We start from the raw sequence: 1,145,821 nt of genomic DNA on the forward strand, positions 1-1,145,821 counted from the left end.
TGGACCACCCTGGCCAGAGATGGCATCTCTCACCATCCCCCACTGGGTTCAAGAACAACCACATGTCACCCTGCACTCCAGAGGTTCACAGCCAGGTGAGAGAAGCTGACTGGGAAACAAAGAAAGTCAGTGCAGGGGATAGAGCTGCAGAGAGCTGCAGGTGGAGAGGGGAGAAGGAAGGAACCAACTCTGACACCTGTTTAAACTTTAAGACAAGCGTTGGAGGAGGGAGGGAATCCATGATGAGAAGAGTCAGCTGCTTTAAGACAGTGCTGTGCTTTGGTCATCTCTGGAATACCTGTGCTGAGCAGACACATGTTAGAGGCACTCCCCAATAAACATTTCAAGGAAAAATCAGGTCCTTTTACAGTCTAAAGTCAGCCAGGTAAGACCCAGGCCTCCTAACTGGATGCTTTCTTGCAAACATTCCAGCAACACTGAGGGACACACCATCCCTGTATGTTTGAAGTGAGAATAATAAGGAATAAAGTTGCCCCACATCTACCACAGGCTCTTGAAGGATCCCACTAATGGGCAAACCATTCATTATTCAGTTCTGAGAGTTGGAGAACAAGGCAGGTGGTGCCCAGCAAACTGAACTCAGAAGTTTGCTGAAGGCACCTGAATCCTGTGAGTCCAACAAACATCCCACTGCACCTGTGAGTAGACTTTCCCATTAGTGACTCCCCAGTGAGCTGCCTACTGGTATTCACTGCCTCTTCTTGGTTCCAGAATAGCCCTTTGACTAGCTTTATCCAATAAAATGTGGTACAACTGACACTTCACCAGTTCCAGGCCTAAGTGTTGAGAAGCCAGGCAGCTTTTGCAATCTGCAGACCCCTGCACCACCATGTAAGAAGTTCAGCTACCCCTGTTGTAGAAAACCCTGTGGCCACATGGAAAGGAAAGGCACTGAGCTCACTTGGAGAAGGAGAGAGAACCAGATGCCCCAGCATCCCAGCTGAGCTCAGCCTCCAGCCAACCCACTGGCTGAATGCAGGCTACACAAATAACATTAGCAAGACCAGCAGAACCACTTAGTGGATTACAGCCCAGTGTGCAGAATGGTGAGCAAACAAAATAGTGGTTATTTCAAGCCACTACCTTTTGGAAAGGTTTATTATCAAACAGTAGATAACTGGAGCACCTTGTCTATTTACTTAGCTCTTATTTCCCTAGGATGTTTCTCCATCCAGATTTGCCCAGGACTGAGGGGGTTCCCCAAATGCAGGGCATTCTGTGCTAAAACTGGAAACATCTTGGGCAAACCTGGATGAGTTGGTCACCCTACTTCCAAAATCCCAAGTAAACACTCCAAAAGGAAATAAAAGATGTGATTCCTGCTCTTGGTCAATATTAGTGTCAGCTTTCAAACAGGAGATTTCATAAATTTAGTTCTGCCTTGGGATCTAGCCCTAAGGATCTGAGTTTCAGAATGCTAGACTACTCCAGAAAGTTCTAAAGAATATCAGTCCACAGTCACACAGATACTGTGAGCCCAGTCACACCTCTGCCTCTACCCTGGGCCTGGCTATAGCTCCCTCTGCAGACATCACTGCCCTTTCTCTCACAAATAAGGGAGTGGAGTTCAAGCAGCTTGTGCTTCCTGTAGAGCCACAGTCGTCAGTTACTTTATCGGCCTTTCTCTCTTTGCAGTTAATCGTCCACAAATTTTTTAGACATTGCATATATTTCTTGAAATAAAATTGCAAATGGTTAACTTTTCTTTTTGTTCAGATACCCACATCTAATTCTGTAACGTGGGTGGGAAAGGGAGGCTTGTCATTTCTTGATAATTTTATTTGGAATATATGCTGAGAATATTAAAAAGTTGTTATATGGAAACTGTTAACAAATCTCAATTCAACTGCAAGGTAAATCAGTGTCTGTTTTCAGGGTACCTTGTAACTCATTAAGGTCAATATGGAATATTGACAAAGCACTTTAGCTGCTACTTAGTAGGTGCTTTGTAAATATTTGTTAGAATATGCATGCATGCACACACTTAGCTCATTATCATTCATCGAGCAAAGTATTGTGCTACGGATGGGAGAGTCCCATCCCTTAAGAAGCCCAAGCTGGGATTCATTAACTCTTCCCAAGTACTTTAAAAACCTAAACCTGACCTGCTGGAGTTGCATAGATGCTAGCAGATGACTCTAGCTTGCCAACAAGATGATAATGCTGGTAAAAGAGCTCCTTGATCCTTAGCTATTTCTTCTCTCAGTTCTGCAATAATGCCACTGGAACAAGGGGCAGAGGGATGGGGGCCCCAACTGCAGTGATTATGAATATTCTTATGCTATAGAGTGGAGTCTTTTTTCACATAAAATTGTAGACAGGACCCTTCTGTTTGCCCAGGGTTGGGTGTCCACAGCCCCACCCATCGGGCCACCCCCCTACTCCCTGCAGCCGTTTCTAAGGAAACTCCTTAGAACACATGTGAGAGCCACTGGACAAGGGTATCTCCATGTACCTTCCAACTCCAAAGTTATAGGATTCGTGTTTCCATGCCCTTCCTCCTTTCCCCAACACCATTAGGCATGGCATCCAACATCCCTTGATTGCTTATATGGATTTTGCCACCGCTTTATCTCTTCAGTCAGTTGTGGAAAACTGTGGCCCATGCAATTCCATATAGATTTCATTATTAATAAGAAGTAACCTTAATTCTCTCCAAATTCTGGGGCAAGGTTTTAGAAGTCACGTTATACTTAATATTTATTCAAGTGTAGTTCATAAACCACAACACAATTGCAAACCCAGATCTTCATCCATGCAATGTAGAATTCCTGAATGAATTCTCAACTCTGATTTAAACCTTCTTTCCTTCTACAATGCACTTCAAATTAGTTGATATGCCAAAAATGTGAATTATGGTAAGTTTTGGTAATGACTGGAGTAGGCCCGGAATTATCACAAAACTCATTTTCCCCATGTTTTAGGGGCACATAAGTTTATCCTCTCCTATCTTCAGCCAGTTCAATTTAGACTGTTAAGGAAGGAGATTTCTAAATCCATTTTAAATGTATCAGAACTTTGCTAACATTCATAGGGGTTATAATATAACAGTATATAAAATGTGATTTATATGCTAAAATACATTTTGATAGCCACAATTTCTTTCTAATTATTGAGTTTTTTGTGTCATTGTGTACATAATTAAAGAGTAATTTCATTTAAACATTTGGTTAGCTTATGACTGGTTGTTAAACTTCCCTCCCTGTTTAAAACACTCTACATGAAATTTTATTTTCTCTCACAAATGTTAAAGGATGCCCTATAAAAATATTTTGACTATTTTGTATATTTCAGGTGAAAATAATCGAGTACAGAATCAGTGAACTCTTTATGCCAACTATGTACATTTTAGTTCCACATCTGTTTTTAGTAAATTCTGCCTACATGACTATCCTCTTGCTTTCCTAATTTAACCAGGTCTAAAAATAACAACCTCCTAACTACATTAATAATGCATCACTAATACAAACCAAAATGCTAAATAGGAGGCAAGAGCTTTGTTTTTCCCAGACAGAGTCACTGGCCACAAGGAAAATGATGACACTGTGTTATACTGCCTAATAACTTTAACGTATTTCAACACCACATTTGATGCTTTTGTGCAAAGTAGATGCAAAACAACTCCTAAATCCCAGACAAATTGCTTGAACATCTCTTAATAGCACACAAGCCAACTGAGAGGTCAGGGAGCAAAACAAAATGGAAATTCTATAGCCACAATTCTCTCTCTGAAGAAAGGGACAAGTTCCCACAAATATTTTATGCTATTTTACAACCACAAATAAGCTATAAAAATTCCATCTACAAATGAGGAAATCAGCTCATTTGTGCCACCAAGAGCACCTTCTTCATAGCTTATATACCTGGATGCTTTTCAGGAATGATTTTCTAGCTTGGACAAACCCCAGCTTTAGCACAGTGATGTACCAAAAAAAAAACTCTTTAAGAGTTTGATTTTATCTTATTGGCAGTGACTTCTTTGTAGAATGTTATCCATATTTATATGGTTGTATGGATATTGGTGTTCTGATGTGCCCACCTTGGTACTGCACGGCTGCTTCTGCTCCATCACAACTCCCCCCTCCCCTAATAAGGGGAGTCTCCAAGGCCACTCCCCAATCTGTGGACACCAGCACAAGAAGACCATGCGTTCCCCACCACAGTGTCCCTTCACTCAGAGCCCTCACTTCAGCCAAAGCCCCTGGATGACGAGGCCACCTCATTGTTGACCCTCATGAGGGTTATGGTGTAATTTTAAATGCAGGAAGCCAGCACTAGTTACTGTGCTCTCTCCTGCTGCAAATGCATGCCTATCTCATTGCAGTAGAGCTTTCTTCCTCTCCAGAGCCTACATCAACCTTCTACCTGTTCTCACATCTAGCATTTCCTCACTCCCTTCACCTCTCTTCTCTACAGACCCCAACGTTCTGCTGCTTGGAGACACCTCCATGGAAATCAAGGGAGGCAGGTGGGAACCAGCTCCTTTTGCAGTTGTTTTCAGTGTTTCTGCTATAGTTGGGCTTTATGATGCCTTCAGTAGGCTTCAGTGGGCTAGTCTAGGACAGAATCCAACCTATTGTCAAAACGGTGCTTCGCAGATTTATCACCTATTGCAAATACCTGACAAAGACACAGATTTCCAAAACCAAGCCTCGTTAGTTGGAAGAGCCTGTGCTCGTGTGTTGCTTTGTCTTGAAACAATGTATATTTGAGTGTATGGTTTGTCTTTGTTTTCCCTCTTCATTTAGTGGAAAAAGCAGTAGTTTTAACAGCTAGCCTGCTCCAGGTCTGGTTCTCAGGAAACAGAAGCTGATTTAGATTTTGGGGTGCAAGTTTATTAGAGACCAGCACCTGTACAAGGAACAGGGAGGAAATGGGACTGGCAGAGAAAAAATTAGAAGTACGATGCAGGCCTGACACAGTCTTGGCGCATCTGACGGGAGCTCTGGCAGGAGTCCTGCCCAAGGCGTGTGCCCCCTCGGTGGGCATGGCTGAGCCTTCACACCCCACCCCAGAGGCACCAGAAGCCAGCTGCACCCCCCCCAAAAAAGATATGTTCAAGTCTTAACCCCCGCTCCTATGTATGTGACCCTATTTGGAAACAGGGTCTTCGGAGATGTGATTAGTTAAGATGAGGCCAAACTGAAACAGGCTGGGCCCTAATCCAGATGACTGGCATCCTTATAAGAAAAGGGAAATGAACACAGGACTCACAGACACAGCGAGAATGACGGAGGCAGAGACTGTAGTGCTGCAGCTGCAAGCCTGGGAGCACCAAGGATTGAAGGCAAGGATCAGAAGCTGGAAGAGGCAGGAAGGTTCTTCCCTGGATACCCCAAAGGGAGCAGGGCCCTGCTGAAACCTTGATTTTGGACTCCTAACCCCCTACAACTGTGGGACAACCCAACTGTGCTGTTTTAAGTCACCTGGTTTGTGGTATTTGTTTGCAGCAGCCCCAGGGAACTAAAGCAGGTGTGAACTCCTGCGGGCCAGGCTGCTCTCTGCTGCAGGAACAGACCCTGCAGGGGCCGGCGGGTGGAGGGCCTGTCGCCTGCAGCCCTGAGAGGGGGACGGCAAGGCCTTCCTGGAAGGGGGTCCGGGCAGCAAGCTCCTGACGCATAGTAGGCACTTATGATTCCGTCATCCTCTCCAAAACAGCATCTTCTGTTTCATCGCCCTCAGATAGTTTCATGCCTCTCGCCTACCCTGAGATGCTTCTGAAAGTAACTTAATACTGATTTGAACATGCTCCTCGAAGACTTTTACATTTTTAAAACACAGTTCATTTGCCCCAATCCCATGGTAATAATTAATGTTTGTTGTCCGTTGCCTCCACTGTATAGCTATTATTTTTCCACGTGTAATAAATCAGAAACTTGTAAGAAGATGACTTTGAGACTATCAAATATCCTGTTTCTCCTCAAACTCTCTCCCCCCGCCCCTCACCACTCAGCCTGTATTGATTCTTGCCTAAACCCATTTTTGACTCTGATGGTTTTTAAATGGTGGTTTTCTAATTCCATCATTCCTACTGTTCTAATCAGTGGCATTTTACTGCATGGAAGCACTTTCCCCTTTTTCTCATCCATTTATTATTTATTTATTTATTATCAGTATGAACTCATGGATTCTTATTGTATGCAATCTACTACTGCTCTTATTTATCTTGATGCTCAAATTATCCCAGATTTGGCCAGTGAAAGTCCCTTCCATTTTTTTTTTTTTTAATATATATTCCCTTCCATTTTGGGGGGGAGCACTTCCTCATTTTCTGGCACAAGATGCTCTAGGCTCATCTTGTATTTTCCCTGCCCCAGCCCTGGCATCAACCATTTCTCCATGGACCCCTGTTTCCTTTTAGTGGAGAATAGTATTTAGAAACCAAACTCTCGGTTTGTTCACTGATACTGAGTGCCACTGCTTCTAGGTCTTTTTGTAGACAGAGCTAAGAAGTATATATATGAAACACTGTACTCACGTAGGTTATCCATCTATGAGTGGAATTGGGAGGTTTTTTGAGTGGAGGAGTGGTATTATCTGATTTAATTAAATAAAAAATCATTGGGTACTTTGTTGGACCATATACAGCAAATATCAGAGGGGTAAATAGAGGAACCAATTAGAAGCCATGGAGTGATCCAGAAATTGATGGTGCTGGCCTTAGCCAAGTGGTAGCAATGGACGTAATATGAAAGATGTTTGTGAAATGCCGTGTATCAGCAAATCACTACACGTGAATGAAGGGGAAGGAAGAGAGCTCATTCCAAGTCAGCCTTCACTTTTGTCAGAATCAATTCATTTTCCCTTGATTTAGTAATTTTTCCACAGCAGATTCAAAAGAGGACATAGATAAGGCTGTCTATCCAATCAGGTTGCTTCTCTCCAGGATGGCACACATCAGTCACGTTCACAGGATTTTGTTAGCTCACCTGTATGAGTTCTGTTAGTAGAGCATATATATAGGAATGGAATTAAGAGACCAGGTTGATGTGCCCCAGCATCTTTTATTTCTTTCTTTGGCCATTAGTTTGAAGTTTAAAAAATCAATATGACTTTTTTATTCATAGGAAATTCTACTATAATAATATCTGAGTCTGTTCCTTTTAAAGTCATTTAATTTTTTTCTGATTATATAAATAATACCCTCTCATTGCAACACAATAAAGCAATGTGTGAAAGTTGAATTAACAAAGACTTATACAGTGCTTACTGTGTGCCAGGCCCTGCTCTCAGTGCTTTAAATATTGACTCAATTAAATTCTCATAGCAACTCTGTTTGTTAGGTAATATATCCCCATTTTGCCAATGAGGAAACTGAGGCACAAGGAGATTAAGTAAATGTAATTCAAATCCAGCCGGTCTGGCTCCAGTGCCTGTCGTCTCAGCCACCGTGCTCTGTGGTCACTCTAGACTGGGATGACTTCAGGGTCAGTTAGAGACCTCACATCCTGCAGCAACCACCACTGACATCCTTCTGTGAACTCTCCATGCATATGTTTATGAACAAACACATATTTTTTATACAAGTTAAACACACAAATACCCAACACACATAAAATCAAGGAGTTTTTTGTCAGTAATTTCACAAAGATGCGATTAAATGTATATGCTGTCATGCATCTTGCATTCTTATTTAACGGTACAACACAAAATTCCTTCAACTAGTGTAGCACTAGCAGACTCTAATAACTATGAGATCTTGTTTGATCAGATATTCCTCAATTTATTTAATCATTCTCTTATTGCTGTGTATTTGTATTCCTTTTGTTTCCAGGATTTGGGAACTACAATTATGCAGCAACAAACATCCAGGTACATATTTCCTTTACCATTGTCACTTTTATTCTTAGATATTAGATTACCAGGTGCTAAATTGCTCTTTTCTTTTTTCCTTTTTTTTTTTTTTCAGATTTTGCCAGATTGTCTCCACAAAAAGCATAACGATTCACATATTAATCAGCAGTGACTGAACCTACCCTTCCCCTGACTGTCTCACCCACTGTAGGTGAAATGCCTTTTTAATTTCTGACAGTATGATTGTATACAGTGATAATTCACTGTTATTTTTTTTTCCCCTGCCTACTAGGAATTTAAAAGTCATTTTGTTGTTTTCACTGCTGATGATCTCTCAGCCCATTTGGATTTGCCTATTCATAACCTCTGCCTGTTTTTCTATTGAGTTGTCTTTTTATTGATCATAAATTGTTAGAGTTCTTTGTGCGTAGTATGCCCTTAAGCTGTTACAGCCATTGCAGATATTTTTCTCTATCCATTGTTTGTACTTTTGTTATAATCTTTTAAAATGTCATAGTATTTATAAAATTAAATATGACTAATTTTTAAAATAGTTTATGGGTTTCCTGCTTCACTAACCTCTAGCTTGTACATATGATCTCCTATGCTTTCTTCTAAGATTTTATGGGGTTTTTTCTTTGCCTTTAAGATTTTAGTCCATCATGAATTTATTTTTTAATAAAATGAGAGGCAGGAATCTAATTTATTTTTTCCCAATGCATAGTCAATTTTACCAGCACTACGTATTGAATAAACCACTGTTCGCTACTGAATTAAAATATATTTGTCATATTAAATTCCTACAGTCAGTGGAATCTATTTTAGAGGCACCTGATTCTACACAGTTCCACTAACCTTTTCACCTATTGAAATTACTGCCTACTAACCCATTTTTAGCCCCTCCCTTACTGGTTTGCAGTAGTTTCCATTTCATTTTGAGTTCCCACCTCCTCCTTATTCATAAGAAGCTTGCATCACTGCAAGATAGTTTCCTGTTTTCCTTTCTCTTTGAAGCACCTGCTAAGGCTGGCTCTGACTGATTCTAGCCACAAGGGCATGTGCTGTCAGGAGACGCCCTGACCTAAAGTCACTTTTGCCTAATTATAATAGTAAAAATCACACTCACCAATCATGCTAAGCTGCCATTTTTGAACATGTGGCACATGAAGCAGCATGATTTGGAACTGTGTACGCAGACAAAACTGCATAAATGTCTCAAAACTTTTCATCTCAGAAGACAGATCTGAGGCTCATTGCCTGTCTCCTTGCAGGGTTGCCTCACAATAAACTCTTCCTTTTCTCAAAATCCTGGTGTTACAACTCTGACTTCTGTGTGCATCAGGCAATGGACCCACTTTGGTGGTGAGGCTGTTCCTATGTTAATACCATGCTGCTTTGACTACAGAGGTTGTACCTTGTTTTAATATCTTATAAGGCCCTCCTTTTCATATTTTCTTGACTATTCTTGAACATTTATTCTTCCAAATGAACTTTAAGTTCACTTAATCCAATTTAAACACACACACCAAAGTTCTAATTTGGATTGCATTCAATATCTCTGTTAGTGGAATAATTCATATTTTCATGATATTAAGTTTTCTCATTTGGAACCTGCTTATTTGGATTTTATTTTATGGCCTCTTTGAGCCATGTAGGATGGGCTCATCAGAGCTCTTTCACCTGAGTCTGCCCTGCAGTAAGAGGAATTCTCAGACTACCTTGTGATACACCTAATCGTGACTCTTAACTGATCTCATCCTACCCTCTCTTGCCTCTTCCAAGACACTTTTATTCATTCCCATTTTTCATGGTTTCTTCGGTCATGTCTCCTTTTCTGGCGCATTCTCCTAATCTTCAGAACTCACCGCCATCTCTGCCGGTCCTTGTCATACAATTGCCACCCTCCAGCCCTCCGTAGCTCCCTCTAGCGTGTGCTGCAAGAACTGCAGTTGGGCACACGTTCAGTTCAACACTCCCTGGGGTCTGAATCAGCAACCCCTTCATTGTCTTATGCACTGTTTCCAATGGTCCCTGACCCACAAGAGGCTTGGGGTGGGGTGGGGGTGTGGGTGTTCCTTCATCACTAGGGCACTGACATTGCAGACCTCCAGAAGGACCCCCTCACCTGCTGTTTTTCTCCTGCTGCTGTCCCGCAGGCATCACATGTGCAGTTTTTCACCTGGATCTCTGTGGCCCTGTTTTCTGAAGTGTCATGGGAGGCTGAACATCACCATTCACTGGTTCCAGTTGTCCCCAAACTTTTCCAACCTTAATGCACTTTCTGGATATATTTCTGTTGTCATCTGCATGCTGAACTTTGGCCTCTTGTCAAGCTGCTTTAATTTGGGATCTCTCCACCACCTGGGACGTTAACCAAGATAAATGAAGAATGTCCTTACGTTTTCTCTGTTTTCTTTCTCTTTACAAAGAGGAGAATTTTCTCTTATAGAATCATGCTTTCTGAGATAAGGATAGCTGATGACACAAATGTCCCTCATACCCTAGCAAAATTATAAGGATCCATGTGCCAATCTGGGCACAATCTCTCCATACTCCCAGATTCTACCTTATCCGCATTTTTTGAAATAAAAAAATATTCAGTTCCTGAAGGGTCCATTAATCTCATTCCATAGGCCAATAATGATTCAGATAAATTGAATATATATATATTGAGAAGAATCAGCTGAATGTTACATCACAGACCAATAGATGAATATACTCACCCAAAGAAGTAAGCAAACTTTCAGAGCAGGCAGATTTGCAAACCAATAGCTTTGGACCCGCCAGCTTTAAGTCAGCAACCACCTCGTTAAGAGTTTATCTTTATTCTGGAGCCAATGGCATGAGTAGAATGTGACTCTTTTTTAATGTCTGAATTAATGTTCTGTTGAAAAAGCTCAGAACCATGGCAAAATGCTGATAACCTTCAGCAAGTTGCTTAACTCCTCTCTGCCTCAGTTTCCCCATCACTAAAACAGGAATATAAACAGTATTTCATGCAATTGTAGTGAGGAATAAAATAGCTAATATATTTTAAGCTCCTGGAACAGTGCCTGGTTGATGGTACGTGCTATATAAATGTTTATTTTCATCATCCTCATTGTCACTGAGTTTTATCCCTACTCTTTCTTCTCGGTGCAGAATTCTTTACTTTGTCAGCCTCTCCACACTGGTTGCAATTCTCCTCTGTTGCTGTATGTTGCCAGGACACCTCTTTTGTGGTCATTCTTGGAACTTATGGGAATGTATAGAAAAGAAAGAGCAGTCTTCTTGTTGAAATGTAGAACGTTTTTGTGGTCCTTGTGAAGTCCTTCCTGTTCAGAGGAGCCTTTAAAGCCCTTCTCCAAGGATGAGAGTCTCATCAAAGGGTATATAAACTAAGCCCTTTTCCATATTATGATTTTGTCTTCAGTTCTCTCTCAAATCATCTCTCTGCCTTCACGTTACCACAATAAACTTACATCCTATAGTAACTTGATAGCTGTTAGCAAGAGGGGCTTTTAAGCAAGAGAGAGAGAGAGACAATGGGAGGCTTTTGATGTTCCTCTTCAGAAATAATTTTCTTAATCCTTCTTAATCCTGTGGCTCCTGGCATTTTATCCTGCAGCACCTGCCATTAAGTGCCATGACAATTGGAGTATCATGTGTACCACGTGTTCTCCCCCCCACACCTAACACACCAAAATAAAAGAAACACAAAACAGTACACACAGCAAACTAAAACAAGTACCCATATTTCCTAAATCTTACATAGTGACTTGAATCACACTACATGCTAATCAATAATTCATTTATGATTATACATACATACCTTAAACTGTATTATTGAGCACCTGCTCCACATGTGTCAAGAACTATGCTGACACTAGTGACACGGTGGAGCGATAAAAGGGGTGGTTCTGTTGGGGAGACAGCTCAGAGTCCAGTGGGAGCTCCAGAGATTTATAGAATAATCATGATAATCAATGCAAAAATTCAAACTCCAATAAGTGCTCCAGGGGAAATGAATGTAAAATAGAAAGCTGACCTAGACTTGTGGGACATAGAAGTTTTCTCTGCAGAGGAGACATTGAGCATATGGAGAATATCTGGGGTTAACTAAGGAAAGAGGGGAAGGAATATTCCACGTAGCTACGTTGAGATGTGCAAAGACCTATGGAGGGAAGGAGGATGGCAAGTTAAAGATGCACGAAACATTCACGAGACAGAAAGCACTGGCAGAAGAGCAAACTCGTGGGGGGAAAGCCTGAGTTTAGATTTGGAGATGGGAGTCTGAAGTGCCATACCAATGGAAAATACTAAATAGGTGGTTGGATATATGCATTTGGACCTCAAAGAAAATTCCTGAGCCAAAGAGATAAATGTGTATATAAATAGCCTAGGAAGAGCAGTTAAAATTAAGGATCTTGGATGAGGTTGCCTAGGAAAAGAGCGTATACTGAAAAAAAAAAAAAAAAGAAAACTAGACTTAGACAAGCTATAAATATAATGGCTGAATAAAAGATGAGTCCACAGAGTAGGCTAAGAAAAGACAGCCAGAGAGGGACAAGAATGTGGTATCACCAAAGTTTAGGGGAGGAAGAGTTGCCAGAAGCTAGAAAGTTGGAAGTCTTAACAGTGTTTAAGAATGTTGCTGAATCATGGGGTAAGATGAGGTCTGAACAATGTCCATTGTATTTGAGGACAGAGAGGTCACTGTTGATCTTATCGGAGCTGGTTCACAGGAGCCATTTGGGGGATGGGGGTGAGGGACTAGGGTGTCCATCCTGAAATAGACTGGGGAGAGACTGGGAATTTAAAAAGTGGATGCAGAAAATATGGACTTCTCTTTCAAGTTGTGAAGGAAAGGAGTGAAATATGGTGTTGGAATAAAGAATTATTTGAGATTGAGAGAAGATTTTGTTTTGCTTTACCTTTTTAATTGTGAAAATTCACATATACAAAAGAGCATATGCAATATATGTGTGTGTATGTGTGCGTATACATGCATAAAGTTTAAAAAATAAAAGTAAACAGACACCTGTGCAACCACCACCCAGCTTCTGGAAAAGCACATTACCAAGATTTTAGAAGCTCCTGTGCTCCAATTGTATCCCATTCAAGGGAGAATATTTTTAAGATAGAAGAGACATAGTCTGTTTAAGTGTTGATCGAAGGGTCTAGTTGAGAAGGACTGATCACATATGCAAGAGGGAGGTGGGATAATGGATAATAAGGCATTATTGCCAGAGCAGGAGATAACAGGCTCCAAAGCACCAGAGAAGATATGGGCCATATACAAGGAGAGAGACGGCTCTAACGATGGGTATAAATGTGAGTTGGTTTGTAGGTTTAGTACCTGTCTGATGACTTCAGTTTACTCAGTAAAATAGAAAATGGGCTCATCTGCTGAAAATGAAAGGGGAAGAAGAGTAAGGGGTGATTTGAAATAGTCATTGTAGACAGACTATGTCAGTGTTGAGGGCGTGTTTGAGGTTGGTGACCATGTATTTTAAATATCAACCTGCTCTGCTGTGTTTATTTCTCAGGAATATTTGGCCATTTGAATGTAGGTACAGAAAAAACAGGTTCTTATAGGGTTGAGATTTTGCTAGACACATGAAGAAAATACAGAGGAGCATTGTGGTTGAGAATACTAGTAAGAGTTTCAAAAGGAGTATAAACTAAATAGGAGAGGGGATGAACAAGAAAGAGCCACAGGACCAGAGGTTCCAATGAGGATGAGAAATGGTGGACCAGAGAGTAAGATGCTTGAATTAGTGACTTTGCAAGTAAAGCAATTTTGGATGACGATGTGGTCCAAGCTGCTGTTGGGAAAGAGCACTTATTCTCCACTCCTGACACTTTCTTTCAGATGGAGGTGCTTTCTCTGTTCTTCTTTCATTTCTACTCTGGGGAGATGAACAATTTATTTGATTGGTGAATTTGGAAGGAGAAGATAAATATGAGTACCCTGTTCCTTCTCCCTCATCTCCTGTGATGACCCAGGAAGCGCACAGTCTGATCTGCTCCCCTGAGTGCAGCAGGGGAAACCTGTGCTTATTCAGCTGGGTAGAGTCATCCAATTCCAGGATCCACTATCAGGAAGCTTATTGCTGGCTGAACAGCTAAGTCACAATCTTTAACCTACTACTTATCATAAAGAAGATAAATTTATTTCCATCTGTCTTGCTCCTTCTCTTTCTTACAAATGGTTCAGAACTCAACAACAGGAGAGCAGTGGTGCTAGTTATTGCCTCTCTTCAATCCAACGCCTTGACTTTGGGAGAGGGTGGCTTAAGAGAAGTGAAGAAGAAGGTCATTAGAGATGAAGTGGTCAAAGATCTGAGAATCTGCTGTGTCAGATCAGTTACCCCAGTAGATGTTGAAGTTATCCAGGAGGCAGGACTTGGGACAGAGTGGAAGATTGATAGCCAGTTTCAAAATCCTTAATAAATGGGGAAGATTGAGTATAAGGTGCTGGATGAGGGACTAAGAGGTCAAGACTGGTGCAAATCCAATAGTGTGAGTCTCCAAGGAGCAGAGTTTTGTTTTGTTTCCCAAGTTGGGCATGTCTACTATTGGAAATGGCAATGGGAACAAAGAGGAAATCAGCTCCATGCTCCATAAATTCCATAAATGGGTCAAGAGTAAAGACATCTGGAACATAGGGCTAATGGCATAGTGGAAGGTTAACAGCCAGGAGAGCTTCCACTTTGGCAATGAATGACAAAAGCAGGGATTTCAGGCATGGGGAGGAGGGGGAAGTGGTGAATCCAGGCAACTGCACCATCCACATGAATCTCACCATAGTTTCCTTTCTGGCTCCGGATCCACTATCTGGGGACACTGACCCAGGGATGCTGGCCAGTGCCTGGCATGAAAGAAGCAAAGGCCCCGAGCTTCCCACACGAGAGCTCCGAGGCTTACCTGTAACAGAGATGCTTTCTGCAGTTCAGTGTCCCTGTATGCTGTCCTGGCTGAGACACAGATTAAAGGGGAAAACAGGCTGTGATAGCAAAAACAACATTCTCACCACAGCTGTCTAAAAGCCTGGCTGAAGCTCTGCCTGTTTTGGAATGAAAAGACTCACATTTCTTGATAATCTCAGAGCAGCCTCAACCACTCTATCAGCTTCCACAGCTGCACAATGAGACCTGGTCTCCCCATGACACACAGCGGAATTCACATGCTAGTTTTTGTACAAATCCTCATCTGTCTGGGCACTGGCATGTTACAGTACACGGCCCACAACTTATCCTTCCTCTCCTCCAACACCCTCTTCTGAACTACTGAGGATCAAAAACCAAATGAGGAAGACACCAATTTATTATCTACATTTGTATCATCTAAACAGGAGTACTTTGGAGATTGAAAAGGGGTGCCAAAGTTTAATTATATATTTTGAAATATTTATTTATTGTCCCTCAAATGATTTTGTTATGTTTGTAGACTTATAATATTAAAACTATTTAAAAAAATACTTTCTAAAAAATAAAAGTAACATATTTCCATTGTACTTTAAAGCAATTTAAAAAAAATTTCTTTATATGGATTATTTAAGCATTTGAAATAATGTAAGCAAAATAATTATTCTTGGTACATATTCACTAACTTGAATCTGTTTCTTAGTCATATCTGTTTCTCTGACACTGATATTTTTCTGAAAAACTTTTTTCCTTGCAATTTTATTGCGATATATTCATACTATACAATCATCCAAAGTGTACAGTCAGTTGTTCACAGCATCATCATATAGTTGTGCATTCTGAAAAACTTATTTTTCAAAATAATTTAATTATTTTTCAAAAAATTGCCAGTAATCTTCAAATGTGATTTTTATGGTTAATAAATTTGAAATTTTTCACATCTTCATTTGACTCTTCTCTGAGTACCATCTTATATTAATTGAGAAAATACTCTCTTTACAAGTACTAAGTACCCAATAAGCTCAGAACAAATTCTGCTACATTGAAGATATGTTCAACTCTAATTTTCTTTATATTGAAATATGTAAATATTTTGGCACAAATATTCTCACAGGTCTTGTGTTTTTGTTTCCATTCAGATTGTCTTTCTTCAAAAGCATTTTTTACAAGAAAAAGCTCATTAAATAAATTGTCTCTATGATTCTTGTAAATGATAGTCAAATCCAGATACTGCAAAATTGGTAGATTACTGACAAATTGAGGTATTCCAAAGTGTGTTACAGAACTTCAACATTAAATCTTATACTCTTTTTGAGCTCTTGTTTAATTAAACTGTTTTTTTTCTGTTGCTTTAGTATATATAGCTTACTGTCTGCAAGTGTTGTTTTCAAAACTGCAATTTAAAAAAGCTTTAAACACTGAGATTTTTGGAGCCATATTTGTTGAATATTTTGAACAAAATGCAAACAAACTTTAGATGACTCAGTTACACAGAAGTTCAATACTGTTTGTAGGACACTTAATTTTGATTTACAAAGTAATTCAAAGACATATTTCTATACTCCACTTGATGATAGACATCAAAGAGATTTTTTTTAAAACTTGTTTTTCATTTTCAGTCTCAGATTCAATATACAAAAAAGTTCAGTTCAGTTATACTGGTATATGTAAAATATTTGAAAATTTTAACAATTACAGCTGCTATTTTGACTGCAACTTGTTTGAATGCAATTGTCAATTACATGCTCCACAGGACTGTTAATTTAGTAAGAACATTGGTTTTTGTTTTTTTTTTTAATTCAGTTTTATTGAGATATATTCACATACCATACAATCATCCATGGTGTACAATCAACTGTTCACAGTACCATCATATAGCTGTGCATTCATCACACCAATCTATTTTTGAACATTTTCCTTTACCAGAAAGAATCAGAATAAGAATAAAAAATAAAAATAAAAAAAGAACACCCAAATCACCACCCCCATCCCACCCTATTTTTCATTTAGGTTTTGTCATCCATCCATACACTAGATAAAGGGGGTGTGATCCACAAGGTTTTCACAATCACACTGTCACCCCTTGTAATCTACATTGTTATACGATCATCTTCAGGAGTCAAGGCTTCTGGGTTGGAGTTTGATAGTTTCAGGTATTTACTTCCAGCTATTCCAATACATTAAAACCTAAAAGTGTTACCTATATAGTGCATAAGAATGTCCACCAGAGTGACCTCTCGACTCCATCTGAAATCTCTCAGCCACTGAAACTTTATTTCATTTCATTTTGCATCCTCCTTTTGGTCAAGAAAATGAAGAACACTGGTTTTTATCATGACTCATGCTTGTGTCAAAACTGGTATTTATATTAGTTTGGCAAAAACAAACAAACAAAACAACAAATAATTTTATCTCTTTCTTGGTTGCATTTCCCACAGAAACAGACACTGAGGCTAGAAATGGGTGTATGTAGTTTATGTGGCGGTGCAGGAAGCCATCAGGAGAATGGGCGGATGATATAGGAAAGGAAAGGCAGGCAACTAGCAGGTTTGTTTCTAAGCCAGCCGACACGGTACCTTAGTCCTGTGGGGAAGCTCTAGGTGTCGCTGTAAAACACCTGCCTCAGAGTCACCCCAGCTAAGGGGCAAGACAGCTGGGGGTATTCATTCCTCCAGACCTTCCAGTTATTGGCGAAGGGCTGCCCCTGAGGGATGTGGATTCCCAGGCACTTCTGGCCTTCTGTGTGTGGGAGGGAGTGGAGCAAACTGAGGGCAGCTTGAGTTAGGGCAGTCTACCGAGGAGACGGAAGTTCTGAGCCAGGACATAAAAGGGAAGATGACTGGGAGGATGCCAGCAGAGCACTGAGAGCTACTGCTTCCATTTTCAGTGTTCAGCTTGTATCAGGAGACAGAAACCACACAGTAGTTAAACAGAGGTCAGTTTAACAAAGGAGTCAGCAAACTGTGACCTCTGGGCCAAATTCAGGCAGGCCTGTTTTATACATAAAAACTACACCCATTCACTGACCTATCACCTGTGGTTGCTTTCATGCTACAACAACAGAGCTGAGTAGTGACAGAGAATGTTTGACCCACAAGGCTGAAAATACTTAACTATTTGGCTGACCTGCGATTTCATATAATTATCAAGCTATGATAGGGTCTTGACTATGAACATGTAAGGAGAAACCTAAAGGGCACCCTAGGGCTGAGGGAGACTACACAAGGAAGGAAAAATTTAGAAGGGAGCCTAATCCTCAAGGCTGGGGCTCACAATTCACTGAAGAAGGTGTGGTTGGCAGAGAAGTTTCTGGCTTCTCCAGGCCACAGCTGACCTGCAATTGCAGGGCAAGCAGGAGTAGCCCTCTGTGGGCAGACAAGCAAAGGGTGGTGGGCAGGTGAGCAGAGAGTCAGGGTGCTGTTCCAGGAGCGAAGCCTGGAGAGTGTGGTGTTTACCTCAGAAGGACTAAAGAAACAACCTTCCAGTGAGCCAAGGCTGGTGAGCGGGTGTGCAGAGATGAGTGAGCTCACTGCTATCATTACTGCAAGTGGGAGCTGAAGAAGCCGCCCTCTGCAGAGCCTAGTGCGCCTACGTGTCCAGCTCGGGCTGTGGTTCCTGGCTAGCTGCATGAAATACAAGTCAGGTACTTGCTTGCGAGACAGACTCCCCTGGTGCCACCAGTTTACACATACTTGGGGCTGAGGAGAAAGAAAGTGCAGAGAGCAGTAACCTGGGCTGGACTGCCACTGCCTGAGTTGAGGGATGCAGAAAGCATGTGGCAAACAAATGCTAGAGAAAGCTGCACTCTGGAGGAACCTAGCATTGAAGAAACAGGAAAAAAGCATACTCTCCAGGAGGGAGCAAACGATGGGGAGCCAGGAGGGAGCCACCTGCACTGTCTCCTTATGACATCTCCTAATGGCATCTGTTCTATGTGGTCCTCATACACTCATGGGGAAGAGGCAGGCTCTCCTTAGGGTTCTACAGCATTTTTTTTATACCGTCAATAACATGTGTCATTATTATTCTTGGAGTTGTAAGGGGAGCAGCAAGTAGCATCTCCCTTACTTGCTTGATCCTAAGAGAGAGACATAGGAGACATCAGATGGAGACAAAAATATCAGCTCCATTATTGATAGATTGTACCCTGGAAGATGAGGCTTAACCATGCGGTCTTGTGGGATTGTTAATATGCTTTCCTGTCTGAATTAAATTTACCTCCATGTGGACAGAACATGCCCCACCAGGCTCCCTCTAGGTAGAGTGGCAGAGAGCTTAAGAGTAGGAGTGGGGGGAAGGGAAAGAAAAAGAGAGGGGTGGCGGGAGACAAAGAAGCAAGTGCATTTTCCTCTTCCAAATTCTCCATCAGATAATTCACTCTCAGCCTGGTTACCAGTGAAGGGGGAAGGGAGGGGAGGGATGGAGAAAAGCCTAGTGTTGTCTAAGGGAAATTTCTCCACGTGGAAACACAAGAATTGGGGGACAAATGTGTCCTGACAATCCCATAATTATTTTTATATGATCATCTCTCATTCTGCCTCCTTAGCCTCTTAGAATCCCAAAGATGCTTTTGTTGATTTTTGCATCTCCTGTGCCTGACACTACGTTCAATAAATATTTGTTGAATGAATGCTTAATCCTGAAGTGCTATTTAACACTTGGGAGTTTAAAGATAGCCATAGCTCAAATTTATAAATCAAACAGTTTCTAGTGGTTTCTAATTCCCAGCAATCTCTCTAATATAATTAGATGTTTTATGGGATTGTTAGGACATTGTCTACAAGCGTTATTTATTATAGAAATTTTCCGTTCCAAAGAGCTGAGTCTTCCATCTATTTTTAGCTGTTTTTTTTTAGCTGCTTTTTAAATTTTAAATTCAGCAGGACAAAAGCCAGAATCCAGTGTCCTGTTCTAATGTACACAGCTGAAGGATGATTTCTAAATATTTGCTGGCTTCTGTAGTAGAAAAGACCTTGTGAGAAATCACATAGCTAGACTGATTAGAACCAGATAATTCCCAGAACATTTCTTCCCATTGGAGAGGGGATGGTGGGTGACAGCTGAAAGATATCCTGCTATGTAAGCCAACAGAGGAAAACTATCCCCAAGGCAGACCTTGGCGATGCCTGCCCAGCCAAACTGTGGAGTAGTTTTGGAAGTCAGTAATGGCGGGGAAAAGTTAAACAGAACTCGGGCATTAGGAGTGCAGAGGAAAGAGCAGGGGAATTGAAACCATAGAACCTTAGGATGGAAGTTGGGCAAGGCACTAACAGAACCGTAATGTCTTCTTCTCTAAGGGTGGTGGTGGTGGTGGGGGTTAATAAGATCTCTTTGAGAAAGGTTGGCCATGAGGCAGGCACGGTACTTGGGAGAGAGCAGCCACCAGTCACTGTAACTTGTACATCTGGCTAAAAGCCATCAGTGCCATGGAGAAGCACCCTGCTCCCAGTCAGCTCTTTTGGAGAGTGGAGGTGGACGTATATTTCTGAGCAAATTTATTTTTCAAAAACTCCTTCTGAAGCAGTGCCCATATGTTCTATGGTCGATTTTTTTTTTCCTCGGTGAAAATGTAAACACACGTTTGGGCACTTTCGCCACATTATCTTTGCTGCACTATTTACTTTTTCTTACTTGAACACAAGCTGTGAGTTTCAAAGCTCATCTGGTCTACTTGGCTCAGATGACAATTTTTACACCACTTAGGAATGGTTGACATTTAAATCTTCACAGTAACTGTTGGAATGCCTCCAGGTTAATCTTGGAAAATTGACATGGGTCCAGTTCTTTTTTTCCTGAAAGGAACCATAGGAAATGGTGAATTGTGGTTACTTTTGGGTGAGTGGGACATAGGGGAAGGAATGAACCTGCCTTCTGCTATTGACACCCTTATATAATTCCCTCCTCTTGAGAGTAGATTGGGCTTATTGACTCCCTTCTAATGAACAGAATACAGCAGTAGTGATGGAGGTCACTCTGAAGATTAGGTTATAAAAGGACTGTGGCTTCCATCTTGGGTGCTTTCTCTTGCCTACTCTCTCACTTGTTCATGCTGAGGTAAGCTGGTTGCCATGTTCTGGGCTGCCTTATGCACAGGTCCATGGGGCAAGGAACTGAGGGAGGCCTGAAGTCAGCACCCAGTGGGGACCTGAGCCCCTCAGTCCACAGCCTGTGAAGGAACAAATTCTGCTAACAACCATGGGAGAGAGCTTGGAAGAAGATCCTCCCTAATTGAGTCTTTAAATGAGTCTTAAGCCCCAGTCTATAGCTTGACTGCAACCTCATGATAGATCCTGAGCCAGAAGCAACTCAACTGAGCAGTGCATGGATTCCTGACCCACAGAAACTATGAGGCAAAAAAGTTTTGTTACAGTAAGCTGCTAAATTTTGAGGCAATTTGTTATGTAACAATAGATAATTAATACAGGAAGGGGAGATGAGAAAGGGTTATATGGAGAAGCTTTAACATTTTATGCTATCCATACTGTATGAATTTTCTACCTTTATATATGCATCATTTTTACTCTCTAAAACACTGTCAACAGGTATTATCTAGGCAGGTAGATTATAGCAGATATTGCAAAATGGGTCACCCAACAAAAACTCTAACACCTTTTATTGCCTTTCTGTACAATAGAAGTTAAAAACTGTTTTAAACTTTTTTTAAAAAGAAAACCTACATTTCCAAGACTACCTTGCAGTGGGGACACATTTGCGATCTAGTTTTCACCTTGCAGACATACTGGTGTGAATCTCAGAAGGAAATTAGCAATTTGAGATGGTGGCATTTTCTGGCAAATCTGGGGGTGGAGATGTGTATTATTCTGCAGTAATTGTGGCAGAGGTTCTATGGTCTAGGCAAAGACTAGATTATACTCCCTGGCACCAAAAGTGCCGAGCCATAGGGTGATAGTGACAATGGAGTTTTTATTAGAATAGCTCGGTAGCATAGCATTTATTTTGGTGCAATTGTTCTCTGTTGGGTAACATCCAAGATAAAGATTTAACTCACATAACACTTTTTCCTTCTCCCCCTCTGCTCCTTCCAAAATTTTATAGTTAAATTATGTTTAACTTTTCTTTTGGTGTCTTCAAACCTTGAATAATATATATAAAGTGCTATATTTTTTTCTTTTGGTGTCTTCAAACCTTGAATAATATATATAAAGTGCTATATTTTTTGTTCAATCAACTTTATCTTGACTTCCCTTAACCTACCTTTAAAATCCTACCTTTCTTCCAGCTTTCTTCCCCCACGCTTTCACTAAAACACCTTGGAAGTGAAAGAAGGCACTAATAATAATTACACGGGGAAAATAAGCTTAATCAAGTAAATCTTTGGTCATGCCATCTAAGTAGTGTTATACTCCAGTTCTCTCCATCTGAATGGAAAATATGCTTATAATTTTCTATTAACAAACATGTAATGAATTATATAGTTAGCTCCTAATTGCTGTCAGTACTTAAAATATATAGATCCAGATGGTGAGATGATGGATAATTTTTATTTTATTTCTCTATATTTTCCATACTTTCCTAATTTTCTCCATTATGCATGAGTTATTTTTAAACTAGTAAATAGAACTTACTGGGATATTAAAAAACAACAACAACAAAACTTCAAAACCCACCTAACTTAACAACACTTTAATCAGTCAGAAACTTTATCCAGAAACCAAGTATTGTCCCTAACAACTCATCACAGGTAGTGAAGAATAGTTAATGAATAAATATTTATTTTTCACCAAGTTGAAGGAGGAGTGAACACATAGTTCCACTATTTAGGAGCATATTGCAGGTAGAGTGAGGTGAAAGGAAGCACAGGAATTTTTGAGGGTCTCACCAAGAATCTCCAATTTGGAAGAGAGAAATTAAAGATTTGAGAAATCCCAGAAAGCCCCCTACTACAGAATGGCATTGTTTGAAGGATCAAGAAGTAACAGTGGCCTATTTTCCACTTCCCATTATTAAGACCCAGGTTCCTAAGAGGGAGTGTAAGATTTGGAACCAAGTCTCAATGATGGGTGATAAATAAAACAACGGCTTTCTAACTAGGCACACGTTTTCTCTGCAAAACAAAATGATACATGGATCCTGTTTCTTGCCAAGGTGGTCAGCTCACTCCAAAAAGGAATAACAGATCAAAAACTGAGAGACTTCATATGTGACTGACTGGACTTCTTTCCATTAACTTTTAAAGAGATTTGTAAGAAAGACACGTGAGGAAAAAGTTGCCAGATTGCCCAGTTTCAACCCAATCCATCAATCATCTAAAGGACTGGACATAGCAGGGCTTCTTACCTAGAAGAACCACCATATAGGAAGTATCAACAACAAAGGTCCAACACATGGATAATTTGGTGTTATTGCCTGAAGTAGAGGGTAGAACAAATGAAGCAGAAATAAACATATATATTTAAATATATTAGGAAGTAAGCTTTTCCTTAACATGAAGAAAGGCAGAGATCTACAGATTGAAAATTTTCAATGGGGTAGCTAATGCCAAGACATATTCTGGTGAATTTGCCGAACTACAAGGTTAAAGACAGAATCCTATAAACACCCATGTCACCTACTGAGTTGAGAAACTGAGGTTGAACTCAGACATCTCCTAAGCAGCATTAAATACTGGGAGATCATGGAGGAACTTTCAGAGCAATGTTACTTTAGTATGGTCTGTGGGCTGTCAATTTAAGCATCACCCGGGAGCTGGTTAGAACATCAAATCCTGGGGTCCTAACCCAGAAGACTGATTCTGATTTCCTGGAGTTGGGACCCAGTAATCTGTGTTTTAAAAAGTCCCCCAGGTGATTCTGATGCATGCTCAAGTTTGAGATTTTTGAGGGAAACATAATGAGACTCATGAATTCTACACCGTGCTAAGTTGTTATTTACATGTGGTGGGAACAGACAACCATCTCTTATTTGTATAGATGCAGGAAGTACATTTGTAATGAGTATTTGAAATGGGGGGGAATTGAATGAAGGAAATCAGTTTCACAGTTGATGTAAGAGCTAAGATAACAAAAAATAATGAGACACTTCGAGATCAGCCACAGCAAGTGGAGCAAAGAGTTGCAGGGACCAGAGTTACCTGAAGGAAGCTGGAAACCCAGCAGCTCTGTCCAGCAGTGAAGGAGATATTGCTTGAGACAGATGGGAAGCTGGTACCTGAGATGCTGAAATGGACAAGGAGGGGGATTTGAAATAGTATGGTTCTCCCTTCCTCTCTACATCCGATATCTTGCCAGACCCTGCTGTTGGCCAAACCTGGCTGGAAACCAGCTGATGCACAATTTGGAAAAACATCTTGCAGAGGTAAGCCCCTCTCTGTTTCAGAAAAGAGCAGGGGAAGGGTGAGGAAGGACTTCGAGGAGCAGCAAGCCCAGGACTGGTACAGGGCCTTAATTTAATCTACCAAGGGATAAATCAAAATAACTAACAAATGGGGAGTGCTATGAAAAGACTGGTAGCAGTGTCGGGTTCACGGGTGGGAGACCCATGCAGTCACACAAGGCCCTGTGCTTCGATGGGTCCCACTCTTGGTTTAATAATCTGCTGTCACCATCTTAAAGTTCTTGACAATTTCTGAACATGGGGCACAGTGTTTTTATTTTGTACTGGGCCCTACAATTTACGTAGCTGGCCCTGACTGGTAGTGAACATTACATTATTTAAATATAGAATAATCATGTTCACAATTTAAAGTGTAAATGTTAACACCTGTTTACAGAAAAGCTACATACTGTTAAAAAATAATAATTTAACAATAATAGACTTGGACAAAAGCTCCTAGAACATCCCAACAAAAACTTGGAGCTGATAGCAGAAGGAAATGTGAGTAAATCCCCTTGTCCTCCATAGTGAGAAGTAAGTAGATTTTGTTTTGCTTATGAGGTTGAAAGAAGTTGATTTGAAATGTCTACATTTAAATATGTTATTTAAAGTAGAAAGAAGATAAGTCTTAATAACTTTCAAATTACCACAGGAAAAAGAGTGAGATGAACTCAGAGAAACACAGACTACACAGCAAAGATAGAAAATAAGAAAGCACAGTCACACAAAATTGAGAGTGAAGGTGCATATAGTAATAACACATATAAATGGTATTTATTTGTGTGTTGGATCACAAAACTGAACCAATGAATTAATATGTTTAAGACGGCCTATAATTATTAATGTCTGTAAGAGATACTGTTAGAACAAGAGAAATCAAAATTTAAAATAAAAAGATGGGAAACTCTGTCTTGGGGTTTGCCCCTATGAAGTTTGTTACTGTAAAGGAGAGGCTAAACCTGCTTATAAGTGTGCCCAAGAGTCTCCCTGAGTACCTCTTGCTCAGATGTGGCCTCTCTCTCTAACTAAGCCACCTTGGCAGGTGATCTCACTGCCCTCCCCCCTAAGTGGGACCTGGCTCCCAGAGGTGTAAATCTCCCTGGCAACGCAGGATATGACTCCTGGGATGAATCTGGACCCGGCATCATGGGATTGAGAAAATCTTCTTAACCAAAAGGGGGATGCGAGATGAAAGGAAATAAAGCTTCAGTGGCTGAGAGATTTCAAACAGAGTCGAGAGGTCACTCTGGTGGACATTCTTATGCACTATATAGATAACACTTTGTAGGTTTTAATATATTGTAATAGTTAGAAGTAAATACCTGAAACTACCAAACTCCAACCCAGTAGCCTTGACTCTTGAAGATGACTGTATAACAATGTAGATTACAAGAGATGACAGTGTGATTGTGAAAATCTTGTGGATTGCACTCCCTTTATCCAGTGTATGGATGGATGAGTAGATAAATGGGGACAAAACTAAATAAAAAATAGGGTGGGATGGGGGGATGATTTAGGTGTTCTTTTTCACTTTTATTTTTTTATTCTTATTCTGATTCTTTCTGATGTAAGGAAAATGTTCAAAAATAAATTGGGCTGATGAATGCACAACTATATGATGGTACTGTGAACAGTTGATTGTACACCATGGATGACTGTATGGTAGGTGAAAATATCTCAGTAAAACTGAATTTTTAAAAAAGATGAGCAAAATATGACAGGGAAATGCAAACAAAATAAAACACAGGTTACAAAATTATTATCAAGTTAAAGTCAAATAAAGAACTGTAAACAAGACTCAGTGTCACTTTATATGGATGATGGGTAAAGAAGTTCCTGAGAATTGCCATGAACCCACAGGAGCAAAATACTGGGCAAACAATTCTCTTTTTTAATAATATGTTCTTGAAAAATTATATGAATATATAATATGCTGAAACCGAACAAGCCTTTAACTTACAAAGGGAATTCTATTCCAACAGAGCCAAAACATTGTAAGATTTCTAATTACACCTTGCCTTCTAGATTGGTGTCATCAACTACAACAGACACTGGTTCCATGTGAGCACTTGAAGGATGCTTGAAAATGTGACTGTTTGACCTGAGATGCACAGTAAGTGTAAAATACACTTTGGATTTCTATGACTTAGCTTGAAGCAAAAAATAATACAAATCATCTCATTAATAATTTTTATTGTGGCTACTGGAAAATTTAAAATTACCTATGTGGACTCGCATTATATTCCATTGGAAACTGTTGTTCTAGATAATCATCTTTATTAATATAGTTTTGATGTAGTTCATGCACTTTCTTTAATTTTGCTTTAGTTTCATAATAAATGCCTGACTGAAGCTGAGGACTTGTGGATATACCTTTGGATATATCTGATGGCTTCCATCTTTATTGCAATGGAATTAAATTTGCAGAAAAGCTACAGTTCTTATCACTAGCATCAACTTATTTATACTTACATGTTTTAATCATTTTTATAAAGTAATAGGGACATACAATTAATATTCAAATAATTTCATAAGAAGAAAATGGTAGCTATCAAAAGTAGAATGTAATTGTTGGGTCAGCTCATGTAGTAAATCTGAATTTAGCACATCAGATCTGATGTAGAAGAAGAATTTAACATTCACCTAAAAATGTATAAAAATTCAATTTCTATGAAAATCAAATGTTCAAAAACCAAGGATTACCCACTGCTGAAAATATAATGTGACAGAAACACAATCATAGAGGGAGATGTACAAATCTCTTCCAGTCATTGACAAATTATATAGACAAATAAACCCCCTAAGGTTATATTATATCTGAATAATATTATATATATAATATATAATAATATATATATGTGTATATATATATATACATATATATGTTGCCCTACATGGAAAATATAACTCCATTAAGAAATCTATATGTATATCTTCTCCTTGAGTCTAAAGATTCCACATTGTAGAGAAGTCACAACTTCCCCAAAGTATCAATGAATTAATAAAGTCCCAAACATAAAAAATGTTTTTGTGATTTGAAAAAATAATTTAAAAGGTCATATAAAATAATATGTAACTGAGACTAGCTGGGAAAAAATCTAAAAGTAAGAAATAATGTGGTAGATTTGCTCCATGCACATGAAAACACATGAAACTATAGTAATTAAAATAGCACAGGCTGTAAAAAGAATGAAGTCCTGATGCACACGACAACATGGATGAACCTTGAGGACATTCTGTTGAGTGAAATAAGCCAGACACAAAAGGACAAATATAGTATGATATCACTGAGATGAACTAATTATAATAAGCAAATGCATCGAGTCAGAATCTAGAATATAGGTTAGCAGGGGATAGAATGGGGGTAGAGAAAGGGAAGAGAAAGGGGAGGGATACAGAGATTGAGAAGTGACTGCTTAAGGGGTATGGGCTTTTTTTTTTTTTTTTTGAGTAATGAAAATGCTCTAAAATTGATTGTGGTGATGAATGCACAACTCTTTGATTATATTAAAAGCCAATGAGTGTACATGATGGATGGAAAGTAGAATGTGTGAATATATCTCAATAAAACTGCTTAAAAAAAAAAAAAGGATACGCATGGAAAATACCGAAAGAAACACTCAAGCATTAAGAATTTCCTCTGTTGCAATAAAGGCAATTTAAATTTTCTTCTCTACATTTTTCGGTTTTAAAACTAACACACCTTATTTTTGTGGGGGATGGGAATGTTCTACATTTTGATTTGGGTGGTGATTACACAAATACATACAATTGTCAAATCTCATCGAACGCAACATTTTAAGATTTGTATTCTATTGTATATTAATTATATGCCAATAAAAATTTTTAAAAATGCATACAATAAAAAAATACTATAGGCAAAGGACCAGACAGATGCATGAATCACAGACATTTGGTATGTGATGAAGGATCATTTGTAACTCTTGTTGGAATTCACTTGGGAATTCAACCACTTGAGAAAAATATAGTTTACTTTCTACCCCACTCCTTAACGCATGCAAAAATTCAAAATGGAAGAAGGTTGTATTATAAAAAATGAAACCATAATATATATATTCACCTACATTAGCTTGCATTACATTTATGGTTTGGATTATTATGGCTTGTTTTCATTTATATCTTTAATTCATTTAGAATTTAGTCCATTCCAGTGATATAACTGTCTATCTCTGTTATTATAACTTTACAATGCATTTTAATATCTGCTTAGGGCTGGTTCACCCTCATTACATTCTTTTTCAAAAATTTCCTGAATATTCTCACAGATTTATTCTTCTGTATTAATTTTAAATTAATTTTTAATCAAGTTTTGCAAGCAATCTTTTGGGATTTTGACTGGAACTGTGTTAAATATATAGATTCATGTGGGAAGAATTGATATACTTCTAATTTTGAGTCTTTCCTATCCAAGAATCAGTCATGTCTGTACAATTTTTTCAATTATTCATGTGTCTCCATAAAGTTTAGTTGTTTTCTTCATATTGATCTTACATTTGCTTCTAGGTGTGTTATAATTCTTTCTTCCTTGGAACTTAGTTGCAGAGGTTTGAATTAATCACATTTCTAGTCCATTGGCCTTTGCATGCCTCTCATGCACTTGTATTTTTCGTTGATTTGTCCATTCATCAGGTTATCTGCTGATGTGCCATCGGGTATGCATGTCTTTCGTTTGATTGGCAGTGCTCTCTAGAAGGCTGCATCAGCCTTGGTTTTCCCGGTGTCTCACCCTGCCATGTGTCCAAGCCTGTAGCATGTGGGACTTCTTTCTCTGCAGCTCCCTTCTCTTCACTCTCCTAGCAGGTTGGCAGCCCTGAACTCCAATTTAGGTCTCCCCAGGGCAGTGAGACTGTGTCAGCCTCCAGTCCACTGTTGGACTCTGTTAGCCTCTATGCCCTGCACTGTTCTGGCAAACACTCTGCAGGTAGAAAGCTCCAGAAAATATCCAGCTCATGTCAGTTCTTTCCTAATTCCTGACTCCTTTAGCTGCCCTCTGGTACCTTCAAGCAGATTTTTTTGGTTTGTTTTGTTCTGATTTTTTGAGGGAGGTGTTTTTGCTGTTTCCCAGCTTTTATAGTTAGGTAAGTCAGATAGCCACTCTCTCATAGCTACAGCACAAGCCCCTCTAGTAGGCTTTTTTTTTTTTATTCAATTCAGTTTTACTGAGATATATTAACATACCCTACAATCATCCACAGTGAATACTCAATTATTCACAGTACCATCAAATATTTGTGCATTCATCACCCAAATCCATTTTTGAACATTTTCTTTACTCCAAAAAAATTAAAATGAGACTAAAAATACAAGTAAAGAAAAACACCCAAGAGATCCATCCCTCCCCATCCCTCCTATGTTTCATTTAATTTTTGTTCCCATATTTCTACTCATATGTCCATACACTGGATAAAGGAGTGTGAGCCACAAGGTTTTCACAATCACGCTGTTCTAGTTTGCTAATGCTGCAGAATGCAAAACACCAGAGATGGATAGGCTTTTATAAAATGGGGGTTTATTTTGCTACACAGTTACAGTCTTAAGGCCACAAAACGTCCAAGGTAACACCTCAGCAATCGGGTACCTTCACCGGAGGATGGCCAATGGCGTCCGGAAAACCTCTGTTAGCTAGGAAGGCAGCTGAAGTCTGCTCCAAACCTCCGGCCTCAAAACGTCTTTCTCCCAGGACGTTCCTCTCTAGCAAGCTTGCTCCTCTTCAAAACATTACTCCCAGCTGCACTCCGTTCGGTCTCTTTGAGTCAGCACATTTATATGGCTCCACTGATCAAGGCCCACCCCGAATGGGCGGGGCCACACCTCCATGGAAATATCCCATCAGTTATCATCTACAGTTGGGTGAGGCGTATCTCCGAATCCAAACATTCCAACTTAATCCCCACTATTATGTCTGCCCCACAAGATTGCATCAAAGAATATGGCTTTTTCTGGGGAACATAATACATTCAAACCAGCACACACGCAATCACACAGTATAAGCTATATAGTTACACAATTGTCTTCAAGAATCAATGCTACTGGGTTGCAATTCAACAGTTGTAGCTATTTCCTTCTAGCTATTCCAACACACTAAAAACTAAAAAAGGGTAACTATATAGAAAGGAAGAATAACCTCCAGAATGACCTCTTGACTCCATTTGAAATCTCTCAGCCACTGAAACATTTTGTTCCATTTCTCCTCCCTCTCAAATAAGCTTTTAATTAGTTAAACTACACGGTATCTTTTTACTTAAGGTCACAATTGCAATCCCTTTTTTATATGTGGGAACTCAAAGTAAAGCAAATAAATTAAATTGCTCTAAAATATGAAACCCAGATAGTATAGTCAACATTGCATGACCAGCTAGAGATCTCTTTTAAGAATTTAGAACACTAAAGAATATTTCCTAACTGAAAATCTAGCATTGTGGGATGGGTCTCTGCCCTCCTCCCCTCCCACCACACCTACTTTTTCTCTCTGGTCCTGGCAGATACCAAGGCCAAGGCATCAGAAACTCAACTGTGAAACCTGGGAGGAAGGAAGGGACAAACACTTCTCTTACATAATAATAAGAGATATGCTTCTGGGATGACCACAGCAGTGGGAAAATCTTAATTATTTATTAGGTAGCCTGTCCCCTCCTCCATTCTCTTGATGTGGACTGATCCCTTTTCATTCTGGCTGAACAAGCTGGAACTGTCAGAGCTGTGAATAAGACCTCAAGGTATGGGGGCATAGACAGTGAGGCTAAAATGAGGCTCTAGGGGAAGAGAGAGATTTGAAAGGGTCATGATTTCCCTGCTGAGTGTGATAGGGCAGCCATGTGTAATACTGTAGGGATTAGCTTTAGCAAGTTTGCTGGAAATTTAGCTATTATAAAATAATTGGAGTACCTGGGAAGACAAATTGGAGTGGAGAAGCTGCTTCCAAATCACCTCAGCTCTGTGAATTCTGTATGGGCTGGAATATACTAATTGGATTCAAAGTAAAGGAATCTTTGCACCTTCTGTATTCTGGGTATACACCTTGACTGGCTTAGAGCACCAGCACATGGCTTTGGACAGGACCAGTTCTGGGTTCTAAACCAAGTCACCTAATGTGTGCATCTGATAGGCAGGCTATGGTTTTTCAAAAAGTCTGTCTTGGAAAGGCAGGCTTTACATCAAGTGGAACTATCCAAATATGCAGAGAGTATTGAGATCTGGAGCAGTTGTAAATGACAGATTCCACTACAGATGGAGATACCACAGATAAAAAGCAGTAAAAAATAAGTAAATGCTTCCCATCTTAAAAGAAAAGGGAAGGCAAAGAAATAACAATACCCTGAAAACACAATCCACAGAATGGGAGAAAATATTTGCAAACCATATATCTTATATGCAATTTGTATCCAGAATATATAAGCTACTTTTACAACTCAACAACCAAAAGACAAATAACCCAATTTAAAAATAGACAAAGGATCTGAATGGACATTTCTCCAATGAAGAGATACAAATGGCCAATAAGCACATGAAGAGAGACTCAACATCATAAATCATTAAGGAAATACAAACCAATACCACAATGAGATACCATTTCACACCCACTAGGATGGCTATAATCATAATGATGGACAATAATAAGTGTTGGCAAGGATGTGAAGAAACTGGAACTCACGTGCTGGTGGGAATGTAAAAGGGTGCAGCCACTGTGAAAAACAGTATGGCAGTTTCTCAAAATGTCAAACACAGCGTTAACCATATGACCCAGCAATTCCACTCCCAGGTATGTACTCAAGAGAATAGAAAATATATGTCCATACAAAAACTTGCATATGAATGTTCACAGATGCATTACTCATAGTAGCCAAAAAGTGGAAACAACCCAAATGCCTATCAGCTGATGAAAGGACAAACAATATGTGGTATATTGATACAATGGAATATTATTCTCCCATAAAAAGGAATGAAGTGCTGATTTCGTGCTGCAACACGGAAGAACCTGGAAAATATTATGCTAAGTGAAAGAAGCCAGTCACAAAAGACAACATACTATATGATTGCATTTATAGACAGTGTCTGGAATAGACAAATCCATAGAGACAGAAAAGATTAGTGGTTGTCAAGCACTGGGGGAGGGGAGAATGAAGAGTGACTGCTAAAGGATATGGGATTTCTTTTTGGGGTGAAGAAAATGTCCTGGAATTAGACAGTGGTGATGGTTGCATAACTATGTGACTATTCTAAAATCCACTAATTGTATACTTGAAATGGTGATGTGAACTATGTGGTATGTGAATTATATCTTAATACTATGGGAAGCTATTAAGAAAACAAAATCAAAACAACAACCAGAAAACACAAGGCAATGGCATTTACTACTTGTTGAAGGGGTATTCCCTGCCAAGCCTTTAAATTCTCTGAGGCAGGCAATTATCATCCCCATTTTACGGAGGAAGATGCTGAGGCATTAAGAGATGAAGTAGACTGTCCCAGGTCTCACAGGTGGGACACGGCAGAATTGGGACTGCCACACCTTTCTCCCTCAAAAGCGCCCCTCACTGCCAAGCGAAGCTAACTCTTCTTTTTGGGTGTAAACCTTAATGGCTGGAGAATTTCACTGTCCAAATTGGTGCTTATAATTTTGACAGTGATTATGAAGAAAAACTTAAATGAGGCTTGGAGTGTTCTGATCAAAACAGGCATGCAGATGTGTTACATGTAGAAAGATTTCCACTGGACTTATTATTTTTAAAAAAGTTTTTGTGTTCTAATGGAAAAAAATTATTTTAAAATCTGTGTATCTGGACAATTTCATTTTTGTGATAAATGAAAGAATTCTCCACAATGGTTATATGAATGCACATTAGTTGTGGCATTTTATGTCTATATGTAAATATAGATATAAATATTATATTGCAGCCATGAATCTCATAAATATGGGAAGGGAAGTGACCATTTACTAGCATCTGTGGAAAACAGAAAAGCATTTATTATTATTATGTTTACCTCCAGCACTGTTCCCCGTACAAACTTTTATTTTACGTGGCTGGTGTTGAAGTAACAACCAGCCTAGGAACCACCTGGCAACAAGCCCTGCATCTTAAAGCAAAACATGAACCACATGAACTTTCTCATGCTCTGGAAAAACCTGCCCAGTAGGAGCTAAAAATATTGCATTGATCCTGTTTTAGAACTTTCCCTCTGAATCTTTTAGAAGTGACAGAAACCTGGAGGGGAAGGGAGTTTGCAGGAAGAGCTCTGACCCAGAAGTAAAAGTGTATTCAGTGAGGCATAGGTTTCCTGCTCATCTGCTGCGTGGCTTGGGCAAGTCACTTCAATTTCCAGCCTTAATTTTCCTCCTCCATGAAATAAAAGTTGATGTGACACAAGTGTCTTTATCGCTGGACCCTAAGAGCTTTTAATCCATTAATATATTTTTTTGAATTTCCAACAGGGGGAAGAGAGTTTGTAGTATTTCCCAAACTTATCTCACTACAAAACCCTTTGTTTTCTTTTTTTTAAATTCAGTTTTATTGAGCTATATTTACATACCATACAATCATCCATGGTATACAATCAACTGTTCACAGCACCATCATATAGTTGTGCATTCATCACCCCAATCTATTTTTGAACACTTTCCTTACATCAGAAAGAATCAGAATAAGAATAAAAAATAAAAAAGAACACCAAAATCATTCCCCCCATCCCACCCTATTTTTCATTTAGTTTTTGTCCTCATTTTTCTACTCATCCATCCATATACTGGATAAAGGGAGTGCGATCCACAAGGTTTTCACATATACAATTGTCTTCAAGAGTCCAGCTACTGGGTTGGAGTTTGGCAGTTTCAGGTATTTACTTGTAGCTATTCCAATACATTAAAACCTAAAAAGTGTTATCTATATAGTGCATAAGAATGTCCACCAGAGTGACCTCTCGATTCCATTTGAAATCTCTCAGTCATTGAAGCTTTATTTCATTTCATTTTGCATCCCCCTTTTGGTCAAGAATATGTTCTCAATCCCACGATGCCAGGTCCAGACTCACCCCGGGAGTCATATCATATGTTGCCAGGGAGATTTACACCCCTGGGAGTCAGGTCCCATGTAGGGGGGAGGGCAGCGAGATCACTCGCCAAGGTGGCTTAGTGAGAGAGAGAGGGCCACATCTGAGCAACAAAGAGGCACTCAGGGGGAGACTCTTAGGCACAATTATAAGCAGGTTTAGCCTCTCCTTTGCAGTAACAAGTTCATAGGGGCAAGCCCCAAGACAGAAGGCTCAGTATGTCAAGCCATCAGTCCCCAGTATTTGTGAGAACATCAGTAACAATCCAGGTGAGGAAGTCCAACACCTCCACATCCTCCCCAGCTCCTCAGGGGGGCCCCAAATATATATTTTTATTCTCTACCGAAATTACTTTGGGATGTGTCACTATTTCACTCTAACCTATACAAACCTGCCATATCTCACCTCCTATTCAAAGTTCCATGTAATTGCGGTGTTTGAACAAACTGACTATAGAAGTCATATTGTTTAGAAAATAAAGATCCAGACCTTTGTTTTCTGAGCTTGATGGAACACTCTTTGGGAAATACTGGAGTAGCTAGAGTTCTAAAAACTGTTAGATCTAATTTTGTAGGTCTTTTCCAAAGGCTGTGACATCAAGTCTCTCTCTGTGTGTTAAGAAACTTTCACCCTCATATACTGAATCATCTTAGGTGAGACATACAGAACAGGAGACAGGAACATCTTTTCACTTGTTCATTCAACAAACATTGAGTGCCTACTCAGGGCCATGTACTATGCTCAGTATTGGTTTGGGATCATAGAGAACTGAGACCCGCAATTGGAGGTCACCAGAAGTAGTCATCTGCCACCTGCCATTTCCAAAGACTCCTGAGATCCCATTTTGCCTTTAGAGTGATTGATTTGTTTGAAGATTTTATGCTGGGTTGAGTAGGAGAGGGTGGTATGGGAATGATTTAACACTGATAAAAAAAAAAAAAACACAGAACAGCGAAACACTGATAACAACAACAAAAAAAGACAGAAACAGCGAAACTAAATACAGGCCAGGACAACCTCTTACATGCTCAGGGAAAACTGGAAAAATGTATTCCAAGGTGTTAACAGTGGTTATTATGGGCAGTCTTTGTGACTTTATTTTCGTAATTCCCCTTTTTATTTAAATGAACATCTATAGTTTTGCAATAAGAGTAAAATAAAGCAGCTATGTTTATTTATTTATTCTTTTAATTAGAGCAAGAACCTATAAGTGACAAATCCATTTCAACCTAATGAAGTTCCCAGGGAAAATGGTGTCAGGAGATATGCAAATGATTTGACATTTAGTCTTTAAATAATGAGAAAAAGTGCAAAGAGATGAAAGGTTTGCTGTTCTCCCCTGAAGTCCAGAGGGTTTACATACGGGGATTCCAAAGGGCAGGCTGCCATGATGGAAACCTAATAAGACCATTCTCTCCAGTGCTGAGTATCCCCTAAAGGGACATATGTGCTTACAAATATGTATGTCAGAGTTTACAAGCTAGACCATTTTTAACTACTTTTTTTTTTCCAGTTTTAACTCTTTGAGTAAGGCTTTACTTCAGTTAAAAATTGAAACTTCAGCTCCAGTTGGAGGCAGAGTTTCCCACATGCCTATTCATGGGCCATGGGGCCCACTGATAGTGGTTTTTGTTTCCTTTTCTGGATTTTTTCCTTCTCTTGGCCAAACAAGGCTTTTCTTTTAGTCAAAAATGTTATTCTTGTCTGGACTGCTTCTTCCAAATGGACACAAAGACATTCTTTGAGGCTGTGGCCCCAGGAAATGAAAATGTGTTCTTCTCACTGACTTTAACAAATGGAACGCGCTCTCTGTAGGATGCTTCTGTCACCCAGAGCCTGTGCCCCTTGGCAGCCACCCAGATAGCCCATAGTGGGGACTGTGGGGCCCTCACACCTGCTTCTCAGTTTTCAGCCTCATGGAAACCCAGTCCTTCCTGCTTATTTAAAAAGGCTGCATCCTCCTTTGAACCCTCCTTTGTTCCCCTCCCTCCTAAATCTTCCTTCTTGGCCTTAAGCCCCCATTCCATAATGAATATCTTCCTCTACAGCTACCAACTATCCCCACCATATTCCACCCACATCCTGGTCCATCTGCTGCAGGTCCACTTTCTCAGGAGCCCCACCAGTGTAGAGAGCAACCCTCAGCCAGCCCTCCAGGCAGAGAGGAGAGTCAGCATGGTCTTTACAGCCCAGAGCTGCCTGCCTCACGGCCATTGTTCTTGTATCTGACGTAACCCTCCTTGCTGCTTCAAACCTTGTGCCTGCTCTCTTTGGTATCTTCTCTCCCGGCACAGTTCTCTCCCGGCACAGTTGCTGGAATCCTGCTCCTGCTCCCAGGCTTCCAGCCATGTCCAGACAAATGGTCTGAACAACATACTTGACTGATCTCCTCCCATGTACCTCTCCAATGACCTACCCTTCAGCTATCCACTCTCAAGGTCACACCTCAAACCTTGTAGCTACATGGAATTATTCCTCTCAGAAAGCTTTTACTTGAGCACACAATACTCTCACCATAACCTCCTGTGCTACCATCTCAGCACTCCCTTTTTCCCTGTGCATTTTCTCTGTGGCTTTGCCACAGCCTTTGGTCTTCCCATTTGTCAAATGTGATCTAGTGAAACTATCTACTCCCTTACGTTGGATCCAATAGCCAAAACCTATCTGTAAATGGCCCATCTCTCTACTTCACTGTTTCCAGTCTCCAGCCAATAAAAACTACTAGAAAAAGACACAGTCTCATGAATTGATGGGAACAGACCAGTGTTTTCTGACCACAGGGTCCACAACAGAACCTTGCTTGGCAGCTCACTCACTCTTCCACCCCCTTGTCAGCAGTTTGAAATCCTCACAACTTGAATACAGCCCCTCATGCTCCTTTCTCCCACTTTTCCCTTAGCAAAGAGCATCCTCCTCTCTTTCCCAAAGAAGCTGGCAGTCACTGGGGAGGACTCACTCAGCCTCCTGTCATCACAGTGGAAGAGATGTTTCGACCACCTCTTCTGCCCGTCTTCTGGACCACATTCGCTCTCCCCAACTCAGACCTGCATGGCATCCACCCCCCTTCCCGCTCCCTCGTGTCTCCAGCCACTTTCTCTACCTGACTCTTTTCCACAAGCATTAACGCTGCTCTTGCCTCTCTCATCTGAGACAAACTCTCCTTCAATTCTATGTCTTCCTGTGGTCATCATCTGTCTCTGTCCTTGTCCTATTCACAGGTGACTTTGAAGTGACTAGGGAACATGGAAATGCATTTATTTAGTAGGTATTTGGATCTGTGAGCCTGGAGTTCCAGGGGGCAATCTGGGCTGAAGTGATGGAATTAAAGCATGGAATTGAGAGTAATTGGCCAAAAAAAGATGATTACTGAAGCTACGTGAGTGGAGGAAATTGCCAAGGGATGGGGTTTGGAGACAGACAAAAGGTCTAAGGCAGACCTACAGGGAATATGGGCAGAAAAACCCCTCTGATGCACAACTTCCATGAAGCTTGGGAGCCATCCAAGCCAGGAGTTCTCTCTTAAATCTCCAAAGATTAGAATAACTCACAAATATTGAACAATTCCTATGTGCCCAGTCATTGCTCTAAATGCTTCATAATCCTCATGATAACTATAAGAGGTGGATATTATCAACATCCCCATTTTATAGAGGAAGGAGCTGTGACTCGTAGAAGTTGTGTAACTGGAAAATTTGCAGCTAAACAGATAAAGAGACCCCTGCCATGCCCTCAAATCTGCTTGTGTAACAACATGCTATCCTACAACTTCTCTGAGGGAAGCAGGGAGGTGATATGAGGGATCAGGAGAATTTTTCTTTAATTTATGTGTCAATAGTTTTGGGTATAGATAGGCAGAGTTAATGGAAAAAGTGTTTTATAATATAATTGCTTGTAAGGATTTTCCCAAGAACTCCATCAAGACACAAATTACAAATCACAAAGTATTTGAAAAGTTATTTACAAATGTATTCAGCAACCATTTATTGAATACTTTTCTCCCATCAGTTATGATGCTGGAGAGCATGAATGCAAAGAAAGGTGAAAGGCAACCCCAGATTTTCAGGGGCTCTCTGCCTTGTGAGAGACACAGCCATGGCAATCTCATAGCAATGGGATAAGGGTCATGAAAGAAGTGGCTAGAGGCCATCAGCCTTGAGCTTGGATTCTGGAACCAGACAGACTTGGCCTTGGTTTCTTCTTCTGAAAAGGGGGAGTATGAGTCTCAGAGGGTTGTGACAGAGATTACACAAGCTGGGGCACTGCCTGGTACAAAACTGGCCATCTGTGAATGGTAGCAGTAATTTTATGGTGATAATACAAGTATTGACAATGATGATTCACCAACTCTTCTAAGGTAAACTAGCCTTCTTGGAAAAGGTGAAGTTGAGGCTGAGACTTCCAAATAAAAAGGAATTTCACCAAGCAAAATACTAGACCAGGTCATTCCAGGAAGTGAGGACAAAATGCACCAACATGCAAAAATGAAAAAGAACATTCCACGTACAGAGACCTGAAGTAGTTCAACTTGCCTGGACCACAAAGAGCTGCAGAGAGATGGGGGGATAGCCTGATCACAAAGAAAATTATTCAGGAACTTGGACCTTATCCTTCAAATCAGTGGATTCCAAAGCAAGGAGCATGCATGTCCTCTGAGAGGTTACCCAAAAGGATTCTCTGGTTTGCTGGAAGGTAACGTTATAACTTTGGAAATTACTTTTAAAAATTCATCCTTTTAAAATTTTATACTTTGTGTGTTTTAAGATGAACCTACTGGTTCCGTATTGTAGTACATTTATGTAATTTATAAATAAAGATACTTATATAGGGGTGAATTCTCAAAAATTTAGTCCAGATAGGGATGTATCAACAAAAATGCTGACGGAAGCCACTAGGGAGTTCTGAGCAGGACAATGAGGTGGTGCACAGCTTTGTATTTCTGAAGGATCTTTCTGAGAGCAGGGAGGAACACTGACAGAATGTGAAAAAAACAAAGTAGGAGGCAGATCGATAGTTCAAGTAGGGTTTTCAAATTCTTGACAGGTTTGGGAAGAAGAAAGTAGATTTCCTGGTAATTTTCATGAATTTGCCAAATCATAAACTATTCTTAATGTTTCAAAATACTTAATTTCTATGTTTTAAAATAATACTATGTTACCATAATAAATGGCAAATCATTGTTATGTTATAGTCTTATATACTAAAAGCTTCAATTTTCTGTTAAAAAAGATATAACAAATGAATAGTTGATTATTATTGTCAACTAATATATTGTGACAAGATTATATACCTCAAAACATGTAAAAGTGATCTCTACCTGATACAGACATTCAATAATAGAAAACATTACAAGATGGGAATAATAACACAAAATAAATGCCAAGTAAAAATTATTTTTAAAAAATTGATCTACCATATTTAATATTTAAAAGGTATTCAATCTTTAAATGACATTGTTTAAACACAAAAAGCGCCAATTGTCCCACCCATATAGTCTTGATGTTCTTTTCTATGACAGATATTCTATACGTAGAAAAAATGTCTTTCCTGTCACACTAATGGTTGAATTGTTAAGAGTGCAACCCAAATCATCTTCAAGTTGGGTACTAGGGTTCACACTGCTTCACATTAGCTTATTTCTTTTTAACAATGAAAATATTCTGTCTTTTTGCATTGACTTTGGTTTTGTTATTGAAATTTATAATCTCTATTGTTTTACTAATTCTGGTTTTTGATCTGCTTCTAATTTCCTGCTGAAACATTCCACACATTCACATCATCTTCTCTTTGCATTTGTTCTGCTAAAGCATTTACAAAGAACTATTACATCAAATATCCAAACACTGAAAAACACCAGTGAACACTATTGGGTGGTATTCAAATAACACAACATTTGGATCTCTGAGCAAGTGTAACGCCACTACACAGAATCACATATCCAGAGTGCCAAGTTAAGGACTTATTTTGCTTTCAAAACTTGTTATTTTTTGGAACCCCACATATAGGATGTGTAAAAAGTATACTGTGCATATGAAATGATTAATGATTACTTTTTGTGTGTGCAAGAATGGTACAGCATTAGTAGCAGACAGGACCACAAACGCACCCTTATATATTGGTCCAACACGCAGGATTGTCTGATTAGTTGGTGACAACTTCCTTCCTCCATGGTCCTGTCCCCAGTTCCTGAAAATACTGACACTAACCTTCAACTTCAATATCAAAGTTTCCTGCTCTTGATGACAGCAGATTCCCTTGAATCCATAGACATCTCCATGCTGACCATTACATTTTAATCATCACAGAATGTCTAATACTTTACCCTTTTTTCTCAATTTCTCAATTGATCTTTCTTGGGATCCTCAAAAACATAAACTTTGCAAGCAATGCTGGGAAGAAATTCCCACATGGGAACACTGAGTCCAAGGGTCACAAAAGACTTAACTAGAGCAGTGGCAGTGGGTTGGACTGGAAGGGGTGTATCTGAGGATTCTTTTGGAGGTAGAAACAAAAGGATTTAGCACCTGCTGAAGGATGTGAAGAATATGGGGAGGGTTTGTTCCAGATGACTAAAACAATCAGCTAGTTCTACACAGATAGGGCTGTCCATCCTGGACATTGACCAAGAGAAATGTGATTAACCCAATAACTGTTCTGGTTATCTATGGCTTTGTAACTAATTCCATATCTTGGTGGCTTCAAAACAACAGCAATCAATTGTTCTCTCTCATGGTCCTAGAGGTTGACTGGGCTCAGCTTGGTGGTTCTCAGTTGGGACTGCACTCAGATGCTGGCTGGGGCTGGAGTCTCGAAGTCTTCCTCACTCACATGTCTGACAGTTGAGGCTATCATCTGGGACTTCTGCTGGGCTGTCAGCTATATCACCCATTCAGGGCCTCTCCGTGTGTGGCCTGTACTTTCTCAGAGCATGGTGGCTGTGAACGAGCACCCAGTAGAACAACATGGAAGTACACGGCATTTTTATGACCTAACCTTGGTCACTTCTGCCATCCTCTATAGTTTGAGGCAGTCATATGGTAAGAAAAGCTTGTGAGATATATTGGGGTGTCTATCTCAATAATTTTTATTTACTGGTACATCTTTTCTCTCCATTTTCTTTTATTGGTTCCTTAACCCTGAAGTGCATGAAGAAGGCAGACCAATAAAGGGTTTTCTCAAATCACTAATTGTCCCAGGTACAACACTGGAAACATTCCTATTTTGTACGCATTTTAACATGCCTGACTTACATTTAATTAACTGTCAAATGATGGTGATATATACATAAGAGTGAAACACAGCAGAAGGACAAAGCAACTTAGAATTTCTGCAGTTGGAGTACACAAAAGATCTTATACATGTCCACATCTTTCTATATGCTGAAAGTGAAGAGCCGCCTGAGTCTTTTCCTCAAAACCATTGCAAAACACTCCTCCATCCAACACTCCTATGTCTGATTAGCATTCTGGGATGGACATTTTCTCCTCCCCCATGTATTTCAGCTGATTCTCTTTACAGATTGTTTTAGTGTGCTAGGCGGCTTAAGCAAATATCACAAAATGGGTTGGGTTAAACAATGGGAATTTATTAGTTTACGGTTTTGAGGCTAAGCGAAAGCCCAAGTCAAAGTGTCATCAAGGCAATGCTTTCTTCCCCAAGACCATGGCTTCCGTGGCCATCCTTGGTTTTTAGTTTGTCACATGGCACGGCACATGGTGGCATCTCTGTATCTTTCCCTTCTCTTCCAGATCCTGTTGATGTCCAGCTTCTGGATTCTCCCTCTGTAGCTTTCTCTCTCTGTCTGAATTTTACTCCGCTCATTAAGGACTCCAGTTATAGGATTAAGATCCATCCTGATTGAGGTGGGCTACACCTTCTTAACTGAAGTAACCTCATCAAAAGGTCCTATTTATAATGAGTTCACATCCATAGAAATGAATTAGATTTAAGAACATGTTTTTTTCTGGGGTTACATTCAGTAGATTTCTTCCAGGAAAATAACCTCACTGCTTATAGCATCATGGCTTATATCATGACATTGCCTGGTTAATGGAGTTTTTGAGGTTATCTTCATTTAAATGATCACACAAACATGATTTTACCTTTCCTTTTACTTTAGTTTAAAATTAAAAGTTAATTTTTTATCATTGATCCTAGCAGCTTTCCCAACATCCCAGCACTGGTCACAAGATGCACAGATTGAGAAAATAAAATCACGCCTTTCAAAAGGATGCAAGCCAGGTTTTACCGCCTTCTTAAAAAAAGTACATCACCCACAAGCCTGATGATATGGCAAATCCACGAGCTTGAGTTGGCTCTACGAAAATGCTTTAGAACCTTAATTCTAAAAGTGTGCCTTGGCCTTATTAAGCAAGCCTACAAAGTCATAGTGGTATCTAAAAACATCAAAATAGTAGTGCATATGAATGTTTTCCTTTACTGTCATTAAGAAATGCACCAACCAGTGGCACTCACACAGAGTTGTTTCCAGGTCAGGATGAACTTAAAATTGAACTGTTGGTGGGAGAAATGGCAAGACACAGCTTCACACAGTCACATGAAATACTGAGGGACCTACTATAAATTAGAAGATACAAAACATTGCGGGGTATTTACTCTCTAGGAGGAGAGGGTCAAAGAGATGAAACTACTTTGCTGATAGAAGGAAATGGATAACTGTAAGAATCATAACCTGCTGTCATGTTCCTATTCAAAATTCCTATTGTTAATTTTTAGTTGCCCAGGTAATATATAAATAATTCTTAATAATATAAATAGAGCAAAAAAAAAATCCCTCTTTCCCAATCCTCCCCTCATCCTCTTCCTCACTCCAAAGGTAACTGCTATTATTTCTATTTGCATATACCTTTTTAGGTATAGATATATATGTATATATATATATATATATAAAATGTGATTGCTTTGTTTTGTTGTACATAACTGGGATCATTTTGTATGTACTGTTTGTCAACTTTCATATTATCACCTTACAATCTGTCCTGGGAGATTGGTCCATTTCAGTACTTACATTGTTCTCTAGAATTCCCCAGCATGGAGGAACCACGGCTTCCATGAGCCTTTACTGAGTGACATCCACAATAACCACCACTGGTTACTTTTTTTTGTGAACAATTGTGAGCATTTCTCTAGGATAGAATCTAGAAGTTGAACTACTGGGATGAGCTACATATATTTTTAAACTTAATTAATGTTGCCAAATTACCTTCGAAGAAAGCTGTGACCAATTTACACCACCAACCTGCAATATATAAATCTATCTATTCCTGCTCCTTTGCCAACTGCCTTGAAATCATTTATTGCATTTCCCTGAGTATTAGTGAGGTTGAGCTTTTTCTGTTATTTTGCCATTTGTTTTTTACTTTTCAGTGAATTGCTTCTTCCTTTCTTTTGACCATTTCTTACTTGGGTTGTTTGACTTTTTTCTTTTTAAAATTGACTTTAGTTGCTCATATGCTCTACTTATTTAAAGGAATTTCTAAGCTTCTGGAAGGCAGGAATCATGTCTTAATCTTTTGTACTGTTTGGATTTAGTTAACACTGTGCCAACATATTTTTGCGGAATTTACAAATTGGAAGCCCATTTTTGGTTAAGCTCCAGCTACTTATGAGATTGCAAAGCCACACAAACAGACACAACATATAATTTGACTAAGGTAATACTCATCTCTTTTTAAGTAGATGTCTTGGAAAGGACTAGCAATATGCAGAAGGAAATATCTGGTTAGAAAATGAAAAAGATTGGGACTTTTTTTGGAGAAATTGGCACACCCTTTATATTAGAAAGAAGGCTGTGTTCAAGGACAGACTTGCAGATTGATTTGCTCCATCAGGAAGGCCCCTAGATGAATGGACTTGGGCAGACTTGAAAGGCTTTAATTTTCAGTTGTCAAGACAACACTGTTCAAACAGTGACAGCAGAATTCTTCAATCAGCTTTACACTCCTGCTGCTTATAAACGTCTGTTTGACTGTTAAGGGCTTCTTTCTCAATAGGCCAACTTTTCACAGTGCTGTCTGATTAAGAGCTAGTAATATACCCCCCTCCCCAATACAACCCACCCACCTGCCCCAGACTCACCTTGCTGGCCTGGAGGCCCACAGTAGCTCTTGGCCTCATTTATGGATGATCCTCCTCGAACTAACACCTTCCTTTTTCCTCTCAGACGTCTTTAGATTCCAAAAGGCTTCCTTGACCTTTCCAAACCAATCGTTCTTCTATTCCTATTCCACTAATTACTGAAAATTATGTTCATGTTCTCATACACTGCTGGTAAGGAGCCTTGCTGGAAGGCATGCCGTCTCTGGAGGGCAATTTGGCAATATGTTTCAAAACTCTTAAAAATGGGCATTATCATTTGAGCTGAGAATTTACTTTAAGGAAATAATGTACCAAAGGGGGGAAAAAAATATATATATATATATATATATAGGAAAAGACTGTGAAGAAAGGGGCAAGAGTAGGTGGCAATGAGAGGTCTCACCACAGATGGTGTTCTCTTATTTTTAATTTCTAAGTTTTTACCTTGAACTGTATCAGGAAGGAAATAAAATAAAAAAAAAATGATTACTGGAGAACCTAAGATGGCGGCTTGGTGAGACAGGGCAAAAAAACACCTCCATGAAAATTACTAGATAAAAACCAGAAAGTAACCCAGAATACCACTTCCAGTGATGCACCAGCTGGACAAGGTCTGCTAAAACCACAGGGACCGTGCACTTGGTGAAACCGGGAGTCTGCATTCTGAAACGAGTGAGTAAGCCAGCTGAAAGTCCCGCGGCTGTGCTGTGGTGTGGGGAAACTGCGGGTTGGCGTTTGGAGATGGACTAGTTCTTTTTTAAAAAAAAACCCAGGAGTAGCTGCAGATACGGCAGTGAGAAACACGCAGTGAAGCACTGCAGGAGCGGCTATAGCCAATGCCTTGGTGTCTGGCGTGGAGGATAGCCCTCCCCACACCCACTGTTGATTGTCCCAGGGACAGAGGGACAGAGGGGAGAGCCAAAAGGAGAAAGAAACTGCACCCCTTGCAGCCAGCTTCCTGGCGTGCTGGCGACACTCCTGCCCGGGGCCGTACCCACAGCCCAGAGCCGCACCAGGAAACCCAGACTGACGGGGGTGTATCCCATGGCACAGCTAGTTGTGCCGGAGCAGAGAAAGCGGAGCTGTGCAAAAAGGGGGGGGGGGGGGGGTTGAGACACCCCATTCAACCATTTTTGCATCAGGCTGGGAGCACCCCTGCACAACCCAGAGGCCCAGGGCTTCCCTTGAGGGAAGGCACGCACTTGTGATGTAGCACAGCCTTCCCTCAGCAGGGGTCCTGGAAGATAACAGCTATCAAGCAAAGCAAATGCCAGGAGGCCAAAAACAACAGAAAATCTTAAAGCATTTGATAAAACCAGATGATATGGAGAACCCAATCCCAAACACCCAAATCAAACGATCGGAGGAGACACAGTACTTGGCACAATTAATCAAAGGACTACAGTCAAAGAATGAGAGCATGGCACAGGATATAAAGGACATAAAGAAGACCCTAGAAGAGCATAAAGAAATTGCAAGAGTAAATAAAAAAATAGAAGATCTTATGGAAATAAAAGAAACTGTTGGCCAAATTAAAAAGACTCTGGATACTCATAATACAAGATTAGAGGACGTTGAACAACAACTCAGCCTCCTCGAGGACCACAGAACAGAAAATGAAAGAACAAAAGAAAGAATGGAGAAAAATATCAAAAAAATCAAAATGGATCTCAGGGATATGATAGATAAAATAAAACATCCAAATTTAAGACTCCTTGGTGTCCCAGAAGGGGAAGAGAAGGGTAAAGGTCTAGAAAGAGTATTCAAAGAAATTGTTGGGGAAAACTTCCCAAACCTTCTACACAATATAAATACACAAAGTATAAATGCCCAGTGAACTCCAAATAGAATCAATCAAAATAAACTCACTCCAAGACATATTCTGATCAGACTGTCAAATACTGAAGAGAAGGAGCAAGTTCTGAAACCAGCAAGAGAAAAGCAATTCACCACATACAAAGGAAACAACATAAGACTAAGTAGTGACTACTCAGAGGCCACCATGGAGGTGAAAAGGCAGTGGCATGACATATTTAAAATTCTGAGAGAGAAAAATTTCCAACCAAGAATACTTTATCCAGCAAAATTCTCCTTCAAATTAGAGGGAGAGCTTAAATTCTTCACAAACAAATGCTGATTTTGCCAATAAAAGACCTGCCCTACTTCAGATACTAAAGGGAGCAATACTGACAGAGAAACAAAGAAAGGAGAGATATAGAGAATTTTAACAGACATATATAGAACCTTACATCCCAAATCACCAGGACACACATTTTTCTCTAGTGATCACAGATCTTTCCCCAGAATAGACCATATGCTGGGACATAAAACAAGCCACAAATTAAAAAAAAAAAAAAAATTGAATATATTCAAAGCACATTCTCTGAACACAATGGAATACTAATAGAAGTCAATAATTTTTGATTTGTAACTCCACTATTTACTTCCTACAGGATATACAATACATAAACTCTAATGACAAATCAGTGGTTTTGGACTCAATGTAAAATATGTAATTTTTGACAAGAACTATATAAAGGTGGGGGGATGGAGGAGTATAGGAACATAGTTTACAGGTCCTATTGAAGTTAAGTTGGTATCAAAGAAAACCAAGATTGTTATGGATTTAAGAGGTTAAATTTAAGCCCCACTGTAAACACAAAGAAATTATCAGAGAATATGACCATAGAGATGAAAAGTAGAGTATGGGTTATGAGAAGTGGGAGAAGGGGCAATGAGAAGTTAAGAAATGAGTGTAGGGTTGCTGTTTGAGCTGAAGGGAAATTTCTAGGAATGGATAGTGGGAAGGTGATAGCATTACAACATTCTAAATGTGATTAATCCCACTAATGGAATGCTAGGGAGGGGGTGGAATGGGAAGATTTAGGCTGTATATGTTTCCACAATTGAAAAAAAAAAAAAAAAAAAAAGTCTAAATAGATGACAATTGAATGCCAAGGATGACCCTGGATGGGATCTGAGGATGGAGGACAGGAAGCTCAAAGGGACACAGTTGGGACATAAGGGGGAAAAAAAGGAAATATACAATCTAAGCTTTGTATCAATGTTGAATTTCTTGAAATTCTTAGCTGCGTTTAACGGGATTGCATAAAAGAATGTTCTTGTTCATGGGAAATGTATATGTGAATTATAGTGTTTGTTCAAGGATGTGGGCAGCTTGCTCTCATATGTTCAGAAGACAGAGCAATAGATGATGGATGATAGATAGGGAGGGAGGCAGGGAGGGAGGGAAAGAAAGAAATGGTGGTATGACAGCATGTTAAAGTTGATGGATCGGGGTATCGGGGGAGGGGGGTCAGGGTATGCTGTGTATGGGTTTTGTATTGTTTTTGCAACTGTTCCTGTAACTTTGAATTTATTTCAAAACAAAATTAAAAAAAAAAAGTTGATTACCTTGGGATTTGGGTGATTACATGGGGCACTTTTGCATTTTCCCAATTTTCTTCAATGAAAACAAAATTGCTTTTATGATTAGAACAAAGTCTACTGAAACACTAGCAAAGAAGAAATTCCAACTGGAAAGGAAGACAGGGAGGGTGAAGCTATGGAGTAAAAGACTTAAGACACATCACTCTGACCTTATTACGTTCCTGATTTGAAGAAAATAACTTTAAAAAACATTTGTAAGGTGATCGAGCAAATGTGAACACTGGATATTTGATGACAAGAAATTATTAATTTTTTAGATATGATGAGACAGTAGTTACGGCTTAAAGAAAGTTATCTTTTCATGATATATACTTAAGTATTTATGAATGAGACGATATGATGTGAGGGATTTGCTTTAAAGTTATACAGTGGCATAGGAGGAGGAGGATAAGGGTATCGTTGAAACAAGCATGGCCATGAGCTAATAATTATTGAAGTTGGATGATGGATACACAAGTGTTCCTTATAATCTTCTCTTTATTTTCATGTATGTTTGAATATAGTCCCATACCACCCCACACACCACAGCAGCCCTGTGACGCCCAGAAAGGGGCATCGTGACAGTGGGGCTACCTTAGGCATTAGTTCCTGGACAGCCAATTTTACTCCACATTTCTCGGGTCTCTGGTTTCGGAGTCAAATCTCACTCCATCCTCTTGGACCTCATATTTGAACCAATTTAATCTCTTGATTCTCATTCTTCTAATTTGGTCATGGGTTTAAAAAATGATTTCTCTGTCTCAGCCAAGAGCCCATTGGTCCGATAACCTGGAAAAATATTCTCCTTGCAGGGCCTCCTTTCCAGGCCCACAGGATTTACTCCCTTTCTTAGCTCTGAAAGGGTGAAATCAGCATCTCTTGACTTGAAATGCTAGTACTAGAATGCTTCCTCCAGTTACTTTCTGAAGTCTCTTGCTACGTTGGTGTGAGGGCTTTATGCAAGTTTGTGCTATCATCCTGAGGAGACTGTCAGCCCTTTAAAAGTATTAGTTCTCTTTACGTGATCAGATCCTGCTTGATAGAAACTCTTTGCTTAATATATGTTTCTTGAGGGTGGAAACTCTTTTAACCCTACTGCACAGCAAAGTACCTAGAGCACAGTAATCTTATAAATGTGGGGACATACAGACGGTGGAAAATTCTTGGGAAGTCCCCCCACCCCCACCCCCCGGTAAATAGGTTTACATGTATTATTTAAGTGTATTTAAAAAATTCACTTTAACTCTTCCTCCCATGCCCAGTCTCCTCCCCACTCTCAGTCTGTGTGATCTGGATGGGAGTGACTCTGTTCAATGTTTCCAAGTGTGTGCATGTGGAGACACGGAAGGTTCCCTGGCTTGATAGGTTATACGGGGAGGCAGCCACCTAAGCTTTGGGAGCCTGAAGGTGGGCACCAGGCTGGGAGAAGGCCAAAGCTTTGCGTGCCTGAAGGCAGGCACCAATGCAGATAAGGGTAAAGTCGCCGGGCTCCTTCCGTGCTCCTGTCTCCCGCTCCTGCTGTCTCCCGTCTAGCCCCAAAGACATTGTCCCTTGAGATCAAAGACATGCAATCACACCTTATGGCTTTAGAAAAAATACACCCTCCCTGAAATACCTGAAAACAGTCATGTAGGAGACTACCTTGTATGCTATAAAAACCTGTAGGAATGAGTAGAATAAAACTTTCTTTTGCATGAACACAGAGATGGAGTCGGCTCCCTTCTTTCACATGTGCATATGGACCAAGCTGGGCCAATCACAGTGAATATAGGGAATTTTTTAGAATCACTGGAAAAGAAGGGCTCTTTCCCCTGAGCTGTGCCTCAGGTGGACTGTAAATGCATTTCTGGGATAAATCTTAGCTCAAGTCTCTGGAAGCCAGCATGTTTTTTCCATTTAGGAACTTCACCATTTGTTACTGAAAAAATGAAGTCTCCATTATTTGTGAACATAAAGAAAAATTATATTCATAAAATCTTAGCTGAGGATGCTGCTAGTGACCAGGCTGCTGAGGTTGTTATTAAAGTCATCTTTCTATATTAAATGACTATTAGACATTGTAGGCACTTTGGGAAGAAAAGTGCAATCCAGTATCTCCCAGTGACTTTGAAGGAGTATCCTAACTATGTATTAAGAGAGCAGCCTTGAATACCAGGACATCTAAAGGTTATGTGGCTGGTAATCAGAGATATTTCAGACAGGAGTGGGGCTGCTATTGAGGTGTAAAGAGGAAAACAAGCTAGAAAACAAACAATAGTTTAGTTTCTTTGTGGTTCTTCCATGCTATACATCAAATACAATGGCGCTTCTGGGAAAGTGCCAATTTCACGAGCACTTTTTGGATGACCATGAGGCCAAATGATTTTCCCCTGCTTGAGCCTGCTTCTGGAATTGGCCTCCCAAAATGAGAGGACTAGAAACAGCCGGCCTTCAGCAAAGTTGTGCCTGCAACCTTTAGGAGCATTTACATCAACTTTTGGGAGCATTATTGGAACCAACTGTGTGCAAAAGCACCTTGTCGGGTGCCGAAGCACAGGTCACTCTTTAGCTTTCATTCTTCATTTTATTCCCATCACAGGATGGCACACTGATTGGGTGGGGAAAAAAGGTACAGCATGAAAATGTAGAGCCTGGCATGGTAAAGAGTGATACAGACCTGCTTACAACTCCTGACTCTGCCACTTTCCAACTTAGACACATCATTTCAGCTCTTTGGGTCTCAGTCAGCATCTTGGTCAAATGAGGATAAAAGCACATACCTAGAGGATGATTATAAGGATTACAGGAGACAATATATGCGCCTGTCAGATAGAAGTGAACTTGAAGGAGCATCCTAACTCTGCCTGAAGGTACAAGCACATAAAGGGTCATCTAAAAGCAGACAGAAGGCACACAGCTATCTTTGGTGGCATTGCCTTCTTCAGAGCTGCTCTTGTCCATTCATTTATCTACCTACAAAACATTTATTAAGCCTTGACAATTTGAAAAACTCTTCAACAGGCCCTGAGGGATACAGAGTTCACAGCCTACTGGAGCAAATGGATACTTAGGTAACCATGATATTCTATGCCAGAGAAATGTACAAGGTGCTTTGTAAGCACAGAAAGGAGATGGGCAAATTCTGAGTTATTTTGGACCTAGAAAATCCAGAGGCTCCAGAAAATAGCAATTTTAAGGAAAGTGAGCCCCTTAACATAACTTCTCTATCATCAAAAAATAACAGCTCATGAGATGGTTTTCTTCATTATACACTGTAAAACTCCTTGACCTCCGAATTCTAAGACCAGTATTTCCTCTCCTTCTCCCCTTCTTACTCCCTTTCTTCCTCTTTTTCTTCTTCTCTTTCTTTTTTTAAACATCTCCAAGCACAGAAAGGATCATGCCTGATACTCATTTTGGGACTATGTAAAAGCCACAATGGTGATAGCTCTATTCTTAGCCACCTGGAGAGAGAGAGGAAGGAGAGACTGAATGAAGACCAGCCCAGGATTAGGCTTCTACAGAAGCTAACACACTTCTCCATCTTGCCTTCAGCTACTAGATTTGGGTCTGAGTAGAGTAGAGCTGATGCAGGGTCCACCCACTGTTATCCCACCCATCAACAAACAGACATTTGATGGCTTTTATAAATGTTCCGAGGCAGTTAACTAGACACTGGGGATAGAATTAAGAAGACATTCTTTGCATTCTAGGAATTTATAATCTCATGGGAGTTAAAAATTAAATAATTCCAAGGATTCGAAATTCTTCAGAGAAGTTCAGTTTCCTGTAAGAGCCACTTGACAGAGAAGCTAGCCTCATCTGGAAAGGCAGAGAAAGCAACTCAGAAGATGTGATGGCTAAGCTGAAGGATGTGCAGGAATCAGCTAGGAGGAGGGATCTGGGGGAATAGCCCTCTTTTCCTTCTTGCTACCCACCCCCCCAATATTCCTAAGCTGAGCCCAGACCCCATTCCTGCTTGTGGAAGAAAGTGGCCCCCACTCCTTAGCTGACATTATTCACAACTGAGAAGCAATGTGTGAGAATGCACCTCAAAGTCCTAGCTCAAATACTGATGCATTGCCCATCCATGTGGTAAACTGCTCCAGGGAGCCACGGGTTCTTTGGGCTCAGCCGTCCATTTCTCTGGAAGTCAGCTGTGGGTGGCAACTCCTCGAGGAAGTCAACCTTGTCTCCCCGGACTGCATGAGGGTCTCTTTTTCAGATGGAGAGGGCCCTGGTCTCACCAGAGTCCCCAAGGCCCAGCTACAACTCCATCTTTGTTGCAAACTTATGACCCTTCTAATAAAATCTTCATTTTGATGAAGCTTGGTTTGAGTTGGGTTTCTGTCAAGAAAGAGCCCTAATGCAAAGTCATGCTACTGAATGTCTGTAAAATTAGATGTATATCATGTAAATGTAAGTTTTCATGTAAGTGTTTCTTTATTGAAGCAGAAAGAATCTTAAAGAAACTAACAATATTAAAATGAACTTTAAATTAGGGTAACATCACCTATAAATATTTTACCAAGCTCTTAGAAACATCCGCTTTAGAATTTTGGAATTAGAAACTTTGTCCTTGAGCCCGTTCTACTCTCAATTATACATTTTGGTGGCACCTTCATACCAGGCAACCAGAGAAAAGAGTATGGTAAATAATACCTGGAGAAATGACAAGACATGGCATTCTGGAAAGAGATCCATCATGACTGGGCTGGTGGCACCCCTACTGTTTATCAGAAGTTCAGGCCGGGGTCTTTGCACAGCAGTGCAGCTTGTTCCTGTTGCTGACCCAGACTCCATCTATAGAATAAGGGATTATTATGCACTAGCTTACTTGTTTGCCTTTTAGGAAAGATATAAAAAACAAAATAAAAGAGGTATTGACAGCTCTGTAAGAACTAGTATTGTTATAAGCTGAATATGGATCAATCTGGCAAAAAAATAAAAGGAAGCTGCAAAATGTTCAAATGGAAGAGACAGTGGATTTGTCTGGGGGGAGGACAGGAAGGACCCTGTAATGACATGGAATTCAGCAGCCAGCCAAAGACGTGGGTATTCAGACACAGGGCAGATGGGTACAGGATCGTAGTACCAAAATAAAATGTGAGAGCCACTGATTAAATCCTGTTTCCAGAGGATCATATATGTGGTGAAGGGAAAGGAGCCTCAGATATCAACTACCCTAACCTGCCACCCAGAGTTCACAGATGTTTGCCAGCCTTGGCTCGAGCCAGTCCCTCTCCCTCCAGGGTCATGACTTTACAGAGACACACTCACCTGCTGTTGGACATCTGCAGATGTTAGAAAGTTCTCTGATGTTGAGCTTACACCTTCCTTGATGTAACGTCCACTGATTAAGCTTAGCGACTGGATTTCTGAAGTAACATCAAAGAAATCTCCCCCCCTTTCCTTTCCGCTTTCTACATTACCAACCTCTAAGTTTTACAATTTAATACTGCCCTCAGTTTCCATGTATTTAAAATAATGTACTACATAATTCCTTGTTTTTTAAGTAGTATGATTGCAAATTCTCTCTCTCCCAACTACTCCTCTCTACTTTGTCAAAATACCTTTTTAAAAAAAAATACCATAAACAAAGTGCTCCCACCTGGAGAATGGAGAACACTAATTTCTGTGTATAGGACAAACAGTCCAGTAAAATGTCACCCTAGATTTTTTTAGCAGCCATTCATGGCCCATATTTGTAGACAAGCAATAGCTACCAGGCTAACAATTATTAAGTACTTGCTGTATTAGGCATTTAGTGCTGCATAACAAATCACCCCAGAATGTACCAGCTTAAAGCCACAGGTATTTATTATCTCATACAGTTTCTGAGGACCAGGAATACTGTCAAGGATCTCTCAGGAGGCTGAAGTTTGGGTGGGACTGCAGACTCTGATTGGACAGGAGCTGGAGGAGCTGCTTTCAAAGTCACTCATGTGGCTGTTGGCAGGGGGCTCCTCGCCAACCGCAGCTCTCCCTGGGACTGTGCACAGCAAGGCTTCCCCCAGAGCGAGTGATATCAGAGAGGGAGAGGAAGAGAATGAACATCCAAGATGAAGCTGCAGTTTCTTTTATAACCTAATCTTGGAAGTGACAGACCATTGCTTCTGAGGTCTACTGGTCACACAGACTAATCCTGGTACAATAAGGAAGACTACGAAGGGTGTGAGTACCAGGAGGGTTCGTGGAGGCCGTCCTGGAGGCTGGTATTTATCAAGTGCTTGCTATGTGCTAATTACTTTTCAGGTGCTAATACTAGTGAAGCACTTTACATGCAACATCTCACTTAATGCTCATATCCTCCTCCAAAGTAGATGCTATTATCATCGCCCTATTTTACATTTGAGGAAACTGAGGCTTAGAAATGTTAAGTACTTGCCCAAATTGTTGCTTAGTAAGTACCAGAGCAGGGATTACTGCTTAGGTCTAATTTCAGAGCAAAATGTTCCTGATTTTTTACCAAGGTCTCTCCTTTCATTAGATCTCCTAACTAAGCCTCTCCTAACCTATCCTTATAACAAGAATTTTTTTTTCAGCATAATTACAGAATTTTGCATTTCACCTCTATTAAATTTCACCAAATTCATTAAATATGAACAGGTAATTTTCATTCTTGATTGTATGATTTGTGATTACCTTTAACCCAGATTTGTGTCTTCTACAAATCCTCCTATTTACACACAGAACATGATGTAAAACAATCACAAAGAAACCAGGATGCACTGCTCTGTCTATAAAACAGGATACAATCAGGATTAGAATAAAAACCTGGTGAAAAAATGGATGTAGTTTTAGAACTAAAATTATCTAAAATATCGAAGATACAATCTGCATTCCATAGCAACATTTTATAAATTTGGAGATAAGTATGCAACCCGATGTGGCTGAGGTTGTCCAGTCAGTCCACAGAAACTGATATAAAATTGGCTTGAAGCCTTTATCCAATTGCTCTTTGGAAAGACCGGTCTTCTCCTGACATTTCTGCAAATTCCAGGGTTGTTATATTCTTGTTACTGTGGCTCTGACCACCTGTTCCCATTGGATTTCAGCTCTTGTCTCCTGCGGCGGCTCACTTCTCTCTGCTCTTTAGGGTCTGGGTGTGGAATACAGCGTCTCCTTTTCCCTAAAAAACTACTCACAGGTGACACTGTTTACATAGCAGACTTTACTGAACATCTGAGGGAGATGGAGGGGTGTGGCATCAATGCAACATAAAACTGAATATTAATCTTTCCTTTCCTTTGATCACCCAGGTTCATACATTTCTTGGCCTGATTTTTTTCTAAAACTCTCACTTCTTGATTCCCCTCCCTTTAGACAGGGCTCTGGGCTAACTTCTGCTACTCTCAAGATTCAAAAACTTGCTCTGTTTAGCAGCAAGGAATTTGAAGAGGTTTGGAAGTTTCAGTGTTCCCTTCTGACCTCTTCAACCTGTTTCTCTATCCTCCCACCAGTCTCTAGAAGTGGAAGTGAGCAGTATAAAGATTTATTCCACACCGCCCCCCGCCCCCCTGCCGCACTGGGTGAATGAATTACACCATTTCCCTCAGAAAGCAGAACCTCTAATCAGTTTTGGCTTGTCACATTATTTTTCTCATTCTGTTACACTTAGCATTAAACCATTAGTACTGAGTTGGAGAAAGGGTGCCATACCTCCTAGATTGCCAAGGACAGTCCTGGTTTCACTTGTCATCCTGAAGTAGTTTTTTATTGCGCTCCCTCTTGCTCTCAAAATGCCCTGGCTTGGATCATAAAATACAGGATCACTTTAATCAAAGAGCACCTGACAGAATTTCAAAAATATATGACTGACACATCGACATCAAAGCAAAAGGGAAAACAGGTTATCTGTTAAAACTGAGGCAAAAAGCTAGATTAATTTTGGAAAAAATGTTTAGCTTGATTCATTTGAATACATTGACCTAGTCAGGCATTTATAGTGTCTGAAGATAAGGGCCCTATGACTGTGTCTGGATCACTGGACAGTGATGGTACCCCCCCCACCCATCAGATATCAAGAAAGATAAATCATAAAAGCTACCCAAGCAGGCAAGGCTCCTCTCCACTCTCCTTCTGCCATATATACCAACACTTGTTCCTAAGGGAAGAACCCCCCACACCTAGAGGGAGAACAAGGTCTTGCTCAGTGTGTCAAGGGGTATTTACTGAGGGCCCTTTCTGTAATGTGCCTTTGGAGATTCTAGGAGATTGCTTTCCTTTGAGGAGCAAATTATTTGAGGAAATAAGACTTGCAGAGAGAATAATACATCAAATAAATAGCTTTGTTATGTCTATGACACAGGCATGGGAGGTCAGAGAGCAAACTGGTTTAGGTTGGGAGCAGAGTATGTTGGGGAAGAAGACATGGAGATGTTAAGATGTTAAGCTGGACCTTGAAGGGTGTATCAGAGTTAAGTTGATGAGGAGGAAGAAAAGGAGAACTGAAGATATGGGGAAAAATGTACCAATTGAAACATCAAGCACTGTGAATAGCAAAGTATCTGGCACTTGATTGGATCAGCCTGGAATGAAGACTAATGTAGAAGCCGGGTGGAGAATGCATCAGAGCAGCGAGGATGCTGGAGGTAGAAAAACTGGAGAGGAATTGATCACAACCCATTCAAATGCTAGATTAAGAATCTGGGTCTGGAACAATGACAGTGAGAATGCAGAAGAGAGTATGCTGCCGAGAAAAGAGGACAGACTGGATGGGGGAGAGAGGAAAAAGAGCATTCAAAGATAAGGTGAACTTGAGAATAAATTGTGCCTGCTCTAGAAGAACGTAGGCAAGTAAGACTTGGTTGATGGTGGTGGTGGAGGATCAAGAGGGAGGAATATGAGCAAGCAGAGGTGATGATAGGGTATGCAGAGGAGACTGCTCACCAAGAAAGGTCTACATTTAGAAGTCATGCCATGTATGTGTATCAATGAAGTGGGGGTGGGTGGGGGAAAGAGATTGGGTTGATTTCTGTTCATTCAACATATACTGTCAAGTGCCTATTTTGGGTCACTGTAGCATGTGCTGCAGATACAAAGATGAACAAGATACATTCCTTGCCCTTGCTGGACTCACAGTCTACAGTATGAAAGAGACTTATAATAGACTTTGGCAAAATGATATTTTGATGTAATTATCAAGGTGGGTTGTTTTTTCCCCGTGAACTTTCTGCTATTGCTCCCTTGTTCACTGTAAGACAGCAAGTAGGGAAGTACAATTCAGCAGAGAAGGAAAACTAAATTGTGTTTTCTAAGTTCCAAAATAGATTCTTAAAAATTTAGTCAACAGTTTTGCAGGAACCTCAGCCTTTTGAGTACCAGAGCCCAAGGTTTATACCGAAAATAATATGTGATAATATGAGACAGTTCCACTCCTACTTTTACCCCCATGACTTATTTACACTTACTATACCTAGGTATAGGGTATAGTGGAACTGAAGGAGGGTAAAAGTATGGGACAGAGACAAGCTGAGGGAGGACAGAGCTGAGCAAGTGCCCCTTGCCCTATACCCCAGGGCTGAGTTCTGGGATTTGAACAGGATAGAGATAGACTTACCAGGCAAGTTAGGACCTTCGGAAATAGAAGTTACCCTTCTTCCCACACCCTTTGAGAGGTGACAAGTCTTACAAAGCAACTTCCTACCTCTCCCTCATCGCATCTCAAGCACACTTTTGGGCAATAAAGATCAACTTGTTCTGAATTTCTCACAGCACCAGAGCCACAAGGCAATTCATCCACAAGTTTCCTGAGCCCAAAGAGTAGCATAGCAGGAGCTGGGAGAGGGCAGATGGACTGAGAGGGTTAGTGGTCAGGAAGGGTTGTGGGTAGGTTAGGGCAAGAACTGAGGACCGGGGCTAGCTGGGACTGTAGACACCTAAGACATGCCGGCAGTAGGTTTAGGTGATGGAAGGCTGGTAGGGATCATGCCATTTCAGCCAATGCCAGCATGCAAAGGTCAACTGAGGGCCAGCTGCCTCCTTCTCATTCACACTCGGGCATGAGACCACCTCTACTACCGCCCCTAAACTTAGAGGCAACCCAGAAAAGGGGGGCCCCTGAATAAATTAAAAAGTCTGATTTTTATCCATCCATTGGGTAAAATGTAGACTCAACAGAGGACTTAAAATGTATTCTTTTGCAGACCTGAGTTCGTGAACAGAGTGTACCTGCTACATAGACGACTGCAATGTCCGGTGACAGAGGGAGATCGATCCCTGGGTGCTGTGTAAGGACAAGGGCTAGGTCTCCTACCCAGTCTGCAGAGGTCAGAGTGGGAAGAATCACATCTGAGACGAATCTTGAAGGATGAAGGCTAACAGCAAGTACAAAGGTAAAGAGAACTGCAAGGAAATTCTATAATGGCTGGAGTTCAGGGAATGACATAAATGAAGTGGTAAAGTTAAATGCAACAGGTTGTATAGGTCAAAGGCTGAAAGTGTTTTCACACACAAGAGCATGGGGATTCCTGAGGGTTTGGAGATAGAGAATGACAGACCATGTTTCATTTCAGAACAACCACTCTGGCTGCAATGTTAAGAAAGGACTGGGGAGTGGCTATGTCTGGGAGACCTGCTCCTGAAGAGCTTTTCATTCTCTCTCCTGTCTTGTCTTTACTAATATCACATTGATTCTCCTCATAACAAAACATGCACTACATGAGAAAAGACATTTCTTTCCAGATTTTATAGAGCACCATTCAGCTAAGAGTCCCAGGAATGCGTGTGTGGGAAGTGGAAGTTATTCTCAAAATTGGTGGAGTTTTAAAAGCCCAAGTCTTGATGATGGAAAACGGAATAAATTAGTGTAATATTTAACCAAGAAATATCTCCTACACACTTATGTAAACATATGCCTTAATTTAAAGTTACTGAGACTGAACTTGAAAAGAAACTGAGAAATGTGTATATTTTTATTTATATAATGTTTACTTAAAAACGATTCACAATGCTTGGGCAGCTTTCCTCAGATCGAGGTGGGGGGCAGGGGTTGGCGGTTCTCGTCACAGCCCGGATCTGTGGGGTGGCTTTGGAAGTTGCTCCTGGAAGCTCTCCCTATGGTCTGTTTCTTCAGCTCTCCCAATGATTCCTTAAGGCATCTGATACTCTATAATAAATCCCTTTCTGCTAGCTAGAGTGGGTTTTGTTTTCTACACACTGACAAATTAGTACTTTAAATAAAAACGATCAAATATGTAGTGGTTAAGGTCATGAACTTTGAAGTCTGGCAGCATGGGTTTGAACTCTAGCTGTAGCATACCACTTACCAGCTTCTTGATCACAGATAAGTTGTCTAACCTTTATGTGCCTCAGTTTACTCATCTGTAAAATGATGATGACGATGATGATGACAATGACAATGATGATGACTCCTACCTTCACAGGGTTCATGTGCTGACTTAATGAGATAATTCATGTAAAGTGCTTACAACAGTGCGTGATACACAGTAATTGCTCAATACATATTACTATATTGAAATAGGTAATTCAACAATATAACAACCAAATTCATGAAAAATGTATTGAGAACTTCTCATAAGCTCTCAAAGATGAACATGCTTAAATGAGCATAATATCCTTTTAGCCAAAAATAAAAGCAAAATAAAACTGGTGTCACAAAATAACTTTAAGGAGAGTATATGAAACATGCACTTTGCAACTACATTCGTATTCCCCAATAAGTGGAGTAGCTCTGCATTTTATAGTTGCTTCAATAGGTCTTCTTTGTGAGATGTTTTATGACAGAAGGGTTTCTCTGGCAAAAAAAGAAAAACTGGAAACTAGCAGTGCAGCAGAAAGAACACTAGTCTTGGAATAAGGAGACACTGGGAGGGCTGAGGATTCTAGGCCATAACAACAAAAGAAACTTACAGTTCTAAATATTTAAGACTAACAGAAAATGTCCATTGTTCACTAGCATGTATTCTTTTTAACTCCAGTTCAAAGACACAAACTGCATTTCTTATGAACTCGGCCGTCTAATTTCTTAATTCCGGAGTTAGGTGACCCTGACTTAGCATCTTCTACATTTTGGTTTCTTCCTCTGTAAACCAAGGTATGTCCTATCTTCTTTCTGAGGATGCTGTGAGAATTAAATGAGATGCCGCTTATGTAAATGGTTTGGTAAGTCTGGGAATCGATCTGTGCTCAGTCCACATTAGCCAACTGACCCTCCCCACACAAAGACAGAAGCATAAAGCTGCGATGACTCCTGTTTATGGGACTAGGAGAGCAGGAACAATGAAGGTGTGTTTTTCACATTTTCACAAACACAAGAGGATGGTGTTATAACCAAAGACAGATGACATCAATAACTGTAAGACATTCACAAGTTTAAATTCTCTCCCTTTCTTATATGCTTTTTGTGCCATGAGAGAAAAGGAGGCCCTAAGAAGGTTAGAGGAAGTTTCATTATGGCCATCCTTTGGCAATGGACAGCCTATTTCTCCTGACAAACCCTCAGATTTTGTAGTCACTCATATCTTCCCTACTATTAAAAACTAACCACCACCCCTCAAATTCTAAGGTGCTGAAACTCTTCTATTCCTTATGAGGGATCAGAAACTCAAGACAGCAGTTACTTAGTCCAGTAAGAGCAAGTCTTTCACAGTGAAAAGAGCTAACAATTATTCAATCAGCAAATGCTGCGTACCTACCAGGGCCAGACACTTTGCAGTTGCTGGGACACACAGAACATGGGATCAGTGAATGGAGAGCTGCATGACCTCAGCCAGCTCGTGTTATTCCCAGATGTTAGTAAATGGGTAAAACTTGCACAGTTTCATTAAATGCCTACCAAGAACACAACTACAGTTGATGACATTTTACGAAAGCCAAACTCAGATGTGAGCACTGTTGCCAGTGGACTGGATAGGAAATAAGGAGCAGGCTGCAGGGAGAAGCTTGCTGAGTGAGGTGCATCTGCCATGCTCTCAGGCAGCTGGGGCTAATTCTCAATAGTCCACTTTATGGTTCAACAGTTTTAAGTAGGGTCTAAAATATTCACCTCTACCTCCTAGACTTATGAGAGCCAGACAAATACATGATGAAATGTCAACTGTGAGCCCAAATATTTCAGGGCCTGGGAAAAGCCCTATCTTCTTTAGCAACTGCAATGAGAAATCGTTCGGGCATAAAGAAACTTATTTTTTTATAGAGTGTGACAAAAACAAGTACAAATCTCTTAACAGCACTGGTGTCAACAAATGCTTCTGTTGTTGCCAAAACAGAGTCTTAAAAAGAGTGGTGAGGAAGAGATTGACAAGCAGAATGGAGCTATTTTTTCATCTCCAAAATTGCACTTCCTGGTCCACGGTTCTTAGCACTGCAGATGTTGCAGAACTGCACAGGGGAGTTCTAAAAATGTAATTAAAAACAACAGATTAGAAAACATGTATGTTTCTCTCTGTAACATTAGTCGGGGGCTGGGGAGAAGGCGATGATTATTTCTGGTTCACAGAGGATTCGGTCTAGACCAGTTGTTATTCTGTGGCTCAGATGGCATCCCACAGCAAAATAAGACTAATATGACCTGGGGGAACATATGCCTTGACACTAAAAATTAATAGCATCATGATGTAAAAATCAGGTTGAGAAAGTTATACCACCTATAAAATCAGTCTCTACTGTATCTCACATGGATAAAGCACAAGAGTCATCAATTTTACCTAATGAATTCACTTAAATGATTATGCCTTTCTTTATAATGCTTACTACAAGTGTACTAAATATTTTTACATTTGAGAAATAGGTAAATTAATTTTTCTTTTGTTTATTGCTATATTTTAATTCTGAGATCCCACAGAGTCATAAGTATGATAGGCTGTAATTTTGAGCACATTCCTCTGATTGCATCAATTTCTCTTTATTTGGAAGTTGCCAAGCTGTCAACTCACCACGTTAGGCACGGGCAGGCACTCTTTGTGGAACATATGACGGCAATGGAAGACCACCAGGCTGAAAGGCTTGGCTGCATCTGGGGATGGGAAATCAGTGCAACAAGCCAACAAGGAGCTTTTGTAATGGTCTTGATCAAAAGTTCTGCTGTACTTATTTTCCAGCAATAAGCTGCTCTTGAAAGACTGTTTATTTACAAATGCATTCTCAAGGGGCAACAGCACCAAATGCAAATTAGACATTACGATCTCGTTGCTAGGGGATTCACAGGTTACTGGCTTAGCCTCTATCCCAGTTAATAAAACTACAATCTGGTGACAGTTTTGCAGCAGAAACAAAATTTATTCTTAAAAATTATAATCAGGACATGTACTTTATGTGCACGTATATGCACTACCACACACTTTATATACCACATATCACTGAGGCAGAAATCAATTTTGTGGCCTTGTAAAAATGCTTTCTGCCTCTTCACATACTACCTCTGCCAAGAACATTCACTGACTTCGGAGGCAGACCTGGGTTCGAGTCCTGGATCTGCTAGGTTGTGACTAAGACCTTGTATATTACTGTACCTCTGCTTGAGGCTGTCACCTCAGCTGCTCCTTCTCTGTGGGGCCAGCTTATTTTGGGTACAATTTGGTAATTTTAGCTGAATAAATTGAGAATTTAATCTAAGCATGCAGTGGGGGTACATGTGATCTCTCTCTGTTAAAACACTGACTAAACACTGTCTGAAACACTATAGAAGCTCACTTTTTTTTCCTGTGCCCATTATAGTTCATAACATAAGCACTTAAAAATCCAAACCTATTTCATCTAGAAAAGAACATATACGAAACAACTTCTCATGCTACTGCCCTATTAAACAATCCCTTAATTGTAAGTAAAGAGTGGGCCTACCGGATCTTTTAGCGCATCTCTATGCTGAATTTATATTAAAAAAATAAAAATAACTTTGTTATCCTTATGCTGAATTTATATTAAAAAAATAATTTTGTTATCCAAACAACTAGGCTTTGCTAATTTCTAATTTCAAATTATGTGAATTTTCTCATGTCATAATGATCCTTAATCAAGGTGGTTTGGATTTATGCATGAAGACAAGAACTCTAAATGGACAAATTCTTGTCTTTTAAGGAGTCACAGTCCTAATTAGATGGGCAAGTATTACAATTCCACTGATTTGTGAGATAACTTGGGTGCTGAGAACATAACAGCAAAGAAAAAGTGTAAAGAAAAGGGAAAGATACCTACCAAACTTTTTTCATAGAAACAATTCTTTGGATTGTACACATGTTGACAGTAAGTTTATTATTTTGTTTTACTCTAGACAGTGGTTCTCAAAGTGTTGCCCCTAAACCAGGAGCATCAATATTACCTTGTTAGAAAGGCAATTTCCAACTTGTTAGGCAATTTCTCAGGCCCCATCCCAAAACCAATGAATCAGAAACATTGGAGGTGGGGTCTGCATCTGTGTTTAAGAAGCCCTGAAGAACTTCTGCTCTTAAGAATGGCAGAACTAGCATTAAATTGAATAAACTGTGGGCTGAAACTTTTCTTCAAAATTGATTATTCTGAATATTATAAAATTTTATAAATAGCCATTGTTAATTTCAAAATTTTAATTCCACCCATCAGCAACAGATATTTGGTATTTTTTTCCCCACCAACCATCTTACCTGATGGAAGAACAGGAGAAAGGCATGATTCACAGATGTTTTCCTCTACAAGAAAACAGAGACACTTGGAATCATAAAATGATTCTATTTGCTCTGTCTCTTTTCAAAACAGGGCAAACAGTGTGAATATTGTTATTTCACTTTTACCCACCGTCGACCAGGACGCCTTTCATCTGAGTCCGGTGCATTTTCTTCAGTAAGGACAAAGAGTCGGCAACGAGAATCTTTTTGCAGCCTTCACGAAGTAGAATCTAATGCACACATTTTAAAAGAAAAGCCATCTTTATGAGGCTCAAGAAAGTGGAAAACCCTCTTAATGAGGATTCAGAAATTTGGTACACTTAAAATACTTCCAAGAAGCACTGACTGGCTTCCTGCCCTCAGTACCCTCTTCCCTCCAGGCCATTGATGATCACTCATCACTGTCTGCTTTTTTTTCTTACGAACATTTAGTGGCTCCTATAGCACTTATAAAATCAAATACAGATTCTGTGACCTGGCAAAGAAGGCCCTATAGAGTTTGGCTCCTATATGACCTACTCATTCCAACCTCCAATTCTTTCCAAAATCATCCATTTACTTCATAATTAATCTAGTTAGTGCACAAATACGTACCGGGTTCATAACACATACCAGGCACTAAGTATAGAGTGACAAACTAAACAGATACCATCCTTGTCTTAATCCCCTCCAGAGTGCAATCTGTTTTCTGTTTCCTTTCAAATCAATTAGCAGAGGACTACGAATGCAGTATATGAAATGCTCCTTAACTATATTAACCCTCAAATTTGGTGACTTGGGGGCTGACAACTACAAAATGTTAATATTCTGTTACAAGATCCATTTTGTTATTCTTCATCCCAGTATTGTACTTTTTATTTCTTAATAATACTTTTTCCCTATTCCTTTGTGGGTAACAATACTGCAGCAGCCTTGGAAGTCAGGATGCTTACAGCACAGAGATGACTGCCCATTTCTGGTTGGTGTTTCAGAGCTGGGGGCTCAGTGGAGTCAACGACTTCCCACCTGCTTTCAAGCAAATGGGCACAGCATGGAGAGGCAACCCATTTTACCTTGCAAATCAGTTCCACTGGCCATGTATGAATTTTCACCTATTCTAGTTTTTCTGAGGTATTTCAGTAGGAAATTGGGAGAGGCTTGTGAGGTGTGCTTAAGCTGGATGTCATTTTATGTCAGAACTCGGTGCTGCTTTTGAAAACAGGGAGAAACTCCAGACCTGAGGAGCTACAGGCTCTGGTGCTGAGCCTGTGGTTCTCCTCTTCTGGCCCTGCGTGTCTTGTTACATGTAATTATGTTGAATTATGTGGCATTTACACGGACCTTCTTGTAACGAAGACATCGCTCCCTTACTGTGTCCAGCTCTGTGGCTGAGGAGGACCTGAGAAGCATGTCTAGAAGTGGCCATGAGTCATATCAGGTCCTAATGGCAGAAAGAGGTGCATTTTGGCTTTCTTCATACTGAAGTCATTCAACTTTGTTTTCTTAGGGTTTTCAATTCATGCCACAGGGGAAGGAAAGTAGAAGAATAACCGTGTTTTTCATCCCCAATTGTCTGTAATAACACGTGTTCCTCTAAAAATCTCAAAAAGCACTGTCTTGTGGTAGATGCAGCCAGAGGCCCTTCCTGCCTAATTATATGAAGGCAGTTTAATCTAGAACTGATGTCTAGGTTAAAGTTCTAAGCTTTATATATTTCTAGTACACATGAGTAAGAAATTACCTGATTCTGCTATTTCTAGATTCATTTAGGAGGCTTTCACAATGCAGTTCTGTTCTTTAAAATTCTACTGAAAATTGAATTTTTAGATTTGTTTGAAAAAGAAATTAAAATATAACATGTCATTAAACCATACAGGCAGAAGAGAAAAATAAAAAAAATAGTTAGAAAAAATCCAGGGAAATATTGATATCAGTAAACTTTAAGAAAATTTATAAGCAGGTCAGCCTCCAATATCAAAATGGAAAACTTCAGAGAAATAGTGGCAATCACAGTATCTCTGGTAAGCAGTTCAACGGGACCTGGCTGTGACCCTCGGTGGGTGCTTCAGGTCCAATGAACGAATAATACAGGGGAAGAGGGACCCTGGTAGTCTAGATAGAAGCCATTGTGTCTGCAAACTGAAAAAGAAAAAAGCAAAAAATGCAACCTAAGAAAGAACCATCTTCTCAGCAGGATTTCATTTCTTTAAAGGGGTACAAATCCATCTGCTGGCAGAAAGCATTTTCTAGGAAAAATGTCAGTATTTGGAGGCAAACAGCCAGGAGGAGGCAAAGGACACAGTGTGGCTTCCTATGTTTCTTTCTACTTCATCTGGTCAAAAGCCAAGGCTCCAAATCGAATCAGCAGGAAAACATCTTTACTTTCATTTACATCATGCCAGGCAGCTATGTAAGAAAAATAAGAATGTCACCTGTAGATAATTTTTTAATCTATAAAATCTGTAATAATTTGAAGGCCATCAAAGATGGTGAAAGATTATACAAGATTATAGTGTACTATTATATTACATAAGCATTATTTTCAGTGTTAGATATACGACAAAGCATTATATTGACTACAGTTCCCCAGTAACAACTACATCAGCGACTCATGGAAAATGTGCAGTTTTGATACTGACTTCACTACAAAAAGTTCACATTTCCCATGGATGCCTTTACTGAGACATGGATGGGTGAAAGCCAGGAGCCTTAAAGAAGGCATCTTCACTCCTTTCTGACCTTCACACTCATGATATCCAGCCACTTCTGACTTCCAAGGTGACCTCATCCAGTGTGTCTTCCCAGCAGTGGACCGTCCCCCGTCTCCTTTTTCTCCTAGCAAATTTGATGTTATTTACTCATGAAGAACATACGCACTCTTTTCTGTCATCCAGGTTTTTAATGAACAGATGGCTCCGAATCACTGTTAGTTACATTCTGAGTATTATCTTCCATTACTCTGTGCTATTCTTTTTAAAATAAGAAATATTTCAAACAGAGGACAAAGAAAGGATAATAAATACCCAAGTCCTGAGCACCTAGGTCTAACATATTTGTTAATATTTTGCCATGTGACTCAAATCTGTTTATTTTAGAAAATAAATATTATAAATACAGCTGATGCTTTCCTTTCACTCCCTGTGCTCAATACTAGACACTACTATTTGTGCATCCAATATCTATTTCCTCCTCCTTCTTTACAAACATGACTCCAACTGGGTTTAGTGTGTGTCCAACTAAAATATGCAACTAGATGGGGTCCAAGCAGCTGAAACCTGGGCAGCGAAATAAACATTGAGCCTGAGAAGGCATTCCTTCTAAAAACAAAAGGCAAAGCTTCTTTAGGAAAAACCTCTTTGCTTCTCACATCTCCTGGAAAGTGAATGAGAGGCCTACAGAGGCAGTACCACCTGTGACCGAGGTAGTACGCCTGAGGTAAAGTCTCCTGTTGGTGGACACTTAGGCTATTTCCAGTTTAGGGCCACTAAGGATAAAGCTGCAAAGAACACTCTTGCACAGATCTTTCTGCACACCTGTTTTTCATCTCTTGGGTAAATACCCAATAGTGACATTGCCATGGCATTACTCTTTCTGTATGCTCCTTTGGCCTCCTTTGCTGAAGGCACTCTCATTCTAACCTCCATGTCTCTGTTAACTGCTTTTTTATTTGTCCTATCTCTTAATATCTCTGTGCTGCATTCTGAGTGATTTCATCAGATCTATCTTCCAGTTCTTTAATTCTCCCTTTCACTTGTGTCTCATCTGCTATTTATCTTGTCCACTGAATTTATAATTTAAATGATATGTATGTGTGTGTGTGTGTGTGTGTGTGTGTGTGTGCATTTTCTCTGGAAGAAGCAAACCTTCTATCCTCTGAAACCATGAGGCAATAAAATCCTGTTGTTAAGCTAACCCACTGTATGGTGTTTGTTTTAGCAGCTGAAAAACTAAGACATATGTTTTTTAGGTATCATTTAGAAAGTACGGTATTATCTTTCAGAGATCCATATTCCTGTAGGGACTTTTTTCTATTTTTGTAAGATTATCCAAGGCCATGGGCCAACTTCTTCCCACATCCTATTAGACCACTCTTATCTGATTTTGCTTCCCTCCATAGTTCTAAGTTTTTCTAAATTCTACGTTATATTAATATGGCCTTTATTCTTTCTTTGTTACCACTTTCAAAACAACCAGCTGTAGCTTTCTGTAATCAACTAGGTACACACATACTGTATACTATGGTAAATTTAAATAAGAATGGATTTATAAGGTAGTTGTTGAGAGCCAACATGAGACACCATATTCTCCTAATCTTTCCTTTTGATTCCTCTTCAGTTCATCCTCTTTGATAATATTCCAACCAAAAGCAAAGCACCAGACTCACAGATATTTTATAAAGCAATAAAAGAACTGTACATCAGCAAAGTTATTATGGTTCATTAGAAACAGCTGCCATGGGAAGAAAGCCATAAAAAAATTGCCACGTTTCTGAAATTTTTATTTTAAAACACTCTTTGAAAATTCTTGAACTCTTTGCTGAGATCGTATTGTTCACACAGCAATGCTTATCATTAGAATTGCAAATTCTGGCTACCTGTTTTACAAAGTCCCCAAAATGATACCAGAGCTACACAGGGAAACCATTTCTCCTAATTCAGAATCTATTATTTCGACCACAATGCTAAGAGACTCGTATTACACTAGAAAATCTTTCCTTTTGGTTGGGATTATCATCAAAGACGATGAACTGCAGAGAAATAAGAAGGAAAAGATAGGGAGAATCTAAGGTCTCATATTGGTTTTTAAGAACTATCTTATAAATACAATCATTTAAATTTACAACAGCACAAAGTATGCAAGTACTATATTGATTAAAGAAGCTATAACTGGTTGTCAAAAGCCACTGATGTCACCTTAAAGCTCTGATGAGGCCAAATTGAAATAATTTGAAAAGAAAAAAATATCCCATTTGATCTTAAAAGTTGATGACAGGGATTTCTTCTCTCAGAAGAAAAATAAGAGCCTATTTACTCTGAGTTAAAAAGAAACCCATGTGGGCCCAAAAAAGGCAAATAGTAAGAAATCATGATTTCCTCTTAATTCTTTTGTGTTTGGATTTCCAAGTAGAGAGATATGGGAAACTGGATAAAGAAGTATGGCAACCATAGCAAATGCAAGTATGGGGAAAATAATTTTGGTAGGCATGAAGATATCTGGAGTCAATTTACCAGGTTTTTGGTGTTTTACCCCGGTGATTGGGAAGGAGAATTAAAGTTTAATAAAATGGAAGTATGAATGCTTCTTCCTTCTACCAGAAACATTAATTGAGATCATGAGCTGCTCAAGGGGAGGTTTGCATCTTACTTATTTGCTGGTCTAGGAGACCATGGGTCGAGGGCCTGTTGGTTTCTACCCCAGTGTCCACAGCGGGCACTCAAAAATTTACATAAATGTTTTATAAACAATCATACATATGGCATTTTAAAAACAATTTTACCTGAAAATCCAAGCTACTTTATTACAGGCTGCAAAATACAAATTACAGATGATTTATAATAGAATATTTAACATTAAATATGCACGTGCAATTTATGAAATGCCTCTAGTAAGAACTTTAGAGTTGGAAGATACTATAAAGATCATCTGTCTCAAGGTTCCTAAATTCAGTCTTTGGCTGGCTGTGTAAGAACTATCAAGGCTGTTTGTTAAGGATGCGTTTCTTGGTCCTCCCCATGAGACTCTAATCCAGCAGATGTGGGGTGGTGCTTGCAACCATGTGATTTAAGAAAGAATTCAGATTATCTGGTGTGTAGTCAGGTTTGGCAAATGCTGATTTAACTAATGAAAATTGAGATTCATAAAGCTTAAGTGCTCTTCCAAAGGTCAATGGGTTTGTTAATGACAAAGCCAGGACTTGTATCAGGGACTGCAAATACTGTGTCCTTCACTGCTCTTCGAGAGACAAAGGGCTGCCTATCTGCACTCCATGCCTATCCTCTACACTCCTTTAGTGTAACCTGCCATTCCAATGAATGTACCTACAGGACCAGTGGGACAACCAGTGAGAAATACATAGAATGAAGAAAGACTCATGAAACAGCACCATTTGTAATTTTCATTTCAATGAAAAAAGGTAACACAGAACACCTTTCACAAGGCACGCACACAGAATTTAATGGCAATACTACAGTAGAAATGAGGGTAAGTGCCATAAGTGTGAAACCAAATGCATGAGTGCCAAAAAGTTTCAGCACTTAAGTCACCTTGTACACAGACAAATTGAAAATAAAAGCATAATCATAAATAGGTATATGTGATTATAAGGAATGGCAGACCATGTCTTTAGAATCTATATTCCATTCCAAGAAAAAGAACAGTATAAGGTAAAATTTCCTTTTCTCATCAGGTGAAGTTGGCCTTATTTGTAACATTTTTGGAAACTGAAGGAAAGCAAGCCGGTCAATGTCTCCTTAGGTGAGTAGCTGGTGAGAGAATTATGTGTCTTTTAAAAACAAACCCAAACAAAACTTCACAACCCTAATCCTGGTCATAGGTGCAGAAAGAATAAAACATAATCAAATATGAGAGCAATACCCTTCCCTGATCAAGATGTGGAGTGAGAAGCATCATGGCTCTGTCTCCCCACAGAAGCTCTGAACTATCAGCAAGGACTTGCAGAAATATCTTTCTCAAAGTTCCAGAAAACTGTTAAAGGATTGCAGTAACAGGGTAAGTGTCAAACCAAGAAAAAGAAAACATAAGAGTGGTAGGATTTTATGGCAGCCTGGCTGGCCCCATTCCCACCCACTCACCAGCTCAGTGTGGAGCTGGCCCATGCTCCCGGTGCAGATTCCTGGGTTTGGTTCTGGAGGGAGCTGAGTAACCCATGTGCATATGGTGGGAGCATGAACGTCTGGCCAAATCTGTCTGGTGGTAGTCTAGGGACTTTGTGTCCCAGAACCTGCCCTGCACATGCAAGGCAACTCACAGGGCTGTCCTACAGAATGCTGTGGGAGAGCAGCGAGGTTATGGCTGCCTGGGCCAAGGGACTGCTGGTGTGGGACATACTGTACAGTGCCTAGGATGGTGAGGAAGGGGTTTCCTATGGAAGAGGGGACATTTGGAACCAGGTAAATGGAGAATTTCTAGGGCCACACATGCATGCCCAAGAGAAAATCCACATGTAGAAACATTCAGGGAGGTTCCTACATTTTGGCATCAAACTACACTCTAATCTCACTGGATAAGCTCTGAAGAAACACACAGAAACAGGTCATTTTACAAAGACTGAGAAAGGTGTTCCTTTATTTCCTTCTTTTTTTCCTTATTCTTACCATTTGCTTGTATTCAAGAAAAGCTTTGTCATAACACTAGCTGGAACAAGCTTAATGAACAAATGCCTTAGAATCTAAATTCAAGTGATAATACATTAAAAATGCCAAAATGGTCAGACTTCAAGAAAAGATTACAAAACATACAAAGAAACAGGAAGCAACAGCCCAGGCAAAGGATCAGATTCAAGGATAAGAAATCAGTGAGGAGGATCAGACCTGGAACATATCAGGAAAAAGACTTAAAAAACGATCCTAAATATGCTCAAAGAGCTAAAGGAAAACATGGACAAAGAACAAAAGGAAATCAGGAAAACGACAGATGAACACAAAGACAACATCAAGAATGGAAATTAGGAAAAGGAACCAAGCAGACCTGAAAGGTACAGTAACAGAAATTAAAAATTCTTTAGAGAGATTCAACAGCAGATTGGAGCTGAAAGAATAAACAAACAGTAAACTTGAAGACAAGACCACTGAAATCATCCAGTATAAGAAGCAGAAAGAAGAAAGAATGAAGAAAAGAGAGCAGAACCTGAAGAACCTGTGGGACACCATCAAGCATACCGATATATGCACTGAGGGAGTCCTATTAGGAGAAGAAAGAGGGAAAGAGCAGGGGGAGTATTCAAAGAAGTGATGGCTGAAAACTTCCCAAATTAACTAAAGACATGAATATATACCTTCAAGATGCTCAATGAACTCCAAACAGGATAAACCCAAATAAACCCACACAACATATTATAAGCAAACCGTCAAATGCCAAAGATAGAGAATTCTGAAAGCCACAAGAGAGAAGCAATGTATCATGTACAAGGGAGACCATCGAGGCAAGAAGGCAGTAGGAAAACATATTTAAAGTGCTGAGCAGAAAAAATTCCCAACCAAGAATTCTGTATCTAGCAAAACTGTCTTTCAAAAATACGAGATTAAGACATCCCCAGATACACAAAAGCTGAGGGAGTTTGTCACTACTAGGCTGGTCCTACAAGAGATGCTAAAATACTCTAGTTTTTCTTTAGATTGTAGAAATCTTTCATCTTTTACAAGAGATGCTAAAGAGTGTTCTGTAGATTCAACGGAAAAGACTAAATGGACAATAGATCGAAAGCTGTATGAAAAAATAAATCTCCAGTAAGGGTAATGATATGGGTAAATATAAATGCCAGTACTAATGTATTTTGATTTGTAACTCCACTTTTTACTTCCTACAGGATCTAAAAGGCAAATGCTTAAAATGTAGTAATAAATCAGTGGTTTTGGACTCATAATGTATAAACACAGAATTTGTTACATGAACTACATAAAGCTTGGGGGTTGGAGGACATGGGAACATAGTTTGTGCATACAATTGAAATTAAGTTGCTATCAAAGTAAAAAGAAATTGTAGATATAGGATGTTAAATTTAAGTTCCATGCTACCTACAAAGAAAAATAGTAGAGAATACACAAGCTCAGAGACAGAAATTAGAATATAGGTTGTCAGGGGCAGGGGACAAGGCAAATGGGGAGTTAATGCATAATGGGTATAGGGATTCTCTTTGGGGAGATGGCAGAGTTTTAGTAATGAAAGATGGTGCAGATACTGCAGTATTGCAAATGTGATTAATCCCACTGAATGGTATGCTTGAGTATGTTTGAGATGGGAAAATTTATATTGTATGTATGTTCCCCCATGTAAAAGAGAGACGCAGGCGGGGGGAAGAAGCAACTAGAGAGATAATGGTAATTAAGTGCAATATGTGATTCTGGACGTGACTGAATACGGGAGGAGATAAGGCTCAAAAGGACATTATTGGAACATATGATAAAATTGGAATATAGACTGCATGCTCTATATAAATATTAACTTTTCTGAACTTGGTAACTGCACTTAAGGTGGTTATATAAGTGAATATCCTTGTTCTTAGGAAATGTACATGGCAGTATTAAGTGCTCAAGGAGCATGATATATACAACTTACAGTCAAATATTCAGAAAATGGATTGATAAACAGTCAGATAGATGAATAGACAGATGGACAAACAGACAGATGGATAAACAGAATGACAGGGAAACGTGGCAAAATGTTAATACTGGTGGATCTGGGTATCTGGGGGGGATAAGGGTGTCTTGCAGTTCCCTGTATGGGGCAGGCAGGTATGGTTTTTTAACTGTCCTGGTAAGTCTGAAAGTTTCAAAATAGAAACAAAATAGAAAGTTTAAAAAAAATGAGAATAATGACAAGCAATAGCTATGAAAAGAAAGGAAGTAAAAGTCCCAAATCTTAGGAGGGAGAGCATCATAGAGAAAGTGCACACACTTGGAATCCAAAGGTTCCAATCCCAGCCCTATATTGCATGACTTGGGCAAAGGCCTCAAGTTTCTCATCTGTAACACAGGCTTGTGGCAAGGACCCACTGGAAGGACACCTGTGGAGTGCTCTGTCAAATGCAACCTCTATCCAAAGGCAAGGGGTCAATTATCACAATAACAAAAACCCAGAGGAATTCCTACTGCATGGCTGGTGCGCTAAATGCCGTGTACATCTTTGCAAATATATATGTCTTTTCCCAAACCACAGGATTCTGGAGAGATCTTTGAGATGATTTACTCGGGAGACCCAAACCAGTGTCTCAAGGCTGAAAGGCCATTTTTCTTAAAATTCTGCTCCCGACAGAGAAATGCCAGTAGGCAGGTATTAGCCTAAAAGTAATTCAGCTTTGCACCCTTTGTCTTACATCAAGCTAGCCTTATGAATTTATGTAGCCCTAAAGCATTGAGCTTAAGGTTTAATCCAATCCCTGCCCTTCACTGTCCTTTTCCTGGGGAAACAGAGAAGTCCAAGGACATACAAAGACCTGTTCAGGGTGATGTAACTAATTCAGGTTAAAGCTCAGGCTCACACCAGGAACTCTCAAGTCTTAGCCAACTGCCGTTTCCAGCTCACCACGCTGCCTCTTTTAGGAACTAGTTAAAAAATGTTTGCTTTCTTTCTTTTTCTTTTTTTCTCCCAGAGATGTTACCTATCTGAAAAATTAAGAACTTACTAATAAATTAAAATAGCAGATTTCTTAGGGATCACTTGTGGTTGTGAGAACTAATACAGTCCTGAGTGAAAAGATATGAGCTTTAGTCAGAGGATCTCGGATCCAAACCCAGCTCATCACCTTCCTAGACGGACAAATCATTTACCTTTTGATTTAGTCTCCTCATCTGCAAAAAGGGGACAACAGTTCCTAAAGGACTCCTTTGACGATGAAATGATTGTCAAACAAGACTCTCACAAGAGAATTGTTTCAGAACAAAGGTGCAGTAATCCTTAAGGGTAAAAAAGTCTCCAACAATAAAAATGTAAGGATGGATATAAATGATGAATTTATAGCATAAATATAATTTAGAAATTGTGGCCAGTAAAAATTGAAAAAATTGACAATTGTTAAAATTATAAAAATGATAAAAATTGAAATATCATTTACACTGCATTTTTTATAAATAACTTATATCAAATCAAATGATATCTGTCCTTGAAATCAGATCTAAAATCAAAAGAAGTTTTTTTTAATCTCACTGACTTCATGAGGCTTTAAAAATTTGTTTAGTAATCATGCTAACAGTGCAACAAAGTGTAAAAACATATAATAAAACAAAAAAATCAAAATTGAAAATGTGACTGACTATCCTATTTCCTTAACATCATAGACATCTAACCAGAAGAGTTGCTCATTTTGAGTTTCTTTTCCAAAACTTCCTCTACACTCTTTTGAATTAACAATGCCTGATGAGTGATCTTCCGAAGCATCTCCAGCAGATGAATAAGTTTGAAAATGCTGCATACTCTATTGTAAATCTCACTCATAGAGAGAGTGAGATTGTGTTCTGTCAGTGCCCCAGTGGTCCAGGAATGGAATTACATGATTCTGAAGCTTGGAATCAATTTTGCTGAAATTGGTTTCATTGTCAAGGCTGATGATGATCTATGTATTATTGGCTCTTACTACCCCTGGGTGTGCCAGGATATGCTTGAAGTTTCAAGTACAGATTTCTTGAGAAGTCATAGGTGTCTCTAAACAACTCAGAGGTTCAGAGGTTCCCAAGGCATATTAGCAAAATAAGTGCTCTGAGGTCAGTGACAGACCTTCAAAATTTTGACCTGCAGAAATTCCCTCGAATTTTTGGAATTAACAAGGTTGCCAAGATTTTATTTTGCTACCTGAGAACATATGAAAATCATCTATAGTTTTAGAAAACATAAAAAAAAGACTAAACAGGATTATATGAAAACATGTTTGCAAAAATCTTCTGGAAGCTGCAAAGTACTCTAAACACATATTTAAGTTATTATTACAGTGAGCCCTAATTATCTGCCTAGAGAAAAAAACTAAGTAAGAAAACAAATACAATGGTCATTATTGAGAAAGAATAGCTTTTTTTCATAGGAAAAAATGCTAAACTTATTTTCTATATGAATAAGAAGGACTCCCTGGAATTTTTTGAACAACCTGCCCTGGTATACCATCCATCCTTCAATGAGATATCAGAGATCTAGTCAAAAGTCCAGGTGTGGCAGTTTTCATAGGCTCTGCCTCTTAGGCATGGTGATGATTGAAAAGGCAAGGCACATTTTTCAACCTTGAGGCCAAGCTTCATGCACCACCGCTGAAGGACAGAAGGGTAATTATTTAGTCACCTCCCAGGGGTAGAGTTGGTCAGAGATGCCTGTGACTTCTCAATAAGTCTATTCTTGAAACTTCAAGCAATCCTGGCACACCAAGGATTGGTAAGAAAAAAATAATACACAAATCATGACCAGGCTTGACACTGAAACCACTTTCAGCAAAGCTAATTCTAAGCTTCAGAATTAGGTAATTCCATTCCTGGACCACTTTACTGTCTCCTTGGGGCACTGCACGGAACACAAGCTCCTTACATCACCTCTTCTATTAACCCATTCCCCTCTTTCCTTCCTTCTTGTACTCTTCTCCCTCTGATAACCTTCCCCCAGGATATCTGCCAACCTTTAAATTCCGCTTTAAAGAGATACACGTGTATCTTTAAGCTTTTTGCAGAACAGGTTCTCTACTTCTTTGCCTTAACTTAATACCATCTCTCTCCCAAGGACCCTATATTCCACAAAGTCCTCCTGTGTGAAGGCTCCTTGTTCTCTCATACCCCAACCTTCAAGAAAAACCTCTCCTCTTTTAAAGTTGTGGTATCCAGTATTTCCACAGTAATCAGTAGACCACTGGGTTCACAGCCCAGTTCACTGAGAATGCTGGTGCCTGGCTTATAGCTTCTCTACAGCCTCCCAATTCCTCAATGTCCATTTGGATGACTCAACCAAGGGTCTAGCCTCACAATTTCTCAACTACATCTACCCCAGTAACCTTTACCTTCCTTCCACTTTTTCAACATGTGCACAATGACTCCATTTGGAAATTTTAATAAAACATCCCCCACCCTAGCCACAACCTCTTGCCCCTCCAGCTCTCTCATTCCTTTATATTCCCCACATCTGCTCTTGAAACCATCATTCTTCTTTCAACTTCTCCCTCTTAACTTTTCCACTGCATCCCCTAACTCTGAACCCAGGTGTTAAGTTCCCTCTTTGTTACATCCGGCTGCTGAGCTTGGTTGGAAAATATTGATCATGGGGAACAGAGTTACTAGGAAATCAGGGTTTTCAAGGTCAATTAGACCTTTGATGCTGATGAGCAATCTTTTATTTGCCCTCAATCAGCTTACTCTCACCTTCTCCTTAGCCCCTATTCTAATTTTTCACCATTCTCTTTATCCTGTCACCCAAGCCCCTCAATGTCAGCAGATGGCTTTGCTTTTAGCCCTGGAGACAACAGAGCCTGCAGGGCAGGAACTTCCGTGATTCTTACACTCTTTGTGCATGTAAGGCTCCGGGGATTTCTGGGATAAGAGTTAACTGCTCCCTCCACTGAGCTCCCATCGTACCCTGCATATAACTTCTATTTCAGCGGAGGCAGCACTACAATTACTACTGCAATCACCTGCTGATATAGCTGCCTCTTCACTCGAAGTGCCTGCCACAGACCAGCACTTATCCCTCAAGACTAGTGTTCCATCAAGTTCCACAGAAATTAAAAGAAATGAAATAAAGGGGAAGGTAAAGGTAGATGCAGACTTGAATTAAATTTAAGTTAGATCCTGAACCAGGAGAAGGAACTGGACTGACATTCTAGGATATTCTCAGTATGGGAAAACCACATGGCCAGGAGAGTGAGCCTGGTGTTGGTAGGGTTACCAAGGTTGACTCAAGTGGTGGATTCTTGCCAAGGAGAAGAGGGACATGAGGTAGGACAGGCAAGGAGGGGTCAACATAAAGCTATATTGCAGAGGTTTGTCTTTTTTCCTCTAGGAGACTGGTTGCTCCAGGGGTGTCTTAGAATATCTCCTGGATATGGAAATAAAATTATATTTTTAAATGTAATTTCAATCAAAAATAGGGAAAATAGTAAGTTTCATGAATATTTTACTATGCAGATTGCTCCAGCCCCTCACGCAGAGCATGGCAAGGTCTCTTGAGGAACAGGGGAGCAGCACAAGGTGGGGGCTGGCAGGGCTGCCTCACATCTCGGTTCATTCCCAGTGTGCTGTGTATGACGGCTGTAGTCCACAAGTGCACAGACAAGTGGATGCAGAGATATCATCAAGTTTTAAATTAAATCCTTGTAAAATGAACAGGTGGCCTGAAAAGGTTCCTAAAAATAAACTGTGAAGTGAAAACAACAACATGGTAAGCATAAGAGGAAAACAAGCACAGCAGAACTGACACGCCTCCTTCCTGCAGTCAATCTCTCCTTCACTCACAGTGTGAAGTAAAAACAATGGCCGCTGCCAGCATGTTCCCTAGCAGATATCAAGTAAGTTAATAAACCCAATAATCATCAAGATAAGGGTGGCATTTAGTGAGTGAGGAAATAACAGTTTTGAAATAGAAACTGGTCTATGGAGTGATCTTTTTGAAAATAGAGGCTTAGAAATGTTCTCATCATTTATGCAATTTTGTTGCTAAAAATGTTTTTATTTGTACCATTTAGATTTGGAATCAAGTTCTTCTAACCTAATTTTTCTCAGTGATTTTCACTGTGTTTTAAACTCTCTTAGAAAATAAAAAATTCAACTAGTTACTACCAGCTGGATCTCTGTAGGGGAACTTTTTCCAGCTCTGATGACAATTAAAACCAAGGGTAGAACTGCGCACACATTAGGGTGGTTGTGGGTGAGCCATCCATGTGGGCCCTGTGACGAAAGGGCCATGTCTGTCTTGTTCACTATGTCTTCCCATGACCCAGCAAGTGCCAATACACATTTGTGGAATGGATGGAAGAATGAATATTGTTTCCTGAAATATGTATCCCAAAGGCCCTAGCATCCCTAGTCTTAAGCTAAACATTCAGTAAATCACAACAAATGCCTGACGAATTAATACAAACAAAATGGAACAAAACAAAAACCAAGGGCTTTAAACTAAATCTTTGAATTGCTATTTTACAAACAGCTAAATCAAGACTTTTTTTTTTTTTAATGAGTAATCAATCTCAATCTCAAAATTAAAAATGCTTCAAAGAGAGCAAAAAGTGCTTGGGGTTCTTTTTAGTACATAAAATAAAAGCAACTTCTCAGTATTATTTCCTCTTAAGTTGACTTTTCTCTTTGTTTATGCTTTAAAATGTACATTATGTCTTTGTAAAGAGGTTATGCACAATTTACAAATAAACACATACCTATACTTGTGATCGGTGCAAACTGTCCCCGGATGACTCACATAACCCAAAGAACTGCCCCAGAACACCAGAGATGATGGCGCCCTGAGCCTCAATTCTCCCCTGGCTTGGAGGACACAGCATCCTCTGCTCACTGCTTTGCCTAATGGCCTCTGCTCCGGTGTGGAATGTGTTCTCCCGTGCCCCACCTTTTCCCTGAGGCGGTCACCCCGAGTTCAGCAGGCAGCCCTCCCTCCACTCTTTACCCTCCCGTGTCATCACTGGCCCCACAAGTCCTCATCATAAAGCTCTTCCCCTTTTGTACCTTGGTAACAACCCCACACCTTATCTTTTTGCTTTACCCGTGGAAATCTTTGTGTTTCCTGCCAGGAAGGTAATTTTATCCATATAATAAAGAAACTCATTTTCAAATAAAATAGAGAAAGTACAGTCTAATTTTAAGGGAAATATGTTTTAAATAGTTTTACATAGTTTCAGGTCCTATACAAGCTACCAGCATACCAAAAATAGTAATTGTAAGAATTCGTTTAAGGAAAAGATAAGGATGCTTTGTAATTTGTCCGTTAATTATTTATATGAAAATAATGGGTTGCATTACTCTTAACACAAATTCTGAATTGAATCTCCATTCCTTCCTTAATACAATAATAAGGTTGTACTAGTCTAGAAAACAGATCTAAGGTTAAATGAAATCTTAAAGCTTAACATGTTCCTGGCAATGGATTACTGAGTAGCGTCAAGGAAAATTATTAAATTATTTGAGAAACATTTTTTTAATTTCACCAAATGGACACAATACTCATTCTCTTAAAAATGTTTAGGTTGCCCTACTAACAACCACCAAACCACTTCCAAACCCTCCTCAATTCCATGATACATGTACCACACGAATAAGATGTAAGAATACCTGCTCAGCAAGAAGGGAAAATCTGGGGATAAGTAAAGAATCAGATAGCTTTCTCTATTTGAATAGCTTTCTAAATATTTTAGCCTAAATACACTTTAATTATCAAATTTAAAGTATTTGACTAGTAACTAAAATAAATCCTAGAAATGTTTATCCAGTAGTCAGTTAATTCACTCAACATGCTCACTGTCCAAGAAAGGATACTTACTTGCAAATTGTAGTCTTGCAGAATTTTAACCAAGGAATCTCTCAAGTTGGGAATCTCCATTCCTTCCTTAATACGATGAATCAGTAGAATTGGGTCAACGTGTGTGCCAATGTTGTTTAACAAGCCAGTAATAAATGCTATAAAAATATCATATAAAACAATTAACATACGAGCTGTGTACAATTTTTGGAAAAAAATTATTTCCTTCAAATCTTCAAATTAAGTGTTAAAAACCATTTGAGTTTCCCAATTCTCAAGAACTAATCTTCCTTTACTTTCCCTTTTCTTACACCATAAAGGAGAAGCTGAATGACAAGAGTTTAAAAACAGGTGGAGAGCAAATGATTACTTATCTTCAGGTGGTGGTGGGGTAACAATTATTTATTGAGAATTTACTACGGGTCAGCTGTTATACACATTTCTCCAGTAGTTTGCAAGGTAGGAATATTATTGTCCTCCTTTTATAGAAAAGGGAAACGAGTGGTTAACTAATTTATTCAGTCACACAGCTAGCTAGTAATGAACCCAAATTCACACCATGAGACTCCGAAGTTCATGATGTTTTCCATTACACCCACTTTACCTCCTTTAACATCCTTAAAATACTACCTTCTCAAGCTACATTAGATAGCCAGATAAAGATGTGTGGTCATGTAAATATCTTAATATGAAATTGACTTTACTAATGCTATTTTCATGTTCTTCTTACTAAAAAAGACAATCATAAAGCAGTTTCTAGAACTTGCAAATCTCAAAAGAGATAAACCTTCCTACCAAAAAAAAAAAGGAGGGCGGGATTTTAAACCACTGATGGTTTCTGAATTGCTTCTATATCTTCAAAAGAGGACTTCAGTTACTGTTGGGATGCCTGCTTTGATTTGTTTTCTTTTCAAAATGGAAGACCCAATGCAAATGATCAAGCTGAGGGCCAGCTAAGAACAAAACAAGACTCCCGACACTACACTAATAGAACGGTGCCCAGAGCATTACTGGGCAGGAAAAAGAGACTAAATACTATAACAGCAAACATCCAAATACGGTCAACATCCAGTAACAGTTAAATGTTCCCCAAAAAGAGACTGGTAAGGCTAAATGCCTTCAAAATAAATGTCCCCTGTGTAAAAACTAAAACAAACCACACAAAACCAAGATGACATTTATTCCGTTTGGCTGTGTAGGTAAAAAGAAACTTCATGGGGATACAGTTAGTATTATCAGGTTAAAGACTTGTTCTTTATCATGCTCAGGTAAGGCAAAGAGATGAGACTCCAGGGCTTCTCTGTACAGGAAATCATTACAATGCACCTGCACCCCCCCTTTTTTAATTGTAGATACTTGACTGTATTTTTAACCCAATTTGACTTGGGATAATTCTTACTCTAGACATAACTGGCTACACAGAGAATAAAATTATAGTTGCAGAAGGCTTTTCTGCTTACGTGGTTTGTCAATAGAATATAAAATCAGATCTTCCCAGAGTTCTCCATCATCCTGCTCCTTGGCAAATTCAATTGCTTTATCAACATCATGTAATTCCTCCATGATCATCTTCAGGGCGCTTCGGCTGTTACCCATTCGGCCTAGGTGGGGTGCAGATGTGACAAGGACTTCATTTAGGCTATTTTAATAAACACTTTTTCAAAGAACAAGCATCTCTCAACTTGTTTACACAGTTTGAAAGCTAAGATAAAGCGTATCTTCATACGTGGCATTTGCATTTTCTACCTATAACAAAGCTATGAACCACTATCTCCCATCTACTGGGTGTCTACTTTGTTCTGAGTGCTCAGCTAAGTGCTTCACATGAATTATATCATTTAATTATCGCTATACTCCTAGGAGGTATGTACTATTAATAACCTGTTATACAGGAGAGGCAATTGAAATGTTAGCAACTTGCCCAGATCATACCATTTTAAACTATAGACCTGGAATTTGAACCCAGGTCTGTCAGATTTGTACTTCTTTCTGACAGACCTGTAATTCTTTTGGATATTAATACCTTCATGCTCAGCCACGGTTAAGACTTAGAGATCTGGGAGTCATGCTGCACTTCTGATCACTTTGTGCTGACTGCAAGCTTAATTACCGGAGTATTTGACAACTGTGCTTCTATTTGGTTAATTATCTTTACACACTCTGCTCACTGATAGATTGGCATTTTCTTGTTTTTTTTTTTTTTTTTAACAGATACAATGAGTTTTTAAGACAGCACAAGTAGAAATCCTTACTCAGTGGAGGAACAACTGCATGGCTGTGTGCCATCACGCTTACCCCTGCCCCAGGCCTGCAACAGGGACTGGGAGTGGACCGTGGCATTCTTTCCTGCCAAGTTCATCTTTGGCCTGAGAATCCTTCTCACTATGGGTGGCCAATATCAACTGATAACTGGCTTGTGAGTAAAATGAAATCCCATTTGTTATCCCTTCTAGTATTTTGTTTTTGCTACAAATTATTCCCAGTTTATGTTTTTTTTAAAAAATAATTTTTAAGTGAATATAAGGTTTAATTTTTTTTTTTATAAAATCAGGTTCTTTCTCCCTTTAAGTTTCTTGAATGCATTTTAAAACAATTAGATATGATGAAAAAAAAAATTACTCCACCAGATTTTTTCTTGTATTTGCCTGGAAGAAGTAAATTGATGAGCTGCTTGAGGTTGCAATGAGAACCTCAAGAATATCTCAAGTAACAAACCCAGTGCCCAAAGCACAGGCACTTTCTCCTAAGGGAGGGAGATCCTATAAGTGGACAGTTCTGGGTTTGCTGAGAGCCCCCATGAATCTGCATATGCAGAAATGGGAACAGGAGATCTTCTGGAGACCAAAGGAGCCAGAGAGGCTGAGAGCTGTGTGAGGAGAGGGTGTAAAGTGCAAAACCCGAGTAAGGTAGGGCAGGGAAGTGACGCTGGGGAAATGCCTAATATGGACTCTGCATCAATATGCTGCGGGGTCTGTGATGTGCACATCTGCACAGAGCTTCCTTATAAAATCTTCAGGGAAATCAACACTCCTTTTATGAATGTGGATCATATAGGAGGAATGTGAAAAGATCACAGTTCTGCATCTGGGTGTGCAGAGTACAAAAACTGTTATTACACACATGCAGGTAGGAGCCAGAGGACAAGGGAATAACCGACAGTTAAATTATACTTATAATGTTATCCTTTCCTTTTAGAACTCTGAAATTCAATTCCATTTCCTCCAGTTATGTTAGGATGTGACTTTTTGAAAATAAAGATGATTTTCTACCAATAGGATGGTACTATATGCTGACTAGAATTTCTAGAAAATGAATAACAAACTCACCAATCCACCTACAATTAATTTTGTGTTGTGAACTGTGGATTGATTCAGTTTTGTTTGTGATGGATTGCTACAACAGCACTTATTAAATAATTCTTCCTTCTTCAACATGGTATGAAATCTTCTTTTCCATCTTCTTTTGCACAAAATAGGGTCTAACTGCTGTAATACTTTTAATGTCCATTCCTATACAAGCAATTGTATCACATTGTTACCCTGTTTCTCAGGGACTAAGACAAATAAAAGCTACTTACTTAGAAGATAAACTGTCTCTTCCACAAAATTTCTCTGTTGACAGATCTCAAGAGCCTTCAATGAAAGGAGGGTAAAAATGTTACTATGGGTTACCAAACAAGAACAAATATTAATAGAGTCACTTATATTTATAAGCTTGGAATAATTTTCCAAGCAAACAAAACAGAAGCACACAAAAAACTAAGTCTCCTTAGGTCTTGCTGGAGGCTGTACTTGCTCACCTCTCAGAAGGGGCTTTCGACTCTACACTATTGAACTGACAACAGCCCTGACATGGACTAAAAGCAACTCAGAACACTCCTGAATAAAGGCAGATGGTGAGACACTGACAGAAAGGACCTCTGACACTGAGTGTTCTCTCTTTATCCTACTTGATGCTCTGTTTCCCCCTCCACGAAAGGAGGAACACTGCTTTGTTCACTGTTGCATTTTCCCAGAATTGAACATACCAAAGGCTCAGTAAACATTTGCTGTACAAATAAATAAATTTATTGGGAATATGTCCACTGCCAGCTTACAGGGTTTACAAAGGAACTCTGTTCAAAGATCTGCCAAAAGTGAGAGGGGAAAAAATACATCTCATAATGAAGAAGGATAAAAAAGGAAGAGGTCACATCTATGTAGACAAAGGAGATGACAGAATTTCCTTGGATGTTAAAATACAGATGACAGAATTTCCTTGGATGTTGAAAAAAAAAAAAAAAGATGTGTTATTTGCTTATGAATAATTCAACAGTTGTAAAGGACTGTATATACATTAACTGTATAGTCTTTGCTGGGTACCAGAGGGTAAGGTTGGATAAAGACGCAAAGATGACAATGATCAATGATTCAAATACTGATAACGATGACATGTAAGAGGAGAACAAAGAGAAGGAGAAGGTTTAGGAGAAGGGGAGGCAACATAACTCCCACCTCAGGGAGCTCGGTATATGGGATGGGGGACAGAGATGGGATGACACGTAATCCCACCATCAGGGGAACATGAGAGGGTCATGTGCACTGAGTAGGACACTGAACTCTTGTGAAAAGCTTCTCAGAAGAGGTGACTTCTGACCTGGGTGTTCTGTGCTGCACAGCAGTTCAAAAGGGAGCCCTGGTTCCAGACCCCTCCTACGGAACCTTCCTGCTGCATCACTGTGCTTGTACTGAAGGTGAGAACTGGAGCTTGGCCATGAAGCATCCAGGATCTGGTACTGCCCCCCTGCGCAGCCTCACCTCACACCCTGCTCAGCTCTCCATGGTGTCGCTGCTGCTGGAAATGCTACCCTCGCTCCCACCCCCACGCCTGGCAAATACCCAAGACCAATATTCCCTTGGCTCCCACATCAGCTCAGATCCCAGGCAGGCACTTGCACTGCACCCTGAACACACCCTCACAGCACTTAAGCACAACTGCAATTCTTGACTCCTCTCCTTGTATCTTGAATTCCTGTCTGCCAGGACCAGTCTGCTCCGAGCCCAGAGCCATGTGCAACACCTGGGCCACAAAAGGTGCGCGCTCATTATTTTAAAAATAAATAGGTAGGCAGAAAAGGCTTCAGGAGGAAGACTGCTTACTCAGGGTGGTGATCAACAAACAACCAGAATGGCAAATTTCATGTTATATGATACCTTACCGCAAAAAATTAAAAAACAAAACAAATCAATGAAAAAACAACCAGGTAAGGTTGTTCTAAAGCCAAGAACCAAGGGGAAGAACAGAGCAGCACAAGTTACTTAGCTTTTCTGGCTCAATGATCTGTCTAGGGAAACCACAGCAGGAGATAGTTTTGATTTTTGACTTAAAAGTTTTCTGTAGAATATATATTTTAAATCTGCATCTTTTGTTGGATATTAATGGCTACAGGGGAGAAAACATGTTGAATGGAGTGATCGGTAGTAATATATAATAGTAAATGTAAAAAAAAAACCAAAAACATGAACACTATGTCAGGATTACAATGAAATTAGGATGGTGTTTTAAAGTACACACAACATTTAAATGAGGAGATAAGAATAACTGACGGTCACAATGTGGAGGAAAAACTGTTATTTTGATTAGTCACATCAAGATTAGTTTAAAAACTATGTGGCAGAGATAACTGGTTAATCCCCAGTATCCTTTTCCCACTGCTCCTGTAGTAATAAGATTTTAGGGGCCCAGAATTAAAAAACAAAAACAAAAAACTCCCAGTCTCCCCAGTGGTCGAGGAGCCAAACAATGTTCACCAAAGAGCTGAATCAGAACCCTGGAATGGCAGCTTCTGCAAGCCTTCCTTAAGTGGCGGTGTGTTTCAACCCTTTGCTTTCTTATTTTCAGTCCTTCCGTCCAAACTACTCCTGGAAATATGGATGGCACTATCTTGGGTCATGAGGTCAAGTTCACAGGGTAGGAGCAACAAGAGAAAAGAGCCTGGGCTCTGACCACGAGGCAGGCCACCCCAGTGGGGCCACTCCACCAGGACTTCCACGGGGCAGAGAACTAACCTGCTACTCTGTTCAGGCCACTATAGTCTGGGGATTTTTATCACCCATGTCTGAACCTAATCATAACCAACACTTAGAAAATCCTCATTTGGTTTCATGAAAAGCATGGTTTACCTATCCCTATACATCACCTTGCTAGTTTAGTAATCGCTATAAACAATGGGACTGCCTTAACAATCCTTTACTCTTCTGCAGTGATAACTTTCCCAGATACAGGATCACAAATAAGATGTTATATAGCAAGAGACAGAGCAAAAAAATCAGAGGTCAGAGGACCTGGGATTATTCCAAAAAATAATTACTGACCAATCAACTGAGTGCCTGGATTCGTGCTAGGTGTTGGAGATACAGGTAGACAAACAGCTTGTGATTTAATGAGACTGTGTCATTCATAGGTAAACAGAAAACTGTAATACAGCTGGGTAGGTAGAATGTTTAGAGGAGGACAGAAAGGAAAGAAGGTGTCTATAACTCAGTAGGGGCTGGAGAGGGAAGAGGAGAGTGTTCAAAGAACGTCGTCCAGAAGAAGGTGCTATGTGAGCTGAGACTAAAAGATGAAAAGCTATAGGGAGAAGTTCCAGCACCACCACCCGGGGAGTTCACCTCTTCAAGTCTCTTTTCTAAATTTGTAATGGGGGCATTTGCAAGAAAGTAGTACAATGCTAATTAAGCACTGAGGAAATTAAATTGCCATAAGAATGAAATAACATAACTAAAAAGGGATTTGTAAATGTCAAGTCACAAGCAAATATTAGCTTATCAGCAGGAATAAAACTGAAAATTGCTATACTTATGGTGGTATAGAGAGCACACTAGTGTTCAGGGCATCAAACAACACGGAGGCTCAAGGCTGGACCACTGGAATAAACTCGGGTGGCCATGGGCAAATGAGTTCAAAGGGGCACCCCACTTTGGGCCCCAGTGGGTGGAGAAGGTAGAACTAAGGCTGTGTGGATGAAATGAACGAATAAAGTCACTAAGCCTCTTTTTCAAAAGAAGCGTGATGAATTAACTGGAAAAAGCACTAGACCAGCATACAAGTCAACAGATTTCATTTTGCTCTCTGGTCTCGACTACCAACCAGTTCTATAAAATGGGAGTTTGATTCAATGTATTTAAGGAACTTTCTGGTATTAATATTCTATAATCCTTTAAAACAAGTGTAGAAAGTGAGGCCAAGAGTCTATGCAATGGGGAATTACTCAAAAGTTTTCGATATAAAGGAAGATTACTTAATATACTGTATAGGTCCCTTTAGGAGGTTCTTGGGGCAGTTGAGGTGTATGTTAAGGAGGGGCAGGATTGAAGGAAAAACATAAAGACAGAACGGACATAAACTTAGGCTAAGTGTAGCCTCAGTCCAGGTGGAGTCTATGAAGAAGCACACTGAATGACGATAAAGGTCTGAGGACCAATTACAGACAAACTCTAATTAGAGAAGAAGAAATTAAAGGGATAGAAAAAAAGACTCAAGCAGCAGCATGAAGGGCAGCCTCATGGTACCAGCGTGCGCTGCTCTCGGATTCTCTCCGCCAATCATTTCCTTACAGCAAATACCCTATTTATCCTGACCTGCTGTCCGTCCACTGCTGTCCTGCATGTACTAAATGTTTAGGGGACAAAGTCCTTCTGAGGTTAATGAAAATGAAGGGGCTCACTGGTCTTGAGCTCTTTCTCTGGAGCATCCAGTCCAGACAATTTGCATTTGTAGAAGAGTCCTGTCCTGACTACACTTTCGTGGTCTGAATAAAGATAAGTGTGTATTTATACTCCTTACAGCAATTTATTACTAAAACTATGAAATTGCTTATCCATAAATCAATTTCATACTTGGAAATTTACTGACACTTTAAAATACCATTTAAAAGTTTCAAACAGAATCACCCTCCTTTATCTCATCTGTCTGAGAATGCCTGAGAATATGTTTGTCTCAATCCGCAAAGAGTTTGCAGTTTGAAGGCTCACCCGAGGTGTTCAATATTGTAGCCACTTGCTATATGTGGCTATTTGAATTTAGTTTAATTACAACTAAACAGAATTAAAAATTCAGTTCCTCAGCTGCATTAGTTGCATTCAAACGCTCAGTGGCCAAAGGTGGCTAGTGGCTACCGTGGACACTACAAATTATAGAACTTTTCCATCATCACAGAAAGTTCCACAGGATGGTGCCTCTTGTATGATACTATCAAACTGAAAATTCATGTGGGAAGAAGTTTCTAAAAGCAAGCTGAAAGTCAAGAATGGTATGGAATGCAAGCAGACATAAGTCACTAAGCTCAAAGATAATGTGAGTCTCTTACAATTGAATTTCAGAGATTTTGTAAATGTTTTACAATTAATTTCTAATAGAATCTTAAAATTACCTACTCACAAATGAGAAAGTAAAGATTTTATAAATCTCTAGAAATTTTGAATAAAATGTAAAAAGAATTTCTAGTACTTAGGATTTTTCTATTAATGACACAAATGAGGCATAAAAGCACATTTCCTTATTTTAGATTCTTGACTGTTCCCGGACAATAGTGCTCCATCTAGAGGAAAGAGAAGAAAAATGGAGATTTTAAAGCCAACACACACAATACATACACATGGAAAAGAAGAGTAGCAAAAATAAAAGTGAAAAGACAGAACATGACTAAAAAATGATGCAATATATTTTAATTCTCCTTTTCCTGATTTGGTATAAAGGTAAGGAACAGATTCAGAAATTTCTGGGGTAACTAACAGGAACCTCATCAATGGTGAATTAAATAATGATTTCTACCTATCCTTGTCCCTGGAATCTTTTATCCAATCTTCTCTTTAAAATTATTTAGTGAAAATCTATATACTTTGCATCTCCCAGTTTTATTCCTCCAAATTCATAAATACTGCCACCTTGTGAATGCCATCAGATATGGGAGAGATCATAAACTCAGGCATAAATGTGCCAAAGCTACACAGCTCCTACTCTGCTTTTAACACTCTAGGCATAAGCATCAAATTGGCAAAATGAAAACTAGTGCCTGGTAAGCACATTGGGCAAAGAAAGGACAGTTTAACAGTATAAAAAAAAAACAACCCTTGTTTTTCATGAATCTTGCAATACTAAGAGATATCTTTATTATTACTGTTGTTAGTAGTTTAACTTTTTAAAATTGAAAAGTGATTCTTTCTTAGAGTGGGAAGAACAAGGGATCCGAAGTCAAAGATCCAGGTTCCAAGCCTTGGCCCCTCAACCTATCAGCTGAGCTCTCTGGCCAGTTTCTGTCAACTTTCTAAAGCTCAGCTCATCATGAGTAAAATGACTCTACCCGCCCAACTGCACTTTTGTATAGATTAAATGAAATGAGGTACATAAAAGCATACCACATAGTATAAAAGCACTACAGAAATATACAAGATTTTTAAAAAATTGCTGTAGATGTTTTCAATTCCTGTAAAATCTCCATCTCTCTTAGAATGAAAAATTTTCATAAACATTTATGATTAATTTTTGATTTTAAGAACTGTGGTGATTTTAAATTACAAACTCAGGCCTTTGATAACTATGTCCCTAAAGGGCTTCTGATGTAATGTCAGGGTCTCTACAAAATTTTTGGTCAAATACTATTGATTGTGGGATTTCAATCAATTCAAAAGTAAGGCTGACAAGGATTCTTGGAGACCTCAACCAACAGCCAATTTGAAATCTCCCACCTCTCCACAGTTAACCAAATCTAGCCAAGGCAGACAACTAGAAATGGGGAAGATATAACCGCTATTCTGGCGGAAATGATTTATCAACAATAGTGGGGCAATATGCTCTGAATAATGCCTCTGAAAACTTAAAGGACACTGACATTTTAAGGTTCTTAACTATACATTCAGTATAAAAGGAGACCACATTTTCTGAGCTTCTCTTTAGGCAATAAAAGGCCAAACTACATTCCATGACCTTCACTTCACTGCTAGCACACTTGAGATACATTTAATGGGGTAAAAATCGACTCATATTCATGAATTGGTATATATGGTATCATCTTCATCTTATGAGTAAACGTAAAAGGAATCTGTTTCTAAGATGATTAACTGTAAATAAAATTCTTGTTCCTAAGGAAAAAGGAATGAGATTTTTCATCCTTTAAGATATCTCCTTTAAGATAGCTTTGGGTATCTGAGCAAGAAGAGAGTGATGTGTTTTTGTTTCCTTTTTAAAAAAATAAACAGATTTCCCACAATGGATTGACATAATCTGTTACAAAGAAGTCTTAATGACCTGTAACATGAAAGCCCATTTAAGGAATTCTAAAAATGTGGATTATTACTTTGATATTTTATAATGGTCTGTTTCCACCATTACCCTCTCTAAACCATTCTGTTCAAAATTCTCTTGCAGTGGAAAACATGAGAGAATTTAAAAAACAAACAGTGTTTAAAACATAACTGGTTTCAGGGTGGTTGCATTGTCTTCATTTGTATGTAATTTGTTGTTTTCAGAGGAACAGGTCTATTATGCAAATACTCTAAGCAGGTCCCATGAATTAGAAGAACCATGTATAGGACTGCAATTTTCTTCCTTTTGGGTACAGCAGTGGGCCTTCTGCTGAGCAGTGCTAAACTTGGACACCTTTCAGTCAGCTGGGTTGACAGTGTGTGAGAAGCATGGACATGCAGGCTGGACGGCACCTCTGCCTCTTGTGTTTAACATGTGAGAAGAATGAGCGAGGGATGGTGTGCCGGTTTGAATGTATTATGTCCCCTATAATGCCATTATCTTTGATGTAATCTTGTGTGGACAGACACATCAGTGTTGATTAGACTGTAATTCTTTGAGTGCTTCTATGGAGATGTGCCCCACCCAACTGTAGGTGATGACTCTGGATAATTTCCATGGAGGTGTTGGCCCTGCCCATTCAGGGTGGGTATAAATTAGATCACTGGAGCCATATAAATGAGCTGAAAAACAGAAGGAACTCAGTGCAGCTGAGAGTGACATTTTGAAGAGGAGCCACAGTCAAGAGGGACACTTAGAGGAACGCACAGAAGCTGAGAGAGGAGCTGCAAATGAGAGACAGTTTGGAGACAACTGTTGAAAGCAGACTCTTGCTCCAGAGATGCTAAGAGAGGACAAACACTCCAAGAACAACTAGGAGTGACATTTTTGAGGAAGTGCAGCCTAGAGAGGAATGTCCTGGGAGAAAGCCATTTTGAAACCAGAACTTTGGAGCAGACACCAGCCACGTGCCTTTCCAGCTAACAGAGGTTTTCCGGACACCCTTGGACATCCTCCAGTGAAGGTACCTAATTGCTGGTGTGTTGCCTTGGACACTTTGTGGCCTTGTGAACGTGTAACCAAATAAACCCCCTTTTATAAAAGCAGGTCCATCTCTGGTGTTTTGCATTCCAGCAGCATTAGTAAACTAGAACAGATGACTGCAAGGCACCCACATGGCTTCGTCTGAGGAGTTCAACTGGAGACAGTCACTTGTTCTCCAGAGAAAACATTTCCTCAGAGTGTGAGAGGCAAACAGAAGATTCTCTCCTCTTTTAGATTATAAGATTCCATGGTCAGAGAAGAGGGGAATATCTGTTTATTTTTAGGGTAAGAGGATATATTCCCAAGTTTATTCTTGAGAATATATTCTAGGGCCCAAAATATAAAATGATAAAGCTTTTCTTAAATTAATATTCAGGCAAGATAATTTTGCATCAACTCTTGTAGACTTTAAAAATCCATTGAGTTGAAATTGGTTCCCAGTAAATCCAGTATATTTAAAGATAATCAAATAGGTTAAAGAAGCAACTTTTTGTGAGTATGCCTAAACTGTGAGCTATCAACCTCTTTATACATACCTCTCATGAATCAAACATGCTTTTTGTTTCTGTTGCTACACAAAGCTGACTAAAAGGTATTTGTTATCTGGCCATCTGAATTTAGTAGGACATCTGTAGATGTTAGCTAGCATTCCAGAGGGGGAACTGGGGGTAAGGGGAACTGCAGGAAACAATAGTGTCTGATGGTATCAGGAACTGTGGGAAACAAAACTGTTGGCTTTAAGACTACTCTGTTATCAGCACATACATAGTAAATATTAATTTATTTTGAAACAATGGTCTCATAAAATTTACTAGTCCATATATAGCCCTTACTATGATCTTATATATATTCACTTATTTATTAATTTACTCACAATGCAACAGTTTGTGTCAATTTGTGTTCAGTTCTGGGTTTACCAAAAATGAGCACGGATAAGCTTCTTGTTCTTGAAAAATTTATAGAATATTGGGTAAGAGAGACTAATAAATAGACAATTATAATGGAAAGCAATATGACAGAAAAATACAGAGAAACACATGATGGCTATTTCAAGCAGACAAGGTACAGGATCTAAGTTACTGACCTTGGCTTAGCAAACGTGGGTCCTGACTAGAACAACTGCTTTTCACTTCAGATATACTGTGTCTCTCTCCCTTGCTCTGGCTCTGTGGTTCCATTTTTATCCCAGTAACCTGACAGACTCCTGGTATCTTTTTTCCTTTATGGTTGATTATGATTTGAGGTCCTAGATTAAGCCTCTATTCCAATTAAACCTGCCACAGAAATGCTTGAGCTCTTCACCCAACTCTAATCAAACAGGACCTCCTTTTCTCATCAAAATGTTCCAGCAAAACCTACTGCCCTGAGAGCAACAGTCTTTCCTTGGAACAGGGATGGATGAATGGGGTCCAGAGAACCAGAATGCAAACAGGGGTACCAACAATGACAACTTCTTAACCTGAAAGGTACAGGTGGGGGAGTCGGTGACTTACCTTTTCAAGTGGGCAGTGGATACTATCTCGGAGAAATGGCAGCAAGTTTGGTCGATCATATTCAGCATAAAGGCTGATCTGTTTTTCATGGTAGCGTTGCCCCTTATGATGGTCCCTCTTGAAAAGCTTATGCAAATACTAAAAGGAGCAAAGGATAACCCGTGAATTTTTTTTTTAAAACAAAAATCAGTACCTGCTTAACACTGTTATTTTCAGTCCTGAAGAGCATCAGTGGAGAGACTGGGGAAGGAGCAATTTTCAAAAAGAACCTTTAGGTAGTGGAGAAGTACAAAGGAGAATGCCTTCGAGAAAGCAGGGAGATTCTGACGTCTTTCTGGAATGGCCCTGAGTGATCTGGCTCCACCACTTACCAAGGTGAGCTTGGGCAAGTCTCTGTGACTCTGTTTCCTTATCTACAAAAACTCCCTTGGGCTGTCATAAGGATTAAATGAGTTGCCATTTATAAATTACTAAGAGCCGTGCCTGGCATATACCAAGCACTACAGAAATGTTAATAATAGCAATAGAGTTAATATCATCATCATCGTCTGCTTCACTTCAAAACTAAAATGTTTGATAAATGGTCATCCTAGATCATAAAAAATTCTCTTCTTTTACACAAAAGGAGGTAGAGTCACATACAAGCATATGCTCTTAAAAACTCAAGTAGCAAGCACTAAATTAATTTTCATACATTCTTCATCTCCTTCTTGTTAACTCTTAGTACTGTGTTTGCAATGAAATGTTGCCTTTAATGGTGGCATCAAAAGCAAACCAGGTTAGGAGCAACAGGTGGAGATAGCAACTTGTGTTAATTTGCTGCCAGGCAGACAAGAGTAAAAACCAAGCAGATAACAGGTTCCTGAACTCTGAGCAAAAACTGATTCCTTATCTAGCTATCAGAAAAAGTTAAGACCTCAAAGAAAGTGAGTAATTCACTTTCTATTTACTCCCAAGGCAAGATTAAGTCTATCAATATATTACACAGAAAGTGAGAAGTTGATGTTCAATGTTTAGTTAAATCAAATGTAAACAAAACACCCACGACACTGGAGGAAGGAAGAGCTCAATCAGATCCACAGCCTAAAGTGCATGCATACCTGGGGTGCTTGTTTCGGGTTACTGGTTCATAATAAACAGAGCATTAGTCTGCCCCTGAAGCTGTGGTTATAAAGCTGATAGCTGATATTGGCTGTTGTACATATCCTCTACAGAAGCCAAACCATGACCTATGCACATTATGAAACCACTCCTCAGGCTGAAGGTTCATGTCTCCCTAAGGCAAGAAGGGGAGGTAAGAACGGGTAGACCAAGCCATGTGCCGAGCCGAGGAGCAGCTCCGCCATGCTGGACTGATGAAGGACCTCTGTCAGTCCCACCGGCACCGGGGTCAGTCCGTGAGCTGTGATACATGGGCCCGTTTCCCAGAGTGCAAACGAGATAGGGAGGCACTGTCATATCTGCCAGGCCGAATTTATAGAGACATTACACTGTCTGACAGGGCAGATGAGCCATTTTAGTGTGGGCCCTGCCACCATTTCACCACTGCACTAATCACGCTGCCACACAGATACCTACTGCCCACACTCCTGTCTCGTGGCTTAAGTAGGTCAGAAATCACTGCTTTATAAACAAATTCCCAAGGTGGCCAGCTTTGCAGAGACTTGCTTGGGTAAGCAGATAATCCTGAGAGTCCTAAGCATTAACAATATAGCGATAGTATCTGCACCACCCCTGAGGGGGGAGAAAAACGTGTCATATTCCTATCCTGGAGTATCAAACTGACTTTGAAAGCAAATGCTCTTGTCCCTGTTCCTCCTGGGGTGCAAGGAGGTGGGCAAAGATACAAGTGCACTCATGTTCACGACCCACAGTCCTCCTGGTACAATGCCTATTTTCACTGAAGCCTTTTCTTGTATATTTTTTAAAGGGCACAGAAAACATCTACTCTTGCTTTATCCCCACAATGACAGCAGTGCAGAGAATCAATTCAGCCTCCAGGGAAATCAAGAAAAATGGGCCTTGGTGACACAACAACCTAGACCATATGAGGGAAGTGAGATTAGCTAGTGTCAGGAGGAGGGAAAAAAACTGGGGCTCTGCTCCTTATCATTCTGGGGTCTTGGACACAGAACGGTTGTGGGATAATTCCTTGACATGAGAACTTGATGCCTGCATGGCACATACTGGGGTAGATACCAGCTTTCGCTGTAACTGATACCATAATTATATTTAATGGGAACTACAGAAGAAAGGTGCTTACTTCAAGCTACCATAAAATAACACAAAAATGCAAATGGTTACTTTTTTTGTTATTGTTGGTCACAATTCAATTGTGAGCCAACATTCAAATGCCTGATCCACAAGTAATCCCTCGCTTGAGATTCACAGCAGATGCTGCATTTTTAATAACTGCAGAATACCGTTTATGGTCAAATCTCCAATACAAACGTTAATCTCCTTGGGAGGCCACTCCAGTATCCTCAGACCAATACTGAAAGGTGACTCGCCACAACAGTCAATCAAAGGGGCAAAAGAAGAAGGCTGTCCTGCTCACCACATGCTGCAACTCTGGTCTATCTTCTAATTCTTCCACTACCTTTTTAATCTACAAGAAAAAAGAAAATTTAAAAGTAGAGCTATGGGGACACAAATACAGTTGCAAAATTATGTGATAAATGTCTCCCTTTCTCCCTTCTTTATGGCTATCCTCAACCCAGACATTCATCTGGTAACAAACAAAAGAACAAAAGATACTCACTGAAATTTTATCTTCATTGTCCAAAAGCATGTCAACAGCTTTCTGAAACATAAAAATTGCCACAATTATCACAGTTTGCCATGTAAGAAGACAACATTAAACACAAAGAATTGTAAGTGCTACCCCAGTTAAAGGAGGAGGGCTTATTTTCTATACTTAAGGAGGTCCTTAGCTTTAAAATGGCCTTTATGTGAGATATTAATAAAGGTGTGCACTTTCAAATATGTCTCAATCGGCGGCTTAGGAGTTTTGTACACCACTAAAATGGTGTCTTGCTACAGATACTAAATACAAAATATCTTGATGACACATAGTCCAGCCTCTGATGTCTCAGACCTTCCCCAGTTTCTCCATGACTCTAGGTGACAGAGAGCATCTCATCACCAGTCCCGCAAGAATGAGTGCTGCTTCTGGTCCCGACCCTTAACCAGCCACCCTATGAGACCCCAAATATAGGGAGCTGAAAAAAGGGTAGAGCCAGAAAAAGAAAAAGATCCTGAAGTTTCAGAACCATATAGAGCTTACAGGCTTTAGAATTTACAGTAACCGCCGTGAACATCCATGAAACAAACTGGGCACAGTGTTTGTAACAGGAGGTGGTGGGAAGACAGCCTACCAGGCCGAATCTCATGCAGACTACTTGGATCTTGACTTGATACTACCTAGCTATCTGTCCCAAAGGTTTTGGTGTGTTTTTTTGGCTCTGAAATATGAGGATGTTGGAATAGATTATCCCTAAAGTCTAATTAGAAAACTCTAAGATTTCTGACTTGGGTTCATAATCTTGAATAACAATTAGTTTCAGCTCATTCATCTTTTCTCCACAGCTACATATGCAAAATTTGACTCTCAAGACACATAGGTGGGGGGATGGGCATAAGGGGAGAAAGGCAATTAATTTTGATATAAGCATCTCATCCTCTTAATCATCTTCTGCCAGAGAAGCAGAACCTCTGCACCTGAGCTTCTTTGGAACTGCACTAATCCTTTGTAGATGTGTAGTCCCTGAAGACTTGATGGATTCAGCATTAACAAAGGGCTAAAACCATCTCTCAGAAAATGGTAGATTTAGCTACTGTCTAAATAAAATTTCATTTTGTGAAAACTAATATAACACATAACACTCCTAAATACAGTAAAATATAATTGAAAAATGCAAGTAGCTCCTTTGGAGCCCTCAGAATTCTGTTCTTTGCTTTATCTAAAATTCCAATTTTCTGAATAAGAACTACTGTGTTTAGAGAACCTCTTTATTTCCATCACCAGCACTTGTCATTAGTTTCCTTTGAAAACACAGCTTGTATCACTTTACACGAGCCACTGTGCACTGTGGAGTGCCAGGTCCCCCTCATTAGTTGTGAGCCACGATTCAAACTTGCTTGACAATAAAATAACACACTCCATATGTTCTTTGCCTGAGCATCAGCTGAGGCCAGTGGAAACTCTGCATGTTAAATGGGTGAATATTAAAGAATAAAACAGCAATAAATGGATCAAAAATTAAATCTACTTAAAATCTCAATTCCAGGACATACAATTAAGAGAGTAAAAGAGCCAAAGCATATGGCTTGTTTCTTTGTTTCTACAAATTATGACATGTTTTACTAAAACAATGCTTTACACACACATACACATGCACTATTTTTAAAGCTCCACATCAAATTAAGATTGTTTCCACAGGAAAGGGGTCCTGAATGCCAGCCCCAAGAACAACTAAACAACATCTAGTGAGGGTCAGAGTTCTAAGCATGATTGGCCTTAGTGAAGCTAGGTGAACCATTACCCCATCGAGTATTTGCAGATATGTTCAAACTATTAAAAAATTTGGAAGAGTAAAAATAACATCTCAGTATTAAAGTAAGAAGTGCATTACCTCTGAATCAAAATCCATTAATAAAACAATTTTATCCTTGATAGAACTGAAAAGATTATGCTTGTGGATCAATTGGAAAACATCTTTATGTCTTAACGTTAAGTATATTTCCAGGGCGTTGCCATAGTTTTTGTCATAGGTGTACCTGGTAACACAAAAGTTTTTACATTAATATTCATCAACAATTCTAATAAAAAAAAAGCAATCCATCTAGATCATGTTCTATAAGATTAAAAACTGAAAATCTGAGAGAGAACCTGAAAATCTAGACAGAAAAATGAATTCTATTTGGGAAAATATTCCTTGGGATTTAATTATACATGACCAACAAGTATTTCTTTCTCAAAATCTTATCTCCTGTCTCATCCCAATTTTTGAAAATTTACAATACTCGAGTCATAAAAATTCTCTCTACTGGGGGCTCTGTTTTAAATTTTTTACAGAAATCCACATGTCTGGTAAAGAATCTATGATCCAAAATGAAAGAAATCCTCATCTAGTAATAGAAAAATCAAGTTAAAATTCTTACAAACAGTACTCAGCAGAAAACTGGACTATATTCCAAAAGTTCATTTGTAAGGCTGTATAAAATTGAAATGTGATTCCTCCACTGAAACCATGTTTTCCACATTGATTATGGCTCCTTGAAGCCACATGAACCTAAAGTGTACTGTAAGTCCACTATTCACAGCCCTACAGGAGCCAAGGAACACACAGAACATGTTTCCAAGAGAAACTGATTAGTATTCTGACTCAGAACGCAGCAAACACAACTCCCTGTGAAGAAAGTCTTAAACAGTCCTGAATTCTAGATCGATCTGATGTAACTTCCTCAGTCTTGGGCAAAAGATGTAGGAAGATGGGAGAGGGGTGGTCTGAGGTTGTGGGGGTGCAGACAAGGGTTGAGGCAGGAACACTCTTCTTGAGTAAACCTGCAGCATGCTTCTTGTTTCACTACACAGAGCTCCTGGAGGCAGGAGTGTATCTTGGCTATCCCCATTATCACTGGCATCTAGCACAAAGCCTGGGTCCCTGAAGTTGCCCAATAAATACAGAACACATTGACTACACCTTCTATCTTCCGAGCCCTGACTCTGTGTCAGCCGCAGTGCTTAGTCCTTTATGATGACATCTCATTTAAACCTGAAAATAATCCCAGAAGGAACTGACACTGGTAATTTTACAGATTTGGAATCTGAGGTTTGAGAAATTCACTAACTTGCAGATCCAAGAGTAACAGATCCAGAGCCTCACTCTCTGGGAAACCATGTGGCTTAAGTGGTCTTAAGACCTAACACGCTCCCTCCCCTACAGCAGTTGCTACTGATTGGGCTTTCCCTCCTCTGTGCCACAGATCCCATTAGAATAGCACAGTTTCATGCCTTTTCCTTATCTTCTAGTTTGAGGTTTATAGAAGGTTTCTTACTAACAGTGAATATGTCTCTTTCCCATTCAGAGTTGGCTGACTCTAGAATATAAAAAACTTTTAATGTACTTTGACATGGAAAAAGCAATACTAAAATATACTCACAATTCGGCCAGGGTTTTCAGTAAGGTCCTGTTATGACTATCCTTCTTCAGGTGATCCCGAACTGCTTGAACTATGACTGAATTGTTATATAGATCTCCAGGCCACTCTCGGATCAATGTGGCAAAACCCTAACCAGGAAGAAAAACAGAAGAACATTCTTTAAATAGGATAACAATGCAGATAGTTTAAACAATGCTTAAAAGTATTCATACAACAGACCAAATAATTTTATGTTTAAAATTTCAGTCAATAATCATTTCATCAGTTTTTAAAATATGGGTTTTAAGGGTAGCAAATGGAGATAGGAAGAATTACTGCATGATAATCTCTAACATTCCTGGGAAGTAGGTGGTACCAGCCACTACATTTTATCAAGTGCACAACTAAGAAAGCAATCGTTCCTTCCGTGAAGTCCCTTTGCATAGTTTAGATTCGACATGTTCCCTCCTCATTCTGGACTAACTATAAAATTTACATGGCATCTTTAACATCTTAAAGATATTACTGAAGTCAGTTGCTCTCCTCATCACCTTCTATGTACCTCAGGTCTGGGCTGATGTGTAATTGGCCATGTGGTCGTATACTGCACATCCAGGATAACTGTACATGGTGGGCCTGCTCCGGACTAAGTTGCTCCTACAGTGAAATCGTCTTTTGTGGGTTCATAGGTAATCTACTCAGGAGATCCTGGCATCCTACCTTTAACTAGTTTCCATCTTTGTCCTCTTTCTACTCTGGCTCTCAATTCCAGTTTTGTTTTGGGATTTGGGACTTTGGCGCCAGTCTTATTTCCTAGATTTCATCCTGACTATTTCTGAATCTAAAATTTTGGGGTTCTGAGAGATAACTTTAGATCTCTTGATCAGATCCTGTTTCCCTTGATCTCATTTCTGTGTAGCCTCAGACCTCCTGATCCTCGACTTTAACCCCTGGGGTTTATAACTTGAAGTACAGTGAAGCGGTTTACTTATTGATCCTTGACAACTTTCAGGAAAAAAAAAAACTTAGAAGTATTCAAAAGACAGCAAACAGAAGTAAAAATGTTCATGTTATTGAAAAAAAATTATATGATTAATATCAAGTGATAATTCAAATATTGCCTTAAACAACTTTGGATTTATTTCAATGATATTTGGAAGTGAAAATAATCTGGTATAAGTTGCTTCTGTAAAGCAGCAGTTTTGGTAAAAAATCACAAAAGAATCAGGAATATAGTCTCCACTGAAGTTCCACCCATTTTTTTTAACTAAAGTAACCCTAGGCAGGATGGCAAGAGATCGAAACAACAGACTATTCATTGTCTCTTTCAAATTGCAACCTTACTACCTATTAACATGATTATATATTGACTTTAGGGAGTTGGGGAGGAGATTTACAAGTAAAGATGACACGTTACATAACTACTAAATCAGAACATTAAAATGTTTTCTGAAACAAACTGATACATTGGATCAAGTTTCTGTCTTCTTAAGACTGGTAAAGAAATCCCAAAAGATTTCCACCTCAATACTGACAGATCCCAACAATCCCCAAATCAGGAATAACACTGTTCATGGAAGAAGAAAGCTTGGTTCTATTTACTCTTTTCCCTAACCCTGCAATGGCCTCACAGTATTGCCAACTTCTAATGTAAAGCAAGACAAAACGACTGGTCATACTGTGTGATTAAAAAAAAAATGACAACTCAAACATAAACAGAAATGAACATTTATTATATTCCACTTTAGGCTTTTCTCTGTTAGCTAAGAAATACTGATGAAATCAACCCTGTGACCATGATTATTAATTAGAGGACAAAGTCATTAGGGAGATGACATGATAAAATTAGTACCCCTTATAATGAGTAAAAGGTTAAAAAGTTTTCATTGAAAACTATTTTTCGATTTTCATTGAATGAAATGCCATAGAAATCATATCATTTTTAATATACATTTGCCATTATTAGAAACAAAGCCTGACTAAAACGTTTCTGTTAGGTTATAAATTAAAAGGCAGGGCCATATGTGTTTGGTTAGAACCTTACAGAAAAGTCAAAGGGCATCATTAATTCTAAGAAAACATAGTTACTTCATAATTTTTTAGGACAATGAGTAAATTCAGAAGTCAGTATTACAGAGAAGCATCGTTTATTACTTTTTTAATCTTGAGTGTTCTGTATAGCAGCACAAAATTTTCATCTTTATGACATGTGATTAAAAAGTGCTGTTATTCAATACTGCTATCTGATCAATTATATGACAATTTAATTCAAAATTAAACATTATACTAAGAATACTGGAAGCTAAAATATGAATTTCTTATGAGTGCTAATGAAAATAAAAACAATTATTTACAGCCTTAATAGTACTGGCCAGGTGGACATCCTAAAACACTCAGGAGAAAACATCTACAAGCTTTAACTTTTTTAAATTTTAATTTTACTGACTGTTCACATACCATACAATCATCCAAAAGATCCAAACTACACAATCAATTGCCCATGGTATTATCATACAGCTGTGCATACATCACCACAATTAATTTTTTTAAAATTTTTAGAACATTTTCATTACTCCAGAAAAGAAATAAAGACAAAAAAGAAACCTCAAATCCTCCCATACCCCTAACCACCCCCCTCCCCATTACTGACTCATAGTATTGGTATAGTGCATTTATTACTGTTGATGAAAGACTGTTAAAATACTACTAACTGTAGTACATAGTTTGCAATAGGTATATTTTTCCCCTATATACCCCTCTATTATTAACTTCTAGTTATAGTGTCATACATTTGTTCTAGTTCATGAAAGAGATTTCTAATATTTGTACAGTTAATCATGAACATTGTCCACCATAAGATTCACTGTTTCATATACACTGCCATATTTTAAACTTCAATTTCCTTCTAATGACATATGAGCTTACCCTTTCCACCAAATTCACAGACCATTCAGCACTGTTAGTCATTCTCACAATAATGTGCTACCATCACCTCGTCCATTTCCAAACACTTAAGCTCAACCTAGTTAAACATTCTGCTCACAATAAGCAACCGCTCCTCATTCTTTAGCCTTGTTCTATATCCTGGTAACTTGTATTTCATGTCTATGAGTTTACAAATTATAATTAGTTCTTATCAGTGAGACCATACAATATTTGTCCTTATGTATCTGACTTATTTCACTCAATATAGTGCCCTCAAGGTTTCTTCACCAACCAGTTTCTTTTTTTAAAGACGGTTTTGTTCACCCACCATACATTCTGTCATAAGTAAATAATCGATGGTTCCCTGTATAATCACGTATTTATGCATTCACCACCATCACCACTGTCTATATAAGTACATCTCCATTTCTTCCAAAAAGGAGGAAGAGTCAAAGAAGGTAGAAAGACAAAAGAAAGAAAGAAAAAAAAATAGTTAAAAAGCAACAAAAGGAAAGTACAATAAAAGAGTCAGACAATATCACCAATGCCAAGAGTCCCATAGCCCTCCCATATATCCTCCCCTTACAGGCATTTAGCTTTGGTATATTGTCTTTGTTACATTAAAGGAAGCATAATACAATGTTTCTGTTAACTATAGTCTCTAGTTTGCATTGACTGTACTTTTTCCTCAATACCACCCCATTTTTAACACCTTGCAAGGTTGACATTCATCTGTTCTCCCTCAAGTAAAAACATATTTGTACATTTTATCACAATTGTTGAGCACTCTAGGTTTTAATGAGTTATAGGCCTAGTCTTTATCTTTCCTCTTTCCTTCTGGTGTCCCACATGCTCCTAACTTTCCTCTTTCAACCATACTCACAGTCATCTTTGTTCAGTGTACTTACATTGTTGTGCTACCATCACCCAAAATGTGTTCAAAACCTCTCACTCCTGTGAGAGAGCACTATTTGTCTGTAGTGCTCCCTTTAGTATTACCTGTAGAGCAGGTATCTTGTTCACAAACTTTGTTATTGTCTATTTTTCAGAGTTTTGCTGGATATAGGATTCTTGGCGGTTTTTCTCTTTCAGTATCTTAAATATATCACACCACTTCCTTCTTACCTCCATGGTTTCTGCTGAGAAACTTGCACATAGTCTTGTCAAGCTTCCTTTGTATGTTATGGATCGCTTTTCTTTGGCTGCTTTCAGGATTCTCTCTTTGTCTTTGACGTTTGATAATCTGATTATTTAGTGTCTTCGTGTAGGCATATTCAGATCTATTCTGTTTGGGGTACACTGTACTTCTTGGATCTGTAATTTTATGTCTTTCATAAGAGATGGGAAATTTTCATTGATTATTTCCTCTATTATTGCTTCTGCCCCTTTTCCCTTCTCCTTCTGGAATACCCATGACACGTACCTTCATGCACTTCATGTTATCATTCAATTTCCTGAGATGTTGCTCATATTTTTCCATTCTTTTCCTTATCTGTTCTTTTGTGTATAGGATTTCAGGTTTCTGGTTCTCCAGTTTCTGAGTGTTTTCTTCTGCCTCTTGAGAGCTGCTGTTGTATGTCTCCACTGTGTTTTTCATCTCTTGTTTTGTGCCTTTCATTTTCCTCTAGCCGTTGTGCTTTTCCTAACCTGCCCAGTAGGTGACACCTGTCAGCCTGTTGCTCCCAACTGACTAAGGAGGTGTGGCTCCTTTAGTTCTCAGCTTAGGTTGTTTCTGGTTTAATTGTTTCCCCCAAGGCCCTGGGATCTGAGTTCTGAAGGGAAGGCCGGCACTAGAGCTGGACCCTACCTCCTTCCTCTTACGGAAGATACACCCCTTCGGGAGTTATTTTCTGCATTTGAATTGCTCCCTTGTCTCTCTGACTCTGCTATCTCCACCCCTGTCTGGGTCAGAGTGCTGCGAACTGAAAATGGCTAAGGCTCTCTCCACTGAGCCACTCAGGTTGAGAGAGAAAGGAAAAGGGAAAGAAAGCCCTTTTCAGAGCCACTGCACAACACCCCAGTTTTGCCTGTCAGTCAGAGAGAGCACCTGGTATTCTGGGCTCCCTTTCCTGGGACACAGGTTTGTTCTGGCTCTTCAAGGTAAGTGATCATTAAAAGCCTCTGTCTGCTTGTTAGGTTGTCTATGTTTGTAGCTTTTATTCAGCACTCCACATTTTTTAATTAAAACCCCAGATGAAACTGGGCTGAGCTGTATTTGCTCGCTCTGGGACTGCTGCTTTCTCCTACAGCAAGGTTTTGCACCTCAGCCTGCCCTAGGGGGAGGGGGCTCCTGGCACAGTTCTGCAGTTTTTACTCAGAGATTTTATGCTGCGATCTCAGCCATTCCACCCAATCCAAGTTGGTGTACGATGTGTGGACAGTCACAGTTGTCCCCCAGCAGTTATTCCAGATTATTTACTAGTTGTTCCTGGTTGTATATTAGTTGCTCCAGGGGACTAACTAAATTCCACTACTCTCTATGCTGCCATCTTGTCACTTCCCGCTATAAGCTCTAACTTTAAGTCACGTTCATGTCTTAGACTGTGCTTATTTCTTTCAGTCTCAGTCAGAAGTGTTCCAGATATGAATCAATAGGATAATTTTGATGACTACAGGATTTAAAACAGTTACTTGAAAAAATAAGGGTTGAATCCTAAAAATTCTGTTTTTAGGCTTAGATTATGTTACTTCAAAAATAGGAAAAGTACAATACTCTTCAGAAATTCTAAATAAACTTCTTACTCCTTTCCATCATTTTCATAGAACACTCATAAATTTCTCTCTTCTGGAAAGATATAGAAATGAATATTGGTGACAGCTACTCCGTGTACTCAGAACATACCAGGAAAGTCTATTTCTTCACTAAAGAACCCTCTTCCAAAAACTATGGCCAGTAATGACCTCTCTCTTCTTACATTTTCTATAGAACTTATTGCTCTCCTCTCTCTCATTTACTTTGCAGTTGCTTAAAGCATATTAATATGGTCCTCCAGTTTCTAACTCTTTGAAGACTAGGACAGTGTTTGCTGTTTCTCTTGGATCCAACCGAGTATTTGGTCCAGTGCTAGATCTTGGTGTGCTCCAAAAATCTGCTGAATTGAATAGGAAATGAATAGGAACCATGCCTCTAGCCTGTGCCCAGAACTAATACCATAAAGTTTTAATAGATCTAGAAATGAGTAGGTCCGTGCCATTAGAGAAGACTAGGGTATGATACTATAATACAGACTAGTTAGAGAGGATGAGAAAACTCCATCCTCATTAGTATGGAAGGTTCACATTCCCCTCTGATAGGTACAATGTTCAACTAATTCATGCTAAATCTCTTTCACATAATTAATTCACCTAATCTGTTCCATGCTAAGGATATTAAGCTTATAAGAATAAAGGAATTATATAGGTCAGCATCAAGATGCTTGGCTCTTATGTACCCAGGAATAGCTGGTTGATGAAAACGGAAAAAAATTTTGGGTTATCAGAATAAGAGACCATGATCTAAAGGCCTTTTGGATCTTAGTATCTAAAATCATCTCAGAGTTAAAAACAAGTGTTTGCCATATTACCCTCTCCTCAAATTAAATCACTTATTGGTCAAAAAGCAACTTAGGAAGGTGTTTAGCACTGAGAAGGCACCCAAAACACATGAGTCCCTTTTCTTGCTTTCCCTTTAGGCTGACTGCTTCTTTCTGTGTCTGTGTATTAACGTTTTTGAAAATCACCTCATGTTCCTCTTGGAAAGAGGCAAATTATAAAGTCTTCCTATCCTGAAAACATAACACTGTAATATAAAAAAAGCAATTACAACCCGCAGCACACTACGAAGCACCAAAACAGAAAAAACATCACTGGGTAAGTCCCTGAGCTTTACAAGGAGCTGAAGATTGTTACTAACTTTGAAGAGACCAAGACGATTGGGCAGGAGCTGGAGAACAGTGGCCTGAGGTCCACACGCTACATCTCCTGGTTTATTTCATAATTATGAAGTCACAGCTTTGAAGGAAAGCCCACCAGTCTTCCTAGAATCTATCGACCAGAAACCCCATTTCATTCTCTGGTTAAAAAGGGAAGCAGACCGAGTCTTAAGCCACAACCCTTTGTTCATAGCCTATCACAGAACAGTTGGTATATCATACAAAAATTTATGCTTATATCAGGATTTCTTAACTTCAGCACTTTCGACATTTTAGGGACAGGTAACTCTCTATTGTGGGGGCTTTCCTGTGCACTGTAGGATGTTCAGCAGAATCTCTGACTTCTACCCACTGAATGCCAGTGGCAGTCCCCCAGTTGTGACAATAAAAATGATCTCCAGACATTGCCAAGTGACCTCTGGGGGCAAAACTGGCCCCAGATAAGAACCATTGATTTACATGCTTGGCTGTGACACAGACCATGGGCAACTCAACTGAACAGGCATCATTTCATTCACATTTGTGTATCTAGTGCCTAGCACATTCCTGGAGTATAATAGACACTAAACAGAACAAATCTTGTTAAATTAACAAACTTTAAAAACTATAATTCACCTTGGGTGCTTGCAAACACTAAATTTAAGTTCAAGTCCTGGCAGGACTATTTATTAAACATATGGCTTTGGGCAAGCTATTTGATTTCTTTAGTTTTTGGTTTCTTCATCTATAAAATTGGAATATTACTACTTCTCTCTCAGTGTTTAGAATATAATATGATGATATGCATGTAAAAATGCACAGAGTATAGTAGACAAACAAAACATGTACTACCTTTCTCTTAGTATTATGTATGATGTACTATCTTTCTCCAGTAAGCAAGCAGATCATTTTCTAATTTTCTTCCTCACTCCTTCTCCCAATTTCTCTTTAATGTTCCTTTGGTGAAGTTATAACTGAGCCTCATGTTGTAGAACGTGCTAAATTCTTTAAGGGTAGTATAAGTACCAAGAACAGCTGCCATTCTCTTTATGAAATCCACAAAACCACACTTCCCTGTTTTCTTTAGTTTTCTCAAGGAGGTAACATTAAGGAATCCTTTAAAACCATTAAGAATGTATAGAGATTAGGGATTTTTCACTGTCTCCACAAACACTGGTTATCATCAGAGTTTATCTACCTTATCTTCATCTATTGCATGCACACTGCAAATCTGTCTCCTTTAAAGCAAGTATTCCATTGTATAATTTCTAGATTTCTTAACATTTTCCCATTGAGAACAAGTACATATTACCATGCCAGAATTCCATACCTCATAATCACTTTCCAAAAATTCATGTAATATCATTTCATAGATGAGTGGTTTCAAAACTGGATCCCCTCTTGGCAAATAAGGACTAATAGCCTAGGGAAGGAAAAGGAAAAAAATATCCTTTAAAAAGTGGCAAAACGAAACTACATTCCAATTACTCACAAAACATAAACATATTTTTACTTTTAAAATTTAAGGCAGCAGAGTACTTAGAAAACTAGAATGATGATAACAGTCAAAAAAACTACTTTTTGACACATAACACTATATTTTAAAAAGTGTAAATGTACATATGAAGAACAAAAAAATTGCCTCGGTCAACCTTTACCCTGATGAATTAATGAAAATCGAAATAACAGGCAGGACAAGATCATAGAGATTATAAAAGTCAACTTCACGTAAAAAAGGAGTATAGGTCCTTTATCTTTCTTTCTCTAAACCAGAGCATTTCAATTCTTTTAAAAAAATACAATTATCTTTTGAAATTAGGGGGAAATACAGCTTGTATCCACCTTTGGATATTATCAGTGCTGTGTTAAAATCAAATTTCCAAATACTGCTAAATAACTCTGCAGTGTACTACACACCAAACATTATGCTTTGCAGTGGGGACACAGAGCTAGGGGCTTCATCCCTAAGGAGCTCACAGCCCCAGAGGGAAAATGGACAGATATTTCAACATATAATTGTGAAATTACATGATAAGTGTTAGAAGGGAGGGGTTAAAGTGCTGTGGTGAGCAGAGGAGAATCTTGCATACTGAAGCAGTTGGAAAGTATTAATCATATATGCCCTAGGGCTATAAGGCCAGAGAATAAGGGGGATAGCACCTTTGGCAGGGGAAACAACACAAAAACACAGAGCTGTGAGCGTGCTTTTTGTGTAGTGAGCATGCTTTCTGTGTAGTGAGTGTCCTTTTTGTGTTTGGGGAAGTCGGGAGGCTCAGAGATATGAGATGAGGTCCCTGAAAGGGGCGGAAGCTGAGTGGGAAGGTGGAAGTGGGATCATAGAAGGACTTCAGATTTTTCCAAAGGGCAGCAGTGAAGCAACAATGATTAGGGAAGGGAGAATACCAGATTTACTTTATAAAAAGCTAACTCGGTGTGGGATTTGCCCGTAGATCTATCAGCAGGCCTTTGCAATCACTCAGGCAAGAGTCAAAGTGGTGATCCTGGAGAGGCCCAGCTGGTACTGACAAGGTAAAACTGATGGGAATTGGAGATTAAATAGAATAAGGGCAGTGGCTTTGAGATATTACTTATGAGGAAATGGGTATATTACGATGTCATAAATACAGATTGAAAGTAGAAGGACCAAATATGGAAAGGAAAATGAATTCACATTAATTTATCAACAATATACATATGGAACAACGGCCACCACCCAGTTGGAAACATGTATATTGCTATGGATTGAATCAGGTCTCCCACAAAGACATGTTCAAGTCCTAATCCCCAGTCCTGTGGATGTGAACTCATTTGTAAATTGGTTCTTCGAAGAGCCTATTAAGGTGAGGCTGGAATGAATCAGAGAGGGCACTGATCCAATATGCCTGGAGTCCTCATAAGCAGAGGAGTGGATAGGAGACAGGCAACAGATGGCCACATGCCAGAGGCAGAGACTGGGTTACGGATGGCCGGCAAGCCACCACCACAATGCTACAGAATGGAGAGAAAGCTTGATCCTGCCTGTGCTGGTTTGAATGTATTATGTCCCCCAGAAAAAGCCATATTCTTTGATGCAATCTTGTGGGGGCAGACATATTAGTGGGGATTAAGTTGGAAAGTTTGGATTAGATTGTTTCCATGGAAATGCACCCCACCCAAATGTAGGTAATAACTCTGACTGGATGATTTCCATGGAGGTGTGGCCCCACCCATTCAGCATGGGCCTTGATGAGTTTACTGGAGCACTATATAAGCTCAGACAGAAGGAGCGAGCTTGCTACAGCCAAGAGGGACACTTTGAAGAATGCACAGGAGCAAAGAGAGAAACTGCAGTTTACAGAGACATCTTGGAGATGGCCTTTGAAAGCAGACTTTTGCTCTGGAGAAGCTAAGAGAGGACAAACACCCCAAGAGCAACTGAGAGTGACATTTTGGAGAAAAGCTGAAGCCTAGAGAGGAATGTTCTGGGAGAAAGCCATTTTGAAACCAGAACTCTGGAGCAGACGCCAGCCATGTGCCTTCCCAGCTAACAGAGGTTTTCTGGACACCATTGGCCATCCTCCAGTGAAGGTACCCAGTTGTTGATGACTTACCTTGGACATTTTATGGCCTTAAGATTGTAACTGTGTAACCAAATAAACCCCCCTTATAAAAGCCAATCCATTTCTGGAGTTTTGCATTCCAGCAGCATTAGCAAACTAGAACACTGACAACATCTTGATTTTGGACTTCTAGTTTCCAAAGCCATGAGACAAGAAATTCCTGTTGTTTAAGCCAACCAGTCCATGGTATTTGTTATAGCAGTCTTGGTAAACTAAGACAGAGAGGTCTGGGTTATGGAACCATCAGGATAAAAATGTGGCCACAGAACTGGAGAAGACTCTGCAGGAGCAGCCTAATAAACACCATGTGTGGTGTCCTTGGGGAACTTCCAGGGAAGAGTAAAGCTTCTGATGCAAGCACAGGAGGAGTCACAGAACTGACCAGCTGAGAAACCAAGAATTTTTAAAAGCATTTTTATAACTCCAAGAGGGCAATCAAAAGGCCCAGGAACATAGAAAAAAATTTTAATGAGTTAAGCAGGAACACTCTATTGATTCATTTGGATATTTCTGACTAAGTTAGGAGATAAAAAATGAAATAGTAAAATCATTCTTTGGAGCTGCACAAACTAAAAATACATTAATTCTTCAAGATATCTGAAGAAAAATGCTTATGTTTTACAATCTGAATGAGGCTCTTATCTGTTTTTCACTTTCATTAAAAAGAATATGAACACTATCCATGAACACAGAGAGGATGAGAAGGAGATAAGAATATAAGCATATCACATCTGTAATATATGATGCACATATATTATGCATATTTTATACACATAAAATATCATTAACTGAGTTTATATTTTTAAACTAATTTCTAAAAGTTTGCTCTTTCTTTCCAGCTTAGATAATACTCACTTCCAACAGAGAACTGACTACTATAGTCCTTTAACTTTATTTCCATCTCAATATTAATATACTACATGCAGAGATTGAGTTAAAAATAAAGCTTTGCTTACCTTAAGCTGTCCAATTTCTTTAAATTTATAAACTTCATATTCCCAGAGTGCTGCATTTTTTCCAAGAATTTTCTGGCATTTGCTGCCAGTGAAAACATCCCAGGGAGAAAGAAATTATAAATAAAAAAACAAACAGAGACAGAATAAATGGACATTTTCCCCAATGGTATAGATACATTGCTCATCCCAGATTTTTGAAAAATTTCTCTCTCAAGGGCCAATGGACATAAAAGCATTCTTCTTACTTGATTGTGTATGCAAGGCTAATAGAAATCATGAAAATTAGTACAAGAGACTACAATTAGGGGTTTTCCCAAGGATTTTCCTGTTCTGTGTTCCCTGTTTATCCAGATGGACACCACTGGTTTGGGGACCTGTCTTGCCTTGAAGGAATTTCATCATATGAATCCCCAACCAAAGTGCCAGTCCTGACCTACTTAGGAAAATGGACTGCAAAATCAGACTGCTGAACATTAGAATCCTACCATAGTATATAATCTGGAGGAGTAACTGTTTATGCCTGAATGACACCTTATTTTAAACATGAAGGAAATGTGTTTTCTTAAATCTCAGGGGAACTAAAAGTAGGCCTCACAGGCTTTCTTCCAGGGCTCCATTGTAGTCAAGCAGGCATGAACTACAAAGCCCTAGAAGGAGCCATTTACAGGGACCCCCAAACACTATAGAATAGTTATGTTTTCTGTCCACCACAGACGCCTGCAGCCCAAGAGCTTGGGGTCTGAGTACTTCCATTTAACCACCGCCCTTTTGTTGGGAGACACTTTTCCTTGGGTCTCCTGGGTTTCTGCATGAATTTTGAGTAGAGGTACTGCCTGCCTTTGTGCTGGCCCATCTTCTTGAGGATGTTTGTAGAGTGAACAGCCTTGGACATTAGAGGATAAAGACAGTGTCTCCCTCCAGAGCAAAGGACAGGGATAATAAAGATAATGTGTTCCTTAGGAGCAACGGTCAGGCAGCATGCTTACTGCCTATTACATCAGATTCAGATACTCCAAGCTCAGGTTCCTTTCCTGTAACACAACCCACTGCATGTGCAGGGTCACATGGCCCTCTTTGTGTTGCCTTGTGGGAGATGGGGCTTGGGAAACACGTAAATGCTGATACTGTGGCTACTACTATTGCTGACATAGTCCTTTCTCTCTGACCCAGGAATCTCATGTCTTCTGTCAGCATCTTCAAAACTGTAACATCAGTTAACTCTACTTATATTAACAAATAATTGTGAAAAGTCATTCTTACCGTGCTGCTACATCGTACTCTCCTTTCTCCACCAGATGATTTATATATGCCAAGCCAATATCCTAGGGAAAAGTAAATGGAGGAATTTCACGATCGAACTGGAATAACTAAAACAGTTACTCTCAGTTTCTGAGCAGGCCACAACATTAGGGTCAGATTTGCACTACTGACTGCAATATTTATATGTCTTAATTTGTTTTATTTAATTATGCTTGCTACTTCAATAAGCATACTCATACTTAAATGTACTTGCATTTACATAAATTTCAGAAGTCTCAATTTAAAAAAAAGTTATTATTTTAAAGGTTTCTAATCTGCCCCCCTCTAAGAGATTCTCTAGCGAAGAAATCTCCAATATTAAGAAACATGATCCAACAATTCACTGAATAAAGATGTTTCTTGTGCCTTCAGCTGTAAAATGGGAGCTACATGTCCTCTGTATCCCAAGCCTGAAGACATGCTATAAGAAAAATGAAATGATAGACTATCACATTAAAGAGAAATACTAAATATTAAAATTAATGTTAAAGTAAAAATGAGCTCAGAAAAGCAGGTAATTCAAACCTAGGCATTTACAGATGAGGACCTGGGGTGCACAGCAGTGACTGGCTTCAGTATTTATGTTTATTTGCCCATCCCACACTGGTTCTGAAAGGATTTGAGGTGACTGGGGTCACCAGAGGCATGGGAGGATGGCCCTTGCTCAATCTCTCCATGATCTCCTCATCAAGTATCATTTCTGCCAATAGCATTTTCACAAGAAGCTTAAACTCGGTATATAAAACAAAACTTGAATTTTAATGTCCATCTAATGTACAAAAATGTTCAAGAAATTTCTTCCTGGATGGCAGAAATGGGAGGAAGAAAAATTATGTGTACAACTAAAGTATAAGACATGCCCATTTCAAGAGGAAAGGGAAATAACCCCAGTTTTCAATTTATTGAAATTTACTTTAATGACTGCTCTGTAGGAAATTACATTTCAAATCAGTTGGAACTAGTGATTAAAAAGAAAGACTTCCCAACTTCTTCATTTCTCTGAAAACAGATCACAAATCACACTACCTATGGATGGTCTTTCTGCATGGGTCAGTACTTCCAACCTGCTTTCTCGTGTCCAACATCAACTCTCCCACTGAGAGCTTATTCGACTGCCCATCCTCTTTCCCTTGTTCTCCTTTAACTTAACCTCTATTTTATCTCTTTTCCCTTAGCATAAGCATGTCTAGGTGTCTTCCTTACACAAAACACCCAACAATAACCTTCCCACAATGCCATAGCCTCTCAACTAGTGTTCACTCTTCTAGTTCACTACTAACCTAATAATCTGTATTTAATTCTATTTCATAACCACCTATTGACTTTTCACTCCCTATACTATGTTGAGGGTAAGTAATACATAGAGAATTCACTAGTTATTTTCATATTACTAAATCCAATGTACAAATGATTAGTTGGATTTGTCTTACCCTTGAGCTGCTTACTTCAACTACCTAAGCATTTAAATATCTCTATTCTGATACTCTCTCCTCTCTCAGCTCCCATGACACAACCTTCATCTGGCTGTTCCAAATCTGTTTCCTATGCACCATCCCTTGAATGTCAGCACTTGGGATGGTTCCACTCATTCTCTCCTCTCTGACATACACTCTCTCTGTGTGGACTTATACAAACTCATGTTTTCAACTGACACTGCTGATAACTCTCTTGAATCTATTTCGAGTACAGATCTCTTTCTTGAGCTGAACTAGGATGCCAGACAGGTTCCTAAAACTCAGTGTGTTGAAAACATCCCCTCAGTGAATGGCAACACTGTCCACCCAGAGGACCAAGCTCAAAGCCTTGGAGTCAACCTAGATTTCTTGCTTTCATTCTCCTGTCCATACGCAGTCAGTCGTCATATCCTGAACATTCTAGTTTACCGTGTCTTTCCCCTATCACCACCTCTCCATTCTAACTGATGCTGTGCAGGTCCTCACCACGTCCCATCTGGATTACCAAAACACCTAACTGATCGCTGTCTTAGCTGCTTCCCTCTGATCCCCTATCACCACCAGAGTATCCTTCTAAAAGGCCCATCTGACATGGCACTGAAAGCTTAAATTGTTTGCTAGAGCTTCCGAAAAAAAGCCAAGCTCCTAATTACACATGGCTCTTTGGAAGCTGGCTCTTGCCACTTCTGTAGTTGTAAGCCCCTCAAATGCCCCACAAATCCAAGATGGTCGAGCTGTTTCACATCTCTGCACCTTCACATATACTATTCTCACTGACTGCACGGTGTCTTCTGCTCTGCTTCTAGATAATCCTTATTTATTCTCTACAATTCTGAAGGAAAAACAACCATCCTCTGGTTCTGCCTTCTCCTTTTAGTTCCTGAATTATTTTGTTTGAACTCTTTGGAAAATAATACTTTTATATGGAGTTTCACAGAGAAGTTTAAGGTGGGGAAAGTGAAGGCAAAAGGAATTTTGGTTGAAACCCAAACAGTCGCAAAAGACAAAGTTTCCAGTTTTCATCTGTAAAACATGGGTCCTGGGCTAGATGGTCTCTAAGGACCCCTCACACTCAAAGTATATGATTTCTCTTCTGTCCTCCATCTGCACTTTCACTGTCACAGTTAGCAATAAAATGGACTTTTCAGTCACTATATTTTTTCATAGTCCAAAATGTAATAAAAATGAATCTGATGCCCTAGATTAGTCTCCATAACAAAATCAATTGAGTCTGATATTACAGAGACTGAAGCAATGTAATTTTATGAAACCACTCTTCTGATAAATTTTGCCAAAATGAGATTTTACCTACGATTTAAAGAAACTTCCACACACGTAACTGGAAAGCTATGTATTTAAAGTGTATTTCACAAATACAGTTTCAAAATTATCTAAAACTACCTTCTAGCAGGTGTTAAAATCTCTTGTTTACAAGCAGAAATTTATCCAATAAAATGAAATACTTTGACCTCACCAGTTAGAGAATGAGTTTGAAACAAATTCTCAAAAAGGAGGAAGTACCTGTTCTTTTCAGAATATTTTCAATCTCATTATAATTTGCCAAAAGGTAAGTTACAAATAATAAAATTATACACTTACCAGAATCTTATGTCTTTTAATGTTCTTTTGGCTAATTTCAGCTGCCATCAAAGCTTCCTATATTTACATAAGCATGATAAAAGGAGTAGAAAGGAGAGAGGGAAAATGGGAGACAGTGGGAGAGAAAGATTTTGATGTTACATACTCTATATTTATGATGTTTTAAGGTTCTGTACTACATAAATAAAGACCCATTTTCCTTTGGTTTCTGCTTGATGCACTGGAATTTTTAATGCCATGGTTGAATGAACCTCACTCAATTCAAATTCAAACAAAAGCAGTCAACCAAAATGAAGACTTCTCTTGTTTCCATTTGAATTCATTTCCACATTTGGATACTGGAATCATATTTCAGACTTAAATCAAAATACAACAAAATCTAGTCTACAAATGAAAACATTCATCTGTCTTTCTAAATCTGTGTGACATATTCACAAAGGAACACTTTTTCTTTGTTGCAATAAAAAGTGAACTACATGCATAAATTTATGTATATCTACAATTAATTTCTGGAACATAAGATTCTTTTTTATTTCTATTTTGCAAAATCTGCAATTATTACTTTAGCCATAAATATTTAAAACATAAAATTATTTCTTTAAGAAATTACAAAATCTAAAGTAATATGATAGTAACTGGATTATGAATTAGATATCAATACCTGGACTCTAGTTTTTAAATGTTTTAAAAGTGTTCCCAAATCCTTTACGTAGTCTCCTCACCGATCTTTTTAGATGATTACAAACTTAAAGCAATAAATAGAAGCACTATATGTGTTTTTGAATTTAGGTGCTTATATATAAGCCCATCCATAGTTTCTCTGAACCAACACAACAATGTCTTTGTACCTATTAAAGCTGAAAAATGTTTTCTTTCAAAAAACTAAAGTCATGCTGGGGCACAGCTAAACAAATTAGTCTGAACCAAGACTTAAGGAAGTAGACAATGTCATTCTGTCAGAATTCGTAGTGCAAACCATCCTGAGTGGATACAAATTTAATCGTTTTACCTTTACATGTGTTAATAATTATATTAGATCCAATGAATCAACACTAAAATACTACCCCTATTTTATTTTCGCCAAAAAATCATGAAATGAAATTTTCAATAGGCTGGATCTAGCCCAACTCTTCTTCTACTACCAACTCCCCGCTCCCCTGCCCTGTTAGCAGTAAAACCAGTCAACCTTGTTGCAGTCTTTTTTCCCCCCTCCTAATTTCTGAAAGGGGAACTGGGAAGTTATTAGCTACCTACACATTTTTGGTTTGGGGCACTTAAATTTAACTGCATGAAAGATTTACTACAAAAACCTTTTATCCTCTCTATGTTACAGACTAGTCAATACTTTCAAGGAAGCGAAATCAAAACTACTTCATATTTCTTCTTTTCAAGGAGCCAGTCTATGTGATCATCTTGGTCTCGTTCCTTGGCCACTACGACATCTCTTGGACTCACGATGTAAAAGAGCGATTCCCCTTCAGAGTACTCTACAGGTGAGAGAAGAGGGGGAAACTTGGTGACTCAAAAGTAGATACTTAGCAATGTCCTCAGGGGACCGGATTAGGCTACCTACCTTGAGAGCAAATGGAAAACCCGCCTACCTTTGGAGCATGTGTGTTTCGCTTTGTTGGAAAGATAGTGATGGGAGAGGGGACAGAGACTGAAAAAATGTTTTGGTGCTTTCAAAATTATTTAAGTGCAAAATTATTCAAAAGAAAACATAAAGAAGGGAGAAGGGGAGGGAGGGAAGGGAGGGAAGGAGGGAGGAAAGAATGAAGGTAGGAAAGTAGGAAGGAAGGAAGAAAGAAGGAAGAGAGAACTACCAAAGAACTTTTAAAGAAATAAGGTAGGTTTAACTTTCTGTCTTTCAATACATTAACACTCTAACTTGAACTGAAAAACAGTAGTCAAAATTCTCCATGTCTTAGTGCATATAAGACTTCATCTACTGTATATAAACTTTATTTATGGTCATTTAGAGCACTGTTCCATTTTTACAGAACAATTACACCTCATAGTCAGCAATAAATGTTTCCTCCCCATCCAGGTCAAGGCCATCTACAGCATAAATGACAGATGCCCCAGGCCCTGGGGATATAATCTATCGTTTCAGCATGTTCACAATGCCGACTATGAGGGTTTCAAGCAGAATTCAATTATAAAACCTGTTCTGAAGCATTTCTAGGTGTGCAGTAGAGTTTGCCCTGAGCAGAATACCTAGATTGAATGTTTTCAGTTGTGAATCACATTTGCTCTTTGCCAAGGCAGAATATACTCACATTTTTCAACTGATTAGGGCCTTCATGTAAGAATGCTCAAGCATGTATACAATATTTCCTCATTTCCCTTGGCCAAAATGAGAACTGAAAATATTCTCAACATATATTGATTATTTTTAAAGTAGGAAAGGATTTTTTTAAGAAGCTTAACTGTTATATTTTCATATAACAATTTATTTTACAAGGATAAGATGATATCTAACAGAGCTGCCTCAGATATGACTTATAGGAATGGCTCTGCCTTTATATTTGAGCAGTGACTAAATGCATTCATTCACTCATAGCTCAACAAAGATTCACCCAATGTCTAGTATGTACCAGGGACTCTTCCAAGCTTTGAGCATTTGGTCACAAACAGAAAGACAACTTCATGGGCATCCCAGAGCACACCTTCTTGGGCCATAAAGCTGGGCATGATATAAAACCAAGCTGCTTGACACCAATGTCAGTTAAACATTCTGGCATTAAATAGCTAGGACAACAGGGAGAAAGCAGGGACAAAAAACAAAGAGCCTACTTACCTATATCTTGGTCTTGTCTCTGCCCCTCCCTTTTGCTGCTGGAGCTTAGGCAAAGTTATGCAATATCATCTCTGGGCCTCGATCCCCTCAATTTCAACACAAGAGGCCTGCCCAGATGGTCTCTGAGGTCCACTCAGCATCTCAGTTTAAATTTACTTTTGTGCCAGTCAAATGGAAGGGGGATCAAAACCATGAGCACAAGAAATAAAGGGGGCTGGATCTTTGATAGTTCTCACCTAAATGATAATCTCTACATTCATTTTCCTGAAAGCCTCTAACTGTCAGAGCATCAGAAGAGATCTCTTCACAAGTCTCAGAAAGTGGCTGGATAATATCCAATCTAGGCCTGGCACAGAATTCTCTTTCCTAAGGGGAAAAAGAGAGCGAAAGGTTCATTTTAATCACGTTTCTAAAATTTATACAAATTAATACAAGCGAGCCTTGATTGCCTTGGTTTTTAAAATTCCAGTGCATGTAAGCTCTTCTAACAACATGCTGTAGAGAGCCCTATGACATGGTTGTATTTCCTGACTTTGGAGAGAGATAAACAAGGACATGTACTGCTGAGTCCTGCTAAAACTCCATCACTGCAGCCCATGCAGCTCCAGGGACAGTGGAGGCCCAGGATGGGCCACCTGCTCCTTAGGCAACTTTGTTACAGCGCTTCCACACAGTGTAGGAGGAAAAGCAAAATTAGGGTCACAAACTGCTTCATTATCCAAATCAATGCCATTACTGGTAGTGCTGGGAACACTGAAAAGCTGATGACTAAGAATTCTCTCTAAATCAGAACTTGCTGAGATGCAAGAAATCTTCTATGGCTGCACTGTCCAGCATGGTAGCCACCACGCACAGGTGACAGGCAAATTCCTGAAATGTGGCCAGGATGACAGAAACCTGAATTTTTTTATTTTATGAATTTTAACTAATTTAAATTTAAATAACCAGGTGGGGCTAGTGACTATATTATTGGACAATGCAGATCTAGGTCAAGATTGAAAGGAAAACGCAGGTTAACATTTGCTGAGTGCCTTTGACAGTCCAACAAACTTAGGAAGTGCAGACATACAGGTTACTTTCATTTATTTCTCAAATTAACCACACAAAGCTAAGGATAATTGCTCCTAATTTTACAGATGAAGGAACTGAGGTCCAGAAAAGTAAACTGAGGTGACAGTTACTTAATTGTAAGCCTGTGATTGGTAGAAAAACTGGGTTTTATGGTTGCTGAATCTTGGATTTGAAATCAAATTGTTGTACTTCTAAAGTTCATGCTTTGGCATAAAGGCATAAAACATACACTTGAATATTCTTCAAAGCAACAATCTTGAAGGTAGTAAAACTGGGGCAGAAAACAGAGATGAGGTGGACAGAAAGAAAACACTGAGAACTACACCCAATTCTCCAAGTTTGCTAAATAAAACAGCAAGACAAAAAAATTTCTTCGTTCAACTTTGTTAGGATAACTGAATAGCAATTACTAGCTCTGGATCCCATACGTTCAAAATGCTCCAAAAATAAAATAATCACTACAAAAGATTAAATAGCACCAGAGAAAAGAACTAGTGGATATATAGCATAATTTATCAGATCCACAGAACAATGAGAAATTTCTCAATTTTGAAACAACAGAAAAAAAACCATGAAGGAAAAAAACCTGAAAGATTTGAATATGAAAACTGTTATGACAACACCACAAATCAAAATGAGAATAGCAGAACAGAAAAAACATTTGAACCAAATAATATTAAAACTAAAGAAACTATATGAAAATCTCCTTTTATATGTGTAACAAAAGCAGCAAGATTGTAGTCCATTTTATTTTGCAACTTGGCCTTGCTGATTGTTGATCTAGTGCCTAGCACAACTCTGAGCACAAGTGCTTTATTAATGAACGAAAGGAAAGCAAAACATTGGGGCAACAGTAAGTAAGTAAGATGATGACATCTATGAAATAAAATATTACACTACTATTGAAATGATAATGATGAGGACTATGCAGGCATATGGAAAGACAATGGAATAATGCTCATAAAAATAGGGTAAAACAGAAGAGCATGTGACTATGACTATGCAAAAGGAAAATACTTGGGGAGATAATATTATGAGTGATATAAAAATAAATTTTATTTAATGTTAACATTAAATCATTTTAATAAGAAAGAAAAGTAGGGGTGGATAGTCTATCTTGCCTCTTTATTCCTTTTGTCTTAATTTTATCAGATTATTCTGTGTTTAAGGATTTACGGTGAATTTGGGGTTACAGAAACTGAATATCTAGCCGTACCCATATATACTGGCACACACATTTTTAAATCACCTCCAAGGCTCTAACTTCTTCCTTTGAAAAAAAATTCCATTTTCTAATTTGCTCTATAACATTGGCTTTACCCTTTTTTATTAACAAAGGCTTCCTTTCTTTATTTTTCTTTCTTCCTTTCCTTGCTCCCTCCATTCTTTCTCTCTCTTTTAATCAGCTGTTTATTAGGCTTTCTCTTTCATTTTATTGCTTCTTTCCTCATGTCTTTCAATCACATTCTCAATCCTCCCCACATCAAGAAGCATTATATTTACTCCCTCAGGAGCCACTGCTTTTCTCTAGTTTCAAAAAATAAATAAATAAATAAAATAATAATAAACTGATGTCCTGCAATAGGGCTAGAAGCCAACCCTATTGATTTTAGTAGGTGTGAGTGTTCACTTAAGTCTACAGCATTTCATTGCCTAGCAACATGGGTGCTCAGAGCTTCAGGTTACTATAGTGATGGCTTCCTAATGCATGGGCTTTCGCAGAAAAACGCTCAAGAGCAGCTACCACTTCAAAACCGGGGCTCCCGGGGCTTTTCCTCCAGACTTTATTCTTACCATTTGAAAAGAAGGAAAAAAAAAAAAGGAAAGGATACAAAGAAAGAGCCTATGTACAGTAAAGGGCTAGGCAATCAATGGCAATTTTTTTTCATACACAGCATCCAAAAGAAAATACTTTACAATAAGCTCTCCTTGTTAATGCCTTGAAGCCACTCCGACCCCTTCCTGGCAGACCCCTGGATTCTAATGATAGACTGGCCAGGAATGAGGCAGACCTACACTTCAATGGGGAATCTGAGTGCACACGCCCTACTAGGGGACCATATATATATATATGTATATATATGTATATATATGTATATATACATTCCAAAGCCAAGTATAACAAAATTTAGATTATCTGCTGCTTTCTATTAGCTATACATTTTATACCATCACTTGCATTGATGACTGAGAGTTGGAAACATTCCATTTCAAAGCAATAATCAAGTTACTCAGAATCACTAGCCACTGGCGCAGGAAACAAATATGTCCAGGCCAAAAGAAATAACAAACTGTCCTTTCCATAATTCCCTCTGACCACAGGGACCCTAGTTGTTACAACCAATCAACTTCATTGCTGTCATTTCTGCTAATGCAGTGTCAGCTTCATCGCCTTTCAGCACAAGGAATTCTTCATTCTTTTTGATTAAAATACCAAGAGAGATGGGAAAAAAAGAACAGAAAATTACTCTCCCCTTTGCTTGGCAAAAGGAACAAAGGCAGGCAGTGAATGGAGCTTCTGGAAGGTAAATATGTTAGGTCTACAGGGTAATCTCTGATGACCTTATTTTATAGGTCAGGAAGTTCTGCTTAGTCTATTGAAGAGCTCTTCCACGGACCACTTGATCTGGGTATAATGCTAAGAAGGAACCCCCACATCCCTTTGTATTTGGGAAGAAAACAATTACCGTTTTTTCTGAAACCTCCTTCACGTAGGAAAGTACAACAAGCTGATCACAGAGAGGTGCAAGTCCACTGATGTAGAATTCAGTTTCAAACTGAGACACTACAAATAAAAGGGATATAAGATTACCATTAACAGGAGCAAAAAGCAGCACACAATGGGAAGCCATATCTACTTTACACTCCCTGAATGCTGGATGGACCCATTTTACAAATCAAACATTAAGGGAACATAAACACACTTACACGAGAACATACTTGGCAATAACCCATACCAGAAAGGATATCTTGGAACTTATGCTTAAAAATGTCCACCACAAACAAAAAGCAAACCCAACGATAAGAGCAGCAGGAATGTGGTCAGATATGACAGTGTGAATAGCTTGTGTGAAACTGAGATAGTTAAATCCCATGAAGACACTTTGAAACCTGCAAAATCCAGTGTAAATTACTATTAATAACAAAAATAAAAATGACTGAGTTTAATTTTTTCACAATTAGGTCATTACAGTGGTACAAAGGTCACAAGAAATGCTATTTTGTAGTCATGAAACACCATTATTTTTTAAATGAAGTAAAGCTCAGAGAAAAAGAATAATTTTTTCTTTTTTAAAAGATAGTCTTTAAAATTTAGAAGAAATACTGTGCCACTTGCAAAGTGTATGTGTTTAATTACAATGGATCCCAAAGATCTGATAGAAAACTCAGTAAAAATATCACTATGATATGATTCTAATGATTGGCTGTTGCAAAACATAACTGATTGTTTTTAAGCCACTAAGCTTTGGGGTGGTTTGTTACAGAGTTAAAGCTGACTGATACAGTGTTAATAATGGCAGAGGCTTCCAGGAATCACACGCTGCACTTACTGATTTGTTTGGAGGTAAACTCTCATTTGGATCCACCAAATTTTCTAAGAGTTTTTTGTTCAAATCTTCTCCACAGTTCTGTTTTATCCACACTTCTATGATGAAATTACCCTCTTTTCCAAACCAGGGGAATGCCTTATATTGTATTAGAAAAAATAATGAAAGCAGAGTTGGAAAATCTGGGTTATAACTTCCACTAATGGTGTGAACTTGGGTAAGTAATTATAACTTTGGTGGGTTTAATTTTTCTGTCTATAAAATAAGAGAATCAGCGAAGACATAAAAGCCATAAAAGAGATAAAATGAGGGGCTACTGAATTTTTCTTCCTCCTCCACTCCCTTCTCCTTGTGGACTACTAGTGTCATCTGCCTTTGCCTGTCCTTAACACCAGTTCTTTATACAACTCTGTCCACAATTTGATTTTCATACGAAGTAAAACTGAGGATGACCAAGAAAATTCCTACATGGTTAGCAACATGAACCCTAGAAGGAACCAGTGTGACATGTGTATGTGGGGAGCAGAGGAGCAGGGCAGCGCAGGTGGGGAAGGACGAAATACTATTGACCAGTATAGGACCACAAAGGACCCAGCGATTAAAGAGGTGGCAATATCACCTAGGAGACGTAAAGCATGTAATCAGATGTTTTGTCTGCCGTCATTCCTGCAGTTGCTAAATCTGGTAGATATGGACCTGAATTCTGTTTTACTAAATCACATTCCACTAGAGTCCTTGTTGAAATGCTGTAGTTCCTTACCAGCGACCTGGGTAAGGAACAAACAATGATAGATGCCGCACCAACAGTTCTCAAGAAATCAAAAGGAGTCTTTGATGGGCTTGTCTGCCAAGGGCTAATATCATCTAATGCTAAAGTAGTGGGGGGTGAGTGAGGTCCTCTCTGCAGTGTCACATGGGCAGCCTGGGCTCATGCACAGGCAGAGTCAGACAGCATGTCTCCTAAACATAACCAAACACACACCAAGGCCTTGGTTTTTATGCGTGAGCTATGAGATCGCTTTATACAAGCATGTAAAGATACAGAACAGAGAACCTAGGAAACAGTCCTATTCAAATCTTTCCTTCTCCTTATCCAGGTAACCCCATCCACAATAGCTTACACCAAGAAGACAATTTCCTGTTCTCTAATTATGAGCATGACAAATAATCTAATGTGTTCTTAAAGAAAACAAGGAAAGATATGCAAAAGCATGTAACTATTTCACTTCTCATTTTCAGATACAGTATTAAATGCTTATTTGTTAAGTAGCAAATTTTATCAGAATTTACAAATTGAGAATTAGTAATAATTTAGACAGAGGATACATGCAGGCTAAATTACAAAGAAATGCCATTTTAAAAAAAGAAAATATGCAGTGCATAAAAATAGTATTGCTAAGATTAGCAGAGGCACAGCTAAGTAAGCTATGTGAGTACTTCAGAAACATCCAGATAAAGTTGAAATTAAATCATTCTTTTCTTTTTGTTATATCATTTCCTAATGGCAACAAAAATCTTCATATGGAAAACAACATTACAATTACAGTCATACTTAGTATGATTCACAAATTAAGAGCTTTAAAATAATGGCTGTTTATCTTAGCTTTGAGTACTCGACTACTTACCAATTCATCTCCATTAGTATCCACTGGTAATGATACCACGTAAAAAAGAACTCTCTTTCCAAGATAAGGACTTCTTGGTTTAGGAAAAGTTCTACAGCTATTTTGCACTAAAACATGGAATTTCAGAATAAATGCTGGTATCTTGTTTTTCATAATTTCTTACTAACTCAACAAAACATGATTGTTTTTAGATCTAACATTATTCAGTTGATTCCTTTTGTTCACGCTGAGTTCAAGAAAGGCTGGCCTAAGTCAGAGAAGTCAGGGTAACATGAAGGCATACAGCGTATTTTTCCCACTGAAAATATTTTGAGAAAGAACTGCTGAATGGTAATAATTTATTCTCCTAAAGAATAAACATAAAACATGCAAAAGTTTATGGAGTATGTAAAATATCTTCAAGTAATCACAGGCTTCATATTTCAAATTTTCAATGGGACACTGAAAGTCTCAGTTAAATTATTTACCCTGAAATTCTATTGTATTCTAGAGAACAATGATGTTAATGTCTTTATTTTCCCACCAAAGGAAAAGCAGTTTGAATGCAAGTGTTTTACCAGGTCAAATACCAGAGATAGTCAACTTTCAACTGGATAAATCACAAAGAAAATAACAACAAATTCTTTTGGGGTTCAAATATACTAATACAATAAAAAGCAAAAGCTGTTTACATAAGAGGAGAGAAAATGCAATTTCCAGAGGGAGCCCAAAAAAGCAGTAGTCATACTTCAGATCAAAAAGATCTACCAGGCTTCTGGTTAACCAAGGTGGCCATGACAATGATCCAGGTGCTGTCCCCCACAGAATCTTTGAACAACTAGAACAAACTGACAGAGCCATCTAATACAAAACTCTGGAAAAGAGTTAAAGGGTTGCAGGTAACTGGGCAAGGGCCAAATCAGGAAAACACAGGTTTAAAAATGGTAGGACAGTGAACTTCTAGTCAATGGAGATGGTGGTGTAAGACGCTCCCAGGGTGCTACACCCCCAGAGAATCTCTGAACAACTAGCAAAAACCAACAGAGCTTGAAACTCCAGAAAACAATTAAAAAGTTGCAGTAACTGGGTAAATGCCAAATTAAGAAAATGCATCCTGATAAGCTGAAGTTTGTGGATGCTTGTTAGCCCCCTCACCACCTGCACCCTGTAAAGGTGTGGAGCCAGCTTGTGCTCCCATTGGGGGTCCCTGGATCTGTTCTAGAGGAAGCAGAGGAACCCCTACGCGCATACTGGGGTGTCTACATGTCAGTGCCAATCTACCTAGTGGAAGCCTGAAAGAGTGAACCAGGAAACCTGTCTCAGGCTCAATCTCCCACAATTTGTCCTCAAAGCAGAGAAGCAGCTTGTGGACAACTAAAGCAGTGTAAGAACAATTAAGGAGAAGTGGCTGCAGCAAAGGACTACCTGCATTAAGTCATACAATAAAGCATCCAGGAGAGGGTGAAAGTCTATTTCAAAGGGATTAGAGGGGGCAGCTGAACTCCTGTCAACTGTAAATGGGAGAATTCCTAAAGTCACCAGCAGGCACAAGCCAAGGAAATGAAGCAAGCTACAGGCTCCTTGCAGGCTAAGACAAGAAACTGGGGATCCTGCCCATTGCATTCACCTTGGGTTGATTTTGATGGGAGGGCTAAGCTCTGAAGGGAACCATCAGACAGAAGGGAACCATCAGACAAAGAAGAGCCGATTTGCAATGACTGTGAAAGGTGCCTTTGCTTTGGTTTGTTTTTGCTAGCGACTGGTACTCAAGGAAAATGCTATCATATCACTAGCTGGATACACAGTTAAGAAACAGACAGCACTGGGAATAAACCCCAGAGTTAATACTGTGCCAGTCTGGATGTATTATGTCCCCCAAAATGCCATTATCTTTGATGCAATCTTGTGGGAGCCAATGTATTAGTGTTGATTGGGTTGGAACCTTTTGATTGGATGCTTCCATGGAGATATGACCCACCTAACTGGGTGACGACTTTGGATAATTTCCATGGGGGTGTTACCCATCCATTAAGGGTGGGTCTGAACTAAATCACTGGAGCCACATAAATGAGCTGACAAACAGAAGGAGCAGAGCAACTGAGAGTGACATTTTGGAGGAGCTGCAGCTGCGAGACACATTTTGAAGATGGCTGTTAGAAGCTGACACTGACATTTTACAGAACGCCATTTTGAAACACAACCTGGGAGCAAGGAGATGCCAGCCACATGCCTTCCCAGCTAACAGAGGTTTTCCAGATGCCATTGGCCATTCTCCAGTGAAAGTACCCAACTGTCAATGTCTTACTTGGATACTTCATAGCCTTAAGACTGTAACTGTGTAACCAAATAAACCCCTTTCTAAAAGCTAATCCATTTCTGGTATTTTGTATCATGGCAGCACTAGCAAACCAGAACAATACCTTAAAACATCAAAATGTACAGTGTGAAATATAATATTACAAGATAAACAAAGAAACAGGACATGATAGTCCATCCAAAGAAATGAGATAAAAGTCCAGAAGTAATCAACAAAGGGAATCAGATTTTAGACATACTAGACAAAGATTTCCTCAGTGTGCTCAAGGAGATAAAAGGAAACAGGGAGAAAGAAGGAAAAGATATGTGGAAAACAACGAATGTACAATGTGAGACTCTCAGTAGACACAGAAATTTTAAAAATGTACTAAACAGAATTACTGGACTTTAAGACCACAATAAATGAAATGAAAAAACTCCCTAGAGGGTTTCAACAAATGGGAGTTTGCAGAAGAATCAGTGATCTTGAAGACAAGACAATTGACACTTGTGCAATGAGAATTAAAATGGTACAGTTGGTGGTTCCTCAGGAAATTAAATATAGAATTATCATGACCACTTCTAGGTATATACCCAAAAGAACTGAAAGCAGGAACTTGAACAGATATTTGCACACCAATGTTCATAGTGGCATTATTAACGAGTGCCAAAAGATGGAAGCAACTCAAGTGTCCATCAACAGATGAATGGAAATACAATGGAATATTCATCTTTAAAAAGAATGAAGTTGTGATATATGACAATATGGATGAACTCAGAAGACACTGTGCTGAGTAAAATTAGCCAGACACAAAAGAACAAATATTTTGTGATTTCACTGATATGAACAAGCAATTACAATTATTTATTATAATAAGCAAAATCAATGAGTAAGTAATGAGACTATAGGTTACCAGGGTCTGAGATGGGGATAGGTATGGGGAGTTAATACTTAATTCGTTGGGAATTTCTGTTTGGAGTAATGGAGAGGTTTTGGTGATGGATGGTTGTGTGTGTAATTAACACCAATGAATTATATAATTGAATGCCGTTAAAGGGAAATTTTGGGTTGTATATATGTTACTAGAATAAAAATTTCAAAAATATACATAGAATTGTACAACATAGTGAGCCCTAATGTAAACAAGGGACTATAGTTAATAATACAATTATAGTAATATTGTTTCAACTGTAACAAAAATACCATACTAATGCAAAGTGCTAAAAATACAGAGCGTATATAGGAATTATATATTTTCTGCATGATTTTTCTCTAAACCTATAACTTCTGTACTAAAAAAACTATTAAAATAATAATAAAAAAAGATCTTAAAACTTAAGTGGGATTCCTCACTTTCTCACTTAAGGAATAGCACTCAGTCACGACTTCCCCCGTTTCCACTCTCCTTCCAAAAGTCTACGCTGAGCATATTGTCTCCCAGATCTCTCAGACAAACGGAGGAGTTCTCTGAAGACTCCATTTGGAAGACCACTAGATGAAGGCCTCTGGCCCTTCTTCCTGTTAATTAACCATTAAGTCTTGTGTCCCCAGCACAAGCTCATTCCCTGTACTCTGCAGTTTGGGAGATACACAGCACACTGGGAGCCCAGGAGTGCAGACTGAAGAGTACTCAATCTCTCCTTATCTAGCTCAGGGGTTACTGGTCTGTGGCAGGTGTCAGCTGTCATCCCTGTGGCTGTTTTCAGTGGCCCTCTAAAAGTTCCCACCACAGGCAGCTCTTCCTCCCGTCCCTCTTCCTACTGCACTTTTCTCTTTTGCCTATGCTGTAGGCCTCAGACACTTCCCCTGGTAGTGCTCAGGGCATTGCCTCAGACTTCTGCCCTGGCGACTTGCCCTTTTCAGTCAGCCAGGCCTGCCCTAGGAAGGTGGACCAGAGGCCCAGGACTTCTCTCAGTAGCCAATCCCACTCCCGAGTCGTCTGTTGACCATTTCAGGTTGAGAGGGAGAAAAAAAACTTCAGCACCCCTCCAGCACTTAAGCAACTCAGATGTTGGGGGCCGGAAGTGACAGTGTGTTTAAACAACCCTTGGAGCTCTGGCCTTACACCTGTACCCCAACCCCCACCAAGTCTAGAGACCTCCCTTCTTTCCAGTGGTAATATGGGAGCTGGGCCCAACCTGAGCACAGGGATGAAAGGGAAAACAACATTCAGACACCTGCCCCCAAGTCTGCCAGCCATCTGCCACTTGTGACAAGTGCCCCTAAGGGGAAAAGGAGACTTAGCTGTCCTTTCACAGTCTGAGCCGAGATCCCAAGAGGCTTGGGAGGAAATTTCCAGATTTACACAGCTCTGATCCAGAAAGGAGGCTGGAGTTCCTCATCAGCACCAAGAGAACTACAACACAAGCCACAAATACAAGTTATAGGCAATATGTAAAATTCTCTAGAAACCATATCAATAACAGTAAAAAGATACAAGAGAAATTGTAGCAATAAATTTAATTTAATGCAACATATCCAAATATTATCAAATCATCAATAAAAATTATTAGAGATACTTTCCGTTGTTTGTCACACTAAGCCTTTAAAATTAGGTATGCATTTCTAACTTGCAATGCACATCTCTTCATCCTAGCCACATTTTTAGAGTTTAACAGACACAAGTAGCTAGAGGTTACCGGCTGATCTAGATGCCCGTAAGATTTTGTCTTTGTCTTTAAAGTCCAGTAATTTTAATTGAATATGCCTTGATGTCGCTCATCTTAGACCACTATTTTCAGAGAAGGTTTTTCAACTTATACTTTCAATTTGTTTTTTGTAATTTCGGGTAATTTTTCTCAAATTACTATTTTTGGTACTTTTTTCCATCCCTTATTGTTCTTTTTTCCTTCCAAGATTCTTACCTGTACATTGAATCATTTTAGCCTGTCTTCAGTATTTACTTCATCTAAAATCCGTTTTATGCTTTTCTTTATTGCTTTAGATTTAAAATTTTATCCTCTTTTCCCCTCTTCCGTTTCTCTTACATTATCTTTGTGATTGCTTGCCCTTGTGTTTCTTATGGTTTAATCTTCATTTCTGAAATTATCTTTCATTTGTAAATATTTCCTGAGTTCTGCCACCACATTTGACTTTTTCAAATTTTGAGTTTTACTATTTTCTCAAACCTTATATTATTTTTGAAAATGTCTTTGGTTCATCTTGAAATAGTAAGGAACATTCAAAAATAAATTGCATTTTGATCTGTTTTGTGGGCATGTGTTTCTGGTAAACTTTCATGGCCAGGGATGTCATGCTGCTCTTTATTCTCTTTTTCTTAAAACAATGTGGGATTTAACCTTGATATTTTTCTGATGCTCAGTTTATGGTAAATTACTGTTACTTAACTCTTAGAAGGAGACAAAGACTCCCTCTTCTGTTGTTTTCATTTACTTTTAATAATCTGGCTGCTTTCTGAGATCTCCTCATTCTGTACCCCAACCCCACTTTTATCAGGACCTTCTCTTTCCTTTATAGCTATTGCCTCAATTATACTCAGGTTTTTGTTTTTTTCCTTAACTTTTTAATTTTCCTAGTTTGCTAATGCTGCTGGAATGCAAAACCCAGAAATGGATTGGCTTTTATAAAGGGGGTTTATTTGGTTACACAGGTACAGTCTTAAGGTCATAAAGTGTCCAAGGTAAGTCATCAACAATCGGGTACCTTCACTGGAGGATGGCCTATGGTATCCAGAAATCCTCTGTTAGCTGGGAAGGTACGTGGCTGGCGTCTGCTCCAAGGTTCTGGTTTCAAAATGGCTTTCTTCCAGGACGTTCCTCTCTAGGCTGCAGCTCCTCAAAAATGTCACTCTCAGTTGCTCTTGGGGCATTTTTCCTCTCAACTTCTCTGGAGCAGAAGTCTGCTTTCAACGGCTGTCTTCAAACTGTCTCTCATCTGCAGCTACTCTCTCAACTTCTGTGCGTTCTTCAAAGTGTCCCTCCTGGCTGTAGCTCCTCTTCAAATTGTCAGTCACAGCTGCACTGTGTTCCTTCTGTTTGTCAGCTCATTTATATGGCTCCACTGATCAAGGCCCACCCTGAATGGGTGGGGGCCATGCCTCCATGGAAATTACCTCATCAGAGTTATCACCTACATTTGGGTGGGGTGCATTTCCAGGCAAACAACCTAATCCAAACGTTCCAACTTAATCCCCACTAATATATGTCTGCCTCACAAAACTGCATCTAAGAATATGGCTTTTTCTGGGGGCATAATACATTCAAACCAGCACACCTAGCTTACAAGAAAGTTGGAAAAATAATGCAAATGTTATACACAGAATTCCAGTATACACTGCACCCAAATACCCAAGTTTAGCAACTATTAGCATTTTGCCACATTTCTTATTGATTCTATCAATCTGTCTGTCCATCCATTTTCTAATCATCTGAGAGTAGGTTGCATATATCATGTTGCTCTAATGATTCCTGCAGTTTTCATTCTACTCTGAGCAGTTTCTCCTCAGTGTGAGTTCAGTCCTGAGAGAAAGCCCTGGATGCTCAGTTGTGAGAGTTCTGAGGGCAGACTGCTCCAGACATTCCAGCCTAATGGCAAAACCCATGTGGAGCTCCTGTTCTCATGTCTGTGGGACATCCCCTAGCTTTACTCTGCTCTCTCCTGCATAGACACTGACACCTTGCAGGTCTTGCGGCTACCTATGTTTTTTCCTATCCACTTCTATCTTGGGGCTCTTAGGACTATCTTGAGACCTAGGTTTGTTGTAGATGCTGTCCATGGGTTTGTTTAACATTTTATTTTGAAAAACTTTCAAACTTACAGCACTGGTGCAAAAATAAATACATACACCATACAGAGAACTCCAACCTACCTACCCAGACACCCAGATCTACCAATTTGAACATTTTGCCACATTTGCTGTATCGTTCTATCTAACCATCCCTCTATCTGTCCATCCATCCATCTTTCTTTCTATTTGTCAATTCATTTTGTAAACTGTAGTGTGTAGGCTGAATACATCACATCCATGATCATATATTGTTTTAAATTGTCATTGTCTTTTTAGTTGCCCCCCTTTTTTTAAAATTGTGGGAATATACATACAACATAAACTTTCCCATCTCAAACACTCCCATGCATATGATTCAATGGGATTAATCATATTCACATATTCTCCAATATTTTCCTTGTAGTTACTATGGGACTTTTAACATTCTAAATCAATAGTAGTCTTGTTTGTTATTTAGCAGCATATACAAACTATGTTCCTATATCCTTCCGTCTCCCCCATCTTTACATAGTTCTTGTCACAAACTGCATGCTTATATATTAGGAGCCCAAAACCACTGATTTATTATTACATTTTTTGCCCTTTAAATCCTGTAGGAAGCAAAAAGTGGAGTTACAAACTAAAAATAGTAAGACAATAATACTGGTATTTTTATTTACCCATGTCATTATCTTTATTGGATATCTTTATTTCTTCATGTGGCTTCAGTCAATTCTCTAGTGTCCTTTCCTTTCCCCCTGCAGAACTTCCTTTAGCATCACTTGTAGGGTCATTTAGTGGATAGGAATGCCCTCAACTTTTGTTTATCTGAGAATATCTTAATCTCTCATTTTTGAAAGACAGTTTTGCCAGATATTAAATTCTTGGTTGCCAATTTTTTGTTTTTAGCACTTTAAATATGTCATCCCACTGCCATCTTGCCTCCATGATTTCTGATGAGAAATCAGTGTTTAATCTAATTGAGGCTCCCTTACACGTGATGTTTTTTTCTTGTGACTTTCAGAATTCTCTTTATCTTGGCAGGGGTCTATCTGGGTTTACCCTGTTTGGAGTTGGCTGTAGATCTTGGATGTGTATATGTACGTCTTTCATTAAATTTGTGACGTTTTCAGTTACTATTTCTTTGAATATTTCTCTGCCCCTTTCTCTTTTTCTTCTCCTTCTGGGACTCCCACAATGCATATATTGGTAGGCTTGATGGTGTCCTACAGGTTAGTCAGGCACTATTCACTTTTCTTCATTCTTTCTCCTCCTTAGACTGGATGATTTCAATGGTCTTATCTTCAAGTTCACTAATTCTTTCTTCTGCCAGCTCCAATCTACTGTTGAACCCCTCTAGGGAATTATAAATTTGTTGCAATGGTCTTCAGCACTATTTGGTTCCTTTTCATAATTTCCATCTCTCCATTGATATGCTCTTTGTGTTCACCTGTTGTTTTCCTGATTTCCTCCCATTTTTGTCCATGTTTTCCTTTATCTCTTTGAGCATATTTAGGACCACTTTTTAAAGCCTTTTTCTGGGATGTCCCAGGTTTGGTCCTCCTCTTTGATGGTTTCTAATGCTTTAATCTTCTCCTATGCCTGGGCCATCATTTCCTGTTTCTTTGTATGTTTTATAATCTTTTGTTGAAACCTGGACATCTTGATATTTTCATGTTATCGCTGAAATTAGGCTCTGAAGCATCTGTTCCTTAAGCTTGTATCTAGTGTTATGACAGAGCTTTCCTTAAATGCCAGGAACTAACAAGAAAAGGAGGAGGAGGAAAAGAAAACACCTTTCCCAGTCTTTGCCTATTGATCTGAGTGAGTGCTCTCTTTCAGGACTTATCCAAGCAATGAGTATGAATTTAGAGAATAGCTCCAGGCCAAACCAGACTGTAGTGGCTCCCTAATCCTTTTTTAAGCACATCTTGTTTTTGAAATATGCATGTGGCACTTGGAATTCCTCCATTTATATGGATAGAAATGTTCCCTCTTTCAGTTTCATTAGGATCCCAGGCACTACACTGTGTGTCCCGAAGCCAGCAATTTCTTGCCCCAGGTAGTCACAACTTGACTGCTTTCTGCAGGAGAGCTCAGTGAGCTGCCTTCTACACACAGGGCAAGTTCTGAGACACTGAGTCCCTCAGATCACCACCAGACAAAATGGGCCAGACATACAAATTCTCAGTATATGCATGAGGGTTATTCTGCTTACTCCGGTACTGGGACCAGGAATCTACAATGGGAGTATGGGCCAGCGCCATGCCAAGCTGAGCCAGTGAGGGGTGGGGGAGAGGCTAGCCAGGGCACCATGAGATCCTACTGCTTTTAAGTGGCTTTTTTCTTGATTTGGCACTTACCCTGTTACTGCAGTCCTTTTACTGTTTTCTGGAGCTTTGAGAACGATATTTCTGCCAGTTCTTGGGGGTTGTTCAAAGCTTCTGTGGAGAGATGGGGCCTGGAAGGTCTCATACTCCACTATCTTGATTGAGACGGGGCCTGCCATGGGTTTTTGGTTTTGTGATCTAGTTGCTTTGGTTTTATGTGATGGGTTTTGGTAGAGTGAAAACTTATGCTGCCACTGCCACCATCTTCCCTGAATCCTCTAAGCAGAACATGCTATGTATTAGCATTCTACACCAACTTTATATTGGCCGTGGCAATGAGGGGGTCAGGGTTAATCACAAATACATAAACACTGTTGGGTCATCAATTTCACACTCTCAGTCTGAGCCTAACTGACATATGACTGAAATAAAAATTAGTAAGAGCTCTCTTGTACCTTGGTTCCTAAATTTCTGAGGGATATCAACAGTTTAATTCAATAGGGTTACTGTACACTAACTATACATAAGATGCTCCTCTCTCTAGAAGCCTCAAGATGACTAATAGTCTATCCCTGACTATAAAGCAAGGAACAGAATAAAGCAGAAAATTTAATTTTTGGAGGGTTAGCAAGGGGCGAAACAGTGAAAATAATCATGGCTGTAAGCCCCTTAAGGGCAGGAATGGTTTCTATAACATGAGAGAAAATCTCTTCATTTCATTAAAAAAAAAAAAAAAAGGTGAAAAAAATTAATGTTAGATTATATTGTGAAGGATAAAATCAAGATATTATTTAAGACTGAATACAAAGACCACCCCCCCAATTAATTTGCCATTAGATTATCTTACTTAACACCATTTTATTCAGACCAGTAAGGAATGATATTTAACTCAATATTCCCAATTATTTATTGTGCCTTTATCATATAGTTTTGAAGACACAGCTGAGAAAGTACCCTTATGAAATTAACCTTTTCAGAGTAATGCAGTAAATCCTTATTCATATCTTTCCCCTAATTCTCTTTCAATTAACTTTATGAAACACAAAAGCTTGGTCGTCCAATTGCTAAAAGAAACACTTTTTCTCTCTTAACAAGAAACTAAAGGTAATAATATTATTTATAATAGCTCCCACTTAAGGAACATTATTATGCTGAGAGGCAGTATGCTATACACTTTACATAAATTATCTCTTTTCACCACAGTAACCCTACCCTTATTTTAGAGATAATGGCAATGAAGCTCGGAAGGGTTAAGTAACTTGACTAAAGTTACATAAGCAGAAGATAGCAGAAACAGGAATTTGAAGTCTGACTTTTCCCAGATATAAGCATAACTCATGCTAGAAAATGTAAAGCAGAACACAGAGATGCTCGAACTAAATGCCTGACTGTAAGTTAATGGTTAGACAACTCCAGTAGTTCTGCTCTATGTAGCCAGACTGCCCAGCCCTGGTCTTGGACCTGTCCTGCTATTACAAGGACAAAACTGCTATACTACACAGACCTTGTGCTCCTTTATTTTGCATTTTGCATTTTTTCTGGCCCTTGCCTTCCCTTTCTTGGTCCCAAATGTCCCATTAGCTAAATGGTACCTACGAGGATTTGGGATCTTTATTGGAGCTAAATAAAGTGATATCCCATAGATCCTACCTTCTATGATTCTTATAGTAACAAAAAATTTGTCAAACAGTTTATAAATAAGAACAATTATTCTTCATTGTCTTATACTGGCTTATAAAAAACCACAGGCATCCCTTTATGATAGTGGCTTCTTTCCAAAAACAGTCTGACCCATTAGGTTACCAGATATTAGTTTTTCACAATCAACTGGATATAATACATTGTTTTCAATAAGTTTGGACAATTTGTCAGCATGACTACTGATCTATGAAAATACATTTGGAAATTACAACATTTTCAACAACTCCAGGGTTGTGCTATGATACAAACACACTAAAGTAAGTAACTTTACAATGCTTTAAATCTGTGAGTTACAGAGAGGATCTACTCTACAGGAGTGAAACTGAAGAGAATGGCTAATGGGCAAAACTAAAACTTCTAATCAGGCAGGAGTCAGTGGTACAAAGAGATCAGAAACCATTTAAAACAAGATTAGTTTTCAATTTAATTTCATATTTTCTAATCAATATTCAGCACACTGCTGTGTTAAGTGACAGAGCTAAGCTGACATGATTATCTTGTATACTAAACTTCAGCACTCTCAAAGCACATGGCTTAGAAACTGTTAAGAAAGGGAAATGGTCAGGGACTGCCTATGTCAGAAGGTTATATATATATATTTTATAAAATATAAAAATGTTAGGAAAAACAAAAAAAAAAACCCTCAATGCACAAAAGAAAAATAGATTATAGAAAGTCAAAGTGATCTATAACAGAAGAGAAAACCATACAGTTAGATCTCAAGTATAAACATCTTGGATGATACCAAACTCTGTGTATGTGTGTGTGTGTGTATATGTCAAAAAGTATATATACAGTATAACCAAACAGTTATAATGTAAGTCATAAACATAAAACTACCTTGATGCATCAACTAAACTTAAGTCAGACACTAAAAAATTGCAACCGAGGGTTTTTCTTCTTTTTAAAAGGGTTGAAAGAATTCTATCAATAACTGGTTTAGTTCCCTTTCCTTAGAAACAATATGGACAGCCATCCAAGGCAACTGTTTTTGAGATTCCCTAAAAATCTGGAGGGGAAACAATGTAGAACTGTCAATCCCAGAATAAAACAAGTGGAAATACAATTTCTGCCCCTTCAGATGAGATATTTCTCTGAATCAAAATCAATAAACAAACCTACTGAATTTCCAAGGATTGAAGAACTGGCAAGCAGGCACCATCACTGGTCTATTAAAAGGGGTCTGTGGGTTCTTGAGTTAATTTCTACTCTGCAGCTTTGATCTGAATGACTTGGAGCAAGCCTCTTTCTGTCCTTCTCGATTTCTGGGGCTGTAAGCTAGGCTAGGCCAGGGTTTAAGTGGCCAGAATGCATGGGGAGTCTATATGGCACAATGGTTATGAGCTCCACCTTTGAAACCTGGCATATCTGAGTTCAAATGTTGACTCCTTCACTTATGAGTGTTATAACCTTGGGCAGGTTACTTGACTCCTCTGAACCTCAGCTTCTTCACCTATAAAATGGGGATAACAATTGCTACTCATTGAAAGATTAAACAAAATTCTCTTTGTAATATATTTAGCATATGCTTGGAGCTTGCTATTATGCAAAGAACAAAATATATTTGTTACTACAAGAGCTTGGGATTTCTTACTGCTGTTTAGTACTGAGTAGGGTTTTTAAGTCTACTTCCAACAACAACATCTGAGTCTCTAGCACTGAGTGGGAAAGAGTTCTTACTTTGAGGATGAATGGACAGATTAATAAAGTATAGTAAAATCTTAACTGCTGAATCTAGGCGGTGAGAATATGGGTGCTCACTGTAAATTTCTTTACTTTTTGTATGTTTTAAACTTGTTATAAAAAATGTTAGAGAAAAAAAACACAGAAAAGAAAAACTAATAGATTACAGAGAGTCAAAGTGATCTATAACAGAAGAGATAACCATTCATAGTTAGATTCTCAAGTATAAACATCTTGGATGATACCAAAGCTGTCACAATCCCTACTGAGATTCAGAGTAAGAGATGAAACCATGTCACTTGTGTGCAGAGAGAACAAGGTTGTCACCTGTATGTCTGAATCAAAATGATAACAGGTGGATGAAGAGATACTTAGACCTAAGAAAGAAGTGTTATCACACAGTTCTCCTCCACCAAGCAAATAGATCTTTCAATTTCCAGGTTCTTGTTCCCCCAATTAACCAAGAGACTGAAAAAAGAGAATGATGTGCTCACTATATTCTGAGAGCCATAGTTTATGATCGACTTAAGTTACTGAGACCACACATTAAAACGGAAAAAGACTTCCTTTCTTTAATACCCTCTCTTTCTTCCTGGCTTCTCTGTGGCTTTAAATATATTTCCTTATCTTTTCCTATTGATCATTTTTGAAAAAATTTCCATATGAAATCAAGACTATCATTAACTTCTTGCATGGACGTCATCTGCTCATGGCAGCAGACCCCCAGAAAATGACATACGAATTGGCTTCACTTCCCAACAATAGAGTGGCAGCTCTCCAACTACCATTCCAGGACGAACACAGAGGACCTTGGTGGAAAGTACCAGAGAGTTAAGGAGTCTTGTGAGACTCTGTAAAATAAGTATGGCAGCCATGAACCGAAATTTCTTTTAACAATGTAATTTGGAAGGAGAAATGACCTTCAAAAGAGAATCTCTTCATTGGTTGGTGACTAGCTGGTATTCTTAATCTTCATTATCAGTATTATTTGTAATTTATAAGAATAGATTACTATCTTATTGGCTGGAATAGCTTTTGTGTTGTTTATGACATTACAACTTAAAAAGAAGAGTTGTAAACATGGGACTTGTAAGAAACGTACAGCCACAGATATTTATTTTCAGTGCCATTTTTACCTCCTTTACTAAACGAAAGTGGCTCGCACTTTTCAGGGCTGAAGCAAGTTGTAATCCAGACCTCCTAATATTTCTTTCTTCCTTTATCCTAGTCAAGGACCCTTTTCTAAACTACTTTGCCTCCTGCTGTGAAAATGTTTTATATTCTTACAGGTTGTTCTCAAGAGGGGGAAAGATGGTACTTAACCAGCAACCACAGCAGTCAAATGTCAGTAACATAATGCTGTAAATACCCCTCACAGTCTATTTCATGTAACTGCAGTACAGATAGACTACACTTTAAATAATGTGATCCTGGGCCTCTGGGGCCATCACTGGGGCAGCTATTAGTAGTGACAGAGCTGGAATGGAAACTTTGCACAGTGTTAACCACCACCTCCATTTAGTGAGCATCTACTGTGTGTCGAGCACTATGTTAGCGACCTTACAGACGTTATCTCTAATTCTTAGAACCACCCTAAAAGGAATGTATTAGCATCTCCATTTTACAGGTGAGAAAAGTTTGGCTCAGCAAGGTTAATTAACCTTATCAAGATATCACGATCATGCGGTAATTGAGCAAATGGCCTTGCCTCCTTGGGAACTTTCATGGGCTTCTGCAGACTTAGATTCTATCCAGTTTAACTCCAAGTACTATAATCTTGGAAAAGTTATTTACCTTCCTGACTCTCAAATTCATCATCTTCAAAATGAGAAGTATACTACCTCCATTTCAAAGGGTTACTGTGAAAACAAAATGAATTAACACAGCACAGTGCCCCAGTCCTAGCGTGTGAGCACTAAATATCGACTAAGGAGATAAGATGACAGCTGCTACATACGCCTTCCTGGCAATTTTTACATCCTTAAAAATTTCCAAAGTTTTTGCGTTTTGTTTTCCTCACCTGTATTTAAAATATTCAAATGCTTATCTCTTAACATAGTAAGCATTCAGACGCTCGAGGGTTGTGTTGAGTTTTTTTTTTTTTATCCTGGTAGGCAGAGGAGAGGCAGAAGAGAGAAAGACACCAAAATCCTTTTCCTTTATCTTCAAGTTTTTAGTCTTCTGTTATGTTGCACCTTAGCCTTTGTCTATACCATTACATCCTGCATAGACTTATTTTGTCTATATTCTGAGCAATCTAAACTAGGTAGTTATCATGCCATATCAAAAAAAATTAGAACCCTATCATGGGCTTTAAGTTCAAAATATCCCAGATGTAAATGCTATATCCACATTAGCCATGTGAGTAACATACCTGTCCTTTTCTGTTTCTAGAAATATAATCATGTACAAATGATTTATTTCAGCTTCACCTTGTTACAATGACCCATCAAATTTTTATTCCCCTACCCACCATCCAAATTTGTAGATAATCTTTTTCAGCTGACTTACAATATGGCAAATCATCTTTTTTTCCTATACAACTCTGTCTCCTGTAGCAAATATTTCAGTTCTAAATAATACACAAAAATAGCTTTTACTAAATCTGTTAGGTATTACCACAGAAGTCAGTCAATTCTTATTCCTTTTCTTGGAATAAAATTTGTAAACTGAAGTGTAAAACTAAATTGTAAGAGTTACGGCACACCATCTTTGGTATACTTTGTCCTGAAGAGCTGTTTCCCAGGGTAACTGACTCAATCAGTGTAATACTGTATAGCACCTACTATGGGTTGGGTATTGTGCCAGGTCCCTGAGATACAAATAATGAGCAAAACAGACACAGTGTATGCTCTCAAGCAGCTCTTAGTCTGGTGGAAGACACAGAGATGTACTGAATAATCACACAATAACCTTAACTGGGAGAAATGCTAGAAAGGGGAAACAAAGAGTGAGACATGTGCCTACGGTAGGAGGACTTGAGCTGGTCATGGAGGCCCAGCGGGCATTCCCAGGAGAGCAACATTGAGAGGAGGTAGGTTAAAGATGATCAAGAGTCAATGAAGATGACAGGGCAGGAAGAGCACCTCAGACAGAGGAAGAACATGAACAGTTCCCCAGGGGAAAAAGGAACATGGCTAGGGCAAGAAGACCAATACAGCTGCAGCACAGAGACCACAGAGCAGCTTGGTATGACCAAAGCCAGAGAGGCAGCTCCCTGTGGTGCATGTTAAGAAGTTTTGTCTTTATCTTGAGAGCAACGGGAAGGGACTAAAGGGCTTTGATGTGATCTGGTTTGTATTTTGGCTACAGTGGGGAGAATGGACTAGAGTAATTCAAAGTGGAAGGAGATAAACAAGTTAGGAGGCTGCTGCAGTGGTCCAGATTACAAAGACTATGGCTGCCTGGGCCAGATCAGGGAGAATGAAAATTAATATTTAGAAGGTACAAGTTGACAGAGTGGTGCTATGTGCTTTGCATGAATTAACTACTATAATTTTCAGAAACAACCTGTGAGAAAGGTATTCTTTTTCACACTTTACAGATGAAAATACTGAAGAATGTGGTAATTTGTGCAAAATCCAGGTGGTCAATAACAGCCAGAACCCAAACTCATGACTATTTGACTTCAAAGCCAACTACAAAATCATCACACAAGACTGAAACAAAAGCTCATAAAGGTACCAAGCAATGAGTACTGAAGAAGAAAATGGTCTTAGGTTTCCACATAATAAAATGGACACTTTTTTTTGAAGTTTTACACTCACAGTGGCACCATACCTATTTCAACATATCGACTTGGCAAATCTCTCATTTCGCTGGCATGCCTTTCCTTCACTGAGCATATCTGGAAAATAAATTCACAGACAATTTTGATCATTTGGTGGAAAATTCTTCATAGCATCTTATTCAATTATATGACACTTTTCATTAAATTATCCATGTGGCACTAAAGAGGGACTGTGCATAATCTACCCTATGATTTCAACAATGGAAATTAATTTGAATGACTTATTACAATCATTATTTATATACTCCAACATTATATTTCAATACAGTCTTATTCAAGGGCAAAGAAAGAAGGAAACTGTAGTATAATTTTAGTATGTTTCCAATGACCCATTCTCTGCAACTTTTAAGATTTTAAAGACTACTTCTATTATCATTCAAATAAAGCTCTGGCAGAGGTACATAACCAAAAATGCCCGATGGCTAATCTGGGCAATGTTCACATTACATCTTGTATTTACCACATATTTGTGGTTTATTTCACTGTTGCTAAATAATACTTGGCCAAACTGCACATAGTCTTCATATTGCAAGTATATGAAAATCAATGTATTACATATTTTAAATCAGTGTTGGCAAAACTATAGCCTGGCTCTGGAAGGAAAAGAAATAAAAATATGCAGCAGAGATGACAGACATTTGACCCACAAAAATCTAAAATATTTACTATCAGGACCTTTACAGAGAAAGTTTACCAAACTCTCTTTTAAATTATATGCACAGAGAAAAGTTTGGGTAGAAATATAAACACATTTATCTATCATTCATGCATACACACACACATACCTAACACATATATGTACTAACAATGGTTATTTGGAGCTGATTAAGCTATGGATATTTTCTATTTTCTTTTCTGTATTATCTAGAGAGAATGTAATCTATTTATGCAATAAGGAACAAAAAGTTTACATAAGTTCACCTATCCAGATAAGACAGAACTTAAAGTGAAGCACTGATCCAACACAACTTTTGTCAGTAATCAGGTTGTTTTTTCTTTTAGATAGTAATTATTGTGTTCTTTTATAATTTCCACATTACTTATAGCTACATGATAGAAAATTAAAAAAAAAAAAAAAAAAAAAAAAAAAAAACCCCAATGGGAAAAAACAAAAATTACCCACAGTTCCAGCACAAAAAGAAACTTCTGTTTCTTTAGGACAAATTCCTAGAAGTAGAATGTATAGCAGAATAAGTAGGTCTATTATACAAGGCTTTTTTTTTTTTTTGCTTTTTGTTTAATGTACACATCCAAACTGCTTTCCCACCAGACTACAGCAACACAGTGAATACCTAAGAATATTCATTTTCCCTAACCCAGCTGTGGAGGCCTGAGCATCACTCAGAAGTGACAGCTATCTTCTCCCTTGATTGCTTTTTGTCATCCCCTCTCAATTCCATATCGTTTCTCTACATCCCACTTTCCTCTAATTTCCTTTTCCTTTCTACAGATTTTTTATTTTACAAGTTATTAATTCACTCTTCTTTTCACACTTAATAAGGAAAACATTAAATTATCTAGCAGGCATACTCCACAAATACCAAATGGACATCTGTTTTAATGTACTAATAAAAGCATGTAAGGAATGGCATTTCAAATGGTTTGAAGTATAATACAAAACAAATGTAACAGCAATATTAGCTAATACTTTTTGAACAACTACTGGGAATTAGTCCTGAGTTTAGTCCTGAGTTAAGTGCTTCGTAAGACAGATGTAGTTCTACTCTTAGGAAGATTATGGTCTAGTGGGGGAGTTACACAATTTAAATAAGGCACTTTACCAAAGTGAGATGGGGAAGTACAGAAGTATAGAGCACAGGCATCTTCTGGTAGGGGAAGGCTTCCTGGAAGAAGTGAAGCAGGAGAGAGGTTACAGGTGCAAAAGGGATATGTGATAACATGGGACCTTCAACTAGAAGGTCAATCAGACAGAAACAGAGAACTGGGTAGATGGGTAGGGGATATGGGACAGAGCTGAGGCTGGAGAGGAACCTACAGGTTGGATCATGCAGAACTTTGGAAGTCATGCTAAAGATCAGGACATCATCCTACGGACAGTGAGAGTCCACTGAGGGGTTTAAATGGGACTGACTTCATCTGATCTGCACTCCTTTAGAAAGATTACTCTAGCTGCACTGTGGAAGACAGAACAAAGGGGGCAAAACCAGAGCCAGGGAGACTTGACAGGATGATGGAGAGGAATGGAGAGATCTGAGAGTTACTGACAGAACGTGAAGACTGACTGAACTTCTTCCAATCCCCAAAGAACCCTGAAAGGTGATTTTATGATCCCTCATCTACAGCTAAGGACACCAAGGCTCTGAGTTACATGAGTTGCCCAAGATCACACAGCTACAATTGGAAACCACACCAAGGCTTGACAATTTCTCAAGTGCCACATCACAATCTCTCTGAAGACCAAGAAAACACGGCACCAATGGCAGCCCAGGCTGAAGCTCTGCTTTGTTCCGCCTCAGCTGTGTAGCTTTAGCTCTTTTCCCAGTACCTGTCTCATAAATGGCTAGCAATAAGTGAAGTGGATGAACACATTAAATGCAACTCTAAGCTCAAGTCCTTCATAAGAGCGGATCAATGACTGCAAGAGCCATTTAAATCAATAGGTGGGTTCTCACCCATGAGCGCCAATCAGCTTCATCAATTTTCTCCACCATGTCTCCACTTAGGTATCTAATAGGCATCACAACTGGACATATCCAGAAACAACTCCTGAACATGCTCTTATAGCACTCTTCCCCCTTGTTAGTCAAAGGGATCTTCATCTTCCAGGTCTTCAGGTAAAAAAAACCCGTATTACCATTAACTTTTCTCTTTTTTATTTATGCCTCACATCTAAGAATCAAAAAATACTATAAGACCTACCTTCAAAATATTTCCAGAATTCAGTCATTTCTCACAGTTCCCCCACCATGCTGATAGAAGATACTATTATTTTTTACTGAGATTACATAGCCTCCTAACTGTCTCCCCACTTTATTGCCCCTTTACTGGTTATCTCCACACAGCAACAAGAGCAATCTTTTCAAAATCCAAGTGAGGTCATTTAAGTAACTCTACTACTCAAAACCCTTTGCTGGCTTCTATCTCACTAAAATTAAAGCCAAAGACTATACAAAGGCCCACGAGGCCCTAAATAATCTCTCCATCACCTCCATACCGGGACCCACCCACAAACATCTCTCTTCTACAGTTCTCCTCCACACCCACTCTGGCAATAATGATTTCCTTGCTCTTCCGCAAAAACACACCAAGCTCACTCCTGCCTCAAGGTTTCTGCCCTTGCTTTTCCCTCTGCCGGGCACCTTCCCCTTTCTGCCTAGCTCCCTCCCTCCGGATCCCTGCCCAAATGATACGTTATAAGAGAACCTCTGTGGACCCCCGTGCTAGGATGAATTATGTACCCCAAAAAACCCATGATCTTGGTCTTAGTCTGCATTCCCATGGGTGTGAGCCTATTGTAAATGGGGTCTCTGGAAGATGTTGTTTTAGTTAGGATGTGGCCTAAGTGAGTAAGTGTGGCCCTTGGTCTGATTTCTGGTGCCCTTTATAAGTAGAAGAAATTTAGATAGTGAGAGAAAGCCATAGGGAGGAGCTGGAGGCCAGGAGTCACTGGTATCTGGAAGAGGGCATTGCCATGTGACAGAAAAGCCAAGGGACTTGCAGACTGCCAGCCAGTCAGAATGCTACCAACCCAGGGAGGAAGCAAGCCTTCTACATCTGAAACCGTGAGATAACAAATCACAGCTGTTTAAGCTAGCCCATTGTGTGGTATTTGTCATAGCAGCCTTGAAAAATTAAGGCAACCCCCTATATCAAACTACCTCCCCCCCATTCCCTTCCCCGCTATCCTGTGCAACTGTTCTCTCTGGTTCTTCCCTCCATTGACACAGGTGTATTTATATTAGAATGTAAACTCTCCAACAGAGGGACTTTAATTGCAAACTTTATTACACTGCTTGTGGTCTTTGTCTCCCTAATAAGATTGCTGTCTCTCTGAGAGGAAAGATCATATCCTTATCTTCTTTCCCGAATAAGAGAATAGATTCTGAACTGAGAGGTGCTCACCATATAACTGAGACTGAGAGAAAAGGAATCCCCAAGAAAATGACATTAGACATGAAAAATGTTACATGAGTTGGATCCTAATTTGGGATGAGTGAAAGTGTATTAGTTTCCTGTGGCTGCTGTAACAAATTACCATAAATTTGGTGGCTTAAAATAACAAAAATTTATTCTCTCACAGTCTAGAGGCCAGAAGTTCAAAATCCATTTTAAGTGGCCAAATCAAGGTATCGGCAGGGTCATGGCTTCTTCAGAGACTCGTGGGGAGAATCCATTCCTTCCTCCTTCCGCTCCTGGTGCTGCCGCCCACTCCTGTCTCCACCTCCACAGCCCCTTGCCTCCTCTTCTGTGGTGGCATCTGCCTCTGCCTCTCTCTTATAGGGACACTTGTGATTGCATTTGGGATGCATCCGGATAATCCAGGATACTCTCCCCATCTCAAGATTCTTCATTTAATCACATCTTTTGCCACATAAGGTGATATTCACCCTTTGCCACACAAGGTAACATTTTCAGGTTCCAGGGGTTACGACCTGATATCCTTACAGGCCATTCATTATCCAGTCTACTACAGGAAGCATTTCTGGCAGCAAGCTGTGAACTTCTTACAAGTCCCTAAAGACTAATTTTCTTTGTCCTTCAACAAAAGAAAATAAAATCACAATTTTAAAGCAAAGGAAAAAACCCACCTGAACCATTCAAAGAATTTTAAAACTATCAAAAAATATAGGTTTATTGGACAAATAACCACACATGGGATTAAGGAAACTGGGGAGTCTTTTTTTGTCATCTGGGACAACTGGGAACAAATTTCTTCCTTTTACCCCTAAGTGTTCACTTAGCCTATGTTCACATAGCACATGAGAACAACTACCCCACGTTCAAAATAGAAAGAAAGCAAAGAGAAGCCTATTTCATATCAACACAAGGGCCAGTAAGACCTTATCCCAAGTGTAACAAAGTATATTTTGGTCATAACAATCACTGGATTAAGAAATTTTATACTTATCCTTTCCGAAGAATAGTAAAATTTTAAATAGCCATGTCTCTTTCACAAAAAAGACAACAGCCACAACTTTTCTAGAACTTGGTGGTATAACGATGACAGTATTCATTAAGTGCTTACAATGGTAAGTTCTATGCTAAACTCTTTACATGTATTACCACATTTAATTCTCCCCAAAACTTATGATGTAAGAAGTATTATATCTCCATTTTACAGGTGAGTACAGTAATGCTCGGAGAGGGTGATACAGGAAACAAATGGAGAAGCTGGAATTGATCTCAGCTCTGTCTGACTCTAACCTCTGAGCTCTCTATAATAGGCTATTTTGGGGACACTTCCTTCCACAATTTTTAACCCAGCTAATTTTCAGTTTATTTTGTTTGGATTAAGCTATATATTTTTGTAAGGTAGCAACTGACTTTTCCTCTGAAGTAACTACTATAAGCACCTGGTAGGCATGGAATAAATGAGAATGAGCTTTGGGCCTTCTTTTGCAGTACAGCTAAATTTCATTTACCCAAGCACAGAAGGGTCAGATAATTATATGTCACAAAATATTCCCAAATCTTATTGTAGATAGTAAGTCTGGGCCTCCTCTCAGTCAAACTATTACCAAGCAAGCAGGATGATTTAGTTTTAACCTCCTCGCTCAACCATCAATAACTCTAATGAGGAAGCTATGGGTCAAATCAAAGGGAAATGGAAAGAATAATCAAGAGAGGATAACCAACCAATAAAACTAACCACAAGCTCCATAAATAGCCAAGTTCAACTGGGTTATGGGAAATTTTAAAAAGCTCAAAAAAGGCAGCACCCTCTCTAACATGGAAAAGATCACAAATTATTTTGCATGTCATGGAAAAGAGAGAATCTATCTTAAAACTTATGCCCAGGAATGAATTCGAGCATTTAATGGGTATCATGATATGACAATATCCAGGTGAAAATTGTTTTGGTTTCTAGAAGCCATTCAAGAACTCATATTCCTTTCGACTATTCTCAGTGGATCTAAAATAACGTGGACTAAAATAACATAAAGACAAGCACAATCACCTTTATAGAAGTCCCCCAGCCAATAATTAGTGTCACACTGTCCTTCCAACAGAGGCTGCAGGGATACATATCTGGGCGAAGACTTATGTCATCTCGGGGCACATTGGTGATTCTTTGCTTTGAGGTGATGTCAAAAATCTTCACACCCTGGAAAATAACATAGCATTAAACATTCTCTACTTGGGAGAAGGAAAGGAAAGAAAAATGTATTAACAGTCACTGCTACAACCTCTAATAACCAGCAGTGCAAAACATCAACAGTATTTATGGAAAACTGCTGGTGAGTGTTCAAAGGAAAATGTTCCTGCTCCACACAAACCCTTATGATAGACTAAAAGAAAAGACAACCTCCATCCTTCTTTGTAGACAAAGGAAATTTTATTAATGGATGGCATGGGTGACTCCAATTCAACATATATCCAAAATGTACAGATATCACGCAACCACATTTACAAAACGCAGACAAGTAGCATTTTTAATTGTATTGTTCCATCCCCAAAAGGGGGTTTTGTTTTTGTAGAAAGGCTGTGAATCTGAAAAATCACAATATAAAGAAAATTACACTTGATATTTTAAAGTTATCAAATGGAAATATCAAGCAAGCAGTTAAGAGAAAATAAACCAAGAGGTCGCAGGCTTGCTTACCTTTCTTTTATAAGCCAGAGGAAGTAAGAAAAGTCCTGAATAGCAAGGTTGATTCTGGGAGAGTTCTACCATTTAAAACTGGATAAAACTGATTTACTAAATCATACCTTGAAAGTCTAAAACATCTGTCAGATGCCGAAAAGGTAATTTTTAAAAAACTTTTGAGTAGCCCTAACTCATACAGAGAAAACTTTAAAATAAGCACAGCACCAAAAGTTACAATCCACTTTTTTAAAGCCAGGCTTACACTTTTGCCTATGATTATATACTGGGAATGAAGGAGAAATCTGCAACATTCTGGAATGTTTCATTCAACTCTTACTTGCCTTCGGCCAATAGGCAAATGGTATTTTCAAGACCACATTCCCAATGCAGCCCCTTCAATTATTAAGATACCTTTTCATTTTTTGGCCATTCTCCATGCCTCAGGTTTCTTACTCTAAGAGAGCCCACTATGTGTTGGGAATTACTATATTATGGAAGCCAAAAGCAATCTAATTTCTTTAACCTTCCAGGTATGATATCAATTGCCATTTGTATCTTTTAGAAATGACCACCTCAGCAAGTGGCACCTTTTCCCTTTGTTATAGCTGTACCAATTCCATCACTCCTGCCACGGAACCAACATTAGGAAATCAGAGACATGCTTTTACCATGTTATTGGCCCAAGCAATCAAATGGCCTCTCCACTTCACACTTCTTATGTTTCCTTCTCCTTCATGCAGAATGGAAGACTTCCATCTGCTCATCCAAGACCGTTCAAACAGCAGCAACTAGAAACAAGTATCAGAAAAACAGAATTTTAGAAACTGAGAGAGATACATTAGATACCCTAATTACTACTTTTACTTGTCCATATGACCAAACAACAAGTCATTATCAACATTTTTATGGACACTTATAGTAGTATATGATTTGCAATTTGGAAACAATTCCCAGTATATCTCATCTAGTCCAGGACACTGTTTAAAATGTGAGTTTTGAAGTTACTGCAAAGTTAAGCCACAAGATGGCACCAAAACACCAAGGTTCATGGAAAATAATGCACAAATAAGATTTGTACCAAAGAAAGTTCTTCAAATGACTGCCCAGGAATTAATTTATTTTGTGTCTTGGAAAACCAAAACCCCATAATTTTACCCTTGAAAATAAGACATTAGTCACAGATTAAAGTGCAATAGTTAGAGGCAATCTATGTTTTTCATTTAACCAAACACAATTTAATAATGACTTTTGAGCAGTAATTCATATCAGAAAATAAGAGAAATTTGCTTTAGCATTAAGCTTCTTTAAAAAGTCCATTGTGGTTGGAGTCTTTATTTTAAAAGTAAGAATCTATAATAAAAAAATCCGCTAGCTAACTTTCAATACTATAAATATGATTTCAATACTATAAAGCTGACAAACATGTAGCTTTAGTAATTCATGTATCATTAAGGATTCCATACAGTATTTTTTTCCTGACATATCCAATTTAAATTCTTTAAGAAAAGATATTTATATAATATAGAGCTTAAGGTATGTAATCTCAAAATACCTGTCTACCTTTTAAAAGCAATGCTGATAACACATACCATAATAGAGTGTTAAAAATTCCTATCAAAAGCCATTTTTGGTTCATTTTAGTTTATTTTATGCCCCACCCTGCCCCAAAACAGAAAAAGATAATAGGGGAAAGAAGGTAAATTAATATTTTGTTTTCTTTATACCTTCCTCAATAGCTAGGCCCCTATAGTTAGAAGGAGCACAGTGAAAGAAAAAAAACTAATCTAAAATTAAGTATATGTCCAACTGCACCAGTAAGCTGAGTACAGTCACTTTAAATATCATAAATGTACAGATCCATTTGGAGTTTTTAATTATCCATGCAAAAGCAAGGTAGCTTCACAGCCTTAATTATTGTAGGCTTGAAGCAGGGATTTTACTGAACATATTAGGCCTTTCTTCCCACTAGATACATCCTATAAAAGACCTTCTATCCTATCTTGCTTTCTCCTGTCCCAGGTTTTAGGTAGGAAAATCACTGTCACCATAACTTCCTGCCTCCCAATTAGAGACCCTTAGGTATGTCCCTGTCTGTGACTTAGCCTCTCCTTGTGCTATCCAGACTGAGAACTGAGGATTAAGGAAATCTAGCCATGGAGGTCACTGTATTAGGCCAAACATAAGAGGGAAGATGAAGATATTTAGTATTTTGTTCAGGATAGGTTTGAAATTCAGGAACAGAGAAGAAAGTCTGAGAATATAGTTCTGCAACATATAAAGACAGGAAGCTAAAAACAATTATACTAAACTTAAGGAACAGATAATATCATAGTGCCGTGTTGGTGGAGGGAAGTCTCAGAAATGGGCTGGGCACAGTGAGTGCTCAACAAGACCTCTATTGGAGGGAGCGGGTGGCTGAACGGCCAGGGAAAAGCATCGTGGGGGACAGCATCCAAATCCTCTTCCACACCAAGACCCACCTAGGAATGGCCAACACAGTCCGAAAAGGGGAAACAATCTGCACCTGTGTTGGGAAAATTAAATATACTCAAATTTCAAAACAAAAAATCTGTAAAATATGGTAAAAATAAGACCCCACTAGAAGCCATGACTCAACTCATTCAAAGAAAAAGCCCACCTGGAAGTGGGTGGTCTGGATAGGTACCAGAAGGCCAAAACACCTCCCACGCCTATTACAATGGAGGCGGAAGGTGAGGAGAGTTGGGGACAAACCTCAATCTAGGAAAGAACAGCTCTGCTCAGTGTAGACACGAGAGAGCAAGGGAGGAAAGCAGGCACATGGCAAGAGGAGGGCACCTGCTGAGGGCAGTCCTGCCCGTTACCTGAGGTCGGAGGTGCCTGGAGAAACATCAAACTGCCTCAGCAAATAAAGCAGCACTTCCCTGCTGCACTTAGGATTTCACTCTTTGGGAGTCATTTTCCTGACAGACAACTGTGTCCCAATTCTAACAAAATGAAACAAAATTTTCCCCCCTCCCACCATCATCTAGAATCAAGAATTTGAACAAGTTTGCACACAATCTATGACAAATGCACAGAAGCTTCAACTCTGAATACTGAATATAGACTACTTTCAGTAAAGATGAAGCAGCAAGAAAAAAAAACTTGGCACTTACAGAAAAAACTCAGTATTTAAAAATAATAGAACTTATCCAAAGAATGAGAGAAATCTCCCGACCACATAAAAGAGACATTACAAGAAAGAGAAAAGAACTTTAAAAATAGGATCTAATTCTTCCTATCAACCTTCTCAGGTGGCTTAGACAAGAAATTAATAAAGAATAGGAAAAATAAAATTCTTGAAAAACTGAAAAAAATATATTTGCTTTCCTTAGGTAAAAAAGGAAATCAAACTGCAACCAGATTACTTTGAGAATGAGAATAGAAATATTCTTTTTCCAAAACTTTAGGGGATACAATCAAAGTTGCACACAAGGGAAAGTCCATAGCTCTAAAAGCTAATTACAAACAAAAACAGAGGCGCACGTATTAGCTAGGCGACAGAAGCAACACTTTATTGAGGGATATAAAAGGAGAACTAGATAAATGAAAAGACACTCTGCCCTGAATAAGAAGACTCAAAATTCTCACTGAAGGCTTCATTCTCACTAAGTTAGCCTAATGCAAACCCAAAGAAAATCCCAAAGGGATTATTTCTAGAATTTTCAAAAATGCTAAAAATCCATTTGAAAAAAAAAAATAGTGAGGATAACAGGATACTTTTAAAAATTAAGCAACTGGGGAGAATGCGGTACTGGATTTGCCCTGAAAATAAAACATTTTTATAAAATTAACACTCAAAACAGTATAGCAATTGTCTGAGAACTGACAGATTGAGGGAAAAGGAAAAAAAGAACCGGCAAAGATGAATCAAAATGATACGGTCAGGTCTGGTGGGGGGGGGGTCGTGTAGCAGAGAGACAGGTGCCCTCTAAGTACTGAACAGTCGTCTTTGACACCATCTTTCCGGAAGATTCTTGAGCACTGTTCTCAAAGCTTTAAAAATAACCCCAGAAAGTCCACTCCTAGAAACTTATGCTAAAAAATGATCAGACAAGGGGGAAAATATATTAAAAAGTTATTTCTAACAACTGGGGACTGATTGAGTCCAATGTGGTAGAGCTGGACAACTGAAGAGCGTGCATACATTCTGGAAGGATTTTATATATGCACTTTTATTAGTTAAGATGTTCGGAGCACATTAAATAAAAAAGCAGCTTACAAAACAGTGTTCAATATGATGCCCTTTAAAGAAAATACGAATGTGCATCCATATGCAAACAAATATGATAGAAAGCTGAAAGATACATTATGAAGTAGTCAAAATTAATTCTAGAAAGGGATGAACAGAAATGTTACACTGACCTTTTCTATTTTATAATTTTTCTGCACTGAACATGTGAATTACCTTTATAATGTTAACACATTAACACATTAACAGGGATGAAAATCCATTCCCATTTTTACAATCAAGACAATTCAGGGAAACAGTTGAACTGAAATAAGGTAACAATACCCAAAATTCCCTGGAACTTAGTGAAAGAAGGGATATTTGAGGCATACTGAATATATATTAGAATTAATGCACATAAACTGTACCTACTTTTAAAATAAAATATTAACTTCTTCAGGAAATTCTTAATAAAGTCTTGTTGCAATTGCAACCAAAATCCAAACTCACTTCCAGTCATTCCTTTCTGTTGCGGTCACTGTGTTTCCAGTTATGAGAGAGGAAGCTGTGGCCTGCTGGACCTCGGTCTCCTTTGTCCCCTCGTCTAGATTGAATGAACTTCCAGCAGAGGGCAGGAAGAAAAGGAAGGAGAGTAGAATTCTGAATTCAGTCCTTTCCAGTGTTGATTCTGATTTCCAGAGTTCTATTAACAATAAACCATGTGGAACCTCCTGCCCTGGTATGAAATCAGAGGAACAAAGAATCTTCTCTCCTAATGAGAAGTACAGAGAGGCAAACGCCATTCTGTGTAACTGATGAATGCCCTCCACCAATGAGTTAACATATTAATTTCTCTAAATGAAACAAATTTTAATTAGTTGACGTGACAATTTTAGACATGCTTCATGTTATTTTCTGATGTTTTTTAAATACCCATGGTTTCAATCACTTTGCCTTACTTTTTGGTGGATAAAAAAGAAATGATCTGTAAATAAATAGCCGTAAATATATGAGGGAAGTTCATCATTTATGAGAATTCTTTTGTAAGACAAATACTTTCCTTGTAATTTACTGGCTTTATACACCTTTTATGGTCATGCTAGTTCTATCACAGCACAATGAATACCTTATTATATCTTGTTCCTTGAGATTCATGTATTTACCTTTCATCTCCCCAACAGGCTGTAAATGCTTTGGGGAAAGGGACCATATCTTATACTTTGCTAGACACACAAGCATAATAAATACTAGAGACTGAGTAGACTTTCCTAGGTCTACTGGTCTTAATTCTTTTCTTGGTTGTTCATACACAAAGTGCAATTCTGTTTGCTATAGGAGGAGCTACGTAATCCTCCCAAAGCCTTCTTTAGTTAATAATGTCCCAAACTATTTTGGACACATTAGAATCTGCCTTTATCTCAAAAATATAAAGGAAAAAGCCCCGTGACTAATTCATACAATTTATACACCCTTGCTTTTAGGAAGGACTCACACTTATCCCAAGTCCTACTTCTGAAAAGTTAGTCTGTTTCATTTTGCTCAATGCCAGAGGATGATTTGTGTATAACTTGTCAAAAATCTGAAAGCTTTTTTTAAGGTCAGCCTTCCCCTATTTGATTCAGGGATGCAAACTGGCCATGCATTTGCCTGGACAGTGACTATGTGCCCGTGGAAGGCTCTCTGGGCCACAACATTCGCTTCTCCCGACGTCCTGCACCTGGGCCTGCCTCTCTCATTTAGGTTCCCTGCCTGGCCCCTTGAAGTATTTACTTCTGCCTTCCCTCTCTGCCCCACTTTGTTCTTTCCTCCTAAGTCCTATTTTCTAAACCCTACATAGTATAAAACTTCAAATGGCAGCTGGTAATCATGGAGTCATTCCCATTACAATCCTCTGAAACTCTCCAAATGCAACTATCCTGTACATGCAGAATTTCATCTTTACCATTCTAGAGGACATAAGAGTTCCACACAAGCTGGAGAAGGACTAAAACCATCCACTCTCCTTTTTTTTTTATCCTAATCTGTGGGAATTTCAAGCAGAAACACATTTCCTAACATGAATGGCAAGGAGAGTTCTGCTTCGGTGATTTAAGAAAAGCTAAGCTACTTTTCTTACAAACATTTACACTAATTTAACTACCACACAACTATCTGCCTGTATTTCCCTGACATTTAATAGAATCCATTTCTTTCTTCTAGTCATAAAACTGCCTAGAGACCTACTGAGCATGAATGTTCTACAAAGCATTTTAGAGGGTAAACCATTGAGCGAAGCACCCTTAAAAGTAGTTGGTTAATTTATTTGGTTCATCTTCCACATCCTGTAATACTGAATTGTCGTTATCACAATACTGAGAGCAATTTAGGCTCAATGGGAGCTAAGTACATAACTGTTTCAAAGAGATCTATTTTTTTGTTGGAGAAAGTATTTTAGGGCTTTATTTCCCATAAATCCATATACTGGCAGTCAGCACTCTCGGTACTTATATTTCAATAGAAGCCCTCACATTCTTAGCAATATACTTTATTCTTCTATGTTTTGTGCTGATAAATCCATCTAGTACTTTCCTATAATACAGAGTGGTGAGAATGCACATCCCAGAATCTCCCACACATGTGCAGAACTCCTAATAGACTGTAATAAAGCCAATTCTGGCAGCATAACACACATATCTATCACCCACTCTTCCCTGGTGAAGGAGAGGGCGTGATTGGTCCCTTGTTAATCATTGTGCGATCTTTCATGGATATAAATCTCTTGACTCCTTCAGGCTTCCTAAATACTAGTAACACTGCTTGCCTGGAGGCAGATAAGAAAGTGGGAAAAAAACTGGATGGTGGCATAAGCTTCTGGAGAAGTCTTAGATATCAGTGTGGGTTCCTACAGGAAGAACTGAATGCCTTGAGAAACAGAGATTCTGCAAAAGACAATACACTAAATCAGAGACGATGCTCAAGATAATAAAATAAATTAGAGAAATAAATGTAAAACCCAGTGAAAGAGAACATACTAAATAAGACTATCTAATTGAAAATAGAAAAGAGGCATAATCATGGGGGAAGACTCATTGCAGAAGGATATAAAAATCCAAGATTAGAAAAGATTATGAGTGAAATAAAAAAAGTTAAGAAGGCAAGTGAGAAAAACCTTGGGGAACATGGAGAAGGCCTGTGATGGGGCTTGCAGCTGAGCAGAAGCTAGGAGCACCTTGAATCTTGACAGAGGCAAGACCAAGCAAGAAGAACCAACCAGGAGGGGCACTTCAGTGCCTCTGTCTTCCTTCCTGCTTTGGTTCAGTATCAAAGTTGCTAATGCAGGGCTTTCTAAATAAGAGAGACCATAAAACACGTAGGAAGAAAGAGGGAATTTCCCAAATGTATTAATGCTTCAAATTTGGTGGCTATTTTCTGGACAAGTTATAATCCTGCAATCTCCTATTCCTGAAGGTAATTTAACATGTTTTAAAAGAGTTAAATATAGGCCAAATATTGCTACCAGAGGAACACTCTACACACAGGACTATTTCCAGAGCCCACGGGATAGCCCACTTGCTTCCAAGCAATATTTGAGTAAACAGAATTTCAAGGGAACACAGAATTCAGACAACCCCTTCAAGCTAACTATTGCCAAGAAAACTATGTAGACTGAACAATGCTTTGAAACTTAAAAACATTATATTATCATAAGGTAACAGGCAATTTAGCAACTAAAAAAATTCAAGCTATAGGTAAACAAAAGAAGCCCAATACTAAAGGTGCCATTTAGGAGCAGTTTCCTTTATATTAAAAAAAACTAGAGAGACAGATAGATATAGATCTATGTATCTACCTACCCAGCTACCTGCTTATATGTGTTTTAAAATCAACTGGAGCTAGTGTGTAAGGGAGGCTCCTAATTAAACTAGCAATGAGCAATTTCTGCATATGCAAGCTCTTAGTCACAAGTGTGATTTCAGAAAGGGTTGGGGCCATTTTTAATAATCTTAACAATAAATTTTTTTCATGATGAACCTCACAGACTTAATAGAGCTAGTTGTTAATGCCAAACACTTTGGGACTATTTTTCAGTTTGCAGCTATCTGAGGATACATTTCCTAGAGCTGGGTCTGACTTCTTCAACAGCAGGGTAAAGAAAATACAAAAGTAATCCACTGGGTAATTAGACTTGAATTAATATGCCACGTTATGAACAAATATCCCCAATTTTAACTACACCTAATCTCAATCATAAAAGAGAGGAGGAAGAGCCTTGCACAGTGAGGACATGTAAAAGAAATACAGGACTGCTACAGTCTTTAATAATATAAAACTTTACCTGAATGAGCAAACACATCACTAAATTCAGAGTAAAGCAAAAGGAGAGAAAATAAAGATCAGAACACTGCAGAAAGCAAATCGAATGAACCTGCATTCAATCTTTATAATCCACTCTCTTGTCTTTATGAAAAACTGAGATTGTCAAGGCATCCTGGTCAGTCACCGATAGCAAATATGCAAGTGGCAGAAGCCATGTTTTTTGGGCAGATTCAACATCTGCATGGTAACATATGTTTGTCCTCGCCCTACACATTTTAGTATCTACTCTAAGGTCTCATTTAGATTCCTATATAATGTCTCCCTGGGAACAAGAATAATTATTCCAGATTTAGCCAAAATTGGAGAAAAGGCTGCAGGCTATTCAGGAAGCAGTAATAATTTGTGCTCAAACTGACAATAAATATCAACTGGACAGTCCTCATTGTTCTGGCGTCTATAGTAATTTCAAAAGCTGCCCCAAGCAAAGAATACAATCAGACAAATCACAAAGGAAGATATATAAGTGACTAATAAATAAAAATGTTCAAAATCACTAATTTAATTCAAAGAAGTTACAAAATAGAACACTGGATTATCTTTCTTTGTACATCAAATTGGCTAAGAGGATTTGGTGAAATAGGTACTCTTGTACACAGATAGTGTAAACTGGGGTAAATTTGGTGAAATGCAACTTTATATGGCAGTATGTATCAAAAGCCTAAAATGTAATTTTAACCTTTGGCTCAGTAATTCCAACCCTAGGAATCAATCCTAGGAAAACACATAGAAGCACAGACAAAAGTTCATGCTCAAAGATTTCTAGTTTCATCACAGAATGTTTTATAACAGCCAAAAACTGGATGTAACCTACAGGTCCAGTAACAGGAAAATGGTTAAGAAAATTAAATACACCCATATTATTCAACAATTAAATAACGTAAGAGATAAAATCAGGCTTCTATAATGTAGGGAAATTCATATGATTTATAATGTTAAGTTGTAGAGATCCAAAATAGTTGGGATTACTTTATATATTCCTTTATTGCTCTTTATTATTACAAAAATAATTCATGCTTACTACAAAAAAAAGCAGAAAATTAAAAAGCAAAAGAAGACCCAAAAGAACATTCATAATCCTGCCAAGACACAAATTTTGTTAATAATTTGTTATCTAGCCTTTCATGAATATAGCTTGATATATATATTATTAAATTTCTACAAGAATTACTATAATCAGGCCATATATATATTTTGGTAATGCACTTCAAGAGAAGCGTCTACTGCATTTTATTTCTTCCAACTGAGAAAAAAGAAAAGGAGCTCCTGGCATCCAGCAGCTAGCTTGGTACTCACAGCTGAGCCTTAATGTTCTCCTGGTGAATATAAACAATTTCACAGAACGTCAACATCAGACAAGGCCACTCCGTAACCAAGAGGACTGGGACAGAAACAAGATCACTCCATAACCATGTCTGAGCACAGACAAAACAGGGACATTTTCCAGTCACATATATGACACAGCCATTTGATCGGTAAAAATATTGCTGCTTCTTTATGAATTAAGACTTCAGCCTTGATCTTTCTTCCTTCTAGATAAGATTTATTAAGATATCCAATCACGAAATCACTCTTACCTCCTGACAGCATCCAATCTAGAGCAAAGCCCTGCTGCCTCCTTAAACCTTCTGCAAAAATCCCCTCACAACAGTCCAAATCCTCTAACTATTCTTTCTACCTCTCTCACAAACACCCCATGGTGGGCATTCCTCCTCACTGCAAGAAGTAATAAATGCCACCTGTTCAACCACAGGTATGTTCCTGGTGATATGTAGCTGGAGGGCATTGAAGCAGTTAATTTACTTTGGTTAGCCCTTTAGGTTGTTTCAATTTGTCACTGTTACCAAAAGAGGAATATTGGCTGAAATTGAATGAGAAAATTAAAGTGAAAGCACAAATGAGAGAGAGAGAAAAAAAAAAAAGGGATCCAAGTACTTAAGATAAATAAAGGATGCAATGTTACCTTATGGTGATGCCTATATAAATACATGCACAAACACATATAGACATTTTTCCCTTTCAAAAGACTTGGAATGTTTATCTTCCTACCAAATCACTATTCTGACTAATGATCTTATTGATTTTCACCAACAACATTTTACCTATTTGCTTCTGGAAACCTACCACCCTTTATGAAATCAAAAGGCCACACATTCCAAGCACATAGCATGGGCACTAACACAGAGTCATGTTCAAAAAGCATATTCGAGCCAAATACTCCCATGAAGTGACTATGATTTAGTGTGCACTGGTTGTTACTTCTTACATGGCTGCAACGTTATCCCTTGCTTTATATAGCCTCAAAAAAAAAAAAAAAAAAAGAACAGCCCCAATGCTAATGGCAGTGTCAAATTAGCTGGTGTTAACTCCATGAGAGGAAAATGTGATGAGCATCTCTGAAACGTGCAACAATTCTTCTTGCACAGTCATTAACTATTTAAAATACTTAAGAACAGGCATGGAGATCCCAGTACGTACAGGAAAATATTTTCAGCAAAAAGAGAAGGATGGTTTGATGGCTCCAAGAACAGAGATGGTAGGCTTAACATCAGAGTTCAGGGCAAAGCTGCAATTGATATGGAAACATCAAATATGGAAAAATCAGAGAAAGTCAATGAAGACAAAGGGCTTCTATTCTTAACAGGAAGTTGACGGACATGAAACAAGTGGGATCACTGAGGAAAATGAAGTTGCCATGGACCCATCTCTCCCACCCATCCCCTCCTTATAGTTATCATTCAAAGACTTTTGGAGTCCTACATACTGACAACAAAAACCAATTAATAAACCCAATGCAAGCAGAAGGAAGAAAACAACAAAGACTAGAGTAGAAATAAATGAAATAGAAAACAACAACAAAATGATAGAATCAACAAAACCAAAAATTGGTTCTTTGAAAAGATGAATAAAATTGACAAACCTTTAACTGGACTGACAAAAAAAGAGAGAATGCAAATAAAAATCAGAAATGAAAAGGGAGTCATTACTACTGAGCCCACTGAAATAAAAAGGACTGTAAGAGGATACTACGAACAACTGTATGCTGATAACTTAGATAACTTAGATGAAATGGCAAATTCTTAGAAACACACAAACTATCAATGTTGACTCAAGAAGAAACAGATGATCTCGACAAACCAATTACTAGTAAAGAGATTGAATCAGTAATCAAAAATCTCCCAACAAAGAAAAGCCCAGGACCAGATGGCTTCACAGAGGAATTCTATCGAACATTCCAGAGGACTTACTTCTAATTCTGCTCAAACTCTTACAAAAAACTGAGGAGGAGGGAACACTTCCTAACTCATTCTGAGGTCAACATCACCCTTATATCAAAGCCACATAAAGATACCTCAAGAGAAGGAAACTACAGACCAATATATTTTATGAATAAAGATGCAAAAATCCTCAACAAAATACTGGCAAACAAAATCCAACAGCATTATTAAAAGAATTATATACCTGGATCAAATGGGAATCATTCCTGGTATGCAAAGTGTGTCAACATAAAAAAATCAATTAATGTAATTTACTATATTAAAATAAAAAAGGAAAAAGAAAAAAAAAAACTTGATCATCTCAATTGATGCAGAAAAGGCATTTGACAAAAATGCAGCATGCTTTCTTGAATGTGGCACCTTGATAAAAACATTTAGAAAACTAGGAATAGAAGGAAACTTCATCCACATGGAAAAGTACATAAGTGAAAAGTCCACAGCTAATATCCTACTTAATGGTGAAAGACTAAAAATGTTCTCTCTGAGATCAGGAATAAGACAAGGATGCCCATAGTCACCACTGTTATCCAACAGTGTACTAGAAGTTGTTGCCGAAGCAATTAGGCAAGAAAAATAAATAAAAGGCACCCAAATTGGAAAAGAAAAAGTAAAACTTTCCCTATTTGCAGATGATATGATCCTATTTGCAGAAAATCCTGAAAAATCCACAGCAAAGCTCCTAGAGCTAAAAAAAAAAAAAAAAAAAATGAATTCAGCAAAGAGGTGGGGTACAAGATCAACACCCAAGCTCACTAGTGTTTCTGTATACAAGCAATGCACAACCAGAAGAAGAAATCAAGAAAAAAAAATTCCATTCACAATAGCAACTAAAAAAATAAAATAACCAGGAATAAATCTAGCCAAAGATATAAAGGACATGTAAACAGAAAATTACAAGACATTGCTAAAAGAAATTAAAGAAGATCTAAAGAAATAGAAAGACATTCTGTGTTCAGGAATTGGAAGACTAAATATTGTTAAAATGTCAATACCACCTAAAGCAATTTATAGATTCAATGCAATCCCAATCAAAATCCCCAAAATTTTCTTTGCAAAAATGGAAAAACCAATCACCAAATAGCCCAAATGGCCCAAAACAGCTAAAGCCATCTTGCAAAAGAAGAATGAAGAGGGAGGTCTCACTGTTCCCAATATTCAAACTTATTACAAAGCCACAGTAATCATAACAGCATAGTACTGACACAATGACAGACATATAGATAAATGTAATAGAATTGAGGGCTCAGAAATCAAACCTCACATTTACAGCCAACTGATTTTTAACAAGGTGGCAAAGACCATTCAATTGGGAAAGAATAGTCTCTTTAACAAATGGTGGGAAAAACTGGATTCCATTTGCAAAAAAGATGGAAGACCTCTACCTCATACCACATACAGAAATCAATCGAAATGGATCAAAGATCTAAATATATGAGCTAGAACTATCAAACTCCTAGAAGAAAATGTAGGGAAGCACTTTCAGGACCTTCTGTCAGGCAATGGTTTCTAGACTTTATACCCAAAGCACAAGCAACAAAAGAAAAAATAGATAAATGGCACTTCATCAAAATTAAAAACTTTTGTTCCTCAAAGGACCTTTTCATGAAAGTAAAACGATAACCTACACAATAGGAGAAAATAAGTGGAACCATGTAACTTCTAAAGAACTAATATCCAGAATAGATAAAGAAATCCTTTGACTTAACAAAAAGAAAACCCAATTAAAAAATAGGCAAAATAACTTGAACAGACATCTCTCCTAACAAGCTATACAAATGGCCATAAAGCACATGAAAAGATGACCAACATCATTAGCCATCAGGGAAATGCAAATCAAAACCACAACGAGATACCATTTCACACCCATTAGAATGGCTACTAAAATAATGAACAGTAACAAGTGTTGGAGAGGATGCGGAGAAATAGGAACACTCATTTATTGCTGGTGGCAACATAAAACAGTGCAGGCACTGTGGAAGACGCTGTGGTAGTTCCTCAGAAAGCTAAGTATGGAACTACCATCTGACCCAGCAGTTCTACTACTAGACATATACCCAAAAGAACTGAAAGCAAGGACTCAAACAGATATTTTCACATGGATGTTCATACAGCATTACTTACAAATTGCCAAAAGATGGCAGCAACCCAAGTGTACATGAACTGATGAAAGGATAAATAAAATGTGTTCTGTGCATATGATGGCATAGTTTTCAACCATAAAAGGGAATGAAGTCCTGATACATGCAACAACATGGATGAACCTGAAGGCATCACGTGGAGTGAAATAAGCCAGACAAAAGGACAATTACTGTATGATCTCACTGTTTTGAAACAATTAGAATAAGCAAACTCTGAGTCAGAATCTAGAATATAAGTTGCAAGGGTATGGTGTGGGGATAGTGAATGGGAAGTTAAGGCTTAAAATGTACAGGGTTCCTAATTGGAATGACAAAAATGTTCTGGTAATGGATGGTGGTGATGGGAGCACAACATTGTAAATGCAATTAACAGCACCGAAATACATACATATATATATACATACATATATGAATATGACTTAAAGAGGAAGTGTTAGGTTGTATATATGGTAGCAGAATGAAAATTTAAAAAAAAAATCCATGGAAATACACTACACAAACAGTGAACCCTAAGTTAAACTATGAACTTCAATTAATAGTACAATTATAAAAATGTGCTATCATCAATTGTAACAAATCTTCCACATCCATGCAAGGTGGTGGTGGTGAGGTGATGCATGGGAATCCTGCATTTTATGCATGATTTGTCTAAACTCACAGCTTCTATAATAAGAAATGAAAATAAAAAAATACTTGAGACAAATGAACTTAATTCTGGTAAAGATAAAATAAACAGACTGAGAACGACTTATATTTTAAACACTGGGCTTCTTTCTTCAGCCTTGACCAGTCCAGCACATACAGAAAAATTCACCCAAATACACTTTTACGATACCGTAATTTTAGAACTTGGTTTTACATACCTAAAAATGTTGGTAAAGGTTGCATTTGTGTTTTATTTTCTAATCAATTTTGGTACTTTTACAGCATGAAAAGAATCTCCAGGAATGGAACTGCAATTTATAGCACTGTACTTAGAAGAAATAAAGGTATTTATTTACAGTGGTCCAATGCAACCAGAAGGACATAAATGTGGTGGCTGCCTGTAGTCTAATATTCGATTGACTAGAAAGCCTTAAAACATGTATTTTTAATTCTTAAAAGTGCTCTGACAATCCATTTGAAAACCACAATGATACACAATGTATGAAAAAAGTTTGCATGTAGAAGGTTGCCCATGATCAAGCATCTCACCATTTGGGAAAATATGACACTGGAGATCCAAGCATTGTACAGCAGACCGAACAGATTAACTGATGTTGAGCCCCTCCTAACCCCAAGAACCCCAGCACCAAGCGAACAGAAAAAAGAAAGCAAACCCATAAGAAAGCACCTCTAAACTTCATGTTTAGCGGTCATGGTGGTAAGAAAAGGCTTCCTGGGCTGTCTAGATTCTAAAAAGAGTTGCATTGTTCTAAGAAGCTGCTCTATCACATCCTCTTCCAGAAAGGACTCAAAATCTGATTTGTATGCAAAACACTGTCGGAAACTTAAGAGAAGCTAGCCCTTGCCACCACCTCTGTCCTCAGGTGAAATCTGCCACAAGCCTTCAGCCCCCAACAGTGAGATGCTTTCCCACATTTCATTCACGCAGGCCCTTTCCTTGTTTGCTGACTGACATTTTACAGCTTACAAAGCAACCTGTCCCTGAGGCCAGGTCCCCTTATTCTATCCCGCCACAACAGCAAACAGCTGACTATCTCGTTTCTAAAAATGAACTCCGCTGCAAACAGCATCCCGACGATTTAATAATTTGTCAAAGTAGTAGAACCAGTTATTATGAAGTGGATTTCAGAGTTCAAAGGTAAAGATCACATAAAGCTCACGTTTATCTGCTGACAGAAAAAGTTGGGCAATTAAAAAAAAAAATCCAGACAAGATGGACTGGCAAGCTTATTTCTAAATAGAAATCTCATTGCTATGCTCATGTATTAGAATTTTTGCCACACAAGGTTACAGTTAAGAAAAAAAAAATCCATTGGTTCACATGTTTGAAAGCTCTCTCTAATGGTACTTTTAGGAGATGTGCTTTCTGTTTTCTTTTTTTTCCCCAACAAGTAAACAAAACAGAATTTGGAATAAGCTTTTTATGCTCATGTGTCAAACAGTAGAGTCCATAAATCCAACTATGGCATTCAACTACTAAGAAGTTACCTTGAAACCTAAATAAAAGTTTATACCAGACAGAACTATAGCCTTCTATTTCTAGTCCCTGGTGGATAAGGAGAGATCTCTAAAGACCTAAGAAGCTAGAACCTTAAAAAGGAAATACAATATCTGAAATACCAACAAATGTGTCAAACTGCAGTTTCAGGTTTTTGTTCCTGCTACATTGCTATGTTTTGCAGAGCTAGCCTGAAATGTAGGTTCTAGTTTCTTTTAAAAAATTGTTTACAGGAATCAAAATTTTTAATAAAATAAAAAAATACCTAAAATATTATATTAATCATCTCTCCAACAATACTCTTCTGAAATGAATATCTTCACATAGGACCATTTGCTTTTCCTAATTAGCTTAGTCTCTGTGCCACCTTAATCCATTGTTTATAAAGGTTGGCATATAATTCCAAGGATTCATTAAAATGTCAGTCTAGAGAAAGATCAGTGTTCTTGAGGGTTAAGAATGTCTTTACTCCACATTATACCTTCATCTGGCTAGCTTTCGTTCCAATTTTTTTTTGAAGATTAAATTATTTTTAAAGGCAGAAGGTCATAACCTCTCAATTATATGATATTTGTCTTTTCTCTTTTTCTCTTTACATGATCTGCCATCTGCTCTAAACAGAGGGGTCTTGATATCTTTAATATATGATTACTGTAAGGTTATTGTCATTTGCTAAACATTAAGCTCTTCAAATTTCTTCCGCTTAGTTTGTGGTGCTAGTTGAAAACTGCAGTTGGAACAATTTGAGTTGTTATTGCGCCAACATGATCTTCGTTTTTGTCATTTTTCAAAGGCATAACGTTCCACAACTCGATTGTAAAAATAGCAGCTCCCGTCTAATAATTTGCTAATACTTTCAAAATGAAGATAATCATTTTGCAATAATACACCCCTTCTAATGTCACTTTCTAAAAGTTTTCCTAAAATCAGACAGATATATTCCTTAATGAAATTAGAAAAACATTTCCTGTAATATTTTCTACTAAATAAATCTATTTTAAAACAAACAAAGCATACAAATGCCAAAATAATGCAGCATAAGTAATCTTTAAAAGTGCCTACCCTACATATACAAAGGAAGAAATAACTGGAGATTTCTGTAAACCACACTAAGCTGGTGCACATTTTGAAAACCTCTGATTATTTAAACATATACAAAGAGTGCATTTCAGTTTATTGAGTAAACAATAATTTTTACTACTTAATGAATACATATTTACACAACAAACTTTAAAGGATCCAAAGAAATCTGTGAACAGTTTACATTACATGTTCCTAAACTGGGGACATGTATGTATCATTTACATACAAATGTTCCTGAAGCCTCTAACATAAATAGGAGGAATTATAATGGCTTTTTAAATGGAAAGAACCCAAAAATCAAAATGTTTTCTGAGTGGTTAATTTGTCAACTATAAATAATTACAGCAAAATCAGTGGTTCAGACACCTTTCTAAAAGGGGTACGGGCACAAGGACAGACATAGAGATCAACAAAACGGAACTAAGAGTCCAAAAACAAACCCTAACATTTATGGCTGATGTTGGGAATTAAGGCATGATCAAATCTTAATCCACATCCCTGTGGGTGTGAAACCATTTGTAAACAGGACCTTTGAAAATATTATTAATTAAGGTGTAGCCTCATTTGTAAATAGAATCTTTTAAGATCCTATTTAGATAAGGCCAAAGTGAATCAAGGGGAACCTTAATACACATGAATGGATCCTTATAAGGCACAGGAAATTCAGATGCAGTCAGGCAGAAGAAGCCAGAAGCCAGGAGAAGCCAGAAGCCAGAATAAGCCAGAGAATGAAGCAGAGTGCCATGTGACGGAAGTAGAAGTGCAAGCCAAAGAACCCCAAGGATTGCAGCAAGCCAGCACCAGGATGCTACAGAGACCTGGATACAGCACAGCCTGTGAGTCCCTGATTTTGGATTTAGAGGCTTCAAAACTGTGAGACAATAAATTCTTATTGTTTAAGCCAACCCATGGTGTGGTATTTGCCATAGCAGATGGGTAAACTAAGATGGTTAATTTTCAACAAAAGGGTCAAAACGTTTCCAACAGGGAAAAATGTCTTTTCAACAAACAGTGCCATTATGCAAAACACCAGAAATAGACTGGCTTTTATAAAGGGAATTTATTTGGCTACAAATTTACAGTCTGAAGGCCATGAAAATGTCCAAATTAAGGCAACAACACAAGTATACCTTCACTGAAGGAAGGCCAATGGTGTCCGGAAAACTTCTGTTAGCTGGGAAAGCACATGGCTCGCATCTGCTGATCCTGGGTTGTGTTCCTCTCTCAGCTCCTGTGCACACTTCAAAATGTTGCTCTTGGGGCATTTTGTCCTCTCTTAGCTTCTCCAGAGCAAGGTGTCAGCAAAAGTCTGCTTTCAATGGCCATTGCCAAAATGTCTCTCTTGGCTGCAGCAGTGAGCTCCTTCTGTCGGAGTTCTTATGTAGGACTTCAGTGACTAAATCAAAACCCCATGCTGAATGGGCAGTGCCACATTTCCAAGGAAACATTCAATCAAGAGATCACACCCTAATCAAAGGTGTCACTCACAGTTGGGTGGGTCACATCTCCATGGAAACACTCAATCAAAAAGTTACAACCTAATTAACACTAATACGTCTGCCCCCACAAGATTGCCCCATAGAACATGGTGTTTTGGGGGACATAATACATCCAAACTGGCACAGACATGTATCCAGAATATATAAAGAACTTTAACAACTCTATAATAAAAAGGCAAATAGCCCAATTTAAAAATGGGTCAAGAACTTGAATAGACATTTCTTCAAAGAAGAAATGCAAATGCCCAACAGGCACATGAAAAGTTACTTAACATCATTGGTCATTAAAGAAGTGCAAGTCAAAACCAAAATGAGATACCACTTACTAACCCCAGAATGAGTATTTAAAAAAAAAAAGAGACAGACAAAAACGAATATTGGTGAGAATGTGGGGAAACTGAAACCCTCATATATTGCTGGTGAAAATGTAAAATGATGCAGCCACTTTGAAAAGTGTTTGACAGTTCCTCCAAGGGTTAAAGACAGAATTATCATAGGATCCAACAATTTCACACCCAACGTGAATGAAAGCATATGTCAACACAAAAAGGAGTCCATGAATGTTTATAGCAGCATTTTTGACAGCTAAAAAGTGAAAACAACCCAAATATCTGTCAACTGATGAGTGGAAAATAAGATGTGGAATATTTATACAATGTAATATTCAGCATAAAAAGGAATGAAGTTCTGATACATGCTAAAACATGGATGAACCTAGAAAACATTATGCTAAATGAAAGAAGCCAAACACAAAAGACCACAATTTGTATGAAATGTCTGGAATTGGCAAATCTAGAGAGAAAGACAGAGTTGCCTAGGACTAAGGGGGATGAGAAGGAGTACGGGGAGTGACCACTAATGAGTTTCTTTTTGGGGTAATGAAAACGTTTTAAAATTAGATTATGGTGATAGTTGCACAACTCTGTAAGTATACTTAAAACCACAGAATTGTACACTTTAAACAGTGAACTTTATGGTATGCAAATTATGTATCAATAAAATTATTATAAAAACCTAAAAGAAAGATGACAATATCACTTACATGACATCAGTCTTCACTTCAAAATGTCACATATGGACATTTTTATCAGGTGCAATACACTAAACTCTTTATATAATATACTATTAGCCCTTTAGTATCTGTGTTTTTTTCTTTTGTTTAAATTACTTTAATTCAGAAAGTTAATAACATATTTTATTTTTCACTCAATTTTTTCACCAGATGATCTGAACTGCTTTTATTTTACTTTCATTTCATTCACATATAATTAAAAACCTTTTTATGCTTGGAAAGAAATACCTGCAGATGTATTTCTGGTAAACTGAATAGGAAAAAAGAAGTCAGAATGCTCTCATAGAAGACTACACATAGAATCACCTGTCCATTAGTCAATGATAACCAGAGATGTACCAAACCCCTGATGTTCTCTCCTGTTCAACATATGGTGAATTCTGTTCATTTTACTGCCCATTAGAACATCTATCTTTGTATACATTCCAAGTTCCTTAACTTACCCTGCGAACACTCAGATGCTGGCACACTCTATTGTTAGCAAAATGTTCATAAGCTCTGACCCGAACAGCTAGCTACATTCACTCTGTCATCCTACAGATGTCTGTAAACTGTATCAAATGTCTGTAAACTATATCCCAGGCTGCTCAAGCAAATAGCATGAAATGGGTAGACTTAAACCATGGGAATTTGTTAGCTTACGGTTTTGAGGTTTAAAAAAGTCCAAATTATGGCATCATCAGGTGATGCTTTCTCTCCAAAGACTGTGATGCTCTGAGGCTGGCTGACGCTGATCCTTGGTTCTTAGTTTGTCACATGGCAAGGCACATGGCAGTGACTCCTGGTCTCTTCCTTCTCTTCTGGGTTCTATTTTAGCTTCTTGCTTCCTGTAGCTTTCTCTCTCTCTCTGAATTTCTTTCTCTGATAAAGAACTCCAGTAATTGGATTAAGACCCATCCTGATTGAGGTAGGCCACACCTTAATTGAAGTAGCCTCAATGAAAGGCCCTAATTACAATGGGTTCACACCCACAGGAATGGATTAAATTTAAGAACATGTTTTTCTGGAGTACACACTGCTTCAAACCACCACAAAATACTGAGGCAAAGGATGAAGGACAAAGAATATACTATTGACATAGTTAGCCTGGGCATCCTGCAAGTTGACAAAACATTTACATAGCAAAGTTACTGTGGCAAAATTGATGAGACTATAGATATCCCCCACAGTATAAAAGCAGTTATTAAACTTCATGAATACACTGATGATTAAAGGAAGACAAATCAACACAGGAAAACTCAACCTTCAGAATTTGAGTCCTATCACTTGGACATCACTAGTTATATTATCTCTAATATGTTCTTTTATTCTATTACCTTCAAGAAATAGAGGACTGTGAAATCTCTAACTCCTAAAATTAGAAACTGGGATACAAAACTGCAACCCAGACTAGGAAAATACATAAACCAAAGTGATTCATCAGTATTTTAAGTATACAAGGGAGTATTTTTAAGAAGCCCCCGTCAAGCCTTCAGATGCCCCAGGTGACAGCCTGACTGAAACCTAGTGAGAAACCATGAACCAGAAAAACCCAGCTAGGCCATTCTCGAATTTTCCAACTGTGATATAATAAATATTTGTTGTTTTAAGCCATTTAAGGGAGCGTGGGACAGTGGCAGTGACCTACCATTCTTCATCCTCACTGCATTTTAAACAAAAATCACATGGGCTTAAAACATGTTTAAGTGAATTTATGTCATATCTCACATAAAATTTCCTAACCAGAAAAGTGTCTAGTAAAGAAATATTTTAACAAGAGAAATTTAAAGGTTACTATTTCTTAAGGTTGACAAAGACAGTAAAGTAGTTACTTTTTCAGGAGTGAATCAACTGTAGATCTCGGCTAGACAATGTTAGATTAAATCTGTAATTCCCATTGATTAACCTCACTGACATTTTTACAGAGTAATGAGGCCAGGGTCTAAAATCAGAACTCATGGAATATTGTCTGCAGCCATAGAAAGGAATCAGGATCTAAAGGAGCTGTCACTCAAGCATTACCATGACCTAAAGCCAGGGCTTGACATCTAGGTATATACCCAAAAGAAATGAAAGCAGGGACTTGAACAGGTATTTGTACACCAACATTCACAGGAGCATTATTCATAGTAGCCAAAAAGTGAAAGCAACCCAAGCGACCATCAACAGACGAAAGAATAAACACAATGTGGTATGTACACACAATGGAATATTATTCAGTCATGAAAAGGAATGTTGTTCTGATACATGTGATAACATGGATGAACTCTGAAGACATCATGTTGTGTGAAGTAAGCCAGACACAAAAGGACAGATATTGTATAATTTCACTTATATGAAATACCTAGAATATGCAAATTTATAGAGACAGAACATAGACTGCAAGTTGCCAGGGGCAGAGGAAGAGGAATAGGAAATTAATTCTTACCAAGTGCAGAGTTTCTGCTTGGGGAGTTGAAAGGTTTTGTTAATGGATGGTGGTAATGATGGCACAACATTTTAAATATAATTAATACCACTGAATTGTATATTTGAAAGTGGTTAAAAATGGGAAAATTTGATTTGTACATATGTTACCACAGTGAAATTTTAAGAATCAAAAGAAACAAAAACTAGTGCTTGAGAAATGACTGGGAAGGTAACGCCCAATATGTTTTCCTGCCCTATTATTACATGAAGGACAGACCAAAGGAAAACTATAGATAACTATCACAAACCATTTAAAACCTTTCAGTACCTGAGACTCAAAGTCGCCATTCCATAGCTATAGGATGCTACAAAAATGACAAGAGAACCACTTCCTTTTCACTGAGCTCTAATCTAAATATGAAATAATATTCACAGTTCCAGTATAGTGATAACATTTTCTATTATGAAAATGGTTTAAAAATATATCTGGTTAATATAAAATAGAAAAAATTAACTTGATTAATTCTACAAGCAGATTTTTAACTTTGGAATTTACTATACCTATAAACAGAAAGATGTAAATGTACAAAAGGGTTTTACTCTCATTTTAAAAATAGTATTAAGATAATAGAATATGTCAGAACATGTCCGTAAAGAGTAGCCATATTGTTTCAAAACTTTAACAAGGCCTGCAAGAGATTTTCCGTAACAAGAGGAAAGAAATACTTGTTTAATTCCCTTTTATTTTTAAATGTTATCTCTTTTCTTATAGAAGGAACAATATTTCAAAGGTCAAGTAGATTTTTTGCCCTAAAATCTATTCCAAATGAACATCAGTGAGAAGTACTGAGTCCACCTTTCTCCTAACGAATAATCAGACATCAAAAATATCAAGGATGAATTAAAAAAAAAATTCCTCAAATGTTGCATGTGATGGTAGAGACACATAGCATTTACCTTCTTCCCTCCGGTCACAAACTGTTTGCAACTGGACCTCACAAAGTGCGGGTGCACGGCAACGATCTACAAGGGAAAAAGGACCAAACACTGGTTTAGGTTACAGGACAGAACAAAAACCCTTTGCATAGCACAGGCAGCACAATCTAAAAACTAACCCAATTATTTATCTTGCTGGGAAGTAATCTCTTCAGTAGTCTTCAATGAGTGAGGACATCTAAGTTTTGCTCATGTGTGAAAATATTTCTTCTTCGAAGTCAGGTCAAAGCTTAAGAGACCAGAATGAATTAGTTTCAGCTTCTGGTTGAGGGAGGACCCCTCTGAGTGGGCGCCCCTTCCTGGGAGACAGCAAGGGAGGTCAACTGAGGCAGTAAGATGTCAACTGTTTGTGACAAATTCAATTCATAGAAGAAACGCACAGTAAGAACCCGACTAGCTCCGTGTCTAGGATGCCTTCCAGTGATGGACGGCAGCAGTGGAACAGGCAGTGAGACGCAGCTTGACAAGCATTCTGTATTGTTACACCAAGACCACATAGCAGGAGAGGCAAGAGAGCAGCAGGACCCAGGATGTTACGGAGCTAACCCATTCAGGACCATCCCTTTCACTACAGCCTAAGTTCACCTTTTCCTGGTTCTCAATCTCCTCCCACCCCCTACACATGTTTGTCCCAAGGCTGTCCCACCCCTAGTTATTATTTATTTCATTTGCCAAGGGCTTTCTGATTATATAACATCATTAAAATGGTGGAGGAGAGGGAGTAATGAAGGTAATGGTGAAGTTCAGTGACTCCAGTAACTGAAACTCTACCTTATGGGCTCAGCTTTTTTGCAGCAAATATATATATATAAACTATGCCACCTTATCTTTTTTATCCCGTAACCACCCTTGAAATCATCACCTTACCGCATACTGGTTTCTCTAACCAAACATATAGAATATTTCTAGGCATAAGACAACAACATACAATTATACTTTTATAAACTTCAGCTAAATACATTGTACATTTAAAACATTTATATATTTCCCTTCTCCAATAGAACAGAGTCCTCTTCCTACACTGACTTTTTTAGAGCTCAGCATATGGCTTCTCATTCCTTTAACTATTTATGCCTCCCAAGTCAGCCCCTCTTGCCTTCAATGCTTTCCCAGTCCACCCTAGTTACCAATACCAAGTCATGTACACATTCTGTTGTTGCATATTTAAAAAATTTCTTGCAAGAGTCCCTTCAGTTCTTTAGTAATGCATATCCCAAGACAGTGACTGTTATTTCAGGTACGCCCTATGCTCCTCAAGTGCACTACCTGATCCCTTTCTCCCCTTCAGCCATAAGAAAATAAGGCCATCGGGGTCATTGCCCCTGACTGTTCCACCCCTCACCACCCATCACAGTTATGACTAGGGGCTCAATCACACTTCCATCATGGCTATCTCATAAGCCATGGCTGTAGAACTCTTTCCTGAGGTTACCCTCCTACCTGCTCTGCAGATCCCATTCACTATGCTGCTCCACTAAGTATTCCCTTTTTTAAATATTCAATCCTTCCCTGTCTACTGATTTTTTTCCCCATCAACCAAAACATGATCTGCAGAAATCTTGCCTGGACACTGGCTCTCTCTCAATGCACTAGATGATTTTTCTTCTTTATTACCAAATTTCTTAAAAGAGGACTCTTTATCAGTTATTTTAACTTCTTCAACTCCAACTTACTTATTGATATATGATGAGCCTTCAGCTATTGAAAGCATCTTCACTAAGCTTGCCAGTAACGTCATAATTATCAAATGAAATGACCTCACTTTAGTCTTCACTCTATTTCATCTCCACATGGCCTTTGATATTATTGCCCACTCCTTCCCTCTGTTAACCCTCTCTTTTGGCTTCCCTGACTCCATTCTTCTGCTTAGACCCCTTTGATGTTCTCTTCCCTGGCCCACATCTTAAAAAGAGTTTTCAAAATATCACTGCCAGTCTTCTCTCTATATGGATTTTAACTGGACATTGATATCTTCAAAAATGAGTTCATGTTACTCAACAGTGGTTATTAAATTTGTGTCTGCAGGGCCAATTTCCACCCTAAGCTCCACACACTTCCAAAACCTCCCTAACATCTCCACCTGTTTGTCCTATAAGCATTCTAAACTCAGGGTATAAGACCAAATTACCAATATCCTTACTCAAATGATCCCTTATTACAACTGACTGCTTCCCCACGTATCATTATCAGACTAAGAACCTGGAATCACCCTTATCTTCTCCATCTTGCATCATCCTCATCCAACCCATTACTAAAGGTTGTTAAGTCCTGTTCCAAAGGCTTTCCAAATTCATTTTTTCCACTCCATCTCTAACTCACTATCACTTCTTTTATTGAGATCCAGTAAAGTCCTGATTAGAGTACTGCATTGGCCTTCTAAGTTGTCTCTTATCCCCAAACACTCTCTTCCTTAAATCATCCTTCATTTTGGCTTTTTAAAACACACATCAGATCCTATCTCTCTTTTACCTATTGATTAATAAACGTTTAAATAAACAAGTAAAAAGAAATGAATGACCTCTTCCTTTACTACAACAGACACTTTACTTACAATAATTATAATCTAAAACTTGTCTCCCTGACTCTTGTCCATAAACTTTCCAATGTATACCACATATAGTCACCATACTAGCTTCCTAAAGCAAAGCTCTGTTTATGTCATTTCTTTGCTTTTCAACATTCAGTAATTTCTCTTTATCTACCAAGTGGTATCCCAATTCCTTAACATGAATATAAAGCCAACCTCAATCTATGTGTTCAACCCTCTAATTAAATAAGCATTTTATGAACCATCTAAATTAGAATATTTATCACTTCCTGAACATGATCTGAACTCTCTAGCCTCTCCATTTCTATTATGTTGTTCTTCTTCCACATGGAAAGCCAGCTTCTCCATCTGCCCCTGTGCATTTATTAAAGCCCAGTCAAATATCACTCCCTCTAAGAAGCCATCCCTAACAGGCATAGCTAAAAGTTACCTTCCTCAAATTTGAACTCCTCAATACCAATTTTATCTCTGAGTCTTTAATCACAGACTCTTTGTGCGCACGTGTGTATCAACTCACCTATTACTTCAAAAGCTTTCTGAAAATAGATTGAGATTATAGTCACATAATATTCATCCTATATTCCTTCACAGCATTCAATTTGTGTACAGTAGATCAGAGTACTGAACAGATGCTTCTTGACAAGATTACTGCAAAATTTGTGGTTCTCAAAGTATTTTAATCCTATTTCCTTCGCTGAGAAAACTTAGAAAAATTAAAACTTTCTGAATACTTACTTTAATGGGACAGTCAAAAGTCTCATGAAATTCTTCTCCAGAATACAGTCCAAATACCTGTACCTAAAAACAAATGGCTTGGGTCAGTTCACCATGACAGGAAAATAGAAAGCCAGTGAGTAAGTGAAAATACATACTCCTAAAAAAAAAAAAAAAAGAAAGAAAGAAGAAAAAAAGAACATTTAATAATTCTAAGGGCCTTATGCTCTCCATTAAAGAGCCAATGAAAATAATCCCATCAGGATAAAAGTGCTCCATCGCAATTAAGTTTTATAAGCATCCATGGATAGAGAACCATTTATGCACCACAAATTTCTTTTATTAAATGGATGTCAACTTTCAAAAATGAATTAAATATGAAGATTATTAATATTCTTTTATGGACTTCCCATAGTCAATCCCTAAAGGATTTTTTTTTCTTTTCTTAATGAAAAACAGAGCTTCTTTTTTGAGTTATATATAGAAATCAACCACACAGATCAATGTGATGACAATAGACGAACTGCATTTCATTTACAATCTTACGTGGACTCCACTGAGAGGAAGAGTTGAGTTCCTGCTTATCAGTGCTCCCCTTAAAGTTGTTCTAGGCTACTTTATTCACATGTAATCTCTTTTCTGAATAGTTCACTTTTACTTAAAAAAGCAAAGGAAAGAAATGGAGTATAACAGACATATAGTAAAGGGCTCAAATCATAAATTTAAAGCTTGACTTTTTTTTTAAAAGAAAACTCAATTACAACCACCATTCAAACCAAGAAACAGAATATCTGCAACAATCTGAGAGTCTCATTCATATTTCTTCCCAGTCAGCAGCTCCCCCAGACCACCACTACCTTTAATTCTACTGCCAGAGATCAGTTTTGCTGATGTCTGAACTTTACATAAATGGAATCATAAACTGTTACACTGGCTTCTTTCACTCAACATTTTCCTCATGAGATTTTTCCATACTGTTGCGTACAACAGCAGTTGGTTCTTGGTCACTGCTGTGTAGTATTTCAATGTAGGAATATTCCAGAGTTTATGGATCCATCTTTCGCTGAGGATCATTTGGGATGCTTTCAGTTTGGGGTTATTAAGAATAAGGCTGTTAGGTACACTCTTTACAAGTCTTGTGATGCATTTGTGTAAGCATTTTTTAAGGGCATATAACTAGGAATGGAACTGCTGAGTCTCAGGGTATGTGCATGTGCTCACATTTGACAGACAGCAAAACTATTTTATGAAGTGGTTTTCCAATGTACACTCTCAGCAGCAGAGTCTAAGCGTTCAAGGCACTCTCAAACACTTGGATCTGACTATTAGCAGTACCTGGAACTACTTTCCAACTCTTTCTCTTGTTTCTAGAAGAGTGGTATTATTTCTTCCTTAAATTCACCAGTGAAGCCATTCAGATCTAATGGCTTCCTTGCAAAAAGGTTTTTAATTATAGTTTCAGTTATTTTAATAGATATAGGACTATTCAAATTTTCATCTCCTCCTTGTTTCAATCTTGGTAAGTTGAGAGTAGTTCACTTTTGCAAGTCCAAGAGGAAAATTCACTCATGTTATGATATAATTTTTACAGACAAACTCATGCATTAACAGACCAAATATTTAGAACACCACTCATTTGTGACTACTATTTTTATGGACAAGTGCCAAATATGTTATTTGGGTTCCAAGAATGACAAAATATAATACAGAGGAAATTTCATTTACTCTGAGGTAGACTCTCAGAATGTATTCTTGAAATGGCAAATGTATTTTGTTCCACCAACATCTTGCTTCTCATTTCCAGAGGGTATAAAATCATTAATTTGGCATAAATCATTAATGGCAAACATGTATCAAACTTCTAATAAAATGGTGGTTACGAACAGGAAAGAAAAGCATTCTATTTGGGGTTTTACTTTACCCCAGGAAAGTTTAATTTAATTGATCCCAACAAATCCAAGAAAGTATGGTGAAAATAAGGCAGCCATATATCAACTGAATCTTAATGGAGTAAATCAATAATGCTGAAGTGGTCAACTTACTGAAGTTACCTCAGCTAGAGCTCATGCTGATGTAGGAAATTTAAAGTTCTCTAAGATAATCTCTTTATAGTCAGCAAAACAAGTCACTCTCAGCAAGGTTCTAATCTTATGTCTTTTATAATGCTAGTAATAACACATCTCTAAATGCTTCAACATGCTTTTACCTCAGTGGTTATCAAACCTAAATATACAGTTAAAAGTACATGAGATGTAAAGAGATGATGTATAAATCTGTTGATAAAGACTGAGACATTACTGGGCAGACAGACACCAGAATTGTGAACTGAACTGTGAAAATTAAATTACGAATAGCCAGTGATAAAGATTCCTGTGGAAATTATGGAATTATGAATGCATATTGAAGATATAATAGAGTGATAAAGAAGAATAAACAGAAAAGAGAAAAAATATCACAGAAGTTCTTAGCCAACATTTCCTGATACTCATCACTATACTTGAGAATCTGTCAGAAGCAAACCTGCTACTGTCATCCACAAAGTAGGACTGGGGGAGTAGTTGTTGAAGGAAGTGAACAAGTTTAGAACTCTCAGGTCAGTTTCTATTACTACATTTACCTGAATAACACTCTCCTCACCTGTTCTTATTTTTTTCTTCAGGATAGACAGAGGCACAGAGAGGTTGAAATAACTTACACCCAAAGTCACAAAGTTAGAAAGCGACAGGCTGATCCCACTCTTAACCACTTGGCAAGACTATCTAAAACTCTAAGACTTAGCAGAGGTTATAATTTGTTAAACATCAGACTCATTGGGCTGAGAAGAAAATAGAGCTGGGAGATTTCAGGAAAATTAAAATGCATTACAGAATAAAACTCCACTCCACAAAGCAGAAAACAACAAAAGTGACACTGGAAGAATAGCACCCTAGGAAAGAGAATAAACACATAGAGAAATTCTCCCTGACTACAGAGAAATGAGAGTGATAAACACAATGAGAAGGCAAAGTATATTTGTGAGAGGTTACATAACATGATTAAGTTATGTTACAGCCTATGTTTTTTCCAAAGGAGAAGAAAGGTGAAAAGACCTTACTCATTCTCTCTGTTAGCCTGACAAAATTAGGTACAATAATGGGGGAGTGGAGAGACTAGACTGCAGTGGGTTAAAGAAGGAAATGGTTAGAAATAAGAAGAGTTAATACATACTGAGGGCTCACTACAGGCCAGGCATGTGCTAAACACCTGTAACCACACAATTTTACCATTAAGGCCTCCATTAGGCCCACTGCCCAGCTGGGGAAATCGAGGCACTGGGAAGTTAAGCATCGTGCCTAATTTAACAAAATCGAGTGGGAATGCCAGTTCAAGGATATGCTCTTGGCCTCTAAGTGATACTGTCTCCTAGCCTAAGTATTACTGACTTTTCTTGAAGAAGTGAAAACAAGTGGAACTGAAGCAATAATCAAAAACATAATTGAATAAAATGAAAACAATACTCCAGTGTATGGATCAAAAGAACTTACTGTGTTCCAGACAAAATCAATGAAAAGAAACCCAGAACTAGACACAACTTAACAAACTGAATTACAAGGACTGTTTATTATTATTAATGTTCTTAATCCTGCAAGATCAAAGGCAGGACAGAAAAAAAAGAGGAAAAACAAAAAAACTGGTTTCTCGAAAGAACTAGTCTGGTCTTAAATACTGAACATCTCTACAAAAATAAGTGTCAGGAAAAAAGGAGCAAAGTTTTGAGAGAAAATATTTCAACACAAGAATTTTTTTTACTAAATTAAGTTCTAGTTCATGTATAAAGACAACATATGTGAAATATTAGAAACTATACCTTATATATACTTTTCCTGAAAGTTACCTAAAAACATATGCCAAGTAACTATGTAGATACACACCCACACACACCACCAGGTATAGAAAATATATATGAGTTAGGGTATCTTAAAATTTAGAACCCAAACATAGTGAAGTCATGGAATAAAAAGATGAGCTCCAGCAGAATAAACAGTGAACTTTAACAAATGTTAGAATTATAACTTCAAAACTAAACACAAATATTAAAGGTTATCCTTGAAACAGAAGATAAACAGTTATCTGTCTGGGAGCATTCATCCATCAAAGAAAAATCACAAGAGCCATTTAAAGATATTTTTATATCTAGATATCAAAGTTTAAATTATTAGTAACCTTTACGATTTTATCATCACTACTTTCACCAGATCATTCTAAACTAACTACTCAATTTTCACAGTACTGACTAACCCATGGTAATGGATAACATACATAAATGTGTGCTCTCAAAGATTTATTTTCAATTTTATCAATGTTAATAAAACATGAAAAACCATTTTTTTGTTTTATATGTCACGAAGCTTATGCCAAAATATGGCTATAGATATGAATTTGACTAAATAAAAGAAAACGGAAGTGTTTGCCAGGAAGTGTATCATGATACACCTGAGGATCACCTCATTATCCACCGGCAGAGTAAACATATTCCACTTTGCTGCATTAAATAATAATCCTTCAATATTTAAAGCCCCAAAAGAATTCCTACATGAAGTATCTTAGTAAAAAATCTTTTCCAAATGAAAGAGTGAATATTCTCTTTCAACACGTTAGTTCAATTACACTGGCATCTGCCCAGGAGTTCCTTGCCTTTAAGAAAACAAAATGCAGATTTTCTTTCTTGACAAATATGTGAATACAAAAATGTTTCAATAGTTTGAATAATTCTTCTCCAACTCTGCATAAACCAACACCTCCCTCAACTCCCTCTGACAATCATGTTAATCTCAGAATTTCAAAAAGTACCAAAAAAATCTGACAATGCTTTTTGAAAAGCATTTGTGTCCCAATTACTGTTTCAAAGACTGTTTGGACAACGTCAGGCTTAGGTATATAAAATGCATTCTTGAATGACAAGAGGACTTCATTTTTCTTTTGTTAACAGATTAAAATGAGTAAATATCTTTCACACTGAGTAAATTGTTTTTAATTTACTTATCTTATTTAATTTATTCATCTTATGGTCCATTGACTTTAGCTGATATAAAAAATACAAAATTAGATTAGGAACTCTGCTCCATTCAGTGAGGAATATCTAAGGTTCTATAATGATTTCTTAATGCACTCTCTTCTTAAAATGTTATTTTAGAAAAGTAGTTTAAATACACTGCATTAGAATTTTATCATTGGAAATCAACATTAGAAAAGACTTTCATCGACTTAAAAACAAAAAGACATTCTTATAAGTGGAAAATCAATCACTACAACCACTAAATGCCACAGCTCAACATCAGAAATAAGCACTGATAACTGTTAGTTATACACTGCACAAATGATGTATGCCCTCAGTCATGGAAGTAGGTGCCAGATTTTCAGAAAACTGTACGTATATGGATTTTACATTTATTTAATGTGGCCATCGTAAGACACTTTATTCTTCTGATAAACTATGATTGCTTATCAAAAGAGTCTATAATTCAAGAGAAACATTCATAACTTGTGTGTGGAAATGAAAACCACGGGCCCACTGAAATCATGCCCACAAAATCCAATTTTGGGGATTTATGGCAGAAAGGCATTAAACTACTGCCTTGCAGGAACTGCACACTAGTCACTGAAGAAGTGGCACAGAACTAATGATTAAGGTGACATGTCCCCCTGCCACAGCTGTTAATCAGCTTAATACTAGTTACATTATTGACATTCTTGTAATTACTTTTCCTAAGGCACATTTGTGCAAAATATATTTTACTTTAATTATGAGCAATCGAAGGCAAGTCCAATACCCAAAAAGAATAATCAAACTTCTCTTAGTACAGGTATATAGTAAACAAAGTGGTTTTCCGATCACCTGGAGTTGGGTAAAATCTCAGTGCCATGTGCTGGAACAGTACTTTGACGTGACCACATTTTCACCATACCTTGCCATCCTCTGAACACACGCCCATGTGTTCCCCACTTTCATCCAGACTGATCTGATTTATCTTCACAGGACTCTATAAAATTTTAAGAAAGAGAAAATGTAAACTTTAGAATAATAGATACTAAATCAATGAAATGTCTTGGCTCTTCAAAATTTAAATAATATAAGTTGTCTATCAGTTTAGATGCATGAGCCTAAGAAACATTTTGTTTTTACAAATGAAAATGGTAAAATACATTGTTCACAGATACGCAATGACCAGAAATCTAAGACCCCCAAATTATTCATGTCAGGTACCTGATGTCCCAGCTAAAATGTTACTTCTTATATATCACACCAAATTCTGTTCTATTTATGCCACAATCCTAAAAGTCTTTCCCAACCCAAATCCATTAAAGGAACAAAAAATAAACAAGAGCCAAAATAAAAACCATTATGACAACAGAGTGTTAGTTGTTTTAGTTTGGTTCATGTTTATTCTTCTCTTAGAAGTTACTATGCAAACCTTTTATCTATACTTTATGCTTTGTACTTCCTGAGGAAAAAAAATACAGTATCCAATTGATATTAACTACCTTTGTTTTCCCTCATTCTTTTGAATAATCCCCAATTTAAAAATCTGTAAAGATAGGAATAGTGCTATCTGTTTACTTACTAAACAGCCAACTGTTTACTTACTAAAATACACTTACAGGTGGATTTTTTTGTTAAACGGAAGTAATAATCAATGACAACATTAAATAATGTTGACAACATTCAAAAATGACAAGCACTTACTTCCTCTTTTTTTCCCTTCATTAATGACAGTTTCCAATTATCTTACATAAAACATAGTAGGAATTAACTATGAAAGGGAAATTCAACCAGTTACAACATGAGCTTGCAAATTAGCTTTTTAAAAAATATCTAACCTTAAAATGACTTTGGCTTATTGATGAGAATAACTGGAAATACACAAAATTGAATGTTGGATCCTCAAACATATCTCAGAAAATATCTGAGGAAAATATCTCAGAGCTAGTAGGGAAAGGTCAGGGCAGACCAAGACTCCTAGACCTCAGAAAGGTCAACCACTGATTGATGGTGCTATGAGAAATTCCCATGTTTTAAACAGAGATGGCAGCTACAGAATCTTTTCTCCTTTTGCTCCCTAAATCACCAAGCAAGCAAATTCCTACAATGCAATCCACGGAAACTAAATTATCTCCTTAAAAGATCCTAGAATGTTAGAAGAGGAAAGGACCTTGCAGATAGATTTTTGATCCATCTAACAGTAGAATAAACTGAAGCCCATAGGTGGGATTCACAACAGACAAAAAAGCAGAGATCAGGCTACACAGTGGACAGCAGGAAAGACTCGATGCTGCAAAGGGAACATTCTGGTGTTGGGCAACAAGGAATATGCAGACACAAAACAAATGAACTGGGAAAGAGACTAGGCCAGCATGTTTGGATACGTGGCTGAGAACTTGGAATGCTCATCCTCTATAGTATTCTCTGGCTAAATACCTTCGCCAAATTGAATTATCTCCTGTTAACAAGTGTCCTGCTTGCCAAGCAACATTTTCATGTCTTTTCATCTTAACAGAAATAACCCCCTAAATCATTCTAATTGTAATTTAATTGGCATCCTGTAATAATCTGCCCCAAATTATAACAGGTGTCTTGTGCTGTCCAGTATGGTAGCCTCAAAGATCAGAGAACATTTCCATCAATGCACAAAGTCCCAATGGACAGTGGAGCTCTAAGCCTACAGAACTGAGACTCAATGCTGAATGCAACCAAGAAATCAATCTACAAGACCATTCTTTACTAAAATCTACATTTGGAAATTTACATTCTCCTCAGCATTCATTTTATCATCATATGCACGTCAAACCATATGTAATTTGCTCTTGGACGCTGGTACTAAAAAGCTCATTTAAACCTGAAACACGCTGCATCATTTCCAAACATCTGGTCCACATATTATCTCATCTGATCACAGGGAAAAGTAGACAGATAAGGATGATTACCTCCACCCTACGATAATGACAGTGAGGCTTCAAGAGTTTATGGGAACTGCCTAAACCAGAGTATTACTAAATGGCAAACCACATAGCAGTATTCCGAGCACAAATAAACCAAGCTTTACATTTCAACATGATTCTTCATTAATATAAACTGTATTCACCAATACATTAGCAATATTAGGGGGAGAAACTGAATAATCATTTTCCATTTGCCACTTTGGGAACTCAACATAGACAATTCCTTCACTAAAATTCCTACACTTAGGCTAAATCTATGTCCCTGGAAAGAAGATACAAAGTCAAGACAGAATAAACCGAAAAGATTTCACTAGGAATTAATACCTGTACTATATTATTCTTTTATGTTGCTCAATTTTTTGTGTTTAGACTCAGGAAATCAGGTAATTCATTATTTTATTGTTGCTGTTCTGAACCGGATCTCATTTGTTCAGAATATATTATATTTAGTCCCTCTGTAAAGGGAACTACTTTAATACAGTATTTTAACCAGCTCCCTCATTAAATGCTCTAATTAGTTTTAATCATTTTTATTAATTCTATTGGACTGTCTAGGTAAATAATAATATTAACAATAAATAATGGTCATTTTATCCCCTCTTTGATTAAATACTTTGTATTCTTGGCTCTTTCTTCATCTTAAGACTGTCTTTTATGTTTCATCATTTAGTATAATACTGTTCATGTGATAAAAATTCTCAATTATGACAGGAAGGATCCTTCTATCCCCATTTGCCAAGAATTTTCATGATGAAAAAGGTTCATTTTTACCAAATGGCTTTAAAATCTATGAAAATTATCAAATGCTTTTTGTCTTTTGACTCATTATGATGATGAATTTATATTAACATTTTTTACCGTCTAGCACCTATTCCTACATTCCAAGAACTAAATCTGCCATTTCCAATAGGTTACCTTCACAAAAATTGCTGCAATGAACCATTTTAGTGTGTGTGTGTGTGTGTGTGTGTGTGTGTGTGTGTGTGTGTGTGTGTGTGTGTGTGTGTGTGTATACCCATGTTAGATTCTCAAATGATGAACTACTAGGTTGGAGGACATACACATTATTATTTTTAATAAGTGTGGCTAGTTTGCTTTTTGAAAAAGCTGAACAGTTCACATTTCTACCAACAAGGCATAAGAATCCTCTTTCTCCAAAATTTCTATTAGCAATAGAAGTTGACAGTTTTTTGTTTTTACTTTATTTCTGCCTATGAACAATGTTCATTGGTTCACATCCCTGACTACTAACAAACTTAAGTATTTTTCTTAAGTCTATTGGTCATTTAATTTTCTCTCTTTAAACTACTTGTTCACATCTCTTACTCATTTTTTCTATTAACATGTTCGTTGTTTTCTTGTCAATTATAAAAGCTCTTTATATATTAACAAAAGTATCTATTCTATTCTATTCTATGTATGACAGATAATTTTATTCCAAAACCATCATTTATTTTGTAAAACAAAAGTTTTTATTTAACCAGATGATAATCTTTTTCTTTCTATGTTCAAGGTGTGAAGTCTTGGTACAATATCACATTCTTTTTGTGGTCTCCTATATGTTTTTGCAAGATGATTATTGCTTTATTTCTTATATTTAAGTCTTTAATTCATTCAGGATTCATTTTATTTTCTTCCAAATAGAAACCCAATTGGGGTGGCACCATGTATTAAATAATCCATACTTCTCATGAAGAGAACTATGTTAATCCTATAATATATCTTTTAATATGCTGAGATAACCTTCTGGGCTTTAGTTGTGTCCTCTTTGTCCATTCCTATATCAATTCAACACTCATTTAATTATAGAAGATGTTTAGTATGTTCTAACATCTAGAAAAGCAAGTCCCAGTCATAAATTTCCACACTATCTTTGGCTCTTCTCAAACAGTCATTCCTCAATATGAATTTTAAAACAGAAGGACCCCCATGTTGCTACCCATGAAAGTCACTGTTCAATCCCAACTTATTTACTTAAAAGAAGCATTAACACTACTGATAACTCTTCCTCCTTCTGTTTGCTTCCAGGACACCATACTTGTCTGTTTTCTCTTTAAACTTCTGGCTGGTCCTTCTTAGTCTCTTTTGCTGTATACTCCTGATCTCTCTGGCATCTATATCTCAGGGGTTCAGTCCATGTACCTATTTTATATCTATACTCACTCTCTTGGTATACTCTTCCAGGACATAGAAGGAGTTCCAATTTTATATCTCCAGAAGGGATCTCTCTCTGCTCCAGATCTACAGATCTGATATCTGTATGTGGATGCCTAACAGGCATCTCAACTAAAACTTGTCCAAAACTAAGCTCCTGATATCTACCCCTTCCCCCACCAAAAAAACCCCACCTCCCTTGCCTTGTTCCACTTCTCAAGTAATGTCTGCTATGTTTTTTTAGTTGCTCAGGGCAAAAAACCTTGTAATCATACTAGCCTCCTGTCTTCCCTCGCATTTCACATTGGATCTGTCAGCAAATCCCATCACCACTTTGGGCAAAATTACTCCAGAATTTTTATTCACTTTTCACTACTCCTACAGCTGCCCTCCTAGGCCAAGCCACCATCATTGTCTGAATTACGATCATGGTCTCCTAACGTTGACCTACTTCTGTCCTAACTTTCCCAAAGGTCTATGCTCAACAAACCAGCCAGAGTGATACCAATAGTCATTCCTTTCCTTACAAACCTCCAATGGCTTCCCATCTCAGGAAAAAGGCCAGTCTTTACAATGATCTGATAGTCCTAAAGGACTCTCCTCCCAACTTCTGACCTCATCCTTCTTCTTGTTCTCTCTACTCCAGCCATGGTGACATTCTTGTGGTTCCTCCAGCCTTAGAAAACTTAACATTTGTTTGTCAGGTACTTGGAATACTTACCTGCCAGATCTTTACCAGAAGTGAGTCCTTACCTAAACATTTTATAATTCCTTTACTTAACTTTTTTTTCCTCATTAAGACTTATCACTATTTTACTATATATGTGTGTGTGTGTGTGTGTGTGTATATATATATATATAACTTATATATCTTATTTATTGTCAAATGCACTTGGCTAGACAACTAACTTCATGAGAGGAGGGATTTCGTCTGTTTTATTCACTATTCTATCTCCTGTGTCTACAAGAGTGTCTGGAAAATAGTAAGCCCTCAATATATTTTGGTTAAAACAAAGAATGAATGATTCAGGAAGCACAATACATCCCAAGCAGAATAAGTATAAAGAAAAAAATCATAGTAAAACAAACATAAAGAGATCTTATAAAAATATCCAGAGTGAAAAAAAACAAACAAATCACCAAATACATGTGTAGAGCAAGGATAAAAAGGGAAACAAGACAAAAAGAGTGAGATAAAATGAAAAGAACAAGTCAAAAGCACAAAAGAAAGTAGAAAAATTTTAAAATTCTTGTAGTAATTAAAACTGTTTGTGTACTAAACTCTACAATTAAAAATAAATCTTTTCTGACCAAATTTTTTAAAAATCCAGTTATATGTCATTTTAAGAGACATACCAAAAATTTAAAAAGCACAAATTAGAAGTCAAAAGATACAAAAAAGATACACTAAAATACAAATAAAATAAAGTGGCTATATTATATATCAATAAAATATTAAAATATAATAGTTAATAAAATATTAATATATAATAATTATATATTAATACTTGTTTATTCCTTCAACAAACATTTGGACACCTACAATCTGTCAGCCACTCTACTGGGTGCTTGGGATACTTCAGTGAAGAAAACAGACAAAAACCTCTGCCATCATAGGGCTTAAAGGAATAAAGTAGATATTTTTAAAGTATTACAAGAAATCAGGAGAATCCAACACAGTGATAGTCAATTCAACAGGAAGATAATTCTAAACTCATATGTATCTAATAACATTGCCTCAAAACACAGAAGTACAAAATAGAAAAACTTCAAGAAATAAAAAATTCAACAACTGATAAACTGGACAAACAAAAACTCAATAAGGATACTGAAGAGTTGAATAACAATTATATATGAAAGAATCAAAATGCAGAGATACACAATCTTTCTCAGAACATTCAGAATTAAAAAAAAAAAAACACTTTAACACCTCTAAACCAAAAAGCAAATGTCAACAAATTTAAAGGCCTAGCATCTTACATACGACCCTAATACAGATAGTTAGAAGTCAATAAAAATGACATAAAAATTAAATAATAAAGAAAAATTAAAAGCAAAACAGAACAAAAAGATAACTGTGGAGATTTTAAGGAGTACATCCAAAAATACCTCATGAGATATGAATGAAATGGACTTGGTTGTGACTGGAGTTGATCAGACTAAAGGGTAGAGGATGATATTAGCTATGTCTTAAAACTTCGGCTTCTGCGTGGGACCAAAGGAAGAAATGCATATTTGGTGCAAAATCTTTATTTTCTGTAGCACATTATAGAATTTAACTTGTAGGGTCAGTTTATTCAAACACCATAATTACATGGAACCTTGAACAGGGAGTGAGATCTGGTTGGTTTGTACAGGTTAGCGTGAAGCCCTGACGCATCCCAGAGTAATTTTGACAGAACTTATAAAATATATGCAAAGCCCCCTTGAGAGACTCGGGAAAAATATGGAAATATTAAACTTCCCCAACTGGGGAATTCCTGATACTCTTGCAAGCATTGGGGACTACCAGTTTAGTAGGCCAAGCTCTTGATCTTGGGGCTTGCCCTTATGAAGCTTCTTACTGCAAAGGAAGAGTGCTAAGCCTGCTTATAATTGTGCTTTACAGTCATCCCTAGAGAACCTCTTTTGTTGCTCAGATGTGGCCTCTGTCTCTAAGCCACTTGGCAGGTAGACTTGCTGCCTTCCCCCCTATGTAGGACATGACTCCCAGGGGTGTAAATCTCTCTGGCAAGGTGGGACATGACCCCCACGGATGAGACTGGATCTGGTATCGTGGGATTGAGAAAGACTTCTGGACCAAAAGGGGGAAGAGAAATGAAACAAAGTAAAGATTCAGTGGATGAGAGATTTCAAATAGAGATGAAAGATCATTCTGAAGGTTACTCTTAAGCATTATATAGATATCCTTTTTTAGTTTTTAGTGTATTAGAACAGCTAGAAGGAAATAACTGAAACTGTTGAACAACAATCCAGTATCGATTCTTGAAGACAATCATCTAACTATATAGCTTATACGGTGTGACAGTGTGATTGTGAAACCTTGTGGCTCACACTCCTTTTATCCAGTGTATGGACAGATAAGTAGAAAAGGGGACAAACAGCAAATGAATGATGGCGGGAGGGACTGTGGGTGTTAAGCGAAACTCCCCACCCCCAACACATACACAACACATCCTCAGCAGCTCTCCCACAACAGACGTGACTGCTTACATAAAACTCACTCTTAGCTAAGCAGAAGTCTGAGCAAGAACATAAACAAAAATTTTCCACAACATAATAACCTCCCTGAGGTCAACTCCTTATCTTATCCTAACTTCAACTCATCTTACCCTGACATCAACTCCTTATCTTACCCCCAGCAAACCAATCCCCTGACATCAACTCCTTACTTAGTTCTATCTTACCCACCAACAATTATTCCCCCAAGCCCCCTCCCAAAAAACTATAAAACTGTACTCCCATCTTTGTTCAGGGCTGTTGCCATTTCTTAGGCTTCAGCCTGCATGCGCATAAACAAATCTTTATCCAAATGAGCTTTGGTCTCTCCTCTTCTGGGTCAAAAAACCTAACAGTGGGGTATGAGATATTCTGGGTATTCTTTTTTACCTTTTTTTAATTCTTATTTTCATTTTTTGGAGTAATGAAAATGTTCAACAATTGTTTGTGGTAACGAATGCATAACTATATGATGATATTGTGAATTGATTGTACACTTTGGATGATTGCATGGTATATGAATATATTTCAAAAAAATTGCATTAAAAAAATAAAAGAGACATGAAAAGAAATATCTCATGGGTCAAAGAAGAAATTATAACAGTATGAGAACAAAATGAGTTCTTGGGCCTAATGGAATGAAGTTAAAATCAATAACATAAAGAAAACAAGAAAATCTCTTTATGTCTGGATATTAAGAAAGTCACTTCTGTAACCTAATATGATGCACTGAGAAGGACACAACATTACTTCTGTAGTCTTTCTGCTAAAAATACATGAGCCAAGACTAATCTTTAGGATACAGACAAATCCAAACTGAGGAACAGTCTCTAAAATAACTGGTCTCTATTCTTCATAAATGAAAAGATCAAAAAGGATAAAGTTAGCCTAAGAAACTCTTTCAGATTAAAGGAGACTAAATATATATATATATATATATATATATATATATATATATATCTCACTGGTGATCCTGAATTAGAACCTGAACCAAAAAAAAAAAAAAAAACTGTACCAATGTTATTTCCTGATTTTGATAATTGCTCTGGGGTTACGTAAAAGTAGGACTTTTGTTCTGGTTTGCTAATGCTGCTGCTACGCAAAATACCAGAGAGGGATTGGCTTTTATAAAGGGGATTTATTAGGTTACAAATAACCTAAGTCCTAAGGTCATAAAAGTGTCCAAACTAAGGCATCAACAGGAGGATACTTTCACTAAAGGAGGGCCAACGGTGTCCGGAACACCTGTCAGCTGGGAAGGCATGTTGCTAGCATCTGCTGGTCCTTTGCTCCACGGTTGTGTTTCAAAATGGCTTTCTCCAAAATGTCTCTGGGTTTCTGTCTCCCTTAGCTTCTCTCTTTCAGCTCCTGTGCATCTTTGCTTGTTCTCCCAGGGCATTTCTCTCTACGCATCTGGGGATCTTCTCAGCTTCTCCGGGGCGAACTCTGGGCTTCATCTCTTAGCTTAGCATCTCCAAACATCCTTCTGTCTGCATCTCCAAGAGCCTCCAAGTGTCAGCTCTTGAGCTCTCTTAAGTTCCCCAGTGAACCAATCATGACCAACTCTGAACGGGCAGGGCCACACCTCCATGGAAATAATCTAATCAAAAGGTCTCACCTACAGTTGGGTGGGTCACATCTCCATGGAAACAACCTAATCAAATGTCCCACCCTAATCAAAAGACTAACATGTCTGCCCCCAAAAGATTACATTAAAGAACATGGCTTCTGTGGGGGACAGAAGAGATTCAACCAACACAACTTTGCTCTCAGAAATATTTAGGGATAAAGAGATATCTCAAAGAATACTGAGGGTTTGTGTATGTGTATGTGTGTTTCTCTCTGTATGTTTGTGCCTGGAAACATAGAACAGAGCAAATGTAGAAAAGGTTAACAATTGGTTAATTCAGGTGACGAGAATAATAGGAATTCTTTGTGATATACTTGTAATAAAAATTCATGGGTTAGAAAAGAAAACTATAATGGAAATGAGACAATATTTTGAACAAAACAGAATAAAAAGGAAAACACTAGAAATAAAAATTACAGTATATAACAAAAAGAATCCTTTAGAGGAAAATGTGGCTGTTAAATGCATGTATGACAAAAAAGACTGACAATTAATGATCTAAATATTCAAAAGGTAGAAGACAGCAACAAAATAATTCTAAAGAAAGTATAAAAAGGATAATAAAGAATAGATATAAATGAAACAGAAAAACAAAATTGAATCAGTTAAGTCAAAAGTTTTTTCTAAGAAAAGACTATTTGGCAAACCACTGGGAGAGAAAACACAAAAAATATCTGGAGTGAAAAAAGAAATGACACCCAAGACTTAAAGAAGTTAAATAGAAAATAAGATTATGCAAAACCATATGCTAATAAATTTGAAATCACTGAAAAAAAAATAGAGGAAATGAGTAAATGTCTAGAAAAATATAACATACCACAGCTGACAGACAAAACAGAAAACCTGCATGGTCCTATAGCCATTTAAAGAAATTGAATCAGTAGTCAAGAACATCCACTCACAAAAACCCAGGCCCAGAGAGTTCAAAGAATAAATCATTTCAACCACATATGAACAGAGAATAGAAAAAAAAAAAGAAATGCTCCCCAACTCATTCTACTAGGCCAACAAAACCTTAAAATAACAAAATTAGGCAAGGATGTTATGAGAAGCAAAAAGCACAGGCAAATCTCACTCGTGATCCATGAACACAGAAGGAAAAATCCTAAAGAAAATATTAACAGAGTCAGTGTCTATAGAAAAACCAAACTGAATTTATTCCAGAATTACAAGACTGACTGAATATGGGGAAATTAATCAGTACGATTTTCTACATTAATAAAATAAAAGCGAAAAAAATCATATGAGCATCTGAATAGATGCAGAAAGTATTGGATGAAATTCAACATCCACCCATTCAACATGCCACCCATTCAACTTGGCATGCTAGACCAGGAAAGAAACTCCTCAATTTCATAAACAGTATATCTTACTCAGTGGTTAGCAAATATTACACTTTAATGGTGAAATATGAGAGCTTTCCCTTTGCTATCTTTACTACTGATTCTTCTATCCGTAAACATGTTACATTTCTCCATTTATTTAGGTCTTCTCTAATGTCTCTAAACTTTCACACTTTTCCCATAATCTTGCATTTTTGTTTGACAATATTTTACTGGCAGTAGCAATGAGAGTGGGCATCCTTTTCTCATTCCTGATACATGTGATTCCATTCATAGATCATACAAAAATAGGCAAAACTAAATTAGACTGTTCAGGAGTGTTTAGGAGATGCTTATACAGGCTGTAAAACAAAAAAGAGAAGCTAGGTAGGAAGCGATTACTATAAAAATTAGTAGAGTGGTTATCTCTAAAAGGAAAAGAGAGACTGTGATCAGAAAGGATCATATGATCAGTTTCCTAAGTAGTGGCTACATATTTGTTTGCTCTATAAATACTTGTTTCACTGCACATTTTAACTACATTTTAAAATTGTATTTCACAACACAGATAAACATTAAAATGTGAATATGAATATATATATGAACTTGCCCATGAAAATGTCCAGGACCATTATCTTTAATGGGTTTGTTCTTAAGACTTTTTTTTCATTTTTTTCCCCATGATTGTCAGGCTGCTCAAATGTCCTTCTATTTGGTCATTTATAATTTTCCCAGAAAATATTATTAGGTGTTGAAAACAATTTTTACTTTCCTTTTTTGAAAATTAATATTTTAATAATAATATTAATGATGTTAATACTAATATCAAGTAATAATACTATTAGTAATATGTTTATTATGTGTCAGGTTCTGTTTGAAGAGTTTCATAAATATTATCTCATTTAATCATTGACTTTCCTCTAGTTTCCTGAGATTAATATATTGCTTGTTCACTGTAATCATTCGTTAATCATAAAATAATAAAATGCTTAGTATTATCCTTCGAGTATACCACTGGCCTCAAACCAGAGGCCTTCAATAAAGAAAATAATGTGTAATTATAATAATTATTTTCTCTTCAAGACAAGGTAGCATATTTTATTTTGTTTTTTTTCTTCTCATTTCCAAGGATGATGATGGCGTTATTTGCTTATTTATCTGGTTATTAATAAATTCTACTGCTTTGTGGTAAGAGAATGTGGCTTGTATACTATTTTTAGAAATCTACTGATTTCTTTTTATAATCTATCATTTCACAATTCATACTCCCTACTTTTAAGTTCAAAATACATATATTTTTATCAGACTATTTATATTATTGTCTATATCTTTACTTTTTTTCTTCTTGATTTAGCAATGACCAAGAAAAACATGTTAAAAAACTTCCCACTACAATTGCAATTTTGTCCATTTCTCCTTAAATTCCAAATAAAGTTTGGTCTGGTTATCAGACATCATATAATTTGGTACATTAAAGGGCATATCTCCTATATTTTCCTTTTGACTTTAAAATGTAATCAATATGATATGTCCCCTGCTGATTAATGCCCTTTTGCCTTAAACTCTATTTTTTACATTTCTATTGCCAAGATTACTTCAATTTTGTTTGTCTTTCTCTGGTATTTTTGCTCACATCTTTATTTTTCACTTCCATCATTTTATGGGATATGTGTCCTTCAAGCCGAGGATGTTTTTCTTTTAGTAACAGAATAACCGACCCATTTAGACTTGTCTTTCTTGCTATTTTATTTTATTGTACTTTTTAGAATAATGTTTCCCATCTCATTTCTATTCTTTTGCTATACTATTCACATTTCTCCTTTTTATTTAGGTATTTAGCTGTTGCACATCTAAGCTTTTATCTTTTTAATGATTATCTTTAAATTATTATAAACTATACTTGAATTATGTCTTTCCCAGTTACATTAACTGACTCATTTAGAAGATGAGATATGGAGCATGTTTACTTACTACCTCCTTCCCTTCCCTGTCTTGAAGTGAGAGTACAAACATTTTATATTTCTTGGATCATTTCAAACAGAATTGGAGAGAAAAACTAAAGGCACTAGTAAAAACCGAAATCTTGAACTATAAGTTCTAAGCACGAATCCAGAGGAAGAGACTTGCACTATTCAGGTATCCAAAATTTTCAAATTGATTCATAAGAGGTCATTACAGACAAAGGATATTTACCCCTTGTCATGTAAATTGCAAATAACTTTGCAGGTTATTATACATTTTTAAATTTTTGAAGAGTGCTTTTTAAAGAAATTTGTATTTTTTATTCAGGTGAATCAAATAAACAGTCAACTCATAAAAGAAGTAGTACAAATTATAGATAAACAAAAACAAGAATCAACCTCACTAATAATAAATACATGAAGTAAAACTATTAAATATATCACCTCTGGAATCAGGAAGTACCTAGTTTTGGCAAGGAAGTGCAAAAATGAACACTTCTCTTACACTGCTAGCAGGAATTCAAATTTGGAAAAGCATTCTGAGCAGTAATTTGACAACGGGCACCAAAATTTCTTAGAACGTGCATTATCTCATATAATCAAGGAGAAATGAAAAGATTACTTTGCAAGGATACTTTGCATGGTGGGTTTCTTTGGTAAGATACAGAAAAACAGAAATTATCTAAATTTCTAAAAGCAAGGAATCTAAATAACATTTTTAAAAAAGTAGTATGATTCAATGTTTATAAATAGTTCCAAATTATAGGTATTTACATATCAATGATGTGACTGGAAGCTGATACTCCAAAATATGAGCATTGGTTATATCTGGGTGCTGACATTTATTATTGTTTAGGTTGTTCCTTTCTATGGTTTGCTAATTTTCTAAATGAATATTTATCTTATTTGTAAATCAGAAGTTAAATATCTTCCAAATATGAATAAGTAAGGAAAATACATTAATCTAAAAACAAGAAGGGACCAAAATTTATTTTAATTTTTCAAGCCTTCATTCTGGGGACCTGCAGCACATATTTTTATCTTGAGTGATAACTGAGCAGCATCACTATGCATGTTCAGTTTCCATAACATTTAATAAAGAACAAAAAAATAAGAGGATTGCAATACTACAACTCTCAATCTTGCATGCAACAGTTTTACTGGCCTGGCATCTGTGTTCTTCCTCTCATAAATAGGAACAAATGCTTTACATTTATCTGCTATTTCTGTCTACTAAAAATAAACCACCACCATCACCAAGATATAAGAGGAAGAATACTGCAAACTCTCAAAGTCGGGAGGGAAACCTTGCAGGGCAGAATTCTGTCTTTCTTAAATGACTGATTTTTCTAATTGCTAGTTTTTTATACCTTTCACAACAACTGAATGAGCAGAAAGCATTGCATCTAAGTATATCATCTGGGGGGTGTGCTTGCAAATATGGGATGCTGGAGTAGATGTGGAAAAGGGAAAGGGACCAGAGAAAAGAAGACCCAAGAAAAATGGTATCAGCTGTGTTTTCCATTAGCTACCATTTTATTTCAAATGGAAACATGTTTGGAATTCTGGACAATATAAGTGAGTTTGTTCAAAAATCAATAATGTCAAGCTGACACTACAGAACATACAAAAATGTTTCCTTAATGGAATTAAAAAAAAAAAAAGAAGCCAGAGTAAGCAGGAGGGGGCAAGGACCAGTGCATACCTTCTAAATCCAAATCCACTACAGGTGGTCTCAAGTTCTTAAATTTAAAAAAAAAGAGGCAAAATTACCAACATGTACACCTCATGTGATAATCAATTACCTAATGTAAATTGCTTGGAATAAATACACTTAGTATGGATTATGTCAGCTCTTCAATTAGGAATAAATTCACAGTCATTTCTAAAGCAGCTTTTAATGGTGTTCTTTGTGGCGACTTCTTTTTCCCCTGACACTCCTCATCATCCCACCTTAAGCTATCGGTCCCCCAACAGTGAACTTAAGAAATCAATCTGCTAATGTATAATTTGTAAAGCTCCTCTGACTAACAAATGGATAATTGATTCCTTCACAAATGCTGCATCCCCATGGACACAGAGTGGGATGAATAAAAACCAGAAGGCAGGATTTCATTTCAGTTCGCTCGGAGACCCATGGCTGCAGGGACAGCCTCCCGCTCCTTAGTCACACTTAGCGAGCCGGCCACACTTCCACTGCATGTGCCAAAGGCAAACATCTGTTCTGTCAGACTTGGGAAAAGCTCATTTTACTACTTATTTTACTCTCCACTGATGATACACCCTGGAGATAAGCTAGACCTCCATCTGGATTTAAGAAGCCTATTGTTCTTTACCAATCTACAAAACAAAATTTTCAAAAAAGCCAACAGTTATTTTCCCACTTACTTATCCCAGGGCTGGAATGGCCAAGCATCTTCTCAGAAGCTCTCTGAGATTTTACCTTCCAGTCAGCACAAACTCGTATTTGGCTTCAAGAAGGGGAATGAATTTATGAACAAGCCATCTTGAAGGTGAGAAATGTGATAGTTTCTAGAGAAGTCCCAAAATGAGGGGTTGAGTAAAGGGAAAAAGAAAGGTAAGAATCCCAGCCACGTTCCTCAGGAGAACATCCACTCCCTGTCCCCGCCTCAGGCCTCATAGCCCCTTCCCTCCGGAGCACCAAGTCCCCTGGCTGCCGCCCACCCCCCAACTGTCACCTGCTCTCCCTAAGGATCACCAAGAGCATCCTGGAGGCTGAAGCAAACAGGAACTCTTTCTGCCTTCCTTTAAATGACCACTTCCTGACAAATGACTCTGCCAACCACTGCTTTCTTCATACTTTCCCTCAGCAGGGACAACAGCATTTTCCCTTGTTGAAGAAAAGAATAAATAAAGGACAAGAACACTTTTTGTTATTTATGGTTCTGCTAATTATGCACATATTCTGTAAATCTCTACTCAGCACATTAGTTTTTTTAAAAAAATTAGACTAAGAAAGCATGGACTCATATATGGACTCATATATATTGTTTAGGGGGAAATTATTTAACGACAGTTATAGTATGCTTATCTTAAGAAAATGAAAAAATCTTTTAGCTGTCAAGTGAACAAGCATGACAAATAACTAGGGGAAAAAATTGAAATAAATCTTACGAGAAAAAAAATGATGGACACACCCCTAGTCTGACTTCAAAGCAATATTAAATTCTGAATATAAATGTCAAATTAAACAAATGAAGACTAAAAAGTCTTCAACAACAACAAAAAGTGGAAACAATGATTAATAAATATATGATGAAAAAGTGACCAAGAATTAAAAACAAAATAATAATGCAGAGGTAAACATTAAATCTAAAGTGACAGAAACAAAAAGGAAGAGGCTAGAAAGTTCAGATTACCATGGACAAATACAAAAAGACATACTGATTACAAGAAAGTTAAGTTGATGGCTTTCATGCAAAGGTGTGAAGAGATGATGACTTACATTTAAATAGTAAAGCTATTTAATGCTTTCACACCAGGGACAGATAATGAACAAGATATGGCTCACATACTCTTCTGGGCCAATTCACCAGTCCCTGTCCCTCACACCCCAGGCAAGCAATCCACAGTCACTAAATCCTGCCATTCTACTCTCAGGATCTTTCAAATCCATCCTTATTCCCACTGCCTTAGCAAATGGTCTCCTAATTGATATCATTTTCCCAAACAAGCCCAGTAGGCATGCTCAGCCGCATTCCTCACCCACCCTACCCCCACTGCTATTCCCAAGGTCATCCTCCTACAGGCAAATGAGACATGTTTCTACCCTGTTGAAAGAATAAGCTCCTTAAAGCAGCTTTCAAGTTGAGTGACCACACATCCCAGTTTACCCTAGTCACTGTCCTTTTAAGACTGCTGTCTAGGTATACTTATTAACAGCTCCCCCTTTCACTTTCAAAAATGTCCTTGTTTGAATAATAAAATATATGGTCATGAATAAGGCCCTTCATTAGCTGCTCTACGTACCTCTCCAAGGTCATCCCGAGGCAGACCAAAAGACCCAAAAGATGCCAGCCATCCTGACCTTTTGAAATATTCTCTTTCAACTCCCTACCTTTGAAAAATGCTGGTGACCCACCTAGAAAAGGCCATGCACATCCCCATTCCCCCAATCACCCACCTGGCAGATTCCTGCTTTTTCTGTAAGAGTCAGTACAAGCATCCAATCCTGTGGAGAAGCCTCCTTACTTCTTTACTTCCTTTTTGCTAGACAGGATACCTCCTCTGTGTGCTTCACATCACCCTTTATCTGAGGATGCTGTTCCAGAACAATAATTCACTTTGCTGCCTGTTGCTGGTATTTAACTATGAGCTCTGAAGAGGGGACAGTGCACCATCTAACTTTAAACCTGCAGCTGGCATAGACGAGCTCAATGAACGCTAACGAACAAAAACCCCAGTTCTTCAGAGTCTGAGGCCCATCTCATTTAACCAGAAACAGGCATACCCCTTGTGCCGGTCTGAATGTATTATGTCCCCCAAAACACCGTTATCTTTGATCTTGTGTGGGCAGACGTATCAGTGTTAATTACATTGTAATTCTTTGAGTGTTTCCATGGAGATGCGCCCCACCCAACTGCGAGTGATGACTCTAATTGGACAGTTTCCATGGAGGTGTGGCCCCACCTATTCAGCATGGGCCCTGATGAGTTTACTGGAGCACTGTATAAGCTCAGACAGAAGGAGCACACTTGCTACAGCCAAGAGAGACACTCTGAAGAATGCACAGAAGCTACAGATGAGAGACAGTTTGAAGATGGCCATTGAGAGCAGACTCTTGCTCCAGAGACGCTAAGAGAGGACAAATGCCCAAAGAGCAACTGAGAGTGATCCTCTGAAGAGGAGCTGCGCCCTAGAGAGGAACGTCGTGGGAGAAAGCTATTTTGAAACCAGAACTTGGAGCAGACACCAGCCACGTGCCTTCCCAGCTAACAGAGATTTCCAGATGCCACTGGCCATCCTTCAGTGAAGGTACCCGTTTGTTGATGACTTACCTTGGCCACTTTGTGGCCTTAAGACAGTAACTGTGTAACCAAATAAACCCCCTTTATAAAAGCCAATCCATTTCTGGTGTTTTGCATCCTGGCAGCATTAGCTAACTAGAACACCTCCCAAAATTTCAAGCTCTTTAAGATGAAATAAAAACAGAATGATAAAAAAATGAAACAGAATTTTGTTAAAATGATGTTTTTTAAAAAATAAGAAAAGTTTTCATTTAAAGAATGGGAAAGGCCCCAAATAAGCTCAATGAAAAGTTAAACTCTAACATGCCCCTGGCTCTTTTGGAACCTAAGATTTGCAATACTCAGTACCAGGCTTGGGCAACTAAAGAAGAGCAGATGGTGTGATTGTATACGGCACTCCTTCCCCCATGATTTCACAGTTAGAAATAAATATGCAAGAACTGTGTCTTCTTATGAGGTTGTAAAGCAGCTCCTACCTCACTAAGATTTAATAACTGCATTCATTTGAGGCTACTGAAGTGCTAATCAAACTTACAACAGAAGGTGCTGTTTCAAGGTGGGAGAAAATGCTTTCTTTATCAGAACAATCCATTCCAACTTGAGAAATTAAAAAAGATTCGTTTTTAAATGTAAAAAGCAAATCTATTATTGTCCACTCTGAAGGGACAGTGGTAAAATGTGGCACAGCTGCAAAGTTGTTTTTTTTTTAATTTTGCACAGTAACGTGGCTGAAATATCCTTCTATACCAGAATTATTGTCCATCTACTACATAAATTTAAACTTTCAAAAATTCACCCCCATTTCTAAGTGAAATGTACTCATTTGATTACATATTTATTTAAATATTAAGCATAGCAATACTGTTATTTTAATAATTGTACTTCTAAAACAGGCACTTGAAAATATTTCCCAAATATTACAATCTATGGAACTCCAGATGATTCCACTCCCAGTGATTTCAAACCAGCTCTAGTGCTTCAAGTAGCTTTATTGTTCATCACAGCTTTCCTTTGATGCTACACAATTAATGTGAATAATATAAAATGATTACTTCAAGTTACATAGAACATACTTTTGATATGTATCTCCAGACAGCCTTGGTAAACTATTCTCCAACTTCCACAATAATGATACTGTTTGATGGGACAAGAAAAACGTATTAAGTATTGCTACCTGGCCACTTACTTTTAACTTCCATTCTAATGATCGAAAACTCATACCAACCCTATTAGAAAATCAATACCCTTGTTCTAAACTCTGACATCCTGAAAAAAATCTAAAGATATAAAAGCCACCTGGGAATGAGAAGAATGGGAAGAAGTTTTGAGGGGGAGTCACTTGTTTGGAAGGAATAAAATAATTTTGTTCATTCATTGTGGCACTGTTGTTTAAAGATAATGCTTGAGCTAAATTTTCTGTATTTCTATTACAAGAATGTGTACAAATCATTGTTTGCTACTCATTAAAACATCCCTAAATACTACTTAATTTTTAAAAATATCCTCTAAGCAGTTTTTTAACCACCTCCCCCATAAAGGGCACGCTGGGTTTGACTTGGATACGGAAACTTACAATGCCCCGTGCACAACCATTTGCAACCTCATTTAACCCCCAAGCCCTGGGCTGCTGTCCCTACCAGGTACCGGAGACAAGCAGCCCTGTGGTTGAGCCTGATGGGGATAAAACTTAGACATTCACCCCATAGCTGCACCCTGCCAGGACGGCAGCAACCTCAGCAGAGGCAGGGCTATGGACAGGCCTTTGGGCTCACAGAAGACTTATTAGACAGATGTTAGTTTGCTAAATCCAAGCAACCTTTAAAAGCACAGGGAGGATTTGGAAGGGATTGCCTCCTAAGCAGCTGTCATACTGCTGATTCGTAGAGTTGTTTTCCTTTTGTTAAACTTCATCTTCTGCCAGTGCCTGCCACATCCCCACAGACAATGGCAGGAGGCCACCCTGCACACACCACATTGTAACCATGTCCTCAAGACAGTTTATTCACCATCTGGGCACTGATTAAAGTACTACTCCAAAACAAGGGGAAAACAGGCTTTTGGTCCACATCCCCTTTTATTCACATGCCAGGGACTGTGCTGGCTACCGGGCACATGGGGGTGAACAAAGTAAACATGGCCCTTGCCCTTATTAAGCTTACAAATCACCGAGACTGTTGGAGTTTAAGAGAGCAACCTTCCGGGAAACTCTGCAGTCCTCCTCTGCAGTGAGACAGATGACCAGCAAACCCCAGGTCACAACTCATTACCCGCCCCCCCCCCCCCGCAAGCCTGCAATGCCCACCTTCCACTGCCACTGCGAAAGAGTTAAATCTGGTCAGCAGTTCAGAGTAGACTTTTTGAAGGAGTTGCATTCTGGTCCCCCTGTGTTGTCTACAATACTAAATTTGGCAGGTAAGTGAGGAAAGCATTTAAAGGGGGTTTCTAAATAAATCAGTCCAAGCAATAGCATAAGGAGCCAGCAAAGTCTCTTTTTTCCAGCATTCATGTCTCAGCAAAGAATTGTTCAGCACCCACCATAGGCCTGACACTGCTCTTTGTGAGACAATGTGGTTTTTATTTTATTAGAAAGAAAAACATTTTCCCCATATAAATGACCTGAAAAGAAATAAAACTGACAGTTTTCAATATGGAAAAATGTACCATGTTAAGTATGATGAAAATGATTTCTTCTTACACTGAGTGAATATTTTCCTTGCTTATACATGTGTTCAACAAAGATACAAAGGAGTGATAGAAAAGGAAAGTGGAGTCACCAGAGAAAAGCAGTCATTGAATCACTGTAAGAGAATGCAGAAAAACAATTCACTAGTAAATGCATTTAGCAAAAGAGCAGCTAATATTACCAAACTCCTATGTGATATGAAGAGAATAAAAAAAAAAAGGACAAACCCAAGCTTGCCTTCAAGATGCTTGTATCCAGAGCCTGTGATCCCAGCATTATGTACATACTTTTATTTCATAATTTAATACATTATATTAAAGACCATCATTTATACGACAACTGATTTCTACCTGAGAATGGGGGCTGAGTTTTATTAATCTGTAAAATCCTAGCACATCCTTTGAGAATTTCTGAAGGAATAAGAAGCAACTGCTAAATGAATATCAAATAAATATTTTAAAAGGTGAGCTGGCTTCTGCCTGGAGTCATCAGGGAAGGTGACATAGATAAGATGGGAAGCTGAGTATTTCCACAGGCAAAGACAGGAAAGCAAGCACATTCCAGCAAGAGCCAAGGAACAAAGTTTAGATACAGTGTAGGCCCCAGTGTGGGAGAATAGACTGCTAAGGCCAGATAGTGGAAGCCACAAGTACTGCATTGAAGGGCTTCGTTTTATTACACAGGCAACAACGAGTCACTGCTGTTTTCAGTGAGGGGAGTAATAAAATCCCAGTGCTACTTTAAGAAGATTACTTGGACTGCTGGTTGAAGGATGGATTAGAAGGCACATGAGACAGGGAGATCAGTTGGCTTTACTGCAATAACCCAGGTGAGAGCCAATAAAGACTTGAATAAGAGTGGGGGCAATATAAAGAATGAGCAAAGGGAAGAACCAGCTAAAAGCAGCATCAAGGGGATGTAGTAGAGATGATGGAGGGTAGAATATCATAGAGAAGGAAGTAAACTTTGTAGCAAAGAAGAGAACAGGGCCTTCTGAAGAGATGGCGTGCATCAGGGGCCTGGAAAAACCTCATTTCTGCATCTGGGCAAAGATGGCTTTTTTCTTGGCTCCAGTATTTTAGACTGAAAAAGAGTAAGAGACTTTACCTTGACTGGCCCAGAAGAAAGAAATAAACCTATTTGTGCCATGTGGTAAAAGATATCCACCCCCAAATAAACAAAGAACTGATGGGGCAAGCAGAAAAATCAGCCAGTAAGAACAAGCATGCAACAGAAGTTTCTCTTTCTTCTTTCCTTCTTTTTCCTTTTTCCCTCCCTCTCTTCTAAGTTTCTTTGTCATAGGTACAACAAACACTAAAGCCAACCATATAAATGAATTAAAAAATAATAAGTCTCCTCCATAGGTAGTAAAATGCTTGTGATAAGACTCATTCCATTTGGATTTTCAAATCACTGAGGGTTTTAACCCTTCACATCATTAACATTTTTCCCAATTTGCATTTGATAAAAATCCCCAGCATCTTAGAGAAAGGGCCATGTCAAATATGAGCATTCCAGTTGTCATGAAGATGGATGGTGTAGAATAAGAGTGCCACTGTGATGCAGTGCAATTGCCCAAACATACACACAGCCCTAGGGACACTTATGATGAGGGGCTTTGGAAGCACCAGCACCTTTTTATTCCTCTTCCAACACACAAAGAGAAGAAATGTGTGTGCTTATAGTCAAGAAGACCATAATGTGGGAAAAATGGCACATACCCTAGAGAAGCAAAGAAAATAGAGATGCCACAACATGTCTTCTCTTGATTTCTATGGATTTTTTTTTAAATTTTTATTTGCTGGCTCTTTTTCATCATCAGAAATAAGAAAAAGGTGCCTGAGGATGGAACAGATTAGCTGGCAAAGTCCCAGGGCTTGACTAACAATTGGGGGATCAAGTGGCTGCTTCTGTGGAATTATGGGGCAGCTGGATAAACACATAACTATAGTAGTAAAGACTCTGAGAGGAACTGTCAATAATTACAAGTTGAAATAACAAGCACAACTGATGAGTGGTACTCACATATACCTGGGGTCAGCTGGGAATGCAAACCTGCTACCTGAAGAGCGGTAAGAATTCCTTTGGCTTGATTCTACTTCCTAATAAAGGGTAACATTTATGAACCCCCATGCTATATATTTTACTTGTATTAACTCATTTAATCCTTCAAATAATCATATAATAATCATATAAATCAGGGGTATAAATATGATTTTTATATATACAAATAAATATAGGGAAACAGAAGTAACTTGCCCAAGTTAATGAGCTTGTGGCAAGAGCGAGAAACCAGGAATCTGAAACCAGAGGCTGGGTTTGCACCCACAATGCTATCTACCAGCCAACCTCTGGCTCAGGACCCCACAGCCCACTGACTCCAGAAATCTGACTAGCCATCCTTCTGATGAACATCACTGCCTTTTCAGCAGCTTCAACTCTAATTATTCCATCAGCACTTCTCCTTCTAAATCAATTCTGGGATAGAAGAATTGCCAGTAATGCAACCCAGTCAAAGGCTGCAGTAGGGCTAAGGAAAAAAAGCTGGGAAATCAGTAGGTTCAGGGGGTGCAGACTTTTGTGAATTCTTTTTTTTCCTGACAAGGCAAGAACTTCAGCCTCCATCATAATATCAAGGAATAGATTCTTCTCCTTATAATACAATGAGGATTTTTTTCTTAAGGAAATGTGATGACAAGGTAAAAAGCAAAACTTTTAGAAGAAAATATAGAATGGTATTTTTACAACTTCGTGGGAGTAAATAATTTTTCCTTCAGAAGACACACACAAAAAAAACGCAAACCATAAACAAGAATATTGATATATATTTAACTGCATTAAAATAAAACATCTCTGAACAACTGAAAATACCATAAATACCTTCAAGTTAAGCCATAGATGGGGAGAAGATGTTTTCCTCCATCGCTGGATTCGAGCTCCCAGTTCCCTCTCCCATCACTTGTATCTAAATGGATGTGATAGCTTATTTGTGGTTATTTTAATTTACATTTCCCTGATTGCTCCCTTATTACTAGAGAAACTGAGCATCTTTTCATGTGCTTATTGGGCATCTGGTTTTCTTCTTCGGTGAATGCCTCTTCACATTCCTTGCCCATTTTCTTTCTGAGTTGTCTGTGTTCCTGATTGATCTATAGTTCTTTGAGTAAGTAACATTTTAACAAAAAGACCCACTCTTAAAACTGAGTCCACACAGACATCTTATGATTACAGCTTTTATAAAACTAAAGAAACAAAGCAAGTGTATAAATTACAAACAAATGAAAACAAACTTCAAATTTTAAATATTAATTCAGTGTGAATGTGGATGTTCTCCTAAAAGTAAATCAACAGTGTTTTATTTGCTAGTCGAAAGATTCCTTTGCAATGTTAAATTTCACTGGCTGATAACTTAATTCTGACTGGAGCATGATAACATGTCATATGAGCTGCCCTGATCAATGTTGTGTTACTTGTTTCAATGTTTTTATTTTTGCTTGTAAACAATGAACATCTTTCATTAGAAATCAATTTAGTACTTCCCTCCCATACTGACAAAGTATATGAACTAACAACTCTCAAAAGAGTAAAACGCCTCATTATTAACCAGAAAAATACAAACTAAATCAATGAATTCCCATTTTCTAGGAATCTAATTGGCAAAATATTTTTGAACGAAGATGCCCAATGTTGGTGACGATACAGTGATAAACTTTCATAAAGTGCCAGTGGGTATATAAGTGGTATAATTTTGCTGCAGGAAAAGGAAGCAATCTGTAGCAAAATCTTTAAAATGGTTATAGCTTTTGACCCAGTGATTTTACCTTTAAGAATTTACAGAAAAATAATCAGTCACAAGATTCCCCACCCACACAAGGACATTCACCCCAGTATCACTCCTAGATTTAGCATCATTCAAGTAAGTGTACAGGGCAATGCAAAGTTGGTTTCTGGACAACTCCAGACAGTAACAGACCTGCTTTTTCCTTTAAGAAACTCACTCTCTATGACTAAGATGGGGCTCACCCCACCCAACCCCCAATCCTCTCTCAGGCCTGGCCAGAGTATCCTATCAATGAACTCCAGCCACTGCATCAACTGCATACCCTAACCAGACCCAAAGTCCTTTCTGTGAAGTTTTAGCCACAGATACTGAAGAAAGAGTGTCATCTCTCTTGTGAGGATTACAGTGCCATGACACCAGTCTTGGACAGTAGCTGACCGTGTTGCCCACCAGATAAAAAACGCCTGTCCTACAGACGGATGCTATAAGACATTGTCTGAGCCCTTGAAATCTGCTGTGACTGAAGCGCCACTTCATCTTGACTTATAACAATGTGATCCAGTAAATTCTATTTTTGGCTAAACCTGGCTGAGTTGGATTTCTGTCACTGAGCAACCAAATGCACCCTAACTAATACATTAATTTCTTCCCACTACAGTAAAATAGAATTGGATGTTTAGACTACTTCACAGGGCATTTAATTCTCTCCCTTGAGATGAAACTTTTTGAGAAAACTCAACAAAATTCTGGAAGTTTTCTGGTAAGTGGGCAAATGCACTCAAACAAGACAGTCAGCAGAGAAGCCATTCACTCACTTATTACAAACAAGGCTTTTGTCGACCTGAAATAGAGAGTGCCCAGGCTATAAGGAAACCTAAAAAAAAAAAAAAAAAAAACTTACCTATTCACTCTCAAGTCATTATATCATTTCTATAAGTAGAGCTCTATCAAAAGGGATATACAATTCATAACACATATTAGTTATGCAAATACAGAACTCAAAACAAGAATAAGATATTGATAATATCGGTAAAATTCTTCTACCTATCATGAAAACTGAAGTTTTAGGATTTTCCCCACAAAGAAACAAAACAATTTTTTAAAAGATAGATTTTTTTTCCTTTGACAATCATAATTCTTTTGAAAAGCCAAAGAAGCCAATAATTTGGATTATCTAGATCCAATCATGCAGGCTGCCATTTATAATGGCATACACCTTAAAGAGTACCCAACAACTTGGTGCTACATATATGCAAATATCCTAAGTACTTTGATGTGTAAATGCCACCTCTGGGTCCATAGTTTCGTTTTTTTAATGTAGCTTGTTTTCTATCATTATTTCATTATTTTAAAGCAGGTTTATTAAGACATAATTGACATGCAATTATATACTGCACATATTTAAAGTGTACATTTTGATAAGCTTTGAATATATATATATACTCATGAAGCTTTACCACAGTCAAGAATATATCCACACCACAATGAATATATCCATCACCCCTACAAGTTTCCTCATGCCACTTTGTAGCCATTCCATGTCACCTTTGCATCATTTCCAAGCAACCTGTGATGTGCTCTGTCACTACAATGGCTTGCATTTTCTGGAATTTCATAGAAATGCAATCACACAGCATGTAACCTTTTTGAGCCTTACTTCTTTCACATAGCATGACAGATTTGATATTCATCCATGTTTGGCATGTCTCAATAGCTCATTTCTTTCAGTGGTCAATAGGATTCTACTGTACGGACATACCACATTTTGTTTATCCGCTTAACTACTGACAGACATTTAGACTGTTTCCAGTTTGGGGCTATCATAAATAAAGCTGCTATGAACATTCATGCACAGTCTTTGTACAAACATAGGCTTTCATTTTCTAAGGGTGGAATGGGGTGAATCATATGATAAGGGTAGGTTTTGTTTTAAAAACCATGGAACTATTTTCTAAAGTGGTTGTACCATTTTACATCTCCACCAGCAGTGTATGAGAGTTCCAGTTCCTCCACATCCTTACCAACACTTGGAATGTTCAGTCTTTTTAAAATTTTAGCCAATGTAGTAAGTGTTTAGTGGTGTGATTTATTTCATTTTGCTTAATTTTACTGAGTTTCTTCCTTCACAATCAGTTCAACTAACAAAAGCTAAATGTTATGATTAAATACCTGTTCTTGGTTGTAATTACTTTCTTCTTACCAGACGTATAAAGTAAGAACTGGCAACCAAGTGACAAGAATGCTGTGTAAGAATTTTAAGTCTTGGATGGATGGATGGATGGATGAACAAAATATCCTTTCAACTCTTATCTACCCTAATCTATCATGATTCTATTAAGTGAAAAATACTTGGGAATTATAGCTAAAGAAATAATTTCTGGCAAAGGCTAAATACAATAAAGCTATTCAAATAAAAAGCAGAGCTTGTTTAAGAAAGAAGTATTACTTGAAACACATTCAGTCAGGGTTCCCAGAGACTAAAAATTCTACTGTAAACAAAATCAAGGAACAAATTCTTTGTGATTAAACTGTATACATAGACACTCATACCTTACCCATATATTAAAATCCATGCCTTCTGGTTCATGACATCTGATTAAACATCATCTTTCTGCACTTCAAAGTCAGTTACCACAAGGACAAAAACATGCCATTTCTTTTCCCTTTGGTCCTTCTGCCAAATCTGCCAAATAAATCTCTAACTCTCACTGCATTTCACCATCCATTCTTTTCTCTCCACTCCAACTCTCAAGCTATTGGAGGTAAAACTAAATCCATTTGTAGATAAAATGTCTGTGATAAGTGTCCCCTGCTCTTTCATGATTCCCTATTTCACAGGAAGAATGCATCACCCTGTCCAGCAAATCCAGCAACCTGAAAAAACTCTCATTTATCCTTCAAGATTCACCTCAAATTTCACTTCCTGCAGGTTTCCCATCTCTTACTTGCAAAGTTAATCACACCTCTGAGTCTCCACATTTGACAACTCTTTTAATAAGCTTACTTCCAATAAGTGTCTGACTCCCCAAAAACAGAACCACCAAAATGGAGTTCAGAGTCATGTTCAAAGAGTTAAATTGCCACAATCTTGACTTTGGAATATATGGAATTATCAGGGTAATCTCATTCAGTGAAGAAATATTTTTAATTTTTAGCTGTTTGTAAGAGGTAATTACTGAAATAAAGTTACTACTAAAAAGTTGGATATCACAACATTCTGTAAATACAACACTTTACTCTAAATGAGTGAAGCATTCTTAAACCTGCATGTTTTCTTAGCTACCTCTGTGCATGAATGCCACCAATGGTATCAAGCTACCTATAAATACTTAATCCACAAACGAGATTTTTTGAGAAGGAAATGTAGGAAATTGGAAAGATGAGTTTCCTTGGCATTATTTATCAGAAGTTAGAATGATTTCCATTTAAGTAATTCTCAATTCATTTGACACGTTTCTTATCACTCAAAATACTGAGTTCTAATATAGAAAATAGGTTCTTTAAACACACAAGAATCTTAAACCTGTCAATCAGTCTTAGACAGGTATTACGGGCACTGGCACATTTGAGCCATCAGTGTACCGTTTTGATAATATCAAAAGATACAGTATTGCCATGCTTCCCAATTAATGCTGTCACATCCAGAACTGCCTACTACAGGTGGTATTTGCTTCAGGTTGATAAGTAAATCACAGTAAGCCAATATTAGAGCAGTGCTTCTTTGTTCAAGGATAGACTGATTACGTTTTTAGAGCTGTACGAAAGGTTGTTACAATGAATAGTCACTCCAGCACTGCTCTGGCCACTTTACAATTGAGCCCAAAATAGCTGCACTCTTCAAGGGAATAATGAAGGCACCGCATCTACTTTAACCCTCAAAGAGGTGGTCATGTGCATATGATTTTTTATAATCTATACTCAGTAATCTCAGTTAATCTCAGTGTGGGAAAGGAAGGTGTAAACCTTGATTATATGCAAAACTCAGTAATCTCAGTTAATCTCAGTGTGGGAAAGGAAGGTGTAAACCTTGATTATATGCAAAATTATCCAGATCTATGGAACTTCTCAGATTAAAACTATTAGTTTAGCTAACTTTTATTGACTTCTCACTATGCATCAGCTTTCATGCTGAGCACTGAGTTTGCAGAGATAAATCACTCATACAACCGACCTCAGGAAGTTCCCATTCTAAGGGAAGAATGCACTGATGCAAATAATTTCTACTAAAGTATTGCATGTTCAAGAAGCAGAGGGAACACAGAGAAGGAGGTGATTAAATCACATGAAGGATAAAAGAGGTGTTTGTGAATATTAAAAATGCAGTTTAAGAATTTAAAGGAACACTAAATTTTCAGGATTATATTGGCAAAGGGGGAGAGAAAAGGAACATAATAAGCATTTCCTTTGCTGAAACATGAAAAGAAAGATGGTGATCCTGAAAAAAAAACATTTATATGTCAATACAAAGGAAGGAGGAAAGAAGAGCTGATTTACATTACAGAGAAATTCCTGTAAACCCAAGAAAGCAGCAAAAGGCCAGGAGTGCAATCTGAAAGATACCCAAGTCCCAAAGCCCAAAGAAAGAAATAAAACCATGATCATTCGCAAGCAAGGATCCAATTGCAAAAACATCTTTTTAGACTTAGGTAAGGGAAATAACCTACTACTAAGAATGTCTAGATATGTGAGGCAGGCCTGGAATGAGTCAGAAGAGGATAGAGGAGTAAGTGGACAGGGAACACATAACCAACAGCTCAGGCCCAATTTCCCTCAGGCTTCCTAATTTAGCACCTTTTGTATCGGGGATGATCTCTCAAGTCTCCTCAACTTCTATAATGTGATGAGTTTATAAAGTTCCTATAGCAACTAAGGAAGGCTCAAGTATATATTAAAAACTAAGTATTGCTGAATATAAGGGCTACTTTCCAAAAGTAGGAGTTAAGGTTCAGATCTCAATATAAAAATTCCTAATTATAAATCCAATGCGGAGCTGAGGATTGGACAATATAAAGGAGAGCAGAGTTCTGGCTCCCAGAGGTCCTGCTGAGAGGTTAAGTAATGACAGAAAAATAACAAGTTTCATGGGTATGTCTCAAGACAGCTGATACCCACTTGCTGAGCACCAAATAACCCTGAAGAAGGAGAAGTGCAGGAGAAGGGAGAAGCATATAGCATGAGACATGGCCCTTGCCCTTTATTTCACACCACAAGTGAAACAGTAATAATACAGGAGTTCATAGCGGGGGGCGGGGGCACCTTAGGACAATAATCCACTTGTTTCCCACAGGGTATAGTTAATTCTGATATCGCTATACAGGTATACAGAAATGGAACAATTAGCAAATGAATGGCTTTGATTAAAATTTTAATTAGAAAAAAAAAAAGGCTTGGGAAAAAGTGTGTCCAAGGCAATACCCAGAAGATGGTGAATGGATCAGAACGATTAGGGAGGGAAGAGAACTCCAGAAGAGTCCCTAATACCTCCCAGGTCAAACCGTTTGACCTCTATCACCATAGTTCAGTTTTGTCTTCTCGTGATTTTTCATGTAAAAGGAATCATAAAGCATACACTCCTTCAAGTTTGTCTTCTTTAGCAGAACAATTAAGTCTGTGAAATTCATCCACATTGTCGTGTCTATCAGTGGTTTTTTCTAAGAACGCTAAGGATGCACCACTATTCATCCATTCCACCTCCAACAGACATTTGGGTTGTTTCTAGTTTGGGTCTATTTATGATGTAACTAGCTACTAACAGTCTTGCGTATGTTTTCTGAGGACATATGCATTCATTTTCCTTGAATATATACCTAGGAGTGGAACTGCTCGGCCATCAGGCAGGCATACGCTTAGCTTTAGTAGATTCTGCCACATAGCATTCCTCCTGAAATATTAACGGGAAAACAAACACCTTTCTTCAACATGCAGAAGATATGTTCTTTCTTCCACATCACATATATTTAAAGCTAGAATTCTCTAGTGCCATCGTTTCATCCCAGCTCACATATCAGAATCACCTGAAAAACCTTTTTAAAATAAAGTTTCCTTGATGACTCTAACCCCCTGCCAAATAAAACCCTATTGATCAGTGAGGTTTAAGAATCAAGGCTTCATGGCTTTTACTACAGGAATCAAAACTATAAAAGAAATGAAAGAGTTGAAGAGATATTTCTTGTGAAAATAAAAAGTGTTATACAAATGTGAGATGTTATTATTTTATCTAATTTTAATTTCTTTAAATTGTTTTCACCAAGAAGTGAAAACCAAAGTCAGGAGTGTTTGTTCATTATTTTTTTAAATGTTTGCTTCACTCTCATGTTTCAATTGAAAAGAAAAATCTTGATTAAATATGGCAACTTTAACATTCAGACAACATTAGCAAAATCTAGTCATAACAGTGTTTTTATAGAAGGAATTATACAGAACCCCACAAATCAACCACATCATCAGAAACTGGAAAATAACAGAGGAAAAAAACCCAGCAGAGATGAAAAGGTAAAGATTAAGGCTTCTTTCAAAAGATAACAACAATATGAAATTTGTCACCCAAAAACCATATTCCTAATGTAGTAATGATCCTGAAGAGGTCATGGCCTCATGCAAAACTTTTCCACAGCAAACTATCAAATTATTGGGTAAGATAAACAAAAATAGTCCCAAATCACTTCTCTTCCTCCCCCAAACAGTGCAGAACTATGGATAACAATTTTTTTCAAAAATGTCACAGGGCAGGACCTATAAAAAGAAGTGAAAAAAGATACAGACAAACTTATGGATGATACCAAAAATTACCTGAATGAGGATTTAGTATATATTTTACAAAAAACTGACATCAGACAAGACATGACTAAAGGCTTGTTCTGAGTTAACACAAAGACTGAATGAATGAACAAATAAATGAATAAACTCCTATAGTACTTTTCTTGATTTCTCTTTTGGCAATGGAACCAACAGTGAATGCCCATGAACCTTAGCAAGCAAGCACTGGAATTTCTATACAATATCATAAAATCTTAGAAGCAGAGTGTCACAGAATCATTACACTACTGAAGGAAATTTAAGAGATCATACAGGGCAAGCTATTTTTTAAAGATGAGAAGACATGCATAATACCAGGCAAAAGAGCCCTGGCTTAGCATTGGCTACACACTCTAATGGCCAGAGAGTGAAGGACTGAATGCTTAGGTCACCAAGATACTTGTCTAGTGTCCAGGAGGTAGATGAAGGAGGGTCAACAGTATATTCCTCTGGGCTGAAAGGGATACTAAGGCAAATAAGAACACACACACTTGCCTGATGTATCAGTATGATTACAGCACGTAATTCCTTGCCTGGACCACTCCAAAGACTCTGTCATCATTCCATGTTTGCGTTTCTTTAAAGCAAAACAAAGCATTCCTTTTTCCTTTTACATGCAATATGTCAGCTGTAACAGCTTTAAAAACCATGATTTCCTTTGCAAGCTATATCAATACCTTAAGATGGATCCTTCAACAAGTACTGACTTCTCTTCCCCCAAATGTTCATATTCACATAAACATGGAAGTTCCTAATACTTTCAAGGTACATCTTAAACACCAAAACCAAGCTTCAAATTCAGCATTTCCCTCATCCTCAATGATCCCAAATCACAATTTAAAAGATAAAAAGCCTGGTTCTTCGCTTTCAACCAATATAATCCCCTAAGAGTCCAAGCACCAGAACATTCACATAAAATATTAGCTTAAATGTTAGCTTTATATACTTGGAAGAAATATACTATACCAGGAAGCTAATCGATAAATTTTCAATTACATTTGTCATCTTGAGAAGATGATGGGTCATGTACTTACAACTGACATTAGTCACCAAATGAGGGGGCTCATGCTTTAAGGATTTCCCAAACTCCCAGAGTAAGTAAATAAGCACTATTACTGACTTTAAAAAAGCCTTAAAGTATTTCTTATCTGGTACAATTTAAAAAGAACATACACAGGACTATTTTAATGCTCCATTTAAAGTCAAATGGCTAACTATAATAAACTAAAGAAATGCAATCAAATAGCTTTATAAAAATAGATAGAGAATTGTGAGTTTATAAAAGATACCTGACCAAAATATATAATGTGTACAGGACCTCTTTCTTTATAAGCCCATCTTTATGTTAGTATATACTATAAAGTTCAGAGTTATATTCTTAGGCACTCCGATTTAACTGTTAAAGAGCCTTTATTTACTTTTGTTCTATATATAAAATATAGATCACTCTTTTATGTTATTAGAAGAAATTGGTAAAATTAACATTCTAAAGTGCAAAATTTTATCATGAAGTTTAGCACACACATTATTTTATGCTGTATACTTACTACGTCAAACTTCTGAGTGATGTTCCCTTGGACATCAAGTAAATAAACCTTGCCATAATGTGTGCCCAATGCCAAAAACTGTAAGAAGAGAAGTGTCAGTAAATTAACATGCCATTAACACACAATTAGTAGTACAACTATTTTCTTTTCTTTTTTTTAATACAATTGTTTTCAACATTAAGATGCTTAATGTATAAATGATCTGCAGCATCTCAGAAGATACGCATTCCTTGGAGAAGGCTTGTTTCCAGCTTCACCAAAATAACAGAACAGAGCCAGAAGCCTATTTTATTGTGATAGTGCAAGCTAGCTGTCAGAATGACTCACAAGGACCCTAATCTACTGACAACTAATGGTGTGTATGCAGTCTATACACAAGGCCTGATGGACTGAGGCAATAAATTAAAAACGCAGCTGTGAAAGCACGAGCAACCTACAGCTGAACTCAAAGTTAGAAAGGAATGATTAAGAAACTCCCCTAAATTTATGGCAAATGTGTAAATTGTGTATATTTAAAAGTTTGACTATGTATGCACAAAAACAATAAAATATTCTTTTTTAGCATGGAAAATTCATCATATACTGAGGAATGAAAGAACTCAGATGGATTTACTATACCACAGTTAGCTTTAGAATGTGCCCATAAAAGTTCATTGATAATATTGAGTGTAAATATGTACATTCTACCGCAAAAAAAAAAAAAATTCTTTCATAAAATAACTGCTGACCTGCATATTCATCTTATGATATAAAACTGGTTCATAACCTCCACTGTTTCTTTAATTCTTGGAACTAATCCTAAACAATCTGAAGAAACTTTAGCACTACCTGAAATACGACATGAGACTTTTCTTCTTTCTTTTTTTTTTTTTTTTACCTTTAAGCATTACTCAAATAGTCCTAAATTATCTGTATTTCATTGCATGTGAGCATGCTTCGTTGCAGCCTATAATGAAATGCTCAAATTTACAAGCACTACTAAGCATTTCAGTCAAGCAGCACAATCTTTAAAAAATAACCCTACAGAAAGTCAAGATTTAAAAGGATTTATCAAAATGGAATTGCTTAAAATGAAATTTCAGTTCAGGCACTTAAAATATGAAGCTACATTAAAGAGGAGCCACAAAAAGGGAAAGAAGGGGTTCATTAGAAATTCAGCCCCTGCAATGCCTTTCACTCCTGCAAGGTTGCCTTTTTTCAGGAATAAAAAAGTCCCCTGGGTAAAAAAATCAATACTGGTTAATAAAACATCAGGTGTGCAGACATAACTAGGTATGACGATTCGCTGCACAGGCCTGCTTGAATGCACCAGGTGCCATGACGATTAGTCATCCAGGGCAGACAGCAAGCCTGGTGCAAACACGAGGCTTTAGCACTGGAAGGGAAAAGGGGGAAAGGTAATTCTGCGGGGAAATTAGTCTGAATATTTAAACCAAACAGGGATGTTTCTTCCAAAGCAAAACAACAACATTCTAATCATAAATAGAGGATTCCAAGGGTTGTGGTATTTTTCTCCACATTGACAATTGGACACTGTTTGAATAGAAAAAACACCACAAAATACTAACTAAAAACAAGCGTATTATACTTCATTCTGAGGCTATCTCTGGTAAAAGAACGGGTCTTAAAACCTCACTGCACCCCGAGAATCTGACAGTATTGATTCTCCTCATAAATACTGTATTTCACTTGTTAGAAAAATAAGGGAGCTTGAATCCTTAAAATGGCTTTAATACCACTTCATTCTACGGCACTTCTGTAAACCCATTTTTGAACTTCTGATTATACTTTACTTCGCCGAACTTTTACAGGTTTTATGCAGGGTACTTTGCCCAAGTATTAACTCTATTCCATATTTTTTTTTTCAAAATTATTAGTTCAATTAATTTACTACTTAAGATAGAAAGGCAACATAAAAGTATTCTGATTTTACAGAGTTTCGACCTAAAACTGTAATTGCCTTAGAACATTTTTGAGAAAAATTCCATGGTGATTTTCATGACAAACTACCTTTTGCTTAGGAAAACATTTCGTCATTTGGATTAAATAATTGCTATACCCTTTAAGAACTAGTTCCTTAAAATTTATTTAACAAGTAAAATTACGAATGGGTCATACTTTAGTTTGCTAATGCTTTGCAACTACTTAAAATACAACCAAAAAATGCAAAATTAGCAACAAACATGACATGACAGAACATAAATGCAAATCCTTTACATTTGACTCTCCTTGTAGCCATCAAAAGCTTTAAGCTTGTGTAACTACTGAGTGTATACATAAAATCTGAAAGCATCCATCCAGGACAAAGAATAAGAATTAAAATATTAAATTTAAATAGCCCCTTTCACGTTTGAGTACAGAAACTTGACTAATTTTATAAACTCTCAGAATGGACATCCAATCTTTCTGAACCATCTATTAGCATAACTGATTTTACTCTGAATGATCTGACTGTTGACTTCATGCAAAACAAATAGAATAGAGGTGATAAGTAGTCCTTTGGACCAAAAAGAAGCAGATTTTAAATTTGGTCAGCTGTATCATATCATCCATCATCTGCATAGTGTTTTATAGTATTCAAAGCTTTAGAGCAGGAAATGTCTTCAATTACAGATAAGGAAATAAGTTCCCAGAACTGATACGACTTCCCTGGAAATACCCAATGGGGTAACTGAGACAGAGGCAGAATAAAGAGCCAAGATACTCTCAACTGGATAGCTAGTCACTTAAGTACAAACATGGACCTCAGCTTGAGAGTGTGTGTTCTAAAAATTACCACTGATTATAGTTCCAAACTGTCAGGCACTCTAGCCAAGTTAAGCATGGTGTTGATACAGTTTAATCTCTGAGCAGGCAAACTTTGCACTATTTCACTTGTTAATTGGTTCATTCAACAAACGTGCAAAAAGCATTTATTGTATGCTTAGGCAATGAACAACTGTGGCTCAAAGATTTAGAGAACATGATCCCCTTCCTTAAAAGGGTCATGGTCTAATGAGTGAGATAGATGTGAAACAAAAATGATTAATTTAAACTTAAGGAATATGCTAAAAATGAAGGTATCTCTAAAACCCTATGCTGACCTTGGAAGGAGGAGTGAGACAAATAGACTCCGAGGCAGATGGGGCAGGCCTGTGACAAAGGCCATTTCAGGCAGAGGGGATACAACTTCTCAAAGGCAGAGAGGCACATAAAAAACAGAACAATGTAGAGAAACTACAAGTAGCTACATATGGCTGAAGAATCCCATTTGTGCCCAGGGGAAGAGACAGGAGAAAAGTTTGGAAAACTTGCCTCATAAGAGGCATTTGAATATTTACGGAAAGATAAAAGGTAGGAAAGTACGGAAAAGCAGACAGTGGGGAACTGGGAGGCTCAAGGGAGGCGTTGTCCAAATCATGAAGCCATCCAAATCAGGGAGCCAATAGGAATTCTATGAAGAAGGATTACATGATTAGAATTGAATTTCTGGAAGTTTACTTAATAGATGTGTTATGGACTGGAGTACAAGCCCATCTGAAGAAAAACACACATTAGAAGTCTATGCTCTAGTTCTAGGGATAAATGAATGCCTGAACTAACAGAAGAGAGAGGCTCAGGGTGAGAGTCAATTCAAGCAGGTGAGATAGCAGGTGGAATCCAGTTGGAAGGGATGTTGTGAGTAAAAACAGCCAAGTGTTGCTGCCAGAGCATCACAGAGCAAAAAGCAGAAAGACATAAAGCCAAAATTATATGTGGGAGGCAAGATCTTGAAGAGTCTTTTACATACCATGCTGAGGAGCTTAGATTTTATTTAGTAGATGATGAAAACCATAGAAGGGTTTTAAAATGTCTATTTGCAACAGAACATTCAGGGATCCATGTGGCAGATGAACTTAAAGTGGAAAAATTAGAGGCACATGAGATTCCTCTAATTACAAAGTAGGGGTAGGAAAAGATGAGGGATAAGGGCCCAAGCTAGGGTAGGGATGTTAAGAAAATCACCAGGACTTAGGGAATGACTAGGTGGAGGGAAAGGAAAGGAGTCTTTAATTTAGATGACAGACGTGATAGTCTCACCAAAAGGGATTAAAAAAAACATAGAAAGATAATATGCTTCAAGGGAAAAGAAGATGAGTTCAGTATGAATATGTTGAGTTTCAGGTGAAAACAGAGCAGAAGGTGGAGATCTTTACAAGGCCCTTGGATAAATAAGCATGATATTCTGGCAAAAGTCAGCATACAGATGGTCACAGAAATCATGAAATTTAAAACCAAGAAAAAGTACAAATTAAGAAGAAAAGAGGACCACGGACCAAACTCTAGGAAATACCAATATGGAAAAGGAAAGTGGAGGTAAGTGATTGTGAAAGAAGAAAGGGAATGACTGAGATAATGGTGTCATGAGCTCTGAGAATAAAGGGCAGTTCCACAGTTTTAAAAGCAGTAGAAATGTCCATCAACTGATGAATAGACAAAATGTGGTGTGTCCATACAATGGAATAAAAAGGAATAAAGTATGGATGCATGCTACACCATGGAGGAACCTCAAAGACACTACGCTAAGTGGAAGAAGCTACATATAAGAACAAATAGTGTATGATTCCATTTACATGAAATGTCCAAAAAAGGCATATTTACAGAGGCAGAAAGTAGATTAGGGTTGCTTGGGACGAGGATTAGGTAAGAGGATGAAGGTATGGTGAACAGGCATGTGGAATTTTCACAGGGGAATAAAGATGTTCTTTCTAAAACTGATTATGGTAATGTTTGCACCACTCACCTAACAAAGGGAGAAAACAGGACTGTGGAACAGGGGAGATGTTAAGGCCACAAAGCTTTGTGATTTGTTTTAAGATGTGAGATAAACCTGATAATCACTCAAAGGGAAAAGGCAGTAAAGGAAGGTTGAAGAAACAAAAGAGGGGGCTGATGGAGCAAAGTTCTAGGAGAGAATGGAGGGACTGAGATTAGGAGATGGACGAAAGTACGGGAAAAAAGGTCCCTAAACAAGAGGAAAGGAACCTCTGCCTCTTAAATTGAAGGAAAGTGGGTAAGGATGGGCATAGATTCAGATGAGTTGGGAAAGGAGTTAGGAATTAAGGTTGATGTGTGATGGTTTCAATTTTCTTAAATAGAAATTTTCTCATCTTCTGAGAGTATTTGAGAGGGGGGCTGAGAACTAAATGAGCTGATGAAGGACAAAGCTGATGAAGGATGAAGGGTGTGAGTCTGTCTTGGTTATTAGAGCACTGATTTATAGTTGAGAGTATGGCAGACAGGGATGTAAGAGAACTGAAGATGGTAAAGTAGAGTTAGAATAATCAAAGATCTGATAAAGACTGAACAGAGAAGAAAAGGAAAATGAATGGATTAGAGATCAAGCCTCTGTAAGGTCAAAGAACAGATTTAGTGGAAAAATGAATACCAAATCTAGAAAGATAAAAGGAGTCATCACAAAGTGTATGAGAGGACAAAGTTCCTCAAGTTCTAGGTACTGACACCATTCAGAGTGTGGCCACAATGAGGGAAGATGAAGAGAGGACAGAGGTGAAGGTCACTGAAATTAAATTAGGTTGACCAACTATACGGCCATCTTCAGTGAGTGAGGAAAAGTGACAAAGAAGCTGGCAGATGGCAGCAACTGGGTGGGGTACATGGTGGCGCCGCCAAATGGCATGAGCCTCCAAGGAGATGGTTTCTGGTACAGCAAGGGAGAAAGCAAACATTCTATTAAAATGTTGAGGGACTGTAAGAATCTGCTTACAATGGACTGCAATCTGTTCCTAATCTTAACACTTTCCTTACCAAACACCTATCATTTAAGGATTAAGTGACAGAGTTTCCAAGAACCACTTCTGAAAATCGTACACATCTATCATCGTCTAAATTCTACTTGATACACCCTAGGAATATGTTGAGAGTGGGGATGGGGTGGGTGTGTGTACATTTACATATAATACTTTTTGTTGTTTTGTTTTTTATTGGTGAGGAAGAAGAGTGACAGGGAAGCAGGGAGATACAATCACTGTAAAAAACCACCAAAAGCATCAGGACTCCAAACTATAAATAAATTCAACAATAGAAACAACTTACAGACGAAAACTCCCAAATAGCTACCGTACCTTGTCATGGACTGTCATGCAGCTAGCTGCATCCTTCTGAAGAATTTCAGTTACCCCATTGGAAAGCCTTTCATACTTCAGTTTGGGTTCCTCTTCACTCTCTTCTTCCTGTACAAAATGCAGAGAAAATGACAGGTATCAGGCATTCATTTCAAATAGTCAAAGACCCAAACCACAATTGTTAAAGGGAACCAGAGATGAGTCCCTCAAAAGATCTTGTCATTAATACCACTCATTAAAAAGTTAGTATCTTCATTCATTTTTCCACCTGGGTGCACCATCTGCTACAACTTTACTGGAAGAATAAATTCAAAAGCTGAAAACAGGAGTATACATGTTTACTGTTAAAATTAATCAACTTTGGCATACTAGAATAAAAAGTTGCATAATTATCTGGCCCAATAAAAGGTGTGTGGGCAAAATACCTGTCACTGTGGTCACGTGAACATAGACACCTGGCAGTAGTGACATGGGAATACAATGAACCTCAAAAAGACATGAATTTTGAGAAATCTAATAAGATTTTTAATCAGAAAAATATAATTACAAAAAAATCAAAGGAAAGGAAAATTGGAAATTTTATGTAAAGCAAAATAAAAATCTCTTCATATTTATTTTAAATAACTGATGATCCATGTATAATCATTACTTATTTAGTTTATGCTAGAGAATGTATTATCTACTTTCATCAGAATAAATGTCTTATCCTTTAAAAATTTCTTAATTATTTTACATGATTATCATTAACTTTCTATGTTCAATCTCATAGTTTGTTACAGTAACATAGAATACTCTGAAATCTTCATAGTTATGGGATAAAATTAGTAATCAATACTGATTATAGTGGCCAGGAAGTGACAGATCAAGTGCAGTTGTAAAATTACACAACAGTGATTCAGAAAGAGATTTTATTTTACCATATCCAGAAAGTAATGAGTGATAAGACAAAGCTAGCCAAAACAGAAGTTCACAAAAATAATTTACACATTGACGTCTCCTTCAAAAATAATTGGATAGTCTTTGCCTTCTAGTTAACATTAGAGTAACTTGAAGCACATCCAGAATAACTAGAAGGGCTTGAAGAAATATGAAACATGAGTCTAAGGGTATCAAAGGGCTGTTAAGGCAACCAGAACTAGAAGGCTCAAAATTCTAGAGCAGTGGTGAAACCAAGGAGAGGTGAGCAGACATTGTGCAGCCACTTCCTTCCTAGAGGCATTTACCAATTCTGGGTGCAAGGCAAGAGGCTGAGAATCCATGCTCTACCTAGGAAAACGGTCATCACAGCGGGTAGAGAAAGCAGCAAACCTTCTGGTGCTTGTAGGGATGGAGTGCCAAAATTGGACATTTAAGGAACCAAGATCCCAAGGGAAGAGAAAGGAAGAGAAAAGAAAACAAGTGAGCTTGTTACACAGGCAGTTTTCCCCATCAGACAACCACCAGTTTCTAAAGCTCCATGGATATGTGGTCAAGAAACTGAACAGAAAGCCTCAAAAAAGCAAACCAGCTGTCTTGATGTGCCAAGAACATAAGCATTTTAGTTAAGGAGCCATCAGGAAATGGGGTATTAGTGAATATCACAGGCTGTCAGTTGGAACCCTTAGTCACCAGGGAACACAAAAAAGAGCTTACCAAAACTTCAATCCAACCTTGACTCAGTTCAACCCTTTTGGATTAAGGTATATAACCCCCAACTTTATCTGTCCAGTAAAGGAAAAGGTGACTCCTCTTTGGAGAAAAAAATACTATTAGAGCCATATAATTTTCAATGCACAAATGCCAAGAATTTAATAAAAATTACAAGACATGCTACAAGACAGCAACAAATGATCAAAAATCAAGGAAAAAACATAACATAAAAACAGACCCATGGGTGACCCAGAAATTGGAGTTAGCAGAAAAGGACTTTAAAATAACTATCAATAATAGTGTGTTCCAGAAAACAGAGGAAAAGATGAAAAAATATAGACGAAATTCAATAGAAATGTTTAACAGAAAAAAAGAATTTGTAAAGAATCAAATGAAAATCTTAGAACTGAAATTAAAACCTCAATAGATGATTTAACACAAGATTAGCAAATAGAAAACAGGATTTGTGAAATGGAAAACAGGATTTGTGAAATGGAAAATAGGTCAATAAAAAATATCAAAAGCAAGTCTATAAAAGAAAAATGGATGGAAAATGAAGAAAAGAATGTATGAGACATGTGAAACACAGTGAAACAATGTTAGACTGTTTCATTTAATGAGTCACAGAAGGCTAACGGCCGGGGTGGGGACAGAAGCAACAGTTAAAGAGGTAACAACAGAGAATTTTCCAAAACTAGTAAGACATCAGCCCACAGATTCAAGAAGCTCTGCAATCCCAAGCAAGATAAATATGAAGAAAATCACACCTAAATAGTAAAAATAATACTACGTAAAAGAAAAATGACTTGTTGAGTAACATGGGCTGGTGTCTTGAAGATTGTAAATCAAATAAGACACACCAGGAAGAGACTGCAAATTCAAATGCCTATAGAGGTCTTTACCTGTAGGGCAAAGAACTGCATCTTCACATAGAAAGGGGCTGACTTGTAGAGCAATGGAAAGAAAGGGATACATCAAACATCATGCTAGGAGCTTGACATCAGGTATCTCATTTCATCCTGACCCAAAACAAAACAAAACAAAACAAACAAAAAAAAAAAACACCACACTATGAAAAACTAAATATAATTACCCCATTTTACAGATGTAAAAACTTAGGATAAGAAAATTTTAACTAATTTCAAGACATAAACGGAGTAGAAGGCAAAGCCAAATCTGAAACTCAGTCATGATCTTCCATGAAAATGGTTCTATAGACAACATGTCTCTGCCATTTTTGTCTACAAATAAGCATAAACTCGTTTGAAAGGAAACGTTGAAAAGTGTATTTACTTAGGTGCATTAGTTACCTATTGCTGCCTTACTAATCAAGCCAACATCACTAGTTTAATGTATTATCTCACACAGTTTTTGTCAGTAAGCAATTCAGGAGTGGCTTAGCTGGGTGCTTCAGACTCAAGGTCTCTCATGAAGTTGCAGACAAGATGTAAGCTGGGGCTTCAGTCACCTGAAAGCCTGACTGGGGTTAAGGTACCTGCTTCCAACGTGCATCATTCAAACGATAACGGTGGCAGGAGGCTTCAGTTCCTTGCCTCAAGGACCCCTCCACAGAGCTGCCTGAGTGTTCCCAAGGAGATGACAGGTGCCCCCACCCTCCCCACCCCCACCAAAATGAGTGGTCCAAAAGAGAGTCAGGCAGAAGCAACAATGTTTTTTAACCTCTAGCTTCAGAGGTCACATACTCCTACTTCAATATTCTATTGATCATACTGGTCAGCCACAGCTCAATGTTAAGCAGGGGCAACAAAAGTGCATGAGGAGGTGAGGATCTCTGGGGGCCATGATGGAGACAAGCTACCATGTTAGGAAAAAACTTTAAGAGCAATAAATCTGGTTAAAAAAATCAGTATTCCATGTCTATTGATGAGCTGTCATAAATGTTCTTACCCAAGTATACACAAGCTAGTAGTTATTTAATACTAGCGTGTTAAATGAAAGATGGTACCTCCCACTAACTTCACAAGAATGATGTTAACAATTAATAGTAACAAAAGGAAATTTAATAGCTTGGTTATCCAAAGGACCTACACATTTCTTTTAAAGGGTACCTGATGATAATCAACCCAACCCAAGGAGTAGTTGCAAGTTAAAAAGTGACCTGCTGGGAGGATCTAAGATGGTGGCATAGAGAGGAGTGGAAGCTAAGTAGTACCACTGCAACAACTAAAAAAAACAGAAACAACTAGTAAACAATCCAGAATAACTGCGGGGGGACAAACGTGACCATCCACTCATCGTACACTAACCTGAATTGGGAGGAATGCCCGAGATCACAGCATAAAATGTGTAAGTAAAAACTGCGGATCCAAGTTGGGAGACCCCTCCCCCCACAGCCCGAGCTGCAAAGCCTCGTGGTGCCAGAGAGAAGCTCTCTCCAAGAACGTGAATATAGCTCAGCTGAGCTCCAACTGGGATTTTAATTAGTGAGTGTGAACTGCTCACTACAAGGAACAAATCCCCAACAAGCAGACACAGGCTTTGGGTGACAACTGACCTTGGAGAGCCAGAGGGTCGCCTCGGACTAGCTCTGAAGGGACTCTCTGTTACTTTTTCAGCTCAGTGGAGAAAGCCTCAGCCATTTTCAGTTCCCAGTACTGTGACCCAGACAAGGGTATAGCACAGGCAGAGAGAGACATTGAAATGCTAATGACCTCCCCCTAGGGGGTCTACCTTCTCTAAGAGGAAAGGGGTGGGGCCCAGCTCTACTACCTGCCTTTCATTCAGAACTTGGGGAAAAACAGCCACACCTCCTTACACCAGTCAAGAATTATAGGCTAACAGGTGCCACCTGCTGGGCAGAAAAGCACAGTGACCTGAGGCATCACAGGGTGTAGCAATTTCTAAGACATACCCACAGGGAAACCAGATACTGAATATTTCTTCCTTCTGGGACCTGAGCCCATTCTGGTCTGGGGAGGCCTGATTGCGGTAACCAAGGGAACCATGCCTAGACAACAGAAAACTACAACCTACATTAAGAAAAATGAGGTTATGGCCCAGTCAGGGGAACAAACTTGCACTTCAACTGTGATGCAGGAATTGAAACAACTAATAATAAGTCAATTCAAAAAGTTTAGGGAAGATATCGCGAAAGAGCTGAACCATATAATGAAAACACAGGACATACGTAAGGTAGAAATTGAAAGTTCAAAAAACCAACTGGTGGAATCTATGGAAATGAAAGGTACAACACAAGAGATGAAAGACACACTGGAAACATACAACAGCAGATCTCAAGAGGCAGAAGAAAACACTCAGGAACTGGAGAACAAGGCACCTGAAAGCCTACACACAAAAGAAAAGATAGAGAAAAGGATGGAAAAATATGAGCAACGTCTCCAGGAACTTAAAGACAAAACGAAAAGCAAGAATTTACGTGTCACTGGTGTCCCAGAAGAAGAAGAAAAGGGAAAAGGGGCAGAAGCAATAATAGAGGAAATAATCAATGAAAAATTCCCATCTCTCATGAAAGACACAAAATTATGGATCCAAGAAGCGCAGCGTACCCTGAACTGAATAGATCTGAATAGGCCTTTGCCAAGACACTTAATAATCAGATTATCAAACATCAAAGATAAAGAGAGAATCCTGAAAGCAGCAAGAGAAAAGCGATCTATCACATACAAAGGAAGCTTGATAAGACTATGTGCGGATTTCTCAATAGCAACCATGGAGGCAAGAAGGAAGTGGGGTGACATATTTAAGACACTGAAAGCAAAAAACCACCAACCAAGAATCCTATGTCCAACAAAACTATCCTTCAGATATGAGGGAAAGCTTAAAATATTCTCTGACAAACAGACAATGGACAGAGCTTCTGAATAAGATACCTGCTCTACAGGAAACACTAAAGGAAGCACTGCAGACAGAAGGGAAAAGAAAGGAGTGAGAGATCTGGAAAACAATTTTGGGAGACAGTAGTACAGCAATGTAAGTACACTGCACAAAGATGACTGTGAGTATGGTTGAAAGAGGAAGGCTGGGACCATGTGGGACACCAGAGCAAAAGACAAATGATAAAGACTGGGACTGTGTAACTCAGGGAAACCTAGGGTGCCCAATGATTGTAATAAAAGGTACAAATATGTTTTTACATGAGGTAGAACAAATGAATATCAACATTGCAGCGTTAAAAATACGGTGGGATTGGGACGAAAATACAATCAATGCAAACTAGAAGCTAGAATTAACAGAAACATTGTATTATGCTTCCTTTAATGTAACAAAGGCAATATACCAAAGCTAAATGCATATGGGGAGGGGTGGGAAATAGGGGAAGCGTATGGGACTCCTGGCATTGGTGATGTTGTCTGACTCTTTATTCTACTTTAGGTTAATGCTAGCTTTCCTTTTGTCACGTTTTAGCTATCAAGTTTTTGTTTGTTTGTTTGTTTGTTTTTCTTTTTTTCTTTTGCCTCTTTGCCTTCTTTGACTCTTCCTTCGTCTTTGTGGAAGAAATGGAGATGTCTTTACATAGAGAGTGGCGATGGTGGTCAATACATAAATACGTGACTATACGGGGAACCAACAATTGTTTACATAGGATGGAATGTATAGTGTGTGAACAAAACCATCTTAAAAGAAATGGGTTGATGAAGAAACCATGAGGGCCCTATATTGAGTGAAATAAGACAGACACATAAAGGCAAATATTGCAGGGTCTCACTGATATAAACTAATTATAATATGTAAACTCATAGACATGAAATATAAGTTACCAGGACATAGAAATGAGGCTAAAGAATGGGGAGCAGTTGCTTATTATGAGCAGAATGTTCAACTAGGGTGAACTTAAATGCTTGGAAATGGACAGGGGTGATGGTAGCATGTTATGAGAATAACTAACAGTGCTGAAAGGTGTGTGAAGGTGGTGGAAAGGGTAAGCTCAGAGTCACGCATATCACCAGAAGGAAAGTTAGAGGTTAAAAGATGGGAATGTATAAAACAGTGAATCTTGCGGTGGACAATTAAAATGTATAAAACAGTGAATCTTGCGGTGGACAATTAAAATGTAAAAAACATTTTAATATTTTAACTATATAAATATTAGCAATCTCTCTCACGAACTAGAACAGATGCATGTCACTATAACTAGAAGTTAATAATAGAGAGGCATATAGGGAAAAAATATATACCCATTGCAAACTATATACTGCAGTTAGTACTATTTTAACATTCTTTCATCAACAGTAACAAATGTACTATACCAAAACTATAAATCAATAATGGAGGGGGGCGTGGTTAGGGGTATGGGAGGATCTGAGTTTCCTTTTTTTGTCTTTCTTTCTTTTCTGGAGTAGTGAAAATGTTCTAAAAATTGAAAAAACAATTAATTGTGTTGATGGATACACAGCTGTATGGTGGTGCTGTGGGCAACTGATTGTACACTTTGGATCTTTGGATAGTTGTATGGTATCTGAACAATCTGAATTTAAAAAAATTAACAAACAAACAAACAAAAAACTGACCTGCTGTTAATATGAGACATCAAACAGCTTATTTACCACGTTTAAAGAAGCTTGGAAAAAGGAAGATTATGAAAAGCAAAAAAAAAAACAAAAAAAAAAAACAACACTCCTACTTATCTATCTGCAAGCAAGAAACAGAAATCATTACAAAGTTAACATTAAATGTGGCACGGATGATGGATGCATTCTGAAATAAATGTGCTAAATATAAACTGAATCCTGAGTGTTAGTCTTTATAATAAGATGCCACTAGTTGCTCCAGTCTGGGCATCAAATGTGCATCCAATGTGAAAAGTTAATTCTAGCCTTTTGACTATTTTGCATTAAAGCACTCATCCATGGACCATTAGATAAAGTTACTGTAAGTAAAGTTTGCCTGTCTTATTTGTAAGTGAAAACTAAATAATTTCTCTCACATAAATATACAAAAATAAATACTTTCACAGCACAGTTCACTGAAGCATTTGTGTGCTAGGCTTGAAAACCATAAATAAAATGAAAATGCCAATATTAGGCACTTGATGTTCCATTTCATGATTTTCTGACAGGTATCTTTTAAGTTAAGTTAAAAGCAGACTAAAGGTGAATTTTTAAGGTTCTTTTTCCCTGCTGTAAACAAAGAAAGTGGAAAGTGAATCAAAAACACAATTCACAGAGGTTATTCTGCTGCAGACTATATATCACATTTTAAATAAAAAACATAAAAAAATCTAGTAAATTTAATATAAAGTTTCACTTCAATCTAAAAAAAAAAATTAAACAGGAAAAAGGCTTTCATGAAGTTTAAACTTTCATAGTAAACAACCCAGTGTTAATAAAAAGCAAATCAATACTTTTTGTTAAATTTTAATTATCTTGCAAACCTACAAATAAAACCATCAACAGTCTGAGTTGAGATGACAGTTAACTGTGTTTCTATGACAACCTAGTGGAATAGTACAAGTCCTGACTTGCAGCTAAGCCAAGATATGAACAGAGTGACATTTACCCATACAAGAAAAATCTGCAGCTTTCCTTTAAAAAGAATCAATTCCTCAACTAACATGGATTTTTACTAAGCGTATAGCACTTTTGATTAAAGACAAGTCCTTTAAATCATCCTATAGGATTCTAGAACACTATCTGAAAATTAATTTCATATCACTGCCATTCTTAAGTGAGTTCTGAACTTAAAAGGGGAGAAAAGCAAGTGGGGGGATAACAAATTAAAGCAATTAAGTATTTCAACCTGGAAATCTGTTGCAGAATTTGTTACTATAGCCAAGGGTAAAGTTTCATGTAGGAATCTTGGTACCTAACTTGGATTTGGATATCAACAAGAATACTGCACTTTTCTTTTCATGTAATAATTTGTTTAAAATTTATGTACAACAAAAAATTTTGGTGTTTATAACCAATAGATCCTGAATTTTTTCCATCCTGTTTTGCTTCTATCAACATCTCTCACACACCATTACATTTTATATACCATTGTTAACAGCCAAAATGGAGATTTGAATTTTACTTTTTAAAAATTTGTTGTCACACGAATTCTGGGGTCAACAAAAAGATCTTTGCATTTTCTATTATTAATATTAATATAATTTTTAAACTTATTAAAATTTTATTTCTGGAGCACTGTTTCTTTATTAAAACCCAGTCCTTTTTGCAAAATAAAATGATAATAGTTACACTAGATGGTAAGCCAAGTTAGGCTAGTAGAAAATACCACTAGTTGAACATTCCTAGACAATTTGCAATATCACTCTATGGAGAGGGCCTTTATCCCATCCAACTTCACCTGCAAGAAAGACCCCAGTGAACCTCCAGGAATTTTAATATGATGGATAGTTCACTTGGTCTCATGTCATCAACTACATCTGGCTAGGGGCAGATCCCTTAATACTCAATGCTGTAAAGCTAGATACAATAAGGAAACAATAACATGTTCAAAAAATCCTCACTGTTTAAAAAATTAAAAAAAAAGGCTTTCATGCAGTTTGAATGTACACAGCAAAAAAAAAAACAAAAAAACCTGCATTAATAAAAAGCAGATCAATAATCAACAATGGGTTTGAAAGTATAAAATAAAAGCCTGCCTCCTCCAAAACATTCTTTCTAGAACTCCAATTACATTTAGGAGAGTTGGAATAGTCAAAACTGGTAGTCAGCCTGACAAGTTTAAGATGTAAAAATAGCATCAAAATCCATTATCAGAACATCCGAATTTTAGAAAATTTTCATTTTAAAAAATACTTTCTCTTTACAAATAATTCACTTCATAGGAGCCCCATGATTTTTAAAATATTTCTTTTCTATCACTACATTAAAGAAGATGGAGGGAGAACAGAAAAATAAAAGAGTTGGTGCCAAATACAAGAATTTTTCTTAAAAAGCATAATTGAAATTATACTGTAAATCAATGAGAACACATAATCTGCATCTCAAAATCAGAATAATTGTTTAAGAAATAGAGCTAGTCATGACCACAGGCTACTAAGAACAAAGATAACATAACTAGACAAAAACTATATATTATCATGTATACATACCTATTTAAAACTATAACATTCCAGTAAATACCCAAGCACAATATAGGTTATTTCCATATATCCACACGGCTCTTTTTGTGTGTGAGGAAAAGAACACACACAAACACACCACATGCACACACACACACACTTGAAAAAAGACCCTAATTTCTCCTGCAATAACCTTTGGAAAAGGTATTGTCACAACCGCACCTAGGAAGTAGCAGATTTACCTTGATTCTCTCCCCAGCCATTCATTCCCCTGCATATTGTATTTCTTCTAAAGAATCACAAAAGAAACCTGGGGTCATCAATAAGGAATCATTATTTAAATGCGACTTTCACTAAATTATCAAGTGATGATAGCATAGGGAATGATTAAAATCAAGAACTTGAAGTTCCCAAGGATTACTGCTTTAAGGCAGTGGCAGAACTCTACCCTCTCAAAATGTGCAGACAAAAATTGATGGTTCAAGAATCTATTTAACAAGAAATACAAAGTATGTATTTAGACATAGGATAGTAGTGAGACCAAGTATTTGAGCAACTGGCTTAAGCAGTACTAAGCATAATCTTTGTAATTGCTACCTCCTCCAAAACAAATAAAATAACCACATACACCCAGTTGAAGGGAATTTGAGAGAATCCTTATCCACTTAATGTCCCATGGAATTACCAACTGGTAACAAATAAACTTTCTTTTTTCAATTATTACAACTGCTCATCTAGAACTTTAGGTCTTTGAAGAGGGGGCAATATCTTCCATATGTTTTAGTACACTCTGAAAAAGCAACCACGAAAATCTCTGAGGATAGTGTTTAGCTTACTGTTGGAAGTTTACATTTCTTTCACACTGTAGTTGGACTCTGTCTATAAGCCACGCAATCTAATAAATTATGTGTCCATACTGAAACAAAAGATGCCCAATTATGTATTCTGATTTAGCAAAGTGCCAAGTGTTTTACATTAACACCACGTCACCTTCAATAGAGTGCTCAGAGTTAGCAATATTTTAAAATGAAAAAAAAAAATAAACAAACACAAAGACTAAAGGAAGGACAACTTCAGGAGAAGTTCTCCTTTGAGCTATTGCCCTGTCTCTCCCCTGGACTTCATGGTCACACTTCTTAAGTCTTATTACTTTTTATTAAAGTTATCATTGAAAGAATACAAGCTCACTGCAATTAGGTAATACAACGTATGGCCAAACTTTCTTGAGCCAATTTCTATATTCTTTGTCTCCATTCCTGCCCTACCCTTAAGCTCTCCATGAGACTTTTCTTACCAGAGCTATCCCTAAAGTTCCAAGTGGCCCTAGATAGAACCATCAACCACCCTCCATTAAGTTACTCAGAAAATGCCAGAACCTTGACTGGAGCATGTCAACCTTATGCACAATAATTCCTCCCCAGAACAGAAGGCAGCACTTTGCGCTCACGTACTGAGACTGAACTACAGCTTCTGCTAATCCAGACAGCCTCTTTCACAGGAGATACTGTTCTAAAGCAAAGACTACTCGATAGGAAGCCGTTGAGGCCAACTTGTACCTCCTGCTGTTTCTATCCCAGTTGTGGGACCCTAGGCAAGTGTGGTGACTTTTATTGGGTTCTCCTTCCCTAAAATGCAACCCTGCCTGTCCATAATATTTGGACAAAATACAAGCTTCTTTTATGAAAAGCTAACGCTACAATTAGCATTAGCTAACTGAAACTACCCAAGTAGGGCGTTAGCCTTTTAATAAGAAACTTAAGGTTCAAAATTAATCAAGGACTAATGATTTTAATTTGGTTTGTATTGCTCACTCCCCCCAACCACCACAAGGAATGCTACTTCCTTTAAAGGGCAACTGCAACTATTAATCATTGCATACTATAGTTCTATTATTAAGGGATCGTTTTATTTATTCAAAAACATAACTATCTGGTAGGAAAGATGGCTTCCTTTTAAAGTGTCAAAAAGATATCAAGAAAACTGCATAGAGAAGCTCAAAGAGTAACTTCTGTTTTCCATTAATAATACAAGATATTATAGCTGCCTCAATGACCAAACTTTTTAAGAAAGTGACATGGAGATAATGGAATTCATCTACAATAAAACAACTGTGTCAAAGCTCCCAGAATGCCTCCCAATCAGATAGAGGATGGATAAGCAATTACATTCACATATGAATGCAAAGAACATTGCTTAATTTTCAACTTGCAGGCACTACTGCTATTACTGAAAAAAATACAGTAACAGAAAAACAGTTGCTGAAATTAGGAGCTGATCAATGTAACCTGAATGGCATGAATCTGCTTTTTCATGTAGATAGAATACATATGCTTAAATCAATGATTTTCAACCAGGGTTGATTCTGTTCCCCTAGGGGACATTCTTCTGGCAGTGGAGACATTTTTACTTGTCACAACTGGGGGAGGGAAGGGTGCTACTGGCAGCTAGATGGCAGTGGCCAGCGATGCTGCTAAACATCCTACAATGCACAGGACAGCACCACAACAAAGTAATATCTGGCCCCAAATGTCAATAATGCCAAGGTTGAGAAACACTGAATTAAATAAATTTTCACAAAATGCAATATTACACAGGCATGAAAACCTGGTTTCAAAGATTATTTAATAACAAAGGAAAATGTTCTCACCATGTCTTGTTAGGTGAAAAAAGTAGATTATAAAACAGTCTGCATGAAACTTATATAAATATGTGGGAGGAAAATTTAGAATAGTAACCTCTAAGCTTTAGTTTCTTCATCTGTAGAATGGGGGTGATAAGAAGACCTACATCATAGGGTTGCTGTGCTCATTAAAGATAGGAAAAAAAAATTACTGCTGTGAGCTACTGCCAATATTTTCTAAATTTTCTAAAATAAACATGTATTTCTTATAAAAAATACATACTATTGTTAAAGACATAGTTCAGTAAATTTCCAAGAGGATGTTGAAAAAAGATTCTTATCTCTCAAAGCTGCTTTCCCTATGGTAACAACTTTGACCAGAAAAGTCAGAAAAAGTTGAGCCTGTAATAATTGAAGAGCTCTACTTAAGATTCACAAGATATGCAGTCTTCATAAACCCTGGTCTCTCCTTTGCCCTGAAGTATCCGAATTTCATGTTCAATTCAAGGAGGAAAAACATAAGGTGAAAGTTCCCATGCCCTAAGCCACATGTCATAAACAGGATCAACTCCCATCATTTATTTTATATTGGGAAAGCGATAAGAATATATAGAGGAGAAAAAAAAGTGAGAAAAGCAAATAAGCTTTTCATTTCCTTCCAGCCATATGGAATAACCTTAACCAATCTTCAAGATATGCTATTCAGGTGGACAATTTCTGCCTCTAAAGCCAACATAACCCTCTTTAACTTTCTTTCCAATATCCCTTGGTGATCACAAGATCCTAAGAAGAAAAGGTTTATGCCTTTTCATTGTTCCGAACTTCACCTAACAAAACTGTGGGTACCTAATAAAGACCAGTGAAAACAAAAGTGCGCAGTAACAGCAGACTGAGTTTAGCAAGAAGCTTTTCTAAGACATTCTCGTTTAGATTTCCACTCTGGAAAATCCAGATCACAGAATATCAGCGAAAAGGAACCTCAGAGATCATTTAAACTAGGTATTATTTTTGCAGACACAGAGGGAGGGGAAAGGGGGAGTTGGGGTATTCTCCAAATAGAGGGAAGGGGGTAGATATTCTGAAACAGTGTAAGTTTGATTTATAAACAAATTTTCAAAAATAAAGCTCTATCACTTTTTAGCAGGAGAAGCAAATAGAGGCCCTGCAAACTCAATTTTCAGAACAAATTAACATTTATTTGTAATTTGTACATTAATTACTGGTATGAAAAAGGAAAACAGTAAAGTCCTTGAAATTATTTCATGTTTGAGAAGAGATTAAATACCTCTCAAGCATATTTAAATTGTACAATCCACATTTCAGATGCAAAGAAGCACCTCACTAGCCAACCCCACCCAAACCTCTGACATCTCATAAACATTCAGGATATCAGTAAAAATTAAGACAAACTATTGTCAAAATCAAGGAGATGCCAACATGTGTTGCATTTTAATCTGAAATTCCTGGCACACCCTCATTTGTTTTATGAAAACATGAAACCACCTGAACAAAAGGTAGAAAGATGCTTTCTAGCTCTCTCACCAGCCCCTGTCCCTGTGACTGGGAGCTTGTTGCAACTCACCTGAGCAGATGTCTGCTCTCCCCTGTAGGTATGTTTCCCCAAAGAAGGGTGGTTCTATTTACAGCCTCTGCAGAGACTGCAGCCACTGCATCTCTATACCCCACACCTTTAGGCCTTGGCCGCCATCTTGCAGAGACCATAAGCCCCTAACAGCTGGGCAGGGCATTACCATTGGTCTACGAGACCCACCTGGAAGCACTGCAGGTGCAATGAGGACCCAGAGAACACTGAAAGCAGGACTATGGGCCTGCAAGACACCAGAGAAAACCGATAAAGGAAAAAGCAAAAATGGATTAGTAACCCACAAAGCTGAATAAATGACAACAAAAAAGAAAAAAATCCATGTTAGTACTTTTTAAAGACATACAGAGTCAGATAAGCACAGAATAAATTGAGAAAATAAAAATCATCAAAGAACTACTTCTCCCCTGCAGAAAAGTACCTGTTTTAGAAACTGTTTTAGAAACTGATCCTATTAAAAACCTTCAAAGACCAGAAAATTCCTAAGTTATTTAAACAGTTCCATTACAGAGAAATAATAAAAACTTCCCAGTTCATTTTGGAAAGGTAGCACAACCCTGGTATCAAAACTCCCAAAGAGCACATTAAAGAGGGGAAAAACCCATATAGTTTAACCATCTCATATAAGAAGTTAAACATAAAAACTCTAAATAAAATACTGTAACTCAAATCCAGCCACATATTTATAAAATATTAGCCCTAGATCAATTATTAAAGGAATGCAAGCACTGAATATTTAAAAATCTGATATTCATCATCTGACAGGTCAAAGAAGAAAACCCATATGATCATCTAGATAGATACTAAAATTATATTGAATTTATAAAATTCAACACTCATTTCTGATTAAAAAAAAGAAGAAAACTTTTAATAAATAAGAAAAGAAAGTTCCTTCCCTGAAAGAAAGAATGACCATTTGAAATCAAAAGTCAACTTGATACTTACCAGTGAAATAAGAGAAGCATTCCTACCACCAACAGGGAACAAACCATGGGTGCCAGCTATCACCACCTTTTTTTTTGTTTAACTTTTTTAGAAGTTCTTACCAATGTGAAAGACAAGAAAAAGAAAACGTAATTTTCTTGTCGTTGGTGTGCTCTTACCTGAACATGACATGAATGTATGGAGAGAACAAAATGCAGTTCCTGCCAAGACAGGGAACTTGCCTTGGCTATTGGGTCCCTCCCTCCAAATCGACCCTGAAGACATTACAAAAATGAGAGGACATTAACATCTATGGATTGAGAAACTCTGGATGCTGAATGAAACCATCCCCAGAAGTAGGGGAAGACCCTGTAGCTTGGGGCAGAGGGGCCAGAGGCAGCAGAGAGGAAAGGCTCAAGGAAAGCTGTCACATCCTGCTCTCACCTCTCCCCCTGGCTGCCTAGGGAGGTTTGGCTGTCCATTTCACTGTAGAAATCAGCAGCAGAGTCCAGCCCTTGCAAACGGGTGAGGATTGACCAGCTACATGCTCTCCTTCATCCCCTACCCTTCCTCCTACAGCGTTGAGATCACTTCCTCCCAATGCTGTTTTTCTCCCTGAGGGTCTTCCCTATATATGAAACCCCAACAGAGGAATTGATTCCTGGAGTGACAGCAGAGAAACAGGTACCAGTAGTGCTTTGCCCTTCGTCCTGAGCTCTTTCTTCCCTTGGCTTCTGAACCATTCTCTTGGTTCTCCTCTTACCTCAGTGGTTACTCTTTCTCTTCACTTACCAGGTCTCCAAAATCCTGCAGTAACCCTCATGGTGCAGGCATCAGGGCTCAACTTTGTCTGCACTCACACCCTAAAGGATCTCATCTAGTTTCATGGTTTTAAATAGCATATAGTCATATCACCAGCCCAAACCTGTTCTATCTTCTTTATACAACTATCTACTCAACATTTCCACTTGGATGTCTAATTGACATCTCCAGCATAAAATATCCAACATGGAACTTCAGCTCTACCACATCAGCACCATCACCCAACCCAAAGCACCCAAACCAACTCTAGCCAGAGTCTTCCCTATCACAGTTAACAACAACTCCACCTTTCTAGTTGCTCATCCTTGAGACTCCTCTCCGTCACTCACACTCCCACATCCAAGTAGTCAGGACATCCCTTGGCTCTACTTCAAAAATTCACCGTTCACCAGCATTCTGTCACAGACCTCTCACTGATCTCCCTGCTTCCTATACGCACCCTACAGACTTTCTTTAAAACAGCAACCAGAGTCATCTTTATTGACAGCAACATGCTCCAATGACTTCCCATCTCATTATAGTATACATTAAAGTCCATAAAACAACCTACAAGGCCTACATTCTCAGATACGAGTTACCTGGTGGACATCGTTTCCTACCACTCTCCTTCACCCACTCTGCTCCAGCCATAGTCATAACCTCGAAACGCCTTGCATAACCCCACTTCACAACACTGAACTTGTTCTTCACTTTACCTAGAAGAAAATAGCAACCCCTCAGCCCACTCTGTATTTCCCTTACTCAATGTTATTTTTTTTCATATGTATATATCATATATTTAAATGTTTTTATTTATTGTCTACTACCCCCATCAAATACGGGTGTATCCTAGCACCCAGAACACTGCCTGCTGCCTGGCATATAATAATATCCAACAAATATTTGTTGTATGAATAAAATGATCAATCATTTAGTCTTAACTGCCTAAAATATTTTTTCTCCTAGGGAGTGAAATTTTAAATTCTGTCCAAAGGTACATCATATCAGCGAGAAAGTCTGTTCATCTTTTCAATCTCTAACAAATGGCAGAAATAAGTCTCAAAAATCTTATATCCAGAAAGTTTCTAAGTTTCCAAACATATAATTTTTATAATGTATGCTTCAAAGGGAATGTTTATCCATCCCTGAATAATGCAATAATCAGCAGAACCCATTAATATTAATAGCTCATTAAATGAAATAGCTAGTTTTTAATCCAAGGTCTATTTGCTATTTAGAAGCATATAGTGTTAAAACCCCATGCTTCATTTTTCTCAGCAATCAATCTCATAACAAGCTACATTACCATTTTAGTTACTTGTTGCTATAAATTTGTTTATTAAAATTAATACATGTAAAGAATCAATGTAACTTTCAATAAATGATTCACAAAATACTACCCACAGATGAGATAAATTATTTTTGTGTGATGAATTTTCCGATTTAAAAAGCTATCTCCTGACTTCCCACGAAGACTTGTTTTCATTTTAATAAAACTGAAAAAAAAAAAATCTCTCCTTGTGGCTGATGCACCTAGAAGTTTCATTTTATTTTAAAATTAACTTCTCATTCAACATAAATTGCATATACATTTATTTTAAATAGGGCTGTCAGTATACTTGGTTTTATTAAAATTAATATATCAAGCATATACAAGATCTACAAACTGTGATGTTTGGAAAAACTAAACCAGATCTGAATGCGCATCTGTTTAGGAGGCATATTTAGGAACAATGGTAACAAAAACTGTAAAAACTGAGGTGACACAAATTAACTGTTCAGTTATTAAATGCCATGAGCCAGGCACTGGGGAATGCAATGTACACGCAATCTTTGCTTCAAAGGGAGGATACGCCTTAGTTTAGTTATTCAGTTTCATGTACCATGAATCACAAAAGGTCACTGGAATCCACAGCTGGTACAAGGCAGATCTCAATACATACCAGTTTCCATTAAACATTCTTCCCTTTCCTTGCTGCCCCTCTTTAGCCTCATGCTTTTCCCTTCTCATTCTTTTCTTAACTGTTCAAGTTTAAACTTAGAATGTAAGGTAAACAATTTGATGTTCCTATCACAAAATTATTACAGCACATTAAATTCTTTTGAGAAAAAGTGGAATCTTCTAAATAAATAATGTACCAAGAACTTATTCAAAGTAAGCCAAATTAAAAAACAGAAAAGCAAACTTGTCTCCATAAAGCAGAAGTGCTTCAGTTTCCAGCCCTATGATTACAGTACATTGTTCCTGTCCACAAATAGGAAAGACCCTAAGTAAAATGATGGTATTTCTGCATCACTGATGTCCCAACTTCCTCTCCCGTATCATTAGTTCTACTCAGAAATAAATCTCTGTTGAGTTAAACCACTACAATGCTGGAAGTGTTTGTTACTGCAGCATAACCAGCCTCTCTGACCAGTACACTACCTGATAAGATTGTGGTTCACATTAAATGAGATAATTCATGTAAATTACTCAGCGCAACACATGGCACACAGTAAATGATCTACAAAGTATGGTCAAATTGAAACAGGGTGGGCTTTAATCCACATTATTGGAGCCCTTATAAAAAGCTGCAAGTCAGAGAAAACTGCACAGAAGGAAACCAGGGATATTGCCAGGTCACAGACGACTGCCATCATCAGAATGTTACTAACCCCAGACAAAGCATGGTCTTGCCAATGTCTTGATTTGGGATTTCTGGCCTCTCAAATTGTGAGCCAGTAGTTCTTGTTAAGTCAACCCATTGTATGGTATGTGTCATAGCAGCCTGGCAAAGTAAGATAGTGATTCTGAAAAAGCATGAAGAAATAATGATTAAAAACTTTGCAAATTTGGTGAAGACATTCAAGAAACTGAGCGAGCCCCCAAAATGAAAAACCCAAAGAAACTCATGCCAAGAGACATCATAATTAAACCTCTGAAAACTAAAGACACAGAAATAAACTTTGAAAGCAGCCAGGAGAAATGACACATTACATGTAGGGGAGCACTAATTCAAATGACAACAAATTTATCATTTGATGCCAAGGAGGCCAAAAGGAAGTGGCACAGCATTTCTCAAGTGATGAAATAAACGGACTGTCAACCATGAATGTGCTGTATCTGGCAAAAAATATCCTGTAAGAAAGAAGGAGAAATAAAAATATTTTCAGATGAAGAAAAATTAAGAGAATCTGTCACTTGCAAATCTACCCCTGAAGAATGGCTGGAGGAAGTTCTCTAAACAGAGAAGAAATAATAACAGAAGAAGGCGTGAACTTCACAAAAAGCAAAGAAGAACAAAGGAATGGGTAAAAATAAGGGTAAATATTATAGAGAATCTATTATGAGTTTCTTAAATCATATTTGAAAATGTAAGCAAAAATTATTAACCAATTGATGTGGTGCTCAATGCAGATAAAATTAATACTTAAGACAACTCTATTTGAAAAGTAGGGGGGGCAAAAGGACTAAATGGAAGCAAGGTTTCTAGTCCTGACTAGAAGAGATAAAATGTCAATACCAGTAGACTGTGGTAAGTCATGTAAATATATTGTAATACCTAGAGCAACCACTAAGAAAACCATACAAAATTATATCCTCAAAAACACTGTAAGTCAAGATGGAATCCTAAAGAACGTTCAAATAACCCATGTTAAAAGAAGAGAGGAGAAACATGAAAAACAAAAAACAGAGGAAACAACCAGAAAACAAAAGATGGCAGACATAAGCCCTAACATATCAGCAATTACCTTACATGTGAATGTTCTAACTATACCATTAAAAAAAATGGATTGGTAGAGTAGGAAAACAATCTCAGAAAGGTCCACACCCTGTGGTTCCATGTATATAGTATTCTTCAAATGACAAATTTATAGCAATGGAGAACAGGGGAGGGGAAAAGAAGGAGTGGCTGTGGCTATAAAAGGATAGCACAGGGGGTCCTTGAGATGGAGCTGTTCTGTATCACGACTGGGAGGTGATCACATGAATCTTCACATGTGACAAACCTGCACAGAATTAAATTCACACACTCACACACAAACACACAAAATGAGTGTATGTAAAACTGGTGAAATACGAATAAGGACTGAGGATTGTATTAATATCAATTTTCTGGTTGTGCTATTATACAGCTATGCAAGATTAGCATCAGGGGAATTGGGTGAAGGGTACGTAAAATTGTATGGATTATTTCTTACAACTGCATATCAATCTACAATTGTCTCAAAACAATTGTTCTGTTTTGTTAATCTGAAGAAAAGTATGTATATTATAGTAAAAACAATTCTGGCTTTATATAAAATCTTGGATAAAATATAAAGAGACTGAGAAATAAATCTGAGATGGGAAAGGAAGGATATGCAGTTTCATATAGGTTCTACAGTTTTCTAACCAGAAAGTTCCATAACATCAATATAGAAGACTACCATAATGTGTGTATAGATAAATGTGTTTTGTTCAAAAAAATAATATTGTTTTGCCAAGTATAAAAACGATATATCTGTTATGGTAAATTTAGAAAATGAAGGCAGATAATAATAGTAAAGATAAAAATGACATAGCCAAAGGACAATATGTCTTCCAGTCTTTCTCTACTCCTATGTGTGGACTTTGGCAGTGGGGGGAAAGTGGATTACAATCTAAATCAGAGTTTGGCAAACTGCAGAACAAATCCAGCCCAAGGTCTGTTTTTCTACATTTTATATTGTTTCATTTTACATTTTTAAATGGTTACATTTTAAACGGCTATGTAAGTACCTATATAATATCCTCAATACTGCCTCTTTGCCTGCAAAGCTTTAAATATTTACTATCTAAGCCTTTATAGAAAAAGCTTGTCAACTCGTGGTCTAAATATTATTTTGTAAAAGCTTTTTTCATTTAAAAGAACTATGAAAAAGAAGGATAATATAAATATTTTCCTTATCTAAATATTTATCTGCCACCCAACATTTTAGTGGCAGAATAGCAACCCATTATATGGGTATACCTTTTTTGCCCATCAATTTATTTCTGTTTACTTAGATTGTTTCCAAATTGTTATTATGAACAACGCTGCAACGAATATCCTGGAAGTTAAATTTTCTGCACACAGAGATGGATGCACATTTTAAAGGGGGTCTCACTTATAGAAAGCATCATCTATTTTATGGTAAAATAAATTTATTTATTAGAACAGTTAATATTTTACATAAATTAATAGACTATTTTCTATTCTCTGGAATAGAAAGCAAAGTTCAGAGATTCTGACGTTGATATCTTTTCCTACTAGTTGAACAAGAAAAAATCTGCAATCTTACCTCAAATCTTATTTTATAGATAGGCAGGAATTTCAGAAGGATTTTTTTTTAAATCTTGCCCATATCTACATAGTACACAGAGGAAGAGATTGGTGTAAAATTTGATCACAGGGGAGTCAGGGGTAGTACAGCTAGGGGTTAGGATCGTAGACTTTGGAGTCAGTCGCTGGATTCAAATGGAGGCTACAACAGCCAGGTGACCTTGGACAAGTTAACTAAATACCCCAAGACTGTTTCCTCATCTATAAAAACAGAAGCAGCAATCATGGCCATCTCCGTAAGGCTAAATTAATATACCCAAAGAGTTTACCAGAGTATCCAACACTGTTTCTTACACTAAATAAGCATTTATTTTTGTAATCATCATCATTAACAAAGCAGACTCCCAACACAGAACTTGTTCATTTCCTCCCAGTCTCCATCTGATTCTCTGCTCCAGCAGGAACTCCAGAGCTAGATCTGCAGCTTTCAGATGGTTATTTTCCCATTTGTGTTTAAGTTTTTAGTACTTCCTGCTTCCTCTTTATGCTGGAGGCATGGATTATGCTTTTATTTGCTTTCCTTGTTGATCCGTTTGGCATTTGAAGGATATGTGGGAAGATTTGGATTTAGGTGGCTGCCAACACCCTCCTCATTTCTGAAATGAAATTCCTGCATGGAGCTCTAACAAGGTGGGATTCTGTACCAATAGTTCTGAGAACATGGGGGTCTCAGTTAACTAGGCATTTCCAAAAATAAGAATAGTGATCTGAAATGCTTTTTGATATTTTATTAAAACTTAACAGATGTTACACTCTATCAGTAAGCAAACTCAGTAACAGTTCTTTGGGAATCCCAAAGATAGTGACAGAGGTTTTAGGTAGTGAAAATGTTAGAAACTACAACTCTACAGCAGAACTATAAATACATGATGATGTAGTCAATAATATGCTCTGTAGAGGAATATGTGTAAGTCTGCCTTTTCCTGGAAAAAACAAACAAAATTCATATAATAATATATGCAAATCAACCCAAATATAATATTAGACTGTCATAGCTGTAGTCATATCAGTGTAGATTTCCGGCTGGTTATTGCAGATACTAACTACCTCATGCCTCTGAGCCGAATGAACTTTTAAAAGGGTGGGGAGGGAAGTACTTACCACTAGTCCATCTATAAAATTGATAAGCTAATTAATTTGAGTCATGTGTGAATGTATACCTTACACATATTTTTAAAAGGGAATTTTGTTAAAAGCCCTTCCTTATATAGCACTTAATTCCCCTTCAGATACAATCCTTAGCACAACTTAACTCCCTAGCAAAGCTTTTAAGGTAGCTACTTTTTTATTTTATGAAACAAACTATAATTTCAAAGATTCAGAAATTATACCAGTGAGCATGCTATTATTAAAAGAATGGATAGAGAGGAAATATTACAGAACCTACGATGGTGATTTTAAAACACAGATTTCCAAAGAGGACAGATTAGCTTTTAAATTTGCATCCATTTTCCCACTGCCAACATCCATCAAGTTAAAATATTTTTTAAAGTGAGGTGAACACTTTTTGTTTCATTTTCTGTTTATTTTTAAATTAATCCACTGAATATTTTTAAAAACAACTGGCATGTTCCTCTCCACCTTTTCTCAGTCACACTGAGCGGTCTGTTGCCTACCCTACTCTACAACCCCAGCCCTGGAAATGCTGCAAAGCAAGCTCAAGATAAAAGGAGAGGGGAAAAAAAAAAAAAGGTAGTTTGTGCATACTGAAAAAGCACTGGCATTTCCTGCAGTGTTCAGCCAGATATTCCAAGGCTCCTGCATCACCACCTTACCTCAGACTCCTCTGTAGATTCTTCAAGAGACCCGGTTTCCTACAAAGTACAGAGGAGGGAAATAGTCAAAACAGGTGACAAAAGGATAAAAAACACTATTAAGGGAAAAGTCTTTATGTCCCCACCATCAGTCCCCATCTGCCTTTTTTGGAAGGTAATTTGCAACTACACTTTAGAGGACTCCACATGCTACTGACTCTCATAAGCTTCCTATGACATCTCTACACCCTTGTAGGAATGAGGGGGTTGACTCTGGGGTCACACAGGTCCACGGCTCCTGCTGACCTCACTCAAAGAGTCAGCAGATTACAAATTATCCCGGGAACTTGTCATCTGAGTATATGGAAGGCCCTTTCCTTCCCTAACAATGGAAATCCATCTTGCAAAGCAGCATTACAAATCTGGGAAGGGAAGAGAACACTGCAATCTCAAATTATTTATGGGCCAGTTTTTGTACTGAAAACTATCGGGCTATTAATTACAATGCTATTAATCTGGTTGAATCAAAATGATTGTCTTGCCTAAACAGCTTTTAAAAAAGGATTCCCCTACAGTGGCACCCATCAGACACTGTGCAAATAAGCCGTATAATTTATATCCACTTTTTAAACCATTAACCTTAAGACAAATTCTGCCATTTAACACAGTTTTTCTCTTGCTAGACAATGAATCTGCTGCTCTGGAGGAAAAAAAAGCAAAAAGGGGAAAAACTGACTTGATCCTGCTCATCTCTCACCTGCCCACTGAAAGAGAGAATCTGCTGATGCCACGCATCCTCAAAAAGGTCAGCAAAATGAAGATTTACTTAACGTACTTATAGATATCAATAGCAATAAAAGGTTACAACTAATATGCTGACACTGAATGTAAGCATTTTACGACTCATGGGATAAACAGAGAAAGAACAAAAAAAATGGGGCAAGGAAGTCTTTGATATAACTAATATTTTTATAAGAAAAAAACGAACATTTAGAAGAAAATCAGATGCATATACTACTTAATGCAAACTGGCTAACAGGATAAATGCAAACCCAGTGTTTTAAAACATTTTCATTTCATTCACTGAAAATTAATAAGAGCCCATAGGTGACAGGCACCCCCTGGAATACAACCTTATGGAAAAGACAGTTCTGCCCTCAAAGCCATCTGTAAAATAGGGTTTCTTGTAATTAAGAATTTTATTATATTACTAACTATGATTAATATTTGAATCTCTTCTATTTTCCAGGGCAGCATGCTGAATTTCATGTTAATCTAATTCTCACAAAGTTCTTTATTAATTTAGAGTTACAATCTCTCCCCCAGTAATTTTTTGTTCTTAGCACCATGGAGACACATTTAAAAAACCAAATTCCCCTACTAGTTGATAGTTCTCCAGAAAGTAAATGACATTTATCAGGCTTTCCCTTATAAACCATCTCTTCTCCGTGCCAACCATCCCCAGTCCCTGTTTTTCATCCCCTTACCAGTCCGATTCTTCTCTTTTGGACACACTCCACTTTTAATATTAGTAATCACCATTCTGACATCTTTACTGAACATCCATCATACATTGCTCGCAATGCTAAGTGCTTTCCACATGGCATCATGAAATTTCATATCAACTTCTGAGGTAAGAACATGGAAACTAGGACAGTGATCTGAACGACTTCTAACATCCCTCTGATCCTCAGAGTTCCCGAATAGCAAGTTATTAGCATTAGCAAAACAAGCCTTTGGCAACCTGTCAAGAAACCACACCCGGATTCCTATTTTCCATCTCCACAACTCTAAAAGGATACTTGATTATTCTTTTCAGAAAAATTACATTAGGCCTAAGGAAAAAAATATTTTTTTTCTTCTTACACTTGAAATCCACTGAAATATGCACATGGGGTAAATGGGTGAACGTCTCATTTATGTTCTTCATTAAAAGAAAAACACAAGTCCCCAATCACCCATTTCAATCCAAAAACTCAAGAATCAAATTACACTTTTGCCACCCAAGCAGAAAGCAGACAGTGCCTGAATTTGATGCCTCGAAGCATGTGAATCTCAGAGAGCTAAGTCTACAGGGAAAACCAGGCTGACAGAGTAGCTTCCTGTGCCTGCTGCTATCCCAGTATCAATAGAGAATAGTTTGTTTCAGGAAACTCTTGGACTTACCCTCAGCACCAGCACAAATCTCCCAAACATACAGTAGTGACTTCAAAAAAATAGAATAGTATTGTCCACAATTCTACCAAAACAATGCATGAGTGACTTCAGGAATTAGAATGGTTTGTTGTTTCTTAGCTTCATTCATTCATCAAGCCCGTCTGTTTACTATTCTAGAGACAGGGAGGCAAGGAAGAAGACACGAAGTGAAAGTCACAGTGAGGGATCCAAGAAGTAAGACTGAACCTTGAGAAAGGTTAGGATTTAGAAAGAGTTAATGGTTTTCAAACTTTTTTTTAGCCTCATAAGATCTTGTTCAAACAATATAACTTTATGAAAAAATAAGTTATAAAAGCGTGCTGTTCTGGTTGAAGCAAAAGTGATGGACTAGGTAACAGCTGGTGAAATAAGTGTATAGCTGGACAAATTCCAGTTAACAGTCTGGAAGCTAAATTCAACGATAATTTCACTTTGCCTTTCTTTAGCAAACCAATCTCTTAAACTCAATCATCTATCCAAATAGCTTTACTTAATGATATCTGTGCCTCCAACATGTTACCTGTCTAATCCATTCATCAACTGCCATCAGAATTATCTTCATAAAATAAAGATCAGACAGGTCACTGCCTTCTTCAAATTACCCTCAGTCATTCCCTACCTTATAGAGAAGAAATGTCAGATTCCCCAGTGTGGTGGTTTGGAGCCGTATGTACTCCAGGAAAACAAGTTCTTAAACTTAACCCATTCCTGTGAGTGTGAACCCATTGTAAGTAGGACCTTTTGATGAGGTTACTTCAGTTAAGAAGGTGTGGCCCACCTCAATCAGGATAGGTCTTAATCCTATTACTGGAGTCCTTTATAAGCAGAATGCAATTCAGACAGAGAGAAGTTAGGGGAAGCAAGAAGCTGAAAGCTGATGGAAACTGAAAGAGAAGGGAGAGAACAGGAGAGGCCACCATATGCATTGCCATGTGACAGAATAACCAAGGATCACCAGCAGTCAGCCCGAAAACACCAGTCTACAGGAAGAAAGCATTGCCTTGATAATACTTTGATTTGGACTTCTCAGCCTGGAAACCACGAGCTATTAAAATTTCCATTGTTTAAACCAACCCATTGCGGGGTTTTTGCTTGAGCAGCCAAGGAAACTAAAACACCTGGCAAAGCAGTAAAATCCCTGTCCTAACTGGCTCCCAACAGACTTCTAGCCTCACTTCCCACCTTTTGCACAGAACCACAACTGTCCAACCACATTGGATGACTTATCACTGAGATATCACATCTTCATGTCTTTCTGCCAGAGGTCACAAACAGTGGCTCGGGTCTAGATCTGCCCTGGCCACACCTAAGGGTACAGATGTTCTGTGTGGCTTGGGTGGTTGCTGATTTAAAAAGACTTTCACATAAAAATCAGCATTTGTGACATCATAAAAATCAGATCATATGTCTACATTGGATCCAAATTTCCACATAAAATCAGTTGAAGCAGTTCAATAATCACCATCACTCCCAATTTTCCCACACTGAGACAACCCCACTCGTTTTCATTACCATCTGCCTGCCTTGAGAGTGGGCTCCTAGCTCTGCCCCTTTCCTGAAGCCGTTCTTAGCTTGGAAGACCCTTGCCCTCCTCCAACTCATCCGAGTGGTCTTCAGATTCTCAATATGCACTACTGGTTCAATGGAGCCCCTTAGCAGGGCCTCAGGGAGGGGAACTGGTGAGCAGCAGTCTGGCTCAGAGCCTTCACTCTTGCTTTAACTATAGACAGAGCTGCATTTTTATACTGTTTTATATTTTCATGTTGCCAATCTGAAGCTACAAAAAAATTTGAAAATCCCTGACTGTTTCTAAATCCTAACCTTTCTACACAGCCCAACCCACGACCCACTTCTTTCACAGGATGGTCTCTAGCAAACTCAGGCCACAAGTTCCCAATCAGGCCACCCACAGCCTTTTTTCCTTCCTCTACCCCTCAGCTAGCAGGTACTATTAACTACCTTGACCTAATATTTATCACTGTAAACACTACTATGTATAAACCTGAAGGCTCTGCCTTATTGTCTCCCACTATCCTATCCAGAAGAAAAGCTCAACACGTTTGCAGATGAGGATGTGAAGAAATAAGCAGCAGACCTAAAACACTAACATGAGCCCCTGCTGTATATCGTCTTTCCATTTATGAGCAAGAGCAAGTACACTTTCTCCAGATAGATAGAATTGTTAGCTCATGGTTAAGGGCCAGTTGTAGAAGGAAGACAAGAAGGTAGCAGCAAAAAAGGACAGAGCACCTCATGCAGAATGTTGCCAATCTAGCAGCAACCCAATCTAGCAGGGAAAAGCCCTCTACAGAAGGCATTTCAACTGATTCCCACCCCTAATCTTACCATCAGCACATGACCCTGTGACAGTGGCCTGGGAAACTCAGCACAGCTGGCCTCAGAGGCCAGGAGGGGTAAGGGGAAGACTGCCAGCTCAGGAGGAGAGAGAAGCCAGGAGCACCTCCCTCAGAATACTGAGGTGCACAAAGTGTTTGTTGGGAAAAAAAAAAAAAGCAGAATTGAGGGGAGCCCAAGGAAGACGAGCTCCAAACCTGGCTAGAGGGAGGGAGGGAGAAACAGAGCAGAGACCAGGCCCGGGAGAAACGAGAGTGGGCCTGGCAATAGATCAGAAACAACGCTGTACTGTTAGGTTCTCCTCCTTCCCAATAAACTGTGTGCCACTGCAGGGCTTAAGGGAAACAAGGGTTGTGAGATCCCAATGTCTGACATGGGCACAGGAAAGAAGAGATATTTTGTGTGATATGTATTTGATATCCCTGCACTCTCAGAGCCTCAATTTCAAAAACCTCAAGGGAGCTGTAGCCAGTTTTGGGCACACAATGCTCCCTGCTGGCAGAGTAGGACAGATGAAACAGTACCTGGGGAGCTGGCAAGAATAGGGAAAGACTCAGGTTACCAACCAAGCTCATCCACTGGGTTCAGCTACCTCGCTCATTCTTATTCTGCAAACCAAGCTGCAAAAGAAGAAAAATCTTGGGATCTGCCCCACTGTGGAAATGAAGACAAATATGGTGATCCAAGTGAAGTGTAACTCCCAAATCTGACCTTGCATCAGAATCTTCTAAACTCAGTTTGGGGAACTGACTAAAAGTATACAATGCTGAGCACCACTTTCAGAGTTTCCAATTCAACAGGTCTGAAACAAGAGGCTGGAATCACAAGCATGTGATTAACAAAAACGCTAAGCAGAACCAGAGTGCCATCCTACTTCTGAGGAGGTAATGTGGATGCTAGGGAGACTTCTAATCACCTAGTAACATCGGCTTCAAGCCAACCAGTCCAAATGAGGATGAGAGGAAAAAAACGAAGCTGTGAGGCAATAAGCAGCTCCCAACTACCCTAATTTGTGAGTACATTTCAGTTACACGATACGGTAAAAAGTGGACTCTAAAAATTTGTATAATCCTTTGACTCTGCAGCTTCTTGTTTAGAGCTTTGTTTTTCCTTTAATTATTAGCAAAGCTGCTTTTAAAGGATTTGTCTTGGTCAAGCTGAAAGAAAAGAGAATTGTGCGTACCTAAGCTGAGCCTGGGTTTGGATGACAAAGTGTTGTCTGTGTTTAACATAAACAGACTTCAACCTAGACACTCTGACTTGCTTTATTTCATTCCATGCTCACAAGAGTCCTAGAAATTAAAATCACTGATTTATAGAAAAGGAAACTGAGGCACTCAAAATGGACAATCACATAGTCGTATCTGTGCTCATGAATGTGCAATCTGCTAATTCGTAAATAATCTACAATAAGGAAAGAATTTCCCTAATTTCTAAAGTGTAGACAGAATTCAAAATTGAAACTCTCATATTTGGTCAAGGAACAGACCACCTGAATGATCAAATATCTTAATGAACTTGACCCCATGCTGGTTGAGCAGGAAAGATGGGAAAGTAACTGGGGAGCTGGCAGGAGTAAGGAATGTAGAAAATGTAATATACGTTACATGTGAATAAATAACTTTTCAAAATTTCAAGTAAGATAAAATAATTTAACAGAAATTCTCCTGAAATTAATTTACAATTTGACAATTCAGAAGGTTACTCTTCCCCTGATAAGTTCATTTAGACATTTTACTAAGCACCCAGTTCATGTAAATCACTAGCCCTGAGAAAGATAGATATGAGTCAGCTCTCGTCCTTATTCTTGAGGACTCAGCAATCTGTAGGAGAGTTAAGACAAATATACAAACAACCAAACTTCAAGCATAATGTTATTCAGGAGAGGCATGAACAAAAACTATTGGGATCTGTGATTAGGAAGGTCAACTATCAATCATTTTATACTGGATAAAAGGCTGGTTAGAAAGCTTCCAGGAAGAATGCAAGTATTAGTTTTTTTCTGTGAACTATATAATATATATGTAGTTATTTTTGCAAACTACCTTTACTATCCTCAGCAAAAGCAACAATTTCCCAATGACCTAAAAAAAATGCCATTCATATCCAAAAACTGATTTTAGTTTAAATATCTTTGAACTGCTTTATGTTAACTCAGTACAGATCTCACTATTTTGGTTCTTCCTAAAATTAAGGGGTGGCGGTATTCACCAAAGAATGCAATGCTCAGGAAAGTTAATGAAGAGAAGGTTTAATTTGTCTTGCTTAGCATTACACTCATCTTGGAAGGGTGTTTGCATTTACAGTAACCTATGAGTTGTCATGGTGGCTAATTTAATATGCATCTCAATTCCTAAAACATTCAGGAAAAAAAAATTATGTCATCATTTTTAAAAGGCTTAAGACAGCAGAACAGAACAATCTGCAAATTCATTTAGGCTCTGTTAGCTTTCAAAAAATTGTATAATCAAGTCCTTTTGTTTTGGTCAGACATTAATGGTTTCCTACAGTGAAATGCAAAATACACAAATCAAATAGATTAAGAAAGGCCTAACCATTTTTATTTATACAAGATGGATAATATAGGTGCAATTATTAACTAGCTTTCTTTTTAAAAAATGAACAGAACCACAACTTGCGAATGTTTCCCTTTTCCTGCTGTTGACAAGACTCCTGATCTTTTTGAAATGGACACTGACACTGATGAAGAGGTAAATGCACACCTAAATATATACTAGCTGTTAAAGGGTTAGAGGTGGAATAATGGCTTGAAGGGAAACTATTAAGGGATAAGGACTAATTCTATTCCATGAAATAAAGTGATTTAGATTTAGGTTCTTAAGGTTCTTAAAAAGGCAGGGTGTTATGGTATAAAATTTCATGAGCTTTGGGGATAAAAAACTGAAGATTTATTATGGATGTGAGCCTAAGCTTAAGTTCTCTGAATTTCATTTTGCATATCTGCCAAATTCAATCACTCAACACGTATTTATTAAGTGCCGGGCATTCTCAGTGCCAGGAATACAGCTGTGAACAAATCTTTGCCATCATGGATCTTCTATTCTAATGAGAAGAAGGCAGTTTATTTATTTAAATTTTATTTTCTGTAAATAAATATTTATTTAAATTTTTAAAAATTAAATTTGTTTTATTTAAACAAAAAATACAGCCTGTCAGATGGTGATAGGAACTATGGAGAAAAGTAAAGCATAGCAGCTTTCAAATAATGCTCAGGGAAGGCCTCACTCAAAAAGGTAACACTAGGACAAAGATATGAAGGAAGTGAGGGAGAGGATCCTGTAGCTATCTGGGTAACAGTGGGAACAACATAAGCAATGGCTCTGAGGTACAAACATGTCTGGCTTGTTGAAGGTACAGGAAGAAAGCCAATGCCACTGAAGCAGAGTGAGAGAGGGAAAGGAGAGGAGAGCAGGAAATGAGGTTAGAGAAAGGAGGCAGAGGGCAGGACAAGATCCTGTAGGACAACTGGATTTTGGAAGGACTGTGGGCTTTTCCTCAGAGATAAGAAGCCATTGGAAAGTTTGGAACACAGGAGGTATTTGACTTGACTTGTGTATCAGATAAATATTTATCTCACAGGATTCTTTTGTGAGGACAAAATACAATGTGAAAGGATTTTAAACTGGAAATTGCTGTCCTATTGTCAAGCATTTTAATCATATAACTTTCTATGTGTCTTTTTCCATCAGATAGCTGTGCCAAACTCTCTTCAGCAGCACAAAATAGTAGCAAATACTGAGTAACTCTTTGCATTTCTATTATGCTGTATCTAAGAATGTAGGGAAGTTGGTTTTTTCCTCTTAAATTAAACCTCAAAACAATTACATTTCAACATGAAATGAAGACAGTGTGAAAACCAAACTCATGACTAATATCAAACCCAACGAGTCACGAAATTATGTGTTTAAGGAGCATTTTCTTTAAAGTGCCCAGAAAGGAAAAAGGAAGTTCCACTGTGGGTCAGAGGTAGGTGACTCTCCTATTACAAGATAACCAACCAAATTAAATTTCTACCTAGTCATATGTTTTAACTATTGGCATATATAAAATGTACAGGGCAAATTTTCATTATTTAAATGAAATATGTTGCAAACCATATAAATTAAATTATTGTACCACACTTCCCTTGTGACTCTTAACAGCTCACCATCAAAACATTTTTTAGAGGTAATTACAGCAATTGAGGGATCTATTAATTTGTGAGGAAAAAAGTGTCAAACTGAAATGACTCTGGAAATGCAAAATGAAGGTACTTCCTCAAGTACTTGGTCTGCTTCTCTTTTCTGTCTTCTTGATTTTACTTGGTTATTTCATCTGATCTGTGGCTACCACTATTGCCTATATGAAAATAAATAATACTCCTAACACCTCTATCCCAAAATTCCAGCACACAGTGCCAGTTTTGGACTGGACATTGCAGTATGACAGTCCTCCAGCAATAAATAATCTCTCCTAACTTTGACTGAGCCCAGCAGTTCTAAGCACTTCAACTTTACCTGTATGCATTCATTCAATGTTAAAACCACCTCCTAAGCACGAAACTATTATCTCTATATTATATTTGAAAGTTAAATAACTAGCCCAAAGTCAAATGTTTAGTAAGAAAGGGAACCAGCACTGGATCCTAGACATTTGTTTTGCTCCAGAACCGATGCACTTCACTGCCGCACGGCAACAGTTATTTAGCTTTGTACCTAAGTCCAAGAAACGCGAAACAAGTCATCACGTACTCTCTCCTAGCCCTCTCGCCTATCAGCCTACACTGTCCCGCTTAGAGTGTAAAGCAACTTAAATTTCAATCATCTAGCCTCAAAACTCAAGTCATCTCTCATTCTTCCCTCTCCCAAGATCCCTGGTATGCTCCCGCCTTCCTTCATGCCAAAATTTCACCGAACACAAGGACCCAGCCAAGGAAAGGCCGCCTCCCGAACGCTAGGAGTGTGTCGATGCGGTTTCCCAAGGTCTCCCGCCAAAGGCAGGGATACTACCCTGCCGCTCCGACCCCTGAAATGAACTTTCGCCACCCTCTAGCAGATTTCATCCTGTCATGTTCCACTCCCGACCACCTCATCCTCCTCTCCTCTTTCCTTGTGCCCTGAACTAGCAATAGCAACCTTTACCTGCTCCTCTGCTTCCGCCATGGTGCAGCCGGGGAGTCACATGACAGACCCGGAAGTGAGAGAAAACAAGGACACTGGTCCCCATTGCCTCTTGGGAAATGTAGTTTTACATTTCCTGGACGTCCTGAGCCTTGATGTCTTTTCTAACCGGTGAATCCCACTGTGGAGACTTATTTTTGCTTCCGGCCCTCCAAAGCCAGTGGAGTTCTGCTTTAGGGACACTGAACATATCCATCGTTATTGCTATTATTTGTTTTATTGTTGTTCTTGCTGTTTCTGTGATTATTATAACATTTGTTAAGCACTTATTATTTATCAGACCAGGAGTTTATAGCCTTACGTGGATTGTCTCATTTAATCCTCCCAACATCTCTACTATTATCCCCATATATAGGTGAGAACACTGTGGCTCAGAGATCATGCAGCTAGTGAGTGGCAGAGCTAAGATTAGAATTTGGCCCTGTCTAAGCCAAAGACTGTGTGATTACCACATGCTGCTTAGTCTAAAAGAGTTCTTGCCTCTTTTTTTTTTTTTTTTCAGGTGTGTTAAATGCATATAAAGCAGTCTATGCAGTGGAGAACCACAGAGCAACTTTATATCCAACAAATCTTTATTTACTACTGTTAAATTGGTGTCTTTTGGCATCTGGATGTTGAAATTTAAAAAATGTTTAATTAAATTATTTGTTAAACTTTTATTGGGCATATTCTGTAGGCAAATATGCAAGATAAAAACTTGTCCTGAGTTAAATATACATTAGTGGAACAAATCTGTAGTCACTGTTTCACTTCCATCCTTTTGAATGCCTGATCCCCTCTCCAGGTTTCTGGGCTTTATAAACTCTCCTTCCAAATCCTCAGGAATCTCAGAATCTTGTCCAAAGGCAGGCATTTTCTTCTCTCCACTCATCTCCAGCAGATGGTAACAGCAAAGGGTGTTGGAAATGGCAGCACATGGTGCTGAGGCCAGCTGTGATGAAGGTAGCATTAGGGGTGGGAGTCAGCTGAAATGCCTCTATTGGTGCAGTCTTCTGAGAGTCTCCATCAGCCCCTCCCTAAGGCTGCTGCTCCCTGATTTCATTGCTGAATTTGCTATCTTTTCTTTTCTTGGGGCCCAAAGTTCCCTAACTTGATATGCTGGTGGGTCTTCACAGATTTCCCCAGGAACAAAATCTTTCACTGGCCATTCAGGTGGAGGACCCCCTGGTGGAGAACACAAGTGACAGTCTATTTAGGCAACGATGGAATCCAGCCATCCTCTATGGGCCTCCTTCAGGTATTTCTATTCTTATGGAATGAAAAATTTCAAGCCTCTTTCTCTTCCCAAGGAGAGTCTTATGGCCCGATTGAAGCTGTGGCAAATGTTTACTGCAGAGAGAATTGACGATGCTCCTCAGTTGACGCAGTCTCTGAGACTCAGGAACCCCCAGGTCAGTTCCCCACTCAGTGTAGTATCTTGACTCTAATAAAATATGCCGAGCATTGGAGCCATTACCCTTTCCCTTTGGACAGACTGGAAGGGTGAAAAGACATGGGTATATGGAAAGATGAATTAGAGGAAGAATCTCTTTCCAAGCTTACAGGCTCTTCCTGGGCCAGAGGGCAGGAGGAAATTCCCTTGTTCCCTTCACACTCCAAGTCCTCCCATGTGAAATGAGAGTGTGGGCTTGCCCATCTAGGAGGTCCTCTAGCACCAGGCTACTCAAATTGTGGTCCATAGACCAGCAACATCGGCATCATAACCTGAGAGCTGGTTAGAAATGTAGACTATCAGGCCCTTCCACAGAGCTACTGAACCAGAATCTGGATTTCAGTAGTATCCTCATGTGAGATATATATATGAGAAGTATTCAGCCTAAACATCTTTAATAGATGGCAAATCATCTGCTTCTTTCTTGCCCATCATCAGCTCATCCTCCTCCATCTTCAAGCTCTGGAAGTAGAGGTAAAAACTAGCTTCTCTTTCTCGATCCATAGAACCTAACACTCTTAATAGACTTCAGAAACCAAACTTAATAACTTTTATGGATGAAATGGTTCACTGATTTGAACAACCTGTCTCATAAGGCTGTATAGGTCTGAAACAATTTACTAATTCAATAAATTGTAGCCATTTTATTCATAATAATAAACTTATTTCATTTTCAAATAATATGAATGAAATTTTAACATGTTTCTAATTTTATGATACTTGGAAAATTAGCAACGTGGAAAGATCAAATTAAAAAAAAAATCACCCCATATCCCTTCTAACTAGGTGGTGCTCTTATAAATTCGTTTCCCAATCTTTAGTCTCCATTCCTTCATAGATTGCTACCTTTTTCAGACTAGAGGTCTTTCTAGGACAGCCAGTGACAAGCAAAATTACACCACATTACACTACCAACTCGAAGCAATAAGGTTAGCCTTTCTTTAATTAACTTTCTCTCCCATACAGCTAAAATAATATTTATGTTATCCTTAGCAATTTTTGCAAGTCTCAGCTTATTTTGCAGTTCAGTTTTTCAAAAACGGTACCAACTAAAACCCGTTACCTTCTAATATCCTAGATGTCTTTTTAAGATATAGCTTATTGGAAGGTTCCCAGAGCAACTACACTAGACTTTTTAAAGAACATTTTTTCAAATTACCAAGTAATGCATCCTCATTATAGAAAATTGGAAAAATACAAAAAAGTAAGGAAAAATACAATGGTAAAAGCCACCCATAATTCCCCCTGATAATCATTGTTGGATATATTTCTTTCTAGTGTCTCTCTCTGTTTATTTAAAGTTTTTTCTTAAAACAAAAAATTATATCATGAAGTTTTATCTGTTTTCTTCACTTGATCATATTTCAGGATCATTTTCCATTAGCATTATAGTATATTTTTCTAAAACTAGATTTTAATGATATACATTATAATTTAATCCAGTAAAAATTCCATAATTTTTATAATTGAATTTTTTGTTATATATTTAGGGCATAGCTAATTGGTATCACTGTGTGTAAATTTCACAGATGCTTCAGTGAAAGGTGGCACCAATTTATACTCCCATAAGTTGTATATGAAAGCTTTATTTCCTCCTCCTGTCAAACATTAAATCTTATTTTTTGAAAACTTTATCAATTAAATTGGGGAAACATAGTGTATCACTTATTGTGATTTGATTTCTTATGAGTGAATGAATATTTTCCACAAATTTTCTGGCTATTTTCAATCTTTTCTGCACTTTCTACTCTTACTTTTTACCCCTTATCTGTTGAGACATTATTTTTTTCTTTATTATTTGAAAAGGAATGTCTAGTTAACCACTGGCTATTTGGTTTTGATGCCAAGAAAAGAGTCTGCTATTAGAGCTATATATTTTGAGATCTTCGGCATACAGTTAATATTTGAAGTGCAGGCAGACTACACAACAAGAGGGAAAATGTGACCTTTAAGAGAATTTTGGGGAATATGTAAATTCATGGGAACATGCAATGGATTAGAGTTTAGGCTCACTGTGGCAGTTCTCAAGCTAGGCTCCCACATAACTAGTGCGCCATGATTTGGACCAAGACATTTCATTGCTAAAATAAAATGGAAATAAAATGGTGACAGCATTTTCCCAATTTGCAAAAAAAAAAAGAAATAATAATTAATGGGCAAAATATTCCATTTAGGACTTTTCGCCTATATGTTTTCTTGGAATCTTTGATTTTTGCTGTTGCTTAATACAAACGGGCACTAGGACAGGGAGACAACAGTACATTTTTAAAATAGTAAGTAAATCTTCGTAAAAATAATAGGGAAGAAACTATCATGCTTGCTTTGACAGCTTTTTAAGTAAATAAATAAATAAACATGTGCCCAGCACCTAGCACAGTTCCTGGCACATCATAGGAGCTTGATAAGTATTTGTTGATGGAATCAGTTAATTAATTTAACATCTCTATTTCATGGTTTTTCCCAAAAGAACTACTATTTCTTGGTGCCCTGCCACCTGAGTAAGATTCAGATCTTTGAATTAGAAAATAAGGAGACATTGAAGATTTAGAGTGACATCATGAAGATGTTATTTAAAGAAGTTTAAGACAGTGGTGGTAGAAGGATTCAAAGGAAGAAGTGATCAAATCTGGTAGGACAGATCAGGAATGACTTCACGGAGGAAGTAGCAATCAGGTGGTCCTTAAAGGGTTGAAGAGAGGGGAAAGGGAAATATTCCATATTGAGGAAACAGTGTGAGAAGGGACTTAAAGAAGTAGGAAAGCATCTGAAAAGTCATATATAAGACTAATTAGGTGGGAAGACGCTAAAGTCTATTGATGTCAGACATAAGTTTGTGCTTAATTTTACAAGCAGTTATGGCAGACTGCTAATTGCCTGCCTAATATCCATTCACTTCTTCTTTAACAAAGTAACTCCTATTAATATTGGAGCACAATTTAACTGGCCTCCATCATAGTTAGGCTATGTGATTAAGTTCTGGTCCATGTTGTATAATTTAAGTATTACCTGTGCCTTCTGAGAAAGTTCTGAAAGAAAGGACAGAGAGCTGGGGATATCCCTTTTGCTCTTCCTGTACTGATTCTCCAGCAACCATCTAGGTCAATGAGGTGGTCGTGAGGATGGAAAACAAACGGTAAGGATGACGTGGAAAGATAGAAGGAGCCTGGGTTCCTGATGACTCTTTGGAGCCACCATGCCTACTCTGAACACCTGCCTCCAAACTTATTTCGAGCAAAAGTATAAACTCTTGTGTTATTTGGGTCTTCTGTTGCACACAGTCAAGACTCAATCCTGACTGATACAGTGGTAGAGAGCCACTGAGGATTTTTGAGAATAGAAATGACTTGAACACAAAGGCCTTACTTATGGCACATTTTCCTACTTGCACAGCTGAGAAATAGAAAAAGGAGAAAAGGAGAGATCACATGTGCATGTGTATGGGAAGAGTAAACTTTTATATTAAAAGTCTTTTTAGACTGGGATCCTGGGGACAGAGGGACAGGTGCCTCAAGGATGCAAATTTGCTTTTGGCTCCTTCCTGTTTAGTATAATGTTTAAGAGCTTGGGTATCAGGCAGGTTGGGGTTCAATCCTATCTGTGACGTTAACAGTATTATCTCAGGCAAGTTAACTTTCCTAAGCTGTTAAATTGGTCATTAGTAACTTCCTCTCAGTTGTTGTGAAAAAGAAATTTTTAAATGTGTGTTTTTATTTATATTATAAATTTTAATTTCTATTAAATTTAATATATTAAATTATAATCAATTATAATTTAATATATTAATTTATAATTGATTATAATTTAATTAAACTATTAACAATTGAATTAAACATGGATTTAAAATGATAAATATAAATTTATATTTTATTTATTTTATAATACATTTTTACTATTGTGCTGCTATTGTGATTCCTACACTTGAATATCCACATAAATATTGCATCCTCTCCAGGTTCCATTTACTATGACTTTACATATAGGCCATGACCACTTTCTAAACTTACTTCTTTTCATAAGAAAGAGAGATGGAATTTTGGGATATGCAAGCTGTCCCTACCCTGATTCTTAAAGGAAACTTCTATGCAGGAATTATCAGAAGCCTCTCTTACAGATAAAGTAAGACTATGGTCTAAAAAACAAAAAAATTATTTTCTGTATAATTATAGAGAGCACAGAGTTGTATCTTGCCCATTATGAGGATAGAAAATCCTACCCGTTTTCCTTTTTCCTGATAACTTCCCATAAGTGATCATCACTTTGTGCTTGTTAATTCTTCACATTTTTGAATTTCTAAAGGGGTGAAGAGGAGAAAGGCAATGTGTAAGAGACCTGTCCAACACTTCTCAGTAGTGAACAGAGAGAGAAGAGCAGCAATTTTGAGGGTTATTTTTCCAGATTTTTTCCCTGATGTGTTCCAATAGAGGGAAATATTTATATATGAGTTTTAAATGTAATTTGGATCATACTCTCTAGTTCTGTGCCATATTTTTTTTACTTATTACCATAAATGTAATTCCATATAAATAAATATAGAGCTACATAATTGTATAGTCTTTCACTGCATTAATTACCATAATTTGTGCAGCCAATCCCCTACTTTTGAATATTTTGGTTGCATTCAATTTTTCATTACTATAAACGATATTGTCGTAAATATCACACCTTTGTGCCATTGCCCAATTTATAAATATTTCCTGAGGAAAATGAATAGACGTAGAGTAGCTTGGTCAGAGAACCTTTGTAAGTGTCTTAAAAGTTCTTTGGAAATATCAAAAAGAGTCTAAAAGAAAAAAAAAACCTTTTGTAAACTCTCATGTGGTAATTTTGAATAATTCAGAAAATATTTTCTTCATCTTTTGGATTCCTATTATACGTAAAAGCAACAAATATTTCAAAGACCATCTGTTTGGGTTTTCCCCAGACATAGGCTGTTTATGTACAATCCATTTACTGAACTTCTTTCATATTTTTGACAGAAAACACAAAACTAATTTTTTTAGCTTAGAGCATGAATTCAATCTGTTCAGAACCCAGATGTTTAGCTGTGTCAAGAAAATATGTTATTTTATAGAGAGTCTTTCATTTTCAATCAAAATTTTGAAACAAAATACTTAAGCACATCCTGTTACTGGATCACAATAATATTTGTGAAACAAGGTCCGTTTTTCAGCAAGAGTCCAATTTCAAGGTATGCTTGTGGAAGCAAGAGCCTTTCTCTTCTATATATCTTGAGTCCTTCAAATATAAAGACATTAAAAATTGAAAAAGATGAGAAAGAAGAGAGAAGAGGAGAAGGAGGAAGGACTTGCTGCAGTAAATGAAAGCAGTGGCAGTCCCCATATTGTTTTCTGAAAATCAAAAGAATTGGTATGTCAATTGATTGAAACTTATTCACTTTTTAATATAAACAATAATATAATTCTTTCCTGGACACCCCAAAGAAGCCTATTTAATCTGCAAAGCAGTTGACTTTACACATTACCAAAAAATAGTAGGACACATTACCATTGCCATACCAGTTCTTGGAGGAAACCAAACTTAATCACCTAGGAGTTTTATTTTTGCTTTATTGTGTTTCTGTAGTATTGCAGTCACTTATTGGACTAGTCAGGCTAGAATGTATTGATCTGGGAGCTTAGCCGCCATGTATGGCATTCTTGCCACATGAAAACACAATCTTAGTTACAAGAGCCTGACCCAGAAATGAAGTTGAGGGACATCTGATTGCTACTTTAAGTAGGAGAATGACAAACCCTGACAAAGGAGGCCCAGTTCCCTTAAAAAGGGGGCACACAAGCTTCACCAAGTAGAACAGAAGAAAAGAGGAAGTTCACAGAATGGAAGTGTAAGATAACATTGCACACTAAAGTGAGGTCACACCTGCATCTTTAGGTGATCCTTGTGAGGCTCCCATGGGGTATTTCTACCTGCTTTGACAGCTACTGGAGAAAAATAGCTGCCCTAGGCTCCAACATACTTTTGTGGCAGCACCTGAACACAAGGCTTGGCAAATCTTGCTGATAACCTCCTCTTCCCTTCAAGCCTTTTCATCACTTTTGTTCCTGTGGCTCCTACTTCAAACTGAGATGCTGTGGCCTTGCTGCTCCTCCCCTTCTGTTAATTCTTCCCCTTACTCCATTCTGGGGACTACCCCTTTTTTCCCATATGCTTCAATTGGTGGAGGTCAGTGGAAAGGAGGAAGGGAATAGATCTTTATGATAGAATTGGCCACCGAGAAAGAAAGTCATGTCCTACCACCAGTTGATACAGATTATGGGCCTCACTCTAGGAAGGCTGCAGCTGGATTTCCCCATACCATGTCTGCTTGCCAAAGCTGAGAATGCTTGATGGTGCAGAAAGCCTGTTTTAAGTATTATGCTATATTGTGGTGGACATTTACTGGATTGTCTGTTCAGCATCCTTTTCCTAGAATTGCTTCCCTACAACTCACTGCCTCCTGCCCACAACCCATATGGTGCCTGTAAACTCCTTCCACATTCTGGATAAATGTTTTGATCTTCATCTAGGCTGATTACTTCTTTCTGGAATTTTGGAATTAAGATGAAAAGAAGTCAAACTATTTCTTGATGCCTAAGATCCTGCAAGATATCCCAGAAATCTTTTTGTTGAAACTTTTCTGATGCTTATAGTCAAAAGAGCACTAACTGATACGTTCATACGCACATGTGCGCACACACACACACACACACACACACACACACACGCACAAGTTACCTTTCTCCTCGAAGAAAGCTTTATGTCCTATCTTTCCTGCCCTTTGCTCTAATAAGTAGGCTTTGGTAACCAAGGAAACAGTCTTGGTTCCCAGCCCTAAGGGATTAAGGAATAGTATCTAAGAATCGATAGAAACAGGGCTCACGTCCCTGTTCTTTGGATGACGCATATAATTGCCATCCCTACCTTTCCTGACTATGTTCCCACACTTGCATGTGACACTGACGAATGCTAGGACTTTGCCACCTTTCTGATGCTAGCTGAATTCCAGCCAGCAATTGATTTTACCATTTCTTCTTTGCTAGATTTTGGATGAATAATCACAAATCAGTCAGAGATAGGGCCAAGAGCCATTAAGAAAGGTGCTTTCAAGTGTAGGAGAAACTGTGATACTGAGCTCCTCAACTACCATTTAATCATCTGGTTCAGGGACTAGATTCGTATAGTACCAGCCTTGGATTCCCATTCCTAACTCATCTGGAGCTCAGGGGATGATGAAAGAAAAGACTGTTCAGGAAGATCCTGAGGCCATCCAGGCAGCCAGCTGAAAACCTACCTGCAATTGCCTCAAGGTATTACTATTGTAATAAACATTCTTGAATTTAAAGTGATACCTCCCGCTTGCTTAATCAGCTTGTGGTTGGGAGAGAAAACTCCTCCTTTTCAATAGAAAGGAATAAAGCACTGAACAACCAAGACATGAACATGCCACTTTGAAGCATCATCTTCCTGAATACGGTGAAATCTATCAGAGCATTGCGTCTCTACATTCTTTGAGTTCTCATCTCAAAGGCTGGAAAATCTTTCCTCTTCTAACAAACACATGAATTACAGGTTTTTCTCTTTCTAATGATCTAAAGTGTTGCTAAGTTTGCACTCTGGTCTACAGCTTGCAATTATTATCTAATAATTCTTCTATGCTAAACTGCAGGATTGAAGATGATATTCAGACTTTAACAGTGATAGTGTTTGCTGACCTGCATAAATTTAGTAGAACACTCCGTGTAATTTCATACTAGGCAAAGGATTCACTAATTACTGTTCTATGCTGTGCTCTAAGTACTGCATTGCTGCAAGTGGCTGTAGGATCAATGTCTTTAGCATGTCTACAAACCCAAAGAATCATTTCGTCCATAATAGTGGATCTTTTCTGTGTTTGGACATCCTGCTTTCTATGCATTGGGCTAATCTAGTTGAAACTCTTAGAAATCATTCACCCTATTGCACTAGCAATAGATCTGTGCTGCCTTGTTGATAAACATGTATTTCAAACAGAAAGCCCTCTCCCAACTTTAAATGGGATGTGAATTCTTGCAAAGCAAAGAACTGTTGGCTCCTCATTTGACACCACTCCCGCTTATGGTGTCAGAAAGCTACCCTTCACACCATGCATGAGTTATTGGCATATTTGTACACTAAAGCTGGTGATGTGTAATTAATAATGTCATAATAAAGTATGTGTAAATGCTTTTTCTCCTTGTCATTGTGGGAAGTTTCCTGGAAAGATCTTTATTCAGCCCTTTCAAAGGATTATATGGGGCGGTAGTTTGTCCCAAAGCTTCTGTGACTTTATTCCTGAGTCCTTTACCAGATTCTTTCATCTATGAAATGTGTCTAAGATGACTATATCCTTTTCAGAAACAATAACAATATATTAGTATATCTCATTTGTTTTGAAGATTTTTTCAAAAGGAATCATTTACACAGATGGTGTTCATTCATTTGACACTAAACATGTAGTAAGGGTAGAGAAATAAATGCAAAGATTAATTAAGAGACAGTTCCTGCCTAAGAGTAGCTAACCCTATACTGTGAGAATATTTGACTAAATTCACAGAGACTCAAATTGATGGCTGCCATGTGATATCCTTATTGCAAGTCCTCTTTCTTAGCTACTTGTCCTCCTACCCTTTTGAGGATATATCCCAAACTGATTCCGTTGTCTGTTTTCTGAAACCTCCTTCTTCCAAGTTCCCTTCTCCATCATTGGCACCACCCTACATACAGTAGCCCAACTTCTGTTGATTTGAGCTGCTAACATCTCTGTACACTTCTCTCCATATTGATTATGTCTTCTTAGTTCAATTCACCATCAACACTCAGGTAGATTATTGGAACAACCTCTTAACAGGTCTGACTCCTTTCTAGTCCTCTCTCCACTTCCTTATCCACATTGCAGCTATAGTGATATTTTAAAAAGCATACATGATTGTAAAACTCCTGTGCTTAAAATGCTTCCTCAGTCCTCCATTGCTGCTGAGATAAAAGTCCAGTTGCTTTAAGTTCACCATCTCTCCAGCCTTCTGTCCTGTCACTCTCTCTTCCACTCTCTTCTCCAGTTTGTAGTTCCTTATGTGCCCAACTGTCTCTAATTTCTAGATCTTGGCACATGCTGTTTACTTTATCTACTCTACTCTCTCTACTCTACTCCCATACCTGATTGCTTAAATCTTGAGATTCAGAAGTGTCGTTCTTTGCTATTGCCCTTAAAAACAGCAATTAAAAAAAATGGTCTATTAATCTCTTCTCAAGGAAATTTCCATTTGTGGTCCATACTTGTAGCAAATTTCCTAGAATTTTAGCCAGCTCAAGCTGCCAGTTTATCTATATCTGGTCATCATGAAACTACAATATTTCTCATACACATAGGATGGTCCTTCTATCATTGGCAAGTGAGTTGGGGCCCTTGAAAATTAGAGCTCTTTTAAGCCACTAGGGTATTACTCTATTAATATAAAACTATTTACATCAACTCTGAGTTGAGAAAGTTTCTTTCACTGCCTCATATTCTCTCTATAATAACTTTTTTTCATTTCCAGGCTATCAGTTGATGATGAAAACAATTGATTATTTTCCTAAGGTTTTCCATCAAGTAAGTTATAAAATGACTTTAAAATAACAGCCTTCAAAATATTCTCTGAGTCTTGAAATTTAGTCTAGTTTTCTTGAATCTTTGCAAATGTTTGTCCTGCTTTCTGGAAGACCTCCATCTCTGATGCTGCCTTCCCCGCAGCTCTTACAGCCATTTGATAAAGTGTACTTCTTACTTTGTTCCAAACCAGCTGTGTGGACTGCCTGGGAGGTTCTGTTTCCTGAATGCACAGTAACACATCCAGAACATTCAAACCACGGGCTCATTTTTGCTTCATTGTTTTCATGGCTGTGCTGGTTTGGAAGCATTATGTTCCCCCAAATGCCATGTTCTTTGATGCAATCTTATGGGGCCAGACATATTAGTGTTGATTGGGTTGGAATCCTTTGATTGAGTGTTTCCATGGAGATGTGACTCAATCAACTGTGGGTGAAATGTTTGATTTAATTATTTCCACAGAGATATGGGCCCCATCCATTCAGGGTGGGTCTTGATTTAATCACTGGAATCCTCACAAACAGAAGGACCAGAGAGCAGCTGAGAGAGACATTTTGGAGACAGCCATTGAAAGCTGACTTTTGCTGACGCTTTGGGGATGCTAGCCCAGAGTTTGCTCTGGAGAAGCCAAAAGAGGACAAAATGCCCCAAGAGCAACATTTTGAAGAATGCACAAGAGCTGAAAGAGGAGCTGGAACACAACCTGAATCAGCAGATGCCAGCCACATGCCTTCCCAGCTAACAGAAGTTTTCTGGACAACATTGGCCTTCCTCTGGTTAAGATACACTTGTGCTGATGCCTTAATCTGGACATTTCATGGCCTTCAGGCTGTAAATTTGTATCCAAATAAACCCCCTTTATAAAAGCCAATCCATTTCGGGTATTTTGCATAATGGCAGCATTAGCAAACCAGAACAATGGCCAAACCTTTTAGAAACATATTTCCATAAAAATCATTAAATATGGAAAGAAAATTTTGTTTCTTAATAGGAGTCATCAATCCTTCCAAATGCTAAGTAGAATTAATTTCCTCCTCCAACGATTTAAGAGTATGTGCGAAAGTCTCACTGTGAGGTGAATTAACTCAATGTAAATTAAAGATTTTTCTTTGTTTTGTTTTGTTTTTTTACTTACTGCATCTCACAGTAAGAATTCATTCTACATCATGACCTAGTTATTGAAATATATGTGTGTATATGTATGTGCATGTGTGTCCTCACATATGCACCCACACATATTTAACTGAAACAAAATTTTCATGAAATAATACTTACCCTTAGTATATGTGATGCACACTGACTTTTTAATTTTATCCCATCCCATCCCCATCTCATCCTACCTTATTCTGTCCTACAATATTCTGGTCACTATTCATTAAGTTGATTTCATGATCTGTAATTGGAGCAACAACCTGCAATTTTAAAAACACTGGCTTGTAATTTTTGGCAATAAGAAAATAACAAGGCAGTGTTGGCAAGGATGCAGGGAAATATAGAACCTTCATACATTGTTGGTAGGGATTTAAAATGGTGTAGCCACTGCGGAAAACAGTTTGGAGACTCCTCAAAAAAGTTAAACATAGAATTACCATATGACCTGGCAATTGTACTTCTAAGTACTTGCCCCAAAGAACTGAAAACGGGAACTTGAACAGATACTTGTACACCGGTGAAAGCATTCCAAGTATCCATCAACAGATGAATGGATAAATGAAATGCAGTATATACATACAATGGGATGGTATTAAGTCATAAAAAGGAATGAAATTCTGACACGTGATGAAATAGATGAACCTTGAAGACATCATGTTGAGTGGAAGAAGCTAGACACGAAAGGACAGATATTGTATGGCTCCACTTACAGGAAATACTTAGAATTAGATTTGCAGTTACTGGGGTGGGGCACATGTAGGAAGTTGCTGCTTAATGAATATAGAGATTCTGTTTGGGGTGGTGAAAAAGTTTCAGTAATGGATGGTGGTGATGATAGCACGACTTTGTGAATGTAATTAATGCCATGAATTATACACTTAATAGTGGTAAAAAGGGAAATTTTGAGTTGTATATATGTTGCCACAATAAAATACTTAAAAAAAGAAAAAGAAAATATCAAGGAAAGTGAATTAGACTAGGGCAACCCTAGTTTTTTACTTCCTAGAAGATTTTCCTTCCTTTTACCTGTTAAACCACAGGTGATCCTGGTGGGGCTCAAGCACAGTGGCTTCCTCCCACTTCCATCCTTCAAGATGAACATATGACTTGAATTGGGCCAATGATAATACATCCCTTTCTGGACACAGTAAGTCTTCCAGGTAAGGACATTTAACCTAAGCTTCCCTGATCAAAGATTCTCTTCTGGAATGAGTATGGACAATGGCCTCTTTCTGCTGGGTTTGCTGGGAAGCCTCTGAGGGGGTGAGTCTGTGGCTGTTGGTTGCCAACCTTGTCTGGCTTGTGCGGAGAAAGCGTGACTGCTGAGGTCTGCTGAGGGAAGGCAGAGACCGAGAGAGCCAGGGGACAATGTTTGAGCAACTTGATGAAGCTGTGAAGAATTCTGGGTATAGCTTATATTTCCCAGGTACATGAGACAATATTATTTTCTCTTTCTTTAAGCTAGTTTGACTTGAATTTTCTCACTTGCCAAGTGAAAGAGTTCTGGCAATATGGTAAAGTAGGTAGACACAGGGAGCTTGATATGTGTGATGGGAATGCAAAGATCACTGCCTATGTCCATCCTGGAAATAGTAATAATGTGTTATGACTATAGAAAGTAAAGGCTATTTTCTGCCTCCCTTCTTCCATCCATGAGAAAATGGGCTGTTCAGTGATATATGCCCAGGATAACATATTTTAAGAATATTTTGAGTATTAATTCATATGTCCATTCCTCCACCATTTCTTCTACCCCATTGCTTTCCCCCCATTCAATCGGCTTGTCGTTTTTGTATTCATTTCTTCAGGAAAGGGATGGCACAGCAGAAATGCAAAGAGACAAAAGAAGGCAATTCTTGGCTTTTCATTTTCAATTCCCTGGGCTTCAGGAGAACACGAATGTAGGATGTATACGAAAAATGCTTCTTTGGCCCTAAGGCCAGAAAGGAATCCCTAGGCTGGGGGTGGGACTAGAGATGGAAGGGACATGATGTGGGAGAAACTGGGGAGAGCCCCAAGTCAAAGCCATTACTCCAGTGTCTGGTCCCATAAGCAAAGAATACCAGTGTCTGGGGACAGAGCCAGTGTCTGAGGGTGCCTCCTGGCAAAGGACCATGCATCACCTTTGCTGAGGGATTTTGTTAGCCTTCTTTGCATTGAGGCTCAGTGAGAATCACCCTTTGACAGCAATGACCACACCACTTGCCGAGTGTCTGGTAGGAAGGCTGCCTTTCTGTGGCCCAGTATTTGTCAGGTTCCCATCCTGCTATCTCTGGATAGACAACCCTCGCCAGGATATACCGAAGCCCCTGAAATGGAGGGTGAGGCTCTGACCACATAGTCATTATTGGGGAGAAGGGAAAGCCCACTGCCCCCAAACTTGCATGGAGCAAATTATTACCTGCCTGAACTCTCTCCAGAACTAGACAATTATAAAAGAGCCCAACCTGCTCTCCCCACCACTATTGCCACCATCACACTCGATCACTATATATTGTGCCAAGCAGGGATTCAGTCAATCAGCATTAAGCTATTTTAAATATTTTGAATGAAATGTGTGAAGCTGAGCACATTATACATGATAAGTGCTGTCAGGTTCAAAGGGTTGATGAGATAGTGTCAGCCTGGGTGCCTTCCCAAGGCCTCTCCCATGCTATCATTCTACATATATATTTGGTTAATGATATCATAGTTTTCATTCTGATTTAGCCATAAATATTCAACAAAAAAATCTTCCTATTATATTGCTCAAGGGGTAAAATTTGTCATTAATTACAGGTTATAAAACCCAGAGTAAACAATATATATAAGAATGTCCCATAGATCACGCTTTCCCCTTTATTGATAAATTCTCACAACAGTGAATGACACAGTTCCATCTGCTGCAAGGGCTTTCCAGGGGGTCTGAACCCCCTCTAATCACCGCCTTGCCAAAGAGATGGCTGCTTCCTTCATTATAATTTCCACTTCAGAGCTGGTATCAATTCTCTCCTCTTCACAGAAATAGCCTGCCCTTCCTATTTCCTCTCTTCCTCCCCAAACTCCTTCAATAATTGACACTAACCCAGGGGCCCGAGGCCCAGATGCTCACCCCTGGGCAGCCCTTGATTATGAAACTGCAGAGTGGTTACGTCAGACGTCAAAATCCCAATCTCTTTGGTTCAGGTCAATGCCATTAAGTGGTGCTTGAAAGAGACTGCTTAAGTACATGGCTTTGTGGTGGGCTCCCCCTCCCCCCACCTCTTCTCGTTCTCCGTGAGCCTTTCTAAAGAAACACATTTTGAGCTAAGAGCCTCTTCTAGGGTGGAGAGCATATTTGTAGGTTTCAAGGAATTAGAAAGCAGGCCACCACTTTCCAGGATAGTTAAAAGAGAGCCAAACGGCTCTACTGGAGGAGGAGTCTGCTTTTATTAAGGAAGTCAATCATCTTCCTAATCCATGCGAGAAATGAATTGTTTCAGAAATGATAGACATACTGTTTTGAAAAGATTATGTGGTATTCCCCAGGCAGACACTTCAAGCAGAGCATCCACATTGGGTGACTGCATTACAGAAGAAGCTAGTAACAGAAATGGCCCCATCTTGCCTTTCCCTGAACAATGGTTTGTCTACATTCTTTTTACTCTGCAGACTCAGAGAAGGCATTTTGATAGATCATAAGCCTTTTACGAACCCATGACCCAGGTTTAGAAAACCTGGTAATCGCTGCATGCCAGCCTTTCATAATAAGTGTGGCTCATCCCCTCCTTGCCCCCAGCCCCAAAATGAGCTCTAAAGGATAAACTTTAGAGATCAGGAGTGACATGCACTAGGAAAGTTAACCAAAGTTTGACATAACCTTTCACAGTTTGGCAATGAATTAACTAGTTAGAGGTTATATCGGTGAAGCGTAGTCCCATTAATTGTAAAGGGCTAGAAACTGAACTTATTTTAGTGCTACTGTTGAGTTATACTTGCTTTATAGCAATGCCAAAATGGGTTCCTCTCTTTGAAGACAAGAAAATTAACCTTATGCAGGCTCTTCACATATCTGGCAACAACTCCAACACATTGACATGATTGTCATTGAAGAGAACACTTTAACATGGCAAGGACTGGCTGCCAAGCCCTGGATGCCTAACTTAGCAGAGGCCGTTTTCCTCATCAACGAAGACAGTTCTCATGTTTCTCTTAAAAGTCAAAACCAAAGAAAGAGATGACTGGAGAAGAGGGACGATTTACCCCTGGCCACTGACCAAGGCTCACTTTCCAATTTCTAATTTCCTGTCCTGGGATACACTTTCCAGTATGACTGTCATCAAGGAATTTTCCTCCTCTAGAGAAAACCTTACCTCTGAGCTATATGGGAATGTGAGTGGTGCTACCCTATTTCAATAGGACAGCTATATTAAAACACAATAGCCCAACATCAGAAGAAGAGATCCAGTGTGTAGGGCTTTTCCTTACATGCTCACTTATAATAAATATAAGCCAAACAATTTATACAAATTTATTATGTTTACATTTGGTTGCTACTTAAATTCTCTCATCACCCTGTTGAGTTGGTTGTGATTATGTCCCTTCCCTTCTTAAAAAATGCGACTGACTCCCTGTTACCTACAGGATAAAGTCTAAACTCTTTAGCATGACATCCAGGACCCTTCAAGGAGTAGAATACAAAGAAAAGAACAAAAAAGAACTGCACTATGGTTTTTATTTGTGTGCATTTCCCCTTCTAGATGTGAGGTCTTCAAGCACACGATTGCGTTCCAATCATGTCCCTGACATTTTCCGACCATGGGACTTTGGAGAAACAACTTAATGTTTACATGTAGAGAAACCAAGGTTTAGAAGTATTAGCTGGTTTCTCCAAAGATACACGGATGGAAAATGGCAGAGATGGGATGGGACACCAGGCTATTTGACTCCAAACTGGAGCTCCTAAGCAATATGAGTTCATAGGAGTCAATTCACGGGTGTTCACAGTAATTGGGACATACAGGAACTCAAACATGCTATGGCTATTAAATTATCAGTCCCTCTGCCACATGGCATCTTGAACCAAGCACCTGGCGTAGTGTTTGGTAAATAATTGACATCCCATACATCTTGAATTAATGATTGAGTTAATAGCCTCCATTTTCCAGAAGAGGAAATTAAAACTCAGGGAAGTTGAATGGTCTGCACATTATAGGGCTACAAAATGGCAGAGCCAGTATTAGAACCCAGGTCCTTTTATTCTTAGTCTAGTCTTCTTGCCATGCCAGTAATATATATTTAAAATTTACAGTTAGGGAAAGATGTAATTGGAAAAAAGTTGAATATTTAAACTTTCTATGAGAAGAGATTTCTTGGGAAAAAATCCAACTTATTGCTCTATTGGCAGGATCGACAAAAATGCCTATTATTTTTAAAATAGCTCATTATTGAACAGAATTTTTTTAAAAGATCAAAACTCTTTCCTTGCAGATGAGTAAGACCAGATTTTGGCAGGAAGATTCAAGGGGATTGGAAGCAAGCCGAAGACACTTATGGTAAATATAAAGGAAATCTATTTTTATTGAATCAATCTTTAGGATATCAGAATTGAGGGGTATGTGTGGACTTATGTACTATTCTCTTAGCCACTTTTCTTCCCTTCAGTGACCAGGTCACCCTACTTGAAGATATGGGCGGTGTGTGGGGGGTGGGGGTGGGGGTGGGGGTATAGATCTGAAATATACAGCAACTCCTTAGCCCTTAACTTCAAGAAAATAGAGGAAAGACACAACCTAAAAAGCCAAGTGTAGCCTTAGCAAAAGCAAATGTATTTTGTTAAGTTTTCTGCCCAGCATTCATTTCAGAAATTCTTAATTCATGTAATATTGAAAACGAAGCCACCGTAAGCTTAAAGAAAAAAATAAAAATAAAAAAGAAAGGAAAGAAAGAATATTTTTCCCTCCCTAGTGCCTGTGTGCTTGTAACACCCTATTAAAGGCTTGAGAATAAAACTTCCTTCCCTATCAATGTGGTCCTTTTCCATTAAGCAAATATTGATTTCCTGGTCTTTTGATACAGGAGTCCAAATTACCAGGGCCCTTTTGGTTTACTTCCTTCTTTGTGGACTAACAACCAGGCTGTGTGTTTGTGAGATGCCTGCTGTTAGGCAGCCAACAGGGGGCGCTCTCTGCATATTTTGATGAGGAGAAAAAAATAGATGGGATTCAAAATAATCTTCAGTTTTCTTTTCCTTTTCCTTACAATGTAAAAGCAAGGACTATAGTTCTCTCACACAAAGGTTTTGCAAACATATTCAGAAACAAAATGAGGAAATGCACAGGTCAGTGAAGGGGACCTTTGGGAAAGCTTTTTACATGAAGTGGGGTTCCTGAATGGCTAGGGTCATTGATCATCCATTACACCTGAATTTTCTGGGATATAATGAATAAATTTATTGGATAATTTATCAACTTCTCAAAGTGTGTATGTGGACACAGAGTGAATAGTCAGAAAACATGTTCTAATTTTGCTTTTGCGTCATTCCTCTTAGCACATGGCTAAGCCCTCACTCAGTTTTTCCATGCATAGAATGCAGACTAAGGTCAGCCGTTCCCACTGCCAGTTTCTCCCACAGTTAGACTTGTTGGTTTAGAAACGGTAAATGAGAATAATAAAGGCATTCTGGTATGTAAAACTTCGAAGACAGCCATGCAGTCATACAATTAAGAAAAACTAGGGAAGTATAAGGATTTGAGGTAGCTCTTAGATTCAGATTCCATTTGAATTTATAAAATCCCTAAAAAATAAAAGTACATGTACTATACAACAATATTGTCTGATTTTTTGTAATGTTTAAAAGATCAAGGTTAAAACTTGGAAGGAGATTAAAAAGAAGTTGCTCGAACACCAGACAAATGCTGGCAAAACAAGTTCTTTTCAATCATTTGCATCCGAAGACAAATGAAAAAGATCAGAAGTAACAAGCTCTCATTAGAAGGAAATATATTATGTAGTCATCCCTATCAAATTTATCAGAATATGTCAACAAGAAATACCAAAAGTCACAGGTACAGATTAAGACATTTAAAAATAGTTAATATTGCTTACTTTTTATCAGACTTATAAGTAAGGTTTCCTATAGAATTATTAAAACCTTTATTTTGATTCACACAGCAAAGACTTCAGAAAGAATAACATCCTTGCTCATTATTCAACAAAAAACACAAGGAAAAATGTGCTTCTTAGAAACATGTTTTGTTTCTTCTTTCTGGCGCCCAAGCAACTTCCAACAAAAAGACATATTTTGATTAAGATAATATTTTTCCCTAATCAATATTTTTTACCTCTGGGTTATTACTTCCTTGAAGGCCTCTCTGCTTTTTTTTTCCTAAATTAGTCCATGTGGTTTATGAGAAATCATCAGCACGGCCATATGCTGCCGTTTACATTAAATCTTTTCCTTAATATTTACTGCTGGGTGGCAGGGCTTGTCTCTAGCCTTTATGGTTTGGCATCAAATCTTGAAATGTGTATTTTATACTTAATTGGAGTGAGGATAGGAGCACAGCAGCAGAATTAACCAACAAGAACAAGGATCTTGTTCTTGCCAGTTTTTTACCTGGAACACAACTTGGTGTGACCCCATATACAGTGTGGTGCAGCTTGCTTTGCACATGTGCCTAGAATCCTGTAATACTAAGCTTGATTCAGGACCATAGAGGCAGTGTATATAATGGATAAAAATACAGGCTTGGGAATCAGACAAAACTGGGTTCTTATCCCGGCTTTGTTACTTATTATCTGCAGTCGAATCACTTCGCCTTTGTAAGCCTCAGCTTGCCGGTCATTTGCCTGTTTGCTCTCAGGTCCACGTCCCGTCCTTCCCTATTCTGCCCTGTGTCTCAAGTTCTACGCTTCCCAGGCTTCCTTCCTGTTTCAGTTTCCTGGGCTGCTTAAGCAAATATCATGAAATAGTTTAGGTTTAACTATGGGTATTTATTTGCTCACTGTTAGAGGCTGGGAAAAAGTCCAAATCAAGGAGCCATCAAGGCAACACTTTCTTCTTGAAGACTGTGGCGTTCTGGGACTGGCTGCTTGCCACTGGCAAGGCACATGGCTGCATCTCCTGGTCTCTCCCTTCTCTTCTGGATTTCGTTGATGTTCAGCTTCTTGCTTCTTGCGGCTTTCTCTCTGTGTGTCTGAATTTTACTCCACTTATAAAAGACTCAGTGATAGGATTAAGACCCATCCTGATTGAGGTGGGCCACACCTTAACTGAAGTGACCTCATCGAAAGGTCCTACTTACAATGGATTCACCATCCCAAGAATGGATTAAAATTAAGAACATGTTTTTTCTGGGGTACCACACTTGCCAAGTGATTTCAGGTCACTTGGAACATTGGAGGGCAGGAGTTGGGCAGAAGCCAGCATATTTCTCCCTCTCTTGCACATCCTTGGAGGGTATCTCTCCTAGCAGCTTTATCTTTTGGGGGGCTCCAGCTCCTGCCAGGGCAACCCCTGCTCAGACAGTTCCCACTGGGTTCTAGCTCCTGCTGGATGCCTCACTTCTGGGCTCTAGAATCGATACCTCTTCCTGTCATTCCTCCAGCCCTTGGGGCAGCAAAACCTTCCTGCTATGGTCAATTCTTAGTTGCATCACTTTCCCCTGCTCTCTGCTCTTCCATGATTTGCAGAACATATTAAATTCCCTGTGTTGAATTATAGGGTGTGGGTTTTTTTTTCTTTGGATGACATCTGACCAACCTACCTAGCTTCTGCATCAGTAAACTGTGTATCTTAATACCTGTCTGTGGAACTTGTTTTACAGATTAAGCATAATAATATATGTCAAGTATTTAATCAAGTGTCAGGTAGCCCCTTCACTGTAATAAAACCAAAGTGCAAAAACAGAAGGTGACTTTTCTAAGGTCACACAGCTAGTGTGCTAGTGGTAGATAGGCCAATTGATGAGAAGAGCGTAATAATTTGGACAGTGGCTTGAAAACCCCAAACTGCCACTGCACGGAGGATTAAAAGGAAGAATTACCAGGAAGTCTGAGGTCAAGGGGAAGTTGGCAAGAAGGTTGGCAGTCCTTCAAGTTCAATCTAAGACCCCTTGCTGTGTTCTCACCTCATAATATCTCCTCTCCCAAGATGCCACATAGCATGTCTAAAATTCTTTTATTTGCTTCTTTAGGTTCTGCTCCCCACAGTAGGCAAATATTCTCAGGAATAATTTGGCAGCTTTTGCAGATCTCTTCCTCTTCATCTCTGCCTAAGCCCCAAGCCCCTCTTCTCCTTCATCTCCTTCTCTGAGTTTTAGAGACCATGTTTACTATTACACATTCTGGGAAAGAAAGTCTACGAAGGAAACCAGAGGCCAAAGCTAGGAAGGGAGGGTTCCAGGCCAGCAATCTCAAACAGTGGGGAAGGATCAGTTTGCTGTTGTTGTTTTAATTTGTTACAAATGAAAATATAATTAAAATAAATTACTAGGAAAACAAAATTAAAAGTAATGTACAAAATATGAGTCCAAACATACAAAATACAAGACCAAGGTTTTTACTATTGCATTCAACAGACATAAAATTACTGTGTCAAATTGCTATAGGGTATCCCAGCGCTTACTCTGCAGCTGAGTAACATATGGCCCGTGCACCAGCACCGCTTTGTGGACCGCACTTTGAGTAGCAGTAGTCTGGGTGGGAAGAGGGAGGGGCAGGGAATTCCTTCTGGCTCATTGGCTTTTCTACCCTCCAATTTCCTTTGTTTCCCCAAACACTCAGTGGCTGTCCTTCTCCATCTCCCAGCTCACCCCAACACATACACACGCACAGAGGGAAGGAGTTTACCCTAAGCCTGAACTCCTAGTGCTAAATTGTAGCCCTGCCTTTGGTCTCTTGCTCTAAATCAAGGTGGTTGCCTTTTGTTTGTTTGATTTCCTTTCTCCAATCAGGTTTATTAAAATAGAAATATTGAATTTTAAAATCAAGTACACTCTTCTGTAATCACTTACAAATACAGAAAAATGTCTCATTATCTTCTGCTTTAGGAAAATGTTGGCAAAAAGTAGCCTTACAAAAGTTTTATCATGTCCATTCATTCAACAAATATGTTTTGCCTACCTATTATATGCAAGGCTATTCTATTAACACACACACAAAATAGAGAAATCAACCACATTCAAGCTTTTCTTTCAAAAGGTATATAATCTCTTTGTGGTAATGAGCAACACCATTGAACATAGATCGTTTGAAGAGTGTGCATTCATTTATCAGAATTAAAAAGTACTATTTTATGAACGTTGCTTTCTGATACAGGAACCAGGAAGAGGAGTTTGAGTACATAATGAGGTTACCAAGTACTCATTTATTTATTTATTCATTTATTAACCAAATATTTATTATAGGCTTACCATGAGCCAGGCACTATCTTAGGTATTGGGGCAAAAGAGGGACAAAGTTCCTTCTTTCATCAAAATTACATTTAATGGAGGAAACAAAAAATAAACAGATAAAACAAATACATAATTATCTTCCAGTAATGAGCAGTGCTAAAAAGATATAACTAGAGGCATCATTTTAATTAGGGAGGATGGGTAAGATCACGGTGAGGTGCTATTTAAGCAGAGACCGTTATGAGTTGAAGGAGCACACTGAGCAAATATCTAGGAAAAGAGTATTGAATTCTGGGCAAATGGAACAGCGATTGCAACTTATTTTCAAATAGAAGTTTGAAAATAAGTTGGGGTTTTTTAAATGCATTTCAACAATTCTTTAGTAAGTGATGATGTTCTGTTCTTCCTAATCTCCTCTGTGAAAACATAATTTGGATATTACAGAATGACATTGGCAGAAAGAAAAAAGCCTGTCTGGGTATATCTTTAAATCTACTTTAAAGCTGTATTTATGTCAATAGGTTGGTATTTCTTAAACAATAAAGACCTATGGAGTAAGATTAGTAGAGCACGTTTGCAGCACACTTGCATTAAGAGAGCACTGTTAAATAATCTCAGGACTGCAGAAATAAGCTGGGATGGTAAAATTGGAAAATGTTTATCAATGTGATTATAAATCTTTAAATCTTTTAAAGCTTTTAGGGGGAAACGAGGATTTCAGACAATGTCACAAGCCTCAAAAAAAGTAACTAGAGGAACTGTTACTACAGTGGCTTACTTCTTGTCTCAAATTTATTTCTTGTCCAAGCATTTCTGTGTGCAGTCTGGGAAGCAAGACAGTGTGGGGTGGTCTTTTTCCTAAGGGGTACAGATAACTTGTAGGGACAGTGAGTCCCTAAATTCCAATGCTATAAGTTTGGGTCATTTAAAACCTAATTCTCTCTGTAGGATATTACATGTCTCTATCAATCCACTTGCTAAGAGAACAAGTCATTAATGGCCACTTGTAAAAAGTGTAACTATAAGAAAATAAACATTTGATTAAATATTCCTCTCAAAATTGCATGTGCCAAAAATAACTATTTTCTTAATAATGTCCAGTACCCACCAATCCATGTTTAAATATCCCCCATTATCTCTAAGATACAGTTAATTAGTTTGACTCATGATTCAAACAAATCTACATATTACATTTGGTTGTTATAATGTGTTTCCTTTATTATATAACAATTTTCTCTGTGTGAGTGTGTGTGTCTGTGTGTGTGTCTGTACGTGTGTTTGTGTATTTCAGTTAATTTGTTGGGAAAAAAACAGGCCATTTGTAGAATGTCCAATGTTTGGTATTTGACTTATTGTTTCCTTTAATGTCATCTAACTTTTTCCTGCACCTCCAATTCCTTTAAACTGGCATTCAGATCAAGAGGGGCTTTATTCATTCAGATTCATTCTTTTAGTGAAGAATTATTCTTATGCCATTCTGGCTACTTTCTTTTGAACCACATTGGGAGGCACACGCTACCTGCTTGTTGAACTTTTAGTGCTGCCTTCATTTAAAAATTTCCCATCAACTTTGCAGATGATATTAACATTTAACAGAGCATTGCCTTGATTCATTTTTTTTTAAATTAGGAGTTTTTAAAATTATGATGTTCTATTTTTGTCCTTCCTTTTACATTTATTTCTTCTGAACTTTCTCTCATCAGCAATTAGGCAATGCTGAAATACAATTCATATAGGGAAGACAGCATAAATATCTTCCCCTTATTTAGCAATTTCAGAGTAATGAGTTAGTGCCCCAGCAACCTTTAATAGTATCATGACTTTTTTCTCTCTTTTAGTTTCTAGATTTGAATTTTTATGTTTAAATATGTATATGCCTTTTCATTTGTTATAGTCAATGCTCATTTTGATGTTAAAAATTTTCAATCATAAGCCATGGGAGCCCCCTTTGAATTGACTCTTATATCTTCTCTCCATTTTTTATTAGAGAAGTTGTAGGTATACAGAAAATCATGTAGAAAGTACAGAGTTCCCATATACTCCCCTCAGATGCATTGTTTCCCTTATTATTAACACTTTGTATTAGTGTGGTCCCTTGGTTAAAATTACTGAAATGATATTATAATTATACTGTTAACTACAGTCCATAGTTTATATTAGGCTTTATGTTTGTGTTGTACAATCATATGGTTTTTAAAAAATTTTTATGTAACCTAAAAATTTCCCTTTTACCCACATTCAAATATTCAATTAAGTGATGTAATTACATTCACCATGTTGTGTTCCCATCAAAATACTCCTTTTAAAATAAGAAGGAGGAATTGGGGTGGTGGGGGTGGAGAGGTGGATCTCCAGGTTTAGAATCAGGAGATCTAAGATGAAAAATGATAGCATCAGAAGTGCCCAGGTGTGTCACAGGCTCTCACCAAATGTGATCCAATGTGATACCGGACCTGGGTATTTTTACAAAACATTGCATGTGTATTTTTAAAACGGGCGTATTCTTAAGATGATGGCTGGCTTACAGCTTCTGATTCATTTTTCCCCATATGCCCACTGAAATATTCATGAAATCAAACAAAGAAAACCAGTATTGCCTCTGCACTGGACCCAGGAATGGCTGGTGTGCTGGCAGGAGCAGAGGCCACAAGGCTGTCAGTGACAGGAGCAGGGCAATCCCACCTCCCCCTTTCCAGCCTCTCTACCCTCATTCATCCTCCATATATACATTATTTTTAAAATTTATTTTTATGTATTTTTAAAATTTTAAAAATTTTTTGATGTTGGAGAAAAGGTGATTGCTTATTTGTATGGTGCAGAGACACCAGCCTGAAAAAAGAAGAGGAGGACAGTGGAGAGGAGGAGATAATGGACAAGTTCCTGGTTTGAGGGGCTGTTTTGACCATTAGGAAAGAGTTGGGGAGCTAGAGCTGAAGGAGTTAGACTTGTGAAATGCTCCGTGTGGCAGTGGGCCTTTTAAAATTATCTACTGCCGTACCACAGATTACTTTAAAACTTGATGGCTTAAAACAAAAAGCATTTACTATGTGAGTCAGGAGTCTGGTTGTCACATCACCAGGTGTCTGTGACTCAAGGTCAGCTGGGGTGGTGGTCTCATCAGAGGGTTTGACTCGAGGAGGATCCTCTTCCAAACTTGCTCATGGGCTTGTCTGCACGATTCAGTTCCTCAGGGGCTGTTGGACTGAGGGCCTCAGTTTCTTGATAGCTGTTGGCTGGAGGCTGCCTCGCTTCCTGGCCACATGCACCTCTTGATTGGGCTGCTCACAACATGGCAGCCGAGGACCCTCACTGAGTAAGCAAGAGAACAATCAAGATGGAGGTCAGTTTTAATTTCTTTTATATAAACTAAACTTGAAAGTAACATCCAGTCACTTCTGATGCATTCTATTCCCTAGAACCAAAACATTAAAGCTGTCCCACACTCAACCCACATGAGGGTTTGAATGCCAGCAGGTAACAATCAATGGGACCATGTTAGAAGTTGTCTACCACACGGCCCAAGTATAAAATGGTACTTCTCAGGGCAGAAGTGACTTATGGCTGCAGAACTGTGGGAGCAAGCTCTTCACTCCCCATGTCCTATCCCATCATAGGCCATGGTGCAGAGAGTTCAGGGCAGTCTCCTGAAGAGGATATCTGTGCTCAGCCCCAGGATAGCCCTAAAATTTCACCTTAGCTGTAGCATTTGTGAAAAAGGGTATTTGTGGCAATGGCTGCACCGGATGAATATGAAAGGATACCATCAAGTACAAAGTAATTTTCACAAGTGAGGAGACTTTCATTGGAAAATGCCAGTTCTAGAAGCTATATGTACTACTCTCCAAATAATCCCCTGACACTTTCTTTGTTAAGTCTTGGATATAGCATTTGAACACACTTGTTTCAGTCTATACAATTTGGAAGAATATTTTCATTAAGAACTAGAAGCTTTTTGGGCCCAGGTTAGTTGGCCATGAGGCACCCTCTGAGTTAGGAAGATTGGACTATCTATCTTGCCTCCTTGCCGTTGCTGAGGCAAAGTGATGGAGATCTTCAGGGACCCAGAAAGAGCAAGTGGCTCTATTTGAGCCACTTCCCCCAATTCTCCATTGGCTGCAAAATTCAGCATGGCTAGTAGAAAGATAGCTAAACTAAAGCAATTACATTGCTCATCTTTATCTCATTCTCCTCTCCTTCCAGGTACACATGAGGATTACACTTCGAGATCTCATTGTCCTTTGGAGAGCTTGTGGTTAGTTCTGGTCACTGCATTCAAAGCACAAATGACACAAGTGCCTCTAATTGCCAGTGGGAGATCTGCTAGCACACTGGTCCACCACTATGGTGATCATAGAGAAAACCTTGTGTTGAGAAGGAGCTACCAGATTGAAGCAGCCTGGATCCACTGCATGGAGAGGGCAGTTTTTCTCTACAGTAAATGTGTATGAAGAAGAAAGAAACTTTCATTGTGTCAAGTATCTGACTTTTGGAAGTTGTTTGCACTGCTGTACAACTTGGCTTTCCTGACTAAATCTCTAAGTTTCCTTTTTCACTTTGGCCATGGTGGTAGCAATGTGAGCCTATGGTAGGGTTCGGGGCCAGTGGAGGACAGGGTTAGGGTCTCGATGGAGGTGCCTGTGGAGCCATGGGCTGCAGTCTGGCCTTCAGAGATGCCTCCAAGTTCCTGCACTATCAGTAGGTGGAGAAGGGGATCAGGACTAATTCAAAGTCAGACTCCAGTTAGCCTCAAGATTTTATTATTGAGCATTATTTATAATGCTGAATTTGAGAAGTAAGTGGATTAGTTAGTATTTAAAGGGTTCTGAGAGGGAACATAACCAGCCAAAGTTCCTTTTTGTTGGCCAAAGAAATGCACAAATAACCAAATAACTAAATAAATAAGAAAAGGTAATTCTCTGATAGAAATGACACAAAGGAATATAACTATGCATTCAGCATAGTTTAAGTAATCATTAGCAAATTCTTGGAAAAATTCATAGAAAAATTCTATGTAATAAAGAAATTCTATAAAATGCATGACTTTCTTGGGGAAAAAAAAGATTGGAAATTACCACAGATGGGAACTCTAGTAAGTAGATATCTAAATTGAGAAAAAGTTATTAAAATATTGGATAATTAACAAAGCATAATGTCTGAAAAGTCTTCAGAATCACTCTGACTCACATTCCAGAGCATTGAAAAATAAGGTTGAATGTCATTTACTCCATTTTTATAAAGTTACTTTGACTCAGACACTGAAACCTGACAAAAGTAACAAAATATTGTAGACCGATATTAATTATATATATAATTGCCTAAATCATAAATAAAATTTTTAGTTTCACATCTGTAAAATGGGGATAATAATACTACCTACATCAATCTTGAGGATTATGTGAAATAATGTATATACAGCACTTAGCAGAGATATAGCACATAGCAATGTTCAGTAAATGGTAGCTATATTTATTTTTACACTGTTTTTCTCAAATATAAAATATTTCAATAAATAATATATGCCATACCATATTCTTGTGCTTTTAAAGATACTGGTTTTATTCAAATGAGTATATATAGTTTATGACAGTCAGAATACAAATGAGAGTCTCCTAAAAACCCGAAAAATATTTCTAGTTTTTCTTGAGGAAGAAATTGGAAAAGTTCAGCAAAGAAAATTTTAAAAAGAGACTTACTTTTGAGGTATTTCCCCTAACAGATATTACAACACATAATAAAGCTTCAAGAACTAAACAGCATGTAGAAATAGATTAGTGGAATGGAATAAAATTAGCTCTACTTAATATATGATAAAAAAGTAAAACACCAAAGCTACATAGTAAAAGATGAATTATCCAGAAAAGGGTGTTCAGGATGTTAACTTTTTGGGAAAAAAACAACAGAACTTTTACTTCATATCTAACACACTGAAATAAATAAATTGCCAATGGAGTTAAGTTAAATTTTTAACATTAACAAAACTAAAAGAAGATACTGTAAAGGTGAGTATATTTAACTAATCTCAGTATGAAGAAGGACTTTCTGATCATTAGTACAAAGAAGGAAATAAAAAAAGAAATGATAGATTTGATAAAAATTGTGTGCCTCAAAAACCCTTTATGTGGAAAGAGAAAATGCTAATCTTTAAATATCACATATAAATTAGTATAGAAAGGGGGAAAAGAAAAGTCACAAAAAAGAAATTGAAATTGCCAATAAGCATATAAAAATGAATATGTTTTATATTCAAAAATATAAAATTAAAAGAACATTGTAGTATTCATATTTTGCTTGACATGTAGAAAATTGATTTAGTGAACATTAAAACCCAACACTGGAGAGAATTCGAGGAAAACTCTCTTGGTAAATATTGTGTTGACTTCATCGTTATTCCCAGTAGGAATGGCAGGTCTGTGTTTCAAGTGAGGAAACAGGTCATAGCTGAGAATTTGCAATCAGTGAGAGGGATTTTAGAGTCAGTGTCCAGGGCGATAGTAGTTAAGAACCACTTTGGGAACTTGGCCATGGAGCCCACAGTGTATGAATCTGTGGAAAGGGCCCGAGGCTGCCTGGCTGAACACCACTCTCTGTCAGGAGGCTCAAAGCAGAGGATGACTATCTCCTTTCTTCAAAACACATTTATTCTATAATTTATTTATCTTAAACATGTGTGAGTCAGTCAACAAATTCCTGTCTTAGATTATAATTATATGGGTGGTACTATTAAAATGATCATTTTTTTATCATGGGATGAGATTACAGGTGATTTTTTTCTGTTATCTCTGCAAATATAGTCAATCGTCTTTCTAAAGTGGCTTTCAGAGCACGAGACTTTAAAAGATGCTAAAATATGCTTTTTTAGCAATGAAGGGAAAATTAGTGATTTTCCTTACAAAAATACAGGCCTTTTTGACCAGAAGATATACTTGAAGGTTTTAGAAAACTCTGTTTTACATTGCAATTTCTGCATTTTATACCAGCTGTTTCAGGAATAAAATGTAATATCTAATTTCTTTAATATTTTTTATTAGAGAAGTTGTAGTTTTACAGAAAAATCATGCAGAAAATGAAGAGTTCCCAAATACCACTCTCTTTCACATACACAATTTTCCTTATTATTAATACTTTGCATTAGTGTGGTAACTTGGTTTCAATTAATGAAACAGTATTATAATTATACTATTAACTACAGTACATAGTTTATATTAGTGTTCACTATTTGTGTTGTACAGTCCTATGGTTTTTTAAACTTTTGTTCTAGTAACATATATACAACCTAAAATTTCCCTTTTTAACCACATTCTAAATATATAATTCAATGGAGTTAATTACGTTCACAGTGTTGTGCTACCGTCACCACTACCCACTACCAAAACTTTTTCATTACCTCCAAAAAAGAAATTCTGAGATCAGTGAAACAATTTTTATATGTCAAAATAAAAATAAAAAACTTTTCTATTCAGAGACTGAAACTATCATTAAGACAATAGTAGAATTGCAGGTATGCCATTCCCATTTCTGATTTTCCTATTTTTATTATGTATTTAGGATTCTGATCTAATTGCTTCATATTTAAGGCATCTTCCTGCCTCCTGGACTAGGTGTGCTTATGAATATAACAAAAGTGGACTATTTAGGATTTATAGTACTCTATATTGTAAGTGCCCAGAAGGGATATTGATGTTCATTTACATTGTCGTTAAAGTACCAGGCCATTCTCCGTTCAAGTGAGACGTTTTAAGATGAATTATGCAAAGAAAGAACCACAGTGGTCGAAGAGGCTGGGATTCCATCCACATCCAAGGCTGATTCCTGCATAGAAATGGGAATTCTGTGATACGGAAGGGACTTTCTGAATACAGAGAAAATTTGGAAATCATTTACATAAATTTACCTTCTCATTCCCCCCTTCTATAATTTTTTTTTTCCTCTAAAGAGTGTCTTACTGCAGGGCTTGCAAACTCAAATGCCCAAAGGGGCAGGCAGTTGACAAAAATGGGTGGGATGCGTGGAGTCAGCCACTGTGGCACCCTGGAAAACCGTGCCTCCCTGCGAGGATCAGCCGCCACTCACTCTGGAGTTCAGAGGCCAAACTGGCTAGTCTGCAGACCCAGCGTGGCCAGGCAGTCCGCATTTTTAATGAGGAAGGTCCTGTTATTTATGCAGACAACGACAAATGTGAAAAAACAAAAACAGAAATTATCGGTCAACCAGAGCCTGTTGGGCTGAAATACAGCTGGTGGCTCCCCAGTGCGAGATCCCAGTACTGTCACATCAGGGTCCCCTTGCCTGGAAAGGCAGAGCATGCTGTTTAACTGTTCTTGAGAAACAATGGACTTCATTCCTAGAGTTCTGACCCAATACTTATTAGCTGTGGGAAGAGTTTGTGTGTGTCCTTCAATCTCTTCAGCAAAATGGGGATATGTATATCTATTTCCCTGGATTTTCACAAGGCCTTGATGGATCGTGGTGTACAAGACTGGCACATTACTTCTCTTCTCTCTCGTTGAGTACATTTGTCACTTGACTGCATCACGACCAGTTTTACTGGTCTCGCCCTCTCTTCCACTTACTCTATTCATTCTTACCCTTTTGGCCTTTCCTTTTGCTCTGCCCCTGGTCTAGAATGCTCTCCCCACCTGCTTTACATATTCTAAATATCCCACAAGATCCAATTCACCTCTTTCTGCAGGAAATCTTGCCTTTTTCCACCTCTCACTGATTTCTTTAATTGTATTTCATTATTTTTCTTCTGTAATTGCAGTTTCAGGCACAAAGTATGTGCTTATGCACTCTTTGTTCAATGAATAGACTTTTTTTTTTTTTAATCCAGAGCCAGACTATTCACCATCTTGAGTACTCCCCAGTAATTCTTTTCTAGCTGTGCTGTGTATTCTAACCAAGTTTCCCTAACCAAATTTAAAATTCCTCATGAGTAGTGATACACTTTGGAACATTTTTTGACTGGTCCATAATGCTTAATGTAATGCTTTCATGATGATGGGCACTGAAAAAATGTGGACTGAATAATTTAGATGTTCATATATGGGGTAAAAAGTAGCTGAGAACAGACTGTCTTCAGATATCCTTTCAAGCTTTATGGTTCAGATGATCATGTTTATCAAAAGCATGTACAAAGTAAAGCAGGTTACTTGTGAAGGGTGTTTTAATGAGTGCTGTGCTTCCTTGACAGTGGAGGGTGATATTTATGTGTTGTTGGTACCACAGCCAAACCACTAGATGCCAAATATGTACAAAATTTAAGCATCGCCTTACAGTGCATTTAAACAGTAATGCAAAAATTACCTTAAAGTTACAGAATGGACCCAGGAGTGCAAGATTCTATGGTAACCAGATTATGGTATAACTTTGCTAGAAAAAGACATAATTGCCAGATAATCAGAACTAGTCAAAGAAGGAATCTGGTCATCAAGTCATCAACTTTGTGTTCCATTGCCAATGTTGTCCCTAATTTAGAGCTAGATAAAACAGAGCACTATGAACTGGCTGTTAAACATTTGACGTATTGGCTCATCTACTTAACAGCCGTATTCACCAGGTAGCTTTCTTACTTTGACTTGACTTTTCCTTAAGGTCTGTTTATAGCGCCTTTCTCAGTTATGCTGATGCCAGAATTTTTGCACATACGAATTTTATTTCTCATTATAAATGAAAAAAACTGGCAGTCCTTATCAGCCTTGAGTGCTAGCAAGAGAGTCTCATTCAGACCCCACTCTGAGGGCCACGGTCCTGATAAAGTCCAACTTTGCTAGTTCCACCTCTGTCTCACTCATATCTAGATTCCTATGTGATACACTGTGGTAGATGAAATCATGCCCCCCCCCCCCAAAAAAAGACATGTTCTTAACCTTAATCCATGTTCCTGTGGGTGTGAACCCACTTGTAAATAAGATCCTTTGAAGATGTATTATCAATTAAGGTGTGGCCAAACTGAATTAAGGTGGGGTTTAATCCACACTACTGGAATTCTTTATAAGCAGAAGAAATGTGGACATGGGCAGCCAGAGAAGGCCACAGGAAGGAGCTAGAAGTCAGTGGAATCTGGAAGAACAGGTACAGGAGAGAGATCTGGCCATGGATGGGAGGCAGAGATGTAACTAATGAACCCCAAGGATTGCAGCAAGCCAGGACCGGAGCTCTACAGATTTCAGGGACAAAGCATGAACTTGCTGATGCCTTGATTTTGGACTTCTAGCTTCTGAAAACATGAGACAATAAATTCCTGTTGTTAAACAAACCTACTGTGTGGTATTTGTTATAGCTGTCTTAGCAAACTAAGACACAAACCAAAATGACAAAGTGAAAAAGCATGTTCCCATTTTCCTCTTTATTTTTATTTCCCCAGTAGCGTTATGGTGTAATCTAGTTCCTCATTTATTCAACATTTATTAAGCATGTACTACATGTCTGACACTACAACATGCTGCAGACAGAAACAGATGAAATGAACTTGTCCCTGCCACAGTCAGGCTCTAGCTAGCAGAGGGTTTCAAACCCATCTGAGTCCATTTGATCAGGTGCAACTATCAGGTTATTTTTGATAGATATTGGAAGCCACCAATATTAAAGCTGTGATAGTTAATTCTCCACACACTGATTTTAAAGAAAGTGAGGCCTCAGAACAAATTCTGCCACACATACAAACACTTATTAGGTAAGAATTTCTAGCAAGAAAGCATGTAAATCATCATACAACTCATTCTGTGGATGCATGAAGGCTCAGTTCTTTGTTCTTTTAGGTGATCTGCAAACACCTTGAATGGAAGGTCCATTTGAAGCCAATGTAACATCAGGCCAAGAAAGAATTTAGTTTACCTAGTATTGGTATCAGGCAACCATTTTCCTTTGAAGATGAGACTTGAATCGTGCCCTAGGTGACATCTTGAAAGGTGAAGTGTGGAAGGCTTGCTGGTTCTTGCAAAGGTAAGGCATAGCTAAAGCAAAGTACTTAATCCACATATTGCAAATATCACTCATTTAGCTAGTTTAACCATTTCTACCATTCTTTATATTAATTATCAAGCTAGCAATTCCACCCATACAAACCCATTTCAATATTCAGTATGTAATTTAGTGTCTTTTCTAGTTTTGATTGAAGACAAAAATAGCTATAGCCTCTGGATAGCTTTTGGCCTTTCTGATTAAATGCTAACTTATCACCCTTTGAGTTTAAATTCCAGATTAGGATAAGTGGTAGCCCCTAGGGTGCAGATTAAAATTAGCACATATGTCCATTTATACCATAGTGTGCCAAAGTATTTTAAAGTAAATTATAGACATCATGACACAGAGGTATATTATATATACAGTTTTAATAACATTTCAGTTTCCTCGAAACAGTAGTCTAGTCCAAGGAGGAACTTCAGAAGAATGGAGGTTTGGCCCCTTCTCTCTAATGAGCTCAGTTAAATATACCCAGTGACACCTTAATGACAACTCTACTGGGAAAGGGGAAAATGTTATTTTAACTTTATTTCTTTTTTTCAGTTTAAGCAGGCAGGCCTAGGAGAATGACAGCATTCCTTTTAGGATAAAAATTTCTTTTCATTGAGTAAAATAAGCTATTCAACATTAAAAGATTGTAGGGGACAGTTTGGAAAGTTAAGGTCAAGATCAATAAAGAAATGAATACTTTGCATTATAAAATAACTGGAACTTCTTTCCCTTGGATAAGCAGAGTCATTAAGATGCACCTAGATTAGGATGGGGGAGGAAGAGAAAGATGGAGGAGACATGTTGTGGCCCAGGGAAAGGACCTAGGGAAATGGAAGCAAGTGGGGCTTTGAGGGAGGAAGGACCCACAAAAAATTATTTGTAGCAGAGATGACCTTTGAATCTTAGCACAGTGATATCTAATGCTCAGTTTTATGTGGTTGCCAATTCTAAGCTGTCTGTTCATAATTCACTTACGTTACCTTAAGCCTTCAATAAAATGTCTGCTACTGAGAACAGCTGTGGTTAGTGGCCCTCTGAGAAAATGAAATAAGAGAGATGGGGTAGAGCCTGGATGAAGAAGTTCAGAGAGAGGACAGCAGTCCAGGCGTTGACCAATGCATGCAGTGATTGAGAATTCAGAGGAGCATAAATTCTGAGTGGGAGGTGACCATGAAATTGTAAGGTCCCCCTGGGGATCCTCTAAAATCTTGGGAAAGGCTTGAACTTCCTACAATACACGTAAGAGAGACTAGTGACATCTTATTTCAGATAACAAAGGGAAGCATGGCCTTCGGAGACTGAAAGATTAGGGATAAGTAAACTGCAGAAGTTGGAATTAGATAACAGCAGATCTCAACCTGGAATGCTTCTCTTAACATCTATTTGATCTATTTGTTGCATTTTGCTTTGGATGACCAAGCAAGTTGAGTTTACAGTTGAATCCTGGGAAAAGTTTTCTCTGATCTTGACTGTTCCCAAATTCAAGGAATTCATTCACGAAATTTTTGTGTATTTAACTAGAAAGTGAGTTGTTTCTCACATTGCAAATTTGCTTTTGAAAAAGAGACAACCTTCTTTCTGTGGTTAAAAACATGTTCTTATTAAAAAATGCTTTGATGCTAGGGTGACTTGGTGTTTAAAGCAAGATCACAAGACAAATCATAGCTGATGTGCCCCTGAACCTGATCCCAATGTGGTGGACCAAGGAAAAACACAACTACTGTTCATTCCAGCTCTTTCTAGCAGGAAGGTAAATGCTATTGAATGCAATGAAACTTTTTCAAAATAAGCCTCCTTTCCAAACTCAATATGATGACGTTGAGATCATAAAACATACATTTCTCTAAAATGTATCCCAGTATGCTTCTTTGTGCTGTGGATGTTCAGAGACCATCTAACCCTGGAAAGTCTGACTCCAAGGAGGCCATGTTTGTTTTTAAGTTTCTAAGATTTAATCATTAAAAAAAAAAATTTCTAGTCCATTTTCATCCCAGGTGTGACTATGATTGTTCTCCAAAGAAGTGATCATTTTGGGCTTGCTGTTGATCTTACTTGGTTTCACATGACCAAAAACATTAGGCTGACTCTTTACGTTTGTTCGGAAAACTGATAATTTTTGCCATATACACTCAAGGATTGTTCCTACACATTCAGCATCTAGACATTACAAAGCAGACAATTAGAAGTTTCTCTGGGTTTCTGAGATGTGAATGATGTAATCTAAAGAATACCAGGCAAAGGTTTTTTTGTGGGGTTGGAATGGACTGAATGGGATAGGTGTTAGTTGTGAGGTACAGGACAATTTAATATACTAAGGCTGAGTACCCAGAGTTGTGGCAGCTTTTATAACAGAAGAGGGCAGATGAGGAATAATTAGAGAAAGGGGAAATTTGCATGTAGATATATGAGTGGGTGTGTTGGGGCAGAGTTGAAGAGGTGAAGACGATACAAAGATTCCTGGGCAAAGATGTGAAATAGATGATTTATCTTCTGGTCCCTGAACTTGTCTAGACCATTTTTTGATGCCCTTTTTTCTTTCCATACCAAATGACTACCCTGGAAGGGTAAAATAGTGGTAAAGGTAAACAATAGGATCAGGTGTCAGAAATACCTAATTTCAAGATCAATATCTACTACCGCATACCTCTGAATCTCTAGGAAGAACATATTACATCTTTCAACATCAACCCCACCATCAGTAAAATTAATAATAACATAAAATGGAGGATTTGGGTTGGAATTACTATAATTCATAAATTCTAAGATGTACTTGATTGTAAGATGCAAGCAATTATTTTATGTACAACTAAGGAAAAAAGATCACTGCCAATTAAATTAGGACAGCATCAATTGTAAGATGCATCTTGATTTTGGAGATGCTAAAATGTGAAATCTCAGAATGAATGAAAAATTTAATAGTAAAGAGTCTTGTAAAACATAAAGCACTATACAACTGTTATTTATTATTATTTGTATATTGAAATGTATAATATTTCCTGATGGAGACAAAAATGATTAACTCTTGTCAAATCCTGGTACGTAAGAATGAGATGCTTCCCTTGAAACTTTATAGGGCATCAACCTAATGAAGTATCACATTAAACTTTGCAAAATAAAAGTGAAAACAGATTCAAAATATAAACTCATCCATATACACATTGTGTGTTACAAGTGGAAATTTTATATGCTTTGGAACATCAGTATCTGAGGTCTATTACATATAAGACAATGTCATTCTAAAACTCTCCCTGACAGGAAATATAAGAGATCAGATTCAGAGCACCAGGTTTTATTATCTTCATCTTGAAAATGTACCCTGCAATGGATAGTGAAATTACTAAGCTAGCTCCTAATCTTTAGGAGGAATAAGTAAAATTCTAAATTGTTTGCTATATCCAGGACTGTTTACACAGTGTTGTGTGTAAATATTTCCCATCTTGTTTTGCTAAAGGAAAGGAAGACCAAATCTTAGCAATGAAACTAAAGAGTGTACACGATAGATACCTTTGAGGCTGTCTAAGCATCCAATTTTTAATGATGATTAACTATATTTTAAGGAATTCTTTAAGTCAAGATGTAGAGAAGAAATGGTATAGTATAAATGGAACAAAAAAGAAGTATTTGGAGAGCAAAACACTCACTGAACATTTCCGATCCTTCAAATTTACGAGTACTCTTCTACTCCTTGAGCGATGGAGAGATACTGGTTCCATTTCTATAACATCCAAATCTAGATTATTTCTCTTAATAGAAAAGAAAAGATGTATGGCACAAAATAGCTTTTAATTAAAAACTCATCTATATTTACCTTTGATATATAATCAGTAAGAATATTACACTGGGAGTTTACATCACAGAAGCTAAAGCATGTTCTGAAAACTGGTCTCCACAAGATTAAGGAATTCTCCAGTTTCTCTCCAGCTCACAGCTTGAGAGAGTTTCCTGGCCATCGTATAGAAGGGAATCCAATCAAAGCCCAGTGGAATTGTTGAGGAGACTGAGTTCAGAGAGGAAAGGCAAGTGGGTTTGTGAGGCAGAGCTGAGTACTGATCTGTAAATATGCCTGAGGAAATGACTGAGCCTGGAAAAAGGGACCTTGCAAAAGAGTAGGCAGAATAATCCCAAGAGCTCAGAGTGGGTGAGGAAGAGTTTGTGTTTCTGCTATCCAGAGTGGAAAGCCCTCCTAACTCATGAGGAATCAAGCAGAGTTCTCAGAAGTGTATTTGTGAGTGGTAGGGCCAAATTAGACCTAGACTAAATGCTGTTCTGGATGCACCCTAACAAATTGCAAATATAATGCTCAGAAGGATCAGGCTGTTTCTAAGTAATTTACCTGCATCCCAAAACAAAGGCCAAAATCGCTCAGAGGAATAGTAATAATAAAAAGTCACCACCCAACAATGTAAAATTCACTATGTCTGTTAGCCAATAAAAAAATAACAGGAATGCAAAGAAACAGGAAAACACAATCCATTACTAAGAAAAAATATTTAATAGAAACATTATCAGAAATGACACAGATTATAGAATTAGTAGATGAGGACTTGAAGACAAATATTATAAGTACATGCCATATGTTCAAGAGGTTAGAGGAAAGCTTAAGCATAAACAAAACACACCCAAATCAAAATTTTAGAGATTAGAAAGTATAATACCTGAAATTAAAAAAAAAAAAGTAATGAATTGATAGGATCAACACTAGATTAGATACCATAGAAGAAAAGATTATAGAACTTGAAAATAGAGAAATGGAAACTATCTAAAATGAAACACACAGATTAAAATGATTGGTGAAAAAATGAACAGAGAATTAATGAGCTGGGTGACAATATCAAGTGATCTAGCATGCATGTAATTGCAGTCCCAGAAATAGAGAAAAAAGAAGAGAGGATGTAAAAAAGTATTTGAAGTAATGATATCCAAGCAGGAGAAACACGAAGTAAACTACAGCATCACACATCATAATTAACCTACTGAAAACCAGGAATAAAGAGAAAATCTTAAAAGAAGACAGAAAAGGTACATATTATGTAGAGAAGAACAAAAATAAGAATGAATAGCAGAATTCTTGTTGGAAATAATGCAAGATAGGGGATAGTGGAGCAACATCTTTAACATACTCATGAAAAAAAGAAAACTTCCACTGTAATCACATATCCAGCAAAAATATATTTCAAAAGTTAAGCCTTAACACTTTTTCAGGCATTCCAAAGCTAAGAGACTCCATCTCCAGTAGTCTACACTGTAACAAATGATAAAGGAAGACATTTAGGGCAAAGGAAAATGATACAAGATGGAACTTTGGATCTACTTAAAGGGATGAAGAGCACTGGAAATGGTAAATATGTGAGTAAATGTAAAAGACTTTTAAATTTTTAGTTTTTCTTCCCTGTAAGCTTCATAAGGCAGAGGGCATATCTTTTTTGATTATTGCACTCATACCTATAAACATATGATAAATATTTTTGAAGGACAAATACTCATGCTAATAAAGGTATCTATGCAAACTGTGATATGTACCACAACATAAAAGTACAGAATACTATGAAGGCAAAGAAGGCCTAATATGATTTCCTGCTCTTTGGAGAAGTGACATTTAAAATGAGATCTCAAGAACAGGAAGGAGATAGTCAAGAAATACTGGGGAGGCAGAGTATTTCGCAAAGAGTGAAAAGCATGTGCAGGAGCTCTTTCAGAAAAAAATTGCTGCATTTTTAAGCAATTGAAAGGGGGCAAATATTACTGGAAAGCAAGGGGGAGAGTTACAAGAAAGAAGTTTTAAAAACATGGAGGAAGAAGTAGGAAAAGATTATGTACATCCATTTTAGTCTATATTAAAGATTTTGTATTTTCTCCTAAGTGCAGTTGGAAACTTTTGAAAGTTTTTGAGTAAGAAACTGTGAAGGTTAAGTTTATGTGTCAACTTGGCTAGGTTATGGTTCCTAGTTGTTTGGTCAAGCAAAGCACTGGCCTGATTGTTACTGTGAGGGTATTTCATGGATTTAAAACATTAGTCAGTTGATTGCATCTATGGCTGATTACATCTGCAATCTGCAACATTGCCTTTAGCAATGAGAAAAGTCTCATCCAATCGGTTGAAGGCCTGAAAGGGAGAACTGATGATTTCGGCAGTTAGAAAGAAGCATCTCCTGCAGAATTCATTGAAACCTTCATTGAAGTTCCCAACTTGCAGCCTGCCTGGCAGAATTCATATTGCCCCTCCCCACAGTCACATGAACCAATTTCTATAATAAATCTCATAATAGTTACATCTTGTTTACCTATATAAAATAGTAAAATAATAATATATAATACATATACATAAAATAGTAAAATAGTAATAAAAGGCTAAAAATAGACATCTATATCTCTTGTTGCTTCTGTTTCCCTGGAGAACCCTGACTAATACATATTTGGTACCAAGAGTGGTTCTTGAGAAACAGGATTTTAAGGATGAGATTTCTGAGTTTGTTCTGGGGTTTTTGGAATTGGTTCTCTAATCTGATTAGAATCAAAGGCACTAATGACTCTATTTCTAATGATCAAGATTGCACAGATAGTCCTTGGAATGAATTGCCAATACAGATTTGCAAAATATCAACAATGGATACTGCTATTCAAATGCTTATAAGAGGCAAGGCTCTGAGTGAGAGTGTATTTGACACCTTAGTAGAGTTTTTGGAGTTAAAAAGTATAATGGTATTGGCTGGTTGTTCCTAAATATGCTGGATACAATTGTTAAAGAAAGGGATGAGCTCAAGGTTCAAATTCTCAGCTTAAGTGCTACATGAAGGACATGAATGTTTCTATGTGTGCCCTGAAAGAAACTCTTATTTCATGTAGCCGCAGACTTGGGGCTTCTGAAAATTAGACCAAAAGTCTCATTGTGCAAATGCCTGAATTACAACATAAATTGCATTTCCAACCTTGCAGGGTGGTGCTATTAAAATGAGGAATTGCATCTTCTTCTGGGGAGAGGGTTAGTGCATTTCTGGTTGTACTCACGCAGTTGAATTATGATAGGAAAAATTATGCCTGTTACTGTTTTTATTTAAAGATTAAGTATAGTTTAAGGAGCTGTGTGTGGGTGCCAAGTTGATAAGAGGTGGACTGTGATGGTAAAGTTCATGTGTCAATTTGGCGAGGTTATGGTGTTCATTGATTTGGTCAAGCAAATACTTATCCTGATTATTACTATGAGATCATTTTGTGGATATAAATCATTAGTCAGTTGATTGGCTATATGGCTGATTACATCTATAATCAACAAAGAAGATTGCCTTCAGCAATGAGAGAAATATCATCCAATCATTTGAAAGTCTTAAAAGGAGAACAGATGATTTCAGCAGTCAGAAAGAATTTTTGTCTCTACTTCAGCAAGCCAGCTTCTAGGGAATTCATCAAAACCTTCTTCGGAGTTCCCAACTAGCAGCCTGTCTCATGGAGTTAGAACTTGTCAATTCTCGCAGTCATGTGAGCTTATTCCTATAATAAATCCCTTAAGATATCTACATTTATATTTAAATCATAAATATCTGTATCTATGCCTATATCCCATAGCTTTAATATTTAAAGTTGAGCTAAATAGAAAAAGATGTAGATATAGATATATAGATACAGATACACATATATATACACACTATACATATCCTGTGTGTTCAGTTTCTTTGGAGAACCCTGATTAATACAGAGACTGACATTTTGTGATTTACTTTAAAAATCTGAATATTTATTACCTCTCCTTCAGGTAATCATGCCAGCGTTCAAGGAAGTGTCAAGCAAGCCTTCATGGGCGTTATCAGTGGCTACACCATTGGTACATTGTCCAAAGTTAGCTTATTAATCCACAAATACTAGATAAATGCCAAATTGGACTCTCTCTCTGCTCTAAATCATGGATGAGAACAGGTGTTATATTGGATAGCTAAATTCTAGTTGATATACAAGGCTTGTTTCTCTCAATAGTATTGACTTGCCCTCAAATTAAAAAATGCATCCTTGGATCACACCTATCCAACCTCTTTTGGAGGAGTCAAGCTTGGATAGCTTCAGTGTGTTTTTTTTCCAAGTTTAATATTAGAGAAGTTTGTTGATTCTTAATATACTCTGTTTACCATGCTCAACATTAAAGCTACAGGAAAATTGAAATTGCAAATATTTTCTCATGTAGGAAATATTAACCCTCAGATATATAGCTATAGACAAATGCTATTGTCCCTAGTTAGCTGTTGCAAAACTAAGATTTCTTGACATTCAATTCACTGAATTGGACTGTTAAAATAGTCCTTCTTTTTCATGCACTCTCAGCCTGCTCTTCAGCAAGAGACAATTGTGCCCATAGAGGAAGATATGTTGGAAATACTCAAAGCAGGATATACTTAAAGTAACTCAAGTTAAATAGAATTAGATTATTCAGACTGAAACGTTGGTGAAAATTTCATTTCAGGGTTCCTTAACAAGTTAGGTGTCTCATTTGGAAGGACATGATAACAGTTCATCATTTATCTTGAAACATCCCTTTTATATCAGTAATTGAGCAAAATGGATAGCAAGAAATATTTTGGATCAGTTTTTCAGAATAACCTCAGCAACTTCAAACAAAATATTAATTATTTGCTCTGTCTGGAACACAAGAACTAACAAAATATCAAAGGTTTTATTTTGATATATGATTTCTAGCTAGTTATTGAGCAGGCTTTAGACATTCAGGGTTTCAGAGTACAGAATCAAAGGAAGAAGTTAAGAAAAGGAAAACAGCTTGAGTTTTGGAAGGTTCAGAAGTGGGTTCAGAGAGTGCAATAGAACCAAAAAGGTCAGCATTTACGTATCTCAAAATCCCTAGTTACAGTAAGTACCCATACCAGAAGCAATCTAGCAATAACCTCAGCAAGAGTTGTGAGAAAGTTATAAGAAGAAAACACAAAATTTCACTGAAACTGAAAAAAAAGTTAATAAAGTGAGGAACTTAGATGGGAGACTGATATAGTAAAAATATCAATTATTTGCAAATCAATGCAATTTAACAGAAACCTTGGTAGTAAGATTTCTGGTGATTTTCTTTGTGCTTTTCTGAAATTACTACATTTTATAAAAGCAGTGTGTATTTTTTAAAATCAGGAAAAAAGATATTAAAATTACATTCTTTTTATTTCACATGCTGAAAACATCTCTATTTCTGGGGTCCATTGTGTTAGGAGCCATCCAAATGGTACACCACATTCTGCATCTCCAGAAGTGCCAGCCTCCTCATAGTCTACGAGAATAGGATTCTCTGGAGTTGTGCAATGCACAACCTAAGCTGTTGTACAGGGTGACCCTGCACATTGAGAGATTCTAGTTCTTCCTTTATTCTCCACAGCCCAGGGAAAATTCTCTATTCTTTTTCTTTTATTTAAACTTATTTACAAAACTTTCCTGAGAGGTCACATCACCAAGCTGTAGAAACTTCACCATATTGAAAAGAGGATTGTTTTAAAGCTCTGAAGGTATGTTAATACTCTCCCATGCTTTAACGAAAAAGCAGTACACCCCATCAAGAAGTTCCTGAACCCCAGCTAGGCACTATTCATTTAAAAGGGAATGTAAGCATTGGCGTATTAGAAAGCCAGTCATTAGCTGCCCATCACTCAGCTGACTGGTAGTAACATCTATGCCAGCTTGGATTACAGATTGTGCTGTAGAAAGGACAGGTTTGGGTTTTAAGAAATCATTAACTTTTGTGAATGAATACATAGTTCCATATTCCTGTGATAATCTAAATACGTAATGAAGTGCAAAATTTTTATGTTTTAAGTTCTACACAATTTTTTGTTACATAATGCCTTCAAAGAGTAACAACGAAACTTGTGTCCCAACTGAGCAGATCACCTAGATTTTAACAGAGGCTCTGCATACATTTTCTTTGATAGAATCAGATTTAACATAAAGCCCACACTATTTCCTCAATAATTTTGTTGAAAAAACAGAAATAGCCTAGGATGTATGTATTACCAAGCAATGTGTTTAATATTATCACTAGAAATGTGGAAGCCCATTTTTTAAAAATAGTTATTGTTTTACAAAAAAGGGAGAGATTTTGGTTTTCCCCTCTCAAATTAGAAAAATCAAACATTTAGGTTTAAAAACAAAGAAGAGATTAATTTTAAGAATAAGATGTTTTATTTGGTTAATTAATTTACTAATGAAAATTATTTTCAAATTAATATTTTATTTTTATCACGATAATACAGGCTTATAGTTTACAAATCAAACAGTAATAAAAGGCTTAAAAATAGAAAAATAGCTATCCCTTGTTTACCTTCAAGTCCTGCTCCCAGAAGCAACGGGTTTTGAACTGTTTTTCTTTTGATATGTAGCTGGTATTCCCTTCCTCTCATCTTCTTCACGTAGTTACAAGAAACGATAATTTTGGGTTTCATCTATCATCAGGGTTTCATTATTCTGACTGTTATTAGAAAAGCATCTATGTGGAATAGCGAACTGCCCTGCAGTATAGGGTCATCTCAGAGTCCTCTCTTGTTATATGTTCTATTCCAAGTAAGCAGCTTTTCTGATCATCAGGTTAATGGGTTAAAGTAAACCCATTAAAATCAATATCTAATATCTAAAGATGCCCATCAAGCATTTTGGCTCTTCCTTACGGGTAGGGGATGAAATTTGCAGCTGTTTGTTCCTTACTTTGGAGGAAAAACCCAGACATGCCCCAGATCATTGAACCCTCAGGGACTTCAGATTGCAGGGACATGCCTTTCTTTGGGATTTATTCCATACCTTCTGGCATGTCTGTGTGTCATCAAGGCATTTAGGGGTCTTCATCTTTCCAGGTCCCCTGAATTTTTTAGCAAGATGTCATTAAGACAGTGGGCCAGTCTGATATCTTGTCCAGTAATCTCACAGGATTAAATTTGTAGTTCTCTATTAATATGAAGCACAAAATAGCATCTCTTGAGTGAGCAGGATGATACATTTAGCATGGTTTTGCTTCTTCCCTTTTTAAAAGTTCTCAGTTGTTGTTGGAATAGTCAAAATTTTTAGATTCTTATTATGCTTACTTTTTATGCTATTTATCCATCTTAAGAAATTATATTATGCTATATATCCCTCTTAAGAAACTATTTTTTGTTATTTTTATTATTTTATTTATCATTTTTATTATTTTTGTCACCTGTATTAAATTTCCCAACCAAAACTCAGTGTCAACCATATTAACATGGTCCCTAAGATGTCCTTAAGCCTCAGCCCATGGTAATACAATGTTTTTACCAAGATTCATATAAATTCTCAGAAGTTTGCATTCATCCAAGTTGCCTATAGTTTTGATGGCTGGCTTCTGCTGAATTTTCAAAATTCATTTTACATTCCTGCCCACTGTTTCCCAAACATGCTATAGACTCCCTTCTTCTTAATTCTTCTGTCCTTCAAAATACTTGGCGATGGAGGAGTATGTGTTCTGTCTCCAGAAGTTTCAGGAGTGTAATAATGAAAGGAGTTGGAGGGGAGGTGGAAGGTGGTGGCAGCCACATTTCAGCATCACACAGAAGATAACTGAAAGCGTGAGACTGACTGCATGTTCTCAGGAAGCCTCACTTCTGTCAACTCAGCTCCTGCTTCCCACCAGTTTCTCAGCCTTCTTTATCCCTCTCTTCCCTTATTGCTCTTCTCCTGTCCCTCCTACTTGAATTCCTGCGCATAAATAAATAACAATTACTAACCATCATCAAGCACTATGTACTCAATGCTCTGTATAGATTATTTACTTAATGCCTTCACTACCCTGTGAGGTAAGTACTATTATCTCCATTTCACAAGTGAGATAACTGAGGCAGTAAATTTCCCAAAAAGACACATTTTACAATTGTTTTTACTTTGCATCTAAAATTGCTAGTCAAGGTATTGTTCTAGACAAAAACAGTTTCTACTTTGGGAGGAATTCTGGTGCTATTTGGGGAAAAAAAAAAAAGACTATTTTAATCATCCATTATGTGTATTTAGACATACAAAAAGTTTCTGCTTTGGGAGGAACTCTGGTGCTATTTGGTTAAAAAAAAAAGACTATTTTAATCATCCACTTTGTGTATTTAGACATTATCCTCAGTATTTATGGTTTTCAGTATGCTCTACTTCTTTCTTTTGGCTCTCCTAGCTCCGGTACTTGAATTCCTTATCCTGGTTATTTCACTTACTTTTGATCAAGAGGATGGTTGTGAAATACACACGGGAATTCTACATAGGTGAGAATATCTCTTTGTTCTCTCCACAGAAAACAATACACTGGCTGAATGTAGAACTACTGTAGACATTACCCTAAAATTGTCCCTTCATTTTGCAGGGAAACATGATGCCAATCTGAATTTAAAATACTTCCAAATATCATAAAACTACTAATAAAGATGAGGCGATGAGAGAGAAATCAAGCTAGAACTCTCCTGCAGAAAAAAATAAAGCAAAATGATGGGGAAAAAAAAAAACTTGCTAGATTTGTAAAAGAAAATATTTTTATTTGAAAAAGAAACAAGATAGAAGGTTAAGCCCACAAAGCAGGAAAAATCAATCAGCAGAAGAATAGGCCACACCCAGCTCAAGACCATTTTTATCCAGCCGTGGGGAGGAACTGAATGAGAACCCAGTAACCAAGCTGTTTTTATCTTCAATTACTGGATGAACTTCTTAACAGAGAAGGATGGCAGGGAGGGCAGATGGAAATACAGGAAACAGGAGACCCCCTGTCAATTTTATAGCTTCCGACAACAATCTACTGAATAAAAAAGCTAGTGCATTAAAGAAAATGTCAAAATGCAGTGGATCACAAATTCCATCTGGGGGGATTTGGCATGAAAAGGAGAAAATGTTTCTGGACTATGATTTTTCCTTGTTCTAATTCCTGCCTCTACCCCATACCATCAGTTGATTAAACAAAGCACCCAAGCCATCTATATCCAGTCCCCATATTACTCATTTTTAAAAAAGGAAGATTCAATCAGTGCAGAAGTAAACAGGGGTAAAGGTTAAGAAGGACCCAGCTATTACTGTTCTTGGTGAAATCCTAGGCATGGATTAAACTGGCCCCATTCTAAGATGAGCAAACAGGAAATAACAAATCAGTGTGGACCCCATGAAACATTCTCCAAAGGTATGCAAGAAATAAATAAGAAAAATGTGGGCAGCAGAAGACAAAGAATAAGAAAAGATAATTTTAGATGGTACTAGTAACACAAAAAAATTTAAAAGGACATAAACACTACAAAACAAAAATATCAAAGAATTGGTGAAAAGCAAGAAATGAGAATTGAATTATTAGAGCTATGAAAAATTGAGGAGAAAAACAATATTCATTGCAAATTTATTTTTCTTCCAATCTCTTTTTCTTTAAGAGACAGTATAAATGCAGCTAAAGCCATCTCCCATCCCTTTCCTCTCCTTTCGTCCCCTGATATAAGCATGCTACTTAATTTGGTGTGTTGCAATTCTGCGAAAGCTTTTATACCTTTATTACAAATGACTATGATCATAAATAATATATAATATTATTTTATGTATTTAAAATTCATATAACTCATCATACTGTATACATTAATTCTGCAACTTGTTTTTTTAACTCAATGTTATCTTTTAAATTTTTTCTATGTTGGAAAATATTGATCTATTTCAGTCATTTAAACTGTTGTATAGTATTCTATTGTATGAATAATACAATTTATCTATTCTCCTACTGTTAGGTGTTTTTTTTTGTGTTATTGTAAATGGTTCTGGAATAAATATTCCTTTATATGTCTCCTTATACTCATATGCAAGATTTTCTCTGGAGCAGACTCCTAAAAGAAGATCAAAGCTATGCATGTCTTCAGCATGAGTAGATATTGTCAAATTTTTCTCCAAATTATTATTCTCATCAAAATTTAAAGAGTTTTAATCTCCTTACATCCTTCTTAAACACTTGCATTTGATGGTTGTCAAATGGTATCTCAGAGTGGTCTTTATTTGCATTTCTCTGATTGAAAATAAGATTGAACATCTTGTAATAAGCTTAATGGCCAATCATGACTTCTTTAATCACTTTAAAGATTTAGTTAATTAACTTTTTTTTATTGATTTGTAGGAGCAACCTGAGTTAATGAAACAACCTTGAGGTAGACTTTGATATAACCCCAAACTCCATCCCTCTCTTCATATAAATTATTATTTAGTAGTTGAATTCCACCTTATTTTTATCTCTCATTCCCCACTAATAGCACATTACTTGTGTTGTTTTTTTTTTATTCATTCCCTGCTAATTTAGCTATATGCACATATTTCATAGTTCAAGTTTTTTTTTTTTTTTTTAACTTGAATCCTTCAGTCTGGGTTCAACTACTTCTTAGTAGTTCTTTCAGCAAGAATTTTCATACGTTAGACATATGTTGGACCTCTTTTGCTATGTTCCATGTTTCTTTAAAGTTTTTGTATAATTTTCATCTTTGTCTTTTGAGGTTTGTTCTGGATGAAGTTGCTTGACCTATCTCTCATTTCACCAATTCTTTCTTCACTTTTGTATGATCTGCTATTTCATCTATCCATTAAGTCTTAATTTTAATTGTTATATTTTTCACTACTTGAAAATCTGTTTGATTCTTTGCACTTCTCTTTTGTACTGATTTGTCTTTCTTTCCTTTTTTACTGGTTTAAGGTTTAGTACTTTCATTTGTTTAATTATTATAATCATAACTATTTTATAAATTTTTTAAATCTAAAGAAGGAGAGATGTTTATCTTCCTGTCTGTTGTTTCTGCTGACTATTGCTAATGTTGGGTTGTTTCCTCATATGTTTTTAGTTTTTATTATTCTCACCATGTCTTCAATGGATTTTTTTCCCAATGGGAATTCCATATGGAATAAGCTATGATTGTATCCCTCCAGGAAGTTTTGCATTCCCTCTGTCAGATCCTGAAGGTACGTCATTACCCTGAAACTTATTTCATTATAATCATGATGCCAACAAGCAAATAAAAAAATAAACTCATACTTCAAACATGCTAGGCCTAGGTTTAGGTTTCAATCCACTGAAGCGATGAACTAAGTAAAGGAAGTAAAAGGGCTTGATTCCAATTTCTGTCTTCCATGACTGAAAGTCTCAATTCCTATCCTCACTGGACATTAACTCTCACCCCTTTTCATTACCAGATCTAAAAGCCCCACCCCCAGGTTCTGTATTTACTCAAGTGCTTATTGTGTTGGGTTTCCTTTTTCTTTTTATTCCTGGTTCCTGAAGAATTCCCTTTCTTTCTGCTCAGACCAGTGGGAAGGAGGTGCTCTCCTGAAGCACAGCCCCATAAGTGTCCAGCTAGGCCTAGACCAAGCTTCAGAAAATCATACAGAGGAAAAGGACAGATAGATTTAAATGATTATATAATAGATATTAAACATGGGTAGCAGAGAAAGAAAGTTCAAATAATACATAATTGGTGATAAAGAGAAAACAGAATAAAGGGAACAAAAAATACACTGACAATAAATTTAAACTTCCGGCAAATGGAAGAAAGACCAAATATGTTCACCAGAAGGACTTTTCTTGTTTCTGTAAAATTGATTAATTAATAAACAGATATAGAATGATCAAGAATGATACGTTTCATTTTTACTTTGAAACTTTTTAATGTATACTCTAGGATAAAGCAGGCATGTAATTATGCTAATGCTATTTTCAACTAGAGGTTTTAGCTTAAAAGAAATAAGTACAAGAGATAGAAGTATCTATAATCTTAAAGTTTGGATTGCAAATATCAATGTGAACTCATGATTTTCATTCTTTAAAAAAATTCATATTTCCTAACTTTGTACATTGACATGACCTATAATGCCATTTTCCTTTAAATGCCATTTTCCTTTCAAAAGAACCCAGGACTGGTGTAGAAAATGTACAGGAAGATTCTGGAATATCTTGTTGGACCAGAAAACAGGGAAGCTATCAAAAGCTAATGGAACCATGTCAAAAAGGCACACAGCCAGCTTGACGGGCTCTTGTGGCAAAAGATGTGACAATATGAGCATCAATAAGAATAACGATTGCAGTTGTTTAAAACTCACTGAAAATATTAAACCCCATGAGTTATTAATGATATTTAAAAAGAATAAAAAAGAAATCAAGGATAACTCATCATACAATATTGGAGGTTGCTAGGGCATAGACTCATTACTCTGAAAATTGATAATGAAAAGAAAATAATTGAGCATTTATCCTAACTTTGAAGAATGAACTGTATTTCTGAGGAACTAAATATGCTCAGTGGAGGAAATCAAGTTTTTCTGTACAGAGAACTACTGCTCATAAATGCAGAAGGAATTTCAGAGTTAGGAAAATTTCCATTTTGCAATTTCTAAGGAAACAACAACTCAAATAATAGTCATCAATGGGAAGTAAGATTGTTAGATGAAATGTCAATGTTAACTTTCGTGACAAAGGGAACAGGTTGTTAGCACCTCAACCCTGAACCTTAGTATCACTAAAAGTGAGACAGCAAGGCTTTCAGGGCCTGCTACTATAATGCAATGTGAAACTACAGTATCACCCATGATGAAATTTGAACCTGCATATAATCAAGTCTGTAGATCTAACTCCCAGTCTCCAGGAAATACAGGAGACTGTGAATCATACCAGGAGAAAGCAATCAGCAAAATTCAGAACATGAAATGGACTCGATTTCTTCAACATTTAATTGCATGGAAAAGTGGATGTTTTATAACAAGAGATGTATAAGAAACTTAAGAGATATAAGGAAATACAACCAATTAACCTTATTTGGATCTTAATTCAAATAAACCAATAGTAAATAGGCATTTTTTTGACAATTCATGAAGTTTAAATAAGGACTGAATATTAGAATATTGACTATTAGATTATATTAAAAATATTAATTCTTGTAATGGCCTTGCGGTCATGCAAGAAATGTCCTTTATTCTTATTTTTTGAAATTTATATTGTAACATTGCAAATTTATATTGTAATATTGTATTAAAAGAAAACGATGTTAAGATTTGCTTTACTCTCTGGCCAAAAAGGCAGAGAGGAGGTAAGAAATGATACAAGTGTGGCAACATAGGTGGTAGCTGAGGCTGGCTGGAAGTTACACTGGAGTTTGTTGTCCTCTCTACCTGCATTTTTGGAATTTCTTGTGTATATCTGGAATTTCTCCTAATAAAAAGAAACAAAAGAGGACAAACTAAACTTCACCAAACTTCAAGAATAAACACTAAAACTTTTGAAATATTTAGGTACATGAAGCAGGTCACCTACAAAAGACTTTCCTCTGAAACATTAAATGCTGGGAGACCCTTGGGAAATGTCCATAAAGCTGAAGAAAACATAATGTAATCCAATATACATCACACAACCAGAAATTTATTTATATGTAAGGCAGCAGGAAAAAAAAAACATTTTTAAATATGCAATAACTCAGGGATTTTAATAGCCTGGAAAACCTATTTGAAGAAAAAAAGTCTACTTAAAGTTTCACCCAAATCAGGAATCCCCACCTGGGGAATTTATGCTGCTGAAGAGCTGGTGGAGAGCATGAATCTTTTTAACCTTGGAATGATTCTACCTAATTGTGCTAATTATTTTTATAAAACATAATGTTATTTTCAAAATTTACAAGAGAAAAGCCTATTTTCTTCATAGTATTTATCATGGATACTAAGTTAGATACTTACTTCCAGGTTTATTTGTTTAATGCCTGTTTTCACCCTCAGTCTGTAAGCTGGTTGAAAGCAGGGACCACGTTCTTTTATGCATTTTATGTTCAGCACAGCGTATGTCCACCAGCTAACATGATATCTAGCACATAATAGATATTTAAGAATTAGTTTTGATTAAATAATAATTTGCAATTATTTATTAAAGTAGAAGTCCCCAAATATGACCCTAATACTGTAGGGTTGAAGAAGTTTTTGAGTTTTTTTTCCAACAGCTTTATTGAGATATAACTGATACACAACAAACTGCCATACTTAAAGAGTAGAATTTGAAAAGTTTTGACATATGTATACACCCATGAAACCATCACCACCATCAAGATAGTGAACATATCCATCAGCTCTGAAAGTTTCCTTGTGACCCTTGGTAATCCCTCTTTGCCATGTTGTACCGGTTTGTATATATTATGTCCCCCAGAAAAAGCCATGTTCTTTGATGCAATCTTGTGGGGGCAGACATATTAGTGGGAATTAAGTTGGAAGTTTTGGATTAGGTTGCTTCCATGGAATTTCACCCTACTCAACTGTAGGTAATAACTCTGATTAGATAATTTCCATGGAGATGTGGCCCCACCATTCAGGGAGGGCCTTGATTAGTTTACTGGAGCACTATATAAGCTCAGACAGAAGGAGAGAACTTGCTACAGCCAAGAAGGACACTTTGAAGAATGCACAGAAGCTGAGAGAGGAGCTGCAGCTTACAAAGACAATTTGGAGACCGCCTTTGAAAGCAGACTTTTGCTCTGGAGAAGCTTAAGAGAGGACAAACACCCCCAGAGAAACTGAGAGTGACATTTTGGAGAGAAGCTGAAGCCTAGAGAGGAACGTCCTGGGAAAAAGCCATTTTGAAACCAGAACTCTGGAGCAGACGCCAGCCATGTGTCTTCCCAGTAACAGAGGTTTTCGGTCACCATTGGCCATTCTCCAGTGAAGGTACCCCCTTACCCTGGACACTTTGTGGCCTTAAGACTGTAACTTTGTATCCAAATAAACCCCCTTGATAAAAGCCAATACATTTCTGGTGTTTTGCATTCTGGGAGCATTAGCAAACTATAACACACCCCATCCCCACCCTGCATGCCATCCCATCCCCAGGTAACAATTGATCTGCTTTCTGTCACTATATGTCAGTTTGCATTTCTCGGAATTTTATATTAATGGAAACACAGAGTGTGTATTCTTTTCTTGTTTGATTTCTTTCACTCAGGGCAATTATTTTGAGATTCATCCATGTTGTAGCATGTATCAGTAGTTGAATCCTTTTTGCAAATCTCTTTAATGTCTGCCTCCTCACTAGAAAGACACTTGGAGTCTCATACCAGGTTCTAAATTTAATCTATTATAAAATGATTTGTCCTGACGCTTCTGGAAAACTTCAATGTACACTCATGAGAATATGAAAATGAAAAAGGCAAATCTCGGTGTTATTTTTTTTTAAATTTGACTCCCAGAAAGGGTCTAGGTGACCCTTGGGGGTCCTCAAATCACACCTTTGTGAGAAACAAGCACTATTCCTAAAAAGGAATAAACGCTCACCCGATTGTGGAGAAGAAAAGAATTTATTTAAGATTTTGCAAGAATGGGTGCCCAACCAAAATGTGGGGGTTGGTGCGCAGAACAATAGACTCAGCAGTATTTATTCCCTACGCTTAACCGCAAGTCCCTCCCCTGTTTCTTCATTGGCTGGATACTTCAGAGGTTACATTCTATTCGACAAGCCTAACTAGCCGGCGCAAATTTGAAACATGCATCCTGCCCAAATTGGAAACATTTGAAAAAAAAAGTCTCTTGTGCAAACCTGGAACATTTGAAACAAGTCTCCACCCCTCTTTCCTTTGTTCTTGAACTGCAGAGCCAGTCTGAGCTAGTTTGGTAACAACTTATGAAGCTGTTTAAGGAACATCTAACCCCCCCACCCCCACCCCCGAGTCTCCACAGTGGGCAGATAAACAGGAGGACTGGCCACTGATTATAGCTTGGCTTCTTGACCCTCTGCCAGTCTCTTGAGCTGCCCCCACCCTGTGTGAAAGCTAAACTTAATCTAATTCTCACATTTTGTGAATCACTTGACAACCTTCGGTGGATTGAATTCTGCACCCCAGTTTGGACCTGTCCTTGTTCTTGGTCCACTTTGTGGTGTATATCGACCAATTGTAAAGGGGATCTCTTGAAGATATTACTTCAGTTAACGTGTGACCCAACTGAATCAGGTTGGGTTCAGTTTGAAGCCTGGTGTCCTTTAAAAGCAAAATGAAATTCGGAGAGAAAATGGCATGGGAAGGAGCCAGAAGTCAATGGAAACTGAAGGAGAAAGAAGACACTGCCATGTTCTTTGCCTTTTAACAGAAAAGCCACGGCGAAGGATTGCTGCCAGACAGCCCCAGAATGCTACCGTCACTGGGGAGAAAGTATCACCTTGCTGATGCCTTAACTTTGGACTTCTCCTACCTCAAAACTGTGAGCCAATAAATTCTCATTGTTTAAGCCAACCCATTGCATGACATTTGTTTTAGCAGCTGGGAAACCAAAACAGAATCATTCTCATGTATTTTCTATTATTACTACCGTTATTATTTATTATTATTATACTATTATCATTATTAGATAGAAAATCAGGATAGATTAGATTTCTATTACATTTTGTTAGAGCTTGAGTTGTGACGTTCTCTTAATGAATCTTGTTCTATGCAAACATCCATTAAAAAACATTTGTCCTTATAATGGTAAAACTAAGTTGTGCTGTGAACCTATCGATAGGAAGGAAAAAAAGGACAGCGGTGTTTTGCTTTTTCAGGCATGTGGAGCTATAGCCATGAAATAGAGGAAAAAAATCCCCCTAGTGTACTGTTGCTGTAAGGAAACAGAATATATATTTGTACACCTGTGGAGAATTTTCACGAGAGGTCATGTGTTAGCACTTAGACTCAGGCACCCAAACTGCAGAAAGTACAGGATCATTTCAATGTTTTTTTTCCCAAGGATGTTCAAGCAGAAGAAATATCTTCTGGGAGGCCAAAATGCCTAACTGTAACCAAAGTTGTTCATGAAAGGGGTAAATGGAAATTCAGGGGCAATTGGCTCCCAAGATACAGCTACCTGGTAGAAGAGATGATAACACTGTAGGTCCATTAAACCATCAGTATATCCACAGCCTATTCTTGCCCAGAGTGAACAGGCTCTTGAACTTCTCAGCTGTTCATTTTAAAGACAATATCTTGTCATTGTTTCTGGGAGAAAAGCAGCGTCCCCAAATGATGCTGCAGAACCTGTAAGTCCCAGGTCCTCAGGACTTCATGCCCAGCTCAGCACTGCCAAGCCCCCTACCAAACCTCTAGCCCCTGGGTCTGCTTGGTGTGACAGAGACCCCCTCCCCCTTTTCTTTTAAGAATAATCATCCTGTTTTTAGTACTTTTTCTGTGCTCAACTTCTCTAGGAATCTGAAAACAACAACAAAAGACCCCACGGTACACATTAGTTAACTGCTCACAGTCCCGTGAAAGGAAAGTTTGTTTCTAAAGTTATTTACCTAACCACTGGTGGTTAAAAAGATGATTCCAAAGAAATTATTTACATAACTTGAAAGCATAGACAAAAATGTAATAAAGGCAGGCAAGGGTGAATAAATTAGACAAGGCAGTGGATCATTCCAGAGACTGATGTCACCAAATGAAATTCTAGGAAAAACTGTCTTGAAAAAGAGGGGAAGACAATGTTTCAAAGGAGAGCAAACTGAAAACTTTAGAAAAGAAGTCAAAGAGAAGTCTTGGTTGTGTGTGTTTACTCCCATTAAGTTGTCTCCTGTCTCCCAGCCATTTGGTGCACACATCAACTTCCAAAATCATGAACTGCGGCAGCCACCTGGTGAGCCCTACTGTAGAATGGAGAGAATCCTCCACCGTGATTCATATTCTAGGAAGAAGGTTAAAGTCATGTGGATATTTAAGAAGAATGGGGGATGGGGAGGGATCTAGAAGGAAGAGAAACTAGTGGTAGGAATGGTGAGATGAATCTTTTAGAGACCAGAAGGACTGGAGTGAAAAGGTAGAGTAGTGAAGAAACAAGAAAATAAAATAAAACAAACAATCAAACCCTGCCACCAAAGAGAAAGGGCAGGTAATATAGGATTGCAGTAACCCTACTCTTTGTGACAGTCTCAGTGGAAAATATACCGTGTAGTAGAAGAGGGTTCTTCTTGGTGGCTTTTGTTCAAATATCCATCCACTATGTTTCTTCTTTTGGTCCTTGTGTTCTAGAAGCCATGTTAACTATTTGCACCACTAAAGACTGCAAAGTGTTTACTGGAAAAAAAAAAAAAAAGACAGAGATGACCAACACATTCACTTTATCTGGGTTTCAAGACCTGCATTTATCTCTTTGTATCTTTGTGATTTAATTATTAAGAATCTAGGGACATTCCTATCCTGGGAAGCTGGTAGGGAATGGAGTTTTGGGCAATGCCAGGGCCACTTCTAGTCTCATTCATGGTGACTTACTGTCACCACTGCCATCTTGTGTACAACATGGTCAGTGTCAGACAAAGAGAATGTCTAGTCGATCTGTGCTGTTGGGGGCTTTAGAGTGTCAGAGAATTCATGATTGTACAGCAATTTGGCAGAAAGTGGGGAAAGCAGAAGAAGTGATGATAATGGTGAAATACTTCACTGAAGAAGTTTCTGTACCTAAATCCTAATTTGGAAGTGGGAGTAGGAATTAGTTGACATATCCCCTAACCTCTCCCACTGCTCTAAGTGTAGTGTCTGTCACTTACCACTGACAGAGCAACAGATGGCTCTAGTCTAGCTCTTCCCCTTACCCAGAATAGGAACTGCCTTCTGTTTACTTCACAACTTAAATCTTTCCACCATCTTCATGGAAGCTTCCCCGATTACCCCACTGAATTCATCTTTCCTTTCTCCCTCTAGTCATCCCATATGGGAAAATAACTACTGTTTGCTGGGTACCTACAGAGTATAACTCGATAAGCTTTCACAAAACATTATTTCCCCAAGTCCTTACAGTACCCTTGAGGGGTTATTATCTTTGTTATAAGATGAGAAACGCATGACTCAGAGAAGTTGCCACTTTCCCAAGGCCGTGCTGCCAATCAGAGGTAAAGAATGTAGTAGATCCTAACCCTTGCCTGTACATTATGGGCCCAAAAAATGTAAACATTTCCAGCATTGAAATCAAACAATCCCCACAGATAAATCTTTTAAACAAACGTTGTTGCATTTGGTTTATAGCTTCTTTTTTTTTTTTTTTAAGCAATCTAAGCTATATTTGAGTCATTAATATGTGTTTGTGTCTCCCACTAGATTACGAATGCTTGAATGTCAGGAAACAGGTCTTATTCAAGTCTCTTTATTATCCAGAACTCCTATCAGGAAGCCTAACTCTCAACAGATACTAAATAAATGCTGTTCAATTGAATAATTGAAAATCACTTTTGCGTTTTTATCTCTATACCAACCCCTGCCATTACCAGGCTAGACCTGGAGTCCATCCCTCCATTTTATTTGGGCAGGAACTTAGGGTTCCAACCAAAAGTGTATGTCAAAGTGACCTGTCTTAATTCATGCAATCTGGAGAACTTTCATTATGGGGAGTCCTAAAAACAGTTCTGGTCATCTCTCATGACTTGGTTTCCAGGTAGGAAGATTTTAATCAACTAGACAAGACCAGAGCCAGATTCATTCTGAAGCTGTCCAGTGCCAGGGTTAAGAGCCAGGAGTTTGCCTTCAGATGGAACTTCCTTGAGACTGCCTGACCTTGGGCAAGTTGCCTGACCTTGGGCAAGTTGCTTCATCCCTCTGACCTCCAGATTCCTCATCTGGAAAATGGGGATAATCATTATTACCAGGAGGATTTAGTGAATATAAATCCACCAACTTACAATAACCAATGCCCTAACCCCAACCTGATGCTCCTCTGGAAGTCCGTTCCTCAGTGTATGACATCACCAAGAATACACTTTTGTACAAACCAGAAGGACATCTACTCTCTTCTTCAAGTTTCAACCACTAAGTTCTGTGAATTATACCTCTCATCTTGAATACATCCAGTTCTCTACATCACCGGGACCACTCCCTCTAACCAACTGGTCTTGCCAAATCCACTTTTGCACCCTTAACCCCAAACACCTTTCTATTCTATAGCCAGAGATATCTTTTGAAACTAAAGTGTGAGACTCCACTGTTTAAAATATTCTCAGTGGTTTCCCAGAGCTCCTGGCTAGAGTGGAGGAGGATCTTTGACATAACTTGTGAGATCCTAAATGATCAGGCCTTGGCCTCTGCCTCTCTCTCCCTTACTGTCTGTGCTCCACACAAGACATGGGCATTCTCTGAGCTTCTCCAATAAGCTGTGCTCCTTCCCACAGTTGGCACTTTCCTTTGGAGGATAATGTTTACTCTCTCCAACTCCCCTTCTCTTCACCTCCCACCACTTTTTCTTCTAACATCTTTCAAATTTCAGTTTATTTCAAGTCAATTGATTAAGGAAGGTGTGCTGACTACCCCACCAACCCACAACACTAGTCAATTCCTTTGACACAGGTTCTAACACCACTCTGTTGCTTGTTCTATAGCCCTTCACATAGCTTAAATTTTGTATTTCTGGGGTTATTTGACTAGTATCTGTCCAAACAACTAGAATATAAGATCCATGAGAAACTGTGCCTGTGTTGTTCTATCTCTAGCTTTTAATACAGTCCCTGGCAAGTAGTACAAACTCCATAAATATTTGTTGAATGAGTAGGAACTTTATATGTGGTGGCCATTATTCTGAATGTTGCCTGACTCTCCGGTTTTATTTTAGAAGCGCCACCTTTGGATTCAGAGCAGGTTCATGGCTGACTCTGTTAATCTTAGGCAGTTATCTTTTTGTGAACCTCATCTGTAAAATGGGAATCCTAGTAACTTCCTCACTGAGTTGTGATGGGGGTTTAATGAGATAATGTAATGTGAAGTGTCTGACAACGGTGCCTGGCATAGGACTCCAACAGTGTTGGCTAATAATGATTGTAATTCGCATAGGCCAGATGGTCATGTAAACAGAGCGTACACAAGCAGTATGATCCCTGTGCAACCTGGAGCACAATCCTACCTAGGAATGGGGCCTGGCCATCCCCAATGAGGGGGAGATGCCCCGGAAGCTCAGGTTCCCAGGAGGACTTGGGCTTCCAGGAAGACGCTGGTGGGTAGAAAACCCAGATTGCTCTAAAGAGGGTGCCGGGCGGCGAGACCAGCCAGCAGCTCCCCTCCAGGAAACCGCGCGCGCGGCGGGCGCCAGGCTCTGGTGCGTCCGGGAGCGCGGCGCCGCGGGGCGCGCTCCGGGCTTGGCCGCTGTCGCCTGAAGCATAGAAACGTGGTGGAGACGCTCAGTGGGGCCGGGGCCGGGAGTCTCGCCTCCTGCGCCTCCGTCACCCTCCGCGTCTGGTTTGCATCTGCTCTGAGCCGGGAAACGAAGGCGAGCACGAAGTGCCCCCTCTGGGCCCGCAGGATCCGGGCACGTTTGGTTCAGTCCTTGTTGGCTCCCGTTTTTCCCGGCTTGCTTAACCCTGGCCTCCCCCTCCCAGGCCAGAGGTGGAGACGGATGCGACAATACTGTCCAAGGCTGGGCTGACTGCCGAAATACCGGGATATTGCTGTGCCCCACGCGGGTCTGGAAGGATAGGGTTTCAGCGCCCAAGGTGCATTTTAATGATGGTTGTAAGGATCTTTCTAGTTGCTCAGTTCCCAAGAGGGCGCCCAGCATCTTTTTATTCTGGGATGCTGATTTAAGTGTGTGTGTGTGTATGTGCGTGTGCGTGCCTGTGTTAATATGTTTATATTGGAGGACAACTCTTAATGAGAAGTCTGTGGGATTTCAATCCTTCATTCTTTCCCCCTAAAGCTTTCTTTAAAAATGTTGAAAATTGTTTTCTTTCTTATTGAAGTTCATACACAATGTATTCAGTATCAAATATTTCTCATAATCTACCCCTTATGCCCACCTCTCAAGCTAAATGTCATTTTGAACCTTGAAAAAATATCCCCATTTTAATAACACAAAGTTTCCTAGTAAACGATTTTTGAAAAGTTAGTCTAGCAACTAACGACCTTAAAAAGGCAGTCATATGCTAATGTTAATAATTCCAAAAAGCTACAAAAATGGATACTATGTATGGTGTTGGATTTTCAAAAAACAACTTGGAAAATCTGTAGTTACTTTGGAAATCAGATGCTAGTCAATCCTGAAGGGGTTAAAAAACAAGTATGCTATGTTCTTGTCACCCTTACAGCAACAGACACACAGTACATCAAAAATCGTGTGGGATTGACCGGCTTAAATTAAATGAAAAAAAAGTTAAAATATTTGTCATCACATTACATCAGTTTAGATGAGCTGCAAGTAAATCATTTCCTAACCTTTTAGAAGATGAAAAGTTTAGTGACTACTATTTACACACTTTGAATATTTTATATTTGAGTGGTCATCACAGTTTACACAAATGATTGTATATACCCATTTCCAATCAACAAATATCAGGGTATTTGTGTTACGTGATGGTTAACGTTTCAAGCTTTTCTATAAAGGTGGCTTTATATAAAACTGCAGCGATTACTGCATATTGTCAAAGATCATATAGGGAACCTGAAAATAAAATCATCAGGGGCAGCTTAAGAGAAGTAGGGTAATGAATTATAATTTTAAAAATTATATGATGTAGATCTCAAAGTCTCAACAATCACAGAAAACAGCTAATTTTGTTTCTTCTTTTGTTTTTGTTTTGTTTTATTTTTAGCATAGGTTTCCAGAGCATTGAAAAGTCTTCATAGGTTTGTTAAACCTTCAGTGGAAGATTACAGCCAATATTTTGTCTTAGGTGAATAGCCGTTTGTCTCACTTTATTTACTTGGTATTGGATATTTGTCAATGTCATTTCATATCTACAGAAGATTCTTACACTCTATGGAGGTAGTAAATGTGTGTGTGTGTGCATGTGCCGGAGGTCACATGACAGTTTCATCCTATTTGGTGGAGCAGCTTGACTTTTTCCCCCTTGCTTTTGGTGATGGTTGTGAGTGCAGAAGTTGATTGACAGATGCATGCCAGAAACCCCCATTCTGCTTCTCAAAGACAACATATGATGGATCTCTCAGCACAGCAGGACATGGGGACCGTGCAAGCTGTAATTGGTCAGGTATGGAGTCAGCCATTTCTCAACTCCCCTTTTTTTCCACAAGGGTCTCACCATATGATTCACATAATTCATATTTACAGTACCATCTTTCTATCTGTATCTTCAGTTACCTGCCAGCACAGTGCTGAAAGTGTGAAAGGCAAAAGGCACCCATTAAATCTGGTCAGGAAACCACAGCTTAAAACTTCAATGCGATGCTTAAAAACAAAAACTGAAACAACACATGCGAATCCAAGAACAAATCTAATTTATAATTTCGTCTGAATGTTTCAAATATCTGCATTAAGAATTTATTCTCTTTTTAGATGGTGAGCTCCGAAAGAAAAAAAGTGTGAGAAGAGACCAAAGTGTTAGGTTTCCTGGGCAGTAGTTAAAATTTTTCTAATGCTGTTCAATATTTTTAGATGGACTGTATTCATCTTGCACTGTCTCTCTCCATATAGAAAATATATCAATATACGTGCCTTTACTTCTAACCCGGACGACGTGTGATTGAGTCTGGTAATGTAGTAGGTGGTCGTGCCTGCTGCAGAAGGGCAGGCTGCAAATTAAACACTGCCACAATCTGAAAGGTCCAGGGGGTCTGCTGGCGCTTCCTAAAGCACTCCAGCACACCAGCTTTAATAAACAGCTCTATTTAGTTCCTGCTCTCTGCATCCAGGGAGGTGAACTGGTCTGGGGCTGCTGTGATGAAATGCCAGAAGAATATCTCTCAGAGGCCCCACAAGCTGATTTTTAGAGCTTTCCTGTTCTGTCGTCTTTGTCTTCCAAATGGGTCAGTGAGTCTTGCTCTTTCTGTTTAAGTGCTTTCTGTTGAGTCCGTAGTTTCCGTTTGTATTTAAATGTTCCCCGCAGAAGAAGAAAGGATCATTGTATTTTCATTTGCCTTCCAATAACTGAAGGGGTGAGAGGAATGATAGTATCCTGCTGCAGAGGGAGGGTTATTTTTTCTGACTATGAGGGGGGTGGGGTGAGGGAAAAAAGCAATATATGAGATTTTTCTTTTAGTAATGTATTTTTGAGCAGAATTTTTCTAAGTCATCTGTGCTTCCTTAAGAACTGTTAACTCATAAATCAGAATATGCTTACGAATATTTATAAACTCCTAAAAGTTTTTTTTGTTTGTTTGTTTGTTTTTGGTGTACTTTCCAATCAAGACAAGCTGGTAAGGTGCTGGCATAAAATTTGTTTGCTCTATGTTAATGTCATGGTGGAATATATACCATCTCACTCTGTTTTTTCAAGAAAATTACAGCAAAGCATTTCAAGGTTCTGAAAGCACATGGCTTATTAAAACCAGCATGCTTCGTAATGTATTTTTAGATGGAAAATGTCAGATACATAATACCATGTTTACTACTGGTTCACACTATTTTTAAAAGCAGTAGATATTTGCTTCAGCAGAAAAATATATTTTTTTAAAACTTACAAGTTGCTTTTTGTTATACAGGCATGAAAAAGTGAAGTGTGGTTTGTATTGGTCAGGAGAAAATATGTAGACGGATATTGTATGCTGTTAATACGTGTTTCATTGTCAATTGCTCTCTGATGGACAAGTATATGAAATATAGCTAAAGTAATTGTGGGATATGGAATTAAATAAATATCTTTAAAAATAGATCACCTTTTCATGTAAAAATAAAACTTGAGCTCCTGATAACTGTCTTGTCCTTTTTAATAAAACTTTCTTAGGTTGCAAGCATGTTCTCTCTTCCATGTGTGATGGTTATAGTACTTAATACTGTGCAAAATAATTGTATTTTGCTTCCAGATAAGAAATAGGTTTTCCTTTTGTATATATTTCCCTCAGATGGGAAAAGAAGGCTAGATGCTTGTACTTTGTTATTCAGTAATATTTATTGGAAGTCAATAGCAAAGGTGTATACTTTAAAAAGGTATGGACATAGTTTTAAAAAAGATTGGGTATAGCCTTCATAGATATCAGACAAAACTAATTTCTCAGGATATTAAATTGGTTGTTATTATTGCATAGTGCTATTTTACTCTAAGTAAGGAGCTATATATATGTTATTAACTTGTTATGAATACTTTGTAAATAGTTGTATCAAAATAGCCATATATTCTCTGAAGATTTTATTTCTCATAAATTATTTGTTAAAAAACTCAGGTACTTATTGTCAAGCTAGTAATTATAAAAGTAATTGCTCCGAAGGTTGTGCAAATTTCTCTATTAAAAATGTACAAACTAAAATCCTAATTTGAAATTTGAAATTGAAACACTAAATATTTAAAAAGGAAAAAAAATAGCATTTTGCCCCATATGTGTATTATAAAAGTCAGAAAATCTAAATTGAACCCAAATTTATAGATATAAAAAAGAAAGATGGTATATATATATATATATATATATATATATATTTGAAACGAATTCATTTGAATTGTTGCAGCACAGATAAGAATATTTACTCAAATGACCACTTCTAACAATCAGGAAAATAACTTGAAAAATATATGTATATATATTTGCTTCACCAGCCTCCCATAACCAGAAAGAGACAGTTTGTTATTTTAGCTCTTGATTTCAACATCATCTTGTACCTACTCAGCAGGTGTGAGCAGTCTCATTTGATAATGCAAATATTTGTGTGTCCCTTCTCAAATACATATTGGAATTATAGTTGTTTTTGTCCTTTTTATCCTGTTCTAAGTGGTGGCTTTTGTGTTAGAGGAGTAAGTGGTTTTCAATGATTTTCCCATTCAGAGTACTGAAAGATTCCCATGAAAAATGATCTTTAGGTTTTTCATTCACTTCCAGAATCAAATATCCACAGTTGCTTCCATTGGAGGAGAGGAGTAGGCTTCACTGTGTTGCTGGCCATGCCCCAGCTTGGGAGAGTGATCTGGCTCCATGGAGCAGATATTGCTCATCTTTGCCTTTCCCCCAGGATTTTCCCTTCCCCAAGCAACAATTAAGCGGTCTGGTAATGGGAGGAACGAACTCCCTGCCTACTACCTCAGGATCAAGAAACTTTGTTCATTCATCCAGGCTTTGGAAACCAAACCCTGATTTTTGATAGCAGTTGTCTATAGCAAGCTTCCTAACCCAAATTGAGCCGTAGCATGGATTCCATCAATTCAAATCAACTGAAACTAAGCAGGTTCTGAACCATGGGTTTGAACATCCTTTAAATCCGAAGACTTGCGTTTCCACCTCTCATGTCCATTAAATGTTTACTGCATCTTGTCTTTTTTGCAGACCTGAGCTTATGAGTGACAGATTAGTTCATCAGCATTACAGACCTCCTGGTTGTTTTTTATTTTTTTCCCCCTTCGTCTCATGCAGACAGGTCACCGTGTCCAGTCCTCCTTCTGGCACTGCTGTCCCCAGAGGACCCCTGGCCAGCCTGCCATCTTGATGTGCAAGCCTGAGGGTCGGGCAGGCTGTACATGTTTGCCTACTGGCTTGTGCAAATATTACAGAACAGAGGGTATTAAGTTGGTTGTTAATAAAAACAATAAGATGAAGCATATTACATAAAAATATTTATCAAGCATAACTAAGAGGTTGTAGGAATAGGAAAGACAGTTGAATGAAAGTGTTTATGGGTGCATTTTCAGTTGCTATTGCTAAAGTACTAGTAGAGAAGTGAAGAAAACATGTTTAATAGTGTTAGAAATACCATTAAAAGCTTTTGCAATTTTCCTTACTGGTAAAATGGGTCTTTTTTCCTCAAGGTGTATTTAAGCAATTTCAAATGTCCTAAGATTGTACATTAGAAGGCTAGTGCAGGTGTCTGAGAGAGGTTAGTCTGTGTGCCAGTGGCTCAATAGGGGCACAGATAAACTGGCTTAACTATATATCCCAATGCATGTTTTCTCTTATGCAGATTTCAAATCACAAAAATATTTAGTTGTTCTATTATCAAAATAATTAGCTTTATATGTGGGTTTGTTTATATCCTCCCTTGTTCCACAGAGAATTGAATGTCACGTTAAGAGTAACCTGTTTACCTGGAACACTCAGGCTCAGATATATATGGTAGTCACCTATGGAGAGGGAGCCCTGCAGTGTGTAAATAACATGGATGCAGATTGTCCTCAGTCCATTTAGACTCATTTTCCTGCTCTCTATATAAAAATTAAATGTTGGGGCTAATTTTACTGTTTTACTCATGCCTAGCCTAACTCTCATTTACTCCAATAAAAATCATTTTTGTGGGTCTGAATGCACAATATTTTGAAACTGACACTCTGCTTCAACAAACTGGTATTTGGGAGGTGTGAAATTACTATTGCTTGAATTTAAATGAGAACACCTTTTTAGGATGTTAGAGGCAAATCGCACACTAGAAAAATACAAATTAATTAGCAATTATTCTTTCTAGATATAAAATGGTGATAGGATTACTTTGGTAAGTGCTGGACTCACCAAAATTGAACTTTTACTATGTATTTCTCATTGACTTTAACTACTTAATACTCCACATTTAATTAGTAAAATATTGGATGGCTTTTGTTTTTTATGTAATATACTCAATTTTTCTTACGTTTAGAATGTTTTAAAATTGAAGTTTAGTATGTTACCTGAGCAAGTGCCTAAACTGTGATGCTAATTTTGCCTATTAGAGTAAAGTTATCAAAATATTAAACAATCAACACATGAAATCAGGTCTTGAAACTAAGTTTTCTTTTCTATTTCTGAGGGCAATTAATAAAACTCTTTCTAAGTACTATTTGTTATCATTTTTAATGCTTCTGAATTTAAAGCTTATGGATTCATAACTCTAGTATATGCAAAGAGGTTGCTGCAACACTTAAAGTATGTCTGCTTGGGAAGAAAGTTTGAATGTAATAAGTTTCCTATATGGAAAATCTGCACTGCTTGCTCTGTAGGTCAGTGAAAGGTGACATTTCTTTGTTGACCTTTCCTTTGCTATGTAAACTGCATTGTTGGCAACAGTTCAAAGCTTTCTCTTTTCTTCTTTCCCTTTTTTTTTTTTTGCCAAAGTTAGAATTTAATTAACATGCACGTAAATATAGAAAAACTCTACTTTTCAATTGCATTGTGACCTTGTTTAAGCTGTTGCTTTCTTCTAACCCCTGATAAAGTAGACAGTAAAATTGTGAAATAAAATGCGGATGTAAAAGAATAAGACTTGAAGAAACAATGTGCACAAAAGCACAAAAGAGAAATATTGACCATAATTTGAACACGAAAAGAAAATCCAAATTACACAAACTTTAAATCATTTTATATTTTATGGCCAGATCTTTTCTTGGGAGATGAAAGCTGCTCTAAATATAATCTTAATCCTGCATTTAAATTCTTCTTCTTCTTCTTCTTCTTTTTTTTTTTTTTTTTTTGGTAGATGCAAATATGTGTTCAGTAAAGTAAATTACTGAGTCAAACATCTTTTGGGAGCAATGCAGATTTCTCTGTTGAGCCATATTGTCTTGAGATGGTCCATAACTGTAAACAAGATTTGTACCAGTTTTACTTTTTACACATTTCTTCTGAAACTCAGATTAAAGAATGGATTGTGAGTAGGAGACTATATTTACATTTCAGTAAGGATTCATTTTTCTTTCCATTTTTCTCTTGTTCTTTTCAATTTTAACATGTGAGCCATTTGTGCTAAAATTTCTTACTTTTTATTCAATAAATTTCTTTCTGATTTGCTATGCACTTGTGTTATTTTCTTTATAATTTACTGCAGCTGAAAATGATGATATTATTGTGACATCTCCTAAATATAAAACCATTGATTGCATTTAAGTTACATTGAAATATTTGAAAATTACATCTGATTATTTATATTAAAGGCAACTGTCTAGGCTTTAAAACACTATTTTTCAAGTTGACTGGACTTAGGAAGATAGCTTTTTGTTTGATCACTAGCTTTGAAAACAATGTGATAGGAAGAGCTCTTTCTTCAAAAGACAGCGATGAGCTGTTGATACTTGGTACTGATTCTGGGGGAACTTCAGTCCTGTTCTATTCAGCAGCATTTTTTTTTTTTTTCTCAAACTGTTAGTCCAGGGGAAAAAATTGAGGATCAAAAGTATATTCTAAATTTCACCTATTTTCCTTCTCCCCTACTAAGGTCAAAGATGCAAATAAATGTGTTCACATGTATAATGAAAAGGACAAAGTTAGTAAAATGCATTACTTTGGCATTTTGCTCTCTTCTTTCACTGTCATTTCTCAGTCAGCTTTTCCTCTCTTTTCCACTGTAATCCAAAGTCAGTTTGATGAGTAATAAGTGAAAAGTGAATCCCTGTGGACTGCCCAGGCAAGAAAGGGCACTCAAAAGAGAGATGAGATCTTAAGCAAAACAAAACAAAATGGTAGCAGAAAACTCACCATTGCACTTGCTTCTTTAGTTAGGATTTCTAAGTTACTTTGTCAACTTCACCTTATCTGGCAATTTTAGATCACATAAATAAGCAATGGAACAATACTTTAGGAGAAAAAAATCAAATTAAAAAACAAAGCCTACAGAAAAAAAAAAAAAGATTTATTCTTTTGTGCATGTCCTGCAGATTTAAACATTAAGTAACAGTTTTTATCTCAGAGAGTTGTTTACAAGAGTTTAACTAGTCCTTGTGTGCTATGAGATAACAGCCTTATTTTAATAGATTGTTCTGGGGCTTAATGTGATGTTTTTAGTATCAATCAGAATTCAGCAAACTTTTCTTTAAAATAACTAATTGCATTATTTACAGATATCTTAGTTTTCATTGAGGCTTTCATACAGATATTTTTTGCTATTTTTTTTAACTTCTAAAAAGTTTTTCTTGTGACAACATACTACACAGAAATTTCCCATTTTAACCACTTTTTGGTGCAAAATTAAGTGGTATTAATTACATTCTCAGTTTGATGCTACCATCACCACCAACCATTGCTAAAACCTTTTTTCATCACCCCAAACAGAAATTCTGTAGCCATTAAGCAATGACTCCAACCCATTCCCCCCAGTCCATGGTGACATCTACTCTACTTTCTCTCTTGATGAATTTACACATTCTAGGTATTTCATATAAGTTGGATTATACAATATTTCTCCTTTTGTGCATGACTTATTTATCTCAACATGATGTCTTCAAGGTTCACCATGTTGTCGCATGTATCAGAACTTCATTCCTTTCTACAGCTGAATAATATTCCACTGTATGTACACACCACAGTTTGTTTATTCATCTGTTAATTGACAGTTGGGTTGCTTTTACCTTTTGGCTATTGTGGAAAATGTTGTCATAAACATTGGTGTACAAATATTTAAAAAAAAAAAAAGGTACTTCTGAGACAGGCAAATCTTTATATATTGCACCAGCACAGAAACACGAAAACCAGAAGCCTTAGTTACTATTGAAGGAATGGGGGGAAAAGTAGCTATTCCTTAGGTTTTCTGTTCTATTCCTTTAAAATTGAAGGCCCGGCATGGGCATGAACGGGGCTGGGCATAGGACACTAGGCTGTAACAGGCCAAACTTGCTTTCAACAGGGCTAGTTAATTTTGTAAGCCTTGAATAATACTAGCAGACAAGACTGTTTCAACCTTTTGAGGAAAGGTTGAGAGTTGGGACAAATGTAAAATGCTGTTTAATGTGCACGAATAAAGCCAAGAACATCAAACTCATTTCACTTAGTGTCAGTCCTGATGATTCATCATTATGGTCAGGGCAAGCTGCGGTCTCTGGGCTGAAACAATTTTATCCATTTTTTTAAAAAACAGAATGTTCCAGCTTGGATCTTATATCCTTGGGGTTACAATATTGAATTCTGAATCGGGAAACTTAATCTTGCAGCCAGATTTGACAAGATGCTGGTTGAATGGTAGGCAGAAGTGATGATTGTGGGGATGCTATGTCCAAGGTTAGAATTTGGGAAAAATAAGAGATTTTATGGAAATTTGGCTGGGTTATAAGAACCCCAAATTTGAACATTTCTGTTCATTTCAGCAGATGGTATTCAAGGATCTGAAAAGTAGATCTGTCCTGTATTCATTTTCTCTGTTTTGGATCTTTATTTAACAGAGTGAGCTTTTACACATCCTTAGGTATATTTCTTAGTGTATTTCTAATGTTGCTAATATAAAAGGTGTCTGGAGTAATATTCAAAAGGTTTCTGGGAACACAGGATACCACTATTGCTCAAATCCAAGACAATCATACTTTGTGTAAAATGTTGATATTCAATTCAGGAACTAAACTTGTTTTGATTTTGAAACCTTTTTTTTTTCATTTATAAGCAAACTTGTATCTAGATTTCCAAGGACTAAAGAACTTAGAGTAAGAATGAAAATGGGGCAGTCAAATTAGTTAAAACACACACACATGCACACCATGTAGACAAATTAGGTATTTATTTAACCTCTAATGATCTCAAAATAGTTTAAGCCTCTGTTTTCAAAAAAAATTCCAGAATGTTTCAAATGGGGTTTGTTTTACCAAAAGAACTTATCAATAGTGTCTCCTAAGAGAAAGTGTAAAGTGAAAAGCAAGAGTAGCTTTATGTCATAAGAAGTGATATTTATCATTTATAATGAATACTCAATTAGTATAGCAATGTAGATCACAGTTCTGTATTTAGTAACAATGAAGTAGGAATAAGAGATAACAGCATAAGGAACCTGTTCTCAAGCAAGCAGATACATTATTGCTTTAAAAATCTCTATTTTTGTTCCAAGCCACCTACTCGGTTGAACTGAAAGCATAGCTTATTTTCTTTCATGGACCACAATGTTATTTATTAAAATAATTGACAGAGATATATGTTTCGAATACATGATTCAGTTAGTATATCTAGATTATGAAAAAGAGAGCAGAAGAAATTCATGGTAATTAACATCAGTTAAGTTCTTGTTTTCTATATTTCATGTTGTCAGACCAATCTTTCAACCATGATTCATAGGTTAAATAATGCAGGCAGGCGAAGGGTTGAATCAAAACTAATCAGACTTAGCCCTTGAATTCTACTAACTTAGAGTTTTGATAAGGTAGACAAAAAGGTATACTGTTAAAGTATTTAAGAGAATGTGAAAAGTCATGTCTTACATTTCCTTTAGGGTGTGTGTCTGCTCATTCCTCTCACCCACATTATCTTATTAATACCAAAAAGAAAGCGAAGTGGGTGGTAACGGGATCTTCTACTTGTATAAGAGATGGAAAGGTGAGCTGACTGTGACATCTCTCTCTGCACCAATTTCCATCTTGTGCAGCCACCTCTTCCACACCTCCCTCCTCTCAATGACCACTCTGCCTCGAAGGGAGGAGAAGTGGTCATTGTTCAAAAGAATGGGCTCAGTCTGAGTCCAGCAGTGTGGGAAATTGGGTTGAGCATGTTGAGAGGGGAGTAAAAGTGAGGTGTGTGCTAGAACCCCAAAAAGTACACAGGGAGGTGAGTTGAAGATTTCATGCATTAAGTTCTTTGAAGGTTTTCTCATCTATTCACACCTTGTTTCCTTCAATATTTCTTTTCCTGTTTTTTTTTTCTTTCCAAACAAACACTCCCTTCAATATTTTTTGCTGGTTTTCTTTCCTTCCACTGGGACCAAATCTATATTAGAAATAGAGGTTTAAAGGAAATGTGGAAAGGGAAGGACCATGCTGCCTCCTGGTTATCTGGTTAAGTCAGCACATTAAGTTGCTACCACACCACGGTCTAAGGGATAACCTGATCCAAATTATGTTTATGGGCCAATAGATTATGTCCATGACCATGGTATTATTTACGTTTAGGAAAAAAAAATCACAATCAAACATTAACAAAAATAAATTAATAAAAATAAATGGGAGCCTCATGGACTCATTTCTTTTATTCTATTGGGGTTTTAAGGGGCAATAAATAAGACCCTCTTTAATTCCTGAGTTTATTTTGGCTTTATTACCAGCAAAGCTCATTGAAAAATGTGGCTTTAGGTATACATTCTCTTGTCTCTACATTTTGATCTTGGGAGGAAGTTTGGGTCACTCCCTACTGGGAGTGGGGCAAAAGGGGGTAAGATCAAATTGCACTCTCGTCCCTCACCAAAGGATATGGAATTTTCCCTCACTGGGGGAGAAGTCCATTCACATGAAAACATGAGGCCAGAGGAACAGGTCTTTCCAGGACCCTTTATTAGGCAATTCTTTTCAGGCCATTTTTGCAGGAAATGGTTGTTAGGTGTCTAATTGGAGTCATTGTCAGATTGAGAATCTAAAGGGGATTGGGTAGAATAATGCTCTGGGCTTTTGTATTTTCAGCCCAGGCTGGTGTAAAATGCTTCTTTTCTTTTCTTTCCTTCCTCTTCCCTCTTTCTCTTTACCTCTCTTCCTCTCTCTTTCTCTTACTTTCTAGTGAAATTGGCCATTAATCATCTTAGAATAGTTGAAGACTTGAAGAGTTGCTTGAGGCCACACAGGTTTTTGGTTCTTTGTAGTCAAATCAAACATATTCATACTCACCATCTTACTCCCTCCTTTTTCCCCCTCATTTCCCAAACAACTCAGGTCTTTCTAGAGATGCCTCCTGGCATGTAGTGAGGTCTCAATAATTGCTTTTGAATGATTGCCTTTTTGTGATTGTCACTCTCATAATTCATATCTCCATAGGATGCTCTTCTCAAGTGGTTTTGAAGCCATGAGTTCTCTTTGCTCCATTTAGTTCCCTCTCAACATTCCTTGTCTGGGAACTTTTTTTGTGTTGTACTCCCAGTTTCATTTCAGAATATGTAAATGAGGCTATCTTTGAAAATTGTCATTTTCCATTTTCATATTGATGTCTAAAGGAGAGGAGCTTCCTCGGCTATGGTTTCTTATTCATATTCCATAACATATTTAATTTAAGCAGCCACCACCATGCTATCCCGTGAATGTTTATTTTTAGCACATCTTAATGTAGAATTTTAAAATATGAAGGAGGAAATGGAAGGGTCCTATTTAACAGACCTTAAAAGACAAAGAAAATGGGGATACAGCATTGTGTTTCAGAAGTTTACATTGACTAGATGTTAAGTTGTATGTGGATCAAATACAACAAGACATAACTAAAGAAACATGACAGAAGGACAACTTATATTACAGACACTGTATCATTTTTGAAGGGCTTCATAAAAAATGTTTTAAAATTATTTTTGTTTACTGGTGAAAATAAATCTGTTCTAACACTTTGCCAACCTTTAAAACATGTTCTTTAAAATATTACTGGGAGTGAAAAGATTGTGTTACTACTCACTTTGGCAATGTTTTATGCACGCAAAGTGTGAATAATTTTTGACTCTATAGTCTGGGAAATGGATTATTCAAATCATGTTTAAAAACTTTTAAATACAAAGGACCACAGAGTCACATGTTAATTGGCAGCTTCACGTGCACTCATAAATTGACGAAGTTAATAAATAATAAAATATAGTAGGTAAAGAGATTATTTTAGTGGTTGGAAAACAATGGCTTGAATTTAGTATCTGCTCTAGTTGGATCTCAAAATTATGCAGAAGGAAAATTAAGTAATTGTTTTATATTTCTGTGTATAGGTGTAAAGCAAATAGTAATATTTGAATACTTGATGTTTAATTTTATTCTTGATTTTCCAGCTAAACTTTAAACATAATAATGGAGTATGTATATGCATGTGTGTATGTATATATATAATATATATACACACATGCATATACACATACACATATATATACAGATATACACATATACAGATATATACATATATTTACATATGTATATATATGTGTATATACATATATACACACACATATATAATTTATATATATAATTTTAATGAAATAAGCATTGCTTTCCTACATAACAAGCTGTGGAAAAAGGAATACAAGCACAGTTTATATGGGAGAAATGGGGAGTCATTGCTTGATTGGTACAGAATTTCTGTTTGGGATGATGGAAAAGTTTTGGTAATAGATGGTGAGTGTAATTAACATCATTGCAAAATACATTGTGAATGTAATTAACAACACTGAATTATATATTTGAATGTGGTTTCAAGGGGAAATTTTAGGTTGTATATATGTTACTAGAAAAACAGTTTTTAAAAAATCATAGGACTGTACAACACAAAAAGGGAACTCTAATGTAAACTATGGACTCTAATAGCACAATTATAATAATATGCTTTCATTACTCATAACAAAGTTATCACACTAACGCAAAGTGTTAATAATAGGGAAAACTTGTGTGTGTGTGTGTGTGTGTGTGTGTATGTGTGAAGGGAGTATATGGGAACTCTGTAGTTTTTGCTTGATTTTTCAGTAAACTTACAATTTCTCTAAAAAAAATAAAAACAAAAAATGAGGGAAGATTTTAGACTGGATCAATAAAAAAAGTATTGCTTCATTTAGTTGAATGACTGTCATGCACAATAGTGATTTTCAAGTCTCAAATTAGAATTCTGTAATGTTATAAAATAGGAAATAGTATCTCAAAATAGTATGCAAATACCAGGGATAATGTCTGAAGGTAAATGGGGATTGCTCAGCTGTTGCAAGTTTAGCTTTGTGATTCCAAAAACAACCTGACAGAAAGTCTGGTTAGTATCTGAACTGAAACTAAGCCACACTGATGCTTGAATGTCAGGATTTCACACACACACACCCCACATAAATCAATGGTTTTATTTATTCTTTTTAAGCTATATGGAAGCCTTTATTTTTTTCCTCTCACAAGAGTTCAAAATTTGTGAAATCTGAAAAGAACTTCATGTTTGATCTATCACAGTAGAGTAACATGGAAAAGAAACACAACTAATGCTCCGAGTGCATGTTTCAGGGCATTTGTCCTTATCCTTGTGGTGGACAAGAAGCATGACATGTTCTCCAGGGATTGAGCTCTCCTTCGGGAGGCGAAATTAAAGCCTATTATTCCTTAGCTCCTTTTACTGTTCTGGGTAATATTCATGTGTTTGTCTCTCCTAAAAGTGATTATTTTCCACTTGGCTGAAGAACCCCTTTGTCCACCTAGAATTCAAAGTGTCTGAGGCTAAAACAAAAGCAAAACCATCAATATAGTTTCAGCCGACTTCTTTCATTATTCTCACTGATCCAGTATTAACTGAAGTTTGGATATGTATTATGCCATCCACTTGGGAAAAAATCTGAGTGCTCTGTGGATGGAGCCGGGTGGAACAACAGCCTGGAAATAGGGGATGGGGAAGTCATTCAGCTGGTCACTCAGTGGGTGGGGCAAGCTGGGCGGGAGAGGTGGCGATTCCTCAAGGCAAAGGGTGGAGTCTTGGGGGTAAAATGAATGGAAACTGACAGATCCCAGAGGAGGTAAGGGGCATAGGAGGGAGTGGGTAAAAGGAGAAGGAGAATTCTCCCTAGAAGAGCAAGAAAATTCCAGTTACCAGGACTAGGCTGCCAAATGAGGGTTTGAACACAGACACAAGGTGGCTTCCTGATCATTAAACCCTGTACCACAAGGGTAAAGAAGTTCTAGAAGGCTGATGCCCTTTAGTGCTCTTTAGACTGCCCCTGAATAAGATTGTTGCAGAGCTTGGGCAAGGCTGAGTCATTGGCCCTCTGGGTAAAGAAGGTGGGGCATGGCCAGAGAGTTAGGCTGGCTCTGCCTGTGTTTCCCATTTCCCAATTTTCTCTGCCCCTTCATGTTTCCTCACTAGCTCAGTCCCTCTTCACATCATGCCTTTACTCTGTTTCCTGCTCCTATTACTGCCATTCCAATTCCTAGATGAAGCCCTATATTTTGATGATTTTGATCTTGACAGTCCTCTCATCATGCTCCCCCTCGCCCTCCATGGTCTCCCTGCCTACTGTGTGGTCAAGTTTAAACTCTCCACCATCTGGTACCATCTTACTTTCCTAGCCATTGACTCCCAACAATTTCCTATTGCCAGACTGATCTGTTTGCATCTTCTTATTAAAACTTCCAAAAGGATTCCTTGGCAGACATCACCAGAAAGCAGTGTGTGACAGTCTGAAGCTGTATGTACCCCAGAAAAGATCATGTCCTTAAAGCTAATCCATTCCTGTGGATGTGGATCCATTGTGAGAAGGCTCTTAAGTTGAGATGTGACACACCTCATTCAGTGTGGGTCTTACTCCTTTTACTGGAGTCCTTTATAAGAGGATAAAAGACAGAGAGAAGACACAGAAAAAAGCCAGAGAAGCTCAGAGAGAAAAGACAGAGAAGCTGAGAGAGGACATACGGAAAACAGAGAGAAACCGGGTAAACAGAGAGAAAGCCACTGAAGTCAGAAGCTGGAAGCAACGAAACTTGGGAGAGAAGGGAGAGACCAGCAGATGTCACCATGTGACAGAGGAGCTGAGGATCACTGTAGCTGGTCATAGGGGAGAAAGTATTGTGCTGTTGATGCCTTGATTTGGGCATTTTCACAGCCTCAAAACTCTAAGCTTAAAAGTTAATAAATCCCCATTATAAAAGCCAACCCATTTCCGGTATATTCCATTCTGTCAGCTTTAGCAAACTAAAACACAGTGAAATGACAGATATTATATTAACCTTAGAATCCAAAGCCCAGCACTTAATTCCTGAGGTTCCTTCTACATAGTTCACTGTATAGTTCTTTTGATGTCTTTGTGCCTGAATTACTTGTGTTTAAAAAGGGATTGAAAATACTGAGAAACTCCCCAGATATCCCTTGGGAAGTTAGAACATCTATCTGTTCTGTGTCTTGAGTTATTATTAGAAATATGCAAACCAGGATAATTTAGTTAGAATGCTGATGAAATTCTAGGCCACCAGTGATTTTTTTTCACAGCCAAAATATTAAAATATTTTTTAAGAAGCTGATTTCCAAGAATTTTGTCTCTCAGATTTGTCTTTTTAATGGGGCTATGCTCTGTCACTGGTTTCTCCTACATCCTCAAGGAAATATTGCTAAGGGGTTAAGAAAGAGGGCTGTAATAACAGAATACAAGACTTTAAATAAATACCAGGCCCACTATCTTTTATAGTGTTTATACCTTAGTCTCTCTATGCTTCACTTTCTTGATTGGTAAAATGAAGGTGATAAAAGTGGCCGCCTCAGATGGCTGTTGTGAGGATTAAAAAAAATCATATAAGGAATGAAGCACAGTGTCTGGCATATAGAAAAAAATGCATATGCATTTGCTATTTTTCATTATCATCACCTGTTCACTTCTTCTCACTCCCTCCTTCTCATTGTAGCTCCCACACTACTTAAACCTTCCTTGTAGAAGACATGGAAGTGTTCATCCACATTTGCCTTTTGTGAGTGATTTTGCTGACCATTCTTCTTGAGTGGCTTGGCTTTCTTGCCCCTAACCTTTTTCTCCTTGTTTTCTTCTCTCTTATATTTACTTAATTTGCTGCTGCTTCTTTTTCCTCTCCAGAAACTAGGCACTCCCCACAGTTTTATCCCAGATTCTCTTCTCCATTCTATAGTCTCTCCAACTTCAGTAAATCAACTATTACTCTTCTATATATCTACTCCCTAAACCACTTCCAGCCCTGACCACTTTTTTGACCGTATCTTCCTAGATCCTTGATTTTCACCTCACATGCATCCAAACCCATTCCACCCAATAAGAATAATAGTTAGCTCTTATTGAGATGTTATTGTGTGCCAGTCAGTGTTCCAAGAACTTTACATGCATATCTCATTTGCCAGAAATGCACAGGGAGATTTAGTTACTTGGCTAAGATCACAGAGTAAGTGGCAGAGCTGGGATACAAACTCAGGGAGTCTGGCTCCATGTGTACCCATCTTGACTTGCTATTTACAGCCTTCATTCACCTAAGCTTGGGATCTCAGTCATCTTGGAATCTACCTCACCCTCTCCTCCCATGTTTACTTAATGGACAGATTCCATGGGCCCTACCTGGGTTGAAATTCTCTTTGTCCATTCTTGCTGCCGCCCTTTCAGACTTCCGTTCCTCTCACCTGGTCCACTGAAGAGATCTACTTCTCGTCTTCCTGTTCCTATGCACCCGGTACATCAGTGATCTTGAAACATTTCTATTTTCAAACAAATTTTACATAAAAAGCCCCAAATGTAGAACAGATAAAAACAGTGGGGGGTTCTGATTGAAGTTGAGGAGGAGAGAGGAACCCAGATTCCTACCTGCTCTGGGTTGACTTTTCCCTTCCCCGTAGAAACTTCAGGGTGTAAAGCCCACTGCTGAGACAGATGCTGGGTTATTTCCTCCCCTGTTCTGAAACATTCGTTGTGTACAGACTTGGTGACGATGTCACAGGAGGCTCTAACTATCTTTCTCAGGTCTATTTATGTTCCTTCACTTTTCCACTTGGTATCTAATCTCTATTCTAGTCGAACTTGACCACTCACTATTCTCACACAAAGGCAGTTTCTTTCCTCCATACTGATGAATTTCCACCCAGTTTCTGTTTACTTAAATCCTGTCCATCCTTCTGAAGCAACAGCAACTCTAGGTAGCCACTACTGGTCCTCCTGAAAAATCTGGCCAGATCTGAACCCTCAAGAACTCCTGAGGTATCCTTTTTTTGGTGTCCTCATTCTGCTTTTTATTATTGCAAATCTATGTTCTATTTCCCCTTGATGATTACCTCTCGAGGGTTACCCTCTGTGTGTCCTTTTGGCACCAGCACTAAGCACACAGCCTTGAACTTGGACCCACCAAAGCCAAATGTATTGCAGATAGTGAACCATGTTCATTCATTCAAAAAGTGTTTACCGAGTGTTTGATAGGCAAATTTCTAGGCCACAAGGAAACAAGGTCCCACCTCTCATGGAACTGACAGTAGGTATGAATGTGCCTAAGCAGATATGCTAACGTGCCCTTCTTTGCAGAGGTGAGTTTCATATAGTTACAGATTTTTCAAGGAAACAGATCAAATCCAAATGACCCAAGCCCCTTGTTTTATATGAAGAGGTGAACTAATTTGACCAAGGTCAGTAGCCAAACCTGATCAGGCCCTGTTGTTACAGTACCTATGTCATGGCTGTCAGGCCACCTGATAGGTCCCTGTGCCATTTGAATGTATTCTGTCCCCCAAATGCCATTATCTTTGATGTAGTCTTGTGGGGCAGATGTTTTGGTGCTGATTAGATTTGCTTGGAATGTGCTCCACCCGGCTGTGGGTGATGGCTCTGATGAGATATTCCCATGGAGGCAAGGCCCTGCCCATTCAGGGTGGGCCTTGATCAGTGGAGCCATATAAATGAGCTGACTCAAAGAGAAGGAACTCAGTGCAGCTGTAAGTGACGTTTTGAAGAGGAGCAAGCTTGCTAGAGAGGAACATCCTGGGAGAAAGCCATTTTGAAACCAGAACTTTGGAGCAGACGCCAGCCACATGCCTTCCCAGCTAACAGAGGTTTTCCGGATGCCATTGGCCATCCTCAAGTGAAGGTACCTGATTACTGATGTGTTACCTTGGACACTTTATGGCCTTAAGACTGTAACTGTGTAGCCAAATAAACCCTCTTTTTATAAAAGCCAATCCGTCTCGGGTGTTTTGCATTGCACAGCGTTAGCAAACTAGAACAGTCCCTAAGCATAAGAGCTTGTTGGTTTAGAAAAAGGGATATTGCCCTTTACAAAATTATCTTTATATGGATATCATACTTTTTCTGACCATTTAAAAAAAATTAAGCCCTTTCTTTTTCTTTCCTTCCTTCTCCCTTTGTGCCCCTGCTAACCCTCTAAGCAGACATGTGAACAGTGCTATACCATGCATATATTTATGCATTGCTATACTAATCATTCCAGTTGATCAATCACCTGAGGCTTTTCCCAGATCAGATTTCCTGAGATTAGGGATGGGAGAAGGAATCTTCTCCCATGTTCTTTACCAGGTTCCTTCTGGTCTGAACTGTATTAAGTGATTAAGGTGTACTGGTGTGAATTTTAACAACTCAGAAAGGTGAGGTTGCAGAACCCAGTTCGCAATAAAAGAGAGAAGTGATCAAAAAGGAATATTCCATGAAATCAATGTGGTCATGTTAGACCTTGTAAGAAGGTCTGTTAGCTGTTATTTGCCCCAGAAAAATGAGCTTCCTGTTGAGAAGAGAGTGGTTTTCTGATTAGAGCATTTACAAGTCACTGCTGGGGTCACACTGAAACATAGCTAAGCATTGTTCTTCATTAGAACTTTATTTTAATAGAGACCACATTGCACAAAATGGGATTCACATTTTTAGAATGTTCTCGTCAAACAACCATCCAAGAAACGTGCCCCTCAGATCAGACAGTAAATATTGGAGACTCGGTTTTGGAACTACCAAGAATCTCTTGGACTTTCCTTTTGGGGATGTACAATGCTTTATATACTCACTTATGAATGAATGAATGAATGAATGAATGTTCACCTGGCACTTTATAAATTCCGCACTCTCAGAATTTTTTCACCTCCCTAGCATTGCCTGTGGTGGCATAGACCTTGTCTTCTCATTAATGTACTCACTGTATGCTAAGAAATTTTGATTGAAGAAATGTGATATGTAGGAGAAAGACTACTCTGTTGGCTGGATTATAATTCTTCAGCAATATCAGAAATATTGAGAAATATACAAAGAACCTGGTTTCCAGCATCTTCAGGCCTTCCTGCAGACACACAATATATAGACATGCAAAAATATTATCTATAGTTGACACTATAACAGTATGATTTCATTTTAAAGAAATATGCTTACATCTAGACCTAGATATATTTTGATATTTATTGAGATTTCATAGGATACACAGCAAACCATTAGGAGATCTAAATATGTATTTGACATGCTTGTAAAACATTTTCAATGCAAGGGGGATGCTAGAAAAATTTAAGCAATAAACATTTTTTATGTTAATTGTGTTCATTGTTTTAAGGCTGAGTTGGAAAAGGGCAAGAGAAGAAAGAGTAGACCAACATATTAAAACTTAAGGCATTGGGCATTAAGGGGTTATCTTTAGGAGAGACATGCTGGAATTGAAGTAGTGGGTATTTGGGGATAAATTATAATAGTCACCCTATAGGCTTCTCCACATGACACATAAAAAATGTTGTGGAAAATTTCTGGTGTTTGGCCACAGAGGAAGGAATTCCTCTATTCTTCTCATTACTTTAATGTCCCAGTGGATATATTTATATGCTTCTTGAAGCAGGAGCCATATTTTCCCACAGCTGTTAGCACAATACTTTACACATAGTAGGCACTCAATAAAGATTTGTCAAGTGTATGATTGCATAGAGCTTCTTTAAAGGTGTGATCCCAGGCTGCTCAGGTGGTTTCTCACTCCATTTTTATTGCCATTCAGATCTTATAGTTCCCATAGCAATGATAACTTGTACCCTTCGAGCATATGTAGCATTTAGTATTTCTGCATGTGGTGTCAACTTTCATGTCATAATATACTATATATGTAACTGGTTAAGTTTCAATGGTTGTGGGAACCACAGGCTTTTTCTAATCTGAAATAAGCCTTCACCAGCTATCCCATCTATGCAGAGGTAACAGTATACAACCTTTCATGCCTAACTCCCTTCACCTGATCCTAAACCCTCAATTTGGTTGATACGTACATCACAAGCTTATGTGCCAATTATAAAGGCAATTCTGGGCATAGTAATCTCTTTTCTAGCAACACTATGACATTTAATATTTCTAGAGACCATTTTTATAGTTACTATTGCTTTTTTAGGAGTACTACTATATTATACAAACATTTCGAAAAGAGAGATCAAGTCAAGAGTCGGTCTGAAACACTTTGGGGAAAGATGGCAGAGTAGGGAGCTTCAAGATTCATGACTCGTCCCAAACAGTGAGAGTTCAGGCAGGAACAGTCGGAAATGACTGTTGTGGGGCTCCAGAGGCCAGAGGAGTGCTGTACAGCACCCAGGGAAGAGTGACAGGAAGAGGCTGAGAAACTGTGGTGAAGAACTCTGAGTGCCTGCTCCATGGCAGCTGCTGACACCCATCCCCTACTCTTGAGGCAGGCGGCCTCTGGGTCCAGTGCCTGGCTGGCTGCTGTTTCAGTCTGCCTGGGACAGGGGTGGCTGTGACCATTGCTTCAACCCCACCCCTGACAAGGTCAGGATGGTGGAGGTTTAAAGGCTCAGGGACTCCTTAAGGCTGTGGGAAACAGTTTGCTGAAGGATAGGCTGCCTTCTGTTTGGCGGTCCAGGAAAGCACAGCTTTGGGGAGTCATCCAAAAGGCTTTTTGGTATCTTTCCTGACCCTCTTTCTAGGGCTCTATGGAGTGCAGAGTTTGTGGTCTCTGATCCTGTTTTGGCTGGGAAGCAGTTTTGGCTGGGAAATATTGACTTGGGAAAGTCCTCTCTGAGGTAACTCTCCTCCAAGAATTTGCCTACAGGCAAAAGCAGCTAGAGACAATGAAAGTAGTGTTAAAAAAAAAAAAACAAAAAACAAAACTGTAGCACAAAACAAAAACAAGCAGAACAGATCAAGATTCCTGGAGAAGGACAGAGGAAAGGAAGCTTTCTTTTGGGGATGAAACAATGGCATAAATGGTGAAATCTTAAAAATTGTATGGCATATCCAGGGCAAAAATCAGATGAAGACAAGTTGAAAAAATCGGATCAGTTAAGCATAGGAAATTCTAAAGGTCTAGAATAATTAAACTAAGTATCCAATAAAACTTTAACACAAAGCCAATCAACAATAAAACCCTAGGCAAGAGAGAGAAACAGACTTTCAGAGTAAACTTATCAAGATAATCAAATGCCTAGACATCAACAAAAAATTACAATCCATTCTAAGAAATAGGGAGATATGGCCAAGTCAAAGGAATAAATTAAAATTTGGAGGATACAGCATTTGGAACAACTAATCAAAGATGTTCAAACAAATCCCCTAAATCAATTCAAAGATATGAAGGAAAATGTGGTTAAAGAGATAAAAGTTATTAAGAAGACACTAGGTGAACATAAAGGAGAATTTGAAAACATTCCAAAAAATAACAGAACTTATGAAATTGAAAGGCACAATAGTAAAGATTAAACATATACATCAGAGGCATACATCACAATATTTGAACATGCAGAAGAAGGAATCAGTGAACTAGAGGACAGGACAATTAAAACCTTTCAGACAGAATAACAGATAGAGAAAATAATGGGAAAAATTGAGCAAGTTCTTGGATTTGAATGACAGCATGAAGCTTACAAACATATGTTTCATGGGTGTCCCAGAAGGAGAAGAGAAGAGAAAAGGGGGAGAAAAGAAATTTGAGGAAATAATAGCCAAAAATTTCCCAACTCTTATGAAAGACTAATTATACAGGTCCAAGAAGGGCAATGAACTCCAAACAGAATAAATTCCAATAGACCTACTCTAAGACACATACAAATTGGAATGTCAAATGCCAAAGATATACAGAGAATCTTGAAAGCAGTAAGAGAAAAGCAATTCATCACATATGAATTATCTAAGACAGTTTCTCATCAGAAAACATGGAGGCAAGAAGGCAGTGATATGATATATTTAAGGTGCTGAAAGAGAAAATCTGCAAGTCAAGAATTTTTATCTGGTGCAACTGCCCTTCAAAAATGAATGAGAGTTTAAAATATTCACAGACAAACAGAAACTGATAGTTCATAAAAAAAAAAGAGACCTGTCCTTCAAGAAAAACTAAAAGGAGTTCTGCCGACAGGATAGAGATACTTGGAATAGAGTGCAGAAATGAAGATTATCAGTAATGGTAACTGAAAGGGTAAAAAAAGAGAGACAAAAATAGGACATACAAAAGCCAAATAATAACATGGTTGAAGTAAGTACTGCCTTTACAGTAATATATTGAATGTTAAAAGATTAAACACCCCAATCAAAAGAGACAGATTGGCAGAATATATAAAAAAGTGTGACCCAACTATATGCTGCCTACAAGAGACTACTCTTAGACCCAAAGACTCAAATAGGTTGAGTGTGAAAGGTTGGAGAAAGGTATTCCATGAAAACAGCAACCATAAAAAGGGTATGGTAGCTATACTAATAGGGTCAGTCTACCAAGAATATATAACAATCATAAGTATTTATGAACCTAACAATGGTGCCCCAAAATACATAAGGCAAACACTGGCAAAACTAAAGGAAGAAATAGATGCTTCTACATTAATAGCTGAAGACTTCAATACATCTCTCTCGTCAATATATAGAACATCTAGACAGAGGATAAATAAGAAAACAGAGAACTTGAATAATATGATAAATGAACCAGACCTAACAGACATATACAGAACACTGAACTCCAAAACAGCAGGGTTTATGTCCTTCTCAAGTGCTCATGGATCATTCTCCAGGAAAGACCACACGTTGGTCCACAGAACAAGTTGCATTGAATTTAAAAAGATTGAAATTATACAGAGCACTTTCTTGACCATAATGAAATGAAGTTTAAATTAAATAACAGGTAGAGAACTAGAAAATTCACAAATACAAGGAAGTTTAAACTCTTAAACTATCAGTGGGCCAAAGAAGAAATTGTAAGAGAAATTAGTAAATATCTTGAGGTGAATTAGAATGAGAACAGAACATATCAAAACCTATGTGATGCAGCAAAGGCAGTGCTGAGAGAGAAATTTATAGCCCTAAACACCAACCTTAAAAATGAAGAAAAGAGCTAAAATCAAAGGCCAAGCTTCACAATAGGAAGAACTAGAAGAGGGCAAACTAATCCCAAAGAAGGCATAAGGAAAGAAATAACAAAGATTAGAGAAGAAATAAATGAAATTGAGAATAAAAAAACAATAGAGAGAATTAACAAAACCAAAGATGGTTCTTCGAGAAGATAAAAAAAATTGACAAAACTTTGGCTATACTGACAAAGAAATAAAAAGATAATATGCAAATAAATAAAATCAGAAATGAGAGGGGGGCCATTACTACTGACCCCACAGAAATAAAAGGACCACAAGAGAATTCTGTGAACAACTGTATGCCAACAAGTTAGACACCTTAGATAAAATGGACAATTTCTTAAAAACTTACAACCTACAACTGACTCTAGAAGAAATAGAAGACCTCAACAGACCAATTACAAGTAAAGAGACTGAAGCAGTCATCAAAAACCTCCCACCAAAGAAAAGCCCAGGACCAGAAGTCTTCACAGTTGAATTCTACCAAATATTCCAAAAAGAATTAACAGCAATCCTGCTTAAACTCTTCAAAAAATTGAAGAGGAGGGAATGCTACCTAACTCTATGAAGCCAACATCACCATAATACCAAAGCTAGATAAAGATGCTAGAAGAAAAGAAAATTACAGACCAATCTCTCTTATGAATATAGCTGCAAAAATTCTTAACAAAATACTTGCAAATCAAATCAGCAGCACATTAAAGAATTATACATCATGATCAAGTGGGTTTTATCCTAGGTATACAAGGGTGGTTCAACACAATAAAATCAATTAATGTAATACACCACATTAATAAATCAAAGGGGGAAAAAAAACACGTGATCACCTTGATTGACACAGAAAAGGCATTTAACAAAATCCAGCATACTTTCTTGATAAAAACACTTAGAAAATAGAAATAGAAGGAAACTTCCTCAAGGCAATAAGGGGCATATATGAAAAACCCACAGCTACCATCATATTCAATTGTGAAAGACTGAAAGCTTTTCCTCTAAGATCTGGAACAATGCAAGGATGCCCACCATCACCTCTGTTATTCAACATTGTGCTAGAAGTTCTAGCTAGAGCAGTTAGGGAAGAAAAAGAAATAAAAGGCATCCAAATTGGAAAGGAAGAAGGGAAACTTTCACTGTTTTCATATGACATGATCCTATATATAAAAAGTCTGCAACAGAGCTACTAGAGCTAATAAAAGAGTTCAGCAAAGTGGTAGGTCACAAGATCAACATGCAAAAGTCAGTAGTGTTTCTATACACCAGCAATGAGCAGGCTGAGGAGGAAATCAAGAAAAAAATGCCATTTACAATAGGAACTAAAAGAATCAAGTATTAGGAATAAATGTAACCGAGTATGTAAAGTTTTGAAAACTACAAAACATTGCTGAAAGAAATCATAGAAGATCTAAATAAATGGAAGGACATTCTGTGTTCATGAATTGGAAGACTAGATATCATTAAGATGTAAATTCTACCCAAATGGGTTTACAGAATCAGTGCAATAGCAATCAAACTTTCAACATCCTACTTTGCAGAAATGGAAAAGCTCATTATCAAATTTATTTGGAAGGGTAAGGGACCCTGAATAGTCAAAAACCTCTTGAAAAAGAAGAATGAAGTTGGAGGACTCATACTTCCTTACTTTAAAGCATATTACAAAGCTACAGTGGTTGAAAGAGCATGGAACTAGCATAAAGATAGACATATTGACTAGTGGAATCAAATTGAGAGTTCAGAAGAAGACCCACACATCTATAGCCAATTGATGTTTTTACAAGACTGGCAAGTCCACTCAACTGGGACAGAACTGTCTCTTCAACAAATGGTTCTGGGAGAACTGGATACCCACATGCCAAAGAATGAAAGAGTACCCCTATTTCACACCTTAAATAAAAATTAACTCAAAATTTATCAAAGACCTAAAAGTAAAAACCAGAAGCATAAACTCCTGGAAGAAAATGTAGGGAAGCATCTTCAAGATCTTCTTGTAGGCAATGGCTTCTTAGAGTTTACATGCAAAGTACAAGCAAAAAAAAAAGGAAAAAAAATAGATAAATGAGACCTCCTTAAAATTAAAAGCTTTTGTGCTTCATAGGACATTGTCAAGAAAGTGAAAAGGCAACCTACTCAATGGAAGAAAATATTTGGAAACCACATGTCTGTTAAAGGTTTAATATCCAGAATATATAATGAATCCTACAACTCAAGAATAAAAAGACAAACAACACAATTTAAAAATGGGCAAAAGACTCAGATAGACATTTTTCCAAAGATGAAATGCAAATGGCTTAAGAGCACAAGAAAAGAGGCTCAACATCACTAGTTCTTAGGGAAATGCAAATCAAAACCATGATGAGATAGATGAGATATTTTGCACCTAGTTAAAAAAAAAACACCAGAAAACTGCAAGTGTCAGAGAAGATGTGGAGAAATAGGAACACTCATTCAGTGCTGGTGGGAATGTAAAATGGTGCAGCGCTATGGAAGAGTGTGGCAGTTCCTCAGAAAGCTAAGGATAGAATTGCCATATGATCCGGCAATCCCACTACTAGGTATACACCCAGAAGAACTGAAAGTAGGGACTAAAACAAACATTAGCACACCAATGTTCATAGAGGCATTGTCACAATTTCCAAAAAACGGAAGCCTCCCAAGCACCCTTCAACCCATGAATGAATTAACAAAATGTGGTATATACATATGATGGACTATTATTTAGCTGTAAGAAAGGATGAAGTCCTGATGCATGTGACAACATGGATGAACCTTGAGGAAAATATGTTGAGTGAAATAAGCCAGACACAAAAGGACACATATTGTATGATCTCACTGATATAAACTAATTATACTAAGAAACCTCCTAGTATTAGAATCAAGAATATAGGTTACCAGGGGATAGAATGGGGGTAGAGAATGAGGAACTGATGCTTAATTTGTGCAGAATTTCTATTTAGGTAGATTGTAAATGTTTGGCAATGAATAGTGGTTATGGTAGCACATTATTGTGATTGTAATTAACAGCGCTGAATTATTTTTTGTGAATATGGTTGAAAGGGGAGGTTTTGGGTCTTATGTGTTACTAGAAGGAAGAAGATAAAACATGCAACTTTGTAACACAGTGAACCTTGTTGTGGATGATGGACATTGGATAATGGTATAAATATAAAATATTCTTTCATGAATTATAACAAATATATGACACAATTTCAAGGTGTTAATAATAAGGCAGTATATGGGAAAGTAGTTACTCTACCTAATAGGGGAGTATATAGGAAAGTACATAGTTTACCTAATGGAAACTGTGAAAAAAAATTACACCACCTGTAACCTCTAGCTTATGTTGAGAAAAAAATTTGATGTTTTAAATAAAGAATTCTACATATTATTCCCCTTTACTGCAGTGTTACCTCACACTCGTTTCTTAGTCAATGTGACAATGATTTAGATTTATTTTAGGTTTAAATGAATTGGCTTCCTTTATTTTTAATTTAGTGAAAAAATATCACACTTTTCTCTTGCTTTTGATTTCTTAATATTTCTAATCTATGGCATTTTCTTTCTCTAAGTATACCTTGAGATTAAATGCACATCTTCATCACTAGTGGCTGATTGATGTGACTCCTGGGAAGCAATTGCTGGATGCAATGGGGAGAGTGGGACACTCGCAAATGTGGCTCCGGGCTCAAAGTGCTTCTGAGAGGGACACAGAGCCCATGGTGGGTGGAGGCAGAAAGACGATCTGATACGTCCTAGAGGGCAGTCTTCAGAGGGGAGACTGTTGCCAGGTGTAATGGAAAGGGCATAAGCTTTAGAACCACATACCTGTGTTTGAATCCCAGCCCTGACATTTATCAGTTGCTAATTAACTTCTCTGAAGTTTGATTTCATTGGTAACGTGAACAGAAATAATGATACATAACTGCAGAGTTGGGTGAAGGTTGAATGTGGAAGCACCTAGTACATTAGCAGGTGTCATTAATTGTAGTTTTTATTATTATTTTACCTGTTATTGGTAACTCTGAGCTTATGGCTATTTTGAAAAATCTGTTTAGCTGACTACTAATTCACTGAGCCATGATAATTTTGCAGTAAATGTCTCTGCCCTTTCTATCTAAGAATATTTTAACAGAATATGTTTGGGAAAAATTTTCGCTGAGTGTCAAGTTCAAATGTTTTTTGGAAATATGTATTTTCTTGAGAAGAAGATGTGATTTTACTTTAAATTATAAATTTTTATTTACATAAAAAATAAAAAAAGAGTTGGTCTGGTTACCTAAAAGATGCTTCTAAGGACAATGACAGAACAAATGTTTCCTAGTCTGTCTAGTGCAACCAAAGAATGAAGTGTTAACGGCCTTGTTTTCCTAAAGTAGACACAGTGACTTTTCCTTTTGTCTTCCCAATCACAGATTGCTAAAAGGGAGTTTCTTGAAGCTTGGAAAACTAACTAAGCCTCATCTTAGTTCTTCTTACAATTGAGTTTTATGAATGGAAAAGCCAGAGGAAGGGCAGTGCGTGGGGGAAGGTGAAGTCAGGGAAAGTCAAGTGGAGTCAAATGCTTCTCCACCCAAGTTCCAGCAAGCATTTTCTGGGCGATATTGGAGTACACTGTTTAAGCAGCTTAGCCTTGGACCCACAATTTTTTTGCATGTGTGTCTGAAGCTTAGAGATTTACTCTTTGCCCTACACTCTAAGGGAATGTCTTGGGATATCTGTGCCTTTCTAAACTGAGAGCAGCACCTTATTGTTTGAGACTGCTTTACATATAAGTCTTTTCCTTCTAGGATCACTTAGTCAAGTGAAGTATGACATTTTACCAATTTTTATTAGTCATCAGTGACTAGTTGCAGTCTCCTTTCTACTGTTATCTTTCTGATAAATGCTCTCTTCCCCCCCACTCTCCATCTCCCACCCTCTCAATTCTTCCAACACACACACACAGTCCGCCTTCCCCAATATACAAGATCTTAGGCTCTCTTACACATTTGGGAGCCCTGGCCTCAAGACTGAACAGTTTTGATCTTTGTTTCCCTTCCACGTGTTATAAATTGGTTTACTCAATTACGTTTGTTGAAATGGAATAAAAATACTCCTGCATTTTGTGTATAGATGATCTAGAAAAGACCAGGCCTAAAGGCAGCATTTCTTCCCACGCTTGTCCTTTTGGTGTCTTCTGTGCTCCTAGTCATAGAGACCCCACAAGGTCCTCAATGCAGTGTCTGATCCCTTCTTAGGAATGATGAGATCTTTCCTTTTCCTTGTATCTTCCAACGTCTCAGTCCTTGGCAGGTCAAAAATGACCTGTCTGGTGCTCTTTGTTCAAATAATCTGATAAGTGAATTCACAGCAAGGTATTAATACCTTGGTACTTCTATCTTAAAAGGAGTTTCCTGGCACTATAATGCATTGACTTTAAAGACTAATTTAATTGTGAGGATTTTGGGTAGGCAGGTAAGAGAAATGTTTTTGAGTGAATGGTTCTTTCCTGTACTTCTTAAATCATCCCGCCTATAAGGCTACTTTCTCTGCCTTTATGCAATGTCCATTCTTGACAGTGTCTTTATGGTTTGTAGACAGTTTAAGAATGACTTCTTATGTATATGACAGCACTAAATTTCCTTATTGGGATAAAATATCACAGAAGCATCATTCTGCATCACAGGAAACTTTGATTTTTTTTTTTTTTTTTTTTTTTTTACAAGGAGCTAGAGTTTATAACAAAGACCTGAGAGCATATGATGGTGATTGAGTGATTAATTAATTCATGTTATATTTATTGAACACCTGATATGGGCCAAGCACCATACAATGCACTGAGGGTAAAATTATGACCAGTATGGTAATGGTCTCTGCCATCACCATTGAAGCATAGACAAGGAAACAGATGAGGACCAGGCAAAAAACAAAAAAAATTCCCGAATTGTGGTAAGTACCAGGAAGGAAATAGTGATACTACTAAGATGGTGCATTATGATTGGGGGTCAGGTACCCACTTTAGTTGGGGAGAAGGAAGAAAGCCATATTAAAGCTAAAATGTGCAAGGGATGATGTTGGTGATGGGGTGGGAGAGATGGTGATGGTGGTGATGATGATGATGGGATTATGAGCCATGATGAGATTTAAAACTAATCTATGGTGAAAATAGCACAACTATGTGAAATGTTACTCTTAGGCATTCTTATCCAAGAAGACCAAGAAATAATAATAGGATGATATAAGTAAGTTGTTTACTCTTTTGCCTGTGAACAATTTACTCTTGAACGTACACTTAGTAGCAAAGGAGCAAGTGCTACTTCTAGAGATTATGCATTTTCTTGGGTAGATAATGAATTATAGAAAAAAAAAGACTACTATTATTTTGTTCCTCTTTAGGAAAAATCCAGGAGTTTTGGAATCAGTTTCTTAAAATAATACTGATTTTGTCTTGAGGTCAATGATTTATATGTATCAGTGAGAAAATGACATTTTATGGCAGTAAATTGATTATTGACCTGCTGTTTTCAGTAATTTATTGATTTGATCTATTTCTTCAAAGCACTGTACTTATTCGTCTCCTCAGGGAGAGTTTCCAAATATTTTCTGGTTGTTATCTCCTCCTTCCTTGCTATCTTCTTCCCTCTTTTCCTTCTCCCTCTTCTCCTGTAAAACCATCCTCAGCATAGAAGATATAGAAATATGAAGGCTTCATTAAGGATCAAGCACTAATTTAGGTAATGAAAATAGATAGGATTTTAAAATTTGCTGAGTTGCTATTAATTATATTTAGTCTCATCCGTAATCCGTGGGAGAGCACTTGTGGAAAAGCAACATGATTTAGTTGTCTTCTGTTTTTGAATTTGGAAGATTTAATGACATGGAAAGAAGCTCAATTATTTTGTTAATTGGAAAAAAAAGGACGTTATAACACATTGTATACTACATGCTTTGATTTCATTAATAATATAACAATGTAAAATGCATATCTAAATATTTACATAGATATACTAAAAGCTATCACGGATATATTAAAATCTTAATCTCTTACTAGTGCGATATTTGGCAGCACTAAATTTCCTTACTGAGACAAAATATAACAGAAGCGTCATTCTGCATCACAAGAAACTTTGATTTTTTTTTTACAAGGGGCTAGAGTTTATAACCAAAGACCTGAGGGCAAATGATGGTGATTGATTGATTAATTAATTCATGTTATATTTATTGAACACCTGCTATGAGCCAAGCACTGTACGATGCACTGTGGGTAAAATTATCACCAAAATAGTTGTGGTCTCTGCCCTCACCTAGATTGAAGTGTAGACAAGGAAACTGATGAGGAACAGGCGAAAAACAAGAAAAGAAATTTCCCAAATTCGAAATTTGTTTTTTCTTCCTTTTCTAAATTCTAAAATTTCAGCAATGAAAAGAATACTTTTGGAATATACCACAGACAAAACAATAACTTATTTTGACCTTTAACCTGGTGAGTCTACTTTCAGGAAATAATCAGAGATCTGGATGAAGGTATTGTGTCCCTTTCAACACCATTTATATTAGCACCCATACACAAATAGGAAGCATTTGACATCTCAAAAGAGGGGAGTGGTTAAATATATTAAGTTAAATCCTTAGATCATGGGAATTAAGATATATTTTCAAAGAAGTTGAATAACCTGGGTGATGCTTTCCCTGTAATGCATAATGTTACGTGGAAAAAAAAAGTTTACATAATAAGATACTCATTGCATTTTTAAAAAAAGTAACCAAACTTTTGGTAGGGGTAATTTCTAGGTTTGGGGAATCACGTTTCTTAATTTTTCAATGAACAGCCATTGCCCTTAAAATGAGATATATAAATTATTATAACAGAATTAAAGAATCAGAACAAAATGTCCTAGATAAGAATTCATTTCGATATTTTGATAATAATAGACCTAGATCATACGTATTAATGTGTTCATTTGTTAGAACTTAAAATTTTGTTGTATTTGAGTGTGGTTACATTTTATTACTTTACTCTAGGTTCATCTAGTGGCCTAGATAACCAAACAGCAAGTAATAATAAATTTTTAATTATTAGACAAAAATAATCTCATTTCAGGGTTGAACTATTGGATTGTATGAGTGATTATCATTTGGGTATATTATTGTTAATATGATTATTAGATACATTGTCAACTTTGCTCAGTTGGTCAGGAGAGTTCAATCAGATTAATAACCAACAGAAGGGTTCTGGGGGTTGCCTTGAACCCTGGAAGAATGGAATGAGAACTGGCTCTTGATGGGTAGGTTTATGTGTCAACATGGCCAGGTGTTGGTGTCCAGGTTTCTGGTCAAGCAAGCACTGACCTAACTGTTACTGCAAGGACATTTGCAGCTGGTTAAGCAACCAGAAGGCTGGTTTATTAAATCATCAGTTGATTGACTGCACCTGTGACTGGTTACATCAGGAAAGGGCATGTCTTCCGCAATGGGAGAATTCAATCAGCTAGATTTAATCCAATCAGTTGAAGAATTTTAAGGGAGAAAGAGAGATCTTCACTTCTTTGGCTAGCCAGTGAAGCGTTTCTTGAGGAGTTCATCAGACACCTTCATGGGAATTGCCAGTTTGCTGCCTGCCCTACGGAATTTGGACTTGCGCATCCCCACAGTTGTGTGAGACTCTTTTACAGAATCTTATATTTACAGATATCTTCTCTTGGTTCTGTTTCCCTAGAAAACCCTAACTAATACAGTTCCACAAGCCCCAGTGCCCCCAGTAAACAATTATAGGACAAACTCAGTGTCTGAGCTGAGCCATGGTTGACGGCCTCTCCAGACCTCTGGGTAAGGGGAGGGAAACCTGAGGACTAGCCCTGCCTGTGTAGACCAGATCTCTCACTAAAAAATGACCCATCACAGGGAAACCCAAGGCGGATTTGATCTTGTCCATATTCCAGAGTTTTAACTGGAATGTAGGTATGTTTTGCATATGTTTATACCACTGATACCCATCTGGGGTAAAAAAGGTAAAAACAGGAGGAGTAATTGTATTAGTAGTAATAAAGATGTACTGAATGTACATTTGTAATTATAGCATGTCTGCTGAGCCAGACCCTGGGAGAGATGCTTACATTTGTCTTCTCCTCTGATCAGGGATGCCCACCTCTGATTGGCTATAAAAGTTGCCCTTTCCTGATGACCACCACGTGTCAAAAGGCACAGTGGCCAAGTTCTCAGGATGTGGGGTTTCTTCACCTTCTCTTCACCTCCTGTTTTTTGGTCTGTGCCCCTGATGATTTTCCATCTCTGTCTGAGACAGATGAGATTCAAGGCTAGAGAAAGAACACATCCTGTAGGGTAATTCTGTCACTCATCTCATCTTCATAATCTTCCCGGAGCCTCCTGTGCCGCTCCCCCTGGTATCGATCGTGTCACAGGCTAGAGCCGACCAAGGCAGGGGGCTGAAAAGCTTTCTGCGCTACCCTCGCTGGTGCGCGGGTTTCAGCTCCAAGAAGAAAAGCCTGCTGTGAAAACAATCAGTGCATTTGCTTTAGATCTAAGTGATTCCAACTAGGTCGATGCTTCATGCTGATGTGTTGAAAACATTTAAAAAATTTCTCAGAGTTTGATTTCCACTGGAACATTGTGGCATGTGTCTCAGGGTCTGCAGTTGTTATTTTTCATGACAGCGGATAACGGCTTCCTGCCACCGCACACAAAAGCAGTGGGAAAACGGAGGCTTTTGTCTGGATGGATATTTACTATGAATGCTTTTTGGCGGAAAGGGAGGACACATGTGTGCAGGTTTGGTTGAGAGCTGCGTGTTATCTCGACCGGCAGTGGTAGGTATTTTTTGATTAAAGTTGACCGGGTATAAACGTGAGAGAGGGGACAACTCTCTGGTTTGGTTATGAGTTTTGAGATTTTCTTTGTTTTGGCAAAGTCTTTACTAAAGATTGAATGCGACCACCCATGATAATGTTAAGAGCCGTTTTATCTCTTGAAAAATCCACAGACCTCTGCAAATTTGTTTCTATTTAGGGACAATTAAACCTCTTCATCCCAGCTTGGCATTAAGTGGCACAATTGGCCTTGCTATAAGGAGATATCCTCACCTAAATTAATTCAGTCTCTGGCAGGGACCCAGAATGAAATGTAATTTTAGCATCTAAGATAAGGAGTCTGATTCCTGAAAAGGAAATTTCCTGCAGCAAGAGAATTCTGTACCAGCATTTCCATGGCATCTTATGGTATTGGGGGACATGATGTAGGATGGGATCAGAGGTTGTCATCAACATGTTATACCTGATCACATTCTTAAGTCTGGTTACCAATAATAGAGTCCAGGTTTTGTTAAAAACAAAACAAAACAAAAAACTTATCTACATGACATACCTTCAAAATTACTTTTTCTTTCATTAGAGATTAAGTCAGAGGATGACATTAGGGCTTCTAGTTTTTATCCCCATATAGCAACATCTATCCTGTCAGAGAGAGAACTCAGTTGTTTAGTGTTCCACCTGCCAAGGCCTATAAAAAGTATGTCTGTCAGCTCAGCCCAGTTTTCTTTGAGACAGCATCATTTAAATAGAATATTGGGGTTTCTTCTAGACACGAACTCTCTTGGGTTCAGTTAGCCTGTTTGCTGGTTTATTGTCAAGATTCTGAAAGAATGTTCTTATAATGGTCCAGGAGGAAGTGGCAAAAGAATGCCTATCAATAGGAAATTTCCACAAGCTATGATCTCTGAGGCTATTGTATGAATCTTGAGGGAAAAAATGGTCCTGTTTCCTTTAGCCAGAAGAATGTGAGCTCCTTTTTGCTCTGATCTGCTGCACCTCCAAAATATCAGTCGATTCAGCGTTTCCTTAATTCATGACCAGTTCCCACTCCTGGTCATTTTGTGCCCGTGGGTGATATTATGGTTTATTTTACAGAACATAACTGTCTTCATCGTTTACATACATGACCATTAGAGCTTATATTCTAAATACAAACTGCATATAATTGATCTTTTTATGGAATTTTTATTTCTCATGTTTTTTATAAGATAAACAGGTGATGGCCTTTAAAAAGAAAGATATCACAGATCTTTGAGTATTACTTTATACTTCTATTTGATATTTCTTTCTATCAAGGAAGCCCGAGGTATTTCGGGGCGTTAGTTCGATAATACTCAGGGATTCCTTATGAAGAAGGTGGAAAGGAAATTTCAATTGAATGTGCTCTGTCTGGAAGGCACCAAATGCTTGTTTTGTTTAAGGGTCTCCTAGGTCATTACTGATGGACCTAGGAACAGAATTCTTCTCTCGCTTTCCAATTCTCTATTCTTTATATTAGATATATGCTAGATTATCTAATATGCTAAATTAGATAAAATGGGGCAACTTTTCAAAATGTCTTGGTCTATAGATTTTTAGAACCCTGGGGATAATATAATCAACAGATTTTGCCAAGATAATCATATTTCGTGGAGTGTTACATAGCATAAAGAGAGCAGCATTTATATAAAATCTTGTCCCATTCTTTCCAACAACAGTGTTTGTCTAGAAACATTATGAGTGGAGCTACTGTTAAGTCAACCAGTGGGGAAAATAATTCTAAAATGTCATCTTTCCAGCATCATTTCATTCATTTTAAAAATGAACTCCTTGGATGTGCTGTAGAAGTACTATTTGTACTTTAAATGTACTATCAGGAGTCCTATTTGTAAAGAATTTATGCACTTAATTTATGTACCCAGCTTGTCAAGTTACTTTGTTTCTAGATTCCCCCCCCCCCTCAGAGCAATGGAGAGAGTCTGCATCAGTTGCAAAAAGAAAAACTATAGGCTTATAATAAGCTTACACTGGCTCATGCGTGAAGCTTAGGCTACTAAAGATTTTCTAGAAAATCAAATATGGATGTGGTGGAAATATCTTTTCTTGCCAGGTGAAGCGACTCATTATGGGACTGTTAACTGTATACCTCTTGGGAATGTCTTTAAGCAGTTACTAAAAAGCCAGCGTTTAGCAGCAGAACTTTCAGAGAAACACAACCCATTGCTGGCTGTTCGGTAAAGCTATTTTAAACTAACACTTCTCCACAGGAGGTTACTTCAGATGGGCTGGCGGAAATGGCAGCAGGCATGGGGCTCTCCTCCAGCTAACTGGAAAGGCAGATTTTCAGGAGAGTAGATGCTATCACTATAAAAATGAAGATGGACATACAGGAAAATAAGTGGATAAAATTAGTTTTACAGAAATAATAAAGTTTTAGGCATTCTTCAGCAGCTTGAAATGCAAAAAAAAAATATCTTTTTGTTTATGCCTTGGGTATTTGAAGACAACACTATTCAGTATTTTGGTGAGAAGTCTATGTGCAATTGGACAAACCTTATCTTTCCTGTTGGGTGAATCCTATTAAAAATTATGTGTGAAAGCTTATGGCTTCATACCTAGCTGAACTGTAGAGTTTGTCAATTTATTTTGTTTTATTTTCCTACATGCTGCTATTGCGTATACCTGGGAAGAAAACTCTGCAGATTTCCCCCTCTGGTTCTTTTCCTGACTTACTCTGAACTTCAAGTTTCATGTGGAACATTCTCTCACAAATGTCAGAGAGCTGCTTCTCACAGTAAGCAACAAAAATATATCCCTGGTTTAATAAATCATGGGCCCTTCCCTGCTTCTTACTTTCCTTTTGGCAAAAGCTGGACTGTTCCCATGAAGCTCTTTCTTTCTTCTTTCTACTGCTATTGACCCTTCTTCTCTATTAGTTGGGTTCAAGAGCCTTTTGGCAAGAGGATGGTATATGAGGAAAAATGAGGATACATTTCCTTCTGTTTCCTAGCAGTCTTCATTCAGACAACAGTTGAGAATATAAATAAAGCTTTTTACTTATGGATTAAAAAAGTACAATATAGCTGAATTTTAAAATATCATGTTAGTCACTGTGTCAGAATATTCTATTTAGTTCATGAACAGAATTTAAAAAATATTTTAGATGCCTGTTGATTTCTTGTTATTCAAGTCCATTTTTCCTTCTGTTTTTAAAGAAAATAGTATGATGACTACTAATCATACGTGTAGGTCTGTTTATATTTATATAATCTCCATAACTTTTCTCATGAGATAAAGTAGAAAAACTTGATTCAGAAGTGGAAGTTGGTTTGGGGGGAAAAAGGTTAATTTGTTTAGTCCTTTGATCATTCATTCATTCCTTCATTCATTCCTTCATTCATTCCTTCATTCATTCATATACTCATTGGTCCAAGTAGTCCATAGATACTTATTCAGCTCTTGTTTAGTGGTAAGCATTTTGTTGGAGGCTAAAGATAAAAGTAAAAAGCATAAATGGTTTCTGGTCTCAAGGAACTTATGGTTTAATGCAAAGACACAAATGTCAACCAAAAATTGCAATGTTAGTATAACTGTGTCAGTTCATCCACTTAAATATTTATTGAATCCCCACCATGAGCTAAGCATGGGCTAGGAGTAGGGGATACGATAAGGAATAATTCTTGTAGTCTTAGAGTCTGGTGGAAAAGACTTCAGCTGATAAAATAATCACATAAATTAACATAAAATAGTGATGAGTGGTGTCCAGGGGAGGTGAATGGTAAAGCAGGCACATTGTGGGGCTTTGACATAATCAGATAGTGTGGAGAAGTCGTCCTGAGTAAATCACAGAGCTGAGACTGAAACAGAAGCAGTAGTTGGGTAGGTGAAGATGGTGATAAAGTGTTCCAAGCAGATTGAACAGCATATGCAGAGTTCCTGAGGCTGATGGGAATGTGAAGCCTGAAGAAGGTATTGAAGAAGGCTGAAGACCACTGTGGCAGAAGCACAGAGTGTAAGGGGGGGCTTAAAGGTGGGTGTGAGCCAGACGTTGCAGGGCCTTGCAATCCTTGCTAAAGATTTTGGTTGTATCCAAGGAGCAATAGGGAGCCACTGATTGTCATAAACTCCATAGGGATAGGAAAGGCTGAATACCCTTCCTTCACTGTGCAAGAATGACTAAGATGTTGCTCAGAGATGTGCCTATGGTGGTCTATGCTTATATGGTTATACTAGTTTTATTTCATAGCGTTTTTTTTTTTTTTCTTCTTCACATGATTGAGCTCTCCTGGCAGGCAAAAACTGTCTTTTTTCATTGCCCCATGGCCTAGCTTAGTGCCTAATATGTAAATACAGTGCTCAATAAATTACTTATTGAATAAATGAATTGAATTTTTGATGCACTTTTCTTACTCTCTTTGAACTTTATTTAAATATTAATAAATTCAGTTTTACAAAGAAACAGGCAAGATTGTTCACCTGGGTTGCATGTGCATCTGCAGTGTTGTGCATTTTTTAGTCATTCACAATCTCTCTGGGATCTGATTACTTTGTACCAATTCCATTGCCATTACTTTGGTCTAAACCATCATTTTGTTGTTGTTATTGTATGGATTATCATAATGGTCCTTTGTTCTTCTTTGTCTTCATACTGTTTATTGTTAACACAGCAGCCAAAGGTGATGCTATGAAAACCTAAGGCAAATTATTTCACTCCTACCTCAAAACCTTCCAGTGGATTTCCAGATTACCCACAGTAAGAGTCAAAGTCCTTATAACTGCTTCCAAGACTATTCTAGTTTTCCAAAGCTTCTATGGCAAATCCTACAAGATGAGTTGTCTTAAACAGTGGGAATTTATTGGCTCACAGTTTGAGAGGCTAGAAGGCTTGCTTCTTCCTCCAGGGTTCAGTAGCATGATGGCTGACTGTCAATCCTTAGATTCCTTGGTTTTCCTGTCACATGGCGATGTCCTCTCCTGTCTCTTCTGGGTTCCGTTGACTTCCAGCTGCTGGCTGCTTATAAATGACTCCAGTAATCTGGATTAAGACCCAACCTCATTCAGTTGGACCGCATCCAAACTAAAAATAGCATCTTTAAGAGATTCTATTTACAATGAGTTTGCACCCACAGGAATTCAGATCAAGACCATGACTATGTCTAAATTTGGAGTACATAACTCAAGATACCACAACTTTTATGGTCTTCCATGACCCCACTCCTTGCCAACTTCATCTCTTACTACCTACCCCCGTATCCCCTTGGGGTCACCATACTGGACCTTCTTGCATTTCCTCAAACATGTCAAGCATGCTATCACTTCAGAGGCTTTGAATTTTCTGCCTGAAATATCTGCATGACTCCCTTCTTCATATGGCATTCAAATATTGTAAAAAGCCTATTTTTAGACATTATGTGTGTGTGTCAGTGATTTGAATGGGTTTTTCCCCAGAATTCTCTTATTAGTTCATATAGTTTTTAGGCTATTTTCCTGGATTTTTATCATACTATCTGCAAGTAATGTTCAATTTGTAGTCTCTTTTCAAATAGTTGTACTTATTTTCCTTTTCTTGTCTTGCTGCGCTGGCTAGAGCTCACAGGGCAATGTAGAAAATCCATGATGGTGGCAGCCATCTTTGTTTTCTGTTTTCTTCCTAGCCGATATATCTAAAATTCATAGTGATCTGTGTTAAGTATAGAATTACTCTTTCAGTTGCAAATGACAGAAAATCAAATTCAGCAGTGTTAAGCAAGAGATAGTAATTATTGGCATATGTAATTGCAAAGTCCAGGTTGAAGGCTGTCTCCAGGCAGGGGTAGACTCTGAGATTCAAATAATTCTATCAAGACTATATCTCTCATTCTCCTCTCTCACTCATGGTTATTTTCCTTTGTATCAGCTTATTCTCAGAAATGCTCTGTCTTATGAAGTAGGAAAGATGGAACTGGTGGGGTTATAAGCCTACCTTTTAGTTCAATTTCTGTGTGGGGTGCCAGGATTAACCATCCTTGAGTCATTGCCCTAGATTTATATATAAATATATATTTGACATGAGCTGATGTAAAGCCAAACATTTATACATTTGTTTTTGCAGCAGAAATATCAATCAATATGATATTCCAGAATATGCTGTGAGTGTTCCTGAATAAATAGTCTAAGCATTGTATTACCCTCCTCTAATCTCCAAAATTCTAGATTCTGATTCCTATCTGGCTCTAGTGGAATCACATAGGGGGACTGTGAGCCTGTATAATTAAGTTTTCTATATAAGTTGAGTCTAAACATTGAAAAAAAAATTTCTAGGATTTGAAATATTCACTATAAAACAGAACAGAGTGTTTGGATTCATAGAGTGTGCTGGTATGTATGTATTATGTCCCCCCAAACTCCATGTTCTTCAAAGCAATCTTGTGGGGACAGAGGTATTAGTGTTGACTAGATTGGAATCTTTGGATTAGGTTGTTTCCATGGATATGTGACCCACCCAACTGTAGGTGATAACTCTGGTTAGATAATTTCCATAGAGGCATGGCCCCACCCATTCAGTGTGGGCCTTGATTAGTTTGTTAGAGCACTATATAAGAGCTCAGACAGAAGGAGCTTGAAGCTGCAGCTCAGACAGACACTTTGAAGACAGCTGTTGGAAGCTGACACAGACATTTTGGAGAACGCCATCTTGAAACGCAACCCAGGAGCAAGCAGATGCCAGCCACGTGCCTTCCCAGCTAACAGAGGTTTTCCAGATACCAATGACCTTTCTCCAGTGAAGGTAACCTATTGCTGATGCCTTATCTTGGACACTTTATGGACTTAGGACTGTGACTTTGTAAACAAATAAACCCCCTTTATAAAAGCCAATCCATTTCTGGTATTTTGCCTAACAGCAGCATTTTAGCAAACCAGAGCATAGGGTAAGACATATAATCTTACATCACTAAACCCATGCCATTAACATTAGAAATACTGTTATTAAAAGTTGGAAGGGGGAGAAACCAAGATGGTGGCTAGGTGAGACAGGGCTAAGGAACACCTCCATGGAAAACACTAGATAAGGACCAGAGAGTGACCCAGAATACCAGTTACAGCGATGTGCCAGCTGGACGAGATCTGCTAGTTCCCAGGGGCTGTATACTTGGTGAAACTGAGTGTCTGCATTCTGAAACGAGTGAGTAAGCTGGCTGGAAGTCCCACAGCTGTGTAGCAATCCAGAGAAGCCAGGGTTTGGTGTCTGGAGACCAACGGGCTCTTTTTTTTTTTTTATCTTCATTTTATTGAGATATATTCACATACCACGCAGTCATACAAAACAAATCGTACATTCGATTGTTCACAGTACCATTACATAGTTGTACATTCATCACCCAAATCAATCCCTGACACCTTCATTAGCACACACACAAAAATAACAAGAATAATAATTAAAGTGAAAAAGAGCAATTGAAGTAAAAAAGAACACTGGGTACCTTTGTCTGTTTGTTTGTTTGTTTCCTTCCCCTATTTTTCTACTCATCCATCCATAAACTAGACAAAGTGGAGTGTGGTCCTTATGGCTTTCCCAATCCCATTGTCACCCCTCATAAGCTACATTTTTATACAATTGTCTTCGAGATTCATGGGTTCTGGGTTGTAGTTTGATAGTTTCAGGTATCCACCACCAACTACCCCAATTCTTTAGAACTTAAAAAGGGTTGTCTAAATTGTGCGTAAGAGTGCCCACCAGAGTGACCTCTCGGCTGCTTTTGGAATCTCTCAGCCGCTGAAGCTTATTTCATTTCCTTTCATATCCCCCTTTTGGTCAAGAAGATGTTCTCCGTCCCACGATGCCAGGTCTACATTCCTCCCCGGGAGTCATATTCCACGTTGCCAGGGAGATTCACTCCCCTGGGTGTCTGATCCCATGTAGGGGGGAGGGCAGTGATTTCACCTTTCAAGTTGGCTTAGCTAGAGAGAGAGGGCCACATCTGAGCAACAAAGAGGCACTCGGGAGGAGGCTCTTAGGCACAACTATAGGGAGGCCTAGCCTCTCCTTTGCAGCAACCGTCTTCCCAAGGGTAAAACCTGTGGTAGAGGGCTCAACCCATCAAACCACCAGTCCCCTATGTCTGTGGTCATGTTAGCAACCATCAAGGTGGGGTAGGCCAATACCCCTGCATTCTCCACTGGCTCCTCAAGGGGGCTCTACATATTTTTTCCCTTGTTTTTTTTTTTTAAATCAACTGTATGAAAAAAAATTGAAAAAAAAAATAAAAACATACAATAAAAGAACATTTCAAAGAGACCATAACAAGGGAGTAAGAAACAGACAACTAACCTAAGATAACTGCTTTACTTCCAAGGGGAAAAGCCAGGAGCGACTGCAGGTGTGATCGGCTGCAGGTGCGATCATGGGAAACACGCAGTAAAACACAGCAAGAGGGGGCTGGGCCGGCCTCTTGGTGTCTGGCCTGGAAGATAGCCCACTGCAGATATCCCTGGGGCTGGGGGAACGGAGAGGAGAGCCAGAAGCCGAAAGAATCCCTGCGGCTAGCAGCTTGCTCCCGGGAGGGCTGGATAAACTGCCTGGGGCCGTGCCCACAGCTCAGAGCCCTGCCAGTTGTCCTGGAGCTGGGAAGGAGTGTGGAGATGCCCTGTTCGGCCATATTTTTGCATAAGGCTGAAAGTGACCCGGCTCGGCCTGGTGGCCCAGGGCTTCCCTTGAGGGACGGCGTGCGCTGATGATGTAGCACAGCATTACCTCAGCAGAGGTCCTGGAGGATCACGGCTGGGCGAGTGGACCTGCTCGGAGATCCCAGAGACACTATGCCAAGTCTGGTGGTTTGTGGGACATCGAGAGAGAGGGGCTGGGGCTGAAATGAAATGAAGGCTTGGGCTCTTGCGGCGGCCTTGAATCTCCGGGAACCGGGGGATTTGAATATTGAGGCTGTCCTTCCTCCCTGACCACCCATACAAGCGCCCCGCATTCAGGGCAGACGGCTCCAGCAACACACCCAGGCTGAGTTCTCCGGCTGGACCCCACGAGAATCGTTTCTCCATATAACTTGGGGACAAGGTGGAGAACTGACTTGAGAGGTATAGGTGACTCACAGATGCGATCTGCTGGTTAGTTAGAGAAAGTGTATGTTACCAAACATTGTTTCTGAAAAATTAGATAGTTTTTTTTTTTTTTTTTTTTTTTTTTTACAAATTAAAAGAACCCTGTCGAGCAGAGCAAATGCCAAGAGGCCAAAAACAACAGAAAATCTCAATGCATATGATAAAACCAGACGATATGGAGAATCCAACTCCAAACACACAAATCAAGTTATCAGAAGAAACGAAGTTCCTCACAGAATTAATCAAAGAAATACAATCGAGGAATGAAAGCATGGCAAAGGATTTAAAGGACATCAAGAAGACCATGTCCCAGGATATAAGCTACATAAAGAATACCCTGTAAGAGCATAAAGAACACATTGCAAGGCTAAATAAAAAAATAGAAGATCTTATGGAAATAAAAGAAACTGTTGGCCAAATTAAAAAGACTCTGGATATTCACAATACAAGACTAGAGGAAGCTGAACAACATCTCAGTGTCCTAGAAGTCCACAGAACAGAAAATGAAAGAACAAAAGAAAGAATGGAGAAAAAAATCAAAAAAATCAAAATAGATCTCAGGGAAACGATAGATAAAATAAAACATCCAAACTTAAGACTCATTGGTGTCCCAGAAGGGGAAGAGAAGGGTAAAGGTCTAGAAAGAGTATTCAAAGAAATTGTTGGGGAAAACTTCCTCAACCTTCTACACAATATAAATACAGAAAGCATAAATGCCCAGCTAACTCCAAATAGAATAAATCCAAATAAACCCACTCCGAGACATATTCTGATCAGACTGTCAAATACTGAAGAGAAGGAGCAAGTTCTGAAAGCAGCAAGAGAAAAGCAATTTACCACATACAAAGGAAACAACATAAGACTAAGTTGTGGCTACTCAGCGGCCACCATGGAGGCGAGAAGGCAGTGGCATGACATATTTAAAATACTGAGAGAGAAAAATTTCCAACCAAGAATACTTTATCCAGCAAAACTCTCCTTCAAATTCGAGGGAGAGCTTAAATTTTTCACAGACAAACAAATCCTGAGAGACTTTGCCAATAAAAGACCTGCCCTACTTCAGATTCTAAAGGGAACCCTACCAACAGAGAAACAACAGAAAAAAGAAAGAGATAAAGAGAATTTTAACAGAAATATATAGTACCTTACATCCCAAATCACCAGGACACTCATTTTCTCTAGGGATCACGGATCTTTATCCAGAAGGGACCATAAGCTGGGACATAAAACAAGCCTCAAGAAATTAAAAAAAAAAAAAAAAAATTGAATATACTCAAAGCACATTCTCCAACCACAATGGAATACAAATAGAAGTCAATAATTTTTGAACTATAACTCCACTATTTACTTCCTACATGATATAAATTACACAAACTCTAATGAAAAATCAGTGGTTTTGAACTCAATGTAAAATATGTAATTTTAGACAACTATATAAAGGTAGGGGAATGGAGGAGTATAGGAACATAGTTTATGTGTCCTATTGAAGTGGAAAACAAAGAAAAACAAGATTGTTATGTATATAAGAGGTTAATTTTAACCCCCACAGCAAACACAAAGAAACTATCAGAGAATGTAACCATAGATATGAATTGTAGAGTTCAGGTTAAGAGAAATGGGGGACGGTGCAATGGGGAGTTAAGAAATGAGGGTGGAGTTGCTGTTTGAGGTGAAGGGAAATTTCTAGTAATGGATGGTGGGAAAGAGCATTACAACATTCTAAATGTGATTAATTCCACTAATGGAAGGCTAGGGAGGGGGTGGAATGGGAAGATTTAGGCTGTATATATGTTCCCACAACTAAAAAAAAAAAAAAAAGACAGTCTAAATAGAGGATTGAATGCCAAGGATGAACTTGGATGGGATTGGAGGGTGGAGGACAGGTGGTTCGAAAGGACACAGTTGAGACATAAGGAAAAGGAAATATAGAATATAAGCATTGTATCATTGTTGAATCTCTTATACTTCTTAGCTGTGCTTAATGGAATTACATAAAAGAATGTTCTTGTTCATGGGAAGTGTATATGTGAATTATAGTGTTTGTTCAAGGATGTGTGCAGCTAGCTCTCATATGTTTAGAAGACAGAGCAATAGATGATGGATGATAGATAGGGAGGGAGGGAAAGAAATAGCGATGTGACCACATGTTAAGGTTGGTAGATTGAGCTATAGGGGGTGGGGGGTCAGGGTATGATGGAATTCTTTGTATGGGGTTAGTAGTGATTTTGCAACTGTTCCTATAACTTTGAATTTATTTCAAGAAAAAAAAAGTTGGAAGGGGCAAGGAAATGGAGCAGGACATTTTTACCTTTAAATATTGTAATGTGCCTTTACCTCTTCATTAGGAAGACTCAGTTTCTCCACCATGAAATTTATTACTTAAAATTCATTTGTTTCACGGAAACACTCCTTTCAGAGTCCATGACTCAATGCTCTTTTGCAGTGCTGACTTTTTTGCTCCACAGTGCGACCGTCTTCCCAGAAGTTCCTTTCATTTTGTCCCTGTGTTTGTTCCAGCTTCTTAACTCTCATATTTCCTCACTCTTGGATTCCATTTCATTTCATTGGCGTACATTCTCAAGCAATTCACCAAGGACAAATCTATAGATAGTAAATTTTATGAGTCTCTGCACACCTGAAAATAACACTATTTTGTCTTCACTCTTGATTGATTGTTAGAATTCTAGGTTCAAAATAATTATCACTCAGAATTTTAGAAGGCATTGCTCCTCTATTTTCTAGCATTCAGCATTGCTTATGAAATGTCTGAAACCAATTTGTTCCTTCTGTCTTTGAAGACTGTAATCTCTCTGGAAGCTTTCAGGATCTTCTTTAGAATCCTGGTGTTCTGAAATTTTATGAATATGTGTTTAGATTTTTTTTCTCATTCTTTCTGTTCAGCACCAGATGAAATCTTTCAAAATGAAGATGTCTACTCTTTTTGTTTGTTTGTTTTGTTAAGCTTTAGGTAACTTCATTCTATTATCCTTTTGAAAAATTGCTCACATCCCTTTTCTTAGCTATTTTTTCTGAAACTCTTAGTAGACAGATGTTGGTCATCCTGGATGGATGGTGATATTAATCTTTCTCGCACATCTTCTATTTTTTTGTCAGGTTTTTTTTTTTTTTTAGATTCTGGAAAATTTCCTTGACTTTTTGAATTGAGTACACTATCAAGCTTTCAAATTTCAGCAATTATATTTTGAATTTTCACTAATCCTAGTTATTTTTATCATTGCAACCTGTTCTTGTTTTATGGCTAAAACAATTTGTCAAATTTCCCTCAGAAAGCCAATTAAAATTATTTTTTAAGATTCCCTTTGCTTCCTTGAATTTTTTTTTTCCTCTAGCATCAGTGGATCAGTTTGTTCTTTTCTATTTTTTATTTTTTTTTTATTTTTTGGTTTTGTTTTTTTATTTATTTTTGCTACTTATTTTCCTCAAGTGTCTGGTAATCTTTTGCTGTCCATTTACATTTATGAATGAAGAAGTAGGACAATTTTATATGTTGCTGACATGGGTTTTCTTTGCAGCTATGCAAAGTGTGGAACCAGGAGCAGGCAGGGGAGCAGGTGGTGCTTGACCAGACCCCAGAAGAAAGTTGTCCCCGTCTCTGGGACACCATCCCTCACTCTAAAGCCAGGGTCTCCCCTTTTGAGGAAGTGTTGACAAACCAGAAGAGATACTCTCACCCAGGCCCTGATTAAATAACAAAGTCTTTTTAAAAGACCATGAGATGAAATATTCAGAACATCAAGAGACAGAGATAAATCATTTTATTTACTAGTCCAGATCTTACTAATTAACAATCATATGTCACCCATACTGGTTTCTCAGTCCATTACCAGCATGACCTCTTTTTCAAAAGTCTATGTTGTAGTGTTAATTTCAAGAATTAACGGCATGGCGGTCAAAGTGCACGCTCTGTGTTGTTTCTGCTTTGGGAAATTTGTGGAGTTGGTCTTTGCGGCCTTATCCATGACTCCTTTTATTACTGCTAAATGAAAATTTGAAAAGAACATGTATTATACATCTGTAGGATACGAAGTTTTCTTTCTTACCCTTTATCTTCAATAAGCCAAACTCCTTAATTGTGTTATTCAGGTGCTCTCTGTTGTTTATCTTCTTGATCTGTGGCATTCTGAAAGACGTATGTTACTGCCCCTAAGATGGAAGTTTCTGCCAATTTCTCATTGTATTTTTGAATACAAATTCAAAGTATTTTATTTTGTGTCTAAATAAAGTATTTTTTTTTATTTACTTTGTTCTGTGTCTGAAGTATTTTAAGGCTAGATTGTTTTTTCAATGTTAAAAGTTTCTTGACCTATCTGTTTAGCAGAATGTGCCTTTTATAAATAAGAAATGTCCCATTTAATGCATTTTGATTGAACTATACTTTGATATTAATATTGCCACCTGCTTTCCTTTCTTTTCCATTTATCTATCATATCTTCACCTATTTTCAACCTTTTGTATTATTTTATTTTAAATGCTCTTTAAATAGCCTGTGGCTTGGTTATGCCCTTCTCCTGTAAGCTCAACTTAAAACATTTTGTTTTAAATAGAGAAATTTAGTTCATTCTATTTATTATAGTCATTGATTGATTTGGTCTTTGTCTTGTTCTTATTGCTTCATTTTGTGTTTTGTGGTTATTTTCTTCCTTTTGCTAGCTTTCTTTGGAATGATCTTTCTTTTTCTTATTGATTTGGAAGTTCTACATCTTATTTCTTTTCTATTACTGGGCAGTATTAATTGTGTTAAAATATACGTGAACATTTTTTTTCTTACAGCAATATCTAAGAGTATGTATCCTTACTCTAAAGCCCAAGGATAAGATGAAAATTTTAGTATTTGTTTACTTCACCCCTGTTTGCCTAGATTTAATTAGAAGTATCTGGAGTTTTGGTTTCCAGAATTTATTTATGCAGGATGCCTTTTTCCTTTAACAGTTCATTTTTCACAATTTATCTAAGCTTCAATACCCATGTTGCTAACAATTTCCAAGGTTTGCCATTCATTCTCTTGGTTTTATTACCAAGATTGTTTCCCTTTATTCTATTACATTTATTCTGATGTCTCATTTCCTTAAGTATTTTTTTTTTTTGTCAAAAAGAACCCATAGGTATCATATTTTCTTAATCTTTGTATTTAAGAAAATGACAATTTGAATAAGAATAGAATTCCAGGAAAATAGATCATTTTTTAGATTTCTAGAAATCTTACTCCATTCATTAATGTTTGTATAGTGTTTGCACTGTATAAAAATTTTTTTGACTTACCTGCGGAGAACAGAGGAAATAAGGATGGTATGTATATTTGTGTGTGTGTGTGTGTGTGTGTGTGTGTGTGTGTGATATGTACTGTCATTTTTGAAGAAAGTCTGCCTGCAATTTTGCCATAACCATCCTGTATTCTCAGCAGGGATATTAGTTGATGGTGATAATAGATGATGACATTGTTGTTCTTTACTTGCTCAAATAAAATTTGCTAGGCCATTTTATAAAAATTGTATTGGTTCCTGAAATCCTGTTCTGGGAGCACATAGTATAATGATTTCCTTTGAAGGTAATCTTTTCCTTTTCTCCCCACCTAGAAATATGCCTTGGAATTCAGAAATTTGTCAGAATATGTCAAGGGCTGGGCCCTTAAGAAATAATCCTGTCTGACCCTTAGTGAGAACTTTGGATATAATGACTTGTGAATTTTTTCAGCTCAGGGAAATTTATTATATCTCTGATTAGTGTTTCCCTTCCATTTTCTCTGTTACCTCTTCTTATCTTTTCTTTTATATTCAGTGTTTTTTTTTTACATCTTAGACAACATACAAAAAGCACCAATCATGAAAGAAAAACATGGCAGATTGGACTTAATAAAAATTTAAAACTTTCGCTATTCACAAAGCTTTGTTTAGACATAAATGGAACAAGAATTTCTGTTGGGGGTGATGGAAAAGTTTTGGTACTGAATGGCGGGGATGATAGTACAACATTGAGAACGTAATGAACACCACTGAATTATATATCTGAATGGGGTTAAAGGGGGAAATTTTAGGTTGCATATATGCTACTAAAATAAAAATTAAAAAAAAAAATTTGTGTAGACAAAAGGCAAGCTACAGACAGAGAAAATGGTCTCAATACATATATCTGATGAAGACTTCCATCCAGGTTGTATTAAAAACCTCCTGGAAAGCAATTATTAAAAAAGAAATAACACTGAAAAAATTTTAATGGGCAAAAGATTTGAATAAATACTTTAAGAAAGCAGTACAATTGGTCAATAAGCAGTAGAAGAGATTATTAGTCATCAGGGAAATAAAACTTAAAACCACTATTAGAAACCACTTCACACCTATTAGAATGGCTACAGGTGGAAAGACTGACAATATCAAGTGTTGTTGAGGATGTGGAGCAGCGGGAACTCACACACAGCACATTTGGAAAACTGGCAATTTCTTATGAAGCTGAACATATGCCTACGTTTTGACTTAGCAATTCCATTCCTATGTATTTACCCAAGAGAAATGAAACATACGCATTCAAGAATGTTCATAGGATTTTATTCCTGTAAAAGCTACTGGGTAAAGGCCAGGATGTGGCTAAGGTTCCTCCCTGGCACAGGACATCCCCCACAACAGAATTATCCAGCTCCAACTGTCAATAGTGTCATGTTGGAGAAAACCTAGCTTAAAGTGGTATACAACTATCCAACTGAGATTTCCATTTTTCTCATTGAAGCTTTGTGTTAGGAAGATTTCTCCACATCTAATTTCTAAGTGGCAAGGTCTTATAATACCCCTCACACTGTGATACCACTTACTGATTACTGACCAGTATGACCCAGGCTCCATTCTTTATACTTTATATATTATCTCATTTAATCCAGAGAAGTAGGTCCCCTTCCCTTTTTACAGATGAGGAAACTGAAGCCCAGAGGAAAGAGCCCAATGGCCAATCAGAGTCAAAATTTCTGTTTACATCAGTGTGATATTTTACTCTAAGATTCTAAAAGTTCTTCAGTGTCTAATACAAAACTTTTAAATTACCACTTAAATTACTGTATTTTCCTTTTAACAATATAGTAATACTGATACTTTAAAAAAAAAAGCCAACACAAGATGACCAATATTTATCCTGGGATGGTAGACTGCCTTAGGATGAAGCGCATGGGGGTAAGGAGATAGATATTTTCACTTCCACTTTAGAGATTGCTGAACTATAAGCAGAGGTCAAACGCCTCATCTGATTCCCAGGAAGAACTTAAAGGCAATTGAATGCTCTTCTTTCTATTTTTATTTTTGTTTTCCAGTTGACTGTCCAAGTTTCTGATGATTGAAAATAGTATTGAGTAGGTTTTGCTTAGGATTAATAAAAGACATGGGCAATTTTTCCTGACAGCACAGAAAACAATATAAATAAACTACTTAAGAAGATTATGGTGTATTTCCAGAGTGCTTTGAGCCATCTGAATGAATAATAGGAAATATATTCCAGTGCTGAGACCTTTGAGGCTTCTTTCATAACATTGGTTACTTGTGATATCACAACTAGATATCTTTCCAGAAACTCTACCCATTACTGTGCATCGAGCAGGTGTTCTCTAAAAACACTTATTAGGCTTTCTGCCATCAGCCAATCACACTGATGTTATATGGTGTTTCTGTAATGCAGATTAGATTGTGCTACTACAGAGCTGAAAACCCCATTGCCCATAGAAGCTGTTTTCAACCTGTGTTCTAGCCTTAGACTAGTCCTCAAGGATTCCATGAAGAAAAAGGAAGAGTTGTGCTGGCCTGGCCCAAGCTCAGAATTCAATCAGAGTAGCTCTGTCTTTGTGCTTTTTTGTTTTTGTTTGTGTGTGTGTTTTTATTTTGAATTTTGGGCTTTTAATTTCAAGGGGTTTATGACTAAACATGCTGGAAAAAAATTTGGTATGCAGGAAAGTGCAAACCCTTTAACATTGCAAAAACAGCACACCTTTGCGTCTGTCCCCAATCACTTCTTCTTCCCGTCCCCCTACAGTTGTATACATATCTGGGGCTCCATCCATAGATGATTTGTACAGTTCTCTGAAGTTTTCTGAAGGTGTCATTATTTCATGCCTCCATGTTTTTGCACATGTTCTTCCTTTAGCTTTCTCTGACATTCCTTTCTACCTGAAAGGAGAATGTCGGAATTTAAAAGATAATGGCCAACTGTATTTCAAAAGGTTATACCAATTTATATTCCTTCAAAGCTATGTGAAGAGTCCCTGTTGAGCCACACCCTATACAATACTTGATATTCTTACATTTTCTAACTTTTCCCAATATAAGGGGTATAAAATGATACCTCGTTGTGCTTGAATTACATTTCCTTGATTATTAATTAGGTTGAGTGTCATTTCATATGATTATTGCAATTTCTGTTTTCAGCTCTGTGAAAAGCCTGTTCATGTCTTTTGCCCATATTTTATGTTATCTTTTCCTGAATTGTATACTCATTATATATTCTGAAAATCAATCTTTTGTCTGTTACATGTATTAAAAAATTGTGCCTTACGTTTTCACTTTCTTTTTGGTGACTTTTGATGAACAGAACTTTTAAATTTTTATGACGATGAAATGAATTTTAAAACTAATTGATGTTTGTTTCTTTTTTTAGTGTCTTGCTTAAGAGTTCGTACTCTACCTGAAGTTTTTAAAGGATATTCTCTTTTATACATTTTAAACATTTTAAAATATTGCCCTTCATGTTTAAGTGTTTAATCCATCTGGAATTAATTTTTGTTCTTTGGTGAATATAGGAATTCAATTTCATCTTCTCCCCACATGGATAACCAAATGTCTTTGGCAGTATTTATTAAATACTCAATCCTTTCCCCAATAATCTGTAATGTCATCTCTATCATCAATAAAATAACACATTTGTGAGCGTCTGTTTCTTGACTTTTAATTCTGTCACTACTGTTCTGTTTATTTACTACTTCTTCGTAAAAGTCTTGAAACCTGTAGGGCGGGTACCCCAAAAACTTGTTGAAATTTTGATTGGATGTCTTTGTATCTGTTTAATAAGCTTGAGGAGAATTAATATCTTTATGCTATTGAGTTTTCCAAATCATTAGCACATCTTTCCATTGAATTCTCTCATCTTTTCTATTTTTGTTTTGTTTGTAAGCAAGCCCCCATTTTTATTCCTATAATGTTTTTTGGGGGGTCCATTATCTCTTTATCCTAGATCATTCTTTCCTGGCATATGAGTAGTTATTAGTTTTTTCGAAGAAGCTAATTATTTTAATTCAATTTTATTGAGATATATTCACATACCATACAATCATCCAAAGTGTACAATCAGTTGTTCACAGTACCATCATATAGTTGTGCATTCATCACCCCAATCTATTTTTTGAACATTTTCCTTGTACCAGAAAAAGTGAAAATAAGAATAAAAAATAAAAGTAAAGAAGAACACCCAAAACACCCCCCATCCCACCCTATTTTTCCCTTAGTTTTTTGTCCCCATTTTTCAACTCTTCCATCCATACACTGAATAAAGGGAGTGTGATCCACAAGGCTTTCGTAATCACACTGTCACCTCTTGTAAGCTACATGCTATACAATTGTCTTCAAGAGTCAAGGCCACTGGTTTGCAGTTTGATAGTTTCAGGTATTTACTTCTAGCTATTCCAATGCATTAAAACCTAAAAAGGGTTATCGAAACAGTGCATAAGAATGTCCACCAGAGTGACCTCTCGACTCCATTTGGAATCTCTCAGCTGCTGAAACTTCATTTCATTTCATTTCACATCCCCCTTTTGGTCAAGAAGATTTTCTCAATCCTACAATGTTGGGTCCAGATTGATCCCCAGGAGTCATATCTCATGTTGCCAGGGAGATTACACCCCTGGGAGTCAGGTCCCACGTAGGGGGGAGGGCAGTGAGCTCACCTGCCAAGGTGGCTTAGCTAGAGAGAGAGGACCACATCTGAGCAACAAAGAGGTACTCAGGGGAAGACTCTTAGGCACAATTATAAGCAGGTTTAGCCTCTTCTTTGCAGTGACAAGCTTCATAAGGGCAAGTCCTGTGATAGAGGGTTCAGCACATCAAACTGCCAGTCCTCAATGTTTGTGAGAACATCAGCAACAATCCAGGTGAGGAAGCCCAGTACCTCTGCATTTTCTTCCAGCTCCTCAGGGAGGCCCTGCATATATATTTTTATTCTCTGTCCAAATTGCTTTGGGATGTGTCGCTATTTCACATTAACCTATGCAAACCAGGTATTACTTCCTATTAAAAGTTCTATGTAATTATGGAATTTGAACAAACTGTGTGAGTTAAACTGTTTAGGAAATATAGATCTTGTGCCAACTAAACATCTCTTCCCTTGGTCTCACATGGAATTTGAAGTTTTAAAGCACAGTCAGTATTGTCCTTTACCCTTTGGCCCGAATTGCCCTAGTCCTAACCACGTCTGCTTCATTCATATCTCTAGTTGAAGTCTGGATTCTTTTTCAGCTTTTTTAAACAGTTGCTATATGTGCTAATACTGACATTCCTATCTGCCGAGTTATCTAGCTCTGAGTTTCAGGTTTCAATCAGGTTATACACAAAGGGTGCAGCATCTCAGAATCTGGAGATAGCTTTACAATTCAGGAATAGATGTGACTGCTGTAAGAGCTTACAATCTACAGACCATTACAACAAGCGTTCCCCTGATAAGCTGTGCTCTAAGGTTCAATTCTGAGTTTACACATTGTAGTTAGTCCGTATTGGTGAGGCATTATAGTGTTTGCCTTTGTTTCTGGTGTAGTTCACTCAAAAAAACTGTCTACAGGTTCCATTCACCTTGTTGCATGTCTTACAGCTTCGCTACTTCTTGCAGTAGCTCAATATTTCATTGAATGCACACACCAAAGTTCACCTTTATGTTCCTCAGTCGATGTACCCTTAGGCCACCTCCACCCATTGCAAATCATGAATACTCTCTCCATAAAGACCAATGGGCAAGTGTCCACTCATGTCCTTGCTCTCAGATCCTCCAAGTAAATGCCCCATAATGAGGTTGCAGGACCTTATGGCACCCACATACTTAGCTTTGTGTGGAACCACCCCACTGTCCTCCAGAAAGGCTATACCATTCTGCCTCCTAACCAAGAGTAAATATGTACATCCCTCTCTCCATGTTTTCTCCAGCACTTTTATCCCTGTTTATATTTTTGAAGAAGCTAATTTTGCTGATCATTTCTATTGAATCTTTCAAAGTATTTAACTAGATTTTCTTACCTTTATTGGCTCATTCCTTACACTTTCTTTGGGTTTATTCTGTTGGTTTTTCATGAACGTATTGAAATGAATGTGAAAAATCATCAATATTTGGTCTTTTTTCTCTTCTAACACATGCATTTAAGTCTATAACATTCCCTTGAAGAAATGCTATCTCTGTATTCCAAAGTTTTAGTAAAAAGTATATTTATCTTAAATTTAGTATAAAGTAAATTTTCCTATGATTTCTTCTTTGACCCATGAGTTATTTACTATATTTTGTAAACAGCAGCAAATATATTTTGGGAGATTTCAAATACATATGTTTTGATATTGACTTCTAAATTAACCCCGTTTTGGCCAATTTGATACATTTGAAGTTGACTCTTTGGAACTTTTGAGATTTACTTTACGACCTGGTGTTTAGTTAGTTTATATAACTGTTTCCTGTTTTTGAGAAGAATACTTATTTTCTTACTGTTAGGTGCAAAATTCCATATAGGTCCATTAGCTCAAGTTTGATAATTGCATTGCTCTTTTTTTTTTGTTATTTTACAAATTTTTGTCTGTTTGTCCTAGAAAACATTTTGAGGGATAAATGAAAATCTCCCACTCCAATGGTGTATGTAAAAATATCTCCTTATAGTTCTCTCATTCCATTCATTATTTTAAGACTATTTTTACTAGGTATGTATAAGTCTAGTAATTATTTTAGCTTCCTGATGAATCAAACATTTTATCATTATCTAGTGATCATTTATATCTCTAATACTTTTTGTCTTAAAGATTATTTTCTCTGAATTTATATAGTTTGCCCATATTTCTTTTGATTAGTACATGTCTGGTATATATATTTCCAGACTTTTATATCAGTTTTTCTATATTTTATGTCCTTCTGGTTTATATATCATTTATGTGTCTTTTGTAAAATGCCTGACCATCTCTTTGTGAAATGGTGGGTTAAGACTATTTATGTTTATGAGAACTCACATAAAATCAGGCTTATTTATTTCATCTTCCTTTTTATTTTCTATACATCCTACTTTTTCTATGCATTTTAGCTTTTTTACCATGTTTTTTGATAGAATGAGTTTTTAAGATGTCACTTTGATTTCTCATCCTTGCTTTATTGTCCCTCTATTGATTTAGAATTTTTACACTCTATTTCTATTCTCTTAGTAGTTATGGTTTTTTTTTTAATTGAAATTTGTACTTTATTGAATCTTCTACTAAGATTATTTGCAATGTTTACTTAGCTCATTTCATGCTATACTGGATATTTTTATTTTCTTTACAGTTTGTTTTATTCTACTAACAATATTTTTTTTTCTTTATTAGAGAAGTGGTGGGTTTACAGAACAATCATGCATAAAATACAGGATTCCCAAACATCACCTCACCAACAACAACTTTTCTTGGTACAGAATATTTGTTACAATTGATGATAGCACATTTTTGCAATTGTACTATTAAATTAAAGTCCATGGTTTAACTTAGGGTTCACTTGTTTATGTAGTGTAATTCCATGGATTTTATAAAAAATTTTATTGTTAGCATATATACAATCTAACATTTCCCCTTTTAATCATAGTCACATATATATTTTGGTGCTGTTAATTGCATTCAGTGTTGTGCTCCCATTATCACCATCCATTACCAAAACATTTCCATCATTTCAAATAGGAACCCTGTAACTTCCCATTGCCATTCCCACCCCATCCCTCTGCATGCTCTGAACATGTCCTTATTCTTTCCAACCCATCTCTGATAATCTGGGAAACCTCTCAAGTTCACCCTCCAGCCTGGGTCTGGGGTCTGGGCTCACAGACACCTCACTGGTCCAGCTCAGAGGAGGGCTCCTTCTAAAGGAAACTGCTCTCCAAGTCACTCTGAAACAGAGTTGTGGAGTGGAGATGTTTCCAGACTCGAGGGTTTCCAGAACTGAACCAGCCTGCTCAAGACCTGTGTTTGAATTCTTTTGTCCCTCTTTTTCCTTTGTGGAGATTCCTAACCTGCTGCTGAAGCACAATCTTTTGGTGCTTTCTTTTCTCTCATTTGTTGAAGGCAGTGTCCAAAAGCCATTGCAGATGCTAGGACCAGGGGCTTATTTCTGGGGAAGGTAGGCCAGTCCCCACATTTCCCTGCCCTTACCTTGTTATTTTTATTGTTTACCTTTTGCCTGAGACAAGCCAATTGTGAGGCAGGTTGATTTAAGAAAATCAATGAAATTATTTACTATTGTTTTAAAATAAAATCTTAAGCTGTGAAAAAAAAGTAATACAAGGATATTTTAAAGACTCTGATTCCCTTCATTCTCCCTCCTAACTTGCATGCTACTGGTGTTCTGTATTTTAGTTCTTTTTTTTTTTTTTAACATCCTCTGCAATTTAGTCATCATTATTTTATATAGACAATGTTCGCTTGGATGTATCTGCCTGTTTTCCATTTTATCTGATTGCCATAATGTCTTTCATTTCAATTCATTCTTCTTCCTAAACTACATTTTTTCTTCAAAACTCCCATAGTGAATATATTGAAGGTAAATTTCCTGTTTTTATTTAACTAAAATGACTCTTTTTCACCCTTGTTCTTGAAAAATAATCTTTATAGATTCATACATCTATTTGCCTTTGGTGGTCTGCAGTTTTACTAAAATATATCTAGGTTTGCATTTCCTTTTATTTACTTGTCTTGGGAAATATTGCATTGCCTGAATCTGTGGATTCATGTTTTCAATCACTTCTGGAAAATTTTTATTTATTATCTCTTCCAATATTGCCTTCCCTGCACTTTGTCTATTCTCCCCTTCTGGGACTCTTTAAATGTATGCTGGACCTTTTCATTCTACCCATCATGCCTCTACACTTCTCTCTCTTATTTTCCTTCCACTAGTGTCTCTGTAGTGCATTTTGGAAATTTTCTTTAGCTCTATTTTCCAGTTTTGCAATTCTTTCTTTGATTAGGTTTGATTTGCTTTTAAATTAACCTATCAATTGGTTTTCCTTTTGTGTCAACAACTGTACTCTTCCTTTCTAGAAGTTCTATTTTTTTCATTCTTTCTCGCTCTTTCTTCAAATCTGCATGGCATTCCTGATAGCCTCATTTTTTGTGCTTATCCTTTTGATTCCTTCCTTTATTTCTTTAAACACTATGGAAATACTGACTCTATATTCTGTACATGACAATTCCATATCTCCAACAATTTAGAAGGTTTCTAAATCTGGTGTTTGTTGTCTCTTCTAATTCTCACTATGGCGACTTACCCCCAGTGCATGGTGAATTATTATTGTTAATCATCTAGTTCTGTGGTTGCTTGTGAGTCTCAAATGGGGATCCAGCTATAAGACAGTGATTACCTATTACACAAACATTACAGTGCTATTTGTCAAAGAATATTGAGTGACCTTGGAAGATGGCAGCCATATGGTGTTAAATAAATGAAACCGGATAGTGAATATAACATATGATACCAAATTTGCATGTGTGTGTGCTTGTGTGTGTGTTAAAGAAATATATAAAGTAGTGTGGGTGATATACATTTTCTAATTCGTGGATTTATTTTCCAAATTATCTTTAATAATCATGTGTTATCTTTAAAAAGTTATCTTCAATACTTCTTTAAAACAGTATTAGTTCAATAAAAAGAGGTTAGGGGATCAAAGAGAAAAAGAGAAAAGAAAAGCATAAAATAAAACCACGGAGAGACACTACTATGAGCTATTTAGTCATAGTTCACCTAGGCCCATTTAGTGGGTAAAGGGACATTTCCTAAAACTGATGCTTTTTTCCATTCATCTCCCCAACTAACCACAAAGAGTAGAAGGAGTCAATCCTCCCAAACTTTGAGGAATTCAACCTAGAGAGACCCATTGAATGATTTTAATTTTGCCTAAGACAATCTGAGATCATTTCATTTCACCAAGAAAGTGTCACATAGCATAAACCTAGGCACCCAGGAGGAAAAGCCAGATTCACCAAAACCCTGATCTAACAGCTGCATGTAAAAATGTGGGTGAAATGTTACCTTTTGCATGGTTAGACCTTCCCTTGTCTAATAAGCATCTGCCAATCTGCATCATATTCATTTCATGATGTTACCCAAGAAATAATGCATTTAGCCCAAACCTACTATTATACTGGTTTTAGAAAAATTATCTGTAAGCCATTTTATTAAAAGTTCAGAAAAGCACAATTACTAGGTTAAGCAAAATAGATTTTTGATACTAATAATACTTTCAAAACTTAGAATATAAGTTGAAACAATACCAGAGAGAAGTTTCCAGTGTAAAGTTCCTTGTAATATTAGCGTATGCGTTAGGCTGAATTATAGACTGAAATTTCCACGTGCCCTTAATCTTGATCTGCATTCTTGAGGGTGTGAACCTATTGTAAGTAGGATCACTTGGATATATTATTTTAGTTGAGGTGTGGCCCACCTTAATGATGTAGGATATTGATCCAATCACTGGGGCCCTTTGTAAGAATAAGAAATTCAGACAAAGAGAGAAAAAACTGTGGGGAGGAATTGGAAGCCAGAAGTCAATAGAACCTGGAAGAGAAAAAAGAGGACATCACCAAGTGATGAGAAAGCTAAGGGATTTCAAGGATTGCTGGCAGCCAGCACCAGAATGCTACAGACTTTGAAGAAAAAGCATTGTCTTGTTGATACATCAATTTTAGACTTCTCCTAGCCTCAAAACCATAAGCCAATAATTTCCCATTGTTCAAGCCAACCCATTGTGTGGTATTTGTCATAGCAGCCCAGAAACTGAGACAGCATGTAACAAAACACCTACTGTATACTCTATTTATCAGTTTTTTATATACTAAGATGCCCTTATTTCTCCTTTGAAAGGTACTGAATTCCTTCCCTCCTATCATTTAGCTTTGATAGAATTGCCCTTGTCATATGATGGGTAATACTCAGAACTCCCTGCTATCCCAAGTTCTGTCTTGGAAGGATTTGAGTTTTCATATTTCAATAGTTGTTGTGTCCCACTGAATCTGACTTGTGAATCAGAAAGGATACCACTCATTTTTTCTAAAACAATGCTCTATTTTGGATGTTTAAAAGAAGACACATTTTCCCAAAATGTTTAGAGATACCAAGAGATCTTGCCTCATTTGCTACCCCACGTTGTTTACTGGTGGGCTTTGGGTGGCAGACTATGTAGAAACTTAGACCTGGCTTCTTAGAACTCTTACATCCTCTGGGCAGAAAATATCACAAGGGCTGGATGGTGGGGAGGCTGCAACCATAGTGAGTCCTCCTTCTTGCCAGAAAAAATTATAGTCACTTCTCTTTCGAATCTGAGTAAGTGTTGATATAGCTTTGTTCAGTTTAAAAGGGGAAGAAAAGGCTTTTTGTAAAGGCATTGACATGCAGCCCCACCACCAAGTAGATACTTATGAAGACATTCAGTTGAACAAGATTTGCATACATTAATCACAACTATTTGCTACGGTTTAACATGCCAATTCTCTCTCTCCCCTTCTTCATCCAAGAAAGCTTATACATCAAAGCAGTGCATCCCACGGAAGACTTTTTCTTCCCAAAGGAATGACCCTGATGTTAATTCTGACATAAACTTGCATGAAATACCAAGAAATCCAGATATAAGCCTGTGTGCTTAGAGTTGGCTTTGTCTTGCCTGGGTATTACAGCCCACTCGGACGCACAGTCCATATTTTTCAGTAACCACTTTAACACAGTGCAGGGGAAATCTCACTCACACACATCTCGGCATGCTCTAACCAGAGAGCCTCCTGGGACTGGTTGGTACAGTCCTACTTATTTTCCCATGACACACACCTTTGTCTAAATTCTTTAGCAAAGATTCCCAGGCTAGGAGTGGTAAGGAGCATGGGCGCCCCATTTGTGATTCAGAAGGCAAATGTGTTAGTGGGGAAATGCTGGTAGTTACACCAGTTCAGTGTCATCCATTGGATGTGATAAAACTGGTGTCTAAGGTTTCTTGGTCTTTGCCATTCTCAGGAGGGACATTAACGGCACATGATTCTAAGGCATATCACACCCTGGGAGCTTTTAGGCATTTAGAGAATATGCACTGTGATAAACAAGTACCCCAAAACAACACAGATATATTTGGCTGAAGCACACCAAACGCATATTATGTGGCTACACTGAGACTGATATAGTTAGAAACATATATGTGTATATGAGTATAATGACATTTCCTTGTATCACATCTATCAGGTTACAAGCAGCTAATAATTTTCTTTTTCTAGTCACAGCCAAGCATTATAATGTCACATACCATAAATCAACATCAACACGGAACATTGCTTAGCAAATATAAATGTATGTGCATTGCAGAATGATCCGAGATTACAAAAATATATCAGAAGTCAAAAGTAGCTGGTGGAGAAATGCAATGTTTTTAGTTTATTGAGATTGTTTGGAGGATCCTAATGTACTGTCACCGAAAGAATAATTTTTCCTTTACAATCTACTTAGCAAAGATTTATCGATCCTTTCCCCCTTCATAGAGAATTACTGATCCATTTTAGAAAATCGGATTTTCACACCTTTCATGAGAATGCGCCCAGTGCTGTCCCCAGAGGATGGCCTGGGAAGTTGACTTTGACATGCAGTCCCCTGGAACTTGCACACCACAGCCGAGAGTCTCGTCACTGATTTGTTGCACCAGGCAATAAAATACTTTTGTACATTTATAGAGAAATGATTGCACTGCAAGGACTTATTTTTCCATGCTAGTGGATGTATTCCGGGTACTGTTATTTGTGTAAACAGCATTTTTCAGGTGTGGTGCTTTCTCTTTTCTTTTTTCATTCCCCTATCTTCTCAGCTGTGATGTTATGAACAGGAAGGTAAGATAAAAGTTGTTGAAATTCATGCTGGAGAATTTTTCAGTGTGTGTGTAAATAACTTTCTTGAGACATCCATGCCTGATATCTCCTCATTATAGGAATATCTGGGGTAGCTAAGCAGTCGGCATGTTATATTGAAGTATGCATCATAATGAAGGTGATTTATTATAATTAAAACAGTGTGGAAAGAAGCTTTGTATTAGACGTATTGTTTCACAGAAGGGCTTAATAAAAAGCATTATTATTAGTTCTGGATTTGGGTAAAGGATGTTTATTTACTGGGAGTTATGTGAGTATTTGTCAAAGTCTGAAGTTGCTCTTTTGAGCTGTTCCGTATTGTGTGGGGGGTGGTGCAGTTCAGTAAATGAAAAATTCTAATACTGGCAGGACGCTGGTGCATGTGTGTTTGTGTGCAACAGAAGGAGAGAGAGAAGAAAATGACGTGCCCCTGAAGTGTTCTCGGCAGGAGCAGTTCCAGAATACTTTGTTAGATATCTGTGGAGACAATGGCATGGTCTGTAAGTAGCTCCTGTCTCTTGATATAATAATGCACATAAAGTCGGGGTCAGATTGGGTTCGCTCTGGGCTTTGCTGCTGCGGAAGGGCACTAGGGGAATCGATGGACCAAAATGAGCCCTGAGTTTACACAATCAATGTGATTTTTTCTATTTAAAGTGGACACTGCTGGGTGTGAGTCTCAAGCCTCAAATGTGGTTTGGACCATTTTTTTCAGCTTGAAAGGAGACTGCCATGAACATTTGTTGTTTATTTTCATAACTGAGATGATATGGTGAATGCAGAACTGGGGCAGCGGCCCCCAAATGTTGTTTTAAAGTTCGGTACCCTGTTATTTGAACAGCCAAATTCGTCACCACTTTGACTGAGGGACGTTACCTTGCTCGCTGTTTATTTTGCTACTTTTAATGAACCAAAAGTAAAGCAAAAACAAATTGTTACCACAACTAAAATATTTCTAAATCTTTTATATATTCTCTCTACCCATCCATCTCTAATCTACTTATGTCATCATCAGGCTTTGCTGTTTGGGAGATAGATAGATTCTCTCATGTCTATATATTTTCCATCAATATCATTTATAAAATAAATTTTTTAAAAGTTTTCTCTGGTTGGAATGAGAGCAGATTTGTGACTATCTGCGAAGCTAGAAGAGTTATAATTTGCATTGCCACTTAAAGCTCTCACTCTGCAATGACAAGCAGATCCCTATTTAAAAGGACAGATTAAAAACGCAGTTCTCTACAAGAATGAAAGTTCTGGAGCTGCTGAAGGATCTTTTTTGGACTTCTCGTCATCATGTCACATTGCCACTGAGATATGCTGTGTGTCTTTTAGGGGAACAGATTACAGAGGGAAGGCACGTCTGCTTTTTGTTTGGGGGAGAAGGCAAATGAGAGAAGACTGGGATTTATAAAAATATTCTAAGTCAGTCTATGAAGGATCACTCTTGCTGTGTGACAGGACTGACAGTGACAGAGACAAAAGGAACTGGCAGTTGCTGCGTTTTACTTAGGAAGACTTCCCTTCTTCCTCCAAGTGAATCAAGGTTCTAATCCACTGAAGCAAATAAGTGGAGACTCACAGTTGTTAAAGGGCCAGAAAACTAGAGAAATTAAGGAATAGATTAAAGAATAATATTGCATTAAATTGAAACGCATTTGCCACTGAATTGCTTCTTGACTGTTTTTCTTCCCCTCTAAAAGATAACATTGCTGCTAGCTTTTAATTTAAACTTAATTTTAACCTCCAGGCTTTTAATTTGGTAAACAAAGACTAGAGGAAATAAGTTTAAATCACTTTTGACCCATGGCGGAAAGCCAAGTTCACTCTCCCTAATGCAAGCTCTGGCTGTCTTTTTCATTCAAGTACACATTTTTACAAACAGCTAATTGAATATATCTGTAGATGAACAGGTCAAGTACAAAGTCTAAATTTATTTGCTAAAACTGGAAAAATCTCCCTCCTTTCCGCAATTAGAGGTGTACGGGTCAGGGGACAGGGGTGTGTAAGGGGCAGGTGAACCCGTTTGCCTACAGGATGTTGTTTAAAGGGCATCTGATCTGGGATGGTTTGTCTCTATGCCCAAAATTATGGGACTTTGTATCTAGGGCCAGTTGTTCCTTACCTCTCTAAAGTCTTCAATCAATGATCTCTACAGTTTTGTGCAGAAGAATGATTACTAGAGTTCTTACACAAGCCATTTTCAGTTTGTGCATTTAATTATAATAATTCCAAAAAAACTCCGAAATAAGCTACTGAAAATGTCATTTTAGAGTGTATTTCCATTGGGTAGAATCTTGAAGCCCAGGAATTTGAAACACTGTGTAAACACCTGCAAGATATGGAAGGAATGATTTCATTGCAATTATCATGAATGATGCTGTATTGTTTGATTATAGTCACTAAGTTATTTATTTGTGTCATCAACATTTATTCTACATAATGGTAAATTAAAAATTTGACTTTGGGGCAGGATAGTTTTTTTTCCTTTGCTTATCATTGACTCAATGAGGTATGTGCCATTTAAAAATGAGAGGAAGGGGGAGCTTTGAAATTTGTAATTGGAGTTCTTACTTTCCAGAATAATCTTATTTGTGAAAATAATAGGATGCTTAAGTTTTCTCTGACAGAGATTTTTCTTTTAGTCGTAAGTTTTATATTCCAAGGAGGAATACCTGGTAAATGGAAAAAAAGAAATGTACTTTGTGACCATGAACTTGCAATATGTTATTTTATATTTTGCAATATATTTATATGAAATTTGAGCTTCTTATATTTATTATTCCATTTAACTCTTATAGTATCCTAGTATTTTAACTTGTAGGGTCTGTGGTAAAATGAAAGTCATGATCATTGATTGTGATTTCAAAATCTTTCTTGTGTAATCCTCATTTGAATAATGGATTTGAGAGAACGGCTCACTATTTAAAAGACCCTGAGGACTTTGGGGAGGGTGAATTACGACGTCCACTGAGATGCTTTTTCCTCCAAACCGCTTCTCCTCAAATGAGGATATGGGGTAATGGGAAAATCCTTAATCTCAAAAGCATCCCTGAATGTGCCACCCTCAAAATTAGCCTCATTCATCCCCCTCCCTTAGTTTCATTTTTTGTTTGTTTGTTTGTTTTGATTTCTCAGCAAAATTGAGCACATCCTTAAAGTGTCCCCTTGGCAGTCCTACCTTCTGCAACCAGCACTTATTCAACAGACTCCCTGGTCTAGGTCGTGGGGAACTTGGAGACATCTTAGAGGTCATATTTTCCCACAGAAGTTCTGCTCATGAGAAAGTTTTCAACATCTTAGTCCCAAATAGGCTCGTCTTTGATTTAGTGATGAAGGCTGCCTTATTTTCTTAACTTTTTTTCCCCAAAAAAGACATTTATTGCAGCCAATTCTGGGAAAATCCCACTTTCCAGTTAAGTTTGCTTTCCCCTGTATGTTGCCAGCAACCTATCAGGTAAATAAAGAGGTGCAGGATCTTATTCTGCACTTACATGCTGTTATTTTTATTTAGAGGCTCCCCTTCCGTGATTCCAGTACCCCAGATCAACAGTCCAGTTGACTGATAGTTTTCAAAAACTATCCTCATTCTGGGGAAAGATTTTGATTGATCATGCTGTCTGAAGAATCCTCTTCTCCAGCAATCTAATTTTTTTAGGCATCCCATTGGTAGAAGCTATTATATCTTTCTAGTTTTCTGAAGGGCAAGAGTAAATAAAACACCACCTCCCATTTATTACCACATTTGTTTAGGCACAGGAGAAATGTACAATAAGCCGTTTCCCATGAAATCTCCCATAATTCAAATATCTAGTAGGTTTATGTTCAAGTCTTGAAGAGGAGGTCCATGTTGGAAACTTTCCCTTTCCAGGTAAATCACTGAAGGAACAGTTGAATAAATGTGTGTTGTTCATAGACCTGTGACAACAGAAGCTTCAGCTAGATGAGTATTCAAAAATTAAGGGAGAAAATGCCTTACCAACTGTTCTGGTTTGCTAATGCTGCCAGGATGCAAAACACCAGAAACGGATTGGCTTTTAAAAAAGGGGGTTTATTTGGCTACACAGTTACAGTCTTAAGGCCGTAAAGTGTCCAAGGTAAGGCATCAACAATCGGGTACCTTCACTGGAGGATGGCCAATGGCGTCCGGAAAACTTCTGTTAGCTGAGAAGGCACATGGCTGGTGTCTGCTCCAAAGTTCTGGTTTCAAAATGGCTTTTTCCCAGGATGTTCCTCTCTAGGCTTCAGCTTCTCTCCAAAATGTCACTCTCAGTTGCTCTTGGGGTGTTTGTCCTCTCTTAGCTTCTTGGGAGCAAAAGTCGGCTTTCAAAAGCTGTCTTCAAAATGTCTCTCATCTGCAGCTCCTCTCTCGGCTCCTGTGCATTCTTCAAAGTGTCCCTCTTGGCTGTAGCAAGCTTGCTCCTGTCTGAGCTTATATAGTGCTCCAGCAAACTAATCAAGGCCCATGCTGAATGGGTGGGGCCACACCTCCATGGAAATTATCCAATCAGAGTTATCACCCACAGTTGGGTGGGGCGCATTTCCATGGAAACAACCTAGTCCAAACGTTCCAACTTAATCCCCACTAATATGTCTGCCCCCACAAGATTGCATCAAGGAACATGGCTTTTTCTGGGGACATAATATATACAAACTAGTACACCAACTTTGGGTCCCCTCCCTTTTGTAGCATAGGATTTGGAGATCCATCTTTCCTCAGAAGAACTATCTGGAGAACCAAGATGGGTGCAGTTCGCATTTTGCTGACATGTCCTCTTCTTTTACTGTGGTTTTCCATACGTTAGGTAATCCATTTCTCTCTGGATGTTAAAATATGCATGTATTTCAGAGGAAAATTAAACCAAATATTTCTATGAAATTTGAATACTTCTGTGAACATTTTAAGGCTTCTATTTTTCAGAGAAACTGGTAGCTTTACTTTCGTCAGGAATAAATGTATTTGAATCCCAAAAGGTATAAGTTAGTTTAAAAGAGATAACCAATAGCAAATTCCCCCCAAACCTCTCACATCTCTGAGATTTAGCCTTAAAGCAATTTGAATCTTGGGAGAAATGTCTTCCCATTTTTAAATATGGCTTGACTTTATTATAACCTCGGAATTAAGTGCAGTGTTTACTCTTTCTTATAGCCCCTTAAAAAAAAAAAACTCTTTAATAATGCTGCTAAACTCCTAAATAAAGCATATTATCTATACTTACTTTAGGTTTTGCCATTTCCTTAGTTAACTCTTTGGATTCTCTGGTTAAATCCTGACTCATGAAAAGTCATGTCCCATTGAAAAGAACACTACTTCATTACTTGGGCTGACTTTAGCTGCATCTTCTTGATTTGTCCTGGGCAAATAAGAACGCTGCCTCTCACCCCAGTCCCTCTGTCTGTTGATGGGGAATATTATGTCATCACAGACACCAGGAGGGGGAAATGTGGGTGCTTAATAAGAGTCAAAAACAAAACTGCTTATAAAATGCTTTCTGTTACAGGGGAAGAGGTGACATGTGAATACGTGGAACTAAGGGCGTGGATTCAAGCCAGTTTGAATTCACATACATTTTGTTGGACAATTGTATGACAACGTTGACTCACGTTCAGATTAGGGCCTCTGGGGTGTCCCTTTCTTTACTGCTTTGCAGTTTATTGGTTCCACAGTTCCATCATTCTCTATCTGATTTTCTCAACATTCCTCTTACTATTTTACTGTGGTCAAAAGTTCTGTTGGGAAGCGCTTTCTTTTGGTTTTACAGAATGCTAGCATCATGTTTAATTTCCTTGATTCTGGGATATTCACTATGCTCTCTCTAATTTTAAAAAGACTAATCAATAGTTGAAAAGCCTAATTAATTTCCATTGTAATCTGACTTTTTTGTCATCTATGTCCTCTGATGTCTACATATTTAATTTTGTGAAGTATAGATGGGCCCCTTTATAGGAGCATCAGCTAATTGCATTAGCTTAACGAAAGAAAGAAATGGCTATTTTATTTCTTTACTCACTCACTGTAGACATTCTCCATAATTGCAAAAAGAAGAGTACAATAGTGATTCCAAGTAATCCTAATTAGTTCAATGGACATTTCAGCTCTATCCTAAATAACCTTGGGAGTAGGGTATGTTGGTTAAAAAACCATCAGCATATGGATGTATAGTCCCACACAAAAAAATGTCTTGAAACACGGATAATGGCCCAGACTCTGGTCTTGAGATACCTCTGAGTGTAGTACCTGATGGAAGAAATGTCTAACTGTTTGCATTTCTGGTTTTTGAGCAATGGGTGAGAGCTCGGTGAAGAATGCAACTGGAAATTAGATTGTGAAACCAGAAGTTTGATTGGGGTTTGAAGTGGTGAAATATTGGATTAAGTATGGAGCTCAATTCGATGGCTTCAAATCCCAGGTGAATGCAGGTTTCTGGAATCCTGGGCTTCAGTGGGTTGTACTGAATTCCCTCATATGCTTTTTATCAGCAGCTGTATTGACAAGATTTTCATTACTTCCTAAATGTCTGCACTGGCTTTCTTTATTTTTCTTGTTAAAGTTTGATATTTATATATATATATAAAAGCCACTGGTAGCCCTGCCATATTAGTCACCACCAATTTCGTCATCCTTCCCATTTATTAATGGCCCTGCTTTCTCTCTAATACCACTTCTCTTCCTGACATATCTGTGAAACCCTTCTTATTCCCTTTAAATTCATTTAGCTGGTCTTAACTTGGTCAACTTTTGTCTTTTGTTTCTGTTGCAAGCTTTACAAGGAGAACAGTTTTCCTGCATGTAAAATAATATCTATATATATAAAACAAATACATTAATGGCATTTCTTAATCTTTACTGCCATAAAACCCTATCTGAATGTTTTTGGTAACTTAAAAAAATAAAATTTTGTTACATGGTATTAACCTGAATTGCATTTAATAAAATCTAGTTATCCTTTCTTTAAGACATATTTTCTATTCTTACCTTTAATCAATAATTAATGCCACTTCTAAGGTAGTAAAAAACATTATTTCCTAAAGAAATAATCAGAAATTGAGTCAAAATGTATGAACAGTTAAACTACTCATAAAATGTAAACTTGGTTTTGAGAAAAAAAAACCCGAACTATTTTTTCTAGGAGAAACAACTGGAAGAAAATACACCAAAATAATAAGAGTATTATTTTGAAGTAGAAGAATTGTGAGTAATATTTATTTTTCCCTTATCCTCTTTTATATTTCCCAATCTTTCTATTGTAATCCTGTATTGTTTTATGATAGTAAAATTCTTATATGTTAATTCAAGAAAATTATTAAAGCAGTACATGTTCAATGTAACAGATTCAACCAATTTCTGTATGAAAAGTAAAGTACAAAGTGATACTTTGCCTCTTTTGTACTGTAGTTTCTGTTGACCTATCCTGACATGTTTTCTGTGCTTCTACAATAACACACAAACACATACACACTCCCATACTTATACACACATACCTACACATTTTTTAAAAACGTAAAAATAGGCCCATACCAGTGATCTGTAGAATTTTTCAAGCTGGTTGTTCAACTCTTGGTAGCTTGAATTTGGCCATAGTGAAGGTATTTACCTATGGAACTCAGCAAACACTAGTCAAGGCTTCTTTTGTAATAAGAGTTGGTTTTCCAGCACACCATTGGCCTATACTATATATTTATCCTGTAACTTACTCTTTACTTAGCGGTGTACTGTAGACTGCATTCCGTGTCAGTACCTATAGCTCTTATCTAATTTGTTTTATGGTTGCAAGATCTTCCATTACATGGCTGTAACCATCTCTCTTTTGATGTACTTTTATGCTTTCCTAATTTTTTAGATTATAAACAATTCTGTAAGAATTATCATGTTTATATCTCTTTATATACCTGTGGAAGTCTTTCTATAGGGCAGATTACTAGAAGGGAAGGCTTCTACTTGGCCTTGGTCATAAGGCATGCAAATTTAAAGTCTGATTAATATTGGCAAGTTGTTTTCCAAAAGCATTGTGTAGTTTATACATGCACCACATCACCACCATGTGGCCATCACTTGATATTATCCATTTTTTAAATTTGTTCTAATTTTGCAGGCAAAAAAAAAGATACCTTAAAAATTATCAGTGAGGCTACTCATATTTTTTATGTTTATTGGTAATTTATACTTCTATTTAGTCCTTTATTATTGATTTATAGTCACTCTTTATATATTATGGATACTATGCTTTTGTTATATGTGTGGTAAATATTTTCTTCCAATGTATTATTTTTCTTTTCTTCATATTTAAGATTTCTTTTCCCTTTTAAGTGTTAAAAATTTGCATATGGCATTTAGGTTTAATGTCATACTTATAAAGACATTTACAATGTAAGGTAATCACACTTCCTCCACACGCTTCGTCCACATGGAAAAAGGACTTCCACTCCTACCCAGAAAGTGTTGTAATGAACACTTCTAATCTCTTCTCTGCTTCATTACTGTTCCCCATAGAAAGAAGAATGGGCTAATGAGATTGGTTAAAATCACAAACATTCATTGGGCAGGATTAAAAATGACTGCCCAGGATATTAAATGTAACCATTCCCTATGGCACAGCCTTTTTAGCTTCTTGGATGCCACCACTAAAGTTTGGAGAGAGAGTGGGCAGAAGAGGGTGTTGAGGTCAACAGAGGGAACAGATGTTCTCCTTGAATAAATTTTTATAAAGGTGCCCTTTCAATGCTTGTTAAGAAAATGAAATAAGACATTAAAGGAAGCAGAAGAAAATGGGCAATTAAACTGTGAGATACATAGAAAGTAGAATAATTGGTTACTTTTGAAAGTGCTTCTCCCCATTGGGACATACATTCCCGGGGTTTACAGTTTTCCGGCTTATGTGAGGATTGTACTTCTCTGTCTTTTGGAAGTTTGGAAGAGCCATTTGATGACATGTGGCCAGTAGATTGTGGGGAGAAGTGACATGTGTTATTGCCCAGACTGAACATTTAATTGCAGCTATGAGATCTTCAATTGTAGTGATCCTGGAAGCATGTGTTATGATGGAGCCTTTTTTAGCAGGGTCTCTGAGTGACAATGATAAATAGAGTTCTCCTGCTAATCCATGCTTGTCATGTTTCATGAGCAAGAAAAAAAATGTTGTTTGAAGTCCCTGAGATATTGAAGTTGCTTGTTACTGCAGCCTAACATAGCCTACGCTGACTGCTACATTCATCAACAAATGGTATAAGTCCCACCCCTAGACTGATTCCCTTTGACATCAAGCTCTTCAGGGGAGCTTGCCTTACACTGCTAATCTCCAAGTGGTTAACAGATCTTATCAGAGCCTGCTAGAGACTCAGCCAAATGTCTGTTCTTTCTTAGTTTCAGCTTTCTGTTCCGTGTGTATGGCTAAGTCATGCCTTCAGTGCAAACTGACCTGTTTTTAAGTGGGGCAGAGGAAATAGAAATATTCATTTTGTCTCAGACTCTCTCTTGTGATGCATCCCCCAATCAGAAGCTCTGCCTTTGGAGGATTTGGGGACATCTCCCAGGACAGGCCTAAAACTGGCACTTTGACCCTCACTGGGCAAGTGATCCTTGAGTGTGCTAAGTTCTCTGTAGGTTAACCCAGAGAGGATAACGAGAGGTGTTAGGCTTCTTGATTGCCCCACAGAAAACTTCTCCTTAATTATTTCTTGTAGAAATTTTGTATTTATATTTATATTTGTATTATAGGAGCCAGGTTTTAACAAGTTATCTTTTGCACATTTATTGTGCTTAACGTCATACTTTTAATTCAGGAATGCAGTCCTACTTGCCACTGCCTTTTAGTATAAAAATGGCAAGCAAATACTCGGGAAAAATGGAACTCTTGTAAATTTCACCATCTGGCCTAGAAATGGGCACAAATACTGCAAACTAGCAAGGTCTATTTGCAAGAGCAATCTAAGTGACATTATTCCGCTATCTATAAATATGTTCTAGATGCAAGAAGACCAAGGAGGAGACAACCCTGTAATATTCAGTTAGTGAAGGGAAGAACAGCTTTCTAAACCAAAGCTAGTGTTATTGCAGTAATGGGGCATCAAACAGGCAAAATTGTATGTGTTGTCAAGGGCTACAAGGTAATTTTATTGATTTACAGTGTTTAAAGTGAAGACATGATTTCTATCGTATATAATGTGTCACATTGGAGTGATTGCACACCATCTGGATTTTATGACCAGAAAAGAATATGGCAATGCCTATACAGATTCCTCAGGCTTCTTTGCATGTTTGGCAGGACAGTAATCAAGGGAATTATTATTAGCAATTTTGCTACTTGAATACTCATAGAAAGCACCAGTGTTACCTAGGTTGGGCTAGGTTTTAATATACTTAATTTAATCATCCAGAGGACAGCATCTTCAAAATGCTTGCTTGCTTTATGTCCAGATTTTTTCTGTCCTCTTGTTTTCAGTTGTCCAGGTTTTCATGAACTCCATAATACTCTCTTGCAAGCATTTTTCCCTATCTCGGGCTCAAGCAAAGGCTTTGGGAAAGGGAGTGTTGATCAAGGCGCGATTCTCAGACCACCTGTATCTGAATCACCATGTTCCCAAGCCCTGTCTTAGACCTATGGATGCAGAATCTCTCAGAGAGGAGACTTGACAAGTACATTTTTGAACAAGCTTCCTAGTGGATTCTTATGCACAGTAGGGTCCGGGAACCGGGACGTGAAGAAAGAATGTATGTAAACTAAGACTCATAGCATTTTTTAAAAATGTGTGGGTTTTATTTTAATTTTAATTTGCTTTTAGATTTATGAAGTATCTTTTCTCAAAGAAGCTCAGAAATCCAAGTTTACATCAGCTTTCCAAATGGTTTTCATACTCCTTTAAGACACTACCTGCTAAAGGGTTCATTGTGCATAAAAGTATATGACGATATATTTATAACGATAGGGGGATTATAGGTGTATTTTATGTGAGGATCCAGACCTGGAGCTCACTTCTTTCATTTTTGATAATGAAACACTTCAAGAACTTTTGAGACAATTGTATATAATAAAGGAACAGGCTGTAGGAATTTGATTTAAAATGAAAACATGTTAGCCTTTCTAATACTTATCCAAGTTTATAAAGTGATTTATAAAATATTGCCACCTCTGACATGTGATAGTGAATGTTTTTTTAGACTGACCATTGCCATAATGTGATTAAATTAGACATCCATTTCTGTTCTTACAAACTGTTATGGTCAACACAGGATGTCATTTCTCACAGGCTAAAAATGACAGACCATGCCTATGAATAGGTTTGTAAATATGAGCATTTTTGTGCAAAAAGTGTGCTCAAGTTAGCATTCAGAAAGAAGAAAATATATTTTTCATATGATGCTTTATAAGGAGCCTGTGATATTTATTGTAAATGTGATTGTTTTAGCTGAGAAACGTATTAACTATTAAGTCTATTAAAGTCTATTAACTATTAAGGTCCTCTTTGAAGCTGGAAAGGTGAATTCCTATCTGTGATCATTCCTGGTGCATGGATTTGTCCCTTTCTGGACTCATCAGATGCACATCGTGTTTGATTTCTTTTGCAGGGCCTCATGTAAAGACAGATTGGCACAAGGAATGTCTGGCCTTCTAGTTAGTGATTCTCTTTGCAATGACTTTCCTTGAGGCTCTTTTAAATTTTTCAACCCTGTAGTTGTGCCTCTATCGTTTTCAACTCTTGACAGCAGTGGATCAAGAATTTACATCTTACAGGCACAACTTGAGCCGAGCTTCACCTCAGTCAGCTTCAGGGCCCAGCAGGAGGGATCCAGAGGAGGGGACCTGGGTTCCCACGCCCAGCTTAAAATATACTAGAGGATTAGATCTTCCTATGTACAAAACAAGCCTCATTCATCTCAGGGAGGTAGGAAGAGGAGTTTCCAAGCCAGGTTACAGCTCTCCCTGCTCCCTCCCTGTCCAATTGCAACTTAGGCAATTTAATGGCCTTTTCCCAGTATCTGTTTATTTGCCTATACCTTCTTGCTCTCTTCCAAATTCCCTTCCATCACCTGTATTCTCACACTGGGACTAGGCTCTTTGGAGTGATGACAAGTTTTGATTTTTTTAGAACATCTTTATTGAGTCATAATTTATGTACTGCAATTCACTACTTGTGAATGCACAATTTAATGATTTTCAGTGAATTTACAGAGTTGGGTAACCATCACAATCCAGTTTTAGAATGTTTCTGTCATTCCAAAATTTCCTTGTGCCAATTTGCAGCCAATCCCCACTCCCACTCATAGCCCCAGGCAATCTCTGATCTGCTTTCTGTCACTATAAATTTGCCTTTTCTGGACATTTTATTTATCTACTTTTTATATTCTATTTGATTGTAATTTCTTCTACATTTTATTTGTCCATTCACTGGTTGATGGACTGTTGCTGGATTGATTCCCATCTTTGACTATTATGAATAATGTTGCTATGAACATTCCCTTACAAGTTTGTGTGTGGACATGACTTCACTTCTATAAAATAGAGTCCTAGGAGTGCAATTTCTGGGTCAAATTGATGTATTTATGTTTCACTTTTTAGGAAACTGCCAAATAGTTTTCCAAAATGGCTGTACCATTTTACATTGCCACCAGCAATGTAGGAGGGGTCCAGTTTCTCAACATTCTCACCAACAATTGGTATTGTCTGTATTTTTTATTATAACCATTTTAGTGGGTGTGTAGTGGTATCTCATTAATTTGCATTTCCCTAATGACTAAGAAGTTGAGCATCTTCCGTTGTGTGTATTTAGCCCCCTGTATGTCTCATTTGGTGAAAGTCTATTCAAATTTTTTGCCCGTTTTTAAAATGAGGTGTTTGCTTTCTTACTATTGAGTTGAAGAGCTCTTTATATATTCTGGCTATAAGTCTTTTATCATAAATATGATTTGCAAATGTTTACTCCCAGTCTTTGGCTTGTCTTTTTATTTTCTTAATGGTTTCACTTGAAGTTGAAAAGTTATTGATTTATTAATATGTTTTGCTTTTTTAAAAAAAATAGACCTTGCTTTTGGTGTCATATCTAAGACCTCTTTACCTAACCCAGGTCATGGAGATTTTCTCCTATGTTTTATCTAGAACAGGATTTCTCAACAGTGGTATCATTGACATTTGGGCTGGATAATTCTTTGTTGTGGAGGCGTGTCCTGTGCATCATAGTTTATAAAGTGGCATTCCGGGCCTCTACCCACTAGATTCTAGGAGCACCCCTACTCCTGGTTGTGGAAACCAAAAATGTCTCCAGGCATTGCCAAATATCCCCTGGCAGGTAAAATTATCCCAGTTGAGAGCTACTGTTCTAGAAGTTTTATAGTTTAATGCTATCACATTTAGATTTATGATCTATTTTGATTTCATTTTTGCATGTGGTGTGAGGTAATGATATAAGTTCATTATTTTTTGCATGATGGATATCCAATTTTCTCAGGACCATTTGTGAAGAAACTATTATTTTGCCCATTGCATTGTCCTGGCAGCTATGTCAAAAATTAAATTGACCATAAAGGTAAGAGTCCATTTCTGGAATCTCAATTTTGTTCCATAGATCTATGTGCCTATACATATACCAATACCATGTTGTCTTGATTACTATAGCTTTATAGTAAGTTTTGAAAACAGGAAAAAAAGTGTTCTTCTTTTTCAAAATAGTTTTGGTTATTCTAGGTCCTTTGAATTTCTTTATAAATTTTAGATCAACTTGTTAATTTCTATAGCAAAAGCTCTGTTAGAATTTTTTTAGGAATCACTTTGAATCTATATAGATAATCTGAGAACTGCCATTTTAATAATATTAGGTCTTCCAATCCATGAACAAAGAATGTGTCTGCACTTTCTTATATCTTCTTTAGCTTTTCTTGGCACATTTTTCTAGTCTTAAGTATGTAAGTCTTGCACTTGGTAAATTTATTACTAAGCAGTTTATTCTTCTTGGTGCAATTGTAAATGGAATTCTTTTCTTAATTTAATTCTCAGATTGTTCATTGCTAGTATATAGAAATACAATTGAGTTTTTGTATTGCTCTTGTATCCTATGGCTTTATAGTAGATGTGTATATGTGTGTGTGTGTGTTCCTTAAGAGTTTCTCTAAACAAAATGATGTCATCTGCAAATAAAGGCATTTTAATTCTTCTTTTCCAATCTACATGCCTTTAATTTTTTTTTTTAGTGAAGATTGAGGAAGTTTTCTTTTAATTCCAAGTTTATTGAATGCTTTTTTAAAAAATCATGAATGGGTATAGAATTTTACCAAGAGCCTATTCTTTTTCTACATCTAGTGAGTAGGTCAGGCAAGATGATTTTCATATGTTAAACCAACTATGCATTACTAGAATAAATTACCCTTGGTTATAGTGTAAAATCTTTTTTTCTATATGCTGTTTGATTTGTTTTGCTAATTTAAAGGAGTTTTGTTCTGCGTTCATGAGGGATATTGAGCTACACTTTTCTTTTCTTGTGATATCTTTGACTGGCTTGTTAAGTGGGTAATATTGGTCTCTTAGAATGATTTGGAAGTTCTTGCTTCTCCTTTTATTTTCTGAAAGAGTTTTTAAAGAATTTGTATTTAAACATTTAATATAATTCATCAGTAAAGCAATTTAGGACTGGGTTTTTCATTGAGGAATGATTTTTAAATTATTGACTCAATTTATTTACTAGTTATAGGTCTATACAGATTTTCCCTTTTGTCAGTTTTGGTAATCTCTCTTTAAAGGAATTTATCCATTTCATCTAAGTTGTCAAATTTGTTGGCATAAAGTTTTCATAATTTTCCCTTATAATCCTCTTAATTTCTGTAGGGTTGCTCCTGATATTCCCCTTTTTCTTCATTTTGGCAATTTGTTACTTCTTTTTTTCTTGGTTAGTTTAGCTAAAGATTTGCCAATTTTTGTCAATCTATTCAAAGAATTCCATGAATTACTCTAATTTTTTTATATCTTTGATTTCCACATGAATCTATATTATTTCATTTTTCTGCTTTTTGGGGGTTTAGTTTTCTTCTTTTTCTTATTGGTTATAGAGAAATCTTAAGCTATTGGTTTGAGACCTTTCTTTTAATATAGTTTTACATTTTCCTCTAAGCACTGCTTTAAATGCATGGCATCCATTTTGATATGTTGTGATTTTCTTTTCATTCAGTTCAAAATATTATGCAATTTCTTCCTTGGCCCCTGGTTTTAAAGAAGTATGCTGTTTAATATCCAAATATTTGGGGATTTATCAGATTTATTCCTTTTGTTGGTTTTTAATTTTGTTGTCATCATAGATCATTCTTTTTATGATTTTAATCTTTTTAAATTTCTTGAGATCTATTTTATAGCCTAGCACAAACTATGGACTGTGGGCCTAATCTGGTTTGTGGCTTGCTATTGTACAATACTTGAGCTAAGGATAGTTTTTAAACTTTTAAAGTGTTGTAAAGAATAAAGCAAGAAGAGTGTGTAACAGAGACTGCACATAGCCTAAAATATTTACCATCTGATTCTTTACAGAAACACTTTACTGACTGTTCTGGTTTGCTAATGCCACTGTTGTGCAAAATGCCAGAAATTGATTGGCTTTTATAAAAGGGGGTTTATTTGGTTACACAGTTACAGTCTTAAGTCCATAAAGTGTCCAAGGTAAGGCATCAACAGTCGGGTACCTTCACTGGAGGATGGCCGATGGCGTCTGGAAAACCTCTGTTAGCTCAGAAGGCACGTGGCTGGCGTCTGCTCCAGAGTTTTGGTTTCAAAATGGCTTTCTCTCAGGACTTTCCTCTCTAGGTGTCTGCTTGCTCCTGGGTTGCATTCTCTAAAATGTCTCTGTAAGTTGCAGCTCCTCCAAAATGTCACTCTCAGTTCATCTCCAAAATGTCACTCACAGATGCTCTGAGTTCCTTCTGTCTGTGAACTCCTTTATCTGATTCCAGTGATACAATTAACAGCCACCCTGAATGGGTGGGGTAGTACCTCCATGGAAATTATCCAATCAAACGTTTCACTCACAGTTGATTGAGTCACATCTCCGTGGAAACACTTGATCAAAGAATTCCAATTTAATCAACACTAATACATTTGCCCCCACAAGATTGCATCAGAGAACATGGCCTTTTGGGGGACATAATACATCCAAACTAGCACATTGACCCTGGCCTAGTTTATATGGAATATTTACAATAGTATTTGCATTTGAAAAGAATGAATATTTTCTTGTCAATTGGTTGAGTATTCTATAAATGTCAGTTAGGTCAAATTGGTTGATAGAGTTATTTAAGTTTTCTATGTCTTTGCTGACTTCTAATTGTTCTATCAATTGTTAAGAGTGGGATTGAAATCTCTAACTATTATTGTTGTACTGTCTATTTCTCCTTTTAATTTAGCAAGTTTTTGTTTCATGTAGATTGGGGCTTTTTTGTTAGTAATATATACATTTATAAATATTTTATCTTCCTTACATACTGACACTTTTATTATTTTGAAATGTCCTTCTTTGTTTCTGGTAATATTTCTTGCCATAAAATCTATTTTTTTCTGACACTAATTTAGCCACCCCAGCTCTCTTGTGTTTACTGCTTGATGATATATCTTTTCCCATTCTTTTATCATCAACTAATTCCATCTTTGAATCTGAGGTATGTTTCTTATAGACAACATATAGTTGGATCATGTTTTAATCCAAGTCTATCTTTGACTTTTTATTAGAATGTTTAGTTGAGTCACATATGATGTAATTATTGATACAGTTGGATTTACATCTACCAATGTGCTATTTGTTTTTGTCTCAGAGTTTTTTTTGTTTTTGTTTTTGTTCCTTTATTTCTCCTTTACTGACTTCTTACGTAATTATCTTTTTAGGTAAATATATTTTATGGCACCATTTTAATCTTTATGTTGATTTTTTACTCTACTTATAAGGTGTTTCCTTAGTAGTTGTTCTAGGGATTACAATATGAACCTTAATTTCTTATAATCTACTTCACCATAAAAATTAATTTCATTTTGCCATCTCATACCTGCTATTGAGTTCCTAAAGTGAAATTTTCATTTCAGTTATTGTACATTTCAACTCCAGAATTTCCATTTGGTTCTTTTTAAGAAATGCCATATTTTTATTGAGTTCCTCTATCTTTTGAGTCATTGTCATCATAGTTTCCTCTAATTCTTAAATGGAATTTCCTTTGGTTCTATGAACTAAATTCTTATGATACTGATCTGAAGTCTTTGTCTGTAAACCTGACAACTAAAACAATTTTGATTAATTGCTTTTCCCCCAAAAATATGGACTACATTTTTCTATTTCTTTGCATGGTTCACAATTGTTGAATATAGAACATTTTTAGAAACCATGCTGTAGCAACTCTGGATTTTGATTTTTTCCTCTCTGAGTATTATTGTCATTGTTGTTTTTTCATTTGTTCATGTTCCATTTCTTAATGCTGCCAGAATGCAAAACACCAGAAATGGATTGGCTTTTATAAAAGGGGGTTTATTTGGTTACACAGTTACAGACTTAAGGCCATAAAGTGTCCAAGGTAATGCATCAACAATTGGTTACCTTCACTGGAGGATGGCCAATGGTGTCTGGAAAACCTCTCTTAGCTTGAAAGGCATGTGGGTAGTGACTGCTCCAGAGTTCTGGTTTCAAAATGTTTTTTTTCCCCAGGATGTTCCTCTCTAGGCTGCAGTTCCTCAAAAATGTCACTCTTAGTTACTCTTGAGGCATTTTTCCTCTCTTAGCTTCTCCGGAGCAGAAGTCTGCTTTCAACAGCCACCTTCAAACTGTCTCTCATCTGCAGCTCCTCTCTCAGCTCCTGTGTGTTCTTCAAAGTGTCCCTCTTGGCTGTAGCAAGCTCGCTCCTTCTGTCTGAGCTTATATAGTGCTCCAGTAAATTAATCAAGGCCCATGCTAAATGGGCAGGGCCACACCTCCATGGAAATTATCCAGTGAAAGATCTCACCCACAGTTGAGTGATCACATCTCCATGGAAACATCCAATCAAAAGTCTCCAACCCAATCAACACCAATATGTTTCCTGCCCACACAAGATAGTATCAAAGATAATGGCATTTTGGGGGACATAATACATCCAAACTAGCACAGTTTATATCTTCATTTATTAATTTTTAATGCAATTTTATTGGGATATAGTCACACACTGTATAATCCATCCAAGAAATACAATCAATGACTCACGGAATCACTGCACAACTGTGCATTCATTACCATGATCAATTTTTTAACATTTTCATTACTCCAAAAAACAAAGGAAAAAAATAAAAATTAAATTAAAAAATAGAAATAAAATAAAAAAGAACACCCAAAGCATCCCATACCCCTTATCTCCCGCTATTACTTATTTACTTCCTTACTTTGTTTTTATTTTATTATTTATCTGCACATACACTGGATAAAGGGAGTGTCAGTCACAGGGTTTTCACAATGAAATGGTCACCCCATAAAAGCTATATAGTTATACTATCATCAAGAATCAAGGCTACTGGATTACAGTCCAACAGTTTCAGGTATTTCCTTTTATCTATTTCAATACACTAAAACCTAGTGCATAAGAATGCCCTCAAGCATGACCTCTTAACTCCATTTGAGTTCTCTCAGCCACCAAAACTTTATTTTGTTTCATTTTGCTTCCCCATTTTAGTCAAGAAGGCTTTCTCAATCCCATGATGCCAGGTCCAGGCTCATCCCTGGGAGTCCTGCCCCAATTTGCCAAGGAGACTTACACCTCTGGGGGTCATTTCCCCATAGTAGGGAGGGAGGTGAGTTTATTTGCAGAGTTGGCTTAGAGAGGGAGGCCACATCTGAGCAACAAAAGAGTTTTTCTGGGGGGTGACTCTTAGGCCATTTATTAATTTTTGAACTAAATTTTTAAAACAGTTTTCCCCCCATTGTTTTTATTTTTAAGGTTAGCTTACTAAGAGTCTGTTCCAGTTTGCTAATGCTGCCTTTATGCAAAATACTTGAAGTGGACTGGCTTTTATAACGGGGGTTTATTTGGTTGCAAATGTACACTTCTATGGCCATAAAAGTATCCAACCAAAGGTGTCAAAAAGAGGAAACCATCGCTGAATAAAGGTCGATGGCATCCAGAACACCTCTGTCAGCTGGGAAGGCACATGGCTGGCGTCTGCTGGTCCTGGGTTGTGTTTCAGCTCCTCTCTCAGCTCCTGTGCATCCTTAGCTTAGCATCTGCAAATGTCCTTCTGTCCACAACTCCAAGCATCTCTGAGCATCTCTGTCAGCTCCCAAGCATCTCTTCAAAAGTCTCCCTCAGCTGCTCTTGGGGCATTTTGTCCTCTCTTAGCTTCTTCGGAGTAAACTCTGGGCTAGCATTTCGATGCATCAGCAAGCATCTGGGTCTAGGCCAGCTCTTTTAAAGGACTCCAGTAAACTAATCAAGACCCACACTTCCATGGAAATAATCTAATCAAAATTATCATCTACAATTGGGTGAGTCACATCTCCATGAAAACAAACTAATCCAAATATCCCACAAGATTTGATTAAAACATGGCTTTTGTGGGGACATAATACATCCAAACTGGCACAGAGTCCTCTTTGTTTCTATATAACTGAGTGAACCAATGATTTGCCAGAGGTTGGGCTCAAATATCTCAAACCAGTAAGTCTCCTGTCTCTGTTGATGGATCTTTATGTGGGGTCAGGAGCCCATTCAAAGTCCAGGCAATTTCATGTCTGATCTTTACTTTCCATGAGACACTTGAGTGCCTCTGGTAGGGCAAGGATGGATGGATATCACGGGCCTCCCCAGGTATCCCCTGTGCATGTACATCACCTCCAGTCAACCAAGGATATCAAGTGTCTTCATGACAGTCTAATTTCCTATATCTTCCTGTGAAATTTCTGGCTGGCCCACCAAGTCCCTACTAGGACCGTAACCTCAGACTAGCAACTCTGCTTGCCTTCCCAACTCACTTGTCATCAAGATTGTTACTCAATGCTGATGGTGCTACTGGGCAAAGGATTTTTCAACTATTGCTCTGCCAATTAATCTCCTGGTAGTTTGTGACCTGCCTTACCTTGAGGTCAGAGCTGGAGGAAAGGGCTGGGTATTGCCCCAGGTAAGAATACCATGGATTCCGAGTGTTCTTGTCCCAAATTCAGTAGTTTTTAATGAATAAATACTTATCAGTTTGTTCTAAGAATTTGGCCAATTTCCAGGTGATTGAAAAAGTTGTTTTTGATAAGTGTGTCTGGTTTGGTAATTACAGATTGGGGAGATGACTTGGTGACCTCCTCAGTTTACCATGCCAGAAGTCCCACCAATCCACAAGCTGCAGCGTCTTGGCCACTCACTTAGATACTGCCAGCCCCACACCCAGCCCAGGCTCTAGGGAACCCAACACAGCCCAACCTAGTGTTCCGGGTTGGAGCTTAGACATCTGGGAGAAGAAGGAGCTAAATCTGTTTTTATGCTTTTGTATGTTAGTGTGAATGTGCCTCAGATGATTATTTAGAGTAGGTTAGGCCAAAGTTCCAAGTACAAAGTAGACATCAAGGGGCAAAGGACACTGAACTACAACAGTAATGTGCCTGAACACAAATCACCCACTTCCCACTTTTGCTGAAGATCAGACTGTGTACCTGGCTGGTTTTCATGTTGTCTTGAATTTTATTGTATGTGTTTGAAAGGAGCTCTGTAGAAAATGCCAGTGAGATCTAATGCTCAATAGTCTACTTGTTGCTTTATACACACATAATATTCAGGGCACTGAGGTGTCTAACAGGAAAACGTCAGAACATTTGAGCGACAATCGTCTTTCTCTACTTACACTTTTCAGAGATATTCTACATAAATATTAATCTTGAGTGTAAAAAAAAATCCAAAGCTTTTTATATATGAATAGGACAGTGTTTGAGTCAGGCATTTAGTTACATTATTTGAAACTTTTATGGGAAAGAATTTTTTTCACTGAGCTGTAGTTATTCCTTTCATTTTGATTACTATCCTCTCCAGGAAAACGAACATTGCTCTGTTAAAACAGTTACTAGGGGATGCTCTCAGAAGCACTATGGATCTAGTGGTTGGGTGAGTGGACAAGAAGCTCACAAAAAAGGATTTAACTCTAGCTATTTTCTCAACCTTAGGGTATCCACAAATGTTTTTACTTCTCTTAGACTGTTTGGTGAAGCTGAGCATATCCTTGCCATGCACAATACTGTGAGGTTGGGAGGTATGTCAATCAATTATATACCTGCTGTTTGTGAGGCTCTTTATCACTTGCTCACATACTTAGGAACCCCACACTTGGCCAGGCCCTCTCCTAGCAAAAACTGTGGCAAGTGATGGGTGGCTGACTGCTGATGGTTTGGGTGGCAGGTGCTCTGGCTCTGATGCACACTGCCAGTTAGGTGGCATAAGCAACTCTAGGGAGCCTTGGGAACAGCAGAAAATAAGTGCTATATATTGTGTTCTTACAATGTAATAGGGGCTGTATTAGTCTTGTTTAATGGCTGTTTTTCTTAATCTTCACAACAATTCCACAAAGTAGATTTTGTGACCCCAATATAAAGATGAGAAAAATGCAGGCCCAGAGAAATTAAATTATCATCGAATGCCACAAATTCAGTGAGTGGAAGGGCAAGATTTGTACCTAGATATATCTGATTGCAAAACCTGGCCCCTGCCCACTAGGATGTACTGCTTCATTAGCCCATTCATAGAAGTTTTTAGGGAAACACAATACCATTCATTCATTCACTCATTCATTCATTCACTCAATATTTATGGCGTGCCCAGTGTGTACCACTACCATGATATGTCTTGCCTGTTTGTCCACATTCCTGGCTCTTTTTAAACATGATTCTACTCCTAAGATCTTTGATCCGTGACTATAGGCTTTCAGAGCTTCCTGAAGATCAGGGTCCCCAAACTAGCAGCCTCAACCTCATCTAGGAACTTGTTAGAAAGGCAAATTCTCAGACCACCCCAGACCTAGAGAATCAGAAACTCTGAAGGTGTATTCAAGAGGCAGGATTCATACTATCTTGGAAAGTCTTTGGTAGAGTGAATCTGTGATGAAACATTCCCTGTAGGATGATGAGAGAAGAAGGATTTAGTGCTCCTTTATCAGAGGAAATAGCTCCCAGAATGAAGAAGGAAAATTCAAGACTTTGTGGCACAGTTTCTAGGGCATGGGCCATTTATGCTTATTCTAGAAAGTAGGCATTCATTGGGAGAAGTTTTCAGTATATTACCTATGTCAAAGCTGCCTTTTTTAAAAAATTATGTTTTTTGTAGAATAAAACATATATACAGAGAAGTGATAACTTTCCAAGTGCATTTGATTCCAGGTAACTTTGAATATTAAGGGTCTGTTTAGTAGAGAATCCTGATAATACTTTCGTCTTTTCTCTTCACTTTACTATTCTTTTAATCCCTCCTTTGTTTCCTCTTTCTCCCTCTTTCATTTTCTCCATCTGTCTCCCCTCCTCTTCTCTGTTTTTTTAGACACATTAAATATATATACATATTTCATAACATGACACCCTAGAATCCTTCTTCTCTCTCCCCAGAGGATTTCAAGTGAAGAGAGGATTGCTTAAAATACAAAATAGTCTTTTTCTGTACATGTCAAATTGATATTTCATTTGCATGTTAATGCACATTGGTATATATGATCGGCAAGCATATGTTGTAGGTAATCGCCCATGTTTTCTGTTCCTTACCAACAGTTTTACCTTTCTTCTGAAGATATTAGAAACTTCCTAAGGCTGAAACGCTGTATGAAAAGCTTTGAAAAACTGCATGTCTCTGTCCTAAAAGTAATCAGCACTGGAAACAAAACAAAATGAAAAAAAATTTGAAATCCCTAAACATTGTAAACAGTTTTTTATTTCTTCCTGTTATAGTTAGTACTACCACAGGGCACTTTTCTATATATTACATTCAGATATCTTTCTGGTTAAATAATGCCTTCTGAAAAAAATATTAATTATGATGATTCCATTAAGTAGTATTACACGATTGTTGTCAAAAGTTTACAACATTCATTATCACCTTTGACCCTCACAATGGTCATGGAAAATATAATTGTTCCTATTTTATAGATGAGGCTAATAAGCTGGACTCTAGACTGCAACACTATGACAACATGGAATAAATAGAGTAAATGGTTGTCTAAAGTGGGCAGGTTTATCCTTGATCTCTGGTACCTTCAAAATAATCATGTTTTGTTTAATTTTCTTGGAGGTAGAGGTAGAAAGCAAATATGAAATAATGCATGTAGTGGCATCCAAGCATGTTGGAAGAGTCAAATATTGAGAGGAAGTGGGAGCAATGGCTTAGGAAAGGCTACTTTGAGGAAGGATGTTTAGACAGACATCCAGAAGTTGAGTAGGAGATAGCTGTGAGCTGCAGTGGGGGCTGAGGAAAGGATAAAGGGCAAGGAGTGCTCCAGGTAGCCTGCAGAGGAAAGTTTAGAGTCTGTCTTAGTTTGCCAGGGCTGCTATGACAAATACCACACAGTGGGTTGGCTTAAACAACCGGAATTTATTGGTTTTAGGGGCTAGAAGTCCAGAATCAAGATCTCCACAGGCTGTGCTTTCTCCCCCAAATCTGTAGTGTTATGGTGGTATCTTACTGGCAATTTGTTAGAGTTCCTTGGCTTGCATCTCTGCCTCCGTCATATGACTTCACCTTCTGGCTTCTCTTCCTCCTGCTCAGTCATCTGTGTCTCTCCTAGATTCCATCTCCTTATGAGGACTTCAGCCACTTGGATTAAGGCTCACCCTGTTCTATTTGGCCTCATCTAAATAGACTCTTTGGAGATCCTATTCATAAATGAGTCTATACCTTAACTAATAATAATATCTGCAAAGGTCCTATTTACAAATGGGTTCACACCTACAGGAATGTGGATTAAAGACTTGATCCTGTCTTTTTGTGGCACGTTTCAATTCCCAAAAGTACCTTTGGGAAAAAATTTTGAGAAGTTGAGCATAAAAAGTGGGTGGGGCTAGATCATGTAAGAATTGTTCATTACCCTCAAGAAAATTAAAACCCTTTGGAGTGTCTTAAGGGGGAAGGTGGTCTTCTGGTTGGGGAGAATAATGGCAAGATCGTATTTGCTATTTAAAATGATCAGTTTGGGTGCAGAAGGGAGAAGATTGGATGGGAGCTAGAATGGTGACATGTAAGTGGCTTGGACTAGAAGTGGTGAATTGTGGGGACAGAGTAGAAGACACAGAAGATAATGATTAGACCTGGGGGTTTCTTGGTGGTGGTGGTGGGGGCGGGGGGAGAAGGAAATGGTATTTTGATTTACGGCTTTTGGAATGTTTTTATTTGGTTTTATTTATTTATTTTTAATGTTATTGGTAGTTAATAAAGAGTTGGGTGATGCCAGGGTTTATGTGTCATTTACATTTTCTCTTCAGGAATGAAAAAAGATGCATTGGCGGGCTTTCTTCTTTCAAGAATTCCCTAGGTTCAGAATATTGCCAAACTTTAATCTTAATTCTGATGGCAAAACCTATTGTTCTGAGCACTAATAACAACAGTTTCATAGATTTTTTTTTAAATTTTGCCTTCATGAGTGAGAATATTAAACAAATAATGATATTAAGGTTACTCTTCTAGTTGAAGATGGTTATCCTTAAGCCTTTTAAATAGTGAGAAAAGGGATTTGTTTTTCTTCCTTCAAACCATGACTTCTTTCTTCTTGCCTCCCTACCCTAAGTCTGGCTTCTTCCATTTTGTGGACAGATTCAAAAGTACAAAGCAGGCAAAAAATATTACAGATATTGGTAGAATAAAAATAAAATACTCCTGAAATGGAAACTAGTAGATTCCTTCTAGAACCATGCAAATGCAGCATGCAAAGGATTATGTCCAATAACACTACCATGTCTTGGTGTTGACTGTTCTGTGTCAATTTTTCCTGGGCAGATTGAGCCCTTTCAAATTCTAGATTCAAGTTCTCTTTTATTTTAAAAAAATGTAATTAAAGAGTACTTTAAATATTGTTTCCCAGTATTTTGGTTCTCCTAGTATTCACTTTGAATCTTTTTTGTCTGAATTCTTCACCTATCAATATCTTGCTAATCATTTTTTAAAACTCTTTGTTTTGTTTGCATTTAATTTTGCTTCATTTTCCACAATCCAGTCTCCTATATTTTCAGCTATGTCAATGGTCCCAGGTGGGGTGATTGAATTTTGTCTTTATTTTTGTGATGGTTTTATTTTTTTCTGTCTGTTTTTTCCTGAATTCTGCCAACTTATGTTTTATTTCTGGTCTTGCCATGTCTTTCCTAATGTATTAGTTAGAGTTCTCTAGGGACACAGAATCAACAAGAGATATCTGTAAATATAACATTTTATAAAAGTGTCTCGTGCAACTGTGAGGATGCATGAGTCCAAATTCCACAGGACAGGATGCATGAGTCCAAATTCTGTAGGGCAGGCAGCGAACTGGCAACTCTGATGAAGGTGTCTGATGAACTCCTCAGGAAATGCTTCGCTGGCTAGCTGAAGAGGACATGAAGGTCCACTCTCTCCCTTCCTTAAAAGTCTTCAGCTGATTGGATTAAATCCAGCTGATTGAATTCTCTCATTGCAGAAGACACACCCTTTGTTGATGTGATCCGTCACAGTTGCAGTCAGTTGACTGATGACTTAATAAACCAGCCTTTTGGTTTCTTAACCAGCCACAAATGTCCTTGCAGTAATGGTTAGGCCAGTGCTTACTTGACCAGACACATGGACACCATTACCTGGCCAAGCTGACACGTAAACCTAACCATCACGCCTGAAATATTGAGTCTCGGCTTTGTGTTCTTGTTTAATAGAGGTTATTGTTTCATTAAGTTTAAATACTTAGAATGATATGTTTGGACATGTTTTTAAAACTCTCATGACAAAAGTTCTGGAGAATGTTCTTAATCTGATACTTTCTTTTGTTCTCTGACTCCCCACCTTTTCGTTGTATTTTTTTTATGATAAAATATTGAATCCTTTTTAAAATTATTCCTCATGTTTGGATGAGGTGAATTCTTCCTAGACAGCAGAACTAGAAGTCAGCAAGAGCTTTTTGTGTGTGGGTGGGAGGGAGGATGCTGTCTGTTGTGCAGTGGGGATTTTCTTTAATGACAGAGTTGTACACATGAGTGAGTTCTTTTAGGTTTTACTTCTCTGGCACTACTGGGCAGCTCACAAGCTGGCAATATAGAGTTTTTCTCCTTGGCTCTGTCTCACCAATAGAATTTTCCCAAAAATATGGCTTGCTGTGTGGTTCCTTATTTTCTTTTTATTGGAACCCAACAAGCTTCAAGAAGATGAATTTCACTGTCAGCTCCTGCTCCCCAGCTACATTGTTGAAAAGTAATTGCTGGTTTTGAACCATAATATGTGCCCTTCACTTGCAGAAGGGTGTTTTGGTAACATTTCTAAGCTGTGCATTGTGGCTGTCCTCTCTCTTAAGTTTTCCTTTACCGTTAGACTTGTATTGCTTTTTCCATTCAAGGTTTCAGATATTTCCTAGTTTTGTTGAGGATGGAGTTTGTGCATCTGTTTCTCATTCCCTTTGTTACTTTTGCAAACTTCTTAGGAGAAGCAATTGGGAAAAAGCTACATTTGCACCACCATTTTAAAATCAAAATTATATATTTAAAAACTCTTTTTAAATTTAAAAGAAGAAAATGGTAGGTCATGATTTTAGTTTGTTTAATTTGCACATCCTTAAATTTTTTTTTCTTTTTCTGTTTCTTTGTTTCTTTCCTTTACCCATGTGGTGGTTTGAAGCTGTATGTATTTCCCAAAAAACATGTTCTTAAATTTAATCCATTCCTGTGGGTGTGAACCCATTTTCTGTAGGGCCTTTGATGAGGCTACTTCAGTTAAGTTGTAGCCCATCTCATTCAGGATGGGTCTTGATCCTGTTACTGGAGTCCTTTATAAATGGAATGGTGAGAGAAAGAGAGAGAGAGAGAGAGAGAGAGAGAGAGAGAGAGAGAGAGAGAGAGAGAAATTCAGAGGAGCAAGAAGCTGAAATCCATGGAACCCAGAAGAGAAGGGAGAGACCAGCAGGTGCCACCATATGGCTTGTCATATGACAGACAAGCCAAGGATTGCTGGCTGCCAGTATTCAGGAAGAAAGCATTGCCTTGATGATGCCTTGATTTGGACAATTTCTCAGTCTCAAAACTGTATGCTAGTAAATTCCCATTGTTTAAAGCCAACCCATTTCATGGTATCTGCTTGGTGCAGCCTAGGAAATTAAAACAGACTTTGGTGCCAGGAAAGTAGGGTGCTGCTATTGCTTAGGTTGCTTTGAAGAGATGATTGGTAGAAATATGGATGCTAAAGGTACTTCCAATGAGGCCTTAGGTGGAAATGATGAATGTGTTATTGGAAACTGGAGGAAAGGTGATCCTTGCTTTAAAGTGGAGAGGACATCATGAAATTGAGTTCTGATGTTGGGTGGAAGGCAGAACTCAAAAGCAATGAGCTTGGATATTTAGCTGAGGAGATTTCCAAGATAATGTGGAAAGAGAAGCCTGGTTTCTCCTTGCAGCTTATAGTAAAATGTGAAAGGAAAGGGTTAAGCTGAGAACTGAACTCCTGGGCACAAACAAACCAGAAATTGATGGTTTGGAAAATTTTGAACTTCTAGAAAGTGAGTCCCCAGAGAACGGTGCTCCACATGAGGGTTTAACTAAACATGGATGCAGTCAGTCATTTTAGTGCAAGTTGGGATTGGAGATGCAGTTTTCCAGGAAGGATTTGTGGAAAGTTCTTTTGGCTGATGGTTTGGACCCCTGTGTGCTAAATGCAAAACTGACAAGTTTTTTTGTGAGATCTGTAATCCATTCCTGCAGGTATGAACCCATTAGTTCTGGGTTCACTGGCAGCCTGGACTAAAAGGGATAGATTGAAGGGAAAATAATTTCAAGGGCAGAACCATGGAAGCTGAATTCTGGACAGAAGACTTCTTATTGGGCCAAGAGAACAGGCCCACCCATGTGTCTGGGAAGGTTGAGTCTGCCCCTGTGCTTAGAGAGGGCGGGTCTCCCACCCCACTGTTCAGGAATGATGCTGCCACCCCAGTTTTCTCAGATGCCTAGAGGATTGTGAGAGTCTGACAGTCACCCCAATGCTTGACAAGCATGGAACCTTCATCCCAGTGTTCAGGGGAGCATGGCTGCTGAGCAAGCCCTTGGAAGGGGTGGGGCTGCCACTTCATCTGCCCGGAGGACAAAACATTGTTCGATAGATGACTCTCAGGCCCTGAAATCTAATGGAGTTTGCCCCTCAGGATTTCGGAATTGCTTAGGACCCTTGACCCCTGTTTTCCTTCCAGTGTCTTCTTCTTCCCGAATGGAAATGTTTATCCTATGCCTGTCCCCGCCTTTGTCTACTGGAAGCAGATAACTTGTTTTCCCCTCCCACAAAAGGAGGGGATTTGTGTCTCAGGACAGACCACCTCCATAACTGATTTTGGTGAGACTTTGTACTTAATATTGTTACTGAAATGACTTAAGGATTTGGTGGATAGTGTCATGGAATGAATGTATTTTGCATGTAGAAAGAACATGTCTTTTTGGGGTCCAGAGGGTGGAGTGTGGTGGTTTGGAGCAGTATGTACCCCAGAAAAACATGTTCTTAAAACTAATCCATTCCTGTGGGTGTGAACCCATTGTAAGTAGGACCTTTAGATGAGGCTACTTCAGTTAAGGTGTGAACTACCTCAGTCAGGATGGGTTTTAATCCTATTACTAGAGTCCATTATAAATGGAATGAATTCAGAGAAAGAGAAAGCCACTGAAGTAAGAAGCTGTGAAATCAATGAAACATGGAAGAGAAGGCAGAGACCAACAGTTGCCGACATGTGCTTACCATGTGACAGAGGAGCCAAGGATCGCTGGCAGCTGGTATTCAGGAAGAACGCATTGCCTTGATGATGCCTTGCTTTGGACATTTTCTTGGTCTCAGAACTGTATGCTAATAAATTCCCATTGTTTAAGCCAACCCATTTCATGGTATTTGCTTGGAGCAGCATAAGATATGAAAACAAACCATTTCTTCTATTGAGCATTTTCCTTTTTTTGATTTGCAAAGAACATTAGCCCATTGTATATCAAGTTTGTTACATATAAGTTATTTGCCTCATAACTGTAGCATGTTGTTGCACATAGAAATTCAATGGTTTTACATTAATGTTTATTTTCCTTTGCAATTTCTTCCATTGTTCTATGTTTAGAAAATATTTCCTTATTCCAAGAGTGGTTAATTTCCACATTTTAAAAATTCTGTTTTTGGAGTTTCACATTCTGTGTTTAGCTCTTTATTCCACCTGAATTTATCTCAGCATTTGATGTGAGGTGATGTTTTCAGTTGACAGTTCCCCAAGTAGTCATTTTTCCTACACCATGCACTGGAAAATCCCTTTCTTTCCCAGTGATTTGTGATGTTTTCTACAGTAAGTGCTTTCTAACACAGTCTATTCCTCACATCCTGAGGCCCAGGCTGGGTGGTTTATTGCTCTAGATGGAGATCAGTGTTGTCTCCAGCTCTCCCCCATCCTCCTGGCTGCTGGTGGACCAAAGGCCATTGAACAGAACCTGTCCGCCTTGCTGCCTACCAGGCATACAGGCTGTAGGGGCTGATAGACTCAAGTTAATGTGTCTCCTCTCCAACTCTTAGACCTTCATACCATTCCATGAACCCAGAAACAGTATCAGCCCCTGCCTGTTTAAATGTACTAACTGAAAGGCACCATACTTGAGCATACATCCTCTTCTCCAACTTGCCTCCAGTTCTCTCATGTAACTTGGTCTTCCAGGGTGCAGTACCCCAGTGTCTTGGTGAGTTCTGTTGTAGGAGCTAGCCAAAGTTGCCAAGTGAATTTGGAAAGTGAGAGGAGCTCCTGGCAGAGGTACTAGGAGGGAAGAAAGGAAAGATTTTGAAGGTGAATCCCTCTATATTGGTGGAGCCAGTACCAGGCAGAGGCATGAGCCAACTGGTCTCCTGCAGTGTTCATGTTTCAGGAATGCATTTTCCAGTCATCCCAATTCATCACTGGTTGAGAAAATGCTGTTGCTGTATATTCCTTCCTGGAATTTGGCAAATCACCTTTTTTTTTTTTTTTTGTCTTATCAGTTTGCATTCTTGCTTCTAGTTTTTAGTCATTTTCAGGCTCTTCACGGCTATTTTCATTAGGAGTTGGAGTTGGGTTCATCAGTCACCATAGAAACCTGAAATTCCAAGTAATAGATTTAAGATGATTCTAATATTTGCAAAGTATTAGGAGAATTATTTGTATGATTAGATATGTAAATAATGTTTTATTACTTATTAGTTTTATATTGCAAATGCTCTTTAACGTTATCATGTAATTCAAATGATGAAGGGAACGTCCTCAAAAATCTAAATTGTGGGTGACTTGTACTAGGTCAGGAGTTTACTAATTTAATTATTCACAGCTGCTGGCTCCAAACCATATCCAGAATCTTTATTTTATTTTATTTTGGTTTATTTTTATTAAAGCAGTCTAAGCTAAGAACAAAATCAAGTGCTGAATTCTTAACAATGAGAATTAATCTCAAAGACCTGGGAAAATAAAAATGTAAAAAATACACACCTTTTAGAAAGAAGCTGTCACAGCAAATAGGGATTTTTGAAATGATTTTGTATAGTTCCTTTTTGGTAAGCTGACAAAACAGTATGGAAATAATGATATAGCATAATCTTCTTTGTAATGATTTCTCCAAAAATGTGGCACATCGTCCTCAAGTTTTCATTTAGGGACTCAGCTATAAGCTTCAAGAGAGGGGATTTTGAAACATTATATTGAGAGATAAGACACAGCTTTTAATTAGAAAAGGAAAGCAATGCTGAGACCTTTATTAGATTAAGTTGTTAGACAGATGCATATATAATCTAGGAGACTCTAGAGCAGAAGGAAAAAAAAAGAAGTGAGGAGAAAAGAACAATTGAGAAGCTTTAGAAACTTCCATGTAATATTTTGAATGAGTGACCAGACTTCATGCAGAAATGTAATATTTCAAAAGTGCTCAATTTCTCAAAATCACAATGAGATACCATTTACATTGACTATGATGGCTATATATAAAAAAGGAAAATAATAAGTATTGGCGAGGATATGGAGAAATTGGAACCCTCATACATTGCTGATGAGAATGTGAAATGGTGCAGCTACTGTGGAAATGTTTGGTAGCCCCTCAAAAATTAAGCATGTAATTACCTTATGACCCAGAAATTCCACTCCTAGGTGTATATTCAAGAGAATTTAAAACTTGAGCACAGATGTTCAAACAACTTTATCCGTAACAGCCAAAAGCTTGAAACAACTCAAATGTCCGTCAGTGGATAAATGGATAAACGTGATGTAGTATATCCATAAAATGAAATATTCAGCTATAGAAAAGTATGAAGTAGTGATACATGCTACAGCATGATGAACCTTGTAAACAAGATACCAAGTGAAAGAAGCCAGACACAAAAGGTCCATTTATATGAAATGTCCAAAATAGGCAAATCCAAAGATACAGAAACTAGATTGGCAACTGCTAATAGATATATGATTTCTTTTTGGGTTGATGAAAAATCTTCCAGAAAAATCAGCTGGAATTGTGAGGGTAGCAAAACCTTGTAAATATACTAAAAACCACTGAATTATACACTTTATTATGGTGAATTTTATGCTATGTGAATTATATTTTTAGATTTTTTTAAAAAGAAAAAATTTCCCAATTTCTCTCTAAAATAGGTGAAGGAGCTGAGAATGTGAGAATTTACAAAATCTCCAGATAGTTCTGGAAGACTCTATCTGCAAGATAGTTAGAATTTTATTGAAAAATGCAATTGGTAATCCAATGAAGCCATGCAGCCAGAAAGAGAAAGCAGAAAGTTGTTTCCATTTTATTACTTCTTGGTTTAGAAGCTCACAATCTGCCCTAAATAGGGCAGTGGTTCTTAAACTTTTTGTTCTCAAGACTCCATTACATTATATTCCTAAAAATTATTGTGGACCACAAAGAGTTTTCATTTATGTGGGTAATATATATTGGTATTTATCCAGTAAGAAATACACATTTGAGGAAATTTTAGAATGTTACATATTAATTCATTTAAAAATAACAATATTAAACCCATGAAAGTATTTTTATGAAAAATAACTATATTTTCTCAAAGCAAAAAATTTGGTAAGAATGATATTGCTTTACATTCTGGCAAATATATTTAGTAGATATTTAATAGAAGACAATTGGAGTCTCATGTCTGCTTCTGCATTTATTTTGTTATGACATTTTGTTTTGGTTGAAGTATGAAGCAATCCTGCTTTATGAAGACATGTAGTTGGAAAAGGGAGATGCATTTTAATTGCCTTTTAAGATAACTGCAGTTTTTTTTTAACCATATGAAAATTTGATGAGTGATAATTTCTTAAATATTAGTTTCATTGTAGAATTGGAAAACAAATTAGCAAACTTTCATACTTGGTTACGCCAAATTCATTGATGTGTTTTGCACTTTGAATGGATATTTCATCCATGAATAATTTTGCAACTTCACACATTAGTCATTTGGAAAATGTAGCTCTCACAAATGTTGTTGACACATTTCATTATACAATAAAAAAAATCTTATTTGTTAATAAAAACCACCAATCTCACCAGAAAAGTCTTTAAGTATTGGGTAATTGTCAACCTTTTGTTGGTGAATGTAAGTTTTCCAAAATTCTAATTTTTTCTTCAAAGCTCGAATTTTATCATTGGCAACAAATACTGTCAGTTTTCCTTGTAGTGCAGGCTCACTTCTTAATTTTCCTAAAAAGTCTGCCTGCCAAATACCCAAGACTCAAAAACCATAGTTTGTCAGCTGCTTAATCAAATAGGCAACTTAAACAATTGCACAAGTGCTTTTCCTTGAAATGATCATTGTATTTTGGTACGTAGCAGATCCAGTTCAGTTACATAGAATATTCAAAATGATGTGTACTCTCTAGGGTTCTGACTTAATAATACTGATATTTTTGCCACTCCATCAAGGACATTTTCAAGTGAAACTCACTTTAAAAAATTTTTTATTGTGAATTTATGGATATTACAAGTATAATTTAGTGCAATTGTGATGTGACAAGACACCAGCAATTTCATCTATCATTACTTTTGCATCATGAGTGCAAATGTCAGCACAGTGAAAAGGCAAATAAGGTCTTAGTATTATTATCAAGATAGTATGGGCCTTGCAGACATCCTGAAAGGGTCTCAGGGACCTTAGGTGTTCGCAGGCCACACTTTGAGAACTGTTGATCTAGAGAACTCATAAAGTGTCCCTCTTCTCAGGGAGAATCATATTTTGAGACAGTTTGAATACAGAACTGCCTTCCACCATTCTTCTTCATCTTCTATATTCAGGCTGACATTGTAATTGCCCAAAAGCAACTACATAGAAAGTAGAGGGTAGAAGGCAATTGCCCAATCTATCCTAGACATCAAGTTAGTCCATGGCAAGCATTGTGGGAAGGGGAAGACACAAGAAGAGCCCTAGACTGTACACTGGTGATTGTACATTTTTCATGTACCATTTCAGAAATCCAGGCAAACGAGTTTGAAGAAGATGAAGTTTCAGTCCAACAGAGTCATGCTAGATAAAATTTTAATAGATGCATACTCCTTTGCTATGACACTGGACATCAGAGGGAGAAAAATCATAGTAGAGACAGAGGGAAAAAAAAGTACAGGACATTGGGAACGAAAACAGAAGTTATGCACAGCAAACTACTGGTCACTGTGGATCTGAAAGAGAGTTGGTCATCTGCCAAAGTCAACTTCTGAAAATGTGACCAAGGATACCTTTTAGCTTAGTAAGTAACAGTCTGGTCAATTTACTTTTGATGGACACAGAAAATCAGGAGTGGGGGGGGGGGGAAGGGAGGGGGAGAGGAAGAGGGAGAGGGATGGGGAGGGAGAGAAAGAGGACAATATTGTACGAAATGTACTCAGTCAAGATGTCTTTAATGCGTAAAGACAATAAAAAGAAATTGTCAAATAAAGATGCTACAGAACAAGGTAAAGAAATATTAAGAACTTTGTGGTCATAATATTATGAGCAAAGTTCTAACTGTAATTTATAGTAAGAATCAGAAAAAAGTTTTAGAAAATTCAATGGCATCCTTAAAGGTGTAAACAAATCCATAGCTCTCCTGTCATAAGATCAGAAAAGAAGGCGGTGAAATAAGAAAGCATATTAATGACAAAACAAAAATTAACATTTGATTATCAAAATACAGACTTTCCTCTGGCAAATTAAATCACTGTATAGAGTAAAACCTCACAAAACTCTTGCAAAACAAAGAGAAAAAGCCACGATATTATTGTATCATGATAGATACAATGGCTATGAAAGACAGGGAATGGGGAGCACGGTTATACTTCCTGACAACTATAGCAAGATAATTCAAAATAAAACAATAATTAAGGCCACAATTAAAGAAAGCCTGAGACTCAGTGAAAAAATAACAGAAAACCCTGAAAATTCTGAATGAGAGGGTTCTCAGAGACCCTAGAAAATCAATGAAAAGAGACCCAACTTACAGATATCTTGGACATTTTTTTTTTTTTTTGCATAAGAAAGAGGAAAAATGTAATTTTTAGGTATCCAGAAGGAACAAAAACTATTATTTACAAAGGAAAGAGAATCAGGCTATTCTCAAAACATTTCTGTTCGTTTGCTAATGCTGCGGAATCCAAAACACCAGAGATGGATTGGCTTTTATAAAAAAGGGGGTTTATTTGGCTACACAGTTACAGTCTTAAGGCCATAAAGTGTCCAAGATAACACATCAGTAATCGGGTACCTTCACTGGAGGATGGCCAATGGTGTCCGGAAAACCTCTGTTAGCTGGGAAGGCAGCCGGCATCTGCTCCAAAGCTCCGGCCTCAAAATGGCTTTCTCCCAGGACGTTCCTCTCTAGCAAGTGTGCTCCTCTTCAAAACATCACTCCCAGCTGCACTCTGTTTCCTCTCCTTGAGCCAGCTCATTTATATGGCTCCACTGATCAAGGCCAACCCTGAATGGGTGGGGTCACACCTCCATGGGAGTATCCCACCAAAGTCACCACCCACAGCTGGGTGGGGCACATTCCAAGCAAATCTAACCAGCACCAAAACATCTGTCCCACAAGACCACAAAGATAATGGCATTTGGGGGACACAATACATTCAAATTGGCACATTCCACCCTCTGGACCCCAAAATGACATTATCTTTCCAAATACAAAATAATTCATTTCATCACAATATCACAAAAACTTAAACCATTTCAGTAACAAAAGTTAAGTACAAAATCCCATCAAAATCAAATATAGGCGTGGTCAGTCCTAAGGCATACTTTTCCTTTAGCTTGGATCTGTGGACTCAGAAAAAGTTATATGCTTCCAATATACAAAGGAGGGACATTCATAGGATAAACATTTCCATTGCCATAAAGAGAAAGAGTAAGGAAAACAGGATTAACAGGACCAAAACAGTTCCTAAAACCTGCAGGACAAACTCCATTAGATTTCAAAGTCTGAGAGTCATTTACAGAATGACGTTGCATCCTTGGGGCTTGAGAGAGTGGGAGTCTAACCCTTCCTAAGGGCCTTTCTGGCAGCCCTTTCCTCTCCAAATGCTTAGGTGAGTGCTCCAACATTTCCACACATTGGGGAGACCACCTTCTCGGCCCCACCCTCCTCAAACATCAGGGCAGCTCCCGGATTCCCTTCCATCTCCGGGGCACATGCTCAACCCCTTCAGAACAGTATGGTGGCAGCCAGGCTCTCCCCAATTCCCTGGAAATGTGCTCTACCCTCTTTGGGACCTGAGGTGGCAAAACTCTTCCAGAGCATTGAGGTGGAAAGCCCGCCCTCAACCTCCGGGGCAAACTCACCCTTTCCATGAATGTGGGCTGTTCCGCTCTCCCAGCCTTAAACCTCTTGACTCCAGACCTCAACCTCCATGGCTCTGTCTTTGAAGAGATTTTTCCTTTAATTTTTTTCTTGTCTGTCTCCTCCAGTCCAGACCGGCAATGGCTCTGTCTATAAAGATCTCGCAAAAATTCTGTTGGCTTTGCATGAAGCACACAGGGGTCCAAGCCATTAGACAATAGGACTTTCCACAAATCCTTTCTGGATAATTCCATCTCCAATCTTGGCTTGTACTGAAATGGTGGCTGGGTTCCATGTTTGGTTACATCCTCACATTGGGCTGTAGCTTCAGGGATTCCACCCCCTGGAAGCTCGTAATTTTCCAAGCCATCAGCTTCTGGTTTCTTTGAACCCAAGAGTTCAGTTCTAAATTTATCTCTCTCTGCTCGCATTTTACTATAAGCTGTAAGGAGAAGCCAGGATACATCCTCCACACGTAGTCTGGAGATCTCCTCAGCTAAGTATTCCAGGTTGTTGCTTTCAAATTCTTCCTTCCATCTGACACCAGGACTCAATTTTGCCAAATTCTGTGCCACTTTAAAACAAGGATCACCTTTCTTCCAGTTTACAACAACATATTTATCATTTCTGTTCAAGACCTCATCAGAAGTATCTTTAGAGTCCATATTTCCACAAACAGTCTCTTTAAAGCAGTTGTGGCCTTTTCTATCAAGCTCCTCACAACTCTTCCAGAAACTCCCCATTATCCATTTAAAAAGCTGTTCCAGCATGTTTGGTATTTCCAAAGTCATTAGCAAAAGCACCCCACTTCTCTGGTACCAAAATCTGTTCTAGTTTCCTAATGCTGCGGAATCCAAAACACCAGAGATGGATTGGCTTTTATAAAAAAGGGGGTTTATTTGGCTACACAGTTACAGTCTTAAGGCCATAAAGTGTCCAAGATAACACATCAGTAATTGGGTACCTTCACTGGAGGATGGCCAATGGCGTCCAGAAAACCTCTGTTAGCTGGGAAGGCAGCTGGCATCTGCTCCAAAGCTCCGGCCTCAAAACGGCTTTCTCCCAGGACGTTCCTCTCTAGCAAGTGTGCTCCTCTTCAAAACATCACTCCCAGCTGCACTCTGTTTCCTCTCCTTGAGCCAGCTCATTTATATGGCTCCACTGATCAAGGCCCACCCTGAATGGGTGGGGTCACACCTCCATGGGAGTATCCCACCAAAGTCACCACCCACAGCTGGGTGGGGCACATTCCAAGCAAATCTAACCAGCACCAAAACATCTGTCCCACAAGACCACAAAGATAATGGCATTTGGGGGACACAATACATTCAAACTGGCACAATTTCCTTTTAGAAACAAATTTCGGTAGACATTGAATAATATCTAAAAATTTTTAAATAAAAAATAGCAAGATATGGAATGTACTCAATCAAGATGTCTTTAATGTGTAAAGACAATAAAAAGAAATTGTCAAATACAGAGGAACTAAAAAATTATATCACTCACAATAATTTTCTTTTAAAAATTGCTAAAAGGAATATATCAGGGAAATGAGAGATGAATCAAAATGAAGAAATAAAGAAAAGGGACATCAGGAAATAAATGGGCTGATGCTGAAATGTAAAGCCAATTTAATACAAAGTGGACTACATGATTATCGTAAATTTAGTTAGAAATTGAGAACAAGTATGAAATAGTATTTAAAGAAAATATTATATAACATAAAATATTTTGATAAAAATAGTAAATATGGTCTACATTTTTAACTTAAAGACTTGGAATGAGTTGTGTGTTGATAGTTGTACAAGGTTAAACAAACAATTACTTTAAAAAGAAATCTTACAGTGGGTGGAATGCTTAAATGATGCTCTATTCTCAGCTATGATAATTAGAAAATTAAAAGCTATTTTAAAAAAATAGTAGTAAGTATTTGAAGAATTAAAAGCACTATATAAAACCTCCAAATTTCTGACAAATGAAACAAACCAAAAACAAACTCCAAAGAATAAAGGAAGCATAACAATTGAAAAATCAAACTTACAATAAAAATGAAACTGAAAAAAAAGAAAAAATAGATAACAAAAATAAGATGAACATATAAATTAAAACAATAAACATAATGGTTTTAAATTTCCCTATAAGACACAAGTTCCAAGTTTGCATTAAGAAAATCCAAATATCTGATGAATAAGAGGCACACCTAAAGTAAAATACTATAGAAATGGTAAAATCAAAGAATAAAATGTTTATCAGTAAAGCAAAAATTGATTTAAAACAAAGTAGAATTCAAGACAAGAAGCACTAAATGAAAGACGCACTCCCAGGACGTTCCTCTCTAGCTGCAGCTCCTCAAAAACTTCACTCTTAGTTGCTCTTGGGGCATTTGTCCTCTCTCAGCTTCTCCGGAGCAAAAGTCTGCTTTCAAAGTTCTCCAAAATGTCTCTGTAAGGCGCAGCTCCTCTTTCAGCTCCTGTATGTTCTTCAAGGTGTCCCTCTTGGCTGTAGTTCATTTATTTTGATGGGAAATACAACTGAAAACTAATTGAAACATTGCACACCAAATAACATAATTTTAAAATATATAAAGCAGAAACTCTTAGAAATTCAATGCAAAATTGATTAAAAACAGTATTGTAGATATTTTAGTGCAAGTTGATCAACTTTATGTAGTATAAGGAGACGCAAAGTAAATAATGACAAAGAATTTAAATTATAATTTAAAATATTTCATTTATATATTGGGTTCTCTTACAAACTTAGGGCACACTTTTTTCTTAGGCATCCACAGAACGTTTACAAAAGCTGGTTATAAACTAGAACACAAAAAATCCCCTTAAAATTGCATCTTAAAAGTCACTTTTAAAAATCAGATTCTCTACCACAATATATTAAAATTAAAAATTAATAATAAAGCCCAAATACTTAAAAACCTCCACAAAATTTAAAGCTATGTCCAAAATAATTGATGGGTCAAAGAATCAAACAAAATTACTGCAGAACTCGTTATTAATTAACAAAAAATTAAAAAGAATATGAAAATTTATAGGATATGACAAATTTATAAACTTCAATGCTCACATTATTTTAAGAGAGTAACTAAATGTGAAAATCAAAAAGTATTTAATAAAGATTAAAAAAGAATCAAATAATTTTTAAAAGAAAAATATGGTTGATAAATGCAAGAGTTAGTTCTTTGGGGATTAAGAGCCAATGAGGGAGATAAGCAACTGATAAATTTATACAATGACTCAAAATAGAAAAAAATGCAGTATATAGTAAGACAGGAGATTTAACAATGAGAGCAAAAGAGATTAAATTGATAGAAGAATATTATGTAAAGCTCCATTCTAATATACTTTAAAATCTTGATAAAATAGGTGGATTTCCAAGAAAATATGAATTATCCAAACTAAGAAATAAATAGGACAATAACCATCATAAAATTATTAAATTATTTCTTAATTTCTCTAAAAGGAAAAAAGAGAGAAGAAAAATGACTCCTAGTGCAGATAACTTTACTAGTAAATTATTTAGAATTTTCCTGGAACAGTTTTTCCCTGCTACATAAATTATTACAGACAGAGAAAAATAAGAAAAATGACCCGAGTCATTTTATGAGTCAATCATCATCTTAATAATCAAATATTACAGAGCAATTGAAAAAAAATTGTAAACCACTTATAGTAGATACCAAGGCAAACTATTAGTAAAATACTCTGAAACCAAAAATCTAGCTCAACAGTTGATTGAAAGAATCCAGCATATCCCTGGAATCCAAAAGTGCTTTATTATTAGGAAATTTATCTGCATAATATTTCAAGTAAATAGGTTAGATGAAAGAATAAAGAAAATGTGATAATAATACAACAGCCGTTTATGATTTTAAAAACTCTTAATGAATTGGCAGTTTTGCCACAAGATAAAGCAGATATCTATTAACCCAACAGTAAATATTTTACAAGTATCTTTCCTAAAAGTATAAAAACATTTTAATTAAAATCAAGGCTAGGACAAGAAAGCCTCATATCACTGTTATTATGTTCTGTTTTTCTTCCAGGGTTAGAAGAAATAAAATGCCATAAATATAAATAGAAAGGACATTTATTTTTATTTGATAAAGGTATGAATATATGTGTACAAACCTAATAGAATCAACTCTGAGAACCCTAAAGTTGATAAAAGTTCCATGAATGGCAGGTTATACTATAATCATACAATAATCAATTGATTTTCAGTACAAGAGCAATACTACGTATACTTTGATTATTGAAAGGGAAATTCATTCCTTTCACAATCAGAACAAAGCAAAATATTTGGAAAACTTTCACCAAAGTGTCTGGAGTTGATATGAAGAAAATTACCACACCTCATAACAATAAATGAAATTTTGAATAAACAGAGAGAGCAAAGTTTCTTGATGGTGACACCAAATATTAAAAAGCTGGTATTTTTCCCGTTCCCCTTTTATTTCGAATTGGACAAAATTATTCTAAAGTTCATCTGGAAAATCTAAGAAATTTTTGAAAAAGAGGAGGAGAATATAGAGAAGATTTTTTTATATGTTACATATATTCAATTAATACCATATATCCACAGAAATTCCAGATGGGTTATAGAATTACTTTAAAAATAAAATCATAGAAAAGAAAGATACTGATAAATATTTATGCCTTTTCATGGATGGGGAAGTGATTTCTCATCATAAAAGCAATGGAAGAAATCACAAAGGAAAGAATTGATACATCTGACCACATTAAAGTTTTTTATAGTATTTTTTTAAACCAACATTAATAAAAATAAGAGGGAAAGAACAAGTTCTAGAAAAAATACCTGGGCAGCATACTTGGACTAGGAAGACTGACGAATTATAAATTAACTACATCAATCTCAATTTCCTCATCCATTAAATGGGTATACTAACTCTCTTGGTTGGTGAGAGAGTTAGAAATAATGTATATATTCATAGCATACCCCTGTGCTTAACAGAATGAGCATCAGCTATTATTTTTTATAATTGTTATTATTTCTATATACTTCTGTATCTCTACACAAAGTTAATGATAAAACTACTTAGACCCCAATAGATGTAATTTTTAAAAGAAGAAATGTAATTAATTAGCTAATAAACTTGAAAATTTTAATCTTGCTAATGAGATGCAAATTGAAACATTAATAAAATGCCACTTGCCATCTAACAAAGTAGTAAAAATTTTTTGGAAGGTATTACAAAAGAGAGGCACGCTCATATACTGAGAACATAAAATTTTCTACTACGTATTCTTGAAGGCACTTTGGCAACAGTCCATACCCTTTTAACCTATAATTTCACTCCTGAAGATGTATTTAAAACTGTCAGAATTTTATTTTTGTGTGAATAATTGGACACATCTTAATTCAAGGGACTCCCAGGTTTTTTGATAATGCTGCCTTATCAATGAAAATAATTTTACCCTGTACTTTCAATGTACGTATATTTATTTATTTATTTACAATTCTTTTTGTACCACACATTTTTACCATCAAAAGTACACAAAATAAAAAAGAAGCAATTGAAATGAAAACAGATAATCTAATACTTTCTTCTTGCACCCCGATGCATTGTCTTGAAACATCCCCTAGTGTGCACATACACTTCAGAGACTATGACCCAGAAGGCTTCACAGTTGCAGAATCTGCAGTTGGAAAACCCTGACATATCCATCAGAGAAAATATTATGCAGTTATTTAAAATCACAATTTTGGAAAAGATTTAATTTTTTTTCTCATGCCCATGCATGCTTTTTTTTTTATTTTGAAATAAATTCAAAGTTATAGGAACAGTTGCAAAAACAATACTAACCCCATGCAAAGAATTCCATCATACCCTGACCCCCCTCCCGCAATAGCTCAATCCACCAACTTTAACATGCTGTCACATCGCTATTTCTTTCCCTCCCTCACTCCCTCCCTATGTATCGTCCATCATCTATCACTCTGTCTTCTGAACTTATGAGAGCTAGCTGCACACATCCTTGAACATACACTATAATTCACATATACACTTCCCATGAACAAGAACGTTCTTTTATGTAATCCCATTAAGCGCAGCTAAGAAGTACAACAGGTTCAACAATGATACAAAGCTTACATTCTATATTTCCTTTACCTTATGTCTCAACTGTGTCCCTTTGAGCCACCTGTCCTCTATCCTCTAATTCCAGAAAAGATTTAATTTTGAGAAATACTCATAGTATAAAGCCAGTAATGTCTGTGAGGGCAAATATACTGCCTAGCTTACTCACCATTAAATCCCCAGGACCCAGCCCCGATGGGCATGCTAGGTTTTTAAAAAATATTTATTGAATGAAAAAAGGAACTGAAAAAGTTCACTAATTTGAATATGCAATGTGATTCCAAAAATATTAATAAAGTTTGTATATATAAAACTGTATGTGTGTGCATAAATACAGATAGCATTTTCAAAAATTTTGACGAGTGCCATAATTCTAAACTAAAATTCAAGGTGGATGTGAATAGACAAATAGAGCTTAACATGACTGTCAAACTGAATGGCAATTTGTAAAGCATAAAAGATAAAATCTGAAATATAGAGAACATGTAATGAACAGTACGACCCCAGATTTTAAGACTTTAAATTTTAAGATTTTAAGAGGACAGAATAAGGTTTTCTTTTATTTAAAATTTTTAAATGTTATTTTAAATCTGCATATTATTTTGTTATGCTTCCATCTGAAATGTTCAGAACATTTAATAACCTTTCCCTTGTTATTCCTCAGAATATACCTTTAAGGGAGTAGTTCTCAGACTTTAATATTCATAAGCATTATCTGAGAAACTTGTTAAAAGTATAGATTCCTGGACCCCATTCCTGAGATTCTGATTTAGCAGTTTTGAGGAAGGGTCCAGGAAACCCTGTTGGACATTCCCCTCTTCCCCCGTGGCGCTGATCCACAGGACTGGAGAATCACAGACCGTAACTGTGGAGCGTGGGACAAAGCCACGCACTTGAGTCCTGTAGAACTTCCGGCATCACCTCGGTGGCTTGAGTGGCTCAGAATGGAGGACAGTAGAGTGATGGAGTAGGATTGGGGTTGGGACTTAAAGAGCACATGCTCCTTGTCGGTGTCACCACGGAACCAATGATTGCGTCAACAAGGCACTGAAAAGCAGTGCCTGAAGAGGGGTCAGCACCAGCCATTACCAGGTGAAGGGGCGGGGGACTTCCGGTCACGGGGAGCGCGGCGGAAAGTGCGGAATGGAAACGGTCAGGTGTGTTAGAAGAGACTTGCTTGAAGAATGAAGTGGATGCTCCTTCCTGAATACGGCCAGGCAGTGGGGAGGAGGAGGTATTAATGCTTGGAGAGCCCTGTGAGCCACGTTCTTTTTCTGGTTACCTAAAAACTCTTCGTAGTTCTTAAACCCCGGTGGGAAGTGATGTCTGTTGTATTAGTTGAAGGAAATATTCAGAGACATTAAGTGACTTTTCTGAGACTGCATTGGGAGCTAGCAAACTGTCAACAAGAACTGAATTCTGTGCTGTTTGGGGTGGCTCCCTTCCCTGCCTGGCCCCTTGCTTCCAGGGGGGGCTTTGACAATCCAGTGAAACCTGACAGGCAAGAGGGCAGCAGCCAGTGCTGGTTCTGCAAAGGTAAGTAAAGCTGAGAGAAGATTCATTTGATTAATTTCTCAAATGAAATTAAGATAGAAAAGATATAGAGGCGGGGCAAGATGGCGGACTGGTGAGCTGTATGTTTTAGTTACTCCTCCAGGAAAGTAGGTAGAAAGCCAGGAACTGTGTGGACTGGACACCACAGAGCAATCTGACTTTGGGCATACTTCATACAACACTCATGAAAACGTGGAACTGCTGAGATCAGCGAAATCTGTAAGTTTTTGCAGCCAGGGGACCCGCGCCCCTCCCTGTCAGGCTCAGTCCCGTGGGAGGAGGGGCTGTCAGCTCCGGGAAGGAGAAGGGAGAAGTGCAGTGGCAGCCCTTATCGGAAACTCATTCTACTGATCCAAACTCCAACCATAGATAGACTGAGACCAGACACCAGAGAATCTGAGAGCAGCCAGCCCAGCAGAGAGGAGACAGGCACAGAAAAAAACAACACGAAAAACTCCAAAATAAAAGCGGAGGATTTTTGGAGTTCTGGTGAACACAGAAAGGGGAAGGGCAGAGCTCAGGCCCTGAGGCGCATATGCAAATCCCAAAGAAAAGCTGATCTCTCTGCCCTGTGGACCTTTCCTTAATGGCCCTGGTTGCTTTGTCTCTTAGCATTTCAATAACCCATTAGATCTCTGAGGAGGGCCCTTTTTTTTTTTTTTTTAATACTTTTTTCTTTTTCTAAAACAATTACTCTAAGAAGCCCAATACAGAAAGCTTCAAAGACTTGCAATTTGGGCAGGTCAAGTCAAGAGCAGAACTAAGAGAGCTCTGAGACAAAAGGCAATAATCCAGTGGCTGAGAAAATTCACTAAACACCATAACTTCCCAAGAAAAGGGGGGTGTCCACTCACAGCCATCATCCTGGTGGACAGGAAACACTCCTGCCCATCGCCAGCCCCATAGACCAGAGCTGCCCCAGACAACCCAGTGTGACGGAAGTGCTTCAAATAACAGGCACACACCACAAAACTGGGCGTGGACATTAGCCTTCCCTGCAACCTCAGCTGATTGTCCCAGAGTTGGGAAGGTGGAGCAGTGTGAACTAACAAAGCCCCATTCAGCCATCATTTCAGCAGACTGGGAGCCTCCCTACACAGCCCAGCAGCCCAGAACTGCCCTGGGGGGACGGCACTCACCTGTGACATAGCACATTCATCCCTCAACAGAGGACCCGGGGTGCACAGCCTAGAAGAGGGGCCCAGTTGCAAGTCTCAGGAGCCATACGCCAATACCAAGGACTTGTGGGTCAGTGGCAGAGACAAACTGTGGCAGGACTGAACTGAAGGATTAGACTATTGCAGCAGCTTTAAAACTCGATGATCACCAGGGAGATTTGATTGTTAGAGCCACCTCCCCCTCCCTGACTGCCCAGAAACACGCCCCATATACAGGGCAGGCAACACCAACTACACACGCAAGCTTGGTACACCAATTGGGCCCCACAAGACTCACTCCCCCACTCACCAAAAAGGCTAAGCAGGGGAGAACTGGCTTGTGGAGAACAGGTGGCTCGTGGATGCCACCTGTTGGTTAGTTAGAGAAAGAGTACTCCATGAAGCTGTAGATCTGATAAATTAGAGATAAGGACTTCAATTGGTCTACAAATCCTAAAAGAACCCTATCAAGTTCAGCAAATGCCACGAGGCCAAAAACAACAGAAAATTATAAAGCATATGAAAAAACCAGATGATATGGATAACCCAAGCCCAAGCACCCAAATCAAAACATCGGAAGAGACACAGAACCTAGAGCAGCTACTCAAAGAACTAAAGATGAACAATGAAACCATAGTACGGGATACAAAGGAAATCAAGAAGACCCTAGAAGAGCATAAAGAAGACATTGCAAGACTAAATTAAAAAATGGATGATATTATGGAAATTAAAGAAACTGTTGACCAAATTAAAAAGATTCTGGACACTCATAGTACAAGACTAGAGGAAGTTGAACAATGAATCAGTGACCTGGAAGATGACAGAATGGAAAATGAAAGCATAAAAGAAAGAATGGGGAAAAAAATTGAAAAAATCAAAATGGACCTCAGGGATATGATAGATAATATGAAACGTCCGAATATAAGACTCATTGGTGTCCCAGAAGGGGAGGAAAAGGGTAAAGGTCTAGGAAGAGTATTCAAAGAAATTATTGGGGAAAACTTCCCAAATCTTCTAAACAACATAAATACACAAATCATAAATGCTCAGCGAACTCCAAATAGAATAAATCCAAATAAACCCACTCCGAGATATATACTGATCACACTGTCAAACACAGAAGAGAAGGAGCAAGTTCTGAAAGCAGCAAGAGAAAAGCAATTCACCACATACAAAGGAAACAGCATAAGACTAAGTAGTGACTACTCAGCAGCCACCATGGAGGCAAGAAGGCAGTGGCACGATATATTTAAAATTCTGAGTGAGAAAAATTTCCAGCCAAGAATACTTTATCCAGCAAAGCTCTTCAAATTTGAGGGAGAGCTTAAATTTTTCACAGACAAACAAATGCTGAGAGAATTTGCTAACAAGAGACCTGCCCTACTGGAGATACTAAAGGGAGCCCTACAGACAGAGAAACAAAGAAAGGACAGAGAGACTTGGAGAAAGGTTCAGTACTAAAGAGATTCGGTATGGGTACAATAAAGGATATTAATAGAGAGAGGGAAAAATATGGCAAACATAAACCAAAGGATAAGATGGCCGATTCAAGAAATGCCTTCACGGTTTTAACGTTGAATGTAAATGGATTAAACTCCCCAATTAAAAGATATAGATTCGCAGAATGGATCAAAAAAAATGAACCATCAATATGTTGCATACAAGAGACTCATCTTAGACACAGGGACACAAAGAAACTGAAGGTGAAAGGATGGAAAAAAATATTTCATGCAAGCTACAGCCAAAAGAAAGCAGGTGTAGCAATATTAATCTCAGATAAAATAGACTTCAAATGCAGGGATGTTTTGAGAGACAAAGAAGGCCACTACATACTAATAAAAGGGGCAATTCAGCAAGAAGAAATAACAATCGTAAATGTCTATGCACCCAGTCAAGGTGCCACAAAATACATGAGAGAAACACTGGCAAAACTAAAGGAAGCAATTGATGTTTCCACAATAATTGTGGGAGACTTCAACACATCACTCTCCCCTATAGATAGATCAACCAGACAGAAGACCAATAAGGAAATTGAAAACCTAAACAATCTGATAAATGAATTAGATTTAACAGACATATACAGGACATTACATCCCAAATCACCAGGATACACATACTTTTCTAGTGCTCATGGAACTTTCTCCAGAATAGATCATATGCTGGGACATAAAACAAGCCTCAATAAATTTAAAAAGATTGAAATTACTCAAAGCACATTCTCTGACCACAATGGAATACAATTAGAAGTCAATAACCATCAGAGACAGAAAATTCACAAATACCTGGAGGTTAAATAACACACTCCTAAACAATCAGTGGGTTAAAGAAGAAATAGCAAGAGAAATTGCTAAATATATAGAGACGAATGAAAATGAGACCACAACATACCAAAACCTATGGGATGCAGCAAAAGCAGTGCTAAGGGGGAAATTTATAGCACTAAACGCATATATTAAAAAGGAAGAAAGAGCCAAAATCAAAGAACTAATGGATCAACTGAAGAAGCTAGAAAATGAACAGCAAACCAATCCTAAACCAAGTAGAAGAAAAGAAATAACAAGGATTAAAGCAGAAATAAATGACATAGAGAACAAAAAAACAATAGAGAGGATAAATATCACCAAAAGTTGGTTCTTTGAGAAGATCAACAAGATTGACAAGGCCCTAGCTAGACTGACAAAATCAAAAAGAGAGAAGACCCATATAAACAAAATAATGAATGAAAAAGGTGACATAACTGCAGATCCTGAAGAAATTAAAAAAATTATAAGAGGATATTATGAACAACTGTATGGCAACAAACTGGATAATGTAGAAGAAATGGACAATTTCCTGGAAACATATGAACAACCTAGACTGACCAGAGAAGAAATAGAAGACCTCAACCAACCCATCACAAGCAAAGAGATCCAATCAGTCATCAAAAATCTTCCCACAAATAAATGCCCAGGGCCAGATGGCTTCACAGGGGAATTCTACCAAACTTTCCAGAAAGAACTGACACCAATCTTACTCAAACTCTTTCAAAACATTGAAGAAAACGGAACACTACCTAACTCATTTTATGAAGCTAACATCAATCTAATACCAAAACCAGGCAAAGATGCTACAAAAAGGAAAACTACCGGCCAATCTCCCTAATGAATATAGATGCAAAAATCCTCAACAAAATACTTGCAAATCGAATCCAAAGACACATTAAAAAAATCATACACCATGACCAAGTGGGGTTCATTCCAGGCATGCAAGGATGGTTCAACATAAGAAAATCAATCAATGTATTACAACACATTAACAAGTCAAAAGGGAAAAATCAATTGATCATCTCAATAGATGCTGAAAAAGCATTTGACAAAATCCAACATCCCTTTTTGATAAAAACACTTCAAAAGGTAGGAATTGAAGGAAACTTCCTCAACATGATAAAGAGCATATATGAAAAACCCACAGCCAGCATAGTACTCAATGGTGAGAGACTGAAAGCCTTCCCTCTAAGATCAGGAACAAGACAAGGATGCCCGCTGTCACCACTGTTATTCAACATTGTGCTGGAAGTGCTAGCCAGGGCAATCCGGCAAGACAAAGAAATAAAAGGCATCCAAATTGGAAAAGAAGAAGTAAAACTGTCATTGTTTGCAGATGATATGATCTTATATCTAGAAAACCCTGAGAAATCGACGATACAGCTACTAGAGCTAATAAACAAATTTAGCAAGGTAGCGGGATACAAGATTAATGCACATAAGTCAGTAATGTTTCTATATGCTAGAAATGAACAAACTGAAGAGACACTCAAGAAAAAGATACCATTTTCAATAGCCACTAAAAAAAATCAAGTACCTAGGAATAAACTTAACCAAACATGTAAAAGACCTATACAAAGAAAACTACATAACTCTACTAAAAGAAATAGAAGGGGACCTTAAAAGATGGAAAAATATTCCATGTTCATGGATAGGAAGGCTAAATGTCATTAAGATGTCAATTCTACCGAAACTCATCTACAGATTCAATGCAATCCCAATCAAAATTCCAACAACCTACTTTGCAGACTTGGAAAAGCTAGTTATCAAATTTATTTGGAAAGGGAAGATGCCTCGAATTGCTAAAGACACTCTAAAACAGAAAAACGAAGTGGGAGGACTTACACTCCCTGACTTTGAAGCTTATTATAAAGCCACAGTTGCCAAAACAGCATGGTACTGGCACAAAGATAGACATATAGATCAATGGAATCGAATTCAGAATTCAGAGATAGACACTCAGATCTATGGCCGACTGATCTTTGATAAGGCCCCCAAAATCACTGAACTGAGTCATAATGGTCTTTTCAACAAATGGGGCTGGGAGAGTTGGATATCCATATCCCAAAGAATGAAAGAGGACCCCTACCTCACCCCCTACACAAAAATTAACTCAAAATGGACCAAAGATCTCAATATAAAAGAAAGTACCATAAAACTCCTAGAAGATAATGTAGGAAAACATCTTCAAGACCTTGTATTAGGCGGCCACTTCCTAGACTTTACACCCAAAGCACAAGCAACAAAAGAGAAAATAGATAAATGGGAACTCCTCAAGCTTAGAAGTTTCTACACCTCAAAGGAATTTCTCAAAAAGGTGAAGAGGCAGCCAACTCAATGGGAAAAAATTTTTGGAAACCATGTATCTGACAAAAGACTGACATCTTGCATATATAAAGAAATCCTACAACTCAATGACAATAGTACAGACAGCCCAATTATAAAATGGGCAAAAGATATGAAAAGACAGTTCTCTGAAGAGGAAATACAAATGGCCAAGAAACACATGAAAAAATGTTCAGCTTCACTAGCTATTAGAGAGATGCAAATTAAGAGCACAATGAGATACCATCTAACACCGGTTAGAATGGCTGCCATTAAACAAACAGGAATCTACAAATGCTGGAGGGGATGTGGAGAAATTGGAACTCTCATTCATTGTTGGTGGTTCAGCCACCATTATACAACAACTGTATAATGGTTCAGCCACTCTGGAAGTCAGTCTGGCAGTTCCTTAGAAAACTAGATATAGAGTTACCATTTGATCCAGCGATTGCACTTCTCGGTATATACCCGGAAGGTCGGAAAGCAGTGACACGAACAGATATCTGCACACCAATGTTCATAGCAGCATTATTCACAATTGCGAAGAGATGGAAACAACCCAAATGTCCTTCAACAGATGAGTGGATAAATAAAATGTGGTATATACACACGATGGAATACTACGCGGCAGTAAGAAGGAACGATCCCGTGAAACATATGACAACATGGATGAACCTTGAAGACATAATGCTGAGCGAAATAAGCCAGGCACAAAAAGAGAAATATTATATGCTACCACTAATGTGAACTTTGAAAAATGTAAAACAAATGGTTTATAATGTAGAATGTAGGGGAACTAGCAATAGAGAGCAATTAAGGAAGGGGGAACAATAATCCAAGAAGAGCAGATAAGCTATTTAATGTTCTGGGGATGCCCAGGAATGACTATGGTCTGTTAATTTCTGATGGATATAGTGGGAGCAAGTTCACAGAAATGTTGCTATATTAGGTAACTTTCTTGGGGTAAAGTAGGAACACGTTGGAAGTTAAGCAGTTATCTTAGGTTAGTTGTCTTTTTCTTACTCCCTTGTTATGGTCTCTTTGAAATGTTCTTTTATTGTATGTTTGTTTTCTTTTTAACTTTTTTTTCATACAGTTGATTTAAAAAAGAAGGGAAAGTTAAAAAAAAAAAAAAAAAAAAAGAAAAAAAAGGAAAAAAAAAGATGTAGTGCCCCCTTGAGGAGCCTGTGGAGAATGCAGGGGTATTCGCCTACCCCACCTCGATTGTTGCTAACATGACCACAGACATAGGGGACTGGTGGTTTGATGGGTTGAGCCCTCTACCATAAGTTTTACCCTTGGGAAGACGGTTGCTGCAAAGGAGAGGCTAGGCCTCCCTATGGTTGTGCCTAAGAGCTTCCTCCCGAATGCCTCTTTGTTGCTCAGATGTGGCCCTCTCTCTCTAGCTAAGCCAACTTGAAAGGTGAAATCACTGCCCTCCCCCCTACGTGGGATCAGACACCCAGGGGAGTGAATCTCCCTGGCAACGTGGAATATGACTCCCGGGGAGGAATGTAGACCCGGCATCGTGGGACGGAGAACATCTTCTTGACCAAAAGGGGGATGTGAAAGGAAATGAAATAAGCTTCAGTGGCAGAGAGATTCCAAAAGGAGCCGAGAGGTCACTCTGGCGGGCACTCTTACGCACACTTTAGACAACCCTTTTCAGGTTCCAAAGAATTGGGGTAGCTGGTGGTGGATACCTGAAACTATCAAACTACAACCCAGAACCCATGAATCTCGAAGACAGTTGTATAAAATTGTAGCTTATGAGGGGTGACAATGGGATTGGGAAAGCCATAAGGACCACACTCCACTTTGTCTAGTTTATGGATGGATGAGTAGAAAAATAGGGGAAGAAAACAAACAGACAAAGGTACCCAGTGTTCTTTTTTACTTCAATTGCTCTTTTTCACTCTAATTATTATTCTTGTTATTTTTGTGTGTGTGCTAATGAAGGTGTCAGGGATTGATTTAGGTGATGAATGTACAACTATGTAATGGTACTGTAAACAATCGAAAGTACGATTTGTTTGTATGACTGCGTGGTATGTGAATATATCTCAATAAAATGAAGATTAAAAAAAAAAAGAGAGAGAGAGAGAAACAATCTATCACATACAAAGGAAGCTTGATAAGACTATGTGTGGATTCCTCAATAGAAACCATGGAGGCAAGAAGGAAGTGGGGTGATGTATTTAAGACACTGAAAGAGAAGAACCACCAACCAAGAATCATATATCCAGCAAAACTATCCTTCAAATATGAGGGGAAGCTTAAAATATTTTCTGACAAACAGACAATGACCGAGTTTGTGAATGAGAAACTTGTTCTATAGGAAACACTAAAGGAAGCACTGCAGGTAGAAAGGAAAAGACAGGAGTGAGAGGTTTGGAAAACAATTTTGGGAGATAGTAGCACAGCAGTGTAAGTACACTGATCATAGATGACTGTGAAAAGGTTGAAAGAGGAAGGCTGGGATCATGTGGGACACCAGAAAAAAAGACGAATGATAAAGATTGGAACTGTGTAACTCAGGGAAACCTAGGTTGCTCAATGATTGTAATAAAAGGAACAAATACGTAAAAAAAAAAAAAAAAAAAAAAAAAAAAAAAAAAAAAAAGATAGAAAAGATAGAAAAAAAATGTGGCTTAAATTTGAGTTTTCGTAAGATTCAAGTTATTTAAAATTTGCTGGTTCCATTGGAATAACTCCTTTTACAAAGTATAGCAGAATTTTGCAGTGTTTTATTTTTAATTAAAAAGTTATTTAGTGTCCAAACCATAAAGCATTTCCCTCTATAGTTCCACTCTTACCTCCTCCACAAAGCAGCCTTTTAGAAACTTGAGTCAGATCCTGTCATGCCGTGCTCAAAATCTGAATCAAATCTCAAGTCCTCACAATAGCCCATAAGGGCCCAAGTGAACTTACCCTTGGCCACTTTCTAGTCTCATCTCCAACTAGTGTCAGTCCCTCACTCAACTCCTCATCAGCCACAATGGCTGGTCCTCAGAGGGCACACTGAGCTGCTCCCAGCCCAGACCCTTTTTCTCAGCATTCCTTTGTGAGGCTCACATGCCTTTTCTCCACTTCCTTGTAGCTCTTGGCCAAAGGTGCCTTACCTGTGAGACCTCTGATCACATTATATAAGTCACACAGCTCTTTCAGCTAGGGCTCTCCCAAGAACCAACAGGATATATGTGAGTATGTCTGTATTATTATAAGGAATTGGCTCATGAGACTATGGGAGCTGGGAAGCCCAAATTCATAGGGCAGGTTGGAGGCTGGAAATTCCAGGGAGAGGATGTTGAATTCTTGATTCCCAATTCCTTAGGCTGGAAATTTAACAAGGAGTGGCAGGTGTAGTTTTGAATTCCTTCTCATCCCAGGAACCCTCAGTTCTTTGCCTTTAAGTCTTTCAACTGATTGACTGAGGCCTACCACATTATGGAGGATCATCTCCTTTATTTAAAGCCAACTGGTTGTACATCTTACTCCCATCTACAAAAAAACCTCCCTGGGACAGCTAAGCAGTGTTATGGGGTCTGTGATGGTTAGGTTCATGTGTCAACTCGGGCAGGTGAAGCACTGGCCTAACCATTGCTGCGAGGACATTTGTGGCTGCTTGATAAACCAGAAGGTGGTTTGTTAAATCATCAGTCAATTGGCTGCAGCTTGACAGATGATGTCAATGAAGGGCGTGTCTTCCACAATGAGAGAATGCAGTCAGCTGGATTTAATCCAATCAGTTGAAGACTTTTAAGAGAGAAAGAGAAGGGAACCTTCACTTCTTCAGCTAGCCAGCGAAGTGTTTCCTGAGTTGTTCATTGAACACCTTCATTGGAGTTGCCAGTTTGCTGCCTGCCCTACAGAATTTGCATACCCAACAGTTGCGTGAGACACTTTTATAAATCTTATATTTATAGATATCTTTGTTGTTTCTGTTTCCCTAGAGAATCCTACTAATACAGAGTCCATAACTTAGCCAAGTTGACACATAAAATTTACCACTACAACATCCCTCTCCATCATTGTCTCTCCTGCTTTAGTTTTATTCTCCATACTCCTCACTACCTGACATTATGATGTTTACTTAATGTGTATTTGGTTATTGTGAGTCTCCCCTTTGTAATCTTAGCTGCGGGAGGGCGTAGACTTGACCTATCTTGTTCAATGGTGTATTCTTGTTGCCTAGAAGAGTGTGTGACATAGAGTACTCACTCAGTACATATTTGTTGAATAAATGAATGTATATCATTAAAAACACTACCAATATTAAAGTTAAGTGGGGAGAAAAAAACCCCACCAATAATCTTGATGCATCACAAATCACACTGTTTTCCACTGGATTTCAAAAAATGTATTCAATTAAAAAAAACTATTGTAATTGACCATATCTATTTTTATGTTAAAACCTTGGGAGTTTGTGATCTCATTGCTAATTTGAATTTTCTGCTTGTTTTTAATCACAAAGATGATTTCTTGCTGATTTTTCTTATAACTAAGTACTCTGCTGGCTTGATTAGAGTTTTGCTTGGCATACTATGGAAATGAGTGCTCACAGGGGGCCCCTCAGCATCAGAAAGCCAAGGGCAAGCCTTGCAGGCAGAGCACAAATCCCACAGGGCTTCCCACTGGAACTGCCTGTAAGTGGGCCAGGGGGATGGTGGAGCCTGGGCCCTTGTGTGGGAAGCATGTGAGAAAGTAGGCATACCAGAAAGCTTTCTGGTCAAAATGCATGTGCAATGTGGCTACATAGTGCAGGAGCCCAAGGGAGTAGAATGAAAGTGACATGGATGCTTGACCCTTTTGGGGGACTGGTTTATTCGTGCTGTTGGGATGGACCCCATTTCATAGGCCAGTTCGGGATAATTCAGCTGGCACTGAGTGGAAATTGTCTTTATTTAATGTATAAAGCATTCGTCTAAGCAAATTAATGGTAAGGGGTAGAGATAGGCAGATGGAGCCTTCTAAACCCACTTAAAAGAGAGTCAACTGTTTACAAAGACTTTAGCACATCCATTTTTATCTGCTATTTTTTTTTTTTATTGTGCCTTACTGATATGTTAAACACTGACAACACTTTAGCCATTCTAGTTACTGTAGGTGCTTGAGAATATTAAGCAGGCAATTCTTTTAAAATATTCAGTGGCAGACAAATGGGGCTTCCTCTGCTCTATCGGTAGTGTAGCCCTTGGTTGCCAGTGAGCTGGTGGGTGGTTATGTTGATCCCTCCTTTCAGTGTATTACTGGACCAAGGTGGTGAGTTCTATGCCCGATGTGCTCAAATGGCCAATTCCTGAGACACTGGGGTTTCAAGGAGAGAAAGAGTTTTATTGCTAGGCATGAAGCAGGAGAACAGATGGCCTATTGGTCCAAAATCTGTCTCCCTGAACTGCAGTAATTCTGATAGCTTTATAGTATCAAAAGATGGGCAGGCTTTGAGCACAATGGCCCCAGATAATGTAATTAGAGGTGATCTAATTATTGAGCATGCGCAGGTTGATTACATGCTTAGTCACAGAATATATGTAAGAAAATGGTGACCTTCATATGATGATGGGTGTGATTTTTAGTATTATAAAGAGTTTAGGTGACTTGTAGGTTTAAGTCTAAGCTACTGAGCATGTCAGCCAGGCCCATTTTGGTTAGATCTAGCTTTGGTTATTAATGTACTTGGGGTGAGTTAGTTCTGGATTGACCCAAGACCCTTCGTTTATAAACATTCAGGGCTGTCTTTAGTGATCGTTAAGACTTTAAAGTGAAAAAAAACTGGATAAATGGGTACAAGTGAAGATTAGTCACAAGGTTTTACAATCACAAGGGTATAAGGTAAAGGCTAAACAGTCATTAGCAGAGATCAAGGCAAATGGATTACAGATCAGATTTCAGGTATTTCCCTCTGTCTAATGTACCTGAAAGTAAAAAGGAATATCTATATAATGATTCAGTAATCATAATCATCCCTTAAATCCTAACTTCTGGGTTACAACTATGTGAGTCTAAAGATGGTGGATCACCAGTTTCAGATTACCTCCCTAAAATACCCCAGTTAAAAATCCCTGGGTGGAGCAATATGTTTATTCATCAGCTTTCATAATTATGTCAAAATAGTACATCACAAACAGTGAACCCTAAGTTAAACCAGGGACTTTAATTAATGGCACAGTTATAAAAATGTGCTGTCATCAGTTGTAACAAATGTTCCACACCAGTGCAGGGTGTTGCTGGTGGGGTGATGTATGGAATCCTGTGTTTTATGCATGATTTTTCTGTAAAAGCACAACTTCTCTAATAAGTTAAAAAAGCACACACACACACACACACACACACACACACACACACAAAACAGTACTTCAAGAAATGGAGTGTGTTGGTGTGTGTGCATGCCTAGTCCACATCTGTGTTTTCTAGAAAAGGAAGATAAAGACCCAGAAAATAATACAACAGTGAAAAAAAGAATTCTTGGCACATAGAAGATGCTGAATACCGTTACTTTCTTTCCTTTACTGATGTCTGTTAGATGGCGAAATTTTTGATAGTAGCAAATGTTTCTTGATCTTTATATTCTCCTTAGTTTCCAGCATGACACAATATATGATGAACTGTCAATAAATATTTGTTGAATTGAATCAGTTTTGTCTAAGCAGATCCTGATGCAGAGCCATATCCAATTCATGCAAACCAAAGAGAACATAACTAGATGTTAAAGACTAACTTTGTTTTTAAATTGCCCTCAATTTCAAAGCCTAGAGATTCAAAGAAATATGTAGTTAAGCCTCTTTTATAGCTTGGGTTTGGAAACAAATCTGAAAGATATTTTTATTAGGGGTCAATAAGATAGCTGAGTGAATGAGCTGGAGTTAGGGGGTGGGGAGAACCCATAAAAAGCAAACCTCCCAGTTCATGTATGTGAGAGCCCAAATAGATTTAGCTAATCTTTCCAATCACATTCTCCCACCCTCCCCACCTTCATCCCCTTGGAATTATGTTATCTCCGCTCCTTTTAAAAGCCCAGAAGCCTTTTGAATTGGAGTGGCATCTAAAGGACAGTCAAGGGTCACCTTCGGAATATTAAAGGAGAGTAGATTACAGGAGAGGGAGGGAAGGGGAGCAGCTGGGGCTGGCTGTAGCCATGTACAGACCCAAGGCAGAAAATGGTAGGAAAACTCCATGGGAGCTGCTGTTGGCTGAATAAAAGCTGCCCAGATTGCTACTTAAGGACAGGAAGCAGCAACATAGCAACCCGTGTTATTCGGGATCCAGTGCGTGGAGTTGCTCTTTGAGAGGAGCGGAAAGGAAAGCACGTATTAGTGAAATCAATTAGATGGTGGCCTTCTGAATAGAAATAGAGTAGTTCCTTTAGACAATATAGATACCTGAACCTTGTAAAATTAAATGCCAGATACTATTTTAATTAAGGGATAAAATTCTACAGAACTCATTTAGCCCCCTAACAGTTACTTAATTCTTAAAATAATGAGGGGGCCTTTAGGATTTATAACACAAATTCCTCAAAAGACTTCAAGATAATTTTTTTTTAATTTCAATTACTATTTGACCTCTCTTCCATCTTTTAGGGATTCTTGTTTTGGTTTTCAAATTGTGTGAACAGATATTTAGTGAGGACTTATTATGTGATTAGCATTGTACTGATACTAGGAGTAGATGGATGTAAAAACAGCCTTCTCCTCTGTAGCAGTGGTTACTTACTGATTATTCGGGTGTGAGGGATGGGAAGGTGGATCACGAATTCCTTTGAAAATTGATGAAGGCTAAAGACCTTCTCCATGATAAAATGCACACACAGCCACACTTGGTCAGCCGGGCTCACTGATGTAGGGCACAGATCAAGCAATACATAAAACTATTAATACTATGCAGTAGGTTCTGCTCTAAGCACTGTTTGTGACTTGTTTGTTTAATCCTCAGATCCATTCTGCGAGGCATAGTCTGTGATTACCACCATTTGCTTCTCAGGGTGATTAAGTCCCTTGCCCCAGACCATTCAGCAGGTAGAAGGTGCCCCAGGCCTGAACCCAGACCCTTGGCCTCCAGAGCCCAAGCTCCTAACCGCTGGGCCTATGCGAGGTCCCAGGGCAGGCTGGACAGGTTGGACGAGACAGTCCCCCAGCACTTTAACACCACTTGCCAGAAAGTCATTTCGGAAATTTTACAGAAATTATAAAAATGTGAGGGAGCATGTTCTCTGGTCCTGTGCTGCAGAGCTGTATGCCATAGCCCTGGGATGGCTACACCGAGGTCCGAGCTCACAGGGCCTGGCATTGTCAGGCATTTGGACCCAATTTAGAAAGTACTGCGGAAGTAGTCAAGTGTCAAACTGGATTTTTGGGAATATTCATCTGTCAGCAGGGGGCAGGATGGATTTCTCTATTTATGGGAATTTGAAAACTATAAGGAGCTAGATTTTTTCTTTTTGAACAAAAAAGTTTTTCTCCTCAATTGTACATTCCCTGCCATTCAGAATGGTAGCGTAGAATTAGGGGTATCCATGTATTTGATGTAATGTTTATTTAAGTGAATGAATATTTGTCTTCTGAGTACAATGATAGAATTATTAGGACATTTGTAATAAAACGGTGTCTCTAAAATGCTGGGTGGGTTTGGTGACACTGCTACTGAAGGGCTGTCAGGAGGATGTGGATGAAGTTAGCTGGGTGGTAGCTGAGGCGGATCTCCCGTTGGTGAGGACCCTCTATGCTCTGATGCCTCTGCTTCTTGAGTTTATCTCCTGGGTTGGGTGGTAGATCTTCTTCCATTCAACCTAGGGAGGAAAAGACTCTCCTTTTCCCAGTGTAGCTACGAAATTCTTCCATTTTGTTTAATGGTGCAACAAAGTAACACAATCACACAAACCGAATTCGTTTTGATTTCCAGAAGCAGAATGTGGGTCAGTGTGTATGCGTGTATTGGAGCAGACAGGTAAGGTAGCCAGGTAAAGACTTAGTTTCACCAAGTGTAATTTCAGACACAAATGTATTAATCAACCAAGGAGGCAATCCTTGCCCTCAGATTTCTGTCCTTCCTTCCTGCCTGCCTTCTTTCCTTCTTTTGTTCCTTTCTCTTAGTCAACCAATCAATCAGTCAATCAATCAATCAAAACACATTTATTGAGAGCATATTTTGTATCAGAAACAGTTCTGGTATTGGGAATTCTGAGACATGTCCATCTGCAAAAGATCCAGACATCTCAGCTCAACACCTAACTGGTTTTGGAAAAGTGAATGAATACCCAAATGAAAAGCCATCACAATTTTATTGTATCGGTGATGCATTGAAAATATGTAATATGGGTAGACCCTTTCTTCAAATACACCAAAGACTCCATATAAAATAGATAAGTACCTTTGCTAGAATGTTAAAGATGTTAGGAAGTAAGCTTTTTTTAGGGCAGAGATTGGATGTTCACTCTTTGTCACTCCTAAGCAACTATGTATTTTCGAATCACTAAATGTAAATTCACTTTAATCTGAGTTGTGCTCTGATTAAATTCTGATACTTATTTGAAGCCATCAGACTACAAAGCATGTTTGAATATAAGGTGTGTGTATGCAATGTCGATTATAGCCCCATTACCAGAAGAACCGCCCTGGATGATGCTGGATTGAACTCTTATTGATGCTTTTTCACAACAGCAGCAGAAATTGAATTGATGGTGCCATTAGGTTGTCAATACCAGTGTCTCCCTTTCTTCCCTGATTAGTATACACGAAGCAGCACATACAAGACGGCTTTAACGTACTGGGGGCAAAGGACCTATAGAGGTTCCAGGTGATGATCTGGGTGTGGTGTGTCTGTGCTCTAGATGCTTTGCCCAAGTCTAGAGCTGGTAGAATCCTTTCCAATGGATTGTTATTTCAACTGATAGGTTTGCACCGATGAGATGTTTGGCTTATTTATTTGCTTGCTTGTTTTTAAAAACAGCCGTGTTGATGTTTTAACCTTTAATTGGAGTCATCTCTAGGATATAAGGATAGTTAAGGGGGTGTGGCACTCATGGTGGGACTTGGAGAAGGATAGAGACACCAGCTGGTAACTGACAGGATAGGAGGAAATTGCACACTTACGTTAAAAAAAAAAAAAAAAAAGGACACGAGACCCTTTAACTGTGTCCCAAATGTACACACTTATGTTGGTAAATGAAATATCAGCCTCAGACACCAAAGCAAATCAGATATTTTATTGTTTTATTTTTTCCTTTCCAGATAATTTTGAACATTCCTCTTAACCAAATATCCCTCACATAAAATGCTGGAAATTGGTGTGGGCAGCAAATAATGTGCTGTGTCCAGGGCATCCACTGAGCAGGGTCCCTGGATCCCCCCTGCCTCTAAGGTACTGCTCATCTAACCGTGGGTCATCACCCAGTGTAGTGGTTGTGTTGCAAGGGCCTGAGCCAAATTTTGTATGCACAGCTATTAGTTTCCTTTAGGCAGACAACGGTAGCCACCAATTGTTAGAGACAATTGAGAGTTTGCTACATCCCCACAGCCTTGCTACCTGGTTGTAATGAAAACAAGCTCTCAGATCTAAAGTTGCCACACATAGATAGGTGTTTGTTAGCATACAATCCCCAAATAGGTTACTCAATCTGTAAGCTTGATGTAGTCCTAGTTCTCGGTCATTTCAGGAGGACTGAGTGCACCTAAGGCATGTAAAGCACATATAACAATGTCCCAGAAGCAAGATCAGTTTCCCTCAGGCACCTGGAATCCTCTGATCCAAAGGCTGGGCATGGAAAGTTTGAGCATCATGCCTTAGTTCCTAGCCCCAGGGGAATAGCTATTGGGCTCGCTGAATTAATATTCTCTGGTTCCATGCAAGGTGGGGAATGTGTCTTTATGCTTTAACCAATGCATGTATCTTGAATATGACTATTAAATGAGAACCCATTTCTAACCTCCATCAGTGCTATTCAAACAAGTTATTAATTTCAGCCAATCTAACATGAATTATACTAATTGGCAAAGGCAGGGTGAAGAGCGGGGACAGTGAGCAGAGATGAGATAGCTGAAGAGATGGTGGCGACCATCACTAGACCCTAGCCCCTCTGATTAAGTGCTCGCCCTGGGACGTGAATAAGGCAACTGACAGAACCGAAGGTGTGGCTCGGAAGTCAGCAACCTTTTCCTGTAAAGAGGCAGATAGTAAATATTTTAGTCTTTACAGGCCATAGGTAAAATTCAGACTGCTCCCCAAGGATGGGTGGTAAACCTGGGAGAGGCAGCTCCTTTCAGGCCAGGGCAGTTCCTGGGTAAGAACTCGCTTCCAGGTAGTCAAACTTCTGGGCAGCTGGAAAACAAGTACCTTATTCCCAAAGAGGGGATCCAGGTGGTATATCACAGCATCCACTCCAGCATGTGTTTAAGTCTTTTTCAGTTTCAACCATCTAGTGACTCCTGCTCCAAACTGAAGGCGTGGAGAGAAAAGTGAGCCACAATCAATGAGATGCCTTAATATTGGAAGCAGTATTATGGGAAGTGTATATTGTATGGTACTTTCTTTCCAATCGGGTTCCTATACATTATCTTTTTTAAATTCAGTTTTTTTGAGATATATTCACATAATATGCAATCATCCATGGTGTACAATCAGCTGTTCACAGTATCATCATATAGTTGTGCATTCATCACCCTAATCAATTTTTGACCTATATGTTATTTGTATCTTACCTCATTTGAATCTTCCTATATCCCCGTGAGATATATAAAGCCATGCTGGTATGGAAACCAAGACAAAGGAGCCTGTGACTCACTCGTGGCCATGTGGGTAATTCATGCTAGATTGGGAACATCCACAACGGCTTCTGAGGTCTCTTGAGTATTTCACTATCTAAAACCCCATATTTGTTTTGAAGTTTGAAGGCTCTGCTTGATTTTCACAGGAAGTTCATCTTATTTATTTGGGGCTAGAATTAAAGAAGTTTCCAGCCACACTAACTGTGAAGTGGAGAGAAGATGGAAAGTGGGGACAGATGGTAGTTGGGAATGTTGGGTTGAGGAAGTAAGTCCATGTTGGGGCCAACATTTTGCTCTGAAAATCTATTGTGGGAAATCAAGGGTATATGTGTACAAGTGTTGTAATTTAGTTCAATACAATGCAAATTTCTGTCTGTTGAAGACTTGCTAGAAATGCAGGATTTCCTGCTTTTTCAAAATGATTTTTGTTTGCAAACCCAAAGAGTGACGCTTAAAATAAAATAACCAGTGACGAGTGAATGTATGTTGCTTTTAGTGTTCTTTTTTCATCTTCTTACATTTTCAAAATTTTCTACAATCAATCAATAAATACATGTATATTTTTTCATCAATAGAAAAAACATAATAAAATATCGTCATGTTTCTAAAAGTCAAATTACTGAGAAAAGAAGAAAATGAGTGAATGGTGAAAAGTTAGAAAATTTTTTGGAACTTTTGGGATAAAACACTCTTCAATACATTAAATTTCATATTGCATACCAAACCACATAATATTTGGCAATTGAGAAAAGAAAGAGAAAAATTGTTTTTCTTCTGACCACAGTGATGAAATTCTCACTTGAAGTTTACTTTTTCCCAAACCCAACAAAGTCTAGTTTCTTCCTCTTAATTATTAGTGATTTTGGTTTTTACCTCTTCTGAGTGAGAGAAATTAAATACTAAATATGATTCTGTGTGAGTATCTTAAATTGACCATAGATAATTTGTTTCCATATTTTTTTTCTAAGTGGAAATGTGGCATTTTAGGATGGAGGAAAAGTCCAGTACATTTTTTCTTTAAAATGAATGTGATTTTTTCTGTTGGATTTCTAGGTATAGAGCTGCTGTATTTTAACTTTGCCATATCCTGGCACTCCACAAACAAATGAGTGTTCTCTTGGCATTTTGAAGCCTGCCTATCTCATTTACATTTTCCTTAAAGCTGTTCTCATTGACTGTTTCATACTTGGTTTGTTTGTACATGAAAATATGCTGGACCCAGTTCAAGCTCAGTTAGAGAGGCCCAGGTATTTTCGTCGCCTGACTGCCACTGGACACGGTTGCATTACTGAGTTAATGATCTTACTATCTTTTAGTGTCTCTGACTATAAAATGAGAATGCTTATACTTACAAAAAATCTGTTGGTTAAATATATTGAAGGGCTTTACTAAATTATGTCTTCGTTTATCTGGTATTAATTTTAGCAGCTTGGTAAAGCCCAAGTTGAATTCTCCTTAAACCACTTTCCTATATCTACTCTTCTGATAAAGGTTTTACAACAGAAATACACTGGGACTTCTCCATTTAAAAATTACTTTAATGGATATCATTAATTAGTATATTATGAGAATATATAAAGTTGGTATATACTAGCTGTATTTATATAAAGCATAAGAAGTATTAAGTAAAAGTTATTAGAAGGTGTGAAAACTGGACGGATGTATACTTCTATTATCTTAGAAACATTAAAATTTAGAGCTGTAATTTACAGATCTAAACTAGTACATCCTAAATGAGTTTCAAGGGGCACTGAATCCATTAGACAATACAATAAGGGTTATAGGGAAAAGGCTTTCCACCATCTGATGATTTGGGGAAAGGCTGGGTGAAGCACAGTTAAATTGGTTTCTTTCGTGGTAGACTTCTCTGCTGCATTTTCCACATGGGTGTGATTGCAGAACTCTTTTATTGTAGAATGTCTTTTGGAACAAGTGTTCTGTGGAATGCACTTTGGGAAATACTGTTTTATTCCAACCTTTTCATTTTCCACGTGAGAAAGTGACCAAGTGTGGTTAAATGGTTTGCCAAGTTTATTGAGAGAGTGAACCTGAATGGAAACTTGGGTGCTTGACACATCTGATGTGCTGCCCACCACACCATATTGCCCCCACAGATTTCACCCAAGCAGTGGCAGGCAGAGAAGTATTTTGTTCTTAACATTCTGACGGGAAGAAGATACCGCACATGGCACACTTTGGGAATTGGCTGTCCAGGATTTAAAACTCTTCACTTGCACACTGATGCTGTGGTTCAAAAGTCAAGTTCTAGGATATCCATAATTTATGAAGTCCCTGAACCTCAGTTTTCCACTCAGTGTTATTGGGCTGATCTTTGAAGTTGTGTCTTCCAGGGTTCACAACACAGGTTTCCCATAACTAGCCATGTGGCCTTGGGGTAAGTCAGTCTCTCTGAGCTTCAGTCCCTTTTCTGCAAAATGGGGCTAATCCCTTGTGTAATTTAGGCAGCATTAGATATATCTGAAGACATTTAATAAGTAGGATCTATTGTTATTCTATAACCATGCCTGAAGGCGATGCCTGTGGTTTGATGTTAACTATAATATTTTCATTGCAGGACATTGTAGGTGAAAATATTTGTTGAGATTTTCTTAATGGAAACCACCTCTCCTGCTTCTGTTTGAACTATCTTTTCTTACTGTCTAGTTCTTGGATCTCTGGTCTTCCTTGCGAGTGTCCTGTATTGGCACATGCCAGGTCCTATTCTTGCACACATTCAACACTCTTCCATATTGGACAGTAGATTTCTTCTATTAGGGCTGATAAATGAATTGCAGAGAAGTCTCAACTTCTTCGACTCTAGTAGTAAACGTTTCAGATTTTCAAGTAAGAAATCGATTCTTACTTGCACTAGCTGTTTCTGTTCCTGTTTGCTGCTGCAAAGATCCTTGTACGTGTTGAAGGTGCAGCTCTTACATTTCTGCAAAACACCTGTGCGGATGCATGTTGAAAAATACTTTTCCCTTCTTCACTCTGTGGCAGAAAGGATTTTACAGACTGCCACAGCTTTTGGCAGGGAGAGAGTGACTTCCAAGCCTGGGAGTACTTGAAAGAGGCACTTCCCCATCACTTATGAGACCGTACTCTGTGGTTACTGCTTGTGACACATTTTCAAATGGACCCCCAGTGGCTGCAGCTGTGATTAAAAGCTGTCTTCTCTCTGCCTCACTGGGGGTTTGCTGTTTAACCATGCCATGTGTGTACACACACACACATATATGCACACATACACATATATATGTTTACACACACACATTGTTTACAGCCACATAATGGAAAACAGGTGAAAAATCAAATGAGTCCTTGAATGACAAAATACTGGATTTTCCAACCTCAAGTCTCTGAGAGGCACTAGTTGGGAACCTAGCCATGTATGAGGTACATAAAAGTAATTTAAAGAAGAGCTTAATGGTCAGTGGATATATACCATCTGCCAGTATAAGCTTTGCACACCTCAGCCAGACTAAACATCTTAAAGATTTAAGTGCACTTGAACTAAGCAGCTGCATTTCAGCTCCTCCATGTGATTCGAGGATTCAGTTGGACCGTTCACAAATAAAGCAAGAATAAAATATTCTTTTTTAAAATCTACCCAGGTATTCACAGATACATTGATAATTATATTTGGCTTATCGTGAGCATTGTGAGTGCCGGTCTAAACTTGAGTTTTGCTGTGAACATTACCTAAAAAAATGCCCAAATGAGCAGAGCAGTCACAGAAACTGGGTGTTTTCAAAGGCACAAGTCACACCCCTTCCTTTGCATTAGAGAGACTGAGTATTCAACCTTTTATAAAGTAAAAAGAATGCACTAGAATTTAAACCTGAGCTCTTCAAGTGATCAGTAATACTTTAAAATGCCATGACGTAAAGCAAAGTGCTCCCTGTCTTACCCCACTGCAGTCCCCTAACTGAATCAGAAGAAGCCAAACGCATACTCTTTCTTAGATATATATCGAAAACGAAATTGGGAATTTCTTTTAGAATTCTGTATCTCCTTTCTTCTCTGCTCAACCCGCTTCCCCCAATTTCCAAATCTCAGCGAAGAAACACAGCAAATGAAATGCTAATCTATCACCCGCCAACTTGGGCTGACAATAATGTGAACTGACCACATTGATTACATTGATTATATTTCAGATATTTACAATATGGTGAGACAAGCCTACTTTATTTTCTAAAGAGTTCAAGGTAGGGATCATCGTCTCCGAGGGGGGAAAACAATGGAGGAAGGTTTGTGCTTGCTCTCCGCAATAATCTAATGCTGACAGAGAGTAGTATTTTATTTAGTAATTAACAGTTTAAAGGGAGAGGAGCTGTCATGTTGGTTCTTAAGCTGGGGAATGTGATGAAAGATGATATCTGCGATCTCATCCTTTCCACTTGTTTAGGGTTGTCAGGATGAGAAATGTCAGCATTATGAAAGCTGGGCTCTGCTCTTGATATGATAAAACCCTTCAAAAGCCAGTCTTTCTCTCTCCCTCGTCCCCCTCCTTTCTCCCTCTCTCTGCACTTGCTTTTTTATTTATCCTGTTTTGTTAGATGGCAGAAATATAATTCTTTTCTTTCTTCCTATTATAAGCCACCATTTTTGTTTTATTATATGTTTCACAACCCCTAATGCCCCACTGAAAATTACCTTGTTAAATGACAGTGTTTCAAAGCCATGAATCCTTTCCACCATTCCCTCAGAGGTTTGAAACAGTCAACAGACTGTAAAGAATAAATAATAAAAAAGTATTGATTATTTTGATGACTGTGAGATTCAATTAAGTATTAATTTTGCCCTCCAGTGGACCTATCAAGGTATTCAAAAGGGAGGATTCGGCTCAGCTAAATGCGTGCTGAGTGCCTCAGCCTTAAATAGGGAGAAAATGTGTTTACCTACAGTATTTGAAGAAGAAGTGCATTGATGCACAGAGTCCAATATTTAAGTGCTGTGCAAATTAAGCCCTGGTGACAGTGACATTGTTTTCAGTGGTATGAGTATTGACTAAAGAAGTGCATTTGATGACAGCTTAAACTATTTGTATTGATTAACATTTTCATAGATTATCATGTGTCATATCAAATTCACTTTTCAGGCATGAATACATTAAAACACACACACACACACACACACACACACACACACACACACACACACACACACACACAGGCGTACCGCATCCAATGTAATGAGGGGTCGGGGAGTCGCCGCCCCACCTGCTCCTGGGCTGATCACCTGTTTCCTGCTCAGGAACCATTTAGGCATGAACCTGGCAATAAATAGCTCCCAGATAACACAAAAAGGGCACTTCTTGCTTTTCTTTTCCTTCTGCATCTGATATTTGTGCCCAAACAATATTATGCATCTTAGTTTGCAAATGGAATAAAAAGCTAGACTTGGAAAGTATTCCTGACCCTAAAATGCCCTTCAAATGAACTGAAGATAAGCAGATTTAAATTATTGGGGGGAGGTTGGGGAAAGTTTGCCTTTTTTGGAGGTGATTTTTGTTTTCTTTTTCTTTAATGCACTGGGCGTACGATGCTCTAGATATCCGAATTGTTGAACACAGTTTGTAAGTATTTTCACAAATTCCTTTTTAAAAAAAATTTAAACCAATTTTCTTATATTTTGTTGTGTATTGTTTGCTTTAAAATGTTCATTTGATTTGGGGTTGCTTTGGTCCCAAATCTGGGGCCCAGTGAAGTCAACTTCTAAGGGTGCTTGTAGAATTTACATAAGAAATATCTTTTATTCCACTGAAAGCATTTTGAAGACTCTTTTCTCCTATCTCTTTTCTCTGCTCTTGGGATAGGGTTTAATTGCTTCTCCCCCAGGGAGAAGGCTTCTTAAAATAGCCCTCGGTTCCTCCATAGGGTGCTCCTTCCTTTTTAGTATGGTGCTGAAGTACAAGCCCAGCACTTTCTTTTTTCTTACTGCCTTAAAGACAGAACTAGGTGTAAAAACATTCGCACAAAAGCACATCCCACAATTAAAGCCGTGCTGGTTAGGTTGCTTTCAAAGAAGTTTTTTTTTTTTTTTTTTTTTCCTCTCTTCCCCTCCGAAGCCTCCTGAATCTCTCACATGCTAGTTGAGCTTTAATAGGGTGGGGAGTAATGGAAAACTCATCGGATCTGTAATAGCTCTTCACTTGACTGCAGCCAGCAATAACAGCGGGAGCAGCCAGAGATAAGAGAGAGAGGAGAGAGGGAGTGTGTGTGTGTGTGTGTGTGTGTAAGAGAGAGAGAGAAGAGAGAGCAAGAGGGAGAGAGAGAGGAGACGCACACTAAAGCCGCCACTTTTTTTTTTCTTCTCCTTCACTCTTTTCCCCCATCCTAGGATCCAATGATAGCTGGACAAGTCAGTAAGCCCTTGCTGTCAGCGCGGAGTGAAATGAATGCGGAGTTGAGAGGTGAGGACAAGGCTGCTACTTCAGACAGCGAGCTGAATGAGCCCCTGCTTGCGCCTGTGGAATCAAATGACAGCGAGGACACTCCCAGCAAGCTCTTCGGTAAGTCTGTCTAGGTATTTCATTTCAGTCCTACCATGTTGTCCGGACGAGCGATCCCACCACCACTCCCCCCACCCCACCCTTTCTTTTTTCCCCTTGTTGTTCATTCAATTTTCTTGTAAGTGCTAAAGAGGAGCTTGGTACCTCGGAGGTGCTAAGCCACCAAAGCTGATTCCTGCTGGCTGGTAGGATGTCCTCCGAACTTTTACCAGCAAGGAACTTATCTGCTGCCCATTTTTGACTTGTCAGATATAGCTAGAGTCCCCGGGCTAGAAATAATTTGAGAAAAGAAAATGGTAATGATAATCAGGAAATCAGTTGCATTGTGAGAATTGGTTAACATTTATTGAATAAATATTGACTCGGTTTTGGGTTGCTTCGCAGCCTTTTGTTAAGAGGAAGGAGAGTAAAGAGTTATTATCCCTAGTCGAAAGACTACGAGAGGAGAACTGAAAAATATCAATACGACTCATTCTATGCCAGGTAAACAAAGGTGGCTCTGGCAATTGCTCAAAGAAATAGCATTTTGTAATCACAATTAAAATGATGATTTCTTCTTTTAAAAGGGTGACTAGGAAAGAAAATATTACCTTTGCACCCCCACCCCACCTTTAACATGTGTTTATTGTCTCATACTAAATGTGGAGGCAGCCCAGGACCTTTTAGGAATCTTTGTTTCATAAACAAAACAAGAACAGGCAGAGTGCCACTCCAGCAAAGACATCTGTCATTCAAATAGATGACACTCTGTAAGCCAACTCAAGCAACTGTGATCTCTAATCAGAAAGGGGAGCGAGTTGTTGAGGCGTGTGCCTGAGTGATGGATGTTGATAGATGTCTCTGATGGAGAAACTCTTTATGGTACAGGGTGACATTTGGTTTTCAGAACAAATGCTCCTGAAACACTTGCTTTTAATTATTTTCAAACGTTATATATACTCAAGTGTTTTATGTATATTATAATATATATACATATATACAGTCACAACATATATATAGTGGAGAACAGTGTTTGGTCCCAGGTTAAAAAGTCTAGTTGGACTGTCAAAGAAAAACATCATTGCATCAACTACTTTGTTAAGAAAATATTTTGGATTAATGAATCCAGTTTAAAAAAACTTTTTTTGTTTCTTTTAACCTCTAGAAAGAAAACTGCCTCAGCAGTTTGGCAACTCTAGGTCAGCTTCAACTTCCCCTAATTTTAAATGCTCACTCAATCAAGTGTTAGAGCCGTGTTGCAGAGAAACTTTCTTTTTCAAAATTTCAATCGGTGAAATAAGAGTACAATAGATTCCAGTTTCCAGAAACTCTGGTATTATCCTTTTTGTGAAAAGCAGCGATTCTACCTCTGACATAAGTTTTCCAAATCTAGGCATTAAGGTTTTAGTCATTTTCACTCTGAAGAAATCTTTTCTTGTAGTCTAAGTTCTTATCTATATAGGAATTGTTATGTCCTAAAACACTCATTTCCATTTTGGGGAGTTAGTGAGAGAAGTCAGGTAAAAGTATAAATTACAGGAAAGCAGAAGCCGTACTCAAGCCTCCCTAATATGTTGCATATACTAATACTAAGCATTTTGACTTTTAAAAAGCAATCAATGGTGAATTCAACATAAATGCTGATTATGAATTCTTTAAGTGAAAACAGTTTGTTCCTAAACTTTGCATGCATTTTTAACAAGTACCTGCACACTGTAGACTTGGGCTTAGAGCCCCAACTTCTTTTACTTTCAAGTAAACCAACAAAGGGGTAATTAATTTGGTTTCTCAACGTTTCTTTAGATTTTTCAAATGGCAAAAGTAGTTATAGATTTGTTATGCGAGTGTTTACTGATTTGCATGTGTAGGGAAATAAGTTTCAGAAAATCTAAGGGGATCAAAGAGATTTGAATGAAAAATTCATTGAAAATGTGTTTTAAGTGGAATCCTTACGGTGTGCCATTTACTAAGGAATTGCAGTTTAGTTTGGAAATCATAGTTGGTTTTAGAAGGCACCCACTTTCATTTTGAAATTCTCAACTTCTGAGATTGTGAGAGAGAACCCAGCATAATCTACATTCTGTATCTTATGTTCCTTAAGTATTCATTTAATGGTGTTTGGTCTCCTGACTGCTTTTCAAATACAGTACGAGTATTTCCTGGTTTCCAATTAGGTAAAGGAGAAATCAGGCGATGAACAGTTTTGAAAACTTGAGAAAAAAATTGGAGACAAATGAGGCAGAGAGAACAGAAAGCACCTGGGGGAAGAGGGTCCCAATGTGTTCTTAAGGATTCCTTAGCTTTTGATTCTAACATGCTCTCACTTTTTATGTTACTGAGATTTAGCCTTAGGAGTTTTAGTTTAGGTAACTGACTAAAAGTTTCTAGGATAATTCTCCCCCAGAATTTTTAGCAACTTTTGCAGCATTCAATGGGTGATAATTTAGAGATAGTGATTTTACCCCGTAAAATGGGCTATTATTTTATTGCACATAAATATATTCAAGTCTTTGTTTTTTGTTTTTATATGTAGCTTTGGTTATATAACTTACTCTATCATGAAGAGTGGCCATTTTCCTGGGTAAATTGAGAGCATCCATTTTTTTTCTCTAAATAATGATTTTTATAATAGACTGAAACCATCATTCTTATGGTATATACATGGGATTACTGAAATCTGTGCTTCTATAATGAAAGGGTCAGATTGAGACAAATCATGCGCATTTTGATAGGTTTAGTTTCACAGAGAGGCGTTAACCAACAACAGGAGGCAAGAAGAGCTCAATTTTTTAATATACGGGACATTTCCGTAGACAAGAATTTCTTGGGAGCTTATTTCCCCATCTGAGTCTTGTTCAAATTAGCAGTCCAGAGGACAAGTCTGTTTCTCTCACAGTATGGCATCTCTAGCCCAAAACTGCAGGAGAAAGGCTAATTCTGATGCCCTCTATGGATAAACAAAGGAAATTCCAGGAACCATTGGCTTTTTATGCCTCTCCTTAAATTGCACCTCTGCACTTAACAACATCTAAAGGGAAACATACTGTGCAGAATCTTTCAGTGCTCCGAGCAGCTCAGTGTACCAGAAGGAGATGAGAAGCCATATGCCAGCCAAAGTAGAAAGTTCAGAAAAGGGCCCTTGTGTTTTATGAAGTAATTAGATCAGAGGTAATATTTTGCTTAACTTGAACTGCTATAGAAACTAAAGTACACTTAGGAGAGATGAATCCACATTTCATTGAGAAACATGTGGTTAAGTCGTTCTCTGTGATATCATTAAGTGGCACATTATTTATTCTTGTAAAGCCTGTAGAATAACTATCTCCTGTTTCAGTTCCTGACTGTATTATGCTAAGCTCTGAGTCGTAGGAAACAGGGTGGAGGAGAACAGGCTTGCTTGTCAGGGCATCATCAGAGTCTGGCTCTCTGTCTCACTGTGCTTTAGCTGTGTGATCAAATGAGTGATGCCACACAGGGCCAGCCGTTTAATATGTGACTAGTGATGTACATATTCGAAACCATTCTCAAAACTGGCCTTTGGCAAACAATCTCAAAGGGAAGAGGCTGCTGTGTTTCTCTAATGACATTTATAGCATTTGTGTCAATGTGGTGCTTCACTTTTAGATACAGAGCTTTTAGTTATACCCATCAAGATTCAGTGTTCCACATTCAGTCAAGTTGGATGCTAAAGTTCAAATGGTAGCATCAACAACTTAGTAAGGAAAATGACCACAGAAAGGATAAAAGTAATATATTTCCTGGAAAAATATTGGCACTGAAGTTTTTCCATGCAGTCTCGTTTACTCAGCCAAAGAAGTGAGGCATCATAAAACATGCCCTAAATATTTTCTCCCATATATATTTGAGATTTGAAAGATGATTTACTAACAGTTTTCCTCCTGGGAAAATTTTCATTGTTTCAAGTTAAAACCTCGTGATTGCTTTTCTTAAAGTCCCAACTACCTTGGGTGGCTGTGTTGGTCTCTGTGGTTTGCTTCTTATTTGTACTACACTGTACGTGAATTGAGTGCAGAGTTCTAGCTGACATGTAAACAAAATAACCGTTTATAAACATTGTACCTGAAATAAAAACTGGTTTTTGGTTTTCTCTTATGATATTGTGTTTTTCTAGGTTAAAAGGAATTACATGCAATGATACTTGAAAGAGTGGGTATTTTCAATGTCATTTTATCAGTGAACTATTAGAAAAGGGTTGAAAGTTGGGTCAGTAATTTTCCTACCACTCTAGTATTTTTCTTTTCCTTTCTATTATCTTTCTCACAGAAACATGCATTATAAGATTAAAAAAAAATTTTGCCATCCAGTTTGACTTGATTAGAATTTATGGCACTGGAGTCGTTTTCAATGACAAAAGGATAAAGGACTAAATTGTCTGTCACCCCTTCAGACGGTGGTCCCTGCAGGTCAGCGTGGAGGTCATTGGCAGGCCATTATGGGGACTGCGCATCTTGGTGACATGCTCCGGCCTGTGCAGAAGTGGAGCCTTTCATTATGGGATCACTGTTGTTACAATTTTATTGAAATGTCTCTTTCAAGGTTTCAATGCCTTGGATATTTATAATATTCTGATAAGATATGCTGGGGTTAGTAATATGTACAGATGGCTTAAGTGCACAAGAGATTTAGCTGGGAGGTGATGAGGAAAATTCACTAGAGAAATACATTTGTTTAAATATGCATCATGCTTCTATATTTTTATAAAGTTTCTATATTACATCAATTGAAAATTCATATTCCTTTTCACAGAAGAAAGGATGTTTTGCTAGGGAAATATTAGAACAGCATATTTAAAAATCAAGTAGATAATTTGAGCAATAGATTCTATGCAAAAACAGTTATTTAAAAGAAATCAATAGAAACCTGAATATGTATAAATAAATGGGATGTGTGATAAGGTATTTGTCAAAAATCAATTGTGATTTAATACTCAAACAAGCCCTTGTAGTGCTGTTAATCTGACTACTGAGGGAAAAAATGCACATTCAGATACATTTCTTACATTTAAGAAAAACTGATGCACTGAGATATTATTTCCTTTTTTAAAAAGAAATCCACTGAGAGACTCTGTTTTTAGACAAATTCAGCTTTTTTTTTTCCCCCAGAAGATCATCGTAATGCTGCATTGGTAAATAAGTCCACTTAAATAGCATTAGTGAAAACTTTGAAATAAAAATAAATCCATATGGAATGGTACTAACATTCAAACTTTTTACTGTATTCGCTCATTGGACTATGCTCATTTCCAAGTGTCACTTCCAAGGAGAACAGTAATAATACGTGACATAAAATTCATGAGGGCTTTCCCGGCTGCCTTCCTTTTCTATCTCTTTGCCATGCCTGGGGTCCTCAGGTCAAACCTACGTTTAAAAACAGGAAGCTCCATATTGCAGTGCCCAAGAATACTATATGATAACACATGAGCAAGTAAAAATGTTGGTATGGTTTTAAATTTTTTTCTCTTATTTCAATTGCTGAGATTCTTATATTTTGTTGTTGTTGTTAAATGACCCTATAAACAGTTGGATATAAGACAAAGTATTAGAAATTATATTAATCTGCCTCATCAGCCCCTTTAAATGATCCCATTTTGCTCCTTTCAATGTTATGTGCATTTCTGACTTTAATTACAGGGCATCACAGTGTTTTGTAGTTCATCCAGCCCAGTTTTTGTCATAATTAATAAATGGAAGTGCATCCAAGATTCCAGTTCCTAAGGCTCAGCCCCTCAATAAATTGCCTTCTCACTTAATTACTTGACTTCATTATAGAGCAGGCATTCTTCTTGTCAAGAATTGACCAAATAAAATTTTCTTCCACTTAAAAAAATGAGACTTAAGTGACTGCTTCAAGGGGACCGTGCTTGTTACTAGACGTTCAACAGATAATTTGTGAGCGAACTGGTACTTTCTTTGATTGATGACCTTGCTGGTTTATGTTTGGGGATTAATAATACATCAGACATTCACACATTAAAAGGAAATAGATGAGAGGGGAGGTGGGTTCAGTTCTGCTGTTGGGCTGCCCCCTATTACTCAGACCTTCCATGGGAAGGCAGGCACAGTTGGAGAAGCAGTCACATTTGCCCAAATTATGCACCTGCCTCCACTTAACATGCTTCTTGGTTTTCTTATGCTAAAGGAAAAAATAGCAAAGTGTTTACACCAAACTGGCACCCTGTCAGGGGGCAATCTGTATAAAGTTTCCTGCTGTCAGGTTAATAAATTTTTTAAAAATATCCAAAGGCAGAGGTAGCTAGAGGAAGCTCATAGTAACAGTTGCCACTCTCCAGTGGATAGATTTTTCTTTAATATCCAACGTGGATCTAGAATTTTCTCGTTTGTTGTCTTCCTCACTGGTATTTTTGTTCAGTTTCCCTTTTATTAATACCATTTCAGTCTTACCTTTTTTTTTTTTTAAACATTTATCCTTTTAAATTTCAAACTTCTTTTTTTTTTTGAGAGAAATAGCATGCTTTGTTTTAATTTTTTTATGCAGTAGTTTACAGTTGAAAATACATGCTGAGACTTGAAAGAGGTTCTAAATCTATCCACATTGGACTTTTCTTTGGGAATACTTGCGAGTAAACTTTGCATTCAAAATGCATTCATAAAAGGGTATTTTGGGGCTTTGGCAAAAATGGGGGCTGCTGACGTTCCCTTTTAATTAAATATAGTGAGTAGCAAATTTCCACCTGCTGATTCTCAACTCAGATTTCATTAAAATATGAAACAAGGGCTGACATGTTTGATGACATCTCTTACTCTATGTTGTGATACTATTTTGAGCTATTAGAAATGGACTAAGCTCTTTTAGAGTAACGCAGAGGTCAGAAAGAATAGCATTGAATCTCTTGGTTAAAGAAAGCTTGTCGTTCTCAGAAAAATGGAAATTAACTTTGCTTTCTAAGTTTTCAAAAATAGTTTTAAAAGCCCCCTGACATCTTTTAATATTACTTGCTAGTTTTATTTTTATTCTGGTATGTTACATAATGCCTGTTTTATTTGAGAATTTATACAAAAATCCATGCCCCAAATTATCTTTTAGTCTGTCCTTTTTGAAGTGCTTTTGAGATCTTAAAATTTGACAAGAACGTATTTTTTTTTTAATTAAAAAAAATTAGCCATCTCGAACAATATAATTGGTCTAGTCTAATACTGTTTTATGAAGGACTATATTGCCATCAAAACTATTGGAAAGCGTGAGGAAAAATGATCAGTGTACAAGTAGAGAAACTAAATAATATCATTATCCAAAAACGAAGTGCTTTAGAGTTTGCTACACTGAAGACCGTTTGAAAATGGGGTTCCATAATGAGACCTTCATTCATTCTGATGTCTAATAACTTCAATTTGCCATATCAAAAGTATTCTTAATTACCAGAATAAAACCTGTTAGTTAGGCTGAGAATAAAGCAGAATATTAAGGTATTTTTAGGACACTTCTTATGTACCAATGATAGCCAATATGAAACAATATAACAATTTAGCAAATATGTTTGGTGATGTATTGTTTGGCATTAGCAATTTCCTTAGTAGTTCATCTTTTCCTGTAAAATTATCATTGTTTTCCAGATTGATCTACTTTCCAAATGTCTTATGTTACTTTAATTTCATCCCGTTATAAAACCCCAACTGTAAGTTTGTGAAAGACAAGAAATATGTCTTTAAAGACTAGTATTAACACAGTGTTTTAAAATACTAGTGCACATTTTCCCATTTTCTTTTCATTTCCATACTTTATTTTTGTTTCCCTGTGTTTTCTTTCTTAGACACAATGAATGTACAGGGAATAAATGCAGTGCTATCCATATAAAACATCTGTGTGTCCGTGTTGTGTTTTTCTCCATATTTTCTCCTGTGTTTGTATGGTGCTTCAGATTGCTTGTTAATTACCAGTGTGTACATATTTTATTTTCTCTATCATAAAGTTAATAAAACCTAACTTATAATAATAAACTTTAGTTAGCTCATGCTATCCACGAATCATTTAAATGAACTTCTCCTATACCTATGAATATTTTAAAAAATAGTTTCCACATAAACTTATCAAAATTAATAGTTTATCAAAAAAGGGAAACTAATTATATGCTAGTATTGCTTCAGGCATACTTGGGCTATAATCTAAGTTCCTGTGCCTGTTCACTGAGCAGAGGAAACAATGGGATCCCTTATATTTTGTCCAGTTTACTTTAGTAAAGAGATTTGGAGGGTTTTTGCAGTTTTACTTATAGAGAACACACACACACATGTATATATATATATTTTTTTAAAGCACACCAAACTTGCCCAAGCTTGGGAAGACTCTTGGAACCTAAATATTGGGAAACTAAATACTTATATATTTGTGGGATATACATATCTTACAATATCAACATGTGTCATTTTGTAAGTAACAAACATTTGTTCAATAGTTAGTATGCACAATTTTTTACATATTTCCATAAGGATTGTGTGAGTAAATATACATTTACATGTGCATGTATCAGGGTAGACGAGGTGGATGGTACAAAATAAAGAAATCGTGTTTTCAACATTTGCTATTAAAATAGTATGCTATAATTAATCTCCTTTTGAGCTTCTTGATGGCCACTTGTGTGGTAATTTGTCTTTAATATTGCTGTGGCAAGATTCATTTTTTCATGAATTCCTGGTTTGGGGTCACTGCAGAGAGAATCATCACTGTCAAAGTAGAAGAGAGGCTAAGAGATTAATTTGATTTAAAAATGCAAACATTTGGAGTGGGTTAAAAAGCATGAAAAATTATTGCAGAGTGAATTTTTGCCAAAATAAACTAGGGGTAGAAGAGAATTAAAAAAAATCAAATGGAAAAATTCATTTTCCTGGATTTAGAAATGTATAGAAGTGGAGGTAGTGTGTGGAAGGGGTAGTGGGGTTGAATTGTACTTTATCAAAGCTGGCATTTTTTTCTTCAATATATCCATTTCATTGAGCAAAAAATTGTGAAATAGAAACACGTCAAGAAAGAAATACAGTTTGCAAAAGGAGAAGCATGAGAGAAATATTGAATAAAGCAAACATTTTTTTTAAAGTAGAGAATTTGTGAGTTTACAGAAAAATCATGCATAAAATACAGAGTTCCCATATACCACCTTATTAACATCTTGCATTAGTGTGATACATTTGTTACATTTCACTGGCTCCATTTAATTATATCATATACTGAACTCTCATCTCTGAATGGGTAAATATTCAGAGCAGGGGTCATTTTGATTATGCGGGAAACTTTTTATACACTTTTGGTAAGACACTTATACATCACTGTTGTAGGTGTCCATTGACTTATTCTGGTCTTTAAGATTAGGGCAGATTTTATTCTTAAGAGTTATCTAAGAAATTGTTCATATTTTCAGATACACTGGGCTATTTTGTTGGTTTAATTTAGACTCTTCACTTTTCCCATTACCTCTCATGTTCATATTCATAGTAATTTCCTAACAAGCCAATAAGGATCTGCCTATAAGGCGATCTGAAAGGTGTTAAATTATGCACCATGCTTCAGAAAGGACTAGTGCCTACAGCTGCTGCTTAAAGCAGAAGGGCTGGACAGATGGGAAATTGCTGATGGCCTGGAGATGGTTGCACTACCTAGAATGGAAGCTACATGTCTTGTCATCTGTCGCTTATCAATATGTTTTTATAATGGTACAATAACCTGAACCCTGTAACAGTTTATGGTCCTTTTGAGAATTCTTATGGATTCTTAGAGTGATGGAGGTCTGAGAAAAGATCTTGAAAGCTTTCACAAAATCTGGCTGGGTGACAGAAAACTAGCATGACTGTGATTTAGCTGTTAAGGAATCCTATCGATTGGGAACATCATTAAACTTCTAAGTTAAAAAAAAAAAACAAAAAAAAAACAAATTAACCAATGGTTAGAGATGAAGAATTGGGATACCCGAGATGATGATAAAAATTTTAAATGCCTCTGGGATAAGAGGCAAAACGCAGCCTGTCCAATGTTGCTCCTTAGAAATACGACTTTGTTTATATACTGCTCTGATTTTTTGCAGTGTGCATTGGAAATCTGTATTAGTGCATTTCCTTCATGGAGTCTAATAGAAGTGGTTGTTGCTCTTTCATTTTCCTTGGCTATTTTTAGTCAATGGTAAACAAAGAACTTGGATTTGGAATCTGGCAGCACTGAGATATAAAACTAGAAACAGCAGGAGATAACTACAATGAGTGACTTCACATCAGTGTATGCACGCAAATCTCCATCTTCTTAACATTTGTAATACTGCTAATTTCTATGTGCTTTTAAAAATACACTTCCACATGAGCTCTCAAAACCCATAAAAGTGTGGCATGTAAAGTAAATTGTTTGTCACTTGCTGACGACCTGCCATATTTATTGTCAGGAGAAATGGACATTAGTTGGAGAAGCAGTTGTTAAAGGCCAAACAATTTTTAAAGATGGCAAAGATGTGTGAGGGTTTTCCTTTTTCCAACAATGAGCCACCCCTTCAGACATCAAAAGACAAGATAATAAGACACTTCAAGCACAATTCAAGATTATATTCAACATCTAAAGGCTCATCTCTTGTCAGTTTGCATTTACTCTCCCAGAGATGTGATGCTTCTATCATCTTTCTGTCAAGAGGAGTCTGGGAAAAGAGACGAGGGCTCTTATTTCACACACTTAGGGTTTTTTATCAAATAGCCCCCACTCGTTCTGATTCAGCCAGAATGGAGGGATAATTTGAAGAAGGTCATACACAAGTACAAAAATCTCATATTGATTTGTATGATTAGAAGGCATTAAAATTGCACGTTTATGTTAGTTGCTGAGATGTTTTGTCAGTTTATTTGGTAATATACTTTTGCAGCCTGGATAAAAAGATGACTTAAAATCCAAAAATAGGTGGCTGAAGGCTGAAATTGTTTGTTTTAAATATTTGAACATTTAACCAGTGAACATAAAAATAATTTAATGCTTTTAGTTTAACAATATTTGAAATTAGCTTGTGGAATGAAATACTTCATGCAATATAAAAGCAAAATACCACAATTGTGCCTATCAGATGATATGTGTGAAATTATTTTAAAAATACTTTTAAAATTGGTTTCATATATTTAATATATAGATGAAAAGGTGATGACATTCTCAATACAAACTTAATTATGAGACTAGTTTACAATGGTTATCAAGTTTTTAACATTTTGTACTCTTTGAAATTACAGTGTCATTATATTTGTCATTTTATGCCATTCTTGGTATATATGTCCTTTTCCAGCGAGGGTACTGAAGAATAAATAAAAGAGTTATTATTATTATTTTTCTCTGCAAACTTCATCACATTTCCTCCTTTTCTCTGACAATCATCAAGTCATACAAAGCAACACTACATGTGTTTGTTGGGGGGCACATTTCTAAAAGTTAGACAAACCAGCTTTTCCTCTTGAAATAAAACAGCTGATGAAAGTAAAACCACGATATCCTGGGATCATATTTATGTTGAATCTTTGAAATTACTTTCCTTAAGAATTTTCATCAACTCTGTGTCTCCATTTCTGGTATTTTTCTTCTTTGCTGTGAAGTGTTTTGAAACTGGCTTTCTTACTTTTGTGCCTCCTTTGCGTATCAATACAAAGGGAATGTACATAAATACAGTGTAGTTTCAGTGTGTAGTTGAAGTGAAAGCCTGTAATTTGTCCTATTTATGTAGTTCTCTTCTACATAATGCAGTTTAGGCGTTGGACATTCAGCAATGAATTCATCCATTCAACACGTATTTATGGAGGACCTGCTCCCTGGCAGGCACTGGCTGTTTTCTGGGGACTCAGTGGGGAATATACCAGCTATCACTGAGCACCCAGACTAGGTCACCCACTGCACTGGATGCTGAGGATGCAAAACCAACAGGATGTGGCCATGCACCCCACTCAGCCCACGATCAACATTGCATCTTGCATTCCCATCTCATGATTTCCTGTAACTCTTCAGGAAATATTAATCTTCAAAGTCATCTGTTTTGGGAGTTCTCCATTGCTCAAAAAACCTCAATGTTCTAGAAAAACTATTATCCTCCAAAAGTGGGGAAGAGGAAAGGAATATTAAGCGACTAGTGAGGGATATAGTACCTTCACAGTGTTTACAACCTAGATTTTGTGGCTTCTGCTGCAGGACACACATCCTCCTCCTTAGAAATTGTTTCTCAGTCATGTCCAAAGGGAGAATGAACTAGATTTATTTTTTCTGCCCTATCTTTCATGCCTCCATTCCTTTCCAAGATTCTTGTTCATCTTATGATATAATGTGGTGGTTCAAAGCTCTGGAGTCAGACTGTTTGGATGTGAGCCTGACTCTGCCACTTGTTAGCTGCCTGGGCGGGGTACTCAAAAGTTCAAGCCTCGGCTTCTTGCTTCATGGGGCGGGCCGGAACTTTAAATGGGGTAACAAGTGTAGAACGCTACAGAGTGCCTGAATTGTAACCAGCACCCAACGAATGCTTTTTTAAGGGTTGAAAATGAACTTGCCGTTTTCAGGAATATTTTGTTTAATTTTAGCAGTTGGTACTAGAGAGCCAGCAACAAAAATCTAAGGCCTTCAGAAGTATCATCCTTCACGGTACGGATGTACATTAGCTGGGGCTCTCCTGACCAAAGAGAAGCTCTGGGGCTTTTTTCCCTCCTGATGCCAGTACCCCTTTCCTTCTCCAGACACATCAGTCAGTGCTTTCTCTCAAAGTCTGTTCGGGAAAGGATTCAGACCCATAAATGGTTGACGAGCAGTTTCCGGAGGGGGCAATACTTCACTCTCTTTCTCTTGGGGAGTATGTGGGTGAGGTGGTGGTGAGTGAGGATGAAAGATGGGCAGTTAAATAGTTTACTCATCCCTAAATTAAAAATACTGTAGTGTGTAACTCTTTTAAATACTAGAGATTTAAAAAATAATTTTGGTATTGAGAACCGATATGAAACCACATGTCTGTGGGTGGTAGCGTGTCCCTCTCTAACTTGTGATTCAGATGGATGCCCTGGTGGCAGTTGGCCTTTGGGTGTTGTTTTCCCAAAATGTGTCAGCTGTCATGCCATGGGAATTTGTAAGCTCTAAAGCCAGGCACTTATATCTCTCTACCTTGACCACCTTGGTGCCGAAATAGGGAACATGGCATTTACCTCCGTTTAAATGCTCAAAGATCTTTTATAGATGCTTTTTTGATGACCAAATCAAGGAAAACTGAACTGTAGAACATTTCAGAGAGATGAACATCCCATTGAAGTTGGGTGAAGATTTGAGAAGAAGCTGCAGCAGAAGGATAGGGGCTTTGGACTCTGCTAATCCGGGTTCCTAGGCAGAGGGATGTGACCTCTTGTGCCTCAGTTTCCTCCTCTGTAACATGAATTAAGACACCAATCTGATAGGATGTTGAAGATTATGTGAAGGGAAGGAAGCAAGGTGCTTGGAATGGGAGTGCTAAATACATGAGAGCTCGATTTCCCCTCTTCTTCCACAGATGCACCTTTCTCAGGTCTAAGAAGTGACTATTGGTCTAATGGGGCCCTCTGGGAGTGTGGCTATTAGTGATCCGATGAGGAGGGGTTTTTGAATGATAAGATTTGCCTCCTGATCTAACCTTCTCCATGAAAGCCAAAACTCAAGCCAGCTATGAGAGAGAATGATCTCTGCTCCAGAGGTAAAGAGAATTTGATTAGGTTGTTGGCCTTCTCTGTTCGAGGAAGGAGCTCTTTTCTGCACCAAAATGAAGCACTTCTCTCAAAGGGTTAGTTATATGTGAGGTATTGGAACATGGCTGGAACTAGAAATCCATGGTGTCCTCATTCCTTAGGGAATTTAAAAAAATGTGGTAAGACATTTTAACCATTTTAAGTGTATAACTCAGTTGCAATAATTATATTCACAATGTTGTGCAAATATCACCCCTGTTTATTTCCAAAATTTGTCATTACCCCAAACAGAAATTCCACATGCGTTAAACGATAATTCTACATTCCCTCTCCCCCTAGTCCCTGGTAACCTCTAATCTATTTTCTTTCTCTCTGTATCTACTGTTTCTAGATATTTCATATGAATGGAATCATACAGTATCTGTCATTTTGTATCTGGCTCATTTCACTTAACACCATGTTTTAAAGGTTCGTCCATGTTGTCATGTGTCAGAACTTCATTCTTTTTTATAGCTGAGTAATTTTCTTTTGTGTGTGTATACCACCTTTTGTTTATCCATTCATCTGTGGATAGATGCTTGGGTTGCTTCCACGTTTGACTATTATGAATGATGCTGCTGTGAACATTGGTTTACAAGCATCTGTTTGAGTCCCTGTTTTCAATCCTTTTGGCTATATATCTAGGAGTGGAATTGGTGGGTGTTCTTGTTTGCTAATGCTCCCATTACACAAAATACCAGAAATGGATTGGCTTTTATAAAGGAGGTTTATTTGGTTACAAAGTTAGAGTCCTAAGGCCATAAAAGTGTCCCAACTAAGGCACCACCAAGAAGATACCTTCACTGAAGAATGGCCAGTGGTGTCCAGAACACCTCTGTCAGCTGGGAAGGCATGTGGCTGCCGTTGTCTGTTCCTGGGTTGTGTTTCAAAATGGCTTTCTCCAAAATGTGTCTGGGCTTGTCTCTCTTAGCCTCTTCAGCTCCTGTGCATACAACTGTCCAGGATCCTCTCTTAGCTTCTCCAGAGCAAACTCTGTGCTAGCATCTCTTAGCTTAGCATCTCCAAATGTCCTTCTGTTCTCATCTTCAGGCATCATCTTTCAAAAGCTTTCTCCAAAGTGTCTCTCTCAGCTGCAGCACTGAGCTCCTTCTGTCTGTGTGCTCTTATAGGACTCCAGTGATTTAATTAAGACCCATCCTGAATGGGCAGGGTCCATATCTCCATGGAGATAATTTAATCAAAGGTCTAGCCCACAGATGATTGAGTCACATCTTCATAGAAGCAATCAAAAGGTCACATCCTAATCAGAAAGATTAATTAATCTGCCCTCACAAGATTGCAATAAGGAATGTGGCTTTTTCTGGGGGACATAATATACATAAACTTGTACACTGGGTCATATGGTAATTCTATAATTAACTTTTTGAAGAATCATCAGACTGTTTTCCACAGTGGCTGCACTATTTTAAAATCCTGCCAACAATGTACAAAGGTTCCAGTTTCCCCACATCTTTACCAACACTTGTTATTTTCCACTTTTTAAAAAATAATAGCCATGCTAGTGGTTGTGCAGTGGCATCTCAATGTGGTTTTGATTTGCATTTCTCTGATGACTGTTGATGTTGAGCATCTTTTCATGTGCTTATTGGCCATTTGTACATCTTTGGAGAAGTGTCTATTCAAATCCTTTGCCCATTTAATATTTGAGTTGTTTGTTTTTTGTTGGTGAGTTGAAGGATCATAGGGAATTTCTATAGTGAATATTTAATTAGGGTTTCCTAATCTTTGAGAATAATACTTTTACATATTTTTAGAGGTACAAATGAAAAATAAGATGACAACCTCAAAATATCCATCAACACAACACTTCCAAGCGTAGAACATGCTATGAATATTTTAAGTAGGCTAAATAAATATTTGGAGCCATATGTAGACAATAATTTTCATATAAAGGAAAGTGTGTTATTATATTAAGGATATTTCAAGATTTTATTTGAGATTACTAAAAGCTAGTTTATTTGTATGTACCAAAGTACTCAAGATCACCAAGGGGGCATTTTTTTTGTTGTTTTATTGTTTCTATGGCAACCCTGCATGGTTTTAGGTACATATTCATGTCCCATGCTTGTTTATCAGATATTATTACCACTTCTGGGACTACTTTTCAACATATGTTGATCAAGGTTGTTAAATATATGATAATATTGAAAATTATGAAATCATGCTTTCAGATTGAATTAATGTACATGTTTGTGTTGATATTAAGTAGAACAAACTCTCCAAGCCACTGGCAATGACCTTACCCTTCACATAATGTATGTATTTGGCAGTTTGTGCTGAGTTTATAGGATGTATCATCCATTAGGTGTTCCAGTTTATTGCTGTTCTCTCTGTGGCTTTGTCACTGGGTAACCAAACTTGAATCTGTTTCCACTTGGCTGTATGTATCACTGGGTAGTGTCAGCATGGAGGAGAGACAGTTGGGGAAACTAGTACAAGGTTGGGCTATATTGAGAGGTTTAAATTGTACAGAGAAAAGAAAATTAACCTCTTTATACTGTGGTATGGATTGGAGACAGACTTACTGAACCTTTCTCCCAGCTCTAATGTGCCTTTCCCATGCCATTCCATTTTTTGTCACTATCTAGAAGACATATTCACCAAGCACTGCTTTCTATAGTTGAATCTCTCCATTTTTTCATATTTTTATAGGAGTTAAGTTGCATTATTAATCAGCCCTGACTGAAAGTCAAAACTTAGGAGAAGAAATTGCTTCTCCTAGACAGGATTATTCTTTTAACCAGTTTCTCTGCTTTTATGTTTCACAGTAGTTCAAAACACTTCCTTCCTTGAGATCTTTTAAACTTGCACAGTCTTTGACCCTCCCCACCCCCCACCCCACCCCCCACTTAAGAATTTTTAGCTTATCTTCATTGAAAATATTCTGGGCTTGCTCACTATTAGGATTTCTTTAAGGTGATTGCCTCATGAAAATGGCAATACTTTCGTAGTACCCTTTGGGAGGACAACTTGGTTCTTGCTCTTCTGATCCTTTAGAGATGCATTTCCCTATTAGATACTAGCATTTTAGGAAGAAATCTATAGAATCTATCTGGCAGTACGTTGTTAGCCAATATCACTTCATTTTAATTAGATGAATGGGGCAAAGTGCAAATAACCATTTAATATCCTAATGTGTTCTCTAGGTTGTTTATAAAGAACTTATTGAAAGGTTAATTTATTCAACAAACATTTATTGACTGTGTCCCAGTCTTTGGCCATATGTGTGTTTGTGTGTGTGTGTGTATGTGTGTGTTTGTATGGTCAAAAATATTATGACTAAGCTTCAGATTTCCCAAATTATAATGAATCTTGCCTTTCCTTGCTTTTCCACTACTCTATCATTTTTCAATCTCTTTTACAGCCATTTCTAATACTTGCCTTGTATTATAATGACTTGTGCATTTGTCTGTCTCTCTTGCTGGATTGGAGACCTCTAGAGGACAGATCATAGATTGTGCATTTATTAAATGCCAGGTAAATGTGTTTTGAATTAAACTGCTTCAGAGTTGGATATTTCTGGACATCATCCACACTTGGTAAATACTTACTGAATATTTAGGGAAAGAGACTCTACCCATAGGAGTTTACTGTCTTACCTAAGGTCAAAAGTAAAAATAGATATATGTATGTGTGTGTGTATACTAGCAAAGAATTAATAACAAAACAAGCTAAGTTAACGAAGGGCTCATTCATATATTCAACAAACATTTATTGAGCATCTTTGCACTAAGTATTGGGCTAGGTGCTGAGAATACAGTGGTGAATTAGATAGAGTTGGCCCCTGTTCTCATGGACTTTACAGATGGTGGGGAACTCAGATATTAAGCAGTGTTTGCCCAGAAATTTAAGAATTTACCATTGTGAGAAACACTCTGAAAGAGGATCTGGGAGGACAACATGGGAACATGACTTAGCTGGTAGGACCAGGTGTTGGAGTGGATGTCTGGGTGAACAATAGAAGATTATCACTTTGGCAAATTACTCCTCTCCCAGTGGATACAGTCAAACAAGATTTCCCTGCAGAGGGATGGTGTATGTCCCAATGTAGTCATTCAGGTGCTCTCCCTTGCGGTTAATTCTTGAACTGGGTGACCCAATGACTGATAAACAGTTTGAGCTTATATAAATGATGGTGCCCTAGAGATTGTCCACAATTTTTTACCACCTTGATTCCAGAAGAGTGTTGTTTACTCTTTTAAGAGATTTAGATCTTTACCTTCTTCCTTTGACTCTGTAAGCCAATTCATACCCTTATAACAAATTTTCTCTCTCTTTTTTTTTTCTTAAGTAAACCAGAGGAGGTTCATGTTTTTTGCAACTGAAGAACCCCTCTATAGATATGTTCATAATCTCCATGACTGCATTTTGACAACACATTTTTCTAAAATTGGTATCTCAAAGTTAGAAAAGAATGGTATAGAATAAAAGAGAAGACTTTCCAGGTTAGGGCAAAGGGACAGATTGGGAAGAGTTGAGTTCAACTACAGCTTTCTGTGGTGGGAAGTAAAAAATTAGCTCTTCCTGGTAGACAAAGAAGTAGGACTAAGCAGAGTGTGGATTACAATACTTAAGCCTACCTTCTGAAGTAGAAAAACTGGGAAAGCTTGAGAGAAAGTATGTAGGCTCAAAATTCTATAGCTGCCTCCCATTCCTCTTCTTTAATCTTAGACCCAGACAGATCTCTCACCAGCCCAGGGTGTCCTCTGCTGATAGTGTACTTAAGTTATAGCTATTCATAGAGTTCAAGTACTTTAGTTACAATTATGTGGTTCTGGTTATCTATTACTGAATTACAAACCACCCCAAAACTTAGTGACTTAAGACAAGGACCACATTTATGATGTTCCTAAATCTGCAATTGGGGCAGGGCTCAGTAGACACAGTGCATTTCTGCTATACTTGTCATCAGCTAGGGCAAATCAAAGGCCGGGGGCTAAAATTAGCTAAAGGATTGTGTTTTCACATGTCTGATGGTTGAGGCTGACTGTTGACTGGGACCTTAGCTGGGGTTGTCACCCAGAATATCTATATGTATTTCTCCATGTGTCCTGGGCTTCCTGCAATATGGTGGCTGGGTTCCAAGAGTGGGCATCTAGAGAGAGAGTGACAGGGTGTGTGTGTTTGTATGTGTGTGTGTGTGTGTGTGTGTGAGAGAGAGAGAGAGAGAGAGAGAGAGAGAGAGAGGAGATGAGAATGAGTTAGAGGAGGAAGGCAGCACCGGATGGAATCTGGCTTTCATAAACTAGACTTTTCTAAGCTAGTCTTGGAAGTCACACAGCATAGCTTCCACCACTTTCTGTTTGTTAGAATCAAGTCATTGGGCTGGCCCATATTCAAGGGGAGGGGAGTTAAATTCCTCTCTTTTGATGGGAAGAGTGTCAACTAATTTGTGAACAAGTTTTAACACCACCACAAAGTTGATAGTTTCTCTACACATATATTCCTTTTCTCCATGGTAAATTAAAATAAGCAAATGCATTTTGGAGGCAGGGCCCTCTTACTAATGTGTAGATATTCCTAATGAACCGGGAGTTCTTGTTTAAGTCATGGTTAAATGGGGTATACTTTTTACACATTTAATGAGCAGGGTTCAATGTCTTCTAAATATTTGTGTGTTTAGCTCTGCGGAAGGTTACTTCTCCTTTATCTTTTTTTTTCTCATGGAGATCAAGAAGCTTTGTTTGGATTCTGGAAACTGGATCTTTATAAAAATAAGAGAAAACATAAAGGAAGTCTCATCTTAGGATGTCAGGGGCAGATGGAAGATAGAATGTGGATGTCCACTATGTCCATACTTATGACAGACCATTGGTTATAGCGAATGAAAATAGATTTCCCAAACCTAACATACTAAGTTCAATACATTTCTCTTTGGTGATAACAGACAGAAATTCCAGTTATAATAAACCATTTCTGGGACTTTATGTCTACCACTAGACATTCTGAAGAAGGATGAGCTGGTAAAAGAAAGTTGGTGTGTTTGGAATGAGGCTTTTAGAGGCATTTCACGTAATTATTATTGTTTATAAGAAAATCATCTCCACTGTAATATTTAAAGCACATTTTCAAATTAAATAAATCCTGCATTTGAGTATTTTTTACCGCAGAATTTTTTTCTGCTTTTATCTAGGAAACTCCCTACTCAGGCATCTTGTATTCTTACATAAGTTGGTTCCACATTATCTAATATATGATAATTTATGTTAAGAAAGGTCATCAGAGTCAAGAATGAGTGTTCCTGGTTTTAGACAAAGCAATACATAAATAAGGTGTATAGTTATTTCTGTCTCTGTTGAGGAAAGTGGGGGAGCAAAAGACCCCATTAAAACTCATGATTAGCTGCACAAATTAAAATGTGCTCAGTTACTAAATGTTGTTCAAATAGTGGCCAGATGAATAGGCTTTTATTCACTGAAAGAGCCATGTATTGAATTCTGAATTCTTTTCACTATCAAAAGAATTCTAGGCTAGGATCTTGCCCTCCTTGAACCAATACCCTCTAGCTCTTCTCTGCTCCCCATCCCCGTCTCTTGCCACACACATGGAAAACATGAGATCCCGGATGGGCTTTTGCTGGGTGGCAGCCTTCACACAGCCCTGGCAGTGAACATGCCAGGTGGGAAGGGAAGTACAACACTGTGTGAAAATGTTGGACTTGGGGCCTGTAATCATTCTTTGTAGATCATGGTTTGTATCACAAATACGCAACATAAAATGTCAGTTTACAGAGCCCATCTCAAAAGCACTTTCTTTAAATCTATTGAGAAGGGCTTCATAATAAAGTAGATTTCCTAGTGTGTCCTATAGGCTGAACCTCTACTACTTCCAGGCTTTCCTTAGTGATGATGATGATGATGATGATGATGGTGATGATGATGGCAATGATTGCATAGACCCGCATTTTCAATGCATTTTTACTCACAGCAGTCTCACAAGAAATATTTTTATCAGGATTTGGCTGTTATACTTCAGATAATATAGAGTTTATAGAGTTGTGAGCATTGTTTTTTCCCCCTACTTAAAGCCTTATGGTAGCTTCTTGTTGATCTCAGAATAAATTTCAAACTCCACATAACTTGGCTCTATTTTCTGGTTGATGTGTCCCCTGCTTACCTGCAGCCTCACCTATAACCATACTGTAATAAAACAGCTTTGTAGCTTGCTTTTTCCACTATGTGGAAACTCTATATGATAAATATTTTTCTATGCTAGTAAATGTATTTTTATAGCAACAGCTTAAATGATCATGAAGTATTATTTCATATGGCTGTGCCATCATTTATTTAACTAACTCCCTAACATTGGACAATTAGGTTGTTTTCACTTTTTAATTGGACATTTTTATGGATAAAAATTTGTTTATATCCTTAATCATTTCCTTAGGATAAATTAATAGATGTAGACTTACTGGATGAATAGGTTTGCACATTTTAAGGCCCTCCAGAAAGGATATGGAAATTTACACATTCACAAACAGTGTTTGAGATTGTCCAATTTCTGTTTCTTCACTAAACCTGAATATTATCCTTATGTTTGGTCTTGGAAATTTTGATAGGTGAAAAATAGTATCATCTTGTTTTACTTTGTATTTCTTTAATTACTAGTCAACGTTGGTGATTTTTGGCTATTGGTAATTCGTCTTCTGTGAATTGCTTACTCTTGACTTCTGTTGGGGAGCCCATATTTTTTCTTATTGCTTCATATGAGCTCTTTATATAAAAAGGACACAGTTATTACTTTTTCTCATATTTTATACATTTTCATAGGTATTGCTAGGTATGAACAAGGTGGGAAAGAAATCTATAGCGACAAGCAGTTCCAGCACGGTGGAATACAACAGTGATTCTCAAGTTGGGCTCAAGAAAACTTGATTGCCCAACCTTGCCACTTACCATCTCACTTCATGATGTTATTGTGATAACTGAATGAGTTAAAGTGCTTGGCACAGTCTTGGCATAGAGTGTGCATGCAGTTGTGGGAGGGAGGAGAGGCTCTGAGGATGGGGATGTTTCCTTCCCTTGAGGTTTTCTTCCTCTTTCCTTTTCCCCATCTCTTTTAATAACCCCCACTTATATCCGTGCCTGGTTGCCTGGCTTCCTAAGTGTAAATCACCAGGTCCTTTTCTCCGTCCTTGGTGGGAGAGCTCATACACTCGTCCAGCATCGAAACAGACCTGTGCGTCTCCCTGTGGATCTACTTCCCCCTGACCCTGTGGAGGCTCTTGGGTACCCTCTGCCATGTCCCCAGATGCTTTCCCATCTTCCTACAGTCTCAGCACTCTCTGAGTGTGGCACAAACACCCAACTACCTAGAGGGGAGGGCCTTCCAGAGAGACTTTCACTTGCTCAGTGCAACTATGAAATAAAATGAATGCATCCCCTCAAGGAAGTGTTCTCTCCTCACAATAACCATATGCTATGGGTCTCTTGTATCTATCTACAGACTCTTGTTTCAGTGTTCATTTCCTAGGAAACGATGAAATCAAATCATCAACTCAACAAAATGAATGTATGGAGAGATCTGTGCATTGTGTGTGAAATAACAAATAGATTGATATGCACTTTTTAGATATGCTAGGTAAGAGTTTGCAACAAAAGCGTATCTTCTTTAAAAGTGATAGTAGAAGAATTTCCCAATTAAAACTAGGAAAAAACTTCAAGTATAGAACTGTAAGCAAAAATTACTTCCCTGGTCTTAAGTTGTCTGTGTGTTGGGTTTCCTAATTTTACTGTCATTTATTACTTTCTGAATGAAGTAGAGATAATTTTATATACAGTTTTACTATTTTAATACTCACAAATAGGTGTGAAACTGCCACAGTTGTGCTTGTTGGTGTTGATCCAAGGCTCTGTATCTAACCTGAGTTGGAGGAATATTAGCATATTGTGACGTGCATACAGTAAGGCATTCCGTCCATCAGCCTGTTGGGGATTTTAGATTATTCTATGAAGCAACCTTAGAGCTTGTATGTGCATACAAGGTCGGTAAAAAGAATTGTGTAGTGAGTTTGATGCAGTAATTTATGTTGCATTTAAAAAATTGAAACAAATATTAGAGATGTAGGTATGGTATATCTATTGCACAGTAGGAAATGGGAAATATGAATCATACCAGTGGCGTTCTGGAGGAAGTTAAAAATTTTGACTTTAAATTTTGAGCTGTGCTTCCAGTTCAAATCTATGATTACAGAGCTGAGAGAGAGGTCAAATAGATCAAGGTGGAGCTTGAAAAAATGAGTATCTATCCAGGTCTGCATCAGTGGTGTACTGGAGCCAGTTTGTGCTGGCTTGTAAGGGCCAATTGTTGTATTTTCAGAAATTTTGTAATCCAGTTGTTCAACACAGACTTATTAAAAATTAATTACATAATATTGCAATTAACTATATTATAAAGAAAGATAGCAAATACTCAGAACTCATCATTCTTAACTATTTTACTACATTTTATTCTTATCTATGCTCCCAAGTTTATTTACATTTATTGTATCTGTAGTGTGGAAATGCTATACAGTGTGCTATTGTGCATCTCTTCAGTCAATGTTACCATGTTGATAGCTTGAAATGGGCCATGGAGAGAGTATTTGTACTATGGAAATCAGCAAATACCATAAATCAGGACTTCCTTTATTGTTTTGTTGATTGTCCATACTTGAGATTTGAGAAAGTAATGCAGAAAATGCTAATAATGTAGATTAACCTTAAACATGCATGGTGTCTATAGGTATTCTATTAAAATAGCACAAAACATGAGGAGATGTTTTTCCAGTTTTCAAAAAAATATCCAATTCTACAAGGAAATTACTTATGTCATTGATGGCTGAGTGAAGTTACAGCATACATCTCTGTGATTTTGTTCTAGTCTCACTTGTTCACATAAACAAAAATATCAGCTAACATTTAGTCAGGACTACACACATTTGTTAATAACATGAATGGCTTTTTGCTGATAGTTATGAAGCATTTATTTGTAATCTCATTTTGTAACACTTGTTGGTGATAATAGAAAAACCTGATAGTGGATTTTGTAATAAATAATGTCAGAATTAGAACTGTACAGGATTTTAAATAAATATCACATATTTTGTTATTATTTGTAAATTGTGTGCTACATATCCTTTATATCGATTGATAATAAATCTAAGTATGCATATATGTGCATTTTTTTTCCCGGAGTGCTGGTGATTGAACAGCTACCAGCACACCTATTGGATATTATTAATACTAAAAATATCCTAAAAATGAGCCTGGGAACCACTGCTCCCCAGATCTCCGGGTAGCAGTTTTAGATCCATAAAGACATTAAGAAGTTTCGTTAAAAATTATCTTACCCCAGGAACATCATGAAGACTTTTAGGAAGGATTATCATAGTGGCCTTTTTGCTACAACACCAACTTCTTCTCTTTTTTCTTTTTTTCTTTCTTAAGAGAAGCTGTTTATGGGGTGTTCTTAGTACTTAGAATTCTGGAGATAGTAAAATTAAAGTGAAAAGTTTTATCTTTGTTTAGCTTAGGACAAATATAGCTTTTCTGCCCCAAAACTTTGTTTTTTTTTTTTTTTAAATGCTTCTCTTTGTAAAGAATTCAAGGGATATTAAAATTATGACTATTACCCATTACATTCTGTAGCTTTATTACAATCCTATACACTTAAATGAATTAGATACGGGTACAGATACAAATGTAGATATAGAGATATATGTAGGTAGAACAAAATGACACAATATACTCCTGTAAATGAACAGCATTCAGTTCTAGATGCCACTCTGTTTAGACAGCAAAGGAGAGCACCTAAAAGATAAAGGATTCACTTTATCCGTGTCACATGAGCACTGAATGACGAAACAGAAACAATCAGTGGGCAGAAATGAATACTTTGAGGGACATGGGAGAGGTCTGCAAAATTGGGATTTTTTTTTTTCTTTCTGGATGGTTTCAGAAGGTGTAACAAATCCTAGTGGATGGAAGTTGGAGGGAGACTGATTTGGCATAATGTAAAAAGAATTATCTAATAGGTAGAACTGACCAAAATTAAAATCAGCCTCTTAAGGAGGTGGTGATGTCTTCATCATTAGAAGAACTCCAGAAGGGCTGCAAGTTGCTGCAGAGGAGATTCAGATGACTTTTTGTGGTCGATCTTTCAATTCTCCAATTCTGTTAGTCACCTGATTTATAGGTTGTATATTAACCCTTAAGCGGGAGGCAACTCTTGTAAATTCTCTTCTCATGTGAAAATTGGTTGACTATGTTGGCTCAGAAATTTAAGAATTAAAATAAGTTTTTCAAAAATGATAACTGGAAAAATAAAACCATGACCATATACTACTTTTAAATGAATGAATTCTATTAAAATTCCATACTAGCAAATACCTTTAAGGAAGTGTTCTGTATAACAAAGATGTTTCTATATTCTGGAAGTGGCACATAGCACAAAAGCCCTAAGATCTATTAGCAATAGATGATATACTATTGTATGCTTATATTACTGATACTATGTTTGATCACAAATTATCTTTTTTTGTCCACTCTTTTTTCAGTATAGTTACTTTAGAGCTAAAATAAAGGATAGGACAGAGAGAAAATACTCAAAATAGTGTTTAAACTGATTTGCCACTTATTTCATTAAGTATCCACATGAAATTGCTTAAGCCGTAAGAATTGAGTAGTTTTTGTTTTTCCTCCTACTTAAAAAAAAATACCTTATCCCCTTTAGGGGGCAGTTATATCCCCCAAATAGGAATAATGTTTTACTTGAAAAAGTTCATAGATCAAATGAATAAAAATGAAACTTGACTGGAACTCTGGAATATTAATTAGTCTCAGCTATGCAGCTATGTAATAACCATGTGCTGAAAAAATAATAGTCTATGTTAATTAGCAATGTTAATTAAATTTCTAAAATTTTTGTTTCCTAGAGGGAAAAAATACTGCCATTTAAAACTGTTATGAATTAGATTTTATATTTTTAATCCCTTAATTAACTATTCTTGTTTTTGTATAGGACTTGAAATTTTTGAATTTTGATTTTATCCTTAGAGGGGGAAGAAATTCTTTCCAGGGATGGGAAACTTGAGAAGACCATCCTAGTTTTATACTTTAATCAACTTGGAATAGAAATGACAAAGAAATATAGGATATAAAAAGAAAGATGAGGAAAATTTTGAAGAATATCATTGTCTGGAATTTAAATCCAGAAACTGTGCTCAGGAAAGTGCCTCTTGGTGGCCATTTTGTGAAAACACATCACCATTGTTTACAAAAGCCCAGGGAGAAAGCACTCTAGGTTTTTTTTTTTTTTTGCTCTTCTATATGATATATTATTTTATATTTCATTTCATTTTAGCATCAGAAATAGTAAATAGAAACACTCTAAATGAAATGAATGCATAAAGTGTGCTATAATTTTAAAACACCACAGACAGCCTGGGTTTAGAGTTTTGGTCTCAGATGTTGGGACAGCAGTGGGAGGGCCAGCCCGCTGAGGAAAAAACAACCTCATGTTTCCTTCTCAAATTCTTAAAGTGCTGTCGAGGAGACAAGAGCTGAATGAGCCTAGGTAGATCAGGGCTCCCAAATATCTAGCTACCAACCCAACAACTCACGACCATCTAGAAATTTGAAGAACTGGGTATACTATGATTGCATCACTAATCTTGGCTTTGTTTTGGAGACTGGACATCAGAAAAAGTTCATTTCCAGTTTCTATAAACTAGAAAAGTGACCCGTTTCAACAAATAATGTGTGAACCATATGGAGTTATTTATAATAGTTTTGCTAGAACACAGTTGCTTCCAATATAGTGCACCATGGTTGGTCACAAAGCTGACTGAAGGAAGCACCATCGAGAAAGGAGCACAAATGCATTGCCATTATAAGAGGGAAAATCAAGGAAATACCCGTCTGGCTAGGACCATGGCATAATTCTAATATATAGTGATCAGGGGATTATCTCTTAAGAATAGTTAATGGAACACTTATCGGGGCTCCATCACAATGCTAGTCTATTGAATTTACAAAAAAATACATGAATGCATAAGTTTACATCTAGGTAAACAAACATATGCTGATTTGTGGATATGGAATTGCATGGACGAAAGTGCCTAGATTGCATGCACATAGATAAAATTACAGAGGAAGTTATTTTGTCATCATGTGACCAAATAATGGTGATGGTGATGATGATTATGAGCATCACCTTTTCAACCGATAGTAAAAATCTTATCCATCTCAAAACGATTGAAATAAGAGGCAAGCTCATTTATCTATTCTGAAAGTTGGAATGACTATTTGACTGTAGGAATTTAGCATTTACCCTTCATGGGTCAATGGATAGGTGAGTCTTAAAACCTCTTTAGGTGGAGATTATTCTAATAGAAAACTTTCTGCAGCCCCCTGCCTTTCAAAGGCACAAAGCAATATTCCCATATTTCTTAGAAGAAATAAGGTCAAATGTGGGGAAAGTGCAGATAAACAATATCATTCACATGGAAATCATCACCTTGAGTTAATGAAAAGCTGATTTTCTAGAAAAAAAGAGATGGACCGATTTTTGATGGATTAAAGGCAAGGAATTTATTTAAAAAGTTGTTGCTGAGGTGCTGAATTCATTTTCATGCCATAAATATAAAGTTGTTAAGCTTTGTACCAAAGGAAGATTATTATCTTTTTATGTTTAATAATTTTTTTTGGTACTGGAGAAATTACCAAATGTATCTTAGTTGAAGAGAAATCTTAAGTGTTATAGAAGATGCATAAAAATTAACTATACACATTTATATGTGAGTACATATGCAGATAGATAGGTGATAGGTATGTGTGTGTTTGCATTATTTGCCTGCATTCCTTTGATTTACACAGGTATAGTTTAGTAGCTAAAATTCATATGAGCAGCTAGCATATGTAATTAAAAGTTTGTGTTCCTAGTTTTGGAAAGACAGAAGTGATACCCCCAATATGAGGCAGACATGGAAAGCATTCCTTTGAGATTCCTGACCTTACTCTTCATTTTGCAGAAAAGAAATCTGAGCCCTAGATTGGCGCCCATTGCTGTGCAGCCACGGAGGGGAGAGCCAGGCTCCCCCCAAGTTCTTCTGAGTCAGCCCAGTGTTCCTCAGAGGTGTCAGGATACACAGTCATACATATCTTTCTCCTTAACAACTTCTGTTTCTTTTCATCCTTGTATTAAATCTCAGCTTTCCTCCAAACCTCCAAAGCTTTCTTTAGGTACCATCCATTTTATAGTTCTCTTGCTCTTCTGCTCTTTGTTTTCAGTCCATTGGGTTACGAACGCGGTCACTGAGCCAGGAGTCTGTCCTTGCTCCCCGTCCCAGCTCTAGAGAGCTGCTACCCACCTCACAGGGAGAAAGCTCGTCATGTCTTTAAAAGCCAGACCTGATAGGCCCAGACTTCCTTGATGACATGAAAATTTTAGAAGCGAGAGCAGAAACTTGCTGTGTTTACTGAGACAGAAACCTCAGCAATCTCCTGATGCGGGCTGGTATGTTATTTTTAGAGGAAAGGTGGGAGTTGGTCAAGTAAAGCTTCTGGAGCTCAGGTGACAGGCTGGGCATGTTTGTCTTCTGGATGGCTCCATTTTTAATAGGGAGAAGAAGTATACTGTTTGGCAAAAAGAAAATGAAATGACTTTTTTTTTTAAGGCACTTTCTCTTTGCATAATGTAGTTATGTAGCTGTGGCAGTGGCTGCTCTTACCTGGACTATGGAGGTATTTAGATTGTTAAAAGAACAAGTTCAACTTTGAGTGCTGGAGGATGTTCTCATTCACAGGTGAGAAAGTAAGAGATTTTCCTGAGGTTTAGCAGCATGCTCATTGTTGTACAGTGAATATGGCACGGTCTAGTCAGCACGCCTCCAGCTCCATTCTGGGTGTGATCTTTTCATACTAAGACATTTGAGACCAGCTTTAGTGAAAATCGGGAAGCAGATCATCACTGTTGTTATCACTATCATTATTAACTACTGTTTATTGAGCATTTATTAGATGCTAGGTTCTTTGCTACGTGCTTTTCGTATATAACTTCATTTAATCCTCACAATCCTTTGAAATAGATATTATCACCCCCATTTTGCAGATGAGAAAATGAAGAGAAGGGCTACCTGTTTAAATAATTCACAACCAGTAAGTGAAGAAATCAAGGTTTGAACTTGTTCTTTCTGGCTCCAGAAGCTGTGCTCTTAGCCTTTGAGCTGTCCATTGGCTTCCCCACCCTATTTGTGTGTTGGTGCCTTCCGTTCTCCTTCCAACCTGCTCCTTTCCCCTTCTCCAAGACATCTTTCCCTCTTCCCTCCAATGTTAGGTGGACTGACAATTTCACTCCCTCTAAGTAAAAGTCTTCAGACTCTTCATTTACACCAAGATTTTTATGTAAGAGTACTTGTACATCAAGGAGAGAATATCTTAAGCAAAAGAAATTTAAAAACTGGAGATAGAATTTTAGGCAATGTCAGACAGGAATTTGGGAGGTTCAAGGGTAAAGTAGAAGCCTATCCTGATATCTCTGAAATGACACTATGTAGTGGATACCTTCTTTTCCTTATTTATATGGTGAACCTGATATTGCTCCAGAAGGCCCATGTATTGAGTTGCATATCATTTCATACGTTTTTATTTTTTTCATACATTTTTAAAGACAGGTATGTTTCAAGAGAATTCAGCCATGTGTACCCAGAAAATTACTTAGTAGCAAATGAATTATTGCTTTACTTTTTACATAGCAAATCATTATTATAATAAATATTCCATGTGATCTCTGAAATCTTGGGCTTGGGGAAGGAGCAAAGTAGACATAAATGCCTTAGAAGGAAGGACAGACTTGAGGTGACAAATTATCCTCCCAAGGAAACCAAGTCCCATATTGATACCTCCAGTGTTCCAGTTTGGAAATTCTGCTGTTAAGAAATATACCAGAAATGGATTGGCTTTTACAAAGGGCGTTTATTTGGTTACACAGTTAACAGTCTTAAGGCCATAAAGTGTCCAAGTAAGGTATCAACAATAGGGTACCTTCATTGAGGGAAAGCCAGTGGCATCCAGAAAAACCTCTCTAAGCTGGGAAGGCACATGGCTGGCATCTGCTGATCCCAGGTTGTGTCCTAGCTCTTCTCTCGCTTCTCTGGGACAAAAGTCTGCCTTCAATGGCCGTCTTCAAAATGTGTCTCTCAGTTGCTCAGGAAAATGTCACTCTCAGTTGCTCTGAGGTCCTTCTGTCTGTGAACTCCTTTATATGATTCCAGTGATCCAGTCAACACCCATCCTGAATGGGCGGGGTAACACCTCTGTGGAAATTATCCTATCACATGTTTCACTCACAGTTGATTGAGTCACATCTCCATGGAAACATTCAGTCAAAGACTTACAATCTATTCAACACTAATATGTCTGCCCCCACAAGATTGCATCTAAGGTAATGGTGTTTTGGGGGACGTAATACATTTAAACTGGCGCAAGCAGGGATAGATTAAAAAAAAAAGTTACAGCAGACTTTTAGTTAAACATGGGAGATTGGAGACTTGCATTTCTCTCCACTCCCTACAGAAACACCATAAGCGTAACAATATAAGAATTTTTAAAGACTTAAACCTACAAGGACAAAGAGATGCAGGAAGGAGCTGTACCTGACTAAAACCTGTCAACAAACTTTTTGAAGAGGAGAAAGGAATGGGTAATCACCAACTTAGCTAAGAGAGAAAGAGTGATGAGTTCTTACTGTCTGCAGCAGGAGGAGCCAGCAAGGGAAGAATCAGTTCACATGGCAGAACCCCTGGTCATTGCAGGAATTGGGGATGCCTAGTCCCTCTGCACAGGGCGTGTCAAGGGTGCAGCTGAAAGCAGAAGGATTAGTTGAAAGACTTAGAGCAGTTAGAGCCCCACCTCTTAGAAAGACAAATGATTCTCCCTAATGCAGGCAGTAGGAGACAGGAAGCTCTTTGGGGAAACTGAAACGGAGAGTGCCAGACTCCGACCCAGTGGAGGGTGGGAAGAAGGCAAGGAGAAACCCCCAAGATCAAAAACAAAGGCATTCAGTCCCTTTCCCTGCTCAGCTTCTAGAATGCCAGCAGCTTGCCTTATAGTCCTTTACCACCATCACAATGCACGCCTTCCCCTACCCCCCCAACCCCCACCCCACCCCCCGCCGCTCAACCTCTGGAGAAGAGTAGAAGAGTCTTCTCAGGAGAAATGGGCTGTTCAAAAGAAAAGACCCAGTTCTGACATTTGAGTGTTTGGTTCTCAGTCTATTAAATCCGACATCAATAATCAATAAATCACACCTATGCATACTGAGCTTCCAATCAACTTTTTATTGTCCTTCTTTTAAATAGCAACTGATAATCAAGGATTACCAGATATTTGAGGAATATGAAAGACAGATAAAGAAATGGGGTTGAGAGGGGTAACTCTGAAAAAATTCAAAGCAATACATACAGTGAAATGAAACTTAGAGAAAAGAATAATCCCTTTAGCAACCTAAGATACCACAATTACAAAACAAGAAAAGAATGCTACAGAAAAAGGATGTACCGGGATCAAGAAAGAGCTCTTGGAGATTAAAAATATGTAAGCAGAAATAAAAAATTCAAAGGAGGTTTGGGAGAGCTAGTTGAAGTCTACCAGTTGTCTTTAGAAAATGAAAGCACTGTTCATATAGATGGAGTATAGCATAGAAAAGATTGAAAAGAAAATTAGGGAATGGAGCCAGAAAATTCACTATCTGGTTAACGAGTACTAGAAAGAGGATGGAGAAAATGAAAGGGGGAAAATTATCAAAGAAATAATATGAAAATAATTTCCATAATGAAAGACATGAACTTCTGGGTTACAAAGGCCCACTAAGTACCCCATACACAATGAATGGAAGTAGATTACACCAAGGCAAATTATCTTGAAATTCTAGAAAATTCTAAAAATTTTCAGAGACAAAAAAGAACGTATATAGGAGATCAGGAATTCAGATGGTATCAGATTTCTCAATAGCAGTTAGAAGACAATAGAACAGTGTTTAGAATTCTAAATCCAACCAACTTATGCAACATTGTAGTTTTCATTCACTCATGTTAAACTTTCCACTAATGTTTCTTCCACACACTGCCTCTTGAAAAGCTACTGGAGGATGTGCTCCACCAAAATGAGGGAATAGATCAAAAAGGAGAAAACTTGAGAGCCATAAAAGAGGATGCAACCTGGGAAAGAGGTGGAGGAAATTCCCAGGAAGATGGTTAAATCAAGGTCTGGAGAGCAGCCAGTCCTGTTTGAAACAGGAGAACACTGGCTGGGGTTCAGAGATGTCTCTGAGGTTAAAGAAAGGGCACCGTTAGAAGTCTGAGATGTTTGACAATACTGATGACACTTTACAAAGACTTTGGAAGAAGAAATAATGATTTCTTATTGGTAATGATAGAGAATTACCAAATTGGTAGACAAGCAACTATTAACTACCAAAAACAGTTTCAATAAATAATTAAATATCCTCATTGTACACTACATGGTTCAATTATGCACAATAATTATGTAGTCATACTAATTTAACATCAAAAGCTCTTATATCCAAAGGTGGTGATATAACTATTGTGTGTGGGTGTGTGTGTGTGTGGATGTGGGGATGGGGTAGGAGAGGGGAGAATGGAGGACAGAGAACTAAGTTCTTAACTTCCAGAGGAGAAAGCTAGAAGTCATGTCTAAAATAGAAAGAAAAAATAGCATGATGAGTGTATTGTTTAGAAATATGGGTAGGGAGGGAAACTAAGGAGTAAGGAAGGATGGGGAAATTTTTCTATAAGCCTTGTACTATTTGAATTTTTAAAATGTGTTAATATATTACTTTAGTAAAAATTAAACATGAATTTGAAAACCTGAATACCTGACTTAAAGAAAAACTATTCTTATTTGAGACCCCAAATAAATTAATGTGTTTTATTCCTTATGCCAAAAATTATCCAGATTAATGAGAAAATATTTCATAAATGGTTCAAATATAAGACAATATGGTGAAATAAAGGGCTTGCAATTTGTGTAAATGGAAGGAGTCATTGATGAATTGAAGTTTTTAGGATGAAGTGTACAAAGCCCTCATTTGATTCTGATTGAAATGGCATGAAATAAAATCCAAGCCAAGTTAAGGTGACACACAGTAGGAAGAAATTATAAACTATTGCTTCTCTTAAAGAGTTTGGCAAACATCACACTAGACATTTACTGACCAGAAGCCCATTAATTCCATGGGTGGGATGCTATTGTATCAAATAAATTCAGTACTATATTAAACTTTCTGTATCTGACTATAATTCCCCATATACTTAAAATAAGTATTTATTAAACAGGAATGAGATACCAACCAATGCTGAAGACAGATAATATGCTATTACCTCTGTCTTTCATGAAAATTCATACCTTTAATAAGAAAAATTATTATACATAATGTTATTTCTGAGAACTAGATCAATCTCTTGAGCAGATGAAATATACTGTTTGTTCATAACTATTCCATAAGACAAGTAGCTTAAGAGAAAACCCAAATTTTCTAATTTATTGATGCAACTCCACAAGGTGATCTTTGTTTTAAAAATATTTCTATTATATTCATTTTTATTTTATGTTAAGAATGTTGATTACCACCCAACATCAAGAAATAAATTTAGTGGGCTGATTTCAGTGTTTGTTTTTAAAGGAATAGAATAGAATATTGTGGACTATTATAGATTTGAATAGAGTTTTTGTGGTACAATTTGAAAAATACTCCACAATTGCATACTGCTTCCTTAATAATAATAATGATAATGATAATAATAATAATAATAATAATAAAAACACTATTCCTTTTACTGTACTCCTCAAATCCTGTGTCCTCTTTGGAACCTGAAACAGGAGTGCAAGAACTGGTGCAAATAACAGATACTGGAGAAATCTAGTGAACCAGAAGTTTTGGTGCCCCAATAGACATCTTTCTAGTCAATTTGAAAGATTCTGCTAGACCACTTAGCTATTTTTCTCAATCCATTTTATCATGACCCACAGTGAAAAACTGCAGCATGCATAGAATATAAGTAAGGGTAGATATTGTTTGGTGAAACTTTTATTTTAGTTATACATCCGGGAGGGGGGACATGGCGGGGGTGGGGTGGGGTGGGGGGTCGATTTTGCCATCAGAAAGTGGTTATAAAGACACAAGGTTATCAGTTAAGACTATGACTTTGACATGGGCTAGCCCCGAGTTTGAATCCAGCTGAACTAATTGCTAGCTATGCAAACTTGGGCAAGTTACTTATCCTTTATGAACCTGAATTTTTTTCATCTGTTAAACAAGAGTGGTAATATCTCCCTCACATGATTCTTTTCAGGATTAAATGTAATAAGTTGTGTTACAACACTGTGCCCAGTTCACAGCAGAGAGCGAGCCCTCAGTCGATGCTCGCTTTCATTATCAGGTGTTTTCTCCCATCCAGATGTGTCTCTCACCAGAATTTTTTGCTAAGTGGCCTAGTTAAGAAAGGCAATTCATAAGTGATTTCCCAACTGGTTAGAAAAGATTGTCTAAACACATGCTTCTCTGTGTTCTTCCTCATTCATAACCTTGTAATAGGAACACAATATGTTTGCTGCTTTCCATTTAATTTATGCCTTTATCCAGTGTGTCTTTGTTCAGAAGTTTGTTTCTCAATCCACAGGGAAAGAATAATGTGTATTAACTTAGTTAATATGGCATCAGATACAGATAAATATTTAATAGCCAGGTGTAGGGAATGGTGGTGAGCACTGACAATACACAAAGGTAAGGGATCTGATTCCATTTCTACGTTCACACCCAATTTGCAATGTAATCTTAAACCTATCATTTGAGCCTTTTGGCAGATAACTGTTTTATGAAAAGGTATATATATACTTTGCAAAAGGACTGTGCACTTTCTGAGAATTGTTACTTCAATGTCCCTTTAAGTCGTGAGCTTTCCTTGTGAGTTTAGAATGTGACTAATTTATAAAATTTACCTGCTAGGGATTTGTGCACAGCTCAAGGAGCAACATGGACCAATAGAAAGAGCTTGCACTCTGGGGCAGCCTGGTCACATCTCAAAAGCTCATTCCTCCTGTCCTCTTTCCATGTGCCCTTGCACAAACTAACTTCTAAAGTGATTCAGTTTCCCCATCAGTTGAGTGGGCATATTAACAGGCCCCTGTGGAAAATAAAGTTTGTAATGTATTTAGCATAGGTCCTCACACAGAATAAGCAGTCAGAAATATCCTTGTAAGCAGAGCTCCAAGGGTGCATAAAACCGGGCAAGGGGAGGGAGTCTAAAGAAGCAGGGATCTTGCCTTTCTTTAATGGACCGTTTTCTTTTTCTTTCTTTATTCTAAACTGACCTCTTCAATCCCAACTTGTTTGCTGATCGGGTTCAGCCAGGAACCTAAACTGGGGATATCATAGATACAGATGCCTTTTAACATTCCAGTAATTACTAGCTGTGTGATCTGGGCAAGTTACTTAACTTCTCTGAGCCTCAGTTTCCTCATATGTAAATACTGAACCATGCTTGTTATTGTGCAGATTAGAGCTGATATGCATAAATCAACTGTCATGAGGACTGACAAAAATAGTAGGTTCTCAATAAATGCTAAAGTTACACAAACACTATCCAGGCAAGAGAAGCCATTGTTTTGTGGCACTAAATGTCATGTACATGTTCTCTGCGCTTATCATCTTGCCTTTCTATGGCAGGGCATGCCCATTCCACAGCCCCTGGACAATGCAGTTCCCAATTACTAGAGGGCTAATTTCTTGGTCAAAGAAATATGAAAATCCAGAATACAGACCTTAGTTGATCACCCAGGTAAGTAAGTGTTCAGAAAATTGATGAGAAATAGAGCATTTACTTGATTAGCTATTTGTGAAAAAAAATTTACTTTTTTTTAGTTTGGGCCTGAATTAAAACATCCACCCCTAAAATGTAGTTCCATATTGTTAAGCTTGATTTTCTCTGTTATTAGACAGTCAATTGCTTGCTAATTTGGGGCATGTTCAAAACTTTTGTAGAACTTCCTATATTGTCATTTCTGGCTTGGGCCGGAGTTAAAAATACGATAGCAATACTTCTATTATCTCTTGCTCATTTTCTAGATGTCTTGGGTATTTTTAAGGCATCTATTATGATTTTATTGCCTCATAGCAACGACTCTTCAGTTTCTTGGAGGGAGAGCTTTAGCTTTCCTTGGTCTGACCTTTATTCTACTTTTTTATTCTTTATTTTATTTACAGTTACATAAACTGACATTTGAACAACTTCACATATGTCAAGAAGAAAATCAAGTAACCAGTTTTGAAATATGTAAATTAATAATAATTAGAGTATTTCTATAATATAGAATATAAATTGCATATATGTATACCCACAGTGACTATACACGACTAAGAAACCAAAACTCAGTGTCATCTTTCTATAGAATGGGCTATTCTTGACTTATGCTCACAGGGATCCAGTGCAGATTAATGGGCTAACATCTGTGGAACATTTCACTCTGAACACTTTGGGAAACAAGCTCAATAGAAATAAAAGAACAATTCCTGGCTATTTTGCTAGGAAATTCGTTTTGCTACTAAATTTCCAGCCAATATGGAAATTCTGTTTATCTTTGCACACTTTTCAGAAATGAAACAGTACCATGCAAAAGTAGTATTTGGTGATCAATGACTGTGCTTTTCATGAAATGGCCAAATGTATTTTGAAATAAATAGGAATGGGTTTCCAGACAGCGTGAAGACTACTGCAGCTGTCATTATGGCTGTCGCCACTCTGGTGGCTCTTCGGTAGTGGCTGCTGAGACGTATTGGAAAATTCAGTTCTAATGTTCTCCTACACAGTGCTAGTGCTCCACAGGGAGCCCTCATTTTATAGAAACAAATTTAGAAAGCAACATCAGCCATCACCACCACCAAAAGCCCTTTGATCTGAGTCTGGCAATGAAGACCCAGTCTTACAGCAAAACAACCACAAAGATTCAGTGGATACAAATCATGTGTCTCAGATCAATTCTGAAGCTGCCAGGTTCTGGTTTTCCTAGTCCTGTAAAGCCAGGTAATTCTCAGTTGAGTTTACCTGCATTTTGGTTGGGGTGTTGGTACAGAAAGATCCCAAAGGGTCTGATCATTACTTTATGACTGTGTCACCTTGGGTTCCTTTTTCTTTTCTTTCTTTGTTTATATTTTCTTTGTATGTGCGTTTGTGAATGGGGGAGGCACACAGTTTCTATTGCCTGTAGAAACATTGATAAATTTGCTGAAATCATCCAATGTGTGTGTGTGAGAGAGACTCCCTAACACTAGATGCCTATTAAAATGTCTATGCCTTATATAATTTATATAAATAGTTATTCATCCTTGCCCTTATATAAAAATACCTAGCAAAATGTGCTTTAATTATCCTTTCCCTCCCTTTTTTAATTGCCCTTTTATTTCCATAGAAAATTCTTTTTTTCACTTTATAAATAATAATAATAGAAAAAAAACCAACCACGCAGTTGGTCTTGAAATCATGTATGAGCCCAGTACTTATCTTCAAACTTTGAACCATGTGTATGTGAGGTAGGCATTTATGTCTCAACGGCAGTGTGTTAGCAGAATGGTTCCTGTACAGTTGCAATTCAATATTAGATGGTATTTTTAAAGCTGAAATTAGATTCTCTGCTTTGATTATTCCATTGTGGGGCCCCAGTTATATTTTAGTGTCCTTCACCCTTTCCTCCTTTATTATTTATAACCCGTATTCTTTGAGCAATGACCAGTACTAATCTGTAACCTTCTGTCCTTCTGCCTGATTCGCTGCCTTTCTTGAAACTCCAAGATTGAAGCATATATTCTGAGACTTCCTGTTGAAAAATATATTACATTTTTTTTTCATATTCTGAGCCTGAAATAAGAGCCAATCCTGGCTTGCTTGTCTCATTCATTTTCAACAGGCCAGCATCAAAAGTACAAAAAGAGAGTGAGAGAAAGTATAAAGAAGTCACACTTTTATATTCATGACATTATAATATCTCTCACATGAATACACATATGTACTTTTACATACACATTTGTTAAAAAAAGATTTTGGTTTGCTGTCTTGATTGCTGCATTAAGACCCTAGGTCATTTTTCCCTTCCTTTGTCTCGCCTATTTTTTTACCCCCTCTATCCACAGCAGCTGGACCTAAATAATAATAAAAACAAAGAATAGCAATTCATTTGTACTCCTTGTGCATTAAAAAGAAGTGGGGCATAAAGCAACAGTAGTGGCAAATTCCCTGAGGCCCAAAGAGCCTCACTGGGTCTGGTCTTCTGAATGGTGGCTGTCCCTCTCACGCAGCTAATGACTGAAATGGGATCCATTGCCACCGGGAGCTTTTAATTTCTTTGCATTGTTCAGGTCGCCCTGATGCGATGCAAAGTGACAGCTTCCATTTCAGTCTGGCTCATTATCAGCTCTTACGCGAGAGAGCAAGGATGGGCGTCTTTACCTGCACATTGGGCCTAACCTTCCTCTCCTTGTAAAGCAGTTCAGCTTTGCTTAAGGGATACGAAATAAGGAAATGTGGGCAGGTGTACAAACCTCTGATCCAAATGGATCAGAAAAAGAAAAGGGGGAAAAAAAAAGGGAAATGGATGAAGGCAAGGATTCCTCATGCTCAGACTGAAGAACTGTTGGTTTAAAATCCAGCATTTGGAGGGCAGAATACTTCCAGGGAAGGTGAAGCTGTGAGAAGGTGAAGGCAGATTTAAGATGTGGATCTGGAAATGGATGGCAGGCCTCAGCATTGCTCACTGTTGCTGGCCATGAGTTGGCAGCGAGCACTGCCATTAGGTAGCTATGTGTTGTGTGTTTCTTTTCCTTCTCCTAGGAATGGCAGAGTGAATCACGGTATCCATGTGCTTTCCGATGTATGGATTTCTGCCATGCTCAGTCTTACTTAAAAATAAAAATGATCATGACTAGCCTAAGCTTTTCGTAAGTAGGCTCCAGTCAACAGTTCAAAGATGGGCCTAATTCTCAGCGTATTGGTGATCCAGAACCCTTCACTTGAAAGCTAACACTCCTTGAAACTGCACACGAGAACACTGAAACCAATTTTCCTTAAATGCACAATGTGTAATTTTTCTTAAGTATACATATAGGTACAATAGGTTTTACAATCTATACCAAGGAATTCTTTTCTGCAAGGTGCTTTTTGATATAGAGGGTAAATAGGGCACATTGTTGGACTAGCGGGCTAAAGATAGATTAAGGACATTAAAAGCAGGTGAAATATGCTATAGACCAGCACTGACCAGAAGAAGGTAAATGCAAGCATTATATAATTTTAAATTTTCTGATAGCCATACTAACAAAACAAATAGGTGAAATGAATTTTGTTAACATAGTCTATTTAACTTAACATATAAAAATGATATCATTTCAATATATAAATTACAATTATTTATGAGAAAAATAAAAATATTAATAAAAATTATTCATACATTCTTTTTGTACTTAGTCTTTGGAATCTAGTGTGTAGTTTACACTTAGAGTACATTTCAGTTGGGACTAGCTGTGTTTCAAGTGCTCAATAGCCACACGTGACTGGTGACTGCTGTATTTGACAGCATGGCTTTAGACAGACGTAGCGACCATAAGGTTCTTTTCCGAAGTGAAGCTATTTCAGAAAGAAGAAAGAGGAATCTTGATAGCATCTTGGCTTAGAGTAGCAACACTCATTTGTTTATTCATTCATTCAACCCCTCTTCAGGGTCTATCACATACAGGCTGTATTGTAAGAAGTAGGGATAACATGTAGAAGCGAAAAAGACAAACATGGTCTCTCCTGTCATGGAGTTGACATTCCAGTGAGGGAGACAGGAAGAAAGAGATAAATAAATTCATAATCCATCAGATGGACACACGGATCTGAAGAAAAACATAGTAGGGTAAAAAACTAGAGGTGGGGGCACACTAGATTGGAGGAGTCTGCGAAGGTCTCTAAGAAGGGGGCAGTGAGTCTGAGCCCTAAATGAAGGGAGAAATTGAGTCATGTGGATATCTGGGGAAAGATTATTTCAGAAGCAGATACAAAGGCCCTGAGGCAGGAGGGCAAATTTCATTTAGTCTTACAACCCATCATAAGGGCCCTGACTTTCATTTCACTCTCAGTAAGATGGAACTCCATTGGAAAGTTTTGAACCAAGGCATGACAAGGACTGTCTGGGTGCTCCAAGGATAATAGGCAGGAGAAGCAGTATCATTTAAATGTATACGCATTTATATTTATATTTTTTATTTTTATTGATTCATCTCCCTTTTAACCTTACCATCTCTCCTGGATTAAATTCAATATGGGGCAACATGTCAGTTCTGAACTCTGTTTTAACAATGCCATTATTAATCAAGCAACTGACTGTGAGATCTGCCTCCCAATTATAGTGGAGCTGAGCCCCAGACGTACATTGAATGCTTGGTCTGGTGAAGAGATTAGGCAGCTAATCTCAATATTTGCAACAATTGGGACAGGTGGATTATTGCATATATATGGGTTACAGTATATGTGATGATGATATATTAATTTGATGATTATAATGGGAAATGTTCCTGCATAAGGAACATTTGGACTTTTTGGTGTAAATGCAGAATTCTAGCCTACAGTCAGTCTTTTCTCAAAATTTTGATTATCATCAGTGACTACTGTGCACAGGATGAAATCGGTGGTATCTTATTCTTATTCAACATATGTATTGCTAGGAAACAAGAAAGCAAACCAACGATGTCCAGTTGCTTGCATCTATGATCGTCATGTGTTTTCAGGCAGCCTGGCAGCCAGATATAAGCCATTTCTTATCTCCTATTAGAATCACAAGTTATTCCTGCTTTCTTTATTCATGTTTTCTGCAGAATGAAGAAAGTATGTTTACCTCTGAAAAGTAATTCGACTGAAATTCTGTGGGAGTATATTGGACTTAAAGAACAAATCTCTTGCCACCATCCTTATTTAGTTAAAGACTCTTTAAATGCAGTTAGGATGAAATCCAGGATCAGGATAAGAGTGGATATTGCTTTTGGAAATAAACATAGCTGACAAGACAAGAATGTCCATCAAGAGTTTGGACTGAGTAAAAGGCAGGTGAGGGATTCAGGGGAAAGGTTCTTTGGTCGTTTCTTAGTGGGGTCAGAAAAATTATCTCTACGTGGCGCCTGGCCATTATTTCTCTGCTTTCTAAGGGGGATGGCTTTTCCTTGGAAGTTTCAAGGTTTAGTAACACCAACCAAGACAGTCAGACTCTCAAGCTCCACCAGCTCTTCCACCCATTGTAACCTAGAAGTTAAGAATTAACAAATGATCACAATTATTAAATCATTGTATAGATATTTCTTTTTATTTTCCAAGTGTTTTAGACTAGCCAGAAGGAAATGCCTGAAACTGTCGAACTGTAATCTAGTCACCTTAATCTTTGAAGATTGTATAACCTTTATCCTGTGCCCTTGTGATTGTAAAAACCTTGTGACTAACCTTCACTTGGCCCCGTTTATCCAGTTTTTTGACTTTAAAGTCTTATGATCACTAAAGACAGCCCCTAAGGTTTATGAAAAAAGGGTCTTGGGTCAGCCCAGAACTAATCTACCCCAAATCCAAAGTTATCTTGATAACTGAAGCTGGACCTGATGTGTGCAGTATCTTAGACTTTAACCTACAAGTGACCTATAACTAAAAATCATGCCCATCATCATATTAAGTCTGCCATTTTCTTAGATATGTTCTTTGACTAAGCATGTAGTCAGTCTGTGCGTGCTCAACAATTAGATCACCTCTAATTACATCATCTGGGGCCATTATGCTCATTATCCTAAAACCTGCCCATCTTTTGATACTATAAAACTATCAGAATTATCGCAGTTCAAGGAGACAGATTTGGGACCGATAGGCAATCTGTTCTCCTGCTTTGCGCCTAGCAGTAAACTCTTTCTCTCTTTGAAACCCCAGTATCTCAGGATTTGGTCATTTGAGCGCATTGGGCAAAGAATCCACGGCCTTGGTCCGGTAACACCACTGAGTCCTTAATTTCTAGAAGGGCACATAGCATACCATACATTCTCTATAAATATCATTTAAATGTTTTTGGAAGAAACTTGACCTGAACTGACTTAAATATAAAATAATCTTTAGGAAAACCTTTAAATTCCTCTGCCAACCTCCAACCCTATTTAACTGACAATGGTCTTATTATGTAATTTGATTTTCGGGTGATGGAGGTTCTTTGGCATTTATCCCTAATGGCTGTTTGGCAATCTTAATATCATGCTCAAACAAATAACAACTTTTTTTCCTGTGTGTCCAGATGGCTGATATCTAATACATAGAAAAATAGCTAGAGGGCCAAATGTCTGGCTCACACATTATTTTTAACACAAACTGTGCAATTTATTTTTCATCAGGCAACAACTCCAACTATAAAGAGCATTACTATAATTCTTAAAAATTTTTTTCACAACGTGATCTTAAGTAAAATATCATTTTTTTTAAAATACCTGAAGAAGGGTTGCATGTGTATGTGTTTTAATGTCTTTCCTTTCCCTATGCTCTTCTTCATTAACTGTGGAAAAAGTCATATTTCGTATCAAACAAAACAAAACTAATGAAGATCATCAGATTCAAATAACTTCACACCACCCAGAAGGCAGAAAAACACTGCACTTATAGAATAGAAAACTTGCATTTTTTTCCTGAGGACCTTGCTCTTTAAAAATAGGATGCCCGATTTAGACACACATGGCCCATCCTATTTGACTCTGTTGTCCGTATAAGGAACTGCCTCATGGCTATAAAAAATTCACTTGAGAGAAGTTACGGAGGTTCAACCAACATGCTGAGCTAAGCTTACTCTGGCTTGGAATTTTCTGATATAAAAGTGTTTCCTTATCTCCACACACAAAGGTAAAATGAAACCATACACACAAGTAAATCAAGGAATCCTTGACAGATGTTTTTAGAAGGACAATTTCACAGATATATGTGGAAAAGTCACTAAGTTTGTTTCCTCAGAAGGATGACGAGAAAAGAATATTCTTCAAATAGTAAGGAAGTATTTTATTAAAAAAAACAACAATCTATTCTGGACTGTGAACTAAATGTTTCTTGATTTTTAGCTAAGTAGGGCCTGGGTGGGATCATCAGGCACCAAAAACAAACAAGTGGTATCTTAAAAGGCACTGTTTCATGAGAAGGGCGCACTTGGGATTTCATTCGTCTGTGTTGGGAAGGAATTTAGACCGTCAGCTTTCCCACCTGCTGCCCAGCTGGGCCGTGAGCGTTCGTGCTGTGTCTTATGGATGCAGGTGAACGTGGCACCGAACCACTTTCACAGTCCAGAAAGCATGACATTCCTTGTTACCTTTGGGAGGAAAGCCTAATTGAGAAGTATGTATAAAGGCTGTAATGAGTAGCATTTACATGTATTGATTAGAAGTAGGGCCACCGTTTCTCATTTATCACCACCAGCAGCTGTGAAATTTTCCCCACGCCGATTGGCACAGCTCATATTCCTGCTCCTCTAGTTCTTTATTGCTTTTTTTCTCCCCCTTCCCCTCCTGAACCAGAGTGCTGATCCACCAGCTGGAATGGCCTGGTAATTACTCCGGCTCCTCCACCAGCTGCCACAATTGCCAAACCGCTGGAGTGAAAAATTCTATCCCGCATTTCCGATTTTTTACATTACCATTGCATAATCATATTTGACGAATAATTAACCTGGGTTAATACATCAGGGAGCCATTTGCAAGTAAATTGATAAGCTGAGTGCTGTAACGGCTCACAGGGGCCGGGGACTTGGGCAGCGTGTGCTGCTGTGGGGCCTCACTGCATTCGGGGGCCTATTCTTTCTGACCACCGAAACTGACCAAAGCTGTGACCGTGATTCAGTTGGGTCAATGCCCAGAAACCCTAAATCTGAGTTCATTTTGAATGACTGGTATCTCCTATTTCTTAAAGTGCCAACCTCATTGTCCGTATCATGGGTGTATCATCAGCCTATTTTTTTAAAAATTCAATTTTATTGAGATATATTCACATACCATACAGTCATCCAAAGTGTACAATCAGTTGTTCACCTTACCATTATATAGTTGTGTATTCATCACCCCAATCTATTTTTTGAACATTTTCCTTGTACCAGAGAAAGTAAAAATAAGAATAAAAAATAAAAGTAATAAAGAACACCCAAATCATCCCCCCACCCCATCCCACCCTATTTTTCATTTAGTTTTTGTCCCCATTTTTCTACTCATCCATCCATACACTGGATAAAGGGAGTGCGATCCACAAGTCTTTCACAATCACACTGTCATCTCTTGTAAGCTACATTGCTATACAATCGTCTTCAAGAGTCAAGGCTACTGGGTTGTAGTTTGATAGTTTCAGGTATTTACTTCTAGCTATTCCAATGCATTAAAACCTAAAAAGGGATAGCTAGATAGTGCATAAGAATGCCCACCAGAGTGACCTCTCAACTGCATTTGGAATCTCTCAGCCACTGAAACTTTATTTAGTTTCATTTCATCCCCCTTTTGGTCAAGAAGATGTTCTCAATTCCACGATGCCGGTTCCAGATTCATCCTCGGGAGTCATATCCTGCGTTGTCAGGGAGATTTACACCCCTGGGAGTCAGGTCCCACATAGGGGGGAGGGCAGTGGGTTCAATTGCCAAGTTGGCTTGGCTAGAGAGAGAGAGAGAGAGAGAGAGGGCCACATCTGAGCAACAAAGAGGTACTCAGGGAAGACTCTTAGGCACAATTATACCATCTGCCTATTTTGAGAAATTTACTGACTGAGGAGATTGTGGATTGATATTTAGGAAATTATTAACTTTCTCTTGTTTTATCTTCTGATTTTTCACTTGAACAATGGAGAGGCTCCTTTGGCTGGCTGGAGAGCAATTTTCTTCACTTTTCCTTGGTTGGCAGTCATCTTGGAAGTAAAGGAGAGCGTATTAGTATGTGTGTGAATGCATGACATAGAGAATCGTTGGGAGGAGTGAATATTGTCCATATTTCTAGAGCAAAAATAATCTGGATGTAAATGAACTATGATTAATGGTACAATTAGGGAAATGTTCTTTCATGGATTATGGCCAGTGGAACACACTAATGCAAGGTATTAATAATAAAGTGGTATATGGGAGCTCTATTTTACGCATGATCTTTCGGTAAACCTACAACTTCCCTAGTAAAAAATTTAAGAAAAAATAATAATCTGGATGGCCATTTTGGAAAACTGGGAGCCTAAAGTAATAGAAGAGCATCAAAGTCCAGACATCTGAATTCAAATTTGTTAATGACTCCATTTTTTGTGACCGACTGATATTTGAATTTTTTTTCCATTGCTTAATTCAAATACCTCTTGCTTTCTTACCTCCCTACCTGTTCGTTTTAGACTATGCTCTCCTTCAAGGCTAATCAGAGAGGCAAGGGATGGCCCTGTGATTTCAGAAACAATATTTGTATTGTGCAGTTGGGCTTTGATATGTGACCTCCTGTTCTTAAAGTGAAATTGGTGAGTATAAGCCGGACAAAAGTCAGCACTCAGCATTTGTCACTGTGTGAAGTATTGCAAGGAAAAGCAGTTCCTTTCAGACTCAACTGTAGCACTAAGTGAAATCAATGGCCAAACAATCTAACACAATTGGTCACATATTGATAGAATTAAACACCGCTGTTAACGTGACTTGTCATTGATCAGACAAAAATGGAGTTCAGGCTAAAAGTAGCCTGAAGCCTTTTGACTCTGTGGTTATGTAGAAGAGGTGGGGTGAGGATAAGAAGGGAAATGAGAATTATTTTTCTCCATCTACATAAAACATTTTTTTTCCCCTTCAAAACTGTACTTCACTCCAGAAAATACTTTCAGGATCTTGACTTCTTTTCTACTGGTGATAAGGAAGAGGGAAGTAGAGATGGCTCATTTAAAGTTCAGATGTGATATTAGGGTCAAAGACCATCTCTTGAAGATGTGGAAGATTAAGTCTTCGACAGAAGTCCTACAGATTCCTGTGGACAATGAAACAAGTCAGCTTAGCTCATAAAACATCGCATTCCACCCTATCCCATATCTATGCCTATGAGCAGGGATCTGTATGTCACATGCAAATTCAGAAAGTGTTTTCCATCATTTGCACACAGTCAAATCATATTGCAAACTACCAGAGCCAGGAGACCCTGGCTATAGTGTTCCATGAAATACTTCTGAGCATTGGAGTCAGCTATTACTGGGGCGCCATCTGCCACAAGCAAGGGCATGAATAATGAGACAACCCCCCTGTCAGAGAAAGTCAAGTGCTGCATGTAGCCCACGTGTTGTCGTTTGAATCAAGAGTGCCCACCTCACTGCTGTGATTTCTGAAGTGTTGAATAAGGGGATGCAGGGCTGTGTCAGGGCCTTGTCTGTGCCATGAATTAAGTCAGGAGATGGGATGTGTTTGAAACATTGGGTTTCTTTCCTTACTATGCTTCAAAATGATTGTGGGTGCATTAGTGACTATACTCAAGGATTTGAATATGTAATATTTTTCTCTATTATGCAACCTATTTTCTTTGTAGCACTCTCAGACTCTATCTCTTGTGTGTTTAATTGTTCTGAGCCCAAGAACACTGTCTTGTCCTTCATTGTGTCCACCTAACGCCTAGCCAGAGGCAGAGCCACAGCCTGTGGTTTGGTAGATGGTGCACTGCACAACTCTAGGGGGTGCTGTTCACCTAGAAACCAATGTACAACCTGTATAAGCTCTACATGGCTGCCCTGAGGGCCTGCAACCTAGTAGATAATAAATATCTTTGAAATGAGTTAATGAATTTTTTATGATGTCATAGTGGACAGACAAAATGTTTCCTATATTGCTGTATAGTGAATGTAAATCTATAGGGTAGTGGTTCTCAAATTTTAGCATGCATCAGAATTACCCAGAAGGCTTTTAAAAGCTATAATTACTGGGACACACCCCTAGAATCCCTGATTTAGTGGATCTGGGGTGGGGCCCAAGAATTGACATTTTAATACAATCCCAGGTATTGCTGATACTTCTGGTCGGGGGCCATACCTTAAAAACCGACCACTGCTCTAAGGCCCACAGGAAATGATAATAACGGTGATGAGAAATGCCAGTGAGGAGCCCTCTTTCTTTCCTTCTTCTTATGTCTTTCTCATTGTTGCCCAAGAGTTGTCCTGCAGAAGTGACCTAATCCAAACCCTCCCCTGCTACCCAAACTTTGATGACCCCTTGTATCTAGGGCACAGAGTACAAATCCTTTTACACAGTGTTTAAAGCCACCCATCATCTTTGAGAGTCTCCTCCACTCCTCCGGCCTACCCCAAACTCCGTGTGTGAAACCCAAGCACACTAGTATCAGGTATCTCTACCCTGGCTGTGTGTCAGAATCACCCTTTGGGCTCTCAAAAATGCAGACACCTGGGCTCTGTTCCACAGAGTCTAATTCAGTCGGTCCCTGGTGAGTCCTGCATATGCAACGAGCTTCACAGGTGATGTTGACGCCCAAATGCACTAAACTACCAACTTGTGAGGCATGGGCAAAGTTATAGTCAAAGGTGAGTTCATGATGTCATAATCTTTCATGATAAAATAAGCAAGAATGAAAATAAAGGAAATAGGTTACCACCTTAAAAAGTTATGAAAAAAAAATAAAAAGAAAATTTATAGACTGAAACAAAAATGAAGGCAAGAGTAGAATTCAGTCCATTAGAAACATAAAAACAAATAGGAAAACTAAATTGAGGCAGCAGATCTGGAAGAAATTAATAAGACCAAGCCTCTAACAAATATACAAACAGATATATGCCAAAAATTTTGAAAATATTGATGTAATAGACAACTTTATGAAAAAAAGATTAGGACTATTGACTCAAATTTTAAAAACACCAAATGCATTCTATTAATTTAAGAAATATTTAATGAGTACTTACTGGATGCCAGGTGATGTCTTAGGCAGAGGCAATCTAGTGGTGAATGAAACAGACAAAAATCCCAGCCCTGGTAGAATTTACTTTCTATGAATCCAAGAATCAAAATCCGATAAGTCACACACACAGGGCAATAAACCAATCTCATATATAAAAATAAAGATAGGAAAATATGAGTGAAAGACCAGGAAAGTACCTTCAACAGGATAGGAAAAGAATACTCATCTATACTCATCCCAGCATTATAATGCTAGTTTCATATTAGCAGATACATTAATACAATGCATCAAATCAATAAGTCCACTGATTTTAAGAATGTTAATCTCAGTAGTTACTGAAAAGGTATTCGATAAAATTAAACACCCATCCCTGATAAAACACTCTTGGAACATTAAGAACAGAAGGATATTTCCTTAACCTGATAAAGGATATCTGAAATCAAGAGTCACCACCATACGTCATGGTGCAGTAGTAGAGGCATTCCCGTTTAAACCAGAGATGAGAGATGAATTCCCACTGTCACCATTGTAATTTAGCATTGTCTGGAAGTTCGGGGAAATGCAATAAACCATGAGAATAAAAAAATAACTACAAAGGGGAGAGATAAAATTATGGCTATATGATGACAGTATGATTAGAGACACCTAGGAAATCCAGGGCAACACCTAAATAATGTTTTGAATTAATAAGCAAGTTCATCAAAAGTGAACGGCTACAGGATAAAAGACTCAATGATGTTTTGGTATAACAGCAATAAACTTGTTAGAAGTTATAATGGCAACTGAAGCTATGAATTATCAAGAAATGGGTGACATCTATATGAAAACAACCACAAAACTTTATTGAGCAATATAAAAGATTTGAATAAGTGGAAGCGCATATAGTGTTCTTAAAGGAGAATACTGTTAAGTTAAACAATGTTACTTTTTCTCAAATTAGCAGTTTTCAGATAATTCCAATCAAAATCCATAAGAGATTACTTGTTTGGCTTAACACAACCTCAGTAGATATAAGAATGAACAATTAAATTAAATAAGCCAAGAAACATTTGAAAAATAAGTGTTGGGGAGAGGGTGAAGCAGGACTTGCCCTGCTATGGTTCTAAAATGTGTTATAATAGTATAACCACAATAACAGCAAGATTCTGTCCCAAGACCTGAAGGTCAGCTCTAAGAACATTTACAGGTGACTCTGAGGCAGATTGTGGGTTAGGTAAATGTCACAGGCAGAGTGAATAGAACAGCATGTGCCAAAGTCCTGGGGTAGAAAGGAATGGGCATGTTGAAGAACTGAAGGTTAATGTGGCTGGAGTGTATTGAAGTTTAGTAGATGTCGGAACAACCATTCAAAAGAGTGATTTGGATATGCTTCTTAAATATGCAATTTTAAATAGTTGGAGGGAAAAGTCTTCTTTGACCCAATGATTGTTCTCAGAGAATCTTAGAAAGAAATAATCAGAGATGCATATCGGTTGTTAGAGTGGGGATGTTCCTTGCAACACTGTTAACTCAGAACAAATGAAATGACCAACAATGAGGGGCGTGCCAAATAAATTATGGCACTTCTATAAATTGGAATATTTTGAAACTATTAAAAAGCATGATTTAAATGACCCAAATAAATTGCTAAGTGAAAAAAGCAAGATTCAAAACTGTTCATTATGTAATCCCATCATTAATCCATACTCAAAGTATCATGGAAAGAAATATACCACATAGGTAGCACTGGTTACTTCTGGGATGGTAGGCAGATTATTATTATTATTTTTTTCTTTATAATTTTAAATACTTTTAATTTTCAAAATTTCTAGTTAATTCTCAGAAAAAATAAACATTAATAAGCATAACATAAACATAAAAGTAAATATTATAAACTCCTTATGTCATTTTGGGCCCAGCTCAACTATCTGTCACATCTTTTGTGAGCTTCCCAATCACATTAATCTCCTCTCCCCTGAGCTCCCATAAACTCCACATGCATTTCTCTATAATTCCTATATCACGCCGTGGTCAGTTACAGTTAAAACATCCGCCTCTTAATCTTCTCCACTTAATCCTAACCTTCTCAAGGTCACAGGCCCTAACTAAGAAGTTCCTGTGCAAAACACTAGAAAACCTGAAGAGAAATGTCTGCCAGCATGCACTCCCTGGAAGAAATGTTACAAATAACAAGGAAACTGAGGAACATGTGGGCAGAGTGGGCTATCTCAGCAAAGGGATGTCTTCACTTCCTGTGTATAACAAGAACTGGGGATTTATAAAATGTTGCTGTTAATTTAGGTGGTGTTACTTTTCTAGATACTTTTAAGTGTAAGGAAAAAAGTATAATATGGTAATTAGGAGCAAGGCGTTTAAAAAGCATCAGACCTTGGAAAAATTAAATTAAAATGCGGAGAGCAATATTACTTACTGGTGGATAGCAGTGAGTATTAAATGAGATGGACGATGCACGTTTACAGGCAAAGTGCCTGACCCACAATGAATCTTTATTAGTATATAATGCATGGTGTCATGAAAAGAATTCAGTTTTATAGTAGTCTGATTGGTACACCCCTATCTTTCTCTTTCACATTATGGAGTCATGTTTTGAGAGTCTCTCTCTCTCTCTCTCTCTCTCTCTCTCTCTCTCTCTCTCTCTCTCTCTCTCTCTCTCTCTCTCTCTCTCTCTTTCTCTCTCCAACTCTAGCTTTGACCTGGTAAACTATGAGTTATCACCTGTCTGGAGAGGAGCTGTCATTCTTCTGTGCAGACACACAGGGAGGGCTGCGTGCACCAAAGGGCCTCATGCTTGGTGCCACCTTGAAATTTTTAATATTTTTTGGACAAGGGGCCTCACATCTTCATTTTGCACTGGGTACTGAAAATTATATAGCTGGTCTGGTTCAGTCAGATACCCCATTTACTGATTCCATAGCAGTTGCTGGAAGGTTAATGCTCACTGATATAGCTTTCATAGTTCTTAGATTATTGAGACATTCTGTGGTATTTGACCAGTCCGACTTCTGTGTATAATCTGAGGGAGGACCAGCCTGTGCTCCCCAGGGGCAGCGTCTTTGGGGACCAGGCTCAGCAGCTCATGTCAGTGCTGATTTGCTGATGTTTCCCTGCTGATCTGGTGAGACCATATCTGAATCCCCTTGGTTCTGCTTGTTCTGTCTCCCATGTTATTTATAAGGCTAACCACTTCTCTTTTGCCATAAAAGCCAACTGCTATTGGTTTTGTCTCGTTTTTTAATAAATTACTAAAAGCCACGTCACTCCTGCTCTTGGAGTTGTTGGCTTTTTCCTAATCCTGAGGCTCTGGATAGTGTTCTGCAAGCTCTGAACTGGCTTCCCCTGTCATTTGTGCTCAGATCTCCTTCTCATGCTGCATCTGTTTCCCAAGCCTGGCTTGGAAAGATGTTGGAGGGAGCGCTTTAATGTGCAAACAGAAGGGGATTTTTCTGCATGAGGACAGATTTCAGTGTGGTTCTACATTGCTTATGAATCCAAGGGGAGTGAGCAGAAGGGATGTGGCATATGTTCCCTCCTTGTTCTGTGAGTTTTCCTTTCTTGATTTGCAGATTGATCCAGTCTGTCCCTCCTGGAAAGGAATTTGAATCTGGCTTGAACTAAATGGCTGTTCTCTACCCGGGAAGTCTCAGGAATAGGCAGTAGTAGCTAGACAATTTGAAGGAGAGTTGAAGATCAAATGCCAATGCCGTTTTATGGGACACTGAAGAGGCAGAGATTCATAGTAGAAAAACCAGTGGAGACAGAGGCAGGAGACTGATGTTGTCATTAACCAGCTGCCATGCATGAGCCCCACTCTGAGTCTGTTTCCTCACACATAAAAGGGTGATATTATTACTTACCTTCCTTACATCTGAGGGCTGTTCTGAGGAACAAATGGAAGGGGAAAGAAGAGCACTTTGTAAATGGCAGAGCACTGCAAATGTATAAGAGTTGTACCCTGTAACACCTCTTTTTACCAATCTAGGCCCAGAATGGAAGTTTATTTCTCTTTTCCACCTTGGCGTCCCTCCACCTTCAAATTCTGGGTTGACAGAAGTTTCTTAACAGAGGGTGTAGCATGTGATAAGAGCTAAAGACTAAATAGCACTGTTTGTTTGGGGACTACAAATAGTTCCAGAGTGACTGGAGCTGAGAAGGGGGTGGGGAGAGGGGGGCATGAGTGAGGGGATGTGTTACATTCCCGTGGCCGTGCTCACAAATTAACACAGTCTTGGTGGCTTCAAACAACAGAAATTTATTTTCTCACAGTTCTGGAAGCTGAAAGTCTGAAATAGTATCCCTGGGTTGTCCCATGAGATGCACCCATTCTCATATGCTCTTTCTTTCATTAGGAAAAGATAGAGAGCACTTGCAGACTGAACTGACCATTAATGACAGATCTCGCCCTTCTCGCTGTGCTTATTCTAGAGGCTCTGGGTGTGCATCTGTCCCTCTTTCTTAGCTTCTGGTGGCCCTGCCTGTTCGGTCATGTTGCCTTTTCTTCTGTGGTCAAATCTCCCATTGCCTCCCTCTTACGGGATACTCGTGATTGCATTTAGGGCCCTCCCGGGTAACCCAAAATAATCTCCCCATCTCAAGAGTCTTAATTTCATCATTTCTGCAAACCTTTCCCTCTTTTTTCGGCATGAAATGTAACATTCAGATTCCAGGGATTAGCACATGGATGTTTTTGGGGGGAGGAGGCATTTTCTAGTCTACCACAGGGAAGGAGGTGGGAGGATCTGGAAAGACAGTGTAAGCCTTGCTCCGGAGTTTGGTATTCATCCTGAGGAGCCATTGAGAGTTTTTTTTTTTTTTTTAAATTCAATTTTATTGAGATATATTCACATATCATACAATCATCCAAGGTATACAATCGTTCACAGTACCACCATATAGTTGTGCATTCATCACCCCAATCTAGTTTTTGAATGTTTTCCTTGTACCAGAAAAAGTGAAAATAGGAATAAAAAATAAAAGTAAAAAAGAACATCCAAATCAATCCCCCCACCCTATTTTTCATTTAGTTTTTTGTATTGGGGTTTTTTAAGGGTCTAGTGGCCATTTGTAGATGGACTGGGGGTTAGGAGCAGAGGCAGGGAGCCCTGCTGGAGAGGAAGGCTGCTGTTCAGGTGAGTGCACCTGGGATGACGGCGAGCCCCGCCCCCTTCCTCAGGCAGGAGGGGTCTGTGGCTTTTGGCCAATCCTTAAAGTCAGGAGTTCTGAGGGCTTGCCCAGGTGTGCTGACATAATCAGCAGGACAGGCTCTGATGACTTATTCCAAACGTCCGGGGACTGGGCTGTCCCATGAGATGCACCCGTTCTCATATTCTCTTTCTTTCATTAGGAAAAGATAGAGAGAACTTGCATACTGAACTGACCATTAATGACAGATCTCACCCTTCTCAGGCATATTTTTAATTTAATGGGTAATGAAGTCTTAAGAAAGCTACTGGGTTGGGACTTCGGGTACCAGAAAGCAGTTGGAGGGATTTGAGGGGAAGTGGATTTCCCCTTCACCCTATAGGCAAAGCCCATGCCGTTCCTAGGGTTTTTCCAAGTCCCGATTCACACCCAGATGCCTGGAGCTTCTGCAGCATGTGGGATGTAGGACCAGGAGATAAGGAGATGCCAAAGCCTGAAAACCTGAGATTTATTTATTCTTCAGTATATTGGCTGCTTCATTTCACTAAAGTCTTATTATGCTCCTTGTGACGTCTTAAACATCATTTCACATATTAGTAGTGCTTTATAGTTTTAACTTTAAGTTTAATCTTGCAGTACTGGAAGCATATACCCTAATACTGCACATAAATAAGGAATTTAATGCCTTAGATTCCCTTTCTCAGTCCTACAATAGATTTTCACTAATAATCATATTCTCACTAATAATTTTTTAAATTATTGATAAACAACAATGTTTACAGGTGGGACTTTGGGAATGCCATGAGAAAAAATACAAAAAGTATTTAAGATGTTGTCACACCAAATCACACTTTGCTCTCAACAGGATACAAAAGGGTCCTCTAATGTATGTCTTGGCTTTTCATACACTTGTGAAAAGCAAAGGGTATTTGCTTAAGGTTGGAGGGCTGTACTAGAGCATGGCAGCTTGTAACTTGTCTTGGCAGACTATTGGTCTGCATGTCCTTCTCGGGGCATTATATGATGAGCCAGTGGAAAAGTATATTCACGCAGTTTGTTTTACTGTTGTAGGGCAGGAGAGGTAGGTAATGAACTGCTGAAAATTGTTTACAAGCTTGTAGATGTCCCAGTGCATTTAGCTGCAAGCTTGTTTTAAAAGAGGAAAGGAAGAGAAAGAAATCACTCTGGTAACTAATAAAAAAAAAAAAAAAGGATTGCTTTTGAGAAACAAATCAGAATATTACTTTATAAGGTTTAGCACACAAGGAATTGGGTTTTCTGTGGAACTTTATATGCCTTTAATTTTCTTTTCTTATTTATGCTGTTGTTGACTATTAAGACTCTTGGCTATCAGAAATACATTGTCATCTAGTTCTGGCCCTGGAAGAACTTTGCATCTCTAATCAAAGTCTGCCTTATTTAATCTTCTCTCTGCTCTTGTACATAAGAAAAAAATATATAGCACCCCCCCCTTCCTTGAATTCGCCTGTCTGAGTTAACAAATATTAACAGCTTTGCATGTAATCTTCCACGTCATCTACTTTTGCAAACATTTAAAAACATATATAAATAACTTATAATAGCATATATACATTTATTTAATATACTTTTAATTAAAGCAATAATATATTTATTGAATAAGGTTTGATTTTACACCAACAGCTGTTTATTAATTAAAATGGTGATCTACTTTTTAAGTAATATGTGTTTTGTCATCAGGAGTGGGTTCTTTGACCTTTTACCATTAACAACCCTTAACTTCTTCCAGAATCCACGTCTTTTATTCCTCTTTCTAAGTCCCTCAATCTTGGCGTCTTGGGAGGACTTTATCGTCACTTACCTATTCCAGTTGATTCTGAATCTTGTGCTCTGCCCAATGAAAGAGGAATATATCTTTAATTTAGGACTCTGTCCAATGCGGTTCAGTTCTAACCTGAGTGCAGTGCCACTCCACTGTTGACTGTGCTGGACTGAATTCAGAACTTGGTTTATATACAGTCGCCCACCACTGATCACTTCAAACAACAACAAAAAAAACACTTGCCCAGCAACTGTTCTAGATGCTGAGGATACAAAACAAATAAAAACTCTGTCCTCACTTATATTTTAGTGGTATATGTATATTTTTTTTCCTAAGGAAACTCTCAAGATCTGAAATAGCTTTCATTGAGATGGAGTACATGAAATGAGGATATTATGCATCAAAAACATTTCAGGGAGTTCTCTTACCTTTGGTGGTCTCTAAGTTTGTCTTCATAGAGATAAAGTATAAAATTAGAAGAGGCCGTCAAAGGAGAATATGTGGGCTAATAAAAGCAACACCCTCAGTGCATCGAGCACTATTCTCTGTGTGGGAAAGACTGAAAAGCAAGTATACAGAGCTCACATTCAAAGGATTTGTTCGTTTGAGGAGATAAAATGCTTATGTACAACTTCCAGAGGACTCCTATAGGAACAAACAGGAAAGATCAGCCGAAATTGGATTCCATTAATCAGTAAAAGTTTGTGGAGTGCTCCCTGTTCGTTATAGACTTTGAAGAAGATGAATTTTAAGGGTAAAGTCAAGAGGAAGAACATTTTACACAAAAGAAACAGCATTATTTACCCAAACTGTGTCTGCTTTATAAGCAGGATGCCTTGGCTGAGCAGAGGAATTTGAGGAGTAAGAGAAACTAGGGGTCAGCAAGCTGTGAACCCCAGAAGACTAGGGGTTTTCAGTAGCATTTGAATACCCAGGACCAGCTCAGGTTTTGGCATATTATGGTTTAGTATGGTTAAATATTTAACAGATAATTATTAAAATAAAGAGAAATGGGGTGGGGGACACTGAGTGTGGAGGTTGAAAGGAGGAAACTTATTGAGGGTCTTTACTGTTAGATTGAAGAGTTTAAACTTGAGTTTCAATTCTTTCATTCTATTTGAAGAATTTTTGAACTACTAGATCCACAGAACTACCACATCCGTAGAAATATATCACTTATGGTGGCCTCCTTTAATGTGACAGATGGAAGAAACTGAGTTCCTGAGAAATCATCCAAAGATGACAAAAGTTGAATTGAAAAGCTGTGGACAAGCAGGCAAAAGAGAGGGAAGTCTGAAATAGGAGGATTATCGCCATGAGCCAAACAGAACTCACAAGGTCAAAATAGGCCTTTCTCCCTCTTTCGCATCTCCCCATCCCCTATGTGCTTCCTCCTCTCTTTCCCTCCTTTTTCAGATATTTATTAGTACTTAATAGGTGCCAGGCCCTGAGAACACAAAATGAAAGACAACTTGGCCTCTGCCTTGGAAGATCTTTCAATTTATAAAAAATAAAAACTGCCACACTGCCTTTACTTTTGACTAATGTTATAAGAAAAATATATGAGAAAGCTCATTTTTGATAGAGAATATCTAGTTCTCACCATCATGAATCTGTAACGAGACTAGAAGGATCTGCTGTTTTAAAGTTTTTTACGTTGCACAATTGACTAATACTGAAAAACTTTGTGAAAACCTAATATTTGGAAATAAAGTCTTATTTATATCTATTTGCATTATAATTATTTTGGAGCTCCAGCTTAATTGTTGATGGCTTTGGTTTCTCTCAGTTTCTTGTAGGTTTATCCTGTCCCCGTTTTCATCCTCTATGCATCCCTTAATTGTCACTGTTAAGTAAATAACTAGCTATATTTGGGATATTGCTGTTTAAGGAGACATCTGTCAGAGGAAGGAAACTTGGAGGATGAATAATTAAAACATAGTTTATTTATGACCAGGAAGCACCTTTATGAGTTTCTCCCATTGTTTTAATTGTCTCTTTTACTCTCTAATGTCCAGTGCAAACTTGTCAACTATTGTTTTCAATTATTATTTTTTCACTTGGGAGACCTCAGGCAAGACTCTCATTGTGTGTAATTGTTATAACAGCCCCCTTAGAATTGTACAAAGCTATATTCTTCTTCTAGGGAGTTAGAAACCTTGAAGGAAGCAGAATTTGAATATTTGGAGAGTTCTCAGTGTGGTAGCCTCCTTTTCTCCAATGGATCGCGAGCAGTGGGGGCGTTAATTCACTCACATGAAACTAAAGGCAAGATATTAGTGACTTTATGTAATGACATCTCTTGATTCTCTCACAGAACACATTTGATTAGCTAGAGTGGACATTCCAGGCCAGTTTCCCAGTCGTACCTTCTTCACAGTTTTCGATTTAAATCTGACATCTCAGGGGAAAAGAAGTGAAAAGTAAGCCAACTTTTCCACTCTACAGTGTCTTTAAAAACCTACAAAATATCAAAACAAATCAAGAATTTATTTTATTGACAATCCATATGTTCATTGAGAGATATGCTGTGAGACAAGGTATGATACTTACAAAAAAGGAATTATATCACCGTTTTAAGATCATATTTTGAACTGGTGGGTGTATGATGTGTATGAGAGAGAAAGAAGGCAATGAAAGTCCCATACACCATAAATGTGTATTTTCCCTACACAGTTTTGACCAACACACATCATTTATTGTAAGGAGTCAATTGAAACCTGCCCAAGCAGGAAAAAAGAACTCTTTGATACAATTGTTGGGCCTATTTGCAAATGTGTAGACTGGACAAGAATTTGAAACTTCCTGCTTCTGACAGTGGTTTTAACAGGTCCTAATGAAAGTGGAATGACTTTAAAAAGATTTTAGAAGTATTTTCATTAACTGTGAAGGCTTCTCACACTTCAGCTGCTTGTTGGGTATTTGGATTTGGGGAACTCTGATTTTATTGGTAGGTTTGTAGTGGAAGCAGAGGAGGAACAACTGTGAAAAGTTCGTTACTCCTAGGGACCCCTGTTCCTTTAGCAGACGCTACCTTGTGTATTTTTAAGGAGGTGGGATTGTGAACAATTTTTGCTTTGCTTTTTATGTGTTCTTTAAAAAAGAAAGAACAACAGAACCCACCCTGTATTTGTTTTTATGTCTTTGCTTTGCTCTGCCTGGTTCCAGAAAGAATGTGAGGAGACTTACATTAACAGAGATGACCCAAGGCAAAACAGAATTTAAAATATTTGGAGGAGGAAATAGGCAAAGAGAAGATTCATTCATCTTTTAACAAATATTTATTGAGTGCCTATTATGTGTTCCCAGTTGGGCTAGGTGGTGGAGCTACACTGATGGGCAAATCAGCCTTGCTTGCATGGAGCTTATAGTCTAAAGAGGAAGACAGATATTTACCAAATATCCACACAAACTGTGGTAAGTGTTATGGGTAGGGGAGTGCAAGAAATTATGATCCAATTTAGCTCTGTCCTGGTGGATATTATTAGCTTTCCCTGAAGGCTGAAGGAGGATTAACTACTCTTTTTTTGTGGGGCAGGGGGTCAGGGGAGAATGGTTAATGTAGCCACTAATGTAGTAGTGGCTGGTGGAACCAAATATGCCAAAGCTTGATGCCTTTGAGGAGCTGATGGGCGCCAGTGGAGCTGGAGGCAGCAGAAGCAGGGAGCAGGAAAGATGAGGAAGGAGCTGGCAAGTCAGCAGGGACAGGCCACGAGCGGGGATTATCAGGACAGTGACGTGATCAGATTTGCTTTCACAGAGAAAGCAGGAAAGGTAAAATGAAGCCCGGGGTGCAGTTAGAACACCAAATCCAAATTGTAAATTTACACACATTTGGGAGCCGGGATCCAACTAAGAGGGAGGAAAGAAGGAATGTGCCTAGCAGTGAGCAGGAAGAGATGGAGCTCAACCTGTGAGAAGAGGATCCCCCGAGTGCTTTCTGGGGGCCTCGAGGATGGGGGTGGGGGTGGGGCTGGTTGGTAGAAACTATTTTGTTCCTAACTTGCAATCAAGGCAGAGGAGACTGAGATGCAGAGAAGTAGAGGGACTTGCCCAAGGTCACACATTCTAATCGTGACAGAGTAGACTCTATCTCAGGAAGGGGTTCTTTCTACCATGCTGCTTCCTAGGTCCAAAATTATCAGTTCACACCATTTAAAGTGATTTTATAAAGAATTTAATGGCATGAAGATTGAAAAAATATGCATAATTTTATGTGGAAAAATTAAGTTTCAAAACACTAGATACAAAATTCTCTTTACTATATAAATATATTTATCTATATTTCTATGTGTGTTTGCATGGAAGCCCGGAAGACAGGATATCAAAATCTTATTTTATTTGAGTGGTAGGATTACAGGTAGGTTTTATTAACTTCTTTATGCTCTTTCACATTTTCCAAATGTTCTACAATGAGCATTGTTTACAAATTTTCTACAATAAGAATGTATTACTTTAAAATGTGTTAAAAATAATTTTGGGCCAGAGATATATTCTTGTCTGATAAACCTTTCAGGGAAACCAAATATATCATAATCAAATAATTCCCACTGCAGTTAAAGCATGCATTTATAAGTGCTTAATTGTAGGAGACAACGTGTGAGCCATTTAGACCTGAGTGTATAGAATACAAACATTCTGGAAAAATACAGATTTAACCTGTGCGTGAACTGAGGTTTCTTGTAAACTAATAAAAAATGAACAAGGAAACAAGTTTTCTTTTGTAAACATTGATTTTATGAAGCATCCTTTGAAATGAAGGGAGAAGAGTCTGCACTAGTTAGATCTGTCTCCACATGATTCAGTTCTTTCTCTTTTCTTCCCCACGTTGAAAAAATGCTCCTTTAAAAATCAAAAATTTTTTTTGCATTTTTATCTTCCTTTTCACACTTCCCATGGCAACTTAGAAAGGTGGGAGGGGCTGGAGAGACTCTAGAAATTATTAAGGGAGGTAAATTAAACTTCTCTCAAACCAGAGTTTAAGCAAGTAATCTTGAGCTATGTCTTCTTTAAGATTTCCTCATTTGTATCCTGCATTTCATTTCCAGAAGCCCTCCTGACCACACATGCCCCCCCACACCTAGAAGGGCTGGAAACCTACACCCACACACACAAAGACACACACACACATATTTATGTACACACATATACACCCCCAAATCTTTAAAAGCAATTTAAAAATATTTCAAATGGTTTTCCAAGGGAAGTATATTTGTTTCCTCAGGCTGCTGTAACAAAGTACCACAAACCAGCTGGCTTGAAACAAGAGAAATGTGTTGTCTTTCAGTCCTGGAGCCTAGAAACCAGAAATCAAGATAGCAGCAGGCTTGTGTTCCCTCCAAAGGGCTCTAGAGAAGAATCCTTCCTCGCCTCTTCAGGCTTCTGGTAGCTCCAGGTGTCCCTTGGTTTGTGGCCACATTGCTCCCATCTCTGCCTCTGTCTTCGCATGACCTTTGTCTTTTCCTCTCCTCTTTTATAAGGATACTAACTGTTGATTGAGGGCCCATGGAATAATCCAGGATGACTTCGTCTCAAGATCCTTCACTGGTCATATTTGGTAGGACCTTATTTCCTAATAAGGTCACGTTCTGAGTTCCAGATGGACATGGATTTTTTTTTTTGGGGGGGGCACTATTCAACCCAATAAAAGGAGCATCTCTCCTCTCTTGTTTTGTCTCCACTTACTGGGCTCAGACCTCTCATTTTTCCTCTCAATTTTTTTTTTTTAAACAAGATCAACACTTTTTATTAAAAAGTGGTTGCAAGCTTTGGGTAGGGAGGAAACTTGAATAAATGATGACAACTGGAAGAACATTTCCACATTATCATATGTTATCTTTATTTTTCCTGTATAGACATAAACAAGAAATGCTTTTTCTGCTTTGGAGGATAAATTAGTGATGTAACACTTCCATCATCTCTTTCTTTCATGTTTACTTCAAACACAGCCCTGAAAAAGTCACTGCATGCTGCCAACACACAACGATGACATGGGATTATTTCATTTCTCATGATTATTTTGAAATCATAAAATACATTTTGTTCTCAAAAATTCTATAGTACACTTAAGATTTTTCTGCCCATGATCTTCTGACACAAGGACGTTGTTTTTCTCCTCAGGTGGAATTCCATTATGTGAGTTTCATTTACTGGAGTCATATGAATTATACATAGCCAGTTCCAACTGTTCTTAAAAAGGCTTGAAGTACATTTTGCTATCTGTCACGGTTCTGTGGGTGACTCCACTGCAGGTTCTTGCTTAGGGTTGTTCTTACAGCTACAGTCAGATGACATCTGTGCCTGGAGTCACTTGAAGGCCTGACAGGGTTAGATGTACAATATATGCTTTCTTCATTCACATATCTGACGCTTCAGCTGGGATGGCTAGAACATATGGGGACTTTTCTCTCTCTCTTAATGTGTCCTCTCCATATGGCTAGCTTCTGCTTCCAAAGAGCGTGGCAGTCTCAGAGTGCCTGGACTTCCTGCGTGGTGGCTTGTCTCTCCCAGAGCAGTGGTTCTCAGAGGCCAAGGTGGAAGCTTCAAGTCTTCTTATGACTTTATCTCATGATTTGCTTCTGCAACTGCCGTCTTCGAAGTCTCCACCACATTTTTTCCTCTCAGTTTTGATGTGATACTTTCTAATTACCTCTGGCATGATCACTTGCTTGTCCCAGCTACTCTTCCTTTTGTCAGCAATGGTCTTGGATACCCTTTACAAGAATAATTATAACAATGACAATGATAATTATCACTTATTAAGTGTTTTCTATGGACACTTTAACTCTTCTGATTATCACAGCCACTCTATTAGGCAATACTGCTCTCATCTCATTTATAGAAGAGAAACAGATAAAGAGGTCAAGAGACTTGCCCAAATTCACATAGCTAGTAACTGGCAAAGCTGGGGTTCCAACCCACATCATCAAAATGGTTATTGATAATGGTGGGAGTTGAGGAGTGAACAGAGAGTTGGTACAGTTGCTGTGAATGCTAACATCTCTTAAGAATTTTGTCAGTAAAGAGTGGAAGGAATGGGGAGTGCCTTAGGAAGGATGAAGGGATTCTTTTTTAATAGTAGAATCTTGGGCATACTTATTTGCTGAGGAGGAAGTATTAGTGGAGGAGAAGTTGGGGATCTAGGAGAAAGGGGATAGTTGATGGAACGAAGTCCTGAGGAAGCAGAGGAGCAGGGATTCTCCTCTGACGCATTTTGAGTTGACGTTCCATGTCATGATACATTTGCTGTGCTCTCTCCCCTCCTATCTCTTTGCCCCTCACACAAGTTGTCGTATCTTTGGACAAGATGTGGATATCACCATGCATTATTAATTAGGGACCTTCATCAAATTAATTCATGTGAAGGTTGAATGCAGCTGTATACTTACTTGTAGGGAATTTCATGGCAAATTCTCTTCAGAGTACCTTTTTAAAAAAATATATCACATAATTTATAAAATTGAAGAAAGATTCCTGATTCAGGAAAAAATAGGCTTCTTCTGGAATCATCTCTTCTCACTCCTTATTTTCATAGAAATCTTCCATTTTGTGGGAAGTGGGGATCTCTGTCCTCTAAGAGCTCATCGTGATCCCAAATACAATGCTTAAGTGGCCTTGTTTTTGTTGCTATTAAACACAGTTTCCTGTCTCTTCTAGAAGATGGAGGTCAGCAGGCTGCAAGGTCTAGCCATGATTGATCCCGACCCCACACAGCATTTTACAAAGCTGATGTAAAAACATCCTGAGCCACTGCACAGTAAAAGTGGTTTTATGTTTCCAATGCCTGTCCTAAAGTAGTTTTAGAGGTCAGCATTAATCAATAAATCATTCTGATCACATGAATCCTCTCTGGGGGTCCATTAGCTGGTGGTGATGACTTAGTCATCTTGCCATCAGCTTTCTTAGACTAGAAGTCCCTGGGACCAGAAGTTCAAATCCCTGTTGAGCTGATGTAGTAGCTCTTGGTTCTTCTGAAGTAGATAAATTGCGCCTCATAGTTTGTTGTGCAGAGATTTCAATGAAGCATCGTCTGCTATCCTGTGGGAGTACAATACCTATGACTAGTTTTTTTTTTTTTAAAAGGAGACAATGCCTGATCCTATCCTTGTAATTTGTCTTTTCATCTAATTCTCAAATAAGGCAAAAATATGGTTTCTGAAATGGCCATATTCATGTGATTTTTTAAAACAGAATGTCATGACAATGAGGGCCTTTTGTGGATAACCCCACATCCTCAATTCTGTGCAGATGTTGTGAGAGCTTGGGAGATAGATGGTTTCAAACGCAGTGTTTCCCAAACCACAGCAGAGATTGGAGTCAGGAATGAGCACGGAATGGGACTGTTTTAAATCCCCTTGAAAGACAGCAGACTGGTTTCCTACCACAGCCTGCCATGTGGAATCCCAGGGCAGTGCTGCAAATGAGGGTGCAGAGGCCCCATAGCCTGGGGACTCCCTGTCAGCAGCTCTTAAGTTCTTGCGAGCATTTTTAACTCCTTGTGCCTTGTGGCCAGTCAGCTATCAGGGTGAGAATACAACTATACAACTCAGGGTGCCTTTCTTCCTTTTGGACCCAAGAGGGCACAAGATGAGAAAGAGATGCCCTGCATGTTTGTATATATATGTGTGTGTGTGTGTGTGTGTATACACACACACACTCATGGAATGTAAGAAAATGCAGCCAACTGTGAGTTTTAGTTGGGGAAAATTATGTCCAAAATTGGAGCCCAAAGTTTCGGAAATACTCCTATAATTGAGATGCTCAGAGTCCTTAAATACAGTCAGAACCTGATTAATCCCCTTAAAGCATCCCTGGGGAGTCAACTATGGAGATAGAACCCCACCCCCCACCCCACAAAGACATGTCCACACCCTAACCCTTGGTCCTGTGGGTGTAAGCGCATTTGTAAATGAGGTCCTCAAAGATCCCATTAAGATGAAGCCAAACTGAAACAGGACGGGCCTTAATCTGGTGTGACAGGAGTCCTAATAAGCAGAGGAAATTTGGGCTCAAATACAGAAGTCACAGGAGGAGACAGAAAGAGATGGATTGCCATATGACGGAGGCAGAGATTGATTGCCAGCAAGCCACCACCAGAATGCTACAGACTGCGGAGGAGGCTGGCTCCAAACTGCCGGTAAATAAACTAAAACAAACACATCACCCAAGAGCCATTACCTTCTGGGCTTGCGGATAGGGAAGCAGCCCCCAATGGGTTATTAGGGACTGACCATGGTAGCTGTTTATTTCACTGGGCTGGAAAAGCCATGGAGGACGTTTCTGTCCCCGAGCGCTCGTGCCATTCCTCCTGGCTGCTGGAGCTGATATGCAGCAGGAGAGATGTCAGGAAAGCATGGGGCAGCAGTGCTTTATGGGGCTACAGCTTCTCCTCCCTGTCTCTTTACTAGAGGTTTCCTAGTCCTGTTGCAACAACAGGGCCGCCCAAGATGTGGGTGTGCAGACAATGAGGGGGTGCAAGCCCAAGTGGTCTTCTCTCTGTGGCTGGGCTGGGTGAGCTTCTCAAGGTCACTCGGTGATTTGCTGCCAATGTGGAGATCAGTTTCGGGGTCCCCTGACTCCCCATTCTGCTCTCCATCCATTAGACCATGCAACCTCTCACTGCCAGCAAGACATACTCGGAACACTTTAATTTCAGAGTTTGATTTTATGTCTATTTTTCAGCTATTTGCTGCAATGTTCTGGGGAAGTGAGGTTTAAATTTCCTACAATCCAAATCATTTTCTAGTTTACTTATAAGTGATTCTGAAACAGTTGGCCCTGGAAAGCTGACAACTTGATGAAATGTATCTTTCAAATCAACCTAGTGCTGCCTTTATATACAGTTAAATCATCCAAATCCAGGGTGCCGAGTTAAGAAACAGAGATCTTCTGTTCTCAGGCTGCCTGTCACTTTGGGTAAGAAAACACACTGCGTTATGCTCTCATATGCTTCCTCAAGTGTGGTTTCATGGGAAAGAAATAATCGCTGGCTTTTGGCAGGTTTATCTGCTCTTAGCCAATCAGAAGTGGTTTCTGCAGTGATGTGCATTGGACAAAGGTGGTTTGGGGAGACTTGGTGCCCAAACCAGCAGCCAAGATAATGTTGATGGAGAAAAGATTATAAATATATATATAATATATATCCATCATAATATATAATATATTCTCCATCATATATATGTGTATGTATGTTTATATGTGTGTGTGTGTATATATATGTTATATATATGAATATATATGTTATAGGGTGGAAGAGTAATCCTTAGTGCTCAACACCAATGATAGCAGTTTCTATTGCTTTTAAAAACAGATTAATCTGTATTTGAACTGAGATGGCATCATCTCATGACAGCAGGCTGGGATTGATGCGATACACCCAGCACCTTGCCTGCATGGATCAAGCTTCCCAGGTATAGTGGCTTGTCTTATTTGCTACAATATGGTTGCATCCCACCTTTTGGGGAAAAAAGAGGATCAAGAGCATGAAATAAAGCAGGGTATCATTTTGAAACATCTAAATTTATATGCAGAGGTCCCAGATGTCAGCAAAAGGGTGTTGATGCATTTCTATTCCAGGGTAAAACGTTAAGTCAGTAAGTCTTCCTACGATTACTAAAAAGAAGGGAATTTACTTAAAAGAAGGGAATATATATAGCAATTAAGCTAATGATTTTTAGTCCCCAATGTCCCAAATAAAATCGTGGTTCTACTTGTTTGGTTTTCTCCTCATCTTTTTATGATGCTTGTTTTTCTAGTGAGTAAGAAAGATAAAAATCAGTAGTTGAGTTCCTGAGCATCCTGGCAAGGGAGTACAGTGACATCATTGGCCTTTGTGACAAAGGGGCTGCATATTGACAAATGCGTTCGGCCAGATTGCTGGGAGAGCAGGAGATCATTTAGGTCCCCTTGCTACTGTTGGTAAGGATAGGTAAAAGCTGATTTAATATGCTCTTCCATGTATAATGTCCACAAATGAGTGGTAAGTACATATATATATATATGAATAGCATCTATTAGGAATCTGGCTGTGCTCGGTGGTAGTTAATCTGACAGTGTAATGTTGACAGACATTAATTCTGCGCAGTTCTTTAAAATCAGATTAGAAATCCTGTGTTTCCAACTCTCCCCGTTCTTCTCCTGACTCCTTGGCCCGGGAGCTATGCAGGCAGGGAAGGTGATGGCTAGGAACATGTGCTTTGGAGTAAAGTTGACCTGAGTTAGTTGTGCTTCTACTTTGCATTATGCCCTTGGTATATAAGCTTTTGTGGCCCCAGAATAATAGTGTCCACGTAAGGTTGTTGTTGCATTAAATGACCTACAATAAATACAGCTCTTTGTTCAGTTAGCGGCACAGGAATTAGTTGCTTAACAGTGCCTGTTACTGTTTTGTGCTCTTTTTTGTGTCTGATCATTATGTCTAAGCTTATTAACATGTTGTTTCCTCAGGCAAGGCTTGTGTCCAGGTCTCTTCTAAAGTATTTTGTACATGGCTAATAGTTGACACATTTTATTGAAACTAATTGCATTAGAAATTGCTACCATGGGCAGAGCCATTTTCAAGAGTTGATGGCCCTTGAGTGAAATATGAATTCATGCCATTCTTTTGTCCAGAGGCTCTGGGGGTGAGGTCAGGGTCCACCTGGCCAAGACGAAATGAAGAAGTTGGCTGGGGAAGAGAATACTCTATTGCAGGGAATATTTTTGTTGATAGTCCTGGTTCCAAGGCATGGCAATCATCATTTACCATGGCTCTAGGGAGATCCAGGATGATGGAGAAGGTGGCTGTGGCTCTATAGTGAAATCAGGAAGAGTCCTGTTCAGCTGAGACAAGTTGATTTATGCTCTCAGTTCATAAGAGAATTGGAATTTGTGCACCGCAGGTGGACCTGTTGGATAAAATGACTCCAGTACGCAGATCCACAAAAAAGAGAGAGAACCACATATGAAAGTTCGTAAAGTCAGAAAATTTGACAGTGACTCTCCTAAAGGATCAGTGAAATGCAATGAACAAGAAAGCAATCTTGTACCCAAGCAAGTATCAAGAAAGATCAAATTGAAGATGAAGCATTCGGGGGTTTGAAAGGAACTGAGCAACTTTTGAAAAGGAATGATTATTTCAAACCAATATTTCTCTTGCTATTATTGATTGTTGAAGAATTCAGTACTAAAGATTTTTATGTATTTATTTATTTGTGTGTGCGTGTGGTGAGATGGTGAACTTTTTGTGAGGAAGGGAATGATGAGGGTGGGGGTGGTAAGGACATTCAAAGACTTTCTCATTATAGCCAGATAGTTTTGTTTTGCTTTCCAAGGATCTGTGAAGATGATGAAAAGTGGTTTTCATTTCTGGGAAAACAAGGAGAGTAAGAGGGTGACTTTAAAAGGCCATTGTGGAAGAGTATAATTTCCATTTAGAAAAACTCAACTTGCAGATTGTAAGCTCTGAAGTTGCAAATATCTTTGAAAAATTTGCTGGCAAATCCAAATCCAGTGTATTCTATAGGATTTGTCTTAAACTGGCTCATGTTTACTGTTATGCTTTAAATTTGAGGCAGCTCCATTTTTATTGTATCAGAAGATGAATTAATAATGGACAAACTCCTGAATTTATAATTTATGCTTTAATACAGTACTCTTAATTTTTTGTCTCCTAAGCTTTCTGAAAGGAAGACATATTTGAGAGAAGAAAATTCATTTTTAAGGATTAACTTGTTATTTAATTTTAATATGAAAATTTAGTTTATGTATTGAAGATAAAATGTGTAAATAGCAATATGGCAAATACTATTCTACCAACAACCCAGATTAAATAATATACCACTACTGATGCAGTTGAAGCGCCTGATAACCTCTTCTTGAACACATTCCCCTCCCTACTTCCAAAATGTATCAACCATCCTAAATTTGATAAGTCAAGTTATTTTCGTATTATATAGCTATTTGACTCTTTTCCAAAAATACATAGTAAGTATACATTTTGGCTGATAGAGACACAGTGATCTAAGGAAATGTCCATATATTACTCTAAATCACTAAGTAAAATCCAGATTATGCGCTTCTTGCTCAACATGGGCATGTAGCACAGAGAATGGAGGAATATGTGTATATATATGTGTGTGTGTGTATGTACATGTGTATATATGTACATGTATATATGTATATGTGTATATATATGTATATGTGTGTGTATATATACTATCTGCTAAAATTAATGGATTATTGTATGATAGCTAAGCACACATTTTGCAAAAAGTCTTCTTAACGACAGATACCCATTAAATCATTTAGTTAGATGAATGATCATGAAAAAATTGGTGCACATTCATTGACATTTGAGGCTTTTCCATTATTCAGCGGTTATTTTACAGTTGCATGTGGTTTAGCCCTTTTAGCCTTGTCTCTAATTTTCATCACTGCCACGTAGTTTATGTCCAATACATGCTTTAGATTAATAGAGATGATACATAAAAAGGGTTTAGGGAATGGTACAGCATGAAACAAATGTTGTTATAATTATTCTGTAACTGAGAAAGGAGCCAGAAATTTAAAAAGGGCTGGTTAAAGGAAGATGGGGGAAAAAATGTCAGAGTAGGTTTTACAAACTAATTATTATAATGAAAGACTTAGTCATAGGGTTTGAGAGTTTTATAGCTGGAATGAATCTTTAAGGCAATCTAGTTCATTCTGTTTATTTAAAGATGAGAAATTTGAGGCGCAAAGAAGTTAAATGACCTGCTCCAGATCATTTAGGAAGATTCAGGACTAAAACCAGCTCCCTCAAGTCTTCACTCAAGGTTCTTTCCTCTTTGCTGCCTGCTGCTTCTGGAAAGGGAAGCCAGCAGGCATATCTGGATTTTAACCATGGTCTATCTCGGTGCCAACACAGTCACCTGATGCCAAAATGATGCTTTTGTGTTACCTTGGCCAGGCAGCACAAAACAGAACAGCTTTCTTCATCATCAAAACTTTAAGGGCCTTAAGATTTTCCAAGTTGAGTTTTCTTTTCGTTTCTGCTTTAAACAAAGTAGCCTCACTCATCCTAGTCACCACCAGGTAGTGTCCTTAGAACTTTGTGTTTATTGTAATCTCTATTTTGTTTTACAGCTTGTAAATTAGATATAGCATTGAATACCGAGGCAGAGCACAGAGTGTTAAAAATGTTCAATTCCAGTGGGGGAAGCAGCGAGCAGTTAAGGCCTGGTGCACATAATGTTAATATTACATTAAGTACTATGTTATTGCACAAGATGCTTATTGTTAATGTCTGTGGGGAAGATCCGTTCCAAAGATTTCAATTTCAATAAACAGATTACACAGTTTCACCATATACAATTAAGGAGGTGGTAATGAAATGGTTATGGAGTCCCTTGTGGATCTGTCATCTTTTCTTTAATTTTGTAAATAACATCAGAAGCATTCTAGAGGGAAGTGCTTATGTGCTTATTTATTATTGATTTTTTTTAAATACATTTAACGTTACTAGTTATTGCAAATCCAGTCTCAGTGAGTTGAAGAAGATAAGCTGTTTCTACATTATTAAGTGCTGAATGTACAGGGAATTGGGAAGTGGTATTCTTCATATAAATATATTAAATATTAATGAATGGTGATTGCAAGAAATTAATTTACAGCTACATTTACTTTGCAGATAAAACCTTTTCAAGGTTTCACCCTTGTGTTGCACACAATGCATGTTTTGAATACATCCTTTTGGTGAATGATTTGGTTTGGATGACTATAAGAGATTCTGCCTTAGAGTCGGAATCATACACAACTGCAGAGAATTGAGGAAGAGTAAACATACACTGTTTATAGGCAACTGATTTTTTAAGGGGTGACTTCAATGATCTGCCAAGGTTTTGAGGGGATCCCTAAATTGTTAAGTTATTCCTTCCACAAACTATAACAAAGCAGTAAAATGCTGGATGGTTGGCAACCAATGTATCTCCTTGGAGTAGGGTGCTTCATGAACTATTCAAAAGCTCAGAAAAGAGGGAGGGAGTGAGGGAAGGAAGTGAGGGAGGAAGGAAAGAAACAAGGCAAAAAGTGCTGTAGGTTATCCAGAAAGGAGAAACTGGGAGTCTGACAATGAGGAAAAACGTGAAAGAGAGGGGAGGAGAGGGGAGGGGAAGAGAGAAGAGGGAAAGGAAGAAAAGGGGAGAGGAAAGGAAAGAGAATAAGAGCAGGGAGAAGAAAGGAGGGGAAGGAAGGAAAAGGAGAGGGGAGGAGAGGAGAGAAGAGGAAAAGAAAACATACTTGAACTTGTCAAAAAGGAGAGGGTAGATCACTGGTTCTCAACCAGAAGGTCATCTTGCCTTCTCGGAATCTTTGGATGGCCTGAGCAGTTTAAATAAGCCTATCCCCGCTCTGGAGATTCTGGCGTGACACGAGCTGGTGTACTGCCATGCTGGATGAGCGTCTCTGAGGAGTGGAGAGAAGTGGAATCAGTAAGGGAGACTGAGAAGTGGGAGTCAGGGAGCTATCAGAAGACACAGGAGAGGACAGTGTCTCAAAGTTGAGAAAGCGTTTCCAAAACTGTGGCCACTGTGAAATACAGGTCATAGTTCCTAGCACATGGCAAACACTTAATAAATACTTTTCATTAAAATTATTCATAAATCCCATTTGCACCATCCAGTAAGATGAAGACTAAGAACAGGCAAGTGGATTTTATAATTTCGGTAAACTCATTAGTGGAAGGCATATTTTAAAGTTTAGGAGAGAGTAGTTTAAGAGAAAAGTCACACCAGTCCTTCTCTTACTTTTCCCTTCTGCTGCTCTTCTCCTTGTTCCTTCTTTCTTCAAAGATCCAGCTAGTCTCAGAGGACCAACTGGTCCCTTTGCTTGTAGTCTCTGCTCCAGTTCATGTCTCAGAGACCTTCAGAGATCCCCTTGTTACCAACTGATGAGGGACAAACTCCTCAGCTGTCTACAAGAGAGGGCCAGTCTGCGTGCTGCTTCATTGCACACTGCTTCTTTATTGGTATCTGATATTAATCTAAAACTGGACCTCATGCCTTCCTGCTTCTGGATCTTTGTGCAGGCCCCTCCCCATCTCTTTAGTCAAAATCCTGCCTACATCATAAGACCGATTTAAAAATCAGTGTGTTTCCTGAAGACTTTGCCGATTAATTCTTCTTGGGAATTGGTTTCTTCTTCTAACTCATCTCAATGCTCTTAAAACACTTGTAGTACTCTAACCTGTACAATAGCTGCGAACTTGTAAAATTCCACGCTAGATTTAAGCCCCTTGAGGGGAGAACCTGGAGTACTGTAAGTACTGGGTGGAAAATGTTTTCAGAGAATTGTTAAGTAAGAACATTATTTTTCCTTGTGCCTCCTTTGGTGCCTGACAGTAGTGCCTTGCATATGATAGTTACTTGTTCAATACGTAGTGAATTGTATCATGGCAAGTACTGATATATTTCATTAAGCCTCAATTCTAAGTGTGTCTTTGTACTTTGTGCACAAAGTAGGAATAAATTCTGATAAAAATTCTGGATCAGACAGAGAAGCAGATGCTAAAGGGTAAAATACAGGAGAGAAGATTAAATACTTCTTAGTTATCTATTCAATTCTAGTCTCTCACCTAGTCTAGTCACCATCTATTCCTAACTATAAACTCTTAGACTCTTTTTTTTTCTTGCTTTTCTTTCCTGAAATTTATCATCTCAAATCTTTTGATAGGAAGATGATTTAATACCTTACATTTTATGTAGTACTTTAACTTTTCAGAAGAACATTCACAGGCATCTCATTGAAACTGATATGCTACTTGAGTCATCTCAGTCTGCCTTGAGTATATTTCTTTGTGCTAACTTGGTCTCATTTCTGCAAAGGTCAGTAGAATTGTAGTAGTAAAATTTAGTATTTCCCTAGTTTTCAATCTGCCAAAGACAGCTGTATGACATATATGTTGGTACAGGTATTAACCCTGCCAGGCAGACCCATATTGGTGTCTTTGTTTTATAGATGAGAAAATAGGAGCCCAGAGAGGTCAGGTGATTTGCTCAAGGTAGCTGGCTTCAGAAGAGCTCATGTAGACTGATGAGGTATCTTTCACATCCTGAGAGCAAAGCCATGTGGGTTTTTCTTGGCTCATAGCCTCACTGGTCAGTGATAGGTACTTTAACTCCCACAGTTTCATGATCCAAGGCTAATACTATGAAAACCAAGGAATTACAGGAAAAAATGATGAAAATAGGGAAAAAGATAAATAGATCATGGAAGAAAGGAGATAGACTGCCTGTCATTGCTTAAATCCATTTTGACATGGGATATAGGGACAAAGAATCTGGTGTCTTTTTATGTGTCATCATCCTATTGTGGTGTACTGGTCTTCCTCAAAGTTCATCTAACCTACATTGTGAAGTCATGCTGTTCTTTGATCAGAAAATATTACACCTGACCCACTATTCATCATGGCACATGTGTTGGATGGTTTTTCCCATTTGTGGGGATGCCTTTTCACTGATCTGTCTATACCCACTCATGTTGTTTCCATGATGACCAGGATGCATTTTCATAAGACACATGGTCAGGGGCTGTGAGGATAGTCTACTGGCTGCAGAATTCAGAGAAACCAAGTGCATGTAGCAAGAGAGAGACTTGGTAAGTGAAGCCATGTAATATGGAAAGAGCATGGAGAGGCAGACAGGAAGCATGCCAGCTAGACTTCATGAGGAGCATTTCAAGGGCATAGGACACCTTTTTTTTTTTGCATTTTATTTTCTAGCAATAGATGCTCCAACTACAGTGAAGTGGTACATGTTCCCTATGGAGATCTGGTTGCATGTTTACTGGGGACAGTTTTATTACTGGTAGTCCTAGTTACTCTGCGTAACTAGGTAAATACAATAAAGCTCTGCTCCTTCCAAAATAGTCCACAATTTCAAGGAAATAGGTTTTACTTGCATTTCATTCACACTAGTGAGGTTTTGTAGTACCTGCATCTTTTTTTCTCAGACCAGATATTTAACCAGTCAGATAAATTGCATTGATTAAAACTGCTATCACACCCATGGAGAGTGTTCCCCAAAGTGTGTTTCATGGAGTGTCACTTCAGCAGGATGTTCACAGTCATCATGCAAAACTACAGTTCTATGAAGTTGTAGTTTTCCAGGTTGCTATGACAAATACCATAGGATAGGTTGGCTTTAACAATGGGAATTTATGGTATCATGATTCCGGAGGCTAAAAGTCCTATGTCAAGGCATTGGCAAGGCTATGCTTTCTCCCTGAAGTCTATAGCATTCTGGTACTGGCTTATTGCAATCCTCGGGGTTCCTTGGCTTGCAGCTCTGCCTCACATCACATGGTGGTCTCTTTCCCTGTGTCTTCTTTTCCAGTTTGCACTAATTTGTGGCTCCTCTTTATAAGGCCTCCAGTAATGTGGATTAAGACCCACTCTGATTCATTTGGCTGCATCTTAATTAATCTTAAAAAGATCCTATTTATAAATGGGCTCAAACCTGCAGGAATGTGGATGAAGATTAAGAACATGTCTTTGGTTGAGGTACATAATTCAGTTTACCACATGTGGTCAAAGAAGTTTGGTATAAACAAAGTTGTACAGTCTACTGTTGGCTTTCCAGAGCCTTTAAATTGCTAAAGGGGGATAATATTCAGTGTTTTACAGGCTTTTTGATAAATAAAACATTTTCCTCTAGAACATATGTTAATAGCTCTAGGAACACTAAAGCCTTTGATAAATGCTATTTTGGGGCCTGGGTTTTACAGGCTTCTGTGACATTGTTTGTCATATCACTAAAGGGAAGGCTGAGGCGGGTACAAAATGGATCCTAATAGCTGTCTGCCTCTGCTACTTTTTCATGCACTCTGGAAGATCCATATGCTACAGGACCAGCACCTTGCTTGGCTTTTAGACATCAAGTTTGCAACCCTTTGCCAGCATGAGTTTAATCCTTGTTTTCTCATTAGACACAATTATGAATGCAATGTGTCAGAGAGGATATGATCAATAGAGTCTGACTGAGTGAAATGGATATCCAGTCCCAGTCTGCTTCACAAAGTTGACTGGGCAATTAATTAGACAATATCTGAAAAGCTGAAAAGCTTTCATCTGAAAAGCTCCCAAGAATCATGTGTCTAAACCATCAGTATTGATTGAAAAGAATTGCTCTGATTCTCCTGTTTTAATCCCTCCGTGGAGATGGGAAACTCTCCACTGGAGAGACTGAAGACAGAGAAGTTTCTAGAAACGCACCGGGGTGGTAGAAGTGCTAGCACAGAGAACAAGGCATTATGAAGCCTTACGCATAGTGGGAAAAGTTCTGGGTGGGAATTCACACTCGGAGGCCTAGTCCATGCTTTGACACTTCCCTTATGATGACTTTGAGCAAGTGCCTTAAAACCACTCTTGATCTTGGCTTCATCTGTAAGATACAGCGATTAGAACACTGATGGTTTTCAACTTTGTTTCCTTCTTATACCCATGCTTTTTCAAATGAAATCCTTTCCATAAAATTTAGGATAAAAGAACACCTGCTGGCCCCGCGGCGCTCCCAGGCGGCTCGCTGCGCGCACCCCGCACCGCGCAGAGGGGCTGAGGGATGAGTTCCCCGGGGTCCGGGTGAGTTGGCTCGTCCGAAGATTTATGAAAATATGCATCAGTTTAATACTGTCTTGGAATTCATGAGGTGGAAGCATAGGTCAAAGCTGTTTGGAGAAAATTGGAAACACAATTTTATCTAGCTCTGAGGAGTCAGAAGAAAGCAGTAGAATTTGGAGTCCTTGTCAAGTGATTGAGGACTTTTCCAAGAAAATCTTATTGAATGAAAGTCACTTAAATTTGTGGAATAACAAGACCAGTTATCAGAGTTACAGTGTACAGGAAACATTAAAAATTGAACAATGACTCAGCTATATATTTACACCAGATTATTGGGAGCCTATCTGTTTATCATGTCTCACGTTGAAGGGCAGAATCTAGATGGTATGCTTCATGGGACGGGGATGAAGTCAGACTCCGATCAGAAAAAGTCAGAAAATGGAGTTACCCTAGCACCAGAGGATACCTTGCCTTTTCTAAAGTGCTACTGCTCAGGACATTGCCCAGATGATGCTGTTAATAACACATGCATAACTAATGGGCATTGCTTTGCCATCATAGAAGAAGATGACCAGGGAGAAACCACATTGGCTTCAGGGTGTATGAAATATGAAGGATCTGACTTCCAGTGCAAGGATTCACCAAAAGCCCAGCTGCGAAGGACGATAGAATGTTGTCGGACCAATTTATGTAACCAGTATCTACAACCTACACTGCCCCCTGTTGTTATAGGTCCATTTTTTGATGGCAGCATTCGATGGCTGGTTGTGCTCATTTCTATGGCAGTCTGCATAATTGCTATGATCATCTTCTCTAGCTGCTTTTGTTACAAGCATTATTGTAAGAGCATCTCAAGTAGACGTCGTTATAATCGTGATTTGGAACAGGATGAAGCATTTATTCCAGTTGGAGAATCGTTAAAAGACCTTATTGATCAGTCACAAAGTTCTGGTAGTGGATCTGGACTACCTTTATTGGTTCAGCGAACTATTGCCAAACAGATTCAGATGGTTCGGCAAGTTGGTAAAGGCCGATATGGAGAAGTGTGGATGGGTAAATGGCGTGGTGAAAAAGTGGCTGTCAAAGTGTTTTTCACCACGGAAGAAGCTAGTTGGTTTCGAGAAACTGAAATCTACCAAACTGTGCTCATGCGTCATGAGAATATTCTTGGTTTTATAGCAGCAGACATTAAAGGCACAGGTTCCTGGACTCAGCTCTATTTGATTACTGATTACCATGAAAATGGATCTCTCTATGACTTCCTGAAATGTGCTACACTAGACACCAGAGCCCTGCTCAAATTGGCTTATTCAGCTGCCTGCGGTCTGTGCCATCTCCACACAGAAATTTATGGCACCCAAGGAAAGCCTGCAATTGCTCATCGAGACCTAAAAAGCAAAAACATCCTCATCAAGAAAAATGGTAGTTGTTGTATTGCTGACCTGGGCCTTGCTGTTAAATTCAACAGTGATACAAATGAAGTTGATGTACCCTTGAATACAAGGGTTGGTACCAAACGCTACATGGCTCCAGAGGTGCTAGATGAAAGCCTGAATAAAAACCATTTCCAGCCCTACATAATGGCTGACATCTATAGCTTTGGCTTGATCATTTGGGAAATGGCCCGTCGTTGTATCACAGGAGGGATAGTGGAAGAGTACCAGTTGCCATATTACAACATGGTACCCAGCGATCCTTCATATGAAGATATGCGTGAGGTTGTGTGTGTCAAACGTTTGCGGCCAATTGTGTCTAACCGATGGAACAGTGATGAATGTCTACGAGCAGTTTTGCGGCTAATGTCAGAATGCTGGGCCCACAATCCAGCCTCCAGACTTACAGCATTGAGAATCAAGAAGACACTTGCTAAGATGGTTGAATCCCAAGATGTAAAGATTTGACAGTAAATCATGAGGAGAAATTCTAGACTGCAAGAACTGTTTCACCCAAGGAACAGGTGGAATTAAAGTGGAATAAGGATGTTAACTTGGTTCTCAGACTCTTTCCTCACTACACCTTCACAGGCTGCTAATACTAAACCTTTCAATACCCTGTAGACTACAAGCTGGGAACTTATGAATGCTTCATTCTTTATATATGGACAGTTTTATTTTAAATGTGGTTTTCGATGCCTTTTTTTTTTTATTTGGATTTTTATGAACTGCATCAAGACTTCCATCATGATTAGTAAGTCTCCATTCAAACTCTGGGTACTGAATTGCCTGTTCATAAAATGGTGCTTTCTGTGAAAGCCTTAAGAAGATAAATGAGTTCAGCAGAGACGGAGGAATTATATACTTTGCCTTCTACCTGAGAAAATGTAATCTATCTGTATTCTACCTTTGTAAAACAACTTGTAGATTATGATCTGTTTGGGATACTGCTTAGTTTATGATAGTTTGTCATGCCTTGATAATGGTGTGGGTGTGTGTGTGCGTAAACACAGGTGCACAGCAGAATTCCTCTGCTGCCATTTGAATTAGAAGAAAATTTATGAATGCACAGGAAGATACTGGTGGCTGGTGGTTTTGTGCTTTAAAAATGCAATATCTGACTAAGATTTGCCAATCATGTAAAAGCCATTTACCTTGCAGGTGAGATCAGCTTCCCCACCAACCTTATTTTTTAACATAAGAGTTGATAGAAAGAAAGGCCAAAAGAAGTTTAAAATGTCCATAAATTTGGACTTTGTTTTCCTCCCTCCACCATCTTTTTTGCAGGGGTGGAGGGTGGTAATTATTATTTTTATCTCATGGAAAGCATCCTGTCCAAAGTTGGAACACCAATGCCATGAACCTTCTGAAGCAAACACTTCTTACTGAAGTGAATTCCTGCATTTGATAGCAATGTAAGTGCCTATAACCATGTTCTGTATTCTTCATTTTCAGTAACTTTTAAAAGGGAAGTTATTTAAAAAAAAAAAAAAAAAAAAAAAGAACACCTGCTGAGATTGAGGTGGGGGTCATAGTTCCCCCTATTCTGCCACCCTAACCAGTCCCAAGGGAAGCCCTAACATACCTCCCTGGAACCTCTAAGGAGAACTCTGTGGACGAGGGTGCGGACATCTTTGAACACCGTTGCTCCATTGACGTCCCTGTTCGCCATACGATGCTATACTTGCTAAGTACTGAAAAGTGGGGCACAGCATCAAATGGGAAGGCAGGCTCTGGAGGCGTTTCCTGCCCAAGGCCGCTGGTGGTCATCAGTGTTTCCAGTGAATCAGCCCCAGAGTTCACAGGAAGGGTTATTGTTTAGGGATAGTCCAGTGTAGGGGAAGGGAGGGGGAGGGCTTGTTGGCATTACACGTTTATACAAAGGAGGGGGATAAAGACAAAAAGGAAAAGCTACAGCCTACCCCTAAAGTAGAAGATGGATTTCTGTCATGACTCCTGTGCTTAGAAGATCTTTCTTTATGGGAGGCTTTATTGTGAGCCAGATAGGTCTTTTTCCCCTTAGTGAACTCAATTCCAACTATACATTAGGTATGGTCCTGCTCTTCCTTCTCGTTAGTATTAACCACAGTGCCACCCATCATTTCTATTTCTTTGAAGTCATCCTTGGCCTATTTATTTAAATTATGCAACGGGTTTGTATTTCCTAAGATTACAACTTCACTAGGATCAATTATGGTGTCTTGCTTCCCAGGGGATTACAGCCAACCCAGACTGGCAGGCCAACTCAGTGTTTTCATAAGGCTTTTTCATCCTGACGATAATCTAATGTGCTTGATTAAAAGACAGCACACTCCCCTACAACCCCTCATAAAGGAGTGCCCCAATTGGGACTAACCCGTTTTATGTGATAACCCTTTTAAGTCAGGCTTTGGCTGTGTGCTTGTGTTTGATGGGATGAAAAATCTTAGAATTTGAGGGGCCAGAGGAGAGCTTAGAGATCATATAGCTTACTTCATTCCATCCCATTTCCGATGGGAAGATGGAGAGAGATTTGCCAAGGTAGAGCTGAGGATCATAATGCCAATGGTTAGAAACCTTTACAATATAATAAATAGTGTCTAAGGGCTTTGTACATTACTGTGTTTAATTTCCCTAGTAAAACCATTAGTAGGCAATTTGTAGTTTTACTTTACAGATGATAAAGTTGAGGGTCACAGAGTTTAAATAATTGGTCCAAGTTTGCACAGCCATTTATGGGGAGAGGCTGGATTTGATTGGACCCCTTCTATTTGGCTCAGAGAATATTTTTCCCTGTCTCCCTCTGAGCCCATTCCATTGCCTATAGCTGCGATACTCAACCTTTTCTTTTCTGTTCTTTTCTTTTCCTTTCAATTCCTTTTTAATGTTCATGGCATATTTTAGTATAACCAGCATTTTTGGTGGCTCAACAATTTTAGGAAATCAATTCTGATTATTAAAAAACACAAAAAACAAAAATAAAAGAGAATAACCTTTCTGCAATGGTCACTCTATTCTCCTGAAAAATTGTGTTGCTACCTCATAGAGCTGACTTATGTCCAAATGATGCCTTCTTATAGCTGAATTTAATTCTTGCACATTCTATTAAGCAGCACTTCTGATTTTACATGTTTATCTGCTACCTCTTACTCACAGCTTTCCCATTTTACTTTAGATCCCTGTACTTCTCTGCTCAAAGTTCTGTCTAACAGACATCATAGTAAATATCCCTTCAGGTGTAGGGCAAGTACATACTGCACATTAATCAAAATTTGGCAGCCTACTCTGGAAGAGTTTGCAGTATACCCATTTACTACCACAAACCCACTGGGAAGCAGTGTAAAGTCCAACTTCCTGAATCCTGGTTGAGTGTTCTCTGAACTACAACAGTATCGGAATCCACATGCTTTAGTAGTTTCATTTTTCTTCTACATTAGAGGCATTAATTCCTTTCTCCTTGTACCTCTCACACTAGGACCATGCTCCCACATTATTTATTGATTTTAAAGTGGCTTTTAACTTATTAGTAACAGTATTTGTGTGCTCACCACCAATAAGACAATTACTAAATTGCTTTTGGCTGTTTCAGACATTTACTGCACTTTAATAAGTATCAAGCACCTTAAATATGCCCAGTATTACTCTCAGCATTTTGGGAGAGAGCAAAGAAGTATAATACATGGTTTTAGTCCTCAAGGAACTTATAGTCTTTGTAAAAAAATTAAATCTATTCCCATGAAACAGTTTAATGAACTAAATGCACAAATGATCATATGGACAGTAAATATTCTCAGAGTTAAGAGAGGAAAGATCTGTGGGTTGCGAGGGCTTGAACTGGACCTCAAATGGTAGGTTAGATTTTGACAAAAAGGGCATTGAGCTCTGGAGATGGCACAGATGAAAGCCCTGAACCACGACTGAACTTGCAAAGGTGACTCCTTAGTAAGGAGAGATGGAATATATACCCATCTATATATTCCATTCTATATACCCATTCTATATAGCCACAGTGGCTAAAAGTTTCGTCTGCAACTAGAGCAGTCCTGGGACATAAGGGTTGCCTTGGAAAGATGTGGTCAATGCTTAAGGACAGTGATGCTTGGTGGAGATCAGTGAGAGAGCGTGCTGGTTTGAATCTATTATGTACCCCATAAAAAGCCATATTGTTTGGCTGGGTGGGATCTTTTGATTAGGTTGTCTCCATGGAGATGTGACGCACCCACTTGTGGGTGGGACCTTTGGATTATATTATATCCATGGAGGTGTGACCCCACCCATTCAAGGTGGGTCTTAATTAGTTTACTGGTGTCCTCTATGAGAGGATAAAAGGCAGAGACATTTTGAAGAGAGCGGAGAGGTGCTTAGAGAAGAAATGCCCAGAGACATTTTGGAGATAGCCGTTGAAAACAGAGCCAACACAGACCTGTTTGGAGATGCTAAGCTAAGTGATGAAGCCCAGAGTTTGCCCCAGAGAAGCTAAGAGAGGACCCACAGGTGCTTAAGGAGAAAGCCGCTGGAATCAGAAGCTGAAAGCAACACAACCCAGGAGCAAAGGACCAGCAGATGCCAGCCATGTGCCTTCCCAGCTGACAGAGGTGTTCGGATGACATGAGCCTTTCTTCAGTGAAAGTATCCTCTTGTTGATGCCTTAGTTTGGATACTTTTATGGTCTTAGAACAGTAAATTTGTAGCCTAATAAATCCCTTTTATAAAAGCCAACCCATTTAAGGTATTTTGCATTTTGGCAGCTTTATTTAGCAAACCAGAACTGAGAGCAATGTGTAGGAGACACTGGAGCAGGAGGAACCTGTTATAGTAATTCAGACATGAGGTTGTGAAAATCTGGAGTGGTGGGTAGCTCTGGGAATAGAATGAGGAGAATATGAGATAAATTGCTAAAGGAGGTGTGGTAAGTTGAATTATGCACCCCAACAAAAGGCACATTCTTGACCTTAAACCATGTTCCTGGGTCTGTGAGCCCATTTATAGATAGGACCTTTGGAAGATGTAATTTTCAGTTAAGGTGTGACCAACTGAGTCAGGGCAGGTCTTAATTCATATTACTGGAGGCCTTAAACGGACGAGAAATTGGAAGGAAGAAGTTAGAGAAAGCCACAGGAAGGAGCCAGAGGCTGGAAGTCAGCGGAAACCAGAAAAGCAAACATGAGAGAGAGAGAGCCGTGTGAAGGAAGGAGAGATGCAAGCCAAGGAACCCCAAGGATTGCATCACGCCAGCACCAGAGTGCTACAGACATAGGGGAAAAAGCATAGTTTTGCCAACACCTTGATTTGGTACCCCTAGCCCCTGGAACTGTGAGCCAATAAATGCTTGCTGCCTATAGCAGCATGTTGTGCGGTATTTGTCATAGCAGTCTGGCAAACTAAAACAAGAGGTAAACCAAGAGTGGATGCCTAGTTAGATGTATGAGATGAATGGGATGAATTGAAGCTGGCTCCAAGTATTCAAACCCTAATGTTGTTAGGGATCCTGATTTTGAGTGGAGAAAATCAGTATTTATTGAGAACCCACTGATTACCTTGTAAGTCAGGTGTGAATGCAAAATTTTTGCTCTATGCATGAGGATTCTTAGGCTCAGGGAGGTTATGTAGCTAGTTCAAGTTGACAGAGCTGAGACTCCAGCAAAGATGCCTTTAGATCCAAAGCCCAAATTTACTAATATTTGCCATATTGGATTACTATGAGGTGACACCCTTGTTGCCAAATCCAATGGACCCTCTTCAGTCTTCATCTTGTTGACTCTGCCATGTTAAGCACTCTTGGCCACTTCTGTCTCTCCTCCCTTTTGTAACATTGTTCTGTTCTAGTCCTTTTTTCTTTTTTTTTCCAGCAGGGGAGCTTTTTTCTTAGTCTCCACAGGTTTTTCCTTCCTCTGCCTGCCACTTAAATGCTGGCATTCCCCAGGATTCTGTCCCCACACTCTCCCTGCACTCTCTCGTCTAATCCCATGCTTTCATTACTATATATGCTGATGATTCTAAAATTAGTCTTTCTATCTCCAACCTCCTCTGGAGCACAGGACTCATATAATGTATCTAATTGTCTCCAGACTATCTCCACCTGGATAGTGCATACATACCTCAAACTCAATGTCCTTAATCTTTTCTCTTCTTCCTGTTTATTTTGCTGTTGCCGTTGTCCCTGGGTCACTGAGAGGCACCATCTTGACTTGGTTGGCCAAATGTGAAATGGACAATTAGCCTGACCCATCATTTTATAGATGAGAAACCTCTCCCACCTACTTTGATAATCTTCCACTGTTGTAACTTCAAGAATTTGGACAGGTGAAGCCTGCTCCCCAACCCCAACTCAACCACAGGCAGAAGCTTCTTCAAATAAAAATCTCCTAATTATTCAAACTGACATTCCACAGACACTGTGGAAAAATTGGTTGGTCCCACAATTAGAATAAACTTTGGAAAATGCTTTGTACTATAATCCCTTTTAGATGTTCACAATAAATTTTACGTGCTCAAGTTAGTTAGACATCCTCACCAAGTTTAATCTTGGTTTAACCTAATTGTTCCCAAACTATGTGATCCTGGGAGCTCTATTCTCTCACCCTCTTGCTATGTTCCCCAGGAAGTAATGTTCTCACAAGACACTTTGGAGCAGGAGCAGATGCTTAGAAGGAGATGCAGTGGGTACCATTTTGACAGAGCCCAAGTGTCAGCCTGACCTAACAATCATCTGAGCTGGGTCATGGTAACCAGCGATTAGAAAAATTACACAGCAAGGGAACTGGGAGCTCATTCACACTTGCCCCCACCCCCAGCACCATCTGCCCCCACCCCCAGCACCATCTGGAGCTTTTTCTTTACCACCTAAAGATAAGAAATAATCCTTTTTATGATAGGTAAACTGTTGGATCTGGCAATGGAACGTAGCTCTAGAATGTCTGCCTCACCCTAGAAAAAACAGAAATCCTCTTTCCAAGTTGGTTACTTCTGGGGGAGAAAGGGGAAATTTTGGTGGTGTCCCACCTAAGTGAGGTTTCCCTGTGAAGTGTACATGGAGGTATGGAAGCTTAGGGTCCTGGGAATTTTTGTGTTTTTTGCTATTAACTTATTATAAAATAACATGTTCTTCCTAGCATTTTCAAACAAAGCAGACATTTTCCCTCACTGCCTCATGCCCCATCTCCAATATCCACCTTTAATAATTTGGTTGAAATCTTTCCTTTGTCTATGCATGTACAAACAAACTTGATATACATGTAGATAGGTAATTGGATAGATAATTTATGGGCATATGAAGATAGTTTTGTTTTGTTACATGCTAGGCTTATCTTATGCATATTATTTTAGAACATTTCCATTCCACCGACCAGTACGTCTATGGCAGTGCTCATTTTTTAACAGCTGCATAGTTTCTTAGTATCCCATGTTATGAGTTATTATTAATAATTTATTTAAATTGTCTCCTAATGATTGATATTTTTAAAATATTTGCTGGTACAGACAATGTCTCCATGAATATACTTCTATACCCATCTTTGTATTTTTGTGACTATTGCTATAGGAAGACATCTGGAAGTGGAATTTCTGGGTCCTGTGTGTGAACATTTTTCACTTTAATAGGTACTACTGAATTTCCCTCCAAAATGACTGTACCATTTTATAATTTATTCAGTTACTAGTGATGTTAAGCATCCTTTCCATTGTTTAACTATTTGTATTTCCTTTATGAATTATTTATTTATATCTTTTGCCTATATTTCTATTAGGTTGTTTATCATTTTATTGTTGATTTATAGGCCATGTCATTTTTTTTTGGATGTTAATGCTCTGAATATTATATATGTGGAAAAATTTTGTATCAATACTTAATTTGTCTTCAAAATTTATTTGTCCCTTACAAAAGTTACTTATTTTTATATAGTCATATAAGCCAAAGTTTTTGTGTGGTTTTTGGGTTTTGTGTCATGCTAAAGTAGGCCATTTCTAGCTCCAGTTTATAAAGCTATTCACATATTTTCTTTTGCTGCTTTCTCAAATTTTTTTTATATAAGGTATTTTTTTTTTTAGCATTTGCTTTTTTTTTATTAATAATAAATTTTATTTTGAAATAAGTTCAATCTTACGGGAACAGTTGTAAAAACAGTACAAACCCCCTACATAGAATTCCATCCTACCCTGACCCCCCTCCCCCGATACCCTGATCCATTACCTTGAAGATCCTGTCACACCACTCTTTCTTTCCCTCGCTCTCTCCCTCCCCCCCCCCAGCACCCATCATCTATTGCTCTATCTTCTGAACATATGGGAGCAAGCTGCACATATCTTTGAACAGGCAATATAATTCACATATACCTTTCCCATGGACAAGAACATTATTTTATGCAATCTCATTAAACGCAGCTAAGAAGTCCAAGAAATTCAACATTGATATAAAGCTTACATTCTATATTTCCTTTTTTTTTTTTTTTTTTTCCTTGTGTCCCAGCTGTGTCCCTTTGAGCCTCCTCTCCTCCGGCCTCAGATCCAGTCCAGGATCATCCTTGGCATTTAATTGTCGTCTATTTAGACTGTCTTTTATTTTTTTTTTCAATTTTGGGAAGATATATTTAGCCTAAATCTTCCTATTCCACCCCTCCCTAGCATTCCCTTAGTGAGATTAATCACATTTAGAATGTTGCAATGCTATCACCTTCCCACCATCCATTTCTAGAAGTTTCCCTTCACTCCAAACCAAAACCCCTACTCTCATTTCTTAACTCCCCATTGCCCCTTCCCTCACTTCTTGGAACCCCTACTCTACTTTTCATCTCTTTGGTCATATTCTTTGGTACTTTCTTTGTATTTACCATGGGGCTTAAATTTAACCTCTTAAATCTATAACAATCTTGTTTTTCTTTGAAACCAACTTAACTTCAATAGGACATGTAAACTGTGTTCCTATACTCCTCCATTCCCCCACCTTTATGTAGTTCTTGTCAAGAATTACATATTTTACGTTGAGTCCAAAACCACCAATTTATCATTACAGTTTATGTATTTTAGATCCTGTAGGAAATAAATAGTGGAGTTATGAATCAACCATACAGTAGTATTGGTCTTTATATCTACCATGTGATCTTTACTGGAAATCTTTATTTCTTCATGTGGTTTCAGTCAATTGTTTAGTGTCCCTTCCTTTCAGCCTGCTTAGGACTGATCTACTGGTGATGAAGTCCCTCAGCTTTTGATTGTCCGGGAATGTTTTCATCTCCCCCTCATTTTTATCTTTCAGGTGTTTGTGAATTCTCCAAGTCTCTGATGGTTATTGACTTCTATTTGTATTCCATTGTGGGCAGAGAATGTTCTTTGAACAAATTCGTTTTTATATTTTTTATTTTATTGAGGCTTGTTTTTATGTCCCTGCATACAGTCCATTCTGGAGAAAGATCCATGATCACTAGTGAAGAACGTGTGTCCCAGTGACCTGGGATGTAATATTCTATATATGTCTGTTGAAAGTCTCTATATCTCTCTCTCATTTCTGTTTCTCTGTTGGTAGGGCTTGCTTTAGTATCTGAAGTAGGGCAGGTCTTTTATTAGCAAACTCTCTCAGCATTTGTTTGTCTGTGAAAAATTTAAGCTCTCCCTCAAATTTGAAGGAGAGTTTTGCTGGATAAAGCATTCTTGGTTGGAAATTTTTCTCTCTCAGAATTTTAAATATGTCATGCCACTGCCTTCTTACCTCCATGGTGGCCGCTGAGTAGTCACTACTTAGTCTTATGTTGTTTCCTTTGTATGTGGTGAATTGCTTTTCTGTTGCTGCTTTCAGAACTTGCTCCTTCTCTTCAGTATTTGACAGTCTGATCAGAATATGTCTTGGAGTGGGTTTGTTTGAATTTATTTTATTTGGAGTTCGCTGGGCATTTATGCTTTGTGTATTTATATTGTGTAGAAGGTTTGGGAAGTTTTCCCCAACAATTTCTTTGAATACTCTTTCTAGACCTTTACCCTTCTCTTCCCCTTCTGGGACACCAGTGAGTCTTAAATTTGGACGTTTTATTTTATCTATCATATACCTGAGATCCATTTTGATTTTTTCAATTTTTTTCCCCATTCTTTCTTTTGTTCTTTCATTTTCTGTTCTGTGCTCCTCGAGGAGGTTGAGTTGTTGTTCACCTTCCTCTAATCTTGTATTATGAGTATCCAGAGTCTTTTTAATTTGGCCTACAGTTTCTTTAATTTCCATAAGATCTTCTATTTTTTAATTTACTCTTGCAATATCTTCTTTATGCTCTTCTAGGGTCTTTTTTATGTCTTTCATATTCTGTGCCATGCTCTTCTTCAAGTCTTTTATATCCCGTGCCATGCTCTCTTTGTCTATCTGTAGTTCTTTGATTAATTCTGCCAGGAACTGTGTGTCTTCAGATCTTTTGATTTGAGTGTTTGAGTTCGGGTTCTCCATGTCATCTGGTTTTATCATATGCTTTAAGATTTTCTGTTGTTTTTGGCCTCTTGGCATTTGCTTTACTTGATCTTTAATTTGTTAGAATTGCAGTTTGGTGACACACACTTTCTCTAACTAACCAGCAGATGGCGTCCGTGAGTCACTTATTCCCCTCAAGTCAGTTCTCCCCAACTTTGTGTTATGTGGGGATCTGATTCTTTTGGGGTCCAATTGGTGCACTTAATTTGGGTGTGTTGTCGGTGCTGTCTGCCCTCAATGAGGGGCGTGTGCCTGCGTGGTTAGGGAGGAAGGGCAAGTTTAACAATCAAACCTCCCAGGTGTTACGGAGATTTAAGGCTGTTCTCTGCCGCTGACACAAAAGTCCTTGGTATTGGCGTAGGTTCCCTGGGATTTCCGAGCGGTTCCCCCCTCCCTGCTGTGCTTTTCCAGGACTTCTGTTGAGGGGGGGAGGGCCGTGCCACGTCACAAGTGAGCGCCAGCCTCCAAGGAAGCCCTGGGCTGCCGGGCTGTGTAGGGGCGTTCCCAGCCCACTTCAAAGATGGTTGAATGGGACGCGTTAACTTCCCCCTTTCTGCACAGCTCTGCTCTCCCAGCTACGGGACAATCAGCTGTGGGTGTATTCAAGGCCACTGTCCACGGCCGATATTGTGTCATGTGAGTGGTGCCGCGGGAAAGAGTCCCTGTCAGAATGGGCCTCTCGGCTCGGCTCTGTGCTGCGTGCTCGGCCCCGGGCAGGAGCAGCCCCACCCGCTGTGGTGACAGCTACAAGGCTGGGCCTCTCGGCTCGGCTCTGCGCTGCGTGCTCGGCCCCGGGCAGGAGCAGCCTCGCCTGCTGGGGTGACGGCTGCGAGGCTGGGTTTCTCCCCTTTGTTTTCCTGGACCTGAGACAATCTGCAGTGGGTGTGGGAAGGGGTATCCTCCACCCCAGACACCGAGGCGTTAGTCCAGACCGCTCCCGTCTTATCTCCAGCTGTTCCTGGGCTTTTCTCTTTTTTTAAAAAAAAAACAAAAAACGCCAGCCCAACGTCTCCCCTCCCTGCAGCGTGGCCGATGGATCAGCCTACTCACTCACTCGTTTCAGAATGCAGACTCCTGGTTTCACCAAACGCACGTTCCCTGTGGCTTTAGCAGAACTTGTCTGGCTGTTGCTACTTTGGAAGTGGTGTTCTGGGTCCTTTCTGGTTTTTTATCTAGTGTTTTCCACGGAGGTGTTTTTTTCTCTGTCTCACCTAGTCACCATCTTAGGTTCCTCCCTCCTTTATATAAGGTATTAAGCCATCTGGAGTTTATTTTTGTGAATGGCATTTGGTAAGAATTTTCAAATTGAGAAGGACATCACAGTAAGCATATCTAAAATAGTAACATAATTTATTATATCTTATAAAAGATTTTTTAAAGTCTTGGAAAAAAATATAATTAGATATTTCAGCCAAGCATCAGTGATAACTTACGTTTATTTTCCCAACAGTTATAACCTGACCAAATGCTTTATATTTGTGTAGCACCTTAAAATAGTCTAAGCATGTTTTTATCTGGATTCTGTTTTTGAGAATCACAACCTCATGAGGCAGTATTGTCTGTTTTAAATGACTTGTCTAAGGTCTCTAAGATAATCGTTGTGTTGATTCTAGAAGTCAGCTCTCTTTACAGTTTCATATTGTTTCTACTGTTTTAGCAATTATAACATTTTCACCAGGCATTATTCTGTTGGCACAAGAAAAAATCCCCAGGCAGAAAATCTTGGCTGTAATAAAATTGAAAGACAACTTAGTTAAGCTACATAGATTTGTTAAAACCATTGTTCACGAGCCCTTTCTTCCCACCTCGGGCCCAACATAAATGGGTCGTGACTGAGTTACAAACCTGCTGGAAATGGGGCTGCGGTGGGTGCCCGGTGCAGGCTGAACTGGAGAGGTGCAAATTGTACAGTGTAATTCCTAATATAAGATGGTGGAAAATTGCTAGCACAATCGAGAGTTGTTAACACAATAGAAAGGATGCCGAGGGAAAACCTGATGTGGCACTCCTGCACCTTTTTTTTTTTTTGTCCCTGCTGCCATTTTCCAAGAGGATAAGATGAGATGACATTGGAAAGAAAACTACCACACCAGAGCAGGCAGTGATTGCTGCTTTGAATGCTGCACACTTGTGCCAGGGCAGCCAGATTGATCCATTTCAAGGCAATGGTCATTATATTGCGTTTTACTCTGAAAATGCAGCACTTTTCTGCTTTCCAAGTTGTCTGTCGTGATGGATGGTGTGATGCTCTATCTCAGTACATTATTTTATGTTTAACAATCCTGCATCGTGGAATTAACTGAGTTGTACATTTCAGTGATATCCCCAAAGAAAGTCTAGGCTATGAAAACAATGCAAATGATAGGAGATGGAGTTTGTGCCATAGGGAAGAGTTTTATTTTGTTCAAATAACTTTTCTTTAGATCTGATGGGCTTCAGCATCTAATTTTTGCATGACCCTAATTTTAATGCCTACTGATTTTTAATCTCAGAGGACACTCCTTAAAAGAGCTGATTTGAAACCCCCTCTAATTTTCTCCTCTATTTTAATTTTTAAAGTTATTTTATTTGGAGAATGAAAGTTTTGGGGAAGAGAACTGTTATGCTCGTTAAGCAGATGCTTGAGCTAAGGTATGGTCATCATGCCTGAGCCCCCCACCCCCAAAAAACAAACTACAACAAAACAACAAAAACCTTTCTGAAGGAAATAGAGATAAAATATCCGTATCATTGAAGTGAATAAAGTTCCATTAAATCAGACAACATTTAAAAGTTTTAATCATAAAAGTGTGACTCTCATATCCTTCTTGACTCTCATATAGACTTATGGCCAGACTGTCTAATTATACCCAGAACTTCACCATACCACCTCAATATTTGACCTGTGACAGCTTATAGAACTATGTCCAGCATAGTACAAAGATTTGTTGAACAAATGAATGAATGAATGAATGAATAGTGTTCTAGTTTGCTAATGCTGCTAGAATGCAAAACACCAGAAATGGATTGGTTTTATATAAGGGGGTTTATTTGGTTACACAGTTGCAGACTTAAGGCCCTAAAGTTTCCAAGGTAATACATCAACAATTGAGTACCTTCACTGGAGGATGGCCAGTGGTGTCCGGAAAACCTCTGTTAGCTGGGAAGGCACGTGGCTGGCGTCTGCTCTGGAGTTCTGGTTTCAAAAAGGCTTTTTCCTAGGACGTTCCTCTCTAGGCTTCAGCTTCTCTCCAAAATGTCATTCTCAGTTGCTCTTGGGGCATTTGTCCTCTCTTAGCTTCTCCGGAGCAAAAGTCTGCTTTCAAAGGCCATCTCCAAAATGTCTCTGTAAACTGCAGTTCCTCTCTTAGCTCCCATGCATTCTTCAAAGTGCCCCTCTTGGCTGTAGCAAGTTTGCTCCTTCTGTCTGAGCTTATGTAGTGCTCCAGTAAACTCATCAAGGCCCATGCTGAATGGGCAGAGCCACACCTCCATGGAAATTATCCAGTGAAAGATCTCGCCCACCGCTGAGTGATCACATCTCCATGGAAACTTCCATCCAAAGTCTCCAACCAAATCAACACCGATGTTTCCTGCCCACACAAGACTGCATCAGAGATAATGGCCTTTTGGGGGACATAATACCTCCAAACCAGCACAAATGGTGAAGGCTCAGAATAAAATATCCATATCTTTTGCAATAAAATTATTTTACTTAAAATATTTTATCACATTTTGTGACTGTAAAGGTGAACTAAAAACCAAAATATCATATTGGGGGTTATGATGTCTTCGTTTAGTCTTGGCACATTTCCATCTCTGATTGTGCTTTTATCCATGCATATTGGGGAGTCGGTTGATAAAAATTCATATCTTTATGTTTTGTCTTTCTTCTTCAAAGGGGAAAAAGGAAGTAAAAATTAGAAAATACCCAGAATCCTTTGCAAACTACATCCTTTATAGAGTCTATAAAAGTAGTTTCATTGAAACTATCTGGCCTGAGTAATATGGATGGGTTCATGTGGCCATGACAGCTGAAAATTTCCAATTCTCTGGCTTTGTACAGCATAAATGTGCAGTTTCAATGTTGCAATATCATTATACAGATTTAATCATAAATTAGGAACAGTAGAGATAGAGATGTATTTTGACCTACCTAATCTTCCTTCTGGTAATTCAAGAACCATGTTTATTCCCATAAAGTTATCAGCCATTTTAAATGACTTCTCAGCAAACATGGAACAAAAATCATAATTGAAATGGAGTTCACATATAACTTAAATTTATTTCTTAATACATTTTAAGCCTCTAAATTCTACCATAAAATACTACAATTTTCTGCCAAAAGTCAAACAATTTTCATTAGACAAAATTTTTTAGTAATTACATTTAAAGACAGAATGATCCTATTTTTAGGTGTCAGGGCACATTTTTAATTTGAGAAACAGATAATCTGTAAATTATATGATTTCTATTGTTTTGATTTAGATTTTTCCTAGACATTTTTAGTAAGCATCTCTCAGCTTTGTCTGTCCCCCTCACCCCCCAAAAAAAGTGAACCCAAAGGAAGAGAAGAGAGGCTGTTGGATTAAAAAAAAAAAAAAGATGTTCCACTATATATAGAACAAAAATAATCCTTCAATTGGTTAATGGCCATCCTTAAAAGAAATCCAAATTTCAGAGTATTTAGCCCTAGGACGCCCATCATTGTTTCTTTTCATGTGGTTCTAGCTAGGAAGAGACTTCGAAGATGTTACACTGTCCTTTGCCCTGTCTAGGCAGCTGCACCCCTCAGTTTTCTCTTTAAAAATTACTTTGGTCTTTTAACATGTTCAAGTATTAAAAAAACTTTTCAAGTCAGGAGAGACTTGCTTAGATTTCTAACTCACATCCTTCATGCTCAATACCATTAAAGACTGTTAAAGAGTAGGGCCATCAGCTGTTGTTTCTAATTGCTTGTTGGTTTGTTTTTGGGGGGGTGGGGGAAGGGGAACAAGCAGGAACTGGCAAAGGAAGGGTGGTTGGCGTCACTAAAGCCGTAGAAAGCAACATTTTTATAAAAGAAAGCCTTGCTCCTTTTAGAGAAGACTGCTCAGGAAGGCGTAAAGCAATTGATTGAAAAAAAGAAATCACCCCAAACCTCATCTTTCTCAAGAAATTGTCATGGTTAATTTTTTGGTGTACTGATTCTAGTTTTCTTTCTTTCTTAAATAAGTGTGTTCATATATTTAAGATAACACTGTACATTTAATGTGATATTATAAACATTTAACAGTATCATTATAAATTTTTTAGAAGCATTTTGAATATTTTACATAACATTCCACCTCATGGATATTCCATAATTTTATTACTATTACCTACTTTCAGATATTTCCACTGCTACCAATTTTTCATGAAACATCATTTTGGACCTGAGCTTCTACACAAGTTTAATTCCTTGGTCATATTGCCATGGGTAGCTTACTCTATAGAACTTACTGGATTACTCTATAAAACTTAATAAAGCGAATGTGACTCTTAACTAGAATATTAATATTTTAAGGCATTTATAATCCAAGAAATATAGGGAAATTGTACTTGAGGATCAGTTGCTACCGCTTCTCCTCTATGTTCCAGAAAAATGAAGATAAGAACTAAATTGAAGATAAGAAGAACCCTGAAGTATTAACCTGTCACTTCCCTTTTCAGTACTATAGAGCAGTGATGTCCAATAAAAACATGATCTGAGCCACAAATGCAAGCTGCTAATATAATTAGAAATTTTCTAATAGCCACATTAAAAAAGGAAAAAGAAGTGGGGAAATTAATTTTAATAATATAGTCTAACACACCCAAGATACTATCATTTCAACCTGCTATCAATATAAAAAAATATTAATAAGATAATTAAAAATTTTTTTGTATTAAGTCTTCAAAATCTGGTGTATGGTTTATACTTCCAATGCACTTCTATTCAGTCTAGCTTCATTTCAAGGGCTCAGTAGCTACACGGGGCTAGTGGCTACCATATTCAACAGTGCATAAACTTGGTGAATAACTTCAGGCAAGTTGCTTAACTCGTCTGTACTTCAGTATGGTGTGCCTATCTATAAAATGGAAATAACAATTGTAACTACTACATAGTTGGTGTAGACAGCGATGCAATTATCCAGGAATTAAATATTCAGTAACTGCAAGCCTATTTCGTTATAGGAATTTTGAAAAAGTATAGCTAGTGATACTACCCCAACTTAACCAATTACTTTCATATTCCTTTGATCTTCCCCCTTAATCTTGTCACTGTTTTCCCTGAAAATGAATTATTTAGAAGCTGATCGCTGCTCTTTTGCTCTGGAGGAAAGGGCTAGTCTTTCACCCATAGCTTGGGAGGCCAAAGCAACATGGAATCCTGTGCCTCTGTTGTTTTCAATCTTTATTGACAACGGTCCTTCTCCATATATATATAACTCATTGGTCCTCTTCTGGCAAGGCCCTGCAGGATTTCCTCGTGGCCTGTGGGATGATGTACTCTGAACCCAGTCCCTCTGAGTGGTGGATGGGGACGTGGGAGGGAACCGCAGGTTTTTAGCCTGGCTGGGTCCTCTGCGTGGTGGCTGTCATAGCAGTTTGCGTGGGTTACTCAGTGAAGACTTGGGCCTATTTTGCTTCTCTTCTCAGCTTCCTAATATTCCTCAGTGGGGAGCTGAAACAGAGAAAACCGAAAAGATTTGGCAGAGGTTTCTGAGCCAGAGAACTGGTCCTTCTGCTGGTTCAGATGTATGTGCATCTGTGCATCACTGCTTCTGCCAGATGAAGGCAGAGATCTCTTGGGAGGGCCCATATGGGAGAAGTGAAGGGAGAAGGGCCTGAGAAGGACTGATTCCTTAAAGCCAGAACGACCCTGGCTGCAATCACATGCCCTTTGTACTTAGAGAGTGTGATAGAGGCTGATGAACGATTATACTAAAGGCAAATACTCAGTGATCAAATGGCAGGCTCTCTCAAGGCAGAGTGTTTTAAAAAAATAAAACCAGGAGCCGCTCATGGAATTCAGAGGTTAAACTGTGAAATGCTGGAGGCTGCCACTTTTCTGCATGGACTCTTGAATACTGGAAATTTGGGGGATAACCCACAATATCTGTATATTACAGGTGTGATAAGTACTGTTTTTAAGGATGACTATAGTTAGTAAACCAAATCAGCTTATATCTGATCATTTTCATTGCTTTCACATACTTCTGTGATTTCTTTATTTCCATTGTAGTTGGTGCTGAAAACACCTACAAACTTATGTACAATCACACCTGTCCTTTTCTCCTTTCCTCCTTTCTCCCTATTCAGAAGTGGAAGGGGTGTTCTTATTCTGGTCAACCCTGAATCCAATTCCCGTCCATGTCTTCAGAGGCTTCACCCCATTCATTGTCCTTCTAACCTCAGTCCTCCACCCCTCCTTCCTCTCAGCTCTTGTGCCTGCTCTAGCCCTTCCCATCTTAAAAACCAAAGCCTGGGGCCCCACATCTTCTCCAGTTACAGCTGGACCTCTCTCTTCCCTATCATAGCCGTGACACTTGAAAGAACCATGTTTCTTGCTGCATGCATGTCCCCACACCGGGGTACTCCTTGTGGCTATAACCTGGGTACTCCCCCTCCCTCCCACTGCTCCTGCCTAGGGTGGTCATGTGCTCCTTGTAGCTAAATCCAGCGCTTTTTATCCCTTTTCTCACGTGGTCTGTCTTCTGCCTTTGATGCCGATGCCTCCTGGTAAAACTGGTTTCCCCTTTGTGATACCCCACCATCTTCAGGTTTTTCCTTACCCCTTTGGTTTATAAGGTCTCTTTTATGGTCTCCTCTTCCTCTGTCCAGTCTTTAAATGCTGGGGTTCCCTGGGGTGCTCCCCTTGGTCCTCTGCTTTATTTCATACTTCAATGGTATTTAAACACTGATAACTCCTCACTCTGCATTTTGACTCCAAATCTTCCCTCTGCTGCCAGCCCAGCCCTCCAGTTTCCCACTCAGCATGTCCAAAACTTAGTGCATTGTTTTTGGGTGAGGATACATATTATTATCCAAACTGGTCACTTTTGAGTGCAAAAACGGTGTTCTGTTAATAACAAAGCCACGATAACTGATGACAATGGAAACTGCCCCAGGCACACCAGGACGTACGGCAGGACTGACTGACCCACGAGGCACAGGAGATACAGAGCTGAGGGTCTGCAATCCTTTTAGGGGTCCACAAAGATGTTTTAATTTTAATTTCATTCAAAATCAGAAGAAAAAATGAACATAGTAATAAGAAAAACATAATAATGAATCCAGGCTGGATTATATCTTTGTACCTTTGCAGTCACAAAATGCAATTTGAATATTTTTTTTTAATGGAGAAAGGGGCCCCCCACGGCGAATGAGAGGCCTGGGAAAGCCGTCATGTGGCACTGTCCATGGCCACCCTTAGCCTCAACTCTCCAGGCTGGCTCCCTTTCTTGATTTCTTTATCACAGAGACTAGCATCTCTCCAGTGGGAGATGATGAGATATCCTTGACTCCTCCACCACTTACCAGAAGGATTCTTGTGGCCCAGCAATTCCTTAAGCTTCGGTTTCCTTTCCTAAGAGCTGCTCATGGTTGCCTTTTTCCTAAGTCAATCAGCAAATCAAAGCAGGAGACTTTTGCCAAAGTCCTTTTCATTTTTCTTCTTGTTCTCTTTCTCAAGCTTCTTCTCCTCCCCATTCTGCATGGCTTTCAGCACCATGTCATTGGCCAGCAATGGCGTTTGTTTTGGCTGCACAGGTGCCCCTGGCTTTCCTCTCCAGTCTTCCTCTCCAAATTGCAGTGAACTTGTCCATTATGTGTGAAGGAGGAGCTTCTCTCGCCATTTCAAGATTCATGCTATGGTGTTTGCAGGGAGGGTTTATTCCTTACCCTATAAATTCTTTGTCAGCAGGAACTAGCATGGCATAAATGCCAAACCAGCCCTGCATTTTCTCATTCTCCTTAATATTTGATGATTCTGAGAGGAATCTTGGTTGTAGGGGATGCTCATAACTTCTTTAATGTTACAAATGCTGAGAAGGAGAATTCTGCACTGTGCCTGGACATTGCCTGCATGGAAAGTCACTCAACACCCTCATAGAACGCCCTCTATTCTCACATTTTATCTTGGGACTTACCATCTGCTCCAGAGACTGGCCGAATAATACAATACCAGGGGAGGCAGGAAGACAGGAAAAGCCTGTCCCTTCCCAAAATATGCTTCCTCAGCCATCACTGCTCTACAGATGTCTGACTGAGAATAACTTTGCCATCCTGGTTTTGAAATGTTCTTTCTTAGCACCAAAGAAAAGTTAAAAAGGAAACATTAGCAACAGCTAACACATTTCAAAATTCTAGAACATTGACGTTTTCCAAATACCATTTAAAACATGATAATATGAGTTCATAACATCAAGCATAAGAAATAGGTCAGCATGTCCTTAGTGTGTTTAAAACCAGGGACATGATGGCACCTACCAGGGTAGAGTCAGTGGGTATAATTAAAACACACCAGGGCCATCAGCACTGGAAGCAGTGGACCCTATTCAGAAAGATGACCATAGAAAGTCACCAAATTCTTCTGCAGCCTTTTTTAGTTTTTAAGCAGCCTGTCCTTCCTATGTCATATGTCAGTTTTAAACACCCTTATCATTCTTCAGATACAATGCACAGTTAGTGCATTTGCTCTTAAAGTGGTTCTCGTTATAATGGCAATTGGGTCAATATAAGGATATACAGAGGCATAACTTAGTGTTCATCATTCAGTCACAGATTCCTAAGACACTGGCCTTACCTCTTCTTTGCCTCAGCCCCACCTCCAACTTTAGATGATTCAGAAACTACTTTCTTCAGGACTTCACAAGTTCTGCCCTCACAGAGCTCAGGGCAGTGATGGAAAATATTTTTTCAGTCACATCAACCGCGATCAATCAAGAGCACCTGTGTAAGGAGGATTCTGAGGGACAGTGGCAGGATTGACCCGTAATATCTGCCAGGAGAAGTCTTGTAGGGAGTGGGAGCTGAAGTGCTGCTTAATTGCAATCTCTGGCATCAGAACACCCAGGAGAGACAAAGCAAAATTTTGGAAAGAAGAGAAATCTGAACGTCTTGTGCGATGGAAAGTTTAAAAGCAACACAGCATAGATGAAACACATAGAGGCAAAGTCACGTTCATCAGACTTTGTCTCCTGGTTTATCAGAAGTGGAGTTGATCGGCGGTGGAGCAGCATAAGTTGGCAGTGTTCTTCCAAGCACTTGGCAGGGGAGGGGTTCTGGTAGCCTAAGAACATGATCTGACTGCTCCTGTAGGGAATCTGGGTGATGCACAAAGCCCGCAGAGCCTGATGCCTTCAAGTATGGGTTCCCCAAGTTTTGTTTCATTTACAATTTTTAACATTCCCAAATTATGATGTGTTCTACACTCATTACATAATTTTGATACACCAGTTTTATCTAATGAGTTATTGTATTGAGGGTACAATTTAAAATCAGTGAGGCCTCTGAATAGAGAAAATATACATGCACCTTACTTCCCTTGCTATAAATCTATGTTCATAAATGTAGACTTATAATTGGAACTGGTGTTCCATGTAGCTCTGCCTTTATCAGTTTTTTTTTCTCAAACAGTAAACCTCTTTCCCTAAATATAAAAATTTTACTAGCCTCAGTTTTTGTATGCCCAGTCCCTCCCCCCATATCCCATTAGTGTCTCTTTCCTGTATACCCCATCAGATAAGAAGACCATATCAGGTTTTGCATTCTATTGTTTTATTACAGAAGTTGTCTTAATTTTTAATTTTCTAAATATTATATTTTATAACTATGATTCAAATTTTATTAAAATAATAATATTAAAAACACTTTTTAGCTTACCCATGAAGAAACTCTCTCAGTTGAGAAGCACAGCCTACTGGGAAAGGATGTATTATTATTTTATAAAATTGAATAAGTTGTTATTTGGGTGTATACACATCTTGTAGGCTTGGTAAATGAGAGTCTGTTCATGAGAAAAGGTCCACCCTGGGAACTGACAGATCCACAGTAGTCAAGTTCAGAGACAGCAATGCCGGGGAGCAGAGCTGCACTGTGGCAACCTCACCAAAGGATGGGTCGCTGATGGGGCTGATGGGAGAGAAGCAGCCGGCGTTGCTCTAGCTGGCCCCCCTCTCTAGAAGCTCTTCTTTCAAACCAGAGCCTGACCGCTTAGACCATGCACTCTCTCTGTGTCTTCCGTCTACTGCTCTTATCCCTTCTCCTTGTCACTATGGTGTAAAAAGTCTGGCCCTTTCCAGATATTTCCATCCCATCAGAGCATTTCTGTCCCCAAGGCAAGCTAACCAAGTGTGTGTCTGTGGGGAGAGGGGTGGGGATTCTGGCTGAGCTTGATTAGGTAAATAAAAGCTGTTCATCATTTTTAATTAGCTACAGGGCCTGCTCTGAAGTTTTCTGGAAGTCTGGGTTTCTAGGGTGCTGGCTCCCAGATAGCCGGAGTTGCAATTGCATTGTGGTAAATGCTTGTATTCAATTAATTGTAGCATTGTTGGCCAGTGCAGAAAACCTAATTGACTGCTACTGTATCTGGAATTGTCTTCAGTGCTGTGGAATGATCCCCAAAGACCAGAGAAGTGACCCTTCACTTGCTCAGTGAGGAGGAGCAGACTGGGGCCAGACTGCCTAGCTTCACACTCGATTTCTGCCACTTTTACTAGCCTGGGCAGGGTTACCTAACTCTCTGTGTCTTGCTTTTGCTGTAAAATGGAGATAATGGTAGTAGTACTTCCCCACTAGAGTTGTCAGGGCAATTGAGTTAGCAAATACCAAACGCTTAAGAGAGTGCCTGGCCCCTGATAAGTCCATTGTGAGTGTTTGCTCTTGTTATTATTATCCCTGGGACTCAGAGACACTACGCACACACACACTCACTCACTCACATATACAGTCTACAGCTGTAATTTTTGATTTTTAATATACATAGAAACCACCCAGGGCCTTTAGACACACCAGATTCTGATCTAGGAGGTGCAGGGTGGTCTGAGCTTCTGGGGTGAGGATGGGCTGCCAATGCTCCCGGCCCACTGACCACACTTTGGAAAGTAGGATCAAGAGCAGATGAACAACAGGATTTATTGAAAATAGTGTCAAGAGGGGAAAATTAGTGAGAGCCCCCATTATAATCACTCCTTATCTACTGGAATGTTCCTGGAGCTGGTGGGGAGTGGGGAGGATTCGGTTCTGGCCTGACTGTGCCATTGACCAGCTGAGTGTTGTGCCACTTAAGTACATTGTATTTCATTTTCCCATCTTCTAAATGGGGATAATAATACTTGTTCTACCTACTTCACTGGATTATTGTACGGGTCAAATGAGAAAATGTATGTGAAAGCTCTTTGAGAAATTAAAAGTGCCGTCCAATTGTAAAGGGATCAATAGCAGCAGAAGGAGGGGTGGACTGGGTGATGTTGGTTGGTAATGGAAAGCTCTCCAGAAGAGTGAATTCTGAGCTTAGGTTTGGAGGAGGCAAGAGAGGCAGATTCACTGTTACGCCAGTTGGGAAGTAAGTGCCAATGGAGGGAACAGCACAAAGACAGAAGCAAAAAAGTCAGTTGTTTGTGTTCATGCAACTAACATACTTTCAGTGGAGGTATGATCTAGAAGAATCAATGAAATATTAGGCTTTGTAAAGGAAGTAGTTGAAGAGAAAGAGCAGAAGAGGGAAAGTTGAACACTGGGTCTGAAACCTGGCTGGAACCTTTTGAGTTGATGCAAAGGTAACAGAGGAATTATTTCATAAAGCACTTTCAGTGTCTCTCATTTAGCAAGCATGCCCCCTCCACATGCCAGGCAAATAGTACAGAAGAAACCTCCAAACACCTGGCCACTAACTGGTCTCTTAGCCTCGATGCTACCAGGGATTAGCTTGTATTTGCACCAAAGATTTGATCCCAGAGCTTTATGGGAATCTCCAGCCTTGTGTCTTTGTCATTCTTGGGCATTTGCCATCTGCTCCTGTCAGGGCCGGTTTCATGGGCATGTGATCAGAAAGGCCTTGTGTTTGGTCAAGTGGTCTGTTGTCACTGTCTTGAAATTCTTTTGGTCAAGGGGTCCTGCATGTCATTTTGCACTGGGCCCTCATTCCTGACTCTTGTTTCCATCCTCTTTTTACCAAACATCCCCTGCCGCCCTTCCTGCCAACCTTTCCACTTTGCCTTCTAGAACACCTTTCTATGATAATCTGCCCCATCAATGGTTCTCAGTTTGGATACACATCAGTTTCACCTGAGGCACTTTAAATAATACTAATATCTAAGTTCCATACAGACAATTAAATCAGAATTGCTGGGTGAGGGGGGAGTGGGTGGATCTCAAGCATGAGTATGTGTAAAGCTCTCCAGATGATTCTAATGTGCAACCAGGGATGAGAATCACAGTACTGTTTAGAGTAAACATCTTCAGCTTCCTGGCCTTAACCAAAACTGGGTTATCCCCAGTGGACATGGCTTTCTTTTGCAGTCCTTTCAAGTAGAGACCACTCATTCATGTACACCCCAGATACCATGGCATCAGGAGGAGGACAGTATTGTCATGTCCCCCCAAAGTTGCTAGCATACCATGACTTCTCTATTGCATTCCTTTGAGAACCCACATACTATTTCTGTATTAAAGGCAATGTTCTTTGGCCATCTAAACTCCAATGGTCTTCACCTTCTCTCCATGGACATGCATTCTCATGCCTGAACTTTGTCATCACCCAGAATGCTACCACTTCAAAAATAATAGGCTGATCACAGGCTCGTTCTGTAATATCCCTCAGCCCTACCTTTGTTCCCACCATGCCCACCATGCCTGTTCTCCCTCTGCACCAAGATCTTGATCTCTGTTTCTTCCTCCCCTCCTTATAGCTTTTTTTTTTTTTACCCATGGTTGATTATTTAAAGGATTCCTTTAATGATGCTTAATTTTTTTGCACCCCAATATTCCAAGCCACCTTGTGCAAACTTACAGCCTTGGGTAACTGTAATAATCTGCCTTCTCCATAACACACTCATATGCAGCTTTGCAGACTGGAGCCACAAAAAGTCCATGGTCTCCATTTCTTGTTGACACACAGCTCACATTGCCATTCCTTTCAATGACCCTAAAACATCACCAATCACCCCCCTCAACTGTGAGCAACTCCTACCTCTCTCCAAGCAGATGATCTGGTATCCTTCACTTAGATAATTTAAGTCATCAGACTTCTCCATCAACTTCCTCCAGTCCTGAGTGATGTTTCCTTTCTCATTCAAAGCCAACTCCTCCCATGAGCCCTTGAGTCCATTGCTCCCACCTATTTTGAGGACCTTGTACTTTGGGAGTACCAATTTTTTAATATTTGTATCTTTTCCCTCTTTACCTCCTCCCACTTACAACAGGCTCTAGTCTTCCTCCTTTTTTAAAAATAACTTTACAACATACTATTCCTTTTTGTTTTCTAATCCAGAAGATTTCAAAGTTTTTTGACTGCAACATTCAGTACAAAACACATTTTACATGCAGACTCAATAAACACATGCATATAATTCATAACTGGAACTAAAATTTATTGAAATACTGTTACCCTAATATACACTAAGCATCTGTTTTTTCCTATATCTTAATCTACTCCATTTTGTACTATTCTTCAATATTCTATTTTTTAAAAATGCAGCCCACTAAGTGCATTTCACATCCCATTAATTGACCACAAATTGCAGTTTGAAAATCACTGATCTAATTTGTCCTGCCTGTCCCATCTAAATCTGTCCAGGATGTCCAAACACAGTGTATTCCTATTCTTTCCTCCAGTCACTGAAATACAGCCTCAGTTTCCTTTATTCCAGTGAAACAGCTCATGCTAGGGTTTATTCCTCCAACTAATATTTTAAGTACCTAGTGTATATTGGCATAGTAGCAAGTATAGTGGATATCTTTCTCTGCTTCTCCTAATTGATCCCTCTAAAGCATTTGGGATGACCAATTGTACTCTCTTCCTGCAAAATCTTACCTTTCCTTTGTCACTGTGACAATTGTGAACTCTCTGGTTTCTTATCTTACTTCATTGAGTGATCCTTCTCTGATTAACTCAAGGACTTCTTTTTTCTGCTGCAATCTTAAACTGCTGGTGTTCCCCAGAATTGAATCCTTAAGTCATTGTTCTTTTAACGCACTTTCCCTGAGAGTTCATCCTCTCTAATGACTTTAAATATCATCTGTTTGTTAGTTGTTCCCCTCTTTCTTGAGCATCTGGTACTGTCAGCATCTCCACCTGGAGTCCCACAGACCCTTCATCCTCATTAAATCCAAGCTGAACCCCTTCTTCCAGACAAAATTACAGTGGGGAAAATCATAGGTTCTGCAACATGGGTTGGCAGCAATTGACAGTATCCTATAGATCAATAATTCTCACGTTTTCTCAGCTCTTGTGATGCCAAGAATTCTTACAGACCACCTTCTCCTATAGCTTCCAGTTGCCAAAGAGCGAATTTAAAAATTGGCATTACTATTCCTGATGCACAGTAATGAATATTAATTCCTTATTAAAATTATAATTCAAAATGTGTTATGGAAATCTGAATTATTATTTCATGCTCCAAGCCTAAGTATGAACATTACCGTATTCTCCTTATAAAGCCACTAAGAACGCAGCTTTCCAATCACCTGATAAGGTCCACAAGTCCTGCAAATGTCAAGTGCCTCCTTTCCCAAGAGCCCCGGTCCTGTTTTGACAGATAATAAAGAGGAGCAATTTCCTCTGCCTGTCTCTTCCATGGCCGAGGACAAGCTGGTCCATACAAACAGGTCAATAAATCATGGGCTTATTTGCACAGCAATAGAATCATCATGAAGATTATACTGACCCCATCTATTAATTTTTTTCTCTGTTTTGTTTATCTTTTCCCTCTCAGGGTCAGAAAAAACTTGGATTGAAGCCAATTTGTTTAATTGGCGTTTTTAAAATAAGGGCAAGAAAAAAAATCAAGTCCTTTAAGCTTTTCTTAGTGAATTTAACAGGGTCCAAATCAATTAATCAAATTTCTTTAAAAAATAATTTGCAGACTTCAACTAAACTGCCTCCCTACTTCAGAGGTATTATATGCCAAGGATTATGCAGAGCAAATTTTTCCAGCAGTTTCCAACTCCTCAAAACCGGGAATTTAAAAGGAAAATGCTGACACGACCTCAACCATGGTAGCAAAAATGGTGAAGGGCTAATCGAACAGGGTTCTTTGGCAGCAGTTAGGGGAGAATGCAGCATGAGCTTGGAGACTCTTGCCAAATATATCGCTGTGACCTCATTACTTTCACCCTCCGTGGGACACCTGTATTAAAAAATCTGCACTCTGACTTATAATGCAAGACATTTTTCTCTCCTCTTTGGTTTCGTTAAATATGTATATGTGAAATTTGAAAACACCAAATAGGTGGAAGGTTTACTGGGTTTCTTTTTCCCTTTGTTTGCTGCTCTTGCCCCCCATCACCTACCATCTAATAAACAGTAGCACAAGAGCTGTATTTCCTTTTGAGTGGTAATATGTAACCAGAACAAACAGGGAGCATAGGAAAGGTGGAGAAAAGTTAGATATATAAGCAAGAAAAAGTGAGTTATTGATTTTATTGACTGGTCTGTTAACTTCTGACATTGCAATAAAGTCTTATTTATTTGTATACAGAAGACTCAATTACATAGATACATATCATTTTAACAACTGGGTTATTTACAGGAGAATCACAGCTTCATAAATAATATAGACCGGGAATTTCTCAAGCTGATATTTACCCATTGTTACCTAAAGAAGTCGTGATGGCCACACACACACCTCAGTGCAAAGCCATCAGCACAGCTTCAGATGGGGTGGGGCGAGGAGGGAGGTCGCGGCTGACAGAGGTGCAACATACTAAGGTGAGGAGTCCTCAGTCCAGCTAAAATAGTCTTCAGGGTAACTGGATCCACATAGAGCTGCTGAACTGATTTCCCTCCTGCCATAGCGTTTACAACCAGGAAAGCTGTTGATTGAGACCGTTGGGTTAAAGCATCTGAATCTTTAAACTTCCTTTTTAATTGAGAAGGCCATTAGGATTGTGTTTCAGGCTTTTTTTTTTTTTTTTTTTTAACATGAAGGGTATGTCTCAAAGGAAGTTTCTTAAGAATAAGGTGAAGTATCTCTAGTGGAAATGGAGAGGGACATCCTGGGCTATCCCAAAGACTCACAGCTCCCTAGGGCACTTTCCAGAGTGTCTTCTGAAATAATTTTTTGTCTATTAGTTGAATGTCTGGCTTCCCTGCTAAGCTGCAAACTCCAGGAGTCCAGGGACCTAATCCTGTAGAAATTCAGTAAATATTTGTAGGGAAAGAGTGAATTAATTAATGAATGAGGAGAAGTGGGACAATCTAGCATTATCTTCGTGTGTCCTTAGCATCTTGCAAAATACTCTCCACCTCCAATACGAACTTATTATATATAGTGTTGAATGAATTACTAAAGAGTACTGCTCGCCTCCCGATTTTCAGACAAGTGGCTAAAGCTTACTAAGTATAAGTGACCACCCCAATATCCTAAACAGAGTTGGGAGTGGACCTGGAACCCAAACCTGGGTCCTGGGACTCAGAATCCTTCTTGAGGCCAAACATAGCTGCCCTAAAGGGCAACAGATAGCTGCCAGGAAGCAAGTGCAGCTAAAGGGTGGATACAAGAATATCAAAACAGAAATCCAGGCCAGGCACCGAGCAATCATCTGCTCCTTGCTTACCCGGGAGGACTGTCACCCCTTCCTTTGTGGTTGTTGTCTGCCTGGTCCTTAGTTATTTGTATTTATCTAGTCCTCATTGTTGAAGACCACTATACTTCTGTACATATGCTCTACTCAAGGCCCATGCTGTTTTTTTGGACTCACATTCAGACACCATCCCAAACCATGAAAAATTTCCAGACACCAACTCAACCTTCTTGGCCATGGCTGTCACTGCCAGACATTGCTTTGGAAATTATACCTTCCACTCTGGCTCACTCTTTTTCTGCCCCAGCTCACACATGGCTCCACCTGTTTCTGTCCTGGGATATTTCTGTCTTCCTTGCTTCTGAGCAGGGAGGAGTGCCTGTCCATCCCCCTACCCTCAACCCATAAGCCTCTGCGGACCAATAGGGGAGATTGCTGTCCCACTCCTGACACATCTGCGGGCTCTACTTTGCCTTGAGGCATTGACAGAGTTCGAGGCTAATGCTCGGAATCTCAGCCTCTTGCCAGATCAGGCAGCTGTGACCATATTCCCCAGACCTGTGTCCACATGTTCCCCAGGCCTGTGTCCACATGTTCTGTGTACTACAGTCCTGCTGTATCCCAGAATGGGGCTCTGTCTTGTTCCAAATATGATGGTAATTATATAAGAGCTCACATTTATTGGGGGTTTACTGTGTGCCAGAAATTGTAATGATGCAATATCTACTTAATCCTCAGGGCACCTCTAAGAGGTAGGTACCATTTTCATTTCCATTTTATAGATGAGGAACCTGAACTGAGGAAGATTAAGCCACTTGCTCAAGGTCACATATCTAGGAAGTGGTGGAGCCTGGCAAGCCTATGACAGAGCCCATGTCCTTCAAGATAAGGCTACGTTGCTCTGCTAGATCCTTCCCTGGGGCTGGCGTTTATCAGGGACAGGTCTTCGAATGGAGGTTGTCTCCTGGCCTACACACTCCACCACAATCCTGTACCACCCCCCTCTCTGGACCTCAGCTTTCTGCCCGAGAGGCGGCAGCCAACTATGGGGACATCTGCTGGACCTCACTCAGTGGGCATTATGTACAGGTCTCACCATCAGTGTGAGAATGGACAGAGGCAGGTAGACCTTATTACCCTGGCCCAAGTGCCAATGAGGGCATCTGAAGCAGACATGGGGGACAGTAGCCAGAGAGCCTGCAGTGGAAGATTTAAGATTTGATGGCTGGCTGCCTCTTGGGGGTGAGGCCGAGAGACCAGGCAAAGAAAATTCATAGACTTGTTTTTTTGAGTCTGTGTGATTGGAAGGAAGGATGTGAATAGAAATAATGAAGTTAGGAGGAACTGGAGCCTTTGAGAGGGGAGCTGCTGAGTTCTTTTGGACCTGTGGGAGAGGCACCTTCCAGAAATACCGATCAGGGCTCAGAGGAGTTTTTAGATGTAGCAATTTATATTTAAAACTCATCTTCTTCCTCCAGTCTTCTTGCATTTTCCCTCTATACTTTCATTTATTCTTGATTGTTGTCTGCATGTGTCTTTGATTTTGCAGACACCTCTAAAATTTCCCCTTACTGGAGGGCTTCCTCTGTGGCCACAGTGATTTCTTTAATGCTTTCCTCTTTCCTTCTTCAACAAGATCATTTATGATTTGATGAATGTATGTCAACATTATTTGTAAAAGTACTCTAATAGTAATTGGTCACAACAGCTACATTTATTGATCATTTATCATGTGCCAGGCACAGTGCTAGACTCTTTTCATTCCAAACTCTATTTAAATCTCATAACTGTAAAATTGATGCTATTATTACTTCCATTTAATGGCTGAGGAAACTAAAGACCAGAGAGGTGTAAGTACCTTGTCTTCAGTCACTTAGCTAGTGTGTGTGAAGAAAAAGAGAAAACAACCGTAGTGTCAGAATATGACTTTAAAGACTTTCGCCCTTTGTTTGTATGGGATTCTAGTTATGGAATCATGTGGGTGATTCCTTGAAGTTTTCTGAATCTGAGTTTTCTGAAGTCTAGAGCACAATCTGCCTCTGCCCCACATTCCCTTTCTTGATAAATAAGTCATCTAGGGATCACATGGTCACATTATCCCAAGGATCCTATTACTTCAACCTGGCTTTATTGATCAGAATTAAGTCTAGACCAAGAGTACCAGTTCCTGCTTCCTAAACCTCCAGAGAGATTAAACCATCAATCAGGCAAACCACAAATTTACCAGGTGTCCTGCTTTTAGCAGATACTTCCAGGAGAAGCTCCTCATCACCCAACACTTCTCCTTTATAGAGATTTTGTAATTAGCATTAGAGAGTATCCTCCTTATCTTCCATCTGATTTTGGGTCCATCATAAGCGAAAAGCAGCCCCTGGCATCCAGGAGCTGGCCTGGCACTCACACCAAAGCCTTGGTATTCTCCTGCTGAAAATAAACAATTTCACAGAACATCAACGTTAGACAAGGCCATTCTTACCAGGAAAAATCCAGACACAAACAGGACCATTCCATAAGCATATCTGAACTCGGACAAAAACAAGAACGTGTTCAAGCCATAAAATGACCAAATGTTGTCCCCATCCCAGCTAATAGGAGCAAACAGCATTCCTTCACCAATTGCAGCTTTCACCTTGTTTCATGCTTCCCACCTTCTAGACAAGAATTATGAAAATAGTCCGTCATAAAATGTGAAAGACAGCATCCAAGCCAAAGCAAAACCTCACTTCCTTGAACCTTTCCCCAAATCACATAATGCAAAACCCCAGTCCTCTAAGTTGTCTCTTCTAATACCTTCTTATTTAGAAATGTCGCAGCTTCTGACCAAATGCTTCTCCCTTGTTTCACTGAGCCTGTGCTCTCAAATTTGCTCAGCCACACACAGTGTGTGGTAATCTTTCTCTGAAGGGCATTACGTACCTAAACACTCCTCGTTGCACACTCACAGATGCTCACACAACGTGACATGGAGCTGAAAGAGCACAAGGACTTGACCAGCCTTGGGTTTGAAGCCCCTTCCTTTTTTATTTTTTGTTTTTGAATAATCTGTGGTCTTTGGGTCACATCTTTAAATTTTCTGAACATTGGCATCCTTATCTGCAAATAGAGGATAAAGATACTAATATCATGGGATGGTATGAAGATTAAGTGAGGTGACAAATGTAGAATTCTCTAGTTGCTGCCAGACCCTCCACTGATTCTCAACAAATGTGTTTTCCCCCCATGTTCCCTTCTTGATTATATCTATTTCTATTTCTTCGAAATAAGGCATCTTGTCCAGCTACCATATTCTACTCATAAATTATAATTAACCAAATCCTGAGGAATAAAAATATATACTGGGGGTCCCCCTGAGGAGCTGGGGGAGGATGCGGAGGTGTTGGACTTCCTTACCTGGATGGTTGCTGATATTCTCACAAACACTGGGGACTGATGGCTTGACATACTGGTCCCTCTGTCTTGGGGCTTGCCCCTATGAAGCTTGTTACTGCAAAGGAGAGGCTAAACCTGCTTATAATTCTGCCTAAGAGTCTCCCCCTCTGTTGCTCAGATGTGGCCTCTCTCTCTAACTAAGCCACCTTGGCAGGTGATCTCACTGCCCTCCCCGCTACATGGGACCTGACTCCCAGGGGTGTAAATTTCCCTGGCAACACAGGATATGAGTCCCAGGGAAGAATCTGAACCCGGTATAGTGGGATTGAGAACATCGTCTTGACCAAAAGGGGGATGCGAAATGAAACGAAAACTTCAGTGGCTGAGAGATTTCAAATGGAGTTGAGAGCTCACTCTGGTGGACATTCTTACACACTATATACATAACACTTTTTAGGTTTTAATGTATTGGAATAGCTAGAAGCAAATACCTGAAACTACCAAACTCCAACCCAGTAGCCTTGACTTTTGAAGGCGATTGTATAACAATGTAGCTTACAAGGGATGACAGTGTGACTGTGAAAACCTTGTGGATCGCACTCCCTTTATCCAGTGTTGGGATGGATGAGTAGATAAGTGGGGACAAAAAACTAAGTGAAAAATAGGGAGGGATGGGGGTATGATTTGGGTGTTCTTTTTTATTTTTATTTTTTATCCTGATTCTGATTCTTTCTAGTATAAGGAAAATGTTAAAAAATAGATTGGGGTGATGAATGTACAACTATATAATGGTACTGTGAACAGTTGATTGTATACCATGGATGATATTTAGAGATTATGTGTCCCTCCTGTGGTAAAGTTTCCAATTTATTTTATTGCCTATTCTCTCTGCCATAATCTATCGATATATAAGGCCAACATCTACTAATGTATTTTACTCAGTCTAAGATACGATACACGGTTGTGTTTTTTTTTCCACTTTTTAATGTCTCTGAAATTGGGTTGTGTCTTATATCCAGTGCATGTCATGATTTAATTGGCAGCTTTTTTCTTTCTTAAGACACATAAAATATCCATGATTTTTACAATAAATGGCATCTTAGATTTAAGGAAATAGTGTATATATTCTTAAATCACTGGGCATCACTTCTTTCACTATGTCACTCTTTCACCATTGTGTTTAGCAGTTTACTCTGTTTCTTATTTCATTTCTGACCCTACAGTTCTAAAGTCAAATGTAAATTCAAGAAATAGATTGTAAAAATATTTGGACATAAAACCTTTAGGTTAAAATCTGAGTCTGAGTCACGCATTAGTAGGCACAGTTTTATAGTATGAGTTCTGGCACAGACTCAAAAATGAGTTAATATAACAAATGGAAATTGCCTCGCGTTTGATACTGTCATGTAATGGAGTTAAATAACAATAAAAAATAATCTGAACAAGTTCTGTGAAGCTTTTGTTCTATTTGACTTTAAGTAGAACAAAATCTTCAGAACAAGAGGACAGCAAAATAATGCTTCACTAAAAGGAATAAGAATATGACCTAAGTCTCTTAGTGATCAAATACTCTATGAATGCACTCAAGTTAATTGCATCTTTTAACAACAGATACTTTTTCAATTACAGTAATGCTAAAAAATAAGTAGACTAAGTGAGAGAAAAACGGACAGGCACACCGTGGACAGGTTGTTTCACTGTTTGTTTTGTTAAACCAAATTTTAGGGGAAGAGAAGAAAATCTAAACGGCAGTCTTTTGATAGGGCAGTAATATGAGTTTTCATATTCTAGACCTACTTAATCTATCTTAAGATCCAGTATTTCATTACACCCATCTCCAAAGGTTTTGAGGCTCTTGGTAATTTGTCCATAATGAGTCATACAACATCCTTTTCTCGCTGGACAATTTTGTATTGGGATGCTGTCACAGAAGCTCTGTTACAGTCAGGGCTTGCTAACTAGGTGTGATGCTACAGTTTCATGCAATGTAATTCCTCTGGGGTTGTTTCCTTCCTGTCCTTTACTGAGTTCTAAATGACCCTACTTTCACCAATCTTCAGTCTCAGGCAAGAGCGATTGCAAAAGTTACCCTTTTGGAGCATGTGTGTGGAAATGCAGTTTTATTTCAGCATTAAGGGATTTAAAATTTTTATTCCCCCCTTTTAAAGTGGTGCCCTGGCTACTTTTGTAGAGTATGGAGTACTGAGAGTAAATAACCGAAATGGATAGGCCAGACTCTTATCTTCATGGATCCTCACAAACAGAAAAGCAAAGATGTGGATATGGAAGGAGAAAGTGGTCAGGAAAATTGCCATAAATCACAGAGCAATGATATTGGACTAGATTTGGCATCAGTTTTGTTGTGCTTTAAAACAGATAAATATGCTTCCCCTTAAGGATATAGGACCAGCAATTCTTGCTATGAAGCTCTTGGTTGGGGGCCCTTCAGCCAGGCTAGCACAGGGTAAGAAGTGGTCTGGGGTTATGACTGTGATTGAGAGTCCTCCCCAGCATTTCCTTTTTCTACATTCTCCCAACACCCCCTGGATTTTTATGGGGATAGAATTTTACTGCAAATGTCTGATGAAAGTTAAGGGTTTCAAGGGCATTAAAACTTTAAATGCCATCCAACAAAAAAAGGAAAAGGAAGAAAGGAAACAAGGAGGGAAGAGGTGGGGGGGGGGGGGGAGAAGCCAAGGGTTGAAGGAAAGAGCAAGAAGGGAGGCAGAAAAGTTCTATAATCAAAACTAGTGCTTCCCAGTCTTTACTATGGCTATGAAGCACCCCGGGAGTTTGTTAAAATGCAGACTCCAGCTTTTTGGGTCTGAGACGTGGGTGAGGTGGGACCTGAGATTCTGCATTTCCAACAAGGTCCGGGTGACGTCCATGCTGCTGGCCCAGGCACCACGCTTTGACTGTGGACACCCCAAACTAAGAGTGCAGCTGCCATTTGGCTCATTCTGAACATTATGTTAAAGAAGATTGGGGATGCTTATTTCTTAGGAATTTGATGGAGTCTGGGAAAAAACTGGGGCAAAGGAGAGCATGTTTCTTTGGGGGACCCAGCCCTTCACCTTCTGTGCCTTTTCCCCTCCTCCATCACCCCCTTTTGCAGGCCTATCTGAACGCACAATCTGTATGAACGTGTTGGTGATTTACTGCATTCCGTCTCCCTGAAATATTTGCATTTGATGTGTAGTGTAGTCTCAGAATGCAATGGAACTCAGTTCAGATCCTGACTGTCACTCACGCACTGTGTGACTGTGGGTGAGCTGTTTAACCCAGCTAAGCCTTAGTTTCCACATCATGGAATGGGGATCACAATTCTGATAACACAGGGCCTCTACGGAGACCAAATGATAAAATGTATATAAAATACTACATCTGAATATTCAATAAATGGCAGCTATTAAAAATTATTTGAGCAGTAAAGTAGCCTAGTGGATAAAGACGTGGACCTCCACCAAAAAGCCCAGATACAGTCACCTCTCTGTCACTTGCTCATTACATGACATCCAGCAGTGACAACCTCAATCAGCTTAGTTTCCTGTATAAATGGGCATAATAATCATAAACACCTTAGAGAGTTATTGAAAGGGCTGATTAAATAATCCATAAAAAAGTTACTAGTGCATTAGCTGGCACATAGACATATATATATGGAAATTATATTGTAGTCTTAAAAAAAAAGGTTGACAGAAGAGAGGAATCATATATGCAACAGAAGAGCATTTTAGAAGTGTTAGGACAGGCACTTCCTGTTCCTGGGAGAGTCCAGGCAAGCACATTCTATGATTCCTCAAATCCTGTCATGTTGCTGAGAAGCTCCCAAATGCCTTTGTAACAGACCAGTGTCAGTCTACAACAGAACATTCATATGGAAAGGAAACGGGAAAAAAAAGGTGAGCTTTTCATTAGGTTAAATTTCTTTGATTTCAAGGACTCTCCTTGAGACAGAGAATCTACCTTTGTGGCTGGGGGAGGGCGTTATGATGCCTGTGTTTTATGATGATAGGGCACGGCAGCTTTTAAAAATGTTTTTACTTGGCAAAATTAAATGCTGATATCTGTATTTCTATTCATTCAAAATTAATGTTCTTCTTTAATTTAACTGTCCTGTGAAATCTCAAAGTCTGGGAAAGCGAGTGGCCTTTGATCATCTAATCAGCAGCTCTTTGCAGCCACACACGCAGCACTGGGGATTGAGAGCCACAAGTGCTCTGTGTTGGGGTTCACAAGATGTTGCACCGTGTGTATTATCGGAAGTGACTGTACCCAGAGGCCATCATTTTTATTCGAAATAATGATTTATTCTGTTGTAGCTCATGGCTAAATCATATTCTGAATGTCAAATTAGTAGCCTCCTTGCCACTGAAGGGTTATGCAGAGTTCAGACATCTTGGAGGAGAAGAGGGGAATGATATATCACTGTAGTTTCTATGTAAGTTTGGTCTGAGCCAGTAGCTTGCCTCATGTCACCAAGATGTAGCTACCTATTTTCAACTCCAGCCTCCTTTCCAGGCGTGGGTTCCAAGAATCTTTGTGGGACAGACAGCTTAGCTTAGAGTCTGAATAAACTAAAAATAGTTTTTAAAACTCATAATGAGTCTTTGGATGGGGCGGCTCTGTAGGTGTGTAGAGCTGCAGAGAGAGCCTTGCAGATTGGAGGACAAAGCAGAATGTTGCCGGAAGAGGGCCACAGGATGGGCTATTGCAAAACGAACATCTTTAGTACTTGAACACCACAGTACTGTAATGCAGGTGTCAGGTAAGAGGAAATGGACTGGCCTCCCTCAACTTTGTCCTCATCTCCCCACCACAAAACACACATGTACACACACACAGACATACATGTGTATGCACACACACATACACGCATGCAGGCATACACGTGTGCACACACAAGACATACACGCATGCACACACTCAGATATACACACACATGCATATGTGCACACGTACACACCACCTACTCTAGGATCAAAATTTCAAAGCAGATTATTCAACAGCTTTGGCCATTTTTCAAGCACATTTAAAGCCAGTTCTTAATAATTCTTGTTTCACCATGGATAGGCAACCTGGAAGATTTTTAAAACAAGACCAATCACACTGCCTTGTAGTATTCTATAGCATGCCCCCTTGTTGTCAAGCTTGGCTGTGGTCAGGAGGCCAGTCAGGAGAGAAACTTGGTATCTTTGTTAGTGAAAGCTTAACACTGTGAGAAAAGTAGATCCAGAATTGAAAATAGGGCTGTGGCATCTTTTATATGATTTCTATTTTGAAGAATTCATGTCCTGTCTTCCCCATTAGGCATAGAAAACTGAGAGTTTGAGCAAAAGAAAAAATGATATTTTAATCTTATGTTTCCACCAAATGCTATGTTTATTATGGTCGTTGATAATGATAAATAAAAGACACATTGATGATTTGTAGATTTGATTTCTTGTTAGAAAACACTGTCCAAATTTAACCTTTTCAAGATTTGTGCTGATTTGGAAAAGTGACTCTCTCAAAACAGTTGTAAATTAATTTGCCATTTTCAAAATTTGAGGGGAACCTTCATGAGGAGACCACTTGATCAAAAACTAGTGACCCAACATGTTATGGAAACAGAAGCAATGGAATCTGACAGTGAGCTGCGGGCAGGAACAGCTTCACAAGGCAGGTGCCCAGCATCCATGCCCAGAAGGGACATTGTTGGGGGTCAGGGATCTGAGGTCATGGTCTTGAAGGTCTTGATAATTTTATCTTTGATTTTGTGTTTTTCACTGTGTCCGGTGGTACACAGAGCACAGGGTGTGGAGAGAGAGGTTTGGAGCCTTCAACATGTTAGATTCTGGGCTACCCTGCCCCTGGACACGTGGACCTGAATCTGGCCATTGCCCTCCCCCTTCTGCCCCTGGAAGGCCCAGGCTCAGGTGGGGAGGGTCAGTGCATTAAATGGGCAAGTTAGAGGGGTCCTGTGGCCCACCCCTGATCCGGGAACCCAGTGCAACCCGGCGGGGAAGCTGAAATCCCTTGGGAATTGGGGCAGCCACTTGGGAGAAACAGAGATTGCCAAAAACCTACATTTTCATTTCTCACTGATCCCCACGAATGATGTAGCCAGCCCTGGTGGTAGGGCCCAGCATGGATGAAGCACGAAAGGAGTCTCCGTAGATGGGCATAAAAGCCCAAGATACACACGGGCTGCCCATCCCTGGGGTCTGCTCCAGAGTCCCATTGATTTCTGGTTGAGAAGGAAGACTTCATTGTTGGATGACTGATGTTGTCAGATGATGTGTTCATTTCTAAAACTGTGTTGGAATTAGCAAGTCTCTTTCGATTAAAAAAGATATATATTGTTAAATTAGGCAAACTATTTCAGGAAGTTTAAATTCTAGCATCTAAATTGTTTCCACACACCCTGATACATATCTCTATCAAGTTAAGAATGCCAACACATGACAACGTACATGAATACACACATGGCCCAGAGCTGGCTTGCAGGAGATACGGAAATGAGTGTGAAACAGTATTTGCCCTGAAAGAATGTACACACTGCTAGAGAAAGCAATACTCAAAGGATATTCCATACCCCAAAGTTCTTCATCTGCCAACAGTTTGTCATGAAATTCTGCTAACGCTTGTTTGATGGCTCTTTCTCTTTCACTCTCTTCTCCTAGAAGAAGCATTTACAGAAATTGAGACCTTTATTAGACTGGATATCACAGAAGCTCAGCTCTGCTTTTAATAAATGGGTGTGAAAACAAATGATAAATTATTGGAGGCAGACAATAGAAATGTAGTAAATTTTGAGGGAAAAAAGTCTGAAATCTTCAGTAGCGCACACAGACTAAATCTGCAGGTAGAAGCAACATCTGAATAGTTTGGGTAGATATTACAAAAACATCTTCAGATAATTAAGTTGAAATAAGGTTTCTTTTTTTCCTTTACCCAGATAAACATCCCAAATCTCCCTTTGACTTTTCATGTGCATGTGCAGCCTTAAAATAGATATCAGCATTTAGAACCACTGAGGACCTAAAACTTCACTCAAGGGAAACTGGGCTCCCTTCCTCCAGGGACAAGTCACCTACTAGAGGAATAAAAGTCTCCATTTTTCACATTGTCATCAGACATTCTCTTTTCTCCAGGCCGCAATGGGTGAAGTTACAAGTACCTGAAAATGTAACTTGCAAAAGCATACAGCTCCTTATGTGAATTAATGAATGTTTGATTTTCAAGCATGACTTATAGAATCAGTGTTATTACTTTCAAGACACAAATTCCACTGAGGGACTGTGTAGTGTTCTATATATAAATATGTGTGTGGCCAGTATCGTTAAAAACCTGACTGGCAATAAAAAGTGGCAAACAGTGGCGGTGGCTCTGAAAAGATTTTTTATAGACACCTCCACTCCCTCTCTGGCATTTAGTAAGCTGGAAGAAATTGAAAGAAAGGGAAGTTTAATTTAGAGAAGACTTCAAACCTGCTTAGCTGGGGTTCGCATGCCTAACATGAAATAATAATGCATTCGACTGTCCATCTTATAATAAATAACCTTTGCATCACCTCACTCAATGGTGAAAACTGCGAACAGTAGGTAAGGAAGGCATGGATACCAGAAAAGGCTGCAGGAACTCGGTGACCTTCATGAGATTATGTTTGTGCTAATGCATAGAAGACAGAAACCCAAACTCTCCATCTGCAGAACCTGATTCATTAAAAATGCATTGGCCATTAACAAGGGAATCGTATGCCCTGCGCTACTGAGGGATGGCCCATATATGGATAATGCAGAACTGGTTTATTTGGGACAAACAATTAGTGTCTGCAGTCCTGTTTCCTTCTCAGCTCTGCTATAGCTGTCATGCCATCTATTTTACAAAAGTAGTGAGGTCAAGCACCAGAAAGAGTTATATACTCCAAGGATGAAAACAATGTTATATTTGTTTCTTAAAATGCTTTACTTGGAAGAGTCAGTTCTGAAAAGGGGAAAAACTTTATGCTGGAGCATACATGTGTTTTGCTTTTAGAGTGGCAAAGAAGTGCTGAAGCTGGTTTGCCTTATTTAATGAAAATCCATTATAAAAAAATAATTTGCAAAAGAAAAACTAAATTGCTGTAAGGAACGTGGTGGTGATCCTTCAGGAATTTTGAGCTTGAGTTGGGTGGGGTGGAACCTGGGGGGCTCTATCTCCAGGGAGGCATGAAGGGGAGCTGGTAGTGAGGACAGGGCAGGGCCTGGGTTATCACCCCTCTCCATTCTGCAGAGAATCAGTCCAGTTTCCTTAGAGCCGGGAGCTTTGCAGGCAGCCTAGGTGAGCTCCACCCTGCAAAGACAATGTTGAATGAATGGCCTCTGACAAACGGGCATTGCAACAATTACAAAAAGTTTTATCCAAGTGTACCATCCAAACTCCTAATCAGTCGGTGAATATCTTCACCACTGATGACCATTCCTTTCCATAACATTCATCTCAGGGCTCCCTGCATTTGCAGAGTGTCAGCTCCTATCAGATAGCTATTTTAACATTTTTTATGACGATCCCTTTAAAATCAGGTTTTACACTCTTGGAGTTACCTGTGAACAAATCATAATTACAAAATACATATATCTGAGATGGTACTTCCCCTTGCTAAGCTGGAAGTCAACCAGGACTGAGATGGAAGAATGACCTGGGTGAGGAAACTTGGAAATCCCGGAGGTAAAGCTACCTGCTGAGCCATCTGCTATCCGTAAAAATAACTTTACACAGCATCCTCAGTGTGAAGGGGATCCCAACTTGCCTAGGCAGCATCTAAGCCACTGTTTTCTCCCTGTGGTCTTCAATCACCTATGGAGCTTTATGAAATGTGCACGTGAGCTACCCCTTAGATGTTCTGCGAGCAGCCTCTTAAGGGATGTGAATCTTGGTATTTCCAAGAAGCTTCACAATTGATTCGGATACCCACACCTGGGTGAGAATCACAGTCTAAGAAGCCAAGCTCTGTGTGAGAATTTGGCAGCTATTTGCCAGTATCTTTGCACCATATTTCCTGATCATGCCACCATGGGCTAAAGAAAACATTACATGTCAACATCTCACTTTGCATTATCTTAAAGGCCCAACTATTTAGTTCAGTTCCCAACAGTCACCACACAAGGCCAGGGTCAGCTGGTGGGTGGGAGTATGTGGGCTGAACACATAGAGCTAGGAATAGTAGTAAGTTGACTTGGGGCAGTAACTATTATGGACAAATTGAATAATATTAAATATTATTAAATAATAATAGCCAGCAGAGATAGCACTTATGCAGCAGGCAGGCGCTGGTTCAGACAATTTATGATATATTGGCTCATTTAATTCCCCAATAGCAACTTATGAAGTAGGGGCTATTATTATCCCTGTCTTATCCAAGAGGAAGCTGATGAGTAAAGAAGTTGAAAAACATGCCCAAGTTCACAGACCTAGTTAAGTGGCAGAGCTAAATCCAAATCCAGGCAGGGCTCAAAAGAGTCCTTGCTTTTAACCCTTAAACCAAACTGCTTTTCCTCTCAAGATCAGAATTGAGGTAGAATGTGCCAAACAGCCAATACTTTAAAAATATTTTCAAAGTTTTGTTAAAAGTAGTAAATCATTAAGTGGATGTGGATACCTAGCTTTAAAGGAACTTATACCACTCCTGACATTAAAAGCCAGGCCTCTATTTCTGTTGAGTGAATATTCAGTAAATTATGAATGAAATGCATACACAAGGGGCTGGGCATAAAATGGGGACCCAGCAAACTCAGTTCTTGCCCTAATAGAGCCCTTGGGTTGTTGCCTTCAAAGCAGAGACTGTTAACTTCAGGCCAGGCCACAGAGTGCTTTCCCGGACGGGTCTGCAGAGATGGGGCACCTTGAACCTGTTTCTAAAACTCCTTTCAGGAGGAAATGTCCCAACCCGTTCAAAGTGTGTTTTCAAATCAGTGCCCGTGGAACTATAGAAGCTCAAGTTCTCTTCTAACGTGTGGCTAAATGTTGCTTCAAACCTCTCCGAAGCCCTCAGCCAACTTCTTATTCATTCTGAGTGCCGGCTTCCCCCTCCGACTCCAAGAACCATCTGATTTGGGAGACACCTTATGACCAGATTCATTTGTGGTCCTACAAGGTTAAGTGTGATACATGTGTTTGGGGAAAAGGGAGATGCACATTAAGAAGAAACATTACTTTTTGATCCAGGCAGGAGAGCATACATAATCTCCTCTAGGGCCTGTGAAAGACTTCATTTTACACATGAAATTGTGTGGAATTGCCCTGGACTGAACCGATCATGGGTTTGGAGAATAACCAGCCACAGAGCAAGTGACTGTGCAAGGCCCGCAAGCTACAAAAAAGTAAAATGTAAGCAAATGTAATCTGTCAAGTTACAGGTAGCAGACACACAATCTTACTGCCACAAGGCCTTTATGGGGCAGAAACTAAACGTTACAGTGGGATGTCATTAGGAACAGAGACAGAAAGTGGGCCTGAGATATGTGACAGAAATATGAGACAGAAGGTTTGGCATGGTGGATAATTTTTAAAAATTAAGATATATGTGTATATATATAAATTGTTTAAAAAGATTTTCTGTTTCTCTGCATATTATAAAACTCTTTTCACTGGCTTGTGTAAAAATCCATGCCTGGAGAGTATGGGAAAGCAAAAATTTTACAAAACACCTTCGAACACTAAGCTAAAGTGGGTTTTTAGTCATTTGAGAATTTTCCTAATCTAGATATTTGACCCAAAGCATCACTTTGGGACCCGGTTAGCTCCAAAAAGCATGAAAAGCTCTGCTGTGAATTGTAACACAAACTAGGACTAGCATGTATAAGATTGTAAGAGTTCAGCTGCAAAATGCACTCCCAGTTTAACACACCCTGCTTTTCAAACATAATAAGTAAATCACATATAAAAATTTAGAAGAAAGGTCATCTCCTGCACATTATGGGAAAATTGTTGGCATCTTATGATGGGTCATCTTACCCTTGTTATTAAATGACAGCAATCATTAAAATGCCAAACATATTTTGACAGAATTCCCTTTATAAAATGTCAGCAAGTCTCTATTTTTATTAGTTTGTTCCAAATCAATTTAGAAATTTCAATAGAATGCTTGTAAGTATTCCCCAAGCAATGTCCATTTCTGACTTTCTGCACAAAAAAAATTACAAATTAATCAGATTTTCAGATTTCTGCATAATGGCTTTGCACATTTATTGCTTAATCCTGTTATAAAATTCTGTTATGATTGACACATCGCTGTGGAGATAGAAGTCAATTGAATAATGTGTAGCAGTCAATTTTATTTGTAGCTTAATATGCTGAAGTATTTTTTCCACATTTCCATTATTTATAAGTCTGTTCCTTTGGAGAATATATAGAAGAATTTGTTTTAAATGAGCCAATAATACCTTCTTTAAAATTTATTAGTGTGAAAGAATCATATCCTTTTCATCTTGGCTATCCATGGCATGCCAATAAACAGGTTTTGAATTGTTTTCTACTTGCTATTCATGGGACAAATATTGGGAAGAGGATCTTGTTAAGGTTTGCTTGGAATTGGATTTCAACCCCCCATTAGAAAACTCCAAGAAAACAAATGCTACCAACTGAGAACGCTCAAAAATGACTGCTGGCTTTGTTTGTTTGTTCATTTGTTGTTATTTATGTATTTATTGTTACTGCCGCTATCTTACCTGCTATGCTTTGTCTCAAAACAAAGTACATAAGCACACACAGAGAAACAATATTGTTTTGTGCTTTGGTGGAATTTCAATCTTCATGCTTTGGTGTTCAACGGGATTCTAGCAAGAGGAATAAGTTGTGTTCTATGTTTAGCATAGTGGGGCTTCCTCAAGTGAGCGTGAGAGTCCTACTGTTTCAGTTAGCACCCAGGAAACTTGTTTAAGGTGATTCATACTCTTTTTAGGACATTGCATAAAGTAATATTGAAAAAGGCTTTGTTTTTAGAGAAACATATTCATGAGACTCTGTGCCTGAAGTTTATATGAGAGGGCTTCAGGTTACGAAGACGATGGGGGAAACCATATTAAAGAATAATAGAGATATACTTGGTCATGTTTGAGATCACACTTTCTTGTGATCTCTTTCACAGTTGTTTCTTTTTGACTTTGGGAAATTAGATGAGCTCCTGCTTGCCTATGCATGAAAGATGTGGTTTCCCACACATGCAAAGCACTAGCAAACTGTATGCAAACTGATGTGTAATTCAAGTCTATTGGTGCAACTGAGGATACTGTCACTTCGCCTGCTGTCCTAACCTTCTACTTCCCCGGGATGGATTTGGCCCTCCTGAAGGTCTGTTAGCATCATTTCTGTGGCTGGAGAGGGACTTAAGCACTGGGACTATTGATAAGCCCATCTTGTGTCTCGTTTGTGCCTTCAGATTTTGAATTGACATCACAGGAAAATGGCATCTTGTGCAGTTCCCTGCTGGATCCTAAACTAAGGGAGACCTTCTCTTTTGCATTCCAGGGGCCAGAGGAAACACGGCACCATCAGACCCAGGCACCCCTGATCAACACCAGGCCGGTCAAACCCACCCCACATATCCGGTTGGGCCACAGGTCAGTATCTCCCAACTGCCATCCATGAGGCTGCATTTAGGATGGTTTAACCATATAAATAACCAAATAAAATAATAATGAGTTAAATCCAGTAAACTCTAACAGAGCAAAGATGGTGATAAATTTTTGCATGGAAAGCTGTATGACTACATTATTTATTAAATACAATCAAGAAAAAAATGCATTTGCAAAACTTTTTAATGGAAGTGTTGGTTTTAATCATTTGTAAACACTTTTTTTTTTTTTTTTTTGGTTAAAACCCACTACAACTGTGCTGTTGATTACCGTGTAGTTTTCTAGAAACTAAAACTTTAATGACTGGAGTGTGAAGGAAATTAAGTTATTTCAACCTTACTATAGCCATTTTTGAAATACAAGATGTGATTTAATATGAAAAAGTTAATGCAAATTCAGCTTATTGGATTTGACAATATTGTACATCACACATGGTGCCTGCATTAATAAAGAAATACATTCATTATTTTTTAATAAAGAAATACATTCATTATTTTTTAAAGTCCAATATTTGTTGTTTTGCAGCCTGGTGGGGGTTGTATGGGGATGTAGAACAGAGTTTTAATAGGCTGACTTTTTTTTTTTAACCTCTGTTGTTTGGTGAACTTTCAGAGTTCACTTCACTTTTATGGAAAGAGAAGCTGATGCTTGTGTCTTTCCCTCCCTTTTGCTGTCATCATTGTTCCTGGAAATTAATCACTTGCAAAATCTTGAGGGCCCCACGCTTCAAGGCTTGAAAATCAAGTTTAGTGTTTGGGTTTATCTGGACTTTCTTGTTCTAGCTGCCACAATGTCTCCCGTGGCCTCAGATCCCGAAGTCCTTCTCCGAGCCCCGATGCCTCTGTGTCATGGACATAAAGCTTGGGGGAGCTGTTCACTCACCTATGGAAACCTGGAGAGAGTTTGACTGGAATCTTGGAATCGGGCTTCTTTATCTCAATGCGCTTTCGAATTGCACAATTGTAGCATTGTGTGTGAGCATGCCTGTGGGTATGTGCATGTGTATGGGTATATAAACACACTCAGGGTAACAAACTCTAATGCCCATGGGTTAGATGAACCACATGGCACATCCAGGAGAGCAAGGAGTGGCAGAGACCATAATCAACCAGAGAGTGTACACCCTGTCTGAAGCCCTCACATTCAATTGAAAAAAAATGCTGCAGGCCAAGAAACACCATTCTGTTGGTTGTGTACAGCTGGAAGGTACCACTTGTCTTTCCTCTTACCATAAGATCAGCATTGGCAGTGATGTGATACCAGGCATCTGAGGACCAGCAAATGGTTTTGGTTTTTCCAAGTTTCTTTGTGTTGTGCTTCAGAATCATTTTATACTTTTTAAAAGGGAGGCAGGAGCTGGTCACGTAGAGTCTAGAGCAGTGGTTTTAAAACTAGTCTTGGGGCTCCTGCAGAAGTCACTCCAGAAGAGGCCCTGAGAGGAGAGGGGAGGGAATGCCCTCCCATTCCTCAAATAAAGCAGCCCTCTTTAATCTGTTCCATGTATTGAGAGGTGGTGACAAGCAAGGGGTAAAAGCTTGTGCTCTGGAGCTAGGCCACGTGGACTTAACTCCCACCACCATCTGCTTAGAGAGGAGACTTTGGGCAAGTTCCTTACCTCTCTGCACCTCATGGGTAGGGTAATTGAGTTAATAAACGTAAAGCATTTGAATAATACCTGGTTGGTATGTATTAGGCTTTCTACTATGCCTATATTTAGTAACCTTTTAGTTTATAGTATCATGCTATTTTTTTAAGTTGAAAACTTTGCGTGAGAGTTTAATACTATAACAAACTATTTTTGAACATTTATGTATTTTAAAACATAGTGTATATTTTCATGCATTTATCTTTTCCCCTTTTGATTATATCTTCAGACCGTATCCCAGCAGTAAGGGACAAGTATTTTTGCAGCTCTTGTTACATACTTCCAAATCAGTTCCCAAAAAGATAATGCCACAGATCCACCTAACAGCATCACTACAGATCTACCAGCATTGAGTACATCTTTTACATTATTTTTGCTAATTTAATAGACAAAAATAGCACTTGCTCCTATTTTTGAACCAATACATTTTAGTGATCTAGATGAGTTCTTTTTTTCTGGAACAACACAGAATAAATCAGCTGGGGGTTTCAGGTATTTCAAGACAGGATCAAATGAAAATTCCCTGAAAGAATAACATATAGGTATAAGGTAGTTCTTTTAAACATACTTGAGCTGTTCCATGAGTCCAAGCCTAATGAAATACTACAAAGAAATAAATGAAAATGTGATTTGTTTTTTTTGTTTTTTTTTTTTTTCCTACCGATCTTTTTTTCTGGGATAGAGCAGCCTTCTTTACTTCTAGTTCAGGACACTTTCTGACCCAGAATACAATAGAAGACCATGTTTTCGTTGCGCTGTAAAGCGAGCCGGGTTTATCTGTCTCGTTGCAGTCCCTTCTGACGGCACAGCAGCTAGCCTCGGCCGTCGCCGGCGTGATGCCAGGAGGCACGCCAGCCCTCAACCAGCCCATCCTCATCCCCTTCAGCATGGCCGGGCAGCTCGGCGGCCAGCAAGGACTCGTCCTCACACTGCCGACAGCCAATCTCACCAACATCCAAGGGCTGGTAGCAGCGGCTGCAGCCGGAGGCATCATGACCCTGCCACTGCAAAATCTACAAGGTAAACCATCGTTTCCGGGTGCCCTGTAGGGCCCCACCCACTGGCCAGTGGTCCCTGAAGTGGGCGGGGAAGGTGTTCCGAATGGTGAAACTGGTTCAGAGTCGCCGCCGCTGTAAAGGGCAGGGAAGGCATTTGTCCGAAGTAAAGGTTCAAGTTGTCTGTCAATCCTGACCTTGCTCAAGCCCTGGGCTTTATCTCTCTTCATTTCCTAACTTTGTATCAAAACATTTCAGATCTTCTGGCAGCATTTATGATCATTGCATGAAACATTAAAAATTTTATAAAATTGCTGCCTCGCTATATGAAGACTTGAGTTATAATCTCACAGATTCTTCAATTTAGCCATGTCCAAAACAAAGTTAGATATTACATGCTGTGTGTGTAGGGGTGGAATATCTCAAATACAAAGCATTATTTGGAGCAATTAATTTAATTACTACTTTAAGAAGATTTTAATTGGAATAATTAATTACTACTTTAAGATTTTAATTATAATTGTTGGCAAAAATTGTATTGATTTGGGTGCTATTTTTTAATTAGAAAAAGAGACTTTTATTGCAAGCCTTTATATTGCATGAGCATATAAGATTTGGACTCAGACTTAGGAAGGGTAGCTTTCTTGATATCATGGAGGTTTTGACTTTTCTTTGAAAGATTTGGAAACATGGATTGCTAGATTGATTTCCAAAGACTCTGTCAGAGGAAGAATTATTATGGTATGGAAATGGCCTGAATACGAATACGATACCTAATAAAGAGGAAACTAAGTTATTTTGGACTAGTCAAAAATGATTGTTTTCTCCATTGATAAAAACGCTAGAAATTAAAATATTTTGTAGACTAAGGTCTCGGCTGGGAAAGTTACCAGAATAACAGTTTAAAGTACTTTTTAGTTAGTGAAATGTCAAGACTTCTTATAATTTGTTCAACTGTTCAGAGCATCAGTCCACAGATTAAGAAACAGACCAAGTAAGAACTGGTTTACTCTTGGTCCAAACTTCTTCACACACTGTATGTTCTGATAGCATACCCATTGTTGCTACTTCTTGACTTTCACTTTAATGTTTAAAATAATCTTTCTCATATACCATTAAATTGTGCCAAGAAACCTGCCATTCATAAATCATGTATGCCCGAGAGATGCTAATGCACAAACTTTGCTTGTTTAAAATTTCAGAGTGCCTGAAAAACCAGGTTCTCTGAATTAAGCAAATAAGGCAGGAATGCACAAGGTGAAAGCAGAAACAACAAAGTGTAAGGAGAGGCCTTTTAATATGGGTGGATGATGAAATCTTAATGAAGAAATGGGCATTATCAAAATGCAGCCTTCCATTTGGAACATTTTTGTTTATGGGAATATTGCATATTATAAATAAACATAAGCTTGCAGAACTCCTAGTTCACAAATTAATTCTGCTTGGTTAAGAGGGCTGCCAAAGTCAGAGTCCAAACAATAGGCTTGTTTTGATTATGGCTTGGTATTCTTAGATTTACAGTACCTGTTACTTCAGTTCTTCAAAAGTAGTACACCTGATCCAATGTAGATTTCCATAAAGATTTTTCTCTTGTTTTTTGTTTGTTTTTTTAACCTTAAATTTAAGTATTAGCTTATAGTTTGGGATATGGTTCTTTCGGCACACTTGGTTTCAGGAAATATCTGTCTTTTTAGAAAATGGATCTTCATTACTTAGGCTCAACCAGCGAGCTAGGTCTTTTTATTCTTTGGTTTTTGCTTCTAACTTAATTTCCCTAACAACATCATCTTTGAAAGTGTTGACGGTCATGCTCTTGCAAACTACACATGTGAACATTTCCCCCTTTGTCTTCATTTTTGAAATTCTAATGATATTAGAGGGGGCTGGAGGGATCATTAGAATAAAACACATCTCAGTTGCAAGCCAGTCAGTTATAGGAAAAGCTTCCTGATTAGTTTTAGTAAACAAGCCACACCCCCAAGCATTTGTTAGTATTCTTATGAATGAATCTGAACTCCTAAATTGAGAAAAGTCTTAAATTGAGGATCCAGGAAGACCCCACCTTCCAGTGTCCTTGGACTTTTCTGCCTCTTCCTCATCTTCCCACATGACTTCTTGATGACCCAGACCTCACTAATCTGAGAAGTAGAGTGGCCAGCCCTCTTGATCTACCTGGGCCTGGGGGCTTTCCCAGGACACAGGACTTTCAGTGCTAAAGCCAGGGAAGTCTCAGACAAACTGGGACAAGTTGGTTGCCTTGAAAGAAGTCCCAGGCAATAGGGACAGTACACTGGGGAAGCATCCCTTAGCTCCAAGGTGTGCAAGATCCACGTCCACCACCCAAAAGGCAGTGCCAGCCCCTCATGGGCTGTAAAAGCTCATCAGTCTGCCAGCAGCTGACAGAAGGCTGATCTCACAACAGTTAGGCAGCCAACTGCAGCCTTTGATGATCTCTAGGCAGTATCCATGTCTGGGAAGCTTCCCGGTTTACCCTGGAGAAGGTACTGGGACTCATGGTAGTGGGTGGATGACTGGCAAACTGGAAAGTCATCTGCAGGGGTCCTGGGTGACTCTGAGAAGAGCCAGGCCCAGAAAACCTCAAGTCTCATTATCTCTCAAGGGTGACAATCTTGTCCATGAGCTACGAGTAGGTCAGAAGGAATCCTTACACACATTCATGTAGTCAGCAGCCAGGGTAGAATTCTGCCTCCTTCCCTGGCCTTCCTCTTTGCAGTAAGCACAGTTACCTCAGTCCAACTCTGCTTTTAAGAGACTTGTAAAATGGCTAGTTCATCCTCTCATCTGCCATGGACTCCCTACTATCTAGGGTGGTTTCGTTAAACAGAGATCTGATTGGTCAGTATGAGGGGGAGGGATTTAAGTTCTAAATTTCTAGCCTGTTCCAATATGATGCCTTAAGTCCTGGATGCCTTAAGTCCTTAACATTGTGAAGTGTTAAGCTTTTATTCATGGAACAACTTGGCCAGCTGGAATGGTCTCTGACTACTGTCCCACCTCCCTGCCCTGCCCTCCAGCCTACCTGTTTGCCCAGCTCAGAAGCTACAAATTTGCTAAGGAAAAGACATTACTGACATCAGTTTCTTAATGGTTGGGAATTTAAGGATGAGTTTTCAAGTGAGTCTCCCTTTTACCTAGAGTGGTTTAGTGCCTGCTCATTTACATTTTGCTCTGAGGTAACAGGAAATAGCTCTCAGGGCCTTGGATCCCATGTATGACCTGAGTGTTGTAATGACACGATGTGTCACCTAGAAGGGCTGTTTTCAACTCAGCGTGAGTGCTCATATCACCCATCCTCCTGGAAGTCTGGTCCCCAGATCAACAGCATCAGCATCTTATGGGAGCTCCTTAGAAATGTAATATCTCGGATCCTGCCCCAGACCCACTGAGCAGAATCTGCATTTTAAAAAGATCCCTAGTGATTCCTGTGCACATCAAAACTTAAGAATCCCTGGTCTGGGGAGCTTTTCCAAAATTCACTTGGCAACTCCCTCAGTATTACTAGCAGACCCCTCTGCCAGATTCTGAGACCCTCAGGGGACTGGGGGAGCCGCCTGACTGGGTCATGTGTCTTCTTTCATCCTCCTGCTATCACCACCCCAGGCCTCTTGGTGAGGACAATGGCTGAAAGGTATAACTTAGTTGGGAACATTTGGGGGTACTCTTTTTAAACGGAAATATTATTGCAGCCATTGCTTTGAGATGTTAGCCAGCAAAAGGTTTGCATGGCTGAAAAAGATACCATATTGTCCAGCAAAAAGCCCATCTGCACGGAGTGGGGATATTTTTCCTTCTCTCCTCAGTTTCTTGCTGGCAAAAATGAGATTTGCTCCTTTCACTTCGATGATGGGGTCTTATTTGAAGGAGTGGCACAGGAGTAAGAGTTAGAAGTCTTGCACGAACCTGCAAACAGCCCTGGAGCGCAGCCTTGGATCTTGCAATGTGGTTTGGGCATTCAGGAACTCCAGGCTACAGGCTGTTTCATCCTCCCCTCAGCAGCAGGCAGTGTCTAACCCCCACTCCCAGAATAACTAATAACCTGACTCCCATCTGCTCCTGCTCCCTCCCCATCATTCTTTTCTACTGCATGGGTTTGCTTTTGGCTAACCCGTAATTTGGGTTCATTCATGTTCCATTTTGTCCCCTTAGTATGTGCATCTTTCTAACTCATGTACCCATCAGGAGATACCCGTTGTTCTCTCTACCTCCATCTTCTTTATCTTTTTCCCTATCTCCATCTCTATGTAAAATGCAAACTCTCAAAGAGAGACAATTCCTATTGGATGGAACCTCTTTAACAAGGCTCCCTCAGGGTTCACCAGCCAGACTGGAGAGTAACTGCCCTGTGTTCAGATGTCCACTCTTGTCCAATCAGCTGTAATGAGGAGGGGGCAGGGGGAAGCCGGGGCAGCGTGGGAAAGAACATGGGCAGGCATCCTCAAGAAGCAAGTTAGGGCTTCCCTCGTCAGCAGAAGGACCAGTGGGTGCAGCAGACACTGTACTGGCTGCCCCCTGAGATAACTATGTAGACCAGTAGAACCTCCTATGGGTGTGGACAGTGATTGAGACAAACTCTGAACTCAGAAGATGCCAGAGGTAGGATCTGTCTATGTTCTGACTATTTGAGAAGTCCTTGGAAGTTCCAGTGGGATTCAAGCACAGAAATGTTCTAAACTCAGATAAGACCTAGAAATAACTTAGTGTCCCTATATAAAGGTGAAGTGTATGCCCTCTCCTATCTCATCTTTGAGTGCCTCTTCCCTCTTTCTAGTGCCTTTGACCAACACCTACCCCAGGGCCTTCTATTCCTGCGCTCTTTGTCTCATGCTCATGGGCTCTGGTCTCGGCTGATGGTCAGTGAACCCATACCTACTAATTAAGACTAATAATGACCATAAACCTGACAAAGACAAAGAAAGTGACTAAGGTGGCTCTGTCACATGTTTTATACACTCCTTTAAAAAATCAGTCTTCCATTTTACTTATTATTTTGGAATGCTGATAGCTTTACTAACACTGAAATTTGCAGTTGTCCTAAAAGTGGGAAAAAATTATTATTTGACGTAAGCAAAATAAAGGTCCTTTATGAAACTCATGCCAAATGTGTTGGATTTTCTTACTTTTTAAAAAAACTTTTGCAGAAAATATAGATAAATACAGCCTCAACACCCAGTGACAACAAACAGCAAAGGGGTTTATGGGGCAGCAGAAGTGGTTCTACATCTAGGACAAATGATTTACGGGGGCGCCTTGTTATAGCAAAGGCCAGAATGACCCACCAATCACTGTGGGGCAACATAAGCGGAGAATATAAATATTCTAAAGAGGAGATTTATATCAAAGAGTGAGCATTCCAGTTAAGTCAGGCATAATATTTAAATTAATGACCAAAACTACATTAGGAAGTGCTGCTTAACTTGAACATGGAAAAGCAGTTAGGTTCCAAGCAAGTTGCATAATCAAGGCCAAGGATGGTTTTTCTGCCCTTAGCTCTGGAAAGAAACGTGGTTTTCTTTTCCCTGACTTCCAAAACTGAAATCTCTACATAGTAAAATATGTGGAAATAGCATTGATGTTAAGAATTTCATGTGCAAGTTACATTTCATCTTTGTTATTTTTTTATTGAAATATCATTTACATACAATGTCTTTTCCCTGACTTCCAAAACTGAAATCTCTGCATAGTAAAATATGTGGAAATAGCACTGATGTTAAGAATTTCATGTGCAAGTTACATTTCATCTTTGTTATTTTTTTATTGAAATATCATTTACATACAATGAAATGTTGAGATCCTGAGTGCTCAGTTCAGTGAGTTTTGGTCATTGTTTATACTCCTGTAACCTGCACAGCAATCAATATATAAAGCATTTTCATGACCCCCTGAAAGGTTCCCTCTTACACTTTCCAGTCACTCCCCTTCCTCCCAACCAGGGATCCAGTGGTCTGCTTTCTGTCACCATAGATTAGTTTTGCCTGATCTAGAACTTCATATAAATGGGTCCATAGAATATGTATTCTTTTGTGTCTGGCTTCTTTCACTCGACAGAATGTTTTCAGGATTCATCCATGTGGTTGTATGTATCAGTAGTTCATTTCTTTTAATTTACAAGTAACGTTCCATTGTAAAAATGTGCCACCACTTGTTTATTCATGGCAATTCTAATGTCCCAGGGGTGGATGTCGTGAAGGCCCCCTACTCTGGGGGTAGGAAGAAGGTTCCACCGTTAGGCATTGCTAGTGAAGCACCCTTGGGCGCAGTTCTTGGGGGCCGTTGGCTGCACCCCCTGGGAGAATTTTCCCTCTCCAGAATCCTCCTTGGCCACACCTGAAGAGGAAGTTGAGGAATATACCTATTTTGGGGGGGGGGGGGGGGGCGGCACGCTTTCTCAGTCCAAGTGTGTCTCATAGAAGCTTAGTTGCTGAAGGACCATTTGAAGTTTCCAGTAGTTAAACATTTGCAGCTTCTTTGGGAATACAGTTCTCTCAGAAACCTATCATGCTTTGAATCTTTTTTGTTTCCAGTCAGTTCCGTGTGCCAAAGTTTTTTCCAAAACTTATGTCTTGAGTGTAAATTTATTTTGCCTTCTCACCCATTATCCCTCTCATTCAATTTAATTGGCTTCAGTGTGAAGGCACTCTGCCTCCTTGGTGTTATTTGGGCATGCTCCAACTCAAGGGCCTCTGCATGGGCGGTTCCCTCAGCCTGAAACACTCTTTTCCCACAAAGCATCAAGCTTCACCCCCTCTCCTCCTCCCAACTCTCCACTCTCCCTTACCTTCTTTCCTTTATTTTCCTTTTCCATAACACGTATGACCCTCTACTTGACCTTAAAATCTCAAGATGAAAATCTTTCGGTCCTTTTTATTTTCTTTCTCTCCTTTTAAGCACTTTGAGTTGTGTCCACTGCAACCAACTAGTGCAGGGGACACAGCGTTGCAATGCTTGACGCCGGTGCCACAGAGGAGAATATTTGTGTATAATTTATTTGTGACATCTGTTGTTTGGGTCTCACTCTTCCCCAGGAATGTGAGCCTGTGACAGGAATCTTCATTTAGTTCAGTGACATGGTCCAGGAACCCAAGAACAGTAACTGGCTCATGATACGTGCTCACGAATGAATAGATAGATAGATGAATGAATGAATTTTAAAGAATTAGTGGGAATCAGAGAACATTGACTGTAGAGGCGAAGACATGGAGCACAGGGTCTGCAGGGACCACTGTTTTGGTTGTTGCTTAAGTGAAAATTAGGTGTCCAAGGGTGGCAAGAATTCCAGGCTGGAGGAGCGGGAAGGGACGATGTTGGAGGACCTGGGGTGCCTCTCCTGTGCATGAAGAGTGACCCTCAAAGGCCCTGAGCATCTCCTGTGTCCAGGGCCCTGTACCAAGCACTGAAATGTTAGAGACAAACATACTTACAAACAATGTAATTATGCTACAATATTTTCATGGATATATGTTTGCATTTATTTATTTATGCCTTGCTTGAATAGAAGGATTTGAAGCAGCTTGTCATACAAGAAGCATGAAAGGCCAAAAGCTATTTATTAGAAAAAGAAGAAACCTAAGCTAAGGTTTGGAACTAGAGGCCAAGCCCAAAAAGGGGAAATATCAAGTTACATAGTTTAATATCTGATAGTAAAAAAAAAAATTATACCAGTTTGACAAGAGACAGGTTTATTTGTTTTATTTTGCTTTGTCTGTTTTTGTTTTTGCTAACACTAAGTTCAGTCATTCATTTGACAAATATTTATGAGCTTTTACAGGCCCTGATCTTGACTTTGGGGATATAGCAGTAAACAAAACAGAGTCTCTTAAGACACTCATTACTAGTGCAGGCAGTAAAGTGGGTGAAGGGGATGAAGTGTGACAGGGATGGCGACATGACCTATCTTATACAAGGTTATCAGCAGAGGTCTCTCTACTGCCCAGAGACCCAAGGACGTGAGGGAGTAAGCCATGCAATATCTGGGGAAAGAGGGTCCTAGAAGAAGTCGTAAGTGCCAAGAAAAACTAATCACATAGATTCTTCATTAAGAAACCCCAAACAAACTGATGGTCAGGATGTTTGTCTCAGTCAGCTTTTACTAGCTTATGCTGCAGTAATAAGCAAGCCCCAGATCTTGGTGACTTATGACAACAAAGCGTTATTTCTTACCCATGTCACATGCTTCTGCTGCACATCTTCATTGTAGGATCCAGGCTGGAGAAGTATTACCTATCTGTGACATGCCTTTCTCATGGCAAAGGGGAAGGAGAAAGCCAAAGCCATGAAAGGCTGTGGCTTGGAAGTGGTGCATATCAATTCTAGTCACTTCCCATTGACCAGAGCAAGTCAGCTTTCAAGCTGGCAGCTAACGGGGTGGAGAATGAAGATGCCACGAAAGGGAGGAAGGGGAGCAAATAATTGGAAACTATATTACAAGGCATCATGAAGTTCAGTGGCCATTTCAATGACAATAAACTGATGAGTATCTGGCTTATATGACCTTTAAGATTCCTTCTAACACTGAGATTCTGTAATTCTATAAAATGAACCCATTTGATTGCATGGATTATCCACACAGTTCCTAAAACACAGAGCATTAGTAATTTCTTAAAGTAGTAGAATTCAAATGACAAATATAAAAATGCATAATAAATATATCCAACAACCAGGGTCTATTTAAAATAGGAATTCAGTAAAAAGCATGATCCCATCCAACAAATGGCAAAACCATAGGGACTGCTGTAGGAATCACTATTCAGTGTTTGTCGGGGAAGGGTTAAGGGCAGGGTCGACTGTAAAGGAGCACAAGGGAATTCTGAGGGATGAGGCGACTGTTCTGTATCTTGATTGTGGTGGTGGTTACACAACCATATGTGTTTGTCAAACTTATGGAACTTCTCCAAAAGGGAGAATTTTACCTGATGTAAATTATACCTCCATTTCTTGAAAAAGAACGCAAGTAAGTGATGCTGTGGTGCTTAATGAAATACCAACTTTTAAAATTGGTATTTATCAACACATTTTAAAACATAAAAAAGCAAAATTGTGTGTACAAAACTGCTAATGGGGTTAAAGCCAGGAAAAGCATCACTGAAGAGACAGACTTAAGTTCTCCCATCACATGGAAGTTTATTGACTCCGTTTCTCAGATACAGAAGACAACAAAATAATAAAAATTTCAAATGTGTATAATTCAGTCCTAATTGTTTAAAAGAAGTCCCACACATGAACATACACACACACACACAGACACACCACAGAAGGGGGAAAAGATATACAACAAAGTGTTACTGGTAGGCTCTGGACAGTGAGAAATTATGGGTGGTTGGTTATCTTGGTTTTATTTTCTGAACATTCCAATGTTTTTACAGTAATCACTATCATTTTAAAATCAGACAACCTTCTGTTTATTAAGGTAGAAGGTCATATCCAAAACATCATCAATAGCATTGTCAAGGTTAGGTCTTTGAATCAGTTGGTTTGACCTTGTAGCCACTAGTTTAAAAAGCATCTCTCAACTCAAGCTGCCTCAATTCTCAAGTTAAAGACAATACAACCATAAAGCAACCTTACCTATTCATTCTGTATGAGCAATATTTAATATTAATAAAATTGCCCATAAATGTGCTTGAGTCTATTGATTGAAGGAGAAATTGTTAGCAGGGAGGGGGTGGTTCTGAGCCTTCTGGTACCTTTGAAGTAGCAAACGCGTAAGTGGCCAAGTGTGCCTCTTTTTCTTGTGATTTATTTTTGTGCTATTCTAGTGATTCCCACACTCAGAAAGGTGTCTCCCCTGTGGTATCACAAACATTAGAGCAAAGGTCTAATACCACTCGCAAAAAAGGACAGTGGAGTAGCTGCCACAGTAGCTAGAAATGAGAACAGACTCTGGCTTTTAATATGCAGTGATTTCTCAGCCTCCGATACACGACTTGCCATCACCAAGTCCAATATTAAAAATGCCTAGTGCATAAATTCATATTTGCAGTGTTATTCAGAAAAGCCCCACCTGACACACCATACAATAATACCAAAGCCACCATAAAGAAGTTATGGAAAGTAGTTGCAGTGTGTCTTACTTGGGCAGTTTGTTAAACCTCTGTATCTCCCAGGTTTCAGACTTTTTATTTAAAATACCTGGGGAGCCTGTTCTGCAGTACATCATCCTTAAAGCAGGCGTCACTGAGGCACTGGGGCATGGATTAAACTGGAAGCACATGAATGAAGAGTATGACTAGTATACTGTGTATTTAAGAGATACTGTCAATGGAATAAAGCATTGTCAAAGGATAATGGTTTCCAGCTGCCACATAAATGTCAAAGCAGAGCCGAGGCATTTATTTTCCAAGCAAAAGGCAGAGAAGTAATGTGATCCCCAGTTTGCACATAATAAGGCTGTAAATCCATCAGGGCTTTTGATGGCATCTAGCACTATGTCTACACTAGGGTGTGCAAACTGGATTTGATTCCAAGTCTTTCCATCAGAGTTGGCAAAAATGAGCAGCCCTTTTCCAAGATGGCTGCCAGTGGAATGGTACTGATGTCTAAATGAAGAAAAAATGGTTGAAATTCCTATCAAGATGAGAAGGAACTGGGCTTGCTTGTTCTTCTTTCCTCGGCAACCAGAATAAAGAGGATATATATATATAGAGAGAGATTAAATCTATCTATCTATATATACACACATGCACAACAGAGTTTCACTGGTAGGCTCTGGACAGTGAGAGATTAACAGGCAATTGTTTTTCTTCTTTTTATTTTCTAACTATTCCAAAGTTTTTACATTAATCAGGTTTATTTTAAAATCAGAATACTTTCACTTCACACCTGTGGGAGGCATGTGTGTGAGAGGGGGACATTGAAAATAGGGAAATGGGAAATGGTCCCCCATCCCTCTGCCCACGGTCTGGTGAATGGAGAGCTAAAGCTCTCCAAGAAAGCCCTGTGTCTTCTCATATGTGTGTAATTCTTGCATATCTGATTCTCAGGGAGAGATCACAGGTATTATTTCTCAGCCTCATCTAGAGAAAAGCTAAACCTTATTTCCTCCTATAAACTATGCACAAAGATTGATTGATAGATTCCACAAATACTCACTAAGCATCTGCTATTTGCCAGGCACTTTGGTAGGCACTGGGACCTACCGGCTGGGTGGGAGGGATATTGCAGTAAGCAGGGGACAAAGGGTCCCCATAGCTGTGATGAAGAGCAAAGGACTGGTTTAGGAGACATTAAGAAGGTGGGTTAGATAGGACTTGGTGACGGATTAAATGCAGAGGATGAAAGGAAAGAGAAGGGAGATCATTAGTTCAGTTTGACATGATTACTTCAGGTTCCCTGTGGAATAAATGGAGATCTCAGTAGCTGTTTGGAAATTCATGCATCTGGAACTCAGAATGGGATTTATGCTCAAGATACTGCTGTAGAAACCATTAACATATATGACTGAAGCTGGGGAGAGAAGAAATTTCTGGGGGAGAAGAGTTTAGGGAAGACAATGCAATTCAAACCATGGAAGAGGAAAAGGCCATCACGAGGAGACAGAAGAAGATCCTCCAATGTGTTATCCTCCTGGAGTGTAGAAATGGTAATTCTTCGTGGGATTTACTGCTTCACTTCTTCTATACTGGGTATGCTGGGGCTCCTGCAATTCTCTTTGTTTGGATTCTCTTCCATTGAACACAATCTGCACGTTCACCTTGGAGCCTTTGTCTGTTGCTTTACGGTTATATATCCAGAGTGCAACAAGAAGGAAACAAAGTGTTATATCTGTTAGTTTGCTTTTTATCTTCAATTGACATGCCAGGTTTCCATGTATAAAGAGGCTGTTTTAAGATCCTGAACATAAAAGCTTCTGCAGTGTTCGCTCTTTTGCTGAAAAGAAACTCAATGGATTTAAATCTATTATTTTAAAAATGTAGTTGTAACCTTAAAACCTCAAAATGAAAATGTGAGAGTCCTTCCCCATCCCTTGTCTTCTTTTCTAGGCATCTTTGGGAAAAGCCTACCATAGTTGTCTAGGGCAGTGGAAACAGCACTGTGATGCTTGGCTCTGTCCCATAGAGGAGGATATCTGTGCCTTGTAAAAAGTGTAGTTTAAACAATATAGTTTGAATGTCTTGAAATGTTTTACCTTGGAAAATTATGTCTTGTAAGAAAAAAAAAAACTTTGGTTCTTTGGTGACCTTTTCCTTTGCTTTGGTGTCATAGTCCCCGAAATTATATGAATCAACTGTGCTCCCCAAGCTTGTAGCCAAAATTAAAAGAATACAGAGTATGTGTGCCATTTGTCACTGAATTAGGATTAACACAACTATGCAGGTCCATTAATATATTTTTATGCATCTTGGTTCCCTTGTGTGCCATTATTTTAGAAGTTCTTAGCAGAATATATATATATTCAACATTTGACATAAGATAATTTCGGTTTGCTGTGTTTGGAAAATAACTCACATGGGAGAAAGTTGCATTACATAAATAATAGAGAGAAAATTTATACTTCCATGTATTTCAAAGCTAATGCTGCTAACTTACAATGGAATGGTAACATGAAGACGGAGTGCTATAATTTGATTGATTTGTTTTGACAGCAGCCAAATAATTGAGAGTGAAAGCTGTCAGCACAGATGAAATATTGTATAAGCTACATTCAAAGGCAGCCCCAGCAGCAACAGCAACTGGAGTTTTATTTCCTTTGATTTCGTACTGTTACTCTCAGTTTATTAGGAAACCATGAAAGGTGCACAAGTTCCCCAACTAGGGAAACTTTTATGGAGAGGATAGAAATAGAAGTTTGTCAAATACTGGAACAATAGATATAGACAAAAGCTGTAAGATGGCTACAACACACCGAGCTAAATTATATCAATCTTTCCTGGGATTTTGTTTGTTTGTTTGTTTGTTTGTTTCGCAAGTTTCCATTCTCATGCACTTTACCTTGTTCTGAACTGATTCTGAATCAGAGTAAATATTAGGTCCCATTTATCAGCCCCTTGAGAGGAGATGAGCAAAAGAGGGGTGTGCTTGGCACCATCTCAGGGCCCAGACCAGGCGTTGACCCAACCGAAAACCCAAATGCCTGAACAAACGTATTATTTTCCATTTTGTCTGATAAGAAGAAAATTAGGGGTGTTCAGTTAATAAAGAAGCTAAATGGTCAGATGAGGAGTAATTAGGGGAAAGCCTCAGCTCTTAGGCAGCTGTCCAGCTTGGTGCTTTGTTGAGTGAACTCTGGAATCACGCTGACCGGGTTTAATTCCAGCCTTACTGCTTGCTAGTTGTGTGACCTTGGACAAGGCACTCTGATTTCTGAGACTTGCTATCCCCAGCTATTTCATAGGGCTGTTTTAATGATTAAATGTGATGATGTATGGAATCTGCCTTGCATAGTGACTGACACATAGTAAGTGCTCAATGCATGATAGCTACATTTATTACCTAGAGCTACAAAATCCATTATGGTAGCCATGAGCTGCATGTGGCTGTTGAGCATTTGAAATTGACTGGTCTGAACTGAGATATGGTGTACATGTAAAATCCATACCAGATTTTAAAGACTGAATATCCCCCAAAATAATAATAATGCAAAATATCTCACTAATATTTTATGTTGATTACATGTTGAAATATGTTAGACATATTGAGTTAAATAAAATATATTTAAATTAAATTCACCTATTTCTTTTTACTTTTCAAAATATGGATACTAGAAAATTCTAAATTACACATGTGGCTTGAATATGTGGCTAGCATTGCATTTCTGTGGTATAGCACAGACCTAGAGGATCTGCCTAAATATCATATACATATGGCTTTGGCAAAAGCTTGATTCATTAAAAATAAAAATAATAATCAAGATACATTAAATTTAGGGACCATAAATGGAAAATTGCAAAGGATCCTCTTTGCAACCGAAAAGTAGTGAGAACACATTTTGTGGGTTCCCTGTTGTATATAGGAACTGCTTGGGGTTTTTATCTATAGGGAGAAAAAAAAGGTGTCATTTTTATAAGTTTCCATTGATCAGTATCTAGACTATTTCCTTTTAAAAATTGCTTTGAAACTTAGAAGAAATATACATGATAGCATTATCTAGAATGAAGAAATGGTAACATTTTGCCACATTTGCTTAAGATCTCTTTATTTTTTAAAAATAGAGCAGCATAAATAATGCTAAGTCTCTGTCTCTCCTCATGGTCATTCCATGGCCTTCTATCTCTCCTATTAGTGGCATCTATTATCTATCTATCTGTCTACATGAAATGTGTAACATTGTTTCAGGTGTATTAAAATTTTACATAATGGTGAAATTTTTACATAAGATATTTTTGTATCTTGCCTTTTTATCTCAACATTTTGCTTTGAGATTTATCCATGTGGATTTACATAAATTTAGTGGTGTATTTGGATTCATTTTGGTCATCTTACTTTCCAGAATCTTTTTTACCATGTTTTTTTGCCCCCTTTTCTCCTTTCTTGCATTCTAATGGATTGATCACATTTTCTTTATTTCCCATGTACTGAATTGAAAGTTACAGTTTTTATTTTTTCTTTAGTGGGTACACTTAAATTTTGAATGTGTGTTTGCCTAAAATGTCTAATCAGTTTCTTCTTCCCAAATAATAATAAGAACTTAGAATCTTTCAATAATAAGCATCTCCTCTCATCTTCTATATTGTTATTGCCCACCATTAACTATTCTTAAATATTTTTGCATTTACAAGCTCACTTAGCTTCAATTACATTTGTCAAATTCTTTACTCATCACTCTTTCTTGTATCCCATTCCTTCCTTCCATAGCCTTCTGATTCTTTTGGTGAAGGTGTCTGATGTACTGTTTAGTTTGTTTGAAGCTCCTTTTGCCCTTACCTTTTTATTGTTTAGCTGAGCTTAGAAGTCTAGGTTAATAATTACTATTTTCAGCAACTGAAGAAATTATTCCATTTTCATCTGGCCTCTATTTTTGCTAATAATAAATGTGTCAGTCTATCATTCCTTCATAGATAAAATGCCGTTTTTAGTCATGTTGATATTAACATTTTTCTATTTGTCTTTGGATTCTTCAGTCTTGCTAAGGACTTAGTATGGATTTATTTTTGTTTATTCTTCTTAAGACTTGTGATCTCTGATATCTCAATCATTTTCTCTTCTCTCCCATTATCTCAATTCTCTCCTTCAAAGAACTCCTATTAAGTACATTGAATTCTTTCATTCTGTTTTCCAGATTGCTTAACTTCACACACATACTTTCTTTCTCTTTAGTTCATGCTGTATTTGTGTTATTTCCTTGTATCTATTATCCACTTGGCTAATACTGTCTGCAGTTGTGTTTAATCTCCTGTTTTACCTCAAAATTTTCATTTGAAAGACTTTATTTTTTCCATTTCTAGAAGTTCTATTTGGTTCTTCTTTCTTTGTGGTTTCTCTTCTTTCTTAGTCCTCTTTAAACATTTTAAACATGTTGTTTTATAATCTCCTTCAGACTGTGTACTAGCTTAAATTCCTGAGGAGTTAATCCTTGTCTTTCTCTTCCATGTGGTGAAGTATTTCCTTGTGTAGTGTCTTAGTTTGACACATCTGCTATCACAAACACCACACAATGGGCTGGGTAAACACTGGGAATTTATTGGCTCATGTTTCTGAGGCCAGAAGAAGTCCAACATCAATATATCAGCAAGGCTTCTTTTCTCCCAGATTTTGTGGTGTTCTGGTGCCAGCAGTCTTTGGAGTTCCTTAGCTTGTTTCTCAGCCTCCCATCACATGGCCATCTCTTCTAGTATCTGCTCTTCCAGTTTCCTACTGACTTCTAGATTCTTGGTTTTCCCTATGACTTTCTCTGATCTGATTTCCAGTTTATTTTCTTTATTAGGCTACCATGTTGGTCAGTCCAACTGTCATGAAAAGTCATTTTTGGTTCCCTTTGTCAATTTCTTTAGGTAGATCAGCAGTCTGAATAACAATCCTTAGCTGATAGATAATGTCTAAAAATTCCGAGCATTCAGCTGAATATGATAGTGGATTTAAATTTAAAGTTTTCTGGAACTTACAAAAATTCACCTGAGAATTTTACAAATATCCCTTGCAGAATTATACAAAGCAAATCTGTGTGGATTCCCAAGGGTTTATTCACTAACCTTTGTTCTTGAAAATAAATAACAAGCAGGAATCATAAATGAGATAAGAAAATTCTGAATTTTCAAACAAAATGTAGTATATTTTAAAAAACTTATTAATGATGTAGACATGTAGTCCTGAAGGAGCATTTGTGAGAGAACAATTGATTACCTATTAACTTCTCTTGATATTGCTTAATCACATTTAGGTTATGATTCCAAATTTTAAAATAATCATAAGGAGAATGCACACTTTATTAGTTACCTTATTTCTGCTCATGCCCTTCACATGGACCAGTAAATAGTATAGTTACAGTATTGATATAATTGCAGTTAATTTTACATTTTCTGGTATATACAAATGTGTTGCCTATGCAGATGAACGCTAGCAAAATTTGCCATGAAAGATATTCCTGCAGTGCAAATCCTCAAATTTCTGTTCCCTTCCCTTAAAGTTAAATATTTCACTGGACTAAAAAAAAATTACCTGTAGATAAAATGAAAAATTTCCTTGAAGATTTTCACATAACATTCTACTCAGTGGAATGCTGACTACTGGAATTCAATTGAGATGAAAAGATTCAGGTCCTCAACAATAGTTCTCTTTGTCTTTGCAGCATTTTTTCCAATCTTGAAATCTTCCCTACCTTTGAGAGCTGTCTGAGTTCCTTCCTGAATCACAAGGGTTTCTTCCATGCCTGGGTATTGCCCTAGTCCCTGCTTTGAATGCCAGGGATGTTTCTATCATGTTCATGCTTTGGTTTGGTGTATATGAATTTATGAATTTATATGCATATCCTGGCGTATGATACTTACTTTTCTAGTAGATTTTATTTTCTAGTTCTTGTTATCCTCTAACCTAATTTTTTTATCATTAAAAACTTCAAGTTATATTAACAAAAGCTGATTCTCTACTTCAGCAATTTTATCAACAGAAATGTTCATGCTCAACAATATGTACAATTTATTTATTAGACATTTCCATTGCATTTTTAAAGTTTTAAAATGCAATATATGGTATTGCTTAATTCAAGTGCAAACTGGAGTTAGCAGAGCTAACAAGTTGCCAGCTAGTTTTTTGCATTTCCGTAATCTCTACAGTCTGCCGTCTACTCTAGCAGAGAATGCATGATAATGTAGCTGGGTCACCTTAACAGAGAAAAGCCGGTATACAAAAAACCCTCAAAATCATAAAGTCACTGGTGCTCATAAAACCAGATTGCAGCCTTTTTCAGAGATTAATGAGGAGGTCATAAAATAGCATTAATTTTTTGGCCAAATGCCAGTGAGAAAGTTGTGTGTTTTCTAGGTAGTGCTTCTCCAATTGTAAAAACCTTGCTCTGAGAACTTTTGTAGTTCAAAACACTAAGGCTGTAAAATTTCTTCAGTTAAAAAAAAAAAAAAAATGAGGAAAAGTAACTATGGAAATCCCTAACCTGTCCGGCTGAAATCTACTCTATCTGACACTTCTGCCCGGGTTCATACCCAGTTGTGTTTTTCAGCTAAACTCCCCCGTTCACGGGGAATCACGATGAGGCTGGGAGGCAAAGTGCCAAGAGGGTGTGCTGGTCCCCATAACCTCACCCCCGCACGTGATCTTCAAACCACAAATGGCTGCCTTACCTTATCTCAACCCAGTGTGTTGGCATCCATGGTCACAGCTTTCCTGAAATTCTGGGGATCCCGCCATAAATACAACTGACTCTCTAAGTGCAGTTTTCTCTGTGAAAGCTGGGACAACACTCCATGTTGGTGCTTGCCTCCAGAATGTTCCAGAACACCATGTGACCATGTGACTGATGATTTACAGTTATCTGCCAACGATATTTTAAAAATGAGAACTCAGGGCACTTCTTACCTGTAATATTTCAGTATTGCTTTCACATAGAAATGCTATTTATGAACTTAAGAAATAATTTAAACCACTTGGAATTTCACAGGCTCTTGGGGGAAATATCAGGAATATTATCAAATATAAAAATCTCTTCCATTCAGAAGGCTTTTAAAATAATAGATTTTTAATTAAGGAGCTAAAACTTGGCATGAGGCCTTTTTAATACAGGTTTTTTGGTCCACAATGGTCAGAGCCTCCCCCGAGTTAAAGTTGTCTTGATCAGGATATTTCACATTCTCATAACAAAAACATAAGATGGCCTTTTCCGTTTGAATATTTCTGAGATAATCTCAATGTTTCTAAGATATCTAAGATTTGAAATTACTGGGGTTGAACTCCTTCAACCCACACTGAAGGGAAACCTTGAATTCTAAAGCATTTATCTGTTATTTCAAGGCAAAACTTCCACACCCACAAAATTCACAGAATTATCAAATATAAAAATGAGGTTTATCTAAATTTTAATACTTTATTTTCTTTTTAAAAACCAAACTAAATAGCCACTTACCTGGTATATAACTAAACAGCCACATACCTGGTATGTAATTTACGTGTGCATATATCTTTGTTCTTTAGCAAATGTGTTGTACATTATGCTGGTGTAAAATATGGCCATATTTGTTAATTTTGTCATGACAAATGTTTGACCACGTGTGATTTCATGCCTTAAATATACATCATCATTTTCAGGGGAAATAGGATGCCTCAGGTTTCATGCCAGACTTTAATGTAAAATTAATTCCTTTAAAAAAGGTTTTTAAAAAAAGCAACATTTTTCTAGTGTACATTAAGGCTGTTGGAGAGTTCACTGAGGCATATGCTTTGAGCTTTCAGGAGCAATCTGTAGTCAGGCATTTTAAATGAAAATTGATTTGTGATTTACATGGTCAGTGGAAAGAAAATTAACTTATGGAAGGTTGTAATGAAATGTTAGACAAATAAAAAAGTAGATGGTGATCTAGTGGAACTAAAAGTCCCATCTGGAAGAATTCTGTGACATTTTTACATTTTATCTGTGTTCTGCATGAGTTGTAATGTTAGTGGTAATTTTATGGGACTGAACTGAAATGAAAAGGGTGTTATCACAGATTGCCTACAATATAGGATTGTGTTCAGTGGAGAGTCCTGTATCCTTTTCTCCATTTTCCTATAATATGACTCATTGCACTTTTTTCAGCTACTGTTGTTGAATTCATTCAGCCTTTTACTTGAGGTTATTAAAGAAGAACATCAAACGCTCACAAATACAATCTAATAGCACATTGAAAAGCAGCACTTCTGCTTCCCCTTACTTCTGCATTGTTTAGGTAATGTCCAAGAAAGAACCTTCAAAATGTACAGGAAAGAAGCAAGTGCACTGAATGTAAAGCTTTTACCTTAAGTCACTTTTTTTTTTTTTTTTTTTTTTTGTCTCCGAAGTATGATTAACATCTCACCACAACCTAGAACATGTTAGCAGAATGGTAAATTCGTATCTTCCTAGAAATGGGTCATTTAGAAGTTATCTGTTGCCTCCCCCCTTTCATTCCAGTTCTGTAAAAACCATCATAATTGCCTCTATGGTCAGTGAAGTATATTGTAGTAAAGAAAGGTTAAGACTTTTTTCTGTTTGATAAAAAAGAAATGCCCTCTTCTTTCAGTATTAATGAGCTGATGTGAATTTTAAAAGAGGGAGTAACTGGTGGGCCTAATTCTATATACTATTCTTTTCCCTTTACATGTACCATATTTGACAGATGGTCATAATTTTTGAAGTATATAATTTCTGAATTACTGTATCTCAAACATTTGATAAAATTTAAATACTTTGACCCTGTGCTAAAGCATAAGCCATGAAATTATTTGCCTTAGAGTTTCAAAATCCATTTTCTGTATCTTTCTTCTTTTCTCTCTTTTCATCTCTTCCTTCATGAACCACAGCTGAATATAGGTAGAACTTCTAAAAAACATTCTAAAGATTAAGACCTTTGGCTAAATTGATACTTCCTTATACTGTATTTAAATAAATCTTCTAAATGTGGGAAATCTTGCTTTTAAAATTGGTAGTTTGGATTGTCCTATTTTATTTTAAATTATTTTTTGCAAGTATTTTTCATTGGTGAAGTTTTCTCATTTCTATTTTTCTCATTTTCTCTAATAAGGAAATAGCTACCTATTTCAATAAATGAAATTTTTTATCCTATGTATTATATCCAGAATGGTAACTTTCTATCTCTACAACTACAGTGGTGATTCTCAAACAGGGCTGCCCATTAGAATCACCTGGAGAGCTTTGTACAAAAATATCTGTTCCTAGATATCTCTGTTAGCCATGCTGCTATGACAAATACCACACAATGGTTTGGCTTAAACAACAAGAATTTATTGGCTCAAGATCTTGACGTGGCTTGCTTTCTCCCAGCATCTGTGGCATTCAGGGCTGCTGGCCAACAATCCATGTGGTTTCTTGGCTTGAGGCACTGTCTTCTCCTTTCTGGCTTTTGCGAGATCCAGGTTCTCTTTACAAGGCCTCCAGTAACACCGATTGAGGCCCCCCTAGTTAGCTGACCACGCCTTGACTATAAATGACATCTTCACAGGTCTTCTTTACAATGGGTGCACCCACAGGGATACAGGCTAAGATGAAGAACCGGTGTTTGTTGGGGTGCATGATTCAACCTCCCACACTGGCCCTGTGGCATAGTTCTGATTTCACGAGTCAAGGGTACTGACCTGACACTGCTACCTTTTAAAAGCTTCCCGGTAGAATACAATGTGCAGAAGACAGCTCTGTAAGAACAGGCAGTAGGGAAACTTGTGAAATTGCTTTATTGCAGGTATGAGAGGAGAGGAGAAGGATGCCGGGGGAAGTGGGACTGGACTCACCCCTACTATATGGACAGACACAACTCTCTCTGCTTTTCCTGTATGCAGATTTTATGCCCAGAATAATTATTTGAACCACGGTATTCAGATTTATCTATTTGATCTAAACATACACAAGCAGTCGGGTAATAAGAGGAGTCTGCATTATTTATTTACCTGGGTTTTCCATTGTATGCTCAAAATATACTTTGAATCAGTTATTTATTATGTTTGATGCCTTAAATGGAGATTTCTATCCTGATTTAAAATGCAGTTTTAAAAAAACTTAAATCTTGCCCCCAAGAAACATCTAGGAGTGTCTTTTTTTTTTGGTGGGAATAGGATGGCCTATTGGGTCCATCCTTTTAGCTTGATTCTTAGTTGCTCTGTTCATGTCGAAAGCAAATAACCCCCTAACAAAATGTCCTCTAACATCAGAATCCAAAATTGTGGCCATGGATGCTGATGTAGCATTTAAACAACCATTTGACATCCCTCTTGTCATTTCATTGCATTCGGCTCATAACACTTCTAGGGGAAAGGTCACGCATCTGTCACCAGCAGTGTTTGTGCCTCTGAGAAAATAAAACGGGGTGGTTAATGATAGCTGGGGCCACCCGTGTAATCACAGGATGCCGCTGAGGTCAATATTCCATATTGGCTTTCCGTCCTGTCCATCTGAAACAATATACTAGAGTAAATGTAATCAGTAAGTGGTCACAAATGAATCTTTTAGGGACACCAGCATTACAGAAACAGGAGATTCAGAAGAGATGCTAAGTGGAGCTTTTGGTTTGTAATTGCAGCCCTGGGGATAATTACCCTAATTAATAGCTGCTAAACCCGGGACCCTTGCTCCGGGGCTCATGGGTGAGTCAGTGATTGCTGTTCTGGGAATGTCTTTGGGGCTCTGCAGAAAATGTCAGTGGGGTAAATGGACTCTGGGGACAAGGCTCGGGCTTGGAGAAGCCTCACAGACCCCATCTTTTACTAACCACAAGTACATCCCAGGTGATCAGATAGCTGTCTCCACAGACCGCAAAGTGGTGAGCGGTGGTTGTGAATGGGATGGGGAGATCTATTTCAGCACTGTGTTCCTGTTTGGTAAAGAGAGCCCCAAATATATGCAGCTTCTAGTGGATGGATAGCTCTGGTTAGAAGTCAGCAGCCGGCTTGACATTTGCCTGTGGATACATAAAGAACTTGAGAGAGAGAATAATAGAACAGCTTTTGTTTGTGTATCCTCCAGCCCTGCTTCACTAGAGTGTCTTTAAAGAGCTGGCAAAACTCTTCTTGTCTGGAAGGGCCAGCCTTGGGCAAAAGTGTGAGCACTCCATTTTTGTTTGCCCTCTTCAGCTACACTCCGCTCCCTCTTCCCTCCTCATCCGGCGTGGACTGTCTTGTCTGTGCCCCTCTACCTCCTCCTTTCTGTCAAAACCTCCTCCAGGGGAAGAACCCAATGAATTAGCTCATTCTGATGTATAATTTCCCAGTAAAGCATCTGAAAACATTTATGCTGTATAAGAAAGCAAAGGCTTGAGCCAAGCATCAGTTGACTGGATTTGGGAGTTATTTCGAAAGGAAAAAGAAACCTTCTCCACATCATATACTCAACCTGTGGCTTGATTGACTTCACTAACAAGATATTAGTTATCAAGGCCCTGGTGTTGTCATTGATTCATTGACTGATCTACTCACTGTATAAGCTGGTGCCTGAAGAATCACTTCTGATCAAAGTGCCCTCAGCAATGATCCAGATTTTACATAAGTGAAGATGTCGTTCATGGAAAGTATATGTGTTAGAGGACCTAGTGGGCATTCTATCATAGCAGTAAGTGTTTCTTCCTTCACGTAACAACCTTTGCCGTAAACAGTGTGTGATCCTGGGCTTTGTAAGGGGAGCTGTTTTAGTTTCCTGGGCTTCTCAAAATTATACAACCAGAAAACAGCGTCCTTAGAATGAGAACTTGCACTCTCTAGCTGTGATATCTTTGTTCTTTTCATGGTAATGCTTCATGAAATGGATCAGGTTAAACAATGGGAATTTATTCACTCGTGGTTCTGAGGCTAAAAGAAAGTCCAAGTCAAGGCATCATCAAGGCGATGCTTCTTTACAAAGACTGGTGTTCTGGTGCTGGCAGCCAGTGAGCCTTGGTCCTTGGCTCCTCTGACACATAGCAATGCATGTGACGGCCTCTCTTGGCCTCTCCTTCTTTCTGGGGCTTCCGTTGAATTTCAGCTTCTTGCTTCCATGGCTTTCTCTCTCTGTCTGTGGCTGAATTTCCTTCTCTTATAAGGGACTCCAGTAATATGATGAAGAGCCATCCTTATTGAAATGGGCCACCTTAACTGAAGTACCCTCATCAAAAGGTCCTACTTACAATGGGTCCACAGCCACAGGAGTGGATTAAGTAAATGTTGACCACTTTTAAAACTTACCCCACTTATTTCTCACCAGCAGTACATGAGATGGTCATTATTCTCCTCACTGTTCATAGGAATTAACCGAGGCACCATATGATTAAGAGATTTTCTCAAAATTATACAACCAGAAAACAGCATCTTTAGAATGCGAACTTGCACTTTCTAGCTGTGATATCTTTGTTCTTTTCATGGTAATGCTTCAGTGACTTGGGGAGTCATGTTTACCTTCCATTAGTTTGGAAGATTTAAAACTGCTGCCATGATGGTAAAACAATTCAGGATAGCATAGTTTGATTATGTAATTCTGGTATGCTAAGATTAATTTTAAACGTCTCTAGAGCACCCTCTTGAGATAACTGAGACACCCAAGGTGTCTTAAAACCAAGGACTGTCATCACATTTGGGGTCTAAGGCTCATCTGTGAAACCTGTATGTAGTTGCACATCTCGACCCAGTAGTTTTTTAAATCCATAGTACCCAACCTGTCATATCTTCCCTCTCTAGTCCAATCAGTAAAGTACAACCTTATCCTTGTGAAAGAACGAATTCCATCAACCTTGACACCACTTGCCTGATGCTAAGGCAACACATCTTAGCGTGTAAAAGCAACGACTTTTCAAATCACACAGACTTTGGTTTGAAACCCACATCTAGTCCCCGAGCAAGCCACAGAGTCTTTCTGAGTATCAGTTTTCTCCTCTGTCAACTGTGGATGATAAATACATCTTTTTCACATGGTTACTGAGAGGATGGAGTAGTGATGCCTGTAAAGTGCCCACCACAGGGCCTGGCCCAGACAGTTCCCCCAAAATACTATGAAGTGGATTCTTTATTTTGTTCATTGTAAGACAAAGCTATCAACTTTTAAAAACTAAAATGAGATCCAGAGTGTTGTGATTTAAATTTTGAGCATATCAGACAACAGTGAGCCTGTTTCTTCCCCTCATTTCTCCCTGATCAGCATGTCACTGACATCAAGTTTTATTATAGGGTCCATATGGTAGTAGGTGCTCAATAAAATTGGTGGGATTAAATTGACTAGAGCAAGCTCATGTCTCTTAATATAGCATTTCTACTTCCCACAACAATGGGAGAATTTTCAAGTATATCCAAAAAGGTAGAAAATCATTAGGGGATTAGGGGTCCAACAAGAAGTATCAGAACTAATTCAAATATTTTCTGTCATTCTTAAAATAAAATGAGTAACTGAAGGGAGAATGCCAGTCAGTACTGGTCATTATTCTTAACATGGGTTATTGAGTTTTTTGGTATATGTATACCTTACTGGACCTTGATGTGGAAGGGAAACAAACCTTTGTTGTGCTTAGCCACTAAGAGGCTGTGGTTGTTTGCTAGAATAGTTGGCATGCCCTGATTAATACAAGCAGCTTCTAAGTAAGCTAGAATTTGAACCCATATTTTCCTGATCCCAAAGACCCTGTTCATAATTACTGCATTTTGTTATGCAGTGCATATGTAATTACTACATTATGCTAAAAGGTTAATTATTATTTACCTTTCCAAACAAGTTCAACTTCTTTTCAAGAAAAAATGTAAAAAGACATCTATAATTTTCTCTGTGCTTCTTCTGGATAGAAAAGTCGAAGTCTATAATTATCATTGAATTTTCTCCTCATGAAGATTTATAAATTGATACAAATATATCCCTGGAGTATATAAATTTTCAACTATTTTAGAAGCAGATAAAAATGTCTGGCTTTATGATCACCATATAAATAGACACTCTTCTTGATGTGTTCTCCGGATATTAACTAAATGCATACTGACTGTTCTTCTTTCCAAAAACAAAACAAAGATTTCCCCAAAACAGAGAGAGAGAGAAACAGAAGAGAGAGAGAGAAGCAGAGAGGTTTGTAGACTTAAAAAAACAAAGTCCTGCCTACCCCTTCCATTCTCAAATAAAAATAAAATGTCAACTGTAGATGAATGACCGAGACCATCAATTACAAAGACAATCATTGCATTTCCAAGCTTGAGAACAAAAGGGAATGCCTCTAAGAAGATAAGAAGACTGTGATTCATGGTCACTAGATTGAGAGCTCCTTACAAGAAAGGATCGAATTTTAAAATCATTATTTATAGCTACCTCTGGCATTTAGTGGATACTCAAATACCTCCTGAATGAATCTGAATATTAGTATATTATTATGATTATAAGATCTAAACATAACAAACACATACTGAAATTGCTGGAATGTTTCCTTTAACTCCTTGCTACCAATGATTGAGCAAATATTATTGCAGTAACAATAATTTTATGTTACCACGACATGTGAAGATCAGAAGTAGTTATGGCTCATCCTATTTGCCTTAAATGATGTGCACATGAAACACAAGGAATCGTCTGGTGTGGCATCGATTTCCATGGCATTAAACTAAGGACTTGTCCATGAAGTGAAGTTTTGTGCTCTCTCAAGGACATCTAGAAAATTCCTTGATTCTGTATGTAATATTTTCATTCTTTCTTGTCCTGTATTTTGGTTTTTAAGCTTAAAATTGATTGTCCGTATTTTGTCTTATTGTAGATTGCATTGTAGCTTATTTTATATTTAAGGTGTTTTTAATTATGTGTAATTCATTCATTAATGCATTAATTCATCAGGCAATTTATTAACTACCTACCCTGTGCTGTGTTCAGGGGATACCAGTTATCTGGGATCTCAACCCAAATATTCTAACATCACTGATACAGAGCTCACAGTTTAGTGGGAAAGGTAGATATATAAACAGATAGTTCAAAAAATAATTTGATAGAAATATGAACATAAGATGATATCTAAGGAAACAGCCATCTCACGTTTTAACAAAAAGTGTCTATAGTAAGTGGTTCCCTACTGGAACTTAACATCTGGTTTTTCTCAAAATTATCATTAACTTCTTAGTTAGTTGCCAATATTATCAGTAATATTGATATGTTAACAAAAAGCTTCTTTCTCTATTACCTTTCCTTATTCTTTGGGATTGTAGGGAGGGCCCTACCCAGGGCTAATTTCCCTCCCTTCCTCTCTGCACAGAGGAGGAAGCCTATCCAGCGGTTTGGGTGATGAGCTGGGTTTTGCAAGCCAGGATTAGGACCCGAGTCTCTTCGCCCCTTCTCAGGCTGCTCTCTCCACATGGCCAGGCTACCAGTGTCAGTGGCCAGATTTCTGTGGCCGTTAGAACTCCCCCAGAAGAAGACGAGCGTGTGACCGCCACACCACATAAGATGGTTACATCACAGAACTTCCTGATGGCTTATTTTCTCTTCCGCAGAGGCATCTTTGGAAAACCACCACCAACAAAAAAACCAATAACTTTAATTATATCAATCCATCTGCTCCGTTGTTCCCTGCTTGTGTTTTCCAGACTCCTGGTTGTGAAATCAGAGCCTGTGGATATTTCCTCTGAGAGCATTCATTAAATGATATTCAGCTCAGAGGAAGGCAGTGTTGAATCTTTAATGTTCAGATACTCTTAAACACGTGGTTCTCGTGCCCTGATTGTTTTCGCATAAATTTATGGAAACTGCTTCTCTAGTACATGCTAAGCATGTGGCGCTGTGAGGGTCCATCCTGTGGACAAGGACATGGTAATTTCTCTGATAGACAAAATACATATTTCCCTTTTAAAGATAAATTGGTCACTCAAATATTGAATAGAATGGGACTCTAAGGATGCATTATTATTAAAATTAGATTATTGAGGAGAAAAGAGTCAAAATGAAATATTTTCTGGTCCTCTGATTATCACTTGAGTGCTTTCAGTACAGCCCTATTGAGCACTGTTCTCACTGTGCTTGAAATGAATACCCTCCCAGTCATAGAATACAGTGTGAACAGTGCCCCCTGGAGGTGTGCAGTGCAGTGGCCCTGAGCACTCTTAAAGCTTTGCTTCTATGAGTTTTGATGTATAGGAGATCAATTTTAAGCAGTTATAGGAGTGAGTGATAAATATGTTCAGAGGAAGATGAAATACAGCCGTGTTGCTATGTGTTCATCTCTGGGAAGGAGGCTGGCAAACCACTCACACCCTTTTCACTTAACAAGACTACTATTTACTTGAAACCTTTCTAGAAATTTGTTTTCTACTGATGCCAGTTTTCTTGCCAACACATTGAATTTTCTGTGCACCATTAATGCCATCGTTCCCATCATTTCTGTTTCACAAAACTTTTTTCTAGAAGTGAAACTATCCAGCTGTGGCATCAGCCAACAAAAGAACCTTTTTTGGTGGATGGTTAACTAAATATAAGCTGCCTTCTGCATGACTCCTTGTGCTCAGCTTTCTTGTTGCGTTCAGTAGCCAATTCTTTCACCTTCTAATCCAACAAAACATCTGCCTTTCCACTTTTAGTTCATGAATTTCTAATGCCTTGTAGATCCCTAATCTGCTGTCTTTTTTGATGCTTTATTCTACACCACCAAGGTGATGATTCTGGTTCACCCCTTACAATTCTTTGTTACTTTTATCTTCCTAATTAATATGACACCGTTTTTCCTTTCTTCACTGTATAAATGCCTCCTGCTCACATGCTCACCTCTCTTAGCAGCCTGCTTTTAACTGACCCAGATCTACAGCCACTCTTACTTTGTAAGAGAAGGAGAAAGCAACAAAGACAGTGTGATAGATGTGTCTGGGTAGATCATAATAAAAAAAGTTTCTGTTTCTTGGGTGTTCTTCCTGGATCAAGTACTGTGCTAAGGACTTTCCATATATGATCTCACTTATGCACAGAATGGTTCTGTGAGGTAGTTATCACCATCTCCATTTTACTTGTTCAGGTCACACAACTGGTAAATGGTGGTGCTGAGATGAAAATCAAAGACTCCCAGTCTTGGCCACTGTACCACACTGCCCCTTCTCCTTCCGGTTTGCTTGGCTTTTTCCCTGGAGAGTCTAGTTTAGCCTAATTCCCCTCTGAGGTCCTTGGTATTGACAAGACCTTGGTGTAGATCAGTTTACATTTTACCCATTCACTCCCCAAGCATTGTCTCCATTGCTTTATGACATATATGGTGCCCTTCCTTCAAAACAGCTGTCCACTGGGCGTATTGTAAATTATACCTATTGCCACTAGGCTGCAGGTAATTCACCCTGGAAAACTATTGCTTTCCAGTGTCACGAGAAGTAGTTAGCAAAGGGAAATCGTATGCTCGGTGCCTGTCAAGAGGACCTTGCCGTCACCTGGAAGAAAATGAGCCTGAAACTCTTAGTGGCACAGATGTCTTGTGTCTGGACAAGAGCATCGTTACATCACTTGGAGAGACCAGAAGGGACGATTAACTCTGAATATACGATCATTATTGAAATAAAGTACTGGGCAGGCTCATCTACATTTTCTGGAATTTTGCTCCAGTAGATCTTTTATTCTTGTGTTAAATAGCAAAATGCAGTTGCAAAATCTCCCAAGAAACTATTACTATAAAATATTTTGAAAAATAAATTGCCCTATTTCCATCTCAAAGATAAGAATCAGAGAACCAAGGAGCGTGTTTGAATGGAAGAGACTTTAGAAATTATCTGTTCTCATGTCCTATTTAACAACTAAGGAATCAAGGTGCAGAAATATCAAAGGACCTTCTCAAGGTTAACTGTGGTGAAGTCTCCTCAAAGAGCATAACTGAAATGTCTCTCCCTAAAATTAATACTGTGGCAGTTATATAAATTTCCATACCTCTTACTTTTTCTCTGCTTCAGTGATGCCTTTGATAAAAATAATTTATAAATCTGGTACTAATGGAAACTTATTCCTATCTTCAGATGGTGTTTGCATTTTTTCCTAATCCTTGATCCTTTTGGTCTGAAACAGTTAAAGCATCAGCCCCACCCAACATGCAGTTGAATTTGAAATTTACTGTATGATGCTTCTGCTTTTCATTTTTTACCATTTCACACCTTGTCTGCATCTTGAGCTAGCTTGTAAGTTTCGAGTGCATACATTTCTTGTGATGATATATTGTCCTGGTGGAAAATTTCATTTACTGGCTGTGCCCTTTGCTGAACCTGTTGCTAGTCAGGGAACATGATAAGCGTATAAGTAGCATGCTACTTCATTTATCATACATCGTTTTAGACACTCAAATATCTCATATACAATTCTGAATCTGCACAGAGGAGAACTACCCAACTCACAGAAAAAAAAAGAGCTTCAAATAAATTGTCAGTTTATGATATATAAATGTATCCTCTTAATAAAAACTAATCATAGTTTGTACTAAATCTGTAAGTGCCCCCCTTTTTTTATAACCCTGGTAACCACATGCTATCAAATAATAATAAAAAGTACCTGGCTTTTGTGATTTGGTGTATAAGGGAATTGGAAGATATAAAAATGCTGTTTTCAATAATTGAATTACACTGTGAAATAAATCAGGGTTTTGAGCATCTCAGCAGTGTTTCAAGGGTTTTGTGGCATCACACTTCTTACCAGGGAAAGCCCTTCAACATTTTCTTCCTGTTACCTTAAGTGAAAACCACCACAAGTCAGAACCAACACTCTAAGAAGTTTGAATTAGGCTGGGGAAGGGAGGTGTCCAGGGGTGAACAGAAAACAAGGAAAACAAAGCTCTAAGCCTCTACCTTAGAGAGTCTCTTATGAAGAAGTTATTTTCCAAGGCAGCTGCAGGAGGTGAGACCTACCTAATTTCCGTAACTTTCCATCTATCGATTTCTGCTCTTCTCCTGCCTGTCATTACAATCTTTTACTAGCACCCATGTTTTATGTCTAGCATAAAAAAATCTACATTCTGTCAAAGCGGGGCCCTTGAAATTTTGAAGGTGAAACTTGATTTACATTAAACACTGCTTAGACTAATTAGGACCTTTCTCAGAGGAATTGTGACCATGAAATACGGCTAACAATTATGTGGCCGCTGTCTCCCTGCTGGGTACAGTCTAGGAAGAACTTCAGCTGAATAGAAGCCATAAGGACAAATAAAGATATCAGTATGGACAGAGGCCCAGGTGTCCTTATTTATACAAACTGCTGCGTGCCAGGACATTTCAGCGGCCAGATGTGGCCCACGTGTACATGCCACTCAACCAGACCTTCCCTTGCAGGGGGTGCTCACAAAAAGAGGAGACGCCTCTCCAGGGAAAACTCACGTACTGTTTTATAAAGGACACCCCTTTCTGGAATAAAGGATTAGGATGCAGAATTTAAATGTAATGTCATTTCCAGCCACTGAGAAAACACCGTAACTAGATGTAAGTAACACACATTTTGATTTTCTTCGTTTCTCACATTGATAAGATTCTCTCCAGGCCTTCGTTCTTCCTACGCTTTGGATCACAGTGTCTTTGAGAGGCTAACAAAAGCTATGGATCTTCTCCACGGAAAAATGCACATGCCTCAAACACACAGACGTCTGTATATCATTTCAGGGAATACAGATACTCTCGAGGTTCATCCATGGACCCCTGAATGCAGTGGAAAGAATGCAAGATTCAAAACCCTAGCAATAAACTGGGCAGGTTATTAAACCTCCCTGAACTCAGGGCATCGTAAAATGAGCGCGATGATAGTACTTGCCTGAGAGGGTTGTTACGGAGACTCAACGAGACAAGGCACGTAGGAGGCCAGGCTCTGCCTGGCTTCTCGTCACTGCTTAGTCAGCATCTGCTTCCTTTCCTTTCCTTGCTTAGACTAAATTACCGGGAAGCAAAGTCTTTCACTCTAAAACTGGGGTAGGCAAATTATAGCCTGCTGGTCTAATCTGACCCATCACCTGCTTTTCTAAATAAAGTTTTATTGGAACACAGCCACACCCATTTGTTTACATCATGTCTGTGACAGCTTTTTGCTACAGTGACAGTATCAGGTCATTGAGGTAGAGACCCTCCCTATGACTCACAAAGCTGAAAATATCTACTATCTAGCCCTTTACAGAAAGGTAGGCCCACCCCTGCGCTAAAGCAATGAACAAAAATCAAGTAATTTGCTGGCCCAGCTCCCTTCATCCTGATTGAAGGACTCTTTATCTCTAGAGTAATCTGTCCTGTTGGAGGTTGGATCTGGGGTGGATGCTGACAGTTAGTGGCAGTAAAATTTGATCGCTAAGACTATGTGCTCTGCATGGTCTCTCCAATATCTCCAAACTGGCATCAACTTAAATGCCCATCAATAGGAAAATGGATGAATAAATTGTGATGTATTTATGCAACGAAATAGTGCCCAGCAATGAAACGAATGAGCTGCTGCTACACAGATTAACATGGATTGAGCAAAGGAAACTGGACAGAGTATATACTCTATGGTTGTGTTTGTACAAAGTTGGAAAATATGCAAAACTAATTCAAGCCAGAATATTAGAGAGGTTGGGGCAGGGTGGGGGCGGGGTACAAGGGAAACCTTCTGGGCTGCTGAAAATATTCTATACCTTCATCACTTAGACCCAGATGGTAGTTGCATATGTAAAAATCCATTGAGCTGGATGTGTAAGATGATTATACTTTCTGCACTTGATATGTTATATCAGAATCAAACAAGATGGGGGGAAGAGGGAGAGAATGAGAGAATGCTCTGAGCTTAAGCTGTCAAAGTTCAAATCTCGAGTCCACCACCTACTGGTTATGGGACTCGGGCAGCTGTCTTCATGGTACCTCCATCTCTTCAACTGTAAAATGGTAAAATTGTTGCACAGGTCTAAATTCCCTTATCTATAATTCCAAAATCCAAAAATCTTGGAAAAGCCAAAGTGTTTTTGTAATTCATTTAGCAGCAAAATGGACCTTAATTGATATCAGGACATTTATAGTTTTTATTTATCCTGTAAATGCTAATAGCTTTTGCTGCAGAAATATTAACATGTTTTGTTTATGGAATGCTGCCCTAGACTGCACCAGGGGTGTTATGTGATATATGGTATATATTTTCCATATTAACTTTCTAAAACACAAAAAATTCTAAATTCCAAACATCGGGCGCGTGAGTCAGAGATAGTGGACCTACACCTGCCTCAAGGGGTTTATGATAATTAAGTAAAATGACATTTGAAGAGCACTTAGAACAATGCCAGTCCCATGGAAAACACTCGAGAAATAGTAGTATTATTATTAATTGTGTCCTCTGCTCCCACTCCAAGGAAGCTTGTGCCTGTTGCTTTCCTTAGGGCCAGTTGATACCAATTGTGTAAACTATCAGGAGCCAAATCTCTTAAAGACCATTGCTGTCGACTTCCCTTGAACAAACTTTATGGGAAAGAGGTGGAAAGCTATCGCCTTATAAAGGGGAGAGAAGCCCTGAACTCTCAGCCAGGGAAACATCACAAATGGGGCTCTCTTAAGAGAGGCTGCTTTATACCACATCTCCACGTGAATACTTCTCCTACTAAGACAAGAAATTGCCAAGTGTACTTGAACGCGGCATGAGGGTTTCTCTGAAGGACTAGGAGAGGGGTTTTATCTAGTGCTGATTCTGCCTGAATTTTAAAAGTACACCATTTACAGTCTTCTTGCTGGGCTCTGTGTATTTGAAGCACTCCACTGAAAGGACTGTACTATCCCTGATATTTTTACTTGTGCTGAGATTAAGGCAGCAGTGAGCAGGGAAAGCCCTTGAATCAGGACAAGAGAAGGAAAAATTAATGGGAGAAGCAAATCATGTCAATGATCCTTCGAAAGGATTTTCAGTCCCTGAAAATAATCGAAAGAAGAGGCATGTACTTTAGTGGAAAGGGCAAGGGCTGTGAGTACTAAATTCTGGTTCTTGCTTCTGCCACTGCTAGCGGGGTGTTCGGTTTGCCAATGCTGCCGTTATGCAAAATACCAGAAATGGACTGGCTTTTATAAAGGGGGTTTATTTGGTTACAGAGTTATAGTCCTAAGGCCATAAAAGTGTCCCAAAAAGGTATCAACAATAGGGTACCTTCACTGAAGAACACCAATGGTGTCTAGAAAACCTCTGTCATCTGGGAAGCCACAGGCACGTGGCTGGCGTCTGCTCTGGAGTTCTGGTTTCAAAATCGCTTTCTCCCAGGATGTTTTTCTCTAGGTGTCTGGTGGTGTTCTCTTAGTTTCTCCTAGGCAAACTCTGAGCTAGCAAAAATCTACTTTCAGTGGACATTTCCAAAATATCTCTGTCAGCTGCAGCACTGAGCTCCTGTCTGAGCTCTTATAGGGCTCCAGTGATTTAATAAAGACCCATGCTGAATGGGCGGGGCCACACCTCCATGGAAATAATCTAATCAAAGGTGTTACCTGCAATTGGGTGGGTCATATCTCCATGGAAACAACCTAATCCAAAGATCCTAACCTAATTAACACTAATACATCTGCCCCCACAAGATTGCATGAAAGAACATGGCATTTTGGAGGACATAATACATCCAAACTGGCACACAGGCTGACTTTGAACAAGCCATTTAACTCTCTGCACCTCAGTTTCCTCCTTTGTAAATTGAAGGGATCTTATAAATTGAAGTTGATCTCTAATAACCCTGCCAATTCTGTGGTTTCTGATTGTTCCAATTTTGTAAGCCTGGGAACATGTTCTTGCCAATCACTTCTAAAATCATACAGTTACACAAGACATGGGGATTTACAGGCATGAGGAATGTTACAAAATAGTTGTTTTAAAAGTATGACTTCGTTTTGTTCACTGCTGCATGTCCAGCATTCAAAGTAGTACCTGGCACAAAGTAGGTGCTCAAAAATTGTTGAATGAGTGAATGATTATTATAGTGCAGATCTGTTATTGAGGCAGCAATAGTTTCTTTGATAAATAAATACTAATGAAGATTATGTTATTTAATGGATTTTACAAATAACAAAGTATTTTCAGCCATACAGAAGAACCCAACTCAAAATGACTTATAAGGGAAATGTTTTATGTCATACATCAAGAAGTCAAGAGGTAGGATGCACCTTTATTGGCTAAGTCAGGGTTCAAGGCTGTCATCAGAGACACAGGTTTCTTCCATTTTCTGCTCACCGTCTTTGTCATATTTGTTTCTCATCAGCTGGCTCACCTTGTGGTTGCAAGTGGCTGCTGCATTTCCAGGTGTCACCTTTTCCCAAAGATCCCAGCAGACTTCTTCTCATTTCTTATTGGCTACAAGTAGGTTGTGTGCCCATCCCTAACCTCTTTTTGGATTCATAATTGTCTTAGATAATTGAAGGGAGATGATTATCTTCCCTGAACAGAATCAGGGTTCTCTTAGCAAGAAGGAGATAGAGGAATAGATTTAGATCATCAACCAATAGTGATTTCCCCAGTACCAAATAGATAGCCCTTAAAAAAGAATAATTGAATGAATGGGGAAACAAATGCATCAAGATAAAACATCAAATGTTAAAATGTCAAGTGAGTAGTTGGAGGAATAAGTGCCAGAGGAAATTTTATGGTGACATCACTGTGGACGGTTATAAGCAGGAAGGGGTCACTGAGATAATGTCACATGGCCTGAACTTGGCTGGTTTCGATATGGGTCAAGGGATGGTGAAGGCACTTTGTTTGTGGGGATAGTTTGATCCACTGCAGGGAAGTAGGGACGCATGTAATATGTATTAATGGTATTAGTGGTAACGGGTACGTTTAATGAACAGATAGAGATCAATGGGGGACAGTAATTAAAGATCAGTTTAGAAAAATAGATTGTATAACCAGGCTAATTGACTAGGTTTATTCCATTAGTGATAGAATACTTTTGTGTGTGTGTGTGTGTGTGTGTGTGTGTGTGTGTTTGTTTTTGGTTTTGGTCAGGCTTATTGAGCTAAACTTTATGTAAAGTATTTTTCACCCCTTTTAATATACAGTTCTGTGAGTTTCGACAGACACATATAGCTACATAACCACCATCATATTCAAGATAGAGAATAGTTGCCCCAAAATTCCCTTGTTCCCCTTTGTAATTAACCCATCCCTGACTCCCAGGGACCTGGCAACAGCTGATCTGTTTTCTGCCCCTATAAGTTTGTCTTTTCCTGAATGTCATATAAATATACATACATAGCCTTTTGAGTCTGACTCTTTCTACTTAGCATATACATTTGAGATTCATCCATGTTGTGGGTAACAGTAGTTAGCACCTTTTTATTTCCTTGCCAGCAATTGGTATTGTCAGGTTTTGTTTGTTTTTTCTTTCTTTCCTTTTGTTTGCTTTTTACAGTTTAGACATTCTAACAGATGTGTAGTGGTGCCTCATTGTTGTTTTAATTTTCATTTCCCTAATGAGTAAAAATTTTGAGCATCTTTTAATGTGTTTATTTGCTGTCTATATATCTTCTTTGGGAAAGTGTCTAATGAGAAAGCTTTTAATTTTCTTTTCTTCTGAATCATGACATGGTAAGATAAAAGCTTTAAAAGCTTTTATTAAGATTTAGAAAGATTAATCTGAGTCTTGAATGAGGGGGTTGATGATATGGAGATCAGATAGGGGACTAGTGCCTAAGCTAAGTAAAAGTTAATGAGGGGTCAGTGTATCTATAACTAACTCATGCATCCTAACAAAAAGATATTGAACATTTGAAGGCACCTTCTGGTATGCCTGAGAGTATAGTAAAAATAATTATTACTTTCATTTATTAAGCACAAGACCTATGCGGGGACATGCACATTTATATGTATTAACTCATTTAAGCTTCATGCTACCACCATTGGGTTTTATTTCTATCCTCTGTTTTACAAATGAGAAAAACTGAGGTACAGAGAGCAAAATTATCATTCAAAATTATACAGCTAGTAAGTGGCAGCCTGGGATTTGAACTTTGGTAGTCTGCCTTCCTGCCCATGTTTCTAACCACCAAATGATACTTCCCTAACAGAAGCGGTTCTGGATTAATAAACATTAAGACATCTCAAGGCATATATATATATATTTAGTTCTGGTTTTTAGAATAAAATATGGTTTGACAAAGACATCAAGTGTAACTCTTCTAGATAATATATAGCACATGTGCCACATTGGACAATAATAAAATGGCACTCTTCTTCCTTATTTATCCAACTGGATCAAGTGGTGGTCCCCAAACCTAGTAGCTACTGTGATGGTTAATTTCATGTGTCAGCTTGCCTAGGTTTATTATGGTGTCCAGCTGTTTAATCAAGCAAGTTCTTGTGTGATTGTTATGTGAGAGTATTTCGTAGATGGATTTGAATCCACTGACTGGTGGATTGCATTTACAGTCAACAAAGGAGATTACTCTCAGCAATCAGTCTTAAAGCCAGAACTGAGGATTTCAGAATTCAGAAAGTATTTCTGAATTTCTGTCCTACTTCATCCAGCTGGCTTCTCCTGGGGAATTCAATTTTATTAGTATTTCCAACTTGTGGCCTGCCTATGGAATTTGGACTTGCCAATCCCCACAGTCACATGAGCCAATTCCTATAATGTGTATACTGTCAGTTCTGTTTCTCTGGAGAATCCTGAGCAGGTATGTTATCAATTCTCTGTGATTCTTTCTCAAATCTGTCCTGCTGATGGAAAGAGGAGGCACCCCTTGGCCAAGCGGCCTGAGGACAGGCAGCTTTGCTGGGATGCCTGCCTCCCCTGCCCTACTCAGCCAATGCATAGTTGAGCCATTTCCTTGCTCGGACAGATGCTCACTCTCTCCGTTCCACACTCCAGTGGAAGAACCAACATCACTCCTGGGATCACTTATGCCCCTCAAGGGCAGCACCCACCTTCAAAATCGCTTCCGCAGAGCCAGACGGATGAAGGAAAGCAAACAAAAAATACAACAGAAAGCCCTTTATCCTTTCTCATTTCTTGGCTCAGCTGTAGGAGAGTTATTTTGCTGAGTCTCTCCAGAAGATAAAGAGGTGCTAATTGTAGTATCAATAATTTAGTCTAGAGACCAAAGCAATTTGTGCTACCAGATCAAAATAGACACATTTTTAGAGATTTTGTACTTCAAGAGTGTGAAAAGCCCAGCTTTGTCAGGATACTGGGCTAATCCCCAGGAATCAAGTCCCCAGAATCCACCTCTTTTGTCTCTCAGTCAGTCAGGAAACCAAGAATTTGCTTTTCTTACTGAATAACTTCTTACAGGATAACTTTAATGGGTATTTGATACAGTGCTCTAGCAAAGATTTTTATATGGACAATGAAGGGGTGAACGGTAATATAAAAGTTTAGGTCTATTTTGCCAGAAAGTTCTTAGGTCTTTGACCGTTCAAGGCCCACAACATCAGTCTTCAGCTGATGCTTGTTGAGAGAGGAGAATTGAGAAAACTTTTTTGATCTGAAAGGAAACAATGCCTGATAAATATCTATTAATTGACTTACTCTTTCCATAGAATTGTCTACAGTATGAGATTAGAAATGGGTTCTCTCAAGGGAAGACTTTTGATTTCCTATATTTTCAGATGAAGTTGGAATAGGAAATAGAAAAATAGAGACCCCTTAATAATCATTTAAAAAACAAGCTTGAGATGAGACATTATAACAAATTCCCACTATCATCATTAACTTTAGATTGTGCTGTCTTTCCAAAATGTAGGAATATTTTAAATTGCTTCTAAAAGGAAGACAGAAAACAACAATTTATCCCCAATAGATGCCCACATTGCAGAAAGTCTCACTCATATACCTTTTGTCTAACTGTGGGCAACACTTGGATTCTTTGGCAAGAGCTGGGCTTTGATTCTCCACCACTCACTGCCAGTGTGACCACAGAGAATTTCCTTCTCTGAGACTGAATTTCCTCATCTATAAAATGAGCATAAGAATATTTATACTGAGGGTTGTTGTGAAGATTAAATACAATTGTATGTGCAAGATCTGACCCAGAGTAGTCACTAACTGATAGTTCCTTTTTCCTAAAATTATATCATGAAATCTCAAGGACTATTAACTGATCATTCATTCTTATACACATACACATACATATACATGTTTCAACCAAGTTGTGTAATATTAATACAGGAAAAGTCTTAACCAAAAGTTATCTACCTTATGAACTCCCCAAATCCAAGCCAGCAGTTAAAAATCATCATTCCCATTTGTATTTACCATTAACAGAATCACCATCTCCAACTCTGAGGGATCTAAAACTATTTCATTTCTTCCTTAGCCTTAACTTTGCAGCTGCCCCTTGTTCAGAAATGGCTCCTCCATTGAAAAGGATTTGATTGATTAAATTCTATCTTATAATGTGCCAGAAGAAGTCAGTAGCAGCCACAAATACTCCAAATAGCCTTTGATATTTCCAAAGAAATCTTGGGAATCACAGCACTTCACAGCAGGCCAGGGAAAAAGGTCTCCCGAAGATGTCCAAATTACAAGTATTTCCTGGATATTTCCATTATTATGTTTGGCTTAGGTAGTGAGTTACTGAAGTTAAGAATTTTTTTGAGGAAATTACCATCAGGTGAATCTAACTTCTACTTTGGTTTTATATATCACAGAAATAAATGTCTTTAAAGGTTTAACCTGTTGGGAAAAAATCTGGCCCTTCTTTAAAATCCTAAGTTGAAGATAATATCAAAATTAACTTATTAAAAAATCAGACAACTTCATAAAAGTTGACCAAGTAGAATTTTCATAACACCTGCTCACCTATCCTGTAGGTTCTGACTTCCGAATAGTGCAAATGATGTGTGGTTATCCATTTTTCCATTTCTGCACCCAGTCATCGCAGTCTTTCCATTCTGTTTATTATTTAGTCGTGTTGGGAGAATATTAGCAAAGTCATTAGCCCAAGATGTTGTCTCAATAGCAAAATCTACCAATTTGAAAGAAAATCTTTCCTTACAACTTGGTTTTGATCAATTTTTCACCTTATTCTTAAAGCTGTTAGCAAGAGACTACTGTCCCTGACATATCATTGTGTTTGTTTGGCAGTCTTCTAATTCTATATGTTGTCTTAGGACTGAACACTAATGCAAGTCTCTGTCCATCTAGAAGGAGCTTATTTTTAGCAGAAAATCAGGTTAGCATCCCCAGGAAAACCTCGATTGTCTCCAGTGTAACACATGGTCTGCACAAAGTTCCAGCTAGACTTTCAGTAGAGGGCACCAATGGGAAGAAAAACATCAGTAAATATCAGAAGGAAGAGTGGGCAGTTTGACCAAGCAGATCATGGCTCTAATGCCTCTTAGTTTCTGCCTTCACTTCTATTTCCAACCCTTTTCTATAAAAACATTGACAGGAACAGAGTTCAGGTGGCATTTTGAGAAAAGCCATACTCACATATTATTCATGATTCACTTTCTTCCCTTTCCTCCCACTGGCCCTTTCAGGAAGTTGTATAGCTCAAGCTGTAAGGCTTGGCTTGATTGCTAAGAGAGATAGCAACAAGCAAAACAACACTTTCACATCACTAAAATGGAATCAAAGACTTTTCTGCCATCTGCTACCACCCTTTAAAATTGCCTCAGTGAATTGAGTTTGGTCAAGCTGAAGGAACAGACTTCCCACAATTAATGAAATCATTTTGCTAACATGTACTGAGTCCCTGCTATATGCCAGGCCTGGCAGTAGCACTGTGACTACAAGCCAAGAGGGGACGGACCCTCTACTAGGAAGGCAGCCTCTTAGCCAAAGAATTCCGCAGATAGTGTGTCATTACAAATTGTGATAAGTACGATGAAGGATGAAATGGGGTGTCAGGACAGAGGAAACAGAGAGGACAAATTTAGAGTGAAATGGTTCAGGTTGGCCTCCTTCTGAAAGTGGCATTGAAGGAACATTAAGGAAAGGTGGAATGACAGAGCAGTTAAGTCAGGTTGCCTGGTATTAGGTCTCAACTCCAGCACTAGTTGTCTGACTTTGGGCAAGTTACTCATCCTTTCTGAGCCTCTGTTCCCCTGTGTAAAATGCGGATGAAAAATAACCTATCCATCTCATGAAATTGATGGGATGATTCTCTGACAATGAGCTAATTCATATAAAATGGCTCAGTAAATATCGGCTATCATCGTCATCATCTTCATTGTCATCACTGATGGTGTCGTTGCTAGCAGTAATAATAGTAGTAAGCTGACACCCAAAGAGTATCATGATTCAGGACAATTTTTTCACTTGGTTTTTCTTTAATTTGCTGCATGGATGTTTCTAGCCAGAAAGAGAGAGGGATTGAAAGTCTTCTCTCTGCCCAGTTTTGAGACACATTCCAGTTTATCCCAAATTCAGGGTGGCTTTTTTAGCCATTAATCACTCCAATTGGGGAACAAATTGAAGAACAAACATTTCTTCAATGCCTCCTAGTATTTCAAACTGTGTTCCATGTTTTCTTATGGAGTGTTAACCATTAATTCACAACCACATTGTTGGTTAGGGATTATCACCTGCCGTGTACAGATGAGGAAAAGGAGGCTTAAGGAGGCTCAAGAAGTTTGCTTACATCACACAGCCAATAAAAAGCAGAAAAGAATTCAGATCGAGCTCTTTCTATTCTAATTTAGTCATTCAGGCATCATTCAATTCATTGATATCACAGGTACTCATCAATGCCAGTTTATGATCAATCTCACCCCCATTAGAGACCACAAAGAAATTCTAGAAATCACCCAATTCCCTAGATTAGCACTTGCTTCAACCAAATTTATGAAGTCATAGACTTTCAAGTTAATGGTTAATTGTTACACAATATTCTAGGGCTCTGGTAGGTGAGATCACTGTCAGAGCCTGGGAGTTCTCTACTGTTTTCTGAGCACCTTTAGAATCTTTTCATTTTCCACTGCTATTTCCAGGTAGAGGTTAGGTCTCTGACAACCTGGGATGGATCCTCTTCCTATAAGATTATAAGGTACATTTAATTCCTTAATATGTATCCCACATGGAAGCCTCAAAATATACCCAATACTAAACATAGGTTTTAGGGTGTTGATTTTGATAACCCTTACAGTAAGTGTTCTCTTTTCCAGAATAAAAAGCACAGTGGCATCAGTGCTCAGGTGAGAAGTGGACATATGACTTATTAAGAGATATTGTTGACATTTCAAGTGCCAGAAAGATGCTTTACAGGCTATGGGATAAAACGGTATTTTTTGGCCAATGAGATCACTTTGAGACTAAACATCAAGAGAGGGAAAGTCGCTAAAATAGTATCTTTATAATAAAAAGAAAAACTTAGGAAAGAATCCTTACTGGGGAGCTAATAGAAGGATATTTCAAAACTACGAGGTGCATTCAGGAGAGCACAGAGGCAGAAAAATGGCTGTCGTTGCCTTTCCCATCCTCTGCCCATCACAGACCTCCTAGTTGTCCTGATGTCTGTGCCTCTCTACTACAATATGGAAGTCCAGGAATCATGGAAATCCATCCTGGATTGAGTTGTTAAGTCCCAGAGAGCCCTCTCAATGCATGTAAGCAAAATTCTTTTGTGGGTAATTTTTGTGAAATACGCCCACAGTAAGTGCCATAACCACATTTTAAATCCGTATCATCACAAAAAGAATTTGTGCTTGCAGCAGTTTTTGCCAGTTCTGTTGTTTACTTTTTGGAGCATGGACATAAAACAGCCTTCCTGCTGTTAATTTAGGGACTGAACGCACTGCTTTGGCTGCCCCAGTGTAGTTATGAGTCACATGGACTGGGGAGACAAGATTAGCTTTGTCAGTTGCCACGCAGGCCTCCCACCCCCACTAAGCTGACTTTGCCCAGATGGTTTTCAGAATTGGGAACAACAGTGTTTCCCACTCTACCTCAGGAAAAGAACACACAAGTGCAATTTTTTTTCATGCTTCACCAAGGAGCTTAAGCCACACTTTAACCTCCATATCCCTAGTACGATGACTCATTTTGGTCCGGGACTTTTCCCTTCTACCTGGTGCATATTTGTTTCTCATGCCAGTCTCCTGCCCCTCTGACACCTGGACCCTGTAGCTGCAAAATCATCAATGCATCAGCATTTGAAGAAAAAAGAAAACCTTCTCCACATTGGTGCTGACTAAACTGCTGTCACAACATGCCTTTGAGTTCCTTTCTGACTAGAATTAATTTCAAGGATTGTCTTTTTGCTTCATCATTAAATTCCAACTTGTAATACAGCCTCCCCCAACCTCCATCAGACAGATGTTATTAGCATTTTAAACCAAGGTTTGGCCCGATGTCTCTTCTGCAGCCTTCCCAGCATGTGCACTTTTCCTGTGGAACCACAAATGCTGTAATGTGTCTCTTTTAAAACATGCAGCACCCACTACATTTCGTGCTTTTTCTAAAAATCACATCTTGGGAAACTGAGAAGCTCCTTTTGAAGGATTACATTACGGCTTTGATTTTTATTTATAAAACATAAAGGACTAATATATATCGGTTAGAACATTTTGCTTCCAAAGTGCATTGTAGCAAAATAATTGGAAGGCAGTTGTGGTATGAAATATATGACAGCTTTACAGGACATAAAAAGCAGCTTTTTCTTTGTAATAGTGTAATTGCCTTAAACCCCACAATCATAATTGTTATCAAAAAATAATCCCAAGGAAAGGCTAATATAAGGTGAACAGACTATTATAAGAGCTCTAATACACTCAATTCCTTGAACAGCAAATGCAGCTCTCAATCTCCTAGTGCTTTTAGTGTCAGTCAGAGAGCACTCAGTCATTTCTGCGCATCAAGCTCGCAGTATTGATTTTTCCACTGACTGAAACAGCCATATAAGCATAAATTTTGCATGAGCCTTTCACTTTGTAGACTCTCCTTTGGTCAGATGACACATGATGTGAACATGAAGACTGTATAATAACAATGCCTGGTCAACCTGCAGGCATTAAAGCGTGGGCTCTCACCGCTCTGAAGGACAAAAGCTGGTATGGCGGGAGCACTGCCTCGCCAGTGCAATGGAAAACAAATATCATCTCCATCTTGGCAGCCGTGTGCAATTTTATTTTCTATTTCTCTCCCGTATTTTCACATCTCCTTTTCAAAAAAAAAAAAAAAATACCACAACACATGCATCTTATCATCCCTACCCACTCCAGGTAAAGCTCAGCTTTATGGAAAAGGGTCGCTGTGATAATGGCTGTGCATCCAACTCGAACCCTTTTGTTGTGCCTCCCTCCTGGTGTTCACCATGTTGTTTTGTTTGGTTTCCGCATTGATGTCCTTTCTTTTGTGTCAGCCCTTGGAGACTAAATAGTGTGTAACAACATTTGATAAGATCTGGTATCATGGTGAAAGAAGCCTTATCTAAAGATGTGGCTCATTGATACACAGGTACAAGAAAAACCAACATGCCTTAACAGCAGATTCCATTTAACCTGGTTTGGCCCGTCTTTTGAGATCTGTTTGTTCGTTAATAGTTCTTCATCTCATCTCTTTATTATTTAGAATGTCCTGTTTGAAGTGCAGCCATCCCGTTAAGGGACTTTGCCAGTGGGAATAAGAACATATAAGTATAATCCTCTCTCCCAGTGTCTGATACCCCTGAATCCCAACTGGCATGATTGTTCAGCCACAGCTACTCGGCTGAAGGCACATTAACTTGAGCAGGTTAATGTAATTAATTTACATTATGCTATGAAGAACTCTCAAGATTAAGTTGAATGAGCCCAGGGTGTGGTGGGAGGGGGTGGTTTATCTATAAACCAAACATCCCTGCTGGCCAGCTAGAGTCAACTGGGAGAGCACCATTTTCTTTTACACAAAAATCATGGCTCCAAAGCAGAGACTTGATCTAATGAATAATTGCACATGCATTCACTTTCTCCCGTTATGTAACCATTTGGAATAACAATAATAGCATTCACCTTGAAGCCTGCTAACCTGGGGGAAGAGAAGTGCTAAACCTGGAAACTTCTGTAGCATCTAATTAAGGGTACAAACCTCATACACAGGCAGCCTTAACTTATGTCAATTGTAAACACTATTTGATTTACTTCTAAAGAGAAGTATTTTAAAGAGGAAGACTCTGCATTCCTCTAGAATCTCCCCACTGCTCAAAAAGGAGAAATGGACTTCATCATTTTTAATTTTTTAACCATTAATTTTAATTTTTTAACCACCTGATTTTTGTGGTCAGCTTTATTGGTGCTGCTCATTGTTTGAAAAGAGTTTGGAAAATTATTCTATTTCCAATCGATGGCGTCATGGGAGACATTTCTCCTTAAAACCCAAGTTAGACTTTTTAGGTTTTAATATATATTTAATATATTAAATACCTGAAACTACCAAACTCCAACCCACTAACCTTGACTCTTGAAGACGATTGTATAACAATGTAGCTTACAATGGGTGACAGTGTGATTGTGAAAACCCTGTGGATCGCACTCCCTTTATCCAGTGTATGGATGGGTGAGTAGAAAAATGGGGACAAAACCTAAATGAAAAATAGGGTGGGATGGAGGGGTGTTTGGGTGTTCTTTTTTTATTTTTATTTTTTATTCTGATTCTGATTCTTTCTGGTGTAAAGAAAGTGTTCAAAAATAGATTGGAGTGATGAATGCACAACTATAAGATGGTACTGTGAACAGTTGATTGTACACCATGGATGATTGTATGGTATGTGAATATTTTTCAGTAAAACTGAATTAAAAAAAAAAAAACAAAAACACCCAAGTTAGCGTACCTCTGAAATGAGCTTTGGGCCAAGGGAGAATGAGCAGAATGGCACTGTGAACCTGAGCTTGGAGAGGAGCTTGTTCTGACAGAGCTTGAGGGAGGAAGGTCTGGCTTGTTTGTTCTTCAGGGGAAACTAAACCCCTGCAGGGAAAACACAATGAACTTTCTTGTGAATGTTTTATTCGACGACCCCCTCCACATTAAAAGGGGCTAAAATGCCAATTGATCAAAATAAGGATGTGTGAGGGCCCAGTGTGAAATAAAAAGAAATAAAAATAAGAAAATGGCTCCTCAGCCTGGCTGAGGCCCTCCCCTCCCTGGGTAAGCTCAGTCCCAACACTGGGACCCTGTAAGATGCCAAAGACACAGGAGCCCAGAAGTGCGCTGAGGTTGTGTACGCTGGAAACCAGAATATGTGTACCAGACACCAGCGCTAGGGTGAGGTGTTCTGTGATGACAGCTCCATCTTCTTGCTTGTCCTTTTTCTTTTCTCTTTTGCTCTTTTCACTGCCCTCCCCTGCCCCCACCCAGAAATTTGATTATGGCCAAGGGAGAAAAATAAAGAGACTCAAAGAAATAAAAGGGCTGGCAGCAGAATCTGCAGTGGGTCACTTCAGTGTCTGTTGTCTCTAATCCACCCCTGTGTCTAGAAATGTTCCCATCCTCTCAGTGGCCTGTCTGAGGGATGATGGCCATCTCTGCATCCTTCCAAGGGTGAGGCTGTCCTTGTTATTTCTCCTATTCCCCTCCAATCTCTATAGAGAGATCAGCACTTAATGGGAAAGGGACTAGATGGCTTGACGGTCAGAGTCTGTCCCTGGAGTACCACGAGCATTGTTCATCATTAGGGAAAATCGCCAGTTTCCCCTTCCCTGCTCCCAGGTTTAAATGTGGGTCCAGTTCTGGCAGAGCCAAAGAGATCCCTGAGATGGGTGGGATGGTCCCACAGACCAGCTGCAAAGTTTAGACCCATGAGTTTTAGAGACACACACACACTCAGAATTCCAAGTGGCCCTGAAACTTTACTCACTCCTGTGGCTTTTTGGAAATGAGCATTACTGGGTGTCGGTGCCAAAGCACAGCTCCCCAGAGCTGCTTCTGATCCCAGACCTTGCTGGATGGCAGTGGTGGAGGTAGTGGTGGTTGTGCAAGTGTGCACGTGCATGTGTGAATGTGTGCCTCTGAGACAGAGAGGTAGAGACAAACAGAGAGACAGATTGAGACAGAGAAGGAAGAGGAGGAAACTTCTGTTTACTGAGTGTCAGTGAAGGAGCCAGTTTACAATTGTTGTCTAATTTCATCTCCATAATAGTGTTTCTGAGTAAGCAGCATTCTCTTCATTTTACAGATGAGGAAAATGAGGCTTGGAGGAAATAAGTGACTTGGCCAAGTCTCTCAGCCAATAAATGACATAATCAGGATTTGCATCTTGGTCTCTCTGACTTCAAAACTCATGCTTTTTTTTTTTTTTTTTTTTAACCACAACCCAGAGATGCTCCATTTGCATTGACTACTGCCTCTGGGTACAGAGGTGCTAGGTTAGGAGAGAAAATGTGGAGGAAGAGGCCTGTGTCTGCAGTGAGCTGGGCTGTGAGTGACAAAGCTGACCTTGGTTCTGGAGTAAGTCCTGTAGATTATGAAAAAAAAAAGAAAAAAAAAAATCCAACTGGCTGATGGCTTGAAATAGAGGCATCTTTGCCAGTATGAAACGTAAAAGCATTAACCCAAAACACATTTTGGATTTCGCATAGCTTTCCCTCCCGTGGTAATGGTTTTTATACAAAGTTCTGAATGAGTTTTCTGTTTGCAGAGGTTGCACCCTTGCAATTAGAGAAACATACAACTCCTGGTTTTGTTCACCCATGCTCAGGATCTTTGAGTTTGTTGCTTCCTTTCCTGGGACTGCCTTTCCCTCAGATATCCACGTGGCTGGCTTGCTCCCTCCCTTCAGGAGGCTGCTCACGGCACTTTATCAGCAAGTCCTTCTTGAAGCACCCAAATAAAATAGCACCTTCACCTGCCATCCCAGTGGCACAACTTACGCCTATCCACACCTTAGCCATAGCTCTTAACACCATGCAATGGACCATATATTTCCCCTAGTGTTCATTTTCTGCTTTCCCCATGGGACACAAGCTCTAGCAGGTCAGTGACTGAGTCTAGTCTCTCCTGGATTCCTAGTTCCTGAGACTCTGCCCATGGTGGGCATTCCGTGACTCTGGGTACTGACGGCATACATAAATGGTTCTCTGTGTTTCTCCAACCAACACTGAGGAAAGAACCCATCTAGAACTAGGAATGTCCCTTTGGTCCCCTGGATGATGCACTGGAATGTTTGAGCTCAGCAAAAAGACCCCCAGGAGCACCGACTTGGAGGACGGGTTGGAGGCTGGAGAATTTCCCAGAAGATGCCAGACCCTGGACATGCATGTTGCCTTTTGTCACCTCATGCTAGAGCCTTAGTTAGAGAGGACTTGTCACTGCCAAAGGCCCAAAAAGAGTAGGTACTAAGTTAGCTGGTTAAGGTGCCGGGGAGCACCCGGTTAACACAGCCTCTATTCTATAAAGGTACACGGTAGCTTATGATAGACAAGCTTGATAAAATAACAGCAATAATAGCCTTTATTTAATTTTGGTATTTCTGTATTTTTTGTACATTGCCTTTGGGCAGTGTGCAGCTTTAATAAATAAACACACAGCTTCTAATGAGGGAATGAAATCACAGAATTGCTACCAACCCCAGAACAATGGCTGATCGTTACCACTCGTTGTCGCCTGAGAAGTATAAAATGTAGGTCGTGATATTGAGAAACCAAGGACCTCAGTACCATGCAAAGTGGCAGAGCACAGGAGTAGGGGAGGGCAGTGAGAAGATCTGTGGATACCTAGGCTGAAAATAGGGCACAGAGAAGAAATTTCCATTTCCTTTCTCCCAAGCTTTTGATGAAGTTATTTAACTGTTTCCTATTACACTTCTCACTTAAGATATTTTTCATTTATGTTTTTCATTTCTCTTAGTATTTACTTATTATCAAATTCTGCTTCTTTATATCTGGGCTCATGTCTATTCATTTGTTAAAATTCATCCTGCCTAGAATGCATGTTTATTAATAACCATCAGTACACTAGAAGGAGTTTTCATGAGCCCATTCCAGAAACAGAACACACTTTGGAGTCACTGGGAAATCATTTCAAGGGACGTGTTTGTTGGTTGAGCCACATTTCCTCTGTGGTTGCATGTGTTACATTGGGTGGTCATTTTTCTCACTCTGAACAGTCTTCAGGGCAGGCACTGGCTTGTTCATCTCTGGGTTCGTGACCCATCAAACTGATAACCACAGTCTTCTTTGTACCATTCCTTCGAAAAGGACGGCAGCTCTTGCATTATCAAAACTTGTCAAATGGGAGGAATGGAGGTTTGTGAAATGAATCAGTCTGAATAGGGGCTATGCCCCTTCCCTTCCATGCTAGTCTGGCTGTTTTAGTGTGTGAAGCAGAGGCCCACTCGAGTTGCTTCACGTAGCAGGGAATGCATTCTCAATATTAACGAGATCTCCTGAGAATCTGAGAAACTAACGCCAAGTAGTCATGACCCAGAGAACCGACCTTAAAGGTCAAGCAAGAGCCACTGACGCATTTCCGGTTGCTGCGGTCTTTCTCATGGGCTTCTTCCAGGCATCTGCCCCCTCCCTCCCTGCCTCTGCCACCTGTAGGGCTGTGGTTATTCAAAATGTCTCTTACAACTTTGGCTCCCACAGCCATTTTGACGTCCTCAGTTTGCATTCTGGCTCCTCTCCTTTCTGAATTTCAGAAGGCTCTCTCAGTTCCAAATTTCCAATTTCAGAGAGAAAAATAGGACTGGCCCCGCTTATTCATTTGAGCCCAACACATACACCTCCTAAGAGGGAACTGATTGTGAGCTGGAACGCCGGGGAGGTTTCATGATGAAAGTTGGCCCAGTTCAGGGGCATAAGCTTTAGACATGGAGTTTTTCAAAATCCTGTTATAATTCTACCCGACAGTCTGGGTCATTGTGAATCCCAAGAACAATTATGCAGATTAGTCAACAAAGAATGTAAATAATATAGTAGATTTATAAAATATTTGGACAATTTTGAGGGTATAAACCCATCCTTTGATGAATAATTGAGTATACAAACAAAAATGTTAATTTGAAACACTCCTAAAAATATCAGACTTTATTTTTTAAAGAAATAGCATAATTTACAAAAATTAATGTTGCTGCTTTAAATGGAAGTGCAAGTGGCCTTCTCACTTAATAAACATTTACTGTTGTTAAATGATTTTAATTGGGAATAATATATTGGGAATCAGTAAGTCACTGCTTCATTAAAGTATTAAAAGACCTAAAAGCTGAATTATAAAAGTATACCTACACAGAATTGATTAGAAAATGTTCTTCCAAATCATTATGTATGCATCATGGATATAAAACACTTTATCCACTGTGTTATAATTCAGGACAAAGAAGTAAGCCTTTTTCATCTTTGCGTCCCCATCCCCAATGGGAGGTACAGAATCTAACACATATTTGGTGGTCAATAAATGAGGAATTAATAATGAATGACTCTAGTCTTAATATTTTGGGAAATGGAGCAGAATGCAAATTACTTTGGGAAAGAAAAAGGCTTGAACTCAAGTCATTTAAAAATTAAAACAGCTAAATTCCTGGTTTGGATTAACCTATAGCCAAATAAATCGTTGGTAGGCCTGGGTTCTGGTAGGCCCGACTAACTCCACAATGACAGTAGGGATCCTGGATGAGGAAAGTGATTTCATGCCACCAGTCCTAAGCTTAGAGCGAGGCTTGGGATGACTCATTTAAGGAAGTTTTATGTGTATTTGCTTCCTCCTCCCCCTTCTTCCTCCTAACCAAATTTCAGACTCTGAGCTGAAAGAACTGCATCTTTCTGCTTTTCCAGCCTCCAGTCAGTGTCTGGAAGACATAAGCAAGCTTAGAATATGTTTGCTGAAATAATGGATTTCTCCCTAAATAGACTAAAATTAAAAATGACCTTGGACTATGGAATAGAGTCTCGGTGTACACTTATCAATGGATTGATTGATTTGAGAGGGCTACACATATCAGAATGATTTCTGACCTTCCCAACGAGCTTCCTTGAATTCCCCATAGATATTTCTTTGTTGCACATCAAACAAAGGTCACCGTATGTAAGTCATCTGATTCACTGCTCTCTTCTGGGCTCTATCATTTTCTTCTTTCTTGCCACCACTGCTTTCATCACTCCTTCCTTGTTATTTGTATTCACCCATTTATGTTGCATAAAGCTCATGGCCTGGCACATTTAGACCTTCAACAAAGGCTTAGTAAAAGAAGGAAGGTATGTGATGGAATAAAAGAAGAGCATTTTCTAAGGCTAGTGAGCAAAGAAAGACCTGGGTGCTGAAATCCCCAAGAGAGGATGTTATAGTGTTATTTAGGGGGAAAGAGATGAGTCAAGAAGATCAGGATAGAATTTATTTCACATTAAACTCTTTCTCTCTGTGGTAGACAGAAAGGTGGCCCCCCACGATGTCCATGTCCTAATCCCCAGAACTTGTGAATATGTAATGTTCCATGGCAACAGGAAATTGAGGTTGAAGGTGGAACTGAGGTTGCTAATCTGCTGACCTTAAAATAGGGAAATTATCCTGGGTTATCTGGGTGAGCCCAGTGTGATCATAAGGATCCTGAAAAGTGGAAGAGGGAGGCAGAAGAGGGGTCAGAGTTAAAGCAGGAGATGTGATGATGGAAGTATGTCAGTGTGAGGCAATGTGAGAAAACTTTGAGCAGGTATTGATCGCTTTGAAGATGGAGGAAGGGGCTACAAGCAGAGGAAAGCAGGAGGTCTCTAGAAGCTTGAGAAGATAAGGAAAGGGATTCTCCCCTAGATCCTCCAGAAAGAGACAAAGCCCTGCTGATACCTTAATTTCAGCCCAATAAAACCATTTTAGACTTTTGTCCTTCATAATTATAAGAATATATTTTATGATTTTGAGCCCCTGAATCTGTGCTAATTTGTTACCGCAACAAATGGAAAACCAATACATTCCATGAGAGTCTATTATTAAGAGGCACATTTGAACCCCAAAGTTTAGAGCCCTCTTAGGAAGAACCCCCACCTGCCCTCTCCAATGAAAGTTGTCACAGCTGTTGTTTCCACAAGCCAAAACTAGGCTTACCAACCACATATATTTAACTTTGGGGAAACTGGCTGGATAACAGAAGAGAATGGAAACTCAAGGGAAAGAAAACGATGAAGACTTTCCACTTTCTAGTGTCTTGATTGGCATACTTCCTAAAACCTTGGGGATAAAACATGCACCTGCAGTCAGGAGTAACTTAAGTTCTGGCAAATCTAGATTCTGTTTAGGCTAATTAGAATTTCAAATAGTTTAATATATCTTAGATATAATATTCAACTGTTGAAAGAAAAAAAAAACCTAGCAGTGAAATTTTAAATTCCTGTTTGTGCTGTATTTTTTCCTACCCATCTGAAAACCATTAAATGTTATCCAGTAACAAAAAAACTGCATAAATAGTGTTTCCATATGATTATACACCCACGAACAGTCCCAGGGTGTGAAAGGCACAACATCGTGTTCCGTATGTGCCCATCGAGCTTTGAGAAGGCACCCCGTGGGAATAAAGAGCAAAACGAAGAAAGTGAGAGAAACAGACTTAATATAGAGCCTTAAACTGTAACCCCAAGCCTAAAACATTCTAAAATAAAAAATATAATATTTATGCATTTGAATAAAATTCACATTATGCATTGCAAATTTCACTCAGAACATGTGTGCTACTGAAGCTTTGTTTGCCTATAAAAGTGAACACAAGAGAGATTTATTTGTGCATTGTACCCCCACACCTATATATTTTTATTCTTTTCCATAGATATGTTTTCTCATATGTAAAAGGTTTCAGACATCTGTAACTTTTAACCAAAGGCAATGGAAAGTTTTTATAGGAAAGTATCAGTCGCCAATACTATTTACACCCACTAAATTATTGATGCTAAATTGTTAGGTCCACCAGTGTTTCCCCCCTTCTGCTGAAGCCAGATTTGCTTTGGAGAAGAAATTTAAGACAGTCGAGGCTAAGCATAGGTAAGGACAACAAAACTTTTCACTCCTCTGTCGTTGGGTCATGGAATTACCGTGTGGTTAACTTAGTTATGATTGGAACTCACAGTGCATAGGAAGCCCAGTATTCCTAGTTACATATTTTTTTCATTTATTTGTTTCCCCAAATAGAAAAAATACCCAGAGGCAACAGCTCTACACTGTACTCTGAGAAAGTACAGAAAGGGGGCAGATCCACCTTTCATTTTCAGAGAATAATTTGATGGATGTAGATGAGAAATGTAGAAATATTAAGAATACCTTGATTCTGGAGATTTGGATGGTATCCAGCCCTTTTTACATATTGCTTTTACACTGTGCTTTACGTCATTCTGTCTCACTGGTAGCTGGCATGAGCCCAAAGTTTCTCATTTTAAGAATTTTATGCCTAGACCTTGTATATAATAAATTAATCAAGCCATCTTTGCCCTGGTAATTTCATTCCATAGAGACTCATAGGACAATCGAACGTGTAGTAACAAAGTTCTAGGCTTCTAATTTCTTTCTGGGCTCAAATTATGTTTAACAGCTTTTTGACATCTCTGATGTAAAAATCACCAATAGGCACAAATTGTTTTCTGGCTGCTTTATGTTTCTTTACTCTAGATGGTTAAAAAATTTAAAAAAATAAAATTTTAAGAACAGGGGAGTGGGGAGTGGGCTGGGGATTTGTGACATTGTAAAGTGGTCCAGTTGTCAGAAAAGCACAGTGGCAGTTATAAACCATCTTGCTCATTTCACCTGACAAAGAATGCAAAAGGTAAATGGAAAGGAAGGAAGCTGAAAAGAAAGAAAACTAATTGTAAGCCATTTGTAACTGTTGGGAATGGGTAAACATATTACACTTCTCCCAGTATAACATACTGTTCTGGGTGAATTGCACCTAATTTTTTTCTTATTATGCCATTTGAAGGACAAACTCATTCTTCACAGAAATTGCTTCAGGGCCTGAGGGCTCATGTAACTTGTTTAATCATGATTGTTATTTGATAGTACTACCTGGTAATCACTCTATCAAAAGTAGGATGATTATCTAGAAACCACATTAAGCAGAGGCATTTAAAAGGCTATAGATGGATCAAAACCCAGCTCTGCCTTCTAACAACGCAGTCTATGAATCGCAGCAGCAGCTGATTTTTGTTTTGGAGTCTCAATGCTGTCCTGTACTGAGAAAATAAATAAATAAATCATTGGGCAGCTTTTTAAGCCAACTATTTATTCAGATGAAATCCTGGATACGCACTTTAGCCTGACTGTGTTGAGAAATTTTTCCAGCCCTTGAAAATAGACCATCTTCCTGAAATGTGCACAAACCACAACCTGCCCTTGAGGAGAGAAAAACAAAATGGCCCCTTGGCCACCGTAGGGAGGTAACAAGGTAGTTCAAAGAGTGTGTGGAGGTTGAAAGTCAGGAGGGAAGCACACAGAATAGGTCACGGAGTGGCCAAATCATGCAACAAGGACGCCGAGGCGCCCACCCTGAGCTCTTGAGGACTTCCCAAGCGCAGTGTGGAAGGAGTCAGGCAATGGCCAGGCAGCTCAGAGACACGCCAGCCTGGACCAGGGCATTCCTGACTTCCCCGGGCCTTGAGTGCAGGACTGTAGGATTCCAGAGAAGCCCCTCAGTGCACTCCCACTTGTTTCTGTAAATGAAGCCCTTTTCCTATCCAAACAACCGCCACCATTCCCTCCACCTCTACGCCCAACCCTGTACCCCACCCTGAGTTTCTGGCATTTTCCTGTTCTAGGTGGTCATGTGTGTGCACCAAATATTTCTGTTCCAAAGCCCTTCACTAGGCTGCTCCTGATTGTATGCCTCTCCTGGCCTCTTCTTCCTCTCCAGCATCTCCTCAGCTTCTTAGGGACATTTGGATAGTGCTCAAAGCGAGCCAATTTGCCCACCCCCAGCCCCCAATTTTGTTATGCACAGAGCTTCCCCAGCTTGTGAGCCTAACTGCAGGTCCTGTGGGGTGCCAGTGGTACTGGGAGCCTGTGTACCGTGTGCATGCATGCACACACCTGCCATACACACCACACACACTACAAACAACACACACACCCACTACACACTTATACACAACACACTCACATTACACACACTGTACTGGTTTGTATATATTATGTCCCCCAGAAAAAGCCATGTTCTTTAATACAATCTTGTGGGGGCAGGCATATTAGTGGGGATTAAGTTGAAACATTTGGTTTAGGTTGTTTCCATGGAAATGTGCCCCACCCAACTGTGGGTGATAACTCTGATTAGATAATTTCCATGGAGCTGTAGCTTCTCCCGTTCAGATTAGTTTACTGGAGCACTATATAAGCTCAGACAGGAGGAATGAGCTTGCTACAGCCAAGAGGGACACTTTGAAGAATGCACAGAAGCTGAGAGTAGCTGCAGTTTGAACATGGCTGTTGAAAGCAGCCTCTTGCTCCAGAGAAGCTGAGAGGACAAACACCCCAAGAGCAACTGAGAGTGACATTTTTGAGGAATTGCAGCCTAGAGAGGAACGTCCTGGGAGAAAGCCATTTTGAAACCAGAACTTTGGAGCAGATGCCATCCACATGCCTTCCCAGCTAACAGGTTTTCCGGCCACCATTGGCCATCCTCCAGTGAAGGTACCCGATTGCTGATGTATTACCTTGGACACTTTATGGCCTTAGGACTGTAACTGTGTAACCAAATAAACCCCCTTTTATAAAAGCCAATCCGTCTCTGGTGTTTCGCCTTCCAGCAGCATTAGCAAAGTAGAACACACACTATACACAAAACACTCACATTACACACATTACATGTATACACACACCACATTCATATACTACACCCACACAACACACAATATACACACAGTACCCACAACACACCCACATACAGCACACAGTATACTCACACATACACACACAACACTGATACCTACACACACCACACTCACACACTCCACACACACTACACACAATATACACAAACACACATACCCTCACTCCAACTCTCCACAGTACTTACATACACACCTTAAATTTGTTGCCTGTCTCCTTCAGTCAAATAATAAAAGCTGGCATGGAAACTAACTCAGGCAAAGGTTCTAGAACCACTGATTCCACAACCAGCCAGGGCTCAACCAGGTTGTCTGTCCTGCAGGGAACATGTTACAGTTATAACTGGGATGCCCTTTGTGCTTCACCAGCTCTTGTCTCTTCAGTCAGCCTTCTCCAAAAATTCTAATTCCTCCTGAGGGCCTTCCCTGGTCACTCCATATGTCACTTTATCAAAGTGTATAATTTCAATGATTACCTTCTAATATTTATGCAAGCCATGATAACTATCTATCTATTTGTTCAAGACTTCCCTTTTTTGGCTATCTTGAGGCATCAGCATTTCTGGACCCCATTTTTATAAGTCAATGCTCTCATCACTTTACTTGAAGTAGCTCACTGAATCTTCCTACCATCCTCAGGAGGTGCTTTTATGAACCCCATTCTAGAGCTGAGAAAATGGAGAATCTTAGTCTGCCAGGACTGCTGCTACAAGGTACCACAGATGGGGTGGCTTAAACAACAGGGATTTATTGTCGCACAGTTCGGGAGGCTGGAAATCCAAAATCAAGGTGTCAGCAGGGCCAGACTCCCTCTGAGGTCTGTGGTGTTTGGTGGTGGCTTGCTGGCTATCCGTAGCTCAGTCCCTTCCTCATCACGTGGCTGTCCCTCTGCTTGCCTCTCTTCTAGCAACTATTTCCAAATTTCCTCTGCGCCGTAGCTAGTGAGTGGCAGAGCCTGATTTGAACCCAGGACAAGCTGCAGTACACCATATTATCATTTCTTGTCTACTGTTCCAGTTTGCTAATGTTGCCATTATGCAAAATACTAGAAATGGATTGGCTTTTATAAAGGGGATTTATTTGGTTACAAATTTACAGTCTGAAGGCCATGAAAATGACCAATTTAAGGCATCAGTATGAGTATACCTTCACCAAAGGAAGGCCAATGGCATCTGGAAAACCTCTGTTGGCTGGGAAGGGATGTGGTTGGTGTCTGCTGATCCTGGGTTGTGTTCCAGCTCCCGTCTCAGCTCCTGTGCATTCTTCAAAATGTTGCTCTTGGGGCATTTTAGCCTCTCTTAGCTTCTCCAGAGCAAACTCTGGGCTACCATCTCCAAAACATCAGCAAAAGTCTGTTTTCAATGGCTGTCTCCAAAATACACTCACAGCTGCTCTGAGGTCCTTCTGTTTGTGAGCTCTTTTATAGGACTCCAGTGATTAAATCAAGCCCACCCTGAATGGGCAGGGTCCATATCTCCATGGAAATAATTCAATCAGATGGTTTGCCCTCAGTTGATTGAGTCACATCTCCATGGAAACACTCAAAGTTGTCCAACCCAATCAACACTAATACATCTGCCCCCACAAGATTGCATTACAGAACATGGCATTTGGGGGGACATAATATTTCCAAACTGGCACACCTATGAAAGGATGAAATGGAGCAAGTAATTCCCCCAAAGGCCCTTTTCATCTCTATTGTTCTGTGATGTGTCATCCTATGTTGTTTAGGTAAATGAGTTGTTATTTTTGTCATATTTATGCACATTGGCGTAACCAGAAAATTCACTGCTACTTATGTCTTTAAAAAGTGAAAGTAGATGTGAAGGAAATGAGCCAGTAAGTCTAAAACACATTCAATATGTTCTCTCATCTTGATTTTAGGCCTCATGGGAATTGGCTGTAAGGGAGAGTTTGAAATATGTTTTTGGAGTTGACTGCTGCAGAAGTCTGGAAAAAGTGTTCTGGGACAAAATAAAATCCCCAGTTTGGGGAGACCTCTAAAGTTGCAAAATCTTTGATATAAAATCAAATTGTATCCAAATATAGCTATATTCTTTGCATAAACAAGTTGAAAACAGTGGCTCAGAAGATCTCCACTTGTGTTGGGATAATAGGGTTGATTTCAGCCCTCCATGGGACAAGTAGAAGAGACCCAACTGCCAACAGCCAATTTTGGGGAAAGAATGGTCTTACCAAACAGGAATGAATGGCCCACTGAGCTGCCTCAATGGGCTTGTGCCCAAGTGGCTGGAAAAACTCAAGTCCCAACAGATTCTGGTTTGGGGCTCAATTTTAGACTCATTTTCATTTGCCGAGTGTGTTGATATTATTAGAAGCTCATTGATGAGATTTAATCAATGTTCAACTCTTCATCTTTACAAATAGCAATATAGCTTCTATGCTACTGCTTAGAGCAAATTTTTTGCTCCTTCTTTTTATAAATGCCTAGGTTTTTCTTTAATACTTAAGAAAAACATAATAATATACTATTGAACACCAAACTGGGAAAACTTTACTTAAATTATCAGCCCAGAAATTTGTACAATTCTCATATCAGAATGTAAATTTCTTTACTTTCAAGTCCTGTGGTATGCACTTTATTTATAGCATAGTTGTGGGTTTTTTTTTTTCCAACCTACATGAATCATGGAATTGGAGGACTTTTTTTAAAATATAAAATGCATTGGCGCCTACAACATATACTTAACAAAATTACCCTGTGCATTTTCAGTGAATAGTACCCAACTCCCTTTTCCTTCTCTTCTGACAACAAGAGTGCTATTGCTCAGAAAATCACCATTTCCTTTCACTTGTATTTGACTGAAAACAGCCAAGTTTCCAAGGGTTTCCTAAGGTACAGTGTTCAGCTCATCTGATATGAGATCACATTAAAGATGATTGTGGCAATTTGTTTCCTCTTATTGTGAAACCACATGCTGTCCCCAGAAATCCAAGCCACATTTTTGTAGACCTCTTTTGTGGGCCTTTTAGTATTATAAAAGAACTATATGTACATTTGGAAAATTCAAAAAATGCAGAAAAATATTAAAAAGAAAATTAGAATCACACCTAATTTGTCATGAGATTAAGGAGATTTTGTTTCCTTCCTTCACATTTCAGTGCTATTAAAATTTTTAAAAAATTATTTTGAAATCATTCAAAATCTCCTAACTCAGAGTTAACTGTTGGCGATGTTTTGGTGTTTTTCCTCCCAGAATTTTGTCTAATCATACAAATTATATCTATATTTTTGAAAGTTTAAATCACACTATATATGGTATTCAGGATTTTTTCATTTAACATTATATTCTGAATACATTTCTTAGCTGCACTTCTAGCTTTGAATATAAGTACATATTTGCAGATCTGAGGTTCGTATATCTGTTTAATTAAGACACACATCATTATATAATGTGGCTATCCCTTGGTTACAATGTACTGAATAAAAAAAAATAGGAAGAGTCAAAAGCAGAAACTCTGATATAATTTCCGTTAGCCTTCGAGTTGTGAAACCTACTAGACACACATGCAGTCACACACACACACACACACTCACAAGCACACATAGCACACAGGTGCAGTGAGGCCTTTGCACTGGATATTCCCTCTGCCTGGAAGTCTTTTCCATACACAGTCACATGGCTCATCCCTCACTTTATCCTGGTCTCTGGTCAAGTTTTGCTTGTTCAGAAAGATCTTCCCTATCCTCCCTTCCTAAAATAGCACCCCTCACACACTATCAGTCGCCTGTCCCTGCTTTGTATTTCTTAATTGCACTGATGACAACCTGAGAGTATATCAAATACCATTTGCTTGTTTAGTCTATTCTCTCCTCACCCCCTATCATCATCACCCACTCCCCTTGACAGGGTCTTTGTTTAATTCATCATTGTGTCTACAGGACTTAGAATTATATCTGACACTTAGTATGTCCTCGATAAGTGTTTGTGATATAAAGACCAAGCTGTTTCCTGTCCTTTATTCCCTCAGTTCACAGACTCTGGCGCCATGTTGTTGATTTTCTGCTCAATGGCTGAAAGAACTGACTTTAGGAGGTACTTCTTGATAGTCCCAAGGTATCCAAGAAATAGAAATTGAAGTCCAGGCAGCTCAGAGTAGTGGTTCAGAGCATGGGCCTTGGAGCTGGACCTCCTGGGTCTGAACCCCAACTTTCCCACCACCACCTGTGCGACCTTGGGCAACACATCAACCTGTCGGCTGCTGAGAGCAAAGACTTAATATCCGTAAAGCCCTTAGGATAAGGCCTGGCACGTAGCAAATGCTCTATTAGCGTCAGTTGTTATTCAAAGAAATCAGAAAGAAGGGCAGTTAGAATTTAGGCCCACTTTTCAAATGGGCTTGGATGCCTCACGATCCGACTGGCCCCTGCTTTTGCCAACACCTTCGCTCACTAGTTAGCCTGTTTACTTTCAGAAAAACATCACTGGACTAGACAGAAAGCTGGAGTGTGTGTCCCCTGTAGGGTGCTTGGCAAAGAGAGGATTGTGACCTGATCATAGAAATTGATCAATTTTCAAAGAGAATAAATTGCCTGCTCAGAAAATTCAATCCCTGCTTTATAATGAAGATTTGAGAAAACCTCTCTGACCCCAAAAGTGGACTTATGTGAATGATAATCTAATATGTTCAGTTATGTTAATGATAAATTCAAAGGTTTGAGGATGTATAGAGGTGGTGATTGTTAATAGGATTATAAGTATCAGAGCTGTACTGAAGGCAAATAGGATTGAAAGGGGTTGTTTAAAGGCATATTTCCCACAGATCAGCACTACAAATATAGATAAGTGCTTGCATGATATACTTCTAAGGAATGACACTGGTACAGAGAGTTGACAACAGAATGGTATATGCAAAAAATCTACCTATAACATATTAGGGACCATAATTAATAGGAATATCATCCTAGTACCACACAAATACTAGGGACAAATAATTAAGGGCTGAAAAAAAAAATAGTGGGAATGCTCAGGTGTGACTATGGTTCATTAATTTTCTTTTGGTATAATAGGAGTATATTGGAAGAAATGAAGTTATTTCAGGATATTTGTTTTTGTTTGGAAATGTTTTTTTACTTGATAAATAAATTTTTTCCTAAAATAAAAGGCATGGAGACTTATCACCCACAAGATTATTCCCTGAATGAATTGTTTTTGATCCCAAGGTCCCAACTTGATCCTAAGCTGGGCACACCTCTGTGATTCCACCAAGTCTGGCTAGGCCTGGGGGGCTGACGGGAAAGATAATTAGTTATTTACCTTTCTATCTTCTCTCCTATCCTATAAGCTATATCCCTGCTACCTAGCTTAGTGCCTGCCACATGCTTGGGAGTTAATAAATGTTGAATGAACCATTAAATAAAAAAAACAGTATATTCAATAAATAATCTAGGTTCCCAGAGTTTATTCTTACCCTGTGCTGGAAAACAAAAAGACAAAAATAGGTATGTATCTATATATCTATTTATATTTATATCTGTATATCCTGCATTACCACAAAGAGTTGTTCTAAAGAATAAATCTGATGAGGAATCCACAACTGTTTGGAAGAAGTGCAAATGGCTTCACAACAATAAAGCATTTGTTCATACTGTCAGGTGTGGTCAGAGAAGGATTATTCCAGAAAGTTGTTGGGCCTGAAGCTGAACTTTGAAGGAATGGTAACGTTTGGCCAGGTAGAGAGAAAAGCTGGCCTGGTGAAATAAACCAGAAAGGTTCAGAATGTGTGTCTCAGGCAATTCTTGATTTGGTACTTTATAGAAACAGATAAAGCATACAGCTTAGTAAAAATGTTGGGACCCTCTGGTTCAAAGTATGCAGGATAGGAGAGGTGGGGTACACTTCAGCCTCGGGGGTGAGGGTATTTAAACTATTGAGCTTATGGCCACCTCAAAAACTACCTGCCAAGAACTAGCCCGGTCTGTTGGGGGCTTTGGGAGCCAGGCAGGCTTTGGGGATGGCTTTGTCACTTCCCTTATGACTCTGACTTCCTTCTGAGGGAAAATCAGAGCTTCACAAAATCTTGGATCCAAAGCATTTCTTCATACAATCTAATATTATTAGCATTTATGCTTAGTTCATTGGATGCGAAGTATATACATTTACGCACGTTTACATGTGCGTTTCAAGAGGAGAATGTGCTTTTAAAGAAGTTATCAATATTGCTGCAGTTGAAACACTCCACATTTTGAGACCTATTATGAAGATGGAAAATAATAATTTATTTTAATTGGCAGTGTTTTTTGATTCAACTAGCTACTCCCAGAGCTGGGCTTTATACTGTGAGGCCGCATCTTGGGCTAGCAGGCAAGATTTCCATCTCACTTTGACTCCATTAAAGTAAGCCTCTATAAACAGACATCAATTACAACCAGTTTTAAGGATTTTAAAATGTAATCCAACAGTGCTGCTTAACTAAACGAATCCCAGGAAGTGATCTCCAGTGAATTAATAGAGCGGTGTGCAGACGACTCACTATGGGTCTGAGTTAATGACTGAAGAAGATCAAATTAATTACAAGTGTCTCCAAGGAGTTTCCAGGAAGAATTCTCCCTTATCAGCTAAAGTCTACTTAACCCTTCTTGTTCAAAGTCCATACAGTTTCTGATTGTTAAAATATCAAGTAATAAGAGAAAGGCCGCTCTGCCTTCTCCTTCTAAGTGTGGGTTTTTCAGATGTACCAAAGGGCTTCACCCCACTGGAAGGGAAGATTTCCCATGAAGACACTGTGATTCACGAGGCCCTTTTCATGGATTGGCACCCCGCTGAGTTCCTGTTTGACCCGTCAGCCAAATTCCCTTGGCAAGGAGACACAGGAGATTTTAATGAAGTTTTTATAGTTAAAAAGTGTCCAAGAAAGATAGATTTAATTGGGGGGAGAGAGATATCTGTGTGAGCGGGGTCAGATAAAAGCCTGCACTAAACAGAGAGAAAGGTTCAGGGTCATCGGGGACATCATTTTGTACGGACTGCATGGAGGAGTAGGTCATCAGCAAAGACTTCCTGGGGGAGCTGAGGAAATCTCAGAGGGGTAAACTCTCAGGCTGACCTTGCTTATCTGTGCAAATATATCCTGGCCTTCAGGAATTGCCCTCAACACATCCCTGGACTTCAATCCTCTGTTTACTTGTGTTGTGATTTTGAGATGACTATTTCATCTATTTAATCAAGCTGCCTTGTGCGTTGCTGTCTTGACCAATAATTCTTTTTGGTGGGTGCAGGGTAGGTAGTGTGTTTGCTTTAGTTCCATAACTTGAATAGCATAAAATGAGGAAGAGGCAAGTTGAAATTAGGTGAACAGAAGTGTGTGAAGAAGAGGAATAAATAAAAAAGAAAAAGCAGAAAAACAATTATGTTGTACACAAGACAATGAGAAGTGAACCTTGGATTCTCTGCTCTTTAAACATAAATGGGGCACTTTCTGTACTTTTCATATCCTCTGTGCACCCCTTATTTTCCATTGTTCATGAATTAATTCATTTATGCATTCAATAAGTCTTCCATGAGTGCCTCTTATGAGCAAGGTATGTGCTGATCCCTGGGGAGGAAGGAGGGAGCCGCGCATCTGTTGCCTGTCATTACATATCGTGTAAAGGTACAATTTGTGACCACTCTGACATAGGGAGAATCCCAGTCACTCTCTGTAATTTACATGATTTGGGAAAGATCCTCATCTATAAAGTAATAAGCCAACCTGATAAGTACTAGCTATTGACTTTTCATAAATTTCTAAAATTTAATTGAGCACATACTATTAACCATAGTTAGCCAGTCTGCTGACACTCAAATCCCACGTTTCAGATTTATTTGATATTTAATTTATTCCTAATAGTGAGGTTTACCCTGAAGCATCACATACTCCTGCGCAAGCCCATTGTCTGTCTGTCAGGTCTTTAAATAAGGTGAGTGTATTCGTTTCCTAGAGGTGCTGTAATAAAGTACCACATATATGCGGGCTTAAAATTAAAGAAATGCATTGTCTCACGGCTCTGGAGGCTCAAAGTCCAAACACAAAGTGTCGGAAGGGCCAGGCTCCCTCTGAAACCTGTAGGGAGAAGCCTTCCTTGTGTCTTCCAGCCTCTGCTGTTTGCCAGGGGCAATCCTTGACTTAGAGCTGTAGCACTTCTATCTCTGCCTCTGTCTGCACGTGGCCATCACACCTACGTGTGTCTTTGTGTCTACATTTCCCTCTTCTTATAAGGACACAAGTCATATTGGGTTAGGGCCCTTGCTCATCCAGTTTGGCCTCAGCACAACCAATCCCATCTTCAAAGACCGTATTTCCAAATGGGGACACGTTCACAGGAGCGGAGTCGAGGACCTGAGCATCCCCTTTGGAGGGATGCAATTCCACCTGTAACAGTGGCTGAGACCCGGTTTGCTTATACGTAGAGTGTGACTAGAAGGGGTTACTGAGGTTTATCTTTAACGTGCCTCCCACAGCAATGCTGCACTTCTCTTTAAAATATACTAGTTCCAGAGAAGCATTAGCTACTTGGGACTTTCTTTATTTCAGCCTCTGAGATAATAGGCCACGTTTTTATGTGTTGTCTGCATAGGGAGATGTGGCAACAGAGTGTGAAAGTCATGGAGTCCCGTGTCCAAATTGACTGTGATTTTGTTACTGCTGTAAAGTCCATCAAAGATAATGGAAAGTAGATAAAATAAAATCACACTGCCCCATTCCACACCCACCTGAGCTGGGATTCCAGTGCCGGGACACTAATTGGTGCCAGCTTAAATCTGCCTGATGTTATCTTTATGAGTGTTCGGACTTGTGGGACAATCATACAAAACACATCAGGGTAATGGCTTACACCTGCAAAGAGATGGAAGTCCATAAAGCACTGAGGCAAAAGGTGCTTGACAACTTTTAGTGGATTTTTTTTAAGCAGAGAAATGGAACTGTTGTTAAGTTGTTCAAGCAGAAGTGTCTACAGGGCACTTCAAATGGCAGGGTTTAAAAAAAGAGTTCCTTTGTTGCTTCAAGTTCTGCAGAATAAGAGGTGAGGGACAGAGAAGCTAATATCCTACAATGCGTGGGCCTTGCACAATGAACAGTTGTCCTGCTTCCCACATGACTCTCCAGTGGTCTGCCAGACATTCAAGTTCACAAAAATCCTTTTTATAATGATCTGAGCCAAGCACCTTAACTCCATTTTGCATATACATCCAAATAATTTTTTGAATTTTCCAGGAATGCAATTTCCATTGACATCAGGAAAAGACTGAATTTTGTTTCGTTCAGATTTGCCACCAAATTTACCAAGAGTTTTTACCACTTTGAGCAAGTCTCCAGTTCCAATGTCACTTGTTATATTAAAATTGCTAATTGACACAGCATTCCTGTATCAGAAAATAGCTGTAATCCTCACAGGATTCCATAGATAGGTACAAAAATCAGACTACATCAGGATGTATTTTCCTATAGCCATGCCCAAGTATTTACATATGGAAATATTTTATTGTATTTGAAATTATTTTCTATTTATTTCTTCTTTATGTTATCATTGATCGATTGAGTATATTGATTTTTTGTTACATATTATGTGCATAGACAGGTTATATTGTTTCATTTCCGGATAGTAAGAAAGTGTTAAAACAAAACAAATAAATATATATATTTATTATAAGCAAGTGGACATTGGTCTGACATGGCTGAAAACTACCATCCTAGAACAAAGGAAAGAAATTCTAAAACTAGCATTGTTTCAACATTTACTATAAGCCTGGCATGGTACTGGTCGTACGGGTTATCTTGATTGTGATTTGGGATTTTACCGCATGACTCCTCCTAATACAGGGGAGCATTTGTTTTCAGGGATTAGGAGGAAGCCCTTGATTCTCCTGAGGTTCTCCCTGAGACACTACCCCAGCCCTGAAACAGAGCCCTCCTGCCAAATGAAGATGGACTGTTGGCCTGGAGACCCAGTGTGGCCTTGAGAAGCTGGACCCAGGCACCAAGCACAAGCTGTTCTCTTTAATTCAGTATGAATCCTCTCACCGTGTAAATGGCACTGTTTACTTATCACCTCCTTTTAACTCAGGCCATAGAATCTGTCTTCCCACAATGTCTCACAAGGTTGTCAGAGTTCTCCAGACAAACAGAACCAACAGGATGTATCTGTATATGCTAAAAGATTTATTGTAAGGGGCTGGCAAGTCTGAACTTCATAGAGCAGACCACAGACTGGAAACGCCTTAATCTGAATTCCCCAGGGGAAGCTGGCTGGCTGGAAATTTCAACAAGAGCTAGCGTTGAAATTGAAACAAATTATTCTTCTGACTCTGAATCTTTCAGCTTCTGATTTTAAAACCTCCAAATGAGGAGATTAACCCTAATGCTAGGGCAGGATCCTTTGTTGATTGTAGATGCAGTCAGCTGATTGCAGATGCAAATCCTAACCCTGAAATACCTTTACAGTAACAAGTAGGCCAGCATTTGACCAAACAACTTGACACCATTATCTAGCCAAATTGACACATGAAATTGACCATCACACCTCACTTTTTGAGTTTAAGTTAGGCAGTACTTGGTTGCCTGCTACTACTTTCCCTTAGGAAGCGCTTCCTGAGCCTATTGGAACACAGTCTACTCAGGCTTTCTGGCCCATTCGTGGTGCAAACTAAGGTCTTGTTGAAGTCACTCAGTCATGGGCTGTATTGACTCTATTTTCTGGCTATTGCAAATCCCATAAAAGATAAAGGAATATAGATAACATTAAATCACACTGTTCCATTCCACACCCAAAAAAAGGAGTTTCAATGCCAGGAGCAAGCCAAAATCAGCCCTCAACATTTTTTCAAAAAATAGGAAGAATTTTTATCAGTATTATAATTAAAATAATAATCATAAAAAAAAAGAAATCTAGGAGAGCCCTTGAGGTATTCAGCAGTAGTCCTTGTTTATTTCTCCCTTGTCTTTCCCTTTATGAGGGGCAGAGTAGGATAACAGTTAAGAGAATGAGCAAACTTGGTCTCAGATACCAGTAGAATGGCCTTGGACAAGTAACTTGACCAAGTCTTGATATCCTCATATATGACACATAATTAATAATACCTGCCTTTAAGAGTCTTTCTGAGGGCATTGTGAGGCAACAAACAGCTACATATGCACCAAGTACTATCTTAAGCACCTTATAGGTATAAACTCACTCCTCATAAAAAGCTTGTTTTACAGGTGGGGAAACTGAGGCACAGAGAAGCTAAAGAACTTGCCAAGATTCTATAAGGGTGAATGTGGTAGAGATAGGATTTGAACCCAGATAATTTGACTTTAGAAACCATCCTTTTAACACAGGGACTGCACTGCCTCTAGGCATTGTATTTAATAAGTAGCAACTGTTACCATTGTTGTTATTGCTATTTTCATTCTCTTCCCTTTTCCTGCAGGGTGGAGGATATGGGAAGAAACACAAGCATTTGCTGGTAATAAAGTGTAGGTGGGGCTTTCATAGCCCAGAAAGCCTAGACATGAATCACATCATGGTAGCAAATTAGGCTTCGAGGTAACCTTCATCCTTGATCCTCACGATGAGGCTCAGGAAATTCCCTGGTGACATTCAAACTATTTTCCAATTAACTATCTTACATATCTCTAAAATGTAGGATAGTAGAAAGACTTCTCTAGAGAGTCAAACCATCCATATTCTGACCCCAGCTGTGCCACCACATAGTTACATAACTTCAAATCAGCTAGTTAACCTCTCCGAGACTTGCTTTTCTCACCTGTAAAATAAGGCTGTTTTATGTTCTTCAAGGCTTATTCCTCCTAGAGGATTCTAAGATTCTCTCTCAGCGCTTTCACTATCCCACAAAACACAGAGCAACCTCTTCTCCACTTATGGGACAGTGTGGTCCCCAAACCAGCTGATTAATGCATCCCTCTTCTTTACCTAAAGTTTGGCAAACTACAACCCATGGGCCAAATCCAGTCCGCCACCTGTTCTTGTACACCCGTGAGCCAAGAATGGTTTGTACATTTTTAAATGGTTGAACAAAATCAAAAGAAGAATCTTTTTTATATGAAATTCAGATTTCAGTATCCATAAATACTTTTACTGAAACAGTCTCATCCATTCATTTACCATCCATGGCTGCTTTAGCACTCAGTGGCAGAGTCGCCTAGTTATGTCAGAGACCATGTAATTACAAAGCTTAAAATATTCACTGTCTGGCACTTTACAGAAAAAGTTTGCCAGCCCTCCATCTAAATGAACACCAAGAGGAAAATTTTTCAGGTTGGCTTTGTTTTAGATTTTTTACAAAGGAAATCCAGCTACTGTTTTGTGTTCAATCGGTGAAACAAATAACCCTTATGACAGGGAGCAGTTCCTACAGTCAAGAAATTACAAAATGTCCCAATTCTTGGCACCAGGCCAGCAGAAGAGGCTGTGGCAGGTGCCTGAGCCATAGGGAGCAACAGATTATCGCAGCAGAGAAAGCTTTGCAAAATCCCCTTCTCGTGGCTGAGGAAACCTGCTTGATGTGCCACAACTTTCTATCAGTAACATGCCTAAATGCTCATTTTCAAGCATTATTTCTGCCAGGAGGGATAATTTACTGTAATGTGTGGGTGAGAAATTCAAGAGCAATTCAACCATTCTATTTATTACACTCTTCCATTTTTTTTTCTTTTTAAACTAAAAATCCAGGAAATGGAAATGTTTTCAGCAAAACCAATTTGCTGTGGAAGAAAAAACTAGGAGATTTGATTATTTCTGATCAAGTAGGAGGCTGGGGTGATTTTATCCATAAGGTTATGAAAAGGATGAGGAACTAGTATTTGTGCGTGCACGTGTGTGTGTGTGTGTACATTGTTAGATCGGATTATAGAAAAGCCATTGCTTCTGAAAAACGTTCAGATGATAGATTTGAAGGTGAATTTGAGTATTTTGATGGTTACATAGAAAATTTTGGGAAAATTCAGAGATAACCAAAGGTTATAGGAAGAAACTCTTGTATGGTTTTAAAGAAAACACAGCACTTATTAGCTGTCTGGGGAGAGATGTGCCATAATTCCTGTTCCAGTTTGCTAATGCTGCCGGAATACAAAATACCAGAAATGGATTGGTTTTATAAGGGGGGTTATTTGGTTACAAAGTTACAGTCTTAAGGCCATAAAGTGTCCAAGGTAAGGCATCAACAAAGGGTACTTTCACTGGAGGATGGCCAGTGACGTCCAGAAAACCTCTGTTGTCTGGGGGAACGTGGCTGGCATCTGCTTGCTCCCAGGTTGCGTTTCAAAATGGCATTCTCCAAAATGTTGCTCTTGGGGCATTTTGTCCTCTCTTAGCTGCAGCTCCTCTTCAAAATGTCACTCTCAGTTGGTCTGAGGTCCCTCTGTTTGTGAGCTCTTTGTTTAGGAGTCCAGTGAACTAATCATGACCCATCCTGAATGGGCGGAGCCACATTTCCATGGAAACATTCAATCAAGAGGTCATGCCCTAATCAAAGATGCTCACAGTTGGGTGTGTCACATCTCCATGGAAATATTCAATCAGAAGGTTCCAACCTAATCAACACTAATATGTCTGCCCCCACAAGATTGTATTAAAGAATATGGCTTTTTCTGGAGGGGGCATAGTATATACAAACCAGCACAATCCCAAAGAGAAATTTATTGAGAACTTGTCAATTTATCATCTTCCCAGCTACCACAGCAAGGTGCAGAGCCGAGGCTACCCAAGTTCATTTCCATCACAGCTAAGCTTTGGAGTCTTCCCAGCCAGCTTCAGGCTGCTTCTCCCTCTGGGCCAGGGTCCCTCTTCTTTGCTCCCATGGCACATAGGGTAAACCTCAATCCAGCACTTGCCAGTTTACACTGAAAGTCTCTGATGATGATCTTCTTCCCCTCCCTACTGTAAGCCCCTGGAGGCCAGGGCCATGTATGCTTCCTCAGTGAATCCCAAGGATTACTGTCAAGGCTAGATCTGTAATAGGGTCCCAGTACATAGATGTTTACAGAACAAAATCAAGTACCTAGTTAGCTCAACTTTGAGAGAAAAAGCTTTTTTTTTTTTCGTATATCTGGATCTCTGTGGAAATAAATATGCTATTATAGCACCGAACATTCTTTAGACTTAAATTTCAAGATGGAATTCCTCAAACATTGTTAAATGTAGATCAAAAATATGAATCAGCTTGCTGTACCATACTTTTGGATCCATAATTATATATTTCTTAAATACCTGTTTTTAAGAGGCAAGGACAGTCCTTAAACAAAAGTGGTTTATTTAGTGACAGGAGAGAGATATCTCTTCTTCCCTAAACCTTGCCCATCTAAAACGAGTAGGAGAGGGATTAGTGAACACTTAGATTACATTACTAAACTAACAGAAACTCAGCTCTAGTTGAACAACAAGCAGTGAGAAAGTTAGAGCCTCTAACTACCTTCTGCATTTCCTTGATGAGGAGGATGAAAGATGCTTTTAAGTGAACTACAAACATTTTAGCGAATGAAAGAATGGAAGAGGATGGGGGAACACATGGGAATATGATACTTTGCAAGATATTAACCAGTAGCCCTGATATACTAATTCAGGCAAATCAGAGTAACAAGAGGATAAAAAGGAGTCTCAAATCTTTCTTAAAGAATTCCAAATAACACCTGTAGATGCCCCCTCTGCAGAAGGTGAAGCGTAATTCCACCCTTCCCACCTGCCCAATCCTTGAAGATGGGCTAGACTTTGTGACAGGCTCCCAAAGAACAGAGCATTGAAAGGGAAAGGAGAAACTTTACAGTGAAGAGACCTGGCCAGCATCCCCTTAACCAGTGGGGAAGGTTAGTGTCCCCAGTGCTGTCCTGTGGTGAGCAAGTACCCTTGACAGGATGGGATGAGAAGAGCACTTCGCTTCTGTGGCTTTCTTTCCAAAATGCATCACCCTAATAACAAGAAAAACATCAGGTAATCCCAGATTGGGGAATATTCTACAGGATACCTGCTCAGTACACCTCAGGACTGTCCAGGTCAGGAAAAAACAAGAAAAGACTGAGAATCTGTCACAGACCAGAGGAGCCTACGAGGACATGACAAATAAATGCAACCCAGTACCCTGGATTGGATCCTCAAACAGAATGAGGACATTAGTGGAAAAACTGCTGAAATGAAAATAAAGTCCAAAGTTAACTTAAAAAAAAAAGAAAAGGGGTATCATCAGGGACAGAGTAAGTACTGTACTAAGTAGTTTGCTCCTTCCTTTATCCCAGTAGATTGCAACTTATCAACTACTTCTTGATATAAAAACCCTTTGTGTGAATGTGGGTTCATGTGTCAACTTGGCCAGGTGATGGTCCCAGTTGTCTCATCAAGCAAGCACTGGCCTAGCTGTTGCTGCAAGGACATTTGTGGCTGGTTGATAAACAGTTATGTTAGACACTTTTATAAATCTTATATTTACAGATATTTCCTGTTGATTCTGATTTTCTAGAGAACCCTGACTAATACAGTCTGTATCAGAAAAGTTAAGGAGATTCCATTTTATAGTAGTCTATATTGGTAATAAGATTATAGTGATGAAGCAAAGAAAAACACAACTAAGCAAAAGATTATATAATTAAAGTGCTTTTTTGGAAAACTATTTACAAAATAGTTTTGTAAAGGGCTAGGTAAAAAGAATAAAGAAAATGATGAATAATAGCTATATGGATATGACAACTTTGTATGCTTACTCCCAAACAAACTTAATCTGTGAAACGTACATTAGCTTCATCCGAGTCTGGTGACTCCCTCACGTCACCTTCAAACTACTGACCAAAATATTTATTGTTGCCTACTAGCATTTAATCTGAACCAGCCATATATTGAATTCTCTTTCAAAACACAGCCAGCAGCATTGTGCTTCTGGAGAAACTGTGTCTTTCAATTGGAAAAACAATAAGATTTAATAAACAGAAGGAACAGCACAATTTCAAGTAAGGAAAGGGAGACAGGAAATTCTCTGTTTTCCAGTTCTTCTAGCTAATGATTCAACACACACAAACACACACACACACACACACACACACCCCCATATCATTGAGTCTCCAAGCACCAGTGCCTTGGTATCAGCCCTGGGGGAGTTTGGAGTTCCTGGCATCTCAGAACCTTTTGTCATCATCAGCATCAACTGATGCCCTGGCTCAGTTTGTTTTTATGAACTTTCATGGTGGTGGGCCACCAAGATGGTTGGGGAGAAGTTCTAAGGAAGTTGTTGAATACAGTATAGGGAAGGGTTGGGAACCACCGGTAAGACACAGCATCTCCAGGTGCTTGCATCGCATGGTGCAAGAGGAACTCTGGGCAAAAGCAGAGCAGGGTATTTCAGAAAAGCACCTAAGATTTGAGCTTCTGGACGCTTCAGCATTAGAGTGTGATCAGAAACTGGATGTAAGTTCTTATATCTCTAGGTATAGGAAGCAGAAACAAAGTGTTGAGCCTATTTACAGTCATCGATTACATGGTGTTGAAGGTGGCAGTGATATTTTTCTTTATATTTAATTAAAAATATTCAATATCCTTCATAAAAAGAAGCTAGCAGATAAAACTGATCCCACACTCTGTAATGAGGATGCTTTACAATGTAACTGTATAGGTGGGTGCAATGAACAAAGGGTGATCAGTGGATTCTGCTATCAGGTTCCAGATCTTCATTGGTGTGATGAGATTCTGGGTAGCCCAATCTGGACACCCACCATCCCCTTGTCTCACTCCACTCCAGGTGGCACAACCGTCATTAATGCTTTAGGGTCCTTCTTTCTAATCACTGTCTATCCTTCACTTGTTCACCTCAAGGAAGCCCCTTTCCCAAGGGCTCTAGGTCTGTGTTCTTGCTTTGTGCCCAGTATCCAGGGGGGCTCTACAGCTGTGAACAATGGGAATACGTGCCTGTCACCAAGTCAAGCATGTGACTCAGCTGAGATGCATTTTGGAGTATTTCATCCTGTGTATTAACTTTCTCAGTTAAAGCATCACCATCCATTTTATCCCTGAGGCTGAAGAACTGAGACTCAAACCTCCTTCTCCCTCATTGCTGAACACTTTCAACCCCATAAATTCCCACATTTGAGATTCTGTCTCTGAAATATTACCCAGATTCAATTCCTGCTCCCAGCCCTGTTCTTATAGGCTTAATCCCAACCCTTGCCATTTTTAACTAGAATTAGGAGCTGCCCAGCCTCTGGCTCTAGCCTCTCCAAACAGCCTGGAATGACATACGTGACTGCTCAAAATTGGGCTCCAACCACCCTTGCCAGTCTCATCTCATGTCCCTCCCTTTTATACATCCTATCTTCTAGTTATGCAGAACTTCTCTTTATCCCCAGAATCCTCTTCCTTCACATCACCCTGGAATGCACTCCTTCTCTATATAGTGGCAAACATCTATTCAGGTTATAAGGCCAATTCAAATGCCACCAGCAAACCTTCCAGACACCCCAAGCAATCCCTTCCCAATTCCTTCATATGACTTTGGTTTCACTACTTACCTTTCTGTACCTAAGTTTCTACATCTGTAAAATAAGAGGAAAAATAACATCTGTCCCATAAAGTGGTTGTAGAAATGAAATGAAATAATAAATACAAAGCCTGTAGTAAGTTTCGGTATGTGCTAAGCCACACTCTATCTCCACAAATCAAGATTGCTCACTTGACTCTCAGGGGCAACCTTCGGGTCCAAGCATTCGCATCTGATCTTCTAGGAACCCCAGAATCTGAAATTATGCCACTAGATATAATACAAGTCCAAGGATAAAGATTCAGATGGACCATGTCTTGGGAACTTACTCTCCTTTCAATTGCTTCTGAAAATGACTATGGAGGCCATTACAGCTACATGATGATAATGGGAATAATGATGACTACTTTTTAAACTTAGGTATTTGATATATTTCTCATAGGTACGTTAAGGGAGCTGTGAAGTGGGATGAGTGGGTTCTTTCCCTGAAAGCTCACAACAGATAATTGAATGACATAATGGAGGAAGAAAAGTACATCAGTGAGTATAAGATGATGCAACCAAGAGAATATAAGTTAACACCCTGATCGCTTTGGGATTTCACTAAAACCTCACACCTGAAACACTGGGAAAGATCCCTGAGAGAAGACATCTTCTGCTTGTATAGTGACCATCAAATACCTTTTAGGTCCCTAAAATATGAGGATCCTCAGAAGTTGGCAGCTATTAGTGAATTTCTAAGCAATCATAATCTTGCTAGACCAAAATTGCTTAGGCAGCACTAAAGAAGACTTTCGGAGATAAACATGTCTTTTGAAAATTTTAGTATTTACTAACATAAAAGACCAAGGGAATAAACAGAGAACACAAGACGTATGAGAACAGGCTCACTTACAAATGATAACTTTTCTGCTTACTTTAATTTAACTTTTTACCAAAGACCACAGAGCTTGTCAGTGAACATGGCAAAGAAACATTATTTCTGAAGAACTCAACCAAAGGATACATAACTCATTTCTCTTCCTAACTTCTTGAACACTTAGCACCTTGGCCCTCTCAAAATGTTTGGTATGTATTATTATTGCCATCACTCAGATGAGGATACAAAGACTTAGAGCATTTAAGTGACCTGTATCATAAGTGACAGAACCAGGATGCAAATCCCATCTGTCTGCCTCCAAACTAATCCCTTTCCCCTATGCCACCATCCATGCCCTATATATATTATCAAGACCTACAGACTCGAGAAGCCAGGAAATTGCTTTGTAAAAGACTCTTGGTAGTGAGATAAATTTTAACAGCATCCGTGTGATTAAGATAGATATTTTACCATGAGTGTTAGAGACTTGGTTGATTCCATTTAACACATTCCGTACGGGGCTTTTGCAACTCTGTAATATAGAAGTGCATATTTGGAGCCCAAAGTCTTCCCAGTGGGGACCAAATTTACAAGGAGGGGCTACAATAAACCTCTGTGAGCCCTTGGCTTTCTGTGGGTTTTGCAGCTTGCCGTGGTAGCCATTCACAAGATAAAAGTATCTGCCATGCTTCCCTGTATTTTTCTCTAATGAATGTGCTGTAGACAATTTCTCCTGACAGGTTAGTATGACTACTTTCAGATCCATATGACCAGCTGTCTGGAAAATAGTCTAAATTATAAATTGTTCATAAATACCCATGACATACTTGGCCGCCGCACATTGTAGTGCTAAACATTTAATTTGCTCTTTGTTCTTTAAAATAGTGATATTGCCTTCTGAGTGGGAGTTAGATACTATATATCCTTTAGAGAAATATACATCTCTTTTTCTGTGTGCTGGCTTTCAAAATATCCTCTGCTTTGGAAGTGTTTGACATTAAAATCATAATAAGTTTGGATTTCCCCATGCCGCTCAAGGAATAAGAATTGTCTTTTTGGTTGTTGTTCTAAGTTAAGTTAAATTCAGTCTAGATTGGTAAGAATATGATAGTGGTCATTTCAGGATATGTCCCCTCCTCCTCTAACCATATAGGATCCCCAGGTATATGGGGTCCTCAGCACGGGGGATCTCTCAGGTGATCAGTCAGATTTGATCTCTGCTGTTGTTGCTTCTTGGTGAAGCCTAGAAGGCCTGAGGGTCCATGCAAAGGCTGGAGGCGTCACTCTCAGTGGTCAAGTACAGCCATAGGAACCTCTGCAGTAGCACCTAAGCCCATGATGTTCATTGTGCAGCCCTGAGGGAGAACATCCCATTTTACACATGAGGACCTCTGGGCTATTTTAGTGGCTTGCCTGGGTCACAATGATTGAAAGTGGGAAAGCCTGGATTTTGCCTCCAGGCCTTCAGATCTGCTGGGGATTGAATCCTACCCCCCACAAAATGCATGTTCAGGTCCCAACCCTGGTCCCATAGGTGTAAACCCATTTATAAATAAGACCTTTGACGATATTATTAGTTTAGGGCTGCACAAACTGAATGAGCATGGGCCTTAATCTAATATGGCTGAAGTCCTTGTAAGCAAATTGGACACTGAAGGAGAAGCCATGGGGAGAGCAAGAAACTGAGTCACCAGAGCCTAGAGAAGAAAGGAGAAGATGCTGCCATGTGCATTGCCATGTGACAAAAAAGCCATGCTGCCATGTGCATTGCCATGTGACAAAAAAGCCAAGGACCAAGGTTGCCAGCACCCAGCCCCAGAACACCACAGTCTTCAGGAAGAAAGCCTTGCCATGCTGGCATCTTGATTTTCGACTTCTCCTAGCCTCAAAACCATGAGCTAATAAATTCCTGTTGTTTACACCAACCCACTGTATGGAATTTTTTTAGCAGCCAGGAAACTAATACAGATCCAAAACCCACAATTTTTTTCTAATCTATCATGACTGTAGTTTTTGGATTTTTCCTCCTGCAAGGATTGTAACTCATCTTCTACCTCCTGTGATGTACCACCTCACTGCAAAGATCCTGTTTCCCACTGAGAATTGGGCTGCCATGGTTGGTTATGTGTATGATGCATGGACTGACACCAGAACAGGACATTTTTCCAGTCTACCTCAGAAATCTAAGATGAATGGCCACTGTCTCCATTGTACCTGCTGTATTAGTCACCTATAGCTTTCTGATCAATTGACCAACTGACAAAAACATCCTTTGAATGTGTGGTTTCTCTCCATAGCCAGTAGAAAAGGTTCAGGGATTCCTACTTGAGAAGATAGGCAGAGTTACCAGCTTATTTCAAAATGTTTTGTGCAAGAATCAACTGCTATCCAGTTGTTCTAAAACTTGGATATCAAAGATATAGATCTTAACATTTTGCAAAACTAAAACACTCCCTGATAAGGCACTAAAACCTTGTTTTTTTTTTTTTAAAGTCATGTGACACAGATTTTGAAATATATATGTGTGTGTGTGTATATATATGTGTGTGTGTGTGTGTGTGTTTGTGTGTGTGTATCCCCTAATTGGCCATAAAGGAAAGAAATCTGAAATCACATAAAATGGCCTAGTAGAACCAGTCCTTGGACACTATAAGAGATGCTGAATTTCTTGATACCATCCCAGTAACTCCATGTTCTCTCTCCTGTGTCAGCTCCTCTGAACCCCTTCCCATGCCCAGTGCCTTCCTCCCCATCTCCATGTCTAAATCTGCTTCCAAGAATGCACATGATCTCAACATCCATTCCCCAAGGGAGGAAGCATGAGTCTGTATTCCCAGCACCCTGGCAAAGCATGTGGCATGTGCTGAATCCCAACAGACATTGGTTGGTGGAATGAATTCATGAAGGAATGAATGAATAGGCATCAGTGAGTCCCTGCTCCCACCAACATTTGTATTTGAAGCTTCACCTCTACTTGCTGACAAATATTTGGACCCCAGAGAGATTTTGTAGGAGTTATCTGGGTGTTGGGACCAGGGAGAGGATCTCTGAAGTCATGGTTTAAATGGACATATATCTAGCCTACCTACCTACAAGATATGTCTGAGTATTATACTATATGATTTCAAAGCTTCCAGAGCTGCTACCCAGGCCAAAGATTACAAAAGTATTTCTATAACAGCATAGTTGGGCACACATGGTTTATAAGTGGAAAACATCCTGGTTTGGCGATAAATCTAAAATAATTTAATTATTGACTGTCTTTTACAATATTATTTGGTAAAATTTTTTCAGTACCATAGCACTGTTTAATTTTACTGTCAAATTGAGGAATAAAATTAAAACACCATGCAAAATCCAGGTTAGAGCAAAATCCAGGTGGTGTTATAATACAACACAGATGTCTCCTGAACTGTCATGTCTTTCCAGATGTGCTCAACTTTCTCCCAAATACAGTCCTCTAGCCTCTGCTGGTACACTCCTGGTGATGGGGAGTTTATTTCTTTGGATGGATGAAATTGTTAGAAAGTTCTCCTTTTCATTACTCTGAAATCTGCTTCCCTGAAACGTTCACTTATTGGCCTGAACTCATACATCTACATCAGCATTTTCCAAAGTGTATCCTGGGGACACTAATTAGTTCATGGTATCCTAACAGGTGTTTTTCTAAAGGGAGGTGTGGTCAAATAAGAATAGAAATCCTAACTTAAAAAGTATCAAGCCTGGCCATGGGACATCTCAGAACCTTTAATAAGCTGAAGTGCACTGTGGCTCTCCAAGAGGTGTGGCCACAAACAGCAGTCTCCTGAGCACAGCACTGCTTTCTTTCCGAAGCATCTCACATGATTAGTAGCTCAACAAGTGAGGTTTGCAAATAGTTATCTATATTAACATAAAAGAAACCTACTTTCCCTTTCACATAACTGCTCTTAAAATATCTGAAGATAATTATAGGGAAGATAAGTGATGAAACCAGACCAAATACCTTAGTTCCCTAAAGGGTTGTGCTTGTGATAGATACATCTTCAAACCTCCTCAATGTCCTAACACTTCTCCGCTAGTTTTGTTTCTTAATATGTTACACCTTTTCTGATGCGCCATTTGTAGTTCCTACTGACTGTGCAACTTTGGACAAGTTACTCACCCCCTCTGTGCCTTAGTCTCCTCACCTATAAAATGGGAGAAGTAATTGTCAACCAACCTCAGCGACTCATTTTGAAGGTTAAAGTGAACATACGTAATATACTATGTAAGTGTTAGCTATGTGCTGTTTTTCTGTCTTCTATGAGGGCTTAATTCCCTCTCAGATATACTTGGTCTTGCCTTTTACATTCGGATTCCAAAAGACATGCACAGAGAAAAACATTAGGTCAGTCATCTAATGATCTAATTCTTACCTGTCCATGGTCATTCTTTGGTTCCCTAGAGTCTTGCTACTCCAAGATTACCTGGGACCTGGCCAGGAATGCAACATCTGAGGTCCTCGCCCAGATCTGAATCAGAACCTGAGTTTTCACAAGGTCCCCAGGTGGTTTGTGGGAGCATGGATTAAGAAGCTCTGTTGTAGAGTAAGCACACAGTGCTGAGCCTCTCTGCACACAACAGGTACTCAGTGGGGCTTTCTGGAATCAGTGTTTAGTAACTGAACCTCTATGAACCCTGTTGGTAGCAGGACTACTGTTTGGGAAGCTCTGGAGTCAAAGGCATGCGAAGAGTAGATGGGAAGAGACTTGCCTTGCAGCAGTTAGGACAATTTGTCTAAATAACATCAAAGAACAGATACAGTTTTAAGCACCTTAAAATAATTAAAGACCCAGCTTGTGAATTATCTTCTTTTCTGATTACATTTTAATCATTTAATTTTCTTTTGATTACAATCAAAGCCTTAAAGTATGAGAAATACTCTAAGCAAGTCTGTGAACTAAGATACGGTGTCAAGAGCACAGTCTTGGCATTGGAGTAGACTTGAGCTCTACCTCTTAACAGCCAGGTGGCCCTGGCAAAATCATCTCACCTTTCTGAGCCCCAGTGTCCTCTCCTATAACATGGGTATAAGGATGCCTATCTCAGAGGGCAAAGAAGAGCAAAATAATATAATGCATATAGAGCTTCTAGCATAATGACTTGAAGGTAGCAGACATTCAACAAATATTGGTTCTTTCCTTCTTTACCACATACCAACTTTCTTTTTATGAAAGCCATGGTGAGGGGAAAATCAAAACACTTTTTAGATATACAACCACCTGGTTTGTTGGTTTGCAAGTCCATCATTGAAGCATGGGTCATGAACCATCTGTCTTCCTGTGCCCTCAGTCTTTGTAGTGAACAAAGGGGTGAGTTTTCAATCCATTCTCCAATTATTAACAATAGAGACCACATGATCAAAAAGCAATCGCATCAGTATATTGCATGTGTGCTGGCAACACTGGATAAGTCATAGAATCATAGCATCTGGAACATAGAAGATGCACAATAAATGTTTTTAAATGCATTAATCAATTGATCACTGAAATTGATAGTTGTATGGAGCCCGAGAGGACATCTAATCCAAGTCCCCATCCAGTTTGAGTAGCCTTCTACACAAATCTTCACCTAGAGTCTACCCAGAGAGCCAGCAGAAGGTGCTCAGTGCTTCTCAAGAGAGCACATTCCATCCTTAGAATCAAATCATTATGCTTTTATCTTTACTTTGAGCACAATGCCCATCTTCCTCCAGCTTTCAAACATTGTTCTTGATCTTACTTCTAGACTGGAGACTTTCTAAAGTTAATGCCTTTTCTTCATGAGAACCTTTAAAAATATATTAAGACAGCACTCCTTCCTCCCCTTTCTGCTCAATATTTCCTCCCCAGTTTCTTCTGCTTTGGCTCCTTGCTCCAGCTGCTTCTGGTAGATGCCACTGGCTGTTCTGCCTTGCCACAGGTCTTCTCAACTCCAGCACTAGCCCTACACAGGCCACACTTTCATGGGGCCTCTCCAGCCCCACCACTGTGGAGTGCACAGCAAAGCCCAGAAGCGCTGGCATTGTCCCTAATTCGGATCCTTTCCAGCCATTGAACCATCTATCACCTGGTCATTTTGGTAGCCAGGCCAAATTGTTGGGTGATGATCAACCAAAATCTTTTGTTTGTTTCCTATACGCTGCTGTTAAGCTAAGACTTCCTAGACCTGTACTTGTACAGTTACTCTTTTAGCCAAAAAGCAGTACTTCATATTTTTCCCAGTGATGCTTACATTAAAAAAAAACTATTGAGGTCTTTTAGCATTTCAAGTCAATTTTGAAAAAACATTATCTATCATCGTTTTCAAAATCATCATGGTTCCTAGCTGTTTGCAATTCCAGTGTGGCTGTTGAAAATTCAATAACATTAAAATGCCTTTTAAAGGAAAATTTGTAGTTTTAAACAGTCTTCTTCAATAATCTAAATTTGTGGTTCAAAATAGTTGGCCCTGGTTTTCATTTGGCCATTAGAACCAAGACCCTAACCCCATAGTATGGAATCTAGGTCATTGACAGAGATGTTACATGTTCATTATTGTTTGTAGTTTGAGATAATCCTCAAGGGACTTATTATGTCATCTCTGGACTGTGTTCTTTCCTGTACTCGCTGTCAGCAGTGTGAGCAGCGTTACTGTTAAGCCATCTTAGTTTAACAATATAAACCTGAGCCTTGGTACCAACCACCAAGACATTCCAGGGAAACTTTTAAAGAACAAACATAAGATTCATAATAAAACATTTTATTGGAAATTATAATTAAAATAAACAGTAACCAAAGGTAGAAAAAACATGACTGCAGGAAAAGCATGTTTTTAACATAACATTTTAACATGTTTATTTCTGCTCCTTTCTTATGTATATGGGTTTTGAGATTTTTTGGTCTCTGCTATTTTGGGTTGATCAGCTGCTTCTTTTGGATTAATGTGTCTCCTTGTTGGAGAACTGCCTCACTTACCCTCTGCCCAATGCCGCCATCCCCCCATCCCCACCCGTCCCCACCCATTCCCTTTCAGAATCCGAACCTCGCTCCAAATCCCTGTTGCTGCCTTGGAGCTTTCACTTTGAGTATCTCCCTGGAGCCAGGTTAAAATCTTCCAGCTGCCTGGGCAAGTCTCCCCATCAAGCCACTCCCTTTATAGAAATTTCTTCCTCTGAGCCACGCTCTTAGATTCCAGATGCTAAACATGGCTGTGCCATATTCCTTTCTGTGGAGTTTTTGAAGCCGAACCTGGTGAATGACTTTGCGAGCACCATTTTTAAAGGACAAAACATCTCATGCTACAAAAATCAAAAGTGAATTATCCTTTCTGAGTAATTTGAAATGAGCCTAGAATTTCACTGAAGGTTTTGTTTGTTGTCGTCGTTATTAAGAAGGAGATAATGTGCTAGTCTTCACGTAGGAGGATGTCACCTGCAACAGAGTGTACTCTCTGAGTTATTTTTCCAGAAGGTGTAGTGGGCTTACATATTTAGCCATGCCCTCTTTTTCCAGCCTTCCGAGATGCTCATGATGACCACCTGCTTTAGCGATTGCAGGTCTGTGATCATGAAATAGAAATAAAGCAGAACCCACCGGCCCATGGAAGGCTTCAGTCACACCATTGTTTTGCCAACCAATAGGAATGAGCTAAGCTAATGAAAATCACAAATACTTGTAGAGAAGATTAGACGATGGGTCCAAATAATGTCATGGCTATAAAAAAATTCTAGTCTAGATTTATCAATCCATTTTGGCCTGGGCCTCTGTACTTACAATATTTAGAAGCAAAGAGGACAGGAAAAAAAAAAAAAGACAGCATAGGGTTACAAACTAAAGAGCTTGTCATCCTTGGTTAAGGTTTAAACTTTAAGCTGTTATCTAGCTGTGGATATAAATTTATGCTTCACGAGTTACCTCTTTTAGCTGATAACTATAGCATTTGACAGATCTATGCTTAAAAATAAGCAAATGTGGTTACATCTAACTGATCATCATTCTCTTTCACTTTAGGATAATTATGCATGAGCTAATTAAATGAGCCTTTTGGAGGTGAAATTATTTGATATTTAACCTACATCTGATCTACTGTGGATGGATGTTAGATCCCAGAAAAAATCCATGTACTATTTTTGGCTTTGCGTTATGTTATTGGTGACTAGCTGTAATTATAAGGGGAAAACATATTTTTATTTATTTATGACACGTGACTTTAGATGGCTTCTAGAAATTGCATTCCATTTTGGTTTTCCTCTTTATGAGATGCAAGGATAATGTCACCATCCAATTACATTGGATCACAAGCTTTACACATGCTATGATTTAATTACATTTTTGTTCATTCAAACATTTATACCTTGAGTGTGTTTTCAAATCATTCTCACTCTAGTGGCAATTTCCCAATGCGGCTGTGGGAGAAAATGGCCTTTGAAACGGTGCTTTCTCTGTAGCAGTTAAGAAAGGAAGGCAATGCATGAAGAAGAACCTCAAAAGATGAGGGCCAGGCTTGAAGCACGGTTTCATTAATACTGGATGGCAGAAAAGGAGCCAAGTCCCAGATAATGAGGAAGGAGTTGCAATTTTTTTAAAGCTATCTGGTGACAGGGAAAACAAAAATGACATTCAGCTGATGAATGAGCAGAGTTTGACCTAGCCTTTTGACCCTTGACAATCAATCTTACCTGCTACTTCATAAAGAATTATAGCTCTGCCACTCACATTTGACTCTGGATTTTTACTATTCCCTTTTACCTTTTTTTTTTTTTTTTTTTTTTTTTTCTTTAGACTACATGGTCCAAGAAGATAAATGTTTATGTTGTATATAGCAAAGAGGAGGAAATATGGGATACTCAGAAGGGGAAATAATAACTGAGAAAGAGGAGAGAGCAACAAGACTAGCAACCATAAAATGGTTTATACATGCAATTCAGAATTGTCAGGGATATTTTTTATGTGGCTGACCAAAATAGCAACTGGAAATAACTGATGACCCTCCACCCCCTTCCACCCTGTGCTGGTCTATACGTGAAAGCGGGAAGAGTGGGGTGAGATCTAAGCCCACCTTCCTAGTCTGCCCCACTGCTCTGCTCCTCTACCCGCCCAAAATGCATCCGATGAATTTTGATGAATCCATTCCCTGTCCATGGACTCTCATTACCCTGTGCGCTGTTACGGGCTTCGGTGCCATCATTACAGGAGAGAAAGGGCAGGGGGTCCAGGCCACGAGCTGTTTTCATTATCTGTTAAAGGCACCAGGGCTAGCACTAAACAGTTTGTGCTCTGTTCACCCTTGTGTCTACGAGAGAGCATCAATCAACGGGTGAAAAGGAACTCACTGGAGAGGGAGAGGAAACACCTTTGGAATAAGAGATGAGGATCCTCCTTGGCATTTGGGATGCTTTGTTTTTATATATAATTTGGCGCCGTTTGCCTTGAGACACTAAAACGGAGGTGCATCAGCAAGAGCAGCTTTATGGAGCCTCAGCCACGGTGCAGAAGCTGAGTGTAGGGAGTTTTTCTTGCCTTTATAGGGGCAAAATTCTGTTTCATGACTGTACTGGAGACTTCAGGAAAGACTCAGTCACACAGAAGCGGAATGCAATTTTTGACCATTTAATCCACCCCGGATCACTGAGAAGGGTAAAACTATTTTTCTCATCTAGCTGGAAATAAAAATACCAGTGGAGGGGTGGGGGGTTGGTTGCTCTCAGAAATTAAAACCAAACATCCAGTGAGCTGTGCACAAATTAGCCCTTCCTGTAGCCCAAGCCCAACCCAGAATCACGGGCTCTGGCTGCCTCTATCTTACTGAAGGGAGAAAGGGTCTAGGCAAATGAAAAGAACCCTGCTTATTGTGTGAGGAGCCACTGCTCCACCTCACACCTTTTGGTAGGCAGGGACTAAGCTTTTCTTTTAGCTGCTTTCACAAACCTCATTGTTGCGAGGCCCCTACCCACCCCTTGCTGTGCCAGGCCTGCTTCAGCCAACCACTGGTTTCCCAGGCTCCTCCCTCCCTCTCCTTGGCCTCCGGTCGCTTACTTCCAGAATTACAAGGCTGACAAGCTGTTTATGAGGTGTGTCTGGGCTGTGTGTTTGCAAAGAATCCCTCTAAAATAGGGTGAGCTCGTTAATGGAGGAAGTGAGGTCAGTTTCTTCTGACAACCCTAACAAGATGACAGAATTTATGAAGCTCTGCGATGGAAAGATGTAGTTATCCGCAGTCTATTCATATAATAAGGCCACTTGGGGCCCGTCGTTACGCCTCTCAAATTTGTTTTCCTTTCTTCTTTCCTTTTTGTCGTCCAGCTGTTTCTCTGGCCCCCTCCCCTTTGTGATCCACATAGAAACATTATCACTTTGGACCCCATGTTAGCTGAGGTAAGTGGGCATATCTCCTCATAAGGGCTAGTGAACCTGCTCTCTCTGAGCTGTGTGTGAACCATGGCAAAAAGGGAGAGCTGTGCAGGGCAAGTCCTTGGGTCAAGTTTTGTGTAAAATCTAAATACAATATCTAATCAGCGTGGTCTTTAGACCAAGTTAAAATTTTCATCTTAAGAGCAAAAGAGACTTGTTGCAGTTTCCTTTTAAATTCCAATGTCCTTTTAATTCCAATGAATGGTGACATCTCCTTTCTTTACAACTCTATGATGTGGGAATGAGTTGTATTATTCCGAGGGAAACTGAGACATGGCCTGAGTAATCAGGGAATACTTGTTGGGGATGTTCAGCTTTGGATGAGCAAGAATTGGAGCAGAGGATTTGAAAAGTAGAAGGGCAGAAGGAAAAGAGGTATCCCCCTTTTTAAGGAATTTCTGGTATTAAAATAACCAGACAAGTTGCTAATAGAATTTATTAGTAGACAAAACTAGTAACAGGCTAAGTTGGTTAGTAACAAGAAATAAAATATTGCCTGTCTTTAAATTATGAGAATCAGATCTAATGAAATCTTTTTGTTTTAGGAGAATTAAATGTCCAGTCAGAAATCTGCAACCATGATGAAGGGAGCTTTCTGGTTTTTTTCTCTGATTCAATACGACTTGTCCACCAGAAGTATTCAAAGTAGGTTTTCCCAGACAAATTGTTAACAAGATGCATTTTGTGTAATTTTTCCTAATAATGGTACTTCACAATTCATTGGGGGAGAAGAAAAATAAAAAGTTATCTCAGACAAGCAAAACAACAAAACACAGCAAAACAAAACATCCCTGCTACTCTTTCCTCTGCCCGTTCTGAGCTGAGCCAAAGAGCTACCAGGTCTGTATCTGACTACAACACAAAGTTTATCTCAATTTGATTTTTTTTATAAAAGGCCATCTTATTTTTGAGTCTTCTGGACTAAAAATGTTGGTTGTTTGACTAATTGTTGTACCAATGGGGTCCACCAAACCAAATCATAGAATCCTGATTTATTTCAGAGCTCAAGAGACAGCCTGGTCCTAGTAAACCAGATGGCCAAGGGAGGCAGGCTTGTGCCCCTGCCCCATGTGGGCAGCTGATATTTATTCAGCCTGGTTGGCATTCAATGGCTGTGCCAGTCGACTTCCCCCCGTGTGGCCGACTTGTATTTCACCCCAGAAGAGACCCTGTGGGACCCTTGTTATTCTGACTCCATGACGTGAGATCATTCCAGAGTTGGGGCCAGGACTTGGCACCAAAGAACTTGCATCGGGGCCAGGGATGGTCCAGGGAGAATGACATTCCATCTAGCATGTGATGCAGGGCCTTCCTTAACACTCGATAGATTCTGAGAAAAAGGTTTTTAAAGGAATCCCATCTGTGAGTTCCCATCTGTGTTACTAACTTTTCTAGGGTTAAAGACTCCATTCATGGGTTTGTATTCTTGTAGTAAGATTATTTCACACGCTATTTTTTTTTTTTCAAAATATTCAGCCTGAATTGTCTTTTGCATAGTTTCAGTACAGTATACAGTTGCTGGATTCCTAAATTGAAAACCTGGAGAGTATGTGTGATTGAGTTCTGTAAGCAACACAGGGAATTCAGTCTCCCTTCTTTCTTGGGACAGATAGAATAATTGTGATGTGAGAATGAAAAGTTTAATACTAGGTAGAAAATTACCAGAAATGCCTAATATTTAAATAGAAGAGTCCTGTATGTTGTTATTGAAAAATTCTGGGAAGGCCATACTATGGAAAATGATCTCTGCAACCTTTGTGCCAAATTGTCTAAAATTCATCCCTTAGAAATTTATTCTTACAAAGTATAAACATATCCTTTCAAAATACAAGCAACTTGGAAGAATTAACCCAGTTTCATTTCATGACAGCTGTGTACCAGGTACTACATTAGACCGGAAGCTTGTCCCTGTCTGCAGGGAGGTGCTCACTCCTAGCAGCCCTTCACACCTTAGTGGAAATTAAGAGTGAGTCATGCTGTTATCAGTCCTTCACACTGTAGTGTGAATTAATTTAGCACAAAAATATCTTCTGGAATAGCTTAATGAGAACAAAGTCACATCATAGATGTAAAGGAATTGAAACCCAAAGGTATTAAGCTTACAGTTTTCTATTTAATAATTTCAGTGTGGAGCTTAGTTTTCCCACATAAATTCTTGCTAGGGATTCACTGGATGTTCATTCATTATGAGAACTCAATAATTAGTCTATTTTCCTCTCATTTTCCCTACCAACCAAATTCTAAATCTTGATTTTTGCCTCCATTATTAAGCACCCTTGAGAGCTTAGTCATAAATGTATCCCTGACAAGCACATTCTTTGTGCATATCCTCTCTCTTCTTCTCCCCCAATGCAGTCTGTTCTCCACATTGCAGCCAGTGTGATCTTCTCAAAATGCAATCTTATCATGTTGCTCTTAGGATAAAATCCAAGCTCCTTAAATACAGCTTACTCACCTCCTTCTCCAGTTTCGACTCCAACCATCCTAGCTCTGTGCCTCTCAAATGTGTCCGCTCCTTCCCTGAGGTGTCCTTGCAGGTGGTGTTCCCCCCGCCTACCCCCTCTCTCAGTTCCCACCTCGTGGACACACACTCATCCTCAGAGAAGCATTCCATGAATCCTTCCACTCCCTCCCCAACTCCCCACTCACCCTCCTGCCTGCCCCACTCCCAAGGAGGCCAAGGTGTAATTTTGCATTCCTATGTGTGGTTATTGGGCTAATGTGCATTTTCTGCCTCTTGACTATTAGCTCTATGAGAACAGGCTCCAAGCCTGGTTTTGTTCACCTTTGTTTCCCCAGTGCCTGGCTCACTCGTGTCTAGCACACTGAATGAATGAATGAATGAGGGAGGGAATAAATGAATGAATTTAACTAATCAGTAAAGGCTTGATTAATCAATCAATTGCTCAGTTGAAGGCTGAAAGTTTTTCACACTAAGGTTCTGGTCCACTAAGGTATGGGAACTATGTGTGCAGCCCAGAGAGCCTTTGATTCTAAAATAATTTTGATAAAGCTTAGGTCTGTTTTTCTTGGGAGAAAAGAGTTCAATTAAGCAGTGATTAAGAAGAATTTGTGATTATAGGAAAATCCTGAATAAAAATTCTATTTAAATTGTATTATTTAATGTCTGTGCTTACTTGTTTTGATGGGGGATTTGTACACACGTGCCCCCACGTATATCTTTTCTTGGATTGAAGTTAGGTACAGAAGTAGGACATCTGTACCTTTGTACCACGAGACTATAACATCACTAGTTCCCTGTTTACATTTCACCTTCATGCTAAGAAAAACCTCACTTAAAACTCACATTTAACAAATGATGACATGGGTCACATTATTATAATAAAAGAAAAAGTGGGTTATATAGTTTTGCCTCAGACCAATCCCTTATCTGACAATTACTAGAACCAGAAACCTCTTTTTAGCATGTATAATCATGGCCTAAATTGATTTACAGGACCACTGTGACATATCTCAACTCTTAATTTCAGTGCTAAGTAAAAGTCTGTGTCCTGACAGATACTTCTACAAAATACCTGCAGGGTTAGAGCAGTTCCCATTTATGGAGCATTCCTGGCAATGCAGAGTGGACTCCACCATCATTAAATTAGACTACCGTCACCTGCTTTCTAAGTCCAGAATGTAATTTACTCACAGATTTTTTTCATTGCTTTCTTCACATATTTCTTTTCATCTCTTTTGAATAAACAGGCCAGCTTATATTTGGCTACTGCTGTGTATTCACCCATCTGATGAAGATCTGTTTGGATCCACTTAGAGAGGGATCCCAAATAATTAATGAACCCAAGTCCTTAAATGGTGCCCACAGCACTGACACTGAAATAAAACAAAACAAAACAGCTGAAATATATCAATCTTACAGAGGCCCAACCAAGCAGTGTTCTCTGCCCAGCAGAAAACTACTGAATAGGTAATGGAGGCTGAGATTGTTTTAAATTCAGGGTGGCTTCTTTGATAGTGGAAGGTTGCAAATTAAAAAAAAAAAAAAAAGGTGAGAATAAGTCTACTAGATTTAAGGAGCATTTGCTTAAAATCTAAGGAATGCTCAGCAGTTCCCCATCTCTCTGGCACTGGTGCTGTTTCTGCAGGAGGCTCTTCATTCAACTCCAGAAGGGTCTTTGCTGATGTCAAGGTCCCTCCGGCAGGAAAGACTCCGGACAATTCTCAGGGAGGAAGACAGGATGGCCCCAACTTGATTAGCTTCACCCACGGGAACTTGCCCCAGGCAGCTTCCTTCGGGCCGTGCTTTTCATTGCCAGGCAGCTCTATTCTTTCATCCCCCCCAGCCAGGAGGAGCAGCTCTCTTTCTCAGCATCCTGCCAGCCTTTTCCAGCAATCCCAGTGAGGAACCCCTGACTTCTGATTTGTTTTCCTCCCAAAGGCAAATCCAACAGGAAGGATCAAAACTTGGTACATTTCCCAGTGCCGATCACCTTCAATCACTAATGAAATCCTCAAACCCAGATGTCAAAAAGCATGTCATTCACAAAAATGTTATGAGATAAAGATGACTACACTCGATTTTCTACAAGTTTGAAACTTCTACACAGCTGAATTAAACATTGTAATAAATAACCACAAGTAAAGAGGTTGCCAAAATTTGTAGTTGAGAATGAATGGAGACATCCCAAATAATACGTAAATGCCAAGATTCCTGAAGACCAGGGAGGGAATGGAAAACTGGTAGAGGAGTGGCAGGTACTGTAGGTCAGTGATTCAAAGTGCCGAGTGCCCCATGAGGAAGGCACAGAGCTGGGGAAAGTCGCCGTGGCAGGTGACAATTGCAGATTCCTGGGACAACCACCATCTTCCCCCTCCCTTAACATCTTACTGGAAAGTTTACCTTTTGATCATTTGAAAAGCCATTTTCCTTGGGAATGCTGTCTTTAGTTTTATAGGGAATACTGTGTCCCAAATGTATTTTGAGGAAATGCTATAGAGTTATTTTGACATTTTATTCTCAAGATTTTTACTTTTCAGTCTTCTTTTGATGAAAGAGGACTTCCCAGAAGTTAGAAAGTGTTTTTCAGTACCTAATTAATCATTTTACAACTCCTTTTCTTGGATGTCTTGTGAAATTAGGACTGACACATTTCTCGGAGTTGAGATTTTGTTCATTTCAGGGTCTTCTAGCATAGTCAAGAAATGCTGGGATTCTTCTTCAGGCCCCTTGTAAGTCGTGATATCCAGAACTGAATACAGTTTCCCCCAGTGTGGCCTGCAGCCTTCGTTCCAGACTCTGTTCTTTCATCCAACACATCAGCTTTGGACAACCCCATCCTCTGTTCACTCCTTCATTGCTCACTGAACTTTAGAACTTGTAAGACTTTTTGATGTGTTCCACTGTGACCCTTGGATCCCCAACCTAGCACTTCTGCAGAGTCGAGTGTGTGTGTATGTGTGTGTGTTTTAAACCACCATGTAGACTAATTTTTCTTCTTTGTGTTTTATTCTATAGAGTTGTTTCATTATTCCCACCTGTTATGAATTTTTTGGATCCTCATTCTGCCAGTCCTTGCGGTAGCAGTCTTTCTCTCTATGCCTTTATTCTGGTCATTCATGAAAATGTTGAATAAGAAAGGACCAAGGACAGCTCTTTGATGCAGTGCATAGGAGAACTCTAACTGGGTTGCCCTGCCCCATTAAAAAATCTTCTGAATTTGCTTGCTCAGCGATGTATGAACCTTATGAAGCCACAAGTAGCCTTCCTTCTTCCAGCTTATTCACACAGATATAATGAGAAGCTGTTGATTATTCGGTCTAAAGCCTTACAATAATAGTAATTTGTTTATAGCTTCCCCAAATTTACAAAGCTAATAAGTCTTAAAGAAAAAACACAAAAGAATGCTTCCCCTTAATTTGTTCATGGCACATGGGCCAGCTCTCAGTTATCAACGCTGCCTCCTTTTAAGCAGTTACGTACCCCTTATTTAATATATTAGGTGAGAGTTTTGCCTGAGAATAAGTCAATTTCTCCAGACTTTGGTTTTCAGAAACCACCTTCTTCCCTCTTTTGAAAATTAGCTCATTTGTTGAATTTCACTCCCCATTTTCCTATGCAAATTCAAAAGCTATAAGGCAAGTTTGGTTCAAATAAACTTTGAACCAGACTAAGCTAAGGCTCACAAATAAGGGGATAAAGGATTACAGGGGAGACCCAGCCCCAGGAATGAAGATTAAAACAGATGAGCTCAAAACCAAAAGTGCAAGCTTTTAGGGGTGATATTTATGTCCCTCATACTTCCTGCTCTTGTGAATTTTGTTCCAAAGCTAAAATATTTGGGTAAAATTGTCATATGAAGATTAATAAAGTGGAAAAGGAGAAACACAAAGTAGTCAATGTTTGTACCACTGTGTTTAGTACTTGAATCTACATCCTATCTTGTCATTGCTTTTTTTTGCAGCATGTTTGATTTGATCTCAATAAAATTGTAAGTTCCATGAGGACAGGGACCACATTTGTCATTCTTGAGGAGCCTCCACAGTGGTTAGCACAGCACAGAATCTATGGAATTTCAATAAGTACTCGCTATCTTTCCTTAAAAGAAACAATGAGAGCGAAGAAACTGGAGTAAAACCCAAATTACATTTTACATGAATGACATGCACCTGCCTGTTTTCTTTGTAGCTTGAGCATCTATCTTACAGCCTGTTAGAGCCTGTTACAATCAGATCACAGTTAAGTGCTTGTAGAACTGAGCATATAGTAGGCTCTCATTAATTATTGAGTGACAAATGACTGAATGTCATAGACCTACATCTGACGTCTAATTCTAGCCCTGTGGTCCTCAAACTTGAATGTGCATCAGAATCACCCACAGGACTTGTGAAAACAGATTGCTGGGCCCTACCCCCAGAGGTTCTGATTCAGTAGGTCTGGGGTGGAGCCTGAGAATTTGCATTTCTGACAAGTTCCTAAGTGATGCTGAAGCTGCTGGATGGAGGACCACACTTGGAGAACCCCTGTTCTAACATGTGTATGCAAAAAGACAACAGCTGTCAGAGCACAGACCCTGTCTTGAATGCATGTCCTGCTTTATGTTTTAGTTCCTCTATTTGGCTGTTGTATATGGGTGTGCAGAAACACCTAGCATTCTCAGATTATAATTGTTTTTATCCCCCATCTTTTCATGATAATCTCAATGCTGTGATTGTTGGACCATGCAAAAGAAGTCTGTCTTATATGTTGGATTGAGTGGGATGATGCTCTTGAGATTAGACTGACTTCCCTTCTGTTTCAGTTTACCAAAGCTGCCAGAATGCACTGTACCAGAAATGGACTGGCTTTTAACAATGAGGCTTTATTAGCTTATAAATTTACAGTTCTAAGGCTGTGAAAATGTCCAAATTAAGGCATCAAGAGGAAGATATCTTCTCTGAAGAAAGACTGCTGGCATCCAGGGTTCCGATGTCACATGGGAAGGCACATGGCAGGTGTCTGCTGGTCCTTTGCTCCCGGGTTTTGTCACTGGCATCTGCTGGTCCTTTGCTCCCTGGTTTCATCACTAGGATCTCCTGGTTCCAGTGGCCTCCTCTCTGAGCCTCTGTGGGTTCTCTCCTCGCATCTCCAGGGGTCCTCTCTCTCTCTCTGCTCTCTCCAAACTTCTCTGGTATTTCTCTCATAGCTCTCTGGGCTTCTTCTGTCCTTTATCTTCATAAAAGACTCCAGTGAAAGATAAGACCCACCTTATCTCAATTGAAATAACCTAATCAAAATGTCCAACCCACAACAGGTCTACACCCACAGGAATGGATTAAAAGAACATGGCCTTTTCTGGGGCACATAACAGCTTCAAACCAACACACCTTCTTTCAGGAAATGTGGGCAAAATCTGCAGCACCAACAATGATCTTTGTGAGGATTACACATCACCCTGGTCAAATTAAGCCGCAGCCTCAGGAATGAATATATGAGGTTATAGGTAAATAAAAGGGAGGTATGGAATAAGATAAATAAATCCTAAGAAATATTCTCACTAATTTCACTCAGAGAAAAAAGTGGTCAGGAAATATAATTCAGTCATGATCACTTACTTTAAATCTTTAGTGTTTCTTACCAATATTGTTACCCTCAGCCCTCCCCATCTTCCATTTTAATCCACTTCAAACTATCTCAAACATGGTATCAGGTTAACTCACTAAACCACAGTCCTGATAATGCTACCCCCTTGCATAAACACCTTCAATGATAGTTAATTCATCTCAAATGGGATTAAGCATTTGTAAAGATAAAAACAAAAGAAAACTCTATAAAAGAAAATGTTCAAAGATTTGATTTATAAAAATGTAAAAGATCTATATATTTGTTAAAAAACAAAGAAATGAAGAAATAAATGACAGAAAAAAATAGTTGCAAAATATATGGCAGGCAAGGAAGGGCCTCTTATATATAAAGAAGTCTTGGAAGTCAATAGTAAAAGAATGAATTACCACAGAGGGGAAAAAATGAACAAGGACACAAAAGAGAAAATTTGTGAACTGCTGGCATAGTCTTCTAAGAACTTTTTAGACTTCAAATCAACATCTCTTGACCTGCATTCAGACATCTAAACAACCCAATATTCTCAAACATCCTTCTCATGACTGACCTCTCATGACTGACCTTTTTATTATGCTAATGCATAATAAAATCAGATAACTTCTCACTATTCTAAATACTAGAAGTGTGTGGAGCACAGGATCTGTCCAAAATTCTGATCCCAAATCAGAGCCAGGAGATTTTGTGAAGTCAAAGCCAAATAAAAACAGCAGCAAATAAATCCAGAAAAATATCTTAATCCTAGCTCTATTGGAAACATCCATAAGCAGGGCCCTCTGGCAAGGTAAATGAAAACCATGAACTCTGGTGTAGACAGAAGTCACATTTCCAAAGATCAGCATAACAAATGATGCTCCATGCAAGCGAGACTCTACACATAGAACAAGCCTTTCTATTTGGAATGGAAGCGCCTAGGTTTTATAGTATTCTGCTTGAATGTCCAAATTTCTGGACATTTTTTTCTGAAATTAGTCAGAAATTTAGATTAGGTAGTAGTTCCAAAAGTGAGCCTAGAGTTAAAATCCCCAAGACAATGATTACTATGGATGCCAGAGTATGATAATAAGAACTAAAAAGTAGAATCATACAGACCATCATTTAGTGAAAAATCTGTTAGTTAAGTAAAAAAAAAAAGGCAAGATTTATACTTTCAGGCTAATCTTTGTCCAGCCAAGGTCATATCCTATATTTTTTCTATCTTTTCTTCAACTGTATGTAATACCCAAGTTAACACATTTGACGCTAAAATGTAATGTGTATGACATTCCAAAATAATAATAATTACCACTGTTTAGACCTGAAATAAACTCTTTAGACACATTGTTTCATTTAATCTTCGCAGTATCTTTATTAGGAAGGTATCCTTACCCCATTTCACCCTTAAAGAAGCTAACACATAATAAAATCAAATAACTTGCCCAAGGACAATTAGTAATGATGTCACCAATTTTGCTCTTCTTACTCTGAAATCTGTTAATATTCCTATCTTCCTGTTTTCTAAAATGTGTTTAACTCAAAAGTGCCTTTCTTATAATTCTGAAAAGTTAACAAAAATCAGAGTGGCATTCTAACTTTATACTGAGTGATTAATAAGCAGCCAATATGATCAGAGCAGTCACCATAGCTCATGTCCCAGTCAGAATGTTTTTACAATGTGCAGAAAGTGTCTACACGTTTCCTGTTGTTTGTGGGTTTTATTAGTATTTATAGTCCTCAACTTCAAATATTGAGCTTTTCAGGCATCACATTTGCATGTGGGAATCTTGTAAAGGCTTGTTCCTTGCCGTGCAATTCCAGTGAGGACATACAAATATAACCTGAAGGGAAAAGGTTGGTTTAAATTGGCAACATTATACCTCTTTGAAAACTTACAACGGTGAACAGGTTTTTGCTAATGTTTTTCCATCTGCTAAGAACATCCTAAAGTGTGATACCTTGAATTATCATGTATATGATTTCCACTGAATATTCATTGAGAGAGAGAGAAAAAAAAATGATCTAAATTTACTACTAAAAGCTTCAATAGATAATTTTCCTTGTTGCAATAGAATAGCAAATTCTTTAACCACTACAGAATATGACTCAATTTCGTTTCCTTTGAGAATAGCCCTCACTACTATTTCTTTCTCTCTTTTTTTCTCTTTTCTTTTCTCTGTACTTACTTAACCATAGGGGAATATACTATGTTTGCAAATTCAGTCCAAAAAATCCTATATATGTGAACAATATTGAGAATTTCTAGGCTTCTAACAAATAAAACCAGGCTCACAAATCAAGAGAGCCCAACATGCCAGTCTGTCAGTAGCCAATAAATTAGCATTGTTGAAAATAAAGTCACGCTTCTTATAAAAGCAGCTGTTATCAATGAGCCTAAGACTTTGACCTTCGAATAGCAGTGGTATCATAAACCTACAAAGGAAAGAAAAGCTTTCACTCATTGAGTTCCTACCATTATCCTGACATTTTGCCCACAGCATCTTATTTATCCTTTCTAACATCCTTGCAATAAGATCAGTAAGATCACTTTATGCATGAGGAAGCTGAGACCCAGAGAAGTTACTTGGCACAGCCATGCATGGTCTTAGGAATTAAAGTTTAAACCCAGATCTCCAAAGTCATGCTCCCCCCACTGCACTGACCTACCACTATTCCATCAGTATGGAGGTGCCCACTCAGATTCTTCTTTATGGGTTCACTTTCTAGAGTGTATTATCACACTTTGGCATCCATAGTAATCCTCAACTCAGGCAGGGATTTTAGCTCTCGGCTCAGTTTAGGAGTCAATACCTAATCTAAATTTCTGACTAAATTCAGGAATTTAGAATTTTCTGCAGAATACCAAAAGCCTGGTGACTTCCTTTCCAATCAGAAAGGTATGCTATTCGTGCATAGTCTTGGCTTGCATGGAGCATCATTTTTAATGTTAAGTTTTGGAACTACAATTCGTGTCTACACCAGAGTTTATGGTTTTCATTTACCTTGCCAGAAGGCCCTGCTTACTGGTTGTTTCCATCAGCATTGAAATTAAGATTTTCTTCTGGATTTCCTTGCTGCTGTTTTTAATTGGCTTTGACTTTACAGAATCTTCTGGCTCTGATTTGGAGTCAGAATTCTGGAGAAAAAGTCAGCTTTTTTAGAAGTCAGTCATGGGTATTGATTTGAATTCCAAAAAGTTGTCAGAACACTATTTTTGCAATTACTGTTATACTTGAAAACAATTAACAACCAGAAACCACTTTTTAAAAAGTCTTTTTGCTAGATCAATATGTAATAAATAAAAAGAGATAGATCTGGGGATAGAGCTGGGGTTTTAGAGCCTGAAGTTAATATAATTTGGGGAGCCCTCTTTAAGAAAAATAGTATGAACTTAAGAATACAAAATTATGTACAAATTATTTTTTTAGAATAATACATCACAACAAATTACAAATTTAGAAGATGGCAAATGTCATAAACATCACAATATCCACAACTCTAATCTATTTTACTTTATATTTCCTACTTTTTTTAGTGAATACCTTTTGACTGCCTCTTCAGAAAACAAAATTTTGTAAAATTTCCTATAGAGATCATTGAAAAATTACTCAGTGTTTCCTCTATCATGGTTAATTTATTTTTAAAGTATTTATACTTTGCAAAGGTTTCTTGTAACTGCACTCCTTACTGGTAATGTAAAGTTTTAAGAATGTTGTCAAATCTCAGAAAAATCTCTATCAAGTTACTCTCATGGATGAGTTGTCAGACTTGGAAGAATTTTTCACAGCCCAGCTTCTGGCTTTGCACATCTCAGTTGTACCCTCCACTATTTATGTATCTCCAGTGCCAGGTGCCACAGAAAAAGTTCACGTGGCCCTGCTCATTCCTGTCTCAGAAGTAGTGCCAGTGCCTTTCCCACAGCAAGACGACGAGAAGTGACTGAACTCTTCACAGGAGTAACTGCAAACCACTAAACCAATGTTAGATATATTCCCACCTTAACTTCCCCTAAAATGCCCACAACCACTTGAAGCACTCTCTGACATGAAGGAAAGTGGAGGGGGAGGACGGGACTCAAAGAGAAGAAGAGACAGTCAGTTGCACATAAGTATCTTCTTAAAGCATGGTGCATGGAAAGACCTCTCCCCTAGGAACTTTGAAGGGACCCATGCCACTGAAGAGCCCTGAGGCTTAAACTGTATTTGTTTCATGTTAAACCCACCTCTGACTTTCTGATAGCATGAAAGGAGGATTGCCAGGCCCACCATCCAAGCTTCCTAATCCAGAACCCGCCCAGAGGTGGTGCTAACTAAAGCATGAGTGAGAATTTAGCTCAGGTTTCTATGAAAAAGACCTTTAGAATTACAGCTGGAATATTGGAACACTTTCCACACAAATCAATAAGATTTTGGACACCCCCTCCCCATCCCTGCTACCACCACTATCATACCGAGCAGAAGAGCAAATGGTTATCCAGCCCCGAGCTGCAACTGGTTTCTCCCCGGGGCAGCCAGAATGGGAGCAGCTCTGCCCCACTAAGCTGCCACTTTGCCTGTGCACCCCCACCTGCACCCCAGGAACCACAACCTAGCTGCCTGAAATTAAGTAATTTCCTTCCCCTGTGGACCCCAGGAGTTGGTCCACCTATTTCCTTGTCCATTTCTCATCATTCAGCCTAGGGTTTTGATAGCCATTTGGAGAAAAGTGTCTCAGTTTCTCCCCCGGCATCCTGTGGCTTAAATGCACACATCCACACACGCCGCCTTTACAAGGCTGCCTGAGAGGAGGTTATGGCTGGTAAAATGGCAAGCAGCCATGAAAAGGCTCATTCCATGTCATCCACCCTTTTTGTTTTTTCCCCTATGTAGATTTTTTTAAAACCCTTCCTGTTTATAGACAAGTATAAAGGGGAAAGATTTGTGGGGGTACAGGATATAAAGAGAATTGATAAAGATTCAACTGCATTTCAGGAAAATCAGCACTTGGTGCGAGTCAGAGGAATTACCTTCCAGGAGCAGGACGTGGCCCTCCATGAGTGAGAAGATGGTATGAGGGCCACTGCCTGCTGGGGTCCACGCTTTGGAGGACCAGGTGGACGGAAGGACCTGCATAGCTGGGGAGACGGGTTTTAGAACAGGAAAGAAATTCCCTGGAAGTGATGAAGGAGTAGAGATGGTGAAGGAAACCCTGAGCAGTGGCCATGGCTCTCCATACAAAAGAGCACACAGCTAAGAAGATTGCCTAGCTGGAGATATTTCATGCATTTTAAAAAAATTTTCTTCAGGTTCACAAACTGAAGGACATTTAAAGAAAACTGAAGGGCTAGTATAATATCAAGGTTAACATTTTAATTGCGTAAAATTCCAAGAAAGCCTACACTTGTCATTTTTACAAGGTTACCTTTCCTGTACAATGGAGGCTTTTATCCAACAACTACATACAAGTTGGTGACATGACATAGAATCAGACTTATATAAATGGAGGAGCTCACTATTTTTTTGTATATAGCTCCTCCAGAAGGCACCATCAAGTAACTAAACTGTGGCCTTTTAAACCTTTCCTTGCAGATAAGAAATGCACATATCTGTGTCATATTGTACTTTTGAATGCACAGGGCCTAATTCTCCTGTAGTATGTCTGGCTTCTTGGTAGCCAGAGCCTCATCGACTTCAAAGAGGGTTTTGTGGGTGGAATGGCAGATAAGCAGTAGAGAATTTAGCTCTTTTAGACGATGTGATCACATAACAAAAGGCTTCTGTAACCTTGAGAGGAGGCAAAGTTAAGGTTACTCTTGGAACTTTAACTCTGAATTCCCTGAATCTAGGACAATCTAGAGTATATAGACGAGCAGTGCAAAACTTCACAGTGTTTTACAATAAGCAGAAAAAGAAACAGAAAAAAAAATCTCTGAAAGATGGGAAGCCTTTCAGATCTGTGCATTGGATCTAAATTTTTTTTGAAAAATAACTTTCCAAGGTTGAAAAGTAGCTGAAAGAAATTTCAACATTTTACACACACTTAGGAAAATATCAGCTTTGTGTGTAAGGTGTGGAAAGGGTAAGTGTCTTTATTGGTTTATACACAAATGTCTATTTCAGTTTTCATTTCATAGGACTCAAAAACACAAAGGTAGTTGACATCCATAAGCAAAGATTTATTAATGAAAGACTTTCATTTCCAGTTTTGAGACAAACCCAAATCCTCAAACTGTCATTGCCTTAAATACCAACATGAAGATGCGATCATGCAGGACTAACTCTTTTTAACTCTTTTTAACTCTTTTTCACTCTTTTTAAAAGAAAGAAATTCCCACCACACATCAGCTTATACTTTGTGGTGTCAAAGGATGATGTTAAATTACATGGGTAGAGCCCGCTAGTTTTGCTCCCCAGCCAGGAGGAAAGCAGGACAATCGTCATCATCTACAGCTAAAAGCATGGATTTGGCTATATGAAAGGCAGAAGAGACAACACATGAGTCAAAGCCTCCAGAGGAGTTGGTGGCCCAGAGTAGAAGTCCCCTGTCCATCTCAGATTAGTAGTCCCACCAGTTTTTTATCTTTTCCCCTCCCTGGCCAAGAAAGGAGTACGGAGAACTACTTGGGAGGGGAGAGGGAAGAAATGAACAGGAAAGTGGACACCTCGAGTTGGCTTCCTTTGTTTCCACTGGAAAAGATTTCAACCTGAATTGGGCAAACAGTCAGAGGAAGCCCCCAAGGAAGCAGGCTACATCCCTGTTTTGGTAGAGTCATCCTGGTGTGCAGATATTAACAATATTTCAGAAGAGAGAGCAGGGAGTGGATCTACCAAGTATTTGTCCAGGTTTCCAGCTGACTGCTTCCCTCCTCCTTACTTCCTCAAGCAGTGGAAAGCCCCAGTCCTCCACTGAAACTCAGCAGGGCAAACAATCTCTGGTAAGTCCAGAAAAGTGTCCAGAAGAATCCATTCACAATATACAGGAACAAAATAGAGCCCAGGTTGGGGCACATGCTAAAAATGTAAAAAGCAGCCAGGGAATTACTTTTTAAAAATGTGTCAAATCCTATCACTCCTCTGCTCTAAACTTGCTAAAGAATACCCATTTCACTCCTAATCACTGTGTCCTGCTAACACTTATCACTTCTGACACATTGTGTAATGTACTTATTTATATGTTTATTATTTACTTTCTGTCTCCCTCCACTAGAAAATAAGTTCCAAAAGGGAAAAGATTCTTGTCTGTTTTGATCCCTGATATATTTTAATACCTAAAAGAGTGCCTGGCATTTATTAGGTGCTCGATAAATACTTGTTGATTGAATGGATGGGTGAGTGATGTTATAGCATTTAACGTAGAAATAATACAATGATACAGTTGTATAGATATAAAGATGGAGATGGAAATGACTATGGTTATAGATAAAGCCACAGATAGCTGCAGAGATTGATGGAAGTATACACGAATAGTATAAAATAAAGGAACAGAGAAACAAAAGCCAAATGAAGAATTTATCCTGGAAAAAACAAAGTCCAAAATATAGAAAAAAAACCCTCTGTAAAAAAATAAAATAGAATATGAAATTAATGAAACAAGTCTTCAAATAGGGGATGATAATATTGAATGAAATTTTAAAAGAAAGGGTAGAGGGTTACAGAAACAATTATGAATCAGAAAAACACTATTATGGAGTAGATAAGTTAGAAACATCAAGGAACAGAACACAAATATGTAAAATCAGAATTAATGGTACTGTATCTCTTTTCAGTGAACACAGAGGAAAAGCAGGCATAGATTAAAGCAATATAGGAAAAAAGACACAGAGGATAATAATGATGATCCAACACAATACAATTGATTTTCAAAAGAAAATGAAACAAACATTTGGAAGATGTAGTAGAAAACATCAAGGGCTGAATCATCACAAAACATATGCTCCCAGAAAAAAAAAAAAATACAGAATGCTTGATATCAGGCATATTCCAGCACTTTTACTGAACTTAAAGGATAATTATTCAGGCATATAAAAGCCAGTTATCTAGAGAGGATAAATATTAAGCTAAGTCTTCACCCTCTCCACAGAAATACTCAAGAAGTCCAGAAGTTCATGGTACAAATTCAGCAAGGTTTTGAGGGAAAGAGTGACCTAAATATTTTGTGCCAAGCCACACAGTCATTCAAGCATTAAAGCCCCAACTGAAAGAGCCCAGGGAACATGGCACAGTTGGAAATCCACTCATCAAAAGCAAAAAGCAAATCGCCACCTCATTCAGAGTAAAAGCCAAAGTTCTTACGATGGTCTGCAAGGTCCTGCACCTTCTGGTTTCCCTTACCTTTTCAACGTCATCCCCACTACCTTCCCCCCTTGCCCCATGTACTCTTGCACTCTCCCCTCCTCACTCTTTCCCAAACACACCAACCACACTGCTGGCCTTTACACCAGTTCCTCTGCTTGGAGGGGTTTTCACCCACATATCTGAATATCCTATTCCCTTACTTCCTTCAAGTCTTTACTCAAACGTAGCTATTCCTTGAAGCCTTCCTTCCTAAAATGTCAATACCCCGACACCCTCTATTTCTCTTCTATGCTCGATTTTTCTTCTTAGCAATTATCACCATATAAGGTATTCTGATTTCATTATTTGTCTTATTTCTTGTCTCTCTCCCCCCAAAGAAAGAATGTAAATTCTCCCGAGGACACAGATCATTATCTGTTTTATTCATTTATTTATCCCTGGAACATGGTAGACATTCAAATATTCCTTGAATGAATGAGTCAGTCTCCTGGGTCTCCTCACCACCCAGCCCCTTCTGTGAAACCAAAGAGAGAGGAGGAATAGTCTGAGGAGTCTGGAAACCAAGTGTTGTTGGGACAATCTCATGAAAGCATAATCTTTGTATTAATTGACTCTAAACTTACTTGAAAGGATGTCAAAGAAGATGTATCAGGTATTCCTCTAGAAATAGAATTTGACACTTACAGAGAGGTAGATTTTCAGATTTTTTAAAGAAAATCATCCTATAGTCAGAAGTAACAATGGAATAACACCAAGCTTTCCCACCAACAGTGATTGTGAAATAGCTGTTGACTATCTTCTACAGGAACTCTAGGAATGAAATTCCCACCATGCAAAGGAGTTTAATCCAGAGAGCAGAGTCCCCACACTCTTCTCAGGCTCTGAGATTGCAGGACACCATGCAAACATGTTACACGCAGTTTACATTGTAAGCAGTGTTGTGCTGATGTTTACATTTTTGGACTGAACTATGCTCCTGATTTCAGGCCACTTGCTATTTCACCCAGTTTCCATGGGGTGAGTTTTGAATTGCAGCACTTCAAGTAGATACGAGACAAGCATAGTTGGTTGATAGGCCTTTCTTGAAAAGATTTGTAATTCAGCAGGGATTCTATCAGGAGAAATCTGTTAACTGTGATTGAGGAAGCAAGTCAGTTCTTACTTCTTTTGAAACTCATGACTACATTAATATGATTTCCAGGAAATTCCTCCAAGCTGGATTTGAGCCTTGGTAGAGCAGATTCCTTGCAATAAAGATAAAAGACCTTATGGGAGAAAGCTATAGACTCTAAAGAATTTGTTGACTTTGTTCCAGGACTTTCGGTGAGAGAGTGTATTCTCACTAGGGAGCGGGAAGGAAGGGTGTGAAACTGATGGTTTTGTTTGTTTGGTTTTAGTTTTGCTGTTATTATTTTGCCTAATAAGCACATTTTGGGTGGTTATTGCTGTTTCTAAAGAAGTTGACAAGATGTGGAGTACACAGTAATCTTCATAATAACAGTGAAAATTTAAAACTCGTATTCTTACATTTAAAAAAAAAACACTTATTTGGACCAGGAATTTGGAACCCAACTTAATCATGATGTCATTTTATAGAATACATGAACCAAATGTAGCAAAGACATTAGAGAGATTTGGAACTCTGAAAAAGAGAAAAGAATTGTTCCTAATAGAAGTTTTGTAATATGCCTTCTTAAGCCCAAATGAGGACAGTCAGCCTCCTGAACTTTAAAGTTGGCAACATTTTAAAAATCTGTTTGCCATGGAACCATGACAGTGCCAATTTCCTAAAAATGGACTGGATGAAGCTTCGGGTGATGAAAATTAAAACACAACAAAACCCCAAATCTCTAGTGGTCTTAAGTACAACACTTCACTGTTTCATAGCTTTTCTGCAACTGAGATTTATGTTACTGTCAGTTTCAGTACCTTTCTTTACGGGCATAGAAAGAAAGGTTCGTGTTTCCCATTCATGGCTGAGTGGGGGATAGTTACATGTAATTTAGGACTTTTGACAGAGGTTTGCTGTTCTGATTCTATAAACAATCTGAGAGAATCTTCTTCCATTTGCAGATGTTCCCTTAGCATTACAGTGTTGATTTTTCCAGGGAAACAGATAGACTGTAGGGTCACTGCAAGAAAGACTTTCCCGGCCTAGCTTGAGGCTGGATATTTGCACAGGTTCCTTAAGCCAGGTGGGCAAGTTAACTACCAAGAGTTTTTGTAAGGATTATAGGTGATCATGCGTGGTATAGAATAAGTGCTCAACAAATGATTGGTAACCTTAGATATAGCTATAGGTATAGGTATAGGTATAGGTATAGCTATAGCTATAGGTATAACTATGGCTATATAAATATGGATATGGAGAGATGATATGGGTATGGATATGGATATGGATATAGATATAGATATAGGCATAGACTGGGCATGGGCATAAGCATAGCTATAGACTTAATATAGATATTTAACTTTTTATTGTGGTAACATATATACAACTCACATTGGCCCATTTTTACCACTTTCATGTATACAATTCAGTAGTATTAACTACATTCACAATGTTGTGCTACCATCACCACCATCCATTACCAAAACATTTTCATCATTTCAAACAGAAACTCTGTACCCACTAAACTGTAATTACCCATTTCCCCCCCACGCCACCCCTCCCTTGCCTCTGGTAATCTCCAATCTACTCTTCTTCTCTATGAATTTGCATACTGTAGGTGTTTCATATGAATGAACTAATAGAATATTTGCCCTTTTGTGTCTGTTTATTTCACTCAATGTGATACATTCAAGGTCTATCCGTGTTGTCATATGTATCAGAACTTCATTCCTTTTTACAGCTGCTTAATATTCCATTGTATGTATACTCCACAATTTGCTTACTCATTCATCTACTGATGGACACTTGAGTTGCTTCCACCTTTTGACTCTTGTGAATAGTGCTACTAAGAACATTGGTCTACAAATATCTCTTTGGGGCCCTGCTTTCAATTCTTTCAGGTATATATCTTGAAATGGATCACCAGGTCATGTGGTCATGCTATGTTCAACTTTCTGAGGAGCCCCCGAACTGTTTTCCACAGCAGCTGTACCATTCTATATTCTCATCAATAACGTGCAAGGGTTCCTCTTTCTCCATATCCTCACCACCACTTGTTATTTTCCAACTTTTAATAGTAGCCATCCTAATGCATGTGAAGTGGTATCTCATTGTGGGTTCCACTTGCATTTTCCTGATGACTAATGATGGTGGGTACATTTTTGTGTGTTTTCTGGCCATTTGTTTATGACCATTACATTTGGTAAACTTTCTGATTGTATTAGTTTGTGTTCTTAGGCTGATCACTCTGTGCCCCTAGAAGAATAAATGACCACCAATTTGTGGACAGTTCCCGGCTCTCCTCCATCCTCCTAACAGCAACCTTCCTATACTAATAGCCTCTCACAATCACCACTGGAGCATGCAGCCCTGCTCCCTAGCGGAATATCCTTTCCTTTATTCTTTATTCATTCCTCTTGTCTCCTTCCAACTCCTCCACCTATGTCACATTTCAGTCCAGGTTGGGTTTCCAGGAGCAGGAATGGTGGTAGATTAGGGAGAAAGGAAAGGAAAGAAATAACACTTCTGATGTTCTTACTTTGTGGATGCTACTGAGCTCAGGTCTTTACATGCATTATTTCATTTTAGCTTTGTAACAGCCATGTGGAATCACTAACTTTCCTAATTTTATAAACAAAAACCTTAGAGTCAGATAAATAGTATGCCCCAAAGCAATTATTTCACATCCTCCCTCTTTTTGATCTATTTGTCCTGTGAGGAAATCCTGTCAGATAAGGTAGAGGAGAAGGTGGTTGAGAGCAAATTAAGGCCTCCCTTGAATTAAGTCCTATGTAACACTGCATTCCAATAATAATGATGGCAGCAACAAGGAAACCACAATGCAAGTGGAAATCTTAATAGCATGCCTCAATCTATTGACAGGGCTTAACATTCAACTTGCCATCTTTTCAGTACTCTTGTATCAGATGCTCAGCTAGTATCATTTAAGTCACTGAGCTCATGGATTTGAATTTATCTCATTGCTGAGGACCCTCTGAACACTAGTAGGCATGTAATGTTTTTATTTCCCTCTTTTTAACTCTAACACTAATAAAGAGTAATTGTGATCTTATTCATACCCATCCCCACCAAATCCATGGACCCAAACGCGATGATTTTGACCATAAGGGGTTAGGATCTCAGGAACAGAGCTTGCCCCAAAGTCACCTTAAGCTCTTGTCCCAGGCCGATTTGTTGAGGGTGAGCAAGCTGTACCACGAGGTGGAGAGAGTTGGAATTCTTGGGTGAGTCAGGACTAGGGGTAGAGGAGTGGTTAGGACATGAAGCATTCTTCACACCTGCAAAGCTCTCTGTCATTTTCCAGGTAAGACTTGTGACTTGGGGAGCACCTGTGTACATAGTATCATCTAAAAGTCTCCAGTTTTCTTAAATTGCCTTGCATACTGATCTGCATATTCTCAAAGTATGTATTTCTAAAGCACGGCTGCAGATTCCTCCATCCTATCGCTCCTCTCTTAAGCAGTGGTTGTAGGAAAAAGTGTTGTAGTTATGAATTTAAGAACAGACATTGATTTTTTTAAATTTTATTTTGAAATAAATTCAAAGTTATAGGAACAGTTGCAAAAACAATACAAACCCCATACACAGAACTCCAGCATACCCTGATCCCCCTCCCCTGATACCCAATCCACCAACTTTAGCATCCTGTCACATCACTATTTCTTTCCCTCCCTATCTATCATCCAGCATCTATTGCTCTGTCTTCTGAACATGAGAGCTAGCTGCACACATCCTTGAACAAACACTATAATTCACATATACAATTCCCATGAACAAGAACATTCTTTTATGCAATCCCATTAAATGCAGCTAAGAAGTACAAGAGATTCAACATTGATACAAAGCTTACATTCTATATTTCCTTTTTTTTTTTTTTCCCTTATGTCTCAACTGTGTCCCTTTGAGCCTCCTGTCCTCCATCCTCAGCTCCCAGCCAGGGTCATCCTTGGCATTCAATTGTCATCTATTTAGACTGTGTTTTGTTTTGTTTTTTTCAATTGTGGAAACATATATACAGCCTAAATCTTCCCATTCCACCCCCTCCCTAACATTCCATTAGTGGGATTAATCACATTTAGAGTGTTGTAATGCTATCTCTTTCCCACCATCCATTACTAGAAATTTTCCTTCACCTCAAACAGCAACCCTATACTCGTTTCTTAACTCCTCATTGCCCCTTCCCCCATTTCTCTTAACCCATACTCTACTTTTCATCTCTAAGGTCATATTCTCCGATAATTTCTTTGTGTTTACTGTAGGGCTTAGAATTAACCTCTTAAATCAATAACAATCTTGTTTTTCTTTGATACCAACTTAACTTCAATAGGACACATAAACTATGTTCCTATACTCCTCCATTCCCCCCCCTTTATATAGTTCTTGTCAAAAATTACATATTTTACATTGAGTTCAAAACCACTGATTTGTCATTAGAGTTTGTGTATTTTATATCATGTAGGAAGTAAATAGTGCAGTTACAAATCAAAAATTATTGATTTCTATTTGTATTCCATTGTGGTCGGAGAATGTGCTTTGAATATAATCAATTTTTTTTTTTTAATTTATTGAGGCTTGTTTTATGTCCCAGCATATGGTCCTCTCTGGAGAAAGATCCATGATCACTAGAGAAAGATGAGTGTCCTGGTGATTTGGGATGTAAGGTTCTATACATGTCTGTTAAAATTCTCTGTATCTCTTTCTCCTTTCTTTGTTTCTCTGTCGGTAGGGCTCCCTTTAGTATCTGAAGTAGGGCAGGTCTTTTATTGGCAAACTCTCTCAGCATTTGTCTGTCTGTGAAAAATTTAAGCTCTCCCTCAAATTTGAAGGAGAGTTTTGCTGGATAAAGTATTCTTGGTTGGAAATTTTTCTCTCTCAGAATTTTAAATATGTCATGCCACTGCCTTCTCGCCTCCATAGTGGCCACTGTGTAGTCACAACTTAGTCTTATGTTGTTTCCTTTGTATGTGGTGAATTGCTTTTCTCTTGCTGTTTTCAGAACTTGCTCCTTCTCTTCAGTATTTGACAGTCTGATCAGAATATGTCTTGGAGTGGGTTTATTTGGATTTATTCTATTTGGAGTTCGCTGGGCATTTATGCTTTGTGTATTTATATTGTGTAGAAGGTTGGGGAAGTTTTCCCCAACCATTTCTTTGAATACTCTTTCTAGACCTTTACCCTTCTCTTCCCCTTCTGGGACACCAATGAGTCTTAAGTTTGGACATTTTATTTTATCTATCATATCCCTGAGATCCATTTTGATTTTTTCAATTTTTTTTCTCCATTCTTTCTTTTGTTCTTTCATTTTCTGTTCTGTGGACTTCTGGGACACTGAGTTGTTGTTCAGCTTCCTCTAGTCTTGTATTATGAGTACTAAGAGTCTTTTTAATTTGGCCAACAGTTTCTTTTATTTCCATAAGATCTTCTTTTTATTTACTCTTGCAATGTCATCTTTATGCTCTTCTAGGGTCTTCTTTATGTCCCTTATATCCTGGGCCATGGTCTTCTTCATGTCCTTTATATCCTTTGCCATGTTTTCATCCCTCGCTTGTAGTTCTTTGATTAATTGTGCCAAGAACTGTGTTTCTTCTGATATTCTGATTTGGGTGTTTGGAATTGGGTTCTCCATATCGTCTGGTTTTATCATATGCTTTAATATTTTCAGTTGTTTTTGGCCTCTTAGCATTTGCTTTGCTTGATAGGGTTCTTTCAAGTAGTAAAAGAAAAAGATACCAATCTAATTTTTCAGAAATACAGGTTGGTGGTGTATACTTTCTCTAACTAACCAGCAGATGGCGTCTGTGAGTCACCTACACCCCTCAAGTCAGTTCTCCTCAACTTTGTCCTTGTGTTGTGTGGGGAAATGATTCTTGTGGGGTTCAGTTGGTGAACTCAGTTTGGGTGTGTTGCTGGAGCCATCTGCCCTGAATGTGGGGCGTGTGTACGGGTGGCTAGGGAGGCAGGGCAGCTTTAATATTCAAATCCCCCAGGTGTTCCCAGAGATTCAAGGCCGCTGCAAGAGTCTAAGCCTTCATTTCAGTTCAGCCCCAGACCCTCGGTCGCTGACCCACAAACCAACAGCATTGACGTAGCATCCCTGGGTTTTCCGAGTGGGCCCCCTTTCTCAGCTGTGATCTTCCAGGACCTCTGCTGAGGGAATGCTGTGCTACGTCACAAGTGCGTGCCATCCCTCAAGGGAAGCCCTGGGCCGCCGGGCTGTGCAGGGGCACTCTCAGCCTGATGCAAAGATGGCTGAACGGGGTGTCTCAACACCCCCCCTCCCCCACCCCGCACAGTTCCTCCTTCCCAGCTCTGGGACAACTGGCGGGGCTCTGGGCTGTGGGCATGGCCCTGGGCAGGAGTGTCTCCAGCCCACCGGTGAGCCAGCTGCAAGCCACGGGGTTTCTTTCTGCTTCCAGCTCTCCCCTCTGCTCCCCTGGCCCTGAAGGAATCAGCAGCAATCTATCCTCCATGCCAGACACCAAGAGGCCAGCTCAGCCCACTCCTGCCATGATTTACTGCGCAGTTCCCACTGTTGCAACTGCAGCCGCTCCTGGGCTTTTCTCTTTTTTTTTTTTTTTTTTTTAAAAAAAGAACCAGTCCATCCCCAAATGCCAGCCCCCGGCTTCCCCACACCTCAGCACAGCCGCGGGTCTTTCAGCCGGCTTACTCACTCGTTTCAGAATGCAGACTCCCAGTTTCACCAGGTGTACGGCCCCTGTGGTTCTAGCAGACCTTGTCCAGCTGGTGCATCGCTGAAACTGGTATTCTGGGTCACCTTCGGTTTTTATCTAGTATTTTTCATGGAGGTGTTTTTTCGCCCTGTCTCACCTAGCTGTCATCTTAGGTTCTCTCCCAGACATTGATTTTATTAACTGCATAATAATAAAAGAGAAAAAAAAACTTATGCTTCTTTGAATCTTTTTAAATATCTTTTCTCTGTTTACTTTCTTTCACTTGAAAAGTGAGGGGCAAAATCAAGAGCATCCAAGATGGTATGGCCCGAGATTATGAAAGCTTTCCCATTGCATGAGGTTGTTTTGGTCTGAGAGGGAGGGCTCTGACTGCCCAAGAGAAGAATTAAGAGCTCACCTTCCTTCTCAGGAATAACTAGATGCTTCATTCCAGAGCAGGGATTTCTCTTTCTGGAATCCCCCTCTCCTCTGCCACAAGTCATCCTTTATGTGATAAGGAAGTAGGTGTAGCCAAAATGCCTTACCTGGCCTTGAATGCATTGAAGGACAATATTTCCCAGAGGATCCTTTAACTCCATAGTATGTAAAGTAGAGTCCCAGTCAGCTGGACCTGGAAATCAACTGCCTAGATGACTCACACTAGTTGATGGGTGGTAAGAGTCAGTATGCCAAAGCTATAGTTTTTTCTAATGTGAAAACTCCTTCATTAATATTTCAAGTTTGCTTTGAAGTCATCACAGTATCTGGGACATAGTAGGCACTCAGTAAACATGTTGCCAAGAAAATGAAGATATATATATGACGCTGTTTTTGTGCCAATGATATTTTTCAATTTTAATAATTTATGGTCAAAAGCTAAGAGATGATAAATTGCCGTAAGGATTTTTTTTCACTCACTTGCATCATCTTAGATAAAATAGTTCTTTAAATGACAACTTTTGGAGGCTTTTCTAATTATTTCATCTATTTAATCACATATTTACAGGCATGTTAATAATTTGGTGTAGAACTGGCACTAGAATTCTGTGCCAATAAAAAAACTCCCCTTTGTATGAGGGGGTTAATGGTTAAAGAGATATCTAAATATACAGATAAATAATCCTACCTTTTCTTATCTGTGAACTTGAGTAAATCATTTAAGGTCTCTGAGTCTCATTTTCCTTTTTTCTCAAGGGTGAGGTTGGGTTTGATAAGTTCCAAGAGCCCTGCCAGCTCTGATTCTTATATACTTGGCAGAATAATGGCAGAGGAACCCTAAAATTAAATGTCGCTCTTTCCCTGTGGTTGGTTGGCCTCTTGAAGACCTCACCCCTTCATTTTCCCCTTCTCCCCAACCCTGACTCTAACAAAAATATAAACTCCTTTCTTTCTTGGCTCTTTCCATGATCTTTCTCCCTCTTTCCTATATTAACCCTATGGCTGTCTTTTAATTTGTAATACCTCCAAAGGTGTATACTCAAATATGTCAATAATTTGCAGGATATCTGCATAGGCCACCCAACCGTTAGATTTTTGAGGGTAGGAATTATGCCTTGTTCTTGGCATCCTCGGCACCCAGCATAGCCTGGAAGCCAGTGGACTCAATCCAAGGGTGAACTGAGTATCCCCTGCATCAGAAGCTTGTTTAAAAGATGCCGGTTCTTCAGCTACTGGACACAGTCAAAATCTGTGGAGGTGGAGCCCTGGAATTGGCATTTTTACAAGCATCCTAGATGTTCCCTCTGCACCCTAAAGTTTGACAACCTCTGCAATATACACTCAATAAATATGTGCAGAACACTGAATGAATGTTTCCAAAGAAAGGGAAACTTAACTCCTCCCCCCAACAGAGATCCTAGACTCACAAGGGCAAATCCAGTGAGAATCGGGGAAAAGACAGAAAAACATACGGTTCATTTAAACCAGGAGTTATTAAATATTTGCTGCAAAGGAATCCATCTGCCCTCTTAGGAAAAACCAAACAAGGCTCAGTTCCTTTAAGGTTTTTGTGACCATATTGAACAATTGTGACATGTTCAACTTTATTTTGACCCCCCTGTCACTATAAACTCCTTCAATAGGGCTAGTTTTCCCCCTGCCCCCAAATGACAAGTTAGGGAGGTCCCATGACTTTTCTGGTCACTCCTAAGTAATACCAACATTACCTCACTTTAGTAAATGAAATAGAGTATAGTAAAATAGCAGTATTAAATATAATGTTCAGAACAAGTAATAGTCAAAACTCCAACTTGATTTGAAGTTGGAGTTTCAGCTCATCCAAGTCCCCGGGTCTTATATCTCAACCCAGATGCAAGTAGAAAGCCTGCAGTTGGAGAAAGGGGTTAGCCAACTCTCTCTCTCTTTACTCCCACCTAATGTTTCAGCTCCTCCTCCCCTCTCTAACTGCCTTCAATTTCTGACCCCTTCAGGAGTAATGGAAGCAGGGACATCCCTACTTTACTGGCACTTTCAGCTGGCTTCATGCTCACTTGGGCTTGGCATATATTTAAAGTGGACTCTTTTCTCAAGGGTGATTTCACATATAGATCCCTTGATACAGGTAATACAACACCACTACCCTCTTCCCCACCTTTAAGCTCCAGCACCCTGGGACATGGAGCACTCCCTCTAATTTCTCTTTGCTGAGATCTGTTCATTCCTTCGCATGACCCTCTCGGACAGGATGTAAGATGATCCACACTGGCGCTCTCTTAGGTGTGTAGACCACATCTGACTCCTGGGAGATCCTCACACTAACCCCTAGTGCCGGCCACTGGGACCCCCTTTCTCCTTAGCTTCTCCATTGGAGCAGCTAACCAGCCTGTCTTTTATCTTTGGATTTTCCAAGCGAAAGTCCAACACAAGCACAAAGTGCCCCCTATTGCAAGGACACAAACAAGTTTTCTGCATAGTTCCATTGAAGCTCCTCTTTCTGAACATGAAGTAAAGGAGAAAGAGCCACTACTCCCTTGGTGGGGTTGGACTCACAGAATACTAATAACTCTTTCTAGAAAATACTATTTAAAATCATATTCCTTCATAACATCGATAAAGAACTTAGGAAGTGTCTCCCTAATTCACAAACAATCACTTTGCTAATCTGCAATCCACTGTAGGAACTTTGCAGCAATGCTCACAGGACCTTGGCTGGAGCTCTCATTTTTACATCCTCTTACTGCATCATCTGTGAAAACATTTCTGCATACTTCAGAGCTCTCTCAGTCCCTGGAATTCAACTTCCTCTTGGGTATCTTTCATTAAGTTTCTGCTGCTATCCAAAATGCTGGCCTCTGTGAAGCACGGCTGCCCCTCCAATTCTCTAGCCTCGATAACCAGACTATTTCCTTCAGGATCCATAAAAGAATGAGACTATGCTAGAATATTTAAATGTGACTTCAGTAAAAGTTCAGAGAATGACATTAAACTAAATAGTCTGGCTCACTCTTGGAGCTCCCTCAGAATGAATCTGTATGTGACAGAGAGCGTATTTAGCCCTTCTCACCTGGGAGATCCAGAGCGCAGTCAAGAATTCTCAAAACCTGACCCAGAACAATAAATACCATCAAGGGGCCAGAACTCCCTCGGCCACCTGTGGCCCATCTTCCACTTTCTGAATCTCTGTCTGAAAATCTACTCGACAGACACCAGCAAGGACACATGTTTCAGGGAAAGCCAGATGTCTTTCCTCTTCCTGAGCTATAGCAGAAGTCCTTATCCTAGTTAGATGTCTATGGATGGACTTTAGAAAAAAGTTATGTTAAAATTTGTCGTATGTAGACATGTCTCTCAGGAAAGAGTCTATATTTTGAACAAATTCTCATAGAGATTCATGACCAACAAAGGGTCTAGAGTTTCAACACGGTCTCAACAGGGACAACCGTGTCATAATACAATATAGTTTGCCCAGCAACTGTAAAAGATGAGACAATCCAGGATGTGAGGTCATCACATCTACTCAGTGCTAAGGAGGAACGGCAGAGGCTACACAAAAATATGAGCTGAATTTTTAAAAGAAGTGTAGTGTCATGAGAGAGAGAAACTGGGCAGAGAGCAGAGGAGGGTGCATTTCAGAAAGAACAAAAATCAACCAAAGCATGGACATGGGAAAGCCAAGTGTGTTTGGGGAACGATAAACGAGTAATGGCAGCTAAAACCAGAAAATGGAGTTGGGGCTGACTTGTGAATGGACTTATTGTGAAGGGTGAGGATTTTGAACTTATTTTGGTGAAGTGGGAAGATGATGAAAGTCATTTAAAAAGGAAGAAATACTATGAATATATCACGTAGTATCAAAATTGGGCATTTTTAGGTCTGTTTTCCCAGACACATGGTAATGAGCTCTAAGAAAGAAACAAAATATAATTCATCTTTATAAATAAAATTTAGCTTCCTGCTCATTGCCTTAGAACATGGTAGGGTAAAGAGGGAAGATGAGTAGAAAGGAAAGAAAGGAGGAAAGTGGGGAAAAGAGGGAAGGAGGGAAGAAGGTAGGAGAGAGATGGGCAGGGGAGGAGAGAGAGAATGAGAGAGAGAGACTGGGAGAGGGAGAGAGAAAAGAGCCATGTTTTTTAAAAAAATGTTGGAAGAGAGGACAACAGGAATCCATTACATCAGTCCTGGAAAATAACGATGAGAGCTTTCCTGAAAGGAGTGAGGAGCTTGTATTTATGAGATGCTGTGTTGTCGTAATGCTCAAATACTCATCTTCCTCTAAATAGGTTTTCTTTAACCTCACTATTCTGCTCAGGACTTGTATTTATATTTAATATAGGTTGAAGGAGTCTGTAATGCCATTTTACCAGTACTGTTAATGAATTTGTGCCCACCCATCCTCCACCTCCCCAGTTTCCATTTGCTGATGGTGAGGAGCAGAGTGTGGCCACGGAAAGAAGAGAGAGTAACTGACCCATGGGGGGCCCACACCCGCTCCAATTCCGCCCTTCTACCCCCTGCCCACTTAACAGGGCACCTCATTTCTTATGCTTGCCTGACTCACATCCTGCCAGCCAGGATGGACTAAAAACCTGACCTTTCACTCAAGCCCTCTTAATGCATTTGCTCCATTATGTTTCTCCCCGCCTCGGGTTGAGTTTGGGTCAGCCCTGGGTTAGGATGACATTTTCCACTCTTCTAAGATTATGATTTAATCTGTCCATCTCAGACCCACCTGAAGCACTTTTCTGTTCATCCAGATAACCTTCCCAGGAGCTCTAAGCTTGTCATTTTTTTGGTGACCACATTTTATATACATCCTTCATGTTGAATTGCTGTAGTGCACCTTCAGATCCTGGATCCTCGAAGGTTGTTACTTCCTTTAATAACTTTCTAGTTCATACACAAAATTATTTTAAAGAATTTTTGGGACATGGCTCCAGCTATGTCAGGATGGCTGTCTTTAACCTGAATGGTTGTCAAAACAGAGCACAGGCATGTGTCTTAAACGTTCTAAAATCAGTAACATTCCCCTAAGTTAATTGCAGACCCTCGCATGCTTAGGAGTCCTGTGATTGACATGTAGTCTCCTGGAAACCTGACCGGTGAATGCCTTTAACCTCAAGAATCCCCTCACAATATATCTTATTTTGTAAATCAAGCCAGAGCAAACTTCTGATGCATGTTACGCAGAAAGGATAAGATGAAGTCGACAAGTGTTAAATTACAGTTATCTCCTATTGTCATTTCTCAATTATTTAGTGAACATCTACTATATGTGGATTGCTGAGAGAGAGCAGGAAGATTAAGAAAAATAAAGACCTGAATTTTTAAAACAATGATACCTTCCTTAGAAAGGTGACTATTTGGTAAGAGAAGCAGCTAGGCACACGGTAACGGCAGTGCCAGGCACAATGTGATGCTCCCTTACGGGGGTGCAGAGGGGAAGCGAATGGCTCTGGCTACCTGCTCCAGGTGGGGGCAGCTGCTACTGTCTTCTAGTTCCCGCACATGAGCACACTATCCCAGACTGGGAATGGGAGTCAAGTGCCAGACGTTTTTTGTTTTTTAAGAGACTCTCCTGAGTCCACCAATTAAAACTTTTTAAAAGCCCTGTTTCCCTAAGTGTAGGGATGTGGACATCCCTGTCTGCTGGCTGTAGCCACCCATGTACCACTGACTTCTACATCTCAACTGGAAAGACAGGTTCTTGGAGGAGGTGAGGATGAGTCAGAAAAGATGGGTTGGAGCCAGAGTGTGGTCATTCTCCAAAACTGAGCTGAGACCTACAGTTTAATTCTTTGAACCATGGAGAATTATCATAGATTCTTTCTTTTTTTAAATCAGTGGGACAATCTCATCTGTGTTTCAGAAAGATAATTCCAGTGGCAGGTGGGCATTTGGCACCCAAATTGATAACATTGTTGACTGAATGAATGGGAGAGATTATCGGGAAGTTAAGAAAAATACTAATAGAAATATTAGTAAGAATATGCTAATATTAAAGGTAAGAAATTAGAGCCAGTTAATAGGCTCTTCCAGTGATGCAGATGAGGCCAACAGAGGAGAATGGAAATGGAAAGAAAGTGGAAAATATAGAAACTATCTGAAAGGCAGAGTGATACCTTTTGTGGAGGCCATTAATGCTGTTCACCCAATTTTTCTGGTTCTCCCCTCCTCTGGGAGCTGATAGGATGGTACATCCCTGTCTCCTTGTGTTTAAGTGGTGCCATGTGACTACTGCTGGCCAACAAGTTGTAAGAGAAAATGAAGGTTATCTCTGAGCCAAAGCATTTTATTTTCCACTCTCAAAAGCTCTCTTTCCTTCTGGCATCATCCTGGAAAAGACAAGATAGTGGCTGCTCCATCAACCTGGGCATCTGGGCCAAGCTCCCCTGCCAATTTATGATGATGTGAAAAGAAATAAATTTTGTTGTGCTTAACCACTGAGATTTTGGGATTGTTTGTTACCACAGCACAACCTAACCTATCCTGACTGATGCATTTGTGTTTGCCTCTTTTGTCTATACTGTATTAAGCAAAGTATAAACAACAGTTTTGCTTCCCATAAGCAAGATCAACCAGCTAGGCAGAAATCCGTAAGACATTTGCAAAAACATTTGTACCCATATAGGTGATGCTACCAGATTACATTCTAGCTCTATTAATATTCCAGCATTTATTGCTTTTTATGAATTTTACCAGGATTCAGTTTTGATGACCCTTTCACCCCAATAGCATTTGTCATTAATATAATTAGTTATTTCATTAAAACTATCAGTGATCTTCTTTTTAACTTATTACATATGAAAGCCTTTAAAATGAGCTATGTGAGTTTAGGGACTAATTTGCACAATATTAATACAAAATAACCAAATTATCCATGCAGTATATTAATTATCCCACTAAGGAATTCTTCTGTAGGAACAGAAAGAGAAAATAAGAATGAGAACAGCAATAATATTCATTATGTAATATGAGTAATTTTAAATGTCAGACATCTTGCTCCATCATGAAAGTCATTTGGCTAAAGGTTTCTTTTCAATGAATTTTGCGTGAAATTGCAAATCTGGCAACAGTATATTTTTTATCCCTGCATCTCAAAATTAGTTTAAGGAAAATATTGCCATTTATTGTGAAAACCAAGCAAAGCTGAAATACATGTTGTCCTTGAATATGTGCATTTAGATTTCTCCTTCCATAAAGTGAGAGGGAAAATACACTATCTCTTCTTTTCAAAGAATAAGCAAGAACCAGTGAACTAAGAACTACAAAGCTCTTGATGACTCCAAAGTTGGTGTATAAGAACAAAATTGAATTGCCTGTTGAGGGAGTTTAAAGTTCAGCCTAGATAAAGAAGGTTTGTGGTGATATGGGGGAAATTAAAAAGAGGAAAACTTAGATTCTTGAAAAGAAATCTCTTGCTGTACGTTCTAGCCTCCACAGTCTTCTAAAGGAATCAGCTACAGCATCTTTGCCACTTAACGTCTTTTAATCTGAACTGACAGATCACTGGAGAATAACTGTAGGGAATAATCCCCACACTGGCAGAGAGGATGGATTAATTCAACCACAAAAATAAGCACTGGCCATGTGCCTATAGCCTAAGAGAAATTTGACTAAACATAATGCTGTAACCAGGCACAGTATGCACTGAATTGCCTCTAATACTTTCTCCTGCAAATCTCCATTTGAAGCAAACACTGATGCTTTGAAAGCCAGGGTTCATCTTGTTTTGTCTTCTAAGCTTAAAGAATTATTTATTTTATTAACATGGCATCATTTCCCCCATTTCCACACCATCATATTCGGTGACTACTGGTTTCTCTTCCATCCAAATGAAGGAAGTAAAAATTTCCTTGGAAAAACAGTGCACAGTAGATGTTAACTATAATTTTAAACCTATTAACCTCCAGTGGAAAATGGGATGGCTTTCTCAGAAGAGATCACCTAGGATATAAATGATTGTTTTTCACATTTATCGAGGGAAAATATGGGATTTTACATGAGCTTTTCATTGAGCTGCTTCCTATTTCATCTAAACGTATCTTCTGTCATTAAACTCATGTGATATGAAGAAAAGAACAAGTGGGTCTTTTCCAGTGATATCCTATGAGTTTCATTCATCTTAAACACACATTCATACACTCACACACACACACACCCCTTCATTATCCATGCTAATAGATGCCAACTGTTTCTGCCTTATATTCTTCACCAAGTCTTCTGCCAAACTCAGTAAGAGTTACTGTGGGAAAGTTAGGATTCTCTGATGGATGAATTTGGCCTCATCTGTTAAACAACAGATTTCAAGTTGAGAATGAATATTTCCTTCTACAGTCTCTGGATTTCCTGCAGGTTATGGAAATATCAATCAAGCAAAATCAAGGAGCATGCAGAATCCATCCACAGGAACTCAGTCAAAATACCCATTCAAATCCTAGGCGTTCTAATTTGATATTATATTATCACCTGAAAAAGACTTGAAAACTGATCTAAAAAGATAGAAGAGGGTTGTTTGAATCTTTTTTCTTAAGGAAGGCCTTTAAATCTTTCAGTGCTGATAGAACTGCATTGTCTTTGTTTCCTCATGTTATAAGGTTTATTTGAGGAGGAAGATATGTAGGCTAGGTCCTTTACTTCTAAAAACACAAGACAAAGATGCTTTCCCAGTGCTTGGAGAGAGTCCAGCTAGAGTTCAGGTTGTCCTAACTGGTCTTACAAAGTTCTAGACCCAGTTTCTCACCTTTACACCTATAAAAAACTTTTTTTTTTTGTATTTCTTTCTCCTCCTGCCAGACGATTCAAAGGACTGCCTTCAAGGAAACTGTCTTTACTAAGAATTCATATGCTCATAACCCCCTTACACACATTTACATTTTTAATCAATCAAAGATGTTTATTATACTCACTCAGAGTTTCTCTTCAGCATGAATTCTATTAACCAGTTTCACCACACTGGTTAGTTTGATGCATGGATTATTAATCCATGCAGCCTTATTAAAGTTAAACAATACAAAAATGTAGAAATCATATGTGTTTATTTGTGTGTGCTCTTAATTTATAAAATGATCATATCAGACTGTAAGAGACAGAAATACCTTCAGGTTACTTCTAATAGGGCCCCTCGCAGTATTAGTTCCACACATGTGACTAAGTTTGTGTCAAAAAGCAAGATGATGGTAGTCCAAGACCAAACAAGTTTGGTCAGTGTTGGATGAAAAAAGTTAATCAGGTTTCTTTAATGTTTAAATTCTAAGTCATTAATATTCTAATGTCTGCTATGAATTTCCAAATATAGTATGCTACATATAGTATCTCCCCAATTTTTCTTTACCATGGAATACTTTTTTCATGGAGCATGTCTGGGGATTAGCATTCTGTGGAATGTTCTTTGGGAATATTTCTCAGACTATCAGGAACAAATGTCTATTGTTGACTTTTCAAAAGAAGGTCCAGGTCACAGTCAGGGTCATCAGTGGAGCCCAGGGTGAATTTGGCCCATCTGGGATACAGATTTCAGCCAAGGCAGCTCAAGAAACTCAATCTAGTTAGTGTCCTAGAATGGATCAAAATATGATGCTGACTCAGTAAATCCAGAATGTCCATTTTAATTTACAAAGAAAAATATATTTGTCAACACAGTCTGGTATAACTGCTCTTTGGCCAACAGCTTCTCTGCTTAGAGAAGACAATTCCATGGAAATACTTACCTTGTCAGAAGGTTGCTAGATGAGTATGAATAGAGATGTAGGCATATCAATTGTTCAAAGATAGAGTGGCCACCTTTATCACCACAACAGGTTATATCTGCCACCTGGACCAGACAGATCATGGGCTCAGACCACCCCTCTACCCCAGAATTGGCCTCTGTGATGCTTCTGGTGGTGACTAACCTGCTTCTGGTGGACACTTACTTTCTATTAATATGTTAAAACCTTCATCAGTTCAAGGCCTTCAAGAACTAACTCTAAACACTATGAGAGCAGAAACTGTTTCTGTGTTATTCAACCCTTTATCACCAGCACCCAGTTCAATAGTTATTAATTGACCATTGTTTTGGAGCCTGGGGACCATCTATCTCTTTAAGTTGGCTTTGATGTAATATTTATTATGTTGTATCCTTATATTATATATTAAATATTATATATATATATATATATATATATATATTCCTGACCATATATATGGTCAACAGGACCTGATGTGATTGTCCTTTGGCCAACCCGTTATAGCCAAGCTCCACAGAAATTCGTATCTTCTCACTCTGAGGGAAATTTCCATATTAAGAGAATCTTAGTGTGGTCTTCTGTACAGTATAAATTGCCCGCTGATAGTAACTTTAAAAATACTGCATTTGATTCTTAATAAGTACTTTGGTTCTTGGGCACTGAAGATGTTCCCCCATTATGGAGAGCCAGAAGTGTCTCGAATTTATGCTCCCACCTGCTTCTGGTGGACACTTACTTTCTATTAATATGTTAAAACCTTATATGTTGACTCACTGGTGAAGGAAGAAAACAGAAGGAGAACTTCAAGACAGGATAAACTCTGAGGTGCAATTTATGCTTCAGAGCTCCCTGGGATTGGGATGAGGCAGGGAACTCACCTGAAATCTCACCCTTGCTTGACTTCTTCCCCTTCCCGATACTGCTTTCCTTAATCTCTTATTGATTTCTCCTAGGAACCCTTGCCCTCTAATCCTTGACTCAGGGTCCTCTTTTTGGAGACTCCACATGAGGTCACTTTATAAGGTTGTTAAGAAGCCCGGTTGAGAAAATTAATGTCAAAGGCTTAGCACAGTGCCTGACACATAAGAATTAGCTATTATCAAACAAGATGTGGCAAAAAATTTGAAACTGAATTTTTTTTTTACATTATATCAGTGCATGTGGTTAAAAATCAATTTAATGAAGAAAAGCCCAGTTCTCAGCTATACTTCTATTTCTGGTTTTAGGCCTTATGGGGTTGTCTCCATGTTTCTAAATACTATCCATCTACCTCTGCTTCCTGATTTATTAATTTTACTTATTCACTGCTCACTTCCTGCCATGGTGTATGAGGATATAACTCACATCTCTGACCTTCTCTTCCTTCATCCTCCCAATAGAAGTAGAGAAATATTTTTAGTTAACTTTGTAATCTTAAATAGCATACTTAAACCCATTTCTTGTTCTGTCAACTACAGAGGCATCCTCACTTCTCCTCCACCCTTCCATCAGCCTTGCACTTCCACATTGTCAAGGAAGTGTTTATATTCTCATTAAATCTTTCATGCTTTGTTTATAGGTTGCTTCAAAAAAATTGAAAGCCAGTAAATACTCTTTACCTTATTATGTCTATGTAAATATTACTTTCTGAAGAGCCAAAGAATATGCTGTGATCAAATATCCTTCTCAGTCTGGACTTTACTGCTACTCAAAGAGAATATTCAGATGGATTATCCTTTCATACTTCACTAAGTGCTCAAAATCACATCACATTTTTTTTGCATAATTGGGTTATGTTGTTTGTTTCTTATAAAGCAATATATTGTTTCTTACATTGTTTGTTTTTCCTATAGTTTCTTATTGCCCACCCTTTTTAAAATTGTGAGAAGAAATAGGTATCCACTCAATTTTCTTTAGTAAATGGCTACCATCCTCTAACTTCTTCTATCACTTCAAATCCATTCTGTTTTTCTTCTTGGAACTCAGTGACTTCTTTTTCTGATTTGAAACAACTGCTTTATTTCTGGATTGTCACTTTCACAGGCATCTTTGTTTTTCCTGAAGTTTTGGTTTCTTTTCATTTTTTTCCCATATTCCCAAATTTGTCCAAAATCTCAACTATTGTATCACATCTATGGAATCCCTTCTTTTTCTGTTGCTCCAATCTAGAATGGTTGATCTCTAGAATTGCTGGACAGCTGTCAGAGCGAGGCCCCCTTGTGTTACTCTCCTGGATAACACACTTTTTCCTGGATCTAAAGTTGTCCTCCTTGTTGGTTCACCACATTATTTTACTGGAGTATCTACTCAGCTTCTTAAGAAGAAGTATGTAGAGATAAGATGCTTTTGCAAGTTCCAAAATGGGCCTTATTCTGCTCTTGCCCTGCTGGTTAGTTTAGCTAGTGTTCCAGTTTGCTAATGCTGCCTGTTATGCAAAATACCAGAAATGGATTGGCTTTTATAAAAGGGGTTTGTTTGGTTACACAGTTACAGTCTTAAGGCCATAAAGTTTCCAAGGTAGCTCATTGACAATTGGGTACCTTCACTGGAGGATGGCCAATGGTGTCCGGAAAACCTCTGTTAGCTGGGAAGGCACGTGGCTGGCATCTGCTCCAGAGTTCTGGTTTCAAAATGGCTTTCTCCCAGGACGTTCCTCTCTAGGCTGCAGTTCCTCAAAAATATCACTCTTAGTTGCTCTTGGGGCATATTTCTTCTCAGAGCTTCTTTAGAGCAAAAGTCTGCTTTCAACAGCCCTCTTCAAACTGTCTCTCATCTGCAGCTCCTCTCTCAGCTCCTGTGCATTCTTCAAAGTGTCCCTCTTGGCTGTAGCAAGCTTACGTAGTGTTCCAGTAAACTAATCAAGGTCCATGCTGAATGGGTGGGGCCACACCTCCGTGGAAATTATCCAGTGAAAGATCTCGCCCATAGTTGAGTGATCACATCTCCACGGAAATATCCAATCAAAAGTGTCCAACCCAATCAACACCAATATGTTTCCTACCCACACAAGACTGCATCAAAGATAATGGTGTTTTGGGGGACATAATACATCCAAACCAGCACAGCTAGCAATAGAGTTCTAGGTTGAAGCTCATTTTCCTTCAGAACTTTGAAGGCATTCCTCCACTGTTTTTAGCTTTCTAGTTTTTAGTGAAAGGTGTGATGCCAGTTTAATCTCTCTCTCTGAAATCTTTTAGGGTTTTTAAGGATCTTTGTCTTGGTATTCTGAAGTTCTGTGGGGGAAGTATCTAGGTGTATGTCTTTTTTCTTTCACCTCGATTGGCACTCAGTAAGTACTTTAAATTGAAAAACTTTCTATTTCTTTGATGATTTCTTCTCCTTTTCCCAGGACCCCACCTCCCACCCTTTTCTCTTTCTAGAATCCCTGTTAGTTCCCTATTAGTCAATATTGGATCTTTTTATTAATCCTCAAGTAGCTTTTTTTTCTCTTTCCCATTTTCCATATATCCTTGCCTTTCTTTTCCATTTTATCTTCCAAACTCTCTAATGATCCTTTGTTTCATTTATCACATTTTTAGTTTCCAACTTTTTCTTGTTTTCTAACTATTCCTTTTTCCTAGCACCCTGTTCTTATAAATATAGTGTTTTTAGAAAATTTTCTAAGTATTTTTTAGAAGTTCTCTTCTTTTCCTTAATTATCCCTTTTTCCACCACAGTTATTTTTCTGTTTATTTTATTCATCTTTTTGTTTCATCTGCAGGCTTTCTAAAAATGTCTAGGAAATTTTTCATGTTGTTACTTCTCTCATATTTGTTAATAAAGTACTCAGAAGAATGATCGAGAGCTCTCTGAATTTGAGTGAAGTTGTGGACTGCCCAGCTTTTTTAATCTACTTTTTTTTTTTAAAGAATCTAAGTGTCTAACAAGTTTCCCAGGTGATTTACAATTTGAGATGGGCTTCTGAGGTAGGTGAAAACAACTAATCTAAGAAAGAAACTTGGGTGGTTAAAGCAATAAAAGCAGGGGCATTCGTGGGAATATTTTCACTGGAAGAATTCTCCTCTTTGCTTTCCCCTGGGATCTCTGCTTTAAATGCCAAAGAAGCAACAGACAGAGTAAGGATTCATGCAGCCATATTTCTGGAACTGATAACACCTATCATATGTGAGATTGTTACACATCATGGTCTTTGAGGCACATCCTGATCCCAAAAAGTTTTGACCTTCTGCACTTTTTCAAAATCCCTGGACTCTGACATGCCATTTTCCAGCTATTGCCACTGAAAGCTGGCACTACCTTTAATGAAGGAAAGGGTTCATGACTGACATATTTGGATCCACTGTCTTAGGTGTTTATTACTTAAGGGATATGTGTGAATGTCCAATTTTATAAACTCAAATTCACTCTGTAGGATTGTTGTATATTCCATTTTTTTTGTTCTTCTAGAGATTTCAGTGGGCAAAAAATGTGAGCAATAATACAGAGTTAGGAAGGCAAAGTCTCCATCAGGGGGTGTTGGTTTCCTATTCCACAGCCCATGGGCCCAGTGACTATAAGGCTGGGACTGATCTGTGACTTGCTGCCCCCAGTTGTGGCCAAATCCAGCTGAAGAACTCTTGGCTGCCACCCCAACAATACTCTAGAGATAACGTGTCATGGGTTCCATGAACAAGATAAGCTGATGCCCTACTCAGTTAAGGATTTTCTTAAAAGGTCACCAAGGCTGAGTACTATATCACTGCCACCCTATGTCTAAGCATTGTGGAAACATTCTCTTACCTTCAAGAAACCTGTGACATGAAGACACACGCCATGTTCCTTTCCCACCTCCCATCCACTCATAATTCTCACCATCCCTGCCTGTGCCCCCATGTTTCTGTTCCTTATAATAATTTGTGGCTAATACTCCAGTTTACATCTTTATCCTCAAAACCCACATTTACACTTCATATCAACAGGCCTTAAAAAATGTTTTGCCTTCAGCAGGAAAGAGGTACACATTACCCAGGAGCTGAACAATTTATCACTGAGCAGACACCCTTCAAATTCGGCTATGGAGAGCCACACCACCTCTTCTCAAGAGACAGAGCTGTGGAGAGCTTCCCTCCATAAATGAGTACATCTCCTTGTTCAAACCTTTGGGGCAGATAGTTCGCCCTGTCTGTACAAGTAATTCTGTTAAGTCAAGAGGGTTTGGGAAACAGCAGACCTAACATGCAGTCCTCCCTAGCACTAAATAGCTATGTCAACTTGGCTAGCTCACTTCACCTTTCTGAGCCCATGTTCTAAATGTATAACATGGCGGAGACATCACCAACCCACATGTTGATCTTAAAGAGGTCATTTAATCATATAAATGAAAATACTTTCCAAACTATGGACCAATTTCTTATTTTTAATCCAAATTTTCATGACTCTATCTTCTGCCTGCTCACAGAGTGTCCAGCTCCCAACCAACTGTTTTCCAACCATTTCCAGAAACCACAGGGGTGTCTGCATGCGATTAGAATGTCAAGATCCACCTTGATAGTAAGCCCACTAACCCTCTCAAGGGGCGCACTGCGTTTCATCCCCACTGCTCTGCTTATGTCTCCACTGCCACCACCTCCCCGGGCACAGCCCTTGGTGGGTCTCCCCGAGCCCTCAGGACTGCAAAGCTAAGCAGAGTGGAGAATGATCACCCCTTTCCATTGTGGCATCCCAAAGCCATGTAGCTTGGTCCCTAAAATGTGACTGTAGAGAAACAGTTCTTTTTTTAAAAATTGTGGTAAAATACACATAACATAAAATTCACCATTTTAACCATTTTAAAATGTACAATACATTGGCATGAAGTACATACCCAATGTTGTGCAGCCATCACTCTCTCTAGTTCCAGAACTTTTTCATCACCCCAAATGGAAACTCCAAACCCGTTAGCCGTTATTCTACAGTTCCCCCACTCCCAGCCCTAAGCAACAACTTATTTGCTTTCTGTCACTATAGATTTACCTCTTTTATAGTTCATATAAAGGAATCAAATAACATGTGGTGCTTTGTGATTGGCTCCTTTCACTTAGTGTAATACTTCCAAGGCTGCTTTTTTTGTTTTCACTTGGTGCTCATTCTCTCCCTAGCACCAGGCTTGCACTGGGGGACTGGGCTAAGGGTGGGTTTGAATAATCTTTACCACCAGGCTCTTTTCAGGTTTCTTGGTCACTTGCAGTGATAAGACCCTGCCACTTCCTCCTTAGAGCGGGTCCACTTTCCTTTGTAAACATCTCTCCTGAGGCTACTCTAGTTTTTCACACATACCCAGAGGTATGTGAACATCAGAAGTGGACATAGCTTGTGCTCCTTCCCACCAGAAATATGAGACCCAAACCACCAGTTTGTCAGCCATGCCCAAATGTGCCTGAACCCGAACAGTCCAAGAAAATTCTGAGATTGAGACTCTGACTACAGTTATTATAATAGCATGATCTTGTACTTCAGCATAAGGGAGATGAGGGTGTTGCTAAGAATCACAGTTCCTTTAGCATTTGAGTACCATTTTGCTTTCAGTGAACCCTAAGGCATTTCAAATGTCTTGCTAAGTTTAAGACACATTTGAATTCCCACTCCCCTGCCCTGAAAGTAATCTTATGTGAATCCCATCTAATAGAGTTCTGATATCTGTGGTGGCATGGTTCTATTTAGTGTGTGGATTACCTAGGAAATCTTTAACCAAGTTCCAAAATGAGAAATTGTTTCTAATTTACAGGTGACATACAGAAACTGAACAAATGGAGAAATGTAGATCTTGGCTACCCCTCAGTAATATTAAATTATTTCTTTGGGAGGTTTCAAGCCACTAGTTTTGCTAAAGTGCTCTCTTCTCTCTTGGAAATTCAAAGTTTGATGACATTTTATTTTGTGTGTCTTCTTCAGAGTTGTGAGGTTTAAAAACTCAAATACCCTATCGTAAATTTCTGGGCATCTCTTTTTCTTTCATGCCTGCTGTTATTGTAGTTAAATTTTACATCAGCCTGTGTAAAGTATACTAACTGAGCATAAAGGAAACAATCATGAAAGGACATAAATACCAGCGAAGAAAGTAAAATCTTTTAATCTTCCATGCATAGGGTCAGAGTTTTACCCAACAAACATCATTTTATCTGCAAACATTCTCTGTAGTTCAAATCCATCCTTGAACCTTCTTAACTTCATCTATCTTACATTTTCATCCTTCTGTGTCCGTATTTCAGTATGCTTTGTACAACAAGCCATTTAGATGCTCCATATTTTGGCAATTTTTTGCTTTCATTTCATGCTATTGTATAGGTGCCTTTTGGCCTTTTTAAGACCAGAGTCACATTTGTATACAATTTTCTCAGGCTTTTCTTTGCATCTAGTATATATCTGAACATATTTTATTTTCCATCATTTTTTACTTGCAGATGCCAAATTAGTATATGTAATTCAAAGGAATTTAAATTACATTTATGCCTTTCCAGACAAGCTGCTATTATGGGAAAGAAATATCCAAGCAATGTTAACTCACAGACATAAAGGAACTAAGACACATTTGGGACTGTGTCTCATTAGTAAGTTAGGGTCTGCTGCACCTACCCGTCTGCCAATATCTATCTGCCAATATTCCCCAGTCTTTCCTGTTTCTAAATGCTGATTGAGATAAATACTTTTCTAACCAAAAAGAAACAGTATGGTATTTAAGTCAACCATGAAAATAAGCACTGACTTATGTGCCCCCACCTGAAGGAAATCAGGTCAGGCTTGATTTGAATCAGGCAAGAGGCCAGATGCAATCAGGTAACTCTCGCCCAAAGGAGAGGGCAACCTCCACTCCCCCAGGACCCTCCAGATTGCAGAAGATCCTGGGAGGTCAGAATGGAGCTGGACTCCAAGACCCTCAATAAAATGTGTTGTTGTACAATAGAAGTAGGGAGGGAGAGAATGGCAAAACTAGGCTTTCCTCTTAAACTTGCAATAAGGGGGATGGTGATGGGGTATTTTCTACCCTTCACGCAACTGGACTAAATATGAATAGACTTAATTCAGTAGCCCAGTGAGGATGTGCCTATCCCAAGTAGTTCAACATGGAAGCCCTACAGGGTACCTGAGAGCACAGAATTTGTATTTGGTACCCCTGAGAACTGTCAAGCAATCATTTCACCAATACATCTACACCCTTCTTTAAACAGACCTAATTGTATGTTCAGAATCTGGTTTATAGCAAAAGTTCATTGGGAAGGATCCATCTTTCCACCACTTTCACCAGATGGGCTCTCTACTTTCTCTAGGGTATAAAGTCATTCAAAACTTCCCAGAGCCTCTCTCCCAGGCAGTCCATTGTCCACACTGTCCCTCAGAAGCATCACCCCAGCCATGCTGTCCGTCTGGTGTTGCCCAGCCTGGAATGTTTTGTCCTTCTTCCCTTCTGAGGCATGGAATTCACTCTCCTGAACCCTCTTTGCTCACATCCCACATCCTCCCTGAACACTGTCTCAATCAGTAACTCCCTTTCTTGATCCTCCTAGCCCTTTTGGTCAGTTCCACACTGTTGACCATTTAATCAATCAACATGAACAGGACTCTGTAACAGATCCCACAAACCTGATTGCTTGTTGTGAGTTTGTGTTATCTCCCCAAATTGATTGTAAGCACCTTGTTTTCTTTTTTAAAATACCACACATTACCTGGCACATTTGCCTATCAAATGTTCAATAACTTTTACAAAAAGATTCTTAACTTTACGAAAATAGTCTCTAGTTGATTTCCTTATAGAGAAAGTTCTTCAGGTGCCCTCAACATATGATTTAATGTACACATATTTTTCAAGAACACATTTGTTGTGTGAATGCAGGTATATCATATGTCACTTTACTGAACCTCTTGATTTAAAAAGAAAAAGCATTTTCTAAAATGGGGACTAGTTTAATGTTGCAAACAAGAATTACTGCCTTTGGAAGTGTTAACTGATTCTAGGTAGCAAAGAGCAGGAAAACATTACAGCCAAAGCTTGTGAGTTCAACATTGATTATTGTATTTACTATTGGGCTTGTTAGAAACCTTCTTAGATTGAAATTCAGGAAAGAAGAAAGTGACCTTGGTTTTCAGCAGTAATTTTCTCTAGATCACTCTTTAGTCAAGCAAAGTGTCTTCCAGTTGTAGAAATTGTTCAGTGCTACATGGGCACATGAAAACAAAATTCAGCACGCTCAGTGCCAAGACAGCTGTTCCCACCAGTTCTTACTTTTCATATAACAAGAAAATCTTCAAAGATGATTTCATTCTGTCAGTTCCTTGCCTGCCCTTGAGGTCAATGAGTTTAACTACTGCAGTGAAAAAATACAATGATGTGCAGTTCACAGCCATGTCTCATCACCTACTGTAAACCTTCAGGTTTGGGGTACCCTGTCTCTTTGATCAGCAGGCAAAAAATTCAGACTCAGGCTTTTGACTCAGCAAAACTGAGAAACATGTACTATCTTTAAATTAAAAAAAAAAAAAAAAAAAAACCTGTAGAAATTTGAAACTAACATGTCTAAGCAAAGTGCTGGAGGTCTGAAGTAGATAGTGAAAACGACACCATTTGTATTGATGAGAAGGGTACCACAATTTCATTTTCTGTTCTTAACTCCAGGAGATCACTTGCCAAAAGAATTAGGCTGGCTGAACTTTAAAACTGTCAATCGAATTTCAAAATCATGAGCATATTTCCGAAGCAGTATAGAAAGCAAGAGAGAAAGAAAGTACTTAGAGATAATCTCCATTCTCAGTACCCACCCCCCAAAACCATTGGCTTCTACTGTTCAAAACCTGTAAAAATGATGCCTGATATGTTACCGTCTTGTCCTCCTTAAATTTAAAAACTTCCCTAAGAAGTGGTTTTATTTCTCCTTGTTCCTGGAAGCCCCCTTAAAAACCAAAGAGCGTCAGGGTAAGAGGGCAAAATTTTCTAAAGGACACCCTCCTTAGCTTGCACAGGACATGCTAGCAAACGCACAGCACGATGTTTTATCACGTTGATGTCAACTCCACATTCGCTTTCTTTCCTTCTAGCTACCTCATCCCTGAACTCCCAACTACAACAGCTCCAGCAGCTCCAGCAGCTCCAGCAGCAGCAGCAGCCAGGACCACCCCCGCAGCCAGCCAGCCAGCACCCGCAGCCAACCCCGCAAGCGCCCCCGCAACCGCAGCCGCCGCATCCCCAGCCCACGCCGCCCCAGCAGCCACCACCCGCCTCCCAGCAGCTGCCAGCGCCTCCGGCTCAACTGCAACAGGCTCCTCAGCCCCAGCAGCCTCCATCCCACCCCCATCCGCAGACCCAGAACCAACAGTCTCCAACCCAGCCGAGCTCAAGCCCCCCTCAGAAGCCCAGTCAGTCCCCAGGACAGGGCCTTCCGTCGCCACTCACGCCACCCAACCCTCTGCAGGTATGCACCCCCCTCCCACCCCGGCAGCACAGAGGACCTTGATTTAGGATTGGGTTGCCCCAAGAGCAAAATTTAGCATCCAGTTCTGTAGCATCTAATTCAAATTAATCTCTCAGACCTAAGGAAGAGGAAGCAAAGCAGGCAACTGGGATGCATGTAAACAAAACAAATAGAAGCCCGTTGAAGTTGCCCTCCAAAGGATAAATGTTATCTGTTTCCTCCTGCGAAAGGCCAGCACTCTAAGTGCACTTGTAGCGTGTAATAATTCCATTTTATGATACTTTTTGAAGGCAGCGAAGATAGCATGCAATTAAAATTATTACTAGCACAGTTTTGTAGCCCCGTGGAGAACTGCACAGACTGTCCATGAGACATGGTGGTTATTTCTCTAGATTATGAATACAACAGTGTCTTACCTTAAGTACTTTGTGCTCTTTTGTTTCTGTTTTTCTAAAGACTCTCTGGGGTTTGGAGGATAAAGAAATTTAGCCCCAGTCTTATGTCCCAGATTCCAACCATTACTCCATATACTAACAAGTATTCTCAATTAATGTGGAGAGCCTCAACAAATATGCATTTATGAAATAATATAGGTTCCAAATATTTAGTTTATTCCTGTATGACTAAGGGCATCAAAATAGACATTTCAGGCTAATCATGAAAGCTCTTCTTTAATCTACCACTGAAGAGAAAGGCATAGGGAAATTCAGGAATACATAACTTTAAAGTTGATACCTTTAAAAGAAATTAGCTTCAAAATGTAACGACTGTGATATCACTACCTCAGATCTACAAATTAATAGTTCAGTCAAGCCACCCATTGTTTGACTAACATAATGGTGTTTTCCCCATTGACATTCCAGGTGATTTCATGTACATAGTAGTACAGTTTCTGTTTGTCTGTTAATGTGACAAAGTCCTTGGATTCTCAACAATAGCCCAAAATTTTCCCAGAAATTAAAACATTTGGGTGAAATGGATAATTTCATTTTCTGGGGCACTTGGACCCTGGCTGCTTTCAATCTGAACATTTTCCTGAGTCAGGGTTAAGGATATATTTTTACAAATCTCACAAGCTAGAGACGACTGAACACCTCTGCCACGGAACTGAAATGAACACAGTAAAAAACCCTCATTGTACACATAACATTTACCAAAAGCGCATGTATAATCGAATTTACAAAATGCATGATTATAGCAATCCTAACATTTTTAGCATTTAAAACTCAACTATTATTCCAAAGAATAATGCATTTTAAGAGTGGTTAAACCAGATGCATGCATACACCAAGTGATTAAACACTTCCTGTAGCTGAGACACCAAAAGAGGTAAAATTGCCAAAAAAAAAAAAAAAGAAAAAAAAATTGCTCTGCCTTGAGGGATGAGGTTACTTAGCTTGGTCCCCAGTTGTTGCATAGAGTCCAGTGTTCTTTCCTTCGAGAAGAGTTTTGAGCTATGAAAACGTTAGCCTTCCCTGAACGCTGTCAGCATCTTTTATTTCCTGATCAGTGAGAGCCCAGCCTAGACAAGCCCAGGTGAATGAGTATTAACAGGTGATTAGATGAAGTGACTACTCAGCCTTAGGGAAATCTCTTAGGAGAATTTCCGAAGATTCATCCAAATGACTCTCCTGGAAATCCAGGGGCTATTTTGTTTTGTTTTGTTTCTGCAGTAAATGAAACCTCAGAGATCCATTTTCTTCTCTATAACTCTGAGAGAATATTCAAATTTTGCACTATTGGAATTTAGTTAGTAACTTTAATCAATTCAATGAGAAGCTACTACTCTAGCTTCCTTTGTGGATCAAAGAATGACCACCAAAGGAATGATTGGATAAATTTTTTTTTAATATTACATGGTAGATATGAAACTAATTTTGAATAAATCAATGTCAGAAAGAACAAAAGGAATTTTTTTCCTTTACTTCAGGCATGTGTAAAGGAAAGGCAGAATTCCGTGGTTTTAAAATATATTTTTTTCTGTAAGAGCCACAGGGTTTTTGAGTTTGTGGATGATGGGATGTTTGAACTTCTTACAAAAGAAAACTATTAAAAAGAACTGCAAAGATATTGAGCTCTCAAAGGTAATGATCTTTATGAACTAGAATAAAGTATTTTTATTTGAAGACTATTAAGGGAATAAAGATCAACTAAATTCATATATGACAGCTTAAATTTCATTGTATAATTCTTGAATTTCATGTGGGCTTTATCTTTTTACATTATTCAAAATCTATCTGAGAGATATTAAAACTATGCAACTTAAATTGTCAGGGAAAGCCAGTAATTCAAAAGGTTGCGTTGTTTTTAAAAATAACTTTGAAGGATAACAATTATTTCTAGAACTGTATAGATGCTGTCACGTTTTCAGGAAAGAAAAATAATAAATCAAAGGAGCTTGTGTAGATATATTTGGGTGAGGTGGTTTCTCTAGATGCAAAAAACAAAATTAATATTGCTGGAGGGTAATAACTTTCTAGACTGAAATTCTCCAAACAGTTCTTTTCAGATTTTTATGTAATATTGCAATATAATTTTATTTCCCTTTTCTTTACTCAATTCCATGAAATGGATTGCATTTACAAAACCAGGTGGTTGTTTTCAAGATAGAAATGAGTCTATAGAATTATCACTTCAGAGAAGTTCAGCTAGGGGAATAATTTTTTATTAATTTTGGTTGCTTGGGGTTACAGAGGGCTGATATTCTATGTTGAGTACCCGAAGCAGCCCCGGGAGGCCTGTCTTTAGATTCTCCTTTGAGACTCAAGAACTGTCTCCCACGACTTCTTTCTCACCCGGAAAGAAGGAGGACAGAAGTTCTAAACGGGTTGCAAGCACAAATGTCTTCAGTTAGTGTAAATAAGTAAAGTAGGCTTGAGTTTAAAACTCAAGATCAAGTTTTTGAAAACTGTGTGTGGGACAAACAAAATGCATCTGTGAGCTGAATTCAGCTCTTGTATTCCTTATTTTTGCTCTAACCTGTGCCACAGGCTGTGCCAGAATCTAAAACTGGAAATGTCCAGTGTGTCCAATGGGAGCAAGTCAGAAACGTAAATAGAAGCAAACTTTGTGGAGGGAAAGATGTGATCTAATCAGCCCTGGATAGAGAAAAGAATGCACATTTAATTTCAATATATAATCTAGATTTGGATAGAGATCCTATAAACACAAACATAGTGACATAAATGCCTCCTTTCTGTGACCTTTGAGAAGGCTTTTCTTGAGAATGTTTATTTGCACTGGGGAAATGCAGAACATTCTGTGAAAGTGCTAACATTCATTTGCTCCCTTGTGAGTTATACGGGGGTGAGCTGGGCATGGCTAGGCATATGGGAAGACAAGGCCAGCTGGAGAAGCTTGTGGAACTTTGAGGCCTCATTCTAGTTCTGATTCTGCCACCAGTGAGCTCTGAACTTTGGACGAGGCACTTTTGCACCCTGCTTTTGTTTTCCTTGTCTGTTAAATGTGAATTGGTCCATACGATTTGTAAGGTCCTTTTCAGTCCTGAACCTTTGATCTAAATGTTGGTAGGTCTCTGGAATTTTATTGGTTATTGAAAACCAGCTGGCCCTGAAGCACTTCTGAGTATTCCTCAAGGTCAGGTTAATTTCTTCCCACTCGGCTGGGTGGCAGAGGAGAGAGAGAGTGGAGACAAACATAAGTGGGATAATGATAGCAGAAGCAGGTTTTATCTTAGCCAGTGAGTCCAAATTAAAGTCCATTCTTATCCTCCAAGAGTCAGTGCCGTGGGCTCTGCTCCCAGATTGCTTTTCCCCACCTGCACATTAGAGAAGGTTAAGGAACCAAATACTGCATTTAACCTCAGCCTGCTGCGTACCATCTTGCATAGCGGGAAGCAAGATAATCTTTTCTTTTTCTTGTTGTATTGCACATTTTAATAAATAACAGAGGGAGAGAGCAGTGGAAGCAGGTAGGGGAGAGAAAGCTGGCTGCACCAGTGTGAGTTATGAGAGACAAGGTTACCTCTTCAGAGGTGAAGTTGCATGCGGAATAGTATAAAATGTGTTCTCCACTGCATGCATTTGCGAATGTAAAGGTCTTGTTACCACTCAGGTATGTTGGAATAAGTAGCATCCAGCTGCCGCCTCTGCCACACTCCTGATCTTCTCCCTGGGGATGCTTTCCCACTGGCAGACTTCTCAGGACTAAGTTCCAAAGTGAATGCTTGATGGGGGAGGGTGGTACGTTGTCACTTTTTAAAACAAATAGCCCCAAATCCTGGGGAGTTGTTCATCCTATGTGACTTTCATCCTCTTGAAAGCAGATGGTCTCCAGTCACAGGTGCCTCCTATAGGAAAGATCTGGACCCAGACCCAACTCTAGCTGTTAGTTTTGATCCATTTCACATGATATTCCCCCAAGGCTTTGTGGAACTACATCTTTATAACTATAAAGGGAGTGGGGTAAATGAAACACTTTCTAGAATTCCTCCAGTTATATTTAGGATTTTATATTACAAACCCCTAGCAGTGGGAGTACTAGGCAGATATAATTATTGTAAATTCTTTCGGAGCTCAGACGTCTACACCCACCCAAGACTGAACCACATTGTCGAGTTCTCTTAACTATGACCGAGGTGAGAGGAGCACTTGCCTCTGGGGCAAAATTTCAGTGTTTGCCCCAAAACATAGTAATCAAGATAGATAATTTTTTTCTTTATTAGAGAAGTTGTGAGTTTACAGAACAATCGTGCATAAAACACAGGATTCCCATATACCACCCTATTGTATTTTGTAATATTTTTAAAAATTGAAATTAATGCCAAAAATTCACAATTCACAAAATATCAATATTTCTGACTTTTCCTTTGGCTTCAGACTCCAAGATAGCTCAACACGGTTACTGATCTTATCTTTATTTAAAATTTTGATATTTTGTTCATCATGGGTTTTTTGCATTAACTTTGACTTTTTAAAATATTTCATTAGAATGTTATTCATCTTGAGTACTACGTTTTGGAGCACACCCTTAAGTTTTGTGCATAAGTTGAATACCTCACTTGCTTCACCCTTGCTGTGGCATTGCTACTAACTGTGTAAATGCTTTAGTTACAAAATATTCTCCACAGTCTGTGGCAGGCTGTCCACTTTCTACTTGAACTTGAAAATCCCACCAAATTTTGCCTAGTAGACAAACAAGTCTGTGGCAGATAATGGATTGGGATGGAAACCTATCTTCCTCAACTATGTTATTGCACAGTTCTAAGAAAACAAATCATTTTTAATGAATCAAAATTTTATGACAATCAAATAACCATTTGGCTGATGATTTTCACTGAATTAATTTGTGGTTCGATGAAATTGAGTAAATTTGGTGAAAATGATAGAATTAGGTATTGCTATGTTGGCAGCATTCTCCCAGAGCAGTCAGGCCATGAGAACCTTTTAAAAACTTTAAAAGAGTCTACGCAGGTGGACAAGGCTTCCTCTTAGGCTAAAGAACTAAAGAAAACGTCATCATCCATAAGAAACTCCATCTAAACTCAGAGAGTTATTACATGATTAAATATGGTACACCAATGAAAATGCTTTGTGTGCTATAAATTTGCTAGGCAAGTGTTAATTATACTAAAGAGATGAAAGTGTATCAATTTATTTCTGTTTATACTATCATCGGATACATTGAGAGCTTCATTCATGGTTCAGCAAGGTGCCTGTTGATAAATGGAAATCCCTTTACCCAACTGTATTAGGCACTGAATAAAATAAACAAAACACATTTACCCATCTACTCTGCAAGGGACAATTTTTCCTTTCATGAAAGAAAAAAGGTCTCCTTAGGAAAAAACCTCAGTTCAACATTACTGACATTTCAAAGAATTTATTGCAAGCATTTGAGATCCAGGAGGAACAACAAAGTTTATATTGCTTTGAGAGTGGCAGGGGGAAAAATTAGTTTACCAAGAATATTGTTATATACTGTGGGTGCTTCTTTGTCATTGTCTACATTTAGCATTTCTGGGCACTGCTCTGTAGATTAGTCAAATCATGTAGAAAGGGGTTAAACAACGCAGGCGGCAAGTTCACACCACTGAATGTGGGAGCTCGTGCCAAGTAGTGATAGATGGAAAGTGTGTCAGGCTCAAAAGGGGGTAGAAATATTCTTGCAGCATTTGAAAGAGACAAGTTATAACCACTCTCGTCATGACGGTGGACAGATCCGTGGTCCATCTGCCGTACTGCTGCTCTCTGTTAGATGGTGGCTGATGAGCTAATCCCTAAGTCTAGTTCAGAATGCTGCCATGTGCATAGATGCAGATTTTGTCTTCTGTTTTTTGCTTTTTTTTTCTTTTTAATTGTTTAATGTAACATTTGTCTTTTTTTCAGATCACAACAGATATACATGTTTATTATACAAATCTGTAAAACCCAACGAGAAAATCAAAGCACCCATCATAACAATATCCAGAGATATCTGCTGTTCATATTGTCATATTTTATAAATATGCACATGCTGTTTGGTAGTCTGCTTTTCTTCCCCTACTTTTTTTTTAATTAAATTCAGTTTTATAGAGATGTTCACATACCATACAGTGATCCACAGTGTACAATCAGCTGTTCACAGTACCATCATATAGTTGTGCATTCATCACCACAATCAGTTTTTGAATATTTTCATTACTCCAAAAAAATAAAAATAAGAATAAAAATAAAAGTAAAAAAGAACACTCAAAGCATTCCATCCCCCCCATCCCACCCTATTTTTCATTTAGTTTTTGTCCCCATTTTTGTACTCATCTGTCCATATACTGGATAAAGGGAGTGTGATCCACAAGGCTTTCACAATCACACTGTCACCCCTTGTAAGCTACATAGTTATACAGTCATTTTCAAGAGTCAAGTTTACTGGGTTGCAATTTGACAGTTTCACGTATTTTCTTCTAGCTATTCTAGTACACTAAAAAAGGGAATATCTATATAGTGCATGAGAATGCCCTCCAGAGGGACCTCTCAATTCCATTTGAAATCTCTCAACCACTGAAACTTTATTTTGTTTCATTTTGCTTCCTCCTTTTAGTCAAGAAGATTTTCTCAGTCACACAGTGATGGGTCCAGGCTCATCCCCAGGAGTCATGTCCCATGTTGCCAGGGGATTCACATCCCTGGGAGTCAGATCCCACGTAGGGGGCAGGGCAGTGAGTTCACCTGCCAAGTGGGCTTAGAGAAAGAGAGAGGCCACAATAAATGCAGGTTTTAGTGGTAATTTGAGACACCTAAAATGTACTGGCTGGCACTTTGCTCTGAACCAGCAAAACAGCCAGTATTTATATTGGATTTAATACATTATTCTGGTACTTTGATAATCAAGTATTAACCCTCATCTCTTAGCCTCAGTTTCCCACACTAGAATTGAGAAAAATTCTCCCTGCCTTTTAAATCGTCTTCCAAAGTATAGACTTGTAGGTGGATATTTTCCAGATCATAAAGGAAGCATTTATTGAGCACCTACAGTATGCATGTGGTCCTGGGGAAGGCTTGCAGAACAGACAATGTGGTGTCCTAGAGGGGGCAAGGGCCCTAGAAGCAGACAGATCTGTCTCATGAGCTGAAAGGTTAGTGTGAGGATTAAATGAGATTTACGCGACAGCATCTAATGAGGTTCCTACTAGATAGCTGGCACTCAAAAAATATTAGTATCCTGCCTGCCTTGTTTTCCTCCTTGACTGTAGATATTATAACCTAAGGAAACATGAGACAAATGGACCAACTCAAAGTTAGACAAAACAGCAAATAGACATGGAAATATAAAAATGAACATATACTCAATAAAATTATGCATTATAAACTTTGGAAAAGTGCATGTTAACTAGAATGAGCTTAATGATCCTGCATGAGTTTTGTAGAGTCATCCTGGGTCAGAGAGAGGAGGAGGGAAGCCAGCTGCTACTGAGGTAAAGAGGATTTCTGAGGATAGGGGTCTTAGCAGATGGCGGTTTGTACGGAGCCCAGCCCAGGACAAACCTACGCAAAAGCCTCAGAGCCATGTGGCTCCTCTGTGGGCTTGAAACTGGGAGAGAGAATTATAGATGGGCTGAGGACCTACTCGGAGAGAGAATTGTAGATGTGTTAAGGACCTACATTCCCCAACCATGTAATCTTAAAGAATTTTCACTTCAATTGGCAGAATATCTCCACCAATGTTATTAAGAACCCAGAAAATATTTTTCTCTCTTAATTCCCAAATCTGTGGGTTTTAATGTGTGGGTAAAGAAGAAGAAACTTGTTGGTCCCAGTTCTGCAACTTAACCAGCTGTCTCTCTGGGACTCATTGTGTCCCTTATTCCATGAGAAGTTTAGAGTAGATGGTCTAAGTCCTTTCCAGCTCCATATTCTATTTATGAAATAGCACAAGTAATGTGATTTGAATTATTTAGAAAGAAAGGACCTTATATGTACAACACCATAACCTCCATCACATATGCAATACTCAGGAAATACTCTGATAATGGAATATAATATGGCCAATATCCACAGTGTGGTTTGGAATTTAGAAAGAGCATTTTTATATACTTTATTTCATACATTGGCCTCATAGGATCACAGTTCTAATCATTATAATCACTATTGTTTATCAAATGATCACTATAGGTTTGTGCTAAGTGCTTCAATCTTTCATTTTCACTTCACAACACCCATAAGAGGCAAAAATTATGTTGAAACAGTCTCAGAAAGTTGAAGCAACTTCTTTGTTGACATCACTAATAATGATCAAATTGGGATTCCAGATTCCATATCTGGTCTGTCTGACTTCAAAGTGTCCCCATTTATATTCCACTGCCTCTGAAATGTTCATTTTGGAAGTTGATAAAACATATCTTCATATTTCTATATTTGGCAGCTAGCATTTTCTAAGGCAAATATTTCCCAAAGTGTCTTCCACAAAACACTAGTGCAAAGAAATTTTATTGACAACTGATTCCATGGTATAAATAAGTAAATAAATTCTAAAAATAAATGCTCACACTGTATGCCACTCCTAGATATTTCCCAATAAGTATTAGAATACTGAAAGCTAAAAGACATCCTGCAGTAGAGATGTCTAATTAACTTCATTTATCCAAGAAATTCCCAAAATTATGTAACCACTGGACTCTTTTTTTCCTTATAATACTAATTAACATCCCATGAAAAATCTTTTGGGAACCACTGCTCTAAGTCTCCCTTCTCTTTTAGTTGTAGGGTCAACACAACTAAAATATCCTTCCATCTCCTTACCTAGAACATCACTCAATAATCTACTGACCGAATCTGATGGGCTGGGCAGTTAAGAAGGGAAAGTACAGAAAGATGGGGCGGGGGAAAGGAGAAACTCAAAATCAAAGCAAAAGTGGGAGAAGCCAAAACCAGAGATGGTTCTTACAGATGGCAATGAGCAAGAACACTTGGTTAAAAAAAAAAAATAAGGGAAGATGTGCTGAGCTGCCCCTCATGCCAGCCAAGGTCTTGGAGACCTTCCTCTTCAGATGGCCCTCCTTCTCCACTGCCCCTTATTTCTCCTGATCACACCAGGGTATCTGGAGATATTCTTCTCCAGGCCAGGGCATGCAGAAGTGACAGGCAGGTGCTGCGGGGCCCCTGAGCCCCAGGTGAACCCTCGGCATCGGCAGGCCTGGGAGAGAGCACGTTGCCTCCTCTTCTCAACTACCCACTCCTCACCTTTCGGCTGACGAATTTTCCAGTGGTCAGGAGATTCACCAGTACCCTGACTACCTCATTCTCCACCTCTGTGCTTTAAAGAAGAGTTTAGATTCCAAACAATAAGGCATGTCAGTCTGAAGTCTGTATGGCGAGCCATGACTCAGTCCTCGAGAGAACCAGGATATCAAAACTCCAAGCCTGTGGGGTACTAGCTTAGTTATAATGCTTCTGCCCTGGCTCTCTTTCCATTTCCTGTTAAAAAATAAATAAAAATGGACCTTCAGAGGCACTGATGTTTTCCTTCTCCTTCAGCCTCCACTGTTAAGAACTAAATTGGGCATTCTGGCTCCAAAAGCAGTTACTGGGGCCTCTGCAAGGGCAGAGAAAAGTGCCACATGGAGAATTCCAGTTCCAGAGTCTCTTCTTTCACGCATAAGTAAAACCCACATGGCGAAGGTTCAGGGGCCGCTTGGAGAGGCGGTTGGCTCGAAAGGGCAATTCCGCGTCCTTGGCCTCTGTGGGGATGGCCACGAAGCCAAAGCTAGAGGCAGAGGTGCAAGAAGTTCCCTGCATTTGTATGCAGACAGCTCCATTCTCTGCACGAGGGCTCTGTGTCTGGAGGCCCATTTGGGCTCTGATCAATGCATCTCTTCCAGACACACACAGTTTGTCAGAACTGTAGTTGGATGTGGCCTAGCCCAGCACTGCCACTTAGTTTTCTACACCAGAAACTATTTAAGGTCATTTTTTAAAAAAGAGATAAAGTAAGGGATCCCCTTCTTTTTCTCAGATGGACTCCATATCTCCCAGAAGCTAGCCTCTCTGTGAGGAGGTGAATGCTCTGTTTTCCCATTGTAAGGTTGTGAATGTGGCATTTAAAGAGAACAAAGCGACATTTAAGGGTTCAGAGAGGATAAGGGTGCCCCCCAAACTCTCAAGGGTTCCCCCAAGGAATTTCTCCAGTTTTCCAGTTCTCCAGGTTTGGTTGGCTTGAAAACTTTTACTTTTTAAATCAGAGGGAAAATCATCTTGTACTGCTGTCCAAGATTCTAAAAATTAACATTCCTTGAAGTAGTTATCACCTCCAGAACTCTGCACCCCAGAGAAGGAATCTGACCAATTTGGAGTTAAAACCAAAACCCACCTGGACAAAGCAGAAAGCAAAAATGGGGAATTTTCCAACTTCCCTGCGTGTGTACCTATCACACTGAACACATTGTTAGCATCTTCAAGACACAACCCACACACTCTTTTCATTGTCAGTGAGGTATCTTCATACCAAAAAGGAAGAACTGCATATAATCCAACACTTTCTGGGCCACTAGGGCCCCTCATTCCACCTCCCTGCCTGACCCCCGCCGCGGTCTAACGAGAGTCCTCTCATCTCACTAGCCATCCAGTATCCACACAGCTGAAGCTGTTCCCATGCCCCTCTTCAATTCCTTTGTTTTCTTTTTCAAGAGAAAATTTCCAAACTCTGTGCAAGTGGGTTTCAAACTTGGCTACATATTGCAGTCATCTGAATTTTTTTTTTTTTTTTACAACACGTGGCCTGGCCCCCCACTCCAGAGATTCTGATTGAGTCCTTGATGGGGCATAGAGTGGGCATCAGCATTTTTTTAACCCCCCCAGGTGATTACAGGGTGCAGCCAAAGTTGAGGACAACTGCCTATGATCTTGTAAATAGGCTTTCAATTAATTCATTTCTAAAAGAGCAAATTCTTACCCTTTGTTCTCATAAAATATTTGTCACCCTAAAGTGTTGCATGCTTTGGTACTGACCTTACTTTTATGATAATAAGACCAGGTTTCAATTTCTAAAAAGAATGAACCTGCGTTAATTTCTGCCTCACCCCTCCCCAGATTCTTATCCCATCAGGGAGTGAAAAACAAATATATCTGTACTTTTTTTATCCATTCAAACCTCTCCTAAACTCTGAAGCTGGGTTATTAGCCAATATTTGTAGAAACATTGTAATGCATATCTGACACTCAACATCTAATAGAGAAAACAGTCTTTTCATATCCTTTCAAAACAAGAACTGCTACTGATTGAGAGCTCATTAGATGCCCAGATTGCTGCTAGATGTTGTCTCAACTAAGAGCAACCGGGAATCGCCTGGGGCATTGATAAATGCAGGTTCTGATTCAGAAGGACTAGGGTAGCAGATTCTCCATGCTAACCAGCTCCCAGGTGATACTGATGCTACTGGTGTGGGGCCACACCTTGACCAGCAAAGCTCTAGTCAACAAACCTTCAAAGTCCATCAGCTCCATTTCACAGAGGAGGAAATTAAGTGTAAGTACCTGGAACAGGCAAGATTCAAACTGAACTCTGACATCAAAACCATGTTTGCTTGCTAATCTGCCTCCTTTCCTGTTTCATTATGGGATTTCCACCTTTGTCAGGCAATCTGGTTTTAAGTCCATAATGATTTCTTTAGCTTGCAGGTGAGGGTGGAGGTAGATAAGACTGTCTGGAGAGAAGTCACCCACTTCCCATCTGCCTGACCTTCCTTGAGGCTTGAGTCTTTCTTCTCGCTCCTTATCTAAATGTAACACTGCTCAAGAATCAGTAACTACAAGGTATGAGGGCGAGGGCGGGATGGACATGGCCACACATTCTTCTCTTTCTTTCGTAAATATTCTAGTTTTACAGAAAGTGTTTCCAAGTACAGAGTTTACAGTGGTCTCCAACCACCAACTCAACTCAAGCTGAGATAGCTGAGGGATACCTGTGAGAAGTCAAAGGTCTCATTCTAACTTTTAAGCCTAGGATTGTCTTGCAGTATGACGGTTAACATCACACCTACCTAAGTCTAAGTTTCCATCACCTTTTGCACAAAGAAAGCACACTGGAGACTATCTGCCTTACAAGGGGGCATGGAGTCTTCTCTTACACCACCGCATCGTAACTCTTTTTCAGGAGCAAAAGCCAAGATACATGCAAACCAGTAGCAAAGTCAACCTCAATATGTGTAGGTCATAAATATAAGAGCTAGGACCATAAAACTCCTAGAAGAAAATGGAGGGAAGCATCATCAAGATCTGGTGGTAGGAGGTGGTTTCTTAGACCTTACTCCTAAAGCACAGCAACAAAAAAAGAAATATGTAAATGAGACTGCCTCAAAATTGAATATTTTTGTGCTTCAAAGGACTTTGTCAAGAAAGTGAAAAGGCAGCCTACCCAATGGGAGAAAATATTTAGAAACCACATATCCAATAAGGGTTTAATATCCAGAATATATAAAGAAGTCTTTCAACTCAACAATAAAAAGACAATCCAATTTTAAAATGAGCAAATGACTTGAATAGACACTTTTCCAAAGAGGAAATACAAATGGCTGAACAAGCACATGAAAAGATGCTCAACATCACTAGCTATTAGGGAAATGCACATCAAAACCTCAATGAGATATCATTTTATGTCTACTAGAATGGGCAGTATCAAAAAACAAAACAAAACAAAACAAGCAAACAGAAAGCTACAGGTGATGGGAGAATGTGGAGAAATAGGAAAACTTATTCACTCCTGGTGGGAATGTAGAATGGTGTAGCCGCTGTGGAAGACAGTTTGGTAGTTCCTCAGGAAGCTATGTATAGAATTGTCATATGATCTGGCAATCCAGCTACTAGGCCTATATACAAAAGAACTGAAAGCAGGGATGCCAACAGACATTTGCACACTGATGTTCATAGCAGCATTATTCACAATTGCCAAAAGAGGGAAACAACCCAAGTGCCCATCAACTGATGAATGAATGAACAAAATATGATACATGCATACAATGGAATATTATTCAGCTGTAAGAAGTGAAGTCCTGATGCATGTGACAAAAAGGATGAATCTTGAGGTCAATATGCTGAGTGAAATAAGCCAGACACAAAAGGAAAATTATTGTGTGGTCTCACTATTATGAACTAATGATAATGAGCAAACTCTTGAAGCTGAATTCTAGAGTACGGGTTACCAGGAGATAGAAAGAGAGGAGAGAATGGGGAGCTGATGCTTACTCTGTACAGAATTTTTAATAAGGTTGATTGTAAATGTTTGGAAATGGTTAGAGGTAATGGTGGTGCATTATTGTAAGGATAACTTACAACACTGAAAGATGGGTGTGATTATGGTTGAAAGAGGAAGTTTAGGGTCGTGTATGTCACTAGAAGGAAAGCTAGAGGATGAAACATGGGACTGTATAACATAGCAAACCCTGTTGTGGATGATGATGGTGGTTAATTGTTCAAATATAAGAGTATTCTTACATGAAAAAAATTTATAGGTCATACACAGAATGTGGTTCTTATTATCTGACATCAGGTTCTATAGTGGTAACCAGGGACTGATCTGTTCTACAAAAGGACATTCGAATTAAACATCTTTACTCCAAAGGTTTGTCTTCCAAAATGACTGTTTCTGTTAGACTAGGGAATTTGCTTTATGATAATTGGAACAGAGCTGTCATCATAAACACAATACTTTCTTGATAAAATTCAACAAGACTCCTCAAAAACATCTGCCCTTTTGAAGTTTTTTGCGTATTATTTTGTATTTCCTACAAGGCGACACATGAATCCAGTAACCCAGGCAAATTCTTGATACTTGTTCAATGTCTGTCAACACCAGATTGGACAGGCAGGTCCTGCCCATTAGATGACTCTGGAAATAAAAACCTCATTAATTCCTTCATCTTCAAAGAACAGAAACCTAACAGAACTTGCACAATATCAGCCACTAGCCTTAGGATGCTTAAATAAATGCATGAGTTGATCTAAAAGAAAACAATTTCAGAATATGAACTCTTAAACCCTGCCAACCCAGTCAAATACGTGTATGGCAGTGTACTTGCACATATGTGTATATGTTTAGACTTTAAAATTTCATGGCTACATGAACATGCATTCAATCAATATGTGTGCATTTATTTTAATATACACATATGCATGTATTCATTTGAAATCTTTTTTAGAGACACCAAAATCAGGGATTCTTAAAGTGTTCACTTATAGGGTTATTCATGTAATTTGGGCACATCAGTGGAGTGTGAGCATTGGGGGAAAATGACATTGTCTGGGGCTTTTCTTTCTTTCCTTTTCTGCCTGGGACGCGTTAAGAGAATGACTAAGCAATGCTGGAGATTATGAATTTGCTTAAGTGTGAATGGCTTATTGCCGAGTGAGAGTGCCTCATGCCGCCCTACCCAAGGTGACTGAGCTGCAGGTCTTCACACTTGATGCCTGGATTTGACTCGAAAATTCTGCCAAGTCTTTTACTCTGAAATTTATCTTAATTAGATCTGAAAGACCTGCCACAGCAGAATAGTCACACCGATTAAAATGAAAAACAGGAGAAATTACTGATCAAATTAATCATAATGTCGGGTTACAGCTGTAGGTCTGATGTAATTTGCCACTCCAGTGAGTTACATCGGCCCAGGCCTGGGAAAGGGAGCTTGGCTTTACGCTGATCCGTAGCACCCGCGCTCCAGGCGCCCCGGTGGGAGGCTGGTTCCATTCATTTTCCTGGCTGGCTCTGACCTCCCTGCTGCAACTAGAAACAAATCAGGCACCAAACAAATGGGAGGGGGGCGGGGGGTGTGGAGGAAACAAGAAATATTCTCTTATCCAAGTGAACGTACTATTTCAAACTGGCGAGATTTTAAAACCTGGCTTGGCAGGTTTGGGGCTTTGTGCTCCTTTGGCTTTTTGCTTTTGGTTTTTCCACTTAACCTCCTTTTCGTTTTACTTGAGGTGACCTGACATTGATTACATGCAGAACGGGAATCAAAAGGTCATAGGACAAAACCTTTGGCTCTGTGCAATGGAAAAAAAACCTTTAGAAAAATCTCCTTGCCAACACAGCTCTAGAACCAGGGTATAGATTGAAATAATCTAAAGTGACACAAGAAAGGAAGAAGAAACCTGGACTGTAAGATCTGATGGTTCTGAAGCAGGCATGGTCCCAGCTTTTTAATTTTTAAATAAACACCACTTTATACTACACCATGTGTTTGGGACTGAGGCCAGTGGGGTATACTATTTTTTTTTTCCTGAGAAAACACATCGGAGTCCAGATTCTCTTCATTGTATAGCCCTTAGAAGCTGAGCTGTGATTCTTTCATTGTATACAGAAAAACATGTCTCCTCAGTAGGGACACAAAGAACGGGGTGCTGAAGGGCACCCCAGTCTAGAATTCAATTGGGAAGCCTTGGAAGTTAGAATTTAGGAGGTAGTCAGGACTTCACTCTAATCATTTCTGCCTTATCTGGGAACTATGTAAGAAAAACTCAGCCTTTCCTGGGGGCAGTTGACTTAAAGCAGAGGTTATTGGGGAGAAGACAGGGGAAGGGAGTCTTCTTCCCATTCAGTGGTTATCAGATGCCTTTGGAGCAGTAAGACATTTCTTTTTGATCATAGGATGGGTTGTCCAAATCCCGTTTATTTATTCTTGGGCCAGATGTTTACAGCCTCCTGCTCCCCAGTCTGAAGAAAAGTCCCCATCCTCTCCCCATCCTACCAAGAGTGAGTGATCTGGTACATTTCGTAAATGAGTGTCCCTTGAGCCAAGGAGTATGGAGACTGGCAGTCATAGATGACAAATTGGCAGCACCTTCTGGACTTCATGGAGATTTAGATGGCACCACACGTACAAGTGGGGGTGGGCATGGTGTTTTTCTTGACAGCATTGTGAGTGTTTTTTAACTCAGTTTAGTAGTTTGTAACCAGCATTTTCTTTAAGCTCAATTTTTTTAAGATATATTCACACACCATATAATCCATCCAAAAGATACCATTAATGGCTCACAGTATCATCATATATTTGTACATTCATTGCCACAATCAATTTTAGAATCTTTTCATTACTCCAAAATAAAGAAAAAAGTAAAAAGAAAAAGAACACCCAAAACAGCCAATACCCTTTATTCCCCCTATTATTCATATATTTTGTTTTTATTTTATTACTCATCTGCCCATACACTGGATAAAGGAGTGTCAGTCACAAGGTTTTCACAATCACAGGGTCACACAAAAAAAGCTATGTAGTTATACAGTCATCACCAAGAATCAAGTCTACGGGATTACAGTTCAACAGATTCAGGTATTACCTTCTAGCTATTCTAATACACTAGAAACCAAAAAGGAGTATCTATACACCACATGAGAATAGCCTCCAGAATGACCTCTTGACTCTATTTGAATTCTCTTAGCCACTGAAACTTTATTTTGTTTCATTTCTTTTCCCCCTTTTGGTCAAGAAGCTTTTCTCAATCCCACAATGCTGGGTCCAGGCTCATCCCTGGGAGTCATGTCCCACATAGGGGGGAGGGTAGTGATTTTATTTGAAGAGTTGGCTGAGAGAGAGGGGCCGCATATGAGCAACAAAAGAGGTTCTCTGGGGGTGAATCTTAGGCATAATTATAAGTAGGCTTAGCCTCTCCTTTTCAGGAGTTAAGTGTTACCAACATTTTTAAAGGCAATAATGAAGATACCAGGATATGATAGTATTTTTTCATGAAACTTTTGTTTCAGTTAATACATACAGTATGGATATACATATAGTTGTATATCTGCATAGAAAGACATATTTGTATACACACAGATATGTTTGTCTGCATGTATAGTTTTGTATGAATGTATATGTTGGCTTGAGATGTAAAACGTATCTCTTACTATGGGACAAGGTCAGATGAATTTGAAAAACCCTATCCTGGAAGACATAGCTTTTCAGGGAGGAATAGGTGGGAATTCTTAGACATCTAACAACTCAAGAAGCAGGTTTATCAGTGTCCCAAAATATCGCATGTGTTACTGAGCTTCTAAAAACTAAACACCCTCCCCAACAGTCTAAAGGACCAAAAATTAATGTCACTCCTCCCACATTGCAGGGACCTTCAAGATTCAGCCTTATTGTACTACCCATGTGGTTGGAAATTCATATAAAGTCAATAGTTGGCCAAATCTATTACACTGAGAGACTAAATAATGTATTAAAAGCTGACAAAGTAGTTCCACCAAAAAACAAATTCTAAAGAGAAAATGAAAGGGGAAGAGAGAAAATGCTAGGAAGGAGGGACACACAGAGCCCACACTGATAAATTGACTAATTTAGGCTCCTGGAAGGTTTAGTGAGCGAAAGAGCAGCATCCCCCAGAGAGGTACAAGTCGGGAACCAGATTCTTGGGCCCTTATCCAGAGAAATCATTCGCTGCAGAGCTCCACAGCCAAGGCTCTTCTCAGGTCTCCCCTTAGTTCAGCCCAGGGCAGAGCTATCACTGTCCTCCTTGACCTGGTCTCTTGGCTTCCCGATCCAATCCACTTTGCAAACCACTGCCAAGGCATCCTTCCTAAAGGAACATTTTGTTCACATCCCCCCATGCTCAAACCCCTTCCTTGGCTAATAAGAGTTTGGCCTTCCTAACCTGCACAAGTTGGCCCCACTGTCCACCCCATCTCCCAGCACCTCCCTCCCCTGCTTCCGGACTGGCCAACTCCCCATTCCTGATGTGCTTTGTGCAGTCCTACCTCCCTGGCTTTGTGACACTGTGACCATGGCCAGGAATGTCCTCTCTTCTCTCCACATGTCCTTCTTGGCTCACCCTCCTCCTTCTGTGAAGCCTCCCATGGTTGCCCAGTGCTCACTAACTGCTCCATTCTCTGAACTCATGCACTGGGCACTTAGTAGATGCTCTTTGAGTCTTTTCCCCCATTGTTTGTTTGGACAGGTTTATCTTACTTGAATTAAAAGCCCTTCTGTATCTCCCCAGGACTGTTAATAATTGTTCTAAATGATGAGTTCTTATTTAACAGTTATTCATTTCCCAAATATATATATATATAAAAATACCTACCATCAGACAATCTCAAATTTATTTGCCAAATTACTCAATTAAGATAACAGTTACTAGTGAAAGGAACATTACCTACTCATTTTTATATTTAGAACAATGCCTGGCACATAGTAAGGGCTATGATTTTATGATGATTCTGATTCTGATTCCTTTGAAATTGTTTTAACCCCATCCTTCTTGGTGCACTTTGGGAAATGGAGACTGGATTTAGACTGCTTTAAATGAGTCTTTAAATTGGGAGGAAATGTACATAAAAGTAAGGACCACCATTTTATAATTCATCTTCTGTTATATTTTGCATTCTCTTTTCCATACTATCTCAACAACACACAATGGTTTTTGATATTCAGACTATAATAGATGTGTTATGTCAGGCCTTCTTAGTATTTTAGAGATCTGATTGACCTGTGAGATAAATCATACCTTCCAAAGCATGAAAGTACTATAAAGCAAGTAGACAGGCCCAAGGAAAGTGAAAGAAGATCTCCCACCCTGGATGACCTCAACCCCACAAGCAATGCACACCTGGGATCTCACTTAACCCTCTGTGGCTGCCCCAAACCCCACCGTTAGAGTGGACAGACACAGAGACTCTCCCTGTAGACAAATAATGATATATATTTTTACAAATTTCAGTTTTTAACACATGCCAGGCACTGTACTAGGTGTTTTGTGTATTTTCTCCTGTGTATACCTTGCAATCACTTATGGAAGTGAGGAAAGGAAGACTCGGAGAAGCTGGTAACTCATCAAATCAAAAGCCACACAGCTTGTAAGAGGTAAAGCCTAAGTCCCTCTGGCTCCAACCTGCGGGACCTACATTCTTGTTTAACTGGACCCATCTGTTTATGTATGTTGTCCAGTGTAATTATTTAATAGCGCCTGTTTCACTCTCAGAGGCATCCCTGGTTCGGATGACAAATGCTTTGGCCACCTCACCCCAAGCCCATGCTCACCATGCCTCCCCCTACACTTACTCACGCTGCCTCCACCGGCTTTTACTCCATACATGCTTTGATGATACCTTAATTCAGTGAAAAGAAGGAAATAGTAATTCTTATAAATATATAGTGATCAGTGTGGGGCTCTGTGCTACCCTCCTTCTACCATGTTCTCTTTCTCCCTTTAGAGAAATTCTCACTTCCTCTGTAGAATTATTTATTCATTTTTGGTAGAACTACTTTGTCAGCTTCTAATACGTTATTTAGTCTCTCAGTGTAATAGGTTTGGCCAACTATTGACTTTATGTGAATTTCCAACCACACGAGTAGTGCAATCAGGCTGAGTCTCGACGGTCCCTGCAAGATGGAGGGAGTGGCATTAATTTTTGGTCCTTTAGACTGTTGGGGAGGGTGTTTAGTGTTTAGAAGTTCATTGTAACATGCAGTATGTTGGGATACTGATAAACCTGCTTCTTGAGCTGTTAGATGTCTAAGAATTCCCATGCCTTCCTCTCTGAAAAGCTACATCTTCCAGGGTAAGGATTTTTTTGTAATTCAATTTTATTGAGATATATTCACATACCATATAATCATTCACAGTGTACAATCAGTTGTTCACAGTACCATTATATAGTTGTGCAATCATTACCACAATTAATTTTTGAACATTTTCATTACCACAAAAAAAGAATAAGAATAAAAATTAAATTAAAAAACATTTCATCCCCCCATCCCTCCTTATTATTCATTTACTTTTTTTCCCCATTTTTCTATTCATCTGTCCATACACTGGGTAAAGGGAGTGTGAGCCTCAAGGTTTTCACAATCACATGGTCACACGGTGTAAGCTATATAGTTATACAATCGTCTTTAAGAATCAAGGCTACTGGGTTGCAGTTCAACAGTTTCAGATATTTCCTTCTAGCTCTTTTAAAACACTAAAAACTAATAAAGGGATATCTATATAACACATAAGAATAACCTCCAAAATGCCTTCTTGACTCCATTTGAAATCTCTCAGCCACTGACTTTATTTTGTTTCATTTCTCTTCCCCCTTTTGGTCAAGAAGGCTTCTCAATTCCTCGATTCTGGGTCCAGGTTCATCCCTGGGAGTCATGTCCCACGTAGTGAGGGAGGGTAGGGAGTTTACATGCAGAGTTGGCTTAGAGAGAGAGGCCACATCTGAGCAACAATAGTGGTCCTCTGGGGGTGACTCGAAGTCACAATTATAAGTAGGCTTAGCCTCTTCTTTGCGGTAACAGGCTTCATAAGGGCAAGCCCCAAGATTGAGTACTTGGTCTTCTAAATTGGTAATCCCCAATACTTGTGAGAATATCAGGAATTCCCCAGGTGGGGAAGTTTAACATTTCCACATTTTTCCCCAGTCCCTTAAGGGGGCTTTAAAGCAAATACATTTTTATTCTTTGCCCAAATTACTCTGGGATGTATCGAGGCTTCACACTAACCTGTACAAACCAACCAGATCTCACTCCCTATTCAAAGTTCCATGTAATTATGGTGTTTGAGTAAACTTACCATAGAAGTTAAATTTTATAGTGTGCTACAGAAAATATAGATTTTGCACCAAATAAACATCTCTTCCTTGGATCTCACACAGAAGTTGAAGTTTTAAAACACCAACAATATCATCCTTTACCCTTTAGTCTGGTTTACCTTAGTCTTAACCAAGTACATTTTGTTGATATCTCTATTTGAAGTGTTATCTCTTTTTCAGCCTCTTTAACATTTGCTGCATGGGGTAATGCTGACATTCATAGCTGCCAAGCTCTGGCTCTAAGTCTCAGGTGTCATGTCACACAGATACCTGAAGTTTCAGGGACCAACCAGGTTATACACAAAGAGCTCACCATCTCGGAATTTGGAAATAGCCATTACAACTCAGGAATAGATGTGACTGCTGTTAAAGCTTGCAATATAGGAACCTTTACCATAAGCCTTCCCCTGATAACCTCTCAGATTTCTTTCTCAGAGTTTGCACATTATAGTTAGTCCATATTAGTGAGGCATTATAATGTTTGTCTTTTCATTTCTGGTTTATTTCACTCAACATACTCTCCTCAATGTCCATGCACCTAGTTGCATACCTCACAACTTCATTTCTTCTTGTAGCCACTCAATATTCCATTATATGTATACATCACAGTTTGCCATTCCATTCATTAGACGATGTACCCTTAGGCCACCTCCATCCATCGTGAATCGTGAATACTGCCACCATAAACCCCACTGTGTAAATGGCCATCCATGTCCCTGTCATAGTTTTTCCAAGTATATACCCAATAACAAGTTTGCAGGACCATACGGCAACCCCATACTTAGCTTCCTGTGGAACCACAGTTTAGGGTTTTTTCAAATTCATCTGACCTTGTCCCATAGAAAGAGGTTTTACATCTCAAGCTAACATATACATTTATACAAACTATACATGCAGACAAATATATCTGTGCATGTGTGTGTATATACACACATCCTTGGATAAAGGGCAATAGGAGGCACCTTGTTTTTGCAAGTCCCAACCTGAATGGAAAGAAAGCTGCCTACAGAAAGGTCTGTTCCCACTGTCAACCCTATCATCTTTCTCTAAGTGACCCTTAGAACAACCTGACCAGAATAGTCCTAGGACCAATGCCATGCATAGAATTACCACAGGACCTGGCTATCCCACTTCTATTTATATACCCAAAAAGAACTGAAAGTAGGGACTTGAACAGATATGGTACCCTTACCCTTAAACATCAGGGGAACCCTCCAAAAGCATGAGGTTCAATAAGGACAAGTGCACATACTGTAAGGAGATACATACACACTTGAACACACAAACACACATACACACACAAGAGAGAATAGAATTAATGATTTAATTTTTAATCTCAGGGTGAACAAGGGTTAAAATGCAATATTATTTAAAGGTCTGCAGGTGATATGGAGGGGAAGGGAGGGAAGGTTTCATAAACAAGGATGGGAGCTTCAGAGCACTGATGGCTCCACCTTATGTCCTCTCTCTGGGTGGTGCCTGAGGGTGCCCCAAAGCAGTCGTGGTTCCCAGATTGGTCACACATCAAAACTGCTTGGGGAGGTTTCATCAACAAATAAATTGCAAGGAAGAGAGAAGGGGAGCTGGTGGCGACTGGACCTATAGATCAAAAGACACGGCACCCAGTCTCATTGTGGGACCTAGCTAGATTCCAATTCAAGCAAAACATTAAAAGGAGAAAGTACATTTATCAGACAAGTGTAAATGTGAATCCTGATGGGATATCTGATGACATTAATATTTTTAGGTGTGATGGGATGTAGTTATTGTTTAAGAGTAGCTTTTGAAGGTACAAACTGAAATACAAATGAAATGATAGGATGTCTGGGATTTTCTCTAAAATAATACAGGAAAAGAAAATAATGGGGAATGGGGAGTTATTGTGTAGGATACAGCTAAAAGATTGGCCATGAGTTGATAATTGTCGAAGCTGAGTGATGGAGTTAATTATACTATTCTGTCTACTTGTAGAGGTGTTCAAAATTTTCCATAAGAAAGAATTAAAGAAAAACATTGTAGTTACTTGGAGATTCTTTAATAATACAGAACCCTTCACCCAACCCAAGAACTACAAAATCAGGATCTCTGAGGTGGAACCAGTGATTTTGATGATCAAGGAGGTTTAAAATTGCTGCTCTAAAAAATTATAAATAATTTATTAGACCAAGACAGGTTAGTTAAGGCAAGGGGTATTACCCAAAAATGGTTGATGGATGTCTCAAGATACTGGCATTTTTTAACTGAGAGATAAATTCCTGAGGATGATTGTTGATTTTTGAGGAATTGTGAAGAATGGAAAAAGTACTAGAAAAGGTCTTTCCAGTTCTCAAAAAGGAAAAATTGGAGTCTTCCTATTAAACACAGTAGATTGAAAACATGGGTTTTTCTCTACACCCTCCTGAAATCCCCTAAAATGCTAGTAAAGGAATTGTTTTAAAAATGATATAAATCCAAAAGATCGAAGAGAATTGGAGAAAAGACAACTGTAGACACACAAAGTCAACAAAATTTTGGAAGACAGAAAGGAGATAGAGGAGTTAACTGAGCTGAGGAAACTAAACAGCAAAGAAGGGCCTAGAGAGGGACACAAGATGCAAGGCCGCTCTGGAAAAGCCACCTCCCCAAAGCCTTGGGGATTAGAGGCACAGGAAAATGGAGTGAAGAGGACATGTTGCTGAAAACAGGAGAATTCATTAGGTAACTGCATAAAGAACATTTAGACCCTCAGCTCCCTCCCCAATCCAGACAGACAGACAACTCTCTCTCTTCCAGTCCAGCAGTTTTATTTATGAGAAATTGAACAAGAGCCTCTCTAGACCTGGATACATAAGGTTCAGTGATGTGGTGGGGAGAGGTCCCTTACTGATGGCAGGGAGATTAAAGGAGAGTCTGCATCCTGACTCTCAGATCAGATTTTAGCCACTCAGATCTGTACACTGGCATTCAAGCATGCACACATTCCACTATCACCCTACCTCATCACCCACCCTCCCACCCCCACCTACCAGACAAGGAATAAGCAGATTCTTCCCTGGAGAGAGAGAAAAGATCCATTATAGATATTTGGTATCTTCAACAGCATAGCCAGGCCCCTGCCTCATTCTTGTATATGAAAAGACAACAAGGATGACCAGATATTTGAAAAATGCCTTTGTCTGAAATTAGAAACCAAAACAAACTAGGATTGAAAAGGAATTCATAGGAAACAGAGACAATGCAAGAAGGAAAAAAAAAAACCTTTTGTAAAACTTAAAAATTAATATCCTTCCAGAGATTAGAGAAGATTATGCATTCATGAAAAACACAACAGAGAACATTTAGATTATAGTTAAAATAATTATAGCAGGAGTGAAAAATTCAATAGAAGGTTTAAAAGACCAGGAAAATCTCTCAGAACGTAGAACAAAAGAACAGAGAAGGGGGAAAAGGAGAGAACAAATAAGAGAAAAAGAGATAGAGTAACAGATCAAATGAGGAGGCCCAAATTCTAACTAGTAAAACATAAAAAGAAAAAAAAAATGGAGAAGTTAACAAAGAAATAATTCAAGAAAACTTCCCAGACCCAAAGGACATACCAATATTGGAAATCCCACTGAATGTATAACCTAACGAATGAAAAAAAAAAAACCATCTCAAGCACATCATTGTGAACATATTCCAGAAGGGGGAAAATATAAGTAGAATATAAGGAATCAGGAATCAGAATAGCGTTGGGATTCAGTAGCACAACTTGAAGCTGCAAGACAGTGGTACAATGCATTCAAAATTCTGAGAGAAAATGTTTTCCAACCTGTATTTTATACACTGCCAAGCTGTCTATCAAATGTGAGGATAGACTAAATATTCAGATACAGAGTCTTTGGAAAAATTATCCCAAATTTTTCTCCAATTTGTCCTTCATCAAATCTACCAGAAGAAGTATTTCACCACAATAAGAGAGTAAACCAAAAAAGAGGAAGATTGGAGATTTAACATAAAAAGGGGGAAAAAAAAGATATTCCATGTTAACAGCTACACAGTTGTCCTAGAATGCAACTAGTCCATATTGGAGAAGGAATATGGAGGACTCTGAGAGGAATGTCCCTGGAGAAGAGGTGGGGGAGACGAAGGTCAGGGAGAGAAGAGAAACCGAGAGACGACCTGGTATGTTTGACCTTATGAAAAACAATATTCAAAGAGGTTTTACTGTGCTTATGATGAGTCTGGGAAGAATTATTGATAGAACTAAAGAAAACTAAATGAACAAACAAAGAAGCAATTATATTTTAAGAACAAAAACATTCATAAGAAAGGAAATGTAGTCATGGTATACTAAATACCAAATATTGATTAAAACAGAAATTCTGTGTAGAAAATGAAGGGAACTAGGAGGAGGGAAAGTAGAAGAAAGCGCCTAATTCTCATCTTCCCAATTGGAACTCAATAGATAATGTCCAAATTGACATATCAAGAAAAAAAAAAAACAATTAAAGCATATTATTTAGAAATGTGGAGGCACATACCAAAAGAAACTCCTAAAACAATTTGAAGAGACGTCTCCAAAGTAGAGAGGTTTGAAGCAGAGAATTAATAGGTTTTTTAATAAAAAAATTTATTCTATTTCAGTGTTTGATGTTCTACGCTCAGGGCCTTTGCACTTTCTGTACCCTCTGCCTAGATACTTTTCCCTTAGATATCTAGCTTGCCTCTCATTTCATTCAGGTCTTGGCTTACATTTTGCCTCCAGTGTCTCTCCTTCACCATTTTAAATAAAATTGCATATGCATCAGCTCTCTTTACCATCTTTCATTTTTCCTCAAGAGGTCTTATCAGCACCTGACATAGTATCTATTTATTTATTTTCTCCTTACAACTAGAATGTAAAATTCACGAGCACATCAGCAATAAAAGTGCCTACCACATAGAAGACCCTCAATAAATATTTGTTGGATATATGAATGAATAAACCTATTTTTGATAAAAATAAATAATAGGAGAAGGAAGGAAGGATGGAAGGAAGAAAGGAAGGAAGAAATGAGGGAGGGATGGAAGATGAAAGACAGGAGGGAAGATGAAAGACAAGGAAGGAAGGAAGGAAGAGAAGGAGGGAGAAAAGAAATAAAGTAGATTTAGCAAACTAGAGTTCTTTGGATTAATCTCAATCTTGAACCCAGGATGGGCATTTAAAGGGATGGAATGTGAATGCTCAGATATCCCTGGGACTCAGCAAGTGTTCACTAGGACATGTGATAAGAGTCACCTGTCATGTCCCTTTGATCAGAGATCAGGAAGTTTCCTCACCCTGGGGCATCTGTACTCCCACAAACTTTTGTCACAATCTGTCATGATCTCCTTTAAGACCAGAAGGAAAAATGTGGATCAGATTAAAGAACAGTTGCGTGAACTAGTAATTATCCCCAAAGAGATTCTGGTCTCCTTCAGACTCTCTACTTAGTGCATTTTTACCAATAATTTATATGAAGTTATGGAGAAAAGGCCTATCAAGTCTTGGACAACATGAAGTGGAAAAGAATAGAGTCATCACCAAAGAGATGAATTGGATTTCCTAAGATAAAAGTTAAATGAGGCATAGATAGATTCGTGCTTAGATCCATGAACCCACTGGGCTTGTATAGGAAGAGGGAAATCTGTGAAAAGTATCTGAGGAATTTTGTCTATAGTAAGCTCAATATGAATCAACATTATGCTATCAAAAAAGACTAATAGGATCCTAGGCTATTTTAATCAATGTACACCATCTAGAAAAAAGGATGTGTTATCTCAGTTGACTCAGTAATGGACAGAGCATACCTAGTAGAGGATCACATTCAGAGTTTAGGCCCCACCCTTACTAAAGGGTTGTAGAGAAAGTAAAACCAATTCAGAGGTGAGCCATCAGGATGGCGAAGAAACTTCAACAGGGTCATATAGGAAGAACATATATCGAGTTGGTGAAAAGAAATGGAGACTACATCAGTGGGAGAAATGGTTGCTATTGTCAGATATTTGAGAAGTTGTCACCAAGAAAAGAAGATAAAAATTAATCTTTATAAAAGCCTTAAGGTGGTAGAACTGGAACCAATGAGTACAAACTCTATGAAAAAGAACTTCCTAAGAGATTTGTGCAAAGATCCGGTGAGCTGGCTGGATGCCCATCAGGAGAATTTAGTGGTTCTCTTGTAATGCAGAGGTGCTGGACCAGATGAACTTTATGGTCCTGTCCAACTCTGAGATTCTGTGGTCAACCCCAAGAACAGAAAAAAAAAGGGAAATGGACTTGTACTTCTGTATAAGGAAGTAGATAAGGTGGCAGGAAAAAGTTGTTATCACCAGGTGAATTAAACTTTGAAACAAAGGATAGAGGAAAGTTAGAATATCTTCTTGACAACTTTTTAAACACAGGCTAAAGTCTCACTGCTTAGGCTTGGTATGATGCCTCTGTGATTCTTATTTGTCCCTGGGTTCTTCATGCCTAATATAAATTCTGGAACACGGTACATACTGTGGCTAATTGAATGCCATGGAGGCCTCAGATTAGCTTGCTGCTTGAGATGATTTCTGTAAGGAGATGGAGAACTGTTTTTCTGCATTTCATGTAAAAGGAGACAGAAGGAAACTATTATGAAATAAGTGTCTAGCAAAGGGCCAGGCAGTATGCAAATGATTTACACCATCTATACTAAATTTGATTTTGAAAAGGGAGTTACCACTTCTCAATCTTATTGTTGTTTGACCTTGGCCCCAAGTAGTGAGTATGGTATGTATAGAGAAACACCATCTAAATCAAGAAGATATTCCTACTTTTTAAACATTATGTGGATTTATTATAGGGAAATATTTGGTTATATAAGTTTACAATTAGTGGATTTCTTTTTTGGAACTATAAACAGTCTTTAGATTAAGATTTCTTAATATAAAACGTGCTCTCAGCCTTATTATATAGACGTAGGAAAATAGGTACATTGTAGAATTTAAGTATTAAATTATCATATACCTAGACCAAAAAGGTAGGGGAGATGTAGGAAAAAGCTAGAAGACTGAAGTCTTCTGTTTGATCTGTAGGGTACCCAGTGCTTTCTGCAGTAGTTGATGAAGGCACTATCAAACGTACTGGTGAGAGGTTTCCCAAAGTTAATTTTTCTCATAATACAGTAACCAAATTTGCTTTAACACTTGAAAAGACCCATCCCTACTAAAAATAATCAGTTGCTTAATCCTAAAATTAAAGGTTACTGCATGCAAGAGAAAATAATTACATGCTCAAAGTATGGAAAAAAGAAAACTTTTTTAATATGTAGGTATTTGTATAATTAAAGACTAATCAAGCATGAAGGGCTGCTGACTAAACCAGAAAATGAGATTGTTGGCAAGCAATATTGTAATGTAAATGCCATTTTTGTTTAACTGCTAAGAAGCTGGAGAAATGATATCCTGAACAGATTAAAAGCAAACAGCATTGATAATAAATATTTATCAGATTTCAAATGCAACACAGAGAATTTTTATATTTCCTGTGCAGGATTTATTTGCAGTGAAGTATTCAGGCATTTTTCAAAGGGGTGGTTAACATCCTTATTTAAAATTGCATTTCAGATAGTATCTTCCTACTGTTAAAGCAGATGTTAAATATTAACTGAAGGAAAGTGTCCCTTTTGAGATTTAATGCCCACAATGCAGTTATCTATTAATAAGGATCTTGTTGATTACTGCTAATTAATTAGAATTAGGCAAAGGCCTGCTAATGACTATACTGAATGTATTCTTACATTTATGAAGAGAAGATAAAGTTAAAAGCCACACCAGTTGTTAAAACAAAGAAAATGGAAACATTCAATGTAAAAGAAACAATTTCTGTGAACTTCAGGCATGTGGCTTAAAGCAGAAAGAGTAGAAACTTGGCATCACATATAAAACATTCTGGGGCTTTCTACAACTGTAAATTATTACTTTACGTACCCATTTGTCATAAGGATTAAATACCATATACAAAGCACTTTTCAGTACCTAAGACTTAATAGTCACTCAGAGAATTTTAGTCGTGTTCCCCTTCTCCCCTCTATCTGGCCTCTCTCATGTCTTTCCTTGTGTTGCATCTGGAGACTCTTAAGCATCCAATTCAGGATTCTTCGTGTATATGGAAGGCCTGACCAGGTTTGACACCTCAGCATTCCTGAGACCCAAGGGTAGTCCGAAGGTGTGGAGATTCTGTTTTTCTCTTGGCCTGAGGGAACTCAGAAATCCATCAGGAAAGAAAGAACACAGAGCAGAGGCCGAAGATTTTAACCTAATGAAGCCCTCACTATAAAACTTACATTCTTTTTTGTATGCAGTGATTTCTCTGTACTCAACTGGGGCTCAGCCCTGATTTATCTTATAAATCAATCTTTGATGCATAAATGTAGGTGTGAGTTCTGAAAAGGAGACTTCTTGACCCACTGATAGAACTATGAATGAATTCATCAAAAAGGAGCTTTTAAAACTCCAGTGTTGTGTACAGCAAGTATGCTGCTGGTTCCTTCCAGCCCAAAGCATAATTATAGATAGGTTTACAGGAGAAGAGGCAAGACTGTCATTTTTTTTTTACCTTCAAAAGCAACCAGAAGATTCACTTTCCAGTTTCTAAATTAGAATCCATCAGTTTGACTGCCTCTGTTTCTTTTGGGTGAAATGCGTATGGTATGTGATCCAGAAAGTTGAAAGCTTGCAGACCTACTAAAATGCATTTGGGAATCTTCAGAAACAGATTATAGAGTGACAATATGATAGTCTTTAGGCTTGCTGCTGGAAATTTTTATTTAACGTATTTTCTCCCTAATGTGGTAGTAACATGTACCTATTTTCTGAAGATTGCTGAACACATCATCAAATGACAGTTCAAAAACATTTTAAAGTTTATTCTTCTCCTTTTTATGTAACTTACTTGGAGAGCCAGGAAACACCACTAAAAGATGTGTTTCTCTCACCACTTCTCCCCACTCATGCAGTTTGAAAGGTCAGCGTGAAATTGTGCGTTCTTGAGTCTGAAGAAAGAACAGCCACAAATGTTTGAGCTCTGGTTTTAGAGAGAATCTGAGGTTATTTGCAGAAGCAAAGGGGTCAGATGATGGGGAGGAGCCCACAGAAAGTGCTGCTATCACATAGAAACAGTGTGTCCTTCACAAGCTGCAAGAGAACAGCGCACCCAGCCGTGCAGGATGGGGTCAGGTGGCCCTTGGTGCCGTCACTGGTGAAGGCCTGAGCATGTGCAGTCACTCAGCTCTCTCAGGCTACATTTCCAAGCATCCTCACTCTCCCCTCACCAAGAATGCAGAGCTGCTGTTAAAGTGAATCCAAACAAAATAATAATCTGGCCTTAAATTGCTCTAAAGACACCTCCCACAAATATACCTCTTGAAGGTTCCAGTCCTGAACAAAATTCAGACAGCATGCATTTAGGCAATACCTTCTCAGTTCCTATTGAAAACTATCAACCGCCAGAAAAAAAAAAAAAATCGGGCAAATCCAAATGTTTATTCCTATGGATACAAAGGTTGAGTAGCATAAGGGAGAGCCTGCCAGGGTCTCCTTTGCAATCCATTCTAGGCACATTTTCTTAGAAGAAGGGTAAGGCCAGGAGGATTCAGGGATACTGAGATTCACAGAGGACAACTCTATGGCAAACTGACCCAAGCCTCATCGTCTGGGGATCAGGGGAGCATACAAATAAAAATAAAAAGTCAAATAAATGCTGAAACACATAGTATATCAAACATTGATGACTTCCATGGGGGAATAATAAATGGGGTGAAAGGGAAAGAAAGTGGTAGAATAGGTAATTTCTATTTGATATAGGTTAGCCAGAGAAGGTATCTTTGTTGGGGCAGAGACATGTCAGGAGGGAACCTTGCCAACTTATGGAGAGAGACAGCACTCCAGGGGAGGCAACATGTGCAAAGACCCAAGGAGGATGCCTGATAGGTTCACAGAAGAGCAGAAGGGCTAGAAAGCTGGAGTGTAGCAGGCAAGGGGAAGAGTGGCAGGAGATGGGGTCAGAAGGAAAACAGGGACTAAACCATCTTGGATCTTGTCGCGCTCTCCCAAGATTTTGACTTTAGCTTGGAGACTAAAGTTAGGAGGCTGCTGCAGCCATCCAGGCAGGAGTGATGTGGCTTGTACCAGGTTGGAAGTGATGGAGATGATGAGAAGTAATCAAATGCTGCATATATTTGAAGGAAGGGCTGACAGGGTTTTCTGATGGATTGGCTTTGGGTGTAAGGAAAAGAGAGTCAAAGACGTTTCCAATTGCTTTGACTTATGCAACTAGAGGTATGACGTTACTGATTTGGGGAACACTCTGGCTACAGTAGGTTGTGACATGTTTTGTTCTCAGCATGTCAGTTGGGAGCATGTTACATTTTAGAGACCACTGAATGTCGAAGAGGAAATGTTAAGGAAGCAGTGGGAAAATCAAGTTCTGGAGGAAGGTCTAAGCTGGAGATACACATTTGGGAGTTCATGATCATACTGCTGTCTTTAAAGCCCTGAGCCTGAGCGAGATCACTTAGAGAGTGAGCATAAATAGAAAAGCGGTTCAAGGGCTAGCCCCTGGCTAGTCCAAAATTAACAATTCCTGAGGAGAAGAGATAGATGTGCTTCGAGGAGGGTGTGATTAACTGGGCCAACTATTTTCTGGTAGATTGATTAAGGTGAGAGCTGAGAATAAACCATTGGAGCTAGCATCTGAATCTAAGTGGTGATCTTGACTAGCGCTTCAGTGGAGGGGCAGTGATGAATTGAAGTGATTAAAGTAGGTTCAAGAAAGAACTAGAGGAGAAGAATTGGAGATAAGAAGGGACCTCTCTTTCCAGGCATTTTGCTATAAAGGGAAGCAGACAGATGGTGAGGTAGCTGGAGGGAATGTGGGGTCATGAGAAGTTTGTTTTTAAGCTGGAAACTAAAACTGATATTTATGTACTGGTGGTAGTGAACCAGTCCAGGAGGAAATTTTGGTGAAACAACTCAGGGGTGTTCTTGAATAGGCGAGAGGCATGGTGTGCTGGTTTGAATGTATTATGTCCCCCAAAACACCATTGTCTTTGATGTATTCTTTTGTGGGCAGATGTATCAGTGTTGATTAAATTGTAATTCTTTTAGTGTTTCTATGGAGATGCGAACCACCCAACTCTGGGTGATGACTCTGATTGGATGATTTCCATGGAGGTATGGCCCCACCCATTCAGGGTGGGTCTAAATTAAATCACTGGAGCCATATAAATGAGCTGACAAACAGAGGGAACTCAGTGCAGCTGAGAGTGACATTTTGAAAAGGAGCCACAGTCAAGAGAGACACTTTGAAGAATGCACAGAAGCTGAGGGAGTAGCTGCAGGTGAGAGACAGTTTGAAGACAACTGTCGAAAGCAGACTCTTGCTCCAGAGAAGCTAAGAGAGGACAAACACCGCAAGAGCAACTAAGAGTGACATTTTGGAGGAACTGCAGCCTCCTGTAGCGTAGTAACATCCTGGGAGAAAGCCATTTTAAAACCAGAACTTTGGAGCAGACGCCAGCCACGTGCCTTCCCAGCTAACAGAGGTTTTCCAAATACCATTGGCCATCCTTCAGTGAAGGTACCCAATTGTTGATGCATTACCTTGGACACTTTATGGCCTTAAGACTGTAGTTGTGTAACTTAATAACTCCCTTTTATAAAGCCAATCCATTTCTGGTGTTTTGCAAAACGGCAGCATTAGCAAACTGGAACACATGGGTTCTATTGCAGTAGTGGAGGATTTGTGTCCATAGAAACAAGAGTACACACAATATAGAGACAGAGAAACTGTGGGTAGGTAATTGCAGCAATGGAAAGATATGGATGTTCTCTTCTGATTGCTTCTGTTTTCTCAATGAAATAAGGAACAAGATCAACAGCAAGATTGAGAAAGGGAAAGGAGGTGCTGACATTCTGAAGAAAAGTGAGAAGATGTGAAACACTCCTTCTAGGGGCATCAGAGAGTGATCTGACCAGGGAAATATAGGTTGGCTGGGTGCTACAAAGGGTCCTTCAGGTACTTAAAGTAAGGATGGTCAGCAAAGTTTTGTGTCTTTCTTTAGTCAGTTCAGCTGTGTGGGTGCAGGCACAGAGTAGGTGGAATGTTGAATTTAGCAAGGACAGAACTTTGTTGGGAGAGGAAGTCAAAGTGAAAGGGAGAAGAAAGTTGAGTACAAACACAACAAAGTGATTATAAAATTGGACCATGAAATCTAAACCAGGCAGAAAAGGAAGGTTTCAAGGGGATGCAGGGCAGTAGAAAGGTGGTAGAATTCATGGATTGTAGGTTCCAATAGGGTTAAAAAAAATTGTTGGAGTTTGAAGTAGTAGAAGGAATAAGCTGGAAACAGGAGGTAGAGGCTTGAGTATGGGATGCTTGTAATGGGAATGATGTAAGTGTTGTAGTTATTGGTTATACTAGAGTAGGACCTTAGGAGGAGTGGCTGAGGTATGTTCAAGGACATGCTCATTGGAGGAGAGAAAGTCAAACAACTGAGAGGCCAGGGGATTTGGAAGCTACAGAAGTCACACACATATGCACACCACCCTTATCACAGCAGTCTTAATTCTGCAGTGACAGAGAGCCAGTAGCAGAAATTTCAAGGAGTGTGATAGGGTGCCTCAAGGATCTCTAGACTGCAACACAGGGTCGCTGAAGCTAGGGATTTGGGGAAGACAGGAGAAACAGTGGTCTGGGAGCTCAATGACAAACAAGCAGGACACGCATACCACCTCCAGAGCCAGACACATGAGAAACAGGTAAATCATTCTACCACCACATAAGAGGTCTTCAGGGAAGCAGTGTCCTTAGGGAAGATCCAGGCTTCTGCTAGGGCAAAAGGGTACAGAGAATATTCTGAAAAGATATTGATGAGATAGGTAATTTGGCTGATGAAGGACCATGAATTCCATGAGACCACAGCAGAAGGGCCTCAGGAATCCGGGAAGTAAGGGAAATGGATACAGAGTCACATGGAGAACAATGTCCAGCTGATGAGAGTTGACCTGAGATTCTTGGGCTTTCTGAAGTGACCAACAAATAGAGATACAGACATGGTGGATCACTCCAGATGGCCTCCAAGGCAGGCTATGGTGGGAGCTTTGAAAGGACAGAGGAGCACATGTGGGGGTTTCTCCAAGAGCACACAAAGTGTTGGGGCTCATCTGACTCTAACAGACAGAAGTGTGGAGACTGGACAAAGGACTATGTTTTGAGAATCACAGTGGAGCCTTGGGCCCCTACTTGCTTCTGGCAAACACTTGTCTGGTATCAATCATTCATCAAATAAGTGATGAATTTACCTCAGTTAACTCAACCAGCACAAATAATAATGGTTTGAGGATTATTTGCTTTTCTCCTCTCAATCAGGAAATTCAGGTACATTTAAATTTGAATCTTTTATTTTAAATTTAAACATTCAAATACATAATCAACCTGGGAAGCTATTTGTCTAATAGCCACCGATGCCGTAAAAATAAACATTCTTTTAAAATCTGAAAATGCATGTTCTTTAACAATTCCTGAATGGAAGTATATCAGGATAACACAGTGAAATCTTTGCTACCCATCCCACTGAAAGAAATGAGTTCCTTTTGATAGTTGAGTGTTTCCAGAAAAGCTAGGGTTAAACCTTTCAGTGTTGGAACTATAAAACTTGTAAAATGTAAATCTTTTAAGAGCATTTTACTCTCATCCCTTGCCTTCTTAAACAGAGTAGCATAATAATAAAAATCTTCTATTTGTATCATGCCTTCTGGTTTACAAACTACTTTCACAAACATTATCTCCTATTATTATCAACGTCCCTGTAAAGTAGGCATTTCGCAGATTTTGCAGATTGGTGAGATGGACGCTCACAGGGGTGTGAATTGCCCAATGTGGATGAAAGGGAACATAATTGCAATTTCCTGGTGACGTTGGGTCATTATTATCAATATAGATTATAGGGATGTTCCAGGAAGGCAAGACTAACATGCAACATAAGAGTACATATTGAAGTATCAAACTGTGTGGGCAGGCTGTGATTGCTATCAAAGACACAAGTGGAGCCAGCTAAGGACTGGGATTTTTGGAGAAGACTTCCTAGAGGTGGAGAGACGTGAACAGTGCTCTAAAGTTTTAAACAGATTTAGAAAGGCAGGAAGAGCCAGAGAAAGAAAACATACGAAGTGCTGCTCCTGGATGTTTGTGTTGGTAGCCATTATTCACTTGGATGATTTCTATTTTGCTCCAAACAGGTACCACTGCCTTGGTCAATTGTGCCCCTTTTCTGCCATTTAAACCAGTCCTTTTCTCATAGATCATATGAATTTCCAGGAAGATAAAAGGAGTGCACTTCTTCCCTGGAGAGTATGGAACTGTAGAACAAAGAATGCTTACCCATAAAGTTGGTGGGGTCAAGGATGTCCCTATGTTTATCAGGGAAAAGAAGACAGACCCTGGGGCAGTGGTTCTCAAAGTTGAGTCTGGGAGTAAACCAGCCTGGACCATTAGAAGACAGTTTTCCCTTCTCCCCCATCTTTCAACCTTCATTTCTCTACTCAGAACCTGTTCACCAGTTATCATTTCACCTCTACAGGTTATTCTCCATCTCTACTATCTTAGTTTCCAGGCTTCTATGAAAATACCTCACAATGGTATGGCCTAACAACAGGTTTCAGAGGCTGGAAGGCTTACTTCTGATGGCTTAATAGCGTTCTGGCTTCTGGCAATCCTTGGGTTCCTTGACTTTCCCATCCCATGGCAGTGTCCTCTTCTTTCCCTTCTGGGTTCTTACTGACTTCCTGCTTTCAGCTCATCCCCATGGCTTTCTCTCCTACTATGTCAGAATTTCTTCTGCTCATAAAGGACCCCAGTAATCCATATTAACACCCAACCTCAATTCAAATGGGCCACACCTTAAATAAATAACATAGTCAAGAGATCCTATTTATAAGTGGCCCACACCCCTGAAATGAGGATCAAGATCAAGGACATATCAAAATTGAGGTACATAGTTCCAGCCGACCACACCCACCCACAGGTGTTCCAATTCCCCATGGGGAGAAATAGACGAGACATACTTTGGTCACTTGCTGTCATTTGACTTTACTGATAATTCTGCCAAACATCCAATCAAGACTGATGATGACTTAACTGAATTGATCAAACTAACTAGCTAGATTAGGTTCAATCACAGGCTTGTTGCTATAGAGTAAGAGTTGGCAAACTTCTTATGTAAAGGGCCAGATGGTACATATTTTAGATTTTGCAGGCTGAGGCAAAACCAAAGATGTTATTTATGCACTGGTATAACAAAAGAAACAAATTTCCAAAAATTTTTATTCATGAAGTTCAAAATACAGGAATAGTAATTGAGAAAAATTTCTTCATAATGGAGGTCTATAATGAGAATAATGAAATTATTTTCAGAAGAATAATATTTCACTTAATCAGGATTCAAAGTTAGTTTTCCTATCAGATCTATTGGAAATGTTCATCTGTAAAAAAACATTTTTAGCTTATGGGTCATACAAAAACAGGCTGTGGGCCAGATTTAGCCCATAGGCTATAGATTTGGCCCATGGGCTGTAGTTTGCTAAGCACTGCTATAGAATAATGTTAATGATAATAATTAAAAGTAGAAGAAGAAGGATACCCCTTAAAAACACATTCCTTCTTCTTCTACTTATAATAACTGCTTGGGTTTGGATTCTGACTCTCTCCCTTAGTAGCCACTGAACTTAGGCAAGTTGTGTAACCCTTCTATGCCTCAATTTCCCCATTTTAAAAAATGCAGATAATAGTATCAACCTCTTACTTCTCTGATATGGATTAAATTAGTTAATATCTGTAGAGTACCTAGAACAATGCCTGGTGTATACTGAGTGCTATATAAATATTAGATATGATGATGGTGGTGGTGGTGGTGGTGATGATGGTGGTGGTGATGGTGATGATAACGATGATGAAAGAAGAGGAGGAGCACAAAGAAGTTAGGAAATAAGTCCTTGTGATTCCAGGACACTGACTGGTTTCCACAGGTTGTGAACACTGCTAGAAAACTTGCTAATTGACCAACCCCTCAGCAACACACAAGAGTATCCCTAGCGTCAAGAGTCATAGTCTTGTATTATAGCCCAAAATCAAGATTGCTGAAGTTTATTTTACTCTGAGCACTTTGCAACCTAGTTGGAGTATGGGCTGGAAGAGAATGGAGGATGGAAGAATTTTGGTACTTAACCTTCAAAAATGATTCAGAACCCAGGCTATGGAGACCTGCCTACCTAGTCTTAGCTAAATGTGTGCATTTATTAGAGAAGCAATATTTTACAAAGAGGCTGGGAATTGGTGTCCTTATTGAATAAAGAATAAGCTCCCAGATTTACATTCATTGATTTTCTATCCAGTTTCTAACTATGCTCCTCATGTTGAATTTCTTCCTAGTATTCCAAATCAGGTAGCTGAAAAAGCAAAAGTACCTGTATTCTGTGCTCCATATAATGCCCACAGCCTTTGTAAACATAGCCAGCTTTCATAGATCTTGACTCTGAATTATACTCATCCCAAAGAGAAGAATTTTTTTAAAAAGTAATGAATTTTGAAAGTAAAAAGATCTAGCCTTATTGCTTTGATGAAAATTTGCCACCCGTGACCCTCTAAATATTGAACTTGGGCTATAAAAATATCACTTCTTATTGATCACATGGTTATTAAAGTCAGTCAAATGCTGAATGTGTATGTCAAACACTTGTAATATTTCCTATAAATATTAGGGCAAAGGGAAAAGATGATCATGCCACTGCAAAGAGTCACATTAGATTTGTTCCACTTTACGTAACCAAGAAATAATAAACTTGTCATGGAGAATTTCATTATATATGCCAAGCACTTGTCAAAAACTGCTGCACATCATTTACACATGTATATGTGTCTGTGTAGGAGCCCACAAAACATATACACACATGTGACATGGAGGAGAATGGAGTAAAAAGCAATTTGTGTACCCATCCACCTACACTGTATCTATACAGCATAGCATCTAGCTGCTGCAGGGATTTTGCAGGCAGCCCCTGTGCATGTTTCATTGGGGCTTGCTTTTTCTTGAACTGCATCCTACAGTGGAATGCTGACCAACCATCTGGGTCTGGAGGAAAGCTCTGGAACTCGTAGGTCAACAAATACTAACCAAGTGGGTAAGGTAGAGTCTTAGAGCCCCTCCGATTCCTAAAGTCCCCATTTAATGACATTCAAGAATGCTTTGGGGAGAGGTGAGCATAGAGATCCCTAGAAGGTCTCACGTTTTCCCCAAAGACACCTTTCCACATAAGCAAATACTTTTTCAAATGAGCAATCGAAAGAAACCATTAGTCAATCACTGGAGAGCCTTTACAGACAGCTTTCTGTTGGAGAAGGCTGGGAATGGGAGGAGTGTGTGAGCATTTCTAATGGCATTTTGATGTGCATGCACAAAATTGACGTCGGAAGGATCATTGTAAAGTCCCAAACAGTGGAATATTGAGGACATTTTCAGGTGGCAGTCAGATTCTGGCTGGGTGAGCCCAGTATATTTTCTCATGTCACAGTTGATTAGGTTCACAGGGAAGTGGAAAGAGTAAAAAATTCTCTTATTACTGCAGCAGTGCCATCTCAGCCTCTTTTCCCTTTGAATGCAACATTAGTTTTTGTCCAGAAGTCTAACTGCTTTCTACAGTTTGGGGAATTGTAAAGCAGAAACAATTTTCCCAGCCAGGCTGACCTTCACAGTAATGAGAAATGACTGGAATTTCTCTCTATTTCTCTAACACTAGGGAGGTTTTGGAAAGGGGGGAGGAAGAAAGAATATGCTTGTTTTACCTGATATAATGTTGTGGGCGTCCATGTGGCACTTTGAGCCTAATTTTTTTCCATTCCAGGGATTACATGAACTGGTGCGCCTTCTGACCCGGTCGTCAGACCACAAGTGTGTCAAGAAGCGACAGTAATGCACTTTAAACCTTTTGTTATCACAACAGAGATAGCATTTTATTTCAGCCATTAAATGAATAAATATTTTCTTCTCCTGGGGATGGCTATTTTCATTTACTCTTCCAGACCTTCCTCAAGCGATGAGCAGTGGAGTTGGAAAATTCAAAATTCAGTTAGGCGGGCGCCAGAGTCTCTGGTGCCCTTGGAGCCGGTGAGAGACGAACATCCGCCCAGCCTTCCAGAGCATCCAATGAGACTCCATCCTGAGCTACTACTCACCTTTCCCTTTGTGTGATGGTGGGAGAGGTGAGATCCCTGGCCAAGGCTGATGCTTCCCCCTCGATTTTTTGAATATTTAAGGCTCTTATTTAGCTGCAGAAATGTGGAAAGGAAGGGACAGGGGAGGCCATTAAGTAAAATTTAACACGACACCCCACCCCCGTCCCCAGAGAAGCAGTTAGCTCCAAAGGAGAAATTTAATCCCAAGAGACATTCCCTGAGCTGTGCTATGTCTTTGTTCAGGTTGGCATTCATCTCCACTTCAGAAAAATGAGCCTATCTGTAGGTCATCTGAACGACCCCTGTTTTCTCCAACATGTTGCCATTTATCCAAGGCAACATGGGTCATATCCTTGCCACTTGGATCATTTAAAAAGTGGCAGAAACTCTTCAAATTCTGGGAGGACCAATGTGAGACCCTTATTAAATTGTTTCTGATCATTTGAAAGACTAAATAAACCATTCTTGGCATAAATGTGAGCACAGAAGCATCTGATATTCATATTGGGGCTGACGTGGTTATTTCAGATTTTCTCTTATGGGAAAAAAAAATTAAACCTGGAAAGTGCTAGAAGCAGATCAAAGAGGATAATCTTGTAATTGTCCAGATGAGAAGTGATGGGGATCTTAACATGGGTTGACAGTATTGGGAAGAAGGAGAAGTGGATGGACCTTCAAAGTCAAAATAACAAGACATAGTCATCAACTAGATCTTAGAAGTGGAGAGAGAAGAGCCAGGGATGGACAAAGTAGGAATTCAGGAGGAGTACTCTTAGGGGAAAGAAACTGTGTTTACTTTTGAAAAAGCTGAGTTTTAGGCACTGTGTATCATGACCATGGAAAGCAGAACAGACAGTTGGGATTTGTCTGGAGCTAGGCTGATGTTGGAGTTAGAATCATAGATTTTGATACCGAATCATAGGTCTTAGTGTCCATCCTTTGCTACCCTGCTCTTCCCCCAGCAATCATTTTCCCACTTCTTATCTCCGGTTTGTCTGGTCACTATTGCATTTTGAAAGTTCATGTACTTAGCTGCCCACTTTCCCCTTCTGCTTCCAACCTCTTCACCTTGCACCAAATTCCTTTGATTATCATTTTATCTCTTTCCCTAAGTTTCATCCATCCCAACTTAGATGTCAAGAAACATACATAAATTGTTTATTTTTCTTCTTTGGCATCACCCATTACTAGTGGCTCTTCAGTTAAAATTAGCCCCAGTTTCTGTAATCCTGAAATGAAGCCAGCCAGCCTACAAGGCCTGCTATTTCCCCTGATGGTTACTATGGTTCTTTTTTCTTTTAAACTTTTTTTAAACAAGACAAAATCCAGGGCCATTTTCTCATCCTGGTGTCACCATCTGGCCTCACCTCCGTATTGCCAACACAACTCCCCTAGTTTTCAGAGAGAGCTGTTCAGTTGGTCAGTAAGTGAGAGGATGTTCCTTCTCAAAATGAAAGTCCTCATCATTTTGTGGTAAAATGCCCTTCTAGACAGAGCTGTATGACTTTCTGAAAGAGGGCATTTATAGAACCTCAAATAGATGAATCGTTTTCTTTCAAGCAGGGAAATGTATTTTACTCTTCTTGCTTCAGCTGGGATTGAGCCCATTCATTTCATTTTTTTATGCTCTCCTGTTTTATTTAGAAATGATCTATTCATCCCAACCCAATTGAAGAAATATAGATAACTCCGGCAAAAAAAAATTGCCATATTATTCACATGAGAAGTATAGATGCTCCCACTGAATATTTTTATAGCTCCATTTCATTTGGGCTGTATAAGCCTGGCTTACAAAATTCTCTTTTATTTGTTATACTTTAACAAGGCAGCATAATCCCTGGAGTGAGTGAGACCTAGAGTCTAATTGCAGCCACTCCCATGCCCCTTAGACAAGTTATTTAACCTCAGTTTCTCACTTGAAAACGGGGATCCTAAAATCTATTTTTCAAGGTGTTGTGAAGGTTAAGTGAGATAATATGCGTTAAGCATCTGGTATATACTGCATTACATGTCAAATATCATCATATGTGTAAAAATCACATTTTGCGGGAATCATTTTGCAGCTCTAGGATTGTCTATGTGCGCTAGCTGTTTGACGCCTTTAATCTCAGCTCAGCACGGCTTCCATCGCAAATCACAGATTTTAAAACTACAACAAAATAAGAATGTTGTAAGTGTGAGGGTGCCAGATGATGACCAAAAAAACAAAACAAAAAACAAAAAAAACACCTCTTTTTTGTAACAATTTTTTATTATAATTATCTGCTTCTGGGATAAATATCTGTACAGGGACAAAGCTGAAAACAATCAAGATGATGCCTCATACCCTTTCCCTCCTATAAGTCTTGCCTTCTTGAGCTCCCTTCCCTGTGGCTTTTAGTCATGTCTTTGGTGAGACTGTTTTCAAAACAGGTCCAAATGTCCTGCTTCGTGGTACCATGTCTACAAGAAATTCCACTCACACTTAGACCACTGTTTTCTCCAGTAATCCCAGGTGGAAACACTTTAGGGGGAGAGGGCTCAGTGCCCTTCAGTCACCACTGCCTCACCACTGCCTTCCCCCTGGGAGAGATTCACCCAGGGGGAAGCCCACGGCACAGACGTGATGTAGGAAAAATGTGATCAGCCTTCCAGCCCCCGCATCTCTTCCCATTTTTACCAACTTGGTAGACTCTCTCTCTCTCTCTTCCCCAGACACAAGGTGTTTCACCTCTCACCAGCCCATCCACAGCTGCTTTCAAGAGACCCTCAGTAAAGACCTTTGCAAAAAGACTGATTTGTATGTATAGATGTTTTTCCCCCAGGATATTTGCATGATTGCAAGGGATAATGCCCCTGTTCCAATTTAATCAGAAAAATGACCTAATTAGGAAATAGATTCCCATAATCTGTTGATTAGATCCCTGATTTCCTTTTATTAACCTAGTTTATATCTTTAGTAAAGTTATACAAACTCTTCTAGAACCTGTTTATGTCTTTTATTTTATTAAGGTGGAATTCACATATAACATACAATTAACCATTCTAAAGTGAATGATTCAGCAGCATTCAGTACCTTCACAATGTTGTGTCTAGTTCCAAAATATTTTCATCACCCCAAAATAAGGCTCCATGACCATTAGGCAGTCACTCCCTATTCCTGTCTACACCCAACCCCTGGCAACCACCAATCTTCTTTCTGAATCTGTGGATTTACCTATTCTGAAGATTTCATCTGAAAAGAATCAGAAAACATATCATCTTTTATGTCTGGCTCTTTAGCATAATGTTTTTGAGATCTGTCCACATAGGAGCATGTATCAGTACTTCATTCCTTTTTGTTGCCAAATAATATTCCATTGTGTATGCATATACAACAATTTGTTTATCCATTCATCCATTGATAGTCACTTAGGTCCTTTTTGCCTTTCAGCTATTGTGACTACTAGATACATGTGTATACATTTATTTGTTTGAGTACGTGTTTTCAGTTATTTTAGGCTGGAATTGCTGGATCATATGGCAATACTCTGTTTAATTTTTTTGAAGAACCACCAAACTATTTTCCACCGAAGCTGTACCATTTTACATTCCCACCAGCAATGTACAATCATTCCAATTTATCCACATCCTCACCAACACTTGTTATTTTCCTTTTTTATTATTACTATTTAGCCATCCTAGTGGGTGTAAACTGGTATCTCATTGTGATTTTGATTTGCATTTACCTTATAACTAATGATGTTGACCATCTTTTCATGTCCTTTTTTTTGTTTGTTCATTTGTATATCTCCTTTGGAGAAAAGTCTATTCAAGTCCTTTGCCCATTTTTAATTGAGTTGTTTGTTTTTCTTTTGTTGGGTTGTAGGAGTTCTTTATGTTTTCTGGATACTAGACTCTTAAAAGGTATATGATTTGCAAATTATTTCCTCCCATTCTGAAGGTTGTCCTTTCACTTTCTTGATAAGGTCCTTTGATGCATAAAGTTTTAATTTTCATAAAGTCCAATTTATCAGTTTTTTTCTTTCATTGTTTGTGCTTTGGATATCTTATCTAAGACTATATTGTCAAATTCAAGGTCCTGAGTATGCAACTATATTTTCTTCTGAGTTGTACAATTTTAGCTCTTAAATTTTGGTTGTTGATCCATTTTAAGTTAATATTTGTATATAGTGTGAGGTAAGGGTGTAACTTCATTCTTTTTTTTTTTTTTTTTTTGGCTGACTTTATCTTTTTTTTTTTTTTTAAGTTCATTTTTATTGAAATACATTCACACACCATACAATCATCCATGATATACAATCCACTGTCCACAGTATGATAACATAGTTATGCGTTCATCACCACAATCTATCTCTGAACATTTTCCTTACATCAGAAAGAACCAGAACAAGAATAAAAAATAAAAGTGAAAAAAACACCCAAATCATCCCCCCTTCCCACCCCATTTGTCCTTTAGTTTTTATCCCCATTCCTCCACTCATCCATACACTAGATAAAGGGGGTGTGATCCACAAGGTCTTCACAATCACACTGTCACCCCTTGTAATCTACATTATTATATAACTGTCTTCAGGAGTCCAGACTGCTGGGTTGGAGTTTGGTAGTTTCAGGTATTTACTCCTAGCTATTCCAATACATTAAAGCCTAAGAGGTGTTATCTATATAGTGCATAAGAATGTCCACCAGAGTGACCTCTCGACTCCATTTGGAATCTCTCAGCCACTGAAACTATTTCGTCTCATTTTGCATCCCCCTTTTGGTCAAGAAGATACTCTCAGTCCCACGATGCCGGGTCCACATTCATCCCCGGGAGTCATACTCTGCGTTGCCAGGGAGATTTACACCCCTGAGAGTTGGGTCCCATGTAGGGGGGAGGGCAGCGAGTTCACCTGTCGAGATGGCTCAGTTAGACAGAGAGACAGGGCCACATCTGAGCAACAAAGAGGTACTCAGGGGGAGACTCTTAGGCACCATTACATACAACTTTAGACTCTCCTTTGTGGTAATGAGCTTCATAAGGGCAAGTCCCATGCTCGAGGGCTCAGCACATCAAACCACCAGTCCCAATGTTGTGACAACATACACTAGGGGATCAGCATCTCAAAGTTTAGAGATAGGCCTTACAATTCAGGGATAGAGTTAACTGCTGTAAGAGCTTACAATCTAGGGACTATTACAATTATTGTGTCCACGTTAGGCTATGTTCTAAGATTCAATTCTGAGTTTACACATTGTAGTTAGTCCATATTGGTGAGGCATCATCCCTCTCACCATGTTTTCTCCAACACTTTTACTCCTATATATATATTTTCCTACAATTTTATAGAGTTATATTCACATACCATACATTTATCCACAGTGTACAATCAGTTGTTCATGGTATCATCATAAAGTTGTACATTTATCACCACAGTCAGCATTTGAACATACTGATTACTACAAGAAAAATTGTTTTTTTTTTTAGCAATAAGAAAAAATGATAAAAAGAAAAATAACATGTCATGCAATACAATATACTACTAAGGACAGCAAATAACACCACTACCAAGAATCCCATATTACTGCCCTGTATCCCCCTCTCACATACATTTAGCATTGGCGTATTGCCTTTGTTACATTTAATGGAGGTATATTACAATGTTACTGTTGACCATAGACTCCAGTTTGCTTTGATTATGTTTTTTTCCTGAATACCATCCCTTTTTCAAATTTCTACATGGTTGACATTCATTTGCTTTCCCACATGCAAAAAAATTTTTATATTTGTATATTTAGTGACAGTCATTGGCCACTCCAGTTTTTGCCACGTTATACAGTCCCAGTCTTTATCATCTATCTTTACCTCTGGTGTCATACATTCTCCTATTCCACCTCTTTCAGCTTTACTCACAGACATCTTTGTTCAATGTACTTACAATACCGTGCTACCATCACACAGTATTATACTATCTATTTCTGGATCTATGCAATCAATCCTAAACATTCTGTAGTCCTTCAGCATCAAATGGCTGATTTCTGTCCTCTTTCTATCTCCTGGTCGCCTGTGTTGTCAGCTTTTAACTCCCAAAATTTGTTCATTAATGTCTGTTCATATTAGTGAGACCATACAGAATCTGTCCTTTTGTTTCTGGCTAACTTCACTCAACATAATGTCCTCAAGGTTCATCCACATTATTACATGATCCATGTCTTTGTTCTGTCTTACAGCTGCATAATATTCCATCATGTGTATATACCACAGTTTGTTTATCCACTCGTCCTTTGATGGACATTTGTGCTGTTTCCATCTCTTGGCAATTGTGAATAATGCTGCAATAAACATTGGTTTACAAATGTCTGTCTGTGTCTTAAGTTTCAGTTCCTCTGAGTATATACCCAGCAATGGAATAGCTGGGTCATATGGCAAATCTATATTTAGCTTCCTGAGGAACCTCCATACTGTCTTCCAGAGTGGTTGCACCATTCTACATTCCCACCAACAATGAATAAGTGTGCCTCTTTCTCCACATCCTCTCCAGCACTTGTCATTTTCTGTTTTTTGGATAATGGCCATTCTGGTAGGTGTCAGATGATATCTCATTGTGGTTTTGATTTGCATTTCCTTAATAGCCAGTGAAATTGAGCATTTTTTCATATGCTTTTGAGCCATTTGTATTTCCTCTTCAGAAAAATGTCTGTTCATGTCTTTTGCCCATTTTTTAATTGGATTGTTTGTCTTTCTGTTATTGAGATGCAGGATTCCTTTATATATTCGGGATATTAAACCCTTATCTGATATGTGGTTTCCAAATATCATCTCCCATTGTGTAGGTTGCCTTTTGACTTTTCTGACAAAGTCCTTTGATGTACAAAAGTGTTTAATTTTGAGGAGATCCCATTTGTCTATTTGTTCTTTGGTTGCTCGTGCCTTGGGTGTGAGGTCTAAGAAATCACCTCCTTTCACAAGATCTTTAAGATATTGCCCTACATTTTCTTCTAAGAGTTTTATGGTCTTGGTGCTAATGTTTAGGTCTTTGATCCACTTTGAGTCAATTTTAGTATAAGGTGTGAGATGGACATCCTCTTTCATTCTTTTGGAAATGGATATCCAGTTCTCCAAACACCATTTACTGAACAGGCTGCTCTTTCCCAGGTGCTTCGGCTTCACTGCCTTATCAAAGATCAGTTGTCCATAGATGTGAGAGTCTACTTCTGAACACTCAATTCGATTCCATTGATCAGTATATCTGTCTTTATGCCAGTACCATGCTGTTTTGAGCACTGTAGCTTTGTAATATGCTTCAAAGTCAGGAAGTGTGAGACCTCCCACTTCACTCCTCTTTCTCAAGACATTTTTGGCTATTCGGGGCACCTTACCCTTCCAAATAAATTTAGTTATTGGCTTTTCTATTTCTGTAAAGTAAGTTGTTGGGATTTGAATTGGTATTGCATTGAATCTGTAAATCAGTTTAGGTAAAATTGCCATCTTAACTATATTTAGTCTTCCAATCCATGAACATGGCATGTTCTTCCATTTTTTCAGGTCTTGTTCAATTTCTTTTAGCAGTTTCTTATAGTTTTCTATGTAAAGGTCTTTTGTGTCCTTGGTTAAGTTTATTCCTAAATACTTGATTCTTTTGGTTGCTATTGTAAATGGGATTTTTTTCTTGATTTCCTCCTCTTGTTGCCCATTCCTTGTGTATAGGAACACTACAGATTTTTGTGTGTTGATCTTGTAGCCTGCTACTTTGCTATATTCATTGACTAGTTCTAGTAGCTTTGCTGTAGATTTTTCTGGATTTCCTACATATAGAATCATGTCATCTGCAAATAGTGAAAGTTTTACTTCTTCCTCTCCAATTTGGATGCCTTTTATTTCTTGTTCTTGCCTAATTGCTCTAGCTAGAACTTCCAGCACAATGTTGAATAGCAATGGTGATAGTGGGCATCCCTGTCTTGTTCCTGATCTTAGAGGAAAAGCTTTCAGTCTCTCCCCATTGAGTGTGATGTTAGCTGTGGGTTTTTCATATATTGCCTTTATCATATTGAAAAAGTTCCCTTCTATTCCTATCCTTTGAAGTGTTTTCATCAAGAAAGGATGTTGAATTTTGTCAAATGCCTTTTCTGCATCAATCGAGATGATCATGTGGTTCTTCTGCTTTGATTTATTGATGTGGTATATTACATTAATTGATTTTCTTGTGTTGAACCAGCCTTGCATACCTGGAATAAATCCCACCTGGTCGTGGTGTATAATTCTTTTAATGTGCTGCTGGATTCAATTTGCAAGTATTTTGTTGAGGATTTTTGCGTCTATATTCATTAAAGAAATTGGTCTATAATTTTCTTTTTTTGTAGTATCTTTGCCTGGTTTTGGTATTAGGGTGATGATGGCTTCATAGAAAGAGTTAGGTAGCTTTCCCTCTTCTTCAGTTTTTTTGAAGAGATTGAGCAGGATTGGTAATAATTCGTTCTTGAATGCTTGGTAGAATTCACATGTGAAGCCATCTGGTCCTGGGCATTTCCTTTTTGGGAGCTTTTTGATGACTGACTCAATCTCTTTACTTGTGATTGGTTTGTTGAGGTCATCTATTTCTTCTTGAGTTAATGTTGGTGGTTTATGCTTTTCTAGAAAGTTGTCCATTTCATCTAAGTTGTCTAGTTTATTAGCATATAGTTGCTCATAGTATCTTCTCATTATCTCCTTAATTTCTGCAGGGTCGGTAGTTATATTTCCTTTCCCATTTCTGATTGTATTTATTTGCATCTGCTCTCTCTTTTTTTTTTGTTAGCCTAGCCAGTGGTCCATCGATTTTATTGATTTTCTCAAAGAACCAACTTCTGGTTTTGTTGATTCTCTCTATTGTTTTCCTGTTCTCAATTGCATTTATTTCTGCTCTAATCTTTGTTATTTCTTCCCTTCTGCTTGTTTTGGGGTTAGTTTGCTGTTCTTTCTCTAATTCCTCCAGGTGAGCAGTTAACTCTTCAATTTTTGCTCTCTCTTCTCTTTTAATATAGGCATTTAGGGCAACAAATTTCCCTCTCAGCACCGCCTTTGCTGCATCCCATAAGTTTTGATAAGTTGTGTTTTCATTGTCATTTGCCTCGAGGTATTTACTAATTTCTCTTGTAATTTCTTCCTTTACCCACTGGTTTTCTAAGAGGGTGTTGTTTAGCCTCCATATGTTTGTGAATTTTATGACCTTCTGCCTTTTATTTATTTCTTGTGGTCTGAGAAAGTGTTTTGTATAATATCAATATTTTTAAATTTGTTGAGACTTGCTTTGTGACCCAACATGTGGTCTATCCTAGAGAATGTTCCATGAGCACTTGAGAAAAAAGTGTATCCTGCTGTTGTTGGATGTAGTGTTCTATAAATGTCTGTCAAGTCTAGTTCATTTATCATACAATTCAACATCTCTGTTTCTTTAGTGATCCTCTGTCTAGATGTTCTATCCATTGATGAGAGTGGTGTATTGAAGTCTCCAACTATTATTTAGAGGTATCTATTTCTCCTTTCAGTGATCGCAGTGTTTGCCTCATGAATTTTGGGGCATTCTGGTTTGGTGCATAAATATTTATGAATGTTATGTTTTCTTGATGAATTGACCCTTTTATTAATATATAGTGTCCTTCTTTGTCTCTTTTAATTGTTTTGCTTTTGAAGTCTAACTTGTCTGATATTAATATAGCTACTCCCGCTTTTTTCCGGTTGTTGTTTGAATGAAATATCTTTTTCCAACCTTTCACTTTCAGTCTATGTTTGTCCTTGTGTCTAAAGCGAGTTTCTTGTAGACAGCATATAGATGGGTCGTGTTTTTTAATCCATTCTGCCAGTCTGTGTCTTTTTATTGGGGAGTTTAATCCATTTACATTTAGTGTTATTACTGTAAGGGCAGTACTTTCTAGTACCATTTTGGTTTTTGGAATTTATATGTCATATCTTATTTTTTCCTCTCCTTTTACCTTTCCTGATAATCTTCATTTCTGCACTCTTCTCCAACTCTCTCTCTCCTGTCTTTTCCTATCAGCCTGTAGCACTCCCTTTAGTATTTCTTGTAGTGCCGGTCTCTTATTCACAAACTCTCTCAGTGTCTGTTTGTCTGAAAATGTTTTAATCTCTCCCGCATTTTTGAAGGAAAGTTTTGCTGGATATAGATTCTTGGTTGGCAGTTTTTCTCTTTCAGTATCATAAATATATCATGCCACTGTCTTCTTGCCTCCATGGTTTCTGCAGAGAAATCTGTACATAGTCTTATTGACTTTCCCTTGTATGTGATGGATTGCTTTTCTCTTGCTGCTTTCAGAATCCTCTCTTTGTCTTTGACATTGGACAATCTGACCAGTAAGTGTCTTGGAGTAGGTCTATTGGGATCTATTCTATTTGGGGTACGTTGTACTTCTTGAATCTCTAATTTTCTGTCTTTTATAAGAGTTGGGAAATTTTCAGTGAATATGTCTTCTATTACTCTTTCTGCCCCTTTTCCCCTCTCTTTTCCTTCTGGGATACCCATAACACGTATATTTGTGCGTTTCATGTTGTCACTCAGCTCCCTAAGACCCTGCTCATATTTTTCCATTTTTTTCACCATCTGTTCTTTTGTGGGTATGAATTCAAATGACCTGTCTTCCAGTTCACTGATCCTTTCTTCTGCCTGTTCAAATCTACTGTTGTGTCCCTCCATTGTGTTTTTCATCTCCTCCATTGTGGCCTTCATTCCCATGAGTTCTGCCATTTGTTTTTTTAAGTTTATGAATTCTTCTTTATGGTCAGCCAGTGTCTTCTTTATATCCTTCAGCTCTTTTGCTGTATCTTCCTTCATTTCATCAAATTTATTTAGCATTAGTTGCCTCCACTCCTGTGTCTCAGCTGAGCTATTAGTTTGTTCCTTTGGCTGGTCCATGTTTTCGTGTTTCCTGGTATGGCTTGTTATCTTAAGTTGTCTAGGCATGTGATTTTCTTGATTAGTTTATTTTGGAGCTTGTTTTCTGTCCTTTACCTAGTGGTTTTCTTGTTGGTTGGCTTTGTTCTCTGGCCTCTGTTATTCAGTTCAACTTATTCTAGACCTCTAACTTAGGTTCTATTTAGTTGATCAGAATTTTTCCCCTCTTGTTTTTTTCTGTTTCTTGCTCTGCCTCTATGTAACCTTTCTGTGAGTGGGTCTCCTCAGATATGGTCGACCCTAGTCAGATTTTCCCAGTCTAGTGAGGCCCAGGTCTCACTGGGAGGGTATGGAGTTTTCCTGAGAATGAGACCCTCCTATGAGGCCTTTAGAATTGGTGCTTTTCCTCTCCTGTCCAGCAGGTGGCGCTGGCCAGCCCGCAGCTCCCCCACCAGTGTAAGGAGGTATGGAGCCTTTAGTTCTCCTGGTGAGTCTGATCCTGTCAGGGGCGTGGCTGACTGAAGCTGGAATCTGAATTCCAGCCCCTGGGTTCTGAATTCCCAGAAGGAGAACTGCCAGTTGAGCTGGGCTTCCCTCCACTCTCCCAATCCTCAGAACTCCAGTTGTCTCTCAGAGGCACTATTCCCTTCTCCTCTCTCCTCTTTGGGGCCTCTCCAGGTAGATTCCTTGGTCAGCCTGAGTTGCCAATTAAAGACGAGGCTGGAGGCCTTCAGTAGTGAATACAGAATTCAAAGACACTGTGGGTACTCTGCCTCCCCCAAGCCCAGCCTAGTCCCTCAACCTGGGCTTTCCGATAGAAAATAACCACATATATTACTTTTAGATTAAAAAAAAAAAAAAAATAGAAAAGAAATCAAGAAAAAGAAAAAAGGAGAAAAAAAAAAAAAAGAGTCTCTTTTAAAAGTCTTTCCCCAGCCTGGAAGTTTTGTCAGTGTCAGAATGGAGCATTTAAAGATATGCTTTGGGCTATTGTCTGATAATTACTCTCCAACCGCTTCAGTTCCACCCCTTCCGGGGGCTGTTGAAATGCAAAAAGTTAAGGGATCAGTGAGAAGCCAGAAGGGACAAAATGTAGGGGGAAAAAAAATGGCTTTTTTGGAGTCTGGGAATGGGTGCCCGCTTTTACGTGCCCCCACTTCTCGGAGCCCAGCCCTTCTTTAGCACCCCAGCTCCCAAAGTTAGTTAATTAATTTGTTAATTAATTTTGCAGTTGAGGCTGGGTTGAGCCTCCCTTCTTGCCCTCAGCAGATTGCTGTTTTTTAGTTTTTTTTTCCCCCCCTTTCAGCAAGCTGGCAGCAAGACAGTCTGTGAGGTCTGGGTGGGGAGGGGCGCCAGACCCCTGGTCCGGGGAACTTACAATGTTCTCTTCGATCTCAGCTTTTCCTCCAATTCCAAACTTGTGTCCAATGTGTGACTGGTTACTGGAGACCCCAAAAACACTGTTTCATATAGTTCTTGGGTAATTGCCAGCTGCTCTAGGGGAGAGACGAAATTCTGCTCCTCACCACTCCGCCATCTTGCCCCGCCTCTCTAACTTCATTCTTTTGCATGTGGATATCCATTTGTCCTAGCATCATTTGTGGAAGAGACTATTTTTTCTCCATTGAGTGGACTTTGGTACCTTGTCAAAAATCAGTTGGATAGATGTGTGAGTCTATTTCTGGACTCTTAATTCTATTTCATTGATATATGTCTGTCATTATGACAGTACCACATTGTTTTGAGTACTGTAGCTTTGTAGAAAGTTTTGAAATTGAAAAGTGTGAGTCCTCCAGCTTTGTTCTTTTTCAATTTCATTTGGCTATTCTGGGTCCCTTGCAATTCCATATGAATTTGGGGATCGACTTTTCCTTTTCTGCTAAAAAGGCCCTTAGAATCTGTTTATATCATTAAGAAATCTCTTGAGCTAATAGCTATATAATTTTGTGATAAAGTGTAAGAAAAAAATTGTTTTTCATTCAAAACCAGGGTAACAATTCCCCTATTGAAAAGTCCTGTATCCAACAACTTGACTCTTTGACAATTGAGAACCAAGAGATAAGCAAAAAAAATAATATAAAAATAGCAAAATATTTGTCACTACATCCATGTACACATTTAGAGGAGAGAAAAGACACATATGCTCTCACCCAGATCCATCCAGATTGGTTATCTGGTTTCAAAAGCCACAACAGATTGTAAGTAACAAATAAGGGGAAGAGCTGACCTTAGAAGCAGACCCAAGGACAACTGAGAGAAATGACAGTTGCCTATCAGGTTGGAAAGATGCAGAACACATTCAACTCAGAAATCAAAGCCCTCTGGGCCTGTGGGGCATGGAGACAAAGGATGCGAATCATCCACTAGTGAAGAGGGTAACACCAACACCCAGACTCAGGGCTGGGCGAGCAGAGGGTTGGGAGGACCTAGAGGAACCCAGGAGGGAGAGTAGACCAGAGTGAGGCAGGTGAAGCAATTGGGACAGACCCCAGCCACAGATCCCAGACAGAGGAGACAACATGGCACCCAGGCACTATGGCGACAGCACGTAAGGCCTGGCAAGAAGAGAGAGAGTTTAGGCACAGAGCTATGCCCCTTTGGGAGTCTGGGAAGAACAAATTGGGTGACCCAGACCAGAAAAAAATCATGCAAGAGAAAACACAACCATGACCCTGTTAAAAGAGCTTGGGTGCTACCCAGAGGCTTGGAGTGGAGCACGAAGTCAGAGCAGGTCTAATCCTGCAGTTGTCCTGAGAGGGCTAAGTTCCTCAAACTGGGACCCCCACCCCCCAGCACCCCCGTAAGGACAGGGTTGTGGATAGAGTGCCAGACAGGGCATACCATGCTAGTTGATTTTCATAATAATGCCCAGGAGTCATCAAGAAAATGAGGACTTCCATTGAGTTTAGGAAGGCCAAAAAAGTTTATTGGTATGGAAAGGTGTGAATTATATATAATGCAGCTTAAAAAAAAAAAAAAAAAGGAAGAAAAAAGATTACCTATAAAAGTACTTAAATTTTACTCTGATTCTTGTTCAGTATGGTTAATATATGCATCACCAGGAAGAAGTCCAAGAGGACAGACACCAAAATGTTAGCATCATTATCTCTGGGACTGGAATGGTTTTAAACTAATTTATGCCTTATTTGCTTGTCTCTATTTTATAATTTTCTACAGCAAGCATTACCTCTTATGTAGTAAAAATGATAAATGGAAAAAGGAAAAGTTTGTAGAGTTGGCAATGCATTTTTAAATATGTCCAGGTACAAGAGGAAAACTTTTTAAAAACACTCAGCCATCCAGAAATCCTGGTGATCTGAGATAATTCATAAATTTGGAATCATAGACAGCTGAGTTTTTTTATTTATGAAATGAGAGGCTCTGTCTAAACTGCCTCTAACAGAGACTTTCTCTGCTGCTACCTACCACAATATTTTAGCCTACTGTAAGGAAAAGGTTACAGGAGATCAAAGATGTTCAGTTAGATTAACCCAATTGTGTAAAAACTTCAAGGTGAAGAGCTATGTCTTTGACTTCTTTTGTCTTCACCAGTAGAGTATCAACCTATGCTGAAGGCTGATCACCACTGGATCCACGAAACCCACAATAATTACAAAACATCCTGGAAGAGCTCCACATGTTTTAAGTAGTTAGGGATTTCTCCAACTATATGAGCCTGGGTGACCTCTCTGAGCCTCAGTTTCTTCTTTTGTCTATTGCACACCTCTTAACATTCCTGCTACCTGAGATCACATGGAAATGCTTCTTCAGTTTTGGCAGTCCCTTCTCACCCATTTCTGCAAGGGTAGAATGATTTAATTCTATCATCTTCATCCAAAATACTTGATTTGAATATGATATAGGGCCCCTAATCAGGGGTCTTAAAATATGTAGTAAATAACAAATCATTCACAAATAAAGAACTCAAAGATCTTTGATCCAAAGGCAGATTCAGTAATCTATAGCTCTGCCCACTTAGTGGTCAGGGAGTGGGGGTCAATCCAAACTAGCCCCAGTTGTTCTCATTTGTTCCAGTAAGTCTGGAGAAAGGAACTTTATTGGTCATGGTTCATAAAATACTAGATACTCCATCCTTAGAATTACTTGCAGTTGATTCGGATCAAATGCTCCAGGGCTTGGGCCAGGTGCCATAGTTGGGCTGTTTCCTTTTTGCAGTAGTAATGACAGATTGCTGTGTTAAAAAAACTTGTATTGTTTTTCCTTTAAGTTTTAACAAAATACACTGCAAATCAAAGCATGTTCGTGTTAGCTCTTGTGTCTGAAGTCTATAGAAACATAGGGTGAATAGTAAATGAGTTGAAAACTAAAGAGTCAGTTGGAATCTGAAGATATTTTCTGATTCTTCACCCGAGGTAAACAAATCTGCCATATGCATTGAGTAGAAATTGCAATAGCCAATATCCAAATAATTGCAAATGTTTTTCAAGCCTGAGGTTTGTGCCTTACTGCCTCAGGGCCTTTGCACAGGCTGTTCCCCCTCTGCTCTGCCTCCAGATATTTACCTGGTTGATGTCTCATCTCTGAACTCTCACCTCAAATATCACCTTATCAAAAAGATCTTTCCTGATCCAAAATCTGTACGATCTGTATCTCTTCCCTCTGTCGCCACCAGTCCCTCTGTCACATTCCCCATTTTACTTTCTTCCTAGCACTTCCTCCTACCTAAAATAATCTTGTTTACTGTTTACCTGTTTACTGACTGTGTCCCCCACCCCACTAGAATACAAGCTGTGTAAGAGCAGGCACCTTGTCCACAGGATCTGCCTTGCTTCCTGCTCTACCCTCATCATCTAGAGCAATGCCAGGTGTGTAAATATATGCTGAATGAATGAATGATTCCAGTTATTTTCACTTTTGTTTCAGCATCTGTATTTCTGTCATGTGGACCATGTTTAGACAAGAGCCCTACTATATCTTAGCTATAATAATAATCTTTCCCTAACTCCCTGTAAACATAGAGTGGAGACAAAATACATTGGGTCAAAGTGATTCTAAACACATTTGGAAGTACTTGTGTCCTGTTAAAAAAAATCCTTATTTGTACAGGAATAAATTCTGATCAGATGGTAATACCTAAATGTCCTCTGAAGACCTGAATTTAGATGTTGTTGATTGCATGTGTCATTTTTAACCTGCCCACTTCCAAAATTGATCTGAGAGGTCTTCTGACCAAAAACATATAATACCTTAAGCAGACCCAATAAAACAAACACCAAAAATCCAGACAGAGTAAAAGGAGAATAAGATACTAAATATTTTGGCTAATGTCATTTCTACAAATATTCATTAATTTAACCATGGACTTCCTAAGAATGAGGTTAAAAAAAGAAAGAATAGGTTCTGTAAATCTCAAATCCTTGCACTAGGGAGAGAATCCACGTGTCATAAATGACTGTCCTTTCTCTTGCATGTATTTATTCAATCAACAAAGATGCATTGCTTGCCTCCGAAGTGCTTATCATATTGTAATGATAATCATATCATTGCAATATGGTAAATATTATATTAGAATCATATACAAAGGGCTATGGGAATAATAGAGGACTTTACAGGGAGATCGTGTTGGCTCTGACTTGAGAAGGAGCTCACCACTGCGAGAGGAGCCTTTCTGTCAAGGCCTGGAGGTGGGAATGAGCATGCTGGTTTCTAGGAACAGCATGTCCTTCAGAGTGGCTGGAGCACTAAGAGCACAATGATATGGAACTTTGAATAGGAAGTGAGATCTGGTAGGGTTGTACAGGTTAGTGTGAAATAGTGACACATCCCAAAGTAATTTGGGCAGAGAATAAAAATATATTTGCAGGGCCCCCTTGAGGACCCGAGGGAAAATGTGGAAGTGTTGGACTTCCTCACCTGGGTTGTTGCTGATGTTCTCACAAACACTGAGGACTGGCAGTTTGGTATGCTGAGCCTTCTGTCTTGGGGCTTACTCTTATGAAGCTTGCTGCTGCAAAGGAAAAGCTAAACCTGCTTATAATTGTGCCTAAGAGCCTCCCCCTGGGTACCTCTTTGTTGCTCAGATGTGGCCCTCTCGGTCTCTACCTAAGCCAACTCGGCAGGTGATCTCACTGCCCTCCCTCCTACGTCAGATCTGACTCCCAGGGGTGTAAATCTCCCTGGCAACACAGGATATGACTCCTGGTGATGAGCCTGGACCCAGCATTGTGGGATTGAGAACATTTTCTTGACCAAAAGAGGGATGCGAAATGAAACAAAGTTTCAGTGGCTGAGAGATTTCAAATGGAGTCTAGAGGTCACTCTGATGGGCATTCTTATGCACTATATAGATATCCCTTTTTAGGTTTAGTGTATTGGAATACTTAGAAGTAAATATCTGAAACTATCAGACTCCAACCCAGTAGCCTTGACTCTTGAAGACGATTGTATAACAATGTAGCTTACAAGGGGTGATAGTGTGATTGTGTAAGCCTTGTGGATCGCACTCCCTATATCCAGTGTATGGATGGATGAGTAGAAAAATGGGGACAAAAACTAGATGAAAAATAGGGTAGAATGGGGGGGATGATATAGATGTTCTTTTTTACTTTCACTTTTTTATTTTTATTCTTATTTTTTCTAGTGTAAGGAAAATGTTCAAAAATAGATTGGGGTGATGAATGCACAACTATATGGTGGTGCTGTGAAATAGTTGATTGTACACCATGGATGATTGTATGGTATATGAATATATCTCAATAAAACTGAATTTTAAAAAAAGAGCTCAATGCTAATTGCACAGCAAACTTTTTCTGAGCATTAACTGTGTGCCTGGGCATTGACCTTCACACAGATACTACAAGGCAAATGTTTTTATTAGTCTCTACACTGCAGGAAGCTGAGGCTTTCCAAGCTGATGAGCACTGTCCACCCAGGTCCCCTTTAGTGAAGGCTGTGTTGCTCCAGCTGCCTGGACCTGCTTCTGGCTGAGAGCCTTCAACTCTCTGCAGCCCCTCCACAGCCTCCTTATCCAAAGCCTCTCCCAAGGCCATGTGCCTTTCCAGGATGGCCTCTATCCAATCACCTACTGATGTGGGATACAACAGCCCAACTTGGGGCCACTGTCTCAGACCATTCTAGCTCCAAGTCTTCCCCATAGGGTTGATGGAGACTTAGGCTTGCATTGCAGTTCAACTTCCTCCTCTGCTTACTCCCGCTTCCTCCCCCTCCTTTCCTCAGGGGTCCATCCCAAGGGCCTTCCCTCCTTAAAACCCTACACACTGAACTTGCAGAATCTGCTCCCTGGGAAACCCACCTGCAACGCAGGTAACTCAGTCAAGGTGACTGGGTGGAGGAGCTTCATTTAGAACTCAGGCCATGTGAATCCAAAAACAACCAGTTTGAGTCTAGCTCCTTATATTAGTTTCTGTGGCTGTCATAACAAATTACCACCACCTGGGAGGGGGGTAAAACAACAGAAATTTATTCTCTCATGGTTCTAGAGGCCGGAAGTCTGGAATTAAGGTGTTGGCAGAGCCAGTTCCTTCTAGAGGCTCTGAGAAAGAATTCATTCCATGCCTCTTCCTAATTTCTGGTGGCTGCCAACAATCCTTGGAATTCCTTGGCTTGCAGCCACACTGCTCCAATCTCTGCCTCCATCTTCACTTGGGCTTCTTCCCTGTCCTTTTCTCTTATAAGGACACTTGTCGTTAGATTCAGGGTCCACCCTAATCCAGGATGAGCTCATCTTGAGGTCTTTAATTGCATCTACAAAGACCCTTTTCTCACATAAGGTCATATTCACAGGTTCTAAGCAGACATATCTTTTGAGGAGACACCATTCAACCCTCTACACTCCCTGATGCCTGATACAGGGTGAAGATGGGGCTAGAGATGTAAGCTTGGGCCAGACCAGGAATGCCCTTTGGCGTCATCCCAAGGAGGTGAGATGTTATTCTGAGGCCAAGGGAGAACCATCGAAGGATTCTAAACAGGAAATGATAGCATAAAAATGTTTATGGACAGTGACTCTGGTAACAGCAGTGGGACTCGATAAAGAGGGGAAAAAATCACCATCTCTCCATAATGGCCATGATTAAGTTAGAGTCCCACATCCTTTTATTTACAATGCCTTCTTTAAATTTCTGAAAATAATGCAAAAGAGAACATGAATAAGTTTGGCCAAATAGTGGCTGAATATAGTTATTAGCCCATTGATCCTGTGCATAAATCCTTAGATGGATGGTTGTCTTCCAGTCTCTCTTCAAAACAAAAATAGCCTTTGAGTACAAAGCCCATGGGCCAGATAGCAGATGACCGTAATAGTCAATGCCACGTTCTTCCTTGTTTCTTCCCCTTTTTATTGGGCTCATGACATCCTCCCTGAAAGTGGGGCAGGAAGAGTCTAAGCTTGAGCATCAACTGTTCAGGGGAGTTGTGTACCAGCTGGGAATGCCAGCTTCCTGGGACCAGTTGCACCTGGAGGCCCAGTGGCAGGTTGAGCCCATGTGGAGCCCCTCCTGCTGGGATATGGGGAAGCCACTGGACCCAGCCAACTCACCACCAGGAACCTAAGGCCACTCGTGGACACTCATAATTGTTTCTCCAAGTGGTTCTGTCTGTGGAAAGGTGCTTATAATCCTTATTTTATTTTCTATCTCTCTGGATATCGATTTTGATCCTATATCACAATAGCAGGACTAACAGAAACTTGACACTTGTTTCACAGTTTACCTAGCTGATTTTATGTTCTTCCTACAGTTCTATCCTATCTCTAATAACTGCATTATTTTCTCCATTTAAAGAATAGGGGATTGCTTTGGAATGCTGGTATTAGGCTGGTATGTCAGGGAGCACATTCTGTCAACATGAACCTTCACAACGTGCATTCCTGCCTGCAAACAATGGAACTAATTGATCAGTTGGGTCCAGTTATTTATTTTTGTCCATTTGGACACTGGAGAAATTCTGCCAAAAGCAGTTGCTTCCTTTGAAATAGTTCCTCTTGACCTGTCGTCCTGATAGTCATCGAACATCGTACTTTGACCAAACGTTGATTGAGAGTCCACTGGGTCCCAGTCCCTGAGCTGCAAGTAGGAATTGCAGAGTGAATCTAGGATTCAGCAACTGCCCCTCAGAGTTCCCGTCTAACGTTTTCATCTGATTCCTGAGGCTACTCCTAGTTCAAGGGAGAAAAGCCAGGGCTTCTGCTACGAGAGCAGGCACCCAATCCATCTAGAAGCCACATCATGCTCTCTAATTATAAAATAAAGATAAAAGGGCAAAAGAAGCAATTATTTTCATGAAACTATAATTCCCTGGCTTATGACCCTTCAAGAAGGAGCAGAGTAGATGTTTTTCAACCTTTATATAAAAGAGAATGGGGAGCGAGGTATTCGGGTAAAAGCGGAAGCTGTCCAGCAGCTTTATCTCAGCCAAGGTTTCATTGTGTGACCAACCCTTTTTCTCTCTTCTGCAGTAGTACTCTTCAGTGTACAGGTAAAGCTGAGACATGCCACTTCCTAGTCTTTGCTAAAGCCCTTGAAAGCCTTTGCCTGATTGACTTGAGATTATTTAAAATTAGGTAATTGGTTGTGTTGTTGTTGCTGTTGTTGTTGTTGTTTTTAATTAATGATCTATTATAAATTTTAAATTCTGTTGTTGGTCCCTACGCACTTTGATAGCTCTGGTCATGTTGGAAAGGCCTGTAGTCTCAGCTCAGGGGTGTTTACATACCTCCTGGGGCTGACCATTGGCCCCTGGAAGCCAACCCAGAAGTCAATGAACAGCATAGTTGCTTTAGAAACTTGGCCATGAGCCCTGACCTAAATATTTATTTCCAGCCATTTTTCCCCACTTACTAAAGCAGATTTAGAGAATTATATTTATTTAATATCTTTATTTGATAATTCTTATATGCTGGAACCCAAAAACTTATAGCACTATTCCAAATGTTTATTCCACCATTTTAGCACCATTATAGAGTTTTCCTGTTTGGAGGAACCTTAGAACTTACTGATTCTGGGTTCTCATCATTGCCTGATGGGTATTAATTCTTGGTCTACCCCCGAGAATTTCTGACTCAGTAGGTCAAGGTGAGGACTGAGAATCTGCATTTCTAACAAGTTCCCCGGGTGATGCTGATACTGCTGATCCCTGGACCACTTTGAAAACCACTGTGGTAGAACCCCTACTTCTTCTAGCCTATCCCAGAGAATCTGAGCAACCCTGGGACTGGACTTCAACCTCAGCCACCTCCCCCCCACCCACACGCACACTCAGAGCTGTAAACGGTGGGAGGAAATCTTGATTTCCCCAGTCCTTGGAGCAGTGTAAGGAATGACTGATGGGTGGGGAGAGTCATCAGGGGACGCTAACTCTGTAACACACAGCCCTAATATCTGTGGCTTAACTGCTGGTCAGGGGACATGTTTTGAGAACCACTGATCTAGTTCAACCTTCTCATTTTACAGACAAGGAAATGGCGGCTCAGGCAGGCCAAGATGGCATGACCCCTGAGCTGGTGACTCGGGAAGAGAATCCAGTGCCCTGACTTCTGTTGATTTTACCATGTTCTCTCCAGCATAAATAGTTGCCTAGTTTCTGCCTATAAATGAACAGCCAATAATTCACTGATATTGGCAAGACATTTTTTAAAATACTTTTTTCTTTGTCAATTGGATAGATTGGTTTCTTCAGTGAATGACTTCATGTTCTCTTCTCCCTAAATGTAAGAAATTCTGATGCAGCTTTGCTTTTGCTCTTGGTGAGATTAAGCTTTATGCTTTTTAAACTATGTTTGGTTTTATTAATGGGAACTTCCCGAACGATTTTTATATTTTCTTGGCTTACGGCTCCTACAGGAAGTGGTTCTTTCTGTTAGCTTAATGTTTTTTGAACAACCTATAACCAATATATTTTGTGACTGTAGAAGGATTTTATTTACCTCCTAGCATTCTGGTCGTGTTTTTTGCCTTCTCTCTCATGTACTTGTCCTCCCATTTCTACAGTGTTGTATTTTCTCTAATAATTCAGGCTGTTTGTTTTTCCTAATGGTCTGGTTCTTTTTTAACACTTCCACTGCAGCACATCTGGTAGAGCACATCTGCTCCTGTCATATGTGCAGAATGGCGTCTCAAAACCAAAATCCAAAAGAAACCCCTTCAACTCTTTAGAATAAAGTGAACCCTATTAGATGCTAACCCAGGGCTACATACAGACACCTACTTAACCCAGAGTGTGACATGACCAGAAATGGCATTTTCTTCTCCACATAGTCTAAATGGCATATCCTGACCCTTTTGTGAATGCAAAAACACAGATGTTGTTCTAAGGTTCAGTTGCAGACCAACAACTAATAGGTTTATTTTTGCTGGTCTTTGGAAAAAAAATAATGCATGACCTAAATGCAGTATTTTCATTTTGTGGGAAGAATAGCATATCTTCCTGACTAGTTTTCTTCTACAACAGCTATTCAGCGAATACATTTTATGAGGCAAGCAGGCCATTATGCATAATAATAAAATTCAGTAACAGCTTAAACAAGGCTCTCCATTCGCCCATGGGTTGATAAAACTGAGATATTATGCATAACACTTGTTATAAACACATTTTAATAACCCATGTGGTTACTGGGATAGAAGGAAAAGGAAGCATAAGTATTGCTCTTTATAAGTGATAAATTGAACTGGTTGGACTTAAGAAAATTTCTTTAGTTTCGGTGATAAAATTAGTATCTGTGGAAAAGATACATAATCAGAAATAAAATAGCCCCAAGACTTCCCTCTATGCTAGGCAGATTCTCAGAGATCTGAGATCTTGTTAGAAACAAGCACAGCTCTCATACTTAATTTATAAAATTATAATTTATAAAATAACCACTCAATCTTAACCTGTAGACCCAGCCATAAATAGAATGGTGGCTCATCATAATCTAGCTTTGTAATTTTTTTATTACAGAGAGCATTCTCTGCTTTAAAAGATGATGGCTTTTGTTTTTATTATTCAGAGTTCAATTGTTAATGTTTAATCAGTCAGCAGGTTAGATTTCCCCTTCCATAAAATAAATGAAAATACTTTATGACTTGATGGCCATCAGTTAGTGTTGCTTCCCAAGCTGCAAAGCTGTTAAAGCCACCTCCATTAATAGGATATGAATATTTATATTCATAGCAACAGTTTGCTAAGAAATAGCCCAGTAGACACTCTATGCCATATGAACACATGCACGCTGCTCAGACATGTGCTTACGAATCTGTATTTTCCCACCTTCTTTCTCTTCCTTGGAATTTTCCTAATTCAGTCTCCTGCCCTAACTGTGCTGTGGACAATCAGAACATGCCAGGTCTCCTGATATCCTCATAATCCTATACCTATTCTTTCTTCTGCTCTAACTGCCTTTCTTCTCCCATCTGCTTGGTTGGTCTACTATTTATTCAGGAGCTCCAGCCACTTCTTTTGTGAAGCCTCTCTGACACTTTTCTTTCCCCCACAGAGTTAGCCAGTTCCCCCAATGTTCTTGCAGTTTGCTGAGCATAACTCTATCCCAGCTCGTGCACAGTGGCTCTTAATTTTTGTCTACATGTCTGTTTCCCCCATTCCCTGGAAGCTCTTTGTGGGAGAGACCATGCCACTGTGCCTGCCTGCTTGCTGAATGAATGAATGTTGGATTAGACTGTGCTTCCATGCTCTAAATTATGCTCAATCACGTGTCTTCTCCTGGCCAAGGGCAGCCCTCTGTTCTGTCTTTGCTCCCTGCAGCCTCCTGTTCTCCTTTGCCTGCATGCTGACCCAGCCCACACCAAGCCCAACTCGGTCTCCAAAGTGATCATTCTAAAATACAGACCCGATCCCGTCCTCCACCATTGCCTACGGAGTAAAGGACAAGCCTCATAAAATTATATACAGGGTCCTCTATAAGCTCGAACCTTACCTCATCCTTGGCTGCTTCCCTTCTTCCACCATTTGTTCCAAAAAATTATATCCAAATTGCAAAGCTAGTGGCTACACCTATATAGAATGTTGTTTCTCACCTCTAGGTCTTTGGCTATGCAATTGCCAGTGGTTGAGATGACATTTCCTCTCCCTTTCTCATCTCCTCCCCTAATCAACTTCTACTTATCCCATAAGACCCAATTACCAAGTTGTCTTCTCCAGGAAGCCTCCCCAGTTCTCCAGTCCCTCACCTGGATCCGTGCCGGATGCTGGCTCTCTTAGAGCACTGGCTACAACGGTGGAAATCAACGGTGAAAGGACTAGGCTAGAAGCTCCTCAAGGCAAGAGGCTCTTGTGTTATTCCCCTCTGTATCCCTGGTGCCTGGAGTGGCGCCTAGTGGGTCATCAGGAAATATCTGATGAGCAGAATTGTCCCAAGGCTCTCTAAGGGCAGAGACCTGAACTTGGGTTTGTTTTGGGCCCACAATAGCACCTCTTTTCCCAGTGAGGGATAGAGAGGGACTCAACAAGTGTTCAAGACTAACTTCAATAAATTATGCATGGGCAGGTAAAGAGTATATTGCGCTTTTCAATAAATAGAAACTAGAACAACCCCAACTACTGTTCTGCAGCAATAATTTATTTCTAAAATATGAATATAGCCTTTCTTTCTTTCATCTCAGGACTGCTCCCAATCACTTGTTTAAACTGGATGATAGAATAAAAAATACAGAAAGCATAATTTTGAAATATCAACAAATTCACCTAACTAATGTGCCATGACAATAGGCAATTGCTAAGAGCAGCACTATCGTACATAAGTAGGAAAATAGCGTGAAACTCAGTAAAAAGAGAGATTTTCAGGTTATTGAATGGAGGACTAGACTGAAAAGGAAATGAGATATGTAGGCTTGTAGTAACACAGTATTTGTCTGCATATAACTTGGATAAAATCTGATTTAGAGTTGGCATGTTTCCATAATGCTGACCTCTCTACTTCCAAATCAAATGTGTTAGATTAAGTTAAAAGCTAGGTTTTTTTCTCCCTCAACTCTGGGTTTGACTATTTTATCAGTAAATTTTAAAATAAAAAAAGAGGTGCACCCTTTGGGGAGCTTTCTAACAGTTTGCCTCTAAATCACAGCGAGCCTTGCTATTTCCTTCCCATCCCTCCAGGGGTTCCCGTGCTTGATCGATACGGATCTTATTGATCATCTTGCATAACTGGGACCTCAGCCCCTTGCAGAGCCTACCTGTCTCTCCAGTGTACTTCTAGAACATTCTCTAGGGTATCCACATGTGCTCATGAGCAGCCCCCTCTGTCCACCTTCAGTGCTGCCCAGGGTCTGTGATGCCATCTCAACCGAGCCACAGGCACCTATGTGCCCCAGTGACCTTACACCCCCTCAGTCCTGCCATAGCGAGAGAGCTGCACAAGTGGACAGCAGGCCCTCCTTCTCCCACGGCACCCCCCATCACGTGGGCCTTGAAGCAGTGTTGTTTGTGCCCAGAGGCACACAAAGTCCATCTTTATCTGGGGCAATCGGCCTGTAAGAGTTTGCACCCATGCTGCTGTCTGTAGCGACCTTGGCTTAAGTCCACGAGGCTGGGCTGGGAGCTGTGAGCTGCTCCACCACATCCCAGGGATAACAAATAGAAGCCCCCATTCACTGCCACCTTGTCTTTCAGCTCCAAATAACCTCAGACCAAAAGAGTCATCCCTCCACCCAGCCCTGTCCCCACCTGAATCCATGCATGCGCTTTCTAGGGATTTCAGAGGGCTTTTAGCCCAAGATGTCCTGGGAAGAGTTGGGCCTTCATCTTGAGGTGCTGCATTGTTGAGTTTTATATCCTGGAATTTTGCAAACTAGTTGGAGAGACCATCCAGTGCCAATTGTTAACCCTGCAGGAATCTGCCCGAGTAGGTGAGAGGAAGGCTATATTTGTGGGGTGTGATTCACATGATGAATTGGCATAGAGAGGTTTCTCAGGAACTCTCAGAATCTAAGTCACCCTGCATTCCTTGTTCAAGACTCTGGCCAGTGAGTCCACTGTGGTGTGAGTGATTGTAAAGTGTGGTACTATATTTTTTAAAAAGATTAAGAATTTAGACAAATTTGTCTCCAAAATTTCTACTCTTTTCTGTAAATACTGAAGGGTCAAGCCCCACCAAGGACACAGTCAGGCCTGCATAGTTTGGACTCGCTCTTTCATATCTTCGTTCAGTAAACATTTATCGAGGGTCTACTTGGTGCCTGGCTCTGTCGAAGGAGCTGAAGATACAGCAGTGAACCAAAGTTTACATTCGGGCAAGATAGAGAAAGAGATTAAACAAATAATTGAATGATATGATGTCAGGTGCTAATAAGTGCTAGGAAACAAAGGAGAAGACTAGAGAGTGAAAGGAAACGTTTAATACTTTTTTATTATGGAAAGTTGCAAGCATTAATAAAAGTAGAAAAAATAGTATAATGATGAATCTGCATTCACCTGCCACCCAGCTTCAGCAGCGATGGACCCAAGGCCCGTCTTGTGTCATCCATGTCCCCACCCCACTGAGTATTCATGTGAAATAAATTCCAGACACCAGATCATTCGCTCTACAAATGTTCGGGGATGAAACTCTAAAAGAAAGAGGATGCTATTTAGATAATCAGGGAAGGTGTCTCTAAGGAGGTGACCCAGGAAAATGAGCTGTGTGAATGGGAAAGAGAGTTCCCAAAGTAGAAACAGCAACTGCAAATGCCCCGAGGTAGCTGAGAATGTGCAAGAAGGCCTGTGCAGCTGCCCTGCAGGGTGTGACAGGGAGAGAGGACTCAATCCTAAAACAGTGGTGTGACCAGATGTTCCTGGAAAGACTAACCCTCATTATAGCAAGGCTTATATGGTGCTAACTAAATGCCAGGTGCTGTTCTAGTGTGTTGCATATATTAACAACCCTAAGAGGTTGTCACCAGTATTGTGGTTCCTACTTTACTGAAACTGAAGAAACCAGGACACAGAGAGGTGGGGTGACTTTCCTGACATCACACAGCCGGTTACACTGGCAGCCTCAGAATTTGAACCCTGCCAATGTGGTTCCTAAATTCAAGCTCTTAATATTCGCGCTGTGCTGCTTCCCCTTCACCAAATGCAAGTGACATTTCTTGGCAACTATGAGCGAGTTCAGAGGCACAGACTCAGAGCAGCCCCTCCCGGGTCTCTTTGAACCCACAATCCCTTCTCTCGCTGACCCCCAATCCCAGCCCACCACCCCTCTCCACATCTGGATACTACTCCCTGGGCCAGCTCATCTTTTCCTACTTGCCTTCCCAGCAGAATAGCTTTAACTATAAATCCCATGAGAGCAGGGACATGTCAGTCTGTCAGAGTCACACTGTCTCTCCTCATACAGTACCCGAAACATAGTGGGTACCGAATAAATGTTTGCCAAATGAAGGAACAAATGGATGAAAAGAAAGTGATGTTTGCCCAGTAGAGGGCAAAGTGAAGGTTCCACCAGATCCCCTGGAATCCCACTTTTTCCGTGTGCTACTCCCTGCCCTTTGGGCGTCTTTCAACAATGGCCCCTGGAGCACTTCTTCCAAGGACCCCTTAGCCCAAGAGTGAAGAGCCAACAGTCCCCGGGGCTTTAGACTATGGAAGTGTGTGTCCTAAGAAAGCCCAGAGTCCTTGCCTTGGAGAGAGGCAATGCTGAGCCTTTGCAGGATCAGGCCTCCTCCTTTCCTGGCTTCTGGGGACCCCAACCTAAAACATTAGGATAATAGTGGCTATTAAGGCACAAGACTCTGGCTTACAAAAACAAAATTCCTATGTTAGCCAATATGGCTGTATATTGGGGTATTAATAGAAAGTTACAATACTTGTGGTTTTACCAAAAAATAATTAAATATAATATAGTTAACTCTAAAACTGTGCTGAAATCCATGTGACTTTACCCTGATGGATCAAAAGGCATTTTAGGAAGTGCTAGTGCTGCAGAGTCATCATGGCAAATCTCAGGATCTCCATCCCCAGAGAATTCTCAGCAGCGGTTAATAGAAAGTTCTGGTTCGCAGAAAGTTGGATGGTCAGCATCTAACGTATTGCCATCTTTACACGGAACTGGGGAGGGAGCAAGTAGCAAAGCCTGGCTCAGTATTAAAACACAAAACTGACTTCTAATGGTTATGAGGGTTTTATAACACAATAATATTCAGAGAACCAAGAGGGAAAAGACAATTAGGCTAAAACACACGCCAGGTAGGCTACTGAGATGAATGTGGTCACCCTCCCAGTATTTATCTACTGGTACTTTCTTGACCTTTTAAGAAGCGAAAGTAACAAGTGGAAGAACCTATTTGTTTAAAAGAGTCCCAAGAAACCAAAGAGACACGTTTTCACACATGCGGGTACAGGAAAAGTCAAGGACCTAATTTATGTGTGTGAACTCTAAAAGGTGCATTTGCCCTCCTGTTTCTACGCAGCCACCACTGAGTCATTTCGGACCTCCAGTGAGGATTCAATTGTGATGAATGTATTTACGAACATCCTCATTTAAAAACAAACAGCACAACAGTTCCAGATTTCTTAATTGAAAAGTTAGTAGTAAAAAGAGCTGCTCCCAAATCCATACTCTATAAAATCCACATAGCTCATGAGAAGGATGATAGAACTATAGATCATGGGCAGTTATGCTCCAGAGAAAGCTGGTGAGCCTGCTGCATTCCTAAGACCTTCTCGGAATAAAGGGAATGCCGTTCCAGGTGCTCAGCATAAATGTAGGAATATAATACATTAAATATCTAAATTGCCTCATCGTACTGCCATATTTTTGTAACTAAGATTTATAATAATAGAATACTGTAATCAGCAAACTTTCATGAAAAGTATTGTGACTGCTAATGCTCAGATGCAAGAAATCTGACTTCTTTACCAGACTGCAGGATGTGAATCTTTTAGAAAAAGAAAAGATGGAATAAAACTTGGAGAAAGACACCCCTCCCTCACATGGTGACATCGCCTTTGTAACTAAGGAGGCTCCCCTGGGGAGATTTCCAGCAAAGGTTTCCTTCTTGTCACCACTGCATTCACAGAAAACAAGGATAAACACAAAGCACTATAGATTTGGGATGTGGATTAATTTCCATTATGAGATGAGCACCCAATATCCATACTGATGCGTGGATATAGAAATAAATCACTGCGAGTCCTAAGGGAATTTTTTTTTTAATCTTCTCCGGTATGCCCTCGCTATCAAACCAGCAACTGTGGGAAAGATTCACTCACAACATTTGACACGAGGCAGGAATTAGACTCTAAAATGGGGGTCCTTTTAGAAACCTAACAAATGTTGTAAATTAACTATAAGGATAGTGCTTTATAAAGAAGGTAATGTCCTCTTACTGATCTGTCAGCTACCAACCCCAGCCTCAGAATCAAAACACTCCTTCCACTATAAATTCCTCTTTAAACTTCCTATGAAATAAGAGGGGACCAGGATAAGCAGGGAAAACCAAGTTTTAAATACTTCTTGCTGAAACACTTTTAAATAGCACATTTGTCCTTTAATCATGAAACTCACTTTATCTAATAATCATATTAGTTTGCCAATTGCTTCCTTCATCCTGCTCTTTTTTAAAGGGTAAAAGAGAATTGTTATTTAAAAAAAGAGAGAATAGTTACCTTTGTTCGCATTATTTCCTTTAAAGTGAGGATATTCATGAATTTGTGGGGGTGAGTTCTGATCCTGATTAATTGACTAGTTCAAAACCTGCACGCATCCTGGTGTTTGAAGGTCAAGATAAGAAAATCACTGTAAAGCTTTCCTATATAACAAGCTACCCCTTCTCCCTTGGACATGCCCACTTTAGCTCTTTAATGTGTATTCTTTCTCTCTTTCTTTATTAAACTTTACTACTTATTCCTAAGAAAAAAAAACAAAACAAAAAAAAAAACCCAAAACTGCACACACAGTATACACTGTGAGAATAATAGCTAGTATTTATTAAGAGCAGGGTATATGCCAGATGTCACTCTAAAACTTTTGCTTGTGTTATCTCCTTTAATTCTCATCACAACTCTATGACTTGGTACTCTCTTTATAACCATTTCCAAGTGGGAAAATGAGGTTTAGAGGGGTCAGCTCACATAAAGTCACAGCTAGCCAATGATGGCAGCCTGGTTTCAGAGCCGGTGCCCTCGGTGCGTGAATGTCTGGGTGGGAGGAGTGGGAGGTGTGGGCCCCTTCCTCACTGGTAGAAAACTATTTTAAAGAATTCTTCTCAGTTATTTTATTCTCTAAAATTCTAAAGAGAAAAAAATCTCTCTTAAGAAATAAGTATCTCTGTTAGCAGATTGTTAGACTATCTGCAGATTCCATAACTATAGCTTGATCTGTCCAAAGCCCTGAATTCATTTAGATGGAAACACGAACTCTAGCCCTCTGCAAATCCCTGCTTTGAGAGCTTCCACATTTATAAACAAGCATGCAGAATTCGGCATGTCTTTCGAGTTGATCTGTTGAAAATGCAACCGTGTTATACAGTCAGACTTGATTTGGGCCATCCTCTGCTGGTTAGGTGCATTGGCAATGAAGTATCTCAAGGCAGCAGCTTCCAATATCCAGTTGGCCCTGGAACGTTAACATGCTCATTAAGTGCATTTATTGTGCCTGGGCTCCTGCTGTCCAAATCCACCCCGAGTCTCCAATCAAGAGGAAGTACCGAGAGGAATCCTGCTAATATGACAAAACTGAGGACAATACAGAGTGACGTGACCCAAGTTGATAAGGAGAACACGTATGGTTTCCCAGCCCCTCTGCCCCCATCCCTGCCCCATATCTTGATGCATGTTATCACATCTCTGCCTTGGCAGTCTCCGACGGAAAAGCCAAAAGATGTTTATTGAAGCTCCATCCATCAACAGCACCAACGGCCCACCAGAAATGCTGTCAGCATACAGATTGACTTGGACCCACTGTCTGTGCAGACCACACTCCCACGCCTTTAGTTCTACCTCTTGTTCTAGAGGTCAGCAAAGCATCTCCCCAGAGACCATCCACCTTTCACAGAGACCTACCAGGACGCAGGGCTGGAAGGAAGACAGTCATCAGAATTGGCATTTGCTCCACTAAAAGGAAAAAGCAGCGAACAGAGGAACAAATTGGATTTCAACTTAGGACCAGATAAAGAGGAAATAAACGTTAAGAATAAACAAATCGTGCACAATTTTGGTTACTGAAACAATCTTCCACATCAATAAAAGTTGTATGTGTTCCCGACCCCACAACACAATGGCTCAGAACTCACTTTTAAGGAGATACTTTTATTGTTAGTTCTATATTCAAAGTGATAGTTTATCCTTTATCCAATGCCTGAGTGTAAAGCAAATACATGGCACTGTCACTGAACAATACACTAGTGTCCTAAATGTAGGGAATTCTTAGTCTACATTATTGTACTGTAACCAGAGAATAATTCCATAATTTCCTATATAAACTTCTATTTGACCTAAATGTTAGTGAAAAGTCTTACAGTTTCTAAAAAATACCTTCTCTTTCTTCACTACGTAGGAATCACCGTCTGTCTTCCTTGAAGAGCACTTGTAGGTACTGATTTAAAATTTTCACCCAAACTTATGGGCAAAATTGCATACTCAACACTAAAGCCAACCTGCACATAACTTAATCTTTTTTTGAGAATGAGGAATCTTGTTTCGAGATCTGTCTGAAATGCAGGAGTTTCATTATGATTTCAATTTGTATTGCATTGAAGCAATGTAAACATAGCAGTTAATAAGTGACTTGATAATGGGGTACCAGTTGGCAGGGTCTATACTGGCAGTTTGGGAAACATATTCCCCAAGAAGTCTTCTCACTTTAGGAGAGTAAAAAAGAGCACAATATGAATTCTTCTAAATTTAGGGGGTCAAGCTAAAAACAAGGAGAGTTTTTCTCTCAAAACATAACATTACTCAACTCATATACACTATAAATATATTCAGAAAACCAAGATCAAGGCCAACCTGAATTTTAAATCCCATGGTGGCAATCTGGGATAAGACAGGGCTACTCTTGAGGCTGACGAATGAGAATTTTTTCTCCTTAAAAAGAAAATCATTATTGTCTTTTAGGAGAGAAATAAAGGCAAAAGACACATGAAGTAATGAGCTTAAAATGGATTTTCATTTCCAAAAAATATGCTGGGTCAACAGAATTACTGTAGAGTTAGTTACATAAAATTTGGTTGTAAATGAATAAAGAAAACAGTAAGATAAGCATATCACATTAATGGAAAAATTATTAAATCCCTGTCCTTTTTGATGTTTCCTCTGACAATTAGTTTTCCCTTCCTCATCAAATGATATAAACTCTAGGCAAATTTCCAAAGAATTAAGTAATAAAATATGGTTTGAGGGGAAGAAAGAAAGAAGGAGAAAGGAAAAGAAAAAGAAACAGAAGAGAGACTCAGACAGAGAATAGAGTACATAAAGAAGAAAGTAAGAAAAAGGCATTTTTAGAGGAGCTTCCAGGACTTGAATTAAGTATGGCATTAATTTTTTCCACCAAGTCTTAGTCTTGGCAGGTTTCTGCTAAAATACAGGAGTTTTGTGGCTGTGGGAACTGGTGATGGAAAACGCATTATTATACACAACAATTGTTGTACTGGAGAGAAACTATATGGGAAAAAAATAACACCCTAGAATAAATACAAATGAAATTCATGTATCAAAACCAATACTGTGAAAATAGTTTAAATGTTTCTTGAATTTATATCTAGTCATTAACCTAAATGCAGATTTTAGTTCAAGCCACCCTTCTGCCTCATGGTCAGAAGGCCTGAAAACCTGTGGCGTGGAAAATTGGCAGGATAAAGGATATTGAATCGGTCTCCATGGAAAAGCAGATTTTTGGCAGCCATAGCCTCCTCCCTGAGCAGGTCTCTCTGGCTGCCCCCCCTTTCCTGTCAAACTCTCCTTCCTGTTTTACTCTTGTCCCAGGAAAGAGTTCTAGGGAAGGCCAGAAATTAGCTAAAACAGGAAGCAGATGTCATGCTGACCATTCACCAAAGAACCCTATCATAGGCTTTGAATCTCTTACTCAGGGCAAGCCCCCCAAAACACCCCAAACCCAAACTCAACCTCTCAGAGCACAGAGGCTGGAGATTTCACTTCTACTGACCTGGATTTCCTTCTTCCCTCAAAGAAAGAAGTGTCGTGAGACATCTGCCTTACCTGATGACCCTAAAAGAACCTGCAATTCACAAATGGAGATGATAAATTCATTCACAGAAATTCTTAAAATCTCTCTCATGCTTCTCCGCACCCTCATCCTGTTTTAATCCCCATATTCTCTCTGGTTAATGCAAGAAAAGTAGACATTTCCTCATAGTTATTTTTGGTCTCAAGGACAAAATCCGGTGACTCTTCTGAACTATCCCTCCACCTGGGAAGACCCCAACAGCCTGCCTCAACCCTTAAAAGTCAGGCCCTCTCCCTGCTGGAGCGAGTCCTAAACCCGGGTTCCATTAAGCAGCAGGCCCCGGGGAGATGTTTTCTAGCCTTGCTCCCATCCTCCTCCAGACCCCAGACCATCAGAGGGAGTGTTCACCAGGCCCCTTCAGGGGGCCCCAGGCCCTTTGCATGAATCAGTTGGAGCGAGAACCCCCAGCCCCAAGTGAATGTTGTATCCATGTGCTGTGCCTGTGCCTCTTGGTGGTTTTCACCCTGATCTTTTCTCTCTTTGCAGCTGGTTAATAATCCACTAGCAAGTCAGGCTGCAGCGGCTGCAGCAGCAGCAGCCATGGGCTCCATAGCAAGTTCACAGGCCTTTGGCAATGCCCTCTCCAGTCTTCAGGGGGTCACGGGTCAACTAGTTACTAATGCGCAAGGACAGGTGAGTGGGAGATGGAAACAAGAGTGAATTCTTATGGCCGATGGAACTTGGAAAGGAAATGAATTTCTTTTGCATGACAGTGATATGTAACTGCATCCGTTCAAGACAAATAAATAATGTTTACTAGCAATGTCAAGAATAGGAAAAGGGTTGGGAGGTGTTTCTATATTTTCGAGCGAGATTATTTTTCTCCTTCCCCTAGAATGTCGAAGTTTTATTTTGTTTTTATTTCTATACGATGACTCATGTTACCACCTTCATGGAGGAAGTTGCATTTCATTACCAGGGCATTCACTTTTTTTTAAATAGTTAATTAAAAATAAAATTTCAGTTTTGCCTTTTTACCCACTTAAAAAAAAAAAAAAAAAGTCTTGGATAATGAGGAAAACTGGTAAGTTTCCTTCCCAAAAGGCTTTAAGCTTTCTAAATAAGCCTTGATCAAGCCATTTTCTGAATGTATGAATACAGTCTAGGAAGGTAGGGTGACGGGGGACGATTGAAGTTGTCCTGTAAAAGCGACAAGGGAAAAGGACGAGTTAAAGTGAAGCCCATCGCAAGTCAGTGGCACTTCTTGCTCATTCCCATGAAGCTCGTTCTGGTAGCCTCTTGTACACTTGTGACTTTACTCCATCTGTCAGGGCCAGTAAAAGTCCCTCATCACATGACCAGTGCTGTCCATCCCCTGCTAGTGTGCCCACGTCGAGGTCACCAAGGCACTAAGGAGGCGTCAGGAGAGAGCAGCTCCCTCTTCGAGATCCCAATAAAACAGCTGTCTGGAAAGCAAACAAGAGTTCAAGATGATGATGTTAGGGACCCTCTCCTTTCAAGGCCGTACAAGTTCGGTCTCGGTGATCAGGGTAGTCAGTTCTCAAATGTAATACAAGGGAAAAATATCTTGCATCCTCGCCATAGTTTTTCCTCCCAGAGTTATTTACCCAGCAGTCTGCTTACTTGCTCCCTGCCAGCACCGCTTGGTGCAATAACAGAATTACAGCTCCTTGAACCCTGTTTTTATTTTACATAAAGAGTAAACAAAGATGCATTATAAGCTAAACTGTCTCCATCTACATTCCAGGGGTTAAAAAAAAAAAAGCTGACCTTGTTATATTTACTGGGCGGGTGCAGGATTGTCCCGTCAGAACCCCGCGGGCTGAACGATGGAGCTTGTCAGGGAGAGGCCCCATGTAATGAATCATCTTATCACAGGTGCACACCACACATATTAAAGGAGGGTGGTACAAACGCTGTGCCCTCTACAGTAACCTTTCAATGTCTGCTTTAACCCTTGTTCCAATCCCTTTTCATCAAAGGATCATTTTATGCAGCCAGCTCTAAATAGAGGCTCTCAAAAGCCTATTAAGATTTCTGGAGGGATGGGGTCTCGGTGTGCAGGAAAATTTGGCTATATCTATAACTCATACTCAGATCAGGTCAGTCCAGGAGCTGTTTCATGGATGTGGGCCCAGGAATAAAACACCTCTTTCACTTCTGCCAGGTGGTTGGCCATCAAGATGGAAATTTAAGAGCTCAAGATAGAAACAATATTCATGGATCAGTATTACCCCCTGATTTTTCTGTTCCAGCATCCAAGTAAAATGTACCACTATACCTTAACATTTGAGTATTTAATGATAAAGAAGATGCTTCATTATTTAGAAGGAATTATTGGAAGTGTATTCTTCTGATGGTTTAACAGCTAATCATCCTGCCAGTTAAAAATCTATCCCCTTCGCAGACTACAACCTTTCCTTTGCTGCCTTTGCCAGCTATGACCCTGTGGATAGTTTCCAACCCATAAATACCCGTGAGAAAATCAGCTTCCAAGAAGCAGTTTGATTGGTCCTGTGCATATATTGAATAAGAGTTGATTTTACTTTAAAAACTTTTATTTATTTTATTTTATTTTATTTTATTTATTGCATGATTATAGTTTTTCTGGTACTATACCTAAACCTCCTAAAGTGGAAAAAATTTGCGTTTGCAGAGAAATCAATAGTGCCCACTCATGAAGTCATGCCTGAGAGGTTATTGTACGCCTAGATTTTTGTTGCTGCTGTTATTGTTAAGGACATGCCCTAATTTAATTTTTCTAAGTAGTTTTATTCACACACCAAACACATATGCCTAGTTTTAAGCCACATGGCTAATGGCATCAGGCAGAGTCCAAGATTTAAAACACATTCTCAGTAGAGGATTGGCAAAATTCATGGTAGTATTATTTTTTTTTAATCTTTGGAAAGTAAACATAATCATTTTCACAGAAAATGGTGCAGGCCCTGCTTCTGTTAGCACAAAGATACTTGTCTGAGCCTTATGTATTAGTGGTGAGCACATATGGTCAAATTATACCAAAAAAAGAAAGGCAAAAATGATTTGCTTTCTGTGTTTGTTTATGGGGGGCGGGGGGTGTATGCATGTGTGTATGCCTTTGGCCTGCATTAATGCTGTTCAAAATGTAAGAATGCATTAATTAGCATTGCTCAAATTTATTGTGTGAGCTAGGATTGCCACACCCAGCCAATATTCAGTTCCTTAAAGAAAACCCATAGAGATTTCCCAGAAAAGGGACCAAGAGAAGATTCTTAATATATTTGCAGAGGCTTTCATTTGAGTTCTTGACATCAGCTATTTTTCAAATCTGAAAGTTTGCCTTACCCAGAGCCCAGGGATAATAACATTAAACTCTAAACCTAAGTTTGGAAAGCATATTTTACTCGACTGACGATTTGACAAGGTTGGGTCTGTTGAGAAGGCATCAAGCAGGGGCTTTCTGTGATCAAAATGCCCTCATCTTTGCTCTCGGTCTGCTGAGATTCTTTTGGTGACCTGAAAACAAAGGGGGATGGCCCTGTATTTAAGAGCTCTCTCTGGCTCGGGTTTAGGCCCCACATCTTTCTAGTCTTGTGGTGTTGGACAACAACTTAATCTGCCTCATCCTTAAAGTTCCGGTGGAACATTGTGAGAAGGCCAGTCAACAAATTGCTTCAGCAGCACACACAGCCCGTGTCCGGTGGCTTTCGCGCTGCAGGATAAGACACCAGGTTTGCCTCTTCTGCTGGGCAGATGTGTGCCCCTCAGGGAAGGCCCATCGCACCCCTTCTTCCCAGCTCTGAGCCTTCAATTCTCAATGGGGAGAAATCCCACAACCTGCAGTTTTGTTTCCCTGTCTTGGAATCTGTGTTTCCATTGACTGGACCTCCATAAATTTAAAGGGATGGGAAATCTCGATATATTTAAGGATTTTTTTTCAATTCCCTTCTTTTTTTTCAACCAGTGGTTATGAGCAAATATGGAGGGAAAACTTCAGCCACGTTTATACCGTTCTGACCCTGCCCATTCATTTGCAGTTAATTCAGAGGACGGACACTGTTTGGTAGAGACCCTGGGATTAATCTTGACAGAAATACTACATTCTAAAGCCCAAAATACATGTCTTCCTCAGGGATATTAAAGTGTCTTAAAACTACATCATACTTACCTTTGCTCTGAAAGTGAAGCAAGCGTCCTCCTGGTAATTAGTGATCATGGATTTACCAAACTGACTGAATAACAAGTCTGTTTTCTTTGAAGAATAGTCTTGAAATTGCTCCTGGCTGTGGCACTGCTGCGAGCATCCGAGTTCTCTTTACCTACCTGCTCAGGGGCTCACACATCTATGAAAGGTTGGCAATGGAATGAGCACGAGCTATGGACTTGCTTGAATCCCAGGTCTGCCAATAACAAGCTCTGTGACCTTGAGCCAATTACTTGAATCCTCTGAGCCTCAGTTTTACTGGTCATAAAATAAGGATAATAAAATCAAAGCCCCAAAATTATGGAAGATTATTTTAGTTTGCAGGGCTGCTATGACAAATGCCACACAAGTAGTTGGCTTAAAAATGATAGGAGTTTCTTGACTCACAGTTTTGGAGGCTGTAAGTCCAACATCAAGCTATCACCAGCCGTGTCTTCTGCAGAGTCTGTAGCGTCCTGTTGATGGCTTAATCTCTGCCTCCTCCCATGGTGATCTGTCCTCTTGGTCTTTTCTGTGGCTTTCTACTGGTGTGTCTGATTTCCTCTACTTACAAGGACTTCAGCCACATTGGATTAAGGTCCACCCTATTCAGTTTGGCCACACCTTAACTAACAGCATATTCAAAGACCCTGTTTACAAATGGATTCACACCTTTAAGACCAGGGTTTAGCACTTGTCTTTTGCTGCCAACATGATTCAATCTCCAACAAAGATTAAATAAGAGAATGTGTGAAAAAAGCCTACCCTAGTGCCTGAGTATAGATAAAAATATAATAAATGGTTGCCATAACCATCATCAAATACTCACCACTGATAAGAGTTTTGTCTAGCATTTGCTGGAAACCTATATTTGGTTTGGATATACAGCAAGAGGCAGTAGAATATACAGGTAAAAGGAACAGGCTCTGGAGTCAGACTGCCACTCACCAGCAGTGAGACTTTGGGCAATTTACTTACCTTCTCTGCACCTCAGTTTCCTTGTCGGAAAAAAAAGGGATGATAATAGCATCTACCTTGTAGAATTAAATGAGTTAATTTATGTAAAGTGCTTGGAACTGGGTCAGGCACATAGTTATCACTCAGTAAATGCTGGCTGTTGTTATGACTCAAGATGATACATGTTTTCAGTACATAACCATGCACACAAGCCCACAGTAAGATCTGTGTGTAGGTGAGGAGTGTGCAAATGTGACAATCTTAATAGTAGGACATTAAGTTATTTTAGAAAAAGCGCACCCTTATCCTGGATAGTTCAGTAGGAGAGGGGGCAAGGTAGGGGGTATGTGTTGCAAGTTTGTATGTGTGTTCTGTGTTTGTGTGTGTATATGTGTGTGTGTGTTCCTAACACTCATTCAGTGGGTATGTTCAGGATTTGGCAAGTAGATTTACCATCGATTTGTTCAGCAATAGAATTGTTTCCCTTGTGCTCCTGGCAATATCTCCTTATTGGCATTATTGCAGAAAAGTAAAAGCAAATGAAATTTTATTTTATCCTGGGGCCAAAGAAAGCATTTTACATTTTAACTTAACCTCAGAATGTTTCCTGATGAAATAAGTCCTCAACCACCATGAAATTTTCTTAAGTGGCAGCAAGTAAAGTCAAAGTCTCCCCCTTTTTTCTTTAAAGAGCCAGTCAAGTGAAGAATACACTAAATGACATTATTTTTAATGTATAAAAAGAAGAAAAATTAAAGGAGTTTGCCCATTCAGATTGTCCAAGAATACACACATAAGTATATGATGAATGATGGCAGAGCAGAGCTGATTTGGTGAGACAGGAGGATTTGCTGTCACAGTAAGGGATATGGGCTGCCTCCTAGAATGATCACGAGGCCATGATAAAAAATAATCTACTGATGCTAATGGGGGCTCTCAGGCACGGTGGCTTAGAGGATACACCCTTGATTACAGAGAGGGCTGATCATGACTTGCTCTACTGACTAGGAGCACCGGGTTGGGGAGGGATGGTTGGAGAGAAAGGAAGACACCACCACTATTACACTCCAATGGGAAAGGCATTCCAGTGGCATAAACTTTTAAATGTGGTTAAAAATTCATGGCCTAATCTCCCCAACTGGCCTGGGACTGACTGACTCTGAATTCACTAAGGGCCTAGCCAGGAGCTCTCCAAAATGGAGCCTCAAGCATGGCGATGCCTCCTCTCCCTGCAAATTCATAGGAACATGGAACAAAATACAACAAAAAAAGCTATTTTAAGACGCAGCCAACACTGGTCCCTACTGGCCCCGCAGAAAAAAATGTTTTTATAAAAATGTGACTTTATAAGAGTGGGATGAGACTGCCATCCCCTTAACCCAGGCATCAATCTTAGCATCCCAAATAGTGAGGCAACCAGACCTGATGTGCCTCTTAATATGATCCATTATAAAATATTCCTGAAAAAAATGTGAGCCACTTAGACTAACTTTCAGTTTACAAAAAGCATGGGAGACAGACAATTGAGTTAAATAATCACAAGGAAATAATCCGATAAATCCAAAATGTTGGATGATCTACAGTACAACTGACCTCATTTCTTCACAAAGTCAGTGTCATGGGGATGGTTCCAGATTAAAACAGAGTAAAAAGACATAACAAAACAAAACAACAACAACAAAAAAATGCATGACCTAGCATTGAAGAAACATGATGCTTATACGGTAATGTTCCTCTGAATTGTAATAATAAGCAAAATAACATCACTAGAAGGCAATGGAGTGGTAACAGGAGCTCTCAGTCATGGTGGCTTAGAGGATACACCCAGGGCATAGGCTTTGAAAGAAACAGGTCCGAATGGAACACAAATGCCGTCATTTTCTGGCTGTGTGGCTTTGGGTAATTTATGTAATGTTTCTGAGCCTCTGTTTTCCTCATCAGAGATTAATAAGACATACATTTGTTGTGGAGCTCAATGTGATTAATAGCAGGAAAAGTGCTTAGCACAGTGCCTGATAGGTCTTATGCATTTAATAAATTATAGCTCTTCTTTTTAGGGTGACAAACCAGCAATTGACCCTGAACTATGGGTTGCTAAAGTAATTTAACATAATTTAAATAGAAAGATGAGAATCTTCTAGAGGAAATCACTATAAGGCGAACCAAGATCAAGTTACAGTAAACCGAAATCTCAGCCAAAGGACTGAGATATAATGAATTTATTCAATAAACATTTTATTAAGCCTTTTGTAGGTTTTATTATGTGTACTCAGGTGAAACACAAAGTTAGAGGTGCCCACATATGTTAACTATTTTCAAACCCTGTACAAAAGAGAGAAACAGTGTGTAACTCTGACAAAGTCACTAAAGCAAATGAGATGCTTTAGAAAGACCCATATAAGCCTGTTGACCAGGATTTCAAGAAGATTCACATATTTATCTCATTTTTAATAGTGAAACACATTAAATATATAAAAAGTTACAAAAAAAAATTCCAACCACCTTGATGTAACAAATATTAACATTTTTCCATATTAGATCCAGTTCTCTTGTTTATTTGAAAAGAAATAAAACATTACAGAAGTAAAACATTACAGATACAGCTAAGGCCTTACCCCTCTCCTCTCCCATTCCTTCTCCCTCCAATAAAATTGGCAATTCCTTTCCAGGTAAATTTTGCATTTTTACTACAGAAGACTGATTGAAAAAGCAAGTTGCAAAATGATGTATGCAGAATCATACCATTGTTTAAATATAAAACAAAATTAATGAATATATTGTTTGGGCATTTTGCATAAGATTCAAACACGTTTTGTTGAAAATTCAGACAGTGTTGATGTGTTTGTTTTCTTCCAAATATTTTGAAGAGAGAAGTCTATGTAATATGCTTAACTAATGGGTTCTGGCCTTTGGGCCATGCTTTCTAAACCAAAATTGAAGAGAGGCTGACAAAAGATTTTATTTTCTCATTTGCAAATGGCATTATATAAAGTTTTTAAAAGGCATAAAAATTAAATCTCATTTCATGAAATACATATCAAATCGTGTTTTTGAAAAAGAATAGCATTTTTAAAATCAGCTTTTTCTAAAGAGTGGGAAATACATGTTCAATGGATAATAGTATAAGAATTTTACCCTGGTTTCATCCAAGTTGTAAAGATAAAACAATAACAACGATAAACAACCTCATTCTTGCTGCTAACATATCAAATTTCCCCTTTGAGCCCAGTTGAGGGCTTTATTTCCTCATTTCTGAAAATTCCAGTGCGTTAAAGCAGTTTTTCCCTAAGTGTGTGCCTCTAAAGAACGAGCCCCTCAAAATGCTTCACAAATAGCGGCTTCCCAGGTGGGATAAGTTTGGGACGCGCGGCTGAGCGTCGCTGAGCGTCCGTCCCGCGTGGGCGTGCCCGGGACACGCGAGGGTTCGGGGTCCCGCAGAGGCGTGATTCCCGCGGTTAATAAATACGAGTGCGCCAGGCCAGGTTCTAGGCGGTGGATTGGCCTGTGAGCCAGGCACAGAGCTTCCACGCCAGCAACCCTGTTCACTTTTTTTTAACCCGGCTTTTCCCAAACTTATTGTCCACGGCGCATTCCATACGACTTAGTTTGGAGAGCACGCTTGAGAAAACGCTGCGCTAAAGACATTTGCCTTCCTTCCCATCCACATTTTTTAAATGTGAAATAATGATTTACATCAGGAAAGAACCGCATCCAAGCGGTCTCTGCTTTACAGACGGGGGCTTTGTGGGGATGTCTGTCCTGCTGTTTTGAGCACACACACCTGCATGTCATGTTTGCAGAAGGAGGGGATCTCAAACTGCTCTTAAACAAGGGCAAATGCATGTGTGGCAGCCCCTAGGCCCCTCTTTGAACAGGGGTGATCTTTGGAGCTTTTTAATCTGTAATTACGGGTGGGAGCCACAGAGGAGAGTGGGCCGGTAGGTGGAGTCGCACGCGGGGCGGGACGCTCTGGTCCGGGGTTATCCTGGCGACGCGGGCCACGTGCGCGCGGGCGCCTCTCCCTGGGAAATGCCGCTAACGAGTCCCGATGGCTCCCTGCTCCTCGCCGGCCTCTCGGCGGCCGCGCAGTGATTGCGTTGGAGATGGGTTTGATGGGATGCTTTGCTTCTGCAGAGGCTCAGCTGCTGACACTCAGGGACGTAATCAGGTCACCGAGCCGGTCAGCGCCATCAGCAGCGGCGCGGCGCTGCCCCTCTTATTACCGCGAATCGTTCAGCTCAGACCCTCGCTGCCCTGCCAGAGGTCGCCCCTGCCTTCCGCTGCCGCTCTCCCTCTAACGTCCCTCCCGCTCTTGAAACGAAAGGATTAATCGCATTAGGTTCATCAACCCAAAGAGCTGGTCGATTTAAAGAATAGAAGGTGAAGCACCCTCTGAACTCTTTCTACCCGCCTCCCACTCCCCCAGCAAAGCTCAGTGGCCCCTGTTGTGTGACTTAAAAGAAGCGGGCAGCGGTATACAATAAATTCTAAACTGGGGGATTCCCCCTGAAGATTCCATCAGAGAGGTCCAAGATCTCTTTCACCAAAAACAGAACTGTCTTGACGCCACATTCTTTTCTTTCTCAGCTGCAACTTTTGTTTTGTTGTTGTTGTTGTTGTTTAATTCCTCATCCCCGGGGTATGTCATTTTACTGGGAATGGGGAAATGCTTTCTTGTGTAGGCTGCGGGATTAAGACTGTTGGTACATCCCTTTCTGTCTAGAGTGTAGGAGAGGGGTCATTTAACTAATGGGAGAGCCTAATTAACAGCTATCCCTGTAAACAGGTGATAAGTTATAAAACACCCTTTCTAAATGGACCATGCTCCAGGGACTATTCTGACATCTCCCATCTTTGTTTCATGAGTATCGTTTACCCTCCAATTAGCGCAACTTTATGACAAAACAATATCGCTAACTAATGCTCACTCGGCTCATTTCAGTTTGCAAAGTTTTTTAACCATTTTATTTCTTAGAGGAGCACTAGGTTTTAGATTAATGTTCCTTCAGGCTGAGTGATTTCTGGGAAAGAGTCATAAAAACCATACACTGAACCTTCACCATGGGGCTGAAATGGGGACTTGGCCAATATCATCTAAGATCCTGGCGGGAGCACTTCATGGTAGGTTTGACTATCCCAGCTGCACTGATGAGCAAATAGCCATGCCAAGAATTAAGGGAATCCCTGAGATGACTACCCTAGCAAGTGGCAGAACTGAGATTTAAGCCCACAATCTATGCTGCTTCTCCCATACCACCCTGAGTCTACAGGTTTCTAAGACCTAGGTTCATTTTCTGGATGCTCCAACAATATGTCACAAACTCTGGAGACTTCATTTCTCCATCCACAAAAAAGGGAACCATGATTCTTGCCCTGTCAACCTCACTGTGTTCTTGTGAAGGTATGTATGTGTGTATATTTATACACACATTCACACATACTTGAAAACTATAAAGAGCTGTAAAGTTTGCCAAATAAATATAGGGTATTTTTATTTATATGCTCACCACTAGTATTTTTGCTCATGAGAGGAATTGCAGAGGTAGGCTCAGGGGAGTCCCTAAAGCAATTAGATAGTCTTGGAAAGTCAACCTCAGATCTCCATTTTATCTTGCCAGAGAGAATCAACTTCAAGGTGTAGGTCTTCTGCTTTCCAGCAAGGCATCCCAGCCACAAGAAAGAATTGCAAGCTGGGAACTTCATAAGGATGCTCACCAAAGTGAGCCTTTCCAAGCTAAATAGGAAACTATCCTAGGGCAGTAGTTCCACACAGCAAAATGAGTTTAGAACTGACTGAGCTCCCAAAGTGACAAAGGCACATACATTTCTAGATCCTTCCCTTTAGGAATTGCCCTTCTAATGAGGTGAGCCCTTCAAAAAAAAAAAAAGTTATTATTGTATTTTAAGTCATAGGAACTGTTGATTTTTAATTATACTATCAATTGAACAGTTGATTAATTATTGAGTAATAACTGAAACTTTTGGGGGAGGGGAGAAAAATACCATCACATTAAACAAGTTATGTGAATTTTTAGAGGCAGCCTAATTTCATGAGTGTTAAAATGGGGAAAAAAATAATGGGGATTTTATAATTGAGGAAATATGTTATCTACTGTAAGAGTCTTAACCAAACCCAGTATCAGAAAGGCTGTACACTGGACTGTTGATGATGTCCCTCTTTTTAGTATTTAACATTTACTAAAAAGGCAGGGATGGGGATAGAGGTTATTTATGTGTCAGTTTTCCAACTGGAAAACAAAAATTAAACATGATTGGGTCAGGGAACAATGAAAGGGAGGAAGTAGTGAATTTTGATTTAATATCCCTAGAGCAACGTCAGCTCTTTCTGCAAACTATTTTTATGTTTAAGCAAAGCACTGTTAGGGAGGGGAAACATTAAATTCACATGTGAGATAGACTCAATATCCAAATAAACGTTCATTGTACCATTTACTACACCATGTGCCCAAAAATGTACCCAACTTTCATCTTGGCCCGTGAGTTGATGACGTGATGTATACATGAATCTTTAAAAAGTATGTATGATGAAAAAAAAAAAAAGACTAACGAACAACAACAACAAAGTATGCATCATGTCAACAACTCATGGGCCTCAGAACAGTGAGAGGAGCTGAGTTCAAGTTCAAATGTAAAGAAGTAGGCCTTTGCATGGCCCAATTAAAGTTAATGCAATAACAGGACATTGCTCCAACTTGCCATTCACCCATCAACTAATCATGTCCACCTTATAACAGTACAAGTAAGTCCTGAGAAAATGTCATAAAGCTGGGCAGTTCAGAATATTAAAGTCCAGACGGAATACACATTGTACTTAGAAGTAAATGATATCAATCAAATGACACAGACACACAAACAGAAAAAATGTTCCACACTCCCTAGATCTGACATTTGTCAATAAATATTCATAATAATCCAGTCTTATCAAAATAACAGAGACGGACTGTTCAACTGTCCATGTGCTCACATGGGAAACACCCAGGATATAAATAAATAAATAAATGAATGCATGAATAAAAACACAGGCCTTAAAATCAGACAGATAGGGTGTCTGAATCCTAACTCCATTCCCAAGCAGCTCTGTGACCCAGGCAAGGCACATAATTTTACTAGGCTGTAGTTTTCTCATCCTTTAAAATACAACATGTTCCTCTCAAGGTCATTAGGAGAATTAGTACTAATAACAATAATAAAATTAATCAACTGCTGCCATTTATTGAGTATTTTCTACATGCCAAACACCATGCTTAGCACTTGTCTCAGATTATTTCATTCTGTCTTTCCCACAGCTACAGGATAGATGTTTAACCCCATTTTACAGATTTAGAAACATCTCGAGATCATTCAGCTGGAAATGACAGGAAGCAAATGCAATTTTGCTTGAAATTAGAGATTCCTCTTAATCACTGTGCTCTAATAGTAATTTAAAATGATTTCTGTTGTTCACTGATGTATTCCAAGTGCTTAGAACAGCACCTGGCGCAGAGGGAGCATTTCAATAACCTTTGAGGACTGAATGAGTAGTTTGAGTATTTCATATAAACTAATATGCAATTTGACAAGCATTTTGCATTAGTTCGTCATCTCATTCTCACAGTAGTCTTACGTGGTGGGCACTACTATTTCTAATTTTCAGCCGAGGAACAGCTAACCAGCTTTCCAGAGCCACAGAGCTAGTAAGTAAGTGTTTAGAAAAGACAAGCAGATTTATTGTTGACACTAAATAATCTCAACTATTCTTCAATTTAACTATCACCATGCCAGCTTCTCCATTATTTAATAAAATAGGTTTTTATTTACTAATATGTAGTCTGTGAATGGTTTAATCTGGTGAAATTGTGAAACCCTGATAAGGCTGTACTTCAGAAATAACCTTTGAAATTAAAAATTCCAAAAGTCATGCTATTGGCTTAAATTATAAATTATTCAGCTTAGAGCAGGATGGTCAGAAATCAATACATTAGTGGTTTATTAGCAGTGATAAATTGAATTTCCTAAGGACCAAATTTAAAGTAGAGGAGTAGGTAAGCATATTTCATTTTGAGGGACATTTAAAGAAGGAACCAAAAAACTATGAAAAACCACAACTGGAAGACTGCATCTGGCCCTCTTAGATCTATCAAAACTGCCTGACGGTTTTGGATAAAGGTGCAGATTTGGTCACCTATGAAAACGTTGATGCAATTTTATGGGAAAAGCTCATCAGCATAATTCTGATGAGTTATGGCCTTTGTTGTGAGAAATGAGAAATTCTGTGGTCTCACCCTAAAGAACATTAAAAAAAAAAATTACTAGCAGGAAATTGAAAAAGTAATATATGTTCAAGTGATGAGGACAACTTTTTTCTGATTGAATACCTAGATAAATATTGCATGCAAGTATCAAAATACATTTAATTTTGCCACAACAATGGATATTCTCTTCATAAAATGCATATGAATCATCTTGGACTCATGAAACCCAGTGGTGATAAACAAATGCATCTTTAATGACATTTGGATTGACTTTGTTCTCCACCCTTTTTTTTTTTTCCTTAGAGGTTTTTTTTTGCTGTTTATACTAATTTAAATTCAGCTTTACAGCCTGAATGCACTCGCTGTGTATAAACGCAACACTAGGTGATGCTAAGTGCATGCAGAACTTTCTTGAGCAATTGCCAAACATATTTCCTTTACCAATTTCCATTGCTCCAAAGAATTTAGAATTTTGCAGATTGTTGGTAGCTGATTTAGGATTTTTCGCTATCATTGCTGTAGCTCTTTTTCCTCTCATCTGGGAAGAAAAATAAAATAAACAGTTCACAGGCTCAGGGTTTCATTTAGGAATATTTACTAAAGCTCCTAAGGACCAAAGCTGAGTCAAACTAAAAGGTGTTCTCCCAATAAATAACTTTAATCTTATTGAGTCACTTAATCTGGTATCAACAGGCAGAAGCAAAAATACCTCACCAAATTCAAGGTTGGTTGGTTTGTTTTATTTGGGGTTTTTTTTTTTTTTTTTGCTCATATTAAAACTTAAAACCTTAGGTCAAGCCATGTAAAGGCTTACAAAGTTGGTCTACAAAATGATGACTTCACCACATTTGGGATTCTCTTTTGAAGGAAAAAAAATGTTTTAACAACTCCGCAGCATTGGCAGCTGCAGGGAAAATGAAAAGTATTCCTAGTTTAATTTGTAGTCATTGGAGAAAGGGAGAAAGACGTGAAATGTTTTCAGTCACTCTTAAGACTTTTTCTTTGTTTTCCAGTACATAGAACATTTTCAGACTTACTATTTGGCAAATTTAATGAAAATATAAAACACTGACGAGAACTGGAAATGGAAGCATTAGATCTTATTTACAAATATTTTCATTTCCTGCCCCTGAAAATAAAGTGAGAAACTACAAATTGAAACCAAAGCCACAATAGCTTGAGGGAATATGTTTTTGTGTAAGACATTGTCCTTGCCCTTCTTGCAAATAACTATACATTGAAATATCCATCTGTTTTTATTTCAATTTGGATGATATAGATAGAAAAATATGTCTAGATGAAAGGAGGTAAGGTTTTGTGAGAGCATGGCGGAACTGAGCCATTGTTTACCGGTAAATCCATATGGATACATGTGGAACCAAGATGCACATAGGTTGTGACAGTGGCGTAATCACTGAGAAGGAACATTGTTCTGTGGAGAGCTAAGAGCAGTTCCCCCACTGTGTGCCTCTCATTTCCACTGTCCAATGGGAAACTAGCAGCTTCAACTTATGTTCTTGGGGACTCAGAGGTCCCAGTGGATTTACTTCCCACCTCCACCCATTAAGCAACCCAGTTCTGATGGTATCTGACTTCTGCTGGCATTTTAGCCATCTTCTTTTTGACAACAGGAGTGGTTTAAAAACAAATTTTAGGGTAGACAGATATTTCCCAGTCTCCAAAAATCTAGAACCTGATACATAGTGGATGCTTAATAAATATATGGAATGCAGACATCAGTTTTCAATAATATTGGCCTTCTTCACAGATTTAAAAAATAATAACCATCACTCTTCAGGAGCAAAGAAGAACCTATTTTAATGTATCTAGCTGTCCACTGTCACATCTAAGAATGACCGCAGAGAGCATCTAAGTCATTGCCAATTACAGCAGTTTCCCAAGAGGAGAAAGGAGCCTATAGAAGTCTTGTAAACTGTAGGAGTTTTAGCTTAAAGTAAATAGTTGCCCTCTTGACTGCCCTGACTACTGGCAAGTCTGGGCTTTCTTCTTCATTGGCAGGTGGCTGGTGCCATATGACTACAAGATTTATAGAATACCCCCTCCCCCACTAAAAAGGAGGAGGGTCGTTCAAGAATTCAGATAGCTGGGTAATTTCCCAGTCTTCTACAGTGCGGATGAGTGCAATGTGGCGTGGCCAGATCCCAGCCCAGTGCTGGGTACACAGCAGGCCCTCAGAAAGCATTGGTGGAGTGAGTGCGTGTGTGTGTGTGTGTGCATGGATGAGTGTGAGTGGTATGTCAGTGATCAACTAGTGCACGAATAAAACAATACTCTTAGTTTGGAAACCACTAAAGAATAAAGCAGAGGATTCAGACAATTGCCTGGATTTTTCCAGATGATGTGAAAGAGGTTTTTATTTTCTTTTGCTAGAATTATGTACACAGTTCCCTCAATCCTCCACTCCTTCTGACAGTGAAAGTACTGCCAATACATCTGTTAGATATCCATAGAGGCATACTTTAATATGTAAAGTATTAATATTTGTACAAAGATAACCAAACTCATGTACTCAAAGCCTTTGAGTATATGCTAACCGTAAGCAATAAATTTCGAAGGGGAAGGCAGTCATGGAATAAGACAGTATAATCTCCTTCCATTTCCAAAGGAATCCCTCCAAATTCTACCTCCCTTGGCCAAATAGAGTTGCATATAGTGCTGGAAGTCTTACTTATTTGATCCTATTTTGCTTAGGAAAGCTGGGACTAATATTTGCAAAATTGACTCTCCCCTCTTCTGTCTTCTTTGAACAACCTTCTAGTTGAGTAGAAGATATGCAGAGCAGTGGAGGGAAAGCAGCACTGTAGCGAAATCAAGAGCCCTTAAATAATCCAGAATTCTCCAGCATAATAGATATATATTATATAATTCAGATATAATTTTGAAACTCATGTTGATGGCAGGCATTATACTAGTATTCAAGGAAAGGATGAATTTCCTGGACAGTGGTCCCTGCCCATCAGTCACTGCAATTGCAGGCAGTTTCCATGATGCCTCGCTTCCTACAAATCTCCATGTAGTATCATTTTGTGTAAAATGAATTTAATCTTTTTAATATTTTAGATCAAAACTTTTGCCTATCAATGTTTCTTAATCCTTGAATGGTAACCCAAATAAAAGAGAAAATAGAAAATCTCACAATTACAGTAAAATACAGAAGAACAGATTACTGTGCATCTAGAAATTAAATTTAATTTAATTTAATTAAAAAGTAACCCCAGCCTTGAGAGTGTAGGGTGTGCCAGATTCTGTTGTATGATTGTAGTGGGAACTGTCAACAGCTCAGAACAGGACCATGACCGCTAACTTCATTTTGACAATGGGCTTGAGAAAAATTCAGGTCCGAGAAGAATGATCACGTTATCAGTTGAGTTGACTTTTCCCTGGGAGGCCTGCCAGTTCTCTGAGACAGGGAGCTGCTTCAGCGAGGTTCATGGCTAATGGGCTGCATAAGTAGGGTTCCACCATGCGCCATAGCAAATCGTTCTTGTATAGCACCTTTGGGAATACATCAGCCATCCTCTTACATCATTGAGATCCTGTCGGTCCCTCTCACCCAGCCTCATCATCTTAATTGGAAAACAAAGGCATGCACATCAGATCTCTTCTTTCCCAACAATTAAACAGACCAATCAACAAAAGACTGCTTTTAATAACGTTTGGGAGTTTGTGGTAGTCTTGTGTTTAACTAATGATGAGAGGAAATTGAGGTCCACAAAAGCACACTTGACTGTACCTCATAAATGTTGCTGATTACTAATGAAGATAATCTGGCTAACATTAACTGTCTAATAGCCGGGTGAAAATTTTTCTGGATTTCTCTGTCTTTTCCTCAGGTATCTTCACTGTTTTCTCCCTTCTCCCGACTTTCCCTTTTATAATTTTAACATTTTCAAAAGCTTTAGTGTATCCATTTTTAAGTCACTGAAACTGCAACAATCAGTATTATAAATAGCAGCAACTACCTCTCAGAAATAAATCAAACTCATAGTTATGGGGAAATGTGTATTATGCTCACAATTTTAAATTGTCTAACTCTGGTAGATTAGTAAATTCTCTCTTTTCTCCCATGCCTCCTTCTTGTCTTCCTTTCTTTTCTATTTCTCAAGCAGTCTTAGTTGACAAAGTGACCCACGAAATCTCCCTTTTTAGTGTTATTGACCTTAGTATTTGAAAGGAGGGCAGTCTCTATCACTGTCTGTTTTTAAAGTGAAGGTAACAATCACTTAGAAAATACACTTTTGCTAATAGGGCATGTTTAATTTATGCAGTTAATTAGAGATCCAAATGGTAGATTTAAATCTAAAAATAAAAAGACCGTAAATTACTCTCACACTTAACCCCCTCACACACCCTATGGTGAGATAGCCTAGGAGGGGGAGAGTAGGAAGAACTACAAGTTCAAGTCTCCATGTCTGGTAATTTATGATTAGCAGCCTCCTCAATGCCACTCCAAAACCCTCCCCATGTAAGTGGGGAGATAGGACATCACTGGCACTTAGAGGATATAACCATCAATGCAACTTTATTTTTGTCTCTCACTGCCCTTTCTCAGAAGCAATGGTCCTCCCATTGTCCCATCACTTTTCTGCGCACTCTTAGGTAACAGAGTCTTTCATGGTCATTTGAAATTGCAAGTGAGATGCTGAGTTCCCCAACAATAATCAAAACTGTGAACCACCGTACACCACCATCACCACCATCAATCACAGCCAGCCCCCAGCTGGGGCCTCCTTCCTGCGCTTGCTGTTAAAAAATAAGAAAAGGTGGCCTGGTCCCTCTCTCTTTCCTGATTTTCCCCTTGCCCCAGCTTGTGAACCCTATTTCTGACCAGGTCAGGTTGACGGGGAAAAAAAAGAAATGGGGGGATAAGAATGGTCCCAGTTCACTAACCTTTTGTAAGATGGCTTCATGCTCTCTGGGCCAGCAGGCAGTCAAGCCAACTCATGGGACACCTTCATGAGTCCTTTCAGAATACGGTTGGGACATTCTGATGGTGCTTCCTATGTTATGGGCAGTATGGCTTTTTCAGCTGCCCACTTCCCTCTCAGAGCTTGGTTTTCTCACTGTCCACCCCTCAAATCTCTCTCCGTGGTGCTGTTCCAGTGCTCACTCCACATGGGGTCCAGTGCTCACTCTGGGACAGGATGTAAAATGGCTCAGACCCATCATATTGAGTCCAGAGAAACAGTCACCACACCTACTGCCATGGCTGGAAGTGTAGCTGGCATTGATGCAGCGAGTTCACAAGCCCTTTCCCTTTCCCTCCCTCTTCTTCCTTCTCCTCCTGCCTTTCTCTCTCTGTCACCCTCAGCTCAAAAGCCACAGCCTTGCACCTTTAAATTCCTTTGTGTATGTCCCCCAAATTTGATGGGACATGATTTATTCAGCCACTTTCTTTAAGCATGAGGTGAGAGGAAAGTTCCCCATGCCCCATCCTGGGGTTAGGTGGACTCACAGAGTTTTTAAAATTCTCTCTCTGTTCTCACCCTCCTTGTGGATATCTGCCTTCTGAAATTGTCTAACTGGTTTTCATAAGCCTCCTTCATAAATTCTGCATCTGATCTAGTACGACCTTTGGAATGCAAATGCAGCACTTATGGAGTCTTCATGCCTCTGTGGGAACTTCCAACTTAGCATTCCATTACAGAACAAGCAAAACTACTGTTTACTGTTTTTCATGGCAACTATTTTCATGGTGAAGTTAGAACATTCAGAAGAATTCGAAAGCGCTTTTACAACTTAGTGCAAATGCCCAGGAGTTCCCACACAAGCATGTGAGCAAAATGAAGTTATGAATGAACATTTATTGGACACCTATGTGGTAGGTAAATCATGGTGCTGGGTGCTCTGCATACATTATCTTATTTAGTCCTCACAATAAACTTATGAAGTGGGCATTATTTCCATTTTTCAGATGAGCAGACTGAGGTTCTAAGAGGTGAAATAATTCATCCAGGCCTTCCCACTTATAAAAGGCAAAGCGTGGGCTTAAACCCAGTCTTCTGATTCCAAGACTGCGGAACTTCTTTCCTTTATATGCATGTGAAGCTCTATTAAGTAGAATTATCTTTAATGGCTTCCGAGATGCTCTTATGGTAGGAACTACTTTTATTGTTGCTATTGTTACTTTCAGAGCCTCAGTTGTCATGCAAATTATTTTTCTCATATGTGATAGAAAGTCAAATTTTAGGGCACCTGGTACCTCCAATTCTTTATACTTTCTGTGTGTGTTTCCAAAGTTGAAATCAAACACTAGAGCACCCAACATGGAACCTAATTCTAACTGACATTGAGTAGGCAGGTATATCCAAGTGGTGAGTACCCATAACAGAGCATTAAAATGTACACTTTAAAAAATTCTTTCTCATGGTTGATCATTAAGGAAATATGTATCATCCATTTCTTGCAAGTTGGTCAAAGATAATTTGTCTCATGTCCCAGGCCTTGGTGTTGCCATCTTCAGGCACACTGCCATCCCCTATCTGCATGCCTGTGCCAGACATTATTAATCAATCGTAGCACTGTTTCTTCCCAAATCCTGGAACCTCCAGAGTTCCAGGAAGCTAAGGCCAACTGATTGGTACTGTTGCAAGATTAAACCTATTTGTCCTTTGTGTCATGTCTTTCTCTAATTGAACCCCTTCATCTGTTTATCTTCATGCCTTTACCATTATTTAATTTGCATTCTTTGCTAAAGCCCCTCCCATTATTCATACTTCTCTTGCCTCCCCCCGCCCATCTTGTTCATAGCAAAATGCAAAAAGGTACTAGATTGTGTCTTGAAAAAATAAATTTTCTTTGGGAAATAATCATAGTCTCCTAACCTTCCTGGAATCGACATCCTAATCAGAACTGCCAAAATGACTCTGAATAGCCTTTAACCTTAAGCCTGGGAACACAGTGAGCTTAGAGTGAATGGGTTGTATAAAGAAGACAAAACCGTCACTTGGAGGACGAGGAGAGTGTCTATGACCAGACCAGAAAGGAAGGCTGAGGTGATAGGCTGTTTCCACTCTGGTGAGAGCTCACCACCAGCTCCCCGAGTCTCAAATGCTATAAGCTCTTTGTTCAAGAATGGACAAGGTGATGCTAGTGTTAACAAAAGCCTCTTGACCAAAAAGTAGTGAAGTTACACAAATAATTTGAGAAAGATTTGTCTCTGCTAATAGATTGAAAGACCCAAGAAATCACCAATTTACAGGGTTGGCGGGTTTCCTTTTCTTAAAGGTGTGTGGAACAAAATGACTTGTCAATTTGACGTCTGAACCACTTTCTCCATAGCAGAGTTTAACAGCATGTCATAGACTATTATGGCATGTGACCCAGCAAATGATTTGTCTGGATGCCCTGGGCTTCTGTGATACCACCCTCAGACTACTGCTGATGACCTCTATGTGTTGGCAGTGAATAAATTCAGGGCACTTTACCCTCCATCAGTCATAATTCATCCCTATTGAATATCTCAAGTACTGAGGTCCGTAAGGCAAATGAGTTCTGTAGCCCATTGCTGTGATTTGCTAAAATCACAAGAGAATATTTATATTCTCTTAAATTATAATAGCTGCTAAATTAATGATTATTGCATTTATGTGTAAGGCACCCAAATTCTTATGTGCATGCTAAATGTGCATGCTAATGAACACTAGTAGTCATTTCAATGATTTTTTTTTATTTGTTCTTGTAACACAGACTTCATTCCTCGGTCATGGTTTATGCTCTTAACTCATCTATAGAAAGAGAGGGGTAGAAAACTGAAGAGAGGCCCAGAAAGCTTTTAGACCACAAATTATCATTACAATACCAGTATGGGCCTCGGCTGTGTTAAAGCATTCATCAGAGATAAACCACAAGTATTAGACAGTCAGAGCAAAAACATAGAGGATCATTGCAAACGAAGCCTGGGCTATTCGCTATGGGATTGATGGGGCAATAACTTCACTCAAAATTTTCTAATGTTGCAACCTAAGCATGTAGTCAGCAGTGCTTTTTGAATCAAAGTGGAAGTCAACCGATCAAGCAACCCCTATGTCCAGGATTCATTGAGGCATTTGCTTCATACTTGAATGACTACAATAGCATTCTAGCTGCTGAACTACTGGTCTACAGTCTCTCACCACTTCAGTCCATTCTATCCACAACAGTCATATCCATGCCTGAAATGGCTTCATTCCAAGAGCAGCCCTCCCGTCTTGAAAACGCATCCACTAAAACCCCTTGGGCTGGGTGGAATTGATCCTTCCAGCCTGACCTGTCACTACTGTCTCAAACCTCATTTACATCAATCTAGTCAACTTCCCATCCCCCATATCTCCCACCTTAAGCTAGACTCTTGTTGGGAATCAACCTCCAAGACCCTATTCAGCCCCCATTTCTTCTATTAAATCTTCCCTAATCATCCCCACTGAAATCACACATTAATTCCCAATATTGTCTTGAGCACCCACCACGTGGGCATAGAGAATTTAATCAAATAATCATTGCCACTCATTTAATGCTCATCATTTCCTTTCTCAGATTGCTAAAATCTTTGCATTAAAATCTTTGCCTGTGACTTGCTTGTCTTATCGCCCCCTTCCCACCCCAGCTGCATCTTCTTGGCGTCCTCCACACGTCACAACACAATGCCTGATTTAAGAAGGGTCTGTAGGTATTAAGCTGCTCTGCAAGAGTCCAGAGCATTTGGGGAGAGCTTGTATTTGTGTTGTGAATTCAGTGGCTTGCACAGAAATCATAGCCTAGTTGACTTGTTGGCTCAGCAACATGTCCTGCCATCAGGACTTCTCTCGGCAGTAAATCCTTAGTTTTGGGAGCCAGAAACTCAAATTCCAAAGGCTACTTTTAGGACTCACCTCTTTCAGAAGCACTCTCCTTCTACTTTGCTCTCAAATTAGAGATCCCCTAAAGCCTTGTCAAACCTCAGTTTTTATTTCCCAATTTAGTTGAAATATATGGAGATGCAAATACTTCTCTTGAATATCAAAAAGACTTTAATTTGAAATATGACTGCCACAGGCTAAATCACAGCTTTTCATGAGGACCAAGAGTTTCAGTCCTTTCCTACCTTGGCTCCTCTCTTGTCCTTGTTGCTGTCTCTTTGAAGTCTAAGTCCATGGAGGAGTTTTGATGAGATCTGTAGAAGTGCTGAGAGGAGTAAGAGCCAGCTCAGGAAAACTGGCACATCATAGAATTTCTAGACAACACAATGTATGATAATTTCTACCCTTCAATGAATGGAAGCAAATTAAAATCAGCATATTGTAGTACACTAGGGAATATTACAAAATTCCCCACAATGCACTGCCAAGTTTTTGACATGCTTGGATGGTGATAGCAACTCACCTGAAAGGGGAACAAAATTGAGAAATGCATAATTTCACAGAGGCTTCCTTACTTTAGACTCTCTCCTGACCTCACCCTCACCTCATAGCCACAAACTCTCCTTATTAAAGGGATTTTTCCTTTATAAACCTACCATTACAGGCTCATCTAGATCTGACATTAGTGTTGTCCTGCCCTAGACAAGTGATACAAATACCTATAAAGAGGAGAAGAGATGTCAGGGTAGGCCATGAGCGGCACCATGTTTTAGTAATGTCACAGCGCCATTAGGGGAAAGGCTGGTGAGCCATCTGCTGTTGCCTTTCTTCTTTCCACCCAGAGAGCAGGCAGAGCATCTCATTACCCAGGAGGCAAGCACAGATGCTTGTCAATCACACAGCACAATGCATCTCTTCATCACGAGTGTGTTCTGCCCCACTCTGAAGTGTGCTCTCAGGCTGCTTACTCACACCAGCTCCTAACCACACTGAAATCCTGCCTAAAATAGTACCCGCAACCCTGCCACATAAATGAGTCCAGCATCCATAGCCTTTCAACTCAAGTTAAGGAGACTGGGCTTAGCTACAAAGGCCTAAGAAACTGGGGAAGCGAGTGGGAGAGGCTGATGGTCGAGTTTGCATAGTGCATGCAGCATGTGTGGAAAGAGGAATTATCCAGGGCGGGCACAGATTAGGAAGCCTGCTCCCCCAGCCTCTCTTACCTGCCTATAGGGTCAGAGTAACCCAGCCTGCGAACACTGAGCTGTTCAATGCAAGACCACTTATCAATAAGGTACTTATGAGCCGAAATCCATTGATGTGGACTTCTCCTGACCTCACTTGAGCGGATGGGACATGTTCATTATTGGTGCTGCTGGATGGACAGTCCATGCTGGCTCCGAGAGACTGCAAGGCTGACCACTCTCCGAGAGACTCCCCCAGGGACTGCTGACCACTCTCGCAGTAATTACTTGACCTTTATCAGCATCTGTTGACAGCTGCCATTGATACTTGATATTCACACAGCTCCTCCATTACTGACATCCTGCAGGAGCTTTTGTGGAAGCAACTGCCGAGGAAGGAGGGGGGTGACTTCAGTGGCATGATCTTTGTCACTTTACAGTTTTCCTGGGGTCCCAGTTGCGTTTGATAGCTGAGTGATGGCCAAGCCTAGCAACCATTCATTCATTCATTCAAAAGATATTTATTGAGAAATTATGTTCTAGATCCTGTTTAGGGTACAGTGAGAACAGAAAATGGAAACATTTATAAACTCAATCTAGTGGGAGGTGGCAAATAGCATTGCAGTGCCTTCTCTAAGAGCTGGCCCCCTCTGTTGTCTTCTGTGTGGTGGGAGCCAGGTGACAAAATGAGAAAGCAAGCATTTAAGGGTCAGTCAGACCCAGACTCCAGTTCCAGCTCGCCTTGGTGACCCCTAGGCTTCGTTACCTCACTGCACATCTGCGAGGCTGCCCCAGAAGACGACCAGCAAAATAGAGCTGCTTGCCCATCCTCTGGGGGTGTGGAGGGAAATGAGCATCCACACAGCAGACTCCTTGACTCCCAGTCAAGAGAGTCCATGACATCTGGAAACATGGATCATGTGTTAGTTTCTTACAGATTAAATTTGTCCCTGGTGATGTATGTGTATTGGTCTATGTTTCCAGGCTTTATAGACACCCTGTCCATTTGCCACTCTTATTCTTGTTCTCAGGCTGGTTAGCACAGTCGTGGGGTCCAACCAGGCTGACAGACCATGTGATCCATTCATTGAGGCCAGAGACTCCTGGAGAGTCTCCCTGCCACTGCCAGAGGCACAGGGGCCCTGAACCTCTAACCTGTAGGCCCCCATTTATAACACGTCATTTAAAATGCATATTTTTTCTGATTTCAGTCTTCAGAAGTCATTTCACTTCTACTTTAAGCGTTTCAAACACTTGATTACAATCCCAAGTCCCCCCCTAGGTTCCTTGACGGTTACACAAGCAGTAGCTGGCGTGGTTGGGGTGGGATTCTCATCTCTCTGAGTCTAGAGCCTGGATTCTCAACCCCCAGGAGACAAGGGTTTCATGAGACCCCTAATCCTGCTGGGGTGTCAGGGAGATGCATCCCAGGGAGCTGACCCTGACCTTGAGAGAGGGGCAGGCTGTCCATGAAGGGATGGAGGGATAGAAAGAGCAGAAGAGAATCCAGGTGGGGAACAGGTGCCTGAGAGCTGGTCAGGTTTGAGGATCCCCCAGAACAGGGTGCATGGAGCTCCCCATTGGGAAGCAGTGTGGCTCCCGAGGCAGACGAGGGCCTGAGGAGCCCATCTTCTGGGGCCGGTTCCAAGAAAAAGCAGGTATCTGTTCTTCCCATAGAAATCACACTTCTCTGCTATCTCCAAAGCTTTACTTTATTTTATTCTATTTTATTTTATTTTATTTTATTTTATTTTTATTTTATTGGTGGAATAGGAAGGTCACCTTTATTTCCACAATAACAAGACATGATGAAAATATCATTTAAAGATATGCAAGAACAAAATCTGAATATATTCCAGCCACAAATCTCTCACGATCTCTGAGAAATCTAGAACAATAAGCCTTTTTTTTACTCCACATGTGTGAAACAGTTGGATTCAGATTTGCTTGTGTTAGCTCTGTTAGCTTCATTGTGGTTCTGAGTCAATCTGTAAAGGGCCTTGCCTGATGCCGTATTTTAAAAATCACTTTTTTAAACTTACCACCATTTGTGGAATAGGTTTTGGGGAAAAGCTTTTATATAAGTGATGGCCAAATGGCAAACCCATGGCCCTATCAGACCAATATATACATTTTGTTTGGCCCATATAGTAGTTATAAAAATTTTTAATAAGATGCCAATATTTAAACATTGAGAGATTTCATATAAAGTCTGGAGTCTGGCTTCTATTGAAACATGTTCCCAGCTGGCAACAATTAGCTGGAATCAATCTGTGCCACCTTCCCCAGGTGGGCAGGAGTGGCCTCTCTGAGATGGGACTTTCTCATTCATTTCATTATCAGCCATACTATAACAATAACATCCTAAGTATTTGTTTTTGTAATTCCTGCTTTAAATGATGCTTTCTTATTATGTATCATGGGGAATTAATGGGAATTTTAACTCAAAATTATAAGTTTTAGAAGAACAAGTAAGAGTCTGAGACCATGTGGCCACAGGAAATAATTTTGGAGTACAGGAGCTAAACATAACATTTTATTTTTTAAAGATGTGCCCCTTCCCTCACATAAGCTCAGGCCACGTGGCCTTCTCATCTTATACACTCATTTCCTGCCACTTTCTTCCACATGCCAATGTCCGGGTCTCCTTGCATATTCCGCGCCCAGCATGGGGGTAGCACCATCCTACAGGGCACAGGGCGCGGAGCCGTCTTCCGATGCCCACGGAGGCCAGGAGCAGAGCGCGCGCCTCACCTCTGGGCCCGTCTCTTGCAGATCATCGGGGCCATCCCGCTGATGCCCAACGCGGGGCCCTCGAGCCAGGCAGCGAGCGGTGGTCAGGGCCTTCAAGTACAGCCCATCACGCCCCAGCTCCTGACAAACGCCCAGGGCCAGATCATCGCCACGGTCATCGGCAACCAGGTCCTGCCAGTGATCAACACCCAGGGCATCACGCTGTCACCCCTCAAGCCCGGCCAGCAGGTAAACGCTCCCCGTCCAGGTGCTGTGGTGGCCCAGCGCCCCGCCCCTCCCTTCTTCTGCTGGGTCTCCACCAATGAAAAGTCACTTTCAAATTACAAAGCACTCAATCCCAGGAGTCCTAACTTAGCAATACTTACAAAAAGGCAAGTGGCTTTATTTCTTCTTAGTGAATATGGGTGATAACTAAATGGTTCTCTGATCTAAAAATAGAAACCTGTTAAATTATACACAGGTGGTGGCTCAAAATTTTATAGGGACATGTTTGTATTTGTCTACTCTGATGATGCTTAATTTTCAGACTAATTTTTAGTGAGGTCAAGAAGAAATCAAGACCATATAATCATTACCTCTAAGTGAATTTATATATATATAGTATATTTTAATGTATATTTTTAATATATATTTATATATTATATATAATTTATAATATATTATATTAAATGAGATCCCAAGTTGATGTTGCTGAGACTGCTGCTTACAAATTAAGAAATGAAAAGTAAGAAGCTCTGTTGGGTTGGATTTCACCAAGATCATGAATGTACAGTTCATTTTTTTCATTCAAATATCAGTTGAGTGCTTCCTATGTGTTATGCTAGAAGCTGGGGGCACAGCACTGAAGAAGAAAGTTAGGGTCCGTGACCTCATGAAGCATCAGGCATCAACTGGTTCATTCAACAAATATTTTTTGATAACCCACTGTATACTGGGCCCCTGCTAAATGCTAAGACACAGGGATGAAAGAGAAATGCTTCCTGAGTTTAGGGAGCTCATAATCCTATGGGGACACAGATATATGAACAGTGCCCCATTGGGCAGTAAAGCAGAGAATGTCTAACAGGGCAGGTGTGTACAGTTTTGTATGAGCACAAAGATGGGAGTGACTAACTTGGCTCAGAATGTTCATTTTTTAAAGAGAAGTCTTAGGTTTACAGAAAAAAATCATACATAAAATGCAGAGTTCCTATATACTGTGCACCCTTTCCCAATATTAACATCTTACATTCATTGTGGTGCTTGTGTTACAACTGATGAATGACTATTATTATAATTGTACTGTTAACTATAATCCATGGTTTACATTAGGGTTCATTATTTGTGTTGCATAGTCCTAAAGTTTTGTGGGGTTTTTTCTTAATTTTTATTCTAGTAACATATAAATGACCTAAAAGTTCCCCTTTTAACCACATTCAAATATATAATTCAGTGCAGTTAATTATGTTGACAATGTTGTGCTGCCATCACCACCTCCATCACCAAAACTTTTCCATCACCCCAAATAGAAACGCTGCACAGTTTAAGCATTAACTCCCCATTCCCTATCCCTACTCTGGCCTGGTTCAAAGGGTTTGGGGAGAGAAGATGACTTGGGAGTCAAGTCTTGATGGATGAGTAAGAATTAACCAGGTAAAGAATGGGATAGCAGCATTCCAGCCAATGGGAACAGCAAGTACAAAGGCCAGGCAGGGAATTGTGGAAAAGGATGGAGTTTTGAGAAAAAAGAAAAAGGTTTGTATGATTGGAACACAAAGGGAGTCTCAGGACAGTCATGGAAAGCTCTGTAATGGAAGGACTGTCTAATCAAGCTAGAAGGGATGGACTTTGTCTCCTTGGACATGTTACTTAGCATCTGTGTGCCCCTAATTTCCTCATCTGTAAAATAGGCATATGCCAGTACCTATCTCACAAACAGGAATTAAATGAGTTAATACATTTGAAGTGGTCAGAATAGAGCCTCACACGCAGGAAACTCTTATAGAGTTGCGATGCTAGTGATGGTGATGACAATGATGATGATGACGATTTCCCCTGAAGCCTTCAGAATCTAAAAGAGGCATTTAAAGATGGGAATGACATGCTCAGCTTCATTTTTTCAAGAAAACAACTCTGGTAGAAGTATGGAGATTAAACTGAAATGGTGAAACATCTACTGTAAACAAACCATTTACAAGACCATTGCAAAATACAAACAAGAATTAATGGGGGTGTCTCCTACATCCTTGAAAATAAAGGTCTAGAATTGTAGTAGAGCTCCAGACAGGAGAGCTAGGTCTGAGAGTCATGGTCACATATGTGGAAACTGAAGGCTGAAAACAAAAGACATCCAGAGAAAACATGAGGAAGAAGGGAAGGAAGGAAGACCACAGAGTGATCTTGGGAAACACCTGCTTTTAAGGGATGAAAGAGGAAGGGAGAGAGAAGAAAGGGTCAGATAAGGAGAAGAACCCGAAAAGTGTGATGATGTAGCATCCAAGGGAATAGAGAATATCAAAAAAGTAGGAAGTGGACAACAGTGTAAAGTGTTGTGGAGATGCAATCAGGTAAAGCAATGGAAAAATATCAATTCTTCTATTTCTTTGTTGTCATGTTTTAAAGTCTGGCTTTTCTCTGTTTGAAACACTCTGAAGCAAGTAGTTGCATTAACTGGGTGAGTTAAGAAGCAAGAGATAGGCACATCTAAGACCTGGAATTAAGTTGGAGGGTGCTCTAATAAAGGAAAGATGGTAGAAGAGAAAGCTGAAGACAAGCAGTGTGTAATGAGCATAGGGCTTTAGGTATTGTCAGGCAAGCATATAATGTAGAGCAGGAAGCAAGGAAATAAAACACAAAGGAACGGGGAAGAAGAAAGCACCAGTATCATCATTCATCTGCAACAAAGTAGAAGTGTCCTCCAGCAACCTCAGCCATCACTTCCACTTGGCTTCTGATCCAGCCATGAAAACATCCGATTCTTAGTGGCACTGTGAGGCTATGCTTGGTAAATTCATTCACTTGTTCAATAAATGTAAAAAACCTGTCTAATAGAAATATTTATTGGCCACCTGCCATGTACCAGGCATTGTGTTAGGATCCCAGGCTGTGATCGTGGGCAACACCAGCGCCATGAGCCCTTCCTTCGTGGAGTTTGTAGTCTACTGAGGGAGAAGCTCGTTCATCAAGGACACAAACAAATACTCAAAATCTGCAGTCAGTGCCTTGAGGGAGATGTGAGGGGATCTTTGAGAGTGTCCAGCCAGGGAACCTCATCCAGTGAGGTTAGCACCAGGAAATATGACACCAGGTCTGGATACACCTCCCAGAGGAGAGGCAGAGGTCTTCTGCTCCTCACTCTCACTCTGTCTCCAAAATCGGAATCACCGAGGCTGCCCTCTAGCCTGGGAAGCCAAGATTCCCAGGCACCATCTTCTTAATTTTATCTCAGACCATGGAGCAGTTCCTGACCAACAGCATCAAGGACTTTCCCTTCTTGTCTTTCAGCTAGTTTATTTCTTTCACTGTTTACAAGTGTCCATTGGATTCTCTGCCTTTTAACTAGTTTCCAAGATAAGGCAACATTCTTAATCTTTCATTGGCTTTGTAAACCCTAGCTCCATCTGTTCCAACTGTGTTCTAAATTATCTTGAGGGCAAAAAATGGGGAGATCAGGTTCTTTTAGTACAATCTGCTTAAAACTATTTATGTCTGCAAAGCCAAGTTGTGAATTGCTTTTTTTAAAAAATGATGAATTAATTAGAAATCATTAGCATTTAATACAAAGTAGCTCTCACCCTCACCTTGAATTTCAAAGGAGGGTCTGTGGGTAACAGACTGTTTCTGTTATATAAAATTACTTCTCAGAGCATGTAGGAGAAGGACCTAAACAGGAAATGACGAAGAAGAGGTGCCAACAGCCACTCCTCAACTCCTTGCCAACAACAGACATCAATAGTCCATTTCCACAGTCTCTCCTATGAGCCCAGAAGCACCTGTTGGCCCCAGGAATGAAACCTTGTTAACATTGTGGGAATGTATGACTCTCTACCAGTCTAACCCCCATCGCCCTCCTCTTCACCGTGGAATTGGAGATCTAGTGACTGGAAAGAAACAGCCGGGCTTTTGGGGGTGTACCTTGTAATTCCACTCATGTCAGCTACCACCAACATCACCTGTGTGTGCAAACACTTCTCATGAGCATGCACACTAAGAGAGTATGTGAGGATGGCTGAAAGTGGTGTGGAAATTTTTGGACTCCCCAGGTCACAGCAGACACTCTTGTTAGAAGCACGTGCCAGTGGTCTATCCTGGTCCCAGAAAGTTCAAGAGAACTGATGGTAAACATGATCAGAAATGTCAAGGGAATGGTGTATATCAATGAATGCTTTTATTTCTTGGCATCAGCTCCAGTTGAGACACCTCAGAGCATGTAGTAAAGTTAACAAGTTGGGTAAATTGACAGGAAATGTGTTAAGTCTGAGTCCCTGAGATAAAAGCTGTGGTTCTGAGGATAGCAGATCATAAAATTCCCAGAGTCAAAAAGTAAAAACTCAGAGCTAGCAGTATAAGGATATTGGTCTTCAATCTCTCCTTTACATTGAAGAAATAGAATATGGGCAACCACTAAAAAAGGATTTCTATTGTACAGTAGAGAAGTTTCTCAATTTATTTCTTCATGTGATTGATGACAAATCCTTGATTTCACAAGAGCATAGTTCCAACCATGAAATGCATCATAAATTATAGGGCGGAGAGTTCCCTAATTCACAATCAGAAGGAAGCCCACCACCATGGAATGAAGTACAGGTCTCTGACCAGATGAGCTGGGGTGATTTGTTTTAATTTTATAAAAATAGTTATATCTTTAATTTAACTTTGACTTATGCCTTCCATTAATTTAAAAAATCCATAATAAAATCCAAGAGTGTCAATCAGTCTTGATGATGATTTATCCCAATAATGATTAATAAAACCCAAAAGACTGAGAAGAACCTGCAAAGTTGTTGTCTGAGATACAAACCACACACACACACACACACACACATATAAAATAAACCAGGATCCTATAGCTATATTGTACAGCCTAGATATAGCTTCCATGGTATCATATCAGAGATCCTTGGTGAGCAAGGCAAGAAAATAAAAGTCAGATAAAGAACTAGATTTAAAAAAAGAGAAGGATCTCCCTGTACATCAAAAACAGCAACAACAAAAACATTTGATGGAGCACAAGATAATCTTTAGTTCCCTTCATGGGATTCTGCATTACTGGAGCTTATGATGAACTTCCCCCAAAGTTAGGGTAGTCGCAGAAGCCCTGGTTTGCTTTTCCTTTATTATCCTCTGATGTGAATTAGTGGTTCCTTCATAAACTACGTAAGACATCATTTTTGTGTATATTCCTTCTTTGGATAAATCCTCATAAAAGTTAACTGGAGATTTTTTAGAGTCATAAAGGTAGAGGTAGAGACATTTGAAAGGAAAAATGTTGCATTATTTAAAATCAAAGCATTAAATTTTTCAAAAATTAAAATATCAGAGTTATAATACTTATAGATTACCATCCACAAAGGCACTTATTTTTTCTTCAAAACATAATCTTGGTGCTAACAAGAAGCCAATGGATGGTAGTTTGTCTAAATCAGCCCTATAAATTCCACATAGTATACAGATCCATCAACTTTTTCTAAATAGATTTAAAAATGTACTACCTTACCTATATTTAAAAATCAACTTCCATCACCAGCCCCAGCCTGAATCAAAGGTTCCCAATTTTTTTCTCAAAGGAACACAGAATGAGGTTTAAAAGAGACATTTCCACCCACAAGGGAACTAAAATAGTATAAGGGTTTTCCTAAATGAATGATCTATCAGTGATCCCAATATTGTGTCTCAGAGACCCCAGTACAAAATCTTGAAATCCTGACACAAAAACCTACAAAACCTTTTAGCCTTCCAGCCACACTTCTTGGGTGTCTCACCTCTCTGGTCTTGCCTGTAACTCCTTACCAAGCTCAGCCCTCACAGTCCATGCTTCTGCACAGTCCATGACCCTGCCAAGAATGCCTTTTCCCAACTTTTCTGTCTGGCAAACTCCTGCTCACCCCTCCTACAGGATTCAGACCCACTGTCACCTCCTCTGGGAAGCCCCCCTGCATTGCTCCCTCATCTCTAGTCCCTCCATGCGCCATTCATTTTTGGCAGATTGCATTGTCACTATGAATCTACACATCTGCCTCAATCACTAGACAGGGAGCCTCTGAAAAGTAGGAACCAGACTAATTCAGCTTTTCCACACAGTTCAGGACCCAACCAGTGGGTGCTCAGTACATTTTGTTTAATTTAATTGCTGCTGAAATGCAGTATTTCATTGTCTAGGACACCAGCATCCTAGAGCCGCTGCTTCAGAGAAGCCCAGCCCAGGCCCATCTGTGTCTTTCCAATTCTGTGTCTTCTGTCATTTGCCAGTGTGTTCCAAATTAGTATCTGCCGGCAGTTTGGAAGACCTTCCACATGGCATCATCTTCTCTACTTATGTCTTTTCTGAATATCAACCACTTCCTCTTGCTGCACTCTCCCACCTCATTATATCAACTATATTTAATCCTTCATTTTCCACTCTACACCAAAATCTAATTCCCATTCTGTTGTTTGTCCCTGCCGAGCTCTTGTTGCATGGTCCTAACGTGTTTTATGCCCTTCTTTTCCTGGGTTTGGACATCTCCATGAAATCCTTCTCTCATTTTCACTCTCCTCATTTCCTCACTTTTGATAAGTGCCAGGCACCAAGGATACCACGTTTATATCTTCTCCTTGAGGCCACTGGCATTTCTGCCATACCAAGTTCCCTGCAAACAGGAGGTGTCTGTAATGGAGCCTTAAATTTGAGTCTCTTCTTATTACTTTGGTTTAGGAGATGTTTCCAAGTCATGGAATAGAAGTGGAAGGAAAGGCCAATAAGACATCTAAACCCAGCCAAAGGCTAAGTCCCTCCTGACTTTTTCAGACTTTCCATGAAGATATCTAAAATCTCCCCTGGTATGTTCCAGGGCCTCAAATTTTTCAAGGTAGATTGTCGTGGTGGCAACCCCATATCTTGAGCAAATTTAACACCTGGACTTTGTCTAGTCCACAGTAGAATGAACTCTTCAATAATACTCCTCCTAATTCTTTTTTAATGCATTTTTTAATTGTGAACTTTAACATATATACATAACAGTGATAACTTTCAAAGTACAATTTAACAAATAGCTAGAGCACAAATTTCAAAGAATGCCATGGGTCACAGTTCCACAACTTCAGCTATTTCCATTACTGTAAAACATAACATGCGTACAGAAAGGTGTTAACTTTCGATGTACAGCTCAACAAGCAGTTATACAGGTAATTTCAAAAATTGTTATGGGTTATAGTTCCACAGTTTCAGTTCTTTCCTTATTATGCAATATAAGATATATACAGAAAGATGAAGACTTTCAAAGCACAATTCAACCAGTAGCTATAGAGCAAACTTCAAAAGATGTTATAGGTTACAGTTCTACCACGTCATTTACCTCCATCCAGCTGTTCCAACACTCCAGCATCTAAAAAATCCATGTACCTGATAAGAGACTGTTATCTTGCATATATAAAGAAATCCTACAACTCAATGACAATAGTACAAACAGCCCAGTTATAAATATATATATACATATAAAGTTTCGGTATTCACAGACCTTTGTTAAATCTTATCTTGTTTGTTGCTACCCATTCCTCTCCCCTAATTCCTTTCCTTTCTCCATCTTCAGGGGTGTCCACGCAGTGAGCACCCTAACTGGTTCATATTGAAAAGGGGTGTTGACAGCATGTAGAAGGGGGCTGCATCTGTTGTTCTTAAAGAAGCTGTTGCCTCTGGGTTTTAGGACTTGTCTGGCATAGGAACACTGTGGTGGACTTAAGTTTCTGAGAGATAAACTTAGTGAGTGCATCTTTTATAGAATATCAGGTATGGAACTAGGTATTTGGGGACTACTTTTGGTACAGGCATGGCATACTGTGGACATCTGGGATGTCTAGCTGGAGCTTGCGTAAGAGAAACCTCCAGGATAGCCAGTCGACTCTATTTGGGATCTCTCAGCCACTGTGACCTCAGCTTGTTGTCTTTCTTTTTTCCCCTTTTGGTCAAGTAGGCATTTTCAATCCCTGGCTGCCAGGGCCAGGCTCATTCGTGGGAGGCATGTCCCACATCACCAGGGAGATTCATTCCCCTGGGAATCATGTCCCTATTGGGGTGGGGGGGGGAGGTTAATGAATTTATTTGCCAAGTTGGGCTTAGAATAAGGCCACATCTGAGCGACAGAAGAGGTTCCCTGGAGGTGCCTCTTAGGCATAATTATAGGAGGGCTCAGCCTCCCATTTACAACCCTGTTTCATTAAGAGCACACCTCAAGTCGAGGGCTTGATTTATTAAGTACTGGGTTCCTAACTTCGCTTAATTTACATTCTATGCTGAGATAAATGGTCAGTTTCTTACATTATCTTCACTTAGTTGTACAGTCATCATCACTCTAAACTTTAAACAATGATCATAACATAATACATCCCAGAGCTCTTTTCAGCTGCTAATTATTCATCCCTAGTATCAGTGTGGTGTTGGTAAAATATTCCTATTAAATATAGTCTTTAATATGTTATGGGTAGTTTTTCCATATACCACTCTGTTGTTAACCCTTTGCACCAGTGTCATACCTTATAAGTATATCATGCTAACACTTATTTAGGTTTGTGATGCTACTCTGTGGGTTACATGCCTTTAAAAACAATCATTTACGAACACATTCACCTTCAATGCATCACTGATACTAACAATCCCATCATACAAACCATAGTCATATCTGACCATTCCCATACCATTAAGTTCACCCTCATTACCATATCTTTACATGTTAGGTTATCATTCCCCCTTCACTAGCTTCTTGACTCCACGTCCCCTATAATCTACAGTATAAGAGACTTACTTTAAATTTTCCACATAGTTCACATTAGTGGTAACATACAATATCTCTCCTTTTGTGTCTGGCTTATTTCACCTAGCATTATGTCTTCAAAGTTCATCCATGTTGTCATATGTTTCATGACCTCGTTCCTTCTTACTGCTGTGTAGTATTCCATCATATGTATATACCACATTTTGTTTATCCACTCATCTGTTGAAGGACATTTGGATTGTTTCCATCTCTTGGCAACTGTGAACAATTCCGCTATGAACATCAGTGTGCAAATATCTGTTCTTGTCACTGCTTTCAGATCTTCTGGGTATGTACCGAGAAGTGAAATTGCCAGATCATAGAGTAACTCAATATCTAGTTTTCTGAGGAACTACCAAACTGTCTTCCAGAGTGGCTGTATACCATTATACAGCCCTACCAGCAGTGAATAAGCATTCCAATTTCTCCACATCCTCTCCAGCATTTGTAGTTTCCTGTTTGTTTAATGGCAGCCCTTCTTATTGGTGTGAGATGATACCCCATTGTGGTCTTGATTTGCATCTCCCTAGTGAAGATGAACGTTTTTTCACATGTTTTTAGCCATTTGTATTTCCTCTTTGGAGAACTGTCTTTTCATATCTTTCGCCCATTTTATAACTGGGCTGTTTGTACTATTGTCGTTGAGTTGTAGGATTTCTTTATATATGTAAGATATCAGTCTCTTATCAGATATATGGTTTCCAAATATTTTCTCCCATTGAATTGGCTACCTCTTCACCTTTTTGACAAATTCCTTTGAAGTTCAGAGGCTTTTGATTTTAAAGAGTTCCCATTTATCTATTTTTTTCTTTCGTTGCTTCTGCTTTGGGTGTGAGGTCTAAGAAGCAACCTCCTAATACCAGGTCTTAAAGATGTTTCCCTACATTATTTTCTAGGAGTTGTATGGTACTGTCTCTTATATTGAGGTCTTTGATCCACTTTGAGTTAATTTTTTTATAGGGTGTGAGGGTAGGGGTCCTCTTTCCTTCTTTTTGTTATGGCTATCCAGTTCTCCCAGCCCCATTTGTTGAAAACACTGTTATGTCCCAGTTCAGTGGATTTGGGGGCCTTATCAAAAATCAGTGAACCATAGATCTGGGGGTCTATTTCTGAATTCTCAATTTGATTCCATTGATCAATATGTCTATCTTTGTACCAGTACCATGCTGTTTTGACTACTGTGGCTTTATAGTAGTCTTCAAAGTCAGAAAGTGTAAGTCCTCCCACTTTGTCTTTTTTAGAATGTTTTTAGCAATTTGAGTCCCCTTTCCCTTCCAAATAAATTTGATAGCTAGCTTTTCAAAGTCTGCAAAGTAGGTTGTTGGAATTTTGATTGGAATTTCATTGAATCTGTAGATCAGTTTGGGTAGGATTAACATCTTAACGATGTTTATCCTTCCTATCCATGAACATAGAATATCTTTCCATCTCTTTAGGTCCCCTTTTATTTCTTTTGGTAAAGTTATGTAATTTTTGTGTGGAGGTCTTTTATATCCTTGGTTAAGTTTATTCCTAGGTACTTGAATTTTTTTAGTTCCTATTGTGAATGGAATCTTTTTCTTGAGTGTGTCCTCAGTTAGGTCGTTTTTAGTGTATAGGAACATTACTGACTTTTGTACATTAATCTTGTATTCCACTACTTTGCTGAATTTGTTTATTAGCTCCAATATTTGAGTCATCGATTTCTCAGGGTTTTCCAAATATAGATCATATCATCTGCAAATAATAACAGTTTTACTTCTTCCTTTCCAATTTGGATGCCTTTTATTTCTTTGTCTTGCCGGATTGCTCTGGCTAGAACTTCTAGCACAATGTTGAATAACAGTGGTGACAGCGGGCATCCTTGTCTCATTCCTGATCTTAGAGGGAAGGCTTTCAGTCTCTCACCATTGAGTACTATGCTGGCTGTAGGTTTCTCATATAAGCCCTTTATCATATTGAGGAAATTTCCTTCAATTGCTACCTTTTGAAGTATTTTTATCAAAAAAGGATGCTGAATTTTTTGGAATGCTTTTTCAGCATCTATTAATATGTTCATTTGATTTTTCCCTTTTGATTTGTTAATGTGTTGTAATACATTGATTGATTTTCTTATGTTGAACCACCAGGATGAACCCCACTTGGTCATGGTGTCTGATTTTTTAAATGTGTCTTTGGGTTTGATTTGCAAGTATTTTCTTGAGAATTTTTGCATCTATATTCATTGGGGAGATTGGCCTGTAGTTTTCCTTTCTTGTAGCATCTTTATCAGGTTTTGGTATTAGAGTGATGTTGGCTTCATAAAATGAGTTAGGTAGTGTTCTGGTTTGCTAATGCTGCCATTATGCAAAATATGAGAAATGGATTGGCTTTTATAAAGGGTGTTTATTTGATTACAAAGTTACAGTCTTAAGGCTGTAAAGTGTCCAAGGTAAGGCATTAACAATAGGGTACCTTCACTGAAGGATGGCCATTGGCATCTGGAAATCCTCTATTAGCTGGGAAGACATGTGGCTGGCATCTACTGATTCTGGGTTGTGTTTCAAAATGGTATTCTCCAAAACATCAGTGTCAGCTTTCAACAGCTGTCTTCAAAATGTCTCTCTTGGCTGTAGCTGCATCGAGTTCCTTCTGTTTGTCAGCTCTTTTATATGGCTCCAGTGATTTAATTAAGACCCACCCTGAATGTGGAGGGTAACACCTCCATGGAAATTATCCAATCAAAGGTCTTGCCCACAATTGATTGAGTTACGTCTCCATGGAAACACTCAGTCAATAGGTTCCAACCTAACCAACACTAATATGTCTGCCCCTATAAGATTGCATCAAAGAACATGGAGTTTTGGGGGACATAATACATCCAAACCAGCACAGGTAGTATTCCATTTTCTTCAATTTTTTGAAAGAGTTTCAGTAGGAAAGGTGTCAGTTCTTTTGGAAAGTTTGGTAAAATTCCCCTGTGAAGCCATCTGGTCATGGGCTTTTACTTGTAGGAAGTTTTTTTGATAACTGATTGAATCTCTTTACTTGTGATTGGTTTGTTGAGACCTTCTATTTCTTCTCTGGTCAATCTAGGTTGTTCATTTGTTTCCAGGAAATTATCCATTTCCTCTAAATTGTCTAGTTTGTTGGCATACAGTTGTTCATAGTATCCTCTTGTGATTTTTTTAAATTCCTTTGGGATCCTCAGTAATGTCTCCCCTCTCATTTATTATTTTGTTTATTTGGGTCTTCTCACTTTTTGACTTTGTCAGTCTAGATGAAGGTTTGTCAATCTGTTGATCTTCTCAAAGAACCAATTTTTGGTTTTATTTATTCTATTATTTTTTTTGTTGTTGTTCTCCATATTATTTATTTCTGCTGTAATCCTTGTTATTCCTTTTCTTCTACTTGCTTTAAGATTAGTTTCCTGATCATTCTCTAGCTTCTTCAGTTGTTCCATTAGTTCTTTGATTTTAGCTCTTTCTTCCTTTTTAATGTCTGCATTTAGAGCTATAAATTTCCCCTTCATTACCACCTTTGCTGCATCCTGTAAGTTTTGATATGTTGTGTTCTCGCTTTTGTTCATCTCTAGATATTTAGCAATTTCTCCTGAAATTTCTTCTTTGACCCACTGATTGTTCAGGAGTGTGTTGTTTAACCTCCAGATATTTGTGAATGTTCTAGATCTTTGATAGTTATTGACTTCCAGTTGCATTCCATTGTGGTCAGAGAATGTGCTTTGAATAATTTCAATCTTTTTAAATTTGTTGACGCTTGTTTTATGCCCCAGCATAATCTATCCTGGAGAAAGTTCCATGAGCACTAGAGAAGACTGTATATCCTGGTAATTTGGGATGTAATGTTCTATATATGTCCGTTAAGTGAAATTCGTTTATCATGTTGTTTAGGTTCTAAATTTCCTTATTGGTCCTCTGTCTGGTTGATCTATCTATAGGAGAGAGTGGTGTACTGAAGTCTCCCGCAATTATTGTGGATACGTCACATTGCTTCCTTCAGTTTTGCCAATGTTTGTCTCATGTACTTTGGGGCACCTTGATTGGGTGCATAAACATATATGATTGTTATTTCTTCTTGGTGAATTGACCCTTTTATTAGTATATAGTGTCCTTCTTTGTCTCTTATGGCATCCTTGCATTTAAAGTCTATTTTGTCTGAAATTAATATTGCTACCCCTGCTTTCTTTTGTGTAGCATGTGTGGAATATTTTTTTCCATCCTTTCACTTTCAGTCTCTTTGTATCACTTAGGCTAAGATGAGTCTCTTTTAAACAGCATATTGATGGTTCATATTTTTTAATCCATTCTGCCAGTCTATACCTTTTAACTTGGGAGTTTAATCCATTCACATTCAATGTTATGACTGTGAAGGCAGTTCTTGAGTCAGCCATCCTATCCTTTGGTTTTTATTTGTCAGACCTATTTTTTCCCCTCTTAAACTTACCCTTACTAAAACTCTCCAGTTCTGTGCCCTTCTCCAGGCCTCTCTTTTCTGTCTTTTTTCTCAGCCAGTAGAGCTTCCTTTAGTATTTCTTGTAGGGCAGGTCTTTTGTTAACAAATTCTCTCAGCATTTGTTTGTCTGTGAAAATTTTAAGCTCTCCCTCAATTTTGAAGGAGAGCTTTGCTGGATAAAGAATTCTTGGCTGGCAATTTTTGTCTTTCAGAATTTTAAACATGTCATACCACTGCCTTCTTGCCTCCATGGTGCCCATTGAGTAGTCAGTACTTAGTCTCATGTTGTTTCCCTTGTACTTGGTGAATTGCTTCCCTCTTGCTGCTTTCAGAACTTTCTCCTTCTCCTCAGCATTTGACAGTCTGTTCAGAATATGTCTCAGAGTGGGTTTATTTGGATTTATTCTATTTGGAGTTCGTTGGGCATCTTTGATTTGCATATTTATGCCATTTAGAAGGGTTGGGAAGTTTTTCCCAACAATGTCTTTGAATACTCTTCCTAGCCCTTTACTCTTCTCTTTGCCTTGTGGAGCACCAGTAATTCTTATATTTGTGTGCTTTGTATTGTCCATCATTTCCCTGAGCTCCATTTCAATTTTTTTTATTTTTTTCACAATTGATTCTTTCTTGCTTTCACAATCCATTGTCCTGTCCTCAAGTTTGCTAATTTGTTCCTCTACTGTTCAAATCTGCTGTTATGTGTCTCAAGAATATTTTTAATTTGACCAACAGTATCTTTTATTTCCATAAGATCTGCTGTTTTTAATTTACTCTTGTTAATTCTTATTTATGCTCTTCTAGGGTCTTCTTCACGTCCTTTATATCCTGAGCAATGACAGTGATGTTTGTGTGTACTTCTTTGATTAACTGCTCCACATTCTGTGTCTCCTCAGGCTTTTTAATTTGGATATTTGGGTTATTCATATCTTCTGGTTTCTTCATATGCTTTATAATTTTCTGTTGTTTTTGGCCTCTTTGCATTTGCTTATCATGATAGGGTTCTTTTAGGATATGCAGAATTACTTGAACATTTATCTATAATTTGACAGAGCTACAGCTTGGTGGAATGCACTTTCCCTGGTGTACCAGCAGATGGTGCTCTTGAGCTGCCTCTTACCCTCAAGCAAGTTCTCCCCCAACTTCATCTATGCACTGAGTGGGGGGTCCAAACCATTTGGAAGTGCAATCAGTGCACCAATTTTCCACATGCACTGGGGACTACCAGCCCTGTGGGTGGGGAGTGTGCCCTGCATGGTTTGGCAGGGAGTCTGCTTCAGGACACAGTTGTTCTGGCCATTCCCAAAGCTGCAGGTGTGCATCTCACCTTCCAGCTCAGATTCCCCACAGTCCCTGTCTGCTGTATGCCCACTAGTCCCTGGGATTGGGGGAGGGCTCCTGGCACTTCCATGAGGCACCCTGGCCTCTAGGCTTTGCATACCATGGGCAAAAAGTCACTGTTGAAGAATGGACACCATCACAAGCCCACTATATCCCGAATTCCCTCAAGGAATATGTCAGCCTCAGGACTGTGAAGAGTTACCTCCCCAGCCAACTGCAAAGATGGCTGCATGGGACATGGAAAGCTGCCCCCTTCTGCACTTGTCCTCCTACTCCAGTTCCTGGCACGGGGGCTGTTGGCCACAGGTCTGAGAAGGATTATCACTGGAGCCAAGTGCTGAGGAGGGTGCCTGGGACATGAAAGGCTGCTCCCCTCCACACTCATTTGAACTGTACTGTTTATATGCATTCACTTTTCCAATTTGCCTAGCATATTCTGCATTTTATTACATTTTCCAAGACACTTGCCACCCCAACTTGTTTTTAAACCAATTGTGAGTTTAATTAGAAGGTTCTTTATTCCAGAAACTAAAACATTATTAAAGATATACTGTGTTTCACATGGAAGATGTATGGGGAGCAGTGGCACAGAAAATCTAGAGTCTTTGAAGTGTGCTTTTATCTGAATCTATTTTTGTCAAATATGTTAAATACCCTGGCAGTGCCAACCAATACAAACCAACCAATGAAGCCAGCCTGTGAAAGACTGCAGGAAGTTCAAAGCTTTTCAGAAATGGAATCCTTTTTCTCCCTGTTTCCCAAGCCACATATGGAATGGACATGATTCCCTCTTCTGGATAATGCAAAGCTCCAAGCCAGCATGAACTGCCCCTTCCCTCTCCTCCTTTCTTGATGATTTTAATATTCTCTGCCTATTTACACCTGACTTACAGATCAAAACAGGGCAAGAAAGTGATTAGTTATCTGGACTGAGAAGCAGATAATCTCTAGTTCCTATAGGCAGTCTAGTGGGGGTGTAGTGAATAAATATAAAGTATGCTCATATGAGCAGGAAATAATACTGGGAAAAAATAGTTTGGGTACTAAAGAGTTAAGTATACCAAGCAAAGGACAATCTGTGCCATGCCATCCGAGATGTGTCCTCAGATTATATTAAAATCATAGTAATATTTTTTGGTTAATCTTCTTGCCAACTGAGAGTACCATGCTTTCTTAAGATGATTAATAAAACTTTGGAACCTGTAGAAGAATGATTCCTAAACTAGGAATTAAAATATTTAAAATCTCATTTAAAAAGAAAGAGAGAAGTGTTCAAATTGATAGGATCATATGATAAGCACTAGTGCTGAGCAACTCTAAAGTATTAACTTAGTTTGCCAGGCAAATACCACGCATTGGGCTGGCTTAAACAACAAGCATGCATTATCTCACGTTTCCAGAGGCTGGAAGAAGTCTAAAATCAAGGCACTGGCAAGACCATACTTTCTCCCCAAAGTCTATAAAATTCTGGTGCTAGCTTGTTGCAGTCCTTGGGGTTCCTTGGCTTGCATCTCTCTCCCTTCACATGGCTATCTCTTTTCTTTGTGTTGGCTATTCCCATTTTCCCCAACTTACTGCTTCTGGCTCCACCAGTAAAATGGTTGGAGACTCACCCTGAGTCAGTGAGCCACAACTTAACTAATAACATCTTTAAAAGGCCTTAATTACAAATAAATTCACACCCACAGGAACATGGATTCAGAATGTGTCTTCCTTTGGGGTACTTAATGCAACCTACCGTAATAAGTACAGATCATCTTGTTCTGTCAAGTTCTAGAACATCATGTTCTATCTCATTTGTTCCCACACTTCCCAACCAGAGTTTTCTACCATTTCTCTTACTTCTAACCACTCATCCCCAGTGATAACCCAGAGTGAGAGGCAGTGGGGCATATGGAAGGAGCACTGGCTCATGCGTCAGCCTTACCTGGATCCAAAGCTCACACTAGCTGTGAAATCCCAGTAAGTCACTTGGTCTTTCTAAGTCTGTTTTCTCCTCTATAACAGAGTAACCAATGCCTAACAAAGAGGACTGTTTCCAGAACTAAAAACAATGAATGTAAAAACACATAGGAGGAATCCAATAAATGGTATCCATATAGTTGGTCTTTCAAAATTAAGGTAACATTAAAAAATATATATATATGCCTTTATAGAAGCTTCTAAGTTTCTCTTGCTCTCCATTTAAAGAATAAGCTTTTCTTTCTCGCTTCTAGTTATTCCCTATTTTCCTGCATTGTCTTTTAGTAAGCAATTCCAATTTTGTGGCCAGCTATGTTTTAGATATTTATACATCGATTTTTTTTAACCAATAATAGGCAATGCAAGTATACATGATTTTCACAGTTGTCAGTATCTGAGTATTTAATTTAAACATAATTAAATAAAATTTAAAAACTTTTTATAATGCTATTTGTTTGAAGTATATTAAAATTACACGTTGAACCTCAAAGTTGTTTCATGAAGTAAGCTTAAATCTCTGCTTTGCCTTATTTGAAGAATATATATTTTAACCATAAAATTTCTAAAGATTAATGTACTAAAACTATAAAACTAATAATATCAAAAGCATAGTGCTATTTTTCATATTTTATCTGGAAGAATTGCAGTTTTAGGAATGGCAGGTTAACATAAGTGATACCTCTAATGTTCTCTTTTCCTGAAGAATGGAGTTATGACAAAGATGTACTGATGTACAAAATCTGGGCTAATTTTGAGATATACAACAGGCTGTTCCATCAGGATGTACAAGTAATTCTAGAATTAACAGATACGTATCTACACGGACAATTGGAAAAAGGCAAATGGGCTCCATTAGGATGTTACTGCTTGTATAATCTTCATTCTTGAGAAGTAAGTCTAAGGGTTTTTATTGATTTTTCTGAACTGTTTAGTTGAACTCTGGAGGAAAAGCAGGACCTGGATGTCCAAAAAAAGTGCTTATTTATATTGGAAGGAAATTGCTTTCTTAGATTCTTAGAAATATTAAATTCATCTCTCCTTGACTACGTAGACATAGAGCAAGTTCTTAAAGAATAGTTTTAATTCCCTCTTGAATGTCTTTCTCTTGCATAGCTTAATGCATAACTGCTGTCTTGCTTTAGTAGCTCCTAAGTGAGATTGCAGCTTTGTCTTTACTGAGTTGTGTCTGAGGAAGAAATATTTACATTGATTATTGTCTTCTCCAGTTCCTTGATGGAATTTTACCACACTTGGACCAATAAAATATTGATGGAATGGTAAAACTGAAGACTATCTCATGGTTCAGTAACTCAAAACTGTAAAAAGCTTTTGTCAAGTAACAGAATTTAGAAGGACAGCTCAATAGGTTAGAGGGAGTAGACTGACATGCAAATATACCTCACATTTTATTAAACAAATTAAAAATAGATTCAATCTTTAAAGTGTGTCCCTACAGAATAAAATTTACTGGGTTCAATTGTTAATTATGTACTCAGCAGATTGGCTAATTACCTTAGGCAGATGCTTGATGCATATTAATTGCCGTTTCCATGTTGATTATAACTATCTTTGGTTCATGATCTAGATTCCACTTCACACAGTTGAGTAGCAATAAGGGTGTTCACTCAAAATCATTTGCTTGGTATCTTCAAATTTAAAATTCTCCTAATTGCATATTTAGCTCAGAGGGATATTACAGACGAGGTGAGGAAAAGAGCTACCATGGGAAAGTAGGGGTAGAAATAGCTCCAAAATACCACTTTACTGACAATTGTTTTAAGGTAATGGCTAAAAACACTTTAGGGAATTAAAAAAGATGAACAATCCCAGAGTTGGTGAGGACATGGCACAACTGCAATTCTTATATGCTGCGAGTGGAAATGTAAAATGGTACAACCACTTTGGAAATCGGTTTCATAGTTTCCTAAAAAATACTAGCATGCATTCATAGCCTGAATTCTACTCCTGGGTTTTGACATAGGGAAATAAAAACACAGGTACACACAAAAGCTTATACTTGCATGTTTGTAACAGCTTTATTATAATATCCCTGTAATTGTCCCAACCTGGAAACAACTCAAATGTTCCTCAATAGATGAAATGGATGAACAATTTGAAATGAGCGACTGATACAGGCAACAAAATGGATGGATCTCAAAAACAGCATGCTGAGTTAAAGAATCCAGTTAAAGCATTCCATTTCAAGAATCTCACTAAGTGAATCCATAGTGACAGAAAGCAGAGCACTGGTTGTGTGGGGCTGGGAGTTGGAAGGAATTGATTGCAAAGGAGATGAGGGAACTTTACAGGGTGGTGGAAGGTTCAGTATCTTGAATGTGGCTGTGGTTTCACTGGTTTACACATTTGAGACAGAACTCATAGCACTGTATGCTTAAAATGGGTGTATTTTATTGTGTGTAAATTACATCTCAATAAAACTGACTGAAAAAAAGTAAACCTGCACACACACATACATTGCAAAAGTAGTGACAAATGTGAAGTTGAAACACCCTGGGCTGGCTCTTAGAGACTGATAAGGTGACTAAAGAGCAGCCCCCGTTTTGTGGCTGGCTCTCCCATCAGCCACCATCCAGGGTCCAATCCAGTTCTCCTTCCGGCCTGACTCCCTTCTATAAATCCTTCGCCCTAATGCGATGATGGATAGGAAAGTGCTTTGCAAACCAGAAAGCACTATGCCTGGTGTGGAGCTGGGGTAGAATTATCTAGTCGACAAAGGTGCTCTGCTGACAGCAATCACCACCTGCTTGGGGTCCTGGGATGCCCATGTGGCTACTTTCTAGGAAGGCAACCACACAGATCCAGCGAGATCTGCTCCCTGGCCTCCAAGCAGACCTGGCGCTTGGAACCATCTCCCTTCCCTCTCTCCTTGCTCTCCTTGGCTGGGCTCCTCTCTCACCAATCAGAGCACAGTGCTTTGATATGCCATAAAGGGAAGAATGGATAAATGTACATAAAGATGGCCTTGTTTAATGCACACCAAATCTTAAAATTAGTTAAGTCTTACTTGTGGCATTGTGACTAGTTGCTCAGGCCCCTGAGCCAGACTTCATGGGTCCAGAGACCAACTCCACCGCACCAGCAGATGAACCTGTAAAATCATTTAACCTCTCTGTGCTGTGTCTCAGCTTCCTCGTCTGTAAAATAGGGGTCAAAATGGAACCCACAAACCCAGGCTTACATGAGAATTAAATGAGGTCAGGTCTGACTATCCTTAACACAATGGCTGCCACAGAGTGAGAAAGCAATAACATTACTGAATATTTTTGTCCTGACTCCCTCAACTTCCCTTTAATTTTCTTTAGGATATTAGAGAGCATGTTTCCCAATTGCACAGTAATCCACCCAGAATGTTCCCACATGTACTCAACCTAAATTAGAACTTTCCCCAAAATCACATTTACTTAAGCTACAGTGGATTGGGACAGCCTCACTTTTAAGTTTGGGTTTTGCATTCTGAGTTTATCATAGATGCTCTATTTTACCTAGACACATTTGAGAAGCCTGTCAAGTCTACTATAATTGTATGACTAGGCAGAAAGAGTCCAGCCACATGCCATGGTCGAAAAATGTAGAAAATTCAGTGCTCCAGCAAGCCAAGTAGGGAATTAATAATATATTTAGAATTACTGATAAAATGCCTGTCAAGCAAGTGGCAACATTTTACATACCAAAAAAAAAAAAAAAAAAAATCCTTGCCTGTCGTGTACGGTATGCACTCTTCCTGAGAAGGTTCTATGTCCTTGGAAATAAAATGACTCAACCCCATAAGAAACTTCTGTTTCCTGGGATTCTTCCCCGAAGTTTTCATTCATTTGTGTATTTTTTGCATCCCCCTCCTCCACCCCCATGTAGCTCCACCAACCCTCCCAGACGTCAGTGAGTCAAGCAGCCTCCCAAGGCAGCCTTCTGCACCTGGCTCACAGCCAAGCATCCATATCTCACAGTCCCGTCCGGCAGTCTTCTTCTTCTTCCTCCTCGTCCTCCTCTTCTTCAGCTTTGAGCGTGGGCCAGTTAGTCAGCAGTAAGTATCCTTTCTGGCTTAGTCTACGTCACGGTGGCCTTCTTGTTGCCTATTTGCAATCGCTTCCTCTCTCTTTCTCTCTCTCTCTCTCTCTTTCTCTCTCTCTCTCTCTCTTTCTCTCTCTCTCTCCCTCAACACTGTCGAGGAATTTCCTGGCCCTGCTACAAGAAACTAAGCCAACACTGGGATGAAGTCCGTGCCCAGGGCCGCCAGATGGTTCCTTGGGGGAGCAGCCTCACCCCACCCCAGCACACCCCCTTGGTTAGTGCCTGCAGGGATGGGGCTGGTTTCCATGGTAAGTTCTTCCTGATGTGCTGAGTCAGTCCCACCACTTCAGAAGGTAGAGACTGATCAGCTTGCAGGGCGTTTCAGCCACAGCTCAGAACTGAAATAACAGACAATAGGCACTCGGCTGGCGGGCCCAGCTGCTTTCGGTGTGTTGAAGTCCCTGCCATTCTATTTGTAGGTGTCAGAGGAAATAAAAGAGAGCTTGCCTGTGGGCAGGTGGGTGCGTGTGCCCAATGAGCTGCCTCCAGTGGTGTGTTGGGGAAGCTGATGGGCTAGAATCAGCTGGGAAATCTCTGAACAACCATTCGTAAAATAAAATAAGCCTGCAGACCTGCCTCCCTGAGTGGGTTGTGTATATATATATACTGTTTTAGAAATGGTATTTTGCCCTTTGTGAAGAAAATATATTTATTTCATGCAAATAGAAGCATGTTAAGATGAATGGGACAATGGTCTAATTTAATGAGTTATTCTCCTTTAGTGCAATTTTTTACTTATATATAAAATTGCGGTGCAAGTGTATAGATTATTTTTCATCAGGGACCAATAATCCAGGAGCTGTGGGTTTAAAGGGCTAAAGCATTTTCTAGGTATCCGGGCCATAAGACGAGGACATATGAGGGTCTGTGTTGGGTCTCACATCGCGAATGACCTATTATAACAGGAACATTTGGGGTCCTCCCATATTGTGGGCAAGCCTCATAATGCAAAATGAAATAGAGGACAAAATGGGGGTTGTCACATCCTCCCTGCACAAGCACATCATCCCCCCACCAAAAAAAAATGTAAATATATATGTACAATTATATGGATAATTCAGGCAAGAAATATGTAGATTAGCTTGATGCTCTTGATCTTAAAGTCAGCACCAAACAGAGTTTCAGGGTATATACGGAGTTTGCCATCAACCTGTTACTGTAGGTTGTTTAGCTATACAAACTCTCTCATCTGGGCTGGAAACTCTAGTGCTACTTGAGTAAAATCATGGATAAAATGAATTTAGTTAATACCAGGTTTTCCCCAATAGGTCTTACCTCGTATAGCTGTTGTGAGAATTAAATGAGGTAATGGGATGCCAAGTCATTAGAACAGTGCCTGATTACATGGTAATCACTCTATAAATCTAGCCATTAATAGTTGTTATTATTATCTCTTCATTTTGCACTATGCCCAGTCCAGGCTTTATAGTCAAATAGGCCTTGTTTAAATCCCTGCTCTACCTCAGTAGTATTTCTTCAGCAAACATATCCCTGAAGTTCTCTGAACATGTTTCCTCATCTGTAAAATTGTTCCATAATATCATCTACATCAAAAAGTTGAAAGAATTAAATGAGGTCATTCATGTAAGCCCTTGGTACATTGCCTGGCAAACAATAAGTACTCAATAAATGTTAACACCCATTATTCTGAAAGAGCCTCTTTAAATGGAGTGCCCATTTTGGGAAAATACTCATATTTGGTCCCAGTTCAATATTCTGCATAAGACCCTGCAAAATACTCTGTTTCTAAATGGGAGCTAGGTCATAGGATGCGATGCTGAGCTCTGGTCCTGAATGAAAAGGGACCCAGGCCAAACATTTATGAAGAAGAAGTAAGTTAAATATAAAAGTGCAAACCACCCTCCAGGGCAGTATTTTTCATGAGATAAATAAGTACTCAATACGTGTTCGGTAGATAAACAGATGGATGAATGGACAAATGGAGAGACAGATGGATGCATGGGACAGGATACTTTCTAGTTGCTTGTTTCAAGCTGGTCAGGGAGGGATTAGCCCTTTTCAGGAATCAAGAACCTGCCTAATTACAGGGGTACTTGATGGGCCAGATGGAATTTCAATTACACAGAGACCAATGGGGTATCTAAGTTCTAGGTTTACAAGAAGCAAACCATATTACAGTCCTGGATGTGAAATATAAAGAACTGGGGGAGGGAGATACCTTTACCATATGCACTTGAAGCAGAAAACTCATACACAGAGGTTGAATGAGGAACCCATTAGCTGTATACTGTCTTCCCTGGCTATTCTCAGGGGATCTGCAAGTGCCACCAGGGGTCAGAGTTTGCTGCTAACTCATTGCTGAACTTAAAAAACTGCTAAGACTTTGAGCATGTTGTTTGGTTACACCCCTTCTGTCTCAAAACCAACTGTAGAACAGATAATAATGTGGATCATTTTCAGATACCAATTACTCCCTACAAACCTCTATTAGAGCCTTCATTTGTAAAGTCACATTTTCAAAGAACTTTCAGTATTTTACTCACTTTAATACTCCCAGCAAGGCAATATAAATCCTCATTATCAGATATTGAAACTAGCACCAGTTAAATCCTGAAGAGTTCAACCCATCTTGATCATCTTATGTCATAAGTGTTAGCTTCAGGGTCAGTTTCAGTCCCACCTGAAAGAGCTTGACACCCTGGGTGACAAATCTAATGGGTGACAGAGTCAGGATGAGACCCCAAGTAGTCTGACTCAGAGGGTACTGCATATTCTCCACATTACAACTTCTTTAAAAGACAGGATGCACATATGAATTTTATCCAATGAAATTTGAATGACCTAAGATATATCAAACTAAATATTTTTCAAGTAATCTTTGAAAAGCCTGAGCTCATGCCTTATAATTAAAGCACGGGATTTTCTGTGATTCAATCTGTAAAGAAAACTTAGACATTTTGCATATTTTGAAAGTTATATTCGAGACTGAAATATGCATCTAAAATTCCTTTTCTCCAAGATTAAACTTCACCACATCTCTAGCTAGACTAATGTGGGGAGACTGAACCACATACTTCAGATGTAGTTGCTATATAGGTCAAGTTACAAGGGGAAAAAGAGGATGTTTTAGTCAAAGTTTGTCAATTTAAAAGAAAAAATAAAACCACTTATTGAGCACCATGTATATACCAGGCACTGGGCTAGAAATGAAGATGGCAGAAACAAGCAAGGAGTAGACCTGGAGGAAGACATGAACTGATAGCAAAGAAACATAGTTACAATATAGGGAAAATGTGCTATGATTGAGTTATGTGCAGGGGCTAGAGCAATAGAGTGGATAGTTATCTCAGTTTTAGAGGCAGAGAGAGAACAGAAAGACTTCCCAGGGTAGCTGATCCTCAAATTGAGTTGTATGGTTCATTGACCAACAATTCCCACCAACAGGCCAAGGACATTAAGCTTGACCCAGGTCAAATTGGATTTGAACCATTGTTGGAAGCCAAGGTCAATGAATCTTCCATATCAGGGTCATAGACTCTGACTCCAGTGTTGGCCAACCTGCCATTGTTCCAGGTAAACTAGAGTGGGTAGATCGTCCAAAAATCTTCCACACTCTAGGGAAAGGAATGCAGAGTTAATACCTTAGTAATGATAACAACGATCTTCATATGCAAAGAACACCATACCTAGGTCCAGAATTATCAAATATGTATGCACACTTGTTAGAACATCTGCACGGTACCTGTTCATAGCAGATACGCAGCTTGCCCAGTGTTAAACCTTGCCCAGTCTCCATCATCATCAGATACTGACATAGTTTCTATAAGCAGGGTTTTGGGAATGTCTAGAAGAAGTCAAATAAATGACTTGTCAAATGTCCCAACTTGGTCTAAGATTTACAGTATATTGTTTAAAATAAGGTAGATTCAGGATTTTGGTTGTTTACTGGGTTTCATTTTATTTTGTTTTTTCAGTACACTTTTTCTTTTAAAACACCTGGCTTGTAAGCTTGATCCTTAGACAAGACTGATAGTTAGTCCCAGAAAAACCAAAGCTATAAAGTTGAACACAGTAGTGCACGGCGACAGCTTGGAGCACAGTGGAGCCCTGCTTCACGTGGTCACAACTTCACACCATCTTCCACAACCCAATGAAGTTACCATGTTGCAACCACTCTGTTGTCCCACATTGCATTACACATTCCCAAATAGTTTCATATTTCTCAAAAATGCTTTGCAAATATGCCCATTACTTGCCATGAGAATAGAACTAAAAAGCAGATGGATGTTTACATGAGGCAGTTAATTCTTACATGCAGCTTCTTTAAAGCTGCATATTTCTCCGGTAACAATCGTACAAGCAGAGTCATAGAAAGATGATGCTGATGATGGTGACTGCTCAGCCACTCAGCGACCCCTTACACTGATGCCCAGGCTAACAGAAAGAGCAAAACTAAAAAATAAGTATAAAAAAATTTTTTTAAATCTGTCCTTGTCCAAATCTGGTATGGGCCCAGTGATTCTACAGAACAAGTATGTTTTCATGCAATTTGCATTTAGCCCCCCCAAAAATCCTTTTGTTTTTTAGTCCATGCATTCCAGATTTGATTTGGGAAATGTCATCATTGTACTTACGAGTCACTGCCAATCTTCAACATCAGTTTATCCCAAATTCCAAGGCCGATTAGTCCCCACATGGGCTGATCTTCTGGCTTCTTTAGCAAGGGTCAGATTCAGGGTGGACCCTGGAAGTCAATGTATTTAACAGATTGGGCTGAAAATCTGAAGCAATTTTTCTAAAAGGTCCACTTCCTCCTCATAACAGAGGAACCTCACACTGGATTGCTCTTGGAGTTGGTTAAGGTGTTGGATCTACCTTCTGGAGAGTCTAAGGAATTCTCCTGAGGTCCCCATTAAGGTGGCCTCAAATCCATCCTTAAAATTAACCCAACCATCCCAGGCCTGGAGAATGGAGGACTGAAAGCCAGATCCATCAATCCCTCGGTGGAGTCTCAACCTCTGAGCTAGATTTGAAACCTAGTGACATTCCAAGGAAGACTTCACTTACCACATTCACCTCTTTCTTCCCCTCCTCAGCCAGAAAAGTACATATCCCTTAAGGAAAGGGGAACTCTTCTAACTGTGAAAAACCCCAAGAGTTAAAGGCAGAAACTTTGGAGGGGTGTGAGGGAGGAATAGTATTAGTCTTTTGATAAATTCAAAACATCTTAAAGTCACCATCTAATGAATTCTTTCAATGTGTGAAGACGAGTCCTGCAGATTGCAATCAGGGCAAAACTAAAATTTGTCCAGGGCTTGGCCCCTTATTTGAATAGGGAGACATTTTACAGTCTTAGAACCCATGGAACAAAAGCATAACAATACAGTTTGCCATCTGATATTTATGGATGAGAACACTAATATAAATAAACCTAAGCAGCTCACCTCTAGCAGTCAACAAATTGCAATAAAAAATAAAATTAAAAAAATACTGAATCCCACCCTCCTTTGACTTTCCTTACCAAGACAATAAATCCTATTATTGTTTAAAAAAGAGAGAGATGCTGAGTTCCTCTTCCTGGGTCTTCGTCCAATAGACCATCACCCTGTTTAAATGTCACAAGAAGTCCTATTCTATCCCTTCTATAAGTAGAACCAGGAAGAAGACAAGAATAGGAGATGTGTGAGAGGAAGGACTCCAGCTTCCTGGTGTAAAGAATGTTTCTTTGGGGGGTGGGAACCTCACAGAAGACCCTGGTCCAGGCTCCCCTCTTTCTGAACTTGAGTGAAATTATTGCTACTCCACACAACCCTTCTCAATGCCCTGGGGCTGGAGCCCACAGTTTTCTTTTCAACTCTGGTTATTCTCAGTGTTCTAGCAAAACGCAGCCTGCACAATCACACATATAGATTTAGTTTCTAGTCTCAAGGAACTAATACGGAGATATTGATAATTAAGGCATCAGGGGAAGGGAAGAACTAGGATATAACTGATTTAATAGTGTCGCAACCCAAGCCATTAGCCTGCCCTTTGCTGCACTGCTAAGTCTGTTGGCAGCACCGGCCCTAGGACTGGAGGAGATCAAGGAAGTCCTTCCAGGTTAAAGACCAGCCCCTCATGTGCTGGTTAACTCAATTGGGTCTAGAGACAGGGTTAATATAAACCAAGATCACACTTTTACTTAGGACTACTTAGCTTTGCTCAGAGAAAAACTCTCCTCCCGACCCCATACCACACTGGCAACACCAGTCCGCTGCTCACAAGATGTTTGCCACTTGCTGTATTGGACAGGAGCGGAGGTGGGGAAAGGGCAAGGATGGGGTGTGCCTGCTCAGGGGCCCCTCCTCAAAAGGCCTGCCTGGCCCCATCAGAGAGCAGCTGTGCAGTGGCACCTGGTCAATAGTAAAGTTAAAGGGTCAAGAGAAGACAGCGCCCTGCAGAAGATACCACACCCAGATTTGGTCAGGTCAGAGCCACCCTAGAGAAGGATTTCAGAAAGGAGGGTTGGGGTCCCCTGCATCAGAATCACCTGTAGCACTTGTTAAAAATGCATGTTTCTGGTCCCCATCAGGTGATTCTTATACCCACCAAAGTAAGGAGACTATAGTCCTAAGAGGAGGAACATCTTCCTCTTCCGCCTGCTAACCCTCTGTTTTGAACTTGCGCTGTCCATCCTTGCAAGGTTGCTAGCCCCTTCTTCCCTTTCTCTTGGAGAGGCCGATCCCTGTCGCACTAAGTCATTCTGTACCCCCATGTCCCTTGCTCCTCAAAACCAGTGTTTTTCACCTAGTTTTTTATGATCTCCCCTACTTCCACCAGACTATTTTTTCCTAACTGTCCCTTCACCCCCATGAAATGTTAATGCCCCAGATATACTGTGTATCTGTTTATCTAGTGGCCCTTTGCAGGGACACAAGCCATTGTAATCTAAGACTTTTTAGCCCCTCCTCCCACCCCTAGAACCAAATTTTATCCTCTTGAGGGTTATATCGGCACTTTAAGAGTGCATGATCTAAATACAGGGTCCCAAACTTAAGACCCTCCAGGCTCATCAGGCAGCAGGCCTGGGGAGGTCTGGAGATGAGGCCCTGGAGGGACAGTCACTCCTCTGTCCCAGCCTACTGCTTGCTCCCCAGTGCACATGCAGGCCAAGTGCAGCCAAATCTTCCAGAACTTCAAAAGGAGGTGAAAACTGTAGATTTTCCATTATGGATCTCTCCACATTTAAATATTGACAAATAATTCAAAAAAAATTTTTAATACTAGGAAAGCTGGGTTTTATTTGCAGGCTGTTCATTTGCAACTTCTGCTGGAGGAATGTTAAAATGAAGAAAGGCAAGAAGGGGTTCAAGGCTGCTGTGTGAGTGGATACAACCTCCTAGGATCTCTAGGAAACACTGGAAGCTGTGCCAGGCTAACGTACAGGGGGATGTAAGATCCAGAGAGCACACTGCAGCAGGGCCAACCCAAATGAGTCTTTCCTTACCAAAATCTTTGCCAGCCTTCTGGGGGAAATTTGGGGAGCAAAAGCAGGGTTTTAATCTTATCAGCCAAACCAGTTTTATAGTCGGCCCCCCACATCCCTCCCATGCATGCAGATTATCAATGTGATACACTGAAATAGTCACCTTTCCTAGCAAAGCTTTACATCTCCCTGCCTTTTAGCTGTCTGCAAGCTGTTCCCACTGACCCCTCATTCTCCAAAAGCTGCCCACTGGGTAAGACCCTGATGAATGCTGCCCCCTGCACCTCTGCCTTCCCTGCACATTCTGGTGCAGGCATCACACCATTACTTCTTGATTATACTCTGCCTGGTATTTTTCTCTAGTGTTCCTTACACATCTGTAGTGATCCCTGAGCCCCTGGGGACTGTAAACTCCATAGGGGTTGGGACTGCTTCATCTGTTTCTCATGTCCCCTCCGTCCATACAGTTTAAGGCTCCCAGGAGTCACAGGGAAAAAACATACTTATAGACCAACTGCATTGGCTGTACCATGTTTTCATTTTTCCACCAATGGAATTATGACCAATGACATAAAAGAACTCTGCAGGACTTTTTTAAAATGTGAAAACAGAAGTACAGGGTACACCTATATTGCTGATTCTGTTGACAGGGTCCATGTTCCTTAGATGGGAGGGGAGCCTTCTCCTATAATAAAAATCTATACAAGAAGCTCCAGGCCCCCCACAAATATTAACATCTTCATTTGAAAAGGCCTTGCAAAATCGGCACTTGGGATGCAAATGTTTATTTCGTTTTATGATCACAGGGGTTTCTATAGCCCTGAACCCAGCAGAGAAATATAGTCTGCCACAGTCCTTGGACAAGTACTTGAATTTACTGACATGGGTGGGTTATTGTTCAGAAAGAGGAAAAGAGAAACTTTTCACTGAAGTCCAAGAAATGAGGAGAACAATAGAGCCAGCTTGCGGGGAGCATGGCTTCACTACAGGCAGGACTGAGCAGCATTTGGAAATTTTCTGCCATTCCCATCCCATGCTGTCTCCAGCTTGGTGGGTGCTTTCATTATCCAGGGATCAGTAGTGGGGGGGGGGGCAGTTTCATTCTCCAGCTGTTATGTCATTTCCCTTGATAAGTCCTAAATTGACCACGTTATTCGGCACCAAAGCACACATCCTGTGGTAGGCATTTCTTATTATGTGCCCTTTCAGGAGACAAAGGCGTCAGTGTCAGTAAACCACGATGGTAGAGAAAAGACGACATTATCCTCCCAGCTTCGTAAGCATGCTTTCCTGAGGGGCTTATCGTAAACACAAGAAATTAGACAGCATTGCCGTCCATACCCCTGGCTGATTGGGGATCAGGTGAAGGAACAAACACAAAATGCTACTTTCTTCAGGGGCATGTGTTAGCACTGAGGATTCCAATTAGGATATGTCAAATGGAAACCCTCCCATTTTCATACGTTTGCACGATGTTTGGACATATTTATGAGCAGAAGGGCGTCACATCCCCTGTAACGAGACCCCACACACACCACACTGGCTAGGATTTGCTGAACCCTAAGAGGCACGCTCCTGTGTTGTGAAAGCAGCATGTGTGTTGAGCTGTGGTTCGATGTGAAATGGAACACCCCAAAGGAAGATTTGCAGGAGCCTGAGAGTTGAGGATGGGGGTTTGGACCACGTGGTGGTCTCCCCACTACTCTGCTGTTAAAGAGCGCCCCTCTCTTCTAAACCCTAATAAACAGCTCTGACCCGGATGTGTGTTGACATATCAATCCTATTTTTAAAAACATCTCCACAGATCCTCAAACGGCAGCGGGTGAGGTGGATGGGGTTAATCTGGAGGAGATCCGAGAATTTGCCAAAGCTTTTAAAATCCGGCGCCTGTCGCTCGGCCTGACGCAGACTCAGGTGGGGCAGGCTCTCAGTGCCACAGAGGGCCCCGCGTACAGCCAGTCCGCCATCTGCAGGTAACCCGCGCTCCTGGCCGGCCCGGGCCTCGTTTTGTCCTCGTGGCTCAGCTTTTCTTCTCCGGGTGGGCAAAGCTGGAGGGGCAGAACGTGGGAACCAAGTTTGGGGTAACCATATGCTGGAGTTGATGCTCTAAGATGCAAACCAAGGTGCTAAAACAAATCTGGGGTCCTTGCTCGATAACTCCGGTCAACTCACAAAAAACTAACAAGGTGGTCTCAGTGGAAACATCCAGGCATGGGGTGGGAGGCTTCCTCCTGGACCCACACTCCTGGGTGGCAGAGAGCCCGTTTCCTATCTGCAGACACCCTAAGCCCATGCTGTAAAGCCACTGGCCCTACTTCGTTTTATCACTCCCACCATTTCTGCCCAGGGATGGCTGGCTATGAAATACATTAAAAAGAAAATTAATCATCTCGTTACCTTGAAGGAATTTTTTAACTTGCCTTCCCAAACTCAGCTTTAAAAGCATATTTTGCAAAGAAGCAGAGGCTTTAAATGGCTCGGGAAAGGGGAGAGGGAATCTGGCCTAACCTCACTCAACCCCTCCCCCAAATTAAATAAATAAATGACAATCACCTTGGTTGAGTCCAAGTTGACCTGGGTTATGTCCTCAGCAGCAGGCCCCATGCATGCATGTGTATGTCTTGCACTAATCCCATGTTTATGCATGAGGTAACAAAGGCACTTCGGTAAGAGCTTTTTTCTTCTTGGGCAATGCCTTATGAGTCCTCTTCCAACAGGAAAAGCCAAGAAACCAACTCTAAACTCATTTAAGTGGATTTTGTTCTTGGTGATCCATGAAATGCTGTCTTTTTATCTGCTCTTTATACTTTTAATGTATTCCCCAAAGGACGGAAGTGTACTTTTCCTGCAGTTTAACACTAAGGTTATAAATAACATCAGTATGGGGTAGTAGCTTGCAGCTCACATTTTGCTCAATGATTTTCCATAAAACCCATTGATTGTTGTTAAATACAAAAGGCACCATAGGATCCTCTCACTTCTATGGCCTCCCCTACTGTTTTGTCTTATAAGATACCTCCCTGTAGAAAATAACCTTTATTCAGCCTATACAGGGATACCACTGCTGGGGAACTTTGTTTCAAAGCTTGTATCTGCTATTCCAAACAACATATACTGAAGCATCAACACTAACAAGCCACATCACTGATATGAATACTGTTGCTCCCTGTTGGGAAACACTAATTTCGTTTTATCTTGGCAGCCTTGAGATAAAGGCAACCACAGGTTTTTATGTTGTTGCCAATCAGCTATTGTTGCTAAATTCCTCTTTGGCTTATTTTTAGTCCTAAAATGTGATGACCTTTTATTGGCTTGAGTGCTAGCTAATGTTTTAACTAATTCATGTAGTTTTTCTTGGGCATTCCCAATAAAATATGTTGATTTCTAAGGTCTTCCCCCGGGTGGGGGTAGGGGGCTAGAGGGGCCACCAAAAAGAATTTATGGCTGAAATAAATGAATGAAAACAGACCTGGAGAATTCATTATATACTAGAGCCGCCCGAAACCTTGACTTTTGGGTCTTTCTCTAGTTCTCAGTATTTCAGTGAGGAAGCCTTGCAAGCTAACAAGAAAAAAAATCTAAAGTCTTGAAAAAGACCTAGATCTGACATTGGAACACTTTCAGTTAATGTAAAGGGTGAGGGGTGAGAAGGACTCTGCATTTGAGCCGACATGCACATGTGTCACTTCTCTCTTATTAGCTGTAGTGATGCCTGGATGCTGCTTTGAGAAGTCTCTCTAGGTCAGAGGCACAGAGGAGAAGACACTTGTAGTACCTTAAACATCCCTTTCTCAAGCTTTGCCCCTCAGTGCTATAGAGCTGTAAAGCCTGTAGTGCTATCAAGAGTCTAAGCTTTGGGGCTTTAATGGTGAACGATGACAAAGTGTGGTGAAATGCAAATTGGCATGGCAATGAGACCCCTTAGGGAGTTTGCCACCAGTGCCAAGCTCATTAAGTGACATGAAATGATTAGTTCCATTGGTATCGAAAGCAAAATGTACTTTCCTCCTTAACTGGTACGAGACATTGCTTTTTCTAAAATAAATAACTCCTTGAACTATACATGGAAGGGAGAGCGAAGAGAATCCCATTAGAAATTGATACTTTTTGTGTTGCTTATCACAACAAAAGAGATCTAAAAAAGGGTGCCAAAAATAAGATTATGGCACATAATGGAAGCCTATCCTTTTCTGTCCTTTTGCAGGCATCCCTATAAAACATATTCTCACTAAAGTAGGTTCATTTTAGCTCTGTGAGAACAGGCCATTGTAATAAGATGCAATCTGCAGTCTGATGGCTGTTTTTCAACCACACTGAACACTTTAAAAAAGAGAGAGGAATCCTTTGTATCCAAACCTGTCATACTGGATGGTCATGAATTTGGATTTAGAATGAACAAACAGACAAACAAAAAGGAAGCAGTGCTTTTTTGTATTTCGTTGAGTATGAATTGGGCTCCAGGATGACCTGTTAAAACTCTCTGTAATTTTGTCCAAGATGCTTTGTATTTTTTTAAAGTCAATGTAGCAGAGAATTGCTGATGACAATTGATATACACAGGACCTCATTTATAGAAAATGATATCATTCAGGTACAGTTTGCAGATATCTCACATTAAACACAGCTTGATGCCCTGGTGCAAAAGTAGACCATTATGCTGGGTTGCCTTGGTACAGCCAGGGGTGGAATGTTCTTAGCAGAACAGTAAAATAGCAATGGGTTGTGTTTTACCTGGAAAGGGAACTTGTTGTGCACTTATATATGGTGAAAATTGTGATCAAAAGAGAGAGATTAAAATGAATCTCAATAAAGAGATAGAGTTATAAAAGAAAACATCCCAGTCACCATCCCTGACTGTTACAATAGCTATAACATTTTCTTAATCAAGTCAATTGGGGGGAATTTAAAGAAAACCAAATGTAAAGCATAGAAAGAATGCTTTTAAATGAAAAAATACAGCAGTTGGCTTTGACGTCACTTCTGGGTGTCAATTTTTGCCTTACCGTTTCTGAGGATTGGGGAAATGGTGCCGGTACAATTGAAATGCAAGCTTAGACCTCAGAGCTTGCTGGGGGGAATCTGAGTTGCTGTGTTTTTGTTTGTGTTTTTTTTCCCACTGCGATAGCCCGTGCATCTTGCAATTCTCACTGCGTCTCCTCACTCTCTCATCTGTGTGTCTGTGTGTCTGTGTGTTGGGGGGAGCATGCTTTGCACGTTCTGGCATGAGGCATGCTGGAGGAGGGAGGGCACTGGCTTAAGCTCAGTGGCAGCTATGTTGCAGCTGGCTGTTAACATGGAGTGAATTCGCTCTGCCAGTCAGTCAGGCAGGCAGGCAGGAGGCCCACCCTGGCAGAGGACTCAGTGTAAGACTGTTCTTTCTCAATTCTCCCCCCAGACACACCATCCTGAGAAGCCACTTTTTCCTACCACAGGAAGCCCAAGAGAACACTATAGCTAGCAGTCTGACAGCCAAACTGAACCCTGGCCTTTTGTATCCTGCCAGGTTTGAAAAGCTGGACATCACCCCTAAAAGCGCCCAGAAGATCAAGCCGGTGCTTGAGCGGTGGATGGCTGAGGCCGAGGCCCGCCATCGAGCAGGTATGCAGAACCTGACCGAGTTTATCGGAAGTGAACCCTCCAAAAAGCGCAAGCGGCGCACCTCCTTCACACCCCAGGCCCTTGAGATCCTCAATGCCCACTTTGAGAAGAACACACACCCCTCGGGGCAGGAAATGACCGAAATTGCCGAGAAGCTGAACTATGACCGGGAAGTAGTTAGGGTTTGGTTCTGCAATAAGAGGCAAGCCCTGAAGAACACAATTAAACGCTTGAAACAGCACGAGCCGGCCACGGCCGTCCCCCTGGAGCCCCTAACAGACTCTCTGGAAGAAAACTCCTAAAAGAGACGCCCACCCTGCAATCAAGAGCAAAATTCACAGAAATGAAACTCCACCCTCGGGAAGCCACAAGAAAAAAAAAAATTAATGAGAAAAAAAAAAAAAAAAGCCCCAGTCATCACCCTTGTAAGTAAAAGACTAGGAAAAACTACCAAGTGGACAGAATGGTTTATAAGTCCGTTGGTTTTCCAAAACAACAACAAAAAATTTTTTTTGAAAATTTTTAAACAAGGAACACACCACCTGAAGGTGCGTGTGCTAGGATAGATTCCGCCCCCCACCTGTCTCCCCAAAGCCAGTTTTTTAATGGTCTTAAAGCAAACCAAATAAATAACCACATACTTTTTTCTGTGTATTATGAAAAATGTGAACTCGTTTTAAGGAAAAAGAGAAAAACAAAACTAAGCCAAAAAGAAATAAAAATCAAAAACAAAAAACAAAAACTTTTCTCTGTTAAAAGTGAATGCAAGCCTGCCACCTGGAGGAGCGGCTGTGTCCTTCAGAGACTAAGTGCTAATTCACTAGGAAACCTATTAACCAAAGTCAGAAACATGGCATTGCAAATGCGATCGTTATTCTACTCTTCTCTGCGTGTAAAGTTGTGTTACAAATTTTTACATTTGTACTTCTCGGAAAAATAGGAAACCTGATTTCTCCCATCTTTCCCATTTCCCATCTGTTGTCGCCACCTATGGGGTGTGTGTTATGGTTGAAGCCAATTTCTTTTTTTTTTTTTTTTTTTTGAAGAAGGGGTTCTTTTTTCTGTTTGGGGATAGGGGGTGAGGCCATCCTGGATTGTGTGCCAAAGCATTTGTTGCTTTCTTCTCACTATGACTTGTGGGTTTAAGGAAAAAAAAAATGGAGCTCGCATTTCTCTTTTTCCCTCCATTTCTCCGTCTCCCTTGTACGTGGCCTCCAGGGTCTGTGGGAAGGCCATCGCCCTGGGAAGGAACAGAGTGTCTTTTCCACTCAGAACTAGTGAAATGCAGTAGAGGCTCCATATAACTAGGGCTTTGCTCGATGAGCTGTCAACACTGGCATAAGAGGTAATTGTGCTCCCTGTCCACACCAGAGCTTGGGATTTTTCTCAGTCTGTTGGCACGTACATGGAGAGCTGACCAAAACTAATTTTGTAACGTAAACATAAGCTGCACACTTGGTTCAATATTGACATCTATTTTATGCTTCTGTGCAAAGCAATTTCTCTCAGAAGTCTGAAAGCCAAAGAAATGTCTCAAGATCTCAGTCCAAATACACACGTAGCATGTACACACCCATAGGCACACCCAAAGAAACAGGCCCGAAAAGAAAGGATGGCGACAGGGTCGTTAAAGGACACCGCAGATTCTGTTGATTTCATCTTTTCTGCTTCTCTTTTCATTCCACTTGCGATGGCAAGACCTTTTTGGCAGGCAGTGGGGGAGTCGTTTGCTGTTAGGATATATAGATGGAGCAGAAAGTTGGCAGATGAATTTAAACCATTGGAATTGGGGGCTGGTTTCTGGAGGAAAAAAGAAGTTTTAGTAGTGAAATGTCTCCACTAAAAGAAACAATTGAGAAGTGGTTTATCTAACACATCAGAATAGCCTTCACTATTTGAACTAGAGGATTATTTCATGTTTAAAAATAACTTACTCAAAAGATCTGTGGCCAAAATGACCTAGTAAGCCAAAAGAAAGCACTGAGGTGTTGGGATGGCTGTGCAGGTTCTTAGCTCCTGCAGTTTATGTTTTCTCCCAAGTATAGGCAGAAGGTGTTTGATTAAAGGGGCAAGCAAAAAAAAAAAAAACACGTCAACTTGCCTGCTATTGAAATGTAAATATTTCTTATTAGTTAATCAGTAATCATGCGTATGTCCTATCTAGAAGTAAATTTTGAAAGGGAAAAAAAAAGAGAAACCCCACTTCAAGTTGTCCAACTGATTAGAATCACCATCTTCTTTCTCTAACATGCTCTCTCCTCTATGGGGATTTGAGTTTTTTTCTTCTGTTGGCTCCTTTGCTGATGATATAAATGCTACAGTAAAATTGTCCCCCAAGATGGATTCATGAAGCAACTAGGAGACAACCAATAAGGAACCTCTAAAAGAAACCCTGAAAGTGGAAGCAGTTGCTTATAAAGATGTTTCCATTTCACCAGTCTGATGCTAATCAGGCACAGCTAGCCTAATCATTGCCAACATCATGATTTGCATTTGCCATCTTAAAAACTACAGAAATACCAATAACCCAGAAGCCCAACAATGTATTGCTTAACAGATTTTGTATTCTCCTAGGACCTGTTCCAAATTCCATCAGAAAAAGCTCCCAAGAAGAGACGTTAACAAGAAAACGTGTAATGGATGCTAAATGTTTAAACATATGCCAGCAGAGGTTACATAAGGCCTGCTCAATTTTGAGATCTATAATTAGGAGGCGATAACTAGGACAGTGAAAATATAAAATAAATGTAATCTTCCAGAGCAGAACAAAAAAGGAATATATTCATCCCACAGTCATAAAAGCCTTCATGTGCAGTGATTTTTTTATAGTTTTATAATTTTGTATTGTTTTATAAATTATTTATAAGCTGTTGTAATGCTTCTTATATTAATTTTTTACAGGTAAATTTTTTGCTACAAGGCATAAAAAGGTGCCTGAACAGATTCTTAGGAATATAAATTATAATGTGTTAACATAAATCTTTGGGACCACACCTACTGCTTAATATTATTATGACATTTCTTATTTCCACTTGTAAACAACTTCATATGCCAAGAGCATTCAAGTGTCTCTTATGTTTCCATGAACTGAAGGTTGAGGTTGCCACCAGGAAAAAATAAAAGCCACTTCAGGCATATGTGATTGTATTTCAAGCTTCAGTATTTTTCTCAGATTTTTTTAAAATTATTGTCATCTTCATTTTCTTCATTACTTGAAAAAAAAAAGACAACTAGTGTTATATTTTGCACTTGTATGTGGATTTTTTTATTCTTTTTCAACTAAAAACATTTTGAAGAATTGAGTTTTAATTGTGTTGCAAGGTTTTTGTTTCTTTATGTTGTAAACACACAGTCACACACACACACACACACACACACAAAGACACAAACACAAAAGAGAGAATAAGAAAGCAAAAGGAGCTAGGAAAAAAACACACACACAAGTAGAGGCATATCAAAGAACTCAAGCTATAACCAAAAAGAAATCGTAAAATGCCTTTGCTCGTCTTCTCTACGCTGGACCAAAGCTCAATGTTTGTAGGTATATGCACATTGTATAGATATGGCTAAATGTTGCTGACAATCTTGCAATACTAAACTGTTCCTATTTTAAGAAAAGAAAAAAGAAATACAAACTGTTCATCAGTGTTTTACCTCAGCACTCTACTTGTACCCAGTTAATGGCCAAACTTAAAAAAAAATAGCAAAAAAGGAAATTGATTTTCATTTCAATGTTTGACTGTAAAATCTGTTTGGATAACATTTTGTAATGAGCTTTTTGTCATGTGATTTGCTTGTCTTCAACTTGAAATTAAGTGAGGCACCTTTGTTTATTTGTTGTTAAGAAAGTGATTATTTTTGTCCTCTGTGCTATGATCTAGACTGGTCACCGATGAGCCACCACAGAGCGTTCTGCTTCTCCATGCCTGGGGCAGGCAGCAGGAAGGAGGGCAGGAAAATAGACTGGGTTGTTTTGAAAAAATTATCATGACGAGAAGTTGACATGATGGACTTGTGACCAAGAAGCCAAACTGGATATTTAAAAGCTCCTTACTTGCTCTGACATTGAAACCAAAGCTGATTTATCTGCACAGGTTGCTTAACATTTAAAAAAAAAAACTGACAAAACTTTACTTAATCTAGAGCAATATCTGTACGGTCAGTAAAGCTGCACTTTGTGTATTTCTTAACAGCTTCGGATCTGTCACTTTTAATTTGTACCATAAAAAATAAAGAATTGTTTGACATGAGCCTCTAAGTTAAGTGTGTCTTGAACTCAGGTATGTCGTTTAAATTGTAAACCTTTAAATAAGCATATATTGCAATCTTAAATGTTTATAAAAGAAGGGGTTCAGGACAGACTGGTTAATATGATGATTTAAACTTTTCAAATGAAAGACTATATTAATTAGGACTCCTTTGGTTGCAAGTGACAGAAATCCAACTTAAGCTTATTTAAACAAAGACTCTGCTCTGTTGCTTAACTGGGAAGTCCCACTGTGGACCTCACACATGGTTTGATACTGTGGTTCCAATAATACCATCAGAGCTGTGCCATTTCTGCCCTGACTTCCTCCTCAGACAAATTCACTAACCATCAGCCCCAGGACACTAAATAATGTGTCCTCCTCTGAACTAAGCTCTGCTACCTGGGGATGGTGTACTTGAATTGGCCATTCTGGGTCACAGGCTCATCCATCTGGTGACAGAGGGATGGAGCCTCGTGATGACAAATGCCTAGGACCTCAAGGAATGAAGGAAGAAGTCTCCATAGAAGGAGAAGACTGAAGATGAGCCATGACAGTGAGCTGACAAAACCCAGAGTCACCACGGTCTACCACTAACACCCAGCCATGTGCCAGGTAGTGTGTAGCGTTCTGCAGAGAAAGAGTTTTGCTGCTCTTAAGTAATGTCTTTAAATGCATGTTCTGAAAAATTTAGACATTTAGAATATATACTCCTGCTTGAAGTTCAGTGGGATACAGTGGGTGAGCTAATGTTGTTACATAATTTGCTAATTCAAAAGGAAGATAGGAGCATCTTGCTAAAGATAGAAAAATTTTTTTTAATGTTTAGAATAACAATCGCCATATTTTTAGTGACCCTTAGCAAACTTTTCTTATGTCACATGATGACCCAAATTTCAGCTTCATGTTATGATTGATAAGTGCTTTGGAGCAAGAAACAGAACCAAAAATCTGAGTGACCATGCATTGTAAATGGGCAAGGAAAGTGGTCAGGAATCTGACTATAAGAGAAGCAAAAAAAAAGCTGTTGCTTCTGCCCCAGTAGGTGTGGAGAGACAAAATAAAATCATTTATCCTGCTTTCTTCCTGTCTGAAATTCTCTAAAAATATTCTGGGAAAAGGTCCTGTCTGTGATTATGCTTATTATTATGAAACACATTTGACTTAGGAGACTCTAAAGAGTCAAGCAGCCATTTTTTTAATTCAATCATTTATGTTCTACAAATATCTGCTAAGCACTTCACATGTGCCAGAAACTTCTGTATGCAAGGAACTCAAAAATAAATGCAAATAATCTTTGTCTTCAAGAAACTCTCATTAATTGTAAAAAATAAATAAATAATTAATTAAAAACACCTATTTCTCCAGAAACTGAAATCAACACATGCTTCTTGTACTACAATATTTCACAAATAAAATGAATTTCAAAATTAAAATGATGATAAGCAGTTATGAGGCTGATGGGTCGAAGTAGCCTTGTCTTAGAAGACAGTCCCACTATCTGTTTTAAATGATTCCCAGAGCTGTTCTGATAATAATTTTCCACTAAATCAACCATATACACATAATCTATTCAGTGGCAAGTGTAGCAGGACAATGGTTGATGAGTTTAACAAAAAATCTGTGGTTAGAAAGAATTCAGAACCAGTCTGTCACTAATAAACAGGTCTGGGCTCTCATTCATTGTTCTGCCCTTTGAAAGGAATCCAAGCAGCCAGCGGTTCTGATCCATTTGTCTTAGCTACCATACCATGAGTTAAACCATGGTCACTAGAAGATGATAGCTAAGGAGGTTTTCAGCATAGTGAAAATCTTTCTCAAATATGTGGAACATTTCTGTTTTCTTAAAAGCAGAAGATTATGAAAATGATTTACCCTCTTCTTGATGGACTTTCCCCTTCTGTTTGCTTAATCCTCATTAATGGCTCCATCTAGCAGCCAAAAAGTAGAAATCCAGGTCATCCTAACCCCCCTACACACACACACACACACACACACACACACACATGGCCAACAAAAGTCCTGGAAATTCTGCTCCATGAATTCCTTTTCCATCTGTCTCCTGGTCGCCACCCTACTGCCACTACTTAGGTCAGCTTCTTCTGACTCACTTCGATCACTATAACATTCTCTTATCTCTCCACCCTTCTTCCATTTGCCACTAGAGCAGTCATTCAAAAAAGCCAATATAAACATATTTCTCTTTTATTTAAAACTTTTCCAATACTTTCCATTGCTTTCAGAAGGAAAAAGTGACTCCTGCATAGCTCACAGTGCCTTTAATTACCTGGTCCTTGTTTCCTTCTTCAGCTTGTCTCTCATCCATTCCTAGTTCATACAATTGTGTCCTTGCCTCACCAAACTTCCTAAGATTTCCTCATTGCCCAAAGCACCATCTGCCTGGAATGTGAATCCACTGCACTACTGACCTATCTAATGTCTATTGATTCTTTACGACTCGACTCTGCTCAATTCCTACTGTGTGCTCCTACTGTGTGCCAGGCATTGTGCTTCCTTCATTGTAGCATTTGCCAAGTTTGTGCATGTATTAGCCACCACTTATACATTACAACATCACAGATGGAGATCTCTGAATGACCTGTGGACTTGGCTCACAGATTAGTGTCGTTTGGTAATATATTCTCTTAACTCATTGTCATTTGTATATGACAGATCGTCCTTGCCAAATAAGGGTAACAGTAACCTCTTATATTTGTGTAGTTTTCAAAGCTCTTTCATGTACACTGTTTTATTTGCTTCTAACAGAACCCCCTGGAAGCGAGATTATTCCTACTTTATAGATGAGGACTAATGGTGGTAAACGTTATGATAACTTGAACAAAGTCACAGAGTTCATAGGTAGACCTACACATTAGGAATTAGAGCGATCACCCAGATGACTTGGTGTCTGATGCCACCATATCTTTGAATCATCAATGTAAAGTGCAGTATCTGATACAGGGTAAATGCTTACTGTTGCTGATGATAAATTGCAATTATCTAATTACCCAGTCCAATAATCACCATAATTTTGGTGAACTTAGCCTGAATGATTCGTGTTTGTCAGAAATAGTAACTGATATAAAACGGGAAATTAGGAATGTCCTGACATGTTGGGTGGTTTCATTATCTCTGAGAGTTAAGTGCTCCAGATAAGAGCACAGACAGTTCTAGTAATTCCAAAGGCAAATCAGTTGAAACCAAGTGAAAAGTGAAAGAGATGGTCGCTGAATCCTAGAGGTCATTTGACCAATCCCACCACCAAGTGAAGAACATGCAATGTGTGGGAAAACAGGAAACAGACCTGGAATTTCTGTCTGTTGGCAGAGCCACTCCAGAGCATCCTTTGATGCCCTCATGCCACTTTGGAGAGTTTTGGGTGTGCTCCTTTTTTTTTTTTAACATTTTTTTTCCTTTTTTGTTTTAAATTAAATTCAGTCTTATTGAGATGTATTCACATACCATACAGTCCTCCATGGTGTACAATCACCTGTTCACAATACCATCATATAGTTATGCATTCATCACCCCAATCTATTTGTGAACATTTTCCTTATACCAGAAAGAATCAGAATAAGAATAAAAAATAAAAGTAAAAAAGAACACCCAAATCCTCCCCCCATTCCACCCTATTTTTCTTTTCATTTTTGTCCCCATTTTTCTATTCATTCATCCATACACTGGGTAAAGGGAGTGCAATCCACAAGGTTTTCACAATCACACTGTCACCCCTTGTAATCTACATTGTTATACAATCATCTTCAAGGATCAAGGCTGCTGGGTTAGAGGGTGATAGTTTCTGGTATTTACTTCTAGCTATTCCAATACATTAAACCTAAAAAGTGTTATCTATATAGTCCGTAAGAAAGTCCACCCAAGTGACATCTCAACTCCACTTGAAATCTCTCAGCCACTGGAACTTTATTTCATTTCATTTCACATCCCCCTTTTGGTCAAGAAGATGTTCTCAATCCCATGATGCCGGGTCCAGATTCATCCCCAGGAGTCATATCCTGCTTTGCCAGGGAGATTTACACCCCTGGGAGTTATCTGTGCAACAAAGAGGTACTCAGGGGGAGACTCTTAGGCACAATTATAAGAAGGTTTAGCCTCTCCTTTGCAGTAACAAGCTTCATAAGGGCAAGCCCCAAGATAGCGCACTTAGCATACCAAATCGTCAGTCCCCAGTGTTTGTGAGAACTTCAGCAGCCATCCAGGTGAGGAAGTCCAACACTTCTGCATTTTCCCCCAATTCCTCAGGGTGGCCCTGCATATATATTTTTATTCTCCACCCAGATTACTCTGGGGTGTGTCGCTATTTGACTCTAATATATACAAACCTACCATATCTCAGTTCCTATTCAAAGTTCCATGTAATTGTGGTGTTTGAACAAACTGACTATAGAAGTTATATTGTTTAGAAAATATAGATCCTGCACTAAATCAACATCTCTTCCCTTGGTCTCACATGGAAGTTGAAGTTTTAACACACAGTCAGTTTCAACCTTTACGCTTTGGCCCAATTTGTCCTAGTCTTAACCAGATCTGCTTCATTCATATCTCTAATTGAAGTCTGGGCTCTGTTTCAGCTTTTTTTTTTTTTAATAGTTGCTGTTTGCATTAATACTGACATTCGTATCTGCCATGCTCTAGCTCTGGGTTTCAGGTGTCACACAGATACTCAATGTTCCAGAGACCAATCAGGTTATACATAAAGGGATCAATATCTCAGAGTTTGGAGATAGCCATTACAATTCAGGAATAGATTTGATTGCTGTAAGAGCTTACAATCTAGGGACCATTACAATAATCGTTCCCCTTTTAGACTGTGTTCTAAGATTCAATTCTGAGTTTACACATTGTAGTTAGTCCATGTTGGTGAGGCATGATAGTGTTTGTCACTCAAAATGCTGTCTACAGGATCCATTCACCTCGTTGCATGTCTCACAGCTTCACTCCTTCTCATAGTTGCTCAATATTCCATTATATGCATACACCACAGTTCACCATTCTGTTCCTCAGTCAATGTACCCTTAGGCCACCTCCACCCATTGCACATCATGAATACTCTCTCCATAAACACCAGTGTGCAAATGTCTATTCATGTCTCTGCTCTCAGATCTTCCAAGTACATACCCCATAATGAGGTTGCAGGATCTTATGGCCCCACATACTTAGCTTCTTGTGGAACCACCCACACTGACCTCCAGAAAGGCTATACCATTCTGCCTCCTCATCAGCATTAAATAGGTACATTCCTCTCTCCATGTTTTCTCCAGCACTTTTACCCCTATTTATATTTTTTCCTACAATTTTAGAGAGATATATTCACATACCATACATTTATCCAGTGTACAGTTGTTCACAGCATCATCATATAGTGGTACATTTATCACCATAGTCAGCACTTGAACATATTGATAACCATGGAAAAAAGTGTTTTTTAGCAAATAATAAAAAAGATAAAAGAAAAATAAAATGTCATACAATATAATAGTAAGGACAGAAAACAACACCACTACCAAGAATCCCATGTCTCTTCCTTATTTCCGCCTCTCATACACATTTAACTTTGGTATATTGCCTTTGTTACATTTAATGGAAGCATATTACAATGTTAATGTTGACCATAGACTCCAGTTGGCTTTGACTATGTTTTTTCCAAAATACCATCCTTTTTTCAACACTCTGCATGGTTAGCATTCATTTGTTCTCCCACATGTAAAAACATTTTTATATTGGTACATTTAGTAACAGCATTGGCCACTCCAGTTTTTCCAAGTTATACAGCCCCAGTCTTTATCATCTATCTTTACCTCTGGTATCATACATTCCTCTATCCCACCTCTTTCAGCTTTACTCACAGACATCTTTGTTCAGTATATTTACAATATTGTGCTACCATCACACATTATTATTCCATCTTTTTCTGGATCTATACAATCAATCCTGCTGAACATTCTGTAGTCTTTCAGCATCAAATGCCTGATCTCTACCCTCTTTCTGTCTCCTGGTTGCCTGTGTTACCAGCTTTTAACTCTCAAAGTTTGCTCACTAATGTTAGTTCATATTAGTGAGACCATACAGTATTTGTCCTTTTTTTTCTGGCTAACTTCACTCAACATAATGTCCTCAAGGTTCATACACATTATTATATGTGCCATGTCTTTGTTCTGTCTTACAGCTGCATGATCTTCCATCATGTGTATATACCACAGGTTGTTTATCCACTCATCCTTTGATGGACATTTAGGCTGTTTCCATCTCTTGGCAATCGTGAATAATGCTGCAATGAACATTGGTTTACAAATGTCCATTTGTGTCTTAACTTTCAGTTCCTCTGAGTATATGCCTAGCAATGGAATAGCTGGGTCATATGGCAAATCTATATTTAGCTTCCTGAGGAACCTCCATACTGTCTTCCAGAGTGGTTGCAACATTCTACATTCCCACCAACAATGAATAAGTGTGCCTCTTTCTCCACATCCTCTCCAGCACTTGTCATTTTCTGTTTTTTGGAAAATGGCCATTCTGGTAGGTGTGAGATGATATCTCATTCTGGGTTTGATTTGCATTTCCCTAATAGCCAGTGAAGTTGAGCATTTTTTCATATGTTTTTGAGCCATTTGTGTTTCCTCTTCAGAAAAGTGTCTGTCCATGTCTTTTGCCCATTTTTTAATTAGACTGTTTGTTGTTCTGTTGTTGAGTTGTAGGATCCCTTTATATATTTGGGATATTAAACTCTTATCTGATATGTGGTTTCCAATATCATCTCCCATTGCATGCTTTTCTGACAAAGTCCTTTGATGTACAAAAATGTTTAATTTTGAGGAGATCCCATTTGTCTATTGGTTCTTTGGTTGCTCGCACCTTGGGTGTGAGGTCTAAGAAACCACCTCCTATCACAAGATCTTTAAGATATTGCTCTACATTTTCTTCTAAGATTCTTATGGTCTTAGCACTAACGTTTAGGTCTTTGATCCATTTCAAGGTCATTTTTGTATAAGATGTGAGATAGGAGTCCTTTTTCATTCTTTTGGAAATGGATATCTAGTTCTCCAAACACCATTTATTGAAGAGGCTGCTCTGTCCCAGTTGCTTCAGCTTGACTGCCTTATCAAAGATGAATTGTCTGTAGATGCAAGGGTCTATTTCTGAACACTCAGTTCAATTCCATTGGTCAATTGATCCATCCTTATGCCAGTACCATGCTGTTTGAACACTGTAGCTTTGTAATATGTTTCAAAGTCAGGTAGTGTGAGACCTCCCACTTCTTTCCTCTTTCTCAAGATATTTTTGGCTATTCAGGGCATCTTGTCCTTCCAAATAAATTTGGTTATTGGCTTTTCTATTTCTGCAAAGTAGGTTATTCGGATTTTAATTGGTATTGCATTGAATCTATAAATCAGTTTAAGTAAAATTGCCATCTTAACTATATTTAGTCTTCCAATCCACGAACATGGTTATGTTCTTCCATTTTTTTAGGTTCTGTTCTATTTCTTTTAGCAGTTTCTTATAGTTTTCTGTGTAAAGGTCTTTGTGGCCTTGATTAAGTTTATTCCTAAATACTTGATTCTTTCGGTTGCTATTGTAAATGGAATTTTTTTCTTGATTTCCTCCTCTTGTTGCACATTACTTGTGTATAGAAACACTACAGATTTTTGCATGTTGATCTTGTAGCCTGCCACTTTGCTGTATTCATTAACTAGTTCTAGTACCTTTGCTGTAGATTTGTCTGGATTTTCTACATATAGAATCATGTCATCTGCAAAAGTGAAAGTTTTACTTCTTCCTCTCCAATTTGGATGCCTTTTATTTCTTTTTCTTGCCTAATTGCTCTAGCTAGAACTGCCAGCACAATGTTGAATAACAATGGTGACAGCGTGAATCCCTGTCTTGTTCCTGATCTTAGAGGAAAGCTTTCAGTCTTTCCCCATTGAGTATGATGTTAGCTGTGGGTTTTCCATATATTGCCTTTATTATATTGAGAAAGTTCCCTTCTATTCCTATCCTTTGAAGTGTTTTCATCAAGAAAGGATGGTGAATTTTGTCAAATGCCTTTTATGCATCAATCAAGATGACCAGGTGGTTCTTCCACTTTCATTTATTAATGTGGTGTATCACATTAATTGATTTTCTTGTGTTGAACCAGCCTTGCATACCTGGAATAAATCCCACCTGGTCATATTGTATAATTCTTTTAATGTGCTGCTGAATTTGATTTGCAAGTATTTTGTTGAGGATTTTTGCATCTATATTCATTAAAGAGATTGGTCTATAATTTTCTTTTTTTGTGGTATCTTTGTCTGATTTTGGTATAAGGGTGATGCTGGCTTCATAGAATGAATTAAGTAGCTTTCCCTCTTCAATTTTTTTTTGAAGAGTTCGAGCAAGATTGGTACTAATTCTTTCTTGAATGTTTGGTAGAATTCACATGTGAAGCCATCTGGTCCTGGGCTTTTCTTTATTAGGAGCTTTTTGATGACTGACTCAATCTCTTTACTTGTGATTGGTTTGTTGAGGTCATCTATTTCTTCTTGAGTCAATGTTGGTTGTTTATGCTTCTCTAGGAAATTGTCCGTTTCATCTAAGTTGTCTAGTTTATTAACATATAGTTGCTCATAGTATTTTCTCATTATCTCCTTTATTTCTGCAACATTGGTAGTTATGTCTCCTTTCCCATTTCTGATTGTATTGATTTGCATCTGCTCTCTCTCTCTCTCCCTTTTTTTTTTTTTTTATTTGCTAGCCTAGCTGGTGGTCCATCAATTTTATTGATTTTCTCAAAGAACCAACTTCTGGTTTTGTTGATTCTCTCTACTGTTTTCCTGTTCTCAATTTCATTTATTTCTGCCCTAATCTTTGTTATTTCTTCCCTTCTGTTTGCTTTGGGGTTAGTTTGCTGTTCTTTCTCTAGTTCCTCCAGGTGAACAGTTAATTCCTCAATTTTTGCTCTCTTTTCTCTTTTAATATAGGCATTTAGGGCAATAAATTTCCCTCTCAGCACTGCCTTTGCTGCATCCCATAAGTTTTGATATGTTGTGTTTTCATTGTCATTTGCCTCGAGGTATTTACTAATTTGTCTTGTAATTTCTTCCTTTACCCACTGGTTTTCTAAGAGGGTGTTGTTTAGCCTCCATATATTTGTGAATTTTATGACCTGTTGCCTGTTATTTATTTCCCACTTCATTCCATTATGGTCCAAGAAAGTTTTTCTATAATATCAATATTTTTAAATTTGTTGAGACTTGCTTTGTGACCCAACATGTGGTCTATCCTAGAGAATGTTCCATGAGCACTTGAGGAAAAAGTGTATCCTGCTGTTGTTGGGTGTAGTGTTCTATAAATGTCTGTCAAGTCTAGTTCATTTATCATACAATTCAACATATCTGTTTCTTTACTGATCCTCTGTCTAGATGTTCTATCCATTGATGAAAGCAGTGTATTGAAGTCTCCAACTATTATTGTAAAGGTATCTACTTCTCCTTTCAGTGTTCTTATTGTTTGCCTCATGAATTTTGAGGCACTCTGGCTTGGTGCATAAATATTTATGATTGTTATATTTTCTTGATGAATTGACTCTTTTATTAATATATAGTGTCCCTCTTTGTCTCTTTTAATTGTTTTACTTTTGAAGTCTAATTTGTCTGATATTAATATAGCTACTCCCACTTTTTTTTCTGATTGTTGTTTGCATGAAATATCTTTTTTCCAACCTTTCACTTTCAGTCTATTTTTCTACTTGTGTCTAAAGTGAGTTTCTCATAGACAGAATATAGATGGGTTCTGTTTTTTAATCCATTCTCCCAGTCTTTGTCTTTTTATAGGGAAGTTTAATCCATTAACATTTAGTGTTATAAATGTAAGGGCAGTACTTTCTTCTACCCTTTTGTGTGTTCTTTTGGATTTTATATGTCATATCTTATTTTTCCCTTTCTCTCTTTTTACCTTTCCTGATAATCTTCATTTCTCTTCTCCAACCCTCTCTCTCCTGTCTTTTCCTATCAGCCTGTAGCACTCCCTTTAGTATTTCACAGACCCTTTCAGTGTCTTTTTGTCTGAAAATATTTTAATCTCTCCCTCATTTTTGAAAGACAGTTTTGCCAGATATAGACTTCTTGGTTGGCAGCTTTTCTCTTTCAGTATCTTAAATATATCATGCCACTGTCTTCTTGCCTCCATGGTTTCTGCAGGGAAATTGTACATTGTCTTATGGTGCTTCCCTTGTATGTGATGGATTGCTTTTCTCTTTCTGCTTTCAGAATTATCTCTTTGTCTTTGGCATTGGGAAATCTGATCAGTAAGTATCATGAGTAAATCTATTGGGATCTATTCTGTTTGGGATACAGTGTACTTCTTGAATCTGTAATTTTCTGTCTTTCATAGGAATTTCAGTGAATATTTCCTCTATTATTTTTTCTGCCCCTTTTCCCCTCTCTTCTCCTTCTGGGATACCCATAACACATATATTCATGCACTTCATGTTGTCACTCAGCTCCCTATGACCTTGCTTATATTTTTCCATTTTTTTCACCATTTGTTCTTTTGTGCATATGAATTCAAATGGCTTGTCTTCTAGTTCACTGATCCTTTCTTCTACATATTCCAATCTATTGTTGTGTCCCTCCATTGTGTTTTTCACCTCCTCCATTGTGCCCTTCATTCCCATAAGTTCTGCCATTTGTTTTCTCAAGTTTACGAATTCTTCTTTATCATCATCCAGTGTCTTCTTTATATGCTTCATCTCTTTTGCCATATCTTCCCTCAGCTCATTGAATTGATTTAGCATTAGTTGCCTCAACTCCTGTATCTCAGTTGAACTATTAGTTTGTTCCTTTGGCTGATCCATATTTTCATGTTTCCTGGTATGGCTCATTATCTTGAGCTGTCTAGGCATCTGACTTTCTTGATTAGTTTATTCTGGAGCTCATTTTCACTCTTTTACCTAGGGTTTTCTTGTTGGTTGGCTTTGTTCTCTAACCTTTGTTGTTCAGTTTAACTCATTCTAGACCTCTAACTTAGGTACTATTTAGTTGATTGGAGTTTTTCACCTTTTGTTTTTCTGTTTCTTGCCCTGCCTCTATGTAGGCTTTTTGTAAGAAGGTCTCCTCAGAAATGCTCAACCCCAGTCAGGTTTCCCCAGTCTAGGGATGCCCAGGTCTCATGAGGAGGATATGGAGTTTCCCTAAGAATGAGACCCTCCTATAAGGCCTCTAGACTTGGTGCTTTTCCTATCCTGTCCAGCAGGGGGGAACTTGCCAGGCCACAGCTTCCCCACCAGTGTAAGGAGGTGAAGTGCCTTTAATTCTCTGCAGACTCTGAGCCTGTTGGGGCATGGCTGACAGAAGCTGGAATCTGAATTCCAGCTCCTGGTTTCTGAGTTCCCAGAAGAAGGGCTGCCAGTTGAGCTGACCTCTCTCCACTCTCCCAATCCTAGAAACTCTAGCTGTCTCCCAGGGGCACTATTCCCTTCTCCCCTCTCCTCCTTGGGGCAACTCCAGCTTAATTCCTTGGTCAGCCTGAGTTGCCAATTAAAGACTGGGGTGGAGACTTTCTTCAGAGGTGAATCTGAAATTCAAAGAAGTTGTGGGTACTCTGTCTCCCCCAAGACTAGCCTAGACCTTCAACTTGGCCTGTCTGATTGAAAATAACCCCATATGTTACTTTTAAATTAAAAAAAAAAAAAAAGAAAAAGGAAAGAAGTCCCTTTCAAAAGCCTTTCCCCAGCCTGGAAGTTTTGTCAGTGTCGGAATAGAGTATTTAAAGATTCACTTTGGGCTATTATCTGGATAATTACTCTCCAACAGCTTTAATTTTCCACACTTGCTAGGGGCTATTAAAGTGTAAAAAGATAAGGAGTCAGTGAGAAAGGAGAAGGAACAAAATGTAAAAAAAAAAAAATGTGGTTTTGGAGCCAGGGAATGGGTGCCCACTTTTATGTGCCCCCCTTCTCGGAGCCCAGCCCTTCTCTAGCACCCCCAGCTCCAAAAATTAGTTAATTAATTTAATTAATTCTGCAGTTGAGGCTGGGTTGAGCCCCCCTTCTTTCCTTCAGCAGATTATTGGTTTTTTTCCTTTGAGGGAGCCACCTGCAAGACAGTCCTTGGGGTCTGGGTGGGTAGGGGCGCCAGACTCCTGGTTGGGGGAACTTACAAAGTTCGCTGCAATCTCAGCTTTTCCTCTGGTTCCAAACTTGTGTATAATGTGTGACTGATCACTGGAGACCCTGAAAACACTATTTCATACAGTTTCTGGATAATTACCAGCTGCTGTAGAGGAGAGACTAAATTCCACGCCTCACCACTCTGCCATCTTGCCCCAACCTCGCTCCTGACTTTTTAAGGGCATCTTGCTTCACCAGACCTGATAAATGGTTGTGTGAGAACTAATCACACTCTTCACACTGCTTTATCTGTAGCACTGATGTCTGGGTTCCATGTGGCAGCCTCTCGCTTCTATGTGCCAAGGGGCCACAGCGGTGAGGTCACTGGGGCATCAGCTCTGAAAGAAGGGGTGTTTGTAGAGTGTTTGGATATCTGTACCTACGTAATGGTAGGAGAGCCAATATAACCATACAGTTCCAGAGCCAGACTAGCTCCAAAAACTAAACCTCAGTCTAAGTGCAAGGGACCCAGATGCAATAACAACAAGCAAGATGAACCATAATATGGAAGCCCTTTGCAGATATCCATAATAAGAAGACAGTAGCCTGCTCGATAAAAGCTGAAAAGGGACTGGCATGTCTTAGAAGTCTACCATATGTAGGTATTACTGCCCTCATTTCTAAACCTTGGATTGCTATCTGAAATTTGAGGCCTGCTTAGATGGACTTAGGATACTAATAAATGCTCTCATAGAAGAAGACTTATATTTAAAACCCAAAAGGATTACTTATCTCTAGACTGATCCCTTTCCTTTACTAATGTGTCATTGGAGTGGATCACTGGCCCTCAGGCCAGGCCATTTTGGATCCCTTGAATCTAGTCACCATGTGGGCAGCAAATAAAGTAGAGATTTCAGTGAGAAAATGTTTTTTGCTTGTTTTTCCACCCATTTGTTGTTGTTGTTGTTGCTCTCTTTTACTATGCAAGTGATCTATTGTTGAAAAATTAGAAAACACAAAGAAATGAAGATATTTCCATCACAGGCATGTCACAGTTCAACAGTTTCATCCCCATATTGCTCTATCTTAACATTTATGAGTGGTTTAAAATGATTGTCTTGAACTGTTCAGACAGAGGATAAAATGGGAAATCAAAAATGGAGCTCATGCATCTTGAAATCCCCATCTCTGCAACCCACAGCTGCATGAGTTGCCAAAACTCAACAATTATTTACAAAGAATCCTAACTAGATCCATCATGCAGTTCACTTGAAGGAAAACCCAGCAGACGCTGGTTATCTGGGAGGAGATGTCTGGAACTGTCTCCACACAGGCTTTGCTAACCAATCAAGAAGCACTAGTGAAGGAAAGTAGATTTCAGTCATGGAGACATATGAACCCAGGGGACAGATGGGACCACAATAGCTGATATCATGAAGTCTTTCTTAAGTAAGACCTTCCACCTTACAGTCAGAGAATGGTTTTGTCTTCATATCATTCACACACTAAGCATTAAACACATGCACTTAATGGGGAGCCGTACTTTGATATCATGGCATGGAAAATAGCTTAAACCCATCAAAAACATTCTCTGCCATCTAACTTGACAACACATACACACATGCACCAGTTTTATTGCTTCTTTCCAGTAACAAAAGCTTTATACTGCCTTTCTCCCACATGCTGGCTGTGCCATGGGTTTTCATCTGCTCCTGCTTTTGAGTTTTGTGTTGCTTTAAGTGGAAGGGAAAAGTCTCCTCAGGCTGGTGATTCTGCTTCTGGGAGGTCACAGTACAACTCATCTTTCCAAAGAATAATGTGGGCATTTGCCATGTATGTATTGTTTATTTCTGCTTCTAGAACTCAGATTCCTCTGGAGGAATGCAAGGAGGAAATACAGATATATCTGGAGGCTCCAAAGAGTATAGGAATAGAAGCCATCTGCATTATTCCCCTTTGGTGGTAGCACTGAACTCTGAAGGGGGATATTTATACTTCCTGGAGAGAGAGCAAAAACCTGGAGAAGATACCAATGCCCCCTGCCCCATGCCCCCTCCTCGGGCAGAAGGGTCATCCTTCCCTGCTTCTTCCCCTCTCCCCAGTCCTTTATTTTCCACTTCTCTCCTTTAAACTTACTTTGGCCTTACTTTCCTGAAAGCTGGAAGGGTGAGAAGCATCCTCAGTTTAGCCAGATAAGACAACTTGCTGTTTCTTGGACATACCCCCTCAATTTTCTCAACCAGGGGACTCTGCTTACATTGTGTTCTCTTAGCCCATTGCCCCTTCCCTGTCCTCATGTCCAAACCCCAGTCAGCTCTAAGTTCTGCTTGAAAGGTCTAAAGCTTGAAAATATAGCAAGGGGTCTGAGTATTTGGACCTGAAGTCAAGACAAGGATTTATTACAGGGGTGGGCAAACTTTTTCAAAGGGTCAGAGATAGTAAATATTTTAGGTTTTGAGGACCATATGATCACTGTCACAGCTACTCAACTCTGCTACTGCAGCTCAAAAGCAGCCATGAGCAGTATGTAAATGAATGGGCATGGATATGTTCCAATAAAATTTCATTTACAAAAACAGGCAGATGGCTGGATTTGGCCCACTGGCCACAGTTTGCCAACACCTGGTCTATTAGGTTAGGTTGGTATTGGCACACACGGCTCCTCCAGATTTTCTAGCTTCTGGCCACCTGTGGTGACGGTGTCAGCACTCCACCTGGACTTCTTGGGAATCCCTTTACCATTTTCTGTGTACCCCTCCAATAACTTCAAAGAACTTTGACTCCAAAATTCTGCACCTGTAGTTCTTCTTCTGGAGGATTTCTTCAGTCTCCTGAAGACACTGTTGTCTGCAGAAGCTTAGATCCCCAGGAACCTGGGGTGGCCCTTAACCAATGACCAGGTGTGGGAAGATGACTGCCCAGCCTCCTGCCTCAGGTCTGGACACTTGTGAGGCTTATTCACCCTCCAGATTTATCCAGATTGAGGGGTCAGGCTGCAGCCATCCTCCCCGGGAATCTGCCTGAAATTGCCCCCTTGCTTGTCCTACTTCTCTACTCCCCTACAAGTTTTTCATGGAAGCAATTCCTTAATAAATCACTTGTACCCAAATCCACATCTCCAGAGAACCTGACCTCAGGAACCATCTCAGAATGTTCCAGGGGCTGCTTGCCTTTATGAAATATTTGCAGATCCTGGAACAGATGCCCAGACACAACTCCAGATTTGCATGAAGCCCAGGAGTTCTGTTGAAAAGAGCTTAAATCCAGCCCACAATTGAGGTGCAAACATATGCAGAACATCTGAGAGACTAGGATCCCCATGGTAGCCCAGATTGGAGGGGTAGAGAGTTGGCTCTTGAGAGAAGATGGCCATGAGTGCAGAAGGGGCCAGCAGTGAGGACCAGCCAGGGCTTCCCAGAAGCAGAACGGGGGTTTCAGAAACAGGGTGAGATGTAGATCCTGTGTATGCTGGGAAGAGGAGAGACAGGAGAGAACCATAGCATTTAGGATTAAATAGCTCCCAGCCCCAGAAGCAGGGCCAGGACTAAGTTGAGAAAAGTGAGACCCCAAGGGTGCAAAATTTAAGGAGGCACTGGGACATGTCCATGGCTCCTCACCTAACCCTCTTCATGGCCCTGCTAAAAGTGGTGGTCCCAGGAAGCTGAAGGAGAGTCCCTGCCAGCCAAAGAAGAGGTGCAGAGGGTCAGCTGCCTGGAGGTAGAGGCAGCTGTAAAAGTAAACGGCTCAGGCAGCGGCTCCTGGGAAAACGTTGCCCATCCAGCTACTCGGATTTCAGAGGCTCAAGCTCCATGGTCCTGTGTAAAAGGAACCCAAGTGGACTCAAGCCTTCTTGCTTTTCCTTTTATTTGCCAGGAACCCTCCCTGGCTCAGTGGCTTTACTTGAATTGTACACACTACTCAGAAAGCTCCTAACCCCTCACTGTCTTCCTGTCTCTGTTCAAATCTCATCTTTTTTAGTGAGGCCTACAATGACCAGGCAAATGATATTGCTACCCACCCCCTGGCACTCTCTAAACTCTTAACCTACTCTACTTTTTCTTTTTTCCGTAGCACTTGTAATCTTCTTATGTACTATGCAATTTAATTATTTAACATGTCAATGGTATGTTATCTGTCTCTTCCTGCTAGAATGTAACCTCCTCAAAGTCAGAAATCCTCATTTTATTTATTTTTTGTAAGTCCTGAGAGCAGTGCCTGGCATATAATAGGTGCTCAACAAATGTATTGCCTGAATGAAGGAAGGAAAAACTAGGTTAGGGAGCAAACTGATTTAGAGTTGCCAGATTTAGCAAATAAAAATACAAGGATGCCCAGTTAAATTTGAATTTCAGATAAACATCTATTTTTTTAGTGTAAGTATGCCCCATATATTGCATGGGATATACTTATACTAAAAAATATTTTATGGTTTATGTTCTAGTTTGCTAATGCTGCGGAATGCAAAACACCAGAGATGGATTGGCTTTTATAAAAAGGGGGTTTATTTGGCTACATAGTTACACTCTTAAGGCCATAAAGTGTCCAAGGTAACACATCAGTAATCGGGTACCTTCACTGGAGGATGGCCAATGACGTCTGGAAAACCTCTGTTAGCTGGGAAGGCACGTGGCTGGCGTCTGCTCCAAAGTTCTGGTTTCAAAAATGGCTTTCTCCCAGGACGTGCCTCTCTAGCAAGCTTGCTCCTCTTCAAAACGTCACTCACAGCTGCACTGAGTTCCTTCTCTTTGAGTCAGCTCATTTATATGGCTCCACTGATCAAGGCCCACCCTGAATGGGTGGGGCCATGCCTCCATGGGAATATCTCATCAGAATCATCTCCCACAGCTGGGTGGGGCACATTCCAAGCAAATCTAATCAGCACCAAAACGTCTGCCTCACAAGACTACATCAAAGATAATGGTGTTTGGGGGACACAGTATATTCAAACTGGCACTGTTTATCTGAAATTCAAATTTAACTGGGCATCCTGCATTTTATCTGACAACACTGTGCTGGTTATAAGTACAATAATAATCAGCATTTGTTGAATGAACAGTTGCAATGTATCAGGCATTTAATCTGCACAACTACCCTATAAGATTTAGTATCTGCCTTTTGTGGAAGAGGGAAGTGAAGCCACGGGAGGTTGTTTTAGTCAGGATTCTCTAGGGAAACAGAACCAACAGGAGACATCTGTAAATACGAAATTTATAAAAGTGTCTCACACAACTGTGGAGATGCACGAGTCCAAATTCCATAGGGGAGACTGCAAGCTGGCAACTCCAATGAAAGTCTTCAGTGAACTCCCCAGAAGAGGTTGGCTGGCTGAAGAAGAAATGAAAGTTCTCTCTCTTCTCCCTTAAAAGTTTCAGCTGATTGGATAAATCCAGCTGACTGGATTCTTGCACAGCACAAGACAGTCCCTTAGTTGATCATGGATGTAATCAGCCACAGATGCAATCAATTGACTGCTGGTTTAATAAACCAGCCTTCTGGTTTATTAACCAGCCATGAAATGTCCTTGCAGTAATGGTTAGGCCAGTGTTTGCTAGACCAGACACCTGGACACCATCATCTCGCCAGGTTGACACATGAACCTGACCCTCACAGAGGCTAAGTCCCTAGCCCAAAGTCTCACAGCTGGTAAATGGAAGAATGAAGATAAGAGAGCAAGTCTGTCTTGACCCCACAGCCTATTTACTGACTCATAAGGGTTCACTGCCTGACCCCCATGCCCACTCACCTAGATGCCTGCAGCTCTGCTTGAGCATGCTTCTGTGGCAAATTCTGCCCCCCTTTCTTCCCAGCATGAGGGTGTCCCTCCCAGCACCATCGCAGTTCCTTTGTACCCTTCCAGTCTAATCCTGACAGAACAATGCATGGTTGACCAAGTTGAAAGGGGAAACCCTGAGCTGATACTGCACTTCTTCACCTAGATCTTCACCTCCAATCCTCACTCCAGACCTTGAAGAGTAAGGAGGCACATGGCCAGCTTGAGATATTGCTGAGTGTCTGGAATCCAAAGGATGTTGAACTTTTTCTGCAAAACTGTGATAAACCATACCAAAATGGTCCAGCATTCTTCTCCAGACCAAAACAGAGATGGAAAGGTTGATCCCTTATCTGAGGCCCAGAGGCCCTCTGTTTGAAGATAAATGCCTACCATGGTTATGCTTCACTGGCACACTTCAGAAAGAACACTGTAAAGGATAACAGGTATAAATTGAGACTTACCCTAGATATTGATAATTAAATAAAATATTATTCATTTGGCTCTTACTTATATATGGAATTTCATAAAGATTAAAGTTTTAATAGAAGTATAAACCCAAATAGTTACAGAGCTGGGAGATTATGTATATGAATAAAACAGGTCTAGGAGAATAGTGCATGCACAAGGATAAGAAGCCCCTGACACTTGGTCTCAATGTCAGGGACAATAGGGAGTGGTGGAGAGTGTGGTGAACTGGAGAACCCAAGCCTTATCTAAAGGACATAACCTCGACTCAGCTGGGGCCTGTTGTTGGTGTGTGGGAAAACTGGGCCAGTGTTGCCAGATCTTCCAGTTTTTCTGGAAAATCTGAAAAATCCATGCTTTTATGTGAATTCTCCTCATTTACAAATTTGGGTAACAATTCTTTTAAATGTAAATATATGCTGACCAAACAAAAACCTTGTTGTTTACCTCTGAGTATAAAAACGAGACAATTCACACAAAAGGACAGCCAGGGTTTAAAACATGAGACTGTATAACTCAGTAAATCTTGTGGTGGATGATGACTGTGATTAACAGTACAAATATAAAAAATTTCCTCCATGAACCAGAACAAATGTATGTCACCATTACAAGGAGTTAATAATAGAGTGCAATACAGGGAAAATGTACCTATTGCAAACTATGGACTACAGTTAACAGGAATATCTTAATATTCTTTCATCAACAGTAACAAAATACCACACCAATACTAGAGGTCAACAATATGGGAGATAATGGAAATGGGATATTTTGGATTTTCTCTTTTTTTTTTTGGTCTTTTTCTTTTTTCTTTCCTGGAGTAATGAAAAAGTTCTACAATTGATTGTGGTGATAATGCACACTATGTGATGATACCATGAGACATTGATCTTATGCTTTGGATAGATTGTATGGTGCGTGAATATATCTCAATAAAATTGCACTAAAAAAAGAAAAACAAAACTTGACAATTCAGAAAACATGAAGCCCAGCAGTCTGCTGCTCATCCTTCAAGTACTTTGTTTATATGTCTGTCGGTCCAGCTCTGAGACTGCAGGGACGGTGTCTCATTTATTTTGGAGTGTCCTGCACCAATGCTGGACAGCAAGTGTTGACTGAGTTGAAGCAACAAACCTCCACCAGGGCTGCCCCTGTCTTGGCCGTGGTCTTCAGGAATCCCCATGGTAACACAGGAAAGGCAGATCAGCCTCGACTACGACAGGGAAGAGCTAGTGATCGCATGATGCTCACCAGCTCGTGGCATCTCAAGACCATCTCAATATCTTCTCAAATTCCCCTCTAATTTGAGCCCTTGGCCCCCAACTTCTAGCCAAGGCCACCAACATTGCCTACTAACCAGAGCCTTTATCAATAGAAGCAAAAGGGAACATCTGGATACCTTATTATTGACAGATTAAATACACTTATTAATATACTTATTATTTTTTAAAGTGGGAAAAAATTTCAGATTAATCCAGGACTCTATTTGACACTCATATATAGCATTTCAAATATATGCATGTCCAATATTCACCATCTAAACATCAAAATCCCAAGTTCAATAAAGCCCATATAATTGACACAGATACCTTAATTTCCAAACAAGGGATGATGTTGTGAAACAGTATGGGGTTTGAAGTCAGAAGACTTGAGTTTAAATCCTAGCTCTGTCACATACTAGCTATGTTACCTTGAACAAGTAACTTCAAATCTCTGAGCTTATTTTCTGAAGTAGAGCTAATAAGTAGAAGCCAGGATAAATAGTAATATAGGGTCATTTGGATCCTAAAATTATAAAATTTGTACATATAAAATTGATTTATAAATGATGGCATACAATTCTGTGGTCACCTAATTATCACTAAGTGATAATGTCTCTTAATTTCCCAAAGGAAGACTGCACACACAGTATGGAATAATTTTAAGGGGTTTGAACATAGTTCTTTGTTTCAAAAAACCATTTTTAAAATTTTGTACTGATTATTGGAGATAGGAAAACTATAATAGAAGGGGAGATAATTGATTGAACTTTCTGAATATTAATTTAAGTTCACAAGCTAAAGCCACGCAGAACTGAGTATGTCTCCCCAGGCCACCATATATTCCCTGGGGACAATGGTAATGTCTCCTCAAAGGACTTCCCACCTTGAGTTTTTGTCCAGATGGAACCACAGAGCACCATCACACGAACCACTGCTAAGTCAGAGTTCCACTTATGAAATTGATTTTTTAATCCAAACGCAGAACTTTGCATGTATCCATGCTTAATTTCATCTAGTTGGCTTAGGTGCCAGGTTGTTTCTTCATAATTGTTCTGTCATTTAACAAAAATATCTTCAAGATCTGAAGTCAAATTTTTAGAAATTCTAAATGGACACTGTCGGGATCCAAGATGGCGTAGAAAGAATTGGATGAAGCAACTGATCACTAATGAACTACAGTACTGGTGAGATGTTAAGAAATTATAGAGAGCTCTGATGGGCTATTTCGGTGATACCCAGTGCAGTGAACTGCAGGATATTGCTTCAGTTTGTACTCCTAATAGAGATATATGGAGGAGGCGGGGCAAGATGGCGGACTGGTGAGCTGTATGTTTTAGTTACTCCTCCAGGAAAGTAGGTAGAAAGCCAGGAACTGCGTGGACTGGACACCACAGAGCAATCTGACTTTGGGCATACTTCATACAACACTCATGAACACGTTGAACTGCTGAGATCAGTGAAATCTAAGCCCAATACAGAAAGCTTCAAACACTTGCAATTTGGGCAGGTCAAGACAAGAGCAGAACTAAGAGAGCTCTGAGACAAAAGGCAATAATCCAGTGGCTGAGAAAATTCACTAAACACCACAACTTCCCAAGAAAAGAGGGGTGTCCGCTCACAGCCATCATCCTGGTGGACAGGAAACACTCCTGCCCATTGCCAGCCCCATAGCCCAGAGCTGCCCCAGACAACCCAGTGTGACGGAAGTGCTTTAAATAACAGGCACACAACACAAAACTGGGTGTGGACATTAGCCTTCCCTGCAACCTCAGCTGATTGTCCCAGCGTTGGGAAGGTGGAGCAGTATGAATTAACAAAGCCCCATTCAGCCATCATTTCAGCAGACTGAGAGCCTCCCTACAGAGCCCAGCAGCCCAGAACGGCCCTGGGGGGACAGCACTCACCTGTGACATAACACAGTCATCCCTCAACAGAGGACCAGGGGGTGCACGGCCTGGAAGAGGGACCCACTCGCAAGTCTCAGGAGCCATACGCCAATACCAAGGACTTGTGGGTCAGTGGCAGAGACAAACTGTGGCAGGACTGAACTGAAGGATTAGACTATTGCAGCAGCTTTAAAACTCCAGGATCACCAGGGAGATTTGATTGTTAGAGCCACCCCCCTTCCCTGACTGCCCAGAAACATGCCCCATATACAGGGCGGGCAACACCAACTACACACACAAGCTTGGTACACCAATTGGACCCCACAAGACTCACTCCCCCACTCACCACAAAGGCAAAGCAAGGGAGAACTGGCTTGTGGAGAACAGGTGGCTCGTGGACGCCACCTGCTGGTTAGTTAGAGAAAGTGTACTCCACGAAGCTGTAGATCTGATAAATTAGAGATAAGGACTTCAATTGGTCTACAAATCCTAAAAGAACCCTATCAAGTTCAGCAAATGCCAAGAGGCCAAAAACAACAGAAAATTATAAAGCATATGAAAAAACCAGATGATATGGATAACCCAAGCCCAAGCACCCAAATCAAAAGATCAGAAAAGACACAGCACCTAGAGCAGTTACTCAAAGAACTAAAGATGAACAATGAGACCATACTACGGGATACAAAGGATATCAAGAAGACCCTAGAAGAGCATAAAGAAGACATTGCAAGACTAAATAAAAAAATAGATGATATTATGGAAATTAAAGAAACTGTTGACCAAATTAAAAAGATTCTGGACACTCATAGTACAAGACTAGAGGAAGTTGAACAACGAATCAGTGACCTCGAAGATGACAGAATGGAAAATGAAAGCATAAAAGAAAGAATGGGGAAAAAAATTGAAAAAATCGAAACGGACCTCAGGGATATGATAGATAATATAAAACATCCAAATATAAGACTCATTGGTGTTCCAGAAGGGGAAGAAAAGGGTAAAGGTCTAGGAAGAGTATTCAAAGAAATTGTTGGGGAAAACTTCCCAAATCTTCTAAACAACATAAATACACAAATCATAAATGCTCAGTGAACTCCAAATAGAATAAATCCAAATAAACCCACTCAGAGACATATTCTGATCACACTGTCAAACACGGAAGAGAAGGAGCAAGTTCTGAAAGCAGCAAGAGAAAAGCAATTCACCACATACAAAGGAAACAGCATAAGACTAAGTAGTGACCACTCAGCAGCCACCATGGAGGCGAGAAGGCAATGGCACGAAATATTTAAAATTCTGAGTGAGAAAAATTTCCAACCAAGAATACTTTATCCAGCAAAGCTCTCCTTCAAATTTGAGGGAGAGCTTAAATTTTTCACAGACAGACAAATGCTAAGAGAATTTGCTAACAAGAGACCTGCCCTACTGGAGATACTAAAGGGAGCCCTGCAGACAGAGAAACAAAGAAAGGACAGAGAGACTTGGAGAAAGGTTCAGTACTAAAGAGATTCGGTATGGGTACAATAAAGGATATCAATAGAGAGAGGGGAAAAATATATATGACAAACATAAACCAAAGGATAAGATGGCTGATTCAAGAAATGCCTTCATGGTTATAACATTGAATGTAAATGGATTAAACTCCCCAATTAAAAGATACAGATTCGCAGAATGGATCAAAAAAAATGAACCATCAATATGTTGCATACAAGAGACTCATCTTAGACACAGGGACAAGAGAAATTGAAAGTGAAAGGATGGAAAAAAATATTTCATGCAAGCTACAGCCAAAAGAAAGCAGGTGTAGCAATATTAATCTCAGGTAAAATAGGCTTTAAATGCAGGGATGTTTGGAGAGACAAAGAAGGCCACTACATACTAATAAAAGGGGCAATTCAACAAGAAGAAATAACAATCATAAATGTCTATGCACCCAACCAAGGTGCCACAAAATACATGAGAGAAACACTGGCAAAACTAAAGGAAGCAACTGATGTTTCCACAATAATTATGGGAGACTTCAACACATCACTCTCTCCTATAGATAGATCAACCAGACAGAAGACCAATAAGGAAACTGAAAACCTAAACAATCTGATAAATGAATTAGATTTAACAGACATATATAGAACATTACATCCCAAATCACCAGGATACACATACTTTTCTAGTGCTCATGGAACTTACTCCAGAATAGATCATATGCTGGGACATAAAACAAGCCTCAATAAATTTAAAAAGATTGAAATTATTCAAAGCACATTCTCTGACCACAATGGAATACAATTAGAAGTCAATAACCATCAGAGACTTAGAAAATTCACAAATACCTGGAGGTTAAACAACACACTCCTAAACAATCAGTGGGTTAAAGAAGAAATAGCAAGAGAAATTGCTAAATATATAGAGACGAATGAAAATGAGAACACAACATACCAAAACCTATGGGATGCAGCAAAAGCAGTGCTGAGGGGAAATTTATAGCACTAAACGCATATATTAAAAAGGAAGAAAGAGCCAAAATTAAAGAACTAATGGATCAGCTGAAGAAGCTAGAAAATGAACAGCAAACCAATCCTAAACCAAGTAGAAGAAAAGAAATAACAAGGATTAAAGCAGAAATAAATGACATAGAGAACAAAAAAAAACAATAGAGAGATAAATATCACCAAAAGTTGGTTCTTTGAGAAGATCAACAAGATTGACAAGCCCCTAGCTAGACTGACAAAATCAAAAAGAGAGAAGACCCATATAAACAAAATAATGAATGAAAAAGGTGACGTAACTGCAGATCCCGAAGAAATTTAAAAAATTATAAGAGGATATTATGAACAACTGTATGGCAACAAACTGGATAATGTAGAGGAAATGGACAATTTCCTGGAAACACATGAACAACCTAGACTGACCAGAGAAGAAATAGAAGATCTCAATCAACCCATCACAAGTAAAGAGATCCAATCAGTCCTCAAAAATCTTCCCACAAATAAATGCCCAGGGCCAGATGGCTTCACAGGGGAATTCTACCAAACTTTCCAGAAAGAACTAACATCAATCTTACTCAAACTCTTTCAAAACATTGAAGAAACTGGAACACTACCTAACTCATTTTATGAAGCTAACATCAATCTAATACCAAAACCAGGCAAAGATGCTACAAAAAAGGAAAACTACCGACCAATCTCCCTAATGAATATAGATGCAAAAATCCTCAACAAATACTTGCAAATCGAATCCAAAGACACATTAAAAAAAATCATACACCATGACCAAGTGGGGTTCAACATTGTTCTGGAAGTGCTAGCCAGGGCAATCCGGCAAGACAAAGAAATAAAAGGCATCCAAATTCGAAAAGAAGAAGTAAAACTGTCATTGTTTGCAGATGATATGATCTTATATCTGGAAAACCCTGAGAAATCGACAGTACAACTACTAGAGCTAATAAACAAATTTAGCGAAGTAGCGGGATACAAGATTAATGCACATAAGTCAGTAATGTTTCTATATGCTAGAAATGAACAAACTGAAGAGACACTCAAGAAAAAGATACTATTTTCAATAGCAACTAAAAAAATCAAGTACCTAGGAATAAACTTAACCAAAGATATAAAAGACCTATACAAAGAAAACTATATAACTCTACTAAAAGAAATAGAAGGGGACCTTAAAAGATGGAAAAATATTCCATGTTCATGGTTAGGAAGGCTAAATGTCATTAAGATGTCAATTCTACCCAAACTCATCTACAGATTCAATGCAATCCCAATCAAAATTCCAACAACCTACTTTGCAGACTTGGAAAAGCTAGTTATCAAATTTATTTGGAAAGGGAAGATGCCTTGAATTGCTAAAGACACTCTAAAAAAGAAAAACGAAGTGGGAGGACTTACACTCCCTGACTTTGAAGCTTATAAAGCCAGAGTTGCCAAAACAGCATGGTACTGGCACAAAGATAGACATATAGATCAATGGAATCGAATTGAGAATTCGGAGACAGACCCTCAGATCTATGGCCGACTGATCTTTGATAAGGCCCCCAAAGTCACTGAACTGAGTCATAATGGTCTTTTCAACAAATGGGGCTGGGAGAGTTGGATATCCATATCCAAAAGAATGAAAGAGGACCCCTACCTCACCCCCTACACAAAAATTAACTCAAAATGGACCAAAGATCTCAATATAAAAGAAAGTACCATAAAACTCCTAGAAGATAATGTAGGAAAACATCTTCAAGACCTTGTATTAGGCGGCCACTTCCTAGACTTTACACCCAAAGCACAAGCAACAAAAGAAAAAATAGATAAATGGGAACTCCTCAAGCTTAGAAGTTTCTGCACCTCAAAGGAATTTCTCAAAAAGGTGAAGAGGCAGCCAACTCAATGGGAAAAAATTTTTGGAAACCATGTATCTGACAAAAGACTGATATCTTGCATATATAAAGAAATCCTACAACTCAATGACAATAGTATAGACAGCCCAATAATAAAATGGGCAAAAGATATGAAAAGACAGTTCTCTGAAGAGGAAATACAAATGGCCAAGAAACACATGAAAAAATGTTCAGCTTCACTAGCTATTAGAGAGATGCAGATTAAGACCACAATGAGACACCATCTAACACCGATTAGAGTGGCTGCCATTAAACAAACAGGAAACTACAAATGCTGGAAAGGATGTGGAGAAATTGGGACTCTTGTTCATTGTTGGTGGGACTGTATAATGGTTCAGCCACTCTGGAAGTCAGTCTGGCAGTTCCTTAGAAAACTAGATGTAGAGTTACCATTCGATCCAGTGATTGCACTTCTCGGTATATACCTGGAAGATCGGAAAGCAGTGACACGAACAGATATCTGCATGCCAATGTTCATAGCAGCATTATTCACAATTGCCAAGAGATGGAAACAACCCAAATGTCCTTCAACAGATGAGTGGATAAATAAAATGTGGTATATACACACAATGGAATACTACACGGCAGTAAGAAGGAACGATCTCGTGAAACATATGACAACATGGATGAACCTTGAAGACATAATGCTGAGCGAAATAAGCCAGGCACAAAAAGAGAAATATTATATGCCAGGCACAAAAAGAGAAATATTATATGCTACCACTAATGTGAACTTTGAAAAATGTAAAACAAATGGTTTATAATGTAGAGATAGATGGATGTGCCTGTTTCACTATAAACTGGACAGAAATGCATTTTTTTCTTAAAAGTTTTTGCTAATTTAATAATATAAAATGTCAGTTGCATTTCTTCTATAATGTTGAATTTTCCTATTTGAATTTCTTTGTGGTGAATTGTTTGCTCATATTCTTTGCTATTTTATGCAATAAACTATTGCTTGGGCTTTGTATGGTAAAAAAATAAATAAATAAAATAAATGGACACTGTCAGCCACAAGTTACAGAAATCATCTTTGACTCTTTTAAATAAAAAGGGGGGATTTATTGAGAGGGATTTAGGACCTCTGAAAACTGATGTATGCCTGGGTGATCAGGCTAGGAAAATGGAGAGGTACCATCTCTTGAGGGCTAGGAAGCAGGAAGCACAGTTATCTCTTTTTTTTTTCTGGCTGAGTACACTGTACTTTACTGATGGTACCTGACAAGGTAGGGCTCTCTAAGCCCCTCCCATTCTTCAAAGAGTCTGGGATAGAAACTGTGTTGAGGATGGGAGATTCTCAGTGTAGGGGCATCAGGGTGGGGCAGGGACTCCCCAGCAGCTGACTGCTTCCTCTTCCTCTTGTGCTATTGCTGGGGCTGGTGATCCAGGGGGCTCTTGCTCCTTGGAGGCCATGAGGACCATAATGCCCACCACCCTACTGCTACAGCCAAATTCACTGTCATACCAGGAAATAAGCTTGACAAAGTGATCACTGAGGGTTAGCATTACAGATGGAAGAGTGATTGCCTCTGATGCCTGCTTCACCACCTTCTTGATGTCATCATATTTGGTGACTTTCTCCAGATGACAGGTCAGATCCATTATGGACACCTTGGGGGTGGGGACACAGAAGGTCGTGGCAGTGAGCCTCCTACTCAGCTCAGGGATGACCTTGTCCACCACCTCGGCAGTGCCAGTAGCTTCAGAGATGATGTTCTGCAAAGCCCCATGGCCATCACATCACAGTTTCCCAGAAGGGCAACGTTCCAGTTTGCTAATGTTGCCATTATGCAAAATGCCAGAAATGGATTGACTTTTATAAAGGGGATTTATTAGGTTACAAAGTTAAATTCTAAGGCCATAGAAGCATCCAGACTAAAGCATCAACAAGAAGATACCATCACTGAAGAACAGCCAATGGTGTCAGGAACACCTCTGTCAGCTGGGAAGGCACGTGGCTGGTGTCTGCAGGTCCTTTGCTCCTGGGTTGCGTTTCAAAATGGCTTTCTCCAAAATGTCTCTGGCTTTCTTTCTCCCTTAGCTTATCTCAGCTCTCTGCTTGGTTCTCCTGGGGAATTTCTTTCTCAGCATCTGGGAGTCCTCTCTTAGCTTCTCTGGGGCAAACTCTGGGCTTCATCTCTTAGCTTAGCATCTCCAAATGTCTCCAAGCATTAATATCAGTGCCTGTGTTGGCTCCTGAGCTCTCTTAAGTACTCCAGTGAACCAATCAAAACCACCCTGAATGGGCAGGGTCCACACCTCCATGGAAATCACCCAATCAAAGGTTCTACTCTAATCAAGACTAATCAGTCTGCCCCCACAAGATTGCATTAAAGAACATGGCTTTTCTGGGGGACATAATATATCCAAACTGGCACAGGCCATGCACAGTCTTCTGCATGGCAGTGATGAAGGGGACTGTGAACATGAGTCCCTCCCTGATGCCAAAGTTGTCATGGAGGACCTTGGCCAGGGGGGGCAGCCATTGGTGGTACAGGAATCATTGCTGACAATCGAGGGAGTTGTCATACTTCTCATGGTTCAAACCCATCACAAGTATGAGGGCTTTAGTAGAAGAGGCAGAGATGATGACTCCATTGGCTCCAACTTCAAGTGAGTCCCAGCCTTCTCCAGGGTCTTGAAGACACCAGTGGTCTCCACAACATATTTAACACAGCATCACCCCATTTAACATTGGTGGTATCCCACCCCTGGAAGATAGAGATGGGCTTCCCATTGATGACAAGCATCCCATTCTCAGCCTTGATGGTGTCTTTGAACTTTCCGTGGGTGGAATCATACTGGAACATGTAGACCATGAAATTGAGGTCACTGAAGGAGTCGTTGATGGTGACAGCCTCCACTTTGCCTGAGTTAAATGCAGTTGTGGTGACCAGGCACCCAATAAGGCCAAATCCATTTACTCCCAATTTCACCATCATGTCTCAGGGATGTGCTAGCATTGCATGAGCAGATGAGGCTGCCTGTTGAATGGGGAGGAGCAGAGAGCCCACAATTATCTTTTAATAGATGTTATGGGTTGGACTGTATCCCCCAAAATATGTTTTATAGTCCTAACCCCTTGTCTTTTGAAAGTGATTCTACTTGGAAGTAGGATCTTTGAAGAAGTATTTGAGTTAAGATGAGGTCAAACTGGATTACAGAGGGTCCTAATCCAATTAGACTGGTGTCCTTATAAAGAGAGGACATTTGGACATGGATAGTCAGAGAAAGAAGATGGACCTGTGACAGAGGCAAAGATTGAGTTATGCCACAAGCCAAAGAATGCCATGGGATGCTGGCAAGCCTCTGCCAGAACCCTACAGACTTCAGAGGAAGCATGGCACTGCCAACACCTTGATTTGGATTTCTAACCTGAAGAAGTGTGAGACAATAAATTTCTGTTGTTTCAAGTCACCCAGATTGTGGTACTGTGTTATGGAGCCCTAGGAAACTAAGACAATAGGAATCATCTAAGATACTTTCACCACCAACATTGGAAACCTCTGTCTCTGTCCCAGGACCCTAATACTGCAGCCATCTTGAGTGAACATTGAAGTCTTTTGCTCAAGAGAGTACCTGATTGGCCAAGACTATGCCACTTGCTTGGAAAGGAAAGATTCAGGTCCTCCACCATCAATAGTAAGAGGCCAGGCACTACCCACTCATCACAAACACCATACACAAGGGGGAATTCCCCAGTACATCAGCAACTGGGAAGTCAAAAAGAAAAAAAAATTCGAAATTGACCCTAAGTGGGGCATTTGCATTTTTTTAAATGTTTTGGAATAGTATAAAGCAGAACTTATATTCAGAGCATATATATTACTGCAGGTATACCCTTTGGTCATTACCAGCATCTGTTCTGATTGGTCTGTGTTGTCAAATACTTGGAATATCAATCTGTATATAAAGCCATATGAAGAAGATTCAGTTCACTAAGGTGGGTGACAGTGCTAGGCAATACAATTTTGGTCAAATAAAAAATGTGGTTGTAAAGCAATGAAACCGATTTTCTGGTACGATTTATAGAGAAGCTCTAAAGGCAATTCCAAAAGAAATTTTTAGAAGTTTTTTGATCTTTGGCAGTAGCATTGGAATTAGGAGGGTATGGTGAGGGCTAACTCTTCTTTGTATGTAAATACTGGTATATTTGTTTCAGAGTCTGTCTTTTTATCTCACACTCCCAGGATAAATGGACCCACACATACCAAACCATCCTCTATTTACAAGACTATATGATTGACCAACTGTTCTTAGTCATGAACTTTCTGAAGAGCAGCAATAGGTAACTTGAGGGTAAGAAAGTGAGTAAAAGAAGGAATTCTTTTAAAGAGAAGCTATTGTGTTCAAATAGCCTGGCATCCAAACCAACAAAACAGAGTTGCAAGAAAAAACATCAGAATGAATAACGTGGGCATGCATTCAATGAACCAAAAGGATTAGCACAAAGAGGAAAGCAAACTGGACTCACAAGATAAAATTTTAAAAAGAGACAACCACAGGCACAGAAGGGCAAGGGAGGGAAGACATGGAGGAATCAAAATGAGTCAACATAAAAGCTACAAAAGAAATCAGAATTATAGATTTTAGGGCTGGAAAAAACAAACCACTAGGGCCCTATAAAATTTCTGGTGAAGGCTGCATTAAACTCCTTCGTTTTTCATCTTCTTGGCTCTGAACATCCAGAGAGGGTCTTCTGTTTACAAACCTCTGCCCACTCCTCATTGTTAGAAAGTTAGATCCTTGCAGCTGAAAAGTTTCCCCAATCCTGATGAGATTATTCTTCACTATACTTTTAACCACAGTCGATAACTTGTCCCTCTTCCTCCAATTATTATTCCTCAGTATTTATAGATTTCTTTCCTTCAAAATGTACATATTCAATCCCCTGGATCTCAGCTGCCTTCAGAATCGCTGATTTTTATGAGTGGGAAGAAGAGAGAGACAGGGTCATCTTTATGATCCTTTGCATATCTCCAGTTTATCAATGTCTTGATAATGAGAAAGGCCAAGCTGGGCCAGGCGTTTAGTCCTCTAAGTGGGCACGTCTACCAGCCCTCCCTGCTTATTGATCAGTTGATTGATTTTTAAGATTTATAGAAATGTACTCATTGCCAAGGTCTCTGGACAGTTCTGTGACAGTAACAGCAAGCAAAAGAGGTGGATGTTCTTTGTCCCAAAGGCTTCCTCTTGCCATTCAGGAGTTTGTTTGTTTGTTTTTTAAATGTACATTAAAAGATAGACTTTATGCCATACACTGAAGGTCACCGAAATGAGGTTTGCTCAGGTATCAAAAAGAAAAAGTTTGCAATGCCAACGACAAGCCTGCACAGAAATCCCTCTCTCCAGCTCTCAGAAATTCAAAGACTCATAATCTTGGAAAAGACCTTAAAAACCAAGTCCAGTGTCCCCAAACACTAGTTCATGACCCAGTGCTAGTCTTTTATGAAATGTTCACTGGTCTAAGTGAAGATAGACAGAAGAAAAAAGCCAAGGTAGCAAGTTTCCTAAAAGCAAACTCAGTGTAAAGAAATAATCAGCATTCTGAGATGATGTCTTTCCTAACTTTTGGTCTTAATATTTACTTCCTTGTGCCAGTTTGAATGCATTATGTCCCCCAAAATGCCATTATCTTTGATGTAATCTTGTATGAGCAGATGTATCAGTGTTGATTAGATTGTAATTCTTTGAGTGTTTCTGTGGAGATGTGCCCCACCCAACTGTGGGTGATGACTCTGATTGGATAATTTCCATGGAGTTGTTGGCCCACCCATTCAGGGTGGGTCTAAATTAAATCATTGGAGCCATATATATGAGCTGACAAACAGAAGGAACTCAGTGCAGCTGAGAGTGACATTCTGAAGAGGAGCTACAGCCAAAAGGGACACTTTGAAGAATGCACTGGAACTGAGAGAGGAGCTTCAGCTTACAGAGACATTTTGGAGATGGCCTTTGAAAGCAGACTTTTGCTCCAGAGAAGGTAAGAGAGGACAAATGCCCCAAGAGCAACTAAGAGTGACATTTTTGAGGAGCTGAAGCCTAGAGAGGAACATCCTGGGAGAAAGCCATTTTGAAACCAGAACTTGGAGCAGACGCTGGCCACGTACCTTCCCAGCTAACAGAGGTTTTCCAGACATCATTGGCCATCCTCCAGTGAAGGTACCTGACTGTTGATGCATTACCTTGGACACCTTATGGCCTTAAGACTGTAACTGTGTAACCAGATACACCCCCTTTATAAAAGCCAATCCATTTCTGGTGTTTTGCATTCTGGCAGCACTAGCAAGCTAGAAGATTCCTTTTATAAAAAAGTAGTGATAGTAGTTGGTAGTTGTTTTATATAATTATTTAATATGTTTACTTAGCAAAACAAAAGTGGTTATGAAGCTTGTTACCGCAAAGGAGAAGCTAAGCCTATTTATAATTGTGCCTAAGATTCACCCCCAGAGAACCTCTTTTGTTGCTCAGATGTGGCCTCTATCATCTAAGCCAACTCTGTAGGTAAACTCTCTGTCCTCCCCCCTAGTGGGACATGACTCCCAGGGGTGTATATTTCCCAGGGATGAGGCTGGACCAAGCATCTTAGGATTGAGAAAGACTTCTGGACCAAAAGGGGGAAGAGAAATGAAACAAAATAAAGTTTCAGTGGCTGAGAGATTTCAAATGGAGTTGAGAGGTCACTCGAGTTTATTCTTATGCATTATATAGATATCCCTTTTTAGTTTTTAGTGTATTGGAATAGCTAGAAGGAAATTCCTGAAACTGTTGAACTGCAACCCAGTATCCTTGATTCTTGAAGACAATTGTATAAATATATAGCTTACCCGGGTGACCATGTAATTGTGAAAACCTTGTGGCTCACACTCCCTTTATCCAGTGTATGGACAGGAGTAGAAAAATGAGGACAAAAATTAAATGAATAATAAGGGGGAGGAGATGTATGAGATGTTTGGGGTGTTCTTTTTTACTTTTATTTTTATTTTTATTTTTATTGTTTGGAGTAATGAAAATGTTCAAAAATTGATTGTGGGGATGAATGCATAACTATATGATGATACTGTGATCAACTGTACAATTTGGATGATTGTATGGTATATGAATATATCTCAATAAAATTGCATTTTTAAAAAAAGGTAGGCAAGATACCTATGTTAATCCCAAAAATTTCCTTGGAAATTTTATTGGTCATCAAAATTCAAAATCTGGACACCATTGATTTTGCAGGTAAGAAAACTGAGACTCTGAGAGAGGGAGTGACTGCTAAGATCCCTAGCCAGCTGGTGGCAGAGTGTAGATGAAGAAACAGACCCCTTAATTCCCACAACTCTATGCTGCCTCTTCTAAACCACCAAGGTTCTGAAAAGCCCACCCTCATCCTTCCTGGCTGCCCTAACAAACAGGACTCAGGACAACCCAAAACAAGTGACAAAAGCTTTCTTACCAATGACAATCCTAGCCCTACTTTGTACCTCCCATATCCTAGATAAAGATTAGTGAGAAACCTAATCATCGAATTGCCCCCAGTTCCTGAAAGCAACTACTTCCTCAAACTCTCTCCAATATCACCCAGCCAAGCCCAAATCCTATCACCATCTTCTCCTAACTCCTCTCAAGACACCCCATGATTCCCCTGGTGTGTCATTTCCCCTGCTACAGTGAGTTAAGAAATCTTTTGTTTGACTATTGGTGGCTTTTGATGGATGGACTTCAACAGTATTAAGAAGTGAAGTGCCACCAAAACAAACACCAAAAATAAGTGGCATTGGCTTAATAGGCAATTAGTGAGTCTTGAAGAAGTGGTTAATGAGGCTGGAAAGATGATGATGTACATCATGAAGTGGTAAAATATGGGTAAAATTGTCATCTGTGGTTACTCGGAAGGTAAATAATGTACTTAATGAGCTTGCAGCTCTAGAGAAATGATCAGAAAACGGAATAGTAGTAGTATGTGTTGGTGGCTGTTGGCTGCTGGTGGCAAGGTACTACAAGGAAACGATAAGCTCAGAGAAGTATCTGCCATTGTACAAGTGAGAATGAAATGGAAAAAAAAGGGTCCAGAAATTTAGGAACTTTCAGGTTAAATGAGGAAACAGCTTTTCAACCCCAACTGAAAAAGATAAAACTGAGAAGACCTCTTAGCAAGGAAAGCCAAATAAAACTCATCCTTGAAATAAAGGTTAACTCAAGACCACTCCTGTCTAGCCATCAAAACCTTTGAATGGATTAAGGGACCTCTGAGTAAAGGTTCAACTAAGGATATGGTGCCCAGAAAATCCTTTCTATTGAAAGAAATGACAGTAAACAGAGACTAAAGGTGTGGATCTTCTAAGCCTGATGAGCTCAATGTACAGGATAGTTAGGATGAGAGAAAGAAAGAGCAGAGATGGGAGCAAGAAAGCAAAGAATTATGCAAACCTAAGAAGTATGCCCAGAAAGGAATTGTGGATGTACATGCAACCAAGGGGCATCGACTAGACCAAGGATCAGCAAATGTTTTCTGTAAAGGAACCGATAGTTAATATTTTAGGTTTTACTGGCCATACAGACTCTGTCTCAGGTACTCAGTTCTGCCGTTGAAGATCCGGAGCAACCATAACCTATCACATGAGTGAATGGACATCTCTGCATTACAATAAAACTTTATTTCCAAAAAACAGGTGATTCCCTGGATTTGACCCATGGGCCATAGTTTGCCGAACCCTGAACTAGATAAAAAGCCTATTAAGCCTTGAAGACAGTTAGTTGTGTAGCCATGGAAACCTCAGCCCAGACTAGGAAAGTCTGTGACTGACTGCCTTTTTGAGACAATGTCCATATTGCTGCTCTGCGGACGTCTGACCTCTGTCTTCTCCTCTCATGGTGAGCCTAGTCAAAGCTCCTTTGATTGCAAGAAACAGAAACCCACTTGAGCTAGACTGAGCACAAAAAGGGGCCCAGAATTTAAGTTTGTGTCACGCTAACAGTGACAAAGTTGAAAGCTCCCTCTCTCTACTCCCACAGCTCCCTGAATCATTGCAGCTGTTAGCTCTCTCTACTTTGTACTTACATCAACCTCTCCAACAAGCCTGTAAATGTCTCAAGAGCAGTTTTCTCAGAACCTATCTCTGTGTCTGCCTGGCCCATTGTCAGTGATCAATAAGTACTTGCTAAACAAATGACTCTAGCAAGTCCCCAGACTCCCCTTCCTCCTCTGCTCTGTCCAGCTGAGCTTCAAACATAAATCATTCCAACAACAGTTTCACAAACTTTCTCCAATACCTTCATGCTCTGTATTACTATGCCCTACCCACCTGGCTCATCCTCAGCCCTGATTCAATTCAAACCTCTCTTTTCTTCCTGGGCTGCCCAACACTGATGGAAAAATTGTGTACGCAGGTTAGTGGTACCGTTTCAGTCAAAGGTCTCCAGTCTCGGTGGAGCAATGAGCAGAGTTCAGCAATCTTGTAACTTTTCCTAGTCTGGGCACATCTTCCATCCCCTAGGCAGCTGTTCTACAACTTTCCTAGTGTGTAGTTTAACTCAAGTCTTAGCTCACTGCTGTCATGTTCTGGACTGCCTGGCTATGTTGGGGAGCTACTAAAAGAGAGTCCTTTGAAATCTGCTGACATGGGGACTTGGGCTGTATCCATACCTGGGATTTATACAACAGAAGTGATGGAATCTAAGGTCCCTTCAAGACACAAGTGACGGATATTGACCTATTAACATGGTTTTGGTCATTAGAGCACATTAGGAATTCTGAGAACAAGGTGGCTATTATTCAAATGTATGCCTAAGCCAGCCATAGTTTGCTTATCTGCATACTAGGGAGAAAGGAGACTATAGTAAAACCTGAAAGAACTGTTTCTCTAAACATTGAAACCCACCCAAGCCTATGTACCACAGCTTTGGACCATGCTAACAGCACACAGAAGGGCCAGCTGCAGGAAGCTGCCAGCTCAGAAGGAGCAGTGGGCAGCATCATGGCCCCGGGGAGTTGCCTCCGAGCCCAGCTGTATAGCAGCAGCCACCTGCCAGGGTCAATGGCAGGAACTTACAGTGCTTGGAGACCCTAACAGAAATGACCGGACACTGTGGGGTGGACATGTCCCTGAACATAAGAAAGAAACCCTCACCACTCCTGAAATACTTGTGGGGCTCTCTGAGGGGTTGATGGACCTAATGAAAAAGGAGATGCAGAGCTAGAGTGACCTGGGTGATGTTACACACACAACCCACCCTTAGCAAATATTCCAGGAAGCTCTCCCCACCCACAACTGATGTAACTGTTCACATCAAGCCCACTCGTAGCTAACGTAGCAGTTTGAGCAAGAACAAAAACAAAAATTTTCCATAATGTAATAACCTCCCTGATGTCAATTCATCTTACCCTAAACAAACCAATCCCCTGATGTCAACTCTTTACTTCTCTATCTTGTCCCAACCCCCCTCCCAAAAGCTATACAGTTGTACTCCCCATTTTGTTTGGGGCTGTCGCCATCTTCAGCTTCAACCCACCTGTGCACGGCCACACAATAAAACTCCTTTGATCGAGTTTTAGTCTCTTCTCTTCCCAGTTGAAAAACCTAACAGGTGACACTTCACTCTTAATCTTTACACCCTGCCTCTAGGCAGTGAATTTGCCTCCAGCTTCATAGAGAAAATAAAGACCACAAGGTGTTGACAACCATAATTTCTTACCTTATCTCCAAACACCTAAGCCTAAACTCTTTTTTAAAAACTTTTTGTTGTAGTAACAAATATACAGTGCAAATTTTCCCATTTTAACCACATTCAAATGTATGATTCAGTCATTAAAATTATATTCACAATATTATGTTACCATCACCAAAATCCACTACTCACTTTCTTTTTCATCACCTCCAACAGAAATTACTCACCCATTAAGCTATAATTCCTTCTTACCCTGTCCCTCCCTCCCCAGCCTCTGGTAACCTATAAGTTTGCTTCTTCCTATAAGACAAGATCATACAATATTTGTCTTTTTGTGTCTCACTTGATTTACTCAACATGATGTCTTCAAGGTTCATCCATGTTGTAGCATGCATCAGAATTGCATTCACTTTTACAGCTGAATAATATTCCACGGTATGTATATACCACATTTTGTTTATCCATTCATCTGCTGATAGACAATTGTGTTGCCTCCATATTTTGGCTATGTGAATAATTCTGCCATAAACATTTGTGTAAAATATCTGCTCCGGTACCTGCTTTCAATTCTTGTGGGTGTATATCAAGAAGTGGGATTTCTAGACCATATGGTAATTCTATTTTCAATTGTCTGAGCAAGTGCCAAACTGATTTCCACAGTGGCTGCACCTTTCTACAGTGCCACCAGCAATCTGTAAGGGTTCCAATTTCTCCACATCATCACCAGAACTTACTATTTTCTGTGTTTTCTTTTTAATAATAGCCATCCTATGGGGTGTGAAGTAGTATCTCATTGTGGTTTTAATTTGCTTCTTCCTGATGACCATTGATATTGAATAAGCCCGAATTCTTGACCTACATTTCTGTGACAGGAATGACAAGGATGAGAGAGAGAGAATAACACTAGAGAATCTGTGCCAGTTTGAATGTATTGTGTCCCCCAAACGCCATTGTCTTTGATGTAGTCTTGTGAGGCAGATGTTTTGGTGATTAGATTTGCTTGGAATGTGCCCCACCCAGCTGTGGGTGATGACTCTGATGAGATATTCCCATGGAGGCATGGCCCTGCCCATTCAGGGTGGGCCTTGATCAGTGGAGCCATATAAATGAGCTGACTCAAAGAGAAGGAACTCAGTGCAGCTGTGAGTGACATTTTGAAGAGGAGCAAGCTTGCTAGAGAGGAACATCCTGGGAGAAAGCCATTTTGAAACCAGAACTTTGGAGCAGATGCCAGCCACGTGCCTTCCCAGCTAACAGAGGTTTTCCGGACACCATTGACCATCCTCCAGTGAAGGTATCCGATTACTGATGTGTTACCTTGGACACTTTATGGCCTTAAGAGTGTAACTATGTAGCCAGATAAACCCCCTTTTTATAAAAGCCAATCCGTCTCTGGTGTTTTGCATTCTGCAGCATTAGCAAACTAGAACAGAATCCATTGGGGATGAAGGGAAAGTGTTGATGAGAAAGAGGAAAATGAAGTGAGCAAGTCTGACTCTAGAGTGGGTGAATTCAGGGACTTATTTAGAGAAATTTTGAAAGAAAATATAAACTTCATTCTGTAGCACCAATGTCTTCCTTTAAAAAAATTCCTTCTTGAGGGCAGGGGTCATGTCTTAATAACCTTTGCATTTGTAATGACAGGTACAAATGCCTGGCACTTAGTAAACCAAGAAGAATTGATGAACCTCCAAACCCCATGATGACTAAAGAAAAGGCGTTGAGAAAGGTAGACTTCATAACTAAAATAAAATTGGTCTGAGGACCTCACTTAGATCCATAAACATGTATATGAAAGCCACAGTCTGTTTTCAGCATAGAGCCTTGGACTCTGAGGAAAGACGAAAAGCCCACTCAAATCCAGACTATGTCCATATCAATACTTCATATATTTTTTAATTGCATGGCCCACATGGAAAAGCCTTATCTTCCATGGTCTCCCAGTGTGAAGGCTGAGGTCTGGAGGGAGTGATCTGCCAATGAGCAATGGAGTGGGATTTTAAAAAGGATGTTTACAAAGCTAATAAAGTGAGAGGAAGAAGCAAGGTTGGGTTTGGGAGGGACAGATGGCTTTCACCTGAGCTGAGGTCCAACTCAGGAAGGGAGTGGGACTTCCATCCGATGTGGTCTTGTCTGAATCCCTTCGCAAGTGAAATGGTTTGATCAAAATGTTCCCCCACAGTGTGATTGTGAAAACCTTGTGGATCACACTCCCTTTATCCAGTGTATGGATGGATGAGTAGAAAAATGGGGACAAAACCTAAATGAAAAATAGGGTGGGTTGGGGAGGATGATCTGGGTGTTCTTTTTTATTTTTTATTCTTATTCTTATTCTTTCTGGTGTAAGGAAAATGTTCAAAAGTAGAGTGGGGTGATGAATGCATAACTATATGATGGTACTATGAACAGCTGATTGTACATCATGGATGATTGTATGGTATGTGACTATATCTCAATAAAACTGAATTTAATTTAAAAAAATGACAGCATTAAAAAAAAAAAAAGTAATGGAGATGGCCATTAAAAGCAGACTTTTGCTGATGCTTGGGAGATGATAGCCCAGAGTTTGTTCTGGAGTAGCTAAGAGAAGACAAAATGCCCCAAGAGCAACATTTTGAATAATGCAGAGTAGCTGAGAGAGGAGCTGGAACACAACCTAGTATCAGCAGACACCAGCCACGTGCCTTCCCAGCTAACAGAGGTTTTCCAGACATCATTGGCCTTCCTTCAGTGAAGGTATACTTGTGCTGATGCCTTAATTTGGACATTTTCATGGCCTTTAGATTGTAAATTTGTAACCAAATAACCCCCCCTTTAAAAAAGCCAAAAAAAAAAAATGTTCCCCCAGGAATTGGCTTTACTGAGTTGTGTAGGTAAGATGAACCAGTGCTCTTCTTAAGAATGGCAAAAAAAAAAAAAAAAAACCACTTGGATGGAAATGCAATAAACTTAAAAGCAGTAGGTCCATTATTTTTTCTCTCAAGATTAGCATTTATCAATAAATATCAATTTAGACCTGGCCTAGACATGTGAGATTTAGTCACACATGTCACATTTGCAGTGAAAAAGTTCACTGACCAAAAAAATAAAGTAAAATTAAAAATAAAGCAAATCATTCAAATTAAATATTTTCTTTATTAGATTCCATTTTCCAGCTGTTTTAACTTAATAGGATTTTTTCCCTTAATTTCCAGCAATGTAATGTTTTTTGGCTGAACAATGATTATCTTTCCAGCCCAATGGCCTTTTTCTGTCAATGGCAGCTAAATCCACATGATGATTTGCTTTCTAACTGTTGGAAGTTCTTGTTTTCCCATTGCACATCAGACATTTTGCTCAAGTCACCCAAATTTTGTTAGGAAAATTTCGTTTGATAAGACAGGATCCAAAATCACCAAATTAAGATGCAAACGTCTTAGGGACATGCTAAGTGTAAGGGGTTACTCCGTGTTTATTCTAGGGCTTTGTACATATTGATGGACCAAAAACCAGATCCGTTGGTCTTTTCTGTTTTGTTTCCTGAGAGTTTTCTGAGTTCACATCTCTTATTGCCCCAATAAGTTATGATTGAATAGTCAGATCCAGATATAGACTTCTACAAAATTTTATAAAATGGTATTTACTATTATGTGGTTGTATGTATTTTTTGTGAAATTTTAAATCTCATCACTGTAAATGATCTTTACCTACCACTTAGTGGAGCACAGGTGAATCCTTTAGGTAAAACTAAGCAAACGAGATCCTGTATCTACAATAATAACAACAACAAAAAACAAAACAAAACAAAAAAACCCTGCATTTTAATGTTCTTGTCAGCCCGTTAAAATAAATGCATAGATAAATTGGATGAGGGCTGAGAACAAAATACAAAGCTCTTGAGTCTACTTTTCTCTTCTTTGAAATTATGCAAATAACTCTATCCCATGTGTTAATGTGCTTTAAATGGTTTCTAAGGACTTAAAACCCATGGTCTATACTTGAACCCTTCATTTTGCTCCTCTGACAACGAGATTATACTCATTGCAACACTGAAACATGCACAATCCAACTGATCCTGCACCCCCATTCAGAATATCATTTTTTTTTCTACCTGGTTTTATTTGGTAATCTACAATTAGATTCTATGAATAACCAATGAAGAGTACTTGATGCAGATGTTTAGGGTAAAAAAAAAGAAGAAGAAAACTCTCTATTCTTCTCCATTCTGGAGTCAGGGCTCTAGCTGAGAGGAGAAATAATCCCCAGTTAGGAAAGAGAAGAACCACTCTGCACCCTATTACCACCACAGAAGGGACCTTGCCAAGAGGAACTGAAACACTGTTTTGCTCCTTCTTACTTTAACTGAGGACAAGACCTTAACAATCCAATTTTTTGTTTGGATTTTCATGTTTTATTAGAGTAGAATACCCCTTTCCCTGAGCCACCATAGAAGTTTGGGCAAAGATATTTAGTTTTAATAATAATAATAATAATAATAATAATAATAATACCTGCCACTTATTAAACCCCTATGCCAACATCTGAGCTAAGTGCTTCACAAGAAAATTGTGTGTGTCTGTCTAGTTTTCATAATTTCCCCATCCAAGGAAGTCTTATTACTTCCATCAGAAAGATGAGAAAAATAGGGCTTAGAAAGCTTAAGTAACTTACCCAAGAAAATGTCATGGGTGGAAATCAAACCCATGCCTATTGATTAATAACTCATGCCCTAGACCTGTCTGCTAAAGGCCCATCTAATATTTATGGCATGCTCCTCATTCCTAAAATGTGTCTCATCCAAAAGCATGGGTATCCAGTCCCAAAATTTCTTGAAGTGGAGGAATGCATGGGCAATGAAAACAACATGACATGCGTGTTCTCCGACAATTGTTCATATCTGAGACTCAGGGAAAAAGAAGTAAAATAATAATAATAACCAGTGTTTACCTCCCTGCAAACTTTTCCAACCTTGTTGGCTCAGAGGAATAATCAGCTTCTCCAACTGCTTTGAAGACTGGTTCCAAAATATGACTTAAACCACACTGTAATAAAATGTTACTATCTTTTGAGAATCAGAAAGCAGTTTCACTCAAATCTAAGTATCTTTATGTGCAGTAGAATCCCTCACATGTTTTTAAAAGAGGGAAGGTTTGAAATTTACAGCTATGAAAAGTGTTATTTACCTCTACAGCACCTGCATATAATAGAGCACTTTGTAATTGTGCAGAGTGAAGGCCGCTAAAGTGCTTCACTAATGTACAGACGCGCTTTGATAAAAATAAATAAATGAAAGGAAGAAAAAAGGCTGCAATCTTTTAACAGAGCAAAAGTTTTCTTTAATTCTCAGGAAAGAAAAAAAAAGAGTTCCTCCATAAAATAACATCTGTGTAAAGCTGTTGAAATGTGCTATTTCAATCACTGTTTCAAACACAAGGGATTTTATATGATCATTTGTTACAACTTGTAGTTTAACTTCCTCAAAATTCATTCTATACTGTTCGCTTGTTCAAATGACATTTGATCTATTTTTTAAGTAAATATCTTGCTACTGGATTTTGCTTCTGAACCGAAATTAAAAAAAAAAAAAAAAAAGACAAAAGAATCAGGCATAACAATTGCATATTTCCCCCATCATAGACCAAAGAAGAGGTGAGAGAACGGAACAGTGCCCCACCCTGAAGGCAGTAAGACAAGACAGAGATCTCCAAGAATTTCTAAAATATGAATTGAGTTATTTTTGCTCATTTGTGAAAATTTGCCATTTCAAGAAAGAAGTAAACATCAATTAGTGCACTCATTGCTCATTTGTTGATCATATGAAAACAGCTTCTTTACTTTGATGATAGAAGAAAGGAAAAAGCAGAGAAAGTGAGCTCTTAGAAGCCATAAATATTAGCAAAGGCTTTGTTCTCAACAGTTTGACGCTTTGGGGCTTTCCAAGAGGCAAATAAATAAACACGGTCTTAAATAGTCTAAAACAAAGTCAATTTTCATTTCATATCATCAAACGAAAGAGTTTTCTCTATGATCCCAAATGCATTCTGATTTAATGATGAAAACAATAAATCAGTAATAATAATGTCCAGTACTATACTAAGTGCATTACATCAATTAGCTAATTTAATTTAATTCTCACTTCACATATGAAGAAACCAATGCTCATAAGGGTCACCATAAGCCTGAAAATAAAAAAAAAACACTGGGAGTGGAGGGACATAATTAGAGACTTATCCTTGGTGGAAGGGATCTCGGCCTCACATAAGGTACAGTCTCATTATCATTCAACCAACTTTCTGCCCAGTGACAGTTTAACTTAATTATTAGCATTTTCAGTACTTTAAACAAGCAACACAATGTGTTGGCAAAGCCATATCTTTGGTTTGCTTAAGATGTGTAGTTGACCTGATGAAGTAACTTTATGTCTATTTCAGGTAATAATAATTTGATGCATAACCAATGGAGAAGATAGAAAAAGAGCTCAAATCTAATAGGCAGGATGGTAGCCTATTAGTGAAGCATGGGGATGGCTGTGGAACTGAGATGATAGCCAACCAGATTCGCATGCACCATGAACCACGTTTCAAACAATCTCCGTGTCAGCAAGTAATATCTAATATTGGAAAAAGGTTGAGGAGAGTTTCCCACTCTTCCTTCACTTAGGTCCACTCCTTCCCCTTTGATGAAGACAATGGAATTGCTTCCACATAAAATTCTCCATGAGTTCTATCCATCAGCAACTCAGGCCATTCAGTCCTTCACTCACCCCAGTGAGAATATCTGTCCATCTCCTCCACCATCTATAGCTCTCACTTCCCCTGGGATGCAGCTCTCAGATTCAGGACAGCCTTCTCTGATCACTCCTCACCTGCCTTCTTTCATCACTCCAGAGTAAGTCTTGCTTCCCCAACCAGAATAAATCCCTCCAGGTACCTGTTAAAGTAATGCTTTAATGATAATCTTGTTCACATTTAAGTTAAAGAAATTGAATCCTGAAGACATGACTTCCAAACCACCCCACTCTAACAGGGTACCCCACGGTCCAAGGACTCATGAAGACTGCAGAATGCATTATTCAGCCAGTTTATTGATTCTATTGTCCATCTGTAATAAAGTGCATGCCCTCTTCTCAAACAATATCTCAGTAAGTTTCATAAGATAATCACCTTCACTTAAAACCTGCCACTGGATTCTGTGAGCTGCTTAAGCACTTGGCTGTTATAATCTCAATATTCCTGGGTCCATCAAAATTCTTGTTTATGAATGAACCCTCTTAATTATAATCATGCTAGATTTTGGCATCATTCCTCCTTAAGTAATCCTACTCAACTACTCAGTTATCTTACGTGGAGATATCTTATAAACCTGAATTCTTCATGGTTTTTTGCCATAAAGTTTATGTGTTGCTCACACAAAGTCCAGTTTCGACTTTAGATTTGGAGAGCAGGGACTCTCCTCTATCCAATCACGATGGCAGGGAAGAGAGCAGATGGAGGACGGACACTGGTTGTTAACTACCTCCACCTAAAAGTGACACATGACTCTCCCACTCATAGTCCTTTGGCCAGAATTGGTCGCACACAGACATGAAGAATATAGACATTCAGTCAGCATTTATTAACTGTTTCTTTAACTCCATCCTTCGAGGTCCAACTTAAATGTTTTTTCCTCTACCAAGTTCTCTCCAGTCTTCCCCAGCTAGGTGTGATCTCATCTTGTGAGAACAAGCGCTATCTCTGAAAAGGAGTAAATGCTCACCCGACTGTGGAGAAGAAAAGATTTTATTTATGATCTTGAAGAATGGGTGCGTAACCAAAATATGGTGGTTGGCGCGACGAACAATAGAACATAGCACTATTTATTCCCTAAGCCTAACACTCAAGTCCCTCCCCTGTTTCTCCATTGGCTGGATACTCCAGAGGTTACAGCCTATTCGAAAGGTCTAAGTAACCTGCACAAATTTGAAACATTTGAAATAACTCTCCACCCCTGACTGTAACTGTTATGCCCACATAAGGCACTGACGCCACTCCTATGCTTATGTGGCCTCTTTCCTTTGTTCTTTAACCACAGAGCCAGTTTGAGTTAGTTGGGTAACAAGTTACGAGGCTATTTCAGGAGTTTCTGCACCTTTATCTCCATTTCCCCTATTCCATATCATCTTGTGTGAAAACTAAACTTAATTTTATTCTCACAATCTCTGCTACAAATCCCCACCATCCCATTGGCCCATGTCCATGTCTTCCGTAGTGTATACCTGCTGCCTTAGATGGAATGTGCTTGTTTTATCCAACCTTTCTTAGCAGCAGGGGCTATGACATATTCAACTCTTTAAGGTCCCCTTTAAAGCCTAACACAGCCAAGAATATTCTCTGAGTTCACATGAATCAGATAGGGACCAGGGGATTTCAGAATCCAACTGCGCCTTTGAGAAAACAGGAAAAAAAAAAAAAAAAAGCAGGAAAGTTTATTGGAACTCAGAGGCAAAAGTCTCTCTTCAGAAAATCTTCCCCAAACTCTCATTTTTGGCGGGCACAGCAAGATGGCATCCCTTGAAAGCACTGGCCACGACTGAACGATATATTACAGATTTGTTTAATATTGGCAGTAAAAAAAAAAAATGTTCCTTTGAACAGAGTCTTAGAAAAGCAAAGCTCTCTTCCAGCACTGCTTTAAAAGTTAGAGAGCAGCTTTCTGCCCATTTCAAATCATCAGAAGTAAAGTATCAAGTCATAAATGCCCCCCAGTGACTGGCTTGGCTGGCTGGTGTGTTTTTTTTCCCTTCTACTTTGCAGAAAGAAAAGACAGTAAAAGTTCCTTCAGCAAGCTGTCAAGGTGCTCCCAGGACATTGTGCAGAATCATTGTCAGGTTAAATTAGGGAGTACAGACTCCATGAGTGTAAAAAAATCAATACTTGATGGAAGATTGCTCCCCGGAAAATCTGTTTTGATTCCAGGATTAATTCACGACCAAAGGCTTCTGCAAAATGACATGCCATTAGTCAGAAAATGAACACATTCTATCCTTGAAATTGGATGGAAATATGTCAGCTGATTGACCTGTTCATTCTCCACACTCTCTGGACAGAAAGAGTGGGTGTGGTAGCTATGTGAATTAGTGCCCCAAACCTGGTCCATTTTCAAAACAGGATAAAAAATATATTTTTTTTTTAAATCCAGTGTGAATTGGGAGTAGTCTCTAGGCCCTTGTTGGAGAGCTATTGCAAATGTGTTTCGTCAAGGCAAATGCATTTGTCTAGAAGGCTCAACTCTCCTGAGTTTTCTAAATCTCAGAATAAACCCTACTAAAAAATCTTAAAATAAAACAAGGACACCCCCCCTCCAAAAGCAAAGACTTGCAATATTAATGCAATGTAATTTCCTTGTCATATATAAAGTAACATTCCTCCCACTCCTATCTGTTTAGTTTCTTCAACTAAAAACTTTTACAAAAGGCAAGTACCAGCTCTTAAATTGTGCTAATGTCATCAGTCTTCGGGGCCCATCCTTATTTGTGCAATTAGATCTGCAGCGGGGACATATCACATTCCACAAATCCTAATATGTGTAAAAGTCACACTCTTTCTTTCCTTCAAATCAAATTAAGTCCTGTAGGAATTTTTTCCATCCCCCAGATCATGAAGCGGTCCCAGGGTTTTGACTCACAGATGTTCAGAAACAAACTTCTGTATTTCTGTCCATCCTGATCCCAGTTTTTAACCTCATGGTCCAAGTCTGCAAGGTCCCTTGAAGGCAGGTGGTTTTACTAATTTCCCTCAGGCACAGAAAACCTTGCCAAGACTGGATGATCTAGTGCCAAGGCGCAGGCGTCCCATTCCTCTCTGCTTACCACAGGCCTGCCATCTTCCCTGAAAGTGTCTCTCTTGTCCTCCTAAGTTTTCCTCAATACGCTCATCATGGCAAAAACAAGGGAACGGGACTGTTTTCAGAGAACTACTCTTTCAGTCCCTTTTAGCAAAACAGCACAAATTCCCGGTGAGCTTTTTGGAATGGCGGAGGGAAATTAAAGGAAGACAAAACCCACTTAATATTTCAAAAATCCTTCAACCACAGATACACCCCCAAAAGACTGGTTCAGCAGCCCTCTGCCAAAGTCCAGCCCCTGCCCACTGAGACGCAGACCTCATGCCCAGGTGCAAGAGGATATTTTAAGCTACTTGCTGATGTTCTCCAGGCCTGTGGCTGCTAATAGTGTCAAAATATGCTGAATGTGTGGAACGGGGGGTGGGGTCGTGACATTAAATGTTGGTATTCATTTAACTGGAAGAGGCATCACCTCCCTCTTGGAGCACCTTTCACTGCAGATACCAAAGACAAACTCAGCAGAGACATGGTTAACAACCAGCAGCAGAAAGAGACACCACAGGAGAGGATGGCAGCCACGCAGCCTCATCGCCCATGGTGGCTTTATGAGAATCCTCTGACTTGGAAGTAAATCGAGGTGATAGGAATCGTCTTGAAACCTGCATTTAAAACAGACAGAAACAAAATTGCTGGGTGAGGGGTATAAGCCTCCCTGGCAATGTGGGACATGACTCCAAGGATGAGCCTGGCCCTGGCATCGTGGGATTGACAATGCCTTCTTGACCAAAAGGGGAAAAGGAAACAAAACAAAGTTTCAGTGGCTAAGATTTCAAGTAGAATCAAGAGATCATTCATTCTGGAGGCTGCTCTTAATGCAAGCTTCAGCCATATATTGCAGATTGCCACAGTATGCCAAGCCCCAACCAACAACACACAAAAAAATTGCTGGGTAGGTGCCTGTCCTCCAGATACACTGGAAAGTTCCTTGTTATCCCAGCTTAATAGCTCATGTGCACAATATTCTGCATTCAAGGAAAAAAGGACCTTGGAGAAGAAAACACGTGGTAGCACCCAAAGGATAGCACACCAGCGCAAGGTCTAGCCTAATTCCCATGTTTCAGTGTGGCCTGAGCCCCTTAGGAATCTGGATTAGTGACCCAGGGTGCAGTTATGTTCATGTGAATCTTCAAATACAAAGAGAACTATTAAAATCCAGCCCCCTCTAGGTATGAAGAAACAATTTCAACTAAATTTAAGACCACAAAAGGTGAAATCTTTCCCCAAGTAAATGAAGACTGAGGGAGTTGGCAGAATAATTGATTACACCAAAATATTCCTGCTTTCATACAAGAATCTTGAATATTAGGGCTCGATTGCTGAAAGTCTCTCTTTTATCTATATTTTAGAACTTCACCCTCCGATGCACTAGCAACAGCAAAATGCTGAGACTGACTGGAGCAGTAGGTAAGACATCAACATCCACTGGATTTTTTGGCCAAGTCTTCTAATAGCTCCAGAATTCTAGGATCATCTACAAAGTATAGGACTTTCTCAAACCACAAGATAATTGGATTTTTACATTATGTTCTCAGAACTCCTGGTGTTTTGTGTTGTGTGTGTGCATGTTTTCAGACATATATAAATTGAATATGGGGTATTTGTTTAGACATTGAGGAAGACGTATTTGAAGTAAATCCTATGGGATCTACCTTGAAAGGTAAACAATTACCCAAAACAATGATTAGGTCCCCTCTGACTTTCTCAGCTCTGAGGCAACCCAATGTCAACATTTTCAATTGCTTAATAATGTTTGCTGGCAGCACTTACAGTAACATTTTCTGTGCATATCGTTTGTTTATACTCAAATAACCTGAGCCAAAATGGCCTTGAAACCATGTTGAAAGGGAAAGAAGATATTAAAAATATATCTGCAACTAATTCACAAGTTTCCTTAAGAATTCCAAAAAGAATGAATTCTTGGTTATTCTCCTCAAACTCTTTAGTGAGAATTGGAAGCTTTAGGACTAGTGAAATGAAAAGAAGGTTTCTTGACAAAGCCCTTGCCCACTCTTAAACAAAGGCCACTCTGAATAAGCCACTGGTTTATTTGAATCTTTTATATTCGGTCATGTGAAGGACCAACTTCTGCACAATTAACTGAATCCAAAGGGTGGCAGTAGTGCTTAGTAAAGCAGCTGTCACCACTAGGATCAACCTTACCATTGTTTGTGAGGGATTACGGAAGTGTAGCCCCTAGAGAGTGAGCACAGACAGAATAGTAGCCAGCCCAGAACTAGTGAGAAGAACCTGACAACCAGCCCACCTTCTCTTTGTCCTCTGGCTTCTTGGCCACACTCAGAAGGCTGAGGATCATGGAGACCACCAGAGTTGAGAAGCAAGAGCCTCAAGAGCCCATTCTTGTACCCATCACTCCTGACATCCCTTCCTCCCATTCTCAGATACATTTTCAGTTGTAGAAAGTACAGTCAGGCCACTGTGGTCAGAGCTTAATTCTAGGTTGCCACCCTGCTGCATCACTCCCACCTCCACTTTGACGCGTACAATTCTGCTTTCTCTAATCAACTCAGTGTGCCAGTTTAGATGTATTATGTCCCCCAAAATACCATGTTCTTTGATGCAATCTTTTGGGGGCAGATGTATTAGTGCTGATTAGGTTGGAATCCTTTGATTGAGTGTCTCCATGGAGATGTGACTCAATCAACTGTGGGTGAGACCTTTGATTTGATAATTTCCATGGAGGTGCTACCCTACCCATTCAGGGTGGGTCTTAATTGAATCACTGGAGTCCTATAAAAGTGTTCATGGACAGAAGGACCTGCTGCAGCCAAGAAAGACACTTTGAAGAATGCACAGGAGCTGAGGGTAGGGCTGGAACACAACCTGGGATCAGCAGACGCCAGCCATGTGCCTTCCCAGCTAACAGAGGTTTTCCGGATGGCATTGGCCTCTCTTTAATGAAGGTATACTTGTGTTGATGCCTTCATTTGGACATTTTCATGGCCTTCAGATGGTAACTTTGTAACCAGATAAACCCCCTTTATAAAAGCCAATCCATTTCTGATGTTTTGCATAATGGCAGCATTAGCAAACTGGAACACTCAGCTCACATACTCTCTCAATAGTGCTTACCAGGCACACTGACATATGCTGTTCCTTGGCAATATTTTTTGAAAGCCTTTGCTCTAAGTGGAAGCTTGAAGCACTAGTGAGGCATGAGATTTGGAGTCATATAGTACTGGGTTCTACATCAGATTAGGAGACACGTTAGGAAATTACTTAAACTTGCTTAAATTGACTTTCTGGCCCATTAGCTATCTGAGAGGTCTTGATTCCCAAGAATCACCTTTGGCACCAGTTCATAGTAGATGCTCAATGTATCACAATCCCTCTCCCTGCACTTTGAACCCCTTTCCAGGTACATACTCCTTGTCTTTCCAACTATGCCATGAGCTCCTCAAATGAAGCAATGTCTTCTCTTACTAGGAATTTCTAAGGTATCATTTTGTGGTTTGGAGTTAAAGATAACTGGATTCAAAGCCCAGCTTTCCCCCATTCTCATCCACCACCAACCCCCTTCCTGTGAAAATTTGAACAAGTTATTTGGTCTCTTGGACTTCCTAATTCCTCATCATGTGGGGATGAAGTAATAACCACCCCACATGGGGGAACAAGTGACTGAGTACCTAGCACATTACAGGCACTTAGTATGTGTTCCATAAAAAAATCATCTTTTTCTTGTTCAGTGTTGTTTCATTTTGGTAGGCTCTATCTAGTTGAATCTTCTGTGTCCCGGTTTGCTAATGCTGCCATCATGCAAAATACCAGAAATGGATTGGCTTTTATAAAGGGAATTTACTAGGTTACAAATTTACAGTTCTAAGGCCATAAAAGTGTCCAAACTAAGGCATCAACAAAAGGATACCCTCACTGAAGAATGGCCAATGGCATCCGGAAAACCTCTGTCAGCTGGGAAGGCACATGGCTGGTGTCTGCTAGTCCTTTGCTCCCGGGTTGTGTTTCAAAATGGCTTTCTCCAAAATGTCTCTGGCATTCTGTCTCTCAGCTTCTCTCAGCTCTCTGCTTGGTTCTCTGGGCATTTCTTTCTAAGCATCTGGGAGTCCTCTCTTAGCTTCTCCGGGGCAAACTCTGGGCTTCATATCTTAGCTTAGCATCTCCAAATGTCCTTCTGTCTTCATCTCCCAATGTCTCCTAGTGTCGGAGTCTGTATCAGCTCTTAGCTTCTCTCAGGGGCAAACTCTGGATTACATATCTTAGCTTCTCTCAGCTTCTTTGTGCTGCTCCTATCTGTGCTGCTCTCTTAAAGGAATCCAGTGGTCTAATTAATACTCACCCTGAATGGGTGGGGCCACACCTCCATGGAAATAATTGAATCAAAGGTCTCACCCACAGTTGGGTGAGTAACATCTCCATGGAAACAATCAAAAGATTCCTTCCTAATCAAAAGACTAATAAGTCTGTCCCCACAAGATTGCATTAAAGGACATGGCTTTTGTGGGGGACATAATACATTCAAACCAGCACATTATGGCTGGCCCTTAATACCAAGAGTGAGGGGAATCAGTCTTCAGGTTTATTAAAAAATTATCACAAAATATCACATCCCCTTGCCCACTGCACACAGAAGATCTCTGACCACAGAGGAGAGAAAAGTGGCAAGGCAAATTCCACAGTTCAAACCAAAGTGTTGGAGCAATGCATTAACTCAAAAGACAGTTGATGTCAGGATTTAACTTTAATCTTAATTTCTATCTTTCTCTTCATCCCCAAATCATCCCTAATCTTTAGAGGATGTAGCAAGGAAAGGCAACTTAAAGAAAGACTTCCTAAAGATATCATTCATTGATTCACTGTACTAGGTATTAAGAGAGAGATGAATTTATAAAGGCAAAAAAGATTGGCTGGATTGTGAAATCTCACAGAGAAAGACTTTGAGTCAGCTCTTACCCCAAAGCTAAACTTCCCCGAAGTAGCCAGGACAATGAAACTTCGACCAATAATCAGGTTTCAGTTTTGAGATTCATTTAAGCATTTCTTAAAAGAATTAGTGTGTGAGCTTTCCTACCTTGTCTTATAAAGGACAATGAACTTTATGTGTGACTTTCAATCAGGCTTTGGAGATACAGTTCACAGAAGTTAATGACTTTTTTTCTCTTCAATTTCACCTAGCAAGATAAAACAAGTCTGTAGGAGAGTTTTCCTCTAGCAGGGTGACTGCTTTGTCAATGCCATCAAAATATTGTTTAATAATTTAGGAACAACCATGTAATTTTCTTCCCTAGCAAGAGCAAATTAGGCACTTACTAAATAATTGACCAAAATACTTAATTCTAGGGGTGTCTTGAAGATGTGCTATCACTCAAAAGAATTTACAGTAAAATTTTCCTTCAACTATTCAACATGTTACTTTATTTTCATGTCATGTTTATGTCTAGACACAACTTAGAAACTTTATCAGAATTTGCTCCCTCACCCTTATTTCCTTACTCAAAAGTGGTCTGCAGGTGTTTTCTGGGATGTGCATGTGCTATCCCTGCCCAAGGTCACTTGGAAAGGTGGGCTAAGGCAGAGGGGCCTCAACAAATCCCCTCTCGTTAAGTCCTGTCCCAGCCAGGAACACCAATGGAGGAACCAAGAATGTGGGGTCCCTAGAGTTTTAATCTCAAATAAAAGATTTGAAAGACTAGCACCCTGAAAACTACAAAATATTGCTGAGAGAAATTAAAGAAGATCTAAATAAATGGAGAGATACAAAATGTTCATGGGTCAGCAGACTCAGTAATGTTAAGATGTCATTCTCTCCAACTACATATATAGATTCAATGCAATCACAATCAAAACCTCAGCAGACTAAATGTCTATAAGAGGAAGATATAAAGCAGGGGGTATGGGATTCTTGGTGGTGGTGGTGTTGTCTGAACGTTTTACTGTATTTTATTTTATTTTTATTTTTTATTTTTCTCCTCTTCCTCTTCTTTTGAGGAAGAAATTGAAATGTCCACATATAGATTGTGGTGGTGAATGCATAACTATGTGATTATACCAGGGACACTGATTGCTTACTGACATTGATTGTTTAAAAAATAAACAGAGGGATGCAAGTGATGGAGAAAATGTGGAGAGAGGGATGAACCTAATCACTGCTGGTGGAAGTAGAAGAATGCAGCCTATCTGGAGGGCAGCATGCTGGTTCCACAGGAAGCTAAGCATGGGGTTGCCATATGGTTCTGCAACTCCATTATTGGGTATATACACTTGGAACAACTGAGAGCAGAGAAATGAATAGACATTTGCACACTGGTATTTATGGTGGCACTATTCACAATTTGCAATGGATGGAGTGGCCTAAGGGTATATTGACTGATGAACTGAATGGTGAACTGTGGTACATACATACAATGGAATATTGAGCGGCTACAAGAAGAAATGAAGTTGTAAGGTGTACAACTAGGTAAATGTACCTTGAGGACAATATGTTTAATGAAATAAGCCAGAATCGAAAAGACAAACATAATGCCTCACTAATATGCACTAACTATAATGTGCAAACTCTGAGAATTGAATCTGAGAGCGTAGGTTATCAGGAAAAGGCATATTGTAAGGGTTCCTAGATTGTAAGCTCTTAGGGCAGTTACCTCTATTCCTGAGTTGTAATGGTTATTTCTAGATTCTGAGACGCTGACCTCCCGTGTATAACCTGATCAGTCCCTGAAACTTCAGATATCTGTGTAATACCTGACACTCAGAGCCAGAGTTCAATAGCTACATATGTCATCATTACTCCACAAAGCAAATGTTAAAGAAGCTAAAAAAGAGATCAGGGGGGCAAGATGGCGGACTGGTGAGCTGTACGTTTTAGTTACTCCTCCAGGAAAGTAGGTAGAAAGCCAGGAACTGCGTGGACTGGACACCACAGAGCAATCTGACTTTGGGCATACTTCATACAACACTCATGAAAATGTCGAACTGCTGAGACCAGCGAAATCTGTAAGTTTTTGCGGCCAGGGGACCCGCGCCCCTCCCTGCCAGGCTCAGTCCCGTGGGAGGAGGGGCTGTCAGCTCCGGGAAGGAGAAGGGAGAACTGCAGTGGCAGCCCTTATCGGAAACTCATTCTACTGATCCAAATTCCAACCATAGATAGACTGAGACCAGACACCAGAGAGTCTGAGAGCAGCCAGCCCAGCAGAGAGGAGACAGGCATAGAAAAAAACAACACGAAAAACTCCAAAATAAAAGCGGAGGATTTTTGGAGTTCTGGTGAACATAGAAAGGGGAAGGGCAAAGCTCAGGCCCTCAGGCTCATATACAAATCCCGAAGAAAAGCTGATCTCTCTGCCCTGTGGAACTTTCCTTAATGGCCCTAATTGCTTTGTCTCTTAGCATTTCAATAACCCATTAGATCTCTGAGGAGGGCCCTTTTTTTTTTTATTTTTTTTTTTAAATCCTTTTTTCTTTTTGTAAAACAATTACTCTAAGAAGCCCAATACAGAAAGCTTCAAAGACTTGCAATTTGGGCAGGTCAAGACAAGAGCAGAACTAAGAGAGCTCTGAGACAAAAGGCAATAATCCAGTGGCTGAGAAATTTCACTAAACACCACAACTTCCCAAGAAAAGGGGGGTGTCCGCTCACAGCCATCATCCTGGTGGACAGGAAACACTCCTGCCCATCGCCAGCCCCATAGCCCAGAGCTGCCCCAGACAACCCAGTGTGACGGAAGTGCTTCAAATAACAGGCACACTCCACAAAACTGGGCGTGGACATTAGCCTTCCCTGCAACCTCAGCTGATTGTCCCAGAGTTAGGAAGGTGGAGCAGTGTGAATTAACAAAGCCCCATTCAGCCATCATTTCAGCAGACTGGGAGCCTCCCTACATAGCCCAGCAGCCCAGAACCGCCCTGGGGGGACGGCACTCACCTGTGACATAGCACAGTCATCCCTCAACAGAGGACCAGGGGGTGCACGGCCTGGAAGAGGGACCCACTTACAAGTCTCAGGAGCCATACGCCAATACCAAGGACTTGTGGGTCAGTGGCAGAAAGAAACTGTGGCAGGACTGAACTGAAGGATTAGACTATTGCAGCAGCTTTAAAACTCCAGGATCACCAGGGAGATTTGATTGTTAGAGCCACCCCCCCTCCCTGACTGCCCAGAAACACGCCCCATATACAGGGCGGGCAACACCAACTACACACGCAAGCTTGGTACACCAATTGGACCCCACAAGACTCACTCCCCCACTCACCACAAAGGCAAAGCAGGGGAGAACTGGCTTGTGGAGAACAGGTGGCTCGTGGGCGCCACCTGCTGGTTAGTTAGAGAAAGTGTACTCCACGAAGCTGTAGATCTGATAAATTAGAGATAAGGACTTCAATTGGTCTACAAATCCTAAAAGAACCCTATCAAGTTCAGCAAATGCCAAGAGGCCAAAAACAACAGAAAATTATAAAGCATATGAAAAAACCAGATGATATGGATAACCCAAGCCCAAGCACCCAAATCAAAAGATCAGAAGAGACACAGCACCTGGACCAGCTACACAAAGAACTAAAGATGAACAATGAGACCATAGTACAGAATACAAAGGATATCAAGAAGACCTTAGAAGAGCATAAAGAAGACATTGCAAGACTAAATAAAAAAATAGATGATCTTATGGAAATTAAAGAAACTGTTGACCAAATTAAAAAGATTCTGGACACTCATAGTACAAGACTAGAGGAAGATGAACAACGAATCAGTGACCTGGAAGATGACAGAATGGAAAATGAAAGCATAAAAGAAAGAATGGGGAAAAAAATTGAAAAAATCGAAATGGACCTCAGGGATATGATAGATAATATAAAACATCCAGATATAAGACTCATTGGTGTTCCAGAAGGGGAAGAAAAGGGTAAAGGTCTAGGAAGAGTATTCAAAGAAATTGTTGGGTAAAACTTCCCAAATCTTCTAAACAACATAAATACACAAATCATAAATGCTCAGTGAACTCCAAATAGAATAAATCCAAATAAACCCACTCAGAGACATATTCTGATCACACTGTCAAACACAGAAGAGAAGGAGCAAGTTCTGAAAGCAGCAAGAGAAAAGCAATTCACCACATACAAAGGAAACAGCATAAGACTAAGTAGTGACTACTCAGCAGCCACTATGGAGGCAAGAAGGCAGTGGCATGATATATTTAAAATTCTGAGTGAGAAAAATTTCCAACCAAGAATACTTTATCCAGCAAAGCTCTCCTTCAAATTTGAGGGAGAGCTTAAATTTTTCACAGACAAACAAATGCTGAGAGAATTTGCTAACAAGAGACCTGCCCTACTGGAGATACTAAAGGGAGCCCTACATACAGAGAAACAAAGAAAGGACAGAGAGACCTGGAGAAAGGTTCAGTACTAAAGAGATTCGGTATGGGTACAATAAAGGATTATAATAGAGAGAGGGGAAAAATATGACAAACATAAACCAAAGGATAAGATGGCTGATTCAAGAAATGCCTTCACGGTTATAACATTGAATGTAAATGGATTAAAATCCCCAATTAAAAGATATAGATTCGCAGAATGGATCAAAAAAAATGAACCATCAATATGTTGCATACAAGAGACTCATCTTAGACACAGGGACACAAAGAAATTGAAAGTGAAAGGATGGAAAAAAATATATCATGCAAGCTACAGCCAAAAGAAAGCAGGTGTAGCAATATTAATCTCAGATAAAATAGACTTTAAATGCAGGGATGTTTGGAGAGACAAAGAAGGCCACTACATACTAATAAAAGGGGCAATTCAACAAGAAGAAATAACAATCATAAATGTCTATGCACCCAACCAAGGTGCCACAAAATACATGAAAGAAACACTGGCAAAACTAAAGGAAGCAATTGATGTTTCCACAATAATTGTGGGAGACTTCAACACATCACTCTCTCTTATAGATAGATCAACCAGACAGAGGACCAATAAGGAAATTGAAAACCTAAACAATCTGATAAATGAATTAGATTTAACAGACATATATAGAACATTACATCCCAAATCACCAGGATACACATACTTTTCTAGTGCTCATGGAACTTTCTCCAGAATACATCATATGCTGGGACATAAAACAAGCCTCAATAAATTTAAAAAGATTGAAATTATTCAAAGCACATTCTCTGACCACAATGGAATACAATTAGAAGTCAATAACCATCAGAGACTTAGAAAATTCACAAATACCTGGAGGTTAAACAACACACTCCTAAACAATCAGTGGGTTAAAGAAGAAATAGCAAGAGAAATTGCTAAATATATAGAGACGAATGAAAATGAGAACCCAACATACCAAAACCTATGGGATGCAGCAAAAGCAGTGCTGAGGGGGAAATTTATAGCACTAAACGCATATATTAAAAAGGAAGAAAGAGCCAAAATCAAAGAACTAATGGATCAACTGAAGAAGCTAGAAAATGAACAGCAAACCAATCCTAAACCAAGTAGAAGAAAAGAAATAGCAAGGATTAAAGCAGAAATAAATGACATAGAGAACAAAAAAACAATAGAGAGGATAAATATCACCAAAAGTTGGTTCTTTGAGAAGATCAACAAGATTGACAAGCCCCTAGCTAGACTGACAAAATCAAAAAGAGAGAAGACCCATATAAACAAAATAATGAATGAAAAAGGTGACATAACTGCAGATCCTGAAGAAATTAAAAAAATTATAAGAGGATACTATGAACAACTGTATGGCAACAAACTGGATAATGTAGAGGAAATGGATGCGGGACACTGATTACGTGCCTTAACTTGGCGGGCCTGGGCTGGGGGACCGGATCCACCCCTGGGGAGGGTAGTGGGTACGGGTGAGTGCGCCCTCTACAGCCCCCCGGGCCTGAGAAAGTGAGGCCGGAGGCAGGCCCCATTTCCTCACCCAAAATATACCAAATGTTAGGAGAGGCTTGCCGGAGGGAACCGCCTTTTCCCCACCCCCTTATCTTGCCCGGACACTCCCCGTTGCCAGCGCAACTCCCATCACCACCGGTGCGCATGCATTGTTGCCGGACACCGTTACGGGAGCAACTCTCGCCCCTTTTCAATCAACCTCCGCGCCCTCTCAGAACCAATCCAAGCCTTTAACCCTTGCAGCTACCCCGCCCTCTGAATGCCCGATATAAACTTGTACTCTCCCCTAATAAAGCTCTCACTCTCTCTCTTGGTTTTCATCATCGAAAAAGAAATCGTGTCCCGCCTGTTCCTTTCTCGCCGCCCTCCATACTTGCACGCCTCCCGCCGGGGACCTGGCCAAGTCCCCCGCCTCGCCCTCGCCTCCGGGAAAGAGCCCCCGCCGCCGGTACCCTCGGAGCAATCCTGGGAGCCTAGGATTTAGCAACCGGCCGCCACCCTCCCCCAGACGAATCAACTGCGACCGCAAATGGACAATTTCCTGGAAACATATGAACAACCTAGACTGACCAGAGAAGAAACAGAAGACCTCAATCAACCCATCACAAGCAAAGAGATCCAATCAGTCATCGAAAATCTTCCCACAAATAAATGCCCAGGGCCAGATGGCTCCACAGGGGAATTCTACCAAACTTTCCAGAAAGAACTGACACCAGTCTTACTCAAACTCTTTCAAAACATTGAAGAAAATGGAACACTACCTAACTCATTTTATGAAGCTAACATCAATCTAATACCAAAACCAGGCAAAGATGCTACAAAAAAGGAAAACTACTGGCCAATCTCCCTAATGAATATAGATGCAAAAATCCTCAACAAAATACTTGCAAATCGAATCCAAAGACACATTAAAAAAATCATACACCATGACCAAGTGGGGTTCATTCCAGGCATGCAAGGATGGTTCAACATAAGAAAATCAATCAATGTATTACAACACATTAAAAATTCAAAAGGGAAAAATCAAATGATTATCTCAATAGATGCTGAAAAAGCATTTGACAAAATCCAACATCCCTTTTTGATAAAAACACTTCAAAAGGTAGGAATTGAAGGAAACTTCCTCGATATGATAAAGAGCATATATGAAAAACCCACAGCCAGCATAGTACTCAATGGTGAGAGACTCAAAGCCTTCCCTCTAGGATCAGGAACAAGACAAGGATGCCCGCTGTCACCACTGTTATTCAACATTGTGCTGGAAGTGCTAGCCAGGGCAATCTGGCAAGACAAAGAAATAAAAGGCATCCAAATTGGAAAAGAAGAAGTAAAACTGTCATTGTTTGCAGATGATATGATCTTATATCTGGAAAACCCTGAGAAATCGACGATAAGCTACTAGAGCTAATAAACAAATTTAGCAAAGTAGCGGGATACAAGATTAATGCACATAAGTCAGTAATGTTTCTATATGCTAGAAATGAACAAACTGAAGAGATACTCAAGAAAAAGATACCATTTTCAATAGCAACTAAAAAAATCAAGTACCTAGGAATAAACTTAACCAAAGATGTAAAAGACCTATACAAAGAAAACTACATAACTCTACTAAAAGAAATAGAAGGGGACCTTAAAAGATGGAAAAATATTCCATGTTCATGGTTAGGAAGGCTAAATGTCATTAAGATGTCAATTCTACCCAAACTCATCTACAGATTCAATGCAATCCCAATCAAAATTCCAACAACCTACTTTGCAGACTTGGAAAAGCTAGTTATCAAATTTATTTGGAAAGGAAAGATGCCTCGAATTGTTAAAGACACTCTAAAAAAGAAAAACGAAGTGGGAGGACTTACACTCCCTGACTTTGAAGCTTATTATAAAGCCACAGTTGTCAAAACAGCATGGTACTGGCACAAAGATAGACATATAGATCAATGGAATCGAATTGAGAATTCAGAGATAGACCTTCAGATCTATGGCCGACTGATCTTTGATAAGGCCCCCAAAGTCACTGAACTGAGTCATAATGGTCTATTCAACAAATGGGGCTGGGAGACTTGGATATCCATATCCAAAAGAATGAAAGAGGACCCCTACCTCACCCCCTACACAAAAAATTAACTCAAAATGAACAAAAGATCTCAATATAAACAAAAGTACCATAAAACTCCTAGAAGATAATGTAGGAAAACATCTTCAAGACCTTGTATTAGGCGGCCACTTCCTAGACTTTACACCCAAAGCACAAGCAACAAAAGAAAAAATAGATAAATGGGAACTCCTCAAGCTTAGAAGTTTCTGCACCTCAAAGGAATTTCTCAAAAAGGTGAAGAGGCAGCCAACTCAATGGGAAAAAATTTTTGGAAACCATGTATCTGACAAAAGACTGATATCTTGCATATATAAAGAAATCCTATAACTCAATGACAATAGTACAGACAGCCCAATTATAAAATGGGCAAAAGATATGAAAAGACAGTTCTATGAAGAGGAAATACAAATGGCCAAGAAACACATGAAAAAATGTTCAGCTTCACTAGCTATTAGAGAGATGCAAATTAAGACCACAATGAGATACCATCTAACACCTATTAGAGTGGCTGCCATTAAACAAACAGGAAACTACAAATGCTGGAGGGGATGTGGAGAAACTGGAACTCTTATTCATTGTTGGTGGGACTGTATAATGGTTCAGCCACTCTGGAAGTCGGTCTGGCAGTTCCTTAGAAAACTAGATATAGAGTTACCATTCGATCCAGCGATTGCACTTCTCGGTATATACCCGGAAGATCGGAAAGCAGTGACACGAACAGATATCTGCACGCCAATGTTCATAGCAGCATTATTCACAATTGCCAAGAGATGGAAACAACCCAAATGTCCTTCAACAGATGAGTGGATAAATAAAATGTGGTATATACACACGATGGAATACTACACGGCAGTAAGAAGGAACGACCTCGTGAAACATATGACAACATGGATGAACCTTGAAGACATAATGCTGAGCGAAATAAGCCAGGCACAGAAAGAGAAATATTACATGCTACCACTAATGTGAACTTTGAAAAATGTAAAACGAGTGGTTTATAATGTAGAATGTAGGGGAACTAGCAATAGAGAGCAATTAAGGAAGGGAGAACAGTAATCCAAGAAGAACAGATATGCTATTTAACGTTCTGGGGATGCCCAGGAATGACTATGGTCTGTTAATTTCTGATGGATATAGTAGGAGCAAGTTCACAGAAATGTTGCTATATTATGTGACTTCCTTGGGGTAAAGTAGGAACAGGTTGGAAGTAAAGCAGTTATCTTAGGTTAGTTGTCTTTTTCTTACTCCCTTGTTACGGTCTCTTTGAAATGTTCTTTTATTGTATGTTTTTCTTTTTTGTTTTTTTTGGGGGGGTTTTTTTTGTTTGTTTTTAATTTTTTTTTTTTTCCCCATACAGTTGATTTAGAAAGGAAGAACAGGTTAAAAAAAACAAACAAACAAACAAAAAAAAAACAGGATAAAAAGATGTAGTGCCCCCTTGAGGAGCCTGTGGAGAATGCAGGGGTATTCGCCTACCCCACCTCCATGGTTGCTAACATGACCACAGACATAGGGGACTGGTGGTTTGATGGGTTGAGCCCTCTACCATAGGTTTACCCTTGGGAAGACGGTTACTCCAAAGGAGAGGCTAGGCCTCCCTATAATTGTGCCTAAGGGCCTCCTCCCGAATGCCTCTTTGTTGCTCAGATGTGGCCCTCTCTCTCTAGCTAAGCCAACTTGAAAGGTGAAATCACTGCCCTACACCCTACGTGGGATCAGACACCCAGGGGAGTGAATCTCCCCGGCAACGTGGAATATGACTCCCGGGGAGGAATGTAGACCTGGCATCGTGGGACGGAGAACATCTTCTTGACCAAAAGGGGGATGTGAAAGGAAATGAAATAAGCTTCAGTGGCAGAGAGATTCCAAAAGGAGCCGAGAGGTCACTCTGGTGGGCACTCTTACGCACAGTTTAGACAACCCTTTGTAGGTTCTAAAAAATTGGGGTAGCTGGTGGTGGATACCTGAAACTATCAAACTACAACCCAGAACCCATGAATCTTGAAGACAATTGTATAAAAATGTAGCTTATGAGGAGTGACAATGGGATTGGGAAAACCATAAGGACCACACTCCACTTTGTCTAGTTTATGGATGGATGAGTAGAAAAATAGGGGAAGGAAACAAACAAACAGACAAAGGTACCCAGTGTTCTTTTTTACTTCAATTGCTCTCTTTCACTTTAATTATTATTCTTATTATTTTTGTGTGTGTGCTAATGAAGGTGTCAGGGATTGATTTAGGTGATGAATGTACAACTGTGTAATGGTACTGTGAACAATTGAACGTACGATTTGTTTTGTATGACTGCGTGGTATGTGAATATATCTCAATAAAATGAAGATAAAAAAATATTAAACTTGTTTATATATAAAAAAAAAAAAGAGAGATCAGACTTCAATTAGAGATGTGAATAAAATGGCCTTGGTTAGGACTAAGGTAAATCAGACTAAAGGGTAAAGGATGATATTGACTGTGTTTTAAAACTTCAAGTTCTGTGTGAGACCAAAGGTAGAGATGCTTATTTGGTGGAAAATCTTTGTTTTCTGTAGCACACTATATAACTTAACTTATATGGTCAATTTATTCAAACATCATAATTACATGGAACCTTGAATTGGGAGTGAAATCTGGTTTGTTTGTACAGGATAGTGTGAAGCCCTGATACATCCCAGAGTAATTTGGGCAGAGGATAAAAAAGTATTTGAAAAGCCCCCTTGAGGGAATGGGGAAAATGGGGAAATATTAAGTTTACCCACCTGGGGAATTCTTTATATTCTTGTAAACATTTGGAATTACCAATTTAGTAGGCCAAGCCCTTGATCTTGGGGTTTGCCCTTATGAAGCCTGTTACTGCAAAGGAGAGGCTAAGCCTACTTATAATTGTGCCTAAGATTCACCCCCAGAGAATCTCTTTTGTTGCTTAGATGTGGCCTCTCTAAGCCAACTTAGCAGGTAGACTCGCTGCCCTCCCCTGCTATGTGGGACATGATTCCCAGGGGTGTAAATCTCCTGGCAGTGTGGGACATGACTCCCAGAGATGAATCTGGACCCAGCACCATGGAATTGAGAAAGCCTTCTGGACCAAAAGGGGGAAGAGAAATGAAACAAAATTAAGTTTCAGGGACTGAGGAATTTCAAATGGAGTCTAGAGGTCATTCTGGAGGTTATTCTTATGCATTATATAGAGATCCCTTTTCAGTTTTTAGTGTATTGGAATAGCTAGAAGGAAATACCTGAAACTGTGAACAGCAACCCAGTAGCCTTAATTCTTGAAGATGATTGTATAACTATATAGCTTATACAGTGTGACTGTGTGATTGGGAAAACCTTGTGGCTCACACTCCCTTCATGCAGTGTATATACAGATGAGTAGAAAACTGGGGACAAAATACTAAATGAACAATGTGGGGGATAGAGGGGATGGTTTGTTTTGGTCTTCTTTTTTACTTTTATTTTTATTCCTATTTATTTATTTATTTATTTATTTATTTTGGAGTAATGAAAATGTTCAAAAATGGATTGTGGTGATGAATGCACAGCTATATGATGATACTGTGAACAACTGATTGTACGCTGTGGATGATTGTATGGTTTGTGACTATATCTCAATAAAATTGCAGGGAAAAGAAAACCTTGGCAGACATTTTTGTGGAAATTAACAAACTGATTCTAAAATCCATACAGAAGTGCAAATTATCTAGAATAGCCAAAACAACTTTGAATGAAAAGAACAATTTGGAGGATTAATACTAGCTGCCAGGAGTTGTTATAAAGCTACAACAATAAAGACAACACGGCATTGGCATCAAGATCAACAAATAGATCAAGGGTACAGAATAGAGAGTCTAGAAATGGACCCACACATATATGGACAAATCGTTTTTTGAAAAGATGCAAGTTTGTTGGAAAAACAATAGCTTGTACAAAAAATTATTGTGGAACAACTGGATATCCATGTGGAAAAAAAAAGAAAAAGAAAAAGAACCTGGATCTAGATCTAAACTTCACATCATATGCAAAAATTAGCCCAAAATGGATCATAGACCTAAATGTAAAACTTTGCTTACAGAAGAAACCTAGGGAAAATTTTTGTGATCTTGAGTTAGTGTTATGGGTTCAACTGTATTTCCCAAAAAGATCTGTTGAAGTCTTAATTCCCAGTATGTCAGAATGCAATCTTATTTGGAAATAGGGTCATTACAGATAGAATCAGGCAAATTAAAATGAGGTCATACTGGAATAAGATGGGCCTTTAACCCAATATGACTGGTGTCCTTATGAGAAGAGGAAAGGAGACATAGAGAAACAAAGAGAGACGATGGTCATGTGACCAATGCAGAGATTAATACTAGCTGTCACAAGCCAAGGAACCCCAAGGATTGCCCACAACCACCAGGAGCCCGGAGAGGGGCATGGAACAGTTTATTCCCTATGGACTTCAGAGGGAGCACGGCCCCTCCGACCCCTTAATTTTGTACTTCTAGCCTCCAGAACTACAGAACAATAAATTTCTATTTTAAGCCATCTGGTTTATGGTACATTGCTATGGCAGCCTGGGAAACAAATACAGGTTAGGCAGACTTCCTTAGTTATGACACAGAAAGCACAATCCACAAAAGAACAAATAGTTAAATTGGACTTTATAAAAATTAAAAACATTTTCTCTTTGAAATACTCTGTGAAGAGAATGAAAGGGCAAGCCACAAACTAAGGCAGCATATTTACAAATCATTTATCTAATAAAGGACTTGTATCCAGGAAATGTGCCAATGGATAATACTTTAAGTCCTAATAGTTATGAGTCTTTTTAGTGACACTGTGCTAAATGTCTTACCATACTCTGTGATATTTAATCCTCACCATCGTATGAGTTAGGAAACTTCACTTTACAAGAGAGAAAACTAAGTTTTGGAAGAGTTTACCTGGATTACCTCATTTAGTCTTCTTAATAACTCAGGATAGGCTAGGTTTGGCAATAACTGCAACCCACAAAACTTACTGAGCTAATAGAACAAAAGTTTGCTTCCCATTCACACAAAGTCAGCTGTGGATCCAGGTGACTCCCCAGGATAATTGTCCTCCACATGGAGACGCAGAGATCCGGGCATCATCTGGAAGATACAGTCTTGTAGGACAGGGCAAATGGGAAAGAGAGAGCAAAGGTTTTCACATCCGCAATTAAATGCTTTGGCTGGGAAATGACACATGTCGCTCCTACTCACAATACATTGGGTAGATTTGTCACATGGACCCACCTTACAGCAAGGTAGTCAGGGAAATATCCTCCTTCTGTGTGCTCTGAAAGAGAAGGAGCTGTAGGTGGGCATTAGACAGCCCTATTAAAGACCAGGTACTATTTAGATTGTATTTTATGTAATATTTTTTAAAAAGGAGATGCATTGCTTCTTCTCTAACTAAGATATTCTTCCTAGATGTATACAATGCTCTTTATCATTTCTTCCTGATGCTCTTATTCAGCATCTTAGAGTAGCATTTGATAGTAAAGATCAGATGTCCAGAATTTGGGAATTTTCTACTCATCTTCTTGATTGATAGGACATGAAGAGCTTGGTAAAAATTTAAGTTGTGGTAAGCTTGTAAAAGAAAGAGACAACAGTCACTGTCACTGTTAATGTATACTTTAGGCATTTGGGCTCCTGTAAAAATGTAAATAAACCCTCATTCTTGTGGTCAATCAGAATCATCTAGAGATAACCAGAGGCAAAACACAAGATTATAAACCTGAACAAGAAAAGGTTGGCTCACCCATTGAACATCCATAGGTCTTCATGACTTACAAATCAACTAAGAGCCAAAGGCATTTTCATGGTCAAGTAAGTGAAGTAAATGGTTAATTAAACAAAGTAATTAGGTTTCTGTTCTGCAGAATTTTGTTTAAAACCATTAGTAATCCCATACACATCATGGGTTTCAAAATAGCAGCATTGCATGCAATGTTTGTCAAACTTACTTAAACCTGGAATACATGACATCTTGAGAAACCCTAATAATTGGTCCATTGCAGTTCAAGAAAACTTTCTCTGGAGAGAATAAAATGAAATAGTAGTTCTTCTACATAGTCTTCTTTCCCCCACCCTACTCAGCACCATCATAGGCTAACAGCTGAAATGCCAAGCTGGTTCCGTGAAGTTAAAGCTCCCTCCCTGCTGTACAGTCTTCTTCCTGGATGCCTGCCATTCCTCTCCCCTTAGTGCCCAGCTCATCAGCCCAGGTTAGAGCACATCGATCCCCACCTGGCTTGTTCCACTCCACCATCATCAGATACCCATTCAGAAGGAACTCATGTATTGTAAGATAACACTTGTGGCAATCTCCTCACAAGTTAACACTCAAGATGTTCCTGGATAATGTTCCAAAATGATTTAACACCAGGCTTTAGGTTAAAAATAGGGTATGGTGAGAGATTTTTCTGTAAATACACAACTTCTCTAATTAAAAAATCTAAAAAAAAAAACAAAAAAAAACAGAGTGTGCCCACTAGGAGGGCTATTGTATTTAAAATGGAAAATAAGTGTTGGCAAGGATGAGAAGATATAGGAATCCTCATATCTTGTTAGTGGGAATGTAAAATGATGCAGCCACTGTGGACAGCAGTTTGGGGGTTCCTAAAAAATTAAAGATGGTGTTCCAGTTTGTATATATTATGTCCCCCAGAAAAAGCAATGTTCTTTGATGCAATCTTGTGGTGGCAGACGTATTAGTGTTGATTAAGTTGGAACTTTTGGATTAGGTTGTTTCCATGGAGAGATGCAACCCACCCAACTGTAGGTGATAACTCTGATTAGATAATTTCCATGGAGGTGTGGCCCCAATCATTCAGCATGGGCCTTGATTAGTAGAGCCCTATATAAGCTCAGACAGAAGGAGCTGCTGCTGCAACTTACAAAGACGTTTTGAAGATGGTGGTTGAAAGCAGAGTTTTGCTGATGCTTTGGAGGTACTAGCCCAGAGTTTTCCCCCAAGAGGCTGATACAGAGACATTTTGGAGAATGCCATTTTGAAACACAACCTGGGAGCAAGCAGACACCAGCCACGTGCCTCCCCAGCTAATAGAGGTTTTCCGGATGCCAGTGAAGGTACCCTATTGCTGATGCCTTACCTTGGACAGGTTATGGCCTTAAGACTGTAACTGTGTAGCCAAATAAACCCCCTTTATAAAAGCCAATCCATCTCTGGTGTTTTATAAATGGTAGCATTAGCAAACCAGAACAGATGGAATTACCATATGACCCAGCAATTCCACTTCTAGGTATATAAACAAAAGAATGGAAAACAGGGACTAGAACAGATACTTGTACACCAATGTTCATAGCAGCATTATTCACAATTGCCAAAAGGTAGAAGCAACCTGAGTGTGCATCAACTGATAAATGAATAAACAGAATGTTGTCTATACAGGCAGTAGAATATTATCCTGCCATAAAAAGGTATGAAGTTCTGATACATGCTACCACATGAATGAAACTTGAAAACATCATGTTGAGTGAAATAAGCCACACACAAAAGGATAAATATTGAATGATCTTACTTATATGAAATGCCTAGTATATGCAAATTCATAAAAACAGAAAACAGATGAGAGGTTACCAGGGGCTGAGGGTGGGCAGGGGAGAAATGGAGAGTTCTTGTTTAATGGGTAAAGAGTTTCTGTTTGGGGTAATGCAAAGTTTGGTCATGGCAATGTGGACAAGCAGTCCCACCACTTCACTGGAAAACTGACTTATTCCCTCTGTACCAGCATTTTCTAATCTACAAAATAGAGATCATGACAGCACTCCAGCCACCTTGCAAGTGCTATGTAAAAGAACCATATACATGTTTGACAGATTTTGCATGATTCCCCATCACCCAAATACAAAACTTATCTGTTTGTAAAGCTTTACATTGAGGGGAGGGCAGTAAAATTGGAAAAGGAGAGAAGTTACATAACTAATGTATCTTTTCCCTCCACCTACTATCTTACCCAGCAACAAATATTTAATTATTAGCATCACACATAGACTAAGACATGCGATTCTGAAGAGACAGCTGGTGCCTGCAAAGTCTCATTTCTTAATGAAACAGAATCTAGCAAAGGATTAAAGGCCCAGAGACTCTCCCAGCTGGTAGCCCTGCTGCAGAAAAGAATCTCTGCAACTCCAATTTTTTTTTTAAGCTATAAAAATAAAGCCACCATCACAACAGGGCTGAACAAATATCCTAGCTAGGTACCCTGCCTTTGGCTCTGAATAAAAGGATGCAATATATATCCTAAAAGGATAAATAACTCCACACTGCTGCTCAGGCCCTCTTTCCCATCACAAACAATCACTACTACCCACCCACCGTTCACTTGCTGCCCTCCAACCCACTCACCCCCCCCATACACATACATACAAGTACACACACGCACACACACTCCTACTCCCTATTCCAACAGACATGAACGGGGCAGGCATTCGACCAAGCAACTTTCAAAATAGCTTCAAAATCCAAGTTTAATGCTTTTTCTTTGGAGCCCCTTGTCATGGCTCTATAAAACATCTTCAGATGTGGAGATGCCTGAGGAGAACACAGCCTTCCTATTTGGGTGATAGGTACGGTATTAAAGAAATACAGCAACAACAATCCAGATGGGTCAGCTAATAGATCACAGCGGTAAGCCTATATTATACCAAGGGGGACAGAGATTACTAAGAGAGAAGTAAAATGCCTCAGGATTAAGCAAGACTCTAGCTGTTTTGTTCTGCTAGGAAAACCTCAGTGGAGCTGAATGTTCTTGATTTCAAAAATTACTCAACAAAAACAAGGGAAGATGAGAGAGAGAAAGAGGGGGCAAGGAGAGAATTTGGTCCCAGAAAGGGTTGGAAAGATTGACACATGGGGTAGAGGCACAGAGTCCATTTTTTCTACCTAGTAATGAAGTGCTCTCATTTCCCACATATTCGGCTATGCCAGAGACTATGTCAATATTTTGCAGAATTACAAAAGAATGCTCCATCTTTGAAATTCTCTATCATGGTGGAAATTAGAAAGCTTATCTGATGTTATAAATCTTCACTTATTTTTTAATTCATAGCATGAAGGTAGTTCATATGTAGTACAGATAGGGTTTGATTTTCAAAAAGAGAGATAGGAATTGTTTCACTTTGCTAAAGCTGACAAAATGCAATATATTAGAAATGGGTTGGCTTTTACAATGGGGATTTATTGACTTACAAGAATACAGTCCTAAGGCCTTGAAAACGTCCAATTCAAGGCATCAACAGGCAATGTTTTCTCCCCAAAGACCAGCTACCGGTGATCTGGGACTCCTCTGTCACACGGCCAGGCACATGGCTGTGCCTGCTGGTCCTTCTGTCCCAGGTTTCATTGTTTTCAGCTTCTGGCTGCTTCTTCAGATTCTCTGGTTTCTCTCTCTCAGCTTCTCTGTGCGCTTCTCTGAATTTTATCTCTTATAAAATACTCCAGTGAGAGGATTAAGACTCACCTGGGGCAGGCCTCAACTGAAATAACCTAATCAAAATGTCCTACCCTCAATAGGTCTACACCCACAGGTGTAGATTAGCTTTAAGAACATGATCTTTTCCGGGGTACATACAGCTTCAAATCTTCACAGGTATTAATAATTAAGTCTCTCTCACCACATAAGTGTGAACTAATAAGTGATGCATGCGTTTTGTATGCCAACCTCACACCTAACTTTATATTTTTTTTCCCTACCCTCATTTCCCAAGACCCTTTCCTTATTGCTTTTTCTAATACTGTATTTTATATTTGCTGTTATTTGGCTACACATAAATTCTTTTTTTAAAGGTTTAAGCCATACCGCTTATCTTTATTCGTTGCTTAAAACATTCCTCTCAATTGCTTTTGGTTAACCTTGTTATATTCCAGGAAGTGTACAGTGAATGTCCATTCATACATCACTGATAAATATCAACCGCCAGGGGAAGCTGAACTGCAACAGGGGTCCTCAGCCTCAGCTGAGAAAAGCTAATTCCCAGGCCCCACCTCAGACCTACTTTTTTAGTTTTCTAATTCTGCAAAACAAATGACCACAAACTTAGTGGTTTAAAACACATTTATCAGGGCACAGTTTCCATGGACCAGCACTTGGGGCTCAGGTTAGCTGGGTCCTCTGCTTGGGGTTTCACCAGGCTGAAATCAAGATGTTGCTGGGACTGCAATCTCATCTGAAGCTCGGAGTCCTCCTCCAAGTTCCCTGGATGTTAGAAGAATTCGGTTCCTTGCGGTTGTAGGACTGAGATCCTCACTTTCTCACTGGCAGTTGGCTGGGAGCCATCCCTGGCACCTAGACACCACCTACTGTTTGCAGGTGAGCAGGAGATTTCTCTTGCTTCGAATCTCTCCAGTCTACTGAGATGAAGTCTTAGATGATGTAATGTAATATGTGATATAATGTAATTATGATTATCTCATCACCTTTGTTGGATAACATAACCCAGTCAAGGAGGTAGACTGTCTCACCACATCCACACCGAAGGGAAGAAAAACACGGTTGTGTACCCCATGGGGGGTTGGGGAATCTTGGGGTCCATCTCAGGATTCTGCCTACCACACCTATTGAGTCAGAATAACCAATTTGAGATCCCTAACGATTTCTCCATACTTCCCAGCTCTTCAGCATGGATTGAGAAAGTTAAGGAGATGAAGTAATTTTAGGACTTTGTCAAATGGATACTTGGTGCCTCAAAAGAAATTTTTCCCCTCAAAAATATTCAGCTACCCTGAACTTCACAGGTACACACTGCTCTACATGGGAAATCAGACTTTCCACCCTGACAGCTGAAAGACCAGATCAATCAAGGGGTTAATTATACAGATCATTTTCCTGGCCCCCATGGGCATAAAGGTTATAGACAGCTGCATATTTATGCAGCCATTGTTAAAAATTCAACTACAGCATTTATTTCAATGAACTCCTGTGACTACATGTTCAGCAGATGCACTAAGGGACTGCATAAAACATTATCTCTGTTAGTTCAAATTTTCTGACTCCTTAAAAGCTTCCAGTGGCTGAAGGAAAAATGCATCCGTAATATACCCGCTGCCATTACAAATACAGTTATTAAAATACAAACAGCTTGAGAATACATGCATTAAGTGCATGCATGCAAGTGCACACATACACTCGTGTTTAAGACTCTTCAGTTATTAACAGACCTGGATAATATATACAAATTATCAAAGCTCCATTTTAAATTGCAATGATCCTTTCAATGTGGTCTTAGATACTTCCTAAGTACATTTTAATTCTAAATGCACGGTGCTACCTGGTGCTGTATATTGAGAATAGTGGATGCTTTTGCCGTATTGGACCCTGAGTGGACAGAAGGGGAATCTCAAGTTCCTGGGGGTCCTGGGGATATATCCCTGCCCAATTTTCAACCCCAAATTTCCTCACAGATAGAGGTGGCTTTGTTTACGACATTAATTCATACTGACGGGTCCCACATCCTTAATGAAATCTGCTCGTGGAGAAGTCCCCAGAAGCATCATGACCTTTGCCAGAGCGTTAACTGGCACAGAGGACATCTCCTTTGAAGGAGAGAAGTCATTTGTCCCAATGCTATCTGTAATGGCTTTGCCCAGGTGTCACACAAAGACGATCACATCACCTTTCTGAACTGCCCATTCGGCATGCCTGTACCCAGACCTGGTTCCTTAGCCCCAAATACTTGGAGAAGGCCACCTGCAGCCACCTCAGGACACTATACAGAGTAGCATCCTTGCCCTGCTACCCTAGCAGAATGCCATCTCTTTGTAATCACCCAAGAGTAAGTTGCCTCAATGGAGGCATTGTGCAAAAAGCATGAAAGGACTAGCTCTGCTAAGGACAGTAACGTAAGTTACCAGGCTCCGTAAAGAGAAGTGGCTTTGCCCATTGTCAGGGCAGTTAGGGAAGCATTCTTTTACAGTCAAACCCTCTATCACTGAGCATTACTTTTTGTCCTTGAAAATTTCCCCTGAAGATCGACGGTGAGTCTAAAGGGCCTGGGGAGCCATTGGCACTCCTTGATGGAGGAACGGGGAAGCTTACGGTGGGAGCAGATCACTGGGCAGTGCCAGTTGAGGTAATGCGTACAAACAGTGAGAGGAGATTCTCCTGCATGTTAGAAAGGCTGGGTTTGAGGACACAAAAGTAAGAGGCTGTCAAGGACCTAGTAACCCAATAACCAATAACCCAATATGGGGGTGGGCGGGACACTCAGAAGGGCCCTGAGTTACCCTTCTTTCCCAGTCCTGACTAGGGTAAGGGCAGGGGGATAACAACTCTTAGATTACCCCTATTTGCCAATGAAAAAGTGACTCCTGAAGAAGTTTGCACCACAGCAAATCTTTAATGATGCCAAGACTCAGACTTTAGACTCTAAATACAATGTTCATTTTTCTATATGATTTTCTTATCTTAAACCTATCTTATACCTCAGTCTATAGACACAAATTTTTATAGACTCCCCTTGAGGCCTTAAATAAAAGATATCATAATTCCTGTGGAAGCATTGGCTATCTGTGGGGAGAAAATATTATATTAATCACATTTCTAATCTTAGAATGAATTCTAGAAAAAGGTAATAGTATCCTTCTGTGGTCCTACTGCACAGGTTCAGTGGTTTCAATTAGCAACAGAGACTATAGATAACGGTTCCAGGAGAGAGCATTGAAATAAGTGGAACAAATGAAGAAGGAAGCAGTTAACAAAGAACAAGGAACAAGACACTCTTCTTTGGTCTCCAAGTTATGCCAAGCAAGATTTATGCCTAAGCTAAGGACATGGGAACAGTTAACTGTCCCTCCATTCTCTCCTCTCCCTGTCTCCCAGTGCCTCAGAATAAGGAGGAATGGAGTGGGGGGTGGGGGTGCAAATCATTTCATTCCAAGACAGCAAAACAATTCCTGCTGGATTCAGGGTTCACTGTACTCAGGAGATTTGTTGCTCAGCCTCCCTCTGACAGCAGGAGAATAATGGGAACAGGGAGGGACAGCAACAACTCACTTTCTACGGATGTGAGGTCAGATTGGGTTTCCCAACATGGTGGGATATGGGTATAAAATGCACTACTTGGCTCAAAAGCTGTATCAAAAATATCTCTTGGTCATAGCCATAGAATCTAGAACATAGGTTACCAGGAGGTAGAATAAGGCTAGAGAATGGGGAGCTGAGGCTTATTATGTGCAGAATTTTTAATTAGGTAGAACTTAAACGTTTGGAGATGGATAGAGATAACGGTAGCATGTTATGAGAGTAATTCACAGTGCTGAATTGTGAGGGAATGTGGTGGAAAAGGGAGGTTTAGAGTCATGTGTGTCACCAGAAGGAAAGTTAGAGGTTAAAACATGGGAATGTATAACAGCGAATCTTGTGGTAGAGGATGACTGTGATTAACTGTACAAATATTAAAAAGTTCTTTCAAGAACTAGAACAAATGTATGACACTATTACAACGAGTTAATAATACAGGGATATATGGGGGAAATGTACCTATTGCAAACTATGGACTATAGTTAACAGTAGTACCTTAATATTCTTTCATCAACAGTGACAAATGTACCACACCAATACTAGGAGTCAATAATAGGGGTGGTTAAGGGGTATGGGATGTTTTGGGTTTTCTTTTTCTTTTTATTTCTTTTTCTGGAGTAATGAAAATGTTCTAAAATTGACCATAATGATGAATATACAACTATGTGATGACACTATGAGCCATTTATTGTATACTTCAGATAGATTGTATGGTGCATGAATATATCTCAATAAAATCACACTAAAATTTTGGTGATGCGTGCTGTTCCACTAAGGAAGTGCTCACAACCACTTTGCAAGAGATACATGTAAATCAGACAATCAGCAAGATGCTTAAATATTGGGCTGTCTTTTTAGTAGACTTGCATTCAGATTAGAAAGGGCTGGTGGTGGAAATTTCAGACTCTCCCTCCCCATCGCTTTCCAAAAGTCGCTTCCCACAATTAAGACTCTCCCTCTTAATTTTCCTGCACCCTTCCAATTGCATCTCCTCTCCGGGAAGCAGCCTTCCATGTGCCCAGACTCCTTCTAGAAATATTTGTCATTCTTTAATTTGGTTGCCTCCTCTTTTCAGGCTCCTGGGGTTTATGTTTTCTTGTAGCAGTTCTTTTTACTTCACCTCCTGCTCTTTCCATTTCTACCCCTTAGAAGCCTGATAGAAGGGCCTTTATTTTCATTTTTAAATCTATGGTCTCTGTTTGAGATTTTATTCTCCTGGTAAGAGCCCCAGAGAAAAACATTTATGAGCACATTGGAAACTTCCAGGAAAGGGAGATTGTATTAAATAATAAAACCCAGGCCGGTGGGAATTATGATCCCAGTCACTCTATGGTGTTTGGGCTTGGAGTGATGAAAACTGCTTTGCACAGTCTACACCTGGGGGAAGAAATTTCGGGGGATGTTAATTCCTTCTTTTGCTACCCTCTTCTACTGTGCATTCCTGGGTACCTACAATGGTGACAGAAAGACTGAATCCATTCCAAAAAACAATTTCACGTGACATTTATTTCCATTTTCCCTTAGAAAAACTATGAATTTTTTTTTTTTTTTTTTTTTCTACCTGACACCTCTGTAAAGTTTCTGTATGATCCATGCCTTTGGGGAATGTCAACTAAATGAACCTAGACCAGTTGACAAGGGCAATTCTTACTGTCTGCCGGTAACAGAATGTAGTAAGGGCAATACTTGCCCTTCTTTCCTTTAACGCTCCCTTTGAATAAAGAACGTCGCTCTTTTCCCAGACGGCAGACGGATGCCGGTGTATTTCCAAGTTCAGTCCTTTAGCGCCACCTGGTGCTAACTACTATAATTACTCTTTTAGCCAATAAAATGAAAAATCCCTTCATATGTATTTTTTTGAAGTCCTAACTATGCCTAAGTTTGATCAACACAGTGCCAAGTTTAAATAAGTAGGTAAAGTTCAGATTAAAGGACAATGTTAGCATCACTGTTCCTTCAGGTTATCAGGGAGCCTGGCACACAGTGAACTCGAGATCAACCTTAGCTGTGGTTTTTATTGTTATAGTGGTTGTTAACAAAAGAAAAATTCAAGAGAGGAGGATTTAGGAGAATTTATGGTGTCTGAGATATAGTAGCTTTTTCATGTCATCAATTAATTACATTTAATGAGGCGTTAATAATAGTCACTTGAAAATCTAATAAATATAGAGCTTATTGTAAAGGGGAAAATAACTTGAGAAATTAAAATGCTAGAAGAAAAGCAAGCTCTTCCTAATTGAATTTTTTCCATAAAGCAAGGTTAATCAATCTGTTGGGCTTGTTTTCACTCATATTTGAGAATATTCCTGTAAAATGTGTTAGTGCCCATCCCTCTTGAGAAAATACAAGAAATAATAGAGGCTTTGAGAGTTTCAGAATTATCTAGGGGCCTCTGAAATCAAAAATATACATACTGGAGGCAAGCACCTATTCAGAACTTGGAGTGCACCTTAAAAAGTTGATGTATGTGTTTTATCCCTATACTTTTTCCTAAAATTGAGTGCGGGAAAACATTTCTATTGATTAAAGCTAAACTGTACTACATATTTGTAGGTTCTTTATAAGTGAATTCGAATACATATTTGCAAATTCTCATAGACAACCAGTGCCAAGGACTCAAGGCCTGAAAGCAATTATATAAAGGCTCTGACCTATCATATGATAAGGGAGAATTATATCACCTGAAAAAATAAGATCTTTAGTGGTGCACTGTTCCAAATGGAAGGGGGAAACTAAGAGGGAGTTGGTTAAACAAATATAACTACAGTCATAGCAGCTAATTTTTGAGCACTTACTCTTTGCCTAGAGCTATTCTAAGTGTTTTGCATGCATTATCTCATTTAATCTTCACAAAGACCTTGTGAGATAGGTAGAATCTGTTCTATTATAAAACCCACCAGCTCATACACAATTGGTAAATAGGGGAGTGATCCTGGTATAACATTCATATCTGATTTTCTCAGCACATTAATGTTTTAAAGTGGTCACAGCCAGGCTTTCTCACAACGAAAGAGAAGGCTTTGCAATAAATGAAGACTTCAAGAAAGAGAAGTGCCTTTCTTTAGTGCAAGTGAAGGCTGGTTTAGAGGCTTCGAGGACCACTGGGTTAGTCCGTTTGGCAAAGACACAAGTGCTGATGAAAGAACTGTGAAAGTATATCTGCCTTATTAAAATGGGGGATTTGTGAAGTTTAGAAGCAGTGCCCTCCTGGACCCACAACTTGAAGGAGGACACATACACCCCAGGATTGAAGGCTGCAAAGGATAGATTAACTGTGATTCTAGATGCCAATTCCTAGAACCATGCTAGTACTTTTATTAGAATTATTACTGGTTATGTTAGTGCTCTTATTACAGAGTTCCATAGGTTTTATATGGTGTGCCCCATAAGCCCAGTTATTTTTAGTGCACAATTTTGCAGAACATGGGGTTTTTCAGGAGTGCATAGATGGTAGGTATTATTATAGCAGAAATATGTATCTCCATTATCCCTTATACAGCTAAGAATACTGAGGCACCAAGAATTAAGAAGTCCTTCCAATTTCACACAGCTATTAAAGGAGGAATCCAGGATTTAAGCCCACTTTAGCTGCAGATTCTGCATACCTAAATCTGAAGGACTACTTTGCAGCCACTACAATATGAGATTTTAAGTAAATATTTATTAATATATGTGGTAGTTTTTAATTATGTCCAAAAATTCTGTGATTCTTCTCCCTCTAAGAGGTAGAGCTTGATCCCAATTGCCTTTCTGACTGTTGACCAGACTTAGTAACTCACTCATATCAAAGTGGCATAAGGCTACCGTGCCTCGGTAATAGAAGACAGTATGGCTTGGAGTTCAACAAAACTTAAAACTTTTGTATTGCAAATAGTGCCATAAAGAAGATGAAAAAAATAACCCATAGAATGGGAGAAAATATTTGCAAATCACATATCTGTTAAGAGTCTGTTTATCCAGGCTACATAAGAAATTCATACAACTGAATAATAAAGGCAAATAACCCAATTTTAAAATAGGCAAAGGATTTGAATAAACATTTCTCCAAAGAAGTTGCACAAATGGCCAATGAGCACATGAAAAGATGCTCAATATCATTAGTTGTCAGGGACATGTGAATCAGAATGATGATGAGATATCACTTCACATTCACTAAGATGGCTATAATTAAAAAGACAGGTAACAACAAGTGTTGATGAGGAGGTGGAGAAATCAGAACACTCATTTACTGCTGGTGGGAATGTAAAATGGTGCAGCCACTTTGGAAAGCAGTCTGGCAGCTCCTCGAAATGTTTAGCATAAAGTTATCATTTGACCCAGCAGCTCCACTCTTAAGAGTATATACCCAAGAGAAATGAAAACATACCTCCACACAAAAACTCATACATGAATAGTTTGTTGCAGCATTATGAAAATAGCCAAAAAGCTGAAATACTCCAAATGTCCAACAAGAGATGAATAAATACACAAAATGTGTCCATCAACTGATGAATGAATACACAAAGTGTGGTAGGGCTATACAACGGAATATTGCTTGGCAGTAAAAAGAAATAAAGTGCTGCTACATGTTGCAAAATGGATTAATCTTGAAAACATTATGCTAAGTGAAAGAAGCCAGTCACCAAGACCCCACATATTGCATGATTCCACTTATATGAAATGTACAGAATAGGAAAATTTATGGAGACAAAAAGTAGATTATTGGTTGCCCAGGGCTGGGGGAGGAGGGAAGTACCAGGGAAATTGGGAGTGACTACTAATAGGTATGGGTTTCTTTGAAGAGGGACAAAAAATGTTCTAAAATTAGATTCTGGTGACAGATGCACAACCTTGTGAATGTATTATAAAACAAGTTGCATGCTTTAAATGCATGAATTTTATGGTGTGTGAATTGTATCTCATTAAAGTCATGAAATTTAAAAAAAAAACAAAAAAAAAAAAGACAGTGTGGCTTCTGCCTTGCTCCTCTTCTCTCCTGGATTCCTCACTCTTGGGCAAGCCAGCTGCCATATTGTAAGAAAACGTGACAAGGAAGTGAGGCCTCTAGTGAAAAGCTGTGTGAGGGAGACCCCTTGAGAGCATGTCGTTCTGTCCCATTGAGCCTTCAGATGTCTGTAGCCCCAGTCAACATCTTGACTATAACCTCATGAGAGGCCCTGAGCCAAAGCCCCCCAGCTAAGCCATTCCTAGGGATTCTGGACCCTCAGCTGTGTGAAGTGATAAATGTTTGTTGTTTAAGCTGCTGAGTGTGGGAGTAATTTGTTATGCAGCAATAGACATGTTCTTAAGTGATGCAGCAAGTGGCAAAACATTATGCACTCTGTGATACCTTTTTATTCTTTGTTTTTTAAAAAAATCTATGCCTATAGAGAAAAAAAAATCACTGATATTGCTATCTCAAGATGGAGAGATTATTTGCGTTTCTTCTTTTTAACATCCCTTCATTTTCCATCTTCGTTATACTGAATCTCTTTTGTTTCTGCAATAAAAGCTACAGAGTTACTTTTAAATTTTATAGATTCAATGTAGGGCGAGGTAGGGTGAGGCTGTGACAGTCACTCAGGCAGGAAATGAGGATGTGAGCCAGATGGAAGAACAGAAGAAAGAAGCAAATACAAGCAAGGTTGTGAAAGAAGAAAAAAGAGGCAGGACTCGATGAGCGACCTCCTGCAGGGGTTAAGGAGAAGAGGAAAAGCCGGTCTAGACAGATCCCGGTGAGTGTGCATTTAGTCAGCTCGCCCAGCGGGTCAGAAGTCTGGAAGCTTGCCACCTGCTTCTCTAGCAGGAGTGCTTGTTCTCCTCCACTCCTGAGACTTTTACCCACTACCTTCGGGCCACTAAGAGTCTCTTCAGCTACTAGGCGTCTGTTGAGCAAATCTCATAGAAAGTTCTCTGGGCTTCTCAAGAAAGATGAAAGAGCACAGTCTTAGGAACACTTGCCTTAACTCATATTATCATAGCCCAGGACCTCTAGGCTGTGGCTCCAGGTGAATCCCATCTGTGGCAGAACTATTATTTATTAAACATTTTCAAGGGGTCAGCACCAGGCTCCAAGCTTAAGCGTATCTCAGGTATTCCTCACAAATTGGTGTGTAGGTATTCTGTCCGTGTTTTAGAGACAAGAATACTGGGATTTAGAAGATTGACTTATTTGCCCAAAATGTCACAGCTTGTTTAACAGCAAAGCTCAGCCTTGAGCCCACGTCTGACAAAAGAAGCAGGGCAAAACCCGCCAGCGGGCAGCCAGCTGGGCCTTCGTCTCTCCTAGGAAATACCGGTGATGTGGCAGCAATGTCGCCTGCTCCCCTGCCCACAAAAGTTTGGGAGGCTGGATCATGCCAGCCTGGAGCACTCCAGCTTCCTCTAGGGCTCCCACCTTCTGTGAAATGCTTTGTCTCATGGACAGTAATTAACTTGGCATCGATAATTCAAAGCCCTGGGCACTGACAGGCTGAAAATAATTTTAGAAGTATAACATGTGTCCTCCCTTATTACGGGGAACCAGTTGAGCTCTGATTCCTCTTTTATTTGTTAAAGCAGAAACACTTCTTTGTTTAAAGGCTACGATGGATGAGAATAAATACAATACTTTGGGTAAATTTAAAATCTTAAAATCCACTTGTGCACTGTGACCAGAGAGGTGAAGTGGCAACCGGGAAGGGTGAGGTGCAGATGGGGTGGTTGTGGGTTTGTTGTTCTGCTATTTTCCCCCACTTTTGCTAACGTGGAGGAGGCTGGCTGGCAATTGTTAAGTGATAGAAGAAAAGGAAACTATAGCACCTCTTAACAGCAGGCTCTGAAATTCTGTCTGTAGGAATATTCCACAGAAGAAGAGGGCCCTCATTAAGCCAGAGGAAAAACACATTAAATAAATAATGGTTTCCCAAAAAAAAGGAGACTGAAAAGCAGACGTGTCTCAGTGCTTACAGGGATTTTGTACAGAAATATGTTGAGTAAAAGAGAAATCGAGATGTGTCCTACTAAGCATCCCTCATTCTGGATGAAAAGCAAAGAAGAAAAACAAGAAGGAAGGAGAGAAGTGGGAAGGGCGGGGAAAGGAAAAAAAAGAAACCTGAGAAGGGTGGGGGTGGGGAGGCTGGAGAAAGCGAGGCACAAAGATCAAGGAACTAAAGTAAAGAAAGGAGAAAGGAAGGAGAGGTGGGGAGAACATGAGAGTCCTTGAGTTCCTGCAGGGAGCTCCTGGAGAGCCCCTTCACCCTGCAAGAAAGGGCACCTTTCTCAAAAAAGCCTTTACACTTTTTTTCTTATATCCTCATTTCCCACAAGGGATTCCTGAGAGGAAAAAGAAAGCCTGCAGTTTTCAATGAATACCAAAAGTTTCAGAAGGACTCTCTTAATTAGGTTCTTAACCTCCAGAGCCAGCAGCAAGTCTTGCACTATAGACAGAGCTCACTTGCTGGTCCACTCACACACGCACAGGCACACACACACGTGCACACCTGCACACACACAAGCCCACGCTCTCTCACACATGCATACGCACATATGTACACCCACTCTGCACATTGACACACGTGAACCCACACTTTTGTGCTCTCTCACACACACACACACACCGGTGCCCACATGCCCACTCATAGCGATTGTTCTCGTTTCCTCGTTGCTCAAGCAAGTACCGTGCAATGGGTTGGCCTAAACAATGGGAATTTTATTAGCCCATGATTTTGAGGCTAGGAGAAGTCCCAATCAAGGCATCATCGAGGTGATGCTTGCTTCCCAAAAACTGGCGTTCTGCGGCTGGCTGCTGGTGATCCTTGCTCCTTGGCTCCTCTGCCACATGGCAAGGCACGTGGTGGCTTCTCCTGCCTCTCCCTTGTCCTCCTGGTCCAGCTGACTTTCAGCTTCTGGCTGCTCCCTCTGTGGCTTTTGTCTCTCTGTGTGACCTTCCCTATAAAGCCTTCAGCAATAGGATTAAGACCTGTACCGGTTTGTATATATTATGTCCCCCAAAAAAAGCCATGTTCTTTGATGCAATCTTGAGAGGGCAGACGTATTAGTGGGGATTAAGTTGGAACGTTTGGATTAGGTTGTTTCCATGGAAATGCGCCCCACCAAACTGTGGGTGATGACTCTGATTGGATAATTTCCATGGAGGTGTGGCCCTGCCCATTCAGCATGGGCCTTGATTAGTTTACTGGAGCACTATATAAGCTCAGACAGAAGGAGCGAGCTGGCTACAGCCAAGAGGGACACTTTGAAGAATGTACGGAAGCTGAGAGAGTAGCTGCAGATGAGAGACAGTTTGAAGACAGCTGTTGAAAGCAGACTCTTGCTCCCGAGAAGCTAAGAGAGGACAAACACCCCAAGAGCAACTAAGAGTTACATTTTTGAGGAACTGCAGCCTAGAGAGGAATGTCCTGGGAGAAAGCCATTTTGAAACCACAATTTGGAGCAGACGCCAGCCATGTGCCTTCCCAGCTAACAGAGGTTTTCCGGATGCCATTGGCCATCCTCCAGTGAAGGTACCCGATTGCTGATGTGTTACCTTGGACACTTTATGTCCTTAAGACTGTAACTGTGTAACCAAATAAACCCCTTTTTATAAAAGCCAATTCATTTCTGGTGTTTTGCATTCTGGCAGCATTAGCAAACTAGGACAGACTCATCCTGGGCCACACTTTGACTGAAGCCTCATCAAAAGGTCCTGCTTACAATGGGTTCACACCCTCAGGAATGGATTAAGTTTAAGAACATGTTTTTCTGGGGTACATAGCTCCAAACTATCACAGTGACACACACATACCTCCCCTTTGTTTGTACCCCTCCTACCCTCCCCTTAAGCATCTATGGCCCCTATAGTTTGCCTACAGTGATCTGCCTGGGTTCTTATCTTCCTTAGGAACTGCTCCCATTGCTTTGGAATTCCAGTACCACTCCCCTCAGAAAAGTATATTGCTCCTGTGTATTCTCTTAGAGAAGCAGTTTAAGATTTCACCAATTCTAACTAAGAGAAAAGGAAAGGAACTTGCATTAATGATATCACTTCATAACTTGAGAAAAGAAAGAAGAGAGGAGAGACAGAAGGAGGGAGGGAGGGAGAGAAAAATATAACCCTTGCTTAAAACCTGCAAGGTGCAAATGCTAGGCTAAGTGTTTTACATATGCTCTCTCATTTATTCCTCAGAACAATTCGAGGAAGTGGATTTTATTACCCTCTTTTGCAGATAGGGAAAGTGAGGCTCAGAGAGGTTAAATAACTTGTCCAAAAGCACACAGTTAAGTCAGAACCCAGATGTGAGCCAGATCTGCCTAGCTCTGTATGTGGAATTGAGAAGGCTGAGTGATTAAAGGAGTCCTTGAGACATATTAACTTAACTTTTTCTAAATGAAAAGACTGCTCCTGAAAAGAAAGTAGCAGTTAGACCAGTCTGAGGCCTCGCTGGAACCTCACCGAAGAATGACAAATTCCCCAGCTCATCCATGTTTGTTTCGCCTCCTTACTGGATCCATTTTGCTCTCCCCTCTTGTTTCACTTCTTTCTTATGCACCTATGCTATCCAATCGAATTTCATGCATTCTCCTAAATATGTCTGCAACAATATATAAACAAACTAATTAGAAAGAAATGCGGCAACACAATATAGATTCCAAATCACCTAGGGTCACGGTGGCACAAGTGTAATGACAGTTGGTTGTAGACTGGTTTGAGGGTCGCGGTGGCACAAGTGCTATGACGATTGTAGACTGGTTTGGATCTGAGCTGTGAGAGAAGTTTCCTGAATGAGTATTGTCCATTGTTATGGTAAAACGTAGTAACAACATTTCCCATGAGGTGATTTAGAAAGGCGTTGAAGTACTTTGGTTGAAGTACTTTGGTGAAAAGAACCACACGCAAACTTTCTTTTTTTTTTGAATGTCAATTCCTCACACCCACTTTTCAGTTACCTTTTGAGAGCAGCTGAAGTGTGTTGTGCTCCAAAGCTGCCGACTGGAATGAGAAATTGGTCACCAAAAGTACTGCAAGGCTTTCTAAAAACAGCTGAAGAAGCCCATCCAAGAGCACTTGCCTGCACCCCAAGAAGGCCCTTGAGCACCCAGATTTTCCTTTGCAAGATGTATCTTCCTCTTGACAATAGCAGTATAGTCCCCAGGTCACAAGCAGACCTCCAGCAATTGCATAGACCTGGGTTCAAATCCTGGCTTCACCACTAACTGGCTGCATGATCATGGACAAACTAACCACTCTGGCCCCTATTTCTTTGTCAGTGGGATGGAAATAATAATGGTACCCTCCTCAAACTTTGTTTTTGGGTTAAACACAATGATGGATATGCTATGCCTAGTAAATGTAAGTTGCTCCTTTTTTCAATTTTTACAGCAGCTATTGCACCATCCCTCAATCTCATGTTCACCTTCTCTCCTCCATGTGCCCTTTCAAAGGGCAGACACAGGAGAGGTTTTGATGGGGAAGGGATTCTTTTTGGGTAGGTTTAAAGCAAGATGCTCAAGCAGAATGTGTTGGGAACTCCAGTTCGATAGAAAACCTTTTCAACTTATTCCCTCCCCTAGCCACTCTGAGAATCTGACAGTCTCTCCCTAAAGCCCTTACCAACTATCCTCCAATACCACTGAGGCATCCTCCATTTACCTGTCCAAAAGGTTCCGCCAGGCCACCTTCAGGAATGAGAATTGTAGGCAAGGTTCCATGCAGCTGGGAAGTCAGGAGGCCATGCCATCTATGAAACAAAGGGCAGAGGAATTAAACACTCAGGGATCCCCCCTTCTGCCTCTTTGGTTCTCATATTTATAGAATCTGGGTCCTTGTTATAGAATTTGGGAGGCAGCAGGATTAGAAGGCAACCTGGGGGATGAGATTGACATTTGCACAAGCACTTGACCAAAGCCATCGGTAGGGTGTCCAGAGCCTAGGCAAAAAAATTTTTTGCAAGGCCTTTGTTTATATAAACAGTTTGCATCATCAAAAATCATTTTGGAACCATTTGGCCACTTGATTTCACATGATTTGTCAAAATACCAGCAGGCCAACAGGAGTGATCCTCTCTCAAGGCCACACTCCTGGAATTGATGTCCAAGTACCAGCCTGGGGACAACACCATGGGTTACGGCTCAGAGCTACCCAGGCATCTAGTCAACCCAACATGACTGTAGAGGATGGAGACTGCCCCAAAGGGGAGAAACATGGACTAGGGTCCACATGTTTCTGGTTTGGGTCAAAGAGTCCTACTTGAATAGCACTGCTGATTCCTGCTTATTCCAGAGATCAGAGGACAAACTACAAAAATTTGATGAATGTACTCCAAAAAGCCCAAGTTCCCTGAAGAGGAGGGCCAGGCCAGGGGCTCAGCTCGCCCTTGTGGTTAGGGCAGGACTGCATTTCATTCCAAAGCCTCTGTGAAAATCCCTCTCTGAGTCAGGTTCAGAGTGTGTGGCTATCGTGGGATTATCCCAAATTCTGAGCCAGTCTTACCCTTTATGCAAGTTACCTCAGCACCTCAAGGACCACAGCTATGGACAAGGGGCCTCCTAGTACTTTTTCCGGGAACTATTTGTCCTATTAATGAAGTGGCAGATAGAGGTAAAAATCAGCCCTGCTGACCAAAGGAAATATTAGGGCTGAATTGAGGGGCAATCCAGTTCAATTCTGTGGGTTGCCTGGGAACTCTGCAAAATCAGTATTTTTGCTTGAAAAACCACAAGCCTAGAATCTCACACAGTCCTGCCCCTACACTCACAACCTGGGGCATTAATACAAATGGAGGTTTCAGGCCCTCACCCAAACACTTTCTCGCTTCCCTCCCCTGGTTCTGCTCCAATCATAAAAGACGTTTTCCATCAGCTCACCTGTCCATGCTCTAATTCCCCCAAGCCCTGCCAACAGCCACCCCTTGGCTACCCTCTGGACACACCAGTGGCATCAGTAGACCTCAGAAGGACAGACATGGGAAGCAAACTCATTCAGGTCTTGGAAGCAGGCTTTGAGTGCCTGGGGACATGGAACAGGGAATTCCAGGGTGCTGGGGACATGGAGTGGTCCAGAAATGAGTGACATGAGCTGACTCCAAGTGGGCATATTATTTGGCCTCCTGGACTTCTCATCCCATGGGGAAGGCACAACTGAAGGAGGGCCAGAGCCCACCCCTTAAAAAAAAGGGTCAGAGCAGGGGCCCCATCTGCCTGGGAATAAAGCTGGTACATTGTTTCACAACCCTTGCCCCTACCCCTATTTCACTTTTCAGTTACTACTCCCCCAACTTCAGCCCATTCCCCAACTGTTCCTTTTCTCTCATTTATAAGAATTCCTAGTTCCTATTTTTGAGTCATCCTGAATCTGACCTTGAAGCTGGTGATATACAAGAAAGGAGATACTATATCTTTTTTAAAAGTCTACAGAAACTGAATATTTATGATATGCCACATCAAGGTGTCCTGGTAAAGAAATGTAATTCTTGTCACCCATGGCTACTGAAAAATGACTTTCTGGATATGCTGGTGGCACTCTTTATCTTTCTCAGGCTGACAGATAATGGGATTGCAAATTTCAAGCAGTAATCTCTTCATCTTATTGTGGTTTCTGGAAACAACAACAAAAAAATGGCAGCATAGCTAAGCTCTATAGAGCACTGAGCAGACAAGCAGATGAAATAACACTCTAGACAAGAAATTCCTGTTCTGTAAGAGATCTGAGACACTTTACAGTCTTCCCAAGGGAATGAACATTGCTCCATTTCATGGATTAAGGACACGAATGAAGAGGAAGAAAAGTGGTTGAGAGATTTGACCCAGATGTCAAGCCCAGGACTGACAGATTTCAGAGCCCAAGTTCTTCACCATCACGTGAAGTTACAACTACCAGGTCTTAAAAAAAATGGATGTCCAAATGGTCACAGTATGCCATGTCCTTAACAAAAGTAGTCCCGAAACAGTCCCTACCTGAGATTCTGTAAAAGATTCACTCACTAAGTTTTCTCTCTCAGAAACTTAAATTCACCAGAGTGTTTCTGTGCCAGACAAGTCCTAAAACTCAGAGGCAACAGTCTCTTTAAGATCAACAATCAGATGCAGCCCCTTCCCCATATTGTCGACACCCCCTTTCAATATGAACAAGTTAGGGTGCTCACTGCCTAGGCACCCCTGAAGATGGAGGAAGAGATTAAGTGACAGAAAGGGGTAGCAACAAACAAGATAACATCTAACAAAGGTCTATGGACACTGAAACTTTATATAAATGTATATTTTTTTTTAGATGCTGGGGTGCTGGAATAGCAGGAAGGAGATGAATGACACTGTGGAACTGTAACCTATAAATCCTTCGAAATTTGCTCTTTAGCTACTCGTTGACTTGTTCTTTGAAGGTCTTTGCCTTTCTGTAGATACCCGATATTGCATAATGGGGAAAGAACTGAAACTGTGGAACTGTAGCCCATAACAATGTTTGAAATTACCTATATAACTGCTTGTCAAGTTGTACATCACACTGAAAATTAACACCATTCTGTATCTATATTTTACAATAATGAAAATAGCTGAAGATGTAGAACGATGACCCATGACATTCTTTGAAATCTGCTCTAACTACTTGTTAAATTGTACTTTGAAAGTTATCATTGTTCTGTATACACGTTAAAGTTCACAATGAAAAAAATGCATTAAAAAAACGGATGTGATCTTTCTTCCCTTAAACCCATATACTAGTTTCCTTGTAATTACAGTGGTCATGTGAAACTGCCATGAATTACCGTCATTTGTGTTCTTGCCTTTTTTAAAAAAAAAAAAAAAAAAAAACTCCTTTGGATGGTTTTTTTCTTTGCAGGAAATAACTGGGTCATACTCATGTTTGTTTTCCTTATGACACCTTGTGTAGGGACTGGCCTATTAAAAAAGATGAATAAATGATATTGAACAGGTTTCATTTGTGCTGTTCTACCTGCTCCGGGATCTTATTTATGATCATGCGCAGTTAAGAAGGCTGGGCTGGGCTGGGCTATGGCTTGAGGTAGAAGGTCACAATGATCCTCAGTGGTCACAAGGCATTTAAGAATTCTGGCACTCACCATGGTGTTGTGCTCCAGTGAACCAATGACAGGAATCACCCCAAAAGAAGAAACTGGGGAAGACCCAGCCAAGACTGCCCCAAACCACCTACAATGAGCCCTGTAATAGGGCCAGTTGAGATTCCAAAGAAAGAGGCACTAAACGACAAGGTGATTGGTCCAAAAGCATTTAATGGGGGAATTTACATACAGATAGCTGCAGCTACCTCATGACAGACAGTGAGAGGGCACGAAGTTCACTCAAATATGTCCTGGTCTATGGCAACTGCTCTACAAATTATATACGGCTGAGGGACAAGGGTGGCTAAGTACCAAGGACTTAGTGCAAGTCCTGGAAAAACATCTTGGCTTGTGCCCTTCTCTCAACACAAGATGCACTCAGGATAGACTGAGCTCAAGGTTTTAGCAGCCAAAGCTCAGCATGCTTCCAGGGTATCTCAGGAAGGGATGTCTGAGGCAGAGGGCAGAGGAAGTTCAATCTTTGGTCAGGTAGGATTCACTGGATATTAAGGACACAAGAACATGTCTCCAAACCTTGTCACACAGGACAACGAAGAAAGAATGAAAGGGGCTGCAATAGAAGGTAGAATTGAGCAAGAAGCTGGGTGCAATCACTAGTTAACTGACTTTCTCACCTTGCAGTGCCGATGATTTAAAGCCATACCTCAGCAAAATTGACATTCAAGTGAATGTTGGACTTTCAAATCAACTCAAGTGACAAACTGCAAATGTTAAAACCATAAATGACTAGAGTCTACTATGTGGGAACATTTCTGTCACATCCCAATCAACCGAGAAGGTCTGGAATCAACTGAACCAATGAGGGGAAACCCCTCAAGAACTGACTGACGAGTACTTCTCAACCTCTTGACTTGCTTGGGATCCCACCCTTGCCTTGGGCCCAGTTTTATGATCATATCAGCCTTGTCTCAACTTCAGCAACTTTCCTCAAATATAAGTATTTTTAGATTCAGTGCAGTTAATTAAGAGATGAGAGAAGAATGGGCAGCTGGCCTTCAGCATTTTCACTCTGGAGTCCCTTAGAGCTGAACTTTAATAATAGTTTTGGTATTTCTGTAGGGAATTAAAGCCTTCCTTCCCTTAACATCAAATCATTAACAATGGTGGAGAAACAGAGAAGACCCTGAACCCCTCAACAGATCTCCAGGCATCTCGGGGCAGGAGCAGGAGGGGATCTTTGTAGTACTTCTAATGGTTTTGCAGGGCTCATCCATTGTGGTATTGTCAGCAAGCCTCAGCACTTCCCCAGTGACTCCTGTGGCTTAAATCCCATATTCTCCTTCAAAGGCAAACCACAGTGTAGTGACCATCAGAGCAGCTGGCCCTCCAACAGACACTCCAGGGTGACTTCTTCTCAGAAGAAAGGTTTCAAGCCTTTATAGCTCCATATCTGTTTTCTTTATAAAAGAGAGGATGGGAGGAAAGGAGAGGGAACGGAGAAGGGAAAGGAAGGGAGGGGTGAGGAAAGGCAGAGATGGTACTGTTAACCAGTGCATTTATGTAGGACAGATGATGCAACCATGAACGACCTCTTAGCCAGCCAGGCCACGGGGGTGTGGGTCCACCAAGGCACAGTATTCTGAGACGCAGTTCTTCAGTTCAGCCTGCAGAAATTCATATTGGCTATAGTAAAGGATTCAACCAAAAGCAAGAACTGACTTGACTCCCAAAATTACAACCACAAGAGACCAAGAGAAGCCACTGGCTATTTTAGTTCACTCCCTGGACCAGAGCTCATTTGACTTCCCGCAGGATAATCTCCAGTACATCATCCAATCTATTCTGAAATGCCTCAAGTAGTGGGATTTTCACAGCTTCCCCTGGGAAGTTATACTTCAAGTTGAATGGGCAGGGTATTTTCCCTGATATTGAACATCTATTTTTCCTTTTCTTAACTTCATTCCTGTTATCCTCTGGAATCAACTCCTGCCCTCAACATTGTCTTTTTCTCTTAGTGTTTACTGATGCATTTCCCGTGCCTACTTATCGTACAACTTTGGCATCGGTGCACTCAAGCTTCGGAGATCAAGAGGCGTCTAAGAAATGCAATGACAAATAAAAGCTCTGCCATCTGGCAGGCATAAACATAAATGAGATGTGAGCCTAAAATCTCAATAAAGAAGAGATCACCATCAATCCACCCTCCATGCAGAGTGCCGTGACAAGGCAGAATTACTCCACAGTGAGTGACGTTCTGCCAGCGGGACCCTGTTCTCACTGTGATTAATTTTCACAATCTAATGAGTTCTCCCTCCCCCAGAATGACTTTATGAAACACCAAATTTATTTTATCACATGTGTCTTCAATTTCATTCACCCCACTTTTTACACGTTTTGTTTTACTATGTGATGGCACAGAAACGGGTTCCTGCTATATAAATTTTCATTGTACCAACTTTTGAGAGTTAAGAGTTTGTCAGCTCTTTGATTTAGGCAGAGAGGACAAAGGGGCTTCTGACGGTGCTGCTAGCACCCCAAGAGGGCATTTGCCTTGTTTGGATGTTCATGAATGTGCAGAGATTTGGGGATCTTCCCCTATATTTAGAACTTTTTTCATGACTCAGAAAAATTCTAATTCTAATTCCACCTTCTAATTCTACCTAAAATGTCCTTTCTTCTCCACCAAACATGGTTACAGAATTTTATAGCTGGAAGGTCCTTAGCTTGTTTGGATGTTCATGAATGTGCAGAGATTTGGGGATCTTCCCCTATATTTAGAACTTTTTTCATGACTCAGAAAAATTCTAATTCTAATTCCACCTTCTAATTCTACCTAAAATGTCCTTTCTTCTCCACCAAACATGGTTACAGAATTTTATAGCTGGAAGGTCCTTAGCAAGAACCTAACTGAGACTGTTTTGGGTTTTTTGTTTATTTATGGGGGGGATGGTGTTTGGTTTTTTGTTTGTTTGTTATAAGTGAGAGAACTGGGTCCTAGAGAGAGAAAGTTGGGTCTGATCCGCAGCTCAGTACACCTTATTTTTTCTTCATTCTTTAAAGCATACATTTACTGAACACCTATTATACAGTGCAGATATAGAAGACACCATTCTCACCCTGAAGGAGCTCTCAGAAAAGTGGGACAAAAGACAAGAGAGTAGAATATTGCAACTGGGATAGTAAGCATTACACTCAAATAAGCACCAAGGTGCTTGTGCCAGTTTGGATGTATTATGTCCCCCAAAACACCATGATCTTTCATGCAATCTTGAGGGGCAGAGGTATTTAGTCTTGATTTTGGATTGGGTTGTTTCCATGGAGATGTGACCCACCCAACTGTAGGTAATAACTCTGATTAGATCATTTCCATGGAAGTGTGGCCCTGCCCACTCAGCATGGGTCTTGAAAGTTTACTGAGCCCTATAAGAGCTCAGACAGAAGGAGCTCAGTGCTGCAGCTTAGAGAGACATTTTGGAGCTGGCCTTTGAGAGCAAACATTTGCTGACACTTTGCTCCAAAGAAGCTAAGACAGGACAAACGCCCCAAGAGCAACATTTTGAAGAATGCACAGGAGCTGGAACACAATCTGGGATCAGCAGACACCAGCCACATGTCTTCCCAGCTAACAGAGGTTCTCCGGACACTATTGGCCATCCTTCTGTGAGGGTACCCTATTGTTGATACCTTAGCTTGGACACTTTTATGGCTTTAAGAATATTAGTGTGTAACCAAATAAACTCCCTTTATAAAAGCCAATCCATTTCTGGTATTTTGCATAACGGCAGCATTAGCAAACCAGAACAGTGCTTTAGGAACATAGAGGAGAAACTCTTAACCCACAGTTTTAGTCTTTTAACTCTTGACCTCCGTCCCACTTGGAAAACATCAGGAACTTCCTAAAACACTTACATAAAATCCAAACTTCTCATGGCATGCATGGTCACTCAATATCTGGCCCCACCTATTCTGTAGCTCCATCTCTTGTCATTCTTTCCAAGGCCCAACCGATTCCAGCTCCTCTAACCTGCTTTCTGTTCCTAGAATGCACTAAGTTCTTCTATCCTGCTCAGAGCCTTCATGCATGCCCATCTTGTGTGTTCCTCTGTCTGAAATTCTCTCCTCCCCACCCCCACCCCTCCACTCCATCCCCACCCCTAGACACTTCCATTCTCCTCTATTTTTAACTCAAGGCACTTACCACACATTTGCTACGTATTTATTTGAGTGGTTCAATGTTTAATGTTTGTCTCTCCAAGCAATCGATGGTAGCAGTTATTTCACATATTACAATCACTATTACATATGCTCCTATGAGAGCAAGGACCTTGTATGTTTTATTTACAAATACTTGGCGCAGTGCCTGCACAGACTGGCTCAACAAATACTTGTTGAAAGGACAGCTTCCCTAAAAGTTAACAGTTGGGATGAATCCTGAAGGACAGGTAGGAGTGAGCCAACAAAAGAAAGGCAGCGGCACATATGGTGCTCATTGTACCCCAGAAAGCATCATCTTGATGATGCTTTAATTTTGGACTTCTAGCCTCAAAACTGTGAGCCAATAAATTCCCATTTCCATTGCTTAAACCAACTCATTGCACGGCGTTTTCTTTGGCAACAAGGAGAACTAGAACAGCATGGTTGGCAGTCAGTGAAGCGTATGCAGAGGTCTGGAAACATATGGGAACTGTAAGTCATTCAGTGGAATGGGGGGTGATCAGGCTGGAAATCCATGCTAAGTATTGGGGACACGCTCCTGTAGACCAGGGAGAGTGAGTGACTAGTTTTAAGCAAAGCAGCTATGTAATCCAATTTGTATGTTAGGAAGGTCACTTTGGAAAAAGGGTGAGATCAAAAGCAGGGAGGCTATTGTGGGCACCCAACTGATGAATAACAAGGACCTGAAAAGGAGTATTTGATTCAAGAAAGATGTAGAAAATCAGACAGGATTAGGTGATCAATTAGATATTGGGGGAGTGGGTGAGGAAGAAGGAAGAATCCAAGATATCAACCAGATTCCCAGCAGAATACATGAGGTGAATAGTTATCATTAATCAGAAGCAACAAAGCTAAACTTCAACCCCAGGCAGCCAGGCTCCGGAGTCTGTTCTTAACTACCATAAGCAGATATTACCTCTCTACAGCTACCATACTCATGGAGAGACTGACAAAACATAACATATCCATCATTTATAATGTAATGTCAGGTAACAATAAGTTAGGAAGAAAGACTGGGATAGATAGTGATGGGTGGGCGAGCAGTTACTTTACACAGAATGTAAGGGAAAATGTCTCAGATGAAGTGACTTTGAGTAGAAACCTAAATGAATTAAGAGAGTGAGCCATGGCAATATGTCAAGGAAGAGTGTGCCAAGCAGAGGGAACAGCACAAGCTAAGGCCCTGAGGTAGGAGACTGTATCATGTGTTCTAAAATGCAAGAGGCCGGTATGGGTGGGGCTGAGTGAGCAAGTGAAGACGAGAGTCATAGAAGTTAAGGTGGGGGCTGGGGTAGATCAGATTAAGGCATTGCAGGATGTTGGCTTTTACTCTGAGTGTGATGGGGAATCGTGGAAAGCTTGTAAACAGAGTAAGCACACAATCGTACAACAGGGAGACCAGTTAAGAAGCCATTGCCAGAGTCAGAGCCCAGATAGTGATCATTTCTCACGAAGATGAACAGAGGTCAGATTCCAGATACATTTTGAAGGTAGAGCTGACAAGTTTTCCAAAGATTGGATATAAAGACACCTCCAATGTTTTACTTAAATAACTAAGTGCCAGCAGGAAGGTGAGTTGACAGATGAGCATTCTGTTTTTCCATTACCGTCCTCCCAAAGTATTGATGTGCCCAGGTGTTTTGTGCTACACCAGTGCTCTCCAGAACTTTCTATGATGATGGAAATGTTCTTTAACTATGCTGTCCATTATAGAAGCCACTAACCACATGTGGCTGCTGAGCACTTGCGATGTGGCTAGTGTGACTGAAGAACTAAATTGTTAATTTTATTTAATTGTAGTTAAATTAAAGTTAAATGGCCACATGAGGCTAGTGGGCAGTGCAAGTGTATAAAATATCAAATGGAAAATACTTAAAGTAGCTGAGTTGATTCTTTTCTCCAAAGTGTTTGGTGTTGCTACATAAAACCTAATATATATACATTCCTTTTTCTTTTCTCAAATTATCTTGGTGCCTAAATAGAATTTCTCTGGGAAACTGTTGCTAAGATCTTTTCTATCTTTAGATTACAGTATCAAGGGAACAAAAGAGCTGAGACAAATAGCCACGTGATTTAATGGAGGGGGAGAATAATTTTTAACTGAAATAACATGGTGAAAATTATGCAATGACCTAAATTACAATCTTTTTTTGTCTTTTTAGGGTTTTACAAAGCATTTTAGTTCTATTATCTTGGACACCCCTCACAACAACCTGATGAGAGGGATCCAGTACTTTAGAGCAGAGAAAATCAGGGCAGGAGAAAGGTGAACTGACTGCGCCAGCCAATGATTATCAGGACCAGGATCTGAATTTCAGCCTCCAGTTTTCTCCCCCTGACAACATGTGTCGGTCCTCAGATGTCTTAGCCTGTGCTAAGATTTTTCCAAATGAGTCCCTGTGTTCTTTGAAGCCAACCTACAAAATTCCATTTGAAAACTCGGGCCTCTTCAAGTTTTCATTTGTTTAAATTAGCAAAAGATGATTTCCGATGAAACTTCAGTGTGGAAAGCTGTCAAAAGTATTGCACGGCTTTCTATCCCTAGTGACAGTATGCCTAACTAATAAAAGAAAGGGAAATTAAGTATTATTTCATAGAAGCCGAAAATTGAATAGTTGGCTGAGTAATTTTAAAGAGTGACTTATAAAACCAAATTAGGGTAAAAAGAAAAAGAGAGAGACAGTGCAATAAAAGTGTCCTTAACAAAATCAGGAACCCAATGGAGCACATCACTTGCTAAAAATAGATTGTTCTGGGCTTTCAAGAACTGGTGATTGCATTTCAGTTGAAAATGATTCACACACCACACATGCGCAAGAAGCAGCCCTTCTCTTCTTCCTATACAACAAAAGACTTGGTTGCATCTAATGACTTAATGACTTTGCCACATTCCCCAGTAAGTACACTGGGTTCTTAGTTGCAGTGACAGATGTATGCCCCCGAGGGCTGTTCACCGACCAGAGCAATACCAGTGTGCCTACAATAAGCTTTCCAATGCGGCAGTTCCCCTCTCAGAGCCTTCTTTTACTTTCTGGCAGTTTCCTTCTTGAGGGCCCATCTGCAGAAGTGAACATTTTTCTGTACTTCCTGGAGGTGCCATGCAGACCTTAAAACCCAATGTTATCTCTGTAAATCCCTGCAAGAAAGCTATTATTGCTGTTTTTGAATACCACATACACAGTGGAACTAGCACTGCACTTGCAGTCAGAGGACCTGAATTCAAGGGTCGTATGCCACACTGGTTTTGTAACCTAAGTCAGTTGACTCAAAGGGTCTGTTTCTTGTCTGTAAGATGGAGCTGATGATATCATGCTCAAGACAAGGTGGTGGCAAAGAGCATATGAGATCATATATAAGATGCATTTATCAAATTGCAAAGTACTTTCAAAAGCATGAAGTTATAATCATATCTTCTTGCCAAATTCATTCGCCACAGAAAATAATGTTCTCTCTGCGATGAATATTAGGGTTAACCATGTCTGGCAGCTTGGGGCAGCCTGCAAAACTGGTTTGATCCTGGCCGACTCAGCCTGGTTCTTTATTAGCTTTATGGGCAGGCCGGGGGTGGGGGGTCGGGGGTGGATTCATCTTGGCAACATCTTCTTTAACCCCTTCATGAAGATAAATGAACAAATTTATTTGGAATGATGAAAGGAAAGTGTCTTTCAATTGGGAAGGCTCCAGCATGCTTTGCACATCAGTGCATAACTGAGAGGAAAGGGGTTCGGGTTTGAGTTTCATGAAGATGGAGACTAGGCAAACACTGTAATAAAAGCCACCATTTTTGACACTTGGGAAAAGCACTTATATTCCATTATCTTACGTCATCCTCATAATAGGCAAGTATTATTATCCACATTTGCAGATGAGACTTATACTATTTACCTCAGATTACATAACTAACAAATGAAAAAGCCAAAATTTGAGTCCAGTTTTGCTAGGTTCCAAAACTAGACTCATACCCGCAATTCTACCCCTGTGAAGAAAGGTGTGTGTGTGAGAACATCTGTCCCTAAGAGAACTTAAACAAGCTCAGCATCTAGCACCTAGGCCTCCCCCAGGCCCCATCCCCAATCCAAGCTCATTATATCAGGTTGAGACTATACTGGAATATTAATGTGAGAAGACAAATGTAAAACCAGAAGGGACATTTAAATTATTCATCAAAATTAGCTAGACATTTTAAAAATTCTTTTTGAAGGCAAAATAGAACTACTGAATTTTGAAATTACTTACCAAAACATTCCTAATTTTTTTTAAAAAATAAAGCCTACTTTTGTTAATCCTAAATTAAAAGTAAGCTCGTCTATGATATTTCCTTCTTTGGGAGACTTCAGTAATTGCACATTCATTGGTCTCCTTTCTCTCCTGCTCTGTCTGCCCCTGAGCCTGACACTGTCCAGTCCAGGTTTTCCAGGGAAACAAAAACAAAAGGAAATATGTATCCATGTTGTTCCAGTTTGCTAATGCTGCTCTTTTACAAAACACAAGAAATAGACTGGCTTTTATAAAGGGGGGTTATTTGATTTTTTTCCCATACAGCCAGCTAAATTTCCTAACACGCTTAATTAAATAATCTAATCTTTCTCGGTGCTTTCTGACAGTTCCTTTATCATGTGTTAAGTTTTAGGGTTTGATTCTGGGAGATATATTCTCTTTCATTGATCTATAGCTCTATTCTTGAGGCACATTAGCTAATTATTGTAGATTTATAATATTATAAAACTCTCATAGAGTTAGTACTCTCCTTCCATTAATCTTCTTTTCCTCCTTCCCCCCACTGTCATCTTTCTATTCTTGCAGGTGAACCCTAGAATCAGTTCTTAATTTGTCATCCTTTTGGGTTCTGCCTTAATAGTATTTTGGCTCCCTTTGACTGGAGGTAAAGTCAGAACCAGGTGACTCAACTAGGTGACAATACAGTGAGAAATTGATTATATACTTTGGATGGATTATACAGTGGGTGACTATACCTTGATAAAATTTTCAGTTAAAAAACAACAACAACAACCAGGTAACCACCTGGTATAAATACTTTAAAGGGGTGACAATGGGCAATCACTGCAAATAAATGTAACATCTGTTCCAGTACTATTTGTCTATCTCCTCCAAGTTTCCTTCTAACTCTGAAATTCAAAGTTTCTGAAACATTAACTGTTTTGTTAAGTATTGGAAAGAGCATAGGCATTTGGTCAGATAGACTACCACACTGACTTATTAGCCAAATGACATTAGGCAAGTTATTTAATTTCTCGGAGGCTCACCTTCTGTATCTGTAAAATGTGGAGGGGGAGCCCAACCTCACGGGGCTGTTGGGAGAATTAAAAGAGAGAATTCAGGTAAAGCCCTCAGCACGGTGTCGGGATGTGGCGGGTGTTCTCCGGATGTTACTTGCCTTCTCCCTTCTCACCATTCTTGCGCGTTACTTCTAGGTTAGGAGTCTTCTCTCTCTGCCAGGCAGCGCTCAGTCCTGTACCCTGTCTTTGAAGGAAGTGGGGTGTCTTAGCTAAATGGATTCTAAGGTTAATTCTTAAGGGCGTTCACATTGACTCACATCTTAGCTGTCTGTGAAAGCAAAGGAAAAGGTTAACCTTCAGTTTTTGTAGAATCCTGCTTCTGCCTCTTTATATGACTGGCAGGACCATTCGGCTAAGTTCTTGCTTTCAAAGATTCCTTGGTTGGCAGCAAAGAGAAAAGTATGGACTTTCAAAACATTCAAGCCAGCTTGTCAGCATGTTCTTCAAATCTTTCTATGCATGTACTTACTCTTTGATTTAACAAGATTTAACAAGATCCTCCACCAGGCAGAGAAAGTAATAACTCCAGATGATTATCCCAGAACTGACACTAACTCGGGCCTGGTTTCTTTTCTGCCTGAGCACATTACTCCAATAATAGAAACTATTCATTAAAAAGAACAAGATGGAAATGTATGCTAAAGAGTCATTTTCTCTTCCAGCTTGCCCTAAGTTAGAGCCCTGAAACTGCTAGGCAGAGTCAACAGTAGGACACATGGTGAAGTGGTCTTCAGTAAGGTTCCCTCATCCCTGCCCCACCTCACCCAGTTTGGGCCCAAGCCTTCACCCTCCTTCCAGAACAGCCACCCACACATTCAATCTTTATCCGAGTTATGTTATCTGTTGTTATCTGGGCGCTCCATGCTGCTCTCACCCACATCACATGGGTCTCATCTAGCCCCTGTCCTCCTCCTCGGCATGGTGGTGAAGTAAATGGCTCTGCTCCCCAACTCTCTATCCCTACCACCACCCCCATGTGCTCTTCAGATCCCCAGAGGTGCTCCATGAGCCCCAAAATCCTCATTTCAAAGCAAACCCCAGGTTACAGAATTGCCACTTTCTCCACCACCATAAGAAATGTAGACATATTATGTCCTGGGCTTTGCCATTTCTGTGCCTTTGACCACCTAGAATGTATTTACCTTCTTCACCTATAAACTCAAAGTCCAGCTCAAACGCCTACTCAAAGTCTGCCCTCATCTCTCCACCAAGCATCATATTTCTGTCACTGGAACAATTCATCTATACCTTTCTTCACCTGACGCTTTAATGGCATTTTGCATTCTAGCTTATATTATGGTTTTCTTATGCTCATAATTTATTTTCCCTAGTAGACTATAAGCTCTTTATTGGCAAGTAACTCACAGTCAAGTCAGAGAGAAAGGATATGTAAACCATGTTTGAATTATCCTTGGATTCACAACCTAGCATGGTGTTTGACACTTAGTAGTCACAGAATGAATACATGGATGAGTCAGTCAGTCTTGCTATAGTGCTGTATGAAACCTAACAGCCTCAAGGGAGTAATTACTCCCTGGAGTAAACATGTGCAGAATCTGCTAAGTGGGGTAGAAAAAACTCTGTAACTTTTTGTACACAGGATTCATGAGGGAAAGAAAACCTATTTGGTTGTGCCTAACACCCGATTTATTTTTTGTCCAGAATTCAGGTTTATGAGACTCTCAGCAATTTTTTAATATAAATTGACTCACACAAAAAAATAAAAGAAATAGCTAGGGTTTCTCTTCCTAATGAGATGACTGTTTTCAATACTGCTTTTCTCACATTCACTTCTAACCTCCAAAGTTTCGGGCCATAAAGAATTCTGAGAGCAATTAGGAGGTGCTTTTTTCAACTTGCAGACTATAAACCAAATTGTGTATGTGGTCAATCTCCATTATCCATTATCTAATGATTTGCAGAGGAGTGCAAACTTTGTCTCACCAATATTTGGTGAATCATTCTTTCCAGAAATTGAAAATAGAAAAAGCAAATACTTTCAAATTATAAACTTTTGGCAATTTCCTATCACTATAAAGATTGAAAGCAATTCCTCTCTTTGCCTACATGGAGAAGTGTTACAGACCCAAGAAAGTGTTTTTCCCCCTAAACTCAACAGTTTCTCCAGAGCAGAGAAACAAGAAAGGAAGAAGAAAGGAAGAAAGAAATGAAAAGACAGAACTAAACACTCATCTCCATTAAGCTGACTCGACTAAATAAATGGCGAGTCTCGACTGCCACACTTCACTATGCAGGGGGACGCTTCTGTTTTATTGCTATAGTAAATTCAGACCAGAAAGTGACAGAATATTGGCATTTCAATCAAAGCAGCCTCAGATAGGCACACGCACACACACACACACACGCACATGCATGCAAGCACACACTCTCACGTATACATCCCCTGCCCAGCCCACTCAGCTCAATGTGTTGAAAGCTTTATGAAAGAAAGCCTGCAGAATATCCAGAGCTCGCCGAAAAGATTCAGATGGATGGAATTTTACAAATCCTTGTAAAAGAACCGAGGGCACTTGCCAATGGGGATTTGAAATATATCCCTTCACTCCTCTGACTGTACAGAAGAAAAAATCATAAACAAGTTGCTGAGAATATACATTCCCACAGAGGACATCACCCTCCAGCTAAATCCTCACTGTCCCCTCTTCTTTAAGAACTGAGAGTCAATGACATTACTGGGGTAATATCAATTTGCCTAGCACCTTCAATCATTTGGCAAATTATAAAACAGGGTTCTGTCACTTCAGCCACTGAAATAAGGAGCCAGACCAACATTATCAAATAAGCTCATACAGTGCAAGGGTGTAAGAAATGGGGCCATATTTCAAGTGTTTGGGAAGTGATAAATTTATTTTGAGCCACATCTACTGCAGGGCACCATATGATATTTCTTCAGGTACAGACACGGCATGAGAGTAAACTGTTTTGTGCACATTTGTAAAGTATTTATATTCCATCAACTTTCTTGCCAGTAGGAAAATATGAGGGGTTCTTTGCTCATATGTCAGATGGGTTTTATAATGGAAGCTACAGTCTGTTTCTAAGTAAATTATTAAATCACCAGCTGTTTAATGAAATGACGTTGTCTGCACTGATCTTCCTGATAAAAGAATGCTCTTTGTGGAAAATGACCGTCCCAGAAAAGGAGAATTAATTCAACCACAGGCTTCAGAAGATGGTGGAAAAGGAAGGAAATGAGTACTTATTGAGCAAACTGCCAGGTACTGAGTCAGCACTTGCTATGTGATTCCACTAAACCTTAATACCGACCCTGCAAGAAAAGAACAAGTGCTTCAGCATTAGAGATGAGAACATTCGGTGAAGCTAGATCACTTACCCCAGCAACACAATGCTAAAAAGTAGTAGAAATGAGATTCAAATAGCTATGTCTCACTAAAACCTAAGCTCATTCAAACACTGTATGCTAACTCCTAACCTGGGCAAAGTGGGCCTAGATAATCTTGCCCTGGGTTGTCGAGCCAAAACTAAATATACTCAATAAATAACTACCTGTTGACTGATGCGCATTAATATACAATAAAAAATTAAATTAAAACCATTTCAAAGCCTTATGTCTCAAGGCAAATTGAAGGTTAGCATGTTCCAAATACCCTTTCTTCCTCCCAGATACACATACATTTTAAAATATGTGCACACACACAATACGAATACTCGTATTCCCAAGAGGTTGATAATAAATAAAGCCTTTAAATCTTAAAAGCATCCTAAAGACAGAGTATGGGTTAACAAGTCTAAAATACCTTTCCATGTATGCTGGGGTTGAACAAATAAGAAAACGGATGATGGATTGTGGAAGCCAGGTTTCTAACTGCCAGAGACGGAGTTTACAAATACGCATGAAAGGAAGACTAGAATGAATTTGAAGAAATCACCATGAACACGTGTTTAGCTTAATATACATATATATATATACACATATATATGTATATATATATGTGTGTGTATATATATATATATAAAATGGCAGATGTGTGTGTATACATGGGTTAGTATACACATATAAACTACATAGCCCTGTCCACCAAGAGGACCTAAAAGCAATGACACTCCAATAATAATAAGCATACCCAGCACCCAGGTTTCTAAATACAATTCCACAATAAAAGGGACCATGCTCCTTGGAGAAAAGGTCGATTCTAGGTCTGGAGCAGGGAACATACAAGTAAGCCTGAAGTATCTTGTAGTGCCAGAAACAAGGAAGTACTCAAAAAGGGGGGCTGGGGTGGGTGGAATATGTCAAAAGGAAACAGAAGTCAACTGAAAGAGTTCCCAATGGCTAAAGCTGGAACAATTTGAGCAACAAGAGTAAATAATGCTGTATTGGATTATAATGCAAAGCATAAAATAAATATATTGGATATAAACAAATGATTTGAATAAATACATAAATGGGAGTGAAGAGACAAATCTTCCTCATAAAGGAATTCCCAATAATATATATAGATACTTCCCATTCCAGAAGGTGGAGTTTAACCACTTCTCCCCTTGATGGTGGACTCAACTTAGTGATTCACTTTCAAAGAATAGAGTATGGAAAGAGAAAAACAGTAGTAATTTTAATCCTAACTTAACCAGGTGAACAAGTCTAGCACCCCCAGTGATGACATGTAGAGGCCATGTCCCCCTGATAAGAAGTGATGAGAAGGGCCCTTCACCTCTGGGTATTCTTTCCAAAAACCCAAACCCCTAGGCTAATTACAAGAAAAATGTAAGGTAAACTCATATTGGGAACATTCCACAGGATACCTGACTTGTACTCAGGGCTGTCAAGGTCTTGAAAACCAAGGAAAGAATGAGAAACTGCCAAAGACCAGAGGAGACCAAGGAGCCATGACAACCAAATGCAATATGGCATGCTGGACTGGATCCTCGAACACAAAGACGATATTACTAGAAAAACTGGTGAAATTCAAATAAACTCAGGAGTTTAATTAATAGTAATGTACCAATGTTGGTTTCTAAGTTTTGACAAATGTACATGGTAATATAAAATGTTAACAGTGGGAAAAACTGGCTCTGGAGTACATGAGAACTCTGTATCATCTCTGCAACTTTTCTATAAATCTAAAATTATTCTAAAATAAGAAGTAAATTTAAAAAAAAAAAAAGTTAAAAAGAATCTTGTGTGTGGCCCTCTCTCTCTAGCTAAGCCAACTTGAAAGGTGAAATCACTGCCCTCCCCCCGACGTGGGATCAGACACCCAGGGGAGTGAATCTCCCTGGCAACGTGGAATATGACTCCTGGGGAGGAATGTAGACCCGGCATCGTGGGACGGAGAACATCTTCTTGACCAAAAGGGGGATGCAAAAGGAAATGAAATAAGTTTCAGTGGCAGAGAGATTCCAAAAGGAGCCGAGAGGTCACTCTAGTGGGCACTCTTACGCACAATTTAGACAACCCTTTCTAGGTTCTAAAGAATTGGGGTAGCTGGTGGTGGATACCTGAAACTATCAAACTACAACCCAGAACCCATGAATCTTGAAGACAATTGTATAAAAATGTAGCTTATGAGGGGTGACAATGGGATTGGGAAAGCCATAAGGACCACACTCCACTTTGTCTAGTTTATGGATGGATGAGTAGAAAAATAGGGGAAGGAAACAAACAGACAAAGGTACCCAGTGTTCTTTTTTACTTCAATTGCTCTTTTTCACTCTAATTATTATTTTTGTTATTTTTGTGTGTGTGCTAATGAAGGTGCCAGGGATTGATTTGGGTGATGAATGTACCACCATGTAATGGTACTGTAAACAATCGAAAGTACGATTTGTTTTGTATGACTGCGTGGTATGTGAATATATCTCAATAAAATGAAGATTAAAAAAAAGAATCTTATGTCCTTCTGACTCTCCTTATAAAGTTAAGGTGTGCTTTTATAACACAAAAGTCTTCCAACAGATTGGAATAGCTAGCAGTAAATACCTGAAACTATCAAACTACAACCCAGAACCCTTGAATCTTGAAGAGGATTGTACAAAAACGTAGCTTATGAGGGGTGACTATGTGATTGGAAAAGCCACGTGGATCACACTCCCCTTTGTCCAGTGTATGGATGGATGAGTAGAAAAATGGGGGGAAAAAAAAGGCACCCAGTGTTCTTTTTTACTTTAATTGTTCTTTTTCACTTTAATTTTTATTCTTATTATTTTTCTGTGTGTGGTAATGAAAATGTTCAAAAACTAATTTTGGTGATGAATGCACAACTATATAATGGTACTGTGGACAATTGATTGTACACTTTGTATGACTGCATAGGATGTGAATATATCTCAATAAAAATGAATTAAAAAAAAAAAGTCTTCCATTAGCATTTCTTTCTTTACCCTGCCTTGCTATACAGACTTGCATGTCTATGCGTGCACATGCACACATGCGCACACACACACACACACACAAGGATTTAAGGTAGCTCTCAAATTTATACAATGCAGTCAGATAAAATCAATTTTAAAAAGATGGGGAAAATAAGAGTAAGAAAGTAAGATGGATGGAAGAGTAAAGTTTGTACATCAAATGTAAGCCATTAAGCCCTACGTGCTAGAGGTAGGCCACAAATTTAAACCTAAGGATTCTAGCAGTCCAAAAAGAAAGTGAAATATGCTATCAGTTACATGATTCATATAACCTTAAGATAATAAACTACTTACTCAGAAGAGGCATAACTATTCATGGTGCTAGGGCCATAAAGAAACTTCTTGCAGTATCTCAAAGAGAAGACACTATGTGATAGAACAAGCTGTGTCCTCAGCAGCAGCCTGGCCACCAACACAGTCACAAGTTCTATAAGGTTTGATCTCACAAGCGCCATCCTTTCCTGGCCCATGACAAGAAAGCTAACCTGGTTAACAAAAAAAAATCCATGGTATTAAAACTGAGCAGTTTCTCGTAAAAGGATTGGATGTTGTGAAGGAGTGAGAAAGGAGGAGGCTGCAGGGAGAAAAAAGGAGCAAAACAGCCTCCTCCTGACATGTGCCTGTGCAGAAACTTTTACAGATTTATACACAAATATTCACAGTGGGTTTTTTGTAATCGACAAATTGTGGGGGATCCATAAAATGTAAGGCTACTCGGCAGTTAAAAGGAATGACTGTCGATACATGCAACTACATGGATGAATTTCAAAATAATTATGCTGAGTAAAAGAAGCCATACATAAAACCATGCATATTGCATGAGTCCATTTATATAAAACTCCAGAAGATGCAAACTATTCTATAGTGACAGGTAGTAATCAATGCATGCCTGGAGATGGGCAGGTGGAGGTAAATATTACAAAGGGGTGGGAGGAAACTTTGGGGTGATGAATATGTTCACTACCTTGATTGTGGTGATGGCTTCACAGGCATATACATATGGCAAAGTCTATCAAATTGTACACTTTAAAAAGATGTGCAGTTTACTGAATGCCAATTATTCCTCACTGAAACTATTTTCAAAAGAAAGTGGATTAGGACAGAGAAATACCTGAATTTGGGAAAAATGCATTATAAAGTCAAATAAGCTAAAGTAGATGAGAAGAATGAAAAGAACCAGATAAGATTATAAAGAATGTAAAAATCTTCAGAGCATGTTAATAAGCAAAGGGAACATAAGAAAGGAAAACACTAACAGCTAATATTTGTTGATAGTGTTACTATGCGCCAGTTACTTTTTGATTATAGCCATTCTAATGGGTGTGAAATGGTATCTCAGTGTGGTTTTGATTGCATTTGTTTTTTAGTAGTACATAATATAATGGCACATCTTACAATTTACAGCATTATCCCCATTTTATAGATGAGGAAATGGAAGCAGAGGAAAGTTAAGTCCAAGGTCACATATTATAGAGCTCAAACTTTTTTTTTCACTGAATAGACTTTAATTAGACAATAAATAACCGCACAAGTGAGAACAATTTTAAATGACATTCAACAAAACATTTTTGATTTCCAGGTAGGTATAATGTAGTTTTTAATCAGACATGTGCATATCCTTCAACTTAACACATTTTTTAAGTTTTTTCTCTTTTCTCCATTTTCATCCTGCTAGTCGTCTTGAAGTGATATTGTTTAACATAAATGGTACTGCGGACTTTGGCTTTATGGCTATAAACATTAATGATTTATCAGTATTAGAACCCCAAGCTCTCCAAACACTGATGCATTTTGCTCTTTAACTGAAATCTGTGCAATAAAATAACAGGCTGTCCTCAAAACTGGCCTTCAAGCTTCTGTTTTACCTGAAAGTGTAACCTCCTGAGTTTTTAAAATTTCATTCTTCTCCACTGGTAATTTTTTTATTGATATAATTTACATGCCATAAAATCCACCCTTAAAGCGTACAATTCAGTGGTTTTAGTATATTCACAAAGTTGCACAACAAATGCCACTATCTAATTCTAGAACATTTTCATCATCCCTAAAGAAAGCCCATACCTTTTAGCAGTCACTCTCCATTCCCCCCTGCCCCCAGCCCCTGGCACCCACTAGTTTATTTCCTGTATCTATAGAATAGCCTTTTCTGGACATTTCATATAGTGGAATCATGCAACATATAGCTTTTTGCATCTGGATTATTTTACTTAGCAAAATGTTTTCAAGGTTCATCCATTTTGTAGCACATATCATTACTTCATTCCTTTTTATGACTGAATAAAATTCCATTGTATGGATAGACCATATTTTGTTTACCCATTCAGAGCCCATACTCTTAACTTTTCCGCTACATGGTCTGTCAAAGTATAGAGGGCACAGCGGTGCCAATTGCTGACCCTGAGAATACAGGAGGAAGACCGGGTTTGGAGGAGGAAGAAAATGAGTTCAGTTTTAGACATACTAAGTATGAGGTTCTTATGGTGCATCTTGGTGTGGCTGCTCAGTTCGTAGTTAGATATGCAAGTCTGAAGCCTGGGAGTAGGGTCTAGACTGGAGAGAATGAGGGCGCAGAGGAAAGTCAGCACCTAGGAGGTATTTGAAACCGTGGGAGTATGTAATAGCTCAGAGAGAGCAAATGTAGTACTTTTATTTGTAGGACTCTGCTAGATAACATATTTACCTCTAAATCTCAGTGGTTTAACAAATAAAAATTTATTTCTCCTACACACAGAATCCATCATGGATCCAATGGCTCTGCAGGGCAGCTCCCTCGAAGTGGTCACTCAGAGATCCAGGCCGGCTTCATCTGGTGGCTCCACCATCTCAACCCATGAGCAACCTGATTGCCTCAGCGGAAGAGAGAGCTGGAGGATCCGGCAGGAGCTTTAACTGCCTGAGCTGGGAAGTGAGCCTACAGGCCAGCAGGGTAGGAAGTGTGGTCTTGTCACCGGAAAGGAGAGAAGAACCAGACTAGACTAGTAATGGAGAGTATTAGCAAGGTCTGTCATATTTCCAATGGCGAGCAGTCTCTAAGTCTCACGCAAATGCAGTCTTTCCACTAACACCATGGAGGGTGGGAAGTGGAAATCCCACAGGGATATTCCTTGATTAAAGAGAGGGGCCTTTCATAATTGTTATGAGGGAATTTAGCTTAGGAATCATGCCAAGGGAAAAGGGCTGTGACCCCAATGAGACTAGGATCTTAACAGGCTCTGTGGCCCTCAGAAGTCAGGAGTCACTTGGGTGTAGTGGAGTGTACTCTCAATTGCCTGGCAGCTTGATCTTCTGGAAAACTGGAAGCACTGGGGCTGCCTCCACCAGGCCCACACCAAAGAGAGAAAACCCACACAATGGGAAGAGAAGGCTAAGGTGGAAAAATGGCAAAACCCCAAACCATATGTTTCTCTGAATCCCCAGTACCTATCACAGTGCCTGGCACTCCAAATGTCTCAAAAAATATTGCATTAAATGCGTGACATAGTGGGAAAAAATAATTATTGAAAACCAAAATGGACTGGAGTTACTGTCAGTCTTTCTCAGGGGGACTTTTTCTTTGTTACTAGGATCTAAAGGATCAGACCTGGTTGCTCTTATCTCTGCTAACAAAACAAGAATTCATGAACACCCCCCTTGAAACCAGAAGCCTCTACCACTCTCCACTCCTACTTTCTGGCCCTACTCCTTAAAATCAGAAGCTGTTGACAGCCTATCTGAACAACCTGCTCCTATAGTTTTGAGGAAAATGTACCTTGAACCTCTGAACCCTATCAATTTCCATCCTGTCCTCAGGAATGGAAGAAATAAAGCTCTCTTCCATACAACTCATCCTTTTAATGCATGGTCAAATTGTAACAAACGTTTATGCACTAAATATCCCCGTAAAAAGACTCCCATATAATATCAAAATGTATATACATACAAATAAGATGTGAGTGTGTATATATGTACATGTACCTAATATACGTCTGTCCAGGAGGCAAGCCTATATAACAAAGTGATCCAAAAGTTTAAAGTAACAGGGTGGCTAATGGAAAATCAGATAAATGCAACTATAAAGGAGGTGGGGATGACAATATTGACATCAGATACACATAGACTCAGAAAAAAATACCACTCCTAAGTCATCCCTGGGAAAACCTGAAGACCTCAAAACTAGGAAGTAAAGTAAAACTGGAAACACAATATGGGAAGTCCAAGAATCATAAGGTTTTCTGTGCATGCTGAAATCAATTAGATATACAAGCTTTAAAATAATATTAAATACATGGTGACAAAATTGAAAGGAAATGTAGAAAAAAAGTAAAATTCTGGAAAAGCAATTTTTTATTATAATTTGTCCTTTCTATATATTACCCATTCTACTTTACTTAACATCCAAACCTTAGTAAATTCTTAGTTAATTTATTCTGCATTTATAAACACAGTTTATTGTTGCATGATTATAACTGAAACATGGAATTGCTTAACATGATGTTTGAAGAATTCTTAATAAAATTCATTCATTCATTGATAAATACTTATTAAAGATTATACTAGGCACTAGGGATAAAATAGTTTACTAGGACACACAGTCCCTGCCTTCAAAGAGCTTATTGTCTAGTAGGGAATGTAGACAATCAGGCATTTATTATACAAGATGGTAACAATTACAATTTACACAAGTAAATGATGTGATGGGCACACATAGGAGGGACAATTAACCCAGATTTAGAAGATAAAACTTCCAGAAGGAAGTGACATCTAAGATGAGACGTGAGCTACAAGTAGCTTTTGATGGAGGAAGAGAGTGCATGTCTTAACAGAGGAAAATTATGTGGCAAAGGCCTGAAAATGGGTGTTTGTAAGTGAAGGGTAGAAAGAACTGAGGCCAGAGAGGGGAGCAGGAGCCAGAGCTGAGCAGGAGCATTTTGGGCCAGTTAAAGGCATTTGGACTTTTTCTTAAGAGCAATCAGGTATAACTGAAGGGCATTAAGCAATGTATGGCCAGCCTTATCAGACTTCACTCTAAGAATGAGTAGGAAAAAGGGACTGGAGGAGAAACAGTATATGAGGCAAGAAAACCAGTTAGGAAGCTGTTGTAATATCCAGATAGGAAGAAAATGACAGCCTGAACCAGGGAAATGGCAGTGGGAATGGAGAAAAATGGACAAATTTAAGAAACAGTTGACATGTAGAATGAGCTGATGTGGCCGCCTAGAGGAAGAGAGGAGTTAAGTTCCTGGTTTGGGCATGGGTAGGTGATGGTGCCAATCACTGAGTTGTATTGCTTCTCAAACTTGTCTGTGCATAAGAATCACCTGAGGATGAAGATTCAGATTCAATAGGCCCAACAAGGGACCCTGGATTTGGCATTTCTCACAAGCTCCCGGGTGATGCTCATGCTTCAGGTGCCTGCCCCAGTTTGAGTAGCAAAGAGCTAGAGAATGTGGGAGAAGGAAGAGAAGTAAAAGAAAAAAAAAAGAAAATTCACAGGTGATGAGTTAAAATCCCTAGGGAAAATCTAAATGGCGATATCTAGTGGCAGTCAGATACGTGAGTCTGACCCTTACGGGACAACCCGGCTGGAGAGAGACATTTGAATGTCATCAGAGAGATACTGGGGAAATTTTTCCCTCACCTCCTCATCCCCATTTTAAATGCAATAAAAGGGTTGGAAGCCATATTGCAGTGGGTTGAAAGGTGAGAGGTGCAGAAGTGTAGCCACTGACTCTTTCAGGAAGTTACTTGTAAAGGGAAAGAAAGCATAAAGTAATAGCTAGAAGAGAGCTTGGAGCAGAGGATATTTTTTAAAATGGGACAGACTCGAACATGCTTAAAAGCTATTAGACATAAATGTCCATCAATAGGCCATTAGAAAAATCAATCAGGCTTCCTGTCTGACATTTCTACTTTATCTTTTCTAATATTCAAAAATATTATATATTGGACTAATAATTTTCCTCTTAACTTTAATAGCTATATTATAACTGGAATCTTCTATAGACACAATACTTTAAAATAAAAATGGCAACTCTGCCTAGGATTTATCTACTATCCTTATTATAAAGCTCTCTCCTAGAAGCCACGTTTTTAATTCTCTCTCATTTATTTCTTCACTAGCAACAATTTCATTTTTCTAATACATAGTATGCAGCGTTAGAGCAAAACAGATATAAACTATGAAAAGACAGCACCCAAGGACTTAGTCACTAAATACTACTGAGGATCTCAGAACTAGGAATCTTTAAAAGGGAGAAAGAAACTTTTTTAGAAGGGGGAAGTAGTAGAAAACGCTTGGCATATGGAAATCAAGAGTTCTGCTGCCTGATTGCCAGAAACTTAATGATTAAAGTCAGTATGCCAGAAGCTTTGCCTAGGATTCAGGAGAAGATCTGTGCTCCATTAGAGTTTATTGTACCAGCTACAGAAAAGCAGTCTGCAGAGGGCACGTATAAAGTGTGGAAGACTGAGATAACGAATGAAATTTGGCAGGAAATGGGAAATAGAAGGACGTAAAAAAAAAAAAGAATTGTGAAGTCTTTGAAAGAAAAGACAAGAATGAACGATAAGCAGAAGAATGGGAAGAAAATGTAGTGAATCCTAAAGATTGACCTCATCATAGAGTATTTAGACAAGATATACTGAGCTGCATAACTTTACTAAATACTCTGGAGTAAGTTCACATTGTGACACCAAAATTTATGCAGGGGATGGCACTGTTATTTACAGTTCATTTAAAAAAATAAAAAAGGAACACTATTTTGCAAACAGTAGAATCACAGAGTTGAAAGGACTTTATAAGACGCTTCTTCTTGACAAAGGCGTCTAGTTAGCTGTCAGCCTCCAGCTGATAGGGCTACAGGATCTGCCTCCAATTTCTAGTCAAAGCACATTCTTCTAGGGTATCTCCCAGCCAATGACAGAGTATGGCAGGGGTACCAAGGCTTGATCATGTCTGCCTAACACAGCACTTCTCTTTGCTCTTGGCTGGCCAAGACTGTCAGATCTGCATCACCATCTGAGGCTCTACTCATGATTTCTCGTCCTTTCATCTTTCACAAGCATTATCCTCCCCACCCTCAAATAAACCTCTTGTGCTCCTAACTCTGTCCCAGCAACTGTTTACTGACGGACATAACTAACATCTGGCAAAAGACTTGTATTCAGAATACACAAAGATCCTTGAAATGCAAAACACAACCCAATTTTTTAATAGACAAAGAACTCATAAATATATATATACAAATGGCCAAAAAGCACATGAAAAGATGCTCAATAACATGTTATCTGGAAAATGCAAATTAAAACCATAGTAAGATACCACCACATAGCCATCAGAATAGCTAACATTTAAGACTGACAATTACAATTGATTACAAGGATGGGGGCAACTGACACTCTCATTCATTGCTACTGAGAATGTAAAGTGGTACGATCACTTCAGAATACAGTTCGGTGGTGTCTTATAAAGTTAAATTTATATTTACCATATCATTCAGCAATTCCACATCTAAGTATTTACCCCAGCTGACAGACATGTTCTGGTTGCCATCGGCCTTTCTTCAGTGCAGGCATCCTCTTGCTGATGCCTTAGTTTGGACACTTTTATGGCCTTAGGATTGTAAATTTGTAACCAGACAAACCCTCTTCATAAAACCCAATTCATTTCTGATATTTTGCATAATGGCAGCATTAGCAAACCAAAACAATCTGTTTCTCTGCCCTAGAATAGTAAAAATAGAGTAAAATTACATTTAATTATCTGTCATTCTTTAAGATTAAAAACTATTTAACTGTGAAGGTGTCTAGTCTTCATGCCATTTTTATAGTAGATATTTAATCTCCAAATTTTCTATGGAGGTTAGATGTTTTCTACTTCTTGAGTCAATTTTGGCCATTTATATTTCATTAGGAAATCATTCATATCTCCTAGGTTTTCAAATGTGTTGCTCTTGAGTTTCAGTAAGTATTTTATAACATTTGAATTTTCCTTTGCATCGGCAGTTATCTCCTTTCTCATTCCTATCTTGCATAAATTTTTTAAAAGTATCCTGCATATTTATTGTTTTGCAGCAGAATGCACAATGTAGAACATAATTGGAAATATCCAGCTGTGCAAAAGGAGATAGTGCTTAAGTACAAATAGAAGACATGATTTTTTAAAAAATAAATACTTAAACACAACCCAGGGTCTTACAGGAATTTGGATCCAAGGGTTTCTAGGTCTGTGTAGCTGAGGTCTGTCACCCCTGGACCTACAATGGTAGTCATGATCCCTGCCACCAAATAGTCAATACATGGAATCAGCAGTGCCAATGGTCAACCATGATCACAATGAGCCCCTCTTCTAGAGCTTTCCTTAGCCCTCTGCAGATGTGATCTGGATCTGGATAAACACAATAGGAATTTCTTGAATGTCAATAGTCCATAACAATTAAGTAAGGATTCTACATGATTCTCTTGGTTCCCATTTCTAATGAGACAGACAACTTAGATGACTTCTTCAAACTGTCTCAGAGGACCAGCACAAAGGCTCCACCCATGCCTCTGAGAACATCAAACCATACACCCTTGAAGAAGGCTTTGCCACCTTCATCTTTGAAAATCTTCCTCCAGCAATCGAGGGTCCTGGTATACGTGACATCAGCTGCCTTGTGCCCAGTCTGCATCATCGTCTGCTGCCTCATGGTGTGGGGGTAGGCGACCACACGGGCCACACACCAGCCACAGCTCTCAGGGTCTGGGCGATCATCCCACTCTCTACGATGTACGTGTTCTTGAAGTCGGGGCACATACATTTGGCCGTATCATACAGACCCAAGTTGGCTGCCCTATGGATGATGCTGCCCTGCCGAGAGATGCTGAAGCCCTGGTACAGGCCTTGGATGTGTCAGACTTGGCGTTCTTCACCAGTCTCCCAGGCCTTTGAATTCTCTTTCTGTGCCAGATTTCCCAATATCAACTGCCTAAAGGGTTCTGGGGGAAATTCAAAGGGTAGAGAAGGCGGCTCCTGCCATAACACCAGTGGCCAGATTGCCAGCAAAATACCTCCAGGACCACATGTGCCTGTTCCGCCTCCCAGGAACACTTGCTTATATTTATCCTTAAAGGCAAAAGTTGAGGAGTTGGGGAAGTAGTGGATGATACTGGCCAGGCTACCCTTCCAGAAATAGCGGGCACCCTGCTTCTTGGGAACATGGACTATGCAGTCTATGATCCCTTTGCACTGTGAGTGGGTCCCAATCTGTTTACCTATGTGTTGCACTCAGCAGACTGACCTGCCCGATGGGGGCCACCGCTGTCCTGGAGACGGCGGTGGAAAGGCCATCGGCCAGGAAGGCCGTGGTAAGGGAATTGGTGGGGTCCGTCCTGACAGAGCTGGCAGAAAGCAGAGTGGAAGTGCCGAGAGCTGGGAGAGTGGGTGCTGCTGGCTCAGCCTCGCGGCCGCCAGGACTGAAAACACTTCCTTGTATAATTTTGTTCTGTTTTTCTTAATCAGAGTCATGATGGATTATCTCTTATTGGTCTTTTCAACCAGTTTTGGGATTGATTGATGCAAGTTTTCTGTTTTATTAATTGCAGGTTTATGTATTTTTTTTTCTTTTTTAATAATAAAGACATTTAAGACTATAGAATTGCAACCGAGAAGTTAGGATTTAACAAATGATCGTGACAACTGAATCGTTAGATAGAAGTTTTCCTTTTACCTTCGCCGACAACCACAATCCAACTCAGATGCACAGATGCTGGCCAGCGCGTGCGCAACCGCATCCCGAGCCCACTCTCCGTCTTTGCCCCGCCCTTCCGACCGGAAGGAGTTGCTTGGACTTCCGTCGCATGGCGGCCGTGTGGTTGCCCTGGTGATGTCGTGGCTTCAAGCGTCTTTCCTGGTCCCCGGCCCAGGAAATGAGGGAGATGTGTTTGATGAGGAGGCGGACGAGTCGAGCCTGGTACAGCGGGAATGGCGGAGCCAGATGCGGAGACGAGTCAAAGTAAATCTGGGCGTAGGGCGCGGGGGCCACGTGGCGTCCCGGGTTACGGTAAAGGGGTGTAAGGGTTGTGAAGGAGCTGGATCCAGAAACTAGAGGCAAGAGTGGCCCCGGCCTGTCCCGGCGCTGCCCTCCCCACCCTTTGTCCCCTAATCCGGCCCGCGTTCTGCTAGGATTTCCTAGTGGGTTACGTGAAAGTGTATGAAACAATAGGGTGCGATCTTGGAGCGATGCATCAGACGGCTGGGGACCGACCAAAGTGAACTTTGGTCAGACTTTGAAGAGATGGCAGTTTGAGGAGGATCGCAGGGAAGGGATTAGGGTTGAAACATACACACTGACTATGCTAATTATGACAGTCAAGGGACACGCACACAGTTTACCTGGGTTGCTTGAAGGAGCAGAGAATCTAAAGCTAGGAGTGCTGTTAATCAAGACTTGATAGAGAAGGTGAACTTACGAATGTAAAGCCGTCGGATTGTCAAAGAGCAATAGGGGAAAGTAATAAGGAATACTGGTAAGGGAATATTAAAATTAGTTTCTTTTTTAATTGTCAGGTGTGGATTACTCATCTCTTAATTTGTCTCACTAGTCATTGAAATTAAGCTTAATACTATGCACCTGTTGTCCAGGTGGTGCTCTTAGAGCTTAGTTGAGGGTGAGGACCAAATGGTGATTTCCGTGTCTACTTAATGCCCTTGCCAACCATTGAACTGCCCTTGGTGCAGCAGTTGGGAATCTGCCCGTGTTGTTTAATGTTTCATTAAAATAATATTTGTGTAGCTCGACAGCCATGTTGTTAATTGCAGAAATACTTCATTTGAGGCTGGAGCTAGATCAGTAAAGCATCTTTTAGTGCTGTGGCAGCATGGGAGATGCAGGACAAAATCCCTGCCCACAGATAATTTGTAGTTTAATTGGATTTAGGTATCAAGCAAAATTTCTAAAACTAGATTTTCATCTTTTTGTTCCTGAACAAGTTTCCTCTTCTTTTCCTTACTTCAGTTAATTATTCAAGACCTTCCTTACCTGTAATTTACTGCACTGTCCCCACAACTATCCACCCCCACCTCAATTCAATCGGTTGCTAAAGGTCTAGACGTGTAATTGTTCATGTTTTCTTTCTGTGAAGCTATTGCTAATATGGGGTTTTAAGCAGCTGTATATAAATCAGTATTTTTTAATTTTCCCAAGAAGTCCACACTCAAAAATGGAATAAAAGATAAATCAATAATAAACTTTTTTTTTTTTAAATAATAAACTTTTATGAGAAGTACAGGCTACTTTGATTTTGTGGCTATGCCGTTTATTATAGAACCACTGTTAAGTAATTTAATGGCCCATTTCATTAATTTCTTAAATTGATTCTGTGCCTTTCTAGAACAACATTTTATGGTTCACTTGGTGTTAGTTACAAATGCAATTCTTCATTACTTCTGTATTTTTAGGAAGGTTATAGAGATGGAATAGATGCTGGCAAAGCAGTTGCTCTTCAACAAGGCTTCAATCAAGGTTATAAGGAAGGTGCAGAAGTCATTATAAACTATGGACAACTCAGAGGAACATTGAGGTAACTTTAAAATCTTTCAAATGCTGAATCATTTTAAGTTCACTAGTACTGGAGGATTTTTATGAAAGTAATATGTAAAAATGAAGTATTTAAACTGAAGTGCTTTTCCTGGCATTAAATCCATGAAAGAGTGCTATAGAGCATGGATTATTGCCTTCAAAGGATCAAAAACATCATCAGTTCATCCACTTAGAGATGTGAGTCAGGTGTGGTTCTGTTTCACAAAGAAACATTAGGGAGAGTGTATACTTCTTGAAACCGGAACTACCACCAACCTGTATCTCAGAGTAATTAGAAAGATCTTCAGGTTTCGAATAAAGCTTTTGGTCTTGCACGTGTGGCAGAACACAATATGATAGACTTCTGGACTAGAAGTACAGGAAGAAAATTATAGATGGTAATAGAGGGAAAAAAAAATGGTTTCATTTACTTTATCCCTGAGTATTGAACAACCTGTCGAGATGCCATAACAATAATGGCAGATGTCAGAGCCAAGTGGTCAAATGACAAGTACATCCTCTGTGTTGCTTTATATCTTTTAAACTATCCTCTGTAGAGAAAAACATCAAATGCTTCAAAGAAACACTTTTTAAGAAAGTAGAAAATAAAAGTTATCAAAACAAAACAAATTCATTGTATTTGGGGTTTTGGAAAATAAATTGTTAGGAATTAGAATGTGTAAAGTCTACTGAAGACAGAATATGATCAAATATTCATTTTACCATCAGATTAAACTTTTATAAGCTTAGAAAGCTTATTGTTGAATCTTTTACATCAATTGATACCACATTTAAAACATTATTTTTCAAAATAAAACATTATTTTATGGCTTATATGTTGATCTGAACAGTCTGGGGAAAAAAAGAAAAAAAAAAAAAGTTTTTAGTGTCCATACTAGAAAAGTAAAAATATTAGGACTAGAAGAATTCTTACCTTTTTCAAGAAAAGTGTTAATAGCTCAGCAAACAAAGCTAGGAAAGTGAAGTTGCTTCAAAACTTTTTTTCTCTAACCCTTCTGTCTTAATGGCAAGCAACTTACATGCTTAGAATAATAATTTTCAACCTTGACTGCCCCTTGAAACCAACTGGGAAGCTTTAAAAATAAATACTGATGCCTAGATACTACCCCAGAGATTCCAATTTAATTGGTCTGTAGTGTGACCTGGACCTTGATAGTTTTAAAAGCTCCCCAAGTGATACTAATGTGCATCCAAGATTGAGAGTTGCTAGTTTAGAAGCTTTTTAATATCCTTAAAGGCGACACTCATTTTTCTGATCTCTCTTTATCTGAGTTGTATCCCTCCCAAACAGAGATTACACAGTCATAAGGAAAAAAAAGTCTAAAATCAGGAAAATTGAATGTTGAGCTGTGAATATATCAAGTGCAATTGTTTAATTTATTTTGAAATTCTATATATTTTTTTAATTCTATTTTACCCCCATTACCCTCCTGATTTTGACTTGTATTTATCATTAACCTATTTTCGCATAATGTTATCTGGAAGAGAAATACACATAATTTAGTGTCAAAAATTTTAAAAGCTTGTGATTGTTTAATATATTTTTTCCTATTTAACTCTTGTGTATGTTTTTCTTCAGCGCTTTGCTCTCCTGGTGTCACCTTCATGATAATAGTTCGGCTTTGATCAATAAAATAAATAATCTTCTGGATGCAGTTGGCCAATGTGAAGAATATGTGCTCAGAAACCTGAAATCAGTCATGCCACAGCCCCATGTTGTAGATTTATTGGACTCCATTGAAGATATGGACCTTTGTCATGTAGTTCCAGTCGGGAAGAAGATTGATGGAGCTAAAGATGAAAGACTCTGTGAAAATAATGCTGAGTTTAACAAAAACTGTAGCAAGAGTCCTAGTGGGATGGATTGTTCATATTTAGAGTGTTGTAGAACACAGGAACATGCACATTCTGAAAACCCAAGCCTCACTTGGATTTTAGAACAGACAGCCAGTTTAGTAAAACAGCTGGGAATATCAGTAGATGTATTACAGCACCTCAAACAACTGTAAAGTTGGTAAATGAAAGTAATGTTTCAGAACATTTCTCAGAGCATTTTTGTTGTTTCTTAACGGGCTAACCAAAATATGTACTGATTTCTATATTGAACACTTCAGCAGTTAGGGTTAACTCTTCATGGAAATTTGAAATGTCATCAAAATTAATACTCTTAAATGTAATATAAGCCTTTTTTTCTTTGTCACTGGTGTAACATTCTGCCACTTCTATATCTGTTTAACCAACATTGCTTACCAGATAATAGAGTTGCTTAATCATCTTATACCTAGGAAATGGGGAAAAATCTCAATTAGCCCCTAAAATTTATTTTCTTCCAGTTTCCTAATTTTATGTAGTTTAAGATATGCTCAGAAGTTCCATTTATCATTGTGATTTTCAAATTTCTGATCAAAATCAAGCAATTTCAGACATACAAGCAAAAGTGAATAAGAATCAAACATATTTTGTAAGGACCAAACCCTCCTTTCTGCTGCTGTCACCATAAGCAGCTGTATATAAATCAGTATTTTAATACTGTATATAAATCAGTATTTTTTAATTTTCAGTGGGAAACTGAAATAATATTTATACTGATTAAGAATAAAATAGTAAAATTTGTTTTAGTTTTGTGTTGATTAAGAGTGCATTCATTTCCATGAAATACAGAAAATAAACATTTATGCTCAGAAATACAGAAAATAAACATTTATGCTCAGGTACCTACTTAGTTTTTCCAAAGTATTAAGGAGTTAGTAGTGTTGCCTAACAATGTGCCAGATTAATTCTAAACTGCAGTTTTGCTTCTTACCACATAGGCAAAAAATACTGCAACCACTGACTTCTCTACCTTTTCACAATATTCTTAGTCTAGCATAGACTGAAACTTTTTACTCCAGGACCTAAGTATAACAAGATCAGAAAAGGATTTTTCATCATCTTTTTGCCTGAAGCAAATTTATATGAGGTACCTAACTTCAGAGGCACCCACATAATTGTATTTGGATATTTATATCTACCAACTACTCTGATAAAGGACAGAGATAGAGAATATGGTAAAATAAGTCTTTCAAAAGATTAAGATAATGTGTTACTGTGACCTTGAAATCCCCAAAGTTTCAGAACATTCAAAAATTGAAGCAACAAGTATGAAATCAGAAGTCCTCAAAAGAGTTTCAGGATTCACTAAGACATGCTGAAGATACTAAAGTGACCATTTTCGGCTGGTTAAAAAAAAAAACAGGTGTGTCTCCAAGATGCAACACTCATGTACTAATTCCTCTTACATGTAATATGTCTTCCATATTTAGGGATGCAGCAAAAATCTGAAGTACACATGGAAACTTACAAATAATCTCGAGTCTTAACGTTACTTTTCCTTACATATTAGAAATGAAATACTCCTTTCTAATGATGTATCTCAGAGTGTCACCCTGAGTAAAGATTTCATGAGGGCCATAAATTTGAGGATTTTATCTGGACCTGCCCTAATGAGATTCCCTAAAGATAACACCATTTACGCCATTGGTAACAGAGAGTGATTTTGTGCAGATGTTGCTAGAAAAGGAAGAAATTAGCTGAGTTCAAAGGATTGAAAACATCTCTTGCATATGCTTTGTTTTTTTAAAAATACAGATTCCAGGATGGCAGAGGAATTCTAAATGGTACGCTCGTTGCTAGCTGTGTTTCATGAACATGAGGTTCTGTACTAGAACTACCAAGAGTGAGTGAAGGAAACCTTCCTTGCCTTGTTTCTTTGCCTTGCTTCTTATGTTATAGGTCTGCTAGGTGTTCCCATGAAAAGAACCTAAATGAACATAAATGACAAGGCAAGGTTGCCCAACTGCTGGCACAGCCAGAGTTGCAAGGCTAGGACCTAGACATTAAGAAACAAACTTTTAACCTGAAATGTTATTTCCGGGTGCTGACATACCTAGAGTTTAAAAAAATAAAAAAATAAAGGGATCATGGCAGGGAGCTCCCAATACTATGCTTATCTAACATTTCAGCTTTACCTGCTGAGGCCACCAAATTTTTGTGATACACAAAAGAAGTAGGCAGCTGAATTTACCTACCAGCATCCTTATCTCATTTATATCCTTTGCACTGCTTATTAATTGCTTTAATGTTAAACAAAAATAAAAACTTGGAACAAGTCCAAGTTGTGATTCTCAACCATCTCCTAACTAAGGTTAAGGCTTTGTGTTCTAGTCTAAGATACAGAAAAAATACACACACACACACACACACACACACACACACACACAGAGAGAGAGAGAGAGAAAGAAACAGAGAGGAAGGGAGAGATATATCAGGAATAGAAAACTTTATATATTTTTTTCAGTTTATGAAATAAAACATTTACTCTAAATAACACATTTTTAACTTATTTTTAAAGTCTTATTCTTAATTTCAGACCAAGAATGACATGAATAAACTAATCACACTCTTGTGCTACAGATCTGCAAATCTCCATGTTGCAGATACTTCATCACTAGCCTTTCTTGCTTCTGCTCTCCCTTAAAGCATTTTCCCAACAAACTTACCAGAACAGTAGTCTGCTGTCACTATCTTAAATTCCTTACTCCCCAATTCACTCCTCTGCTTTAAACTACTTTCTGCTAAGGTCCCTGATTGCTAAAGTCTCAGAACTGCCAATCATTGACTTGTTTTCGGTCTTACCACTTTTGTCTTCTCTAGCATTGCACATTGTCAACCATCCCCCACTGTCACAGTTCCTGCTGCTTGGCTTCAGGAGCAGCAATTTTTCCTGCTTCTTGTCTTACTTATTACCATTCCCTGATTATTTCCTAACATTTTTGCTAACTCTCCCCTCTTTTACCCACTCCTTAAATATGAAGATTCCCCAGAGTTCCATTCTTGGACCTCTTTTTGCTTTTATACTCTAACCTGGTAATCTCATCTACTGTCATGGTTTCAATTGTCCTGACTGCTCACAAAACTAACATTCCAACTCCCACCCCTCTCCGAAGTTCCAGCTCTTTATTTCCAACTGCCCATTTCTCATGCCTAATGTCAGCATGAGACAAACAGCATACACAAAATGTCTAAAACTCATCTCATGTTTCCTGTCCCAAACCCCTCCCATCCCAACTTGCTTGACCTTTTGATTTTCAACCTATAATATCTCTGCTCACCCAAAGCTGGAAACCTTTAAGACTTTTGCAACTGCCTCATAACCGATTTCAGTACCTCCAGTCTAGCCCTCTTCCTGTCCATAATCTCCGCAGTCACTATTAGCTTCCTAAAAGAGGAAGTTAATGAGGTACTTTCCTGATTTAAAACCTTCCCTGATTTAAAACTCTAATTTATTCCCTTTTTTTCTACTGGGTAAAATCATAAGCCCTAGAATTTCAGTTCTGGACCCAAGCAACATTGTCAGTGTGATTTCCTGTCCTGCTTCCTCCTGCCCCACCATGCACACAGTACACTTCTGACTCAGAATATCTCAATGCTTTGTGGACAGCTAGATCTATTCCCTACTTTTAATTTTACTTACTGCTGACCCTTCTGCCCAGAATATCCTATCTCACTGCCTTCTTGTAGCAAATTCCTATTTATCCTTCAATGCAGCTCAAATTTCAACTTCCTCAGATAGAGTTAGTTGCTTTACCCAATGCTCCCTCTGTATTTCTTTGAGTGTGTCTAATTTCACATTTCTTTTTTTTAATGTAATTTTATTGAAATATATTCACATACAATACAATCATCCAAAGTGTATAGTTGTTCACAGTTTCATCATATAGTTGTGCATTCAACACCACAATCAATTTTCAAACATTTTCATCACCCCAAAAAATAAAAATGAAAATAAGAATAAAGATAAAAGAGAACACTCAAAACATCCCATACCCCTCCTCCCCGCCTCATTTACTTTTTTTTAATTTTTTTTTCTAATTGAAATATAGTCACATAACATACAATCATCCAAAGTGTAAAACAATTGTTCACAGTACCATCATATAGTTGTGCATAATTTCACATTTCTTAAGGAAAGGATCTTACTCCCGTGGTATCCCCAGCACTTAACATCATGCCCTGTACATAGATGCACAGGTAGTACTCCATGAGAGAAAAAAATGAATGAGTCTGCTAACCAAAAGGAAGATCTAACCAGAAATTAAGGATTCCCGAATACATCATATTATATTATTTTGTTTTTAGAAGGGGAAACAAATCTTTACCTTGACCTTTTTCAAAAATGTTGTTCCTCTTCAACTTGTTTGTTAATAAATATCCACATATCCAAATAGTGTCAAGCTAAATAGTAACATTAAGACAATAACACTGACAGATAGTAGATGACAGGTTACCAGGGCCTGGGGAGGGAGTAAGGTTGGAAGTGGGGAGAAAAGGAGGTGGGGGAGAGAGGGAAGGTGGGGGAAGGGAAAGGGGAGGTGATTGCTTAATGGATACAGAGTTTCTGTTTGAGGTGGTGAAAAAGTTGCAGTAATAGATGTTGGTGATGGTAACACATTGTGAATGTGATTAATAACACTAAATTGTACACTTGAAAGTGGTTGAAATGAGAAATTTTGAGTTATATATATGTTACAACAATAAAAACGTTTTAAAATATATACTAATTTGAAAGAAATATTTTAAAAGGCAATAGCATTTACCTGTCTCTGAAACTTATGAGTAAATGATATAATGTGAAAATTTTAAAGACACAAAATGATATCTGAAGTACAGTTTCACCTATTAAGAAAAAAGGAAATAAAAAAAAACATGCAGAAGAAACAAAAACTGGAAGGACACACCAAAATATTACTCCCTAGCAGGGTGCCTGGTACTTAATATCTAATAACAATAAGAAGGAACTAGAAGAGAGGAGGAAGTAAGAGAAGAGAAGAAAAGTAAGAGTTAACACTCATTTAGTGTTTCCTATGTACAGGCTCTATTCTAACACCTTAACATATATTAATTTGTTATATTAACAACTCTATGCAGCAGAACTATTATTTTCCCCATCCTAAAGATGAGGAACCTGGGACACAGGGAAAGCTAAATAGCTTGTCCAGTTAACACAGCTACTAAATGGCCAAGTTAAGGGTTAAACCAAGGCAAGTCTGGCTCCACAGTTCTTGCTCAGTGTAAATGGTTACTAGATAACGCAGTGGCAGTAATTGTGTTTAGATAGAGGGATATGATCTGTATTTTTCCCTTGTTGTTAATTGCTACTTTCTGCACTTTTCAGATTTTCCCCAATTAGCAAGCATTATTGTTATAATAAAATGAATATTATAAGCAGCAGTTACAAGGAACAAAAATTTACCAGAAATTTGTTTGCTCTACCTACAGAGAAAAAAAAAATATTGTTGCCCACTGGGAAGAGAGAACCTTTATTATCATCTAGAAAGTATGAAAAGTATTTAGTATATATAGAAGCTAAATTCTCCTTGGACTCAGGCTTTCTACTCTCCTCATGGAAAGGATAACTTGTGCCACTCATTTTGTGATAGTGTGTCTTTACTCTTCATTATACCTACTCAACTCTCAAAAAGGTTGTTAGCTCACTGTTTACAAATATATGTACTGCTGCATACGGATCTGCCAAAAAGAACCAAGAGTTCTTCAACATACACCAAACTCCATTTTCTTTCCCAATAAATAATCTTATCTTTCAAGAAAGGTCAACAAAGTATGAATCAGACCTACCTACAGATTCAGTTCTGCGGAAGTTGAACCCTGGTACTTTCAAGCATGTGTATGAAATTCACCATTAAGAGAGACCCTGGACTTCTGCATCCTGTTCACTTTCAAGGAGCTGTTGAATTAGTTCAAAGCCACTGGGTGGTGCTGGTGCACCCTGATAGGTTAGTATATTTTTCAAAGTCTTAGATAATGTGCTCTTTGCTTAGCCTTTGGTCTCAAGAACAAGCCAATGATTATCCCTAAAGCTTGGCCAAACAGATTCAGTCATTTGTAAGACTGGGTGGATAGGAAGAGTTTTCTGAGGTATGTCGATAAACTCAGAAGTTAAGATGCCCCCACTTTTCTTTTTTAGTTCTAGGCTGAGCATTTTTCTAAATCAAAATAACCAATAGTAAGAAAACCTGTTCACAGGAAAAAAGTATTGCTTTATTGTCCAACGCTCAAAGCTCTGAAAGCAAAACACCTGAAGCCCAAAGCAAACAGCCTTCAATCGGAAGCGGATAGGATATTATAATCTCACATTCTTGAAGCATGTCTGCTTGTTAGGCAGGACGGTGCCTAAACTTTCAAACAACTGTCTCTCTCACTTTCTCTCTCCCTTCTCCCCACCCCCGACAACTTTTAAGATTTAAAGGTAAGGAAAGACAGCTTACTTTGTTAACCTCTTCAAATATGTCATAACCCTTCTTTTCCATTAATAAATTTACAGCCAAATAGGTTTTCTTCACATCAAATACAATCATTCCAGTAATATTTAAGCCTGTTTCATTGTGAATTGCATAGTCACCATTATCTATGTAAAATCCCTTTGTTAGATATAAAAGAAGTATATGGTTTTAAAGGAATTTTTAAACATAAGTAATCTGTCAAACCCCTTATAATAATAAAATAAGAGTGATTTGACAACAATAGAACTGACAGACCTTGCCAATAAAGTAAAACTGGACTGAAATTAGGGATAATGTAAATAACCTGAAAATAGAATAGCTTCCTTTTTCTGATCTGGTGACATTGCAAAAGACCATGCTTCCAAAAACATCCAAAATAACCAGACACTCTTTTCTTTGTGATTATAAACTATATCTTGAAAAACAAATCATACTTTGGGAAACTCCAATGGTGAAGTTATTTATTTGTTAGAAATTATTGCTTTGAAGCTGAGAAATTATGGGAGGAAACCCAATTTAGTGCATTTAGACATTTAAGTCCCAAGAGGGAGCTAATTAAACATACTTTCATTTGAAGTCACTTTATGTTTTGCTATTGAAGATGCCAAATAATATTATTCTGTGATTTTAATCCTTTTATAGGCCTGTATGAGGTTCGTATGATGTCTGGAATCCAGTGTTCATTATGACATCAATTTTGAACTCAGGACATTTTTATTTATGTTAGTGTGCTGAAACAAAGGACCACCTTCAGGAGAGGCAGCAGCCGCGCTGAGGTCAGAGATGTGATCCATTTTCACTCAGCTGCCTCTGAGCCTCCAGCTCCTTACTGTGAACATGATCCTTCTGGCCTTATCACAGGTTGCTGCTGTCTCCAAGGAAGTAACCAAGGGACAACCTGAGAAAGTCAAGCAAAGTAAGTGGCCATTGACAGATGGTGTTCAGCCAATGGAAAGAATGAGCGGAGGTGCTGACAAAGAAGTGGATTGAAAATGGGTATCAGCTTTTGCATAAAACAATGTGGAATATGTATCAAATAAAAATATATTTATATCCATTGACCTGGAAATTCCACTTTAGGAATTTGACTTGAGGAAATAATTAAACCAAAGATAAAAACTTTCAGCACAAAGATATTCATTGTCACATTATATCTAGAGCAGAGAAAAATGAAAACCTAAATGACTAATGGTAAAGGAATTATTAAGTAAATTATGACACAGCCACTCAAAGAAATGTTATACACCCATTACAGTTATCATTCTGAGAACTATAGAAAATATTTTTGATATATAATTAAGTGAAAATTGCTATAAAATGTTACATACATATGTGCACAAATTATATTAAAATATGTATTCTGCAGATAAAAACAAAGATTATTCTTAAATATGGTAATTATTGTGTTAATGTGGTAGGATTAGAGGATTTTTCCCCTTTTTTCAGAATGTTCTTTTATGTTGTTATGCTATTCTACAATTTAAAAAAAGGAAAATATTTGAAAAAGTATTCATTTTTTAAGAAAAAAAAATTTTAAGAAAAGCAAAATCTGGGAAAAAAAAGTAAATGCACTTAATTCAAAACAGTGCATCAGAAAGAGATCTCCAAAAAGATCTAGAGAAAAAATACAGCAAGAAGTCAGAAAAAGTTCATAACTTTTTCCAATTATGTCAAAACCTGAAGTTTATTTCTCGAAGTATAAATAGTCAACTTTAAATCCCACTGTAAGAAAAAAGGGATATGGATATGCTGGAAGTCATTCATATTTGCTTTTAGTGCATTTTTTGATGGGCTTGGTAAGGTTTTACTTCCGCTAATATTAACATTCACAACCCCCAGGACACAATGATTGGCCAGTTCCTGGGTAGGTTCTCGGTAGCATAAGTAAACTAGCCGTCTTTACTTGAAAATCTCTGAGACTGCCTTCCCTTAATATAATAAAAATACAGCCTTTTATTAGCTTGTTTTAATATTGCTTCTATTTTAAAAGAGAAAGATCAGTTCACAAAATTGGGACTACCATTAGCCCAATTGAATTATTTTTCATTAACTCCTAGGGAAAACCAATATCTATGTATAAACCACTTCTCCAACAATACAGCTTATCCAATAATAAGAAAAGGAAGACAGAAACCTCAGAAAATTTGATGAGAAGTGATCGACTTCTACCTTAAATAGATTTGGAAGAGAATATGATATTCATATCATTTCCTTGGTTCTCCACATTGATTTGATTGTGGCAATAACTTTGGTCATAGTTCTCATTATTTTGTACATCTTAATAAGTGGTATGTGTATTAGCCACCATTTTCCAAAAGAGATTTGAGTCTCTTTGTTTCCAAATCTGCAGTCTGCTAAATGGAGTTAATGATACCTACCGCATTGTTTCTGTGAGGATTACATACAATAACATACATAAAGTGCTTTCCCTGGTATGGAGCACCCAGTAAGCTCTCAGTAAGGGAGAGCTAGTTTCCTGCAGTTTTTCAGCACAGAGACAGATTGATGAGTTTGAAGCACAGCTCCATTACTGGCAAGTCATTGAAACAATATCTTCATCTATAAAATAATAGTTCCTACCTCATTGTGTCATTATAAGGAATAAATGAATCCATAATAAATGTACAGCATTTAGGGCAGTGCCTGGACATATTTAGTGCTCACTAAACATTAGCTACTATTATTATTATCACCATATTTTCTCCTAAGCATCATGCCTTCGATTTGGATAAACTGCCTCGAGATCTAAGTGTCTTCAGACAGCTATAGCTATCATGAAACTCTGCCTTGACTCACATATAGCCAAGCTTCCAACCAGCATAGCTAAAGGTAATAATTAGCATGATTTCTTCCTTAGTTTTATTTTTAAAAAAAGGAGGGAAGGAGAAGAAAACATGCGTATAAAATTATACTTTAAAGTGGTGGTGATCAATGGGGGAGTTTGGGGAAACTGCGGGGGCATGTTCTCATTGTCAAAGTGATGGAAGAGGAGGGGTATGACAACAAGCAATGGTTGGGGGGAGGGGATGCTAGACACACTTCACAACCATCAAATGACCAAGAGACATTCATGCAAATGAAAAATCTTTATAATTATCTGAACTTGGAAACCAACTGTATTTGACATATAAATGCCAAGTAATTTTTTTTGTTTTATCCTAATATTATAGCTTTTATCACATTGTAAAATAATTAGGCTCCTTGTAAAATACGTAAACATTGCAGATGCATTGCAGAAAAGTATGATTCAGGAAAAGTAAATCTTCCATATTTTCACCCCTTCCAACAGCCTTCTCTGAAAAAACTGGAAAAGCCAATCAAATGTATATGGAAGGGGGGTGATATCATCAACATGGTGACATAAACAGCTACTGAAAACTTCTCTCCAGAGATTCAATGACAATTGAAAGGACAATTCTGAATTGTTTGAAACTGTGGGAGAGGATATAGACTGGAGAAGGACCCTGCAAATGCCAAATTGAAGAAAGAGAAGAATCTCAGATAGGAATCTTCGGTCTTCCATCCCCAACTAGCTGGTCCTCTCCCCTCCCCCTCACTCGGTCTCACGTGGGAAAGGCACTGAATCAGCAGACGGGACCTCTCCCACCACAGACACAGACTACAGAATCTGTCACAGCAATGAGACATACGCCCACCATTTGAAGACCCAGGGGACAGGGGAGGACATTTCAAGGCCCAGGTCAGTGATGGAAAAAAGAGACTGAGAAAACATGGACAGATACTGTGTTTCTAGCCTTGGGTCTGAAAGCCCTTCCCCCTTGAGGGAAGCATCAGCTGGCGGCTATTGCGTTGCCTGCGGGAAGGCTGAAGTACTGGGTCAGCTGAGGGCATCCTCTGCCACAGCTGAAGCCCCACATCGAGCCAGATTTTGGTCGGCAAAGTGAGGGCACAGGAATCCCACAGTTTCAGTTCACCTGTGTAGATGCAGCCTGAGCTCAGAGGCAAAGTAGCTTCTGAGGTCAGTTAAGTTACTGAACAGCGCCATCTGCTGGACAGTCCAGAAGGTGCAAGGGAATTGAAAACCTTTTAAAAAGATGCTCTAGACTGTCTCTTAAAACGACAGGAGCTGGTCTACATGCCCTGTTTGGGCTGAGAAATATGGAAGACCCAACTGTTGAAACAGGGCTCTAAGATGAACCCATGTCTTGCTGGCTGGCGGAAAGCAGAGCACTACTGGAAGCCAGCAGATTTGTATTACCACACACAGTGAACTTCCTGGAGTGCCCAGTGCCTACCTCCTATCCCTGTGGCAGGCCATGTTGGGAGCCTGATTTTCAGGGGAAGGCTGGGGGGCAGAGCCAATCTGACAACTGGCCAGCAAGAAAAACAAAGAAAAGATAGAGGTCAGAGACAACTGTGCTGGTTTGAACGTATTATGTCCCCCCAAATGCCATTATCTTTGATGTAATCTTATATGGGTTGAACGTATTATGTCCCCCCAAATGCCATTATCTTTGATGTAATCTTATATGGGTGGACCTATCAGTGTTAATTAGATTCGAATTCTTTGAGTGTTTCCATGGAGATGTGCCCCACCCAACTGTAGGTGATAACTCTGATGAGATAATTTCCATGGAGGCGTGGCCCTACCCATTCAGGGTGGGCCTTGATCAGTGGAGCCATATAAATGAGCTGACGAACACAAGGAACTCAATGCAGCTGTGAGTGACATTTTGAAGAGGAGCTACAGCCAAGAGGGACACTTTGAAGAAAGCACAGGAGCTGCAGATGAGAGACAGTTTGAAGACGGCTGTTGAAAGCAGACTCTTGCTCCCGAGAAGCTGAGATAGGATAAATACCCCAGGAGCAACTAAGAGTGACATTTTTGAGGAACTGCAGCCTAGAGAGGAATGTCCTGGGAGAAAGCCATTTTGAAACCAGAACTTTGGAGCAGACGCCAGCCACGTGCCTTCCCAGCTAACAGAGGTTTTCTGGACACCATTGGCCATCCTCCAGTGAAGGTACCCGATTGCTGATGTGTTACCTTGGACACTTTATGGCCTTAAGACTGTAACTGTGTAACCAAATAAACCCTCTTTTATAAAAGCCAATCCATCTCTGGTGTTTTGCATTCCAGCAGTATTAGCAAAGTAGAACAACAACCAACAAGAAAACCCTAGGAAAAGAGAGAGAACAACCTCCAGAATAAACTAATCAAGAAAATAAATGCCTAGACAGCAAAACATCATGAGCCACACCAGGAAACACCAAGACATGGCCCAGTCAAAGGAACAAACTAACACCTCAACTGAGATTTAGGAGTTGAAACAACTAAATAAAGATGTTCAAACAAATCTTCTAAATCAAATCAATGAGTTGAAAGAAAATGTGGAAAAATAGGTGAAGGATATAAAGATAACACTGGGTGACCATAAGGAAGAATTCGTAAACATGAAAAAACAAATGGCAGAACTTCTAGGATTAAAAGGCAAAATAGAAGAGATGAAAAACACAAAGTATACATACAACAGCAGACTTGAAAAAGGCAGAAGAAAGGATCAGTAATCTAGAAGACAGAACATCTGAAATCCTACGCACAAAAGAACAGCTATGGAAGAGAATGGAAAAATATAAGCAGGGTCTCAGGGAACCTAATGAAGACATGAAGCACATGAATATATGTGTTATAGGTGTCCCAGAAGGAGAAGAGAAGGGAAAAGAGGCAGAAGGAATAATAGAGGAAATAATCAATGAAAATTTCCCAACTGTTATGAAAGAGATAAAATTACAAGTCCAAAAAGCACAGTGTACACCAAACAGAGTTGATCCAAAGAGACCTACTCCAAGAAACTTACTAATCAGTTTTCCAAATGTCAAAGATAAAGAAAATTCTGAAAGCAGCAAGAGAAAAGCAATCCTCTCAGCAGAAACCATGGAGGCAAGAAGGCAGTGGTATGATATATTCAAGATACTGAAAAAGAAAACTGCCAACCAAGAATCCTATATTTGGCAAAATTGTCCTTCAAAAATTGGGAAGAGTTTAAAATATTTACAGATAGACACTGAGAGAATTCATGAACAGGAGACCTCCTCTGCAAGAAATTCTAAAGGGAGTGTACAGACAGATAGGAAAAGACAGAAGAGGGAGGCTTGGAGAAGAATATAGAAATGAAGATATCAGGAGATAGAAAGAGGGTACAGACTTGGCATTTGATGCTGAAAGAGTATAGAATATTCAAGAGGACTGATTGTATAGATCCAGAAATGGATAACACAATACTGTGTGATGGTAGCACAATATTGTAAGAGAAATCTGAACAAAGATGACTGTGAGTATAGTTGAAAGAGGAAGGTTAGGGGTAGGTACGACACTATAAGGAAAGATACAAGATAAAGATTGGAACTGTGTAACTTAGTGAAACCTACAATAGTCAATGATTGTGATTAAATGTACAAATACAAGAATGTTTTTACATGAGGGAGAACAAATGAATGTCAACTTTGCAAGGTGTTCAAAATGGGAAGGTACTGGGGAAAAATACAATCAATGCAAACCAGAGTCTATAGTTAACAGTAACATTGTAATATGCTTCCATTAATTGTAACAAAGGCAATATACCAAAGCTAAATGTCTATAAGAGGGGGATATAAGGGAGTGGTATGGGATTCTTGGCATTGGTGGTATTGTCTGAACTTTTTATTTTATTTTTATTTTATTTTTCTCTCTTTTTTTGTCATTTTTTTTTTCTTTTTTCTTTTTTCACCTCTTCCTCTTTGACTTTGTGGAAGAAATGGAAATTCCTCATATAGAATGTGGTCGTGAATGCATAACTATGTGATTATACCGGGAATGGTGTTTTAAAACTTCAACCTCTGTGTGAGACCAAAGGAAGAAATGTTTCTTTGGTGCAAAATGTATATTTCTGTAGCACACTATGTAATTGAACTTGTATGGTCAGTTTATTCAAACACAATAATTACATGGAACTTTGAATAGGGAGTGAGATCTGGTTAGCTTGTGCAGGTTAGTGTGAAGGCCCGGTACATCTCAGTGATATCAGGGCAGAGAATAAAAATGTATTTGTAAAGCCCCCTTAAGGGACTGGGGGAAAATGTGGAAATATTAAACTTTCCCACCAAGAGAATTAGTGGTATTCTCACAAAAATTGGGGACTACCAATTTAGAAGGCCGAGCCCTTGATCTTGGGGTTTGCGCTTGGGAAGCTAGTTACTGCAAATGACAGGCTAAGCCTACTTATAACTGTGCCAAGAGTCAACTTCAGAGAACCTCTTTTGTTGCTCAGATGTAGCCTCTCTCTCTAAGCCAACAGTGCAGGTTAACTCACTGCCCTCCCCCCTACGTGGGTCATGACTCCCAGGGGTGTAAATCTTCCTGGCAATGTGGGTCATGACTCCCAGGGATGACCCTGGACCTGGCATCAAAAGATTGAGAGAGGCTTGACCAAAAGAGGGAAGAGAAATAAAAGTTTCAGAGGCTGAGAGATTTCAAATTGAGTCAATAAGACATTCTGGAGGTTATTCTTATGCATTATGTAGATATTCCTTTTTAGTTTTTAGTGTATTGGAAGAGTTAGAAGGAAATACTTGAAACTGTTGAACTGCAACCTAGTAGCCTTGATTCCTGATAACTATATAGCTTACACCATGTGACTGTGTGATTGTGAAAATCTTGTGGCTCACACTCCCTTTATCCATTGTATGGACAGGTAAGTAGAAAAATGGGGACAAAAAGTAAATGAATAACAGAGAGGGATGTGGGGGGGATAGGATGTTTTGGGTTTTCTTTTTTACTTTAATTTTTATTCTTATTCTTTTTTTTTTTTGAGGTAACGAAAATGTTCAAAAATTAATTGTGGTGATAAATGCACAACTATATAATGGTACTGTGAACAATTGATTGTATACTTTGGATGAATGTATGGTATGTGAATATATCTCAATAAAATTGGATTAAAAAAAAAGGAAAAAAATTTCTTAAAAAATCCATGGAACTATACTACACAAACAGTGAACCTTACATTAAACCATGGACTATAGTTAATAGTACAATTGTAAAAACTTGCTGTCATCAATTTTAACAAATGTTTCATACCAATGCAAGGTATTAATAATAGAGTGGTATATATGGGAATCCTTATTTTATGTGTGATTGTTCTGTAAATCCACAGTTTTCTAATTTTAGAAAGATGTCATATGCAGTCTAAATAGATGGCAATTGAATGCCAAGAATGACCCTGGATGGGATCTGAGGATGGAGGACAGGAGGCTCAAAGGGACACAGTTGAGACATAAGGAAAAGGAAATATAGAATGTAAACTTTGTATCATTGTTGAATTTCTTGTACTTCTTAGCTGCGTTTAATGGGATTGCATAAAAGAATGTTCTTGTTCATGGGAATTGCATATGTGAATCACAGTGTTTGTTCAAGTATGTGTGCAGCTTACTGTCATATGTTCAGAAGACAGAGCAATAGATGATGGATGATAGGGAGAGAGGGAGGGAGTGAGAGAAAGAAATAGCGGTCTGACAACATGTTAAAGTTAGTGGATCGGGGTATCGGGGGGGGGTCAGTGAATGCTGGAGTTCTGTGTATGAGGTTTGTATTGTTTTTGCAACTGTTCCTATAACTTTGAATTTATTTCAAAATAAAATGTAAAAAAAAAAAAAAAAAAAAAAGATGTCATATGAAAATTTGGGAAAAAAAATTTATCTGGAAGGGCAAAGGGCCTCAAATTAGCCAAAACCATCTTGGAGGACTCACACTTCCTTATCTTAAAATGTATTACAAAAAAAGAAAAGAAATAAACAAACAACAAAAATAACTTATTACAAAGCCATAGTAATCAAAGCAGCATGATATTGGCACAAGGACAGACATATAGACCAATAGAATCAAATTGAGAGCTCAGAAATCAGCCCTCATATTTATGACCAACTGATTTTTTACAAGGTGGCAAGTCCACTTAATTGGGGAAAGAATAGTCTCTTCAAAAAATGGTGCTGGGAAAACTGGATTTTCATATGCAAAAGTATGAAGGTGGAACCCTACCTAAAATCATATACAAAAAATCAACTCAAAGTGGATCAAACACCTAAATATAAGAACCACAACTATAAAACTCTTAGAAGCAAACATAGGGAAGCATTTTCAGGACCTTGTCTTAGGCAATGGATTCTTAGTCTTTACACCCAAAGCATGAGCAACAAAGGAAAAAAAAATAGATAAATGGGAATTCATCAAAATTAAGAGTTGTTATGCATTAGAGGACTTTCTCAAGAAAGTAAAATGATAACCTACAGAATGGGAGAAAATATTTGGAAATCATATAACCAATAAGGGCTTAATATCCAGAATATATTAAAAAAACTCCTACAACCTAACAACAAAAAGACAACCCAATTAAGAATGGGCCAAAGACTTGAATAGATATTTCTTTAAAGAAGTTATACAAATGGCCAATAAGCACATGAAAAATGCCACTAGGAAAGTGCAAATCAAAACCACAATTATATACTATTTCATACCCTTTAGAATGGCTGCTATTAAAAAAACAAAACAACACACCAAAATAACAAGTGTTGGAGAGGATGTAGAGAAATAGGAATGCTCATACATTGTTGATAGAAATGTAAAATGGTGCAGCTGCTGCAGGAAACAGTTTGGCAGTCCCTCAGCAAATTAAGTATAAAATTACTGTATGACCTGGCAATCCCACTTCTAGGAATATATCCAAAAAAACTGAAAGCAGGAACTTGAACACGTATTTGCACACAGATGTTCATAGCATCATTCTTCACAATTGCCAAACATGGAAGCAACCCAAGTGACCATCAGATGATGAATGGATAAACAAAATGTGGTATATACATACAAAGCAATCCTATTCATAAAAAGGAATGAAGTTCTACTGCATGCACAGCATGAATGAACCTTGAAGACATCGTGTTGCATGAAATAAGCCACACATAACAAGGACAAATATTGTATAGTCCCACTGATATAATATAATTAGAATAAGCAAATTCATATAGTCAGACACTAGAATACAGGTTACCAGGTGCTGGGTTGGGTGTAGGGAATGGAAAGTCAATGCTTAATCGCTACAGAATTTCTGTTTGCGGTGATGGAAAAGTTTTAGTAACGGATGGTGGTGATGGTGGATGTATAACACCACTGAATTGTATAAGTGAAAGTGGTAAATATGGGAAATTTTAGGGGGTATCCATGTTACCAGAACAAAAATTTAAATAATGATAATTTATTGCAGAATATTGTGGGGAAAACAGGGGAGAACCAAATTCAGAAAGGCAAGAGAGGATGGCCGCAGCTCATCCAGGCGCTGCCAGCCACCAGAGTAGCCTGGGGTCTCTCCTCCACAGTTTGTTTCACTTTCAGTGACACCCCTGTCACTGAAAATAACCTGTAACAACCCCAATATTCTTATTTCACTCCCTTCAGATTCTAAGTGCCAGTAGGCAAGAATGTCCGATTAGTCGTTCTGCCAGAGCAGGGAGAGAGAATATCTGGTACTTTTCACAGTTGTTGTGGGAAGTAGAACCTTGTTTCCCACCAAGTCTTACACTGTGGGGAATCCCCAAACCAAGGAAGGGGATCCAGAAGCTCGGCAGCCAAAAGGGCAACTATCCACTACAAAGGGTGGAGGGGAAATTCATGGCTTGAACTCATGTGTCCTGGCTTTCAGTTCTATCTTTTTTCTACAAGTCCTTTATTTACAACCTTTGTACCTTGGTTATTTTAAAAACACGAGATATCTTTTTTAGGTGGGGTCAGGTAGGACAATTTTACAGTTTAATGTACACTGAATTTTCCAGGATACAGCTACTACCTGAAGAGAAGGAATGGTGTACTATGTTGTGTTTGGAACTTTACCAACTGTTCTGGTTTCCTAATGCTGCCATTTTGCAAAACACCAGAAATGGATTGGCTTTTATAAAGGGGGTATATTTGGTTACAAAGTTATAGTCTTAAGGCTATAAAGTGTCCAAGGTAAGGCATCAAAAATAGGGTACCTTCACTCAAAGGTGGCCATTGGCATCCGGAAAACCTCTATTAGCTTTGAAGGCATGTGGCTGGTGTCAGCTTGCTCCCAGATTGACTTTCAAAATGGCATTCTCCAAAATGTTGCTCTTGGGGTATTTTGTCCTCTCTTAGCTGCAGCTTCTCTTCAAAATGTCACTCTCAGTTGCTCTGAGGTCCCTCTGTTTGTGAGTTCTTTCTGTCTGAGCTTTTATAGGGCTCCAGTGAACTAATCAAGGCTCACACTGAATGGACAGGGCCACACCTCCATGGAAATTATCTAATCAGAGTTACCACCCACAGTTGGGTGGGTCACATCTCCATATAAACAACCTAATCCAAAGGCTCCAACTTAATCAACACTAATACATCTGCCCCCACAAGACTGCATGGTGTTTGGGGGGGACACAATACATCTAAGCCAGCACACCAACTAATGACAGCACTGCTCCTAGGACTGAGTCACCAGGTCACCACATCAGCCGCAGTCTGCCCATCTCCTGCATCAGACCCCTTCATTACACCTAGCAGCATTGTGCCCAAACATTTATGTACAAAATACTTATTAACTTGCTGTTAATATCATTCTTTTATACCTCCTTTATATTACAATTAGGACCTTATTGTAATTTTTTCTATCACATTCAGGATTGAAATACCAGTGCCAGTATACAAGGCACCAATCTAAGCCTTTACTTGCATTAACTCATTTAATTCTCCAAAAATCATCGATGTTGCTTCAATTATTATCCCCACTTTTTAGATGATGACAACTGAGGCAAAGACAAGATAACAATAACTTGCCCTGTATTTGAGGGCTTTGTCTGCCTCCAGAGTCCCTGTCAATCACTGCACTGTGCTGCCTCTCAACTTTGCTTGCAAATGCACAGACCCGTAGATGAAAACCATAACCACCAACACTGGGATGTTTTTTGTATTAATTTTTTTTACAAACACTCCATATCCAACAAACATACACTGCCCCATAATTTTTTTCATTATGTGTGTAGATAAGTTATAAATTTCATTTCGGGGTAGTAAAGGGGACGTTACTCTCTATTATTAGTTAATGAAAAAGAGTGTTGTGTGTAGAAACCACTGCTTTGAAGAGGAAACAACTTAGAATTAAATTTTGAAAACAAATTCTTTTTTGTTTCCAGGCTTTGTTTTTTCAATCAGTTGGCTCCAATTTCTTCCTAGTCCCTGCTGCTTTCCAGAACTTGTTCACAGCTCCAAACCCCTCTGGTTGTCTCTTAGAGATGTTAACTTATCTCCAATCTTTCTTTTTCTCCCAGCTTAAATTTAATTAACATATTGCTGGGGATTTGGGGCTTCTGAAAAGCTTGTGTTACCCAGTCCATTTTTGTACATGTGGGAGCTTAAAACCTTGGCAAAGCTTGGAAGAAGGAAAAATTAACAGCTACCTCACACACTGCACATTTGTAATGGGAACCACCACAATGTTTGTCTTTTTTCTCCTGATGATAGCAGTCCCCTCTCAAAGGAGAAGTCTTCCCACTTCTAAAGTATGTGGATATTTGTTTAGCAGTTGTTTATTGATTACCTGAATCCCCCTAATTGGTCTTAATAATAGGTTAAACAAGGCTTCCTTTTATTTCCTTGCCTCCTTCTGATTTTTAAAGAAATCACACTGTTTTTAGGATTTTCTTTAAGAGATTGGAACATTATACAATTTTAGTTTTAATTTAATTTAAAATTAAAAACTTTATTACAAAATAAGTCACTTTTATAGCAAGTTTAGAAACTATAGAAATTAATGTATTTACCTTATAAATTGATAAGTTTTGAAAAGTGCTAGCAGTAGATTAAAATTCCTACTATGAAGCTTCTTATAGAGCTATTTCAGTGGCATTGAGAGCACATTTGTTTTAAAATTTGAAATCTAAAATCGAAACTGTTTGTTAATTGCTTCGGAAGACATTCCTAAACATGTGCTGCAAAGGAATGCTGGTGTTCCAAAGATGAAATGTGACTTCCTGGTGGGCCATCAGTTTTGCAGTTTGTGGGTTGCTTAATTAGAATCAGCATTGTTGAGACTTATTGATGTATGCAAAACTAGTTAGTTATAAATTATCCTTTAAAAATATAATTGGGGCACTCAAATCCAGTTTGGTAAAAGTCCCCATATTTTTTCTTGATAAAGGGTATGTTCACAAACCCAGTTATTAGCTATGCAAGAAACCTTGTTTTCTTGTCTATAGTGTTTAAGAACCAGCATAATCTAACTTTTCCCCCAATGTAATTCTTCACCATCCCCAAACTCCTGAGGAATTCTGGTGTAACAAAAGGCCTCAGTTTCCTACCTACCTGTAAGATAATAGTGAGGAAACAGTTACTGGCATATAGTTAGAATTCAGTATGTAGTGAGTAGTATTAATATTATTTTAGCCTACTCCCTCTTAAAATCCTGTCAGTGATTTAGCTTATCTCCTGGACCCAATAAGGGACAAAGAAGTCTAATGTTTAATAAGAGATAAACAGATTGAGTTGATTGCTGGTTTTTTAGAAGGACTGGAGAATCAACAAAGAAATATTTGTTGGTATATATCCAACACTATCCTAGAAAGAGTTTTAATTTTTGTTGGTGATTATCCAACACTGACCTAAATAGAAGTTTCATCTCCTGACAGCACAATCAAAGAACTTCATGAATCAATGATAGTGACATACTATTTCGTGGAGTGAATTTTTCATAGTCCTCTCCTTTAAAATCAGGCTAAAATATCATCTCCTTTAGGAAGCCATTACTCTTCCCCCAGGGCTGAAGTTATAACTTTCTCATTGGTGCTTCCCTGGTACCTTCTGTAGACCACCTAACATAATATTTCTTGGTGTTGCCCCACTAAATCATGAGCTCTCTTGGGAGATTGAACAGATTTTATTAAAATCTGGATCCTCAGCATTTAGCACAGTGCTAGGCACGTAGTAGGTACTCAATCTACATGTACTGAATGAACAGTAATCCACAGGGTAATTCTTTCAGCTCTTCTATAGTCTAGATGAGAGTTCCTTAAGTTATCTGGGAAGGTGTCCCAAATGTTCGTGAGGATATTGTCTTCTGTAAAGGTATTAATGAACAAAGTTGGCATAATCAGTCTGATTTGCTTAGTCTCCTTTGAGTTCAGTTTATATAACTCCATCTGCTTGGCTCAATTGTTTTGGTTGAACAAAAGAAATAGAATTCCCACACACATGGTAAAGGTGTATCAGGCATCCAAAGGAACCCACCAAGGCATAGATCTTGTCAGAACATTCAGATGATTGTTAGATTTTTCTCTGCTCATCTTATCCTTTATCTCATTCTATCCTGGAATCCTGTCTTGTTGGGGGCGAAGGATTTATAGATCCGCTTGAGATTGCTTGCTGGAACATGGGTTTAAAAGTTTTTAAATGGCTGACATTCTTTGACTATTCTGATCAGTTATCGTGGCCATTTTCATAATACTTTTCTTTGTTATCTGTGATGTGTTTGTTTCTATTTTTGTTTTGGTTTTGTTTTTGGAAAATTATTTTCTGAACTAGAAACATCTTGGCTACACCTGACTCCATCATCTGGGATTAAATTGACTGTTTCTTTGACATTTGCTGAATTTGAGAAGGAATTCTTTCATATATATTTCAGATATTTGTTTATTGATGTATTTTTCTTAATGTGAGAGTAGTGACTTTTTATTTTATTCATAGCTGTGATTATAGCACTTGGGCCAGTACTTGGTAGTATTTGGTGCTTAATAGATATCTGTTAAATGAATGAGTGAACATTTAAAATCAATTCCTGTTTTGTTTTTTGCATCTCGCACTAATATTGCTGGCTATAATACACCCACAAATTGTTTTCTTTCCTTTTATATAAGTCAATAAAATACTTATACTTTTAATAGAAATAAAATTCTTTTAAAAAGTGTTTTCAACATTTTCTTAGATTAATTTTTTTTTTTAAAAAAAAAAAAAGCAAATTGGTTCTTTCAGACTCAGTAATGAGATCTGAAAATTGTTTTTTTGAAATGTGAAAATAGGATATTGTATTTAAATTTTTATACTTCTTAACTATGGATAATAAAAGGATAATCCATTTGATCACCAATTCTGTTAGGAGCCTTTGTGTATTCCATAATTAAAGGTAATTTGCCTAAGTACCTGACATCTCTGTTATAAAACACTCTCCAGTTTCCCTGGAGGCCCCGTGAGGTCTCTGCAAAGGCAATTCCAGGTAAAAGTCAGCAGCAGCTACAGCAGTAGCAAAGCAGCTGCAGTTGAGTCAGCTTCACGGAACCAAAGCCTTGTTTCAGGAAGCATTGCTTGCTTGAAGGCAGTGGCCAGACCATAAGGTCACCTGTCACCACAAGAAACCAAGACAATGACTCACCAAAAGTCCCTTTCCAAACCCCGGGGGACTTAGAGGAAGAAAACACCTGACGTGTGTCTCATAAAATATGTATGTGTTGGATTCTACAGTATGTGATTGTAGATGCAGGAAAATTCAGAACACAAAGGAATATAATTTCAGAACAGCCCTGCACCACCAACATGAAAATGATTTTGGTACATAAATGACTTTATCATTGAATATATACTACATATTTAAGTATTTAGTATATGAAGTATATATTATGATGGTACTGCACTAAGCCATACAGACTATAATAATACAGTTAAGATTCCCAACATAACTTAAATTTTAGTAATTTTACTTCGTGGAGATGTTTTAAAACAAATAATAATCATTTACGCTAATATCACAGAGTTGTCATGAAATTAAATGATAATAGTGATACCTATTGATCACTTAAAATACACCAAATACTGACTAAGGGTTTTACAGAGACTACATTATTTTGTAATCTTACAGTGGTAATATTATCCTTATTTTACAGATAAATCAAAAGCTAGTAAGTTTGAAGCCTTATCTACTTGATTCCAAAGGCTGTCCTCTTAATTACTATGATCATCAGCAATTTCCCTTCAGGTTTTTACACAGAAGTGCTCACATTGTCTGTTTCCCACAGAGCTTATTAATATACCTGTTATCGGTTGCTTTCTTTTCCTTTCTTATTTCCCTCATGTTTCCTGTGATCACCTACCAAATAAACTACTTCACTTGAAACTTTGTTTCAGGGTCTGCTCCTCTGGAAATACAAGCTAAGACATAAAACATCAAGTGTAGTGGGACACAGAACTCAAATTTTCTTTCAATCTTTTCATAGTGTATGTCTGCAGGCAATGAATTCTTAGTTTTCTTTACCTAAAAATGCCTTTATTTAACTTTTATTCTTGATATTTTTGCTAGATTTAAAATTCTAGACACTTTTTCAAGTTTATAAAGTAGATATAAAATTATAGGTTTTTTTCTTTCAGCACTTTAAATATGTCTTTCCATTGCCTCTGGCTTCTGATGAGAAATGAGCTGCCTTATGTATCACAGTTGCTTTATTTATGAGTACTGTTTTGTTCTGGCTGATTTAAAGATTTTCTTTAATTTTGGTTTTTAGTAGTCTTACTATGATGTACCTAGTACTAACTCTCAGTAAGTACTCTATTGTAGATGAAGAGAGAAATGTTGTCTTCACTTCCTGCTCCCAAATACCATCATTGGAGCCTTCACATACCAATTCAAAAGATGTAGACCAGATTTGAAAACAGTGTTGGTGACAACAGACAGATACATCAGTGAGTTTCAAGCCTGGAACGATTGGGGTAAAAGACAAAAAAATATAAAGAGATCCATCACTCAAAGAATTTATGTGGAAATCTTTGTATTTATCCTCCCCTTGGTTCCCGTAGCATCTTGGGTATTTTGTCAAATTTGGGAATGTTTTGGCCATTATTTCTTTGTTGGTCAATCTCTAACTCTCTCCAACTCTCTCCTTTTGATAGTCTGAATACACATAATGTCAATCCTCCTGATATTGTTCAACAAGTTACTGGGGCTCTGCTCATTTTTACCCAAGATTTTTTCTCTGTATCTATTCCAATTGGATAATTTCTATTGATCTATCTTCAAGTGTATTGATTCTTTCTTCTCTCATCTCCCATCTAAAGTTAAGCTCATCCAGTGAGTTTTTATATCAAATATTTTAATATTTAGTTCTTGATTTTCCATTTAGTTATTTCTCTATGGTTTCTATTTCTCTGCTGAGATTCCCTATCTGCTCATTCATTACAATCATATTTTCCATTTCATCCTTGAATATAGCTATAATTCCTTTAAAATCTTTGTCTGCTAATTACAACATATAGGTCATCCTGGGGTTGGTCTCTATTGACTGTCTTTTCCTTTGAGTATTGGTCACACTTTTCCGTTTCTTTTATTTAGTAATTTTGAATTATATCTTGGACATAGCAAATGATATATTATAGGAACTCTGGACTCTCTTATATTCTTTTTTTTTTTTTTTCATTTTTATTGAGATTGTTCAGATACCATACAATTATCCAAAGATCCAAAGTGTACAATCACTTGCCCCTGGGTACCCTCATACAGCTGTGCATCCATCACACTTAATTTTTGTTCAATTTTTAGAAACTTTTCATTACTCCAGACAAGAAATAAAGTGAAAGATGAAAAAAGAAAAAAAGAAAAGGAAACTCTAAACCTCCCCTATCCCTAACCAACCCCCCTCAGTTGTTGACTCCTAGTATTGATATAGTACGTTTGTTACTGTTTATGAAAAAATGTTGAAATACTACTAACTGTAGTACATAGTTTGTAATAGATATATAGTTCTTCCCTATATGCCCCTCTATTATTAACTTCTAATTGTATTGTCATACATTTGTTCTGGTTCATGAAGTGATTTCTAGTATTTGTACAGTTGATCATGGACATTGCCCGCCATAGGATTCAGTTTTATACATTTCCATCTTTTGACCTCCAACTTTCCTTCTGGTGACATATATGACTCTGAGCTTCCCCTTTCCACCTCATTCACACACCATTCGGCGCTGTTAGTTATTCTCACATCTTGCTACCAACACCCCTGTTCATTTCCAAACATTTAAGTTCATCCTAATTGAACATTCTGTTCATACTAAGCAAGAGCATCTACATTTCTTCCAAAAGGCAGGAGGGAGAGTCAAAGAAGGTAGAGAGGCAAAAGAAAGAGGAAACAAAAAAATGACAGCTAGGAAGCAGCAAAAGGAAAAATAACCTTAAATCAAAGTAGAATAAAGAATCAGACAATACCACCAATGTCAAGTGTCTAACATACCTCCCCTATCCCCCCCTCTTTTCTGCATTCGCCTTGGTATATCACCTTTGTTACATTAAAGGAAGCACAATACAATGATTCTATTAGTTACAGTCTCTAGTTTATGCTGATTGCATCCCTCCCCCAATGCCTCCCCATTTTTAACACCTTGCAAGGTTGACATTTGCTTGCTCTCCCTCGTAAAAGAACATATTTGTACATTTTATCACAATTGTTGAATACTCTAGATTTCACCAAGTTACACAGTCCCAGTCATTATTTTTCCTCCTTTCTTGTGGTGTCTCACATGCTCCCCATCTTCCTCTCTCAACCGTATTCATAGTTACCTTTGTTCAGTGTACTTACATTGTTGTGCTACCATCTCCCAAAATTGTGTTCCAAACCACGCACTCCTGTCTTCTATCACCCTGTAGTGCTCCCTTTAGTATTTCCTGTAGGGCAGGTGTCTTGTTCACAAAGTCTCTCATTGTCTGTTTGTCAGAAAATATTTTGAGCTCTCCCTTATATTTGAAGGACAGCTTTGCTGGATACAGGATTCTTGGTTGGTGGTTTTTCTCTTTCAGTATCTTAAATATATCACACCACTTCCTTCTTGCCTCCATGGTTTCTGCTGAGAGATCCACACATAGTCTTATTAAGCTTCCTTTGTATGTAATGGATTGCTTTTCTCTTGCTGCTTTCAGGATTCTCTCTTTGTCTTTGACATTTGATAATCTGATTATTAAGTGTCTTGGCATAGGCCTATTCATATCTCTTCTGTTTGGAGTACGCTGCGCTTCTTGGATCTGTAATTTTATGTCTTTCACAAGAGATGGGAAATTTTCATTAATTATTTCCTCTATTATTGCTTCTGCCCCCTTTCCCTTCTCTTCTCCTTCTGGGACACCAATGATACGTACATTATTGTACTTTCTTTCATCCTTGAGTTCCCAGAGACGTTGCTCATGTTTTTTCATTCTTTTCTCCATCTGATCCTTTGCGTGTAGGCTTTCAGGTATTTTGTTCTCCAGTTCCTGAGTGTTTTCCTCTGCCTCTTGAGATCTGCTGTTGTATGTTTCCATTGTGTCTTTCATCTCTTGTGTTGTGCCTTTCATTTCCATAGTTTCTACTAGTAGGTTTTTTGAACTTTTGATTTCTGCCGTATACATGTCCAGTGCTTCCTTTACAGCCTCTATCTCTTTTGCAATATCTTCTCTAAACTTTTTGAATTGATTTAACATTAGTTGTTTAAATTCCTGTATCTCAGTTGAAGTGTATGTTTGTTCCTTTGACTGGGCCATAACTTTGTTTTTCTTAGTGTAGATTGTAATTTTCTGTTGTCTAGGCATGGTTTCCTTGGTTATCCAAATCAGGTTTTCCCAGACCAGAACAGGCTCAGGTCCCAGAGGGAAGAAATATTCAGTATCTGGTTTCCCTGCGGGTGTGTCTTAGAAAATTGCTCCACCCTTTGATGCCTTGGGTCACTGTGCTTTTCTGCCCAGCAGGTGACGCCTGTTAGCCTATAATTCTTGACTGATGTGAGGAAGTATGGCCGTGTTCCCCCAGGCTCTGGGGTCTGGTTCTGAATGGAAAGGGCCCCACCCCTTTCCTCCTAGAGAAGACAGATCCCTCCAGTGGAGGTCATTAGCATTTCAATGGTCTCACTCTGCTTGTGGTGTCTCCACCCTTCCCAGAGTCACAGCCCTGGAAACTGAAAATGACTGGGGCTTTCTCCACTGAGCCAAAAAAGAAACAGATAGTCCCCTTCAGACCCAGTCCAAGACAACCCTCCGGCTCTCCCAAGTCAGTCGTCACCCAAAGCCTCTGTCTGTTTTTTGGGGCTGCGTACCTGTAGTGAGCAGTTCACACTTGCTACTTAAAACCCCAGTTGGAGCTCAGCTGAGCTATATTCGCTTGCTGGGAGAGAGCTTCTCTGTGGCACCACGAGGCTCCGCAGCTCGGGCTATGGGGGAGGGGGTCTCCCGACCTGGTTCCTCAGGTTTTACTTACAGATTTTATGCTGTGTTCTCAGGCATTCCTCCCAATTCAGGTTGGTGTATGATGAATGGATGGTCTCGTTTGTCCCCCTGCAGTTATTCTGGATTATTTACTAGTTGTTTCTGGTTTTTCGTAGTTGTTCCAGGGGGACTACTTATCTTCCACTCCTCTCTATGCCGCCTTCTTGCCCGAGTCCTCTCTTATATTCTTAAAAAAAGTATTTATTTGTTTTAGTAGACAGTTAACTTGGCAAAACTCAAACTCGGAACTCTGTCTCCTCTATATTAGAGAGCAGTTGAACTCTCTGTTCAGTTCTTTTTGCCTTGTGTAGGCTGCTTGGATTCTGCTTTAAAGTAGTTAAGTTAAATAGTTAAGGACTCAGCCAAAATTTTATAATCAGAAGCTGGGTCTCCCATTCTGTTGCTATCTCTTTCTGGGTTATCCTTTTCATGTTCTAAATGCTGTGGTTGTTCCAAACTCTGATTCTGAATCCTCATCCTATAAGATCATAGATTTCTGAATGCTAGCTAACCTCTATGATGTTGACTGGAATCTGCCCTCAGGTGAAAAGCCATAAAAAAATTGAAATTCATCCAGTGTCTTTTCTTTCTTCCAAGGGTCAGCTTCCCTCCATTTTCTACCTACTTTGGTCATTTTTCAGTACCTTCACATAATTGTGTTTTATATTTTGTTTAGTTTGTAAGTGTTACCTGTGGAATCATTGGTCTGACACAAGCTACTCCACCATTAACTGAAGCGGAGACTCAACTTTTCTTTAACTAGGATAAATCTGCTCCATATCAAGTCATCTGTGTCACATTTGTTTATACCAATCTTATCGTACTCTATCAAAACATCCTTTGAATTCTTTACCATTTACATGTAAACCTTTTGGAAAGAGTACTCTCTTCTCCTCTCATGTTGTGATGCTCCAGTCTCTGTTTGAAAAGAAACTGACAGTCTAACTTTTCTCCAGATGTTCCCTACCAATAGAACTTTTACTTGTCCTGACTTACCCCTCTGGTTCTATTCCTGTAGATGAGTAAATAGAAACACTATAGACTGTGGATTTTTTTCCAAGGTTTAGGAAGTACCTGGGAAAATTTCCAAGCATTCCATTCCATTATTCTCTTTTTACTGATGAAAATATTTATACTGGGCTTTTCCCGGGGGGTTGCACAATAAGTTTCTGTATAAAGGGGAAGTAAGCTCACATCCAGGGGCATAGCAACAGAAGGGGAAAGGTTTGTCACCCTGGGACATGTGCCAGAGGAGAAGGAGAACACAACCAGACCACACAGTCAGTTCAATTCAAGAAAACTTTGTGTCAAACTATCCTGGTATCCAGGAGAAAAAAAACATAAAAAAACATAAACTTTAAACTTTTTTAAAAAAATAGATTTATTGAGATACATTTACATACCATATGTATTAGTTTCCTGGAGCTGCTATAACAAATTACCATAAACTGGGTGACTTTAAATAACTTAAACTTATTTTCTCACAGTTCAGAAGGCTATAAATCTAAATTCAGGGTGTCAGCTGGGCCATTTTCTATCTGAATTCTCTAGGGGAGAGTCCGTTCCGTGCCTTTTCTCCAGCTTTTGGTAGCTCTAGGATTCCTTGGCTTGTGGTAGCATAATTCCAGAATCCACCTCTATTGTCACCTGGCATTCTCCCTGTATGCTTGTTTCTGTATCTCTTCTTATAAAGACACCAGTCATATTGGATTAAGGGCCCACCCTGCTCTCATATGACCTTGTCTTAACAAATTATATCTGCAATGACTCCATTTCCAAATTAGGTCATGTTCTGAGGAACTAGGGGCTAAGACTTCAACATATCCTTTTGGAGGACACAATTCAACCCAATACACCACACTGTAACTGTTTTCTTTTTTTTTAATTAAGATTGAATAATATCTGAATGAATGAAAAAAGAATTCCTAAACAACTTTTCTTGGTAATTACTATATTGCAGATGAAGAGAGAAATGGTGCCTTCACCTCCTACTCTGAAATATCATTATTAGAGATCCCTCATACCTATTGAAAGTTCATGGACTAGATTTGGAAACAGTGATGGTGACAATAGACAGATACATGGTTGAGTTTCAAGCCTGGGACAACTGAATTTAATAGCGATCTAGCATTTGTGGAAGTTATTTGGAAACTGTCTTGCATCAAGCCCTCCTGAGATGAGAAGGAAACATACCTGTTTTGTCTGGTCAAGCACATTGACCAGCATATTTCTTTCTCTAACTCAAGCAGTTAAGTTCTTACTCCAAACATTAATTTTCTCCAATGGCTACATTTTTTTCTTGATGTCTTAATTGAGCTAGAAAAGACAAAGGCAGTCACACATGACTAAATTCTCCATCATCAAAATATATGTTTCTTTTATTGCTTGCAAAAGAGAGGCACTTATTACTTGGGACATTTAGGAACTGACAAAATGAATTCTAGCTTTATAGCTGTCCCTCCCAGAGCTGGCAATCTGTAAGTCACCAAGAGAGAGCTAAGTTGAGCTGCCAGATGTCAAAAGTAGCCAATTAAGACAATCAAGCCACAGTGGAAATAACAGTCAAGACTTCAACCTGGAGAAGAAGAGCAGTCTACCCCCTGTTCCATTTTCCTCCATCAACAATGCTGCTGGGTGAGGGTCAGATGAGTCAGCGCAGATGTGGGGCCATAAAACTTCCAAGATGCTCCAAACAAAAGGCTCCTGCAGTTTTATGGACTCAGGAGCTGGGGCAGGGGGAGGTCTAGGAGTGGAAAAGTACTGAGTACTGAGTCAGAATGGAGAACAATGTCTTCAAGGTCTCCCCTGCCTCTTTCCTGATAAAGAGTTCTCAGCAGAAGCCATGGATTGTATAACTTGGATGGATTATATGGTGTGTGAATACATCTCAATAAAATTTACATTAAAAAAGAGGTCTCAGCACGGGTACCTGGGGAAGCATTAGATTGGGAATAGACATATGGGGAAAAGCATGACCAGCCAGGGGGGCCTGAGTCCTTGACTGAAACTCCCTGCAGAGACTGCAAGACACTGGCCGTGCACCAAGTCTGGTGTGGGAAGGAGTTTCCCACATGAGGCCTGTCAGGTCAAGCCTTGTAATTACCTATCATCAGGCCTGAAAGATCACACACAGGAATTTGGCCAGGAGCTGGACTCCTCACTAACAATAGCTATCCCTCTTCCATGTTTCCTTCTCATGGACAACCCTCCTGACCCTGCTCACATCACAACTTGGGATAAGTGCTGAGATGAGTGTGCTCCTTGTGCACACTTGTATCATACTATTTGCTACATTGTATTGAAACTGCCTATTTACTCTCCCATCTTCCCCACCAAATAATATACACCTCAAGGTTAAGCTCTATGTCTCACTGTATCCTTGGCCTTTAAGTCAGTACCTGGAATAAAATAGATCATCAATAACTGTTTGTTGAATAAATGAATGACTGTGCCCAACACAAAGCTAATATAGGAACATTAACTAACATCATGTTAAACAGTCCATATTTATAAAAATTTCAGGGGAAAGACTTTAGAAGCAATATGATTCTGTATCTCTAAAAGTGCCTTTCTTTCTCTTTTAATTTGTGCTTCCTATAACATTTTGTACCTAGATTTTAAAGACGGTTCTGAAATAATCATGATAACTGTAGTTATTTGCCATCTTTTAAGAGATTGGAAATGTGAGGCTCATCCCTAAATGAAGTGTGGCTTCTTCACAGTAGAAAGAATCCTAATAAAGTCTATGGAAATGTAGGAAGAAATTATTTAGTCTACGTACCCTTTCTGTAATTACTCATGATATGCTGCATAAATAATTGCATTAGTTTTGCTCTCCAAATCTGGTCACTTATTTAAAAAGAGAGATGTTGGAATGTATGACTGGGAGCATGTTTAATTTATTATGAGGTTAGTTTTGGGTACTTAATCAGCTTTAAGAACTAGCTGACTTTAGCTTATCCCATTTCATTTTTCCTCACAAGGATACCATCGCTGAGTTATGTTTTTGCTTTAGACCCTGGGGAAAAAATATACCTCTAATCAACCAGCAAACACTTACCTACTGTCCCCATGTTAATGGGAAACCAATGTCATTGGCAGCATTGGGGAAGATGACAGGTACTGGTGGTAGTTGCACAGGGGGGGGTCAATAGATTTGGCCTGACAACAGGATTGTTTCCTTCCTGAGCACAAATTCATCCCATCCCTCAGCTATCCACAAGGTGAGCTGTTTTCTGTTCTTTATCCTAGAATAATAGACTGTGATGGTTAATTTCATATGTCAACTTGGCTAGGCTACAGTGCCCAGATGTTTGATCAGACTCTAGTCTAGATGTTGCTGTGAAGGTATTTTGTAGAAGTGATTGACACCTATGATCAGTTGACTTTAAATGAGATTACCCTCAACAATGTGGGTGACCCTTGTCCAATCAATTGAAGGCCTTAACAGCAAAAACTGAGGCTTCCTGGAGAAGAGATTCAGCCTCAAGACTATAACATCAATTCCTGTCCGAGTTTCCTGTTTACTGGCCTTCCTTACAGATTTCACACTCAATACTGCAAAGTCAACACCTGTCTGAGTTTCCAGCTTGCTGGCCTGCTGGCCTACCCTACAAATTTCAGACTTACCATATCCCCAAATCATATGAGTCAATTCCTTAAAAGAAATCTCTTGATACGTGGAGATAGATAGATAGATAGATAGATAGATAGATAGATAGATAGATAGATAGATAGAGATAGAGATACAGATAGAGATATATATATAGAGAGATAGTCAACCACCTTCTCACTCAACTTCCTAATAGAGAACCTCAAATTATCAACATGTTCTGTGTATGAAATTCAGTTTCCCTCTAAAGAAGGGCTAAGGAAAGGAGAAGGGAAAGAAGAAAGGCCTTTCTTAGGAAGGAATGCTGATAAAAGCAATAAATGGACTTGTGAATGATGGTGAATAAAAGTGAAAGCAATAAAGAGAAAAGGAGAAATTATACCTCTACCCTGGTGATTGACTAGTGTAAAGGTATTACATTACATCATTACTCAAAGATAGAGGGAAGATTTTTCCATTTATCCCACCATGAGACAAAGCAGAATGTAGGGGTTATATAGCAGGGGTTATCTAGCTCAGGTGTCAGACCATTTTAGGCTTATATCCTCATTCTTCCCCTTGCTAGGATTCTCAAAGCCTCATTCTGCAAAATAGGGATGATAATAATAGTTTCTACCCTGTATTGTTGTTTTAAAGATTAAGTGAGATATTCATATGATGAAATTTGTATAGTGTTCAACCAATATTGGTCATTATTACTGTTTAAAGCTATACTGCCAAATGATCTTTAATCACTTATAGTTTCCTTTTTATTTCATTGCTTTGGAATATAGAAGGCTATAGATAAAAAGGCACAAAGCCATGATTTCTTTTGGGTAAAAACCCTGTCTTATTTATTATTGTATTCTCAATACTTAGCAATGTGTTTGGCACACACATGGTAAGTATTACGAAACATAGTTTTAATTACAAGTTAGTAGCATCATCAGCTTCATATGAAGATGACTATGCACTCTAATATGTAAGTGTTCTAGTTTGCTAATGCTGCCGGAATGCAAAACACCAGAGATGGATTGGCTTTTATAAAACGGGGTTTATTTGGTTACACAATTACAGTCTTAAGGCCATAAAGTGTCCAAGGTAACACATCAGCCATCAGGTACATTCACTGGAGGATGGCCAATGGTGTCTGGAAAACCTCTGTTAGCTGGGAAGGCACGTGGCTGGCGTCTGCTCCAAAGTTCTGGTTTCAAAATGGCTTTCTCCCAGGACGTTCCTCTCTAGGCTGCAGTTCCTCAAAAATGTCACTCTTAGTTGCATTTGGGGTATTTGTCCTCTCTTAGCTTCTCTGGAGCAAGAGTCTGCTTTCAACAGCCGTCTTCATACTCTTTCTCATCTGCAGCTTCTGTGCTTTCTTCAAAGTGTCCCTCTTGGCTGTAGCAGCTTTCTCCTTCTGTCTCATCTTATATAGTATGCCACTAATTTAATTCAGACCCACCCAATGGGTGGGCCAACACCTCCATTCAAATTATCCAGTCAGAGTCATCACCCACAGCTGGGTGGGGCGCATCTCCACAGAAACACTCAAAGAATTTCAATCTAATCAACACCGAGAGGTCTGCCCACACAAGATTACATCAAAGATAATGGCGTTTGTGGGACACAATACATTCAAACCGGCACAATAAGTATACTTTTTGTTGGCAGGCACCTATGCTGAAAGAGAAGCTTTAATTTGTATTATTTTGGGTAAGTACACGTTGCTCAAACCAAACAAAATCTAGTCCAAAATAAAACATCTATTAAAGTACAACTTTAAAAAGGTATCTAAGTACTTTTTTTTTTGGGGGGGGGCATCATATTATTAAATTTTATGCCAGGAATATGCTTAATTTCTGACATTATAGCCAAATTGGTAAATACAGAAAACACTGAGATCGGCAATATAACAAGTTCTTATTGTTTAATTTTATTCAAGTCAAAGTTCTGTAATCACCTCTAACACTATTGCAAAAACACTGTAAAAGGTTTACAGGACCAAGTAACACCAGTAAATGAAGTTTCTGTTATGGCAGTGTTTCCCCACTCCACCCCTCCCCCATTTAATTGTCAATGGTAACTGACTATAAATATAACATTAAACTATAAAGAATAGTCTAACTTCCTTGATTTAACTGGCCCTTTGTAGCATTAAATCCCATTTAAATTAAGCAGGTACTTAGAGCATAATATGGATCTGACATTGACATGAAATCAGTCTGATTTTAAAGTATTCTAACTTCAAGGGAGTAACAATGAGGAATACCCATCAAGTGGCTGGCATATAGAAGACACTCAATAAACAGTAAATGAAGGAATGAATAAAAAAATGAATGGATGAAGAGAGCAGTTTACTTTTGAAAATGGGGCCACAGAAGAGTAATTAACAGGATTTTTTATGGCAAAGTATTGTCCTGGATCATGTTTACCACCCTCATCCTTTTAGGAGTAGAATAGAAGGACTCGACAAGCCAGCCTGTCAGAGAAAGGACATACGAGACCTAAGAGAACATCTGGGTAGAATTGCACTATTTAAATCTAGCACTGACTAAACAACTAAACTAAAACAACAAATTTCTGAGATTTCTTTAAAGTAGAATTTTATTTCATTCAGTGTTTTACCATGACTAGAAACTGATGATGGCGTGAAGGATTTCCATGTTGTAGAGCTCTTCAGCAACACAAAAAGATTAAAAGTTGCTTGAGAAGAGGAATCTCACAAATAGTTTAGCACAATTACTCATTATATTAGCTATCCTTGTATATCAGAGAAAACAGAAGGCAACTTAAAACAACATAATTCATATCAGTGGGAAAATTGCTCCCCATGTTGCTTCCCTCCACTTGCAGAAACTGGTAGAGAGAAAGAAAAGAGAGACTGAAATTCCAAAGCTTCTGGAAATTTTTCTATGCCCCACCCAGAAAGGTGAGATCCAAAATAGATGGCCTTTAATTTAGTGGAGCACATAATGAATTGGGGATATGCAAAGGTAGACCAGAGTCCCAGAATATCTGGAGAACTAAACTGATTTGAAAATAAGGTATGGAAATTGTGATGAAGTGCTTGTTCCCCAAGAGATGAGCCTGAACAACAAAACCAAAGATTACTGACTAAAAAAAGGTTACCAGTGAATTTCCAATAAATGGAAGTGCTGAGGATGTTTAAAAACAAAAACATCTAATAATCCATTTTAAGATACTTTACTGGAGTAATGTAAACTCCAGTCCCTTCCCCAAACCTTCATTAAAGTTTTACACACAGTATGCTTTGTGTATCTGATGTGAGTGAACTTTTTTCTATTGGGAAAAAGGGGCCATATTCCATGACGGGATCAGTACAGTGCACAGGGAAAAACTTCACCAAAGGAAGTAAGATGAAAGTGAGATCAAAATTTCAATGTCATCAGGAAGTTAGATTTGGAGGTAACTATGAGAATGTCAGCCTGAGGGAATCTGAAAACATATTGGGAGGACACTGGATTTCCCACCAACTGTGACATGAGGATTAACTTGGTTGCTGTAATGTTCAAGTACAGAGTTTATCCATTAAGATGGCTTTGGCTGCAAATAACAGAAAATCCTGATTCAACGTGACTTTAAAAACAAGGGAGTTTTTACTCCTATGCCAGCTAAGTCCCGAAACCCAGAGGCAAGAGCCCTTCAAGAACATCAATCAGACCACTTTTCCCATAATGTTGATACCCTTTGCAACATGAACAAATTAGGGTGGCCACAGCCTAGACATCCCTGAAGATCAGGAAAGTGATTCAGCTAGAGGAAGAGGTAGCAACAGACATGATGGAATTTCATAAAGGATTATGAATACTGAATCTCTATATAATTTTCTTCTTCTTAGTTGCCAGGGTATTAGAATAGCTAGAAGGAAAGAATTGAAATGGTGGAACTGTAACCCAAAGCATCCTTTGAAATTTGTTCTATAGCTACTTGTTAAATGGTGATTTGAAAGTTATCACCTTTTTATATATATATTTCACAATAAGGAAATAACTGAAACTATGGTACTGAAATGCATAACATTTTTGGAAATTTCCTATATAACTACTTGCTAAATCATACTTTGAAAGATATGACTTTTTTGCGTATATGCTATTTTTCACAATAGGGAAAAAACTGAGACTGTGGAACTGTAACCAATAACATTCTTTGAAATTTGCTCTCTACTTGTTAAATTTCACTTGGAGAGTTGTCACTTTTATGTGCATATGTTGTATTCTACAATTTAAAAATACAATTTAAAAAAAGGGAGTTTTAGCAGCATTATTCACAATTGCCAAAAGACAGGAGTAGCCCAAGTGTCCACCAACCAATGAATGGATAAACAAAATGTGGGTATATACATCCGATGGAATATCATGCAGCACTAAAAAGGAATGAAGTCCTGATTCATGCAACAACATGAATGAACTTTGAAGACATCATGCTGAGTGAAATAAGCAAAACACAAAAGGACAAATATTGTTTGATCTCACTGATATAAAATAACTAGAATAAGTAAACTCACAGAGTCAAGCTATCATGGGGGCTAAGGAACGGGAAGTTAATGCTTAAATGGTACAGAATTTCTATTTGGGTCAATTGTAAAGTTTTGGTACTGGATGGTGGTGATGGTAGCACAACATTGTGAATGTAACTAACAGCACTGAATTATATATGTGAATGTGGTTAAAAGGGGAAAATTTTAGGGCATATATGTTATTAGAATAATTTTCTTAAAAAAAATAAGGAAATTTTTTTTATCTGATATAACAGGAAGTAGAGAAGAAATGCAGAAGATATGGAGGAAGGAAGAGTTAATTGACATGGTGCCTCAATGATATCACCAAGGACTCAGGATTTCTCCATAGGGTCACTCTGACAACACATCCAGATATGACATCCAGAGACAAGCTTCCGAGATCTTGAGATGTCCTTTTTTTTTTAAAATTCAGTTTTATTGAGATATATTCACATACCATACAATCATCTGTGGTGTACAATCAACTGTTCACAGTACTATCATATAGTTGTGCACTCATCACCGCAATCTATTTTTGAACATTTTCCTTACACCAGAATCAGAATAAGAAGAAAAAAATAAAAGTAAAAAAGAATACCCAGATCACCCCCCATCCCACCCTATTTTTCATTTAGTTTTTGTCCCCATTTTTCTACTCATCCATCCATACACTGGATAAAGGGAGTGTGATCCACAAGGTTTTCACAATCACACTGTCACCCCTTTGTAATCTACATTGTTATACAATCGTCTTCAAGTGTCAAGGCTACTGGGCTGGAGTTTGGTAGTTTCAGGTATTTTCTTCTAGCTCTTCCAATACCTTAAAACCTAAAAAGGGTTATCTATATACTGCGTAAGAATGCCCACCAGAGTGGCCTCTTGACTCCATTTGAAATCTCTCAGCCACTGAAGCTTTGTTTCATTTTGCATCCCCCTTTTGGTCAAGAAGAAATTCTCAATCCCACGATACTGGGTCCAGCTTCATCCCCATGAGTCATATTCCACATTGCCAGGGAGATTTACACCCCTGGGAGTCAGGTCCCATGTAGGGGGGAGGGCAGTGAGTTCACTTGCCAAGGTGGCTTAGCTAGAGAGAGAGGGCCACATCTGAGCAACAAAGAGGCACTCAGGGGGAGACTCTTAGGCACAATTATTGAGATGTCCTTTTAGCAAATAAGGAAATCTTTCCACGAAGCAACTCCAGCAGACATTCCTACATGTCTCATTAGCCAGAATTGAATCACAGGCCTGCTGTTAAAACAATCTCCTGGCAAGGAGAATGGGAGCACCTGATTGGCTGAGGCCAGTCAGGATTTACCCCTGGGCTAGGTATGAGTCACCTTCACTTGAGTCACATAGGGGAGGGTGGATACCTAAAAAAATCAGGGTTGCTAGGTATACAGAGTGATCACTGATATTTGAGTTTCAAAGAAAACAATGCTTTACAGGATTGTTGTATTAGTGATAATACAGAGTAGAGGAAGTAGGGGAACCATTTAAATAATTGGACAACTTGAAATATATTAAGGCTAGTTTGAGTACTAGTATTATAGTCATAAATAATGGTTTCAGTGGTTCTCTCGACAAAAAGTAACTTTGGTTTAAATGGGAAGAACATGAATGGAGAGTGAAAGTTAATTTTTTCAGTATAAAGGAGTTAGAGCACATTTAGAACACTGTGTTCAGGGTAGACATCACATTTTATGAAAACTGACAAAACTAGAGTGTATCAAAAGAAATCACATAACATGAGGAAAAGAAAAAATAAGCCGGAAATGTTTACCTTGTAAAAAAAAAAAAAGCAAGTAAACAAACAAAACACTTGGAGGAATATAATGGGAACCTTAATTTATTTGAAGAGTTAGTATGTAAAATAGAGCATAGACTTACTCAGAGTAGTTTAATAGGGTAAAAGTATGACAAATGGTTGGCTGGAAATTAGAGCAAGACGCACTTCAGTTCACTATAAAATGAACCTATTCAATAATTAGAACTGTCCGTGAGTTTCCTCACAAAACATTGATAATTTCCCCTATTGGAAATTTCCAAGTAGAGCCTACAGGGGGAACCAGGAGCATGATGTTGAGAGATTCTTACTTTGGGAAACCAGACCAGATGAAAGGAATTTGTAAACACGGTCTGCAACTTACTTGTCATCTGTCATCCTACCTCATGGACTGACAGCTTTTCCCAAATCAAGTCTTCCCTTCATTTCTTAGAGCTGAGCGATGCACATTCCCTAGATAATCCTTTGTACTTGTCACAGTCTAGCTTAGTAACCTACTTAGCGAGGTTTTGGGGATGCTTAAAATTTGATACCATTTTGTTTTTTGGTTCAACTTCAATTTTTATTGATTGATTGATCATCACTAGATCTTTTCACTGGAAAATGAATGTCCTACCTCCAGGGTTCATGGTAAAAAAATCTTTCACTTTGGACTAGACCACTTCAAAAATCTTCTACAAATTTAAATTCCCATTATTAAGTATTGCTTCCTTGATTTTTTTTTCTTTTGGATTTGTAGCTTTAATTTTGTTGTGCTCAAAAAAGAAAATTTAACCACCAAGAGTCAAAGGTGGAAGAGACAGAAAAGAGCTATGCACTGTAATTTTTAAATAGCTATGGATTATATTTAAAAATAGCCATTTCAAAAATATGTAGACACAGGGTTTTGACTTCAATTTCATTTAATAAATGCCTAGCAACTAAAAGAAGTCTAGTGTATTAAACACCCACCCTGTTTGGGTTTAATATTCAGAAACCTCAGGCAAATTTAGAAGGAACAGAGAATTCTAATCTCACTCTCTTTGACAAGGATTAGTTTGGGGCTCACAGCCAGAACAAAAAGGAAACATGCAACTGTTATTCTGTGTTGAAGATATCCACTCCCCCCTGGTGACTTGCTAAGTAAAGCTGGGGAACCTGATGAGTGGTGGGAAACACATAACACCTCAGGAGCTATGTTTGTGCACACACAAGAGGGTGTGTGCTGGTTTGAATGCATTATGCCCCCCAGAAAAAGCCATATTCTTTGATGCAATCTTGTGGGGCAAACATATTAGTGGGGATTAAGTTGGAATGTTTGGATTAGGTTGTTTGCATGGAAATGCCCCCCACCCAACTGTGGGTGATAATTGATGAGATATTTCCATGGAGGTGTGGCCCCACCCATTCAGGGTGGGCCTTGATCAGTGGAGCCATATAAATGAGCTGACAAACAGAAGGAACTCAGTGCAGCTATGAGTGACATTTTTTTTTTTATTAAATTCAGTTTTATTGAAATACATTCACACACCATACAGTCATCCATGGTATACAATCCACTGTCCACAGTATGATAACATAGTTATGCGTTCATCACCACAATCTATCTCTGAACATTTTCCTTACATCAGAAAGAACCAGAACAAGAATAAAAAATAAAAGTGAAAGAAGAACACCCAAATCATCCCCCCATCCCACCCCATTTGTCTTTAGTTTTTATCCCCATTTTTATACTTATCCATACACTAGATAAAGGGGGTGTGATCCACAAGGTCTTCACAATCACACTGTCACCCCTTGTAATCTACATTATTATATAATTGTCTTCAGGAGTCCAGACTGCTGGGTTGGTGTTTGGTAGTTTCAGGTATTTACTTCTAGCTATTCCAATACATTAAAACCTAAGAGGTGTTATCTCTATAGTGCATAAGAATGTCCACCAGAGTGACCTCTCGACTCCATTTGAAATCTCTCAGCCACTGAAACTATTTCGTCTCATTTTGCATCCCCCTTTTGGTCAAGAAGATACTCTCAGTCCCACGATGCCGGGTTCACATTCATCCCCGGGAGTCATATTCTGCATTGCCAGGGCGATTTACAACCCTGGGAGTCGAGTCCCACGCAGGGGGGAGGGCAGCAAGTTCACCTGCTGAGGTGGCTCAGTTAGAGAGAGAGAGGGCCACATCTGAGCAACAAAGAGGTACTCAGGGGGAGACTCTTAGGCACAATTACATGCAAGTTTAGACTCTCCTTTGCAGTAACGAGCTTCATAAGGGCAATTCCCATGATCGAGGGCTCAGCACATCAAACCGCCAGTCCCAATGTTTGTGACATCAACACCAGTCCAGGTGAGGATGTCCAACACATCCACACCTTCCCCCAGATCCTCGGGGCTGGGGAGGGGGAGGCTGTAAATATATTTTTTATTATCTGCACAAATTACTCTGGGATGTGTCACTATTTCACTATGAGTGACATTTTGAAGTCCCCCCCAAGAGGGATACTTGGAAGAATGCACAGAAGCTGAGAGAGGAGCTACGGATAAGAGAGTTTGAAGACGGCTGTTGAAAGCAGACTCTTGCTCTGGAGGAGCTGAGAGGACAAACAACCAAGAGCAACTAAGAGTGACATTTTTGAGGAACTGCAGCCTAGAGAGGAACGTCCTGGGAGAAAGCCATTTTGAAACCAGAACTTTGGAGCAGACACCAGCCACGTGCCTTCCCAGCTAACAGAGGTTTTCTGGACACCATTGGCCATCCTCCAGTGAAGGTAACTGATTGTTGCGGCATTACCTTGGACACTTTATGGCCTTAAGACTGTAACATTTTAACCAAATAAACCCCCTTTATAAAAGCTGATCCATTTCTGGTGTTTTGCATTCTGGCAGCATTAGCAAACTAGAACAGGGTGTGACTAGTATTTTCTAATATTTTTAGACATAAATTGGAAGATTCCAGACACAATACCAAAGTAGCACTAAAAAAAACCCCCAAAATCCAAGAGAACATTATATAGTAGTGACAAGAAGCCATATGAAACTGCTTAGCAATTTACAACCAAAATTCATCAAATTATGAGATTTGTGGAGTATAATCATTTTGTATTTGTAATGAATTTAAGAGAAATATACTTTCTTATTCCATAGTGGTTTGACTAAAGTTACCTAGTGTCATTATTGAGTCTTTTAAGAGATAAGTGGTGTAATTTTTATTCTATTCTGAATTTTTGATATTTTTAATTTGGTGTTTTGTTCTATCAACAGTTACATGACGTATCCAAGTTCTTTCCAGCCTCATAGTTCTATGAATACATTAAGTATTCCCAACATCATGGACTATCCTGTCTTCACTGCTCCTTTGTTAACATCTACTCTTCTGGATTATGGATTTTATTTAATCCCATAATTTTTCCTTTTTTGGGATTGTCTGGATCATCTTGTTTGTATGTTTGTTGTAGTAGGCAGAATAATCCCCAGCCCCTGCCCCCAACCAAAGATGTCTATGTCTGAATCCTTATAACCTGATAATTATCTGACTTAACTATCCCAGATTATCCACAACAGCCCAATGTAATCACAAGAGTCTTAAAAGTGGAAGAGTGAATTGCAAGAGGGAACCAGAGAGATAGCAGCATGAAGACTTGGCCCAACATAGCTGGCTTTGAAGATGGGGTCATGAGCCAAGGAAAGCCAGTGGCCTCTAGAACCTGAAAAGGCAAAGAGACACATTTGGCCACAGAGCGCTCCAGAAAAGAAAGCGCCCTGATCTTAGATCAGACTTCTGATCTACAGAACTGTAATAAATTTATGTTGTTTTAAGCCATTAAGTTGGTGGTAATTTGTTACAGCATCAATGGAAAAATAATGGACTTGTTTGTTTTGTTTTACTTTGTGTTTGGCCTTTCCTTCGCACTGATTCCATTACTATTGAAATCGTTAAAGACCTTCAGGCCAAATCCAAAGACCATAGTATATATTCACTTTCTTTGGTTCCTTTATCTCTGTCAGCAAATTAAGGAAGCTGCAGAATAACCCTGAAATCAACAAGGTGTCCAGTGTTAAAAAGGTAGAAAATTTTGTGATGTAAACACAGCTGACTCAGAAGCAAGGATTTCAGGGAAATGACATCTGCTTATAGTTTTACATGTTCAGTAGCCAATAATTTCTTGAATGCCTATAAAACATTTAGCACAGCCTCTTAGAGAAATTAAAAAATTGGGAAAGTCCTTATTTTGCCTACCTAGGGAATACAAAGACACCTGTGTTGTTGAACAAGTGACTGCTGAGAAGAAAAAAAGAGAGTGAGAGACGGGGAGTGAAAAGTACATGGAATGGGAGGTAGAGAAAGTTTAATGGATGATTTGCGAATGGAGAAAAAGAGGACAGAAAACAGGTAGAAGAGAAAGTGGCAAGGTAAGAACTCTCAGGAGACTCAGTGTGTTGATCATAAGGAACCCAATAGATATTTACAGAATAAATGACTTATGGTCTGTGAATTCTTTACAGTGGAAAGAAGGAAAGAGGCTGATACCATTTAATATACCAATTAGACATTAGAAAGGTCTAATTAAAGTTTCACATTTACTGGAATATTTTTCCATATTGCAGAATTTTAATAATTATGCACTAATTCTCAGCATCTACTGCTAAGGGATCTACCAAATCTTCAGAAGAAATTGGATCTGGAGTCTAAACAAATGCTTTTTACAATTCTTTCATTCATTATATAAAAGACTTGGGGGTTGTGACTGAAGAAATAAATAGATAATTAATTTAAAACAACCACTACTTATTCTGAGTATTACTTGGTTATCAGAAACACAGGGGAGGACTCATTTTCTACCAGAGTCAAGTCTGATTCACGAGCCTACTGGTTGTCAGATTTTTAAATCCTTCTCATCATTGGAGAGTGTATAGACAATAGTCAGTCCAGCATGTGAGAAATCGAAGTTTCAGAAAAGATGATTGTCATCTTTTCTACTCCCTACCTATCCCACTTTTTATATACAAGTCATCCAAGAAAACAATGAAAAGAAATCACAGGATCTATGCCATAGACCTAGAGAATACCCAGGCCAGATAGCAGGATACCTGAAGGCCCCAGGAGAAGGATGGCCTGATAGAGAATATGAAGAAACATTTGACAAACATTAAGAACATCTGGATAACAAATGATATAAATGAAAAGAACAAGGCAAATAGCCCAAAGACAAAAGTATTTAGAAGAGGAAATGTAATCATACTTCTCTATTTGGTTCTGCAATAAATAATACGCAAATTGTTACAATGATATAAACACTGAGTATTGGTTTATTTAAAAAAGAATGAAGTTACCAAATTGGGAAGACAGGAAGGCTGGGAGGTGGTAAATAGCAGTCAAATCTTTGTCTATCAAAACAGGATGTCAAGAGATAACGTCTAAAATTAAACAAAACAAAAATATGACAGTATAGGCACATTATTTGGAAAGATGCAGGTAAATACTAGAAGAAAAAAAAAAAACAGATAAAAGGACTAAAAGAACTTGCTCCTGGGGAGACAATTTCAATATTATTTGATTTTTTTAACTAAGTATACCAATTTGATCTTTATTTATTGCCCACATTCTAATCCCTGGAACATATTACTTTACATGGCAAAAGGGATATTTAGCAGATGTGATTAAGTTAACGATCTTGAGATAGGCAGGTTATCCTGGATTATCTAGGGGGCCCAGTGAAATCACAAAAGTCCTTTTAAGAGGGAAACAGGAGGGTGAGAGTTGGAGAAGATGTGACCATGATGCAGAGATCAGAGTGACACCATTGCTAATTTTGAAGATGGAAAAAGGCCATAAGCCGAGGAATGTGATCAGCCTCTAGAAGCTGGGAAAGGGGAAAAAAAAAAAGAAAAGTATTTTACCCTAGAGCTTCCAGAAAGAACATGGCCCTCCTGACCCCTTTTAGACATCCGACTTACAGAACTGTAAAATAATACACTTTTTGATTTAAGCCACTAAATTTGTGGTAATTTGTTATAGCAGTAGTATCAACCTAATACATTTATTTAGAAAACAAAACTGCAAGTTGTAAGAATGTTAAGAAAAAGTAAAACATACTAAGATAAATTGCATAAAAGTTACTGTCTGCTGACAAAAGTCAAATTTCAAAATGAAGGAATAGATTAATTTTAATTAAAAAGAGATGACAACTTTAATATCCTTACATGACGATGTGATTACTTATTATACACCAGGACAAGGCTAGGTAACTTAAGGCTTGTCTTAGTTTGCTGGGGCTGCCATAACAAAGTACCCCAAACTGGATGGCTTAAAACAACAGCAATGTATGGTCTCGCCATTCTGGAGCCTGAAGTCCAAACTCAAGGTTTCGGCAGGACTGTGCTTCCTCTTAAGGGGAGAATCCATTCCATGCCTCTCTCCTGGCTTCTGGTGGGTAGCCAGCAAACTATGGGGTGCCTTGGCTTTTGTCAATATAACTGTTTCTCTGCCTCAATCACATGGCTATCTCTGGGTCCAAAATTCCTCTTCTTTATAAGGACTCCAGGCACATTTGCCTTCCATGAGCATGATGGTTGCTGTGTGAAGACTGGATTCAGAAGAGGAAGAGACTGAACCCATCGAGTCTATACTGCAGTAGTAGCAAGGTGATAATAATGGCTTGGGCTAGGGAAGTGGCAGTGGAAATGGAGAGAAATGGATGATTTTGAGGTATACTAAGGAGGAAGATTTAATAGAGCCTGTATTGGAGTAGATGTTAAGGAAAATGTAGAGTGAAATTTCAAAGCAAAAATTTAAATTTCTGGCTTCAGGCAAATGGCTGGCTGATGGTATCAGTTCATTTGGACATATCTCGTTAAGCTGGGTGCCTCAAAACAGCCAAGAGATATTAAGAATTGAATATACTGGCTTCCAGGTTTGAGTGAACTCATGGCTAGAGGTTATCAACTTATACAAAGTAGAATAAAACCATGGGCACATATGTGATCATAGAAAAAATGCGTAGACTAGGTTAGAGTGACAGCCTTAGGATTCTTTGGGACAGCAATGTTTACACAAAGACAGAAGGTCTAAAGGGCAGTGATGAGTGGTCAGACAGGAAAAAAAAGAAACAAACAGTGAAGGGTGGTGTCATGGAAGCCAAGAGAAGAAATTTTTTTCAAAAAGAAGGAATGATCAACAGCTTAAAACACTGCTGAAACATTAAGAACTAAGAGGTGCCATGGAATAGGGATGATGTCTGTGACTTTTAACAAGAATAGTTTTACAGCAGTGTTGGAGGGAAAGCCTGATTATAAATGGTTAAGGAGTAACCTGGAGGTGGAGAAGTGGAGACAGCAAGAATGGAGAATTCTCTCGATTTTTTTTTTCATTAGTGAAAGAAAGGGAAAATTGGACATAGGTTAGAGGGAGGATATGTATGAGGGAGACACTTGAAACAAATAAGGATGCAAATGGCACAGAACCTCTAAGGAGAGGTCACAGACCTAAAAGAAAGGCAATAATTGATGGAGGAAGGTACTTAAGTAGACAACAGAAGCTGAGATACAGAATACAGATGGAATGATGGCCTTCCATTGTAAAAAGAATGAAAAGGAAGGGATGGTTATGGTTCAAAAGTTGTAGGTTTGTTTATAAGTAATAACTAAAATGCAATATTTTACCTTCCATTTAATTATAATAAACTATATATTTTAAATATAAAAAAGGCTGAGAATAATAGAATTTGTTCAAGTATCCTGTTTATTAATACTATGTTCTCTGACTCCGAAGACTCAATCTGCCCAGAATTATGGGAACTAGTCAGCCATTTCTTTTTTTGTAAGGTACCTGGTACACTATCTGAAATATGGCAAATATTCCATAAATGCTAATTTAATTCCCTTTCCTTGGCTAACTTTGGACTCAAAGGGTTAGCTACTTCACCACTGATGGCATCTGATTCTTCCTTCTAGCTTCTCTGATCTGTACCCTTTGGTCTTATCCACTCTACCTGCAAGATCCCTCTTGATTAAATATAGTCCTTCTGTTATGGTCTATCCATAGCCCTATTCTTTTCCAGGAAAAATCAACTCATTTATGATAGAATAATTCATTTCAATGACGTATATTAAAGACTAATAAATCAGTATTCTGAATGAAGATGTAAACACACACATATACACATACGTAATATCAGAATACAAGAGCCACTAGATACTCGTAGATTGAATTACGTACCCCAGCAAAAGAATGGTCTTACTCTGCATTCTTGTGGGTGTGAACTCATATTTAAATAGGAACTTTTGAAGATATTATTTTTAGTTAAGGTGTGGCCAACAGAATTGCGATGGGTCTTGCTGCTTATAGTTAAATAGATAATTCAATAGACCACAGTACCATTCTATGGTGATTAAATGAGGTTTTATTTTTTTCTTTAAATTACTCAACCAATCATCAAAATATACTTTTTATCTATCATCAAATATTTTCTGAATATTTAAGCTTGACATCATGAAGAATACAAACATGAGTAAAACAAAGTGCTTGTTCTCAAGCTGATAAAGACACAGCTATACAAATCAGAACTGTACATTAATTTTAAAAATTTAGGTTTGGCTGATTTGGAGATTCTGCAGGCAAATCAGTCATAACCAAAAATGTCCATAGGAAACCTGGATATTTTGATATTTTAATGTGTTATCATTGGAATTTATACTCTGAGGCATCTGTTCCTTAAACTTGTATCCAGCTAGCATTATGGCAGAGCTTTCCTTGAATGCCAGGACCCAACCACAATCACCATCACAACCACCCACAATGGCAAAAAAGAAAACACCTTCCCATCTTTGCAGATTGACCTAGGTAAATGTTCTTCTTCAGGACTTATTCATACCAAGAGTTTAGGGAATAGCTCCAGGCCAAATTTTAGGGCTGCCCTGATCCTATCAGTGCCAGCGGCCCTGGGAATTCCCACAATTACAAGGTTCCAAATATCTCTTCTTCCCTAGAAATGGTTTCCTCACAGTCCTCCAGCACCGCAAAGTATGTCCTGCAGCTAGCAATCCTTTGCCCAGGCAACCACTTGACTGCTCTGTCACAGCATTCTGTAGGACAGCTTTATGAGGGCAAGTTCTGGGATGGCGAGTCCCTCAGGCCACCACCATACAGACTGGGTCATTCATACAGGCTCCCAGTTATGTGCAAGAGGGTTACTCTGTTCCTTCTGGAACTGGGACCAGGGATCCACATTAGGACACGGACCAGTGAGGGGTGGGGAGGGGACAGCCAGGGTACCACAAGATCCTACAGCTTCTAAGAAGCCTTTTTCTTGATTTGGAGCTCTGTAGAAGAACACAGTCCTCCAGCATCTCATACTGCCATCTTGATCAGGTCAGGGCTCAACACATGTATTTTGCATTCTTTTTCTGTAACAACTGCTACAGATACTAGTAAACATAAAAATTGTAGTTACCAAAACTTCTCTCCTTTTACTCTTTTGGTAGCATACCATATTTGCGAAGACACACAGTGATATAAATAAAAATTAAATCCACAAGTTAAAAAGAAATGTAAGCATATTTTAAGAGAATGCTTAATTTTCTCTGAGTTGCTCAGGCAGCAAATTTAGGGATGCTCATGTGTTCTCCAAAATACTAGGGCTAATTATGAATAATATGCATGTGCTAATTATTAATAATACATACTTACAATTATGCCCTTTCATCCAAGTAGCTCAAAGAGCTTTTAAAGCCTTAATTGGTTATTTCTTATATCTCTGAGAAGCAGACTGGAGGAAAGTTATAATTACCTCTATTTTAGGGACAGAGAAACTAGAGCAGAGAGAAGTGATTTCACTAGGGTCATACACTGAACAGGTAACAAAAAAAGGGTCTGCAAGTTAATTGTCCTCTTTTCCAGTTCAGTATATTATCCATTACATGGCCATTTAATCCACTCAAATGTTTTTCTATGCTAGGAAAATTCAGATTAAATGTATTTGAATGCCCTAAGAACTAAAGGGAAGTGAAAGAATTCCTCATCTTTGTGAAAAAAAAAAAAAAAAATGCTGCTACACAGAAGCGTAGAGTAAAATCTAATAATTAAGTTTTTGGTTTGCTGCTAGAGCTATCATTTACAGTTTTCTTGCTATTTGTGGCTTTCTGAAGCCTCTGCTCAAATTGAACCAGGCTATTTCTGACTGCTTTATGCTACATTAGCAAAGCTGTGAATAAATGAGAGCAGCTGAGATAGGCTGACTAATGCATCTGAAGTTGTCTTTGGGTTCCCATTGCTCATTCTTCTTAAAGTCATCCTCCTTCTAGTTCTCCACTCAGCAGATATTTGAGTAACCTGCCACCTTCAATCCTCAGCCTGTGGCCAGTCCAGGTTTTTTTTATTGTCAGTGATTAAATAAACATGATTTTATTTCTAAAATATCAACACGGATTAATGCTACTTCATCTTATGAGTTTATGATGCTATGATAGCCACCAATGTCATTTTCAGTTTCTGATAAGGTCGATTTTATGGTCCTTAGAAGCCCATGAAGGATTTGACAATTGGTCTTTAGATGGGAACATTCATCAACACTTGGGGATTTTTTTTTTTTTTTTTTTTTTTAATGTAGTATTTCAGCAATTTTCCCAGGTAAAAACAGTGAGAAAAGGAGAAGTTTTCAAACTGTGCTCAATGAAGTGAGACTGCACCGCCTGCCTTGATATGGTAGTTCCAGCCTTTGGTGTTTCCAACTTCAGTTCAATGACTTTCCAGAGCTCTAGGCCTTAGAGCAACAGCCATTAGATAGCACCATTGGTACTTTGAACTTACCACATCCAAAACGGAATTCATTTCCTGCACTCTTCCTCCGCTCATCCCAACTCATCTCGTTTGGTTAAATACACCTTTACCCAAAACAAAGCAAAACAAGGGATCATAGTTGTCATTTCCATTACACCTCATAGAGCATCCCTCCCTCCCCAGCAATCCATTATGAAATCAGTTGATTTGACCTCCCAAAATTTTAGGAATCCTTCTTTGCATGCTGACTTGCCACTCACATTTCTGCAATGGTCCCTTGCCTACAAGCTCTCTGCTTGATCTGTTCCTCCTTCCAACTAATCTGTCCTCCACTAATAGAAGAATAGCTTAAATCTATCCAGGGTCATTCTCTTACTTGAAACCTTCAGGGGTTCCTCATTGCCTCCTCATGGCATCAAAGGTGATTCATGATTTGATTCCTATCTGCTTCTCCAGTCTCTTTTTCAGCAACTCAGGCTTGAATTCTTAAGTCCCATAAATACTACTTGGACCTCTCAACACACATTATTTCTTGTCCCTCTGCCTGTGCACATGCTGCATGTTCTTTCTGTTCAGGTATGAATTTGCCCCAATTTTGTTCCAGGAAAATTCCTATTTATCTTGAAAACACTAACGCAGAGTTGCTAAAGTCACCCATTCTTTTCTCCGTAGACCTTGATATATACTGTACTTCCATGTCTGTGTATCCAATAGACAGGGCATTTCTTGAGAACAAGGACTGGGCCATGTCCAGCACATAGTACTCAGTTTGGGGAGTGGAGGAATATAAGATAAGAGGATAAATAAATGTCAAGAGATAAGACTGTAGCTGCCAACAAATGTGTTAAGCAAACTATTTATGATCTTTTTTGAACCTGTGGAGGAATTTAAATAGAGCAATCAATTTAGTGGAACTATTTCTAACTTCAGTTTTCAAACCACAGTCCCACGGGTCGCATCAGACCTTCAGTGTCGCCGGGGGCAGAGCCCATCAGAAAGAGCTCGAGGACCACCCGTGGAACCGAGTTCTCAAGAGTCAGCCTAAGGCCCAGAACAGCCACTGATACCCCCCAGCCAAGGCAGGCGACTGATCCACTTTCTAGGACTCGGCCCGCGATGAGCCACGTCACCGACTCCACGCTGTACAATCTCGGCCACAAAACGTGAGTGCCCTCTGTACTAAGACTCCTGGAGAGAAGAAGCTGTCCCCGCTGGAATCAAAATGGCGGCCCCCACTCTCCCCTCCTTCCCCCAAGAAGCCCCTCCTGGTCCCCAAGAGAGAGACAAGGACATCGCGGCGCCCACGCAAAGATCCGGGAACCTCCGCAAAGCCTGCTGCCACGCCTGAGCCCGCGGGAGGTGACTTCACTTCGTTGGGCGCGGGGAGTTGGGGGTGGGACCGCCCGAAAGGCAGCGCAGACGGCTCTCTCGGGACACAGGGGGCGGACACCAACCAGCCAGCGCCCTCCCGGCCATTGTTCACCATCCCTGGCTCTCGTCAGCCCTCCTCTCCGTGGACAGGAAGTCGCCTTCGGCTGGCCCCGCCCCGCCTCCCGGCGCCCCGGAAGTGATCTGTGGCGGCTGCTGCAGAGCGGCCAGGAGGAGGGTGGATCTCCTGAGAGCGGAGAACCCCGGGTCCTTCTCCACCTCCTGCCGCCGCCTAGGCTCTGCCGCCGCCTATGGTACTCCCCCTTCTGCTGCTTCCTGGCGCGGAGCCTTCCTGAGGACAAGGGCCGAGTTCACTCCGGCCCAGACCAGCGCAGCCGCGGCTTCCGGAGCCCGGGGCGGCGGACCGGCTCCCGGTGCAGGTGAGCAATGCCCGCCCGGGCCGCCGGGCAGGGGCTGGGGCCGCTGGTGCGGCGACGGGGGTGTGTCCGCGCGGCGGCGGTCGGAGGCCCTGGCGCAGGGCTCGACTACCGAGATTGCACATCCCGCGTTCTATTCTGGGGACGAGCTCCGGGACGAACCCGGGTTGGAATCCCGGGCGCTGCGTTCGCCACTGTGCAGGCGAGTGTGCCCCCCGAGAGTGGAGTGTGCGGTGGGATCCCCTGTGCCCCGCAGCCCCTCCGAGTTGGCCTCGCCAGAAGGTCACCCCGCAACTCTGGGCCATCCCTGCCCTGGCCGCCGCGCCGAGGTCCTCGCTCGGGCGGTGCCCGCGACCTGTGGGGACCCACCGCCGCAGTCCCTGCGCTTCTCTCCGCCCCTCTCCCCTTCTTTTTCTTTCCACTCCTTGCTTGAACGAGAGCAGTTGCTTTTTAAGCATCTCCGCCAGGGTTTTCTGCCAGTTAAAGGAATGGCTTTTTCAGACTGAAGTCATTAGACGCTCCCCATTGAACTGAATAGCCGGCCCTGGGCTCCTGCGCGGTTTAGCCCATGTTCGTGTAGTCTAGATTCCAAAACCAGTTAGGAGAGAATGTAGATATTTTCAGGTGAGGGGGTGTTTCTTCTGTGATTCTTTCCTAAAGCTTTTCCAGATGTGGAAGATGCGATTTGTATTCTTTAGCCTGGTTGTATGTGTATAAGTGGGCGGAGGTGGAGGCGCACCGAGGTGGCAGTGCTGTTTCAAGGTTTAGGGGAAATTAGAGAGTTAACTGGCCTTTAGTGGGAAACCTGAATGTCCAGACCTGTGAGAGCACATCCAAGTGTCATTGTAGAAAGTGTGAGCGCTCCAGTGCCACGCCCTATGTTCAAGACGAAAAGCACATAATTTACAATTAGTGTTTGTGGTGGGGGAAGAACCTTTTATAGGGAATGCTTCTTTTTCTATGGTGCTTTAGCCAAGGCTGTAGAATTTTTTAGCTTCCTTCTATTGTCCCCCACTTTTAAAAACTTACTGTCTGTGTTACATTTAAAAGCAAACAGTCCTTTGAAGAGAGTTCCATTAATGTATAAGAACAATTTGAGGCTTTTTAAATTAAATAAATGTGTCATAAATGAATTCTTTTCCTGAAAGTACATGACAACTTTAATCATGTTCCAAAAATTGGATAACAAGTTTCACTGGTAAGCTCTCACAGTAGAAAGCATTCCTTTTGGCTTATGTTTACTAACATTTTTAAATGTATTTATATTTTTTCTGTCTCTATTTATTCAGCATTATCATAAAATAACTCTTGTGACTCTTAAAACATTATTTTTACACCTAGACTTTCTTCAGGGCAGGAACCATGTCTTACTCACCACTGTATTTCCTAGAACAAAGAAGCTCTTCGTATGATGTGCCTAGAATTTAGAAGCTACTCATACATTTCTTCACTGAATGTGTAGGTGATCTCACAGTCACCTTCCAGGAGTCATTTATTTTGTTAAGACTAGGGTTTTTGTTTGTTTGTTTGTTTCAGTTTCTTGCATTTAAAAACTTTGCTTTACTTTTTGTTCAAAGAGCAGTTGAAGAATCATTTTCTTTCCAAAACTCTATTCTCCCCTGAAAGGTTAAAATTATAATTGGGGGATTGTGATAGGGCATTATAATAACTTATGTGCTAGTGTTGAATGCTTACTACTTGAGCATGTTTGTCTAAGGTCATCAGGAAGAGATTTTCTAGTGATAGGCACTAAGTTTATGTTTGGAGTTGATAACAATACCCTATCTTAATCAAACAGAGAATATTGGGAGTTACCACTGCTTGGAAAACATGGTGCATCGCCGACTTGCTTGTATGGCCTTTTCTTCCCCTGGATACATGAAGTTCTTTGACATCCTAATATGACCTTAGTGTGGTTTATCGATAGCCACTTATACAGTTCTTTTCAGACATCCAGATGCTGTTCTCTAGTGTATCTGCGGAGTGTGCAGTTATATGTATCATTTGTTTTGAAGCATTTCTTCATTACAGTATTTTCTCGCAAGGCTAATTATAGGAAATAATTCTGTCTGCTGTTTGTGGAGGGCGATTTTTGTCTTTACACTCTGGTTATTTTCACTTAAGAGAGGGCCAAATAAGAAAAAAGTGCTGATGTCTTCTTCCGTCTCCAAATATCTGGTGGTGATCCTGCACTGGTTTTCCAAGCTCAGCTTCTACAGAGCATAAATATACTAGTATCTCTTCTTGTGTATATGTATATCAGTGTAATATTCTCTGTATTCCTGAGTAGATGTGTGGGAAGGATAATCACTTCTAAAATACTAGAATAAGCAGCTATGAATGTTGATGAGGAAAAAGATTATGATTTTGAAGAAGTGGGCAATTTATGGTTTTCATTGTTTTGTAAAATATTATAATTCTTAGACACTAAGGAGAGGCAAGTCTACAATTTCTTACCTCAATAACATTATCACTGTACAGAGGTCATATTTCCCTTCTTTAATTCAACAGCTCTGTTAGTAATAACATTTCTCATATATTGATTGCCTGCCAAGCACTGTGCTAAGAGCTTTACTTACATTATTTCTAATCTCTACAAAACTTCTTCAAGGTAGATAGCTTTCCCGTATTTTACTAAAGCTAAATGAAGTGATTTGCATGAGGCTATTCACCTAGTGGGTAGTAGAGCCTGTGTTTCAAAGTAACCATCTCTAGGAGCCTGGGTATTGCAATTAATACTAAAAGGCTGAGGAAGAAGTGATTCTGATTGAGCGGAGCTTCAGAAAAGTTAAGGTATTTAATTTCAGCATTCTTGGCCTGGGGCTGCTAGCGACCCTGGCCAGGTGGCCTCAGGCTGCAGCTGTCTTCTTTTTATCTTAAGTGTGCCTACAAATATAGTGTTACCACTATATAGTGTGCCGTTACCACTATATAGTGTGCCGTGATGAAAAAAAGACTGAGAAGCTCTGTGGATCAGTCCATTGTTCATAGGTGTCCTGGTAGAGTAGAACATTAGGGACTCGGCACTGGTGTTGCTGGGTTTGAAAATACAGCTTGTTACCTGAATAGCCCCTCCCCCCTTTTTTCTTTATTAGAGCAGTTGTAGGTTTACAGAATAATCTTGCAGATAGTAAAGAGTTCCCGTATAACTGGCCACCCGCCACCCACTGAATAAGCTCTGTCTGAGCAGAGAACCATAAATCTCTTCATACTGACCTTTCCTGAACTCATGTTGTTCTTTAGTTCCTCATTTCACTACTGGAGATGGGGCAACAAAGGGGTGGGAAGAATGGTAGAAGATGTAGAAGTGTGCAGGATCTGTGTTTTTACCATTTGAGACCATAAATCATTTTCTCGTTGGGTTTAGTGTGAAGTCTGAAAGGTGGCAGAATTCTTATCAAGGTCTGATTGCTATTCAGTGCTAGTAGAATTCTCTTCACTCTTGCCAAGCCTGTGTACTTCTTTTTTAGTACACTTTTTTTTAAATTTTGAAATAAATTCAAAGTTATAGGAACAGTTGCAAAAACAATACTAACCCCATACACAGAATTCCATCATACCCTGACCCCCCTTCCCCGATAGCTCAATCCACCAACTTTAACATGCTGTCACATCACTATTTCTTTCCCGCCATCCCTCCCTCCCTGTCTATCATCCATCATCTATTGCTCTGTCTTCTGAACATATGAGAGTTAGCTGCACACATCCTTGAACATATACTATAATTCACGTATACACTTCCCATGAACAAGAACATTCTTTTATGCAATCCCATTAAGCGCAGCTAAGAAGTACAAGAGATTCAACAATGATACAAAGCTTACATTCTATATTTCCTTTTCCTTATGTCTCAACTATGTCCCTTTGAGCCACCTGTCCTCTATCCTCCAATCCCATCCAAGTTCATCCTTGGCATTCAATTGTCATCTATTTAGACTGTCTTTTTTTTTTTTTTCAGTTGTGGAAACATATATACAGCCTAAATCTTCCCATTCCACCCCCTCCCTAGCATTCCATTAGTGGGATTAATCATCTTTAGAATGTTGTAATGCTCTTTCCCACCATCCATTGCTAGAAATTTCCCTTCTCCTCAAACAGCAACCCTACACTCATTTCTTAATTCCCCATTGCCTCTTCCCCCATTTCTCTTAACCCAAACTCTACTTTTCATCTCTATGGTTATACTCTCTGATAATTTCTTTGTGTTTACTGTGGGGCTTAAAATTAACCTCTTAAATCCATATCAATCTTGTTTTTCTTTGATACCACCTTCACTTCAATAGGACACATAAACTATGTTCCTATACTCCTCCATTCCCCCACCTTTATATAGTTGTCTAAAATTACATATTTTACATTGAGTTCAAAACCACTGATTTGTCATTAGAGTTTGTGTAATTTATATCATATAGGAAGTAAATAGTGGAGTTACAGTTCAAAAATTATTGACTTCTATTTGTATTCCATTGTGGTTGGAGAATGTGCTTTGAGTATATTCAAAAATTTTTTTTTTTTTAATTTTTTGAGGCTTGTTTTATGTCCCAACTTATGATCCCTTCTGGAGAAAGATCCGTGATCCCTAGAGAAAAATGAGTGTCCTGGTGATTTGGGATGTAAGGTACTATATATGTCTGTTAAAATTCTCTGTATCTCTTTCTCCTTTCTTTGTTTCTCTGTTGGTAGGGCTCCCTTTAGTATCTGAAGTAGGGCAGGTCTTTTACTGGCAAACTCTCTCAGCATTTTTTTGTCTGTGAAAAATTTAAGCTGTCCCTCAAATTTGAAGGAGAGTTTTGCTGGATAAAGTATTCTTGGTTGGAAATTTTTCTCTCTCAGAATTTTAAATAAGTCATGCTACTTCCTTCTCGCCTCCATGGTGGCCACTGAGTAGTCACAACTTATTCTTATGTTGTTTCCTTTGTATGTGGTGAATTGCTTTTCTCTTGCTGCTTTCAGAACTTGCTCCTTCTTTTCAGTATTTGAGAGTCTGATCAGAATATGTCTTAGAGTGGGTTTATTTGGATTTATTCTATTTGGAGTTCGCTGGGCATTTATGCTTTGTGTATTTATATTGTGTAGAAGGTTGGGGAAGTTTTCCCCAACAATTTCTTTGAATACTCTTTCTATACCTTTACCCTTCTCTTCCCCTTCTGGGACACCAATGAGTCTTAAGTTTGGACGTTTTATTTTATCTATCGTTTCCCTGAGATCCATTTCGATTTTTTTTTATTTTTTTCTCCATTCTTTTTTTGTTCTTTCATTTTCTGTTCTGTGGACTTCTAGGACACTGAGACGTTGTTCAGCTTCCTCTAATCTTGTATTGTTAATATCCAGAGTCTTTTTAATTTGGCCAACAGTTTCTTTTATTTCCATAAGATCCTCTGTTTTTTTATTTACTCTTGCAATGTCTTCTTTATGCCCTTCTAGGGTCTTCTTTATGTCACTTGTATCCTGGGCCATGGTCTTCTTGATGTCCTTTAAATCCTTTTGCCATGTTTTCGTTCCTGTATTGTAGTTCTTTGATTAATTGTGCGAGGTACTGTGTCTCTTCTGATATCTTGATTTGTGTGTTTGGAGCTGGATTCTCCGTATCATCTGGTTTTATCATATGCATTAAGATTTTCTGTTGTTTTTGGCCTCTTGGCATTTGCTTTGCTTGATAGGGTTCTTTCAAGTTGTAAAAAAAAAATACCTATCTAATTTTTCAGAAACACAGTTCGGTGGCGTACATTTTCTCTAACTACCCAGCAGATGGTGTCTGTGAGTCACCTATACCCCTCAAGTCAGTTCTCCACCTTGTCCCCGCGGTATGTGGGGAAACAATTCTTGTGAGGTTCAGTTGGAGAACTCAGTTTGGATGTGTTGCTGGAGCCGTCTACCCTGAATGTGGGGCATATGTACGGGTGGCCAGGGTGGAAGGACAGCTTTAATATTCAAATCCCCCAGGCTTCCGGAGATTCAAGACTGCCGCAAGAGCCTAAGCCTTCATTTCATTTCAGCCCCAGACCCTCTCCCTCGCTGTCCCATAAACCACCAGAGTTGGCATAGTGTCCCTGGGTTCTCCGAGTCGGTCCTCCTGCCCAGCCGTGATCTTCCAGGACCTCTGCCGAGGGAATGCCATGCTACGTCACCAGTGCACGCTGTCCCTCAAGGGAAGCCCCGGGCCGTGCTGGGGTGCTCTCAGCCTGATGCAAAGATGGCTGAACGGGGCATCTCCACACTCCCCTCCTCGCACAATTCCTCCTTCCCAGCTCCGGGACAACTGGCGAGGCTCTGGGCTGTGGGCATGGCCCCAGGCAGGAGTTTATCCAGCCCTCCAGGGAGCCAGCTGCTAGCCGCGGGGTTTCTTTCAGCTTCCAGCTCTCCCCTCTGTTCCCCCGGCCCCGAGGGTATCTGCAGCTGATTATCTTCCAGGCCAGACACCAAGAGGCTGGCCCAGCCCCCTCTTGCTGTGTTTTAGTGAGTGGTTCCCACTGTCGGCAACTGCAGCCGCTCCTGGGTTTTTCCCTTTTTCCTTTTTTTTTTTTTTTTTTTTTAAAGAACCAGTCTGTCTCCAAACGCCAAACCCTGGCTTCCCCAGACCGCCACGCGGCTGCGGGTCTTCCAGCCAGCTTACTCGTTTCAGAATGCAGATTCCTGGTTTCACCAAGTATACGGCCCCTGTGGAACTAGCAGACCTTGTCCAGCTGGTGCATCACTGTAACCGGTATTCTGGGTCACTTTCTGGTTTTTATCTAGTGTTTTTCACGGAGGTGTTTTTTTGCCCTGTCTCACCTAGCCACCATCTTAGTTTCTCCCCCTGTTTAGTACACTTTTAAAATACCTTAATTTGAAGGTTGTAGGAATAAAATTTTTAATCCCCCCCCCCCCCAATTATTCTTCAGTGAAGCTGTATCAATAGAGTGTGTTCACTTCTTGGGTTAACAAAATGAAGCAGATAAGTCTAAGTAAAAAATAGCTCATTCTTTAACCCCCATTAGTAACAGTTATTGTTTCTTTCTTCTTTTGTTCTAAGATATCTTTCTCACTGCATTATTGCATTAATGAGGATTTGGCTACAGTATAGAAAAAATGAAATTAAAGCTTTGTGATTTTAAAAGATGTGTGAGTAAATTTTAGAAGAGAATTTGCATCTTTGATTTAATTATACCTGCAGATGAAGGGTTATTCCTCAGTCAGGAGATAGTCTGTACAAGCCGAAAAAAGCAAGCTCTATAAAGTATTGTGATCCTATTCTTACAGGCCTTCATAGCTAGGGTCCTGTATTAGGTGCAACAGACATAATGCCCAACCCACATCATCTCTTTGAAGTCTGGGATCCAATTTCATTGTACTATTTACTTATTGAAACTGTATGTCAGAGTTTGACAGTGTCATCTTGGACAATCACCATTGCAAGATTATGAAATGACTTCTACTCCCAGATGCACGTGTGAACGTGAGGGAAAGATCTCCAGTTTCCGTAATGACTGTGGTTGTGTGGCATCTAAACCGCAGGGTCTCTGCCTTTTTTTGCAGTTGGGAAGCTAGCATAGTAATCCTTGAGAACAGTGGTTGCCACATGGAGTGATTGCAAATGGTGCTCTTGTCTAGATTTTTCTGGATTACTGCAACAGCTTTCTAGCCTCTGGTTGGCCCCCTCTAATCTTTTCCCCACACTTGATCAAAATGATTCTGATATTCCCTGTTTAAAAAACCCTCTTCTGGCTCCCTTTCTCTTTAATAAGATTTAAACTCCTTAATCTGATATACAAAACTTTCACAGTCTACTCTGCCTGACTCTCTAGTCTCATCTTTCTTATTCCCTGATATTCAGTTCCAGCAATACTGAACATCTGGAATGTAGTTTCATGCTCCCTAAATTTCCTCTTCTTGGGATTCTAGCCACTTCTCCATGCCCCAGTCTGGTATACCCCTACTGGTAATTCAAAACTGAGCTTAGGTGATGCCACTCCAATAATTCTATCTTGATTAGATTTTTCCCTTAAAAAAAAAAAAGAAAGTAAGAAGGAGAGAAAACCTCCAAGACTGAGATTACTACTCTGTTAGTCTACACATTTCTACTAAAATAATTCTCTATTTTGATTTGTTACTTGTGGTTACTTGTGGTTTTCACCTCTTATGTGCTGCCATAATATCTGTCACAGCACTTACTACTTTATGGATAGTGCCTTCATTAACATATTGTAAATTTTCTTGACCACAGTTACTTCATAACTGTAGCTGTCAGTCTTCCTATCATCTGTCTGTTTTTACACACACATAATTTCAAGTCTTCAACAGGCCAATATCAGAGGTCTTTATCACAAGTTTCCAAACTTTCTCAGTTCGTGGCACCCTTAGTATATCAATAATTTTTCCCCAAAAGAAACAACTAACCGTTTCATGAAGTAGTTAGGTCAAAACAAGCATTTATGTCCTGACAACTTAGTAACCATTTCAAAAAATTATGCACATCAATTGAAAGAAGTAACTTGAGTTCTTAACCACATAGTACTCCATTGTATGTACTGTAGTTTATTCAGCTAATCCCTTGTGCTTGGATATTTAAGTAATTTCCAGTATTTTGCAATTATAAATACTGTTGCAGTGTACAACTGTGTACATTTTATTGTTGGAGTTATATCTTCAGGATAAATGCATGTATTTTAGATTGGTTAGATATTTCCATATTCCGTGTTTAACGGCCTTTTTAAATCTCTTTTTCATAATTGTTCTGTTCATGTTATTTGTAATTGTTCTGTTCATTTTTCCAGATGATTTTCAGTCTTTTTCTCCTTGGTTTTTATTATTATTATTATTATTTTCCCCTGTGTCTTTAAAAGTTCTTTATAGTTAAGGATATCGGCCATTTAACTTTGACCAAATATGAGTGCTCGGTCTCCTAAGATCTGGAGAGTGTTTTTATTTCAGCGCTACCCAATTCATCCAGAAAGTGCAAGTTGCATATTTTCTGTAGATTCTTTTAATTTCTAAATTATCTAAGTCCATGTTGTACTCTCAGGTTCATATCCTGTTGTCTATCTCTGTCATTCTAAATATTTCCTCTCCCAAGAGTGCTGGGTAGTAGGGTGTTTACTAATTTCTTATTCCTCATGCTAAGGAGCTCCTCCCTAATGTCCTTGCCATTGGACTCTTTCAGGCCATGGCTTGTTGTCCTTCTATGCCTTTCTTGCTATTTTTCTGTCCCAGGAGCGCTGAGAAGTGGGTGTTTAATAATCTCTTGTTAGGTTGAAGAACTCTCATCAAGTGAGCACTCTTGGCCCATGGTTATCCCCACATTTTCTGGGAGCTACATTGCGTTTTTTTCCCTCTGGGTTTTGCTGCCTCACTGGCATGCAGTTCAGGGGTTTGGAGACTCACCTGCCTTAAAGACCTGCTGGCTTCACACTCTGGTACATACTGCTGACCTGATGGCAGCAGATATGGGGCAGCGGGGTGGAGATCTCTCCTGTTCCCTCTTTTTTGTCTTAACAACTTCCACCTCCTTTTTTTTTTTTTTTTTTTTTTTTTTTGGCTGAGAGAAATCGCTCTTTCGTCATCTTTCTGCCTAAGGTATTTTGTCTGTGACAGAACCCCCATCCCCTGAGGACTTGGGTTTCTGAGACATGGCCCTAGACACTTAATGCTTGGATTATCAGTAACCTTCCTACTACTCTGTTAGTCTCCAAGGCTTGGCTGTTTCATGTGTCTACACATATCTACTAAAATAATTCTCTATTTTGATTTGTTACTTGTGGTTTTCAGTAGCTTTTTTTATTTTTGCTCTCCTTGCCTTTTCTTATCCTTTACTTTAGCCCGGATCAAATAATTCATTTCTCTTTTTCAGTTTATATTTATTTGGTTACAGATGTTTGAACTATTCTATATTTATTGGTCATTTATATTTTCTTATTCTGTGAATTGTCTGTATCCTTTATTTTGGGGGGAGGGGATCTTTTTTTTTATAACAGCTTTGTTGAGATAATTCACATACCATAAAATTCTCCATTTTAAAGTGTACAATTCAAGTCTTTAGTGTATTCATAGAGTTGTGCAAACATTATCACTGTTAATTTCACAATATTTTTTTATCACCCCCAAAAGAAACCCCATACCCATTAACCATCACTCCTGATCTCTCCTACCCCTAGCAACAACTAATCTGCTTTAGAGCCCTATAGATTTGCCTATTCTGGACATTTTGGGATTCCATAAATGGAATCATAGAATCTGTTTTTTTGTGGATGGCTGCATTCATTTAGCATAAATGTTTCAAGATTTGTCCATGCTGTAGCATATATCAGTACTTAATTCCTTTTTGTGGCCAAATAATACTTCATTGCATGGATGTACCACATTTTATATCCATTCATCAGTATATGGACATTTGCTGTTTACACTTTTTGTTTAATACGAATAATGCTGCTATGAACCTTGATACACGTCTTTGTGTGGATATGTTTTCATTTCTCTTGAGTGTATACATAAAGAGTGAAATTGCTGGGTCATATGGTAACTCTATGTTTAATATTTTTAGGAACTGCTAAACTGTTTTCTGAAGTAACTGCACCATTTTATATCCCCATTAGCGGTGTATGAAGCTTCCAGTTTCTCCACATCCTCACCAACTCTTGTTATTGTCCCTCTTGTTTATTATGGCTATCCTACTTTCTTTCATCTGCTAGGATACCTTGTCTAAGCTGTCCCGTGTGTATGAAGTAATCTATTACATCTTAGCATGTTATGTTTTTTTCTTCTTAGATATCTTAGTTTGAGGTCAATTCCAAGAATGATTACTTCATTGTAAAAACTGTGAATCTGACTTTGTCTGAACTTTCAGGTATACTTCTTTTTGTTTCATAACAAGATTTCTGATTTATATCAATGTGTCTGATGAGTTTCAAGCTGTTAAAATTTTGAATTGTTAAAAGGACACTGTTTCAAATTGTGGCATAGCAAGTTTTAAGACAAAATGCCTAAGTTAGTGTAGTAAAGGGAAGTTATTCATAATGAACACTTGACTATATCTTTAAGTGAATGAATTGTTAGTGTAGTATTGACTACAATCTTAAAAGAACCCCAATTATAGCAAAGAGGAACCAAATATGATGTTAGGCGTAATCCTGTTTTTATCCCTGTTTTTACTAAAAAGGTACAAAGTGTGATTAAATTTGGTTTTAATTGAAACTTAGCACTTTTGAGTACATGATCTCATTTGATCTTTATTATCAGCCTAGAGATATAGGTGGGATGGGTGCCATTCCAGATAGGAAATTTTATTTACCTTTGTTCAACAGTGTTTTCTTGGACACACCTATAACTTAATAGATTTCAGTACCAACTGATAACCCTATTGGTCTTAAAAGTATCTGTTAGCATAAAGCTCTAACTCGTTCAGTCTTTGCATAATTATTTTATACTTTTAGTTTCATTTGTCCCCTTGATAGTTTCTGTAGGTTAACATAATCATAACCCAAAGAGATGACAGCCATTCTACATCAACTATGTGCATCTTTCTAAAATGTACAGAGAGCTGTTTTAGTGATTCCTTTTACATGTGGTTACATTTTTAAGTGAGAATGCTATTTTTCCCCAACTTTTTAAAAAAAGTTTGAAATGTTTCAAACCCACAGAAAAGTTGAAATAGTAGTACTTTGAATGTCTGTATATTCTACACCTATATTTACCAATCACCAATTATCATTTTGCCACATTCACTTTTCTAAGTATAGATGCTTTTATTTTTATGAACTTTTTGCAAATAAGTTGGAAACATTATGAAACTTCATCTGTGTGTACTTCTGCCTGCAACTCCTCAGAACAAAGGCATTCTCCTGCATAACCGTAATACTGTTGTAACACCTAAGAAAATTGTATTAATTTTATAACATCAGTTAATATCTATTTCAAATCTAAATTCCCTGAGTTGTTTCCTATTGTTTTTAATAGCTACTTTTTCCCTGATCCAGGTTCAAATCAAAGGTCACGATTTCTTTATTATGTCTTCTTTAGTCTTTATTATTTCTTTATTTTTTCCAGTTAACTTTATTGAGATGTAATTTACATATCACAGAATTCATTCATTTTGAGTGTAGAATTCAGTGTGTTTTTTAGTAACTTTACTGCATTGTGAAACTATCACCATAATTTAGTGTTAAAACATTTTCATCACCTAAGATTCCTTATGCCTGTGTAGTCATTCTCCAGTCCCATCTCCAGCCAGCCATTAGCCTACTCTCTGTCTTCATACATGTGCCTTTTCTGAACATTTTATATAAATGAAATCATACCATATGTGGGCTTTTGTGTCTTTTTTTTTTCCTTAGCATAATGTTTTTCTGGTTTATCCATATTGTGGCATGGGTCAGTAGTTCTTTCCTTTTTATTGCTGAATATTCCATTGTATGTATATACCACATTTTGTTTCCCCTTTCCATTCACCAATTGATGAACATTTGGATTGTTTCCAGTTTTGGATTATTATGAATAATGCTGCTGTGAACATTCACATGCAAGTCTTTGAATAGACATATATTTTCATTTCTCCTGGGTATATACCTAGAAGTAGAATTGAAGTGAGAGTTCCCATTTATCCACATCTTTACTAAAAGCTGTTGTAGTCTGTTTTTCTAATTATAGCTGTTCTGTTGGATATGAAATAGTATCATTGTGGTTTAAATTTGCATTTCCCTAATGACTAACAATGCTGAACATCTTTTCATGTGCTTATTAGTCATCCATATATCTTCTGTGGTGTCTATTCAAATCTTTTACCCATTTTTTTTCCCCAAAAAGTTGGGTTGTTTGTCTTCTTATTATTGCATTGTAAGAGTTCTTTTTGTATTCTCGATACGTATCATTTATTAGATAAGTGATTTGCAAATAATTTCTCCCAGAGAATGTTGTTTTTTTGTGATGATGTTAACCATGAGCCTTTTTTAATGTTTTTAAATTTGCCGTAGAATGTTTTTTAGAGGGTTGGAATAAAAGCTGAATCTTTTGCTCTTAGTTCTTTCACATGTCTGATACTAAAACAGAGTCAATGATTCTAGTTAAGGATGATGATAGTCATTCTCCTCTTGATTCTACAGTTAAGCAGAATCCCTTCTCTTCCTTTCTGAACCACGAGAAGCAAATAGAGATACTGTGGTATTAGGGCCCTATCAGTTGCAAGAGCCAGAAATCTAGTTCTCTTTAGCAAAAGAGAATTTTGCTATTTTTCTCTCCTTTCCTAATCTCTGCTTCCTTTTTCATTCTACTGGCAGACTCCCATGTCATGGGAAAGATGGCCACCTTCATTCCAGATTCAGTTCTTCTCAGCTCAGCAGAAAGAACCAGTCTTCCTCATTAGCACTTCCGTAGAAGCCCAAGGAATGGAGTAGTCTGGCCAGTTTGGGTCTCTTGCCCTCCTCTTGAGAGAGATGGAGCATCCTGATTTATGGTCCCACTATACTGGAGTTAAGAAAGGGTAGTTTCCTCTAAAGGAAGGGGTACTGGGCAGACGAATCATATGTTTATTTCTTTGGGGGTATTATGTCATTTTTGCCCACTTATATGAGATTAAGCCAAAAGTGATGAATAGAAAGTTAATATATGGAGTATTTGGGGAAAAAATGTGTTTGTTATCCAATTATTTTTAACTGTGAATCATCCTGTACTAGTAGCACTCTTTTCTTGTCCAAACAAACTCATGTGATATTTGGTTTAAAATAAAATATTCAACATACCTCCTGCCACCTCCCAAAACAACCTAATTGTGGATGATTTTCTGCATTTCTCATGGTTATTCTTTTAAGTAGTTTGTTTTTTGTTTTTTTTTTTAGATCTTTGAGTAGGAGTTGTATCCGACTGACTTGGAGGTCTTATATTCCCGCAGATTGCCAAAATCAATTTTCATAATTTGTTTGCTTCCTCTCCTCTTTCATTTACTGGATCTCCAGCTTTGTCAGTTTCCATATGTTATGATTCATCTTTGAAATAATTTTTTTAAAGTTAGAGTAGTTCCCAATTCCTTTTCATCATAGTGGCTGTGTGATGTTCATGGTGATGATGCTGTTGATGTAGTTGTGATTTTCCTGCTGAAAAAAGAAACTTGTGCTTCTTATCTAAACCCTTACTAGACATGTATAACTGGTATGTAAATACTATCATGGAGATGAACAAATAACTTTGGATATTTTATAGATCTCACATTTTGCTTCCTTATAGCACTCTTCAGAATTTATTTTCAATGTTAAAATCCAATGCAGAAATGAGAGCTTTTGGTTTGGATTGTCTGTGTAAGGCATATCATCTCCTATAGATTTGTGACAGGCCTTATATATCTGAATAATTTTAGGCTGTATATATGTTACTAGAATGAAAGTTATGAAAACAAAAAACCATGGAACTGCACAACACAACAGTGAACCCTAAGTTAAACCATGGACTGTAGTTAATAGTACAATTATAAAAATGTACTTTTATCAATTGTAACAAATACACCACATCAGTACAAGGTGTTAATGACAAGGTGGTATATTGGAACCCTGTATTTTATACATGATTTTTCTGTAAACCCACAACTCCTCTAATTAACAACAACAACAACAAAAAAAGGTCATTGTCCTGGTTTCCTAGGACTGTTGTAACAAAGTAGTGAAGTGCCACAAACTGGATGTTTTAACAATAGAAATTATTGTCTCACAGTTTGGGAGACTAGAAGTCTGAAATCTGTAGGGGATAATACTTCCTTACGTTTTCCTAGCTTCTGGTGGTTTGCCAGCCATCCTGAGGCTTCAGTCTCTGCCTCAGTCATCGTGACTGAGTCAGACAGCTTGGTGTTGCCCTGTGTCTCTGTGTCTGACTCTCCCCTTCTTATAGAGGAGGACTCCAGCAAATTGGATTAGGGCCCACCCTGCTCCCGTTTGACCTCATGTTAACCAGTCACATCTTCAAAGATTATATTTCCAAATAGGGTCACATTCATGGGACCGGGGTTTAGGACTTGAGCATACCTTTTTGGAGGACACAACTCAACCCATAACAGTCACCTGGTATATTCTTCCATCCTTTACAAAAATCCTCTCAAAACCATTCGGCCCCCAGCCACTGCGTAAACACTTGTAGTGATATTGTGGCACTCTCCTTTTCCTTTATTTTTGAGTAAGTTTAAATTAAAAAGCTCCTTCTAGTTTTAAACTGAAGTCTTTTGTCCTGTGACTTCTTTTTTTTTTTTTTTTTTTTTTCTGGTTTTACTTTCTTGAGCAGCACCTCCAATTCAAATACTAAAAATGTTTTTGAAAACTTGTTCACCAGTGCCTCTGTTGACAGAATTAAGAATAGTCATTTTGCATATACTTTTCTTAAAGTTATTGAAGATGGCAGTCATACCATTCTCCTGCCAGCTTCCCAAGTTATCTGCCTCATCAGGCCACACATCCATAAGTTCTTCAGTTTACTTTTTAATCATCCTGATCACAAGCTTCTAAAAATAATACAGTAACACTCACTTATCTGGAGCACAAATGGTAAGATTTAAATATGAAACACACTTGAGGGTTGGGGAAATTACCAGAATCTATAGTTTTCGTTCTGTGGCTGGACCCTAGGCTAAACAATTTCAGATTCATTAATTCCATTTATTCATCCAAACACAGTCCGTTGAGGTAGATGAGGATTCTTAAGGCTGCACCATTTAGAATCCAGAAGTAAAGTTTAAAAACAAACAAACAGCACCACAAATATAGATAGGTGCTTGCATGATGTATTTTCAAGGTATGACACTGGCACAGAGAGTTGACAGCAGAAGGGTATATAGGAAAAATCTACATATTGCATGCTTGGGACTATAAGTAATAGGAATACCATACCAGTATTACACAAATACTAGGGACAAATAATTAAGGGCTGACAAGAGCTACAAAATGTTTTGGGTCATGAGAATTGTTTAAAATGGAGAGTGATCAGGATTGTACAACTAAGTGATGATAATGTGAGATATAGATGGATTATTGTGGATATAACATATGCTACATGAGCTTAGGAAACCCCTACTTTATAAGTCAGGCCCTCGATATTGAGGCTTGCTTGGGTGAAATTTATGGTTATAAGGGGAGGCTAAGCCCACCAATAATTATGCCTAGGAGTCACCTCCAGAGAACCTCTTTTGTTGCTCAAATGTGGTCTTTCTAAGCCTGACTTTGCAAATAAATTCATCACCCTCCCCCACAACGTGGGACAGGACCCCCAAGATGAATAAGCCTTCTTGGCAATGAGGAACATGGATTTCGGGAATGAGCCTGACCCTAGCATGGAGGGGTTGAAAATGCCTTTTTGACCAAAAGGGGGAAAAGAAAGGCAACAAATTAAGGTTTTAGTGGCTAATAGAATTCAGAGAGAGTCAAGAGGCTGTCCTGGAGGTTACTCCTATACTACCCTAGAAATGCCAAATGGTCACAGTATGATAAGCCCGAGTCAACAGTAGTCCCGAAAACCTTAAAGAATACCCGGCTCCCTATCTGATACTCTATAAAAGTTTCACTCACTAAGTTTATTCTTCAGAAACTTAAATCCTTCAGAGTGCTCCTATGCCAGCTAAGTCCCAAAACCCAGAGGCAGTAGCCGCTTCAAGAATATCAACTTGATGTGTCCCCTTTGCTCATAAAGTTGACACCCTTTTCAACATGAACAGGTTAGTGTGGTCACTGCCTAGACATCCCTGAAGATCAGGAAAGTGATTAAAGTAGAGGAAGGGGTAGCAACAGACAAGATGGAATTTAACTAAGGGTTATAAATATTGAATATATAATTTTCTTTTTCTTATTTGCTAGGGTATTAGAATAGCTAGAAGGAAAGAATTGAAATGGTGAAACTGTGACCCATAGCATCCTTTGAAATTTGTTCTATAGCTACTTGTTAAATTGTAATTTGAAAGCTATACTTGTATGTATATTTCACAATAAGGAAATAACTGAAAGTGTGGTACTATAACTCATAACAACTTTGGACATTTCCTATATATCTACTATATATCTACTTGTTGTTAAATCATACGGCAGGGACGGCGGGGACCCGGCTATCCGAGGTCAACCAAGGCTCCGCGGCGCTGCCGTATCGTTCCGCCTGGGCGGGATTCTGACTTAGAGGCGTTCAGTCATAATCCCACAGATGGTAGCTTCACCCCATTGGCTCCTCAGCCAAGCACATACACCAAATGTCTGAACCTGCGGTTCCTCTCGTACTGAGCAGGATTACCATGGCAACAACACATCATCAGTAGGGTAAAACTTGCTCATGCCAAGGATAAACAGCAGCAGGTTTCCTTTTTGTACCATGTTTTTTGTTAATGTTAGTAATCCTATTTTGTAAAATCTGTGTCATGGTGTGGGAGGTAGGATAGAAGGGTTTAGAAAGAAGCACTCCATTTTAAGGCAGTCATATTAAACTAATTTTAAGATGAAAGTTGTTACTAATGTTTGTTTTCTTCAGTCCAAAACTGGGACGCATTGGCAGTTGTGGTTCATATATAATAAAACATGAAATATCAATTAGAAAATGAAAGGTTAAATAAGCTATTTTAAAATGTAAGATTTTATTTTTAATGGTATAAAATATTTTGTTTGTACTAAAACATTGCTTAGTGAGAGCAGGGTAGTTGAATGTGCTTTATTATAACTTTTGAAAGTCTTGGTTCATCCATATAGCAAATAATGATCTAGGTCCTCTTCCAGATGCTGGGGATACAGTAGAGCATAAAGTAGACAAAAATCCCTGCTTGCAGTGAGTCTTTTTTCCTGGTAAAGGTTTACACCTTGTGATATGGTGATTCAAAGGTATTTTTTTAGGTACAGTCTGTTTTATATTTGCTTTTAATGGCTGTCATAATTGAGATAGATGCCTATATGTAGATCAAAGATATATATAGAACAAAATGGAATAATTAACTGGGTTTCCTTAACAATGAGCCTCAATTTTCAATGTCATTCAACAATGAACAGAATTTTAATGAAATTTGTCTTGCTAATTTCCATTTTCTCTGACATCAGTCAGTTCTTCCAGAATCATCAAAATGTATTCCCCCCCTTTTTTTTCTGTATTTTTAATAAATGTGTTTAAAATCCAGTGAAATTGTAGATTTTAACAGGTTAGAAATCTATTTCCAAACTGGTATTTAGGTAAGAGTCTTATAAAGGGTATACAAATGTGTAAAGGACACATTTACATTTTTTTTGGATAACAGAAGTTTTCCACCTTTTGATCTGCCCTGATACCACAGTCTTAATTAATATCGCTTTATAGTAAGTTTTGTTATTCAATAAAGGAGGGGCTAGCAAACCTTTTTTTTTATCATAATGTTACTGCCTTTTCTCTCTCTTTTTAAAATGTTTTATTTTGAAATAACTTCAAATTTACAGAGAAGTTACAAGGATATTATGAAGATCTCTTTTATACCCATTACCCAAATTCATCAATGTTTAATGTGTACACAATATTATTTTTCCTCCTGGACCTTTTAGGAATAGTTTGTTTACATCATGTCCCTTAATCTCTCTCTCTCTGTTTTTTTTATAGCAGTGTTAGAAATTACTCAGTTAACACAAGATAATAACTACAATAACAATAAATCCACTCTTGTCAGTGGTTACAATTCCCCCTCATTTTTGTTAATTCCTCAGTCTTGAGGGATTGGGACAGTGACCACTCTGGCTGCTTCAGGCTAAAGAGGGACGTAGATATTGTTTTGTTTGCAGTTGAAGATGCTCTTTGCTTTCAGGATGGATCTGATCCATCATCATCATTTTGTTAATTGTCTGTGACAGTCCCAAAAACTGGAGAATTGGAGTTGACTGCATACCTGCTGGATTTCAAGGCTGCACCAGTACAGAAACAATCCGGAGGCTTTCTTCTCTGAGAAATAAACTTAACAAGTAAATTGAAAATTGTAGGTTCAAAAAAAAGTAGAAGAATCATGATTTGAGATTTATAGGTGACTATAATTATGTTATATTGGGGAGATATCTTTAATATTTCCTCCTTTTGATCAAGATTTTTCTCCAAATGCATCACTAATTAATGGTTGGTAATGATCTCTTTTGGCACCAGGGAGGCTCATCCCTGGAAGTCTTGTCCCATGTAGGATGGAAGATAGTGAGTTTATTTGCAGAGTTTGGCTTAGAGAGAGGCCGCGCGTGAGCAACAAGGAGGTTTTCGGGGGGTGACTCTTAGGCATTAATTATAATTAGGCTCATTTTTGTTCTTATAGAAATAAGGTTCATAGGTGTAAGCTTTAAGATCAAGGGCTTATATTAGCATATTTTACCATATTTTCCTTTTTACTCCCAGAGCTTTGGGCCATATTACTTGTGAAAGTAGCAGGGATTCCCCATGTGGGGTGTTTAATAGATTTTTAGCTACTATTAGGGCAGTAGCCTTATGACAAGGAAAATCCTCTGTCTATCCAGAAAACAGACTTATAACAAGGACACATTTATATTGCATACAAGTATGTAGCTATATAAAATTCAAAATGTCCAAAAGGGCCCTGTCAATTGAGACACCTGACCTGTCAATTGAGACACCTAGTCTTCTATGTAAAGTTCTTTGTGGGATAAAGGGACATTCCCACCTTTACATTCTTACCAGGGTTATGTTAATTGACAGGTAGAACATAATTTATATACTTGCCTTGCTTCTTGTGAAAAGTTGTTTTTGTTTTTTATTTTTGCTGAAGATGACACTTTGACCTGTAGTTGACTGCATGTACTTTCAGAGAAGCATAAATCTTTTCTTAAAGGGCAAATAGTAAATATTTTAGGCTTTGCAGACAATATGATCTTTGACTTGACTACTCAACTCAGTTGTTATAACCAGAAAGCAGCCATAAACAATATGTAAACAATTAGATGTGGCTGTGTTCCAATAAAACTTTTATAGAAATATGCATCCTAGTTTGCCCATCCCTGCATACCTTGATCCTGTTCTTCAAGATTGTCTTAGATGTTCTTGACTTTAGCATTTTCATACAGGCTTTAAAACCAGATTACGAATTTCCACCAACACAAAAAAAAACCCTGCTGGTATTTTTATTGGAATTTCATTGGATCTACACAGACATTTGGAGAAGATTGACATTTTTACAGTATTGAGTGTTCCAATCTGTAAATATGACCTAAGACATAAGTTAGATATTCTCTAAATTTTTTCAGCAATGCCTTATAGTTTTCTATGTAAAGTTCTTTGTGGGATCCATCCTTCAAGATGCCCACTCATTAGCTTTGCCTCTTGGTATTCACACCCTTGTGTAGTCCCCCTTTCTTATTGAATAGAGCTGACCTGTGTAACCAGTAGGTATTGGGGAAATGATGTTGTATAACTTCCAAGGTTAGGTCATAAAAGACATTGGGGCTCTTCTTTGCTCTCTTGGATCACTCACTCTGGAGGAAGCCAGCTGTTACGTTACGAGGACATTCAAGCAGCCCAACAGAGAGGACCAAATGATGAAGAACTGAGGCCTTCTTCCAGTAGGCACGTGAGCGAGCCATCTTGAAAGCAGATCCTCCAGCTCCATTCAAGCCTTCAGATGCCTGCAGCCTCAGCCAACAGCTTGACTGCAACCTAGTGAGAGTTCCTGAACTAGAATCTCTTAACCAAGCTGATCAAACTGAAAGATAATAAATGTTTACTTTTTTGAAGCTGTTTTAATTGGAATATAGAATGTAAGCTTTATATTAACGTTAAATTTCTTGAACTCGATAACTGTACTTTAGAATTTATATAGTGAATATCTTTGTTCATAGGAAATGGAAATGGAAATATTATGTATTGAAGGAGTATGATGTGGCAACCAGCTCTCAAATGTTCAGAAAATGGATGGATGGATGGATGAGATGGGATGGGATAGAAGGGAAGGGAAGGCAGGGCAGGGAAGGCAAAGCTGGCAAAAATTGATGAATCTGGGTATCTGGGGGCAGGAAATGTTGGAGTTCTCTGGGTGGGGTTTGTATTATCTTTGCAACTGTCTTGTAAGTTTGAAATTATTTCAAAATAAAAAGTTTAAAAAATTAAACTAAGTTTTGGACAAGTTTTATTACACAATAGGTAACAAATACACTCATGTACATATTTCATTAGATTTAAAATTTTTCATTTTATATAATTCTGTATAATTACTTTGATTGTATAGAAATACAGTTGAATCTTGTCAGTTCTCCGTATTTCCAGCAATTTTGCGAAGTTCACTTATTAATTTTGAAACTTTGATTCTTTTGGAATGTTGGCTATGAATAATCTTAGTTTTGCTTCTGCCTTCCCAATTCTTTGCCTTTTATTTCTTTCTCACCTTTGGCACTGACTAGAATCTACAGGGCATTATTGACAAGAAGTGATGACTGAACATTCTTGTCTTGTACCTTATCTCATGGAGGAAACACTTAATATTTCACCTGTAAGGTTTTTAAAATACCATTTATCAATTTAAGGAAGTTTTCTTTCCTTTCTAGTTTGCTGAAAATTTTCTTAACATTCAGTGTTGAATTTTACCTGATGTATTTTTTGCATCTGTTGAGATGTTTATATTCTTTCTTTCCATTTGTTGTACTATTGTGGTGAATTACACTGATTTGTGAATGTATAAACCAACTTTGTATTCTTCAGACAAATCCAATTGAATCATGATGTGTTATCTTTTTTTAAATTTGTCATTGGATTTGTTCTACTATTTTTAATATTTATATGTCTGTGTTCATGAGAGATTGACCTATAATTTTGTCTCTTGTCCTTTTCTAGTTTTCATATAAAGATTATGTTGGTGTAATAAAATGAGTTGGGATGTGGTCCCTTTTTTCTCTGTATTTTAAAGGTCTTATTTTTATAAAACTTAACCATGTTAGTGACATCATAATATTTTGGGCATCTCTGGTTTCAGTTTTATCTTGAAAACTAGGAAATATGCAGGGAATGAATTTCATATGTGCTACCTCCACATGCTTACATAGTCTTTTCATGGAACATTTTTGTTCATGAAAGAAGTAATTTACTATGGAAGATAATCTGCTCTGGTACCTGTTTCTTTTTAGCAGGTAACAAAAAAGCAGTTCCTGTGCCTTACATTATTCTAGCGTCTAGCAAATATTTTAGCTGACATGTTAGACACAGCTGTACTTTCATTCACCTGTAAAAGAATCTTTAACATTGCATAGTTTGTTCTTGTTTCTTAAAACCCATGTTTTCCAGCAGTATTTGTTGAGAGTGGAATGCATTTTAATTTTGCCTTTTATTTTCTGCCTATCATAATTTTAGCAATTTTTATCATGGCAGGAAGAAAAGGTATTTGTGGAAATTAAATTGTCATTGTCTCTTTAATCTCTCTCTTTTTATTTTAATTGTGGAAGGGTCCTTAGGCTTTTATTGGGTCAAAAAGGGGAGTGGGATATTCACATTCTCAGTTAATTTGGTGGAATAGTTTAATCATCATAAACCTGTTGAGTTGATTATAAAAACATAGCAATTCTAGTGTCCCTTAAACTCTTAGACCAATACCTGTATAAGGCGAGAAGCAAGAAAAGCTTTCTAAGCTTTGTGGAGATTTTGCCACTTGCTATTGGGATTTTAATAAATGAGTATACTGTCAGGAGATTTAATTTTTTCATAGTTAAATATTATATAACAATTACATGGTTGTATTAATTTTTTAAAAAAAAATTAGGTGGCATGTTATCACATCTGAACAGAATTATCTCGGGCAATCCATTTTATTTTTTCAGGGGCTTTTTTGAGCATTAGTAACATTAAAGCTAACTCAACTTCTGAGACCAGTGTTTAATTTGCCCATAATGCATAATGCATTGTAATTGCAGGTAATACAACATAGCATTATCAGATGTGAGAGCAATCTGACTCATCTCCTTTGCTGGCTTTCCTTTCCCTGCTAATCTCCTCAATCAGTAATTCTTAACTGGGGTTCATATTCCTCCTGGAGGGAGGAATGTTTTGGAATTTTGCCAATGCTCATTAAATTTTATCAAAGTCATTTTGTAGAGTTTAATTTCTTTTTCAAATTTGTATGTATGTACTAGCTATTTGCTAGATACTGTGATAGATGGGCTGGAATTACAAAACTGAAAAAGATCTCTGTGATAGAAAACCTCCCAATAATTAATGCGGTGAGAAGCACTGATAGAATTGTATCCAGAAAGCTGTGGAACCACTGAAAGAATTATCGACTTAAGCCTGGAGAGTGATTGGAAGGCAAGGAAAACTTAATAGAAGAGATTCTGTTTAAACAACTCTTTACCTTATGTACACGTCACCCTATTGGGCAAAAAATGTTTTAATGGAAAATGTTTTGATCAAGTTGCATGGACAAGAATTTAATTGTTTCTTTCCCCATTGATTAATGATATTAAATATGTATTGAATTTTTCATCTTGGAAATAGTTAAAATGTATATTTTTAATTAATCATCTCAGTCTCTCCTCACCCTCTCCTCCTTTCTCAGAATTCTTTAATGGGAGCTCATAGTTAGTTCATTCCATTTTAACAGTAGTAAGTAATCAAAAGATACTTCTAGTGAACCAGACTCTACCTCTTTTTGGCTTTTCTTCCGTAATCTTAGTTTTAAATTGTAAAAATTATCTCCCAGTCTGTGATTTATCCTGTTTTTTTCTTAACAGTGTGTTTTGAAGAGCAGAAGTTTTAAATTTGATAAAATCCAGTTTATCAATTTGTTCTTTTAAGGATTTTGCTTTTGGAGTTGTATCTGAGAAATTATTGCCTCACCCAGGGTCACAAAGATTTCCTCGATTGCTTTCTTCTAGAATTTTTATGGTTTTAAGTTATACATTTAGGAATGATCCATTTTGAGTTAGTTATGGTACAAGGTATGGCTTGAAGTTCATTTTTTTTGCATATGAATATCCAACTGTTCCAACACTATTTGTGTTGCCTTTGCACTTTGTCAACAGGTATCAAAAAGTGGAAACAATCCAAAGTCCATCAACAGGAATGGATAAACAAACTGTAGTATATCCATACAATGGAATACTACTACACCACTACAATGTGGTGAGAAGCACTATGAGGAAATGAGCTACAGATCCAAGCTGTAATAGGGAGGAATCTCAAAATAATTATACAGAATGAAAGAAGCCAGATAAAACAGTACATATTACATAATTCCATTTCTAGAAAACCCTAGAAAATGCTAACTAATCTGTAATTGCAGAAAGCAGATTTAGCTGTTTGGGGAGGAGAGGTGGCAGCAGAAGGGAGAGATTACAATAGGGTAAACTTTTAAAATATGTGCAGTTTATTATAGGTCATACCTAAATAAAGCTGTTAAAAATAAAATTCTAAAAATTATATAGAAAAACACAGTAGTCAGATAATCTTTTAAAAATTATTAACTTTTCCAGTTCCTTAATCTTTTTTTCATACTGTAACTACACTTTATTCCTATTTAAATATGGTATGTGGATCTGAACATAGCACTTGGAAAATGTGATCGTTGTGAACCCACCCTCAGGCATATCTTTTATTTCTTTATTAAAGACATTATTTCATGCCAGTCCCTACAAGGTCTGTCAGCCTTCTTTACTTATCATTGTTCAACTACCTACAAATCCATTTTGCTTGTTAGTATTTAACCCAGACTTCTCCAGATTGTCCACAAATATTTCATTGACAGAAATTGCAAAATGCTTCAGGGTCAAGGTTTATGAGGTTTATGGGAAAAGAAGTAAAAAATAAAATGAGCAGGTGCAGTTCATATAGGTGTCTTGAAGGCAATATGAAGAAATTTAGATTTTTTTAACCTAAGAGCAATAAGGAGTCTATGAAGAATTTTAAATAAGCCACATCAAATTAATTTCACTTTTTATTGTGATAGATTGAGCATACCTAAAATGGCTGGCCATATTAATCTCAGTATAAGGGACTTTGTGTCATTCCCCTTGGTATTTGAAAGTATAGTTTTGGGGGGAGGCAGGATCAAAATCCCTATTTCTGATGTCTTAAGTTTTTTCTTATGCTTTGTACATTATAATTGCATCCTGTCCACTGAACATAACTGCCAGTTCAAAATGCAGAATTGCCTGAGTGTCCTTGCTTCTGACTATTTCTTAGGTATTATGGGAGTGACAACCATATTTAGGCCTAAGAATTTAGTCTACTAGAATTAAACAAATACAGGCCTCATCTACCCATGCTTGCTAATTCTTAATTAAAATCTTATAAAAAAATTATGCAAGAACTTTAATTTTTATTTTTCTTCCTTTTGAACCTTTAGAGTCAAGGTTCACTAATTTGAGATTAGTTATGATTCACTGTGAGAACACTACTGATTCTTGACAGCAACAAGAACCCAGAAGGAAAAAAAAGATGATTAATGAGCAGCATCCAATTAGCTGGCAGCCAGAATGCTATGTTGTTAGAGTATTGTGAGAAAAAAAGTCTCTTTGTTTTTATACAACACCTGTCACTGTGCAGCCAAGACCATTTTTTGAGCACCTGGCATAACATGAAACTACTAGGTCACATTGAGGCCAAACCAGCAGGAAGTTAATTAAACTCATACTTAAATTCAGTCCTCCTGAATGATGGATTGGTCAATGTGGAAGCCCATAAGTGAGTACGAGTTACTATGTAATACATAAAACCAACATGCTCAGCCTTGGGTTGGAGTGAGAGAATGAGGGTAAGGGAAAGTTGTGTCAAAAATCAATCATTTGTGATTTCACATCTGATCTGACTACACTGGCATAGATAGATACATAGAATTTGCTAGATCCTACTATCCTGGGTCAGTTCCAGTTTTAACTCCCACAACTTTCTGTGGAACTTCTTGCAAATATCTTGACTCTTATGAGCCCTTATTTCCTCATATGAAAAATGAGGGAATTGGATTAGAAGCGATCTTAAGGCTTCCTTCTGTGGTTCTTAAGTGATTCTGAGAACTCACATTATACTTACTTGATTTAAAAAATATATTTTAGTCAAACTTCTAGCTAAAAATGAAAGCAACTTATGCTCAGATGTGGCCCTCTCTCTCTAGCTAAGCCAACTTGAAAGGTAAAATCACTGCGCTTCCTCCTACGTGGGATCAGACACCTAGGGGAGTGAATTTCCCTGGCAACATGGAATATGACTCCTGGGGAGGAATGTAGACCCGGCATCGTGGGATGGAGAATATCTTCTTGACCAAAAGGGGGAAATGAAAGGAAATGAAATAAGCTTCAGTGGCAGAGAGATTCCAAAAGGAGCCGAGAGGTCACTCTGGTGGGCACTCTTGCGCACATTATAGACAACCCTTTTTAGGTTCTAATGAATTGGGGTAGCTAGCGGTAGATACCTGAAACTATCAAACTACAACCCAGAACCCATGAATCTCGAAGACGATTGTATAAAAATGTAGCTTATGAGGGGGGACAATGGGATTGGGAAAGCCATAAGGACCACACTCCACTTTGTCTAGTTTATGGATGGATGAGTAGAAAAATGGGGGAAGGAAACAAATAAACAGACAGACAGAGGCACCCAGTGTTCTTTTTTGCTTTAATTGCTGTTTTTCACTTTAATTATTATTCTTGTTATTTTTGTGTGTGTGGTAACGGAGGTGTCAGGGATTGATTTTGGTGATGAATGTACAACTATGTAATGGTACTGTAAACAATCGAATATATGATTTGTTTTATATGACTGCGTGGTATGTGAATATATCTCAATAAAATGAATATAAAAAAAGCAACTTACTAGAATCATATCACATGAGAAGTGGGAAGAAATACTAGTGCTGAAGGATATTATATTGCATGAGGTCTCCATGAAAATTCCACTTTCTTTGGGGCCTGGACCCTCCAAACAAATATTATCCTTATGGTCGTCAGACTGTCCTCTTTATTATTTAAAGCCTATAAGCCTTAAATTATAATGAGATGATGGAACTTTGCTTCCAACTACTAATTTTAATTTTAAATGTATGATTTTTAAGTATGATTGACTTTTTTTTTTTTTTTGAACTGACAGAACAGTTTTATTTCAATCATTTAACATTTGTATGGTATTCAATTTTAAGAGACTTTGAAATGCTTTACACTAAAAACTGTTTTCCTTTCAACAGATTAGGAACTGAATCTGAGTTGGCAGAATTCTCAAATTACAGTTAATGAGAAGTAGAATCCTAAAATCCGATTCCAAATTCCCCCTTGGACCTAATAACACAAGGGAAAGTGCTTATTCATTTTTATGTTGCCCAAGTGTGGGAGCCATAATCTCAATTTATTAACTTTAGGTAGCAATATGATAAATAGGAAAGTCCCATATTACAGGAATAAGAAGACTGACTAGACTATTTACATCAGTGTTGAAGAAAACTGACAACAAGAACAGGCCAATGGTCAAACAGCCAACACAATCAGTTGACAAATGCTGCTGAAAGGTCAATATATGGAGAACATCATTTTCCATGTAATGTCTTGGCTTTTTTGTTTGAAACGTAAAGGCAGATTGACAACATAAGCCCTATTAACCATATATCTATCTAGTTTCCAACACAATCAGTTGACAAATGCTGCTGAAAGGTCAATATATGGAGAACATCATTTTCCATGTAATGTCTTGGCTTTTTTGTTTGAAACGTAAAGGCAGATTGACAACATAAGCCCTATTAACCATATATCTATTTAGTTTATACTTCCTTCCGAAATTAAAAATTTGAATGGAACATACATTATTCATATATTAATAGCTCATGCAACACTAGTTTTCTGTTGAAGTTTAAGAAATCAAGCTGGCATCAGATTTAGGTAAATGTTAGAAGTGATATCACTGGGCACTGTCTAATCAGTCAGTCATGACTATAAGTTAAAACTGGGTGATTATTTCCAAGTACAAACTATAGATAAAATCTAAAAGGCCACATGTTAAAGAGAACCAACTTCAGTTCTGGCATTACTACTGAAGAACAAGATCTTCTATGGGTCATTTCATACAAGGATGATCGGAAAAATCAATTTGCATGATCTTAGATCCCATCTAAGACTCTTTGAGGATCATTTCATACCGACTAGAAGGCAGGGGAAATACAATTTGAGAAATCAAATGTTATGGCCCCTGACACGTACTAGGATGAGCTCGCCAGCAGGCAGCCAAAGCAGTGCCTTCACTCCTGATGACTTAAAGTTAGAACAAAATTTGATAAAATTTGATTTACTTGTACATGGGCCATCTGTGCAGCCTGTGATACCTGAACATTCCTGTTGAGCCATGTCTGTACCCAATAAGCCCCATAAAAGAGAGGACACTCACACACACTCTCCCTGTGACCTAGACTGATAGGACATACATTCTACCCCATAGTCTTGCTGTTAGATGTGTTGGAAATGACTGCGAAAGGGTTGTCCCTTCCCTGTCCACATAGACAATTGCTACATGCAGGATTTGACTTAATGTTTTCCTGTTTCTTCCATTTCTAAGCATCCATGGATGGATCAATCCATTGATAGCTCTTTGATAAAGATCACTCCCTTACTCATGAAAAGGCAAAACTATATTTGATCTTTATCCCAGAAATGACGTGATTTGCACTGAGGCATACCTGATTCAGCCTTGCTTCTCTTTCAACTGCGTCTCCATCTCCCTCACCTCCCCATATAAAGTCTAGGTATATTTTTGCCCACTTATTATCAAAACTTTCAACAACAGGTATAAAGAGCTTAATAAAAGTGCCTGGTTCAAAGAAGTACATTTAGTAGATATTAGCTGTTTTTAGTCCCTGGCCTCTTTCTGTTAGGTGCACCGTATGAAATTGCTGCTTTTGTATGTAAAAACAGATCTCATATTGGCAGTTTCATATGATAAAACTTTATAGATATACTCTTAACAGTAGTTCTTAACCAGGAATGTAAATTACAATTGCCTAAGTACCTTTTTTTCCAAAAGTAATTTTATCAAGATACATTCACACACCATACAGTCCATTCAAAGTATACAGTCAGTGGTTCACAGTATCATCAAATATTTGTGTATTCATCACCATGATCATTTTTGGAACATTTGCATTACTCCAGAAAAAGAAATAAAAAGAAAAAAGACCCCAAACATCCCATGCCCCTTTAACCCTCCCTCTTATTGATCACTAGTATTGCCTAGGTACCTCTTTACAAACTATATATACTGTCCCCATGCTACACCAGTAATATGGTTCTTGGGTGAGTGTATTTTGAAAAGAGCTCTGCAGATGATTATGATTCATGCTTCTGGTTAAAAACACTGCAAGAGAATCTTCCTCTTAGGTTATTTTTCTTTTAATGCAAGTTATTTTATATAGACCTGTATGTTTGTTTGTTTACATTTTTTATTGTGAAATATAACATATGCAGAAAACTGATAACTTTTAAAGTATGATTTAAAAAGTGATACACAGACCTGTATGTTTTTGATGTATTCTGTTCTCTGTTGATGAGCTGGAATTTCAATTTTATGACTCCATAAATTATTATTAGTTTTAATTTTTAAGTTATGATCAAATCTCAAATTAAGGTTTATCACTACTTAACCTTTAAGGAAAGAAATCTAGGTGCTGCAAGGTGTTTTGACTTTCAGGGAATTTCCAAATCTTATTTTTTCTCCCAGTTGTAACTTCACATTATCTTTCATGTACTTTAAACTTTGTACTTTTCAAATATATTTTTGCCTTTTTATGAGAAAGGGAGTTAACACTGGTAAGCAGGCTATAATCCTGTATTAACTTACCTTGATGACTCCCAATTTAGCTTTCCTACATGATTCATATTATTAACCAGTGTTTTGAAATCTCTGGGTAAGTGGACTCTAGATAATCCTAAAATTAAGAGCAAAATTTTTCCCTTTTTTTCCTTTGTAACTATAGAAAAGAATATTAAAATCCAGGAAAGAAGGTCTGGGTTTCTTTTACCTCCCACTATCATACCCTAATTTTGCATTTTCCTAAAAGTGAGGCATGCTTGCTTTAGTGGCTGTAAAAGTTTCAGAAACTTCTACAACTTCCAACAGCTTTCTGACACCAACTGCAAATATTGAAGTAACTAAATTCAGTAAATTCTGACTCTACCCAGAGTTAGGCCAGACTCCACAGGTTAATGGCAACGCTCTACATAATTGCTCTTCAGGAACCAGTTGCAAGACGGGCCACTCTCACTTTGGACAAACTGGCTACAAATTTGAGGGTTCCTACCACTTTCTCGGTTTCGGTAATTCTCTAGAATGACACACAGAACTCACCAAAAGCACTATACTTACAACTACAGTTTTATTAAAGTAAAAGGATACAAATAAAAAGCCAAAAGAAAAGACGTATAGGGTGAGGTCTGGGATTGTCTCAAACACAAGCTTCCATGTCCTCTCCACTTGGAGTCAGAAAGCATTACCCTCTGCACAGGGTTGTATCTTCCCAACTATGGAAGCTCATCTAAGCTTTAAGTGTCCCAAGTTTATATGGGTTTCATTATGTGGACATGATTGCTGGAACCAATGCCTACATGGTTGACTTAGTCTCCCTCCCCACTCCCAGAAGTCTGGGAGGTTGGGCTGTCAAGAATAGCTCCAAGCCCCAACCCCATATCATATGGTTAGCCTTTCTGATATGGTCAGCCCCCAACCCTAAGACTGCAGGTGGGTCTGGTCCCACCACATTACCCCATTGGCAGATGAGGTTTGGAGGGGCCACCATGAATAAACAAAAATACTCCTATTACTGGAAATTCTAAAATTATCTCCCCAGGACCTGGGGACAAAGACCAGGCAAGTTTTTATTTTGCTACAGTGTCATATATACTTTTTAAAAAAATTGGAATACAGAAAAGTTTAGCATGGCTCCTGTATAAGAATGACTCTCAAATTGTGAAGCATTTCATTAGAAATAAATAAAAGCATACATACACACACCTACATGGGGCAGCCTCTGGGGTTTAACTCAGAAGAATTTGCATCAGAAAGGAATATTGAATTTTATTTAGTGTCTTTTTCTTTTCCAGTGATTATGGCTTTTCTCAGTAGGACCTTTAATTAATGTGAATGCATTATGGCATTCTTAATATTAAGCTATTATTAAATTTCTGAGATAAAACCCACTTACCTTTAATGGATTGTTTATGGAATTTCTGTATTCATAAATGAGATAGTTACTGTAGTTTTTTGGGGGATATGATTATTGCTATTTTGGTACTACTGACTTCATACAATGATTTGGGTAGCTTTTCTGTGCTATCCATGTGAATTATCATTTCATGTTTAAATGAAATTGCCTCTAAAACTTTGTTTTCCATAGTGGTAGTGAAGTTTAGATGGTGGAGGTTTAGTGTTTAGATTTTGTTTTAGCCTGGCTCCACAGCAATAGCGTGACCTTGGACCTGCTTTTAAGTTCTATAACACTGAATTTTCTCACCTGTAAAATGTGGATAGTAATAATAAAGTTGTTTTGAGGGTTCCATGAGATAATCAAGTAGTTGAAAAAAGTGACTGACATACAGTAAGCACTCAATAAATGGAAATATTTATTTTCATTCATGGTTATTGTCCTATTCAGATGTTGTGATTTTTTTTATCCCCCTTTTTCTTTTTCCTCTTTTTCCTCCCAGCTTTTTTTTTCTTTTTTAATTGTGGAATATAACATATACATAAAAGTGATAACTTTCAAAATGCTATTTAGGAAGTTAGAGAGCAAATTAAATGTTATGGGTTACAGTTCCGCCATTTCAGTTCTTTCTGTCTAGCTATTCTAATACCATTACAGGTAAGAAAAAAAAAATAATATAAAGATTCAGTATTCGGAATCCTTTGTTAAAGTCTATCTTGTCTGTTGCTGCCCCTTCCTCTAGTTTAATTACTTTCCTGATCTTCAGGGATGTCTAGTCAGTGTCCACCCTAACTTGCTCATGTTGAAAAGGGTTATTGACATTATGGGAAAGGGGAACACATCTGGCTGATGTTCTCGAAGAGGCTGTTGCCTGTGGGTTTTGGAACTTAGCTGGCATAGGAGCACTCTTCTCCCAGCTTCTAAATCCTTGTGATTTGTTGAGTGCTTTATATAATAGTCATAAAAGAAGACAAAAAATTAAAAATATTAACAGTGGGTGATAGGACCACACAGGTTATTTTCCCTCTTGACTTACTTTCCAAATTATATATAATGGGCATGTTACTTTTATAATCAGCAAAGAATGTTGAGGGAGGGGGGAGCTAAAATCCTGGACTAGTCACTTGTTTATATACATATATAGAAGGGTGATGATCAATGCTACTCAACAGTTTTTTGGATAACCCTTGCAAATGAGCTTGTGGCAGAGAAATTTGCAATAGAGAACTTAATTGATAATCCTCAACTTGTTATTAAATATAATTTCAGCAAATATACTTTCTCTATTCATAGAGGGATTTTTTAATTTACTGTACATTTGTTGTGCCTTGCTTACACTGTAAGCATCTTTTTTTTTTTTTTTTTGAATTAGTAGCATATATTTATTTCCAGCCTGAATTTCTAATTACATCAGTACTAGAGTCAGTATGTCTTGGTACAGAAATGGCTGACAAGGAAGCCATGGCATTTCCCCCACTCTGTTGCACCAACTGCACACCTGTCCAGGGCTTCTGTACACCTGGGTTCCTATCACAATGCTGAGCCAGATCTTTCCGCTACTTCCCAGCACCTAGAGCAGAGCCTGGCCCACAGTTTATGCCCAAAGGATGTTCGGGCAGAGGAAGAGTGGGAGGTGTGGGATCCTTGGACCACATATTTTTAAAAACGTACAAAAGAAATGGGTGGGGGGTGGGGTGGGGGGTGGGATGACATAAAAGTAATTTGAAAACTCTAAAGGTGTGAATCACATGTAAGGTATTTTTATTAAGTCAGCTTGTTAATGTATCCCAGAAGAGACAGTGTCTGTGATATCTCCAAAAGTTGCTGTTTGTTACTGTTTGCTAATATTACTAAATTGACTTGTATGGAGGTCAAGCTAATTTCAGATTAGAGATCTGCTTGAATTTTGATGTCTTTAAAACGATTCCATTAAAATCTTGTGTAACATCTTATAGTACATACCAACAGGCTCATCTTGACCAAATGGCTCTGTGGTGGGTGCCATGTATATATATAGCAAGTCAGAATTTAAACTGCTTGCTGTTATTCTTGAAGAAGAATTGAATATTCAGCCACAGTTCCACTAACTAGAAACTCAGCAGGTGATGTGTAAATGAGCTCTAGTGAAGGTCAGTTGGCACTGAGAATCTCTTTTTGAGGTTGTAGTCAGTCCCTAGCTTTTAAATTCCTGGTGTATAAAAAAATAACCCCAGTGTTTAATTTCCAGGCCCATGACCCCCTTAACCAGATCCTGCACTGTGAAGAAACCTGTCTTTTATAGTCATTTCTACTCTTTATTATAGCAATAAAGACTACTGACTGACCTTTCTGTTCTCTCCCACCTGTGCCTCATTCCCACTACATTTTATACCAGATATGGCTAACCTTAAACTTTTTAAAAATTTTCTAATTCTTTGGTAGCCCATATTAGAAAATGACTTATTCTTGAAACTGGTACTAAAGAATAATTTTCCTTAAAACCTGGAATAATTTTAATTAGATGACTTTAGTTGAGGTTTTTCATAGTTTCTAAATTTAAAATATTTTTTGGTTCCAAATCAAGTTACCTCAAGATTTTAATTCCAGTTTAGAAAGTGAAAGTTAATAGACTAAATTCAAGAATCTAACTCCTCTGTATCCCCAACTCCCTGTGAAATGAAAGAAAAAAAATTTACAAGCAGAAATTTTTAAATCCATAACTGAGAAAGGGAACAGATGGAGTGACCATCAGCAAAGCAGAGACTTCCCAGATTCTAGGAGACAGAAGACAGACGGTTTTGATGGGTGAACCAGGGTGGAGGAAGCCCCAACCCATAAGGGAAGATTGTAAGTGGAATCTGTTCTTCCCTATAGAGTCTTGAAGAGACTTCAAGCTTCAGTCAGTAGAACAGAAAGCAGAAGAGATCACAGGACAGGTTATTAATTGAATTTGCTCCAGAGTGCTAACTGGATATCCTACCCCCACACCCAACCCATACAATGATGGTAACAGCAACATCACTTCCCATGCTAATTTTGGAAATATATTTAAAAAAAAAAAACAAAAAAAAACAAAACTATTTTGAACTCTCAGCTTTCAGAGGACTAGTTCTAATGAAGGTGTTAGTGACCCAGGGTAAACTCTCCTTATTTTGATATTGGGGGAAAGACTCAACTTGTCAACCTATTCCTGTCCATGAACTCTCAAGTAAAGCATGTCCATCAAAATGTCACATAAATATAGAGTCTGTTACCTCTCTTGTGGGAAGCAGATCTGTCCAACAATAGAGGAAACCTGCTGAAGTGGACTGAGAGAGCAAGGGAGAAGAAAGCCTAGCCAATTATAGCATGAAATTATATAAAATGTAGTAAGAGACATATTGTTGCCAGATGAGTAAAGGACATGAACTAACAATGCACAAAATAAATAAATACATGGAAAAAATATTCACTTTCTTTAAATAACCAAAGATATAATTAGAAATAGTAATGAGGTTATTTTCCCAATATATAATTAGCATATTTTTAAAAGAATATCAGTTGCTAATAGGAATAGTGTACACAATTGTACATGCTAGGTACACTTCACTTTTTTTTTTTTATTTTTTTTATTTTTTTTTTTAATTCAGTTTTATTGAAATACATTCACACATCATACAATCATCCATGATATGCAATCCACTGTCCACAGTATGATAACGTAGTTATGCATTCATCACCACAATCTATCTCTGAACATTTTCCTTACATCAGAAAGAACCAGAACAAGAATAAAAAATAAAAGTGAAAAAAAAAAACACCCAAATCATCCCCCCATCCCACCCCATTTGTCCTTTAGTTTTTATCCCCATTCCTCCACTCATCCATACACTAGATAAAGGGGGGGTACACTTCACTTTTGAAAAGCAGTTGGTTGGTATGCATAATGAACTTCAAGCAGTTCATTCATTCATTTCCATTTCTGAGACTCTGTCTTATGGAAAGCATTTTAAATGTAGAAATAGATAATTATTCATTATAATATTGATGAATTGAGAACAGTTCTAATGTCTTCTATTAGGGGATTTAGTAAGTAAATTGCTCTACGTCTACAGGATAAAATATTACATAGCTATTAAAAATTGAAGTTATGAAGGCCACAAAACAACATAGAAACGTGAGTGAGTTGTAAGTGGGAAGGGATGCAGAAGGGACAATTGTGTATTACAATTTAAATATACCACTCCCACTACCACATCTCTGCACTTGATTCCAAGATCCTTAAAGTCTGGGATCCTGACATGCTCATCTTTGTACTCACCCCTCCCAAAGCCTATCCCAGTACTGACTATCAATAAATATATGTTGACTCAAAAATAGACATAGGAAAAAAGACAGAAAGGAAATCCAAAAGCAAACTAACAATCTCAGGAGCTAACTTAGCAGGAACTAACTTACCAATGAAACATGCATTAAAAGTCTGACAGCATGTCTGGCAAGTCATGAAAATAAATTTTATTTTGCAGCTTAGGCAACATGTTAAGCCATTTTTAAGCAGTTTTCAATTACCGTACCCTTGCAACAGAATATTGCTTTCCTTAGTTCAGTCTTTGTTATAATTTTGCGTTCTTGGTTAGTAGGGTTTGGGTAATTGGAAAATATTAAGTTGTTACATTTCAAAAATAAAGCCTTAGGGATTTTCTGACTTTGAATATTGCTTGCTCACATACTTAAAATGAAGGAAGAACTTGTAAGAGTTTAGAGTGTCAGTTACTACTAATGTTATATTTCACTTAGGCTTCTTTCCGTCTTCTCTTTTTAATAACTAATGCCTAAGTGTGAGGCTTTACTTATAAATATTCAAAATGCAGTAGTCACTTAAAATTTGTCATAGATTTACTGGGGCACAAAAAGTATGAAACATTAAAGAAAAAATCATAAATCGGGCTTCATCAAAATTAAAAACTATTTACTCTTCAAAAAAACATGTTAAGAAAATGAGAAACAAGCCATAGACAGGGAGAAAATACTTTCAAAACATGTATCTATATCTGGTAAAGGATTTGATTCCAGAATATCTAAAACTCTTTCAACTCACTAAAAAGACAACCCAATTAAAAAGAAAAATGAGCAAAAGATTTCAACACCAAAGACATATGGATGGCAGATAACCACATGAAAAGAAACTCAATATGATTAGTCATTAGGGAAATGCATATTAAAACCATAATGAAATATTACTACACATCCATTAAAAGTCTGCAACAGTACCAGGATGTGGAGCAATTGGAAATCTCATACATTGTTAGTAGAAATGCAGAATGATAACTGCCACTTTGAAAAAACATTTAAACCATACTTACTGTACAGTCCTAGGTATTTATCTAAGAGAAATGAAAACATGTATGCACACAAAGACCTGTACATGAATGTTTACATCAGTTTTATTCATAAATTTAAAACTAAAAGCCCAAATAAATGTGAGTGGATAGATAGTCATATTTCTATATAATGGAATACTATCCAGCTATATCAAGGAATGCAACAAAGGACTTGACTAGACATTTCTCCAAAGAAAATATACAAATGGCCAATAAGCACATGAAAAGATGCTCAACATCATCTTGTATCAGAGAAACGTAAATCAAAACCACAATGAAATACTACCTGACACCCACCAGGATGGCTATTATTAAAAAATTGGAAAATAATGTGTTAGCAGGGATGTAGAAAAATTGGAACCTTTGAACATTGTTGGTGGGAATGTAATATGGTGCAGCTACTTTGGAAAAGAGTTTGGTGGTTCTTCCAAAAATTAAACATAAAATTACTATATGACCTGTCAATTCCACTTCTATATATATGGCCAAAAGAATTGAAAACAGGGACTCAACTAAGCACTTGTACACCAGTGTGCATAGCAGCATTATCCACATTAGCCAAAAGGTGGAAAAAACCCAAATGTCCATCAACAGATGTATGGATAAACAAAATGTGGTATATACATACAGTGGAATATTATTCTGCCATTAAAAATGGACTAACTATACACTTAAAGGGAGAATTTTTTTGTATGTAAGCCAACCAACCTGCTACAACATGGATGAACCTTGAAATTATAGTGAAGTAAGTCAAAAATAAAAGGACGAATGTGTAATTTCAGAAATAGGAAATATCTAGAATTAGCAATTTCATAGAGACAGAAAATAGATTAGAAGTTACCAGGGGCTGGGGAAAGGGAGAATAGGAGTTATTGCTAAATGGGTTCAGTGTTTCTGTTTAGGGTAATGAAAGGTTGTGGTGATGGCAGCACAATGTCATGAATGTAATTCATGCCACTGAATTGTACACTTAAAAATGGTTAAAATGAGAAATTTCATGTTGTATATATGTTACCACAATTTAAAAAGAGAGAGAATGCAACAATATGGATGTATCCCAAAAGACTTAACTAAGTGAACAAAACCAGACACAAAAGGCTATGTACATACAGTATGATCCATTTCTGTGACATTCTGGAAAAGGCAAGACAGTGGGGACAGAAATGAGATCAATGGCTGCCAGAGGATGGGTGTTGGGAGGAGATTTTGATGGCAAAGGGGCAAGAGGAACCTTTTTGGGGTGATGGAAATGTTCTACATCTTGATTGTGGTGATGGTTACATGACTATTTTCGTTTTTAAGAACTCATTAACTGAACACTTAAAATGTGAATGTATGTAAACCAACCTGCCGTTAAAAAGTTAAAGCCAGTTTTTAACACCAGCTACTATTCACAGATGTAAGGATAAAGAAAAGTCTAGAAGAAAGATCAGACTCCTATGTCAGGTCCTTTGTCTTTTGACTTAATGTTTGTTTTTTTAATCATGAATAAATTTTTAATTTTTATATATTAAAAATTGATAGACTTTTATTATCAGGGGTTTGTTCCTTTACCAATATAGTATCTTCCAGTCCCAAGAATAGGATCTGTCTTCATTTATTCAAATCACCCTTTATGTTACCTAAGTATCTTACACAGTCTTCGTTAATTTTAGTCTTAGTTATCTTCCCTTTGTCCTTTTGAGCGCTTTCTCTTTGTAAACTGGGTCTTGTTATTTGATAATAAATTTATTAATTTTTATATGTTACTGATTTTATAATAATTTGCCCTCTGAAATCTCCTATTTGTAGTGACTTTTTGGTTGACTCCCTTTGGCCTGTCTAGGTATGAAATTGTATTATCGGCTATTGATGATAATTTGCCTTGGAATTTCTTTTCTAATGTCATCAGATATTACTTCCAAAATAATGCTAAATAAGAAAGATGATAGTGAACACTTATTCCTGAATTTGATGGAAATGCTTTTATTTTTTCCTTAAACATCATGTTTTCATGGTTTTTGTTGTTAAGATATACAGTTTCTGTGTATATTAACTGAGCATCTATCTATTTCTACTTTATTAAGTGTTTCTATGAGGCATGGATTTTGAATTTATTCAAATATCATTCCAGAACCTGTAGAGATAATCATGTGATTTTTCTCTTCTATTATTATCAAGGATTATATTGACTTCCCTAAAATATTAAGCCATCCTTGCACATTTGGTTGAATCCTACCTGCTCATTTTGGTTAATTCTTTTAAGGTGGTGCTGGATTCTATCTGTTTACATTTTATTTAGAATTTTTGCACCATATTCATGTGACAGGTCAGTCCATCTATTTTTACTTTATTCTGTCTTTGTTAGTATCAGTGTTAGACTAACTCTCTAAAAAGTATTTGGATTTCCTCTGTGCTCTGAGACATTTAAATCACATTGATGGTATCTGTTTTTCAAACAGTTGGGAGATGTCATTGTGGGATTGATAAAACCTTCTTGACCAAAAGGGGGAAGAGAAATGAAACAAGGTAGTTTCAGGGATGAGTGATTTAAAATGGAGTCAAGAGATCATCCTGGAGGTTATTCTTATGCATTATATAGATATCCCTTTTCAGTTTTTAGTGTATTAGAATAGCTAGAAGGAAATTCCTGAAACTGTTGAACTGCAACCCAGTACTTGTTTCGTGAAGACAACTGTATGACTATATAGCTTATACAGTGTGACCATGTGACTGTAGAAAACAGTGTGGCTCACATTCCCTTTATCCTGAGTAGAAAATGGGGACAAAAAAGCAAATGAATATTTGGGTGGGGGGGTTGTTGTGGGTGTTCTTTTTTACCTTTATTTTTATTTTATTTAGTTTTTTGAGTAATGAAGATGTTCAAAAATTGTGGTGACGAATGCACAGCTATATGATGATACTGTAAACAATTGATTGTACACTTTGGATGATTGTATGGTATGTGACTATACCTCAAAATTGCAAGGAAGAAAAATTTGGAAGAATACACCTGTGATACTATGTTGGCTTGATTATAAACCTAAATTATTTTAAATCCCTTTCAAAATAGAATTGTGTATCTCATTTTCTTGGTTGGGTATGTTCTAATTCTTCTAAAATTGTTCATTTTATACTAAATTCTTGTATTTTTTTTGATTGAGCAGATATTCTTAATGCATATAAGGGAATGTCATGTGTGAGTTGTTTTTATGAAATACTTTACATTTTGAGGCTTGTAATAATTTGTAATGATTTAGGAGGAACTGAACTTAAGTGATCATAAGCTTTAATGCACAATTCAAAGTAGAGGGGAGAGGAAATGCTTCATTTAATTTCTCTATTAACAAGGAATCTCTCAGTAAGAACTTTTACTAGCTAACAGTTTTGTTAAACTAAAGTCTAAGTAATACATTTTTCTTACAAAAGCCTCAAGAAGGTAACAATGAACTCTGGAGGTATAAAGATTACTGAGTTGGGGGGAGGGGTGGTGGGCTTTGTGCTCTGAAGCTCCTTGACTCACTTTCTGTAGGCTAAAGAATGGCCCCATAAAGGGTCCACATCCTAATCTCTGGAACCTGGAAATGTTACCTTTATGGCAAAAGGGACTTTGCAGATACGATTAAGTTAAGGATTTTGAGATGAAGCAATTATCCTGGATTATCCAGGTTTCCCAGTGCAATCACAGGGGTCCTTATGAGACAGAAGCAGAGGAAGATTTGACTACAGTATAGGAGAAGGCAGTATGATCATGGAAGCAGAGCTTGTAGTGATGGGGCCATGAGCCAAGGAATGAGCTGCAGTCTCTAGACATGAAGAGCAAGGAACAGATTCTCCTCTGAAGCGTCCAGGAGGAACCAGCCCTGTTGGCACCTTGCTTGTAGCCCCTTAAGTTTCATTTTGTACTTCTGGCCTCCAGACCTGTAAGTGAATAAATTTGTGTTGTCACTAAGTTTATGGTCATTTGCTGCAGTGGCAACAAACTAAGGTGCTGTAGTACATGTTAACTCAAAATATGAAGGCAGGGACCTAGACCTGTGGAATTCACTCCATATCCCTAGCCCCTAGAACAGTGCTTTACAAAAGGTAGCCTTCAGTATATTTGTTGATGGAGGGAAGGAGGGAGAAAGGAAATAAATCAGGTAGCTCCTAATTACAGTGCATGGTGTAAGTGTCTGGATGAAGCAGAGAAAATCAGTGAATTTGCAAAGTTGAAGCCCAACCATTAACCAAATAGCTTTTATTCTAGGACATCACTTTGAAAAGTTGAACAGTAGAAGATAGAAAATAATTGAGGAGCCAAATAAGCCAAGCAGTTTGGATCCCTGACTCATTATCTAAAGGGGGAAAACACAAATGCATCTACACATGGATAAGTCATATTTTAATTAAATTTAAGATTCAATCCTCCAATTTCTTGTTTGTATAAAACGCCTAAAAGGTAGTTAATTGTGCCTTTGCCAAGTGAGTGCAAGAAAAAACAGGCTTGTATTGTTGATTTATTTTATGACTAATTTTGATTTTATTTTTTAAGCAAGTTGTGTAAGTTCACATGATAAAAGAAATCAAAATGCACAAAATGATAACAGCGAAAAGTCAGTCTCCCACATCTATCCACCAGTGCCTTAGTTTTCATCCACACAGGCAACCCAGTGTTACCATTTTTTTACATGATTCCAGATATATAAACAAGCCAATTCCTAAATAAGCATTTTTTCTTATCTTTTTATGCATACAAAAAGACACAATGTTTTGTATCTTGTTTCTTTCGCTTTAAAAATATGTTTGTACTCCTTCCATATCAGCACATAAAGAACTTCCTCATTTTATTGTGGTTACGTATTATTCCATGTGTCATGATGTATTTTATAAGATCTCATTGTTTCCAAACTTTTACTGCTTTAAACAATGCTGAAATAAGTTAACTGTGTACATAAATTTTATATGTAAGTCCACCTTTAGGATAAATTCCTAGAAGCAGAATTGCTGAATCAAAGGTATGTTCATTTGCAGTTTTGCCAAAATGCCCTCAATTGTGATGAAACTGATATACACTTCCAGCAGCAATATATGCAGGTGCCTGTTTTCTCTACATCTAAGATTGGTAAACTTTTTATGTAAAGGCCTAGATAATAATATTTTAGGCTTTGTGGGCCACAAACATTCTCTATTAAATATTCTTCTTGGTTTTGTTTACAACCCTTCAAAAGCATAAAAAGCATTCTTTGCTCACAGGCTAAACAAAAACAGGCTGAGGCTGCCTAGTTTGTTGACAGTTTGTTGGCACTGGCCAACATCTTATCAATCTGATGGGTTAGACAATGGTGTCCTAATGTAGTTTTATTTGTATTTCTCTTATCAGTGAGGATGAGTATATTTAGAGCTGAATGTATTTCTTTTTCTGTGACTATTCATATTTTTTGCCCACTTTTCAACAATGTTGATTTTTTTAATTTTTATTTTGAAATAAATTCAAACTTACATTAACAGTTGCAAAAATAATACAAACCCCATACACAGAACTCCAGCATACCCCAACCCCCCTCCACTGATACCCTGATCTACCAACTCTAATATTTCATCACTTTACCATTTCTTTCTTTCCCTCCCTGTCATCCATCGTCTGTTGCTCTGTCTTCTGAACATACGAGAGCAAGCTGCACACATCCTTGAACAAATAATATAATTCACATATACATTTCCTATGAACAAGAATATTCATTTATGTAATCACATTCAGTGTAGTTAAGAAGTTCGAGAAATTTAACATTGATATAAAGCTTACATTCTATATTTCATTTTTTTCTTATGTCCCAATTGTGTCCTTTTGAGCCTTTTCTCCTCTGTTCTTAGATCTCACCCAGGATCATCTATGGCATTTAATTGTCACTATCTATTTAGACTGTCGTTTTTTTCAATTGTGGAAACATATATACAGCATAAATCTTCCCATTCCAACCTCTCCCTAGCATTCCATTTAGTGGGATTAATCACATTCACAGTGTTGCAATGCCATCACCTTCCCACCATCCATTACTAGAAATTTCCCTTCACCCCAAACAGAAACTCTGCACTCATTTCTTAACTCCCCAGTGCCCCTTCCTCCACTTCTCATAACCCATACTCTACTTTTCATCTCTATGATCATATTCTCTGATACTTTCTTTTTGTTTACCGTGGAGCTTAAATTTAACATCTTAAGTCTATAACAATCTTGTTTTCTTTGATACCAACTTAACTTCAATATGACACATAAACTGTCTTCCTATACTCCTCCATTCCCCCACCTTTATGTAGTTCTTGTCAAAAATTACATATTTTACATTGAGTCCAAAACCACTGATTTATCATTACACTTTATGTATTTTAGATCCTGTAGGAAATAAATAGTGGAGTTACAAATCAAAAATACAGTAGTATTGGTATTTATATTTACCATGTGATCTTTACTGGAAATCTTTATTTCTTCATGTGGTTTCAGTCAATTGTTTAGTATCCCTTCCTTTCAGCCTGCACAATTCCCTTTAGCATTTCTTATAGGACTGTTCTACTAGTGATGAAGTCCCTCAGCTTTTGATTATCTGGGAATGTTTTCATCTCCCCCTCATTTTTAACCCCCAGGTGTGTGTGAATTTTCTAAGTCTCTGATGATTATTGACTTCTATTTGTATTCCATTGTGGTCAGAGAACGTGCTTTGAATAATTTCAATTTTTTAAAATTTATTGAGGCTTGTTTGTATGTCCCAGCCTATGGTCTATTCTGGAGAAAGTTCTGTGATCACTAGAGAAGAATGTGTATCCTGGTGATTTGGTATGTAATGTTCTATATATGTCTGTTAAACTTCTCTATATCTCTCTCTCCTTTCTTTGTTTTTCTGTCAGTAGAGCTCTCTTTAGTATCTGAAGTAGGGCAGGTCTTCTGTTAGCAAAATCTCTCGTCATTTGTTTGTGAAAAACTTAAGCTTTCCCTCAAATTTGAAGGAGAGTTTTGCTGGATAAAGTATTCTTGGTTGGAAATTTTTCTCTCTCAGAATTTTAAATATGTCATGCCACTGCCTTCTCACCTCCATGGTGGCCGCTGAATAGTCACAACTTAGTCTTATGTTGTTTCCTTTGTATGTAGTGAATTGCTTTTCTCTTGCTGCTTTCAGAACTTGCTCCTTTTCTTCAGTATTTGAGAGTCTGATCAGAATATGTCTTGGAGTGGGTTTCTTTGGATTTATTCTGTTTGGAATTCGCTGGGCATTTATGCTTTGTGTATTTATATTGTGTAGAAGGTTTGGGAAGTTTTCGCCAACAATTTCTTTGAATACCCTTTCTACACCTTTACCCTTCTCTTACCCTTCTGGGACACCAATGAGTCTTAAATTTGTACATTTTAATTTATCTATCATATCCCTGAGATCCATTTCGATTTTTTCAGTTTGATGGCCTTCAATCCTTTATGATTTGGTCTCTGCTTACCACTCAATCTCATCTTCTGTTACTCACCCTACCATTCACTAGACTTCATCCACTCTGGCCTTCATCTGGTCCCTAGAACATGCCAGACCCCCCTTATTATTCCCTCATCCTAGAATCCTCCCCACAGAGCTGGCTGGTTCTTTTATTTTATTTTTTATTTTTTATTTTTTTTCAATTTTTTAACTTTTGTTTATCAAAGAATTAAAAACAAACAGGCAAACAACAACCAAAAAAACCCCACAACATTTCAAACAAAGCAATGGATTAAGGAAAACACATAACCTAAAATAACTACTTTGCTTCCAATATGTTCCTACCATACCCCAAGAAAATTAATAAACCATGTCCAAACAGAGGAGTAAGAAAAACAAATAATCTAAAATAACTACATTGCTTCCAACATGTTCCTATGGCTGGTTCTTTTAAATCATTCAGATCTCAGCTCAAATCTTACCTTTTCAGAGGTGTCAGCCCTGACCATCTTATTAAAATAGCCCCACCCCCCCAACCTTTATCCCATTGCCCCTTTACTTTCTTCATTGCATTTAGCACTAATGGAATTTTTTCTGTCTTCATTCATTCAGTGTGTTTGTCTTAAGATCTAGGTAGGCAGGGCAGGGGTTTTGGCTTGATCACCATTCGAAACGTCTAGACCAGAGGTTGGGAGCTAAGTTGTGAAATTCCAAGCATTTGAAATGGGGAGAGATGACTGTCTTCTTGATGAGAGTTTCTCTTCTCTGCATAGCCTTGTGAAAATATGGAATGTACAGCTAGTAGTTATTAGAGAATGTTTGCACTTTGGAAAAATGTGTCTGGGAATCTTTGCCTTTTCTATTTCAAAGTCACAGACCGTATTTTAAATTGTTCTGAAAGAAAAAGGTTCTAACCCACTTGATAGAACTGCTAAATGTTTTGCTTAAAAAAAAAAACAAAACAGGAACACATACACAGCTCTTAAGAGTATTAATTGATATGTTAATACCAGAGCTTAGGTGGTACTTACTGTTTTAAAAATAAAACACTAGTTAAGTAACTGTGAAATCATTACAGTTGCTAGCAAGTATGGCTCATAATAGTGAAAAAGAAGTCATTTGCTGATTTTTTTTTAGGAGAACCATCAACAGCATGCTCCATAAACTTGGTATCCTTCAGACTTCAGTCAGTTTTTGGTAATATATTGATCTTCACAATTTTGGAGCAGTGATAGACATTCAGAATCCATTGATCATGTCCTCAGTAGCTAGGTGAAAGAGGAGCTCAATCCTTGTTTGTTGAGCGTTATATTGAACTTTTGGCCTATAAGTGAATTCTTTCCTGCTTCTGTGCAAATGTTTATGATATAATAGTAAGCAAGATAGGGTCAAAAATTGCATATATAGTATGACTTCAATTATGCTAAGTATAGATTAAAAGCAGTCTCAAAGAAAGTGTATTAAGATGTTAATGTTTTTAACTGGATAGGAGGATTATAGTTCACTCTATTTGGCAAATGGGCATAAGAGCCTGTGATTTTTGGGCAGAGACCGAAGCAGTGCCCAGCTCTTGAGTCCCTATCCGGCCAAGTGTGTGAGGCACAGATCTTTGGCAGACTGTCCTTGTCCAGTCTTGTGATTGAGTCTCTAGTAGCAATAGCTCCTTCACACCAGTAATGTCCAAGGCATTGCCCAAGGTTAAGTCAGACTGCAAATACTTGTTTTTGTTCATTTGTCACATATGTACTGAATGGCTAAGTTTGCCAGGCAATGTATTAGTCACATTAAGCATAAGGTAAACCAAATAGATATGGCCTCTGCGCTTAGGTTGCTTCTAGTATTCTAAGGAAGAAGACCCTAATCAACAAGTACACACTCAAGCAATTTCAAATTGCAAATTATGAAGGAAAAGCATAAAATGCTAAATGAGAGCACAGGGCAGAGAAGAGCTCAGTATAAGCTGAGAGTTTGCCAGAAGCTAAGAGGAGTGGGCCAGAAAGAATACAGAGTAGGCCAAATGGAGGAAACTGCAGGGCAAAGACCGGAAGACAGAGAAGAGCATTTGAAGAACTAAAGGAGACCAGAAGTGGATCTGATGCCTCCAAGCCAGGAGAGGTTGGCACAAGATAGAGAGGAGGGCAGGATGGGTCATGGTTCTGTGAGTTGCACCTTAGGAAAGCTGTATCTGTGATCCACAGATCAAAGAGATGCGGAAAAGGAAGGGTACAACCCCCCCTCGGCCCGCTAACAGCAAGTCATCTGCTTGTATGGGCCTCCACACAGACTCGGTGTTTGCTGAGACCTCGCTGTCTTTTTTTTGTCTAAGGCCTGGTACCATGGGTGCTACTAGCAAACATCACCACCACAGCATCTGGGTATACCTGGCCTCCACAGTGAACACATAACATGTGTTAAATAAATGCATATTCTGAGGAAAGGAAGAGGGCACACTAGATCCTGGTGTTGGCTGTCCATCCCAATTTACACAGATACTCCGGAAATAATGGCTTGGAAGCTGGGGTATACAGTATTGGACCCTTTTTATTATTCTACTAAGTTGATAGGATAGAGCTTCTCCTTTTATAAAATGGCAGTAAGTAAGCCTTTCTATGAGGTCCTTAAAGGCATAGTATAGTAAGTCATGGGCAATCTTTTTTTGGTTGGTTGTTTCTTATTGAAATTAAAAGGACCTCTGTAATTATTGCTGGTATAGGTTAATGCAAAAATAAAGTGATCCATTAGTCTGTTTTCGTAATCTGTGTGATTATATTCCAGTGTAACGAATATCCCATTATTGTCAGCATGTTGGCTGCGCTGGGAAATTTTCGCTCGTAATCACACAGCCCATTACAGAAAACCAACTATTTTAAGAGAAATGCCCTTGAGTCATATGCTTGCTGTATTGCCAGGGTGTTCTCTGATAAGTGGTTCTTCCTCTAAGTGAGTGCACTTCATTTGCCATCTGTTTAAAGTCATTGCAGAATGAAATCTGGTTTTGTGAACCCTAAGGATATCATATCTCTTTCCTACACTGGAATTTTGAGCAAGAATGCACTGAGCACTCCTTATTCTTTCATTCCTAGATTCTTCTTAATCCTTTGGTGAAAACTCTGCATACAAAATGGCCACAAATAAGCCCAAGGGTCAGAATTCTTTGGCCTTACACAAAGTCATCATGGTAGGCAGTGGTGGTGTGGGGAAATCTGCTCTGACTCTACAGTTCATGTATGATGAGGTAAGTGCTAATTTTATAATGTATAACAAAGTTTGGGTTTTCAGAGAGTATTTCTCTACCTTAGTTTTGGTGCTGTTTTTGGATGGATTCCTTGAATCCTTGAAAGCTACTAATCATTTTTATCCATTTTTACATTCAGAGTCAATATCTATATGTAACTTGATTTTGCAAATCAAAAATTCAAGGTCCTTAAAAACCTCATGCTGTAAATAAAAATTGAAAGTTAAAAAAGAAAAAAACTTGGAACACAGTACCTATTTTTTGAGCTAACTTTGGCTTTTGAAATTTCAGTGTTTTAATGGAGATTTCCACTTGAATTAAGAGAACTGGGTGGATATGGTACCTAACTGAGACTTGAAGTTAGCATATGTAAGATGTCCTTTAATAACCTTAGTGAAAAAGTTAGTCATTTGTTTTGTATCTGACATGCACTACCCTCACCGCTAAACAGGCAAAGGCCCTGTCCTTAAAATTTATAATTACAAGGCAGGTTACAGATTGGTGTGCATATGCTTGCATCAGACTTTATTATCCCTGAATTGAGGTTAGCCTATATAAAACAATATAATTTTTCCCTAGAGAACGGTTACCATCTTATTGACTTAAGAATTGATGATCCAGTTTAAGTAACTGTCTTCAGTTCTTCTTCCTTACAACAGAAGTAGCATTTTTTGGTTACAAAGTACTCTTACTTAATCTTCATAACAATCCTGTTATGGTAGATGGTGGGGTATCCCTGTTTTACAGATGAGAAAACAGAACTTCAGAGAGGTTACCCAACTTGCCCAAGAAGAATGATCTCTGATGAGTAAACAAGTTTCAAGCCTGGCCTCCTGAAGAAAATCCCACAGATTCCTACTATCCCATGTCTCTTCCTTTTCCATGCTCATCAGCATTTCTTTCATGTGCACACAAAACCCTTAAATCCATCAGTTGTCCTGCTTGTTGATGATTATAATAAAAAGTTTGGGGAGCAAGAGGATGAAATGGTGATATGGTGATTAAATGGTGCTAATTTATTTCTTCTTGCCCATCTTCCTTATTATTCCTTTAATAGCTGGTTTTCTCTTGGGCTAATCTTTAAATCAGTCTCTTTCTCCTTGAAAGTAAGGAGGCCAAAAATAAGAATATTCACATGCCTAACATTCAGTAAATGTTTAAGCACAATATTAGCACATAAATATGGTAGAATGTTGCATAGCTTTTATAGTTACAAATACACTGTACCCATTTTTAAATAATTCTTTGATGAGGGGCTGTCATATACCAGGCACTGTACTGGGCTTTGGAGATACAGTGGTGAGTAGCATAGTAAAGGTCCCTGCTCTGAGGACTGAAATCCTGTAGGGGGATATAGACATTAAATAAATAAGAAAACGTCAGATAATGGAAATATTTATAGAAACCAATAAAAGAACCTGCAAAGGTGTATTTGTATACATACACACTAACAGTGATTTATTGATCAAAAAAGGTGTCTCAAGTTGACAAGAATGAGAAGTGATGCAACAGTTGATCCTTTAGATTCATGGAGTTGGAGGTAGGATGGTAATGTAAAGTTGTTTAATTGTACTATTAAGAAAAATCAGAAGTTTGAGGGGAAGTCTTAGAGTTAAAGATTTGACCTTCTACCGAGTGGTATAAACCACTTTATTGACACGGCTCATTTTTGAGAAAGAAAAGATTTAATGAAACTTTTAATGCTTAACTAAATATTGACTTACTTTCAAGTTATTTCCACAGTTCTGGCACTAGAATTTATGTTTAGAGTCACACAGAAAGAGGTTTTTGTAAATTGGATTAAATATATGCAAATAGTTGTTGAATATAGTGTTTTAAGGAAGAAAAACAGGCAGTTTTCAGGCTCTAAATAGCCTAGACATAATAGTTCAGCCCCTCTTTTTGCAGATGAGGAAACTGCCAAATTGTCTAAAATTAAAATTAATGTGTTTTTTACCTTTTGGGGAAACTGGATGAAGGGTGCAATGCTATTTTTGCAATTTGATATGAATCTACAATTATTTCAAAATAAGAAGTTTTGAAAAGTAAAAATAACAATTAAGAAATTGATGTGTGTTTCATCTTTTTCTAGTTTGTGGAGGACTATGAGCCTACCAAAGCAGACAGCTATCGGAAGAAGGTAGTGCTGGATGGAGAGGAAGTCCAGATTGATATCTTAGATACTGCTGGGCAGGAAGACTATGCTGCAATTAGAGACAACTACTTCCGAAGTGGGGAGGGTTTCCTCTGTGTCTTCTCCATTACAGAAATGGAATCCTTTGCAGCCACAGCTGACTTCAGGTATGTCAGGGAGAAATGGTGTTGATCTGACAAACTGCACAACAGTTTCTTCCCCAGAGACAAGTGGACAACTAGAGGTTTTTACTTGGTATAGTCTTTCCCTCTGTGCTAAGTGTGTGTATTCCCTCTTGGATATCAGTAATGACTCTATACACTGTGTACCTATAGATATTCAGTATGCTTTACCTAATCTTACAGCTATCCTATTGCCAGTTGCATGAGAGCTAGAGTTTGTGATGGCCTCAAGTCCCCAAAGTGTCTTTATACATCTTTTAAGTACTCTTCCTTATACTACTACACATATAATATTGACATACTAGTTAATACTTAGGTCCCATAATGGAGCTCTGACCCAGATTTTAAAGCTTTCTGTGTTTGTCACTGGTTTCTTAGCACCTGAATAATGTCAGCAGACATATTGCCAGCCTCATCACAATACCAGATGACTTAGTGGCACGGGCTGAGTCTTTAAATAGAAATGATATTATATACATTTGTGTTACACGTGTGTGATATTTTTGATATCTTATTTACTATTGCATAATCAAAATCTGGTACCTTTTTGGTTTGGAGGGAGGTTTTAGTGAAGGGGAGGAGGCTTTCTCTATATATCTAAGAGAAATTTGGTATAACTAAAGTTCTTGAGTAGTTTTGTCAATACTATATGCATAATCAAAAGTATTCTTTAATTATATATTTGTATGTCTGTGGTAAGCATGTGTTTTGGGTTTGGAGAACACAAAAGAAGCTTAATATATCCTCAGTTTTCAAGATTCATACAACCTAGTTGAGTATTTAAGGCCTGAAACCAAAAGCAAGTTAGTGACAAAGTAGGAGTCTTAGGCATTGGTCAGTATGGACAGTACAGAAGGGGAGAGGAGCTAGGAAGGCTTCATGAATTGGATGGGCCTGCAGGATAAGAAGAATTTCCACAGATGAAGAAAGAAGGTATGTCAGATGCTTAAGCAAAAAACTAAACCTGGGCTTGTACAAAGCATTCCTTTTTGTGTACTCTTGAAAATCTCAAGAACTTAAAGGATTCTAAGAAAACACTCTTTGCAAAAAGCTATCATTGAGGAACTTCCAAAATATGGATTTATTTGTAAATTAAGTTTTCTATAGGGAAGGAATTTCTTATTAATAAAGTAAAGAGGCATTTACAGACCTCTGTTAACTTGTAATCCTGGGAGACGCGTTGAAAGTTATATAGATGTCAATATTTATTCATTCAACAAGTATTTGAGCGCTTATTATGTTGCAGGTCTTGTTCTAGGTAATGGAATAAGTTTTGTCACCATAGTCACCAAAGCCCAAGTGGCATCTCAGGATACAAAATCTTGGGCTATTGCTGTTACAGAAAATACGTGAATGATTCATTACTCTTCTATTGTACCTCCAATGTGTTACCCTTCCATAAATAAAAATGGCCCTGGTGACTCACCAGCAATATGAAAGATATTTCCGAGGTCTGAAAAGTTACCGTAAGGCATTCCACATGGTGCAAACATAGCGAAAATATCAAATCCTCTTTGTTGCCTTCCTGAGCATCCCCAAGACAGAATCCATTGCTTCCTCATCTGTTATGCCATGTCCTGGTTACAGCACCAGTGTCAACTTAACCACATTGATAAAGTAAAAACTCTTGAGAACAGGACTCATTTCTTGTCCATCTCAGTATCCCTAATACCCATATTTGGCACAGTTGCTAGCATATAACATTTGGTATTAAATGTTTGGTTTGTTTCGAAAACTTTTTTTTTCAAAGTGAAATGAATATTTCTTCAATCTCCAGACAGGGGAGGGTTTTCCACATTTAACAGGAAAAGACAAGAAAAATCTCATGAGAAAACATCAGTTCGCTTGATTATTTTAAAAAGTGAAAACCATAACCAAAATTCATGGGCAGCTTAACACAGCTGGAAATACAAGGACAAACAGACATACAGAAGGCATACTGCAAAGAATTAGAAATTAAAACAGGATATTTTCACCTATTGTAGGTGTTGGTTGGTTTTACACTTTTTATTTGCATGCTTGTTTGCTTTATTTTTGAGTTTGATTACCCTAACCAGCAAGAAAGTGGGAAGAGGAGCAAAATGGAGATGCTTTTGATAACTTGGCACTGAGAGTTTATCCTAAGGAAATAACTTGGAATACATAAGAACATTTTATTCACAAAGTTGTCCATTACAGCATTATTTATAATATTGACAAGCCGGCCAGAAATCTAAATTTCCAATAGAGTAAGGTTAAGCAAATTACAGTAAAATGACACAGTGAAATCTATTATTACCAGTATAAAGTATCTTTGCAAAAGTTTGTAATACATAATACACTTAATGGCTTGGTTATAGCTGAAAAAAGAATATGAAATTGCATGATAGAGAATATAGTATGATCACAACCATGTCAAAAATTTCACACCCCAAAAAAGACAAGATATTAAGTGAATATCTTTTTTTTTTACCTTTTACTACTTTTCTGTTTTCTAATTTTTCTATAATTAACATATCAATTTTATAATACGAAAAAGTCTCTCCTTTTTTTTTTTTCCTTTTTTTTTTTTAAAGGAAGGTGAACACAAGACACTTTGGCGATGCTCATCTCATCCCACAATACAGCCAAGGGTGTCACAAAAACCTCAGCCTTTCAGTGAGGTGGTCACTATTGTGAAGAATGATTATGAGTGGATCAGTAAACAGACGAGTGGGGAGAGAATCTAAGAGTGGATCCGAGGGGGATGGGGTGGGCGGGGGTAGGGATAGGCAAGGGATGGTAAGGGACCAGTTGTTAAGCTTGTCAGCGAGGAAAGGGGATTTGTGGAATCAGGGAAGACTCTAACTGCTCAGCGGAGGTCTGACTAGACGCTGTACTAGGCACTGCCCTTTTTGGTTCTCACTTTCCTTACGTCAAAAATGAAAAAGTTGGACCAGATTGTAATGGTACTTTCCTGTTCTAAAATTCTGTAGCCTCCAAAATTATATTTAAAGGGAGTATCTCATTAAACAAAGTATATGGGAAGGTTATAGGCATAGCATTATCTTTTTCTAACATCTAGAAAGGTAGCTAATAAAGCCAACATATTTACTCTAAAACATATTATCTTCTCATCTCTGAATCCTGTAGGTCCAGACTTTCCATGGCCATTTTTCTGATAGCATTGATCACTTTGTAATTTCAGTATTGGTCTTCCCACAGTGCCCAACTCAGAGTAGCTTAGTTGGTATTTACTAAGAAGTAGATGAATGATTATATATACATATGACCAGCAGTGCTCTAGTGTCACAAGCTCCTGAGTCAGTCTTGCATGGCTGATGGTTAGTGAGACTGAGTGGTAAATCAGTTACCAGTAACATCAGTAAACTCTTAGTTCAGGCTGTTGATTACCAAGAAAAATGGTTAAGAAAGCCAGTAAATTTGTTGGAAAAGGACTGTGTTGGCCAAAATTGTTTTTACAGTCATCATAAATTTAATACCCATACTGGTGAGTGTTGATGTGCTTTTTGCAAGAACTCATGAGTGAGAGGAAGCATCCCAGCATTATTTAGTGCTGTGCAGCTTAGCATGTATCACTCAAATATAGTGCTCATTTAACATTTTTGTTTTCTATAGGAATATTAAGTTAAGAACAAATCAGTGAAGGACAGAGGTGACTTTATGCATGGTCCATGTTCTGTTCATATGGATGTCAGATATCAAAGGTTTTTTACATTTCTGTGCTAGAAACTGAGAATAGTAATTTACTTTAAGATTCAGGTCTGTAGAACTTCCTGCAAACTTGGATCTATTAGAATTTTTGCCATACCATCTGTAAACAGGTGAATGAAGTGGTAGTAGTAGTAGTAGTAGTAGTAGTAGTAGTAGTAGTAGTATCACCTAATACTCATACAGCACTTACTATGTGCCAGTCACCATTCTAAGCATTAACATATATAAACTCAAATAACTCTATATTAATACTACTGTATTTCGCAGATTCAAAGTTGCAGATTTTACATGTTAACATCTCTTCAAATCGGGGCTGTCTTACAGTGTGTCATCTGATAGTTGAAATTGACAGCAATTTTTTTTTGTAACGGTACATAAAATAATTCTTATAATTAGTGTCGTCTTATATTTGATTTTTTTTTAAGTTTTTCAAATTTATAGATGAAGAAACTGAAGCACAATGAGGTTAAGTCACTTTGTCCCAGGTCATGCAGCTAGGGAGTGGCAGAGTGGAGTTAAAATCAAGGAGTTCGAGCTCCATATTCTTGCCTTTATTGACAATGCTTTACTGGCTCTCTTTACATTAATGATGATTCTTTTACAAAACCATATGGCCACCACATTTCATGTTTTTAAAATGCGATATGGTAATTTTCCTAACTAAATATAATCCTTTTCCCTACTATTTATTTTTTCAATGGAGTAAGCATTTTTATATAGAGCATTGTTTTAAAATCATGCAATTAAAGTAGTCTATGACACTGTATTCTGTCACTTACTTTGTTAGTATTAATTCTAACCCTCAACCGAAACAACTAATTTAAAACTTTTTTCAGAAGGAAAACTGTGTTTATGTGATCAGTACTTTCCTTTCACCTTCTTAGTATCTCCTATTCTCCCATGAGTTTGAGCTGATGATCATGTATAATAGAGAAGTTCCACCTCTGCCAGTGTGTAACTTTGCCATGCAGGGCATTATAACTCGAAGAGCCTCACCATGAGGCCCAGTGGATACTGTGATGTCCATTCCACATCAGAGATAGGGGTCTCTCATGATGAAAAACTTTGGGGAACTGAACCTTCTTGAACGGTGTTTGTTCCCATCGTTATCCCATTATGGGGAGGCCCCTGGTATCCAGTGTAGAAGTTAAGTACATGCTGTGGAGTTAGATTGCTCAGGTTCAAATCCTAGTTCTTCTACTTAACAGTGACTGCGAGCAAGTTACATAATTGTTTGCTGCCTCAGCTTCCTTATATGTAAGATGAGAATAATAACAGTATTAACTTTTTAGGTTTGGGGTGAGAATTAACTGAGATAATGTACATGAAGCATTTAAAAGCGTGCTTGTCAAATTGAGAGCACTCAGGAAAATGTTAGCAGCAGTGGAGATGGTACTGAAGTTGGGGTGGTGTTCAGGAAACATTGCCTAAGAAGCACAAAACAAGCTGTGTCTACAAATAAATCACGCTGAATGTTTTTACTCAGCCTCCCAGGCATCACTGTAAGATCCCCTGCAAAATCACATGTCCTTTGCAGATCTGTCATTCTAATAATCCCTTTAATTTTCTCATTTTCTCTTAGTCCAAAATACTTATGTTCCCATAGTTTCAAAATCTTTTAATTTCAAAGGAGAGGCATCTATAAGATAGGAAGATAGTAAACCTAAGTCTTACAGATTTCTTCTAATCTCATAAGAAAACATCTTCCTCCGGTGGGTTAATAATCATAAGAATGGCTAACGTTTATTGAATATTTATTATGTGTGAGGCACAGTTCTAAGCAGTTTACATTTAATCCTCACTACAACCCTATTAGGGAGGTAATATTATCTCCATTTTATAGATGAAGAAACTGAGAGAAAGTGTTTTTCTCAGGGTCACATGTCTAAGAAGGGCAGAACCATGATACAGACCTTTAAAACTGTTGACATTTTCTACCATGTATAAATTATCATCTCTCAACGCAAAATCTATACTCAAGAACTGAATTCCAGGTATTTCTGACCTGTGTGGTGCTTTACAAACATTTATTGGGTCCCTTGATAGCATGTGATGAGCATGGCACTCTCCCTCTGTGGTCTTCCTCCCCAAAACCCATAATCCCACTTTAATCATGAGAAAAACATCAGACAAATCCCAGTTGGGGGAACATTCCACAAATTTCTTGACCAATACTCCTCAAAACTATCACAGTCATCAAAAACAAGGCAAGTCTGAGAAACTGTCACAGCCTACGGAGACATGACAACTAAATGTAATGTGGTAACCTAGATGAGATCCTGGAACAGAAAAAGGACATTTGATAAAAATTAAGAACATCTGGAGTAAGTTTGGGCTTTAGTTAATAATAATAATGTATCAATACTGGTTCATTAATTGTGGTAAAATATACCAAACTAATATAAGGTGTTAACACAATTAGGGGGGACTAGGTACGGTAGACGTGAGAACACTGTATTATCATCACAACTTTTCCGTACATCTAAAGCTGTTCCAAAATAGAAAGTTTATTTAAAGAAACAGAGGGAAGTTTCAGTCATCTCTTTCATTTTGCACCTGTACTGCCATGCTTATACTCTCTTCCTTGGTGTATTTTTCCTTCATTAGTGAAGCAAATGTGTAACTCAAATGACTGATATTGAATAAGGAAGAAGTACTGATTATTTTCTACCATGTAATAAATAAGCTTGATATCCTTGTATAGAAACATATGTAATTATAAATAAATGCTAATTGCAGATGGCTATTTGTTGTTTAACATGTTAATATTTCTTTCTGATTTTCTGTTAACTAAGGGAGCAGATTTTAAGAGTAAAAGAAGATGAAAATGTTCCATTTCTGCTGGTTGGTAACAAATCAGATTTAGAAGATAAAAGGCAGGTTTCTGTAGAAGAGGCAAAAAACAGAGCTGATCAGTGGAATGTTAACTATGTGGAAACATCTGCTAAAACACGAGCTAATGTTGACAAGGTAAATTCTGACTCTCCTTGCTACTGCACTGTGTTAAAAATAAATTGATTTGCTTTAACTTGGTTCCATTTTGTGTAAAGATGCTATAAGATTTTTCAAATAGAGAATTTTATTTTTAATATGTGTTGACTATTATTACCCCTGAATGTGCAAGTACAACATGTTGGGAATTTCATAATTTCCCTTGTCTGAAGGTTCCCAAGAGACATTAAAACATGAGACTCTGCAGCTAAGTGTACATTTTTTTTTTTTTTTTTTTAAGCAGCTACATGATTTCCTAACTTTAATCTTTGCCCTTTTTTCTTATCCCAATGGGCTGGATAATTTAGAAGGAATTATATAAATCCCAAGATGCTAGCACTAAGCTTCCTCACCTCTGACCTGCCTTGTTTCCAGCCCCACTTAGTTCTCAAAAGTGAAGGTGCCTCCCAAGATGAAGGAATCCCCAGATAAGAGGATTTTTAAGTCTTAGGTACTATTACTATACTCCCCACCCTCAACCTTTGTTTTCCCCCAGTGGAAGTGGAAACATTGCCCTCCATTTCTGTGGCACTTCTTCTGCACTCTCCCCTTATCTTCTCACTTTGTTCGGCTTGGCCCCTCCTGGTGGAAACCATGTAGAAAGCACCCTTACCTCTGAAAACCTCCCCAAGTGCATTTTACCTTGCTCCAGGAGACCATCTTCAGTATTGAGAAAGGCTGCCACCTCAAAAACTTAGTGACTAAAACAAGGATTTATTATGCTCATGGATTCTTTGGGTCAAGAATTTGGGAGAGGGCAAGGGGAGATGACTTGTCTTTTTTCTTTTAATTCATTTTTATTGAGATATATTCACATACCATGCAGTCATACAAAGCATATATTCATTTGTTCACAGTACCATTATATACTTGTGTGTTCATCACCAAAATTAAGTTTTGAACATTTTCATTGCCACACACACAAAAATAATAAGAATAAAAATTAAAGTGAAGAACAACAATTAAAGTAAAAAAGAACACTGGGTGCCTTTTTTTTTTTTTCTTGCCCCCATTTTTCTACTCATCCATCCATACACTGGACAAAGAAGAGTATGGTCCATATGGCTTTCCCAGTCCCATTGGATGACTTGTCTTTGTTCCATAATGACTGGTGCCTCAGCTGAAAGAGTTTAAGTCTGGGGGCTGGAATCATCTAAGTTTAGATTCGAAAGGCTTGTTCACACATGTCTAGCAGTTGATACTGGCCGTTGTCCAGAGATGCCTCAGTTCCTCTCCATGTGGGCTTGTCCATATGGTCTTTTCCGCGTGTGCTAGTTTGGGCTTCTACACAATGAGGTGGCAGAGTTCCAAGAGCAAGCATCCCGAATGAATAAGAACCAGGCAGAGGGCATATCACCTTTTTTTACCTTGTCACCTCTGAAAGTCCACCCAGGTTCATGGGCAGAGAAAACAGACTCGACCTCTTGATGGGAAGGGGCAAGATTCTGGAAAAGCATATGGGACCAAAAGTATTGCAGTGGCCATTATTGAAAAATACAGTCAACGTTCAGGATCACCTCTCCAAAACAGAAGCAGTATTAAATGAGGCTGCTTTTAAGCTGAGGTGAAAGTTCATACTGGAAATGCGATTTCATTTACTGCTACATCTAGAGGGGAAGCTACCAGAGAAATAGAGGACCTCAATGGCTAAATAAAAGTAACTTGCAGCAGCTATTCAACTTCCAGAATTAGACTATAATTGTTTTTTTGCTGAGGAAGTACTCAGTTTAATAGTAAGAAGAGCTAGTATTTATTAGCACTTAATAAAAACCAGGCAGTATGGCAAGCACTGTATATTTACTCATTAATTATATGAGTGAAATGTAGATATCTTCTCATGCCCCCCCCTTTTTTTTTAAATTAAATTGAGGAAGTTGTAGCTTTACAGGAAAATCATGCAGAAAGTACACAGTTCGCATATACCCCACACACATACCCACAGTTCTTCGTTAATGTTTTTTCATTACTGTAATAACTGTTAGAATTGATGAGACTTATTATAATTATATTATTAATTGTAATACATAGTTTACATTAAGGTTCCTGTACACATTGTACTGTTCCATAGTTTTTTAAAATTTTTATTCTGGTAACATGTATAACAAAGCAAAATTTCCCCTTTTAACAGTAAAATATGCAATTAAATGGTATTACTTACATTCACAGTGTTGTGCTACTACCATCACCACCATCCATACCAAAACTTTTCCATCACCTGAAACAGAAATTCTGTACAAATTAAGCATTATCTCCCCACTCCCTGCCTCTCCCCTACCCCAGCCCCTGGTAACCTTTATTCTAATTTCTGTCTCTATGAATTTGCATATTCTAATTATTTCATATCATTGAGATCATTCAGTATTTGTCCTTTTAGGGCCAGCTTATTTTCTTCAAGATGATGTCTTCAGGGTCATCCATATTGGTACATGTATCAGAATGTCATTCTTTTTTTACAGCTGAATAATATTCCATTGTGTTTATACACAACATTTCATTTATCCATTCATCTGTTGATGGACATTTGTGTTGCTTCCATCTTTTGAAAATTATGAATAATGCCCTTATGAACATTGGTATGCAAATACCTCTTCAAGTCCCTACTTACTATTCTTTGGCATGTATACCTAGAAGTGGGATTGCCAGATCATATAATTCTATAGTTAACTTTCTGAGGATCCGTCACACTATTCCACAGCAGCTATATCATTTTACATTCCCACCAACCATGCATGAGGGTTCCTATTTCTCTACATCCTCTCCGACGCTTGTTATTTTCTGTTTTTTTAACAGTAGCCATTCCAGTGGGTTGAAATGGTATGTCATTGTGCTTTTGATTTGCATTTCCCTAATGGCTAATGATGTCATATCATCTTTTCATGTGCTTATTAGCCATTTATATATCTTCTTTGGAGAAATATCTATTCAAGCTTTTTACCCATTTTTTAATCGGTTGTTCATCTTTTTGTTGTTGAATGGTAGGATTTTGTTATATACTTGGATATTAAGTCCTTATTGGAATGTGGTTTCCAAATATTTTCTCCCATTGTGTAAGATACCTTTTTATTTTCATGATAAAATTCATTGATGCACTTTTTTTCTTTTTTAATGCAATTTTATTGAAATACATTCATACACCATACAATCCATCCAAAGTATACAATCAGTGGCTCACAGTATCATCACATTGTTGTGCATTCATCACCACAATCAGTTTTAGAACATTTTCATTACTCCAAGAAAAAAAAAAGAGAAAACCCAAAACATCTCTTACCCCTAATCCCCTCCGTCATTGATCCCTAGCATTGGTATGGTACATTTATTACTGTTGATAAAAGAATATTAAGATATTACTGTTAACTGTAGTCCATAGTTTGCAGTAGGTGTGGGTTTCCCATATGCCATTCTATTATTAACTGCTTTTAATAGTTTTGTACATTTGCAGTAGTTCATGGAAGAAATTTATTATGCTTGTACCATTATTCATAGTCATTATCCACCACAAGCTTTACTGAGTTTACAGTCCCATGTTTTAACCTCTGACTTTCCTTCTGGTGGCATATATGACTCTAAGCTTCCCCTGTCAACCACATTCATACACAATTCAGCAGTGTTAATTATATTCAACAATAATGTGCTACCATCACCTCTATCCACTTCCACTCATTTAAATTAAACCTAGTTAACAATTCTGTACAACTTAAGCAACCGCTCCCAATTCTCCAGCCTCATTCTGTCTTCTGGTAACCTATATTCTGGATTCTATGACTATAAGTTTACATGTTACAATTGGTTCATATTAGTGAGATCATACAATATTTGTCCTTTGTGTCTGACTTATTTCACTCAACATAATGTCCTCAAGGTTCATCCATGTTGTCACATGCTTCAGGACTTCATTATTTCTTACTGCTGAATAATATTCCATACTATGTGTTCTAGTTTGCTAATGCTGCCGGAATGTAAAATACCATAGGTGGATTGGCTTTTATAAAAGGAGGTTTATTTGGTTACACACTTACAGTCTTAAGGCCATAAAGTTTCCAAGGTAACACATCAGCAATCAGGTACCTTCACTGGAGGTTGGCCAATGGTGTCCAGAAAACCTTTGTTAGCTGGGAAGGCACGGGGCTGGCGTCTGCTCCAGGGTTCTGGTTTCAAAATGGCTTTCTCCCAGGACGTTCCTCTCTAGGCTTCAGCTCCTCAAAAATGTCACTCTTAGTTGCACTTGGGGTATTTGTCCTCTCTCAGCTTCTCCGGAGCAAGAGTCTGCTTTCAGTGGCCGTCTTCAAACTCTCTCTCACCTGTGTCTCCTGTGCTTTCTTCAAAGTGTCCCTCTTGGTGGTAGTAAGCTTGCTTCTTCTGTCTGATCTTATATAGTGCACCAGTAATTTAATTCACACCCACCCAATGGGCAGGCCAACACCTCCATGGAAATTATCCAATCAGAGTCATCATTCACAGTTGGGTGGGGCTCATCTCCATGGAAACACTCAAAGAATTGCAATCTAATTAACACTGATAGGTCTGCCCACCCAAGATTACGTCAAAGATAATGGCATTTGGGGGGACATAATACATTCAAACTGGCACACTATGTATATATATACCACATTTTGTTTATCCATTTATCAGTTGATGGACACTTAGGTTGTTTCCATCTTTTGGCTATTGTGAATGATGCCTCTGTGAACATCGGTGTACAAATGTCTGTTCAACTCCCTCCTTTCAGTTTTTCTGGGTATATACTGAGTGGTGGGATTACTGGATCATAGGGCAACTATACTTAGCTTTCTAAGGAACTGCCAAACCGTCTTCCACAGTGGCTGTACCATTTTACATTCCCAGCAGTGAATAAGTGTTCCTTTTTCTCCACATCCTCTGCAACACTTGTATTTTCCTGGTTGTTTAATAGTGGCCATTCTAATAGGTGTGAAATATCTCACTGTAGTTTTGATTTGTATTTCCCTAATAGCTAGTGAAGATGAGCATCTTTTCTTGTGCTTTTTAGCCATTTGTATTTCTTGTTTGGAAAATGTCTATTCATGTCTTTTACCTATTTTTTAACTGGGTTGTCTTTTTATTGTTGAGTTGTAGAATTTCTTTATATATTTTGGATATCAAACCTTTATAAGATATGTGGTTTCCAAATATTTTTTCCCACTGAGTCAGCTGCCTTTTCACCCTTTTGACAAAAGTCCTTTAAAGCACAGAAGTATTCAATTTTGAGGAGATCCCATTTATCTGTATTTTTTCTTTCGTTGCTTGTGCTTTGGGTGTAAGGTCTAGGAAACTATCACCTATCATTAGATCTTCAAGATGTTTCTCAACATTTTGTTCTGAGTGTTTTATGGTACTCTTATATTTAGATCTTTGATCCATTTTGAGTTAATTTTTCTATAGGGAGCGAAATGGGGTCCTCTTTCATTCTTTTGGTTATGGATATCCAGTATTCCCAGCACCATTTATTGAAGAGACTATTCTGTCCCAGTTGAGTGGCCTTGGGGACCTTATTTTGATCAAAATTGATCAAAAATCAATTGATCATAGATACAAGGGTCAATTTCTGAACTCTCAATTTAATTCCACTGATTTGATGCACTTTTTTTAAAAAGTTTTAAATTTTGATGAAACCCAATTTATCTATTTTTTATTTTCTTTTGGTATAAAGTTTAGGAAACTATTACCTAACACAAGGTCCTGTTGATATTTCCCTATGTTTTCTTCTTTGAGTTTTATAGTTTTGGTTCTACTATTTAGGTTATTGATCCATGTTGAGTGAATTTGTATGTATGGTGTGAGGTAGGGATATACCTTCATTCTTTTGCATATGGATAGCTAGTTCTCCCTGCACCATTTGTTGAAGAGACTATTCTTTCCCAATTGAGTGGCCCCTTGTCAAAAGTCAATTGGCCATAGATGTGAGGGTCTACTTCTGTACTCTCAGTTTGTTTCCATTGGTCTATATGTCTGTCCTTGTGCCAATGCCATGCTATTTTGATTACTGTAGCTTTGTAATAAGTTTTAAAATCAAGTATGTGAGTCCTCCAACTTTGTTCTTTTCCTTTAAGATAATTGTGGCTATTGTGGCCCCTTACCCTTCCATATACGTTTGATGATTGGTGTTTTTTTTTTTTTTTTTCCATTTCTGCAAATAAAGCTTTTGGGATTTTGATAGAGATTGCATTAAATCTGTACATCACTTTGGGTAGAATTCATGTTAACAATATTTAGTCTTCCCATCCATGAACAGAAAATGTCCTTCCCTTTATTTAGGTCTTCTTTGATTTCTTTCAGCAGTGTGTAGTTTTCCACATACACTTCCTCTTTACATTTTTGGTTAAATGTGTTCCTAAATATTTGATTCTTTTAGCTATTGTAAATGGAATTCTTTTATTGATTTCTGCTTCAGATTGTTCATTACTAACTTTATAGAAACACTGCTGATTTTTGTGTTTTGATCTAGTACCCCACCACTTTGCTGAATTCATTTTTTAGCCCTGGTAGCTTTGTTGTGGATTTTTTCAGGATTCTCTATATAAAGGATCATGTCATCTGCAAATAGGAAAAAGTTTTATTTCTTCCTTAACAATTTGGATGCCTTTTATTTCTTTTTCTAGCCTAGAACTTCCAATATAGTGTCAAATAACAGTGGCAACAGTGGGTGTCCTTCTCATATTCCTGATTTTAGGAGGAAAGCTTTCAGTCTTTCATCCCTGAGAACAGTGTTAGCTGTGGGGTTTTCATTCATGCCATTTATCATTTGAGGAAGACTCCTTCTATTCCTAGTTGTCTGTGTGTTTTTATCAAAAAGGGTGCTGAATTCTGTCAAATGCCTTTTCTGCATCAATTGAGATGATCATGTGGTTTTTGTCCTTTCTTCTATTGATGTGCTGTATTACATTAATTTATTTTCTTATGTTGACCCATGCTTGCATACCTGGGAGAGTCCCACTTGATTATGGTGTATACTTCTTTCAATGTACTGTTGTATTCAGTTTCCTAGTATTTTGTTAAGGATTTTTGCATCTATATTCATGCGGGATACGATGGTCTGTAATTTTCTTTTTTTGTAGTATCTTTATCTGACTCAGGTAGTTGACCTCATGGAGTGAGTTAGGAAGTGTTCCCTCCTCTTCAATTTTTTGGAAGATTTTGAGTAGTATTGGTGGTAAGTTGTCTTGGAATGTATGGTAAAATTAACCAGTGTAGTCATCTGGTCCTGGGCTTTCCTTTCCTGGGAGGTTTTTGATTACTGATTGAATCTCTTTACTTGTTATGGTCTATTGAGATCTATTTCTTCTATTATTTTTAAGAGTTCAGCTTTCTATTGAACATGTTAGAAAAGGGATTTAGTTCAAAAGACCAAAGCCCATGTCATCATCAGACTCCTCAGATTTTTCTTTCTTGGCTTTCACTCTCTTCTTAGCTGGGGCAGCAGTGGTGGATGGGGCAGGATCTCACACTTGTGCAACACCATCTGCTAGGGCAGATACACCAGCCCCTACATTTCAGATGAGGCTTCTGATATTGACATTGGCCAGAATCTTTGCAAACAGGCCAGGCCAGAAAGATCAACATTTACATCAGCTGCTTTAATGAGCACATTGATCTTATCCTCTGTGATAGTGACCTCATTGTTGTGAAGGAAGAACCGACTTTTGGTTTTGTTGAGTCTCTCTGTTGTTTTTTTAATTCTCTCTTTCATTTATCTCTGCTTTAATCTCTTGTTATTTCCTCCTTCTGCTCACTGTGGGTTTAGTTTGCTCTTCTTAGTTGTGAGGTTAGATCTATAATGTGAGATCTTTCTTGTTTTTTAATAAAAGCATTTAGAGCTGCTTTATTTGCTGCATCACGTAAGTTTTGATATGTAGTGTTTTTGTTTTCATTCACCTCAAGATACTACCTAATTTCCCTTGTGATTTTTTTCTTTGACCCATTGGTTGTGTTGTTTAATTTCTATGTGATTGTGATTTTTTTTGTCAGTTCTCCCTCTGCTGTTGATTTCTAGCTTCATTTCATTGTGATCACAGAAGATACACTGTATGATTTTCTGTATTCTGTTTACAACAGACTTGCCTTAAATTTAAAAACACAAGTAGGTTCAAAGTGAAAGGATGGAAAAAAAATATTACATGCAAAAGGAGACTGGAAAATGATCTGTGTGCACTAGAGAAAAATGTTTGTATTCTGCTGCTGTTGGGTGAAGTGTTATATATATGTCTGTTAGGTCTAATTGATTTAAAGTATTGTTCAAGATTGATCTTCTGTCTAGATTTTCTATCCATTATTGAAGGTGATATATTGAAGTATTCTACCATTAATGTAGAATCATCTATTTCTCTCTTCAAATCTGTCAATATTTGCTTCATTTATGTTGGGGCTCTACTGTTAGGTGCATATATATTTATAATTATATCTTCTTGTTGAATTGACCTCTTGAATCAGTATATAGTGTCTTTGTTCTTCATAAGTTTTTTATTAAAAGTTATTTTATCTGATATTACTATAGCAACCCCCAGTCTCCGTTTGCATGTAATATTTTTTTTCCGTCCTTTCACTTTAACCTACTTGTGTTTTTAAATTTAAGGCAAGTCTGTTGTAAACAGAATATAGTTGGGTCATGTATTTTTGTCCATTCTGCCAAACTCTGCCTTTTGATGGGAGAATTTAATCCATTTTCATTTAAAGTAACTGCTAATAATGCAGGACTTGCTTCTGCCACTTTGCTGTTTGGTCTTTGTTAGTCTTACATGTTCTTTGACCCTCATTTCTTGCATTAAGGACTACTTTCATATTTATTTGATTTTTTAGTACACTATTTTGCATCCCCTCTCATTTTCTTCTGAATATATTTTTCAGGTGTTTTCTCTGTGGTTTCCATGGGCTTAAATTTAACATCCTAAATCTCTAACAATCACATTTGCTTTCATAATAACTTAACTTCAATAGCATACACGAACATGGTGCCTAGATCTTACCCCCCACACCTTTTTTTGTTGTGCTTATTATGATTATATCTTTATACATTGTATGTCCAAAACCATAGATTTATCATTTTTGCATTTTAGAATCTGTAAGAAGTAAAAGGTGGACTTACATATCAAAAAAAATGCAATGGTACTGGTGTTTATAATTATCCATATCTTTTGTTTATCTGGGAATTCTTAATCCTTCCCTAATTTTTGAAAGTCAGTCTTGCAGAATGTAAAATTCTTGGTTGGCAATTGTTTTCATTCAGCCCTTTATATATTTCATCGCACTGCTTTCTTGTCTCCATAGTTTCTGATGAGATCAGCCCTGAATCTTATGGGGCTCCCTTGTACATAACATGTTGCTTTTTTCTTATGGCAGCTTTCAGAACTCTGTCCTTGTCCTTGGCATTGGACAGTTTGAGTACTATCTCTCTGGGCATGGTTCTCTTCGAGTTTATCCTGTTTGGGGTTCATTGGACTTCTTGAATGTGCATATTCTTGTCTTTTATTAAATTTGGAAAGCTCTCTGCCACTATTTCTTTGAATATTACTTCTGTCTCTTTTTTTCTTTCTTCTCCTTCTGGGACCCCCATAATATATATTGGTATGTGTTCTAGTTTGCTAATGCTGCCAGAATGCAAAACACCAGAAATGGATTGGCTTTTATAAAAGGGGATTTATTTGGTTACAAAGTTACAGTCTTAAGGCCATAAAATGTCCATCAACAGGGTACCTTCACTGGAGGATGGCCAGTGGTGTCCGGAAAACCTCTGTTAGCCGGGAAGTCGTGTGGCTGGCATCTGCTCCAAAGATTTGGTTTCAAAATGGCTTTCTCCCAGGACGTTCCTCTCTAGGCTTCAGTTCCTCAAAAATGTCACTCTTAGTTGCACTTGCGGTATTTGTCCTCTCTCACCTTCTCTGGAGCAAGAGCCTGCTTTCAATGACTGTCTTCAAACTGTTTCTCATCTGCAGCTCCTGTGCTTTCTCGAAAGTGTCACTCTTGGATGTAGCTCCTCTTCAAAATGTCACTCACAGCTGCACTGAGTTCCTTCTGTTATGTCAGCTCATTTATATGGCTCCACTGATCAACTTAGACCCACCCCGAATGGGCGGAGCAACACCTCCATGGAAATTATCCAATCAGAGTCTTCACCCTCAGCTGGGTGGGGCACATTCCAAAGAAACTCTCAAAGAATTACAATCTAATCAACACTGATAATGTCTGCTCACACAAGATTAAATCAAAGATAATGGCGTTTGGGGGACACAATATATTCAAACTGGCACAGTATGCTTGATGGTATATCATAAGTTTGTTAGGCTCTGTTTACTTTTTTCATTCTTTTTTCTTTCTCCTCCCCAGACTAATCATTTTAGTTGTCTATCTTCAAGCTTAATGATTCTTTCTTCTGTCAGCTCAAATCTGCTATTGAAATCCCCTAGTAATTTTTAATTTCAGTTATCATGGTCTTATACTCCAGTATTTCTTCTCAGTTCCTTTTTAAATTTCTTTTTATTGAGATTCTCATATTGTTCATTTATCATTTTACTGATATCCTTTAGTTCTTTCTCCATGCTTCCCTTTGGTTGTTTTGAAAATCATTTTTAAAGTCTTTTCTGTTGTGTCCAAAGTCTGATATTCTTCACTGATGGTTTCTGAATTTTTATCTTGTTCCTTTGGATGGGCCATCATTTCCTGTTTCTTTGTTTTGTCATCTTTTGTTGCACATTATACATTTCAATATTTTAATGTGTTATCACTGGGATTTAGTTCCTGGTCTATTTATTCCTTATAAAGTTTGTATCTAGCTACTGATATAACAGATTTCCTGGTGTGCCAGGAGCTATAAAAAGGGAACAAACCACACACAAAAAAAAGCCTTTCACTGTCTTTGCAAATTGGCTCTGTGTGGCTGGTGCTGTCCTTCAGAGTTTAGCCTTGCTAGCAAGATCAGCCAGAGGTGAAAGCGCAGTTTCTGATCCTGCTTGTTTCTTTTCCTGGGCTTATGCTCTTGGCCTTAGGAATTCCCCTGTTTTCAGGGATCCGAATGTCCCCTCTAATCCTTAAGAAATAGCCCCCCTCCTGATGCTCTGTTGTATGCCTAAAGCTAGTAGTCCTTTGCACCAGGCCACTTTTATTTATTTCTTACATTGCTTTAGCTTGTCAGTAAGCTGCTTCTGCCTGCAGGGCAAGTTCAAGGAGAGTGAGCCAGAGAGGAGAATCGTGGTTCAGAGTCTTTCCTGCTGCCACCCAATAGACGGGCACCAACATATAGGCACCCCAATGTGCACATAGGGGTTACTCTGCTCCTTCTGGAACATTCTTTTTAAAAGCTACAAAGTATTCCATAGTCTTTTCCATAATTCAGGCGTTTTCCTATTAATGACCTGTAGGTTGTTTTCATTTTTTTTTTCTATTACAAACAATACTGCAGTGAACTTTCTGTGTACCCATGCAAGAGTTAAATGCAGGGGCACATTTTAGATTTTAACAATGACAGTTCACTCTCCAAAATGACCAGCAGTGCTTGAGAGAACTCCTTCCCCACAGCCTTGCCAGCACTGGTTAAATCAGTCTTTAAAAATCACCTATCAAATGGATAAATCATTGTTTTAGTTTGTGTTTCTCTGATTAGTTAACGGGGCTGAGCATCTTGTCATAGATTCATTGGCCATTTTTATGCCTTCTGTGACTTCTGTGAAATTACACTATCTAATAGACTGTTTATCTTTTTGATTCATAAGCCCCTTTATATTAGCTCTTTGTCCATTTAAATCTATTGTGAATATTGGCTCCATATCTATACCATATCTTTTTTTAAATTCAGTTTTACTGAGATATGTTCACATACCATACAATATCATATCTTTTAACTTTGCTTATTTTGTCTTTTGCTATGGAAAAATATTGAAGTGTATGTGTCAAAATTGTCAGTGTTTTTCTTTGTGATTTCTGGGCTTTATGGCTTGCTTATCACTTAGAAAAGCTTGCTTTGAAAAATCTCAGAAAAAAAAAATTGTTCCTATAATTTTATGCTTTCTTTTTGTATTGGCTCATATTGTAGATACTTAAGCTGTGATGTAAACTAGGGCTGCCTGATAAATAAAATGAAGAAACTGCTAAAGGGAAAGGTTTAAATTTAGGCTAATGGAGCATGTTTTTTAGAAAAATGTTGCTCATTTCTAATAATTTTTATTTTTTATGTTTTTCCTGTTTTGTCTAATTTGTTTTATTTTGTTTTATATGGGAAGAAGAGGGATTTCAGTGTGTAGTCTGGAATTAGAAGAGCCAAGTTTTGTATATACCAGCTTGCCCTAAAATGGGAAAAGAGAGTTGGAGGCAGGAAAACAGAAAGAATTAATTTGGAAGTATATTAACAGAACTCAGAAGTACTGTGTTTTGGGGATTATAATTTGTCTAAATTCATTAAAACCAGTTCTTGATTCCTATCTCTCGTTAACCATTTGCTTCCACTTGGCGTTGAAACAGGGCTTCCATTAGCTTTTCGTCATAAAATTAGCTAATGCAGATTCTGAGTTTCACACTGCTTTTGCTAGTTAAAATTACCTTTATGGTTTCTAACATGCATTCATTTTAAGCTTGTTATAAAAACTCTAAAATTAGAAATTAAACCTTCTTATAATATGGAGTACATACTGATATGTCTGCACCAAAAAGCAGTACTTGTGCTGTAATAATTACAATTAGCTAATCTGGAGACTTCCTGCCACAACTGGTTAAGTGGATTTGAAGCTGAGGTGTTCAGAAATCCCCAGCCCCCAGGGAAGTAAAACTGTAGCAAGTGAGAGCAAGAACTCATAGGTTTATATAAACATTGTTTCATTCTATTGCATTCTTTTTTTTCCATCCTTCCTTCCTCCCTTCCTCCCTTCTTCCTTCCCTTAACCATTGGGACCCCATTGTGTAGATCCGTTTCCATTTGACTTAACCCATTTAGTGTTTGATAGCTTCCTTGCTTTCTGATTTTAAAAACTGTGTATTTCCTGCCCCAGACCAGGAATTACCAGGTCACCCAAGGAATACTGGCTGGTTTTGGTTGTAAAGTTTAGAGACCAGAAGCTGGACACTGATTTGCTGATTTTTATTGGGTTGTCGTTGATTCACAGCTCTTTCAGTGACTAGAGCTAAGAAATATGTGTTATTAAAGGGGAAAAAAATCATGAGATCCTACTGCTATTTCTAACTCAAATTTACCATTACTAGATTTTTACCTCTTTGATTTTGTACTTGTATCTTTTGTTTTAGACTTGTAAGGTTTGGTTCCTAAACTACATTAAAATAATTGCTGATTTGCATTACCTTGTAAATGTATAAAATAGTTCCAAAAGAACAATATCAAAATTACTAGTAACAACTAAACTATATGTAGCTTAAAATTTCCTTGTCTTTTTCTGTTTTGTGTTTTGTTTGGGTTTTGTTTCTAGGGTTTGTTTTGCTTTTCTTTTCATCCTTAGCACCTATTCTAAGATGAATTTTCCATATGAAAGTCAACTTGAAATAATTATTTTTCTGTGTGGTTATTTCACCAACTTGACATACAGTTAGGCTTATTGTTTTATTTCAATTTTTAATTTTGAGGGATTTTTTTTTGTTTGTTTCTTAATATCATTTTTGAATATGTAAAAAATATTTATGCTTCCCAAGCAGAAGCTGTTCAACAGGGTAAATTCAGAAACAACTCACTGTTCCCTCTATTCTGTTTCCTTCCTCCTGAAAATAAAAATGATTAGCTTTTGGTTTAGCTTTTCAATATTTCTTTTTAAAAATGTAAGCAAATACATATATCCCCCTATTCCACACACACATAGGCAGCCCTCTATGTATATTAGGCTCCAACCAGCTTTTTTAAGTTAAAGTTTCCATTAGAGAGCTATAGCCCCTTAGAAAAAGTACATCAGTCATTACGTATTTGTTTACTTATACTGTTCATAATTTCTTATATTTCTTGATTTTTCTTATTCCTGGGGAGTTTTTTAAATTCTAAAAATAATAACTAAAATTAAAAAAAAAAAAATCAGACCGTAAAAGTATGGGCCATAAGATAAAAGGTATTCATCCATCTATCATACACACACTGAATTGTTGTGTACAGCATAAGTGCATATCCTTCCAGGTCCTTTTCTGAATGTACTCAAACATTTGTTATTAAAATTTAATTTTTGAATTTTTGTGCTAGTATTTTTAAAATTATTGTGCTAGTATCTCTCATCTTTTGCCATGTCTAGATACCAGACAGAAATTGATGAATTCTCAAATATAGTGCAACAAAGAAACCTGTTTTCTGGTACCTTATATTGAAAAATAAAAAGAGCACCTGTTTTCTTCAGCTCCATTTCTAAAAACGGCGCTGAGTAAAAACAACTTATTAAACTTAAATAATAGTTACTAAATATAAGTTTTATTAAACATAAATTAGTTACTGCTAAATATGAATTACTAACATACATTTATTAGCTATAAATTACTCAGATGTAATCCACTCATTTTTATCTTTGGGGCTATCATTGCTTTGTAGTGCTTTTCTCGTTTTTATCTTGAAAATTGGGATGGAAAGGTCAGGTTGTATTATGTGATAATTTTAACAAAGTATGTAATCCAGAAAATTTCCTTATATTCCCACTTTCTCAAGATACCTAGAGAAGCAAACTTTAGTTTATGCTTTCCTCGCCTTCCTGTGCTCCCCAAACAAGAGCTCTTTATATTTATCCTTGTATTACCGGAGTTTTACTGTTGTGATTTAGAATAATGCTAAGTTCATATTGTTTCTATTTGCTTTACTTACCCTATTTTCTTCCATCTAGGTATTTTTTGATTTAATGAGGGAAATTCGAGCCAGAAAGATGGAGGACAGCAAGGAAAAGAATGGAAAAAAGAAGAGGAAAAGTTTAGCCAAGAGAATCAGAGAAAGATGCTGTATTTTATAATCAAAGCCCAAAATCCTTTCTTATCTTGACCATACTAATAAATATAATTTATAATAAGCATTGCCATTGAAGGCTCAATTGACTGAAATTACTTAAACATTTTGGAAATTGTTATGTATCACTAAAAGCATGAATTGGAACTGCAATGAAAGTCAAATTTACTTAAAAAGAAATTAATGTGGCTTCACCAAGAAGCAAAGTTCAGCTTATTTCATAATTGCCTACATTTATCACTGTACTGAATGTAGCGTGCAACCTTGTGTTTCAAGGGCAGTCTTTCCTGAACTGTTAAATAAAGAAGTGAAGTGGAGTGGAGAATGGCAGGAAAGGCTACTTCCTCTGATTTATTATAAAATTTAAATTTTCTATCATTTTAAAATGTTTTGGTCTTCTACTGCCTTGAAAAAATGACAATTGTGAACATGATAGTTAAACTGTACCACTTTTTTAACCATTGTTATGCAAAATATAGAAGAAAAGGTCATTGGCATGGTTGTTGCATATAGTTAAATTGAGAGTAACTCATCTGTGAGCCTGTATTAATTACCTGGTGATTAACTTAGAAAAGTGGTGTAAACTTGTACATGGAAATTTTTGAATATGCCTTAATTTAAAAACAGAAAAATAGCTGGGTACATCATTCTGGGTGTGTTCTCACTGGCTCCATGGGCCTATTACCCATGCATCCTGGTGAGAGAAAATATGCCTGGTGTGGAGTACAGCTTTTGTATAGAAGATTCTTGAGGAATAACTGTCTGCTAAGAGTCTACCCAAATTTAAAATGCGTGCCATACTCTGGTTCTTGAAAATGAGATTCCAGAGCTCCTTGATTGCTTTTAATAAACTATACTGTAGTTTAAAATGAAGGGCCAGCATGTACTTGTAAGATCATTTTAGACCGTACAAGGATTCAGCACCAGTCATGCTTCAGTGAACCCTCTTTTTCTTTAACATGCTGGTCCCTGGAAATCCCCTTCCATAAGTGGTGAGTGAGTAAGTGTTAAGTTTTTAATCCCTTTGGAGCAGGGCATAGGAAGAATGTCAGTAGTGCTCATGTATTTTGCACTAGAACACTTTGGGGAGATGTTCATGCTTGTTACCCATTAATTTCTAAGTTTGTACTCATGAGGTAACAGTTTGGCTATACGGGAGTTAGTAGGAGTATTTGCAGTCTGTTTGTGTTAAAAATGTAGAACATTGTTGCTACATTTTCATAGAATTAATACTGAGCAGTCAAACCTGTATAATGCAGAAAATATGTTTGGCATACACAGACCAAACCTGAGGCCTGCGTGCAGTGTCACCATTGTATGGTGTTCCCACTGGAGAATTCTTGTGCACTATTTGGTAACATGATTTCATTGGGAAATATACCACTCAATTTTTTTTTCTCCATCTCTGGATTGGGGCTAGGTCAGTTGATTCAACAAAGTTTTTCTTTCTTTTTGTTCAGCCCTAATTTCAGCAGATCAAAGATGTGTTCAGGTATTCCAGGTAGCAGGTGTGTACGTAACGTTAGCAAACATAGGGATTTTAGGAACTCAACTCTTTAGATATTATATCTGGCTTGTCATGTTAAATATTTGTCCTTAATGGGTTTGAGATGTACATCTTTCATTTCATATTTTTCATAGGCTATGCCACGTGCAGAATTTAAGTCACCGATGTAACGCTGGCCTGGTTGGCCCATCGATGTCAATCTGTACTCCTTGCAGTCTTATTTAACCAGGGGTCCTAACCACTAACATTGTGACTTTGCTTTGAAACCTTTCCTCTCCTGGGTACTGAGGTGCTATGAAGCCAACTGACAAAGATGCATCACATGTCTTAGGCTGATGCCACTACCCGATTCGTTTATTTGCAATTTGAGCCATTTAAAGACCAATAAACTTCCTTTTTTTTTTTAATGTGTCTGGTGTTACTTGATGTTTACAATATAACATGTAAGGTTCAGTATCAAACTTGGTGTTTTTACCAGAGGTTCAAAAACAATCAAATCTTTTGAGCTATTAGTTTAGGTACTTCTTTTATGTAACCTCAAATTCCTTAGTAACAATATCATTATTACTTGGGTTTAATTAAGGCTCAGAAACGGAAGATTTTTGTGTGTGCAATTGCTTACAAGGTCCTCCTTTATACTGTGTTGAAAATAACAAATGTGCACATTACTTTTAAAATGCCACTAAACTCTAGAATTAATAGGGAACAGCTTTATATTCATTCTCTAATCAAAATGACCCCCAAGACGATTTAATTTCCAAATTGTAGCCAGCGTTAACACTTTGAGATAACCACTGACTTACCATGTCACCAAACTTTGGGCCATTCTCTGTTCATGTTTAATATCTGGTGGAAGGTGGAAACCTAATGACCGTCAAAGACTCCATGAATTAGAAGCAATTGGACCAATTTTGAGCAGAACTTTTCAAAATCCAGTTCATTTTAATTTCTCACTTAACTCATAAGCAGTGCCAGTATGAGCACATATTAGATAGAATGGTGCCATTTTGACATTGCTGTGGGGACCCATTCTTAAACCAGTAGGGCATATTATATTGAATACTATGCATCAAACAATTGGCTGCTGTACAAAGGTTAGATTAAGTGATAGTCTGAGACTGAAAAAGCATGGCAACATTTTGTGACAAGGATGTAAAACTTAAAATGTGGTAACCTTATATTATTGCCTTAAGATTAAACTACCAAAGCATTTACTAAAAATTCCTGTAGAGGTTTCAAATGATGCTTTTTTATTTAACCTAGTGTCAGAAATCTCCTTTAGCAAATTGCTTTGGAAGTCAAGAGTGGCAAGACAGATGTCTTCATACATGCCTTTGGTTTTCAGATTTGTATGGACTTCTTAATGTGGAAAATACAGGGGAGTGGAAATGTACAGGTGGACGACAAATGTGCTCAAACAGATTCGTACTGAAGAAAGTAATCTCTGTACCCCACAAATAGGAAGTGGGGTTTAAAAGATTAGACATTAGATCTCCTTATGTTGGCCTAGGCTCCCTGTTACTTAAAATTGCCAACCCATGTAATAATAGCAAACACATAGTACATCCTGTAGTGCATCCTATATATTTATGTATATTTAAATTTATTACTTAATCGTATGCGGCATCTGCTATCATTAGCTCCCACTTTGCAGATGGAAAAACTGAGACACAGAGAACAACTTGCCCAAAGCCCCGAAGCTAGTAGTTATTAACGGATTGGAACGAAAATAGTCTGCCTCCCAAGTCCCTCACTTCACAGTGGAAGAGAAGCAGAATGGGACTCAGACTATAGTTAGTTTTCATTATCCTGTTCTAAGGTGGGAAAATCCAAAGATTTCCCCAAGGCCACTTACTCAACGATCGTCTTCAGAAGGCTTGCAGATGTTGCTGTGTGAATGGAAAAGAGGCCTCCTGTGCTTACAGCTTGGTTGCTAAAGGAAAGATCAAATGCCGAGAGGAAAAACTAGTGCAGAGCACAACTGTGGATCAGGCCTTACAGTGTTTTTTCCATAACATCAGTAATGAGGCAGTGTCCTTTTGGCAGCCTAGAAGCTTTCATCACATAATTTTTTTTTTTTTTTACTGCAAAATAATTTCCAAATCTTTTGCTTCAGCAGTCCTGCATGCAGCTGTTGTCGACAACTGCCTGTAGGTGCATAGCAACCGGGTGGGGGGAGGTTTGGCCATCTGTATCCTCAGTCTCTACAGAAACACCGATCCTGGGCGTGGGGAGGGGACTGAGGATCATTCAACATCTGTTTAGAAAGACTGTGGGATCTGTGATGACTTGCATGGCTAATCTGATAGAGCAATGAGATTGTTTTTATCAAAAGCCCCAAAGACAGCAGAAGTGTCCTTACTTGTAAGCATCTAGCAGTTTTAAAAGTCTCTTAAGGGCAGAATGTTTGAAACAGCCGAAAAATAAGAGTCACATCTTACTGAATTGGAAGGAAAGGAGAGCTAACTGCTCCTGGGCCTTCTGCTGGAAGGTAGCTGGTCTGTGGAGGATGTGCAGTGGAATTTCCCCCTGAAATTTGCATCATCACATACCAACTTTTGTTTGCTTATGGACTTGTCTTTCTAAAAGATGCCAGATTTGGTGGAAAGCTATTTGGATGGCTTTCTTAGAATTTTAGAAGTTGGCCTAGAAGGGAACTTAGAAGCCATTCTTCACATGACAAGTGAGAAATCCAAAGACCCAAGAAGAGAAATAACTTCCACAAGATCACATAAATAATATGAAAACCAGAATTAGAATGCAGGTCTTCTGTCTTCTAATTCCAGCTCTTCCCATTTACCTTGGCACATTCAGGGTGTCATTAAATGAAGGGTGTATTAAGTGGAGACTGAGGGCTCCCAGAGCCTGATGAAATAAAATTCAAATTCAAATGGGCTATTCTACTGCCTAACTCCAGGGATTATTGTGAGGATTGTACAAAGAATAAGCTATTGTTATTACAAAGCATATTTTTTTAAATGTAGAAGAAAGTTTCAAGTAGGTCTGGCCCCCTGGTCAACAACAAAGTTAGAGGAAACACTGACTACACAAGACCGCCCTCACTTCTGATACCACTTGCAAGTTTGGGGAGTTCCCAAAACCACTCTCAGTTTTGATAATTTACTAGAAGATTTACAGAACTCTCTGAAAGCTGTTATGGTTATGGTTTATCACAGCTGAAAGATAAAGGTTAAAACCAGCCATGGTTGACATGGGACACGACATAGCTTTGAGCCTGGCCCTGGCATCGAGGGATTGAAAATCCCTACCTGACCAAGTCGGGGGGAAGAAAGGAAACAGAAGAAGGTTACAGTGGCTAAGAGATCTCAAATGGAGTCGAGAGGCTATCCTGGAGGTTTCTCTTATTCAAGCTCCAGCTAGATGTTCCAGATGACCGCAGTATGCCAAGCCCTAACCAACCGTAGTCCCCGAGTACTTAGGTCCCTACTTGGATTCTATAAAGGATTCACTCGCTGGGTTTTGTCTTTCAGAAACTTAGGTCCACTGGAGTGTCCCTACTCCCAGCAGGTCTTCGGACCCAAAGGCAATAGCCTCTTTAAGGGTGGCAATTGGATGCAGCCCCCTTCCCCATGGTGACAACAACCCCTTTCAATATGGACAAGTTGGGGTAGTCACTGCCTAGACACACCTGGATATCAGGAAAGTGATTAAATGAGAGGAAGGGGTGGCACTGGACAAGACAGGATTTAATAAATGATTACAGATAATGAAACTTTATATAAATATATATATGTATGTATATATATTTGGATGCTAGGGTATTTGAATAGCTGGAGGGAGATGGCTAAGGTGGTAAAACTGTAACCCATAACATGTTTAGAAATCACCTATATATCTGCTTATTGAGCTGTACTTTAAAAGTTAACACCTTTCTGTACATATGTTATATTTTATAATAATGGAAATGACTGAAATTGTGGAACTGTAACTCAAACGTTCTTTGAAATTTACTAACTACTTGTTGAATCGTACTTCAAAAGTTGTCACTGATACGTATGTATGTTAAAGGTCATGCACTTAAAAAAAAAAATGCATAAGGAAAAAAAAAAAAACAGGCAAGGAAAGAAGTACACAGGGCAGAGTCCAGGAAAGATCTGAACAGAGCTTCTGTTGTCCTCTCCCCATGACATCATGGACAAGGTTACTTTCCAGTATTGCCGTGTGACAGCAGGCTTGGAGTATTGCCAACCAGGAAGCTCTCCTGCACCTTAATATTCATTCTTTACTGTGGCTCCATCATGTAGACACTGTTGACTGCCCTTTTGGCTGATCTGAGTTTCCACGCCCTCCAGAAGTTGACTAACAGCATGTGACGCAGAGCCCTTAGCCTAAATCACATTGCTACTCTCTGGCTTGGCCCCAGGTCCCCAGACAAATAAAGACACTCCTATCAGGCATGACATTCCAAGGACTTACAGATTACCTCCCAGAAGCTGAGGGCAAAGGCCAGATCTCTCTTTGAGCCGGTAAATTCCTTACTACACCTACCCCTCCTCCTTTTCTTCATAAAAAGTTTCTGTATGGCACTGATTGAAGTATGAAAATACCTCCTGAGTCCATATGTTTTATGTTGGCATGAAGAGGAAGAAGGAAGTAGGGGACTCTGGTTGAAGGAGCCAGAGATGCAGGTTTCCCCATCTCTGTACTCACTGAATCTTAGCACTGAAAGGACCCTCAGATGATAAGTCATGAGTAGAGGGAATTGAAGTCTGCAGTGACCAAGTGGCCTGTGCAAGGTCGCAGCTGGGAAAGGCAGGCTCAGGACTTAATCCTGCACTCCTGACTGAGTCCTGGTTTGCCAGTCTGCTATGACTATTAGCACACAATGAGTTGGCTTAACCAAAGAGAATGTATTGGCTCTTGGTTTTGAAGCAGAAGAAACCCAAAATCAAGATATCCACAATTGCTTTTTCCCAGTCTGTACATTCTGATGCTGACTACCAGCAATCCTTAGAGTTCCTTGGCTTTTACTTCTGCCTCCCATTGTATGACTGTGTCCTCTCTTTTATGCTTCTGTGACTTCAAGTTTCTCTTTTTAAGGCCTCCATGATCCAGATTAAGGCCCACCTTGCTTTATTTGGCCACATCTCAACTAAAAGTAACATCTTCAAGAGGTCCTATCTACCATGGGTTCATACCCACAGGACTGCAGATTAAGACTAAGAAATGTGTTTGTTGGAGTACAAATTCAACTATCATACCTACCCTAATACCTCTTATCAAAATCAGGAATTCCTGCTAGTGAGGTAAGGAATACAAGACACGCAACCCCTAGAAGGAAGGGCAGGTCAGAGATACAGCTACTAGTTCCTCTCTCAGCCTCACTGAAGACCTGGAGCATTGAGGGAGAGACAAACTCAAGGGATCATTAATATGAGGATGACTATGTTCTTCTGGCCCCTGACAGGAAAGCTCCAACCTAAAGGAGATGTTCAATACACTTTTGGTTGTTGATTGAGAGACCCTTGATTTACAGGCAGCACACAGTTGAGCATTGTTGAATTTCACTCATGAAGAATTTTTTAGAGCAACCCAAGGGACCAACATTCAATTCAAGACAATCAGCAACTGCTTTCTGAGGGGGCTTCAGCTGGGCCATTGTCCTGATGCCAGAGCTCAGTAACCATTTCATTAGAGAGAAGGCATGAATCTTCTGAGATGTCATTCCATCAACTGGACATTGGGAGGACAGACAGGCTGCAATGTGTCTGTGAGTCAGCAGGGCAGTCACCTGAAATGCTGCTAGAGTGGGGACCCCTAAGCTTGGGAAGAAGCTCCTTTGTTCCAAAAGAGATCGTTCATTCATTCATTTATTCATCAATTCATCATATGATTATTTGAAGACCAGCAAAGTACATACCCTCTTCTCCATCTTTACTGCCTCTTTTCTAATCCAAGCTGAGCGATCCCACCTGAACTACTGAGGTAGCCTCCTAGCTGGTCTCACCGTACCCACTCTTGCTCCTCTCCCTCCCCTGACCCTTTCCATTCTGCAGCCAGCATGCCAGAGCAAACTTCAGAGCTGAGCATGCCCTCCCTTTGCTTATGCCATTTCAATAACTTGCCACTGATTTTAGGATAAAGACACAACTCCAGATGAGATGTGTTAGGCTGAATAATCACCCCCCAAAGATGTCCACATCCTAAATATGTTTATTTACATGAAATATGTTACCTTACATGGCAAGAGGAACTCTACAGGATTGATTCAGTTAAGGATCTTGAGATGGGGAGATTATCCTGGATCCGCTGAGTCATCCAATGTAATCACAAGGGTCCTTGTAAGGAGGGAGGGAGGAGAGTCAGAGCAGGAGATGTGACCATAGAAGTAGAGGCCAGAGTGATGTAGCCACAAGCCAAGGAATAGGAGAAGCCTTGAGAATCTGGAAAGGGCAAGGAACAGATGCTCCCCTGCAGCCCCCAGAAGGAACACAGCTCTGTTGACACCTTGATTTTAGTCCCATAAGACTCATTTTGGGCTCTGACTTTCTAAAATGGTAAGGTAGTTAATCTGTGAAGTTTCACATCACTAAGTTTGTGGTAATTTATTATAGCAGCAATAAAAAAAAACTAATACATGTGGCTTATTAGGTCTTGCATGGGGAGGTTCCTGCATAATTCTCTCCATGTTACATGACTCCCCTCCCTTGCACTCTACATTTCAGCCACACTGATTTATTTCACCCTTTTCCTCATCAGAGCCTTTGTACATGCTAGCCCCGCTGCCAGGACAGCCTTCTCTCTTTCCTCTTTGGCTAGAATAGCAGATACCATTGGTTTTCTACCCCAGTCCATTCTTCCACTCCTCTTCCTTTCTGGCAAAGCCCAAATTTTGTTCAGGAATCACTCTCTTCTCTCAGAAGACAGGCCTGAGCCCCAACCTGAGCTCCAGGGTGGGTGGATCACGCGTAATTGGTCTAAGCAAACAGGCTCAGTCCATTCTCTTTGTCATGGATTGGATTACGCGTGAGTATGTGATGTGATTCTGGCCAATAAGACTTAAGGAATGGCTACCCAGGTGCTTCAGGGAAAGGTTTTCTGCTAAAAATAGACACAGGGAGTCATGGCCACTCTTGTATTGGTCATGGTTTTATCTGCACATAATATCTGGCCACCTTGCAACTGTGATGGGAGGTGAACCAACACACCGATAACAGCAGGGAGGAAGAGGGAAAGAACCTGGGTTCTTGATAACATTGTTGAGCCGGTGAGTTGACCAATCCAGAAACTTTCCTACTTGTGGACATATTACATGGGATGATAACTTTTCCTTATGATTTAATACAATTGAATTGGGATTTCTATTACTTGCAGTCAAAAGCATCCTAACCGATAAACTTGGTTAATTCCTTCTTCATCTTTCAGAGTGAAATTTGTTACTTTCTCAGGAAGGACTTCCCTGAGCTCCCAGACTAATGGAGCTAATGCTATGTATCTCTTCAACATAATGCTTAGTAGCAATTGTACATGTATTAGCACAATTACTTAATTAATATCTGGCTCACCCTTTAAGACTACATGTTCAATAAGTTAGCACCACATCTTTTACTCATCATGTCCCCAGTGCAGCAGTGTGGTACACGTTAATGCTCAACAAATATTTGCTGGAGTGAATGGGGTTAGTGCAGACACAAAACAGTAAACAGGGCAGAGTTCCTGCCCAATTGGAGGAGTCTTTAGTCCAATGGGAATAAAGACCTGTCCTGTAAACAGCGAGAACAACATGGGGAGTGCTGTCAAGTTCCTACAGGAAGCACAAAGAGATGTCAGTAAGTCACTAACTTCTGTGGAGAGGTGTTATATACTTAACTTTTTATAATGGAAAATTTTAATCATTCATAAGAGTAGAGAGCACGGTCTAACAAATTCCCATGTGCCTTTCACCCAGTTTCAATAAGTATCAACATTTTTGCCAATCCTTTTCCCCCACTGTAGTTTTTGTTTCTGGAGTGTTTTTAACTAATCCCCAGATATATAATTTTGCCTGTAAATATTTCTGAGATTGTTTTGCTTTGTTTTGTGTCTTTTTTGTATATTTTAAAACAAATATCAGATATTGTATCATTTCATCTATAAATATTTCAATCTGCCCCTTCAACAGGCCACAGTGATGTTGTATATAATTGTAATATCATTATCACATCTAACAATATAAACAGTTCCTTAATATCATCTAATACCCAGCCTATATTTAAATTTCTCCTGTTTTCACATACATAAACATGTCTTTTTAGAATTGGTTTGTTTGAATTGGGATCCAAATATGGTCCACACATTGCATTTACTTTTATGTTGAAGGCTTTTCCTTTATACACTTTCTATTTAGCAATAATTTTAGATTCACAGAAAAGTTGCAAAGTCAGTACACAGAGTTCCCAAATACTCTTCACTTGCTACCCCTAATGTTAATGTAACCATGGGACACTTGGTCAAAACAAATGCATTAACATTGGTACAACATAATGAATTAAGCTACAGACTGTCCAGATTTCACCAGTTTTCCCACCTGTGCAAATCTGAATGTATTGTCTCCCCCAAAACGCCATTACCTTTGATGCAATCTTGTGTGGGCAGATGTATTAGTGTTGATTAGATTGTAATTCTTTGATTGAGTGTTTCCATGGAGATGAGACCCACCCAATTGTAGGTGATGACTCTGATTAGATCATTGAGACCCACCCAACTGTAGGTGATGACTCTGATTAGATCATTTCCATGGAGGTGTGGCCCCGCCCATTCATCATGGTCCTTGATTATTTCACTGGAGCTCTATAAAAGCTCAGACAGAAGTCATGAGCTTGCTACAGCCAAAAGAGACACTTTGAAGCTGAGAGAGGAACTGCAGTTTACAGAGACATTTTGGAGATGGCCATTGAAAGCAGACTTTTGCTCTGGAGAAGCTAAGAGAGGACAAATGCCCCAAGAGCAACTGGGAGTGACATTCTGAAGAAAAGCTGAAGCCTAGAGAAGAACATCATGGCAGAAAGCCATTTTGAAAGCAAAACTTGGAGCAGACGCCAGCCACGTGCCTTCCCAGCTAACAGAGGTTTTCCGAACGCCATTGGCCATCCTCCAGTGAAGGTACCCGATTGTTAATGCATTACCTTGGACACTTTATGGCCTTAAGATTGTAACTTTGTAACCAAATAAACCCCATTTTATAAAAGCCAATCCATTTCTGGTGTTTTGCATAACGGAAGCATTAGCGAACTAGAACACCACCAATGCCATTTTTCTATTTCAGGCTCCCACCCAGGATACCACATTGAATTTAGTCATCATATCTCCTTAGGCTTCTCCAGTCTGTGACAGTTTCTAATGGAGATGGGCTGAGGATCAACTAAAGTCATATGGGCACAGGCCCTAAGACATGGAAGGCTCTTAGTAAGTGTGAGCTCCACCACCTTCCCCTCACCAGCCCAGGTCTAAGTCCCACTCTTGTGCAAAACCCACCTCAGGCCCTCCCTCCTCTTTGTAGTTGGAGGGCAATTTGGCAGGATCTATTGAAATTAAAAAGCACATACCTTAGCATTGACGGAATTCCATTTTTCTGTATCTCCTCTAGAAAAACAGTTGCACATGTGCCCAGGATCGTGTACCAGGTGACTCATTGTAGCATTGAGTACACAAAGACATGCAGGACACTACTGGAACAGAGGAATGGCAACAAAATGTAAGCTAGTCATACAGTGCAATATTGTACAACAGTTTAAAGGAATAAGTATGTTTATCAGCATGGAGAGATCTCTAAAACACATTTGAATCAAAAATGTTTGTTGTGGAATGATACAAATAGCACAAGTTTTATGTAAAACCATACACAATGCAACAATATATTCACTTATAGGTTAATATATATCTTGGGAAAAATATTTTTTAAAGACCTGGGTAGATCTACGTCAAATGCACAATAATTGTTACCCCTAGAAAATGATAGAGAAGGCAAGGATTTGAGGGTTTAATCTTTATCTATCTTATCTTTCTATTTTCAAGTGAAGAATGTATACACTTGCTACTTATGTAATTTAAAGTTAATTTTATTGAAAGTAAATGCTTACTGTATATACTACAAAGGAAAGAGATCCCAGGAGGGGATCATTTTGTGGTGATGGAACAGATTTCTAACTTGATTGTGATGGTTGTTACACAAATCTATATATGGGGGGAAAAAGGCATAGAAGAAAATACACACGCAGACGAATGCAGGTTTACAAAAAGTAATGAAAACTGAATAAGATCTGTAGCCTGCTTTACAGTAATGTGCCAAGACCACTTCCCTGGTTTTGACATTGCACTACACCTATATAAGCTGTCACCATTGGGGGAACTGGGAGAAGAGCACACAGGACTCTTGGTACTAATTGTGCAATTTCTTGTGAGCCCATAATTGCTTCAAAATAAACAGTTTAAAATCAAATGGAGTTGTCTGAAAATGGAATGCTCTCTCCTAGGAGACAGTGAGTTTTTCCTTCCTAGAATTTTAAATAGAGGCTGGGTGATGATATCTGGGAGGCTAAAAAAAAAATTAAAGTATTTGGTTAGAGGGCTGGCAACTAGAAAAGCTTTTCTAGGGCAAAATCTGGAATCTGCTGCTATACAAGCTGGCCTACCCCTCCCAGTATTTTCTCACTCCAGAAAGTGTGATCCAGAATGACTAGTCTCTTAGCAGTGCCTTGAAAGGCCAGGCTACCCCTGGGGTTCCAAGTGACCCAAAGCTCTTTATCTTTCAAGGCTGACTTGATAATCTCGGCTCCCTCTCCGCAGCCTGCTAGACAAATCCAGCCCTGGTTTCTGTCCATCGCCCTGTCCCAGCTCCAGCCCTGCACAGAGAAGCTGGGGCTAGGGGAAATGGACTTTTCCAGACACATTTTTGATACAGAACAGAGCAATGGAATTTAAAAATAAATAAGTGAAGACCCCAAAGGTATTCAGGGCATGCAGTTTATGGCAGAAATAATAAATTTGGATGATGTAAGAGAGTCATTTTTTTCACTCCCTGGGAGTGATTAAGATCCTCTGAACTGAGAAGAGAAGAATCAGAAAAGTCGATCAAGTTGAGGCACTGGGGAGTGTCCCTGAGAGGGGGCATTGTGCCCTCTCCTAGATTGAGTCCTGGTTAGGGAGTGACCCTAGAATCCCCAAATTAGTTTAAAGATCTAAAAGCAAAAGGGCCTATGCCTCAGTTCCCCTTGGTCCCTCCAAGGATAAACCAAACCTCGTTGAGAAGCCCCAGGTCCAGCATAGCAGGTGGTGTATTAGTTGGAACTGGGTTTTGCTGCAAAGGGTAGAAACACCATAGTAAGTGATTTAAACACGTAAAAATGTGGTTCTCTCCAAAGTAAAAGTCCAGGTAGGTGGTCCAGGGTGGAATGGTTCTCCACACTGTAAGAACCCAGGCTGCCCCACTTCGTTGCTTGCCTGTGCGAGGCCTCTACCTGGTCCAAGATGGCAGCAGGCTGGAGGAAGGGACTCTAGATATCAACAAAGACCACCAAGCTGAGAACAAGCAACGTCTGTTTGTTCAGAGCTTGCTACAGGAAAGCGGTCTGCCACCATCAGATGCATTTGGAAGGGACTCAGCGGCAGGCAGAGACGTGGGGAAGCCAAGTAACTCCTGGCGGCTTCTTTGATTTTTGCCCCCATCCTGTCCCTCAAGTCTGGAAAACTCCTCCCACAACTGCCTGGTGCACTCCACTCAGCCTCGCCCTGCAGAATCCAAAGTCACGCAGCGGATCCCTCAACACAGCCTTCTCTCCCACAAGTGCCGGCTCCTCTTCCACCCTCCGCCACCCAATGGCCACCAGCCCTAGAGGAGAAGGTGGGGCCAGCACTGAAAGCGCAATTCCGGAGGAAAAGCAGGTTGGGGGGTGGGGAGAGAACGGTTTTTGGGTGCATGGTAGCAGCTGCCTGCGGGACACTCGGGAGGAGAGGAAGCTGTATCTTCCCTACCCGTGTCTCTCTGATTCCAGCCTTTACCCCTCATCCCGCGCGATTCTTCCCAACCCTGGCCAGATGTTTCAGATGTCCCTCTAAGCTCCGGGCCAACTCCTCTAACTTAATCTGCCCAGCCACCGTGACGTCACAGCACTCTCGCCATCTCATTGGTCGGTATTTCCTCTCTCCTCCTGTGAGCGGGAGGGAGAGCCAGGGAGGCGGTTTCCAAGGCGACGGCAAGCCGGCTGCACCCGAGGGACCCACGCGAGGGACCCACGTGGGCCTCCCCCGGCCTGCTCTAAAAGAAGGGACCCCCTAGGGCAGAGGCGGCCAAAGCCGTAGTGCCTGGAGACCGGAAGCCTGCATCCTGCCTGGCTCCCGCCTGGCTCAGCATCCTCAGCGTAGAAGGGAGGCGCCGTGAGGGGCACACGGAGCCTCGACAGCACCTGAGGGCCAGTGGCCTCTAGCTTTGGTTTTCACATTGTGACTTCGGATTAGTCTCTTTCTCGCTCTGGGCTTCAGTTTTCCATCTCTAAAACCAGGGAAGAGGGACTGTCCGCAATGATCGACAAGAAACTTCCACCTCAGGGTCAGAGGTTGTTAACCCGGAGCCCAAGAGCCTAGATTTGAGTCTTGGCTGGGTCTTTGGCCTCAGTTTCCTCATCTGTAAAACAGAGATCTTGGGAGAGGAGCGCAGTGAAGGACAATTAGAGCCCCCTCAGGCCTGTCATTCCCAGACTGGGGTCTCTCAACTGCCACGAATCTTTGAGGGTCCCAGAGTTAGAAAGTGGCTGAGTCAGGACATAGGGCGTTTCCAGAGCTTCTAACCACTGATCTTTCAGAGCCTCAGTTTCCTCATTTGTAAGATGGAGACCATGAGTCTGTCCTCAGTGGGGACCTGTGAGAATTATGTGAGACCATGTGAAAAATGTGCTGATCATATGGCTAATATCTTATAAATGTTTATTATAATGTCTTTAATTTAAAAAAAAAAAGAAAAGGAATTATTGCTAACTTGTACTCTATGTTGGGTCACTGTACTTTATTCTTCTTTGTTTCCCCCTCCTGCTTAGACTGCTGCCCCTACTGCCCCAACCACTACACACTACCACCATCACCATCATCAGCTTCCCACTTCTGTAATTCCCAGGGACTGAACTTACTCCTCTCTCCTCCTAGTCACTTCACTATCCCCTTTGTGAGTTCTGTACTCCAATCGGCTGTAGATTGGGAACTCTCTCCCAGGTTCCCCCTGTCCTAACTATCCCCAAAGACAAGCCCACAGAGCTTAGGCATAATTGAGGGTTTTGCAGCTTTTACTGTGGGAACACAGATGGGTACAAGAAAAATAACAAACCAGGTACAATTGTGAAATTTAAGGAAATAACATCCAGGTGTAATGTGCTTCCTGTGCCAGGCACTTAAATGGTGGCATCCCTTAGGGTACTGGCCTAAGCCCACTTCTCACTGCAAGTGCCATCTTGCAGTGAGATAGTTTCCACATTTGTATCACCAGCTCAGATCTCTTCTGACCAGGAACTCAACTGTGTAGTGTGGACCTCATTCTTTCATTAAAAACATTGATTTCTCCACTTCTCTGACTGGGTCTCGGGAGGAATAAACCAGTGAGAGACAAACGCCTACTTCCAATCTAACAACCTGGGGTGGGCAGACCAGGCAGGAGCGAGTCAACCTCTGCCAGTAAGCAGGAATTGGGGGGAGGTGGACTCTGTGAGAGAATAGTGCCCCCTGAAACACACATTTTGCTTGTTCAGATGATGCTTTGAAACCTACTTGTCTCTATGTTCCCCACCTCAAGGAAGAACTGAAATTGGACACCCAGAACAATGAAGTCTTGGCCCAAGAAGGGCCCTGGTTTTCCCATCCTTCACCAGCCCAGGCACATGACCACCTTGGGAGGACACCAGCTTTGAGATGAAGGATGGGAGAAGGGGATACAACAGCTAGTGCCACCGTTTCCTTCTCCTTGCATTAGGGGTCTCCAATTTCCTTTGTCTGCTGTAGGTGATTTGATCATACCATGTGTGTGGACTACAAAAATCTTTTGATGCACTGTCTTCTCCTTTTTCCTTTGGTTAGCTAATTTAGGCGTTCTGGAATCCAGGCTCAGAAGCTTTATATGAAAGGGCTCGGCTCTCCACACTCATCTTTCATGGGTCCCTTCCTCCCCATAATGTGCCTTAAATTCTTTGCACCTGCTGTTCCCTCTGCCTGGAACACTCCCCACTCCTTGTTCCAGCCCTGCCATCTACATTTTCACCAGGCTATTTGCTACCCATCCTTCTGGTGTTACCTGAGAAGCCATTTCCTCTAGGAAACCTACCCTGGACCTCAAAAACTTGGTTAAATTTTATTTACAGATGCATATCAAAGTATGTAGGTATGAAATGACATGGTGTCTGGCATTTGCTTGAAAAGAAGAAAAGAAAGAAAAAGAAAGAAAGAAAAAAAGAAAGAAGAAAAGAAAGAAAGAAAGAAAAAGAAAGAAAGAAAGAAGAAAGAAAGAAAGAAAGAAAAGAAAGAAAAAAAGAAAAGAAGAAAAAGATAGGAGGGAGGGAGGGGGAAGGAAGGAAGGGAGAGAGAAAGAAAGGGAGAGGGAATGAGAGAAAAAGAAATGGATAGGGGGAGGAAGGGAGGAAGGGAGGGAGGGAGGGAGGTGGGGAGGGTGATCAAGGTGAAAAATTTCTATACGAGTTGAAATTTGAGGATTGTTATATGAGGGGTCACCGTACTATTCTTTCTATTTTTTGCATGTATTTGAAATTTTACTAATTAGAAAACAAAAAAGTAAAAGCACATATGAACATTCACAGAATCTTGATTGGAGCCACAAGACCAAACACGGGTCCTTTTGCCTGAACCTGCTGACAAAGCCAGACACAGACTCTTCCCCTTTCATTCCTAGCCAATTTCCCATTCTTTGTGCCATGAGGGATTAGCCAAGATTAGAACTGTGTGTTCCCTTGAAACTTGCTAGACACAGAGATAAACATTTCCTGCTCAGCTAACTGAAAATTCCCCTGATTGTAAAACAACCTCAACTGTAAATCACCCCAGGCTAACTCATCTACTCCTCCCTATTAAAGTCTAAGGCGTAAACCACCCTGCCCAAACACTCTGATCTTCGGATGTAGGGTGTTCTCCCCAATTCAGTACCTGACTAAGATCAGTCTTCTTACTTCTCCAGCTTTTGCCTTTGGCATGAGTCCCTTCTCCAGTTTTCACAGGATTTCTCTCCATCAGAGATATGCTGAATTATAGTCACCAATCCATCTTCCCCAGTATGTGAAGCACAACACCTGGCATAGAGCAGATGCTCAATAAATTTTTGTTGAATAAGTAAAAGGTTGATCTGCGACTCTTCTTTCTGTTAATGACTGGCTGTCAGACAGAGTTATTTTCTATTCCGGTCCTCCTAGTTTGAACTAATAATGTGTATCATATGTAATTATAGAATGCTTATCCTTCTGTTCTCTATAGCTGAAAAGTTAAATCTAGTCCATTTGGAGTAAGCAAGTTGAAAAGAAGGGAGGCCAGATCATAGCCCTGTACTGGGTTTGCTGGTCATTTCTAACAGATCGGTTTGAAGACTGTTTCCATCGAGCACTGGCCTCCCCCTTTCCAGTGACAGCTAGCAGTGTTTCTCAGCCTTCACTTCACATCAGAATAACTTGAGAGTTTTAAGAGGTACTAATGCCTGGGCCCCACCCCTAGATTCTACTGTAATTGACCACCGAGAGTATAGCTTGGGCAATGGGATTTTTAAAATTCCCCAGCTGTAACTAAAGTTGAGAATCATTGATAGACCTGAAGTAGAGTGTCTTAGTTTGCCAGGACTTCTGTGGCAAATACCAAACACTGGCTGACTTATATGACAGGAATTAATTGGCTCACAACTTTGGAGGCCAGAAGTCCAAAATCTCGGTGTTGTCAAGGCCATGTTTTCTCCCAAGTCTGTAGTGTTCTGGTGATGGCAGATCTCCATCATATGGCAATCTCTGGCTTCTCCTCCTTCTGGCTTCTCTTTCTGTGTCCAATTTCCTTCGCCTGTAAGAACTTCAGCCATATTGAATTAAGGCCCAACCTCATTCAGTTTGGCTACATCATAATTAATAACATCTTCAAACAGAGCATCATCAGTGTCTCTCATGGGAGGTGGTAGGAGAGGCCTCAGTGGGAAGGTGGAGTGAGTCTCCACTTGGCTGGCCCATCACTGGGATTGACAATCTGACTGGCAGTGATGCCCACAATTTCAGCAATGGCAGCCCTAGGCAACACAGAGAAAACAGTGCATCCAATCTTGACTGACAGCAGGAAGCCATCTCTGGGGTGGATCAAGGTCTGACAGGACTGATCTCATCACCAACAGGCCTGGAAAGGGGTGACAGGCCTTCAGCCAGACCACAAAAGCCACTGAAAGCTGGATGAGGATGAAGTGGACTAGCAAGGTGTGTGTTGCCTGGGTCTGCTTAGTTAACACTTAACCTCAATTTTCTCACCTGTAAATTGGTGATAATAATCCTCTCCACCTCATAAGTAGCTATAAGGAATAGCTGAGTTAATGTATGAAATGATTTACTAAGTGGTATATAAATCTTAGCTATTGTTATTCTTATTTGGAGGAATGGGGATATGGGGTAGCTGTTTTAGTGGGTAAAATTATACTAAGAGTATTTTCCATACACAACTCCTCTCTTACTAATGCGGTCTCTTTATATGATGGTGTTCATAGTTAATCTTTGTTTTTAGTTTCTATCTTAAGGAAAAAATGCAATGTTTATAGTGTCACAGTAAAATGAACTTTTGCTTCATAAGTTATATATTTTTCAAGGACTAACGTTTCATATTCTAGCAAACTTCTGATAATTGCATGTGCCTCCTTTGGAACATGAGCAAGATCTTGGGATTAGTATTGGGACTTGTCATCTTGGTGGGAGGCACCCCTTAATATGTTGGGGGGCATGGAGTTTAGAAGGGGCCCCAGCTGTCTCTCCACCAACCAAATGCTCTAATTTATGCCTGTGGCCTGACCTCCTGATTTGGCTTGTTGCTAAAAAAGACCCTTGGAAGGCAGGTTTTGGGGGCCAGGGAGAGTTGGGTGTGGCCTGCGCTGTTCTGTCTGAAGTCACTGGCTTATCTATCCTGAATGCTGTTCTCCAGGGATCCCGAGACCAACTGGTCACTGGGTCAGGTCTGGTATATTACGGCAGCTCAATGGGCATGGGTGGGAACTCAGAAACAGACTGGCTTTTTCTAGATACATTCAGATGTTGGCACTTCATATATCAAACTTGGAGCCCAGGTACAAGGAACTCAACCTGCTGACAGGGTTGAACGAGAATATTCTTCACTAGCCCAACAATCCTATTTCTTTTGCCCTTCTGGAGGAAAAAGGCCCAGAAACTGTCAAGAATTTTGATTAAAAGCAACTGACATAAGGATAAAAATACTGTATCAGAATAAGACAGACTGTAGATTATTTTCTAATCCCCTGGAAAATTGGGCATCTTTTGAAATGATTTGGTGTATCTGAAATGCAACTGAAATTAAGTTACTTGGACATATCAAAAGCAGGGTAGTAACATTTATTGGTGTCTTTTATCTGTCATTCAATGATAAATGCTTTGCACATTTTGAATCATCCTCTAAACACAACCATCTTCATTTTCATTAGTCTAGAAATGGAGCTCTTAAATTAAGGTAACTCCAACAAAAATAGCTTGGCTATTAGGTGGCCGGGCTGGACTGCCATTCCGGATCTGTCTATGGAGTCTAAGTTCTTAGGTGGCAAGTCATTTGTTTATCAATAGTTGTGCTGTCTTATTGTGAATAAATAACCAAGTGTCTTTTTAAAAGATACGGGTTTTTAAAAAAGGTTGAGGTTTTATAAGAAAAATTAGGAAATATATATAAGCAAAAAGAAAAATAGTCATATATCACCCCCCACCCAAAGTTACTACAGTAACATTTTGGTGTTATATTTGAAAACATCAATATATTTACCTGCTTTTGTCATTTGACAATATGTAGTGAACCTTTTTTCTAGGTCAGTAAATGTAGATCTATATCAGCCACAGTTGGCTGGATAGTATTTCAGTGTCTGTATGTCTTATAAATTATTCATCCAATTCCCCTACAGTCAGGTTGTTTCTAATATTTATTTATTATAAGCAATACTTCAATACATATCTTTGTACATTTTTGGGTGCTTTTATTGTTTCCTTAGGAAAAATCCCTAAGGAAAGGTCAAAGTGAGTGCACATTGAAAAAGAAAAAACTTTAAATTCAAGTATATCATATATACAGAAAAATGCACAATTTGTAAGTGGACAGTTTGATCAAAAATCACAAAGAGAATATATCTGTGTAAACAGAAGAAACCACCACTCAGAATGCCCTCTCACGCCTCTCCAATCGTTACCGCTCTCACTTCTCCAGAATAACCACTCTTCTGATTTTAACACAAAGACTAATAGTGACTGTTTTTTTAACTTTCTATAAATGGTATCAGGCAGTGTGTGCTCACTTGCGTCTCACCTCTTTCAGACAATACTATTTTTTTAAAATTTACTCATGCTTTTGAGTGTGGCTGTATTCATTTTCTTTGCTGTAATTTTCCATAAAGTTTAATTTTTGAAGTCTTAAAAGGTGAACACTCACTTGTAACCATGATACCAGAAGCCTCCCCTCTGCCCCCTCCTGGCATTTCCTACTCCCAAAGGCAACCTCTCATGATTTTTATCACCCTTGGTTCATTTGCCTGTTTTGAGTAGGATCACATAGTATGGACTCTTTGATGACTGGCTTCTTTCACTTATCACTATGTCTGCGAGATTCAGCCATGTGGTTGGGTGTATTAGGAGTCCATTATTTATTGTCATTTAGATCATTGATTATATACAACAATTTATTCATCCATTATACTGTCGATGGGCAATTGGATTTTTTTTTTTTTTTTTTTTTTTTTTTTTTTTTTAATCATCATTTTATTGAGATATATTCACATACCACGCAGTCATACAAAACAAATTGTACTTTCGATTGTTTACAGTACCATTACATAGTTGTACATTCATCACCTAAATCAATCCCTGACACCTTCATTAGCACACACACAAAAATAACAAGAATAATAATTAGAGTGAAAAAGAGCAATTGAAGTAAAAAAGAACACTGGGTACCTTTGTCTGTTTGTTTCCTTCCCCTACTTTTCTACACATCCATCCATAAACTAGACAAAGTGGTGTTTGGTCCTTATGGCTTTCCCAATCCCATTGTCACCCCTCATAAGCTACATTTTTATACAACTGTCTTCGAGATTCATGGGTTCTGGGTTGTAGTTTGATAGTTTCAGGTATCCACCACCAGCTACCCCAATTCTTTAGAACCTAAAAAGGGTTGTCTAAAGTGTGCATAAGAGTGCCCACCAGAGTGACCTCTCGGCTCCTTTTGGAATCTCTCTGCCACTGAAGCTTATTTCATTTCCTTTCACATCCCCCTTTTGGTCAAGAAGATGTTCTCCGTCCCACGGTGCCAGGTCTACATTCCTCCCTGGGAGTCATATTCCACGTTGCCAGGGAGATTCACTTCCCTGGGTGTCTGATCCCACGTAGGGGGGAGGGCAGTGATTTCACCTTTCAAGTTGGCTTAGCCAGAGAGAGAGGGCCACATCTGAGCAACAAAGAGGCATTCAGGAGGAGACTCTTAGGCACAAATACAGGGAGGCCTAGCCTCTCCTTTGCAGCAACCGTCTTCCCAAGGGTAAAACTTATGGTAGAGGGCTCAACCCATCAAACCACCAGTCCCCTATGTCTGTGGTCATGTTAGCAACCATGGAGGTGGGGTAGGCGAATACCCCTGCATTCTCCACAGGCTCCTCAAGGGGGCACTACATCTTTTTTTTTTTTTTTTTCCCTTGTTTGTCTTTTTTCTTTTTTCTTTTTTTTTTTTTTTTTAACTTTCCCTTCTTTTTTCAAATCACCTGTATGAAAAAAAAAGTTAAAAAGAAAACAAACATACAATAAAAGAGCATTTCAAAGAGACCATAGCAAGGGAGTAAGAAAAAGACAACTAACCTAAGATAACTGCTTAACTTCCAACATGTTCCTACTTTACCCCAAGAAAGTTACATAATATAGCAACATTTCAGTGAACTTGTTCCTACTACAACCATCAGAAATTAACAGACCATAGTCATTTCTGGGCATCCCCAGAACGTTAAATAGCTTATCTGTTCTTCCTGGATTATTGTTCCCCCTTCCTTAATTGCTCTCTACTGCTAGTTCCCCTACATTCTACATTATAAACCATTTGTTTTACATTTTTCAAAGTTCACATTAGTGGTAGCATATAATATTTCTCTTTTTGTGCCTGGCTTATTTCGCTCAGCATTATGTCTTCAAGGTTCATCCATGTTGTCATATGTTTCACCAGATCGTTCCTTCTTACTGCCGCGTAGTATTCCATCGTGTGTATATACCACATTTTATTTATCCACTCATCTGTTGAAGGACATTTGGGTTGTTTCCATCTCTTGGCAATTGTGAATAATGCTGCTATGAACATTGGCGTGCAGATATCTGTTCGTGTCACTGCTTTCCGATCTTCCGGGTATATACCGAGGAGTGCAATCGCTGGATCGAATGGTAGCTCTATATCTAGTTTTCTAAGGAACTGCCAGACTGACTTCCAGAGTGGCTGAACCATTATACAGTCCCACCAACAATGAATAAGAGTTCCAATTTCTCCACATCCCCTCCAGCATTTGTAGTTTCCTGTTTGTTTAATGGCAGCCATTCTAACCGGTGTTAGATGGTATCTCATTGTGGTCTTAATTTGCATCTCTCTAATAGCTAGTGAAGCTGAACATTTTTTCATGTGTTTCTTGGTCATTTGTATTTCCTCTTCAGAGAACTGTCTTTTCATATCTTTTGCCCATTTTATAATTGGGCTGTCTGTACTATTGTCATTGAGTTGTAGGATTTCTTTGTATATGCAAGATATCAGTCTTTTGTCAGATACATGGTTTCCAAAAATTTTTTCCCATTGAGTTGGCTGCCTCTTTACCTTTTTGAGAAATTCCTTTGAGGTGCAGAAACTTCTAAGCTTGAGGAGTTCCCATTTATCTATTTTCTCTTTTGTTGCTTGTGCTTTGGGTGTAAAGTCTAGGAAGTGGCCTCCTAATACAAGGTCTTGAAGATGTTTTCCTACATTATCTTCTAGGAGTTTTATGGTACTTTCTTTTATATTGAGATCTTTGGTCCATTTTGAGTTAATTTTTGTGTAGGGGGTGAGGTAGGGGTCCTCTTTCATTCTTTTGGATATGGATATCCAACTCTCCCAGCCCCATTTGTTGAAAAGACCATTATGGCTCAGTTCGGTGACTTTGGGGGCCTTATCAAAGATCAGTCGGCCATAGATCTGAGGGTCTATCTCTGAATTCTCAATTCGATTCCATTGATCTATATGTCTATCTTTGTGCCAGTACCATGCTGTCTTGGCAACTGTGGCTTTATAATAAGCTTCAAAGTCAGGGAGTGTAAGTCCTCCCACTTCGTTTTTCTTTTTTAGAGTGTCTTTAGCAATTCGAGGCATCTTCCCTTTCCAAATAAATTTGATAACTAGCTTTTCCAAGTCTGCAAAGTAGGTTGTTGGAATTTTGATTGGGATTGCATTGAATCTGTAGATGAGTTTGGGTAGAATTGACATCTTAATGACATTTAGCCTTCCTATCCATGAACATGGAATATTTTTCCATCTTTTAAGGTCCCCTTCTATTTCTTTTAGTAGAGTTATGTAGTTTTCTTTGTATAGGTCTTTTACATCTTTGGTTAAGTTGATTCCTAGGTACTTGATTTTTTTAGTTGCTATTGAAAATGGTATCTTTTTCTTGAGTGTCTCTTCAGTTTGTTCATTTCTAGCATATAGAAACATTACTGACTTATGTGCATTAATCTTGTATCCCGCTACTTTGCTAAATTTGTTTATTAGCTCTAGTAGGTGTATCGTTGATTTCTCAGGGTTTTCTAGATATAAGATCATATCATCTGCAAACAATGACAGTTTTACTTCTTCTTTTCCAATTTGGATGCCTTTTATTTCTTTGTCTTGCCGGATTGCCCTGGCTAGCACTTCCAGCACAATGTTGAATAACAGTGGTGACAGCGGGCATCCTTGTCTTGTTCCTGATCTTAGAGGGAAGGCTTTCAGTCTCTCACCATTGAGTACTATGCTGGCTGTGGGTTTTTCATATATGCTCTTTATCATGTTGAGGAAGTTTCCTTCAATTCCTACCTTTTGAAGTGTTTTTATCAAAAAGGGATGTTGGATTTTGTCAAATGCTTTTTCAGCATCTATTGAGATGATCAATTGATTTTTCCCTTTCGAGTTTTTAATGTGTTGTAATACATTGATTGTTTTTCTGATGTTGAACCATCCTTGCATGCCTGGAATGAACCCCACTTGGTCATGGTGTATGATTTTTTTAATGTGTCTTTGGATTCGATTTGCAAGTATTTTGTTGAGGATTTTTGCATCTATATTCATTAGGGAGATTGGCCGGTAGTTTTCCTTTTTTGTAGCATCTTTGCCTGGTTTTGGTATTAGATTGATGTTAGCTTCATAAAATGAGTTAGGTAGTGTTCCATTTTTTTCAATGTTTTGAAAGAGTTTGAGTAAGATTGGTGTCAGTTCTTTCTGGAAAGTTTGGTAGAATTCCCCTGTGAAGCCATCTGGCCCTGGGCATTTATTTGTGGGAAGATTTTTGATGACTGATTGGATCTCTTTGCTTGTGATGGGTTGGTTGAGGTCTTCTATTTCTTCTCTGGTCAGTCTAGGTTGTTCATATGTTTCCAGGAAATTGTCCATTTCTTCTACATTATCCAGTTTGTTGCCATACAGTTGTTCATAATATCCTCTTATAATTTTTTTAATTTCTTCAGGATCTGCAGTTATGTCACCTTTTTCGTTCATTATTTTGTTTATATGGGTCTTCTCTCTTTTTGATTTTGTCAGTCTAGCTAGGGGCTTGTCAATCTTGTTGATCTTCTCAAAGAACCAACTTTTGGTGATATTTATCCTTTCTATTGTTTTTTTGTTCTCTATGTCATTTATTTCTGCTTTAATCCTTGTTATTTCTTTTCTTCTACTTGGTTTAGGATTGGTTGGGCAATTGGATTTTATCTAATTTTTGGTTATTAGCGATATTTCTGTTGATGCCAGACAGCCCCGGGAAATTTCAGAGAAATCAAGACCTCAGGAATTCAAGGACTAGTCAGTTTGCATAGCCAAATACTTCAATAAGCTCGATGTTGGAGAGCCCCGGGAATTCTTAGAAAAGTCGGGAGCTCCACTGGGGGCTGATGCTGTGAAGGTTCTTGACTCAGCGCAGGAAAGAGCTCAAAGGCTAGTCAGTGTGTACTGCCAGAGAATCCAAAGACTAGTCAGTGTTACAGCCCAAAACTTTAATGCGTAGCCAAAGTACACACTCCAAGCCGGTGAGCACTGGTATTCTCCAAATTCTCAGAAGCCTCTGAGGTTGAGATCCTTGCATTGTAAGGACTTGGACGGGCCCTTCCCCCTCTGTTTTTGCTAATAAGGGATTGATGAGCTGCACTTTTCACTGGACCTGAGTGAGAGCTAGACGTGGTGGGGCTAGGTGTGTGCGTGCCAAGCAACTTCTTGTTATGGGTCTTAGGGTCACTCCCTCCTCCCTCCTCCCTCCTTCCCTATCCAACTGCCTCACTATTATAAACATTCTTATATGTGTCTTTTAACGTTTGGTAAGGGGTGTAAGTCCCTCCTTCCTTTTCTTTTTCAGAATGTTTGGGCTGTCTTCGCACGTTATCTAGCATCTAAGCCGCACTTAAGCATCATTTGGTAAAAGTCTTAGAAAAATTAATGTTAGCATTTTGATTTGGATAGTGAAAAACACAGTTGCATTTAATATCTTTTCAATTTTGAGAATTCTCATTCAGAGAACTTTATTCAAATCTTTATATGCCTTGGCCAAGTTTTATAGTTTTCTTTAATCATTTCTATGTATCTATTTTTGTATACATTTATCTGTAAGTACATCCTTGGGTATTTTACAATTTGTGTTGCTTTTGTGAATCGGGTCTTCCTCCCGTGCAGTCTCTAAATGACACATTGCAGAAGAAATCATAAGTGCCTTTTCTGGAAATTCAGAATCTTATGGAAATTTAACTAGTCCCTTTTATTTGTAAACAATTATCAAAAACTCTCATAGCTGTTTAGTGCTGTGTTCCCTTGGCTTTTAATTTCATGGTGGCACATAAATAACCTAGAATTCTAGAGAAATCCAAAATTGCAAGATGGTGCTGGAAGATTCCCCACTTCAGGAGTCGCTGGAGAACTGAGTGTCAGACATCCGTATGTGGGGGCAGGGAATTCGCAATTCTACACAGGACGGACGGGGAAAGAACACCCCAAAGCCCCCAGCTTTTCACAGGTACTTACTTTGTGCCAGGTACTACTAAATCCAGGTGGGAAAGAGCTTAGCACGTTCAGAGAACTGAAAAAACGTCCGTGTTGCTGGGCTGTAGTGAATGAGGGGTGCGTGTCGCGAGCGGAGTCTAGAGTCACGCAGTAGCTGGAACAAGGGGAGTCTCGAAGGATGCTGTGGGGTGATCTGGTTCCGGCTTAGGCCAGACAGAGGCCCTTTCCAGCCCCTGTGGACAAAGCACTGGAGAGTCATCCATCCAAGAGCCTAATAACGGTGCTCTTGGGAAGCACTGTTCCTGCCTAGAAGAGATCCAGAGAAGTGTCCATAGGTGTAAAGGCGCTGCAGCCTGGAAGCACGGAAAAGCCTCCCTGGCTGAGAAGCGGTGAAGGCCTGGAGGAGCCAGTCTGGGCTTTGCATCAGGAAACTGAGTTCGAGTCCCAGGTCTGCCTCTTTCTAGCTGATGTGTTTGGGCCAGTTGCCTTAACTTCCTGCCTGGTAAAATGGGGGAAAAATTTAAAGAAAAACATAAGAAAATATGTTTTTTAGCATCATAACTTCAGATTAACTGTATTTTAATTTTTAATGACATTTGAGTTCGAGTCCCAGGTCTGCCTCTTTCTAGCTGATGTGTTTGGGCCAGTTGCCTTGACTTCCTACCTGGTAAAATGGGGGAAAAAATTAAAGAAAAACATAAGAAAATATGTTTTTTAGCATCATAACTTCAGATTAACTGTATTTTAATTTTTAATGACATTTGAGTTCGAGTCCCAGGTCTGCCTCTTTCTAGCTGATGTGTTTGGGCCAGTTGCCTTGACTTCCTACCTGGTAAAATGGGGGAAAAAAATTAAAGAAAAACATAAGAAAATACGTTTTTTAGCATCATAACTTCAGATTAACTGTATTTTAATTTTTAATGACATTTAATAAGCACTTAACTTTATTTTAATTTTTAGTACCATTTAATAAGCAGTGACTTGGAAATGTTCAGCTTTTCGTTTCTCCCTCTGTTAACATTTAAGGATCTGTAAATATACATGAGAAGCTGCTTCTTAAAGGGACCCTTTTGTAATGTGAGGAATCCTTTTGTGGTGGGAATAATTTCACCTTCTAATTGGATGCAGTAAAATAGTAAATAGTAAGCATTCTGTTTAATCATGTAAAAGACCACCCAAAGGGGGAAAGGGTATGTTTATACATACATAAGCTCTTCCCATCCTCACCTTCCCCACTCTCTCCTCCCCCCCGCATGCAAGGGCTTTTTTCATACATTTCTGTGGTGTTTCTAATGGTTCTTGCACTCTCTTCCCAGAAACCATTGTGTGGCTCAAAAGAGATAAAGTGTGTGAAAATGCTCTTTAATCCCAAGTGAGGGATTGTAATTATGTTCGTGATTTCCTGGGGCCTCTGGGGAAACAGGAGATAAGGGGCTCTGAGGGGTAGCCTATTGGGTAGCCTATTGGGAAGGTGGAGAAGTGCCAAAAGGAGATTCCTGAAGCAGCAGGAGATTAAATAAGACCTCTGAGATTTAATTTTTTTTCCCCCAAGCTGGCCTGCAGACAGTTCAAGATGTGGCACTGGTTCTCATGGGAAACTGCTGCCCAACTCTGCTTTCACTGGCCCTGCCTAGGCGAGCCCAGCCCCTGAATACACATGGACCTAAGCAAACATGTGGCTCAGAAATGGAGTGACCACATCTCTTGGTTTGCCTGTGACTGTCCCCATTTGTGCCTGTTGTCCTAGTGTCATTATTAATACTGCCCCCTTTCACTATCAAAAGCACCCCAGTTTGGATGATACATTATATGATTCCCTTTTTCCAGAACCCGATTAAGGTCCTTTCTGCTGTTATAGCAAGACTTGACAGCCTAGGTTTGGAGAGCAAGGGGCCAGAGGCACTGCACTGGTTCCTAAAAGGTAGAAGAGGGCTCTAAATTAGCCAACCCAGGGGGCAGTGATACCTGCTCTGACTCACCTCCCTGTTCAATGTCACCCTGGCTGTGGAGCACAGACGCTGCTCCAGGTATTAGGAATACAGGTGCAGAGAGTAGAGTACATATCTCAGCCCATGATGAGGAAAATCAGACATTCACTGAGTCTAACAAACATTTACTGAGACCCTGCTTTGGGCCAGAAACAAACATAGATGCTGGGATTTCAGGAAAAGGGATTTCAGAGGAGGTAATCATCGTAACACAGTGAGGTAAATGCAATGACGTAAGCTTGCGATGTCTCAGGAACCTTTTTCCTGAAAAGAGGGGTGGGGTGGGTACTGGGAAAGATGTCATGATGGAGTTGTTTGAGCCTGGCTCTGCAGACAAGACAAGGTATCAGATATCCCTGTGTGGGAGCTGAGAATTCTCAGCTTTTAAGAGCCAACGGCCATGATTAGAAGTGGGAGTTAGCAAGCCACAGGCACCCAGCCAGGCAGATGAAAGAGAGGAGAATGGGGCCTGGCCATCTCCTGTAAGTGATCGGAATAAGGTACCCATGCTGGATGCCACTAGCCAGACCGAGAGCAGGATGATTTAGTCCTCAGAGGGTGGGGCTGGTGCTTCTTCCTCCAGATGGCCTGCAGGATGGATGGGGTGGGGCTGAGAGCAAGCAGGATCTGATACAATATCAGACAAACTGCCTGGGGATAAGGGTTGAAATATGGACAAGGATGTGGTCATATGGTGAATCATAAAAAGATAGGCAGGCCCCAAGGCATGGTTTCTGCTCGACCTCAGGGACAGGTTTAGAACCAGCCCTTGCCCACCTGGCACCATGATTTCTCTACCGGCTGGCTGGCTCAGCAGTGTGGGTGGAGAACCCGGGTGCTGAGGATGGCATTAGATTGCAGCATCTGGTTGAGGTAACCCAGGTGAACAACAAGCATATATATACCTCAGCATCTCCTGGAAGCTTGTTGAAATACAGATGGCAATTCCTCAAGAAGTCAAACACAGAGTTAGCAGATGACCCAGTAGTTTCACTCTAGATGTATACCCAAAAGAATGTCAAGCACATACTCAAACAAATATTTTCACATGGATGTTCATAGCAGCATTATTCACAACAGCCAAAAGGTAGAAACAAGCTGTGCTGGTTTGGATATATTATGTCCCCCCCAAACACCATTATCTTTGATGCAGTCTTGTCTGGGCAGGAAATGGATTGGTGTTGATTGGGTTGGAGACTTTTGATTGGATGTTTCCAAGGAGATGTGATCACTCAGTTGTGGGCGAGATCTTTCACTGGATAATTTTCATGGAGGTGTGGCTCTGCCCATTCAGAATGGGCCTTGATTAGTTTACCAGAGCACTATATAAGCTCAGACAGAAGGAGCAAGCTTGCTACAGCCAAGAGGGACACTTTGAAGAACGCACGGAAGCTGAGGGAGTAGCTGCAGATGAGAGACAGTTTGAAGAACGGCCATTGAAAGCAGACTCTTGCTCCAGAGAAGCTAAGAGAGGATAAACGTCCCAAGAGCAACTGAGAGTGACATAATGTAGAGGAGCTGCAGCCTAGAGAGGAATATCCTGGGAGAAAGTCATTTTAAAACCAGAACTTGGAGCAGATGCCAACCACATGCCTTCCCAGCTAACAGAGGTTTTCCGGACATCATTGGCCATCCTCCAGTGAAGGTACCCAATTGTTGATATGTTACCTTCAGCACTTTATGGCCTTAAGACTGTAAGTCTGTAACCAAATAAACCCCCTTTTATAAAAGCCAATCCATTTCTGGTGTTTCCTATTCTGGCAGCATTAGCAAACTAGAACACAACCCAAATGTAAATCAATAGATGAAGGGATAAACGTAAGGTGGTCTATCCATACAGTGGAGTATTAATCAGTCATAAAAAGGAATGAAGTATAGATACACTTTACAAACTAGATGAACCTTAAAAACTTTACGCTAAGTGAAAGAAGCCAGGTACAAAAGGTCACATGTTGTATGAGTCCATTTACGTGAAATATCCAGAATAGGCAAATTTGTAGAGACAGAAATTAGATTAGTGGTTGCTGGGAACTAGGGACAGGGGGAATGGGGAGTGACTGCTTAATCAAAACAGGGTTTTCTTTTGGGATGATGAATGAGGAAAAAGTTTTGGAATTAGATTGACAGACAGGGTTCTCCAGGGAAACAGAACCAACAATATATATAGTAGAACTACTGAAGGAATTGGTTCACAAGACTGTGAGGATTATTGACAAGTCTGAATTCCGTCGGCAGGCTGCAACTGGGAACTCTGAGGAGGGTTTCGATGAGTTCCCCAGGAGAAAGTGGCTGGCAGAAGTAAAATTCTTTCTGTCTACTGAAATCCTCAGCTTTTCCTTTAAAGCTTAATCTGATTGCACAAGACTTCTCTCATTGCTGAAGACAATCTCCTTTGTTGATTGTAGTTGCAAATAGCCCTAGATGCAATCAACTGACTGGTGATGTAAATCCATGTAACATCCTCATGGTAACAACCAGGCCAGTGCTCACTTGTGACCAAACAGCTGGACACCATAACCTTGCCAAGTTGACACATGAACTTAACCATCACAGGCAGCCTATTTTCTCGCAGGTACCCTTAAAGTTCAGGGATGTGGGGGGAGGAGAGAAGCTTAATCAAATTTGGTTAATAAGCATTTTCTTGCAGTTTGGTCAGTGAGGACAAGCAATTCAGCTAATCATGAGGCACAGAATGGGAATTTGGAAGGTCCATGTCTGTCACAGGCAAACACAGGGGCAACCTGTGAGTCTTACCTAAGTCATATGGAGGAAGGCAGGGTTCTTTGCAAGTGAGCCATTTTCCAGAATACAAAAGGTGAGGGGATTTCTTAGCCTTTGCTGTCTTCCAGGATAACAGGCTTGGGTAAAATGCTATGTTGTCAGCCTCGATGAATTTGAGCACCATGAGCTTACTTTGGGAAGTTAGTGGGTGTGTTTTGGCTTTGTAGGGCTGCTGCAACAAAATGCCACAAACTGGACAGCTTAGAACAACAGGAATGTGTTCTCTCACAGTTCTGCGTCACCTGCAACCTGGAGGGGAGACCGTGTCACATGTCTTCTGGCTCCTGGTGTCTCCAGGCTTTCCTTGGCTTGTGGCAGCACAACTACAGTCTCTGCCTCCATCATAACACAGCCATCCTCTCTGCTGGGTCAGCTTGTCTCTGTGTCCAAAGTTCCCTTTCCTTATGAGGACACCAGTTATGTTGGATTAAGACCCACCCTAATCCAGTTTGGCCTTATTTTACTTAATCAGAGCTTCAAAGACCCTATTTTCAGATACAGTCACACTCATGGGATGGGAGGTTAGGACTTGAACAGTGTTTGGGGAACACAATTCAACCCATGACAGTGGGGGGTGGAAAAAAAAGTCATTCTGCAGTTTTCCAGTTTGCTGTTGGGTCACCAGGATCTTCCCCAGGCCCACAGTTTCCTGGCGGCCCTCAGCACACAGGAGCCCCACTTCTCCCCCAGGCTGTCTCCAAAGCCCCACTTTCCAGAATGTCGCGTCGCTCCAGGGTCTGCCTCCCGGCTGTGCGCCTGGCGCCACCTCCTGGCGACACGGCGCTGGTCACTCTTTTTCTCGTGTTAATCAGGTCCTCCCACGCCTGCTGGAAGTGTTCAGAAAAAGAGCCTTTCTAATGTCAGAGGGAAATGTGGTTCGCTTGCATTTGAGAAGTTTTAATGCCTCGTTAAATGTCTCAGCTACTTGTGATTTTTAGTGTTCCAGTGTTTTGGAAGGAGCTATTCAGAAAAAAAGAGGTTCCGCCATTTAGTTTGCAAAGCGAAATGCAGGTTGGGTGGCGCTCTTCTTTCTAAAGAGTCGAGTCATTTCTTTAAAAGGGCGTCCCCTTTGGAGGGCTGGCAGAGCCAGTGTTTGTGGATTCAAGCGCCCTAATTAACCACCTGAGACTTCCTTTGAGCCTTCTGCTGAGCTGTGTGACCCCCTTCTTCACAAGATCCTGGAGCTGGAGGAGGTAATAGAGCTGTTTTCTCCAGCTGTCACGTGCTTCCCCAGCACATGCGGTTCCTGTTAAAGTGTGGATTCTGACGCACCAGGTCTGGGCTGGGTGCGAGACTGTGTAAGAAGCTCCCAGGTGATGGCGACGTTGCCAACGACGCTGGTACACGGACCACATTTTGAGTAGCAAAGTCATAGAAGCCTTCTAGTCAAACGGCCCACACGGAGTGCGATGGTTTGAAGCTGTATGTACCCCAGAAAAGATCATGTTCTTCAAGCCAATCCATTCCTGTGGGTGTATACCTATTGTGGGTGGGACTTTTTGATTAGGTTATTTCAGTTGAGGTGTGCCCCAGGTGAGTCTTTTTTTTTTTTTTTGGCCATGTGATCTTTTTTTAAAAAAATTATTATTAGAGAAGTTGTGGGTTTACAGAAGAACATGCCAAACAAAACAAAACAGGATTCCCATACGCCACCCCACTACCAACATTTGCATGCATAAAGTTTGTTACAATTGATGATACTTTTTAAAAAATTCTACTATTTTTAACATGAGTTACATTTGTTAAAATTGATGAAAGATTATTAAAGTAGTACTATTACTATTGTCCATAGTTTATGCAGGAGTCTTTTTTCCCCATATGCCCATGCTATTATTATTTTTTTTTTCATGCACGTCTTTATTATATTACTCATCTGTCCATACACTGGATAAGGAGACTGTCAGTCACAAGGTTTTTACAAATCACATGGTCCCATGATAAAAGCTATAGAGTTATACAGTCATTATCAAAGATCAAGTCTACTGGATTACAGTTCAACAATTTCAGGTATTTCCTTCTGGCTATTCTGACACACTGGAAAACTAAAAAGAAATATCTATACAATGAGTCAATAATCATAATCATTTGTAAAATCCTAATTTCTCAGTTACACCTTTTCCCCCTCATTTGATCATTCTCTCAATCTTCAGGAATATCTTAGCAACGACCATTTTAGATTCTTGGTGCTGGAAAAGTGTGTCAACCTTATGGAGTAGAGGAATGAAACTGGTTTGACATTCTTGGAGAGACAGGTACCTCCAGGTTTCACGGCTTATCTGGCATAGGAACAATCTGGAGGCCTTAAGTTTCTGAAAAAATAAACTTACTAAGTAATACATTTATAAAGTTTTAAATAAAGCCCAAGGTATTCTTTAGGGTTTTCAGGAATACTGTAGGTTGGGGCTTGGCATACCATGGTGATCTGCAATATCTGTCTGAGCTTGCATAAGAGTAACTTCCAGAATGACCTCTCAACTGTATTTGAAATTTCTTAGCCACTGAAACTTTATTTTGTTTCATTTCTTTTCCCCCTTTGGTCAAGAAGGCTTTCTCAATCCCACTATGCCAGGTCTAGTCTCATCCCTAGGAGTCATGTCCCATGTTGCCAGGGAGGTATACACTCAGGTGGGTCTTAATCTCACTGGAGTCCTTTATAAGAGATGAAAATCAGAGCACACAGAGAAGCTGAGAGAGAAGGACACACAGGAAAACAGAGAAACCACAGAAACAGGGAGGAAGTTACTGAAGCCAGAAGCTGAAAGCATCAAAACCTGGGAGAGAAGGGAGAGACCAGTAGATGTCACCATGTGCCTGGCTGTGTGACAGAGGAGCCGAGAACTGCTGGAAGCTAGTCTTTGGGGACAAAGCATCGCCTGTTGATACCTTGATTTGGACATTTTCATGGCCTTAGAACTATAAACCTCTAAGCTAATAAATCCCCATTGTTAAACCCATTTCTGGAATATTGCATTTTGGCAAATTTAGCGAACTAAAACACAGAGTATGGATTCTTATGTTGACATTGCTAACGAGTGATCTGCTTAAATGCTTCTGACCTTGGGAAGCAATAACAACATTTTTACACAGGTTGCAATTCCTCAAATATTTTCTTTAGCTAACAATTCATTGAACTGGACACTTTACTAAGCCCCTTTCATGTTTAATATCACTTCACAGTCACAACAATGCTTTGTGGTAAGTATCATCATCAGACACATTTTACAAACGAGGAAAACGAGGAGCAAACATCTTCGTAACTCGCTGCCCCTGGAGCCCAGGCTCTTCACCACCGTGCCCTGTGGTGGTCAGCTCATGCATCACTGAAACTTTCCCTTCCCCTGGAAACACTGAGCATGCATGCGCTCTCTTCCACCATCCAGACTAACATGCTCAGTTCTTTCAGCTTTTTCCCACATGTCAGAGTTTCCAGATCCCTCCTTGCTAGAAGAGCAGAGTCTCGTTCTTCATTTTTGGAAGGGGAAATAATTCCCTTGTAATGCTAGAAATGCCAGGTATCCCCACTCCCACCTTCCCCTCTTAGGGCCATGAGACCACCTGCCTTGCTTACAGCAGCCATGCATCCCTTGTAAAATGCACATCATACTGGGCAGGGGCTGGGGTGGGTTCTCCCTGGGGAAACCTGGGCCATGAGTGCAGAGCTGCTCAGCTGGAAAGTTGGGAATGGGAGCTCTGAGCACTGCTTGAGGGTCTTGATGGGCTGTGTTAGTGGAAGGGAAGAAGCCAAGCTGCAAACAGAAGGGGGAAAAAATTTAAAAAGCAGAAATAAAAATAATTTCCTCAGCTTTATTTCTGTAAAGCCCTATACATTAAACAATTTGTCTAATATCATTTAGACAGAGTCCCAATCAGGGCCAGGGCCAGGCTTGGGGAACATTAGTTGTGAATTGGTTGTCTTTAATTCCTTGTACCTTCCTAACCCTTCAGTCTTTACTTCATTTTGCTCCTTATTTTCAACTTCTCCTTTCTCTAGATCCCCAATGTTCTCCTGCTGCCTAACACGACATTATGCTATCTTTCCTTGGAGGATTTGCATTGTAAACAGGTATGAATGTAGCAGGGGTGTAAGGCAAAAAATGAAATATTTTACTTGGCGTTTCTGGACCGGGCTGAGACTGCCCTGCCTAGTTCCACGTCAGAGTCACCTGCAGGGTTTTATGAAATGCAGATTCCAAATCCCTCCCACCCCCCCATGTGGGATTCTCATCCAGGGGGGCTCTGGGAGGGCTTTGAAATAGGCATTGTTTTTTCTTTTTAAAATTTATTTTATTTTTTACACTTTTAATTGTGATAACATATATGCAGTTCAAAATATCCCATTTCAGCTGCTTTCAAATGCACAATTTATTGATATTAATTAACATTCACAATATTGTGCTACCATCACCAACATTCATTACCCAAATTTCATCATTGCCTCAAACAAAAACTCTGCACCCATTAAACAATAACTCTCTCTTCCCCTCACCTCCCCCCTTCCCTTTATGAATTTGCTTATCCTAGGTATTTCGTTTAAGTAAGATCATAAACTATTTGTCTTTTTGTGTCTGGCTTAATTTCACCCAACATGATGTCTTTAAGATTCATCCACATGGTAGCATATATCAAAACTTCCCTTTGCGTTGTTTTAGTTTCCTGGGCTGCTCAAACAATATTTATTTGCTCACGGTTTTGCAGCTCAAAGGAAATCCAAATCAAGGTGTCATCAAGGCAATGCTTTCTTCCCGAAGACTAGTGTTCTGAGGCTGGCTGCCAGCAGTTCTTGATCCTTAGCTTGCCACATGGCAAGGCACATGGTGCTATCTCCTGGTCTGTCCCTTCTCTTCTGAGTTCCATTGATGTTCAGCATCCTGATTCCAGAGACTTTCACTCTGCCTGAATTTCATTCTGCTTTTAAAGACTCCAGTAATAGGATTAAGACCCATCCTGACTGGCCTGGGCCACACTTGAAGTGAACCACATCACAAGGTCCTCCTTACAATGGGTTCACACCTACAGGAATGGATTACGTTTAAGAACATGTTTTTCTGGGTTCATACAGCTTCAAACCATCACACGGGTTATGGCTGAATAATATTCCATTATATGGATATAGTACCTTTTGTTCATGCATTTATCTGTTGTAGCTGTAGTCTTTATCTTGTAAACATAATGATATAAATTGTATTTGCCAAAGACATTGTGAATGAAACTGTTTTTGGAACCATTCCAGTTAGTAATAAATAGTAATTTCTTGGTAAATCCAACCATGGGTGAGGTCACTGCAGTCAGCAGGTGCCCCACCCACCAGAAGATCAGCTCAGAACATCTGCAGGAGGGTGGCTTCCCCTTACTTCTCTCCTCCCTGGAATGCAGGGGATTAGGGAGGCTGTGGTGGTGGATAATAAAGGGAATTCCAGGATCCAAGAACTTTTGGGATTGATCCTGAAGAGGCAATGGGGAAGGGGTTTCTACAGACAAATCTCTTACCATATCCATGAAGCCCTCTAATCTGCATAGATAAGCCACAACATGGAGTTTGACGTGTCTCCTTTGAACTGCATTCAGTATAGAATTCCTTTCAGGAGAGACAAAGCCCAAGAGATCACTAAAGATGTGTAAGTAAAATGAACTTAATTGTCAGAAACTTTTATTTTAAGGATTTATTTTTCAGAATATAGTATATACCCAGAAGTTAGAGATTAAATAAAGGGAAATATTTGCAAGAAAAGGCATGTCATACCTTAGCTTAGGCTGGAATACTGCATTAAACATTTTAAACAGAACCCCAAGCATCCAAATGTGTTTTTTAAACAGAGATGTTCACATAACATAAAATGAACCATTTTTAAATGTACAATTCAGTGGCACTTAGTACATTCACAGTGTTCTGTAATGTACAGCCACCGCTTCTATCTAGTTCTAAAACATTTTTATCACCCCCAATGAAATACACTTTTTTATTTGTAGCATGCTGGGGAGCAGGGCTGAACCAAGAAAGAGAGGGGCACCTAGGGGGCTCTGAGGGTAGGTGTCTGCATAAACACTGTGCTCTCGGCACCTCTCTTGGCTTAGCCTAGTGAGGGTCTGGCTCTGGGGACTCCAGGGAGTTGGAGCTAGAGGTATGGGTCAGAAAAACACAGGTTATTCCTATAAAATCTCCTCACTTCACGACATAGAAACCCTCAGGATTTCCTTGCAGTTACACTTTTTAAACTGAAAGCTTAATGTTTGCAGGGAACACATGCCCTCAAGGCCCAGAGGTGTCTGAGAATAGTTCCTAATTAGTGACATTGACTTTCCTCAAACTGAAGTGTTGTGAGACGCTTTCCTTACTCAATTGCACATCTGGTTTTCTGATTCGATTTGGATTCATTCTCTTCAGCTAGTTTCAGATGAGCTGGTGTCTTTTGTAAGGATTTTAATGAATGTTGCCAACCATCTAGCACCAATTTAGAAATGACCAGGAAAGGATATTCGTCTCCCTAGGTGAACAGGTGTGTCAAATAGTCCATGTGCTCTGCTCCCTATATAAATCCACACTGACAGCGGAGGATCCTTTAGGATTTCCCCACCTGCATGCACCTGCACATTTCCAAATGCAGGAGACAGAAAACCTACAAAGAGTTTTCTGTTTCTAGGGTATTTGGGGAAAGCAAATGAAGCTCCTGATGTTTTCTTGAGTTTGGAAAGGAATGAAAACTCTCTTGTTAAGTCAATGAAGGAATTGGATGAGTGCCAGGAAGACCTAACAGGTGAATTTTTATCTTAAGCAAAACAACATGGAATTGTCATTGTTTGAGGAGGCCTAAGAATCACCTAGTTCACCTCAGTTCATGGAGACTCAGTTGAGGCCCAGGGAGGCTAAGTGATTTCCCCTAAATCACACAGCTCATTGGCCATCTAAAAAATAATTATTGATCCTCTAAAATGCGAGTCATTCAAGGCTGGTGTTCCCGTTTGCTAATGCTGCCATTATGCAAAACACCAGAAATGGATTGGCTTTTATAAAGGGGGTTTATTTGGTTACAAATTTAGTTGAAGGCCATGAAAATGTCCAAATGAAGGCAGTGACACAAGTATACCTTCACCAAAGGAAGACCAATGGTGTCCGGAAAACCTCTGTTAGCTGGGAAGTCATGTGGCTGACATCTGCTCACCCTAGGTTGTGTTCCAGCTCCACTCTCAGCTCCTGTGCATTCTTCAAAGTGTATCTCTTGGCTGAAGCTTCTTTCTCAGCTATATCTGTTTGTCAGCTCCTTTATATGGCTCCAGTGATTTAATTAAGACCCACCCTGAATGGCTGGAGTAACACCTCCATGGAAATTATCCAATCAAAGGTCTTGCCCACAGTTGACTGAGTCACATTTCCATGGAAACAGTCAATCAATAGGTTCCAACTTAATCAACACTAATACGTCTGCCCCCACAAGATTGCATCAAAGAACATGGTGTTTTGGGGGACATAATACATTCAAACTGGCCCAGCTGGACTAGAACCCTTGAGTCCAGATTCCTGGTCTCCTGACTTTTCTGGTTCTAAATGCCCTTTCATCTCACAACCTCATATGGTCTGCCTCGAAACAACTTTTTGATGCAACAGAACCTTGAATTCTTCCTGGAGGAAACAATCTGAAGTGCCTTGATTAGGAGAACCACACCCCTAATTAGCTGCAGAAGTTGGGAAAAGTTACTTAACTGATCAGTGCCTTCATTTCCTTACTTGAAAAATGGAATTAAAAATAGCATCTACTTCCAACAGTTCTGTCACATTCTGATATATTTTTCCTCTCTGGGAAAATGACATTGAGACCCAGGCTTATTTTGTTGGGACGTAGAGCACACACGGACTCTGCTGACACTACACTATGTGTGCTGGCAATATTTTTCCTCCTCCTTTTTTTTTTTTTTTTTTTTTTTTTGACCCTTTCCTGAGACCTGAGGGCCATGGGACTGTGCACTGGGCCTGGCCGAGACCAAAGCCTGATTGTGGGTCCGTCCCTGTCTCCCGTCCACACCAGCAGCAAATCAGTGTTCTCCAACTGCTAGCCAGTTTCAGACCTTGGCAAATTTCTTCTATGGGTCATTTTGACATTCAAAGCTATAAAACATATAGGATCAAAGAGCAGAGAAAAGACTACAACGATCTAAAGGGAAGAAGCTGAGCTTTGACTTGCAAACGCTTTTGTCTGTAACCCTCAAGAAGAAATACATTGGGCACTGTGAACCTGTGTACATGTAGGTGTACATCTGTATGCTTATATCAGGAATTCACAAAGCATGGTCCAGGCACCCTGGGGTCCCTAGCCCCTTCCAGGGCTCTACAAGATCAAACTAGTTTCATAATAATACTAACAGATTATTTGCCTCTTTCATTGTGTTGACATTTGTACTTAAAGTGCTAGAGCCACTGTGGGTAAAACTCTTGGCCCTTTAGCATAAATCAAAGCAGTGGCATCAAACTCTAATAGTAGTCCTTTGCAGTCTTCATCTCTGTGCAATGGCATTTTAAAAAAAGAACCAGTTTTATTTAAATATGTTCTTGATAAAGCAGTTAAAAAATCATTAATTCTATCCAATCTGGACCCTTTTAAAATATTTTTTAAAGTTTTCTGTGTGGTGAAATAGGAAGTATGCATAAAGTACTTTTGCTGCATACTGAAGTACAGTGGTTGTTTCTTGACAGTGTCAGGGGTGGAGTAGTCCTTGGTTTATCAAATAAAACATGCCTAGAAATTTTACAGAGCTGGCCAGGTCTTGGACTTTGTGTGGGGCGATAGCTCATCCCGTTTTGTGAGCTCCTCTGTGACCGTCTTCATGTTCTGAATCAGTGTGTCCAATGAACCTCCTTGGAGGAAGATGGCATCGCTGTCATGTCATATCTTTGTTCTAGAGAAAGCTGGAGGCTATTAAGAACTTGCCTGCAAAGACTGTGCAATGAAGGGCAGGACTGTGGAGGCACCCCACGGGCAGCCAGGTAAGGGTGCATAGGATTCCTCTGGAGGTGAAGGCAAACCTAGAATGTATCAGCTAGATCTGTGACTGCAAAGTATTGACCAGCTGAGGATTGGATGAAGTCAGTAATTTTCAATAATATTGGGTAGGGAGGTCTTAGTGGATGTGTTCCAGTTTGCTAATGCTGCCATTTTTCAAAATACCAGAAATGGATTGGCTTTTATAAAGGGGGCTATTTGATTACAAATTTACACTCTGAAGGCCATGAAAATTTCCAAATTAAGGCACCAACACAAGTATACCTTCACCGAAGGAAGGCCAATGGTGTCTGGAAAACCTCTGTTAGCTGGGAAGGCACGTGGCTGGCATCTGCTGATCCCGGGTTGTGTTCCAGCTCCTCTCTCAGATCCTATGCATTCTTCAAAATGTTACTCTTGGGGCATTTTCTCCTCTCTCGGCTTCTCCAGAGCAAACTTGGGGCTAGCATTAGCAAAACTTGGCTTTCAATGGCTGTCTCCAAAATGTGTCTCTTAGCTGCTCTCCAAAATGTCACTCTCAGCTACTCTGAAGTCCTTCTGTTTGTGAGCTCTTTTATAGGGCTCCAGTGATTAAATCAAGACACACCCTGAATGGGTGGGGTCCATATCTCCATGGAAATAATTTAATCAAACATTTCACCGGCAGTTGTTTGAGTCACATCTCCATGGAAACAGTCAATCAAAGGATTCCAACCTAATCAACACTAACACATCTGCCCTCCAAGATTGCATTAAAGAACATGGCATTTTGGGGGACATAATACATCCAAACCAGCACAGGATGAGACCATGGCACTGAGGCTGCTGTTATCCACTGTGAGGAGCCACTCATCCTTTCCAAGTTTAAAAACAGACCAAATTGGGCTGTTAAATGTAGAAGCAGTAGGGATAACCATCCTTTCTCTAAATAGGCCTTGTGTAAAGGGTTTCAATCCTTGAAGGCCCTGCTTTAATTTATATTAGGGCATATTAACTATTTAATGGGGGGAAGTGTTCATAGGACCCCTTCCCCCCTTTTTTTCATTTTTAGCCAAGGTATCATCACTTTGAGGTAATCACTAACTTTTTTTAAATGCAGTTTTATTGAGATATATTCACATACCAGATAATCATCTGAAGTACACAGTGGTTCACTGTATCATAATACAGTTGTGCATTCATCACAATCAATTTTTGAACATTTTCATTACTACAACAAAAAATAAAATAAGAATAAAAAGAAAAAGAAAAAGAACACCCAAAACATCCCATACCCCTTATCCCCCCTATTATTTATTCATTCTTTTTCTTTATTTTCTTATGCATTTGTCCATACACTGGATAAAGGAAGCATCAGTTTCAAGGTTTTCACAATTACATGGTCACACTGTAAAAGCTATATGGTTATACAATTATCTTCAAGAATCAAGGCTACTGGATTACAGTTCAACAGTTTCAGGTATTTCCTTCTAATTATTCCAATACATTAAAAACCAAAAAGGGATATCTATATAATGCATAAGAATAACTTCCAGAATGACCTCTCAATGCTATTTGAAATCTCTCAGCCACTGAAACTTTATTTTGTTTCATAATAAAGGATTGAAACCCTTTACACAAGGCCTATTTAGAGAAAGGATGGTTATCCCTACTGCTTCTACATTTAACAGCCCAATTTGGTCTGTTTTTAAACTTGGAAAGGATGAGTGGCTCCTCACAGTGGATAACAGCAGCCTCAGTGCCGTGGTCTCATCCTGTGCTGGTTCATTTCTCTTCTGCCTTTTGGTCCAGAAGGCTTTCTCAATCCCACACTGCCAGGGCCAGGCTCATCCTGGGAGTCATGTTCCATGTTGCCAGGGAGATTTACACCCCTGGGAGTCGTGTCCCACGTAGCGGGGAGGGCAGTGAGATCAGCTGCAGAGTTGTCTTAGAGAGCAAGGCCACATCTGAGCAAAAAACAGGTTCACTGGGGGTGACTCTTAGGTATAAGTAGGCTTAGCTTCTCCTTTGCAGGAATAAGTTTCATAAGGGCAAGCCCCAAGATTGAGGACTTGGCCTAATACAATGTTATCCCCAATGCTTGTGAGAATATCAGGAATTCCCCAGGTGGAAAAGTTTAATATTTCCACATTTTTCTCCAGCCCCTCAAGGGGACTATGCAAATACTTTTTTATTCTCTGCCAAAATTACTCTGGGATGTATCGGGGCATCACACTAACCTGTACAGATAAACAAGTTCTCACACCCCACTCAAGATTCTATGTATTTATGGTTATTGAATAAACTGACAAGGTCCTCTTTTGGCAAGCAGATTGAACGTGCCAACAATTTAATTTTTTTTTCTTGGACTTGCTTATGAAGTTTATTGCATAAGTAAAGAACATTACAATTTGGTGTTACAGTAGTTTCTCAGAACATTCTGGAGAAATATTCAATAGATAATTTAATTTTAACTTATTACTTTTGTGGGTCCAGGAGTCTATGCTTAATATGAGATATTTTAGGGCAATTCCCTATAACTGTGAGGAATTTAAGCAAGGCAATAGTTCCGATGGCTAAGGTGAGACATGCCTGCTTGTCCCCTATTTTGTTTGGTAACTTCCCTAAGTGTATAGGGATTATCTTGTATTCATTTAGTAGGATTCCCCTGATAAAAGGTTAAATTTAGTTAAATTTAAATTTGGTTAAATTTAGTGGTATCTCCAAGTACAACAGCAATTTATGCCCCAGTATCAATTTAGGCCAGGAAGGTTTGCCAATTGGTGCATTTCAAGAGATGTTAAATAATTCAGAACCTATATTGCAGATGTGCAAAAGCCAATCCATGCCCTTTCATCTTTTTGTTGTATAAATTCTTTCAGCGAAATCTAGATTTTCCACTGGGTCAAATAATGCACCTCTGTTTTAGCTTTTGTTTCCTCTCCCTATGTTCAGAGATTTGTTTGTTACTGGATATAGTTGGGGGGGGGGTGCGGCTCCTCTCCACCCTGCTTATACTTAATGTTTCTTCTTTCTGAGAGTTTCAAATCAGTATCACCAGGGTTAGGGGCTTCCCCAGTGGCAATGGTTGCATGGTTGCTTTATTGGGTTGAAGGACTCCAGGCTGAAGTCAAGTTTGAATGAACCTCTTGCCTGTGCCACAGGAGTGCCATGGGTGTTTTATTCCTGTAACCCTGAGGATCAGGCTCTTTACTGTGACAGAGATATGGGTGGCAGCAACAGCAAAGTCGTTTTGTAGGGTCTTGTGAGCCATTAGCTTTTTTTTTTTTTTTTTGGTGTTTTGTTTTGTTTTTAATTGAATTCAGTGTTATTGAAATGCATTCACATACCATACAGTTATCCATGGTGTACAATCAACTGTTCACAGTACCATCATATAGTTGTGCATTCATCACCCCAATCTATTTTTGAACATTTTCCTTACATCAGAAAAAATCAGGATAAGAATAAAAAATAAAAATAAAAAAGAACACTCAAATCATCCCCCCCATCACACCCTATTTTTCATTTAGGTTTTGTCCCCATTTCTCTACTCATCCATCCACACACTGGGTAAAGGGAGTGTGATCTGCAAGGTTTTCACAATCACAGTCACCCCTTGTAAGCTACATTGTTATACAATTATCTTCAAGAGTCCAGACTGCTGGGTTGGAGTTTGATAGTTTCAGGTATTTACTTCTAGCTATTCCAATACATTAAAACCTAAGAGGTGTTATCTATATAGTGTGTAAGAAAGTCCACCAGAGTGACCTCTTGACTCCATTTGAAATCTCTTAGCCACCGAAACTTTATTTCATTTCATTTTGCATCCCCCTTTTGAGCCATCAGCTTTTAAGAGTGTGGACCTCAGCATGCCATGTGCTGACTGCTCTTCCTTACATACATGATGCCCCCATGGGCCTAGATCTTGCCCAAGGCACCAGCTTTCCACCAAGCACTCTAAAGAGCGGGGCCAAAGGCTGGTCACAGGGTGAGAGCAGGGTATGGTATGTGAATATATCTCATTAAATTGCATTAAAAAATTTCTTATCATGGTTGCTTCCAGAGCAGGGGCCCCAGCATCCTCTATGACGAGGACAATGATATCATCAGGGCCTTCAGAAACCTTACCCTGTTTAATATAAGCAAGCTGAACATTTTAAAACATGTTCCCGGTGGGCCTGTGGGATGTTTCTGCATTTGGACTGAAAGTGCACATTAGGTGATCTGAAGGGCACTTGGTGTAAAGCTGCCTCCCTCAAGAATAACCACAACCTTCCCATGCAAAGACAGATACAGACCTTAATGGAATCTTGAAAAGCCCAGAGATCCAAAGAGCCCTCCAAGCACCATATAAGCAGATTCATCGTCAAGTCCTCAAGAAGAACCTACGAAAGAACATGAGGATCCTGTTGAAACCAAACCCGTATATAAAGACTATGCATTGAAACACCATTCTTTGCCAGGCCAGAATCACAGATTCAGGGTGAGTAAAGCAGCAGCACCATAGGCCAAATCAAATGAGAAGGGGTTTCCAGGCAAGAAGTAGGTGGAGGGGAAGACAGGAGGAGAAGGGTTGGTGGTGGTGAGAAGCCGAAGAAGGCTTCAGTGGGAAAGAAGGCAGCAGTTCCAAGAAACAAGCAACTGAAAAGAAGCCAACAGAAAAGACATGTACTGCAGAAGACAAGAAGCCTGCTGCTTACATTTGTTTATTCCAGAAAAGTCAAATCATTTTGAACAGCTTATTTTTAATAAAGACCAGATCGAAGACGCAGAGAGAGACACGGGGTGGTGGTGGTGATGGTAGTAGTGGAAGTAGCACGTCTTTTGGAGCATATTGATCTTCCAATTTCCAGATTTTTTGCTACTTGTTGGAAATTTGGTGCTGGTGAAGGATTTCAAAGACATATCTGTGGCTTAGTTTATCTTAAACGTCCCTCTGAAAGAATGAATGAGAGAAAAGAATCAATGGTGTGTGCAAATAGGAAGCTTCATTATGACATGGCTTGCTGCCGAGGAATTTGAGTTTAACTTTGGCTTTTAATTTGAGAAAGATGTACAAACTCACTGTGCATCCATTCTGAAATGTCTCCAATTTCCTTTGTCTCTCTTTGGCGATACCCTAGGATTTTCAGATGCTTGGTGTGCTGTGCAACACCCGATGCTATTTCTTTGTTTGTTATTGATGGCAAAACATGCCTCTGACTGTTTAAACAAATTCTGGAAGCAGAAGTACCACATGAAAGGCTGTTTACAAATTTTAAATGCTTTTGGATAGTTGCAGAAAAGAAGGCTGGGGAAGAAGGGAATTCATACACAGGAAAACCTATGATAGGCCTGGGACTATTTTGTTCTATCCCTGGTCTTAGGAAATCTCAGGTATTACCTGTATTTTTATTATTATTATTATTTTTTTTTGAGAAGTTATAGCGTGACAGAAAAAATCATGCAGAAAGTATAGAGTTCCCATATACCCCCTGTGATGGTTTAGAGCTCTATCTATGTACCCCAGAAAAACATGTTCTGAAACTTAATTCCTGTGGGTGCAAACCCATTGTAAGGAGGACTTTTTGATGAGGTTCCTTCCGTTAAGATGTGGTCCACCTTAACAAAGATGGATCTTAATCCTATTACTGGAGTCCTTTATAAGGGAATGAAGTTCAGACAGAGAGAGAAAGCCACAGAGGGAGCAGCCAGAAGCTGAAATCAGTGCAACCCTAAAGAGAATAGAGAGGCCACAAGGCGCCGCCATGTGCCTTGCCATGTGACAAGCTAAGGACCAAGGACCCCTGGCAGCCAGCCCCAGAACGCCAGGCTTTGGGGAAAGCATGGCCTTGATGACACCTTAATTTGGATCATCTCTTGGCCTCAAAACTTGAGCTTATAAATTCCCATTGTTTAAGCCAACTCATTGTATGGTATTTGCTTGAGCAGCCAGGAAACTAAAACAACCCACAGTTTTCCCCCATTATCAACCCTTTGAATTAGTGTGGTACCCTTGTTACAAGTGATTAAACAATATTATTATAATAATGCTATTAACTATAGTTCACAATTTTCATTGTTCACTGTTTGTGTCGCACAGACCTATGATTCTTGTTAAAAAAAATTCTCTAAAACTTTTTTTCTAGTAAAATAAATACAACCTAAAATTTTCTCTTTTAACCACATTCAAATATATAATTCAGTGGTGTTAATTACATTCACAATGTTGTACTACCATCACCACCGTCCATTACCAAACCCTTTCCATCATTCCAAACAGAAATCCAGAAGTGTTTAAAATACCAGCATCCGCTCCCATTCCTATGTTCTGTAGAAATAGTATCCTGATTTTGCTTTGTGGAACCCTACTCCCCACCACAGAATTTACTCCTGGGCTCCCAGGGAGTAACACGTGACCTAGGCTTAGCTAATCAGCACAATCTATTTCTCCTAACAAAAGTAATTGCTACAGGGAAGAACACAGGACCCAAATTAAACCAATCAGGGTAGACAAGACTCAGGATCAAGAGAGTAATTGAGTTTGTTAGTGAGGGACCTGGACGCGTCTTTCTCATTGGATGTGAATAAGAATGGAGCTGCTGGGGGTGTAAAATTTACAACCCTTAGGGACAGGAATTCAGCACCATCTAAAGAGGCATAACAACAGACCACAATGCATAATCTATGGTTTGCTTATCCTGTAAGATACATGATTGGGACAATTGGTGAAAGTTGATTATCTGTAGATTAGCTGATATTATTGTATCAGTTTTCAAATCTTGGTTTTGATCCTTGTGGTGTGGCTAATGTTCTCGTTTTTAGGCAACACACACTGAAGTATTTGGGCATAAAATGTCGTCAGGTCTGCAACTTATTCTCCCGTCATTCACATACATACACACACACTGCAAATAGGAAGGAATTTTCTGGAAAAGTAGCCAGCATTACTGTGAGAGAAAGAAATGTTAACACTTGGAGAACGTGGGTGAAGGGTACATGGGAATTCTTTATATTATTCTTTAAAATCTTCTGTAAATCTATAATTATGTGAAAATAAGAAGAAGAAAAAGAAGGAGGAGGGGGCAGAAAAGAGGAAGAGGAAGAAGGAAAAGAAGAAAGTTGCTGTTGGCAGCCATCTTAAAATCACACTGGGTGAAGCCAACTGAGGATGGAAGAGGCTCAGAGGAAAGAAAGCCAAGAAACGGACCTGGTGACTTTGTTTGAATTAAGCTTTGAATCCGCATTGACCCTAAACTTTTCAGTTCACATGAGTCACTATTCACAAGCCTTGCCTGTGAAATGTATAATTCATGAGAGTCCAGCTGGAAGTTGCTAGATTTCTTTTTCTCTCATTCCTTTTTTTATTTAAAGCAGTTTTATTGAGATATATTCACATACCATACAATCCATCCAAAGTGTATGATCAATGGCTTTTAGTATAATGAGTTGTACATTCATCACCACATCAATTTTGGAAAATTTTCATTACTACAAAAAGAAAAGCCCTATACGCTTTAGCAGTTACCTCTCAATCCCTCTACCCTTCCTCAGCCCTACATAGCCACTAATCTAATACCATCTCTATAAATTTATTTATATTTACATTTTAAAAAATGGAATTATACTGTATGTAGTACTTTGCATCTGGTTTCTTTCACTTAATATAATGATTTTTTAAATTATTGCAGTTTTTTTAAATTAGAGAAATTGTAGGTTTACAGAAAAGTAATGTAAAAAACACAACATTTCCAAATACCCCCATATTGTTGACACTTTGCAATAGTGTGGTACCTTTGTTATAACTGATGAAAGAATATTAAAATATTACTGTTAACTATAGTCCATGCTTTGCATTAGGTATATTATTTTCCCGTCTATCACCCTGTTATTAACACCTTGTATTAGTGATGTAAATTTGTAATAATCCATGAAAGAACATTCTTAAACTTGTACTATTAACCACAGCCATCATCCACAACAGGGTTCACTGTGTTATAAAGTCTCATGTTTTGTCTTCTGACTTTCCTACTAGGAACATACATGACCCCAAACTTCCCATTTCAATTACATTCACAAACATAATTCAGCACCATTAATTGCACTCACAGTAATGTGCTACCATCCCCACTATCCATTTCCAAACATTTACAGTCCAATTAAATAGAAATTCTGCATAAATTAAGCATCAGCCTCCCCCATTCTCTACCCCCATTCTATCCCCTGGTAATGTATATTCTAGATTTCATCTATAGGATTTGCTTATTTTAATTGGTTCATATTAGTGGGATCATACAATATTTGTCCTTTTGTGTCTGGCTTATTTCACTCAACATGATGTCCTCAAGTTTCATCCATGTTGTCACATGCATTAAGACTTCATTCCTTCTTAAAGCTGAATAATATTCCATTGTATGTATATACCACATTTAATTTATCCATTTATCAGTTGATGGGCACTTGGGTTGCTTTCATCTTTTGATGATGCTACTGTGAACATCGGTGTGCAAATGTCTGTTCGTGTCCCTGCTTTCAGTTCTTCTGGGTATATACTTAGCAGTGGGATTGCTGACCATATGGCAATTCTATACTTCATTTCCCGAGTAACTGCCAGACTGTCTTCCACAGTGGCTGCACCATTTTACATTTCTACTCACAGTGAATGAGTGTTCCTATTTCTCCAACACTTGCGGTTTTCTATTTTTACTTTTATTATTATTTTTTAATAGTGGCTGTTCTAGCAAGTGTGAAATGATATCTCATTATGGTTTTGATTTGCATCTCCCTAAAAGCTGGTGATTTTGAATATTTTTTCATGGTTTTTTTTTAGCCATTTGTATTTCCTCTTTGGAAAAATGTCTATTCATGTCTTTTGTCCATTTTTAATTGGGTTGTTTGTCTTTTTATTGTTGAGTTGTAGGATTTCTTTCTATATTCTGGATATTAAACCCTTATCACATATGTGGTTTCCAAATAGTTTCTCCTATTGACTAGACTGCCTTTTGATTCTCTTGACAAAGTCCCTTGAAGCATAAGAGTCTTTAATTTTGAGGGGATCCCATTTATCTATTTTTTTTTCTTTCATTGCTTCTGCTTTGGGTCTAAGAAATCGTTGCCTACCACATAATCTTGAAGACCAAGATGTTAAAGATCTTGAAGATGTTTCCCTACATTTTATTCTAGGAGTTCAACGGCCCTGGTTCTCATATTTAGATCTTTGATCCATTTTGAGTTCATTTTTGTATGAGGTGCAAGATAAGGATCCTCTTTCATTCTTTTGCATATGGATATCTAGTTCTCCCAGCACCATTTGTTGAAGAGACTATTCTGTCTCAGTTGAGTGGACTTGGTGGCCTTGCCAAATATCAATTGGCCATAGATGTGAGGGTCTGTTTCTGAATTCTCAATTCAATTCCATTGGTCAATATGTCTGTCTTTATGCCAGTACCATGCTGTTTTGACCACTGTAGTTTTGTAATATGCTTTAAAGTCAGGAAATACGAGTCCTCCAACTTTATTCTTCTTTTTCAAGATGTTTTTGGCTTGATCGAAACTGATTCCATCTCTTTACTTGTAATTGGTCTGTTGAGGTCTTGTATTTCTTCTAGAGTCAGTATAGGTTGTTCTGTGTTTCCAGGAATTTGTTCATTTCATCTAAGTTTTCTAATTTGTCGTAATACAGTTGTTCAAAGTATCCTCATATGATCCTTTTTATTTCTGTGGCATCAGTAGTAATCTCAATTCTGATTTTGTGTACTTGCATTTTCTCTTTTTTTTCTTTGTTAATTTAGCTAAGGGTTTGTCAATTTTATTGATCTTCTAAAAGAACCAACTTTTGGTTTTGTTAATTCTCTCTATTTAATTTTTATTCTCAATTTAATTTGTTTCTGCTTAATCTTTGTTATTTCTTTCCGTTTGCCTTGGGATTAGTTTGCTGTTCTTTTTCTAGTTCTTCCAGGTATGCAGCTAGGTCTTTGATTTTAGCTCTTCCTTCTTTTTTAATGTAGGCATTTAGGGCTATAAATTTCCCTCTCAGCACTGCCTTCGCTGTGTCCCACATGTTGTTATATATTGTGTTCTCATTTTCATTTGTCTCAATGTATTTACTGAATTATCCTGTATTTTCTTCTTTGACCGACTGATCATTTATAGTGATCATTTAACTTCCATATATTTGTGAATTTTCCTGTTCTCCACCTGTAATTGAGTTCCAGCTTTATTCCATTACAGTCAGAGAAAGAGCTTTGTATAATTTCAATTGTCTTAAATTTTGAGACTTGTCTTGTGACCCAACATGTGGTCTATCTTGGAGATAGACTCCCCAAAGCTGTGCTTTTCTGTCCTGCCCAGCATATGGTGCTCTTAAGGAAACTGTTCCCCACAGCCCTAAGAAGGTACTGTGTCTTTAAACCTCCCTTGTCTCCATCCATATTGGGGTTGAAACAATGGCTGTGGGCAGTCTCCAGAGTGGGCTGAAACATTATTTCATAGCAGGGACCCAGTGATCCAAATTCACCAATCAAAAGCCTTGTGCTTGGCTGTGCCCTTCCCCCATACCACCCCACCCCATTCTTGGGGAAGAGAACTTTTACATCCCTCTCCATCAGCAGTAGCCAGCCAAGGGACTGGACCCCGAGTCGGCTGCCTAGAGAGTGGGGCATGGGCGCCAGCAGCCACAGCAGAACAAACTACTCACAGTTCTTTACCAGTTTCTCATCCTCTCCCTCCTGCTTTTCCCTGGATGCTGTACAGTGTTCCCCTGGCATCCAGAGCCCCAGAACTGTTGTTTTAGACAGTTCCTGCCTGTCCACTAGCTTTTTTCGAGAAGTGAGTCCTGGACCTCCCTACTTTGCCATCTTCCCAAAAGTCGCCCTACCAACTTACTTTTGACAAAGTTGTGAAAGCAACTCAACAGAAGCAAGACATTCTTTTCAACAAATGGCTCTCTTGGCTTGGCGTCCACTAGCATGAGTTATAAGTGAGTCCCAGACATCCACATTCCCCACCTTCCAATACTCACAGCTTTGCCACCGTCATCTGCCTTTCTTTCATTCTTTTTGTCTTTTAGTTGTTTTCATTCCTAAATGAGCAGTTAAACCACACAATAGAGTTCTGAGAAGCTACACACTTTGCTGGCAACATATAAGTAATTAGAGGAAGGAAGAAAAGGGTAAAAATTACACAGAGAAACACAACCATCATGAATTATCCATAAAGAGAATTTACTGTAGGGTAGACTAAACAACTCACATAGTTTGGCCAAAGACCAGCTAGAGTAAACAAATATATTCCCTAAAGGAAACGAAAAATTATAAATCCTGAGGAAAAGTAAAATTTCTTGTAAAACTCTAAGAAAACTTATGCAGAAAGTCAGGGAATAATAATTTTGACCTTGAAACTTTGATGTTAGAAAAATATAAACAAAGTATCATCAGATATGCTTACTGTACTATAGGGTTCACCAGGCATGGAACCTCTGTTATTCTAAAAGTTCTAAGAACACTTATTTGCCCCTGAAGTACCCCTCCAACTTTCTCGTTAATGCCTCAAATTTCAGTCTGTCAGGTTTACGTTGGCTCAAGGCTTTTCTCTCTCTCCTAACCTCAATCCTAAATTCTAGAACAGAATGTTAACATTCTCCATTAGTTCTTCAAGCCAATTTGTCCAAAAGTATTCTTATCTTTTTCTCCAGAAAATTATCTCCTCTGGGTCTCACCACTTCTGCCAATTAGTCCTTCTTAACCTTAGAGTTATTTTCCCTCCTCCATCTCCCTTGCCCTTATATCCATTAGATATTTGTTCCTGGCATTTTTCTATCCCTATCATTTCTATCTTTTTTAACCACCCCCATTGCCACTACCCTTTTTCTGTTCATTCCTAGACTGCTGTAACAGAATGCAAACTGGCCCTCCTGTCTCCAGCCTCTCCCCTGTCCAGTAGAAGGCAGACTAAACACAAACTTGTAGCCCTAAGAAAGCAGAGACAGAAGGAAGGAAAGGAGAGCGGGACAGAGGGAGGAGAGAGGGAGGAAGGAAACAATATTGGAAAAATTTTAATAACTTGAAAATAAAATCAAATGATTCATCAGGAGGAAAATATGAAAGCATGCCTCCTTAACAAAGTCCACGCCTCAGAGGCAATCCTTGTACATATTTTTTGCACATTTTTTCCCCAAAATTTCCTTAGATAATGATGGGTGCTTTCTGGTGGAGCCCAGCAGGATCATAGTCTATGGAACATTATAAATAAAGTCTATAAGAAACAGCCCAACACGATGGAACATAGTGTGTCGAGTTGAGAGTGTTTTGTGGAAAAGTCTCTCCAAGGATTCTCAGCCCTTTAGAAAATGGTGTCTTGAGAGGGTTATAATGCAAAGAATATTGTTTAGTGATAAATTCACAAGTTCTGGCCTAAATTTGTTCTCTGTACCGTTGGACCCTTTGGCCAAACTTGAGGGGGAAGGAGTTTCAGCTCAATATAATAAAGAGATCACCAACATTATTGAATGTTGACTGGGCAGGCTCAGTGGAAGGCAAGCTGCTTTTCACTGGGGAAGTCAAGGTGAGTATTTGTTGGGTAATTACAGAATAGATTTAAACATGCATTGATAGAAGTAAAGGAACTTGATCAATGTTTTCTCAAACTAGCCAATCATCAGAATCATTTGAAGAGCCTGATAAACTTCAGATTCATGGGGCTAACTCAAAGAAATTCCAACTTAGTAGGTCTGGGATGGAGTATTCCAGGATGAGTATTTTTATAGAAATCCTCTTATTAATCTGTGAAACCAGCTTTGGGGTCACTACGCAATGCTGGTGTTTCTCAAACAGGAGAATTCATGCCCCGCTCCCCGCCCCCAAAAAAAAATAGGTCCATAGAATGTTCCCCCTTTCTGGGATCTGCACAACTCATTTGAAGAAACATTGCGCCTAATGTCAAAATAAAAAAGTGACCCTCCACTTGTGGTTTTAGTTTGGTTTAATTATTTTATCAGTTATAAGTTAAAACTTGTATTTTCCAGTTATAATATAGAACTGAAAGTCAGTTTGATAAATTGTCTTTAGTTTTTTGACAGCGTTCCTCCAACCTGAAGCTCTTAGCTATCCAAGAATATAGCTGGAGAAACCAGCTGGAGGAACTAGAAGTTCTCTAGAGACCCTGAAATTCAACAATCTAGTAACTGGAGCTCCTGGTTTGGGTTCAGGTGGCTCCTCAAGAAAGTTCTTGGGAAAATAGTGAGGATTGGGAATGGGAGTGCAGGTGGGGAGCAGGGAAAGAGCAGGACTGACAGGTAGCTGTCAGTCCTTTAGGTCAGCGCCAGTGGCTTTCTTTTTTTTTTCTGGCAGTAATAATCTTTATTTTATTAACATACTTTTCCTTATTGAATACAAAATAAACCATTACAAACTATAGTCACAATCATCAGGAGTAGATCAAAGCCACTGAACAAACAGAGACGGGTTATAAAAAAAAGTTTATTAAAAAAATAAACATATGTAAACATCTTTTTCATTCATAAGGCTTTGTAATACAGCATATTAGGTCCATGCCTTAAATCTCTGCAGTGACAGCACCTTAACCCTTAACTAACAATAATCAGCTTAATTTATCTTTCACTGAGCTATTAAATCTATCTGAAAATAAATAACCAGGTTCTGCTCAGTATACTAATACACATAGAAAATCACAAATGTACAATAGATCGCAGCAAAAAAAAAAAAAAGTAGTAACATGTAAAATCAAATCCATATATTACAGTTGTTTTTATAACATATTTTCATGTTTAAATTCATCGTACTATAGACTGGACTGAAGTAAAGCCAAAGGGGTGTAGGAACAGGGTAGGGAGGTTAAGATAAAAAACCACATCAACACCTATACACAGATTGTTTTAGGGCCAGTGGCTTTTAACAGCCCTTTCCCCAGGCCCGGGTAGTAGGCAGTGAACAGATATTCATCAAATGAATGAGGGAAGGATGAGGAGGACACACACAGTGTTTAGTCATAACCAGACCCTTTGCCTGTATCCGGGGTTAAGCCAGCCAAAGCTGTGAATTTTCAGGCATCCACAGGGACCTTGGTCTCTGCCCTAATTGATTTGAGTGTGTGAATGAAGAAAGGGCCGACATCGGACTGCGAAATCTTAAGAAACCCAGAGTACGTGAAGACAGGAAATTGATTTGTATGTTGAATTCCAAATGAACTAAAATTGCTGGCCAAAAAATCACAATCCCTTTGCTTTTAGAGTATAGAAATGCCTTGATCTGCTATAAAATTGAAATCTTTAACTTCCTTTTTTATTATAAAGTCTGTTTCCTGAGGGAATTGAGTCATAAGGCCATAAGGCATGTGTATGAATCCTGTTTGCTTCATGGTATTATTTATGTACCATCCTTGGGAGAATTGAGAAAATAGTTACTCAAATTATTTTCTGTGTTCTGTAGTTCCTCACCATCAGTTTAGAAAGTTTTAGGGAGTACTAAAAACTGTAATCCAGAGGAGAAGCCCAGTTAGGAAATGGGAAGGCACAGTCAGGGCTTAGGATGGTGTTTGAACCTCCTGCCCTCCTTGTCGTTCTGGACAATTGTTATTGCACTGTCTGAACTTGGTGGCTTTTGCCCAAGGCCAAATCAGGGGATGAGTTGATTTAAAGAGTAGGAATGGGGACAGTTTCAGACATATGCCTCTGCACACTTTTCAGGCTTCTTCCCACACACTCTCTTTCTCTTTTCCTCCGTTATCTACTTGCTTCTCTTTTTGCTGCCACCAGCTGGTGAATCTGACCGGGATTCTCTCTCCTTGTTAGCCCTTACCGGACTAAGTCCTCAGACCCAGTTCCCAGATCCCTCTGCGTTTGTTCATTGTCTGCTCTTAGACGGGGTGTCCTCTATTTGTCCTCAGTCAGAGAAGAACCACCCGGACTGATATAAGGGATTTATAATAAGCACTGTTTCGGTTTGCTAGAGCCACTGGAATGCAATATACCAGGAATGGCTTGGCTTTTACAGTGGGGATTTATTAACTTACAATTTACAGTTCCTAGGCCATGAAAATGTCCAAATTAAGGCATCAAGAGGAAGATACGTTCTCTTAAGAAAGGCCACTGGCATCCGGGGTTCCTCTGCCAGACAGCAAGGCACGTGGCTGGCATCTGCTGGTCCTTCTCTCCTGGGTTTTGTTGCTTTCAGCTTCTGCTTCTTGTGGCTTTCTCTCTGAGCTTCTTGGATCTTCTCTTAGCTTCTCTGGGGCTTTTCTCTCTGAGCTCTGTGGGCTTTTTCTGTCTTTTATCTTCTCATAAAGGACTCTAGTAAATGGATTAAGACCCATCTTGAACAAGGTGGGTCACATCTCAATTGACATAACCTAACCAAAGGGTCTCACCCACAGTACGTGTGCCCCCACAAGAATGGATTAAAAGAACATGACCTTTTCTGGGGGTATATAGCAGCTTCAAACCAGCACAGGCACTAAATCATTTTGGGAGCTGGTTAAACTGATACATAAAACTGGTCCTGGGGCCCAAAGTCCACAAGACAAATTCTCTGGAAGCAAAGATGGATATGAAAGTGAGGAGCAGAAGGGCAAATTGTTACCCACCAGTGTGAAGCTGGACCCAAGGACAGACCAGAATCTGTATATGTCTTTTAAAAAAACTTCAATTTCGAGGAAGTGGGTGTCCTGTAGAAAAAGCTAGAGCCCTTTACCATGAAACTAGCACACCTGGCCCAGGAGTCAGAGAAGCTGAGAGAGGGTCCTGTGGGGCCTGGAGGCGTTGTGAGTCCATGTGCTGCCCACACCAACAAAGTAAGCCCATCGATAAGTGACAACAAGAGAGTGACCTGCGACGGGGCCTCCCACCCTGCACCAGTCCATAGAGCATAAAAGACATGCGGTTGCCACTTCCCTTCCTCCCTCCAGGTCCCGTGCAAAAAAGTCTTCTGTGGACTGTGCTGCCTGGAACTATGCAGGGAAGGGAATTCTGGGAAACTTGTTCCAGCCTAGCTAAATTGATACAGTACAAAGTTGCACACCTGGGATGGTGATGCCCTACTCTTACTGAGATGCTTCTCTATTCTTTCTCTGGCTGTCAAAAACCGAAGAAAAGAATTTTCTGCCCAGGGAATTTTCCCTCTTTAATATTTGCTTTATGATTTGTTCCAGAACAGAAGTGGAATTCTTTCTCTCTGCCAGCCTCTGCTATGGACACTTTTGCTTCTCTTCAGAACCACCCACATCCTTCTGTCCTTGGACCTCTTCTCCCCAGAGATGGGTCATTATTCTGATCAAAATGCAGATATGATGAACAGAGAATCCCTGACAGTCACCAGAGCTTTCCATGACTTGGGGAAATGAAGCTTTTTTTTTTTTTTTTAGGGTCTTAATTATATAAGTGCTATGTTTTAAAGTATACTTTTTCCTTAAGACCTGGATAATTTCTCTTGAGTACGGCAGGATTACTTGAAGTAAAATAAATGACCACAAATAATTATGTCTACCTACGATTTATTATTGATTTCCAGGGCGAGTCTAGGCCCAGATTTATTTATTTTGTTAAAAATATTGTAATTGGAGGTAGTACAGCATAGATCAGTGGTTGTCAAACTTTTGCACTGAGGCAGAATCACCTGGAGAGCTTGTTTTGTTAAAACACAGCACTCGGCACTGAATTGAAATGATAGAACTGTAACCCATAGCATTCTTTGCAATTTGTTCTATAGCTACATGTTAAATTGTAATTTGAAAGCTATCACCTCTTTGTATATATGTTATATTTCACAATAAGGAAATAACTGAAACTATGGAACTATAACCCATAATATTCTTTGAAATTTGCTCTCTAACTACGTGTTAAAGTATATTTGAAAAGTTATTACTTCTATGTATGTATCTTGGATGTTACAATAAAAAAAATGATTAAAACACTAACAACAACAGTCTGTGTGTTAATACCCCCAGAGTTTCTGACTGGGGAGGTCTGGGTGTGTGTGTGGGGGGGGCTGGTGGTGCAAGAATTTTCATGTTGTTTCCAGGTGGTTTTGAAAAGAATGAATCTAGAAGAAATTGTAGTCTTTGATTTCATTTCTCAGGAATTAGTTGTGAAATTTTCATGTCCTTTCAGGTTTGTTCCTTCCTATTTCTCTAATGATCACGGAGCTTAGAATTACCAATGCATTAGGGGAAAGCATCACTATAGAAACATAGCGAGTGCCAGCTCTATTGCAAAAAGACACTTTAATGGAAAACTACCTAGAAAGCAAGTTTGAGTTTAATTTCCTAATTGTCCAGAGGGTGGCAGCACTACGGAGGATTTTTGCAGGAGTATAGTTCGCAGCTCCTCCCCTTTCCCCCCACCAGCTCCAGGGCTGGTTCCTTGCACTGATCCCCATTTCCTGGGTCTCAGACTCTTCCTTAACCTTGTTTAGACTTTAGATCATCACCTACATGGATCGAGCCTCCCTTCTTGCTGAACTCCAAGGTCAGTTCACGGGTCAGAAGAAGGAGGGAGGTCACCTTGGCTGCAACACTAATCTGACGCGTTACCCTAAAGAGGTCACTGTGTCCCTCTGAGTCTGTTTCCCCTGTGTGAAACGAGGACGGTGGAATAGAGGTTCTCCGAGGCCACCCAGCCCTGACATTCCGGGGTTCCGAGTTCCGATTGACCTGGAGGGGCTGTCCGCGGTCAGGTGGGACTGAAGAAGTGGGGATACACCGCCCGGTCGCGCTCCGCTGGGACGACCCGCGGGCCCCGGGTAGTGTGTGCCAGAGCCGAGCTGGGCGCACTTCGAAACATCATGTTTATTCGGGCGTAAGAAATGTAAAACATTACTGCTACAGTAAAACAAACAAGGATGTATTAGGAAAGTCACATCGTTTTTTAAACCACAAAACTGATGAAGTCAACGAAATTGCCTCAGGAGGCTTCTCCAGGGGCTTCTCCAGGGGCTACCTGTCCACCTCCTTTTGCCTTTAGGGTTACTTCGGCGGACACTGCCACTTCGGGCAGGTATTTTATTTAATTGAAGCCCAACGGCTTTTGTTCAACAGAAACCTCTTTCTTGAGAAGGTTGCTCTGGCGCCCTCGTGTGACTAATCCCGAGCAAGGCATCACTAGCTTTGCAACGCCTCGGTTTCAACCTCGCGCACCAAATAATTCAGTTTTTGCTTTTTGAGTAATATGTTACCCTTCCTCTGGATTGGTATTACTTTTCCAATCTACTCTGATCCCCCAAGTAGAGGTTATGAGAGTCCACGTCGATCAAACGGACTCCTAGCAAAATCAGAGGGGAAATGCTAATAAACTAACTCGGTGAAACAGGCAACTCTTTAGCGCGGCTCATTTCATAGGAAAGCAACTTGTGCATTCGCAGAGATAGTTGTCACTCCCAGTGGAGGGAGGCAGAGCCTGAGAGGAGCGTCGTGTTTTCTGTGCATGTGGCAAGTCCAGGCAGCTGACTTCCTGGAACCCCCTGCCCCTTCCTCCACCTCCAGGTCACTGTGGCTCAGAGAGCATGACTAGGTTTCCAGCTTAGCTTCAGATTTGAGATCCCAATTCCTCACAGGCTGGATCATCTTGGGGCCCTGACATCTATCCTAGCCTTTATCAGCATGCCCCATATGAGTGCAGTCTACAGGCTGTTTCCTGTGCCCAAAAGTGTCGCTAGAAACAACATTATTTCTCAGAGTAGTCTGGGGACCACTTAGCAGAATCTCTTGGGAGGCTTGTTATGTCCAAACTCTGTGGCTCCTGCAGGGGACTTGCTAACTTTGAACCTCTGAGGATAAAGATGAGGAATGTGCATTTTTTTAATGTATTTTTTTATTGTGAAATTTAACTTATATACAGAAGAGTGATAAATTTCAGAGTACGGTTTAACAAGTAGTTATAGAGCAAATTTCAAAGTATGGTATGGGTTACAGTTCCGCAATTTTAGGTATTTCCTTCTAGCTGTTCTAATGCTCTAGAGACAAACAAGAAATATCAATATAATGATTCAGTAGTCACAGTCATTTGTTAAATCCTATCTTCACTGTTACAGCTCCTCCCTCTCATTAGATCCTTCTCCCAATCTTCAGGGACATTTGGGCAATAACCATTCTCACTTCTTCATGTTGAGCAGGGGTGTCAACCCCCTTTCAATATGAGTAAGTTAGGGTGCTCACTTTTAATAAGACCCCTAGGTGGTTCTTAGGCAAACCAAAATTTAAGAATTACTTATAGATTTGTCACTCATCAGCACACTACCCTCTGCCCAGATAACAATGCAAGCCAGGTGCAAGTGTCTGCATTTCTGCTGCCATTTGCCCACCCCAACCCCACAGGACTGCACTTTCTGAGATCTTACCAACAGCCTGGGTGCACAAGCGTGAATATCTTTACTCCCTTCCCAGGAAACAAGCCATAAGACCGAGCAAATTTCCAGCTTCTTCCTGGACCCCTGTCTCTCTCCTACCATCTTAGTGTATCTGAGGTGGCAGCATGCCTCTTTGCTAAGCAACTTTACGTTATACCCCTAACACTAAAGTAAAAATGCCAAGAATTAAGAAACTGAACTTCTAAGGTCATAAATGCCTTTGTAGCCTGATATACCACACTCCCAGAAGCATTTCTACTTAGGCTGAATAAAAGCTACCTACCAAAACAATTGTCTGTTGAGGTATTTTTGTAGTTTTGCCAGGGGAGGAACTTTTTGTCTCTATTTGAGTGCATCTGTCCATCTTTCTGCCTGTGGTAGGCATGGCACTTTGTTAGGCACTCAACATTTACAGGAATAACTTGGAATTGAGCATCTGCCCTTTCTGTTGGGCAGAAGCTGTGAGGTCAAGGGCTGGAAAGCCACTCGAGGATTCAGAGACTCAGTCTGGAAAGGAATCCATGTCCCTCTTCTCCCTTTTCCAGCACCATGGATGAGGGCCAACTTCTGCTGTGGTCTGCCCTGGGACCTATTTTCAGGTATGTTTCATCTGAGTATTTTCTTCCTCACCAAGCAAGGCTTACAAAAGAGGTAGAGGACAGAAGAGCCTATAAGTTCACTAACACTGACGACTAGTGTTGTTTCTGCTGGTTCTAACCGTTTTCTAGAGCAGCACTGTCCAAAATAGCAGCTGCCAGCCCACACGCGGCTACTGAGCACCTGAACAGTGGCAGGTGTGAAATGTGCTGTTAAGGATAAAGTGCACACAGGATTCTGAAGACTTTGGACCCCAAAAGGACATAGAACATCTTGTTAATAACTGTATTGATTGCAGATTGAAATGATTGTATTTTGGATATACTGGGTGTTCTGGTTTGCTAATGCCGCCATTATGCAAAATACCAGAAATGGATTGGCTTTTATAAAGAAGATTTATTCAGTTACAAATTTACAGTTTCAAGGCCATAAAAGTGTCTAGACTAAGGCATTAACAATAGGGTAACTTCACTGAAGAACGGCAGTGGCATCCGGAACACCTCTGTCAGCTGGGAAAGCACAGGCATGTGGCTGGCGTCAGCTCTGGGGTTCTGGTTTCAAAATGGCTTTCTCCCAAGATGTTTCTCTGTAGGCATCTGGGGGTGTTCTCTTAGTTTTTCCCAGGCAAACTCTGCACTGTCAAAAGTCTACTTTCAGTGGCCCCTCCAAAATGTCTCTCTTGGCTGCAGCAGCAAACTCCCTCTGTCTGAGCCCTTATATAGGACTCCAGTGATTAAACCAAGACCCAGTCTGAATGGGCGGGGCCACACCTCCATGGAAATAACCTAATCAAAGGTATCACCCACAGTTGGGTGGGTCACATCTCCATGGAACCAACCTAATCCAAAGATTCCAACCTAATCAACACGAATACGTCTCCCCCCCCAAGATTGCATTAAAGAATATGGGTTTTTCTGGGGGACCTAATGTATACACACTAGTACACTGGGTTAAATAAAATATGGTATTAACATGAATTTCACCTGTTTATTTCTACTTTTCCAATGTGGCTTCTAAACACTTTAAAATTACATATGTGATTCACATTATATGTCCACGGCATAGTGCTGCTCTAGACCCTGCTGGTCTACCGCTGTGATATTTATGTCTGATGATCTCTGTTGTAACTAATCTGTTTTGACTTAAGCACTTCCTTAAGCCACAGGATCCACCTGGTTCCTCCTAGTTTCTCCCTCCTGGCCAGCCCTATCCTATCACCTTGGAGCTGCGCAGCGTCTGGCTGTCTTTGCTAAAATGCCTACGTTGCTCCTTCCATGGCTGGATAGCTCTTGCTGTTAGGGGTATGCTTTCCTTGACTGCTTTCTATGGGAATAAATATGAGTCTCCAGATTCCTGTTTAACAACTAGATGGTATATAAATTTATGGCATTTATTTAACCCATTCCCTATTCCTAGCCGTTTAGTCTGTCTTCAGGTTTAAAATATGTATATACTATGATAATCATCCTTAGAGTTAAATATTAATTTATGCACATGTTAAATGATTTCCTTAGGATAAATCCTTAGTAATATAATTGCTGGGTTAAAAAGTAGATATATCTTTGAAGCTTTTGACACATTTCTCCATTTCATGGACAACATTATGATTTTTAAAATCTTTTATAGTTCTTTTAAGTTAAAAATGGTAATTTATTGTTTTCCTTTGCTTTAATGATATGACATGTTAGCTTTTTTAGTTTATTTATAACTCAATAAATAACTCAATAAATAACTCAAAAAGATGGTGGAAATTAAATATTCCATTGCCAGGTTTTTGGGTGTGCGTAACTTCTGGGGGTATTTTATGCATTTTCCACACAAAATCACCATACAATAAACATTTTTCTATTATATTTTCACATAACAATAAAATATTTGACCTTTTTTTCTTTTTCTCTTCTCTTCTCTCCTTCCCCTCCCCCTCCTCCTCCCCTTGCCCCCCCTCCTCCCCTCCTCCTCCTCCTCCTTCTTCTTCTCTCTCTCTCTCTCTCTCTGTCTCTCAGCATCCTACACTGGTGTCTTAGTTTCCAAGGGCTGCCATACAAAGTACCACAAACTCAGTGGTTTAAAACAAGAGAAATTCATTCTTTCACTGTTCTGGAGTCCAGAAGTTCAAAATCAAGATGTCAGCAGGGCCACGCTCCCTCTGAAGTCTCCATGGAAGACTATGTTCCATGACACTCTCCCGGCTTCTGGTGGCCCCCGGTGTTCCTTGGCTCACAGTGGCACAACTTCAATGCCTGCAACTTCTCTCTTTCCAAATAAGTTCACATTCATGGGATGAGGGTTACAACTTGAATGTGTCTTGTGGAGAGACACAATTAAACCCGTAACAACTGGCTTTTTTTTTTTTAAATCCCTGTGCCAGTTTGAATATATTGTGTCCCCCAAACGCCACTACCTTTGATGTAATCTTGTGTGGGCAGATGTTATCAGTGTTGATTAGATTGTAATTCTTTGAATGTCTCTTTGGAATGTGCCCTACCCAGCTGTGGGTGATGACTCTGATTAGATATTTCCATGGAGGCATGGCCCCACCCATTCAGGGTGGGCCTTGATCAGCAGAGCTATAGAAATGAGCTGACAGGCAGATGGAACTCAGTGCAGCTGTGAGTAATGTTTTGAAGAGGTGCTACAGCCAAGAGGGACACTTTGAAGAAAGCACAGGAGCTGCAGATGAGAGACAGTTTGAAGAAGGCTGTTGAAAGCAGACTCTTGCTCCGGAGAAGCTAAGAGAGGACAAATACCCCAAGAGCAACTAAAAGTAACATTTTTGAGGAACTGCAGCCTAGAGAGGAACATCCTGGGAGAAAGCCATTTTGAAACCAAAACTCTGGAGCAGACACTAGCCCTGTGCCTTCCCAGCTAACAGAGGTTTTCCGGACACCATTGGCCATCCTCCAGTGAAGGTACCCGATGGCTGATGTGTTACCTTGGACACTTTATGGCCTTAAGACTGTAACTGTGTAACCAAATAAACCCCCTTTTATAAAAGCCAATCCGTCTCTGGTGTTTTGCATTCTGGCAGCATTAGCAAACTAGAACAATCCCCTTAACACATGTTACCTTATCCTTGCAATGATCACAGGAATCCACTTTCTTAGTGATTTCTTTTCCTTTTCTTTCTTTCTTTCTTTTTTTTTAATTTTACTTTTCTTTCCCTCATTTTAATTTGTCTTTCCTTCTAGATGGAATGCTAAGCAGTCATGGGTGCCCACAATGGACAAGTTTGCCCACCCCTGTGTCCCATGAACTGGGAAGGGCAGACACCAAGGCCCTGGACCGAGCCAGAGGATCTTGTCCTCTAAGACCTGCTGGTGGAGTCAACACGTGAGAAATGACTGATTTCTTCTTTTAAGAGAGGAACCAGGAAGTCCCAATCTCTTCTCCCCAACCCCTCAGATTCCTCTTTATTTTTTATCTCTTCATCTCAGTTTAACAGTGTTTTACATATAATTGGCAAAATACAAATTCTTGTTGAATGAACGAATGAACAGATGACAATATGAATGAATGAATGCTAACCCCAGAAATATTTGTTTAGGCTTGTAAAAACAGTACTAAAGATTTTCATCTGTGTGGATAGCTTCCATGAATGACCAATGACACCTTCAATGAAGCTGTAGCACAAAAGCAATTACAATATCATGGAATCAGGAATTGTCCGAGCTGGAAGAGGCCCTAGAGGTCATTATGCCCAGGATCCCAAATCCGTGACCACTGGCTGAATTCAGCTGGCAGATATAGTCATTAAGCCCACACACTCTTGTTGCTGCTGATGTTGTTTTTCACTTTTGAATTAGTTATCAACAGATAAAAGTTGGGAGATGTCCCAAATAGTAATTCAGGGTTTGTTTTTGTTTATGTTTTGAAAAAACAGAAAATATGGTACCCTTGGGTCTACAGCTCCAGACAATAACCTGGGGCTGAGAAGTTGCTGCCCCAGGCCCCCTTTGATGGGGTATGTTCCATCCATCCAGTGCAGCCCCCAGTCCCACACAGTGCCCTTGATGTGCATGTATAGGACTAACCCAGGCATAGTAGAGGCTGTATTTGTGATGCCTAATCTAGTCCAATGCCACCACCCATTTTATAGACAAGGGAACTGAGGCTCGCTGAATTTATCTCCCTAAACAGTTTGCATGATTTGGATCTCATCTCCATACTGTCCTCCATCTACTACCAACATAGATCTGCCAAACACAAATTTGACCAATTTACGTGCCTGCTGAAAATCTTCAGTAGCTTCTCACTACCTTTTCATAGTGGTGAGTCCCTTCAATGCAAAGCCTTACCTTATTAATCTGAACTCTGACTAGTCTAACAAACCAGCCACACCAAATATCTTCCAAGTTCCTCTACTCTGCCTAGCCTGTTATGTCTCAGTGTCTCTGTAGTACATGCTGTGCCTTTTGCCTGGAAATGCCCTTCCCTGTCCTTATTTGTCTGACAATGTCTTATTCATATTCAGTATTTAGCTCTGAAAATATGAATGAATGAAGCAGCTGTGTTTCTCCCCTGTGAATCCCTCTACCCTCACCCCCGTCATCTCTACCTGGGGCTCAATTCACACTTCTATTTGTAGCTCTTAGAACATTCTATTCTGACTTCCCCTCTAGACTATGTACTCCTTGAGGGTAGGAAACACAAGTCATTAATTTTTATCCTACTATTCATCCCCATGCTCAATAAATGTTGAATGAATGAAGACCTTGCCTTAGGTGATTTTGTTGGTGATATAGTTGTGAGAAAATATGGTCTTCTGATTTCTGAGTAGGGTTATGACCAGGAGTTTTTTATAAACTTGCAGACTGCAGGGACACATTTCACTCTTTCTGTATTACCCGACTGTCTCAGGAAACTTTGTCTACACCATTTATTGATCTCATTCCTGCTTTTTCTTTTCCTACAGATATTGTATGCCTTGTTTTGGCTTCAGCTTCCCAGTTATAAAGTTGACTCCCCAACAGCCATTGGGCCCCAGATAATTAGCATAAGCCAATCATGAAATTCTCTACTCCTTGCTAGTGATCTGTCCATGAATGGGTTTGTGATCAAAATCCGAGTAACTGTTATGGTTTGCTAAAGCTGATGAAATGCAATATATTGGAAATGGGTTGGCTTTTACAATGGGGATTTATTAAGTTACAAGCTTACAGTTCTTAGGCTGTGAAAATGTCCAAATCAAGGCATGAACAGGTTGATTCCTGGACTCTAAAGACAGGCTACCAGAATCTGGGTGCCTCTGTCACGTGGGAAGGCACATGGCGCATCTGCTGGTCTCTCCTTTCTCTCCTAGGTTTTGTTGCTTCCGGCTTCTCACTTCATGGCTTCTTCTCTGAGCTTCTGCATGTTTCTCTCTTTTGGCTTCTGTCTCTCTTAGCTTTTGCGTTTCCTTCTCTTTAAACTTGTCTGGGGCTTGTGTGTGTGTGTGTGTGTGTGTGTGTGTGTATTTTATCCTCTTATAAAGGACTCCACTAAGAGGATTAAGACCCACTTTAAATGAGATCACCTCTCACCTACAATAGGTCTACACCTACAGGAATGGATTAAAAGAACATGACCTTTTCTAGGGTGCAGACAGCTTCAAACCTTCACAGTAATGATATGTGAAGGGAGTCCTGCTGGGCGCAAAACCATTCTGAGAACTTTTCCTCTGTCGTAAGAAAAAGTCACAAGGATAGATTCTTTCTCTTTTCTCCTGCTGGACATTGTCATTTAAGAATATGGATGTATGGAAGGGCTGAAGGCATTTTTCCACCAGTCCAAAAATGAAGCCAATACCAAGCATGGCAGAACAGAGAATTAGGAAAGCCCTGGAATGCAGGTATCATTGAGCAGCTGAAACAACCAGTGCCTGATTCTTGTTAACTTGTGTGGTAGTTTGAAGTTGTATGTACCCCCAGAAAAGAATGTTCTTAAAGCTAATCCATTCCTGTGGGTGTGAACCCATTGTAAGCAGGATCTAATGGTGAGTAGGATCTTAAGGTGAGACATGACACACCTCATTCAGGGTAGGTCTTAATCCTTTTCCTGGAGTCCTTAGGTATAAGAGGATGAAAGAGAGAAGCTAAGACAGAAAAAAAGCCAGAGAAGCTGAGAGAGAAAAGGACACAGAAGCTCAGAAGAAAGTCACAGAAAACAGCAGCCAGAAGCTGGAAGCAACAAAACCTGGGAGAGAAGGGAGAGACCAACAGACATCGCCATGTGCTTGCTCATGTGTGATGGACGCTGAGGCTTGCTGGGAGCCAGTCTTTGGGGAGAAAGGATCACCTGTTGATACCTTGATTTGGATATTTTTCATGGCCTCAGAATTTAAATTGTAGGTTAATAAATCCTCACTGTAAAAGCCAAACCATTTCTGGCATATTGCCTTTTGTCAGCTTTCGCAAACTAAAACACCTTGCTACAGTAGATAATAAACATGCTTCTTGTCAAGCCAGTTTGAGTCATGTTTCTATATTTTAATTTGGAGCCAAAATATGTGTCCTAGTTTGCTAATGCTGCAGAATGCAAAACACCAGAGATGGATTGGCTTTTATAAAACAGGGATTTATTTCGCTACACAGTTACAGTCTTAAGGCCACAAAGCGTCCAAGGCAACACATCAGCAATCGGGTACCCTCACCGGAGGATGGCCAGTGGCCTCCGGAAAACCTCTGTTAGCTAGGAAGGCAGCTGGCATCTGCTCCAAAGCTCCGGCCTCAAAACGGCTTTCTCCCAGGACGTTCCTCTCTAGCAAGCTTGCTTCTCTTCAAAACATCACTCCCAGCTGCACTCTCTTTCTTCCCCCCAAGTCAGCTCATTTATATAGCTCCACTGATCAAGGCCCACCCCGAATGGGCGGGGCCACGCCTCCATGGGAACATCTCATCAAAATTATCTCCCACAGCTGGGTGGGGCACACTCCAAGCAAATCTAACCAACACCAAAACTTCTGCCCCACACAAGACTATAAAGATAATGGCATTTGGGGGACACAATACACTCAAACTGGCACAATATGCTACCTGATACAGTTATCCATTTCCCTCTATCATTGCTAAAATAACTACATATAATCCTCAACTTTCTAATCCCTTTGTTAATCTACGAATAGCCTAATTAATTAGATAAGATTTGGATGACTTAAAATTGAGCACCATGAATGGGAAAGGGGGATATGACCAGAGATACTTTAACTATTTAGTTTTCCCTTATCGATCCTACAGATGGCTCTTAATTATGCACAAAGCAGATCTTAGAGTTGGCCATGAGTGAACCTCATTCCATCATTCCCCACTGTGGGCAGTGCTGTCAGCTGTCTACCCGGTCTTCCGCCACACTTCTTCCTTCCTAAAATTACCCAGATTTTGTTTGTAAGAATATCACTCCTCCTTGCAGCCACAATACCCCCAGATCTAAGAATAGGCCTGATTCTTCCACAGATAATCCCATTTTCCCCTGTCAATGATCAGTTATGGGTGCTCCTGTAACCCAATTCTGGTCAATGAGACACGAAAGGAAGTCTATTAGGGGGCTTTGGGAAAATTTTCCCTACTCCTAAAAGAGAACTATAAGGAGAGACAGTCACCCTTAACCCTTTTGACACTGCTCTGTCAGAATGTGGATACTGGAATTGCCACTACCATCTTGTTCTGAAGTTGAGGATGAAGCCAGTGCAAGAATTGCAAAGAGAAAGATGGAAAGAATCCAGGACTTTGATAACTCATTGAACTGTTGAATCATCTAACCTTGAAGCACTCCCTACTTTTGATTGGGGCTCTTAGTAGTGCAAGATAATACATTTTCTTATTTTGAAGCCAATTTCATTTAGGCATTTTGACATTTACAGTTTAAAACATCTATAAATGATACATCTACAAAAAGGAGAAAGATGTATTGCCCATAATCATTTATTACTTTCCTTATAGCTCTGGGATACTTTTGTATATTTTGTTTGATGAGTGAAGATAAATTTTTCATTTAAGAGTCTGGTTTGGGGGTGGTATGCACTGAAAAGAATATTTCAGGAATCAGCTAATGTTCAGTTCTCCTTTCCACCACAAAGCAAATGGTACATAATTGTATTAGGATAGGATAGTGTATGACCCCCAAATCTCAGTGGCTTAGTACACATTTAAGAAAAAAACTTATTGCTCACTACCACAAAATTTATGCAAGTGAGCAAAGGTTCTCCTCTATCTAGTGACTCAGGGATCCAGGCTGCTTCTTTCTAAAAATGCTGCCCTCTCAATATGTGCATTTCAAGGGCACCAAGGCAGGAAAGAGAACCCAAGGTGACAGCACACCAACTCTTAAGCACCTCCATCCAGAAGTGATGCACATCACTTACATTAGCATTTCATTGGCTAGAACTAGGCACATGTCTTGCCAAATGGCAAGGGAGCTAGGAAGTATGGTGTCTTCTTATGCCCAGAAAGGAGAGGAGAAACAGATACGGATATGCCTTTGCAATAGTTTGGAGCTATGTACCCCAGAAAAAAATGTTCTTAAACTTAATGTATTCCTGTGGGTGTGAACCCTTGTATATAGGACCTTTTGATGAGGTTACTTCACATAAGGTGTGGCCCAGGATGGGTCTTAATCTTATTAATTGAAGATCTTATAGGGAAGGTCACAGAGAGAGAAAGCCACTGAAGGAGCAGCCAGAAGCTGAGAGTCAAAGGAACCTGGAGGAGAAGGGAGAGGCTGGGAGAGGCCACCATGTGCATTGGCATGTACCAGAGGAGCCCTGGACCAAGGATCACCAGCAGCCAGCCCCAAACACCAGCCTCAGGAAGAAAACATCACCTTCAAAACCGTGAGCCAATCAATTCCTATTGTTTAAGCCAACTCATTGCATTTTATTTGTTTTAGCAATGACGAAACTAAAGCAGTTCTTTTATTCTCTAGCACAACATCAAAAAAATTTTTTTTATCAATAAATGACTATTATGTGGAGAGGAACTTGAGAAAGTACTTGTTGCAAAAAACTAATATATGGATTTCAGTGTAATCACATCAGCAAAGCATCGCTCTTCTGTGCCATGTGTAATTCAAGGAAATAACACTGTTAAATAGAAGTCTTCTTAGTAATCTCTTTGTTAAAGTGGGCTTCTCTTCTCTGAGGAATAAAATTTCTTATAAAAATTGCGTTTACTTCACACTTTTTAAAGGTGAAATATGGGAATTCAGTATTACTGTTTTTTCACACTAAAATAGCACATTTTTTAAAAAGGACTGTATTCTCCAAAAGTATTTATGTCATAAGAGACAAAGAAAGGCTACTGATGAACTATCCAAGTTAAAGGGGACTAAAGAGACATGACAATTAAATACAACATTTGATCCTAGTCTACTGAGAGAAAAAAATTCAACAAAGAACATTATTCAGTCAGTTGACAAAACTGGAATATAAACAACAGATAAAAGTATTGTATCTATTTTAAATTTACTGATGCTGATAACTATATTACAGAAATATAAGACAGTATAATTATTTTTAGGAAAAACACATTGATTAATGAATAATGTTTACTTTAGGGGTAAAGAATCATGAAGTATGCAATTTACTAAAAGAAATTGCATACTTTGTTCATAGATTGGAGATTCAATATTGTTAAATGTCAATTCCCCCCAAATTGATCTATACATCAATGCAATCCCAATAAAAATCCCAGTAGGTTCTTTTGCAGAAAATGACAAACTGATGCAAAAATTTGTATGGAAATGCAAAGGACATAGGATAGCCAAAACAACTATGAAAAAGAATTACAAAGTTGGAAGACTTATATTAGCTGACATCAATACTTAATATAAAGCCACAATAATCAAGACTATGTAGCATTGGTAAAAGGATAAACATAGATCAATGGAACAGAATAGAAATTTCAGGTATAGACCCATATACGTATGGTCAACTGATTTTCATCAAGGCAACTGAGTGGAGAAAGGGATAGTCTTTTCAATAAATGGTACTGGAACACCTGAATATCCACATACAAAAAAAAAAAAATGAATTTAGATCCTTATGTCTTATACCAGACAAAAAAGTTAACTCTAGGTGGATCATGGACCTAAATGTAAAATCTAAAATTATAAAACTTGTAGAGAGAAACATAGGAGGAGATCTTTCTGATTAGGCAAAGATTTCTTAGATATGACACCAAAAATACAATCTATAAAAGGGAAAAAAAACTGATAAATTGAACTTCATCAAAATTAAGAATTTCTTTCTTTGAAAGACAGCTGAGAGTTTGAAAAGATGAGCCACATACTAGGAGAAAATACTTGTAAATCACATATCTGATCAAAGATTTGTATCTAAAATATATAAAGAATGCTCAAAACTCAATAATAAGACAAACCACCTGATAAAAATTGAGCAAAAGATTTTAACTGATACTTCACCAAAAAACATGTATAATGCCAAATAAACAACTGAACAGATGCTCAACATCATTATAGTTATATAGATATTTCTCTGTAACTATTAAAATGGCTAAATATAAAAAGTCTGACCATACCAAGTGTTGGCAAGGTATATAGCAACTGAAACTATCATACACTGCTGGAGGGTATACAAAATTGCACAACCACTTTGGAAAACAGTTTGGTAGTTTCTTAAAAAGTTAAAAATACATCTACCATATGATCCAGCCATTCTACTCTTAAGTATATACCCATGTGTTATGAAAACTTGTACATGAATGCTCATAGCTGCAATATTCATAATAGCCAAAAAACAACATGTGATGTATCATTATGGTGGAATCTTTTTCAAAAACATAAAGGAATGAAGTACTAATAAATGCAACAGTATATGAATTTCAACATAATTATACTGAGTGGAAGAAGCCAGATTAAAAAAAGAGTACATGCTGTATGATTTCATTTATATAAAATTCTAATATTGCAACCTAATTGATAGAGGCAGAAAGCAGCTTAGTGGTTGCCTGAGGACAGGGTGAGAGTAGGAAGGGGCAGGAGAAAACTTTAGAGCTGATGGATGGATTCATTATCTTGACTATGATGGTGATTTCACAACTGTCTAGATACGTCAAAACTTGTCTAATTATATATTTTTAATTTGGGCAGTTTATTGTACATCAAGTATACCTCAGTAAAACTGTAAAAAAAATCATATTACTTATTAAAGTGTCATCAAAACCTAAAGTCTCTGATATTGGAGGAATTTTATCTCATCTTTTTCTCTGTTCCCTCCCTCACTACTTCCTCATAAGAGGAGCCATGATGGATCTTACTGGGGGGATTGGGAGAACGAACATGTATAACTCTGCTCCTCTCTCCTTTGAAGCATCTTGCCTTCAGAGCTCACAGTTGAACTATTTTTTTTTGGCAAACTTCCTGGAATTATCCCTGAAAGGGAGGGGTTTATGGATTTGCATTTAAGTTCACTTCTGCAAGGACATGTAAAAAGCCCAATTGTGGCTATTGATCAAGTTACATTTTCCAATTCAACCTCATCACTAATGAAGCTGTTATTTTGATCTCCATCTTTCTCATTCTTGCATCTATTTTTCAGTTGCTGTTGAAGAAAGGGACCTTAACTTCTCAAACGTCACCTTCTCCCCCATGGTAGTTACCAGAAAAATAGTGGCACGAAGGTGAGAATCAGTGGTGTGCTGGTAAATATTGAACACCTGGGTCCCCGGGAGGGCAAATACCCCATTTGTAGCATTTGCTGATTTCCATGGCATAAGAACTTCCACTATGACCTATTTCAAGCTGTCAATATGAAGTCACTGAACACCAGGTTGGGAAGAAATGCACACCATTAGATGTTGTCAGCTGACGCCAGCCAGCTCCTGCACAATAGTGAGAGAACCCAAGGAAGAGGGAGAGAATTAAGAACAAAGTGAAAGATCATGAAATCTAAGCCGGGTAAAAGGAGTGATGAGGATGTGGGAAAGAGGGGGAGGGCAGTGAGAAAGAAGCAGGATCCTACAACTGAAGGTCCAAATGGGGATTAAAGAAGTGTCTAAGTGGAGAAACTAGAGCATGCTGGAAAGATAGAAGGTGCATGTGAGAAAATGGAGTGGTTAAAATAGAACTTCTGAAAGTTATTGGTTAGTGTGATGGTTAAGTTCATGTGCTACTTTGGCTAGGTTATGTGTCTGGTTCTTAGTTCAAGCAAACACTGGCCTGATTGTTACTGTGAAACAACCATCATTAGTCAGTTGGTTGCATCTACACCTGATTGCAGCTACAGTCAACAGAGGAAGATTGCCTTCCACAATGAGAGAATTCTCATCCAATCAACTGAAGGACTTACAGGGAGGACTGATGATTTCAGCAGGTGGAAAGAAGAATTTCTATCAGCCAGCCAGCTTCTCCTAAGGAATTCATCGAAACCCTCATCAGCGCTTCCAACTTGCGGCCTGCCCTATGGAATTCAGAATTGCCAATCGCCACAGTCATGTGAGCCAATTCCTATAATAAATCTCATAACAGAATCTCATGTTGGTTCTGTCTCCCTGGAGAACCCTGACTGATACAGTTAGGATTGAACTCTCTGTGATGATGGAAGTGTTCTGTATCTGTGCTGTCCAATACTGAATCTACTAGTCACGTATGGCTATTGAATACTTGAAATATGGCTAATACAACTGAGAAACAGAATTTTAAAATTTTTTTAAGTTTAATTAATTTAAATTTCAGTAGCCACATGTGGCCTCTGGCTACAGAATTAGACAGTGCAAGGTGACATATGACATATGGTCATGTCAGTAGGTAGCTGAAATGGGTAGAGGAAAAGATCATTTGACATAAGGTGAGGAGAAGAAACGGAGACCCTGACTTGGTAGACATAAGACTAAGTAGCTGTGGGACTTTGTCGAGGTTCCCTAGAAAAGAAAGCCTGAGGCAAAACTTGTGTATTACTGCATTAATAGGTGGGGAGGATTGTGCAGTCCCAGAGCAGCAAGAGTGATGGAATAAAAGAGGTGATGCAGGGAATAAGGAGAAGCAAATACAATGTGGTGAGTTGCTTAGCTGGTCAGGGCTTGGTCACATAGGATGTCCCTGCAGGTGCTGTATGGATCCCCTATATCCGGGAACAGCCCATCATGGGGAGAAAGGGAGAGGCATTCTTCTCCAGCCTCCCCTTCCTACAAGTTGGCCCCACAGAGCTTTAGTTACCCTTTACTTCTGGGTTGCTTCTGGTAACTTCTGGTTGCACAGGAACAGATGGCTGCTCCATCTGATTTTGGAAACGGTTCGAGAAGCCAGTCGGAGAGTGTGTTTGAAACTGGGTGCTGGAGCAAGAAGGCCAGGTTAAGGTGGTGCCCTCACCCTCACATAGGCTGAGTCAGTGGTGCTGTTAGGAGAGGAGCATTTGGGCAAGAGGCCAAGGTTCAGAGATGGGGTCAGGTGAAGCCAAATAAGTCTGGAATGGTGCCTCAACTCAGGTTGGTGTGTTGTGAGTGACTTTGAGCAAATCAAGTAAGTACTTCAAGCCTGAGTTCCCTTCCCTGTAAAATGGGTAACAGTAGCTAACTCATATGCTGGCTTCTATTATTTGTGGTAGTTTGAAGCTGTTATGTACCCCAGAAAAGGTCATATTCTTTTAATCCACTCCTGTGGCTACAGACCTATTGTGAGTGGGACCTTTTGATTAGGTTATTTCAATTGAGATGTGAACTGCCTCATTCAAGGTGGGTCTTAATCCTCTTACTGAAGTCCTTTATAAGAGGATAAAAGACAAACAGAAAAAAAGAGATGAAATTAAGAGACGCTCACAGGAAAAGCCCCAGAGAAGCTGAGCGGAAGCCACTGAAGTCAGAAGCTGAAAGCAGCGAAACCTGGGAGAGGACCAGCAGATGCCACCATGTGCCTTCCCATGTGACGGGGTGTCCTGAATGCCAGCAGCCTGTCTTCTGAGTCCAGGTACTGTCCTGTTGATGCCTTGTGTTGGACATTTTCATAGCCTAAGAACTGTAAATTGTAAGTTGATAAATCTCCATTGTAAAAGCCAACCCATTTCTGGAACATTGCATTCGGGCAACTTTACCAAACCAAAACATTATTCATATATAACACCCCAATATTATCACAACAACTTTGTAATAATAGGTGAGGCAGCCCTCATTCTTGCCATTTCATAGATATGGAAACTGCAGCTAAGAGAGATTCAATGAATATGACTCATAAATGACAGAGCCGGAACTAGAACTCAGTTCATCTGACTCTTAGCCACTCTTTCCACTGTACCACAGCTCCCCTCGAGGTTCCATCTGCAGACTGGATTTTAAAACTCTAAGGGAGAGAAAGTTTCAAGCATAAAAGTGAATTAACAGGAGGTGGGGCAAGATGGCGGACTGGTGAGCTGTATGTTTTAGTTACTCCTCCAGGAAAGTAGGTAGAAAGCCAGGAACTGCATGGACTGGACACCACAGAGCAATCTGACTTTGGGCATACTTCATACAACACTCATAAAAACATGGAACTGCTGAGATCAGCGAAATCTGTAAGTTTTTGTGGCCAGGGTACCCGCACCCCTCCCTGCCACGCTCAGTCCCGTGGGAGGAGGGGCTGCCAGGTCCGGGAAGGAGAAGGGAGAACTGCAGTGGCAGCCCTTATCAGAAACTCATTCTACTGATCCAAACTCCAACCATAGATAGACTGAGTCCAGACACCAGAGAATCTGAGAGCAGCCAGCCCAGCAGAGAGGAGACAGGCATAGAAAAAAAACAACACGAGAAACTCCAAAATAAAAGCGGAGGATTTTTGGAGTTCTGGTGAACATAGAAAGGGGAAGGGCAGAGCTCAGGCCCTGAGGCTCATATGCAAATCCCGAAGAAAAGCTGATCTCTCTGCCCTGTGGACCTTTCCTTAATGGCCCTAATTGCTTTGTCTCTTAGGATTTCAATAGCCCATTAGATCTCTGAGGAGGGCCCTTTTTTTAAATCCTTTTTTCTTTTTCTAAAACAATTACTCTAAGAAGCCCAATACAGAAAGCTTCAAAGACTTGCAATTTGGGCAGGTCAAGACAAGAGCAGAACTAAGAGAGCTCTGAGACAAAAGGCAATAATCCAGTGGCTGAGAAAATTCACTAAACACCACAACTTCCCAAGAAAAGGGGGGTGTCCGCTCACAGCCATCATCCTGGTGGACAGGAAACACTCCTGCCCATCGCCAGCCCCATAGCCCAGAGCTGCCCCAGACAACCCAGTGTGACGGAAGCGCTTCAAATAACAGGCACACACCACAAAACTGGGCGTGGACATTAGCCTTCCCTGCAACGTCAGCTGATTGTCCCAGAGTTGGGAAGGTGGAGCAGTGTGAATTAACAAAGCCCCATTCAGTCATCATTTCAGCAGACTGGAAGCCTCCCTACACAGCCCAGCAGCCCAGAACTGCCCTGGGGGGATAGCACAGTCATCCCTCTACAGAGGACCAGGGGTGCACAGCCTGAAAGAGGGGCCCACTTGCAAGTCTCAGGAGCCATACGCCAATACCAAGGACTTGTGGGTCAGTGGCACAGACAAACTGTGGCAGGACTGAACTGAAGGATTAGACTATTGCAGCAGCTTTAAAACTCTAGGATCACCAGGGAGATTTGATTGTTAGAGCCACCCCCCCTCCCTGACTGCCCAGAAACACGCCCCATATACAGGGCGGGCAACACCAACTACACACGCAAGCTTGGTACACCAATTGGACCCCACAAGACTCACTCCCCCACTCACCAAAAAGGCTAAGCAGGGGAGAACTGGCTTGTGGAGAACAGGTGGCTCGTGGACGCCACCTGCTGGTTAGTTAGAGAAAGTGTACTCCACGAAGCTGTAGATCTGATAAATTAGAGATAAGGACTTCAATTGGTCTACAAATCCTAAAAGAACCCTATCAAGTTCAGCAAATGCCAAGAGGCCAAAAACAACAGAAAATTATAAAGCATATGGAAAAACCAGACGATATGGATAACCCAAGCCCAAGCACCCAAATCAAAAGATCAGAAGAGACACAGAACCTAGAGCAGCTACTCAAAGAACTAAAGATGAACAATGAGACCATAGTACGGGATACAAAGGATATCAAGAAGACCCTAGAAGAGCATAAAGAAGACATTGCAAGACTAAGTAAAAAAATGGATGATCTTATGGAAATTAAAGAAACTGTTGACCAAATTAAAAAGATTCTGGACACTCATAGTACAAGACTAGAGGAAGTTGAACAATGAATCAGTGACCTGGAAGATGACAGAATGGAAAATGAAAGCATAAAAGAAAGAATGGGGAAAAAAATTGAAAAAATCGAAATGGACCTCAGGGATATGATAGATAATATGAAACGTCTGAATATAAGACTCATTGGTGTTCCAGAAGGGGAAGAAAAGGGTAAAGGTCTAGGAAGAGTATTCAAAGAAATTGTTGGGGAAAACTTCCCAAATCTTCTAAACAGCATAAATACACAAATCATAAATGCTCAGCGAACTCCAAATAGAATAAATCCAAATAAACCCACTCCGAGACATATTCTGATCACACTGTCAAACACAGAAGAGGAGCAAGTTCTGAAAGCAGCAAGAGAAAAGCAATTCACCACATACCAAGGAAACAGCATAAGACTAAGTAGTGACTACTCATCAGCCACCATGGAGGCAAGAAGGCAGTGACACGATATATTTAAAATTCTGAGTGAGAAAAATTTCCAGCCAAGAATACTTTATCCAGCAAAGCTCTCCTTCAAATTTGAGGGAGAGCTTAAATTTTTCACAGACAAACAAATGCTGAGAGAATTTGCTAACAAGAGACCTGCCCTACTGGAGATACTAAAGGGAGCCCTACAGACAGAGAAACAAAGAAAGGACAGAGAGACTTGGAGAAAGGTTCAGTACTAAAGAGATTCGGTATGGGTACAATAAAGGATATTAATAGACAGAGGGGAAAAATATGACAAACATAAACCAAAGGATAGGATGGCTGATTCAAGAAATGCCTTCACGGTTATAACGTTGAATGTAAATGGATTAAACTCCCCAATTAAAAGATATAGATTCGCAGAATGGATCAAAAAAAACGAACCATCAATATGTTGCATACAAGAGACTCATCTTAGACACAGGGACACAAAGAAACTGAAAGTGAAAGGATGGAAAAAAATATTTCATGCAAGCTACAGCCAAAAGAAAGCAGGTGTAGCAATATTAATCTCAGATAAAATAGACTTTAAATGCAGGGATGTTTTGAGAGACAAAGAAGGCCACTACATACTAATAAAAGGGGCAATTCAACAAGAAGAAATAACAATCGTAAATGTCTATGCACCCAATCAAGGTGCCACAAAATACGTGAGAGAAACACTGGCAAAACTAAAGGAAGCAACTGATGTTTCCACAATAATTGTGGGAAACTTCAACACATCACTCTCTCCTATAGATAGATCAACCAGACAGAGGACCAATAAGGAAATTGAAAACCTAAACAATCTGATAAATGAATTAGATTTAACAGACATATACAGAACATTACATCCCAAATCACCAGGATACACATACTTTTCTAGTGCTCACGGAACTTTCTCCAGAATAGATCATATGCTGGGACATAAAACAAGCCTTGGTAAATTTAAAAAGATTGAAATTATTCAAAGCACATTCTCTGACCACAATGGAATACAATTAGAAGTCAATAACCATCAGAGACTTAGAAAATTCACAAATACCTGGAGGTTAAACAACACACTCCTAAACAATCAGTGGGTTAAAGAAGAAATAGCAAGAGAAATTGCTAAATATAAAGAAACGAATGAAAATGAGAACACAACATACCAAAACCTATGGGATGCAGCAAAAGCAGTGCTGAGGGGGAAATTTATAGCACTAGAAGCATATATTAAAAAGGAAGAAAGAGCCAAAATCAAAGAACTAATGGATCAACTGAAGAAACTAGAAAATGAACAGCAAACCAATCCTAAACCAAGTAGAAGAAAAGAAATAACAAGGATTAAAGCAGAAATAAATGACATAGAGAACAAAAAAACAATAGAGAGGATAAATATCACCAAAAGTTGGTTCTTTGAGAAGATCAACAAGATTGACAAGCCCCTAGCTAGACTGACAAAATCAAAAAGAGAGAAGACCCATATAAACAAAATAATGAATGAAAAAAGGTGACATAACTGCAGATCCTGAAGAAATTAAAAAAATTATAAGAGGATATTATGAACAACTCTATGGCAACAAACTGGATAATGTAGAGGAAATGGACAGTTTCCTGGAAACATATGAACAACCTAGACTGACCAGAGAAGAAACAGAAGACCTCAACCAACCCATCACAAGCAAAGAGATCCAATCAGTCATCAAAAATCTTCCCACAAATAAATGCCCAGGGCCAGATGGCTTCACAGGGGAATTCTACCAAACTCCAGAAAGAACTGACACCAATCTTACTCAAACTCTTTCAAAACATTGAAGAAAATGGAACACTACCTAACTCATTTTATGAAGCTAACATCAATCTAATACCCAAACCAGGCAAAGATGCTACAAAAAAGGAGAACTACCGGCCAATCTCCCTAATGAATATAGATGCAAAAATCCTCAACAAAATACTTGCAAATCGAATCCAAAGACACATTAAAAAAATCATACACCATGACCAAGTGGGGTTCATTCCAGGCATGCAAGGATGGTTCAACATAAGAAAATCAATCAGTGTATTACAGCACATTAACAAGTCAAAAGGGAAAAATCAATTGATCATCTCAATAGATGCTGAAAAAGTATTTGACAAAATCCAACATCCGTTTTTGATAAAAACACTTCAAAAGGTAGGAATTGAAGGAAACTTCCTCAACATGATAAAGAGCATATATGAAAAACCCACAGCCAGCATAGTACTCAATGGTGAGAGACTGAAAGCCTTCCCTCTAAGATCAGGAATGAGACAAGGATGCCCGCTGTTACCACTGTTATTCAACATTGTGCTGGAAGTGCTAGCCAGGGCAATCTGGCAAGACAAAGAAATAAAAGGCATCCAAATTGGTAAAGAAGAAGTAAAACTGTCATTGTTTGCAGATGATATGATCTTATATCTAGAAAACCCTGAGAAATCGACGATATAGCTACTAGAGCTAATAAACAAATTTAGCAAAGTAGCGGGATACAAGATTAATACACATAAGTCAGTAATGTTTCTATATGCTAGAAATGAACAAACTGAAGAGACACTCAAGAAAAATATACCATTTTCAATAGCAACTAAAAAAATCAAGTACCTAGGAATAAACTTAACCAAAGATGTAAAAGACCTATACAAAGAAAACTACATAACTCTACTAAAAGAAATAGAAGGGGACCTCAAAAGATGGAAAAATATTCCATGTTCATGGATAGGAAGACTAAATGTCATTAAGATGTCAATTCTACCCAAACTCATCTACAGATTCAATGCAATCCCAATCAAAATTCCAACAACTTACTTTTCAGACTTGGAAAAGCTAGTTATCAAATTTATTTGGAAAGGGAAGATGCCTCAAATTGCTAAAGACACTCTAAAAAAGAAAAACGAAGTGGGAGGACTTACACTCCCTGACTTTGAAGCTTATTATAAAGCCACAGTTGCCAAAACAGCATGGTACTGGCACAAAGATAGACATACAGATCAATGGAATCGAATTGAGAATTCGGAGATAGACCCTCAGATCTATGGCCGACTGATCTTTGATAAGGCCCCCAAAGTCACTGAACTGAGTCATAATGGTCTTTTCAACAAATGGGGCTGGGAGAGTTGGATATCCATATCCAAAAGAATGAAAGAGGACCCCTACCTCACCCCCTACACAAAAATTAACTCAAAATGGACGAAAGATCTCAATATAAAAGAAAGTACCATAAAACTCCTAGAAGATAATGTAGGAAAACATCTTCAAGACTTTGTATTAGGCGGCCACTTCCTAGACTTTACACCCAAAGCACAAGCAACAAAAGAAAAAATAGATAAATGGGAACTCCTCAAGCTTAGAAGTTTCTGCACCTCAAAGGAATTTCTCAAAAAGGTGAAGAGGCAGCCAACTCAATGGGAAAAAAATTTTGGAAACCATGTATCTGACAAAAGACTGATATCTTGCATATATAAAGAAATCCTACAACTCAATGACAATAGTACAGACAGCCCAATTATAAAATGGGCAAAAGATATGAAAAGACAGTTCTCTGAAGAGGAAATACAAATGGCCAAGAAACACATGAAAAAATGTTCAGCTTCACTAGCTATTAGAGAGATGCAAATTAAGACCACAATGAGATACCATCTAACACCGATTAGAATGGCTGCCATTAAACAAACAGGAAACTACAAATGCTGGAGGGGATGTGGAGAAATTGGAACTCTTATTCATTGTTGGTGGGACTGTAGAATGGTTCAGCCACTCTGGAAGTCAGTCTGGCAGTTCCTTAGAAAACTAGATATAGAGTTACCATTCGATCCAGCGATTGCACTTCTCGGTATATACCCGGAAGATCGGAAAGCAGTGACACGAACAGATATCTGCACGCCAATGTTCATAGCAGCATTATTCACAATTGCCAAGAGATGGAAACAACCCAAATGTCCTTCAACAGATGAGTGGATAAATAAAATGTGGTATATACACACGATGGAATACTACGCGGCAGTAAGAAGGAACGATCTCGTGAAACATATGACAACATGGATGAACCTTGAAGACATAATGCTGAGCGAAATATGCCAGGCACAAAAAGAGAAATATTATATGCTACCACTAATGTGAACTTTGAAAAATGTAAAACAGATGGTTTATAATGTAGAATGTAGGGGAACTAGCAATAGAGAGCAATTAAGGAAGGGGGAACAATAATCCAAGAAGAACAGATAAGCTATTTAACGTTCTGGAGATGTCCAGGAATGACTATGGTCTGTTAATTTCTGATGGATATAGTAGGAACAAGTTCACAGAAATGTTGCTATATTAGGTAACTTTCTTGGGGTAAAGTAGGAACATGTTGGAAGTTAAGCAGTTATCTTAGGTTAGTTGTCTTTTTCTTACTCCCTTGTTATGGTCTCTTTGAAATGTTCTTTATTGTATGTTTGTTTTCTTTTTAACTTTTTTTTCATACAGTTGATTTAAAAAAGAAGGGAAAGTTAAAAAAAAAAAAAAAAAGAAAGAAAAACAAGGAAAAAAAAAAGATGTAGTGCCCCCTTGAGGAGCCTGTGGAGAATGCAGGGGTATTCGCCTACCCCACCTCCATGGTTGCTAACATGACCACAGACATAGGGGACTGGTGGTTTGATGGGTTGAGCCCTCTACCACAGGTTTTACCCTTGGGAAGACGGTTGCTGCAAAGGAGAGGCTAGGCCTCCCTATGGTTGTGCCTAAGAGCCTCCTCCCGAATGCCTCTTTGTTGCTCAGATGTGGCCCTCTCTCTCTAGCTAAGCCAACTTGAAAGGTGAAATCACTGCCCTCCCCCCTACGTGGGATCAGACACCCAGGGGAGTGAATCTCCCTGGCAACGTGGAATATGACTCCCGGGGAGGAATGTAGACCTGGCATCGTGGGACGGAGAACATCTTCTTGACCAAAAGGGGGATGTGAAAGGAAATGAAATAAGCTTCAGTGGCAGAGAGATTCCAAAAGGAGCCGAGAGGTCACTCTGGTGGGCACTCTTACACACACTTTAGACAACCCTTTTTAGGTTCCAAAGCATTGGGGTAGCTGGTGGTGGATACCTGAAACTATCAAACTACAACCCAGAACCCATGAATCTCGAAGACAGTTGTATAAAAATGTAGCTTATGAGGGGTGACAATGGGATTGGGAAAGCCATAAGGACCACACTCCACTTTGTCTAGTTTATGGATGGATGAGTAGAAAAATAGGGGAAGGAAACAAACAGACAAAGGTACCCAGTGTTCTTTTTTACTTTAATTGCTCTTTTTCACTCTAATTATTATTCTTGTTATTTTTGTGTGTGTGCTAATGAAGGTGTCAGGGACTGATTTGGGTGATGAATGTACCACTGTGTAATGGTACTGTAAACAATCGAAAGTACGATTTGTTTTGTATGACTGCGTGGTATGTGAATATATCTCAATAAAATGAAGATTAAAAAAAAATAAAAAAAAATAAAAAAAAAAAAAAGAAGGGAAAGTTAAAAAAAAAAAAAAGAAAAACAAGGAAAAAAAGATGTAGTGCCCCCTTGAGGAGCCTGTGGAGAATGCAGGGGTATTGGCCTACCCCACCTCGATGGTTGCTCACATGACCACAGACATAGGGGACTGGTGGTTTGATGGGTTGAGCCCTCTACCATAGGTTTTACCCTTGGGAAGACGGTTGCTGCAAAGGAGAGGCTAGGCCTCCCTATGGTTGTGCCTAAGAGCCTCCTCCCGAGTGCCTCTTTGTTGCTCAGATGTGGCCCTCTCTCTCTGGCTAAGCCAACTTGAAAGGTGAAATCACTGCCCTCCCCCCGACGTGGGATCAGACACCCAGGGGAGTGAATCTCCCTGGCAACGTGGAATATGACTCCCGGGGAGGAATGTAGACCTGGCATCGTGGGACGGAGAACATCTTCTTGACCAAAAGGGGGATGTGAAAGGAAATGAAATAAGCTTCAGTAGCAGAGAGATTCCAAAAGGAGCCGAGAGGTCACTCTGGTGGGCACTCTTATGCACACTTTAGACAACCCTTTTTAGGTTCTAAAGAATCGGGGTAGCTGGTGGTGGATACCTGAAACTATCAAACTACAACCCAGAACCCATGAATCTCGAAGACAGTTTTATGAAGATGTAGCTTACGAGGGGTGACATGGGATTGGGAAAGCCATAAGGACCACACTCCACTTTGTCTAGTTTATGGATGGATGAGTAGAAAAATAGGGGAAGGAAACAAACAGACTAAGGTACCCAGTGTTCTTTTTTACTTCAATTGCTCTTTTTCACTCTAATTATTATTCTTGTTATTTTTGTGTGTGTGCTAATGAAGGTGTCAGGGATTGATTTAGGTGATGAATGTATAACTATGTAATGGTACTGTGAACAATCGAAAGTACGATTTGTTTTGTATGACTGCGTGGTATGTGAATATATCTCAATAAAATGAAGATTAAAAAAAAGTGAATTAACAGTTATACGTGGGTGCAGAAATGATAAAGGGTAAAATGTGCATACAAGAAGCAACTCTAAAATTTCTTAATTGATTTCATACAGTAAAATGATGCTTTGAAAGCAGTTTATAAGTATAGTTTTTAAAGTACTCGAAATGTTTTGTTTGTAGTTAATTTATTTCTGTTGAACTCCAGCAATCTGTTGAAGCATAAATTATAAGATCCATTCTCCCAAACAATTTTCACAGTTGCTGATTGTGTTTGCCAGGCGAATGCAGCGGGAGAGCTGCTGTCTTCATTGAGATCACACATGCTCTGACTTGTCAAGACCCACCTCTATGTTTTCCTCCTGCCAAGTAACAGGCTCAGCTATCATGACTTCTAATCCCTTGGATCCAGCTGCCTCTCCTACTGCTAGAGTCTAAGGCACAGAGCTCCCACTGACAGCAAATTTCTTTTAGGTCTGAGTGTTCTGAGGAAAAAAAAATGAGACAGAGAGATTAGTCATGCAAGGACCCTCCATAATGCCACGAGTACTATTCAATTATTAAAATTGGCTATGAACTGTTAAATTTTTGCACATTATATAAATACAGAGGGAAATCAAGGCTCCTGCAAACTCTGTGGGTAAGGTGATCTGGCAATGACGTTAATATAATGGAGGTGGGCAGAGCTCTTACAGACGCCCAGAGCAGTGATGAGCCAGCTCATAACTCAAGGGTTCTCCTGTACACTTGGCCTTCATGAGTGCATGGAAACAGAAACTGGCACCTGTTAACCAATGTTATTAGCCTGGGAAGCTAACGCTGGAAGGGATGAGAAGGTCATTCAAATGTTAGACCGAGCCAGGTGTCCTGAAAACCCAGGGCCCCCTGGGGTCACTGCCTCTCTAAGCTTACTCCCCAGCCCTAAACAATTGTGTCTTCTTTAGACTATTCCTTGTTCTTCTTCCCTACTTTCTCCAACACTTACCAATATCACTCAAGACTCTGCTTCCTGCTGGTTGTATGCTGTTGAGAACATTATGCCACGTCTTTGATTTTACATGTCCACATCTGTGAAATAGGGATGATAATAATAAGCATACCAACCTCACAGGGGTGTTTCTTTTATCATATTTTTTATTGTAGAATGAAATTTAACCAGTAGTTAGAGAACAAATTTCAAAGAATATTATAGGTTACAGTTCTACAGCTTCAGTTATTTCCTTATCATGAAATATAACATATGTTCAAAAAAGTAATATCTTTCAAAGTATGCTTTAACAAGTATATATAGGAAATTTCCAGTTATTATAGTTATAGTACCATAGTTTCAACTACTTCCTTATTGTGAAATATAACATACAATTACAAATTACAATTTCAAATTACAATTTAACAAGTAGCTATAGAACAAATTTCAAAGGATGCTATGGGTTACAGTTCTACTATTTCAATTCTTTCCTTCTAGCTATTCTAATACCCCAGCAACTAAGAAAAAGAAAATTATATATTCAGTATTCATAATCCCTTGTTAAATTCCATCTAGTCTGTTGCTGCCCCTTCCTCTAGTTTAATCACTTTCCTGATCTTCAAGGATGTCCAGGCAGTGACCACCCTAAGTCATTCATGTTAAAAAGGGGTGTCAACTTTATGAGAAAAGGGGACATATCTAGTTGATGTTCTTGAAGAGGCTATTGCCTTTGGGTTTGGGGACTTAGTTGGCATAGGAGTTCTCTGAAGAATTTAAGTTTCTGAAGAACAAACTTAGTGAGTGAAACTTTCATAGAGTCTCAGATAGGGAGCCTGGTATTCTTTAAAGTTTTTGGGACTACTGTTGACTTGAGTTTATCATACTGTGTCATTTAGCATACGGGGTGCTTTGAGAAGTAAATGAGTGGTTTCAGGGCTCCAACCCCCAACAGAAGCTTTGAAAAACCAGCAAGAACTGGCAGAAATATCTTTGTCAAAGTTCCAGAAAACAGTTAAAGTACTGCAGTAACAGCATGAGTGCAGAATCAATAAAAAGGCTACTTAAAAGTGGTAAGATCTCCTGGCCCCCCGGCTGGCCCCTCCCCTGCTCCTCATCTGCTCATTGCAGAGCTGTCCAGCATTCGCAGTGCACATTCCTGGTCCCTATTCTGGAGGGAGCAGAGTAACCTTTGTGCACATATTGGGAGCATGTATATCTGGCCCAACCTCTCTGGTGGTGGCCTGAAGGACTCACCATCCTAGAACTGCCTAGCACCTAGAAGGCAGCTCATGGAGCTCTCCCACAGAACACTATGGGAAAGCATTCAAGGAGCTTCCTGGAGCAAGAGACTGCTGGCCATAGGACATACAGTGCAGTGCCCTGACCATGAAGAAACTGTGTCTAGGGAAAAGGGGATATTTAGAATCATGTAAACGGGGAAATTCCTAAGGTCATACTCACTTATCCAAGACAAGGCACATATGTAGAATCAATAGGAGCCCCTATGCTTTGGCCTAGAACTATTCCCTAAACTTATTGTATGGATAATCCCTGAAAGAGAGCACTTGTAAATGTCAATCTACAAAGACTGGGAAGGGTGTTTTCTTTTCTTTTCTTTCTTGCTTATTTGTTTGTTTGTTTGTTTGTTAGCTCCTGGCATTCAAAGAAAACACTATCATACTACTAG

General features: G+C 38.9%; 5 protein-coding genes and 3 pseudogenes across 10 annotated transcripts; 5 read left to right on the plus strand and 3 right to left on the minus strand.

The window, feature by feature from the left end:
• Positions 1 to 55,325: 55,325 nt before the first annotated feature.
• On the minus strand, positions 55,326 to 249,347 carry VPS41 (VPS41 subunit of HOPS complex). 5 transcript variants are annotated; one of them, XM_037837118.1, is made up of 29 exons: positions 249,292 to 249,347; positions 239,621 to 239,659; positions 216,955 to 217,062; positions 210,851 to 210,928; positions 178,739 to 178,813; positions 172,815 to 172,877; positions 169,493 to 169,558; positions 147,037 to 147,156; positions 145,739 to 145,885; positions 139,590 to 139,656; positions 120,609 to 120,706; positions 117,087 to 117,216; positions 115,422 to 115,537; positions 114,051 to 114,107; positions 110,959 to 111,020; positions 109,699 to 109,780; positions 106,474 to 106,566; positions 98,350 to 98,477; positions 96,819 to 96,963; positions 94,946 to 94,987; positions 94,742 to 94,792; positions 92,185 to 92,322; positions 82,944 to 82,998; positions 80,827 to 80,967; positions 79,388 to 79,524; positions 63,357 to 63,456; positions 63,206 to 63,250; positions 61,523 to 61,602; positions 55,326 to 60,983 (listed from the first exon to the last, which is right to left on the minus strand). In XM_037837118.1, exons 1-29 carry the CDS (start codon positions 249,310 to 249,312, stop codon positions 60,903 to 60,905), a joined length of 2,565 nt encoding a protein of 854 aa, XP_037693046.1. In that variant the 5' UTR covers positions 249,313 to 249,347; the 3' UTR covers positions 55,326 to 60,902. The 5 variants fall into 5 exon arrangements, with proteins under 5 accessions (XP_037693046.1, XP_037693044.1, XP_037693045.1 ...); XM_037837116.1 differs by lacking the exon at positions 249,292 to 249,347 and adding an exon at positions 244,675 to 244,743; XM_037837117.1 differs by lacking the exon at positions 249,292 to 249,347 and adding an exon at positions 241,766 to 241,810.
• A 60,288-nt stretch (positions 249,348 to 309,635) lies between these two features.
• POU6F2 (POU class 6 homeobox 2) lies at positions 309,636 to 819,718 on the plus strand. Its single transcript, XM_037837121.1, has 10 exons — positions 309,636 to 309,734; positions 436,709 to 436,880; positions 556,504 to 556,595; positions 559,047 to 559,275; positions 686,894 to 687,267; positions 759,965 to 760,111; positions 785,610 to 785,816; positions 806,177 to 806,345; positions 815,623 to 815,791; positions 819,214 to 819,718. Exons 1-10 carry the CDS (start codon positions 309,636 to 309,638, stop codon positions 819,716 to 819,718), a joined length of 2,163 nt encoding a protein of 720 aa, XP_037693049.1.
• Positions 511,185 to 513,495, plus strand: LOC119534600 (bone morphogenetic protein receptor type-1A). Its single transcript, XM_037837122.1, has one exon. The coding sequence runs from the start codon at positions 511,368 to 511,370 to the stop codon at positions 512,964 to 512,966; it is 1,599 nt and encodes a 532-aa protein (XP_037693050.1). The 5' UTR covers positions 511,185 to 511,367; the 3' UTR covers positions 512,967 to 513,495.
• A 31,129-nt stretch (positions 819,719 to 850,847) lies between the features above and the next one.
• On the minus strand, positions 850,848 to 852,478 carry LOC119535471 (annotated as a pseudogene).
• An 81,978-nt stretch (positions 852,479 to 934,456) lies between these two features.
• Positions 934,457 to 935,714, minus strand: LOC119535472 (annotated as a pseudogene).
• A 51-nt stretch (positions 935,715 to 935,765) lies between these two features.
• YAE1 (YAE1 maturation factor of ABCE1) lies at positions 935,766 to 939,560 on the plus strand. The gene is made up of 3 exons (XM_037837123.1): positions 935,766 to 935,935; positions 937,381 to 937,502; positions 939,102 to 939,560. Exons 1-3 carry the CDS (start codon positions 935,807 to 935,809, stop codon positions 939,529 to 939,531), a joined length of 681 nt encoding a protein of 226 aa, XP_037693051.1. The 5' UTR covers positions 935,766 to 935,806; the 3' UTR covers positions 939,532 to 939,560.
• A 49,791-nt stretch (positions 939,561 to 989,351) lies between these two features.
• RALA (RAS like proto-oncogene A) lies at positions 989,352 to 1,062,439 on the plus strand. 2 transcript variants are annotated; one of them, XM_037837124.1, is made up of 5 exons: positions 989,352 to 989,562; positions 1,036,463 to 1,036,614; positions 1,038,707 to 1,038,915; positions 1,045,419 to 1,045,593; positions 1,060,410 to 1,062,439. In XM_037837124.1, exons 2-5 carry the CDS (start codon positions 1,036,501 to 1,036,503, stop codon positions 1,060,530 to 1,060,532), a joined length of 621 nt encoding a protein of 206 aa, XP_037693052.1. In that variant the 5' UTR covers positions 989,352 to 989,562; positions 1,036,463 to 1,036,500; the 3' UTR covers positions 1,060,533 to 1,062,439. The 2 variants fall into 2 exon arrangements, with proteins under 2 accessions (XP_037693052.1, XP_037693053.1); XM_037837125.1 differs by lacking the exon at positions 989,352 to 989,562 and adding an exon at positions 1,037,362 to 1,038,154 and having other exon boundaries at positions 1,036,481 to 1,036,614.
• LOC119535598 lies at positions 1,020,312 to 1,020,405 on the plus strand (annotated as a pseudogene).
• Positions 1,062,440 to 1,145,821: the final 83,382 nt, after the last annotated feature.

The sequence above is a fragment of the Choloepus didactylus genome, chromosome 5 (genome assembly GCF_015220235.1).
Source record: "Choloepus didactylus isolate mChoDid1 chromosome 5, mChoDid1.pri, whole genome shotgun sequence".
In the NCBI taxonomy this organism is placed as follows: Eukaryota; Metazoa; Chordata; class Mammalia; order Pilosa; family Megalonychidae; genus Choloepus; species Choloepus didactylus.

Bases quoted from the DNA above. Each gene is read 5' to 3' on its own strand.
- LOC119534600 (XM_037837122.1), top strand. From the start codon at position 511,368: ATGACTCAGCTATATATTTACACCAGATTATTGGGAGCCTATCTGTTT.
- POU6F2 (XM_037837121.1), top strand. From the start codon at position 309,636: ATGCATGCCAGAAACCCCCATTCTGCTTCTCAAAGACAACATATGATG. The intron at 436,881-556,503 runs GTAAGTCTGTCT...TTTGCATTCCAG, and splicing joins CACTCCCAGCAAGCTCTTCG to GGGCCAGAGGAAACACGGCA. The intron at 760,112-785,609 runs GTGAGTGGGAGA...CGTCTCTTGCAG, and splicing joins TTACTAATGCGCAAGGACAG to ATCATCGGGGCCATCCCGCT.
- RALA (XM_037837124.1), top strand. From the start codon at position 1,036,501: ATGGCCACAAATAAGCCCAAGGGTCAGAATTCTTTGGCCTTACACAAA. The intron at 1,036,615-1,038,706 runs GTAAGTGCTAAT...ATCTTTTTCTAG, and splicing joins TACAGTTCATGTATGATGAG to TTTGTGGAGGACTATGAGCC. The intron at 1,045,594-1,060,409 runs GTAAATTCTGAC...TCTTCCATCTAG, and splicing joins CACGAGCTAATGTTGACAAG to GTATTTTTTGATTTAATGAG.
- YAE1 (XM_037837123.1), top strand. From the start codon at position 935,807: ATGTCGTGGCTTCAAGCGTCTTTCCTGGTCCCCGGCCCAGGAAATGAG. The intron at 935,936-937,380 runs GTAAATCTGGGC...CTGTATTTTTAG, and splicing joins AGATGCGGAGACGAGTCAAA to GAAGGTTATAGAGATGGAAT. The intron at 937,503-939,101 runs GTAACTTTAAAA...GTTTTTCTTCAG, and splicing joins CAACTCAGAGGAACATTGAG to CGCTTTGCTCTCCTGGTGTC.
- VPS41 (XM_037837116.1), bottom strand. From the start codon at position 244,725: ATGAGCTTGGTTGGTAACCTGAGTCTTTCCCTATTCTTGCCAGCTCCC. The intron at 109,781-110,958 runs GTAAGAATGACT...TTTCACTGGCAG, and splicing joins GAGTACGATGTAGCAGCACG to CAAATGCCAGAAAATTCTTG. The intron at 60,984-61,522 runs GTGAGTTGACAG...TTACATTTTTAG, and splicing joins GCCTGCCCGTGCCTAACGTG to AACTCCCCTGTGCAGTTCTG.